General features: G+C 37.5%; 1 protein-coding gene and 1 non-coding gene across 5 annotated transcripts; both read left to right on the top strand.

Annotated features, from left to right (window-relative positions):
• Nucleotides 1-189,667: 189,667 nt before the first annotated feature.
• On the top strand, nucleotides 189,668-870,279 carry DPP10 (dipeptidyl peptidase like 10). 4 transcript variants are annotated; one of them, XM_066345442.1, is made up of 26 exons: nucleotides 189,668-190,250; nucleotides 347,826-347,940; nucleotides 373,087-373,182; nucleotides 534,300-534,394; nucleotides 553,820-553,894; nucleotides 728,379-728,431; nucleotides 728,532-728,613; nucleotides 759,935-760,055; nucleotides 778,129-778,280; nucleotides 785,790-785,887; nucleotides 796,739-796,862; nucleotides 799,771-799,809; nucleotides 805,063-805,170; nucleotides 824,622-824,713; nucleotides 825,135-825,182; nucleotides 828,175-828,296; nucleotides 830,271-830,318; nucleotides 836,691-836,789; nucleotides 836,897-836,966; nucleotides 853,177-853,371; nucleotides 854,069-854,123; nucleotides 860,215-860,314; nucleotides 860,806-860,864; nucleotides 860,970-861,042; nucleotides 865,046-865,119; nucleotides 867,236-870,279. In XM_066345442.1, the coding sequence occupies exons 1-26, from the start codon at nucleotides 190,179-190,181 to the stop codon at nucleotides 867,368-867,370; spliced, it is 2,400 nt and encodes a 799-aa protein (XP_066201539.1). In that variant the 5' UTR covers nucleotides 189,668-190,178; the 3' UTR covers nucleotides 867,371-870,279. The 4 variants fall into 4 exon arrangements, with proteins under 4 accessions (XP_066201539.1, XP_066201538.1, XP_066201541.1 ...); XM_066345441.1 differs by having other exon boundaries at nucleotides 189,669-190,250; nucleotides 778,126-778,280; XM_066345443.1 differs by lacking the exon at nucleotides 189,668-190,250 and adding an exon at nucleotides 190,414-190,485 and having other exon boundaries at nucleotides 778,126-778,280.
• On the top strand, nucleotides 706,806-706,881 carry TRNAI-GAU (transfer RNA isoleucine (anticodon GAU)). Its single transcript has one exon. It is a non-coding gene; the product is annotated as a tRNA-Ile (tRNA).
• Nucleotides 870,280-1,153,433: the final 283,154 nt, after the last annotated feature.

Genomic DNA, 1,153,433 nt, shown 5'->3' with positions numbered 1-1,153,433 from the left:
TCTCTGAAATAAAATAAATTAAAAAAAAAATTTTAATCACAATTAAGATTTGAGGTAATATTTCCCACTGGTACTATACTTTAAAATGAAGCAGAGGTCTGCTTCATTAGTTCTCACATACTAATTCTATAGGCTTTATACTAATTTTTTTTAATGCTTGTGAGTGTTTTTGTTCATTTGTTTGTTTGTTTTTTGTGCTGGGGGAGGTCGTCCCTTTCTTGGACCTCTTAGCTACCTGAGAAGCCCCATAAAATGAGCTGAGTGGACAGCAGTGAATATTCGTAGACTATTCAAATAGATACTGGATGAACTTAGTAGAATCTTGCATTTTACCACTTAGCCACAATGTCCCTGCTGGAAGCTGAATCCAAATCTTGTGGGGCTTTGTTATAAACATTTACCACTACTAGAGTTTTTGATTGCCTTTAGAAATATAACAATGAATTTATCAGATTTTTTATCCCTACTACTAAACTACATTGGATCAAGCTGTAGACTGGAAGATTTCTTAACTTGCCATATGTCTTTTATAACTTGTTTCTCTTCCTCCTCCTCTTCCTTCTCTTCCTTTTTTTTTTTTTTTTTTTTTTTGGTCTGATCAAAATCATTCTTTTTTTACTAGCAGTGTATTTCCTTGGTATTTGTTTTCATGTAAACTGTATTTTTTCTTCCTTTCTCTGAATGAATTTCTATCAAGGTGAATAGCTGAACAAACCTGTGTTAATTATTAACGCTGTTTGTACCAAAGCTAATTAGTTTTCTTTTGTTGCATAATTTAAATAGCCTGAAGTCTTATAAAGAGAAACAGCTTTTTTCTTTGTAAAACTAACACAATGTGTGAACATATTATCATATTTTATGTATATTAACACTGTACTTTTCAATGCCATTACATAGAGAAATGAAACATGGAGATGCTAAATCTTCTGTGATGATATTTTATTAAAATCCAAAATGTAAGAAAAAAATACATGAATACATGTATCTATCTATTTCACTGCCTTTTTTATTTTAAATTCATTTGTAATTCTCTAATTTCTTTTTCATTTTTTATGTTTTATATTTATCAATAGCTGAGATTTGGAGCTTGAATCTGCTCTGCTTTTGTTTTATTATTCTAGATACACTTACTTTTATATGTGTAATAATTACCACATAACTTCCTTCTATAAATAGCCAGTTCCCCATTCAAGTTTTTAAAGCAGTATTTTTTTTCTTTTCCTCCCAGCATTTATCTGTGAAAGAGTCTTGACTACTTTCGATCTGGGAATCTTTCTGGTCGTAGTTCAGACACTCCTTTGAAGTTAACGTTTTGTGTTTCCCTGAAGGTAGTTTCTTCTCTTTCCTCACGTTCTCTGACCCCAGACCAGCCTTCAGTGATCACTGAATTTGCTGTCTCTATCACTGCTGCTGCTGATACTCCATTGTTCTTTTGCTCTGTGGGGACTCAAACTCTTAGTCTCAAAACACTTTGCTGGGATATTATTAACATTTAACATTTATGATAACAAATACCCAATGGCATGTCTATTGTTTGTGCTGTATAATAAATAAACTCTCTCTATATTGAGGAATATATTTATTAAAGGATAAATTTTTATGATGTTTCTGTAAGTGAATAACAGATAAGACCAAAACACAAATATACAAACTAAGATAATTTAGAAACTTTTTAGAAAGTTTCATATTTTCATCAGTAAATGTTGGCTTGCTTATGCTATGGTAAAATATCAGCCCCAAAATATGAGTGTCTTAAAGCAAGGAAATTTTACTTCTACCCCAAAGTCTGCCATACGCCTGGCTAATTTCTCCAGAGCAGCTGTTTTCTCAGCTGTGGCTCAAGTAATCCAGACTCCATAATCATGAAGAGAGAAGTGGCAAGTTCTGGCGTAATCACATCAACAATTTAAGGCATTTCTCTACAAGTGATAAAAGTGATTTCCCCTGCAAAACCATTAGCCAGAATTGTTCATGAGTTTTCACTAAAATAAAAAAAAAGAAGGAAAGATAACTTACTCAAGTAGCCACAGAAACTAAGAATTAGCAGTGGGCGATGATTAGAAATTTCAGGTGTACTATTTTACAATGACCTCTGAATTAGCGCTAACACTGTATTAGCTTTGTTTGCCTACATTGCTACAAATCTCAGAAAATTGATTTATTAGCAATTTTTGAAGAGAGAAAATTTATTAAGGATGAGGTATTCCAGGCTTGATGAATATAAATAAGTTATCTGGTAATCGAATAAGTAATGCAAATGCGAGGAAAATAATAGATCAACTAGAGGACAGGACTTATTTTGCAGCATTTTGGAGATAAGCGTGGAAACAAGAGGAAAAAAGTAAGCAGATGGGAGAGATTGTGTGGAGGCTTGTTGATGACTGTTAATAACCCCAGAAGCCCTGGCCGGTTGGCTCAGCGGTAGAGCGTCGGCCTAGCGTGCGGAGGACCCGGGTTCGATTCCCGGCCAGGGCACACAGGAGAAGCGCCCATTTGCTTCTCCACCCCTCCGCCGCGCTTTCCTCTCTGTCTCTCTCTTCCCCTCCCGCAGCCAAGGCTCCATTGGAGCAAAGATGGCCCGGGCGCTGGGGATGGCTCTGTGGCCTCTGCCTCAGGCGCTAGAGTGGCTCTGGTCGCAACATAGCGACGCCCAGGATGGGCAGAGCATCACCCCCTGGTGGGCAGAGCGTCGCCCCTGGTGGGCGTGCCGGGTGGATCCCGGTCGGGCGCATGCGGGAGTCTGTCTGACTGTCTCTCCCTGTTTCCAGCTTCAGAAAAATGAAAAAAAAAAAAAAAAAAAAAAAAAAAATAACCCCAGAAGACAGTATTTGAATATACTTGTATTTGGGCAAGTCCACAGATTAGCAGGGCCCTAGCTGTAGCCAAAACAAGGAATGGGATGCAGAGGTGCATAAACACCAACTACCAGTACCTATATAGAATGAAAACCAGATATGAATTCAAAATCAATGGCCAGAAAACTGATTCATGCCATATAAGGCTACTGTGGAAGCTGGGGTGGAAATGGAATTATGGTTGAAGAAATGAAGAAACAGCAAAGAGGAGGGAGTTTTGGAGGTCCTAACAGGACACCTGTGAGTATCCAGAGTAAACACACATTCTTCTACAAATCTGGCTTGTTTATAGTCAATAAAATTTTAGACATCTGCCTGGTTCACAAGCTAGCCACTCTTTGCTTCCTATGCAGAGCCCCCCATGGGAAATTGTTGAAACTGAGATACAATTATGTTAGGCTTCTGTTCAAAGCTACTACTGCTGCTATGGCTTCCAGTTCCAACTAGGTTCTGCCCTACATCAGCTTGGTGTACAAGACACTTGTATGTTACTTCCAATACATCCTTTTTGGGAGTCATGTTAGCTAGAAGCAGTCTCTGTTGCTTGCAAACAAAAACATTATTAAGACTGCCTACCCCAGCCCACACACAGCTATTTCTGCACTCATAAAATGAGATTCTGTAACTGAGAAGTGACTGAAAATAACAGGTTTCAGATCCTAGTGCAGATACCAGATCCAAGACATTTTTTTTTAAGTGAGAGGAGGGTCGATAGTGAGACAGACTCCCACATGCACCCTGACTGGGATCTACCCAGCAACCCTCATCTACAGCTAATGCTTGAATCAACTGAGATATCTTCATGGCCCAGGGCTGATGTTCCAACTAGTAAGCCACTGGCTGCGGGAGGAGAAGAAAGACAGAAGAGGGAGAAGAAGGGGAAGAGAAGTAGATGTTGCTTCTCATGTGTGCCCTGACTGGGTATTGAACCCAGGATGTCAATACGCCCAGCAGACGCACTATCCATTGAGCACTGGCCAGGGCAGATCTAAGACATTTAAAGGAGAAAGGTTTTTGAGCAGGGTTTTTGATGACTAGATTATTTTAATGGAAAAAAAACAATAAAAAAAGAAAAAGTAACTAAAAAGAGGATTTAAATTGAGGGCATTAGAAGATGTGATACCATCAATAATTAAAGTATTAGCCTATGAACTATTTCTGGATAGTCAGTGGAATCCATGCACGTATATTCCATTAATGTCAGTATTAAGCTCACAACAATTGCACAAGGAAGTAGGACATGTGGCTCCGATACCTCTCCTATTATTACTTTTCCTCATGAACTCTATTTGAGCTACACCCAGCTATTTGCAGTTCTCTGAGTACGTCACTCCTTTTACCATGTATGTATTTGTGCCCAAGCTATTTCTTCCTTATTAGAGTGTATTTTTCTCCTTCTTTTGTCCTTTACTTCTTCGATCAGCATCACTCAGAAACCCCAGAATCAACAAGAACAACTGCAGACATCATCTGTCACCACCTCCTTTCTTCCTACAGTTCCTGGACCCTGCTTCGAACATTCCAGTTGCCGAATTGCAGTCAACCATTCAGTTGCTGCTAGTCTTTCTTACTCCACAGTGGGTTCCTAGGAGTGGAGCTGTGTCTTATTCTTCATTACATAGCTGGTACTTAGCAGCCAGAATCAGCAATGCTTTCTTTTTTCTTTTCTTTCTTTTTTTTTTAAATATGGATGAATAAATAAATCAGTGATGTACTCTTAATGTCTTTCTGTGTCAAAATCTCATTTTGTGTGCACACAGATTTTAAATCCTTAAAGAATCAAGTTTAAATATTAGCAATAAACTGAAAATAGTACTTTTCAATTTAGACTATAAATTCAATGTAGATTTTGGATGAACTCTTGCTGATTTTATACAAGGTGATTAATGCTTAAATGTAAGTATCCATTTCTTTTTACACAAAGCCAAATTTTATCTTATGCATATAATTTGCATAGTATGCATGTGCTTGCAAATAATGTTATCTTCCCTTTAATCTACTCACTGGTTGCATGACTACCTGACTATATGCATGTGTTTGTGGGTGTGTATATTTATACCTATATGTGTCACATGGGTTTGCACACATGAATAGATTTCAAGAAGCAATTGCAAAGCACAATGAAATCCAAACTGACTCTCTAAATAAGGATTAGACTTATCCATCCCAAACTCCTCAAATACTGCTCCATGCTCCCAATCTGCACCTTTATTCTCTTGTCTTCAAATCACTCTTCAAAGGACTAACTTAAGTTTTTGTTTAGAGAACTGTTTTCATTTCTATTCCCTCAAGCTAGAAAACCCAAGTCTCTAAAGATTTTTATTTTTGTTCTTGTTGTTAATTTATAATTTTTTTGTTTGTTTTTGGCTCTCCATAATCTAGTGATAAGCATATATGTGTGAAATGAAAAAAAAAAGGGGTATTTTTAATGCACTTACAAAACTAGAAGATGTGGGGTAATTACTGAGTAAAAATAACACAGTATTCCGAAATTACATGAAGAAATTACCTAGGGAAAAACACTGTGAAGCAGTAGAATTTGCACTGGAAACTTCCATGGTTGCCTTTTTACATCCATCCTTTCCCCTTCATGCAATTGCTGCCTTCTGGTTATCATGTTCTTCCCGCTTCTTCACCCTATTAAAACCTACTCTGGACTTGGAGATCATTATGCTAAGTGAAGTAAGCCAGGCAGAGAAGGACAAATATCATATGATCTCACTTATATGTGGAATCTAATAAACAAAGTGAACTGAGGAACAGAGCAGAGGCAGAAGCAGGGTCACAGGGAGCAGAGGGACAGCTGTCAGAGAGAAGGGGAATAAAGGGATGGGATCAGAGAAGGGAAAGGGATTAGCAAAATTATATACACATAACACAAAGATACAGATAACAGGACAGCAAATCCCAGAGGGAAGGGGGGGAGTAAAGGGGAGGGAGGCAAAGGGGGTATAAATAGGGGCATGGGGTGGGGGTGAGGGAGTTATATTCACTGAAACACTTGAATCCATGTAAACACAATAAATTAAAATTAATAAAAAAATTTAAATAAAAAAATAATCCTACTCTACTGAGAATTATCCACCACGGGAGGGGAACTCTCTGAGGTGTGGCTCCCAATTTCCTGTGTTTCAGATCCCCAATTGTCCCTCTCCAGCAGCCACATGATCCTTGCCACTCACATCTGCACTTGACATACTATTGCATGTTATCCCTACAGTTTCACTTTCCCATTGGACCTCTGTGTGTGTTCACTTTCCATATATTTACAGTATTTAAAATGTCCTTATCTCCCTTGGAGTCCTCGCAAATGACCACTCATTTCCTTCAAGATTGCCTGCTTTAGAAAAATTCTTTTAAAGGCATACAGCAGTTTTACAAATTGAATGACCTCTATTGTCTACCTTACCAATTCTAATATTGTAAATAACACATTGCATTTATTTCTATATTCAATTTTTATGTTAGTGTGAAACAATCTGAGGTTGAAATTCTTTACCCCTCCGTTTCCTTTTGCAATGTTACTTTGTGGTATAGGCTCACTTTGACTTAGAGCTTGACCATGTGAATCACTTTAGCCAATGGGATGTTAGCAAATATGATGCAAGCAGGATTGAATGTGCTTGCACGTGAAAGCTTATTTGTTCTGGCTCTTTGTCATTGCCCCGCGAACCTGCCCAGACTAACTTTCTGGAGAAGAAAGACATGGAGTAGGAGCGTCTCGTTCAGTTACCTTACTGGTGGGCATTGTAGGCCAACTGACAACCAGCTGGCCAACTGATATGTTTGTTATAAAACATTATTGTGGCAAATGTAACCAAAACGATTACTTTGCTGCCACGCTGTGAAACACAACATGAGGCAGTGAGGACTCTTTGTCTTAATTCTCTCTTTCGTATGTAGAACAGTAATTGTGGTATAAGTTTTAGTTAAATTGACTTCTTAAATGTCATTATTTCCCCTTTCACAAAAGTAGTGAACTGTATATCTTCATTCTAATAAGTGATTGAAAAATTAGGTCTCCTGTTTAAAGAGATTCTAAACAAAAATAAAGATATTGGGAAAAGAATTGGACAATCTTCCTAAAAGTAATCAACATATGCAGATGACTAATTCACCTACCTCTGTGACCAATCTTAAGCTTGTCAAAGAGAGTCAAAATTATATATTTTTTTTCCAATGGGTTTCATGTAGTGTTCTGCCTTCCTCTAAAACTGATTTTGAAAATTGTACCTGTTTGGGGAGAAAGGGGAAACAAAGTTCAGAAACATTATCAGTGCTCTTTTCTCATGTTTCCTCTAATGAATATATTAGGTTTGTCTACTTTCAATGTAAACTGCATATGTAAACTAAGTGTCTCTCTTGTTTTGTGTGTTTGATAAGGCACTATTTTTCATATACATTTTTAGAATAAAAATTGCCTGTAAATTCACAAGTCTGGCAGGTGTGACCAAATTCATAAAACTCTGACTTTTCTATAAATAATGAAAACCATATACCCAGGATAGAAATGTGGAAAAATTAGAAATTCTAAGATTCAGCTATTTAGAAAGATTGCTATGACTCCCCTTACAAAGGGCTTTCCTTTCAAGCTTTGAAAGAATCAATCTATACAGGGATATTTCTCTAAGCTGCTAGTGCAAAATAATAAACATCAAGCTTACAGACAGTGTGGAAGCTAAGTGGGTTTGCTTTTCTTCCAGGGACTTAATTTATTTTTAATATCACAGGTGGCTCGAAGCAAGTGTAATCATCTGTCACTCTTCAGTTAAATCATATCCCCTCACTTCTGAAATATTCTTTGATCTCTCTACCTGTAAATCATATTCTACTTTCTTTGTCATAGACTGTAGTGTATAGATATCATAATGACATTATAAATTGCCCTAGAGAGTGGGGAGGATATCCATTTGAAAGATGATTGAGAAACAAAACACATGCAGACATTTACTTTTTATATTTTCTTCTTTTCTGACTTCATTTACCAGAAAATAAAATTTAAATGAAATAGAGGTTGAAGACAGTTTCTGATTTCCTTAATTTAAAAGATACCGGGCAATGCATTTTTAACTGGCTTTATATTTTAGGTCATATTGGTAGTTTAAATCTATAACTCTATGGTTTTAAATACACAAGTTTAAATATTCAATGTAAATTGACCAGATCCATAGTCCAAATTGAAATTTTCCAAATGTATCCTACCTTAATATTCTAATTGGTAGTCATATTTCTCAGCTTACAACAAATTTCCTAAGGGAGTCCCTGGGTACAGTACCTATTAACAAAACAGTAACAGAATGATAATTTTTGTTACTCCAACATAAAGAGGTTACCTTGCTTATCCTAAGCAACATAATCATTAAATTGTTTATAAGAAATTTAAATATTGCAAAAGATGTCAAGTTAAATGAAGCTCACAAATGGGTCAGATTTTTGAGACACTTCACCTTCTGAAAAAATGTAATATTATAATTATAACAATATCCAATTATATATACATATTTTACAAAGAACCAAGAACTGGTAAAACAACAAACAAAAGAAGTCAGTATGAAAACAGCCTAGGGTAAATAAGTCACACATTCTGGAAAAAGGAACAGTGAGATGAAAGGGAGTGTATTTATAGGAGGGAGGAGGTCTGGAGGGAAGAAGGGAAGTGGCCTACAATCCTTACTTGCTTCTACGATCTTGAGGGCAAGTAAGGCATCACCCTGCTGAATGATTTAAAATGTTGAGGTTTGTCTACGGCCATACCACCCTGAACGTGCCCGATCTCGTCTAAAATGTTGAGGTTTCTCATCAAGCCACAACTTGCTTCTTCTCTCCAACAAGAGCGATAATCATGGACAGAAAATCCTAAGTTTTAATTGAGTTGAAAACAACTAATTTATAAGAGATTATAGAGAAGAACTGTAACCTGATTCAAACTGACAAAATTACATAGGAAGAGTGACGTAAGGCAACTTTATTAATTTTTCATCTTTGGCAAAATCAGGCTGAAACTGTGTCTGTATTTACAATGAGCCAAATGAATTTTACAATTTTGATCAAGTGCTAACTTTGGAAAAAAAGCACATGCATGTGTTTATCAAGCCCTTGCTTAGAGAATTTCTATTTATTATTTGTATGGTTGGCAATACCTTTCTTGAAAACCACAAATGAGACAGTCTGAGATCTTCATGCTTCATTTGCTTTCACAGAATGTACTGAACTGTCTAATAGGCAAATGCTACCCCAACCTGAGCAGGTCTTCTTTATGTACGCATGATATGAAGACACTTTGATTCCAATCTGGGCCTCTAAGGTTTTAGAGATACAGTCCTATTGTACCCATGAAGGGCAATGGGCAAATTCACAATTCAACCCAAAATTTGTTGTCTTCCATAGGTGTTTTACCTTAATAACACTTAGCTTTTAGATAGTATTGTGTTCTTTCTCTTTTGAGTTTTTCTAGAACTTTATGTGGCAGTAGTTAGCGCACATAAAATGACAGCTGTTTTACAGATAAGAAAACTTAGTCTGAGCAGGTCAATTACCTTGACTAAGGTAAGAAGCTGTCCTTCAGTCCATCACCAAGGCTCTGTTGAATAATGTCCTTCTCCCTTCCTGTCAACATCTAATTGAATAGAACGCTAAGATCATTGTTTGCCAATATCTTTAACGTTGATTTGCAAAAGAAACTTGAACTAATAATAAAAGAGAAAGACACAGTTTCCAGTTTTCTTGAAAAGAGTACAACATTTTCCATGGATAATATATTAGTTTCTATGGCATATACTAGAATATAATACTTAATTATGCCCTGTAGAAAAGATCTATGATGTATTCAGTTTATTTTCTAATAAATGCTTCTTTTTTAATATAAATTTTGACCTAATATTTATGTTGTTAGAGTAAAAAGTCAACAAATACATCAAAGGACCTAAAACTTTCAAAATAGCTCATTTTGCATTTTTGATAGTCGACTCCTCCGAATACTACCAACTTCATTTCCTGATTATTCACAGTACTTTTTCATACACTGCTTTAAACTCTTACATCAAAAACATATTACTCTCTGGATTTTATAGAACTTTCACTGCATTTAATTGAATTTCTTGCATGCTTTAGTCACAAGTAAACATAAAAAAACTAACATAGTGTATAAGGCTAGTGCAGCACCCTAACGCTGTTAAGAGCAGGGGCTATTAACACATCTACCACTGAAGAAGCAAGGACAGATCAGGGAAATTCGAGACGAAGGCTGCATGGGAAGGATGCCCAGCAGATAGAGGGACCCAGCTCTGCTGATCTCATTCTCCTTATACCCACCTTCCTATCTCTTGTCCATTCCCTCCATTGATTTCAACCAATCAGAAGCCAGTGGGCCAGAGATTCTAACAATACATCTCTAAGGGTCAGCTTCCTGGTGCATAGAACTAGGGGGAAAAGAATATCGGGTGATTTAGAAGTACAATACAAAGAAATTTTAAAATCTCATAGCTTAAGACATTCTTTGTATACTTTTGTCTGTTGTAGTTATTTATATTTTCCAACTACTCTATATAAAACAGGTATTCATCTTATAGTCAAGCAGACAAAAAACTTTTTAATTATCCCAGATTAAGTGTGAACATAGAAACTTTGCACATACACAGCCAGGCAGAACACCAAACAATGCACATTCTCCACCTCTCAGCAGCACCAGCTCCGCAGCAGGCACATCTCCTATACACCTCTTCTCTTCTCACTACTTCTTAAGGGGGAACTCTGCTTTACAAAAAACTGGAATTTTAGTCCCAACTCTGCCAAATGGTTCAATGACCATAAGCAAGTCACTTGAAATTTAGGCTTCAATTTTCTCTTCTATATGAAAAGAAATCTTTCTGTAAAACTTTTAATGAACCAGTCTCCCTCTAACTCTTTTTTTCTTCAGGCACGGGGTCTCTTTTTTAGTTTCTGCATCTAAGGTCTGGAAATGATCTCTGATTTCAAAACTGTTCTATCTCCATCAAACATCAATTTTATTGTTTCCTAGGACACAATGTCTACAAATAAGTTTCTCAAGTAAAATATGTTTTCTAAAATGTCAACTACTTAATATAAACCTAATGCTCAAACTCCAGTAAAATCTATGTTTAAAAAAAATAGTATGGACTCTGGCCCATTGGCTCAGTGGTGGAGCATCAAACGGGCATGTGGAAGTCCTAGCTTTGATTCCTGGTCAGGACACACAGGAGAGATGACCATCTGCTTCTCCCTCCTCCCCCTCTACCTCCCCTTTCTCTCTCTCTCTGATTTATCCATTCCTGCAGCTATGGTTGGATTAGTTCAAGCACATTGGCCCTGGGCACTAACAATGGCTCTGTGGAGCCTCTGCCTCAGGTGCTAAAAATAGCATGGTTGTGAGCATGGACCCAGATGGGCAGAACATCAGCCTTAGATGGAGTTGCCAGGTGTTTCCTGGTCTGGGAGCATGCAGTAGTCTGTCCCTGTATCTCCCCTACTTTTACTTAAAATAATAATAATAATAATAATAATAATATAGATACAAATGAGAGTACATTAGGTTCAAATCCTAACTCAGTCACTTCACTGCCTCACATGGACACAATAATTTAAATCACTGAGTCTGTTTCCTCATCTATTTAAAAGCAAAGTCATCATAACTCTTGTATAAGATTCCTATTATTGCTGTAGAACAACTTCCACCAATGCAGTGACTTAAGCGGCACAATGTTGTGTTCTGTAGGTCAGGGTCCAGTACAGATTTTAACACATTAAAGTCCATATGCTGGCAAGACTGCAACTTCTTCTTTAAGCTCTAGGACAGAATTCTTTTTCTATCATTCAGGTTCTTAGCAAGTTGAGTTTCATGCAGTTGTCGAACTGAAATCTGTGCTTCCTTGTTAGCTGTTAGCTTGGAAAGCTCCTAGGGACCTCCCTCTGATCTAACACATGACTCCCTACATCTCAAAACCAACAATAGGAATCCTTCCCGAACTGCTGGTTTTCAGACTTTTCTTCTGTTGGTACAGTTGTGCCTCTGACCACAACTGTGAAAAGTTTTGCATTTTTAAGGGTTTGTATGATTATATTGGACCCAGCTGGATAACCTATGGTAATCTCCCCATCTAAATGCAGTATCTGTAACTTAATTGTATCTGTAAAATTACCTTGGTCATGTAATGTGACTGACATATTTGCTGATTCTGGGAATTAGGACACAAAGATCTTTGGAGGAGTCAGTTGTTAGTCTGGCTGTTTCAATCCTGAATTTAGTATGTTGTTATATGGATTAAATGAAATAGTCCATGTGAAATATTCAGGATAGAGCTTTGAGGAATATAGATTGCCAGTAAGTATTGAAACTGTGACAGTACATGTCATGTTGTGATACATACCTGTGTGATATATAATTTCAAGGGAACTATAGGAAAGTGCTTGTTTTTTTGGTTTTTAGTCCAAGATGCCTCATCCTTTGTCTTAACGCATGAAATGTCACCAAAAGTCAGGTTTTCTTTTGGGTGCTGAAAAATGCAAATCATACTAGTATAACAAAGAAGAGAAGCAGACATTTCATAAAGTGTGGGGAGGTTGTACAGTGAGGATGTAACTTCTTTGAGAGCACAAACTTTGCTTTGCTTACTGCTGTAGCCTCACTGTTTATAAATGGAGCAAAATAAATAGCAGTTGAATGAATTAATGAATGTGTGAGTGAATGTGTGAGTGCATGAGTAGGGAGAATAACCTGAAACTAGCTGTGTAGTTTTAGGGAGCAAGAGAGAGTCAAGCTTCAGCTAAACCACTGCCATTTTCTTTAGGATAGCATTTTTTCTCTCCCTGATTGCTTCCAAAAGGCCTCTGAATTTTGAATTGCACACCTTTCTAATCCATTCCTCATTTATAGCTGGAATTAGATTTCTCTAGCCAAATTTCATCACTCACTTCCTTGTCAAATTCCAACTGGGGTCTGACCAGATGGTGGCATAGTGGATAGAGCGTCGGACTGGGATGCAGAGGACCCAGGCTAGAAACCCCGAGGTCACCAGCATGAGTGTGGGCTAATCTGGCTTGAGCTCAGGCTCACCAGCTTGAGTGCCAGGTCACTGGCTTGAGTGTAGGATCATAGACATGACCCCATAGTCACTGGCTTGAGCCCAAAAGTCACTGACTTGAAGCCCAAGGTCACTGGCTTGAGCCCAAGGTCACTGGCTCAAACAAGGGGGTCACTCGGTCTGCTGTAGCCCCCCAGTCAAGGCACATATGAGAAAGCAATCACTGAACAACTAAGGTGCTGCAACAAAGAATTGATGCTTCTCATTTCTCTCCCTTCCTGTCTGTCTGTCCCTATCTGTCACTCTCTCTGACAATCTCTGTCTCTGTCAAAAAAAAATCCGATTGGGGTTTGCTTTTACCTCTTGTAGAAAACCAACTTCCTGAAGCACCCTTGAAGACTTGGCCCTGATCACCATTTTCCTCACACTTTGCTCTGTGGCTTCATGAAAACTTTGCTTTTTCCAGCTTACCTCTTGTCCTTACTTACCTTGAACCCTTTGTCAGGACAATTTCTCTAATTTCCATATCTCTCCTTCCATATCAAGAAGTTATTTTCTGGCATGTTGTTTTGGTTTTAATCCTCAACATAGGTGCCTCAACCTCCAAGAAGGTCCTCTGCCACCCGGACTCCCAGGTTACTCCTACAGCAGCCTCTGCAGAGCTCTCTCCTACCCCAGAGGATACCGTGCCTAGTTGCTTGTCTCTCTTGCCTACCAACTATTTTATTTATTTATTTTTATTTGTTTTTGTATTCTCTTAGTCCCATTCTACTCAGCACATAGTAAGAGTATGAACAGTAAGTGAGCTAAAAACTACCAAACAACAGATATCCCACTTTGACATTTAAAAAAGCCACACATTAAAACATAGAAACTTACAGGACATTTTTCTACTAGCATACACAAGTGGAGGAAGAGTGATACTTAAATTTATCCTCCCCAATTTGCAATTTTGTGAGATGCCCACTAGCTGTACTTAACCTTGAGCTCTTTTCTCTTTAACTATGTAAGGTGTCCCCCAGGCAAAGGAGTGTCTAGCCACAAATGTTTCTTTTCTCCCCTCTCCCATTCAGCACCATTTCCCTTGGTGGGAAGAAGCCTAAAGTATTACAATAAAAGAAAGTTTGACTGTCAAAGTTAGGAGAGTAAGCATGTTCTGGAAAGCATGATATAGTCTGAGACTGAGGGATCCTTACATGCAGATAATGATGATTTTCTTCATCTCTGTTACCGGGGGCAAAACCTATTCCCGGCTCAGAGCTGGAAGTCAGGTTTTAAATAGCAAAGTCACAAGTGAATAAATAAAAATGGCCAATAAATCTATGAAAAGATCCTCAAACATACCTGGCAGTCAGAACAATGTAAATTAAAACAATGTGAGGTATATATATTATTTGGTCCTTCAAATATTTGTGAAAATTGATATCATCTGGTGCCAGTACGAAAATTATACCAAAAACAGATATTTTTTCACTGATAGGAACAGTGTTATGATATTTCTAAAAGAAGCAGGACTTCCAAAATTTTATTTAAAAATTTCCATTACTTCACATTTTAAAAGAGGTACAGGGTTATCATACAATTTCAGAGTTCTGTTGGATTTTCCTACATTTGTATTTTTCCTTTTTGTTTTCATTTAAATTACATATGTGGAAATAAATAAAGGGACAGTACTTAGAGTTCAAAGTTAGTTCTAGTTTTGGACAGAAATATAGATTGCTATAACCTGGCAATATCTGTTATAATTAAAAATGTACAGTGTTTTACCCAGCAATTCCAATTTGGAGAATCTATTTCATGACAATGCAAACATAAATTAATCATATTACAGTATTGTTTGAAGAAAGTATGTGAAATCAAGCATATTTTATTAATAATAAAAAGTTAGTAAGCTAGGTAGGTATGGATAGTTAAAAAAGCAAGAATAGATGAGCATCAATGTGGAGAGATACCTATGGCATGCAATTAAAAGACATGGAAAAAATTGAAGAACAAAGAAAAAAGCAAGTTGCAGAGTAATGTAAATTGTAAAACTACAATTAAAGAAATATGTTTGTTGGGTAAACAAATGTTTTTGGTTTTTTTATTTAGACAATTAATTTTAACGGGGTGACATTGGTCAACTAGAGTACATAGATTTAGAGAAAACATCTCCAAATCATTTGGACTGTCGGTTATGTTGTATACCCATCACCCAAAGTCAAATCATCCTCCCTCACCTTCTATTTGGTTTTCTTTATGCCCCTCCCCTCCCTAACCCCTGCTTCTCCTTCCTTCCCCTCCCCCTGGTAACCATTGTACTCTTATCTATATCCACGAGTCTCAATTTTGTGTCCCATCTATGTATGGAATATTATAGTTCTTAATTTTTCTGATTTGCTTATTTCACTCAGTATAATGTCAAGGTCCATCCGTGTTGTCGTAAATGATCCAATGTCATCATTTCTTATGGCTGAGTAGTATTCCATAGTATATATGTACCACACCTTCTTTATCCAATCCTCTATTGAAGGGCTTTTTGGTTGTTTCCATGTCTTGGGCACCATGAACAATGCTGCAATGAACATGGGGCTGCATGTGTCTTTACATACCAATGTTTTCAAGTTTTGGGGGTATATACTCAGTAGAGGGATTGCTGGGTCATATGGTAGTTCTATTCTTAATTTTTAGAGGAACCACCATACTTTCTTCCATAGTGGTTGTACTACTTTACATTTCCACCAACAGTGGAGGAGGGTTCCTTTTCCTCCACAGCCTCTTCAACAGTTGTTGATAATAGCTAATGTAATAGCTAAACTACCATGGTATCTCATGGTAGTTTTGATTTGCATTTCTCTAGTAGCTAGTAAATATGAGCATCTTTTTACAAATCTATTGGCCATTTGTATTTCTTCTTGGGAGAAGTGTCTGTTCATGTCCTCTTCCCATTTTTATTGGATTGTTTGCTTGTTTGTTGTTGAGTTTTGTGGGTTCTTTATATATTTTGGATATGAGGCCTTTATCTGAGTTGTTTGAAAATATCATCTCCCATTTAGTTGGCTGTCTGTTTTGTTGTCAGTTTCTTTTGCTGTGCAGAAGCTTCTTATTCTGATATAGTCCCATTCATTTATTTTTGCCTTTACTTTCTTTGCCTTTGGAGTCAAATTTATAAAATGTCCTTTATGACCAAAGTCCATGAGTTTAGTACCTATGTTTTCTTCTGTGTAACTTATTGTTTCAGGTCTTATATATAGGTCTTTGATTATTTTGAATTAATTTTTGTGCAAGGAGACAAACTATAGTCGAGTTTCATTCTTTTGTATATAGCCTTCCAGTTTTCCCAGCACCATTTATTGAAGAGGCTTTCTTTTCTCCATTGTGTGGTTTTGGCTACTTTATTAAAGATGATTTGACCATATAAACATGGTTTTATTTCTGGGCTCTTTATTCTGTTCCATTGGTTTCTGCCAAAACCATGCTGTTTTGATTATTGTGGCTCCGTAGCATAATTTAAAGTCAGGTACTGTAATGCTCCCAGCTTCATTTTTTTTCCCCTTAGGATTACTTTGGCTATTTGGGGTTTTTTATGGTTCCATTTATTTTTATTCTGTTTCTTTAAAAAATGACATTGGAATTTTGATGGGAATTGCATTAAAGTTGTATATTGCGCCCTGGCCAGTTGGCTCAGTGGTAGAGCGTCGGCCTGGCGTGCGGGGGACCCGGGTTCGATTCCCGGCCAGGGCACATAGGAGAAGCACCCATTTGCTTCTCCACCCCCCACCCCCCCTCCTTCCTCTCTGTCTCTCTCTTCCCCTCCCGCAGCCAAGGCTCCATTGGAGCAAAGATGGCCCGGGCGCTGGGGATGGCTCCTTGGCCTCTGCCCCAGGCGCTAGAGTGGCTCTGGTCACGGAACAGCGACACCCCAGAGGGGCAAAGCATCGCCCCCTGGTGGGCAGAGCGGCGCCCCTGGTGGGCGTGTCGGGTGGATCCCGGTCGGGCGCATGCGGGAGTCTGTCTGACTGTCTCTCCCCGTTTCCAGCTTCAGAAAAATACAAAAAAATAAAAAAAAGTTGTATATTGCTTTGGGTAATATGGTCATTTTAACTATATTTATTAACCCTATCCAAGAACAAGGAATATTTTTCCATTTCATTGTGTCTTTTTTTATTTCCTTTAATAATGCTTTATAGTTTTCATTATATAGGTCCTTTACATACTTTGTTATGTTTATTCTTGGGTATTTTATTTCTTTTGTTGCAACCATAAAAGGGATTTTTTTTTTTACTTCATTTTCTGAAGTTTCCTTGTTGACATATAAGAAAGCAGTAGACTTCTATATATTAATTTTGTATCCTGCAATCTTACTATATTGGTTTATTGTTTCTAGTAGCCTTGCTGTGGAGTCTTTGGGGTTTTCTATATACAAGATCATATCATCTACAAAAAGTGAAACCTTTACTTCTTCTTTCCCAATATGAATGCCTTTTATTTCTTTCTTTTGTCTTATTGCTCTGGCTAGAACTTCCAACACTATGTTGAATAGGAGTGGAGAGAGTGGGCAACCTTTTCTTATTCCGGATTTTAGAGGAAAAGTTTTCAGTTCTTTGCCGTTTAATATGATGTTAGCTGATGGTTTGTCATAAATGGCCTATATTATGTTGAGATATTTTTCTTCTATACCCATTTTGTTAAGTGTTTTAAACATAAAAGGATGTTGTACTTTATTGAATGCCTTTTCTGCATCTCTTGATAGGATCATATGGTTTTTTTCTTGTTTTGTTGATATGGTGTATTATGTTAATTGTTTTACGTATGTTGAAACATTCTTGTGATTCTGGGATGAATCCCACTTGATCATGGTGAATTATTTTTTTAATGTTTGTTATATTCTATTTGCTAGCATTTTGTTTAGAATTTTTACATCTGTATTTATTAGAGATATTGCTCTGTAGTTTTCTTTTTTTGTGCAGTCCTTGCCAGGTTTTGCCATAAGGGTTATGTTAGCCTCCTAAAATGTGTTTGGAAGTATTGCTTCTTCATCAGTTTTTTGGAAGACTTTGAGAAGGACAGAAACCAAATCTTTGAATGTTTGATAGAATTCACTAGTCTGGCCCCAGACTTTTATTTTTTGAGAGGTTTTTGATAGTTGTTTTTATTTCCTCCCTGCTTATGGGTCTGTTTAATTTTTCTACTTCTTCGTGATTCAGTCTAGAAAGATTTTGTTGTTCTAGGAATTTATCCATTTCTTCTAAATTGTTAAATTTGGTAGCATATAGTTTTCCATAGTATTCTACAATAATACTTTGTATATCTATGATATCTGTCATAACTTCTCCTCTTTCATTTTGGATTTTGTTTATATGAGTGCTTTCTCTTTTTTCCTGAGTCTTACCAAACGTTTGTCAATTTTGTCGATCTTTAAAAGGAACCACCTTCTTGTTTTATTGATTTTTTTCTATAGGTTTTCTGTTCTCTATTTCATTTATTTCTGCTTTAATCTTTATTATTTCCTTTCTTCTGCTGGTATTAGGTTATCTTTGTTCTTCTTTTTCTAGTTGCTTAAGATATGATGTTAACTTGTTTACTTGGGCTCTCTCTTGTTTGTTCATATAAGCTTGTAAGGATGTGAACTTCCCTCTTATTACTGCTTTTGCTGCATTCCAGAGATTCTGATATGTTGTGCTGTCATTTTCATTAGTCTTTATATATCTTTTGATCTCTGCTTTTACTTCTTTGACCCAGTCAATTTTTTTTTAGAAGAATGTTTAAATTTCACATTATTGTCAGTATCTTTACTTCTTTTTTGCAGTTAAATTCTAGTTTCAAAGATTTATGGTCAGAGAATATGCTTGGTACAATTTAAATCTTTATGAATTTGTTGATATTAGCTTTGTGGCCCAACATACGGTCAATTCTTGAGAATGTTTCATGTACACTGGGGGAAAATGTATACTCTGATGTTTTGGGTGAAACGTCCTGTAACTATCTATAATATCCAATTGTTCTAGTGTTTCGTTTAAGGACAATATTTCTTTTCTTTCTTTTTTGTTTTGTTTTATTTTTGTTTGTTTTTATTATTATTATTAAATTTAATGCAGTGACATTGATAAATCAGGATACATATGTTGAGAGAAAACATCTGCAGATTATTTTGACATTTGATTATGCTGCATACCCCTCACCCAAAGTCAAATTGTCTTCCGGCACCTTCTATGTGGTTTTCTTTGTGCCCCACCCCTCACCCTATACCCCCTTACCATCACATTCTTGTCCATGTCTCTGAGTCTCATTTTATGTCCCATCTATGTATGGATTGATATAGTTCTTAGTTTTTTCTGATTCACTTATTAAACTCCGTATAATGTTATCAAGGTCCATCCATGTTATTGTAAATAATCCGATGTCATCTTTTCTTATGGCTGAGTAGTATTCCATAGTATATTGTACCAAAGCTTTTTAATCCATTCATCCTCTGACAGACACTTGGGCTGTTTTCAGATCTTCGCTTTTGTGAACAATGCTGCCATAAACATGGGGGTGCATTTCTCCTTTTGGAACAGTTCTATGGTGTTCTTGGGGTACATTCCTAAAAGTGGGATAGCTGGGTCAAAAGGCAGTTTGATTTTCAATTTTTTGAGGAATCTCCATACTGTTTTCCACAGAGGCTGCACCAGTCTGCATTCCCACCAGCAGTACAGGAGGGTTCCCTTTTCTCCACATCCTCGCCAGCACTTATTCTGTATTGTTTTGTTGATGAGCGCTATTCTGACTGGTGTGAGGTGAATATTTCATTGTGGTTTTAATTTGCATTTCTCTAATGATTAGTGATGTTGAACATTTTGTCATCTGTTTATTGGCCCTCTGTATGTCCTCTTTGGAGAAGTGTCTTCATTTCTTTTTCCCATTTTTTGATTGGATTGTTTGTATTCCTGGTGTTGAGTTTTACAGGTTCTTTATAAATTTTGGTTATTAACCCCTTATCAGATGTATTGTCAAATATGTTATTCCATTGTCTAGTTTGTCTTTTTATTCTGTTCTTATTGTTTTGGGCTGTGTGAAAAGTTTTTAATTTGATACAGTCCCATTTGTTTATCCTGTCTTTTATTTCCAGTGCCCGTGGAGATAAATCAGCAAATATATTGCTCAGAGAGATGTCGGAGAGCTTACTGCCTATGTTTTCTTCTAAGATGCTTATGGTTTCATGGCTTACATTTAAGTCTTTTATCCATTTGGAGTTTATTTTTGTGAATGGTGTAAGTTGGTGGTCTAGTTTCATTTTTTTGCAGGTAGCTGTCCAATTTTCCCAATGCTATTGATTAAAGAGGCTGTCTTTACTCTATTGTATGCCCTTACTTCCTTTGTCAAATATCAATTGTCCATAGAGCAGTGGGTTTATTTCTGGGATCTCTGTTCTGTTCCATTGATCTATATGCCTGTACTTATTTCAGTACCAGGCTGTTTTGAGTACAATGGCCTTGTAGTATAACTTGATATCAGGAAGTGTGATACCATCCACTTTATTCTTCTCTTTTAAGATTGCTGAGGCTATTTGTGTTCTTTTTTGGTTCCATATAAATTTTTGAAATATGTGATCTATATCTTTAAAGTATGTCATTGGTATTTTAATTGCTATTGCATTAAATTTATAGATTGCTTTGGGTAATATAGATATTTTAATCATGTTTATTCTTCCTAATCATGAGCATGGTATATGCTTTCACTTGTTTGTATCTTCCTTGATTTCTTTTATCAATGTTTTATAATTTTCCAAGTACAAGTCTTTAGTATTCTTGGTTAAATTTACTCCTAGGTACTTTATTTTTTTGGTTGTAATAGTGAAGGGGATTGTTTCCTTAATTTCTCTTTCTGACTGTTAATTGTTGGTGTATAAAAATGCCTCTGATTTCTGAGTATTAATTTTATATCCTGCCACTTTGCTGAATTCATTTATCAGGTCCAGTAGTTTTTTTTTACTGAGACTTTAGGGTTTTCTATATACAACATCATATCATCTGCAAATAATGATAGTTTTACTTCTTCTTTTCCAACTTTAATGTGTTTTATTTCTTCTTCTTGTCTGATTGCTGTGGCTAGGACTTCCAGGACTATGTTGAATAATTGTGGTGAAAGGGGGCACTCCTGCCTTGTTCCTGATCTTAAGGGGATTGCTTTTAATTTTTGCCCATTGAGTATGATGTTGGCTGTGGGTTTCTCATAGATGGCTTTTATCATGTTGGGTATGTTCCCTGAGAGTATTCCCACTTTGCTGAGAGTTTTGATCGTGAATTTTATCAAATGCTTTTTCTGCATCTATTGAAATTATCATATGGTTTTTCTCCTTCCTTTTGTTTATGTGATGAATCACATTGATTGATTTGCGAATATTGTACCAGCCTTGCCTCCCCAGAATATATCCCACTTGATCATGGTGTATGATTTTTTTCATATACTGTTGGATCCTGTTTGCTAATATTTTTTTGAGGATTTTAGCATCTATATTCATCAGGAATATTGTCCTATAATTTTCTTTCTTTGTGTTGTCTCTGCCTGGTTTTGGAATCAGAATTATGCTCGCCTCATAAAAGAAGCTTGGAAGTCTTCCTTCCTCTTGAATTTTTTGAAATAGCTTGAGAAGGATAGGAGTTAGTTCTTTGTTTTGTTTGTTTTTTCTTTTTTTTTCTTTTTTTCTTTTTTCTTTTTCTGAAGCTAGAAACGGGGAGAGACTCCCACATGCGCCCGACCGGGATCCACCCGGCACACCCACCAGGAGGCGACGCTCTGCCCACCAGGGGGCGTTGCTCTGTTGCGACCAGAGCCACTCTAGCACCTGGGGCAGAGGCCAAGGAGCCATCCCTAGCGCCTGGGCCATCTTTGCTCCAATGGAGCCTCGCTGTGGGAGGGGAAGAGAGAGACAGAGAGGAAGGAGTGGGGGAGGAGGAGAAGCAAATGGGCACCTCTCCTGTGTGCCGTGGCCGGGAATCGAACCCGGGACCTCTGCATGCCAGGCCGACTCTCCACCACTGAGCCAACTGGCCAGGGCTGGAGTTCTTTGAATATTTGGTAGAATTCACTTGTGAAGCCATCAAGCCCCCAGAATTTTAGGGGGAGTTTTTTTGATAACTGTTTCAATCTCATTTGGTGTAACCAGTCTGTTTAGGTTTTCTGATTCTTCCAGATTGATTTTTGGAAGATTGTATGTTTCAAGGAATTTGTCCATTTCATCTAGGTTGTCTAACTTTTTGGCATACAGTTCTTCATAGTATTTTCTTACAATATTTTATATTTCTGTTGTGTCAGTTGTTATTTCTCCACTCTTATTTCTAATTTTATTTATTTGAGTCCACTCTCTTTTTTTCTTGGTGTGTCTAGTTAAAAGTTCATCAATCTTGCCTGCCCTGTGGTGGCGCAGTGTATAAAGCGTCGTCCTGGAAATGCTGAGGTCGCCGGTTCGAAACCCTGGGCTTGCCTGGTCAAGGCACATATGGGAGTTGATGCTTCCAGCTCCTCCCCCCTGTCTCTCTCTCCTCTCTCTCTCTGTCTCTCTCTCTCTCCTCTCTAAAATGAATAAATAAATAAATAAATTTTAAAAAAAAGAACAAATAAAAAAAGTTAAAAAAAAAAAAAGTTCATCGATCTTGTTTACCTTTTCAAAGAACCAGCTCCTAGTTTTATTGATCCTCTGTATTATTTCTTTAGACTCTATGTTGTTTATTTCTGCTCTGATCTTTATTATTTTCTGTCTTTTATTACATTTGGACTTTACTTGCTGTTCCTTTCCTAGTTCTTTTAGATGCAGGGTTAATTTGTTTATTTGAGCTTTTTCTAGCTTATTAAATTGTGCCTGTACTGCTATGAATAAGGAGGAGAAAGCAGCATGGCAGTCTTTTGTGGCAGTTACAAAGAACTTCCTTGGCAACAAAAAAGCAGAAAACTATGAACTTCTGGTTCAAAGGATGCTATTGGCTTTCTGCTACATTGGATGTAACATGAACTTTAAGATTCACTTCCTGAACAGTCACCTTGATAAGTTTCCCAAAAATCTTGAGCTGTTAGTGATGAACAGACTACTGCTGGAGCATCAAACAAGATTTTCCTCAACAAGTACACAAACACAAGTGCTACAAACGCAAATTTTTGCCTGAATAGAATTTAAATAAGTTTTGCACAAATTTTAAAATTAAAATAAGTGTTTTAATGTTCTATTTTGAAATTGTAGACAAATTCTGATGCAATCATATCTTTTAGTGTATTAGTGTATTTACTGCATTATATAAATTATTATATTTACACAAGCCCAAGAAGACATTCTACTTCATTATGTTAATCTAAATGTTGAATATTTTACAATAAAATGGAAACCTAAAATCTTGAATTGCAAAAAATCCTGTAGCTTACAGAGGAAAAGCTAATGTCAGATTTGAGATCGACACACTCGAATTAGGTAAGAACAAGTGTTTTTGTGGATGCAACAAAAATTTTGTTCCCCAGTGTTATTTGTTTAAATGTGTTCTCCATTCCTTTTTCTCTCTCTCCTCCTTCTGATATATCCATTATTCTTATATTGCTCTTTCTGATGATGACAGTTCTTGTAGGGCTTTCTCAGTTTCTTAAATTTGTGATTCGTCATTTTTTATGGCCAAGTAGTATTCCATTAGTATATATGTACCATATCTTCTTTATCCAATTCTCTATTGAAGGACTTTTTGGTTGTTTCCATGCCTTGGCCACCATGAACAATGCTGCGATGAACATGGGGCTTCTACTTACAAATATTTCTTTTTGGTTTTTTTGGTTTGCTCATTTGTATTTAGAGCAGCATCATTTGTGTATAGTCTATGGAAGGCTGAGTATGCTTGCCCTCAGGGTGGCAGATGCACATTGCTGTTTGGGAGCAGCAATTGTTTGCTATTGTTTGCAGGAGAAGGGTTTTTTCCCCAGTCAATTTTTGGTGGAATTGTGCAGAGAAAGAGTGAGGGGAGCTGAGGGGTTTGGGAGCTCTAAGATTTTAGCCTGGACTATTTGATTGAGCCCTGCTGAGGCTGGTTGGGGCCTGTGAGTTCGGGTAAGTCCAGAATTCTGGGGTGCTTGGGAGCCCTGCCTGTTTGCTCATCTGCCTTACAAGGCTTTAATAAATGGAATGGCCAACCATTTTCTGGCTCCACAGTTCTTTTAACATCTGCCTGAATCCAATGCAAATCTGCATAGTCATGGCAATGGCCACTGCCTTTAAAATGGTTTATTTAAGTGATAAGTGTTTGAATAAATAAAAAGATAGGTTTGAAAAATTATATTTATCAAACTTCTAATTTAGGTTACCTCAGTGGGTAAGCATAAGCATGAACAGATTAGAAGAAATAATACTTTTAAAAATTTAATTGTTGTATTTTTCAATTTCAAAAGCATATATTACTTATTGATAAAAATATAATGAAGTCTTAAAGTTTAAAATGCTAAAACTTGCTATAGGTGAGAGTATTGTTTGTAAGGAGAAATGACAAAATCTTGGGAAATGATAGAAAAGTTCTTTAGATATGGTAAAAGCTACATGGGTACATACATTTAGCAAAACTCATCAAAATATACATTTAAAATGGGTGCATTTTATGGTATGCATAATATATTAAATGAACTAGATTTTAAAAATAAAATAGGGTGGAGTTATAGAAGGACTTATTTTTTTTTTATTAAGTGAGAAGGACTTATAATTTTATTATCCACATCCATACATAGAGGTGCATCAAGAGCTAGTAATAATAATATTCTCTTGGTTTTTTAACTGTTTCAGTGCTGTTAAGAGTAACCAAATGAATGACTGGTATAGTGTATTTATTACTTTTTCTACTAATATGATACAGTTTTCCCTGGCGACATGTTACTTATGTGTGTATAGACCTATGTATGCATGTATAGTTCTTTCTTCTTATTAATGAGATTGGTTTTGTAGTTGATTAGTCTCTTTTTCCTCCTTGATAATTCCTAATCCCAGAGTCATATTACCACTCAATTACATTTCATCTAGTATATTTTATGGTTTTTATATTTGTGTTTTCTTTCCTACTTTTCCATTTATTCAATACAAATACCTAGTGATGAGGCCCAGTTTTAATCAGTTTTTTTCTTGTTTTTACTAATTCATTATGCTTATAGTTTTAAAAGAGTAAGTTGCCTTTGGTTATTTTTTTCTTCTGTTTTCCTTACCGATGTCATAAAAAATATTACTAAGAGAAATGTCTAAGATTTTACTTGCCTATATTTTCTTCAAGGAGTTTTATGGTTTCAGGTCTTACATTTAAGTCTATAATCCATTTTTTAAAATCCATTTTTGAGTGTATTCTTGTGTAAGGTGCAAGATGGTAGTCTAGTTTAATTTTTATTTATTTTTTGCCTGTATCTGTCCAATTTTCCCAACACAATTTATTGAATAGATTGTCTTTATCCCATTGTGTGTTCTTGCTTCCTTTGTCCTAGATTAATTGATTGTGTAGGTATAAGGTTTTTTTCTGGTCTATTTGGTTTCTTTGATCTATGTGTCTGTTTGTATGCCAGTACCATGCACTAATCATCAGAGAAATGCATATCAAAATGTCACACTTTTGCAAATGTAATACCTGTCCAGAGTGTCAGCCAGGCATGTGGATGTTCTATGTTCCATTCCCAGTCAGGGCACACAGAAAAAGTGATCATCTGCTTCTCCACCCGTCCTTCTCTTGCTTCTCTCTTTCTTCTCCTTCTCTCCTGCAACCAAGGCTCAATTAGAGCGAGTTGGCCCCAGGAACTGAAGATCACTCCATGGCCTTCTCAATGGAGCAAGGGTCACAGATGGGTAGAGCATCGTCCCTAAGTGGGCTTGCCAGATGGATCCTGGTTGGGGCACATGAAGGAGTCTGTATTGCCTCCCCTCCTCTCACAAAAATTAAAAAAAAACAACCCAACAATGCTGTAACACCTGTCAAAAATGGTTATCAATAAGTTAACAAAGAACAAATACTGGCCAAGATGTTAAGGAAAGGGAACCCTACCGCACTGGTGGTAGCAATGCAGATTGGTGCAACCACTGTGGTGAACACTGTGGAGGTTCTTAAAAAATTAAAAATGCCATTACTTAATGACTCTGCAATTTTACTTCTGGGGATAAATCTGAAAAAATATGAAACAGTAATTCAAAAGAATGTACACACTCCTATGCTCACTGCAGTGTTATTTGTAATAACCAAGATATAGAAGCAACCAAAGTGTCCATCAATAGATGGCTGAATAAAAATGCTATGGTACATTTACACAATGAAAACTACTTGGCCATGAAAAAAGTAAAATCTTAACCATTTGTGACTGTATGGATGGACTTAGAAGGTATTATGTTAAGTGAAATAAGTGAGACTACAAAGGACAAATACCACATCATTACACTTATACGTCACTCTGAAGAACAAAAAATACAAATAGATTTTTCAGTACAGGGATCAGTTTGACAGTTCATAGAGAAAATGGAGGTTTGGAGACTAAGTGAAAAAGGCGAAGGAATTAAATACAAATTAGTAGTTACAGAACAGTCACAGAGATGTAAATTACATTCTGGGGAATATAGATAATATTGTAGTAGTATTACTTATTACTGTATTACTAGTATTAGTATATTACTATATTATTATCTATTACTATTACTATATATAAAGTAGATAATACTATAGTATGGGGTCAAGTGAGTACTTGAAATATTGGGGGGAACCACTCTCTAAAGTACATGATTGTCTAACCACTGAGGTGTACATCTGAAATTAATAGAGAATAATATTGAATGTAAAAAAAGTTTCCTAGCCTTGGCCGGTTGGCTCAGTGGTAAAGCATCAGCCCAGCATGTGGAAGTCCCGGGTTTGATTCCCTACCAGGGCACACAGGAGAAGCGACCATCTGCTTCTCCCTCCTTCCCCCCTCTTCTTTCGCTCTATCTCTCTCTTCCCCTCCTGCAGCCAAGGCTCCATTGGAGCAAAGTTGGCCCGGGTGCTGAGGATGACTACATGGCTCCATCTCAGGCACTAGAATGGCCCTGGTTTTAATGGAGCAATGCCCCAGATGGGCCAAGCATTGCCCCCTGGTGGGCATGCCAGCTGGATCCTGGTTGGGTTCATGCAGGAGTCTTTCTCTCTGCCTCTCCACTTCTCACTTCAGAAAAATACACACAAAAAAATAGTTGCCTAAAATAAGTTGTTGAAAAATAAAAACACACAATTTAAAAATCTAATTCATCAAGCATTAATTTAGTGATTGTATACTAGGATTGGTGGGACATACAGAGAAAGAAATAAACATACTCACACAAATTAGGAGACTTAAGTCCTAGAAGAATTATTATAAACTCCTCTTTTTGGAGGATTAACAATTCCAGGAGGAAAAAAATTCTTCCAAAAGAACAGTGTTCTATAATGGGGAAAAGAAAAGCAAATCTAGTTAATTCTTTCTGAAGATTTTTCAGTACCTATAGTTATGAATAAATTTGTATCCTTTTCACTATATCCTTTTGTCATCAGAATAAATAGTCTTAGGTAGTTATAACCTATTCTTTGGCTCATAAAACCCATTTGATCTGTGTTTATCACTTGCTCTATAAGTAGCTCTTCATTTCTGTTTGTTGCTACTATGGTTATAAAATATGCTACTATAACAGTTCTTAAACACAATAGTGCTATAAAACAGTATATTTGGTGGGTATTTAAACAATTTTAATGTTGAGCCAAAATAATTTAATTTTTTAGCCATATGTTGAGCATTCCTAAATGCATTAAAATAACTAAAACATTCACACCTGAAATATCCCCAATTTTTCTAAACTAATTCAGGTTTATGAGTAATTCTGAAACCACTCAAATCATTGCTATTATACTAGAAGAAAATAAGGCATGGTTGCTTTCTCTACTATACATTATTTCAGAGCTGAAAAACAACGCATGTTTCAGATCTTGATTTGGTGGCACATATAACTTTTGGGGAGCAAGAAAATGAGTAGAACCCATAAATAAATTTTGAGATCCATTAATTTGTCTTACTCTACCTCTAACATTTGCTATAGAACTAAATTAAGATTCTTTGTATTTTATAGCTATAAAAATGTTGTTTCTATTTATAGTTTTGCCTATAAATTTGCCTTCTCTCATTTTCAGAACTAACATTAATACCTAACTAATGTTAGATTTTGACATTTTGACTTACATTGAAGAATTATTTTAAATGTCATTATGAAGTAAATTCTGTAAAATATTTAATTGCAAGTTGAATATTTAACAGAAACATGGGGATTTTTAGAAAAATTACATTATGTAACATAAATAACAAATTTCAAAGCATACATAATTCTCAAAAAGCCACAAATTATTAAAAAAATAAACATTTTACATTCATGTAGACATTCACCAACATTTTCTAATGTATGTAAGAATTAATATAAACTTAAGGAAAATTTTAATAGCAATTTTAGACCTTTCCAAAGTTATAGACTTGATTTATTACATAATTATAAGAATATTATATTATTAATATATAATATATTATTAGCTAATTCATAAATCCAGCAAATATTTACTTAGCCCATACTGTGCTATATGAGCAGAGGGTATATAACTTAGCATGGCCAGTTTTTTTCCTACAGGAATTTATTTTAAAGAAAGTAAAATAGATATTTGAAATGTAGCATGATGCTGGACGAGTAGGACTTCTAAAATTTCCAGTTTATATATCTTCAGTTCCCATCCACTTCATTTTGTTAAAATAAAATATAGTTGAGTATCTTTGTTTTCCTTGATGATTTTGCTATTCTTGGTTGATTTCTATAAAGTATACAATGTTATTATTGTCATATGTCCTTTTTTTAAACAAAATTCTACAGCCAGTCAAATAAAAGTAATCCAGAAACCTAAGCACAGATTATGTAATAGATGGTGACACACTGTGAAAATGTGTACACATGACTGTAACTATAGAATTGAGTTTTCATTTATTCCTGCTGGTGGCTAATAACAGGGAGTCAGCGGACTGATGAGCAACTGCTGTTTAACCAGTACTTGTTTGTAACTAAGCACAATGCATGAGACCTTTTTTCTGCCTCATCAAATAAGTTAATCATTTAAATCAGAAGCAACATTTTTAGAAAATATAGACATAGTCTAAACAAATGATGCAATTTTATTACTGAGAATAAAAACAAATGTGACAATGTCGAGGTCTCAGTCAGAAAATATTATTCTTTCTTAGTATCCAATGTGAATGAATAGAATATTAAAAGGTCAAATTGATATATACTACTATCTGTAGAATATGATCACACATACAAATTGCTCTATATAATTAAAATAACTCTTAGAACTCAAATGCTGTGATACGAATTGAAAATGAGATGCCCATTATTTCTGTATATTACTTGAAAACTGTTTTTCACAGAAGCTCCAAAAATAAATCATTTAGCAACAAAATCCCATTAATATATGTATGTTTAGCAATTTCAGGCAATGAAGTTAGTATGCCTGAATACTTTCATTTCTCCCAAGCCCTCAGTGTTCAACTTACCTTCTATTACTGTAAGTGGTAGTAGCCAGGCAGGAGAAGCAACACCTGAGAACCTGATGGAGGGAAATACGATTAACAGACAGGAAGATGAAGAAATGGCCATTGCAACGTGCATAATTGAGGCAGTATCTCTGAAGGCAAACATGGGCCTAAATTCACTGCTGTGTTGTACTTTCATTTTCAATCAGTTCAAAATCCTTTCAAATTTCCCTCTTGATTTCTGGTTTGATTAACAGGTTATGTAGACACATTATTTTTTTAGTTTCAAATATTAGAAGATGCATATATTATGTTACACATTTCTAATTTAATCATTTGTGGTCAGAGAACATATATTGCATAATTTTAAACATTAGATTAATTGAGACATTTTGTGGCTCAGAATATGGTCTACATTGGTAAATGTTATGTATAATTTGAAAAGAATGTGCATTTTGCTTTTGTACAGTGAAGTGTTCTACAAATGTCAATTAGTGATAGTGTTATTCACGTCATTTATATCTTTTTTGTTTTTCTCTCTGTTATTGAAAGAGGAGTTTTAAAATTCCAACCATAATTACAGATTTATCTACTTCTCATTATAATTCTATCATTTTTATTTCACGTGTTTTGCTACATTGTTAGGTATGTAAACATTCAAGAACCTTATGTTATCTTAAGAAATTTACTCCCTTCATCTTTACTAATATGCATTGCTCTGAAATATACTTTGTCTAACATTAATATAGTTCTTCCAGATTTCTTTTGTTTAATGTTAGCATAATAGGACTTTTATCTTACTTTTAACCTTCTTGCATATTTATATTTCAAGTAGTTTCTTAAAGACATTATAAAGTTAAGTCTTGGTTTTAATCTGATCTGATAATCACTGATCTTAAATTGAGATTTTGAGGCCATTTACATGTAATATGAATATTAATATACTTGCTATTTGATTTCGATTTATTTTATTTCCCTTTTCTCCTGTTTTCCTTTTTTCTGCTTTCTTTTGGATTAAATAATTTTTAAAATTCTTTCAATTCATATTCTTTTTGGTTTATAATCTATAACTATGTTTTCCTAATTTTCTTTGTGATTGGTTTATGACATAGTATTTACTTATCTTTCACTGAATTTACTTCAAGTAATATACTTATTCCTACATAGTATATATTCCAAAACTATACTTCTATTTATACCACCCCAGCATTTGTACTTTTATTGTCATACATTTTATTTTGACACTATTTTAAAACTTCAATACATTGTTGCTATGTTAGTTTAAACAGTTAACTGTCTTTTACAGAGAATTAAATAATTTAAACAAGTTTACTTGCTCACATAGTTACCATTTTGAGGATATTTTTCATTCCTTTGTGCAGATTCAGGATTTCATCTAGTATCATTTTCCTTTTGCCCAAAGGGCTTCCTCAAATAGTTCTTTTATCTTCTTCTCCTTTTTTTTCTACATGAGTGAAGAGGAGATAGAGAGACTGAATCTCACATGCACTCCCACTGGGATCTACCTGGCAACCCCATCTGGGGCCAATGCTCAAACCAACCAAGCTATCCTCAATGCCAGGGCTGATACTTGAACCAATCAAGCCACTGGCTGTGGGAGGGGAAGTGAGAGCAAGAGAGAAAAGGTGGAAGAGGAATGGTGGATAAGCAGATGGTCGCTTCTCCTGTGTGCCTTGATGGGGAATTTAACCTGAGACAGCCACAGGCTGGGCCGATGCTCTGCTACCGAGCCAACAGGCCAAGGCCAAAATAATCTTTTAGGGGGAATGATTTTTCTTGTCAATTTTATGTATATTTGTAGATAGGGGAAAGAGCCTGAATAATTTGATGAGATACAAAATCTAGACATCTATGGCACTTTTTGCTCTACCCTTTTTTGACAATGAATGAGTCTTACAGCATTTCTAATTGGTTTACCAGAGAAGACAACTAGCTTGCTTGGCTTGCTTGTGCCTAATAGAGATGCAATTGCAATCTAATTAATATTTTTTCATATGCGTTGACCTTAAGGACATTAACATAGGAAACTTCTTAGATCATTGAATTATTGTTTTCTCTAATTTGAAGTCATTCTGCAAACAGATCGCATATTAACTATAAGCAGTTTCTAGATGTGTAGAGTGCTGATGGAAGAAACAAGTAAGAAAGGTTAGAATTTTTCTACAGATTCTTTTCTCCAGTGATTTCACAGAAGTGTAAATCTTCACAAAAACTTTCAGAAATACCTTAAGCATTGCTTTTTATAATGTGCACACTGCAACATTTAGCAGTTTAGCATTTCACACCTTGCTCTCTGACTTAAAAGAAAATATCCTCGCTTTCTTCATTACAGGCTTCTCACCTGAAATCCAGCCATAATGTGTTCTGTTTTTGTATAGATTACTTAAGATGATAGTTGAAAAAATCACTTTGAAACAGAGACTACCTGTTTCATACATAATGTACACTACAGTGTGTGCCTTTGCTGAATTAGTTTTTATAAATGCTTACTATAATGGTAGAATGCAAACCTTGAGTCTATCATATATAATTTTCTTATGAAACCCACTAAAAGAAGAGTCCAAATAGGAACACAAATTACTCTTTGCCTTCAATGTAGTCTGCATGGGAGTGAGAACAAAGTGGTTCAAAAGTAAGACAGAAACAGTGTGTGCTATCAACAGAAGAAAATATCCTAGAATTTATTTTTCTAAGCAATGCGCATAGGCCTTTTCAAGTCATACTCATCCTGGAAATTGCCTATTTGTATGGATACATGCCAAGAGTGTCCATACAACAGGGCAGAGGCCATGCAAAACAAAGAAATCATTCCCAGGGTTTATAACTGCAGCTGGAATTTTGAAGAAAGAAATGAAGAAGTAAAAAACTAAAATTTTAACATGCATTTTATACTTATTAGAAAGAATTGATTATAATTATTTAAGTCCATACCTTGAACCACTACATACACAAAGACTAAAAAATATCTCTGAAATTAAGTATTTGTAACTAATATGATTTGGAATAAGATGTATAATATGTAATTACTTTAGCAACAAATAACTGAGCCTTACTTTTCCTTAAAGACATGGAATGTTTAAAAGTTACTTTATATGAAAAGATAAAAATAATAAATAAGCATTCCATGTATATTTAAAATAAAGTTCATTGTTAGGTAGACTTTATGAAGTCTTCTGGTTTCTTTATGCTTCGTGCTTTATCACAAGATTAGTGTTTCTGCTCCTCTCCACATGGCTCTCTTCCACTTCTCTCTTAACTATAACAATTAGTGGAGTGCACTTAACCAATAGTAGTGTGTTCTTATAAAATTTATCTCATTTGATTTTTCTAGCAACAGTGAGGGTAGGTACAGTTATTTTCACATTTAATAATACGAAACTGAAGCATATAAAAGTTGATAAGTGAGAAAGTCAGGATGAAAACTAGACTGCTTGACGTTGAATGCTGAAGTCACATGCACTGTGAGATATTGCATTTGTTGCATAAACCCATTCTCTCACTGTGTGGCCTCCCAAAGGACTTTGCTCCATCAATAATCCTTCTCTGTATATGGCTGGCCTTCTGCCACTATCTTATGCCTGTGACTTTTTCATCTGCAATGGCTCCTCTCTTCTGATTATTGATACATCAAATTTTTTTCCATTCTTTTCAAAATTTTAATCATACCTTCCTACTTCAAGTCCTTCCCTTGTGACAAGATTCTCAAGGCAGCTGTCCACTTTTCCTGTTTCCTCACTTCCTCACTTCCCCTTGGCGTTATCACACTCACAATGCAACTGAAATTGTAGTCTTGAAATTTACCAACATCTTCTGATTACCAAATCTTTGTTTTCTGTTTAATCCTACTTAGGTTGTATGCACACAAAAAAATGGCATTTTTACCTAATATCCTTCTTTAAACATTTTCCTTTCAGACCTTTTCCCTTCTGATTTTCCTTCTATTAATACCTTGTTTTCATTTTTTTGTTTTCTCTCCCTTTCTTTAAGTATTTATGTTTCAACAGTTCCAAACTTTACTCCCCCTCTTCATGGATTTTGAAGCATCATTTATGCATGGACAAGAAGATCCCCCATTTATATCTGCAACCCTGCAACTTGAGATCTGTGTTTCCAATGGCATGGTCGATGTAACCACCGAAGGCTAAGGAGGCTTCTCGAACATTTTCAAAACTAAGCTCATTATTTCCCCATGGCCTTCAGCATTTTACCCCTCCATCTTTACTCTCTGTGTATAAAATGCAAGTCATCAGTCATCATTCAGTTATTCCAGCTCAACTTTCAAGACCCTCCTAAGTGACACAAACATTTAAAATATTCCAGAGACGCTTCACTGTGTAACCTCTCAATATTTGTTAAGAAATAGTAAGACGTACTACCTTTAACTTCTCACGTTTCTCACTTCCCAGATCCAGTGGATCTTCAGTGATGACGGTTCTATCACTAACAAGTCTCTAGAAATTTTCTTTCTCCCTTGTTTTCATTGCCACAGATTTTGTACTGTCTATTTTTAAGCAACTGAATTGCTCTCTCTTACTTTATTATTTTTGTGATTATTTTGTTTTGCTCTCCTTACTTTAGATTCAAACACTCTCCATCCCATTTTCCCATAGCTTACACAGTTACCTTACTAAATTTAACTGGCATCTGGCACTCCATGTGATAAGTTCATGTAATCATAGTGTGGAAGGCCATTCTCAGTCTAAACACAAGATACCATTCCAAACACACCCATTACCCTTTACCCGTAACACATTTCAGACTGTGCACTAGCCAGAATTGCTAGTATATCTAGTACAGTATGTCTGTGGTAACTTCTCTTTTCTTTCTAATTTTGTTTATGTGAGTCTTTTTTTTCTTTAGTGGGTCTAGCCAATGTCAATTTTATTAATCTTTTCAAAGAACCAGCTCTTTGTTATATAGTTTTATTTGTTCTCTGTTTAGTTTTTTTGTTCTCTGTTTTATTCAGTTCTGTTATAATTTTTATTATTTCCTTTTTTCTGCTAACTTTGGGTTGCTTTTGTTCTTCTTTTTCTGGTTCTTTAAGATATAATGTTAGCACCTGACCAGGCGGTGGCGCAGTGGATAGAGCGTCGAACTGGGATGTGGAGGACTCAGGTTCGAGACCCCAAGGTCGCCAGCTTGAGCGTGGGCTCATCTGCTTTGAGCAAAGCCCACCAGCTTGGACCCAAGATCACTGGCTTGATAGGGGTTACTCAGTCTGCTGTAGCCCCCCCCCCCCCCCCGGTTAAGGCACATATGACAAAGCAATCAATGAATAACTAAAGTGCCACAACAAAAAACTGATGATTGATGCTTCTCATCTCTTTTCGTTCTTGTCTGTCTGTCCTTGTCTATCCCTCTCTCTGACTCTCTCTCTGTCTCTGTTAAAAAAAGACATAATGTTAGCTTGTTTACTGGTACAATTACCATAAGTTTACAAAAAAAATTTTATTATGCTAAATGAAATAAGCCAGTCAGAGAAAGACAAATACCATATGATTTCACTTATATGTGGAATCTAATGAACAAAACAAACCAACAAACGATATTGAGACAGAGGCTTAAATACAGAGGACAGAATGACAGCTGTCAGAAGAGAAGGTGGTTGGGGGCTGGGTGAAAAATGTAAAGGGATTAAGGAAAGGAAAAATCTTGTAAACAACAGTATGGTGATTCAAGAGAAAAAGTGGGGTGAGGGGAGGTAGAAGAGAGTAAAGGGGCGATAAAGGGTGGTGGAAGGAGACTTGACTTGGGGTGGGAAACACCCCATGATGTATTCTAAATTGTAAAGTTAAGGTATTATATATTTTTGTAGCCTATATAAATTTACTAACTAATGTCACCCCAATAAATCTTTTTTGTTTGTGACACAGACAGAGAGAGACAGAAAGAGGGACAAATAGGGACAGATAGGCAGGAAGGGAGAGAAATGAGAAGCATCAATTCTTTGTTATGGCACCTTAGTTATTCATTGATTGCTTTTTCATATGTGCCTTGACTGGGGGGGCTCCAGCCGAGTGAGTGACCCCTTGCTCAAGCCAGCGACCTTGGGTTCAAACTAGTGAGCCTTGCTCAAACCAGATGAGCCCATGTTCAAGCTGGTGACCTCAGGGCCTCAAACCTGGCTCCTTCGCATCCCAGTCCGACGCTCTATCCACTGTGCCACCACCTAGTCAGCCAACCCAAATAAACCTAATTAAAAAAGAAAAAAGACATAAAAATATATTTTAGAGAAAAAAAAGCATCATATATCCACCAGTCCTTTTTCTTTTGAGTGCATCTGATATCTTACTTTGAAAATTCAGATCTTAACCACTGCTCCCAATCCTCTTAAGATTTTGTTATAACAAATTATTCCTGTTTGTGCTGTAACTGTTTTGGTGGTCTTGTAATTTCGTGGTTTATTATACTTTGTTTCAGATAGAATAACTTTCTTGAGTATTTCCTGCAATGGAGGTCTGCTGATAATAAATTCCTTCCACTTCTGTTATCTGGAAAAGTCTTTATTTCTCCTTCATAAAGGATAACTTTTCTGGATATATTGTTCTTGGTTTATAACTTCTCTCTTTAAGTAGTTTAAGTATTTGGTTCCACTCTCTTCTAGCTCATGGAGTTTCTTCTGAGAACTTTAATGATAAACTAACAGGCTTCACTTCAGCAGTTACTTTCTACTTTTCACTGACTGCCTTGAAAATTCTTTCTTTGTCATTAATTGCTGACAGTTTCAATTCAATGTACCTTGGAGACCTTTTTAGATTGAGGTAAATAGGTGTTCTGTTTATCTCCTGGATTCAAGGGTCTAGCTTTTTCCTTAAGTTTAGGAAATTATCATCAACTCTTTGAATATACTTTCCATTCCCTTCTCCCTCTCTTCTTCTAGTATGTCTATTATTTCTATATTTCTCTTTTTCGGGAGTCAGATATTTCTTGTAGAGTTCATTTTTTTATGCTTCAATATCTTTCTTCTTCTTTCTGCATCTTTTTTAAATTTCTCTCTTTGATGTCACTAATTTTTTCCTCCCTCTGGTCTGCTCTATTTCCTATGTTCATTAATCTTATTGAGTTTCTCATCTCCAGAATTTCCATTTGGTTCTTTTCTTAACTTTCTATCTCTTTTGTAAAGTATCCTTTTTGTTTATTGATTTGTCTTCTGAGCTCATTAAATTGTCTGTCTGTATTTTCTTTTCTTTTTTTTTTTTTTTTTTTTTTTCATTTTTCTGAAGCTGGAAACAGGGAGAGACAGTCAGACAGACTCCCGTATGCGCCCGACCAGGATCCACCCGGCACGCCCACCATGGGGCGACGCTCTGCCCACCAGGGGGCGATGCTCTGCCCATCCTGGGCGTCACCATGTTGCGACCAGAGCCATTCTAGCGCCTGGGGCAGAGGCCACAGAGCCATCCCCAGCGCCCAGGCCATCTTTGCTCCAATGGAGCCTTAGACTGCAGGAGGGGAAGAGAGAGACAGAGAGGAAAGCGCGGCAAAGGGGTGGAGAAGCAAATGGGCGCTTCTCCTGTGTGCCCTGGCTGGGAATCGAACCCGGGTCCTCCGCACGCTAGGCCGACGCTCTACCGCTGAGCCAACCGGCCAGGGCCTGTCTGTATTTTCTTGCTTCTTGTTGAGTTTTTTTCAGAACTGCAACCTTTAATTCTCTGTCATTTATATCACATATAAATGGCTAGGTAAATGTGCCTTGTGCAAAGTCATCCAGCTATAATAAATTTTATTGGGACCTTGAATCTATTTCTCTTTAACCAGAGCCCTCACTCTTGAACCTCTATGCTATTGTGCTGACCAAGGTGGTATGGATTAGATCATCAACGTTTCTAATTAGACACACACAGACACACACACACTACATATGAGACATAGAAAAGGTTCAGTGAAAACATAGGAAAAACAATAATTCATGGGTCTACCCAGAAAAGTCTAAGGAGGCCAGAGGTATTCCTTTGTTACATTCATGGAGAAAGAAGAGCATGCGGAGCAGCATGTACAGTACCATAAAATACTCAAGAATACATCATGTTTAGGCTACTATACATTTCTTGGTTTTGCTGGAGTGTGAGTTTGAGAAGGAGGAGAAATAGGAAATGATTAACAGAAAAGAATCTCAGATTTATCCTATAAAAAATACAAATCTACTGAATAGTTTTAAACTATAAATCATTAACATTTTATTGCAGGAAAAAAAATAATTTTTAAAGAAGGCTAATAAAAATGATAATTAATGGCATATATTAATAGATAATAATAAATACAAATGATCTATTATAGCACATTTTAGTATTCAGAGTAATATAAATACCTTATATTTATTTAGCCAACAGCTGTGTTGCTAAGAGAGTTTGCAGGCATTCTGACTCTTAGGAAAATGTAAGCATGACATGATTTCTTATAACAGCAGACAATACCTTCCCAGCAGTTTTCTGACCTGGTAAGTTATGTTTGTACATTTTCCCCCCACAAGTTAGAAAATTGAGTTGTTACTCTTGCAGATCAGGTTGTTAAAAATTATTTTGTATTTACCTTTACAAACATCACTGATTTTTAAGCCATCATTTCTTAATAATGTCTAGGTTATTTGGTACTTCAGAGGCCTAGGGAGTATATATTATTGGACAGAATAACTAATAGTGCCAGACTCCACTGACATACAAATGTACCTGTCCATTAGCAAGTGTCTGTAGGACAAATTTCAAGCAATGCTCTACTGCAACATCACTTCTTATTATTCAACAACATGATACTTACAAACCTTTATCTGATGAAGCCATATAACAACCATTCAAAGACCATATAACTACAAACATAAATGATGCTAGACTCTTTTCCCCCTACCTTCCTCAGATCCGTTCAAGCCACACATTTTCTTTTTTTAGAAAAATAAATTTTTTGTTTTGTTTTTTTTTAAACAAGAGTTAAGTTCTTTTTTTTTTTTTTTTTTTTTTTTTTTTTAGAAAGGAGAGAGAGAGGGAGAGAGAGACAGAGAGAGAGAGGAGAGAAAGACCGAGAGAGAGAGAAGGGTGGAGGAGCAGGAAGCATCAACTCCCATATGTGCCTTGACCAGGCTAGCCCAGGGTTTCGAACCAGTGACCTCAGCATTTCCAGGTCGACGCTTTATCCACTGCGCCACCACAGGTCAGGCCGAAAAATAAATATTTTTAAAGGTTCCATTTTCACCTTGATTTAAAAGTAGACTAACTTAAAACTGACTAATTTTTAAAATATATTATATTTAATCATAATTTTGTACAAACCAAAGGGAAAGGAATAAACTTTAAATAGTCATGTCTAGAACAGATACTCATTCTTTTTTTTTTTTTCAATTCTGTGATTATCTAGCCAATGGAATAAAATCACTGATTGATACAATCATTTTTATTTAGTAAATTTCAAGGAGTAGCAGTGGTGCTCTCACTGATATGAGTTCCAGTATCTTCCACTTATATCCTATGAGAGAAATAATCACTGGTTTCTTGTTTTGAGCTTGGTCTGGAATTCCACCAGGAGAGGCAGACTGTTCATCATTCTTTCTACCCATGAGATATTGCTTTTGTGATAGTATAAAATAGAGAAGATCTCCAGCTAATGATTGTTTTCTAATGACCTAATAAGAATATTAACTTAGGAATCTCTGACTATATATTAACAAGCTATATTCTTTCTGCATGTTTCATAGGAATAGTGATCTTTTGTTGTGTTTTTTGTTTTTCTTGTCCCGTCTTTACTTCTGCCCTTTCTGCATCGCAGCGGAGCTCCTTCACTCTGTTCCATTCATGCAGTGTATCTTTCTAGGTCACACCTTCACTGCTTCAAGAATTTTAATGAGAGTTATAAATCTATAGTGTCCACATACTTGGAAATACCTTCCTAACCTTATTCTTCATCATTTTCACATGAGGATTTGGTATGACTTTGAGAAATGGTGTGTTTTAAGAAAGCATATTATATAAATAGGTGGTGCCCTTCATTATACAACAAGGGTGCCATGAGCTTACTGGTTCTCCACCAATAAGCCATTCTACTGTTTGTTTTTTAAGCAGTAGAATCATCATTATTAAGCTCCTACCTCCTTTTTTAAAACTAAACTGTATTTTTATTTGTTTTGTCATCTCATTATTTTTCTCTTGATTAAAAAACTATATACAATAAGGTGTTAAAATACAAACTATGTAAAGAACTCATACAACTCAACATTAAAAAAAAACAATTTGATTTAAAAATGGACAAAGGACCAGAACAGACTGAAAAAAATTTGACAGAACATTAATTTTTCTAATTTCTAAAGCTATGAACCTTATAAAGTGAAGGTAAACTGCATAAATTTAATACAGTATTATTGCACAATAATAATAAAGTAAGTATTAAAGACATGGTCCTTAAAAATAATATTATCATTCATCTGAATTCTTTGTATAATACTTTCCTAACATCATTTTCATTCAAACTTATTCCATTGGAGTTATAAACTCATGTAACTACAACTTGACCAGTGGTGGCACAATGGATTGAGCATCAGCTCAGGACAATGAGGGTCTTCATTTGAAACCCTGAGGTCACCAGTGTGGGCTTGTTGGCTTAGTGTGAGGTTGCTCGCATAAGCTCAGGATCATCAACATGACCCCATGGTCACTGGCTTGAGAAAGGGGTCACTAACTTAGCTGGAGCCCCTAGGTAAGGCACATATGAGAAGCCATCAGTGAACAACTAAAGTGCTGCAACTATGAGTTGATGCTTCTCATCTCTCTCCCTTCTTGTCTGTATTTCTGTCTCTCTAAAAAAAATTAAAAAGAAGGAAAAAAAGAAACTATGATTTAACAAAAAGACCATTTGAAGTCAAGAAAATGTTGGTTTAAATCCTGGATTGGTCACCAGTCTGCTTAGTGATCCTTAGTTCCCACATCTGTGAAGTGAATTAAATAAACCAACCTCAAAGAAGTACTGTAAATTTTAAATTTTGTAGTACCAGTAAAATGCTAATATACTATCTGTCATAGTCTAAGTTTTCATAAATACTCAGTGTAGTTGCTATTATAATATTTTAAATACATTTTACTTTTGATTTGTGACTCATGGAGTGTAAGAACTGAAACATTTCTTAATTAAATTGCAGATCAGAAAAAGAAGGCATAGAAAGGTAAAGTTGCTGCTCAGAGAACATGGTGCCCAAATAGAACTAGCTCTCCTTAAACCATCTTGACATTTTAATTTCAATACGTGATGTATCTATTTTACAATATCTGCCCCATGCTAATATTTCCCTACAAATAGCATCGTTCCTCCTCACTTCATACGTACACTTGGGAACTATTTTGAATTTGAACCTAATAATCAAGGACTCTGTTTAATTCACTAGATTCTGTCTCATGTTTCATATGAAACACTTGGACCTTATAGTATTCTCCATATTAAGTAATTTCATAATTTTAATAGTTTATTTTAGAAATGACATAAGCAACTTACTTCACTGAGGAGTATTTTCTGAGTGAACAGCACAGAGGTATAGCACAGAAGTTTCCCTGGCTCCATGGAGCTATAATACATTTAAGCCTTGTTAGCAAACTAACTAAAATAATTCATTTAAAACATTCTGGGGCCAAACTATTTTCTTGAGAGTCTCTAACTGATACTTCATGTGCTAGTAGGAAAAATTCTATTGTGTCTATTTTTTTCTCTTTAAAATACAGTTTGATGTTACATGACTGATGTAGCAAATTTTGAATATTAGAAAATGATACATAATCACATGAATCTCAAAAATGTCATATTTATTTGAAAAATCAGTTGATTGGATTTTAATGAATTCCTTTTCCAATAGCACAAAATTAAGAGAACTCATGGTTTTGTTAAGCTGTTATTTGAGTTTTTTATCACAGTATGAAGACATACAAATACTGATAATTTTGGTAGCTATTATTTAAAATGTCTTCTTCTGACCTTGGCCGCTGGCTCAGTGGCAAGAGCATCAACCTGGCATGTAGACATCCAGACATCCAGGGTTAGATCCCCAGTCAGAGCACACAGGAGAAGCGACCATCTGCTTCTCTCCCCTCCTCTCTCCTCCTTCTCTCTCTTACCCTCTGGCAGCCAATTGCTGGTTGGTCTGAGCATCGGCTCCAGACACTGAGGATAGCCCAGTTGATTTGAACATTGGCCTTAGATGGGGCTTGCTGGTGGATCTTGGTCAGGGTGCCTGCAGGAGTCTGTCTCTCTATCTCTCCTCTTCTCATTTAAAAAATCAGTATATAGATAAATAAAAAAAAATAAAATGTCTTCTCCCATAGAAAGCATAAAGTTTCATAACTTTCAGTGGCTAATACCTATCATGTAAGACTATCAAAGATAAGGTAGTGAACTTTCAATTTATTCAGAGATTGACTAGTCAATTGGTGATATTAACTAGGTTTTTGATTTCTCCTTCTCTCTCCATTCTACATGTCTTATTGATCATATTGGAAAAAAACCTTGCTTAGAGTAGAGGTGCACAATACAGTGAGAAGATGGCATTTTATTGAACTGTACACTTGAAACCTGTATGGTTTTGTGAACCAATGGCATCTCAATACATTCAATTAATAATAATAAAACAGAACTCACTAACAATTAAATTAGAATAAGAAAAATAAATTAAAGAAAATCCAAATTAAATTTTTAAGTTTTATTAGCAAATTATATTTTTAACTTAAAAATTGTGGAGAAAAAAATGAAAACATTGGCTATTTGGTTTTAGTTTAGTTTAGTTTTGTTTTTAATTTATTGTGTTTACATACATTCTAGTGTCCCCCAGAATGTATCCTCCCTCCTCCGTGTTCCCCTCAACATCCCCCTTGCCCCCCTCCCTCCAATGCTCTCTTCCCTTCCCTCTAGGATTTGCTTTTCTGCTCTCTATAACGCTTTGTTATGTGTACATAATTTCACCAATCTCTTTCCCTTCTCTAATCCCATCCTATCATCCCCTTTCCCTCTGGTCCCTTTGATCCTGCCTCTGTCTCTATTCCATTCCTCAGTTCACATTGTTCATTGAATTCCTCAAATGAGTAAGATCATATGAGATTTTTCTTTCTCTGCCTGGTTTATTTCAGTCAACATAATAGTTTTCAGGTCCATCTATGTTGTCACAAAAGGTAAGATTTCCTTCTTTTTTATGGCCCCATAGTATTCCATTGTGTATATGTACCACAGCTTTTTAATCCACTCATCCACTGACAGACACTTGGGCTGTTTCCAGACCTTGGTTATTGTAAACAAAACAAAAAGACAAACCACACAATGGGAGAACATATTCAACAATACATCTGATAAGGGGTTAATAACCAAAATTTATAAAGAACTTGTAAAACTCAACACCAGGAAGATAAACAATCCAATCAAAAAATGGGCAAAAAAAATGAATAGACAATTCTCCAAAGAGGACATACAGATGGCCAATAAGCAGATGAAAAAATGTTCAACATCACTAGTCATTAGAGAAATGCAAATTAAAACCACAATGAGATATCACCTGACACCAGTCAGAATGGCGCTCATCAACAAAACAACACAGAATAAGTGCTGGCAAGGATGTGGAGAAAAGGGAACCCTCCTGCACTGCTGTTGGGAATGCAGACTGGTGCAGCCACTGTGGAAAACAGTATGGAGATTCCTCAAAAAATTTAAAATGAAACTGCCCTTTGACCCAGCCATCCCACTCTTAGAAATATATCCCAAGAACACTACATCACTGATTCAAAAGAAGAAATGCATCTTCATGTTAATGGTGGCATTGTTTACAATAACCAAAATCTTATTTGGTTTTAACACATTTTATGTATCAAAGTTTTTCCTCTTTACTATTTCTGTCATCAGAGATATACTTTGACCAGATAAATTATGACACAGATAATAATTTTGATTTATCAGTTTTGTGAGTTCATGGTTCTTGTCTTGCTTTACTCATTCTCAAGTTTGTGTTTGCACAAAATACACATTCAGTGTATGCTGAGATGCAGTTTGTGAGTGTATATGCAAATAAGTATTTTGCTTAATATCAAATAAATTCAAATCTTTGGTGATTTTGAATTGACTGTTTTGATGTAGAAGTAATAATAATAGGCATTTTGGTGAGATAAAAAAAAGGACTGAAGGTCCTAGCAAGTAATCAGACAACAAAAAACTTAAAATTATTTCCATCTGTAAAACCATCATTTTCACAAATGATATTGTTTAAAAGCAAATGATAGAATCTAGCCTTGGTTAAAAAAGATATAAATTCTTATCTAAATGAAATTAAAATCACTACGCAAAACCACACCATTTGAATTCCCAGAAACTTTAAAGTTTAAATAGATTCCCCCTCCCCTCTCCCCATGGCATTTTGAATATACCACAAGGTAGGATTCTCAGCTCAGACGAGGAAATAAAATAGAAAGCTCTCTCTAGAGGACACTTATGTATATTGTACCCAGTTAAGACAGTGCTGGCTCCATGAAGTCACCCTAAATCAGAGTGGGTGATAATACATAGTTTGTCATTTCCAGCCAGAGAATTCACCTTACATTGTAACTTAAGTAGTCAGTGCTTGCCAGTAGCAACTTATTTTGATATAGGAGACATAAGAAAATACCTTGTTAGACCTGAGGACCAAAACATTGAATTGTCCAAAAATATTATGGAGAGAAGAATGTATCTAAGCATAATTAACTTAAACATATGATAACAGGTTTTTTTTTGTTGAATAACATTATCACATTATCATTATTATTTCTCCAATTCTTTTCAATCTTCACTATTTATCAATTTCAATTATTTTAGTTTATATTTTCTGTTTTCATCTGCTGTAATCCTTTTTAAAAAACAGAACTGCCATTTTCTTAACATGATTACAGGATAAAATGTATGGCTATATTTATATTTCAATATTGTTATTCCATAAACTTTATCAGCAAGACAACATGTGGTACATATTAACCACAGATTATCCTCATTCAATCTGGTTGATGTTCAAAAACCAAAGTTGGAGAGATGACCCTCTGCATATATAGTTCAGTTGCATAATTTTCTTAATATCTAATGATACCTCATTTTTTAAAATTTACTTTTATATATAAATGTCTTATTCCTTTAACCAATGCATAAAGCCATTGTGACTTGGGAACATGTCTTATTCTTATAGACTGTCCATGACATCTGTGTCTTGACTAACAACTGATTATATGTCTATACTTGGATGTTCCCAACATATTTAAAATTCTACCCATCATCAGCTTCTTTTCACTTTTTTCATTTTTCTCACTGATTAGCTGCAGCATGCCTGTCAATTGGCCAAACCAGATAAGTCAAGTCATCTTCCTTAGTCCATTAAATCAGTAAGTTATCTGGTATACTTGAAGTTTTTTGTTTCTCCCAGTTGTTTGTAAGTAAATTAAAATCAGAGAGCTGTATATTTTCCACAGTTTTATCTATAACAATAAAAAAATGTTTAATGAGCATTATAATGAGAAAATAGATAATAGGATAGGTAAAAGTTTAGATAAGTTTTAATGCATAATAAATATGTATCAAAAGAATAAGCAATAAAATTTATATCGCATTTATACAATAATAGCATTATTTACTTTTATAATTATATTTTAAATCAACTTAATAGCTCATTAAATTTTGTATAATAAAATGATACAATGCTTAATATTCACTATGTTCACTAATATAAACATTATAAGTGCCACTCTTTTTTTATTTTTAGTGAGAAACAGACAAAGAGAGACAGAGAGAGGGATATATAAGGACAGACAGACAGGAAGGGAGAGAGATGAGAAGCATCAATTCTTCATTGTGGCACCTTAGTTGTTGTTCACTGCTTCTTTTCTCTATGTGCCTTGACCAGGGAGTTACAGCTGAGCCAGTCACCCCTTGCTCAAGCCAGTAACGTTGAGCTTCAAGCCAGTGACCTTTGAACTCAAGCCAGTGACCATGGAGTTATGTCTCTGATCTCACACTCAAGCCGATGACCCTACACTCAAGCTGGTGAGCCTACACTCAAGCCAGTGACCTCGGAATTTCAAACCTGGGTCCTCTGCATCCCAGTCCAATGCTCTATCCACTGTGCCACCTCCCAGTCAGGCTAGGCTGTCACATTTAATTGTTGATTTTTTAACCAAGTCTGAGGAAGTATCATATATAGAAAGCTAGCTCTGGTTTCTATTTCACCACCAAAACTATCTACTTACAATTTTTCATTCTTTGCCCTTATCTATGCAAAGGAAAGAATATTTGCTGACTTTATAGTGCAACAGTTATAAGAAGTAAAGCACGATGTTAGAAATAAATTTAAATCTTAGACTACACATATTTGATATACAGCAATTTTCTTTTTCAGGTATAATTTATATTTCTCCCACATCAGAAAATCATGTTATCCTTATTCATATCAAAAGCATTCCACATTTGACTTTTGTATTCCCGTCAATCTGGTATACTCACTGTATTCCAAATAGTTCTGGATGTCATGTGCACGACACGGGACATTTCTGTGCCCTTCCTCCTAATTTACAATGACAATTTGGCTCTGGTAGTTACCCTTTTGAAACCTCTTTTCTTAAATAAAAATTTTAAATGACATATGAATATGTGTAAGTCACTTCAAACCTTCTCCAGAATAAGCAAGGAAAAAAAAATGTGCCAGAAGTCATGAAGATAAAATACTAGTTAGGAAATACCTGGAAAGAAATGAAGATGATCTCAGGTATCAGATTATATTAATATGTTTAACCACTACATCAGGATTCCAAACAGTTTATAGAGAAACTTAGTTCAAATGACATTTTCAAGAGAACAAAGATGGAAAAGAATGGAACTCCCCAATCCCATCTATCCATATAAAGAATTAAAAGCTGGCAAAAGTTATCTAAATTGACTTTTTCAGGATGCTGTAAACCAGGGGTAGTCAATCTTTTTATACCTACCGCGCACTTTTGTATCTCAGTAGTAAAATTTTCTAACCACCCACTGGTTCCACAGTAACGGTGATTTTATAAAGTTGGGAAGTAACTTTACTTTATAAAATTTATAAAGCAGAGTTATAGCAAGTTAAAGCATATAATAATAATTACTTACCAAGTACTTTATGTTGGATTTTCGCTAAGTTTGGCAGAATAAATCTTTATAAAACAACTTACTATAGTTAAAAGTATCTTTTTATTTATACTTTGGTTGCTCCACTACCGCCCACCATGAAAGCTGGAATGCCTATTAGTGGGCGGTAGGGACCTGGTTGACTACCACTGCTGTAAACTAATCAAAATCCTTTAGAAATCAGATAAATTCTTAATCAGAAAACACGAGAGGACTCTTGGTAAGGACACTGAGTTTTGTGATGCTTTCATTTGCCCTGGACTCATCCCTTACTCCTCAAGTTAATGGTGGCACAAAATAAGACATCCATATTTCCAGAATAGGTATTAGTACTGCTGGGAGTGTAATAGACAATATTCACAAAGCAGTAAGGCTGTTCTTTGACCTAACTAGTAGCTCTCTGGGGACAAGCTTAAAGGAGTTTCCTTAATCTCTCATAACTCAGAACTTTCCTTGTGGCTATTTCAAAGAGGAATTTGTCAAAAATATTCCAGGCAAATATATTATTCACTGTTGCCCAAGGCAATGAGTAACAGTTGGGGCAAATAATAGATTAATCAAATGCTCAGAATAAAAAAACTAGAGAATGAGATATTTGGGGAATAAAGGCTTTGAAAAATCTCCAACATAGCCTGAGCAGGTGGTGGCACAGTGGATAGAGTCAGATTGGAATGTGGAGGACCCAGGTTCGAGACCCCAAGGTCGCCAGCTTGAGTGCAGGCTCATCTAGTTTGAGCAAAGCTCACCAGATTGGACCCAAGGTCGCTGGCTCAAGCAAAGAGTCACTAGGTCTGCTGTGGCCCCACGGTAAAGGCACATATAAGAAAGTAATCAATGAACAACTGAGGTGCCACAACGAAAAACTAATGATTGATGCTTCTCATCTCTCCTTGCTCCTGTCTGTTTCTACCTATCCCTCTCTCTGACTCTCTCTCTGTCTCAGTAAAAATAAATAAATAAATAAATAAATAAATAAATAAATAAATAAATAAATAAATAAATAAATGGAAATAAAGAAAAAAAGAAAATCTCCAACATATTTAGGAACTCTAGAAGGCTACACAGAGCACAGGGCCTTCCTAAAAAGGATTTAATCTCTTGCCTCTTGTTAAACTCAGTCTTTGTGCTTTCAGGAAGTAAATACTAAGGCGTAGATGTAAAACGTCTGGCTAGTGGTGAAGGTGTTGACCAACACATACACAGAATCCATCTCCAAAACTTGGGAAAATTTTTTGATTCTAGACATGCAAGGAAAGCTCTGTCCAATCACTAGCTGATTTCTATCATAACACATGACAAAGATTACAAACTTCCTAACATTATTTTTAAGAAGTCATTAAACAAACAAAAACTACTATAACGGTGGCAACACTAAATCCTAAGAAAGAAGATGTAACTGAATTCCATAATTGCCACATTATAATATTCAAAATGTACAGTTTTCAACAACAAAAAATTAGACATGCAAATAAACAAGAAAGTATGGCCCATGCATAGGAAAAGAATAATTAATATAAACAGTCCCTGAAAAATCTCAGTCATTACTATTAGTAGATAAATTCTTTAAATCAACTATTTCAAATGTTTTCAAAGAGCTAAAGGAAGTCATATCTAAAGCACTAAAGGGAGCAATGTCTTACCAAACAGAGAATATCAATAAAGAGATAGAAATTGTAAAAAGAAATCAAAAAGAAATTCTGGAGCTGAAAAATGCAACTGAAATAAAAAACTCACTCAAGGCACTCAACCGCAGATTTTAGCAGGCAGGAAAAAAATCAGCAAACATGAATATAGGTCAATTGAGCTTAGAAAGTCTGAAAAGAGGGGAAAATGAAGCTAAAAAACAGAGCTGAAGACACTAGTGAGACATCTGCAACCACACTAACACACAAGTAATGCAAGTCCCAGAAGGAAAAAATAAAAATAAAAAAGGAGAAACAAAATTAGAAGAAAAGGTAGTCAAAAACTTTCCACTCATAATGAAAAATATTTATCCACATATACAGTCATGCACTGCAATGTGATAGAGTCTAAGAAATGCATTGTTAAATGATTTTGTTGTGTGAACATGATAGAGAGCGCTAAAGAAACCTTAATGGTATATCCTACGACACATCTAGGCCACATGTTATAGCTTTTTGCTTCTAGAATACAAACCTGTACAGCATGTTACTGTACAAATCAACACAATGTTAAATCATGCATAAGAGACAATGATTCAATGAAGAAATGCAGTAAACACATTGTGTTCATACAATGGAATATTCTTCAGCCATGAAAAGGAACAAAGTATTGATACATTTATGAACTCTAAAAACATTATGGTAAGTGAAAAAAGGCAGACAGAAATAGCCATATATTGTAAGATACTGTTAACATAAAATGTCCAGAATAAAAGGCGATTTCACAGATACATAAAGTATATTAGTGTTTGCAAGGGACTGTGGCGCTGAGGGGAGAATTGTTAGTGACTGCTAATGATTAGGGGTTTGGGGGGAAAGTTGTTTAAAATGTTCCAGAATTATATATTAGTGACGGTTGGACATTACTGTGTTTTTGCTAATGATGACTGAATTGTACACTTTCAAATAATTAAAATCTTAATTTTAAAAAATTAAAAAATTTTGTTATAGAAAATTTCAAAATAAATACAAAGAGAAAACAGTGTATCTCATGGCATAGTGGGCATGCAATGTAAGGTTTATTCAAGTGAAAACACTTGAGGTTTATTCTTTTAAGGTTTATTCTTTTAGAGTTTTGCTCTAAAATTTGTAACATTACATTAGTATTTTCCACTATTCATAGAATATGGTCGAGTTGGCTATCTTTTCTACTAGACTTGAGTAGAAAAAACAGTTTTGTTCAGTTAATGCACTGTTTGCAATTATTTCAGTCACTTGCAACTGATGGGCATATAAAAATTAATTGTTGAATGAATGTATATTCTGGCTTGGGAAAAGGAAGCCAACATATTATCATTGGCAATGCTTTGTCCAATTCTTGCCTTCTGTCAAACACACACACACACACACACACACACACACACACACACACACACACACCTACACACACAGAGCCTGTTTTTTTTTGTCATAGTTACTAGGATGAAATAGCCAACACATGTTAGATTCATGGTGATCATTCAGTTGCCTAACATACTACTTAAATTTGTGTTAACTTAATTTTCTGGTACAATGACTTATGTAAAGAAATGCAATTATCTAAGAACTTCACCTTATATAGTATGATTGGTTATTATCTTTGATTTCTATACTAAATGCATTGTGGCTTCTCAGTGTCCTAGAATAATGTAAAAGAAGATAGAGAAATGGTTCCCTTTCTAATGACTGAGAATTTAAAGTCTTTATGAGGTTGACGTTGATGAATGTCATATTTGACTCTTGCTTCTTAATGCCATTTTTAAAAGCTTAAGTCTGTTGAACTCATCTCTAGATCACCTCCATACACAGTGCTTTATTGCAAGTGACACAGTGGACCATCTTTTTAATAATATTCTTGGGCAGAAGAAATGAACTATTGGGTTAATTTCTGTAGTTTCTCATAGCCATCTAAACTAAACTAAAGTTTTAGCAAACAATTAGAGATAAAATTCACTTCCTTGATTTAGCTTTTGGTCTATGATATTCTAATGCTTGATCTTTATTAGAAATATGTTTCATACTATGTACAAATGTTTTTCAAAATGCAACGTTTAACTTCCACCTCTTACTGTATTTTACTTGATATAAAATATCATTATTTTATGTCAGCATTCCTTTGAATTGACAAGTTTTCATTAACAAAAGGCTACTATATATCTTTGTGGTGCTTGAAATAAAACTATGTTATTGGTCTGTTTTGTCTGTCATTTCTCATTGAGTTTGTTTTCTGTCAGTGAGTCTGACTTTTACTAAAAAAAAATGTTGACACAAACTACTAATGTCTTGATTACTATATAGACCTGTAAACTATTTACTATTGTTCTCTTGAATTTCCATACAACCTGTCCTGGTTTTAGTCTACTTTTTATAAATTGTAGAGCTATGCAGCTCAACACAGGTAGCCACATAAATAAAACTTATTCCCAAACTACTACTGGAAAGTTCTTATTGTTTTGATGCTTTCTGTAATTGACAGATATAGCAGAATTCCAAATAACTTATCAGTGTCATTTTTGGACTAAGTGGCTTTCTTTGTCAATGATGCTAGGACTCACTTTGTCAGAGGACTAAGCAGACTAAGAATTACTTGAACAGGTAACTCTGAAGGAGCTTTTCAAACTTGAAATTCTATTATTCTCTCAAGTTCCTGCTTTTTTATACTAAACCTCAGAAATAAAGTAAGTATTTTATGAGCAAACTATTTGAAAAATGCTTATTTTTAGCCGGTTGCCCAAGAGTGGTTTGAAGGGGACTCTTTGCAATTGCGGGGAAACAGGCATCAGTTGCCTGCCCCCCACTTCTAGAATGGAAGGCTGACTGCATCTTGTTGTGCCCAAGCTGCTGTAAGGGAGAATTTGTTCATAGTTTTATATTTTAATATTTTATTATTTTTACTCATAAATATTTGCTGATGCTTGGCCTCTCCTGCCACATAAACATGTAAGGTTTTGTTGAAATAATATTAAAAATGGGTCATGTTAGACTCAGTCTTTTAAAAATTAATTCACCATGCAGCATTTAAGACATATAGAATTTACAAAGAATAAAATCAATAGCCATATTTATTGCTCATCTAAATAAAAAAAAATATTGCCAAAGTCAAATCTCCTTTGTTTCTTGCTTCGTGAACATTTCTCCCACCAGTAAACATGATTCTGTAGGTAACTCCATTGAATTTTCCTATATATTAACTGTGTAAATAACAACCTGAGGTTGGAGGATGTGTCCTATAAGCTGCAATTTACAGAAAGGATATATGAGTCAAGGAAAGTACTATGCAGATCAGGATAAGCAGAATAACCTCAAGGTGCTTTGTGGTCCTATGTCCAGAATCTGCAAAACATGGGTAATGGAGGAGCACCACGATCTTCTCTTTCCAAATGGCCCAAAATGGAAGAGAAGAATTGGGACACCAAGACATACAGGGTGAATGGGAGGAAGAGTTCTAGCAGTGGTAGCAAAACAGGGATATTGATTCATAGTCATACCTACCTTTACAGCATCTCTGCTCATTGAGGTGGCCTTCCTCTCGTATCCCTCCAACAAACTGGATTAAAACTATTTATAACCAAGAATAGGGATATGTTTCCTTACCCTTGTGGCTTCTAACACAGTATGCTCACAAATAAAAGCAGATTGATCATGGAAATCATGTCACTCACAGGTTTATTTTCTCAATTTAATTTTAAAAGAGGTGAACCAGACCCAGAAAAAAATAACAACAATATGTATGATCTTTCAATTTTTTTTTTTATCAAAGTTGATACCTACAAATAGTTATACAATTGAAGCTGCTATTTCTTGCTCAGCCCTTTCTTGACTCCCTTAGACATGAGCTAAAAGAAAACACTCCAGGCCTGACTTGGCAGTGGCACAGCAGATAGAACATCAGGCTGTGATGCAGAAGACCCATGTTCAAGGTCACTGGCTTGAGTGCAGTCTTATCCGGCTTGAGCTCAGGCTCACCAGCTTAAGCACAGGATTGCTGGCTTGAGTGTGGGAACATTGACATGATCCCATGGTCATTGGCTTAAGCCCAAAGGTCACTGGCTTCAAGCCCAAGGTCTCTGGCTTGAGAAGGGGTCACTCGCTCTGCTATAGCACCCTGGTCAAGGCACATATGAGAAAGCAATCAATGAACAACTAAGGTGCTGCAATGAAGACTTGGTGCTTCTCATCTCTCTCCTTCCTGTCTGTCCCTATCTTCCCCTCTCTCTGTCTCTCTCTCTGTCTCTGTCACACACACAATAAAATAAAATACTTCAGGACACCCTTATCCTAGCAGTATGTCCCAATACCCCTTAGACGCCGCGGGCCATTCAACTTTTTTTGCTGCCTGAATGGTACCAGAGTTTTGATGGCAAATGTGTTTTTGCATTCACCATAGATGACAGAAAAAAATTTTAACATTAAATGATGGGATAGAGTAGGGAGGTTTATAAAAAAAAGCTTTACATTTAACTAAGAATTTGTAAGTTTTTGCTTTTTCACATTTAATATATTAACTATTACAGCAAATTTATAAAAGTAGCTGAATGAGCCCTGGCCAGTTGGCTCAGTGGTAGAGCGTCGGCCTGGCATGCAGGAGTCCCGGGTTCGATTCCCGGCCAGGGCACACAGGAGAAGCGCCCATCTGCTTCTCCACCCTTCCCCCTCTCCTTCCTCTCTGTCTCTCTCTTCCCCTCCCACAGCCAAGGCTCCATTGGAGCAAAGTTGACCCGGGTGCTGAGGATGGCTCCATGGCCTCTGCCTCAGGTGCTAGAATGGCTCTGGTTGCAACAGAGCAATGCCCCAGATGGGCAGAGCATCGTCCCCTGGTGGGCATGCTGGGTGGATCCTGGTCAGGCGCATGCGGGAGTCTGTCTGACTGCCTCCTCATTTCCAACTTCAGAAAAAATAAAAAAAAATTTAAAAATTTTTTTAAAAGAATCATAGAATTTAGGGCCCTGGCCAGTTGGCTCAGTTGTAGAGCATCTGCCCAGCGTGTGGAAGTCCTGGGTTCGATTCCCAGTCAGGGCACACAGGAGAAGTGCCCATCTGCTTCTCCACCCTTCCCTCTCTCCTTCCTCTCTATCTCTCTCTTCCCCTCCTGCAGCCAAGGCTCCATTGGAGCAAAGTTGGCCCAGGCGCTGAGGATAGCTCTATGGCCATCACCTCAAGCTCTAGAATGGCTCTGATTGCAACTAAGCAACACCCCAGAGGGGCCTAGCTTCGCCCCCTGGTGGATCTTGGTCAGGAGCATATGGGATTCTGTCTGTCTGGTCTGTCTGCCCCTACCTGGCTTCTCACTTCAGAAAAATACAAAAAAAAAATCATAGACTATAGAATTTAGAAGTTGAATAAGGGTTTTGACATCATTCAGGGCAATGCTTCTTTTGTTTTTCTTACTCCCTCCTCGCTTCCCTGCCCCTATTAACTTCTTAAATTCTATCTATGTCCATGAGTCTTAGTTTTATATCCCACCTATGTGTGAAATCAAATAATTCTTAGCCTTTTATGATTTACTTATTTCACTCAGTATAATGTTCTCAAGGTCCATCCATGTTGTCATAAATGGAAATATGTCATTATTTCTTATGGCTGAGTAGTATTCCATTGTATATAATTATATGTACCACATCTTCTTTATATCCAGTGCTCTACTGATGGACACTTTGGTTGTTTTCATATCTTGGTCATGGTGAATAATGCTATGATAAACATGGGAGTACATGTGTTTTTGCATACCAATGTTTTCAAGTTTTGGGGGTAGATACCCAGTAGAGGGATTGCTGGGTTATATGATAGTTCTATTCTTAATATTTTGAGGAACCACCATACTTTCTTCCATAATGTCTGCACCCATTTACATTCTCACCAGCAGTGAATAAGGGTTCCTTTTTCTCCACAGCCTCTCCAACATTTGTTATGACATGTTTTGTTGATAATAGCCAATTAAGACTATACTTTCAGGGATCATTTCTATAGTTTGATAATAGCCAATCTAACAGGTGCAAGGTAGTGTCACATTGTAGTTTTGATTTGTATTTCTCTAGTAGCTAGCAGAAATGAGCGTCTTTTCATATATCTGTTGGCCATTTGTATGTCTTCTTGGGAGAAGTGTTGGTTCAGCCCTCTCCCCATTTTTAATTGGATTTTTTTCTTGTTTGTTTCTGAGCTTTGTGAGTTCTTTGTATATTTCAGATATTAACCCCTTATTGGAGCTATTATTTACAAATATTGTCCCCCACTTGGTTGGCAGCCTATTTGTTTTGTCAGTTTCTTTCACTGTGCAGAAGCTTTTTAGTATGATATAGTCTCATTCATTTATTTTTGCCTTAACTTCCCTTGCATAAAATGTTCTCTATGGCCAAGGTCCATAAGTTTAGTAGCAGTGTTTTCTCCTCCTCCTCCTCCTCCTTTTTCTTCTTCTTCTTCTTCTTCTTCTTCTTCTTCTTCTTCTTCTTCTTCCTCCTCTTCTTCTTCTTCTTCGAAAAAGACAGGCAAAGAGACAAAGAGAGAAACAGATAAGGACAGAGACAGGAAGGGAGAGAGATTGGAAATTGCACTGATTATTTCATCTTACATTGATTATAGAGGAAGGAAGGAAGGAAGGAAGGAAGGAAGAGAGAGAAAGAGAGAGAAAGAAAGAAAGGGAGGAAAGGAAGGAGGAACAGAGGGAGGAAGGAAGGAAGGAAGGAAGGAAGGAAGGAAGGAAGGAAGGAAGGAAGGAAGGAAGGAAGGAAGGAAGGAAGGAAAGGAGGAACAGAGGGAGGAAGGAAGGGAGGTAAGATGGGAGGTAAGATGAGAGGGAAGGATATAGAAGAGAAACAGAGAAAGAAAGATGGGTAAAGAAAAAGGGATGAAGAGGAAGGGGAAAAAAAAGAACCAAAAATAAAAAATAAAAAACATTAGTCTATTTTGGTATGGTATGCTTTTAATAAGTCATGCAAGTTTTAAATATTTCAGTTCTTTTCTTTTAAATTCCCAAAAACTCTTTGATGAATACTGCTGTAGATATTTGGTATTTGCCTACCTAATATCCATACTCTCTTTACTAATAACACTGCCCTAATTTTCAGTGGGTCCAGGGTCTTCCTCTCTAGAATGAGTAGTTTGGGAGAGTGCTGTCCAATGTGAACTTCAGAACATATGATCTTTTGTTCTGACTAATGCAGACCCTTTATCCCCACCCATAATGACTGATTCAGAGATGGGCATCTAATCCATTCACAGACAATCATAAATAACCTCAGGATTTTTACCGAAAAGACAAGAAAATCAATTCTACTTCAGCAGGATTTGGAAGAAAGCTTGGGGCTAGTAGAGGCAGCAGCAGAGAAAAAAGCAGATATGGTGGTGTTGGGGGTAGGGGGGGAGTTCAGACAAAAAAGAAGCTGGGAGAAAACAGCTTCCTTATAACCTGGAAACAAGGGCACACACCACGCCAGGAGTCACTTGTGCACGTGAACTTTTCAGTTACTGACACTTTCTGTTTAAGCCATTCTGTTCTCTGTTTCTTTTATTTGCTACAGAGAGGCAAGGTAAGTAACATATATTTTCCCAAAGTAGACATCAAATTTTACTAGAGTTTCCAAAATCAATTTTTCCAATTTAAAACATAAAGAGGATATGTACACATTTTTAGCACTATTTATATTTCAATCCTTACCCTTATGGTAATATATTGATTGTCTAATTATTTGTTTAACTGCTCTCTGTCCTACTATTGAAAGTTATATGAGAGCAAGAAGCATTATTTGTTGTTTCTTTTACATTAAATATCTAGCACAGTGCCAGGTACTCAGCATACCATAAATACAGTACTAAGTTGATAGACGAAAGAAAGAAAGAAAGGAAAGAAAGAAAGAAAGAAAGAAAGAAAGAAAGAAAGAAAGAAAGAAAGAAAGAAAGAAAGAAAGAAAGAAAGAAAGAAAGAAAGGAAGAAAGAAAAGGGAAGGGAAGAAGAAAGGAGAGAGAGAGAGAAGGAAGGAAGGAAGGAAGGAAGGAAGGAAGGAAGGAAGGAAGGAAGGAAGGAAGGAAGGGAGGAAGGAAGGAAGGAAGGAAGAAAGGAAGGAAGGGGAAAGAAAGCAAGAAAGAAAGCAAGAAAGCAAGAAAGCAAGAAAGCAAGAAAGCAAGAAAGAAAGAAAGAAAGAAAGAAAGAAAGAAAGAAAGAAAGAAAGAAAGAAAGAAAGAAAGAAAGAAAGAAAGAAAGAAAGAAAAGGGAAGGGAAGAAGAAAGGAGAGAGAGAGAAGGAAGGAAGGAAGGAAGGAAGGAAGGAAGGAAGGAAGGAAGGAAGGAAGGAAGGAAGGAAGGAAGGAAGGAAGGAAGGAAGATGCTTGAGAACTCATTCACAAGACCTTGTATTATTCTAACTAACCAACATGCTCCTAAAACATTTTTTCTCCCTTCTGACTTCATCCTGAATTGTTACTTGGCCTATCAAAAGCATGTTCACCTTATTCTTAAAAATAAGCTGAGCTCAGAAAAATGTTTCTCAAACTCTTGAAGCTTAGAAAATATTCCTGGTAATGTATAGAGATGGTACTCATCCCATTTGGGAGAATAGACACCGTATATCCACAACCACACATTTCATTGTATCCTTGAACATCTAGGCTTCCTCCTGCATCTCAAGGTGAATTTAAAAATTCTTGATACCTTATTCCCTTTTAAACAATTAACAGGGACCTTGATTACCTTTGAGAATCACTTAAAATTTTTAAAATTTCATCTCTTTTCTCCTCAGCCATTATAATAGTAAGACTATGAATAACCACAATTAACAATACTGTTATATTCCAGAAACCATTATTCAACTTAATAAAAATAATAAAGAAGCAACAGAGATTTCCCTACTATTTAGGTACTTATTTAAGAAGCATCAGACTTTTGCAGGAGCTTCTGGGATAACTTTTATCCGTTTGTTATTAAAAATTTATAAATGCAGACAAAAGTGAATTATTTACTTATTTTTGGTTATGCCAAAATTAGTCAAATGGCTTTCGAATCTGGTAGCTTCTGTTCTTTTCAATGGAAAAGTGTTACCAATTTTTGGAGGGAGAGGTAACATGGATGTTATTTAATAATGCAATTTAAGCAACAATTTACACAAAAATAAGTTAAGTCATTTGTATTTTTTAAATACAGACTTGCACTGAGTTCAAACTTAAGAAATTTTAAAATACATGCTAATTAAATAAAATATGCAGTATCTATAATTAGGAAAAATAATACTAGTAACCATGATGTAGCTACTATAAAATTGCTTTTTAGTTTTACAAGTGTGCCAGGCACTCCCATAAGTACTTATACAAATTAATCCACTTAATCTTCCTAAATACCATTTGAGGCAGGTAGAATGATTATAACAGTTCGGAACCGGAACAATACTACACAGGCTAGACAGGAAACAGCAAGTGCCGAGGCTCTGCAGTGAAAGTGAGCACTGTTTGTTGGACTCCAAGGGAAGTCAGATGATGATAATTACATCTTTCACGGAATTATACTTTGCAGTTTCAGTTTACATTTCTATTCTAATATGAAAATTATTTTAAACTATATTAAAATTTCAAAGCAAAATAATTTCTATTTTATTGGCTATTTTTGACTTTTAAATATTTTGTTTGAGACTGTGGCCTTTAGTTATATCACTCGTTCTTATTCTAATTGTGACCATTACATGGAAATTTTAAATATTTTTGAGTATTTCAAAAATCATACTGTCTTAAGTGTTCATCTCTTCATCTGTACATATATAATATACAGTGTGTCGGTAAAGTCATGGTGCACTTTTGACCAGTCACAGGAAAGCAACAAAAGACGATAGAAATGTGAAATCTGCACCAAATAAAAGGAAAATCCCTCAGTTTCTGGAGGATGATGTGACAGCATGTGCGCATGCGCAGATGATGACGTAACACTGTGAATACAGAGGAGCAGCCCACGGCCATACCAGTTGAGATGTGGATGGTACAGAGGAAAGTTCAGTGTGTTCTGTGGCTCGCTAAATTCGAATCCATGACCAAAGTGCAACGTGAATATCGGTGTGTTTATAACAAAGCGCCACCACATAGGAATAACATTACTCGGTGGGATAAGCAGTTGAAGGAAACCGGCAGTTTGGTGGAGAAACCCCGTTCTGGTAGGCCATCAGTCAGTGATGAGTCTGTAGAGGCTATACGGGATAGCTACCTAAGGAGCCCTAAAAAATCTGTGCATGAGCCCACATCAAACTGCACTGAATAGGTATGAAACTGGAAGAGCTTTCCTTTTATTTGGTGCAGATTTCACATTTCTATCGTCTTTTGTTGCTTTCCTGTGACTGGTCAAAAGTGCACCATGACTTTACCGACACACTGTATATAATATATGAACTACTACACGTATATAGGTATTAAAAAATTGTTACTTGTTTGAATTTTACTATTTCTCTTTATTTTTAACCTAATATCTTTATCAATTCATTTGGAGTAAAGTCTCCTAAAGGCTTTAAAATTTAAAGATTAGTAAATTTCTCTTTAAGGTTCTACCACCTTGGTTTCATATAGTTTGATACAGTACTTGAAATATCTAAGTTTTCAAGATTTTACCTTTACCAACATGAAATATGTTTAGTGTGTCACATTCATCATTTTATTTTCTGCTATTATAATTGGTGTCATAGTGCTGGTGCAATGCTGGTTGGTTGTTATTAAAATTTACCCTATATACTTTTCCATTACTTTATTATCAGTCTTTAAGTCATCACATTTTTAGCTCTTTCACCGTTGAATAGCATATAGCTAAATTGAAGATTGTTGTTAATTTGGTTTCTTTCATCTCTCTCTCTCTTCCCCTCTCTTGGCCGTATATTAGGGCCTTTGTTTTATAATAAGGAAATAAATGTTGGGGCAAAGTAGGTTTACAGTTATGAGATGTGAAACACAGAGTTTATTCTTGTATTATTACTTATTAATTCTTGTATTATTTTTCATACAAAAGGAAAACTACATCTAATTTCCCTCACCACCATCCTTATTTCTGTGTATTGTTCCTACTGACTAGCATTTCTTAGGTCGTGGTTCACAGACAGGAGAGCCACAGGCAAAGGGTTATGTTCTCCCGCTTTGTCAGAGAGAGGAAGCAGTGCAATAGGTCCCCGGACAGAAAAGGGAGCCAGCAGGGAATGTGCCACAAAGGAAACTGAGGTTTGACCTTCAGAGTCACTCTCCCAGAAGCTGTTTGGCTCACGACAGTGTGCACAAGAGGGGAGGGTGAAAATGCATTCACCCACCTTATTTCTCACTGCTCAAAATTCTGGCTGATGGACTACAAATTCCCCTCCCCATCTTCTGGTCAGACATGGTGTGCACTGAACAAGGGTCCTTAGCTTCCTGCATTTACATGTGGAAGACAAAACGCTGGAGAAAGGAGGCATGACAAAGCACAAGGCGAGGACAGTAAGGTGACACGCTGTGCATCACACTTGCAGAAACTGGTCAGTCACTGAGAGCTGGTCATAACAGGAGTGGCTGAGAGAAGAGCAAGTAAAGGAATGGTGCAAAAGAGGTATTTCATGTGGTCTTCTTCCTGACATCTGATTAGTTCTTCACAGTTTTATTTTGCTGCATTAAAATCAGTTTTCCCCTCTTTTCCTAGCTTTAAGCAGTATGCATCAGGTGCTTAACAATTACTCACAAATGTTTACTAGACATATTTAGAGTATAACTTTAAAAGATAATTTTAAATTAGTATTTACTTAAAAATGACTATAACATATTGTCATTCTCATTGTACCCTATGTACTCTACCATTAATGTCACCCATGTGCTGACATTCTTCAGGTTTAATTTAGTATTAATAAATTCTTGTAATACTCCTGGATTGCTACACATAACTGTTGTATACTTATTTCCTGAATGTCTGGGAGGAAAATCCGTATTTTTTTTTTGTATTTTTCTGAAGTTGGAAACGGGGAGGCAGTCATACAGACTCCCGCATGCGCCCTACCGGGATCCACCCGGCACGCCCACCAGGGGGCGATGCTCTGCCCATCTGGGGCATCGCTCTGTTGCAACCAGAGCCATTCTAGCGCCTGAGGCAGAGGCCACAAAGCCATCCTCAGCGCCTGGGCCAACTTTGCTCCAGTGGAGCCTTGGCTGTGGGAGGGGAAGAGAGAGACAGAGAGGAAGGAGAGGGGGAGGGGTGGAGAAGCAGATGGGCGCTTCTCCCGTGTGCCCTGGCCGGGAATCGAACCCGGGACTCCTGCACGCCAGGCCGACACTCTACCACTGAGCCAACCGGCCAGGGCTGAAAAATCTGTATTTTGAGACCACTTTATAACTTTACTCACTTTCAATTCCAATAAATTAAAATTTTCTATTTTATTTCAATTGGAAATTAGTGGGGTGATTGCCAGAGGTTAGTGGAGGTGGAGGGGTATGGGGAATACATGTAATGGACAAAGACTTGACTTGTGGAGGAAATAAATACGACACAATGTGCAGAGATGTGTGTAGAATTGGGCTCCTGAACCTGTATAATTAAGTTAACCAGGATCACCCCAATAAATTCAATTTTTAAAAAAGTATAAAGCAAACATTTTTTATGACAGTTGACTGGTATAAATTGAGAGGGATGAGGAAGAAGTGGCCATCAGCTCCAGCAGTTACCCTGATGAATGACTAGGTGGCATCTCCTGTGCTTTGCTTCCATTAACTCTGATCATGAAGGTCTCTCCTATACTGCTACAAAGTCAGTAGAGGATCTTACGATACAGAAGTTTGGGGCACTGATTTCTTATGTTTGTTCTATTTTCATAGTTCTTTTTAATCTCCTTTCTTATTTTCAGGGATTCCTCAAAATTCTGGTTCACCAATGGCACTTTTCAGTATGCTCACTTTGAAGATATGTGTGATGTGTGTGTGTGTGTGTGATATGTGTGATGTGTGTGTGATGTGTATGTGTGATGTGTGTGTGCGAGTGTGATGTGTGTGTGATGTGTGTGTGATGTGTGTGTGATATGTGTGATGTGTGCATGTGTGATGTGTGTGTGTGTGTGTGTGTAACCTCTTTTTTCAGGGATACACCATCTCCTCTCTCCCTCTCTCTCTTCTTCCCCCTCTGTCTCTCACCTATCCTACTTTGTTATCTGGCTTTTTCTCATTTCATGGAATTTTAAAAAATAGGAGAGTAGAATTGTATACTCAGTCTATACTTTTGGTCTAATCTCCAGTTCACTCTCTAATTAAGTTTACACATCTGCTACTCTTCGATTTCATTAAAAGATATTACCAAAAGGAAAAAAATAAACTGGATTAATTGCGTTAGTATATCCATGTTTATTTAGTAAATAATAATTTAATCTTAAATTATGTTAACTTTAGCATTCGCACAGATTCAGCCTGCCATGCTGCAGGCACTCAGTTTCTAAATAAGAGGAATATTTAAAATGATAGATAATTAAACAACAAACTATTTCACATTCTACATCATGTGACTTGACAAGTTACATGTTATAGCCAAAGATAAACATTAGATATGTAAATATTACATTAGCCTTATCTAATAAAAGCACAAATAAATATATGTTTATATGTGTATGTCATTTTTCATTGATCATGTTACTGATTATATGTTATTAAGGTAGAATAAAAAGTGAAATTTTCTTACACACATAGCTGCATGTGTACCTACTTCATACATGCACATGTACACATTTACATCTTTATATGTATGCATTATTTATTACTGGGGTAATTCAAGAATAGTCAAAATAGAGAAAAATACAAATATAAAAAGAACTAATGTATTTATTTGCATAACCTAAATACAGAATTAGAGCATTCTTCCAGGATCTGATGGGATCTTGGGGTTCAGCATGTGGCACAATTGGTTTAAAAATATAATGTCTCTCAATTTTTATAAATTAAAATATACCTTCAACTTAAAACAAATGGAAATGTCATAACATTAAAATAACATATGGCACTAACCGAATTAATTCTAAATGGCCACCTGTTCCTAATATCTACCATTTCCTCTATGTAACTTTTTTGAAGATCAGAGTGGGAATCCTCCAGGCTGTTCAGTCATTTCTATAGAGAAATCATAGTTTGACTTTCAATATCTTCAATAAGATTGCAAAGACTAACCAAAGGATCAGTACTTCTTTGATTTTGTTGCAAATGTATTAACTCAATCTTACTCAGTTTAGCATAATGATAAGGACTTTGACATTATATAAATTCAAAATCCAATTCTAGTCTTTTAAATTACATGCTGGTGAATTTAGGCAAATTACTTAGTCCTGTTGTGAATCTTCCTTTTTTTCTCATTTGGAAAATGTACATAAATAATCAGAGCAACTAATAGTTACTTTGAGATATATATGTAACCATTATATATATATGGTAACCATTGAGGTATATATGTAACTATATGTATACATACATATATATTATATATGTTTATTTTATGCTGAATTATATATGTATATAAGACTATAGTTCAGCATAAAGTAATCATAATTTTATATTCATAGAATTATATATATAATAATGTGCAAAGTAACCATACTTACCTGTAAATGTTCAATGTGGTATTATTAACAAATCTTCTATGAGATCTTATACAGAGTTTAAATTTAAACAAAATAGATTTGAGCTTAATACCCTGGTAGGTAGATTTATATCATCATAATCTATTAGGTTACTATGTGGATTCTTTAAGCTATACACGCACAATGAAACACCACAGGCTCATGAAAGTATAATGAGAAATACATTATGTAGTGATAAGAGATAATATTTTCTGTAAATGTGGCATTACATATCTCTTTGTGTTTAAAAATATGCTTGTCAGTTATTCAAACACTAGTCATTATGTCTTAACAGCCTCTGGTCCTTAAACAGTGCACAGAAGCAATTTTTATATTTCATTCATTTAGTACGTTATAGTATTATAATATTTTAGATAAGACTGAAAAGAGCTAGCTCACACTACATTTTTGATCAATGTTCAGAACAAATATATGGCAGAGAATTATTAAACATTTCCTCAAGCATTCTTTCCAGAGGGCAATAGATTATTTAGTACCATGTCAAATCACATAAGCTTATTTGGATATGATAAATTAAAATAACAAAACATGGTGATGTTTTGTCCCTGAATTCTAATGAGTGTACAACAGTGTTAAATATAATTGATTAGATACATTTATTAGTAAGCTAACCCACTGATGACCATAATACTGGCTATCAAACAGGTAACATTGTATGATTATAAAAAAGATATAGACATTTTTTATAGTACACAGATTCATTTATTCTAAGAATAATATGTATAAAAATAAGTGTAGAAATAGTCATTTGTTGCCTGACCAGGTAGTGGTGCAGTGGATAGAGCATCAAACTGGGACACGGAGGACCCAGGTTCAAAACCCGAGGTGACTGGCTTGAATGCAGGGTCATCTGACTTGAGTGTAGAATCACTAGCTTGAGCATGGGGTCACTGGCTTGAGCGTGGGATCATAGACATGACCCCATGGCCACTGGCTTGAGCCCAAGGTCCCTGGCTTGAGCAACGGGTCACTGACTCTGCTGTAGCCTCCTGATCAAGGCACAAACGAGAAAGCAATAAATTAACAACTAAGGAGATGCAACAAAGAATTGATGCTTCTCATCTCTTTCTTCCTGTCTGTCCCTATCCCTCCCTATGTCTCTGTCACACACAAAAAAGAAAGAAAAGAAATAGTCATTTGTTAATTAAATGCGTTTTAAATTTACAGTTGTTTACATTGACTGGCTGATTATCTTTGCCTCCATGAGTTTTATATAAAAAGTATATTAAATAACTTACAATTTTCTCAAATTCATTTATCAGTGCATTCAACTTTTACCTAATAAAAATGTGTATTGGCTTCAGGCAGAAAATTTTCCACATACTCAAAAACAAATCTGCCAAATCAAAGCCAATAATTTCTAAGTATTTTGAAAATTAATATTTATAAAGGACAAAATGTTACTTTTCTAACTTTGGAATTAAATGACTATTTTCTCTTCATAAACAGAAATTAATGAATCAATGTTTATGCAATTCTTGGCTTGCCAATTAAACACATCATAGAATTCATAAATATCTTTGCTCTTCAAGGAGTCAGCAATATGGAGTGCTTTCTTTTTTGCCTATTTAAATAAAACTTTCCTCCACTCTCTTTTTCCTTATTCTTCCTCTTCAGCTACTTTTTCTTGTCCTGTCTGCGCCAGAGTGCAGCAGAGAGGCCTCTGCTGCCTTCCGCCCAGCGAGGGACAGTGCTGCTCATTGAAAGTCCTTGTGAGGAGCAGCAGGGGAGGGAGGCGGAGGCGGAGGAGGAAAATGCCTACACAAGGCTTGCTCACCTTCATTTAAGACATTTAGAAGCTGAGAGGGTGAGAGGAAGGAAATTTTTTGATCCATAATCTGGGGACTCAAAAGAAGTTTTCATTAGGTTTTTCTTAGCTGAACATGCTCAAATAGCTCGATGTCATGGGCAGAGACCCAGCAGCAAGGCCAGAGAGCGAGGAGCCGGAGAGAATAAGAACACCAAGGAGGACTGTCCACTCTGCACGTGAGAGAAGACCAGCCCCAAGTTGAGATAATGACAGGGGATCTGGAAAAGACAGAGGGAAAAGAAAGAGCGCCGTAGATTCCAACAAACGTGTGGAGAAAGGACAGAAAGGAGTCACAGATTGGAAATGGAACAAACACAGTTATGCATTCTTTGCCAGCTGGTTTTTTAAAAAGCACATCTATCACCTGATGGTTATCTGAACGAGAGCCCCGCTGAAGAGGGTGACAATCAGACTAAGCCAAGCAGACAAGTAACAGCGCTATAGGGAACAGTCCTGGAAACAGGTTTTACGATTTAGCATAGATATGTCTTTTTTCTTAAAAGAAGCAATCTTGGCTTATATTTTATTCATAGGAGCCATTCTTTACCGCCTTGAGTGATTTTGGCTGCGTGTAGATGTGAGTATAGTAGCTTTAAATTTATCTGTGTCCTTGAAACAGCAGCCCGTAGTGCATTCAACACAGCTACACTGACTGCTGCTGTCCTGCCCTCATTGTGAGCCTGTCTCGGAAAACTGTGTTTGTGTGCTGTTACTGAATTAACACTTTGCTTAAGTGTATACACACACACACACATCTTGCAGAAAATGTGTAACAACTCAAGAACAGCAAAAAGGCACACTCCATTAATACTATTTAGTACTATTTAAAGTGTTAAAGTGTCTAAGATTTCCTATTTCCCCTGGTTGTGAAGAAAGTGTATTCTTTTTCTTTCTTTTTATTTTTTTTGTGACAGAGACAGTGAGAGGGACAGATAGGGATGGACAGACAGACAGGAAGGGAGAGTGATGAGAAGCATCAATTCTTCGTTGTGGCCCCTTAGTTGTTCATTGACTGCTTTTTCATATGTGCCTTGACCGGGGCTCTATAGCAGACTGAGTGACCCCTTGCTCAAGCCAGTGACCTTTTGGGCTCAAGCCAGCGACCAGGGGTGTTGTAGTAATATAATGTTATAGTAATTAAACATATAGAAATATAAAAAACAAAAATATGGAAGATACATAAAAGTAATTAAGATATAATATTAAAAATAATTAAGGAAATTAAATAAAGTTATGCCATCTGGATAGGAATTAATATAGTGTGTACAGATGTGATAAACAGACTCTGCCTTTCAAGCAGGGCCCAGTTAGTGTGTGTGTGAAGTTATACATAGATAAGAAGTGGCTTGATGTCATAACTTTGTAAGTTAAGGTAAATAAAAACATCTTAAAAAGTAGTTTGATGTAACATTTCAGTAGATTAACCTAAAAGGGGTTCCCTGCAAGGAACTCCCAAAAAGGTGGTTTGAGTTGATAAACCTGTAGATTGACACCTGTTAGAAAGCGTTGGCCAGAAAAGGTACTAAAGCTGAGGGGCCCCTGCTGCAGTAGTCGCCCAGACTCCAACGTTGATGGGGACTGTCTCCACGCCACTCTGAACTCTCACGAAAGACAGCCAAGAGGAGCAGAGCATGCTGACGGGGCTCCCTTAAGGTGTACTCAGGCACACCAAAAGAATTTGTGAGTAGTAAATGGCCTGTGTGATTCTTGCAACTAATTTGTGTGTCGGTTGTGTTTTTTCTCTGGTGGCAGTTGGTGCTGGCACTTAACAGTAGAATCCTCATAGCCACCTCAAGAATAGTCTGGAAGAGGCTGCCAGCCCTGCTGCTAAGCAGGAGTGTCCCACTGCATGGTGAAGTCGAATCAGGGACTCCTGATCAACGTGGAGCTTGGGCTCTACTGGGACAATGGGGATCACGTATATGATCCCACACTCAAGCCAGCAATCCTGTGCTCAAGTTGGTGAGCCTGAGCTCAAGCCAGATAAGACCACACATATGCCGGTGACCTCTAACCTGGGTCCTCTCTATCCCAGTCTGACATTCTATCCACTGCACCACCACCTGGTCAGGCATGAGGAAGGTGTATTAATCATGCATGGGCATGATGCATATTAAATAGAAAGTAAAAGTATATGTTTCTTGCTTGTCCAGGCGGTGGCCTGATGGAGCATCAGACTGGGAGTCATAGGACCCAGGTTGAAAACCCTGAGGTCGCCAGCTTGAGCACAGGCTCATCTGGTTTGAGCAAGGCTCACCAGCTTGAGCCCAAAGCCACTGGATTGAGCAAGGGGTTGTTATTCAGTCTGCTGTAGCCCCCCAGTCAAGGCACATTTGAGAAAGCAATTAATGAACAACTAAGGTGCCACACAAAAAATTGATGCTTCTCATTTCTCCCTTCCTGTCTGTCCATCCCTTTCTATCCCTCTCTCTGTCTCTCTCTGTTTCTGTCACAAAAAAGTATGTTTCCTTTCAAATATAAAGAGTAAGCATAACTTTGCTGATCCTGCCTCCCATATTAAATAATCGTTTTCTGTCTAAAATGTAATGATCATTTATACACTACACAGTGCCCTACACAGTGCCCTACACAGTGCCCTACAGCAGCGCCCTACAGCAGTGCCCTACAGCAGTGCCCTACAGCAGTGCCCTACACAGTGTCCTACAGCAGTGCTCTAGAGCAGTGCCCTACAGCAGTGTCCTACACAGTGTCCTACACAGTGCCCTACAGCAGTGCCCTACACAGTGCCCTACAGCAGTGCCCTACACAGTGCCCTACAGCAGTGCCCTACACAGTGTCCTACAGCAGTGCTCTAGAGCAGTGCCCTACAGCAGTGTCCTACACAGTGTCCTACACAGTGCCCTACAGCAGCGTCCTACACAGCGCCCTACAGCAGTGCCCTACACAGTGCCCTACAGCAGTGCCCTACACAGTGCCCTAGAACAGCGCCCCACAGCAGTGCCCTACACAGCGCCCTACAGCAGTGCCCTACACAGTGCCCTAGAACAGCGCCCCACAGCAGTGTCCTACACAGTGCCCTACACAGCGCCCTACAGCAGCGTCCTACAGCAGTGCCCTACACAGTGCCCTACAGCAGTGCCCTACAGCAGTGCCCTACAGCAGTGCCCTACAGCAGTGCCCTACAGCAGTGCCCCACAGCAGCGCCCCACAGCAGCGCCCTACACAGTGCCCTACAGCAGTGCCCTACACAGCGCCCTACAGCAGTGCCCTACACAGCGCCCTACAGCAGCGTCCTACACAGTGCCCTACAGCAGTGCCCTACAGCAGTGCCCTACAGCAGCGTCCTACACAGCGCCCTACAGCAGTGTCCTACAGCAGTGCCCTACAGCAGTGTCCTACACAGTGCCCTACACAGTGCCCTACAGCAGTGCCCTACAGCAGTGTCCTACACAGTGCCCTACACAGTGCCCTACAGCAGTGCCCTACACAGTGCCCTACAGCAGTGCCCTACAGCAGTGTCCTACACAGTGCCCTACACAGTGCCCTACAGCAGTGCCCTACACAGTGCCCTACACAGTGCCCTACAGCAGTGCCCTACACAGTGCCCTACAGCAGTGCCCTACAGCAGTGTCCTACACAGTGCCCTACACAGTGCCCTACACAGTGTCCTACACAGTGCCCTACAGCAGTGCCCTACAGCAGTGCCCTACAGCAGTGCCCTACAGCAGTGTCCTACACAGTGCCCTACAGCAGTGCCCTACACAGTGCCCTACACAGTGCCCTACAGCAGTGCCCTACACAGTGTCCTACACAGTGTCCTACAGCAGCGCCCTACAGCAGTGCCCTACAGCAGTGCCCTACACAGTGCCCTACAGCAGTGTCCTACACAGCGCCCTACAGCAGTGCCCTACACAGTGTCCTACACAGTGCCCTACAGCAGTGCCCTACACAGTGCCCTACACAGTGCCCTACAGCAGTGCCCTACACAGTGTCCTACACAGTGCCCTACAGCAGTGCCCTACACAGTGCCCTACACAGTGCCCTACACAGTGCCCTACAGCAGTGTCCTACAGCAGTGTCCTACAGCAGTGTCCTACACAGTGTCCTACAGCAGTGCCCTACAGCAGTGTCCTACAGCAGTGTCCTACAGCAGTGCCCTACAGCAGTGCCCTACACAGTGCCCTACACAGTGCCCTACAGCAGTGCCCTACACAGTGTCCTACACAGTGCCCTACAGCAGTGCCCTACAGCAGTGCCCTACACAGTGCCCTACACAGTGCCCTACAGCAGTGCCCTACACAGTGCCCTACACAGTGCCCTACAGCAGTGCCCTACAGCAGCGCCCTACAGCACTGCCCTACACAGTGCCCTACAGCAGTGCCCTACAGCAGTGTCCTACAGCAGTGTCCTACACAGCGCCCTACAGCAGTGCCCTACAGCAGTGCCCTACAGCAGTGTCCTACAGCAGTGCCCTACACAGTGCCCTACACAGTGCCCTACAGCAGTGCCCTACACAGTGCCCTACACAGTGCCCTACACAGTGCCCTACAGCAGTGCCCTACACAGTGCCCTACAGCAGTGCCCTACAGCAGTGTCCTACACAGTGCCCTACACAGTGCCCTACACAGTGCCCTACAGCAGTGCCCTACAGCAGTGTCCTACACAGCGCCCTACAGCAGTGCCCTACACAGTGCCCTACACAGTGCCCTACACAGTGCCCTACAGCAGTGTCCTACACAGTGCCCTACACAGTGCCCTACAGCAGTGCCCTACAGCAGTGTCCTACACAGTGTCCTACAGCAGTGCCCTACAGCAGTGTCCTACACAGTGTCCTACAGCAGTGCCCTACACAGTGCCCTATAGCAGCGCCCTACAGCAGCGTCCTACAGCAGTGCCCTACACAGTGCCCTATAGCAGCGCCCTACAGCAGCGTCCTACAGCAGTGCCCTACAGCAGTGCCCTACACAGTGCCCTACACAGTGCGCTACAGCAATGTCCTACACAGTGCCCTACAGCAGTGCCCTACACAGTGCCCTACAGCAGTGCCCTACAGCAGTGCCCTACACAGTGCCCTACAGCAGTGCCCTACACAGTGCCCTACACAGTGCCCTACAGCAGTGTCCTACAGCAGTGCCCTACAGCAGCGGTCCCCAACCACGCAGCCCAGGGGTTGGGGACCACTGTCCTACAACATCAGTTTCATCTACAAAGATGTCGTGATTAAAAAAATAGATTGAACAACCCAGAGGCTGTGCCAATTAATTGAAAGATAATGTGTAGGAATTAGCACACAGGAAAATTTAGTGTGTCATTCCTTTCTTTCCTAGTGAAGTATAACCTTCCATGTCCTGTGGTGCTCTTTTAGTATAAAACAGGCAAAGTTAAGTGACAGTGATCAAAAGCAAGTCAGCACATTTACTACCTTGGCAATATCTCTGTAAAGATGTGGGAGAAGGTTGGTGCTTTTAGGTTTTAAGAGAGGGAATGGTTGTTTTAAACATACAAAGCAGAATGTTTTTGTCTTGAAAAGGGCTATTAAACTTACAATAGTTACTTAAGAGAGCTATGAGGTTGTTACAAAGATGCTGGTGCTAAAAAAAAGAAAGAAAATAGTTACATCCACACATGTGAAATTGTTTACCAGAATTTAGAGCACACAGGCAGGGTCACAGTACAATACAATTGCACGGTAGTGGGGCTCTAAGCCCGAGAAATACAAGCAAATTTCCTGACTCCATAGAATTTTCCTTTAGAGGAAGACAGATTGTTATCAAGTAAAATATAATATCTGAAACAAATGAAAATGGGCCACAGCCCTGGCCAGTTAGCTCAGTGGTGGAGGGTTGGCCTGGCATGTGGAAGTCCCAGGTTCGATTCCTGGCCAAGGCGCATAGGAAGAGCGCCCATCTGCTTCTCCACCCTTTTCTCTCACTTTTATCTCTCTCTCTCTTCCCCTCCCGCAGCCAAGGCTCCATGGAAGCAAAAGTTGGCCTGGGCACAGAGGATGGCTCCATGGCCTCTGCCTCAGGACTAGAATTGCTATGGTTGCAATGGAGCAACAGCCCAGCTGAGCAGAGTATTGCCCCCTAGTGGGCTTGCTGGGTGGATCCCAGTCGGGCACATATGGGAGTCTGTTTCTCTGCCTCTCACTTCAGAAAAATATTTTTTTAAAAGCCACAAATCAGAGTGTAGCAAATAAAAATAACAGTAGACCATTTAGCAGGTAATGAAAGTTGCCCAGCTGAGAGAGATGATGACACCCTGGACTAATACTTTGGATGGGGTGGTAGGAAACAGTGAATCTGTATGAACTATTTAAGAGAGAGAGCCAACAGGATTTGCCTATAGGGAGAAAGTATATATGTATTATTTTAGATGTAGTCAACAGGATTTGGAAGAGAAGCCTGTGTGTGATTCCTCTACATCTGACTTGTGCAGCCAGAAGAATGATGCTACTATTCAATATAACTGTGTGTACCCACTATATTTCTTATTTGGTGTGGAAGGTCACGTTTTAAACAGGTTGATTTAAGATTCCTTTTGACTATCCAAGATGGGATGTCAGGTAAGCAGTTGGAGAGATGGCTCAGTCCCATAGAGGCAAGCTGTTGGAAGAGAGACATCTGTGGCAAATGAAGCCGTTAGTGGAGGAGATCAGATTGACAGAAAACACTCAGTGAGAAGAGTGCAGACGTTTTTATTAAGGAGTTTCCATGATAAAACTGACTGCCAGTCATGCTGGTGCTTTGCGTAAAAAACCATTATCTAGCCCACGGGTCCTTTTTCTGAGAAGTCGTTTAGAAGTGAAAGCAAAGTTGCTCTTCAAGAAATGTCTTTTGCACATACTTGGAAGTCCTAGCGAGAAAAGCCAGATTTTTCAAATGGCCCTTCAAACTGTCATTGTGCAGAGAGATCAAATAGAAATCCCAGATTGAGAATTTTAAAGATTTTTTTGCTACTTCAGATTAGAATCCAGCCCAGAATTCTGAGATTGTTTTTAGTTCTTAAAAAATAGTTACCCATAATGGTTTTGACAAAATAATCTCCTTTAAAAAATAACCTTTATGTTTGCCAGCTGCAGTCTCTAATCTAAAACTTAATTAGGGATTCTAAATCTTTCTGAATCTCTAATAATCTTAGCAGCTTTAAAGACATTTAAGGCTTACTGGGTCCATTCATTTTACTTGAGGGGAAAGAGTGAGAAAGCAGTGAGGAAGGGCTTTTCCTGTTAAACAACTCACTCTACTTCATAATGCAGAAAACATCTGCCCTTTAGTTAAAATTCTATTTCTCCCACTTTACGCAGAGTGGTTAAATCCTCACTGTTTGGGGACAGAGAGTCAATTTAAAACTCTAACGCATAAACTTAGCCTGTTATTTCTTAAATTTAATCTTACCTTTCAAGGCCAAAAACGCTTTGATAATTTGGATTTCAATGGCATGCAGGAAGCAATTAAGGGAAGGTACTGTTGTGGACCATGCACAGTCCTCAGAGCTCACGAACCCAAGCTTCCATTCATCGTGTGCTTATAAACACAACTCTGGGGCAGCAGAAACGTCTTACCTTCTCTAACTCTATGTCTTACTTATAAAGGTTTAGTCTTTTTTTTATTGTTTCTATTATTGTTGAGGTTTATTCTACTGTGAAATACTTCAGACAGTCAGGTAAGAACAAAGTGTTATTAAAAGTATCATGAATATCATCAGGTTTTATCAAATTAAGGAAAAAATTGTTTCAGAGTTTTTTAAAAGATATAAAACATTACAGATACAGTTGAGGATGATATCTCATTTTACTCTTCCTCTGTATCATATTACCCCCTGCCTCCTCCAGTATAGTCACAATTAGAAATTTAGCTCATATAAAAAGAGAGTTCCTTCTCCCTCTCTTTCTCTCTTTTTTTATTTAAATGAGAGGAGAGGAGATAGAAAGACAGACTCCCACATATGATCCGACTAGGATCCACCCAGAAACACCCCCAAACACAAACTCTGGGGACTATGCTTTGCCCATCTGGAGCCATGCTCCTGACCTGGCTATTTTTAGCACCTGCGGCAGAGTCTCCACAGAGCCATCCTCAGCACTGAGGGCCAACATGCTCTAATCAGTTGAGCCATGGCTGCAGGAAGGGGAGAAAGAGAGTAAGAGAGAAGGGGGAGGGGGAGGGGTAGAGAAGCAGATGGTCACTTCTCTACTGTTCCCTGACAGGAAATTGAACCCAGGGCTTTCACACACCAGGTCAGTGCTCTCCCATTGAGTCAAACCGCCAGGGACTCACTCTCTTTTTAATGACTAAAGGTCTCCTATACCCTTACCTGTCACTACAGAAAATAGGAGTCAGTGAGTATGCTAAATCTTTTGGTATTGGCCCTGTATATGTTAAAACTACAACTATTTCTATAGGTATACTATACTTTTACTGCATAATTATGCATCCAAATGTATACAGTGTTCTTTCAGTTTTTATAATCTTTACTTAAATAATATATACTACATGGAACATTGTACACTTTGCTTTTACTCAATATTTATTTTTGAGTTTTATCTATGTTGTTGGAGGTAACTAATTCATTCCGACTTGTGCATAGTTATGGCATTCAGGACATACTACATCAAAATATAGCAACTTGGCATACTGAATATTGTTTTTTCTTAAGTGAGAAGCAGGGAGGAAGAGAGACAGACTCCTGCATGTGTCCTGACTGTGATCCACCTGGCAAGCTCTGTATGGGGCAATGCTCTGTCCATCTGGGGCCATTGCTCCATTGCTCAGCAACCAAGCTATTTTAATACCTGAGGCGAGGCCATGGAGCCATCCTCAGTGCCCAGGGCTAACTTGCTCCAAGCAGGCCATGGCTGTGGGAGGGGAAAGGAGAGAGAAAGAGAGAGAGAGAGAGAGACAAGAGGGGTGGAGAAGCAGATGAGTGCTTCTCCTGTGTGCCCTAAGAATCAAACCTGAGATATCCACATGCTGGGCTGATGCTCTACCACTGAGCCAACCAGCCAGGGCCAGTTTATTGAATATGTTAAGCTGAGGGAATCTGAGGAAACAGCAGAAGCAGGTAGGTCAGTCTGACCTTCACCTTCATTCTGCCCTGAAGCAGGTTATAAAACTCCATGTGAGAGGGGGCTCCTTACACCCATGAAAATGGAGCACCTTTGTTTCTGGAGACAAGGAGTTGCTGAGCAGAGTCTTAATGAGCAGGCTTCACGTTTCCCCCAGTTTACTACACTTTGTTTATGCTCTTTGACTTGTCATATTTCTCCATGACTATTCATTCTTCATCAAATCTAGCACAAAAATACTCAGGTTTAACTGTTTCTTTGAGGTTTTGTTTCCTTATGAAGGCTACTATGTAACTGAAAACATATCAAATACATTTATATGCTTATATTCTGTTAGTCTGTTTTTGTTAGTTTAATTGTCCTATGCAGGTAGGAACCCTACGAGGGTCAGGAAAATAGTATTCTTCTCTACATTAGCATCCATTTACAAATACATCACAGTGCATTCTTTCATGTTACCGTGGATGAGCTTTAGGTTGTTTATAATTTTGTTATAAAGACTGAAGCAGTGAGCATTGAGCATTATGTGAGCATTATTGTTCTGGTACATGCCTTCCTGTGTTTATATGTGAGAATTTTACATATTGGGTATTTATTTTATTATATATATTAGAAAATTGTTCATTTTTACTATCCCATTGCTAAATTGCTCTCTGAAGTGGTTGTAAAAATGTATACTTCCAGTAACAGTGGGAGTGCTCATTTTCTCTCATTTCTTTACCAAAATCTAGTATTTTCTGTTTTGTTTTTTTTTTATGTTGGCACAATTTTATCTCAGAATTTCATAGTTCAGTCTATGAAAATTCTTGGTCCCACCACCATTGTCACTGTCATCCTCTCCACAACCATCTCTGGCTCCCTGATTCTTTTCAGATGAGCAGTTCTTACACACTGTGTGCAGTGGAATGGGCCAGATGCTATTGGCTGCTATAGTCTAATATATAACAGAATGATCAAAACAACATGAGAAAAATCTTTAATCTATTTCTTTTACCATTTATTAGCTAGTAACAATGAGAATGATTATAATTCTAACTCAATAATAATAATAACAATTCTAACTCAATAATAAAAAGACTATGCAATCATAGATGAGAATATAGCAGACTTATTATGAACTTCAAGGAGGAATACCCCAAATTCTGCTCCTGCTTCAGATACATAGCACCTGACTACACTGGTAAACTAGAAAATGGATCAAACACTCAAACCATTACTTAGCTCTCTTTATCTCCTCATCACATCTCTTATTTTCATGTAATTGTAGAATTAAGAGGAATTAACAACCTTTTTACCCATCCTGCTCATTTAAACTTCATACATGATTTTTTCAAATTAGGTCGTTTAGAGAAGTGAAATGTCTTGATGAAGCCAGATACCAATCTTGAATATTAACCTTTTTCACCTGACTTTTTGGCAACCTAGGCTCCTGCAGTGTGGTGTCCTGACAGAACACGCTGACCCTCTTGCCCTGAGGAACAAACAGTTCAAGTGATTAGGATTTACTTGAACATCTCATCTCGTACTTATCTGTTATTTCAGGACTTTTCTCCTTTTTACCAAGCTGGTAAACTAATTCACAGTACTAAATGTGGTTTCATGTCCTATCAACTCTGGAAAATATTTTCCCTAAAGAGAACTTTTCAATCAGTTTCTTTTTAGTCTCTCAAAATATTACTCTATAAGTATCAGTGTAAGTTTCTTACGTGAGGAATGGTTTGGGAAGAGACAGAAATAATCTTAGCATCTTTTTTATTTTAATTCATTTATGTGCTTTAAGTCAATCTGAAAAAACTAAGAACTACATGATTTCACTCATATGTGGGATATAAAACTCATGGACATAGACAAAACTGAAGTGGTTAGCAGGGGGAAGGGGAATAAAAAAGGCAAATATACAGTGATGGAAAGTGGTTTAATTTTGGGTGATGGGCACACATGCCATGGAGAAGTACATCTGAAACTTATTGTTCCTATGGACCAATGTCACCCCATAACATTTAATTTCTAAATTTAAAAAAAATAATTAAAAAAATAAAAAATAGAAAACTCCTCTACCAGCATTATCCCATAAAGACCTGAGACAATCACATACACCATTTACATTCAAAGACATAAACACAGCTTGTTAATGGAACTAAGGCAAACACGTGGGACCAGTCTGTCTTTAATGCCTATTAAATATTGTTAAATTATAATGAAACATTTAAGAAAATATATTTGACATTCAAATAAACACCAAAATGATTTCATTTCACACTAATCAATATTAAATTAATTCCATATTACATGAAAATGCTAAACATTACTGAAATAAGCAATAAAAGAAAATGATTTTGTAATCTTACAAATAGGTCATGGCTGGAAATTTGTTATTAAAGAAAGAATAAGGCAAATATTGTAAAACTTATTTAAAGTCATTTATTTTAAAACTAATTAAAGGGAAATAATATCACACCAGTAGTTCCATCATGTGTTTTCAAACACTGAACAAATAAAACACAATTAAATGTAGGCAGGCATGAACCAATTGCAATTTGTATAATGCAATGCATACTAAAGGTTATTTAAGTAGTATACTGAAAATTTTAGAAAAAGACATAAAGTTTAAAAATGCTAACTCTCAGTATTATGTTTCAAAATTAAAAGTTAAAATAACTAACTGAAGGGATTACTAAACTAGGCAGACCTGAATTTGTAGTATGATTGATAAACTGATATAAACATTTAAATTGTTTCCAATTATGGGCTTGACAAAAATACATTTCTTTTGTTTTTATACCCATTTCCATTATTTCCAAACATTCATTTGAATTAAGGACATACTTAGACATTATAGATAGTTTAAGTTACTCGAGTGATTTGTTAAATTGCTGAAAGAGTAATATCATAATTGTTCTAAAATAATACTCTGACCTCTTTATAATTATACTCAACAGATATTTCAGGGTTACTTAATTAATGGGTGATTTTATTTAAATTAATTTTATGATAAATTTAAGATTATCCAGTTTTGATGAGCTTTTGTGGTGCTGTTATTCTTGTTTTGGCTTCATTCAATAATTCATTAAAGCCCTGGGCAATTGGCTCAATGGTAGAGCGTCACCCCAGTGTGTGGATGTCCTGAGTTTGATTATAGGTCAGGGCACACAAGAAAAGCATCCATCTGCTTCTCCACCCCTTCTCATCTTGCTTCTCTCTCTCTCTCTCTCTCCTCCTACAGCCATGGCACAATTGGAGCGAGTTGGCTCTAGGCCAGGGATCCCCAAACTTTTTACACAGAGGGCCAGTTCACTGTCCCTCAGACCATTGGAGGGCCGCCACATACAGTGCTCCTCTCACTGACCACCAATGAAAGAGGTGGCCCTTCCCGAAGTGCGGTGGAGGGCCGGATAAATGGCCTCAGGGGGCTGCATGCGGCCCACGGGCCGTAGTTTGGGGACGCCTGCAGGCATTGAGAATGGCTCCATGGTCTCTGCCTCAGGTGCTAAGAAGAGCTTGGTTGCTGAGCAATGGAGCTATACCCCATATCAGCAGAGAATCACCCCCTAGTAGGCTTGCTGGGTGGATCCCGGTCAGGGTACATGTGGGAGTCTGTCTTTCTGCCTCCCCTCCTCTCATTGAATAAAAATAAAATAATAAAATAAAATAAAACTCTATTAAAATACACACACACTTGATTAAGTGCCCACACTATAGCATGCTGGGACACAGTAATAAAAGATCCCCAAGAAAATCACAGCTTATTGTGGAAGACAGGCAAACAAGGACATACTTTATGCCCTGCTATGCTTGAGGACAGTAGCGGAGCACAAGAGCCCAGAGGAACTGTGTGCGCTAAATTTGGGGCATCATCAAATTTTTGGAGGAGGCATTGCCTGGTTTGAGACCTAAGAGACTAATACTTGCCAGTTAGACAAAATGGGCATAAAGGGGGTAATAAAAACAACCCATGTGACCACACACAGCGGCCAGCCCACCATACCCAGGCGACCACACCCAGCTTCAGTGGTGAGAAGAGCTTGGATGGAGACGGACACAAGCAGCTGGAGAGGAACATAAACACCAGATCACAAGGACCCTCATGTCAGAGTGAGGAATCACAGCACATGACCAGATGGAGAAGTCCTTTAAAAAAGTGTAAAAAGGAAAACGACATCAGATTTGTGTTTCAAAGAGCTCGTTCTAGTTGCCTCACTGTTGTCAAATATTTCCTACAATTTAGAAGTTACATGACATAAAACAAAGCTTTGTGGTGATCTCGAAGGGCTTCACCTGAGAAGTCAAAGCCTATAGTAAACTTATGGGCACTGGCCCTGGAGTACATTTTAAACTTCAATAATAAAGGAAAATATGCAAACTTGTTTGGCCCTTTGTTTCATCATATCATAGAGGTAACGAAAAGTGCTTAGGAATAGACCAGGAAGATCACTGAAGTTAGGGGTCTGCAAACCTTGTCCTGCAGGCCACACCAGACCCATTACCTATTTCTCTAAGTAGTGTACAATTAAAACCAGCCAAATTCTCAGTGTTTTACATAATGTGTGTAAAGCCAGTATCCACGGCCACCATCACAGCCGCCTGGCCCATGCAGGTTCGCATTAGATTCGGACAGACGGTAATGAAACATTGGAGCCAAGAATTGATGGGCCATTATCTTTAATCCTAGCTTGCACCCAGCGGGCAAGTAAAAACACACACTGGGCTCCAAAACCCACTCATTCAGTGCTCACAAGGCTAGTGACTTATCTGAGTTTCCTAGAATCAAAGGTTTCTAGCTCACCAGCCTTATTCACCTCTGTTCCCCATCTCCTTCTCCCTGCACAAACTCTCCACAAACGGCTTCTCCTTCAGCACTCTGCCATCTTGGCTGCTTCTCCTAGCCTCCTCCACGTGGCTTCTCTCTGCTCTCCTCTGCTCTCTCCTCTAATGCTAGTCTCAGGAGCCGAGAGAGCAAGCTCCCGGTCTGCCCCACTTTATAGTGCAGAAATCAAAACTTTTAATCCAATATACAAAATAGGGAAGTCTCTAATACAAAGTCACTTATCTGAGGCATGATGGGATTGCACCACCCCACATCAAAAAGGGTGGGAAAGGCTTAGTCTTAAAACCAAGCCCCAGGCTACAAGGATCCTGCCTACCCACAGCCCACCCCCAACACACATTAATATCACCTGGGTGATGGGCTTCCACGTGGGCAGTGCCATCTTTAACAAAGTGAGCATAATATATTTTATCTGCCCAACAATGTGTATGGTTGTTTTTGTACAACAGCAAAAGGCTCATAAGAGATACCATATGATGTACCTAAAATATTTACAGTCTGGCCCTGCAGAGAAAAATTTGCCAACCCCTGACTTAAAGATTACTCAGTTTCAAACATGTATTTTTTCTACATAGTTCCACTTTTCTCTGCTCTCTCTTTCTTTTTACATCACAGACATACCTGGGATCATTTTTCTTCTGCCTGAAAGTATAACCTTTATATTTTCTTCAGTAAAAGTCTGCTGTGATGACCCCTCTCACTTTTGTTTGACTAAAAACACCCCCTTTTTTTTTATCAATGCCTTTGAAAAGCTTTCTGGGTTATAATTATTTTCTTTTACGCATGAAGGAGATTATTCTTCTATTATCTGTTGTACTTTGTTGCTGTTAAGATGTCAACTGTCAGTCAAACTCTTGTTCCTTTGAAGGTAATTTTTCCTTTTTTTTTCTTTTTTTGTTTGCCTCTCACATCTGTTAAAATTTCTCTCTTGGCCTTTTTCTTCCTGCAGTTTCAATGTTATGTATTTATTTAGTTGCAGGTTTCTTTCTAATAATCCTGCATGGGACCGGTGGGCTACCTGGATCTTCACATTCCTGTCTTGCAGATCTAGAAAATTCAAAGCCACTATCTCTCCAGATACATCCCCTTTTCCATAGTCTGTCTTGCCTTCATTAGGACTCTGATTACACACCCCAGACCCTGTACCTGCTGTCATTCATGGTTATTAGACTCTCTCATGTATAGTGCTCCTTTGGTCTTTCTGGATGGAACTCCAGATAATTCTTTTCCACCCATATTCATATACACCAATTCTGTCTTTTGCTCTACTTAGTTTGTTGCTAAGCCCACTCACAGAGATTTTAATTTCTATTACATATTTTATCAGAGTTTTATTTGTTTCTTTTCAAACAAATTGCATAAGCTTTTACAGTTCCCAGCCCTCTGCAGATAGGTTTTAGTTGGGTATTCATTTATTTAAAAATTGTCAGCATAGTTATTTTGTAGTTGGTGTCTAATTATTTCAACATATGATATCTTTGCCTTATGTTTATAGTTTTCAGTTATGCCTTTTCTGCTTAGCTTTATAGAGTCTATCCTAGATATGCACCTTGTAAAGCCAGTAGCCAGGGCCACTATCACAGCCGCCTGGCCCATGCAGGTTCGCATTGGATTCAGACAGTTGGTAAAGAAACAACGGAGCCAAAAACTGGTGGGCCATCATCTTTAATTCTAGTTTGCACCTGGCAGGCAAGTAAAAACACACACTGGGCTCCAAAACCCACTCATTCAGTGCTCACAAAGCTATTGACTTATCTGAGTTTCCTAGAATCAAAGGTTTCTAGCTCACCAGACCTACTCACCTCTGTTCCCCATCTCCTTCCTTCTCCCTGCACAAACTCTGCACAAACTAGCCTCTCCCTCAGCACTCCACTGTCTTGGCTGCTTCTCCTGGCGTCCTCCATGTGGCCTTTCTCTGCTCTCCTCTCTAATACTAATCTAATCACAGGAACCGAGATAGAGAGAGAGAGAGAGAGCTCCTGGTCTGCCCCACTTGATAGTGCAGAAATCAAAACTTTTAATCCAATATATAAAATAGGGAAGTCTCTAATACAAAGTCACCTATCTGAGGCATGATGGGATTACACCACCCCACATCAAAAAGGGTGGGAAAGGCTTAGTCTTAAAACCAAGCCCCAGGCTACAAGGATCCTGCCTGCCCACAGCCCACCCCCAACACACATTAATATCACCTGGGCGATGGGCTTCCACGTGGGCAGCGCCATCTTTAACAAAGTGAGCATAATATATTTTATCTGCCTAACACACCCAGTTATTATTTTTAATGTGATAAAAATTTTGTTTGAAAAACTGTTTTAGGACCAATTTGACAGTTTTCAAAGGGAAAGTCCATCATTGCATCAAGCTCAAGGCTTGATACAGATAATTCAAGATATGACTCCAATTATACCCAGGCTTGCCATTCCTGTTCACCCTTAGCCTGAGGGTAAGCTCTTTAGAGTCTCAGCTTACCAGGAAGGAGCCCCATTAGACTTTGCAGTTTCACTGAATTCTGGGCTTTGATTCTGACCCCACTCTCAGAAGGCCCCTGCCAGGAAGTCAAATACCTTCAGGGCAGAATCTGTTTCTGTGCTGGCTGAGAATTCTGGTGTTTGCTATTCCTTCCCTTTTTGTCCTGGTAATTCCTTATTGCTCTGTTATCTATGCAGTGCTCTTATAAAGCTCTTTTGTAATATTTTACGCAGTTTTTTAAAGTTGTTTTCGACAGGAGGGTATATCCTATTAACCTGACCCTCTCATTACTAAAAACCAGACATATTCAAAACATTCATTTTAAAGGTGAGGTTATTGGGCTAAATGAGGACTTGGCTGCCTGCTAAGGAGAATGCTTCCATCCTCTTGGCTGCCGTGGAGGGCAGAGTGAGATTTCTCACTGTTTGGCACTCTGTGGACTCAGAGGACAGTAGCAAGGCTCTGTGCCTTTTATCTCGAACATTATACATAGTTGTGGTAAAATAACTACTTGAAGCATTTCTGTACCTAAAGCGCCATAGCTATGGCAGATAAACAAAATTCCAAGAACTCCACTCTGGTTTTGCAATAGACTGTAACAATGGCACTTAGTTTACAGCTTCTCCCATTGGGATGTGGAGTCTATTTCTTCATCCTCTGAGCCAGGTAGATATCTAGGTAGATGTGATGCAAGGACATTGCATACATTTTGAGCAGGGTCTCAAGAATCTTTAAGCATATCTACTCTTACTTTTGGAACCCTGTAAACTTCACCTGGGCAAGCCGGTGACAGACTAGTAGAGCATTTGAGATGGTGTGAGAAGGTGCCCCACTCACTCTAGCCAGAAGTCCTACCAGCTGACTACTGATTTGAGCAATCTCACCTGAGATCAGTCAAATTGGACCCAGATGGGAAGACCCACTTAGCCATATCCAGCCAAGATTTCTAGTCTCTAGGAGGTTTGATTTGCAGATAAAGCTAACTCATATAGCATAACACTTTAATTTAATTATTCTTATAAGTCACTAATCATGTCTTAATTGTCAAATCAATGAGTATTTTTCAGTCCTTATCTAATGGGACCATTTTGTATTACCTGGCAGTGTCGATTACTATTTAAAAACCTGTACTCTCCTGATTTTTTTGTGACACCATACCTTCTCGCTTCTACCAGCACTTCTGTGCTAGTCTTTCTCTTGTGAATTTTATTTCTTCTGTTCTTTTTTTCTTTCTCATAGTGTTTTTAGCATTTGCCAGGTTACAGCATTCTTTTCACTTGCCCTCTAGCCACAACCTCTTCGGTAGAGTCTCCTCCTTTTTTTCTCTCATCTACCATCTGTGTGATTATAACAACATAATCTATAATTACAAACTAAACTCTTCCTACCTTAGAGACTTGCATATAAAATCTTACAGTTAGCTAATAGTTGGATACATGTCCCTAGGCCCTAAGAGTCAATATGTTCTGGACTGTGGAATCATGTTCTTCTCTGCCATCTGCTGGTTAGCTGGCTACTCCTCTGCTTTCCATGGTGTCATAACTAGTCACCCAGCACTTGCTAGAGAAACCCAAGCATGACGCTGGACTCTGCTAGACTCCATATTCTTCATCATAGAGGTGTCCTCTCTATGTCGGTCACCCTGCCCTAGGCCAGCCTCCTTTTCTCTCTGCTGAAACACCAATAACTTCTCAACTAGTCTCACTAACTCTACTTTGTTTCCCTTTAGTCATCGTAACTGAGCTGCCAAAATGTTATTAAAAATAAAAATGTTCAGAGGCTTAGCATTTACTGTAGCAACATATATGCTGCCACAGTTATTTTTCTGCCTCTGACAGTCACCATTAAGTAATTTTGGCATTATTTCCATGTCAAACCTAGAATCCAACTCTACATAGACATCTACTTGCTTCAAGCCTGTCAAATAGAAACAAAGCCAGATTTTAATCAGTAATATACTACTGCAATAAGAAAGAGGGTCTATCATGAACTGAACTCAATTTTGATTGGTACAGAGGTGACTGGGCATTTTAAAGAGAGAATGAGAAAGTCATAAGAGAGGCAAACACGGGCTCAGCAGAGTCAGGGAAGTGAAAAATTACAGAGGATGGGTCATTGTAAACGTTGATCATGCCAGCAGTAGCCTCTGCCTGGTGAATTCAGAGGTTAGGGTTATGTCCTTCCACAGAGACTGAGACAATATCCTTTCTGATGATAGCTTTTCAAAGGAATGGCTTTCAGGTCCTCTGGGTCCTTTAGAAAGACACTCTGGATTGGAGGAGTTACACACATATCTCCAAGCGACAGAGAAAAAATTCACATTTGAAAGCCTTTGTATTAAAAGCTCTAAGACTGGAAGCTCAGGGTCTAGCCTCAGATGCTGGCTAGAACACATAGTCAATTCTTTCAGGAGGCCTGAGTTTTCTCAGGCAGGCAATTAAAGGGAGGCCAGAGTCGTCCTAGGTGAGGCCTTCAGCTGTCAGAAACTATGTTGGTGTTTAATTCTTTTAATGTAGAAGGAAGCAAGAGAACATGTCAATAGTCTGTAGTTTTGAGGTCCAAGGCTGATACCTCGTCAATAAATGGTCTGAGAGGAACTTGGCTAGAGGCTTATCAAGGAGAGACTCTCAGGAGTAAAGTCTACACTCTATAACATTACATCATAAGAACCAGGTAAGCACTCAGTCAATACATAATGATTGTTCTAATAAATCATATTACTGTATAGCAATTAACCCCTCAAATCAGTGGCTTCTAACCACAATAATAATGTATTACACTCAGACTTATTATAATCTGGGCAGGGCTCAGAGAGGAAAGTCTGCTCCATGCATTATTAGCTGGGCCAGCTCAGCTTGGGCTGGAAGATTTACTTCCAAGATGGGTTATTTGTGTGTCTGGCAAAATGATGCTGACTACATGCAGAGAGCTTAGCCAGGGCAGTTGTTGGAGAATGTCTGTTTCTATGTGAGTCTCTGCATAGAGCTGATTGGGCTTCCTCACAGCATGGTGGCTAGTATTTAAGAGCATGGGTTTTGAGATTTCTGGGCTATAAACGTTCTGAGAATATAATCTCGCAAATTCCAAAAGATCATTTTCATCATATTTTATTGACCAAGCAAGTTTAAAACCAGCCCAGATTCAAGATCAAGGGATTCAAAAAAAAATGGATTTTAGAGAGAGAGAAAGGGGTGGGGAGAAATATCAGTCTGTTCCTGTATGTGCCCTGACTAGGTATCAAACTGGCAACTTTTGTGCTCAGGCCAAAACTATCAAATGAGCTATCTAGCCAGGGTAAAGAAGAGATTCTAACTGTTGATAAGAAGTGTCAAAGAATGTGGGACCATGCTGGGTCCCTGAATCAGTGGTGTCAATCAAACATTCTTTATTACCTGTCCCTTATCTATATCTTGTAAATTACTTTTTCATTTCCCACCTGAACATTTTATACTTTAAAAATAAATCCAACTCCATCTTTTACATTTTATTTTCTTTGCCTCTGTGTCTCTATTGATAGTGTTCTCAACTAGAATGACCATAAATTCTCCTCTCATTCACTCTATACACCACTACACCTCTTTTAAGATTCAACTCAGTTTTCTTTTCAGATATTCTTTCATGAAACATCTAGATGCTCCTCTTTGTGATCCTATCAAATATTACATGGATTCCTATAAGTATACCTGCATACCAGGTGGCGTTTTCTTGATGATGTTCCCATTTTACCTCATTAGAACTCTATTAAATCTTAAATGTATTTTAAATGCCTTTGTATCCTCAAGATTTAGCACAATACCTGAGAATTATAGCCATTCAGTGGTTTTTGGGGTTTTTTTTATTTTTTATTTTTTTTACAGAGACAGAGAGTGAGTCAGAGAGAGGGATAGACAGAAACAAACAGACAGGAACGGAGAGATGAGAAGCATCAATCATTAGTTTTTCATTGCACGTTGCAACACCTTAGTTGTTCATTGATTGCTTTCTCATATGTGCCTTGACCACGGGCCTTCAGCAGACCGAGTAACCCCTTGCTGGAGCCAGCGACCTTGGGTCCAAGCTGGTGTCCTCGGGGTCTCGAACCTGGGTCTTCCGCATACCAGTCCAATGCTCTATCCACTGCGCTACTGCCTGGTCAGGCTAGCCATTCAGTGGTTTTGAAATTAAAAAAAAAAAAAAACCTAAAGGAAAACTCTCCAAACTCTAAAAAAACTTGGGGATTCAACATCATCTGAGATTTGGTCATTCAGCCACGATTATAATTTCAAAATAGCTAAGTCTGTAAGGCAACACTTTCTTTTATCTCAGGGAAATTTCAACAGTCCTACTCTTTGTAGGCAAATGTCATTTGACAAAGGGTTGAGAGATCAGGTTCACTGCTCTCTCAAATTCTGCCCAGAACTATGATTACAGTGCTGGAGCAGGTTGAATTTCCTAGGGAAGAGTACACTATGCTACAATAATTCAGAAACTGTTTTTTGTTCTGAAAACATATGGTGCTAGCTCAGATTTATCTTGGGAAAGCTGGTCAGGAAGAGAATGCTGAAGAGCTGAAATCTTTCCCAATAGCTAAGGAAACGGTGGAGGGGCACTGGCATCCTTCCTCGGAGAGCTCAGGCTCTCTGCCAGTTTGTGGTCTGCATGCTGAACCCAGAGAGCTGCTTCAGTTCTAATAATGATTGCCGCAAGTTGCATGGGGCTGATATGCCCCCAGAGGGCTCACAGCTTCAAACATGCCTAATCCACTCTTAGAAAACATAGCCTGAGAAAAATGATTAGCATTTCTAAGAAAAAGTTTAGTTTTATTCTTGCTGGTTACAGACTTGCAAGTTGGCTTGTTCAGAAAGAGTTGTTTTTCAGTTGTTCAATCAGGTACAACATTTATTCTGGGGAGAGTGCATGGCACAGAATGTGTTAATAGAGAAAATGCTGTCTTTTGTTGGAAAGGAGTTTGCAATGGGATTAAGACCACCTGAAATGAATAACTTTGTGAAAATTCAGTCTGTACTCACCCTAGGATTTATTATTTCACTATAATATTATGTCTGAATTTGAGCCAATGGTTTGCTCAGGGAATAAAAATACCCTGCTTGTTTTATGTGCTCTTAGGAAGTATTTGTTCATCCACTACAGCAATCTCTTTCCCCACTCTCCGGCCCCTCCCTCTCCTCCTTCCCTTTGCTCTCTGCTCCTGACTCTTTCCATTCCATCTCTCCCCCCTCTCTCACACACTCTCTCTTTCTTTCTCAATTAAATATATATTTATATATGTACATATAAAATCTATACATATGCAATATATACCCTTTGTACATATGCATATTCAAACTAAATCAGACTCTCTGGTCAGTAAATACAATAGACTTATGACCTGAATTGTATACACTCAGGCTCCTTCCAGACAGAAGAGTGTCAGTAGTTTTCTAGTGCTTTACAGAGAAAGGCAAGTCCGTAAACTTAGGAATGTTATGTACCCAGGGAAGAAAGTTTTAATAAAATACTGGCAATAGTAAAGGGCATATAAAAAGTTGAAGAAAGCAGCAAATTGAAAAAGGACAAAAAGTTTTTGCTCATTTTCTATTGAGAAGAATGATGTTACATAAAAATTGCATCTTTAGTTATATCAATGACTTAACAATGAAGAATGTTTGGGATAAGAAAATATTCTGATTAAATATTTAGTGATTTCTAAAAGTAGTTTTATTTTAATCTAGATAAATCACAAAGAAAGAGGCTCAGAGAGTAAAAAACTAGTTTTAGTACATTCATAACACTAATTTCTAATTGTCTTATTAAGGGAGGCATGTTCTAGATAGAAAGATACCCTGATTTCTTCTGTATATAATACAATTTTGGATGTATAGATGTGTGTGTGTGTGTGTGTGTGTGTATGCTATGTTAACATGCATTCTAACAACTAAGAGCATCTCATTTCCTGGATCATATTAAATATTTTCCCTTAAATCAGTGGTTCTCAACCTTTCTAATGCCGTGACCCCGCAATACAGTTCCTCATGTTGCGGTAACCCCAAACCAAAAAATAATTTTGGTGGCTACTTCATAACTGTAATTTTGTTACAGTTATGATTCGGAATGTAAATACCTGATATGCATTATGTATTTTCCGATGGCTTTAGGCGACCCCGCTGGGGTCGCGACCCACAGGTTGAGAACCGCTGCCTTAAATACTAATATGTTTAAAAAACAATTTTTCAGAAAAAAATATAAAGTGATAATTTTAAACCATTTTGTCCAAACTGTAATAAATCATTTTAATTGAATAAATGAGTTTGTAGTACTATATTTATAAAATACATAATTAAAAGGAAACATTCTAATTAGATATTTCTTAAAAGCCAAATTTCAAAATAAAAAATATCAGAAATAGCTATAACCTGAATATTTGATTAATGCCATAAAGATATTAGATAGGAAATCTGAAAGTTTCACCCACACCCTCATTTAAAAAAAAAAAAAGCTTAAAAGAACCGTTCTAGTTCTGGCTCATTTTAATGCTGTTTATATTCAAATGATTTTTAAAAATGTTTTATAAACAGCCAAAGCATCATGCCTTACTATAAAAGTGAATGTATTGTGCCCTGGCCAGTGGCTCAGTGGATAGAGCATTTGCCCAGCTTATGGACGTCCAGGCTTCAATTCCCAGTCAGGGCACACAGGAGAAGTGATTGTCTGCTTCCCTCCACCTCCCTCTCCCTCTTTCTCTCTTCCCCTCCCGCAGCCAGTGGCTCAATTGTTTTGAGCATGGTCCTGGGAACTGAGGATAGCTCTGTTGGTGCACATCAGCATCAGGTGCTAAAAATAGCTTGATACTTGAGCATTGGCCCCAGATTGGGTTATTGGGTGGGTCCCAGGTGGGGCACATGCAGGAGTCTGCCTCACTATCTCCCCTCCCTTCACCTAAAAAAAAGTGAATGCATTGTATATGTGTTACACACATATATGCCCTCTGTTTACACATATTATCCTCCACACTGTGTTGTCAGCCATGACAGCCATGCATGGTGAGTGGCATGTTCTAATCCATGAGTGTTAGCAGGTCACAGTAAAAATATTCTCTGCCAATAAGCACATTCTGTGCTCTGAGTTGAGGGCATTATTATATTTATCTTGCTGCACTTTTTTCTGGTGCTGCCATTTATCTTCTGTTAACCGGTTTTGATCTGTAATGGTTAAAAGAGGCTGAGTTTGCCAAGATGAAACACCCAGCTGAATATGCTTGATGCTAAAATAGTAATGTGATGACAGGTAGGTATGTTTAAGGAAATGGTTGAAAGGATAGAAAGATATTAGAAATCGGTAGAAATACTTTAATAGTTTTATGGGTGTTAAAAAACTTCACACAATCACTTAGTAGAAATAACTTTTAGAGCAGTGGTCCTCAAAATCAGGCTTGCATGAGAATCACTTAGACGTCGGGATAAACTGGATGCTGGCCCCACCTCCAGCATTTCTCTGCAGGAAATCTAGAGTGGGGGCTGAGACTGCCCGTTTCCAACGAGTGCCCAGGCGATACCGGTGCTGTCAGTCGGAGGGCACACATTGGAAACCATTTTATCTTCTAGAGCACTCTCTTCAGAGTTCTTCAATATGGATTTCACCAGAGTTACTAAAGTAGTTGACAACTGCTTGAGAAAAAATAAAAATGGTAGTACCTAGCTAATGTCCACACAAGTAATAAAACACTAATTATACATATGTGTGTAAGTGTATACAGGGTGGGAAAAAAGTAGGTGTACAATTATGAGTACACAAAACACAGTTTATTCCTATATTATTATTTATTAATTTTTGTATTATTTTCCATACAAACAACTGTAAACCTACCTTTGCCCCACCCTGTATATATGCTACTGGAACAAAGCTGGGGTCCGAGTTGCCCATCACTGCAGACCCGATCACAGAGATAAGAACATTAGTAGATAACAAGTGTGTCTTTAATCACATTGCTAGCAACCTGAGAAGGAAGAGTCCAAAGAATCACTTTAACAATCTCGGCAGAGACCTGTATATATCAGTATATTTGGGGGAGGTTAGTGATTTATCATAGAGCATGCAGTTAGTCACAAAGTAGTGTGTGGGAGGTGCAAGACAGGTCCACTGGAATGCCTTTCTGCAATGTGCTCCGGACACCAGCTCAAGTCTATCTGGCATCCTTGCTGTTATCTCTGGAACAGCCATGGTCATGATGCCTCTGGGAACTAACTATCTGCAAGAGAACTCCTAGGGAACAAAGTACAGACTAAGGTTTGCAAACTAAGCTGCTAGCTATCTACAATGACTTAACTACTTACAAGGATTATTGTAACTTAACCCCTTACACATATATTAATCTATATTCCTTTTCCACTGATCACTTAGTGAAATGTTGAGTAAACTCTTAGCCAAATTTAACTAAGAAAAAAAAATCTTTATTCTTGAATACAGTGGACCTTCTTACTCATGACTGCTGTTCCTTACGGTCAGTCATCTCCACAGTTATCCACACCTGCTCTACACTTTTATGTTTAAATTCTGATACATCATCCTCTCACAACCTCCTCAAAGCTTCCAGGCTTCAACTTCCTCTTATTCTTTCTTCTTCTCTTTTCTCAATTTCTTATTTTCTTATTTCTTCATTGTTTTCCTAAACATAACCAGACTTTATGGCAGTCACCATACTCATCAGGAAATGACCATTTCTTTCTACTATTAAAAATGTCCTTATTTTCCTGTCCTTCTCACATACAGACCAAATGATTTAATCTAATTATCATTTTTTCTTTGACTTTCATATTATTGGTCATCTTCAGAAAAATATGTTACCGACCATCATGTGAATTTGCAGCTGGAAACGTGAGCTCTGATACTGGTAGAGCAGTGGTTGTACATGTCTCTCATTAGCACTCGCCATTTCCCACATCCTCTTTCAGATCCTCATCACTGAACTCCCTTTCTCACCGCCTTCTCCACTGCACTCTGGAAGAGGTTTTTTTCTCCCAAGCTACCCCCATAAAATCATATTACCCACCAGTCAGCTTTTCCCTCTGACTTCCTTCTTGCTTCCCTATGCTGGTACAATACTTGTATCTTCACTAATCAGTGGAAAACAGGAGCGGCCCCAAAGCCTGCATGCAGGTGGTGTTGGGAAAGAGCCCCATTTCGCTTTAAATGTCATCCCCAGAGGAACACTGGGAAAGAAGGCAACACTTAAATGTTAAAAAGGAAGACCCATCTACAGCAGTCTGCACTTTCATTTACAACTTGAAAATATTAAAATACACCCCAGCCAGTTAGCTCAGTTGGTTAGAGCATCATCCCGAAATGACAAGGTTACGAATTTGATCCCCAGTCAGGACACAGATGGGAAGCAACCACTGAATGCGTGACTGAGTGGAACAACAAATGAATGCTTCCCTTCCCCCACCCCTCTCTCTCCCTCCCTCTCTTTGTCTCTCTAAAAGTCAATCAATAAATTAAAAATTAAGCCTGGGTCAGAGAGCTGGGTTGGTTGGAGTGTCGTCCGGAAGCACAGAGGTGGCCAGTTCGGTTCCCCATCAGGGCACATACAGGAACAGTTTGATATTTCTATCTCCCTGTCTCTCTCCCCCTGCGTCTCTCTAAAATAAATAAATGAACCACTAATTAAAAATTACAATGAAATAAATACTCACTTTTTTGAAATCATTTATTTCCTGGCTGGCTGCTAAAGTAGACTTTTGGTTCCCTGTGACTCTTGCCTCTCAGCTCTGCCTTCAACAGCAAGCCCAGCACCTGGCCCCTGACAGGGACTGCTCGCGGACTCGGTGAGTCCTTCCTCTTTGTTCATTTCCCGATTTCTGCTGATCCTCACTTTGTGCGTCAGAGTTATTTCCCCTTAGTTTTCTCTTCTTAACTTTTACTTTTTATATTATGTTTCATTTGCTTATTCATTTGCCACAAGGACAGACATAAAAATGCAAAAACATTTCTATTCCCCCAAAGGTAACTTTTACTGGCATTTGTAAAATGACATCGAGAACACAGCTTGAAGTATATTTAAAGTTTTCCACCTCTGGGTCTTATACTCTTTTTTTTCATTACTTCTCTTTTTGTGGGAATGGTGGGGGTGTATGAATTCTATTTGGAGTAACTATTTGTGGGTGAACAGACTAGAGTTAAGGGGGGCACTCACCTTGGAGCCACTTAAAACTTTGGTTCCTGTTTATTCTTTCAGAGACCCTCTCAAATTCTTTTCTGATGTCCCACATAAGAGCAACTAGCTCTATGCTTAGTGTTTGGCTTTTAGGGCAAGAGTGTGGCTCAGAGTGAAGTCCTGTGATTTGATCAGATGATCCCTGTTTCCCCTCCCTCCTTATTCCCTGGGGTCCAATCATCTCCTTGAGCTAAGAAGCAGGACTGAAAGCAAAGGGCACATCAGCAAGGTCCACTTCCGGAGCTTCGCTACAGTTCAGTTCCGCACATTTGGGTCTGCTCAGGTTACTTCTCCCTTCCTCCCTCAGACCCTGCACAACGCTCTCCACAAATACCAAATCATCTTTCCGGATCATGTCACTAGCTTTTAGAGAAGTATGTGGTTGTCCATAGTCTTGAGGAGATAAATATCTCTGCCGTTTTTTCATTGAAAGGTCTGCCCTTTTTATCTATCGTCTTTATGAACAATGTACTAAAGAGGCTAAATTAACAAAGAAAAAAAAAACTGTAGCTATACTTTGCTTTGGAAAAGGCCTCATTTTACTTTCGTTTGACCTGCAACTCCGTTCAGTTTTTCTCCTGTTGAAGAGCTGAAGAGCTGCTTAGCCCACCTGCCTCCGTATTGTGTTTTCTGGTATTATACAGCTTGTTCGTCGTTTAGAACTGAGGGCAACATCCTATTAGTAGTGAAAGCTGAAAATAGGTTCAAGGGTGCTTGCTCTGATACGTTCTCTCTACACATTTTAATCAAATCAGCAACCTGGGACTTGTCTGCTATGCCCTGTTTTTTAAAATAAAGAAACTGAACCTCAGAAAGCTGAAATAATTTGTGCTACTTCATCAAGTTAATAAGTGATGGACTCTTCTCTGACTCCAGTCTATATTTTTGAACACTACCCAAATTAAATACTAAATAACTCCTTCGCCAAACAATATGTGTCTGTTATGATGTGATTCACACATTATCACCTCATTAATTTTTTCATTTTATTGTTCATTGCCAGAATAGTCTCGTCATTCCTTTTAATATAAATATCCCTTCCTGTCTTAAACAGCCAGTTTATATCTCATTTTGTAACTTGTCCTCCCCCTGATTATCCCAGCATGAAGATATATTTCTTCTTCTGTACTACTAAGGTGTGTCTGATTGTGATGCTTGTATTTTACTGTATCAGTTCAGGTTAGAAATCCACATACCACCTTTAGGTCTTAGAATTGTGCTTGGCATTTCCCACCCGATCCAGTACAGGACAGTTTTGTTGTTGATTTCAGTACTTGATTTTAATATTGTGAAAAGAGGAGGCATGATAAAATGAAAAAACAAAAAAGTAATGTAGCATTTGATATTAAAAGGCAACAAATTTTAGCATTTACTGGTTGTGCTATATTAGAAGATGTGACAGGTAGCAACCGGAAGTCTGTATTGTCATCCAGAAGAATGGTAATAATAGTAAAACTACTTGTTTTACCTTTCATTGAGTTTTTAAGAGAGAATCAGATGCCATAATGGCTGTGGAAGTATTTTATAACTGAAAGTGCTATGTGACTGTATTTTATCACTGCTAATAAAAAAGTTGATTGATTACATAACTGACTTTTAGGCAGGTATATAGTGAGCAGTAAAACACATTCAAAGCTGTGCCTGCGAACTTCAAATACAGTTGTATAAGTTGCTGATACCTTTTTCCTTCAGCCAAACTTACCTGGTTCTGCTGGCCTCGGGATTTTTTTCACCACCCAATAAGCTAAAAGGCTAGAAGATAAAAAGCAGGAAAAACTGTAGAGGTAAGGTAAAAGTCTAGCTAGAATAAAATACAGCAAACCAAGATATAACCACCTTGGAGGTGAGATAGGGATTTGTGAAAACAAATGACAAGCTAATCGGAGAAATACATATAAAATATGGGTGCTCCTGTTGAATCAGCTATGCTGAAATAAGTCACATACACATAATTATATGCATCACAGAACAGCATCGCAAATATCACGACTTATGTGGATTAAACTAATATAAAGAATATATATAGTCAGTGATTACTCTATAATTTTATACTATGACTTGCCATTATAAAAGATAGTTAAAACTTTAAAAAAAAACTTATTTTATGTTTAATCCAGGTGTTTAAAATGGATAGTTACAAAAGAAAAAGTTTATTTGTTTAGAAGGAAAACCAAATTTGGAAAAATAATAATTTGGTGTCACATAGTGTTTAGGAAATAGTACTTACTTAATATTTGGCAAGTGAATCGGTGAATGGCAGTCATAGGTGTGCAAGCTAATATCTCTGAATTAAAGATATGGCTAAAACAATGAGTCTCTTGACCCACAATGCTGGGACATTACTTATATTTTAAAAATTGAACTCTAAAAAGAATTAAACTTTAAGGAAATGGATAAAATGTCACCAAATACTTTCATTCTTCTGCTAAATGAATTTATTGTCATTTGACAGTGTAATTATTGAATCTTGTCACTTTGTATAGATACATTTGCAAACCACTTCAAATAAATCATGTATTTTGGCCCTGGCCGGTTGGCTCAGTGATAGAGCATCAGCCCAGCATGTGGAAGTCCTGAGTTCTATTCCCAGCCAGGGAACACAGGAGAAGCGCCCATCTGCTTCTCTACCCTTCCCCCTCTCCTTTCTCTCTATCTCTCTCTTCCCCTCTTGCAGCCAAGGCTCCATTGGAGCAAGGTTGGCCCAGGCACTGAGGATGACTCCATGGCCTCTGCCACAGGAGCTAGAATGGCTTCGATTGCAATGGAGCAACGCCCTAGATGGGCAGAGCATCGCCCCCTAGTGGGCTTGCCAGATAGATCCCAGTCTGGCACATGCGCGAGTCTGTCTCTCTGCCTTCCCGCTTCTCACTTCAGAAAAATAAAAATAATAATAATAATTAATAAATAAATAATGTATTTCTTTTAATTTTTTTTTTTTTGTATTTTTCTGAAGCTGGAAACGGGAAGAGACAGTCAGACAGACTCCTGCATGCGCCCGACCAGGATCCACCCGGCATGCCCACCAGGGGAGACGCTCTGCCCACCAGGGGGCGATGCTCTGCCCCTCCGGGGCGTAGCTCTGCCGCGACCAGAGCCACTCTAGCGCCTGGGGTAGAGGCCAAGGAGCCATCCCCAGCACCTGAGCCATCTTTGCTCCAATGGAGCCTTGGCTGCGGGAGGGGAAGAGAGAGACAGAGAGGAAGGAGGGGGGGAGGGAGGGAGAAGCAGATGGGCGCTTCTCCTATGTGCCCTGGCTGGGAATCGAACCCGGGTCCCCCACACGCCAGGCCAACGTTCTACCGCTGAGCCAACTGGCCAGGGCCTAAATTTTTTAACAATAAAGACATTCTGGTTTGTATCCATGAAATATAGTGTCAAAAATATTTTATGAAAATGAGTGTGTAATTTAACATTTAAAAATGTCATATTTATCACAAAGTGGTATCTTTTAAAACTGAGTGAGAGGCATTGGAGTCACCTATATTTTTTTAAGAATATCAAGTAACTTTGAAGTATTAACTAGTGAACTGTGAATGTCAGAGTTTATGTTCTGTTACAAGTTAAATGTAAAGGAAAAAAATCCTATAGTAGGTTTAATAACCATTACTTTACACAACGATGTGCAAATTACAAAACTGAGAACATGTCATTTAAATAGCCTTAGACTATTCAGAGTTAGAAATAAGCCAGCTGCTTACCTTTATTGTTTTGCTTTACTGCAACAAAGGCTCTGTGAATGTTATTCAATTTCTAGTGTGAGTTGACCGAAAGTGATAAAAGAAGTCAAATATCTGACTGGGGTATATATTTTGGGAGATAGAAAATTTGCTTTCTGACCTTTAGCAAACTTTCTCATTGATCAAAAGATTCAAAAGGCGATTCTCAATCCTCTAAATTCTCCAATGTACAACTACCTCATTGTCATACATAAAATTAAATGTAAAGGTGATAGTCTAGAAGTAAAATGAGGCGGTTCCACTGAATTGTGAGCTTGTTGTCTTATTGGTTTTTACATCCCCTAGACCTAGCATAATACCTATTTGGAAATAGAAACTCCATGAGTGTTTATTGAAGTTAACAGAATCCAATTATCTGAACTGAAATGCAGTTGAGTTACCTAAGCAATTAATTTAGCTTAAGTAGTGTTACTTAGCTGATACTGACACACATAACATTAGAAAGGGTACAGAAATAAGTATAACAGAGTCTTTGAAGCATTTTCTGAAAACGGCTAGATAATAAGTATTTGAAGTTTAGATTAGCAAAAAGCAAAATCAAGATTATGAGATACTTATATACTTATTTATAATGTAATCATTTAAATAGATAAAACATTTCTTAGCTCAAAGGCCATATAAAAATAGACATATTTGATCCATGAGCTATAGTTGCTGACCCCTGAAGTATACCCTTGTACAATAAATTTGAAGATTTTGTTCACATAGTTGACTTATTTTTATAGATTTGGTCCTTCATGGTGCAAGTTTATAGACAAAAAAGGCAGTAAAATGATGGATTGAAATAAATGTCTTGTGAATTTGGGGTAAACATTGAAATGAATTGTTTAATTATGCCTTTATATCTCCACATGGATTAGCAAATACTGGGAGCCAGGTGAATGATGTGGATAACAGGGCTCAACCAGCGTGGAGATTCTACTGAGAATGACATCATCAAGAGAAAGAAAAGAAATCAATGGAGTTTAAAGTGCACCATAACAAAAAATGAATTTAGACTGGGAAATGTTTTTTCCTGGCTAGAAGAGAGTTCATAAGCGAATGAGCTTTGGGCCCAGCACAGCGGTTTCACGTGGGACAGCAGCATGTGCTCCGTCCACGGTCACGCTAGGCCACTGTCCTTGAGCTCTCACTTTTGACATACAAGCATCTAGCACTGGGAACATTAGACATGGTGAGATCTATTCAGGAGAGTGTGCTAACCTTTGCCAAAAGTAATTCTGCACTTGGAAGAAAATGCATAATAAAAAACACATGTACAATTAAAAATTAACTTTAATCAATTTATTTCTGTGTTCTAAATGAGATTAGACTGTGGTCCATTAGCATTGTATTGTAAAAGGAGTCACATGCCATTCTTAAAATTGTAAAATATATTGCATAGAGTACCTCCAAGTGGTAATGATTATAAAATTTTTAAAAAAAATTATGAAGTTGAGCAAGGCCCTTCTTTCTGAGCCTTAGTTTCCTCATGGGGAAGAGATTTTACCTAGTGGTTACTAAAGACCAATCTATCTTCAAAATGTCAGGAATCCATGATTTTTCTCTAAGTTAAATATCTAAAGTGAAAAATTACTCAACAAACCACCGAAGATATACAGATCTACAGCTGTGTATTCATTAATACTAAGAGCCATGATTCTCAAACTGTCAAAGAACCCTAGGGTACCACAGTGACCTTGCATGCCATCTGTTAGACTCTATACAAACCTACATGGAGTCCAGTTTCAACTCATTTCTTTTAATCATTTCTTTTAGGACTGATATTTTGGTAGTCGCTGTTTGAAATGGCAGGTACCACATGGAAATCAGTGTGGAACAGGAAATGAAAGTGTGAATGTACAATCTGATTCCAAAGTATGAGGAGCTGCATGATGACCACCAGGTTGTAAGGACATAAACAATTACTGTTTTTCTTTTTTCTTTAACTACTTAATAAAAGGATGTAAGATAGTTCCTTGTTCCTGGTGGCATTGTGAAAATGTTACTAAGACACTAAGCATGCTGTGAAAAAGAAAGTTTGGGAACCTCTGAGAGTATCTATGGGTCATGTCTTTCTAGCACATTTGCTTTCTCTGAAGCTAATTAACTGAAATAGCAAGTATTTCTGTCACAGTAATTGTGACTCAAAAAGTCAATCATATTTGCTTTTAATTTGTGGTATTCCAACCACAAATCCATATAATGGAAAAAGCAACTACTAACCCAGGAGAAGTATGGGTTTCTAAAGAACCACATGCAACCTTAAACCACAATTTCTTCATAATAATATGGTGACAGTTGGGTGAAAAGAGAGGGAAAAGAGGAAAGACATTACATTCACTATAATCTTTTTAATGCTGTACCATATTTATGTACTTCGCTGTACCTGATGAGAATTTAGAAGTGTGAAATGAGCAGTGAATGGAAAAACAAAGGGAATCATTTAGGATTAAAAGTCTGAACAGGCCACCTACATGAAATTGTTAGCGAGAGGTCATGTTAGTGAATATAACTCCTGGACTGGTGGTCGTTAAGATGAGAAAACAAATGTGATCAGGGAGTATAGAGGCCTGTTTCTGAAGGTGTGGGCCATCCTTTGAAGGAAATCTTCAGACTTAATGTACCAGTTATCATACATAATTGTACCTAGTATGCATGGGAAACTGAACCTAGCCTGAATTAAAATATGGACTAAAGTAACAAATACAACAATCAAAAAAAAGTCATGTTTTCCTAAGTAGACAAAGAAAAATCTCTCTTTTCCAGCAGCATGATGTGAAACCATGTACAGGTACAAAGGAACAGATGTTAAACCATAATTACCAACAGAAACAGAAAACACCAGAAGAAATACCTGTGTTTTAAAAATTGCTCTTAACTCTGTTAAGAGAGTCAGAGGAGCTCCCACGGGAGGTCAGTACCTCGGACATTAATAGGAGTAAATCCACCCAGTCCAATAAGGACAAATGCAGACTCAAGGAAAGCTTAATATAAAACTGAGCTCTAAATTCAAATGCCAGGTGGACAGGATGGACAACAGAATGAGAGGATGTGGGTTGTGTGACAGAGCAATGAACTACAAATTGTTGCGTTGTCAAAATGTTTTATCACATTTCAGCTTGTGGGGTGATTGTCAGGTTGAAAAGAAGTACCACCACGGTCAGCTCTCCTAACTCTATATAGGTCGAATATCTATATTTTATGTGAAATCTACTAACCTCAAATATGTGAAGACTAAAGTAAAATTTTGCTTTTACATATCTTTTACTAAAAGATTTCACCAATATTAGTATGCAAAAAGCAGTGATTATTTGAAAAACAGGTTTTGTATTACAATTGTATAATTATGTTTGTGTGTATGTGTAGAGAGAGAGTACAACTACCAGTTCTTCACTTATACTAATTGTCTTTGTCTGTTTGAGCTGCTATAAAAAAATAACACAGACTTGGTAGCTTATAAACAACAGACAATTCTGGAAGCAAGACAGTTCTGGAAGGAAGAAGTCCAAGATCAGCATGCCAGTATGATCTGGCTGCAGACAGCTGGCTTCTTGCTATGTCCTCATATGGTAGAAGGAACCAAAGAGCTCTCTGGGTCCTCTTTTATAAGAGCATTCATTCCATTCATAAGGGATCAATCCCAATGAGCTAATCATCGCTCGGTGGCCCCACCTCCTAATACCATCATACTGGACATTAGGATTTTAACGTATCAATTGAGGAGGGCAGAGGAGACACAGGAATTCAGATCATAGCACTTAACAAACTTTTGAGTTTTTTTCCACATGTTTTTTAAGCTATGCCATTAGAGGGACATCAGTTTCATAGCTGACTGTTATACTTGGACCAGCGGTTACCTGGGAATATTTGGTCTTAATCAAATTAAATTGCATTATTACTGCCTGACCAGGTGGTGGCGCAGTGGATAGAGCATTGGACTGGGTTGCCGAGGACCCAGGTTCGAGACCCTGAGGTCACCAGCTTGAGCGCAGGCTCATCTGGTTAGAGCAAAAAGCCCACCAGCTAGCCCAAGGTCACTGGCTCCAGCAAGGGATTATTGATGCTTCTCATCTCTCTCCGTTCCTGTCTGTCTGTTTCTGTCTATCCCTCTCTCTGACTCACTCTCTGTCTCTGTAAAAAAAAAAGTAAAATAAAATAAACAAATAAATTGCATTATTACTTAAAACTGTTTGGGAAAGATTTTCATAAAGAAAACATATTTTTTTGCCTGACCAGGTAGTGGCACAGTAGATAGAGTATCAGACTGGGACAACAAGGACCCAGGTTTGAAACCCCAAAGTTGCTGGCTTGAGTGCGGGCTCACCAGCTTGAGCACGGGGTCACTGGCTTGAGCGTGAAATCATAGACATGACCTCATGGTCACTGGCTTGAGCCCAAGGTTGCTGGCTTGAGTCCAAGGTCACTGGCTTGAGCAAGGGGTCACTCGCTCTGCTGTTGTCCCCTAGTCAAGGCACATATGAAAAAGCAATCAATAAACTAAGGTGCTGCAAGGAAGAATTGATGCTTCTTATCTCTCCCCCTTCCTGTGTGTCTGTCCCTATCTGTCCCTCTCTCTAACTCTCTCTGTCTCTATCAAAAAAATTTTTTTAAAAGAACATCGATTTTTTGCTTTAGACACAACACTAATTTTATTTTTTAAGTGCTGTTTTTAGCCAATAGCTGGAAGCAGAAAATTAGTAAGAAGAAATAAATTCCAAGGATATTGCTGAACAATTGTAGAATATAAAAAACCAATTGATTGTTTGGTTTAACAACAAATGTTCCATATAATTACACTCATTAATAACTCCTGAGGGCACTGCCAAGGTGGAAGCCAATATAAATAAACTAGAGAATAACAAAGCTATCCATCAGTATAGGTTAAATTATAATAAGCATATTCTAAATAGTAAGATGGGATGAAATGCCAATAGTAGTAAAAATTTTATACTATGAGCATTCCAAAATTTTCATAGATTTATATTTAAAGTCTTAAAAATAATTTTTATATGTAACAGTTTATTTCCTAAAATTGTCAGACAATAGGTCTTAATGTAATCTAAGGTATATATGACAATATATATTGAAAAAAAAGGTCATAAATTCCTCCAATTTATATTATCTATAATACCCTTTTAAATTGAGATTTTGCTAATGGTCCCATCAACAAGTAGTCAATTTCTACAACCCTTTAAAATTGGCTTGGTTTCATGACTTAATTGGACCTTTACTATTTATTTGATGGTTGTGATATTTCAAATTTGGAAATCTAAGCCACCTTCCAGCATCTGCTTTTACTTTCTTAAAACTCTTCCTTGAAAGTGCTTTGAGCAAAAAAAAATGACATTAGCCTTCTTAAGAACTAGAGACCAAGTGGTAGAGGTCCCAGCCAATGGCACTGACAACTAGACCCAGGAGTTCAGCTTTCTTGGACCATTGGCCCCCTGCTAAGCAACCACCTGACTGCCACAAAGAGAGTGAGTGCAGGGAAGATCGGCAGAACTATCTAAATGAACTCAGCCTAAATTACCAGCACTAGTGATTTGTTTTAAGCCACAAAGTTTTAGGGTAGTTAGTTACAGAGCAAAATAATACAAATACAATCTGTATGAAACAGCGGTAAGCAAACATTTTTTTTTTTTGTATTTTTCTGAAGTTGGAAATTGGGAGGCAGTCAGACAGACTTCTGCATGTGCCTAACCGGGATTCCCCCGGCATGCCCACCAGGGGGCGATGCTCTACCCATCTGGGGCGTCGCTCTGCCGCAACCAGAGCCATTCTAGCACCTGAGGCAGAGGCCACAGAGCCATCCTCAGCGCCCTGGCCAACTTTGCTCCAATGGAGCCTTGGCTGCGGGAGGGGAAGAGAAAGACAGAGAGGAAGGAGAGGGGGAGGGGTGGCAAAGCAGATGGGTGCTTCTCCTGTGTGCCCTGGCCGGGAATTGAACCCAGGACTCCCACACACCAGGCCGACTCTCTACCACTGAGCCAACCAGCCAGGGCCAGCAAACATTTTTTTAAATAGCCAAATAGTAATATTTTAGGCTTGTGGGTTATATAATTTCTCATACAACCACTCAACTCTGCTGTTGTTGAACAAAAGCAGCCAAAGACAATATATTATATAAATAAATGTGCAAAGCTGTGTTAGAATAATACATTATTTACAGAAAGAGGTGACCAATCATACCAGTTATAGTTTCCTGACATATAATATATATAAATATATGTATAATATATATATAAATGTGTATTGATATGTGCACATTGAATATATATACTTATATTTCTCAAGAAATGTACAAATATTTGAAGTGTTTCAAATTGGTAAATAATATATAATGAAAAGTAGAGAAAAGGGAGAAGGAAGACAGTATGTTAATGATAGCCTGGGTCAAAAAAATAAAAAAAAAAAGTCCACCAGCCAGAGAAAACAGCCTAAGTTCAGTGTGTGTATATAATATATACATAGATATTCATATCATATTTATAAATACACAGATGTATACATGTATGTATTAATGTGAGTCCCTAAAATATTGTTAGCAAATTATTTGTGGCAGTAGTTCATTTCAGATATGATAGATATCTAGTATATATTACTTTGAAACTTATAAGTATTTAGAATAAATAAATCAATGACTTCATTTTAAACCTATTTCTCAAGTTTAAACTCAGTTCATTGGTGCTATCTCTTAAATAGTAATAAAAGATTTTGCTCAAGCCGAAAGTCCCCTTAATCTAGACACTATACTCTTGTGAAAATAACCACTTTGATATAAGGAGATAGCCACTCTGGTGGAGATTACACTGAGACAGCTAAATAACTGTGTGGCTGACATTCAATTGGCCACATTATCAAGACCCAAGATGTTGTAACAATTTCTTTATAAAATTAAAGGTGGCAATAGTTAGAAGACTGCTGCAATCTAGCTAGCAAAGACCATAAAGTTTTTTTCCACTCAATAAATGTTCTTTTAACTTCATGTTAAAGATTCTGATCTCAGTTAAAGATCAAAGTTTTAAAGTATTGATATGTCAGATCTGTATCTGTATTGAATTCTAATGTGAAGATCTTTGTTAGAATGCTTTGAAAGAGATTAGAAATATTGATTCTCACTTAAGTACTCTTAGATCACCAAAATCTCACTAATGAAGAATTTATTTAGCTAGTGAGCCCTATTGGCTAGTTAACAAATGATATCATGAGCATTTAATCCATTAGTCCCTCAATAAACATGGTCTGAAATCTGTAAATGATAAAAATATCACTTTGGTTTCTGTCTGTAATTGATTAAATTATGACAAGAATGAAATACCCAATTCTTGCTCAAGTTCATATGGGCATAATACTTAAGGCACAATAAAGCTTCAAAACTTCTTAGAAACCTGGCCCTGGCCGGTTGGCTCAGTGGTAGAGCGTCATCCTGGCGTGCAGGAGTCATGGGTTCGATTCCCAGTCAGGGCACACAGGAGAAGCACCCATCTGCTTCTCCACCCCTCCCCCTCTCCTTCCTCTCTGTCTCTCTCTTCCCCTCCCACAGCCAAGGCTCCACTGGAGCAAAGTTTGCCCAGCTCTGAGGATGGCTCTGTGGCCTCTGCCTCAGGAGCTAGAATGGCTCTGGTTGCAGCAGAGTGACGCCCCAGATGGGCAGAGCATCGCCCCCTGGTGGGCATGCCTGGTGAATCCCAGTCAGGCACATGTGGGAGTCTGTCTGACTGCCTCCCCATTTCCAACTTAAGAAAAATACAAAAAAAATAAAATAAAATAAAAAATAAATAAAAAAACTTCTTAGAAACCTTATTTGACCTCAAGTGAGTGAACAGAAAAATCAAGTTTATCTTCATACATGGTACAGATTTATTTTGTTTTGTTTACCGATAGTTCTTATATCTGAATTGTACTTGTCACTCAAGTTTTTTTGTTTGTTTGTTTTGTTTTGTTTTTGTTTTTGTTTTTTTTTCTTTTCATTTTTCTGAAGCTGGAAACAGGGAGAGACAGTCAGACAGACTCCCGCATGCGCCCGACTGGGATCCACCCGGCACGCCCACCAGGGGCGACGCTCTGCCCACCAGGGGGCGATGCTCTGCCCATCCTGAACGTCGCCATGTTGCAACCAGAGCCACTCTAGCGCCTGAGGCAGAGGCCACAGAGCCATCCCCAGCGCCCGGGCCATCTTTGCTCCAATGGAGCCTTGGCTGCAGGAGGGGAAAAGAGAGACAGAGAGGAAAGTGCGGCGGAGGGGTGGAGAAGCAGATGGGCGCTTCTCCTATGTACCCTGGCTGGGAATCGAACCCGGGTCCTCTGCTCGCTAGGCCGACGCTCTACCACTGAGCCAACCGGCCAGGGCCGTCACTCAAGTTTTAATTCAAATACCACATTTGGAAAGAGAGAATTTTTTATTTCTAATTTACGTAGGGCTCTCCAGAAATTAGACTATGGAACAAAGATGTACATATAGAAAGTGCTTTGGGCAATGTCCTTGGAATTAACACCCATAGAGTAATGAAGGAAGCTGGACTGGACAGAGAAATGCAGTCAGTATTAAGACCTCAGCAGAGCCACCTGTCCCACGAGGAGCTCTGGTGTGAAGATGTTTACATAGAAGATCCTTACTTGTTGGGAAGGAGGAGACATTTACACTTCCTATCAGTTAGTCATTGAATGAAGGGAGAGGCCATCACCATGGGTGCATCAGCTCTCCTTGGCTGAGGGTGATTCCTAGTGGGAGGTCCCAGCTGACAGTTGTCAGCCAAAATGATATTCCCCTCCCCTGAGGCATCAGTTTGTATCTATGCATTTGTTTCTGTTTTTGTTTGTTTTATTTTGCTTAGATTCCACATATAAGTGAAATAATGTTTTTGTCTTTCAATGATTTCACTTAGCATAATACTCTCTAGGTCTATCCGAGAGGGTATGTGGTCACAAATAGGAATATTTCATTCTATATACCACGTCTTTATCCATCATTGATGGACACCTAGATTACTTCTTTATCTTGGCTATTGTAATTAATGCTGCAGTGAGCAAAAGGGTTTATATATCTTTTTGAATTAGTGTTTTTGTTTTCTTCATATAATATACAAAAGTGGGAATACTGGGTCACATGGTAGTTCTATTTTCAATTTTTTGAGGAATCTTCATACATTTTTTCACAGTGGCTAATATCAGTTTACAAACTTACCAAGATTGCACAAAGGTTTCCATTTCCCTGCATCCTGGCCAACACTTCCTATTCACTGAGTTTTTGATAATATCTATCCTGAGAGGTGTGAGGTGATATCTTATTGTGGTTTTGATTTGCATTTCTCTGATTATTAGTGATGTTGAGAATTTTTTCACATTTCTGTCGGCCATCTGTATATCTTCTTTGGAGAAACATTTATTCAGGTCATCTGCCCATTTTTTAACATGATTGTTTTTGACATTGAGTTTTGTGATTTCTTTATTCATTAGTCCCAGTGACTCACGTAGGGAATTCTTGCTTGCTGTTCCCATAACTCTCGACTTCATAGTTTTAAAGACTTGGACTGCAGAGAATCACAAAAACCTCATTAAAATGTAATCTGTAGCTGCTACCAAGTCACTTTAGGCTTCTCATACCAGTAGACCAGCAGATAAAAAAGAAGTCACTAACCTGGAAGGCAGTTTAACTGGATCATCAGGAGACTGTAAGATTACTGTCAACAATGAGGGAAGGATGGGTGAAAAAGGTGAAGGGGAATAGAAGTACAAACTTCCAGTTACAGAGTAAATACGTCACTGGGATATAGGATACAACACAGGGAATATTGAAAAAAATAATGTAATAACTTTGAATGGTGATAGATGGTTAATAAATGTTGACTCATTATACTATACACCTGAAACTAACACAATATTATTTGCCAACTATACTGTAATAAAATTAAAAAAACAAACCAAAAAAACCTAGTATAATGGTGTTGACTGAGGCCCTGTGGACAGAAAAGGCATATCTGCTTTGGTATATAGACAATTCCAGTCAAGATGAAAATTTTCTTCTTTTAGGGTGAAAGGGTACGACCTTTTAAGAAGACCAAAAAGCTGGTTGGTCTTCTTAAAAGGTCGTACCATATTGGAGGTACACCAGTGGTCTCTGTTATTGGCAGGTTGGGTCTCTGAAAGTGGCACGAACTAGATCAAATTTAGTGAATGAAAGCCATACTATTGGACCTATGCATATACTCCACCCTGGCCACCATGACTGCTCTATTTACTTGCCTATTGTACTAGCAGTGAAACGCACTGAGAGAGGTTACTGACATAAACTGACGCACTCCAACTAGGATAATTAATATCCCTTCTATGTTGAATGCTCTCTGCTGAGTTTTAACATGTAACACACCGATGTTTACACTTTATGACTAACCTTATAGATCTATCCCCCTACCTATTTCTCATATACCTCCTTTATCTCAGCCATTTAATCATTCTCCTTCCAGGCTGCTGACCGATTAGTCCATTCATCACAGCCCATGGGTCTGAGATGTAGTCTCCTCTTGGCCCACTTCTCTCTCTACACCAAAGTGGGAAACCAGATGCACCACCTGCAGCTCTGTGCACTGGGAAGATACTTACACAGTTTTTTCTCATGGTCATTCTTAATTCATACCCACGTAACGAGCCAGCCACCTATGACTGAGCTCAGTCATTCCTCTCCTCCGTCAGCTTATCATAGTGGTCTCCCTCATGTGCTGTGAGACAGGTGTGAGCTGAGAAAGAAAGATAAGGGTCACAGGGGTCTAGGCTCCCAGGCAGTGCATCTTATACATGTGCTCTGTCCCTGCTCTCGCTCAATGCAAACGTGTAATTCCATCTTAGATGAATTTCTTCTGGGCTCATCCCATCTTATGACTTTACAGGTCTCTTAAAAATCAGTTACTGATTATTTGAATATCTCATAATAAACTGATCCTTACCTTCTCTGAAGATGGTTTTTGAATAAGCACAATTCTTCACTGCAGGTATCATAAGCTTGTACCAGAACCCTTGGGGTCTCTGTTGTGATTCTCCTGTTAGACCGTATGATAAACTCCACGTGGCACCCTCTCCCATCGTTGATACATGTAATAATATACTCTGTTGGGATAAATGGTCCAAGCAGTAGAACCCACTTATGTTCTGAACTGGCTACAGAGCTATTTTATGCTCTAGTTCTCAGAGAATACTGGCAGCCTTTGCTGTTACCCAGTTAATGGATGGAGGAAGTGTTCCCAAGTGTAAAATATGCTGTCTCTTTAATCCAAAATTGTGTAATACTTTGTTTATTAATTTGATTGAATTGTTTCAACATGTCCCAGACCATTGGATTCTTAAAAATATCACTGGTGTGGCTGACCCTTAAATCTCCACAGGGTTTATTTTCCATTTTCTGGAAAGCATATGTCTTTTCAGGGCCCCTGATGCATTTGTAACTTCTTGCTATTCTGGTCCAATTAACATGATGGCATTGATATAGTGGGCTAATCTGCAGTATCCCTGGGCATTTGAACCAATTCTGCAGAATATCTATATGGTCCAGAAGCTGGCATAGCCTTGAGTCAAGACAGTAAATGGTGGGGTGTGTTAGTCAGCTCAGGCTGCTATAACAAAGTACCACAGTCTGGTTGACTTAAACAACAGACATTCATTGCTCACAGTTCTGGAGACTGGGAAATCCAAAATTAAGATGCCAACAGATTTGGTTCCTGGTGAAATTTCCCTTCCTGACTTGCAAATAGCTGCTTTCTCTGTGTCCTCAAACTAATTCCATCATGAGGGCTTCACCCTTATTACCTCATCTAAACCTACTCACTTTTCAAAGATCCCACCTCTAGATATCGTTACTTTGTGGGGGAAGGGCTTCAACATCAATTGGGGTGGGAGACACAAATGTTCAGTCTGCCCCTTCCACCTATAATCATAGTGTCTGAAGCTATGACAACCACTTTGCAGCTATGTAACAATAAACACAAGGACAAAGGGGGCAATGTACTGGAAATATTGGAAACATGAAAATCTCTGGGGATAGAGATGATAACTTTTTTGTGTGTGAGAGAGACAGAGAGAGGGACAGACAGGCAGGAAGGGAGAGAGATGAGAAGCATCACTTCTTTGTTGCACCTCCTTAGTCTCCTTAGTTGTTCATTGATTGCTTTCTCATATATGCCTTGACTGAGGGGAGGGGCGGCTACAGCAAAGCAAGTGACCACTTGCTCAGGCCAGTGACCTTGGGCTCAAGCCAGTGACCCCACTCTCAAGCTGGTGATCCCCCACTCAAGCTGGATGAGCTCAAGCTCAAGCCAGCAACCTCGAGGCTTTGAACCTGGGTCCTCCACATCTCAGCCTGATGCTCTATCCACTGCACCACTGCTTGGTCAGACAGAGAGATGATATCCTTTAGCTACAAAACATTCCTAGAGTTTTTATTATGACAAGATTTTTCTTATTTAAACCTATAACCACTTAAATTACTTCTACAAAAATAAGCTTTAATGTATCAATAGCTTTATACTATAAAAATTATACCTCTCTCACATAACTGTTAAAACACAGTATTTTCCATTGGTAACTCTCTTCCAAATAAGGCTTCTTCTGAAAAGAAGGCTTCTTTCAAATTTTGGCCACGCCAATTTTCAAAACTTTGCTTCCAAAATTGCCCTAGAGATACCTCATTTACAGCCTTGGAAATGAGGGAAAGAACATGCAAATTCATGAATGAGAGGTTTTTGATATATTAGAAATAGAAACAGAATACATCACATCACCTACATTTTCTAGAGCATATTGTTATGTTAACTACAAATGAAAACAAGAAACATTTTTTTCCAAAAAAAAAATAGAAAGGGGTATGATGATTGGCTGAAATGTGTCCATTCTCGTGTGCCTGAAATATTATTCCTTTTCTCCCTTCTTTCATATATTAAACATATTTGTTCCCTCTAAAAAGAGATAACCCAAATTCCCACCCAGCTACTCCCTGAAGCTCAAATTTCAGAATATTCAAGCAAGAAACATTTTCTTTGAGATCCAGATGTGGCTTTCCTTGATGTAGCAAACTATCAGCCAAAGTAAAATTTACCTGTATCCTGACCTAATATATACAAATGGACCTTCAGATAACAACTGAAGGATTACTCGTTCTGGAATGATATATAAAGCAGTCCTTGGTTCATAGCACTTATGAAATCTCATTGTTTGAGTCATAAAGGAGAGAAATTCCTAAATTGGGAGAGAAATTTCTCTCAGATTCTGCTCTTTTTTACACAAATTTCGTTTGTCCATTGTTCTCTGTGGTCCTAATTCCAGTCTCCATGGTGACATATTTTTTGAAAACAGATGTAGAAGGAAAACAACTCTCACTACATGCTTTCTGGGCATAAAAGATTATAAGTTCCAGAGTTATTTTTAGACTTCAAAAGCCAAAAGCTTTTTAAAAGACTAAGTTCATGGAAATGTTGGTTATATATTCCTTAAAAAACTAATAATAATAAGAGGCATATGATCTATTTTATTCCAGTCATGTTGTATATACTTGTAATCACATTCAAAGTTTTTCCCAGACATATTTCTCAAGCCTGATTGATTTCTTTATTTGACTTCACACTTTATATTTCAGCTAATGATGGTGATATGGGCCTTCTGGCATAATTGTTTAGAGTGATAATGGCCACAGCCCTAATCTGATCTTCCCTTCCAGGCTGTACATGAATTGTTCTTTCTCATTCAAAGTATCAGCCCTGGCCGGTTGGCTCAGCGGTAGAGCGTCGGCCTAGCATGCGGAGGACCGGGGTTTGATTCCCGGCCAGGGCACACAGGAGAAGCGCCCATTTGCTTCTCCACCCCTCCGCCGCACTTTCCTCTCTGTCTCTCTCTTCCCCTCCCGCAGCCAAGGCTCCATTGGAGCAAAGATGGCCCGGGCGCTGGGGATGGCTCTGTGGCCTCTGCCTCAGGCGCTAGAGTGGCTCTGGTCGCAACATGGTGACGCCCAGGATGGGCAGAGCATCGCCCCCTGGTGGGCAGAGCGTCGCCCCATGGTGGGTGTGCCGGTGGATCCCGGTCGGGTGCATGCGGGAGTCTGTCTGACTGTCTCTCCCTGTTTCCAGCTTCAGAAAAATGAAAACAAAACAAAACAAAAAAAAAAAACAAAGTATCTTAGCTGCTCTTATCTGTTCCCGTTGTCTGAGCCATAAGCATGGTAACTGTTTGGCACTCTCAAAACTGGACCCTTTAATTCCTTTTTATGTTTTAAGGCATTTGGTAAAATTGTTGTCCACAGTAACTCGGAAAGCAACCAACCAATACAAAATGAGCCATCTGGTCTGCTTCCAATCAATCATTCCCTTGCTGTTGGTGTCTAGCCACTCGGCCACGATAGTATATTTTAGATGTTATAAGAGTACCCCATTTTCTGGTACCAACTTTTGTTTGTCAGTGATTCTTTTCACTCTGATAAATTATTTTTATTTCTTGTCTTTGCTTGTTTATTACACTGGGGAACAAATTTTTTTTTCATTTTCTGTTGCATGAGGTTTTAGAACTGTTTCTATATATTTCTGCATCACTGATTCCAAATATGAAATCCGTTTTTAGATGCATGCTCTAGTTTTTATGCAATTTTAATTTCTTTTTGTCACAGTTAATGGCATGCATTGGTTTTTAAATTTGAGTTGAAGGGCAACAACTCTTGAATTGAACATAACCACAAGGCAATTAATGTTTTATAAACATCACTTTTACAAAATTGTAGTGGTTTTTAAATGTAAAAAATTATTATCTGATAAAAAACACCCTCTTATTTTGTTTTAAGATTGAATCATGGCTTCTTCGAGTAGGTATAAATGTAAGAATAGTCTTGACACCTTCTGTTATATATGTGGCTGTTACACACCTCAACGTCAAAGGCGCAATATTTCATCACTTCTGACACGTGCATATATTGCCTATTTTCAAGTTCCCCTTGGCGATCAAGACAAGAATTGGGCTCCTCATATTGTGTGTCATAATTGTAACAAACTATAGAAATGATCCCTGAAAGTATAGTCTTGTGTGTCATAATTGTGAGGGAATGCTTAGTGAATGGACAAAAGGAAAACGCAAAGGAATGCCTTTTGGTATTCCCATGGTTTGCAATAAACCTAAGGACCACAGCAGTGACTGTTATTTCTGTCTGATCCATTCAAAGGGCATCGGCAAGAAAAAATGGCATATGATCACATATCCTATATTCTTCAGCAATATGACCTATCCCACACTCTGAGACACTTCCGGTTCCAATTCTCAATGGTTTTATTTCTTCTAAGGACAAAGAAAGTGAACATGGTGATCAAGTGTATTTTGATAAGATGCATGAGGAAATGGTTGTAGAATCTGAAGGGTTTTCTTCTGATGTCAAGCAGTCGTTACTCCCTCAGCAGTTTAGCCAACCCAAATTGAATGACTTAGTAAGAGATTTAAGCCTATCAAAGAAAGCAGCTGAGTTATTGGCCTCCAGGCTTCAAGAAATGAATGTACTCACCAGTCAGCTAAAGTACCCCATTCCAGGAAGAATGAACAAATTTTTGTGGACTTTTTTTCCAAAGACAAACACTTTGTTTACTGTCATGATATCAGTAGTCTTCTCAGACAGCTAGGTGTTACCACTTACAGTCCAACAGAATGGCGGCTATTTCTTGACAGCTCTAAACAGAGTCTGAAATGTGTTCTCCTACACAACGGTAATGTTTATGCAGCGGTTCCAACTGGTTATTCAACTCATCTGCGAGAAGATTATAATGACATAAAAATTGTCCTCAACTTTCTGAAGTTGAGTATTACTGGATCATTTGTGTGGATCTTAAAATGGTAAATTTACTGCTAGGACAACAAAGAGGTTTCACGAAGTATCCTTGCTTTCTGTGTTTGTGGGACAGCCAAGCTCGGGAGAAACACTGGACACAGAAGGAGTGGCCAAAACATGAAGCTCTGGAAGTAGGGATGCAAAATATTGTGAATGAACCTGTAGTGAATCAAGAAAGGATCATTTTTTCCCCCACTTTACATCAAACCTGGCTTAATGAAGCAGTTTGTTCAGGATTTGAATAGACAGAGTGAATACTTTCAACATATTATTTCTGTTTTTCCTGCCTTGTCTTTCGAGAAGATAAAAGCAGGTGTATTTGATGGACCTCAAATTCGAACCCTCATACATGAATAATTTGCCAGGAAGATGAATAAGGAGGAGAAAGCAGCATGGCAGTCTTTTGTGGCAGTTACAAAGAACTTCTTTGGCAACAAAAAAGCAGAAAACTATGAACTTCTGGTTCAAAGGATGCTGTTGGCTTTCTGCAACATTGGATCTAACATGAGTGTTAAGATTCACTTCCTGAACAGTCACCTTGATAAGTTTCCCAAAAATCTTAGAGCTGTTAGTGATGAACAGACTACTGCTGGAGCATCAAACAAGATTGTCCTCAACAAGTACACAAATGCAAGAGCTACAAATGCAAATTTTTGCCTGACTAGAATTTAAATAAGTTTTACGCATATTTTATGATTAAGATAAGTGTTTTAATTTGTTCTATTTCATAATTGTAGACAAATTCTGATGCAATCATATCTTTTAGTATATTAGGGTATTTACTGCATTATATAAATTATTATATTTACACAAAGATGATGCCCAAGAAGACATTCCACTTCATTATGTTAAACTAAATGTTGAAAATTTTACAATAAGATGAAAACCTAAAATCTTGAATTGCAAAAAAAACTTTAGCTTACAGAGGAAAAACTAATGTCAGATTTGAGATCAGCACACTCGAATTAGGTAAGAACAAGTGTTTTTGTGGATGCAACAAAAATTTTGTTCCCCAGTGTTATCTGTCTTTTCCTATTAATAAATGAGTTTTACGAGTATATTTTCCTTTATTACTTTATGCCTATATCTAGAACAGAGCCTAACTTATAGCACAAACTCAATACATAACTGTTTATTTCACTGCTCACAAAAATTAGGGGATCAGAGGACGTGCAGATACTCCAGTACTTTCAGCCTTTTGTACAGTGCATTTTCACCAATGAAATGAAAGTTGGTTTTGCATCTCATTTGTATAATTGGACAACTTTCTTTGACTTGTCATTTGCTTTTCTGATGTTCTTGTTTAATTAAAAAAAGGCTTCTTTTTTTATTGCTTCATATTCATTTTTAAATATCCACTAATTTTTGTGAGTAGCATATATTAATAAGTAAGTAGTTTCTACACACAAGGTTGGATTCCTAAAACTAAATGTTTTATATGATCATAGGGCAAGATCTTAGCAATTGTGTGTGTGTGTGTTTGTGTGTGTATATTGTGTGTGTATTTATATATATATATATGGTGTGTGTGTGTGTGTGTGTGTGTGTATATATGTTGTGTGTGTGTGTGTGTGTGTGTGTGTGGTAAGGCCAGTGGCCATCACCATGTCCACGTGGGTTCACATTGGATTCAGGAAGACAGTAAAGAAACTGTGGAGCCAGAAAATGGTGGGCTTTTCTGTTTATTAAAGTATCCTAACAGCAGATGAGCAAGCAGGTAGGAAAGACTTTCCCCTCATTCAGGGCTCCCAATCCCCAACTCAGTCTCTGGTTCCACAACCCAGACTCCTTCTCCCATTCACACTCTACACTCCCAGGCTCCAACCAGCCTCAGCAAGCCCCTCAGCACTTCCCTACAAGACAGACCCGGTGGCAATACCCCATCTCCAGCAAACAATGGTACCTCCCCACAGCAGCAGGCAATCCGCAATTGGCAATCTACTGCCCTGAGGGCATGCACCTGCAGCCCTCCATAGACTACACACGGTGCTGCCCCAGTACAAGCCAGCAAACCTAAAAAGCACTTGTTACAAATTTATTTGCTCAACACATATATATATATACACACACATATATATACATATATACGTACACATATATATGAACAGTAGCAATCTGTAATTTTCTTAGTAGCAATATATGATCTCCCTTTTTCTTTATACTAAGTGAAAAGTCTCATCAGTATTATGAAAATGTAATCTTTTTTTCCCTTTGCCAATAAATCAGTGAGGGAGCATTTCCCTCCAACATTTTTACAATGACACCAAAAATTTTTAATCAACTAAGTAAAAAAAATTACTCAATTTTCTCTTTTATTAGGAAAAAAAAATCTGTTTTATAAAATGACTGTTGGCTTGAATTGATTGAATTTTCCTACAGTTACAAGAAAAGAATCTGACTTTGCCAAAAATGACTTAGGAATGATTTCTGTTTCACTATCTGTCTTTAGCACCTACTCAGGTGTAAATCTGCCTCTCTATTGATGGTGCTTCCTTATCATTTGTCTCTTTTATAGCCACATTGTGATTTAATAAATCTATATTATACAATATATACCAAAAAAAATTGGTTAACACAGTTCCAGATCATTGACTAGGCTCCAAAGTTTATTAAGTTAATATCAATCCAAGGTAAACAAAATATTTATATTTTCTAACACAGTATGTACTGAAGTTAAGCACACATATCTGGTGCATAATTTACTTTTTCTTTCAATTACACAGATTCATCATGATTATACTGATAAATATGCTGGCAAAGATTCCAAATAAATAAGTAAAAATTCTTAGGAGACATATTACATACTGTTGGCACACAAAGTTTATTTTTCTATTTTTATTTTTATATTTATATTTACTTTTTAGTGTAATTTAGATATTTAAAAGTACAGTTAAGAATAACTCCTGACACAAACTGGTTTCTTTTTTTTTAAATTTATTTATTAAATTTAATGCAGTAACACTGATAAATCAGGGTACATATGTTGAGAGAAAACATCTCCAGATTATTTTGACATTTGATTGTGCTGTATACCCCTCCCCCAAAGTCAAATTGTCTTCTGTCAGCTTCTCTTTGGTTTTCTTTGTGCCCTCCCTCCCCAAAACCTCTCTCCTTCTTCGCCCCATCCCCCCTCCTCCCACCCCCCCACCTTTGTTGCCATTACATTCTTGTGCATGTCTCTGAGTCTCATTTTTATGTCCCATCTATGTATGGATTCATATAGTTCTTAGTTTTTTTCTAATTTACTTATTTCACTCCGTATAATGTTATCAAGGTCCATCCATTTATTGTAAATGATCTGATGTCATCATTTCTTATGGCTGAGTAGTATTCCATAGTATATATGTACCAAAGCTTTTTTATCCACTCGTCCTCTGACGCACACTTGGGCTGTTTCCAGATCTTCGCTATTGTGAACAATGCTGCCATAAACATGGGGGTGCATTTCTTCTTTTGAAACAGTGTTATGGTGTTCTTCGGGTATATTCCTAACAGTGGGATAGCTTGGTCAAAAGGCAGTTTGATTTTTAATTTCTTCAGGAATCTCCATACTGTTTTCCACAGTGGCTACACCAGTCTGCATTCCCACCAGCAGTGCAGGAGGGTTCCCTTTTCTCCACGTCCTCGCCAGCACTTATTCTGTGTTGTTTTGTTGATGAGCGCCATTCTGACTGGTGTGAGGTGATATCTCATTGTGGTTTTAATTTGCGTTTCTCTAATGATTAGTGATGTTGAGCATTTTTTCATATGCCTATTGGCCATCTGTATGTCCTCTTTGGAGAAGTGTCTGTTCATTTCTTTTGCCCATTTTTGGATTGGATTGTTTCTCTTCCTGGTATTGAGTTTTACAAGTTCTTTATAAATTTTGCTTATTAACCCCTTATCAGACATATTGTCCAATATGTTCTCCCATTGTTTAGTTTGTCTTTTTATTCTGTTCTTGTTGTCTTTAGCTGTGCAGAAGCTTTTTAGTTTGATATAGTCCCATTTGTTTATCCTGTCTTCTATTTCACTTCCCTGTGGAGATAAATCAGCAAATATATTGCTCTGAGAGATGTCAGAGAGCTTACTGCCTATGTTTTCTTCTAATATGCCTATAGTTTTAAGGCTTACATTTAAGTATTTTATCCATTTTCAGTTTATTTTTCTGAGTGGTGTAAGCTGGTGATCTAGTTTTATTTTTTTGCAGGTAGCTGTACAATTTTCCCAACACCATTTGTTAAAGAGGCTGTCTTTACTCCATTGTATTTCCTTACCTCCTTTGTCAAATATCAGTTGTCCATAGAACTGTGGGTTTATTTCTGGGTTCTCTGTTCTGTTCCATTGATCTATTTGCCTGTTCTTATGCCAGTACCAGGCTGTTTTGAGTACAATGGCCTTGTAGTATAACTTGATATCAGGAAGTGTGATACCTCCCCCTTTATTCTTCTTTTTCAAGATTGCTGAGGCTATTTATGTTCTTTTTTGGTTCCATATAAATTTTTGGAATATGTGTTCTATATCTTTGAAGTATGTCATTGGTATTTTAATTGGTATTGCATTGAATTTATAGATTGCTTTGGGTAATATAGACCTATATAGATTATAGGTTATTCTTCCTAACCATGAGCACGGTTTATGCTTCCACTTGTTTGTATCTTCCTTGATTTCTTTTATCAATACTTTGTAATTTTCTGAGTACAAGTCTTTAGTCTCCTTGGTTAAGTTTACTCCTAGGTACTTTATTTTTTTGGTTGAAATTGTGAAGGGGATTTTTTCCTTAATTTCTCTTTCTGACTGTTCATTGTTGGCGTATAAAAATACCTCTGATTTCTGAGTATTGATTTTATATCCTGCCACTTTGCTGAATTAATTTATCAGGTCCAGTAGTTTTTTGACTAAGACTTTAGGGTTTTCTATATACAATATTATATCACCTGCAAATAATGATAGTTCTACTTTTCTTTTCCAACTTGAATGCCTTTTATTTCTTCTTCTTGTCTGATTGCTGTGGCTAGGACTTGCAGGACTATGTTGAATAAGAGTGGTGAAAGGGGGCACCCCTGACTTGTTCCTGATCTTAAGGGTATTGCTTTTAATTTTTGCCCATTGAGTATGATGTTGGCTGTGGGTTTCTTGTAGATGGCTTTTATCATGTTGAGGTATGTTCCCTGTATTCCCACTTTGCTGAGAGTTTTGATCATGAAAGGGTGCTGGATTTTATCAAATGCTTTTTCTGCATCTATTGAAATTATCATATGGTTTTTCTCCTTCTTTTTGTTTATGTGAGGAATCACATTGATTGATTTACGAATATTGTACCATCCTTGCCTCCCCAGAATAAATCCCACTTGATCATGGTGTATGATTTTTTCCATATATTGTTGGATCCGGTTTGCTAATATTTTGTTGAGGATTTTAGCATCTATATTCATCAGAGATATTGGCCTATAATTTTCTTTCTTTGTGTTGTCTTTTCCTGGTTTTGGAATCAGAATTATGCTTGCCTCATAAAATGAGCTTGGAAGTCTTCCTTCCTCTTGAATTTCTTGAAATAGTTTGAGAAGGATAGGAGTTAGTTCTTCTTTGAATATTTGGTAGAATTCAGTTGTGAAGCCATCAGGCCCCAGACTTTTCTTTTTTGGGAGTTTTTTGATAACTGTTTCGATCTCATTTGGTGTAATCAGTCTATTTAGGGATTCTGATTCTTCCAGATTGATTTTTGGAAGATTGTATGTTTCAAGGAATTTGTCCATTTCATCTAGTTTGTCTAGTTTTTTGGCATACAGTTCTTCATAGTATTTTCTTACAATATTTTGTATTTCTGTTGTGTCAGTTGTTATTTCTCCACTCTCATTTCTAATTTTATTTATTTGAGTCCTCTCTCTCTTTTTCTTTGTGAGTCTAGTTAAAGGTTCATCAATCTTGTTTACATTTTCTAAGAACCAGCTCCTAGTTTCATTGATCCTCTGTATTTTTTCTTTAGCCTCTATGTCATTTATTTCTGCTCTGATCTTTATTATTTCCTTCCTTCTACTACATTTGGGCTTTACTTGCTGTTTTTTTTCTAATTCTTTTAGATGCAGGGTCAAGTTGTTTATTTGAGCTTTTTCTAGCTTCTTAAAGTGTGCTTGTAGTGCTATGAACTTCCCTCTCAGTATTGCTTTTGCTATGTCCCATAAATTTTGAGTTGCTGTATGCTCATTGTCATTCGTTTCTAGGAATTTTTTTATTTCTTCTTTGATCTCATTCTTAATCCATTCGGTATTTAACAACCTGCTATTTAGTTTCCATGTGTTTGAGAATTTTTGAGCTTTTCTGTTGTGGTTCATTTCTAGTTTCATGCCGTTGTGATCAGAGAAAGTGCTTGATATGATTTCAATCTTCTTAAATTTGTGGAGAGCACTTTTGTGCCCTAACATGTGGTCTATCCTAGAGAATGTACCATGAGCACTTGATAAGAATGTATATTCTGCTGCTTTAGGGTGAAAGGTTCTGAAGATATCTATTAAATCGAGTTGATCTAGTGTGTCCTTTAACTCTGCTGTTTCTTTGTTAATTTTCTTTCTTGAGGATCTATCTAGTGATGTTAGTGAAGTATTGAAATCCCCTACTATTATACTATTGCTGTTGATCTCGCCCTTTAAATCCACCAAAGTCTGCTTTATATATTTTGGTGCTCCTATATTAGATGCGTAGATATTTATAATAGTTATATCTTCCTGTTGGATTACTCCCTTTATCATTATGTTGTGGCCTTCTTTATCTCTTACTATATCCTTTGTTTTAAAATCCAATTTGTCTGATATAAGTATTGCTACCCCAGGTTTTTTTCCATTTCCATTTGCATGAAATGTTTTTTTCCATTCTTTTACCTTCAACCTATATGTATCTTTTGTTCTAAGGTGTGTCTCTTGTAGACACCATATGTATGGGTCCTGTTTTCTTATCCATGCAGCTATCCTATGTCTTTTGATTGGATCATTTAATCCATTTACATTTATGGTTATTATTGATATGTAGTTGTTTATTGCCATATTATTCTTTAAAGCTGTATTCCTTTTTTGCTATATTCTTTTCCCACTTTGATCTGTTTACACCATGCCCCTTAACATTTCCTGCAGCATTGGTATGGTTGTAATGAATTCCTTGAGTTGTTTTTTGTCTGGGAAGCTTTTTATTTCTCCTTCAATTTTAAACGATAGCCTTGCTGGATAAAGTAGTCTTGGTTGTAGGTTCTTGTTCTGCATTACTTTGGATATTTCTTGCCATTCCCTTCTGGCCTCAAGTGTTTCTGTTGAGAAGTTGGATGTCATCCTTATGGGGGCTCCTTTGTAGGTGATAGCTTTTTTTTCTCTTTCAGCTTTTAATATTTTCTCTTTATCGCTTAGCTTTGGTATTTTAATTATGATGTGTCTTGGTGTAGGTTTCTTTGGGTTTCTTTTTAGTGGAGTCCTCTGTGTTTCTTGAACTTGTGAGAGTTTCTCCTGCATTAATTTAGGGAAGTTTTCAGCTATGATATGATTGAACAAAGTCTCCATTCCTTGTACTTTTTCTTCTTCTTCAGGAACCCCTATGATGCGGATGTTATTTCTCTTCATGTTGTCACAGAGCTCTCTAAGAGTTTCCTCAGACTCTTTGAGTCTCTTTTCTTTTCTCTTCTCTGCTTTCATGCCTTCATTCCTTTTGTCCTCCAACTCACTGATTCGATCCTCAGCTCTATCTATCCTGTTTTTAATTCCTTCCATTGTGGTCTTTATTTCTGATATTGTATTTGTCATCTTCGTCTGATTCTTTTTTATACTTGCTATTTCTTTATTTAGGTGTTCATAATGACCATCCATTGTTGTTCTAAGATCTCTAAGCATACTTACAATCATTATTTTTAACTCCGCATCTGGAAGTTTGATTATTTCCATATCACTCAGTTGATCTCCTGAAGGTATCTCTTGTGGTTTCATTTGGATTGCACTTTTTTGTCTTCTCATTGTGTTTGGGTGTTTTATTTGTAGAGTTGGTTGAGTCTAGGTTTGGTGTTGTTTTGTCTGCCTCCAGTTTTCAGTTTTGTTATTTCTAGGTCTTCTTGGGTTGATATCAGCTATTATTTGTAATCCACTTTTGGATTTTGGCAGCTTTGAAGTCTTGATTTGTTTGTTTTCTTAACAGGTGATAGTCTTGTTTACTGATCTCAGCAGGGGGCTTTCTTGAAAGTGTATCCAGGAATGTGATGGGTGTAACCTGAGACTCTGAAGGCCTCTTCAGCCAACTAATCTCTCTGGGGGCAGCATGTTTTCTCAGCTTCAGTAGGGGGAGGTGTATCTCAGATCTCCATGGAGACCTGAGTTACTGCCCCTCCTCCCACTTCTTGTTTTCAGCTGTGTCTTGTTACGCTGATTGGAGCTGGAGAGATGTCCGGAGATCTCTGATCTGGAAGCAATTCAGTACTGTTTTGTGGAAGGTTCAGTCCCTCCCCCAGCTATGGCCACCTCCAGCATGAATGAGTCAGCTTTTTTAGTTCATTTCCTGCATTCCTTAGCCCCTCACAGTCTGTCCCTCTCCCTGTCCTTTCCACTTGGGAGATAAGCTTGTCTTTTCAACACACCTTGCTCCCTGGTCGCCAGGCAAGTGGCTGTGAGCAGTATTTTCTGCTCTTTTCCCTTGGGTGAGATCCCCTCTGGGCTCTCAGCCTCCCCCACCCCTCCATTCCTGTAAGCAGAGGAGATTCAAGCGCTCCCTACCAGGTTTGTTGTGGCTTCTTCTTTGCTTCTTGGTTTTTGAGAGCTGTTCTTGTATTCCAGAGTTGGTTTTTCACGCTGATTTTTCCTAAATTGATTTGTATTCCAGTTTGGTGGTGAGAGCTGGGCATCTGTGCGTCTGCCTACTCCGCTGCCATCTTCCCATCCCACAAACTGGTTTCTTAAACTTTGTTTTCTAATTCTAAAAATGTGAACATACGGATAATTTCCATCACCTAAAACTATTTTGGCATCATTGTGATGGCCTACTGTACTTCCGCAAATTACTTTATCTTCTTTGCTGCTTTGTAATTCTCCTGTCATTGCCATGTCTCTGATAATGTCACTTTGAACAGTGATTCTGTGAATGCTTAGAATTACTGATAATTTCCACAGACAGCATCTTGTAATAAGGAAGTAAGAGATTATTTTTCTATTCTGTGCAAGTGTCTTACAGTGACTGATTTTCTACAAGATGGCTTTCTTGACATCCAATGCAAGGACCCTGGTCCCGAGGGAAAACTGTATGCACAAATTAGAAATGGATGAAATAAGTTTCTTAAAATAGAACTGCATTCTATTTTAAGGTGCATTTCTTTTAAAAAATTCTTCTATAAATTCCAATTAACAAAGATTATTATAAATACCAACAAGATTTTTGAGGTGACATGTAAAAGTCTTTTGTCTTGGTAATTTTTATATTATCTGTGCATTATAATTTGAAGGAAATAGTAAACACCTTTTTGACAATCTATTTTTTAGGATAATTAAGTATTTACAAAGTTAAATGTCCTAAAAATATTAAAACTATAGGTTTAGTAATAAAAAAGGGAAACAAGGGAGCTGATGAAATATAATAAAGGAATAATAAAAAGCATTTTGGATTGGTTACAGTTTTATTTTTATTTAATTTCAAGCTTGACTATATGTCAGACCACTAGAAACTTAAAGCTCATATTCTAAAAGCCATAATAGAGACATACACACATCTATGTTATGATATATTCATGTACATATATACATGTTGTGCAACATCTTTTTCAAGTTAAGTAAAAATTCTGTTGTGAATTATGGTTTGATCATAAACTCAAAATTTACTCTAAAATGCTAATTTCTACAAAATATAATGCCTAAGGCAACTTTACAGAACTCATGTTTTGTGCTATTACTGTCTTATTATAGTTTCAAAAGATTTATAGAACAGTTCTAGTCAGTTTTTTTTAAGAAAGCCTGAATATAAAAAATGTAAGACATTTTTTAAAGCATATATTAATATATTCTCATCTTTGGAGTAAAAAAATTAATTTAAAAAAGATCTATTTTATTGCAAATTATTGAATGCCACATATCTCGATCAATATAAGCTTTTGAGGTAACTTCAACAAGATTGATATTTTTCACAATTATTATTGTTAATCTGTCCATCCAAATAATACTGATTCACCCATTATTTTTATGGTCCTGGTTTCTTCTTTCACCAAGCTGTTTATTGGGATGATATATCCTTTTTGGATATTTATTTTGGGGAAAAATAATCTACCCATTCCCTATATATGTGTATAAACTACTATAAATTAAACATGCAGAAGAAGGAGACTGTGAATTTATGAATCTGGAATAGAATGAAAAAATCATAATATTTTTGACAAGATTTTTCAAACTCTGATGCCAGCAGAGTCTTGGCATGTAATAAAAATGGATTGAACAAATAGGTATAATCCATTAGGCTGTGGTGAACATGAAATCCTGTGATACTTCAAAAAGAGAAACACCTTTAAAGGTCAGAGATTATTTCCTTGCTGAAAATGTGGTCTAGATATTACAGCATATTCATAGAATTCAGGACTCCATTTTTCTTTTACATCAAGTCTCAATAAAATGTAAGTATCTATTTCAAATTTATTGAACAGCATATAAACCATACAGAAAACATCTTTCTAGCCTATCAATAGCAAGTGTTAGTCTTATATGTAGCTCTTATATAAGAATTACTAATTTGCTATAGCATAATTTTGCAAAAAAATTTTAAATTAAATTTTAATATTTTTCAGCATTACATAGTCATGGGTTCTACTATTTCTTGTATCTTATATCCATTAGTTTTACTCACTTACTAGCTTTTAGGCTTCTGAATCCTCTTGATATTGTCATTAGTGCTGGTCCAAAAGACTCAATGACATTAGTGTGAGTATTCATCATTGCCAGAGAGCTTGACGTATGGATGTAGGAGAGATGTAGGAGACTGGTTGACAGCTTGTATCAGGGAACAGAGGCAACTTCTCTTCTCTATCATGTGTGGCCCTCTTCATTTATTTGAGTATCACTAGCTTGTGAACAAACATAAATTCATGTCTTTATGAGTCTTTCATGTCCAAATGGCTACAGACAATTCTAATGTAGAATATTAGCCCTTTGGAACAGAAAAAGAATTGGAGTCAAGTTCAAAATTTGGAATGAAAAGCTAAAACTTTTGAAGGCAATTATGAGCAGAATAGGCAAGTGAAAAATGACTAGAAAATTATTACAGACAAAATTCAGCTGCCGATAGGACTATTTTTGCTCCCCCATTTCTCCCTCCCTCACCCCTACTTCTACACAAGCTCTTATCTGTTAAATTATGGAATAAATTAAAATGATTTTAGGATGGAAGTTTTCCTCACGTCTACAAAACGTAACCTCTCCATGACAGATTGAGTTTTGGCTTTATTTCTGTCTTACCTCTGCTCCCTTGAACTAACCTTGTCAATGGTGAGCCATTTCTTAGTCACTGGAACTGTTCTTAGAGACAAGCTGGCTTCTAATAAATCCAGACTTATGGGAGGCAGTTTAAGCACAGGTCTGTGCCTCAGGCAATGAATCTCATCACACCAGTTTCTCACTTAGAGTCACTCACTCCTGCCAGCTATGCCTTGACCATTTTAATACTCAGCTGACATGTCAATTGTGTCCCATGCTGATAAATGCATAGATGTTAGTTCTTGGGTAGCTGCTTTCGCTTCTTTCTGGCCTGAGGGTTCCTAAATAGCCCACTGTGAAAGTTGTGAATATTAGTGCCATCTGAAGTCACTGAATGCAATACCTTCATATTTTCACTCAGTAATATAATTACAATGTATATTCCACATACTTTCTATAAATTAAAATTCTGGGCCCTGGCCAGTTGGCTCAGTGGTAGAGCGTCGGCCTGGCGTGCAGAAGTCCCAGGTTCGATTCCCGGCCAGGGCACACAGGAGAGGCGCCCATCTGCCTCTCCACCCCTCCCCCTCTCCTTCCTCTCTGTCTCTCTCTTCTCCTCCCGCAGCAGAGGCTCCACTGGAGCAAAGAATGCCCGGACACTGGGGATGGCTCCTTGGCCTCTGCCCCAGGCGCTAGAGTGGCTCTAGTCGCAACAGAGCGACACCCCGGAGGAGCAGAACATCACCCCCTGGTGGGCAGAGCGTCGCCCCCCTGGTGGGCGTGCCAGGTGGATCCCCGTCGGGCGCATGTGGGAGTCTGTCTGTCTCTCCCCATTTCCAGCTTTAGAAAAATACAAAAAAAAAAAAATTCTGTTTTAGGTTAAACACAGCCTTTGATTCTGTCCTAAATGGCAAAGATATCAAGAAATTGTCATTCTTTTTGGTTTATCTTTCTAAAATGTCAAAAAAAAAAGTTTGGGTTTAGGTAAAGAAAATTTTTATTCAAAAAAATATTGCAAAAGATTCAGAAGAGAGTGTAGGGAAACTACCACAACAGGAGGGACACTACTGCAATAAGACCATGTAACCATGAGATCAGCCACCTTCCCCCCCAAAATATTTTTTAGCCAAAATAATTTTCTTCTTTATTAGAAGGAACATACAAAGCTGCCATCAATCAGACATGGGGAAATGGATAAGCAGGGGTGAGGTGGTAGGAGAGGAAATCAGAAAATGTTTTATCTCGAGGTCCTTGTGTTCTCACGGCAAGCCCTTAAACAGGGGACTGTATGTGCTGGAGGGTGGGCCAAAGTCCAGAGGCCTAGGAAAGAGAGAAAAACCCAACCGAGGTTTGGTTACAAGCATTTTGCTCTTATTGATCAGTGGGGACATCTGTTCATCTACTGTTTATGTGGAAAATATTGAGAATTTGGAGATTGTGTCTGGCTCTATCAAAGGTAGACAAGAGGAATGTCTGTAGCTCTGAGTCACATGGAGGGATGAGTTCCTTGCAGTAAGCCTTTTCCTTAACACAAAGAGGTGGGCAGGAATTCTTAACCATTGCTACATTCTGGAATCACAGGGCTCAGATAATTCAACATTGTCAATAACAATTTCACAGTGTGATGTATATGTATATGAAAGCTAAGGAGAACCCAAGTTCAAGGAACTAGAATCCCACTGGAGGGATATTCCTTAATACAGCTCGAAAAGATAACCCATACCTGTGGGGCAGTGGTTCTGAGCTGTGCTGGTCCCTTCTCTCCTTCCCTGGGACATTTGGAAATATTTTTAGTTGTCACAATGGAGGTGAAGATGCTACTTATACCTAGTGAGTGGAAACCAAGGGATACTGCTAACCCTCCTACAATACACAGAATAGCCCCATAAGAATTATTCAGTTTAAATTTGCAATACTGTTAAGGTTTAGAAACTCTGCTTAGGGGAAAAAACAAGTTTGAGAACTGGATAATTCTCTGCCATATTCTGGCTAAGTGAATGCTCATAAATAACTTACGTAGTTTGAGTCTGTTTCTTTATATGTTAACTGGGCATGGTATTATTTGTGAGGACCAATGACACAAAATCTGTGTAAGCACCTACCTAGTGCCTGGCAAATATAACTCAGATAGAAAATATTAGGCTATTTATCCATTTCCTAATTCTCCTTGAATATACTTTTGTCTAGTTCTCACATTAGCTCTTCTGGACTAAATTTTTTGGGAATTTCCCATTTTCCAGTGATTGGGAAGAGAGGCACACCAACCACAAGAATCTGGGGTTGGGAGGAATATAGAAAATAGTGCTTTAGAGTCATTAGAATTAGTTATATAACCTTAGGCAAAGCAACTTACTCTCTGCATTTTAGTTTTCTTAACCATCGAAAGGGCGAAAAGACATTTTCCTCTACATGCCTTATGGATGAAAATAAATGTGTTAATAAGGAAAGAAACAGCTTGCCCAGAAGAAGGGATCAATAAATGATTTTTACTTCCATAACATGTGAAAGCACTTTCCGAAGTTATGAGCATTATCTAAATTGAGGGATTTAACTGGCTATTAAAATTTATTTCACTATAGTTTATTTACCCAGTGTTTTGTTGATAAGAGTGCTCTTCAATATTGTTAATTTCTACTTTAAATTAAAGAACTCTCTACACTTTGTTTTCAAAATAGATATAGGTGAGTCTCAAGGGTATAAAATTCTCACATACCCTTATTCATTTCATTCTGGATAATTTCTTTCCCTAGTTTCTGAGTGTCATTTCCTCTGGTAGTTTCCTTTATATATGAAAAATAAGTATTTTTTTATGATTAATTTTAGACAGTATCATTTAATTGTCCCCCTCTTCAAAAGATTAATCATGTAGTGACTTAAACTATGTACCTTTTCTCCTTCCTCTCCTAAAGTTTATTGTTTGTATTATTATTTTAAAATTTCAAGTTTATAAAATTCACATTTAAAAATGTAACTAGTTGTGTTTCAGTTTTCCTATGTGTTGATTCTAAGACAGTAAGCATAATAAAAACAACATTTAGAATTTTTAAATTATGTAACTGTTTTAATTCATGTAATTATGTAACTCAAATACTAAAATTAAACTATGGAGAAGGAAATGCAGTCCCACAGTACTGACATTCTAGTGCTCAAAGGAAAATATCCCAAGCGTTGGCATCTAGTGCCATCATTTTTTTCTCTGTTGAGTTTACATTTTTTTCATACTTCTTTAGTGACCAGTAATTCATAATCATCTTATTATATTCTGTCTGGAATTAAAAAAAAAATTCTCTATGGGTTCGTGGCATAGAGATTTGTGTTCAGGAATTTGACTGATCCTTGCTCCTAAGAATTACCTGGTGTGAAATGATGGGTGAGGGTGGGTTAAAAAATAAATAAAAGAAAGCAGGATTGAGTAAAAGGGAAAGCTGGACTGTGGAGTAGTCACAACAAAGGCCTCAACTGGTCCCATGAGGCACTCGTAAGCTGGGATGCCCTTCAGAATTGTCCCAGATTGGTACAAGGGTGTAGGTATTAGGCTGGGCTTTCACCAAGTATGATGCTGAGCAGCTGACTGTCATCAACAGGACAGTATTGGCATGATGAGTAGGTAGGATATTAGCTGCAAACTGTTAGCCTCCAATGCTCCCAGCACATGGAGGATGCATTCTTCAGACCTAATAGGGGTGACAATGAGGGGAAGAATCTGGGCAGCACACAGTAGCATCAGAAACACTCCCCAAGGAGTCATTTTTTTGAACATTTGAAAAATTGGACTTTTTTTCTTTACTGATAATTTGTTTCGGTAGATATCGTTTTCCACAAGTTGTTATTTTATTGTCTTCATAGTACACAGTGTTCTGATGAGAGTCAATCTGCTGACCAGATTCTTGCTTTATGTAGTACCTATTTTATCCTCTATGGAAGATTGCAGAATTTCCCTTTATCTTGGAAGTTATAAAACTTTGCAAGATATGGCTCTTTTTTCATTCTAATCAACATTTCTATGGGTCTTTAATATAATAAAAATGTGCTTTCTTTAGCTAACTATCTTTTTACTATAATTAATTTGTTTCCATTCATCATCAAAGTTCTTTTCATCTGGCACTCTTACTTAATAAGTTCTAGAACCCTAGATCTTTCCTTCTAAAAAGCATCTTTCCTTTTACTGTCTGTCTCTTTATCTTTTGCTTTTTTCTAATCTTCTGGGGAACTTTCTCAATTTTTATCTTTCAGGTCATCAGCAAAGTCCTTAGCTTTGTTCACTTTACTTATCATTCCATAAGCTGACTTTAAAAAAAATTTTAGATATTTTCTGTTTCTTGTAATATTCTGCTTTTGACAGCAGTCTCTTTTATAAATGCAATAAATGCTTGTTTTCTTCTGAGGCACTAAATCTATTTTGTAGATGTTCATTTCATTCCTGTGTCATTTCTATGTATTTCTGCCTAGTCAGTTCTATGTTTCCACACTCTAACATTTTCTTTAATATTTTGTTCATATGTTTGGTGATTATTACATATGACTCATTATTTTGTAAATAAAAACAAAACTGGTCTTTGTTAGTATAAGTTGTTTTCATAGGTTTACTAATCCGCAGGTACATGTAAATCTGTTTTCTTAATGACAATCTATTCATAGTCTGTGTGCATGTATCACTGTGTATTAAATTATACATATATGTATGTAAATTTATATAATGTTTTGCTAACTAAAAGATAGCTGAAGATTTTTGCTTTTATGAAAAAAAATGAAAGCTAAAATACCATTCAGCGTCTGTTTTCCACTGAGCCCATATAGAGGCACCACACACCCCCGGCAGCCAGAGTGGCCACTTCCCTGGGGCTTCTCAGCATCCACTCCTTAGCTATGGACTGTGTCTGTGAGCATCTGTGTTTCATTGCAATTTATTTTGTGCATTTGTTAGTAAGATGTGTCCTAAGGTAATTGCTTATTTGCTTTATGCCATTTCAGCTTACAAAAGTTTTCATAAAAATGCTCTACATTCAGATAATAGAAAAAAATTGTGTATATACAATTGACCCTTCAACAGCACAAGTTTGAACTGCTCAGGTTTACTTATATGTAAATTTGTAAATTTTTAATTGGCAGTTAGAAATCTGTGTATGTGGAAGAGCTACATAAATTATTCAAGGGTTTTCCACTGTGTACAGGTTGGTGCCCCTAATACCTCACATTGTTTAAGGGTCAACTTATGAAACAAGATGGCGACAAAATAGGCAGATGTTCCAACTGCCACCCTCCTGGGCCAAATTGGATTACAACTTAATTTAAGAACAATCATCTTGAAAAACCAACTTTAGACTAAACTAAGAGGAGTCTATAACAAGGGTCACCAAAGAAGCCACAGTGAGACTGGTAGGAAGGGCAGGGATGCAGAAAGGGCTGCCCCAGTCCCAGGAGCGAGGGGTGGCTGAGGGTCCGGAGGGACTCTCGCTGGGGGAGGGTCATCCCGAGAGGTGTGGGTGCTCAGCCCCAGGCCCTGAGCTCCAGCCTAGAGCCCCAGAACCTAGAAGAGATGTCAGACAGCATTTAGTTGTGAAAAGAGCCAGGTTTCTTTCTGCGAGAAAGAGAGCTCTCGGATATAGACTCCATCTTCAACGGCCCATGCAAAAAACCTCGTTCATAGGCATTCATTTACCTAGGGCTCTGGTGCAGGAGAGCTGAGAGGACTGGAGATGCAGGAGGAGAGTGTAAATTTGGAGGCCTGGGGAGAGACTCTGTGGGGGAAAGCCACTGGAACCCCTGTGTTGAGTCATTCTCCAGTACTTCAGTCGCCATCTTTCTGGGGTGGAGCAATCCCCTCAGAGTGGCATCAGCCTGGGGAAAAGCAGCTGCTCCGCCCTCAGGAGTCTCTCCTACCCCAGTCATGATGACCAGTAGTTCTGTGAGATCAGGAAGCAGGGGGCGTATCAGTGACTCAGTTTTCTGGTGTTGAGACCAGAGCTCCCTAGTCCCGTGATGGCAAACCTTTTTATAAAAACAGCCCACTTTTGCAGTGCTAGTCAACCTGGTCCCTCCAGATAACTAGTGGGCATTCCAGCTTGCATGGTGGGCCAATCACGGCACCATTTGGTTGCTCCGCTACTGCCCACCATGAAAGCTGGAATGCCCACTAGTGGGCGGGAGGGACCAGGTTGACCAGCACTGCAAAAGTGGGCAGTTTTTATAAAAAGGTTCGCCGTCACAGACCTAGTCTATGACTGGTGCTTCCACCTCACGGGAGACTCAGTTGAAACTGTCTGGAGCAGACAGACCACACCTCTGGGTTTCAGAGGCCACCCCCCCCCCCCAGACTCCTGGGGCCACACCCTACTGGGTCTGTGAAAACAGACTGACACCCGAGACCAAGGGTTGGAGCCACATCCACCACCCTTCGTAATCCCTGAATTACCACAGGCTCTAGACCAGGAATAGTCAACCTTTTTGTACCTACCGCCCACTTTTGTATCTCTGTTAGTAGTAAAATTTTCTAACCGCCCACCAGTTCCACAGTAATCGTGCTTTATAAAGTAGGGAAGTAACTTTACTTTATAAAATTTATAAAGCAGAGTTACAGCAAGTTAAAGCATATAATAATAATTACTTACCAAGTGTTTTATGTTGGAATTTTGCTAAGTTTGGCAGAATAAATCTTTATAAAACAACTTACTATAGTTAAATCTATCTTCTTTTTTTAGGTAGCAAATTTTATTTTATTTAATTCTATTATTTTTTTTTACAGAGACAGAGAGAGAGTCAGAGAGAGGGATAGATAGGGACAGGCAGACAGGAACAGAGAGAGATGAGAAGCATCGATCATCAGTTTTTCATTGTGACACGTTAGTTATTCATTGATTGCTTTCTCATATGTGCCTTGACTGGGGGGCTTCAGCAGACCATGTAACCCCTTGCTCAAGCCAGCAACGTTTGGTCCAAGCTGGTGAGTTTTGCTCAAACCAGATGAGCCCACGCTCAAGCTGGCGACCTCAGGGTCTTGAACCTGGGTCCTCCGCATCCCAGTCCAACGCTCTATCCACTGCATCACCACCAGGCAAATCTATCTTCTTATTTATACTTTGGATGCTCTGCTAGCACCCACCATGAAAGATGAAATGCCCACTAGTGGGCGGTAGGGACCAGGTTGGCTACCACTGAGCTAGACTCTAGCAGAGGCTTTTTCAGCAGCTGAGCCCAACATGCAGCCAGCAGACAGGCTGCAGGAGGTGGGACTCGGAAACCTGGCCTTTTGAACAGACTATTCCTCCAGGACCACAGTGCAAAAAAGCCAACCTAGGAGTGCAGCTTGGTATTTCCATATACACCTGGGCTTAGCCGAGGCAGCCATGCCGCGGACCAGCGCAGCTCCTAATAACGGTGCGGAATTGAGGAAACACACTTGTCAGAACAAAACCGATGGGACCGGGAGGACTCTTCAAACTGCCTGGCAGTATCTGAGTGCCTCACAGCCCCAGTTCACTTTATTATATAGACCTATGCAAATCAAGGACCCTGATACAAAGTTGCACATCAAAGGCTAAGACAGGAACTCTCCCAAGGCAAAAATAGGATACATTAGTGAAATGTACATAGGATACATTAGTGAAATTTACAAACATCTGAAACAAACAGAGTCAGAGGAAGGGCATATATATTGCTTCCTGCAACCCAAGGAAGGAAGTGGAGTGGGTGCAAATACTCAGCATCAAAGCCAAATATGGAGATGGAGGGGGGAGAACTTAGCCCCCTGCCAAGCCTCGAATCTATAATGGCTTTTTTGCCATTAATGGTCCACAACACAGCCACAAACTCTGAATTGCTTGTAGCTCCAAGAAGGTTGCTGAGGACCAGTCACAGGCAGTGTCTCCGAATGGTCTGTGCTCAGTTCCTGCTAGAGAGGCCCAGATCTGTCACTTCCAGGAGCCAGCTGTGGAAAGCATCAGTTCAGGACCTAACAACCCTTGCTAGAGTGGTATCCTAAGGAAAAGCTCCTCACAGTGGGCCCAGCTGGGGTGAGTTCCACTCTGTAATCAGCACCAGCACAGCAGCTCAAGTGCATTGGATAGGGTGGAACTTTACAGTCAGCCGGCCTGGGCACTGGATATTCTGTCCAGCTAGGCTAGATTCCACAGAGGGAAGGGAGAGAGGCTTGGAGCACGAACATTTAACATGTGGGTTCCTTTGAGGCTATTGGTGGATCTGGTCGAGGGGCTTAGCCACCTATGGGAGGGGCACAGTCAGCCCCAGAGAGTACTCTTTTAGTCTTCCTTCCTGAGACCGGGGTCTCACCAGCTGAAAGAACTTTTGCAGCGAGGACTGGGGGCCACACTCAGTCTAAATCAGCTGCTCACCTTGTTGGTGAGAAATAAAATTTGAGTATCCAGCAGTGGCTAAAGGATCAAGCTCTGGAGTAGGGGCCACATTCCCCATACTGAGCTCCTGACCAAAAGACCCCTGAAGTAGGGGGTCCCACAAATGCTCTATTCACAACCTCAGCTGCTGTAACCCACCAAGTGTGCAACCTGTAGAGGGGTTGGTTGGGTGAGGCCAGTCTGAGCCCACACTACAGTTTTACTACAGACTCTGTGGGAAGACCAGACAGCTGCTAGAGGAGGAGGAGCAGCTGAAAAGTGGAGACAACACTTATAGAGATTGAGGCTTTTACAAAGCTGCTGTCATCTCTAAGCAGGAGGAAGTTGATCCTTATACAAAGTTTGGCCCCTCCCACAGTACCCAAACACAGAAAATGCAGACACATACAGCAGAAAGTGTAGTAGATGCAGACTGGTTGCCCACAGCTGATTACAAACAACAGCTGACACCAAAACAAGAAGAACTAGAGACAACATTACTGGTAGTGGGTGGCAGACAGCACCATCCCTAGACTCAACTACCTCCACAAGCAACACACCCAGAACTGGAGTCTAGCAGGCACCAGACAATGTGGAAAATAAATATGCCCAACAGGAACAACATTGCACAGTGTGTAATACACCTGATGAAGGTTGACTCTTAGAGCCAGACAACCTAAAGGGATAACTGTACCCATGAAAAGACCAACTGCATCTAATACTCACATACAACAAGAGGGAAAATAGTACCCTCAAGAAGCATTCCTGGAACAAGAAAAACAAGCGGCCTGGAGGACACTATCACCAAGCCCATCTTCTTCACAAAGGCCCCACAAAAATTTCAAAATCAGACAGCACTACCTAATACACAGACAAAATGGGCAGACAGAGAAATGCGACCCAAATAAATCAACAAGAGAAATCCCCAGAAAGAAAACAGAATGAGATGAAAGTAACCAAACTACCAGATGCAGAGTTTAAAACAATGATTTTTAGGATTCTCAAGAATCTTAGAGCAACAATGAATGGACATAATGAGCACCTAAATGAAGAGATAGCAGCATCAAAAAGGAACCAGTCAGAAATGACAAATACAATATCAGAAATGAAGACTGCACTAGAAGAAATTGACAACAGGCTGGATGAAGCATAGGATCAAGTCAGTGATTTACAGGACAAAATAAAATAAAGCACAGAAGCAGAGCAGCAAAAAGAAAAAAGACTCAAAAAGTCTGAGGAAACTCTAAGAGAGCTCTGTGACAACATGAAGAGAAACAACATCTGCATCATAGGGATTCTTGAAGGAGAAGAAAACAAACAAGGAATAGAGTGCCTGTTTGAAGAAATCATAGCTGAAAACTTCCCTAAATTAATGAAGGAAAAAGTGACACAAGTTCAAGAAGCACAAAGAGTTCCATTAAAGAGGAACCCAAGGAGGCCTATACCAAGACACATCATAATTAAAGTGCCAAAGTTAAGAGACAAAGAAAGAATATTAAAAGCTATAAGAGAAAAGCAGTTAATTACCTACAGAGTAGCTCCCATAAGGTTGACATTTAACTTCTCAACAGAAACATTTCAGGTCAGAAGAGATTGGAAAGAAATAATCAAAGGGTTGCAAAGCAAAAAACTACAACCAAGACACTTTATCCAGCAAGGCTATTGTTTAAAATTGAAAGAGAAATAAAAAGCTTCCCAGACAAAAAAAAAAAGAAAAAAACCCTCAAGAAATTTATTTCAACCAAAACAGTACTGCAAGAAATATTATGGGGCCTTCTAAAAAAAAAGCAAAGGAAAAAAAAATATGAGAAAAGGAGGAATGTAGCTTTAAAGAATAAAATGGCAATAAATAAATACATATCAATAATAATCTTAAATTTAAATGAATTAAATGCTCTAATCAAAAGACATAGGGTAGCTGCATGGACAAGAAAAATAATTCTTGCCTGACCTGTGGTGGCACAGTGGATAAAGCGTCGACCTGGAAATGCTGAGGTCGCCGGTTCAAAACCCTGGGCTTGCCTGGTCAAGGCACATATGGGAGTTGATGCTTCCAGCTCCTCCCCCTTCTCTCTCTCTGTCTCTCCTCTCTCTCTCTCTGTCTCTCCCTCTCCTCTCTAAAATGAATAAATAAAAATAAATAAATAAAAGAAAAACAATTCTCATACATATGCTACTACAAGAGACCCACCTCAGAACAAAAGAAACACATATACTGAAAGTGAAGGGATAGAAAAAAATATTTCATGAAAATGAAAAAAATTAAAAGCTGTGGTAACAATACAAAATAGTCTTTAAAATAAAGGCTATAGTAAGGATAAAGAAGGTCACTACATAATGATAAAGGGAGCAATTGAACAGGAAGTTATAACCATTTTAAATATCTATGCTCCTAATATAGAAACACTTTAATATATAAAGCAGATTTTAATGTACATAAAGGGCAAGATCAACAGCAATACTATAATAGTAGGTAATTTTAATACCCCACTAACATCAATGGACAGATCTTCAAGAAATAAAATTAACAAAGAAACAGCAGCCTTAAATGATATACTAGATCAACTGGATTTAACTGACATCTTCAGAACTTTCCACCCCAAAGTAGCAAATATACATCCCTTTCAAGTGCTCATGGTACATTCTCTAGGATAGACCACATGTTAGGACATAAAATAAGTCTCAATAAATTTAAGAAAATTGAAATCATATCAAGCATCTCTTCTGATCACAATGGCATAAAACTCAAAATCAACTACAATAGAAAAACTGAAAAACAGTCAAATACTTGAAGGCTAAATAGCATGTTATTAAATAACAAATGGGTTAACAACAAGATTAAGAAAGAAATCAAAAATTTTCTTGAAACAAATGAAAATGAACATACAACAACTCAAAATTTATGGGACACAGAAAAAGCAGTCCTGAGAGGGAAGTTCATAGCATTACAAACATACCTTAAGAAGCTAGAAAAAGCTCAAATAAACAACCCTGCCTCTAAAAGACCTAGAAAAAGAACAACAAATAAAGCCTAGGGAAAGTAGAAGAAAAGAAATAATAAATATCAGAAGAGAAATAAATGACATAGAGGCTAAAAAAAAATATAAAAGATCAATGAAATCAACAGTTGGTTCTTTGAAAAGCTAAACAAGATTGATGAATCTTTAACCAGACTCATCAAAAAAAATAAAGATTCACGTAAATAAAATAAGAAATGAAAGTGGAAAATAACAACTGACACAGCAGAAATACAAAGGATTTTAAGAAAATACTATGAAGATCTGTATGCCAAAAAATTGGACAATCTAGGTGAAATGGAAAAATTCCTAGAAACATAATCTTTCAAAACTCAATCTAGAAGAATCAGAAAACCTAAACAGACCGATTACAACAAATGAGATTAAAACAGTTATCAAAACACTCCCAACAAACAAAAATCCAGGTAAATTTTGCCAAATATTCAAAGAAGAACTCACTCTTATGTAAGATTTATTCTGGGAAGGCAAGGCTAGTACAATATTTGCAAATCAATAAATGTGATTCATCACATAAACTAAAGGAAGGAGAAAAATCACTTGATAATATCAATAGATGCAGAAAAAGCATTTGATAAAATTTAGCACCCATTTATGATCAAAACTCTCAGCAAAGTGGGAATCAGGGAACATACCTCAACATGATAAAGGCCATCTATGACAAACCCACACCCAACATTATACTCAATGGACAAAAATTAAAAGTAATCTCCTTAAGATCAGGAACAAGCAGGGGTGCCACCTTTCACCACTCTTATTTAACATAGTTCTGGAAGCCCTAGCCACAGCAATCCAACAAGAAGAAGAAATAAAGGGTATACAAACTGTAAAACTATCACTATTTCCTAATGGCTTAATACTGTACATAGAAAACCCTGAAATCTCAGTCAAAAAGCTACTAGACCTGATAAATAATTCGGCAAGGTGGCAGGATATAAAACCAATATTCAGAAATTGGTGGCATTGTTATACACCAACAATAATAGTCAGGGAAAAATCTCCTTCATGATTGCAACAGAAAAAAATAAAGTTCCTAGGAGTAATTTAACCAAAGAGGTAAAAGACTTGTACCCAGAAAATTATAAAACATTGATAAAAGAAATCACGGAAGATACAAACAAGTGGAAGCATATACTATGTTCATAGATAGGAAGAATAAACATCATTAAAATGTCTATATTACCCAAAGCAATCTATAAATTCAATGCAATTCCTGTTAAAATACCAATGACATACTTCAAAGATATAGACCACATATTCCAAAAATTTATGTGGAACAAAAAAAGAACACGAATAGCCTCAGCAATCTTGAAAATGAAGAATAAAGTGGGAGGTATCACACTTCCTAATATCAAGTTATACTACCAGGCCATTGTACTCAAAACAGCTTGATACTGGTATAAGAACAGGCATACAGATCAATGGAACAGAACAGAAAACCCAGAAATAAACCCACACTTTTATGGTCAATTGATATCTGACAAAGGAGGTAAGAGCATACAATGGAGTAAAGACAGTCTCTTTAATAAATGGTGTTGGGTAAATTGGACAGGTACATGCTAAAAAGATGAAACTAGACCACCAAATTACACCATACAAAAAAATAAACTCAAAATGGATAAAAGATTTAAATGTAAGTTGTGAAACCATAAACATCTTGGAAGAAAACATAGGCAGTAAACCCTCTGATATCTCTCATAGCAATATTTTTGCTGATTTATCTCCCCACACAAGTGAAATAAAGGACAGGATGAACAAATGGGACTATATCAAACTAAAAAGCTTTTGGGCAGCAAACGACACCATGAACATATTCACCAATATGTCTGATAAGGTGTTAATAGCCAAAATTTATAAAGAACTTTTAAAACTCAACACCAGGAAGGTAAACAATCCAATTAAAAAATGGGCAAAAGAACTGAATAGAAACATCTCCAAAGAGGACATACAGATGGCCAAAAGGCATATTAAAAAATGTTCAACATCACTAATCATCAGAGAAATGCAAATTAAAACCACAATGAGGTATCACCTCACACCAGTCGGAATGGTGCTCATTAACAAAACAACACATAATAAGTGCTGATGAGGATGTGGAAAAAAGAGAACCCTCCTGTGCTGCTGGTGGGAATGCAGACTTATGCAGCCACTGTGCAGAACTGTATGGGTTTCCTCAAAAAATTAAAAATGGAACTTCTTTTTGACCCAGCTATCCCACTTTTAGGAATATATTCTACAAATAACAAATCACTGATTCAAAAGAAGAAATGCATCCCCATGTTTATTGTAGCATGGTTTACAATAGCGAAGATCTGAAAACAGCCCATGTGTCTGTCAGTGAACGAGTGGATTATAAAGCTGTGGTATATATACACAATGGAATACTATGCAGCTGTTAAAAAGAAGGAAATCTTACCTTTTGTGACAGCATGAATGAACCTAAAGATTATTATGCTAAGTGAAATAAGGCAGACAGAGGAAGAAAAATATATGATCTCACATATATAAATATGTGGAATCTAATGAACAAAGTGAACTGAGGCAAAGGCAGTGTCACAAGGAGCAGAAGAACAGCAGTCAGAGGGAAGGGGTATGAGGGGATGAGACAGAGAAGGTAAAGAGATTATTGAAATTATCAAATATACACATAACACAGAGCTATAGATAACAGGACAGCAAATTCCAGAGGGAAAAGGAGGAGTTAGGGGGAGGGGGCAAAGGAGATATAAAAAGGGACATAGATGAGGGGGTGAGGGAGTTATATTCAGTGGGCCACTTGAATGCATATAAACACAAATTAAAATGAATAAAAAAATTTTTAAAGGTCAACATATATTTTTCTATGTACAATATATGATATATTTAATATACACTTATATATTTATATATTAAATATATAACAGTTTCTGTGTTATATATTTTATATATGCTCTATTTTATCTTATATATTGTTTTATGTTTAAATGTTATGTTATATATGATATATATGTTTTTATGTATACAATAGGTATATGTGTGTATATATATATTTATACATTATGTGTGTATCTTTTTTTATTTTTAGTCTAAATGTTGAATGGTTCTCTTGCCTCCAACTGTCTCCTTTATTACCTGAAAATTCTTGGTATTTTTAGCATTTTTTGCGGTATGGTTTTGGTCATGTTTTTTGCTCTTGGTGTTCCTTAACCATCCTAGCTTTTACTCTTCATTCCCAATACCCCACCCTGCCACAAGGAAGCCATTCCCAATCTGATTAGTCAGTAATCAAACAATTAGGAAACCTTTCTCACCAATGTGTTTATTCAATTATGCACACCCATCTTTATCTCTATTGTTTTCTATCTCTTCTCTATTTCCTTGGTGCTTACATGTAGGTAAAAGAGCTTTCCAAGCCCTAAATTTTCAGAAAAGTTCATCTCAGGCTTCATCTCATCTCTTTTCTCTTTATGTGACTAGTCTGAAGGTGACCAGTTCTTGAGGTAAAGATATTTGGGCAGCATATAAGGTTCCACATAGGCTACTTAAAACTAGCCTTCACAAGGGCTCCATATTAGAATATTAGACTTTTGTACAACCTTTTATATTATGTTGTAGTTCTTGTGTAACTGTTGTTCCTTTTGTGTGCCCTACTGAAAACAAGACAAAAGAACGCATGATGGGTAGGCATTTGGTTGAATGAACATCTCACCCTTATTCCTAATAATATCCATTCATATATTCTATTTCTACATGAATTTATTTAAAATTATAAATATTTGTGAAAAATAAAACCAATGCATCAATTAGCAACCACCAACAATTTTCCTCAAGAATTATACTGACTATACAGAACTTTTTGTGCCATTTGACTGCCCCAACTTCACTTTCCAGACTTCTAAGGATACTAAATTTTAACAGTAATTTATTATTTCATTCCTAGTTGGAGAGTATGAAGGCATATTTGAATATGAGTATTTTTTATCCTGATAACATTGAAGAAGGTCTAATTTAAATAATATTTCCTTCACATAACTTTTGTATTATATCTGACATTAATAACTAATACTAGAATTAGAAACACATTACTTTTGGCATGCTTTTCTCCTGAGTATGACATACCCATGTGTTTCTACTTTGAAATTTAGAAGTTTAGCATTGACACATTTTAGAGATTAATTCCTCGACTTACCTGAAAAAATCAAACAACGAAAGTGGGATATAAATGGTGTGTTAGGAATAAAGAGGATCATTCTAAAGCATTTCATTATCTGCAAAAGACAGTCCTTATTGTGCCTCTTCAAGAAGAGGTGAACAGCCATTGTGTGGTATAGTGGTTCAGCACCTACAAAGGTATGGGCACACTTTCCTATGTGTGGGGATCTGTGTGTCCATTGGGAGCTGGGGTGGGAGAGGGAGATTTATAGAAGATCCTGTATTTTAGATAACTACTCCTTCTTCACTGTTTTGCTAAGAAAAAGCTTTTGTTTTTTTCCCCATCATCGTGTGGAGAGATAGTGTAACTGTGGAGCACTATTTGAGTAAAGGGCAGAGCTCCAGGGAAAGGGTAAATGACCAGAAGGCAAGAATGTGTGAAGAGACTTGCCTGGGTTTCAGAGTCTGTCACTCTGTTGCTGAGGCAACCATTGCAAGCATAAAAATAAGATCTATGGTTACCTTTATGCTTGTCTTGAGTTGTTGGGGGAAAATTAGAAAAGAATTTGGATCATCTGTTCTCTGGACACATATGAAGCATTGAAGCTTAATGCCATTTATCTGTATCTCTTTCAACTATGCATTTCACATACCAATTTGCTTAAATGGTGGATGCACTTGCCAAATCTAATTATCCCTTATCTCACCAAGTCATTAATCATTCTCCCCCATTATTCATTGACTTCCAATAGCTACTCCAATCCTTAGTACATGAAACTTCAATACACATTAGGACCATGTTTATAAGTGGCATTTGTCTCTGAAATGTACTGCATGGCATTTCTTAGATGAAATATTCTTGGCGTGAAAACTGGTAGCATGTTTTATGTTCCTTTCCTCGTAATCTATAGAAATAATGAAATCAAAACAGTGTGCTAGAGACAATGATAAAGTTGCTAATAATTATTCATTGTGATGTTAATTAGCACAGTAGAATGAAAATGTCGTGCAACCTAAACAGTATCCAAGAAACTCCAGGCCCATTGAAAAAATTGTAAGGTGTCCAAAGAATCAGAGAGGAGTGGTGTGAAAGAAAGATTTGCCTTGTTAAAAGAGGAAAGTCGTGTGAAACCAGGGGTAATTATAACATCTGCTAGCTGTTTAGTATTTTCAATTGCGGTGTTCTACACAAAATCCATATCGCCCCAAAATGTGTTTTGACCTTTTGTTTTCCTTTCAAATGTTTCAGTGGTACTGAAGTAGATGTAAACAATCCATTCAAAACCCATTTTATTTTTCAAAGACACTTAGAGAATCTATTGCACAGCAGAGGTTTGAACTCAAATCTCTTGACTGCAATCCAACGTGATTTCACTCATGGATAGTAAGGAATATAACCAAAAATATTTCAGTGCCTTCTACATGACCAGTTAGTACATACAGTGAGATTGCATACTATCTGTACTATTGAAAAGACTAATTATTTATCTACATTTATATTTACATCTATAATAAGTATCATCTATCTATCTATCTATCTATCTATCTATCTATCTATCTATCATCTCTTGATGAGAAAAGCAGGTTAATTAGGGTCCAAATTTTCTAAATAAGAAATGGGTCTGCCAACATTTGAATCCTAGTCTGATTTTAAACTATAATGTGCATATTTCCAAGTACTACTTTTTGTTAGTTTCACATTATGAGGCAAGTAAGATGAATTTACACTTTCTTAAACACTAATGTAATGTTAAATAGTTGTTAAATTTTAAAGATTGTATAGAAAGCTCTTGATGCAATTCTCTTGTAAAAGTGAGAAAATGAAGGTGCAGAGAAAATTACAGCTTTGCACATATATATAATTATTGTTAAAGTTGAGTAAAAACAATTTCCTAATTTTTAATCTTGTTAATATATTTTCTACATCACACTTTTCTCTTGAGCTGCTCATAATCGTAATATCATGCCATTGTTTTCTTTAATGTTGTTCTTCTTCCAGCTAAACTGAGCTCAAAACCTTCATTTTCTATAAATCCTTATCAAATTTAAAATGCACAAAAATTTTTCTTTTCTTGGAACCAATAGAACATACAGGTGGTACAGGTAATCTTTTCTTATTTGTTGTATCTTTTTTCTTTATCCCTCCTGTAACCACTCATTCTTTCTTAAACATGTTCATATCTTGTCCCACCAGCTAGACAGAAAGTTCTGGGAGAGAAACTTGTACACCTCCCTATAGCTCCTCATTTTTCTCGGTGTACTGAATTGGCCATGTAAGCCATTCAAATAGAATTCGGTGATTGCTTGATTGATGTTTGGTCAAAGAGAGTGAATTGTTTAGTTTCCTTCATTGATAAAGCAAAGCAAGTAAAATAATATAAGCTTTTATTATTGAAAAGGGAAAAGAGAATTACACAAGTTGAAAATTCACTGCTTACCATGGAAATAGAAAGTCAAAACTATGTTACTAGCCAGTTTTTCCTTTTGTGTGCTTCTGGGCCAATGATCTCAGTATTTCTATATTAGTTGCCTGAAAAGAACTGCTAGTGCTAATATTTCAAAATGTGCCCATATTTCACATATTTTTCTCACCTTTGGAGCATTAACTTGTACATAAATTCCTGAAAAGTTTTTGTACCCTCAATATATGCGAAAAATAAAGGTGATGGGGACTGGTCTGGCCTTGTTTAAAGAAATGATGAGAGCATAAAAATATATAGGTACAATTAGACAAGGGAGCATATGAGAGAGAAAAAGAACTGAGTGCCTCTTCTCCCTTCTGGTCATCTCTACATATATAGTGATTGCCTCAATAACTTTCAGAGCAACCATGTTTTGGACAGTGGAAGAACATAAAAGAGAGGAACTATAGGAATATTAAGTGACACACTAGATCTCTAAATGCACGGGTCTTCTACGGTGGTTTTTCAGGGATGATTGTACATGACTATAACTTTTGCTTTAGCAAAAGCCTTCTTCACCTAAACCTATTCTTTCTTTGGGAGAGGTTCCCATGTGGATAAATGCCACCATCATCCACCCAGTTTCTCAATCCCCAAACCTACATATTACCCTTCATCCATTTTTCTCTCTTGCCTAGTACATCCAATCAACCATCAATTTCTGTTGATTCTCCTAGCTACCTCTTGATTCTTTCCACTTCTCTCTCATCTTTTACTATCACAATAGTCTGAACCAACACCATCTCCTACCCAGACTATTTAGTCCTTCAAACGTATTTCCATCTCTTTCTACCATCAAATAAGAGTAGAGGTTAAAATTGCTAACTTTCAAGTCATATTGGGCAAATTGCCTAAGCTTTTTGTAAACTGGAGGTAATAATGATAGTTACCTCATTGAGTTGTTATGAATATTAATATGCTGCTACATGTAACACCCCTAAAGAGACCTGGTGTATATAAAGTCTTTACCACATATTGATTGTTGTTATTGCATCCAGCAGACCCAGTGATATATATGTTTATTTCCTTTTCTATTTAAAACCATTTAATGATTTAACCTTATACTTGGATTATTCCAAAAAGTTCAAAGAACCTCCAAATAAGCTTGCTTGATTCACCCCTACACATCTCTAGAGCCACATCTTAGCTATGTATGCATTCATCATCTGATCTCTACCACTACTGGTTTATCATATTTCTTAGATATATAGCACTCATTTTGGTTTAAGCCTCCACACATGCGATTTTATTCCACTTTTTTGGGGTTAGGCCATCTCGTTTTTTCTCTTAACTCCTGATATTCTTTCAGAATCTAACTTAAAGAGCCCTTCATTGGTGACATTTATGATGTGATTATGTGACTAATCAAAATTAGATCAAGTCCTCATTTATACACACTTTCATATTACCTAGAATTATAACTAATGAATTGCTCGTGTAATTATATGCTTTTGTTCCTTTCTATCATGTACATTTTATTACATTGTTTGTAGTGAAACAGGCAATGTCTGTATCTTACCTATGATAGCACTAGTGTCATAAACAGTGCATGACAACTAGCTGTTCTTAATAAATCGTTATTAAATTAATAACTCCATGGATTAAAAAATAACTGTTGAGTTACTCTGATTCTGTTCTTTGATGTTCTAAGGGCTTTGTCCTAGCTCTACTGTCAAGGAGGAAACCTGGGGCAGCTTAGAGCTAGACTATCCTAACCCCTCATTGTGGACAAGTCCTGCCGGGGGGTGAGGACAACGGCGATGCAAAGACCCGACTCCAGGGACCAGGTTCAGTGACACAGATCCACTTTATTCAGGAAGTAAGCTAGCTTATATACATGGGTTCAGCCTATAGGGTGTTACAGCATGTCCTTCATAGCCAATGGCTGAAAAGATCAGGGAGCTGCATGGTTAGCGCTGTCACTTCCTTATAGCAGGCGAGCTTCCTTCCTGGGTGTGCCCAGGAGGCTTCCGGGAGCTGGAGTATTCTCACAGCATTGCATCAGCCGCAGCTGCTAGGAATGTGTTCTGAGCTCCACCCACAACTCCCACTTCTCTTTTAATTAAGGTCAATTAAACTTGATGAATGACAGCTTGCTTTTGTTGTAGCTTCTGAATGCTACGCATTATGCAATGGAACCCTAGTAGTACTAAAACAACTATAATACCTATTATACTATATGCTAATAGATTAGCTAGGTTAAACAATGAGGCAAGCTTCTGTAATGTTTGACTAGTTAGGAAATAGAATGGGGGTCTTAAGTAGGGGGTTCCTCCTAAGAGTCGGGATGTCATTTCCCTCCCATTGTGTTACAGAGAACTTCTAGGTGCCGTTAAACACAGTTCCATTTTGATTGTAAAAAATGAACGTAGGTTCATGCACGCCCCCTTCCCACAAAGGTCCCAGCATCCAAACACAGAATGAATGGCTTGCCGTGGGCTGCGTACTGCATATGGTTGCAAGGCACATTACACAAATTACAACAACATGACAAATCATACAATATCAACAATTACAAAGGTACATTTCACCAGTCTCTGAGCACTTTGCCAAAAGCATAAAATGTCCTCAGCCTTCGATCTAGCTATGGGAAAAGCTTCCCGGGGCAGAAGAAGGGCCTCCAGCAAAGCCGCCCCCATCCCCATCAGGGTATTTCACATTGTCCAAAATCCATAAGTCCATCCAACAAAGGAGCCAGTGCCCACTCCGATCATAGTCCAAGAAGTCAGCCCATGCACATGAGGCCTCAGCCACCCCCTCATCCCTGCTGTCCTGGAAGGTCTTACACTGTCCCAAAGAGGAGCACGTGGCAATGGCAGTCAGCATTTCTTTTGTTTGTTTGTTTTGTTTTTCTTTATAAATAAATTTTTATTTTAATGGGGTGACATCAATAAATCAGGGTACATATATTCAAAAACATGTCCAGGTTATCTTGTCATTCAATTCTGTTGCATACTCATCACCCAAAGTCGGATTGTCCTCCGTCACCTTCTATCTAGTTTTCTTTGTACCCCTCCCCCACCCCCTTCCCCTCTCCCTCCCTCCTTCCCTCCCCCCACCCCCCATAACCACCACACTCTTGTCCATGTCTCTTAGTCTCGTTTTTATGTCACACCAATGTATGGAATCCTGCAGTTCTTTTTTTCTGATTTACTTATTTCACTCCGTATAATGTTATCAAGATTCCACCATTTTGTTGTAAGTGATCCAATGTCATCATTTCTTATGGCTGAATAGTATACCATGGTGTATATGTGCCACACCTTCTTTATCCAGTCTTCTATTTCTTTTTTTTTTTTTTTTACAGTGATTAAAGCCTTTAAGCAAACTCTCGGCCAATACAGCAAGAATTCATAAAAGAGTAGCATCCTTAACATGTTCACCAAGTCCAAGTTGGTCCCAAAACAATGCCAAATCCCTGAAAAATGCAACCCAACCCCAGTTCAGTCTGTTAGGAGCTGTCACAAGGAGCAGGAATCCAGGAAAAGTCCACATCCAAGAAAAGTCCGCATGGCACTGGAATTGTTGTCACAATTCTATACTTTGCAGCTCACGCCCAAGTCCCAGTGACCACTGCTTCTAGCTGGTAATGATTCAGGTAGACTGGAAAAGCCATCTGTAGCATGTGTGGAGATGGAGCTTCTGTTCTCCTCTGCCTGGAGAGATGAGACCAGGTTGCTTTTCCCTGGAGCTCTGCGACTGTGGCATGGTAAAGAGAACCTTGGGATACACTAAGCTGGGTGGCAAAGGTAGATTCATAATAGAAGTTGGCAAAAGGGGGAAAGAGAGCTCTAAATTAGGAGTAGGTCCCAGCCTGAAATATGAGTGGGGCATTGAGATAGGAGGAATAAAGAAAACACTATATTAAACAAATCAGCAGAAAATAGGACTATCAACACCCACAACAGAGATCTTCGAGGGAAGAATAAAAAACCTGACTATTCAGGCAAGACATAGTTAAGTGGCCCTTGTGCAAATGAGATCAGTTTACCTGCTTCTTGGAAGAAATACCCTAGGCTCGTTCACAGTGTCGTAGATGGGGCCGACGGCCCTGGGCACCTTCAGCCTTCAGTGGCAAACCCCAGCATTCTTGGCAAGGTTAGGTCATAGGTGGCTGGAGTAGGGCTGGAAGAGACTGAAACCTCCCTTAGAGGAGCGAGGGAGAAGCCTACCTTCCAGTGTCCCTGTTTCCTCACAGCAGAGGCATGTAAGTCTGGCAGTCTTTAGCTCAATGACCTTCCTTTCCACTATTGAAGCAGGACCCAGATGGCATCCTATGAGACCCCTCTGGGTCGTTGGAGCCTTTAAGAGCGTATCCTAAAAGCTGGTAGTTCCCCTGATCACTATTGGGCTTTTTTTGCCTCTTGGTATCTTAAAGGCCATGCTCAGAAGATCTCACTGAGGGGTTTGAGGATCCCCATCTGCCTATATAAATCTTTTCCATATATCTGGAGCTATTTGGAAAAAGACAAAACAGTGTTATTAGCCGGATCAAATAAAGAAGATAGAAGTTTGCAGGAGAGAAAGATTTGGCTTCTCCTGTTCATCAGCATTCAAAAGAAATTTAAAAATTTTTTAAGTAAAAAGCATGATATGGTAGAACCATAGGAGTTCCAGGATATGACTCCCCCCTTTTAAATTTTTTTAAATTGACCTTAAAATATTTTCTGGGTACACTTTAATAATACCTCGACTTTAAAGATTGTAAGAATGATAAAATACAGTAAATGCTTTTGCTCCATATGCAGGAGCATTGTCAGTTTAACCAGTTTAGGAAATCCAATAATAGAACAGTGTATACAGACAATGAGCTATAACATGCTTAGCAGCCTCTCCTGTTCCGACAGAGGTTACTATAAATCCAGAATATGTATCAACTGTAACGTGGGGCAGTCAGCATTTCAATCTCTGCTCTGGAGAGCATGATGGCATTCACCCCTATGTCCCAAAATGTCAGCGAACCCACCAGCGGCTTAGCAGGCAATCCTGCCATTCCAGCAGCCACTCGGCAGTGCAAGCCTGGCTTCCGTTCATCCTCCCACCGTAGCTGCTGCCATTTACCTTCTGGAGTCTGTGAATTGCAACTCTGGCCCAATTCTCCTCATCCTCCAAAGATGAACTGAAAACACCAGCTTGCACTGCCAGGCTCAAGCCCCAGGCTGCTGCCACCTGCGTCTGGGAGTCAGCAGTCACTATAGCACACATAAGCAAGAACAGAGCACCAGGGCCTGGGAGCCCATCAGGGGCAACTCTCTGGGCCTGCCCCGCCAAAGTCTCCATAGCCCCCCAGGTGATGGGGCAACCACACTGGCCGCGAGGTCTTCTTCTGGAGCGCTGAGGACCTCCTCCCCTCAGGCGTAGTCGGAGTGGAGAAGGCCAGGGCTATGGCTTTGGACGGGTGAAGACTGAACCACTTAGTGGGTGCCCAAGAAACCCTGTCAAGCAGGTTGGGAGGTTCCTGGGATCCAAATTGGCTGAAAAACACAAGCATAACCTCTCCCTTGCGTTAGAAGAGTGACCCGCCACTGTGCCATGGCTGGGTCCTTCCAGCGTCATTTCAGAGATAGGGGCAGGGGAGAGAGAGAGCGAGAGATACAGAAAAATAGACCAGACAGACAGAAAGAAAAAAGACACATGGGGGCATATAGGCTGGCCCATGGGTCAGCAGCAGGAAGACATGTTGGAGTTAAAGCTGGAGTAGAAATTGGCGTCTGAGAGGCTGGGGTGGGGCATTGAACCCTGGCAGGGAATGCAGAAGTAGCGACTTCCACTTTTTCCAGAGGCAGAGCTGATGGTGCAGTTAGCAATTCGGTTGGTTTTGTTTCTGTGCGCTCAGCCGCGATTTTGGCAAACTCGGAGGCTAAACTACTTTCCTTCTCAGTGGAGGGGGGCGAATAGAAAGGTAGGGGTTCCTCTGAAAGAGGAGTAGCCTGTAGGACCTTAGGGACTGGTGGAGGGTCCCCAGCAGGAGCACCGGTCAAGCAGGCACGTATTGCCAATAAGGCAGGAGTGAGGCCAAGAGGGAAGGTTTGCCCCCATGCACCTCGGCCAAACGAACGCGTCGGAGAGCTCCAGCCTAAGTATCCATGTCTCAGAGGGGCACATCTTCAATCCAGGAATTGAGACCAGAGAGAATCTCCCAGTAAGTACAGGGATCCTTTTCACAAACTTCAACTCACCTACTCTGCAATAGGGTGTGCAGGGCTCGAACCTGAAGGACTTGAGAGTGAGGGAGAAGGTTTCCCATTGCAGAGGGTCACTCACCTGTCCCTTGGATGCCCGTTAGGTCCCTGCCCCACACTGAGCGCCAGTTGTGGACAAGTCCTGCCAGGGGTGAGGACCATGGAGACACAAAGACCCGATTCTGGGGACCTGGTTCAGTGAAGCAGATCCACTTTATTCAGGAAGTAAGCTAGCTTACATACATGGGTTCGGCCTATAGGGTGTTACAGCATGTCCTTCATAGCCAATAGCTGAAAAGATCGGGCCTGCGTGGTTGACACTAAGTCACTTCCTAATAGCGGGCGAGCTTCCTTCCTGGGTGAGCCCAGGAGGGTTCTGGGAGCTGGAGTATTCTCACAGCATTGCATCAGCCGCAGCTGCTAGGAATGCACTCTGTGCTCCACCCACACCTCATTTTGCAAATAAACCCACCATGTCTGTGCAGCAGTATAAAAAGGCTCTTTCCACATTCTTCCTAACAAAAGTTTAACTGCTTCCCCATCTCTGTCACTGTGCAAGGAACTGCAAACATTCACTGGGACATTAGTAAAGATCAGTTGGCCAATTTTTAAAGTGCATGTTGCCAAGAGTGATAATCCTAAGGCCCCAATTCAAATAGTAGATATAGATATATTAGTAAAATACTAGAATAAAAAATATCTTCAGACCATAAACAACTATCTCCTCTACTCTATGTGATTAAAATAAAAATAACCCCTGGGCATGAAATATAAATTGTGAGAGATATTATTACAAATTCCTCAAACTAATTCGAAACAAGAAAAGGCATGGTAAAGGATAGAAACTTGACTTTGACAGGTACCTTACAACCTAACCTGTTCTTGTTCCGGCCACTAGGGAAAAAAAGTGACATTTCCTATTCAAAGAAAACCAAACATATAAATAGAAAACTTGTAAATAAAAAAAAATTAAAAGTCAATACAAGATTTTAAAAAGTATTTCACTTCCTTGTTTCTTCAAAGAGTGAGTCACTTAAGGGCATTAGGCCCACAGTTTGATTTTAAAAGCATTTCAATTAGAGCTTTAAAAGCTTTCTTAAGCTTAGTACAGGGTATATGTTTCATGCTATATTTTCATAATGACCAAATGCTAAATTTTGTTGAGAGAGCTTCATTTGTTAAATATTTTTATCTTATATAATTTGTTCTAGTCTACATTATCCTTGCTGTTGATGAAAATTATATGGCGCTTCTTGCATTTCAACTTATTTTACCGTTTCTGCGCTCAGGCATTCTTGACTGAGTATGAACACTCTCTTTTTGTCAACCTGGAGTAGTTGAAGCATTTTCATTTAAAAGAAATACTGCCTAACCTGTGGTGGCACAGTGGATCAAGCATCGACCTGGAATGCTGAGGTCGCTGGTTCAAAACCCTGGGCTTGCCCAGTCAAGGCACATATGGGAGTTGATGCTTCCTGCTCCTCCCCCCTTCTCTCTCTCTCTCTCTCTCTCTCTCTATCTATCTCTGTCTCTCTTCTCTAAAATGAATAAATAAATTAAAATTAAAATTAAAAAATAAAAGAAAAACTAATGATATAAATAGATGAAAGCATAGTATTACCTGAATAGAAATTTTTAGGTGAGGGAAAAGTTTATATTTTAAGTGAGGAATATATACAGTATATATACATAACTATTTAACAATCAGCCATTCTTTCTTGTTCTTGCTGTTCAGATAATGTCTCTCTTGTGGCTTTTTGTGTGTCACAGACACTTACAATATATTTCTCTTCTCCTCACCTAACCTTTGCCTTATTACAGACATCATGCTAATTTCTCACTGTGATTCCTGGGTTGACACAGCTTTGTTCCCATGTCTGCAGAGGCTCACAGCTGCATCAATATTCAGTAGGGAGTTCTTAAAAATAACCTAAGTGGCATTTGGGAACAGAGCTTCCTCCAGTGTGTAAATACCTATTCAACTCAACAAAATATACATTCAGTAAGCATATTTTTGAAATGCTGCACACTTTCTAAATGAGTCTTTTTACAGTAAAATATTTATAATGTGCTAATTATAAATGTAAATATTATACTCAGTCACATGTAAAGATGGAAAAGTTTAGTATGTAAACATGCCCATTGCCTTGGGTCTTTAAGTTTTTCTGTTAGTGAAGACGCATGGTAGTATCATTTCCTAACTGTAAAGAACCAGGAAGTATTGTTGCTGTTGTTTTGTTCTGTGGATATGTACAAACAGAAGACAAAAATAGTAGAGTCCTGAGTGTGTTTTCCCTTACTACTGAGTTCTGGTTCTCTTGTTAAAATTATTTAGTAACTCTCATTTTTGAAAAATCAGAAAACATCACATATGTGTTGGGTTTCTGTCTTCTCTTGGAGACCATGAAGGCCTACCCCCTCTGGGCCCCATTTCTGCTTGACAGCAGTAGCTGCTACCAAGTGGTGACCACACTCTCAGAGGGAGATGGGCTCTCTGCTTCCACACCCCCTGTTTTGCCCTTGCCTCCCATGCATCAAGGACTGAAGTCAGGTACCCTTTATTCATTGTTATCTTAATGTTAGAATTAAAATTTTTTTTTAAATCTTTTGTACCTGAGTTTCCATCAGGTGTGGCAAAATTTAAAAAGGGTCCTAGATGGCAGTATGTGTCAAATGAAAAGGATGTAGTGCAAGGAGATAGTATAGTTATTTGTGAAGGAAAGAAAATTCCATATGTTTAATGCAAAATGGCGTCAGTGGAAAGGACTGCATCTTCAACTACTCACCCACTCTACACACTCTTATATTAACCTACTTGCCTCTTAGAAGTTTCGTTGACAACCACTATGACAGTGTGGCTGACTTTTGTAAAATGAGTGTGTATATATGTGTGCGCTTAGTGAAAATTGGCAAAGGATAGTCCAATGTCAACTGTGTCATAGCTGGTCAATGGGGTTATGAATGATTTTAACTTTTGTTTTTTAACTTTTTTATGTTACGATTTTTTTCACCTTGTTCCTGTTATTTTTTAAAATGAAAACAACAAGAAATCTCTTTTTTTAAATTAAAGATATATGGTTTGGTCGAAATGCTACGGACGTATTTTCTATTTGTTCCCCTCTGGATGCAATTAATGCATACTGCAGTCTTCATGGAACCTAACCCAAAATGCAAGGGTCTTTCTAATCAGCCTTGACAAATCGATTTTCACTCAATCAAAACCCTCCTATCCAGGAGTATTGATTTTCTCATTGTCTTTTAAACACACCCGAACCCTGAAGTGTTTCCCCCTCTACATTTTTATTTATTCTGTTAACCCTCTCGGTTTCCATCCAATCACATCATTCAATCCCAGCTAATCTCTTCATTAATTTCTGATTTCCCAGGTTTCCAAAATGATCACTTGTCTTTTGAATTACAACCTCACTAAACTGACTACGGCCGTTTAATCTTTACATTAATATTCCTTTTTTGTCTTCTGAAGAATAGTAACTCCTTGATACATTAATAATTATTATGATAAAAAAGATTAATGGTTAAAATAACAAAACTCTTTAGAAAATTTTAGTGTAAACAAAGTTAATCAGATGTATTTACTACAGTAATTCTCAGAACCATTAAAATGTACATGTTCCTCTATTCATATTAAAGAAGAGAAGCTTTAACACATAGTATTTTTATCAAGGTTTACCAGCATCAAACTCCTTTTGTCCATATTTTCTAGTAGAACTTTTATGGAATCTCATTCTGCAGAGAACTATTTGGATGATGCTAGTTCATAATGTAGTTATATGTTTATTTCATTCTTCCAAGCCAGCTAGCGAATATCTCAGGACACTGACTTTCTTCTTACCCATCTTCATGTGCTCTAGACTCCCTGAACAGTTATGATTACAAGGCACTTGCACAACAACAGAAGGAAGGAAGAATGGCAATGATAACGCAGTACCGGTTGGCTAAAATAGTGAAACAGTAGTAGCAGAAAGGACTGGGAAAGGGAATCCCAGGTTCTACAAACAAGAAGTACCTAAAAGAGCACAGGTAATCTCTAAAGGTCTAACATTGTTTCTCTCTTCATTTCATCTCTACATTTGCTCCCTGTGTCTTTTCTGTCTGGACAAATGATTTCAAAGTCATGTTTTGTGTAGCTCTCCACCATGAAAGAGACTTAAAGAGATAGCATCACTTTAATTCAAGGTGCAGCCTCATTTTTCCTTCTATTGTTCTTCAATTGATAAGAACTCTGCATCTGTCAAATATTCTTTTAAAGATGAATGTAGGAAAGGTGGATGGCAATGCATTCAATATTGATTCATTGTCAAAATGAATGGCAAGTTGAATACCCCTCATAAGGTCTTGATCCAAAGAAATTAATCCAAAGTAATATTTCGGCTGTCTACGTACCATCTCTAAATAGGTTTGACCACTGTTAATTTTTGAATTTCTTATGTATCCATGCCCATGTTTTAATTAATACCATTTTTGGTTATTTTTTCTTGTTCATACTATGAAATAGTTAAACTCTGAGACTAACCTTAATGTTCTTTGTTTTATGCTCTGCAAAGAAAAGGCTTATGCAGATCAAATAATGACAACATAACCTATCTGTAGAATGCATTCTTGTAGTTTTTCTTTGCCTTGTTTAACCATCACATTTTCTGTCTTTTGTCAAACTATGTCCCTATTTTATACTTATAATTATTATACCCAGACACCTATTTGTTTTAGTCATCTATTTTCTTCTGTACCCTTATTTCTCAAGGGGGATCAGAGAACCAGTAGCATGGGTATAACTTCAGAGCTTGTCCAAACTCCAGACACTTATGTTCAACCCTGGACAGAGTGAATCAGAATAGGCACTTAACCAAAATTCCTTGGTAATCCTTACACTTCTTAAAGGTTGTGAAACTTGTTCTAAGTCTCTTCTGAATTCCCACTGTGGACTCAGGCACACAGTCCATCAACTCCTCTCCCTCTCGACTGTTGCTGTTATCCTGGGAAATTTCTGCAACTCTTCTCTCTTCTCCTTCTAGCAAGTCAACTTGCTTGAAGCTTTCTAAACCCCCTTACAATAAATCTTTCTCCCAATTAAAATACTTTTATCCATATATCTTTCACTGCCACTCCAAATAGAAAAAATGTCTTTGAACATGCCTTCCTGTGACTAGCTAAATCAGATAGAATTCCTTTCTCCTTACAGATTCTCTGAAGGGTCGTCTACCCCACTTTCTAGGCATTCTTTGGCACATTGGCTGGCTTTCTGTTCCATCATTCTCCTGAAACTTTTTACAGTCCCAGATACTTAAAATTGCTGAACTTATTGAACATTTTCCAATTTTAATTAAGGCATTTCTTTTTAAAACTCTCTTTTCCCTCAGCTCCTGTGCCATGAGTCTCTTCTGATTCTACAAATATTCAAAACCTTCACTCTCATTTCCTTACCTCTGCTTTCTTATTAAACGCACTGTCTACTGCAGGGGTCGGGAAACTTTTCAGCTGAGAGAGCCATGGATGCCACATATTTTAAAGTGTAATTCCAAGAGAGCCATACAATGACCCGTGTACATTACTCATTATCCAATAAAAATTTGGTGTTGTCCCGGAGGACAGCTGTGATTGGCTCCAGCCACCCGCAACCATGATCATGAGCAGTAGGAAATAAATGGATTGTAATACATGAGAATGTTTTATATTTTTAATGTTATTATTTTTTTATTAAAGATTTGTCTGCAAGCCAGATGCAGTCATCAAAAGAGCCACATCTGGCTCGCCAGCCATAGGTTCCCGACCCCTGGTCTGCTGTCATCCATCCTTGCTATCTTCCTCTTCCCATGCCTTTTCTCTTCAGCTCCAGACGCATCTCTCTTTACAGGTTGGCTACCTCTCCTTGTCAGTATACCCCAACTAAATTTATTTTCTCCTCCCTTATTCCATTCCATATTTCTTATGTGGACTTATAGAACTAAGACATCCTTCTCAACTCCTCCTTCCCATTATGCTCCATAGCCAATTATCTCTGAGTTCTGCTAATTCCACTGTCTTAACAACCCTCTAATCTATCCTACCTCTCTTATCACATTGCTACTGGCTTAGTTCAGTATTTTTTCACTATCTCATACTTGCATTATAATAATTGTCCCCTACTGGATTTTCTTGCTCTTCACCTGCAGGGTTCTTTCTAATTAATTGTTCTCACTTCCTCCAAAGTGAAAACACTTCCTCTTCAAACTGTACTCACCTCAGTGGGTTTCTCTGTGTGGATCCACAAAAGGCAAGGAAGGTCTCCTAAGGTTACACCAATGTGAAGGGACAGGAAGGTAAATCGCCTAAATGAGATGTGGTTTGTCAGGTAACACTCCCTTCTAAAAACTATGTATAAGCAAAAATAAAGCAAAAGTTTAAATAGATTCTGTGTCAAATAGGTGTTTGCAAATTTCTCTTAATACTTTCTATTTTAACCTTTAGCTAGGAAGTAAACTCCACTAATTGCCAATCTAATATAGTTATAGTTCACTCATGTAGGTGAAACAGCTTCCACATTTTCACATCTTTGACTTATACTTAAAAATTCTGCTCAGAGATAACATTCTCTCATTTCTGAATTTTCCACCCCCAGTTTCTATGTTCTTATCTCATACCTTCCTCTTCTGAAAAGAAGTCTGGGAAACTGTATTATGGTTTGAGTTCATAGGCTAGATGGAAAAGGGAATTATTCAGGACTTTGTGATGAATTCCAAACCTAAACAGAGAGAAAACTAAATAAAAAAATAAAAATAAATACTATTTTATGAACCAAAAAAAGGACTAGGATTATTAAAAAGACTCTTTATAATGTCAGTACCAAGCTAATATCCTGTAAACCAAAAAATGTGCATAGGGAGAAATGTCTGTGGCAATCTCTTGTTATCACTGTGGGACATTGCCTAGAACAGAGGTGGCTCCTTAGGGTTGACATTCACATTCAAGCACTTGGTGGGTGCAGGGTCAGCCTACCATACTTACAGAGATCCTTATAGTCCTTATTCTACTTTAGAAATGTGTCGAGAAAGCTATGTAAATGAGGGCGCAGAGGGCTTCTCTAAGCTAATAATAAGGGTAACAACAAGTCCATAAGGCAAGAAACTGTGTTATTGAAATCTGTGTTCCCAGGGCATGTCCTACAGTAGACCCGCTAAATGGATAAATGTGTGAAAGTATTGTTTGTAATGAGCAATTATAGATTTCTGTAATTAGCAAGTAACAAATGTAGGATAAGTATAGAAACCAATGTGAATGACCATGTAGTTGAAAGAAATAGAACAAACATGAAAGTTTTAAGTATTTAGCTATAGTTATTGTTTTGGTGTTCATTTGATTAGCAGGACTTCCATGAATCAAAAATATTGCTAGTCCTGGCCAGTTTGCTCAGCAGATAGAGCATTGGCCTGATGTGCAGATCTGAGTTTGACCCCTGGTCAGGGCAAACATGAGAATTAACCATCTGCTTCTCTTCCCCTCCCTCTCACCCTTCTCTCTTTCTTCCCCTCTCGCAGCCAGTGGCTTGATTGATTTGAGCACAACTTGGTTGATTTGAGCATCAGCTGCATAGGGTGAGGGGGGGGGGGTGCTGGGTGGATCCCAGTCAAGGCACATGGGAGAATCTGTCTCTCTATCTCCCCTCCTCTCACTTAAAAAAATATTGCTTCACTGGATGCCATTTGGTAAATGAGAAAAATATTAAATGTAACTATGAACTATATGGCCACTAGAAGAATTAGTAAGCAAACTTGACATTTCATTACCTAACTACTTGAACTGTTAGAAACAAGTAATCAAACCAGTGGATAAGCAGATATTTTATGTGCACATTGTAAACCCTCCCAGATGGACAGCTTTGGGGACATGTTAAAAATGGTTTCAAATTCAGAAGAGCCTTATTAACAAACTTCTGAGTCATTTCCATAAAAGTAAATACAGGAACTAACGTACAGTCCATTAATGCTTTCCGTGAAAACTGATATTAATGGATAGTCCTTAAAAACACAGATTCAGCAGGCCAGTTCTCTCTAGAAACTTTCTAGTTCTCTCAAGAACCTGAACTTCTTTTATTACAAGCACTACAATCTTTATGATGGCTGAAGACCGTTTTGGAGAGAAGTGAACTGAACTGTTTATCAATTTGTTTTTTAGTCAGATCTGTCTGCAAAGATGTTTTCCAGTTACATTGCATTTGCCCCACAATACCTAGCACGGTGTTCTATCATTCTTGACAGTTGGTAAATATTTGCCAAATTGATGGAAGATTTTTAGGGTATTATAACGGAACATTCATCAAATTCCAGGGACTGCTTTGTCCCCATAATAAACCTTTAAAAAAAAATTAAATTATCTCCCCTGAAAACGTGTTTACTAAATATGAGAATTTTATTATTATTTTGTTTGTTTCTTAAGTTATTAATATTGAACATAGTCAAATAACTAGAAGGATGAGTATAGGATTAGAAAATTTTTTCCTTTATGAGACCTGATAATGAACAATACTTCTTTTATATATAAATTGAAGTACAAATCCACAGAAATTTTTATAAAGAAGTGACACAATGTCCTATGTTTGGCTATCCAATAAAACATGTCTTAGTAGATAATTTAATATATATGCTACTCATCAGTGAAAGCCAAGTTAGTATAACAGTTTGGGCTCTACCCTCTAGACATGAGGAAAGGAGATGATCGTTATTCTATCTGCTCTGCATGAGGCAGCTGGTGAGGTGGTGCACATAGACTGTTGGTAGTCAAAACAATGACTAAAATCACATCTAGATGAGGAAACTGAGACAGGGAGTGGCTTAGTTGCTCAACTCACATGACTTACGGGATGAGGCCAGAATTTAAACCTGCCTCTCTGATTCCACAGTCTGTATCTACCCTACTTATAATATGCTATCTCCAGTAACTCAAAATATAGGGAAGACACAGTGATGCATAGAGGGCCTTCATCCAAAAGGATCAGAGTGAAAGGATAATGGCTAATAAAATATTTACGATATCTACAGGGTCAAGGATAAGTGCATTTTTGGAGAAAGAAACATGACTGGAAGGAGAAACACACCACAATGCAAACAGTGGTTTTGTTGCATTACGTTACAGAGTGCTATTTGAGTAATGGAAAATTTTAAGCTTGTATAAAAGCACAGTACATGCATTCTAGGACAAAGCTTTACATAAAATTAAAGAAGAATTCTGGGGAAGGGGCCTTACAACAAATGACATGTCTTGCCTAACCCTCTACCCTGGTGGTCTGACTGAACACAAACTAGGGCAGTAAGCACTAATTTGTGAAAGGACACTTGCATTTCAAACCCAGGGCAGGAGCAGGAGGCTGCGTAAGAACACTGAAGAGTGGGACAGCGGTGACAACTTCCAGGGGTCTCCAAACTTTCTACACAGGGGGCCAGTTCACTGTCCCTCAGACCATTGGAGGGCTGCCAAATACAGTGGTCCTCTCACTGACCACCAACAAAAGAGGTGCCCCTTCCAGAAGTGCAGTGGGGGCTGGATAAATGGCCTCAGGGGGCCGCATTGCGGCCCCCGGGCCGTAGTTTGGGGACGCCTGCTCGGGGGCTTTCTGTGAAATGTTGGGGTGTAAAGGTGAACAGTAGTATGAGTTCTGCATGCTGTGGGACAGAGGGTCCTACTCCTATGGATAGGGTCCTACTCTTTATAGTTCCCTACAGCTGTGACAAAGAGGCACAATGCAGAGACTATGAGGAGGAGAGTGGCAATGACAGCAAACAGAATTTAGTAGTTTTTATCCCTCCTTTTGCATAACTTTTACTCCTTCCTATCAAATATGTGCAACCTGCAGGGATTTCCCACTTACCTGCTTAGATATTGATCAAGTTTGGAAAGCATATTGATTATGATTTCCTTTTTTTTAATTGTTTTATTTTTAGTTTATTGTGTTGATAAGGTTTCAAGTGTCCCACTCAATATAACACCCACTGCAAACATCACTGTGCCCCCATTCCCCCTGCAATGTTTATTTCTACCCACATTTCACCCCAATTACCCCCACCCCCAACCTTCACCCACTCTGTCCTTCTGGCTATTGCTACTGAGGAGCCACTGAGCCACTTCACCCGCAGGTGTTGTAAAGTACCAAAAGCTACAGAATTAATATTAATATTTTGGGAGGCTTGAAGAACATTTTATTAATTGGGGTTAAGGTATGCAGAGAAATTGTAAGAATAGTCCCTATACTGTGTGATTGGCATGACCAGGATGGCCCTTGGCATTGTATTGTAAATGCACAGGGAAGGAAAACATGGATCCCCAGACATTCCACCACGCCTGTGGGGAAAGGGGTGAATGGCTAGCCAGGTTCAGGGAGAGAAAAGCCAAAATAAACCTTTTCTTATAGCAATGAGCCATTTGAGGGCATTTGTCCCCACAGAAACTACCTCTCCTATGTAAATGCGTGTGGTTAATACGTGTGACTCTGGACAGAGAGATAGCAGATAAACACTAGATAATAATATAGCAAAGCCTTTTAATATATAAAGAGACATCTTTCTACCAATGTGTTGATTTGTAAATTTTGTTTTCTCCAAAAGGATGTATGGCTTGCAAATTGAACATGGTCCTATCATGTTAAAGGACATATTTCTATAACCAATAGTGGTAAAGGGCTCCTAATTACAATTTTTTGCTTCTGTACTTCCCACTTACAAAACTATAAAAACTAAGTAGAACAAAGGGCCGGCGCGCTCTCCCTCAGAGCTCTGTGGGTGTTACTGCCACTTGGCCAAGCTAGACAATAAAGCTTTGATGTGTAATCGACGGACTTTGTTCATGTCCTCAATGTTTCGGGTCCCTCCGGATTAGGATTAACAGCTACCCTGTTTTCTGTAACTATTTATTATATAAATATAATTTGACTAATCCTTTCACCTTCTTTGGTCTTGTCCCCCCTTCCTCCTTCCCTCTGACAGCTGTCCACCTGTTTCCTGTGACCCTGCCTCTGTTTCTATTGTGTTCCTCAGGTTATTGTGTTCATTAGATTCCACATATAAATCAGATCACATGACATTTGTTTCTGCCTGGCTTATTTCACTTAGCATAATAATCTCCAGGTACAACCATGCCATCTCAAAAGTAAGATTTTTTTCTTTTTAATGACTGTGTAGTATTCCATTGTGCAAATATATCACAGCTTTTTATATGCACTTATCCACTGATAGACTCTTGGGTTGTTTCCATATCTTGACTATTGCAAACAATGCAGCAATGAACATGGGGGTACATATCTTCTTTTGAATTACTGTTTTTGGATTCTTAGGATATATTCCTAGAAGTGGGATAGTTTGGTCAAAAGGCAGTTCTATTTTTAATTTTTTGAGGAAATGCCATACTATTTTCCACAGTGTCTGCACCAGTCTGCATTCCTACCAGCAGTGCAGGAGGGTTCCCTTTTCTCCACATCCTTGTCAGCACTTGTTGTTTGTTGATTTGTTGATGAGCGCCATTCTGGGAGGTGTGAGGTGATATCTTATTGTGGTTTTAATTTGCATTTCTCTAATAATTAGTGACATTGAGCATTTTTTCATATGCCTATTGGCCATCTGTATGTCCTTTTTGGAAAAGTGTTTATTCAGATCCTTTGCCTATTTTTTAATTGGACAGTTTACCTTCCTGGTGTTGAGTTTTATAAGTCCTTTATAAATTTTGGTTATTAACCCCTTATCAGACATATTGGCAAATATGTTCTCTCATTGAGTGGGTTGTCTTTTTATTTTGTCAATGGTGTCTTTTGCTGTGCAAAACCTTTTTAGTTTGATATAGTTCCATTTGTTTATTTTTTTCTTTTTTTTTTCTTTTTTTTTTAACAGAGACAGAGAGAGAGAGTCAGAGAGAGGGATAGAGAGGGACAGACAGACAGGAACGGAGAGATGAGAAGCATCAATCATTTGTTTTTCGTTGTGCATTGTGACACCTTAGTTGTTCATTGATTGCTTTCTCATATGTGCCTTGACCGTGGGCACATATGAGACTCAGCAGACCAATTAACCCCTTGCTTCAGCCAGGGACCTTGGTTCCAAGCTGGTAAGCTTTTTGCTCAAACCAGATGAGACCGTGTTCAAGCTGGCAACCTTGGGGTCTCGAACCTGGGTCCCTCCGCATCCCAGTCCGAAGCTCTATCCACTGTGCCACCACCTGGTTAGGCTATTTTTTTTTCTTTATTTCACTTGTCTGCTGAGGTATATTGGCAGAAATATTTCTATGAGAAATGTCTAAGAATCTACTGCCTATGTTTACTCTTAGGATTGATTATGGCTTTCTTTATCAATAACACTCAATTCACCTGTTTCATTAAAAACAACCGAGGTATTGCAGTCCATTTTTGTGCCCCCAAAGAAAAGAAGGCATCAGCATTGTGAGACTGAAGTTAGATCGAAAGATCCACCTGTTAAAATGCTGCCCATGATAGACAATGGAACATTTTAAAGCTCAGGGCTCAGGAAAATAATCTGTGGTCCGCGTACAATGAACCTCTGTCTCTCTCGCCTAAGGAGGCTGGCCTGAATGTGGCAAACTGGGCTCTCTTAGTTTCCCTGGTGCCTATATGTGATCATACAGTCTCTAGCCCAGGCCAGGGGAGGCTCTGAGACTGGCGAGTCCATGTTTACTGTTCTGCGCATAATCCCAATCCATTCTGCGAAGAATGTTCTTGACTTCTATCTCAGGAGCCAAAGGCCGACTTTCTCACGGGCTGCGATTCTAAATGAATGAGCTCGAAAAGTCACCAAGCTTCCCTCATGTCCCTCTTTAAAGTGAGCAGTCAGGCCCTGGCCGGTTGGCTCAGCGGTAGAGCGTCGGCCTGGCGTGTGGGGGACCCAGGTTCGATTCCCGGCCAGGGCACATAGGAGAAGCGCCCATTTGCTTCTCCACCCCTACCCCCTCCTTCCTCTCTGTCTCTCTCTTCCCCTCCCGCAGCCAAGGCTCCATTGGAGCAAAGATGGCCCGGGCGCTGGGGATGGCTCCTTGGCCTCTGCCCCAGGCGCTGGAGTGGCTCTGGTCCCGACAGAGCGACGCCCCGGAGGGGCAGAGCATCGCCCCCTGGTGGGCAGAGCGTCGCCCCTGGTGGGCGTGCCGGGTGGATCCTGGTCGGGCGCATGCGGGAGTCTGTCTGACCGTCTCTCCCCGTTTCCAGCTTCAGAAAAAAATAAATAAATAAATAAATAAAATAAAATAAAATAAAATAAAATAAAGTGAGCAGTCAGGCTTGCTTATTTGGCCTCCTATTGTCACTAAGAATCTCCCACCAGGAAAGTGCTTTAAGAAGCAAGAGGTAGAGCACTTAGATAAGGAGACTGTTTTCCATATTTATTTATTTACTTTTATTTATTTATTCATTTTAGAGAAGAGAGAGAGACAGAGAGACAGACAGACATGGGGGTGGGGAGGGGGGGAGGAGAAGGAAGCATCAACTCCCAAATGTGCCTTGACCAGGCAAGCCCAGGGTTTTGAACTAGCGATCTCAGCGTTCCAGGTCAGCGCTTGATCCACTGCGCCAGCACAGGTCAGGCCTTCTTATTTATTTTTTAAGGTGCAGAAAGAACGGGAAGAAAAAAATAGATGTCTTGTGTCTTTGAGGAGTCTTTTGTGGATGCAACTTTAAAGTACACAACAGCTGCTACTCTGTAACTCCTGAAAAAAAAAAAAGGAAATTTAAATGCAAATCATGCTACAGCAAAAGCCTCTGAGGGGGGTTCTGTCTGCGCCTTGATCCGCCTAAGCACACGTATGTGTGTTAAATGATCTATTAGAGGAAATGTGTGGGCGTTTATGGCAGGAAGAGCGCCTGTGAGTTCTGTCTCAGTATCTCTGTGACAGTGTGGACGTGCTATAAAGATATTTGGAATGAATGGCAATGTTTTTCTAGTTCTTATGTATTCTCATAGTATTTTCAGGGACCCATCAGCTGGGCAGAGCAGCAGCTATGAGCAAGGGTAAGGTCATCATAGTTCAAAAATTGTTCTCCCTAAAAGCTCATGTATATATTCTTAAGAGCTGTCCTCAGGCACTTGGTCAGAATCGATGCTGTTATGTTGTTACCTATTCAAACACGGCCCTCTTATAGTCCAGGTCCAAACAGATTCAAAGGGGGAAATGCTGCTAGCAGTCAGCAAAGGCAAAAAATGCAAAGGCGTAGATGGAAAAACCATAAAGCGGACACAGAGACCTCGGGAGCTGAGCTGTGTGAGGACGCCTATTTCAGGAGACAACAATTGCACCTTTGCTAGTAATCTTTGGGGGCATAGCACAGAAATTGATGTTCCAAATGTTGGCCAAAGTTATCCTATTTAAAACCCCCAGTGTAAAACAGAAAAGAAAAAATGTAATAATTTTAGAAAACTGTCCATCCAAAATAGATTTAAAAATAATTTCACTTAAGAGAACATTTCCCTTATCAACTGATGTGGGATAAATTAGATGTTATTCCATTTGGAGTTGAGATTCAGTTAGCTCTGTGATTTTATCATTAGGTGCAGGTGGTGGCTACTCTCTCATGCGGTCCAGATGATTTCCCTCTCTTTCAACAAGGAGTGCCTGTCTGGTTAGCATGCAAACCAAACCATGTGCCTGGGGCGGGGGGGATGGGGAGGTCATCTGTGCTAATGGAAAATTAACTCAAAGTGCATATCCGGTATCACCTTCTTACGTGAAGGGCATCTATTTGGGTTTTCATTTTCTGATAGGGAATGATAGAATTACAAGTAATACAATAACTAAACAGAGCTTTCGGGAGTGCAGTGAAAGAATCACAACCCTGGCCAGTGATTCGATTTGTCTCGCACATCTATCTGACTGAGCCATCTGGCAGGGAACCAGGGTGTCAGCACAGAGATGGGTATAGTTCAAGGCAGGCTAGCTCCTTAGCAAACAGGTGGTGAGAAAGAATGCATTCTGGTTTTGCAGGAAGAGGCTGGCCAGGTCCCCAGACTGCAGAGGCTACCAACCCAAGAAAGTAAATGAGCGATCTGCACCTTTTGTGTGGAGGGTTTGGCCATGCCTGGTAAGGAGGGTGCCCAGGATCACTACCAGGAAAGGCCTAACAGCAGGTAGGCCAGGCCATAAGCAAAGTCAGGTGTTGGGCAGATAAAATGTATTATGCTCACTTTGTTAAAGATGGCACCGCTGCTCACGTGGAGGCCGTTGCCCAGGTGATATTAATGTGTGTCTCTGTGGGCAGGCAGGATCGTTGCAGCCTGGGGCTTGGTTTTGGGATTAAGCCTTTCCTACCCTTTTTGATGTGGGGTGGTACAATCCAATCATGCCTCAGAGAAGTGACTTTGTATTAGAGACTTCCCTATTTTGTATATTGGATTAAAGGTTTTGAATCTACACTATAAAATGGGGGCAGAACGGGAGCTTGCTCTCTTGGTTCCTGGGATGATTAGCATGAGAGAGCAGAGGGAGCAGAGCAGAGAGCAGAAAGAGGCCATGTGGCCAGGAGAAGCAGCCAAGATGGCGGAGTGCTGAGTGAGATGCCAGTTTGTGCAGAGTTTGTATCTGGGATAAGGAAGGAGATGGGGAACTGAGGAGAATAAGGCTGGTGAGCTAGAAACCTTTGATTCTAGGAAATTCGGATAAGTTAGTAGCTTTGTGAGCACTGAATGTGAGTGGGTTTTGGAGCCCAGTGTGTGTTTTTACTTGCCCGCCGGGTGCAAGCTAGAATTAAAGAAAATGGCCTATCAGTTTTTGGCTCCATTGTTTCTTTACTAACTGTCCGAATCCAATGCGAACCTGCATGGGCCAGGAGGCTGCTGTGATGGTGGCCCTGGCCGTGCCTACTGGCTTTACATCAGGCTACAGTTAAAAAGACACTGACTGGTACTGTGGCTGGGGAAAAAAGCCTATTCACTAGTTTGACCTGCTTTTTAATGTGTTTATAGATATAAAATTAGCCTGACCTGTGGTGGTGCAGTGGATAGAGTGTTGACTTGGAACACTGAGGTTGCTGGTTCAAAACCCTGGGCTTGCCTAGTTAAGGCACACATGGGAGTTGATGTCAACTCCCCCCCCCCACCCCGTGTCTCTCTCTCTCAGTCTCTTCCCTCTCTAAAATGAATAAATAAAGAAATATCTTTAGATATAAAATTAGGCCTCTAGAAGTGGTAGGGAAAGGGAGGTCACTGCACTAAAGACCTTTTTTTTTAACATCACAGAAGAGGTAACATCTTTCCCATTCTTCCTCCACTTCTGCCCCTCCTCCCTCCTCCCCTCAACCTTTCTGTCCATACCCATCTAGAGGGTGAGTGTGAGGCAGAAACCTTGCCCCAATGGGAGGAATGATTAAAAGGTTGGCAGGGCTCCAATTAAGAAAGCCTATCAAGGGACAGTCTAGCTATATAGTAAACAAGGCAGGGTAGAGCATTCTGTGAGTTAGAACTTGGACACTGTTGGTCAAATGAGTTTGTAAAATGTGGTTTTTATGTTTGCTCACTTAAAATTTGCATTGGGGGCTGGGCAACGCTATGAAACTGCAAATTACCTTCCAGCTTGGGAAGGGCCATTGTTTTGCTAATGTTTGCTGGAGGAGAGGTTATCACCCCAGAAAGTTTTGAAAAGAGAGAGCAGAAGGAGAAGGAAGAAAGAAGCCATGTTTGCAGAGAGAATGCAGAGTGCTGAAGAAGAAGCCAGTCTGTGCAGAGAGAAAGAAGGTGTGCAGATGCAGAACCAGAGCTGAGGGGCTTTGGGAGCCCTACTGAGGCTTTGGGGGCCTTTGATTCTAGGAGGAACCGGAGGAAGTACTCCAGGTTGTGGAGCCAGAAAATGTGTCAGGGCTTTGGGAGCTCTGAATGAGAGGGAAGTGTTTTCCCTGCCTGTTTGCTCGTTGGCTGGTGTGAGACTTTAATAAAGGAATGGCCCACCATTTTTTGGCTGCACTGTTTTCTTTACCATCTGTCCGAATTCCATTTGAACCTGGATGTGAATGGCAACAATGGTGGTGTCCTCTGGCCTTACAGACACCAACTGCATTCCAGACAAATGTTATTAGACTATTATACCAAGAACTAGTTCAAATTTCCATTCTGCTATGAGACCTAGGCTGCCAATACTTCCTATATTTCCCCATGCTGCTAGACCAGACTTCACTGAGAAGTGAGGGTCAGCACTTCCTCAGCAATGTAGACATACAGATATTCAGAGCTTACGGAGAAAACAGTGGCAGATATGACATGTGCCTGACAGAGGTGCTGCTCTGCATGACACAGTGAAGATGAACCTTACAAAACCGGAATACATGTTTTATGCTGATTTGTTTCTCCCAAAGTTATGTACAGAAGTACTCCCCACACCTCATTTCCACTCTGCGTGGGGAGGAGGAGCAGGGGTAGGGTGGATATCTGGAGGAAATAGAAATAAGCTTATCAATTATTTTTTTAGTACCCTATTGAACACCTGACTGCATTTTAATCTGGAACAGAGGGTGGAAAATAGCATCTGGTTAGTCAGAAGTTCATAGATTATTTGGAGATACAACTTAACTGAGTTGACAGTGAAATGAAAAATTGTGTATCTTCCCTTGAGAAGCATTATAAAGCATCCAGCCTAGTAGTTAAAATTGATTGTGCATTATATTGGCTAAAGAGCGGCATTTGGAAATAAAATCAGGGCTGGTTTGCATTTATGTTGAGATGGTTACATATACATTCAACAAGAATAGTATTTTTCTTCTAGAGCACATTTACAGTTTGCATGAATTTATATTAACTCAATGTTTTTAGTCAACATTATTTTAAAAGGTAAAATGACATGAATATAATTTTTCACAAGGCAAATAGCTCTTATAAGTGAGAATGATTGGTTTATATTTCATTTGGGAAAATAAAACATAAATGTACTTTTTATTAATTAGAACACAAGCAATACTACAGTAAAGATACCAAAGTGATTTAATATTTTTTAATTGACAGTTTTATGAAGCAGTGGGAAGCATTATATATTAATAACTTGCACATCTAGGGATGCATTTGAAGATGTTATCGGAATCCTTGATCAATATCTGTTTATTAGGATTTAAACTTCATGACTTTGTTGCATTATGTTTAATTTATGTGCATTTCCTTGATGCACAATCTATAGTAAATTCTTATTGCCTAGACCTGGGTAAAACGTCTTTAAAATTATCAATAACTTTTAAGTAGTAGAAAAAAATAAATTTCAAATTGATAGTAAAAAAAAGCAAACTGTGTGATGCATACAGATTTATTATCTAACCTCCTCCTTCAAATACGATTGGGAGTTATATCCTTTCTAGAAAATTCTATATTCTAAGAGGGAGTTTGCAAAAGCATTATAATAGTATAAAAATAGCAACTATTGCAGTAATTATAACAGAGAACTTGAAATACATACAAAAAGAACAGACCAACAATCTGACTTAGTTTATGGTGTGTTATATTAGAAAAGGGACTCAGGAGACTTGGGATTCAAATATTTTAATCACATAAGTGAAAAATATATTGCTGCTATAGAATTTGTTTTATAAGATAGTATCAGAGATAAAATAATAGGAAATTGTATAGATTTTGTTTTTAACTTATTTAATGTTAATCAGCAAAGGACTATGGGAAGACAGTCTTAATTTCTCCCTCTATACACACACACACACACACACACACACACACACACACACACACACACACCTTGAAAGCTTCATATTTTGCAAGGCCAGGCAAATACTACTAAGACAGTGAGATATACAGTAAGCATGTGGTTGTAGATTTAACAATATAATTGTCTCTAAAGATTGGTTATAAAATAGATATTTGGGGCCAAGTATCAAAGGTTTAATAAATTAAGCTCTGTCAGACAGGAGAGGAAATTGAGTTTCTATGCAGCCTGGAGCTGAAAAGCATGCATGGGAAGGTGCTTCTGGGATACAGCTAGGGATCTAATGAAATGGCCTATAATTACTAGATAAATTAAGAAGCAAATTTTAAATTGATAATACATAAAATTTTTATGCTATTTTGCTATACAATAACTTGATGGTTCTATTAATGATACATGAATCAATCAATCTCCTGCCATCAAGGCAGTGGGCTTGGTCAGAGAACTGGCCCTAATATGAACCTCTTTGCCCTGATTGTAGGCCAGAAAACCAGTTAGGATAATGGATCCCACTGAGGAGGGTCAGGCATTCGTGCATCAGGATACACACTGATTTAGTAAATACCTCTCGGTGGCAGACCCATGCTGGAGGCCTAAGGAGGGCAAGTGAGCAAAATAAATAGAGACCTTGGGTTATAGAGTTTATGTTAAACCAGGAAAAGAGAGGTAATAAACAAACACATTCCAGGTGGTAATAGCTTTTATTAAAATAACGAATCAGAGTAAGGAACATGGAGAGTGATGGGGATACCGTTTTAGAGGAAGTAGTCAGGAAAGATCTTTCTGGTGCAGTGGCATTTGAAAGAGACATGGAGGAAGTGAAAAATGAGCTATCTGGATATTAGAAACAAGTGTGCTCCCAGCAGAAGAAACAGCAAGGAAGCCTGGAAAGTTTCTGTTTAAAGCTCAGCAAGGTGGCCAGGGAGGCTGCAGGGACGAGGGTTGAGAATGGTAGGAGATGATGGTTCAGAGGTAGTGACAGCAAAGGGACCAACTCAGAGTCTTTGAGGCAACTGTAAGAAATATGACTCTGCTTTCACGGAGACAGGAGCCCATTGAACAACACTTTTGGTTAGAAGAATGATGTCATTTGGCTTGTCTTTTAAATAGCTCATTTTGGCTGTTCTGAGGAAATGGAAGGGGAACCAAGGGTATAGGAAGCGTTAACAGCAAGCTTTTGCGACGGATGCTAACAGCTTGGACCAAGTCTCTAGCAGTGGAAGGATTCAGGGATAAGTATAAGGAGGGGCTGAGTCCAGGACCTGTTCTGAAGTAAAGGTCAACAGGATTTGCTGATGATTGGATATGGTGTATGAGAGGAGAGAAATAAAAGGGAGAGTTAGTGATGACTCTAAATTTCCTAATCCAAGCAATTAGAAGGATGGAGCTTTCATTTACTGCAATAGGGATAAATTATGTGAGGGGGATGAATCAGGCATGAGAACTTTGAGGTGCCCATTCAATATTCAAGGACAGAGAAGTGAAGTAGTAATCTCAGAAAGTAAGGAAATGAATAGAATAGAGAAATAGTAAAAGATTGCCAGATGGCCTTAAAAATCTACCAGAAATTGTCAGTTTTTCCAAGGAATTCTAATATTTAGCCATAAAAAACCAAACACACAAAAAAAACCTGTTGCACCTGGCAAGAAGGAGTGGCTATTGGATGACGTGGTTAAGGCTATCAAAATCATTCAGAGATAGTTTGCCATCTACACGTTATAGTGGAGGCAACGGGAGGGGCACAAACTGGTGACCTGGAAAAGTTCTGTAGCTGATTCTCCGAGCTCCTTTCCAAAGTGGACATCAGTAAGATAAATGCAGTCAAGAAAATTGTTTTCTAGCTTCTTTCAAGAACATTCTCAAAATAATGCCAAGAAATTGGAAAATTATAAAGGGAGGCAAAGGACAATTCAAAGAATGTATGTTATATCCCAGACATGTTATTTCCTGTTTTACATATATTAGGTTAATTGATCCTTACAACAGACTTTTGAGATGGAGACTCTTAGCTCTATATTAGGGATGAGGAAAATGAGGAAAATAAGGTTAAATACTTATACCTACATAACATAACTAGCCTGGAATAGAGCAAAGATTTTGTGCTCCCTACAGTCATTTCTATCTGGAGAAGTTGAAAAGATGCTTCCAAGTATTTTACCATAGATAGGGGTTTAATACCTTGCTTAAGTGCATACTGTCTATACAATAATGTATTAGATTCTAGAAAGAAACACTTTAAAGATTGTAAGCTTCATGAGAATAAAGTATACGCTGTCCTTTAGACCTGCCACCTTTGGTGTGTGGGGGGCGGTACCCTAGATCTGACAAGTTATGTGGGTTTGAGGGCTGGATTCTAGAGTTGAATTTGAGCTTTTACTAAGGGGCAGGGCTCTTAGCTCACTTTTCTTTGGTACCTGGTACTCCTGGACAAAACCCACGTTGAAGTCTCTATAATTGGATTTGATATATCTGGTGGTACTGACCCTAGTTTTTCTTACTGGATTCACTTGCCTTAGAAAAGCGCCTGGTCCTGGGGTCGGGGACAGCAGGTCATACCATGACAGCGACACGTTGAGCAAGGTGCTGGAGGCTGGCTGGAGTGGCCCTGGATAAAGCAGTGGAACACAGGTGGAGGGTTGCACCACTTATACCTACTGGGATAGCCTTCTGCTCAGTCATGGCTGGAGGATTAACTATAGCTCCTTTCAGAGGCTGGAGGTTCAGGCATGAGTTATGAAAGTAAATAGAATACATAGCCAGCTGGAAGTGAAAGTCCATTACGATTATTAAAACAACAACAGCAATGATACTTTCCAGCAAAGGAGGTAGTTAAGGTATTATGCAGGGGTCCCCAAACTTTTTACACAGGGGGCCAGTTCACTGTCCCTCAGACCGTTGGAGGGCCACCACATACAGTGCTCCTCTCACTGACCACCAATGAAAGAGGTGCCTCTTCCAGAAGTGCGGCAGGGGGCCGGACAAATGGCCTCAGGGGGCTGTAGTTTGGGGACGCCTGTATAGGATGCCTAGGTAGAACAACTTGCTCAACAGACTTGAAATATTAATAGAATATGAGATTAAATAAATGGCAGAGAATGGATGGATCTTATTCATAAATGTAGCACTTTCCAAACTATAGAATAATTTACACAAGGTAATGAATTCTTTTTTTAAATTAATTTTAAGACTTTATTTATTCATTTCAATGAGGAGAGAGAGAGAGAGAGAAGGGGGAGGAGCAGGAAGCATCAATTGCCATATGTACCTTGACCAGGCAACCTAGGGTTTTGAACTGTCGACCTCAGGGTTCCAGGTCAATGCTTTATCCACTGCACCACCACATGTCAGGTCGAGGCTATGAATTCTAATGTCAAGGAAAGCACAAAAAATGTTTTTTAATTAATTAATTTATTTATTTATAGAGAGGCAGTAAGAGAGAGACAGGAACATCTATCTGTTCCTGTATGTGCCCTGACCAGAAACTGAGCTGGCAGCCTCCATGCTCTGGGAGGATGCTCCAACCAACTGAGCTACTTTATTCATATATGGAGACAGTGAGAGGGAGAGAGAGTGGACGGGGAAGGGAAGCATTCATTTGTTGTTCTACTCAGTCACACTGGTTGTTTCCTGTATGTGCCCTGACCAGGGATAGAACCTGCAACCTTGTTGCTTCAGAACAATGCTCTTAACCCACAGAGCTAAAAATTGGTAATGATTTTAAAAAATTGCTAATATGTTTAAGATGCACTGAGATCAGAGGCAGATTTAACAGCGGGCACCCAGATCCTGACTTCTGAAGGGCCCTGCAGAACCCTAACTTTACACTTTTTTCTAATGCAAGGGCCCTAATAGTTTCTTTTGCGCCTGGGGCCTCAACTGATCTTAATCTGCCTCTAACTGGGATCCTAACTATGCCACATATATTGCTGAGTCCGAGAGCCTTGACCTTTCTAAGGGTGGTCATGCCACAATAGAGTTTAGTCTTTTGAATTTTGGATTATTTATATGATCTGATGGCATTAAAGTGTATGGTATCATAGAAGAAGCATATTTTTGAGCAATATTCCCACTCAAGGGTATCCAAGCACATCTTGTTCTGGGTTTTGGGGGGGCTTTTTAGTTTTAAAAATTATTCTTCTTAATTTATATTTGTTTATTTGGAAATTAAATTTAATGGGGTAACATTGATCAATAAGAGTACATAGGTTTCAGGTGAACATCACCACAGCGCTTGAACTGTTGACTGCGTTATGTGCCCATTGTTATTTACTTAAAGGCGATGGATAGCATAGAGGAAGACAGCAGGGAATAGGGAGAGAGTATAAGATGTGAGGGAAAGGGTGTGTAATTTTAGAGAGGGTGGTCAGGAAAGGCTTTGCTGAAAAGGTAACATCTGGGCAAAGACCTGAAGACCAGAAGGAGCAAGACTTGCAGGTGTCTAGAGGGAGAATGTTCTAAGCAGAAGGACAAACAAGTGCAAAAACTTTGAGGTAGAAACATAGCTATCATACTTAGGAAACAGTAAGGATAGCTGTTTTCTGGTTTTGGTTTTGTGTTCAGAGTTTTCTTTTTTCTTTTCATCTGTATGAGCTGACAACATTTAAAAATGGGGAGATTTCATATCAACATCCAGATTTTCAGCTTTTTGAAGAAAAAAAATTGGTAATGATGGCCCCCAAAGAATTTCATAAGAGAACAAGCTGGGTCTGAGTAGCAACTCTTTCCTATAACGGAACGCACATCTCAGAGCAAAGTAGTCCCCTCCCCAGCCCTAATCCCTTCTCTCAATCTCCCTCTTAGCTACTTTATTCATTTTAATTGCCTGCTCCTCAAACCCCTACAATTATTTAAGCCCTTGATGTCTCCACAGGCTAAGCAAGGCTAGAGTCATAGTAAACTGCAATAGCTCAGTGGCTTAATTTAACAGAAGTTTTACTTCTTGTAAACACAAAATCCATGGGGGGTGGGTGATTCTTCCAGGCATCTGTCCTTCATACAGTGACTCCCGGATCCAGGTTACTTCCACCTTGTGGCTCTGCTCTTTCAACCTGTGGGCTTCATAGTCACCATAGAACGGGGAGGAGAGAGCACAGAGGGTGGCCCGTAAGTGCTAACCATGGAAATGATTTACATCACTCCTCCTCATATTTTTTAAAATATTAAATTTAATGAGTTGACATTGATCAATAAGAGTACATAGGTTCCAGGTAAACATCTCTATAGTATTTGAACTGTTGATTTCATTGTGTGCCCATCTCCCAAAGTCAAATCATTTTCCATCACCGTATATTTGTCCCTCTTTACTCCCCCCCTCCGCCCCCAGGTAACCATTTCACTTTTATCTATGTCCATGTGTCTCAGTTTTATACCCAACTACATAGGATAGATCTGTCCCTCTATACTCACTGTTTCTTTTATCACAGTACCGGGGAGGGCAGTGAGCCCCTCAGATGCAGCTCCTGTCAGTCTGTATATTTCTTCAGCAGATCTTGCCATAGTCTCATCTGTGTTTCTCCATAGCCTAGTTCCAGGTCCATTTTGCATTCACTGTATCAAGCAAAGTGGTGAAAGAAAATGCATGTGCCTTTAGGCTGAGATCCTCTATGTAGCACCATGTCAGAGAATCTTTTTAAAAATTTTTATTAATTTTAATTTATTGTGTTTACATGGATTCAAGTGTACCACTGAATATAACTCCCTCACCCCCATCAGAGAATCATAAGGGTAGAATTCATGTGATACATTTTTCAACATTTAAAACAATGTAATTTTTTAAAACTTGAATCTATTTGATTGTCCCACTCAGTTACTTGCAGGAAGGTGGGAAGCCTGTAAAACACTGTACAAACTCAACCTCCACTTCTGAGATCTGGGAATTCAAATGTTTTCTTAGAAATACCAATATAAAGGAAATAAGCATTATTGATGTTATTGCCCTGGGACCAGTATACCTCTCTCTGACCCATACTTCAGTGTTCATGTGACCACACTCTCTCTTTCTAGGATTTCTATTTATTATAAATTGGATCTAATTATTTGACCATTCACGTGTGGATAGACTCTTCCCTCCCTAAGCACAGGTTAAGATTCAGAACAAGGAGTCACTTAGCTCTTACTATTTGGAAAGATTAGAGTCCAGAACCTTGGTTTTTTATAAACTATAATTTCACCATGGCCCACCATTCCTATGTAGACTTTTTATTAAAAGCATCACCAATTTAAATTTGATTTTTAAAGAGTTAATTTTGACTCTTTAATACAGGGGTGGGGGTTAGAGAGATGCAGTTGCTGAGTGTGTCTTCTATAAATACTAATTAGGTCAAGGTGTTGATACCATTTTTCAGCTCATCAAGGTCTTCACTTTTTTTTTTTTGGTCTGGTTCAGTCATATCCTGAAAGAAGACTGGTATAATGTCCAACGAGAATTGTATATTTCTCACTTAAATTCTTTCATTTTTGCTTCATGTATTTTGAAATATAAAGGCATTGTTATTGGCTGAATTGTGTCCCTTCAAAATTCATATTTTGAAGTCCTAACAGCCAGTACCTGAGAATGTGGCTGTATTTGAAGATAGAACCTTTACACAGGTCTGCAAGGCAAAATTATGTCATGGGGGTGGGCTCTAATCCAACATAACTAACATCTCTTTTCTCTTTTTTTTGTATTTTTCTGAAGTTGGAAACAGGTAGACAGAGAGACAGACTCCCGCATGTGCTCCACCAAGATCCACCTGGCATGCCCACCAGAGGGCGATGCTCTGCCCATCTGGGGCGTTGCTCTGTTGCAACCAGAGCCATTCTAGCGCCTGAGGCAGAGGCCACAGAGCCATCCTCAGCGTCCAGGTAAACTTTGCTCCAATGGAGCCTTGGCTGTGGGAGGGGAAGAGAGAGACAGAGAAGAAGGAGAGGGGAGGGGTGGAGAAGTAGATGGGCGTTTCTCCTGTGTGCCCTGGCCAGGAATCGAACCTGGGACTACTGCATGCCAGGCTGATGCTGTACCACTGAGCCAACCAGCCAGGGCTTAACATCTCTATAAGAAGAGATGAGGACTCAGACTGACACGGAAGGAAGACCTCATGACCTCAGAATAAATCAACCCTTCTTAATCTTGGACTCTTGGCTCTCTGAACTGTGAGAAAAATGAATTTCTGTAGTTTAAACTGCAATGTATATAGTGTTTGTTTTGGCAGCTCTACCACACAAATATAACCATGTATAAATTTTACGATTGTTAATGCCTTTGGAGAATTAACTTTATCAACAGGTAATGCTCCTGCCCTGGCTGGCTGGCTCAGCAGTAGAGCATCAGCCTGGTGTGTGGAAGTCCTAGGTTTGATTCCTGGCCAAGGCACACAGGAGAAGTGCCCATCTGCTTCTCCACCCTTTCCCCTCTCCTTTCTCTCTGTCTCTCTCTTCCCCTTCTGCAGCCAAGGCTTCAATGGAGCAAAGTTGGCCCAGGCACTGAGGATGGCTCCATGGTCTCTGTCTCAGGCGCTAGAAAGGCTCCTGTTGCAACAGAGCAACGGCCCAGATGGGTAGAGCATTGCCCCCTATTGGGCATGCCAGGTGGCTCCTGGTCAAGCGCATGCAGGAGTCTGTCCCTCTACCTCCCTGTTTCTCACTTCAGAAAAATACATAAAAAAAAAGGTAATCTTTATCTTTCATAATACTTTTTGCTTGAAATATATTTTATCTGATATTAATCTCGGCACTCCAACCTCCTTATGCTTACTGTTACTTTCAACTCATGTGTTTTTATATTTAAAGTACATCTTTTTAAAACATAATATAGTTGAACAATTTTTAAATCCATTTTTCCTATCTCTGCTTTTTAATCAAAATGTTTAATCCATTGACATTTACTGTAATTACTGATAAGGTTGGTCAGCATTGATTGTCTTTTATTCTCAGAATGCTACAATTTTTTTCCTGCCTCTTGAATTATATAATGAACATTCTGCCTGTCACATAGTGAATACTTTGGGGTCTACTGTAGTCCTCCAAAGGGTGTTGATATCTATTTGTTTTATGAAGCAACAACTAACTTGATTGGACTGAAATTGAAAATTTATTATTATTATTTTTGGTAGAGGCTCAAAATTCAGTAAATTTTTTATATTTTTAGGTCACCTGTTTGGAAGCTGCTCTAACTGGGTGTATTTCATTTAGCAGAGTTTTTAAATGATGTTTTAAGTGCCTTCAAAGTGCAAGCTGAAGTCTTCCTCAGGCCAGATATTCTGAACTAGGAAACTCACCCAGTGCTGTTCCAAGTGTTTACTTCCTTCCAGAATGTGCGTTGCTTTTGTCATTCTCTATAGCCTGCAGGTAGTTGTTGTGTGGTTTGTCCAGAGTGTATAGTTACTATATTTGGGAAGAGCAATCTGGTAGAAGCTTTTTCAAGAAAGAAAAGAAAGGTAGGAAGAAAAATGAAATGGAAGGGGGAAGAAGATGAAAGAGAAGGAAAAAAAAAAGTTTTCCATTCTAACAGTGGACACATTGGAAGGACCTAACAATAGGTTTCTGAGATTTAATCCATCTAGGAGGTAAAATGACAGCAAGAGACAGAATAGCTGGCTTATATGGGCTTGAGCCAGAGAGAGAAGTGAGGAGATAGTGGCAAAGGAAGAAATCCAGGCACTAAAGAGCTTTGTGACACACATAACCTGTGTTCACACCCTTATATAACCCCCTCCACTTGAGTGCCAGCAGAATCTATTACTTCTTTCCAACTGCTTGAATAGGGCGAAGGTGATGGGATGTCACTCCCATATTTATGTTGCCTTATATTAGACTTCAATTCAGCAAACTAGAGTGAGATATTCTCCTGCTGACCAGGAAGAAGCATGCAGCAATGCTATAAACCACATATGAAGGCGGTCATGTGGCAGGGAGGAACTGTGGATGGCCTCTAGGACCTGAGGGCAACCTCTGTCCAAGAATCAAAAAGAAACAAGTGTCCTCGTATTTCAGCTAGAAGGAAGTGAACTGCCAGAAAATGAGTGAGCTCCAAAGCAGATGTCCCCCTTAATTCGGTCTCCAGGTGAGAACACTGAACAGAAAACATCTTGATGTCAGTATTTTAGATCCAAAACTGAGCGCCCAACCAAAACATGGATGGACACCAAGTCCATGAAAACTGAGATAACTAGTGTTTTAGCCCAGAAATTTTTAGTTATTTATTACACAGGATAGGAAACTAATGAAGGACATAAGGCAAAAATAAAATAAAATAAAATGTCATTGAAAGCTGAGTATCTCAAAGAAAATCAGGGCCGTGTCTATGTGATCCAGATACCTAGGAATAAGGGGACAGTGCTCACATCAGAGATACCCAGCAGCACTGACTCAGGATTATACTGGCAGGTTACCCACAGGGGCTCTGTAGGTGATGTCAGTGTAGACGTGGTGATTGGGAAAGTTCAGTTATTAGAGTGGATGGAAAATTGGGGTGAAGTCCAGAGGATTAAACTGGCCTTAAATTTTATTACAATTCGTCAAGGGAAAAGTGTGATAATAAAAAGGAAATTTTGACTGCACTTAAAAAAAATGACAGAACAGCCTGACCAGGCGGTGGCGCAGTAGATAGAGCATTGGACTGGGATGCAGAGGACCCAGGTTCGAGACCCCGCGGTCGCCAGCTTGAGCGTGGGCTCATCTCGTTTGAGGAAAAGTCCACCAGCTTGAACCCAAGGTCGCTGGCTCCAGCAAGAGGTTACTCAGTCTGCTGAAGGCCCGCGGTCAAGGCACATATGAGAAAGCAATCAGTGAACTAAGGTGTTGCAACGCGCAATGAAAAACTAATGATTGATGCTTCTCATCTCTCTCCGCTCCTGTCTGTCTGTCCCTGTCTATCCCTCTCTCTGACTCACTCTCTGTCTCTGTGAAAAATAAAATAAAATAAATAAAAATTCTAAAAAATGTTAAAAAAAATGACAGAACATTACAAGAAAATCAGGACATTGATGAATGTCAAAGAACATTTGGAAAGACTATGACATGCCAGAAACTTTGCTGTGTGTTTCATAGAACACCACTGTCCAATAGAAATACAATGTGAGTCATATATAATTTAAAAATAATTTTCAGCTAATTTGGGTAAGTACCAAGAAGTGTGATTGTTGGATTGTATGCTAGGTGTATATTTAGTTTTGTAGGAAACTGTTAAACTATCTCCCAGAGTAGCTGTACCGTTTTGTATACCCATCAACAATGAGTGAGAGTTCCTGCTGCCCCCTCTTCTCACTAGTGTTTGGTGTTGTCAGTGTTTTGGATTTTCACCTTTCACATACGTGCATAGTAGTAACTCAGTGCACTTTTAATTTGTAATTCCCCATTCTATATGATGTTTAGAACACTTACATTTTAACAGTTGCTAATACCACCACTACCACAACTTGCTAATACTAATTATTACTTTCTATGCACCAGGTCAAACACTTTTCATGTATTTTTCACAATACAATAGATAATTATTATTATTAGGCATTTTAAAGAAAGGGACACCAAAGTTTAGAAAAGTTAGTGCATTGCAAATAAATGGTGAATCTGTGACTTTCTGATTTTTCTGACTCCAGATTTCATCTCTGAATTACTACAACATTATTTTTTAAGGTGTGATCCATAATCTCTCCTTCAGTACCAACAAGAAGGATGATAAAGTCTCAGACTTCTGGATGCCACCCTAATGCCTCAGAATCTTCACTGTGAGGGGCTGGAGGGGAAGACTGGGTCACAGCCAAGATCCGAACTACTATACTCTCTTTATTGGATTATTTGGATTACTCAAGGCCCAAGAAGAAGTGTCCATACTTTGTTTGTATTATATATTGTTTCATGCAATTTCTCTCTGAGGCATACTTACAAAAGCACAATTATTTATATAAATAAAATATATTGGAAATAATGGGATAATAACTTAAACGTAGGTGAATAGGTAGTTCATTGTGTTCCCTGGTTAGAGAATACTATAAAATTTTTCCTTTCATTTTTTTCTCACTTGTATCTGAAAATTTCTACCAAAGATTCTTATTATTAGTATAGCACTTGGGTACAGTTTAATTTTTTAAAAAGGTCCTCTTACTAACATACAGATTTTTAAATAATATATCCAAATGAGGGAGACTGAATGAAGCTAATATTTATAATAAAAATCATAGGAGCATAGAGATAATTTTAACAACAGGAAAAGAAAATAAAGCCTATTAAATACTACAATGTATCTTTCTGTGCTAGACAAATTGAACAAAAGTCATAGAAAATACAAATGTTATGATAAGTTTTCTATTTGCCTAAGTCCATTTATTACTTTTTATATTATATATATGTTATATATGTGTATGTGTGTGTATGTCACCTACTGTTGAATCAGCTCTGACTCCTGGTGATCCTATGAATAAGTGGCATCCACAATGTCTTGTCCTCAATAACCCTGCTTATCTCCTGTAAACTCATGCCTATGGCTTCTTTTGTGAAGTCAAATCATCTCATATTTGGTTTTCCTGTTCTCCTGCTGCCTTTTATTTTTCCCAGCATCATCTTTTCTAAAGAACCTTGCCCTGTCATGATATTTCAAAGGTAAGACAGCTTCTATTTTGTCATTTTTGCCTCCAACAATGTTTCAGGCTTTATTTGCTATAGGATCCACTTGTGCCTCTTTCTGTTTGGCCAGGGATTTTGTAGGGTTCTCTCCTCCAACACCATATTTCAAACGAATTAATGTTTTCCCTATCAGCCTTCTTCAATCTCCAACTTTCATATCCATACATAGTAACTGGGAATATAAGGGTGGATGACCTTAGCCTTGGTCTCTAATGACACATCTTTGCTCTTGATAATCTTTTCTAAGTCTTCCACTGCTGCCCTTCTGAGTCTTAGACTTCTCTTGATTTCTTAGTTGCAGTCTCCATTTGAATTAAACACACATACACACAAATTATGGTAAATTAAACAGAAATTTCAAGCCAGGTAAAGATCAACATAACAGGTGTGTATGAAACCTTGTGGATTAAATCAAATAGATACCTTTTTTTGTGGTTTTTGATCCAAGACAAAGCATTGTTAACGATATTTGCAATAGGATATTTGCAATATTCAAAGACCTATTATGCCTCTAATAGGTGTGGAAACTTGGTTGTCATCTTTTAAGCCTTGGCTTACATGATTCTAAAAATAGGTAGGGGTAATACCTACTCTAAAGATTATTGCATTAAAAGCATGAGACAGTGCTTGACTGACATTAAGCAGTAAATAAATGGGAATTATTATTTTCATTATTATTATTCATGGTAAAAATTCAAAGATGAGACTCAATAGAGTGGTTGAGTGGAAAGAATTTTAGATTGCTACTGTGATAAATAATGGTACAAGGAAAGAAATAGTATGTGACAAATGTATGATTTAGAAATTAAGTACTCTAGGCAAGAACACAGAATAAATTACTTTTCATTGAAGTTAGCAAGTATGGCTTAAATGAGTAGTCCAGATGAACTTGCAAATATTTTTAGGTGAAAAAAACATGCATTGGAGGGAGTGTCTTTACAGGGATACACAAACTCAGAGATTTTTTATCACTCCTTGGCCAAGCGAAACACCCCAACACAGACACAGCCCACTGTGCCAAAATTTCACAATGTGGGCAAAGATAGTTTCAAGGCAGATGCTACATAAGACAGAAGTTCTACGCAGGTGAGGAGAAGGTATCCTTCTAATACTAATTAAAACTCAGCTTGAATCGCAGCTGCATACCCATTTATAGCTAGAAAATTGCACACTGAGGACCACAGCCTGATAAGAAAGCTTGTCACTAAGTTTAGAAAGGCAAGAAGTAGAGCCAGCTGAAGCTACAAATCCTGCTAGGAGGAGCATTCATTGTTCTCTCCACCACACAGCCTGGAGTTCTTCAGTCAGAGCGAACAGTGGGATCTGACTGGGACACATTGCTTTTCCACAGAAATGTGGAACAGTCACAATCCATCATTTTCTCCATGGTGTCAATGCAGGCTCAGTGTGTGCATATATAACGGGATGCAAATGAGTTCATGGCCTCCCAGCGAAGGCCCTACCTTTCTCCTTACAACCTCTTCCTGTCTTTCTTGGTGTTTGCTAAACCTGAAGAGTACTAGAAGCATAAAGGAGGTTCACATTCCACTTTCAATACTATAACCATATTTTGGAAAAGCAGAAGCAATTTTGTAGCTGTACATACTTAGGAGAGAGAACATGACCCTGAGCTGAAGGTTTACCAACACTTAGAAAACGAAAAAAATGGGAAGAAATTGTTCTAAATGTAGTCCGTATTTTCTACTTTTTACTCAATAGCCATCCTTTATTGACTTTAATAATACACAGGAACTATGTGAGGCATTTTGAAACTTATTTTAAAATAAAACACAAATAACAGGAAATCGCACAAAATTATTATAAAGAAAATACCATTTTAACCACCACCCATGTCAAAAAATAAAACATGGCTAGCCACCCAGAAGCTTCCTTCATGTGTTCTGTATTTCTGCCTCCTGACTCACAGTTTTTATTGATAGTCATTAATAGTCAAATGCATGTGATTTTAAAAATTTTATTTATTTTATTAAACTCCAGTTATTTCTTTCCTCAATGCCCAACCAAACTCCTCTTTGTCTCTTCTATAAAATGTATGTGCTGATGAATTTGGGCCACTTGTTGTGTTGAGTTTGTCCCCGGGCGGGGGGTGCTGATTGTACATGCATGGTGCAGCTTTACCTGTTCTTCTCTTATCTGTGTCTCCTGCAAATGGACAGCCAGACCTTAGGTTACACAGACCTATATGGCCTTTGGCAAGATGATAGGTACTGCTGTGTTCTATCAGGAGGCACACTGAAGCTTAACATGTCAATCCATTATCTTTGTGGGAGACACAAACATGGTAATAATCTAGTTTTATCCATTATTTTTGTACATAAGCTTGAATAATTTTATTTATTAGGAGATGCTTCCTCCCTTCTACAATCTGCTTGCGCAGTGCTATGTTATAAAGTAGGCTGAATAAATGTTTGATTCTTTTTTTTAAGCTGGTTTTCAAGATAATAAATTGTTTCCCAGTTTCCAATCATCCTTAGAAAGGACAAATTAGAATTTAAATATAACTGATGAATTCCCATCTACTGTGATTTCTATTTTCACTGAAGTTCAAATTTTTCTTTGGCCAAGTAGAGCCTTTTCAAGGTTCGTTTTTATTCTTCTTAATATTGTTCTACTAGCCTTTGCTAGTTTATGCTAAAATTTTCTAGGTTTATATGGTATATTTTTACCCCTGATTCAGATACAGCCAGTTCCCTAAGAAGCCTGGTTTCTTTTATGACTACAATCTGCGTGAAAGTAATACTCATTGCTACTAAGTTTGCTAGATTTAGCAAATAAAAATACAGGACAACCAGTTAAATTTCTATTTCAAATAAAGAACAAATAAATTTTAATGAAAGCGTGTCCCAAATGATCCACATAAAACAACTTATATTAAAAGCCATTTTTTTGTTTATCTGAAATTAAAATATAATTGGATACACTATACCTTATCTGACAGCTACTTACAATCCAGGTAGACCATTATTCCTATAGTCTGTTAACCCAGGTCCTCTGAAAGCAGGTGTGATTTGATATGCAAGAAAGTTATTGGAGACTATGCCTACAAGGGATAATGGAGGGATTTGAAGAGGTAGCGAGAGCTGTTATATGGTGATACAGGCTTGACCACTGTGAAAAGCAGAGAGAAGAGGAGACAATCAGATAAGTAGGGTATAAAGTTATAGTTCAATTTAAATATATATAAACACATAAAAATCCTTGGTCCAAATTTTGTTTCCTTGAATATCTTAAATATGTAACTTCATTTTCCCTCCTAAGATAAAGTGTTGCTATGAAAAAATATATTTTAGTGAGAGCTTCTCTGCCATCTATAATATGTGTGCTTACTCTCAAATGTCTTTATTTCTTTCTTCACTTTGTTTTTGTTTTTTAACATTTTTCTACTTCCCACCTTGATTTCCCTTAGAATATCATTGTTGCAATTAATTGCTCTTATATTACTCCTAAATTAGACATTATTTCTAACATGCTTTTTACAAAATTTCTAGTTCTTTGTTGAGTTCTGTCTCTTTATTTCTAAGTTTTTCTAATTTTGATTAATGTTGTTCTTTCATACATTGTATGATTTTCTTAATGTACTTTAGCTCATTTTGAAAGATGTTAAACTTTTAAAAATGTTTTGAGCATAACTTTTGGCAAGCTTTCTTTGTCAAGAGCAGATGTTGGCAAACTTCCTGTAAGATACAAAAGAGTAAATATTTTAAGCTTGGCAGGCAAAATATGTAACAGCCTTTGAAGACAGTCAGAGGCAATATACAAATGATTAAGCATGTCTATGTTGCAATAAAACTTTATTTACAAAAACAGGAATTGGGCTGGATTTGGCCTGTGACCTATAGTTTGCAAATCCCTGGTCTATAGGGGATATCATTCTCTCTCTTTTTTCTTTTTTTCTTATAGCAACTCTGTTTTTAAGGCTAAACCTATGTGGTATTTGATAGTTTTCTGTTGCTCATTTTTATGTGAATTTAGTTTTCTTAAACTTTTTAGGTAGTTAAAAGTTCAGATAGGTTTTTCAACTTCAAAGAGATATTCTCTTTGTTCAAGTAGTATTAAAAATATATATAACGGCCTGTGCTCTTAGATTTCCTGGATCTCCTCCTCTTTTGTCTGGATTTTCTTTTTCCCTCATTTCTATTATCTCTATTCTGCTCACTTTTGATCCCATATCTACTTTTTCCTCATTATGGGGTGCTGCGTTGAAAAGAAGTCCTGGCAATTCCATATCAATAGTTCACAGGATCTAGACTGCTCTAGCCAGTGTTTGAAATTTTATCAGCCTTACAAGCTAACATCTTAACCTACCAGATTTAAGAATATTTTTGTCCCTGGATCGTTGGCTCAGTGGATAGAGCATTGGCCCAGCCTGTGGACGTCCCAGGTTTGATCCCAGTCAGGGCACACAGGAGAAGCAACTGATCATCTGCTTCTCTTCCCTTTCTTCTCCCTGTTCTCTCTCTCTTCTCCTTCAACAACTAGTGGCTGGATTGGTCTGAGCATAGCTCCAGGGTGGATCCCATGCGTGGCACACACAGGAGTTTGTCTCTTTATCCCCTCTCCTCTTACTTAAAAAAAAAAGAATATTTTCAAAAGACATGAAAATCCTGGGTCAGAAATGAAGAGTTTTACTACTCATGGAACAGCAAATAGCATAAAAATCACCCTATTGGTGTGAGCTATCCTTGTTCCTAATTATCACGGGGGTGATTAACTGGACCCAGATAGATGCCTGCTCACACAGTGACTTACTGTATAGAAGAGGATCCTTGTGCTTAAAGAACCCAAAAGTCTTATAATGGGAACTAAGCATGCCTTCCCTCTATTCCAAGGGGAGACATATCCTATTTATTCTGGAGAGTAAGCATGCGTACCCTTTGCCCAGGAAGAGGCACAATATCTATCTTCTGAGAATATAAAAAAACTTTCTTTGTTCCAGAGGGAGAACTGTTCTCTTTTTCCAGAATAACTGCTGGCACAACTATCCTTTAAAAGACATTCTAGAACAAAAGGACCATGTCTTGCTGGTAAGACATGCAGAAATGTGAGAGATCAATGGAAAATAAGCTTCATTTTCCTCACTATAGAAATGTACAAACCTCTCCTAGTCCCACTGAATTCTTATACTGATCCACTGTTTTTTTAGTGAATGTTCACTGACTATTGGGGAGTTCTCTCTTTGCATATTTTGGGGTTGCCAGTTCTGTCGTTTGCACTGTGGTGACCCTCTGCTTTCTCCCACACAGATACCAAGGGCACTCAAGCTGTGTGGGTTTCTGGAGTTACTTTGTTACCTAGATATGTTGTGAATGTTGTGCTTTTGGTTTTTACATCTAGTTCCCTGTCTAGCCTAAACCCATGCTGGCCTTAACATAGTCCATCTTCCCATAATAAACCTGTATTTTAAAGAAAGTCCTTAAGTTTAGTTGTACTTTTTAAAAAGCCCTCATTCTGAACATAAAATTTACTACGATATGGTTGTACTCTAAGATCCTCCTGAGCTGTGCAGGGATGTTTGCCTCTTCCATTGCACCTGTTGAACAGTACTAAGTTCTACTATTTTAAGTGAAAGTCCATTTTTTTTCTTTCTATAAGATTATCTATTTTTTCCTTCTTATTATTATTTGTGTATTCCATCCAGTAGCAATTTCTCTTACCCTATTTTTGAATATGTGGTCCAATGATTAGTAAACCAGACAAATAAGCAGAGGTTTGCTAAGGATACAAAGCAAAAATAACTATGCTCTGAGATTGAGCGTAATTCTAGAAGATTCCACTTATCTTGTGATATTTTTGTCATTATATAAGCAGGTTACAGAAAATTAAGCTCTATTTGTTTATTTTAGTTGGTATAGAATATTATATTAGTTATAATAGTTTCATGTGTACAATATAGTAACTCAGCATTTTTATACCTTAAAATGTGATCACTCTACTAATTCTAGTAATCATATGTCACTGTGTAAACTTACCAGACAAGCTCTACTTAAGACAACAAAACAGCATATTCAATGCCAACATTTCCTCTTCATTTTACCCAGTGTAGCTCCTCCTTCATCAAATTCAGGATGTAATTTATTTATTGGGGGGAAATAGAATGCATTAGTGGTTTTGAAAATATAACTATTATCTCTAAATTTATTTTTCCCTGTGAGTTTTTTTTTTCTTTTTCTTTTTCCTTTTTTTTTTTTTTTTTGTATTTTTCTGAAGCTGGAAACGGGGAGAGATAGACAGACTCCCGCATGCGCCCGACCGGGATCCACCTGGCATGCCCACCAGGGGCGATGCTCGGCCCACCAGGGGGCGATGCTCTGCCCCTCCGCGGCGTTGCTCTGCCGCCTGGGGCAGGGGCCAAGGAGCCATCCCCAGCGCCCGGGCCATCTTTGCTCCAATGGAGCCTTGGCTGCGGGAGGGGAAGAGAGAGACAGAGAGGAAGGAGGGGAGGGGGATGGAGAAGCAAATGGGCGCTTCTCCTATGTGCCCTGGCCGGGAATCGAACCCGGGTCCCCCGCACGCCAGGCCGATGCTCTACCGCTGAGCCAACCAGCCAGGGCCTCCCTGTGAGTTTTTAACACTAGAGGCTTGTATCTTATAATGTAGGCTATTGCTCAGATACAGTGAAAAATTCCAAATTTAGCCTTTATTTGATATTTTGTAACTCAGCAAAATCTGGTGAGCTTTTATATACAGCATTAGTAGATCAGAGGAATATCAAGATTATGTAATTTCTTCATTTCCCCCAAGTGACCCTGTTCAATTAATTAAAAGAAAAAATAATACAGGTCCATAGGAGATTCTGAGAGAAGTTAATATTAAGATAGTAAGAAGAACTATTGTTTTTTCAAAATGCATTTCCCCAAGACCTCTGCTTAAGACAGGAGATTGACATAGGTTCCTACCCACACCTTTGCACACACACAAAGTGCACCTCAGTCTCCAACAGGTTTTCTCTCCTCCAAAAGTTTACAGTTTAATAGGAAAGATAAGATGTCACTTGTGACAATTAGAATGCTGAGAAAACAGGTACAGAACACAGGCATAAATTGTGTAGTGAGGTATACACTATAAGAAGAATTAAGGGCTTCTCCCTACAGGGAGAATGAGGGGACCACTGAAGAAAACTGCTCATCCATCCTCTCAGGCTATACTGATGTCCTATTCTCTAGGATTAAAGACTTGCAAAAACACTGATGACTCAATAAAACAGCAAGTTAAAGAATATTTCCCTAGTCATTGATTTGTGTGCACTGTGATATTTGTTATAGATTCTTTCCACCCCCACCACTGATGTTTGCAATCAATAATTAAGTGCAAAAATAATAAAGTAGTACAGGAAAATGTAAGCTTAATATTGATTAAAAATTTCAAATACATTATAAATCAACCAAAAGAGGAGTAAGAAAATTAAAATCTGAACTATGCTTTAAAAACTCTATGAATACATAGAATATAACCAATGGCAGGAGCTATACCGAGGACCTAATACAAATTAAGATATTCACAATCTTTATTAGAGCATTAATAAACTTATAAAAGACAATACACACTAATAGCCCTTATAGCTGCAAAATGCACTTTTAAGTATTTTTCTCCTTTTATACTTCCATTCCTCCTTAATCTTTTTCCTTTTCCTCCTCCTTCTTTGATTTGAATAAATATATATAACTTTAGTAAATATTTAATTTACTCAATTATTCTCCCAAATAGATATAAATAGATGACAGATAGATGAATATAAGACTAAAGGAAGTAATCTACATCAAATAGCAAGCAACCCATTTAGGCTAATAGGTTAAACAAAGTTAAACAGTGTTCAGTAATGAGAGATGTATTTTAATGGGCCTCATTTCAATAGAGGTCACATCCCAAGATGTCCTGAAACTATATTTGTATCATCTGAACAGATGACTCTGTATGGTGAAAAGACTGGCTGGGAATCCATGGACCTGGCCTCAATTTTCTTTGGAAATGGTAGAAGAATAATTCTCAACGATAGGAAGTCAGTTGGTGGACAAAAATGCCAGTGGCCCTTTAATGTCAGTGGATGGTTGGAAACTGTTTTACTCAAATCTTAGACTAGATTATCTCTTTTTTTCAAGAATAAAATTTGTGGAGGAGTCTAAATCTAATACAAAATTCTTCAAAAAATTAATCGTGAAGTCGTTATGAAAGATAGAAATCCTCCCTTTTCTTCAAAAATTAGTCAAGTTCTCACAGTAGAGTTTTCTCTTTCAATTCATAAAATATTTCCCTGAATGGGTAATGGGCTTTGTGCTGTTTTCAGAATTATGTAAGGAAAAAAGTCAGGTATCCATTATGAAGTCCTAGGGTAAGAACAGTTTTGGTAATAATTTACTTTTCAAGGACAAAAATAAGCAGATTATTTTGAATTATTACAAAATCTAGTATTGCTTATGGAAACAGGATATATCAGGTTAAAAAAAATGTGTTCATCCAAGAAAAGAAAAAAAAGGATTTATTATCTGAAAAGAACAAGTGTTATGCTAATGTTTCTAAAAACTCTTCCATATTTGACAATCTTTCTGACATTTGTGGACAGAATCTGATTCATGAAACTTGATTGTATTTCTAAAGAAATGTGAAGATGAAGGAGAAAATATCCACTCATATCATTTAAGAGGCTAAAAGTCTTTTTTTTACTATGCTAATTACTATAACCAATGCATTAAACAATTACTCTAAGGAAATCAAATAAATAAATACAGATCCTCTGTCAAGCATCTAGTGGGTAAAAATAATAATGATAACCAGTAAATTTTCCACATCCTCAAGTTGTTCTGGCATTGCAATTCAGCTATACACATATAGAGAAAATATGACATGGAAAACATTGTATACATTGTTTTCCTGCGTTAATACCCTTATTTATATATGTCATGAAGGGCTGTGGGGGTGAAAGGAGGGTGTGAGGTGTGTTACTATAACAACCGAGGACTCTGTACAGCAATGGAGCTCAGTGTGAATGAGCACTTTGTCAATATCTTCAGGTCTCCCATGAGCAGCAAGAATGGCTCTCAGGATATTGCAACTCTGTCTGCTTCCACAAGAGATCATAACTGGGCTATGATTTTTTTACAGTAGGAACGCCTTCCTGCCATAGACAGAGACTGACAAAAAGTTTAGTTAAATTAGCACCAAAATTATCTCAGGACAGTATGAGAAGAATACAAGGACATCACTTAAATATGTAGTGCCTGTACTCTTTCACTTTCTTTAACATAATTTTTTAATATAGTTTACTGGTTAGTGCTTCTAAAGGAGGGGACATGGGAGTAGAAAGAGCCTTTGCATGGGGTCTGGGGGGCATGATGTGGTGTGTAGAGGGTGTTATATTGAGTGGGAGACTTGAAATCATGTCAGCACAATGAAAAAAAAATATTGCTTGTTTCCGAGGATTCCTCAGCATGCTGCTTTTTTGCCCAGTGACATGATATAAACTTTGGGGGATTCAAGAAGCCAGTGGAGTTGAATTGAGGATTTATAAACTGAAAGCAAATGATAGCAAAAGATGTGAACTAAAGCTATTTCTTGATCTGCAGAAGGCTAATTGGGCACATTTCAGGCCAGGTCTCTGAAGGCACAGCTCATGAACTCTGCCTTCCTGATGCTGCGCTCATTACAGATAATCTAAATGGAGGACTAGCAATGCTAGGGAAGTCCCCATCAAGGGGCCTTTCCGTGACCCTGCAGATTCACTTCAAGGAAGAAAAGAGAAGCAAAAAACCGTAGGTAGAGAGAGATTCCAGGCAACTAGCCGCTTACAGAGTCCTATTTGCTTTGTCTCATTTATCTGAAGCTGGAGTTTGTCCCTGAAGGCTACCCTGCTTCACAGAATCTCAAAGGACTTTTGTCTTTCTCAAACGTATCAAGTACTATCAAACATATTTGTTATTGGTCATTGTTGAAATAAATTTGGTATTTTGTTTTGGGTTAATGTAGCACACAGGACATGAGTATTCTGGAACAACCCTTATTGGTTACTGATGCTTAAACAATTTAATAATAATTTTGAAAAAAAATTGTTATCTAAATCTCATAAGCTAGCCTCAATTATTCATATTAATAATTCCAGGTAAAATAAAATATATTGCTTTGGCATCTCACTTTTAAAAAGCCAAGTATCGAGGAAAGGAAGACATTGTACATGTTCACAGTGCTGCCTGTGAGAAAGTTTTTGAGTGATTTCAGAAACACAGATCACCATATTGAGGGAGCGACATGGTGATGATGCCGACATGGAAACTTGAATCTAGGATTTGAGGCAATAAAATTCTTCAGAAGAGAGTAGTGGAGTCTAATCTCAGAAATCTTCCTGAGTGATATGGCCATGAATTACCAACAAAATTTAGATATTTATATACAATTTCCCAGGGTGTTTTGCAGTTATGAGAGTCTGATTCCACTGCAGAAAACTTAGGAAAACCTCCTTATCATTTTATGTTATAAATTATATGGTTGTCCATGACTTAACTTATCAAAGACAATACATAAGAAAGGTACTCAAAAATATTTTGTAAATCTCTACAGCATTCTCCTTTAATAGATAAATTTCAGAAATGATACTCTATAAAGAAATTTTTAATTTTCTAAATTTTAAACATATTATCAAGCCAAGAATTGTTAGTACACACTTATGTATAACTAGAAAGCAGGAGAAAGCTTAGTGGATATTAAGGATCCTTTTTGACATAATTAACTCATCTATTGATTTTATTTTGTACTTTTCTAAGCAGTTTATTGAGTCTCCCACTAAATTTTAAATAAATTTTAAATATGAATAATTTACCATTCAGATGATAGTCTTTTAATTCATAAAATAAATATGTAATCATAAATGTTTAGAGAAAGAAGTGATCTTAATAGTCACGTAGTCTAAACTTTTAAATTTTCTCAAGTAAGGAAACAGAAGCCAGATATAAGTGACTTTACCCTGGTTCATGTCTTCATGCCATGATGGAGCTAGGGCGAGAATGCCAATCTACTCACTCAGTCAGCTTCTCTTGTCTACACGGTGCTAGGGTTATATCTACTTGAATAGTTTCAAATCTTTGTGGATGTTTCATTGTAAATTGATATTTTAGTTTTTTTAAATGATAACCTATTATAACAAACTATACAAAACTGAGCTGCAGATATTCTCTCTTAAAATGTACATTATCCCTTTATTTTTTTTCTTGAACATTAGAAATTTTTCTTCAATAGGGAATGAAGTAGAAAATCCTGGATTGTATTTTAATTGCATTATATTAAAAAGTAGAGTATTTAAGTTGGAAACATCAGTTTATGTGTGATTAAGTTTTAACTAATTTCCTTGACTTAGATACCAACAGCTATAAAATAATGTTATTAGTTGAGATAAAAATAACACCCAACAGAAATGCAGACTCAAATTTAAAAAGTTTTCCTTGAAGAACATAATACATACACATATACATTTTACGTATGAAACATAACTTATATCTTGATTTGTAAGTAAAGTGGATTTTAAGTAATTAATTTATTTTAAAGGGATTTTATGCTGAATACTGAAAATAGATGCAAATTGTACAGCTGAATTAATTCAAATAAGCAGTCTAAATCAGATGAAGATAATTCCCTCTTGTCTATACTTGTCCAATGTGAACAAGAATATATGCACATAAATTCCTTCAAGTCAAGTCAAGTCAACTGTCCAAAACAAAAATACATTCAAAAGAACTAAAGTAATGAACAGAAGAGCAAAATATAAAGACAGAAATATTTTTTGAATAATGTAGAACCCTCCCTCCCCAACAAATTACCCTACATGAGAGGGAAAACCTGGATTATTAGATTTGTTAGATAAATTGCCCAATAGTTTACCAGTGTTTCATTTTAAAACTTTGTTTTGTACTTTTCCATTAGCAGTGTTGCTTTATTGAAGTTATTTCTGTTGAAATGGACCAACACACTACTGTAGGTCACTTATATTCATTTGACTACCTGATTTTGAAAAGTAAGCTTTCTCTTTATCCAAATCCCACCTTTCTAAAGAGAAAAATTATTTTTTTCTCTAATTTAATCAAATTTGGTGAACAGATCTATTTCTTTAAAAAATGAATTTTAAAGAAACTGGTTACAATGAATGTTTAGGACTAGTGTGGCAAGCCATATTTTAGGAATTGATGAAGCAGGTGCACAATTGCTTTCGAACAGCGCCTGGGTGCGGGGAGCGGCTAGTTCTTGGACATCGCAACTCTGACAAGGACGGAACTGGTCCTTGGCAAATAAAACAACTCAAGGCTACTTCCTTCCCTTCTCCCATCCATCTTCTTTGCCTCTTCAGCTAAAACCTCTTCGCAACCTGTGTGTTGAATCCAGTAACATCTAGATATTGAACTTCTTCCTGCCTTTTCTCTCCAGAGCCATGTCTAACAATCTGTATCTAAGACTAGTCTGCTTGTTGCCCATCTGCTTTGGGCCGGTCCTTTCTATAATATGCCGGGGCAAGCCATGTCTAATTCATTTAGATGAAACTAGTGGACTGTGTCTACTATACCCACACAAATTCAAGTTCCAGAGCTACATTGACTCATTGATTTGTATCCCTATGTAGACTCCTTGCAGGTAGGGAATTTGGTAAGTTTGGCCCGGTTTTAGTCTTCGCGTCCCTGCAATCACTCCAAGCTTTACAGGGGGCTTGGCACATGGTAAGTGCTCCATAAACAAACTCTAAAGGAGAAAGGATTGTGTTGAGGGGAGAGAAGGCTGGAAAGGGACTTAAATTTTGAAGGTTTTCCTATATTTCCAGGAAAAAAAAAATGAGTTCCAGAATATCATCATTAGCCAGTCATTAATGTTTTAAATCAACCTGTTCTGATTTCCACTGGCATCAGCTAGGCAGGCAGCAAGGAATCCAGGCTGGAGGCTGTCCTGTCCCCCAAATCTGGAGGCGCAGGGCCTCGGGTCCTAATCTGGAACAATCTCTTTTGTCCTGACAGGTGTTGGTGGCTTCCGTGGGGGCTCTGGGCCCCCAATTTCCCGCTGCCCCCTGCCTTCTCGAGGCTCTGGAGCATGCCCAGCGGCAGCGCTGGAGCCACCGAGGGCTCTGCTTGGGCACACTCCGCTTCTCCGGGTTTTAGCAGGAGCCGCAGGGGGCGGGGACCGGCGGAGCCCCACAGCTTGGGCCGCACGTGTGGCAGGTCGCGCGCAGCGCAGAGCTGTCTCCGGCGCGGTGGTTGCTCGGAAGATGCTGGAGCGCGGCGCCCCGCTGCTCAACCTGGCGCGCGGAGCGCGGCGGGCGCCCCGAGCGGGCGCGGGGCGCAGACTGCGGTAGAATGCGAGCCGGGCTCCGGCGCTGTGCGACGTCGCTCCAGCGCGGTCAGGTGCCGCTCGCCGGCCGCTCGCCGTTCCACTAACTTGCTACTTGGGGGTGTTTGGTCTCCGAGGCTCGCCACGCTTCGAGGTGGTGGGGGGCGGGGAAGTGGAGACTCCGAGGGTCTGAGGTAGCCGAAGGAGAGATCTGGCGCGGGGGCGCTCGCCGGGTGCCGCTCATCTCCCCTCTCTGCGCTCCCCTCCCCCCACCCCGTCGCTGCCTTTTCCCTTACGCCAATTCGGAAAGCGCCGGGCGCCTGTGAAATGCGATCGCTGCCAAGTGACGGTCCCCGAGTCTGAAGTGCCCGCGAGGAAGTGAGCGCCACCGCGGGCCGCCGGCGATGACAGCCATGAAGCAAGAGCAGCAGCCCACCGTGGGGACCAGGGCGAGCCAGGCGCAGCCGGCGGACCAGGTGAGTTGGCAGGCGCCGCCAGGCCCTTTGGAGCAGCGGAGCTCCAGTCGGCGCCCCCAGCCCCTCCTCCTCGGCCCGGCTCCCACGCCTCCTCTTCGCACCCTCCGCCCGCTTCAGCTCCGTGCTCCGCCTGGCTCCTCCATGGACTCTGCGGGAAGTTAGAGCCTCCCAGTGCGCTCCGGGGCTGGGCGAGAGGATGCGCAAGGTGGAGAGCCGCGGGGAAGGGGGACAGGAGGTAAAGGCGGCCTGGCCGGAGAGCCTGGGCGGGCTGGCCACGGGGGGCGGGAAGAGTGGCCGGGGCCGAGGGATGGGGGTCTCTTACCGCCTGATAACGCACATTGGGCGAATTGGTGCGCTTCTGGCGGTGTCCATTCGCGGGGTTCGAGCCCGCGTAGCTGAAAGGAGCGCTGGCCAAAGCTATCCGAAGAGGCAATGACCTTTAGGCTGACAAGAGTTTTCCCTTTCGTTTGTTTTTCTTTTGAGGAGACTGGGGTGGGGGCTAAGTAGGGAAGGAGGTAAGCCTGGCATCTGTGGTCTCAGAGCGGTGGAGCTTGGGAGCAGAAAGGCGATGATTATGGGGAGCTGGGAAGATCCTGGCTTTAGTATTTCTTGGGTCCAGATGTCTTGTGTCAACGGAGATGGGGTGCCCTGTGCTGGCTGACGGTTATTTCTGTCCCTTCAACGCCATTCCGCACCTGCCATCACCACCACCACCCCGTTTTTTGTTTCAGTCTTTAGGGCTCTGTAGCATAACCGTTCGGTGGACCTCCATCGCGTCTCTGTCCCTGGGTTGGGGAGACTAGCGAGTTCGGTGTCGCTTTCCCCCAAAGTTGGAGGGTCTGGAGCGCTAAGGGGTCCGTGGTTGGGAGAGGGGAGGCTGTGATGCGTTGGCTCCAGGTGCTGTCACGTTTGCATCAATTAGAGACCGAGCTGAGAGGGCTACACTTAGTTTGGTCGGCGGATAGCCTCGAAGCGGGAGCATGCCGCTGGGGTGCCGGAGATGGGCCCTTTGCCCCGGGTGCACTGTTGAGGGCGACTGACGCGTTTCTGGAAGAGACATTCCCAGCTAATTGTCAGAAGTGGGGTGAAGGGGGTGCAAGCAGCTCGGCTTCTGTAGCTGCTCTGTACTTTGCATATTCTAAGCACCGAGGAGCAAGTGGAGGGGAGCTGTTTAAATCCCCCAGTAGTGGCCATGAGGCAGAGGAGGCGATTCCGGGGCTGCTGTTATTAATATTCTAGACTTGGTCATCTCGCCTGGTTGTGGTCTCCCTCTTCTCTCCTTCCCTTCCCTTCTCATTTGCTTCACGTGCGCTTCACACAGGTGGTATTACTCAATGCCTTAGAAGCCCCCCGCCCCCCTTTTCCTGGAGTGAATGTTACAGTTTTTACAAAGCAGCTGTTTTCTTAAGTCATCGTCTTTGCTCCCTTTCCTGGGATAAGTATGAAGTATTAAAATATTTATATCTTTTCTCCTTACATCTCATTTCCCTGCTCCCTCCAACACACACTACAAAGTAGCAACTGGTTAGAAGATTTTAAAAATAATTTCAGGAGAGGAGCAGAGATTTAACATCCTCTTTCAGGCTGATGGCACCCAAATTTCATTAACACACCAGCCACTGAGCCTCTCTATTGCTTTTAGATTCATGCTACTAATAAAAACGATTAGTCGGGTGAGAGTTCCCATATGCAGTCTTTACTCACTAACCTGTGACACCAGCTGGTTACTTGAGGTGCTGCAAACAGTTTGGTGATGGGGGTGGGGGAGGGGTGAAGGGTGGGGGGCTGGAAAAGCTGAGCAATGAGCAGTGCATGGGGAAGCTGAACATGTGTGTGTGAGTAGTGGACAAGCTGTATATGCATAGCAGAACCTTTTTGTCAGGACTAATCTGGTACTTCATATTTATGAAAAGATACATTGAAACTTGAATCGTTTTTCTTGTTAGCATGCATTTTTGTTCATAGCCATTCCCAATATTCAGGAAGTGGCCATTTGAAGAACTTCTGTTTTAATTGAGTTTTTAAAGTGCCTTTCTGAGTATTTACATAATTTTAAAATGTCAATGGTATGTATACTAGGATTTAAAATGAAAGAGATTAATTTTGCAAGAGGAAGGAAAGTCAGATTGAAATATACATGGCAGTATCCCATTGTGGGTTTCCAACCACTCCCAGGAAATACCTGTATCTAGTGTATCCTTTGTTTAAAGCTTGACATATAAAACGATGGCCAGATAATGTGGACGATTGCTCTGAATGCTTAAACCACTTGCTGTAAGATTACTAAATTTTTATTAACAGTATTAGTCATTGTGGTCTAATTTTGCAGTTGTCACACAACCCCCATGTGGTACTAGATATAATACCTCCACCTTGACATGATTGATTATTCAGGCTTTTATGATATTTCTGGAAAAATATTCACAAATTTAAATAAAAATATAGCTTTATGTATTCCTACTTAATGGTTAAATAGGGGGCGTGTTCCAGCTAATCATTCACTGTATATTGATTTTGAATGATTCAAGCTTTTGAGTGCTGCCAGAAAGGTTTTTCATTTTCCACGGTAGAGATTTTTTATAAAACCTCAAAAAACACCTTGTCCTGAAGCCATTAGACACCTATTTCCACTTACAGCACTTAGTCTTTCCTCTTCGTGAAATGGCTATGAACGTATAATTTGGTTGTTGTTAAGGTCCTTTAGAGAGCTCCACCTCCCTGTTCCATCTTATCCTTACCACCTCTGGTAGAAGGTGCCATGGCCAGAGGCCCCCACTCCCCAGGGAGCAGCGGCAATGTTCATTAATATTCTGATTATTGGAAATATTTTTTATCATCTTAGTAGGATTTCCTTTAAAGCTTCATTGATTAAATAAGTGTTTACTACAATTACCTTTGTTGTTTCCATAACACTCCACATTTACAAAAGTGTTTAAAAATAAATGCTTCTATATGGTTAGATACTTGATCAATATCCCATTTTACATCCAGGGATCCAAAATCTTTAGTTGCTAGTTGTAACTTACTATTTTTTCCTTTAAGTCACTGTTTAAAATGCTTGCCTTTTGCAGGGCACTGCCCTCCAGGCTTCTGAGAAAACATTGATTAAATGCATTTTCATGCTTGATCCTAAAAGCAACTTTTTGAAGTAGTTCCTGTTGCTCTTCCCATTTTAGAAATGAAAACACAGAGGGCTAAAGAAACTAAGCAGCTTTATCAAACTTGTCTTCATAAGTGGTGATGAGACTTAGTCCTAGCCTGTAGCGTGTAAGATAAAATAAATTCAGAAATAAATTTAAGTCAAAGCACTACCTTCTAATTTTGACGCAACCACAGTTCAACGCATTTGTATTAGAAAAATGCATTATAATTGCAAATAGCATTTGTGTGTTTGGATTTACCTTGAATGTAAAATGGATGAAGACTTTTTTTAAAGTTTCAACAAACAGTAACAGCTCTTGGAATTTTAAAGTTAACTTTAACATTTCTTCTTTTGGTAGAGATAACATAAAAATTGCCAGATATATTGTGATAAGTGCACAGGAACATGTTTTTTAGAAAAGTCTTTGTATCATTTGCCCTTGGTAACTGTGAGACTTTTAAGGTTTGTTAAATGAGTAAAATTTATAGTCAGATCTGGTTTAGAATTTGCTCACATTTCCACCAGGTGGCACCCTTCTGCTGAATCCAGTGGGTAAAAATATTGCCTAGAGCATTTGTCTTTTCAGACCCAAGAAAACAACGCCAAACCAAAACAAAACCTGAAATAAAACAAAAAAATAAATTAATAAACAGAGAAATACTACAACCCTCTTTTCTGAAACATGACTAAAAAGTGTATTTTATGAACCAGTATTTATGAAGTGAGGACAGTGCTAGTTATGCAGTTTTCTTTAATTATAGTAGAAAACCAATCTCTTACAATTGAACATGTATCAGCCTATTGATTAAGTAATTCATGGGACAAAATTGCAATTAAATATGTAATGTATAGAATGCCTTTTGTAAATATGTGTCATACTTTTGACCTTTAGATAATTAACCTAAAATGTTTCCATACAGAAATCAGGATTCAGTCTTTTTACTTCAACTTTGGTCTGGCAAATCTGACTAAAATGTTTATAAATAGTTTTTAGAAATCATGTTGAAAAACTTTATTTAATAGAAGTTTTATTAGTTTTCTTCTAAACATTCAACATAAAAGATATATAATATATTATCTAATTAGTGGGAGAGTTCTATCTGATTTGGTTATAAAATATATTTTTTAATTGTTATTACTTTTTTTATTTTTCTGAAGTTAGAAGCAGGGAGGCAGAGAGACTCCCACATGCGCCTGACTGGGATCCACCCAGCATGCCCCCTAGGAGGCGATGCTCTGCCCATCTAAACTGTTGCTCCGTTGCAACCAGAGCCATTCATGCATCTGAGGTGGAGGCCATGGAGCCATCCTCGGTGCCCAGGCCAAATTTGCTCCAATGGAGGCTTAGCTGCAGGAAGGAAAGAGAGAGAGAGAGAGAAGGGAGAGGAGGAAGGGTGGAGAAGCAGATGGGCGCTTCTCCTGTGTGCCATGACTGGGAATCGAACCCGGGACTTCCACATGCCGGTCCTATGCTCTACCGCAGAGCCAACTGGCCAGTGCCCTAAAAGATATTTCAGATTGGATATAGGTGTTAGGTATAAATTCTTATAAGTCATAAGGGGATAATATACACTCTCTTCCTTAATTTTGTTATTACATATATTTTTTATGCATATCTTCATATATTTATATATATGTAAATGACATTTAGTCTACTGAGTTTAGAACATACTTCAGAACATCCCTTGCTTATAAGCTTCTAATCTCTGTTTATTTCAGAGACTGAGCAATTGTGCATTTTAGAAAGATCAAATTATATAAAACAAGTTAAAGAAAATTGTATCATTAAATATTAATGCTGCATTATCTTATGAAGTGCATTACATTGATAACAGAAAACTGAAACTAAGTTTCTCCCAGTCTGAGTAAAGTAAACCTATTTCAAAATTTTGGTTTCTTGAATCATTTATGATTACTTAATGTTTTAAGCGTTAGTACTTAGAGGCATATTGTTAATTGATTTACAGTGTTGCATACACAGCACTAAAATGTTGCAGCTAAGGCGATGCTCTCTTCTGCCACCAACCACAAATTTCTGTTTACTACTGTCCGTGGCTTATGCACTGGAAACCACAGATTCAGGTTCCGATCCCAGATTCACCAGTCATCACTGTGTTTTCTTGGGGAGGAAAACTCGTTTTCTCTATTTCATCTCTGAATGAAGGTGACTAGATCTTTTCTGTGTTTGTAAGGATTAACTGAAATAGTATGTAGAAGCTTTAAACAATGCCTGTCTCATATCAAGTGCTGTCATTAAATGCATAATCTAGGAATAGGAGCCTAGAGAGGAAATAAAAAAGCTTAGAAAAGCATTAAGCCACCTATACATGGTGTATTATTTAACATTTTATAGAGCATTGTATTGTTCAATATGCATACTTGTGTGCACACATATAAGTTTTACATTTATATAATATGTACCATTTGGTTTGGACATTATACCTGATTTTGCTGACATGCGGACTTTAGAATATTCTGTTAGATCCTTAATTCTATTCAATTGAAACTCACTTCTTTACTGCCCTATGTGGCAAAGGGCCAGGTTAAAAATAAACATTGGCTAATTTTCACTAACAGGTGAAGGAGTTGCTAGATATGTGGCATATTGATTTCAGTGTAATGCATTTCATAAGGTAATTAACATGGAGAAGAAGGATGTTTGCAAAGAGAGGTGTGATCTATAGAATTATCTCAGGAGGGGAGCTTTCAGTCAGTGGGGCAGGAGAAGGTACATAGCATAGGAGCCCTTACAACCCCAGGGTGGTTGTACCTACTGTCATTGCAGGTGGGAATTAGTGATCTGGCTCTGGGCTCAGCATCATTCAAAAGACCTTTTCTACACAACATAATCTGCAGCTATTCCCACTCAATATTCAAATGCACATGACATATCTCGATATTCCAACTGTCACACCTTAGAGATATTGAGGGTTCCATTCCTGACCACTGCAATAAAGTGAATATTGCAAGAAAAACAAGTCACACAGATATATTGATTTCCCAGTCAGTGTGAAGGTTATGCCTGTATTATACTATAGTCTGTTAAGTGTGCAATATCATTATGTCTAAAATATGTTTCTTAATTAAAAATACTTTATTGCTAACGAAATGCTAACCATCATCTGAGCCTTCAGTGAATTGTACGTAACCTTTCTGCTCATGGATTGTCTTAATCATTTTGCCTCGATGTTGGTGGCTGCTGACTGACCAGGGTAGTGGTGGCTGAAGGTTGGGTGACTGTGGCAATTTTGTAAAATAAGGCAGCAATGAAGTGTGCTGCATAGATGGACCTTTCCTTTCACAAATAATCACTCTGTGGCATGTGATACTGTCTATAGCATTTCACCCACGGTGGAACTTCCATAATACTTTCACAGTTACTGAGTGACTTTATATTTTCTAAACAAGTTTATGTGATACAGGAATAATATAATGGGGGCATAACTAAGACATACATCAGCTAAGAAAGTCTGGAAATTTCCTCATCTGCAGACCTGTAAAAGTCCCAAAAAGGGCAAATATAGGATGAGGGAATATGAACTTCTTTATTTATAATCACTTGTCCTCGCACGAAGTTGGAAATGTTTCTTCAGTAGCATATTTTGCTCACCTTGAAATTCATACAGCTCAGGATTATTTTCATCACACTGTTGTTTTAGTGTGTGCACTGAGTGTTCCAAAAGCTTTTTGGCAGTAACCAGTCTGTTTACATGTCTTTATCCAGACAGTACCTGCTCTCCAAGGCTTCAGACTATATATCTGCAGTCCCCTCTACCTGGTGGATGTTCTTGTTTATTATGCAGTAACTTCAGGAATGCCTGTCATTTCCAGGATAGTAGAAAAAGCTGTCAAGTAGGTTCTGTGGGGAGAACGGGATAGTCACGAGAATCTGTTGTAGACTCATATTTGTTAAGGTGTTCTGACCCTTAGGATTTCAGAAATACCCTCACTGCCAGGCTAACTACAGAAAACTCATATTTATCCAAAACCGATAAAATAAGTATTATATTTCCAACTGTTCTGTTCAGTAATTGATGTAAATAGTATTCTTCGTAATGTCTTCTACATAATAAAACATGATTTTCACTTTCTTTTCAAGTTTGTTATGCCATAGACCATTTGAGAATTACTAGTATTGTAATAATTTTTTAAATGAACCTTCAGATAATATGCATAGTTAATTAACCAGAATAGTGCATTCTACAATATTTTTGGAATTTCCAGATGATTTTCAGATTAATTATATTTTGGGAGGGGCAATATGATGTATGTTGAGGACAGAGACAAATTTCAAATTGAATCCTAACATTTATTGTGTATCTAGGACAAACTAATCTGACTAAAAGCATTCCTTCATCTATAAAGGAACAGGGTGTTGAAAAGGTTGCAAAGGTTGGAGACAGTCTCTGTGAATGTGTTTGTATAACATCTAGCCCATAACAGAACTTGTTATTTTTATTCTTTTTTTTTTTTTTTTTTTTTTTACAGGGACAGAGAGAGAGTCAGAGAGAGGGATAGATAGGGACAGACAGACAGGAATGGAGAGAGATGAGAAGCATCAATCATCAGTTTTTTGTTGCGACACCTTAGTTGTTCATTGATTGCTTTCTCATATGTACCTTGACTGTGGCCTTTCAGCAGACCGTGTAACCCCTTGCTGAAGCCAGCAACTTTGGGTTTCAAGCTGGTAAGCTTTTTGCTCAAGCCAGATGAGCCCACACTCAAGCTGGCGACCTCGGGATCTCGAACCTGGGTCCTCCGCATCCCAGTCCGACGCTCTATCCACTGTGCCACTGCCTGGTCAGGCTGTTATTTTTATTCTTATTGCCACTATGTCTCTAAATCATTTGAGAAGGTTATTTTATTCTTTTGTGACGGTAACTTTACATTAATGAACATGCTGAAAAAACGTGTGGTGTGTATACATTACCAAATGTACACATATATGTGATCTAAATATACTGAGTGTTTTGTAGTGAAATATTATAGGGCATCGGTAAAAATGAATTTATAAAAACCAGACTGATACCTGCTATTTTTAGATAACCTGTTTTCCTAGAAGACTTAAGGTCTTCTTTGAAGTACTGCTTTAACATTCTATTTCCAGAAATTTTGTTTCCAGCAATGATTGACTTAGCAATTTGTTGTATGTAGGAGCTGATGATATGTTGAGTTGAAATGTAAGGAAAGCTAGTTAAGTGTATAATCAGAACGGCCTTTACCTCTTTGTGAGCAGAGTCAAGCCAAGCTGTGCATTGTCTGACTTTCGTATTATTGTAATTTATCATACCTATTGATTTGCTCAGGTCAATACAAAAACCTATGTATCAGGTTACAAGATAGAAAATGAAGAAAAGTAATGGAAAAGGCCATTTTTATTATCTTTAACCCCACCCCCTTTTTGAGATCTAAATGAAGATCCAATTTCTTGTTTCTCTGGAAGTCTCTGCTCTGAAAACATAAATGTGACTAATCTGAATTATATAATTGAGAACTTGAATGTCAGGCTCTCCTGCGATTTATTTTCAAATAATGGACCAGAGAGACTGCTGGAAGTTGCATTAAGAATCCTTGTACAGGATAAAAATAGATCTCTCCTGTTTTTGTACATGGGTTTACTTTTGGCAGGGGGACTCAGTAAGTGAAAACTGATACTGACACATCCATTAATCACATCCCACCCCTAGGAAAAGTTTTTTTTTTTTTTTGTTTTTTTTTTTTTCATTTTTTCTGAAGCTGGAAACGGAGAGACAGTCAGACAGACTCCCGCATGCGCCCGACCGGGATCCACCCGGCACGCCCACCATGGGGCGACGCTCTGCCCACCAGGGGGCGATGCTCTGCCCATCCTGGGCGTCGCCATGTTGCGACCAGAGCCACTCTAGCGCCTGGGGCAGAGGCCACAGAGCCATCTCCAGCGCCCGGGCCATCTTTGCTCCAATGGAGCCTTGGCTGCGGGAGGGGAAGAGAGAGACAGAGAGGAAAGCGCGGCGGAGGGGTGGAGAAGCAAATGGGCGCTTCTCCTGTGTGCCCTGGCCGGAATCGAACCTGGGTCCTCCGCACGCTAGGCCGACACTCTACCGCTGAGCCAACCGGCCAGGGCTACCCCTAGGAAAAGTTTTAATGAGAAATGAATTTAAGGCATGGCCATACTTTTTTTCCATTCATATGTTTACAAACAAGTGTGAGAAAGTCATTTTTTTTTAAATGAAGCAACCTTTTTAATCAATGTTTCATAAACTTGCATAATGATTCTCCTTTCTTAGACACAGAATCAAAGATCAGAAATAAAGACACCTTTTGAAGAGAGGTCAAACATCTTTTCAACAGGAAATGCCATTCACATCTACGGAGGCTGCTGACAGTTGCTCTAAAAGGACAGTTGCCAAGTATTAGTGCCACAGTGCATTGTGGGAAGGTCTTCATCTGTCACCTCTCAAAATGTCTGTCTGCTCACAGATTCAGCGCCTCTTGTCTTACAGGATGGTACTTTTGGATTTTTTGGTCTCTCTTTTGTCTGTGCCACTTCCAAATCCAAATCTCGTTCCTTCTCCCTTTCTGCATTTCTCTCTCAGGTCTGGTCTCTGTCCAAGATTGAGTCCCTGACATCTAGACCACTGTGAGGTCCACAGTGGCCTTGTCTTTAAAACTTCTTCCTTCAGTCATAGATAACAACAGAGTTTTGAGACATTGTTCTAATCGTGGAATCGAACGCGTTCAACTCTTCACTTACGGCCATTTTCTGTGTGTCATGCTGCCCGAGTTAGCTGTTGGCGCAGAGCGTTTGTCGGTGTCTTGGTGGCTCATCTGCCTTCCTTAACACTTGACATCAGAATAACTTTGATAAACATTTTATATTTTTAAGAGCTTTGAATCTATAGGCAAAGCTCACTTGACATTTCTCGGTTTCTCCTTTGTGATATATTGGTTCCAGGCCAGTGGGCTGTAGAGTTTTGGCACCTGGCCTTAGTACTTCCCTGAAAAGTATGTTCCCTGAACATATGCTTTTTCTCCAACTTAGCATGGCAGGAAAGCCACCCAGAGCCGCAAAGCCGTTCGGAAAGGAGTTGGAGTCCACTGTTCCGAGGAAGTGACAGCACTTCTCTCCATCCACGCGGTTACTAGCGTTCTCAAAGGATACTAGCGTTCTCAAACCCCGTCTTCCCCTGAGCGGGAAGGAGCACTCATTGATCTCTACAGTCAGCGTTTGAAAAAATCACATTTCAATACTTGATAGACGAGTGGATTGGATGAGTTCCTTCTTGAGAGAGGAAGGCTGCACTGTGAAACTCTGGAGCATGAGCATGAGTGTTAGCACTCTCTTGGAGAGTTGAGAGAAACAGCAAGCTTTTATGTATTTATTTTTCCACTGGATTTTTTGGAAAGTAAAGCTGTTTCTAGAGGCTAGGATAATTTGGTTGAGCGTACCAGATCTGTGAAATGTTTACATGCTAAATAAATCAGGAAGAATGATTTTTTGAGTCACATAACATTATTTCTAGTGGAAAAAACCTAGGGATTTCTATTTAATTAACCTCAGTTAAATTCTACGTATTAATCTATGCAAGTCTCAGCTTGAAGAATTGTTGTATTAGTAATGAGATAGGTTTGTTATCCAAGGGCTGCTGAAAATGGTCCTTCCTTCCTTCCTTCCTTCCATTCTCTTTCTCTCTCTCTCCTCCTTCCTCCCTCCCTCCCTCCTCCCTCCCTCATATCCATCCATCCATCCATCCATCCATCCATCCATCCATCCATTCTCTTTCTCTCTCCCCTCCCTCCCTCCCTCCCTCCCTCCCTCCCTCCTACCCTCCCATCTTTCCTTCCTTCGTTATTAATATGATGTGGGCAAAATGATGGGAAAACAAACTATAATAGATGTGGAGGTCCCCAGGCATTGGAAATATCAACTTTCAAGTTTCTTTCTATTACTTTGAAAAAATTTCAGAAGACCGCTAATATTGAGCTTTTATTTTTATTGATACAGAAGTGATAAGAATTCATCCTAGCTCCAAAGCAAACATAGGTTATGGGTTGGTCAAGAAAATATATGGCATTCATTTTTATATTTCTTGTGTAAGTTTATGGAAATCTACAGAGTTTGTATTTTAAAGGTGGATAACTCAATATGCATTTGCTTTTCCTAAATTGGTGTTTTTCTTCCCCGTTCCATGGTTAAATCCCATCTCATGCATGTAATACATTCTACATGTGGACTGCTGCCTCAGTTCCTACTCAGAGCTATAGCCCTTGAGCTGTAATGACAAATCCAAAAAAACTAATACAGAATCACAGATGGTGCAAATATTTGAAAATAAGTAAATACAATCTAGGATTAGCTCTTTGGGCTCTGAAATGTCAACTTTGCATTGCTTATTGGTCACACAAGGCGATTTTAGTTAAGGGAAAACTCAGGACAAATGCATCATGATGGAAAATTGCTGCCTTGGAGTTATGCAACACAACAAGCCCATGATTGTTCCATAAACTCCAAGCAAGTCACTCTGTAGCAAGGGAAAGGTGCTCAGGAGATGTCACAGTACCAAGAGGTTACACAGGAGATAAAAATAAGTAGGTATCATAGCGTGGAACTGTGGTACAGAACCATCTGCTGATGTCTATTTAAAGTCAGTTTTAAGGGGAAAGTATCCATTCTTATGGGTATGCTGTAGGTAGGCACATATTAAATGATCTGAGCATGGGAAGTAGTGCTCAGGTTGCCAGTGTGAAATCCATAGATGGTGATAATTATAACGTGCACTGTGTGTCTTTTTTTCTGATTGAGGCTTAAACAATAGAACAAAATCTTCTTTCAGTTTTTCCCCTTTAAAAGATACAGTTGTTTTAAAATGATCTTAGAAATAACAGTGGTGATTAAGCCAACTGGTTTTTTGATAAGACATCTGGATGATAAATGCTGCCTTGCTCAAGGTCATCAGACTGATGAATTTGGTAGATTAGAAACCAAAGCTCTTCGCTCCAAGGTTGGGTTTGATCAGAGAAGCCTTACTTAGTCACTGGGCTCACAGAAACCTATTTTTGTTACTGTTGTCGGTATTGCTGTCATTAAGAGGGAAAGTAGTTCAGTATTAAAATGGAAGGTCCCAGGTAGTTTAAAAGATTTTGTTGTTGTTATTTTTATGTTTAGTTTAAAATTTTTTTCTAGGCAGTTGGTTCTTTTAAAAATTATTTTTATTTTAGAGAAATGGAGAGAGAGAGAGAGAGAGAGAGAGAGAGGCATTTATTTGTTGTCCCACTTAGTTGTGCATTCATTGATTGCTTCCTGTATGTGCCCTGATTAGGAATCAAACCCGCAACCTTGGTGTTTTGGAATGATGTTCTAACCGACTAAGCTAACCAGCCAAGGACTTTATTTTAATTTTAAATTTTAAAAATTCTTATTGATTGATTGCAGAGAGAAAAAGAGAGGGATTGGGTGGGGTAGAGAGAGAGAGTGGAGGAAGAGAGTGAGTTGGCAGTAAGTTTAATAAGATTAGATTTATTATTCAGAGCCTATTGGGAAGCATCAATGTGGTCACATGTGTAATGGTGAGGGTGAAGCCTAAATTTTCTCAAGTTCCTTATTTGTCTGCTGAAGTGGCAGAGAATAGGAGGACTTGCTGCAGGTCATATATGAAGTTCCGTAAGACAATGCTGATCCCTATCAAAGCATGCATTTTACAAGTACAAAATCCTGGCTCTCATGGACATATAGGGACCATGTGTCAAGGATTTAACTTATTAGTTACGTAACAAACATCAAGGTGGTAGAGCTTGTTTAAAAAGCATTTGAAGAAGAGAGATTTATATAGTCAGGAAAGGAAGGGCCTATAGCGTTTTCAAAATCAGATACAAACTGGTGAGCAGCCAACATTTAACCTTTGGGGTTATTTTTCATAGCAGACAGAAGGTTTTTGCAACGTCTCTATTTTCTACAATTAACATTTTACTTTATAGACTCTAAGGGCCTATGATGATCACAAATGGTAAATCTGAAATTGGTAAAATCTCCAAAAAGAGTTTGATCTTTGTGTGACATTGATCCCTCAGTTTCACATTGAAAAAGATGGACATGCATCATACTTAAGTTTTATTTCCAAGTTCTCAGACATTGTCTTAACCTTCCCCACCTCACATAAATGGTACAGTCTGATGCCATGGCCAACTTCTTAAGCACTTTCCTCAAGCTTTCAAGTGTCTGATCTGATTCAGGAGCAGTGAGGTTCTGGAATACTGCCAGTGCAATGCTGCTTGTCGGGCTCACCCCGGCAAAGTGGTCCACGTCGTTTTGAATGATAGACGAGAACAATTTGGTAATTTCAGGTAGCTCTTTGTGGAGAAGATGAAATGGAATAGTTGCTCAGGAGGTGAAAAACCATTCTCTCCTGAATTTAGCAAAATTAGATTTCAGATCAAGTTTCATGGTAGTTATCCTTGGAGGTGGCTGCTTTCAGAGCTGCCTTTAGGAGGAGAGAGAGCTTGGCCCAAGGCTATATACGCAGTCTCATTCAGACATACAAATTTCCCTTTCCTTGTCCCTCACTTTCTTGACTTCTAATCAAGAAGTAGCTGATCTCAGCCATTGTGTAATATATATCTGGAATTTCACCACTGCCTGACAATCGGATATTTGGAGAAGAATGAGGACACAGTCTAGAAGGTACATTAATAGAAAATCAAGTAGGATTTCCATAATTCTTTTACTTGATCTCTTCAAATGACCTAGACAGAAAATAAATGTATCTCAAATGACACTTGAAAAAATTCCTAATTTTATGTTACAAATACTGAATGAATATGACTTAAAATGAGTTTTAAGTTTTACTTACATATTCACACATAAAGGCACCATTTGATTTTATCAGAACATAATTCATTGTCTCTTAAGTTAGACCTGTTTTCCAAATTAACCTGGAAATCATAAGTCAGATAATATAATTATAGTGAGACAGGACACTTTATCAGGAAGTCAGGACCCACTGGTCCCGGGAATGCCGTGTGCTCTGTGACACATCAGACCCTCAGGAAGCCAGGACCCACTGGTCCTGGGAATGCTGTGTGCTCTGTGACACTCCAGACCCTCAGGAAGCCAGGACCCACTGGTCCCGGGAATGCTGTGTGCTCTGTGACACATCAGACCCTCAGGAAGTCAGGACCCACTGGTCCCGGGAATGCTGTGTGCTCTGGGGCACACCAGACCCTCAGGAAGTCAGGACCCACTGGTCCCGGGAAAGCTGTGTGTTCTGTGACACATCAGACCCTCAGGAAGTCAGGACCCACTGGTCCCGGGAATGCTGTGTGCTCTGTGACACATCAGACCCTCAGGAAGTCAGGACCCACTGGTCCCGGGAATGCCGTGTGCTCTGTGGCACACCAGACCCTCAGGAAGTCAGGACCCACTGGTCCCGGGAATGCCGTGTGCTCTGTGGCACACCAGACCCTCAGGAAGCCAGGACCCACTGGTCCCGGGAATGCCGTGTGCTCTGTGACACACCAGACCCTCAGGAAGCCAGGACCCACTGGTCCCGGGAATGCCGTGTGCTCTGTGACACACCAGACCCTCAGGAAGCCAGGACCCACTGGTCCCGGGAATGCCGTGTGCTCTGTGGCACACCAGACCCTCAGGAAGTCAGGACCCACTGGTCCCGGGAATGCTGTGTGCTCTGGGGCACACCAGACTCTCCGTTTCCCTGGCTGCTGTTTGAGTCCATCTACACACTTAGTGGATGAATTAAACATTTGCTCCAGCAAAATCTATCTTTGTTATCTTGTTAATGAATAGGCATTTATATAGAGACACTGAGGCTCATGCTTCAGAAAAGCTCTTCTAAATGAGTATGGAGGGGGTCTTTCTGCCTCTTATCTTGGTATTTGCAGAGGTAGGTGTTTATACTGGAAGGACTAAGGGTAGATCGAGGTATGCTTGATTACATTTTTCTTCCTTCTTTTCTTTGTTTTCTTTCTTTTCAAATAAGGAGAGAGGAGAGAATCAATAAATAAATAAAAATATTTTTCTTCTTCCTGAAAATGTGTATCACCTAACAAAAACAACTCATCTTTGTTTTGACTGTGAATAAAGAAAATTTAAAAGCCAGTTCCTAACATGACACGGCATTACACTTAGACCTTGCAGGGCACATCTGTTGGTTTTATCATGGACCTTGAAAAGTAATTTTAAGACACAGTTTTGTGCAAAAATACTTAAAATGAATAAGTCTCATTGCTTTTAGGAAGTCACCAGGGAAAGTCTGTTAAATTATTGTGCTAACCTGCAGCTATTCAGAGTGTACCTTAGGCAGATTCTGTTTCAGTTATCTATTACTTCATAACCCACTATTCCATCACTTGATGTCTTAAAACAACAAAAACAACAACGGTTTTATTTCCTCATGATTCTGTTGGTCAGGAGTTCTGGCAGGCTAGGTGTCAGCTCTTCCACTTCACGTGGTGATGAGCTTGGCTGCCTTCAGCTGGCAGCTGAGCTGAGCTGAAAGGCCAGATCTTCACTCACATCTGGTACCTTGTGCTGCTCCTTCCCATGGCCTGCCACTCTCTGAACGCAGACAGTTTGGGCTTCTTCACAGGATGGGCATTAGGACTTCTTATCAAACCCTTGCCTTCCAAATGGAACGTTCCAAGCAGTGAGGCAGAAAACTGCAAATCTCTTGAGAATCAACTTTAGAACTTATAGAATGTCTGCTCTGTCACATTTTATTGGTTAAAGCAGGACACAGATCAACCTAAGTACAAAAGAAGGAAAAATGGACTCCTTATCTCCATAAATGATGTGTGGTAAAGAATTTTTAAGCATGTCACATCTACCACACCATTAGACAAAACAACAAACCTATATCTGGGTCAAATATCCACCATATGAGCACGTGGAGAATGTCAAGGTGTTTCAGAGGAAGGATAAAGGTGGTGCCTTGATGTCAGCGCTCTGACTGGCTACCATCCGTCCACGTATGCCCCTTTGGAATGTGAAGGCAAGTTATCATTGTTAGAAAGCGGCCTTCAAATGTAATGATGCTCAACAGACAAGAATTTATATTTTTATTGTAAAAATAGAGATTGATACAAGACATTCTTTTTTATCTAGACAGAGTCATGAAATTTATTGTACTTGTTTGGGAGTAAATTTAGTGTACTAGGCCCTGGCCGGTTGGCTCAGTGGTAGAGCGTCGGCCTGGCGTGCGGAAGTCCCAGGTTCGATTCCCGACCAGGGCATACAGGAGAGGTGCCCACCTGCTTCTCCACCCCTCCCCCTCTCCTTCCTCTCTGTCTCTCTCTTCCCCTCCCACAGCTGAGGCTCCGTTGGAGCAAAGGATGGCCCGGGCGCTGGGGATGGCTCCATGGCCTCTGCCTCAGGCGCTAGAATGGCTCTGGTCGCGGCAGAGCGACACCCCCTGGTGGGCGTGCCGGGTGGATCCCGGTCGGGCACATGCGGGAGTCTGACTGCCACCCTGTTTCCAGCTTCAGAAAAATACAAAAAAAAAAATTTAGTGTACTGCATGGTTGAAAATATATTCTAAATAAACGTTTAACTGCAGAGAACTTATGACCACTGAGTAAAGCGGTGCCTTAAAGGAAGATGTAGCCCTAGGCTTCTGAGAAGGTGCACAGTCATTATAGAGAAAGGGACGGCATTGTACCTAGAATTTGGTTATTATGGCTATAAGGAGGACTTTTATTTCCTTCACTGTGAAATATTTTAGGTTGTCACATTTCATGTTACAAGAAGCAGCTAAGCTGGGATTGGTGGGATTCCAAATATTACACATAAACTCTGCTTTTTCAGATGGGGAGGAAGTTATCTGGAACGTAATATATTCTCTACCTTTTACAATGGATCTTACCCCGTCTTCGATATTAACAGTACGTGAGAAGTAACCTTTTCTCAGTGGTGTGACTTTTCTAAAGTGGGCTACAATGCAAAAATGGTAGATGCCACTGTTCATTGTGTATGTTCCTACTTATGATAATTTTCTCCTTCATTTATGCCTTAGATTCAAGCAAAAGTTATTTAAGATGGGGAGGCTATCTCAGAATGAAGACCCCTGTATAACCTCAGTGATGGGAAGTTCCTTTCTTGTGTTCCCTAATTCTCCATCCTGCCTGTTCTGCTTAAAATATGGATCCATAGCACTATCTCCTTCACTGTCCTGGTGGATGAGGGTGTAGAAATGAAGATGTACTGAGTGGTACTTTGCTCTGCCACCTCAGAAAACTGGTGTGGCCTGCTCCACTTGGACCATGCCACCAGTCCCTTTTGAAACATAAAAAATGTATACATGTTCATATCAACTATGGAAAAAAATAGTAATTGACTTGAAGATGTCTCTTAGTATAATAACATAAATCCTGAAGAACTCTACTTTCTCATACTCAGAGCAGAAAAGAATGTAGAGGAAAATTATCCACTGCTACAGTATGATTTCATTCTACCCTAAAGACACATAAGAATTACATGTCATTGTTTAGAGATGGATGTTTCCGTTAACATTTTAAATTCTATAAAAAAAAATACCTGATTCCTCCAAATTGATTCTTAATGTGTGCCACTTGGGAATAAAGTTATGTGTAGCATTTTAAGCATGTCTTGGTGGTATGGGCCAACTGCCTTCAACTATAATCCCATAGGACCTTTTTTTCAGCTCCATCATATTTTATAATAGCCTGTTTACTGGTCTTTCTCCAAATTCCTTTATCTCTTGAGGGCAGCTGTATCTCAGACTGTTCTTTGTTAATTTTGAATCATTAATGAGGACCTTTCAAAAAATATTTGGGATTTTGTGTTAGCAGTAGAAATAATTTCAATATAAAGGAGCCCAGCATTAAGATAAAGGGCCATCAAACTCTTTGTTAAACTGATTGGTACTTAAAATGGCTCCCAATCTGTGGATTATTTTAAGGATACTCACCAAGGTGGGCTAATTAGGTCTGGGTGAACAAATTTTGACAGGTGGAATGAATGTTTACCTTTTGGTATATAATCTCACAGAAAAAGTCTAGAATGAGTTGATGTACAACATACGGACAAGAACTGCAAAAGCTAAATCAAGAGTTTTGAGGAAAGTTGGAAGATTGAACAGGAGAAACAGAATCTTGGAGATCTTGGAGGGGACCATGTTGCTTTTTTTTTTTTTTTTTTTGTATTTTTGTATTTTTCTGAAGCTGGAAACGGGGAGAGACAGTCAGACAGACTCCCGCATGCTTCACCCGGCACGCCCCTCCGGGGTGTCGCTCTGCCGCGACCAGAGCCACTCTAGCGCCTGGGGCAGAGGCCAAGGAGCCATCCCCAGCGCCCGGGCCGTCTTTGCTCCAATGGAGCCTTGGCTGCGGGAGGGGAAGAGAGAGTCAGAGAGGAAGGGGGGGGGGGTGGAGAAGCAAATGGGCGCCTCTCCTATGTGCCCTGGCTGGAATCAAACCCGGGTCCCCCGCACGCCAGGCCGACGCTCTAGCCAACCGGCCAGGGCCGAGGGGACCATGTTTCACGTGAGTCTCTAAGGGGCTCTGTGAAGATAATGTCAGTTGGAGACTTCCCGTGGGAAGCGATGAACAAAAGCCAACCTGACAGGGGAATGTATTACAATGTTAGTTTTAACTTCAGATCCGTCCAATGTGTTTGGACTTGAGGCCCAGAGAGGGGAAGGAATAGACTACTCACTTGCTTTTCTGAATAAACAATTGCAAGAATGTCTATAGAACCTAAGAATAGAAATGGCCCCAAGGGTAGTGCCTATCCTCAGGGATATCATAGGTCCAAAAGAACATCATACTTTAAACGCATGTCTGGTCCTCTGGATGATGTAAGCTTTGTTTTTCACCGTAATATAGTTTATTGGCAGCAGTTCTGTACTGCCCAACAAGGATTAAGTGTATACCTGAGCTGATTGCGTGGATAGGGAAGAAGAGGAGGAAATTTCAAAAGGAAGGACAAAGGAGAAAAAGGTTGTTTGAGCATCTGTAGATTTCTTCTGCTTCTTAGTTTTTTACAAGATGATGGCAGCAGGGACTTGACAAAAGTAACATTCCCTTTGGAAGCCGCCCTGGAGGAATGTTCCCATTTATCACAACTGTACAGAGTCTTACATGGGAGAGCTATAACTGGCAAAGCCAAGGCAGCTGTAATTAATGGCCCAGGCCAATATTGGTCTTTGAAGTACTTGGATATTAATAAATGTTAGATAAGAAAGGCAGCTATTTATCTCTTCGCCCGATACACTTTCAAACATTTGTACAAGAGATAGATATCCTAATGTAAACAACTTGCAGCTTTGCATACTATTGGGATTTCTGAATTGTGACTGGTGACAGCAGGTTGCCTTGAGTAATTGCAGCGAAACAGAATAATCTAGTAAAAGCTATTGTTATTTTAAATAATATTATTCTGCTAACCATAGCTAAGAAAAATGAATACCAGTGTTTAGTAATTCATACTATGCAATGTCAAAGAGGATATTGAAAACCTTAAAGCAGGGGTCCCCAAACTACGGCCCACGGGCCACATGTGGCCCCCTGAGGCCATCTATCCGCCCCCCCCCCCCCCCCGCCGCACTTCTGGAAGGGACACCTCTTTCATTGGTGGTCAGTGAGAGGAGCCTAGTTCCTATTGAAATACTGGTCAGTTTGTTGATTTAAATTTACTTGGTCTTTATTTTAAATATTGTATTTGTTCCCGTTTTTTTTTTTTTTTTTTTTTTTTTTTTTTTTTTTTTTTACTTTAAAATAAGATATGTGCAGTGTGCATAGGGATTTATTCATAGTTTTTTGTTTTTTTATAGTTGGGCCCTCCAATGGTCTGAGGGACAGTGAACTGGCCCCCTGTGTAAAAAGTTTGGGGATCCCCTGCCTTAAAGGATACTTTATTACCAAGATTCATTATTGCTTGAAAAAATATTTTTTTATATAGCAGTCTTTTTTTTTTTTTGGTTAATAAAATAATGAAATAAATTATTGTATGAAAATAGCCTTGCTTGATATTTTTATTTGTAGAATTATATCAGGACCATAAAATGAAGTAGAGCACAGTTGGATTGGAACTTTTCAGTTCTCAACTCTGATAAGTGCTGTGACATTGTTTTGAAAGGATCTCATGCTTAGATTTCACACCAGGTTAACTGCCTTGTTCCAAGAATTTGCTTTTATTAACAGGAACGTTTTCTGTTTTTAACTTTGAGACTAAGCACACAATGAATCACAGGAGCCTCCAACCTGCTCACAAACTTTGGAGGCTGAGCTCTGTTTATAATGAGGGAGAAGTTCAAGTCAAGAATTTAAGTTTTCAACACCCATTAACATTTTTGAGCATTTCAATAAAGAAATAAATGTGACAAAAGTTTTGAGGAATTAATGGTAGAGTCTTTTTAAAAAATAACTCAGGGAATAGTAATTAACCATTTTAGCAAATTCATTATGCAGAAAAATTATCACTAGAGTCCTAAAAAATGGTTTTAAGAAATAAAAAGTATATAATATTTAAGTTATTAATGAGGAATATTTTTATTTCATGTCAATTTATGTTAAAGCTGCAAGTTTGTTAATTTCTGAAGAAAATTTCACTCAGGATGTATGGATATTTAGAGTTATAATTAATAAACCAAAAGGAAAGTGACATAAACATAGATATTTAATGTTATCTAATTGGGCATAGATACGTGTGGTGGATATGGCTCTAACTCAATGGAGCTTTAATGTTATCTACTTGGGCATAGATAAGCGTGGTGGATATGGCTCTAACTCAATGGAGCTGGTACTCTAGGAAGCTAATTTTAACAAAAGAATATAATTTGGACAATATTACATATTGAGGGCAATATATTTAGGAGGGTAATTACTATATTATCAACCTGTTCATATTGATGTATTGGAACCGTGAGACACAAATGTTTCTGCCACACAATTAAGTAGCCAAGTCAAGAAGTCTTTATTTTAAAGTCGGCAACTGCACAAAGATCTAAGTCATCCAAATTATGTGGCTCTGAACACAGTTTGGTGCTAGCTTTTTTTTTTTTTTTTTAACAGAGACAGAGAGAGAGTCAGAGAGAGGGATAGATAGGGACAGACAGACAGGAATGGAGAGAGATGAGAAGCATCAATCATCAGTTTTTCATTGTGACACCTTAGATCAGGGGTCCCCAAACTACGGCCCGTGGGCTGCATGCAGCCCCCTGAGGCCATTTATCCGGCCCCCACCGCACTTTCGGAAGGGGCACCTCTTTCATTGGTGGTCAGTGAGAGGAGCACATTGACCATCTCATTAGCCAAAAGCAGGCCTATAGTTCCCATTGAAATACTGGTCAGTTTGTTGATTTAAATTTACTTGTTCTTGCCTGACCGAGCAGTGGCGCAGTGGATAGAGCATTGGACTGGGATGTGGAAGACCCAGGTTTGAGACCCCGAGGTCGCCAGCTTGAGCGAGGGGTTACTGGGTCTGCTGAAGGCCCGCAGTCAAGGCATGTATGAGAAGGCAATCAATGAACAACTAAGGTGTTGTAATGCGCAATGAAAAACTAATGATTGATGCTTCTCATCTCTCCGTTCCTGTCTGTCCCTGTCTATCCCTCTCTCTGACTCTCTCTCTGTCTCTGTAAAAAAAAATAAAATAAAATAAATTTACTTGTTCTTTATTTTAAATACTGTATGTGTTCCCGTTTTGTTTTTTTACTTTAAAATAAGATATGTGCAGTGTGCATAGGGATTTGTTCATAGATTTTTTTATAACCCGGCCCTCCAACAGTCTGAGGGACAGTGAACTGGCCCCTGTGTAAAATATTTGGGGACCCCTGCCTTAGTTGTCTATTGATTGCTTTCTCATATGTGCCTTGAACATGGGGCCACAGCAGACCGAGTGACACGTTGCTTGAGCCAGCAACCTTGGGTCCAAGCTGGTGAGCTTTGCTCAAACCAGATGAGCCCTCACTCAAGCTGACAACCTCGGGGTCTCGAACCTGGGTACTCCGCATCCCAGTTCAATGCTCTGTCCATTGTGCCACTGCCTGGTCAGGCTGGGGCTAGCTTTTTTTTTTTGTATTTTTCTGAAGTTGGAAATGGGCATGCGCCTGACCGGGATCCACCCGGCATGCCCACCAGGGGGCGATGCTCTGCCCATCCAGGGCATTGCTCTGTTGCAACCAGAGCCATTCTAGTGCCTGAGGCAGAGGCCACAGAGCCATCCCCAGTGCCCAGGCCAACTTTACTTCAATGGAGCCCTGGCTGCGGGAGGGGAAGAGAGAGACAGAGAGGAAGGAAAAGGGGTGGGGTGGAGAAGCAGATGGGTGCCTCTCCTATGTGCCCTGGCTAGGAATTGAACCTGGGACTCCTGCACGCCAGGCCAATGCTCTACCACTGAGCCAACTGGCCAGGGCCTGGGGCTAGCTTTTAAGGACAGAATTACACACTGATTGGGGAATGGGGAGGAGGGGAAGCCTAGCAGTAAAACGAAGCAATGAAACAAGCTTTCTTACAATGCTTATCTATAGGATTAATTCTGGGAGAAACATTCTGGGAACACCTGCAACCTTGCAGAACTGGCCTGAGGCCACAGGCTGGGAAACCAGCCTCAAGGCCCAGGGTAGGGAGTCTTTTAGAAAAAGTATGTAAGTTCTGCCAAAAGTCTCTTTGTTTTAGAGAAAATAAGTTCTGCTAAAAGTTAACTTATGCTAAGAGCCTTTCTTTTCTACATTTCAATATAGCTTGTAATGCAGATGTGTTCCACTGGTGTTCTCCAGGAATTATCCTCACTTCTTTCATGAAAAATATTAAAAACACTTTCAAGAATAAAGTTGATTATAGTATAACAGAGTAACTCCCCACCACCTTTATGTGACAATAAATAAACCCTATTGTGTTATGAATTTCAGAAAATTGTGAAATCACGTTATTTATGAACTTTACAAAATCATTAGTTGGCTGACTTTTAAAAAAAGTCTATTCTGTTACCTTAGTTCTTTTTTACTCTTTTGCAATTCAGTAGAAAGTTTCTTTTCTTTCTTTCCCTTTTCTCTATTTCTCAGGACTCAGTCACTCCATTGTTTTTATTATTATTTTCTTTTTATTCCTGGTCTTAGTTCTTTTTGCTTGGTTCTGTTTTTCTTATAAACATCCTTTTACATGGAAGTATTTCTGTATAGAGAGAATAAGAATATATTTTACATGCCTGGGGCAATAAACATTTACAAATTGAAATTTAGGCACCAGGAACTCTGCTGTGTACTGAATTTTGTTGCTGAAGAAGACATGATACAGGTCTCAGAGCCTAAAGTGGAATGTGGGCAGGAACAGCACAGTGTTTAGGTGAATGTTACGATGTTTACACGAGTGCTGGGGGTCCCTGTAAGAGCTTTGCTTTGCTCGTCCTTGGTGGTGAAAGTGGGGGAGAGTCTAGGACTTCTTGCAGGAGGTGACCTTTGACTTGACACTTTGAAGATAAGCAGAAAATGGGATAAGTATGGTGAGGTGGTAGTCATTTCAAGAAGTAGGCAGCATCATGCACAGACTCTACAGATCCCAGTCACTTGGCACTTCAGGGGATATTACAGCAATTTTATGTGACTGTCTTGTAAAGTTCAAGGAAGTGGTGCGTGGTGAGGTTGGAGGAGCAGTGTCATGGAAATTATTGTCTTTGTAGGATATTCACAGCAGTTTGGGCTCTCCCCTAGAAGATGGAAAACCTATTGGAAGGCTTTAAGCAGGTGACTGATACAATGAATTTTAGATGTTTCATGTTGGCTGCAGTATGTAGGATGGACTTCGAGTTCTAACTCACTATGGTAGAGAGTCTAGGCAGAGGTGGCAGTAAAGTTCAGATGAAATAACAAGGCTCCCAGACTAAAATTGTGGTTGTAGGAAAGGCTAGAAGTAGAGATGGAAAATAGAGCTTCAGTTCATCAGGGCTTGCTAATTAAGTTGGATGATACATAATCAGGGCTAAATAGCTGACTATGAATCTATTTTGAAGGAGTAGCATATGAGCTCAGAATGCCTCCCAAGTTTCTAGCTTTGTTGATTTAGGGTGATAGTGTGAAGCTCCTAAAATATATAAAGAGCAAAATAACCCGGCTGAAGAGAAGTTAGTTTTAATATAAAGTTTGAGACACTTATACACATTGCAGATCTGAGACTCAGTCTTGAAGAGAGAGGGAAGAACACAGGAATTTGGGAGCCACCAGCATATATATTTGTGAAACAGTGAAAGTAGATGGATTTTTTTTTTTAAGATTTAGTATGTATAATGGGAAAGTGGGCGTCAAGGAAAGAGACTTAAGTAAAATGACTAGCGGGCATATGGCGAAACAGAAGTCCACTAGGGCCACTGACATCAGATGGCCAGAGCAGTAGAAGGAAAATCAAGATAAAGACATCATGACCCAAGGAATTATGCAATTTCAGTAACAAGGGCGAGTTTCAAAAAATTAGAAATGCCTTGATTTGAAATCGGTAAATTTTTGTAGCATTCCAGGAAGTTGAGAAATGCCTGTAGGCTGCAGGCAGAGTCAACTGAGATTATGATTGGAGATATAGGGGAAAGGGGTCAATTAAGGAAGCAGGGTTTGGGGGGTGATGTCAGGGACTGCGTCTTTTTATTTACAGTTTGCGCTAATAACTACACAATGCATTTTGGCCGTTAAAATTTCATTGAATTTAACCATGACTCTAGTGATTGTAAGCCTACAGAGATGTATTAAGAAAATGGTCAGTACTTTAATGTCTCTTTAGGAAATTCTTAGGCCAAGTTATAAAAGATAGGAAACCCAAGAAAGGTCAATAACAGAAAATTGGCAGAAAAACAAATGCAAATGCTTTCTAACTGTACATAAAGATGCTCATATTTTCTCATAAAAAGAGAAACAGATTTAATACCAATGATCACCCTTTGGCTTGACAAAAAAAAAAATTGGTAACATATACTGTTGATGTGGCTAAGGAAATTGCTGGTGGAAATGCAAAATGGTACAATTTCCTATCAAGAGTAACTTGGAAGTGTCTAATAAAATTATGTATACTTTTACCCTTTGCCCCAGCAAATACACTCTTAGAAATCTGTTTCAAAATATGTTGGCAAAATATGAAAAAAAAAGTATACCTAAGACTGTTCACTGTATGTCTATATGTCTATTTTTAGTAGCAGAGACTGGAAACAATCCAGATTTTCTTTAATGGTATTTTGATACATCCATACAAATATAGTACTTTGCAGCTATAAAAATGATTAAGAGATATATCTACTTAATACTGTATTTCCATATATATATATATATATGTAGTTCGATACACTTGTACCCTTATCTGTTTATGTTTTTTAAAAAGGCCCAAAAGATAAATGTATAAGGTGAGCAACTTTTTTAACAGTGAAAAGGACAAAAATAAATTGCAGAAAACAATATTGTAACATTACAACAATAATACACTATAATATGATAAATGCATAATAAAAACCTTTGTAATATTTTATATTATAATTATGCTTACATGCCTATTAATTTTTAATAATAATTGTAAGAAAAAAGTACTCATTTAGATACAAATACATCACATCATATACAATGAATCGTTTCTGCATTGATCAAATTCGGACATGTACAGATTAGTCTTCCAATATCAAAAAGGAGGACATGTAGGAGGACATTTTTCGAGGGGGGACGGAACTTACAGAAGAAGGACTGTCCTCCCTAAAGGAGGACTATTGTTCACTTTCAAAATGTAACATTTATTTATTTTTAAATAAAACTGATTGTGGGTATAACATTGGTTAATACAGTTATGGAGGTTTCAAGTGTATAATTCTAGAGACATCATCTGTATGTTGCAGTGTGCCCACCACCCAAAGTCAAATCTTTGTCATCTCTTCGACCCCCTTTACCCTTTACTGTTTACCTCTGCCCCGTCCCTCTGGTAACTGTCACACTGTTGTCTGTGTCATGAGTTTTTGTTTGTTTTTCTTGTTAATTTGTTGATTTCAGTTTTATATTTGACATATGAGTGAAGTCATATGCTTAACTTTTTTTCTGACTGACTTCACTTAGCATAATATTCTCAAGATCCATCCATGTTGTTGCAAAGGGCAGTATTGCATCTTTTCTTATGGCTGAGTAGTATTCCATAGTGTATATGTACCACATCTTCTTTATCCAGTCATCTATCAAAGGACACTTTGGTTGTTTCCATATCTTGACCACTGTGAATAATGCTGCAAAGAACGTAGGATTGACTATATCTTTGTGAATAAATGTTTTCAACATTTTGGGGTAGATACTCAGCAAAGGGATTGCTGGTCTATGGTAACTCCATTCTTAATTTTTCTGAGGAACCTCCATGCTGTTTTCCAAAGTGGCTGCACCAGTTTACGTCCCCACCAGCAGTGAATGCAGCTTCCTCTTTCTCCACAACCTCTCCAACACTTGTTACTTATTACTTGCCCGGTTGATCATCACCATTCTAACAGGTGTGAGGTGGATCTCATTGCTGTTTTGATTTGCATTTCTCAAATAGCTAGTGAATGAAGTTGAACTAGTGTTTGCTGAAATATCTTCTCCCATTTGGTTGGTTGCCTTTTTGTTTTGTTGACAATTTTTTCCTGTACAGAAGCTTTTTAGTTTGATATAGTCCCTTTTATTAATTTTTGCCTTTACTTTCCTTGTTTTTGGGGTCAAATTTATAAAGTCCTCTCTAAGGTCAAGGTCTGTAAGTTATGTACCTATGTTTCCTTCTAAGTAATTTATTGTTTTGGGTCTTATATATATGTCTTTGATCCATTTTGAGCTAATTTTTGTATATGGGGACAAACAGTAGTCTAGCTTCATTCTTTAGCATGTGGCTTTCCAGTTTTCTAATTTTATTTATTGAAAAGGCTTTTTTTTTCTCCACTGTATGATTTTGGCTCCTTTGTCAGAAAGTATCTGCCCATACACATGTGGGGTTATTTCTGGGCTCTCAGTCCTTCCTGTGGATTTTTGTGAAGGTATCCAATTAAATGTCGGCAGTGTGAGTTTAATGTGTGTGTAATTGTGAAGTCTCACATCAGGAAAACATATTTCTTGTTTGTATAATTGTCTATCACTCTCTACATACTCTGTAATTCTTGCTGTTCTTCAGACTTGTCTTCACCTTTGCTTTTTTATTAGTCTGGAATTACCATCTCTCGGATGTCTTGATGTAAAACTCCTTTGGTTTCTTAAAGACTTAGATTAGATCAGATTACTTCTCAGTGATCTCTCACTAGAAAAATTTACTTAGAATTGTACCACTTCTTTTCCAAGCACTCTTTATTTTCTCCACAACACTCACCACCTCACATGTGCTCTGTTTTCAGTTACTTACTGTCTTGGTTGTTCCGCTTATCCTCCCACACACTGCAGAGCATCAGTGCGGTGGGAACACGGAGTTTCCCTGCTCTTTTTTCACTGCTAATTCTCCCACCTACCTTACACAGTCTGGCCTGGGATAGGTGTTTAATAAATGCATGTGAAATGGATGAATGGAAGCCTCTCTTATAAACAAGAGTCTACCATGTCACCTCTCAAAAAGTAGTAGGTCTTAGCATGGAAAAGGAAGGAAAAGCTCTCCTTACTTTTTACTTCCAAGTAAGAAGCATTTTTCATGTTTGATACATTAAGTGGAATCTATTTATTACTCTAAGCAACATTTGAATCCATCTTAAAACATGCCAGAAGCTAATTATGATGAAGTAAATAATATTAATAGTAGAAACAATAGTACCTTACACTTAGAGAAGATTTATTAAATCAAGCATGATTTTTTAATTAAATATTTATTAAATTTTATATTAATTTTATTAAAATATTTAATGAAATATTTCATTTTTAACAAATTCAAACCTTTAAGCAATTTAGATGTAAACCTTATTATGCCAATGTTAAATACAATGGGACTCAGCCATAGAGACATTATTTTAGCAAGAGATACAGGGACAGACAAATAGGAAAGGAGAGATAAGAATCAACTCATAGTTGTGGCACTTTAGTTGTTCATTTATTGCTTCTCATATGTGCCCTTGACCAGGGGTCTCTAGCCAAGCCAGAGACCCTTTGCTCAAGCCATGGACCTTGGATTTCAAGCCAGAAACCATGAAGTCATGTCTGTGATTCCATGCTCAAGCCAGCGACCCCACACTCAAGCCTGATGAGCTTGTGCTCAAGCTAGTGACCTTAAAATTTTGAGCCTGGTCCTCAACATCCCAGGTCGACACTCTATCCACTGCACCACCACTGGTCAGGCAGCCATAGAGACTTAAAGTGACTTGCCCAAAGTCAGACAGCTTGTAAAGAATAGATTCCAGATACCAAACAAAGTCCACACCTTAACCAATATACTATAGACCAGCGATATTCAACCGGTATGCTGCAAGAATTCTTAAAACATACAACACCTGATTAGTCAGGGACACCAATGTCTTTTTTCTTAGATTGTCAAATTTAAAAATGACAACAGCCAACACAACAATAGCCATCTGGTGTCAAGGAATCAAAATTATGCTTAAATTTTTTTTGTCAGATTGGTAAAAAATATATATTTTTATGTACTTCAGAATTTTAGGAATTAGTTTTTGTGTAACATGAGATGAAAATGGTGGAAAATCACTGCTACAGACCACTGTTAACCATTACTATGTTTAATGCAGTCTGGTTGTGAGGGTGCACGGGACTCTTTAATCTTTTATTTCTATATGTATTTGTTTATTTATTCATTCACTTATTTATGAGCTTGTAGGTACAGATGTAGTTTTTCTACATAAGATCTATTGTATATTTGTATCTGGCTTTTACTATAGCCTTATGTAGTATAGAGATTATCAGGATCAGGCGAATTCTGTTACTACTTTTGGAATCTATTGGTTTTAAGCACTGGGAATCAAAAGCTATTATAAATAACTATTAAGTTGTTGCTATCTGATTTATATTTCGCTTCTATGAAGGAATCATTTTTCAATCATTTGAACGTCTAGACCTCAGGTTGGAATGCAGCAAATACTCAAGAGGACTTTTTTGTCAGTGCAGGGCAAATGCTGCTCTATTTTTTTTTTTAATTTTTTTTTTTGTATTTTTCTGAAGCTGGAAACGGGGAGAGACAGTCAGACTCCCGCATGTGCCCGACCGGGATCCACCCGGCACGCCCACCAGGGGGCGATGCTCTGCCCCTCCGGGGCATCGCTCTGCCGCGACCAGAGCCACTCTAGCGCCTGGGGCAGAGGCCAAGGAGCCATCCCCAGCACCCGGGCCATCTTTGCTCCAATGGAGCCTTGGCTGCGGGAGGGGAAGAGAGAGACAGAGAGGAAGGAGGGGAGGAGGTGGAGAAGCAAATGGGCGCTTCTCCTATGTGCCCTGGCCGGGAATCGAACCTGGGTCCCCCGCACGCCAGGCCGACGCTCGACCACTGAGCCAACTGGCCAGGGCTGCTGCTCTATTTTTACTTTAATATTATACTTAATGTATTTGAGGGTAAATCTGTGAGTCATTTAGGATTTGATATTTTTTGGTTCTGGTTTTATTTTTATTTTTTTACTTTTGACCTGTCTTCACTTACTACTTTTTCTATAGCACTGTGTTCATTTAAGTTTGTATTTAGACCGAAAGATGATTTAAAGGAGAAAGTTACTGTGTTATAATTTCCTTTTCATTCATTGTCTTCCTGGAATGGTTAAAAGGATCTCAATTTCTTTCATAAGGCATAATTTCCAGGTTGTAGATTTGAGTACATGTGAAATAGTACCTGAAATCTTCTACTTGCCACTTTTGAGACGGACACTGTCATAATACATAATACATAATACATAATACATATAAAACGTACAGTTTTAAAATAAGGCATGAGGCTGGCCTCCTCTATAATTGATCTTTAGTCAATAGGAAATATGTAAAATGTCTCTTGATTGGAACACTTGTGTTCTGAACTTAGATTATACAGAAATGACACTGACTCTGGGCATGTCACTATTTCTGTCTGCCCGTTGGTTGCATGTGAGAAGAGCATTTTCTGTTCCCCCACAGTTTATCTAATTTGAAGCCCGAAAGGGTAAGAGTACAGCAAAACAAATGGCCTTTTCCAGCTGAACTCAATCTTCTCTGACAGATGGTTTGCTTGGGTGTCCTTTCCATCTTGAGCAGTGCTATATTTGAAGAATGAAAGCATTGAGAGAGCATTTGTTGTATAGAAACATTTTCAAGTAACCATTGCTGTTTATTTCCAGTCTCTGCTGTAATCCTTGCATTTTCACAGAGGTGCACAAGAAGCCCTGTAGGGAGATAAAACATTCAGCTAATGTTTTTTGTGTTTTTTTTCCAAATTCATTAAGCACCTAGCATTTAATCTTTTCTATATGCAGATTAAAAATGAAGGTTGATTACATAAGTAACAACAACGGAAGACTCATTCAGCAGAAAATTGTGGCATGTTCATTGGTGTCTTTGGTGAAAATGACATTTACTTTGTAAGACTTTATAAGACTATTACTTTCTTAAGCATTTATAGTACTTACAAAAGTCATGGAGTATCTATCAGTTTACACTGCTTGCCTGATTCTTTGCCTGTTTCTCTTGTCAATGCTTTCTGCCATTTTGGCATAAGACATTCCACCTAGGATAAACCTGCTGAATAGAGGTCAGAATTGGAAGTCTCCACAGTTCTGTTCTCTGTATCACAAATTCATTATTCTTTATATTTGTCTACTTGATTCACTCCATATAATGTGAGCTTACTTTTTATGTTAGTTTAAACTAAGATACTATTGACTGACTTGCCTCATTTCCTGAATACTTAAGAGTTTTGTCCCCAAGAAATAACCCTAATAGAGAGGAAGCAGACATACTTGTCATTCATTTGGAAAAAGAGAACACAGGAAGCACTTAGGAAGTTTTGTTTTAGATGATTCTATTAATCCTATTAAGAAAATAATGGTACCTCAGATGTAATAAAAATCTAAAAATAAAATAGAATCTCTAAAAGATGAAAGAAACGACTTTGAAGCCATATTTTGTTAGTCTTCACCTAAACCTGTCTCACAGTTTTCAGAACGGGGCCGCTGTGGGGCCCCTTCGAAGGCGACTCAAACGTTTTCCTAGGACTACTAATTAATGAAGTCTTAAAGTGGGGTCTACTAACTGAGTCTGTGCAGAAACAGCGTGGGGGGATCTGTCCAAGAAAAGGAAACAAGATCGAGTCCTTGGAAAGAAGACAGTTTTTTTGAAGAGCCTGTTTATTTGAGATGTGTGGAAATTCTTTTTTTTTTAAATTGTTCTACCTTCTGCTCTGCATTCAGTCTCCAGCCTCTCCCATCCCATTCACAGTTGCTGCTCCATCAGGAAATCTTGGGTTTAAAAATCTTTATCCAAGGATGGAAAATATTAGGGAATTATAGAATGAGAATGTCTTTTACTTCCTCTTATATTAGTATCTTTCTTTAAAATGTAGTGCTCTTATGTTTTGGATGTGGCTTCTGTGTAAGGATTCTAAATTTTATGTTAAACTAGTGCTTGTGCTTTCTTTTTTCAAAAATATTTTTCCATTGAGAGAGAGAGAGAGAGAGAGAGAGAGAGAAGCATCAACTCATTGTTCTACATAGTTGCTCCATTTAGTTGTGTGCTCACTGGTTGCTGCTTGTATGTGCCTGAGCAGGGATCCAGCCTATGACCTGAGTGCAGCAGGACAACACTATCCAATGAACCACCCAGCCAAGGCTTGTGCACTCTGAAAATGCTTATTACTAAGACTATTTAACATCTGATCAGAACCAGGCCACAGAGTCATAATCCATTTCCATTATTTCATTAATTAAAATTCAAGAAATAAAGGTTGCTGATTTTAATGTTGATCAATTTTCTATGACCTAGCAACTTAAAGTCTAACTTTCCCTGGTTTGTCACTAAATGAAAAGTACCTGCTAATTAAGAATGGGGAGATCATGTGAAATTGAACTGATCTCAGTTTTCTGATTAAACACCCTTAGAATTGTAAACTTACCTAATTCAGGTTCTTATAGGGATTTTTCAAAGTGCATAGCTTTGGTTTAAATATTTCCAGTGGACCTATTCTTTCCCCTCTGGGAAGTGTGTATCTCCAATAGCTGTATTTATTTAGGAGGGTTTCATTATGTTAAGTCTAAACTAGAATCCTCTTAATTTTACTTACTTTCCTATTTCTCTACTAAGAGAAAGACTTTTTTAAAAAACTAGAACAGTGTATATTAACTTCTCTGATGATGAAATGTTCTCCATTGATGCAATATTGATTTGTGACTGTTGAACACTTGAAGTGTCGCTAGTGTGACTGAATAACTAAAGTTCTAATTCATTATTTAACTAAATTAAATTAAAATGGTCATACATGGTGAGTGGCTGGCATATTTGGATATTGTGGCTTTAGAAATATTGCTTCTATCACATACAGAGAGAAGAAAAAATATTCCCTTGTATTATTATCTCACAGGCAGTTTACCACGCATATAATATTTCTCACAAACTTTTAAGGAAAAGAAATGATGTTAATGATTTTTTCCATAGAAAAAAAGCATATGGAAGATTGCAATATATGCTCATCTCAAGTTGAGAAAATGTCTTTGTATGGTAATTGATCAAGGGAGAGATGGGTAGGGATGGCATGGAAGGAGGAATAGAGAGAACATTAGGACAACCAAACAGGAGCAATAATTGGACTGCAGTGACCAAGTTCATGTTCTGTACAAGAACAGGTCGGTCTTCAGTACAAGAAATAAAGTTGGCTTGTAGTCTAACCTTAACATTTTTTGTTACCCTTATTTTTACCCAGGTTGTTTCGAGTGTATATAAATTCAAAAATCCTTGGCATTTCTCAAATCTCTGCTGAAGAGACATGTGAAAATACTATTAAGATGATGAGATGGAGAGCCATGCACATATATGCTTGTCTTTTATATTTAAGTGATTTTTCTCCATTCCTTTTTCTGGGGTGAAGACATTGGAGAGGGAGCTGCTGGCTCACATCAGCCTGGGCTGAGCTGAACTGATGAGAGCTGAGGTGTTATGCTTTCAAACAGCTAAAGTATTTTATCTTTAGCCTCATGAACCTCATGTGGTAGTTTTCTCATTTTGGAAAAATAAAACACACACACCACCACCACCATGAAGCTGGCACTTTATCACTGGCCTCTCATTTTTCTTTCAACCTCCCTGTCCAAACACAGTATTATTTATACTCTGCAATATATTTTGTTCATTTATGGTTAATATTTTTCTTCCTTGCTATCTAATCAAAACACTTTTTTTTTTTGCCTTAGAAGTTTACCTAATTATCATATCAAAGCAATTTGTACTCAGGTTAAGAATAAATATCATAGAGAAATTCTTTTTCAGTGAATACCGAAATGTTAGGATTCTACAGGGCTGGGTGATTTTGAGCAGAAATGTTTTCCTTGACTGCTATGAATTTCTTCGTTATCGTGCTTTGACCTGATTTTGGTTACTTGTAAAGGAAAATAAAGCTAATAAGTGGAAATCTACAGTTAAAAATCCATTATGCCTATCTATCTACTTTTCTATAAAGCTATACATGAGCTGATGGCCTCTTAAAATGCAAAGTGACTACTTCCAATTTAGGCAGGATATAAAAACCAGAAGCAAAGAAGATAATTTGACACTAAGAAAGTATTTTCTACATACGTACCAAAAACTGGCCACAGATCAGACATTGGCCTTGGCATTCACCCATTGAAAGAGGCAAAGCCTCCAACCTCTTCAGCTCACAGGAGCAGTGGCTTATTCTGGACTGTGTAGATCCAGCTTGCAATTGTGCTGAATTTTATGATTGCAACAGAAAATATCTTGATCTCTTATTAGACAGTGCTAGGACTTTATAAAACTTTTTTTTTTTTTAAAATTAAATTTAATGCAGTGACATTGATAAATCAGGGTACATATGTTGAGAGAAGATATCTCTAGATTATTTTGACATTTGATTGTGCTATATACCCCTCCCCCAAAGTTAAATTGTCTTCTGTCACCTTCTATCTGGTTTTCTTTGTGCCCCTCCCCTCCCCTAACCCCTCTCTCCTTCTTCATCCCATCCCCCCTCCCCCAATCCCCCCACCCCTGTTGCCATCACATTCTTGTTCATGTCTCTGAGTCTCATTTTTATCAAAAAAATAAAGTACCTAGGAGTAAACTTAACCAAGGAGACTAAAGACTTGTACTCGGAAAATTACAAAACATTGATAAAAGAAATCAAGGAAGATACAAACAAGTGGAAGCATATACCGTGCTCATGGTTAGGAAGAATAAACATCATTAAAATGTCTATATTACCCAAAGCAATCTATAAATTCAATGCAATACCAATTAAAATACCAATGACATACTTCAAAGATATAGAACACATATTCCAAAAATTTATATGGAACCAAAAGAGGACACGAATAGCCTCAGCAATCTTAAAAAAGAAGAATAAAGTGGGAGGTATCACACTTCCTGATATCAAGTTATACTACAAGGCCGTTGTACTCAAAACGGCCTGGTACTGGCATAAGAACAGGCATATAGATCAATGGAACAGAACAGAGAACCCAGAAATAAACCCACAGTTCTATGGAAAACCTTTCTTTTTTAAACTCACCTAAATTCTAATCTGCAAACAACCTATAAAGAGGACATTACATGCATTTTACAAATGAGGATAGTAAGGCTCAAGAAGTGGCCCTGACTCTGGTGACAGGAACAGAGAACAATTCCCTCACGGCAAACGTGTAAAAAGAGAGGAAGCAGGTTTCTTCTCCCTACCTCTCTTGTCAAAGAGTGACAGCCCCTCTTGGGGAGCAATGACCAAGCCATTGGGAGGAAGCCCCAAAGGGAAGAGGCATTTTCCCTTGCCTGGGCAGGACCAGCATACAGGTCTTCTTATGGCAATGTAAGGACAAGAATATGTTTTCTCCTCACAGGTGACTGGGCTGTTTACTGCATGTATTAGGTAAATATGTTACTGTGAGGTATTAAAGTAGATACCGTAGGAAACCGACTTTATTTTTTAAAAGACTCTGTGATACCTTAAATCAGCATTTTTCAATATTGTCTTCCACTTGGTGCTAGTAAGTAGTCTCTGAACGAGAATTTTAAAACCAGAGAATTCTATTTACAGGTGCATGAGGGTGAGAGTGCCTATTATAGATCATTCTTGCTCAGTGCTCTAAGAAGTACTACAGCAAAGATTTGATTTTGTTAAAAACAATTCTTTCTATACTTAATCATGCAAACATGTTTTTTTTTTTTTCTTCTTCCAAAGTCAGCTTTTGAACATCTGATCTGCAGAATACATTTGCAAAAAGTTTCATTAAACTGAATGAATGAGGGATTTGGAAAGTTCAAGCAAATACAGGAATCATACTGGGATTAGGGGAACATTTTTGGCAGAGGTTGGGCTATAGGTAACTGTTTTGTTAAACTCGTAGCTAGATTTCCACCTCTGTTTACTGGTGGCCTGGTACTGAGAGGGTACAATTATTTATTTTTCCGTGGTAATAGAACCAGTTATTTTTTTTATTTATTCTATAAATGGTAACCAATGTTAAATAATATCACTAAGGTTAAGAATGTGCATATCATTTGCTCAATCTAAGCACAAGTTAGGTTCTAAGAATTGTGTGACATGAACCAGATTGAGGGTGCTATCTCTCAAGCAGTCTTCAAAGGTATAATCATAATACAGATTTTGAAAGAAGAGATGACTGAACAAGTATGACTATGGGAAATTTTTCCAACTGCTAACAAGTGTTTGGTTGACTGTCCCAGACTTTTAAAAGTGCTGTAATTTTAGCATTCAGACCTCCTTTCTGTGCATATAATAAACATTCTTGCTCTGTTTCATTATAAGTAGACTGAATGATGCTTACACTTTCCAGATACCAGCTGTTGAAGCAGCAACTTTAAAATGATTTTGCAGATCGGCAAACACATTATATCATTGTGTGTTCTGCAGCTGTCTGTTCAGTTAGACTTGCTCTGCTTTTTGAGAGTAACTTGTGTACAGTTACAGAAGAGTATTTGTTTTCCTCCAACAGCCTTGGCAATTAGGGCTCTTCTAGCTCCAGCTTTGCTTTAGTGCAGTAGGTGCCCTGTATTGTGGGCCATTTCCAAACCAGGGTAATGACTTACAGGTTTTTAAAGAGCAATTACTATGCCAAAGGAAAAAAAAGGAAAAGAAAAATTACTTTTCGGGCTTAAGTCATTTTAAAATTATTTACTCAACAAATGTTTGAGGGCCTATCGTGTTTAAGACTACTCTGCTGCATGTTTTATAGCCACTGAACAGGAAGTCGTACAAAATACTATAAGTTAGTTGGATAAAGTTTAGATAGGAAGGTTGTTCTGGGACACTAAATTTCCAGAGATGAGAGAGAATATAGGACTTCAACATGTTTAAAGGAGACCCAGTGAGGCCAGAGCAGTGAGTCTAATTTCAGAATATCTTAAGGGACACTTGGAACATTGTAGGTAGAGTTGTGGAAGGCCATGTTCTTGGAATTGAGCCTGAGGTAATGGAAAACCTTTGAAAGTTTTCAGCCGGGATATACCAAGGTCAGATTTATGTTTTTAAGCAAAGATGACTCAGTTTCATATGGAAAATAAATTAGAGTGTCAGTTTGGATGCAGGGAAACTGTCGTATGTTATTTCCTACAAACGTAACAGTGGATTGGCAGGAAGGGAGCAGTGGAGGTGGAGAGTCCCAGTAGTTTCCTGATGTGCATTGATTCACTGATCTATACAATATGAGCTAGGCAGGGGTAGTCAACCTTTTTATACCTACCACCCACTTTTGTATCTCTGTTAGTAAAATTGTCTAACCGCCCACCGGTTCCACAGTAATGGTGATTTATAAAGTAGGGAAGTAACTTTACTTTATAAAATTTATAAAGCAGAGTTACAGCAAGTTAAACCATATAATAATAATAACTTACCAAGTACTTTATGTCGGATTTTCGCTAAGTTTGGCAGAATAAATCTTTATAAGACAACTTACTATATAGTTAAATCTATCTTTTTATTTATACTTTGGTTGCTCCACTACCGCCCACCATGAAAGCTGGAACGCCCATTAGTGGGCGGTAGGGACCAGGTTGACTACCACTGAGCTAGAGGATGGATGACAGAATTTTAGGGCTGAAAGGTCCACTAATCCAAGCCCTCATTTTATGATGCAGAAACTAAGTTTCATGATAATTAAACCACCTTGCTAAAACTTTAAAAGCCAGTTAGTAGCCAAGCTAGGATTAGAATCCAAGTCTCTAGGGGAACTGCTTTAAATTACCTCCTGATTTTTCTTTGGTTTTGTATTTTATTACCTTCATTTAGCCTTAAAACATAGTATTCAGTAAAAGAGTAACATTTTTTAATATGATTATAAATTGCTTAAATGGGGTCCTGGAGCAGAGGGCAGGTGTCTGATGGCAGCTGCCTCTGCCTCTGGCTGCTTGACTTCGAGCAGTGCCTTCATTGAGCTCCAGACTCTGCTGTCTGTATTTACACTGCTGGTCTCAGTTGTCTGCATTGCCCAGTGAGCAAGTCCTGATCCCTGCCTGTGCTCCTGGGACTGTAACAGGAGTTGGATCTACGTTCTGAGTGAAGCTCTGGCCTTGATGCCCATGCAACATAGGAACAGTAGCAGCAACACTAGGGTTGCCAGGGATGGAAGCACGGGGGCTGTCAGCACCTGCAGTGACAGGACACCCAGCCCTGTGTGGGGAGTTGGGAACAGCGCCGTGGGCTTGAGATTTGACTAAAAGAAAGCGTCGACATTGCAGTCTCAAACTATCTGGAAGTGTAAGTTTAGGTAAAAAATTTACAGAACTATAAAAATAATGTTTTAATTTTGTGTATCCCCGACCCTTCTGATTTGCTCTGACGTGTATTTCTGAAACTGTTTCTGGGTTTGGCCTTCCGCATGGACTCCAGATCTATTCTCAGACCAGAGGATGAAGCTGTTGTCAACTGCTAGGTACCATGTTGAATTACTTGGGCCGGCCCTCACTCTTTAATTGTGATGACAAGAATACTTATCCCTCAGGCAATTCTTTCTGTTCCTAGACCGAGGGTCCCCAAACTTTTTACACAGGGGGCCAGTTCACTGTCCCTCAGACCGTTGGAGGGCTGGACTATAAAAAAAACTATGAACAAATCCCTATGCACACTGCACATATCTTATTTTAAAGTAAAAAAACAAAGCGGGAACAAATACAGTATTTAACAGGGGTCCCCAAACTTTTTACACAGGGGGCCAGTTCACTGTCCCTCAGACCGTTGGAGGGCTGGACTATAAAAAAAACTATGAACAAATCCCTATGCACACTGCACATATCTTATTTTAAAGTAAAAAAACAAAGCGGGAACAAATACAGTATTTAACAGGGGTCCCCAAACTTTTTACACAGGGGGCCAGTTCACTGTCCCTCAGACCGCTGGTCAGTGAGAGGGCCGCCACATACAGTGCTCCTCTCACTGACCACCAATGAAAGAGGTGCCCCTTCCGGAAGTACGGCAGGGGCCGGATAAATGGCCTCAGAGGGCCGCATGCCGCCTACGGGCTGTAGTTTGGGGACCCCTGTCCTAGACTGTGCCATCTTGATCCCAAGGAGATATCATTGTTCTTTAATGCCTTTCTTTATCTTCAGTGATTGAATTATAAAAGTCAAACATTATTTTAAGGAAAATGTTACTTCCTTTATCAAACCCACATCTGTCCAAAGGGCCAGATATGCTTTCCTAGAAAACATGAGCATCTTGGAAGAAAATTAAGGTGTTTATACATCTTATGTTCTGTCCTCAGTCATTCCTTAACTGCTGTCATTTACTTACTAAAATTTAAGATATGCACATCTGTGGGTGTGTGTGTATAAATAAGATGGTATTCTATAGGTAGGCTTGGACATGAAAAGAGTTATGTGAACTGTCAGTAATCTAATTCAGTTGCTTTCTTGCTAAAGTCAGCTTTATTCTTTGGGTTTTGCTTCTTTGCTGTATGTTCTTATTATTCTGGTGTAACTTTTCTCTTTTCTGCATAGCTTTACTCATCTTGCTTTTGCTCTTGCTCATCGCCTGAGCAAGCAAACAAAACTCTGGGCAATGTGGTCTTGCAGCTCAGCATAACAAAGAAAAAATAAATAACCCAGCAACTGTAAGGAAGAAGCTGTGTTTCCTGGAGATGAATTCGTGCCAACGCAGATGCACAGAGCTACGGATGGCTCGGAGTGTATGCTTCTCAGATTCAGGGACACGATAGAAACCCAGATAAAAAGCACACAGTTCTACAATAGAGTCTTCATAGATCTTGACGATATGGAGAGGAAGATTAAATAAGTCAAATCAAGTCAAAAACGAAATACTCAAAACTTTTATATTTTAATGCAGTTTGTTTATTTTGCAACTAGCAATCCACAACCATTTGAGCAGGGGTATACACCTAATAATATTTTGTAGTATACTTTAAGGATTAATATGTACCTTGTCTTGAATAGTACTATTCATTAAATTGAGCATCATTTTGCTACACTTATATGTCCTTTTTTGGAAAGGTGAGTAGCTTGCTCAGTTTCTTTTGTTTATATTAGTTGTGTTTTGTTGCCTTTTTTGTTTTATTTTATTTTAGACCATAAAATTTCCTAAAAGAATGAATTTTTGAAATAATTTTTTAGTGGACCTCAAAAACACTCAATTTGCCAACATATTAAAAATATTTGACTGAGGAAACACTGCTCTTTTCCTATTTATTTGACTCTTCCTAAAGCAGTTTTTTTTTATTATTTCACATTTCTTTTAGAATTCATTATTTTTCTTCACATTTGTTTAACATATCCATAATGGAACAATGTAGCCATAACTGCAGTGGAATAATTAGAGTCAATAAATTGTTTTCTTTAAGTGGTCTTGTTTGTTTTAAACTTTGAATGTGCATGGATATATCAGCTAGAAAGAATCAGTTTGAACAAGAGAACTAAAGATATTTTGTTTTTTGTTTTTTTAATGTGGAAGAGACAGAGATGGACAATAGTGACAGGAAGGGAGAAAGATGAGAAGCATCAATTTGTCATTGCAGCCTCTTAGTTATTCGTTGATTGCTTTCTTATATGTGCCTTGACCAGGGGGCTACAGTAGAGCGAGTGACCCCTTTCTCAAGCCAGTGACCTTGGTCTCAAGCTATAAACCTTGGACTCAAGCCAGCGATCATGGGGTCATATCTATGATCCCACGCTCAAGCCAGCAACCCTGCGTTCAAGCTAGTGAGCCAGTGCTCAAGCTGGCAACCTCAGGGTTTCGACGCTGGGTCCTCAGTATCTTAGTCCAGTGCTCTATCCACTGCGCCACCAGCTGGTCAGGGGAAAACTAAGGATTTTTATGGACATGTTCTGAAATTTTTCTAAACTGCTCTTCATACCACTGGATTTGCTAGAATAGACAACAGTCTGATGTAGTGACTAAGAGGACGGTCTTGGAAATGTGCCAGCCAAGACTTAAGAGTCCTTGTCTATTCCTTCCTAAGTTTGTGGCATTAGATAAATAAGACTAATGATACTGAACAAGTAGGTATTAGGCTCTTTATTTGTAAAAGGGCCCCACACTGGTGCCTACTAGGGAAGACAGTTGTGAGACAACACGTGAAAATCAGTTAGCATTGCTAATCCCTAGGAAGGACTGAATAAATTGCCATTGGTTAATAGTATCATTATCATCTCTGTATGTTCTGCTAGTTCCTGCTTATGAGATTAGCCATACATCATCCATCATCAATACAGACAAATTTTGGATTTAATAATATTCATTTGTTTTGGCTACTGAATTATATTTAATATATTATATATAGTGTTGTATATATTATTATTTTTAAATTAATTTTATTTATTTTTAAAAATTTATCTTTTGATTTTAGAGAGAAAGGAAGGGAGAGAGATAGAAGGAAACATCAATCAGTTCTTGTATGTATCCCTACCACAGACCAAAGCTACATCCTTTGTTTATTGGGATGATGCTCTAACCAACTGAACTATATAGCCAAGGATAGTTTGTATATATTATATAATGTACAACTCAAGAAATCCCTTTGTGTAATTGTTCTTTCCTCATTAGAATATTGACACTTGAAGATATTTATGTTCTTTCATTTAATGTGGTAGTAATATACAAATTGATAGTCCTTCATCAGAAGCAATAAGGTTAATACCACTTTAGTTCATTCATATTTTAAAATATTTTGTCTGTATTTTACTTATTATCTCCTTAAGAAACAAATGATGTCAATATTAAATAGAGTGGGAGATAAAATGTTAGGGTTTTGTTTTGTTGTGTGGGAAGCAGCAGTATTTCATTTCAATGGTTGACATATTTTGTTAGTCAACTTATTATTTTTTCTTGATTAACAAGTACAAGCTAGTGCAAGCTATTTGATTATATGGCTGTTTAGCTCCTTGAGCAAAAGACAGGTCAAAACCATTTGATTTGTTAACTGTGCAATCAGCATTATGCAAAAGTAATAACCCACAATGCATGGCTTAGCTCTGACCTTAACCTGCTATTACTCCCCCATAAAGCTCTGCCAATGCCTTTGTTAACTACTTGTACTTTATCTGTAAATTAGCCACCTTTCAAGTTGTGAGGTTAATCTTTATCTGTTACCTTTAAACTAAATACTTATTGTTCCCTTAAGCACTTTAGTACTTAGAAAACACATTGGAATGTACGTTCTTCCCTGCACTGTTATATCATGACCCTTTATTATAGACTCTTAAAGATTTGAAACAGTTTTATATTAAACAAAGATGGTCAAAAGCAGCCTACTTTATAGAGAGAATCAGCCCAGCATATATCACATGTATCAGTGTTTTTGTTTGCCAAAGGACACGCAATGGTCATTCAGATCAGAGACCACCTTTAGTTACCAGACCAAGTACTCCACTTTGATCTACATCTTGTTAGATTCGACATAAACTTTTGTGCTGCGTGCCTTTGAAAGGTTCGTACTGACTGAGGAGTCACTATAGAGTTGCATGCTCTTTTAACATATGAGATGAAATGATTTCTTTGTGTTTGGTGGAATGGTCTATGTAACAATAGTGTCAAACCAATTTCTTCAATTGTTATCTGCCTGAAGCACACACAAGTATGCTCAGATGCTTTTTATGTTGACATATTCTTATTGCAGTATAACTTATATCAGTGTGTATATACCAATTTAGATATTTTTGTCCATAAATTCTTAAAATGTCATGATCATAGGGGGTCTGACTTAAATGAGTTCAATATTTCATTATGAGAAATCCTTGAGTTGTTCACATTAGGTTTATTGCACATGGAAAGAGCCTACTTCACTTTTTTCCCCCACCAGAATCATATAAACAGTTCATTTATATAACTATAAAATGGAGACTTACCACATGACTAGCCATGACTATTAATTTTCATTGCTCTGTTACCTTTTTTAAAAAAAATTTATTTATTCATTCTTAGAGAGAAAGGAGAGAGAGAGAGAACAAGAGAAAGAGAGAAAGAGGGGAGGAGCAGGAAGCATCAACTCTCATATGCACCTTGACTGGGCAAGCCCAGGGTTTCAGACTGGTGACCTCAGCATTCCAGGTTGACGCTTTATCCACTGCACCACCACAGGTCAGGCAGCTCTGTTACTCTTTAAATGAGTTCTTAAAATAACACTTGTGAAGTCTATAGAATACATGGAAGGGGTGATCAGCAATTACAGTAGAGTAGAATTTCCAAGATGATGATGAGAAAGTCTTCATTTTAGGTAGCTGAATACTCACTTTAGGTAGCTGGGTTAAATCCACCCTGGCCCTGTCAGGATGAAGTGCTTTTTTATTTCACATATTTTATCCCAAAATGAGACATCCTGGAGTGGGAAGCAATATTCTTGACTAGCATTAATTTAGAAAAGATGGAGATTTTACACTCAAATATATTATAGACCCGTTTTACAAATCTCTTGCTCCTAAGAGACTCCACATTGTGTTACAATGCCTGAGGTGCCTATCCTGTGAAGGGCGGTAAGAGTGATCAGTCCTGATCTTTAAGGCTTCATGGTTTGTTTTACGTCAGTTGCTCATTGCTCTGTGTTTACTCTGTCCATCCCTACCCTGACTGATTATACATCCATTACCTTTTCTCTTTTCAGACTAAAATACTTTTTCCATATTCATTCATTCATTCATTCATTCTTGCTTGTTGCTCAAAAGTGGTTCTTGCGTCATTATTGTCCCATGAGTTTTGTTGTTGGATGACTTTTAGCAGGTACAGTCATGTATACATTTGTTTATACTCTCTTTCTGGTTATTCCTTTATATTGAATCTATTGTATTGCTACACTTAGTACTTTTGTTTGCTAGCATACATATGTGTAATTTTAAGCGAATACTAATATGCTTCATTATAGTGTACAGTATGTCAGTATAATTAGCAAATACCTGAATCTTAAGTATTATAATATTAAGTATAGGTAATTACTGCTCAGACTGCTAATATTTTAGCACTTGCTATAATCAATACATTTGCGGGCATATTTATATATTTAATCAGTTGACTCAAGTCCATATGGTACTGTTTATGTATTATACTGAAATGAAGGCAGAATTTACAGATGAAAAAAATTAGAAAACATTTATTTAATAAAAAAAATTAGGGTCAAATAATGTTTTTAAACAGCCTTTAACATTTAGGCATTAGTTTTGCAGAAAAATTCTGTGTTTGAGAAGAAAGCCTTCCAGGGACTGGAGTGGGGAAGCAGAACTGGAAATATAACGTAATATCCTGGCAAATGTGGCCTGTGGGTTGGAGTGTGCCATGCAAATTGAAAACATTTGTGGATGTGTAATGAATGAGCGTTTGGTCTGGGTGCCAAGTCAATGTAAGGAATGAAAGCCACATCCCGTGAAGATGGTTTAGTGACAACCCTGGCTTTCAGCACATTGATGAAAAGCTTTATTATTCCAGTTCTCCAGCAATGGCAGGAATCCTCGTGGGGGTTAAGCTTACCCAAGAGTATTACCTCATTTCCAAGGCTAAGTATCAGGTTCTGATAGATGGTATGAAATTATTAAACCCTGTGGATTTTGAAAGGCCTTTTGGAATCATCTGTATCAACAGAAGTGATTTGAAGATTCACCGAGTTTATTTTTGATTCATTTCTACTTTGTCCTACTTTGAGAGGGAGCAGAGAGAGAAAATACTGGTCAGTATTGTCATGTGGTGTACATTTCCTTAAGAAATAATTATTCATGTCACTGGACACGTATTTGTCTGGAAGTTACGTGGGAGTGTCACAATAGTTCTTCTTCTGACTTCTTTCTTTATTCAGTAAGATTCAGGGGTCTACATTGGTCTTAATGTGAAGTTATCCTCTGGCTCTGGAGAAATATAAGAGATTTGCCTGATTTTCTATGTCAACTCATCACTGGAACTGCCATTGGCCTGCCCCCTTCTTGACTGCAGTCTTGCTTGTTTGACAGAATTGTGATCCCCGCCCCCCACCATACTTCCCTATGATCTCAGGTTTCTGATCCACTTCATCTGACTGCATTGATCTCTGGTCCTCATGTGTTTTCCCAAAACTTATGTTGTCTTACTGAGATCACTGCCTTGTTAATAGCTAAACTGCTATATCCTGGTATAGACATAACACAAATTGCAAGACTGGGGTGAAAATTTTAACCTGCTTCATTACCCAGTAGGTTTGGATTTTAAAATTTGTGTCTTATTCCATATTAGACAGCTTGTGTTGTGATATACCTGTATGGTAAGAATTTTGGGAATGTTTCCAATGTTAATTATCTGGAGCTGTCTTGAATAAAATTGTTGGTGTTACTCTTTAGGCTGCTAAATATACTGTGTCTCTATGTGATGTCAAAGGGTCACTTATAATGTTGGGACCAGATTAAGAAATATCTTTATTCTCATCAAATAGGAACTCACATAATTTCTTTCAATAATGAAAATTTTAACTTATTCAACCAATGTAGTTAACAAAATAAGTTGTGATTTTAACCCTGAAGAAGAAAAGGCTTTTATAAAATGGTCTATATGATTTTACATCTGTGGAATTCATGGAAGAACCTTAAATTTTAAAATAGACTATGTGCTGTTGCAGCTGATGTATATATAGAAAAATTTAAATCCTATAATCTAATAGGGAAACCATGGAACTTTAAAAATTTCAATGACTGATTTTATAAATAAATGTGTCTAATTTAGCATAATCAAAAGCATTATAAGTTTGATTTAATTACAATATCCCTTTCAAATTGCTATGTGTCATCTGGATTTATCCCTATATGTAATACTTTTCTCTGTTCATGTTCAGTACTTAATTCACATATTAATTTTCCATCATCTTCCAAGTGAATTATTTTTACTTTGGGGTTTTATCAGGATACTGCATAATTAGGATCATTGCAACAATAACTTGATTTTGAATTCTACATCTATTAATCATGAGCTGTTTGGCGTTGGGATAATCATGTATTGGTTTTAAAAATTAAGTTGTCTTCTGCCTGACCAGGCAGTGGCGCAGTGATAGAGTGTTGGACTGGGATGCGGAGGACCCAGGTTCGAGACCCCGAGGTTTCCAGCTGGAGTGCGGGCTCATCAGGTTTTAGCAGAGCTCACCAGCTTGGACCCAAGGTCGCTGGCTTGAGCAAGGGGTTAAGGCACATATGAGAAAGCAATCAATAAACAACTAAGGTGTCACAACGAAAAACTCTCTCCATTCTTGTCTGTCTGTCCCTATCTATCCCTCTCTCTGACTCTCTGTCTCTGTAAAAAAAACAACACAGAATAAAAAGCTTGTCTTCTGTAAAATGATACTCTGGTACCTATTTATTAATAGAAACCAGCCCTCCTTTGAGATTGATGAATGACATAATGTGTGATAAACAATGTCAATCAAAAAAAGTTTTGATGAGGAGACAAGATGGCAATGGAGTAGGCAGACGTACCAACTTCCACCTCCCAGAACCAAAGTGGATACAACTTAATTTTAAGAACCATCATCTGGAAAAACCAACTTTGAACTAAACTAAGAGGACTCTTCAACCAAGGAGCACTGAAGAAGCCACACTGAGACTGGAAGGAAAAGCGGAAACACAGGGCTGCCCAGCTCCCCGGAGCACACGGCAGCTGGGAGAGACTCATGTGGCGGGAAGTGAGTTTAGCAGAGAGGGGAGGGTCCCAGGAACAAAGCCCCAGCCTGCAGCCCCAGAGCCTAGAGGAGGCGTAGGACAGTATTTAGCTGGAAACAAGTCAGGATACTGTTTGTGAGAAAGAGACTGATTTCTCAGACCCAGGATTCTTCTTAAAGGGACTGCGCAGAAAACCTCTTTTACAACCACTCACCTGGGGCTCCAGGGGACAGGGAGAGAGGAGAGGACTGGAGTAGTAGGAAGAGGGTGTAATCTAGGAGGCACAGGGAGAAACATTTTGAGAGACAGCCACCCTAAGCTCTGGGACGAGTCACTTCCCAAATCTGAAGTGAATATTTCCCCTGGAAACAGCAATACCTGCAAAGGGAAGCAGTACACCAGCCAAACAAGCTCTCCCGCGGCACTCAGAGCAGAGTCGCTTAGAAGGAGGGAGCTTTCGGGAGTACAGTAGTGAGTCTTAGGGTCTGAGCTGCAGTGCCCCCACCCATACAGCTGAGAGCTCACCCGAGGGCGGGCAGTGGTGGGACACGGAAGCACAGTTCTGTAGGCAAGGGTGGAAGCTGGTTGGCCACCACTGAGGCCCAGGTGTGAGCTCAGTCTTGCCCGGCTGGAGAGGAGGGGATGTGCAAAAGTGGTTAAGCCCAGCTGCAGGCCGTCTGTAATCCAGCCTGAGGGGGAAGGGCAGGAGCCCCAGAAGGGGTGGAGACCTGCCCTTGAGCAAGGGCACAGGAGCACAAATTTGCCCTGCCTGTGGAAATGAGGCTTGTGGCCTGACTTGGGAGCAGGCTCCTCCCGAAGGGGTGGAGCCAAAAGCCCAGAACAGATGGAGACCCGCTACTGAGCATGGGCACGCAGTCCTGCCCAGCCTGTGGAGCCAAGGCTTGCAGTCGACCCACCAGTGGGCTCCTCCTGCAAGGGTGGGGCAAAAACCTGGAATTAGGTGGAGACCTGCAGCTGAGAAAAGGTGCTCACCCATGCCCTCAGGGCCAAGCATAACGCCACCCGTGGGGGTGGGGCGAAGGCCAAGGCCACCGAGGCTTGTACACCCGAGCACGTGATCACAGCCACTCCTGTGAAGGAGAGGTGGACACCACAGCAACAGCCCCCGTGAGCAAGCACCAGCAATGCCCATACGTGAACACCCTAGGCAGAAGCAGCATAGGGAGTGGTGGGCCTGCAGACAGATCCCACTTAGGGATCACAGAGGCCACACCCAGTGGACTCCAGTGGCCAAAACCTTCTTTTACACAGACAGAATGAGAAGGAAGGCAAATGCAACATAAATGAGTCAAGAGAAAACCCAGAAAAGGACCTGAATGAGATATAACCAAAATTCCGGATGCAGAGTTTAAATAACGATTGTTAAGATGCTCAAAGATATTAGAACAACAATAGATGGTCATTACGAACACCTAAATAAAGACATAGCAAATATAAAAAAGGACATTGAAATAATAAGTCAGAAATGACAAATACAATATCAGAAATGAAGAACACAATGGAAGGAATTAAAAGCAGGATGGATGAAGCTGAGAATCGAATCAGCGAGTTAGAGGACAAGATAAATGAAGGCACAGAAGCAGAGCAGAAGAAGGAAAAGAGACTCAAAAAGTCTGAGGAAACTCAAAGAGAGCTCTGTGACAACATGAAGAGAAATAACATCTGCATCATAGGGGTTCCTGAACAAGAAGAGAAAGAACAAGGGATAGAGACTTTGTACAATTATACCATAGCTGAAAACTTCCCTCAATTAAGGCAGAAAAAGATGTCACAAGTTCAAGAAGCACAGAGAACTCCATTAAAGAGAAACCCAAAGAAATCTACACTAAGACACATCATAATTAAAATGACAGAGCTAAGTGATAAAGAGAAAATATTAAAAGCTGCTAGAGGAAAAAAGACTATCTCCCACAGAGGAGCCCCCATAAGGATGACTTCCGACTTCTCAACAGAAACACTTGAGGCCAGAAGGGAATGGTAAGAAATATTCAAAGTAATGTGGAAAAAGAACCTATAACCAGACTACTTTATCCAGCAAGGCTATCATTTAAAATTGAAGAAGAAATAAAAAGCTTTCCAGACAAAAATAAACTCAAGGAATTCACTACAACCAAACCAAGGCTGCAAGAAATGCTAAGGGGCCTGTTGTAAACAGATCAAAGGAGAAAAAGAATATAGCAAAAAGGAATACAGTTTTAAAGAATAAAATGGCAATAAACAATTACAGATCAATAATAACCTTAAATGTAAATGGATGAAATGATCCGATCAAAAGACATAGGGTAACTGCATGGATAAGAAAACAGGACCCATAGATGTGCTGTCTACAAGAGACACACCTTAAAACAAAAGATGCACATAGTCTGAAGATAAAAGGATGGAAAAAAATATTTCATGCAAATGGAAACAAAAAAAAGCTGGCGTAGCAATACTTATATCAGACAGTATGGACTTTAAAACAAAGACTATAGTAAGAGATAAAGAAGGTCACTACATAATGATAAAGGGAGCAATCCAACAGGAAGATATAACCGTTATAAATATCTACACACCTAATATAGGAGCACCTAAATATATAAAGCAGACATTGATGGATTTAAAGGGCGAGGTCAACAGCAATACTATAATAGTAGGAGATTTCAATACCGCACTAACATCACTAGATAGATCCTCAAGAAAGATAATTAACAAAGAAACAACAGACTTAAAGGACATACTAGATCATCTCGATTTAATAGATATCTTCAGAAACTTTCACCCTAAAGCAGCAGAATATACATTCTTTTTAAGTGCTCATGGTACATTCTCTAGGATAGACCACATGTTAGGGCAGAAAAGTGGTCTCAACAATTTTAAGAAGATTGAAATCATATCAAGCACTTTCTCTGATCACAATGGCATGAAACTAGAAATCAACCAAAACAGAAAACCTGAAAAATACTCAAACACTTGGAAACTAAGTAGCATGTTGTTAAATAATGAATGGATTAACAATGAAATCAAAGAAGAAATTAAAAAATTCCTAGAAATGAACGATAACGAGCATTCATCAACTCAAAATTTATGGGACACAGCATAAGCAGTCCTGAGAGGGAAGTTCATAGCATTACAGGCATACCTCAAGAAGCTAGAAAAAGCTCAAATAAATAACTTGACCCTGCATCTAAAAGAACTAGAAAAAGAAAAGCAAGTAAAGCCCAGATCTAGTAGAAGGAAGGAAATAATAAACATCAGAGTAGAAAAAATGACATAGAGGCTAAAGAAACAATACAGAGGATCAATGAAACCAGGAGCTGGTTCTTTGAAAAGGTAAAGAAGATTGATGAACCTTTACCCAGACTCACTAAAAAAAAAGAGAGAGGACTTTTTTCTCTTAGAAATGAGAGTGGAGAAATAACAATTGACACAACAGAACTACAAAATATTGTAAGAAAATACTATGAAGAACTGTACACCAAAAACCTAGACAACCTAGATGAAATGGACAAATTCCTTGAAACATATAATCTTCCCAAAATTAATCTGGAAAATCAGAAAACCTAAACACACCGATTACAACAAATGAGATCGAAACAGTTATCAAAAAACTCCCCAAAAAGAAAAGTCCTGGGCCTGATGGCTTCACAAATGAATTCTACCAAATATTCAAAAAAGAACTAACTCCTATCCTTCTGAATCTATTTTAAAAAATTCAAGAGTCAGGAAGACTTTCAAGGTCCTTTTCTGAGGTGAGTATAATTCTGATTCCAAAACCAGGCAAAGACAGTACAAAGAAAGAAAGTTATAGGCCAATTTCCCTGATGAATTTAGATGTTAAAATCCTCAACAAAATATTAGGAAACCAGATCCAGCACTATATGAAGAAAATCATACACCATGATCAAGTGGGATTTATTCTTGGGAGGCAAGGCTGGTACAATACTCGCTAATCAATCAATGTGATTCATCACATAAACAAAAGGAAGGAGAAAAGAGACATGATAATTTTAATAGATGCAGAAAAAGTGTTTGATAAAAGCCAACACCCATTTATGATCAAAACTTTCAGCAAAGTGGAAATACAGGGAACATACCTCAACATGATAAAGGCCATCTATGACAAACTCACAGCCAACATCATACTCAACGGGCAATAATAAAAGCAATCCCCTTAAGATCAGGAACAAGACAGGGGTGCCCCTTTTCAACATTCTTATTCAACATAGTTCTGGAAGTCCTAGCCACAGCAATCAGACAAGAAAAAGAAATAAAATGCATCCAAATTGGAAAAGAAGAAGTAAAACTATCATTATTTGCAGATGATATGATATTATATATAAAAAACCCTAAAGTCTCAGTCAAAAAACTACTGGACGTGATAAATGAATTCAGCAAGGTGGCAGGATATAAAATTAATACTCAGAAATCAGAGGCATTTTTATACACTAACAATGAACTGTCAGAAAGAGAAATTAAGGAGGCAATCCCCTTTACCATTGCAACCAAAAAAATAAAGTACCTAGGAATAAATTTAACCAGGGAGATTAAAGACTTGTACTTGGAAAATTATAAAACATTGATAAAGGAAATCAGGGAAGATACAAACAAGTGGAAGCATATACTGTGTTTATAAATAGGAAGAACAAACATCATTAAAATGTCTATATTACCCAAAGCTATTTATAAATTCAATGCAATATCGATTAAAATACCAATGACTTACTTCAAAGATATAGAACACATATTCCAAAAATTTATATGGAACCAAAAGAGAACACGAATAGCCTCAACAATCTTGAAAAGGAAGAATAAAGTGAGAGGTATCACACTTCTGGATATCAAGTTATACTACAAGGCCATTGTAATCAAAACAGCCTGGTACTGGCATAAGAAGAGGCATATAGATCCATGGAACAGAACTGAGAAACCAGAAATAAACCCACACTTTTATGGACAACTGATATTTGACAAAGGAAATAAAAGCATACATTGGAGTAAAGACAGCCTCTTCAACAAATGGTGTTGGTAAAATTGGACAGCTACCTGCAAAAAAATGAAACTAGACCACCAACTTACACCATTCACAAAAATAAATCAAAATGGATAAAAGACTTAAATGTAAGTTGTAAAACCATAAGCATGTTAGAAGAAAACATCGGCAGTAAGCTCTGTGACATCTCTCGCAGCAATATATTTGCTGATTTATCTCCACGGGCAAGTGAAACAAAAGACAGGATAAACAAATGGGACTATATCAAATAAAAAGCTTCTGCACGGTTAAAGACAATAAGAACAGCATAAAAAGACAAACTACACAATGGGAGACTATATTTGGCAATACATCTCATAAGGGGTTAATAACCAGAATTTATAAAGAACTTGTAAAACTCAATACTAGGAAGACAAACAATGCAATAAAAAAATGGGCAAAAGAAACGAATAGACACTTCTCCAAAGAAGACATACAGATGGCCAATAGGCATATGAAAAAATGCTCAACATCACTAATCATTAGGGAAATGCAAATTAAAACCACAATGAGATATCACCTCACACCAGTCAGAATGGCACTCATCAACAAAAAAACACAGGATAAGTGCTGGCGAGGATGTGGAGAAAAGGGAACCCTCCTGCACTGCTGGTGGGAATGCAGACTGGTGCAGCCACTGTGGAAAACAGTATGGAGATTCCTTAAGAAATTAAAAATCGAACTGCCTTTTGTCCCAGCTATACCACTTTTAGGAATATACCCCAAGAACACCATAGCACTGTTTGAAAAGAAGAAATGCACCCCCATTTTTATGGCAGCATTGTTCACAATAGCGAAGATCTGGAAACAGCCCAGGTGTTCGTCAGTGGACGAGTGGATTAAAAAGCTTTGGTACATATATACTATGGAATATTACTCAGCCATAAGAAATGATGACATTGGATCTTTTACAATAACATGGATGGACCTTGATAACATCATACTGAGTGAAATAAGTAAATCAGAAAAAACTAAGAACTATATGATTCCATACTTAGGTGGGACATAAAAATGAGACTCAGAGACATTGATAAGAGTGTTGGGGTTACGGGTTGGGGGGAAGGAGAGGGAGGGGGTTCATGGCGGGGAGGGGTACAAAGAAAACCAGTTAGAAGGTGACGGAAGACAATTGGACTTTGGGTGATGGGAATGTAGCATAATCAAATATCAAAATAACCTAGAGATGTTTTCTCTGAACATATGTACCCTGATTTATTAATGTCACCCCATTACAATTAATTAAAAAAAAAGTTTTGATGCCATTGCTGGGTTTCCCAGTGGATTAAGCATCGACCCAGTGCAGCAGAAGTCATGAGTTTGACTCCTGGTCAGGGCACTTACAAGAAGCAATCAATGAGTACACAACTAAATGGAACAACTAAGTGAAATTAGTTGATTTTTTCTCCCCCCCCCCTTCTTCTTCCATTGACTTGCAGTTCAGCTTATTTATGAATTCACTGGTTGCTCCTTCCTTGCATGTTTCCTGACTGAGTAAAGAACCTGCAGCCTTAGCTTGCCAGAACAATGCTACAACAAACTGAGCTACTCAACCAGGGCCTCCAGGGACTCTCTTACAGTCTAGTAATGTAAGCAGACCCTACAGACATCTCGACATTTGGATGAAACTGATGTTCTCAAGATTTAACTTTATATAGTTGCTTAGAGTTATATCCAAAGAAGGCATATGCTTCCTTCTCAAGTTTCATAAACTAAAATATTTTGAATAGTTTGAAGTATGTGACTGTGTAAGATTCTAGGACTTAATGACATAAAGAAATTGCATTTTTCATGTCAGTACAGAATCTTTTTAGGAATAAATTATTTTTCAGAGGTTAGTTTTTAGAGCATAGGATATCATTTATTGTTCAGTACAGGAATATGCTGATTCTTCTAGTTGGAATTCAGACTTTCTTTTTCTCACTTTTTTTTTATTTGTTTTTTTGTTTTGTTTTGTTTTTTCATTTTTCCAAAGCTGGAAACGGGGAGGCAGTCAGACAGACTCTCGCATGTGCCCAACCGGGATCCACCTGGCACGCCCACCAGGGGGCGATGCTCTGCCCCTCCGGGGCGTCGCTCCGTCGCATCCAGAGCCATTCTAGCGCCTGAGGCAGAGGCCACAGAGCCATCCCCAGCGCCCGGGCCATCCCTGCTCCAATGGAGCCTCGGCTGCGGGAGGGGAAGAGAGAGACAGAGAGGAAAGAGGGGGGAGGGGTGGAGAAGCAGATGGGCGCTTCTCCTGTGTGCCCTGGCCGGGAATCGAACCCGGGACTCCCGCACACCAGGCCGACGCTCTACCGCTGAGCCAACCGGCCAGGGCCTCTCACTTTTTTTTTTATTAAATTTTTTGAGATGTAATTCACATGCAACATAATTTATTCTATTTAGTGAATAGTTCTGAGTTTTGGCAAATGCATGCAACCATGAAACTGCTATTACAGTTAAGATGCAGAACAGTTCCCAGAAACTTTGCCTTTCCTCTCTTTATTTACCCCTACTTGACCACCAGCTCTTGACGGGCACTGATATATTTTTGTCTCTATGGTTTTGCTCTTTTCAGAGTGTCATATCAATAAAATCATACAGTATGCAGCCTTTAGGACTAGTTTCTTAAATTAATACATTGTATTTGAGATTCTTTCATGCTGTTGTATCAGTAGTCCATTACCTTTCTTAGGGAGTAGCATCCCATTACACGGGTATGCCACAGTTTTTTCAGTCATTTTATACTTTATTTTATGTTATAGGTTATTCTTGCCATGAACACTAGCATGCTATTATCACTTTGACTAATTATGATTTTTTATATCTTCATTTGTTTTTATAGATCTTCCTAATAAGTTCTCATCATTTTACTATTTGGAGAGAGCTTGTTTTACTTTTTATATTATTTTGTGACATTGACACTTTAGTAGCTTTTGCAAATAATAAAAAATGGGTCATATAAAAAATTATATTAAAATCCCCATGGTCAGATAATAATTTAGGTTATACTTTTTTGGAATGCTTTGTTTGATATCAAAATAATTGTGAAAAATTTGAAACTATAGATACATATAAAAGAATATCAGGAGGAAAATCTGTAGAGCTCTGATTTTGCTTAGAATTTTCTGGAAAAGAAATACAGTAAATTTTAAAATATATATAATGTGTATGAACTCAGCTTTAAAGATTGAGAATCTAGCAATAATTAACTTGTAAGTTTTAAATGTGAAACCAAAATTAGTTTATTTAGTTAACTAAATTAGGGGAAGAAGGCTGAGGCTATGAAATTTGGATAAGAAAAAAATTTTTAATGTTTAAAACAACAAAAATTGAAGAACGACAACCATAGTTTATTATTTGAACTAGCCCGTGTCCTTCCAGGGAGTTCTCTACTTTTAGTCTATATAAACTATGTTTCAAGTACAGTTAAAATTGAGATATTTTAATTTCTCTAGTAGAGATAAAGTATAGATTCAAAGTCTAAAAGATAAATTACACAAAATTACCAATCCAAAGTTATGAAGTATAGAAAAATATTTCTAAACTTAATAGCTTAAAGCAAGAATGGACATACTATTTTACCTTTATTCTATTTTATGTGAAAGTAAAATAACATGCATTCTACTTGTAAATGTGTATACTTATTTTATGGTACATAGGTTTGTAATCTTTTTGTTGTTGTATTTCTCACATTTTTCCATGAGGAACTTCAAATTTCTATATTACAGTGTAATTCATATTAATATTTTAAGTTTATGTACAAATTATATCTACCTTTGGATTTTGAAGCACTTAGAAATCATCATTGTCCTGTCCAATCACCTTGTTTTTTTGAAGACATTCATCTCTTGCATGGTGGGTAAACACTAGAGTTCCAGCAGATACAAGACTCTAAGTCTCAATTAAGAGAAGATCCGTTTTCTTTATTGCATCACTAACATGGAATGAACCCCTCTAGAAATAATTCTTCATACTTTCTGTTTGAGACAAACTCTCCCAAATGTTTTATCCAAAAGTAGAGATGATTGTCTGGCCTGTGGTGGCATAATACACCTGTATAGCATTAATATTTGCAAGTAATAGCATTAATATTTGCAAGTAATCATAGAATGTCGACCTGGAATGCAGAGGTCTTCAGTTCAAGGCTCTGGATTTGCCCAGTCAAGGCACGTTACATGAAGCAATTACTATGAATTGATGCTTCCCATTCCTCCCCCCTTTCTCTCTCTCTCTCTCTCTCTCTCTCTCAATATCAATAAATAAAAATCATTAAAATAAAAGTAGAGATAAATGAATTAATTCAGGCTCCTGGTTGACTCTTCTCAGTGAACTCTCTATATTCCCTCCTCATATAGCAGCAGCCATTATTCTACATGCCCACACTATCCCTTATCAGACTAGTGATTCTCAAGCTGTGGTGGGGATGAGACTCATTTGGAGAGTTAATAGTGCACACAGAGGCCCAGGTTTGTCAGAGTAGGTTAGGGCTTGGGCCAGATTTTTACCAGATTCCCTGGGTGGTTTTGATACCTGGTGAAGTTGAAAATTGCTGGTGTGGAACCTCGCTTGCCCATCACAGGGGCCCCCAGGGACCTCCACCTCCAGCCTATTTCACTCCACTCTAATCAAGGCAGCATACTTAGGTGAGCGCAAGGCATCTTACTGTCTAATCCATTTTGTTGTTATAGTTCTAAACCTATGTTGTTGGCCTCCAGTGGACAGAGTCACATTTTCTACTTAGCATTCAAGGACCCGAGCCTAACTGTCTACCTGTCTGTTTGTTTACTCCACTGTGACTGAACTCCTTCTTAGGAAGCAATGTTAAAAGTGTGGCTTCCCACTGGAATAAATTCAATAAAAAAAATAAAGAGTGGCTTCTGCTCTCATAACTATCAGTTAAACTCATAGTTGCTCCTAGTAACACTTGTCGGAGATTCACCATTTTGGGGGGAGGTGAAACCCAAAACACAAAGCTCTTTAGAAGCTTTAAATGTAACATAAAAATAAGGAAGAAGTCATTGAATAGCACTTGGAGGTGTTTATATAAGAGGTTAGTCCCTCAAAATGCTACCTTGTCACTTACCATTTAATTATTTTGCTTACAATATTTTGGCTGACCCTCTGCTTGACCTTGCAAGCATTTCACTCCTCAGTTCTGTTTTCAGACTCCTGAGCCTCTGATTTCTCCAGTGTGATGTGCTTCCTTATTCCTCCGCACAGGTGTGCAGTTGTCAGGTAGCCACTTTCAGGAAAGACATCCTGCTGTAAAGGAAGGTTGTTGTGCTTTCTGCATTATCCTTACACCAAGCAAGGGAGCTAATTTGATTCCTTTCATAATCACTGCACATGATAAGCTCCCTAAAATGCATATTGAATGAAATGAATATACTCATTTTGTGCTGTTAATCTGTATAGCATTAATATTTGCAAGTAACCATAAAAGCAGCTGCTATTTCTCCAGTAGTTAACATGTACTGGCCTTGCTAAGTAATTTATGTATACTACTATCTTTATAAGTCCTTAAAACAACCATCTGAGAATGTAGGTTTGTTAACTCCATACATGGGGCAGCTTGAGACTCAGGAAAGTTAAATAACTTACTGTGTTATAACAGCTAATAGGAATCGGAGCTGAGTTATAAATATAATAGCAAGTTTATTGATAGTGTCCCTAATCAGCTTAATCTTGATTATACAATGTATTTTAATGTATTTTTTAAGTGTAAAGCAAACAGGTGACAACTTTGTAATATTTTAAAGGCTTACAATGACTGACTTTATTTTGTTATAAAAATTGAAGGTGATCTTTCAAACAATTTAGAGAAGTTTATTTTTAAAAACTTTATTTTAATGAGAGAGAGAGACAAGGGGAGAGGAGCAGGAAGTATCAACTCCCATATGTGCCTTGACTGGGGAGGCCCAGGAGTTCTAAGCGGCGACCTCAGCGCTCCAGGTCGATGCTTTATCCACTGCGCCACCACAGGTCAGGCAAGAAGTTTTGTAATTGTACAGCCACATTTGTGTGTGTATGTGTGTGTCTGTTTTTTTGTGTGTGTTTACGTGCAATTCAACTGAAGTTGAATAGGTGGCATTCTCTTCAATAACTGCTCCCTCTGTGCTTCTTGAATGGAAAGTCTGATTCCATATTTCAAGTACTTTTTGTTATTTAAAGGATCTCAACCTTTTTTTAACACTTGGTTCTAAAATGTAGAGTAATGTTTTAGCACCATGAGTGATTATCAGTTCTCACCCTCCTAGCCTTCTCAGTACAGGCTTGACTTGACTCCATTGGCCATTTTGGAGGCTGAGTCTATTAGGTGCTCACTCCCTTCGTAGGTTCTCCACTTTTCTTCCTGGTGTTCCACTCTGTAGGGAACATTCCAATGTGAGTTCAAGCGGGGGCACCTTTAATAGTTCTTCTGAAGGACTTTAGGTCTCTCCTCTTGGGTTTCTTGGCATGGCAACTCACTCTCTTCCAAGAGCCATCAGTAGCAAGTCTGGGAACACCTCCACAAGTTTTCTCTTCTCTTGGGGTATGCACAGGGTGCGAATCCCCATGTACCTTCTACAACATCCACGGACTCACATGAAACTTACTTATCTGCCTCACCAAATATGCCACGGAGGCTCCGTCTCCTACCCACGTACATACACCCCATCTCTCTCTCGAACCGTCTCCTGCACCAGCAAAATCAGGTGCCTTTATAACAGAAAATTCAGGATGCAAAATATAAACTAGTCTTCAAGTTAGTAGGAATTTGAATGAAGAGAATAGAGGGAATGCTTTCAGGACACTTCAGTCTTAAATAAGGGGGGAAATTCTAATAAGTGATCTCTCTCTCTCTCTCTCTCTCTCACACACACACACACACACACACACACCCATGAAATAATTGTTTTATAAACAATACTTTTCTATAGTATAAACCCTGCAATATCATTTCTATTTTTGTCTATTCAGTCCTATCAGTTTTTAAGACATTTTTTCATAGCCCACTAAACGATTAGCTCACCTTTGGAGGGGTCAGGTCATACAGTTCATCAAACCCTGCTGTAAAAGGTTAAGACTGATAAACATGTTGGCCTTTTCTCCCCAGTATAGTGGATTCTCAAGTCAATAGATAGACTTCCCTGAAGTTGGCTTTAAAAAATTGAGAATATTTATGCTCAACCGGCATTTTCTCTGCTGTAATCCCTGCACTACAGGAGAACATTTGGAGGCAGGAGAAATTGCAATCAATATGTCATGCCAACTGCTCATCAAGTATGCTTTGAGTAGAAGATAGCTTTGTGTGCATATTTCTGTGCAATTGTGTTTATTAGACCAAGGTTGATGCTTTCTCCAAATATGAAAGTAACACTTGCTGTTCTTAAATACATAAATTAAAAAATTACCCACTCTTTCTCATTCATGCAGATTAACCACTATTGCATATTTTTTAGGCCCTATACAGTACCCATATATACTCATGTTTGTTTATATTTTAGTCGTCTTTTTTTTCTGCCAGGGCTTTATTTATTCTAGAAGTTAATTATAACAGCATTATAACTTTGGTAAGAAAGCCAGGCCTTGCTTGAAAATTTAAACTGATAGCCTTCTTCTTGTCTTAAAAGGTAAATTTATGATCTCTCTAGGATAAGAACATGATCTTTAGAAACTTAGCTTTTTACCACTTTTCTCTCATTTAACATGAACATGATTAGATTTTTCTTTTCTTTTCTTTTCTTTTTAGGCTTTACAGTATTCTTGCTAATTTTATTCTCAGTGTGACTTCTCAGATATCCACAGGGAAAGGCAAATTACTCTAAAATCGTCTGCAGGAAAGTTCAAAAAACAGACTTTGCTTTGTAAAATTAAAGTGGGCTGCAGATATTTTATTGGGGCACAAAAAATGTGCACATACCAAGAAATCAGAATAGAAGTAATGATTTGGGTGAGAAAAAAATGATAAAGACTTTGCCTCAATTAAGTATTTGTCCTCTGAGATATTGGGGTGTAGGCTTTTTGCTTGAATCTGCATCACAGGCAGTTTCTTGGTGACATGTTTAAATATCTCTCTAAATCCCAAATCTAGTTCCTATCTCCTGACTACTAATAAAGCTTTACTCTTGGATTCAGAGTGCAGGCAAAAGGCAACCAAAGCAAAAGCGACACGTGCACAGTAAAACCTGTCCTGAGATGCTCCTGATGATGACCGTAACCATCCGTCAGTGCTTCGTGTGGCGGTGCCTGACGTTAGGCTAAACATCGGTGCGAAATTCTCAAAACAACTTTGAGGTACATATTATCAACATTTTATGCATAACATAAAAAAGATTCATGAAATTTCTTACTGATTTAACGTCATGCTTTTAACCCAAGGTCCTATGAATGTGGTCTGGACATGGTTGTCAGGCAGGTGTAATGGTGTTGAGTTTACCTTTGTCGTTAATGAGCGGTTCCCTTTCAGACATCTAACGGGAATGCAGTAGCTGTCTTGTCTGTTAATAATAAATAACAAAGCGGGGAACAGTGTTGTTTTTTTTCCTTTTATTTACAAACAACATTTTGTATTTATAATGAACTCCCTGACCCAATATTGAGAATTCTCATTTGCTTTCTTTTTCTCTGTCAGACTTCCTACCTGACCATGACATTCTTTTCAGTGGAACAAAAGTGATCAGCAGAGTTCTTCTCCCCCAGCAGTCCACTTAGCCTCCACCAATCAATTGTTGATGGCATCAGAATTAGAACTTGTGTCATTCTCACCTTCTTCCATTTATGACTCTCTTCTGATGATTGAAAAGGAGAATTTTTAACTCATTAAGAGATAGGTTGATTTGCAAGAGGCACTTATTATGCACTATGCAGAACAAGCTAGTTAGTTACGTAGTTATGTTTAGTTATCTTGCCTTTTAAACTCTCATACTAGAGTTAAGTAAACATACTACCATATTATAGTATAAATACTCTTTAAATTTTTTTAATTTCAGAATTAAAATATTCTTAATCTATGTGCTTACCTTTACTAGTGTGTTACATACAATATTATTTTTTTTCTTTTTGCTCCTTTAATTAAATGATAACACATGACCAGATTATAGTTCATTAATTTTTTATTTTGCTTGGTCAGATCTGCTGTTGAAGTTCTCTGTTCAATTCTTCAGTTCAGTCATAACATTCTTCAAATTTAGGATTTTTAAAAATGTTTTTAACATCTTTGTTGAACTTCTCATTTTGTTCATGTTCTGTTTCCCAGTTTTTATTTAGTTGTCTAACTGTTTTCTTGTAGTTCACTGAATTTCTTTTTTTTTTTTTCCCCATTTTTCTGAAGCTGGAAACAGGGAGAGACAGTCAGACTCCCGCATGCGCCCGACCGGGATCCACCCGGCACGCCCACCAGGGGCTACGCTCTGCCCACCAGGGGGCGATGCTCTGCCCATCCTGGGCGTCGCCATATTGCGACCAGAGCCACTCTAGCGCCTGAGGCAGAGGCCACAGAGCCATCCCCAGCGCCCGGGCCATCCTTGCTCCAATGGAGCCCTGGCTGCAGGAGGGGAAGAGAGAGACAGAGAGGAAAGCGCGGCGGAGGGGTGGAGAAGCAAATGGGCGTTTCTCCTGTGTGCCCTGGCCGGGAATCGAACCCAGGTCCTCCGCACGCTAGGCCGATGCTCTACCACTGAGCCAACCGGCCAGGGCCTCACTGAATTTCTTTAAGAGAATAATTCTGAGTCAAACAGTTCATAGATCCCATTTTTTAAAGTCAGTCATTGGTATTTCGTTTCCCTTTTTGATGTCATGTTTCCTTAATTATTCATGGTTTTTATGGCCTTTTATTGGTGTCTGTGCATTTGAGGAAGTGTCTCTTCCAGTAATTAAAGACTGGCTTCAGCAGGCAAATCCCTTCACAGTCAATCCATTCAAAGATTGTGTGTGGGAGTCGTTGGGCAGGCAGGTCTGGTGGCTGGATCAGCATATGGGCAGACCTGGTGCTCACCCAAGGCCTTGGATTGGCCTAGTGCTAGGGTGGGCCAGCTCTTGGGTTTGCTGTAAAGATGGGTGCTCTATTCTTTATCCCATAGGAAAGCTATCTCTTTCCATGCTGGGCTACTGGGATGGGGTTGGGGTGATGGGGGTCTATCTTTCCTATCCCTCTCGATGAACAAACGTTCATCGAGATTTCCCTCAGTGCTGTAATCCCTCACCTAGAACCCTTTCTCCTGTAAAAGTATTTTCATGTTTGTTTGTTTGTTTGCTTGGAGGGGATGAACACTAGCAATATCTATGCTGCCATTTTGCAGACATCACTGCTGTACTCTTTTTTTTTCTCCTGTTCTACTTCTGCACTTCAGTTACCCTCCATAACTATTTGGTGAAGAAACTTAAAGCTAAGAATTGGGGATTTAGGGTTGAAGTAAAAGCTTTCTAATAAGATTATATTGTTAACTCTTCCCTAATGACTAAATTTATAAATCAACAGAGATAATGCAAACAGCAAAAAAAGGTGGCCAAAGAGTGTGACATGAGCATATGTGTGAGGAACAGCATTGAGACAAGAGAGGTGTTGTGTTTAGCAGTGACAGCCTCAATCTCAATATACCTCAAAACCATCATTAATAAAATTAGGCCAATCACACCTCATTCTCAAAATTTTCTTAGAGAAAGCTGTGGATCTTTTCATAGTAAAGCTTTTAGATGTGAGGCAAAACTGTTTTGAATAGCTGTGGATTCCAATCAAGATAAACTAGAAGATACTTCAGTTGCGATAGTACTCAACCTTGCATAGCTACCACAGTTACTAGTATTTCTAATTCTATTTCCTACAATAACTGCAGTGGCATTTCCCTCCAAAGCCACTGGGAAAGGAAGCCATGAGACATCTTCCAGACCAGATCCCTGACATGCTCTTGCTTTCGTCCTCTGGTCCACTGCTGCTGGAGAGGAGCCCGAGCTGGCGGAACTTTCTCCTGTAGTGTACACCTGTCACAATTTGGACATATAGTCTATTGGCATTTCATTAGCATTTATTATGGTTTTTTTCATGGAAAACATGTCTGACATAGCAAATACTACTGGTCATTAATATAATTTAAAAAATAAGTTATAAGAGAAGACTTTGTAAGTCCAAGTGGGAACCTCATGACCACATAGTACTTTTTCTGAAGTAAAGATTTTCTGGTGCAGTGGATAGAGTGTCAGCCTGCGATGCTGAGGATCCAGGTTCAAAACCTCGAGCTCACTGGCTTGAGTGCAAGGTTGCTGGCTTGAGCACGGGATCATAGACATGACTCCATGGTCACTGGAGCCGAATGTTGCTGGCTTGAGCGAGGGGTCACTGGCTCGGCTAGATTAAGGCACATTAATGAACAAATAAGGTGCCACAACTATGAATTGATGCTTCTCATCTCCCTTCCTGTTTGCCCCTGTCTTTCTGTGTCTCTTTCTCTCACTAAAAAAAAGAAAAAAAGATTATCTTAGTTGCCAATAACTATTAATACAATTTTGGAACATAAGCTGTCATTAGATTGTCATCCATAACAGCATCTTTGTTTTTTGGGTAAATTTTCCAGGAATCTAAGAAGAGAGCATGATCTAAAGGTTCTAAGAGCTGACGTGGTCATCACCCTACCTATGGCTTCATAGTTTTCTCTTCTCCTCACGCTCTTTGATCCTCCATTCCCTACAGGCCCACCTATACATCACTGTTACATTCTTCTCTCTTTCCTGGAGACCCTTCAGCTCACACATCTTGTACTTGGTTCAGAGTGTCCTTTGGTAAATTTCTCTCCTTGACACAAAGTTTCAATTTTGACCTTTGCCTTGAAAGGCAAGATCTGTGTCTTAGTTCAGATTTATGGTAGACAAGTTGCCTTGTCAGTTGGAGGCAGTGGATGCATTGATCTTGAGTAAAGGGTCAGCCACACCATTCTGTCAGTACATGTCTGTTTTACAAAAGAACTAAACAATGGACATTACTTGTAGAATCAGACTTTGCCAGGGATATGTATAAGTAAAATATCTGGGTTGTGTGATATGGTCTAACATAAGCTACTATCCTATCCAAAGACAGTGACATACAAAAAAAAATCTGGTGCATTTGGGAATACTTAAGTAGTGAATTCAAAAGCTGAAAACATCATACATCTGTCATTTTAGTATTTGATCAGCTTACTGGACAAAATCCTTTTTTGTCTGGTAAGTCACTCATTGCAAAAATTCAATAAATACAGGATAATTATAGTAATACAGAAGAGCTGTAATCACCATCATTGAGGACTGTTTGGTCATTTTTATGAAGCTATTCTTTCACCACGACAGCCTTCCTGACCCTAGAGATTTGCCTTTTCACTCCTGAGTCCAGGCTGACTTTATTTATTCCATTAGGGCCAAAAAAGCAGTTCCTTTTTCATTGATGGCATGTTCATGGACCTAAATTCTTCTTTTTCTGTAAAAAGTGTTTTTAAAAATATATGTACCACAAAAGTCTTGATATCAGCAGTTATTTTTTTTTTTTAATTTGAAGTCCCTGTTTAGCTTATATAACAGCTTGGCTTAGAAATACCCAAATAGATTCTTTAAGATAAAACCCAAAACTCCTTAGTATGGTATGTAATAACTTGGTCTCAAGTGCACTTTCAGCCTTATTTTTCTTAATTTTGTCTCATAAACCACTTGACTTTATAAAAATAAGTCACATTTATGGTCACTGCTCACTGACTTTTGTCACTTTGTCTATGCAGTTTTCTTTACTTGGAATCCACCACATACTTCTCACCACTTTGCTTAGTGCTATCTATTATTGAGGTACAATTAAAATGTCATTTTTCTGGACCTGGCTAGTTGGCTCAATGGTAGTTGGCCTGCTTCTCTACCCCTCCCCACCTTGCTTCTCTCTCTCTCTCTCTCTCTCTTCCTCTTCCCTTCCTGCAGCCATGGCTCGATTACAGTGAGTTGGCCCTGGGGGCTAAGAATGGCTCCTGGGGGCCATTCTCCACTTCAGGCAAGAAGAGCTGGATTGCTGAGCAACAGAGCAACAGCCCAGATGGAGAGAGCATCGCTCCTTAGTGGACTTGCCAGGTGGATCCTGGTCGGAGTGCATGTGGGAGTCTGTCTCTCTGCCTCCCCTCCTCTCACTGAATAATAAAAAATAAAAATAAAAATAACATGTCATTTTTTACAAGGCTTTTTGTAATCACTTTTTATAGACATTATCTGATTAAACCCCCTCAATAACTTCTTATGATATTTGCCTTACAGTGTGTTTTATATGAAGATATTAGTTTGGTAGGAACAGCACATGTTCAATTCATCTTTATATCACTGCATTGCCATTAATTTTACATATCAAATGCTGAAAAGCTATCATCTGGAAAAAATAAGTTTATGAACAACTAGATTTAATCTCTAGCATATTAAATACCAAAAACTACCAATCAATTCCCAATAAAACATACTGCTGAAATTTAGAAGACTTTCAATTTTCAAATTATGTCTTTTTAGTGATGTTCATGTGTAGTAAAACTCTACTGTAAAGTTATTTTGAAGTCCCTCTGCTTCAAATGTCCCCTATACTACTATTGTGATTTTCTGCTGGTTTTCACTGATTTAATCATGTATTTTTTCAGCATGGTTCAGGAGCAGAAGTATGATTTATAAACTTGTGCCGTATAACATCAATATTCATCACATTGTCTACCAAGCTGCTGACAGCCCAGAGAAAATTATGTATGCTCTTATTTCTAGTAGTCATTATAGTTGGACCATTCTTTCTTTTCATTATCATTAGGACTTTGTTCTATTCTTTTTACAGTTCTGATCCTTATTCATCATCAGACAAGAGCAAGGAAATTTGAACTGTAAACACTTCACCATTAGCTCTATAGTAACCAATGTAGCATTTTCTGCATATGGCGGCCTCATCTGTATACACTGTGATTCATGTCTATACTTTTGATGGACAGGTGGGATTTGACCCACAGAGAGACATCTGTAAGTGATGTCAGAGAAGCTCTAAATGAAAAATCTTATGCTAAGAAAAAGAGGATGAGAATATCCAAATGTATTTTGAAATTTGGGTCAAGTCTGAGCAGAAGAATAATGGACCGCAGCTCATCGCCTAGCACTTAATACAGACATTCTCCTGTGGACTCATACCTGAGTCCTAGAGAGAGGGAACTGCATTATAGCATAAAAGAGCATATACAAACTAAAACTGCTTTACAGAAATGCCAATCAGACACTGACAGTAAAAGGCAAATCTGAATAGTGCCTGAAGTAAGAGTGTACATAAATCTCTCCTGTGGAGATGGCATCACCCATTCAGCAGGCATTGAAACTTTAGGGGAAACACAGTTCTGTCTTTGATACCTATGTTCCAGACAATGATATAAAACACCATTACAACCCACTAACCTGGGATTTTAAAAACCTGGCAATTGGAGAGGTAGTATACAAAATGATTTGGCATGTGATGCCCTCCTTGGAGACAACCTAAATTAACTGAGGAGGCCATAAGGAGGCTAAAGAGCCACCCTTAGTTCTCTAGAACAGGACCAAGGGAAAAAACAAAATAGTATTATGAGTTTGTTGTCTGTATGAGAACTACTTGGACTCAATTTCCTTCTCAAACTTTATCTTATCTTTCCTTCATTAGCAAACTTCTCAAAAGAATAAACTACATTTCTGTTTCTTTATTTTTACTTCAATACATTGTCTATCGTCTTGCAATATGATCTCATCTCCTATCCACTCCACTAAAATACTCAAACTAAGACACCGGTGGCTTTTTGGGGGCAAGTCAATCCCTTCCTTTCAACTCTAGTTGTACTCATTTCCCATGCAGTGTTGACACCATGGCACCTTGTGCATTTCTTTCCGTCCATTCTTCTGTGGCTCGCTTTACTTGCTGGCCAACCTCATTTAGTTCATTTCAATGTCTTCTGACTCTCTGAGGTGGATATAGTTCATAAATTTACCTGACACCATGTGTTGGCTTTCTATATTCAGTATTCAAGGTTTTGACATGACATGTCAGCAAAAATTCTTGGACATCACATCGCCTGCCATACTCATAGCTGCATCTTATACATTGATGTTGCTCAAAATTGTATACCTGGTTTCTTTGTCTTGGTTGACTTCACAACAAAATTTTGGCTCTATATGGTGAGTGCATGCACACACTCCACACTCAAACTGTCGTAAACAATATTAGACTCTCTCTGAAATTACTTCCCTCCTTCTCTTTTTAAAATTTTTTTTAAAATTTATTCATTTGAGAGAGGAGGAGGAGAGAAGGGAGACACAAGGGGGGAGGAACAGGAAGCATCAACTCCCATATGTGCCTTGACCCTCTAAACCCAGTGTTTCGAACCTGTGACCTCAGCTTTCCAGGTTGACGCTTTATCTACTGCACCACCACAGGTCAGGCTACTTCCCTTCTTTTCTTCATCTTCCGCCTTCACTCTTTATTTTGTTCATAGCATTACCATCCACCAACAATTTATTTTAAAAACTGGGACAATTTTCAATATCTCCCTCTTTTCCTAATTCTATTCACTCATTCTGACTAATAATCACTAATTTGTATATTTCCTCCCATTTTATCATTTTTGAATTCAAATGCTAGCTTTATTACTGACAAAAAGTTCTTTGGTAAAACTGGCTTAGGTCTTTTACCACAGCAGGCTCTCCCGTGCTCTTTTCTCACCTCTGCCTTCCCCGGGACTGCTGGGAAAAGGCAGCCTTCCTCACTGAGCAGCATCTGCCTGCTTTAGTTAACAGCATGGTGTAAAGAAGCCCCTGGCAGGTCCTGTGGTCTCCTCACCTTTCTCCATTATATGAGAGCATGATAGATAGTGTTACAATCATTTTTATGTGAGATTATATAGCATTATATAATAATAAGTATAAATACAGTTTACATGTTTATGTAGTTTGTATATATAAACAAACTACAGTAAGGCAAGAGTTCATATCCAGTCCAACAGTTTATGCATCAACCAGTAACGTCCATGTTTGCATCCCAAGCATCACATATTCACTCTATTCCTGGTCTGAAGAGCCTCCTTTTTGCCCTCTTTTCCCTCCTATATGCTACTCTTTTAGTTCAGTTTCTATTTATAGTTCAACCAAGACAATTAGAATAGGCCCCTAACTTGTGGCCATCTCTCCTATCTCTCCCAGGCCACTTATGGTCCATGCATTTGTTCACACTGATCATTCAGTTGAAGAGTGCTAGTTTTCAATACATGGGGCTATGGCTTGGCTTATTTATAAATAACTATTTAGAAATTGAAGATTCATGTGTTGAGTACTTTAAATTAGCCCCCAAGATAGTAATAACAGAACACTGTGATTTCAAGGGAATTGCTCATGTGTACCTTAAAAAATTTATGACAATTCTCTGACTTGAATTTGTCTCCATTTTCAAGATAAAATTCTGAGGCACCAAAGGATTGACTGATTTGACCAAAGTCAATAGTGAACAGTTACAGATTTAACTCTGGTCAGTACAGTTTTACTTCAGAGTGTAAGGTGTTTCTGTATTTTATGAAGCCAAAGAAATTTAATGAAAATTCCGATAAAAACTAAGTGGCTTGATTGACACCAGAACACCTTGCATATCTCTGTCCTTACACTGCTCCATGGCTTAGGAATCCCCTGCCCACACACATCACCAAGGTGGGTGGGAAGGAGTGGAAGATCAATGTGCTATTACTGATTCGCTGGAAATTCCAATAAGATTTATTTTATTTGTAAGTTCATTATGGTTTTATATCAGTAATCTGTACAAAACAATACCTACGTTGCTGAAAATAAGATAGTTCATTGTTTTGTTTTTCAGAGAAAGAGTAAGAAAGAAGCTATGGGAAACTTACAGCTACTGAGAACTGGGACAATCAAAATATTAGTCTACCAAAATGTTAAACGGGCTGTTAGTAAAAAGTAACTTTTAGAAATACTAGAAAGACTGCTGATTTTTTATTTTCTTATTTTAGTGAGAGGACTTTAGGCAGAGACAGACTCCCACATGTGCCTCGACCAGGATCTACCTGCCAAACCAACTAGGGGATGATGCTCTGCCCATCTGGGGCCCTTGAGCCATTTTTTAGTGCCTGAGGTGGAGGCCATGGAGCCATCCTCAGAGCCTGGGGCCACTTCTTTTGTGTGCCCTGGCTGAGAATCGAACCCGGGACATCCACACGCCTGGCCAGTGCTCTACCACTGAACAAACTGGCCAGGGCTGAAAGACTGCTAATTTTTATGACTATTTTTAAAAAGTTGTTGAAGCTATCATTGAGTTCTTTGTTGTATCATGAACTTCAGAGGTGGAGAGGCAGACCTGATATTCAGCTTAGGACTTTACAGTTCATAGTTGTGTTGCTGGTAAGCTAGTTAGTGAAGGGTGAATCATAGTTATTTTTGTTTTTATTTATAAAGAAGGACACTATTTAACAATATGTGTGTGTGTATGTGTGTGTGTGTGTGTGTGTGTGTGTGTGTAAATTGCATTTCAGTGTATAAGAAGGACCTGGTGCAAAGCTGTGCTTCAAAGTAGAAAGTCAGAAAAACTTTATTACTATCATGGTGGTTTGCTATACTTTAAAGGGTTGTTAGTGATTTTTTTTAAGATTCTGTCTTGGACATAAGTTGTCCATATCAAATTCCAAAAGCTTGTGTGAAAATGTAATGCCCTTCTCTGAAATTCTTAACTCTGTAACACTGAAATGTTAAAGTTGTTTCCCTTAATAGGGAAAGCCAGCTTGCTTAAGCTTCATGACAGAGAGTATTCCCTGAATTTTTTATCCTGTGATACAGGTCTGTAATCTTCATACATCAAGATGGTTAACTCTTTTGTGGAACAGCACAAAATTCTTGGAGGACTGGCAGTTGAAAACCACTGTGTTAAGTGATGCACAGTATAAAAGAGGGAAATGTTGATATCAAAAGCATAAAATATGGGAAGAACTGTAAAAGGTTTAAAATTTTGTAAGCAATCAAATTTAAAATATTAGTCTAAAGTAGATTGTTATACCTGTTGATATGATGTTCTATATGAGCCTCATGGTAACCATAAAGCAATAATCTATAGTAGATACACAAAAGATAAAGGAATCAAAGTGCACCACTACAGAAAATGATCAGTTCATAAAGAATGAGAACAAAAGAAGAAGAAAGAAACAAGGGAACTATGAAACAAGTCAGAAAAAAATAAATAAGATAGCATTAGCAAGTTTTCTCTTATCAATTATTACTTTAAATATAAATAGAATGAATTATCAACCAGAGGACATACAGTGGCAGAATGGATTAAAAAACACCCTAACTGTATGCTACAAAAAGAGACTCACTTCAGCTTGAAGAATGACATGTAAAGGGAGGAGAAAGATATTTTATGCTAATGAAAATCATAAAAAGAATAAGAATAGCTATACTTACCTCAGACAAAAGAGATTTTAAGTAAAGAATTGTAATAAGGTAAGACAAGATCATTATATAATGATAAAAAGTTATATCAACAGGAAAGTGCAATTTTAAGTAAGTGTATGCACTCAACTTTGGAGCATTTAAAAATATTAAGCAAATACAGTAATACCTTGGTTTTTATTGACTTTAGTTACTGTCAGTTACTGTTTTCATTTTTGTCAATTTTTTCCGAGAAAAATTTGTCTCAAATTTCATTAGTATGCTCACGTGACCCTGCTGCTAATTTTGTGAAAACAAAGGGAAGCCCACACATTTTTCTGCTCAGTGTGGCATTATTTCTTGTGTGAGCATTATCCCGCATGTCTAGGCAAAAAGTTCCATTGCTTTCCAGTGTTTTTGTTCTTTTTTATTGAGTGCGACTGCTAATACTACAATTACATGTAAGTGATTACTGTGTATAGTAATTGGGTTTACATTGATTCATAGGGAAATAATTGCCTTGGTTTTTGTCTGAAATCCAAAACAATTGGATTTCGCCAATTGTTTTCAGAAGGAGTATCTACAAAAACCGAGGTATCACTGTACTATATATCTGAGGGAAGACATAGGCAACATTCCAAAAGTTATAGGAATTTGAGTACACCACTTTCAACAATAAATAGATTATCCTGTCTGAAAATTTACAAGGAAATAATGGGTTTGAACTATACTTTTAATTGATGAACTTAACATATACAGAATATTGTACTGGACAAACACAGAATGCACATTCTGCTCAAGTACACATGGAAAATTCTCTAGGATACATCATATGTTAGGTCACAGAACAAACCTTGGCAAATGTAAGAATGTTGAAAGAAAAGCAAATATCTTTTCTAACCACAGTGGTATAAAACTGGAAATCAATAACAAGAAGAAAACTAGAAAATTCACAAATGTGTAGAAATTAAATAATCCTTAACAACCAAAGGATCAAAGAAGAAAATAAAAGAGAAATAAAAATAGATCTTGAAACAGATGAAAAAGGAAATACAACATACCAAAACTTATAAGATGCAGCAAAATCAGTGCTAAGAGGAAAGTATATAGACATAAATACCAACATTAAGAAAAAAAGTAACAATTCCAAGATGGCAGCAGAGTAGGCAGACATACAAACTGCTATCTCCTAGGAGCAAACTGGTTTACAAATTCTTTAAGAACAATCAAATAGCCTGACCTGTGGTGGCGCAGTGGATAAAGCATTGACCTGGAAATGCTGAGGTCGCCGGTTCGAAACCCAGAGCTTGCCTGGTCAAGGCACATAAGGGAGTTGATGCTTCCAGCTCCTCCACCCTTCTCTTTCTCTGTCTCTCCTCTCTCTCCCTCTCTGCCTCTCTCCCTCCCTCTCTCTCCTCGCCTCTCTAAAAATGAATAAATAAAATAAAAAAAAATAAAAAAAAAATCAAATGAAAAACTGAGGTGTTGCAATGAAAAACTAATGATTGATGCTTTTCATCTCTCTCCGTTCCTGTCTGCCTGTTCCTATTTATTCCTCTTTCTGACACTCTCTCTGTTTCTGAAAAAACAATCATCATGAAAAACCAACTTTAGACTAAAAGAACAGGACTTGAAAACTAAAAAACACAGAAGAAACCACATTGAGACTTGTAGGAAGTGCAGGAATGCGGTAGGGGCTTCCCTGCGCCCAGGATCAAGGGGAGGCTGAGGGTCCAGAGGGATTTTCATTGTGAGGAGAGAGACCCTGAGAAGAGGGGCTCCTCAGTCCCAGGACCGGAGACCCAGCCAAGAGACCCAGAGACTGGAGGAGACAGCCTGACAGCATTGAGTGGGGAGAAGAGTGGGATTTCTGTCTGCAGGAAACAGCTTGTGAAGAAGTTCCAGCCTTAAAAGGCCAGCGCAGAAAATCTCACAGCCACTTACCTGGGGCTCCGGAGACAAGGAAAGCTGAGAGGACTGGTCTTGCATGAGGAGGGTGAGGGAGTGGAGGCACAGGGACACAGATGTTGACAGGGAGAACACCTGTGCTGAGTCGTTCTTCAATACTGAGACAGCCATAGGCAAGAGGAGAGTAACTTACTCCATCCAGCATAAGCCTAGTGTGGAGCAGGTTCAACTGCCTCCAGAACGCTTTCCAGCTGCAATCAGCATGAGAGGCCATTCAGAATGGAGGAAATAAAGGGGAGGGGCAGTGGCTGAGGTTTCCAGGGAGACCTAAGCTACACCTCCCCCTTCTGATACAGAGAATGCCCTGCCACCAGAGAGTAACTAGGCAGACCACACCTTCTGGTTTTAAGAGGTCACACCCACTGCATTCCTGTGGACTTAACATACAGAGAAAAAAAAAAGAAATAAAAAGACCTGGATAGCGTTTTGGCCCCTGGATAGACTGGGGCCAAAGGCAAGATATACCCACTACCCCGCCATCCTAAACAAAGAAGTTCCCTGCTGGGCTCAGCAAACAAACAGCGGGGAAATTAAGACATATATGGGGCTCAACTTGTTAAGGAGAATTAAAATATGAGCAACCAGCAGCAGCTGAGGGATAAAGTACTGGAGGAGGGGCTGCATTCCATATACCAACCTCAGCTGCCCAACCCCAACAAGCTTGCAAACTGCACATAGAAAAAAATGGGAAGACAGAGAAATGTAATCCATATGAATCAACAAGAGAAATCCCCCCAAAAAGAACTGAATGAGATGGAAGTAACCAAATTATCGGATGCAGAGTTTAAAATTATGATTGTTAGGATGCTTAAGGATCTTAGAGATACAATGGATGAACTTAATAAGCACCTAAATTAAAAAAAATGCAAGCATCAAAAATGACACTGAAATCATAAAAAAGAATCAAATGATAATTATAATATCAGAAATGAAGACTACACTAGAGGGAATCAACAGCAGGATAGATGGAACAGAAGATCAAATCAGCAACTTACAGGACAAGATAAATAAAAACACAGAAACAGAGCAGCAAAAAGAAAAGAGGCTCAAAAATTCTGAGGAAACTGTAAGAGAACTCTTGACAACATGAAGAGAAATAACGTCTGCATCATAATGGTTTCTGAAGGAGAAGAGAAAGAACAAGGGATAGAGAACCTATTTGAAGAAATCATAGTGGTAAACTATCCAAATTGATGAAGGCAAAAGTCACACAAGTTTAAGAAGCACAGAGAATCCTAGTAAAGATGAACTAACGAGGCCTACATCAAGACACATCATAATTAAAATACCAAAGTTAAGAGATAAAGAAAAAACACTAAAAGCAGCAAGAGAAAAGTCACTTACCTATAGAGGTGTCCCCACTAAGGATGACATCTGACTTTAAAACAGAAACACTTGAGGCTAGAAGTGAATGGCAAGAAATATTCAAAGTAATGCAAAACAAGAGCCTACAACCAAGAATTCTTTATCCAGCAAGAATATCGTTTAAAATTGAAGGAGAAATAAAAGGCTTCCCAGACCAAATAAAAAAAAAATAAAAAAAAACAACTAAAGGAATTCATTACAACCAAACCAGTACTGTAGGAAATGTTAAGGGGCTTTATGTGAAAAGAGCAAAGGAAAAAAGAAATCAAGAAAAAGAGGATTATAGATTTAAAGAATAAAATTGCAATAAACAACTACATATCAATAATAACCTTAACTGTAATGTAAATGCAGTAAATGCTCCAATCAAAAGACATAGTGTAAGCCCTGGCCGGTTGGCTTAGTGGTAGAGCATCGACCTAGCGTGCGGAGGACCCAGGTTCGATTCCCGGCCAGGGCACACAGGAGAAGCACCCATTTGCTTCTCCACCCCTCCGCCACGCTTTCCTCTCTGTCTCTCTCTTCCCCTCCCACAGCCGAGGCTCCATTGGAGCAAACATGGCCCGGGCGCTGGGGATGGCTCTGTGGCCTCTGCCTCAGGCGCTAGAGTGGCTCTGGTCGCAACATGGCGACGCCCAGGATGGGCAGAGCATCGCCCCCTGGTGGGCAGTGTCGCCCCTGGTGGGCGTGCCGGGTGGATCCCGGTCGGGCGCATGCGGGAGTCTGTCTGACTGTCTCTCCCTGTTTCCAGCTTCAGAAAAATGGAAAAAAAAAAAAAAAAAAAGACATAGTGTAGCTGCATGGATAAGAAAACAGGAAGTGTACATATGCTGTCTACAAGAGACCCACCTCAGAACAAAAGGTACATATAGACTGAGAGTAAAAGGATGGAAAAAAATATTTCACGTAAATGGAAAGGAAAAAAAAGCTGGAGTAGCAATACTAATATCTGAAAAAATAAACTTTAAAACAAAGGCTATAGTAAGAGATAAAGAAGGTCACTACATAATGGTAAAAGAAGCCTTACAACAGGAAGATACTACTATTATAAATATATATGCTCCTAATATAGGAGCATTAAATATATAAAACAGATTTTGATGGATTAAAAGCAAGATCAGCAGCAATAATATAATAGTAGGGAATTTTAACACCCCACAAAGAGCAATGGATAGAACCTCCAAACAGAAAATTAACAAAGAAACAGCAGCCTTAAATGACATACAAGATTAACTGGATTTAATAAATATCTTGAAAACTTTTCACTCCAAAGCAGCAGAATATAATTCTTTTCAAGTGCTCATGAAACATTCTCTAGGATAGACCACAGGTTAGGACAGAAAACAAATTTTAGTAAATTTAAGAAGATTGAAATCATATCAAGCATCTTCTCTGATGTTAATGGCATGAAACTAGAAATCAACTACAATAGAAAAACTGAAAAACATTCAAAAACTTGGAGACTAAACAGCATGCTATTAAAGAATGAATGGGTTATTAATGAGATCAAGGAAGCAATAAAAACATTTTGTGAAACAAATGAAAATGAACATGCAAGAACTCAAAATTTATGGGACACATGGGACACAACAAAAGGAGTCCTGAGAGGGAAGTTCATAGGATTACAGGCGTACCCTATGAAGCAAGAAATAGCTCAAATTAACAACTTAACCCTGCACATAAAAGAACTAGAAAAAGAGTAGCAAGTAAAGACCACAGGAAGTAGAAGGAAGGAAACAATAAAGGTCAGAGTGGAGATAAATGACATAAAAGCAAAAAACAAAAAACAAAAAAACAAACAAAAAAAACAACAACAGAAGATCAATGAAACCAAGAGCTGGTTTTTTGAAAAGGTAAACAAAATTTATGAACCTTTAATCAGACTCACCAAGTAAAAATGAGAGAGGGCTCAAATAAACAAAATTAGAAATGAGAGTGAAGAAGTAACAACTGACAAAGCAGGAATTCAAAGGATTGTAAGAAAATACTATGAAGAACTATATGCTAGGTTGGACAACCTAGATGAAATGCATAAATTCCTTGAAACATATAATCATTCAAAAATCAATCTAGACTAATCAGCAAACCTAAGCAGACCGATTAAAAAAATGAGATTGAAACAGTTATAAAAACAAAACAAAACTGTCAACAAACAAAAGTCTTGGGCCCGATGGCTTCACAATCAAATTTTACCAAATACTCAAAGAAGAACTAACTCCTATCCTTCCTAAGCAATTTTGTAAAATTCAAGAGGAGGGAAAGCTTCCAAACTTCTTTTATGAGGCAAACATAATTATCATTACAAAACTAGGCAAGGGCACTACAAAGGAAAAAAAACTATAGGCCAATATCCCTTATGAACTTAGATGCTAAAATTCTCAACAAAATACCAGCAAACCGGATCCAGTAATACATGAAAAAAATCAATCATAATCAAATGAGATTTATTCTGGGGAGGCAAGGCTGGTATCATATTCGTAAATCAATCAACATGATTCATCACATAAACAAAAGGAAGGATAAAAATGACATGATAATATCAATAGATGCAGAAAATGCATTTGATAAATTTGAGCACCCATTCATGATCAAAACTCTCAGTAAAGTGGGAATACAGGGAACATACCGCATCATGCTAAAGGCCATCTATGAGAAACCCACAGCCAAAATCATACTCAATGGGCAAAAATTAAAAATCCCTTTAAGATCAGGAACAAGGCAGGGGTGCCCCCTTTCACCACTCTTATTCAACATAGTTCTGGAAGTTCTAGCCTTAGCAGTCCAACAACAAGAAGAAATAAAAGGAATCCAAATTGGAAAAGAAGAAGTAAAATTTCCATTATTTGCTGATGACTTGACACTGTACATAGAAAACCCTAAAGTCTCAGTCAAAAAACTACTGGAACATATAATGAATTCAGCAAGGTAGAATGATATAATATCAATATTCAGAAATCAGTGGCATTTGTATACACCAACAATGAACTCTCTGAAAGAGAAATTAAGGAAACAATTTCCTGCACTACTGCAACAAAATGATAAAGTACCTAGGAGGAAATTTAACCAAGGGGGATAAAGACATGTACTCAGAAAATTATAAGACATTGGTAAAAGAAATCAAGGAAGGTACAAACAAGTGGAAGCATATACTGTGTTCATGGTTAGGAAGAATAAACATAATTAAAATGTCTATACTACCCAAAGCAATCTATAAATTCAATGCAATCTCTATTAAAATACCAATGTCATACTTCAAATATACAGAATAAATATTTCAAAAATTTATATGGAACCAAAAAAAATAAACAAACAAAACAAAACAGACACGAATAGCCTCAGAAATCTTGAAATAAAATAATAAAGCGGGTGGTATTACACTTCCAGATATCAAGTTATACTACAAGGCTGTACTCAAAACAGCCTGGTACTGGCATAAGAACAGGCATACAGATCAATGGAACAGAACAAAGAACCCAGATATAAACTCATGCCTTTATGGTCAATTGATATTCGACAAAGGAGGTAAGAGCATACAATGGAGTAAGGACAGTCTCTTTAAGAAATGGTGTTGGAAAAATTGGACAGCTACCTGCAAAAAAATGAAACTAGACAACCAACTTACACCATTCACAAAAATAAACTCAGAATGGATAAAAGACAAATGTAAGTCATGGAACCATGATTGTCTTGGAAGGAAACATAGGCAGTAAGCTCTCTGATCTCTCCCAGCAATATATTTTCTGATTTATCTCCACGGACAAGTGAAATAAAGAACAGGATGAACAAATGGGACTATATCAAACTAAAAAGCTTTTGCACAGCAAAAGACAACATGAACAAAATAAAAAGACAAACCACACATTGGGAGAACATATTCACCAACACATCCAATAAGGGGTTAATAACCAAAATCTATAAGGAACCTGTAATAGTCAACACCAGGAAAGTAAACAACCCAATCAAAAATTGGGCAAAAGAATTAAATAAACACTTCTCTAAAGAGGACATACAGATGGCCAATGGGCATATGAAAAAATGTTCAACATTACTAACCATTAGAGAAATGCAAATTAAAACCACAATGAGATTCCACCTCACACCTGTCAGAATGGTGCTCATCAACAAAACAACACACAATAAGTGCTGGCAAGGATGTGGAGAAAAGGGAACCCTCCTGCACTGCTGGTGGGAATGCAGACTGGTGAAGCCACTGTGGAAAACAGTATGGAGATTTCTCAAAAAACTGAAAATCAAACTGCCTTTTGACCCAGCTATCTCACTTTTAGGAATATATTCTTTAAAAAAAAAAAAATTTAATGGGGTGACATTGATAAATCAGGGTACATATGTTCAGAGAGAAAATTTTCAGGTTATTTTGTCATTTGATTATGCTGCATCCCAAACACTCAAAGTCAAATTGTCTTCCCTCACATTCTGACTGGTTTTCTTTGTGCCCTTCCGCTCCCCCAATCCCCTCCCTCTCCTCCCCCCCAACCCCTTAATCACCACACTCTTGTCCATGTCTCTGAGTCTCATTTTTATGTCCCACCTATGTATGGAATCATATAGTTCTTTTTTTTTTTTTTAAAATAAATTTTTATTTTAATGGGGTGACATCAATAAATCAGGGTACATACATTCAAAGAAAATATTTCCAGGTTATCTTGTCATTTAGTTCTGTTGCATACCCATCACCCGAAGCGAGATCATCCTCCGCCACCCTCCATCCAGTTCTCTCTGTACCCCTCCCCCTCCCCCTCCCCCTCTCCCTCCTTCCCTCCCCCCACCTCCCCATAGCCACCACACTCCTGTCCATGCCTCTTAGTCTCGCTTTTATGTCCCACCAATGTATGGAATCCTGCAGTTCTTGTTTTTTTCTGATTCGCTTATTTCACCCCGCACAATGCTACCAAGACTCCACCATTCCTCTATAAGTGATCCAATGTCACCATTTCTCCTAGCTGAATAGTATACCATGGTGTATATGTGCCCCATCTTCTTCATCCAGTCCTCTATTTTTTTTTACAGTGATTAAAAGCCTTTAAGCAAACTCTTGGCCAATACAGCAAGAATCCCTAAAAGAGTAGTGTCCTTAACATGTTCCCCAAGTCCAAGTTGGCCCCATCACCATGCCAAATCCCTGAAAAATGCAACCCAACCACAGTTCAGTCTGTTAGGAGCTGTCACAGGGAGCAGGAGTCCAGGAAAGTTCCCCACAGGAAAAGTCCGCATGGCACTGGAATTGTTGTCACCATTCTATATTTGGCAGCTCATGTCCAAGTCCCAATGACCGCTGCTTCTAGCTGGTAATGATTCAGGTAGACTGGAAAAAGCCATTTGCAGCATGTGTGGAGATGGAGCTTCTGTTCTCCTCTGCCTGGAGAGTTGAGACCAGGTAGCTTTTTCCTGGAGCTCTGTGACTGTGGCCTGGTAAAGAGAACCTTGGGATACACTAAGCTGGGTGGCAAAGGTAAATTCATAGTACAAGTTGGCTCAAGGAGGAAAGAGAGCTCTAAATTAGGAGTAGGTCCCAGCCTGAAATATGAGTGGGGCATTGAGGTAGGAGGGATAAAGGAAACACTATATATTAAGCAAAGCAGCAGAAAATAGGACTATCAACACCCACAACAGAGATCTTTGAGGGAAGAATAAAAAACCTGACTATTCAGGCAAAACATAGTTAAGTGGCCGTTGTGCGAATGAGATCAGTTTACCTGCTTCTTGGAAGAAATACCCTAGGCTCATCCACAGTGTTGTAGATGGGGCCGACGGCCCTGGGCACCTTCAGCCTTCAGTGGCAAACCCCAGCTTTCTGGGCAAAGTTAGGTCATAGGTGGCTGGAGCAGGACTGGAAGAGACTGAACCCTCCCTTAGAGGAGCGAGGGGGAAGCCCACCTTCCAGTGTCCCTGTTTACTCGCAGCAGAGGCGTGTAAGCCTGGCAGGCTTTAGCTCAATGACCTTCCTTTCCACTATTGAAGCAGGACCCAGATGGCATCCTATGAGACCCCTTTGGGGCGTTGGAGCCTTTAAGGGTGTATCCTAAAAGCTGGTAGTTCCCCTGATCTCTATTGGGCTTTTTCTGCCTCTAGGTATCTTAAAAGCCATTCTCAGAAGATCTCGCTGAGGGGTTTGAGGATCCCCATCCGCCTATATAAATCTTTTCCATATATCTGGAGCTGTTTGGAAAAAAGACAGAACAGTGTTATTAGCTAGATCTAATAAAGAAGGTAGTAGTTTGCAGGCGAAAAAGATTTGGTGTCTCCTGTTCATCAGCATTCAAAAGAAATGTAAATTTTTTTTTTTTTTAAGTAAAAAGCATGATATAGTAGACCCGTCGGAGTCATTGGCCTGGTGTGCAGGATTCCCGGGTTCGATTCCTGGCCAGAGCACACAGGAGAAGTGCCCCTCTACCTCTCCACTCCTCCCTCTCTCCTTCCTCTTCGTTTCTCTCCTTCCGCCCGCAGCCAAGGCTCCACCAGAGCAAATCCACCCTGGGCACTAAGGATGGCCCCACGGCCTCCGCCCCAGTTGCTAGAATGGCTCGGGTTGTAACAGAGCAACAACCCAGATGGGCAGAGCATTCCCCCTGGTAGGCATGCCAGATGGATCCCAGTCAGGCGCATGCAGGAGCCTGTCCGACTGCCTCCTCATCCCCATCCTCAGAAATATACAAAAAATAAATAAATAAAAGAAAAAATACTAAAAAAAAAAAAAAAAAAAAAAAAGGGAGGGGGCATTCCCTTGTGCTAAAGCTCCAGGGAGCATGGAGTGAGCTTGAGTATGTCCTATGAAACATGGAGCTCTATGTTTACATATAAGTCTTTGAAGAAGGAGGAACTGCTGAAGTAGTTTATCAGCATTTGTCCCTAAGACAGCAGTCTTTGTAGTGGGAACACCATACGTAAATATTTGCTGTCTGTCTATAGATTAAGGGGGGAATATGGCAAAGGCTGAAAAGTCATGATCTTTGTGACCCTCCCCTCCCCCAACCCTCTCCCTCTCCTCCCCCCACCCTGTAACCCCAACACTGTTGTTCATGTCTCTGAGTCTCATCTTTATGTCCCACCTATGTATGAAAACATATAGTTCTTAGTTTTTTCTGATTTACTTCTTTCACTCAGTATAATGTTATCAAGGCCCATCCATGTTGTTGTAAAAGATCCTATGTCATCATTTCTTATGGCTGAGTAGTATTCCATAGTATATATATACCAAAGCTTTTTAATCCACTCGTCCTCTGATGGACACTTGGGCTGTTTCCAAATCTTTGCTATTGTGAACAATGCTGCCATAAACATGGGGATGCATTTCTTCTTTTCAAACAGTGCTATGGTGTTCTTGGGGTATATTCCTAACAGTGGTATAGTTGGGTCAAGAGGCAGTTCGATTTTTAATTTCTTGAGGAATCTCCATACTGTTTTCCACAGTGGCTGCACCAGTCTGCATTCCCACCAGCAGTGCAGGAGGGTTCCCTTTTCTCCACATCCTCGCCAGCACTTATTCTATTCTGTGTTGTTTTATTGATGAGCGCCATTCTGACTGGTGTGAGATGATATCTCATTGTGGTTTTAATTTGCATTTCTCTAATCATTAGTGATGTTGAACATTTTTTCATATGCCTATTGGCCATCTGTGTGTCCTCTTTGGAGAAGTGTCTATTCATTTCTTTTGCCCATTTTTGGATTGGATTGTTTGTCTTCCTGGTATTAAGTTTTACAAGTTCTTTATAAATTTTGGTTATTAACCCCTTGTCCGACGCTATGTCAAATATGTTCTCCCATGGTGTAGTTTGTCTTTTTATTCTGTTCTTATTGTCTTTAGCTGTGCAGAAGCTTTTTAGTTTGATAAAGTCCCATTTGTTTATCCTGTCTTTTATTTCACTTGCCTGTGGAGACAAATCAGCAAATATATTGCTGCGAGAGATGTCAGAGAGCTTACTGCCTATGTTTTCTTCTAAGATGCTTATGGTTTCACGGCTTACATTCAAGTCTTTTATCCATTTTGAGTTTATTTTTGTGAGTGGTGTAAGTTGGTGGTCTAGTTTCATTTTTTTGCAGGTAGCTGTCCAGTTTTCCCAACACCATTTGTTGAAGAGGCTGTCTTTACTCCATTGTATTGTCTTACCTCCTTTGTCAAATATCAGTTGTCCATAGAGCTGTGGGTTTATTTCTGAGTTCTCTGTTCTGTTCCATTGATCTATGTGCCTGTTCTTATGCCAGTACCATGCTGTTTTGAGTACAATGGCCTTATAATATAACTTGATATCTGGAAGTGTGATACCTCCCGCTTTTTTCTTCCTTTTCAGGATTGCTGAGGCTATTCGTGTTCTTTTTTGGTTCCATATAAATTTTTGGAATATGTGTTCAATGTCTTTGAAGTAAGTCATTGGTATTTTCATTGGTATTGCATTGAATTTATAAATTGCTTTGGGTAATATAGACATTTTAATGATGTTTATTCTTCCTAACCATGAGCATGGTATATGCCTCCACTTATTCGTATCTTCCCTGATTTCTTTTATCAATGTTTTATAATTTTCCGAGTTCAAGTCTTTAATCTCCTTAGTTAGATTTATTCCTAGGTACTTTATTTTTTTGGTTGCAATGGTAAAGGGGATTGATTCCCTGATTTCTCTTTCTGACAGTTCATTATTAGTGTATAAAAATGCCTCTGATTTCTGAGTGTTGATTTTATATCCTGCCACCTTGCCAAATTCTTTGATCAGGTCTAGTAGTTTTTTGACCGAGACTTTAGGGTTTTCTATATACAATATCATGTCATCTGCAAATAATGATAGTTTTACTTCTTCTTTTCCAATTTGGATGCCTTTTATTTCTTTTTCTTGTCTGATTGCTGTGGCGAGGACTTCCAGAACTATGTTGAATAAGAGTGGTGAAAGGGGGCACCCCTGCCTTGTTCCTGATCTTAAGGGGATTGCTTTTAATTTTTGCCCATTGAGTATGATGTTGGCTGTGGGTTTGTCATAGATGGCCTTTATCATGTTGAGGTATGTTCCCTGTATTCCCACTTTGCTGAGAGTTTTGATCATGAATGGGTGCTGGACTTTATCAAATGCCTTTTCTGCATCTATTGAAATTATCATGTGGTTTTTCTCCTTTCTTTTGTTTATGTGATGAATCACATTGATTGATTTGCGAATATTGTACCAGCCTTGCCTCCCAAGAATAAATCCTACTTGATCATTGTGTATGATTTTTTCCATATATTGCTGGATCCGGTTTGCTAATATTTTGTTGAGGATTTTTGCATCTAAGTTCATCAGGGATATTGGCCTATAATTTTCTTTTTTTGTGTTGTCTTTGCCTGGTTTTGGAATCAGAATTATGCTCGCCTCATAAAAGGAGTTTGGGAGTCTTCCTTTCTCTTGAATTTTTTGAAATAGCTTGAGAAGGATAGGAGTTAGTTCTTTTTTGAATATTTGTTAGAATTCACTTGTGAAGCCATCAGGCCCAGGACTTTTCTTTTTTGGGAGTTTTTTGATAGCTGTTTCAATCTCATTTGTTGTAATTGGTCTGTTTAGGTTTTCTGATTCTTCCAGATTGATTTTTGGAAGATTATATGATTCAAGGAATTTGTCCATTTCATCTAGGTTGTCTAGTTTTTTGGCGTACAGTTCTTCATAGTATTTTCTTACAATATTTTGTATTTCTGTTGTGTTAGTTATTTCTCCACTCTTGTTTCTAATTTTATTTATTTGAGTCCTCTCTCTTTTTTTCTTGGTGAGTCTTGTTAAAGGTTCATCGATCTTGTTTACCTTTTCAAAGAACCAGCTCCTGGTTTCATTGATCCTCTGTATTGTTTCTTTAGCCTCTATGTCATTTATTTCTGCTCTGATCTTTTTTATTTCCTTCCTTCTACTAGCTCTGGGCTTTACTTGCTGTTCTTTTTCTAGTTCTTTTAGATGCAGGGTTAAGTTGTTTATTTGAGCTTTTTCTTAACTTCTTGAGGTATGCCTGTAATGCTATAAACTTCCCTCTCAGGACTGCTTTTGCTGTGTCCCATAAATTTTGAGTTGATGTATGCTCATTATCATTTGTTTCTAGGAATTTTTTAATTTCTTCTTTGATCTCAATGTTAACCCATTCATTGTTTAATATTGTGCTATTTAGTTTCCAAGTGTTTGAATGTTTTTCAATTTTTCTATTGTGGTTGATTTCTAGTTTAATGCCATTGTGATCAGAGAAAGTGCTCGATATGGTTTCAATCTTCTTAAATTTGTTGAGCCCGCTTTTGTGCCCTAACATGTGGTCTATTCTAGAGAATGTACCATGAGCGCTTGAAAAGAATGTATATTCTGCTGCTTTAGGATGAAAGGTTCTGAAGATATCTATTAGATCGAGTTGATCTAATATGTCCTTTAAGTCTGCTGTTTCTTTGTTAATTTTCTTTCTTGAGGATCTATCTAATGATGTTAATGGGGTATTGAAATCTCCTACTATTATAGTATTGCTGTTGATCTCGCCCTTTAAGTGTATCAAAGTCTGCTTTATATATTTAGGTGCTCCTATATTAGGTGCGTAGATATTTATAATGGTTATATCTTCCTTTTGGATTGCTCCCTTTATCATTATGTAGTGACCTTCTTTATCTCTAACTATGGTCTTTGTTCTAAAGTCCATTTTGTCTGATATAAGTATTGCTACCCCAGCTTTTTTTTCATTTCCATTTGCGTGAAATATTTTTTTCCATCCTTTTATCTTCAGTCTGTGTGCATCTTTTGATTTAAGGTGTGTCTCTTGTAGACAGCATATGTATGGGTCCTGTTTTCTTATCCACGCAGCTACCCTATGTCTCTTGATCGGATCGTTTAATCCATTAACATTTAAGGTTATTACTGATATGTAATTGTTTATTGCCATTTTTTTTCTTTAAAACTGTTTTTCTCTTTTGCTATATTCTTTTTTTCCTTTGACCTGTTTACAACAGGTCCCTTAACATTTCTTGCAGCCTTGGTTTGGTTGCAGTGAAATCCTTGAGTTTTTTTTTTGTCTGTAAAGCTTTTTCTTTCTCCTTCAATTTTAAATGATAGCCTTGCTGGATAAAGTAGTCTTGGTTGTAGGTTCTTGTTCTGCATTACTTTGAATATTTCTTGCCATTCCCTTCTGGCCTCAAGTGTTTCTGTTGAGAAGTCAGAAGTCATCCTTATGGGGGCTCCTTTGTAGGTGATAGTCTTTTTTTCTCTCGCAGCTTTTAATATTTTCTCTTTATCATTTAGCTTTGGTAATTTAATTATGATGTGTCTTGGTGTTGGTTTCTTTGGGTTTCTCCTTAATGGAGTTCTCTGTGCTTCTTGAACATGTGAGACATTTTCCTGCCTTAATTGGGGGAAGTTTTCCGCTATAATTTGTTTGAACAAAGTCTCTATCCCTTGTTCTTTCTCTTCTTCTTCAGGAACCCCTATGATGCGGATGTTATTTCTCTTCATGTTGTCACAGAGCTCTCTTAGAGTTTCCTCAGATTTTTTGAGTCTCTTTTCTTTTTTCTGCTCTGCTTCCGTGCCTTTATTTATTGTTTCCTCTAACTCACTGATTCGATTCTCTGCTTCATCCATCCTGCTTTTAATTCCTTCCATTGTATTCTTTATTTCAGATATTGTATTTGTCATTTCTGTCTGATTCTTTTTTATTATTTCAATGTCTTTTTTTATATTTGTTATCTCTTTAGGTTTTCGTAATGGCCATCTATGGTGGTTCTAATATCTTTGAGCATCCTAACAATTGTTATTTTAAACTCTGCATCTGGTAATTTGGTTATATCTGATTCACTTAGGTCCTTTTCTGGGGATTTCTCTTGGTTTATTTGTGTTGTATTTCTCTGCCTCCGCATTTTCTCTTCACGGGAGTGGCTGTGATCACGTGCTCGGGTGCACAAGGGTTGGTTGCCTTGGCCTTTGCCCCGCCCCTGTGTGTGACGTTATGCTCGGTCCTGAGGGCACTGGCGAGCACCTTTGCTCAGCTGCGGGTCTCCGCCTGTTTCCGAGCTTTCGCCCTGCCTTTGCCGGATGATCCCAGTCAAGGAACAGCTGCTAGCCTTGGCTCTACCACCAGGCAGTGCTGTGTGCCCAAGCTCAGCTCCGTAGCAGAACTCCGCCTCTTCTGGGCTTTTGGCTCCACCCCCGCGGGAGGAGCCGGCTACCAAGTCAGACCGCAAGCCTGGGTTGCACGGGCGGGGCAGGGATGTGCTCCTCTGCCCTTGCTCCAGGGCTGGTTTCTACCCTTTCCGGGTTTCCCGCCATTCTCCCGAGGCTGGATTACAGGCTGCCGGCAGCTGAGCTTGGCCGCTTTTGCACGCCCCCTTCTCCCTAGCCGGGCAAGATTGAGCTCACACCTGAGTCCAGTGGTGGCCAGCTGGTTTCCGCCCCTGCCAGCAGAACCGCGCTTTTGTCTCCCACTGCCGCCCGCACTCCGGTGCGCCCTCAGCCGCGTGGGTGGGGGCGCTGCAGCTCGGACCCTAAGATTCACTACTGTAGACCCTAAAGCTCCCTCCTTCTATGCGACTCTGCTCTGAATGCTGCAGGGGAGCTTGTTTGGCTGCTCTCCTGCTTCCCTTTGCTGGTATTGCTGTTTCCGGGGGAAATATTCACTTCAGCTTTGGGGAGTGACTCGTCCCAGGGGTTAGGGTGGCTATCTCCCAAAATGTTTCTCCCTGTGCCTCCTAGATTATACTCTCTTCCTGTTACTGTGGTTCTCTCCCCTCTCCCTCCGTCTCCAGGAGCCCCGGGTGAGTGTTTGTGAGAGAGATGTTCTGTGTGGTCCCTTTAAGGAGGATCCTGGGTCTGAGAAATCAGACTCCCGCACAAACAGTATCCTGATTTGTTTCTGGCTAAATACTGTCCTTACACCTCTTCTGGGGTCTGGGGCTGCAGGCTGGGGCTTTGTTCCTGGGACTCAGGACCCTTTCCCCTCTGCTAAACTCACTTCCCACCACGCGAGTCTCTCCCTGCTGCCGTTCGCTCCGAGGAGCTGGGCAACCCTCTCCGTGTTTCCGCTTTTCCTACCAGTCTCTGTGTGGCTTATTCAGCGTTCCTTGGTTGAAGAGTCCTTTTAGTTTAGTCCAAAGTTTATTTTTCCAGCTGATAGTTCATAAAATTAGTTTGTAATCCACTTTGGTTCTGGGAGGTAGATGCTGGTACGTCCGCCTACTCCAGCGCCATCTTGTCTCTCCTCATATAGTTCTTAGTTTTGTTTTTTTTTTACTTATTTTGCTCAGTATAATGTTATCAAGGTCCATGTATATTGCTGTAAATGATCCGAGGTCATCATTTCTTATGGCTGAGTAGTATTCCACAATGTATACATACCAAAGCTTTTAAATCCACTCGTCCACTGAAGGACACTTGGGCTGTTTCCAGATCTTCGCTATTGTGAACAATGCTGCCAGAAACATGTGGGTGCATTTATTCTTTCAAACGGTGCTATGGTGTTCTTGGGGTATATTCCTAACAGTGGGATAGCTGGGTCAAAAGGCAGTTCGATTTTTAATTTCTTGAGGAATCTCCATACTGTTTTCCACAGTGGCTATACCAGTCTGCATTCCCACCAGCAGTGCAGGAGGGTTCCCTTTTCTCCACATCCTTGCCAGCACTTATTCTGTGTTGTTTTGTTAATGAGCACCATTCTGACTGGTGTGAGGTGATATCTCATTGTGGTTTTAATTTGCATTTCTCTAATGATTAGTGATGTTGAGCATTTTTTCATATGCCTATTGGCCATCTGTATGTCCTCTTTGGAGAAGTGTCTATTGATTTCTTTTTCCCATTTTTTGATTGGATATTTGTCTTCCTGGTATTGAGTTTTACAAGTTCTTTATAAATTTTGGTTATTAACCCCTTATCAGACGTATTGTCCAATATATTCTCCCATTGTGTAGTTTGTCTTTTTATTCGGTTCTTATTGTCTTTAGCTGTGCAGAAGCTTTTTAGTTTGATATAGTCCCATTTGTTTATCCTGTCTTTTAATTCACTTGCCCATGGAGATAAGTCAGCAAATATATTGCTGCGAGAAATGTCAGAGAGATTACTGCCTATGTTTTCTTCTAAGATGCTTATGGTTTTACGACTTACATTTAAGTCTTTTATTCATTTTGAGTTTATTTTTGTGAATGGTGTAAGTTGGTGGTCTAGTTTTATTTTTATGCAGGTAGCTGTCCAATTTTCCCAACACCATTTGTTCAAGAGGCTGTCTTTACTCCATTGTATTTCCTTACCTCCTTTGTCGAATATCAGTTGTCCATAAAAGTGTGGGTTTATTTCTGGTTTCTCAGTTCTTTTTCATTGATCTATATGCCTGTTTATGACAGTACCAGGCTGTTTTGAGTACAGCCTTGTAGTATAACTTGATATCCGGAAGTGTGATACCTCCCACTTTATTCTTTCTTTTCAAGATTGTTGAGGCTATTCGTGTTCTCTTTTGGTTCCATATAAATTTTTGGAATATGTGTTCTATACCTTTCAAGTAAGTCATTGGTATTTTAATCGGTATTGCATTGAATTTATAAATTGCTTTGAGTAATATAAACATTTTAATGATGTTTATTCTTCCTAACCATGAGCATGATCTATGCTTCAACTTGTTTGTATCTTCCCTGATTTCCTTTATCAATGTTTATAATTTTCCGAGTACAAGTTTTTAATCTCCCTGGTTAAATTTATTCCTAGGTACTTTATTTTTTTGGTTGCAATGGTGAAGGGGATTGCTTCCTTAATTTCTCTTCTGATAGTTCATTGTTAGTGTATAAAAATGCCTCTGATTTCTGAGTATTAATTTTATATCCTCCACCTTGCTGAATTCATTTTTCAGGTCCAGTCGTTTTTTGACTGAGATTTTAGGGTTTTCTATATATAATATCATATCATCTACAAGTAATGATAGTTTTACTTCTTCTTTTCCAAATTGAATGCATTTTATTTTTTCTCTTTGTCTGATTGCTGTGGCTAGGACTTCCAGAACTATGTTGAATAAGAGTGGTGAAAGGTGGCACCCCTGTCTTGTTCCTGATTTTAAGAGTATTGCTTTTGCTTTTTGCCCATTGAGTATGATGTTGGCTGTGGGTTTGTCATAGATGGCTTTTATCATGTTGAGGTATGTTCCCTGTATTCCCAGTTTGCTGAGAGTTTTGATCATGAATGGGTGCTGGATTTTATCAAATGCTTTTTCTGCATCTATTGAAATTATCATGTGGTTTTTCTCCTTCCTTTTGTTTATGTGATGAATCACATTGATTGATTTGCGAATATTGTACCAGCCTTGCCTCCCAAGAATAAATCCCACTTGATCATGGTGTATGATTTTCTTCATATATTGCTGGATCCAGTTTTCTAATCTTTTGTTGAGGATTTTAACATCTAAGTTCATCAGGGATATTGGCCTATAATTTTTTTTCCTTGTGTTTTTTTTGCCTGGTTTTGAAATCAGAATTCTGCTTGCCTTATAAAAGGAGCTTGGAAGTCTTTCTTCCTCTTGATTTTTTGAAATAGCTTGAGAAGGATATGAGTTAGTTCTTCTTTGAATATTTGGTAGAATTCACTTTGAAGCCATCAGGCCCAGGACTTTTTTTTTTTGGAGTTTTTTGATAACTGTTTCGATCTCATTTGTTTTATTTGGTGTGTTTAGGTGTTCTGATCCATCCAGATTAATTTTTGGAAAATTATATGTTTGAAGGAATTTGTCCATTTCATCTAGGTCGTCTGGTTTTTTGGCATACATGCCGGGGTCCAGCCCCGGGGGGATCCAGGGGTTCCACAGGAGGAGACGGCGTCGGCGAAATTCGAGTGAGAGAGCCGAATTCTTTTCTTTCTCTTTATTCTCTAGTTAGCATTTACTGACAGGCATGTCTGCCAAATGCTGGTCTAGCTTTCTTTTTATGCACACACACTAAGTTACAATCACATGGTATTTTGTTTCACTATGGTTACATGTTTCCAGATAACAGTTAATTCATATCTATAAACTATAAATCAGGTGGTAAGTTATTCAAAGTACAGTTATACAATAGCAATAACAATATTGGTACAAACTTCTAAAAGATTAGTACTAATTAATAACTCTACTTTACTGTTGTTGTGAGTCTAGGGCGCAGAGAGAGATTAGCAGACGAAATCATTAAGGACTAGCAAAGGACCACCGCTTGCTCAGGCAAATGGCCTTGAGTTCATGCAGTGTCCTAATTTTTCTCACAAGACTTCAAAAGGCTTGCTTATTAAGAAATTGTCATAACATCAAGAGTAACTTTTGCTTAAAGATATATAGAGTGCACCTGCAAGATAGCTTAGTAGCAACATAATATCAGAAGGCATTAATTGCTATTGCTTCTATGGATCCCCCCATATTCCTCTTTATTATCTTAATCGAAAAACCTTGTAAAGTATATAAATCTCATGAGAATGTCTCACTGAGAAAGCCCATCAACTGCCTTTAGTCATAAAACAAGTCTCTTAGCAAAACATTCTTTTCTTGCCGACTGCGCTCCCATCCAAGGCCACGCAACAGGCCACTTCACTACACTTTACCTAAGATTCTAATGTCTAGTTAAACTTAATTCATTTACTATATTCTTACACTAGTTAAGTTATAACTTTATTCTTTCTAACATGATTAATAAGAAGAAATTCTCCTACAAACTTAACCCTTTATGAGGGATATTATGGCCAGCCTCTTATATTTATGAGCCCAGTTCAAGGGGCTTACAGGCTTCTCTGTGGAACTCACACCCTCTGTCTCATTTCCAAAGAAATTCCTACGAATCTACAGGGAAAGCACGGTACTATTATCCCTGTGCTATAAATAATAGCACACACCCAGAAAAGGGGGGATATAACGCCAGATTAATTCAAAAAGTCAAAGGGGGAAGTATCGTTGTGCCTTTCCTTTGCGGTGACTTTGTCAACCCGCAGCCATTGGTCTTCACTGCGGTGACTCTGTCAACCAGCAGCCCTTGGTCTTCTCTGCTGTGACTTTGTCAATCAGCAGTTTTTGATCTTCTTCTGCTGTGACCTTGTCAGCCAGCAGCTGTGGGTCTTCTCCTGCTGTGACCTTGTCAGCCAGCAGTCGTTGATCGGCTCCCGACACATACAGTTCTTCATAGTATTTTCTTACAATCCTTTGTATTTCTGTTGTGTCAGTTGTTATTTCTCCACTCTCATTTCTAATTTTATTTATTTGAGTCCTCTCTCTTTTTTTCTTGGTGAGTCTGGTTAAAGGTTCATCGATCTTGATTACTTTTCAGAGAACCAGCTCCTGGTTTCATTGATCCTCTGTATTGTTTCTTTAGCCTCTATGTCATTCATTTTAATGTCATTTATTTCTGCTCTGGTCTTTATTATTTTCTTACTTCTTCTCCCTCTGGGTTTTACTTGCTGTTTTTTTTCTAGTTCTTTTAGATGCAGGGTCAAGTAGTTTATTTGAGCTTTTCCTAGATTTTATGGTATGCCTGTAATGCTTTGAACTTCCCTCTGGATTGCTTTTGCTGTGTCCCATAAATTTTGTGTAGATGTATGCTCATTATTGTTCGTTTCTAGGAATTTTTTCATTTCTTCTTTGATCTCATTGTTAACCTATTTGTTATTTAATAACATGCTATTTAGTTTCCAAGTGTTTGAGTATTTTTCAATTTTTCTTTTGTGGTTGATTTCTAGTTTCATGCCATTATGATCATAGATAGTGCTCAATATAATTTCAATCTTCTTAAATTTGTTGAGGCCGCTTTTGTGCCCTAACATATGGTCTATCTTCGAGAATATACCATGAGCACTTGAAAAGAATGTATATTCTGCTGCTTTAGGGTGAAAGGTTCTGAAGATATCTATTAAATCGAGTTTATCTAGTGTGTCCTTTAAGTCTGCTGTTTCTTTGTTAATTTTTTTTCTTGAGGGTCTATCTAGTGATGTTAGTGAGGTATTGAAATCCCTCATTATTATAGTATTGCTGTTGATCTCGCCCTTTAAGTCTATCAAAGTCTGCTTTATATATTTAGGTGCTCCTCTATTAGGTGTGTAGATATTTATAATGGTTATATCCTCCTGTTGGATTGCTCCCTTTATCATTATGTAATGACCTTCTTTAGCTCTTATGATAGCCTTTGTTTTAAAGTATATTTTGTCTGATATAAGTGTTGCTTCCCTAGCTTTTTTTTTATTTCCATTTGCTTGAAATATTTTTTTCCATCCTTTTATCTTTTAAAAAAAATTTTTATTTTTTATTTTTTGTATTTCTCTGAAGTTGGAAATGGGGAGGCAGTCAGACAAACTCCCGCATGTGCCCGACCGGGATCCACCCTGCATGCCCACCAGGGGGCGATGCTCTGCCCATCTGGGACCTTTGTCTGTTGCAACCAGAGCCATTCTAGCGCCTGAGGCAGACCTATAGAGCCATCCTCAGTGCCCGGGCCAACTTTGCTCCAATGGAGCCTTGACTGCAGGAGGGGAAGAGAGAGACAGAGAGGAAAGATAGGAGGAGGGGTGGAGAAGCAAATGGGCTCCTCTCCTGTGTACCCTGGCCGGGAATCAAACCCGGGACTCCTGCACGCCAGGCCGATGCTCTACCACTGAGCCAACTGGCCAGGGCCCCATCCTTTTATCTTCAGTCTATGTGCATCTTTTGTTTTAAGGGGTGTCTCTTGTAGAGAGCATATGTATTGGTCCTGTTTTCTTATCCATGCAGCTACCCTATGTCTTTTGATCAGCTCATTTAATCCATTTACATTTAAGGTTATTATTGATATGTAGTTGTTTATTGTCATTTTATTGTTTAAAACTGTATTCCTCTTTTGCTATATTCTTTTTCCCTTTAATCTGTTTATAGAAGACCCCTTAGCATTTTTAGCAGCTTTGGTGTGGTAGTAGTGAATTCCTTGAGGTATTTTTTTGTCTGGAAAGCTTTTTATTTCTCCTTCAATTTTAAATAATAGCCTTGCTGGATAAAGTAGTCTGGGTTATAGGCTCTTATTCTGCATTACTTTGAATATTTCTTGTCATTCCCTTTTGGCCTCAAGTGTTTCTGTTGAGAAGTCGGAAGTCATTCTTATTGGGGCTTCTTTGTAGGTGATAGCCTTTTTTACTCTAGCAGCTTTTAATATTTTCTCTTTATCACTTAGTTTTGGTATTTTATTTATGATGTGTATTTGTGTAGGTTTCTCCGGGTTTTCTTTAATGGAGTTCTTTGTGCTTCTTGAACTTGTGAGACATTTTCTTGCCTTAATATAGGGAAGTTTTCAGCTATGATATTTTTGAACAAAGTCTCTATCCAATGTTCTTTCTCTTCTGCTTCAGGAACCCCTATGATGCGGATGTTATTTCTCTTCATGTTGTCACAGAAGTTTCTGAGAGTTTCCTCAGACTTTTTGAGTCTGTTTTCTTTTTCCGCTCCGCTTCTCTGCCTTCATTTATCTTGTCCTCTAACTTGCTGATTCGATTCTCAGCTTCATTCATCCTGCTTTTAATTCCTTCCATTGTGTTCTTCATTTCTGATATTGTATTTGTCATTTCTAATCCTCTAGCTATAGGGATTTTGCCCTAGGTGAAGTTTTTAACAATTTATTTCTGACTTTCTGAAAGAAAGTTCCAACTTTCTTTTCATTTTAACAGATAGATGAATGCAGTGTGTCTTGTTATGGCATTTTATCTAAAAATGTTTGGAAAACTATAGTAGAATCCTTTTCATTTTAAAATAGATGTTGATGGGTTTTTTTGTTACATAAAATTATATAAAAAATTTTTTCTAAGTTTTATGAATTTATTCATATACACATATATTGGCTTTGATGATATAGTCTATCTTGTATTCAGGCTTAAATTATTTGATAGGATGTTTTCAATGTAATGTCAAGAGAATTGAATTTAAATTTAGAAAGAGTTCTAGAAGAGGTTTCTTGTTCAGGGAAGGATTAAAACTGTGAAAAGAAAGGAAACTCACATAGAATTTCAGTTGGAACTGAACTATTAGAAGCCTGACTTTTCTTCTTTTGTCTATTATTATTCCTAATCCTGAAATGGAAACAGCTGCAACTGAAACTTGAAAATATTTCTGTTTAAAAGGTAAGTATTGTTAACTGATGTCAGAAACATTAATAACATGAAAATTACTTATAAGGTAATTTTTTTATTGTAGTGGTACACTGAAATGGAATTCATTCTATTTTGTGGGTCTGAAATTGGTATGTTATTCAAAAGTACTAGAAATGGAGATTGAAGCAGGTTTACAGTGAACGTGCTGACAGTAGCTGGTCTTAACTGAACACTCACCATGTGCCAACCACATACAGTTTTTCTCTTCGTTGTTATAGCAACCTACCAGAATAGGTACTGTTCCATTTTACAGATGGCAAATCTATTCAGATTTCAAAGAACAGATTGGAAAGCAGGAGAATAAAGAGAAGAATCTAGGAATAAATCAAATTTTGGTAATGCTCAAGATAAACCTCCCAAATCAATTGGTCAAATTAAATATCCATAATATTTAGTTAAATAAATTATAATTAAAGATGAAATTAAATTGTACATAAAAATAACATTTAATGGTAAATAAACATGTGCTTAGGATTTAAGAAAAAACAGATTTCACACTGAATGTACAAGTTTTCTGTTTTTTAAAGTGCATGTATGTGTGTGTGTGTATAAATATATATATATTTTAAAGGGGACTGTGTAAAGATAAAAGCTGAGTTCTTACTAAACATTGTATCTTTAACAAACTTACAAATGTATATTGTTAAGTATAAAAATATAAAGTTATGCATAGTCAATATTTTCTAGCTGAAAATACAAGGAATATTAACAAATTCCCCATTAAACTATGATCTTTCAGTATACTCTCAATTATTGACTTATTAAGAAGGTATATAATAGATGAAAATAATGTAATTAATAAGGTTTATTTAATGAACGTAAATAGAGTTTACCTGCCTAAGTATAATTCTTAGGTGGCCAAATAGCAGCCTCTGTTAATTTTAAAATATGCATACACATATGTATACAAGCTCTAATTGATGTGATATATATATAATACATATATATTATGTATAAAATTATCTATGTGTATATTTCTATATTTAGAAATGTTCAGCTATACCTGCTTTAGAATATTCAAAAATCAATTATCAGTGAAACTTTTTTTAATTGACAATTTAAAAATATTTTTATTTTCTATACTTGTAATACTTTAAAGAACAAGTATACTTTATAAATAAGCCTGAAAATTTATCATGTTAATTTACTGCTTTTCCCTAAATTAACTACTTAAAAACATTTTTTATAAATCATATATATATATATAAATTAGTGTATTATTTTTAGATTTTTAAATATTAGAACATCTTATATGGCAGTTAGGAAATTGAAAATTGGATCAAATCATTATATTGTTGGTAATTTGGACTTGCTCTCTTTTATGCTATTATAATCTTTGTTTTAGTGTTTACTTTTGGTAATTTCTGAACCAAGACACGTGAGGATTATGTGAATTTGTTTGCTTTTCAGTTGATGGTCAGGTGTCTTATCTCAACAAAGGCTAGGCATGAAATAAATCTATGAGCTATGAAATGATCCTATAAATATCAGCTAGACCTCCAGAAAGTAGATTTACAAGTCTCTCAAAATCTCAATGACAAATACCGTTGTTTTATTGAGTCTAAGGTACTCTTGTTCATTAATATACCTATTTTGTAGTTCTAAAATTGAACCTTCACAGGCTATCCTAATTAGTAATAGTGAGGGGTTACTGCAACAAAAGTGATGGATGCAGAATTTTTTAGAGCCCTTCTGTAGTGCTGTTCTTAAAAGTTTTAAATTTCCTTAATTCTTTATAATAATTCTTTGGAAGTGTTCTTTTGAATAGTTAAACTAATATTTGGGGGAAGGAAAATACGTTAAAAGTCAGAGCCTCTCCTTGAGTTCACTAGTTCATTATATTAGAAATTAGGAGAAGAGAAAATTGACGAGGGAATTGGGACATAGTATGGAATTATTTTCAAAGCTAAACACAAAAGTAAAACTGTGTCAAAATCATAATTAGTATTTGCCCTTGAATTGTCCTTGTTAACAGAAATGGAACAGTGGAAATTACTACATAGAACCATTGGCTGAAAATAGTGCATTTCTTAGCCAATAAATTCCAACCACCTTAGTGGAATATAATTCAGAGTCTATTAGTCTTTTTGTTTGCAAAAAAGTAGAGCATATTTCATTCTACATTTCTGATTTGCATCACAGAACCAATTGAACTTACACCATTTAGGATTTCATTGCCACTAATTAAAACTTGTATAGGAATTAAAATTTTAAAATTCTGCTACATGAGTTCATTTTGTTGAGCCTGAAAGTCAGTGGGTCAAACAGTTACTTTGGTGGGTCATATTTATTTTGAATATTTCTAGTGTGAATTGTATAACTATTATAAGAAACCCATGGTGAAAAAGTGGGACTAAGTGGACCTCAACAGGTAGAAATTTACTTTGGCGGCATGGGGAATTCCCATTAGTCCTGATGTTGGCTTTTCTATTGGAGCACTTTCTATAATCCAATTTATCACTTTTTTGTTGTTGTTATTTTGTTAAAAGAAAAAATTTGCTACATATTTCTTGAGTACTCCTGTTGGAGGGACAAGGAGAGAGTTTATTAGTGGGAGCCAACACTTTGTATCTTTGGTAAAATCAGAAGCAAATGTTTACAGATGATGATGGTTGGGAAGTGTGTGGTTCTACTGTATTACATTCAGTGGTTATATAAAGTTTTTCTCATCTCTCTTTTTAACCTTTCCCACATTCCACCAAGTATATGGCAGAAGTATTTTACTAATCTCTTCCATATTGTCCTGGTTTTTCCAATATTTAGTTATATTATTGGAACTCTTCTCAGAAGGAACAGGCTGATTCCCAATCAGGTTTTACTAAATTGATAGTGGCTTTTAACTTGACCTCAGATAAACAAGGTCTTGAAATGTCTTATCAGTTTGGAATTTCAGCTCTAAGCAGTTGACAAGGGATTAGGGAGGACCTGGCAAGCAGCCTGCAGACCTAAATCTCAGGAAATCTTTAGGAGAGCTTCAGTGCTGAAACTGAAATAAAAGTGTCTTATTGAAACATTGATCTGAAAATGCTGAGCAGTAAACTAGAAACCAGGTATGAGGCACAGGAACCAAGACAAGTAGGTTTGGAATATAAATTAATAACCTGGAACGAGGATGCCTTCCTTTTGGTGCTTAAATAACATGCTGTGTTTTAGATGGGGCAGCCTTTACCTCAACAAATGGAGGGGGAAATCTTAGGGTCACAGAATTAGTTGATTTCAGTATCTTATAGAGGGATAACCTTGATTGGGAACTCAGCACTCAGAACAAATCCAGTGAAATATGGAACCACTATAGTGAGGTAATTATCACATTGATGTTCAATATAACTCACAAAACCTTACTGAATTTAGAAAGTGTTCAAAGCCATCAAGATACAAAGAGTTGATATTGTCTTCTTTATATTGGGGGAAATTATGACCTATTTGGTCAGTTTCAGAGAACATTGGTGAAGCTGAAGTTTTTATTTTAAATGAGAATCAGATATGATCTCTTTCAAAACTCTTCATAACCCTTCAGTCTCCACATTGGAAAATGTTGAAATAATGGAATAAGTAAAACTATATTCAGTAGAATCGTATTACCAGTTCTTTAATATTAAAAAATCTTGGACTAAGAGTTTAGGCAAGTGGGAAAGTCATAATCTACCTTATTCTGAAAGTGGATTGAAGATAGTGGTCTCTATAATTATTATTTAATAGCACATTTTGTTTATCAGTTTGTCAAAAATGGTTTCTGATATCTCATTTAACTAATAGTGATGTATTTATAGCAGAGCATCAGTGAAGAGGTACGATTTATTTTATTGGTACAGGCCATGCCTGGGTTCTGAATAGGATAGTAGGTTCTGTAGGTTTGTTAAGTTGAATTTGAATATAAATTGAAACAAGTATATTTACCTATTAAATGAAACTTAGAAAGATGTTTGTCTTACCTTTTTGTGCATATAAATACTAAACATTTTCAAATACAACCTTAAACAATTTTTGATGATGCAAAAGATGATGGGCTTGTTGGAGAGGATGATTGGTATTAGAGTAAGGTTTAGTTCTGCTGCTGGAGTTGAAGTTGACATCAAGAAAGGTCTGTACGGAGCTTTTCTTTTCCTCATAAGTGGCCGCTTACATCTCAGGCCTTCGGTAACTGTAAGATCAACTTTGGTGAACCTCGCTGTATCAGGATCCTGTTCCTCTAACTTTGCCATTCCCGCTTCAATGAGACCGAAAGCGTCAGCTAAAATGAGACAGAAAGCACTTTTTATAGAAAAACTTTTTTGGTTCTGGAGTTTTAGGTCCCTGTTTTTTTCCCTAAATTGATAGCATCTGCTGTTCTAGTTCCATAGGTATTCATTGGTTAGTTCTTTGCTATGGGAGTCAAATAACTCTATGATTTCGTTTTCACTGATGTCCAACTGCAGTTGATTACCCATAGCCCTTATTGGAGCACTGTTTGTAAGCTGGATATTTGTAACTTGGGGACATACTATACTATGATACAAAACAGGCATTCCCTATCTTTGCTTCATTTTTTTTCCTTTAAATTATTGAATTAAATATTTAACTTGCTAATTTTCAATTTTTTCATTTCTAACATACGTATTTAAGGTACTAAATTTATCTCTGAGTACTCCTTTTGCTGTGCTGCTGGTGTTTGATATATGGTATTTATGTTTTCAGTCATTTGTAAATATTTCTGAATTTTTCTTATTATTTCTTCTTTTCCCTACATGTATTTGTAATAACTTTATAGTAATTCCAAATCAGGTTTCTGGTCCTTGTTTTACTGATTTTTATTTGTAAGACTCACAGACAGAATTTTCTTTTGCATTATATTATTTTTGATTAGTGTAGATATAAAATTAAATATATGAATTATTTTTATAAATGTTAATGTCTAGTTGACTAGAATGTAAGTATTTTAATAGATTTGGTGGAGTTGTATATATATCTAATAAATCAAGCTGTTTAAATATACTATTCAGTAATAAATAGTTTTTGTTTTTTTTTTAGTTTTTCAATTTTGTATTTTGAATAAATAATTACCTTGCTGTTCTTTTAGTTTTCTCACATGTGGATATATCACTAAACCTAATTACTTTTTTTTAATTATTATTCAGAGAGAGGAGGGTAGGCAGAGAAAGACTCCTGCATGTACTATGTCTGGGATCCACCTGGCAAGCCCACTAATGGGGTGATGCTCTGCCCATCTAGGGCATTGCTCGTTGCTCAGCAACTGAGTTCTCTTTAGTGCCTGAGGCAGAGGTCATAGAGCCATTCTTAGCGCCTGGGGCCAACTTACTCCAATTGAGCCATAGCTGCAGGAGGGGAAGAGAGAGAGAGTGAGATAGAGAGAGAGAGAGAGAGAGAAAGAGAAAAGCAAGACTGCGATGGATGGAGAAGCAGATGCTTCTACTGTGTGCCCTGATTGGGAATCAAACCTGGGACATCCACATACTGGGCTGATGCTCTACAACTGAGCCAAAAGGCCAGGGCCTAATTATATTTTAACAATATTTATTTTATTGATTTTAGAGAGAAAGAGAGAGAGAGAGACAGGAATATTAATCTGTTCCTATATGTGCCATGACTAGGGGGTCAAACTGGTAAGCTTTGTGCTTTTGGAGAGTGCTTTGACCAGCTGAGCTATCTGGCCAGGGCAACCTAATTATATTTTATATATTTTAGCACACACATATATTCAGTCTTTGTACCTTGCATTTTCAACATACATTTCTGAGATTCATTCATGTTAGTATTTAGCTGTAGTTGTTTACTTTTACTGCAATGGAGTGTGCCATTGTATGAATGAATATACTACAATTTATCCATTAATTTTTTGTTTTTGTTTTACAGAGACAGAGAGAGAGTCAGAGAGAGGGATAGATAGGGACAGACGGACAGGAACAGAGAGAGATGAGAAGCATCAATCATCAGTTTTTCGTTGCAACACCTTAGTTAATTGATTGCTTTCTCATATGTGCCTTGACCGCGGGGCTACAGCAGACCGAGTAACCCCTTGCTCAGTCCAGTGACCTTGGGTCCAAGCTGGTGAGCTTTGCTCAAACCAGATGAGCCCGAGTTCAAGCTGGTGACCTCAGGGTCTCGAACCTGCGTCCTGCGCATCCCAGTCCGATGCTCTATCCACCATGCCACTGCCTGGTCAGGCTATCCATTAATTTTTTGGACATTGTAATTATGTCCAGGTACTACCAAACCATTTCATGAAGGAAATAAGAATTTCAGTTGACCTAACTCTATGTCATTATGTGACAATGTAATACTTTTTCCCCTAATCTGATTGATGTGTGTGATACATCTTGCAAGTTTTTGCTCATATTTTTATTACTAAAGAGGACATACATGTATATATATACACATGTATATACACACATGTATATACAGTCATTGGCCTTCTTTCTTTTTTTTAAATTTAATTGAGGTATAATTGACATGTATTAGTTTCCAGTGTATAGCATAATGATTTCAAGTTTATATACATGGTGAAATAATCACCTCAATAAGTCCATTGAACTTCTGCCACTTTACATAGTTAGAGAACACAATCTTTCTTGTGATGAGGACTTATAAGATCTACTTTCATAGCAACTTTAAAATAAGCAATACAGTATTATTAACGATAATCAAAATGCTGTGCATTACATCCTTATGACCTATTTATTTTATAATTGGAAGTTAGTACATTTGACACCCCCCCCCCCACACCTCTGGCAATCATCAGTCTGTTTTCTTTACTGTGATCATTTTCTTGTTTGTTTGTTTCATTTTTGTTTTATAAGTCCACAAATAAGTGATGTCATATGGTATTTGTCTTTCTTTGCCTGACTTGTTTTACTTACCATAATGCACTCAAGGTCCATACATGTCTTTGCAGATGGCAAGAATTTTCCTCTTTTATGACTGAATAATTCTGTTGTGTAGGTATATCACAATTTCTTTATCCATCAGTGGACATGTAGGTTGTCTCTCTCTCTATATATATATATATTTTTTTTTGAGACAGAGAGAGGGACAGATAGGGACAGACAGACAGCCTGGGAGAAGAGAGAGGAGAAGCACCAATTCTTCATTGTGACTCCTTAGTTGTTCATTGATTGCTTTCTCATATGTGCCTTGAGCAGGGGGATACAGCAAACTGAGTAACCCCTTGCTCAAGCCAGCAACCTTGGGCTCAAGCTGGTGAGCTTTGCTCAAACCAGATGAGCCCATGCTCAGCCAGCATCCTTGGGATTTTGAACCTGGGTCTGCTATGTCCTAGATCAATGCTCTATCCACTGCGCCACTGCCTGGTCAGGCTCTTTCTATATGTTGACTATTATAAATAGTGCTGCAGTGAACATGAGGTTGCATTATCTTTTTGAGTTAGTATTTTAATTTTTTTTATATTCATAAGTAGAATTTCTGGATCATATGGTAGTTCTATTTTTAATTTTTTGAGGAATTTTCATACTGTTTTCCATAGTATTTACACTAAATTTATTTGCGTACCAACAGGCACAACGGTTTCCTTCTCTCTGCATCCTTGTAAACACTTATTATATCTTGTGGGGTTTTTTTTTTTTATAATAGCCAATGTTACAAGTGTGAGGTCATAGTTATTGTGGTTGGTTTATTTATTTATTTATTTGTATTTTTCTGAAGTTGGAAATGGGGAGGCAGTCAGACAGACTCCACCCAGCATGCCCACCAGGGGGCAATGCTCTGCCCATCTGGGGCATCGCTCTGTTGGGACCAGAGCCATTCTAGCACCTGAGGCAGAGGCCATGGAGCCATCCTCAGCGCCCGGGCCAACTTTGCTCCAATGGAGCCTTGGCTGCGGGAGGGGAAGAGAGAGACAGAGAGAAAAGAGAGGGGGAGGGGTGGAGAAGCAGATGGGTGCTTCTTCTCTGTGCCCTGACCGGGAATTGAACTCGGGACTCCTGCACGCCAGGCTGACACTCTACCACTGAGCCAACCGGCCAGGGCTGTCATTGTGGTTTTGATTTGCATATTCCTGATAATTAGAGATGTTGAACAACTTTTTATGTACCTTTGTTAAAATTTCTAGTCAAGTCCTCTGCTTATTATTATTATTATCTTTTTAGATTTTATTTGTTCATTTAGAGAGGAGAGAGGGAGAGAGAGAGAAGGGGGGAGGAGCAGAAAACATCAACTCCCATATGTGCCTTGACTAGGCGAGCCTAGGGTTTCGAACCGGCGACCTCACCATTCCATCCAGGTTAATGCTTTATCCACTGTGCCATCACAGGCTGGGATCTCTCCTTATTTTTAAATTGATTTTTTTTATTTTATCCTAAGTTGTATGAGTTCTTTATATTTTGGATATTAATGTCTTATCTGGTACTTGATCTGTAAATATTTTCTCCCATTGAGTGGGTTGCCTTTATATCTTATTGATTTCCTTTGCTGTGCAAAAGCTAGTTTTATGTAACCAACTGTTTATTTTTACTTTTGTTGCTTTTGCTTTTAATGTTGGATTCAGGACCTGTCTCAAGGAGCTTACTGCCTATGTTTTCTTTCAGAGTTCTATGGTTCTGTGGTTTCAGGTCTTATATTCAAGCCCTTAATTCATTTTGAGTTAATTTTTGTGTATGGTATGAGAGAGTGGTCCAATTTTAATTTTTTTACTTATAGCTGTCCAGTTTCTACTTTCTTCTTGATCAGAGCATTCATTCAGAATATTTTTCATTGAATTTTATTTATAGGAATATTATATATAGTCAAGATTCAAATTATTTTTCAGTAATAGGTCTTAAAAATGCCTCTTTTCAGTCCGTAGCTTGCCTTTTCATGTTCTTTGTAGTGTTATTTGACCAACAGAAGATTATATTCTTAATTTAATCAGATTTATTGATATTTCACTTACTTATATTGTTTATATTTTGTTTGTAAGATTGTTGCCTATGTTGAGGTCCACAAGATGTCACCAGATTTACTTTTAAAACCTGTATAATTTTATCTTTATATTTGTCTTTTAATTCACATGGATTTAATTGTTGTTTAGATGGTGAGGTAGGGTTAACTTTCTCCATATAGATATATAAAATAATTAATTGAATAGCCAACCTTAAATGATTTATCTGTGATACTAGCACCATAATAAATCACATTAAATCACATTTCCATATATGAGTAAGTCTGGTGCTGGGACCTGTGTTCTGTTCAATTCCTGTGTTTTTCTATCCTTTTACCAACACCCATGTGGTATTAATTGCTATAGCTATATAAAGGTTATTTATTTATTTATTTATTTATTTATTTTTCTGAAGCTGGAAACCGGGAGAGACAGTCAGACAGACTCCCACATGTGCCCGACGAGGATCCACCCGGCATGCCCACCAGGGGCGACGCTCTGCCCACCAGGGGGCGATGCTCTGTCCCTACGGGGGGGTGGGGGGTCGCTCTGCCGCGACCAGAGCCACTCTAGCGCCTGGGGCAGAGGCCAAGGAGCCATCCCCAGCACCCTGGCCATCTTTGCTCCAATGGAGCCTTGGCTGCGGGAGGGCAAGAGAGAGACAGAGAGGAAGGAGGGGGGGGTGGAGAAGCAAATGGGCGCTTCTCCTATGTGCCCTGGCCGGGAATCGAACCTGGGTCCCCCGCACGCCAGGCCGACGCTCTACCGCTGAGCCAACCGGCCAGGGCTATATAAAGTTTTTTATAAGTTGTAATACAGTTGCCATTTTGTCATTTTCTTATTTTGACTCATGTAATTTGGTAATTCATCATTATTTGTTCTCCTATGTGAATATCATAGTGACATTTTCCAAATTAAACTGCTGGGACTTTCATAGCAACTATTGATCAAACTGGTGAGAATAATAAGATACAACTTTCAGTTTATTTAGGTTATGCCTAAATGACAAGATAAAGAATTATAATTTTCTAAAAACCCATGTATTTATTTTAAAAGTTATTTCTAGATATATATGTATACATAATATATTATTATTTTAATTATATTATTTGCCTGTTGCTGATTTATAGAAATTGATTTATTTTTGTCAAAACCCAAGAGATGATTAAGAGACGCTTATAGATTTAATAATTTCTGCTTTGTGCTTTTCTATATATGAAGAAAAAATTTTATTTATTTACACTGACTGTTCTTTTCTTTCTAATTCTTTACCTTTTGTTTTTGTTTTATTAATATGTTATACAATATAGAAGTATCAGTAAATCTAATTCTTATTTATTATTGGTCTTAAAGGGAATTATGTAAGCATTTCATAATTAATTGTGATGTTTACTATCGGTGTGTAAGAAAAGCCCTGTTTTCATTTAAAAAAATTAATTTTCTCAAGTGCTTTTATTTACTTTTTTGGAATAATTTTGTTTTAGAAAAATGTTAACCTATCACAAATGAATTAATTTAATTTTAATGAACTTGCTTTTCTAAATTGAACACTAAGTTGATTTTACTAATCTTTTGTTTTGGTTTTTGAATCTGTTTATGTGTTAAGTTGGCCTTAATTATTTTTTCTTTACTGTTGTTAGTGTTTGGTATCAAGGTTATACTATTTTTATTAAAAAATTTAGAGTTTCTGTCCTCATTAAAAAATTTTTTTTGCATTCTTTTAAAGATTTTGTGTATGATTTGAAATTACCTATCATATTCCTTAAAAGTTTGATGGAACTTACCTGTAAAACTATCAGGAATAAGTGTTTGATCGTCGGGCTATTTTAAATCTTTAAATAAGCTCATTTAATTAGTGCAGGATTATTCAAACCTCATGTTACTTACCAAGTGATACTTCATCTGTATATTTAGAGTTGCTTATTTCCTGAAAGTCTTTTCGGCTTCCTAATATTATGTCTATACCAACTTTCTTTTGTTTTGTTATCTCACTAACCAGTATTTTAATTTTAATTGTTATATTTTTTTGTTCCTATGTTTTAAGTATGTCTTTAGTAAATAATAATAACAACAATAATAATAACAAAGTAATATTAAAACCCCAGTTTCTAGCCTCTTCACATAGTTTCCACATTCCACCTCTACCAGCTCCAAAAAGAGTCTTTAATATCCATGCTTATCATTCTCATTTTTGAGACTGCATTTATATTTTTAGCACATGGAAATTTTAAAGTATTTTAAAAAAATATATAATATGATACAGCCTGACCAGGCGGTGGCTCAGTGGATAGAGCATTGGACTGGGATGCTGAAGACCCAGGTTCGAGACCCCGAGGTCACCAGCTTCAGCGCGGGCTCATCTGGATCGAGCAAAGCCCACCAGCTAGGACCCAAGGTTGCTGGCTCAAGCAAGGGGTTACTCGGTCTGCTGTAGCCCCCCGGCCAAGGCACATATGAGAAAGCAATCAATGAACAACTAAGGTGTCACAACACACAACTAATGATTGATGCTTCTCACCTCTCCGTTCCTGTCTGACTGTCTCTGTCTATCCCTCTCTCTGATTCTCTCTCTGTCTCTGTAAAAACAAACAAACAAAATAAATAAAATATATGATACATAATTTATCTTTTTTTTTTTTTTTTTTTTTAGGAGGAAAAAGGTATGTTTTAGTTCACTGTCAATTTACCACAAGTCAAAGCCCTGGGCTATTATTTCTTTAACTGATTTATCAGGTTGTTATCAATCTATCACATTTAGTTTAGCACTACATCTTTTGTCACCAGTTTCTTTCATTTTCTTCTTATCCTCTCTAGATTTCATTCATGTCACAAGTTATTTTATATTATCATTTTCATATATTTGCTACTGATTTCTTTTATTTTTAAAAATGTATTCTCAGAAATGCAAAATATCAAAGGATATAGCTCAATAGTTATTGATTTTGACTACATGTATGGGTAGTCACTGTTGGTTGTGGTATGTACAGTTGACATTTGAACAACGTGGGTTTGAACTACAGGTCCACTCAAACACAGATTTATTTTCAGTAAATATTCACATTAATGTAAATGTATTTTTTATTTCCTATGATTTTCTTAATGACATTTTCTCTAGCTTTCTTTATTGTAAGAATTTAATATATTATTTAACATACAAAGATGTGTTAATCAACCGTTATTAATAAGACTTCCGTTCAACAATAGACTATTACTGGTTAAGTTTTTGGGGAGTCAAAAGTTATACACAGCTTTTCCTCTGCACTGGAGTTGATACAGCTAACCCCCATATTGTCCAAGGGTCAACTGTATATCTATCTATACTCAAACTTTAACATATTAAAAAACAGCATTTTTTTTCTGTTCCAAATGTGTGTTGATCAGTATTTATATAAAAAAAATCCAATTTTTAACAACAGTTACACTTATCAAAAATCAGATAAGTTAATACTGAAAGCAGTAATGTTTCTTGGATAAACTGTGTGCTTAAAAATTTTACTTTACTCTAATAGAGCTTTTCTCCCAATCTGTAATTTATCATCCTTTTACTGGGCTCACATCCTCATCTGCTCTGCTCTCGTGAATTACACTTTCCCAAGGTCCCTATAAAGAAGACAAACTTACCACAATACATTGTCCGTTAATCTCCAAATACCCTGTATTCCACCTGGGGAGAACATAAACCAAAGTCCTGGTACTTGTGCGGAAGCAGCGGAACCATCCTACATTTATTCCTCATTCCCCATGAAGTCTCCGTTTGTAGATTGTACCTTCCACAGTAATGATTAAAAGAACCAAAAAAAGTTAGCATTTTCTGGACTCTGGAAATAATAACTGTGTCCTAGAGCAATCATTTTAGTTCCCTGGGCATAGCTTTATATTCTACAAAATATTAGATAGAGCTTATGTACAACAGAAGTCATACAACTCTTGCTCATTTTAGTTAAGAAGCCCAGCCTTTAGTCCCTGACCTAGGATGATCCTTAAGGGTATATTGAGCCATCGTATCTCTTAATTTATTATCCCAGGAATGTTTTAAATCTGCCTTTGCCTTGACTCTTTCACCAGAGTTTACCAGGTCAAGCCTTGTCCTTTTAGGTAGTAAGTACATGACATTATGTGAAATTTTATCTTTTGAAGATATTCCCAGGGACAACCTTGACATCTTTAAAAATAATAACTAGAGGGGCTACTTTAAAGATTTCTTTTTCGCCCTGGCCGGTTGGCTCAGTGGTAGAGCGTCGGCCTGGCGTGCAGAAGTCCCGGGTTCAATTCCCGGCCAGGGCACACAGGAGAAGCGCCCATCTGCTTCTCCACCCCTCCCCCTCTCCTTCCTCTCTGTCTCTCTCTGCCCCAGGCGCTAGAGCGGCTCTGGTTGAGACAGAGCACCCGGGAGGGGCAGAGCATCGCCCCCTGGTGGGCGTGCCGGGTGGATCCCGGTTGGGTGCATGCAGGAGTCTGTCTGACTGTCTCTCCCCATTTCCAGCTTCAGAGAAATACAAAAAAAAAAAAAAAGATTTCATTTTCTTAATAACTGCAAATCAATAAAAGTCCTACTCTTATATAAGAGTCATTTCAAAAATATTCTATTTTAGTAGTTATTAATTAATCGAGTTTAGGACAAGATTACATATACAAACAAATCATACATCTAAGCATGGTTTGATATGGTTCTTCATATCAAATTATATTCGATGGTCAAAGCAAGTCACAAGATCAATCCCATAGTCATTGACAGAGAGGTATACACACATTATTTACACACTGCAATAAGCCATCTCAAGATGGGGAAGGGAGGAAGAATTGTGAACAGACAGTACTATCTGCCAGGTAACATATGCTTGGTGATATTTTGTATCATTTTTGAATACTTTACATAAAAAATTCAAAATGTAATTGATGAAAATGCCATGTATTTTAGAATATTGTTCAGACAGATGGTGCTATTTCAGTTCTGTAAGCTACTTAATGTTTATTCATATGTCATCTTTGTTTTAAAATGTAAAGCTCTATTTACATAATATATGTAAAAAGTGGATACCCAATTCCGGTCTGTGTAATAGAACAAAGAAGGAAATGGACATTAGAAAAATTACTAATTTAGAAAAAGGCCATTTATGAATTTTATGAAAGGGGCCAAATGTTTCATTACATATAGAAGAAAAACAAGCCTGTCTTTCATATGCATATTACAATTGCTTATTATAATTTACCTGTTGTAAATTACACTTGAGTTTTATGACAGGCCACAAAGGTATACTCATTGAGCACTGTAGACAATGTGCCACAAAGTCTTGTGCCAAATCAGAGCCAATTCCAGGCAGCACTGAAAATGAAATTCGACCTGGGAAATTTCACTCTCCCCATTTTTCTCATTCAGTACACATTCAATGATGCTCCCAATTCCTTCATTCTGTTCTTTAGTTTTGACTTCCCCTTTTGTGTACCTGATTCTTCCTTAACTACATGCAGTCTCCTGTCCTAAACATTCATTTAATACAGAATTTTTTATAAGATACTCTACTTAAATAAGCTGGAGATATGATCTTCTAGAATGGTAGTTTTTAATTGTTTTTAATCTTGTAGCACTAGAAGAAATGGATATTTATTGAAACCTGTTAAACACCTACATCTACTTATACACGTAAAACAAAATTTTCACAAATAATAGTTACTCTTAGTATGCATAGTACATTCTGATCTCTCTTGTTTTATTGCGGATAAGTGCTGGTAGCAGCTCACTAAATGGACATAAATCCCATTAATATGCCTCAACTCACTCTAAAATGCTTCTTTAATGTTTTTAGGTGCAGCTGGTGGCCAGAGTTAAAAGACAGAGGAAGAGACAGCCATACCTATCATATACATGCTGGTATCATTAAATGCTAAACAAATGACTCAGATTATATGTACTAAACATATTTAGAAAAGGAAGAAGCTAACTTTGGTTAAAATAGTGATACCAGACTTCACTGAGCATAAAGATGTGAGACTTGGATTTTCTATTGATGTTTGAAGATAATTAGAAAGAGAAAGCATTTTAACTGTTAGATTGGCATGGCTTTCAGCAAGATATATTAGGAGATAACTATGAATTTTATATGAGATGGATTAGATATTGTGGTTTCTTTTGAGAATGTGAGTGTGATATGTTTGAACATGGATTTCAGGTCAAGGATCTTAAACTTTATTCCTTCAGTAATGGGAGTTTCTTCAAGTTTCTGATTTGGAGGCTGGAATGATATAAAAAATCTTTATGAAGGTGAATTTTGGTAGGTGACTTATAGAACAGTCACCTACCTGCTCTTGTATTTGTGCATGTTTTTCTTAGATTTTCCAATAGTATGCCCTTTGGTGTTGAGGTTGAACCAAACACCAAACCTTGTTAATTGCTGAACAAGGTTAATGTACTACACCTGTCTGGGATTAAATTGAATCGTACTTTCACTCTGGTGAAGAGAGAGTAGATACAGTATGAGAAGGTATCCATTGGGATATGATGCATTCATCTCTCAGATCTTAAGTTTATCCTAAAAATTTTAAATGTTCTTAAAAGCGTTTTCCCAAGAATCCAATATACGTTGGCTCTGAATGTCCAGAGTCCAGAATCCAATATATACAATAGTTGTCCAGAATGGCTTTATCTTTGTCTATGGGCTTAATTGTTTTAAGGACTGTGGAAATCAGCTTCTGATTTGAGACTGGTAATAATTTGGTCAACCTTTATGTTTTAAGAAATTAATTAATAAGAGTACTTAGAAAGACTAAGTTGCATGAAATAATAATAATGATCAGACAGTGAAAGAGACTTGTGTATTCTCATAAGATGTTAAGTAGATTATGTTCTGTTTTAAGGTACTGGTGTTTGTTTTTCTATAGGTAAAAATGAATTCACTCCTCAGAGGCCTGGTCACTGTCAGTGCCAGAGAGAGGCTGGGATTGCCTGTCTGCATATCCATCCCTAGTGCTTCACTAGCTGGAAACAACAAAGGGAGCCAGATGACTTTGAAAACTTTGCTAGAGCTTGAAAAAGATACTAATGCTAGAGGGAATCAAAGGATGTTTGGATGAACTGTTCCTGCATTTTTTAGATTATTATTTTTGAAGCAAAACATGTTTCCATGAGCTATCCCTCAGTGCCTGTATCAGAAACATTTTAAGACTGTGTTCTCATGGGACTAACTTAGCTTAACTCATTTTTAACATATAAAACTATATGCAATATATATTACATAATAACTGTAGAAGGTGTGTATCTGTGCCTTGAGAGATAGTTATTGAAGAATTTTCTAATTTTACAAACAGGAACATGTAGCTGAGAATTGTGTTTAGAAAGATAATCTATATATTAGCAAGCACTATTATATATAAAAGTGGTATCTTCAGGCACATTGAAGGGTTAAATTCTTGAAAATGTGGGCACCTTCATTATCATAAAACTGTATTTCAGCAGTGCTTTTTAGTAATCTGTGATGCATGCCCAGGAAACTAATTCTCTCTCTCTCTCTCTCTCTCTCTCTCTCTCACCTTCCCTCCTCCTCTCCCCTCTCTCTTCCCTCTCCTCTGCCCTCCCCCTACTCTGTCTGTGTTCTATTCTTGTTAAAATTGCTTTCATCTACTTCTCATCCTCAGGGGTTTGGTCATATTGTTTCTTCTGCCACGCATGCTTCTTTTCTTGCTATAGGCCAATATAATTCTTAACCGTTTTTTAAAAATCCATTTGAAATCATGGAGTCTTCAAGAATTTTCCCAAAGTTTTCATCAGACTTAATATTATATCCCCATTTTCAATGTAGCCTGTGGTTTTCAGATTGTAGTTAGCCTTCTCTGCCTTATTTGACAGTAATTTATGCATATCCACCTATTATTTTCTTAATGCTCTACTGTAGGTCAAGGGCTATGTCTCTTTCACACATATTAGTTGTCGACACATAGATTTGCACAAAATTTGCACCCAAGAAATACTTAAGTTAAATTTTGACTATGAACAGTTTCCAGTTGTATATGTGGCTTCGACAGTACTTTATTGATGCCATTTGTTCAGAAGTCTCGCAAACCCTGTGTGTACCTTGGTGTTGGTCGTCTCCCTCGTCTTTGTGTCCCCACGTGTCAGTGAACATTGACTGGGCTCTAATTGTATTACAGACTCACCGTTAGGTTCTTTTCTCTTTATTTGACTCATTTTGTGTCCAGAAGAACCCCCTGAAATAGGTGGGCATTAATATCTTGAATTTATTTATAGGGGAAACAAATTACTGCTCTGTGGTTAATTTACTCCCCAAAGTCTTAATTAAGAGCTAGTAAGTGGTAGAAGTAGGATTAAAACACAAAGAATTCTGATTTGAAAGCTTCAACACCTTCTTGAAATCCTGAGCAATTTAATGACTGAAGAAACATGACTTTATAGTTATGATGTATATCCAGTAAGATAGAGAAATCACCATGTGACTTCCTAAAATATGTTTTAATTCTGTTCAACAAGTATTGGGATCAATGTGAGACAAAGATGTCAGTATAAAACGGAGTAGGAGAGAGGCAGTAGGTCTGTTTATTATAGATTTAAATGATTTATAATTATATCCTATGAATACTTAAATTTTTACTTTTATTTTAATATTTCAATTTCCATGTTATTGCAACTTCATTAGATATAATCATAAGGGTAACTCCCTTTACTTATTTATCTTCATACCTGCTAGACTTGTACACAGTGTTCTGAATGAAATAGATGCTCACTAAATTTTATTTTGGAGGAAGCATTAGCTGGTTTAAAGATCAGGGATTTGAACAACTCAAGATTGTGCTTTTAAAATATAATGAAGGCTACCATTTAGTGAGTTCCTACTGTTCCTTTTGGGGTGTGTAGGATACCAGGAATAAGACTATAGGACACCTGTATTAGTTATCTATGGCTTCATAAAAATTATACCAAAATCTATGGCTTTAAACAGCCCACATTTAATATAATTTCTTCAGTTAGGAAACTAGGGCTTCAGATTTAAGGTCTCGAATGAAGTTTTAGCAAAGCTGTTGAAAGCCACTGCAGTCTCATCAGAGGACTGGGGGAAAATTACATCCAGATTCACTCATGTGGTTTGCAGTTTCTTGCTGGCTGTGACTCAAAGCTTCTGTCAGTTGCTTGCTATGGATGTTTGCTTCCCAGGGCTTTCTTTTTTTTAATTTTAATTTTATTATTATTAATTTTAATGGGGTGATATAGATCAATCAGGGTACATAGGTTCAGAGAAAACATCTCCAGGTTATTTTGACATTTGATTAGGTTGCATACCCATCACCCAAAGTCAAATTGTTTTCCATCACCTTCTATCTGGTTCCCCAGGGCTTTCTCATGATGTGAAACCTGGTTGGTTTCCCTGTGTGAGCAATCAGAGGGGGCAGGGAGACAGATAGGGACAGAGAGGTACAGAGAGGGAGAGACCAGGATGGAAGCTATAGTCTTTTTAAAAACTAAATTGGGCCTGACCTGTGGTGGCACAGTGGATAAAGTGTCGACCTGGAAATGCTGAGGTCGCCGGTTCGAAACCCTGGGCTTGCCTGGTCAAGGCACATATGGGAGTTGATGCTTCCAGCTCCTCCCCCCTTCTCTCTCTCTGTCTCTCTCTGCTCTCTCCTCTCTAAAAATGAATAATAAAAAAAAACTAAATTGGAAGTAACTTTTTATAACTTCTACCACATTCTGTTGATTTAAAGTAAGTCACAAAGTGTAGCCCACATTCAATGAGAAAGGATTATTACCTGCAAGGGGGACTTTGGGGTGGTCATCTTAGAGGCTGTCTACCACAGTACTTACCTTGCCATTCTCTCTTCTCAAACTGAGTTGAACATACTGAAAAATGGTTCCACCACATTGTAGTGTTTCCATTATGACTTTATTGCAGCTTATAGAGAGTTGCAATTTGGTATGTGTAGAATATCAACAAATTGGTGTTACAAGTGCTTCTGACATTTTACTTAGAGGAAATTGATTTGATTGTGCTTATTTGGAGAGAATTAAAAGACATATTAATCATCTTCTATATTTATGAATGATCACTGACATTTTTTTTGTTTGTTTGTTTGTTTTTGTTTTGCATTTTTCTGAAGCTGGAAACAGGGAGAAAAATTGACCTCTGGAGACTTTGCTCTAAAGTTGTTTCATTTTTTCTTTACTACTGAACACTTTCTTGTTCATGTTTCCCCCCTTACTGCTTTTGGTAACGTGAGCAAGCTCTGATGTCTCACAGGAAGAATGAGCAGTAGAGACACTAGCTTTGACTGAACAGCTGTGATGTCCCTTGACAATATTTATTCTGCTGAACTAGAAACTTGAAAATCTACCTGAAAGGTAAAATATAAGTTGGAAAAATTAAAAAAAGATTTTAAATAAACCATAGGTAAGAAGGATTTGAGTAGGAAAATATGAAAAACAATGGCAAAAGCTTTGGAAGATAATTTGATGGCTCCAGTAGAAGAATGTAGGTAAAATTTGAAATGTGTCAACAGAAAGTTTGTGTACCTGAAACCTGTATAATTTTAACCAGTGCCATCCCAAATTCAATAAAAAGTAAAAAAACATGAAAATTTGGAATAGTTATTTTATATTTTTTATTTCATAGCTGAGAAAGATAAAGATGGCCATATTTAAAAAACTTTTCATGAAGTCTGTTTGTGCGGAGAACAATATTTTGATATAATAAAATATGTATGCAAAACCTTAACTTGATAATGCTTATGGAGTTTAATGATAGATGCAATTGATATAAGCATATATATTCAACCAACCATTTATATTCATATGCCCTGGAAGAAATCTGTAAATGAAGAAATGTGTTTTATAAATACTTACATAAATACATTGAACAAACAAGGTTCTTAAGTAAAACAACATTAAGGTTGTACAGACAGTATTTATTTTCTCTTATTTAAATTTCTTTTTTAAAAGTTACTTTATTTAGTTTTATTTATTGACTTGAGAGAGAGAGAGAGACAGGAGCATCACTCTGTTTCTGTGTGTGCTCTGATGGGGTTCTACCGCAGCCTCTCCACTTCAGGACAGTGCTCTAACCAGCCGAGCTGTCCAGCCAAGGCTTCCTTTTAAAATTTTTAAAATTTTGTTTATTGATTTTTAGAAAGAGAGGAAGGGTGGGGGAAAGACACATCAATTTGTTGTTTGCTTATTTACACATTCAGTGATTTCTTCATGTATGTGCCCTGACCAGGGATCAAACCCGCAACCTTAGCATATTAGGACAACGGTCTAAGCAATTGAGCCACCCAGCCAGGGGGCTGTCAGACAGTATTTTTTAAAATCATTTTTCATATAATATTATCTTATTATAATTGTTTTCTGTTAAATAATTCAACGTCAGTGCCTAGAATAGATAGTAGGAACTTGATTTTGGGCTGTTAGATGAAGAAATGAATATCTGGTATGGCATAGAAGGGATATTGTTAGACTGATAGAAATATTGACCTAAAATGGGGCATTCCACATTTTTCTTAAAAAAAAGTTTTATTTTTATGGCTTATAGACATATTTCACGTGAATACAAAAACTCCAATTTTGACTTACAGGAATTTATTAAAGAATAAATATGTCAAATTTATGCTGATTTGAACTAGTTTTTACTTTGAGCCGCTGAAAGGAAAAGAGTAGAATCAAGATTCATATAGATGTGAAATGCTTCATTACCAAAAATCGTTCTTAACTCCTTAGGTACGTACCTAGTGATGGCAGGAAACGAGAATGCTGGTTAATATGAGCTGTGGTGTTGAAGTATCTGGAAAAGCAGGCTTACTTTCTGCTAACTTACTGTTAATGATTAGGTAAGATTATTTATTTGGATAAAAGGAACTAGCAAACCCTGTATTAAAAAAATGTTTTTCTTTCTTTAAAGGTAACATTTTAAGGATAATAGAGCAATAGATAGATGATAGGTATGGAGAAACAGATGTGATAGAGAAGGAAGCTGGGTGAGTGTGAGCTTTTCCTTGGGTCTGTAGAAACGGGTACTTTTCCCTTCAGTGGAAGTTGTTGAGCTGTTCCAAAAGTGGAGCACATTAGTTTTCTAAAAGACAGGATTTTTTTCCTGGTTTTATTTTTTGATTTATTAGTGAATTATCCATTGAATTTACTCTTCCTGCTTTCCTGTTTGGTCAAGACTATCTAAACTTTTATTCCCGTAGTTATTTTAGACTATTTGCTTTCAAAGAGCTCTCACAAACAACTAGCATTTGTGATTGATTTCCTTTTGAACTAAAATGTGATATTTTAGAACATATTACTAGAAATGTGAAATAATATTCTTTTAAAAAATCATTAAACTTATTGATATATTTCTGAAGCCCAATAGTGAACATTTATTCTGAAGACTGGATTTGGAACATGAGGCCAATTTAGGTATTTTCTCTAAGCTCCTTTGAGTAGGACTCTACTGCTGTGTTCTTTCATTAGGATTCCAGGGCCAAATAATTTGGGGACTGCAGAGTCAAACCATTAGAGCTGTCATGTGGGAGATTTTCAGTGTCTTCTCTATGCTAAAGCATCGTGCACCTGCTTCTTACAAAGGGAGTGCAATGTGGTCTTGTCAGTTGATGGCAGTGAGCACAGAACTCCTGCCCCCTGAAGAGCATGCAGACCAACCCCTCTTCTTCTGTATACATTTGGGATCTGCCCTTAATAGTCTATCTAAATCAGTCTTACATTTGAATCATATTTTGATTATACATAATTGCATAATTATACTTCAAATACTGCTTGTTTTATCTCTCCTTCTTTTTAAAGGTGATTTAAAATTTTCGTGACTAGTCACCCTGCTGCTTCATGTTAAAGTTCTTTAATACTAGAGCCTGCAGAATTAATTCCAACTCTGCCCTTGAAACTATTATACTTCCATCACCACTTTTTCTCTTTCCCTAATTGTTAGGTGAAATTTGAGATCTGGTTTGTTACTGCTCTGGATGTATGGCCAGAATAATTTTCTTTTTCTTTTCCAATCTTTTCATTTTTGTTTAATTTACAGAGGAGTTCTGAGACTGTGATGGGAAGAATTGTAGAGTGTATCTACTGCCAAAATTTCTAATTCACAATTGACACAGTGGAGGCCTTGGTTAAATGAATTATTCATTGACAGCTATCCATCGGGGAATTAGAAGTTTATATGGAAAAATAGAAAGAAAAATTACCAATCACCACCAGCTTTTAAATGAGAAAGTCAGAAATTCAAATAAAATTTTAACCCATGCACATAGACACAGTGCAGAATATTGAGAGAGACTGAAAACTGTTTAGGCACCTCATTAGTTGACAAACATATAATCGGATGCTGATTTGTTGTAGCATATTTTTTGTCTTCCCTTTATCATGAAGCATAATATAACGTGTGTAAAATAAGTGTGTGCTGGTTTCCAACTTGACTGTTATGCTGTTTGATCTCTGTTCCTCAGCCTTGAAGGCAGGCTGAGCTGTATTCCCAGAATAGAATCCCATTTTGTTTCCTTTTGTATTAGAAACGGTCTGTTGCATGTTGACAAGCTATTATGAACCAAAGAAGAAAGGTCAGTGATTTAAACAAGCTTTAGTAAAAGCATATACACATATATGTTGTTTCTTGGCTTTCTGAAATGAATTTTAACAGACACCTGTAATTGAAAGCACTTCATGCAGCGTACTTCACAAAAGGACGTTCAAAAACTGCAGTTTGACCTCTCCAAGCCGCAGAAGTAGTTGCTTTGTGCCTTGAGAGGTGCTCCAGAATAAATCACACATCTTCAATATCGAATTCCTGATTAAATAATAATCTCTATCTAACCATCTTTCTGTATGTATGTATTTGTAAATATTTTACATGATTTATTGATGCATAGTTACAAGTATCTACTATGTAACCAGCATTTGATTAGGCCATGATACTTTATATCACTTTGTAAAAATCTATGAAAAAATAGTGTTGTGAACATTTTAAAAAATTTTTGCTTATTTATTTAAAAAAATTTATTTATTGGTATTAGAGAGAGAGAGAGGAAAAGAGAGAGAGAGAGAGAGGAACATTGATCTGCTCCTGTATGTACCACCAACCTCTGTACTTGGAGGTGATGCTCTAACCCACTGAGTTATCCAGCCAGGGTGGGAACCTGTTTTTATGTTTCAAATCAAGGTTCAGTGAGTTTAAGGGATTTTTCTATATTCACATAGTAAAGAAAAAAGTGTTACTATGTCTGTCCTTTAAATAGCAAACACCAGGCTTTCTTCTTTGCCTGGGTATTATATAAAAATTATGCAGACAGATTTCTTTATTATCTCAGGTCATGTCATTAGAACAATTCCTTAGTTTACTTCACATTTCTGGGGACAGAACCATGTTTCTTAAATCTTACCAGGAAATAAGTTGTGTGTTCATCTCTTTTTTTCTTGATAGATATTTGGAAAGGCCACTTATATCTCTGCTTTTCACTTGGCTTTTAGCATAGTTATTGATAATGAGAAAACACTCAGCTGGCATGTTGCTAGGTGGAGAAGAGGGAATAAAGGCACATACGATGTGGCCAATCCAAATTTGAGACAGTCATCTTTAGCGAAATGGAAGGTTCACTGAGGTTGCTAATGAATCCTGTCACTTGTATTACTCAAGAGGATAATTTGTAAATGGCTGGTGTTGAATCACAGGCCAGCATATTTCCTTTTCTCTGAAAAGCAGAACACGTGTTATAGTGAGTTAATTTTCTCTGCATTTTTGTCTTTAAAACATGCTTTCATAATTCCACAGGCAAATGTATGTTTTTTTCTAAATATGAGTTATATCTAAGAATCTAAAGCCACTCCTACTATGGAGAGAACAGTGCTAAATTGAGCGTCTGAGGGGAGACTGTCACAGGAGTTGATATATTAGTGAGAAAGGAGACATTACTTTAGAGCAACTTAATGATGCCATTTATTTCCTGGTGCTCTGAGGCAGCCCCATTTAGATGGATTACTCCAAGAATTCTGTACGATATTCAGTGTGATACAATCACCTTTATTGGTAGCATTCGAAAGGCAAGCATGAAAGATTTTGGCAAGATTACTTTTTTTTTTTTTTTAGAGACACATTTACCATTTTCTTTTTCTTCTCCTTTATTAAGTAGGTGCTAATAAGGTTTCTGATTCACTGGTGTTGCACTCCCGGAGTTGTACAAATAGGATGATTTTAGTGAAGCTCTTGGCTATGATGCCCTGCTTTTGACCTGTGCCCCTCCATTTTTAGGTTGATTCAAAAGCTGTTTCATCACAGAAATACTTGCCAACAAAAGTTTAAAGGTTAAATTTTTAAAAAGTCATTTCATTTTTGTTTTCCTAAAAGATATTCTAATTGAAAATTGTTGAACAGTTTCAGTAAGATTAAAATACAAATGTTATTTTTTATACAAGAAAAGTTTACAAGGTATAATTTTTATGGTATTTGTAGCTTAGCTACTAAGAAAAATAGGAATTCAATTCCTAAAACCTTAATATTTTCCATTTTATATTTTGTCTCAGAATTGGGATACACAGACACTCTAAACTTAAGTAGCTAGCTAATGCATCCTCAGCTCTCTACCAGTAAAGGATCCTGCCATGGAGAATCTAAATCCTCATCCTCCATGTTTTTGAGAACAGTGGAACCTGAACTAGGTAGACAGTACAGTGCAATGGTACTGAATAACCTTAAAGATTCTGGCCTTTAAGGACATCAAATTGGAATACTATGCTATGCCTTAGTACAATGTACTTTTTAATGTTACTCTAAAGATCTAAGAGAATAATAATGATACTTAAATCCTGCTTTTTTTTTGCACTCAATAGCACTTTCTTTGTACTCTATACATGACATTATGTTATAGGATAAAATGTTTTATAATAAAGTCATTTGGGCACTTCAGTCACTGTGTCCCCATGGATACTTATAAAGACTAACTACTTTTGTAATAAAGACCATTTTAGTGATAAATGCATACTTTGTTAGATTCTTCATATTTTTTTTCTTTCAGTAGGTTAAACTTAATTAAAATAGAGCATAACTTGAGAACCATATATGATAGTATTTCTTTATAAATATATTTAAAATGTTATTAAATATATGCATAGCAAAGTATATGCATAATGAAATATTCTTCAAATCTCACTGTCATGATAATGATATGATATGCTTTCTTAGGATAATATCTCTCAATTCTCGGTATACTCACTGCCTTTGATGTTAAGCCGCCGTTCCCGTGTGTCTGTCTGGAGGCTGAGCTCTTCCTTCATTTCTGGAACAATTATTAAGTATACCATTTATCTACCTATTAAGTTCATTGTAACAGATGCCTTTTTGAGTCTGACTACTCAGAAGCCATTTTTATAAATAGCTTTAGAGATCATTTACATACCATATAGTTAACCAGTTTAAAGGGTACAATTTAATATAGTTTAGTATATTTACAGTGTGATTCTTTTACTGTAATGAAACTATAAAACCCTTAGAAGAAATAGAAGAGTAGATAGATCTCTGTTATCTTGAGTTATGCAATAATTTCTAAGATTTAACATCGCAATTACCAGCAATAAAAGTAAGCATGGTTGATCTAATCAAAATTAAACATTTTCATGCTTTAAGGAACACCATCAGAAGCTATTTATTCTGCCATGTGAATTTCCCATGACCATGGCCATAGTTGATTAGATTGGAAATAGCATTTAGGCCATGGTAGGCTGATACAGGTTTTCTCATTAGGAGTTTGAGACAAGCAAAGGAAATGCCATGAAGAGAATCTCTGTAGAGCTGTAATTTTGCAAACTTTAGAAATCTACATTCACCATATTTTATCATTCTATGAAATGAGGAGCCAAAAACCAATGAAGTAAGGAGAATGATGAAGAGGGAGGAGACAGAGAGAAGACTGGTCTGGAAGAATGCTGCTGACAGTGTTGGGTATGAATCAGTATCATGAGCTGCTTGTTACTGATCTTTTCATGGTTAATGAGTTTGTGATGGAATAACAATTCAGTAGATGTTTCCTTTCAGTAGCATGATTTGTCCAATTTACAAGTCTCTTGTTGATTGACATTTTGTATGATTTTGTTATTATGGACTAGTTTTATGGGTAGTGTTCTTCTAAACTATTGAGACATTAGTCTTTTTGAAGTTACTCCTACAATATTATGCCCGGTGATAGCAAGTGGCTTGTCCTAATAATGCTCACTGAGTATTGGTTGAATAAATTGTGGAAGAGTGAATATGATGAAAGATCTTGAATTTTGTATTATATGATTATTGAGGCAAAAAGTGACATGGTGAAAGATATGTCTTTAAGATCAGTGGATCAGTGTGGAAACTGCCATTTATAATTGTCTTAGAAATAGGGGCTAGTCATGCAAATGTTATTACCATTTTATATGGAAAATTTTAAAATCTATGTCTTTTACTTTCAAGCATGTAGGTGGAAATATTGGTAAAAATATGGAAAGACATTTTATCTATTAAAAAAAAACTTATACCCTGGAAATCTTGAGTGTAAGGCTTAGGAATTGCCTTCTTAAATGAACTGTGACTTCTTGAAACATATTCTATGGACAGTACATAAATTTCAGTCTTGTAATTCAGTGGCTACTCTTTATAATTTCTCCCATGTGAGCAACATCATGCTAACTCTATGGACACTCTTGAAATAGTTCGCTTTGGGAAAACTAGTCGACTAAAAAGCAAAATGTCACATTTGTTATGCATTCCATATGTGAGAAGAAATGATATCTCTTGAAGATTTCATTAGTTAACTGTGTGTTGCAAGATTTGAAAAATACCTTTATTTTCTCTATTCAGTGAGTTCTATTACAGACACTCTGCCTCCTGGATTTGGAGAGTCTTACCAGCTATTTTACCCTTGGTTATCTAGGAAGGGTCATATAAGAGAATGCCTTTGAAAATCCTAAATCAGTTTCTATAGCTGACTTTATGTCTTTGTTCTCATCTGATTTGTTACACAGGAGAATTCTATCCTATCCCCGACAAATGCTATGATGGGAATAATTGTGCTCATAAAAATGTGGAAGTGTTAATCACGCAGAGATGAACCTGATACTCAGTGCTCATAAACACTATTACGCATACCTTTTGTGTTTGCGGTTTTTGTCAGCTAGACCGTGAAGTGAACAAGAGGTTTTTCACTTTTTATCTGGTTGCTTCTAAACGTATTTCCATCATGTCCCCTAAGCTTCAGTTCAGTTTTTTCTTACTGTTCACTCTTCGAATAAAGTGGAATTCTTACATATATTCAATAAAAACTTGAAATAGGTGCCTTAGTGAGGCACCTCCTGATTCCATTTCAGAACTGAGTAAAACCTTGGTTTTTTTAGTTCAGAAGCAAAGATAAGCCCTTGTGGTTGCTGCTGTGTGTTTTCCTTTTGCTTTCTTTCTTTCTTCTTCTTTTTTTTCCTGTTTCTGCTAGTTAGAAGCGAGATAATTCCCATAGAGCACTGTATCCCCAACACCACAAACACAGAACCTTCACAGCCAACTGTGCTGCTTCCTCAGTGGAGCTCATTTGCCAACAGAGGTCATGCTGCATGGTCTGTCCCAGTTTGAAGTGGAATACCCAGGGTAGCTGTGCCCCTTGGTAAAACCACGCATGCCCACCAGAAGGGTGGTAAGGAGTGCCTGTAAGGAGTAAATATCACTGATTTTGAAAAGGCATATGTGATCTGACAACCTTTGTTGTTTGTTATGAGATTGTTATGATATTTGATATTTTGTCTCTGTTACTGCCTAGCAAGGGTTTGTACAAAGAAGCAATAACCTGAATAACCACAGTACTTATTAAAAAAGAGATATGAGATCTATCACGTTGTAACATATACTTTAGTGAGTTTAAGAAGAAAAGCACAAATCAAATAGAATTGTACAATATAGTTAACTTATTGATGTGTAATTACATATAATAAAATTCAGCAATTTTAAATACACAATTTGATTAGTTTTGACAAATGTGTGTCATCATATAGCCATAGACATGTCATTTATAAATCATTTTTATCATTTAAAGATTTTCATGTTTCCTTCTAAAAGTTGTATGGTTTGATTCTTATATTTAATACTAAAGCCTTTCCAAGTTATTTTGTACATTGTATATGGTTATGATTATGGATCATTATTTTGAACATGTATAGCCAATTACTCCAACATTATTTGTTGAAAATACTATTCTTTAGCTATTGAATTACTTTTTCACTTCTGTTTAAAATAAACTGGGATTTGTATGTGGGTGTATTTTTTTCACTGCACTCTGCTCCATTCATCTGTGCATGTGGCTTGACCCTAGTCCCACCATACTGTCTCCATTACTTCAGTTTCACAGAGTGCAAGTTCTCCAGGGTTCTTTTTTTTTTTAAAAGTTGGTTTGACTATTTAGGTTTGTTGCATTAAATAAATCAGGTTTAGACCCAGCTTGTCAATTTCTACAACATATCCTGCTAGTGATTTGAGGAAGATTCCATTGAATCTATATATCAATGTTGGAAGAAATTTTATCTCAGTAATATTGAATATTCCCACTTGATAAGCATGGATATGCCTTACTTCTTTTGGTTTGCATTCATGAACAGTTTTCAGTAAACAAGTGTTGTGCATATTTCATGAAATGTATCTCTAAGCACTTTATATTTTTGAAGCTATTATAAATGGCAATATTTTTAACACTTAAATACAATGTGTGTATGAGTGAAATTATATGGTAACTGTCTTTCTCTGACTGGCTTATTTCACTTCCGCATGATGCTCTCCGGATTTCATCCTTGCTGTTGCAAAAAGATATATTCTTTTTTTTTTTTTTTTTGTACAGCTGGATAGTATTCCATTGTGTAAATGTACAACAGCTTTTCTATCCACTCATCTATTGATGGATACTTAGTCTGCTCTCAAATCGTGGCTATTGTAAATGACACTGCAGTGAACCTAGGGGTGCATATACTCTTTCAAATGAGTGTTTTGGGTTTCTTTGAATGAATTCCCAAAAGTGCAATCACTGGGTCATAAGGCAGTTCCATTTTTAGTATTTTGAGATAATGCCATACTGCTTTCCACAGTGGCTGTACCAGTCTGCATTCCCAGCAACAGTGCATGAGGATTCCATTTTCTCCACATCCTCGCCAACACTTGTTATTTGTTGATTTATTAATGAGCACCATTCTGAAAGGTGTGAGGTGATATCTCATTGTTTCTTTAATTTGCATTTCTCTAATCTTCTGTGATGTTGAGCATCTTTTCATGTGTATTGGCCATTTGTATGTTCTCTTTGAAGAAGTGTGTATTCAAGTTTTTTACCCATTTTTTAATTGGATTTTTTGGATGTTGAGTTTTAGAAGTTCTTTATAAATACTGAATATTAACCCTTTATCATACATATCAATAAATATGTTCTCCAACTCAGTAGGTTGTCCTTTCGTTTTGTTGATGGTTTCTTTTCTGTGTAAAAACTGTTAAGCTTGATATAGTCCCATTTGTTTTATTTGATATTTTTGTCTTTATTGCCCAAGGGAGTATATCAGAAAAAAATATTACTACGAGAAATATAAAAGATTTTACTGCCTATGATTTCTTCTTGGATTTTAATGGTTTTGAGTCTAACATTTAAGTGCTTAATTGATTTTGAATTTATTTTTGTGTGTGGTGTAAGAAGATGGTCATTTCATATTCTTGCATGTATTTGTTCAATATTACCAACACAATTTTTTGAATAGACTACCTTTATTCTATTGTATGTTTTTGTCTTCTTTGTCAAATAGTAATTGTAGAAAAGCATGAGTTCATTTCTGGGCTCTTTATTCTACTCATTAATCATATGTCAGTTTTTATGGCAGTACCATTCTGATTTGATTACTATGGCCTTGTAGTATAGTTTGACATTAGGTAGCATGATAACCTTCAACTGTGTTTTTCTCAAAATTGCTTTTACTACTCAGGGTCCTCTGTGGTCCCATATACGTTTTTGGAGTATTTAAAAGACAAATACTGGCCCTGGCCGGTTGGCTCAGTGGTGGAGCGTTGGTCTGGCGTGCGGGAGTCCCGGGTTCGATTCCCGGCCAGGGCACATAGGAGAGGCACCCATCTGCTTCTCCGTCCCTCCCCCTCTCCTTCCTCTCTGTCTCTCTCTTCCCCTACTGCAGCCAAGGCTCCATTGGAGCAAAAGATGGCCCGGGCGCTGGGGATGGCTCCTTGGCCTCTGCCCCGGGCGCTAGAGTGGCTCTGGTCGCGACAGAGCGACGCCCTGGATGGGCAGAGCATCGCCCCCTGGTCGGCGTGCCGGGTGGATCCCGGTCGGGCGCATGCGGGAGTCTGTCTGACTGCCTCCCCGTTTCCAGCTTCAGAAGAGTACAGAAAAAAAAAAAAAAAAAGACAAATACCATATGATTTCACTCATGTGAAATCTAATAAACAAATGAACTAATAAGTGAAATAGAGGCAGAATCATAGATAGAGAGCAGACTGACAGCTGTGTGGGGGGGTAGCTGGGTGGTGGGTGGAGGGATAGAGCAAAAAAGGAGAAACGCATGGATACGGACACCAGTGTGGTGATTGTGGAGAGGAGTGGGCACTGGGAGAGGTAGAGGAGGGTGAGGGACAGAGATCTGTGGTGGTGAACACACAATACAGTATACAGATATGTTGTAGAATTGTGCACCTGAAACCTATATAATTTTGTTAACCATTGTCACACCAATAAATTCAATTAAATAAATAAATAAATATAATGTGTATGTACGCAATTTCTTTTTATACTGAGTATCCTGTAACCTTGCTAAACGGACCTGCTAATTCTAAGATTTATTCCTATATTCAATGGGATTGTTTTTCCACATAGTTAATTGTGTTCTGTCAACAGAGACAGCTTTTTATTTTTCTTTCTGATCTCTGAATGGATTTTATTAACATTTCTTTTCCTGTACATGATATTTGCTCTTGATTTTGAAAGTAGAATTAAAAACTATGATTAATTTTTAATTAAAAATTAAAAACACCTTTTATATTTTTCTTCTGAATCAAACTCCAACTAATATTATAGCATTATATTTATTAGATTTTATATTTATTGTGTCTAACTTACAAAAGCTTTTAGAATCAGGTCTTTCAAAAGACCAATTCTTTCCCTTGGTGTTTGGATCAAGAGAATTTGCTTCTCAGAAACTCAAACCCAGAAATTCATCCACAACTCTGGTAGTTCACCTGCTAACTCTCCTTAAAATTCGCCAGAGCCTTGTTAAATACCAAACAAGAGGCTACATACCCTTTCTTTTGGGGGATAGAAGATAATATCCACTATTAAGCTGCTCTTTTAAAGTAACAGCCTTTGTAGATTTTGAGATTTTTAAATATTGTTTTGGCCCAAGTCTCTAGCAAAATGTTATTCTTGTGTCTTCTCTCTCTCTTTGAGCAGCAGAGTTTGAGTCAATATTTAATTATAGATGTCTCTTTTATATTGCCCCGCTTCTTCTAAAATGTTTAGATAAGTAGCATACATATATGTGCATTTACAGTCTAATTTGGACATTTGACTGTTTCTTACCTTCTTAACATTCATGTACCTCTCTTGGATTGGATCCTGTAAACTGGCCGTGTTTTTTCTCTCAGCCCTGTTGCTAGCTTACTCTTTCCTATCCTAATTTCATTTCTGGGTCTGGCCTCTTTTCACCTGCAAAGATAGTATAGCTTTCTATATCTTAGGGCTTCCCAGAGCTGATGCAGATCACTCAAATACAGTATTACAGACTTTTTGAAGCATAGAATAATAATGACACCATGTTACTAACTTAAACTGTAATACACAATTATATTGTATGATGTCAATGAAGAAGAGTGGCAAAGAACATTGTATTTTTATATTGACAATTTTATTAAAATTTTATCAGGTAGCGAGTAGGGAGTGATATCTGAGGAAAGAATATGTTGACTTACCTTCCTCATACTTATTATAACTGTGCTTATTTCTTGTTTTACATTGACTGTGTTTTTCTTTCCTAAGTTCAAATAAGAAGTAGTCACTTTTTTTTTTTTTTGTATTTTTCCGAAGCTGGAAACGGGGAGAGACAGTCAGACAGACTCCCACATGCGCCCGACCGGGATCCACCTGGCACGCCCACCAGGGGGCGATGCTCTGCCCCTCCAGGGCGTTGCTCTGTTGCGACCAGAGCCACTCTAGCGCCTGGGGCAGAGGCCAAGGAGCCATCCCCAGCGCCCAGGCCATCTTTGCTCCAATGGAGCCTCGCTGTGGGAGGGGAAGAGAGAGACAGAGAGGAAGGAGAGGGGGAGGGGTGGAGAAGCAGATGGGCGCTTCTCCTGTGTGCCCTGGCTGGGAATGGAACCCAGGACCCCTTGCATGCCAGGCCGACGCTCTACCACTGAGCCAACCGGCCAGGGCAGAAGTAGTCACTTTTGATAACAATTGCTTGTTTATCTTTGGTGTGACGTATATGATACAATTTTATCATATACAAGGTTTTGATTATAGATTTTTATGCTAAGCTCAGTGTTCACACTCAGTCTGAAAGGTGCTTTTATCAGGTAGGGGAGGGGCCAAATAACTAGCATTGATTTCTAATTTAGCTAACTATTGCTAAAAATGTCCTTCCTTGAGCGTGTACGATAATGGGTTTTGATTATTTCATAATTATAAGCAAAATTACCATCAGTTTTCTCCACAATATTGAACTTAAGCTGTTCTATGTATAGAGTTCACAGAAGGAGAATCCACATCAAAATGCTGAAAAATTGTGTGTGGTTTTTATGAAACTGTGGATGTTAATGACACACTCTGTTATTCTTTGGAGACAAATGAAAATTGCTTTTGCAATATGCCTGCTCTTTGTAACACTCTGATTTCTTTAACCTGGTTATGTTTCTATTAAGCCAATTGAAAACAGACAGCCCATCAGTTTATAAATAATGCATTATCTTTCAAAGCCCTATTAATTTTTTTGTTTATAATCTCTGAGTGGTCTCAGTAAGTCAAAAACATGACCTCATATTCTAACTTGTCAGACCTTTGGGCATCAAGTAATTTTCTGTGCACTTTTAATTAATAGCACAAAAATGTTATCTGCGAAGCAGTTATGGCGAAATAGGATAAAACTAGCTTTTGGCTCAGTGGGGAAAGAAGAAGTAAATATGATTTTCTGTTCTTTGAAAATGACCTGTGTTACAATTTTGCTTTAGAAAAATGAGATACTTCTGAAAGCGATGCAGGGAAGAGAAAACATGAGTTAAAATGTATGGTATGTAAATGTGTACATCTCTGCAGGGGTTGGGCACCTATGGCTCACAAGCCAGATATGGCTCTTTTGATGGCTGCATCTGGCTCGCAGACAAATCTTTAATAATAATAATAATAAAATAATGGGAGACCTGAAGATGGCAGGGGAGTAGGCAGATGCACAGACTCCCAGCTCATACCACCGAACTGGATTATAAACTAATTTATGAACAATCAGCGTGAAAAACCAAATCTGGACTACAAGAACAGCTTTCAAAAATCAAGGAGCAAAGAAGAAGCCACAACAAACCTGGTAGGGAGTGCCTGAATCTCCCCTGCTTACAGGAATGGGGGTGGGGGGGTGGGTGAGGCTAGGCTCTCACTCCAAGGAAAAGAGCAGTAAATACTGCTCACAGCCACTTGCCTGGCGACCAGGGAACTAGGTGTGTTGAAAGGGCCCGCTTGTCTTCCAAAAAGAAAGGAGAAAGAGAGAGACGGATGGTGAGGGGGAGAGGAATATAGGTGATGACATAAAAAGCTGACTCATTCAGTGCTGGAGGCGGCCATAACTGGGGGAGGGGCTGATTCTTCCACAAAGCAAAATATAAAAGTACTTCCAGGTCACAGAGATACAGACATCTCTCCAGCTCCAATCAGCGCAGCAAGACACAGCTGAAAACAAGAAGTGAGGAGGAGGGGCAGTAACTCAGGTCTCCATGGAGATCTGAGATACACCTCCCGCTACTGAAGCTGAGAAAGCAACCCGCCCCCAGAGAGATTAACTGGAAGAAGAGGACTTCAGAGCCTCAGGTCACACCCACTGCATTTCTGGATACAGTTTCAAATAAGCCCCCTGCTGAGATCAGTAAACAAGACAATCACCTGTTAAGAAAATAAACAAATCAAAACTTCAAAGCGGCCCAAATCCAAAAGTAGATTACAAATAATAGATGATGCCAACCCAAGAAGACTTAGAAGCAACATACGCAAAAACTAGAGGCAGACAACACCAGCCTAGACTCAACTAGCTCTACAAAGGAAACACCCAGAAACCCAGGCACAATGAAAAGACAAAGAAGTGCAATCCAAATGAAACCACAAGAGAGACCTTCAGGAGATGAACTGAGTGATATGGAAATAATCAAACTTCCGGATGTGGAGTTTAAAATAATGATTGTAAGGATGCTTAGGGATCTTAGAACAACAATGGATGGTCATCATGAACACCTAAATAAAGAAATAGCAAGTATAAAAAAGGATATTGAAATATTAAAAAATGATCAGTCGGAGATGACAAATACAATATCAGAAATGAAGACCACAATAGAAGGACTTAAAAACAGGATGGATGGAGCTGAGGATCGAATCAGCGAGTTGTAGGACAACTGGAATGAAGGCATGAAAGCAGAGAAGAAAAGAGAAAAGAGACTCAAAAAGTCTGAGGAAACTCTTAGAGAGCTCTGTGATAACATAAAGAGAAATAACATCCGCATCATAGAGGTTCCTGAAGAAGAAGAGAAAGAACAAGGGATAGAGACTTTATTCAATCATATCATAGCTGAAAACTTCCCTAAATTAATGCAGGAGAAACTCTCACAAATTCAAGAAGCACAGAGAACTCCACTAAAAAGAAACCCAAAGAAACCTACACCAAGACACATCATAATTAAAATACCAAAGCTAAGTGATAAAGAGAAAATATTAAAAGCTGTGAGAGAAAAAAAGGCTATCACCTACAAAGGAGCCCCCATAAGGATGACATCCGACTTATCAACAGAAACACTTGAAGCCAGAAGGGAATGGCAAGAAATATTCAAAGTAATGCAGAACAAGAGCCTACAACCAAGACTACTTTATCCAGCAAGGCTATCATTTAAAATTGAAAGAGAAATAAAAAGTTTCCCAGACAAAAAAAAACTCAAGGAATTCATTACAACCACACCAATGCTGCAGGAAATATTAAGGGGCATGGTGTAAACAGATCAAAGTGGGAAAATAATATAGCAAAAGAGGAATACAGCTTTAAAGAATAAAATGGCAATAAACAACTACATGTCAATAATAACCTTAAATGTAAATGGATTAAATGATCCAAACAAAAGACATAGGGTAGCTGCATGGATAAGAAAACAGGACCCGTACATATGCTGTCTACAAGAGACACACCTTAAAACAAAAGATGCACATAGGTTGAAGGTAAAAGGATGGAAAAAAACATTTCATGCAAATGGAAATGAAAAAAAAGCTGGGGTAGCAATACTTATATCAGACAAAATGGACTTTAAAACAAAGAATATAGTAAGAGATCAAGAAGGACACTACATAATGATAAAGGGAGCAATCCAACAGGAAAATATAACTATTATAAATATCTACGCACCTAATATAGGAACACCTAAATATATAAAGCAGACTTTGATGGATATAAAGAGTGAGATCAACAGCAACACTATAATAGTAGGGGATTTTAATACCCCACTAACATCACTAGATAGATCCTCAAGAAAGAAAATTAACAAAGAAACAGCAGACTTAAAGGACACACTAGATCAACTCGATTTAATAGATATCTACAGAACGTTTCACCCTAAAACAGCAGAATATACATTCAAGTTCTCATGGTATATTATCTAGGATAGACCACATGTTAGGGCACAAAAGTGGTCTCAACAAATTTAAGAAGATTGAAATCATATCAAACACTTTCTCTGATCACAATGGCATGAAACTAGAAATCAACCACAACAAAAAAGCTCAAAAATTCTCAAACACATGGAAACTAAATAGCAGGTTGTTAAATAACGAATGGGTCAAGAATGAGATCAAAGAAGATATAAAAAAATTCCTAGAAACGAATGATAACGAGCATACAACAACTCAAAATTTATGGGATACAGTAAAAGCAGTACTGAGAGGAAAGTTTCATAGCACTACAGGCACACTTTAAGAAGCTAGAAAAAGCTCAAATAAACAACTTAACCGTGCATCTAAAAAAACTAGAAAAAGAACAGCAAGTAAAGCCTAAATGTAGTAGAAGGAAGGAAATAATAAAGATCAGAGCAGAAATAAATGACATAGAGACTAAAGAAACAATACAGAGGATCAATGAAACTAGGAGCTGGGTTTTTGAAAAGGTAAACAAGATTGATGAACCTTTAACTAGACTCACCAAGAAAAAGAGAGAGAGGACTCAAATAAATAAAATTAGAAATGAGAGTGGAGAAATAACAACTGACACAACAGAAATACAAAGACTTGTAAGAAAATACTATGAAGAACTGTATGCCAAAAAACTAGACAACCTAGATGAAATGGTCAAATTCCTTGAAACATACAATCTTCCAAAAATCAGTCTGGAAGAATCAGAAAACCTAAACAGACCGATTACACCAAATGAGATCAAAACATGTATCAAAAAACTCCCAACAAGGAAAAGTCCTGGGCCAGATGGCTTCATAAGTGAATTCTACCAACTATTCTAAGAAGAAGTAATTCCTATCCTTCTCAAGCTATTTCAAAAAATTCAAAAGGAAGGAAGACTTCCAAGCTCCTTTTATGAGGCAAGCATAATTCTGATTCCAAAACCAGGCAAAGACAACACAAAGAAAGTTATAGGCCAATATTCCTGGTGAATATAGATGCTAAAATCCTCAACAAAATATTAGCAAACCGGATCCAACAATATATGAAAAAAATCATACACCATGATCAAGTGGGATTTATTCTGGCGAGGCAAGGCTGGTACAATATTCGCAAATCTATCAATGTGATTCATCACATAAATGAAAGGAAGGAGAAAAACCACACAATAAATTCAATAGATGCAGAAAAAGCATTTGATAAAATCCAGCACCCATTCATGATCAAAAATCTCTGCAAAGTGGGAATACAGGGAACATACCTCAACATGATAAAAGCCATCTATGAGAAACCCACAGCCAACATCATACTCAATGGGCAAAAATTAAAAGCAATCCACTTAAGATCAGGAACAAGGTGCCCCCTTTCACCACTCTTATTCAACATAGTCCTGGAAGTCCTAGCCACAGCAGTCAGACAAGAAGAAGAAATAAAAGTCATTCAAGTTGGAAAAGAAGAAGTAAAGCTATCATTATTTGCAGATGATATGATATTGTATATAGACAATCCTAAAGTCTCAGTCAAAAAACTACTGGACGTGATAAATGAATTCAGCAAGGTGGCAGGATATAAAATTAATACTCAGAAATCAGAGGCATTTTTATACACCAACATTGAATAGTCAGAAAGAGAAATTAAGGAAACAATCCCCTTCACACAGGTTAGAATGGCGCTCATCAACAAAACAACACAGAATAAGTGCTGGCGAGGATGTGGAGAAAAGGGAACACTCCTGCATTGCTGGTGGGAATGCAGACTAGTGCAGCCTCTTTGGAAAACAGTTTGGAGATTCCTCAAAGAGTTGAAAATCGCACTGCCTGTTGACCTAGCCATCCCACTTTTAGGAATATACCCCGAGGACACCATAGAACGGTTCCAGAAGGAGAAATGTACCCCCATGTTTATAGCAGCATTGTTCACAATAGCGAATATCTGGAAACAGCCCAATTGTCCATCAGAGGACGAGTGGATTAAAAAGCTTTGGTACATATATACTATGGAATACTACTCAGCCATAAGTAATGATGACATCGGATCATTTACAATAACATGGATGGACCTTGATAACATTGTACGAAGTGAAATAAGTAAATCAATAAAAAACTAAGAACTATATGAACCCATGCATGGATGAGACATTAAAATGAGACTTAGAAACATGAACAAGAATGTGATGGTAACAAGGAGTGGGATAGAGGGGTGGGGGAGGGGGCGAGGAAGGAGAGGGAGGGAGTTGGGGGAGGGGTGGGGGCACAAATAAAACCGGATAGAAGGTGAAGGAGGACAATTTAACTTTGAGTGAGGCATAATCAAAGGTCAAAATAATCTGGCAATGTTTTCTCTGAACATATGTACCCTGATTTATCAATGTCACTGCATTAAATTTAATAAAAATAAGATTAAAAAAATAATGTGAAAAATATAAAACATTCTCATGTATTACAATCTATTCATTTCCTACTACTCATGTTCATGGTTGCGGGTGGCTGGAGCCAATCACAGCTGTCCTCTGGGACAACACCAAATTTTTATTGGATAATGTGTAATGTACATGGACGGTGTATGGCTCTCATGGAATTACATTTTAAAATATGTGGCATTCATGGCTCTCTCAGTCATAAAGGTTCCCGACCCCTGATCTAAGGTATCATTCATTGGAAGAGGATACAATTAGAACCAATGAGATAAAGAGATTTATGTCATCATCAGTTTAAATTCAACTTTACCCTAGATCATTTTCTTTTTATTTCCCTTAAAATTTAACATTATTTAAAACTGCAGCATTGCCCATGATTACCGTATATGAAATTCTCAGTTTCTCAGTGGTGTTTATGCATTGTGTTATACATCCAAAGTGTGGATTTGTGACTGATTATCATAGTAGCTAATTAACTGCATGCTCATAACATGCCTAACTCTCCAAAGGGCTTGAAACTCATTATCTCATATAAACATAACAGCATCACTGAGCTCGGTTTTCTTATGAACTCTTTTAATGAATGAAGAAACTAAGGCTTCAGGAATTTAGTCATAAATGTAGACAAGTGGCAGGGCAGGTCCAGGGCTCATGTCTTTAACAGTGATATCTACATCCTTATCCTCTATTCTCTTATACATCAACTGTGAAGTCCTCGTAGAGCTATTTGTCTTTAAAAAGAGTTAATACCTGCTATTTTTTATTTATTTATTTATTTGTTTATTTATTTATTTTTTACAGAGACAGAGTGAGTCAGAGAGAGGGATAGACGGGGACAGACAGACAGGAACGGAGAGAGATGAGAAGCATCAATCATTAGGTTTTCATTGCTCGTTGCAACACCTTAGTTGTTCATTGATTGCTTTCTCATATGTGCCTTGACCGCGGGCCTTCAGCAGACCGAGTAACCCCTTGCTGGAGCCAGCGACCTTGGGTTCAAGCTGGTGGGCTTTTCCTCAAACCAGATGAGCCTGCACTCAAGCTGGCGACCTCGGGGTCTTGAACCTGGGTCCTCTGCATCCCGGTCCGACGCTCTGTCCACTGCGCCACCGCCTGGTCAGGCAATAGCTGCTATTTTATAAGCTGAAGGATGTTGGAATTGTGATGTAACTTATCACATCACATTGCAGATAAGTATAAACATGTAATGAGTAAAATGAGGGTATGTCAGGAGGGATAATTATATATGTGTTGATTTATATTTTAAAGGTTTCTTCACTATATATTAATACTTTGGAATGTGTGCAGGTTACACACCAGTGACCTTTCTACCTAGAACTCCAATGAGAAAAGGCATTCCATTTTTAGATGAAACACTTTTCATTTCAAGCATGTAAGAAGCACTGCACTTGGTGGATTAAAGATCGATTGATCTCAGCAAGCAAAAAACATTGTTAAATTGGCCAGTCCTCCTTTCTGGCTCTTACTTTTTTCTAGGAATGGAAAAAAACAAAGCCTTACTCTCTATTGTCTCAGAGCCTTGTACGCTGAGATACATTTGCTGCAGTAAAACCTAAGAACAATTTGGATTGTGGTTTCTACATGTTATTATTACATTATAGCTATTTCTCTCTGCCCTAGAGTTTATATTTGCATTTTGTGATTAAAGTATTAGTGGAAATAAAGTTACGGCATATTGTAGTTAATGAAGCATTTCTCTCTCTGTTCTTTCTTTTATTGCTTTTCGTTTTTTTCCTACAGTTTAACATATTTATGTTAATTTTTATGCATGCTGTAGTTATGCTTCTATATATTATTAGGGAAAGTTTTATATTAGCTCTGATTAATAAACTTCAGTTTTAAATCATAATTTTTACTCTACTTAATTTATTTATATTTATTCTATTTTATTACTGCAGGAGAAAAAGCCACAGTGTTTTATTTTTATAATCAAATTCTCTAAGAAAAAGGTATTATGGGTACTAATACTGGTATGTAAATATTGTTAAAGTTTACACAGCAATAGCTTTTAATAACATTTGGAAAGATTTTAGCTGCTATAGTTTTTGTGCTATTATTGCTTTGAGATAAGAGAAACTGGATTTTATCCTTTGGGAATCTTGGGAAATATTGGTGTTATCCATAAGTGTGTATTTAGACTCACTTAACAAAATTTCTTTTTAAGGTATATGTATATAGTAACATCTTTTTTCACTTTGCAATTTTAAAATATGATTTATTTTCCTGTGTCAGATAGCCTGTGAATTTAAAGTGAAAGAAACATGTGCAGAGAGCTTACAGATTGAGTCTGGACTGACTCATGCTTGACAATGTCAACTGGAAAAGATTTTAGGAAGGGGAACAGAGGATGTGTTTGGAGAATGTGTATTAGGTATGGGGGCAGATTAAGGGAATTGAAACTTATTATTAAACCCTTCTCCATAAAATGCTCATTATTTTTTTTAAAGATTTTATTTATTCATTATAGAGAGGGGATGGGGGGAGAAGCAGGAAGCATCAACTCCCATATGTGCCTTGACCAGGCAAGCCCAAGATTTTGAACCGTCAACCTCAGCGTTTCCAGGTTGACGCTTTATCCACTGCGCCACCATAGGTCAGGCCAAAATGCTCATTATTTTGAATGGTCATTTTGCTGTTGTGTTTACTGCTATGGGTCTTGAGAGTATCATGCTAAGTATAGTAAGTCAGATGGAAGAGGATAATAACCCTCTGATTTCACTCATGGGATATAAAACAAACAACAATGACAATCAAATAAGACAAGCAACAATACCTCTTAGACACAGACAACAGTATAGTGGTTACTAGAGGGGTCGGGGTTTGGGGAGAGTTTGAAACAGAGAAATGGGGTCAAATATGTGATTACAGAAGAAAACTAAACTTTGGATGGTGAATACATACTGCAATATACAGATGATATAGAATTATACACTTGAAACTTATAATCTCTTAACCAATAAATTTAATAAAAACATGAATAAGATCACTGAAAAGTAGTCAATTTTGGTGTGCTTGTGATAGCAAAAGATTTAGTGTAGAAATCCTTGTCAGGAAAACATTTTTTTTATTTAAGTGAGAGAAGGGGAGATAGAGTAATAGACTCCTGCATGTGCCCCGCCTGGGCCCCCTCTAGCAACACCTGCCTGGAGCCAATGCTCTGTCCATCTGGGACCATGTGCTCACAACTGAGCTATTTTCAGCACTTGAGGTGGAGGCTCCAAGGAGCCATCCTCAGGGCCTGGGGTCAGTGCACTGGAATCAATCTAGCCATGAATATGGGAGGGGAAGAGACAGTGGGAGAGAAGGGGAGGGGGAGGGGAGGAGAAGCACATGGTCACTTCTCCTGTGTGTCCTGACTGGAAATCGAACCTGGTACTTCCACAGGCTGAGTTGACACCCTACCGCTGAGCAGACCGGCCAGGGCCAGGAAATTTTCATAAATCACAGTCCATCGATGCTGCAAGCCTGATAAGCAGTAACCATGCATCATGTTTAAGTGTCCTCCTTCTGTGTACACAGACCTGTATGTAGGGGAGAGTTGGCTAAAACCTTACTGAAACATTCAAGAGGACAAAGTACAGAATTTGTGATCTAGAAGAATCAATGAGAGTGTAATAAATGGGTTTCTTTTCTCTGGAATGGCAGCAGATGCAGGGCGGCGTGGTCAGCATGCAGGCAGCTGTTAGCATGTGGCTGCACTGAGCGATGCAGCGGCAAGTCCCAGGGTGTTAGAGAGGGGAGTGCGGATGGAAGCCAGTGGACACTTCACTAGAATCTGAAAGGCACTAATATCAAAGTTAACAATACCTGATTCATTTGGGGATCTGTGCATTTTAATAAATTAAATTTTTACCTAAAATTAGTTAATGCTATATTAATAAAATAATAATTTGGTTGTCTAGCTGCTGGGTACACAGCTGTTTTTGCAGCATTTTCCTCACTTTTTCTGTGTGTTTGAAAATTTTCATAATAAAACATTGAGGAAATGTAAAGCTACCCCAAGACATGGTGAAAACATCCATAATGCCTATTTTAGGTAATAATAGTTGCAAGTGAAATTATTCAGACAAAGAATTTTGATAGTCATGGTTATATAAACAGTGCTCACCTTATGAAGACCGCAATGTTTTTATGACTTTGTCACAAGAATTCCTGGATGCATTTGATTAAACTATACAGTTTTGCTATACTCTTGGTATGAAGGAAATCATTCTATGAAAACATTTGACAAAACATTTCCCTAAGTCACATGATCTTACTGCAAATCAGAACTGGAGAGGGTTGTCTTAACCCTAAAAATATCACTGACAGTGATTTATTCAGCAACTCTCTGAGGTGTTACAGTAAATGTTTTGGGGAAAAGGACTTCCTTTTGTTATTTAAGTGATACATCAATAATCATGTACATGTGAAAAGATTGTCTCTGATTTCTCCAACACTACCCTGTTACTTGTTGGAGAATGTTGTTTCTGGCCCAGGAAGAGAGCGCTTTTCTCCTTTAAAGGAGATGAAGGTAAAGCACATAATTAACTTGACAGGCTCAGAGGCAGGCTAATGACTGCCAGTCTGCCTCTACCTTTCCATCCTCATCCACATGGGCGAGGCTAATGTTCCTTGTAAGATCGCAAATCAGGCTCTGCTCCTTGGTGACTTAACACTTCCTTCATATTTCCCAGAACAATATTCAAGGTCATTAATAACAGGTTATTAAATTTGGACACATTAAAATTTGGACTTTAAACTTTGCTAACCAACATAACATATTGAATTTTACCCACCACAAATTTCCAGTAGTTGGTAAATTAATGGTGTGTTTTGTTTTTCCTCTTTAAATATTAGATGAAGAACAGTCTTGCTATATATGATGGCATGGTAATACTTGTCTTCCTGAACATTATATGGCCACTGTATCAATATATTTTATTTTTTCCCATATTTTTCTTACTGCTTTTATATGAATGATAGATGTGTTGATTCTCAAGCCCATTTATCAGAAATGATATTACTTCCACTTGGAAATGTTTGAGCATTATGTAGGCATGACAATTTTAGAACTAATATTTTATGATGATGAAATGGTCACTCTCCTGATCTTCATTATTAACTCATTACTTTTCAGCACATTCATCAATGCCAAGACTTTGATAGTGACTAGACTTACAAATCTATAGCAGTGTGCCAATGTGAAGTTCCCAAAAATCCACTGCACGTTAGAGACTACGTATTTCCAAATTTAAGACTAGGAGAATTGATTGCATTTCCTGAAAGTGTACGTACGTAATCAAATAACCTGGAACTGTTCAGTGTTTTAAAGTGGTCGTTCAAGTCAAACATTTGCCTCCTTATAGAACCCTGTCCTTTACTATTCAAAACAGGCAACATCAGGTCCTGTACCAAAACATTTTTGGAGAAAATCTTTATTCCATTTAAACAATGCTATGTATGCATGCAATCCTTTTTTATGTCAGTACTAGTCTAATATTATTTAGTGCTGTTTAATCCTTTATTAATCCAAACTTTACCTCCATAGGGATGAATCCCTCCTAGTAATATCCTTCATATAGTAGACTTTATATGTTATATAAAACTAAACAACTGCATATAAACCTATCTTTATACATGCATGTATAAAATCTGTAATGTCCAACTTAAACTCTTTGATCTTATTTTAGAGCAACATTCTTCAGACTTTCCTGATATATGGTAAAAAGGAAGCCTGAGAACTCAATAAAAACTACTTCTTGAAATACTTGTGGGATCACACGAGTTGTCTTTAACTTTTGCATATGATGCCATAATGAATTCTATACTTATTTTAAAACACCATGTCTTAATGTATTAATTAGAGCACATCCGCACATCAGATGTTCAGGGAGAATGACTTCTCTGTGAATGGACTTTGAATTTATTCAGCAGCTCATCATATTCTTGTAATGCTTCTGTGTCCTCCAGAGTAATGTGTGTCCAAACTTGGGGAGCATAGCCTTAGTCATTTACAGGTATATTTAGTGTTGTTGCTCTACCCAAAATTGTAAGCCTTTAAACATGTAGGTATCATGTGGAAGCTAATACCTTTACTGGGAGTCTAGGCATTGTCACATGGCATATTAGGACATGCTGCTGCTAAGTACCCTACTGGTAATGGTTGACTGACTCCGGGGAATGTGTTTAAGGTGGAAGTTTGAGAGACAGGACTATGTCAAGTTCAGGCCATCACACAGCACAGTCAGCTGGCTAGTTGTCCACATGTCTTGTAACATTTCATTCACTTTGATTGAGTCGCCTGCGTATAAGATCTGTCACTCAGGTTTGGGACACATGTACTCTGAGGTTTATAATCACATTAAATGGATCTATCCCTTAGGTGGAGAGTCACATTGACTGAGGGCACAGAGCCTGGCACGTAAACCATAGTGCTAAAGTCTATGTTGATAAAGAAAAGAAAAGTGTCTTTGCAGCCTTTAGGACTCAGGTCAGTCCGGCCAGTTCTATCTGTCTCATTGGCAGGCGTTTCAGGGAAGCTAAATGAACAACTACAAGTTGCTTGGTGAACAGAAGCAGAGTAAGGAAAATCAGTTTTACAATTATGATATTTAATAATCTGTGCCTACTATTTCCTTATCCATTCATTTCTTCAATAGGAATTTATGTGCCTTGAGAATCAGTGTGACCAGGAACTGGGAGGACACTGTTGGCATTTACGTTCTGCTTGCTGCTCGGCCTCTTGAGATATAATAATGGAATCAGGATAGAGGCCACATCTTTCTGTGTAGACTGGGATCAGTTCTCTATGTATTACAATTCGACTCTGAAAAAGCAGTGCTTCCTTTCCCCCTCCCCCAGTTCATTGTGGTGACACCATGGAGTGCAGACATGCTTCTAGTAAGGATATAAAAGGGAAATGTTCATCTATTCAGAACCTCTGGAACTTAGTAACACAGAGAGCATTAATGTATGCATTCAGTATGTTGAGAGAGGTGGGATGGGGATTCAGAAATGATTTTTCAAAAGGGAGAGGAAACGGGGAAGTTATGCTAGGTTCTTATATCCTAGTGATCCCATGAAGTTCGTTTTTCACCATTGAAATCTAAATCGGTACAGGTGTTTGTACATCTCTGCCCCTGCTGCTAAAGGAGCAAACTAAGGCTTACTGAAGCCCTTTGTCCTGATTGTCTTTCCCTAGTAGCCAAGTCAACAGATAAAGTTCACTTAGCAAACAATTTTCTAATATGAAAAATAACACCAAAAGAAATATATCTTTCCTAAGTAGAAAACCTCCCACCCGTTACAATGACTATTATATAAGAAAAAAGAGTAACAAGTGTTGGCAAGGATGTGGAGAAAGGGAACCCTTGTGCACTATTGGTGGGAATGTCCATTGGTGCAATCATTATGGAAAACAGTATGCAGATTCCTAAAAAATTAAAAATAAAACTACTGTATGATGCAGCAATCATTTTCTTATCTATATCCAAAAGAAATGGGAGCAGGATCTTTAAGAGGTCCCTGCACTCCCATGCTCATTTCAGTTATTCACAATAGCCAAGATGTGGAAACAGCCTAAGTGTCAGTGTACAGAAGAATTGATAAAGATGATCTAGTACATACATATATATGTATACACACACACACACACACACACACACACACACAATGAAATATTATTCAGTCTTGAGAATGAAGGAGATTCTTCCATTTTGCAACAACATGGATAGAACTTGAGGGCATTACGCTTAGAGAAGTAAGTAAGAGAAAGAAAGATAAAAATTGTATAATATCACTTATATGTAGAATCTAAAAAAGCCAGACTTGAAGAAACAGGGAGTAGAATGGTGAGGCTGGGCTCACAGGGTATAAACTTCCAGTTATAAGATGAATAAACTACAGCTAGCAGTACTGTATTATGTACTTAAAAGTTGCTAGGAAAGTAGAAATTAAATGTTCTCATCACACATAAAAAATAATGGAATTTATAGTTGAAGGTGTGAACTAACCGTATTGTGGTAACTTTCACATATGAAAGTGTATCCTATCATCACTTTGTATACTTTAATTTTACACAGTGTTTTATGTTAATTATAGCTCAATAAAGCTAGGGAAAGAAAAAAGAAATATATCTGTCCTGAAAAGTAAGACACTCAATGTCACTGTTAGTGTGTCTTTTATGCCAGTCATTCCCATCCTATTCAGAAAGTAATTTATTGATTAAAGATATATGCTAGGGGAAGAGACATACAAAAACTGGACAATCAGATGTAGTTTGATAAGTGCAAACATGGGGGTAATAAGTCAAGGTGCCATGAGTCTACTGCGGAGGGGGATTGTGCAGCCTTGGGCTGCACAATCAGATAATTTTGGAGAGGTCCAAGAGGCCATATGATATAGATTGGCTCATGATGACTAGGAGGTTGATCTATGAGGAAAATGTGTCTGGATTTAGCAGTTCATTGAGTTATTTACCATGTAGACATTGAGATACTATTATGCGTCAGGTTCTTTTAGCACTGGGGGTGCAATGACAAAAAGAAGCAAGATTTAGTTCACACAGACTTCATATGCTAGGAGGTAGATTTTAGTTTTTGAATTAAGTTTTATAAATTTGTATCTGAAAGAACTATTGCTGTTTTTTTTTTCCTAAATTTTATTTATTCATTTTTAGAGAGGAGACACAGAGAGAGAGAAGGGGGGAGGAGCTGGAAGCATTAACTCCCATATGTGCCTTGACCAGGCAAGCCCAGGGTTTCGAACCGGCGACCTCAGCATTTCCAGGTCGATGCTTTATCCACTGCGCCACCACAGGTCAGGCAGAACTATTGCTGTTTTGTTCTCTTCTTGTCCCCCCACCCCAACTTTGTTCTTTGTTTTTTTGAGGAAGGGAGCTTCCCAAATATTATTTCCAGCTTTTCTTCTTTGAATAACTATTCTTAAATTTATCTTCACAAATCTCTTCTGAAAACCTTAACAAAATGAAAAATGACTAGGTCTGTGTTGGTAAGTTTATTACTGTGATTATTGTGGAATCTTATATCAATGTGTTTTATGAGGGGAGATATTACTGTTGGCTAGTGACAACTATTAAACATTCCGAATTCTCAGAATGCCTTTATAATGCTAATAGGTATCACCAGAAAGTAAGATGATGCTTATCATGTGGCCAAAGCAGTGATGATTTTACAAGAGGGACAGACATGAAATTGGTCATTTCTTCCTGACAAGTAGATTGTCACTCCCCATCTCCTCTCCCATTCACCCACTCAGACATAAGGTTGATAGAATTTTATTCTTTCTTTCTTTTTCTTTCTGCATAATAAAAATGTATGACATGCAAAATAGAAGAAAATTCTAATTTAGATTTAAACTATGCATATTCTTATAATTCAGGCAAAAAGAGGTGCTAGAGTAAACCTCTTTTGAACGTGATGGGGGATGGTCTGTTTTTAACTAGCAGTTCTGAGGGGGCATTCTGAGGACTACTGCAGATACTGGCTACTATATTCAAAAAGACGAGGAGAAAAAGATTCTCTTCAGCAGATGAATAGAAACATTGATTGGCTTTGAGGCAAGTAATTGCCTTACCCATCCATACAAAAAAAAAGAAACACACACACACACACATTTCAGCCAGAAAAGTCCTCCTTTAATCATAGTACAAATGATGCATGATGTGTACTTCGGCACAAAAAGTGTAGCTTAGCTAGGATTTATTTAATTATCCCTGGTCCCATTGGTTTCTGAAAGATAACCCAGGATACTGCCTCACTGCAGATTTTTTAAAATGTTCAAATCTCTTAATTTTTTTCTTCATTGTATAGTGTGCATGTCTACTATATATGTGTTTATATATATTAAAATTATTTACAAACATTACAAAGTAGTAGCTAAGTTAAAACATCCAAATAGCCTAGCATTTACAATTAAAAGGAGCATAATAATATTCATTATCAAAGTGGAAATATAATTGGTTACTTCTTTCCTTTTTAAATACTTATATGACACTTATTAACATTTTTTTCTTTTCCAAGTGAAAGTAGTGGAAATAGAGAGACAGACTTCTACCTATGCTTTGATCGAGTTCCACCCAGCAACTCCTGTCTGGGGCCGATGTTCTGCTCATCTGGGGCCAGGCTCGCAACTGAGCTATTTTTAGTGCCTGAGGTGGAGGCTCCACAGAGCCATCCTCAGTGTGTGGGTCTGATGTACTTGAACTAATTGAGCCATGGCTGTGAGAAGGGAAGACAGAGAGAGAGAGAGTAGGGGGAGGGGAGCAGTGAAGAAGCAGATGGTCGCTTCTCCTGTGTGCCCTAACTGGGAATCAATCCCTGGACATCCACTTGCCTGATCAATGCTCTACAACTGACCCAACTGGCCAGGGCCACTTATTAACATTTTAATTGCACAAGCAATAAAAATAATTAAAAGCACATCTACTTCCTTTTCTGCCTCATTTCTGCTTTTTTTCTTTTGAAGTAAAAATAAAATTGGTGTTTTAACTATAGCTTCCTTTTTATATTAAATTTCTGTATATGAAGAAAAGAATTAGAACCATGTTTTCTCTTTCATACATGCTATCTGTAAACTTGAAATAAGTCCCTATGCCTCCATACCTAATATTTAAAAGGCAGAGTTGAAAATTTTTACAAAGAAGTAAGTAATTTTTAAAGTTTATTACATTTTATTTTTTAGTGTTAAGATGCAGTAGATGTTCAACATATAGTGTATACAAAGTATTGTTTGAGCTATATCAAATGAGTCTGGTTTTTTTTGTTTGTTTGTTTTTTACAGAGACAGAGTCAGAAAGAAGGACAGATAGGAACAGACAGCAGACAGTAAGGGAGAGAGATGAGAAGTATCAATTCTTTGTTGCATGCCTGGCCGGTAGCCACGGCCACCATCACAGCCACCTGGCCCATGCAGGTTCGCATTTGATTCAGGTAGACGGTAATGAAACAATGGAGCCAATAACTAGTGGGCCATTACATTTAATCTTAGCTTGTACCCGATGGGCAAGAAATACACACAGTGGGAAAACACTTCCCTTTCCATTCAGGACTCCCAAAGCCACTGACTTATCTGAGTTTCCTAGAATCAAAGGTTTCTACCTCACCAGCCTTATTCACCTCTGTTCCCCATCTCCTTCTCTCTGCACAAACTGGCTTCTCCTTTAGTACTCTACCATCTTGGCTGCTTCTCTTCTGCAATACTAATTTCAGGAACTGCACGAGCAAGCCCCTGGTCTGCCGCATTTTATAGTGTAGAAATCAAAACTTTTAAGCCCATATACAAATAAGGAAGTCTCTGATACAAAGCCACTTATCTGAGACATAAATGGGATTCCTCATAAGAGTGCACCACCCCACATCATGCAACAGTCAAGGGTGTGGGGAAAAGCTTAGTGTTGAGAAGATCTTAGTATTAAAAGTGTGGGAAAGGCTTAGTCTTAAAACTAAGCCTTAGGCTATAAGAATCCTGCCTGCTTACAGCCTGTCTCCCACACCCAATGCAAACTATAAGCGAGCAAACATACATCATATTTGCAAACTTATTTGACCCACATTACAGCATCTTAATTGTTCATTGATTGCTTTCTCATATATGCCTTGATTGGGGGGGGGGGAGCTATGGCAGAGTGAGTGATTCCTTGCTCAAGCCAGTGACCCTGGGCTCAAGCCAGCATCCTTAGGCTTCAAGCCAGCGACTTTTGGGCTCAAGCTAGCAACCATGGGGTCATGTCTATGATCTCACGCTCAAGCCAGCTACCCTGCATTCAAACTGGTGACCCCAGGGACCCCTGGGTCCTCTGCATCCCAGTCTGGTACTCTATCCACTGTGCCACTACCTGGTCAGCCAAATGTGTCTGTTTCTACTCCTCTGACACCTATAAACATCATTCTACCAAAAGAGGTGAATTCTCCCTAGCCTCAGATGTGCCCTCTGGTTAGCCATTCTGAGAAACAGCACTTGCTTTGGTGGAGGAATGCGATTTCCAGATTTGACTCAATACTGACTTACTGGGAAGGTTGTTGGCTTGGGATTCAGTGGTGATGATGTAGAAGACATGCAGTTAGTTAAAATAAGGAGGTCTGATGAGTAGCCAAATTTTCCCCCAGATGCTTGTCAGTACCTACAGATCAGCTATGTTATGAAGAGCCAATTACTAATGCTGGCTTTGAACTTGGCTTGAAGCTTTAGCACAACGTTTTTTTGCAAGCAGTGCTTCTTTGCCAATGGTTTTACTATTTTCTTACCTGACTCCTGGGCTTTTGCAACCTTTAACCACTAGAAAAGGAAGCACATTAAACACACATTGTTCTACTTCAAGGAGATAGCCTGGAGTGACCTTCTACTGTCTTTCATATTTAAGGTCTTCCTGATTGCAAAAAAAAAAAAAAAAAAAATTTTTAACCTGGGAAAGGGTCAAAATAGATATGGTCTCTAGCATTATTAACATTTAACACCATCAAGATATTATCTCTATTTTGGATTTCTGTTACATTTAGCATCTTTCATTACAATGTTGAATTTAAAATCTTTTCTTTAATGAACTATTGATCTCGATTTTCATTTCTGTGAGGAAAATCAACTCAACTCATCTGGAGCCCTTTCCAATGCATCCACTCCTCCCTCCCTCCCTCCCTTTCTTCCTCCCTCTCTCCCTTCCTTCCTTTATTTCTTCCTTTCTTCTTTTCTTCCTTTCTTTCTTCCTTTCTTCTTTCCTGCTATTGTCTAATATACAGAGTGGGACAAAAATAGGTTTACACTTGTTAATATGGAATGTAATACAATAATACAGTCTTCTATGTACTTACAATTGTAACTTACTTTTGCCATACTCTGTTATCGAAGTCTATCTTAGCAACAGGCTAAGGTCGTATTTAGGCTTTAAAAATGTATTTATCATTACAAGTCTGCAGAAGTCTTATAAAACTGTTTCAAAGGAGCTAGTTTTCCAGACTCAATGACAGCTCTTATGAACAATTATGTATATTCTGTTATTCTTTAAATTTGAGATGCATGTTGCAGAAGTTAAAGTTATGAAGAATAAACAGTTTATGACAGTTTTTGGCTGTATTGTTCTCAAAAGACTCACAAATATCATATGCAGTTTGGTAATATTACCTCTGTTTGTGTGTGAACCAAGCAAGGCTGTATTTTATCTAGTAGGGAGAAAAGAGGGGGGGGGGGGGTTGTAACCTTACTGCTACATCAGAGGATGCCTAATGGCATTGTTTGTGCATGCACTTCTATTTCTGTTTGATGCCTAAGAAAATGAAAGCCTTACTTTACATCACACAAGGAATTATTAATGTGGGCAGAGCAGATTGCTGTGTCCTAAGTTTATTTTCTATCTCTCTGTAATGAATAGTCCACATTATACATAGCTAATTTGTTTTCAAGTTAGTTTTCTATCACACCTCAATATAAAGTGAGTTTTATATCTACTGATATGAGAGTATAGAGCAGAGGTCCCCAAACTTTTTACACAGGGGCCAGTTCACTGTCCCTCAGACCATTGGAGGGCCGGAGTATAAAAAAAAACTATGAATAAATCCCTATGCACACTGCACATATCTTATTTTATAGTAAAAAAACAAAATGGGGACAAATACAATATTTAAAATAAAGAACAAGTAAATTTAAATAAACAAACTGACCAGTATTTTAATGGGAACTATGGGCCTGCTTTTGGCTAATGAGATGGTCAATGTGCTCCTCTCACTGACCACCAATGAAAGAGGTGCCCCTTCCGGAAGTGTGGTGGGGCCGGATAAATGGCCTCAGGGGGTCCCATGCGGCCCGTGGGCCATAGTTTGGGGACCCCTGGTATAGAGTAACAGCAAGGCAAAGATAAATATTCAACATTATAATAAGCCAAAAAAATAGCTCCTTAGTTTGTTATATTCACATATTTAATACATATAGGTGAATGTGTTGTGTACCACGACCTGTGCTGGGCGTCGCAGACACTGAGAAACGACTAGGTTCCTTGTCCTCCCCATAGGCAGGAGTTAGGTTTGTTAAATAAAATAGTAGCAAACATTATGTTTGCTGTTTGTCTTAAATCAGGCTCGAAGATGATTGTTTGGCTCATAAGTGCTGGAATCCATGGGAGTCTGAAAGACCAGAGTAACAGGCTTTATTGAAAGGAAGAAAGGAACCCTGCTGAGAAGAGCACCAGTTACAGACTAGGGGCAAATTATGTAGTGTTTGAGAGAGCCTGAGGGGGTACTGAGGCAAAAGTCCTGGTAAGTTCTCTTTTACAGTTTGAGGATTTCAGCTTTCTGGAATGCTCCTTGGGGCAGGTTGACCAGCTTCTTGGAATTCCTCTGTCTCAGGGGCGATAGTCCAGTAAGGGTGAGGTCTGACAGATAAGCGGAACATCAAGAGGGCAGTTCGGAATTCCTGTATCTATCAGTTACCAACTCATGTTAGTGAATCAACCCCACAAATTTAGGGCTATTGATTCAGTTTGTATATACTGAGATACTTTATAAAAAATAAGTGTATTGGGGTAGCCTTGGTTAATAAAAATGTATGTTTCAGGTATAAAATGTTTTGATTGGTTTTAGAGAGGTGAGAGGAAGGAAGAGAGAGGGAAATGGTGATTTGTTGATTTGTTCCACTTATTTATGTATTCTTTGGTTGATTCTTTTTTTTTTTTTGTACTTTTTCTGAAGCTGGAAACGGGGTGAGATAGTCAGACAGACTCCCGCATGCGCCCGACCAGGATCCACCCGGCACGCCCACCAGGGGCGACGCTCTGCCCACCAGGGGGCGATGCTCTGCCCCTCCGGGGCATCGCTCTGCCGTGACCAGAGCCACTCTAGCACCTGGGGCAGAGGCCAAGGAGCCATCCCCAGCGCCCAGGCCATCTTTGCTCCAATGGAGCCTTGGCTGCGGGAGGGGAAGAGAGAGACAGAGAGGAAGGAGGGGGCGGGGGTGGAGAAGCAAATGGGCGCTTCTCCTATGTGCCCTGGCCAGGAATCGAACCTGGGTCCCCTGCACGCCAGGCCGACGCTCTACCGCTGAGCCAACCGGCCAGGGCCCTTTGGTTGATTCTTGAATGAACTGACCTAGGATCGAACCTTGGTGTACGAAGATGACACTTTAACCAACGGAGCCAGCTGGCCAGGGCCCAGGTGTGCAATATTAATGTCCTGTATGTTGCTTTGAGTGCTTACCCACCAAAGTCTAGTCTGCAGTTACTGTATATTTGCCCTGCTTTACCTTTTTCATCCTGCTCCCCACCTCCTTCACTTCTCCTAACCACCATGCAGCTTTTCTGTGTTTATGAGTTTGTTTTTCTCATTTGTTCATTTGTTGCTTTTTCTTTTATATCCCACATCTGAGTAAAATTGTATGGTTCTTTTCCATATGACTTGTTTTACTTTAAACAGCAAGCATACAGCTCCTGAAATGAATTGATAACTACACTTCTGGAATGTGTTTTCTCTTTAGAGTTCAGAGGCAGATGGCTAGTTCATCTCTTAGTTCTCACATGACCGAGATGCATCCATCAAGGTTAAATATTCTTAGGCGACATCAAGCTGAGCATTGTACTTCAGTCCGCAGAGTTTGTGAACACTCTCTGTGCGCTATACTAGGTGTTGGTGATAGAGAGATATGTGTGAAATAGTCTCTGATCAGGTGGAACACCATTGAGACTAAAACTCAGTTTGGTAAATAACAAACATAGAGGATGACAACCAAAGTTACCATTATGCCTCAGACGTTAGTTGTTGGGTTTATAATGATAAAATATTTGGCCAATTTCACATGTGATAGAGCTAGTAAGTAGGTAATTGGAAATTAAAATCTAGATGTACTGGCTCCAAAGCCACTAAGCCAGTGGTTCGCGACCCACAGGTTGAGAACCGCTGCACTAAGCCATATGTCTACCAAATATCACGAAGCCAAGATGGGTCATTTTAGTAATTCCAGAACTGTATCACTATGACAAGCACTATGGTTAAGCGCCTCAAACTTGAATGCACACAGAAATCGTCTGGAAGCCTGTTAAAACAAAGCTTGCTCAGCCTCTCCCCAGAAACTCAGTAGTTCTATGGGGTGAATAACTTGCATTCATATGACCTCAGAGGTGACATTACCATTCTTTGAGTGTCACTGATTTAGGCAAATGTCTGTCAAATATTAGCATACAGCCGAATCACCTGGAAAGCTTGTGAACAGATGCTGTTGGACCTTCCCTTGTCCTGGAGATTCAGAAGGTCTGGGATGGAGCTAAATAATTTTTATTTCAAACAAGCTTTCTGATGATGTTTCCCAGCATCGAAAGGTTCATTTTAGGCCCTGCTGGTTTACGGACTGCACTGAGCTAAGGAACCATCTAAGTAGGTCGAAAGAGGTAACCTTATGAGAAACCCAATTTTGAAAAATGTAAAATCTTTGATCAAAGTATGTACTCTACTTAACATGGAATCTTCTCATGAAAGAAGCAGAAAAAAATGTGGGAAATTGTGACTGGCATGCTAATGTTTGATTTTAAAAAGCAGTGGGAACTGGAAGTAACTTGATGATATGTCAGGTGGACAGGCATAGAGAGGGAGAAAATAGGCTGCTTAGCAGACTACTTAGAGATCATTTTTTTCTTTTAAAAATAGTTTGTCCATGCCTTTTTCTTTTTAGCATTAATAGATAAAACTGATTAAAAGTTTGAATGATAAATGTTGGGCAAAGAAGTTTGTAACAAATGTTTTTAGGTTTGCTTGCTTGTATTGGGGCAGCGCATGTGTGTATAGTCTCTGGAGGGCTGATCTTGCCCTCAGGGCGGTGGATTGCAAATTGCGATTGCCTTTCTGCTTAGGAGGGGCCATTGTTTGCTGCTGTTTGCAGAAGGGTTCCCCCCCCCCCCCAGCCTCTTTGGGTTGTAGAGTCTAGAGAGAAAAAGGGAGTGCATGGGAGCCCTGAGATTTTCCCACCAGGCCTGGTTGGCTGGGAGCTGCTGAGGCTGTTGGGGGCCTGGGAGTCTGGAGGGTGAGTCCAGGTTGTGGAACCAGAGAGTGAGTCGGGGCTTGGGAGCCCTGAGTTAGACGGAAGAAATTTTCCCTGCCTGCTTACTCGTCCACTGTTACAAGACTTTAATAAACGGAATGGCCCACCGTATTCTGACTTCACAGTTCCTTTACTATCTACCCAAATCCAATGGGATTTGCATGGCCACGACAATGGCCCCTGGCATTACAATAAAAAGTGGTATTGGATGGTATCACTAGAAATAGTATTCATGTAGAGAAGAAATGTGGGCCAGGGCCGAGGTCTGGGGGGACTCCATCACTTAGAGGTGAGCCTAAAAAGACACAGTTAAGGAAAATGGGGAAATGGCTAGTACTGGAGGATGAAGACGGAGTGTGGGGTTCCAGGCACCAGGCAGTACTGTTCTGGAAGGATTGAATGGTTAATGCCTTACAATGCTGCTGAGAAGTCATTGTAAGGTCACATAAAAATGGACTCTCTGCTTTGGCAACATAGAGACTACAAAGATGTCTCATTGGACTCTTGTGTAAAACCCCAATAGCCCTTCCTTATAGAAAGAAGGTATAATGATATATTGGAGATCAAAGTATAATTAAATAACTTGTCTATACAGGGGTGTCCTAGGGTTATGATGTAGTTTCACTCCTACAATAGTGATGTAACCTGAATTTTGGTTTAAGTGAAACAGACCCTAGCCTAATGCACTTACCTATCCTAACATAGTTATAAATCATAATCTAGAACATAAACACAAAACTAAGCCACAGAAAAAACCTGCGTATTCTTGCACTATGTGCAACCAAACTAGTTCGCACACGTAGTCTGTGAGTATAACACTAATGGCATAGGCCGAAAAACCTTTCAATTTTTTAAAGTTTTTATGGGAATGAGTAACGTAAACCCGAAATATCATATGTCAAGACTATTGTAACCTGAGGAGCTCATATGTGTTTCTGAGCGTGGAACTGTTTTCTTTGATTTATAGTTTTGTTTCTAATTTTTTCTTATTAATGTCATACTCTATTAGCACAGATTTATATTACATTTCAATATCTGACATTAATCATTTTTTTATTTTCAAAATCATTCTATTGTCATATAATTATGTTTAAGGTGAATGCCAAGGTTATTTTACCAGTTAAAAAATGAGTTCAGTTAAGATTTTCATTAGAATTACTCTAAATTTTTAGATTAATATTGGATAATGGACATTTTTACAATATTGAATTTTGCTGGAGAAAACTCAGTGCTTTTCTGTGTCTTTCAGGTGGTCTTATAAACCCTTCTGTAAAGTTTTGTGGCTTTCTTTCTTTGGACACTAAAACTTTCTGAAGTTATTTAATCTGATGCTATTGTGAATATTGCCATTATATACATTTTTTAAATTGTGGCAAAATATACATAACATAAAATATACCATTTGAGCAAATATTTTTTAAATATTTTTTTATTTATTCATTTTTTAGAAAGGAGAGAGAGAGGGGGAGAGAGAGAAAAGAGAGAGAGAAGGGGGGGAGGAGCAGGAAGCATCAACTCCCATATGTGCCTTGACCAAGCAAGCCCAGGGTTTCAAACCAGCGACCTCAGCATTTCCAGGTCGACACTTTATCCACTGCGCCACCACAGGTCAGGCAATTTTGAGCAATTTTTAAGTGTAACATCACATTCACATTATTGTGCAACCATCACCACATTATTACCACTGTCTCCAGAAATTTTTCATCTCAAACTGAAACTCTATACCCATCAAACAGTAACTCCCCATTTCCCCCTATCCCTTGTCCCTGACAGCTGTATAGAGACACTTTCTTTCTTCATGAATTTGACAGTTGTAGGTAACTTGTGGAAGTGGAATCATACAATATTTACCACTTTGGGAAGGGCTTATTGCAATTAGTAATGTCTTCAGGATTCATAGATGTCATATCATGTCAGAATTTTCTTCCTCTTTAATTATGAATAATATTCCATGATAGGTGTATGTTGTTTTGTTTTTCTTTCTTTCATCCATCAATAAACAACTGGGTTGCTTCTGTCTTTTAGCTATTGTGAACAGTGCTGCTACCAACATGGGTATACAACTATCTGTTCAAATCCCTGCTTTTGTTTTTTGGGGCAGTATGCCCAGCATTGCAATGCTGGGTCATGTGGCGATTCTATTTTTAATTTTTGAGAAACCAGCATACTGTTTTTCCACAATAGCTGTACCATTAGCGTCTCCACCAGCAGTGGACAGGATTTTAGTGTTCCTTTATCCTTGCCAACACTTACTATTTTCTGTTTTCTTGATAATGGCTATACTAATCGGTTAAAAGTGGTATCTTATATAAGGTTTTGACTTGCATTTCCATAATGGTTTATTATGGTGAGTGTTTTTTCATGTGCTTCTGGGCCACTTGTATATCTTTGGAGGAAAATCTTTTACTTACTGCTTTTTTATTAAATTGATATATCTTTTATTGTCACTTGCAACAGTTTTTGACTCAGACTTAAATTATTTCACAATATTACAGACCCCTGCAAGCCTTTGTTTTTTATTTTCATGTGATTCCTTTCCATCTTTTCACTTTTAACTAATGATGAGGGTCCTTAGATTGAAAGTGAGTCATTTTTGTGGACAGCTAATAGTTGAATTCTGTTTTTTTCTTTTTAATAAATTTTGCTACTCTGTTTTTCGATTGAGGAGTTTATTCCATTTACTCTTACCATACTTAGTCTTAGGGAAGGACTGTGGTGTAGACTTGAGGTTTGTTGTCTGCATGTCTTAAAGCTTTCGGGTCTCTCCTTTCCTCTACCTTCCTTTGTGTTTAGTTGATTTTTTGGGCATGACTTGTTTTGTTTCCCTTCTCATTTCCTTTTGTATATATTTTATAGGTTTTGTGGTTACCATGGGGATCAGGGTTTTTTTGCAGCATTTTTCTTCCCTGGGCTTGTGTGTGCCCTTCCACCACCCACAAATTCCCCTGTGTACAGGGCTGATTTTAAATACCTTAATTTCCTAAAAGGTTTTGTTACAGGAGGAGCCATGAGACCTTGATACTTACCTTCTTGAGAGAAAGAACTCAATCAAGAGGCAAAATGCATCCAGTAAAGAAAAGAAGGATTGGCTGTGCAGGAAGAAAGTCAGAGGAAAGGGGCCTTGGAGACAGGTTCAGAGGGTCAGCCCGAGATGAGATGCCACTGCTCACTGTTCCCTGATTGCAAGTCTTGTGGGCTCCCTTAGGGGAAAGAGAGGGGTAAGGAGCAAGGAGCATGTGCCTGGGGGGAAGAGGAGGAGGAGGCAGCACGGAAAGATGCGGGTCATCTTCAGGAAGGGAGAGCCTGCTGAGACCTCAGTCCCAAAGGATTTTGAAGGTGGGGATTTTAGGGGATGTCCTAGGAGAGGATCTGAATGGAGGCAGTGCTCCAGGTGTGTCTTTTAGGGTCATGGTCTTTAGTCATTAGTCAGGGGGTCATTAGTCAATGCAGCTGGTCCTGAGGTCAGCCTGACTTCCCTTTGTCTGGTTTTGCTGCTTTTCTGGGCCTGGAGCTGAAACACAGCTGAGGCCTGGATGTTATCTCTAGGGGTTAATGCTTAAGGGCTATTCTCCGGCTTTCTTGTTTGTTTCCTCCTCTAAGGGGTCTAAAACCACATGGCTTGACGTGCCAGTGAAGAAAAGGTCAGAGGAGGGTTCAAATCCCATGACCAGCTAGATGAAATCAGGAGGTCTAAACTGCATGACCAAATAAGGGAGGAGGAAAGATCACCTGGGGGTGAGGTCCTCGTGTTCCCAGGTGTCCCCATGGCCAGGCACCTGGGCTTTCCGCCCTGCTGACTGGCTGTGCCTGGCCTGTGCTCATGTCTAATTGTTTCCCACAGTTTTAACCCTGCTTTTTCTTAAGGACTTGGGTGTTTGCTGTGTTCCTCCGCCTGTACCTGTTTGCCCTCAGAGTCTGCGTGCCTGCAGGTGTACAGTTTTCCTGCGTTGTGGAAACTGCCACTGCCTTCCCTGGCTTCCAGCCGTAGACATGAGCGTGCTGCCGTTCCTGTGTGATCTCAGCCAGGCCGCACAGAAACTCCAGGGAGCCGACAGATTGGCCAGGACATGCAAAGACATTCCACTCATATACTTTTATCTGAGAGAGGAACTGGGGATTAGGCCACTTTTTCCTGATCTTACTGTAGAATGCCAGGGAGAGGTTGGGCACCCTGAAAAATACTATACATTTTACCAATCCACCTTCTCCAGCGTGGCTTTTTCCTTATTGGACGTTTGCTTGGTTGCTGCAGATCCTTAACTGGTTCAGAGGTCTCCCTGCCCTTAAGCTGTTTTAATCAGTCTGCTGTTATTCACTTGAGGTTTCCTAGGGAAATGAGGACCAACAATTTTCTAGTTTGCCAGCTTGCTGATAATCAAATCTGTTTGTTTTTTATTTTAAATGCTTTTTTGTTATAGTTTTACTTGTGGTTTTGAACCCTAAATGGATTCAGAGTTGCAGGTGTTCAGCTAGATCCCTAAATCATGATAAAACTATTACTGCATAATATATTGATGATAGCTGTCATCTTTGTTTCATTTCTAATTTAATGGTAATCCATTTAGGGGCATGACACAAGCAATCAGCATGGAATTTGATAAATGTCAAATTACAATTGAGATAATTGTTAAGTTCTTTTATAAAAAAAATTAATGTGAACAAATAAAACCAAATTGGAATAAAAAAAAATAATGCAAAGAGCAGTAGAATACTGTTGCTGCGTATTTTCTTTACAGACTTGCAAAGGATTTTGTGTTCATGGCTCGTACTATGAGCAGCTCCGATTCAGCCCTGTCTTGTACATTTACAGCAGAGACTATAACAAACATAATTTTGAAAAATGTGTGATTTGCAATTATTTACCAAAAAATATCTGTTTTACGTGGCATAGAGTCTTCAAATTAGGGGCCATAATAAATGAAGATGTGAAAATCTGTGACTAGAATGAGCACTATTAAGAAGCAGTAGGCATTATAAACATTAAGCTACAAATTAAATATGAGAAACAATCTCTATGATGATATTTTTCTTTATGATACTCTTAATTGATATGGGTAGGGAGCTGTAACTATCTCATAATAGTGGATATTAATTTCATAGTATTTAATTAGTTAAATTGAGCTCCTGCACTGAATTCACTAAAATTTTATTAGTATATTTTTATTTATTTAAACAGAGTTTAAACCTTTTTATGGACTGTCTTTTTCAGATATATAATATTATCAAGACAATGTTGAACTTAAAATTTGGGAATTCTTTCAACAATCTCAGATGTTTCAGATGGTACAGGAATTATTTGTTTTTGAAGGCAAAATTTGTGGCTTTGTATTTTTGGGGACCTCCTTAAATCTCACCTCAATTTCTTTTATGTTAATTGGTCTATTTTGGGTCATAAATTTTGTTAATATTATTTTTTTTAGAAAGAAGAAACATGCACTTTGCTGAACTTTCCAAAAACCTTAGTGTATATTTTTATACATGCTTTTAATATATTTTAAAAAATTAAAAAATGCTTTATTCTTTTTTCATTCTAAATTTTGTATACGTAGTTTTATAATCCCACTTATTGGGCAGATAAAATGTATTATGCTCACTTTGTTAAAGTGGCACTGCCCACGTGGAAGCCGTTGCCCAGGTGATATTAATGTGTGTCTCTGTGGGCAGGCAGAATCCTTGTAGCCTGGGGCTTGGTTTTGGGATTAAGCCTTTCCCACTTTTTTTGATGTGGGACGGTACAATCCAATCATGCCTCAGAGAAGTGACTGTATTAGAGACTTCCCTATTTTGTATATTGGATTAAAGGTTTTGAATCTACACTATAAAATGGGGGCAGACCGGGAGCTTGCTCTCTTGGTTCCTGGGATGATTAGCATGAGAGAGCAGAGGGAGCAGAGCAGAGAGCAGAAAGAGGCCATGTGGCCAGGAGAAGCAGCCAAGATGGCGGAGTGCTGAGTGAGATGCCAGTTTGTGTAGTGTTTGTATCTGGGATAAGGAAGGAGATGGGGAATTGAGGAGAATAAGGCTGGTGAGCTAGAAACCTTTGATTCTAGGAAACTAGGATAAGTCAGTAGCTTTGTGAGCACTGAATGTGAGTGGGTTTTGGAACCCAGTGTGTATTTTTACTTGCCCGCCGGGTGTAAGCTAGAATTAAAGACTATGGCCCATCAGTTTTTGGCTCCGCTGTTTCTTTACCGACTGTCCGAATCCAATGCGAACTTGCATGGGCCAGGCGGCTGCTTTGATAGTGACAGCCATGGCTCCTGGCTTTACACCACTACATTCAACACCTCATTTTTTAGGTTTTGATATTATAAGAAATTTATGTGACAGAGACAGAAAGAGGACAGACAGACAGGAAGGGAGAGAGATGAGAAGCATCAGTTCTTCATTGAGGCACCTTAATTGATCATTGATTGCTTTCTCACATGTGCCTTGACCAGGGGCTATAGCAGACCAAGTGACCCCTTGCTCAAGCCAGCAACCTTGGGCTCAAGCCGGTGAGCCCATGCTCAAACTGGCAACCTCGGAGGGTTTTTTTTGTCTTTTTTTTTTATTAATTTTTAGAGAGGAGACAGAGAGAGAAAGAGAGAGAGAGAGAGAGAGAAGGGGGAGGGTGGAGCAGGAAGTATCAGCTCCCATATGTGCCTTGACCAGGCAAGCCCAGGGTTTTGACCCGGCGACCTCAGCGTTTCCAGGTCGACACTTTATCCACTGCGCCACCACAGGTCAGGCAGACCTCGGAGTTTTGAACCTGGGTCTTCCACATCTCAGTCTGATGCTCTGTCGTCTGCGCCACTGCCTGGTCAGGCAAAATAAATTTTTGTATCAGTGTAAGGAAAAATAATTTCTTCAATAATTTCCCATATAGAATTTTTTTATTTTACTCCTTTTTCTCTTGTGGTTTGTAGAAAATAAATATGCAGTTGGTTAAAAGAAACCTATTTTTAATAAAAAACACCCACATTCAATCTACAGACATAATTTTAGCATCACAGTGTTTTTGTCCCTTATATCTTCCTCTAAATGTTACCACTTTTTAGATTATTTTAATATGGAGGACTCATATTTCTTCTCATGGTGCATATAGCAGATGAATATTGGAGTTTTCAAGGGGAAGTAAAAATGGAATACTAACAAATTTGGTAAGCTTCACTTTACCTTTTTAAGAAAAGTGAATCAGTTGGCTAGGCTTTTTTACTTATGTTGACAAATGATATATAAACCTTGTCTGTTTTCTGCTTATGATGTTCAACATTTTATCCTATGCATGTGAACAAATTAAAAATGCATTTGGATTTAGGTAAACTGTGTGTGATCAAAGAGCATTCTATTCTATGAAGGGTGATGAACACTTTCTTTTTTTTTAAGATTTTATTTATTGATTTTAGAGAGAGGAGGGAGAGAGAGAAAGGAAGAGGGAGAGAGATATCTGTTTGTTTTTCCACTTATTTAAGTGCATTCATTGGTTGACTCTTGCATGTCCCCTAATTGGGGATTCTTGGCATATCAGGATGACACTCTAATAAGCTGAGCTACCTGGCCTATGCTCAGTTATACTTTCTTAATCTTATTTCTTTATTCTTTTTCTTATAATGTGAAGTTAAGTACTTTACTCATCTCCTTTTGAGTCAACAAACACAAAAGTGTTCCTGATTTGTGGCTGAGGCGCCCAATTCCTATTTGCTCCTCCTTCTTTCATTATGTCTTGGTTCTTGAGATGAATGTGTCAGAACTTTCTGATCATCATGGGCTTTGATTTATACCATTGATCTCTCTCTCTCTCTGACTTCTAAGTAGTCTTGAAGTAGAGCTTTTATATAGAGAATAACTTATCATTACACTGTGCAGATTCTGAAAAAAGCAAAACAAACAAACAAACAAAAAACTCACCTAGAAACCTGCAGTAACTTTGTATTCCAGAAAATGGTTTACGGTCTTCATACAACTATTGCTTGATTTATGTTGTTATTCTAAATGGGAAGATTAAAATGCAAGGGGAATATGGGTGTTGAATAACAACCATTTATAAGCATGAAAGAGAGGTGTGGAGCAAGTCATTTATAAAAGTAGAATTGCCTTCTGCTGGATTTGGTTCATTGGCCTGAAAGACATACTTAACGTGGCTGATATCAGATGGGGTAAAACAAACAAGAATGAAGTACTCCCAGTGCATGGTTTCTTCTAGAGTTTTTTAGAGCCTAGTTCAAATCCAGTTGAATGCCAGATTCACAATATGAAAATTAGCTTCAATGCTTTTTAATCTGTGACTCACAGGAACCCATTTATAGTTTATTAGTTTTCTATGCTGTTTATCTTTGTTTAAATTGGTACTGCTCTGTGGCTTGTTGGGTGATTTATGTATACATAGTGAACTTTATGTTTTGTCCCCAGATCATTTATATATTTCTAAATAAAGACAGTTCTACTGTGAAAGGAGGTAAAGTGGTTGAGGGATGGGGTAGGAAGAAACGAGGCTCAGTGTTTTCTAAACTTTATTGTAAAGAAAATCTGGCATTCATTTCACACCATTGTGGTTTGTGCTGTGCTTTGGTAAATTATGCTCACACATTTGTAGTCAAGAAAGCCGTTCACAGATCATCTGCAAATGAACAGCTTTCCTTTGTGCATTGTGGGAGATGTTCAAGTTTATCCTTCCTTCCCCATCAATCTCACCTCCTTGACAATATCATGCATACTACCCAGGGAGAGGATGCTATTAACCATTGATAAGAAGCACTCATTTAATTTAGTTACTATACCCTGTTGATTTTTATTAGTGGTGGGGGAACTGTTGAAAAAGGATCTGTTGTGTTGACAACTGTTCACTAGTCTGCAGTGAGCAGCATTTTGTATGATTTTCCCATCTCTCGTCTTCTTTCCCCCATCTAATTAGAAAAGTAGTCTTTTGTGCTTTGGGAATATTTGTATTTAAATCTTTATTGTGAGTTCCATTGATGCAAGGAAAGAAATATGAATGGGCTTACTTTATTGCCATAATTATTTTGCAGAGTATTTGACTATCATGCTGGTGCTTATAGTCCACTTAAAATCATCTACCTTTGGGACAATAGGCATAAAGGTCTCCTGGTTTATTTCTTAAAGAAATAAGATTGCCCTCCCTCCAAAGATAGCCATTTACAATATATGCACCTTTGAATAATGAAATGAGCTACCAAAAGGGAAAAGAGTTCTAATCAGCATTCAAACTGTGATTGTGCCACGCACCGAATCATTTCTTTATGAAAACATTTCTCTTGGAGCATGTATAATTATGAACATTTTTTTTCTATCTTGGTAGGAACTGGGAAGTAACAGCCCTCCACAGAGAAACTGGAAGGGAATTGCTATTGCCCTGCTGGTGATTTTAGTTGTATGCTCACTCATCACTATGTCAGTCATCCTCTTAACCCCAGGTAACCTGTCTTTATTCCTCTCTTATGGTGGTATTGTGGGTGATAATTTCATTTCAAATGCCTTAAGAGGGTAGCCATATGTGGTGTCTTAGGGTACATTAATGTTAGGTGGAATAAAGAACAGTGAAGCCAGATAGTTTGCAAATGACAGTAAGTTTGTTTAAATATCATGCAAGATATTTTGGGGAAACTAAAATGTAAAATATATGCATTGAGAATGCCAAGATCTTTGGTCTCCATTGCAGCTTAGAGACTTTATTTGCTGGTTTCATAAATGCAGGGGACATTTGACTTTTGTTGTGGGTTGCAGACGAGAGAGTGGAGTCTGAGAGTTCCTGTATGTAGTTGATAGCCCAACTGTAGTGACAATGGTTGGGGCTGTTTTGAGGGACAAAGAGGATTAAATGATAGGAGAATGGGCTAAGCCTCTAACGGCTTTTTCTTTTCCTTTCTTTCCCTGTACTTTCCACATTCGAAGTTTTTCCTTATCTAAAGAACCACTCCAGATTGCACTGGCAATGGTATTTAGACTATGTTTAGCGTAAATATAAATTTCTAGTAGGCTTAATTCTTCTTTGAGAATTATTTCAGTACATAGAAGTTTTACTACTCTTCAGTAGAATCTGATTTGGAAGGCAAACACAGGCTGTTTACTTTTTAAAACTCCCCACACTGTCTTCCAGGTACAAATAAATTTGGCATGCTGCTACAACCCACCCACTAGCTTCCTGGAAGATTGGACATCTAAGTATCACTCAGAATTATAAAACATAGTCATTTCTGAGATTGGGTTGAGCCAGTTTAAAAGTCAGCTGGTATTAAGAAGTTGTATCCTGTTTTTGAATGTTGTGTTTCTGTTCTGTTTGTATTATGTAGTTCCTGCCCCAGCTTGGTTAATTGAGAGTTCTTATGTACAAAATGTGTTTAACAATACGTGTATTTTAGAGTCATTTAGTCAACTAATTATGATGACAAATTATACAAATGGCAGTATCAATGTGGTACTTTGTGAAGTATACCATCTTTTAAAAAATATAGATTGAAATGTAGAACTCTTCAAAAATATAGTTTGTGATTGTTATTTAACATAAGAAGAGATTGAGAATTAAGAGAGTCAGGAGGGAGGAAAAGGGAAGAAAAATAATTTAAAAAGAAAAAGGAAAAATTTCTCAGTAAATGTTGCCTTATCCAGCATTCTCTAAGAACTCGCTCTTAATTGCCTCATTTGTACATCTGCAGTACGGTATAATTGAGTAGTGTGACAGCTCTAAGTTGCTTCCGAATGACAAGAATTTTTATTAATGGAAGATGAGCTTATGTTCAAAACAGTGTTTCACTTAAACATAAGAATTTTAGCATAATTACTTAAAAATAAATGGCTCGGTGCTACTACCTTCTATTGTTGATTATTTCCTCGATGGAGGAAATTGATGCCATGATGCCCACGTGTTTCTCTTAAGCTTTCTTCCATCCTGATTCTAGTGTCTTTTCTTGGTGAGTCACTTCCTCAGATTTTCCTGGTATTCTCTGTGGCTGTATTGATACTGCACGGTCCCTGAATGTTGGTATGAAAAAGACCTTATAAAATTGGCCATTCACTAAATTAAACTTCCTTTATTTAATCCTGGTCAATATAAAAACACAGTGTAGTTGCCCCAATATAAAAACACAGTGTAGTTGTGCTCATTTTGTCATGTACTTATTCATTTATGAAAGCACTGGCTTTGGGCAAGACACACACCTTGGTTTGAGTTCTGGCTCTATAATTTACTAGTTTTAGGACCTTGAGCAATTGTTTGCCCTTGTCTCTTACTTCACTCATCTGTATTATAGGTATAATATATGAGGCCAACATACAGTATTATGAGGAATAAGTGTGATAATATTCTTCAAGTGTCATATATAGTGTCTAACAATGCTGCTGCTATTCCTCTTATGACTGCTATTACTCAGTACATATTGACCACTAGACACAATGCCAAGCAGTCAGTTAATGAGGGAGATTTCCAAATAAAAGTATGAAGTCTCTCAGGAATACAGATCTTCTGTGACTTCTGTATTAAATTATGACAGGTAGAAATGTGGAATCAGTCCTTCAGTGGCCTGGTTGTTCATTTCATTTATTCTTTAATCAGTAGATACTTATGGAGCCTTCACACCATTCCAGGTGCCGTGGAGGTTAGCTGATTTCCCTTGTATTATGTCTGTCTCCACCAACCCTCTTTCTTCTTAACTGCACGAACACACAACAGCCCACACACTCTTAACCTAAGGTTTTAGTTTCATGTGAGATAAGCATATCAGTGGAAGTAGTGATTTTTATTTAAATTTACAGTTTACTAAGTGCATTTTACAAATCAACTGTCCAAATGTCTTTAAGTTTCTCTATTAACTTTGGTAGGGATATTATGAAATGAAAAATAGAAGTCATTATGCTGGAGTGGAAAAGGCATTGGTATAAGAAGCAGTCAACTTGTGTTCTATATTCTGTTTGCAAATTCAGTGCCACTGGGGGCCTGGAAGATTACAAAATTGAAGTGATTGCTGTAATGACAGTGGTTAGGAATGTGTTTGAGTTTGAACAAGCATGTATCAGCTGAGATGCATGGCCTTCATGAAAGGCTCAAACCAAACATATTAGTAAAATATAAGGCCAGAAACCTAATAGTTTGTGACCCAAGACTTGAGTCAAAACCCTGGAATCACTCTTAGAAGTTATCAAATTTCACAGGAAAAACCCTGAGTTTGTTTAACCTCCAGCTCTGAGGTCTAGAATGTGCATCAAAACCATTGCTGTAGACTTTTGACTTAGCACATGTGCCTGTGCTTGTCTGTGGTTGAGCTTTAGTGCTCCATTTGCACCAAGCCTTCTTCTTCTTACCCTCAGGCTTAAAACCCCTCAGCTTTGCTAGAATACATCCGTAGAGAAAACCTCCAGCTGGGAAGATAAGGTACAACACTTCCCCTTCTCCTTCACATCTCCCCTTTGCCCACCAATATGTTTCGAAGGCCCACCTTGGATAATGCCATTCAGGCAGACAGAAACTTTCAACCTGGAAAGGTACTTACATCCTTTGAGGATAAGAAAATTCTGATCTTGGAATCATTCAGCATGGTAAAAAGATAACTAGACCTTAGGACAAAGGGCTGACTCTAGAACAATCTTTCCAACAAGAATGGAGGAGGTCAGAAATTTGTATGTATTTCATAGGCATATGACCTTGGGCAAATCAAGTACATCCTCTACCCTCAAGATTGTTTGTTGAAGAAAGGGGCATCTTTGGTTTGCTACAATATCTAACATTGATGACAATGTAATAATAACAACAACAGCAATAATATTGGCTTGTTTGATAACAAATACAGCAACAGATTAAATATAGTGAGCTCTTTCACTAAGCTTTTTCTACCTTGGAAATATAGTTAGTGTTGTTTTTGTTTGTTTGGAGTAAAAGAAGTATACAAGAAGTTATCTAGTCTAAGGCATGATTTAGAAACTGTTTTGCTCAAAATAGCATCACATCGTACAGGTAAGTGCTAATGAATGCAAGCCTGTAATCAGAGAAACACATGTTCATTGTAATTTTGGTTTGATTGCAAATTTTATTACAGAAGTAATTTGTCACAGGTGTCTTAAGTTCCAAATTGTCAGCAACTTCCCTTCCTTGTACATAGAAACACTAATTATTTTTGAAGAGTGGGTTAACCATTCAAGTATTTCTTTAATACATAATAACTATTTCTAAAAAGGACCAATCATTCACTTTATTTATTTCTGATTAAAACACAGACTTTTTTTAGATGCATTGATCAAGCCCACGTTTTTTGTTTGTACTGAATTTGTTTAAAGAAAATAGAGTACCTGCATTTATTTTCATAATACATACTAAAATACTTATTCTCTACTAATATATGAGTGTATATTCAAGATTGATGCTGTGAAAATCAGACTTATGTAGCTATGCATTTACATTGAAGTCTCATATTTACATTAATATGTAGAATGAGAATGAACATGGTCAGGAAACAGATCATGCATGATATAGTTACCTATTTAGACCTGTTTGAGATGAGAGATGCTACTTTTATAACTTACAAAGTATTTGGTAGAGGATATTGATCAAGCTCTTTAATCCCATTGCCATACTAAAATAGCCACCTGTGGACTGTGTATACTGTGCCAATATTTCAGCAATACTGGCCTGTTGCCTTTGATAAGTGTAATCAGTGCTGAAGCAGGGTCGTCAGGTTAATTTACTATTGTGGGTAATTAAAGACAGAGTTGTAAAGCGGTGAGAAGGTGTCTTCAATTTCTCATTTCTTTTTTAAAATTTTCCTTAATGAGAAACGGGGAGGCAGAGAGGCATACTCCCACCTGAGGCCACACTGGGATCCACCCAGCAAGCCCCCTGTGGTGTGATGCTCTGCCCATCATGTGCATAACTGAGATAATTTTAGTGCCTGAGGCGAGGCCTTGGAGCCATCCTTAGCGCCAGGGATAAACTTGCTTCAACCAAGCCTTAGCTGTGGAAAAGGAAGAGAAAGAGACAGAGAGAGAGAAGGGAGAGGGGTAGGGATGGAGAAGCAGATGGTCACTTCTCCTGTGTGCCCTGACTGGGAATCAAACCCAAGACGTCTACATGTTGGGCTGATGCTCTACCACTGAGCCAAGCGGCCAAGGTCCTATTTCTCTTTCTTTACTATACTTTCTAGGTGAGCATCATGGGTTGGTCTTTACTAGTCTATCAGTTACATTTCAATAATTACTCAGAATAAGGCAACCAGAACTCTGCTCAATCTCAGCTAGACAAGAATTTAATAAGGATATTTCAGTTCTACTATACAAATGCCTTTATTTTCACTCTTAGCAGTATCTATAATAATGCTAATTTTACACTAGGTTCAGATGCCATTTTGGGGAAGAATTTACACAGGTTGAGATTGCTACTGTGATGTTGATTAAATAAATCAATATGTCAGGTAAGGGTTTGATTAATGAAGTTATACTGAAACAGTTTCGCCTGACCAGGTGGTGGCACAGTGGATAGAGCGTCAGACTGGGATGCAGAGGACCCAGGGTCGAGACCCCGAGGTCGCCAGCTTGAGCGTGGGCTCATCTGGTTTGAGCAAAAAGCCCACCAGCTTGAACCCAAGGTCGCTGGCTCCAGCAAGGGGTTACTCAGTCTGCTGAAGGCCTGCGGTCAAGGCACATATGAGAAAGCAATCAATGAACAACTAAGGTGTTGCAACGCACAGTGAAAAACTAATGATTGATGCTTCTCATCTCTCTCTGTTCCTGTCTGTCTGTCCCTGTCTATCCCTCTCTCTGACTCAACTCTCTGTCTCTATAAAAAAATAAAAAAATAAAATTAACAACAACAACAACAACAAACAGTTTCTTTGAGCTAAGATTTAGAACTAAGAAAGTGGAGGGAGCTACTGAAATGTAGATAACCTTGTCCAGAAAAATAAACAAAACAAAACTAGAAGTTAACATTTAAGGATGTATTCCTTTTTTTGAAGAAATAACCATTTATTTATATTTTCCAAAGAATGTGCAGAATTATCTCATCTATTCTTTATAACACTCCCAACTAAATAAATAGTAGTTTTCTAAATAATAGAGTTAAGGCCCCGAGAATTTGAACGACTTAGGTGCCTAGTTGTGGAGAAGGGATGGCAGAGTATCAGACTGACCCGAGTTTGCCCTCTCCTAAATGTGTGTGCCTGCAAATTTGACTTTGAAGTCAAGAATTCTCTTCATGTGTCTTAGACATCAGATCTTTACACAAGGCTTAAAAATGATCATCTGTTCGCATTTATGAAAAAGAGATAATTTTCCAGAAAGCATTTGGTAAAATTAAGTACTTTATTGGGCTGATGATAGCTAATTTGTAATTTTTATTCAAAAGCTCAAAATGAAAGTATTCTGGTTACTGTTACGTTCTACCAAAATAATAGCTTCTGGTTATAGTTAGTTAAAATGTCATGTTATATTATGTTACAAGCAATCTCTTGGCAGTTGTAATTTAAAAGGTGTTATTTAAGCATCTGACCTGTGTTTTAAAATGTCAAAGCAACAATTAAACTATCCCATTATCCTTTTATGACGGCGAAATGTGTTTTACAGATGGTGAGGTTTGCATTACTCACTTGTAAACATCAACATCAACCAAGATGTAAACTGTTTATTTTCTTTTCTTGAATTAAGAAAGGACGTAAGTTGTATTGATGAGGATAAGCTAAACAGCCTCTGCTTGTTCTTCCAAGAACAGCACAGACAACTGTGTTTGAATATGGTATTACCAGACATAACCAGGCTGCCAAAGAGAAACAACGACAGATTCTAGCAGTTTACCCTGGATCATGTATTGTTACCTTTCTAATAGCTTTATGTCAGAGGTGGACTGAAAAATCATTTTCTTTGGCATTATTAAAGTAGAGTTGGGTTTTTTGTCTTTGTTTGAGTTCCTTACTTATTCTCATCTTTTCATATTTTTCAGTTAGATAAATGATAAATTCAGTTTACATTATAAAGTTTGGTTTTACAAGATTCGAAAGAGAATTTGTTTTAATGGGTAACACTTATTTATTCACTGCTTATCACATGTCAGCATTGTACTAAGGGCTTTAAATTGCTATTTTATTCCTACACCAGGAACATGCAGTAGCTATTATTAATTTATTCATAATCTATGTTATTCACTTGAATTTTGCAGTTATAGTAAATTGCCTGTCAGACAACTGGAGCATGTTTAAGCTGGGTCACTATTCTAAGTCCTTTTGGCTTTAGCACGTGTTTTAACTTTTGAGATACTGGTTAAGATACATGATTGCGCATATATATATATGTGTGTGTGTGTATATATATATATATATATATGCAAGAATCACTTCAGGAAAACAAAAAGAGCGCTCGCTGCTTTATTCTGCCTCTTGATTTTTTAAATAAGTGTATTAATTCTGTATATTTTTAAAAGGGAATGCACAGCAGAGAAGGAATTAAACTGAGGAGGACAAGAGATTAACAGAGAGGAAATGACAGAAGTGGGCAATTGAAAACTATGTCTGCAAATTCTATATTAATTTTTATTCCAGCTATCTCATTTATTTATTTATTTGGATACAACAAATGCCCATGATAAAGTATAAGTACATGTTTTTTACCCTAACCACATTGTATAAAATTTATTTATGTGCCCTGGCCAGGTTGCTCAGTTGGTTAGAGCATCATTCCGACATGCTGAGGTTGTAGGTTCAATCCCCGGTCAGGGCACATTCGAGAATCAACCAATGAATGTATAAATGAGTAGAACAAGTTGGTGTTTCTCTCTCTCTCTCTCTCTCTCTCTCTCTCTCTCAAAACCAATTTAAAAATTAAAAATAATTTATGTCACTATACAACTTTATTTTGTCATATCTTAAATTTGCCCCACTTATAAATATTTACTTTAGAAATATGATACCTTGACCTCTAACAGTGGGGGAACAAGAGAGCCTTAGAGAAGCAAAGTTTCCTTAAAAGGAGAAGTTACATTTTTCTGAAGAAAAGAAGTTGTTTTGTTTTGTTTGTTTGTTTTTTAAACATATTTGCCATTGTGTTCATGGAAGGAGATATTTTAATAAGTAACTATTTGCCAGAGATTTTAATATTCAGTTCTTTGGTTTTGAACTATACATTAAGTTACTCCATTCCAAAGTTTGTTTATAAGGTATAAGAAGAGACAAAATCTGTAAAACAAAAAATTACCCTTTATTAAACAACACTTTAAACTAAATAACGTGGCTTTCGGCCTTTGTTCTGGAAAATAAAAATTTTGTTGGAAAAAATTCAGTGGTTTGTTCTGTTTTTCCACAGTACTTATCTTGGTCTAAAATTACTAAAGTGAGTATAAAATTCAATTGAATAAATTCTAGAAAAACTGGAATCAGTGAAACTAGACTTGGGAAACAACCCTAACCACACAGAAAACTGGGCCGTAAATCTGCGCATCGCCATCTAGGTTTTCTTTGGGAGATAGAATATCTCTGCTCCTAGACTCAAGGTTTACCTTGCTTTTCCTGAGCCATCACCGATGATTAAAAAATATTAGGGGAATAAGGCTAATGAATTTACTTTTTATGGATTACAATTCAGCATTCAGAAGTTCTAGGCAATCAAATGACCTCACTTCTCTCCATCACATTCATTATCTTTCTTCTTTGACTCAAAGCATGGTACTGATAATAATTGTATTTAATTTTATTGAAATGAAAGTCACATATCATGAAATTATTCATTTTAAAGTGAACAATTCAGTAGCATTTAATAGATTTATTTTGTGTACAACTACCACCTCTGTCCATTCCAAAGCATTTTCATCACCCCAAGAGGAACCCCATTAAGCAATTACTCCCAGTCTTCCCCTTCCCCTACTTCCTGACAATCACCAATTTCCTCTCAGTCTCTACAGATTTACCAATTCTGAATTTCATATGGATGGGATTAAACTAATGTGACATTTGGGTCTGCCTTTTATTTCTTTTTCTTCTCTAATGATTTTGTCAAGAATTTCCAGTAAAATGTTGAATAGAAATGGTGAAAGTAGGCATCATTGTCTTGTTTGTGATCATAGGAGGACAGCTTTCAGCCTTTCATAATTTACTATCATCTTAACTGTATTTTTTTTTAATAAATGCTCTAAAGCAGTGGTCCCCAACCCCTGGGCCACGGACCAGTACCCGTCCGTGGGCCATTTGGTACCGGTCCGCAGAGAAAGAATAAATAACTTACATTATTTCTGTTTTATTTATATTTAAGTTTGAACGATGGTTTATTTTTTAAAAATGACCAGATTCCCTCTGTTACATCCGTCTAAGACTCACTCTTGATGCTTGTCTTGGTCATGTGATACATTTATCCCTCCCACCCTAAAGGCCGGTCCGTGAAAATATTTTCTGACATTAAACTGGTCTGTGGCCCCAAAAAGGTTGGGGACCACTTCTCTAAATCATATTGAGGAAGTCTTTTGTTAATCCTAGTTTTTTGAATGTTTTTATAAAAAAGAAAGAGTGATGGGTTTTCTGACATATATTTTATCATCAGTTGTGATGCTCATGTGTTTCTCCTCTTTTTATTAATGTGTTGGTACATTTGGTTGCTTTTCTTTTGTTGAGCTACGCTTAACATTCTAGGGTAAAGTGCTTTAGCTAATGAAAGATAATCCATCTGATATACTGACAAATTCGGTGTGCTAATTTGAAAAAAAAAAAGAAAAACTATTCTGAGATTCTCTGCTAGTATTTTATTGGGGATTTTTGAATCTGCTCCTGAATTTTTGTTGTTTTATAAGTTTTTTTAATGACTTTTTTTACTTTTCTAAGCCTGTTCATATTTTCTTTTTCTTGTAGAGTCAGTTTGGTAATTTGTGTGTTTCTAGAAATATGCCCATTTTATTTAGATTATCTAATATATTGACATACTGTTATTCATAGTATTCTCAGAGACAGGGACAAAAAGACCAGAAGGGAGAGAGATGAGAAGCATCAATTCTTCATTGCTGTACCTTAGTTCTTAACTGACTACTTTTTCATATGTGCCTTGACCAGAGAGCAGGTGACCCCTTGCTTAAGCCAGCTACCTTGGACTCAAGCCAGTGACCATAGAGTCATGTCTATAATCCCATGCTCAAGCCAGTGACCCCACATGTAAGCTGGCAACCTCGGGGTTTCGAATCTGGGCCCTAAGCATCTCAGGCCCATGCTCTGTCCACTGCGCCACCACCTGGTCAAGCTACATATAGTTAAATTTTTATAATGTGTTTATAATTAAAATGTCTTTCATTTTGAAAGTCACATACTCGAAATATACACAAGAAATAAAGAATGTCAGTTGTAAAATAATCTGATTTAGGAAATCAATACAATTAGAAGTGTATATATTATAGGCTTTATAAGATACAGAGTTTATCTGAATCAAAATTGGTTCTAGTTAATAGAGTTGATGAGAAATTGACTGGCCTCTTTGTTCAAGAAACTTAGCATTTGCCACAATAAGATAATTAGATAGAAAAAGAAAAGGACAAAGAAAGCAATACATAAAGGAAACACCCAGCATGCCAAGAGGAACAAACATAATTTTTTGGGTGTATAGAATAGATGTTATGTGATGCACTAATTCTCTTTGTGCTTTTGATTGAATGGATTAATTGTTCACAGCAATACTAAGTGTCAAGCTGCCTGAAGTTTTGTTCATTGACAAGACTGATTTATAATTTATTATTTGTGAGATTCATATTTTTAACATTATAAATTCAATATGGTCAAATGCCCTTTCTTCAAAAACAGATTTATGAGTGAGTTTTTTCATTCACTATAAGGAGCAGCTCAGTACTCTGCTTCTCATAGAGTAAAACTGAGAACATAATGGAAATGCTTTGGCTGAACAACTGTGAAAGAGATGAATATTGCAAAAGAACAAAAAAAGTTTTTTCGTGGTTCTGGAATTGTAATATTCAAAGGCGCTTCAAATTGATCTTTATAGTTTAATACATTTACAATTTTAGTAATAATAAAAATTTAAAATTTAGTAATTTTAATGAGCTGAGTATTGTGCCTAATGATATCTATCACTTTCTCATGTGTACAACACCCTTTTCCGAAAAGTGAGGGGTCTAGAAACTGGGTGTGTCTTACACAGTGGCTGTGAGAAAAGTGTGGGGTCTAGAAACTGGGTGTGTCTTACACAGTGGCTGTGACATTTTTACTTGCATTTCCCACTTTTTTGGGCTTCTTTTTGCACTCATTGATTTTTTTACTCGCATTTCCCACTTTTTTGTGCTTGTTGTCTTTGTGCTCATTGTTTTGCACTTGTTACAGGTACAGTATGGTAGGTTACATTTTGCCACGTTCTATCCAGAAATAGCTCAGAAAAGATTTTTGTACCGTGCTGAATTCAAGTTAAAAGTGATTCAGTTTGCAAAAGTGAATAGAAATCATGCTGCTGAACATAAGTTAGGTCCTCCTCCAATTGAGAAATTAATCCAAGACTGGCTATGAGAAGAAGAAACCATATTGAAAATGCCACGACAGAAGAAGGCCATGAGAAGCAAGTTAGCAAAGTGGCCTGATTTAGAGAGGGAATGGAAGATGTGGATTGAAGAGCAAAGGACAATTGGAATTCCTGTGTCCACAAAGATGGTTCATCATGAGGCAAGAAGAATTGCTGATGAAAAAGAAGTTACTGATTTCAAAGGAGGACACAATTGGTGCTTCAGGTTCATTAAACAGAAGGGACTAAGCATGTGTACATGCACCAGACTTGCCCAAAAGATGCCTGAAAGCTATGAGCAGAAGGTCCTTGAATTTCATCATTTTGTTATTCAATGTCGAAAAGCACATCAGTTTGAGTTGGGACAGATTGCAGATATGGAAAAAAGTTCCCCTTCAATTTGATGCCCCAAGTAACAGAACTGTTGATAAGAAGGGGGTGAAAACTGTAACTGTGAAGACAAGTGGACATGAGAAGAGCCATTATACAGTTGTTCTAGCTTGTTGTGCCGACAGAACCAAGCTGCCTCCTATGCTGATTTTCAAACTCATAACAATGCCAAAAGAAGACATTTCTTCAAGAGTAATTTTCCACATTCATGACAAAGGTTGGATGGATCAGGATGAGATGAAGATCTGGTGTGAGAAAGTTTGGAGAGGGAGAGCAGGTGGGCTCTCTTAATATAAACCTGCCCTATTGGTGCTTCATCAGTTTAGGGCACACATAACAAAAAACACAATGAAGATTGCTGCAGAGAAAAACAATGCTGTCATACCCGGAGGCTTACATCGCAGCTCCAACCACTTGATGTCAGCATTAACAAACCCTTCAAAGCTGCCATGAATGGAACCAATGGATGAAGTCTTCTGGGGACAATTTAACACCAGCAGGAAGAGTGAAGGAACCAACTATAGGAGAAGTTTATACCTGAGTGAGAAGATCTTGGGATAATATCAAGATTGAGATCGTTGTCAAGTCATTTAAGAGGTGTGACATTTCAAATGCCTTAGATGGAACTGAGGACGAGGCAATATATGAAGACAGCGATTTGTCATCAGGCACAGATGAGGACAAGCTAATGGATGGGAATTTTGACAGTTATGAGAAGTTGTATGAATTTTATGATGAATCAAACTTTAGTTCAATAACTAACTTTGTGTAATACATTTATTTTAAAATTTGGGGCCCCAAAATTAAGGTGCGTCTTATACATGGGAGCATTGTATACATGGGGAAATAGGGTATATATGTCTTCATTTATTTAAAATAAAATAGATGTAGCTTGTACCAGGAGATATCTTGTGCCTTTTTTGCTTTTTCATTTCAATAATATGTACTTTTATTTTTCAAATTTACATTACAAACTATGTAATTTCTTAGCTAGTAAATAGTAAACCTTTGTTTATTGTCTAGGTGATAAATTAGGAAACACTAAGAAGAACTTGGGATCTTTCAAATGACATAACTTTTGACAATATTTAGGCTGCTGTGTAGTGTTTCAACACCCTAGTGAATGAAAAGAATGGATAGAAATGATAGAGAAAATAGGGGTATTAATGGTTTAGCTGATAAGTAATAAAGTAAAACTTCAAGGTTTGTCTGTTGACTTGTTAGGGGATATACAGACAACAAATATTTTTTTAAAAATCTGGAATTTAGCCGTGGCAGCTATGATTTGCATTCTGTATTTTCAGCTAGCTACATAAAGACAATGGAAGGAGTGTTACCCTTTCAGTGAACTTTAAACATTTAATAATGGTTAATGTAAAAATGTGCTAGAAGACTTAGTCTGTACTGACAGTAAACATGGAAAGTGAAAGTAACTTTTAAGAATGGAGTTTTAAACACAACTCGGGGAAAGGGAGATGATGGTATATTGGGTGTCCAGACTGAAGGGGGAAATTATATGAGCAGAAAAGACAAATAAATGGCTTTGTTCTTCTTGTGGGAAATTTTGAACCTGTACCTGAATAGTTTTTACTTTTTATTACCGTTCGAAAGAGAATTATTTTAAATACAGTGTGTCTGTAAAGTCATGGTGCACATTTGACCAGTCACAGGAAAGCAACAAAAGATGATAGAAATGTGAAATCTGCACCAAATAAAAGGAAAACTTTCCCGGTTTCATACCTATTCAGTGCACTTCGATGTGGGCTCACGCACAGATTTTTTAGGGCTCCTTAGGTAGTTATCCCGTATAGCCTCTACAGACTCGTCACTGACAGATGGCCTACCAGAACGGGGTTTCTCCACCAAACTTCTGGTTTCCTTCAACTGCTTATCCCATGAAGTAATGTTATTCCTATGTGGTGGCACTTCATTATAAATGCACCAATATTCACGTTGCACTTTGGTCATGGATTCGAATTTAGTGAGCCACAGAATACACTGAACTTTCCTTTGTACTGTCCACATCTCAACTGGCATGGCCGTGGGCTGCTCCGCTGTATACACGGTGTTACGTCATCATCTGCGCATGTGCACATGCTGCTACATCATCCTACAGAAACTGGCAGGGTTTTCCTTTTATTTGGTGCAGATTTCACATTTCTATCATCTTCTGTTGCTTTCCTGTGACCGGTCAAAAGTGCACCATGACTTTATGGACACACTGTAGAATTTAAATAAATACTTTTGAAGCTCTGATGTCAAGGATAAACTAGATAAAAAGAAACACAATTAGTTTTAGTAAGAGAAACCAAGAATTTAAAGTCTTAAATTAGTTTTTCTTTGATTCAACACTGTTGGGCAGATAAAGTTATTTTTTCTCACTTTGTTAAAGATGGCACTGCCCACATGAATGCCCATTGTCCAGGTGACAATATTAATGCTCTTCTTGCTTGGGATGGGCGTGATTATACTAATGTGTGTTGGGGATGGCTTTCACACCAATAGGTTTTAAAAGGAGGACCTAGGAGGTCATTTGGGGAGAGATCACATTGTTCTGGGGGGAATGATATTCTAGGAAGAGCCCATGGAGGCAGGGCAGGAAGCCACGTGGAGGAGGCAGCCATAATGGCAGATTAGGGGAAGGAGAAGCCAGTTTGTGGAGGAAAAGGAGATAGGGAACAGAGATGAATAAGACTGGTGATGTGTTCACCTTTGATTCTAAGAAAACTCAGAAGAGTCAGTGGCTTTGGGAGCCCTGAATGGAAAGAAAAATATTTCCCGCTGTGTGTGTATTTCTCGCCCGCTGGGGGCAAGCAAAAAAAAGGAAGACGGACCGCCAGTTTTCAGCTCCATTGTTTATCTACAATCTGTCTGGATCAAATGCGAATCTGTGTTGGCCAGGTAGCTTTGATGCCGGCCTCAGATACTGTCTATACAAACATTCAAAAACATTCTTTTTCTTTTAATATTATGCAACTAACTTATTTCAAAAAGCCACTTCAAAGGAAGATGGGGTTTTGGACGAAAGAACAGAAATACCAATATCCGTCTGTGATATTAAATGATAGCCTGGAACAGAGAAAGAACATGGAGTGAATTATTTAATTTCTTTTTTCTTTACTATATTTGTATCTCAAAAACTAGATGTTTTAGGTACGATTCTGTACCTTGTAACTGTTGCACAAATAATTACTCTGCTTCAATTTCTTGAAATACTTGTGATTATTGCTATACTGTGGGTCTCATTGGATTATTGTGCTACTATTCATAATTAAAACCATAATTAATTTCATCAGGTCCTGTTTGGTTAACAAATATTTTCCCTTTTAGTAGCAACTATTAATATATATTAAGTTTTCAGGCTTTCACACACACTTCAGACAGGTACTTAGTTACAAAATGACTAGAGATGTTACTCAGTAGCTTACTAGTAAAGAATAAGGTCTTAGGTAAATAGTTAAGATATATTTTGTTGATATTAAGGAACAGATATTCATTTTAAAATTTCTTTCTCTGAAGATTTATCAGGAAGGACCTTTAAATAAAGGATAATCTCTTAAACTTTTTACAACCTAACACCAATTCTTCTGAGCTACCTTCTCAGTGTTCAATGTGAGTAATTGGGATGAATGAGTGATAATCCAGGATTCTTCATTTGATAAATATAGCCTTGGAGTTAAAATATAGAAAAAATTATTAAAATGTATCAAATAGTTAGACTCTAACAGGAATGAAATTTCAGACTATTTATGGTTGAGTTGTAAATGTTTTTAATAAAATGTGATAGGGGTTGATACGAAAATACTAATACTAAATAGTATGCAAAAATGATGGGAGGATAAATTTAGCATTTTAGATTGATGAGGTCTAGGTGATTTTCGTGAAGAAAATAAACTAAAACCCCCACTTTTTGGTGAATGCTGTGACACTGCTCAAGGACTATAGCAGTGTCCTTTCATGGGCAATTTGGGGTAAAATAGGCAGCTAATAAGTCTGAGGTACACTGAGAAACATAATTTTAATTGTATGAAAAGTTTTCTGACTAATCACATTAAGACTGTTCTTAAAATATCAATTATAAAATTCTATATTATCTTTTCTTAATACTTTCAAATAAGAATTCTAAGTGACAAGACTCAAATTACATAAACATGATAAAGTTATCTTTCCAAAAATTGTGAATAAAACTTAATAAATAATGAAGTAGCAAAAATGATTGCTGTAATGGAAGAAAAAGACTATCAGTATTATTATTCAACATTTTTTTTTACATTTAAGCTAATGAAATAATTCACTAACACGAAATAAATGCTTTTCAACACGCTGTAGCAATTGGGTATCAACTAGGCAATAAAAGAAATATGAACCCATAATTAACACACTATATATAAAAAATAAAAAAATTGATCAGGCACTTACATGTAAAATATAAAAGTTGACACTTTTAGAAAAAAATAATAGGATAAAATCTTCAGGACATAAATTAGAAGCTTTTATTTTTTTGCCATCAAAAGCATGATTTATAAAATTAAAATTGATAAACTAGACCTCATCAATATTAAAATCTTTTTCTCTGCAGAAGTCTTCTTTAAGAGGATGGAAAGATGAAGTCGAGTTTTTGAGGAAATTTTAAATTGCCATATATGATAAATTATTTCTATCTTGGATAAAGAACAGTCCAATCTTGGTAAACAAACAGATACACAAACAAACAATCCATTTATAAAACTGGCAAATGACATGAATAGACATTATACTGAAGATGATATACAGACCACAAATAAACAGAGTAAATGATGATTATTGGCCCTGGCTGGTGACTTGGTGGATAGAGCATCAGTCAGGTGTGCAGATGTCCCAGGTTTCAGCCCCTGTCAGAGCACGTGAGAGATGCAACCATTTGCTTCTCTCCCTCCACTACTCCTTCCTCTCCCACTCTTCCTCTCTTTCTCCCTCTCCCTCTTCTCTCCCTCTTCTTCTTCCACAGCCAGTAGCTCAGTTATTTCATGTGGCCCCATGCACTGAGGATAGCTCAGTTAGTTCAAGCGTGTCAGCATCAGGCACTATAAATAGCTCAGTACAGGAGCATAAGCCCCAAATGGGGTTGTAGGGTGAAAGGGTGAATTCCAGTCAGGGCATAAGGCAGGAGTCTGCCTCACTATCTCCCCAGATCTCCCTAACAAAAAAAAACAAACAAAAAATTAACTATTAGGGTAATGGATATTGTTGGTCAAATAAGTTTGTAAATATGATATATAGGTTTGCTCGCTTATAATTTGCATTGGGTGTGGGGGTCAGGCTGTAAGCAGGCAGGGTCATTATTCCCACCCTTTTGAGGAATCCCATTATGCCTCAGATAAGTGACTTTGTATCAGAGACTTCCTTGTTTGTATATTGGATTAAAGGTTTTGATTTCTACACTATAAAATGGGGCAGAGGAGCCCATGCAGGAGGAGAGCAGAGAAAGGCCACGTGGAGGAGAGGAGGAGCAGCCAAGATGGCGGAGTGCTGAAGGAGAAGCCAGTTTGTGCAGAGTCTTTGCGAAGAGAAGGAGATGGGGAACAGAGGTGAATAAGGCTGGTGAGGTAGAAACTTTGATTCTAAGAAACATGGATAAGTCAGTGGCTTTGGGAGCCCTGAATGGAAAGGGAAGTGTTTTCCCACTGTGTGTATTTCTTGCACGCTGGGTGCAAGCTAGGATTAAAGCTAATAGCCCACCAGTTATTGGCACCGTTGTTTCACTACCAACTGTCTGAATCTAATGCAAACCTGCATGGGCCAGGCGGCTGTGATGGTGGCTGCGGCTACTGGTTTTACATTTGGCATAGTCTGTGGCAGGATTCGGAGATTGGTATGTAGCCACCACCACCTTTGAGCGGTGGAGTAGAGGACTGGCTGCTGTTATGGTTCCCCATGGCTGTCCTTTTGGGGCCGTAGACTGGCTGACTTTAACAGCCATGTGTGAGGAAACTGAGAGCTCTGTGGAAGAGGCTGCCCGGACCTGCAAACCAAGTAGTGGAAGGAGCTAGAGCAAATGTGGGAGAAAGAGATGCTGACCCTGAAGATGGAGCAAGCACTGGAGGAGGCCGACCAGGTCGTGAGAATTGCTTGAAAATGAACAGCTGCTGAAGAAGTAATCACAGGTTCATGAGTTGCAGATCACCCTGGATGTTGTGGAGAGCCAGCAGCGGCAGGAGGCTGGAGATGAGGCCGGAGCTGGGGCCGCAAGGCCTGCTGAGCAGAAGGCGGCGATGGCCTGGGGCTTGAGCCCGGCAGCAGGAGCTGATGTTTTCAGTTTCTCTTTGGAGAATGAGGAGAATCGATCTGGAGTTGTGATCCGCAGTCTCCAGAAGGTGAGAGCCCAGCAGCAAGGAGCACCTACTTACACCCCTGGTAGGTCTGCGATTTTGGGACATAAGGTGGAGACCATCATGCTCTGTGGAGCTGAGATGGAAATGCTGACTGCCATTGCCATGTGCTCCTCTTTGGGACAGTGTAAGACCTGCCAGGATGGCAGGGATGGGGGGGAGGGAGTGGCTGACGCCCCATGTGCATGGACTGATTCCTGGACTATGACCAGAATGGGCACTGGCTCTTTTGTTGGATGTTCTTATGGATTTTGGACAATGTGAAATACCCTGATGGGGGTGGGGGGCTGCTTTGCTGGAAGCACTCCCCTGCCCCTGGAAGCTTTTCAAATGGCTAGAAAGAAGGCCTAGGACATTTTGCGCTTTTGGCAAAGTGCTCAGAGACTGGTAAAATGTACCTTTGTAATTGTTGAAATTGTATGATTTGTCATGTTGTAATTTGTGTAATGTGCCTCATTTCCTTGTCCAGGAATAACTGCTTTAGATTGTAAGCGAGCAAAAGGGGTGGAATGTTGGTCAAATAAGTTTGTAAATATGATGTATAGGTTTGCTCGCTTATACTTTGCATTGGGTGTGGGAGACAGGCTGTAAGCAGGCAGGGTCGTTGTAAAGCCAGTAGCCACAGCCACATCACAGCCGCCTGGCCCATGCAGGTTCACATTTCATTTGGACAAATGGTAATGAAACAACGGAGCCAAGACTGGTGGGCCATTAGCTTTAATCCTAGCTTGCACCTGGTGGGCAAGTAAAAACACAAACTGGGCTCCAAAACCCACTCATAAAGCTACTGACCCACTCATAAAGCTTCTCCTGGCCTCCTTCACGTGGCCTCCTTCTGCTCTCTGCTCTGCTCTCTCCTCTAATGATAATTTCAGGAACCAAGAGCTCAAGCTCCCGCTCCGTCCCCATTTTATAGTGTAGAAATCCAAACCCTTAATCCAATATACAAAATAGGGAAGTCTCTAATACAAAGTCACTTCTCTGAGGCATGATTGGATTGTACCGCCCCACATCAAAATGGGTGGGAAAGGCTTAATCCCAAAACCAAGCCCCAGGCTACAAGGATTCTCAACACACATTAATATCACCTGAGCGACGGCCTCACGTGAGCAGCACCATCTTTAACAAAGTGAGCATAATATATTTTATCTGCCCAACAAAGGGCAAGTAATATTATCACCGGGGCAATGTGCTTCCAGGTGGGCAGTGCCATCTTTAACAAAGTGAGCATAATTTATTTTATTGCCTAAGGCTTAGTTTTAAGACTAAGCCTTTCCCACCCTTTTGTGGAATCCCATTATGACTCAGATAAGTGACTTTGTATCAGAGACTTCTTTGTTTGTATACTGTATGTAAGGCCAGGAGCTGCCATTATGGCTATTCACATGCAGGTTCCCATTGGATTCGGGCAGACTGTAAAGAAATGGCGGAGTCAGAGGATGGTGGGCCATCCTGTTTATTGATGTCTCACCACGACAGGCAAACCACAAAAGAATACAGGGGAAAAGCAGAAAACCAGCTTTTCCCATGAAGGGCAAGGGATCAGGGAAGCCCCTGAAATTGTGATAGCAGGAACTGTATGTGCAAGCTCCTGGTCTGTCCCACTTTATAGTGTAGAAAACCAAAAACCCTTAATCCAATATACAAATAAGGAAGTCTCTGATAAAAAGTCACTTATCTGAGGCATAATGGGATTCCTCATGACAGTGCACCACCCAGATCATGCGATCAGTCAAGGGTATGGGGAAAAGCTTAGTCTTAAAACTAAACCTTAGGCTACAAATACCTGGCCTGCTTATAGCTTGTCCCTCACACCCAATATAAATCACAAGCAAGCAAACATATATATCATATTTACAAACTTATTTGACCAACACTCGAGTAAAGGTTTTGATTTCTATAGTATAAAGTGGGACAGAGTAGCCCATGCTGGAGGAGAGCAGAGAAAGGCCACGTGGAGGAGAGGAGAAGCAGCCAAGATGGCGGAGTGCTAAAGGAGAAGCCAGTTTGTGCAGAGAGAAGGAGATGGGGAACAGAATGTGAATAAGGCTGGTGAGGTAGAAACTTTGATTCTAGAAAACACGGATAAGTCAGTGGCTTTGGGAGCCCTGAATGGAAAGGGAAGTGTTTTCCCACTGTATGTATTTCTTGCCCCCTGGGTACAAGCTAGGATTAAAGGTAATGGCCCACCAGTTCTTGGCTCCATTGTTTCATTACAGTCTGTCTGAATCTAACGCGAATCTGCATTGGCCAGTTGACTGTGATGATGACCGCGGCTACTGGCTTTATAGAAATTTTTAAAAAATCCACCAAATTATGGCAAGAATGAAGTGAAACTGGATTACTTATGTATTGCTGGTGAGAATGGAAAATGGTTCAACTATTCTAGAAAAGCATATTACATTTTCTTACAAAACTAGCCATGTGCTTACCATATGTCTTTTGGAGACTACAAACTGACAGGGTCCTTGTGGTTTAGATTTTGGGGGACAGAGGTGTGAGGGACTGGCAGTAAGCTGACAGGATCCTTGCTGCCCACCCCCTATTTTGCTTGATTAGGTTGCTAAAGACTAAGTTCTTCCCCACAACCTCTGACTGTTCCTTGAAGTTGGTAAAGGCAATTTACATGCCCTTCTCCTCACTTCTGTGTTAGCTGTGTTTCCACTTGTCCCATCCCCCATGTCCCTTGAAAAGACTGGAGGCAGTTTTCTTTTACCCTTTGTAAAGTTAAGATGTTATGCAGGGTTTTCTGTACTTGAGAGAATTCTTGGTTTGCCTCAAAAATGTGACTTTGTATCTAAACTTTCTTTGTTTTGCTAATGACTTTGCTCTGCCCTATAGATAAAGCAGTTCTGGGTGAAGACTTGCTCTTTCAAGCTATTAGCTGTGCAATGGGTCCTCTGCTTTCCATCCTTTTTATTTCTGTGTTTATTTTCCAGTCCTCCACCATTTGGTACTGAGACCTTGTTGGGCAGATAAAATGTATTATGCTCACTTTGTTAAAAATGGTGCTGCCCACGTGAGGCCGTCGCCCAGGTGATATTACTGTGTGTTGAGAATCCTTGTAGCCTGGGGCTTGGTTTTGGGATTAAGCCTTTCCCACCCTTTTTGATGTGGGGTGGTACAATCCAATCATGCCTCAGAGAAGTGACTTTGTATTAGAGACTTCCCTATTTTGTATATTGGATTAGAGATTGTGAAGCTACAATATAAAATGGGGGCAGAATGAGAGTTTGCTCTCTTGGTTCTTGGGATGATTAGCATGAGAGAGCAGAGGGAGCAGAGCAGAGAGAAGAAAGACGTCATGAGGCCAGGAGAAGCAGCCAAGATGGCGGAGTGTTGAGTGAGAAGCCAGTTTATACAGAGTTTGTGCAGGGATAAGGAAGGAGTTGGGGAACAGAGGTGAATAAGTCTGGTGAGCTAGAAACCTTTGATTCTAGGCAACTCGGATAAGTCAGTAGCTTTGTGAGCACTGAATGTGAGTGGGTTTTGGAGCCCAGTGTGTATTTTTACTTGCCCGTCGTGTGCAAGCTAGAATTAAAGATGACAGCCCATCAGTTTTTGGCTCCGTTGTTTCTTTACCGACTGTCCGAATCCAATGCGAACCTGCATGGGCTGGTGTAAGGCCAGAAGCTGCCATCGTGGCCATTCACATGCAGGTTCCCATTGGATTCGGGCAGACGATAAAGAAATGGCAGAGTCAGAGGATGGGGGGCCATCCTATTTATTGGTGTCTCACCAAGACAGGCAAACCACAAAAGAAGACAAGGGAAAAGCAGAAAACCAGCTTTTCCCATGAAGGGCAAGGGATCAGGGAAGCCCCTGCAATTGTGATAGCAGGAACTGTGTGTCCAAGCTCCTGGTCTGTCCCACTTTATAGTGTAGAAAACCAAAATCCCTTAATCCAATACACAAACAAGGAAGTCTCCGATACAAAGTCACTTATCCGAGGCATAATTGGATTCCTCATGAGAGTGCACCACCCAGATCATACAATCAGTCAAGGGTGTGGGGAAAAGCCCAGTTCCAAAACCAAACCCCAGGCCACAAGACCTGGCCTGCTCACAGCCTGTCCCCCACACCCAATATAAGTCACAAGCGAGCAAACATATATATCATATTTACAAACTTATTTGACCAACAGCTGGGCTGCTCTGATGGTGGCCCTAGCCTTGGCTTCTGGCTTTACAGACCTGCTAAATTATTTGCCACTCAGGTTTGCGACATGGACCCAGCATTTGAGTACTGTAGTTTTTATCTCAAAGAAAGGAAAATTTATGTGTATACAAAAATCTATAAAAAATGTTCATAGCAGTTTTATTCATAATAACCTCAAAACTACAAAAGTTAACCCTGGTGTCCTTCAACAGTGAATGATTGACAACGGGTCCTTTCCTCTCTCTGGACTCCTCCAGCCCTCTATGTCCTTATTCTGATGTCTGTCATGTTTTTTATGCTTTGCAAGTGTGAACCCCTAAGAGCAGGGCGGAGATGGATCTCCAGCACTTTACCATACTTAATACCTTGAAAATTAAGGGTTCCAGTGTTCAATGAATATAGGAAGTTCAGATGTTCATGTGTCAGATTGTGAAATGGAGCATTTTGTTTTGCAAATCTATGTATAATCACAAGGTCTCTTGCTAGGCTTGGACTCCAACAATTTGCACTGTTTCCACAACTAATATATTTTATTTGATCCTTAGCCGTTTTTTTTGTTTGTTTGTTTGTGTGTGTGTGTGTGGGGCAAGTACATGGTTGATTTTTGTTAAAGTAAGTTGCATTTGGAGTTATTGATTCTTTGACCCAGCTTTTCAGCTGGAAGAAACAAAAGGCTTGCTGTGAGAAGTGCTGGACCTTTAAAAACCAGTATCTAATGAGGTTAATATATACTTTTGACATTTTATTTTCAACCAGAGTGAAGGTCAGAAATGAAAGGTCACAAAGATGATTTTATATAGTAAATAAACAATGCGATTACTTTTTAAAGAAAATGAAATATTGCTAATTTGTCCATAGCCTCTTGCTATCTAGTAGTGTGTTGGCTAAGCCTTATTTTGGTACTTAAATTGTACTGTCCTTCCATCTCCTAGATTTGAAATTTAAAATATACACCTAGTTTATATGTAAGGGACTAATACAAATGTCAGTCAAATAAGTTTGTAAATATGATATATATTATATGTTTGCTCACTTATAGTTTGTATTGGGTGTGCGAGACAGGCTGTAAGCAAGGAGGTTTGTTATAACCTAAGGCTTAGTATTAAGACTAAGCCTTTCCCACTCTTTCAATACTAAGATCTTTTCAAAACTAAGCTTTTCCCCATACCCTTGACTGTTGCATGATGTGGGATGGTGCACTCTTATGAGGAATCCCATTTATGCCTCAGATAAGTGACTTTGTATCAGAGACTTCCTTATTTGTATATTGGCTTAAAGGTTTTGATTTCTAGACTATAAAATGGGACAGACCAGGGGCTCTGGCTCTCTCAGTTCCTGCTGTTAGCATTGCAGAGGAGTAGCAGTCAAGATGGTGGAGTGCTAAAGGAGAAGCCAGTTTGTGCAGAGTTTGTGCAGAGAGAAGGAGATGGGGAACAGAATGTGAATAAGGCTGGTGAGGTAGAAACCTTTGATTCTAGGAATCTCGGATGAGTCAGTGGCTTTGGGAGCCCTGAATGGAAAGCAAAGTGTTTTCCCACTGTGTGTATTTCTTGCCCGACGTGTGCAAGCTAGGATTAGTTGGCCCACCAGTTCTTGGCTCCTTTGTTTCATTACCATCTGTCTGAATCAAATGCGAATCGCACAGGCCAGGCCACTGTGATGTTGGCTGCGACTACTGGCCTTACAATGAATATGTGCTTTTCATTAATATTTTGGCATTGCATTATTTGAATTTTTATATTTCACTCTTTTTTTGTTTTATTGACTTTAGGATGACACTGTTTAACAGAATTATACAGGTATCGGGTGTGCAATTCTACAACATATCATCCGTACACTCTATTTTTGTTTTTTGAGTTTTTATGAGTTTATTTGAGCCAAACTGATGACAGTTGTTGGGAAGCAAAATCTCAAAGAATTGAGAAAATGCTCTGAAAAATGGTAGTTTTATCATCCATTTATACATCAGAATCAAAGGGGAAGGCATTAAGGAGGTTACATGAAATCCATTGGTGATAGATTTGGGAGGCAGGAGAAAGCAAAGCAGGGAATTTCTGGAATTGGATAAAAAGTGAAACGTATAGCCACCTACTTTTTAACGTGGTGGGTACAGGAGAGTTGATTAACATTTACAGCCCGCAGAGATGGTATGTGGGGAATAAGGTAACCATGAGGGGCTCTGTGTTCTCATGTTCTGGTGGGAGATTGTACCCTGAGAAGTCTGGGAAAAGGGTTTACTCTGACATTTCAAAGATATCATATCTAAGATAGTGTACACTGTATTGTGTGTCCACCAACCCCATCAAGTATTCGTTCATCACCATTTATCCCCCATAACCTCCTTTACCTGCCCCCACCCCACTACCCTCGCAAATACCACACTGTTAAACTTGTCCATTAGTTTTTCTCCTTTATTTCTTTTTTGCTCAATCCCTCCACCACCCAAACCTCTCCCCTCTAAAGGTCTTAAATAGACTTATTTGTTGGCTGCTATTTGTTTGGTGAATCTTGGAATCTATTCTGTTCATTTGGTGAGTTTCTTTCTGAGATTGGAAGTTTTCTTAATCATATATATTCTGTGTCCTCAACACTCCCATATTTGGTATTTACAATAGTGTAAATTTACCATTAAAGAGATTATGTCAAAGTGATTCTGGACAGTCATTGGCAAAGATTAGGATTAAACAGCGAAAAATATGCCCTTGGGAGCTCAACGCACAATGGGAATTTTTAAGTGTTTTCATATTTTATGTCACTGTATTACAAGGGATTGATCTACTAAATTTGTACTAGATCAAGACAATTTAAATGTTAAAAATAATTTAATATAGTGAAAAAGATTATGAAATAGTCTGACTTCAAATGCCAAAACTCATGTTTAAATGATCCCTTTAGAATGTCATCTAGTTAACATATTTTTGAAGCAAATTTTTCAACTTTTATGGTTCATTTGTTTTAAAAGTGAACATGGCCTGACCTTTGGTGGCACAGTGGATAAAGTGTCAACCTGGAAACACTGAGGTTGCCGGTTCAAAACCCTGGGCTTGCCTGGTCAAGGCACATATGGGAGTTGATGCTTTCTGCTCCTCCCCTCTTCTCTCTCTCTCTGCCCTCTCTATAACGAATAAATAAAAATAAAATCTTAAAAAAAAAAAAAAAGTGAACATGAAGCAATCTAACCTAAGATTCACTTTATTTTAGATGAACTTTCAAATTCCTCGGAAACCAGACTGTCTTTGGAAGACCTCTTCAGGAAGGACTTTGTGCTCCATGACCCAGAAGCTCAGTGGATCAATGGTATGTGTGCACCATTTGACATGTCATATTTATTTTGAATTCTATATAATTAAAAATAAAGAAAATAATGGTATTGGTAGTTAATATTTTATTGACATTATTCTTTAAAGATTACATATACCATATATCAAATTAATACCTTGGCTCATGTGAGTGGAAACCAGTTCCTAAGACAGGTCATCAATAGAAGTATCCTCCAAACATTAGATGGATTGTTCAGTATCTCTCTCATAATCATTAATAGTCATGTGACTTTAAACTTGTTACATCTTTGTCGTTTTTCTGGAGTATTCTTTTTGGTGTGAAGTACAGATTTTGAGAGACTTAATATGCATGTGCTTCAAATTCGGGTAAACAAATTAGTTTCTTTTTCTTCTTGGTGGGTTTTCTTTTGAATCTTAAGTGCTACAAACTTGGAAGACTCTTAGTGAAGTTAAAATGACTTAGAAACAACATGGAAATACATGACAACATGTCTTTTTCTGCCCTGGCAAAGAAAGCGCCTCGGCTTTCTTTAGCTTGTTTCTGATCTTACTGTTTTCAAAGAGTTTAAACAAACATTTTGATTATGAAAGAAACAACCAAAAATAAAGTCACTTAGCAGTTCCATGAACTTCGGTTTGTCTTTACGGAGGGTAACTGAGGAAGTGACTGGGTCATCTAGTCAGAAGACGTGTTGTGAACAGAAAGGCAGGTTTGCATCCGTGAATATTCTGATTTGCCCGACCATGCTAATCATAGTGGTCAAATAAGCTGTTAATCTTTGACCTTCAGTTTATTTAGACATAATATCTTTGCTTGTTTTCAAGGCCTACAGTAGATTATTTTATGATAGATAAAAGGCTCTTTTGCCTTTTATCTAATACTGATTATCTCTCTTCTAGTCCATTCTTCTCTAATATTCTAATCAAGTGCATTTATGCCTGCAAATGAAATGGTAATTTATGGAAACTATAAAAAGAAAGCAAGTTAACTCAGGAGGGCAGGGACCAAATCATACTGTTTACTTAGCATTGATACACTTCCTGGGATCAGCAGCACTCAGGTTTGTTTTTGAATAAATGAATGAATGCACTTCACTGAAATTCTGTGTAGTTTTGTCATAATCCAAGTTTCAGTTGAAATCAGTGGGAAGTTGAGTGTGTATCATGGTGATCGTATTAAGCAGAGATTTTCAACCGATGTGCCATGGCAGGCAGTCTGGTGTGCCTCAAATTTTTTTTTAAAACATGCAATACCTGACTATTTAGGAAACTGACCTCTTTCCCCTTAGATTTCCAGATGAAAAAAAAAAAAAAAATGACAATAGCCAACACAACAATAGCCATCTGGTGTGAATGAAATAAAAATCATTTCTAATTATTTTGTCAGATTGGGAAAAATATAATATAATTTTTAGTGTGCCACAGAATTTTAGTAGTGTGTGCCATGAGATGAGACAGGTTGCATAATGTTGGTATTATAGAGTGTTGGGCAGATAAAATGTATTATGCTCACTTTGTTAAAGATTACACTGCCCAGCTGCCCACGGGGAGGCCGTTGCCCAGGTGATGTTAATGTGTGTTGGGGTGGGCTAAAGGCAGGCAGAATCCTTGTAGCCTGGGGCTTGGTTTTGGGATTAAGCCTTTCCTACCCTTTTTTGATGTGGGGTGGTACAATCCAATCATGCCTCAGAGAAGTGACTTTGTATTAGAGATTTCCCTATTTTGTATATTGGATTAAGAGTTTGGATTTCTACACTATAAAATGGGGACAGAGCGGGAGCTTGCTCTCTTGGTTCCTGGGATGATTAGCATGAGAGAGCAGAGAGAGCAGAGCAGAGAGCAGAAAGAGGCCATGTGGCCAGGAGAAGCAGCCAAGATGGCGGAGTGCTGAGTGAGATGCCAGTTTGTGCAGAGTTTGTATCTGGGATAAGGAAGGAGATGGGGAACTGAGGAGAATAAGGCTGGTGAACTAGAAACCTTTGATTCTAGGAAACTCGGATAAGTCAGTGGCTTTGTGAACACTGAATGTGAGTGGGTTTTGGAGCCCAGTGTGTGTTTTTACTTGCCCGCCGGGTGCAAGCTAGGATTAAAAGACTATGGCCCACCAGTTTGTGGCTCCGTTGTTTCTTTACCGACTGTCCGAATCCAATGCGAACCTGCATGGACCGGGCTGCTGTGATAGTGGCCCTGGCCTTGGCTGCTGGCTTTACATAGAGAAAAGAAGATTGCAACTTATTAATTCATTTGTATATTTTCATTTGAACTGTTTATAAATTGAGGACTTGCCATGTTGTTGCCTCCCACTTTGATTATTTCAGATAAATAGGAAAGAAGGCTTATAAAAAGGATATATTGTTATGCAATATTGTTCTAACAAATGGAGGTTGTTGGTCAAATAAGTTTGTATATATGATATATATGTTTGCTCCCTTATACTTTGCATTGGGTGTGGGGGACATGTTGTAAGCTACTAAGGTCCTTATAGCCTAAGGCTTAGTTTTTTGTTTTGTTTTTTAAGATTTTATTTATTATTATAGGGAGGAGAGCAACTCCCATTTGTGCCTTGACCAGGTAAGCCCAGGGTTTTGAACCTGCAACCTCAGCGTTTCCAGTTGAGGCTTTATCCATTGTGCCACCACAGGTCAGGCCCTAAGGCTTAGTTTTAAGACTAAGTCTTTCCCACCCTTTTAATACTAAGATCTATTCAACATTCTTCTAATACTAAGATCTTCTCAAAACTAAGCTTTTCCCCACACCCTTGACTGTTGCATGATGTGGGTTGGTGCACTCTTATGAGGAATCTCATTTATGCATGAGATAAGTGACTCTGTATCAGGCACTTTCTTATTTGTATATTGGCTTAAAGGCTATAATTTCTGCACTGTAAGATAAGGCAGAGAGGGGTGTGGGGGGGTTCTCTCGCTCAGATCCATCAGCATTGCAGAGGAGAGGCAGCCAAGATGGTGGAGTGCTGAAGGAGAAGCCAGTTTGTGCAGAGTTTGTGCAGAGAGAAGGAGATGGGGAACAGAGGTGAATAAGGCTGGTGAGGTGGAAACCTTTGATTCTAGGAATACTTGGATGAGTCAGTGGCTTTGGGAGCCCTGAATGGAAAATGAAGTGTTTTTCCACTGTGTGTATTTATTGCCCGCTGGGTGTGAACTAGGATTAAAGGTAATGGCCCGCCAGTTCTTAGCTCTGTTGTTTCATTACTGTCTGTCCGAATCAAATGCGAACTTGCGTTGGCCAGGCGACTGTGATGGTGGCTGTGGCTGCTGGCCATACAGAGGTCTAAACAATTTTGCATCCTCCTAATGTGCTATAGTAATTTTGTAAGTCATTTTTTTATTTGCTGACAATTATTTTTTTGTTGGAGAAAAGTACAACGATTCTGGAAAAATATATGAGTCATTAGATTTGAAATGCTGAATGACATCCTGTTTTATTCATGATTTTGGCCAAGCTATAGAAACATGTGGTCTTTGACTTTGGAAAGCAAGCAGAAGTCATGGGCCTCATCTTCCTTCTCAGGTTAGCCTGGGTTATTTAAAAAAACATTTACTTCTGTGTATAACTAACACTCTGATATTGAAATGCCAAAGGACTGGATGGGTATTTAAGCAGTGAACTGCATGCTAAATTAAGCCATTTCATTATCCAGGAAACACATTCCATTCTAACACTTCACAGGATACCAAAATTATATGTTTGGAGTTAATTGTCTTAATCTTTTTTTTTTTTTCTGAAGCTAGAAAGGGGAGAGACAGTCAGACAGACTCCCGCATGCGCCCGACCGGGATCCACCTGGCACGCCCACCAGGGGGCGACGCTCTGCCCACCAGGGGGCGACGCTCTGCCCCTCCAGGGCGTCGCTCTGCTGCGACCAGAGCCACTCTAGCACCTGGGGCAGAGGCCAAGGAGCCATCCCCCGTGCCCGGGCCATCTTTGCTCCAATGGAGCCTCGGCTGCGGGAGGGGAAGAGATAGACAGAGAGGAAGGAGAGGGGGAGGGGTGGAGAAGCAGATGGGCACCTCCCCTGTGTGCCCTGGCCGGGAATCGAACCCGGGACTTCTGCACGCCAGGCCGACGCTCTACCACTGAGCCAACCGGCCAGGGCCTTAATCTTTTTTTTTTTAAAGCAGTTACTTTATTAACTATTGATAAACCTGATCTTGAGAAAACATTCTGGAACAAAGCTTAATTATTATTGCTATATTCTAGGTAAAACGTAGGATCTATAATATGTATTTAAAATTTTACATAAAAACAACCGTTTAAACAGGATTAAAGAGAATCTAAGTGCTCAGAGGCTTGCAGTCTTTATATATACCATACTACCAAAGAAACTGACTTGCCCCATCAGCAGATGGCGTACAGTGGCCTGCTTTTCCAGTAGGGTATACGTTTGGCTTATTCATGTCTCTTATCCAACCCAGAACATTTCCCCAGTGATCACTAGATATGTGGCCTATTTACAAGTCCCTCACATAGCCAGGAATACAGTGGGAACTATATGAATAGAATGTGTACCCTTGGCCTCATTATCACAGATTGTATCTAAATGTCACATGTGAGCTTTTTCTTTATTCTCATGAGATGTCTCACCAGGTTTCCTTAGTATGTAATTCTCTTGAAGATGTCTAAGTTAAGCTCATTTGGAAGCTTCATTTAGTTGTTGGAAGTCACCATAGATAGATGGTAGTTCAGCAATGTCTCTATTCTGATTCTCAAATAAAACATGGCAACTTTTATGCACGTCCAACACTCTTCACAGAGTTAAACAGCCTGGACAGAATATATATATTTAAGTCCCCTTCTTTCATCCAGCCCCCAACTCTCTCCCCTCTGACAGCTGTATGTGTTTATCATGCACCCATGCCTCTGTTTCTGTCAGTTTATTTTGTTCATTTAATTCTACATACAAGTAAAATCTTATAGTATTTATCTTTCTCTGACTGGTTTATTTCCCTTAGCAAATACTCTCCAGGACTATTCATGCTGTTGTGAAAGGGAAGATTTCCTTCTTTATTCTGGCTGCGTAATATTCCACTGTGTATATGTACTACTGGTTTTTTATCTACTTGTCCACTGATGGACTCTTGGGCTATTTCTCTATCTTGGCTAATGTAAATAATGCTGCAATGAACATAAGGGTGCATATATTCTTTAGAATTAGTGTTTTGGAATTCTTACAATATATTTCAGAAGTGGGATTGCCAGAACAAAAAAGGAAGTTTTATTTTTAATTTTTTTTTTAAATTTTATTTATTTATTTTTTACAGAGACAGAGAGTGAGTTAGAGAGAAGGATAGACAGAGACAGACAGACAGGAACGGAGAGAGATGAGAAGCATCAATCATTAGTTTTTCATTGCGTGTTTCAACACCTTAGTTGTTCATTGATTGCTTTCTCATACATGCCTTGACTGTAGGCCTTCAGCAGACTGAGTAACCCCTTGCTGGAGCCAGCGACCTTGGGTTCAAGCTGGTGGGCTCTTGCTCAAACCAGATGAGCCCGTGCTCAAGCTGGTGACCTCAGGGTCTCGAACCTGGGTCCTCTGCATCCCAGTCCAATGCTCTATCCACTGCGCCACCACCTGGTCAGGCTATTTTTAATTTTTTGAGGAAACTCCACACTGAATGCATGAGTCATCATTTCCACCAACAGTTTATAAGGCTTCCCTTTTATCCACATCCTCACCAGGACTTGTTTGTTGATCACCAGGTGTGAGGTGATAACTCATTGTGGTTTTAATTTGCACCTGTCTAATGATTAGTAATGAGCATTTTTTCATATATCTATTTGCAGTCTGTATTTCCTCTTTGAAAAAGTGCCTATTCAGGTCTTTTCCCCACTTATTAATTGGTTTGTATTCTTGGTGTTGAGTTTTATAAGTTCTTTATAAATTAATGTTGGGTAAACAAAAAGTTTGCTCACTTGTATTGGGGCAGTGCCATGTGTGTATAGTCTATAGACGGCTGAAGGGGCTGGCCCTCAGGGCGGCAGATTGTAAATTGTGAATTGCCTTCCTTTTTGGGAGGGGCCATTGTTTGTTGTTTGCTGGAGAAGGGATTTTCCCCCCAGCTGGTTTTGGCTGCAGAGTGCAGAGTCCATAGTGCAGAAAATGCAGAGGGAAAGTGCAGAGGGACTTGGGAGCCCTGCTGAGGTTTGTGGGGCCTGTATGTCTGGCACAGCAAGAGGGGGTTGGAGCTTTGGGCGCCCTGAGTGAAAGGGAAGCGGTCATCTGCTTTTAGAAGACTCGAACGAATGGAATGGCCCACCATCTTCTGGTTCCACAGTTCCTTTACCATCTGCCTGAATCCAATTAGAACCTGCCTGGCCACTTTGGCAGCCCATACTCCTACACATAAGTTCTTTATAAATTTTGATATTAACCCTTTATTAGATGTATTGTCAAATAAGTACTCCTATTTAGTGGGTTGTCTTGTGATTTTGTTGATGGTTTCTTTTGCTGTGCAAAAGCATTTTAGTTTGATGTAGTCTCATTTGTATATTTTTTCCTTTCTTTCCCTTGCCCAAGGAAATATATATTTTTGGGGCTTTTTTTTTTTTTTTTTACAGAGACAGAGAGAGAGTCAGAGGGATAGACAGGGACAGACAGAGAGGAATGGAGAGATGAGAAGCATCAATCAGTAGTTTTTTCGCTGTGCGTTGCAACATCTTAGTTGTTCATTGATTGCTTTCTCATATGTGCCTTGATCGCAGGCCTTCAGCAGACTGAGCAACCCCTTGCTTGAGCCAGCAACCTTGGGCTCAATCTGGTGAGCTTTTTTTTTTTTTTTTGCTCAAACCAGATGAGCCTGCGCTTAAGCTGGTGACCTTGGGGTCTCGAACCTGGGTCTTCCGCATCCCAGTCCGGCGCTCTATCCACTGTGCCACTGCCTGGTCAGGCAGGAAATATATTTTTTTAAAAATATTGCTATAGCCCTGGCTGTTTGGCTCAGCAGTAGAACGTCGGCCTGGCGTGCGGGGGACCCGGGTTCGATTCCCGGCCAGGGCACATAGGAGAAGTGCCCATTTGCTTCTCCACCCCTCCTCCTTCCTCTCTGTCTCTCTCTTCCCCTCCCGCAGCCAAGGCTCCATTGTAGCAAAGATGGCCCGGGCGCTGGGGATGGCTCCTTGGCCTCTGCCCCAGGCGCTAGAGTGGCTCTGGTCTGCAGAGTGATGCCCCGGAGGGGCAGAGCATCGCCCCCTGGTGGGCGTGCTGGGTGGATCCCAGTCGGGCGCATGCGGGAGTCTGTCTGACTGTCTCTCCTCGTTTCCAGCTTCAGAAAAAAATACAAAAAAAAAAAATATTTCTATAGAAAACGTCTGACATTTTACTACCTGTGTTTTCTTTTAGGATTTTTATGGTTCATGACTTCCATTTAAGTCTTTTATCCATTTTCAATTTATTCTTGTGTATGGTGCAAGAAAGTAGTCTACTTTCACTTTTTATATTTACCTGCCCAATTTTCCTAACATCGGTTATTGAGTAGACTGTCTTTATCCCATTGTATGTTTTGGCCACCTTTGTTAAATATTAATTGACCATAAAGTTGTGGGTATATTTCTTTGCTTTTTATTTTGTACCTTGATCTATGTACTTGTTCCTGTGCCAGTACTATACTATTTTGTTCATGATAGCCTTGGGCTTGTAGTATAATTTAATACAGTGGTACCTTGATATACGAGCAGACCAACATACAATTTTTTTAAAAGATATGAGCTGCAACTTGGTCCGTATTTTTGTTCGAGTTCCGAGCGAAATTCCGAGATACAAATCGTGATTTGGGAAACTGCTGCTAGTTGCCACATTGGCACACGGGTCCAGTATCGGCAGCACAACACCAGCATCTCATTCTATCTCATGTGTTACCCACAGAATCAAGTTGAATCTTGTGCTCTGTACTCGTTCTTGCATCATTTTTGCATTTTTTACTAACTTTTTTTGTGTGCTATCATGGGGCCGAAGAAAGTGAGTGTAAAGGACAGTGGTGAGAAGAAGAAGAAAATGATGTCGATAAAAGTAAAGCAAGAAATAATAAAAAAGCATGAGAGTGGTGTACGAGTGATTGAACTGGCAAGGCTGTAGACTGCAATACATCTACAATTTGTACCATCCTTAAACAAAAGGATGCCATCAAAAGTGCAAATCCAGCAAAAGGAACTACAGTTCTGTCCTAATTAAGGACAAATGTCCATGAAGAAATGGAGAAGCTTCTGCTGGTGAGGGTGAAAGAGAAAGAGCTGGCAGGAGATAGTGATGGAGACTGTAATGTAATATGCAAAAAGGCATGAATTATTTATGGCAACTTGAAGACGAAAGAACCATCAACCTCAAAAGAGGCAGCAGAAGATACGTTTAAGGCAAGTTACGGCTGGTTTGAAAATTTTAAGAAGAGATCTGTTATCCATTCGGTGGTGAGGCATGGTGAAGCTGTGAGTGCTGACGTTAAGGCAGCTGAGGAGTACATCGCATGTTTTGCTGTGCTTATTGCAAAGGAACGCTACATTCTCCAACAAGTGTTCAACTGTGACGAAACAGGATTGTTTTGGGAAAAAAATGCCCCAGAGGACTTTCATCACCGCTGAAGAGAAGCTGCCAGGTCATAAACCCATGAAGGACTGTCTGACCCTTGCATTGTGTGCAAATGCTTTCGGTGACTGTAAAGTAAAGCCACTGCTAGTGTATCATTCCAAAAATTCTCGAGCCTTTAAGACCTACAAGATTTTTAAAGCAAAACTGCAGGTTATGTGGCGTGCCAATGCTAGGGCATGGGTTATCTGGCAGTTTTTTATTGAATGGGTAAATCTTGTCTTTGGTCCTTCAGTGAAGAAATATCTTCAAGAAAATAGACTCCCGATGAGAGCATTACTAATCCTTGATAATGCTCCAGCCCGCCCACCTGGTCTTGAAGATGATCTTCTCGATGAGTGATGAGTTCAAATTCATGAAAGTCCTCTACCTCCCACCCAACACGACTTCAGTCTTGCAACCTATAGATCAGCAGGTCATTTCCAACTTTAAAATGCCTTACACAAAGCACTTGTTCTGCCGCTGCTGTGAGGTGACTGAGAATACAATTCTAACCCTTCGAGAGTTTTGGAAAGATCACTACAACATTGTGATATGTTTATGCATTATTGACTTGGCATGGCAAGAGGTTACAAGAAGAACCTTGAACTTGGCATGGAAAAAGTTATGGCCTGATGTTGTTGCAGACAGGGACTTCAAAGGATTTGAACCGGAGACTGAGACCGAGGTAGAAGCTTTGGAGGACATTGTGTCCCTCGGAAAGTCTATGGGTCTGGAGGTGGATGAGGGCGACGTAAACGAGCTCATTGAGGAATATGAGGAGGGATTCTCAACTGAGGAGTTGAAGGAGCTACAGATGATGCAACATATGGAGCTTCTGCAGAGATTAGTAGTGAGGAGGAGGTAGAGTCTGAGGAAGTGATTTCTACAAGTGAAATTAAAGACATGCTGGCAATGTGGCAGAAGCTTTCAAGTTTCATTGAAAAGAAACACCCAGAAAAAGTTTCAACTGGTCATGCTTCAGCACTTTTTAATGACACTTGTTTGTCATATTTCTGTAACATTTTAAAAGGCAGGCAAAAGCAAACCTCTTTGCATAGATTTTTATTCAAAAGTCCTGCAAGTGAAAGTGCCGAAAGTGCAGCCAAAAAGGCAAAAACAGGTGATGATTAAATGAAAAATACATAATGTTAAGCTTAGGTTAAGTTTAAAGTTAAGAAAGTACATTTTTTTACAATTAAGTTTTTGTGGTTTTATTTTAAGTAAATAAAGTGCAGTTTTAGTTTTGTTTAAAGTAAAGAAAATGCAGTTTTAGTTTACATTTAGTGTCAAGAAAGTGCAGTTTTAGTTTACGTGTCTACAGTGCCTGGATCCCTTCCTCCCTCCCTCCTCCTCCGCCATTCACCTCCGTTAGCCATACTCGTCTGTCTCCAAGGTAAGAATACAGTACTGAATAACACTTTTTTCTTTTATTTCATATATTTTGTTATGCATTGGTAAAGTATACATGTGTGTTTCTTAATTAAAAACATATCTTTTTTCATAATTTAGGATGGTTTGGGATTGTTTCACAGGGCTGGAATGGATTAAATCTATTTCAATTATTTTAAATGTGAGAAATTTGTTTGATATACAAGTTGACTGACTTACGAGCTTGGTTACAGAATGAATTAAACTTGTATCTCAAGGTACCACTATATCAGGTAGTATAATTCCTGATACTAGTTTTGTGAACTTTGTTCTTTTATCTCAAGCTTGCTGAGGCTATTCAGGGTCTTTTGTGGTTCTGTATAATCTTTTGGAATATTTATTTTACATCTGTGTGTAAAACAGAATTATGTGCTAGAAATTCCTGAGAAATGGTTGAAGGATGTCAGAGCTAGAGAAGCAAGGAATTAGAGTTGTTATCAGAAACATGATTGGATATGCAAGGCTGTCCTGTGAGTAAGGGGTTAGATTTATCACATAGAACTAACTAAATGGAAGTCATTGGTGATATATGTCTGCCCATCTGCATTAAGTTATATCTGGCAAGTGCAGTTTTACAACTTTTGGTTAGACTAGCGTAGAAATCTGTGTGTTCTCCATTGCTGCTTATATTACAGGGAGGTCGGGTGATAACATGATAAGGACACTAATAGGATTTGCGTAATTGATATACGATTGTAAACAATGACCTCTTAGTTTTACTTTTGTTATTTTATTGTTTAATTTCCAAGTCACCATAAGGGTATTGCTTAAATTTCTGCTTTAATAGTTCTTTTGTGTAGAGACCTGTTGCTACATTGATCTAAAACAGTTCTTAGTGTTATCAGCTTTCACAGAAATTTCTCTACCTCTTATTTCCACAAAAAAAGAAACCCCTCCATTATCTGACATGAAGCTCTTGTCTCTTTATTTTGACTGGCTATATAGAGTTGCTGAAAAATAATGTACAAGCTGATCTGTTTTGCACTTTCAGTTGCTACCGCTGTGGTTTCCTCCTCTGTGCTCTCGGTTCCTATGCCAGTTTGAATGAGCTCGGACACCCCTTTCCGGGGCAGGGACCCCTGCTATTGACCCATCACTCCCATGCACCCACAGCAACTTCTGAAAGCAGGTACCTTACACCTACCTGGTCTCTAATAATATTAAATTTTTAAGTGGAAAAATTGCACACAGTGAATTGTGTGTGCATATTTCCCACCTCTTTCCTAGGAGTGTGAGTGCTTTTTTGGTTTTCTGACATTATCAGTCTTACTAATTGTGTAGTTTTTCTCCCGCCACATCCCACCCATGACAAAATACATTTTTATATTGCACTCCTTGGAGTGTAATGCCATCAAGACTCCGCTGTAATCAAAATATTAAAAAGATTATAAAATCTCTTCACTAGAAAAGTGACTGCAGCCCGTGTAGCAGAAATACTGCATAATCCTCTGGGCTGATGAGGACGTGACATGCTGCTCGGAACACTGAGGTGGGTTGCCCTGATGGTCTTCCCAGTATCCAGGCGGAAAAGCAGGCTCTGTGTGTCAGACGGAGTATCTGACAAGGGAAGAGTTAGGCCTCCAGAAATTAGATCTTTAGTTCTGTCACTGGTTGGCACGGTGGGCATGTCACCTGACTTCTCCAAGTGTCTGTCTTCATCCATTAGACTGAGGAGATAATTTTTCTCCTTCCTTCTAACATCATTGTGAGTATCACAAGGGATACACGTTCTCTAAAATTTTGAAAGCAATTATGAATTTTTGTCTCTGTACTTCTTTCTTGATTGAGAATTGATTTTTATTTCCCTGTACCGTTTGACTTTGGGCGAGTCATCAGATGATCCTCGGTACGAGTTTTGCTCAAGCACCAGCCTGAGCATCACCACAGCACTGATCACTAGTTATTCGGTCTGGAGTGTGTGCCAGGCCCTGGGCTCACTGCTTGTAAGATACAATGCTATTTAACCTTCATTACAATCCTATGAGTTGTTTTTATGATCTCTACTTTAAAGCTGAAGAAACTCGACCTGCAAAGGTTAGTAATTTTCCTAGAGAGTAAAAAGCAGAGCTGGAGTAAGATTTCTTGGTTACTTAATGAAGAGGGATGAAGGTTACAAAGTTTAAGTTATGCAAGTTAAATAAATCCTTGAGAGCTGTATGTTGGGGGCTATAGCCAGTGTATTACCGTAAATAAGGAACGTGCAGATGATGAGCTGCTGACTGAGAAGGCACAGGCCACCCACGCTAATCAACAGCATCAGTGCTCCCACCATGGGGAAGTGAGAACTCGAGGTCACTTTGATTGAGGACTCAGTTTTAGGATACTCACACTAAGGAAGTAAAGTCTCAAGACTTATTACACACAGATCCTGCATCTTACAGGGAGGGGCCTAGCCAGAGATCCTTGTTAATCCTCTGTTTTAGGTCACTAGTGAGCAGGATTACAAGCACCTGTAACTTAAAAGGTGGTTCGGTGGAGGTCATTAACTTCATAGGCTCAATTCTAAGTGCTTATTTTAAAAGAGGACCTGGGAGAAGCAAAGCTGAAATTTGTGGCAGGCATCCTAAGCTCACGTCCTTACCTGAATGTCCAGACCCTGGGTATGAGCAGGGTTGTCACACTGTGAAATGCCTGTGCAGGAACTCAGAGTAGCTGTTTCCTCATCACAGGGTCTATTGGACAACAACATGACTATAGTTAATAATATTGTATCATTATACTTGAAATTTGATAGAGGGCAGACATACAAAAAGCAAAGAAAATAGTATCTATACGAGGTAATGAAGATGTTAGTTTGTGGTGATTACTTCACAATGTATATGTATATCAAAATATCAAGTCATAGACTTTAAAGATGTAGTACGTTTTATTTGTTCATTATATATCAAAACTGGGGGAAAAAAGAACATTTTTCAAAAATGATTTTAAAATTACTCCAGAAAAGTTTGCCTAGTTGAAGCATGTATTGGAAGACAGTAAAAATCAGGGAATGAAACATTTGCTATTTAGTTTTTGTTCTTCTTTTTGTTGTGTCCCCAAACCTACTTTCCTTTCTGTACCAGAAACAGATTCCTTATTTTTGGAAGAAATGCCAGTTCTGCTCTAATTCAACCATGACTCTTGTAGCTTTTTTGTAATGCCGGTGGCTGAGGCCGGGCAGGTTCACACTGGGTTCAGACAGATGGTCGAGGAACTGCGGAGCCGGAAAGGGGTGGGCCACTGTTTTTAATAAAGTCTCACAACTGCGGACAAGCACACAGGCAGGGAAAACCACCTCTCAGGCACACAGTCAGCACAATGCCCCTCAGAGTGGTGGGCAGGCAGTCCGCGCATCTGTAATTCCCTGTCTCCCTCCAGCGCAAGCACTCATAGCCTCATATAGGCCATACTCATGTGGCGCTGCCATGTGCTCACGCACTAATCTGGCAAAGGGCTTGCAGCTGGTAAACCAGCTAGCAAGCCTAACACAGCTGCCCCTGATTTTTTTTTTAAAGCTCTCTGGAGTAACTAACTTATGCTCAGCCATATTGGACCCCACACTGTTAACCTAGGTTTTCTTGGAGCTGGGGTGTTACATTTTGTCTTTATACATCCCACATCAACGCAATGCACAAACTTGTACCTAGAGAGTAGGGTGACAGCTGTCAGGTGGCAGGGTTGGGTGAGGGAGGTGGAGGGATAGAGCAAAAAAAGGAAAAAAGAAAAAATTACTGATGGACATGGACAACACTGTGGAGATTTGGGTGGGGAGAGGTGGAGGAAGGTATAGGGGTGATAAATGGTGATGGATCAAGACTTGACTTGGGGTGTGAACACACAATATACAGTGTACAGAAGATGTGTTGTAAAATTGTGCACCTAAAACCTGTATAATTTTGTTAACTAGTGTCACCCCAGTAAATTGAATAAAAAGTAACTTCAACCAATTGATTAATACTTTGGTGCCATAAACCCTAATTTTATTTTTTTAAGCGAGAGGAAGGGAGGTAAAGAGACAGAATCCTGCATGCACCCAACCAGGACTCACCTGGCAACCCCGGTTTGGGGTTGATGGTTGTGACCAACCGAGCCATCCTCAGCACCTGAGGCCAACATTCAGACCAACCAAGCCACTGGCTGCGAGAAGGGAAGAGAGAGAGAAGGGGAAGAGAGAGGAGAAGGAAAGCAGATGGTCGCTTCTCATATGTGCCCTGACCAGGGATCAAACCCAGGACCTCTGTATGTTGGGCTGATGCTGTATCCACTGAGCCAACTAGCAAAGGCCAACACTTATTTTAATTTGAAAATAGACACAGTTTGGACAAAAGAAACTTTAAAGTGTTTCCTTGTAGCCTTAGAGGAAATATGCTGCTTATAAAAATTAGGGGGTATTTCAAAATGAATACAAAGCTATAAAATATCCCCTAATTTTTGTGAGCAGTTTATATATAGTAGAAGGCATTATTTCAAGGATATCCTTCAATTTGTTTAAAGTTTAAAAAAAACTAAATTATTATGATCAACACTGTAATAGAGTTGGTGTGATTTCTGATGGGCAAACTCCTGTATCAAGAAACTTCTAAGAAGGCTAAGAATTGTTTTTTTTACAATTGTTGGAACAAGTTAGGTGTAAAAATATGTGTTCTGTTGGGATCCCTGAAATAATCATTTGTGTCATGGCACTCTGTGTACTTGAGCAAACCAAATCTTTGGAACTGGACAAATTGTGCTAGAATCTAATGCACTGTTGGAGGTGTTTTGCATGCCATCAGGGCAATGGATGGTGCTCAAGTCCATATTTACCTGCCTCTTGATGTGACATAAAAGACAAATGCTAACATGGAGACTCTTACAATAGGAATAATTTGTAACTTGGAATGCTGGTGGCCGAGGCCAGGCAGGTCCACGTTGCATTCGGGCAGACGGTAGAGGAACTGCAGAGCTGGAAATGGTCGGGCCATTCCTGTTTATTTTTTCCTTTTTTTTTTTAAAGGCCATACCTGTTTAATTGAAGGTTCACAAAGACAGGTGAGCAAATAAACAACAAAAGGGAAAGAGCTAATAAACAAGGGGAAATCTGCTATTCACAGTGAGGGCAATGGAGCAAGGAAAACCACACCTCATGGTGGTGGGAAAAAATTTGGGAGAATTGCAGCCCAGGGGAAGCACCCATAGCCTTACATATTTTAGGCCATGCCCATATGCCTCTGCCATGTGCTCACGCACTAATCAAGCAAAGTGTTTGCAGCCGGTAAACCTGGGAGCAAGCCTAACACAGCTGTCCCAGAGGAAACCATGTTGCTTTTCTTAAAATTTTAATCCTGTAATTCCCAGTTCAGTACTTGCCACCTTTTAGGTACCTTTTCTTTCTTCTTAATTGAGCTAAACTGGATTCACATCCATTAACTGCCACCATCCACAGTCATCATCACAAGCCCTGTTTTAGAATGAAAGGAAATGAATTCTAAGGTGACTGTTGTATTTCTCAAGATCACAAAAGCACAGAGCCATATTTAAAATTAACAAGTGATTCTTATATTTCATATAAATTACCATACTTTCCCATGTATATAAAGATGCACCTTTTTTTGAAAAATTTGAGGTCTAAAAACTAGGTGCGTCTTATGCAGCCGTTATAGTTTTTTTTACTTGCATTTCCCATTTTTTTGTGTTTTGTTTTTGCGCTCATTGTTGAAGACAGTGATTCGTCATCAGACACAGATGAGGACAAGCTAATGGATGGGAGTTTTGACAGTGATGAGGAGTTGTATGAATTTTATGGTGAATAAAACTTGAGTTCAATAACTTTATATAATATACTTTTTTTTTTCAAATTTAGGGCCCCAAAATTAAGGTATATTTTATACATGGGGAAATATGGTAATATTAACATATTAGTGGCTTTATGACCTTCTATAATTAAAATTTCTGATTATAGATTTATTGATTCCATGCCATCTAAAAGGGCGGTTTTAAAGAAAAAGGACAAAGGTATTCAGTGCCTGGAATTTGGCTGGAAGTGACACTTTGATAATAAAATTATCTGACTTTTCCCCCAAAATATCTATAGTTCTTAAGATGACTACTTTTTGCCATTTTAGTCTGTCATCTTGTTTCTTATTAATTTGATTTCTTGACTCACCTGCATATTCTGAGAGCATCTAAATTTACATTTTTTCTCATTATTTTTTCTTTTTAAAAACATTCTAATCATTAATACTACTAGTGCTATTATTTAGATCATGATTCCTTGAAGGTCTTAATTATATTTCTTCTTCTTTATATCATCCTATAACCTTTTTATCTCCATTTTATTCTTTACAGTTTTATGCTATGATTATATACACACACATTTTTATAAACCCTTTAACTCTCTAAACAGATCTCTCAACTTTTTATTTTTTGGAAAAATATCTTGTCTTCTATAAATAGGTGAAAATAAGTCATTACTTCTCCCTCTGAGTCTTCAGGATGATGTTCTATACATTTTTACTCATAATCCTGCTTATCTTTGGAGGAAGGGTCCTCTGTCTAGACTCAGTATTTACTACTCTTGACTTTGCTGAGTCTTTTAAGATCTGCATGTACATCCTAAGATTTGATTGCATACCAGAGAGAAAGTTTTTCTAAAACAGCTGGAAGTTCATGTTTTGATATATCTGTTGTAACAGCAAATGATCAGACTACTGTCTAAACAGTGTGATTTATTTGTAGGCTTGTTAGACCAAAAGTGTAATCAAATAAGTCAATACAATTATTAATGGGAAAGAAATTATTCTCAAACATATTTTATTTTATTTTTTTTTTGTTTTGTTTTTTTGTATTTTTCTGAAGCTGGAAACGGGGAGAGACAGACAGACTCCCGTATGCGCCTGACCGGGATCCACCCGGCACGCCCACCAGGGGCTACGCTCTGCCCACCTGCCCACCAGGGGGCGATGCTCTGCCCCTCCGGGGTGTCGCTCTGCCGCGACCAGAGCCACTCTAGCGCCTGGGGCAGAGACCAAGGAGCCATCCCCAGCACCCAGGCCATCTTTGCTCCAATGGAGCCTTGGCTGCGGGAGGGGAAGAGAGAGACAGAGAGGAAGGAGGGGAGGGGTGGAGAAGCAAATGGGTGCTTCTCCTATGTGCCCTGGCCGGGAATTGAACCCGGGTTCCCCGCATGCCAGGCCGATGCTCTATCGCTGAGCCAACCGGCCAGGGCTCAAACGTATTTTAAAATCAAGGTTTATAAGTAATCTCTATGCTCAAAATAAAGTGGAAAATTGAAGTTTGGATTATTGTAAACAAAATAGTGTTTGCCTTAAGTCTAATCAAATAGGGTTGGTTTTTTGTTTTTTTTTTTTGAGACTTTAAACCATTTTATTTAAATAATTGCTTCAATTTTCCTGTATAGTTTTGATTAATTAAATACACACTTACTGCCTATCACATGCTACACCTACCTATGTTTGGTGTTGGAAATAGGAAAATGAATGAGGAATTATACCTTAATTCAAGACATTGAGATGTAGGCAAGTAATTTTAGTAAAATGTTTAAGTATCATTTAACGTGAGAAATCTGTTAAAGATAAAATTATAGTAGTTGAAAGTTTAGTTTCTATGAAAGAGGCTTCAAAAAAGAACCAGAACTATGGTGGGGTTCTCAATAAGGAATATCAGATGCTGAATGCACAAGACAGAGTCAGTGAGCCTTCCAGGCTGAAGAAATAATGGTGATTTCTTATGTAGAATGCAGCTTTCTAATCAACATCTGAGAATTTAAAAAAAAATTTGAGCTGTTTAGTTTATTGGCTGATTATTTTGCCTAAGCAAAAACAAACAAACCAACAAATAAGGAAAACCCACATCTTTTGTTGGTTTGTAGTAATCCTTGTAACAAATCTATCTTTAATACATACAAAATGCTCTGTAAAGAAAATGGTATTTTTGACAAATGGCAGTGTGAGAGATTCTCCTGATCTCTGCCCTTGAAATTTCAACAAATTCTACAACTATACACAGAGAAAAACCCCCAGATGAACTTCAAATATACACACACAGATAGACAAAGATTGCACAAGAAAGTGGGCCAAACAAAGAATCTGCAAACAGAAGGAAAAAAATGCCAGAGGACTGAGTCTTTCTCTTTCCTCACAAATCTGAGAAAAGAAGGCACTGTTGGCACAGGCTTTGTCTTGGAGTTGGAGCTGGGAGAAGACCAGAGTCTGGAGGGAAGGAGTTGTGACAGGGGTGATGACCAAGAATGGGGAGCAGGGCATTTCCCGTCGTCAGCCACCTGTGATTGGAGATGCTGGGCTATTACTGGTGCTGTGCATACACAAAGTTCATGGTGCACTCCCAAGAGTTGTGTGCGAATAGCTTGTTGAGATCGGCCCATGAGGCACTGGGGTACACGTGATCTGCAGGCAGAGTTTAGCCTTGTGATGCCAGACAATCTTGATCTGGGATCTGTGCTCCACCTGCTCCGAAGCTCAGATACTGGATTGCCGGATGGAGTTTAGTGTGTGGGCAGGATGCCCCTGATCTGCGATGTCTGCCATAACTGCTCCTGAAGCTTGGACACTGATTTGTGACGTGCAGCCCCTGCCCTGTCCAGGGCTGTGCTTTGAGTGCTTAAAATGATATCAGAGGAGGGACAGGACTGTGTCACTCCAGCCTCCCAGTCCTGCACTGCTCCACTTGCTGTGCAGACAGTGGTAGTGGCGTACCCCCCCCCCCAACTGGGTCTCCAGGCTGCTGTCTCCTGTAAGAGGCAGGAGTGTCCAGGCACTTGTTCCCTTGCTGTGTTGGGACATTGGGGAGGGCCCCGAAGGATCCCTGGTGAGCCATTTCTAGAGTCATAAAATTGCAAAGCCCTAACAATAGCTCCTCCTACTAATGTGATGGCCCTGCCTGCATCAATACTACAGTGAAAGCTATGCCTCAGCAGATCTCTACCCAAGAATCTCGCAGATGCATATCTTGTAGTACAGTGCCACCTACCAGAAAAAGGAATAATTATCTCTTGTTGGGGTTATTAACAATACCACCCGCAAATGCCACCAAAAAAAAAGAAATCAAATGTGGATATACAAGACAGAGATGTAGCTCAGGTAGATGATGAAAAATCTCCAGAAAAAAATCTTAAGTTACATGAAAACCTTGGAGCTTAATGACAGATAATTCAAAATTGAAGCTCTAAAAATACTCAGTAAGATACAAGAAAACACTGAAAGGCAATTTAGTGAGCTCAGAAAACAATGAAAAGAAAAGAGTACTTCACCAAGTAAATTGAAACTGTTAAAAAGAACCAAAGAGAGATGAAAAACTCAATTCACAAACTGAAAAATGAGGCAACAAGATTAGCCAATAGAACAGGCCAGATACAGGAGAGAATCAGTGACATTGAAGAAAGGTAACTAGGGATACTACAGAGAGAAGAAGAGAGAGTCATGAATTTTAAAAAAAATGAGAAAAACCCTACAAGAATTGTCTGACTTTATCAGAAAGAGCAATATAAGAATAATGAGTATATTGGAAGAAGAAGAGAAGGAAAAGTGAATGGAGAACATATACAAACAAATAATCAATGAGAAATCCCCAAGCCTGTGGAAACAGACCCTCAAATCCCATAAGCAAACAGAATGCCGAGTTACCTCAACCCAAACAGACATCCAAGGCACATCATAATGAAATTATCACAAATTAATGACAAAGAAAGAATCCTCAAGGTAGTGAGGGAGAAGAATATAACATATTAAGGAAGGCCCCTTAGGTTATCATCATATTTCTCAGAATATTCTCTACAAGCCAGAAGAGAGTGGACCCCAACATTTAAAATACTGAAAGAGAGGAACTACCAGCCAAGAATACTATATTCATCAAAGTTATCCTTCAAATATGAAGGGAAAATGAAAACATTTACAGAGGTACAGAAGCTGAGGGAATTTATCACCAGAAAGTCCTCACTACAGGAAATACTAAAGGGTGTTATCTGACCAAATACAAAGAACAAAACAAAACAAAATTACAAGTAAAAAATTTAAACAAAAGTACAATAAAAACAGGATAATTTGTGACAACAATAACATAAACGGGGAGAGGATAAAGATCAACGGCAGCAAAGGAGGATGGAGTGCAGAAACACTCATGAGATAATGGACTCTAGCAAATATGATAATTTCTCTTTTAATAACCTAATGGTAACCTCTCATGAAAATGCCACTATTGAAACACAGCTTAAATAAGAAGAAACAGAAGATAGATATATGGAATACCACCAAACAAAAACAAATGACAGAAAAACAAAAAAGAAGAACCAAATAAGACACAAAGCTATTAGAAAGCATTATATAAAATGGCAACAGGAAATCTTCAAGTGTCAATTACACTAAATGTAAATGCATTAAACTCACCAATAAAGAGGCACAGAGTAGCAGATTGGATCAAGAAGCAAAACCAACCGTATGCTGCCTTCAAGAGACACACTAAGCTACAAGGATAAAAATAGATTCAAAGTGAAAGGTTGGAAAATGATTCTCTAAGCAAATAATATCCAAAGAAAACCAGGTGTAGCCATACTCATATCTGACAATACTGACTATAAGACAACAAAGGTAACTATAGATAAAGATGGACCTTTCATAATTATAAAGAGAACATTGTATCAAGAAGACATAATACTTCTTAATATATATGCAACAAACTAGGGAGCACCAAAACATATAAGACACCTACTAACTGATATAAAAGAACAAACTGAAAAAAGTATAGTCATACTTGGAGACCTCAATACAACATTGATGGCTTTAGACCCATCATTTAAACAGAAAATTAATAAAAAAAAATCAGCCTTAAATGAAGCACTAGAACAAATTGACATAATAGACATCTACAGGACATTTCATCACAAAACATCAAAGTATGCATTTTTCTCGAGTATACATAGAACATTTTCAAGAATAAATCATATGCTGAGCCACAAAACTAACATCAACAAATTTAGAAAGATTGAAATTATACCAAGAATATTCTCTGACCATAAGGATTTGAAACTAGAATTCAACTCCAAAAAAGAAGTAAACACACCCACAAAAATGTGGAAATTAAACAACATACTTCTAAAAAATGAATGAGTCAAAGAAGAAATAAAAGCAGAGATCAAAAGATATATACAAACAAATGACAATGATGACACAACATATCAGAATCTCTGGGATGCAGCAAAAGCAGTAATAAGAGGGAAGTTCACATCATTACAGGCTTATTTGAAAAAACAAGAGCCCAAGTAAACAACCTAACATCACATCTTAAGAAACTAGAAGAAGAAGAACAAAGGCAATCCAAAACCAGCAGAGAAAAGAAAATAATAAAAATTAGAGCCAAAAAAATAAAATAGAGAACAGAAAAACTATAGAAAAATTAATACAACAAAGAGTTGGTTCTTTGAAAAGATCAATAAAATCGACAAACCCCTGGCATGACTCACTATGGGAAAAAGAGAAAGGAATCATATAAACAAAATCCAAATGAAAAGAGGAGATATTACCACAGTTATTATAGTTATACAAAGGACTATTGCAGAATACTATGAAAAATTATGTGCCACCAATTTCAACAATCTAGAAGAAATGGATAAACTCCTAGAACCATACAATCTTCATAGACTGAGTCACAAAGAATTAGAAAGCCTAAATAGACTGATAAGCAGGGGAGAAATAGAAACAACTACCTAAAACCTCTCTCCAAATAGAAGTCCGGGGCAAGATAGCTATACTACTGAATTCTACCAAACATTCAAAGAAGATTTGGTTCTTATCTTCTCAAAGTCTTCTAAAAAATTGAAGGAGAAGCAATACTTCTAAACACATTTTATGAGGCCAACAAAACCCTTTTACCAAAACCTGCTAAGGACAAGAACAAAAAAGAAAACTACACAGCAATATCTCTAATGAATACAGATGCAAAAATCCTGAACAAAATACTAGCAATCAAATACAACAGCATATCAAAAAATAATTCATCATGATCAAGTAGAATTCATCCCAGAAACACAAAAATGGTTTAACATACATAAAACAATTAACATAGTACACCATATCAACAAAAAAAATAACAAAAACCATATGATTCTATCAATAGATGCAGAAAATGCATTTGATAAAATCTAGTATCCTTTTATGTTTAAAACATTCAACAAAATGGGTATAGAAGGAAAATATCTCATCATAATAAAGGTCATTTATGATAAACCATTAGCCAATATCATACTAAGTGTTAAAAAACTAAAAACTTTTCCTTTAAAATCAGAAACACGATAAGGCTGCCCACTCTCTCTCCTCCTATTCAACATAGTGCTGGAAGTTCTACCAGAGCAATCAGACAAGAGAAAGAAATAAAAGGCATTCATATTAGGAAAAAAGTAAAGGTTTCACTTTTTGCAGATGATATAATCCTCTATATAGAAAACCCCAAAGACTCCACAGAAAAGCTATTAGAAACAATAAACCAATACAAGTAAGGTCGCAGGATACAAAATTAATATACAGAAGTCTATTGCTTTCTTACATGCCAACCATTAAACCTTGGAAAAAGAACTAAAAAAAAAATAATAATAATCCCTTTTACAGTTGCAACAAAAAAAGAATAAAATACCTAGGAATAAACATAACAAAGAATGTAAAGGACCTGTATAATGAAAACTACAAAGTGTTATTAAAGGAAATTGAAAAGGATACAAAGAAATGGAAAAATATTCCTTGTTTGTGGATAGGAAGAATAAATATAGTTAAAATTCCCATATTATCCAAAGCAATATAAAGATTTAATGCAATTCCCATCAAAATTTCAATGTCATTTTTTAAAGAAATGGAACAAAATATCATCAGGTTGATATGGAACCATAAAAACCCTCAAATAACCAAAGTAATCCTAAGGAAAAAAACGAAACTGGCAGCATTACAATACTTGACTTCAAACTATCCTACTGAGCCATGATAATCAAAACAACATGGTACTAGCAGAACAATAGACAGATCAATAGAACAGAATAGAAAGCCCAGAAATATAACCATATATATATGGTCAAATCATCTTTGATAAAGGAGCCAAAAACACACGGTGGAGAAAAGAAAGCCTCTTTAATAAATGGTGCTGGGAAAATTGGAAAGCCACATGCAAAAGAATGAAACTTGACTATAGTTTATCTCCTTGCACAAAAATTAATTCAAAATGGATCAATGACCTAAATATAAGATCTGAAACAATAAATTACATAGAAGGAAACATAGCTACTAAACTCATGGACCTTGGCATTAGAGAACATTTTATGAATTTGACCCCAAATGCAAGGGAAGTGAAGGCAAAGATTAATGAATGGGGCTACTCTAACTAAGAAACTTCTGCACAGCAAAATAAACTGTCAAGAGAACAAATAGTCAACTAAATGGAAGATTATATTTTCAATCAACAGCTCAGATAAGGGGCTAATATAAAAAATGTACAAAGAACTCACAAAACTCAGAAAAAAGCAAGCAAACAATCCAATAAAAAAGGGGAAGAGGACATGAACAGACACTTTTCTCAAGAAAAAATACAAATGGCCAACAGATATATAAAGAAATGCTCATCCTCACTAGCTCTTAGAGAATTTCAAATCAAAATTACAATGATACCTCCTTACATCTGTTAGATTGGCTATTATCAACAAGACAGGTAATAACAAGTGTTGGAGAGGCTGTGGAGAAAAAGGAACCCTCATTCACTTTTGGTGGGAATGTAAATTAGTAAAACCATTATGGAAGAAGTATGGTGGTTCCTCAAAAAATTAAGAATAGAACTACCATATGACCCAGCAATCCTTCTACTGGGAGTATACCCCCCAAATTTGAAAACATGGGTACGTAAAGACACATGCACCCCCATGTTCATTGCAGCATTTTTCATGGTGGCCAAGACATGGAAACAGCTGAAATGCCTTTCAATGGAGAATTGGATAAAGAAGATGTGGTACATAAATATAATGGAATGTTACTCAGCCATTAGAAAAGATGACATAGTATCAGTTCCCACAACATGGATGGACACTGAGAACATACTGAGTGAAATAAATCAATCAGAAAAAATCTAAGAATTGTATGATTCCATACATAGGTGGGACACAAAATTTAGACTCATAGACATAGATAAGAGTGCAGTGGTTACCAGGGGAAGGGGAAGGAAGGAGCGGGAGGGGGTGGGGGAAAGGGAGGAGCTTAAAGAGAAACAAAATATAGGATGACAGAAGATGATTTGACTTTGGGTGATGGGGTATACAGCATAATTGTCCAAATGATGTGATGTTTTCTCTAAATCTATGTATTATGGTTGACCTATATCACCAGAATGTTAAATTAAATGTTAAATTTAATTTTCTAAGTAAATAAAAAATAAAATAAGAAAAAATGTTTTTGATCAAAGTTTTCAGACTTGGTTATGCAAAAACTTGGGTTCCTCCAAAGTCATATTTCTGAAACTGAGCAAGGAACAGCTACATGAAGAGCTTTTTTGATTTCCTGCTTCAACCAGAAAAGTCTTACTTTAAACTGGTTTAATGTTGACCTCTTTCTCTTAAAAAATAAATGTTCATTGGAAAAAGTAAATGCACAAGCAAAATTCTTTCTACTGGAATCCCCTATCAACAACTTAGTTCCGTGGTCGTTTTTTTTTTTTGTTTAGTGTGTTCTAGATGACAGGATAATTGAAAGCATGTGTATAAGCTTGAAAACACTCGTTGAGATTTGTATTTATTTAATGTCATTCATTTTGCCCCATGATGATTTTAGAAAAGGTCAGGGAAGAAGACATAGTAATTGATCATATTAGGATGGAGTTAATTCATGAAGAAGTAAAAGCTTATCTTGAAAACTATTAAATGACAATTTGCAGAATATTGGGCAGTTAAAGTTATTTTTTCTCACGCTTATTGTTAAAAGATGGCTGCTGCCCTCACATGATACAGCTAGTTGCCCTTCTTGTGTGGAAGGGGCTTGGTTATGCTAATGTTGTTGGGGTTGGGCTTTCGTGCCAAAAGGTTTTAAAAGAAGGAGCTAGGAGGCCATTTTGGGGAAGAGGGGCTACATTCTTGAAGAGAGGAGGCGACCCAAGGCAGCAGGGCAGGGAGGCCACGTGGAGGAGGCAGCCTTAATGGCAAAATAGAGACGGAGATAGGGAACACAGGTGAGTAAGACTGGTGAGGTAGAAGCCTTTCATTCTAGGAAAACTCAGATGAGTTAGTAGCTTTGTGAGCACTGAATGAGTGGGTTTTAGAGCCCAATGTGTTTGTTTTTACTCGCTTGCCGAGTGCGAGTCTAGAATAAAGAAAAAGGGACTACCGGTTTTTGGCTCAATTGTTTCTTTACAATCGATCGGAATCAAGCCTGAACCTGTGTTGGCCAGGTGGCTGGATGGCAGCCGCGAGTACTGGCTTTACACAGAGATGGCAATGAAAGGTGGAGAGAGAAGAATAAACATGGAGGAGAAGCTTTACAGTGTCAAAGACTGGTTCCAGTTATGCCCTCTTTTAAACACAGTGAACAAGGAAAGTTAAGGTTTTATTCCTGCATTACATGTTTTGTAAAACAAGGACATTTACACGAAAAGATAAATTTAAAACTACCAATGTGTGTCCTGGAGCCCTTCATCTGTCTAAGTCCTGTACTACAAACATATAAGCTCAGAAGGTATATGTTTTAATACAGCATACGTTAGTCTACATCAGAATCACTTGGAGGCCTTGTGAAAACATCAATTTCTGCATTGCATCCCCAGTTTCTGATTCAATAAGTGTGAGAATTTGCATCTCTAAGAAGTGCCAGGTGATGCTGCTAGTCCTAGGACTATACTTGGAGAATCCATAAACAAAGCACATGCATTTGAATTCCTGAAATTTTGTTCACTTCAAATAGTGACCATTTTGCCTAAAGTGTTATGGAAGCCTTTGAACAAGTTAAAGTAATTTTGTTTTGGAAATTAGAAGTTTAAAAAGGTTGTCCAAATGAGAATGGCAATATATACTATGATTTTAGCTCAATGTTTTGTTTTATACAGACCCTTTCTATTAATATTTTCCACAAAATTTGAGCTATGTTTCAACAGCTTGTAATTTTAACATTACATATATCTTTTGCTCTCAGAGTATGCCTATCATGTACATTTTATTTAAATTTTTCAAGATGAATTCTCAAGTTGAACTCTTTGTCCCTCAAATACTTTTCTTGTAATTTGAGTATAGTGCCATGAGATGGTAGAAGTGATGTCTTAAATAAACATGAAAATATATATTTGTAAACTCATATCTTTAAAGACAGCAAAACAAGATTTGTCATTAAAACACATGAACGTAAAGCTCTTTTATAAAACACTATTTAAAGATTCGTTTGCATGCCTGACTAGGTGGTTGCACAGTGGATAGAGCATCGGATCAGGATACAGGGAACCCAAGCTCAAATCCCCGAGGTTGCCGACTTGAGTGTGGGCTCACCAGCTTGAGCACAGGGTCGCTGGCTTGAGTGTGGGATCATAGACGTGACTCCATGATCACTGGCTTGAAGCCCAAGGTCACTGGCTTGAGCCCAAGGTCACTGGCTTGAACAAGGCGTTACTCACTCTGCTGTAGCACCCCCCCCCCCCCCCGTCAAGGTACATATGAGAAAGCAGTCATGAACAACTAAGAAGCAGCATCTCATCTCTCTCCCCTTCTGTCTGTCTGTCCCTATCTGTCCCTCTCTCTGTCTCTCCTGTCTGTTAAAAAAAAAAAAAGATTTGTTTGCAAACTAATTTTACCTTATCACATTCATCTTTCCTTAAAGATTTTCAATGCTATAGGTTGTTTTGCTTTTTTCAGTGACTTTTTGCTTTTCTAGTTACACCAATATACTCAGTTATTTAATTAATGTTCTTCATTCTGAATGTTATTTTGCTGAGTATTATTGGGCACAGATCTAAACTTATTAAGAATGTTATGTTTCTCACAGTGGAAGAGAAAAGTACTAAAGGGACAATTATCTTGATATTGAAATATTTTTTGAAATACCATTTGAAAAAGGGAATATTTTGATTTAGCCTAGCGTCAGTAGAGTATAGGTATAGGGAACTATATTTCACACTAATAAAAGTAAAAAATTTTAAATGGAGTGGTAGAAAAATTAAATAATGTTGCTACTTTTCATAAATGTCTTCAAATTATGAATGGATGCTTATACGAAATAAGGTACAAGAGTTTCCTGAATAACATGAGTGTTGGGTCTTGAGTTTCTAATGGCTCTAACTGCTGCCCTTGGAAATTGGGTTCTTATGCAGAGTGGCATGGAAAGCATTTGGGACACATGTGGGAGGATGATGTGTATGAAAAGATTTATTGGAGGAGAAGTGAAAGACTGTCTGCAGGTGCCCATTTCCCATTCATGACTAGGTGGCTCAGCTCTGTCTGATGTGGAAGAAATCCATCCCTGTCTTTACCAAGCCTAGAAGAAGGACCAGTGTCCTGAAATTTTGTGCCATTGGCCCAGATGATCAGGGCATCTGAAGCTGTCAAGTTCAGTTTAGTCCATGCCAAAGCTTAGTCCAGCTCAGGCTCTGTCCTCATCTGGCTATCAGGCGTCCCCAAACTATGGCCCGCAGGCCACATGCAGCCCCCTGAGGCCATTTATCTGGCCCCCGCCGCACTTCCGGAAGGGGCACCTCTTTCATTGGTGGTCAGTGAGAGGAGCATTGTATGTGGCGGCCCTCCAACAGTCTGAGGGACAGTGAACGGGCCCCCTGTGTAAAAAGTTTGGTGACCCCTGGTTAACTTTTGTTCCGAGTTATTCTCCTGCCCACACTGTGCTGTGTACCCAGGCCTGCATTTTGGTCCCACCCAAGCTTGGTCCTAAGTGCTATAAGGGATCCACATGTGGAGCCACACAGCTGCTACAAAGAGAGAACAAGCATGAACAGGTGAAGGAAGGGGCAGGTGCTATTGAGAAAGGCCTTTGTTAATTTTTTATGTAATACCTGGGGCTTGAGAGAGAGAGATTTTTCTTTTAAACTAACCAATTCCTTTCCTACTTCTTTCTGGGCTTGTGTTGTGTCCTATCCCATCCAATTCCTTTCCCAGGCCAGACTCCTCCCTTTTATGGTCACCACTTGGTTCCTACTAGGAATCCTACCCAACAGAGGAGTTTCCCCTTTATTGTTTCATCTCTTCCTCAGTAATCCCAGATAATGGCCTAGTGTCCCAAGGGAGACCGAGAAGCTGGCCCCGGATGGGTGTTAACCCCCTTGGCAGAGCAGTGCTGCAGATCCCCTAGACCAGGCTGGCCAACAGTTTTGCCCCTGGGCCAGATTAGAAAGAAAAATTTTTTCATGGGCCAGATGAAATATTAAAATTAAAAAATGTTAAATACAAAAATGATTCATTTAAGTAAACAAAATTTTATTATGTAATTTGTTTATGAATAAATGTAATTTAGTACAATACAATAAATTAACAAAAAAACTAATGTGTTCAGGCGCTTTGCATCGCCTATTATTTTTTTAATATCTGGCTCTATATTTGTAGTAGCTATTCTTAACACAGCCTCCAAATGTAAATCATTCAATCTTGATCTTATTGTACTTTTATTTAGATTCATTAAAGAAAAAGTTTGTTCACAAATATAAGTTGAGGTGAAGATTACTGAAGATATCGTAGTTTATGTATAACGATTTATACACAGTGCGTCCTGTGGAGAATAGTAAAAATTTAATCATGGGCCGCATAAACTCATTATGGTTCCACGGGGTGTATGGTGGCCATGCCTGCCCTAGACTCTAGAGCAGGGGTCTCAAACTCGCGGCCCGCCGAACAATTTTGTGCGGCCCGCAGACTAATCCACGAAGTTCAAAATATTTTGGATAAAATTAAGTAAGCCTAGGGGCCTACTTGTATTTTTCATTTCTCTAGCATCCTAGCTAGATATTAGCTTAGTTAACAGCAGTTGTGATGCGAACTACAGTTTCTGGTCGTTTTGTGACACTGAGTAAACTGCATGTACGATTGTGCTTGTTGTACTGATTTTTTTTTTGTTTTCAACTGCAGTGAGAAAAGTGTTGCGTAACAGTTGCCTTTTGTAGACCTAGTGCGGCCCGCCAAACGGCTGTGATCTTGCTCTGCGGCCCACATGCTGAGTTGAGTTTGAGACCCTTGCTCTAGAGTGTGTGAAAATGTAGCTTCTGCCCTAGTTAAACTCAGCCAGTTTTGTTTCCTTCTCTTTTGTTAATATCTAGCTACCATGGCTAACATAACAGTGACCATGTTATAATTTATGCTACTTTTTCCAGTGCTTGTTTCCTTGTAGTATAGCTAGCTTTTAAAAGTATTTTTAAAATTCACGTATTGAGTATAAAATTGGTGTCTTGCATTCTGAAAATATTTTTTCATTAATATTTATAATTTCATTGATCATACTGTGTAAATCATGGAGCTATAAGTGAAAGAAACGCTATTCTCAACATTAATTATGAAAGAAAAACAACTGAATTAAAGACTTCAGAAATAAGAAAAACAGTACATTTCAGGTCTTGGTTTAGAAATACAAACAACCAATTTCTGGAGGTAGTTTTTGAAAATTACAATTCTTATTTTGCTCTTTCTTTAGCTTCTGGGTATCACTTAAGACAGTGAATGAAATGGCAATCATACCCTTCAGAAGTAAGAAAATCTCTGCAGGTTTTATGGTACCTACTTGATTTCAATAAGTATAAAAGATTTTATAATTTTGCAGTCTCGCCTATTTAATGTAAAGCCAAGATTAAGTCTGCTCTGGGCTCAGCAGGTTGAAACCCTTAGCAAGTATGAAACTCTCTAAGCTGACTCACGTGCTTTTAGTGCTACTAACTGTCACACAGCCGGAGGCCATTACTTGTGATTACTCATTACTCACTCAGGTCTGAACCAGAGAAAAAGTTTTTGATGAACCCTGATCAGAGACTAGTTTAGTTGACCACTCCCTGGAGTTTATGCTCTGTCATATGGTGTAAACATATAACTATTATTGAAGTCAAAATAATTTAAGCCCTGCACTTGAGTTTATACAGGGTGTGAGGGTTGCTGCATTGGTATCAGGTTTGTGTTGGAGTTCTAAAATAGACCTCTACTTTGATCTTATTCAATTATCTATCTATCTATCTATCTATCTATCTATCTATCTATCTATCTATCTATCATCTATCTATCATCTATCTCTCTATTTATTATCTATCTATCTATCTATCTATCTATCTATCTATCTATCTATCTATCTATCTATCTATCTATCATCTATCTATCTATCCTTTTTCCAAGTGAAAAGAGGAGAGATAGACAGACTCCCACATGTGCCCTCACCAAGAACCACTCAGTGACCTCCCTATGGGGCTGAGGCTCTGCCTATCTCAGGCCATGCTTGCAACCAAGCTATTTTTAGCTCCTAAGCTGGAGGCTCCACAAAGCTATCCTCAGTGCCTGGGGCCAATGTGCTCAAACCAGTAGAGCCATGGCTGCAAGAGAAAAAGAGAAAGGAAGGGCGAGGGATAGAGAAACAGATGATCACTTCTTCTGTGTGCCCTTACCAGAAAATATGATAGAACCCGAGACATCCACATGCTAAGCTGACGCTTTACCACTGAGTGCTAGTCAGGGCCAAATTCTCTCACATAAACAATATACTGTTGAAAAATATTGTGTAAAAAACTTCAGGGTCCTTGACAATAACCAAAATAGACAACAGGTTAATAAGAATTTACTCTTGTAATAAATGCAAGAGCTACAGGTTAGAAGACTGAATATCTGTGGTCTTCTTGCCTGGGTGACTTTCATGTCCCTTCCACACTCCAACAGGATCAGCAAAAGCAGTTATTTTAACAGTTGGTATTGAAAACCAACAGCTTTAAGGCTATAGGAATTGACTCAATTTGTAGTTGTAAGTGAAAATCTATGGCTTTAGGAGCTAAAAGTGAAAAGTTTGATGTTATAAAAGAATAAATACCCTGACAGCTTTGTTAGCCCAATTCTGTTAAAGAGGGAGAGTAAAAAAAAGTCTTCATATTTCATCAACTAGTTTTAGTTGGGTGTCATTTTCAATTGGGATAATATGATAATAATAGCTGATTTTTTCAAAAAGCCTAACAGACTTGTTTCACATTACAATAAAACTGAAAAACAGTAATTATGATAACTTTAAATAGAACAATCTTTTCCCCTAACATTATATTATAAAATTTTCAAACATACTGAAAATTGAAAGTACAAGAAAGACTACACCTTCTGTCAAGTGTAAAAGTTGATCATATCTTGCCATGTTTTCTTGAATGTACAATATTTTTCTATATTATGGTATTTCAAATTTGTAGCATCATAGCATATCATCTTAAATACATTTGCCTGGCCTGCACCTGTATTCAAAATACACACATTATATTTACTGTACCTTTTGCTCATAAAACACACCTGACTATAAGACATACTTAGGGTTTTAAGGAGGAAAATAAGAAAAAAAATATTCTGACCAAATGGTGTGTTAAAATATTTAATAAACAAACTGTATTTTTTGCTCCATAAGATGCACGAGCACTTTCCCCTCCACTTTTGAGGGGGAAAAAAGCATGTCTTATGAAGCGAAAAATAGAGTAGTTGTCTTGCTTTTCTCTTTTACTCAAGAACTGTCTTGCCTGCCTATATATTTGTATATTTACTTATGTATGTACTTTTTTTTGCTTTTTTTTAGTAACCAAGGTGATTGTTCTTGAGAATGTCCCTTTTGTATGCATTTGATTTATTCCCATTTCTTTTGTTTGCCTTGTTCATTATCCCCTAAAAAAGTGTATATTTAAAGTTGGGTTTAAAGACTTATTTACTCTTGAGTTATTCTTGGTTTAGGTTAAGAAAAACTCAGAGCTTGCTGACTTTATATTGTATCACATCAAATACACATTTTATCAGCCGGTTCATATATTAGAGATGCTGAATTTGATTATTTGATTAAAAGAGTGATCACCAGATATCTCCATTGCAAAGAATGTTCTTTTGCGAATTAGCAACCATCTCTAAGGTGGTAGTTACTTCAGCACCACACTGGTCCCCCACAGCCTGATATCTTAGGGCTTTCGCATATAATTGCATATATTTCCAAATTCGATTTTTAATTTGAGAGTTACAAATAGTGACTGATTTATAATTTTACTGTTCATTTTCTATTTCTTACCTGTCATTTTGTAAAATGAACTTTTCCTTATCAGATGACAATAAATAAATTTCCCTTTAAAAATGACAGGTAAAAACTTCATCTTTTTAATTTCCTTTTAATTGTCATTCTATTAAGAGGTTAGAGCAGGAGTCCCCAAACTATGACCCGTGGGCCACATGTGGCCCCTTGAAGCCATTTATCTGGCCCCCACCACACTTCCGGAAGGGGCGCCTGTTTCATTGGTGGTCAGTGAGAGGAGCATAGTTCCCATTGAAATACTGGTCAGTTTGTTGATTTAAATTTACTTGTTCTTTATTTTAAATATTGGATTTGTTCCCATTTTGTTTTTTTACTTTAAAGTAAGATATGTGCAGTGTGCATAGGGATTTGTTCATAGTTTTTTTTTTATAGTCCGGCCCTCCAACGGTCTGAGGGACAGTGAACTGGCCCCTGTGTAAAAAGTTTGGGGGCCCCTGGGTTAGAGTCTCTATCTCACACTGTTTTTCTCCCATTCCCCCTCTCTCCCTCTCTGGACATATGATGTTTTTGTGTCATTCATAGGGGCACAAGGAGTTAACCCATTCTTGAAAATCCCTGGTTTATTTTAGCAGGGAGTGGGGAGCAGCATTTAAAAACAATATGTAGGAAGACAGGTAGACTTCAAAATGCATAAGTTAAGGCCCTGGCCAGTTGGCTCAGTGGTAGAGCATTGGACTGACATGTGGAAGTCCTGGGTTCAATTCCTGGCTAAGGTACAAAGGAGAAGTGCTCATCTGCTTCTCTACCCTTCTTCTTTGCCTTTCTATCCCTCTCTTCTCCTCCTGCAGCCAAGGCTCCATTGGAGCAAAGTTGGCTCAGACCCTCAGGACGGCTCCATGGCCTCTGCCTCAGGTGCTATAATGGCTCTGGTTGCAATGGAGCAATGCCCCAGATGGGCAGAGGATAGCCCCCTAGTGGGTGTGCTGGGTGGATCCTGGTCCGACGCATGTGGGAGTCTCTCTGCCTCCACGCTTCACACGTCAGAAAAAAAAATGTGTAAGTTAAGTACAGTATTTTTCAAATTAATGTTCTCACATTATAGTTAGTTATATCTTACTATTCCCTATTAATCAAGAACAGTCTTCCCTGCCCACTTATTTAATTATTTCTTTTTTGTGTGTGGTAACAAAAATAAGCAAATAATATGTATTTTCAATGTATAGCTTTTTTTTTTACATTGAATATTTTGGTTCCTAAAGAATTACCATATTTACTCATTTCTTTAATTCTATGGTAGTCATAGTAGCTTCAAAATTACATTATAGTAATAAAAGTTAATCTATTAGTGAAATATAGGACTTTTTATACTTCTTTTTGGCCTTAGGATATTAGAATATAAGTAATTTCAGTAAATACTCTTGAACAAAGTTAACAAAATAAATTATTATTTAATCAGTTGTCACATTAACATTTAATATAGAAATTTGGCTAATTTTTCTTTTGTGAGTTTCCTTCTTTATTTAATTACATTTGTTTTAATTTGTAAAACTTACATATTTTAAATTTTAAAGACTATACAAAAAGTAATACATGAAGAAAAGACTCATTTCATTATATTTCGTGTCAAATGTTGGCTCCTCAGAACTCTCACAACAAAAGGTGGTTGATTGGAAAAAGTTGGGAGCCTTCTCACTGTGATAAAGGAACATATTACCTTGACAGAATCGAATAGTGTCTTGGAGAAGGAGGATAGTATTGGGACACTTGCAGTGATATAGTCAAATCATGAGAATGTAGACAGAAAGCTGTGTGGGGTAGGTGGATTTGGTTCCCATCATACACCCTATTTTATTCTGATTCCCATAAGTTATAATTTTTACTAGTGTCTGAACTATCGATCAAACATTTATTTATTTATTTTAATGCAGAAATAGCATTACTGTTCAGATATTTACTAAGGCTCACCACACATTTTCCTGTGCACCTACTATGAACCATGCATGATATAGGCTTTAGAGATAAAAGTAATTTAGGAAAAAATACCTGACTTTTTATTCCAAATAAAAATTCATTCTAAGGTCCAAGTTAGATTGCTAAAAGCACGTAAACTGAATGAAATAATTTGTTGGGATTGTAAAGTGTTTGGGAGGAGAGGGAAACTTCTGCCTATTGTGTTTACATTTAATTGACTATTTATAGATAGCTGCTGCTTGGTTGATTAAATAACTACCTGTAAACATTTTATCATTACATTAGAAAAGCTTAAAAAGAATTGTGTAATATTTACATAACTTTAAACCACCTATTAGGTACAATATAAATTCTAGATTTATGGAGAATTGTTCATCTTTGGTAAATAATTTGACTAAAAAGAGCAGATTCTGAGAAAGAAGAAGAAGAACAACAACAAAACACTGTGTCTAGACCTGGAGAGCATCACGCTAAGTGCAATAAGCCAGTCAGAGAAAGACAAGTACTATATGATTTTACTCATATGTGGAATCTAATAAAAAAAATAAGAAACAAAATAGAAACGGAAGCATTAGATACATGAAATAGACTAACACCTGCCAAAGAGGAAGGGATTTGGGGGGACTGGGTGAAAAAAATGAAGAGATTAAGCAAAAAAAAAAAAACATACACACACACATGAAACATAGAAATGAACAACAACAGTATGGTGATAACTGGAGGGAAAGGGAGGTGCGGAGGTGGAAACGGACAAAGGGGGGATAAATGGGGATGGAAAGAGACTTGACTTTGGCTCCTGCATGATGCAGTGTGCAGACGATGTTTTTATTGAGCTGTACACTTGAAACCTGTATGGTTTTATTAACCACTGTCACCTCGATTATGACAGGTGTATAGTTGTAGAGTGTTTGAAGTATGAATTTGTTCTGATTTCCTCGCAATAAATTTGATAAAACATTTTCATCTCAATACTTGCAGCATAGTAGTCCAGGCTTGGTATATGGTTGCATATGATGATCTGGTTTCCTTTATAGTGACTCTGGGTGACTAAATTAAGGGTTATTCTGCCACAGGACTAAGCTATTCTGATCCATTCAGTGGAGTATAAGTACCTGGGATTTATTCATTCTTGTTTTCTTAATGTATTGAATAGCTTTTCCCTCTCACACATTTTTAACATGTTATTTTGGAAAAACAAAAACCTTAACTTTTATTGGGAGTGCAGCTGAATTTCCTAATCCTAGCATACAATCACTTGATGTAAATAAAACAGATGGGTCCTTCCACTGTATCATTTAGGGTCCCTGTTGGACCAGGGCTCAATGGAGTATTCATGATTATTGATTTGTTTCTTTATATTAGTACTGTAAGAAATTGCCCTTAAAATTCTTATGCCATTTGTCATACTTAATTTCTCTATTCTGAGATGTCTCTCTGTGTATGCCATGGCCTCATTCCATTTCCTAAGGGGCCACCACATATGGGTCACCCAGCATTGTGCCCACAAAGCCATCCCATTTGGAAGAGCTAATTGGACCAGAGAAAGGCATCAGAGGAAGCCGGCCAGGAGATCACAGAGTGACCTAGGCCACAAGCTCTGCCCCATGAGGTTTCTCTGATGACTAGTGATTGACAGCTACTGAGCTACTCTTTCTTATGGTCTCTGAATGTAAAATGTATAGAAAATAGCTGCTAAAGGAAACACAGAAAAATGTCAGTAAGTAGATACCATAAATCAGTAAAATTTATGAAATAGAGTTAAGTGACTGTCAAAAAGCAGAAAATAGTGGCAGAGCTCCCACAACAATAGAACACAGTGGGTTGTCTGTGTGTACTGAGATTTGTATTAATTAGATTTCATTTTTAAGAATATTTTCTCTATTTTTTAGATGTTCTACAATAAGCAAATATTACTTTCATGATCAGAACAATATACTTAAATAACATAAATGCATCAAAATTTTGAAATAAAATGACCAGCTTCATTGAACTAGATTTTCCTTTGTTTATCGTTATGACTCTGCAAAAGCTACCGTGCATTTGTTGCTTTCTGAATGAGATACTGATTGGTCAAACCAAAACACAGTTCTTCAGACCTCATATTTAGGGCATTGTATAAAGCCTAGTTTCTGAATAAAAACCAGACATAGATTTTTTTCCTTATGTTTTAGTTCAGGGCAGTTGTGGATGGTGGGGAGTTTCAGCATTCATCAAGTTTGATTTTCCAGCTGACTGTTTTACCCATTTGATTTTGTCTAAGAAAGGAATTTTACATCTTTCAGTCAGTTTTGTCCACTTAGATTTCTATGTCATGGCAGATGTCTGACATTCTGACTGGAGCTGAAAGGATTTGGTATGTGCTTTTGATTCAGAAGTCCACAGGGTTAGAGGAATGTGTTTATTCTGGAAAAGGGCTTTGAGCTTCCTCCTTCAATTAGTGAAAACTAAGCTCCGGCAGGTTGATCCAGGTGCCACCTGGATGACTAATAAAGACATATAATTACTATGCCCAAATTTTGCAAGGTGGGATGACATTTCAGAACCTTATTTCAAACTTAGACTTTAAAAATAATTTAGTCTAACTCTATAATTAAAAAGACTAGTAAATATAGTCTAAGACAAGCGACTCACTTGCCAAGATTATACACAGATTTCTTGACTAGATCACATGCATATCTTCCTATTTCTAGCCAGATGAAGTTCTGTCCTGCTCCAGGAGAGGCACATTCCCATTATCGTTTATTCCAATACTTCATATAGTTCCTGACACATAATTGGAGACCAGTTAATGTCATTTAAATGTCTCATTGACTACTGAGTACATTCTGTAATTCATAGCAGATTCATATGTAGGGTGGGGCAAAAGTAGGCTTACAGTTGTGATTATGCAAAACACAGGGTTTATTCTTGCATTATTATTTATTACTTATTACATTATTTTCTGTACAAACAACTGTAAACCTACTTTTGCCCCACCCTGTAGTAATTGTTTTGGGAGAACTTTGTAGTTCCACAGTATATGTTGGTATGATAATTTTGAAATCAGTGTATATTTAACATCCAATAGTATTAATTAATATATATGAAATTGTATGTGGTACTCTGCCAGCATCTGTCCAAAGAACACATTATAAAATTACCCCAGCCTTTCTAAATATTTAATGCCTCACACAAAGTCAAAAAAGAGAAAGAGAGAGAGAGAGAGAGAGAGAGAAAGAGATTGGAGAGACAGAAACTTCACAAAAAGCACTGAGATCTTTGGCCCTGGCCGGTTGGCTCAGTGATAGAGCGTCGGCCTAGCTTGCAGGAGTCCCTGATTTGATTCCCGGCCAGGGCACACAGGAGAAGCACTCATCTGCTTCTCCACCCCTCCCCCTCTCCCTCCTCTCTGTCTCTTTCTTCTCCTCCCGCAGCCAGGGCTCCTTTGGAGCAAAGTTTGCCCGGGCGCTGAGGATGGCTCTGTGGCCTCTGCCCCAGGCGCTAGAGTGGCTCTGGTCGCAATATGGCGACGCCCAGGATGGGCAGAGCATCGCCCCCTGGTGGGCAGAGCGTCGCCCCATGGTGGGCGTGCCGGGTGGATCCCGGTCGGGCGCATGCGGGAGTCTGTCTGACTGTCTCTCCCCGTTTCCAGCTTCAGAAAAATGAAAAAAAAAAAAAAAAAAAAAAAAAAGCACTGAGATCTTTAATAACTCAGACAAAGCATGTATCAAAAGCCAAAAGCAATCCTGGCTGGTAGGTCAGTGGATAGAGCATTGGCCAGAGTATGGACATCCTGGGTGGAATTCCTGATCAGGATACACAGAAGAAGCTACCATCTGCTTTTCTCTTCCTCCCTCTCCCCTTTACCTCTTCCCATCCTATAGCCAGTAGCTCAATTGGTTTGAGTGTGACCCTGGGTGCTAAAGATAGCTCTGTTGGAGCACTTCAGCCTCATGCAGTAAAAATAGTAAGTACTAGTGCATGGACCCCAGATGGAGTTGTTGGGTGGATATTGGTCAGGTTTGCATGCAGGAGGCTGTCTCACTGTCTCCCCTCTCTAACTTAAACAAAGAAACAAACAAAATACCAAATGTAGAGCCACTGTTTCCCAGGCTAACAGGAAGACGTGGCTGTCTTTGGGAGGGCCTCGGAAGGAAAGCACTGCCATGGGCCCGCCGTCTCTGGATTCCCACTGATTAGCCATGTTTGTTAAGACGGGGACAGACTTTTCTGAGTGCGGTCATTGTCAAGTTCATCTTTGAGCCTTTTATGTCATTTAAGGATCCATCATTATTTCAGATGTTAGCATTTCTGACGCCCTTTGCTATTCTTGAATTCTTACCCATGTCTGTGAGATGTGGTCCTATTGTTAATCTAGCCTTCCTACTCTGTTTGCCTAGTGAAAAAGCTGTTAATTTTGCTCAGATTTCCTTTCTTGACTCTCCAACTGACCTTATTCTTTCTTTCTATTTATTCTGTCTTAGCAATTGTCTGGCTGTACTTTGGCCAGTTTTATTGTTTTAAGATTATTTGGTTTTGATGCTTGCCTATATCCTCAGTTCAAGTCTGAACTCTGCTGGAAAACTCCATGGCCTACCATAGACCAGACATTTATACTAACAGCTGCATCTGTAGCTATCATTGGTACCTCTGCCCATGTATATTAATATTCTGTCAATAGTTGTTTCTAAAGATTTAACCTCTAAAAGCTACCTTTGGGTATATGATCTCTAATAAAAGTGAATATAGGAAGTAACAAGGTCTGTATTAATTAAAATGTGCATTAAGGACTCAATGCCAAAAGCTGGGTAGAGGAAAGCTTGCCAAATGCACAAGCTTGAATCTTAACAGCAAGAGTTCTGTTGACTATAATTCTCAAACATATGACCCTCCCTTAATTTTGTGCTAATACATAAAATGAAGGTCCTGCTTATATTTGCATTTGCCATTTATGTAATATTTATGCATATGCCATAAGTGGAGTTTGCAAATGTACATTAAAAAGTTGGGTTTCTGACCTGATACCAGACAGAAACAGTTCTGATTGTGTAGCTGGGTCTGTCCATATACCCAATATGTTTATGTAAAGATGTGTGCATTCACATTTATTTTAATGACAAAAATATTTGAGAATATGTATGGTGTTTTTAATATAGTAGTATTCAATTCTAATATTGTTGCCATTTCTTTGTATAGCTTCAAAATGAATCATTACAGAATTTGAAAGCAAACTCGAAGTCTTTTGTGTTTATTCTATCTTCTGAGAATATCAAGCTAATTAGACAGCAATGTATCAATTCAAAATTAAAATTATATATTGCTGTTTACAGCTGGGTTGCACTGCAAATTATGTTGCCATAGATTGGCCACCCAGATGGCCGTCCAGACAATTTTCTTAGCCAAGTCACAGAGGGGAGTAACAAAGTGCATACAGTGTTGATAGAATGCAAAAACCAATCTGTACTTCCTGGTTCCCTGGTGTGTAGTTCAGTGCACTTTTGGATTTTGGAGGAAGGTTAATCAGGGTATTTCTCTCTATGATCTCACAATTTGATCATGCTTGTCCCATGCACACTTCAAGTAAAAAAAAATAATCAGCTTTAAACTGGTAGCATTGTCACTGGGTAGCTAATGCAGGTGGATAAGCAACATTGAAATCAGAGCTGAGTCTAGACAAAGCAGCATGAAAGGCTGATACACATTCTGGCAGTTCCTGAGCCTTCCTGTTGGGTAACATGACTATGTTCTTACCATTCCTTCAATCAAACACCTAACTACTCATTTAAGCTTGTAATAAAGAAAAGGAATTTGTAAAATCTTTCCTTACCATCTGATAGTAAAAACCCCATTAGTTAACTAATCAATTGATAGAGGTTTGTCCTTGAGGAGGAGAAAAGATTAGGATGTAGGTCTCAAATGAAGGTATTTATAGAGTATAGATCAAGAAAGTTGATCGGCCTTGGCCAGTTGGCACAGCAGTAGAGTGTTGGCCCGATGTGTAGAAGACCCAGGTTCAATTCCCGGTCAGGGCACGCAGAAGAAGTGACATCTGCTACTCTACCCCAATGCTCCCTCTTTCTTTCTCTCTCTTCTCCTCCTGCAGGAGGCTCAAATGTTTTGAGCAAGTTGGGCCTGGGTGCTGAGGATGGCTCCGTGGCCTCACTCCAGGTGCTAAAATAGCTTGGTTGCCCTAGCAAGAGTGCAGTGGCTCCAGACGGGCAGAACATCGCCCCCTAGTGAACTTGCTGGGTGGATCCTGGTTAGATGCATGTGGACATCTGTCTGCCTGCCTTTCTATCTCTCACTTAATAAAAAAAAATAAATGTTATGAAAATATTAAAAAAACAGAAGGAAAGATAGTTGATCCATGTGCCAAGATAGGCAGAACACAGTGAAACAGGTGCGCAGATCCCGGGTGCTGGGAGAATGAGCTGGTAGCTGCTCTGATGGCTGCTTTTCTCTCTGGGAAGCAGTGACATCTGGGGAAAGTCAAAGAGAGGAAGGCATATTGCACATTTGAGGAGAGAGGAGAATGTCTGAATTGATTGTTTCAGATAAGGGTTTTTATGTGCAATTTGGAAATAAGTATTCTTCAAATAGATATATTTTTAAATACACAAATCTACAATGACTATGAATGTAAAGTATGCCTTCTATAGTTAAGTGGTGCCCTACAAATACCTGCTGATACCAGTGCTCCAAAAACATAGTACAAGAGCCTTGCATTCATTTACTGAGTAAATTAATATAACGAGGATAATTCACCTGAAAGGAAACTAATGAGATTAATTTAATTTGAAATGAGTGACAAAGGTTATACTTACAGTTTATTCTTTGAGGTATACCAGTATTAGGAGTGGGACTGAGAGATAAAGCCAACACTCTCTTTATGATTTAATCTTTTGTCTAACATATTACAGTGTCCAAATTATTAACATAAGCTTTCAAACATTTATTTAAAAATAGGCCATTTTTTCTGTTTTATTTTTTATGACTTAATGAGTCAATTTTCCCTCAAAAATGTATGTGCTGCTTGAATTCTATAGAAAAGATAGTGCTGAAATACATTTTAAAAATATTTGAAGCCATTAAAATGTTCCCTGGTGATATTTAACATGAGAAATGGGATGCTATGTATTTAAGTAGTATATAAATAATGAGGATATTGGTTGAATCTTCTCTACTTGGGATTCTGGAACGTTCCTGTTGAAATTGTATATAGCCACAGATTGCATATATTGTTGTTAACTAAGAAATAAAGTATGTCTTACAAAGTACTTTTTTTTTTTTTAAGTGAGAGGAGGGTAGGCAGAGAGACAGATTCCCTCATGCACCCCAACCAGGATCCACCTGGTATGCCCACTAGAGAGCGATGCTCTGCTCATCTGGGGCATTGCTCCATTTCTTAGCAACCAAGCTTTAAGACCTGAGGCAGAGGCCATTGAGCCATCCTTAGCACCCAGGGCCAACTCGCTCAAACAAATATAGCCATTGCTGTGAGAGGGGAAGAGAGACAAAAGAGAGAGAAGAGGAAGAGGTGAAGAAGCAGAGGGTCGCATCTTCTGTGTGCCCTGACTGGGAATTGAACCCAGGACATCCACACACTAGGCCAACACTCTACCACTAAACCAACTGGCAAGGGCCCGAAGTATTTGTATTTATTTATTTATTTTTTCATGAGAGAGATTAATGATTGATTGATTGATTAATTTCTTTACATTTTTAAAAATTTTAATTGATTTTAATTTATTGTGTTTACATATATTCAAGTGGCCCATTGAATATATCACCCCCATCCCTGTGTTCTCCTCAACATCCCCCTTGCCCCTTCCCACAATGTCCTCCCTTGTCCCTCCAAGATTTGCTCTCCTGCTCTCTAAAACACTGTGTTATGTATATATAATTTCACCAATCTCTTTCCCTTCTCTGATCCCATCCACTCATCCCGTCCCTCTGTCAGCTTTCCCTCTGGTCCCTTTGACCCTACCTCTGCTTCTATGCTGTTTCTCAGTTCACATTGTTCATTGGATTCCTCAAATGAGTGAGGTCATATGATATTTTTCTTTCTCTGCCTGGCTTATTTCAGTTAGCATAATAGTTTCCAGGACCATCCATGTTGTCACAAAAGGTAAGATGTCCTTCTTTTTCATGGCCACATAGTATTCCATCGTGTATATGTACCACTGCTTTTTAATCCATTCGTCCACTGATGGACATTTGGGCTGTTTCCAGAACTTGGTTGTTGTAAACAATGCTGCAATTAAACATTGGCATACATTTCTTCTTTTGAATCAGTGATTTGGTATTCTTAGGATATATTCATAAAAGTGGATGGCTGGGTAAAAAGGGAGTTCCATTTTTAATTTTTTAAGGAATCTCCATAATGTTTTCCACAGTGGCTGCACCAATCTGCATTCCCACCAGCAGTGCAGGAGGGTTCCCTTTTCTCCACATCCCTGCCAGCACTTAACTATGAATTGTTTTGTTAATGAGCACCATTCTGACAAGTGTGAGGTGATATCTCATTGTGGTTTTAATTTGCATTTCTCTAATGATTAATGATGTTGAACATTTTTTCATCTGCCTATTGGCCATCTGTATGTCCTCTTTGGAGAAGTGTCTATTCATTTCTTCTGCCCATTTTTTCATTCGATTGTGTATCTTCCTAGTGTTGTTTTACAAGTTCTTTATAAATTTTGGTTATTAACCCCTTATCAGACGTATTGTTGAATATGTTCCTCCATTGTGTGAAGTCTTTATTTTGTTCATATTGTCTTTGGCTTTGCAAAAGCTTTTTAGTTTCATATAGTCTTATTTGTTCATCCTGTCCTTTATTTCACTTGCCCGTGGAGAAAAATCAGCAAATATACTTCTGTGAGAGATGTCGGTCAGCTACTGCCAATTTTTTCTTCTAAGATGATTATGGTTTCATGGCTTACATTTAAATCTTTTTTATTTTGAATTTATTTTTGTGAATGGTGTAAGTTGGTGGTCTAGTTTAACTTTTTTGCAAGTAGCTGTCCAATTTTCCCAACACCATTTGTTTAAGAGGCTGTCTTTACTCCATTGTATGCTCTTACCTCCTTTGTCAAATATGAATTGTCCATAAAGGTATGGATTTATTTCTGGGTTCTCAGTTCTGTTCCATTGATCTATATGCCTGTTCTTATGCCAGTACCAGGCTGTTTTGAGTACAATGGTCTTGTAGTATAACTTGATATCAGGAAGTGAGATACCACCCAATTTATTCTTCTTTTTCAAGATTGCTGAGGCTATTCATGTTCTTTTTTGGTTTCATATTAAGTTTTGGAATATTTGTTCTATAACTTTGAAGTATGTTGTTGGTATTTAAATAGGAATATCATTTAAATTATATGTATAAATTACTTTGGGTAATATAGACATTTTAATGATGTTTATTCTTTCTATTCATGAACATGGTATATGCTTCCACTTGTTTGTATCTTCCTTGATTTCTTTTATCAGTGTTTTATAATTTTCTGAGTACAAGTCTTTAACCTCTTTGGTTAAATTTACTCCTAGGTACTTTATTTTTTGTTGTTGCAATAGTGAAGGGGATTATTTTCTTAATTTCTCTTTCAGACAGTTCCTTGTTGGTGTATCAAAATGCCTCTGATTTCTGAATATTAATTTTATATTCTGCCACGTTGCTGAATTCATTTTATTAGGTCCAGTAGTTTTCTGACTGAGACTTTAGTGTTTTCTATGTAGAGTATCATATCATCAGCAAATATTGATAGTTTTACTTCTTCTTTTTCAATTTGGGTTCCTTTTATTTCTTCTTCCTGTGTGATTGCTGTGGCTAGGACTTCCAGAACTGTGTTGTATAAGAGTGGTGAAAGGGGGCACCCTTGTCTTGTTCCTGATCTTAAAGAGATTGCTTTTAAGTTTTGCCCATTGATTCTGTTGTTGGCTGTGGGTTTGTCATATATTGCTTTTATCATGTTGAGGTATGTTCCCTGTATTTCCACTTTGCTTAGAGTTTTGATCATAAATAGGTGCTGGATTTTATCAAATACTTTTTCTACATCTATTGATATAATCATGTGATTTTTCTTCTTTCTTTTGTTTATATGTTGAATCACATTGATTGATTTGTGAATATTGTACTAGCCTTGCCTCCACAGAAGAAATCCCACTTGATCATGGTGTATGATCTTTTTCATGTATTGCTGGATCTGCTGTGCTCATATTTTGTTGAGAATTTTAGCATCTAAATTTATCAGGGATATTGGCGTATAATTTTCTTTCTTTGTAGTGTCCTTACCTCGTTTTGGAATAAGGATTATGCTTATCTAATAAAAATGGCTTGGAATTCTTCCCTCCTCTTGAATTTTTTGATATAACTTGAGAAGAATAGGAGGTAGTTCTTCTTTCACTATTTGGTAGAATTCGCCTGTGAAGCCATTTGGCCCAGGGCTTTTGTTTGTTGTGAGTTTTTTGATAACTGTTTTAATCTCATTTGTTATAATAGGTCTGCTAAGGTTTTCTGATTCTTCCAGATTGATTTTTGAAAGATTATATGTTTCAAGTAATTTGTTCATTTCACTTAGGTTGTTTAATTTTTTGGCATACCATTCTTTATAGTATTTTCTTACAGTCCTTTGTATTACTGCTGTGTCAGCTGTTATTTCTCCTCTCTCATTTCTAATTTATTTATTTGAGTCTTTTCTCTTTCTTTTTGTGATTTTGGTTAAAGGTTCATTAATCTTGTTTACCTTTTCAAAGAAACAGCTCTTGGTTTCATTGATTTTCTGTATTGTTTATTTTTTTAGCCCCTATGTCATTTATTTCCTCTCTGATCTTTATTATTTCCTTCCTTTTGCTTCCTGTGGGCTTGACTTGCTGTTCTTTTTCTTCTTCTTTTAGATGCAGGATTAAATTGTTTATTTGAGCTTTTTTATTGTCTTAAGGTATGCCTGTAATGCTATGAACTTCTCTCTCTGGCCTCCTTTTGCTATGTCCCATAATTTTTGAGTTGTTTTATGTTCATTTTCATTTTTTCAAGGAAATTTTTTATTTCTTCCTTGATCTCATTTTTAAACCATTCTTTATTTAATAACATGCTATTTAGTCTCCAAGTGTCTGAATGTTTTCAGTTTTTCTATTGTAGTTGATTTCTAGTTTCATGCCATTGTGATCAGAGTAGATGCTTGATATGGTTTCAGTCTTCTTAAATTTATTGAGACTGGTTTTGTGTCCTAAAATGTGGTCTAACATAAGGAATGTACCAATACCACTTGAAAAGAATGTATATTCTACTGCAGCGGTCCCCATACTTTTTACACAGGGGACCAGTTCACCGTTCGTCAGATCTTTGGAGGGCCGGACTATAAAAAAGAAACTATGAACAAATTCCTATGCACACTGCACATATCTTATTTTAAAGTAAAAAAACAAAACGGGAACAAATACAATATTTAAAATAAAGAACAAGTAAATTTAAATCAACAAACTGACCAATATTTCAATGGTAACTATGCTCCTCTCACTGACCACCAAGGAAAGAGGTGCCCTTCCAGAAGTGCGGCGGGGGCGGGATAAATGGCCTCAGGGGGCCGCATGTGACCCGCGGGCCGTAGTTTGGGGACCCCTGCTGTAAATGATCCGATGTCATCATTTCTTATGGCTGAGTAGTATTCCATAGTGTATATGTGCCACATCTTCTTTATCCAGTCATCTATTGACGGACTTTTGGCTGTTTCCATGTTCTGGCCACTGTGAACAATGCTGCAATGAACATGGGGCTGCATGTGTCTTTACGTATCAATGTTTCTGAGTTTTGGGGGTATATACCCAGTAGAGGGATTGCTGGGTCATAAGGTAATTCTATTTTCAGTTTTTTGAGGAACCACCATACTTTCTTCCATAATGGTTGTACTACTTTATATTCCCACCAACAGTGGATGAGGGTTCCTTTTTCTCCACAGCCTCTCCAACATTTGTTATTACCTGTCTTGTTAATAATAGCTAATCTAACAGGTGTGAGGTGGTATCTCATTGCAGTTTTGATTTGCATTTCTTTAATAACTAACGAAGATGAGCATCTTTTCATATATCTGTTGGCCATTTGTATTTCTTCCTGGGAGAAGTGTCTGTTCATGTCCTCTTCCCATTGTTTTATTGGATTGTTTGTTTGTTTGTTGTTGAGTTTTATGAGTTCTTTGTATATTTTGGATATTAGGCCCTTATCTGAGCTGTTGTTTGAAAATATCATTTCCCATTTAGTTGGCTGTCTGTTTATTTTGTTGTCAGTTTCTCTTGCTGAGCAAAAACTTCTTAGTCTGATGTAGTTCCATTCATTAATTTTTGCCTTCACTTCTCTTGCCTGTGGAGTCAAATTCATAAAATGCTCTTTAAAACCCAGGTCCATGAGTTTAGTACCTATGTCTTCTTCTATGCACTTAATTGTTTCAGGTCTTATGTTTAGATCTTTGATCCATTTTGAGTTAATTTTAATACAGGGGGACAGACTGTAGTCCAGTTTCATTCATTTGCATATGGCTTTCCAGTTTTCCAGCACCATTTATTGAAGAGGCTTTCTTTTCTCCATTGTGTGTTGTTGACCCCTTTATCAAAAATTATTTGACCATATATATGTGGCTTTATTTCTGGACTTCCTATTCTTTTCCATTGGTTTGGGTGTCTATTTTTCTGCCAATACCATGCTGTTTTGATTGTCGTGGCCCTATAATATAGTTTGAAGTCAGGTATTGTAATGCCCCCAGCTTCATTCTTTTTCTTTAGGATTGCTTTGACTTTTCAGGTTTTTTTATAGTTCCATATAAATCTGATGATTTTTTTGCTCCATTTCTTTAAAAAATGTCATTGGAATTTTGATGGGAATTGCATTAAATTTGTATATTGCTTTGGGTAATATGGCCATCTTGATTATATTTATTCTTCCTAACCAAGAACAAGGTATATTCTTCCATCTCATTATTTCTTTTTCGATTTCCCTTAACAATGGTTTATAGTTTTCATTATATAAGTCCTTTACATTCTTTGTTATGTTTATTCCTAAGTATTTTATTTTTTTTGTTGCAATCGTGAAGGGGATTGTTCTTTTGAGTTCGTTCTCAAATGTTTCAATGTTGGCATATAGAAAGGCTATTGACTTCTATATGTTAATTTTGTATCCTGCAACCTTACTGTATTGGCTTATTGTTTCTAGTAGTCTTTTTGTGGATTCTTTGGGATTTTCGATGTATAGCATCATATCATCTGCAAAAAGTGATACCTTTACTTCTTCTTTTCCAATATGGATGCCTTTTATTTCTTTGTCTTGTCTGATTGCTCTGGCTAGAACCTCTAGTACCACATTAAATAAGAGTGGAGAGAGTGGACAACCCTGTCTTGTTCCTGATTTAAGAGGGATAGCCTTCAGTTTAGTGCCATTTAATATGATGTTAGCTGATGGTTTATCATATATGGCCTTTATCATGTTGAGATATTTTCCTTCTATACCCATTTTGTTGAGAGTCTTAAACATAAAATTGTGTTGTATTTTATCGAAAGCCTTTTCTGCGTCTATTGATAAGATCCTGTGGTTTTTGTTCTTTGTTTTGTTGATATGGTGTATTACGTTAAATGTTTTATGTATGTTGAACCATCCTTGAGATTCTGGGATGAATCCCACTTGATCATGATGTATTATTTTTTTAATATGTTGTATTCGATTTGCTAGTATTTTGTTTAGTATTTTAGCATCTGTATTCATTACAGATATTGGTCTGTAGTTTTCTTTTTTTGTGCCATCCTTGCCTGGTTTTGGTATGAGGGTTATGTTGGCCTCATAAAATGTGTTTGGAAGTATTGCTTCTTCTTCAATTTTTTGGAAGACTTTGAGTAGAATAGGAACCAAGTCTTCTTTGAAAGTTTGATAAAATTCGCTGGTATAGCCATCAGGGCCTGGACTTTTATTTTTGGGGAGGTTTTTAATGTTTTTTTCTATTTCTTCTCTACTAATAGGCCTGTTAAGGTTTTCTGCTTCTTCTCGACTCAGTCTAGGAAGGTTGTATTGTTCTAGGAATTTATCCATTTCTTCTAGATTGTTGAATTTAGTGGCATAAAGTTTTTCATAGTATTCTACAATAATTTTTTGTATATCTACAGTGTCTGTGGTGATTTCTCCTCTTTCATTTTGTATTTTGTTTATATGAGTTCTTTCTCTTTTTTCCTTGGTAAGTCTTGCCAAGGGTTTGTCAATTTTGTTGATCTTTTCAAAGAACCAGCTCCTTGTTCTATTACTTTTTTCTATAGTTTTTCTGTTCTCTAATTCATTTATTTCTGCTCTGATTTTTATTATCTCTTTTCTTCGGCTGGTTTTGGGTTGTCTTTGTTCTTCTTTTTCTAGTTCCTTAAGGTGTGAAGTTAAGTGGTTCACTTGGGCTCTCTCTTGTTTGTTCATATATGCCTGAAGAGATATGAACTTCCCTCTTATCACTGCTTTTGCTGCATCCCATAGATTCTGATATGTCGTATTGTCATTTTCATTAGTCTGTATATATCTTTTGATTTCGGTACTTATTTCTTCTTTGACCCATTCATTTTTTAAAAGTATGTTGTTTAGTTTCCATATTTTTGTGGGATTTTTTTCCTCTTTTTTGCAGTTGATTTCTAGTTTCAAGGCTTTATGATCAGAAAATATGCTTGGTACAACTTCGATTTTTCTGAATTTGCTGATGTTGTTTTTGTGGCCCAACATATGGTCAATTCTTGAGAATGATTTATGTACACTGGAGAAAAATGTATACTTAGTCACTTTGGGATGAAATGTCCTATAGATGTCTATCATATCCAGGTGCTCTAGTTTTTTGTTTAAGGCCACTATATCTTTGTTGATTCTCTGTTTGAATGACCGATCTAGAGCCATCAGCGGTGTATTGAGGTCTCCAAGTATGATTATATTTTTGTCAGTTTTTGTTTTAAGGTCAATAAGTAGCTGTCTTATATATTTTGATTCTCCTTGGTTTGGTGCATATATATTAAGAATTGTTATGTCTTCTTGATTCAGTGTCCCCTTAGCCATTATTAAATGGCCATTTTTGTTTCTGAGTACTTTTGATGTCTTGTAGTCAGTATTATCAGATATGAGTATTGCTACGCCTGCTTTTTTTTGGATGTTATTTGCTTGGAGTATTGTTTTCCAGCCTTTCACTTTCAATTTGTTTTTATCCTTGTTACTTAGATGAGTTTCCTGTAGGCAGCATACAGTTGGATTTTCTTTTTTAATCCGTTCTGCTACTCTGTGCCTTTTTATTGGTGAGTTTAATCCGTTTACATTTATTGTAATTATTGACTCTTGTGAGTTCCCTATTGCCATTTTATAAATTGCTTTCTGTTAGTTTTGTGTCTTGTTTGATCCTTCTCTTTCGTTTTTCTATCTTTTGTTTTTATTTGGTTGTATTTCATACATCTTTCCTCTGTTGCTATCTTTTTTATCTCATGTGCTTCTGTGGTGGTTTTTTCAATGGTGGTTACCTTTGAGTAATGAAAAGGGTCCCTACCCTGTTCATTGTAGCGAACTATTTTGTGAGTACTTTTGCACTCCATCGTCCTTTGCTACTGTTAATCTCCATCCCCCCCCCCTTTCTTTTTGTTGTTGTCACAGTTTAATTTTGGTTTTATTGTGTTCTTTTTGGAGCTTTTACTTGTGGCTTTTTTTTTTTTTTTGTTCTTTGTATCTGATTAGAGAACCCCCTTTAGTAATTCCTGGAGTGTGGGTTTTTTGATGATAAATTCCCTCATCTTTTCTGTATCTGTGAATGTTTTTATTTCTCCTTCATATTTAAAGGATAGATTTGATGGCTATAGTATTCGTGGCTGGAAGTTCCTCTCTTTCAGGACTTTAAATATTGGGGTCCACTCTCTTCTAGCTTGTAGAGTTTCTTCTGCGAAATCTGATGATAATCTAATGGGTCTTCCTTTATATGTTGTATTCTTCTTTTCCCTGGCTGCCTTGAGAATTTTATCTTTGCCGTTGGTTTGTGCCAATTTCATTATGATATGCCTTGGAGTAGGTTTGTTGGGGTTAAGAAAACTTGGAGTTCTGTTTTCTTCTTGAACTTGAGGCTTCAGTTCTTTCCACAGGCTTGGGAAGTTCTCATCTATTATTTGTTTGAGTATGTTCTTTATTCCATTTTCTCTCTCTTCTCCCTCTGTTATACCTATTATTCTTATGTTATTCTTTTTGATGGAGTCAGATAATTCTTGTAGGGCTATCTCATTTTTTTTAATTTTTGAGTCTGTTTTTTCTTCTTTCTGTTGTGCCTCAAGTTTCTTGTCTTTTATTTCACTAATCCTCTCTTCTATCTGGCCTGTTCTATTAGCTAAGCTTGTTACCTCGTTTTTCAGCTCGTGAATTGAGTTTTTCATTTCTGTTTGATTTGTTTTTATAGTTTCAATTTCCTTCGAAATATATTCTTTGTGTTCGTTGAGTTGTTTTCTGAGCTCCCTAAATTGCCTTTCTGTGTTTTCTTGTATATCTCGGAGGATTTTTTGGATTTTTATCTTAAATTCTCTGTCATTTAGCTCCAAGGTTTCCAATATATTAAATTTTTTCTCCATAGATTTTTCCTCATCTATCTGTGTTACCTCTCTTTCTTTTGTATTTATGATATTCGATTTTCTCTTTCTTAATGGCATCTGAGGGTGGTTTTGTTGATAGTATTAATGATATTTAATAAAGAATAAAAAGTTGAAAAAAATAAAAAATTGAAAAGAGTTGTTGGGTTTTTTTTTCAAAAAAAATTAATAATGAAATAAAGAAAAATAAAATAAAAATTTAGAAAAAAAAAAGGAAATTATTCCCCCCCCTTTTTTCCTTTCTTCTCCTTTCCCCTCTTTCTTGAGAAAATCTTGTGGTGAACTGTGAATTATATTGTGCTAAATAGAACAAACAATGCTTGTAATGGTGGGCCTGGATTGGGGAAAAGTAATAAAGGGGCAAAAAAAAAAAGGGCGTATGGACCCACAAAAAGCAAATAAGAAAAAAATTGGGTCAAGAATAAAATGATTTTCTTTTAGGTGTTGGTTGACTAAGAGTTATGATGAGAGGAATAAGAAGGAAAAAGGTAAATGGGGGGACAAATTAAAAAATTACTATTGTATTTAGTGGAACAAGAACTAGAAAAAATGGAGAGCCATGGATGGGAGCACTGCTAGTGTGTTAAAAAGGTGAAGTAAAAAAACCCCAAAATGCCACAAACATAAGTTTGAATCCCAGATAAGATATTGTTCGTTATTGAGGTTTGAATGAGAGGAGACGTAGAGGAGAAAGGAAGAAACTAATATAGATGGAAAAAAGAAAGAGAGAGGGAGAGAGAAAAGAGGGAACCACTAAAAGAAGAAAAAAGAAAAAAGAGGAGAGAGAGAGAGAGAGAGTTAAGGGTTTTGGAGTGCAACCCTCATAGAGAGAAAGGAAGAGGAAAGAAAAGATAATGGGATTTGTAACACTTATGGGTAGTGTAGTTCAAGGAGAGGAAAGAGTAAGACGGGCAGAGAGTTAAATGACCAAATTGGAGGAGGAATAAAAAATATGAAGAATGAAGATAAGAGAAACAAACGAACAAATATAATAGCATGGGATAGGCTATAAAGTCTGTGTATTATCCTTGATTTTGAGAGGTTAACTTCTTGCTTTTTGTTTTCTCTCCTTCTTCCTGGTCGGTGACTCTGTACCTCGGGTTCTGCCCCTTTGGCACGCTCAGGTAGAGGTTTGCAGTTGATAAGTCTCTATGGTGATGTAGTGTATTGTGCTTCAGTCTCGTTGGCAGTCAAGGCTCATTAGCCTTTATAAGCTCTGCCAGTGAGAAAGTCCGTGTTCCTGGAGCCTTTCTCCTAGTCTTTCCTTCCTCAATTAGTAGCCTGATAATCCAGCTATGGGGTTGCTGCTGCCTCTGCCTGGATAGTAAGAGGCTCAAAGAGCTGGCAACTCCCCACTCTATTCCCACTCAGCACAGGGCTCTGGGTAAGGCTCAATCAATCATAGCTGCTAGCATAATCAGGCGGGCTTTCCGCCCACTCAAAGATCTCTGGCTCTGCCACTCTGTGGGATAACACAGGTGCGCACTGCCGAGGCACTTGGAGGAATCTCTCGCCCACTATCTGCGCGCGCAGAGCAGGATATCAGGCTGGCCGCCTTACCCGCTAAGTGAAAACCCCGCCTGCACAGAAATGTTCCAGCATTGGAATTGGCTCTCGCTCCGTCCCTGGGTGCGGCTTTTTCAAGGCGCTGGGGCGGCCCGAGATTCCGCTTTTTGACCCACACAAAGGCCCCTGACTCTGCCCCTCTGTGTGATAACACAGGCGGGCACTGCCGAGGCACTCGGAGGAATCTCTCGCTCACTTATCTGCATGTGCAGACCAGGATATCAGGCTGGCCGCCTTACCCTCTGAGTGAAAACCCCGCCCGCACGAAAAAGTTTTGTGTTGGAATTGGATCTCGCTCCGTCCCCATGCGCGGCTTTCTCACGGCGCTGGGGCGGCCCGGAGATTCCGCTTTCGGGCCACACAGAGGCCTCTGACTCTGCCCCTCTGTGGGGTAACACGGGCACCCACTCCTGAGGTGCTGGGAGAAATCTCTCGCTCACTCTGCATGCGTTTCGACGAGGATATCAGGCCAGCCGCCTCACCCTCTGAGTGAATACCCCTCCTGCACGGAGAAGTTCCAGTGTTGGAATTAGTTCTCGCTCCCTCTTCGTGCGCGGCTTTCCCCGGGCGCTGGGGCAGCCCGGAGATTCCGCTTTTGGCCCACACAAAGGCCTCTGACTCTCCCTCTCTGTGGGACAACAAGGGCGCACACTCTCGGGGCTTTGGAAGGAATCTCTCACCCACTATCTGCGCGCGCCGACCAGGAGATTGGGGAAAATGGCTGCCCCGCTTGTCTTTCTTTGGGTTTGGCGCAAGTGTTAGCTTGTATTGCCTGGGTTGCCACAGGAACAGTTTTTCGTCGGCTTGGATCTTCGTGCCACAGCCTGGTTTGGCCGTTTGTGCCGCGGCCTGGATCTATTCACCCCCTTTGCCCGCCTCAGTTTCTATATTCTCAGTTCCCAGTGAAAGCCGCCCTGTTTAGGTTAGTGAGGAAGGCGGAGCATTTCTTACTCCCTATTTCCTTTGAGGTTTGGTTATATATTTAGCCAATTTTTTGCTCGACCATACCTTCGGGTGTATTGCGAAACATCTTGAGGCTCCAAGGATAGGTTTTTCTGTTTCTGGTTGAAGATCTTGTTGAGTGTTGGGGGAGATTTATCGGTATCGCTTCCTACTGCGCCATTACTCTGACGTCCTTTCCTATGATATTTCTTTATGTAGACTTTATTGTTTTTCTCTTTACCTGAACTCTCTGTGCTTCTTGAAGTTGTGTGACCTTTTCCTTCATCAATTTAGGAAATTTTTCTGTTATGATTTCTTTAATCAGGTTTTTTATCCCTTATTCTTTCTCTTCCCCTTCAGGAACCCCTATTATGTGGATTTTTTTTCTTCATGTTTTCACTGAGCTCTCTTAGAGTTTCCTCAGACTTTTTGACTGTTCTATTTTTGCTCTTCTGGTTCTGTGCTTTTACTTATCTTGTTGTCTAAATCACTGATTTGATCCTCTGCTTTATCCAGCCTGCTTTTAATTTCTTCTATTATAGTCTTCATTTTTGATATTGTGTTTGTCATTTCTGTCTGATTTTTTTTATGATTTCAGTGTCCTTTTTGATGCTTGCTATCTCTTTGTTTAGGTGCTCACTATGTTCATCCATTGTTTCTCTAATATCCTTGAGCATCCTAACAATTGTTATTCTAAACTCTGCATCTGGTATCCCGATTATTTTCATCTCATTCAATTATTTTTTCTGGGGATTTCTCTTGTTGATTTATTTGAATTGCATTTTTCTGTCTTCCCATTTTGTCTCTATATAGAGTGCTCCTTTGGATATGCTGTTTCTGTAGCTAGCTGAGTACAGTGTTGGTGTTGTCTCCCTCCAGCTTTCAGTTGTGTTGTTTCTACATCTTCTTGGGTTGGCATCAGCTCTTGTTTATAATCCACTGTTGGCTACTTGTCTGCTGCTAATTCTCTTTTTGCTATTTGTGTCACTGTTTTCTATGCCTTAGCTGAGTCAGGTGTGAGAAGCCCTTCCTTAAGATACTACTCCAACTTGGGTTGGTAGGTCCTGAGCTGATGTTCTTCGTATCTGGCCGCTGGATGTACCAACCCTAGACCTCCCTGGCCGGAAACTGGTATAGATCAGTGGGGGTCAATGCTTATGACTGGCCCTTAATAACCTTGGAGCTACAGGTGATCCAGAATTTGTGGCTGCCTCTGCTGGGCCCTGATGCTGTTGTAAATATCAGCTGCACTCCTAGGCTGGCTTTTATCCACTCTTTTTTTTTTTTTTTTTGTATTTTTCTGATGGTGGAAACGGGGAGAGACAGTCAGACAGACTCCCGCATGCGCCCCGACCGGGATCCACCTGGCACTCCCACCAGGGGCGACGCTCTGCCCACCAGGGGGCGATGCTCTGCCTCTCCAGGGCATCGCTTTGCCGCGACCAGAGCCACTCTAGCACCTGGGGCAGAGGCCAAGGAGCCATCCCCAGTGCCCGGGCCATCTTTGCTCCAATGGAGCTTTGGCTGTGGGAGGGGAAGAGAGAGACAGAGAGAAAGGAGGGGGGGTGGAGAAGCAAATGGGCGCTTCTCCTATGTGCCCTGGCCGGGAATCGAACCCAGGTCCCCCACATGCCAGGCCGACGCTATACCGCTGAGCCAACCGGGTAGGGCCTTTTATCCACTCTTGACCAGTATGTGTGGCCTCTCTATTCCTGAGGTGTGTGTGGTCTTTCCGCCGTCCTGCCTCCACCACTGTCACCCTTGTGGGCAATCAGATACTGGCACTGCCAGGTGCACAGTTTTGCGGGCTGTAGCTCGAGCTGCCCCACAGGTGCATAGGCTGCCTTTCCAGGCTTCACCCCCCATGGGTGCACAGGATACCTCTCTGGGCTCCGCTCCTCATTGCTGCCATGCAGGCCACCAGGCTTTGCCCCTCCTTCCCACTGCTCAGGATGCCAGGCCCTATCTCCCACTGCCACCACATGGGCTTTTTTGTCATGCTGTGCCCCCCACTGCTACTCAGGCTGAGTGCCATGGCCACCACCACAACCTTGCCTTCCCGCCCTTCGGAGGGTATTCAGCAGTCTGGGGAGGTGGTGTAGTTCAGACCTGGGCACTCAAAACCTGTGTCCCTTATGTTTTACTTGCTTCCAAGTGTCTGTTTTCACTGACTGGAGCAGGAAAGCCTGTGGTAGGTTGGGTAATTGTTTCCCTTTGCTGGTATTGGTGCTCTCAGGAAAAATGACTACTTTAGGTTTGGGGAGTGACTCTGTACAGGGGTCAGGGTGGCTGTCCTCCACAGTCTTTACCTGTGTCCCCAAGACTACACTGTCCTCTCACTACTCCAGTCCTCTTGGCGCCCCCTACTCTCTGAGCCCCAGGCAAGTGGCTGTGAACCGTATTTTCAGCACGGTCCCTTTAAGACAGAGCCTGGGTCTGAGAGTTTGGTCTCCCTCTCGCAAACAGTAACCCGACTCTTCTTTTAGCTAAATACTGTTTGTATGCCTCCTTTAATCTCTGGGGTGCCAGGCTGGGTTTCTTGCCCTGGGGCTGAGGACTCACAACTCTCTGGGCAACTCACCCACCATGAGAGACCCTCCAGGCTGCCTCTTGCTCCTGGGAGCAGGGCAGCCCTTTCTGCATCTCTGCCTTTCCTACCAGCTCAGTGTGGTTTCTTTGGTGCTGCTTGGTTATAGATTCCTCTTTGTTTAGTCCAAAGTTGGTTTTTCGAGATGATTTTTCCTAAGTTACGTTGTAATCCACTCTGGTTCTGGGAGGTGGCAGTTGGAACATCCGCATACTCTGTCGCCATTTTCTCTCTCTCCCAAAGTACTCTTGATTTAGGTTAACATACTTTAGGTGAACTGCCAAATGCAAATTATCAGAAGTAAAGGGGAGGGTTTGGTGTTTTTCTAGTTTATCTTGGTCCCATATTTAAAAACTCACTCAAATCTTGTCATGCTATTCTCCTCATGGATTTTCTGTATATCTGGTGAAGCTGTACATTTGAGTATTAAGAATCACCTTAAAAATAACCATGTAAATCCCCTATACTGCAAGTCAGATATGACAAAAAATGAGTTGGTATAACAGACCTAGACTTAAGGCCTGAGGAGAACTTTGTTTTCCCCTTACTATATGTCTTGTTACTGGTATACACAACATGTTTTCAGGAAAAAGAAAGCTACAAATGAACTAGAAAATATTCATTTATATAGAAGAGTTGAAATGGAAATGCAAGGACAAGGAACAGGGACCATGGGTGATTAACGGTTAAGGCTGTTGTATCCCAATAGACACCTGTAGTCTGACCAGTAACATTTGCAACTTATCCCTCACAGAAAAGTTCATAAAAGGACTGTGTAGAGCCAAGACTAGTTAGAGAAGTATGCTAGAAGCCAAAATAATGTTTGAAAGATGTTGGACTTTTTTGTCTTTTTTTACTTCAATTAATAATTTGGGAGATGGCAATTGCTTCGTAAGACATCTACTTTAACTCACAGATAATATCAATGTGGGAATGAAAATCCAGAGGGTTTCAATGACTTGTTCAGAGTTTCAGAGAAACTTCTTAGCTCCATAGCCTGAATTTGAGTCTTCCCTTGTCAATGTTTCTGGTTCATGCAATTCCTATATAAAATCAATGACTGCTTTTATAGATGTTAGAAATGTCTGGGAATATACCACCAGGAGTCTGTTTTACATGAAGGACTGAGCTGAGTCCTGGAAGAGAACTGTACCTCAGGCGAGTTTTTTTATGGCTTTGTCCAGTAACTAAATCTGAAATGGATAGACCCTTTCATAAAAGGTGGTAAGGTGAGGTCAGGAAGTAAACTGTTCAAGCATACATGGTTCCCATTTATTTCTGTCACTTCCCACATATTCTAAAGATCAAGGGATTGTAAACTATATGTAACAGAAATTATATGTAGCAGTGACAAAGAACAGTTAGCACTACAAACAGTATAAGACAGGCTCAAAAGCTATACCACTGCGTCTCTGTCAAAAAGTTTAATAACAATACAGTAGGATTCTCTTGAGCACAAGGTGTCCTGTGTCATGGACATGCCCAAGGTTTCTAAAAATATAATGCAGGTCTATAACTTAGATTTATGTATGAGAATGTGAAGTTACCAAATACAAAGACTGGTGAATGATGCCTCTGAGAGAGAAACCTCACCTCTGACCCAGAAGAAGCTTCTAGGTATCAGAGGTGGCGGTGGTCATCAGGAGGCATATGCAAGCAACTCTGTGACAACAGGAACTTTATGGGAATATGTCAGTGGGTGGATCGGGGCTAAAACTGGGAGAAAATTATATCTGATACTTAAGAAAACACCAGGGAGACAAGATGGCGCTGGAGTAGTCGGACGCACCAAACTCTACCTCCCAGAACCAAAGTGGATTACAAACTAATTTTAAGAACCATCATCTGGAAAAACCAACTTTGGAATAAACTAAGAGGACTCTTCAACGAAGAAACACTGAAGAAGCCACACTGAGACTGGTAGGAAAAGCAGAAATGTGGAGAAGGCTGCCCAGCTCCCAGGAGCGAATGGCAGCCGGGAGAGACTCGCATGGTGGGAAATGAGTTTCTCAGAGAATGGAGGGTCCTGAGAACGAGGAACAAAGCCCCAGCCCGCAGCCCCAGAGCCTAGAAGAGGCATATGGACAGTATTTAGCTGGAAACAAGACAGGATACTGTTTGTGAGAAAGAGACTGATTTCTCAGACCCAGGATTCTTCTTAAAGGGACTGCACAGAAAACCTCTATCACAACCACTCACCCAGGGATCTGGGGGACGGGGAGAGAGGAGAGGACCAGAGTAGTAGGAAGAGAGTGTAATCTAGGAGGCACAGGGCGAAACATTGTACAGACAGCCACCATAACCTCTAAGACAAGTCATTCCCCAAATCTGAAGTGAATATTTCCCCTGGAAATAGCAATACCAGCATAGGGAAGCAGGTCACCAGTGAAACAAGCTCTCCCTGGGCACTCAGAGCAGAGTCACTTAGAAAGAGGGAGCTTTCGGCACTACAGTAGTGAGTGTTAGAATCTGAGCTGCAGTGCCCCCACCCACATGGCGAAGGGCTCGCCCGAAGCCAGGCGGCAGTGAGACGTGGAAGTGTGGTTCTGTCGGCTGGCCACCACTGAGGCCCAGGTGTGAGCTCAGTCTTGCCTGGCTGGGGAGGAGGGGACATACAAAAGTGGTCAAGCCCAGCTGCAGGACGCCTGCAATACAGCTTGCAGGGGAAGGGTGGAAACCCCGGAAGGGGTGGAGACCTGCCTTTGAGCAAGGGTGCAGGAGCACAGTTTTGCCCCGCCCTCAGAACCAAGGATTGAGGCCTGACTTGTGAGCTGGCTCCTCCCACGGGGGTGGAACCGAAAGGCCAGAACAGTCGGAGTCCCGCTACTGAATGTGGGCACGCAGACCCACCGAGCCTCTGGAGCCAAGGTTTGCAGCCCTCCCATGCGCGGTCTCCTCCTAAAAGGACGGAGCGAAAGCCAGGAATCAGGTGGAGACATGCAGCGGAGCAAAGGTGCTCTGCCCTGCCCTCAGTGCTGAGCATAATGCCACCCGCAGGGGTGGAGCGAAGGCCAAGGCCACCAAGGCTTGTACACCCGAGCACGTGATCACAGCCACTCCCGTGAAGAAGAGGTGGAAACCACAGCAACAGCCCCAGGAGGCAGGCACTGGCAATTCCCATACTCGAATGCCCTAGGCACCAACAGCAGAGGGGGTGGCAGGCCTGCAGACAGACCACACCTAGGGAACACAGAGGCCACACCCAGTGGACTCCAGTGGCCAAAACCTTTTTTTACTCAGACAAAATGAGAAAGCAGAGAAATGCAACACAAATGAATCAAGAGAAATCCCCAGAAAAGGACCTGAATGAGTCAGATATAACCAAATTACAGATGAGGAGTTTAAAATAACGATTGTTAGGATGCTCAAAGATATTAGAACAATAATAGATGGTCATTATGAACACCTAAATAGATAGCAAATATAAAAAAGGACATTGAAATAATAAAAATAATGCATCAGAAATGACAAATACAATATCAGAAATGAAGAACACAATGGAAGGAATTAAAAGTGGGATGGATGAAGCTGAGAATCAAATCAGCGAGTTAGAGGACAAGATAAATGAAGGCACAGAGGCAGAGCAGAAAAAAGAAAAGAGACTCAAAAAATCTGAGGAAACTCTAAGAGAGCTCTGTGACAACATAAAGAGAAATAACATCCACATCATAGGGACTCCTGAAGAAGAAGATAAAGAACAAAGGATAGAGACTTTGTTCAAACATATCATAGCTGAAAACTTTTCTCAATTAAGGCAGGAAAACATCTCACAAGTTCAAGAAGCACAGAGAACTCTATTAAAGAGAAATCCTAAGAAACCTACACCAAGACACATCATTATTAAAATATCAAAGCTAAGTGATAAAGAGAAAATATTAAAAGCTGCTAGAGAAAAAAAGACTGTCACCTACAAAGGAGCCCCCATAAGGTTGACTTCCGACTTCTCAACAGAAACACTTGAGGCCAGAAGCGAATGGCAAGAAATATTCACAGTAATGCAGAACAAGAGCCTACAACCGAAACTACTTTATCCAGCAAGGCTATTGTTTAAAATTGAAGGAGAAATAAAAAGCTTTCCAGACCAAAAAAAAACAAAAAAACAAAACACTCAAGGAATTTACTACAACCAATCCAAGGCTGCAAGAAATGCTAAGGGGCCTGTTGTAAACAGATCAAAGGAGTAAAAGAATATAGCAAAAGAGGAATACAGTTTTAAAGAATAAAATGGGAATAAACAACTACATATCAGTAACAAATTTAAATGTAAATGGATTATATGATCCCATCAAGAGACATAGGGTAGCTGCATGGATAAGAAAACAAGACCCATACATATGCTTTCTACAAGAGACACACCTTAAAACAAAAGATGCACATAGACTGAAGATAAAAGGATGGAAAAAAATATTTCATGCAAATGGAAATGAAAAAAAAGCTGGGGTAGCAATACTTATATCAGACAATATGGACTTTAAAGCAAAGACTATAGTAAGAGATAAAGAAGGTCACTACATAATGATAAAGGGAGCAATCCAACAGGAAGATATAATAATTATAAATATCTACACACCTAATATAGGAGCACCTAAATATATAAAGCAGACTTTGATGAATTTAAAGGGTGAGATCAATAGCAATACTATAATAGTAGGAGATTTCAATACCCCACTAACATTACTAGATAGATCCTCAAGAAAGAAAATTAACAAAGAAACAGCAGACTTAAAGGACACAGTAGATCAGGGGTCTCAAACTCGTGGCCCGAACAATTTTGTGTGGCCCGCAGACTAATCCACGAAGTTCAAAATATTTTGGATAAAATTAAGTAAGCCTAGGGCCCTACTTGTATTTTTCATTTCTCTAGCATCCTAGCTAGATATTAGCTTAGTTAACAGCAGTTGTGATGCGAACTACAGTTTCTGGTCGTTTTATGACACTGAGTAAACTGCATGTACGATTGTGCTTGTTGTACTGATTTTTTTTGTTTTCAACTGCAGTGAGAAAAGTGTTGTATAACAGTTGCCTTTTGTAGACCTAGTGCGGCCCGCCGAATGGCTGTGATCTTGCTCTGTGGCCCACATGCTGAATTGAGTTTGAGACCCCTGCAGATCAACTCAATTTAATAGATATCTTCAGAACCTTTCACCCTAAAGCAGCAGAATACACATTCTTTTCAAGTGCTCATGGTACATTCTCTAGGATTGACCACATGTTAGGGAACAAAAACGGTCTCAACAAATTTAAGAAGATTGAAATCATATCAAGGACTTTCTTTGATCACAATGGCGTAAAACTAGAAATCAACCACAATAGAAAAACGGAAAAATACTCAATCTCTTGGAAACTAAATAAATAGCATCTTACTAAATTATGAATGGGTTAACAATGAGATCAAAGAAGAAATTAAAAAATTCCTAGAAACGAATGATAACGAGTATACATCAACTCAAAATTTATTGGACACAGCAAAAGCACTTCTGAGAGGGAAGTTCATAGCATTACAGGCATACTTCAAGAAGCCTGAAAAAGCTCAAACAACTTGACCCTGCATCTAAAAGAACTAGAAAAAGAACAGCAAGTAAAGCCCAGAGGTAGTAGAAGGAAGGAAATAATTAAGATCAGAGCAGAAATAAATGACATAGAGGCTAAAGAAACAATACAGAGGATCAATGAATCCAGTAGTTGGTTCTTTGCAAAGGTAAACAAGATTGATGAACCTTTAACCAGACTCACCAAGAAAAAAAGAGAGACGACTCAAACAAATAAAATTAGAAATGAGAGTGGAGAAGTAACAACTGACACAACAGAAATACAAAATATTGTAAGAAGATACTATGAAGAATTGTATACCAAAAAACTCGACAACCTAGAAAAAATGGACAAATTCCTTGAAACATATAATCCTCCAAAAATTAATCTAGAAGAATCAGGAAACCTAAACAGTCCGATTACAACAAATGAAATTGAAACAGTTATCAAAAAACTCCAGGGCCTGGCCTGTTGACTCAGTGGTAGATCGTTGGCCTGGCTTGCGGGCGTCCCGGGTTCGATTCCCGACCAGGGAAGACAGGAGAAGCGCCCATCTGTTTCTCCACCCCTCTCCCTCTCCTTCCTTTCTGTCTCTCTGTTCTCCTCCCGCAGCCAAGGGTCCATTGGAGCAAAGTTTGCCCGGGTGCTGAGGATGGCTCTGTGGCCTCTCCCTCAGGTGCTAGAATGGCGCTGATTGCGGCAGAACAACGCCCCAAGATGGGCAGAGCATCGCCTGCTGGTGGGCATGCTGTGTGGATCCCGGTTGGGCGCATGCGGGAGTCTGTCTTTCTGCCTCCCCGTTTCCAACTTCAGAAAAAACCAAACCAAAACAACAACAACAAAAAACTCCCAAAAAAGAAAAGTCCTGGGCCTGATAGCTTCACAAGTGAATTCTACCAAATATTCAAAGAAGAACTAAGTCCTATCCTTCTCAAGCTATTTCAAAAAAATTTAAGAGGAAGGCAGACTTTCAAGCTCCTTTTATGAGGCAAGTATAATTCTGATTCCAAAACCAGGCAAAGACAACCAAAGAAAGAAAATTATAGGCCAATATTTCTGATGAATTTATATGCTAAAATCCTCAACAAAATATTAGCAAACTAAATCCAGCACTTTATGAAAAAAATCATACACCATGATCAAGTGGGATTTATTCTTTGGAGGCATGGCTGGTACAATATTTACAAATTAATCAATGTGATTCATCACATAAACAAAAGGAAGGAGAAAAACCACATGATAATTTTAATAGATGCAGAAAAAGCATTTGATAAAATCCAGCACCTATTCATGATTAAAACTCTCAGCAAAGTGGGAATACAGGGAACATACCTCAACATGATAAAGGCCATCTATGACAAACCTACAGCCAACATCATACTCAATGGGAAAAAATTAAAAGCAATCCCCTTAAGATTAGCAACAAGACAGGGGTGCCCCCTTTCATCACTCTTATTCAAAATAGTTCTGGAAGTCCTAGCCACAGCAATCCGACAAGAAAAAGAAATAAAAGGCATACAAATTGGAAAAGAAGAAGTAAAACTATCATTATTTGCAGGTGATATGATAGTGAATATAGAAAACTCTAAAGTCTCAGTCAAAAAACTACTAGACCTGATAAATCAATTCAGATAGGTGGCAGGATATAAAATTAATACTCAGAAATCAGAGGCATTTTTATACACTAACAATGAACTGTCAGAAGGAGAAATTAAGGAAGCAATCCCCTTTACCATTGCAACCAAAAAAATAAAGTACCTAGGAATAAATTTACCTAGGGAGATTAAAGACTTGTACTTGGAAAATTATAAAACTTTGATAAAAGAAATCAGGGAAGATACAAACAAGTGGGAGCATATACCATGCCCATGGTTAGGAAGAAGAAACATCAGTAAAATATCTATATTACCCAAAGCAATTTATAAATTCAGTGCAATACCGATTAAAATAACAATGACTTACTTCAAAGGTATAGTACACATATTCCAAAACTTTTTATCGAACCAACGGAGACCATGAATAGCCCCAGCAATCTTGAAAAGAAAGAATTATGTGAGAGGAATCACACTTCCGGATACCAAGTTATACTACAAGGCCATAGTACACAAAACAGCCTAGTACTGGCATAAGAACAGGCATATAGATCAATGGAACAGAACAGAGAACCCAGAAATAAACCCACAGTTCTATGGCCAAGTGATATTTGACAAAGGAGGTGTAAGAGCTTACAATGGAGTAAAGACAGCCTCTTTAATAAATGGTGTTGGGAAAATTGGATAGCTACCTGCAAAAAAATGAAATTAGACCACCAACTTACACCATTCACAAAAATAAACTCAAAATGCATAAAAGACTTAAATATAAGTCATGAATCCATAAGCATCTTAGAAGAAAACATAGGCAGTAAGCTCTCTGACATCTCTCACAGCTATATATTTGCCGATTTATCTCCACAGGCAAGTGAAATAAAAGACAGGATAAAAAAATGGAACTATATCAAATTAAAAAGCTTCTGCACAGATAAGGACAATAAGAACAGAATAAAAAGACAAACTACACAATGGGAGAATATGTTTGACAATACATTTGATAAGGGGTCAATAACCAAAATTTATAAAGAACTTGTAAAACTCAATACCAGGAAGACAAACAATCCAATGAAAAAATTGACGAGAGATGAATAGACACTTCTCCAAAGAGGACATACAGATGGCCAATAGGCATATGAAAAAATGCTCAACAACACTAATCATTAGAGAAATGCAAATTAAAACCACCATGAGATATCACCTTACACCAGTCAGAATGGCGCTCATCAACAAAGAACAGAGAATAAGTGTTGGCGAGGATGTGGAGAAAAGGGAACCCTCCTTCACTGCTGGTGGGAATGCAGACTGGTGCAGCCACTGTGGAAACAGTATGGAGATTCCTCAAGAAATTAAAAATCGAACTGCCTTTTGACCCAGCTATCCCACTTTTAGGAATATACCCCAAGAACACCATAGCACTGTTTGAAATGAAGAAATGCACCCCCCATGTTTATGGCAGCATTGTTCACAATAGCGAAGATCTGGAAACAGCCCAAGTGTCTGTCAGAGGACGAGTGGATTAAAAAGCGCTAGTACGTATATACTATGGAATACTACTCAGCCATAAGAAATGATGACATCAGATTATTTACAACAACATGGATGAACCTTGATAACATTATACTGAGCAAAATAAGTAAATCAGAAAAAACTAAGAACTATTTGATTCCATACGTAGGTGGGACATAAAAATAAGACTCAGAGACATGGACAAGAGTATAGGGGTTACAGAGTCGGGGGAGAAGAGAGAGGGGTTTTGGGGAGGGGAGGTGCTCAAGGAAAAGCAGTTAGATTGTGACGGAAGACAGTTGGACTTTGGGTGATGGGAATGCAGCATAATCAAATGTCAAAATAACCTAGATATGTTTTCTCTGAACATATGTACCCTGATTTATCAATGTCACCCCATTAAAATTAATTTTAAAAAAAGGTAAAGAAAAAAAATACCGGATGAATAAGACATGAATCTGAGAGTACTGAGATGTCATGGTGGTATGTGGAAATAAATGGCAGAACTACATTATTAATTTTCCTCTTAGTACAACCCAGTTTGTAACCTTTTTCCAAGGCTCGTCTAAAATTAGAACCCGTGGCAAACGCACAGGTCTGCTGCTGCCCCAGCACCAGCGACAACCGTCACATTTTTAGTCTGTAGTGCTATGGTTCAGCTTTAATTTGTTACTTTTATTTGTCACTCTTCCTCAGCTGCATTTAATTCACCAATTATTTATGAAATCCTTATTACGTCCTTAACATTAAAAACTTTCTTCTGGGACCTGGATGGTTGCTTCAGTGGTAGAGTATCCACCCAGCATGTGAATGTCCCGGGTTCTATTCCTAGTGAGGGCACATAGGAGAAACGCCCATCTGCTTCTCCCCCCCTTTCCCATTTCTCTCTTTCTCTCTCTTTCTTCCCCTCTTGCAGGCATGGCTCAGGCAGAGCAAGTTGGCCTTGGGCACTGAGGATGGCTCCATGGCCTCTGTTTTAGGCGCTAAGAAGAGCTTATTTGCTGAGCAATGGAACAATGTCCCAGGTGGGCAGAGCCTCACACCCTAGTGGGCTTGCTGGGTGTATCCCAGTTGGGGTGCATGCGGGAATCTGTCTCTGCCTCCCCTCCTCTCACTGAATTAAAAATAACAACAACAAGAAGAAGCTTTTCCTTGTATATTTTTCTAGAATGTCAAACCTGGAAATGATCTTCAGCAACATCGAATTGTCTATATCAATCAGAACCAATTAGACTTTTAAGTAAATAGTGAAACATATAAGAGGGAATTTCATGAGAGGACTAAGTTAAATATATATACATAATTTTCTTACATCTCTTACAATGTAAGGATGTCAAACTCAGTGACTGCTTTCTATTTCAAAATGTCCTTCCATCTGTCAGCAAATTTCAAGTTCTGCCTCCACCCCCAGGCCCTTTATCGATCAGGAGATAGGAGCAGTGTCTTCAACTCACTAGGTTTTCTTCCTGAAGCAGATGAGAAGTGGCTGCCCTGTGGTGAGCTTCTGTGGAAATACCTTAGCAAACTCAAATGAATGTTAAGAAGGAAATTGTTGATTCAAAGTTGTTAAATGAGTTCTGTTACTTTGAGGTGAGCTCAGTCTGCCCCAGGGTTGTTCACTATGGGAGGCCAAATGGAAACTTTCTTAATATTATATTGGTATTTATAGATCAGGTAACATAAAGTTCTTTATTTTATTTTATTTCCCCAGTATTTTTTATTTTAATCAAGGACATTGAGAAAGCAATTCCGTTTGGGGGTCAATCTTAGCTTGACAGTTGAGGTAAGAGATGTGTATGATGACGCCAGTAGCATATTTCTTTGTGGTAAGAATGTGCATCATTCTGTGAAGCAGAGGACAAAATAATTTACTCCAGATAAGCACAATTGTTGGAAGATTGATATTGCAAAGAATGGGAACTGTACTACCTGTGGACCTTAATTTTTCCTGACTTTCATTCTGCCCTTACACATTAAGAGTATGGCTCGATATGTTTTCAGTAAATAACTACCACTTTCTCTACTTTTTTATATCCTCAATAAACTTTGATAATGAAAAGAATAAATAATTTCCAGTGATGATAATTCAGCTATTGTGCTAATTCAGTTAGGGAGGATAGATTAAAGCTTAATAAGTTTGTTCATGTCTCCATGACCTTCTCAGTGTTGGGACCATTTGCTTAGATTCATTTACATATTTAGCAAACTTTTTAATCACTTAGTTTTGAAACAATGAAATTCCTTCCAATGCTATTCCCTTATATTGTGTAGCTACCTACTGTCCTGAAAATATCCGAGCTGAGTTTTCTGTAGAATTCTGCTCTGCAATTGGTATATAATGAAAGATACAAATACAAGCATATGCTGTTGAAATTATCAGTAATCACTGTAGAAAGAGGAAAATAGGTAAAATTAAACTAATAAATTTAAATTCATAAATGTTAGCATTTCATCCTGTAATAAGAATAATTACTATTACAAATATATCTTGCATTATTTAAAACTTGGTTTGTATTTTGTACTTAAAGTACATTTTAGCTCAGACAAGCCACATCTGAAGTGTTCAATAGTCTAAAGGGCTAGGGTCGCTACTCAATTTGGGAAGAGACATTCAGGATAGATATTTTTATTGATATAGAAAACTACTATTTTGCAGAAGCATGTTAAGAAATAAGATTTTTAAATATTTAAAATGGCACATGCCATGTTTTCTGCAATATAAGTAAGCAAAAGAAAGTCCTGTCTTTTAAATGATATTTTATTTGTATAGATAGCATCCCTATCTGTGGAAAGCTTTTGCAGAGGAAAGAACTGAGATAAGGAAGGGAATGGCTTGATCTGGGATAGTGGCAAAGAAAGCTGTTTTAGGAAACGCACGTCTCTAAGCAATTTAACTAAATTTTAGCTTACATGTTACACAGCATAAATTACATAAGGAGCATTTAATGAAAGAAGTATTAAAGTGTTACCTTGTACAATAAAGTGGCAGTGCTTTATGGAATTGCTGTCTGACACTAACTAAAAAATAACATTTGAGAAGGATGAGTATTTTTTTTTATTATAATAATATTTATCTGCAAGGAATGTTTATATAGAATTGCAGAATATTTGGTTCTGTCCAAAATGACCATGGAGACATTTGGTCCACACCAAAAAGATCTTTGAAATTTGGTTCTGTCTTAATCATCTGTGAACATATTGGTCCAAGCCAAATGGTCCTTGATATTCGGTCCTGATAGGAACATCCATACTTAGAAAATGCCCCTGAGTTCAAGTAGCTCATAATACTAATTTTTATTTTTGGTTTTTAGGATTAATATATAAAAAATTCTATCCTGTGTTATCGGTTCAATAATTTTCTTGTGGCTATATTGCCCATAATAACCCTTCTTGCTTCTGTAGCCTAGCTTGGTCAGGGTTCGGATCTTGCATAAAAGTGAGGTTTATATTAATTATACTATTAAACAGATATCTCTGTAGTCATTTTACACAGGTCCAAATGTACACTAGTCTCATATAGTGCCCATTATATTTGCTTAGTTTTGTTTTATACTTAACTTATATGAGTTTGTCTTTGGCAGAAGCTGATTAAAAACACATTTGTAATTTGCATTCTGGGTCTGCCATACTCACCAGGCACAGCTATCAGATACCATCACCCTCTGGCACCACGTGCCAAATTATGGACTTGATGAGCCATAATCTAACCAGGGTTTGTTCTGAAATCCATATCATCGTATTCAATTCTATCCAGAGCCATAACTAGTCAAGTGTTGGAATATTACAATAGGAAATATTTCTTACAAAGACAGCCAAAATAACCAATGACCAGTATGGTTAAACAAAACTCTAAATGTAATTAAATGTTCACTTGTCAATGTGGTAAAAGCAGTACTATTATTGTAGCTAAGATTTGAGTTTTCTGTGTCCGTAGTTTTTAAATTTAGCCAGTAGGGTGTGTGTATGTGTGTGTGTGTGTGTGAAAATATTAATTTACCATGAAATACTTAGTTAAAATTAGAATATCCAACTTAATGGCTTTCAAACATTTCATGTTATTGTATTCTAAAATCTTACTATTTTACCACACATTTTTCTCCCTTAGTGTAGGATCAAGATGGATTCAACATAAATTCTTAGTAGATAAGAATGTGGGGGTGGGAACTAGAGGATATAGCAAGAGGTGGTGTCAGCAAAGGGGAAGGTCTGGAGGTCTTTGTGCTTGTCTCCCCTACAAACACAATACATAAACAGCTTCACACTCAGGAAAATAGCTCAAGGAAAGAAACATGAAAGAAAAAGGCTATGGAGCTAGTGGTCCCAGGCTGGAGCAGAAGGTCCCCAGGCTAGAGCCGATTGCTGCCAGGAGGAATTCCCTCAGAGGAATGTCACGTCACAAGGAACAGGGAACAGAGAACCCCAGCAAGCCTCATTGATGTGAACTATTGCAACCTTTGTTACCAAGGATTCCCATAGTCTTTCAGAATGCTGATCCCAGCTCATGGAGCTGCACAGAGTCCCCTCTGATTCATCAGCTCCCCAGACTAGAACTGTTGCTACAAATATAGTGAGACGTGCCCTCAGGTCCCTACTATCAAACTTTCTAGGGTTAGGATGCATGGATCCTCGCCATCTACAGGATTAGGGTGCATCTTCTGTGTTTCTCACCCTAGGTCTTAGGTCACAGGTGAGAAACACAGAAGATGCACATAAAAAGTGTTTTTGGGCATTATTAGGGCAGCCATTGCTACTTTGTGCCCTGCTCCCAGGTCCTAGATCCTAGTGCTGACTACCATTACAGGCTGTGCTTCCACTGTTCTGCAGCTGGATTCCTGTGTCCCAATGTGTGTCTTTAACAGCCACTACTAAGGACATGATGTTGCTATCTGCAACTGCTCCCCAGGGCCACATTTGGGTCTTTGACCCACACCTTCTGCCTGTACTGCTGTTATACCCGATTCCTTTGGCCCTAACTACCACTGTAGTCTGTCATCTCAGGGTTCACGGCATGGCTGTGCCTCCTTTTCACCCCCTAGCCTAAGTCACTGTGTGGACTTCAGACCCCCAGACCCTGTTTCCTGGGAGATCTGTATATTCTGTGCTTTAGAAACCAGTACTACTGCCCTAGCAAGTGCACCTGTACCCCAGGACACAAACAGTATGGTAGTTTTGTGGGTGCCTGATCCCAGAGCCCCTGCTCTGCTACCGTTCTGAGTGCCAGGATGCCCATGAGACACCAAGTGGATCCCCTTTACTAGAACTTTCTTTCTTGGGCACACAAGGAGAATAGGAGGATCCTAATAGCCATCACATCTGAGGAGAACCATAGCTCTAGCCACCACTGCCATTCAAAGGACCTCCCGTTTTGACTACAGAAGACCCCCACAGTCTGCTCTGATATTGACCTTGGCTGATGAACTTTCTTGGAGACTATGCTGCTGTGTGGTCCCAAGAACAAAAACACTACTCTACATCTAGCCAGTATTCTTTCTTCTACATTTACTTTAGTCTTTACACACTGAAGCCAGCTGAAAAAGCTGGAAGAAGTAAATGCTTTTGCAAATGTACAGACATCAGTGCTAAATTAGGGAAATGAAGAAACAAGGAAACATGACACTAAAAAAGGAACACGGCCCTGGCCGGTTGGCTCAGTGGTAGAGCGTCGGCCTAGCGTGTGGAAGTCCGGGTTCGATTCCTGGCCAGGGCACACAGGAGAAGCGCCCATCTGCTTCTCCACCCCTCCCCCTCTCCTTCCTCTCTGTCTCTCTCTTCCCCTCCCGCAGCCAAGGCTCCATTGGAGCAAAGATGGCCTGGGCACTGGGGATGGCTCCATGGCCTCTGCCTCAGGCACTAGAGTGGCTCTGGTCATAACAGAGCGATGCCCCAGATGGGCAGAGCATCGCCCACTGATGGGCATGCCAGGTGGATCCCGGTTGGGCACATGCGGGAGTCTGTCTGACTGCCTCCCCGTTTCCATCTTCAGAAAAATACATACAAAAAAAAAGAAAAGGAACACAATATTATTTTAGTACCAAATCCCTAAGAAATGGTGATCTGCAAGTAACATGAAAAGATTTCAAATTGCTATTTTAAGCAAGCTCAGTAAGATTCAAGAGAGTGCACAAGAAGAACAGTGCGTGAACAAAACAAGAAGTTCAAAAAAGAGATAGAAATCATAAAAAGAAGCAAACAAATTTTAGTAATGAATACTATGACTAAAATGAAAAATGCAATCGTTTCAGAAACAGTTTCAAAAGCAAAAGACAGAATCTACAAAGTTGAAGACAAATATATTGATATTAGCTAGTCAGATGAGAACAAAATAAATTAGAATAAAAAAAGTGTTAAAAGCCTATCTGAAGTATGCAACACAATAAAAAAAAAATAACATGCTTATTATGGGAGTCCCAAAAGGAGAAGAGAGAGAAAGAGACAAAAACTTTAAAAACAATAATAATGACTATAAATTTCCTAACTGTGAGGCCACCAGGTGTATGAAGCTCAAAGATCCTAACAGATTCAACCGAAATACAACTTCAGTTCTCAACAATGAAATTCAAAGAAGGACTTTTGTAAGCAGAAAAAATACTTATCACATGCAAGGGATTCCTGATAATTATCAGATTTCTCAGCAGAAGAATGCAGACTAGGACAAAGAGTATTCAAAACTCAGAGGAAAAAGAAACTGTCAACAAGAATATTTGACCTGGGCCCTGGCCGGTTGGCTCAGCGGTAGAGCATTGGCCTGGCGTGCGGGGGACCTGGGTTCGATTCCCGGCCAGGGCACATAGGAGAAGCGCCCATTTGCTTCTCCACCCACACCCCCTCCTTCCTCTCTGTCTCTCTCTTCCCCTCCTGCAGCCAAGGCTCCATTGGAGCAAATATGGCCCGGGCGCTGGGGATGGCTCCTTGGCCTCTGCCCCAGGGGCTAGAGTGGCTCTGGTCGTGGCAGAGCAACACCCCGGAGGGCAGAGCATCGCCCCCTGGTGGGCAGAGCGTCGCCCCTGGTGGGTGTGCCGGGTGGATCCCGGTCGGGGCGCATGCGGGAGTCTGTCTGACTGTCTCTCCCCGTTTCCAGCTTCAGAAAAATACAAATAAAAAAAAAAAAAAAAAAAAGAATATTTGACCTGTAAAGTTATCTTTCAGACCAACAAAACCCAGGACCAGATGGCTTCACAGGTAAATTCTAGCAAACTTTTGAAGAATAATTAATGTCAATACTTCTAAAAATCTTTCAAAACATAGAACAGGAAAATGCACTTCCAAATTAATTTTATGAGGCCAGTATGAACGGATACTGAACCAGATAAGGACACTATAAGAACAGAAAATTACAGGCCCATATCCTTAATAAATCTGGATGGAAGTATTCTAAAAAGATATTAGCAATGCATTCTAGAAAACATTAAATGGATCATAGAGAATGATCAAGTGAGATTCATCCTGAGGATGCAAAGCTCATTCAACATACAAAACTCAATAAATGTGATACATCACATTAATAAAACAAAGGATTAAAATCATGTGATCATTTAATAGATGTAGAAAAGACATTTGACAAATCTAGCATCCTTTTTTTTTTTTGACAGAGGCAGAGAGTCAGACAGAGGGACAGATAGGGACAGACAGACAGGAAAGGAGAGAGATGAGAAGCATCAATTCTTCGTTTCAGCACCTTAGTTATATATTGCTTTCTCCTATGTGTCTTGATGGAGGCTAGGGGTAATGGCTATAGCAGAGCGAGTGACCCCTTGCTCAAGCCAGCAACCTTTGGGCTCAAGCCAGTGACCGTGGGGTCATATCTGATCCTACACTCAAGCCAACAACCCTACACTCAAGTTGATGAGCCAGTGCTCAAGCCAGCGACCTTAGGGTTTCAAACCTGGGTCCTCTGTGTCCCAGTCTGACGCTCTATCCTATGTGTCACCGCCTGGTCGGGCTGACAAATCTAATATACTTTAATGTTAAAAATTCTCAACAAATTGAATATAGAAGGAATGTGCCTTAGTATTTTAACTTTTAATTTACGTTTATTATCTCTTTCTATATAAGTTGTAGATTAAAGAAATGCATTAATGACAAAAAGGAGGTAGCTGACTCATATAATAATTAAGACCTCAGTCTTGGTTTCATTGACATCAATCATTAAGACAAAAGCTATATTATTTATTACTAAAGCCAAATTAAGTGATTTGGGGTTCTGATTAATAGTTTCCATAATCGTCTGTAGAAGGGGACTGTGTTGTGTCTGCACTAATGGGCTAATTTGTAGGGGCACTTGAGATTACCTAACATGACTAGGAAGCAGAATATGCACATATTCAACTGACTGGAAAGGACAAGTGTTACAGTTGGGGAATGGAGGATGAAGATTTTGTCCTTTGAAATACAGCCATGCTTTGCGAGAAAACAGTTCCAACACTAATTTCCAAGGAGAGCAAAGGACACAATGGAAGAAGGGCTTTGGGTGAAACTGAAATTTGCCAGAAACTGCTGGCTTCTAAGAGTTTTATCCCATTATGTAATTGATGGCTTTCAGGAGAGGAGAAATGAGTTTTCCATATTGAATGAGATGGCATGTGACATATATAAAGGGTGGTTAGAGGAATATGTGTGTAACTAGAAACTGCTCTAGGTGTTTAAAATGAATTTAAAATTAAACTCAAATTCTTATGATAATAAACACCTAATGTGACTGTCATGAACATCTTTCCTCTCCTGCTAAAACCTCTAGAAATTATTTACTCTGTTCCTTAAAAATTTGTTACCAAGAACAAAACAAAATAAAGATTCTCTGTCTTTCATCAGTACTAGTTTTATTCTGTCTTCATTGTTAGAAGGGGAGGGATTGTGCTGAAGGAAGGGGAAATTATTTTAGCACCAACGGCTTCCTGCAGGCCACATCTTTTTCTGAGACTTTGACTAGAGTCATCAATAAATATGGGAGAGACCTTAATCTTCCATCCATGTAGTGAATTGTAGAGGATCCTGAGATAACAAAATATTGTCAGAAAACAGGAGCACTTTAAGACTGATTAAGAATGTAGAGATATTATTTCCATAGGTACAGAATGTGTATGATGAAAACACTATTGTATACTCTTTGGAAAAGTATAATTTTTACCTAGTTTTTTGTTTGTTTGTTTTTTGTTTCTTTTTTAGGGGAGTGGATAATCTAATATTGCAGTTCATTTGAATATGCAAGCTTAGAAGTATCAATATCACTTCCAGGAACCTTCAAAATCATATTTCTTACATTATTTATGCCAATGAAATAAAACTAACATTCTGAAAATAATAAAGTGCCTAAAATAGTATGTAGCTTCTTATAATATAATATTATTCTGCTTAAAAAAGGAAGTACATGTATGTAACAAGATGAAAGAGCTAGATGATTGGTTGGTAAGTAGGTAAGAAAAACAAAGGGAGAACTAGGAAGGGTTGGTGAATGTATAGAAGGAAGAAAGCAAATATGTATAAAAGAGAAACTGAAATGATATATGTTAAACTTGGTGATTATTTGTGTGAATTAAATTCTTGTAAATAAGGGAGAAGATTTTAAGTTTTCTTTATACATTTTAGGTTTCCTTCACAAATCCTAATATAACTTTTGAAATAAATAAATATTTTATACATGCATTTGCTTTCTTATTTGGGGCTACTCTGATATTTAAACTGAATTGAATTTATTAATATATTTCCTTACTTTATTTGAAAAAAAATATTAAGGTTTACAAGGATACATAAGATTCAACAAGCCAGCATAAATATAATGTTTGGAAAAAATAAACAATAGGCAGAAAGTTGTGATCATAAAATTGACTAGTAATGAAGCTTAAAGTGTATAATATAATGTCCAAAAATTTAGTTCCGTGCTGTCTAGCATATAAAAAGAGCTCAACAAAAAACACTGATATTTATATTATGTGCATATTAATAGAAGTCAAATGATATATCTGTAGTGTCTCTGGGACTTTTAAAAACTAATGCATATTTTATAATTTGAATTAGTATTTACTAAGCCACTCTCTTATATGCCCACTTCCCCAGCCTCAGTATTGTCTAAAACCTTCACTGGGTCCACTTGGTCATTACCTTCCCTTCACTTTAGGGCTGTGTTCAGTTCTTTTCATGTTTTAAATATATACTTAAACAACTTGGACCATGTTCATAGGAGTGTGTCTGGAATAATGATGACACTGTATGTGACAAAGGGTTGAAGAAAGCATTTAGTTGGAGAGGTCTAGAAATAAAAGGCATAGGCACAAGAGCTGCATAGATCTTTTTTCAGTACTTAAAGATATACTGCCTTGTAGAAAACAAATGAAATAAATGAATAAACTCAGCCTTGCAGTTGGAGGTTAAGAGGATGGTAGATTTGGTTTTGAATTAAGGAAAGATACTCTAGTAATTACCAGATCTGTCTACTGGTGAAATTAATTGTCTCACAAAGTGATGCTTGCTATTTAGTTTTAACTGAATTACTACAGATCAGGATTCACATACTGGATAAGTTCCTGGACTAGACAGCTCTAAGGTCTTTAAAATATCATATCTATGGTCAGGGTTTCTTTTAGCAAGCTTAGTAATTGACAGATAGAAAATTAGTGTAAAACATTATGAAACACACACAAACACAAGCATAGTATTTTTTTAAGGTGAGAAGAAGGGAGACAGTGAGGCAGACTTCCATAAGCACTCTAACTGGGATCCATCCAGCAACACAATCTGGGGCCAGTGCTCAAGTACTGAGCTATTTTTAGTGTGTGAGGCTGAGGAGAGCTATCCTCAGTGTTCAGGGCCACGCCCAAACCATGCGAGCCATTGGCTGTGGGAGAGCAAGAGGGAGAGAAGAGGGAGAGGGAGGAGGAAAGAAGCAGATGGTCGCTTCTCATATGTGCCTTGACCAGGAATTAAACCAAGGATGTCCATATGCTAAGCCAGTGCTCTATCCACTGAGTCACTGTCCAGGACCAAGCATAATATTTTTCTTTATTAATGTAGGATAGGGAAAATGAGATGATTTAACAATAAAAAAATGTGGATAACAGTAACTTTGTGACTCCTCTTCCTCTAGGCAGATTTTAAAGGTATTTGTCAACCAAAATTTTCCAAGTATTTGTAGAATTCAACTATTTACCAAAAATAAAACAATAGTAAACAACAAAACAATTTAACATGTTGTAATAGAAATAAATTAGAAAACATCTTTCCTTTACAACATGTATGAATCAACAGCTAAATTGATTATCCCATGTTTTCATTTTCTAGAGGATTTTCTAACTGGAAAGCCTCAGGCAGTGTTTTTTAAAGAATGGCATTCTTTTGAGATCCGACTTAATAAAGATAGCACATGGCCAAGATCCCTGAAATGGGAGATGAACAGATTGCTCTCTGCTTTACTGCTCACTTGACTCTTGCATTCTTACTATTTTACAAGAAAGACTTAAATGGGAACACTTTTTTTCTTCTTTTTACAGGGGGCAGTTACTCTGAAAACTTAAATGAAACATACAGGAGTAAAGTGGCATAAATTCTTTCTGTCCATTAATTAAGTTCCAGTCTGCATGCGAACTTTGCCGGGAACATTATGTTAGGTTGATTAAACAAATACATACTAGCTTTTTAAGGGAATGAAAATCAGATGACATCAAATAGTAAAGATTTAGGGCTATTCTTCATGCCAGTTCACTGCGATTCTTCATGAACTAATATCCTGCATAAGAAAAGGATCCAGGGATGCTGTGATAGTATTAGACAGCATGTGCATAGAGATCTAAGGGACCCATCAAAGGAGGGGAAGCTTTCAGGAGTCAAGGGACAAGTCCATGAATATCACTCATCCTGGAGAAACACAAATACTAGCACCTGGGCATGGGTTTGCGTGACCAGGGGTAGGCATAAAGGGACCTAAGGATAAAAGGCCAGTAAGTACAGTGGAGTCAGTGACCCTACCACAGGATTACTACGTATGGAATCAGGAGCCCCAACAAAATATTCTGTTTACTAGTAGGTCAGGATGTAGATTATGTACAAAGTACACCTGGCTTGGAAGAATGAAGTTTGATACTGAAGTGATGTAGTGAAGGTTCTACCTAAACCGTTCTGCCTGAGTCCAGTGCTCTCTAGGTGGGGAATAGACAAACAATGGCTCCTTACAGCTTTAGGACTGGGACTCTAAATGATACAGAAAAATCACAGCAAATGTTTTACTCTTCCAAAGGCCTTGAGCTCTCCATGATGCTAATCATATTTACTGATGGTCTCCAACACTTTGGTGGCCAAACCAGATCAAGTTGGGTCTGTGACCTAACTTGCTGCAAATATACATACTCTGGGTACTGACCCTCCATTCTAGGGCCCAGATTTTCTCTTCCCTTCTTGGAATACAAATTTAAAAATAAGACAAGAACTAGAAGAAAGCAAATCTTGTTCAATGTCATCATGACCTTGCACCTCCAGCTGCATTAGTGCCTTTGGGAAAATAAATTTAATTATGGTGGTGACAAAAAATAAATAAATAAAAATAGAATAAGCAGGCACTTGTAACTGCCTAAATATTCATGTAAACTACATTTTGAACATTAGTATTCTGAGTCTTCATTACTGCAGGATGTCTATGAAGCTGGATTTAGAATTTGATTAGAGTACTGTCAGAATTATTACTAATAAGGCAAGTAAGCTGTTTTCAAAGCTGAGCAGGAAACCCATATAGTTTATTATAAAAAAAATGAGGCTTGTAAGAGTAATAATCAAAGCCGTATAAATCCCTCATACTCCAAAAGAAAAGCAGACAAAACACCCCTAAGTGAAAATGGGATTTTAGACAGTGTATTCACCATTTGCACTCAGTTTTCTATCCTGGAGTTGACTATTGTCTGTCAGTTGCTTTTCCTCAGCAAATATCAAGTCTATGGACAAGTATACTTAATTATGTGAGCTGGAATATTCAGCATATGAGAGGCCTCATCAGTTCACTTGTCTTTTATTTACACTGTTACAGATTTTGCTAAAATTTGAGTCAATAGAGGGGCTCTATTTTTCTAGGAAATAATACTTGTAATTAAAGACTTGATTTTGAATGAGGAAGATATATGTAAATATTATAGAAAGGTTTAGCTGGCTGGTTTTGCTACGTTCTAGCTTTATGAGGGACTGTAGGAAAGCCATTGAACAAAAACAGGTCTTAACTTCCTCATCTGTGACATTAGGGTATTAGACTTGATAATGTAGAGGGACCATTCCTTCTAGTGAGCCATAGATAATTGATGAATAGACATGTTTGCAGTTTAATTTTGTGTACTTGATGTCATTTGAATTACTTTTGAGGGGGCCTTATTTAAAAGGCATATGCAAGTGCATGTGTTTGTATGTGTATATATCTTTTAAGTTAGTGCTTACAATGGGGAACAGTTTTGCATTTAAGGTGACATTGAACAATGTTGGGAGGCATTTTTGATTGTCAGAGAGGAAGGTGGTTCTCTTTTTTAATAAGCCGGTCAGTTTGCCTTAGAAATAAGGTGCAATAATAAATATTGAGGGACTTTGAAAAATATTAATATCTAATATGTATTTGGGTGATGGTGATAGTATAATGTATCTATTGACTACACTGTAGGTATTAGACAGCAATAGCAAGAACAACAAAAACACAGACTTGACCAGAGCAAATAAAAACCTATGTTATAAAACTTAGGTATTAAACTTATGGACCTTAGTCTTAAAGAAGATTTTATGAATTTGATCTCAAAGGTAAAGGAAGTAAAAAACAAAAAGAGATCAATGGGCCTGCCCAGGCATTTGCGCAGTGGATAGATTGTTGGACTGGAATGTGGAGGACCCAGATTCAAAACCCTGAAGTTGCCGACTTGAGCACGGGCTCATCCGTCTTGAACAAGGGCTCACCAGCTTGAGCGTGGGGTCTCTGGCTTGAAGCCCAAGGTTACTAGCTTGATCAAGGGTTTACTCGCTGAGCTATAGCCCCTGGTTAAAGCACATATGAGAAAGCAGTTAATGAACAACTAAGGTGCTGCAATGAAGAATTGATGGTTCTCATCTCTCTCTCTTCTTGTCTGTCTGTCCCTGTCACCCACCCCTGTCTCAGTCACCAAAAAAAAAAGAAAAGAAAATCAATGGGACTGTATCAAACTAAAGAGGTTCTGCACAATAAAAAAAACTACCAGCAAAACAAAAGGGTAACCAACCAAAGGGAAAAAGATATTTGCAAACAACAGTTTCAATAAACGGTTAATAACCAAAATATATAAGGAACTTATACAACTCAACACAAAACAAACAATCCAGTTAAAAAATGGGCAGAGGACTTTAACACTTTTCCCAAGAAGAAATACAAATGGCCAACAGTTGTATGAAAAAATGCTCACCATCACTAGCTATTAGGGACATGCAAATCAAAACTACAGTGGGTTACCACCTCATGCCTGGCAGAAACTGTTATCAACTAGTGTTTAAGAGATTGTAGAGAAAAAGGAATCCTCATTTAACTTTATTCCCCCTCCCCCCCAATAAGGCACATAAAGTGATATTTTTAGCAGAGAAGCTCTATGGAGATCATTTAAAATGAGAACACATGCTCTACAAGTGTAATCTGAAATATTTGGGATCATGTTCTATTCTGAGCCAAGACATTGATTGGATTTCAAATTTTAGTGAATTTCTATGGCAGTGTGGCCAAGTGTTTAAGAGCTCAGACTCTAAAAGTATATAAACGTAGGTTTGAATCTCTGCCATGTCTGTAATTAACTATGTATAAGCATATTGGTTGGCTTCCAAATCTTCAGGAAGTTACTCAGTGTTGTCAGACTAAAAATGATGCTGTCAAAAGAGTTGCTCAGAAAATCCAACACGATTATGTGTGTATGTGTGTGTGTTTAGTGGTGTGTTTAGCTGCTTGATTAGTGTTAGCTATTATTATCTTACTATTATTTCATTATTGTGAATACTGCATTATATATTTGGGCACAAGTAATTCCTTATTAAGCTTTTTCATTTTCTTTTCTAGATGTATACAAATGTGAGTTGTTTGAAATGAACATCCAAGATAATTTTGAAGGGAAGGGTGTGCAAACATAATGATGACATAATGCCCGAGGGGTGTGCAGGAAGGAAGAAGAGTAGTTAGTTGCCTTTGTTTGAAAAAGCAGGCTAACCTTTTTCAAATGGCTTTCTCTCCCTGAAACAGCCCACTTTCTTTTAGCTACTTGATAAGCACTAATTCATTTTTCATAACTTTGCTCAGGGCCATTTTCTTGATCAGACCTCTTTTTAACCTTTTGTCCTTTTGCACCTATCTTTTAAACCCAGCCTGTAGAACTGACCACTCTTCCCTTGAACCCAGGCTCCAGCTGGTTTTGGTCATCACTTAGGTGGATGGTCAGAAATATATATGTATATAATATTATTATATTAATAAAACATATAATGTATAATACTTTTATGTTAATATATTATATATTTTCTAGCTAAGTACTTGCCTCTAATATAGTTTAATTGTTTATTATTAATTTCATTTTTTGGTCATGTTTTCTAAGAGATATTGGAAACTCGAGTTTTGAGGCTATGTATTACATTCTTATTTCAAAAACATATAATAAATAACTAAAGTATTTTGAATTGAGTTGATTTTAAAGAAATAAATTTTTTTTAGTTCATCTTTTTAATTTGCTGAAAAGAAAAAGTACAATTTTAATTCTTAGGGAGAAGCATCTATTTAAAGACAAGTGTTATTGGATGTATTCAATTAGAGGAAAGCAGCTTTGCTGATAGTGTTTGGATCAGCTAAATAAGTATGAGGCAAGAGACCAAGAGTTCCCAAAGTTCTATTTCCAACAGTAGACTGGCTTAAGTAACTATTCTGGCACAAAACACACACACACAAATGTTGGAATGCATACACACACACAGAGTTAGTCCTCTTTTATAAAATTCTGATATGCATGAATTTAGTTTCCATGGATTAGCTAAACAGCATGGCTCAAATTTTAGTTACTATGGAGCTGGGTATAATTTGCATAACATACAAATTTTACTGCTAGCTCTTCAGTCCTCAGATCTTTATTTAAATAAAACATGTGCATCGTGATCAGTGACCAGTCACATTACTACGTCACAGTCTGTGAATAAGAGATATGTCACTTATTCAGTTCACAGAAAGTCAAAGCATATAGTGGTGTTGTTGCCTCCTTGTGTCGAATTGATGAACCCATATGGCATTTTACAAAAATAAATAATCAAAAGAAGAAAATGCCGGTAATGATAAAAAGTGCATTGAACAAATGAAAAGTGATAAAGCTTGAAGTGAACATTGAATGGAATATAAATGGTATTGTACCAGAAACAGTGGATGTAGAAATGTTGACATCAATGCCAATTAAGTGTTTCCAGATGTGAAGACAGAGGAACTCAGTGAAGGAAACTGATTTGCATAAATAAGGAAAGTGGCTTTGGAAAAAACAAACGAAGGTGTCCCAGTGGAAGTGACACAGCCTAAAAAAACACACTGAAGAAACTGTCGGAGATTTTTCATAATATTTAAAGCACAAAAGATAAATTGTTGGAAGCAGGTTCAAACAGAAAGGAGTATGGTAATTCACCAGGGCATAGAAAAGATATATTGTATCATTAAATTATACAATGAGAAAAAATGGCAAGCATTGTTCAAAATATTCTTAATGAGTTCATGGCAAAACAGTACAAAACAAAACAAAACAAAAAACCTTTAAACCTCAATGTTACGTATGTTTTAAATACATCACCCTAAATAAATACTAGTTTTACTACTTCTTTTATTTTCTCCTATATTTGTAACCAATAAGAAGAGAGTTCTTAGTGTTTTGAATTTTTTTTCAAAGACCACACAAAAATCATAATTTTCCTATTGATTATTAAGATATGTATGTAAGTTCAAAGATTATGAACATTTCTACAGTCCCATGTACTATGTATAAAGTGGGCACTGCCTGTATATTCTTTTGATGTAACTGAGTTTACAAGAAAGTAAAGGGAATTTTTTGGAATAGTAAAAAACATAAATGTGGGACTATATATGTTAGCAGTGATACCAAGCTGAGTTTTCAAGGGACATGGACATTCTAGATAAATGGATAAAAATGAGAAAGGCATAACATCATTGTGTCTTAAGCAAAGGGAAAGCTGATGGACAAAAGCTGTAGGAAATAAGAGGTAAAATATTAAAATTGATGAGATTCTAGGCTTCCTCTTATTTAGCAGATGCATTTTATGTTTTTTAAGTAAAAGCAGCTGGACACATGTTATTGGAAGTGACAGTACTTTTTGTTTGTTTTTATGGAACAGCTCAGGTAATGAAGACATTAGGGCAATACAAATTTTTTTAGAGGTATCAATAAAAAATCTTTTGTAATACAAAATAAAATGAATACATTCAGTTTAGAAATATAATAAAAATCTGTAATCTCATTTGAGAAGTGATCATTCTACAGTGACATGTTGAATGTATTCCATGAGTTTACCTTTGTTTTCAGCATTACATATAAACTACTTGCAGTGAATAAAATGAATGGTATTTGGTTTGAATTCCTATCTAAAAATTTAGCTGTAAATGCTTATGATTTTGATGTGATTAACTGTTTTTGATCTTGAGACAAATTGTAAATAGATTATTTCAATATATTTTTATAAATGTTATTGAGCATAACTTAAATAAACAATATGTCAGAATGCTTGTGTGATACAATTATTAAAGCATTGAGTTAAGTGATAGGTTGTAAGTCTCAATTAGAAACACCTGATTTTAGATCATTGACAGTTCAGATAATAGATAGATTATACCAACCACTTTATTTATTTATTTATTTATTTATTTATTTATTTATTTATTTATTTATTTATTTTACAGAGACAGAGAGAGGGACAGACAGACAGGAATGGAGTGAGATGAGAAGCATCAATCATCAGTTTTTTGTTGCAAGATCTTAGTTGTTCATTGATTGCTTTCTCATATGTGCCTTTACCGTGGACCTTCAGCAAACCCAGTAACCCCTTGCTCAAGCCAGCGACCTTGGGTCCAAGCTGGTGAGCTTTGCTCAAACCAGATGAGCCTGCGCTCAAGCTGGCGACCTCAGGGTCTCCAACCTGTGTCCTCTGCATCCCAGTCCGACACTCTTATCCACTGCGTCACCGCCTGGTCAGGCTATATCAACCACTTTAAACAGCATTTATTAAAGCCCACTGAGAGCCTTGGAATGTTTTTTACATTTGGATACACCTGGAGATAGGAAGGGGAGAGTACTGAAAAAAATAAGAAAAATGGAAAAGAGAAAAATCAAGACTTGGAGAGTTTTAAAAACATGGAAAGCCATTTGTCCAAATTAATGTTTTTTAGTTCTGAACTTTCATTCAGTTGGTGTGCACAAGGATTGGGATCTAGTGAAAGACTTTCTAAATGAACTGTATTCAGTTCAATTAATAATGTTTTCTCCCAAAATAACAGTAATTTATTCTGCTAACCGACAATCACTACAAATTTTAGGTTTGATAATCAGTTAGGTATGACGATTTCACAAAATATATAATACTTTCTTTGTCTAAGGGAAGCAAAGGGTTATACTGGTTATTAAACACATGACTTCATGAATTAAGTCAGAATATATTTATTTATAATTATGTACCAAAAGTGTGTACTTTTTAGAATCATAAATGTCATCTAATCCAGTCCCCTACATGATTCCATCTGATGAAAATTTTCATGGAAAAGATGATGTTCGAATTGACTCCAAATTAGATAAGCCGTTGCCTGTTTCCGTGGAGCCTGTTAGTGAGTTACGCCCTTCTGGTGTGTAGAAGGCAGGAGACCTGGCTGTTTCTGCTGTGTAGCCCCTTTCCAAAGGCAAACTGCCCTTGGATTGAGCCACTTACGTTGTGTAGCCCCTTTCCAAAGGCAAACCGCCCTTGGATTGAGCCACTTACGTAGGTGTCCAGCTGTTAGGAAAATAACATCTTTTGCCAATTTTTGCATGTTTAGAGCAGATTATGCTGTGGCCTAGAGCTCTACCCAACTTTATCTTGTGCCCAGACACTTTCTTCTGTCTCCTACTTATTTGGAGTACAGTATTTATTGCCCAAGAAATTGGAATTCCCTGGAGATTTCAAATCATGACATAGATTCAAAAAAGGGAGTCTATGGATGCCAAGCATAGTGGAAGTGATTAGAAAACAACCTTCTTCAATTACATTAATTGTGTAAGTGAAGTGAAGTGTGTTTATAGATCTAGCTTGAGTCTAAGAGAGCAGAGCAGTTTCTGTACCTGAGTGTTCAGATTGGTAAACAAAGCTTTACTATTAAGTTATTTATGATTACTACTATCTCAAACGTCTCTGTGGTGTTTTTTATAACAAGAAATGATGCCGGATGAGTCAGCAGATGGCAACGTAAATATTCATAACCCAGTGTCCTCCACCTTAATCATGTAGTAAACAACAGCTTGCTCTACAGTGTGTGGCACACACTAACAATATCTCTAGTATGTTTAAGTTCGTTTAATAGAAAAAAGGTGTGAAGTTTGACGGAAATAAATGACTTTTGGTAGTATTATAAAACTGTCACTAAAAAAATGGACAAAAATGATACATGGAATATCAGCCTTAAAAAGCAGTGGAATTCTGATACATGTTTACAAGATGGATGAATTTTGAAGAAAAAAAAAAAGATGAAAGTATTATGCCAGGCAAAGTACCTAAAACAGTCAAATTCATAGGACAGTAGTATAGTAGTTTCCAGGTCCTGGGGACAGGGAGTAATGGGAACTATGTTTAATGGGTACAGAGTTTTACTTTGAGTCGATGAACAACTTCTGGAAATAGACAGTGGTTATGGTTGCCAATGATGTGAAGGAAGTTAATACTAAACATTGTTCACAAGGGAAAGTTTATGTTATTTATATTTTATCACAATCAAAATGCTGAAAATATTTTTATCTTGAGGAAAATACTCTACAAAGCCTAGCTAACAAAACAATTTCAAAAACTTTTTCTGCATTTGAATAACTTCAGTTTTATTTAGTGCTTTAAGGAATGCAATTCAATTTACCTGAACTAGATTCCTTTGTCTTTTTCTGAGGTGGCAGTTATTAGACAGAAATGAAATTCTTATTAAAATATTATCTGGTTTTTCAAACAGTTGGGCAGAATGATTTTATTTATTAACCTTAAATAAAATATAAACTACAATGTATATATTTATCCAGATCGCTGTTCTGAGTTTAGTGCAAAATGGTTCTGTTTTTGAAGATCTGGAATAAATTCCATTTAAGCACATAAAATCTGTAGACCAAATTTTATAAGGAGAAATGAGATGAAGCTTGATAAACATTTTAGACCATATTAGAAACTTATGCTGTCCTTCTAAATCCTAGCTCTATGCTGAGTTTCCACTCTTAAATTGCAGACTTACTGGTTTGGATTTTTACAGTAGTAGTTGCACATTTTCCAAAAGAATACTTTAGGTGCTTCTTATTCTAACTTTTGATTTTGTGAATCAAGTATTTCCTTTGAACATCACTTTTTCCCCTTATTATTATACCCAAGAAGTAAATTACCTCTCTTGGAGGAATTTGTTACTTAGAGATAGGTAGCCCTGGCCAGGTAGCTCAGTTGGTGGGAGTGTTGTCCTGATGAACCCAAAGTTGCGGGTTTAATCCCCAGTCAGACACGTACAAGAGACAGCCAATGAATGCATGGATGAGTGGAACAACAAATTGATGTTTCTCTCTCTCAAATCAATTAATAAAGAAAAGTGAAAAAAAAAAGAGATAGGTAATTGTGTGTGTATGATATTTCCATTTTACATTAAAAATTATTTTAGTGACAAAACATTTTCTTTCCAAAAGAAAAAAATATATATTTATTTCATTAAGATAATAAAGATTTTTGGACGGACATTTTTTTTCTCTTACACTGGTTTTCAGTAAGTTCAATGACATATTCAACTCTATGAGCCACAGTAGAGCTTTATTTTTCTATTTTATTCCTTTCTTTCCCTTTTAAAGAGATGTTCTACTTTTGTCTATATTTTTTACTTTATAAGTTAGTGTTTGTATATTTTATTATTTCATAAGTCAGTTTCTTATTTATTTATTTATTTGTGACACAGACAGAGAGACAGAGTGTGGAAAAGATAAAAACAGACAGACAGGAAGGGAGAGAGATGAGAAGCATCAGTTCTTTGTTGTGGCACCTTAGTTGTTCATTGATTGCTTTCTCATATGTTCCTTGACCGGGAGGCCATAGCAGACCAAGTGACTCCTCGCTCAAGCCAGAGACTTTAGGCTCAAGCTGGTAAGCCTTGCTCAAACCAAATGAGTCCACACTCAAGCTGGCGACCTTGGGGTTTCGAACCTGGGTCTTCCATGTCCCAGTCCGATGCTCTATCCACTGTGCCACTGTCTGATCAGGCATAAGTCAGTTTCTTATTTTAACTCCAAAAATAATTTGAGATAACTAGTAAAGCCAATGCCAATAAAATAAAATTATAAAGTTAGTTACCAGAAAAAAAAAATAGAGTAGAAAATAAAGGCAATGCTAAGATCCAAAGGTTTGTTGTACTACTTATGCTATGTGAATGCAGAGATAGGAACGTACACTTCCAGCCAGGCACTTTCATATGCTCTGATTCATGTGGCTTCATATTAGTACCAGATGTGGGATCTGATAGTATATACTACTTTGTTGTATGAAATTGGGAAGGATAAAGTTGAGAATCTTCTATGTGACCAATATATTTTTATTTGCAATTTGATGTCAGTTGAACGATCATCTCTTCTAATAAACTACTTCCACCTATTTGGAGTAAATGAGTACTATGATTAAGTTTGTCTTGACCTGAATCCTTCTGAGATCTGGATTAAGACAAGCTTCTTTATAGATTCTTGCATTGTTTTTTTGGGGGTATTTTTTTTGTATTTTTCTGAAGTTGAAAACAGTGAGGCAGTCAGACAGACTCCTGCATGCACCCGACTGGGATCCACCCGGCATACCCCACCAGGGGGTGATGCTCTGCCCATCTGAGGTGTTGCTCTGTTGCGACCACAGCCATTCTAGCACCTGAGGCAGAGGCCATGGAGCCAACCTCAGTGCCCGGGCCAACTTTGCTCCAATGGAGCCTTGGCTGCGGGAGGGGAAGAGAGAGACAGAGAGGAAGGAGAGGGGGAGGGGTGGAGAAGCAGATGGGCGCTTCTCCTGTGTGCCCTGGCCGGGAATCAAACCCGGGACTCCTGCATGCCAGGCCAACGCTCTACCACTGAGCCAACCGGCCAGGGCCTGTTGCATTGTTTTTTATTTTAATTTTATTTAGAAAATTAAATCTAACGGGTTGACACTGGTCAATAAGTGTACATAGGTTTCAGGTAAATATTTCTTTAGCATCTTAATTGTTGATTGTGTTGGGTGCCCATCACTCAAAGTCAAATCATTTTCCATCAGCATATTGTCCCTGTCTACTCCCCTCCCCCAACCCTATCTCCCTGGGAACCACTTCACTTTTATCTACGTCCATGAGTCTCAGTTTTATATCCCACCTATGTGTGAAATCATATAGTTCTTAGCTTTTTCTGATTTACTTATTTCACTCAGTATAATGTTCTCAAGGTCTATCCATATTTTGCAAATGACGATATGTCATCGTTTCTTATGGCTGAGTAGTATTCCATTGTGTATATGTACCACTTCTTCTTTACCCAATCCTCTATCAAGGGACATTTTGGTTGTTTCCATGACTTGGCCACTATTATATGAAGATTTCTTCTTCATGAGGCTTACACTGCTGTAAAGTCTTAGATTTAATGCAATAATCTTTTATAGTAATGTCTGTACAAGTTCTGCCTTGTACAAACATCAAAATCCAAGTCCTTTATTGTAACTAAATTTAGTGCTTCTGTCTCTTAACAGCAAGGCTTTGACCAGGCCGCTTGACTGGCTACTACTCTAGATTTTCATTTTTATTTCAATCTTATGAGCACAACTGGACCATAGCTGTGTGTATGCGTGCGTGTGTGTGCATGTGTTTCTAGGTGTTATTGTGAATGTGTTTCTGTTTTTGCCTAAATCTTGATTTTCTGGAGTCAGATTTTTTTCTGTAATGTTCAGTGGAGTATTGTTTAATATTTGTAAGAGAGCAAGGAGAGCAATTTGGAGGACTTTTTGGATTACTTGAATGTGTGCGATTACAGAATAGAAGACAGACTATAAAGATGCTATTTATTTAATGCCTTTGGTGATTACTGAGAGATACTAAGTTTTAAATTGAACACAAATCTAAAAAATTACTAAATGCAGTCTGTCTTGTTTGAATGTATCTCTTTCAACTATATTATAAGCTATTATCCAAGACTTCTTTCTTTCCTCAAAATGCTTTTATAATTGAGACAAAGGTAAGGGGGAAAAATTAACACTTGCCAGAATTATCAACATTTGGTTAATTATTTATGAAAGATGAGTTCTCTTGCACACTCTGTACACATGTGGCTTTAGTTTTACCTGAGAATACAGGGTTAGAAAACTAGGGATAATACTGTCTGGATAAAGGGAGGGTTTAACAAGGGTTGAGCACATTGGTTTGTATTATAAACTATTTTACTATTTTTTTAGCTTACCTTTTTTATTTTATATTCTTGCTAACAAAATTTTTAAAAACTAACAATATGTCATAATAAGTACTTTCTTTGATTTAGTGAATCTGAGTTAGATATTCACATGATTTTTGATACCATCAATGACTTGTATACATATTCTAAAGTGAATCTTGTGAACTTAGTTGTCAATAGAGTATTGTCTGGGTACACCAAGGTTGTGGGTTTAATCTTCAGTCAGGGCACATACAGAACCAAACAGTAGATGCATGAATAATTGGAACAATAAATTCATGTTTTTCTCACTCTTTCTCTCTTCCTCTCTTCCTCTCTCTCTAATATAAATTTTAAAAAAATTTAAAGTGAAATCTTCAAGGCTTAAAACAATTTGAGCATTTGGTTGATATTTCCAACCTTCATGTCACAAGATTTACAAGCAGTAGTAAATGTGACACTTCCATACTTTTATCTGTTGATACAAAAATTTATGACTAACAAGCATTTTGCTGTTAGTTCTGTAAAGGTAATGCTCTTCAAACTTTCAAACTCCTAGACTTTGGAGTGTTTGAGTTGTATTCTAAACACTTACATTCAATATTTTCTTTTATTCACTGACAATTTGAATGCTGTTATGTAAATAAGCAGTGATGAACTGAACAGACTTTGCCCTTGCTTTAATTGGGTGTTGAATCTAGCAAGGAGGGTAGACATTACATTTGTGATTGTAAATACGCTATATCTTATATAAAGAGAATAGGATTTTATAAGTGGTTATATTGAAGTGATAAGTCAAGGTAATTGTTCTCAAAATGTGGTTCTCTGACAAGTAGCATTAGCTACATCAAGGGTGTTCTCAGAAAAGCAAATTCTAGAGCCCCACCTCCCATTTAATAAGTTAGAAATATTAGGGCAATTTGTGTTTTTACCATGTACACCACGTGGTTCTGATGGCTAAAGTTCGAGAACAACTACTCTAGGTCATGGTTTCTCAACTTGGGCACTGTTGATATTGGAGCAGGTAATTTTTAGTTTTGGAGACCTGTGGTGTTCACTTTAGTCTGGCCTCTTACCTGTAGATAAACCAGGTAGGTGTCCTAGTTGTATCAACCATGAATATCACCAGATAGGGCCAGGTATCCCCTAGGGACAAATTCTTATTGTCGTATTGTCCCGCCCCACCAATTGCCCCCTATACCATACACATCACATAAGGTTCAATTACATACTCTGCCCTTTCTTTATTATCTTATAGTGCATGGTAAAGTTGTCTGAAACAATGAAAAGGGACCCCACCATATTTATTCAATAGAGAACTCCGAAAGAAATTTGATCTCAAGTTTAAACAAATAAGATCTAAATTCTGGCCACTTTAGTTTCTCATTTTACTTTTATCTTTTTTTTCCTTCCCACCCCCTGCCCCACTCTCTAACTGTATTGTTTCCCCTTTTCAAGGTAAGGAGTAAATGAGTACTCATAGATTAGTACTGTTTGGACCTTAAATAATAATTCATTCTGTTTCTGTTCTAAACTTAGCAATTTGAGGATCTCATATAATTAAGACGGGATTTATTTTTATATAAATCAGACTGAGTCACCTTCTCTTTTCTGCTCTTTGAACATAATTAAGCAAGTGAAGGGTGTAATTTTTATTTTGTCTTGTAATAATAATACATCATATATTCTCATTGATGAATTATGTTATATAGAATCCTCTGTCAGTCATAGAGTACCTGGGCAATTTACTTCTTTCCAAGTCATTTATGCAGTTACTCATCCATTATATTTCAAAACGTTTTCCTAGCCCTGGTTGTGGTGTAGGAAGATGTCTCCGAAGCTAACTCTAAAGTGGTTCAGTTTTCTGGTTTTTACATCAGAGGAGGTCTTATTTGAGGATAGACAGATTGCTAGGAGCCAATTATATAAAACTAGTTGCAATTAAAAAGCCAAGATTACTCCAAGTGTAACAGTAATGCACTGTGATAGATGCATAAAGCTGTGTACACCTGCTAAAATAGTTACACAGATCTAGATGTTTCCTCAGGTTAGTTATGCTGGCAGGCCTTTAATAGCATTCAAGTCTCATTATCATGTGGCTGATACTTATTGATAAGGGTCAGTGAGGGTCAAGAATATTTTTCTCTATTCATAAATTCTGTTACAGGATGGTAGTAATGCCACTATATCCTAAAAGATCATAGCTATTATGATGTTGATGATGATAATGGTGATGATAAATGATATGTATTTGGAACAAGATATAGACAGTTGTTTTTCAAAGAAAACAGAGGATTGTAAGATATAGCTGGTATAGACATAACCATAACATCATCTAGGTTTGGGACAGAAGATTTTAAATATAACATCATCTAGATTTTTTTCCCTGAGAGCTTTTTATTGGTGACAGTGCAGAACCATGGAGGCAGAGTAGAAGACCGTGTCAGCTAGCTCCAACCCTTGAGGCAAGAGTACAAAAATACAAGAGGGTCACAAATGCAGCCTGGGGCAGGGGGTTGGGGACTTAATACACTGTGGTCAGCAGAGTGAGCTCTGCTCACAGTTTCACATTAAGTCCCAGAGTTCTCAAAGTGGAAGATTACAAAACTCTTATGATTCCTCAGTCTTGCTCACAAATATAAAATCTCATGTCCTATTGGACCTAGAGTCTGAAGACAGCTAGAGGATCAAGGACAGTCAGAAAGAAGACCAAAGGAAGTAGTCAGATTAGAAGGAGAATGAGGATGGAGAAGGGACACTTCAGAAAGAGCCATCCATGCCTGATCAGGCCGTGGTGCAGTGGATAGAGTGTTTGGGATGCAAAGGACTCAAGTTTGAAATGCTGAGGTTGCCGGCTTGAGCACAGGCTCATCCAGCTTGAGCATGGGCTCACCAGCTTGAGCGCAGGGACATTGGCTTGAGCGTGGGATCATAGACATGACCCCATGGTCACTGACTTGAAGCACAAGATCACTGGCTTGAACCAAGGTTGCTGGCTTGAGCAAGGGGTCACTCATTCTGCTGTAGTGCCCCAGTCAAGGCACATATGAGAAAGCAATCAGTGAACAACTAAGGTGCTGCAACAAAGAATTGATGCTTCTTATCTCTCTCCCTTCCTGCCTGTCTGGCCCTATCTGTCTCTCTCACTAAAAAATAAAAATAAAAGAAAGAGCCATCCAGAGACTGATGGGAACAACCAGAGAGAGGGGCTGAGACAATCAGAAATGGACCAGAGACATCCAGTGCTGGAAAAAGACAGCCTGAGACAGACTAACTCAGTTCGCAGAAGCAGTGTTTCCAATTCAGGAGCATCCTTTGATGGCCATGTGACCTAGGCCAAGGTTGCAGAAGCAATCACACACTCACATGAACACACGGCCATACATAATACATTTATCTGTGTATAATAGATGTAGGTGCCTTTGGAAACCAGCAGAGGGGTAGATAGCTAAAAGGAGGGACTGGGTTCAGGGCAAGACCCTCAGACAACCACATGTGAAGTATTTTTCCTGCAGCATAGAGGGTGGCAGGGCCCACCCCCACCCCCATGTTAAAAATATCAATTAGCCTCATAATAAAATTATCATGAGGTGAAACACAAGGTAAGGCAACACGGGTGGAGCAAAACCCAAGATTCGGAGCTGAGTGAGACGGGGGAGGAGAAACTGCGAGCCTGGAGCCAAGCCCCTTCCGGCCTGGAGCCAAGCCCCTTCCGGTCTGGAGCCAAGCCCCTTCCGGCCTGGAGCCAAGCCCCTTCCGGTCTGGCAGTCGGGAATGCTGGGGGCTGGTGGTCAGAGCCTCAGCCCCGAGTCTTCCCTGGAAAATCTAAAGGTCATGACAACCTTTCCTTGCTCTCTTTCTAGAAAGGATGTGGCAGTGACAAGGGCAGAAAAAAGGTGGCATTAGGGTGGGGAATGGTGACAGGCCTTAAAGAAGAAGGCCAGAGTTAGAAGCTGGGTATCCTGAGGAGAAAGGACACAGCATATATAATTTCACCCCTGTCTTGATAGATTCTCCTACCCCCTTGAGTCTAACACACTTTTGAAGAGAGGAAGAGGGCAGATGAGGGAAGGGAGACCAAGGAAAGACTGGGGAGTGGGAGGGCACAGTCCCTCTGGAGGAGTTGTGTCCCGGTGCCGCCACCCCATTCTTTTGCCAATTCATTTTGCTGTATTTATAGAAAACTCCAGCAGGACAGGCCTCACAGCGACCCTTCCTGTCTGAACCAGAGTGGCCCGAAAAGGAAAACCAGGAGAGGAGGCTGAAGTGAGGAGGCTGTCGGGCCAAATCCAAAGAATGTGCTGGGGCCTGGATTTGTAAGGATCCTTAGGGGGTGGGAGATTGAAATTAAAGCCACTTTTGAACTGTTTGGGAGCATCTGGACAGTCAAGGAGGGCAGTTCACATGTCAATAAATCTGGGTGGGAGGAAGGAGATTTTTATATGGGGCTCATGTCAAATGAGCATCTAACCCTATAGAAATCTTAGGTAAGTAAACGGAGGCTGGGGAGCAGCCCTCTCTGGAGAAGATTCCTGCTTACTCTTCAACCCACTGCCAGCTTCCCTTCCCACCAGCCCCAAGGTGGACATCACTCCCACCCACCCTCTCCAGGTTGAGTTGAGGTGACAATGCCAGCAAGAAGTCCATCCCACACTCCCACCTTGCCCCTAGAGCCACCAGCTCTGTGGCCTCACGGGGCCACAGAAACAAGAGTAGACATGAAAAAACAAAAGGAGGCCCTCCTGTCGGATGGCAGTGGCGGCAGAGAGTCTGACAGGAGAGCTGGGGAAGCCACATACCTCCACCTTCGGGGGTTTGAGAATGAAGTAGGAAGGATTAACAGCAGGTAAGAGATCGTGGAGGAGAACTGGAAATTGATTGTGTGCATGGCTAGAAGCCGTCAGGTTAGGGTGCCTCTTGGCTGGACTGGACGGCAGGGGTGGTGGCAGCAGGGGCTGCACGGCCAGCTGAGCCGTATTCCTTAGAGATGCGGTCCCACACACCTCTCTCACCTCTGCCAGAGCTCTGGCGCTGACCTCTCTCATAGGGGATCTTGTCGCAGGGTTTGTGGGCCAGTAGCAGAAACTCCAGACGTTCCCTCTCCTTTTAGAGCTTGACAGACCCTCCAGATCTGTCTCCACCTGGAGAGTCAGCTCCTTCGGATGGTCCCTACACTTAGCTGCTGCCAATTGGTTTCTTTCTGAGGAAAGCCGCTTCTCCTCTCCCTCCTGAGTCTCCTCTCAGGGTCCCCTCTATCTTCTTAACTCAGCCATATATCTCTGCACATTGTTAGAAGATTTTATTTGTTGTATGTAATATTCAAAATAGGAGATAATAAAAGTATAATCATAGCCTTCTCTACTTTATAAAATGTTCTTTCTCATTTAATATTAAATCCTGTGCAATAAGGACCAGTGTTCTTATGTTTGTTTTTCTCATGAAGAAGATAGATTTTGAATTGATACAAATGACAGACCTACTAAATGACAAAGGACAAAGCAGGTATTTCTGACTCGGAAGCTAGTAGTTTTCCAACTGGATTGCAGCATGTTCGCAACATTATTGTGATTATTTAAGAAAATCTGTCCTCTGTTTAAATGGAATTATCACTTCAAATACATTCATTACAAATTGACAATATAATGAAACTATTCAGTTATCGAGGATGAATAATTAGATGGAAAAGGCTGAAATAGAGTTTAAATATGCATAGTTTAGTCTTTAAGAAACTTCTAATGAAGTTTTATTTCAGTATGACTGTAAATTTTAAAATTTCAATAAATGTTATTAAATAAGCATCCTCAAAGATTATATCGGTGTGCCAAACTCTTTGAAAGCATCTGGCCACTTGTTCTCTAGCTCCTTTAGATGGTAAATGTCTAGAGATATATTGACAAAATCATAATTTCCACTTTACTATTTTTATTATAGTCTATGTGAGAGAAATTAATTAAAATATTATCAACGGAAGACAGATGAAAATTAAAAAAGCACAGCTGATCTCATGGATTTAGTTACCGTGACAATTATGCCTCTTAAGGACATCATTTATATTCAATAAACAGTATTTGTTTTGTATACTGGTTAAGCTTAAATACTATTTAAGAAGGAACATTGTATATTAAATAATAAATAATAATAAAACTCTACATATTAAACAATGCTATACTTATATTTTTTTATAGATAACTTCTTAATAAATGTATCATTTTTGAAGTCATAACCTGTCACCCACAGAGGAGTGTGTGTGTGTGTGTGTGTGCACGCACACGCGTGTGTCTGAGTGTATCTGATGGATATTTGTTAAATCTCAGAAAGATTAAACCAGAAGTGACATCAGAATCTATCCAGTCTATTAAGTTTGCACAGTTCGCTAGTAGTAGAGCCTAGATGAGAACAAAGATCTCAATTAAATCACTTTCCCATTACTCTGACTGCTTTAATTTTATTTATATTAATTTGTACCCATTTTAAACTAAGATGTGTGTGAGACTTCTGTGGTCCTGCTGTGCCTGATCTTGAAGGGGAAACCTGACTTTAAGAAAGGCAGGATGTTTCATTTAGGGTGTAATGCCAATTTATGGTGACTGTCAGTGACCACCTAAAATGCTGTAGCATGCTTTAATGGTGGACCTTCACTTTAACAGGTTGGCTAAATAGAGTCTATATCCTCCCACACCTTCTTCTATTTTGTAGAACTGATAAGGGTTTTTTCTTCCATCCTAATGGAAGTCAAAGTTGGCTGAACTTGGTTCACTCTGAGTAGTATTGTCCCTGTAATTGTCTCTTATTATAAGTGCTCAGAGTACTGGTGACACACAGTGGCTGCACTCGTCCAATTCCCAGGCATGGCAATGGGCTGTGGTTCCCCAGCAGAGTTTCGGTGCCTGCCTCCATGGTTCCCAGCTCGTCCCAGGCTTTCTAATTCTTTTTTGGAGATTTTCATTACTCCCATACACACTTTCCTTTTTAAACTCCTTTTTAAACTTCTCAAAATGTTTGCACTTTTGTAAAATTGTGAATCAAAAATCTTTTAAGTGTTTGGGTGTTTTAACATAAAAAATGATAAATAATAAAATATTGATTTATATATTGATCATATATAAAATATAAAGAAGGTAATCCTGATATTTGCAACAACATGGATGGACCTTGAAAGCATTACACTGGTTGAAATATGTCAGACAAAGAAGACAAATACCATGTGATCTCATATGTGGAATCTAAATAAAACCCCCCAAAACAAAAGGACTGATAGAGAAAACAGGTGGTTTCCAGAGGTAGGATGTGGCAAGAGGACAAAATGGTTTAAGGTGGTCAAAGGTATAAACTTTCAGTTAAAATATAACTTGGGATAACTAGTTAACATGGTATTATTATGTTCAAAGTTGCTAAGAGAATTATCTTAAAAATTCTAGTAACAAAAAATTTCGAACTATGTGTGGTGATGGATGTTAACTGGACTTATTGTGGTTATCATTTCATAATATATTCATATATCAAATTATTGTTTTATAACTGAAATTGATATAATGCTATATGTCAATGATATCTCAATAAAATATTAAATATGAGTCAATGCTATTAAAAAATTTTAAATATAGTTCTCATAAAAAGTAAGGAATACTTAAAAATAAATATGAAGCAATAAAATATCCCCTAATTTTTGTGAGCAGTGTATACTGCTGTTTGCATATAATGATGAAAAAGAAGGCACAATATCATGGAATTTTTAAGATAACTTTCTATGTGCACAAATCAGGGAGGAAAAAGAATTATGAAAACCTAGAAATGTAATTTGCATATGAAGTTCAAAATTTATGCCTGAAAGCTAAACTAGAAACTATTCTATTGGTAAGCTTTGATATAATTTCTATCAGAATTCCAATAGGCTTTTTTTTTTTTTTTTTGTGGAAGCACACATTAATAAGCTGCCTTTAAAATATATGTAAAATTTTAAAATAGCCAAGATGATTTTAAAAATGAAAAAAAAAAATTGAAGGACTTGTCCTGTCTGATTTCAAAACTTCATAAAGCTACAGTAATTAAGAGAGTAATGTTCTATCATAACAATAGGCATATAAATCAATGGAATAAAATTGCAAGTCAAGAAATAAGGCCTTAGATTTATGGTCAATTGATTTACAAAACCAAGGTGACAAGGCTAATTCAATGGGAGAAATGATAGTATTTTTAAGAAATAGTGATAGAACAGACTGTATATTCACTTGTAAAAAGATGAATGTGGACCTTTATGTCACAGGATGAAAAAATAAATGAGACTGGATCAGATATAAGGCCTAAGTATTAGAAATAACACTTGAAAACTTTTCATATCAGGGTGTACAAGGGAACCTTTGTCCTGGTTTAGACAAAGGTTCTTAATATGACAACAAAAGCATGATATATAAAAGTAAAAATTAATTAACTTGACTGAACACTACTAAGAAAGTGAAAGGACATGGGAGAAGATGTTGCAAAGCTCATAGTTTATAAAGACTGTAACTATCTAGAATACATTTAAAAACTCAAAACTCAGTATTAAGAAAACAACCAATACAATTTAAGAAAGGGACAAAAAATTATAACAGTTATTTTTCTCAAAGAAGACATAAAAGGGATAATAAGCAAATGAGAAACTCAACATCATTAATCTCTCAAGAAATGCAAATTAAAACCATGATTAACTATTACTACATACCTATAAGAATGGCTGTAAGCCAAAAGTTATTACCAAGTGTTCATAAAAAATGTTGAGAGACTGGGGCCCTTATTCATTGCTGGAGGGAAAATAAAATAGTACAATACTTGGGGAAATAACTTGACAGTTACTTTAAAAGTTAAATATATGCTAATCAGATAACCTAGTAATTTCACAGCTTAGGTATATATATTCAAGGAGACATGTCATGCAAAAACTTGTATAGAAGTGTCCCTAGAGCATTCTTTTTATAGCCAAACACTGGAAACAATCCAAAAATTTAACAACTGGTGAACAGATAAACAAAATACTTATATCATGTAGTGGAATACTAATCAATAATGAAAGAACAAATCCCTGATGCATGCTAAAAAATAGATGGACCCTGAAAATATTATTGTATGACTATATTTAATTCATATAAAAGGTTGAGGAAAGACAAGTTTATAGATAAAAGTGAAGATTGTCATATGCTGGAGCTGGGCTGGAGATTGCAGCTCACTGGCTATAGAGAATAGGGTGGGGGTGATGGAGGTGATATAAAACTGGATTGTGGTGATGATTGTATGACTCTGTAAATTAAGGTGACCAACTTTTTTACAATGAAAAGGAGGACAAAATTAAATTAAACAATAACAAATAAAAGAAACATTTTATTCATTGCAATAATAATATACTATAATATGATAAATGCATAATAAAAATATTTGTAATATTTTATATTGTAATTATGCTTACATGCCTATTGATTTTTAATAATAATAAGAAAAAGTACTCATTTAGTAAAACTAAATATCAAATAAAACCACTAATTTGGAGTAATATTCCGGTATATTTATTATTTTCTAATTAAAAAACATCTATTTTATGCAACTATTTAATCAAAATGCATTATTAATGGATATGGTTTGAGGTTAGATTTCCACTTTAAAACTCAAATTTTGGGAAAATACTTATAAATAAAATTATACATATTTGGAAATTATTAAATAGATAATGAATTAATAAAACGTGAATTGTGCTTACCTGTCTATGATATAATACTCACTGAGAAAGAAATAATTGTGAGTCTACAATGTCATATGTGCAGTTCGTGTTTCAGTAAAAAGTACCCAAAGCCATTTGCTTGCTTGGTATATCGTGCGCTTTCTCAAGGTCTCCCATGCGGAGCGCATGTGTCCTATAATCATGTCTCACCGCACTGTACAGATCCTTGATGATTCGTCATGTCAAATACAAATATGTCACATCACACACAATGGATCGACTGCATCAATCGAATATGGACATTTACAGATTAGTCTTCTAATATCATAAAGGAGGACATGTAGGAGGACACTTTTCGAGGGAGGATGGAACTTACAGAAGAAGGACTGTCCTCCCTAAAGGAGGATGGTTGGTCACCTTATGCATCTTTGAATTTTATACTTACAGTGGATAAATTTTAAAGATATACATTATACCAAAAATGACAGAGAGAGAAAGAGAGAAAGAGAGAGAGAGAATTATTTAAGGAGCATTAGAAGCCATGTCCAGATGTGATCTCTGCCTCTTAACTTTAAGGAGGATGATGATGTTGATGGGAGGAAAGTTTTAGGGACATGATTATTTTACATGTGACAGAAACAAGGGAATTTTATCTATCTATCTATCTATCAATCAATCAATCATCTATCATCATCTATTTATCAATCTATCATCTATCATCATCATCATCATCATCATCATCATCATCATCATCTATTTTCTTCTTTTCCAAGTGAGAGAAGGAGAGATAGAGAGACAGAATCCTACATGTGCCCCAACTGTGATTCACCCAGCAACCCCCCACCCCCTAGTCTGGGGCCGATGCTCTGCTCCTCTGAGGCCATGCTTGCAGCTGAGCTATTGTTAGCACCCGAGGCAGAGTCTCCGCAAATCCAACCTCAGCACCTGGGGCTGATGCACTTGAACCAGTTGAGCTGTGGCTGTGGGAGCGGATGAGAGAGAGAGTGAGTGAGGGAGGGGGGGAAGGAGAGAAAAGGAGAAGGGGAGGGGAGAGAAGCAGATAGTTGCTTCTTCTGTGTGCCCTGACTTTGAATCAAACCCAGGGCATCCACACACCAGGCTGACATTCTACCACTGAGCCAACCGGTCATGGCCAAGGGAATTTTAAAGAGTAGAGGAAACATTTTAAGGATAAGCCCTGGGTTCATTTATGTATTAGATTCATAGACAGTTGTTTAGAAGAAAATATTTTGCTCAGAACAATGTATCTTTTCTGTCTCTTTAGACTGAATGAATAAAAGGAGAAAGAGAGATAAATATAAAGAAAGCTTCATGAAATTTAATAAAACCTACAACCATTTCCTACACTTTTATTTTAACTAGTAAAAGGAAATGAAGAGAAAAATATGATTAGAGAAGAGCTTTCATTCAACTAATTATAGGCATACTTCAAAAATATTGCTGGCTTGGTTCTAGACCATTGCAATAAAGCAAATATTGCAATAAAACAAGTCACATAATGTTTTTTGTTTCCTAGCATATAAAAGTTATGTTTACACTAGACTGTAGTCCGTTAGGTATACAGTAGCATTATGTCTAAAATACTAATGTACATTCATTAATTAAAATATATACTTTTCTTACTGGAAAGCCACATGCAAAAGAATGAAACTGGACTACAGTCTGTCCCCCTGTACTAAAATTAACTCAAAATGGATCAAAGATCTAAACATAAGACCTGAAACAATTAAGTGCATAGAAGAAGACATAGGTACTGAACTCATGGACCTGGGTTTTAAAGAGCATTTTATGAATTTGACTCCAATGGCAAGAGGAGTGAAGGCAAAAATTAATGAATGGGACTACATCAGACTAAGAAGTTTTTGCTCAGCAAGAGAAACTGATAACAAAATAAACAGACAGCCAACTAAATGGGAAATGATATTTTCAAACAACAGCTCAGATAAGGGCCTAATATCCAAAATATACAAAGAACTCATAAAACTCAACAACAAACAAACAAACAATCCAATAAAAAAATGGGAAGAGGATATGAACAGACACTTCTCCCAGGAAGAAATACAAATGGCCAACAGATATATGAAAAGATGCTCATCTTCGTTAGTTATTAGAGAAATGCAAATCAAAACTGCAATGAGATACCACCTCACACCTGTTAGATTAGCTATTATTAACAAGACAGGTAATAGCAAATGTTGGAGAGGCTGTGGAGAAAAAGGAACCCTCATCCACTGTTGGTGGGAATGTAAAGTAGTACAACCATTATGGAAGAAAGTATGGTGGTTCCTCAAAAAACTGAAAATAGAATTACCTTATGACCCAGCAATCCCTCTACTGGGTATATACCCCCAAAACTCAGAAACATTGATACGTAAAGACACATGCAGCCCCATGTTCACTGCAGCATTGTTCACAGTGGCCAGGATATGGAAACAACCAAAAAGCCCGTCAATAGATGACTGGATAAAGAAGATGTGGCACATATACACTATGGAATACTACTCAGCCATAAGAAATGATGACATCGGATCATTTACAGCAAAATGGTGGGATCTTGATAACATGATACGAAGTGAAATAAGTAAATCAGAAAAAACCAGGAACTGCATTATTCCATATGTAGGTGGGACATAAAAGTGAAACTAAGAGACATTGATAAGAGTGCAGTGGTTACGGGGGGAGGGGGGAGAGGGAGAGGGAAAGGGGGAGGGGGAGGGGCACAAAGAAAACTAGATAGAAGGTGACAGAAGACAATCTGACTTTGGGTGATAGGTATGCAACATAAGTGAACGACAAGATAACCTAGAGTTGTTATCTTTGAATATATGTATCCTGATTTATTGATGTTGCCCCATTAAAAATAAAATTATTTAAAAAAATATATATATATATATATATACTTTTCTTAAAACAATCTAACCATCATGTGAAACTTTAGGGAGTTATAACAATTTTAGTGATGGAGGGTGTTGCTTATCTATTGATGGTTGCTGACTGATCAGTGTGGTTGTGGCTGTTACTTCCTCGTCTAAGTCTTGAACCTGTCATAGTCATCCATGAGGGTTGGAAGCAACCTCTTCCAAACTCCTGTTAATGTTCATATTTTGACCTCTTTCCATATATCACAGATGTTCTTTAATGGCATTTAGAATGTTGAATCCTTCCAGGAGGTTTTTAATTTACAGTATTTTGCTTTAGACCTATCGGAAAAATCACTATCTTTGGCCACTGTAGCCTAACTGAAATGTAAATTATATAACTTAATGTCAAAATTACTTTTATATCCATTGGCTGCAAAATGGATGTCATGTTGACAGGCATGAAAACAATAATACCATGAAGTAGTTCCATCTGAGGTGTATCCTTGTCTCTAGTTATATTGGAAATTTTGGTAAGATTAGTGATTATTCGAAAAAAAATAATGCATTTCCGCCTAATGATTACTTGAGACCTGCTGACTAATTGAGGAATCCATGTTTTCCCTGAAGTTTAGCCTTGCCATGGATTTTCTCAGAGCACTGTGTTTACTGTAGCCCTATAACTATGTTCTTGTCTCGGTAATGTTGCTAAAAACTTGTCTCCCATTAATCTCGACATTTAAAATTTAAAACTGCCTAGGTCAATGCCATTTTAAGGTCTCAGCACCATGATTTACTTAGGCTCATTTTCCTCCATTACGGAGAGTGCAATCTGAGATGTCTTCGAAGACAAACCATATTCAAACTATTGTCTGAGCATCTGTGACTTTGGAATGTGTGCGTGCTTAATCAAGCTCTCTAATTTTTAACTTACATAACGTTTTAAGCATTGCTACAAAATTGTAAATATTGGTATTATCAGGTATATTAAGATAAAAGACAAATTAAGAGAAAAATAACTTTCTCAAGTGAAAAGGGGATAAGACAAAATGTGTTTATACTTTGTATATGTGTAGCCTGTCTACATATATTGATACTAGAAAGCCTGGCGGTCATACGAAATGACCGCTGTTCTAGATATTATAAATTGTAATTAAAATGATTTGTGCAAAGGTGTCTGCTAATTCAAATTTAATTACCCAGGGCAGGCAGTGAGGACGCCCCTTTGCTTACTGCCCCACGGGGTTTCCCCCTTCTACTTGCTTAATTGCTTAAAGTAGAGTGCAATGAAGGAAACCACTGATGGTACATTTCTTAAGAGCCACTGCTAGCTCAATAAATAAAGGTGATTTAAATAATAAAATGTTAATTCACATGTCAAAGATCTCTTTGGTACACAACATTTCTTGTGTAGATCTTTCCATCATTTTTAAGCTCGCCTTCCAGAGGACCATCAATTATTTTTAATTTTACGTCCGTTCTTTCATGAACTCTTGAACAGGCAACATAAAGTTGATCGTGTCCAAATGCAAGCTCAGGTAAAAAATTGCCAACACGCTTAAGTATTTGGCCCTGAGACTTATTGATGGTCATAGCAAAGGCAAGTTTTACAGGAAATTGTCTACAGCTCAATTGAAACGGCAACCCTGTTTGAGATGGAGCCAAATCAATTCTTGGAATGACATGTATTTCACCTTTAGAGGAGCCAGTCAAAGACTTAGCTATTATAACATTATTTTTCAATTGGAGAACCTCTAGTCTTGTACCATTGCAAAGACCCCTTCTGGTGTTAAGATATCTTAACAGCATAATAATTGCTCCAATCTTTAACCTCAATTTGTGAGGTGGCATGCCAGAAGGCGGGACTATTTGAATGCCGTGGCAACTTCACTCCATTGGCTAGTACAGTTACGCAAGCAACCAGTAAGCTATCTGCGCAAACAGACACTTAAGCTGCATATAATAAAGATTACTTGTGTTCCTATTTCTATTGATTATACAATATGAACACCCTAATAATATTAAATGCAAAATATACCTGCAAATAACATATGCTTTGTTTATATATTGTTAAGGTCTCCTCTAATCCCATGAAATATTTCATAGGATTAGAGGAGAACTTAATCAATATATAGCCCTTTCCTTGGTGCCTGCATTCTAACAGCCGAGACAAAGAGACAATCTGTGTGACGTGGTCGGTGCTCTGGTGGAACCAAACTGTTAGCATTGACAAACTCCTTGGAGGCCACCTTTGTAACTTGGGTGGACATATGGCAGTCAGCTGTCAAAATTTGGAATAAGTCAGGTTTTATCTAAAGTTTTTAACCACGTGAAATGCCTTTCCATGGTTGTATTATCATGGTCATAATTGGTCTTTTTAGTCTTCCTTGAAGGTAGTGCTACCATGACAAAACATAAAATATATGTACTACATTTATTTTTTTTTAAATTTTTATTTATTTATTCATTTTTAGAGAGGAGAGAAAGAGGGAGAGAGAGAGACAGAGAGAGAGAAGGGGGGAGGAGCTGGAAGCATCAACTCCCATATGTTTCAAGCCCAGGGTTTCGAACCGGCGACCTCAGCATTTCCAGGTCGATGTTTTATCCACTGCGCCACCACAGGTCAGGCAGTACTACATTTAATCTTCCCAGAATGCCTACCAGCCCTTTGCTTAACCGAATGCTATGTTGGGATGAAAGGCAACTTAAAGGGTGGTGGGCCTGAAGGAACCTGTAAAGAGATAAACAAAAGAAAAATGTTGAGGAACATAAACAATATAAAACAAATTCAAATGACTAAGGATATTGCAAATAAAATTTTATCAACTTCCAATGATGAGTAATTGGGGTTATTTTCAACTTCTGAGATTGAAATTCAGTCTTAAGACTCGGCTTTAAGGAAATACATGTGAATGGATGGCTACGCCATCAGGCAGCCCTTCGGTTGCCGGGCTCACATGAGGACACATGTATATTGAGTGTCTTTGTTCACATTCAGTATGTTAGATGATATGGAAATAAAGCCAAATAGGGTCTGGAATTTGTCCTCAAGGGTGGGAAATGACTTTTAATTATTTTTTCTTCTCAGCATATAGCAATGAATGTAGTAATTTTCCCTTTTAGAATTAGTAACCATAGTATTCATCTGAATATTTAGTGGTGATGGAGGTTTCAAATTGAAGCTTTATAGGTACTTTCTGGAGACTGGTATAATAGATTTCAGAGGCCCATTAACTCTACCTGGTGTCCACATAAGTAATCACACATTCTGTTGTGTGAGTGGGTTGCATTTTTCATAATGACCTGAAAATGTAAAACTTTTCTTTCTCCTCCTATTAGTTATTCTCCCTTGGCACATAAGTAGAAGAGACATAATGAAGTACCAGGAGTTTTACCTATTTGAACTCAAGTTATATTTCCCAAGGCGACCTACTATAGCTAAATAGGCAGTCTTCCTGGTTCTGTGTTTTAAAACATACTTACTTATATCTAGCTTTTCTTACAGGAATTTGAAAATACTTAATATAAAGTTAATCCTTTCTCTTTATAAATACATTCAGACGTCAGTTTTTTAATTAGCCGTTTTACTTGGCCAGCTGTCTATACATGTCTCTAGAAAGTTTCTGCCCCGCTGGTTGGCTTAGTGGTAAAGTGTTGACCTGGCATGTGGATATCCCGGGTTTGATTCCTGGTCAGGGTCTACAGGAGAAGTGACCATCTGCTTCTGCTCCCCTCCTTTCCCACCTTCTTTCTTTCTCTTTCTCTCCCACAGCCATGGCTCAGTTGATTCAGCACATTGGCCCCAGGCATTGAGGATGACTTTGTTGAACCTCGGCCTTAGGCACTAAAAATAGCTCAGTTGCAAGCATTGGCCTTAGATGGCGTTGCTGGGTGGATCCCAGCTGGGGACATGCAGAAGTCTGTCTCACTACCTCCCCTCCTCTCACTTAAAAAGAAAAGAAAGAAAAAGAAAATTTTCATTATTTTGGCAAAGTAGTAGTTATATAATGGTGACCACACTGTTTGATTCTGGATCTCTCCTACTACTCTGTCAGAATCCTGAAAAATGGCACAGAATGGTCATATCAGGGTTGCAATGAATGCAAGTTTGTCTTAGCCACAGCTAGGTGTTGTGAATGGAAAAATGAAGAGTTGATGTGCATGATGAGTAAATGAATTGTAAACTGAGTCTAATCAGGAGATGCTGTCTGGCCTGATTGAAGCCTGCTTATACCTAAGGTGATGCCATTTGAGAGCAGGGACCTTTCACATAATGAGTTAGGGAACACACCATTTCAGATTAAATTTCAGAGTTATGGGGGCTTAACTTTTGAGTGCATTTGGAGTGCATATCCTAAAATAAAGATGAAGAGTTAAATGCAGTAGAGATATATTCATAATGAAAAAAATTCATTATTAACCATTTTTTATTGATTAGCTCATGAATGCTTTCTATGTCGAGACGACAAAAGGTGAATGAAACAAGTATATTCTTATAATTTGTCATCTAAAAGCCCCCAAAACTCTTAATCATGGTTATATTCTATATATGTATATATTTTTCTTTTTCGTAAGACTTAAAACCTAGGTCCTAAATGGAAAAGGCCTACAGGAGTTGATATATTCTATATCCTCATTGTGATGGTAATGACATGCCTATTTATATTATTCAAAACTTAATCATCTAAAATGTTAAATTGGGTGAATTTTAATATATATACGGCTCACAAAAATTAGGGGATATTTTATAGCTTCATACTCATTTTGAAATATCCCCTAATTTTTGTGAGCAGCATATATAAATTACACCCAAAGAAAGCTTATTTCAAATATAGTATTTTATCTTTCATAGACAATTATATGTAATATTTACTTCAAGTAAAATATTATAAAGAATATTGTCAATATTGATTTTTGTGCTGAGAGATTACATTTCTTTTGCTCTGAGGCTCTGATTGTAGAATAATTATTGATTATAGAGTCAATTCCAATCCCTTTCTCTTCTTATCTTCTTTCCTCCCTCCCTCCCTCCCTTCCTGCCTCCCTCCCTCCCTCTTTCAGTTTTAACCACATAAACAGTTGGCACTAATGCACTTTCTTGGAGGTCTCTATGGCCCTATGATACTTTGAAATTTCTTTTATTCAATTATATCTTTCAGAAATTATTTCAGAATAGTATTTGAGAATTTAACACATTGCTTTACTGATTTTCCTCTTGATTGGATTTATTGGGGTGACACTACTTAACAAAATTATACAAGGTTCAGGAGCACAGATCTACAACAACACTTCAGGTGTACACCATATTGTGTGTTCACCACCCCATGTCAAATCTCTATCCATTGTCATTTATCCTCACTATACCCTCATCCACCCTCTCCCTCTGCCTGACAATGTCCACTGTTTTCCATGTCCATGAGTTTTTTCTCTTTTTCCTTTTTGTTCAATTCCTTCACCACCTTCCCGACTGCTGACAATGCTCAGCCTGCTCTCTGTATTAATTTTCCACTAAAAATTTTAGATTTTTAACTATTCACAGGTACAAACTCAGCATGTTGAAAGTTGAAGTCACTATTGTTCTTTACTAACTGCTGTTTTCTAAACTATAGTAAATGGTAAATGATATCCCCACCTGTCAACCATGCAGAATTCCTCCCTGACTCCCTTTTTCTGTTCCCTTCCATCTAAGTGACAATGAAATCCAATTTCAGTTCTCCACCTGAATTCAGAATCACTCAGCTTTTGTGTAGCCTACTACTTGTTCTGCATGTTCTTCTGGGAGTCTTGCCTTCCTCTAATGTACCTTTAGGAAGCAACATGAACATTATAACATCAAGTTGGTTATATCAGTTCCTGGCTTAATCTTCTTAATTGACTTTTCATTGCCTTCTAGATTAGAATCCAAATCCCTTAGTTTAGCACAGAAAGCACTTCATGATATGGAATCTGTCCACCTTTTCCATAATTAAAGAACCCAGTGTATTTCCTGTTATTGACTAAATGCTTGTGACCCTCAAAAGTTATGTTGGAATCGTAATCCACAATATAGTGGTATCAGGAGGTGGGCGTTGGGTAGGTAATTAGGTCATGAGAATACAACCCTAATTAGTGGGATTAGTACCCTTATAAAAAGAACCTATAAATTTTTTATCTTTCTCTGCTTTTCGCCATGTACAGATAAAATGAAAAGATAGCCATCTGCAAGCAAGGCATTGAGTTCTTATCAGACCTGTTCTTTATGGTTGTTTGTTTGATTTGCAAATAGATTCCTTTATTAATGGGCTATATTTCTTTTTTTTTTATTGATTTAAATTTATTGTGTTTACATAGATTCCAGTGTCCCACTGAATGCATCCCCCCCCACATGTTCCCCTCAACATTCCCTTTGCCCCTCTCCCCTCAATGTCCTCCCCCGTTCCCTCCATGATTTGCTATTCTGCTCTCTATAATGCTGTGTTATGTATATATATAATTTCACCAATCTCTTTCCCAACTCTGATACCATCCTTTTTCCCTCTGTCCGCTTTCCTTCTGGTCCCTTTGAACCCACCTCTGCCTCTATTCTGTTCCTCAGTTCACATTGTTCATGGGATTCCTCAAATGAGTTAGGTCATATGATATTTTTATTTCTTTTCTTTTTTTTTTTTTTTTGTATTTTTCTGAAGTTGTAAACAGGGAGGCAGTCAGACAGACTCCCGCATGCGCCCAACCGGGATCCACCCAGCAAGCCCACCAGGGGCCGATGCTCTCCCCATCTGGGGCGTCGCTCTGTTGCAAACAGAGCCATTCTAGCACCTCAGGCAGAGGCCACGAGCCATCCTCAGTGCCCGGGCCAACTTTGCTCCAATGGAACCTTGGCTGCAGGAGGGGAAGAGAGAGACAGAGAGGAAGGAGAGGGGGAGGTGTGGAGAAGCAAATGAGCGCTTCTCCTGTGTGCCCTGGCCGGGAATCGAACCCAGGACTCCAGCATGCCAGGCCGATGCTCTACCACTGAGCCAACCAGCCAGGGCGGATATTTTTATTTCTCTGCCTGGATTATTTCACTTGACATAATAGTTTCTAGGTCCATCGATGTTGTCGTAAAAGGTATGATTTCCTTCTTTTTCATAGCCCCATAGTATTCCATTGTATATATGTACCACTGCTTTTTAATCCACTCGTCCACTGATGGACAATTGGGCTGTTTCCAGATCTTCGCTATTGTAAATAATGCTGTCATAAACATGGGGTCCATTTCTTCTTTTGAATCAATGTTTTGATGTTCTTGGGGTATACTCCTAAAACATCTTGGGGGATAGCTGGGTCAAAAGGCAGTTTCATTTTTAATTTTTGGAGGAATCTCCATACTTTTTTTCACAGGGGCTGCATCACTTTGCATTCCCACCAGCAGTGCAGGAGGGTTCCCTTTTCTCCACATCCTTGCCAGCACTTGTTATGTGTTGTTTTGTAAATGAACACAATTCTGACAGGTGTGAAGTGATATCTCATTGGTTTTAATTTGCATTTCTCTAATGATTAGTGATGTTGAACATTTTTTCATCTGTACATTGGCCATCTGCATGTCCTCTTTGGAGAAGTGTCTATTCATTTCTTTTGCCCGTTTTTTGATTGGATTGTTTATCTTCATGGTGTTGAGTTTTAAAAAGCTTTTTATAAATTTTAGTTATTAACCCCTTATCAAATGTATTGTAGAATATGTCCTCCCATTTTATGGTTTGTGTTGTTATTTTGTTCTTATTATCTTTAGCTGTGCAAAAGCTTTTTAGTTTGATATAGTCCCATTTGTTTATCCTGTCCTTTATTTCACTTGCCCGTGGAGATAAATCAGCAAATATTTTGCTGTGAGAGATGTCGGAGAGCTTACTGCCTATATTTTCGTCTAAGATACTTATGGTTTCACGACTTACATTTAAGTCTTTTATCCATTTTAAGTTTACTTTTGTGAATGGTATAAGTTGGTGGTCTAATTTTATTTTATTTTTTTATGTAGATGTCCAATTTTCCCAACACCATTTGTTAAAGAGACTATCTTTACTCCATTCTATGCTCTTACCTCCTTTGTCAAATATCAATTTTCCATAAAGTTGTGGGTTTATTTCTGGGTTCTCTGTTCTGTTCCATTGATCTATATGCCTGTTCTTATGCCAGTACCAAGCTGTTTTGAGTACAATGGCCTTGTAGTGTAACTTGATATCGGGAAGTGTGATATCACCCACTTTATTCTTCTTTTTCAAGATTGCTGAGGCTATTTGTTTTCTCTTTTGGTTCCATATAAATTTTTGGAATATTTGTTCTATATCTTTGAGGTATGTCATTGGTATTTTAATCGGAATTGAATTGAATTTATAAATTCCTTTGGGTAATATAGACATTTTAATGATGTTTATTCTTCCTAACCATGAGCATGGTATATGCTTCCACTTGTTTGTATCTTCCTTGATTTATTTATCAGTGTTCTCTAATTTTCTGAGTACAAGTCTTTAACCTCCTTGGTTAAATTTACACCTAGGTACTTTATTTTTTTTGTTGCAAAAGTGAAGGGGATTGTTTTCTTAATTTCTCTTTCAGACAGTTCTTTGTTGGTGTATAAAAATGCCTCTGATTTCTGAATATTAATTTTATATCCTGCCACCTTGCTAAATTCATTTATCAGGTCCAGTAGTTTTCTGACTGAGATTTTAGGGTTTTCTATGTACAGTATCGTACCATCAGCAAATAATAATAGTTTCACTTCTTCTTTTCCAAATTGGCATTCAAATTGGATGGATTTTATTTTTTCTACTTGTCTGATTGTTGTGGCTAGGACTTTCAGAACTATGTTAAATAAGAGTGATGAAAGCAGGCACCCTGTTTTGTTCCTGATATTAAGGGGATTGCTTTTAAGCTTTGCCCATTGATTATGTTGTTGGCTGTGTGTTTGTCATAGATGGCCTTTATCATGTTGAGGTACGTTCCCTCTATTCCCACTTTGCTGAGAGTTTTGACCATAAATAGATGATGGATTTTATCGAATACTTTTTCTACATCTATTGATATAATCATGTGATTTTTCACCTTCTTTCATTTATGTGATGAATCACATTGATTGTTTTGTGAATATTGTACCAGCCTTGCCTCCCCAGAAGAAATCCCACTTGTTCATGATGTATGATTTTTTTCATGTATTGCTGGATCCACTGTGCTCATATTTTATTGAGAATTTTAGCATCTAAGTTCATCAGGGATATTGGCCTATAGGTTCTTTCTTTGTGTTGTCTTTGCCTGGTTTTGGAATCAGAATTATGCTCACCTCATAAAAGGAGTTTGGAAGTCTTCATTCCTCTTAAATTTTTTGAAATTGCTTGATAAGGATAGGAGTTAGTTCTTTCAATATTTGGTAGAATTAGCCTTTGAAGCCATTTGGCCCAGGCATTTGTTTGTTGGGAGGTTTTTGATAACTGTTTCTATCTTATTTGTTGTAATTGGTCTGTTCTAGTTTTCAGATTCTTCCAGATTGATTTTTGAAAGAGTATATGTTTCAAGGAATTTGTCCATTTCATCTAGGTTGTCTAATTTTGGGGCATACAATTCTTTATAATATTTTCTTACAACCCTTTGTATTTGTGCTGAGTCAGTTGGTACTTCTCTGCTCTCATTTCTAATTTCATCTATTTGAGTCCTCGTGTTTTTTTTTAGCCTCTGTGTCATTTATTTCCACATTGATCTTTATTATATCCTTCCTTCTACTTCCTCTGGCCTTTACTAGCTGTTGTTTTTCTAGTTCTTTTAGATGCAGGGTTAAATTGTTTATTTGAGCTTGGTTAGCTTCTTATGTACTGCTATGAACTTCCCTCTCAGGACTGTTTTTGCTGTGTTCCATTTTTTTTTTTTCAGAGACAGAGAGAGAGTCAGAGAGAGGGATAGATAAGGACAGACAGGAACAGAGAGAGATAAGAAGCATCAGTCATCAGTTTTTCATTGTGACACCTTAGTTGTTCATTGATTGCTTTCTCATATGTGCCTTGACCGTGGACCTTCAGCAGACCGAGTAACCCCTTGCTCAAGCCAGCGACCTTGGGTCCAAGCTGGTGAGCCTTGCTCAAATGAGATGAGCTCACCTTCAAGCTGGTGACCTCGGGGTCTTGAACCTGGGTCCTCTTCGTCCCAGTCCAACGCTCTATCCACTGCGCCACTGCCTGTTCTCATAAATTTTGAGTTGTTGTGTGTTCATTTTCATTTATTTCATGGAAATTTTTTTATTTCTTCCTTGATCTCATTGTTAACCTATTTGTTATTTAATAACATGTTATTTAGTTTCCAAGTATTTGAGTGTTTTTCAGTTTTTTTATTGTAGTTGATTTCTAGTTTCATGCCATTGTGATCGAGAAGATGCTTGATATGATTTCAGTCTTTTTAAATTTGTTGAGACCACTTTTGTGTCCTAACGTGGTCTATCCTAGAGAATGTACCATGAGCACTTGAAAAGAATGTATATTCTGCTGCTTTAAGGTGAAAGGTTCTGAAGATATCTATAAAATCCAGTTAGTGTGTCCTTTAAGTCTACTGTTTCTTTGTTAATTTTCTTTCTTGAGGATCTGTCTAGTGATGTTAGTGGGGTATTGAAATTCCTTACTAGTATAGTGTTGCTGTTGTTCTCACCCTTTATGTCCATCAAAGTCTGCTTTGTAAATTTATGTGTTCATATATTAGGTGCATAGATATTTATAATGTAATATCTTTTTGTTGGATTGCTCCCTTTATCATTATGTAGTGACCTTCTTTATCCTTTACTATAGCCTTTGTTTTAAAGTCTGTTTTATCAGATATAAGTATTGCTACTTCAGCTTTTTATTCATTCCCATTTGCATGAAATATTTTTCTTCCATCCTTTCACTTTCAGTCTGTGTGTCTCTTTTGTTTTGGGATGGGTCTCTTGTAGACAGCATATGTATGGGTACTGTTTTCTTATTCATTCAGCTACCCTATATCTTTTGATTGGAGCATTTAATCTATTTACATTTACGGTTATTATTGATATGTAGTTGTTTATTTCCATTTTATTCTTTAAATCTATTTTTCTCTTTTTCAGGATTTTTTTTCCTTCTTTTTTTGTTTACAACAGGCCCCTTATTATTTCTTCTAGCATTAGTTTGGTTGTAATGAATTCCTTGAGTTCTTTTTGTCTGGGAAACTTTTTGTTGCTACTTCAATTTTAAATGATAGCCTTGCTGGATAAAGAATTCTTGGTTGTAGGCTCTTGTTTTGCATTACTTTCAATATTTCTTGCCATTTCCTTTTGGTCTCTAATGTTTCTGTTGGAAAGTTAGATGTCATCCCTTTGGGGGCTCCTCTGTAGGTAATTGACTGCTTTTGCAAAGTTTTCAGTCGGGTTCTCTATCCCTTGGTCTGTCTCTTCTCCTTCAGGAACCCCTATGGTGCATATATTGTTTCTCTTTATGTTGTCACAGAGCTCTCTTAGAGTTTTCTCAGACTTTTTGATCCTCTTTGCCTTTTTTTTTTGTGTGTGTGGCAAAGACAGAGAGAGTCAGAGAGAGGGACAGATAGGGACAGACAGATAGGAAGGAAGAGAGATGAGAAACATTAATTCTTCATTGTGGCTCCTTAGTTGTTCACTGATTGATTTCTCATATGTGACTTGACGGGGGGGGGGGGTGCTGCAGCAGACTGAGTCACCCCTTGTTCGAGCCAGTGACCTTGGGCTCAAGCTGGTGTGCCTTGCTGAAACCAGATGAGCCTGCGCTCAGGCTTGCGACCTTGGGTCTCGAACCTTGGTCCTTCACATTCCAGTCTGACACTGTGCCACCCCCTGGTCAGGCTATCCTCTTTTCTTTTTGCTGCTCGGCTTCCATGCCTTCATTTATCTTGTCCTCTATCTCACTGATTCGATCCTCAGTGTCATCCATTCTGCTTTTAATTCCTTCTTGTGTGGTCTTCATTTCTGATATTGTATTTGTCATTTCTGACTGGTTCTTCTTTATTATTTCAATGTCCATTTTGATGCTTGCCATCTCTTTATTTTGGTGCTCATTATGTCCATCCATTGTTGCTCTAAAATTTTTGAGCATCCTAATAATCATTTTTAACTCTGCATTTGGTAATTTGTTTATTTTCATCTCATTTAGATCTTTTTTCTAGGGATTTCTCTTGTTCATTCATTTGGGTTGCATTTTTCTGCCTTCCCTTTTTGTCTGTGTATAGACTCCTCCTTTGGGTGTGTTGTTTGTGTAGCTAGCTGAGTCTAGGGTTTGTATTGTCTGCCTTCAGTTTCCAATTGTGTTTTTTCTAGAACTTATTGGGTTGGCATCAGCTGCTGTTTGTAAACTGCTGTGGGCTATTTGTCTGGTCATGGTCATTATTCTTTTTGCTATTTGTATCAGCGATTTCTATATCTTAACTGGGTCAGGTGTGAGGAGCCCTTCCTTAAGATGTCATTCTAACAAGGGTTGTTAGGTCCGGAACTGATGCTCTCTGTATCTGGCCTCTGGATGTGCCCTCCCTGGACCTTCTTGGCTGGAGCCTGGCACAGACCAGTGGGGTTGCTGCCTGTGACTGGCCCTTATCTACCTTTTTGGAGCAACAGGCAATCATGGTCCTGTGGTTGCCACTGCTGAGGTTAGGTACCATTGTTAATATCAACTTAGGCTGGGTTTTATCTACTTTTGGCCTGGAGGATATTTGTTTAAATGTTCAGGTTCTCCTGAGATCTGCTTTCCGCCATCTCTTATTGGTAGCTACTTGTTGGGCTCAGTACTATAAATCAGGGGTTAGGTAAGGTATTAGATGTTGCTTGCCCCTTAGCCCCAGGTGTCGTTCTATCCAGACTTCTTTTTCCTTTTATTTTATATTTTTCTTCTTTTTCAGCTCTGAGAAGGGTGTGGCCACAGGAGTCCAATGGGTGTGGCTTCTGTGTTCCCGAGGTGTGGTCTGTCCATAGGCGCGTCACCACTGCTGCCACTGCCTGGGGCATTTGGGCACGGCGTTGCTGGTGCCAGTCCACCACTGCGGCTTCTGTAACTTCCACCTCTCCTCCATGTGTGGGACTATGTGCCCGTTCCCCGGCCTCTGTCATGGCTGGCCCCTGGTCTCCGCTCCACCCCCATGGGAAGGACCATGTTCACATGCTTGTGCTGCAAGCCTCGGCCAGTTCCCCAGCTTCCTCCCTGCCCCCATGGACAGGACCATGCTCTCGCTTCCCGCCGCCTGCCCTCCGGCAAGGACTCAGCAATGTGGGCATACCTCAGCACTTACCACTGTTTTCCTAATGGGCTCCCTGCTTCTAAGCTACTCCTTGCTCTGAGTGCAGCAGGAAAGCTTTTGTTTGGCTGGTGACCTGCTTCCCTTTGCTTGTATTGCTGGTTCCAAGAAAAATATTCACTTTAGATTTGGGGAGTGACTCAGCGCAGGAGTTTGGGTGGCTGTCCCTTAAAGTGTTTCTCCCTGTGTCTCCTAGATTATACTCTCTTCCTGCTGCTCCGGTCCTCTCAGCTCTCCTCGTCCCCCAGAGCCCCGGGTGAGTGGTTGTGAAAGAGGTTTTCTGCGTGGTCCCTTTAAGAAGAATCCTGGGTCAGAAATCATTCTCCTTCTCACAAACAGTATCCTAGCTCATTTCACAGCTAAGTACTGTCTGTACGCTTTTTCTAGGCTCCAAGTATGCAGGCTGGGCCTCCAGTCCTGGGGCTCAGGACCTTTGCCTCTCTGGGAAACCCCACGCCCACCACACGAGTCCCTTTGTGCTGCTGCTCGCTCCCAGGAGCTGTGCAGCCCTCTCCACGTTTCTGCTTTTTCTACCAGTCTCAGTGTGGCTTCTTTGGTAATTTTTGGTTATAGATTCCACTTGGTTTAGCCCAAAGTTGGTTTTTCCAGATGTTCGTTCTTAAAATTAAGTTGTAATTCACATTGATCTGGGAGGTGGAAGTTGGAACATCCGCCTAATCCATCATCATCTTGCCACCCCCTCCAGACACTGTTTTTGATCTCTAACTTCCCAGCCTCCAGAACTGAAATACATATTTGATATTTTATTTTTTCAATGTATTTTTAATTTATTGAGAGGACATGGTTTTCCAAACCATACAGATTTCAAGTGTATAACTCAATATAACACCATCTACACCACACATCATGCACCACCCTGCTGCAAAAAAAATCTTTTTCTGTCCCCATTCCCCTTCTTTGCCCTGCTCCCACCTCCACATCCCCCTTCCCTCTAGCTATTGCTACTCTGTATTTTATATGTATATGTTATGTATATATGTTTTTTGTCTAATCCCTTCACTTACTCTCTGATAGTTGTCCATCTCTTCCCTGTGTCCATGCCTTGTTTCTATTTTATTCAACAGTTTATTGTGTTTATTAGATTCCAAATATAAGTGAGATTATGTGGTATTTGTTTTTCTCTGTATGGCTTATTTCACTGAGCATAATAATCTCCAGGTCCATCTGTGCCATTGCAAAAGGTGAGATTTCCTTATTTATTCATGGCTGTATAGTATTCTATTGTGTAAATTTACCACAGTATTTTTATCCACTCATCCACTAATGGATACTTGGGTTGTTTCCAGATCTTGGCTATTGCAAATAATGAACATAGGAGTGCATTTCTTCTTTTGAATTAGTGTTTCAGGATTCTTAGAATATATTCCTAGAAGTGGTGTAGCTGAGATAAATTTAACCAAGGAAGTAAAAGACTTATACTCAGAGAAAATTATAGGACGTTGAAAAAAGAAACTGAGAAAAGTTTAGATAAGTAGAAGCATATATTGCATTTATGGATTAAAAGAATTAACATCATTAAATGTCCACAGTACCCAAAGAAATCTATAGATTCAGCACAATTCCTATTAAAATTACCAATGACACACTTCACTATTTAGAACAAATATAACAAAATTTTATGGAGTCAATAAAGAACCCAAATAGCCTTAGCAATCTTTAGAATGAAGAACAAAAAGGAGGTATCACACTTTCTGATATCAGGTTATACTACAAGGCCATTTTAATCAAAACAGCCTGGAACTGGCATAAGAACAGGCATATAGATCAGTGGAACAGAACAGAGAACCTAGAAATAAATGCATGGCTATATTTTAAATTAATATTTGACAAAGGAGGCAAGAACATACGATGGAGAAAAGACAGTTTCTTCAGTAAATAGTGTTGGAACAATTGGACAAGTACATATAAACAAATAAATAAATAAAACTAGGCCTCCAACATACACCATTTACAAGAATAAACTAAAAATGGACAAAAGACTTAAGTACAAGTTGTGAGGCCATAAAAATCTTAGCAGAAAACATAGGTAGCAAGATCTCAGACATCTATTGTATCAATAGCAGTAGTTTTGCCAATATATCTCCGTAGGTAAGTAAAACAAACAAACAAACAAAAAACTAGTGGAACTACATCAAACTAAAAAGCTTTTGCACAACAAAATAAACTATCAACTAAATGAAAACACAACCCACTCTATGGAAGAACTTATTCGCCTATAAATCTGACAAGGGATTAATAACCAATATTTATAAAGACCTTATAAAATTCAACACCAGGAAGACAATCCAATTGAAAAAATGGCTAAAGACCTAAATAGGCACTTCTCCAGAGAGGACATACACATGGCCAATAGGCATATGAAATAATGCTCACTGTCACTAATCATCAGAGAGATGCAAATTAAAACCACAATGTGGTATCATCTCACACCTTTCTGAATGGGTATCATCAATAATACATCAACAAACAACAAGTGCTGGTGAGGATGTGGGAAAAAGGGAACGCTTGTATACTCGTGGTGGGAATGCAGACTTGTGCAGCCACTGTGGAAAACATCATGAAATTTCCTCAAAAAATTAAAAATGGATCTGCCTTTTGACATGTTTGATATCTGAGCCATCCAGTTCATTATAATTTGTTATAGTAGTTTGAACTAATACTTTTCTAAACCATGATAAGTCGTCTAACTCCTTTGCATTTTTAACTTTTTTCTACTTTGAATGGCTTCAGCCAGACAGGTCGGATAGCTTCCCAGCTCAAGTGTTGACCGCGTTTGAAATTATTTATATTCATGTGAGCTAGAACTGAACTCCCCTTTCTTATGCCACCTCAGCATTCTGTTTCTGTACCAGCCTTTCCTTATACTATTGTTTGAGACCGACACCCAGAACGGACTCATCTCAGAGCTTCCTGACCTAGCCTGACATCTGACACACAATAACACCAAACCTTGGCAAGGCACTGATAGCTATGCATATTTTATATGATTCATTTAGGCTAAAAGAATTATAATTCTTAAATATTTGAACATCAGGCTTTTAAAATCAATAAAACTCAAAAGAGAAATTTGAAGAATTGGTTTTGAGGTTTTTAGAATGGAAGGAACTTGGGTAAATGACCATAATACTGTCATCACCCATCTGTTTAAATATTAAGAGTGATATATAAATAAATATTTATCTATGAGTGCTGATGTCACAAAATTTGCTAATACTGTACTTTATCTTAACTCTACACATAAATTGAAATTTATCTTTTCTTTAACTGATTTGGTCTTCCTCATGAGCCAGCCACTACCTTCTGAGTAGTGAAAAACTGACTTTAGTTTGGTCCATTTGTATCATCGCACTAACCTGTCATGCACTGGATTCAGCCATTCTTTAAGGCAATGCTGGATCCCTTGGTTAAAAATGTTCAATATCTAAGCTAATTTCTTTCTCATAACTCTCAACATAAAGTGCCATCTGGGGAATGCTTGGTTTTCTAATTCATAGTGCTGAGATAAGATCCATGCATTGTAATACTCTCTAGCATCTCTGCACCCCCATTTTTATCTCATACCCTCTGTGGTTGCTTCTCTCTGTTGATCTTAATAGCTGAATTCCTAAAGTGGTGGAGTGCAGACTGGCATCTCTCATCTGCATTGAGTAGAAACTGGAGGTACTCTTTTGTTTATTTAGCCTTCCCTTGGTGCTTGATTGTTCAATATATATTCTGAATTATGGCTTCAGCCTTTATCAGATCTTCACTGTTCAACCTCCAGGCTACTTTTTCTATCCAATTCTACTCATCATTCATTCCAAATGATTCAAATGATGCAGTGTGCCCCATTAGCAAGAGTAATGTGATGAGAACAGGACCAGTCATAATGTCTTTGAGACCAGTGCAAGAATATAAATAGACATACTTTTTTTGCATTAAATATTTAATTCATCAATCAAGTTCATGTGCTGTAAAATAAAATATACTTCATCTTTTTACCATGAAAAAGATACATCCCTAATGATCTGGAAAGTCAAATTTGAACTGAGAATTATCTGACTCCTTAGAGTTCTGTACCAAAACTCAGTGGCACAAGCAAACCAGTACCTGATATCTGACCTGTGTCCAACCCCCATTTCTTAGTACCTTGAGGAGCTTCAAACAGACTGTGAGGATACCCCAGCCTGCATGTTGAAGATATTGACACCCTCCCACAAACATTTATCCCCTACTACTCATTAGACACAGAGATATTGGTACAGGTGGCTCAGTCCATTCTAAGGAGGAAAAACCCAAGGAATGAACTCTTGCAGGTTCTGAAAGAGGATGAAGGGTAAGAATTTCTAGAGTCCTGAGCAGGTGTGGATTCTGGATGGGTGTATTACCAGTAGATGACTAGGGCATCTGCCATGCCACATGGAATCCTTGCCCCATAGGTAGGAGTGCAACTAGAGGAGGAATAGAGAATCCTGCAAAATGCAGGACAAGTGTTCTTCATCTAACAGCAATACTTGATTAGCATGTGGGTGTTTATTCTGTAGTCTCAAATGGAAAAGCCATGTGCTCTGAACCACCACTGCCCTTATTTAACACTCTGAGGTCTTCTCTTTAACTATCCCCAGCTCTAGTTCCCCTTTTATATCCCAAGTAAGGACAAATCACCAGTACAATCTTCCTGGGAACAATAAATTTTTGGTGCCATTTTAGAGGAGAATAGATTTAACAAAACAAAAATATAAAGATAAAACTAATAGGTATTGTTTAATATGTGCAGTAAATTTTCCCTGTTCTCTATAAATGTTGCCCTTAACTCTTTCTAAATTATAATAACACACACTTCAATTTATCTGTTAACTCTTCTAGCTCTGCAAGTAATGCTGTTGATTGTTTCTTTGAAGAATATTGTTATTCTATTGTGTAATGTGAACTATGGAAAAAAATTATATTAAAACATGACTAAAAAGGAGAACAGATCTTAAAGGCAGTAGAAGTAATACATTTTAAAAGATCTAGTACCCTGGTCAGCAAACTGGCTCGTGAGCCATATGCGGCTCTTTGGTCCCTTGAATGTGGCTCTTCCACAAATACCATATATGGGCACTACCTCGAGAAGGAATGTACCTACCTACATAGTTTAGGTTTAAAAAAATTGGTTCTCAAAAGAAATTTCAATCATTGTACTGTTGATATTTGAGTCTATTGACTAATGAGTTTGCTGACCACTGATCTAGTATATTTTCTATACTGAGGGATAAAAAACTATTGAAATAAATGTACTTTGTCAAAATATTTAGTACAAAATAAAAGAATTAATGACAATAGTCAAATATCTTTGCTCAACTATAGTAAATTATGTTTTAAGATTTGAGGAAATGTTAATGTACCAAAATAGAAAGTGTAAAGTAACAAACAGAACATTTTGGTCATTTAGTTGATATATCCATAGGTTTTGAATTTGCCATGAATTAAACTCTATGGGTTGCCAAATTCATTCACTTTTTTAATAATTTGCCTTTTTAAAAATGTGTAAAATTTCATTATAAATAGCTATGGTTAATGATATTTTTCAATAATTTTTAATAGCCATTTAAGTACATACTAATTTGAAAGTGTGAAAAACATTGTTTTAGAACTGTCACCAAGATGTTTGTCTGATTATTTTCTCCCTTTAAAAAATGATGATAGACTTGTGCTTTTCCAACCGAGGTGGGGTTATTAATCCCTGTAAACCTTTGTCCTCTTGCCTCTAATCAGGGACCTTTCAGCTCATTAAAATGCATTTTGAAATGTTGAAGATAAGAATTATATATGATACAGTGTTTCTAAACTGTTAAAATGCTGGAACCCATAGTTGAGAGCTCCAAGTGACTGTGCAGAGCATCATTTATAGAAAATAGATTGAGGCATGCTTAATGGAAACATATTCCACAAATGTAATATTTCTACAAATATTAATATTTCCAGTGGCAGTACTCAAATAATTTAACAACCAGTTCTCTGCCCCAATGACCATTTTAAATATAAAAAAAGATATACCAAAAGATAGTTTATTTTTTCATGCATTTAATACTTAAATAAGAACAAGAGAAGAAGTATACAAAACTAGATTGTGTTATAAGAAAGTTTTAAAATATTAGTGAAAAAATATGAAATAATACCTAACAAAAAACAAACCTGTTATTTAACATTACTACAGGAGCTTACAATATGCTGTTGCTCGGATGAATATTAAAAAAATGTAAAGAATGTAAATTTGTGATTTTCATATTGGGCAGCTGCCCAGGCCCCCACCTTAGAGAGAACCCTGATTACAAGGGACATTTTAACAACCAGTTTGCTGAACCCAACAAAAATTAGGTATCGGTTCGGCCGAATCCCACACTGCCTATTTCCCAATGCTACTAAACACCTATACTTATTTTTGTATCAGTAATAAAGTAATTTAAGTTACTTTAGTTTTTAAGATTATTGCCAAAATTTATTTCTCTTTAAAATATCCTGTAATAAACTTAGTGTAGTCTATCTATAATACTAATAATTTTATAATGAAGTTAATATTTGAGGTGACAAAATCATATAAATTGCATTACATTTGTGAAAACTTCAAAAGACTGTAGAATTAAAACTTAGTTTTCTAAAAGTTTGCTTTCTAACTATTGATATATAACTACTAATCTATATAGAATCTTAAAATACTATGATGTAGGACTAACACATGGATATTCTTGTCAGAAATGTAGTTCAGAGTTGAGCTCTGTACTAATTATCAGTATGACTACGGGCAGGTTACTAGATGTCCCTGGGTGTGTGTGCTCGCAGATAAAATGGTGGTAATATTATTTTCCTTAAAAGGTTGTATTATTAAGAGATGGCCTATATGTGGAAAGTACCTGCCCAAGGTAGGGACATTGATTAGTCTTTCTCTTCTCCATCCATTTTCTGAAATTTTAAATATTATTCTGAGGAAGTACAAGTACCTAGCTTTGTTATAAAAAGTTAAAGCTTCCTCAGAGACTTGGGAAACCTAGGGGAAATTTAGGGTAGTGCTGAAAAAGAAAAGCTGATGTATAATCAGTACTGGTGGCAATCAAGAAAACGAACAAGGCCCTGGCCAGTTGGCTCAGTGGTAGAGCGTCATCCTGGCGTGCAGAAGTCCCGGGTTCGATTCCCAGCCAGGGCACACAGGAGAAGCGCCCATCTGCTTCTCCACCCCTCTCCCTCTCCTTCCTCTCTGTCTCTCTCTTCCCCTCCCGCAGCGGAGGCTCCACTGGAGCAAAGATGGCCTGGGCGCTGGGGATGGCTCCTCGGCCTCTGACCCAGGCGCTAGAGTGGCTCTGGTAGCAACAGAGCAACGCCCCAGAGGGGCAGAGCATCACCCCCTGGTGGGCAGAGCGTCGCCCCCTGGTGGGTGTGCCGGGTGGATCCCGGTTGGGCGCATGCGGGAGTCTGTCTGACTGTCTCTCCCGTTTCCAGCTTCAGAAAAATACAGAAAAAAAAATAGAAAACGCACAAAACACGCACATGTTACTGCTCATGTGCGCGTGTGCCTGCGGAGCATGTGTACTGGCAAAGGAAATGTCATTTAAAACAGGAGAAAATAGACTAAGATACTCACTATTCTTGTGGAATCGATTCAGCTGCACTTTGTTTATTATGGGAAACTTAAAAACACAAGACATTTTTAATGGCATTTTAAAAATTATTATTAGAGTAATACCAATTCGATGTGTTTACTTCTGACTTTTGTGGCAAGCCTTGCTGTGTAGAACAGTAACAAGGTTGCAAATACATTTTAATCTTTGATTGAATATTAGATGACAATGTATAAGGGGGCATCTGGCTGAGGTGATGAAACCCCGCAATGGATTTGCTGGTGGTCATTTTTACTTTGTGATTTTTAGCTTATAGTCAGACTGTTTTAAAGGTCTGATGTTTAGAAAATGTTGCCTCTCTCCTATCTCAACTAAAACAAATTTAATTTAATTTGATCAGTATTCAAAGAATTAATGGTTATAATTACAACAAACAAAATCTTTATCTTTATAAGTCCCCTGTTCTAAAGCAAAAGCTTTGACTTGGGGGATCTAACAGTAAGAAGATTTGCCTGTTTGTCCTTTGACATATCGTGGCCAATAGCTATTTGACTTTAAAACTTTATAGAAGAGTGTGATTCTGGGCAGACATGCTGGTAAATTCGCTTCTGTTGCCAGCAATGTAAGAGGACAGCCTTCCTCTACTGTGGTGAACGTCATTTATCATCCTGTCACCTCACCATCTTTTCCTGGTTTCATCTTGGACCAGGATTTCATGGCGCAGAAAGAAACCTGGGTATCAAACCATAGTATATGAACATGAAGATGACCCAAATGTTACAAAGCGCAAACAGGCCTCTCTCCCTGGGTACTGGGTGAGAGGTTTGAAGCCTGTTAGTTGCAACTTCAGTTCAGCCTAAGAGAAGAAACTGTCTAGATGGGAAACACTTTGAGTGTTACTGTGGATTTGAATTTGGATTTTAATACCTTCTCTCACATTCCATCACTGTTTGCTTGAGCATTTCCCAATCTGCTCTCCCAATACAACACTATTTTTTCTTCATTCTTTTTTCTGACTTGCTTATTGTTTGCAAAACTCTCTTTGACAAAACAATCTCAGGGTTGCAGTTATATAATGGTGAGTATAAATACAGACCCTGTAGGAACTTAAGTTCTGAAATAATATGAGGTGATTTAATGTAGAATTTATTTTTACATTTATCTTTTTATTTCTTACTCATATGAAGATGCATCTTTTTTCTTTTTTTCTTTCTCTCTCTCTCTCACTCCCTCTCTCTCTTTCCTCCCTCCCTCCCTCCTTCCCTCCCTTCTTTCCTTTTTTTTTTTTTTTTTTTTTTTTGAGAGAACAAGAGAGATAGAGAAAGAGAGAGGGAGAGAAACATTGATTTGTTCTTCCACTTATTCATGCATCAAGGTGATTCTTGTATGTGGCCCGGCCAGGGATTGAACCCTCAACCTTGGCATATTCGGACAATGCTCTAACCAACTGAACTAACCGATCAGGGTGGTGCATTTCTGTCTTACCTAGACTTTCATTCTTTTCAAAATTAGTGTTGACTGTGTCATTAATTTTTAAATCTGAAGGACAATAAATAAATAAAAAATCTAACATAAAATCCACAAAGGAAGGCAGTTTGCAGTGTTGAGCCATGTATGAGGGATAAATATGGTCTGTGATGAGCCTGGACAGGATGGAGTGCTGCATGAGAGGAGGAGCACGAGGTGGAGGGCGCACAGAAGGGGTGCAGACAGTCTTCCACAAGCGCCCTGGTAAGATGCTGCCAAGGAATATTAGGGATGGGTATGTCGTGATATCATCAACTGAGAAGGTGCACTTTAATACTGTCCCAGAATGTTGGCGTAGACGTGCTGTTCTTAGCTAGCTGTCTAAGACGTGGAGAATAGAGTGGTGAATCTTTCTAGGGGAGAAAACAATATGACTCCACTCAAAGTTAATGTTGATTTCAGATATTTTTGGTTGTTACTTAATGTTATAGGTTCTCCTAGCACAAATTTAGTCTATAGTATAAACACATATGCATACATATATTTATCTTCTTCACTTCTTTAATCTTGTATTAACATATTTAAAATTAAACCACCATATTCCTTCCAGAAGAGCCACCTTTCTTATTTTATTGCCTTCATGACAGACTTTTGTAACTACTGTTAAATTAATTAAACAAGGAGGCCATTAGAGATAGGTCTAATGGATTGGCAGCCTACTAAGACTGAGGCAATGCACTAGAATTTGAAAAAGTCAGAATTTAATAAACACTAATCACAAACAGCCAACTAGGCTTCTGCAAATAAGGCAAATACTTAAGCCATGGTTACTATTAAATGTAATGAAATATATATATAAATATATATATTTTTTGTCTTTTCTATAAACACACTTCCCCTAATTTTTCTTAGCAGGGCACTTCTAACCATTTTTGGTTTGGCGCTGTCCAATTTGAATTTGTTTGCTCAAATAAACTCTTAAAAATTTTATTGTGCCTTAGTTTATTTATTTATTTTTAAATATTAACTGTATCTCCAAGATAAAAGGAGCTCTTTTTGTCCAGGGAGCTTCCAACTTTTTCTCCTTTACCTGGGAGGTAGTCTCTCTTGTTCTATTTTGTCCTTATACATTAGAAACCATGTATGAGTGTTGGTATCTATTAATTATCATAATAGAATCTGAGAATGGATATTTATAAAATCCAAAATTTATTTTCATAGCCTAGCTTACAGTGGGTATATTAAATGAGTAAAAGTTTTAGAGGCTTGTTGACTTGAGAGTCTCTATTAGTAGAAAACGATAGCTCACTACCATCTAGCTTTGAGTTGTTAGCAAAATGGAGAAGAAATATGCCTTACCTTTTAGAAATTCTTTAGTTAATATTTTAGTAATCTCCTATATGACATCACTTATTCCCACTTTAGTTTTTCTCATTGTATGTTTCCCTTGACATTCCTAAGACAGTATGCTTAATTTTACAGAGCAAATTTCTAATTCCATGAATTCCTTCCAATGGTACATCTAGTGCAGTACAGTAACCTGGCTTTTTGCCCTCTCTAGTCTCTTCAATCTGCCTGAAAAGGGTTTGTAGTCTCAGACCTGAAAACCATGTTCAGTGTGTGGAATGGGTTATATTTCCTTGGTTCTTTCAAGTTTTGATGACTTTATTCATATTATGCTGTATTCTTGGAATACTCTTCCCCCCTTATCACATTTGGATCGTTTCCTTACATTCTCTTAACATTTACTGAAACCATTATTTTTTTTTTCTTCTTTGAATTCTTTCTCGAATTTCCTTCTTCTGGCCTGATACGGGTACTCTTTCTATGTGCCTACTTAATGTTCAGTGTTTACTTATTTAATAGTATGTAGTAGCATTTTACATGTTTTAAATCATTTACTCATCTTAACAACCCTGTTCAGTAAACTTCTGTAATTATTATCATCCTCTTTATATATAGAAGAAAACTGAAGCAATGAAAATTGAGTAACTTGCCTAAAGTCTCCCTGCTAGTAAGGGATAGACAGAGTTTTGAAGGCAAGAGATCTAACATCAGAGTCTATACCAGTGCTGTCCAACTGAAATCTAATGTGAATTACAGATGCAATGTTATTTCTAAATTTTCTAAAGGACACTTTTAAAAAGTAAAAAGAAACATTGAAATTAATTGTATGAATATACTTTTTTTGGAGCAGTATATCCAAAATGGCATAATCAGTATTTAAACATGAGAGATTTTATTTTTTTATACTAAATGTTCAAAATTTGGTATATATTGTACACTTATAGTATATTAATATGTATGTGTGTGCGTATATACACACTTTTTTTTTTTTTTTTTTTTTTTCCTTTTTCCTTTTTCCTTTTTCTGAAGCTGGAAACAGGGAGAGACAGTCAGACAGACTCCCGCATGCGCCCGACCGGGATCCACCCGGCACGCCCACCAGGGGCGACGCTCTGCCCACCAGGGGGCGATGCTCTGCCCATCCTGGGCGTCGCCATGTTGTGACCAGAGCCACTCTAGCGCCTAAGGCAGAGGCCACAGAGCCATGCCCAGCGCCCGGGCCATCTTTGCTCCAATGGAGCCTTGGCTGCGGGAGGGGAAGAGAGAGACAGAGAGGAAAGTGCGGCGGAGGGGTGGAGAAGCAAATGGGCGCTTTTCCTGTGTGCCCTGGCCGGGAATCGAACCCATATACACACTTTAACGTGCATTTTGCTAATCACTACCTTTAGTGGATAAAACAGTTATTCTTAATCACAGTACTTCTGTTTGTATTCAAATAGTTTTATTTGAGAAGATGGTTGTAACTCTTCTTTTCAACAGGATATATTTTAAAGTTTCACTTTAATAGTGTATGTAAATGCTGTTTTTCTAATACCATTATTAATATAATAAATAAAAATTTAGTATAAATGTGTTCTAAAAGTTTATTATTGTAGAATACTGTGCTCTGTTAGCTACATTTGTTTAGTTAAAAAAGGGGTCAAAATTAGCACTGCAATATCATGTTTGGTAAAATCATGAGTAGACTCATGCCTCAAACATAGTAGATTCATAATAAATACTTTTTAAAAATTTTGTTTTAATTTTATTGATTTTAGAGAAAAAGGAAGGGAGACAGAGGGAGACAAACAGTGAAAAAGAGAGATAGAGAAACAGACAGACAGACAGGAACATCTGTTTCTGTATGTGCTTTGACTGAGGATTGAACTAGCAACCTCTGTGCTTTGGGATGGTGTTCTACCAGGGTAATAAATACTTTCTAATTTTATTTATTTGAGCCAGGAGTAGTGAACTCAACTTCCACATGTGTTTCTTATTTATTTGAAATCCTATCCAACTTGTCATCAGTTTGGACAAGCTGGGACAGTTCCTCAAACTGAACTCCATTATAGTCAAAATGTTCCATCTGTTTTCCCTGAATGAAAGACGCTTCCCTTGATGTTAGTCAAAGAGTGAGGGCTCCTTGACTCAGAATCAGATGCCAGCTTAATACCAACCTTCCATTCAACCCAGTTATATTCCTGGCAGCCCATGAGGCTCATGGGGTAAACTTTTTATAACAATTATCAATATTAACCAATATTTTAGAATGGGCAAGAAGAAACGACAGTGGTTCCAGGATGAGTTTTCTGTCTTCCAACGGTTCTCTCTGGCTGACTGCCATGGAGAATATGTAGGAACATAAAGAGTGCTATTTTATGTAACACTCTAGAAGTCAGTTAACTTTATGACTACATAGATTGTCAAGATATTTTCAGTTTAAATGAAATGTTTACTGTTGTTTTAGGGTACTGTTTTTTGTAAGATATGAAAAATGTTTTTTCTGACAGAGACAAAGAGAGATACAGAGAGAGGGACAGGCAAACAGGAAGGGAGAGAGATGAGAAGCATCAATTCTTCCTTGTGGCACCTTAGTTGTTCACTGACTGCTTTCTCATATGTGCCTATGTGCCTTGACTGGGGGGCTACAGCAGAGCAAATGACCCCCTGCTCAAGCCAGCAACCTTGGGTTCAAGCCAGCAACCTTGGGCTCAAGCCAGTGACTCCACACTCAAGCTGGTGAGACTGTTCTCAAGCCGGATGAGCCCGAGCACAAGCAGGAGACCTCAGGGTTTCTTCGAACCTGGGTCCTCCACATCCCAGTCCAATGCTCTATTTGCTGCACCACTGCCTGGTCAGGCTGGAAAATAGTTTCTCTTAAAAGCATAAATCTGAGCACCAGCCTGCTATAAAAACTAAAGCAAAAACTTCAGATGAGAAGAGAGGAAGTTGAGAAGTCCTAAAGGACTTCTTGCTTCTCAGCCAGGCTCTGCTGGTTTAAACTTCTGCAGGAAAGAGTTTAAAAAAACCAGAGGACACATGAAATTGTGCTTCTAGGAATTCAGACACACAGATTCTGGAAGCATAAGAAATAGCCATGCTTCACCCATTGCCATTGAACACAATGAGCCCTTACATTAGGTATTATTCACTTTGGTTTATACAAATATAGTTATTAAATATGGAGTGCCTCAAGAAGCTAACACAACTCTTTCCATGAAACCAAATTATATTTGGCAGTATATCCAAAGAATATTGTATTATCATTGTACGAGATATTAATAAATCTCCCCTTACTGGAATAAAGAAAAAGTGTAGAAGTAATGAGAATAGATTTTATGTAAACTATTTCATCATAGTTAGAAATTTGAATACCACTGTACTAAGCATTAACAGACAAATATGTTTAGCTTTTTTTAAACAATGTCCTAACCCCTTTTTTTTTTTTTGTATTTTTTTGTATTTTTCTGAAGCTCAAAACGGGGAGAGACAGTCAGACAGACTCCCGCATGCGCCCGACCGGGATCCACCCGGCATGCCCACCAGGGGCAACGCTCTGCCCACCAAGGGGCGATGCTCTGCCCCTCTGGGGCGTCGCTCTGCCGCGACCAGAGCCACTCTAGCACCTGGGGCAGAGGCCAAGGAGCCATCCCCAGCGCCCGGGCCATCTTTGCTCCAATGGAGCCTTGGCTGCCGGAGGGGAAGAGAGAGACAGAGAGGAAGGAGGGGGGGTAGAGAAGCAAATGGGCGCTTCTCCTATGTGCCCTGGCCGGGAATCAAACCTGGGTCCCCCGCACGCCAGGCCGACGCTCTACCGCTGAGCCAACCGGCCAGGGCCCCTAACCCTTTTAAGTATGGACTATTTTTAGTGAAATTTGTGTTACAGTCCTTGAAGGAGAGTTTAGCTAAGTATAGACTTTGACTTGATAGCTTCCCCTACCCCCCCTTTAAATGTATAAGCCTCCCGTCCACCATAGTTTCGGAGCAGAAATCTGCTGATAATCTTGATGAGGTACATTGTATGTGATGAGTAGCTTCTTTCTTGCAGTTTTTAAAATTCTCTCTTGCCTTTGGCTTTTGACAAATTGATTATAATCTGTTTCAGTAGGTCCTTTGAGCTCACCTACCTGATTTTGAGATCCCCATCCTTGCTGAATTTCAGAGGTGGGTCTATGTACACCATTAAGCAGGGACTAATTCCACTATTAGCCAGATGCTTCTGTGCCACTATTCTCAGTTTCTGACAATATTCTGATGCCTAATACTGACAAGGCTAAAAGCAGCAATAACATGAACCATGCAGGAAAGAAATGGAGGCGTACACTCCTGAATTTGCAAAGTTCAGACCTCAGTTATATCCCATATTAAGACATTGCAAGGACTTTCAGGAACTGTCCCTTTGGCTCCTGACTCTGTGAGCTGCAGTCAGGACAGCAGTCAGCACTGGGCAGTGAGTGTGCTGAAAGAGGTTAGAGGTCAGGTATGAGCATCCCCTAGAATCGCCATTTCAGCTCTCATTGCCAAATGGTGTTTAGAGTCTGTCTCCAATCAGAATTTTGGCTCTACCCTTCTTTTAATTATGTAATGTTAGGCCAGTTAATTAAGTTCCCTGAGGCTGAATCTCTCTCTTATGTAAAAGGACCTTTATTGTGAGAATTAAATAAATATAAATGTCTAACAAAATGTCTTTCTTATTGTAGATGTTAATAAATGGATTGTTTTTGTTTTGGTTTATGTGCCAAATTATTTTATTTTACTGACTAGATTTAAGGTGCCTTTGCCTCTCCCTTTATATTTCCAAGGAACATAGTAAACATCTAAAAATAGTTGACTATTCCAACCATAGATTGAAAAATACTGTATGTTTTCTTGTTGTATCAGAACGCTTTGATAAGGACAAAAAGTGAGTGCTTATTTTTATATCATATCTGTATCCATAACACAGTTATCTTCTAGTTTATTGTATTTGTGCTTCTGGCTGTGCCCTAGAGCAATTGTGATGAAGGGGAATGCAGGTGAAGTGAGGCAGGGACTACAGAATGTGGCTCTTATCTGCTTAATGATGTGTACAGTGTCATATTAGGAAGAGGGACAGGAAGGTTCTTCTTTCTGTAGCAAAAAGCATAGTGTTCAGTGCAAAGAATCTCATATCATGTTTTCTAAAAGGTCACGGGAGACAGAAAAGGTGAAGTGAACTGCCTAAGGAGAGACATCTGTTCCCTCTGATTCAACTCACATTAAAGTTATAGAAGAAAGCAAAGCAACAGTGTAGCCCTCATGTTTTGTTGGGCCTAGATCTTTAGCTCTGCATAAAAGTGAACAAGCTGCCATCTGTGCAAACAGGTGGCTTGAATTAAATATGATGTTGGCTATTTAAAAAATCATGTTTGGAGAATTTAAGAAAACTCAGAGTTCTTTTAGTAAAATGAGAATTGTGAACCATCTACTGAGTTGGAGGATAAAGTATGGAAATATTTGTCCAAAAGGGCTGTATGCAAATATTTCCTTCACATTTTCCTGGAGTAACCCTATCATCAGTATGTTCACCCAAAGAGCAGACAGAGCACTAGTGCTCTTGTGCCTCCCTCAACAGACTGATGTAGGTCAACCAAGGCCGAATTGGAAATAGCAGTAGAAAAGACGCCTTATGTCATGACAGAATTAGAGTATTGCTTATCCATGAGTTAATTATGACTTAGTCGCGACTCTTTTAGCTTCATAAAAGAGATTCTCGAAACTTGGGAGCTGAGTGAAAAGGGAAAAGAACACACAGATCTTAAAGAACCAGAATAAATACCAATCCTGCCTGAGCTGTGGTGCTTAGTGGATAAAGTATTCACCTTGAATGCTGAGGTTGCTGGTTCAAAACCCTGGACTAGCCCGGTCAAAGCACAGATGAGAAGCGACTATGAGTTTAATGCTTCCTACTCACCCCTCTTCTCACTCTCTTTCAAATCAATAAATAAAATCTAAAAAGAAAAGAATAAGTACCAATTATTATGAGATAGCCAGGGTTGCAGAAGTTGGAATGTGTTTGAAATCCTAGTCCAGGAGTTGTAGTTACTCTTTCCTCACTGCGTTCACCTAACTTTCTGTGGCCTTATTTTTCCATTGATAAAATAAAGGGATTGCACAAGATGATCTCTCTGGTTCCTCCCAGCTCTTCAAAACAGTTTGGAACCAATTATGTTGTCAACTTTCTTCTAAGGATTCTTTTATAGAAAAAAATATATACAAGTTACTAATAAAGCAATTAGAAAATCAGTATATCTGTATGACTAATCTTTATAGTTTATTCACAATATCCTCTGTGTAGAACCCTGCTTCACTAGAAGTAAGGATACGAAGGTTTAAAGTAGAGGAAAAGATTTGGTTGCTATTACAGATAACAAACCAAATACACACACACAAAAACAAGTGTTAGCCTTACTTTGAATAGTTGTAATACATACCACATTAAAAGCAGATGTGTTTCTTCCTAGTCTATCAACAGTTTCGGTTTCATGGCTAAAAGAAATCTCTCTTTTTAAAGTTTTGTATTTTAAAATTACGGCCTCTCAGCCTTCTTCTCTTTGATCATCCACAACATTTTTATGAATTATTTAATTTTTAATAATAATTTTACTAAGATAAAATTTATATACTATAAAATTCACCCTTTTTAGGACAACTTATTGGTTTTTTATATTTGCAGAGTTAGCCAATCATCACCACTATGTTCAAAATGTTTTCATTGCCTCTCAAAATAAATTCCATTCTTATTAGCCCTCACGTCTCATTCCCTTCTTTCCCCAGATCCTACAGTCTCCAAACTTAATTCTATTTATATGGGTTTTCTGTTTGAATATTTTCTATACATTAAATTTTACAATATATGGCTTTCAGTTGGAGCATTTTCAAGGGTAATCCTTCTTGTAGCACATGCCCTTCATTTATTTTTATTGACAAATATTTTATTGTAAGGATATACAACATTTTTTTTACCAGTTTAATCAGTTCATGACTTTGAGTTGGTTTTCACTCATCAATGGCTTTGAACTTTAATCTCTCTTTTTTTCCTTTTACTTATTATTTAGTGGTTAATTAACCCTCGGGAATTTACTCTTTTTTCCTTTCTAGTTACCATCAAATATAAATGGTGATTACATGATGCTCAAAATAGGAAGATGTAAATACCAACTATGTATCAGTTCTAGTTTAAGTAATGTGATAAAGAAGAAAATTTGACTATTTCCTTCTAGAAAGAGTACATGCACTTTATAGAAGCTAATGACAATGTCTGATAACAGTAAGGGTGAAATAGAGGTCAAGTGGAGAACTAAAAAATGCTAAATAAATCAATATAATCAGCATTTCTCCTTCCATCATCAACAAACCCAGGATCGCTTACTGGGCATGTGCTCTGTATAGATATTGCATTTTTTAGATGAGGTAGGATATTTTATATTCAAACAACTTATTTGGGGCATTTATTTATTTATTTATTTATTTATATTTGTATTTCAGATGGTAAAAATAAATTACAGATAGCAAATGTAACCATATAAAAATTAAATGCTTAGGAAGTATGAGTTAGATTTCATTTTAAATCTCTAAAACATACATCTAAAGCATTATTATGCATTTTACAAGATACATGCTTATATATCCATGTAAACCATATCTCTCTCTGTATATATCATGGTAGATATATAAAAAAAATCATGGTGGATGGGAAGGATGGACCTTGAACTTACTGATGATATATTTAGTATTAAGTATTCAAGATTTGCCTCCTGGCAAGCATCCCTAGAGGACTACAAAGTCTTATTATTTCAGGCAAAATCATTTTTCTCTAAGGGAAGCATAACTTGTAATCTGATAGGACTCCAGACAAACTGGAAAATTTTCTCAGAATTTTTTTTAAGTTATAGGGAGACAAAGAGACAGACTCCCAGATGCACCATGACTGGGATCCACCCAGCAACCGTCATCTGGGACCCATGATTGAATTAAATAAACCATCCTCAGCATCTGGGCTGACCCTCAAACCAACTGAGCCACTGGCTGTGAGAAGGCAAAAGGGAGAGAGGGGGGAGAGGGAGGGGAAGAAAAGCTGATGATCACTTCTCCTGTGTGCTCTGACTGGGGATTGAACTGGGATGTCTGTACAACTGCCAGCGCTCTGCCCACGGAGCCAACCAGCCATGATTCAGAATTTTAATATTACTAAAATATATTTCCTTGTATGGACCCATTCTTCTGCTAGCCAGGTACCCATTTATACACACACATACACATGCACATGTATATACACAGACACACACTTATGATTAAATGTTTTGCCCTAAGTTCCTGGTGAAATGCTGATGTATGGTGTTTGATGTAAATACCATTATAAGTAAAATCAATTGTCATCAGTGCACACACACTATGTAATAAATATATTTTCTATTTCACTAGGCAATCTTGATTCTTTTCTGGGTCACAAATAATTTTTCTTAAAAATCAACACATATCCAGTCCTCAGCAGAACTGGGCATGAGATTTAGTTCTGTGCCTGTTAGTATATTGCATATCCCCAACACCCAGGATTTAAGAGTGCTTCCTGGCCCAATGAGAACCAGTGAGAGCAATGAATCTCTGATGGAGAGTCCTGGAAAGAGTACATTATTTTTTCTGTTGGCTTGAAAGTCAGAGGCATCTGAAAGAATACTGTAAGACAGTGAGTACTTATGCCCATGATGACTTCATTTGAGCCCCTGCATCAAGTTGTACCAGAAACCAGATATACAGCACTATCTTTTCTGGGTATCAACTCCATTTCAGTTAGGGTTTCTGATACTTGAAACAGAAATAATACTTTGCTTTTTCCCAACTCCTACTCTGTAATAGAAAATGGTCAGTAACAATGACTTATCCATGCACCATTATCTAATCAATCTACTAAGATCATCAATTTGTATAATAGCTATTTATAGTTAAATAAGTTACATCCTGGGCTTATGACAAATATGATTAAATCCATTATACAAGTTGGGCTCATCGGCATTTTTCTTTAAATGACCTTTATCAGTGTTTTTTAAAATTTATTGGGATGGCATTGCTTAATAAAACTGTGTAGGTTTCAGGTACACAATTGTATAACACATCCTCTGTATATTGTGTTGTGTGTTCACCACCCCAAGTCAAGTATCCATCCATCACCATTTAAAACTATTTTCTCCTGAATTTTAACACATTTTTTTAAAGAGCCTGTATATGCTTGAGAAGCAACTTCATCCAAATTCAAACACAAAAACCTGTTGCTTAAGTTATTGCCTAATTTCCATTAAACTTACTCATAGAACTAAATACAGTTTTCTGATACTGGTAATCATCCTATAAGTATTTTCATCTGTTTTATATTTCTGTTATTCATCTCGGGGTTTCATTGTCTCTTAATGTGTGAATTTTTAATCATTTCTTTTTTACTTATTTCAGTGTTGTTTCTGTTTAAATCAAAGCAATACTTCTATTTTATTCAACCAAATCAATTTTCTATTCAATTGAGTCTTACCTTCTGGTTCAATTATACACTACTTAGAGTGCAGTGATCAATTTAGTCTCTAGAGATTTAATTGAAAAAGGTAGAAATTGATAAAGGTATGCCATTATGCATTTGAATAGTCACAGCATCTGTTGTTTAGATGTATGAATTAGTTTTTCAGACAACAGAATTCCTCAGTGCTACCTTCTGAAACTGTGGAGAGCTACAACATCTGTGTTTCCTTTTTTCTGCATTTTAAATGTTGCTACTTTTTCTCTTCTGTATTTCCAATTGTCATGTTTAAATTTATTATTTTTTTTCTATAACATTAGTTTGGGCTGAAAGTGTTAGGCATTTGAAATAGCCAGTTAAGAATTTTTAATGATGGGGTAAAATGTCTATAGTTTTACAAGAAAAAAAAGGTATGCAAATCATGATATACATTGAGATCTGAACCATGTGCTTCATAAGACATGTTAAAATGTTCAGTTATTTTTATTGATATATTAGCATTATACAAGCTTTTCACAATGACATAGATTTATTTATAATCAGGAAAAAAGCAGATAGATACTGTCTTTGATCCGATGTCCATTGCTCTTGTTGTTTCGGGTATGCTGATTTAAGTGTGACTAGAAAACATTTTCATAGGATAAGGAAATATGCCTAAGATGAGTTAACGTTGGGTAGACAAAGGTAATGTCTCTCCATTAAACCAAAAGACAATGGCAAGAAATTGCATTTATTTTTATTCTTTTTATTTTTTATTAAATTTATTGAAGTGACATTGGTTAATAAAATTATATAGGTTTCAAGTATACAATTCTATGATTTATTATCTGTACACTGCATTGTGTATTTATAAATCAAAGTCAGATCTTCTTCTGTCACCACACCTTTGACTGCCTTCACCCTTCACCCTCCTCCCCGCTTTCCCTCTTGTTACCGCTGTGCTGTTGGTTTTGAAGAGTTCTTGATTGTCTTGTTAGTTCATTTGTTGTCTGCAGTTTTATATCCAATATATAAGTGAAATCATATGGTGGTTCACTTTTCTGTCTGACTTATTTTGTTTAGCATGATGTTCTTAAGGTCAATTCATGTTGTTGCAAATGGCAGTATTTTGTCTTTTGTTATGAATGAGCAGTATCCCATTGTGTATATGTACCATATCTTCTTTATCCAACCAACTAAAAAAGGACTCTTCAGTGTTTTCACATCATGACATCATGAATAATGTTGCAATAAACTAGTTATTAGGAAATTGCAGTCAAAACTACAGTAAGATGCTACATCACATCTGTTAGAATGGCTATTATCAGCAAGACAAATAATAACAAGTGTTCTAGAAGTTGTGCAGGGAAAAACAACCCTTATTCATTGCTGGTAGGAATGTAAACTGTTACAGCCACTATGGTAAACAGTATGGAGGTTCCTCAGAATATTAAGAATAGAGTTACCATATGTCCCAGCAACTCATCTGCATATCAACCTGAAAAATTTAAAAACATATATTCACAAAGATATATACTCCCCTATGTTCACCGCAGCAAAAAATTGCATTGAAAGACATGGCCTTATCAAGGTATTAGAGAGTCATTTGGTGTTAGTGGGTCATTATTAATAGTTAATGGAAAGTCACTAAATAAAGTACATGGAGTGACTAGGAAGAATCCAAGAAGGGTAAAAATACAACTAAGTGATTAATGGTTAAGTTTGTATATATAGGTGTTTAAGTAGTGAAGCTCTAAATGGAAGTCCTCTGATAGAGTAAACAACCTGCAAGGTTCTGCTGCTTGCTGCAACATGAAAAGCCAATATTTGTGACACAGGTGCAGGTGGAAAGGAAAGAGGTTTATTCAAGTGCTGGTCACCTGAGAAGATGAGGGACTCTTCTCAAAAACCCATCTTAATAGCTCAGATGCCTTGGCCAGATTAGATAGGGGATCAGGGGAGTTTGAGAAGGGGAGAATTCCTAGCAGGAGGACAGATATGTGGTTTCTCTCCAGAAAGGGGGCTTCTTCATATTTACATGGCTGGCTGGATTTCCATGGTCCTCTTGCCCTTGTAACTGGAACTGAAGTTAGCAAGTATCTTATAAACTGAAGTCATTGTTCTTCTGAAAAATCCTAATTACTTTCAGGTAAACTAGTGTCTCCATGTTTCTGTGGTCAGGCTGTGAGTTTATTTTTCTCATTCTGATATTAAATCTTGATGCATATCAGCTGAAGATCATGTTTCTCAGCCGGCTTTGATGTTCCTCATTCCAGGAGGGGAACAGGCCATTGAGCTGTAATAAGAACTCAGCCAGAGGTGAAACGCAAGACTAATTATATACCTTTGATTTGTTACAGAATACAAGACTTTGATTACTATATTGATAATATTAAATTATAGTTACAGGTAGAGTGACAACCTGGGTTTAATATCTACTAGGATTAACATGGGTAGGTTTATAAAAATTCTTTCGTAAACTTACTTTATTAGAATATTCTTATTTTAATTCTATTCTGTAGCTTGTCAAACTGATCTCAGTGGCATCTGTATCCATTCCCTGTTACAACCATGTTACAGTCAGGGAGGCAGGATGAAAGCGCAACATGGATGTGATGAGTTGATGTTTATTGTGTGTTTCTAACTTAAAGTTTGATGAAAGATTATTTGATTTATAATTAAGTTAATGAAATGTCACTATGCACTTGGAGGCCATTTTATTAGTGATGTAGAAATGAATATTAAAATTAAAACCTTAAGAGAAAAGGAGGAAGATACTGAGAAATAAGGAAGGATAGCTTTCACCTGCTGCAAACCTACATATAAACATGACCTTTGAATCAGAGACAAAGAGAGTTTACTACTCATAGTATGAGATAAGTCAACATTGGTCAATGTGGTGAGGGCCAGATAGCACCTTCATGTCCAGAGAGGTACCTTAAAAGAATAGAAAGCCAAAATAAAATCTTGTATAGGGTTTCTGGTGACCTTGCCATCTTCTAAAAGTTCATTTGGAAGCTGAGATCAGCCCAGTTGGATCTTTCAGAATGAGAAAATAAAAATGGTGACAAATTAATGTCTGACCAAAACAAAAAGAAAATTAAAAGAGGAGTGATTTAGGTATTTGCTTAACCTTTTCTTCTCTGTATATTGCAGTTTACATGTTACTTTAAAATAAACTGTTTTCTGCATGTATCTCTGCAGTTTAGGCTTCTAAACCTTTAGGATCTTGGAAACCCAGGAAAAGTTTTATGTTCATTTCTGAGAGATACTCAGTGAAAAGAAGACATGGATCTATTTATGTCTTGCCATTATTGCCTGTTAACTTCAGGAGACTAGATTGCTCAAGTAGAGATGGTTGTGTACAAGCGTCTGACGTTAAGACAGCTTTTGGTAAAACCCTGGTAATTTCTGAAGATTTTAACTGAAAAAAGTAAAAAGCTAGTTATAAGTGGCACTGCCGTGCAAATAAACCTTCTGGTGAGAAGAGATATTTGAAATTCTAGAGAAAGATATCTTATTTTCCTCTTATGTAAATATTTTTTGCAAATAGTATGAAGAATGATATGACCAAATGAAAATTTCTGCTATTCCAATTTTAGTCTCCAATCAAAAAAACATCACTTAGTTGAGTGGCCATCAACTGAGTCATTATTGAGCCTAAAAAGAGCTCTTTATCACAGGAAGTGCCATTCACAGGATTGACACTTTCATTTGAATTAATGATGATTACTTACAATTATGATGACTTTTAAATGAAGATGACCTTTATTTCAGTTTCTTTTATACATAAGAAAAAGAATAATTTATTTGTGTACCTACTTTTATAATATTTATCAGGAATTCAAATCATATTAAGGCAAATATGCCAGATAGGAAAATAAACTCTTTTGAGTATATGGATATTTGGGGGAGAAAAGAACATTCTTCTACTGACATTACAATGATCAATGTTTAACATAAGTATAGTGAGTAAAGTATGTATTAGAATGAGGTAAATTGCCCTGGCCAGTTGGCTCTGTAGTAGAGCATCAGCCTGGCATGTGGATATCCTGGGTTCGATTCCTGGTCAGGGCACACAGAAGTAACCATCTGCTTCTCCACCTCTCCCTCTTCTCTCTTCCCCTCTCTCTCTCTTCTGCTTCTGCAGCCATGGCTCAACTGGCTCGAGTGAGTTGGCCTTGGATGCTGAGGACGGCTTCAGGCCCTCTACCACAGGCACTAAAAAAAATGGCTCTGGTTGCAATGGAGCAATGGCCCCAGATAGGCAGAGCATCATCCCCCAGTATGCTTGCTGGGTAGATCCCCATTGGGATGCATGTGGGAGTCTGTCTCTTTGCCTCCTCTCCTCTCATTAAAATAATAAAAACAAGAATGAAATAAATAATATCGCACACAAATGTCAGCGGACCTTTAAAGGACAAGACAGTAATATTCTAGGCTTTGTGAACCATAAGGTCCTTGTTGCAACTACTCTAATCTGCATTGTCATGTGAGAGCAGCCATAGCCATATGTAAATGAATAAGCATGGCTGTGGGCCAAATTTGGTGGGCCGGAATTTGGACCACTGCCATAAGCAAGAGTTTGTCGAATCTTGGTCTAGCATGCAAAACTATCTCTTTCTCTCTCTGTATTTAATTTAAAACATTATATTTAGTTCATATAAATTATAAAATATACAACAAATATATTTAGCTGTAGTGTAAAAGTGTATTATTTTATTTTAAATTTAACTTAATATTAATTTATATTGGCTTAAAATATACAATTTAAATTTAATTTTAGAACATAATGAAAATAGGTTACTCAGTTTTAGATTTACAGGATTGTTTTAGAGAAAAATTACTTTGACACTTCTTGAAACAGTAAGGGAGACTTTAAGACCAGTACAATAGAGGAGAGACTATTGCAATAAGGAGAGCAAGAATGAACTCAACTCTGAAAACAACAATGACTCCTGGGGATTTAGAGCCATGGAGCAGAGTAAGGGGAGCAGTGGCTGGAAAATTACTAAGAGGACATCACATAAATAAAATGAAGGATAAAAATTACATGATCTTATCAATTGATATAGGAAGAACTTTTGAAAAAATCCAGCCCCCATTTATGACAAAATCTCTCAGCAATGTAGGAGTAGAAGTATCATCTACAAGATAATAAAGTCTATATATGACAAACCCACAATCAATAACATAGTCAATGGGAAAAAATTCAAAGTATTTTTTTTAAGATCAGGAACAAGAAAGGGATGTCTGCTTCCATCAGTCTTGTTCCAAATATTACTGGAAGTCCTAGCCACAATAATAAGACAAGAATAAAAGATATCTGAATTTGAAAGGAGAAAGTAAAAATGTCATTATTTACACATGACATGATATTGTACATAGAAAACCTTAAGGGCATAACCCAAATAAACTACTAGATATAATACAGTGGTACCTTGAGATACGAGGAGACCAACCTACGAATTTTTTAAGATACAACCTGCAACTTGGTCCATATTTTTGTTCGAGATCCAAGCGAAATTCCGAGATACGAGTCATGATTTGGGAAGCTGCCGCTAGTTTTTGTGGTTTCATTTTAAGTAAAGAAAGTGCAGTTATTCCATACGTAGGTGGGACATAAAAGTGAAACTAAGAGACATTGATAAGAGTGTGGTGATTACGGGGGGAGGGGGGAGAGGGAGAGGGAAAGGGGGAGGGGGAGGGGCACAAAAAAAACTAGATAGAAGGTGACAGAGGACAATCTGACTTTGGGTGATGGGTATGCAACATAATTTAACTACAAGATAACCTGGGCTTGTTATCTTTGAATGTATGTATCCTGATTTATTGATGTCGCCCCATTAAAAAACTAAATTTATTTAAAAAAAGTAAAGAAAGTGCAGTTATAGTTTTGTTTAAAGAAAATGCAGTTTTAGTTTACATTTAGTGTTAAGAAAGTGCAGTTTTAGTTTACGTGTCTACAGTGCCTGCATCCCTTCCTCCCTCCCTCCTCCTCCTCTGCCATTCACCTCCGTTAGCTGCACTTGACTGTCTCCAAGGTAAGAATACAGTACTAAATAACACTTTTTTCTTTTATTGCATATATTTTGTTATGCATTGGTAAAGTATACATGTGTGTTTCTTAATTAAAAATATGTCTTTTTTTCATAATTTAGAATGGTTTGGGAATGTTTCACAGGGCTAGAATGGATTAAATCTATTTCAGTTATTTTAAATGGGAGAAATTTGTTTGATATATGAGTTGACTGACTTACAAGCTCGGTTACAGAACGAATTAAAGTTGTATCTCAAAGTACCACTGTAAATGAATTTGGCAAAGTAGCATGACACAAAAGTAAAATTCAGAAATTGGTGGAATTTTTATACACCAATAATACACTATGAAAAAGGGAAATTAAGGCAACAATTCCATTTACTATTATAATAATAACAACAAAAAATAAGGTACCTAGGAATAAATTTAACCAAGGAGGTAAAAGATGTGTTCTCAGGAAATTTAGGACATTGAAGAAAGCAATTAAAAAAGACACACATAAGTGAGAGCATATACTGTGTTCATGGATTGGAAAAATTAACATCTTTAAAATGCCCACATTGCCCAAAGCAAACTACAGATTGAACACAATTGCTATTAAAATACCAATGATATATTTCTCAGAACTATAGCAAATATTCCAAAAATTTATATGGAACCATGAAAGAACCCAGATAACCTCAGCAATCTTGCAAAAGAAGAACAAAGTTGGAGACATCACAATACCTGATGTCAAGCAATACTACAAGGCCATTGTAATTAGAGCATCCTGGTACTGGCATAAAGACAGGCATACAGATCAATGGAACAAAACAGAGAGCCCAGAAATAAACCCATGCATTTATGGACAATTAATATTTGACAAAGGCAAGACCATACAATGAGATAAAAAACAATCTAGTCTAGCCTGACCAGGCAGTGGCTCAGTGGATAGAACATCAGACTGGAACATGGAGGACACACGTTCCAAACCCTGGAAAGCCGTGTGAGTGCGGATTCATCCGGCTTGAGCCCAGGCTTATCAGCTTGAGCACAGGGTTACTGGCTTGAGTGTGGGATCATAGACATGACCCCATGGTCACTGGCTTGAGTCCAAAGGTTGCTGGCTTGAGCAAGGGGTCCTCTCTCTGTTGTAGCCCTCCCCCCAGTCAAGGCTCATATGAGAAAGCAATCAGTAAACAACTAAGGTGCTGCAACAAAGAATTGATGCGTCTCATTTGTCTCCCTTCCTGTCTGTCTGTTCCTATCTGTCCCCCCCCCCTCACTCTGACTCTGTCACAAAAGAAAAAAAATTATTTCATAAATGTTTTTTGGAAAAATGAACAGGTACATGCAAAAAAATGAAACTAGACCACCTTCTTACACCATATACAAGTATAAACTCAAAATGGATAAAATACTTAAATGTAAGTCCAGAAACCATGAAAATCTTAGAAGAAACCAAAGGCAATAAAATCTATTATATCACTCATAGCAATATATTTTTCTGATATAGTTCCTTGGGCAAGGGAGACAAAAGAAAAAATAAACAAATGGAACTACATCAAATTTAAAAGTTTTGCACAGTAAAAGAATCCATCAACAAAATGAAAATGGGAACCCACTCAATCCAAGAACACATTTGCCAATGACATATCTAAGAAGGGTATAATTTCCAAAATATGTGTAAGAAGATATCCAGCACAACACCAAGAAGACAAACAATCTGATTAAATATTAGACAGAGGACCTGATTAGACACTTCTCCAAAGAGGCCATAAAGATGGACAGTAGATAATATGAAATAATGATCAATATCACTAATGTTCAGAGAAATGTAAATTAAAACCACAATGAAATATCACCTTGCCTCTGTTAGAATGGCTATCATCAGTAAATCATCAAACAAGTGCTGGCGAGGATGTGGAGAAAAGGGAACCCTCCTGCACTGCTGGTGGGAATGCAGACTGGTGCAGCCGCTGTGGAAAGCAGTATCAGGTTTCCTCAGAAAACTAAATATGGAATTACCTTTTGACCCAGCACTTTCACTTCTACAAATATATTTGAAGACACCTGAAACCCTAATTTGAAAGAATATAAGTGCCCCTTTGTTCATTGCAGTGTTATTTACAACAGCCAAGATCTAGAAACAGCCTCAGTGCCTATCAGTAGATGAGTGAATGAAAAGCTGTGGTACAAGCCTGACCAGGTGGTGGCGCAGTGGATAGAGCATTAGACTGGGATGTGGAAGAACCCAGGTTCGAGACCCCGAGGTCACCAGTTTGAGCGTGGGCTCATCTGGTTTGAGCAAAGCTCACCAGTGTGGACCCAAGGTCGCTGGCTTGAGCAAGGGATTACTCAGTCTGCACATATGAGAAAGCAATCAATGAACAGCTAAGGTGTTGCAGCAAAAAACTGATGATTGATGCTTCTCATCTCTCTCCGTTCCTGTCTGTCTGTCCCTATCTATTCCTCTCTCTGACTCTCTCTGTCTCTGTAAAAAAAAAAAAGCTTTGGTACATTACACAATGGAATATTATTCAGCCTTAAAAAAAGAAATCTTACCTTTTGTGAGAGCCTCTGTGGTCCTGGAGATGATTATGCTACATGAAATAAGCCAATCAAAGAAAAGTCCAATACTGTATGATTTTTGTTCTATGTATAATTTAATGAACAAAATAAACTGATGAGCAAAATAGAAGCAGAGGCATGAATACATAGAACAGACTGACAGCTGTCAGAGGGGAGGTCAGTAAGGGGACTGGATGAAAGATGATGAAGGGATTAGAAAGAAAAACATACATAACACATACACACAGGCAGTAATGGGATGATAGCCAGAGGAAAGGATAGTGGCGGCTAGGTAGAGGTGGGCAAAGGGGTAGAAAGGGGGCTGGAAAAAGACTGCTCAGAGCAGTCAGTATATGATGCAGTGTGCAGATGGTGTTCTATTGAATTGTACACTTGAAAACTGGATGGTGGTGTTTACCAATGTCATCCCAGTAAGTAAATTAATAAAAACAAATTTTAAATAAAAAATAGAAAAAACAGAAAATTACTAAGAGGACAAACAATGGGTAGGGAGAGTCTCACTAAACTGATTTAGGATTCTTGCTCCAGATAAAGGTTTTGCCTTAGTCTAGAAGAGGGATCAAAGGAACCTGATTAAATTTTAATTAAGGAGGGAGTCTTTGTCAGTAATGCTAAGTGTATTTCTAAATAAAATTATAACAAGGAACAAAATGAAATATGAATGATAAATATAGTGAACAAACGCAATCTATAGCAAAGAAAGGTAATTGTTGTGATCCTTCCTTAATGGGATAGGACAGGTGAAACATATGCTATAGAAGTTACAAACTGCTTAATGCTGGTTTTCCAAAAATACCAATAAATAACCTGTTAAACATGCTAAAGCACATCTGAGTTTATTGCCAACTGTGGGGCCAAGATGAGCAGCATATGGAGAGAGGAGGTGAAAGAGGGATGCTTGTAAGTTAGGGATATTTTAAAATCAACTTTCACAGGTATTTCAGTAAGCGGTGTTGGACAGGATAGGGTGACATTTGTGTTATTGGAGGTTAGGTTTAGTATATATCTAGGGAGGTGAGGCTTTGGGACAGTGTTGGGCAGATAAAATATATTATGCTCACTTTGTTAAAGATGGTGCTGCCCACGTGAGGCCGTCGCCCAGGTGATGTTAATATGTGTTGAGAATCCTTGTAGCCTGGGGCTTGGTTTTGGGATTAAACCTTTCCCACCCTTTTTGATGTGGAGCGGTACAATCCAATCATTCCTCAGAGAAGCGACTTTGTATTAGAGACTTCCCTATTTTGTATATTTGATTAAAGGTTTGGATTTCTACACTATAAAATAGAGGTAGAATGGGAGCTTGCACTCTTGGTTCCTGGGATGATTAGCATGAGAGAGCAGAGGGAGCAGAGCCGAGAACAGCGGAAAGAGGCCATGTGGCCAGGAGAAGCAGCCAAGATGGCGGAGTGCTGAGTGAGATGCCAGTTTGTGCAGAGTTTGTATCTGGGATAAGGAAGGAGATGGGGAACAAAGGTGAATAAGTCTGGTGAGCTAGAAACCTTTGATTCTAGGAAACTCGGTTAAGTCAGTAGCTTTGTGAGCACTGAATGTGACTGGGTTTTGGAGCCCAGTGTGTATGTTTTACTTGCCTGCCGGGTGCAAGCTAGAATTAAAGACTATGGCCCACCAGTTTGTGGCTCCGTTGTTTCTTTACCGACTGTCCGAATCCAATGCGAACCTGCAAGGGCTTGGCTACTCTGATGGTGGGTCTGGCCCTGGCTGCTGGCTTTACAGACAGGCTCTTGAATAGTGATGTTATTCGGTTGAGTTATATATTGTTCTTAGAGAAAACAGTATTTTCCTTATTGAGCATTAGTTAAGTAGTCCATTTTCCAAGTAAATTATATTTGGAAAGTTCTCGAAAAAAAATGAAGTTATTTGCAACCTTATTTTCCTGGCAAGAATTTTCTGAAATATTAAAGTCATATTGTTGCAGACAGTTGAGTAGAAAACTCATATTCATGTAGACAGTAAGATGTGTGGATGTGAATAAATTCAGTGCTGAAATAAACAAGAAATGGTGCCTTTATTGAGTATATAAATTAATTGCAAACCCAGAACAAACACATCAAAACTAAATAAAAATTGTAAAAATGTTTAAAAAAATTATATGACTAAATATTTAATGACTGATATAGGAGTTCAGAAAAGGGAATGATTGTGTGAGGACTTCAGAATTTTTTCAGATTTAACAATGCTCTAAAAATGGTGAAACCTGGACAGGACCTGTGTGTTTATTAGTGGGTGTCATGAGCAAAACTCAGTGAGAGTGAAGTATGAGCTATGTGGGTGTAAAGCCAGTAGCAAGGCCACCATCACAGCCGCCTGGCCCATGCAGGTTCACATTGGATTCGGACAGTCAGTAAAGAAACAACAGAGCCATGAACTGGTGGGCCATCATCTTTAATCCCAGCTTGCACCCAGCAGGCAAATAAAAACACACATTGGGCTCCAAAACCCACTCATTCAGTGCTCACAAAGCTACTGACTTATCCGAGTTTCCTAGAATCAAAGGTCTCTAGCTCACCAGCCTCATTCTCCTTTGTTGCTCATCTCCTTCTCTCTGCACAAACTGGCTTCTCCTTTAGCACTCCGCCATCTTGGCTGCCTCTCTCCTGTCCTCCATGTGGCCTTTCTCTGCTCTCTGCTCTAATGATAATCTCAGGAACCAAGAGAGCAAGCTCCCGGTCTGCCCCACTTTGTAGTGCAGAAATGTTGGGCAGATAAAATGTATTATGCTCACTTTGTTAAAGTGGCGCTGCCCACGTGGAGGCCGTTGCCCAGGTGATATTAATGTGTGTCTCTGTGGGCAGGCAGACTCCTTGTAGCCTGGGGTTTGGTTTTGGGATTAAGCCTTTCCCACCCTTTTTTGATGTGGGGTGGTACAATCCAATCATGCCTCAGAGAAGTGACTTTGTATTAGAGACTTCCCTATTATGTATATTGGATTAAAGGTTTGGATTTCTACACTATAAAATAGGGGCAGAACGGGAGCTTGCGCTCTTGGTTCCTGGGATGATTAGCATGAAAGATCAGAGGGAGCAGAGCACAGAGCAGAAAGAGGTCATGTGGCCAGAAGAAGCAGCCAAGATGGCGGAGTGCTGAGTGAGATGCCAGTTTGTGCAGAGTTTGTATCTGGGATAAGGAAGGAGATGGGATACTGTAAAGCCAGAAGCCAAGGCCAGGGCCACTATCACAGCAGCCCGGCCCTTGCAGGTTCGCATTGGATTCGGACAGTCGGTAAAGAAACCATGGAGCCAAAAACTGGTGGGCCATAGCCTTTAATCCTAGCTTGCACCCGGCGGGCAAGTAAAAATACACACTGGGCTCCAAAACCCAGTCACACTCAGTGCTCACAAAGCCACTGACTTATCCGAGTTTCCTAGAATCAAAGGTTTCTAGCTCACCAGCCTTATTTTCCTCAGTTCCCCATCTCCTTCCTTATCCCAGATACAAACTCTGTACAAACTGGCATCTCACTCAGCACTCCACCATCTTGGCTGCTTTTCCTGGCCTCCTCCACGTGGCCGCCTTCCGCTGCTGGCTCTACTTTCTCTGCTCTCTCATGCTAATCTCAGGAACCAAGAGTCAAGTCCCGTTCTGCCCCCATTTTATAGTGTAGCTTCACAACCTTTAATCCAATATACAAAATAAGGTAGTCTCTAATACAAAGTCACTTCTCTGAGGCATGATTGGATTGTACCGCCCTACAGCAAAAAGGGTGGGAAAGGCTTAATCCCAAAACCAAGCCCCAGGTTACAACGATCTCCAGCACACATTAATATCACCTGGGCGATGGCCTCTTTAACAAAGTGAGCATAATACATTTTATCTGCCCAACAGATACTGAGGAGAATACGGCTGGTAAGCTAGAAATCTTTGATTCTAGGAAACTCGGATAAGTCAGTGGCTTTGTGAGCACTGAATGTGAGTGGGCTTTGGAGCCCAGTGTGTGTTTTTACTTGCCCGCCGGGTGCAAGCTAGAATTAAAGAAAATGGCCTATCAGTTTTTGGCTCCATTGTTTCTTTACCGACTGTCCGAATCCAATGCAAACCTGCATGGGCCAGAAAGCTGCTATGATAGTGGCCCTGGCCTTGGCTTCTGGCTTTACAAGAAATCAAAACCTTTAATCCAATATACAAAATAGGGAAGTTCTCTAATACAAAGTCACTTATCTGAGGCATAATGGGATTGCACCACCCCACATCAAAAAGGGTGGGAAAGAGTCCTAAAAGGAGGCTCCAGGCTACAAGGATCCTGCCTGCCCACAGCCTGCCCCCAACACACACTAATATCACCTGGGCGACAGGCTTCCACGTGGGCAGCGCCATCTTTAACACAGCGAGCATAATATATTTTATCTGCCCAACAGTGGGCAACTGTAAACAACAGTTGATCTAGACTATTTTATCAGGTGATGATACTGATTGAAATATATATTGAGGTCATGCAGTGAGTATCTGTTGGGCAGATAAAATGTATTATGCTCACTTTGTTAAAGAGGCCGTTGCCCAGGTGATATTAATGTGTGTTGGGGTGGGCTAAAGGCAGGCAGAATCCTTGTAGCCTGGGGCTTGGTTTTGGGATTAAGCCTTTCCTACTTTTTTTGGTGTAAGGTGGTACAATCCTATCATGCCTCAGAGAAGTGACTTTGTATTAAGAGACTTCCCTATTATGTATATTGCATTAAGGGTTTGGATTTCTACACTATAAAATGGGAACGGAGTGGGAGTTTGCCTCTTGGTTCCTGGGATGATTAGAGGAGAGAGTAGAGCCAGCAGCAGAAGGAGGCCACGTGGAGTAGGCCAGGAGAAGCAGCCAAGATGGCGGAGTGCTGAGTGAGATGCCAGTTTGTGTAGAGTTTGTATCTGGGATAAGGAAGTAGATGGGGAACTGAGGAGAAGAAGGCTGGTGAGCTAGAAACCTTTGATTCTAGGAAACTCGGATAAGTCAGTGGCTTTGTGAGCACTGAGTGTGACTGGGTTTTGGAGCCCAGTGTGTATTTTTACTTGCCCGCCGGGCACAAGCTAGGATTAAAGGCTATGGCCCACCAGTTTTTGGCTCCATGGTTTCTTTACAGAATCTGCATAGGCCAGAAGGCTGCTGTGATAGTGGCTCTGGCCCTGGCTGCTGGCTTTACATTTGGCGTAGTCTGTGGCAGGATTCGATACAGATCGGCAAGGAGCCTTTGAGTGGTGGAGTAGAGGACTGGCTAGTGTTAGGGTTCCCCATGGCTGTCCTTTTGGGGATTGTAGGCTGGCTGACTTTTACAGCCATGTGTGAGGAAACTGAGAGCTCTGTGGAAGAGGCTGCCCAGGACCTGCAAACCGAGCAGTGGAAGGAGATGGAGCAAACGCAGGAGAAACCGATGCTGTCCCTGGAGCTGGAGGAAATGCTGGAGGAGGAGGCCAACCAGGTGATCGAGATTCGCCTGGAAATGGAGCAAACGCTGGAGGAGGAATCACAGGTTCCTGAGTTGCAGCTTGCCCTAGATGTTGTAGAGAGCCAGCAGCGGCAGGAGGCCGGGGCTGAGGCTGAGGCTGAGGCTGAGACCGGGCCTGGAGCTGCAAGGTCTGCAGAGCAGAAGGCTGTGGCAGCCCGGGGCTCGAGACCGGCAGCGGGAGCTGGTGTTTTCAGTTCCTCTTTGGAGGATGAGGAGAATCGGACTGGAGTTGCAATCCGCAGTCTCCGGAAGATGAGAGCGCAGCTGGAAGGAGCACCTACTGCGGCCCCGGTAGGTCTGCGATTTTGGGACACAGGGCTGGACATGCTATCCGGAGCAGAGATGGAAATGCTGACTACCATTGCCACGTGCCCCTCTTTGGGACAGTGTAAGACCTGCCAGGACGGCAGGAATGAGGGGGGTGGCTGACGCCCCATGTGCGTGGACTGGTTTCCTGGACTACGACCGGAGTGGGCACTGGCTCCTTTGTTGGATGGATTTACGGATTACGGATTTTGGACAATGTGAAATACCCTGATGGGGGTGGGGGTGGCTTTGCTGGAAGCACTCCCCTGCCCCGGGAAGCTTTTCCCATAGGCCGAGGACATTTTGCGCTTTGGGCAAAGTGCTCAGAGACTGGTGAAGTGTACCTTTGTAATTGTTGAAACTGTATGATTTTTGCTGTTGTAATTTGTGTAATGTTCTAATTTCCTTGCACAGGGATGCCGGTGGTATAGATTGTAGGTAGTAAAGTGAGCATAGGGGTGGATTGTTGGGCAGATAAAATGTATTATGCTCACTTTGTTAAAGAGGCCATCGCCCAGGTGATATTAATGTGTGTTGGGGTGGGCTAAAGGCAGCCAGAATCCTTGTAGCCTGGGGCTTGGTTTTGGGATTAAGCCTTTCCTACCCTTTTTGGTGTAAGGTGGTACAATCCTATCATGCCTCAGAGAAGTGACTTTGTATTAAGAGACTTCCCTATTATGTATATTGCATTAAGGGTTTGGATTTCTACACTATAAAATGGGAACGGAGTGGGAGTTTGCTCTCTTGGTTCCTGAGGTTAGCATGAGAGAGCGGAGAGAGTAGAGCCAGCAGCTAAAGGAGGCCACGTGGAGAAGGCCAGGAGAAGCAGCCAAGATGGCGGAGTGCTGAGTGAGATGCCAGTTTATGTAGAGTTTGTATCTGGGATAAGGAAGGAGATGGGGAACTGAGGAGAAGAAGGCTGGTGAGCTAGAAACCTTTGATTCTAGGAAACTCGGATAAGTCAGTGGCTTTGTGAGCACTGAGTGTGACTGGGTTTTGGAGCCCAGTGTGTATTTTTACTTGCCCGCCGGGCGCAAGCTAGGATTAAAGGCTATGGCCCACCAGTTTTTGGCTCCATGGTTTCTTTACCGACTGTCCGAATCCAATGCGAATCTGCATAGGCCAGAAGGCTGCTGTGATAGTGGCTCTGGCCCTGGCTGCTGGCTTTACAGTATCCTAATTGAGTCTTTAATTTTTATAGTTTATTGTAGTACTCCAGCCAGCTAGGAACTACCTGTGTCGCGTGGAAAAAACCTATTCAAGACACAAACTTATGTCAAAAGGAAGAGAGAGGGAGACCTGCCAAGGGAGGCAAAGAGAGACCTCCTGACTCTCCTTCTCCCTTAGCTTTCATTGATCAGAAGCAAAACAGAGGTAACAGGCTTACAAGGGAGGGAGGAGATCAGGTGACAAGGGGAAGAATGATTAATGGCTGTTTTGCTGATAAGGAGAAAGGGCTAAATTGATCAGAACATTCTTTTCTTTTGCTAATTACAAGCACAAAAGAAGGGGCAATCCAGAACCTCTAGGCTAATTTTCTAAAACTGGTTCACATGCATTCCTTTGTGTCTGCACAAAGGTCACCCACTCATACTTTCTTGGTGTTTGCATCTAAGAGACATTCACTCAGGGTTTTTACAGTAACTAAAGTTCCTCAATCCATGTCATAGAAGGTTCAAGGTTAAATGGGTGATTTCGTACAGTTTATTTTTAGGACTCCCTGAGTCTCTTTGGAGTGTATGAGAGAATACAAATTTTTATATAGAATGTTAAACTGTGTGATGACAATTAACTTGAGGCATAGTGAACATTAAAAAATAAACTTCCAAGTAAGTGTTTAAGGAACCTTGTTAATATAGAAGATGAAGAAATAAAGAAGGTATAATGAACGTGTGTGTGTGTGTGTGTGTGTGTGTGTGTGTGTGTGTGCGTGTGTAGAAAAAGAGAATGTCAGGGTTGCTGGGAATATGTATAGGACTATTAAAGACAGATCTTTTAATGAGGGCCTGGTTGGAATTGGACACATTTTAGGACATAATATTGATAGTTTAGTGTTGGTCAAATAAGTTTATAAATATGATATAAGGGTTTGCTTGCTTATAGTTTGCACTGGGTGGGGGAACAGGCTGTAAGCAGGCAGGGTTGTTAGAGCCTAAGGCTTTCCCACCCTAAGTGACTTCGTATCAGACTTCCTTGTTTGTATATTGGATTAAAGGTTTTCATTTATACACTATAAAATGGGGCAGACCTGGAGCTTGCTCTCTCTTGGTTCCTGAGATTAGCATTAGAGAGGAGAGCAGAGAAAGGCCACATGGAGGACAGGAGAAGCAGCCAAGATGGTGGAGTGTTGAAAGAGAAGCCAGTTTGTGCAGAGAGAAGGAGATGGGGAACAGAGGTGAATAAGCCTGTTGAGGTGCATACCTTTGATCCTAGGAAAACTTGGATAAGTCAGTGGCTTTGGGAGCCCTGAATGGAAAGGGAAGTCTTCTCCCACTGTGTGTATTTCTTGCCCACTGGCTGCAAGCTAGGATTAAACGTAATGGCCCACCAGTTCTTGGCTCTGTTGTTTCATTACCGGCTGTCCGAATCAAACCTGAAGCTGCACTGGCCAGGTGGCTGTGATGGTGGCCGTGGCTACTGGGTTTACATTTAGGATTGGTGGACACAGAGAGGTAAGCATATTGAAGTGAGTATTAAACTTTTTTTTGATAATTAAAAAAGTTTGCTGTTTTATGACCGTATGTATAAGGCCAGGATCCACCATTGTGGCCATTCACATATAGGTTCACATTGGATTCGAACAGACAGTAATGAAACAACAGAGCCAAGAACTGGTGGGCCATTAGCTTTCATCCTAGCTTGCACCCAGTAGGAACTGAGAGAGCAAGCTCCTGGTCTGCCCCACTTTATAGCGCAGAAATCAAAACCTTTAATCCAATATACAAAATAGGGAAGTCTCTAATACAAAGTCACTCATCTGAGGCATTATGGGATTGTACCACCCCACAACAAAAAGGGTGGGAAAGGCTTAGACCTAAAACCAAACCCCAGGCTACAAGGATCCTGCCTGCCCACAGCCCACCCCCAACACACATTAATATCATCAGGGCGATGGGCATCCTCCACATGGGCAGAGTCATTTTTAACAACATGAGCATAATATATTTTATCTGCCCAACAGTATGGTTCAGATAAATTAATTTTCAAAGAAAAAAATTGAGTTTTTGTCCTGATTTACAACTTTATTTTCATGGTTGTGGGTCAAATAAGTTTGCAAATATGATGTATATGTTTGCTCGCTTATAGTTTACATTGGGTGTGGGGGTCAGGCTGTAAGCAGGCAAGGTCCTTATAACCTAAGTCTTCGTTTTAAGACTAACCCTTTCCCACCATTTTAATACTAAGACTTCTCAACACTAAGCTTTTCCCCATACCCTTGATTGTTGCATGACATGGGGTGGTGCACTCTTATGAGGAATCCCATTTATGCTTCAGATAAGTGGCTTTGTATCAGAGACTTTCTTATTTGTATATTGGATTAAAGGCTTTAATTTCTATACTGTAAAATAAGGGAGACCAGGGGCTCTCTCTCTCCGTGTTCCTGAAATTAGCATTGCTCAGGAGAGGCAGGCAAGATGGCAGAGTGCTAAAGGAGAAGCCAATTTGTGCAGAGTTTTTGTAGAGAGAAGGAGATGGGGAACAGAAGTGAATAAGGCTAGTGAACTAGAAACCTTTGATTCTAGGAAACTCAGATAAGTCAGTGGCTTTGGGAGCCTTACATGGAAAAGGAAGTTTTTTCCCACTGTGTGTATTTTCTTGCCCGCCAGGTGTGAGCTAGGATTAAAGGTAATGGCCCACCAGTTCTTGGCTCCATTGTTTCATTACCGTCTGTCTGAATCAAATGCAAACTTGCACAGGCCAGGCGGCTATGATGATGACCGTGGCTACTGGCCATACAATGGGTAAGAGTTTTCAGGAACTAAATGTAAGATCTTATGAATATAGAGTGCTTTGGTTCTTGGCCTTGACAGTTGAGGTGGATGCAGAGGGGAGTGGTAACGTGAAATGTTTTACTAGCTGTTTTGTATGGAAGAAGGTACATATTAAAAGTTGCATTTACTTGAAAGACCTTAATCTAGGATATACTACTGTTTTCCCTTTTGCTAGACAAATATGGGAAAGGGTTTGGTCAGAAACAACACTAATATACAGAAACAGAAACCAAAAATACATTCTTGGAGCTGCAAATGAGAGGCTTGATAGTGATTGCATATTTCAAATGTTTTTATATATATAAAAAAAGACTGAATTGAATATGTATTCAGGATACTTGACTCAACATTCATTGAGCTGAAAAGGAAGGTAGTTTAAACAACTGAATAAACATGCATAATACTTTGTTTTAAGAATATTTCAAGTATACTTACCTTAATCTTCCTGTGTTAATGTACTTCACTCCTTGATCTGATTCACTCTTATGTCATTACCTAAAATTAAACAAAATATGAGGTGACAGTTTTGAAATAGAATTCCAGAAAGTAATTTATGAAATGCAATAATGGTAAGGTGACCAATCGTCCTCTGTTAGCGAGGACAGTCCTTCTTTTGTATGTTCTGTCCTCTTTTGTAAAGTGTCCTCCTACATGTCCTCCTTTTTGATATTGAAAAACTAATCTGTAAATGTCCATATTTGATCGATGCGGAGTTGATCCATTGCTTGTGATGTGATGTATTTGTGTCTAAATGAGCACTTTTTTTCTTACAATTATTATTAAAAATTAATAGGCATGTAAGCATAATTACAATATAAAATATTATAAATGTTTTTATTATGCATTTATCATGTTATACTGTACTATTGTTGCAACAAATAAAATGTTTCTTTTATTTATGATACTTTTTTCTTCAATTTATTTTTCTCCTTCTTTTCATTGTAAAAAAGTTGATCACCTTAATAATGAAAATGTCAAAACTGGAGATTCCTCTAGAGATTATAAATCAAACAGTTATGTAGGATAAATATAAGATTCAGAAAACCATATCTTAAAGACCAGAAAAATTAAGAAGAATTAATAATGACAGATTTTAGTCTTTTTTTTTTCTGTAGTTGGAAATGGGGATGTAGTCAGACAGACTCCCGCATGCGCCCGGCCGAGATCCACCTGGCATGCCCACCAGGGGGTGATGCTCTGCCCATCTGGGGCGTCGCTCTGTTGCAACAAGATCCATTCTAGCGCCTGAGGCAGAGGCCATAGAATCATCCCCAGCGCCCGGGCCAACTTTGCTCCAATGGAGCCTTGCCTGTGGAAAGGGAAGAGAGAGACAAAGAGGAAGGAGAGGAGGAGTGGTGCAGAAGCAGATGGGTGCTTCTCCTGGGTGCCCTGGCCAGGAATTGAACTTGGGACTCCTGCACGCCAGGCCGATGCTCTACCACTGAGCCAAATGGCCAAGGCCTATTTTTTTTTTAATAAATTTTTATTAATGTTAATGAGGTGACATTAATAAATCAGGGTACATATATTCAAAGAAAACATGTCCAGGTTCTCTTGTCATTCAATTATTTTGCAAAACCATCGCCCAGAGTCAGATTGTCCTCCATCACCCTCTATCTAGTTTTCTTTGTGCCCCTACCCCTTCCCCTTCCCCTCTCCCTCCGTCCCTTCCGCGTCCTCCCTCCCCCCACCCCTGGTAACCACCATGCTCTTGTCCATGTCTCTTAGTCTTGTTTTTAGGTCCCACCAATGTATAGAATCATGTAGTTCTTGGTTTTTTCTGTTTTACTTATTTCATTACCTATAATGTTATCAAGATCCCACCATTTTGTTGTAAATGATCCAATGTCATCATTTCTTATGGCTGAGTAGTATTCCATAGTGTATATGTGCCACTTCTTCTTTATCCAGTCTTCTATTGAAGGGCTTTTTGGTTGTATAGGATCATATCATCTGCAAAAAGTGATACCTTTACTTCTTCTTTTCCAATATGGATGCCTTTTATTTCTTTCTCTTGTCTGATTGCACTGGCCAGAACTTCTAGCACCACATTAATAAAGAGTGGAGAGAGTGGACAACCCTGTCTTGTTCCTGATTTAAGGGGAAAAGTCCTTAGTTTTATGCCATTTAATATGATGTTGGCTGATGGTTTATCATATATGGCCTTTATCATGTTGAGATATTTTCCTTCTATACCCATTTCGTTGAGTGTCTTAAACATAAAGATGTGTTGTATTTTATCAAATGCCTTTTCTGCATCTATTGATAAGATCATGTGGTTTTTCTTTGTTTTGTTGATATGGTGTATTACGTTAACCGTTTTACGTATGTTGAACCATCCTTGAGATTCTGGGATGAATCCCACTTGATCATGATGTATTATTTTTTTAATATGTTGTTGTAAATTCGATTTGCCAGTATTTTGTTTAGTATTTTAGCATCTGTATTCATTAGAGATATTGGTCTGTAGTTTTCTTTTTTTTGTGCCGTCCTTGCCAGGTTTCAGTATGAGGGTTATGTTGGCCTCATAAAATGTGTTTGGAAGTATTGCTTCTTCAATTTTTTGGAAGACTTTGAGTAAAATAGGAACCAAGTCTTCTTTGAATGTTTGATAGAATTAACTAGTATAGCCGTCTGGGCCTGGACTTTTATTTTTGGGGAGGTTTTTAATAGTTTTTTTCTATTTCCTTCCTGCTAATTGGTCTGTTTAGGCTTTCTGTTTCTTCATGACTCAGTCTAGGAAGGTTGTATTGTTCTAGGAATTTATCCATTTCTTCTAGGTTGTTGAATTTGGTGGCATATAGTTTTTCATAGTATTCTACAATAATTCTTTGTATATCTATGATGTCTGTGGTGATTTCTCCCCTTTCATTTTGGATTTTATTTATATGAATCTTTTATTTTTTCCTTGGTGAGTCTCGCCAAGGGTTTGTCAATTTTGTTGATCTTTTCAAAGAACCAGCTGCTTGTTTTATTAATTTTTTTCTATAGTTTTTCTTTCTGTTGTCTATTTCATTTATTTCTGCTCTGATTTTTATTATCTCCTTTCTTTGGCTGGTTTTGGGTTGTCTTTGTTCTTCTTTTTCTAGTTCCTTAAGGTGTGAAGTTAAGTGGATCACTTGGGATCTTTCTTGTTTGTTCATATATGCCTGAAGTGATATGAACTTTCCTCTTATTACTGCTTTTGCTGCATTCCAGAGGTTCTGATATGTCATATTGTCATTTTCATTTGTCTATATATATCTTTTGATCTCTGCGCTTATTTCTTCTTTGACTCATTCATTTTGTAAAAGTATGTTGTTTAGTTTCCACATTTTTGTGAGATTTTTTTCCTCTTTTTTGCAGTTGAATTCTAGTTTCAAGGCTTTATGATCAGAAAATATGCTTGGTACAACTTCGATTTTTCTGAATTTGCTGATGTTGTTTTTGTGGCCTAACATATGGTCAATTCTTGAGAATGTTCCATGTACACTAGAGAAAAATGTATACTCTGTCACTTTGGGATGAAGTGTCCTGTAGATGTCTATCATATCCAGGTGCTCTAGTGTTTCGTTTAAGGCCAGTATATCTTTATTGATTCTCTTTTTGGATGACCGATCTAGAGCCATCAGCGGTTTATTGAGATCTCCAAGTATGATTGTATTTTTGTTAATAAGTAGCTGTCTTATATATTTTGGTGCTCCTTGGTTTGGTGAATATATATTAAGGATTGTTATGCCTTCTTGATTCAGTGTCCCCTCAATCATTATGAAATGACCATTTTTGTCTCTGAGTAGTCATTTTGTCTTGTAGTCAGCATTATTAGATATGAGTATTGCTACACCTGCTTTTTTTTGGATGTTATTTGCTTGGAGTATTGTTTTCCAGCCTTTCATTTTGAATTTGTTTTTATCCTTGTTCCTTAGATGTGTTTCTTGTAGGCAGCATATAGTTGGATTTTCTTTTTTAATCCATTCTGCTATTCTGTGTCTTTTTATTGGTAAGTTTAATCCATTTACATTTAGTGTAATTATTGACTCTTGTCTGTTCCTTATTGCCATTTTATAAATTGCTCTCTGTTAGTTTTGTATTTTATTCGATTCTTCTCTTTTGTTTTTCTATCATTTGTTTTTGTTTGTTTGTATTCCATACTTCTTTCTTCTTTTGCTACCTTTTTAAAGTCATGCGCTTCTGTGGTGGTTTTTTCAAGTGTGGTTACCATTAAATATTGAAAAGGATACCTACCATATTCATTGTAGTACCCTGTCTTATGAGTGTTTCTGCGCTTCATCGTCCTTTGCTACTGTTAATCTCCATCATCTCCCCACCCCCTTTTTTTTTTGTTTTCACAGTTTAAATTTGGTTTTATTGTGTTCTTGGTGGAGCTGTTACTTGTGGTTTTGTTTTGTTTTGTTCTTTGGATCTGGTTGGAAAACCCCCTTTAGTATTTTCTGGAGTGGGGGCTTTCTGATGATAAATTTCCTCATCTTTTCTGTATTTGTGAATGTTTTTATTTCTCCTTTGTACTTGAGGGATAGCTTTGATTGGTATAGTATTCTTGGCTGAAAGTTCCTCTCTTTCAGGGCTTTAAATATTGGGGTCCACTCTCATCTAGCTTGTAGAGTTTCTGCTGAGAAATCTGATGATAATCTAATAGGCCTTCCTTTATATGTTGTATTCTTCTTTTCCCTGGCTGCCTTGAGAATTTTTTCTTTGTTTTTGGTTTGTTTCAACTTCATTATGATGTGCCTTGGAGTAGATTTGTTGTGGTTAAGAAAACTCAGTGTTCTGTTTGCTTCTTGAATTTGAGGCTTTAGTTCTTTCCACAGGCTGGGGAAGTTCTTGTCTATTATTTGTTTGAGTATATTCTCCATTCCATTTTCTCTCTCTTCTCCCTCTGATATACCTATTATTCTTATGTTATTCTTTTTGATGGAGTCAGACAATTCCTGTAGGTCTTTCTAGTTTTTTTTGATTTTTGAGTCTCTTTCTTCTTCTCTCTGTTGTGCCTCAAGTTGCTTGTCTTCTATTTCACTATCCTACCTTCTATCTGGCCTGTTCTGTTGGCTAAGGTTGTTACCTCGTTTTTTAGCTCATGAATTCAGTTTTTCATTTCCGTTTGATTTGTTTTTATAGTTTCAATTTTTTTGGCGATATATTCTTTGTGTTCGTTGAGTTGTTTTCTTTTCTTTTTTTTTTTTTTTGTATTTTTCCGAAGCTAGAAACAGGGAGAGACAGTCAGACAGACTCTCGCATGCGCCTGACCGGGATCCACCCGGCATGCCCACCAGGGGGCGACGCTCTGGCCACCAGGGGGCAATGCTCTGCCCCTCCGGGGTGTCGCTCTGCCGCAACCAGATCCACTCTAGCACCTGGGGCAGAGGCCAAGGAGCCATCCCCAGCGCCCGGGCCATCTTTGCTCCAATGAAGCCTCGACTGCAGGAGGGGAAGAGAGAGACAGAGAAGAAGGAGAGGGGTAGGAGTGGAGAAACAGATTGGCACTTCTCCTGTGTGCCCTGGCCGGGAATCGAACCCGGGACTTCTGCACGCCAGGCTGACGCTCTACCACTGAGCCAACCGGCCAGGGCCCGTTGAGTTGTTTTCTGAGCTCCCTAAATTGCCTTTCTGTGTTTTCTTGTATATCTCTGAGTATTTTTAGGATTTCCATTTTAAATTCTCTGTCATTTAGGTCCAAGGTTTCCAACATATTAAATTTTTTCTCCATAGATTTTTCCACATGTATCTTTGTTACTTCTCTATCTTTTGTATCCATGATATTCAATTTCCTTTTTCTTAATGGCATCTGAGGGTGATCTTGTTGATAGCACATAGGCACACTCCCTCCTCGGCTTGAATGAACATCTGTGCTGCAGTTAGCTTCCTCCACACCCTCAGCTCCCTCCCGACTCTCAGTTCCAAGTGAAAGCAGCCCTTTCACCTTCAGTGTGTGTGGAACTCCCAGATGCTCCAAGGATAGATTTTTCTGTCTCTAGTTGATGAATATGTTGAAATTTTGGGGAGATCTGCCGTACGCGCTGCTCATGGCCCCATTTCCGTGACGTCACTCGCCAAGGCCTATTTTAGTCTTTCATGCATTTTGAGTTTATGCTTGTATGTAGTGTAAAAAGGTGGTGTTGGTTCATTTTTTTTACATGTATCTGTCCAATTTTCCCAATACCATTTATTGAATAAATGATATTTACCCTATTGTATGGTTTTGACTCGTTTGTCAAATATTAATTGACTATAAAGGTGTAGGTTTATTTCTGAACTCTCTATTCCATTCCATTGATCTTTGTGTCTGCTTTTATGCCAGTACCATGCTGTTCCGATTACTATGGTCTTGTAGTGTAGTTTTTATCTGGCAGTGTGATTTTTATTCTTTCTCAAGATTGCTGTTGCTATTCAGGGGCTTTTGTGCTTACATATAAATTTTTAGAATATCTGTTCTGTTTTCTTGAAATACATGATTGATATCTTAAAAGGATGGCATTCAATTTGTAGATTACTTTGGATAGTATGGGCATTTAATGATGTAATTTTTCCTATCTATGAACACAGTTATATACTCCCACTTATTTGCAACTTCTTTACTTTCTTTTTTCACTGTCTTACAATTTTCCAAGTATAAGTCTTTTACTTTCTTGGTTAAGTTTATTGTTTGATATTTTATTCTTTTTGAAGCAATTGGGAATGGGATTCTTTTCTTAGTTCCTCTTTATGATAGATCATTTTTCGTGTATAAAAGTGCAACTTATTTCTGAATATTTATTTTGTATTCTGCTAATTTACTGAATTTATCAGTTTTACTCATTTTTAGTGGAATCTTTAGTGTTCTCTTTATACAGTATCATATAATCTACAAATAATGACTGTTTTAAGTCTTCCTTTTCAATTTGGATGTCTTCTATTTTCTTGTCTAATTGCTATAGCTAGGACTTCTAGTACTCTGTTAAATAAAAGTGGTAAAAATGGACATCCCTGTCTTGATCCTGAACTTAAGAGAAATGCTTGTAGTTTTTGCCCATTGAGTTTGTATAATGTTGGCTGTGGATTTGTCAAACATGGTCTTTATTACATTGAAGAATATTCTATTTCCACTTTGCTGAGAATTTTTTATCATAAATGGAAAATAGGTTTATCAAATGTGTTTTCTGCATTTATAGAAATGATAATGTGGTTTTAATCTTTCATTTCATTTATGTGCTGTATCATGTTTATTGATTTGTAGATATTGTACCAACCTTGCATCCCCAGAATAAATATCACTTGATCATGATGTGTGATCTTTTTAATGTATTGCTGGATCAGGTTTCCTAATATTTTGTTAAGGATTTCAGCATATATGTTCATCAGAGATATTGGCTTATAACTTTCAGACACCAAACCATAAACATTCTGGAAGAAAATTGGCAGTCAAATCTTTATCCCTCATAGCAATATTTTTTATGATGCATCTCTTGAGGCAAGGGAAGCAAAAGAAAAAAAAAACAATGGGAATACAACAAACAAAAACTTTTTCACATTAAAGGAAACCATCAACGAAATGAATAAATAACACAATAAATGAGAATACATTTTTTGATGCATATGATAAAGGCTCAATATCCAAAAGTTATTAAGAATTTATAAAACTCAATACCATGAAAACAAACAATACCATTAAAAAGTGAACAAAGGACCTTAATAAATACTCCTTCAAAGAGTACATACAGCTGACCTATAGACACACGAAAAGATGCTCAATATCATTAATCATCAGAAAAATGCAGATTAAAACCACAATGAAATATTACCTCACACTTGTCAGAAAAGCTGTCAACAATCAATCATAAACAAGTATTGGCTAGAATGTGGAGAAAAGGGAACCTTTATGCACTGTTACTGAGAATGCAGATTGATGCAGCAGCATTGAAAGCAGCACGTGGAGTTACCTCAAAAAATTTAAATTGTCACTGCCTTATGACTCAGTGATTCCACTTCTGGGAATATATCCAAGCAAATTCAAAATAATATATGCACTCCTATACTTATTGCAGCATTATTTACAATAGCCAAAATTTGGAAGCAACCCAAGTATCCATCAATAGCTATGTGGATAAAAACGCTGTGGCACAGTTACACAATGGAATACTCTGCAGCCATAATAAAGAAGGAAATCTTAGATTTTGCTACTCTGTGACTGGACCTGGAGAGCATTATGCTAAGTGAAATAAGCCAGTAATAGGGAAAAAAAGTACTTATATGTGGAATCTAATGAACAAAATGAACTAACAAGCAAAATAGAGACAGACTGAAAGATAAGAGAGCAGGCTGGCAACTCTCAGCAGTGGAGGGTTTTGTAAGGGGATTGAACAAAAAAGGACAAAAAAGACAAAGAGAAAAAACTCATAGACACAGCCAATAATGTCGTGATTTCCAGGGGTGGGGAGGAGGTGGAAGAAGTTATGGGGAATAAATTTGATGAACAGAGACTAGAGTTGGTTGGGAGAGGTGTGAACATTCAACACAGTGTTTAGATTTCTTGTAGAATTGTGCACCTGGAACCTATGTAATTTTGTTAACCAGTGTCATCCCAGTAAATTCACTTAAGGACCTAAAATAAAGTATAAGTTTCCTTAGAATGAGTAGTTATGGTTTACTGGCAGCCCTTTCTACAAGTTTAACTATTTCATTAATCAGTAACAGCTTACCTAGGGAACAGGAGCCACTTCTTATTGTTCCTTCTTTCTCATCTCAGAATGGACAGCTGATTGCCCAGAATTTAATTAATTTTTTGTTGTTCTTGTTGTTAAAACACAAAGCTGAGTGGCCTCTCACTAACCCTGTTTTCATTGCACAATAGACCACATGCTAGGCAGGCTTCCGTTTCATTGAAGAGGATGAATGTGAGCCAAGGATGGAAATCTGCTCAGGTTATTTAAGGCTAACAATGATCATTCTAATGTGTCTGTTTTTTATACAGTTTTTATACAGTTATTATATTATGTAGTCAATGTGTTTGTCTATTGTTAATATCTTTGTTGTTGCAGATACAGATGTGGTGTATAAAAGCGAGAATGGACATGTCATTAAACTGAATATAGAAACAAATACTACCACATTATTATTGGAAAACACAACTTTTGTAAGTAATGACTAATTACTTTATTGATTTCAGTGTTGTTTATACTGTTTTCTTGATATATATATATATATTTCTTTTCTTCAGCTCTATCACTTGCAAAACATTTTAGGTGAAGACGTAGGGCTGAAATATGATTAGAATCAGTATTATTTTTTTTTTAAGTTTTTTAAAATTTTATTTATTCATATTTTTTTTTTAGAGAGGAGAGAGACAGAGAGGGAGAGAGAGACAGAGAGAGAGAAGGGGGGAGGAGCTGGAAGCATCAACTCCCATATGTGCCTTGACCAGGCAAACCCAGGGTTTTGAACCGGCGACCTCAGCATTTCCAGGTCGACACTTTATCCACTGCGCCACCACAGGTCAGGCGGAATCAGTATTATTTATTGACAGAATATACCCATGTGATCATCTGCTTTATTCTCTTCCCATTTTTAGCAAATAAGTAAATATTTCCAGGAATAATAATTCCTTACATAAATATTTCTTCCAATATTTGTATGTAAGATTACTCACACAAATGCCAATTTTTTTATTGTTCAGTCCAACAAGTTCTCATTAGCTTTCTCTCTCCCTCTACTTTACTTTCTAAATTCTAATTCTGTTGTGGTTTTCTGGATCAAGCAAAAGGCAGCCTTTCTAAAACAAAACTTCTGTAGTTGATGTGTTTTACTTTTATAATTTAGTATTCTATCAATATACTTTTTCTACTGGAGAGTCATTGTTTAGCCTAACAGAGTTCAAATAAATGAACTTGTATATTTTACACTTAGAAAGAAATATAAACTTTGCTTTCTATTAAATTCTGTCATCTTAAGGTTAGATTTAGCTATGATTACCTATAGAATAAGTGATAATATATTAACTGTTTCAAATGTTTGAAATTTGTAGTGCTAAATCAAATAGCACTATAAAGTTATTTGCTCACTCTTTTATATAACTAAAGGTGTAAAATATTGCCTATTAGATAAGTTCATGAGTTAGACAAAATATCATACAGGAACTCAGAAGACATCTAAACAAATTGAAACAATAAGCAAATCATCAGCTACTTTTTAAAAATACTTTTCTGACTTATACATTTGAAACCAACATGTAGCCCTCATGAGTATTATAGGATGGCCAGGTTGTCAAGATGGACTGGACCATTCTGTTGTTTAGTTTTTACATATTAAGAGAAATTGAATGGTCATTGCAAATCATGGAGTGATTATATGTGTGCGTATCTATTAGGCTAAGTTAAACCAACCAGCCTATATACTTTAGCAATTAAGTTATTGCTTATTGTTAATTAGGTTATTAAGAATAATGATGTTTTTTCTTAGACTAATAAGGTAATTCATAGATATTAGGGTAACACCTATTGTGGATGCAACTCTTATAGTGCTTGTGGAATGCTGAGTATTTATGTAAGGCATTTGCTTATTTTTTAAGAATATAATTTTCCTCATAGGAGATCATACTAACTTTCCTGAAAAAGTTTAATAAATGGCACAGCGTAGTAGCTACTATTCTTAAGTGGGTAGTCCTCAGGGCACTATAGAAGCAGCAGAGGAATCATTGAGATTGCTGAAATCAGTGGAAAAGAAGCCCTCAGTAGGAGATAGGGAGGAGGCAGGAAGCGGGAATTGGTAATGATGAGAGAGTATAGTAATTACTTGCTGATTAAAGTCAATGTGAATTGATTTCTGATAAAATTAGTTTGGAGAAAATAGATTAAATGGATTTTCATTTTGTACCCTTTATTATAAAGTATCACTTTTGAGGGTAGTAAAAGGCTGCCCATGGCCAAATATTTAAATTAGGTTATATTCATTCAGTACTTCACTGAATATTTGGTTATGTGTCTGTTTAATGATCATTTCCTTTTACACAGGTTAATGAAGTCCTCCCTCTGGTCACAAATTATGTATTGCTTTTATTATTTATTCCTTGCTTTCTTAACCTCTACAATACACCAAAAATTAAACAGAAACAACATTTTGGTTATTATTTTATTATCCCAGTTTTATTATTGGTACTTCACAGCATCTCCACCTTAGTGTACTTTCCTTCACATGCTGAAGAATGTCATTTTATATTTGTGCCTGTGTGTTTACTCTTCCTAAATCCTTTTAAGATCTTTTTCTGTTTTCCTCTATGCAGGCAATGACTTTTAATTACCACAAAGTCATATTTAACAAAGTCATATTTAGCAAATAGTCTTACTCACTGATCTTCTAAGATTAATAAGTTGCTTAAAGACTTATCTCATAACTCCGATAATTAAGCAATTTATAAGTTGTAATAATGTCAGAATTCAGTGGAAGGGTAGGCAGATAAGTGAGGAATATATTTGCAACCAGTTAACCCAAAATGGCAAACAAATATACAAATGACCATGGTTCCTGATGATTTCACAGGAACTCATTTAATTATTTTCCCCCAACTGCAAGATATTAAATACAGTTGTGTTTTTTAATTTTTATTTTTTATACTTAATTTTTTAAAAAAAAATTATTTATTTATTTTAGAGAGAGGAGAGAGAGAGATAAGCAAGAGGGGGAGGGATGGAGAAGCAAATGGATGCTTTTTCTGTGTGCCCTGACTGGGAATCGAACCTAGGATATCCACACACCGGGCTGACGCTCTACCACTGAGCCAAAAGCACACGTAGAAGCCCCCATTGCCGGGTCCATAGTTCTTGCCGCCGTACTGTTGAAATTAGGGGGTTACGGGATACTCCGAATTACAACCTTCCTCAACCCACTTACAAGCAACATAGCATACCCATTCATAATACTCTCACTCTGGGGCATAATTATAACAAGCTCGATCTGCTTACGCCAAACAGACTTAAAGTCTCTAATCGCTTACTCATCAGTAAGTCACATAGCCCTGGTTATTGTGGCAATTCTTATTCAATCCCCATGAAGCTACATAGGAGCTACTGCTCTAATAATTGCCCACGGGCTAACTTCCTCTATACTATTTTGCCTGGCCAACTCTAATTATGAACGAATCCACAGTCGAACCATAATCCTAGCCCGCGGTCTACAAACCATTCTACCCCTTATAGCCTCTTGATGACTTCTAGCAAGCCTCACCAATCTAGCCCTTCCCCCCACTATTAATTTAATTGGAGAACTGTTTGTGGTTATAGCAACATTCTCCTGATCAAACTTATCCATTATCCTTATAGGACTAAATATTATTATCACCGCTCTTTATTCCTTGTATATACTAATTATAACTCAACGAGGTAAACATACTCACCATATTAACAATATCAAGCCCAACTACACACGAGAAAATACACTAATAGCAATACACCTAGTACTGACCAGGGCTAAATACAGTTGAGTTTTTAAAGCTTATGTTAGGCCCACATCTGGATTTATGTTCTGTTTGAGGCCTTTCTTTTGAAAAAAATCACTTATCCATTTTTAAGAATGTTATGCATGCTGTTTTTTCATTAAGCAATTAACCATCTTTTAATTATAATCATAATTAATTGGATCAGATTAGTTTAAAAAGCTTAATAATAAAAGTGTGCTAAGTCAACTGAAAAAATAAACACATTATCAATAGAAATGTGATAACAGAATAGCCTGTTATTAATAAAAAGTATTTTGGTGGCTCTCTCTGTAGAGCACAGTGGTGCCTTTCTCCACCCCCTGTCCCAGGCCTGATTTTCCTGTCTCTCACCAAAGCTCCAAGGCCCTTCCCCTGTCTCTGCCTCTATAACTTGTTTCCTGAGCCAGGTTCTTCTACTTCTGTGAATTTCTAGATAAGCTTTGTCTTTAAAATATACTAACAATAATGACATATTTAACTGTCAGTTTATTTTAAAAATTAAGATAATACCACATTGTCATTTCTCTGCTTATTAAACACATTTTAAAAATGAATAGTGAGTACTTTTAGCTATGTAATCATGGTTAGCAGACTGTAATAATCATAGCCGTGGTTGTCAAAAATAAAACAAAAGTAAATCATTTTCCTGAAACAATTGTTTTAAGGCATTCTTTGGGATTGACCATAGGTGGATTTCTAATGAAAGAGGAAATTAATGGTATATAAAGATTTTAATGAGAATTATATAAAAGAAGTGATTTCTAAGTCTTTGGAACTGTTATCTCTTACCTCCAGAAGTATTTCAAACAAAAGCTCACTCACAATGACATAATGAAGAAAATGTTTCACAAGTATTAGCTGTGTGCTGTCAATAAATTGAGTATCATCATTTGTCTTGGCAGAAAACACCAGCAGCCATAAATAGTTCTATCAAATCACTTTTTGAAATTAAAACAGTATTAGAAACATGAGTTCAAGGAATGTGCTTAAAATATCGTTAAGCTTACAAAAATAACAGTGTATGCACTAATATGGATAGATAACTCACAAATGAATATTTTACATCTCTTTGATTCTGAAAATATGTAAGCTTTTAAAAACTTGTTATTTAAATGGCCTAAAGCAGAGAGAAGAAATTTATGTATCCCAGCAAAAAGATTCCAAGGAAAATGTTAACTACACAGTTTTTTGTCTTTCTGTTTGTTTATAGGTCATTACACAGTAGTAAGTTTGACTAGAACCAGGAAATATTTATTGAGTTGCCATTCTTGGAGATAGCATTCATTGGCATGCATACCATCATTGTATTCTTATTTATTTGTTTGTCATTTGTTCTGCCATTGGGTATATGGGGATTGGGACATAGATCCAGCCCTGTATACAATTACGAAATTAAAGAACTTACTTTCTCATTCATGTTTAAGAAAAATAGGTGCCCTATGAAAAATTATAAGAGCACAAGTAAGGAATTGCTGGATAAAGGCACTTGAAATCTCACCTTTTAACATCTGAAATAAAGAATGACCATCACAAACTTCTGACTAGCTAAGTGGCCTCACGTACTGGCTGTCGTCAGGAAAATTTGTTATTTTTTCAAAGATCTGGCTTCAACAGTATGTATCAGTAACCCAGTAGTGAAACATAAAATTAGAAATTCCATCTTTAAAAAAAAAAGAAATTCCATCTTTTGTCACACCAGTCACATTTCAAATATTCAGTACCTGAATGCAACCGTTTCTATCACATTGGAAATGTACACACACATCATTTTTATTATCACAGAAAATTCTATTGAACAGACCTTGTACACATGCATATATATTAAAAACAAAAGTTTTCCTACTTATCACTTAGTTCTTCTTTTGAAGGTAGTCATTTGCATCTTTGAACCAGTAAAATATTCTCCAAAAATATGTCTATATGTTTTCTTTTTTTTTGTATTTTTCTGAAGTTGGAAACAGGGAGGTAGTCAGACAGACTCCTGCATGCGCCTGACTGGGATCCACCTGACACGCCCACCAGGGGACGATGCTCTGCCCATCTGGGGCGTCGCTTTGTTGCAACCAGAGCCATTCTAGCGCCTGAGGCAGAGGCCACAGAGCCATCCTCAGCGCTTAGGCCAACTTTGCTCCAGTGGAGCCTGGACTGCGGGAGGGAAAGAGAGAGGCAGAGAGGAAGGAGAGGGGAAGGGGTGGAGAAGCAGATGGGTGCTTATCCTGTGTGCCCTGGCCGGGAATTGAACCTGAGACTTCTGCATGCCAGGCCGACGCTCAACCACTGAGCCAACAGGCCAGGGCCTCTCTATGTCTTCTTACGTTGTGTATAAGCAATATATTTAAAAATATAGATGCGTGTGTGTGTGTATTTAATTTCAACAGTATGGAGGTCTATACTTTTTACCTACTAGATAATGTAAAGTTAAGATAATTTCATATGAACCCTTTTGTTTTCCTCTAATATCATTCAATGATTACAGAAAATTTTCTTGCACTACCGTTTATTTACTTTTTATTATATACTTACAAATATTCTAGGCAGCCATTTTTTAAATATATTTTTGGGCTAAATTTATAGCAGTAGTATTGCTCGGTCAAAGACAAGTTCAATTTAAAATTTAATAGACAATATCAAATTGCACTAATCAGGTCCACCAATAGCATTTGATATTGGCTGTTAGTCTACTCTTGTTGTCACTGAATATTGTCAACGTTTTAATTATCAAATTGGCTGATGAAAAATGTCACTTAATTGTTATATTGATTTGCAATTATCTAATTTTGAGTGAGGCTGAGCATAAACTTGTCATATGTGCATTGGTAGTTGGTTCATTTATTTCCTTGAATTTTTTTTTTTTTTGCATAAGCTTTTAAAATTGGGACTTAGCAAATAATATTCGTGCAGCAAACATTTTCCTTTAGATATTTCTACTTAGCTTGAACCTTACTGGAATTATTCATTCATCATCATTTGTTAAAGTCCAATGAAACAATTTTGTTTGTATTTCAAATCTCTTACTGGACCTGTATCTGTTATTAACTGGTGGAATATGAAATGAGTGATGAGTGTTAGGAAAGGTGTAACAATGAGAGGAGAGGTAAGTAAATGTGTATAATGCACTCATTCAGATTTAAATACCTACTTAATAAAAGTTAGAGGTATCATTTACCCCAAAAGGTGTTGGAAATGTACCCCTTATAATTTTCCTCAATTTTTTAAGTAAAATAAATTAATGCAAGAAAAAAAGAAACATGCAAACTTAACACTTTCTTTGTATTCCAGGCTTAATGCAATCTTTATATAGACATATAAAAATGGGAAGAAAATGGATTGATCTTAGCATTTTCCAAAAATACTGAAACTGTGAACATTTCTTATAAAGGGAACACTAAAAGAAATGGCTTTTGGCTTTAGAATATTAAAATGCAAGGTTAAGAAATAACAGCTCAACTCTTAAATTGATACACTCTGGAAATTATTGTTTTTGGTCACATTTCACTGGATGGGACTTGATTTTATAGACCCCTCTTCTTTCCCAACTAAAGAGAAAGTGCTGTGCCAGCAGGGAGTAAATGTGAGATTACTCTTTGTTTTATTATTGCTGTTTGCTTTGGCGGAGAAGAGATGTTGATGATATCTTCTTATTAAATCAAATGGATAGTGACAGATGAGAAAGAAATGGAGAGTCAATTTTTTCCTTCTAATTATGCCTCTTGAGCATAGGTGTAATAGTCCACCTGTTAATATATTAAAAAACTATTGAATTCAAAGCTAAAAACTCAAGTCTTGTTATTCTGTGCTTTTCAAATGAGTTGCTTATTCAGAATCTTCTTAATTTTTATATCTTGTTGTTTGCATCCTATGTCTATTATAATCCTATTAAAATTAGAGTGTACTGATATTTTGGCAAACTAAAGAATGCCAAGCAGTAAATCATAAATGCATGGTGAAAAGCATTAGTTTACTGAGAAAGGCTAATGTAATTAATGTAAAAAAGGAAAAGGAAAAAGAAAAAAAGGTCTTCCAATTCAATTGAAAAATGAGCAAAAGATGTAAATAAACTTTTTAAAAATGAACTATCATTTATTAATAAATGAATAAGTAGATGCTTAACATAATTAATAAATAGAAAAATTGTGGTCCAAAAAGGGAGATACTATTTTTACCTCTCTCATTGGTAAAACTTAACTCTGATATTACCAAGTATTGAAAAGAGTGTGTAGAACAGGGTCTCCTATACATTGCTAGCTGGATTGTAATTTGTTTTTGTTTGTTTTTTTACTTTTGGTAAAAGTTTGTCATTTTTGTGTGAAGTAGAACATTCACATGCCCTGTGACCAACATATTTCTCTTTAGATATGTACCATAAGAAGATGGTTGCATATGCAAATCAGAAAACTATATACATATATACACACGCATACACATATATATCAAACTGAGTTTTATATATATTTGCACATATATATAAACATATGTTTGCTTATATAACATATTATTTCATCTTAGTTGCCCTTGAACTTGTAATAGAGGCATGAGGCAGTCCATAATCTTGTTTCTTCTTTTGGCACACAGTACTCTGTTACTGACTTATGCATATTTTCATTCAGCTGTGGTTCACTTATGTTCATGACGTCTACAGGATATTTCATTCTTTTCATGTTGTTTTCAAGGTTATATGGTTTGTCATTACTTTCATTTACTATAACGTATTTGTTGTTTATCTGATATTGAAAATTTACTAGCCGTTCTGTGTTTTTATTTAATAGTATTTAATTGAATTTATTGGGGTGACACTGGATAACACAACAATACAGGTTTCAGGTGCGTGCTTCTTGAACACCTCATGTGTACACGGCACTGTGTGCTCACCACCCCAAGTCCAGTCTCCCTCCATCCCCGTTTATCCCTCCTGTACCCTCCTCCATCCCATCCAAACCCCTCTCAGCCCTCCTCTGCCTCTCCAACAACCCTGTTTCTGGCAACCACCACACTGTGTGTATGTCCATTAGTTTTTTCCTCTTTTTTTTTGCTGAATCCCTGTACCCCTCCCAGTACCACCCCAGCCCAACAGCTGTTAGCCTGTTCTGTCTGTAAGTCTGTCTCTATTTTGCTTATTAGTTCATTTTGTTCATTATATTCCTCATATGAGTGAAATCATATGATACTTATCTTTTTTTGACTGACTAATTTTACTATTTGCTGATTTTTTTCATGAATGACACTATGTCAAATGACAAGATATGATTAATTTAACTGTATACACCCAAGGTCCATTAAGATAAAAGAAATCACAAATAAGTAAAAATATGTTATAATAATTTTATTAGAGATACAAAATAAAGAGAACACATAAATAGCAAATATGGTATTAGAGAGTAATATACCAGAATATATCATATCTGTAACAGATAATATTCTTTTAAGTTACTAATCTTTGTTTTCTCTTATTTTGAGGAAATTATTAGTGATACTGCTAAACTAATTAATTACATCATATGAACTTTAAATGGGCCTTTGATTCATTAGAAAATAATTTTAATTTTCTTTTCTTAAAGCAGTATTAGTTATTATATTTTTTCTTTTTTTTTTTTAAAAAATACAGGAATTACAAGGTTCTCAGTAGCCATCTTCTTGCCTATGCCAAAAATAAAATCATATTACTGACACAAATGCTTGAACTGTGCATATATTTTAAATATGACTTTTATTACTTAGCTCTATGAAATCATATTCTCTAATATTAACTGGATGGAACATCATAACAAAAATGACCTTAAAAAATTTGCTCCTGGAGAACTCTATTCCATTCATCACAACTTTTAAGCATTATATTGAATGCATTATGTTAGGCCATGATGAGAAAACTCATCCAGAAACTCTAATGTGATGTTTTTTAGGTTTTCCATAATTTTTAATGCCTTTATACATGTGTATTCTTTATTGCAGCTGTACCTGAATGTAACAGCAGCATTTAAGAGAACATGTTTGAAATATGATTATAAATCATTAAAACAATGTGCAGAATCAGTAGACTAGCAAAAACCAAACTTTAAAGAAATGATTTACATAAATATGCAACTTACACTATTTCTTTCCTTCTTTCTTCAATCAAATTTTTCTTATTGACTTTTGGAATGGAAGTATATTGGAATTCTTCTCCTCACAGTCTCCTGTCTTTTCTCTTTTTTAAAAAGAAGTTAAAATAATTTAGAGATCCTTAGTTTTCACCTTCTATTAAAAATAAAAATTTTTTTTTAAAAGTTTTAGTGTATGGCCTATATTCAAATCAGTGACCTCTTCATGTGGCTGTTCCCTTTTATTGAGTAATAGAGATATGAGCCACTCTACATAGGTTAGTAGATACTGATTGAATAGTCTTAAACATTACTTGTACTATGATATTTTCTGCAAAGATATTTTACAAAATACTGTGTATCAATAAGTCGCCAGGTGCCAAGTAAAAAGCCATGTATTTTGAATATACAATGTGAATGTTGTAGGTGTTACAAAGAAATATCATTCAAGCACTATGGGTAACTAGGCATCTAAGAACATGGGGAAAATACTAAAATAATAATAATAATAATAATAATAATAATAATAATAAAGTTCCTTATATATAAACATAGCTCTGGCTTTGTTCAGAGTTACACAATTAAAAAAAAAATCTGTTTGCCCCTTCCTCTTTCCTTTTATTTGAAGTCAGGCAGAGAAAAAGAGCTCATCTTGTCCTATACCATGAACTATAATTCAGTTGCCTTCAGGCTTCTCTTGGTCTGTTCCTCTTTATCCACTGAGTGTAACCATCTCCCTCCACCTATCCACTTAAGGTCAACTTTCTAAAAACATTTCTCATGCATATTTCATGATCACTTAATAGACTGCACTATAAAAGAAACATATTAATAATATATGCTGAATCATATATTTGAAAAATTAATATTTTACTTTTATAAAATAAGAGATACTTTTTTAAAAACATTTTTGTCAAGTATTAATAAATTAAAAATGAAATTTTTAATGATGGAAAGTTACAGTCCAAATAAATTAAACATAAGGAGTGTGTGTATATGTGTGTATGTGTGTGAAAGAGAGAGAGAGAGAGAGAGGGGGGGGGATATTGTGGGGAGTTTGGTGGGGTGGAGGTGGAGAGAATAGGAAGTAAACACCAGCGGGTCCACTAAGATCAGCCTTCTTGTTTTCATCATTCTCTAAGTGTTGATAATATGCACCCTTATACTTTAAAGCTTTGAGGATTTTCCAGCTCAACTTTCTATCTATCTATCTATTTATTTATTTATTTGTTTGTTTGTTTGTTTGTAATAGAGATGTCTATAGATATTTTTAGTCACCAGCTTGTGCATGGTCACAAGCAAACTGCACAGTTCCTATGCTTCTGTCATTTCTCAGTCTTAGGCAACCAAGTCCTTCTTACCAAACTGTTCATTTTATCCCATCTGTTATTATTCTCCCTTACGCAGTCCTTCCTTAGCCTCAAGTCCTACAAATGCTTATTTTACGTCTTCTGGCACTTCCGCCATTTAAGTATACGTTTAATGATTTTTTGCCATGATCTACAATGTCTGACATCTTGGAGCACCGTCATTATCTCCTTTTTCTAGTTATAATGCTACTGACAAGAGTGAATCATTGCAATGGAGCCTCATAATGAGGACATTAGTGTAACAATAAAAAATGTAAATTGCAGTTCCAAACAACCTAGAAGAACAATCTTGAAACAGTGATCAATGAGCAGATGAACTGCACATAGAATTATATGTATATGAGGTCAGATGAATCACTTGAGCTGAAAAGGACAAGGGAGGGTAATGGGAGAATTTGAATGATATTTTAAAGAAATACAGTTTGAATAAGGAGCAGGAAGAAGAAAAGGTATTACAACAGGTGAGTACTTTGAACAAAAGTACAATAGAAAAAAACATACATGTATAAAGAATAAAAGTGATAATAAATGAAAACCATAATAACTCCATTGTTACTGAACCACCCCTAGCAGAGCATGTTTTTTGAGAGGTTTCGCCCTTTTATATATTGAGGTCAGATTTGCATTGAACATAAACTTTCACCTAATACTCCACATAACATTAGTGATGACACTCTTAGATATCTTTCTTAAACTCCAGAAATCCTGTGCATCCCTATTGGATGTCTTTAAGGGAATATAACCATAACACCTCTAAAATTTTCCTAAAACATTTTTTTGTTGTTGTTTTTGCTTTTTCCCAGCTTAGCTTCTCATGGCAATAGTCAGTGACTGATAAAACACTGAAAAGCCCAAAATTGGTTTTGTACAGATTCTTTCTAGTCTTCAAAGCTCATTATTAAGTTCCTTTGTCTCCTGCATGAAAGTCCTGCTTGTGCCCTTGCTTCTTCCTCACATCTTAACTCGGCTTACCTGCATTGTCACGAGAGCCTCTTCCCAGATCTATGACATCGAGATGTCAACAAATCCAGCTCCTTTTCTACTCACCTACCAGAGTAATTGTTCTAAGTTCAAATTTGATTTTGTTGCCTTCGTGGCTTTAATTTTCACCAATCATGAAAACAGTGAATATTCTGCCATATTTATGTTGGGAATAATGCATACATTATTAATGTTAGGGGTAATCCATGGGGCTGGCCCCTACATCTCAAAGAATCTTTTAAAGCTACTTGTGCATTTCAGGAAGGTTATTATTATAAGGTTATCTATAATTTTATTTAACTGGAAAACAGTGGTTCATGAAGTTTTTATGTATATTACCACTGAATATATGGAAAGGATACCAGTCTGGTCTTGAAATCCCATGTTGTCTTTCTTCCCCTCCCTCATGCTTAGGGCAGTTGTTGCTTAACCAGAAAATACAAACTGGCAACCCTGAGGCAGAATCTGCCCCCCCAAACTTAAAAATATTGGGCTATAATTTAAGCCATGAGATTTTAAATTAAAACTTGATTACAAGATTATCTTGAAAAACTTGAACAACTAAAAGTCTATATACACTTGGGCCCTGGCTGGTTGGCTCAGCAGTAGAGCGTCGGCCTGGCGTGTTGAAGTCCCGGGTTCAATTCCCAGCCAGGGCACACAGGAGAGGTGCCCATCTGCTGCTCCACTCCTCTCCCTCTCCGTTCTCTCTCTCTCTTCCTCTCCCGCAGCCAGGGCTCCATTGAAGCAATGTTGGCCCGGGTGCTGAGGATGGCTCCATGGCCTCCACCTCAGGTGCTAGAATGGCTCTGGTTGCAGTGGAGCAGTGGCCCAGATGGGCAGAGCATTGCCCCTAGTGGGCTTGCCAGGTGTATCCTGTTTGAACACTTGAGAGTCTCTCTACCTTCCCGCTTCTCACTTCAGAAGAATAAAAAAAAATAAAAATAAATAAGTCTATATATACTTTACCTATAAGGGGATGATTATTGAGAGCTAAGGAACTCTTGCCTCTTTTAGGCAGCCTTACTACTATTCCATTTGTCATCAATTTACCCAAAAAGCTAATTCCTCCACTACATAGCCAGTCCATTAGGCATTTGAGTTTTGGGTTCCTGCTCTACTGTGGACTACAGAAAAATAGTACTTGCCTTATCTTGCTCAATATGGGATGGAGAAGAGTCTAGTGGACTTTATTTTTCAACTTTTAGCACTTTTAGTGCCTACCATAGTGCTTGTAGTAGTTTGAATATTCAATAAATGAATTTTGGTACAACAGAATAATACATACAAAAGCAGTACTACAAGTAATCTTTTTAAACTTCTTGAAAGCGTGCATTTGTTTCTCAACTTGATCAAATGTCATCTTCCTTGTTTAATTGGTCCAGTTAACTACCTGTGTGTATATTTTTCTGTTTATTCTTACCTTGCTTGGCTTTAACCAAACATTCCTAGATTGCAGAGTTTAGGCATTTTTATTTTTTTTTATTTTTTTATTTTTTACAGAGACAGAGAGTGAGTCAGAGAGAGGGATAGACAGGGACAGACAGACAGGAATGGAGAGAGATGAGAAACATCAATCATTAGTTTTTCATTGCGCGTTGCAACACCTTAGTTGTTCATCGATTGCCCTCTCATATGTGCCTTGACCATGGGCCTTCAGCAGACCAAGTAACCCATTGTTGGAGCCAGCGAACTTGGGTTCAAGCTGGTGGGCTTTTTTGCTCAAACCAGATGAGCCCACGCACAAGCTGGCGACCTTGGGGTCTCGAACCTGGGTTTTCCGCATCCCAGTCCGACGTTCTATCCACTGCACTACCGCCTGGTCAGAGTTTAGGCATTTTGATATTCTTTGTTCCATGTTCAGGGTCAGAAAGTACACTGGTAGGCATCATGACTAAATAATACCAATAAACACATGTAGAAAATATATCTGCATTCATTTATTTCAATAGCAATGAGGTGATTAATAGCATGACTTGCAACAATGAATTTCTCAAAATCCTAATTTGAAGCCATATAAAATTGACACTTAACCAAATTATATTTATGTCTATAATTGGGGTCAGTGTAGACCCAGGGATCTCCTGTGGCTGCTAGAAGGAATTAATTTCCCAGACACAACATATAATAACATTCATGTTAGGAGGGATTTGCCTGATACTTTCCATGTTTCCTGAGTAAGCTGCTAGGATGTGTTCTTATGCATGTTATTGTCAGCAAGCCTATGCAGCACCAGTGGCCTGAGTACAACTCTCTAAATTCAGAGATGGTTCAGCAGCTTGGCCCCTGCAAAAGTATTTGGAAAGTTTCCCAGTGTATGAGCCCTGCACAAGCTGGAGGTAGTATAGTGATAATTAATAAAGTGCCAGACTGGATAATTGTAGGAACTATAAACAATACTAAAACGTTACTGGAGGTAAAGATGGCACCTGTGAACGCGTGAAGTAAATTTATATGAGGAACATCACATGAGAGTCGATGGGGACTAGGGAGGTGAGGTTTTCTTTAAATAATTCAGACTTCAGACAAGGAAGTTCTTTGGGGAAGGGAAAGAGAAAGAAACTTCTCCTGGTTTACCAAAAAAGCTAATTCAGGATAATGTAGGATTTATGAAAGGTATTGCTCCTATATTCTTGTGTTACATGTGTTCCTCTGCGATCCTGAGAAAAGTTTAAGAATGACAGCATTAGCGTTTGTTTTCTAATCTCCATAGGACAGAATGATGGCATTACTCTCTTTTTATTTATTTATTTATTTTCAGAAATAGATAGAGAGATAGGGACAGACAGGAACTGAGAGAGATGAGAAGCATCAATCATCAGTTTTTTTTGTTGTGACATCTTAGTTGTTCATTGATTGCTTTCTCATATGTGCCTTGACCGTAGGCTTTCAGCAGACTGAGTAACCCCTTGCTTGAGCCAGCGACCTTGGGTCCAAGCTGATGAGCTTTGCTCAAACCAGATGAGCCTGTGCTCAAGCTGGCAACCTTGGGTCTCGAACCTGGGTTCTCCGCATCCCAGTTCGACGCCCTATCCACTGCGCCACTGCCTGGTCAGGCGGCATTACCCTCTTAACTAACTTTTAAATAAGAATAAACTACTCCTTAGTGTGCAACAGTACACCTCCTGATGTGGTAATGTGGAGAGAGAAGGACTTTAGTTCTCATGTCACCCTAAATTCCCCACCAACTAATGGCAATCACATTTCAATACATGGAAAGTTATTGAGAGAAAGAAAATAAGAATGGGGCTACCCACCTCACAGTGTTGTCCATGAGGAGGATTGAGGATTATTGAGAACTACAGAAATGTAAGCAATTTCTAGAGCTTAGTGTAGATCAGTGGTAGCTCCATTGTTATTGGTTTTATGAAAACTATGAATGACATTGTTATTGGTTTTATGAATGACAGTGATTATTCTGACATTCTAAAGTGTCTTATACATGGGCTGTACACAATGGATGCACAGGGTGTGGCAACAGTAGGTTTGCAGTTGTCCATATGGAAAATAATACAATAATTAATAATAATACAAGGATAAACTGTTTCACATACTCACAACTGTAAACCTACTTTTGCCCCACCTTGTATATGGACAAAATCTTTACTTTTTGGCATCGAAATATAATAGTATTTTCTCACAGACCCCTCTATTGTCTTGCAAATCTGGCTCAGATATTAAACTATCTTATAACCATCATAATTCACTGACCCCAACTGGGTGACCTACAATTCAATTCAAGTCTAGACCACACAGATTAAGGACTCAATGACTTCCCCCACTTCAGATCACAGCTTCAAGTCTCTGGTTCCCTGGTTACCTACATTTCCACAGAACATGACTACAAATTTAGGAGTTCCCACAATCCCCCTTCAGGTTTGATAATTTGCTAGAATAACTCCCAGAAGGTGCTATATAGTTGATCTTGAACAACATGGGGGTTAAGGGTACCAACACCTACACAATGGAAAACTCTTGTATAACTTTGACTCTGTAGTACAGGGGTCCCCAAACTACAGCCCTAGGGCCACATGCGGCCCCTTGAGGCTATTTATCCGCCCCCCTGCACTTCCGGAAGGGGCACCTCTTTCATTGGTGGTCAGCAAAGCGCAGCGTTGCTCACATACAGTACTACTTCTGGTGACGCTGGATGCACACGTCAGGGCTCCAGAAGCACGTCATATCACTTGTTACGGCTAGCAGTGACAAATATGGAACTGGACATTAACCATAGCCAAAAGCAGGCCCATAGTTCCCATTGAAATACTGGTCAGTTTGTTGATTTAAATTTACTTGTTCTTTATTTTAAATATTGTATTTGTTCCCGTTTTGTTTTTTTACTTTAAAATAAGATATGTGCAGTGTACATAGGGATTTGTTCATAGTTTTTTTTTTATAGTCAGGCCCTCCAACGGTCTGAGGGACAGTGAACTGGCTCCCTGTGTAAAAAGTTTGGGGACCCCTGATGCAGTAGGTAATTCACATTAGTGGAATCAACAAACTGGGAATTGAAAACAGTACTTTATCCTCTTTGGGAATCCACAGGTTGGAGACCATAGTGGTGAATGCAGAAATACTGTTTTTCATCCTGATTGGTCAAATCTGCAGATATTGAGCCACAGTTATAAAGAGTAGGCTGTAATTCCTGAAAGAAAAATCCCCATATAAATGGACCAATATACTTCAAACTGGTATTGTTCAAAGGTCAATTGTATTTATGATACTGGTTTATAAAGGTTATGTATAGACAGTATTCACGGCCACCATCACAGCCCCTGGCCAACGCAGGTTCGCATTTGATTCAGACAGACAGTACGGAATCAACAGAGCTGAAAACTGGCTGTCCATTTTCCTTTATTCTAGCTCATACCCAGCAAGTGAGTAAAAACACACACTGGGCTCTAAAACTCACTCATTTAGCGCTCACAAAGCTACTGACTCTTCCGAGTTTTTTAAGAATCAAAGGCTTCCACCTTACCAGTCTTATTCACCTCTGTTCCCCATTTCCTTCTCCTCCACCAACTGGATTCTCCTTCACCATTCCGCCATTTTTACTGCCTCCTCCACATGGCTTCCCTGCCCTGCTACACCATGGGCTCTTTCTTTTACAAGAACGTGATCACTCTCCTCAAATGGCTTCCTAGCTCCACCTTTTAAAACCTTTTGGTGTGAAAGCCCTCCGCCAACACACATTAGCACAACCACGCCCCTTCCCAAGCAAGAAGGGCATTAATATTATCACCTAGGCCCATGATGGCGAACCTTTTTATAAAAACCACCCACTTTTGCAGTGTGGTCAACCTGGTCCCTCCCACCCACTAGTGGGCATTCCAGCTTTCATGGTGGGCGGTAGCGGAGAAACCAAATGGCGCCACAATTGGCCCACCATGAAAGCTGGAATGCCCACTAATGGACAGGAGGGACCAGGTTGACCAGCACTGCAAAAGTGGGCAGTTTTTAGGAAAAGGTTTGCCATCACAGACCTAGGCGATGGCCATCCACGTGGGCAGCACCATCTTTAACAAGTGAGCGAGCATAATATATCTTATCTGCCAAACAGGGTACAAATGAAGAGCCAGATGAAGAGGTAAATAGGGTGAATTCAAGAGTCCAAATCTCTGTCTCTATGGAGCTGGAGGTGTTCCAACTTCCTAGTACATTGATATGTTTAGTGACAAGGGAGTGTCTTCAAATCTTACCCTTCAGAATTTTGTTTTGTTTGTTTGTTTTAAATCTGGGTTTCATTACTTATTAATGATGGATTAAATCATTGGCCAAGTTATTGAATTTTATCAGCAGACCTTCCACCCACCCTACCTCCAGGCAGGGTTGGAAGTTCTAATCCTCTAATCAGGGGTTTGGATCCTCAGCCCCCACCCAGAAGCTGTTTAGCCACTCTCCCCACACTCTGCACTTGAAGTCACTTATTAGCATACATCTGGAATGTTCAAAAGGAAATTAGATATTAATAACAAAAGGCAGTCCTATTTCTCAGGAAATTCCAAGGGTTTTAAGAGCTGTGTTCTTAGAATCCAGAACAAAAAACAACACAAACTTTACCAAATACTTATTAGTCAGAATTTCTTGTTTTGTCTGTTGTGTTTTGGGGATTTAATTCTAAGTAGGAAAGCCTTGACTTCACTCTTTTCTGTTCTTCATGGAGAATAGTCTTGTGAAAACTACCTTGACATAAGGTGTACAAAATTATTATAGGTGTATATCTTTGTAAAACTATATGAAAAGGTTGTCTAAAATTAATATATTGTATTTTATTTTGTAGGCTTTTGATGCATCAATTCAATTTGCTTGCCTTCTCTTTAGATAGGAAATTAAATAAAATCTATACTTCAAATAAAATTATTTCTCACTTTCAATGTATTCTCCTTCATTTTATTTTTAAATTATTTTCTGATATTAAGACTTTTTAATGATAAAATTATAAAATCAGGTACTGTGTCATTTTATATATAGTTTTATATATAGTTAATTATGTATTTGTGTTTTTTTGTGTTGATCTATTTTACTCTGGGAGTTTAATATAAAGAGTTTCTGTCGTGGCCCTGGCCAGTTGGCTAGGCAGTGGAGTGTGGGCCCAGTGTGTGGAGGTCCTGGGTTCGATTCCCAGCCAGGGCACACAGGAGAAGCACCAATCTGCTTCTCCACCCTTGTCCCTCTCCTTTCTTTCTATCTCTCTCTTCCCCTCCTGCAGCCAAGGCTCCATTGGAGCAAAGTTGGCTCAGTAGTGAGGATGAATCCTTGCTTCCGCCTGAGGTGCTAGAATGGCTCTTGTTGCAGCGCGGTAATGCCCTGGAAGGGCCAAGCATCGCCCCCTTGTGAGCATGCCCGGTGGATCCCAGTCAGGCGCATGCAGGAGTCTGTCTGTTTGCCTCCCTTCACTTCTCACTTTGTAAAAAAAAAAAAGAATACAAAAAAAGCCTGACCAGTCAGTGGCGCAGTGGATAGAGCGTTGAACTGGGATGTGGAGGACCCAGGTTCAAGACCCCGAGGTCACCAGCTTGAGCGTTGGCTGATCTGGTTTGAGCAAGGCTCACCAGCTTGAGCCCAAGGTTACTGGCTTGAGCAAGGGGTCACTTGGTCTGCTGTAGCCCTGGTCAAGGCACATATGAGAAATCAATCAATGAACAACTAGTGAGCCAGGGTGAGGAGTTGATGTTTCTCATCTCTCTCCCTTCCTGTCTTTCTGTCCCTCTCTCTGACTCTCTGTCAAAAAAAAAAAAATACAAAAAGAAAGAGTTTCTGTCTTTAATATGAGTCTTCTTTCAATATAAATACGTATGTAAACTTCACAAAAATACAGTCAAAATCATGAAGCTATAGAATGTCCTGTTTCCTTTTATTGTTATGAACATGCAAATATAAAAGCATTTTGGTTACTTAGAAAGTTCAATCAGTTTTTAATTTTTATTTCTTATAATGAAAATATGAACACTTTTACAGTAATAACAAATAAATAAAGATGGCAAAAATTTCTAATATAGCCTTTAAGTTTTTATACCCATCTGTATGTGCATATTTAATGCAGGAATGAGAATGACTATTTAACAATGTTATGAAAATTTAGATTTTGAAAATATTTATAGATTTAAATATACATTAATCTCTTTGTCATTAAGCTTTTAAAGATTATTGTTTTGTTTTGTTTTTAGGTAACCTTCAAAGCATCAAGACACTCAGTTTCACCAGACTTGAAATATGTTCTTCTGGCATATGATGTCAAACAGGTAAAACAGTGACCTTCTTGGTAAAACTTTTCATTGTGGTGAATTCAGGTGATAGTTCATAGTTTACTTGGGTATCTTCTCACTTAGAGAAAACTTGGCATGTCTAACAACTTCAGGGGTCACTAATGACCAGTATTGTACAAGAGAAGTTTCTAGGCAATGTCCTTTCTTCCATAGCTGACTAGCAGATACCTGGGACAGTGAGCCAAGTGCCAATGCTGGTCCAAGACTATCTCTTTTAGAGAGGAGTGTTTTGGGTTAGCAAATCCGACAAATAGGGCAGTTTGACATTTTCAGACTAGCCTTACTCTATATTTGGATGTTTCGTGTATGTATACAGATCAGGGAATTTTCTTAATGCCTTTTCCCTGAATGGCAGTGTGGACAGTGGGAAGGGACTGGTGAAAATATTTAAGTTATGGTGAATAGTCCTTTGGTGGTGTTGGGAAGATAAAATATATTATGTTCACTTTGTTAAAGATGGCGCTGCCCATGTGGAAGCCCATCGCCCAGGTGATTGCTTGGCATGGGCGTGATTATGTTAATATGTGTTGGGGGAGGACTTTCATGCCAAAAGGTTTTAAAAGGAAGAGAGATCATGTTGTTCCGGGAGAGGAGTGATTATGTTCTAGGAGAAGCCCATGCTGTAGGAAAGCAGAGAAAGGCCACGTGGAGAGAACAGGAGAAGCAGCCAGGATGGCGGAGTGCTGAGGGAGAAGCCATGTTGTGCAGAGTTTGTGCAGAGAGAAGGAGATGGGGAACAGAGGTGAATAAGGCTGGTTAGGTAGAACCTTTGATTCTAGGAAACTTGGATAAGTCAGTAGCTTTGTGAGCACTGAATGAGTGGGTTTTGGAGCCCAGTGTGTGTTTTTATTTGCCCACTGGGTACAAGCTGGGACTAAAGGTAATGGCCCACCAGTTATTGGCTCTGTTGTTTCATTACCGTCTGTCAGAATCAGATGCAAACCTGCACAGGCCAGGCGGCTGTGATGGTGACCGCAGCTACTGGCTTTACAGGTGGTATTTAAGCATAAGCCTCACTATTGTAAAAAATTCTGAAAGTGGGACAAGCCAAAAATTCTGAACGAACAAAACACTAATTCGAATTAGGGTTTCATAATTTTGTTAGAGCTCTATAGTACTATTAAAGCAGTGTATATGGTTGTTAAGTATTTTGTACTTAGATATAATTCACACCATTAAAAAGCAAAGTAAATATTGAAAAGCCAGTTCAGCAGATTAGCTTCTGTGGAAAATAAGTGATTGGAAATCATTCAAGAAAGTTTTATGTACTTTAGGACAGACAATAAAAATTTATATACATTAAGGCTGAAAGCCTCATATAACACATTGAACACTTTTGAGCACATGAAATTTCACAGTTCGAAGGACCTTCTGTTTGATGGTTTTAGTTGTTTGGAATGCATATGTGGTATATTTTTAGATGAAATTATATATATTTTTTAAAATAATTAATTTACACCAGAAAAGTAAGAGAGATTGAAATCAAATGCTTTTTTTTTATAACGTATCTTGGCCTTTTACCTCAAGTTTTGCTGTGTTACCATATTTAATGATATTTTGAAAACCACATGTAATACTAACAAAAATAGTTGACTTTTATAAACAAAAACATTATAATATTTCCCAATTTTTAAAAATAATACTGTTTATTTAAGCAATTTTAACTTAAAATGAGTTCTATATTAAACTGATAATAAACTTTAAAAAAATCAAGTCTTAGTAGCCACAGAAATTAAGGCTAAGTGGAACTGTCAGAGAGATAGACACATCCATAAAAAGGACAGAATAATGCACCCAGAAATAGTCCCATACAAATACACTGAATAGATTTTTGACAAATGTGCAAAAGCAGTTTATGGAAGGGAAGATATAGCCTTGTCAACCAGTGGTTCTGGGGAAATTGGACTTCCATAGTTAAAACAATCCAAAATACATTGACCCAAGTCTTATACTATATAAAAACTCAAAATGAGTTATGGATTTAAATTTAGAAATGTAAATCTTTAAAACTTTTAGGGGGAAAAAAGCAGAAAATTATTGAGATCTATGGCTATGAAAATAGTTTTTACACTATATCAAATTTATAGTGTACACAGGATAAAGTATTGTTCTGTGAAAGACCCTATTATTAAAATATACATTGGGAGAGAATATTTGCAATTTAGATATTCAACAAAAGACTAATATCTAGACTATATCAAGACTCTTTAACTCAGGAGTTACCAAAACACTGTGCAATCAGAAAATGGGAAAAAATATGAGACATTTCATTGAAGAGGATATTCAGATTACAAATAAGAACACAAAAATATAGTTAATATCATTAACCATTAAGTATATGCAAATTAAAAAAAGGGATGTCACTACACTCATATCAAATAACTAACAAAAAATTATGTCAAATATGTAGAAAACTGTATCATTTACACATTGCTTTTGGGAATGCATAATGGTAGGGCTCCTCTGAACTAGAATGTGTAAAATTAGGTTGACTTTGGATATGTGGGCAAAATATATCAAATTTATATGAGAATACAATTAATATCAAAAGTATAAGGTACTAGAATGCTGAGGTTGCCAGTTCAAAACCCTAGGCTTGCCTGGTCAAGGCACATATGGGAGTTGATGCTTCCTGCTCCTCCCCCACTTCTCTCTCTCTCCTCTCTAAAATGAATAAATAAATAAAAAGTATAAGTTAACACCATTAACATATTAAGCAAATCTTACTTTGTGTCTTTTGTTTGATTTATTTTCAGGAAAAATAATTTGTGGTATATCAGTCCTGGATTATTTTAATAAGAAAAGAAAAGATCAAACTAAATTTCACAATCATATCCCACTTTATTTATAACTCATTTTATTTTTTCATGATCTTTCAAGTGTAAACTGATGGAATAGACATTATGCAAGATTGTGTGTGTGTGGGAGGTATGTACAGACAGAGTCATCTTTTAGAAACATACAATCCCATACAAGTAATATGATCAAACATATCTACCACATACATCAAGATAATCATGTTGGAGAAAGAACCATATGCTGGACTTTGAAGATCTAATAAGTATGGATGAAGGAGAAGTGTTCTAGATGGGCAGACAACTTGGGACTTCATGGAAGTAACATGAAGTCTTGAGGGATAGCAGTCAAATCAGACTTACCCACAGGTTGACAATTTGGAGAGAGCAAAACAAAGCTGTAAATCATGTTAAACCCAAATTATGGAATACCTTGAATCTCATTCTATTCTATACAGTTTATAATGAGATAGCAATTTGGGGTTATTGATGGTTTTAGAGTAATTAAATTTTATGCTTAGTGTGTGTGTGTGTGTGTGTGTGTGTGTCAGCATGCAGATGTGCATAATGCCCATTAACAAACATAGAAGAAAAAACACTCACACAAAATCCAAACAGATCCTCTAAAAGTATTTTGGTGTGTTTTATTCCTTTTATTCCCATTTATACATAAAAATAGGGAATCATGAGTCATCATATACTAAGTATTAGGTAGATGCTCTTCTGATTTTAGCAAGGAGATAAGTCAATCTCCTTGAACAGCTGGGAACTGCAGGATGAGACAGATTTAGAAATTTACCCAAGGTCTTTCAAGTAGGAAGTAATAGCTACACCCTAGCAAATTGACTTTGTACAATGATTTGTCTTTATCTTCATTACAAGCAAATGGGCTGAACTAGAAAAACTTAAAGGCTGGATTCCAACTGCTGGTGGTCATAGTGCTTAAATCTGGCGCCTCTGCTGAAGTGCCTCAGTATTTGTGGGATTATCTCTGATAGATCAATGTTTTTATACCTAGGCTCCTTCTCACAATTGCAGTGCTTGTCTGACCTTTGTAAGCATCTCAGTTGGTGACTCTATTTACACAGAAACAGACTGTAAAGCAAAGCAAACAGAAACCTTTAGGTAGATGTCCCTGAAATACTCAAGAAAAGAGCAGGAAATCAGATTATTCTTAACATTTTCTTCCTTTTTCAGATATTAAATTCTCATAATCAAATGTCAAATATATAGAAAAAAGAAGTCCCACCTTATATATCCAGATTGTTAAGTTTATCCAACTATTTTTTAGGATGTAACAAATATTTGAGATAAATATTTCTAGAATAAACAGTATATTATTTGACCAAGGAAAGAGAACCCACAAAATGCTTTTCTCTCTGGCCTGTGACCATCAGTATGAACACTGATTAATGTACACTGTCTCAGCTGGAGTTTTCCTGCCTGCATTCTCGCACCTGCATCCTTGTCTGAAGGGTGGAGAAACGATGAATGATGGGTCCTAGAGAGAAAGACAGTAATGTAGGGTATCACTAATATGTGGATTTCAAAAAGCCAAACTTTGTAAAAACAGAGACAAAATGGTGGTTGCCAGGGGATAGCGGATGAGGGATGGACTTTTTATAGGGTTCAAACTTACAACAAGTAGTAAATAAGCCCTAGTGATATAATGCACAGCACAGTGAATTTAGAAAACAATATTGCATTATAATTACCAAACTCGCTAAGAGACTGAAGTCAATTGTTTGAACTACTTAAAAGAAAGGATAATTATGTAACATGGTAGAGTTGCTAATTATCCTTACAATGGCAATTGCATTACAATATAAATCTATCAAAAGAGGTTATACACCTTAAATTTACACAATGTTATATGTCAAATATATTTCAATTAAAAGAAAAGAGTTCTGGGGCATGGAGGTACAATGTGCTTACATTATCTTTATTTATTTATTTATTTATTTTTTTTTTTATCGAGACAGAGAGAGTCAGAGAGAGGGATAGACAGACAGGAATGGAGAGATGAGAAGCATCAATCATTAGTTTTTTGTTGCGCATTGCAACACCTTAGTTGTTCATTGATTGCTTTCTCATATGTGCCTTGACCGGGAGCCTTCAGCAGACCGAGTAACCCCTTGCTCGAGCCAGGCACCTTGAGCTCAAGCTGGTGAGCCCTTGCTCAATCCAGAAAAGCTAGCGACCTTGGGGTCTCGAACCTGGGTCTTCCACATCCCAGTCCGACGCTCTATCCACTGCGCCACCGCCTGGTCAGGCACATTATCTTTAGTTGGAGAGAATGTCGTGGCCCTAGCAGGTTTTATTCAATCACTCTTGGGTCTTTTAAACACTTTTCCACACTCAAGTTAAACTGATCTTTATAAAAATAAATCTGATTGTCATTCTCTGTTTAAATCTTTCCAGAGTGTTTTGGGATAAAGACCAAAGATCATAACACAATTTACAAGGCCTTGCCTGTCTTTCTAGCTTTACCTTTCACAACTTCCCAGTTTTTTGTTTTTCTTTCTGCACTGCTGGGATTTCCCACAGTTCCTTGAAACACCAGGTCCCTCCCATTATGGGGCTATCACTACTCTTCTGCCGATTGAATGTAAGTGGCCCTTCTTGATGCTTTCTTGGCCCCTGGTTCATATTTACATATTACTGTTTCTATCATTATATTGAGCTTCCATTTATGAGTACATCCCCTTAACTAAACTGTTAAAAGGCCCTTAAAGTCAAGAACTTGCTTTATTCATTTTAAGGCTTATGGAGTTTTCTACAGCAAATGGGACATAGTAAACAGTAAGAATTTGTGGAACTGATGTGTGGATTCTCAATCTTGACTGCACATGAGAATCACCTGGAGAAATTTACAAAGGATTCATGCTTCAGTCCCACCTTTAAGACATTCTGATTTAATTGGCCAGGGATATAGCCCAGATATGGGAATTTTAAAAACTCCAGAGGAGATTGTAATGTGCAGTGAGGATGGACGATCACTGAACTTAAGTGAACTGGCCAATTCCACCTATTAAAGAATTCTGAGACTCTTAACAAGGGAAAGCCAAGAAACAAAAATAAAAATACCAGCCTTTTAATATTGCATCTACTTTGTACCAAAATCTTTCCTTGTAACTCTGTTATAAATTACAATATATCTCTTTATAATAGTTGATACTCTTTATTTTTATTTAGAAATTAAATTTAATGGGATACTGTTGGTCAGTAAGAAAAATAGGTTTCGCCTGATCAGGCAATGGCACAGTGCATAGAGAATCAGACTGGGACACAGACGACCCAGCTTCAAAACCCTGAGGTTGCTGGCTTGAGTGCAGGCTCACCAGCTTGAATGCAGGATCACTGGCTTGTGTATAGGATCCTAGACATGACTCCATGGTCACTGGTTTGAGCCCAAAGGTCACTGGCTTGAAGCCCAAGATCGCTGGTTTGAGCCCAAAGTTGCTGGCTTGAGTAAGGGATCACTCACTCTGCTGTAGCCCCCGGTCAAGGCACATATGAGAAAGCAATCAATGAACAACTAAGGTACCACAACAAAGAATTGATGTTTCTCATCTCTCTCCCTTCCTGTCTGTCTGTCTTTATCTGTCCCTCTCTCTGACTCTCTCTCTCTGTGTCAAAAAAAAAAAAAAAAAAAAAAAAAAAAAAAAAAGGATACACAGGTTTCAGGTAAACATCTCTATAGCATTTAACTGTTGATTCTGTTGTGTGCCCATCACCCAAAGTCAAATCATTTTCCGTCACCATATATTTGTCCCTCTTTACTCCCCTTCCTCTTCCATTCTCTCTGGTAACCCCTTCACTTTTATCTGTCCGTTCTTATTTTTGGTGGAAATACAAAGGATATTCCCAAACTTGCTTAATATGACTCAGGACTGAAACTTAGAGTTTTTCCTGGATACCAGATCTCAGTGCCCGACCCCAGAACAGCAGCACCAGGGTCACCTGGCAGTTGTTGGCAATGCAAATTCTAGGGCCCTGCCCAGAGCCACTGAAGCGGAAACTCTAGGGTGGGCCCTAGAGTCGATCAGGTGATTCTGATGAATGTTGAAGATTGAGAATCACGTGTTTAGTGGGCCCAATTTTTTTAAATCCAAGTGTTCTATCAGAGAAAAGACCTAAGTAGCCAGAAATTACCAGTATACATGACAGTGATTTAGAGAAAATATTATTTAAGACAAAGGATATACTAATTTTTCTCCTTAGTATTTCAAAATAATTTGAACTTGAATTTAATGCCCTACTGTTCCTTTCTGGACCTGGACACTGGTCTGTCCTCATTTGCCCTTTAAGATTGATATTTAATCTGTTATAATTACATGTGGCTTAGTAGGGAGTGCATAGAATTTGGAGCAAAATATTTGAGTACATATTTAAACTATTCATACTTAAATTGCTAGTTGAAGTGTTAACATGCATACACGTGCACATATTATGAGGATAGCCTGCTGCGTATTTGCAAACAACACATCCCTATAACCATCAGCCAGATAAAGAAGTACAACATCACTGTTTCTTTCTACTACCCACCACAAGGGATGCCACTGTTTAAGCTTTTGACAGTTTAGTTTTGTCTATGTACTTTAGGTAGGTGAAAGATAGATAGATAAATATCAATAGATGATAGATAGATAGATTCATAAAATATGTATTATAGATACATAAAATATGTATTATTTTATTTTATGATGTGTCTTCTTTTATACAACACAAGTTTGTGAAATATACCCACATTGTTCAATAGTTGGATATCGCTTCTCAGCCTTGTGTCTGTTCTTATTAGTTAAATAAGTACATGGTTACTTATTCATTTCCCTGATATTTAGTATTCTGCTACCTATACTATAGTTTATTCTACTGCTGATGGGACTGTAAGAAAATGTATATATTTATATGAATAATAGGTTATTTCTCTAATTCTCCCTTTCCTATCCATTGCCCTGTTTCTCCTTCGGCAACCATTTTAAAAAAGGACTTTAGAAGATTGAAGAAACCTTTGTTGAGTACTCATGCCATGCCTCTTATTTGGGAAGTGGGTTGTCAGTTGAAACCTCCCCAAGCCCGTGTTCCTTAGCCCGTGCTATTTCTTGTAGAGGTGGAGACTTAGAGAAGCTAACTCATGTAAGCACCTACTTCACAGTTGCAGAGCTGGGACATAGTCCTATATTTCTAGTGCCAGAGACCCTAGTTTTTTGATCATACTGTCATTTTGAAAAAGTTTTACATATCTTCACAGATTTATGCTGTACTCCAGCATAATTATTTTTCTTTCATTTCAAGTAGCATCAACTGTATTCTAAACAACTAACTGCAAGACAAATGGATTTTTATTACATATTTTGATTTGCAACACTCAGGTAGCATTTATTATACTTCTGCAGACTGAGTTATAATTTTATTTTTATATCTACTTCTTAGCAGTTGTTTCTCAAAAATTGCCAACTAACTTATTGTAGAATGCACTGTGACACCATAAATTTGAAAATATCTTTAAAGAGAAAATATATTTCAAATATGAGGAAATCTAGATATTATGAATCTTGATGATCAGAATATTTGTGGTTAAGATTTGTAACCTAGTATTTGACATTTTCCATATCAGAAAAAGTTATTGTTTTATTATTCTGAGTCATGTTAAGCCATAAATAGAATTTACTATTTAAATCTAGTTTATATTATATATTACCCCATTATATTTGAAATTATTAGTCCATTTGAATTATTGAACAGTTGAGCCTGGCTGGGTGGCTCAATGGATAAAGCATCATCACCAGTTCAGTCCCCAGTCAGGGCATGTACGTACGAGAAGCAATCAGTGAGTGCACAGCTAAATGGAAAAACTAATTGGAGTGGCAGTTGATGCTTCTCTCTATCTCCCTTCCTCTCTCTCTCTTTCAATCAGTGGGAAAATATTTTAAAAAGGTTTTTAAAACTATGTATTTTTAAGCCATCCTTGAAAAGTCAGTTGTGTTTTATATACACATATTTTAAAAGACAAATAGAAACAAGTATTTTTAAAAAAATATTTAAAATAATCCCATTTATTGCTTTTTATTTTATTATTTGGATTAACAATACATATTAAATAGACTACTTGAATAGTAAAACTATTTAACATTGTCAGGTTCCTTATTGTGTTTTGTTTGGGTCAGACACTTTAATTAAATTACTTGTTGTTTTAGCATAATTAAAACTGTCCTTTATGCATAATGGGACATAAATCTTCACAAGAATAAGCTCTTCTGAATAGAACAGTAAAAACTGAGTGAATTTTTAGGATTGTGTCTAGCAGAAGGAGCACATCAGTTACCGAGATACATGAGCTAGAGTTACAGTCCTGTAACTCCATGTCTGAGGCTCTGCAGACAGCGTCAATACTCTCTAAAGTTAGATGTGTTCCTCACGTTATGTTCCTACTGGTCCAGAGCGCAATAGACAAGAACCCCTTTCTGATACATATCTATTTTAACTAAGAAGTAGTCACAGTAAAATGAATCCTGTGTGCACTACTGCCTGAAAAGTAATGCTTCTCTAGTAAATTATCTAATTAATTTCTGCCCCTCAATGCTTCAGTGCTTTACAATTACAGACACATATTTAAGAAGTCTGTGAGTATAGAGGTTCTGCTATTAAGGCTCATATAATTGGGCACACTAATGTTTCAAATAATTCTATTAATAAAAACTCAGGGAAATTGTAGCATTTTAGGAAAGAGACTATATTCAAATATATGGGACTTGATGCTGACTTTGAGAGCCTCCTATCTTCCAATGCCTATAAAATGCTCTTTCTATGTTGTGTTGTAGCTGCTGCTAAACTGACTTCCTCATTAACCTCCTTATTACTAAAAAAAAATGGAAAAAAAAAGGAAGACTGAATTCATCTCTTTTTGGAGTCGCTGTTAATGTATTTATCAGTTTATCACTATTTCACCTACATGGTATTTATTTTCTTTTAATTTTGGAAATATGTTTATTATTGAAAAACTGAGAATACTGAAAAAATATGAAGATAATTACAGTGCTTGTATTTTATTTATCTTGTAGAGGAAAACCACTGTTAATATATTGATTTATCCCATTTAAGTCTTGCTTATGTCATAGGTATGTATATTTTTCCCATTTACCAATAAAATCATTAGAATACTTAGAGAAACAGTATATTAGCAAAATACTGTCATACCAAGTGTTAAGGTCTTGTTTTGGTAACCTAATACTGTGTAATTTCTTCCAACTTTAGTGGCATAAAGCAGTATATGATTATAGTCATGGGTTCTGTGCATTGGGAGTTCTTCAAGGGCTCAGCTGTGCAGTTCCTGCCTGTGGGCTCTTACATGATTGCTCTCAGAAGTCTGTTATGGCTGCGGTCATCTGTAGGCCTCACTGAAGCAGGAGAGTCTGCTTCCAACGTGGCTACCATATAGTTGGCAAGTTCATACTGGCTGTTAATGGACAGCCTCCGTGTTTCTCCAGGTGAACCTCTCTATGAGGCCACTTGATGTCCTCATGGCACAGCAGCTGGATTCTCTCAGAGCGGGTGAGGCAAGAGAGCAGGTGGAGTCTGCAATGCCTTTTTTGATCAGCTTGGGACTCACAAACCTTCAGCACCACTATATTCTTCTCATCACACAGGGGCAGCTGTGGGAAGAGAGTGCACTAGGCCCTGCAACCAGGAGATGAGGGCCCTTGGCTTTCACAGATCCTGAGATGAGGAAATTGAATTCTGTGATTTGGACAATACATCATGAAAACACGGTAGTATTAGGTGGAGATGGCATGCTGAATGCTGGTGTAGCTGATGGCTTTAAAGCTGGCTAACTACGTGGTGATCAATTAATTAAAATTATACATGAGAGCCTCTAGTCTATTATTTTCATGTACCTTTCCTGTTTAGTATGATTAAATCTGTCTTAATAAAATAAACGAATACATGCAAAAGTTTTGAATGAGCAAGCTAGAACCAAAAGTTGACTTAGTAGAGTACATAATCAAAACTACAGATAATCTAGAAAAAGAATGTTGGCCCAAGTCAACACACGTGCTTTATGAAAATTGTGGTTCTTAAAATATAAGATTGTGGTAGAAACTGATATGCTAACTTGGATGTTTTATTGGCCATAAACTCCCTATAAACTTAGACTGTTGCATGAGCTTTAAAAACTCTATATGTATATAGGCCAACTTAATAAAATTAAACTATGTAGAACTGTACTGTCCAGTACTGTAGCCACTGGCCACATGTTGCTACCAGAACTTGAAATATGGTTAGTTTAAATTTAGTTGTGATATAAGTATAAAAATATACACTTCAGATTTTGAAGACTTAGTAAAAGAAAGTAAAACATTATTACTGAATCACAGTTATAACATGTTAAAATAAAGTTTGTATACATTCAATTAAGTGATATATTTGTAATTTATTTCACTGGTTTTTATTTTTTATTAATATGGCTACATAAAGTTAAGCCTATATATATATATATGGCTAACAGTATATTTCTATTGCTCATACTGCTCTAGATAGAACACAGATGGTTAACATTCTGGTATTCTGAGTACCAATTGGAAACACCTGGGACCCTGGACCCAACTGCAGACATGTATAGAAGATAATCGTAATTCTCAAAAATTTAGAAATGATAATGATGCAGTTAGATATGTAGTTGTGTGAAGAGACAACTTGGAAAAATATGAGGAGAATAGAAGATATGTTGAGTATGTTGAAGGGCTATCAGAGAGAATAAAAATAAGATGTATTTCTCAAAGTAAACTTAAGACCATTGATATTAAATGGCATCAAGAAGACAGATTTTGGTTCAGTATAAAAAGGCCTCTGTAACAATTGCTTGTTCAATAATTCAGAGAACAGTGTGGGAGGCAGCAGCTACTTTCTTTAGAAATTTCCGGAAGTGAATGGGTAACCGTCCATTAAAGGCATTGCGCAAAAAATTTTTGCATGGGTGAACTGTGTTGGGATAGTTAAATTTCACAGTCTTTCATTAATCTAAGAAAGATAACACTTTTCCCTCTGAAAGACATCATTCCATAAACACAGGAAGAAAGAGATGTGTGACCCTCCAACTAATGTGTCAGGTTTGAAATCTTGCAGAATATACAGTCCCTGACCCTTCTTGCTAAGATTTCAAACAAAAGCAGTAGAGTATGCTTTATTTAGTTATATACATTTTAAATAGGATTAAATACAGGATAACTTTTCAGAAAAACAATAACAATAATAATTCTCACTGAAACAGAAAACTTCAAGTTAGATATAGACAAACAGAATATGCACACATAAAAGAAGTCCAAAAGTAGTGTTTTCTGAATATACCAAGAAATAATGTATCCTTGCTAGTTGGAGCTTAAACTAAATTTAATTGTTTTTATGTTGTCTCTTTTAAAAAGAAAAACAGTTAAACCATGTGTGTTGGTAATTAACCGGCTCAAAGATAATATATGGTGTAGGGAGCCTCTTAATTAGCCAAATGAAGGAAATCTTAGCATTTCTGAAGAATAATGTAGGAGATACTGTAATTACAGTAATGAAGCTATGAATCTTTAAAAGATCTGAGCCAGAAAATGACCAAGACTAATGGTCAAAGAGTTGAGACTTTGCCCTGGCCAGTTAGCTCAATCAGCTAAGAGTGTCATCCTGAAACAACAAGGTGTAGGTTCATCCCCAGTCAAGGCACACATGGGGAAAACAAGCAGTGAGTACATGGCTGAGTGGAACAAGTGATGCTTCACTACCCCTCCCCCTTCCTCTCTCTGTCTCTAAAAAATAAAAATAAAATAAAAAATAAAAACTAAGCCCGGGATGGATAGCTGTTTGGAGTGTCATCTCAGAGTACAGAGGTTGCTGGTTTGATTCCTAGTCAGGCCACATACAGGAGCAGCTCAATGTTATCTGACACTTTCCTTCCCTCTCTCAAAAAAATTAATTAATTAAAAACATATATAGATATATACATATATACATATATACATATAGATATAGATATATATTGAGACTTCACTTTTAAGGGCTACATTTTTGTTTACATAGAAGATATAATCCAGTGTACCTTAAGCATAATGGAGTACCCACAACTATACTTATGTTTACTTATTTATACTTAATTGTGTTTAAATTTTTATACAATTTTTCACTCTTGTGCCTTTGATGTCATTTAAGATGGAGCTTAATCTGTGTGGTATCCCAACAGCAGGAACTGTGCAGGTGCACACTCTTGTCACTTGTTTGTTTTTGAATAGGGGGAGGTGGGAGACAAACCTTCACCACATGGTGAGAAAGAACAAATTAATTCCCCACTTTATTAAATTTAAATTTTATGTTTTAATTACAGTTGACATTCAATATTATTTTATATTAATTTCAGGCATACAGTATAGTGGTTAAACAATCATATAATTTACAAAGAGTTCCCATTGATAAATCTAGCGCCCAGCTGGCACCATACACAGTTATTACCATATTAACGACTATATTCCCTGTGCTGTACTATATATCCCTGTGACTATTTGCACCTACCAATTGGTACTTCTTAATCCCTTTACTTTTTTTACTCAGCTCTTAACCCCTCCTCCGATCTGGCAGTCTGCAGTTTGTTCTCTGTATCTGTTTCTGTTGTTTGTATATTTTGTTCATTAGATCCCACATATAAGTGAAATCTTTCTCTGTTTGACTTATTTCACTTAGCATAATAGCTTCTAGGTCCATCCATGTTGTCACAAATGATAAGATTTCATTCTTTTTTTAATGGCTGAGTCATAATTCATTGTATATATGTGCCATTGTTTATCCAGTAGTTAACTGATGAGCACTTCTGTTGTTTCCATATCTTGGCTATTGTAAATAATGCTGCAATGAATATAGAGGTGCATATATCTCAAAAAAGATTAAAGCTTAAATATAAGACTTGAAATTACACAATTTTGAGAATAAAACATAGATAATAAAATCTCTGACATTTCTATTAGCAATATATCTTTTTTATATATTTCCTCAAGCAAGGGAAACAAAAGAAAAAAATAAACAAATGGAACTACATCAAACTAAAAAAGCTTTCGCACAGCAAAGTTAACTATCAACAATAGGAAAAGACAATCCATTGAATGGGAGAACATGTTCACCTATGCTATATCTGATAAAGGGTTAATATCAAAAGCTTATAAAGAACTTACACAACTCAACACCAAAACCCCCTCAAACAATCCGATTTGAAAATACAGATTTCCAATAAACATATGAAAAGATGCTCAGTGTCACTAATCATCAGAAAAATGCAAATTAGAACCACAATGAGATATTCCTCACACTTGTCAGAATGGCTGTCATCTATAAATCAATAAATGCATTGGTGAGGATGCGGAGAGGGGACTCTTAGCACTTGGTGGGAGTGCAGACTGGTGCAGCCACTGTGGAGAACGGTATGGAGGTTCCTCAAAAAATTAAAAATAGAACTACCTTCTGACTGAGCAATCACACTTCTGGGTAAATAGCTGGAAAAAATCAAAACAATATTTCAAAAAGATCTATGCATCATCCTTGCTTATTACCAATCTTTCAATACCCCATCTGAAACTAAGAGAACGTCATCATACTTTGCAGAGATGACGAAAAGCCAGAGTATTTATATGAAAGTTGACCCTCATGAAAGAGATAAATTAAATAAGTGAGGTTCTTCACATATAATTTTTCACCTAAATTAGTTTTGAACCTATAATTTTCCCCTTAAATTTCTGAAGTGTCTGATTGACAATATTAATCAATTTTTTTTCTGAACAGAAAAAAATTTCTGCCTATAATATTTCAAATGCAAAAACATTAATCATTTCCAATATAATGGTATCACTTTGTCATCATTACTTATCTTTATGTATGAAGTTGAGAAATAGTTTTTAATTTTTTCTATGTAATTTCATTTTACCCACTGTGTATGCCTATCATATATACTCACACATTCTGGGAGTTGAGCATTTTATTAATAATCATTTTTATTTGCAGATTTAATAATACCTTCAAAACAATGGATGCATTCTCACTCTCGTAATTGACAAAATTAATTTTGCACTTATAGGTGCAAATGCAAAATACAGACATCGCTAAAGAGAGTGTGAAAGGATTTTTATAAATAATGAATGTTCATAGTCAAGATGTTATTAAAGAATAGACATTTAAAATCTGACTAATTGACCTGTGGATTAAATCTGTAGTTATTAGTTATTCATTTATAAAATAATGAGGTCTTCATTTTCAGAAAAATGTCTCATATTACTATAGAATATGTCAACACATATAGTCCTTTTTTCTGTTATTGCACATTTGAGTTATTTCAGATTTCCCCACTACCCAATAATGTGTGATGATCATCCTTGCATTTAAAACTGTGTCTGCATTTCTGATAAATCACTATGTCAAATGGTAGTAATTTTGTAAGGGTTACTAAAGCCTATTACTGTATTTGTTTCTAAGAAGTTTTTCTCAAGTAAGACTTCCTCCATGTCTGTATTACTGTGTGTGTGGTTTTTTCTTTTTTTTAATTTAACCTTTTAAGCATTATTAATTTTTGGATGAGAAAATTTGAATAAAAGTTCAAGAGATTTGATGAAGACCTTCTAGATAATAGCAGAACTGGGATCAAACTCAAAGGTCATGATATTAATCACAAAGATTTTAAAAGTAAAATATATTCATTAATCATAAATTCACGGCTATTCATAGGAAGCTTACTGCATGCCAGCACAGTCCACGTGCTGTGGTTCTGGACTGAACAGCAGCGAGTGAGAATTGTCCACTGAAGCTGGCATACCCAGAGGAAGAAAATAAAGAAAATAGATAAGTAAATTATATAACATGTTAGTGCTAGGTAGATTTTTTTTAAACTTTTTATTTACTTTTACTTTTAAATAAAGATTTACAAAGTTGCAATATCCATCTGCAAACTTCTCCCACTGGTGACAACTTGCATAACAACAATGCATTATCCAAACCAAAAATCATTTAGCAAAAATCATCCGCACAATAAAATTAAGAAAACTACAGATCTTAACAGATTTTACCAGTGTTTGGGATGCCTTTGCATAAAATTCTGTTTCATTTTATCAGGTGTAGCCGGGCCGCAGCACCGCAGCTGAGATAGAGATCTGTTCTGCGGCACAAAGGAAATGGCCCTGCTGCTCCTTTCAGAGTCATCCCTCCCTTTCCTCTCCGTTTCTGGCGACCGCTGTGCTCCATCCCTGTAATTAGCTACCTCCAGAATTGTATATACATGGGAATCAGGCAGCTTAGAAAAACATTTTTTTCCCATTCAGTAGAATACCCTTAAGATCCATCCAACTTGCCACATGTTCTCAATAGTTTGTTCCTTTTTGTTGCTGAGCAGTGTACAGAGATCTATAAAGCAACAAAAGAAATGCCATTTGAAAGGGTGTCCTTTTCAGTGAGGTGGTTTCTGAAGTCGTTCCTGAAGAAGTGACCCAAGCACCTAGTTATAGATGTGAGACAAGGTTTATGTGCAAATCTGGGGAAGAGAGTCTTAGGTGGAGGGGATATGAAGACCTTCATCCTGAGTAAATTTTGGTGCAGAAATAAAGCTCAGCATGGCCAGAGCAGTGGAAAGACAGCAAGCACACAAGGTGACTTCAGAATTAACAGGGGGACAGAACTTATAAGGCTCTGTTAACCTCCACAGTTACTATAATAACTGCAGACTATTTAAGTGTAATGACTCAGCATTTTCCCATGAAGTTTCTTCAGAAAGGTGGAAGAGTGAAAGGATTCTTTGATCTCTGGCTGTCTAGTAAAAATGAATACTTTATACTACCAAAATAATCTTTATTGGAATTTCATCTTTAAAAAGGACTAAATCAACTTTATATTCCACTTCTGAAATGTTTATGTTGATTTTTCGCAAGTCTTCAATTGTATTTGGCATGAGGTGAGAAGCACACAGATTTAATTTTTTTCATCATCCATGACAAAATGGTGGGTACAGATCTCTCTCAGAGGACACAAAAGTCTTAAGAATTTACTGGAAGAACAGAGATGGCAACTAAGGGTCAGAGGGCATTGCCTAAGGGTGGGGGTCTTCAGCACAGGAAAATCTAGCGGCAGATGGAGCAAATGGAGGTAAGTGTTGCCAGACATTCTCTGTGGTTCTTTGGGGTCATGACAGATGGCAAGCATGAAGTAGGCCTGCGAGAAAGTCCAGTTCATTTGGGAAATTGTATGACCTGAGCTAAGTCTTGCCCTTTCATTTTGTCTAAGGATAAGGGGTGTAAGTCTCTTTGATAGACCCTAAAGCCAGCTCGGTAAATGAACAAAGTTCAGGCAGTTAAAGTTTGTGGCTATTAATGAAAACTGACTGAATTGGTGCTGGGGAGAGCTGACAATCCTAATTTTCGTGACAAACATGCTCATATATATAAACTCTAAGGTGAAAACAAAGCCAAATACATAGATGTTCACTTATTTCAACTAACAACTAGCTTCCCCATGCAAACTTTGTCTAATCTGGCCTGTAAATGTAATTGGAAACCTGCTGGTCTCATTATTATAAGCTCTATTTCCATCATCAAATATAAACTCCCAGAGGGCAGATGCTGTTTTTTTTTTTCTTTCATTTACTTTCCCTGTCATGCCTAGAATGTAATAGAAAGCTGTAAGTATTCAGTCACTGTTTGTGAAAAGGACACGTTTCTTTTACATCAAACATCACAAGTTATGTAATGAAAACTGACTGAATTGGTGCTGGGGAGAGCTGACAATCCTAATTTTCGTGACAAACATGCTCATATATATAAACTCTAAGGTGAAAACAAAGCCAAATACATAGATGTTCACTTATTTCAACTAACAACTAGCTTCCCCATGCAAACTTTGTCTAATCTGGCCTGTAAATGTAATTGGAAACCTGCTGGTCTCATTATTATAAGCTCTATTTCCATCATCAAATATAAACTCCCAGAGGGCAGATGCTGTTTTTTTTTTTCTTTCATTTACTTTCCCTGTCATGCCTAGAATGTAATAGAAAGCTGTAAGTATTCAGTCACTGTTTGTGAAAAGGACACGTTTCTTTTACATCAAACATCACAAGTTATGACTTGCAGGTGCATGTAGAAATGTGACTACTGCTGTCAAGAGTTCTAGACAATACTTTTAATGAACACCGACATCTGATTATTATTTCCCCTACTTCTAACAAAGAATTAAGAGAAGAAACCTGTCAATAATCAATAGGCAAAAGCAACCATTGTGTTTATTTGAATGCCTGCTGTGTAAGTGGCATTAGTATTAAATGGCTTTTTATTTAACAACTGTATCTTCAAGCAGGGAACATTACTTATCTGAAAGAATTCCAAGTAGTCCCCCCCCCCCACACACACACACACTGTATAGTTAAGGGGAAAAAAATTAGAAAAAGACTGTCACATGCTTACTTTTTTCCTCAAAGTCTGAGACAGTGAAACTGACAAATTAAAATGTGATTTAAACTATTTATAATGTTGTGTTACAAAACCAATATAAAAATAAAAACTCATTTATGATGTCAATTATAGGATATTAAATAACCCTTATTGAAATGTTAATATAGTCAGTTTTCTGGAATTACAGGTGTTTGGTGCACCTGTTTCAATTTCATGTTTTTATAGTAAATCCTCCCCCTTCTGCAGAGGTGTCATGGATGGTATGGTGAAAGACAAACCATTGTTATTGCTTCAGATCCTTTAATGCTGAGATCAGGTTTCCTATTTATGCTCATTTCTACAAACTCACATCTTTAAAAATTAGGTGTGAAAGTGTAATCTTGATAGAGGCCATAGGAAATACAAGACAGCTTGGTCAAGGTTGTTAACCTCAGAGAATTATTTTGTATTTGTCCCATTATTCATTACAGCAGAAATTTAACCATATATCCTAAAAGTGCATATTCAGCCTTTGTTTTGATCAAGAGTAAAAGTTTGATTAAAGGATTTCAGTCTGGCTCAGGGTCAAAGCCAAATTAGGCCAATTATGTTTAGACCAGTTCTCACCTGCACTTGCTATCCTTAAGGGCAGCATAATGCAAGCCGTTCATGCACATGCTGCTTAAAAGTTGGAGTTCCACATAGAAACAGGTGCTGCATGTTCCTCACCTGCCAGCAGAGGTAAAGCGAATTTTGCAAATGAGGTTAGTTATAGTTTGGGCATATTTCGTCTTGTATTTTCTGTTTGAAAAAGAAAGAATGACCACTGAAATGTTGTCGTGACTGTTTATTGCCTCTCTTTCTGATAAAGGAGGTGCTCTGGTAGGGCTACCAAGAAATTTCAGAATGTTTATGTTTAAAGGGGACTTGAGAACACCCTGATTTATTGCCGAGGAAATGGGCGCCCAGAAAAAATCAAATGACTTAAAGTTAGGCAGGGGTACAGTTTGGCCTAGATGTTAAGTCTTCAGATTCTCATGTCAAGGACTTTTTCACATTATTCTTTAAAACATTCCATGTTGAGGGGAGAGGAAAATTGCGTTCCCTCCAAAAAAGTTCAGAAAAGCCACATGTATCTTAATCCCTTTCAAAAACTAACTGCACGTTTCCACACATCTACTCCTTCATTCCTAAACGGACGTCAGGGCAGTGCTAGGAAGGAAGAGTGAGAATAGTCAGATGTCACGCCTGGCTTTCTTTGGAGTTTATACTCTAGTAGGGAAATTTGTTTACACAGAAGAGGTATAATAATACATGGGAGCAAGGACTAGTTTCCAAAAGTCAGAGAACACTGAAAATTCCCAGAAGAAAACATCAAAACTCTACATGGACGATTAAGTAGGAATTTTCTAGGGTTAAAAAAATAAAGTAGGAGGATGCTCAAGTATTTTACAGAACCAGAGTCCCAACAGGCCCTAGCATGTGTGCAGAGCAGTGAGAACCTTAGAGTGGCAGGAATGTTGTAAATGAAGTGTGCATATGGTTCAGAAAAAATTTAATTTGTCTACTTCCTAATTATTTTCATCTTTGAAGTTAGTTGTGTGTCAGGAATTCCCAATCTTCAATCACTTAAAGGTTCACAAAGAGTAGATGAGGGTTTTTAAAAGTATTTTTAATTACAGTCCACATTCAGTATTATGTTAGTTTCAGTTGTACAGCAGTTAGACATTTATCGTATTTTTCGCTACATAAGGCACAACTGACCATAAGACACACCTAGGGTTTTAAAGGAGGAAAATAAGAAAAAAAAATGTTCTGAACCAAATTGTGTGTTAAAATATTTAATAAAATACTGTATTTTTCGCTCCATAAGACACATAGGCATTTTACCCTCCCCTTTTGGGGAAAAAAAGTGTGTCTTACAGAGTGAAAAATATATAATTTTTTTTTTTTTTGTAATTTTCTGAAGTTGGAAACGGGGAGGCAGTCAGACAGACTCCTGCATGCGCCCGACCGGGATCCACCCGGCATGCCCACCAGGGGGCAATGCTCTGCCCATCTGGGGCGTCGCTCTGTTGCAACCAGAGCCATTCTAGCGCCTGAGGCAGAGGCCATAGAGCCATTCTAAGCGCACAGGCCAACTCTGCTCCAATGGAGCCTTGGCTGCGGGAGGGGAAGAGACAGACAGAGAGGAAGGAGAGGGGGAGGGGTGGAGAAGCAGATGGGCACTTCTCCTGTGTGCCCTGGCCGGGAATCGAACCCGGGACTCCTGCACTCCAGGCCTACGCTCTACCATTGAGCCAACTGGCCAGGGCCGGTATGTAATTTATAAAGTGATTCCTTCCTGATAAATCAAGTACCCCCCTGACATTAAATATACCAGTAGTTATTACAGTGTTATTGACTATATTTCCTATGCTAGTACATGAGTTTTTGATACCAGGCAAAGCCACATTTGTTTTTTATCACTTCAGATTCACAAAGAGTGCATGGATTTTTTTTTTTTTTTGTATTTTTTTCTGAAGCTGGAAACGGGGAGAGACAGTCAGACAGACTCCCGCATGCGCCCGACCGGATCCACCCGGCACGCCCACCAAGGGGTGATGCTCTGCCCATCCGGGGCATCGCTCTGTCGCAACTAGAGCCACTCTAGTGCCTGGGGCAGAGGCCAAGGAGCCATCCCCAGCGCCCGGGCCATCTTTTGCTCCAATGGAGCCTTGGCTGCGGGAGGGGAAGAGAGAGAGAGGAAGGAGAGGGGGAGGGGTGGAGAAGCAGATGGGCGCTTCTCCTGTGTGCCCTGGCCGGGAATCGAACCCGGGAGACTTCCTTACACCAGGCCGACGCTCTACCACTGAGCCAACCAGCCAGTGCCTGAGTGCATGGATTTTTGATAGCAGGCAAAACTACATATTTTTTACATGAGAGAGTTTGCCTTGGTATGGCATCTCTAGTTCTAATGAGCTTTGCAAGATCACAGGAGACTGCAGGGTCTCCTTTCTGCCCTTGGACCCAGGACCTGCAGTAAAAGTTAATGTCTGGTCCCATACCTTCTATGTTCTCATGCTTGCTACTCAAGGCCTTTTCAAACCTTTCTTGAACTTACTTACACCTGTCCTACCAGGGAGTGGGAAAAGGGGAAAAGAAGAGCTCTGACCAATCCCTAAAGTTAGGAATTACCCTCTTAGACCAAAGGTGATCTACAATGCGGCTTGGCCACAGTTTCTCTAGGCTTCCCATTTTGGGAGGCCGTGACCCGGTTGGGTTCCACTCGCTCCCACCTCAATTGTTCACTGACACTTCCATCAAAGGTAAAACAGGCCAGTACCACCTGAGTGGCTCTTTCCAGTCAGATGAGCATTTATTTTGTTAAAATTAAAATAAGTAAGTTGGTTATGAAGCTCTGTTCTAACCTACTATTAAGTATGTACATTTTATATACATATGTATGTTGATATTTTTTTTTCTCATGTATGTAGATCATCCTGCAGTTGTATTTTTCAGGTGTCCTCAGTCTGGATAAACCAAAACCTGTAACAAATTTTTAGTTCCCTTATGATGGGATAGGAGACCCTTTTCTTCCCTTCCTGTTTTCTAAATTATGTATACCTGTTTTTCCTTCAACATTCCAGATCCTTATCTATTTTGCTTCCTGGCATAGTAGTGTTGGGCAAATAAGTTTGTAAAATTTGTGTTATTTGACTTTGCTCACTTTTAGTGTTAAAAATGGCACTGCCACATGAATGGTGCTGCCAGGTGATACTGCTAATTACCTTCCTGCTTGGGAAGGGGCTCTGTTATGCTAATGTGCTGGAGGGGGGGTTTCCACACCAAAAAGTTTTAAGAAGAAGGAGAAAGGAGAGGAAGGAGGCCATATTTTTGCAGAGAAGGCAGCCAAGATGGCAGGCTGCTGAAGGAGAAGCCAGTTTGTGCAGAGTGAGAGCAGGGAGGAAGAGTGCTGGAGAGAAAGAAGCCAGGTTGGCAGATAGGGAACCAGAGGAGTGAGGGAATTTGTGAGTTCTGCTGAGACTGGTGGGGCCTTTGATTCTAGGAAAAAACTTAAAAGATTCTCCTGCTTGTAGAACCAGAGAATGTGGGAGTGGGTTTTGGAGCCCTCTGTGTGTTTGTTTTTACTCGCCGGCCGGTTGCGAGGCTAGAATAAAGGAATGGCCCACCAGTTTTCGACTCCGCTGTTTCTTTACCATCTGTCTGAATCTAATGTGAACCTGCACATGCCTGGCCGTGATGGCCGCAACTACTGGCCATACAAGTAGCAAAGATTATCTAGCACCACTAAAATGAATTAGATAATCATGGGCCTGATAAAATATGGGTGTGAGATAAGATATAAAGGGAGAAACTGATCATTGAACCTCTCAAAGACTAGCTCTGTGACCTCCACTCAGCTTCTTTCTTTGCAGACAGTAAAGGACTCGGAAGTGTTGCTTGAGTAACTAGAGGTCTGAGTCTTTGGAAGACCTTTCAAAGCTGGATGGCATACAGGACAACATGAAAATGTCAGGGAAGACAGGCATCTTGCCTGCCTCACTGTTGCTGGACTACAGGTTTTTCCAGCTCCTCTTGTTCCATTTACAACATTGCAGCAAGGTGCCTCGTTAGCGCAGTAGGTAGCGCGTCAGTCTCATACAACATTGCAGCAGCTTTATCACATATACAAACGTGTTTTAGTTTGAACATTAATCATTGGGCTCTTACTAATAAAAGTAATATCTGCTAAGCCTGATGAAGAATCAACATGGAATCTTTAGAAGCTATGACCCTAATATTTGAGAAGCTTGTAATTTGATATTTATTCCCTGACTCATTTTTAGTTCTGCATACTACCCTTTATCCTTGACACCAGATGTCACCTCATATTCATTCTCATCCCAGTATTGTCGTACAAAAAAACTCTGAGCAAGACATGAATGATAAGTTTACTATAATTTCCCAGTGAGGTCATTCTTTATCTTTCATTTTGTTAAATAATTGGAGAACTATTTTAAAAGCTGTCTGACTTCAATATATAAAGCTGATTTGGAAGGCTGCTTTTGATGAATTATAGCACTAAAATCTTTTTTTTTTCTTTTATTAGAACTTCAAGATATTCCATGATATAGTAGTAGTTAATATTTTAAAAAACACAATGTATTATAAATTTTTTCTATAGAAATTTGTTTCATGTCTATAGCAGATGTACTTTTTCTTTTTTTTTTCAATTATAATTTTCTTAAAATGACTTATAAATGGTTTTGTTATGGCAAAATGTTAGAAGATTGAACATATTTTATATTTCTTTACATGTAGGAAAAGCACCCTCCTAATAGTCTTGAGTAGAATTGTAATCTCTGCTTGTTAGAATGAAATCTATTTCTATGTTTTATTGTTCAAATGCATTTTACTTAATAACCCAATTAGACTTGAAAATAGTACTCAAATAAATGTCATTGTAACTTTTACACAATAAAGTCTTTATTTGTTTGAACAAAACTAACAAGAAATATCAATTAAGCAGAGAGGATTAAATTACAAAGCAACTCTAAGTACCTGGAATTTAGAAACCTATAACTGAAAATTTACACGAGATGTGCTGAAGGTTATAATCATCTATTCTAAGTCTGTTGCTTTTTATGTTTTGGGTTTTTTTGTTTGTTTTTTTTTTTGGATTTTTCCAAAGTTAGAAGCGAGGAGGCAGTCAGACAGATTCCTGCATGAGCCAGACTGGGATCCACTCAACATGCCCACTAGGGGGCGATGCTCTGCCCATCTGGGGCATTGCTCCATTGCAACTGGAGCCATTCTAGCGCCTGAGTCGGAGGCCATGGAGCCATCCTCAGTGCCCAGGCCAACTTTGCTCCAATGGAGCCTTGACTGCCGGAGGGTAAGAGAGAGACAGAAAGAAAGGAGAGGGGGAAGGGTGGAGTAGCAGATGTAGGCTTCTCTGCAGCTAAGGCACCTGACTTCCTCTAGTTCATTCTCCACACCAGAATGATTTTTTAAAAACACATATATGACTATTCTAGTCACTTGTTTAAAATTAATCAGTGATATATTTAGATAGAGTTTCCATCTTTTTCATGGTCTGTAATAATTTGCAAGTTCTAGATTGTGCCCATATCTCTAGTTCTGTTTTCCTTCAATGTTTTTCACTGTATATATTGCAGTTACAGTAGATGGAATGCATTTTTCTCTACATTAGATTCCTTTCTACCCCAATCTTCACGTATTCTACTCCCCCAGCTGTCATACACTTTTCTACCTTAAGACATCCCTGAGCCAGTTACTGTGAGATGGGATTCTCTGAACTGCTTAGTATATAGAAATCAAGTCCGTTTTTGCAGCTGAGGTGGAATTAATCCCTCCTAAATCATTTTAGTTATACAAAAAGAAGTAGAGAAAAAATTCTTAAGGAAAGTCCAAATGCTGTTATGAAAATTTTAAAAGAGAATAGATGATAGTTAGGCAACAGTGAAACTCCACTAGCCACTAATATCTTTTACAATACATAGTTACAAAGGTGAGTGAAAATGGAGGAAACCCATCATTATATCTTGTGCATATCATTCCTGTGACCCATGTAGCCCACCTGCTTCTTCAGCCCAGTTAGAAGTTGCAGTCTCATCCCATGCTGGTAGCTCTGTTGGTTAGACCCTGATCCCGATAAGCCAAGGTTGTGGGTGAGATTCGCAGTCACTGCACATACAAGAATTATCCAATGAATGCATAAACAAGTGGAACAAAAAAATCAATCTTTCTCCCTCTCCCCCTCCCCCCCTCTAAAATTAATAAATAAAATTAAAAAAAATATCGTAACACCAATATCTTTAACATCAATATTGTCATTGCATCTTTAAAATATTTTTTAGGTCTGACAACCGCAGTGAAATACAGGCTACTTACAAAATGTGCTCAAAACCATGCTCACAAGCATATGCAGAGAACATTACTGAGACATAATGAGAGTTCCCAGTGCACTTCACAAAACAAATGCCTGCTTAATTTTCTATTTTTCATGCATAAACTGACCCCCATTTTTGGTTTCTGAAGTTCTCAGTAACCATCTGCTTAGGATGTGACCTATTTTCTTTCTCAACTTTTCAGTTGAAATGAGAGTCAACTTTAAAGCTTATTTAAAGGGATGTGCAAAAGCTAAATATGGGGTCGCATCTGGTTCAGACTTTATTGAACTGCTCTTGGTCTGAGATAATTTAAGATCCATTTATGTAATTGTAAAGTAGAAAAAACAATCAAAGAAAGCTGCATGTTACATCATTTTGCCAACATGAGAGATATCAAAAAGACAATGGCAGCCTGGCCTGTGGTGGCACAGGGATAACGTGTCAACTTGGAACGCTGAGGTTGCTGGTTCAAAACCCTAGGCTTGTCTGTTTCAGGCACATATGGGAATTGATGCTTCCTGCTCCTCCTCTACTCCTCTTTCTTTCTCTCTTTCTCCCCTTTCTAAAATGAATAAATAACATCTTCTAAAAAATTTTAAAAGAAGACATGGGCTCACACTTCTTGTTTAAATAATCTGACTCCAAAATAGTATCTGGCCCACCCACTGATGTGTTTAGAATGACCCTTGTGGTATTGGTTTAAATATTGACAAAAAAAATTTTTTTAAAAGAGTGAGTTTTCATCATTTAAAGTTTGCTAAATTTTATGTATAACCCATATTTCTCTTTTTTTTATCTTGAACACTTGGAAGATCTGGCAATGTTGGCATATTGAGGTGATATTTTTTCAGGCAAACAATGGCCCTCATAGATAAGCCATTCCCTCTCTAGTTAACTGTGGTACTCATCATATTTAATATATCTTACACTTGTACTCTTTATTTATTTATACTACTTGTCAAACTTCTGTAGGCCTTCCAGATTTTTTTTTTTTTGTATTTTTCTGAAACTGAAAATGGGGAGAGACAGTCAGACAGACTCCCACATGCACCCGACCAGGATCCACCCGGCACGCCCACCAGGGGCGACGCTCTGCCCACCAGAGGGCGATGCTCTGCCCTTCTGGGGCGTCGCTCTGCCATGACCAGAGCCACTCTAGCGCCTGGGGCAGAGTCCAAGGAGCCATCCCCAGCGCCTGGGCCATCTTTGCTCCAATGGAGCCTTGGCTGCGAGAGGGGAAGAGAGAGACAGAGAGGAAGGAGGGGGGGGGTGGAGAAGCAAATGGGCGCTTCTCCTATGTGCCCTGGCCGGGAATCGAACCCGGGTCCCCTGCACGCCAGGCCGACGCTCTACCGCTGAGCCAACCGGCCAGGGTTGCCTTCCAGATTTTAACAATTACTTATTGCCATGTGAACCTCTTAACCAAAGGATTTGACCAACATGAACAGTATCAGAACTTCAACACACAATATTAATTTCAATCTTAAGAACAAATCACTCAACTAAAACATTCCAAACTGAATAAACTAGAAATGCTTTCTTCTAAAAGTAAAAGAAAATTCAAATACAGTTGTTAAATAAAAATTGTGAGTTGTTAGTTTCATATAAGTAGAGGTCTGTGAGTAGGCAGCTTAATGTTCTTTGTCCTGTGAGTCCACAGATGCAGACCTGGCATCTCTAGATGCTCGTAATGCTTCCCTGATGTTTGACATCTTGTTGTTACAGGAGGACTACCATCATACCAAGTGTCTCATATCCTAAACAGAGAGGTAAAGGGGATAAAAAATAAAATATCAAGTTCTTTTTTTTTAAAGGTGAAGGGCTATATGAGTTCAATTTTCATCTTTATATCAGTAAAGCAATACATTACACAAATCCTACCTACCTAATTAAAGCAAAATGTGTGGTCAAGAGGAATGAGATGATAGTGATTCATTTAGAACAATGAATCACTGTGGGATAACATAGTTGTTGTTTTTTTTTTTTTCTTTCTGAAATTAAGGTGTCTTCTAGAATTCTGTTAGTGTATAATATAGAAGGAGGAGAAGATAGCATGTAGGCAACAGGGAAAATCTTCTATACAGCCTCCTCTGCCCCAAATATAAAAAACTTTATTAGAAAACTATCCTTAATTTAGGAAGGCTTTCTTCAGGATAATTGTGGTCTTGCACTTACAGAATTATTATCAAACCAATCAATATTTCTGATAAATGAGGCTGCTGAGTTGTTCACACTGTAGATTTCTTACGTTTCATTTTTCATCTTGCATTGCAGTTGACCATGACAAGTGATACCTATGTTGAGGGTGGTGGCAGATGTTTGTCAGGCACTATTTCCGTCAAGATATGATAAAGTCAGTGGTCAAATAATGATTTTACAAAGCACCTTTGTTGATTTAAATATCACCATGTAATATGTATATGGAATAGTCATTGATGAAACTATTATTCAGAAAATTTAAGATTATGATTTCTAGACAGAAAATTTGTTAAAGAATGAATTAAACAGAGAAAAGGCAGACAAGACCAAAATTTCTCTATGACTTCTCTCTTTTTAGAACGTTCTTTCTCTTTTGATATTTAGGCAAGATAAGATTGTACAATTTGTGCAAAAATTTACTTTTGCTTTAAATTTCTATATTTGAAGGCCTAAAATATGAAACTAGGTTGATTCAGCTGTAATGAATTCAAAGAAGAAAAAAAGAGTTGAAGATACAAACTAAACCTCCATATAGACTTTGTGGCCTGACCTAAGAAATGAGTGAATTTAAAGGGAATTCATCATATCAAAAGCAATTCAGATAAAATTAATGTGTACATTTCAGTGTAAATTCTTGAATTATTTATGTGCTGTGCAGATATTATCATTTTATCCATGGTTTGTAGTCATTTTATTTTCAAAGCGTGTCCTGTAGATATCATAGGCCTTATATAGTTGGTATAAATTATGAAATTCCACAATAACATTACCATGAATTTCCATATTCAAATACAGATTGTGTATTTCCTTAAAGCTATACTTCTTGCTCTTCTAAATAATATGAAGCCAATTAAATTATATTTTAATAGGAATTATTAATATTTAAGATTAATATGTATATTAATATATATTAATAAACTATTTTAAAATCTTTCATTGCACACACTTCTAGTTCTTCCTTAAGAACTATATCACTTTTTTATTTAACCTTGAAAGAATAAATATATTGTATATATTAGCATAAAATATTCTGATTATTGACTATAATACATTTGCATGGACTTTTTAAAAGAAAAAAGAAAGGGTCCTAAATCGGTTAAGACATAGATTAAACGCATTATTGAGTAAATTGAAGTTCGTATTTTCAAAAACAAAAGAAAGCATATTTACATCGAGTGGATCTTCTGTGATGGGGAGGTGCTGGTCAGGCTTAGGAGAAGAACGAGGGGAGTGGCCCCTGTCACAGAGCCACAATACTTGACTCTGTCTCGGATTCTGCCCAGATTTCCTGGATAGCTCCTGCTTGGAAGGCTGAGGCCACAGAACTTCGGAGGATAGAACTGGCAGATGTCTCATGAAGATAAGCACCAGTCATGTTTACAGGAAGGTGTGGAGAGTGGCCTCTGCCTCAAAGCCACACAACTCAGTCACTAACATTCCCTGAGTCTGTTTTGACCTCTACATCCCAACCCAGAAAGCTGACTCTTCAGCAGGGCACAAGCTCCACATGATGGAGTGACAGAAAGTGCAGAGCATGGGTGATTGCATTTCTCCAGCCTTTAGCATTAGGGAGGGGAGTGCTCCACAAAAAGAAAGATGTTGTCTTGAGTGTGGGAAAGGAACTCTTCAGAGGGATACTGGCAGATCTCTCTTTAGCTTTCTCCCCAGAGCCAGCAACTCCAGTCTCCTTACATGACTCTTGTCTGCTTTGCCTTCCTTTCTCCATTCCTCTGCCAGAGCCCAGAGTGAGTGGATATAAACGAGATTTTGTGTGTTAGCCCATTAAGAGGGTACCTATATCCCTAGCAGACTAATGTTTTCCCCTAGTGGATAGAAAAAAAATTTCTATCCCACATTTTATAGCCACATTTTAAATAGGCATCTCTTCCTGGCTCTGTTCCTCTGAGCCGGGGAGTCTGGCCTAACGCTGAAAACCCATTCTCCTAAGGGGGAGACATTGCAGCTGAGAATCCCTCTGGAATCTCAGACACTACCTATGAGAGCAGGGCCAGCCCTTTCTGCATTTCTGCCCTTCCTACCAGTCTTGATGTGACTTCTTTTGTATAAAGCCTTGGTTATAAGACTTGTATTCACCTAGTCTTTAGTTGGTTATTTAGGATAATTGTTTTGTAATTTAGGTTTTTTTAAATTGATTTAAATTTATTGTGTTTACATAGATTCAAGTATCCCACCAACTATATCCCCCCCAATCCTGTGTTCCCCTCAACATCCCCCTTGCCCCCTTCCCCACAACATCCTCCTTCCTTCCCTCCAGGATTTGTTTTTCTACTCTATAACACTGTTATGTATATATAATTTCACCAATCTCTTTTCTTTCTCTGATCCCATCCTCTCATCCCCTGTCCCTCTGTCTGCTTTCCTTCTGGTCCCGTTGATCCCACCTCTGCCACTATTCTGTTCCTCAGTTCACATTATTAATTCTATTCCTCAAATGAGTGAGGTCATATGATATTTTTCTTTATCTGCCTGGCGAATTTCACTTAACATAATAGTTTCCAGGTCCATCCATGTTGTTGCAAAAGGTAAGATTTCCTTCTTTTTCATGGCCCCATAGCATTCCATTGTGTATATGTACCACAGCTTTTTAATCCACTCATCTACTGACAGACACTTGGGCTGTTTCTAGAACTTGGCTATTGTGAACAATGCTGCCATAAACATGAGAGTGCATTTCTTCTTTTGAATCAGTGATTTGGTGTTCTTAGGATAAATTCCTTAAAGTGGGATGGCTGGGTCAAAAGGCAGTTCCATTTTAATTTTCTGAGGAATCTCCATACTGTTTTTCATAGTGGCTACACCAATCTGCATTCCTACCAGCAGTGCAGGAGGGTTCCCTTTTCTCCACATTCTCACCAGCACTATTATGAGTTGTTTTGTTAATGAGCGCCATTCTGACTGGTGTGAGGTGATATCTCATTGTGGTTTTACTTTGCATTCCTCTAATAATTAGTGATGTTGAGTATTTTTTCATCTGTCTATTGGCCGTCTGTATGTCCTCTTTGGAAAAGTGTCTATACATTTCTTTTACCCATTTTTTTTTTTTTCCTGAAGCTGGAAACAGGGAGAGACAGTCAGACAGACTCCCGCATGCGCCCGACCGGGATCCACCCGGCACACCCACCAGGGGCGACGCTCTGCCCACCAGGGGGCGATGCTCTGCCCATCCTGGGCGTCGCCATGTTGCGACCAGAGCCACTCTAGCGCCTGGGGCAGAGGCCAGAGAGCCATCCCCAGCGCCCGGGCCATCTTTGCTCCAATGGAGCCTTGGCTGCGGGAGGGGAAGAGAGAGACAGAGAGGGAAAGCGCGGCGGAGGGGTGGAGAAGCAAATGGGCGCTTCTCCTGTGTGCCCTGGCCGGGAATCGAACCCGGGTCCTCCGCACGCTAGGCCGACGCTCTACCGCTGAGCCAACCGGCCAGGGCCTCTTTTACCCATTTTTTGATTGGATTTTTTATCTTCCTGGTGTTGAGTTTTACAAGTTCTTTATAAATTTTGGTTAGTAACCCCTTATCAGACTTATTGTCGAATATGTTCTCCCATTGTGTCATTTGTCTTTTTATTTTGTTCATATTGTCTTTAGCTGTGCAGAAGCTTTTTAGCATGATACAGTCCCATTTTTTCATCCTGTCCTTTATTTCACTTGCTCGTGGAGATAAATCAGCAAATATACTGCTGCAAGAGATGTCAGAGAGCTTACTGCCTATGTTTTCTTCTAAGATGCTATGGTTTCATGACTTATGTTTAAGTCTTTTATCCATTTTGAGTTTATTTTTGTGAGTGGTGTAACTTGGTGGTCTAGTTTACTTTTTTGCAGGTAGCTGTCCAATTTTCCCAACACCACTTGTTAAAGAGACTGTCTTTACTCCATTGTATGCTCTTACCTCCTTTGTAAAATATCAACTGTCCATAAAGGTGTGGGTTTATTTCTGGGTTCTCTGTTATGTTCCATTGATCTGTATGCCTGTTCTTATGCCAGTACCAAGCTGTTTAGAGTACAATGGCCTTGTAGTATAACTTGATATTAGGAAGTGTGATACTACCCACTTTATCCTTCTTTTTCAAGATTGCTGAGTCTATTTGTGTTCTTTTCTGGTTCTGTATAAATTTTTGAAATATTTGTTCTATATGTTTGAGGTATGTCATTAGTATTTTTTTTTCTTTTTCTTTTTGTATTTTTCTGAAGCTGGAAACGGGGAGACAGTCAGACAGACGCCCGCATGCGCCCGACCAGGATCCACCTGGCATGCCCACCAGGGGGCGATGCCCTGCCCATCTGGGGCATCGCTCTACCGCAATCAGAGCCATTCTAGGGCCTGAGGCAGAGGCCACAGAGCCATCCTCAGCACCCAGGCAAACTTTGCTCCAATGGAGCCTTGGCTGTGGGAGGGGAAGAGAGAGACAGAGAGGAAGGAGAGGGGGAGGGGTGGAGAAGAAGATGGGCGCTTCTCCTGTGTGCCCCGGCTAGAAATTGAACCCGGGACCCTGCACGCAAGGCCAACGCTCTACCACTGAGCCAAACGGCCAGGGTTGTCATCGGTATTTTAATTGGAATTGTATTGAATTTATAAATTGCTTTCTGTACTATAGACATTTTATTGATGTTTATTCTTCCTATCTATGAACACGGTATATGCTTCCACTTGTTTGTATCTTCCTTGATTTTTTTTTATCAATGTTTTATAATTTTAGAGTACAAGTCTTTAACCTCCTTGGTTAAATTTACTCCTAGGTACTTTATTTATTTTTTTGTTCCAATAGTGAAGGGGATTGTTTTCTTAATTTCTCTTTCAGACAGTTCATTGTTCGTGTATAAAAATGCCTCTGATTTCTGAATATTAATTATATATCCTGGCACCTTGCTGAATTCATTTATCAGGTCCAATAGTTTTTTTGATTGAGACTTTAGGATTTTCTACATATAGTATCATATCATCAGCAAATAATGACAGTTTTTCTTCTTTTCCAATTTGGATGCCTTTTACTTCTCTTCTTGTCTGATTGCTGTGGCTAGTACTTCCAGAACTATGTTGAATAAGAGCAGTGAAAACGAGCAACCATTTCTTGTTACTGATCTTAAGGGAATTGCTTTCATTTTTGCCCATTGAGTATGATGTTGGCTGTGGGTTTGTCATAGGCGGCCTATATCATGTTGAGGTATGTTCCCTCTATTCCCACTTTGCAGAGTTTTGATCATAAATGGGTGCTGGATTTTATCAAATGCTTTTTCTGCATCTATTGATATTATCATGTGGTTTTTATCCTTTCTTTTGTTTATGTGATGAATCATGTTTATTGATTTGCAAATATTACACCAGCCTTGCCTCTCCAGAATAAATCCCACTTGATCATGATGTATGATTTTTTTCATGTATGGCTAGATTTAGTTTGCTAATATTTTGTTGAGAATTTTAGCATCTAAATTCATCAGGGATATTGGCCTATAGTTTTCTTTCTTTGTATTGTCTTTGCCTGGTTTTGGAATCAGAATTATGCTCGCCTTGTAAAAGGAGTTTGGAAGTCTTCCCTCCTCTTGAATTCTTGAAATAACTTGAGAAGGATAGGAGTTAGTTCTTCTTTGAATATTTGGTAGGATTTGCCTGTGAAGCCATCTGGCCCAGGGTTTTTGTTTGTTGGGAGTCTTTTGATAACTGTTTCAATATCATTTGTTGTAATCGTCTGTTTAGGTTTTCTGAATCTTCCAGATTGATTTTTGAAAGATTATATGTTTCAAGAAATTTGTCCATTTCACCTAGGTTGTCTAATTTTTTGGTGTACAGTTCTGCGTAGTATTTTCTTACAATCCTTTTTATTTCTTCTGTGGCATTTGTTACTTCTCCACTCTCATTTCTAATTTTATTGATTTGAGTTCTCTCTCTTTTTTTCTTGGTGAGTCTGATTAAAGGTTCATCAATCTTGTTTACCTTTTCAAAGAACCAGCTCTTGATTTCATTGTTCTTCTGTATTTTATTTTTAGCCTCTATGGCATTTATTTCTGCTCTGATCTTTATTATTTCCTTCCTTCTACTTCCTCTGGGCTTTACTTGTTGTTTGTTTGTTTTTTCTAGTTCTTCTAGCTGCAGGGTTAAATTGTTTATCTGAGCTTTTTCTAGCTTTTTAAAGTATGCCTGTAATGCTATGAACTTTCCTCTCAGGACTGCTTTTGCTGTGTCTTATACATTTTGAGTTGTTCTATGTTCATTTTCATTTGTTTCAAGGAAATTTTTTATTTCTTCCTTGATTTTATTGTTAAGCCATTCATTATTTAATAACGTGCGATTTAGTTTCCAAGTATTTGAGTGTTTTTTTAGTTTTTCTATTGTAGTTGATTTCTAGTTTCATGCCATTGTGATCTGAGAAGATGCTCAATATGATTTCAGTTTTCTTAAATTTATTGAGATTCATTTTGTGTCCTAACATATGGTCTATACTAGAGAATGTACCATGAGTGCTAAAAAAGAATGTATATTCTGCTGCTTTAGGGTGAAAGGTTCTGAAGATATTAAATTCAGTTGATTTAGTTTGCCCTTTAAGTTGGCTGTTTCTTTGTTAATTTTTTTTTTTTTTTTTTTGAGGATCTATCCAGTGATGTTAGTAGGGTATTGAAATCCCTTACTATTATAGTATTGCTGTTGATATAGTCCTTTATGTACATTAAAATCTGCTTTATATATATATGTGCTCCTATATTAGGTGCATAGATATTTATAATGGTTATATCTTCCTGTTGGATTGCTCCTTTTATCACTATGTAGTGACCTTCTTTATCCCTTACTATAGCCTTTATTTTAAAGTCTGTTTTGTCTGATATAAGTATTGCTGCCCCAGCTTTTTTTTAAATTTCCATTTGCATGAAATGTTTTTTTTTCTATTTCTTTACTTTCATTCTGTGTGCCTCTTTTGTTTTGAGGTAGGTCTCTTGTAGACAGCATATGTATGGGTCCTGTTTTCATATCCAAACAGCTATCCTATGTCTTTTCATTGGAGCATTTAATTCACTTACATTTAAGGTTATTATTGATATGTAGTTGTTTATTGCCATTTTATTCTTTAAATCTACATTCCTCTTTTACTAGATTTTCCCCCCTTTGTTCTGTTTACAACAGGCCCCTTAACATTTTTTGCTGCATTGGTGTGTTTATAATAAATTTCTTGAATTTTTTTTTTTGGTTTGGCAATCTTTTTATTTCTCCTTCTATTTTAAATGATAGCCTTGCTGGATAAAGAAGTCTTGGTTGTAGGCTCTTCTTCTTCATTTCTTGGAATATTTCTTGTTATTCCCTTCTGGCCTTAAGTGTTTCATTTGAGAAGGCAGATGTCATCCTTATGGGGGCTCCTTTGTAGATGATTGTCTGCTTTTTTTCTTGCAGCTTTTAGAATTCTTTCTTTATCTCTTAGCTTTAGTATTTCATTATGATGTGTCTTGGTGTGGACCTCTTTGGATTTCTTTTTAATGGGATTCTCTGTGCTTTGTCAACTTGTGTGACTTTTTCGTTCATCAATTTAAGGAAATTTTTAGCTATGATTTTTTTTTTCTTGTATTTTTCCGAAGCTGGAAACGGGGAGAGACAGTCAGACAGACTCCCGCATGTGCCCGACCTGGATCCACCCAGCACGCCCACCAGGGGGTGACGCTCTGCCCACCAGGGGGCGACGCTCTGCCCACCAGGGGGCAATGCTCTGCCCCTCTGGGGTGTCGCTCTACTGCCACCAGAGCCACTCTAGTGCCTGGGGCAGAGGCCAAGGAGCCATCCCCAGTGCCCGGGCCATCCTCGCTCCAATGGAGCCTCAGCTGCAGGAGGGGAAGAGAGAGACAAAGAGGAAGAAGAGGGGGAGGGGTGGAGAAGCAGATAGGCGCTTCTCCTGTGTGCCCTGGCTGGGAATCGAACCCGGGACCCCTTGCACGCCAGGCCGACGCTCTACCACTGAGCCAACCGGCCAGGGCCTTAGCTATGATTTTTTTAGTCGGGTTTTCTATTCCTTGTTCTTTCTCTTCTCCTTCAGGAACCCCTATTATGTGGATGGTGTTTCTCTTCATGTAGTCACAGAGCTCTCTTAGAGTTGTCTCAGACTGTTTGATCCTGGTTTTTTGTTTGTTTGTTTGTTTGTTTTTGCGGTCTGTTTCTGTGCTTTGCTTATCTTGTCTTCTAAATCACTGATTTGATCCTCTGATTCATCCATCCTGGTTTTAATTCTTTTTAGTGTAGTCTTCATTTCTAATATTGTGTTTGTCATTTCTGTCTAATTCTTTTTTTTATTTCAATGTCCTTTTTGATGCCAGCTATCTCTTTGTTTAGGCTCTTATTTTGTCCATCTTTTGTTGCTTTAATATCCTTGAGTATCCTAACAATCATTACTCTAAACTCTGCATCTAGTATCTTGCTTATTGCCATCTCTTTCAGTTCTTTTTCAGGGTATTTCTCTTATTGATTCATTTCAATTGCACTTCTCTGTCTTCACATTTTGTCTCTGTATAGACTGCTCCTTTGGATATGCTGTTTGTGTAACTAGGTGAGTATAGGGTTGGTGTTGTCTACCTCCAGCTTTCAGTTGTGTTATTTCTAAATCTTCTTTGGATGGCTGCAGCTGTTTGTAATCTACTGTGGGCTACTTGTCTGCTGCTACTGTTCTTTTTGTTATTTGTGACAACATTTTCTATGTCTTAGCTGGGTCAGGTGTGAGAAGCCTTTCCACTCTAACTATGGTTGTTAGGTCCTGAGCTGATGCTCTCCATATCTGGCTGCTGAATGTACCAGCCCTGGACCTCCTTGGCCAGAATCTGGTGAAAACCTGTGGGCGTCACTGCTTTTGAGTGGCCCTTAGCAACCTTCTTGGAGCTACAAGTGATCCAGAATTTGTGTCTCCCTCTGCTGGGTCCCAATGCTGTTGTAACTCTCAACTGCACTCCTAGGCTGGCTTTTATTCACTCTTGACCAGTGCATGTGGCCTTTTTTCCTGAAGTGAGGTTTTTCACCAGCCCCCCTCTGCCTCCACCTCCTTAGGCACCCAGGCCCCAGTGCTGGCTTGTGGGCCACAGTTTGTGCTGTTCCGTGGGTGTGGGGGACTCCTCGCCTTGCTGGGATCTGCCCCCTGTGAGTGCCTGGGCTGCCTCTCCGGGCTCTGCCCCCCGGGTGTGAGGTTACATGTCTCTGGGCTCTATGCCTCTCCTTTGCAAGGTGGTCCTCCAGGCTTCCCCCTTTGCTGGTGCCCGGGCGACCTCTCCGGGCTCTGCCCCCCTGGGTGTGAGGTTACATGTCTCAGGGCTCTATGCCTCTCCTTTGCAAGGCGGTCCTCCAGGCTTCCCCCTTTGCTGGTGCCCAGGCAGCCTCTCCGGGCTCTGCCCCCCTGGGTGTGAGGTTACATGTCTCAGGGCTCTATGCCTCTCCTTTGCAAGGCGGTCCTCCAGGCTTCCCCCTTAGCTGGTGCCCGGGTGGCCTCTCCGGGCTCTGCCCCCCTGGGTGTGAGGTTACATGTCTCAGGGCTCTATGCCTCTCCTTTGCAAGGCGGTCCTCCAGGCTTCCCCCTTCGCTGGTGCCCAGGCGGCCTCTCCAGGCTCTGCCCCCCTGGGTGTGAGGTTACATGTCTCAGGGCTCTATGCCTCTCCTTTGCAAGGCGGTCCTCCAGGCTTCCCCCTTCGCTGGTGCCCGGGCGGCCTCTCTGGGCTCTGCCCTTCAAGGGTGCAGCACTGTCGCCAGGCTCCGCTGCCTGCAGGTGCACAGGATGCCTCACCCTGCTGGGTTCTGCCCTGCACCAGCGCAGGGGACACCTCGCCCCACTGGGTTCTGCCCCCACGGGTGTGCGGGAGTCCTCTCCACACTCCACTTGTGGCCGTTGCTGCGCAAGCTTCCTCACTGGGCTTTGCCACCCTCCCCTGCATGGGCCAAGTGCTGTGGGCGCCACCACCACTGCTGGGCCCTCCCACCATTTGGAGGGTACTCAGCAGGTTGGGGGGGGCTGTGTAGCCCAGACATCAGCACTCAAATCCTGTGTCCCTGATGCGCCCCCTGCTTCTAAGTGTCGCTCTGCACTGACTGGAGCAGAAGAGCCTCTCGTAGATGAAGCAATTGCTTCCCTTTGTTGGCTTGGTTTTCCCAAGAAGAATGGGCACTTTAGGTTTGGGGAGTGACCCAGTACAGGGGTCAGGGTGGCTGTCCCCAACAGTCTCTCCCTGTGTCCCCATGACTGCACTCTCCTCTTGTCACTCCAGTACTCTCAGCACTTACCGCTCCCAAAGCATTGGATAAGTGGCTGTCAACAAGGTTTTCTGCACGGTCTCTTTAAGATGGAGCCTAGGTCTGAGAGTTCTGTCTCCCTCTCGCAAACAGTAACCTGGCTCTTCTTTCAGCTAAGGACTGTCTGTATGCCTCCTCTAGTCTCTGGGGCTACAGTCTGGGGTTCTGGTCCTGTGGCTGAGGGCCCACAATTCTCTGGGCAACCCACCCTGCCATGAGAAATGCTCTGAGCTGCCTCTCACTCCTGGGAGCGGGGCAGACCTTTCCGTATCTCCGCCTTTCCTACCAGCTCAGTGTGGTTCCTTTGGTGATGCTTGGTTATAGATTCCTCTTAGTTAGTCAAAGTTGGTTTTTCAAGGTGATTGTTCCTAAATTAAGTTATAATCCACTTTGGTTCTGGGAGGCGGGAGTTGTAACTTCTGCCTACTCCTTTGCCATTTTCCTTCCTCCTGTAATTTAGTTTTAATTTCAGTTTGTCTCTGGGGAAAGGTGAGTGTACCTTCCGCCTACTCCACCACTACCTTGGTTTGAAAACTGAACCACCTTTTAAAACAGACTACTAGATCAGCTGCTGAATTTTGTTTGTTTTCTTATTTGTTTGTTTTTATTATTATTAAGTGAGAGGCGAGGAAGCAGAGAGACAGACTCCCACAAATGCCCTGACCGGGATCCATCCTGCAAGCCACCCTATGTGGTGATGCTTTGCCCATCTGGGGCTGCTGCTCCATTGATTGGCAACCAAGCTATTTTAGTGCCTGAAGTGAGGCCAAGGTGCCATCCTCAGCTCCCAGGGCCATCTCGCTCTAATAGAGCCATGGCTGCAAGCGGGGAAAGAGAGAGAGAGAGAGAGAGAGAGAAGGGGGAATGGTGGAGAAGCAGATGGTCACTTCTTCTGTGTGCCCTAACCAGGAATCAAGCTCAGGACTTCCACACTCTGGGCTGATGCTCTACTGCTGAGCCAACCAGCCAGGACCACCAGCTGCTGTTTTGATTCTGCATAGGAAAATCATTGAATTATCCATCATTAAGACTTTTTTTTCTAGTAAGAATATTGCCCTCTACCTCTATAGAGTTGTCACATTGAAGCACTACCTTGCTAAGTATCTTCTCCATTGACTTAACCCTGACTTTTGTAATTGCCTTTCTAAATTCCATAGGGACCTCTACTTCAGGGCATAATTTTCTATAATTTATTGAACTGGGTTAAAGATTTTAGGGCATATTGTAGGAAGCTCAGAGATACCCAAAATATTATTTCAGATATTCCAGAGATCCCAGATTCATAATGCATTGTAATGCCTTCAGGGAAAAAAGAGAGGTTAGAGAGAAAATAGAGGATAGCCTGCTCACATTTCTCACTGATTCTGAAATGCATGGGCTCATTCTTAGAAAGAGATTTTCAGATGCTGAGGAAACTCGGGAATTTATTTATTGTCAAGTTTTCAACTGTCAACCTAAATGCAAGATTAATGCTCAAAAAAGAATAAGCAACATTTTCTAGTGAAAAATGTAGGTACTTGGAGATGTAGAAGTCAGATATACTGGGTTTGTACTTTATTCCATTATTAATTAGTACTTACAGGACCTTGGACAAGTTACTTGAATGAAGATTATAATGTAGATGCTTTGTAAGACATTATGTTGTAAATATTATATATACATTATAGCATGTGTGTTTTTACAAACACTAGACCCAAGATGGGATTATCCATGCAATAGGTTTATTAAGGAAAAGATTGAGAAGGATAAAAGTGAAAGAGAAGAAGTAGCCATAGAGGGTCCTTAGACCTCAGTGAGTTTTGACAGTTGCAGAAGGAAAGGGCAATGAAGTTATGGTTAGGAAATGCCTCAGACTGTAGGGAAGGTCTGAGATGTTTTCAGACATGCTTAACCTGAGAAATACTGAGCCAAAGTTGTCCTTCAGGGAATTCTACCTCCTGCATAAATGGGCTTGCCCTTGTACCCTCCTGAAAGCAGCCCTTGAGGGACACCGTGTGAACTTGGCAATGGATCCAGTGGGACAGTGGATTCAATAGTGATTGAATGATGGCAAAGATCATTATTTATGAGAGCCATCAGTCAGAGGTTTTCAAATACATCTCAAGTGCTGGTGAAAATGCTGGTTACAGTCTCCAAAATTATAATTTGATGGACAGTTAATGAGAAAGAATAGTGCTCTGGTTTAGCAAGCGACCAAGTGGGTTCTGATTCTGTATTGCTCAGTGAAAAACAGTGGCCTCCCACAGTTTTCTAGGATACATAAAACTCTCACTTAAATATACTCCATTGAAGAAAATTAGATATGTTAGGTTTTCATAGTTTAAAATCTACTCTGAGGAATTAAGAGTTATTTTTATTTATTTAGATAACTGTATTTGGTGCATGATTTTGTGCAACTGAGACAGCAACTGGTGAGCAGTTTTGATGGAAGTTCACACTGGGAATAGAGACTGAAGCCATTTGGAGGACTTCATTTTTCCTTCTCAGGGGTATCTCTCTGTCACGCTAAGTGCCATTATCTATTCTAATCATAACGAATCACTATATTTGTGAAAGACAGGTACTTATAGAGATGAATTGCCAGCACTGAGCACAAGCTTTCCAGGTCAAAGAGGGCATTTTCCTAGGTAAGACTAAGAAACAAGATAAATCTCTTGAGAGATAAAGAGAAAATCATTAAAGCATATCATTCTATGTGGAATTTTAAGTAGTATTTTTGTCCTTAATTTGTTCCTCAACTATTGATCGGATTCACAATGGATAGTATATCTTGGAACATTCACTACCTTATTGGACTTCACATTTTCCTGTTGTTCAAACTCACAAAAATGTACTCAAGTGAGATGCCAGTTCCAATAGAAATATGAAAGCTGTCTCAAAGGTAGCTTCAGTATAATGGAAATTGCTTTCTAAAAATATTGCAAAATACTCAAAAAGTGACTATTGATGTGAACAAAACATTTTTAAAAGTGACTTTTAAGGTTAATGTCATTATTTTTCAGTAGTCTGAAAATTATAGAATTATAATTTTATGAAATATTCTGTATAGTTTGAGATCATTGAGTGACATAATAAAGGTCATTACTTATTTTACACATTTATTTCTTTTTTATAGACTTGAAAAAGACCTCTTGGTGCTTAGATTAATCTGGAGTAATATAAATAATTCTAAAATAATAGAATAGTACATTAGACTTTATTTCAGTTACCATTAATAATCAAATTATTATTTTGTGGTTTGCATTTTTGTTTTTATAACTGCATGGAAAGAATTGCTGCTATTTTCCAAATTGTGTGCCACCTGGTAGAGGATTCCTGTCAATATGATGACTGCATGCTCAACAGTATTCTTCAATCTATTTTACATATAAGAAGTTCAAATGTGGAGAATGGGCAGGCCATCTAACAGATACTACAGTTTCTCAAAACATTTTAAGTTCTTGTGAAAAACATATTAAATTATTTCTAATATTCTTACATAAGTGTGTGGTGGTTCTCTGTTAGTGTCTACAAAGGGTACATTGTTTTACGGTTTTAGAATTATGTCTTTGATCTATCTATGGGCAAATACACATGACTAATGTAAAGAGTCACTTCTTCTGTATGAACTGATAAGGGATGCATGTGTTGAATTATTCCTCTTAGGCTTGAGGTCCCTGTTGAAAGAACTCACTGCTGCAAGAGAGCCCACAGTGTCTTGAATCTGTTTAAGATAATAAGACAAGCTGTAAATTGTCTTTTTGGAGATGTATTTGCAGTCCTCAAATATTATTTTGTTGTTGCCAAGTACCTAAAAAGAACAGCTCACAGAGATCTATTCCTCTAAATAGTTTTGTTTAGAATAGTGTGTTACCTAACCTCACTGCAGATCCACAGGTGGTGCTGATCAGCTGAGTCCCAGGATTATATAAGGGGGGAAAAACCCACTTTGGGCATTAAAATTAAAGAGAAAATAAGAAATGGATGTTTTAATGTTCATTAATTGTTAAATTCATCTAACCATGGTCATTATGACTGTTTACTCTTCCATTTTAAAATGGCCGGAATGTTTTTAAATATACCACCAGTCCTCTTAGTCCTCTTTGAGTTATAATTTAGAGTCTTGTGATATGGATAGCTTTGTTCATTTAGACTTTCTCTTATTCACACCTCCCAGTGAAAGCAAACAGAAGAAAGAGCAGGTTGTCAGTGGAGACAGTTCCTTGTATGACAAAGAATATTGGAGTTTCAGTATTTTGCTACTCTTAAAATGGGCTGGACTGAAACTAGCCCATCACCTACACTGAGCTACAGCATTTGCCAACTGAAATCTCAAGAACTGAAGGTCTCACACAGCACCAACTTATAATATCCAAACATAGTGGACATATTCATACTTTGTTTTGAGGGAATTTACTTAATTTTATGAGAAATTTATTATTGTATGTGTAAGTATTTTAATGTAGAAGTAAGTTAGAGAAATAATTCTTTTATATAAAATAAAAATTTTAAAAATAAAAATCATTAAATCATTTGAGATAATAAAGAATACTTCTTTGTAGTTAGATGTGGATTAAATTTTTTTATGGAAAGTATACAAATATATACATATTGATTTCTGTCTCAATCTTTTAAAGATTTTTGGGAATAATTAAAAAAATAAATGTTTATATGTAGGCTTTCTTACATTTTGGGATTTATATATACGCTCTGAATTTGTTTGCCAGTTCTCAACCTTTTCCTAAGCAAAACAAAACTAAGCAAAACAAACAAACAAAAACATTGTGTGGGGTCTTTTAAAATTACTCTTCTTTGATATCCAAAATTGCCCTATGTCTTTGAGCTCTTCTTTGAATATATCCTTCATCTCCTTCCTTTCTGTAAACTCTGACAGTTTGTTAAAAACACAATCTCTAAGACCTTCTTCCAAAATGACATTTTTTTCTTATATTCCCCTGTGTTATAGGGCTAGAATATACAGTAAATATTTCCTTGCCTCTCATTGCCACTTTAAAACCAGGTCTCTCCTTTTCTCTTTCAAGAATCCAGATTTGTTAAAGCTCAAGTCATCTAGTTCTGCAAACCCCCCCCCCATAGTAATTATCTACTAACACATTGGCCATTCGCTTCCATGTATAGTTATGGCTTTAGATTCTGACCCACTATTTACCTTCATCCTTATTCCTGTATCTCTTCTACTTGACTTCAACATTAAAAGGCTTTTAAAAACTTAGGCTTTCAATCCCTTGATTTACTGTCTCCAAAATCTTTTCCTCTACCTTAAATCAGTTGATCATTCCAAAGCTCAAAACCTACATGTTTTCATCAACATTAATAGCACTACTTTGTGATTAATGATTCCAAAAATTTCACACTTTTATCAATTTTTATCTATCCACCTCACCCTGTTTAGTATTTCTATCTCTTTTCACAGTCCATCATTTTCTTCTGTTTTTACTTCTCTTCCATCAGCATAGATTCCCAAGTCTAAAACAATAACCACTTCCTTGCAAACATCTTCAATTAATTGTGTCTCTCTTGCTGAGTCATAGTTATCTGTCAGATCTGGGATTTACTTAATCATTTGCTTAAATAACATCTCCCCAATGTATAATTATATTACTGAACAGACTAGTTCATTTTTCTACTTTCTAGGATTACTTTATACCTTCTAATGTCTATATAACTAAGTTGTCTTTCTGCAAATCTTTTGATTTGAATAGTCAAATAAATCTCATAGCTGTCAGTTTCTACTCATTAGTACTATATGACCATCAAGAAACTGAGTGATCAGTGATCAACTAATAAAATCTTCTAAGTCATAGATATATGAGGTCAGCCTGACCAGGCGGTTGCGCAGTGGATAGAGCGTCGGACTGGGATGCGGAGGACCCAGGTTCGAGACCCCGAGGTCACCAGCTTGAGTGCGGGCTCATCTGGTTTGAGCAAAGCTCAACAGCTTGAACCCAAGGTCGCTGGCTTGAGCAAGGGGTTACTCGGTCTGCTGAAGGCCCGCGGTCAAGGCACATATAAGAAAGCAATCAATGAACAACTAAGGTGTCGCAACAAAAAACTGATGATTGATGCTTCTCATCTCTTTTGGTTCCATCTGTCTGTCCTTATCTATCCCTCTCTCTGACTCTCTCTCTGTTTCTGTAAAAATAAATAAATAAATAAATAAATAAGGTCAGTTGACTATCTCTCTTTCTATACAATAGTTATACATAAAGTCATGAAATATTCAACTATCTTTTCCAAGATATAATATGTGTGCATGTGCCAGGACTAATTTATTTCTCCTTTAATGAATATTGCATGCAAAACATGAAGACATAGGACAATTGTTTTTTAATCATGCTAATCAGTTATCATACACATGTGTGCTATGGCATTATGACTGTTTCTAGAGCAGAAGTTGTTTGTTATTCATCCTTGTTCCTTCAGCATCTTCCCTGTTTCCGACTCTCCTTTCCCCTTCTGCTTTCTCCCTCCCCTTTCCCCTTCCCCCTTCTCCTTTTCCCCTTCCCTTTCCTCCTCTCCCCTCTCTTTCCCACCCCTCCCCTCCTGTCCTCCTCCATATTCTTCTTTCCTCCTCCTCCTCCTCTTTCTCCTCCTCCTTCTCCGTCTCATCGATGATATTTGGCTTTTGGGTTTTTTACTGTCTTTTAATCATGCTCAGGCTGGGTGTTTCCATAGTTTTATTTTCATTTTCTTGTTATATATGTATATATATATTGTTTTTAGAGAACATGCAGGATATGTTATTATTCTCTGCTATCTGAAAATCTTAAACACACACACATTTGCTGTTGTTTATTTTTTCTGTAACTCATGAAACCATGAGTCTGTAAAATTGCTTGGAATAATATTTTAAACTGATACTGTTGTCTGGGTCTACCTTCTCTCTGTTCAACCCTAATAAAGACAGCTGAGGAGTGTCATTTTGGTAATGTCACTTTACCACCTACTCAGTGATACTGCTCCTCTTCCAATATACTTCAAATTCTACATGTGAGTTTTGGGAGATCTTAGGTTGACTTCTTTTTTTTCTCTGTTTCTGCTTATTCCCAGGAAGCTAACCTGGGTGTGTTCTCTACCTAAACATCACCTAGCTGTTAGTGGTCAGTTCATTCCATTCTGCTGTCTTTCTGCTGGCACCATGTCCCTGTCACCTAGCAAACCTTTTTCCAGAGTAAAGTCGAATGAGCATTGCCAGAATAAATTGACTCTGAACTAGCCATGTAGCCATGTAGTTACTGAGAAGTCCCATTGATCCTTTTATTGGCGTTTTAATCATTTCTTATGGTGTACTTTTCTTTTATTTAGTAACAGTATTTTATTATGGCTGTTTAGCAGTCTTCTTTCATTCGTTTCTACTACCTCTGACATAAAGGTGCTCCCTTTGCTGGATGCACTTAAATAGTATATCAAGTACTCTTTGGACTATCACTTATACTTTACAACAACTATACAAGTATGTATTTTCACTAATACTTAGTTTACAGTTATAGATAAAAAAGAGCAGTCCATTTACAGAAAGATGAAGCAACTGAGTTTCTATAGCTAGTAATTTACACAGCCAAGTTTGGGAAACAGGTAGCTTTCAGAGCTTGGACTTAAAACCTGTAATTGACATGATGCATAGGGCAAATGTATTTCATTGGTTTTGAAAATTAGAAGAAATATAATACTGTATCCTAAGCTCTGAAATGTCAAATTTTTGTCTGATAATATATTACCTAAATGATATATCTGATTTTAATTAGAAGGCCAATAGTATACTGTAGTTTGGATATTATATAATTACTATTCTATAATGTCAGTGGTTTTGAAAATTAATTTATACTTGATGAAATATATCCAAATTTTAATTATACTTTGTAGAGGGAGTGGGATTAGTACAGAAGTCATTAATAGGAAGTTGCATTGATTGATTTTAAAATATGCTTAGAACATGTCTACAAGATTGAATAATACTGGTTTATTTGTTGCAAGACTTATATGAACTCACAGGAAATGATCAGTGGGTAATTACAGCTTTACCTGATGAATTTACTTACAGAAGTAATTATATCTAGCATGGGCCACTATGAATATGTATTCGTAGCTACACTCATGGTCAGACTGCATAAACAGCCGCTAGGCTAGGGGCACTGTGAAGTCAGAAATTAGAGAGAACCTGGGAGACTCGGTTGATATTGGCTCATGATCACAATTCTCTTTATTAGCAGTAGTATTATAAATCAATTTTATAACAAGTACAAACTAAAATTATTTTGAAATAAAAGGATAATGTATAATATACAACTGTTAATTACTCAAAATTAAGTAACTTAAAAGATAATAAGAAAGCAAATTTTAGTATTACCAAGTTTTGTTTAAATCAGTCTCATTGCATTTGTAGCAAAACAGACTGAGGTCATGGTCAGAAAAAACATGTTATGTAATCTATTTCTTTTAGCATTCAAGTGTTGTTATCTGAGGAGTCTTCATTCCTGCAGAGAAATCAAGAAAACTGGAAAATCTCACCTTCCATGCCCGTTCTTTTCTTATTTTGTGTAGATGATATTTAGCATAGGCGTTAGCTGACGGAAACTGAGTAATAAATAAGGATCTGAGCCTACCTGTGCAGAACCAAAATGAGCAGAAGTCTTTAAAATAATCTCTTGAATTTAGTAAAGTCAAAATAATGTGAAGGAGGAAAATCTTTTCCTGTGTGTGTGTGTGTGTGTGTGTGTGTGTGTGTGTGTGTGTGTAAGAGAGAGAGAGAGAGAGAGAGACAGAGACTGAGAGAGGGACAGACAGACAGGAAGAGAGAGAGATGAGAAACATCAATTCTTCGTTGCGGCTCCTTAGTTGTTCATTGATTGCTTTCTCATATGTGCCTTGACCAGGGGGCTACAGCAAACTGAGTGACCCCTTGCTCAAGCCAGTGACCTTGGGTTCAAGTTGGTGAGCTGTGTTCAAACCACATGAGCCTGCGCTCAAGCTGGCTACCTTGAGGTTTTGAACCTGGGCCCTCCGCATCCCAGTCTGATGCTCTATCCACTGCACCACCACCTACTCATGTAGGAAAATCTTAAAAACATATTTACCTAAATTGATCTAACAGTTTTAATGATACATGTAAAAAGTTATTCTTTACGCTGCTGAATTTTTTCATATATTTTATCAAGAACAAATAATTGATTAAAACTTCTAGTATTAAAAGTTTCGGTATTTCAAATGAGTCTCTACTTCAAATTAGACATAGAATCTGTACCTACAATTCTTCTTTGGCCAGAGTTTGATGAAAACCTCAGAACCTTTTGTAAAAATTTTCTCTTAAAGAAATCACACCTTCTACATCTGCCATCTTGCTTTGTCAACTTCAAAGGCATGCCAAATATTTGTTCCAAGTTAATGCTGAAGTGTAATTATTCTAATCAGCAAACAGGAAAATAAATGCCAATTAAAGGAAAAAGGGGTTGAAAATAAAGTTCTTTTGTTAAAAGCATTGATTTAGAAATTATTTTCTCTTGATTATATAATACTTATTGGCATAACTACTAAATGGTTACAGTAATTGTGCACAACAAAATACTAAATAATTTGAGAAAACAGATAATATAAATACAGTGTGTCCGTAAAGTCATGGTGCACTTTTGACTGGTCACAGGAAAGCAACAAAAGACGATAGAAATGTGAAATCTGCACCAAATAAAAGAAAACTCTCCCAGTTTCATACCTATTCAGTGCAGTTCGATGTGGGCTCCATTTGTTGCCCTACACACATCCAAACGATAGTGAAGTTCTTGCCACACACGGGAAAGGACGTCTGGTGTAACAGAGTGAATAACGTCTGTGATTCTCTGTTTTAAGTGATTAATGTAGCACTTCGTTATAAATGCACTGATATTCATGTTGCACTTTGGTCATGGATTCAAATTTAGCAAGCCACAGAACACACTAAACTTTCCTCTGTACCATCCACATCTCGACCAGCATGGCTGTGGGCTGCTCCGCTGTATACATGGTGTTACGTCATCATCTGTGCATGCGCACATGCTGCCACATCATCCTACAGAAACTGGGAGGGTTTTCCTTTTATTTGGTGCAGATTTCACATTTCTATCATCTTTTGTTGCTTTCCTGTGACTGGTCAAAAGGACATCACGACCCCTGGCCGGTTGTTCAGTGTTAGAGCGTCGGCTGGTATGCGAGAGTCCCGGGTTCGATTCCCGGCCAGGGCACACAGGAGAAGCGCCCATCTGCTTCTCCACCCCTACCCCTCTCCTTCCTCTCTGTCTCTCTCTTCCCCTCTGGCAGCCAAGGCTCCATCGGAACAAAGATGGCCCGGGCGCTGAGGATGGCTCTGTGGCCTCTGTCTCAGGTGCTAGAATGGCTCTGGTCGCAGCAGAGTGACGCCCCAGCTGGGCAGAGCATCGCCCCCTGGTGGGCATGCCGGGTAGATCCTGGTCAGGCGCATGCGGGAGTCTGTCTGACTGCCTCCCCGTTTCCAACTTCATAAAAATACAAAAGAAAAAAAAAAAAGTGCACCATGACTTTACAGACACACTGTATAATAATTTGTAATGAGACAGAATTGTCATTTAAGATATTTATGTCTCACAGACTGCCGTGGGTCATTCTTTCCTTTAATTGGAGCATTTGATACGGCCTATGTTGATTCACTGACCACCTCCCCAAGCTGACAGGGGAGTTGGGGAGTCTTTGGGTGTCAGCCATGGTGTAAATTGGGAAGTGGAGATTCAAAGTAAGTTATTTGCCTGAGGCACTCACACACATAATTACTGTTGGGGGAAGCCAGGACTAGTTCCCCTGTCACTGCACTTTTAGCCTAGCTATTTTATTCAGCTCACTAAAAAGGCAAAATAATTAGATCCATTAAGACATCAACTATGAGTCAGTGAAATGAAAAACCTATCCAAGCATTCAGCCATTACATCGCCTTGCATGTTGCCAATATCTTTAATCAAATATTCAGTGTGTAGAAATATGCTAGCAATGGCAGCATTCTGGCAATGGGCACTGATACATGCCATTTTCCTGTCCCTTACTCACCAGGACCCTACATCAGAGGGCCTAGCCCTCCTTTGTTTTAAAACAATGTATATAGTTGTTAGGTGTTGTTTTTTTATTTCAGAAGAAAACTGTACTCCTTAAAAAACACATGAAAAATTGAGAAAAATTTAAAACAAAAATAATTACTCCTAATCTCAGAACTCAAAAAGAACATCCTGAACAATTTTCATGTATGTTTTTTACAAAATCTTTGAGTGTACATGCACACATGCATGTATATATATTGTTATATATGTTTTATAAAAAAATTATGAACTCCCAAAGACAATATAAAATAAATCATTTTTCCTTTCCTACCTAAATTGTGAAGGCCTGTTCTTGTATTGGACCATCATATCACTCAATTTAAATAAAAAGTATACTGCTCACAAAAATTAGGGGATATTTCAAAATGAATATGAAGCTATAAAATATCCTCTAATTCTTGTGAGCAGTATATTTTACCAAGCTATTGCCTGAACAAAGCAAAGCTAATTACAGTATTATATATTTTACTCTTTTAAAAGCTTGATATATTTACAGATCAAAACATGTAACAAAACGCTGGGTTGCTGCAGAGATGTCTAAATTATATCAAGATTTTAAAAAATTTAACAAAATACATTTGTTTTATAAGTATGCTAAAGGCTTACTTATCGCCTAAACACCCTCAAACATGTCTTTCATCTTTTGTGGGACAAATACAGCTATAAGGTATTGTGTATGCCCTTTAATTAGCTACATTTTCCAATCTCATGTCTTTTACTTTCTGATGCATTCTCTCTACAGATATACTTCCTGTTTAGAATTATCAGTGAAAACGTTATATTCTTCAAACTTTTTAAACTTGGCTTGACAAACTGATAATGTGTGTGAGTGTGCATATGTATATATATCCACATTTATAAACACATAGAGACATGATGAGTGCGTGCAAATGTATTTGTTCATTCATAACTGTTTCTTCTTTATGTATTTGTGAACATGAGCTAGCATGAAAATTCTAGTTTTCCTGTGAGTGGCTTATGGTCATCTGACCTATATAAGAGCCAACATACAGATTTATTTTTTTAATTGCCTGAGAATTTTAAAACAATATTTCTCTAGAGACCTAGGAGCTTAGTATTGATTGGGGTCTTGGTATATCAAAGTATTAAAGAAATCATTCAATTATTAATGAGACTAAAGTTTGTCATTGCTTTTCTGTTTCTAGATTTTTTTATTGATTTAGTTTTGGAGAGAGGGGAGAGAGAGACAGAGGGAGAGCGAGAAAGAGGGGGGAGAATTGGGAAGAATCTACTCATAGTAATTGCTTCCTATATGTGCCTTGACTGGACAAACCCAGGGATTCGAACCCATGACTTCAGTGTTCCAGGTCAACTCTACCCACTGTACCACCACAGGTCAGGCTACAATTGTTATTCTGTTTTTTAAAACTACCTTTTTTTTTTTTTTTAAATAAATTTTTATTAATGGTAATGGGATGACATTAATAAATCAGGGTACATATATTCAAAGAAAACATGTCTAGGTTACCTTGTCATTAAATTATGTTGCATACCCCTCGCCCAAAGTCAGATTGTCCTTCGCCACCCTCTATCTAGTTCTCTGTGCCCCTCCCCCTCCCTTTTAAAACTACCTTTGAAAAGCTTTGGGGGTACCTTTGGGTCTTATGAGAAATAACTAACTTGTGTGAGCCATGACTATTTTATGTTTTATTGGCTAGAAAGAGTGAAGAATTGAGTGGATCTAGAATTTCATCTGTATTAACAACATACTGAAAGTGTACTGATTGTTGCCTAAGCTATGTCTAAATGCTGTGTTAAAGTTCTAAAAAACTTGGTCCTGTACTCATGGTCCTCCAGTGGAACATTAAGCAGAATGTGTTAACCAAATTCCTAAGAAAGAAGAAATGTTAGGATGCTGAAATCATATACAAGGAAGAGAGTGAAAAAACCTATTAATAGGAACTGGAAACTAGACCAGTTGTCAGATCCAGTGGAGTCACTGAGAAGCAGAGCTATAACATGAAGACCTCTAGATTCATACTGCTGGAGTGTGAGCCACTGACAGACCCAGCCTCCTGGGAATTTTAAGCTTCTGGTTTTCCAGTGTGACACTCATCTTTTTATTGCTCTGTGTATATCTTATAATAACCCCTCTTTTTACTGTCACTAGCCTTGTCTCTACATCTTGAACCATTAAAGCTTAATTAAAACTATGTACTTCCTCAGTGCAATTCATGTCAGATACCATGATTTTCTGGAGTCATTGTATACTAACTTAGTTACCAATGAATCACATAAACCAAGGACCTGGAAATCATACCTTCCCTTCACTGACTCCCTACCTTCCCTAATCTCCATTTCACCCACCTGCCACCTCGTTCTCAAGATTAATGTACCCTCTCCCTCCTTAATATTACTCTTACTTCTCTCCCCAGAGGAGTATCTCTTTCCTAAGCTATAGTGAGAACCTGGAACTCTTTCCCTCACACTGACCTTGTTTACTCATCACGCTTCACATTTTACGTAGGGCATTGACATGAAACACGAATATGACTACTTCTTCTCACTTGGTTCTCTCTACCTCTTTCCTCCTCCAACACTTCCTGCCCCACTGCCTCTGATTCCAATGCTCGCCCCACCTTTATCTGCTTGAGCATCTTCTGCTTGTTCTTCAACACTTAATGAAATGGTCATTCTCTCCAGGAGGACATTCTTAAATATATCATTTGGACCCTCTTCTGAGCTTCCTTATGCATGTTACCTCCAATGTTGCACATGATATTGTTCACCGAGTAAATATCTTATTTGTTTTTTCACCAAGCTGTAAGCTTGTTGATCATGAGGATGGCTTCTGTTACACCTGCAGCAGTGCTTGAAGAATGCCAGTGACCAGTACATCTTTTTTCCCACAGTTATCATTGCCATTGCAGTTCCTTAGATATAATGATGTCCAGGGCCATCTCAGTGCCCACATGACCTGTCGTCTCTGCAGCAGGGTTGGCAGTGCAGCTTTCTACCTGCTGTGCCAGACCCTGTGTGGCTGGCACTATGCCCCAGAGAGGCTTAGGAAGAAGCTCCTGTAGAAGAATTAGAACCCTTAATTGTGTTTCTGGGATCTGGATTTGCTAAGGTCATCCTTTCTCCACCTCAGTTTTATTTTAAAGAGCCTCAGTGTTACCTTCCTTGATTGACCATGCATCTAGACAAACTCTTTAGTTGTTGCTTGTTATCTTTTCCCTGCTGTAAGAAAATCAGCTCGTTTAAAAAGATGTGTTTTGATACTGATAGATGTGGCTGAACAGCCAGGTCAGACTACAGAGAAAGGAGAAGCTCATTGGGGATCAGACTCCATAGATACCTCTGGGTTTAAAAATATGAGGTCTGACCTGTGGTGGCGCAATGGATAAAGCGTCGACCTGGAATGCTGAGGTTGCTGGTTCAAAACCCTGGGCTTACCCGGTCAGGGCACATATGGGAGTTGATGCTTCCCTCTCCTCCTCCCTTGTGTCTTCCTTCTCTCTCTCTCTCTCTCTCTTTCTCTCTCTCTCTGTCTCTCTCTCTCTCAAATGAATAAATAAAATCTTACTATATATATGCATGAATAAATACAATAAACAAAATACTCTTTGCTCTTGACTATATTTTGTTTTGATTTTTTGGACAAAATATATCCTTAAACATCATTATAAGGTAATGGGAGTTTGGTACGGTTTTAGAGTTTCACCTTTTTAAAATTTAATTTTTCTTGAATTTACTGGTATGACAGTGGTTAATAAAAATGTATAGGTTTCAGGTGTACAATTCTATAGTACATCATCTGTATATTGTACTATGTGTTAGCCACACCAGGTCAAGTCTGTCTCCATCACCATTTTTCACTCCTTTACCCACTTCTACCTTCACCCACCCCCTTTCTCTCTCGCAGTCACCATACTGTTGTCTGTGTCTGAATTTCTTTTATTTTCTGCTTAATCTCTTCACCTTTTTCACCTTGCCCTACAACTCCTCCTGCCTGACACCTGTCAATCTGTTCTCTGTTTCTATGAGTCTGTTTCTATTTTGTTTGTTAATTTATTTTGTGCACTAGAATCCACATATGAGTGAAACTGTATAGTATTTGATTTTCTTTGACTGGCTTATTTCACTTAGTATCCATCCATGCTGCCACAAAAGGTAAGACTGCCTTCCTTATTATGGCCAAGTAGTATTCCATTGAGTACATGTAATACAACTTTTTATCTACTTACCTACTGATGGGCACTTGGGCTGCCCATCAAATCTTGGCTATTGTAAATAACACTGCAAATTTCTATGGAACCACAAAAGACCCCAATTAGCCACAGCAATCTTAAGAAAGAAGAACAAAGCTAGAAGAATCATGCTATCTGAAATCAAGGCCATAGTAATCAAAAACGTAGGGTGCTGGCAAAAAGCAAATGTATGGAACAAAATAGAGAGCCCCCCCAAAAACACACACCTTATGATCAAATAATGTTCAACAAAGAGATAATAATATACAGTTGGGTAAAGACAGTCAATTCTGTAAACTGTGTTGGGAAAATTGAACAGATATGTACACACACAAAAAACTAAACCACTTTCTTACACCATACACAAGAATAAACTCAAAATTGATTAAAATTGTAAATGTAACAGGTTGAGAGAAGATGGCATCATGTGATTTCTAAGGGAAGAAAGTAAACTAGAAGTTGGGGAAAAACAGTGGTTGTGCAAGTGTGAATAAAAAAAGAGTAATCTGGCCCTGGCCGGTTGGCTCAGTGGTAGAGCGTCGGCCTGGCGTGTAGAAGTCCCAGGTTCGATTCCCGGCCAGGGCGCACAGGAGAGGTGCCCATCTGCCTCTCAACCCCTCCCCCTCTCCTTCCTCTCTGTCTCTCTCTTCCCCTCCAGCAGCGAGGCTCCATTGGAGCAAAGATGGCCCGGGCGCTGGGGATGGCTCCTTGGCCGCTGCCCCAGGCGCTGGAGTGGCTCTGGTCGCGGCAGAGCGACGCCCTGGAGGGGCAGAGCATCGCCCCCTGGTGGGCGTGCCGGGTGGATCCCGGTCGGGCGCATGCGGGAGTCTCTCTGTCTCTCCCCGTTTCCAGCTTCAGAAAAATACAAAAAAAAAAAAGAGTAATCTGGACTTGAAACCATAAAAATTTTAGAAGAAAAGATAGGCAGTAAAATCTTAGACATTTTTGTAGCAATATTTTTTCCTGATAGATCTCCTTGGGTAAGGGGAACAAACAAAGAAAAGGGACTACATCAAACTAAAAAGTTTTTGCAAAACAAAGGAAGCCATCAACAGAATGAGAAAACAAAGTACTACATGGTAGAACATATTCACCAATGATACATAATAAGGGTTTAATATAAAAAATTTGTAAAGAACTTCTACAACTAAACACCAAAAGTACAAACAATCCTATTTAAAGATAGGCAAAGGGCCGGAATAGAGTTTCATCTTGAGAAATATCTGGAGTGTGAAGCGTCGGCCCCCAGAGGCGTTTCACAGGCACCATCGTTAGTGTCAAGCGAGGCAGCCAGTAGGCTCCTTTACTTTCTATAGTCCTTGTTTTAAAGGATCAAAAGTACGTTGTCCTTGCATATACGCAAATGCCAGAAGCTTACCACTTCCTCAGAAAGTATCAAGTCTGTGGCTGATTTCAATGTGTTTTCAGAACTGCCTAAAGTATAATTTTAGAACTCATTTGTACAGGATCTTATCTTTGCAATTACTAGTGGTTGATGACTATTGTAGGGCAAATACTGATTCCCAAAATGGCCACATCTTCAACTCCAGAACCTGTGAATATGTGGCATTACATAGCAAAAAGAACTGAAGTTGCAAATCAATTGATTTTAAAACAGGGTAATGATACTGTATTGTCCAGGTGAATCAAATATAATCATATCAGCATTTAAAAGCAGAAGAGGAAGGCAGAAAAGTCATGCAAAGTGATGCTACAAAAATGGAGGAAGGACATGAGCCAGAGAATGTAGGCAGCCTAGAAGCTTCCAGAAGCTTGTAAATGCCCTCACCTGACAAACAGCAAGCAAACATGAACTGTAGCTCTACCACCTGCAAAGAGCTGGATTATCTAGCCATGTGAGTGAGCAAGGGAATTGATGCTTTCCTAGAGCCTTCAGGAAACCTCCCTGATCATACCTTGACTTTAGTCCAGTGAAACTCATGTCAGATATCTTACCCTACGAACTGTAAGATAATAAAGTTGTGTTCTTTTAAGCCAATGTTTGTGACAATTTGATACTGCAAAATAGAAGAGTGGTAAAATGATCTATCAAAGACACTGATCAGCTTATCCTTGGTAGGGACCAAGATGCCTTCAATAAAATTGCAACTTAATTGCCAAGAAAGATATAAATACATGGAAATTTCAATGGTGATGAAAGAATAAGACACATTTTGAGATGGCAATTGATTTAGTGGCATATAGGAGAGCATGATAAATTGCCAAGTGAATTTTGCTCAGTTTTTAGCAGTGTCTAAATGAAGAGGTCAAAAGAAATGAGTTTCAAGTTCATGGTCTTAAATACATACTAGAGGCTAAGCACAGAGATAGTAGATAACCTAATAAACATTGCTTTATTTAAGGTAAATTGGCATTATATAATTAGCTTGAACATTTTATGACACTGAGTGTGTAGAATTCAGAGTATTCATTTGAAGTTTTTAAGAAAATATTAAGGAAGCAACAGGAACCATGCATTAATGTCCAAGTAGGACTGATTTGGAAAGAGAAGGGAGTGAGAGGCATCCCAGAAGAGTAAAAAAATTATTACTATTTCAAAGAGGACAGTGTCTGCATTACCTCATGACACATCGAGGATGGTACACATTTGGTGAAAACCACCCACAAAAATGAGTGGCTCCTCTCATTCCAAGTGCTCACACAGTCTCACACACGTCCTCCTCACCCGAGCAGTCAGCAGTACATAGTTTCTGAAAATGAGACAGAATGCATAGGTTGCTCTTATGCAACCTCCATAATTCAACAATGGTACAGCCTGAATTTTAATCAATGTAGGAAAAGGATCCACTAGTGTGTTGGTTTCTCATCCATTTCAAGTTGGAACCCTAAATATTCAGGAGAGATCCTCAGATGATGCCACCCTTCCAGCCAAATGTAAGAGTACTGAAGAAATAAGGAGGCGGGGTCGTCAAACTTTTTATAAAAACCACCCACTTTTGCAGTGCTGGTCGACCTGGGCCCTACCACCCACTAGTGGGCGGTCCAGCTTTCATGATGGGCCAATCGCGGCGCTGTTTGGTTGCACGGTAGGGACCAGGTTGACCAGCACTGCAAAAGTGGGCGGTTTTTATAAAAAGTTTGACGACCCCTGCGCGTGTTCTTGGAATGGCCCCAAATCTTCCTGTGCCCCAACAGGGATGATGACTGAGGTAGTGAAACAACCCCATTAGTCCGGAATTGTCCATGATGATCCGCCAACTGCTCTCTCTTCCTGACCTAAAGGAGTCTAGAGGCAGACACTGCGCCTCCTGCCTTTTCCTACTTGGGAACCCAGAGAGCCAAGATTCTGGGGAGCAGATGGCCCAAGAAAGCCATGCAGGGCAATGAAAAGAGCATAATCCTTTTAATAAGAAACATGGATGGGACTTCTGTCTTCAGAGCTTATTAACAATGGGACTTCATTTTCCTTTGTAACATGGTTAATATGGAATTAATATGCCTCCCTCAGAGTAAACAGTTATATATTTCTTGCAAATTTTAATGAGATCATGTAAAACTGAAAGTGCTGTAAGATATTAGTACTGTTGTAATTGTTACTGTATCAGTTTGCCAGGGCTGCCATAGCAAAGCACCACAGACGGGGGTGGGGAGGAGGAGAGGGGAGGGTGTGCTTAGACTACAGACCTGTGCTCCTTACCGTTCTACAGGTAGGAATCCCAGATCAAGATACTGGCAGGGTTGATTTCTTCTGACGTCTCTCTTTTTCGATTGTTCATGGGCATCCGCTCCTTTTGTCTTTGTCTTCATGTGGTCTTTCCTCTGTGCCTCTATGGATCCACATTTCCTCTCCATTGTAAGGATTAGGGTCTGCCGTAAAGACTTCATTTTGACTTATTTCCTTCTTTAAAGACCCTATCACCAAATATAGTCACAGTATGAAGTACTGGGAGTTAAGACTTTAACATCTGGAATTTGGGGCAGGGGACACCATTCAGCCCATAACAGTTATTTTTTGTAACTATGATGATGATGATGATTATGTTTAATGCCAGTTCAGTGGTTAAATTGGTAATTTTTTGTATTATGTGAACTTCTATAATAATAGTGAGTGCCTATTTCAGGTCCCTTTGAGGCCTTAGCGTCACGAAGTCACCTCTTCTCAGGGACAACGAAAATTGGGAGCATGACTCCAGTGCCTCTCTTTGCTCAAATAGTCATTGACTCCACTGTCTTGGTCTCTGTGAGTTTTATCACATTTAATGGGAAAAACTCAAGATATGGTCCCATTCATATGGTATAACGGCATCCAGTTTAATTATATAAATTGACTTCAATCACAAAAGAATTGTGGAAAGTAGCGACTATTCCACATCAACTCTAAATTTTCTTCCTGGAAAAATAATATGCTGTTAAAGTTGTCATGGTTGGTAGTCATTTCTATTCGAGCTTCTCTCCGTTTAGGCACAGAGACTACAATGAGTAATTTAGGGTGATGGGCTGCATCTGAGACTCCCAGGAGCACCACTTACCCTCAGTCCTCAGACAAGCAAAGCAATGAACAGTGGACAACATTCATTTTTCCTGGGAAAACTAAGCAGGAAAGAGAAGCCACCTGGAAAAAAACAATTCAAGAAAACCTGAATACTGAAAACTGTAATTTGAGATGCTAATCATTACAGACCTGTTTTGTAGGTTCATTTACTTTTATTTGGAAAGAAATCTCGCACAAGAATTTGGGTATTTTTCAGACCTAAGGTTCTGACATAAAAAGTAAAGATGGATTTTACTATATTAGCTGTCCCTGTGGAAACAGTTCATCAAGACTCCTAATAACCAAAGCAGTGACTTTCAAACTTTTAATGCCATAGGCTCGAGGGACTCTGATATATGTAGTCATGAGTAGGACCCATAAATCTACATTTTTATCAAGCCTTCCTTTCCTGAGATAATTTTTATTTTTCTAAGAAACATTTATATAGTTTTTATTGTATTTTATAAATGTTGACCTCCTTAAAATCACAAAACATGTTATCTCTGTTTTAGAAGAGAGAAATGAAGGTAGTGTTATTTTTAAGGACACAACACTAGTAAATGGCAGGGCTGGGATTTGAACCCAGGCAGTTTTTTTTCAGGGTCCACCCACTTAGACACCATGCTTTGCTGCTACCTCATTTTCATGAAAGGTTTCTAGCTGTCACGCTCTGAGAAACACCCTGTGAAGACTATTCGCACAGACAGAACAACTGATCCCATAAAGCAAAGACAAACACAAACATTTATTGAATACCTACTTCATGTCAGGACCTCTGACAGCTAGTCAAGTTTTAAAAAACATTATAAGGGAAATGTTTAAAAGAAAATTCCTAAATTAGTCTCAGCTGATATTGCTCAACCCCACTGAATCTCTCTGTGGTCCTAATGAGTAACTCAAATCATGTAGCAAATGGAAAGACAAAGTTTCTCTTCCCATGTGCTCAAACGACTGCTGGATAAAATCTTGGGTTCCATGCAATTTGCCCTATTTTTTCCTTTAAAAATGTTTTTATTATTTAGAAAGAATTTTAGATATTGTAAGAATAAGAATACTGCCAATGGCCCTCCATCCTTCACCCAAGATCAACACTATTTTTTTTTTTACTTCATTAGTTTTTACCTTTGTATAGTTATTTCTCCCCCTTTTTCTCCCCTTTTCTTTCTTGGTTCACTTGTGTCTTCCACCCCAATAAGTGTGCCTGACATAGGAAGTTCTCAGTAAATATATGTTGAACAAATGTTCATTGTGCAGATAAGGAAAATGAGGCCCATCGAGGTTAAATTATTTGACCAACGTTAAATTTCTGGAAAGTGGAAAAGCAAAGATGTATATTCAGGAAATTGGTTGTAGAGCCTACGTTCTTATACAGCAGGTCCATCATTTCATTCAATATCTGTTGGTTATAACGCTGATGAGGAAAAAAGTGATTCCTATCTGGGGTCACTGCCTATGTGAAGTTTTCCATTTCCGTGTCTGTATGGGACTCAGGTTTTCTCTCATATTCCTAAGGAGGACATGTAAGGTGAAATGGCATGTCCACATTGTCCAGTCTGAGTGATTCTGAGTGGCCTTGGGGCAGAAGGGCGTCCTGTTCAGCATGATTCCCACCTTGTGCTCTGAGCTTCCTGGGGAGGCTCTGGATACGTGTGACCCTGACCTGGAATACTCAGGTGGGAAAAGAATGATATTACCCGTTTTTGTGAATCTTTCTTAAATGTATGTATTGTATAAAGCCAATAGCCATGGCCACCATCACAGCTGCCTGGCCCGTACAGGTTCACATTAGATTTGGACAGTTGGTAATGAAACAATAGAGCCAAGAACTGGTGGGCCATCATCTTTAGTCCTAGCTTGCACCCAGTGGGCAAGTAAAAACATACATTGGACTCCAAAATCCACTCATTCAATGCTCACAAAGCTACTGACCTATCCGAGTTTCCTAGAATCAAAGGTTTCTAACCTCACTAGTCTCATTCACCTCTGTTCCCCATCTCCTCTCTATACAAACTCTGCACAAACTGGCTTCTCACTCAGCACTCCACCATCTTGGCTGCTTCTCTTGGTCTCTTCCATGTGGCCTCTTTCTCTTCTCTCTCTAATGCTAGTCTCAAGAACCACGCAAGCAAGCTCCCGGTCTGCCCCACTTTATAGTGCAGAAATCTAAATCTTTAATCCAATATACAAAATAGGGAAGTCTCTCATACAGAGTCACTTATCTGAGGCATGATGGGATTGCACCACCATTAATATCACCTGGGTGACAGGCTTCCATGTAGACAGTGCCATCTTTAACAAAGTGAGCATAATATATTTTATCTGCCCAACAATCCACTCCTTGCTTGGAATAGGTGTGATTATATTAATGTGTGTTGGGGGCGGGCTGTGGGCAGGCAGGATCCTTGTAGCCTGGGGCTTGGTTTTAGGACTAAGCCTTTCCCACCCTTTTTGATGTGGGGTAGTGCAATCCCATCATGCCTCAGATTAGTGACTTTGTATTAGAGACTTCCCTATTTTGTATATTGGATAAAAGGTTTTGATTTCTGCACTATAAAGTGGGGGGGCAGATGGGGAGCTTGCTCTCTCAGTTCCTGAGATTAGCATTAGAGCAGAGAGCAGGTTGGAGAGCAGAGAGAGGCCACGTGGAGGAGGCCAGAAGAAGCAGCCAAGATGGCAGAATGCTAAAGGAGAAGCCAGTTTGTGCAGAGTTTGTGCAGAGAGAAGGAGATGGGGAACAGAGATGAATAAGGCTGGCGAGATTAGAAACCTTTGATTCTAGGAAATTCTGATAAATCAGTGGCTTTGGGAGCCCTGAATGGAAAGGGAAGTATTTTCCCACTGTGTGTATTTCTTGCCTGCCAGGTGCAAGCTAGAATAAAAGGTAATGGCCCACCAGTTCTTGGCTCCATTGTTTCATTACTGTTGGGCAGATGAAATATATTATGCTCACTTTGTTAAAGATGGCGCTGCCCACATGGAAGCCATCGCCCAGGTGATATTAATATGTGTTGGGGGCAGGCTGTGGGCAGACAGGATCCTTGTAGCCAGGAGATTGGTTTTAGGATTAAGCCTTTCCCACCCTTTTTGATGCAGGGTGGTACAATCCCATCATGCCTCAGATAAGTGACTTTGTATTAGAGCAGCGGTTCTCAACCTGTGGGTCACGGGGGTTGAACAACCAAAACACAGGGGTTGCCTAAAGCCATCGGAAATACATATTTTATTTAAAAATGTATTGTATAATAAATTTGTATTTTGCGATGGCTTTAGGCGACCCCTATGTTTTGGTTATTCGACCCCCGTAGGGGTCACGATCCACAGGTTGAGAACTGCTGCCCTAACAGAAGACAAGCAGAAATGATAGGTCTTCATTTGGGGTTCAGGGTAGTTAGGTACTGGTTACATGATCCTTGTTGGTCAAATAAGTTTGTAAATATGATATATATGTTTGCTCGCTTGTGACTTATATTGGGTGTGGGGGACAGGCTATAAGCAGGCCAGGTCGTTGTAGCCTGAGGTTTGGTTTTGGGACTAAGCTTTTCCCCACACCCTTGACTGATTGTATGATCTGGGTGGTGCACTCTCATGAGGAATCCAATTATGCCTTGGATAAGTGACTTTGTATCGGGGACTTCCTTGTTTGTATATTGGATTAAGGGATTTTGGTTTTCTACACTATAAAGTGGGACAGACCAGGAGCTTGGACACACAGTTCCTGCTATCACAATTGCAGAGGCTTCCCTGATCCCTGGCCCTTCATGGGAAGAGCTGGTTTTCTGCTTTTCCCTTGTCTTCTTTTGTGGTTTGCCTGTCTTGGTGAGACACCAATAAATAGGATGGCCCCCCATCCTCTGACTCCGCCATTTCTTTATCGTCTGCCCGAATCCAATGGGAACCTGCATGTGAATGGCCACTATGGCGGCTCCTGGCCTTACAACTGGCGTAGTTTTCGGCAGGATTCAGAGATTGGTATGGAGCCACCACCCTTGATGGGTGGGATAGAGTACTGGTTGCTGCTCTGGCTCCCCATGGCTGTCCTTTTAGGGGCCATGGGCTACATGTTTTTTACTCAAGAGGAAACTGCCCGAGGTCAAAAGCTTCAGCATGAATTGCAAATAGAACGGCAGAAAAGGCTGAAACTGGAGCGAGCACTGGAGAAGGAATTACGGGTTTGTGAGTTGCAGTTTACCCTGGAAGCTGAACGTCTTCACCGGCAGTTGTTGGAGAAACAACTGCGGATTCAAGAGCTTGAGTCTCAGCTTCCGGCCAAAAGCCAGCAGCCACAGGAGCCTAAACGGTCACCAAAGGAGCAGCAGCATCCGTGCCGGTGGATTGGCTTTGAGTCAGTGGGAGCAGGCGCTTGCGACTCCTCTTCTGAGGATGAGAAGGCTCAGGCTGAAGCTGCCATACGCACACTGAGAGCCCGACCAGTTGTCGCCAAGAAGGTAAAAACCCAGCAACAAAGAGTCCCTCAGGGGCAGCCACAGCCTCCTGCCCAGGTAATGAAACACACTGTGGTCCGGCCCTATACCCAGGCAGAGCTGATGGAGTTGGGGGCACAATTTAGGCAGAAACCTACTGAATCCCTGGTAGCCTGGTTACTACGATTATGGGATATAGGGGTGGATGGCATCATGCTCTCCGGAACAGAGATGGAGAAATTGGCCGCCATTACCACGCACTCTTCCTTGAGGCAGCGTCTTCAGAACTGCCATGGCAACCCAGGAGACCATACCCTATTAGAATGGGTGATGGCTGCCATTCGTATGGTCTGGCAGAATGCTGGAGAACTGCCGGGGGCAATGAGTCGGTGGCAGTGCTACAGTGAGTTAGTAAAGGTCCTTCGAGAACTAGGTATGAAGAATGCTGTTTTCAACCCTGGGTCTCGTGGGCCAGACGAGGAAGTGTTTACGGCCAAAATGAGGGAATTTGTCCTTGCTAGCGCCCCATCAGCCCTTTTTGGGTCACTTGTGGCTATCTTGGGCCCGTATGTGGGGCAGCCCATCAATGCAGTTACACAGATGGTAGCAGATTTGGGAGAGCTGGAGGCCGCTCGGGATCATAAAGCAGTGAGGGCTGCTGCCTATATTTCCCCCCCAACTAACAAGGGAAATGGGCCTGTAAAGGTTACCTGAACGCAGATGTGGGTAGACTTGGTTGCGGCTGGAGCAGATAAGGGGAAATTGGATGGCCAGTCTAATAAAATTCTTTTGGAGCTTTGGCGGCAGCTTAAACCAGAACAGAAGTTCCAGCCACTGAGACGAAAGGCCCCAGCAGCTACCAATAAAACGTTTGGTGCTTGCACAGCTCGGTTACAAGATTATATGATAGAGACGGCCGAGGGAGAGGGGAACTCCCAAGACCCATTGTACCAGTTTGAATAGGAAAAAGGCCGAGGGACCCCTCTAACGGGGATGGGCGGGGACCGGAGGCCACATGTGGAACTGGCTATCCACTGGTCCCCTTCCAATGTACAACAGGTGTTGGCCTTGGTGGATACAGGTGCAGAATGTTCCCTTCTCTATGGAAACCCAGAGCGGTTTGCTGGGACCCCAGTGGCCATTGACGGTTATGGGGGCCAAACTGTTCAAGTGAAGCCAATAACTATTCCATTGGGGATAGGGAGACTGCCTCCTAAGCCATATAAGGTGTATGTATCTCCTATTCCTGAATATATTTTGGGGGTAGATGTCTTGCAAGGACTGTGGTTGGAAACTACAGCTGGGGAGTTCCGGCTGAGGATCAGGGTTGTGAAGGCAGTATTGCGGGGACATGCATCACATTCCCCTTTGCAATTACCCGTCCCTCGGCGTGTGACTAACACCAAGCAGTACCGCCTGCCAGGTGGTTATGAAGAAGTCACAGGGACAATCCTTGAACTAGAAAAGGTGGGGATCATCCGGCCAGCACACAGTCCTTACAACTCCCCAGTATGGCCTGTGCGCAAAGCAGATGGAACCTGGAGAATGACAGTAGATTACAGGGAACTTAATAAAGTTGTTCCCTCTTTGCACGCTGCTGTTCTCTCGATAGCTAACATGATGGATCGGCTAAGCCATGAGTTGGGGACATACCACTTTGTGGCAGACTTGGCCAATGCTTTTTTCTCTATTGATATAGCCGCAGAGAGTCAAGACCAATTTGCCTTCAGTTGGGAAGGGAGACAATGGACCTTTACAGTGTTACCCCAGGGCTATTTGCATAGCCCCACCTTGTGCCATGGGCTGGTGGCTGCTGACCTGGCTAAATGGAAACAGCCAGAGGTAGTCCGCATGTACCATTATATTGATGATATTATGCTAACTAGTGATTCTCTTTCAGAATTGGAGCAAGCAGTCCCTACCCTGCTATCCCATTTGAAAGCATGTGGCTGGGCAGTTAAAGAGAACAAATTACAAGGACCTGGGTTATCTGTTAAATTCTTGGGAGTTGTCTGGTCGGGTAAGACAAAAGTTATCCCTGACGCAGTTATAGATAAGATTCAAGCATACCCCGTGCCCACTACGGTAAAACAGTTACAGGAATTCTTAGGTTTGTTGGGGTATTGGCGAGCATTTATACCGCATTTGGCTCAGTTACTACGCCCCTTGTACAACCTTATTCGAAAGGGGGTTCGCTGGGATTGGACTGAGCAGGCACAAGGTTCATTTGCAGCTGCTAAGAGAGCTGTCAAGGTGGCACAGGCCTTGAATGTGTTTGATCCTGCCAGGCCCTGTGAGCTGGATGTTCATGTAACCTCGGAGGGGTTTGGATGGGGCTTGTGGCAGCGGACAGAGCGCCTATGGCAACCTATTGGATTTTGGTCCCAATTGTGGAAAGGTGCTGAAGTTCGTTACTCATTAGTAGAGAAGCAGCTGGCAGCTGTGTATGCTGCCCTCCTGGCAACTGAGAGTATTACAACCACAACACCAGTTACAGTCAAAACAACATACCCTATAGCTGGATGGGTGAGAGATTGGGCAACTAAACCACGTAGTGGTATGGCCCAAATGTCTACCCTGGCCAAGTGGGGTGCCTATCTGCAACAACGCTGTGCTCTTAGCACCAGCCCATTGAGGGCAGAACTGCAGGAAGTCTTGGGTCCAGTCACCTATGGGACCTTAGAGTCAGGTGCAACTGGGGCTCAGGAGGCAGAACCTGAGGTCAGTCCCTACCAGGATGGGCGGGTGCCCATCCCCGAAGATGCCTGGTATACTGATGGTTCTAGCAGGGGCCAACCTGCCAAATGGACGGCTATCACCTTCCATCCGGCCACTGAGACTATTTGGATGGACACGGGTACAGGCCAAAGCAGCCAATGGGCAGAATTAAGAGCTGTTTGGCTAGTTGCCCATAATGAACCTTCACCTCTGGTGATCTGTACTGACAGTTGGGCTGTCTATCGTGGACTGACCCTTCGGATTGCTACTTGGCACATTAACCAGTGGATGGTAATGCACCGTCCATTATGGGGTCAGGCGATGTGGCAGGACTTATGGGAAATAGGACACCAGAAGCAGGTGACAGTATATCATGTCACAGGGCATGCCCCTCTAGCCCATCCTGGGAATGATGAGGCAGATACGTTGGCAAGGGTGCGATGGTTGGAGACTGCACCTGCAGGTGATGTGGCACAGTGGCTCCACCGGCGCCTGCTCCATGCAGGACAGAAAACTATGTGGGCTACGGTTAAGGCATGGAACTTGCCTGTGTCCTATGCAGAGGTACTTGCAGCCTGTGAGCAATGTGCAGTATGTTCCAAGGAACACCCTCGGAGACCACTGGTGTCACCTGGACAGATCCAGAGGGGTCATGTCCCACTGACACGATGGCAGATAGACATCATTGGACCCTTACCAAAGTCAGAAGGGTACCAGTATGCAGTCACTTGTGTAGATACTGCCACCGGGCTGCTTGCTGCTTACCCCGCTCGTAACCCTGACCAGAGGGCAGTCATACAGGCTCTGGACCGCCTGAGTGCTGCATACGGGCGACCGCTGGTCCTTGAAAGTGACAATGGTACCCACTTCACTGGTTCAACGGTGAGGCAATGGGCTCAAAAGCTGGGGGTGGACTGGAAGTACCATGTTCCCTACCACCCCCAGGCTGCTGGTATCATTGAGCGTTATAATGGACTCTTAAAGCAGGGACTGCAACAGGAGGGGGGCACCGGCTCTCTTACTGGATGGACACGCCGCTTATGGACAGTACTTCGGATTTTGAATGAGCGACCTCGACGGGGAAGCCCAGCTCCAGTAGAGGCCCTCCTGCATCGGACAGCTGCCCCTATTCAGGTGCAGATACGCACCAAGGACATTTTACTTAAGCCAGGTTTCGGACATCAGGGCAATGTGCTCTTGCCTGCTCCAACAGCCCTTCTTAAAGGACAACGGCTTCAATGGACTTGGCCCTGGACTGTACAGGCCCCCCATCTGAGATGGGTGGCCTTGTTGGCACCATGGAGAAAGGGGTTAGAGGTGGACCTCCAGTTAACCCCTTGGGCAACCAGCACCTGGCCACCTAAGGTAGAAGTGTATTATCCCTTGAGTGCTCAAGGGGACAGCATTTTGAAGGGCACCTTTGTAATTTCTTTATGGCCAATAATGAGTTCCCCTATTTTACTACACATAGAACCAGCAGATGCTGGTGTATTGGCCAATAAGGTTTGGTATGCCCGCTCAGGGCGGCCTCTGGTGCCAGCTACGGTGCTGTCTGCAGACAAAACTCTGGCCTGTATTCTGCCAGAGGGAAAAGATTTGCCTCTCTTGGTTCCACTGACAGCTCTCTCATTTCGCCCATAGTTTTTGATCTATTAATCCTATTGCTGTAGTTGGTACTATTTCTGTTTATGCAATGTATCCTACTCCTTGCACAGTGACCATCATGGAAGATGCCTGTGGTTTAGATTGTAAAGCGAGCAAAAGGGGTGGAATGTTGGTCAAATAAGTTTGTAAATATGATATATATGTTTGCTCGCTTGTGACTTATATTGGGTGTGGGGGACAGGCTATAAGCAGGCCAGGTCATTGTAGCCTGAGGTTTGGTTTTGGGACTAAGCTTTTCCCCACACCCTTGACTGATTGTATGATCTGGGTGGTGCACTCTCATGAGGAATCCAGTTATGCCTTGGATAAGTGACTTTGTATCGGGGACTTCCTTGTTTGTATATTGGATTAAGGGATTTTGGTTTTCTACACTATAAAGTGGGACAGACCAGGAGCTTGGACACACAGTTCCTGCTATCACAATTGCAGGGGCTTCCCTGATCCCTGGCCCTTCATGGGAAGAGCTGGTTTTCTGCTTTTCCCTTGTCTTCTTTTGTGGTTTGCCTGTCTTGGTGAGACACCAATAAATAGGATGGCCCCCCATCCTCTGACTCCGCCATTTCTTTATCGTCTGCCCGAATCCAATGGGAACCTGCATGTGAATGGCCACGATGGCGGCTCCTGGCCTTACAATCCTCCACAATCTTTTTCATTTCTTGACTTTGTCTACTAGTTGGATGATGCAATGTTTAAGAAAGTAAGAGATATATCAGCCTATATAGTGAGCTCTGATCAACAGTTGTTAGCGTTATAAACACATAGCCATTAATTTTTATTGTGTCCCATTGACCTTGTTAGCTACACTGACAGAGATTATAGTAGCAATATACTTAATGTAGAGTAACTATTATATAGACCTGCTTTCCATAGAAATTATTAGTTAAGAAAAAATACTTATGTTGTGGCTATAAAGACAACATACCAGTTATCAAATTCATTTAAGCCATACTTTCTGAGACCAGAAAGCTGGTATGAGCTGAAAAATTAATCAGTTAAAATTACTATTAACAGGGCCTGGCTAGTTGGCTCAGTGGTAGAGCATCGGCCCAGTGTATGGACATCCCAGGTTTAATTCCCAGATGGGGCACACAGGAGAAGCAACAATCTGCTTTTCCATCCCTCCCCTCTCCCTTCTGGCTCTATCTCTTTCTATTCCTTATCTGCAGCCATGGCTTAGTTGGAGCAACTTGGCCCCTGGCACTGAGGATGGATGGCTTCATTAACCTCACCTCAGACGCTAAAATAACTCGCTTGCAGAGCAATGGAGCAACAGAGCAATGGCCCCAGATAGGCAGAGTATTGCCTGGTAGGGAGCTTACCCTGTGGATCCTGGTCAGGGTGAATGTGAAAGTTTGTCACTCCATCTCCCCTCTTCTCATTTAAGAAAAAAAAAAAGAAAAAAGAGGTCAGACTGCCATATTGCGTCCTGCTATAGCAGTTTGGATTTCATAAATCAGATAACTATTAACCAAAATTCCAATGATTTTCATTTTAATAAATTCCAATGAATAACCCAGATATCAATTTTAGTTGTTGTCATAGGTAATACAGATAAATGACATCTTGCAGAGTATAATAAAAATAACTCAAGCTGTACTAAAAAAAAACAACCAAGAATATGTTTTATTTTTTAGCCAATTCATCAACATTCTTATTTATTATTGGTAATTGCAGTGCCTTCCAACCATTGCAGTTTCTCATGTGTGTTATCACTTGAAGCTCACAACAAGCACAGTAAATACAATTTTATCCAATTCCCTGGGCCCCTCCTCTCTCTTTCTTATTTTCTTCCTTTCTCATTTTCTTCCTTTCTCTTTCTTTCTTTTTCTTTCTTTCTTTCTTTCTTTCTTTCTTTCTTTCTTTCTTTCTTTCTTTCTTTTTTCTTCTTTCTTTCTTTCACTCTCCCTTTCTTACTTTTGTTCTCTCTCTCTCTTTCTCTTTTTCTTTCTTTCTCTCTTTCTTTCTCTTCCTTTCTTTAATTTTCCAAAACAACAAGATGTAGTGCTATGAAATAGCTTGGCCACAGTCAACTGAGAAACTGTAGCTTTCTTTTGCTGTCTTCCTCCACCTTTTCCTTCTCTCCCTTAACTGGTTAACCTTTTAATTGATTTTTGGTTTATATTTCTAGTGTAGTGTTTCCATAAGCAAATAGAGGTATATAAATTTAGCTATCTCTTCATGTCCCTTACACAAAAGATAGCACTCTAAACGCTTTTCTGAATCTATTGTTTATTCTAGCAAACCATATATGTTAGAGATCATTGCAAGGCAATACATCAAGATAACTCCATGCTTTTTTGAAATCACAAACTAATTTGTTGTGATGCTTTAATAGTTTAAATTACCAATTGCCTCTTGATTAACATTTAGGTTGGTTCTGATTTTTTGCTCTTAAAAATAATGTCAAAATATAGTCAATAACATACATTATCTTATATTTTGATGCATATTTTTAAAGATTCTGAGATAAAGGATTTCTAGTTCAAAACATAAATAAATATTCAATTTGGTTAAAAAATGTCTAATTCCATTCCATATTACATTCCCAACAGTTATGGAAGATAGTAGTCCCACAGGCTATCAAGTTGCCTAACATAGAAGTTTGGAATTTTGGTTGTTTTCTTAGGGGAATATATGATTTGCAGTGTAATTTTAATCACTCTGTTCTTATAATAAGAAATTGAACATAGTTTTATATTTTGAACATATAAAAATTTGGTTTTTTCCCTATAAACTGTCTGCTCATATCTTGTGCATAATTTCTTTGTTTGTCTATTTTAGTGTTCTCAATTCTTTGAAGTTTTTCATTTATTAAGCAAATTAAAATTTTGTTCATCATGTAATTTTAAAGCATTTTTGAAATATGTTACAATACAAATATTTGTCTCAGTTTGTCATATGTAGCTTAGGTATTTTTTGACATATATAAGAGTTTTAAAAATTGTATAATCAGAGAGAAATGGCGCCATGAGGAGTGCTCCCGATACCTCTCCCTGAAACTTCAACAAATTCAACAACTAGAGACAGAAAAACAATCTCAGAAGCATCTGAAATACACATACATCAAACAAAGGTACAATTGGGCAAAAAGGTGGCTGAATATATAATCCACTTTGAAGGAAATAAGACAGAGAATGGAGTATTCTGCTTTCCTCACTGACTTGAGCAAGGGCTGCTTTCACTTGGAACTGAGAGAAAGCAAAGGCTCGGAACACGGAAAAAGCTGGGCGAGGGCAGAGACATTCAAGCTGAGGAGAGAGTGTGCCCACGGCTCAGCGCACGTGGAGCTAACACCAGTGGCAGAACCCTGGTAGAGGTGGGCAAGCAGTTGCTGTGTTTACTCCCGGTATCCCAGTCGGCAAGTGCGGGCAGTGTGCAAGTGGACTCATCTGGCACTTTGGGCGAGGATGCCTATATTCCCGGACAGAGGGGCTGGGTCAGAAACTGTCAGTAGTGACCCTCTGTGTGGGCTGTGAGCAGAGTTTCTGAATAATCCTGGCTTCCCAAACAACAGTGCGTGGGAAGTGCATGAAAGCCGGCTTCCCTACACCCGGAACTGTCTGGGCGTGGCTTCTCTGCCAGCCATACAGGCTAACAAAGCACACTCCTGGGGAAGAGAACTGCGGAAGTGGGGGGGGGAAGGGTGTGCAGGCAGCTTGCAGACAGCCTCTGGAGCGCAGACCTGCAGAGTGCTGAGGCATAATAGATATGCGTGGAGGCTCATTGAAAGACACCTGAAAGACAATCAACTCCCAGCCCTGCCTGATTATGCTGGTGGCTCTGGCTGGCAAAGCCTTACCCAGAACTCTGTGTTGACTGGAGATAGAGGGGGGATTTGGCAGCTCTTAGAGGCTCTTGCCCTCCAGGCAGTGGCAAGGGCAACTTCACAGCTGGGTCCCAGGCTGCTGGTTCAGGAAGGAGAAATTTGAAGAGAGGCTCCTGGAAAACAGACTTCTCAGTGTCGGACCTGCAAACACTAACACGCCCCGCCTACAAACAGGACTTAAGCCTAGTTTATGTCATCACCATAGTGACACAACAGCAAATCTTTGCCTAAGAGTGCCACAGGGGCAGAACCTGGGGTACCGCACCACTGGCCAAAAAGAGAGAGAAGAAAGAAAAAGGAATAAGATAACTTTTCAAAACCAGGAAAAATCCTCAGTCTTTTATAACCTTTTTCATTTTTTTTTCTTGTATTTTTTATTTTATTTTATGTTTTCTTTCTTCCACCTTAGTCATTTTATCCTCTTTCCATTTTATTTTTTTCTTTTCATTTTGGAAATTACTACCCATAGCTGTTACATTTTCCATTCTTTTTTTTTTCTATGAGTGTTACATTCTAAAAAACCTAACTTAATTTTTTCTCTCTCTCTTTTTGTTTCTTCTTTTTTCTTTCACTTTTTCTCTCATTCAAATCTCACCCACAAACAAATTATTTTTATTCTGGATTCAAAATTTTCTTTGTGGCATTTTGTGTGCTTTTTACTTCACTTTTTATCTCTTTAGCATTTCCCCCAACTCTGGCTCTCCATTCTATAGTATTTCTGCCACTTAATATAATAGATTTTTTATTTCTTACTGTATTTCTTTCTTTTTTCTCTTTTTCTTTTCTCTTACACTATTTCTCTCATTCAACCATCATTGACAAAAAAATTATTTTATTTTTGATACAAATTTTTTCCTTGTGGCATTTTGTGGGGTTTTGCCTCATTTTCTGCCTCTTTGCACTCCCCCCAACCCAGGCCCTCTGTTTTACGTATTTTTGTACCACATACCACAATAGCATTTTCAGTTTTTCACTGCATTTTCTTTTTTTTTTTTTAATTTTTTTTTATTTATCCATTTTTTTTAGAGAGGAGAGGGAGAGAGAGAGAGAGAGAGAGAGAGAGGAGAGACAGAGAGAGAGAAGGAGGGAGGAGCTGGAAGTATCAACTCCCATATGTGCCTTGACCAGGCAAGCCCAGGGTTTCGAACCGGCGACCTCAGCATTTCCAGGTCGACGTTTTATCCCACTGCGCCACCACAGGTCAGGCTCACTGCATTTTCTTGATAAAATTTTTTTAATTAACTCATATTAGTGTTATTAACAATACCACTCTCAAATGCCATTAATGAAAAAGAAATCAAATATCATGGATACAAAAGACAGTGATGTAGCTCAGATAGATGAGGAAAAAATCTATATTAAAAAAATTTATTAGCTTAGAAACCTTGGAGTTAAATCACAGAGATTTTAAAATTGAAGTCCTAAAAACACTCAGGGATATACAAGAGAGCACAGAAAGGCAATTTATGGAGCTCAAAAAACAATTCAATGAACAGAAAGAATACTTCACCAAGGAAATTGAAATGATGAAAACAAATTATTCAATAGATGAAAAACTTAATTCAATAACTGAAAAACGAGAAGACAAGCTTAGCCAATAGAATGGGCCAGATAGAGGAGAGAATCAGTGACATAGAAGACAGGCAACTAGAGATACTACAGAGAGAAGAGGAGAAAGACTCACAAATTTTAAAAAATGAGATAGACCTACAGGAATTGTCTGACTCCATCAGAAAGAGCAACATAAGAATAATGAGTATATCCAAGGAGAAGAGAGAGAAAACGGAATGGAGAACATATTCAAACAAATAATAGATGAGAACTTCACAATCCTGTGGAAAGAACTAAAGCCTCGATTCAAGAAGCAAACAGAACACCGAGTTATCTTAACCCTAACAAACCTACTCCAAGGTACATCATAATGAGATTGGCACAAACCAATGACAAAGCAAAAATTCACAAGGCAGCCAGGGAATAAAAGAATACAACATATAAAGGAAGGCCCATTAGATTATCAACAGATTTCTCATCAGAAACTCTACAAGCTAGAAGAGAGTGGACCCGAATATTTAAAGTTCTGAAAGAGAGGAACTCCCAGTCAAGAATACTATACCCGTCAAAGCTATCCTTCAAATACGAAGGAGAAATAAAAACATTCACAGATACAGAAAAGATGAGGAAATTTATCACCAGAAAACTCCCGCTTCAGGAAATACTAAAGTGGGTTTTCCGACCAGACACATAGAACAGAACAAAACAAACTACATGTAAAATCTCCATCAAGATTGCAATAAAAAGAAGATTAATCTGTTGAAAAAAAATAAAAAATGGGAGAGGACAAAGATTAACAGTAGCAAAAGAGGATGGAGTGCAGAAGCACTCATGAGATAATGTACTACAATGAACATGATACCATTACTTAGGTAACCACCCTGAAAACACCAACACAGAATAACATGGCTTGAAAAAAGAAGTAACAGAGAAAATAAGTATGGATTACAACCAAACAAAAACAACTGATAGAAAAATAAAATAGGAGAACCAAAAAAGATACAAAACTATCAGAAAGCAATATATAAAATGGCAATAGGAAACCCTCAAATGTCAATAATTACACTAAACATAAATGAATTGAACTCAGCAATAAAAATACACAGAGTAGCAGAATGGATATAAAAGGAAAATCCAACTGTATGCTGCCTACTACAAGAAACACATCTAAGCTACAAGAATAAAAACAAAGTGAAAGGTTGGAAAACAATACTCCAAACAAATAACATCCAAAATAAAGCAGGTGTAGCAATACTCATATCTAACAATGCTGATTACAAGACAGCAAAGGTAATCAGAGACAAAAACAGTCATTTCATAATTATAAAAGGCACATTGAATCAAGAAGACATAACACTTCTTAATACATATATATGCACCAAACCAAGGAGCACCAAAAAATATAAGCTAGCTACTGACTGACCTAAAAACAAAAACCAACAAAAATACAATCATACTTGGAGACCTCAATACACCGCTGACAGCTCTAGATCATTCATTCAAACAGAAAATCAATATAGAAATATTGGCCTTAAATGAAACACTAGAACAATTAGATATGATAGACATCTACAGGACATGTCATTCCAAAGTGCCAGAGTATACCTTTTTCTCTAGTGTACAAGGAACATTCTCAAGAATTGACCATATGTTGGGCCACAAAAATAACATCAAGAATTTCAGAAAGGGCCCTGGCCGGTTGGCTCAGTGGTAGAGCGTTGGCCTGGCGTGCGGGGGACCCAGGTTCGATTCCCAGCCAGGGCACACAGGAGAAGCATCCATCTGCTTCTCCACACCCCCTTTCCTCTCCGTCTCTCTCTTCCCATCCCGCAGCCAAGGCTCTATTGGAGCAAAGATGGCCCGGGCGCTGGGGATGGCTCCTTGGTCTCTGCCCCAGGCGCTAGAGTAGCTCTGGTCGCGGCAGAGCGATACCCCGGAGGGGCTGAGCATCGCCCCCTGGTGGGCAGAATGTCGCCCCTGGTGGGCGTGCCGGGTGGATCCCGGTCAGGCGCGTGCGGGAGTCTGTCTGACTGTCTCTCCAGTTTCCAGCTTCAGAAAAATACAAAAAAAAAAAAAAAAAAAAAAGAATTTCAGAAAGATTGAAGTTATTCCAAGCATACTTTCTGATCATAAAGCCTTGAAACTAGAATTCAACTGCAAAAAAGAAGTAAACGAACCCACAAAAAGGTGGAAACTAAACAACATACTTTTAAAAAATGAGTGGGTCAAAGAAGAAATAAGCTCAGAGATCAAAAGATGCATACAGGCAAAAGAAAATAACAATAGAACATATCAGAATCTCTGGGATGCAGCAAAAGCAGTAATAAGAGGGAAGTTCATATCACTACAGACCTATATGAACAAACAAGAGAGAGCCCAAGTAAACTATTTAACTTCACATTTTAAGGAACTAGATAAAGAAGAATGAAGACAACCCAAAACCAGCAGAAGAAAGGAAATAATGAAAATCAGAGCAGAAATAAATGAAATAGAGAACAGAAAAACTATAGAAAAAATTAATAAAACAAGGAGCTGGTTCTTTGAAAAGATCAACAAAATTGACAAACCCTTGGCAAGACTTACCAAGGAAAAAAGAGAAAGGACAAAAATAAACAAAATCCAAAATGAAAGAGAAGAAATCACCACAGATATCATAGATATACAAAGAATTATTGTAGAATACTATGAAAAACTATATGCCACCAAATTTAACAATCTAGAAGAAATGGATAAATTCCTAGAACAATACAACCTTCCTAGACTGAGTCATGAAGAAGCAGAAAGCCTAACCAGATCCATAAGCAGGGAGGTAATAGAAACAACTATTAAAAACTGTCCCAAAAATAAAAGTCCAGGGCCAGACGACTATACTAGTGAATTCTATCAAACATTCAAAGAAGATCTGTTTCCTGTTCTACTCAAAGTCTTCCAAAGAATTGAAGAAGAAGCAATACTGCCAAACACATTTTATGAGGCCAGCATAAGTCTAATACCAAAACCTGGCAAGGACAACACAAAAAAGAAAACTACAGACCAATATCTCTAATGAATACAGATGCTAAAATACTAAACAAAATACTAGCAAATCGAATACAACAACACATTAAAAAAATAATTCATCATGACCAAGTGGGATTCATCCCAGAATCACAAGGATGGTTCAACATTTGTAAAACAGTTAACAAAATACACCATATCAACAAAACAAAGAACAAAAACCATATGATCTTTTTGTTGTTGTTGTTGTTGTTTTTGTGTGTGTGTGTGGAATAAGTAAACGGCTTTATTGGGTACAGAGTGCACATCCCGCTCTGCAAGGTTCCCTGGCCCCGAGGAAAGAGAGATGGAGGTCAGGGAAGTTGCAAAGATTAAACTGCGTGGGAGATATTTAAAGGGTCCCTCTAGGGAAGAGCCATATGATCTTAACATGCAGAAAAGGCATTCGATAAAATACAACATCATTTTGTTTAAAACACTTAACAAAATGGGAATAGAAGGAAAATATCTCAACATAATAAAGGCCATCTATGATAAACCATCAGCTAACATCATATTAAAATGGCATAAAACTTAGGACTTTCCCCCTAAAACCAGGAACAAGACAAGGTTGTCCACTCTCCCCACTCTTATTCAATGTAGTGCTGGAATTTCTAGCCAGAGCAATCAGAAAAGAGAAAGAAATAAAAAGCATTAATATTGGGAAAGAAGAAGAAAAGGTTTCACTTTTTGCAGATGATATGATTCTGTATATAAAAGACCCCAAAGACTCTACAAAAAGACTATTAGAAACAATAAACCAATACAGAAAGGTCACAGGATACAAAATTAATATACAAAAGTCCATTGCCTTCCCATATGCAAAATGAAACATCAGAAAACGAGCTAAAAAAAACAATCCTCTTCATGGTTGCACCAAAAAAATAAAATTCCTACGAATAAACATAACAAAGAATGTAAAGGACCTATATAATGAAAACTACAAAGCATTGTTAAGGAAAATCGAAAAAGATATAATGAAATGGAAAAATATTCCTTGTTCTTGGATAGGAAGAATAAATATAGTCCAAATGACTGTATTACCCAAAGCAATATACAAATTTAATGCAATTCCCATCAAAATTGCAATGTCATTTTTTAAAAAAATGGAGCAAAAAATCATCAGGTTTATATGGAACAATAAAAAACCCTGAATAGCCAGAGCAATCCTAAGGAAAAAGAACAAAGTTGGGGGTATTACAATACCTGACTTCCAATTATATTATAGAGCCAAGACAATCAAAACAGCATGGTATTTGCAGAAAAATAGACACTCCAACCAATGAAACAGAATAGAAAGCCCAGAAATAAAACCACATGTATATGGTCAAATAATTTTTGATAAAGGGGCCAAGAACACACAATGGAGAAAAGAAAGCTTCTTCAACAAATGGTGCTGGGAATACTGGAAAATCACATGCAAAAGAATGAAACTTGACTACATTTTGCCTCTTGTACTAAAATTAATTCAAAATGGATCAAAGACCTAAATATAAGACCTGAAACAATAAGTTACGTAGAAGAAAACATAGGTACTAAACTCATGGACCCCATTGGTTACAAATTTGACTCCAAAAGCAAGGGAAATAAAGGCAAAAATAAATGAATGGGACCATATCGGACTAAGAAGCTTTTGCACAGCAAGAGAAACTGACAACAAAATAGACAGCCAACTAAAGGGGAGATGATATTTTCAAACATGGGCACCGATAAGGGCCTAATATCCAAAATATACAAATAACTCATAAAACTCAACAACAAAGAAGCAAACAATCCAATAAAAAAATGAGAAGAGGACTTGAACAGACACTTCTCCTAGGAAGAAATACAAATGGCCAACAGATATATTAAAAGATGCTCATCTTCATTAGCTATTAGAGAAATGCAAATCAAAACTACAATGAGATACCACCTCACACCTGTTAGATTAGCTGTCATCAACAAGACAAGTAATAACAAGTGTTGGAGAGGCTGTGGAGAAAAAGGAACCCTCACCCACTGTTGGTAGGAATGTAAAGTAGTACAACCACTATGGAAGAAACTATAGTGGTTCCTCAAAAAATTAAAAATAGAACTACCATATGACCCAGCAATCTCTCTACTGGGTATATATCCCCAAAACTTAAAACACTGGTATGTAAAGAAACATGCAGCCCCATGTTCATTGCAGCATTGTTCACAGTGGCCAAGACTTGGAAACAACAAAAAAGTCCTTCAATAGATGACTGGATAAAGAAGATGTGGTACATATATACTATGGAATACTACTCAGCCATAAGAAATGATGACATCGGATCATTTACAACAACATGGATGGACCTTGCTAACATTATACTGAGTGAAATAAGTAAATCAGAAAAAACTAAGAACTATATGATTCCATACATAGGTGGGACATAAAAGTGAGACTCAGGGACATGGATAAGAGTGTGGAGGTACTGGGGTTAGGGAGGAGAAAAGATGGTGTAGGGGGAGAGGAGGGGCACAAAGAAAACCATATAGAAGGTGACAGAAGACTATATGACTTTGGGTGATGGTATGCAACATAATCAAATGTCAAAATAAAATTGAGATGTGTTCTCTGAACCTATGTAACCTGATTGATTAATGTCACCCCATTAAAATAAAAAACAATGATATCAAATTTATTGAATTTTTTTGTTAATGCTTTTGGATAAGACATAGGAAATTTCTCATCTCTAAGGATATAAAGAAAATAAACCACTGTTTCTTTAATACTTGAATAATTTCAGTTTTACTTTAGATCTCTAAATCATTGAGTATTTATTTTAGTATGCAATGTAAGGAATAGTTTATGATATTTCACTTTTAATTTGGTATTCCAGTTGTTCCTATACCATGTTTAAAAAGTTGATCTTCTTTACTAATTAGAAGAATTACATTTATCATTCTTGTTACCATGTAACTTCTAGTATTTCTTTCACTCTCTCGGCAATGTCAAGGTCACAAAATGAGTTGATAACGGTTCTCTATTTTATGAAGGCTTTGTGTATAACTAATTTTATTTCTTTTATGTTTAGCAGAACCTATCCATGAAGCCATTTTAGCCTGTAGTTTTACTTGTTAGAAGGTGTTTTACTCTTAGTTTAATTTTTATAGTTCTAGAGCTATCCAGGTTATTTGCTTCCTTCTGAGTGAGCTTTCACAGTTCTTATCTTTCTTTTTTAAGGGTAAAATGCTATGCTGTCTTTGTTTTTCAAAATGCTGTTGATGCCTACCAACTGTTTCACTAGATTAGGAAAATAGAGTTATTGGTATCACTTCCTTTTAAAATTAAATTTATTGGAGGTGGCATTGGTTAATAGAATTATATAGGTTTAAAGTGTATAATTCTATGGTATATCATCTGTATATTGCATTGTGTTTCCATTACCCAAAGTCAAAACTTCTTTCATTCTTATCTTTCTAGGAATTTTTTATCATACCTAATTATTTTGCATAAAGTTGTTTGTAATACTATTTATTATCTTAATATCTGAAAGACCATTTGTATTTTTTTTTGAAAAACTTAATCTTTATATTTTAATAAACAAAATTTGGCATTATAAATTTTTTCTACATTTGCATCCTTTCTATTTTGTTATTTTTGCTTTTATCATTCCTGTTTTGTTTTATTTGCTTTGGATTTTACACTGACCTTTTTGGTTGCATTTAAAAATACAAAATGTCTTGACCTGGCAGTGGATCAAGCTGACCTGAGGTCGCCGTTTCAAAACTCTGGGCTTGCCCAGTAAAAGCACATATGGGAGTTGATGCCTCCTGCTCCTTCCCCCCTTCTCTCTCTCTCTCTCTCTCTCTCTCTCTCTCTCTCTCTCTCTCTCTGTCTCTCTCATCTCTTTCTCTATCTCTTTCTCTATCTCTTCTCTAAAATGAATAAACAAAAAAATAATTAAAGAAATACAAAATGTCCCATTATTTTTTTAAGCTCAGTTAAATTTTTGTAAATCTTTTTTTCCCTCTCCTCTTTTGATTTAATGATATCTACTGACGGACTTTTTAGAGAGAGTGGAGAGAAAGAAAGAAAAAGGGGTGGGAAAATGGGAAGCATCAAGTCATAGTAGTTGCCTCTTGTATGTGCCTTGATGAGGTAAGCCCAAGGTTTCGAACCGGCAACTTCGGCATTCCAGGTGGACACTATCTACTGCGCCACCACAAGTCAGGCTTGATAGATTTTCAAATGTACTATTTCTTTTCTGTGATCTCTCCATTCTATTATTAAGCTCATTTAGAGATTTCATTTTATGTGTTTATTTTAGTTCTAATATTTTCTGTTATTTCCTTTTTTAAGTTATCTGAATCTTTGATGAAATTTCCTGTGTCATTTATTATGAATACGTTTTCATTTGCCTCACACACATAATTGTAACAGCTGCTTTACCATTCTAATCTGGCCCTTCTAGCCTCTGAGCCATGCTGATTGGCATCTTTTGCATATCTTTTACCTTGGAATTGGGCCACATTCTTGGTCTTCCTGTATCTGGTAATTATGGACCACCTCCTGAACATTGTGGGTATTATTCTGTATAGAGTCTATATAGTTTTTTTCCCGAATATTGTTTATAATTCTGATTTTAGCAGGCAGCTTTCTTCTTTAGACTCAATTTTCAGACCGCCATTCCTGTGATGCATATGACACACATTTCCTCATCTTGTGAGTTTAGTTGTAAATTGCTTTAATTTCTTCTCACCCAGTGTCCCTACCTCCCACTTTCATGAGTCAATGTTCATCCAGGCACTTAGGCTGAGTATGGGCAATGAATTAATCATTTTCTTTCCTGGGTCTCGCCTTTCTACTCCTTCATCTTTGGCAGCCCTATTACTCCAGTGGTTCTCCTCCTTGTTTTTTTAGCCTGTCTCTTCTGAATTTGCAGAAGGTTTAGGTGTTGTTAAAGCATCAACAAAATATGGATCTACTATATGCTGGGAATGTTCTTCTAGTTTTGACTCCCTTCTAGAAATATTAGCAGTAATGCAGGCTCTCAGTTCTTAACTTTGTACAGGAAAGATTTCACAACAGGAGTTTGGGCCATATTGAGAGCGTGTATTAAAGGTGGAGACTGTGAAATAAAGGAAGGGCTTAAGATAGAAGAGGCAAGATCATGGCAGCAGGAATGAGCCTAGATGAGGCTGCCTTGGCCTTTTAGAAAGGAAGTCACTGAGCTACAAGTGAGCCAGCTGGGCTGCATGGACTCAGGAAACAAGATACTGGGGCAAAACAAGGGCCCTTGGAGAAAGAAAGCAAAGCTATGCATCATAAGAAAGAATGAGGAAAGGCAAGGGAGTACTCTAGAGAGAAAGTGCGCACTGGGTTCTTTGCCACAAGGGTTTTTACATGTTTTCTAAGGGCAAAAGTTTTAGGAAAAGTCTGGGGAGGATCTCAATACAATATTCATCAGCTCTCCATATGTGTGTCCCCTTAGGGTCATGGTCCTCACTGATTGGTTGGCCTTAGAGTAGCGGTTCATTAGTCATCTCAAAAAAGCTGGTCCTGATACCAGCCATGCTGTCACTCTGCCTGGCCTTTCTGCTTTTCCGGACCTGGAGCTGAAACAGAACTGAGGCCTAAATGTTACCTGCAGTTTGGCCAAAGCTTTGTTCCTGTTGTCAACAGACCGGAGGCTTTGTTCTTAAGGTTACGTGATGCTCATCAGAACCTCACTGTCCTGAGGGTGTAATACCTAAGAGAGTGGATGTACAAGGGAGAAGGAGGCTGGTGGGTTAGGGTGCTGGATGGGGCCAGTTTGAGTCAGCCTTCTGTCCCTGTTTCCCATTCAATTTGACAAGGAATCTTCCTGGCTTCTGACTACCCTGCCTCAGAAATACCCTGCTTTGTTCTGTCTCCAAAGCCCTTAGCTAGTTGCTTTTCATATTTTATCCAGCATGTATGGCCATTGTTTGTGTGAAGATAAGTTTGTTAGGAGCTATCTTTTTCATCAGGAAGTGCAGACTTCATCTTCAATAACATTTAGTAACTAAAAGAATAATGAAATTAACTTTCCCTCATGTGAATAATACATATTTTTAATAAATTTTATCAGATTCATTAACACATATCTTGGGGGAAAAAAACAGTAAAAATGGTGGTGCTTGCTTTCTTGAAATTTTTATTTACATATCAGTCCTATGAGATGTGCTAATTGATTTCAATATATGTATTAAAATGCACCAGACTTAGTTGCTCAGGTAATCTGTTCTTGGGCACCTTTGGGGAAACAATTTCTGCTTGATTGCTTCTAAAGCACGTTGCATCACATTTAATTATCATAGGAGCAGGCCACATGTAGCATTAACCCACAAAGCTGAATTCATCATTTGTAAGAGATGGCAACTTTGAAGTTGACATTTCTTTTATATCTGTGAGACTACAACTGCAGCTGAAGTGCAAGTGGCAGGTGATGCAAAATGAAACTTTAATTATGGGGGGAAACTGTAGTTGAATATTTTCGTTTGATTAATAATCTATAAGCAGATACCATCAAATTTAAATTTACACAAAAATATAACTGCTGTTAAAAATAGCTACAATTTAAGTGACACTAATCTGAGTCTCTTTCTCCCATTCTCTGTGCATCAGCAAAGCTTTCAGTCACTTGGATTGAACAGGCCTTTTAACGTTAATGTTTGGTGGGTAGAAATGCAATGAAACTTTAAGCCATTATTTTTTTTTTAAGGAAACTTAAGTCTTTTTATTTTATTTTTTTAATTAATTTTAATGGGGTGACATTGATAAATCAGGGTACATATGTTCAGAGAAAATATCTCTAGGTTATTTTGACATTTGATTATGCTGCATTCCCATCACCGAAAGTCCTATTGTCTTCCGTCACCTTCTAACTGGATTTCTTTGTGACCCTCCCCTCCCCCAATCTACTACCTCTCCTACCCCCAACCACGTAACCCCTACACTCTTGTCCATGTCTCTGAGTCTCATTTTTATGTCTCACCTCTGTGTGGAATCATATAGTTCTTAGTTTTTTCTCATTTACTTATTTTGCTCAATATAATGTTATCAAGGTCCATCCATGTTGTTGTAAATGATCCGATGTCATCATTTCTTATGGCTGAGTAGTATTCTGTAGTAAATATGTACCAAAGCTTTTTCATTCACTCGTTCACTGATGGACACTTGGACTGTTTACAGATCTTTGCTATTGTGAACAATGCTGCCATAAACATGGGGGTGCATTTCTTCTTTTCAAACAGTGCTATGGTGTTCTTGGGGTATATTCCTAACAGTGGTATAGCTGGGTCAAAAGGCAGATCAATTTTTAATTTCTTAAGAAATCTCCATACTGTTTTTCACAGTGGCTGCACCAGTCTGCATTCCCACCAGCATTGCAGGAGGGTTCCCTTTTCTCCACATCCTCACTAGCACTTATTCTGTGTTGTTTTGTTGATGAGCGCCATTCTGACTGGTGTGAGGTGATATCTCATTGTGGTTTTAATTTGCATTTCTCTAATGATTAGTGATGTTGAGCATTTTTTCATATGCCTATTGGTCATCTGTATGTCCTCTTTGGAAAAGTGTCTATTCATTTCTTTGGCCCATTTTTTGATTGGATTGTTTGTCTTCCTGGTATTGAGTTTTACAAGTTCTTTATAAATTTTGGTTATTAAACCCTTATCAGACGTATTGTCAAATATATTCTCCCATTGTGTAGTTTGTCTTTTTATTCTGTTCTAATTGTCTTTAGCTGTGCAGAAGCTTTTAAGTTTGATATAGTCCCATTTGTTTATCCTGTCTTTTATTCACTTGCCCCTGGAGATAAATCAGCAAATATATTGCTGCGAGAGATGTCGGAGAGCTTACTGCCTGTGTTTTCTTCTAAAATACTTATGGTTTCACAGCTTACATTTAAGTCTTTTATCCATTTTGAGTTTATTTTTGTGAATGGTATAAGTTGGTGGTCTAGTTTCATTTTTTTGCAGGGTACTGTCCAGTTTTCCCAACACCATTTATTAAAGAGACTGTCTTTACTCCATTGTATGCTCTTACCTCCTTTGTCAAATATCAGTTGTCCATAGAGCTGTGGATTTATTTCTGGGTTCTCTGTTCTGTTCCATTGATCTATATGCCTGCTTTTATGCCAGTACCAGGCTTTTTTAAGTACAATGGCCTTGTAGTATAACTTGATATCTAGAAGTGTGATACCTCCCACTTTATTCCTCCTTTTCAAGATTGCTAAGGCTATTCATGTTCTCTTTTGGTTCCACATAAAATTTTGCAATATGTGTTCTATATCTTTGAAGTAAGTCATTAGTATTTTAATTGGTAATGCATTGAATTCATAAATTGCTTTGGGTAATATAGACATTTTAATGATGTTTGTTCTTCTTAACCATGAGCATGGTATATGCTTCCACTTGTTTAGTATCTTCCCTGATTTCTTTTATCAATGTTTTATAATTTTCTGAGTACAAGTCTTTAATCTCCCTGGTTAAATTTATTCCTAGGTACTTTATTTTTTTGGTAGCAGTAGTAAACAGGATTGTTTCCTTAATTTCTCTTTCTGACAGTTCATTGTTAGTGTATAAAAATGCCTCTGATTTCTGAGTATTAATTTTATATCCTGCCACCTTGCTGAATTCATTTATCAGGTTAGTAGTTTTTTGACTGAGACTTTAGGGTTTTCTATATATAATAATATCATATCATCTGCAAATAATGATAGTTTTACTTCTTCTTTTCCAATCTGGATGCATTTTATTTCTTTTTCTTGTCTGATTGCTGTGGCTAGGACTTCCAGAAGTATGTTGAATAAGAGTGGTGGAAGGGGGCACCCCTGCCTTGTTCCTGATCTTAAGGGGATTGCTTTTAATTTTTGCCCATTGAGTATGATGTTGGCTGTGGGTTTGTCATAGATGGCCTTTATCATGTTGAGGTATGTTCCTTGTATTCCCACTTTGCTGAGAGTTTTGATCATGAATGGGTGCTGGATTTTATGAAATGCTTTTTCTGCATCTATTGAAATTATCATGTGGTTTTTCTCTTTCTTTTTGTTTATGTGATGAATCACATTGATTGATTTGTGAATATTGTACCAGCCTTGCCTCCCAAGAATATATCCCATTAATCATAGTGTATGATTTTTTCATATATTGCTGGATCTGGTTTGCTAATATTTTGCTGAGGATCTTAGCATCTAAATTTATCAGGGATAGTGGCCTATAATTTTCTTTCTTTTGTTGTCTTTGCCTGGTTTTAGAATCAGAATTATACTTGCCTCATAAAAGGAGCTTGAAAGTCTTCCTTCCTCTTAAATTTTTTTGAAATAGCTTGAGAAGGATAGGAGTTAGTTCTTCCTTGAATATTTGTTAGAATTCACTTGTGAAGCCATCAGTCCTAGGACTTGTCTTTTTTGGAAGTTTTTTTTGTTTGTTTTTTTGTTTTTTGTATTTTTCCAAAGCTAGAAACGGGGAGAGACAGTCAGACAGCTCTCGCATGCACCTGACCGGGATCCACCCGGCACGCCCACCAGGGGGCGACGCTCTGCCCACCAGGGGGCGATGCTCTGCCCCTCCGGGGCGTTGCTCTGCCACAACCAGAGCCACTCTAGTGCCTGGGGCAGAGGCCAAGGAGCCATCCCCAGCGCCCGGGCCATCTTTGCTCCAATGGAGCCTTGGCTGCGGGAGGGGAAGAGAGAGACAGAGAGGAAGAGAGGGGGAGGGGTGGAGAAGCAGATGGGCACTTCTCCTGTGTGCCCTGGCCGGGAATCGAACCCGGGACTTCCGCTCGCCAGGCCGACTCTCTACCACTGAGCCAACCGGCCAGGGTGGAAGTTTTTTGAAAACTATTTCAATCTCATTTGTTGTAATTGCTCTGTTTAGGTTTTCTGATTCTTCCAGATTAATTTTTGAAAGACTATATGTTTCAAGGAATTTTTCCATTTCATCTAGGTTGTTTAGTTTTTTGGCATACAGTTCTTCATATTATTTTTTACAATATTTTGTATTTCTGTTGTGTCAATTTTTATTTCTCCACTCTCATTTCTAATTTTATTAATTTGAGTCCTCTCTCTTTTTTTCTTGGTGAGTCTAGTTAAAGGTTCATCGATCTTATTTACCTTTTTAAAGAACCAGCTCCTGGTTTCATTGATCCTCTGTATTGTTTTTTTAGGCTCTATGTCATTTATTTCTGCTCTGATCTTTATTATTTCCTTCCTTCTACTAGCTCTGGGCTTTACTTGCTATTCTTTTTCTAGTTCTTTTAGATGCAGGGTTAAGTTGTTTATTTGAGCTTTTTCTAGCTTCTTGAGGTATGCCTGTAATGCTATGAACTTCACTCACAGGACTGCTTTGGATGTGTCCCATAAATTTTTTTTAAAATTATTTTTATTTATTTATTCATTTTAGAGGAGAGAGAGAGAGAGACAGAGAGAGAGAGAGAAGGGGGAGGAGCAGGAAGCTTCAACTCCCATATGTGCCTTGACCGGGCAAGCCCAGGGTTTTGAACCGGCGACCTCAGCATTCCAGGTCGACGCTTTATCCACTGCGCCACCACAGGTCAGGCTCCATAAATTTTGAGTTGATGTATACTCGTTATCATTTGTTTCTAGGAATTTTTAAAATTTCTTCTTTGATCTCATTGTTAACCCATTCATTATTTAATAAAATGCTATTTAGTTTCTAAGTGTTTGAGTATTTTTAAGTTTTTCTGTTGTGGTTAATTTCTAGTTTCATGCCATTGTGATCAGAGAAACTGCTCGATAAGATTTCAATTTTCTTAAATTTATTAGGCCGCTTTTGTACCCTAACATGTGGTCTATTCTAGAGAATGTATCATGAGCACTTGAAAAGAATGTATATTCTGCTGCTTTAGGGTGAAAGGTTCTGAAGATATCTATTAAATCGAGTAGATCTAGTATGTCCTTTAAGTCTGCTGTTTCTTTGTCAATTTTCTTTCTTGAGAATCTATCTAGTGATGTTAGTAGGGTATTGAAATCCCCTACTATTATAGTATTGCTGTTGATCTCGCCCTTTAAATCCATCAAAGTCTGTTTTATATATTTAGGTGCCCCTGTATTAGGTGCGTAGATATTTATAACGGTTATAACTTCCTGTTGGATTTTTCCCTTTATCATTATGTAGCAACCTTCTTTATCTCTTACTATAGTCTTTGTTTTAAAGTCCATTTTGTCTGATATCAGTATTGCTACCCCAGCTTTTTTTTCATTTCCATTTGCGTGAAATAGTTTTTTCTATCCTTTTATCTTCAGTCTATGTACATATTTTGTTTTAAGGTGTGTCTCTTGTAGACAGCATATGTATGGTTCCTGTACTCTTATCCACGCAGCTACCCTATGTCTTTTGATCAGATCATTTAATCCATTTACATTTAAGGTTGTTATTGATATGTAATTGTTTATTGCCATTTTATTCTTTAAAACTGTATTCCTCTTTTGCTATATTCTTTTTCTCCTTTTATCTGTTTACAACAGGCACCTTAGTATTTCTTGCAGCCTTGGTTTGGTTGCAGTGAATTCCTTGAGTTTTTTTTGTCTGGAAAGCTTTTTATTTCTTCTTCAATTTTAAAGGATTGCCTTACTGGATAAAGTAGTCTTAGTTGTAGGCTCTTGTTTTGCATTACTTTGAATATTTCTTACCATTCCCTTCTGGCCTCAAGTGTTTCTGTTGAGAAGTTGAAAGTCATCCTTATGGGGCTCCTTTGTAGGTAATAGTCTTTTTATCTCTAGCAGCTTTTAATATTTTCTCTTTATCACTTAGCTCTGTTATTTTTATTATGATGTGTCTTGGTGTAGATTTCTTTGGGTTTTTCTTTAATGGAGTTCTCTGTGCTTCTTAAACTTGTGAGATGTTTTCCTGTCTTAATTGAGGGAAGTGTTCAGCTATGATATGTTTGAACAAAGTCTGTATCCCTTGTTCTTTCTCTTCTTCAGGAACCCCTATGATACGGATGTTATTTCTCTTCGTGTCGTCACACAGCTGTCTTAGAGTTTCTTCAGACTTTTTGAGTCTCTCTTCTTTTTTCTGCTCTGCTTCTTTGCCTTTATTTATCTTGTCCTCTAACTCACTGATTCGATTCTCAGCTTCATCCATCCTGCTTTTAATTTCTTCCATTGTGTTCTTCATTTCTGATATTGTATTGGTCATTTCTGATTGATTATTTTTTATTATTTTAATGTCCTTTTTTATATTTGCTATCTCTATTTTGGTGTTCGTAATGACTATTTTTCTAATATCTTTGAGCATTCTAATAATTGTTATTTTAAACTCTGCATCTGGTAATTTGGTTATATCTGACTCATTCAGGTCCTTTTCTGGGGATTTCTCTTGATTCATTTGTGTTGCATTTCTCTGCTTTCTCATTTTGTCTGTGTAAAAAAAGGTTTTGGCCACTGGAGTCCACTGGGTGTGTCCTCTGTGTTCCCTAGGTGTGGTCTGGCTGCAGGGCCACCTCCCCCTCTGCTATTGCTGCCTAGGGCATTTGAGTATGGGCGTTGCTGGTGCCTGCCTACTGGGGCTGTTGCTGTAGTTTCTGCCTCTCCTTCACAGGAGTGGCTGTGATCACGTGCTCGGGTATACAAGCCTTGGTGTACTTGGCCTTCGCCCTGCCCCCGCATGTGGCATTATGCTCAGCCCTGAGGGCAGGAGTGAGCACCTTTGTTCAGCTGTGGGTCTTCACCTGATTCCAGGCTTTCGCCCTGCCCTTGCAGGAGGAGCTCACTCATGGGACGACTGCAAGCCTTGGCTCCACACACCGGGCTGGACTGTGTGCCCATGCTCAGTAGCGGGATTCCGCCTGTTCTAGGCTTTTGGCTCCACCCCCGCAGGAGGAGCAGGCTCCCAAGTCAGGCCACAAGCCTATGTTCCATGGGCGGGGCAAGGCTGTGCTCCTGCACCCTTGCTCATGGGCGGGTTTCCACCCCTTCCAGGGTTCCTGCCCTTCCCCTGCAGGCTGGATTGCAGGTGGCCAAGAGCTGGGCTTGACCTCTTTTTTTAAAATTTATTTATTTTTTCATTTTAGAGAGGAGAGAGAGTTAGAGTGAGAGAGAGGGAGAGAGAGAGAGAGAGAGAGAGAGAGTGAGAGAGAGAGAGAAAGGGGGGAGGAGCAGGAAGAATCAACTCCCATATATGCCTTGACCAGGCAAGCCCAGGGTTTTGAACTGGTGACCTCAGCATTCCAGGTCAATGCTTTATCCACTGCGCCACCACAGGCCAGGCCTGGGCTTGACCTCTTTTGCACGTCCCTTCCTCCCCAGCCGAGCAAGAGTGAGCTCATACCTGGGCCTCAGTGGTGGCTAGCCGGCTTCCGCCCTTGCCGACAGAATCATGCTTTTGTGTCCTACTGCCACCCACCCTCAGGCGAGCCCTGAAAAGTGTGGGTGGGGGTGCTGCAGCTCAGACCCTAACACTCACTACTGTATTTCCAAAAGCTCCCTCCTTCTAAGCGACTCTGCTCTGAGTGCCAGGGGAGAGCTTGTTTGGCTGATTTCCTGCTTCTCTTTGCTGGTACTGCTTTTTCCAGGGGAAATATTCACTTCAGATTTGGGGAGTGACTCATCCCAGAGCTTAGGGTGTCTATCTTTCAAAATGTTTCTCCCTGTCCCTCCTAGATTAAACTGTCTTCCTGCTACTCTGGTCCTCTCCTCTCTCCCCATCCCCCGGAGCCCCGGGTGAGTGGTTGTGAGAGAGATTTTCTGTGCGGTCCCTTTAAGAAGAATAGGAAATCAGTCTCTTTCTCACAAACAGTATCCTGACTTTTTTCCAGCTAAATACTGTCTATACACCTCTTCTAGGCTGTGGTGCTGCAGGCTGGGGCTTTGTTCCTGTAACTAAGGAAAATGGATTATGCACTTGGTAGAAAAATACAGAAATTACAATTAAACACACCTGTAGGCCTGATTTCAGAGCCCTGGATTGGCTACAAACAATTTTTCTAGGCTAATTCCAAAGGTTATTGACGGATTGCCTTCTACAGTCTTGGGTGTCTGTGAGGTTAATTGTCAGGCAAAATGGTCAAGCCAGTGAAATTCAGCCTTGGTGCCCCAAGGCCCCCTATGCTTTCTATAACCCTTTCCCACCTCCAGGTGGATGTTCTTTACCCCCCACATAGAGTCAGTCCCATCACTTCACCTTTGCTGTGTCTCTTTCATCACCTTCACCCAAATGCCTACAGCTAGGAAAAGACAATATTGTCAGATTTCATAAATGTGCAAAGACATGATGTCACAAGGTGTGGTTAGAATATTTCTCAATTTGGTCCAGTTACCTACATCTTAAAGGAGAAAAATATTTATTATTCAAACTCTGAACTATGGCTAATTTTCATGACAAGCTTTCTAACTTGCCAGATCTCATCTTAAAATGTTGACTAGAACTGAACACAGAACTTATTCAGGTAAAATTGGTTCCTTTTAAAATGTGGTGTATTTTACTTTATCAATTTACTGGTTTTCACAATTGTATTAACCTATCCTAAGATTTAATAATAATAATTAGTATAATTATTTTTTAATAGTTCTATTATTCCTATAATGTTGTAAGGTCCCCAAAAAGCTGAAAATTGATATTGATATGCCTTCTCAGAATCTGGGGTGTGGTACTTTATAACAATAACAGCAGCAATATTACACCAACTACAACATATAAATAAATGATTAAAGGCTACATCATTTTCACATTAAATATTGCCACGTCTGGGATTTACCACCTGAAATATGTAATGGAAGTAAATTATACAAGTGTGTTTATATTAAAGTTGATTATAACGATAAAATTTGACCATTTGACACACGTTCTAGCTCATTAAATAGGATTCATGGAGATAAAAATAAGAATTATTACTGGGGTTAATGAGCATGAGGTAGGGAGATAGAGAGGCCTGACCTGTGGTGGCACAGTGGATAAAGCATCGAACTGGAACACTGAGGTAGGGAGATAGAAAGACTAATCCTTAACTAGTTGGACAACACTAACTAATTATAAAGATTTAGGCAAATATTTGACCTCTAAAGGCTTCTGATTTTTTAATGGTGGAATTAGAGTTATTTTCTATTCATTCATGTCTTAGCTTTCTTTGTTCTCAAAAATTACCATTTCCAACTGGAAAGCCACATGCAAAAGAATGAAACTCGACTACAGCCTGTCCCCGTGTACTAAAATTAATTCAAAATGGATCAAAGACCTAAATATAAGATCTGAAACAATAAAGTACATAGAAGAAGACATAGGTACTAAACTCATGGATCTGGGTTTTAAAGAACATTTTATGAACTTGACTCCAATGGCAAGAGAAGTGAAGGCAAAGATAAATGAATGGGACTACATCAGAATTAAAAGTTTTTGCTCAGCAAGAGAAACTGATATCAAAATAAACAGACAGCCAACTAAATGGGAACTGATATTTTCAAACGACAGCTCAGATAAGGGCCTAATATCCAAAATTTACAAAGAACTCATAAAACTCAACAACAAACAAACAATCCAATAAAAAAATGGGAAGAGGACATGAACAGACACTTCTCCCAGGAAGAAATACAAATGGCCAACAGATATATGAAAAGATGCTCAGCTTCATTAGTTATTAGAGAAATGCAAATCAAAACTACAATGAGATACCACCTCACCCCTGTTAGATTAGCTATTATCAACAAGTCGGGTAATAACAAATGTTGGAGAGGCTGTGGAGAAAAAGGAACCCTCATACACTGTTGGTGGGAATGTAAAGTAGTACAACCACTATGGAGGAAAGTATGGTGGTTCCTCAAAAAACTGCAAATAGAACTACCTTATGACCCAGCAATCCCTCTACTGGGTATATACCCCAAAACCTCAGAATCATTGATACGTAAAGACACATGTAGCCCCATGTTCATAGCAGCATTGTTCACAGTGGCCAAGACATGGAAACAACCAAAAAGCCCTTCAATAGAGGATTGGATAAAGAAGATGTGGCACATATACACTATGGAATACTACTCAGCCATAAGAAATGATGACATTAGATCATTTATAGCAAAATGGTGGGATCTTGATAACATTATACGGAGTGAAATAAGTAAATCAGAAAAAAACAAGAACTACATGATTCCATACATTGGTGAAACATAAAAACGAGACTAAGAGACATGGACAAGAGTGTGATGGTTACCAGGGGTGGGGGGAGGGAGGACGCAGGAGGGAGGGAGGGAGAGATTTAGGGGGAGGGGGAGGGGCACAGAGAAAACTAGATAGAGGGTGACGGAGGACAATCTGACTCTGGGCGAGGGGTATGCAACATAATTTAATGACAAGATAACCTAGACATGTTTTTCTTTGAATATATGTACCCTGAATTATTAATGTCATCCCATTAACATTAATAAAAATTTATAAAAAAAAAAAAAAAAAATTACCATTTCCATGAATACGACCCCTGAATGTGTAGCAGGAATTTAACAGCATTTAGGTAAAAGTCTGTTTTAGAACAGGATAGAAAACCCTAAGCAATGACACTTCTCTTATTCTTACTCACCTGTATGTATTTTGAGTCCTCAAAGAACTATTAGACATGATCTTCATCTGAGAGCCATTTCTATGGCATGGCAGGGTTATACATATGAAAGAATCATGAATGGTTCAAAAAGTGCCACAGGAATGTATGTGTTTCCAAAGGCAAAGTTTATTTTAAACACATTATCCTGTAAAAACCTTATAATCAAAGTTACGTCACATTAAATAGTTCAGCTCCTTATGTTCTGTTTATCTTTAGTTTAGTGTCTAGTGGAAGAGATGACCTAATTCTACATTTCTGTTGGATAAACAAATATTTTTTTAAGTTTCCTCACTTGTGTATAGTCTATGGAAGGCTCTGCTTGCTTGCCCTCAAGGCAGCAGATTGTAAACTGAGGATTGCTTTCTTGCTTGGGAGGGGCCATTGTTTGCTGGAGAAGGGTTTTTTTCCCCCAGCTAGTTTTGGCTGGGAGTACAGAGGGAGAGTGCTGAGGGGAGTCCAGAAAATAAGTCTGGGTTATGGAACCAAAGACCAAGTCAGGACTTGGGTACCCTGATTTCCACCCAGCTTGTTTGGCTGGGGAGCGCTGAGTCTGGTGGGATACTGAGATGGGAGGAAGGGAATGGTCTTCTCTGCCTGTTAGCTGGTCCGCTGTTATAAGACTATAGGAAACGGAATGGCCCACCATTTTCTGGCTCCACAGTTCCTTTACTGTCTGCCCAAATCCAATGGGAAACTGCATGACCATGGGGGCAGCCCCTGGCCTTACAATCTCAAAGCATATTTTCAAAATGCTCTCTTTAGTGTTTTTACTTGCCCTTTTAGGCCATATATATAATGTCTTTATTTTTTCTTTCCACTATTTCATGTGAAGTTGCTGCTCTTATGAAAGTGGAATTTTTATAAAAGGAAAAGATGGTATTCCTCACAAATAAACGTTCTGTGTGAGAAAAGAAACAACCCATTTTTTGCAAGGTGTCTGTTCGTCCTGGGGTCATTGTAAAGCTAGTAGCCACGGCCACCATCTCAGCCGCCTGGCCCATGCAGGTTCGCATTAGATTTGGACAGACGGTAATGAAATAACGGAGTCAAGAACTGGTGGGCCATCATCTTTAATCCTAGCTTGCACCTGGCGGGCAAGTAAAAACACACACTGGGCTCCAAAACCCACTCAATCAGTGCTCACAAAGCTACTGACTTATCCGAGTTTCCTAAAATCAAAGGTTTCTAACCTCACCAGACTTATTCACCTCTGTTCCCCATCTCCTTCCTTCTCTCTGCACAAACTCTGCACAAACTGGCTTCTCCCTCATCACTCCGCCATCTTGGATGCTTCTGCTCTCCTCTACATGGCCTTTCTCTGCTCTCCTGCATGGGCTACTCTGCCCCACTTTATAGTATAGAAATCAAAACCTTTAATCCAATATACAAACAAGGAAGTCTCTGATACAAAGTCACTTATCTGAAACATAATGGTATTCCTCATGAGAGTGCACCACCCCATTGACCATGCAACACTCAAGGGTGTGGGGAAAAGCTTAGTCTTAAAACTAAGCCTTAGGCTATAAGGACCCTGCCGGCTTACAGCCTGTTCCCCACACCCAATGCAAACTATAAATGAGCAAACATATATATCATATTTACAAACTTATTTGACCAACAGTCACCCATTTCACAGCTTGGGTATACACAGATCATATAAGATTTCTAGAGTGGTGGGAGGACAGAGCTTTGCACATTTCTGAAAGGCAGAAACCTTCTGAAGAACTGAAAACAAGAGGCTAGTGTGTTCCAAAAGGAAAGTTGATTTTAAAAGCACCTGAGTGCAGGCAGACTGAGATGAAAAAGGTTATCAGCCCCGAACTACAGAAGGGAGTGTTAGCTGTAGGGGTTGCTGCTGGCATTTGCTGGCATGGGGTTGCCTGCACCTGGACATGCTCAGATTAGCGTACTATAAGGCCAGTGGCCATCATCATGGCAGTGCAGGTTCACATTGCATTTGGGGAGATGGTAATGAAACAATGGAGTCAAGAACTGGTGGGCCATCATCTTTAATCCTAGCTTGCACCCGGCGGGCAAGAAATACACACAGTGGGAAAACACTTTCCTTTCCATTCAGGGCTCCCAAAGCCACTGACTTATCCAAGTTTCCTAGAATCAAAGGTTCCTAGCTCACCAGACTTATTCACCTCTGTTCCCTATCTCCTTCCTTCTCCCTGCACAAACTCTGCACAAACTGGATTTTCACTCAGCACTCCACCATCTTGGCTGCTTCTCCTGGCCTCCTCCATGTGGCCTTTCTCTGCTCTCCTCTCTAATGCTAATCTCAGGAACCGAGAGAGCAAGCACGCAGTCTGCCCCACTTTATAGTGCAGATCAAAACCTTTAATCCAATATACAAAATAGGGAAGTCTCTGATATAAAGCCCACCCCACATCAAAAAGGGTGGGAAAGGCTTAGTCCTAAAACCAAGCCCCAGGCTACAAGGATCCTGCCTGCCCACAGCCCGCCCCCAACACACATTAATATAATTATGCCCATTCCAAGCATAAGGGCAACTAATATCATCACCTGGGAGACGGGCTTCCACATGGGCAGCGCCATCTTTAACAAAGTGATCATAATATACTTTATCTGCCCAACAATCCACCCCTATGCTCACTTTACTACCCACAATCTACACCACCAGCATCCCTGTGCAAGGAAATTAGGCACATTACACAAATTACAACATGACAAATCATACAATTTCAACAATTACAAAGGTACATTTCACCAGTCTCTGAGCACTTTGCCAAAAGTGCAAAATGTCCCTCGCCTTTTTTCTTGCCAGGGGAAAGCTTCTTGGGGCAGGAGAAGGGCCTCCAGCAAAGCTGCCCCCCACTCTCATCAGGGTATCTCACATTGTTCAAAATCTGTAAGTCCATCCAACAAAGGAGCCAGTACCCACTCTGATCATAGTCCAGGAAATCAGTCCATGTACATGGGGCATCAGACACCCCCCTCATCCCTGCCATCCTGGCAGGTCTTAGACTCTCCCAAGGAGGAGCACGTGGAAATGGCAGTCAGCACTTCCATCTCTGCTCTGGAGAGCATGATGGCAACCACCCCTATGTCCCAAAATCGTAGACCTACCAGGAGCGCAGTAAATACACCTTGCTGCTGGGCTCTTATCATTTGGAGACTGCGGATTGCAACTCCAGCCCAATTCTCCTCATCCTCCGGGTAGGAGCTGGAAACGCCAGCTCCTGCTGCCGGGCTTGAACCCCAGGCCGCTGGCACGGGCCTTGCCATCCCGGCCCCAGCCTCAGCCCCAGCCCCGGCCTCCTGCCACAGCTGGCTCTCAGAAATCTCCACAACGTCCAGGGCAATCAGCAACTCACGAACCTGTGATTCCTCCTCCAGCAGCTGCTCCATTTCCAAGCAAATCTCACGAACCAAGTCGTCCTCCTTTTCTGGAGCTTCCTCCAGCTCCAGGGTCAGCATCTGTTTCTCCCACATTTGTTCCAGCTCCTTCTACTGCTCGGTTTGCAGGTCCCGGGCAGCCTCTTCCACAGAGCTCTTGGTGTCCTCACGAAGGGCTGTAAAATCAGCCAGCCTATGACCCCCAAAAGGGACAGCCATGGGAACCATAACAGCAGCTAGTCTTCTGCTCCACCATTCAAAGGTGGTGGTTGCTCCATACTCATCTGTATCGAATCCTGCCACAGACTACGCCAAATGTAAAGCCAGTTGCCAGGGCTACCTTCGGTTTCTTGACAGCTAGTAACACATCAGGCTAACATGAAAAAGGTGAGAAAGTATCAGTCCTGCCATGGGCAATGCTGACATATTTTTAAAGCTGCACTTGTGCAACAAATCTTAACCATCTCAGAGCAGTCATATTTCTTCATCAGAATTTAATTTATATCAATGAACAAATTTGGTTTGCTGTCGAAAAGGTGAGATAAACAGAAGGTTCATTTGTTCAGTCATGTAAAATATTTAGCAGGGGTTTTTTGTTAGGAGGCACTTACCAAGCAATAGTTCTTGCAGGCTCTAGGCTTGGTGCAGAGCAGTCTATGCAAATTTAAGGTAAACACCTAGGCCTGACCAGGCGGTTGTGCAGTGGATAGCGCGTTGGACTGGGACGTGGAGGACCCATGTTCGAAACCCTGAGGTTGCCCCCTTGAGCGCGGGCTCATCTGGTTTGAGCAAGGCTTACCAGCTTGAGCCCAAGGTTGCTGGCTTAAGCAAGGGGTCACTTAGTCTGCTGTAGCCTCATCTCCCCCCAACACCACCATCAAGGCACCTATGAGAAAGCAGTCAGTGAACAACTAAGGTACTGCAATGAAGAATTGATGCTTCTCATCTCTCTCCCTTCCTGTCTGTCTATCCCTATCTGTCCCTCTCTCTGTCTCTTTCTGTCTCTGTCACTATAAAACAAAATAAGATAAATACCTGGGAGCTTAATTCTTAAGAAAGACAAAAAATGCATCAGCAGCTGAATGCTAAATAAGAGCATGCCTTCAGAAAGACTTGCTTTGTAAAAGCTGAGAGGTCCATGTAAAATATTATGGGTTGATGGAGAAAATATTAAGATAAGGACAAGCCACAATTTGAATACACCTCCCTTCAAGCTATTTTATTTGACTATATAGCTTTGAAACAGTATGCTGTTTCAGGATGTATAGATGCTCTTTCAAACAAATTGATACTGTATCACCTGACTACTTTTTAATAAAGTGAGTGATAAAAGCTGATTCTCCAGGGGGCCTTCCCGATAGGGTAGGCTGGGACTGTATGTTCAGAATTTGTCAACTCTGGCCCTCACTTTATTCCTCAGAAACTTAGGTTTCCTAGACTCAGATTTAACATAATATATTTTATATAACTATCCAACTTCTGATCTAAAATGAAACTGCAACTGCTTAAATGCAATTTGGATACCTGTTCGGTGGGCTGGAGATTTGGGTTAGTAAACAAATTTACAAAGAGTGGAAAGACTGAAACAGTCAAGTTTATTTACTTTCCAGGAGAGGAAAGGGCCAGGTACCTGGAGAAGAAAACGGGCCCAGAGTGAGGAGGGGAGTTGGCTTTTATTGAGTGTTTTCAAGGGCAATGTGGTTTTGTTACTGGACAGCTAGGCACAGGAAAATGGTGTGTTTCTTTAGTTGTCCAGCTGCTGCGGGTCGTAAAAATGATCTCCAATGATGGCAACGGTCTCACAAGGTAGAGGTGGCTTTGCTGGTGGCTTCTCGCTTCCTCATTTCTGTAAAGCAGGCTCAAAACTATGTTAAGAGATTAGGTTAGGAATGAGAAGGGAGTTTTGGCTTTCAGTCCTTTCAATTTCTGTCATTTCTTGTTTGACCCAAGAGGAACTCCCTTCTAGGCCACTTGCCCACTTAATGCAACGTAACAGTCTCTGAGCCTGAACTTGTCAGCCACCATTGTTCTGTTCTGTCAAAGTAATTGTTATCACAATTCACATGTGCTGTCTCTTTTCTTCAAGGAAATATCACTTAGATTTATTCTACCTCCTTTACCTGGAATAGCACCACTTAAATCCAAGCTCTTTTAATTTTTCTACATCTGACAGAGGCATTTAAATATTATCCCACCATCTTCCGATGTGCTAATAGCAATATTATTGACCACTGTACTTTTGTAACAGGTCATTTTGTTTCTGCAAACATTTAGTAGGCCCGAATACATTGTCAAAACTTTATGAGTCTTTTCAGTTTATTCACGGACATATCTGATCAGGGATTAATACACCAAATTTATAAAGAACATATAAAACTCAACATCAAAAACCCCCCAAACAATCCAGTTAAAAAATGAGCAAAGAACCTGAATAGAAACTTTTATAAAGAGTACAAACAGACATTTGAAAAGATGTTTAATGTCACTAATTATCAGAGAAATGCAAATTCAAACCACAATGAGATAACACCTCACACCTGTCAGAATGGCTGTCATCAATAAATCAACAAACAAGTGTGATGAAGCTGTGGAGAAAAGGAAACCCTTATGCCAGGGGTCCCCAAACTACGGCTCGCGGGCCGCATGCGGCCCCCTGAGGCCATTTATCTGGCCCCCGCCACACTTCCGGAAGGGGCATCTCTTTCATTGGTGGTCAGTGAGAGGGGCATAGTTCCCATTGAAATACTGGTCAGTTTGTTGATTTAAACTTACTTGTTCTTTATTTTAAATATTGTATTTGTTCCCGTTTTGTTTTTTTACTTTAAAATAAGATATGTGCAGTGTGCATAGGGATTTGTTCATAGTTGTTTTTTTTTTATAGTCTAGCCCTCCAACAGTCTGAGGGACAGTGAACTGGCCCCCTGTGTAAAAAGTTTGGGGACCCCTGCCTTATGCAATGCTGGGAGGAATGTAAATTGGTACTCTGGAAACAGTATGGAGTCACCTCAAAAAATTTAAAAATTGACCCAGTGATTCCACCTCTGGGAATATATTCAAAGAAATCTGAAACACTAATTCAAAAAAATATATGTACTCCTATGTTCATTGCAGCATTATTTATGATAGCCAAGATTTGGAAGCAGCCCAAGTGCCCATTAGTAGATTAGTGCATGAAACAACTGTGGTACATTTACATAGAGGAATACTATATAGCCATAAAAAAGAATGAAATCTTACTTTTGCAACAGCATGGATGGACATGCAGAGCATTATGCTAAGTGAAATAGCATAATGGCAAGGAAAGACAAGTACCATATGGTTTCACTCATTTTGTCCTAATGAACAAAATAAACTAAAAAGCAAAATAAAGACAAACCTATACACAGAGAGCAGGCTGACAGCTTTGGCAGGAATTAGGGGAGGTGGTTGGGTGAAGGTGTTTAAAGGATTGAGCAAAAAAAGGACAAGAAAGACCTCATACATGGAGAACACTGTGGCGATTGCTGGGGGGGGGGCAATGGAGGAAGGTATGAGGATATAAATGATGATGGACAACTATTCATCATCTAATAGTGTGACTGTCACTGAAATTCTACAAAGTTCAGTGACTTAATCACACCACATTGTAACTGAATAACCTTCACAATTGTGGGTTAATTTTTTTTTTTTAATTTTGGGTTAATCAAGAGCCTTTATTCCAGTACTCTTAAGCTTTTCTTTTTCTTTTTAATTTTTATTTAAAAAAATTTTTTTGGTAATTTTTTTTCTCAGTTTTGCAAGAACTAGCTTTTCTTGTTCTGATAATGTCCATGTTGAGCTAAAGAAAAGTATATTTTCTCTCAAACTTGACTGAAGGACTTGGCATTTCACTTTAGTTTAGTTTCCTTTATCCTTAGTATAGATTAAACTTTGAATGAGAAAAATGGAAGAAAAGAAGAGGGAGAGAAAGCAAACAAATGAGCAAAATTTCTACCTACTGTCAAATGATGACATATTCCAGCCAAGAATATTGCCATCTTGTGATCAAAGAAGGTAAAATTTACGAAAGTATATTATTTTAAGAACAACAATTTTTTACTTGATTTGAAAACTGAAGTCAATCTATTTTAATGGAGTACCTACTATGCAATAATAGTATAATTTTTTCTTTCATTTTACCAATAACACTGGGAATGAAAATTGTTATGCATATTATGCAGAATCAGCAACTAAATTCTAACAGGTTAAATAGTTTATTAAAAGTCACACAGAAAAAATCTAGAGATTCAAACCTAGATCTCATGATTTCAAAGTTGAATGCCTTTGCTATTTTACATATCATTAGGTGATATTGTGTCTCAAATTTGTGGTGTAGGGTTATTCATAATATGAAGATCTGTAGCTAAAATTAAAAATGACAATGTAATAAAAAAATGGACTGATTCCTAATTCAAAATTTTATTAAGCATTTTAAATTAACATATACCTGTTGATGTTCACTCACAAAACTAAAATTTTATTGTCTAAAAAATAAATGTTCAGTAAAGTTCATTTTTAAGCATCAATAACAATTTAAGATGCAATCTTAATTTCTGCAAGAAGAAAATGCTTTCTCAGAATGTTACAGGGGAAGAGTAAGCATTAGACATTCTTTTCTCAATGTATGCTTTCACACATTTTAATTTATGAAAACCATAAAGAATAGGGTATAATTTAAGTTTTTACTAACACCTCAAGCATTGTTTTCATCTAAAAATTAGATTCAGATTAAAACTGTAAGTCTAGAAGACAAAAGCAAGCTAAACTAAAGCACAATTTAAAAATATCAATAAGCCAATAATTGTACTTATCTTTCATTTGTCTACTTCATCCTGTGGTACTTGTCACTGTGTACTGACTAATTCCACTGAACTGTTTCTCACTTTCCTCTGAGAGTTGAAATGTTGGATCTGGCAGCATATCACAGATACTCATAAATACTTGGCTGCAGGACTCTCAACCTCTCTAACAGCAGAGGACTTTGAGTTCAGATGAGCCCAGGATTTCTGAAAGGGGACCCCTTGAGCAATGAGGAGAGGCGATTCATCTGTTTGTTCAACTCATTCCTGCTCTAAGGATATCATTAAAAAGTTAAAAGCACAGGATGTGAATGCCAGTGCTGATTTCCTCGGCTGGTTCTCAAGGAGCTTTCCACTTGCCTGGTGAGAGGCTTATATAAGTGTTTCCACAGTGAAAAGAAGATCTCTGTTCTTGTTTTCTAAGCTCATAAATATCCTTGTCCTTTACTACTTTGAGAGATAAGAAGGGGTGAAAGCATATCAGACAAAAAGAAGAGAAAGAATGAGAGCTTTCAGTGTACCTCTTCCTCTGTTGGAAGTGGTCCAATGTAATTCAGTGCCCTTGACCATCTCAGGCTGGGAGACTCTTAAGTGGTCTGTGACTTCAAGCTGTCTAAAGTGAGGAAGAAAATAGTTATAAGAAGGAAAACCAAAACTTCAGAAAAAAATATATAAAAATCTTAGTGCCTAAAGTTGATTAATGAAATGATATATTCTAATGGCTTTACCAGCTTGTCAATGACTTGGATACTAATATCAAACAAGGTATACTTATCATGTTTGGGGATGACATAACTCTGGAACACTTGACCAATATATTTTATAAAATAATTCAAATATATCTCAATAGTATAAGAAACCTTTTATCACAAGAGGAAATTTAATGTAGGTAAATATAAAAGCTCACATTTAATAAAAGTATATACATGAAAACAAACATTTACACATCTAGTGAGAGATGCTATCTCACAGATGTTTATAGGAAAAAAGTAGATTAGTGTAAAGCCAGTAGCCTGGGCCACCATCACAGCAGCCTGGCCCGTGCAGGTTTGCATTGGATTCAGACAGTCGGTAAAGAAACAATGGAGCCAAAAACTGATGGACCATCATCTTTAATTCTAGCTTGCACCCAGCAGGCAAGTAAAAACACACACTAGGCTCCAAAACCCACTCACGTTCAGTGCTCACAAAGCTACAGACTTATCCGAGTTTCCTAGAATCAAAGTTTTCTAGCTCACCAGACTTACTCACCTCTGTTCCCCATCTCCTTCCTTCTCCCTGCACAAACTCTGAACAAACTGGCCTCTCACTCAACACTCTGCCATCTTGGCTGCTTCTGGCTTCTTCCACAGGGCCTCTCTCTGCTCTCCTCTCTGCTCTCTCTACTCTCTCATGCTAATCTCAGGAACCAAGAGAGCAAGCTTCCGTTCTGCCCCCACTTTATAGTGTAGATTCATAACCTTAAATCCAATATACAAAATAGGGGAAGTCTCTAATACAAAGCACTTATCTGAGACATTATGGGATTGTACCACCCCACATCAAAAAGGGTGGGAAAGGCTTAGTCCTAAAACCAAGCCCCAGGCTACAAGGATCCTGCCTGCCCACAGTCTGCCCCCAACACACATTAATATCACCTAGGCGACAATTTCCATGTGGGCAGCGCCATCTTTAACAAAGTGAGCATAATATATTTTATCTGCCCAACAATTAGCATTTTAGCACAACAGGAGCCAGATAGCATGACACTAGTGTTGAAAACATTCTCAAGCCATTGTAAGTAGCATTTTACAAGCAATATATAAAAATAAAAGCAGATAGTGATCCCATTGCTTTCTACTCTCTTTATGTCCTTCAGTGTTTATTATAACCTAACATTATCAATTAATTTCTTGTTTAAGTCCTCTATCTTTTTTACTACCTTGTGAGTTCCACGTCACACTCATTTTACTCGCTAATGCAGGGGTCCCCAAACTTTTTACACAGGGGGCCAGTTCACTGTCCCTCAGACCGTTGGAGGGCCGGACTATAAAAAAAGCTATGAACAAATCCCTATGCACATTGCACATATCTTATTTTATAGTAAAAAAACAAAATGGGAACAAATAAAATATTTAAAATAAAGAACAACTAAATTTAAATCAACAAACTGACCAGTATTTCAATGGGAACTATGGGCCTGTTTTTGGCTAATGAGATGATCAATGTGCTCCTCTCACTGACTACCAATGAAAGAGGTGCCCCTTCCGGAAGTGCGGCAGGGCTGGATAAATGGCCTCAGGGGGCCGCATGTGGCCCGCGGGACCATAGTTTGGGGACCCCTGCTAATGCATCTTCATCTTATGCCTAGTATAGTACATGGCCGAAGGTATAAAGGTATATCTTCAAAGTGTCTGATATATGGTATCTGAAGACAATTTGACAGGTGTAATATTAAAAGTTGGGGCACAGGTTGGAATATCATATATTGCAGCTTAAGACACAAGCCCAGAGTCAATATGTACAGATAATGTGTGGATTAATTAAATTAGCATATTTTATTGTAACTATTTCAAAGTTTAGAGATATTCCAAAATGGAGTAGCCTGGACTTCTGATTAAACATGATGGACTAAAACCACATTTGTATATCTGGCCTTAGATAAAATCAGCTGAGTATAGTACTGCAACCCTCTGGGAACTACCCCTGTCAGGTGGTAGAAACCTACTCAAGACATAAACTTTTGTCAAGAGGAAGAGGAGGCAAAGAAGATCCCCTGAATTTCCTTCTTCCTTAGCTTTTATTGATCAGAAACAGAACAGAGGTAACAGGATTACAAGGGAGGAGGCCAGATGATAAGGGGAAAGAATGACTAATGGCCTTATGCTGACATGGAAAAAGGGCTAATTTGGGTCAGTACATTCTTTTCCTTTTGCTAATTAACAAGCACAAAGGAAGGGACAATCTAGAACCTCTAGGCTAATTTTCTAAAGCCCTGTTCACATGCATTCCTTTGTATTTGCACAAAAGTCACTGGCTCACACAGCTTCTTGGTGTTTGCATCCAAGAGACATTCACTCCAGTTTTTAAAATAAACTTCCCCAATCCAAGTCATAGAGAGGGTTCTAGTTTAGATGGGTGATTCCCTACAGCCGAGGGCACAATGCTTATTAAACAGGGAGAAAATAATAGCTAAAGTCTTTACTCTACATGATGAGACATCTCCAATTTGTTTCCTCAGCTGAGATCCAAAAATCCTAACTGTACTATATCAAGAAGGAACTTGGAAAGCCCTTATCTGAAAATGGAGCAATCAAAGACAAAAGATGCACAAATATCTATACATAGTCATTCTAAATAAAAGGACTCTATTTACAGGGAGAATCATAATTCCTCAAATTACATCAATGGTAAGAATTTTCTATCAGACTTCAGTTTCCCTTCCCTAGTGTGAGTGATTCAGAGATGAGGAGATGAAAATACATACATACATACATACATACATACATACATACATACATAAACAAACAAACACTGATAGAATATCAAAGCCTACTGTGACATTAAAAATCCATTTGGAGAGTTTGGAGAGAAATTTGTTTTCATTACATAGACTAGTAAGAAAAAAAATTAAAAAGTGAATTATTTGATTTAGAGAAGCCAGAATTGTTTGAAGTAAGAAAGTCTACTTAATGACCCAGCTGTGGACAGGATTCATGTAGTCATTAATAGTGAGACTACTGAATGTTGACTTCTGTTGGATGAATAGATTGGGAGTAATGTGGGATGAAGTTCTGAAATTCATTCTCATCCTCATTTCTGGGACATGTGTGGAGAATATATAAAAATTTCAAATCAAGAAAATGCTGTGTAATAGTTATCAGTTACTTTATAACCAATTATTTACAAACTTAGTAGGTTCAAACAGCATTAAAGATTTATTTCACATCATTTCTGTGGATCAGGAATACAGGAGTGGCTTAACTGTGTGGATGGGATCTCTGGTGAGATTAGAATTACAATGTCAGCCATGTGTACTGGCAGTAAGGCTTGATTGGTGCCTAAGGTTTCACTTCCGAGATGATTCTTTTCCTGTGGACGGCACATGGTCTGTTGGAGGGAGGCTTCAGTCTTCCCCACACAGGTCTCTCCTCAGGGCTGTTTAAGACTTACAATGTGGCCACCTCCATTTATCCAGAGTGAGTGATCCCTACAGTAGAGAAAGTGTTTCTATGACTCCTCCCAAACATCACACACTATTTTTATAGAAGCTGTTAGTTACCGAGCTCAACTCTAAATTCTGAGTCAGAAAAGACTTGATATGGGTAAGGATACAGTAAAGCCAGTATCCATGGCCACCATCACAGCCGCCTGGGCCGTGCAGGTTCGTATTGGATTCAGACAGATGGTAATGAAACAACAGAGCCAAGAACTGGTGGGCCATTACCTTTAATCCTAGCTTGCACCTGGCGGGCAAGTAAAAACACACACTAGGCTCCAAAACCCACTCATTCAGTGTTCACAAAGCTATTGATTTATCTGAGTTTCCTAGTATCAAAGGTTTCTAGCTCACTAGCTTTATTCACCTCTGTTCCCCATCTCCTTCCTTCTCCCTGCACAAACTCGACACAAACTGGCTTCTCCTTTAGGACTTTGCCATCTTTGCTGCTTCTCCTGGCCTCCTCCACATGGCCTCTCTCTGCTCTCCTCTCTGCTCTTCTCTCTAATGCTAATCTCAGGAACTGAGAGAGAGCAAGCTCCTGGTCTGCCCCACTTTATAGTGTAGAAGCCAAAATCTTTAATCAACATACAAACAAGGAAGTCTCTGATACAAAGTCACTTATCTGAGGCATGATGGGATTGTACCACCCTACATCAAAAAAGGTGGGAAAGGCTTAGTCCTAAAACCAAGCCCCAGGCTTCAAAGATCCTGCCTGACCACAGCCCGCCCCCAACATACATTAATATCACCTAGGTGACAACTTCCATGTGGGCAGCGCCATCTTTAACAAAGTGAGCATAATATATTTTATCTGCCCAGCAGATACTAAGGAGAAGTTATGGCTCCATCTTGGAGGCTAGCTTCCATAAGCAATGTGTATGTGTGTGGTGTGTTGTGTGCATGTGCGCATGCGTGCACGCGCATGCACATGTCTGTGTGTGTGTGAGTGTGTGTGATATGAACTAAATTCTAGAACCAATCTCAATACAGCAAACAAGGGGCTCTAGTAGCAGAGGTCCCAGTATTTGAAAAATATCAACTTCAGCAATTATTCATGTAAATGAAACAAGTCTTAGACTTTTTCTTCCTAAAATACTTATAAATAGCAGCTTAATTATTGAAAGGGATCTTGAGTTACCTGAGAATAAGATATATACCTCCTACAAATTCTGTATATCTGCTTCCTAGCACCACTAACATGGTGCAAGCCAGATACAAATACTTGGAACTAGTTATATCTTTTAAAGAACTGCAAAATTACAAGTACTGAGTAGGATGGTAGAGAAACTAATAAGAAACAAAACATAAATAGGAAGAGAAAAAAAGAAAGAATAATGACCCAAATGTCTTTAGAAAGCGTATCTCTTAGTAGAACATTGATATTCCTAGGCATGTCAGGAAATGAATCTACCCACTTGAAAATAGCTGGAAATTGGCATCTTAAGACATAGATCTTTTCTTCTACATATCTACATTATATCAAAGTAGCTTACATCCTCACAGTAAAAAGGAAATCGAATTTTAATAAAAGCTGGGTTGTGTGACTAATATTCTTGAATTGTAGTGCATAAAAAAACCTTTATGCAGGAAATGAAAGAGAAAAATAAATAACCAACATCCTTACTTTTCAGTAGGGGAATGAAATGTAAAATGATTATAGAAAATAAATCATTTTCAAATTAGCATTCTGCACTTTGGGGGAAGAGCATATTTTTCTCCTGCCTAAATTATGTGGGATAACATTTCAAAAACTCAATCTTAATCTAAGCAATTTTCAAAAAGTTAATTAATATATTTAAGGGAATTAAATATATTAGGGAGTTGACTCTAGTACCACAGTAATATGGCTTTTCTAATATGTCTGTGCAAAGCCTCAGTTGGTACCTTTATTTTTCCTACCGTCATAGCTTGTTGATGACAATTTAGTGTCTACTCCAGGCTTCGACTACATAGCTGATATATTTTTCCTTCTTCAATTGAAACTCCTTTATAACAATACAACTTTCTAATATCTTGATGGAAATTAATGTCTGGTCCAAGACCTTTTTTATGCTTTATTTTTTTAGCTTGCAGACATGAAATATCATAGAATAATTTAATATTAGAATTGAACTTTGGAATCAAGTTGCAGAAGCCATATCATGATGTTTAAAAAGTACTAATCCTGGGGTCAGAAGCCCTGTGTTAAATTAGCCACTTATACGTTGGATTGCCTCAAGTCAGTAACTTCACATTCAGGAGTCTCTATTTTTTTTCTTTTTTAGTCTGAAAAATAAGATCAGTGTTATTCAAGGTTGAATATAGAGTTAAGGCTTGAACCAAATCTAAAATACATATCTCTTGATTCTCATTTGGGTATCTTTATAGTTACTAGAATTATGTTCTCTTTTGGTTTATTGCCTTTTCTCTTTCTCATTTATTTTTTTATTGTGTTAGTTTTATATTAGCATAGTAAGAATAGTTAAAATAAGGTCTATCCTCCTAAATGTTTAAGTTTACAATACGTTATTATTGACAATAGGTACAATGTTTTACAGTAGATTTCTAAGACATATTTTCATGCTTCACTGAGAAGTATGCCCATTTATTAGTAACTTCCCATTTCCTCCTCCTCCCCCAACCCCTGGAAACCACCATTCCATTCTTTGACTCTGTGAACTTGACTATTTTAGATACTACACAAAAACATGCAGACTATTTCTGTGACTGTCTTATTTCACTGAGCATAATGTCTTCAGGGATCATCCATGTTGTTGCATATTGCAGAATTTCTTTTTTTTTAAGGCTGGAAAATATTCCGTTGTTTATATACAATGTTCTTGTTATCCATTTATCCATCAGTGGACTTTCAGTGTTTTTGACATCTTGGCTAATATGAATGGTGCTGCTATGAAGATGGGGGTGCTAATATCTCTTTAAGATCTCGATTTTATTTTATTTTTATAAATACTCAGAAATAAGATTGGATCATATGATAGAGAAAATGTTATTATTCAGAATATATGTCTAGACATATAATATAGATTAAAATATGGAAGGTAAATGATGTCTACTTGTGACGCTTTCCTGTTGCTTTCCTCAGGGAACTATACAGAAATAGTGAAACATGTATCTAAACCAAAATTTATATATTTTTATTCCCATAAGCTTCTAATTATATGCTTGACTTTACTTTTATTTTTAAGTGAGAAGAGGGGAGATAGTGAGACAGACTACCACATGCACCCCAACTGGGATCCACCCAGCAACCCCATCTGAGGCTGATGCTCAAGTACTGAGCTATTTTTAGCACCTGAGGCTGATGTGTTCAGACCAACTGAGCTATCCTCAGCTCCTAGAGCCCACAGTCAAACCAACTGAGCCACTGGCTACAGAAGGAGAAGAAGGAGAGCAGAGGGAGGTAGAGGGGGAGAGAAGCAGATGGTTGCTTCTCCTCTGTGCCCTACCCAGGAATCAATCCTAGGATATCCATATGCTGGGCTGATAATCAATCCACTGAGCCACAGGCCAGGGCCAACTTGACTTCTTTTTAATATCAAATTAACAACCTGATGAGTCATAAAATATTCCAACAGAATCTCATTTACAAAAATAAGATCTAATAACTAAAAGGATTTGATGACTATTTGACATGATTTTTTTTCCCCTGGACCAAAGGTAGAAAATCATTCTGTAAGCACAAATGTTTAATTAGAATATAACAATACTTTAATTTAGTGTGATGGTTATCCTTATGAGTTTCTAGTCAACTGTTTGCAGGGTTATTTTACAAATGTGTTTTGGCTAAATGACCTCAAGTCTAAAGTTATATATTTTTGTGAAATCCACTAGAAAATGTGTCATTGTAACCATATTCTTCTTACTGTCTTTTACACATATAGCAAAGTAGACTATATCTCTCTAGTTTTCACAAACAGACTTTTAATCTATTGGTATACTCTGTCAAAATATAGCAAATGAAGGCCCTAACTGGGTAACTCTGTTGTTTTGAGTGTCCTCCCAATATGCCAAGTTTGTGGGTTTGATCCCCCATCAGGGCACATACAAGAATCAACCACTGAATGTGTAAATCAGTGGAATAATGAATTGATGTTTCTCTCTCTCTAAAAATCAATAAATTAAAAAAAATAGAAAGACCTGGGTTGGAATCTTATGTTGGTACTTCAAAGATATAGTGATCTTAGGAATGTTACTAATTTCTCTGAGTCTCAGTGTCCTGTTCTGTAAAATAGGACTGATTGGGTTTTTTCATAAAGTATGTATTGATATATATTCTAACTATATTTGTGAATTTATATGAAATTATGAAATAGAGATATTTGTATGCCTAACAAAGGTAGATGCATTAAAAATTCTGAATACATGTATCTTGATTTTTGTTTGTTTTACCACTTTTATCACTTTTCATTTAAACACAATAACAGTATCACAGCTGGTGATTTAAGAATAATCTTACCATGGTGCAGAATAGAGTTAATAAATCAATTGTATAAAATTGAGACATAAAGCAAAAAATGTGTTCATTTTTTTAATGACTATAACCATGACTGCTTCTTGACTTTCGTATTTAGCAAAGACATCAAAGAATTCATGCGCATAGTATTAGGTGGTTTGTTTCTGTGACTTGCTGCTGAAGAGATTTCCAGGAAAACCAGATGTCTGGATGCTATTTTTATATAGACAGAAAAGGAATCTCTAATTTTTTTGGAAGTTCTTGGCATGGTGGCTTCTCTTTCGATGATAGTCCAGGTGGGAATTTCATATTTGTGAATGAAGTTCAGGAAATTTTAATGCACAGCCCAGTGTTTAATAGCACCCATGAAATATTTGAAGGCTCACATTGACCTAATGTATCCATGGTTTCTGATTTATATATGCTGATGTAATATCTTTTGATCTGTCCTTGGTGAATAAACATTCTTATGTTAATATATCATCAGATTATGAGCCTCAGTGCTGTGAATTCTTTACTGCTGAGTGCCTCCAACTTTTCTTTTATGTAACATAACTACTACCTTTCTAGCATGTAACTCTGTACTGTGTTTCAAGTTGATTGACCAGGGATAGAGCAGGGTCAATATTCCCATCTTCTGCTTCTCTTTTCTACTTCATTTTCCTATGAGATACCTCATCTTCAACAAATCCTTTCCCAACAACTTGAACAGATACTACAAACATACCTTCCTTCTCTGAGCCTCTTTAACTCTGAGAGCAGATGCAGTTTGTCTCTTTTTACACTCCCTCAAAAGCAGATTCTGAGTCATGGATCTAACTAGAAGTAGATTAAGTGAGATGGTCTTAGAGACCCCAGTGAGAAAATGGGAGAGGAAAGAAAAGGCACATTAAACGGTACTAGTCAAGTATGTTAGCACTATGGGCAGCTGGAGTTTAATCCCACTGAGGAGCTCTGGGAAATGGTATAGAATACATGCTTCAGAGATACTGCCATACTTTCCCACAGGAGGGAGAGAGGTGGACTCAGTCCTTGACTTAAAGATAAACCCAGGGGCATTAATTACCAACCGTTCTATAGACTGCTGATGGAAAGGTCCAAGAAGTCAATAGGGCAGACCAACAGAGGTAACAAATGTTAAGAGCCAAAGAGATATGACAAGAGAAATGAGGTGTCTACCATTATCTTCTTTAAAAGATATCCCTGTGGCAATTTTTAAATTGCAGGATTAACTTTCCCAGAATCACTATAACTTCAAAGTACAAACATGAGATTCCAAGCCAGATCATACTGCTTGAAAAACACATGCTTCTCATTTGCTACATTTTGGTAGAGTTTGCCCACAAATTAAATGTCTGTTGGTGGGAATTAGAAAGATATAGTCTACCTCACTATACATATGGAAGAAATAGAGATAATTATGGTTATAGTGATGGCTTTTCTAATGGATTTCACAAAAATATATAACTTTAAGCTTGACATAATTTAGCCAAAATTAATTTGTAAATTTGAGAATTTTAGGTCAATTCCCAGCTATGTCTCTTAAAAAGAACTTGTGAGAGCATTTTACGTGGGACACTTCTCCATTGGGTGGACTTGTGGGTGCACATGGCATGACTTACCCCTTTGAGTCTGTTAGGCATCTAGTAATTCCGACTGCACAGATCACCACAGCACATATTTAATTACCTCCTGCCGGTAGCATGACTGTTGGTTAAACATTTCTCTGATCTCCACAATTTTATAGGGGAAAGAATTCTCTTTTGAAGAGGGGAAGTGAGTTGCTTCAGGCACTCGGCAGCCAGAGTGCAGGATTCCTGAATGTCCATGCAGTGAGGACAGAGATCATCTCTTTGAGGATGATCTTGTACTAGGTGGCCATAAATAGTGGATACATTTAAGTATAAAATACCATTTGAGTGAATAATAAATAATACTGTAAATTACTGTGTGGACTAATCAATAGCTCTACAATTCCCTTGCTGATTGTTTTTTACCTCCTTTCTTAACTAGAAATAATTATGCACAAAGGCATAATCCTCTCACTTAAAAAAAAGAAATAAACCACATTAAACAATTTTAGCAAATACTGAAATTAATAATAATTAAAAAACTACCAAGAAAGCAATACTAAAGTAAAAAATGTCTAATGGTATGATTATAGTTATAAAACTAGATATATTTTTATTATATTTGAAAATTTGCTGGCAAAGCACTATAATAAATCAATTTTAAATTCATGCACACAATTGCACACACACAGAGATACTTAGTTTTAGTCTTATTTCAGACTTTGTTTTTCTCTAAAATAGAATCATGTGTGTTTTTTAAAGGGCATTATTTATCTCATTTTATTAACTGCTTATATATTCTGGAATGGTGTGGAATTATGAACTGTATCACCTCTGACTTCACAGGCTAGGCAATTACAAACCCATTCATAACATTTCAGCATTACAGAATAAACATATTCTCAAGTTGCTGCACTTATCTATAAAAATATAAACTCAATCAAAAGAATAATTCCTAAAGAAAATTATGAAGTCATATCTATTTAAGATCTTTGTAATTAGTAACAGGATTAGGAAAATGAATGCCAAGCCTAATATTTTGTAAAAATAGAAGTCAGTTTAACACAAAATTAGAAGTTTCTTCTTGAATTCTTTTTCCTTTTTCTTTCCAAAGGCATCAAAATGAAGTTCATATTAGAAAATTGAGTTTGACAGTACATTTAAAAAAAATGTAACATCATAAGTGTCAGTTAAATAGATGTGAAAGATATCTGGAATTTGACTTGTTAAACTAACCATTTTAAAAATTAGAGATCTTTCCTTTCTAATACAGGACTTGTAAAATTTTTAGAAATTCTAAATTATTCAAATGAGCTTAAATGCAATGAATTCTGATTTAGATGAAATAGAAAAGTAGCTCAGTTTTTAAAAACTGTGTGAATTAGCTTAGGATTTCAACATAAGGTATCCAACTTCACTTTGCAAATCTATGTCAAGATATCTCTGATGCTCACATTCTATGCAACAGGGTGTGTAATGCTATAGAATAGGATTTGACATTAATGATAAAAATATTATTGTGTACATAAAACAAAGATTCATTTGTGATTGTTGTGTACTAATTGCTTTGTGTATTATCTCATTTCATTTTCATAAAATATATGTGGTAAGTACTGTTATTTTTTACCTTTTTCAAAATGAGATAAGTAAGTCACAGAGAAGTAGGTGTCACAACTGGTTATTTAGCTGATAGGTATGAAACTTTCTTTACCCTCCTGTGTTTCTGCTCTAACCTAAGTCATAATATATACATTCTGTCTTCCAAGACACCTGCACTCTTCTGGTTGACCTCTTACCTCTTTGATGCTTGCTTCACTAACTCCTTGAAAGATTTCTGTTCTGCTTTTCTGAAAAACGTCAGTGTTGTCTAGTGTTTTATTTTTTAGTACACGTTTTTCTTGGGCACTTACACATGTTCTACCACCATCTTGTACTATTAACTCCAGTTCCAGACTGCAACTAGATACCACCTAGTGGAAAGCTTGATGTGTGCAAACTTGATCCAAGAAGTTTATTTACATTTGGTAAATTATATTTTCATGACCCTGCTTTTATACACAATCAAACACACTAAAACATAGAAACTCCTGTGTGACTCCTCTCTCTTTTTCACATGACCCTGATATTAAACTTAATTATTTAATATTAATGCATTTATTCATTCCTTTTTGTAAAGTCCCCACATTTATTTACATTTGAAATATGCTTAATACAGTCATGATGAATATAATACATAACGCTTGACAGAACCAAATGTTGAGTACAGTATGTCACTCAAGTATCCACATCAACACAACAAATACTGGTATTTTTTAATAATTTTTAGATACTTTTATATGAAGAAATTTTCAATCAATGGAGATATAATTATGGGCACAAGTAAGTGCTGTCTTCATGAGACATATTATTTTTGAAGGATTGGGATTGAGATAACAGTGAATCTGTAAAGAGATAAATAATGTGCTTTCTATTAAAGATGAGTATTTCACAAAAGCTTAAATAGATAGGGGATCAAGAGTAAAGAGGTAGCATTTTATCTAAAATATACGTTGAGTAGAATGTGTCAGTTCCCTGAGCTGTCTTGACTGTATACTGCCCTTGAGTCTGTCAGGAATAATGGAAGTCTTCTCTGAGAACAGATATTTGGTCAGACTTATGAATGATAAAATTTATGAAAAGCTGGAGAACGAGCATAACAGGCAATGGGAAAAGCAAGTTCAAAGATCCTGACGTGTCCAAAGAGCAAGTTTGAGGGTCCCAAGTTGTCACATCTCATTGTTCCACTTTTCTCAGTTTTACTTACTGTAAGATTTGATCTCTGAGATAGTTTTCTCTTCACTGTCACTGGTGTTATCCAGAACTGTAGGCTCTGATCTTTCTTCCTTTAAATCTAAATACTAGTCACAATGTAGCCAAAGTTTGTGATTTATCTAACATCCAAATATAATTATGTTATAGAAGATTATCCAAGACCACAGGTCAGGCAAGAGGAGTCTTATAACCAAGTATTCACAGAAGAAGCCACATAGAAACTGGTAGGAAGAGCAGACAGGAAAAGGGCTGGCCCAACCCCCATGGGCAGTGGCAGAAGTTCCAGAGAGATATCTTAGCTAGGGGAGTGTTCACCCTAAGAAGTGAGAAGTGTGAGGTTTAAACCCAAAGCCAGGCCCCCTAGCCCAGAGCACTATACCTGGGAGGAAGTGCCCACATAGCTTTTGGCTGTGAAAAGCAGCAAGGTTGTCTACCAGAAAAAGACAGCAATTCGCAGAGACTCAGACAACCTTTTAAAGTGCCAATGCACAAAATTTCATTCACAGTCACTTACCCTGATCTCCTGTGGAAAGACGGTAGAGCAGACTTGTGGGAAGAGAATCTTGGATTTTTGGTCCTGGGGAGAGCCATGGAGGACAGCCACCAGGATCCCTGTGCTGAGTCATTCTCCAGTACCATAAGCCACAGTATTTCCTGGGTGGAGCAGTCCCCTCCATGGCGCATCAGCCTGGGGGAAAGCAGTTGCCCCATTCTCTGGAACCCTCTAGACTCCCTTTAACACCACCTTGTAGAGATTAAGCCCTGCTGAGGAGCCAGCTTTCTTGGCCAGGGAGTAAAGGTATACAGATTTGTGGTGACAGAGACTCAGTTGTCAGGCTTTGAGTTAGGGGTTATTCTCCCTACTTTCTTGTGAATCTTACTGGTGCTTCCCTCTCATGGGAGATTCAGTAGAACACTCTCATGGCTGCCAGCAGAACCACCCTGCAAGCTTCAAAGCCCCACCCTTCCAATGCCTAGTGGCCCTGTCCTGTTGAGGTCAGGGCAAAATCTGGGTAGGGGCCATACCCACCACCTTCCCCAAAGTCTGACCAGTACTTCCCCATCAGGGGAAATTCACTAGACCCATTCTCCTGATTCTACCAGACGCTCCTTTAGTGACAGAGCCAAACAGGCAGCCAGCAAGCAGGGGCAACTGGAGGAGGAGTTCAGGGTGTCTTGGGACTTTTGATGACATGCCCCCAGGTCTGGTGCTAGGAAAAATTGAACTCATTGTTTAGCTTGGTAATTTCTGCGTGTATTTAAGCCCAACAGAGGCAGCCACAAACTGTTGATTGTTTGTAGCTCCAAACAGGTTGCTGAGGGCCACACACAGGCTGCATGTTACATTGGCCTACACCAGGTTCCCTTCTAAGACGACAAAAACCAACACAACTAGTGGTGCCAGCTTCAGACAACATAAGAACAGGATCCAATTTGTGTCACAAGCAGCATATCCAAAGAACAATCTCTTTAGGCATAAAACCAAACTGGCCAGTTACACTTCCTGCAGTCAGCACCTGCATAGCAGCTCACGTGCTTTGGCTGAGGTTTAGAGCCTCCCAGTCAACCAGACTGAGGGTTGATCCCTTGCACAACGGGCCAATTTTAATCAAGACTCAATTACAACAGGAAGGCCCATATAGCCCACACAAGGGGCATTCATGAAACACCAAGCTCAGGCAATCAGGGAGTCTACACCACCACCAAATATTTATGGGTCACAACAAAAGCAGTTTTAAATGAGAAATTCATAGCATTATAGTTCTACCTCAAGAAAAAAGAAAAATCTTAACTGAACAATCTAACTTTACACTTAAAGGAACTTGAAAAAGAAAAACAAAGCCCAAAGTGTGACTAGAAGGGAGAAAATAATAAATATCAGAGCAGAAATAAATCAAATAGAATCTAAAAAATCAATACAAAAGATCAATGAAACCAAGAGCTAGTTCTTTGAAAAGATAAACAGAATAAAAATCTTTAAACAGAAATTAAAAAAGATAAGACCCAAATACTGCTCACAAAAATTAGTGTATATTTCAAAATGAATATGAAGCTATAAAAGAAGTATTTGATTTTTTTTTATTAAACAAGAACATCAGAAAAGTAACAAGTCAAAGAAAGTTTGATTATGCAAATTAGATGCAAAACCAACTTTTATTTCATTGATGAAAATGCACTATACAAAAGTCAAAGTGCTACACTCTCTTCCAGTTTGACATGCTTCTGTTCACCCCCAGCAATGTTACTTGCTACTCAATCACGATAATTGAGTTTGCATCTCATTTGCATAATCAAACAACTTTCTTTCACTTGCTGTTTGCTTTTCTGATGTTTTTGTTTAATAAAAAAAATCAGATGCTTTTTTTATCACTTTATATTCATTTTGAAATATCCTCTAATTTTTGTGAGCAGTAAATATATGTAAAAATAATCAGAGATGAAAGAAGAGAAGTAACAACTGACACCAAGGATATACAACATATTGTAAGAAGATATTGCAAACAATTATATGCCAAGAAATTGAACAATCTGGATAAGATGAATAAATTATTAGAAACATACAGTCTTCCAAAACTGAATCAAGATGAATCAAAGAATCTGAAACAGAGTACAACTAATGAAATTGAAGCAGTAATTAAAATCCCACCAAATAAATGTTCTCAACCAAATAGATTCACTGGTGAATTTTACCAAACATTTAAAGAAGAATTAACACCTATTTTTCTCAAAACAATTCCAAAAAAATCAAGGGGAGTAATGACTTCCAAGATCATTTTATGAGTCCACCTTTATCCTAATTCCAAAACCAGATAAAGACACTGCAAAGAAAGAAAATTGTAGGCTAATATTTCTGATGAACACAGATGCTAAAATTCTCAACCAAATATAAGTAAACTGGACTCAGCATTACAATACAAATGTCATACTTCATGAGCAAGTGGTATTTATTCTGGGAATGAAAGGTTGGTATAACATCTGCAAATCAATAAACATGATACACATGTAAATAAAATAAAGGATAAAAATGACAATATATCAATAGATGCAGAAAAAACATTTGATAAAATGTAGCATGAATTTATGTTCAAAATTCTCAGCAAAGTGAGAATAGAGCAAATAGATCTCAACATAATAATGGCCGTATATGACAAACTCATAGCCAACATCATACTCAATGGCAAAGCTACAAGCATTTCCATTAAGATCAGAAACAAGAAGGGATGTCTGCTATCACCACACTTATTCAATATAGTACTTGACACAGCAAACAATAAGAAGAAATGAAAGGCATCCAAATTGGAAAGGAAGAAATAATACTGTCATTATTTGCAGGTGACATGATAATCTATATAGAGAATCCTAAAAATTCCACCAGAAAACTACTAGAACTGATAAATAAAATCAATAAAGTAGCAGGATACAAAATAAATATCCAGAAGTCAGTTGCATTTTTTACACCAACAATGATGTATGAGAAAGGAAAACTAAGAAAACAATCCTATTCACACTTTCTTCAAAAAGAAAAAAATACCTAGGAATATATTTAACCAAGAATGTAAAAGACCTGTATTCATAATATTATAAGATACTGAAGAAAGAAATTAAAGAAGAGCCTGACCTGGTGCTGGTGCAGTGGATAGAGCATCAAACTGGGATGCAGAGGACCCAGGTTCGAAACCTAGAGGCTGTGGGTTTGAGCGCCAGTTCATCCAGCTTGAGCACAGGCTCACCAGCTTAAGTGCAGGGTCAGTGGCTTTAGTGTGGGATCATAAACATGACCCCATGGTCACTGGCTTGAGCAGGGGGTCACTCACTCTGCTGTAGCTCTCTGGTCAAGGCACATATGAGAAAGCAATCAATGAGCACTAAGGTTCCACAATAAAGAATTGATGCTTCTCTTCTCTCTTTCTTCCTGTCTGTTCATATCTGTCCCTCTCTCTGTCTCTCTTTCTCTGTCTCTATCACACACAGGAAAAAAGTAAGAAGTTGTAGAAGATACAAACTAGTGGAAGCATATACCGAGTTCATGGATAGAAACAAATCATTAAAATGTTCATATTTCCAAAAGCAATCAATAAATTCAATGCAATTCATATCAAGATATCAGTGATATATTTTACAGAACTCGAACAAATATTCCAAAAATTTATATGGAACCATAAAATACCTAGAAAAACCACAGCAATCTTGAGAATAAAGAAAAGAGCTGGAGAAATTACACTATGTGATACCAAAGTATAGGACAAGGCCATAATAATTAAAACAGCATGGTACTGTTTTAGCATAAAAAAACAGACAAATATGTTAGAGGAACAGAATAGAGAGCCCAGAAATTAACCAACACATTTATAGTCAATTAATATTTGAAGAAGGAGGCAAGAACATACAGTGAGGTAAAGATAGTCTATTCAATAAGTGGTGTTGGTAAAACTGAACAGATATGTGCAAAAAAATGAACCTAGACCAGCTTCTTACACCATACACAAGATTAAACTCAGAATGGATGAAATACATGAATATTAGTCTCAAAATCATAAAAAATTCTAGAAGAAAAGATAGACAATAAAATCTTAGATATTTCTCATGACAATTTTTAAAATGTATTTTCTCAAACTAGGTAAACAAAAGAAAAGATAAACAAATAAGACTACATCAAAGTAGAAAAGTTTTTGCACAGCAAAGGAAACCATCAACAAAATGAAAAGATAGCCCACTAAAGGGGTGAACATATTCCCTGATATGTCTGATAAGGGATTGATATTCAAAAATTTTAAAGAATTTATGAAAATCAACTCTAATAATGCAAAGAGTTCAATTAAAAAATTGTTCATTTTTTTCAAAATATAATACAAAATAACTTTAGCCTGATTGGTGGTGGCACAGTGTAGAGCATCGACCTGGAATGCTGAAGTCGCAGGTTCAAAACCTTGAAGTTGCTGACTTCGTTGCGGTCTGGTTGGGTTGAGCACAGGTTTGTCACTTTGAGAGCAGGCTTACTGACTTGAGTGCAGTATTATTGACATGATCTCAAGGCCACTTGGCTTGGGCTCAAAGATCATTGGCTTGAGCTCAAGTTCACTGGCTTGAGCCCAAGGTTATTGGCTTGAGCAAGAGGTTACTGGTTTAGCTTGAACCCCACCAGTCAGGGCACATATGAGAAGAAATCAATTGAACAACTTAAGTGAAGCAACTATAAGTCAAATGGGGACAGTTTCATTTAGTAAATTTTAAATGTGTTTTTCATATTACCCATTAGTTGTGTCTGGAAGACATGTAAAACAGAAAACTTTTTTGAAAAGGTTAAAGGGATTGGGAGCATTTTCCAAAAATACATCATAAAGGAAACCCCAATAAATAAGCTTATAATTTACTCTCACTGTTAACTTAGTTCACAGAGCTTTATATAAACTGGTTATAGCCAAATGTCATTAAGTCTTGGGATAATAGATTTAGTCCTCTTCTGAATCCTTCACCTAAGTCATTCTAGAATAGCTAAGGTATATATTTCCCATTGATCATCAACTCAACTGAAGGAAAATCCATTTTGTGTGTGTGTGTATTTTTTTTTTTTTCTGAAGCTGGAAACGGGGAGGCAGTCAGACTCCTGCATGCGCCCGAACGGGATCCACCCGGCACGCCCACCAGGGGGGTGCTCTGCCCATCCAGGGCATCACTCTGTTGCGACCAGAGCCACTCTAGTGCCTGAGGCAGAGGCCGTGGAGCCATCCCCAGCACCCGGACCATCTTTGCTCCAATGGAGCCTTGGCTGCGGGAGGGGAAGAGAGAGACAGAGAGGAAGGAGAGGGGGCGGGGTGGAGAAGCAGATGGGCGCTTCTCCTGTATGCCCTGGCCGGGAATCGAACCTGGGACTTCTGCACGCCAGGCTGACGCTCTACCACTGAGCCAACCGGCCAGGGCAATCCATTTTTACTATAGGAAAAAAAGTGCCAGTGGGTATGGAGTATAAGAGAATGCAACATGTTCTGTTATCATACAGTCAGTGTTTAGTAATTACTTTCTTTGGTTTTCTTTATATTGTAATTGATATCAGAAAAGGATTAGAAGAGTCCCTTGAATCCCAACCATTTTTTATGTTAATGAGGTTATACCAGTTTGGAGAAATTATTCCTAACATTGTGGATAGTCAAAAGCCCCTTTGCAAATCTGATCAAACTATGACCCAGAAAAGTGCAAATAAGCACATGAACACCTATTTGCAAATGATTTCAGAGCTAACAACCCCAGAAGCTTACCGTGAGTCCCTGGTATTCAGATTAAGACCCTGTTACTTAGGCTTGAGTATCTTTTCTTCAAGAATTCTTACTATCATATGACTATAAATCATTTCATCAACTTGGAATATCATAAAAAATGACTTTTCCTTATTTGATAAGATCTTTTATTATCAAGTTAGTTAATTCTGATTGAGTATGCCTTCATGAACCAGTGACATATTCTAATTTTTGGTGTTTTAAAATAAATAACCAATGAATTTATGTAATTTTTTTTGAAATGCATTTATTTTAAGAGTGAAAACTGCTCAGTCCAAAGCACCATCTGAATTTAAACATTGTTCTAGGAATGTAGCTACAAAGATTTTTGTGCTAGAACATCTGGCCTTTAGCAATTCACAATAATATATAATTTAAATATAACTGAATTTTTCCATATATTAGATTCCCAGCCACATACAGGTGCTTCTATAATTACTCTTAAATGCATTAATTTTACTTATATGTGTGTATAACCACATGCCTCTCTGTTTCATGAAAATAAAGCAAAATATACAAAGACAAATGAACAAAGGCACACCTGCCTAAAATAATCATAATAATCATCATTTTGAGTATTTATATAGCAATCTTTAAAGGTTTATACAAATTTATCACATGGGTTTTGTGGTTTCGGTAGGAGGATTTTTATCATTACATTCCATTTCTTCTGACAGGCTCAGACGGAATCAGACACATACCAAAATTCAGGATCTTAGAAGTTTTAAAGTTGGCTTTCCTAATTCTAAATTCTATGCACTTTTTCTCTCCCTGGTTTCAAAATAAAGAGTGAAATGTTTGAAGAGTCCTGGGTCATTTTCTGGAGACTATATCAATGAATCAATGAGGTGGAGTCCTTAATTCCCAGAATCTGGAGGGCAATACAGAAAATCTCAGGAAGCACTAAAAAATGCACAGTGGGTATCAGAGGCAGTGGCTAATTCAGCCTAATGGAGTCACATCCATTTTTCCATCATCAAAGGGCAGGAAGATGTGTCTGTTTGCATCCAAATACTTTCCTGAATCCATGCCTGTAATTTATCTTAATGTGGTGCGAGACCAGCTCAGCAATGGGTGTGCATGATAGGAAGGTGTTGCAGGACTTTAAGAAAAAACACACAAGACACAACATAAAGAAAAGATGGGTACAGGGGACTCCTAGCCTCTAACTCTGAGAACCCAGATCTTCAACCCCATCATATTTATTTGTTTCTTAATCATCAAGCAAATTAGCAGAGCATAGACTCAGGAACAGAGAAGGATGTTAACTAAAACCTTGCAAGTATGCAGGAAATGACAATAAGGTTCAGAAGCTTCCAGTAAACAATCTTACCAATGTATGCCAGGTAGCGTTCTACCCCCACAGGTCTTGGCTTTCCAAAGTCTGCACATAAGACTCATTTCAGGGCAGCATTCCAGTCTCTGGCCATTTTCCTACAATGTGGACCAAAAGCTTTTCATCTACTTCTGTGTCTGTGCAAGTATGCATTTTCATGCAATATATGTGTTCTGGAAGATTATACATAACTCAAATTTTGACAAATTAAATTATTTGTTTAGTAAAAGGAAGCTTTGTGAATTAGTATAGGAATTGGGAATGCTTTGCTACTTAAAAAATATCTGTGGGTTGTTTTTTTTTTTAAATATTTTTCTGAAGTTGGAAACGGGAAGGCAGTCAGACAGACTCCCGCATGCGCCTGACCAGGATCCACCCGGCATGCCCACCATAGAGCCTTCCTCAACGCCCAGGCCAACTTTGCTCCAATGGAGCCTTGGCTGTGGGAGGGAAAAGAGAGACAGAGAGGAAGGAGAGGGGGAGGGGTGGAGAAGCAGATGGGCACTTCTCCTGTGTGCCCTGGCTGGGAATCAAATCTGGGATTCCTGCATGCCAGGCCAATGCTCTACCACTGAGCCAACCTGCCAGGGCCAATATCTGTGTTTTTTAAGAGCTTCATGTAGATATAATTTATATGCCATTAATTTTACTCATTTAAAGTATACAATTCAATAGTTTTTTATCAGATTTCTCAGCAGGAACTCTACAAACCAGAAGAGAGTGGTCCCCAATATTCAAAGTACTGAAAGAGTGGAACTTCTAGCCATGAATACTATATCCATCAAAGCTATCCTTCAAATATGAAGGGAAAATAAAAACATTCACAGATATGAAGAAGATGAGGGAATTTATCACCAGAAAACCTCCACTTCAGGGAACACTAAAGGGGGTTATCCAACCAGATACAAAGAACAAAACAAAACAAAACTACAAGTAAAAGCTCCAACAAGATCACAATAAAAAGGATAATCTGTGACAACAACAACAACAAAAAAAGGAGAGGATAAAAAATCAGCAGTAGCAAAGGAGGATGGAGTGCAGAATTACTCATGAGATAATGTACTACAATGAATATGATACATATTTTTTATTTTTTATTTTTAAAGGCACAATCTTCAGTACTTATGACTAGCCTCGTATTTGCTGAGGCATTCAGAATTTTGTAATTGCTCATGAGCTCTCTGGAATGTCTCTGAAGATTGGCTAACTCTAACTTTTTTTTAAAGGACTTTATTAATTTTTCAGAGAGGGGAGAGAGAGGGAAAGAGGAATAGAGAGCAAGAGAGAGAAGGGGGAGGAGCAGGAAGCATCAACTCCCATATGTGCCTTGACCAGGCAAACCCAGGGTTTTAAACCGGCAACCTCAGTGTTCCAGGCCAACGCTTTATCCACTGCGCCACCACAGGTTAGGCAATACATATTTTTTAAAATTACCTAATGATAATGACAATCACCCCTAAAAATACCACGACTGAATCTCATAGCTTAAAAAAAAAGAAGAAGCAGAGGGAAGAAGTATGAAATACAAACAAAAGCAAATGACAGAAAAACAAAAGAGAAGAACCAAATAAGAAACAGAGATTTCAGAAAGCAGTATATAAAATGGCAATAGGAAACCTTAAAGTGTCAATAATTATGGTAAATGTAAATGGATTGAACTCACCAATAGATAGGTACAGAGTAGCAGAGTAGGTCAAAAAAAAATTAACTGTATGCTGTCATCAAGAAACACATCTAATCTACAAGGATAAAAAGAAATTCAAAGTGAAAGGTTTGAAAATGATTCTTCAAACAAATAATATCCAAAGAAAAGCAGGTGTAGCCATATCATATCTAACAATGCTCACTACAAGACAACAAAGGTAATCAGAGACAAAAGAGGGTCATTTAATAATGATAAAGGGGACATTGAATCAAGAAGACATAACACTTTTTAATATATATGCAACAAACCAAGGAGCACCAAAGTATATAAGACATCTACTCACTGATCTAAAAATAAAAACTGACAAAAATACATTTATACTTGGAGACCTCAATACACCACTGATTGCTCTAAATCATTTATCCAAAGAGTAAATCAATAAAGAAATATTGGCCTTAAATGAAACACTATGGATATGATAGATATCTACAGGACATTTCATCCCAAAACATCAGACTGTACATTTTTCTCCAGTGTACATGGTACATTCTCAAGAATGGGCCATATATAATGACCACAAAACTAACACCAACAAATTCAGAAAGATTGAAACTATACCGTATTCTCTGACCATAAAGCTTTGAAACTAGAATTCAACTTCTAAAAAGAAGTAAACAAATCCACAAAAATGTGGAAATTAAAAACACACTTTTAAAAAGTGACTGGGTCAAAGAAGAAATAAAAGCAGAGATCAAAACATATATACAGACAAATGAAAATTACAACATGACATATCAGAATCTCTGGAATGCAGCAAAAGCAGTAATAAAAGGAAAGCTCATATCAGTACAGGTTTATATGAACAAACAAAAGAGAACCCAAGTAAACAACTTAACATCACATTTAAGGAACTAGAAAAAGAAGAACAAAGACAACCCAAATCCAGCAGAAGAAAGGAAATAATAAAAATTAGAGCAGAAATAAATAAAATAGCCCTGGCCAGTTGGCTTAGTGGTAGAGCATCAGCCCAGTGTGTGGAAGTCCCGGGTTCGAATCACAGTCAGGACACACAGGAAAAGCACCCATCTGCTTCTACACCCTTCCCCCCTCTCTTTCTATTTGTCTCTTCTTCCCCTCCCACAGCCAAAGTTTCATTAAAGAAAAAGATGGCTCTGTGCTGAGGATGGCTCTGAGACCTCTGCCTCAGGTGCTAAAATGGCTCTGGCCACAACGGAACGATGCTCCAGATTGGCAGAGCATTGCCCCTTGATGGGCATGCCAGGTCGATCTCAGTAGGGCACATGCAGGAGTCTGTCTGACTGCCTCCCCAGTTATAACTTTGGAAAAGCATATAAATAAAAAATAAATAAATTATAGAACAGAAAAACTATAGAAAAGATCAATAAAACAAGGTGCTAGTTCTTTGAAAAGATCAACAAAATTAGCAATCCCTTGGCAAGACTCACTAAGGAAAAAGGAGAAAGGACTCATATAAACAAAATCCAAAATAAAAGAGGAGTTATTAACACAGATATGGATATACAAAGGATTATTGTATAATAGAATATTATGAACAACTATATGCCGCCAAACTTAACAATTTAGAAGAAATGGATAAATTCCTAGAACAATACAATCTTCCTAGACTGAATCAAGAAGAAGTAGATAAGATAAACAGACCCATAAGCAGGGAGGAAATAGAAACAACTATTAAAAACCTCCCCAAAAATAAAAGTCTGGGGCCAGATGGCTATACTAGTGAATTCTATTAAACATTCAAAGAAGATATGGTTCCTAACCTTCTCAAAGTCTTCCAAAAAATTTAAGAAGAAGCAATACTTCCAAACACGTTTTATGAGGCCAACATAACCCTCATACCAAAACCTGGCAAGGATAACACAAAAACAGAAAACTACAGACCAATCTCTCTAATGGATACACATGCAAAAATCCTAAACAAAATACTAGCAAATCGAATACAACAACTCATGAAAAAAATAATTCATCATGATCAAGTGGGATTCATTCCAGAATCACAAGGATGTTTCAATGCGCATAAAAAAACTAACGTAATACACCATGTCAACAAAACAAAAACCAAAAACTATATGATCCTAACAATAGGTGCAGAAAAGGCATTCGATAAAATACAACATCATCTTATGTTTAAAATACTTAAAAAATGGGTGTAGAAGGAAAATACTCAACATAATAAAACCTTTTTATGGCAAACCATCAGCTAATATCATTTTAAATGGCAAAAAACTGAAAATTTTTCTTTTAAAATCAGGAACAAGGCAAGGCTGACCACTCTCTTCACTCCCATTCAACATAGTGCTCAAAGTTCTAGCCAGAGCAATCAAGCAAGTGAAAGAAATAAAAAGCATTCATAGTGGGAAAGAAGAAATAAAAGTTTCATTTTTTGCAGATTATATGATCCTGTATTTAGAAAACCTCAGAGACACCACAGAAAGGCTATCAGAAACAATAAACCAGTGGTTCTCAAACTTTTTGAAGTTGGGACACATTTAAAATCCTATAAATAATTTTAGGCACACTATATACAAATTTCTGAGAAATATGTTATAATAATTAGTCAAATATTAAAGAAAAAAATAAAGTCCAAGCATGCTTTTAGGTAAACAAAATAAATATGACAAAATTAAATTTATTCTGACATTAAAAAACATTTTTATGTTACATTTTTTGTTATGCTTTTTAGAATTTGTAAAAAAGAGGGGTTAAAAATAAAAAAACCAAAAAAGTTATATTTTTATATATATAGATACATTCTCAGTAAGATTTAGTATATTCAGCACATCCTGGCGCGAATATGTTTCTTCATTCTTGTGTATATGAGAAACATGAGCCTGATGTGTCCTAGCGATTTCTTCAGTCTTTGGGCATATATTTGAAAGGCAAACTCTCATTTTCTCGTCAATACATTGAAGAATTCCTCTCTTTTTACTCTTAATTGTGTTGAGGGTAGACAATTCTAATTCACATAAATAGGATGTTAAAAATTGTAGTAAAATATTCAAAGCTTTTAAAGATATTACCACATATTCTTCTTTTATAGAAATCCAAAAGGCTTCAAGAAACAATTCCTTATGTTTAATCATCAATCTAAAACCCCCACCATACACATCATCTTAACTTTACACCAAAGGATAGAAGAAATTTACCTCCAGTCTTTCCAGGGAACGTGGGGGTTAGTATAAACAATCCAGCACCACAGCTTAAACAGCTTTTTGCAACTTAATCAGGCAAGTGAGGTGGGGGGTTGGGCAGACTGTCAGCTTACAGCCAATTCCCCACACCTCTGTCCCCCAAAAATCTAAACTCCAAAAACCCTGTTGGTTTTTTGGTCCCCAACAGGCACATATTTCTCTGGAATACCATAGGGCACACCGGGAAATCTTCGAGGGTGCACACTTTGAGAACCACTGCAATAAACCAATGAAGGAAAGTTCAGAAAATGAACTAAAAAAAAACCCTTTTACATTTGCTACCAAAAAAATAAAATACCTAGGAATAAACAGAACAAAGAATGTAAAGGACATGTATACTGAATACTACAAAGCATTATTAAAGGAAGTTGAAAAAGACACTATGAAATGAAAAATATTCCTTGTTCCTGGGTAAGAAGAATAAATATAGTTAAAATGGGTATATTACCCAAAGCAATATACAAATTTAATGCAATTCCCATCAAAATTGCAATGTCATTTTTTAAAGAAATAGAACAAAAAATCATCAGGTTTATATAGAACCCTAAAAACCCTGAATAGCCAAAGTAATCCTGAGGGGGTGGGGAACGAAGCTAGGGGAATTACAATACCTGACTTCAAATTATACTATAGAGCTGTGATAATCAAAGCAACATGGTACTGGCAGAAAAGTAGACTCACAGACCAATGGAACAGAAGACAGTGCCCCAAAATAAAACCACATATGTATGCTCAAATCATCTTTGATAAAGGATCCAAAAACACACAATGGAGAAGAGAAAGCCTCTTCTATAAATGGTGCTTGGAAAACTGGAAAGCCACATGCAAAAGAATGAAACTTGACTACAGTTTGTCTCCTTGCACAAAAATTAATTCAAAATGGATCAAAGGCCTAAATATAAGATCTAAAACAATAAATTACATAGAAGAAAACTTAGGTACTAAATTCATGGACATTGGCTGTAAAGAACATTTTATGAATTTGACTCCAAAGGCAAGGGAAGTAAAGGCAAAAAGATAAATGAATAGAAGAACTACATCAAACTATGAAGCTTCTGCACAGCAAAAGAAACTGACAACGAAACAGACAGACAACTAAATGGGAGATGATTTTTTCAAATAACAGCTCAGCTAAGGACCTAATATCCAAAATATCCAAAGAACTCACAAAACTCCAAAACAAACAAGCAAACAATCCAATAAAAAAATGGGAAGAGGACATGAACAGACACTTCTCCTAGGAAGAAATACAAATGGTCAATAGATATATGAAAAGATGCTCATCTTCACTAGCTATTAGAGAATTGCAAATCAAAACTACAATGAGATACCACCTCGCACCTGTTAGATTAGCTATTATCAACAAGACAGGTATTAACAAGTGTTGGAGAGGCTGTGGAGAAAAAGGAACCCTCATTTGCTGTTGGTGGGAATGTAAAGGAGTACAACCACTATGGAAGAAAGTATCACGGTTCCTCAAAAAATTAAGAATAGAACTACCATATGACCCAGCAATCCCTCTACTAGCTATATACCCCCAAAACTTGAAAACATGGGTATTTAAAGACACATGTAGCCCCATGTTCATCGTAGAATTGTCCACAGTGGCCAAAATATGAAAACAACCAAAAAGCCCTTCAATAGATGATTGGATAAAGAAGATGTGGTACATATATACAATGGAATACTACTCAGCCATAAGAATTGATGACATAAGATCATTTACAACAACATGGATGGACCTTGATAACATTGAACTGAGTGAAATAAGTAAATCAGAAAAAACTAAGAACTACTATATGATTCCATACATAGGTGGGACACATTATTGAGTCTCCACATAGATAAGAGTGCAGTGGTTACGGTGGGGGGGGGGGGGAGGAAAGGGTGGGGTAGGGGAGGGGCATAATGCAAACCAAATGAAGGGTGACAGAGGACGATTTGACTTTGGGTGATGGGTATACGACATAATCAAATGTCAATATGATCTGGAGATGTTTTCCCTGAATATATGTACTCTAGTTGACCAATGTCACCCCATTAAAATTAATTGTCTCAGTAAAATTTAGAAAACAAAAACATGTGCAAGCCACTGTACTATGTTCTATAGGGGAAGCAAAGATAACTAAGTTAAAATTCTGTCCTTATAAAAATTATAGCTCAGTAATACAGAAAACAAAATAGATTCTGGATTGTATGATAGTTGTTTCTTAACACAAAATAAAATATTTACATATTAAAAAATAATTTTAGAACATTTTTATCATTCTTTCCCCAAACATACCTTGAACACATTAGCAGTCATTCCTCATTACTTTCACTCATCCAGGCCTTCCCCTAACCCCACTGTAGACAGCACTCATCTTCTTCATGTGTCTCACTATGTATTTGCCTGTTCTGCATATTTTATCTAGATGGCATTATGCAATAAATGGTCTTTTGTGTCTTCTTTCACTTATTGTACTGGTTTTAAATTTCATCTCTGTAGTATCTTGTATTAATACTTCATTCCTTTTTATTGTCTAATAGTGTTTCATTGCATAGGTAGTACCACATTTTATTTATCCATTTCTCAGTTCATAAAAATTTTAGTGTTCACTATTGACCATTAATGCAGTTGTTCATCCAAATGTTTTTTTATTTTACTGGAAAATGTTTTCATTTCTCTGTTTTTGAACTCTAAGAGTAGAACTTCTAGATTCTATAATAACCCTTTGACTAACCTTTTGAAAAACTTTGATACTGTTTTCTAAAGTGTTCTAATTTCTCTATATTCTCTTCTCTCTCTTTGTCTCTCCCTCTCCGCACACACTCACACACACACACCATTTAATTTAGAGAGTGATTAATAATATTGAGCACCTGTCCGTGTTTGAATAAATACAATTTTTCTTGGAACATGACCACACACATTCATTTATTCTTATCACCTATAACTGCCTCTGCAGTATAATAGCGAAGTTGAGTGGTAATAACAGAAAGTGTATGGGCTGCAAAGCCCAAAATATATGCTGTTTTGCCCTTTCAAAAGAAGTTTGCCAGTCCTTTAGCAAATCAAAAATTCACAATTCACATCAAATATGTTTTATTCACATATGAATTTTTATATATCAGGGTGCTTAATAAGAAATACAAGGTTATCTAATTATATATGGAGGGGATGATTGAATGACTGTTTGGATACACTTCTGGTTAATGTGAAGTTTCTATTCACTCACTCATATTTATTCAACATGTTTATCAAATAGCCATTGATTCCATATACTTATTTACTTATTTATTTTAGAGAGAGAGAGGGGGGAACAGGGACAGACAGACAGGAAGGGAGAGAGATGAAAAGCACCAACACATAGTTGCAGCACCTTAGTTGTTCATTGGTTGCTTTCTCATATGTGCCTTGACTGGGGGTGGGAGGCTCCAGATGAGCTGGTGGCCCCTTACTTAAGCAAGTGACCTTGGGCTTCAAGCCAGCAAGCATGGGGTCATGTCTATGATACCACTCTCAACCTGGTGAGGCTGAACTCAAGTTGGTGAGCTCGTGCTCAAGCTGGATGAGCCTGCACTCAAGCTGGCTACCTCAGGGTTTTGAATGTGGGTCCTCCACGTCCCAAGCAAATGATGTATTCACTGCGCCACTGCCTCATCAGGCAACTCCATTTACTTATTAAAGTCTTAGTATGTACCTATAGATGTGTTAGACCCTGGGGGTATTTCAGCGGGAATGGACAAATCCTCTGTCTTAATACAACTCACATTTTATGAGAAAACTGTCACTTACTAGGTGGCAATGATGAGATGCAGGGTGCACAGTGGACTTGAGGGCCGGAGAGAAAACAAGGAATGAGAGTGGATAAGGATTAGTGGAAGGAACTGTTAAAACAGTATTTCCCAAAGGGTGAGAATACTTCTCAGCCCTGTGAGTGAGAGAGAAAAAAATCCTTGTAAAATATCTTTGGGCTTTGAGTCTGAGGAACAAATTTCTCTTTCTATATCACTTTCCAGAGTCTTTAATATGTGAAATATACACCACAGAACTTTAGTTGGATTTCCTAACATTACTTATCACCTTTTAGTTTGACAAAAGAACATTTTACAGGGGAAAGGTTTTATGAAACATTTTTTTGAAAAAAAAAAAATTTAGATTTTTACTGTTCAGAAATTGAGTTGAAGATGGAAAATAATTCCGAATAGTTCCTGGAGGCAAAAATGAGATCACATACTCAACACCTTTTGTTTCTAGTGCAGTGTGACCTTTTAGATCTTCAAACATTCCCTTGTGTGGATATTAGGCCTGTAAATTAGTTATGGTAATGCCTCCTTCAAAGGATCTTTGAAGTTAAGTTTTTCCTTTATTTAATACCTATCTTTCATATGAGTTGCTCTAAAGCACTTTAAGATCATGGAGAAGAAAGTGCAAGGAAAGATAATATAATTCATTATTCTTCCTTGGGCTTTAACACTTTTAAATGGATTACTTCTTACCTTTTCTTTATTTTTTTAGCTTACTGAGAGATACATTTTTCAAAGTGAAGTGTTTGGTTCATGAAACCCAATAGTATCTTTTCATCCTTTTTTTTTATCTTCCTTTCTAATAGTTTTCTTCCTTTATTAATGAATGGCTGGGTAATATTTAAAAAAATACTATCACAATCACCTTGTCATTCTTTTTTTATTGAACCCCTCAGAAACCCTTTGAAATAAAAAGTAAGCCCTATCAGGACTTTCAACTGAATTAGAAGTGAAGGTAGCCAAGCAATCAAGGAAATCGTCTAAAATATTTGGGGCAGCCAGTGACAGCTCTGGGCTGTGAGGAACTAGCTCGGTTCTCCACAGTGCCCTTCAGGGCCTCTACTTTGCATGAGTAACTGCCTTCCTCCCCAGCTCACTTGACTCATGTAATCAAAAGAAGTGATAATACTTATTTCAGCCTATTGTGAGATACAAAATAGATAATTGTCATGTAATAAATATGATTACTGATCCATAACGTTGGTCTAACAAATGAAGAAACTCTGTTAGAAAGACAACTTATTTTGTGTGAAAATACTACTAGTATCCTGAAGAATGATTCATTTGCCTTACTTTTTTAGTTACCATCTGGACAGATCACTGAAATACAAAGGACTAAATGAATACAAGTGTCATGATAATGTTATTGCAAAGGAATAACAGATTAGATTGTAGGAAATTTAGAGATATTCAAATTTGGGTATATCTACACTTGAAAAAGATGTTTCATGTTTAGAAGGAAATTGGCCCTGGCTGGTTGGCTCAGCGGTAGAGCGTCGGCCTAGCGTGTAGAAGTCCCGGGTTCAATTCCCGGCCAGGACACATAGGAGAAGCGCCCATTTGCTTCTCCACCCCCCCCCTTCCTCTCTGTCTCTCTCTTCCCCTCCCGCAGCCAAGGCTCCATTGGAGCAAAGATGGCCCGGGCGCTGGGGATGGCTCCTTGGCCTCTGCCCCAGGCGCTAGAGTGGCTCTGGTTGCGGCAGAGCGACGCCCTGGAGGGGCAGAGCATCGCCCCCTGATGGGCAGAACGTCACCCCCTGGCGCTGGGGGTGGATCCTGGTCAGGCGCATGTGGGAGTCTGTCTGACTGTCTCTCCCCATTTCCAGCTTCAGAAAAATACAAAAATAATAATAATAAATAAATAAATAAATAAATAAGCTTAAAAAAAAGAAGGAAATTTACCTGTAGCCATTGAGGGTTTGTGTCCTCAGTCTAGCCCAGTGAGTATCTTGGTTAAAGATATGAAAGAAACTTAACTAAATTTGAAACTGACTTAAAGCTAGAAGGGTTTGATAATATATTGGATAACAGAAGGATGAAAATACTATATTGAAAGATGTCATGATACATCTAAATTAAAAGATAATTTGTGAAATAAACAAAAGATCCTTGTTGGGATAAATAAACCAACATATAAGTTTATGAAAGTAAGATGTAAGTGCAGAAAATGCTTAATGGTGTTTGATGAGTGGAAGAGCAAAGTAAGAGTAATGGTGTGATAAGAAGATGCAGGTGCCAAAAGAGTCCAATATAATAATGATTTTGGTAGCTAGCTCAAATAGATACAAAGTATACAACAATGCAGATTATTGTCCTCGTCAGTTTGGACTTGTTTTTAAAATATTTAATTGTGTTCATTCCACTCTGAGATATAAATATGTTTATGTATTAAAGAAAAGTTAAGTAGTTGATGAAAACTTTTGATAAAAAGGTTAAGCTAATAAGGACAATCATGTAGATTTAAAAATCAACTACAAAAATTATGTAACTGGAAATATCTAACTACATCTCTTCAATAACCTTATGTCTAGGAACTGACAATGAAGATAGTTCTCCACACCTAAAAACAACATATATACAAGGTTCTAAATTTTACCATTAATTGTAACTTATATGCTAGAAACAGCCTCAGTTGCTGATGAGATAATTCATGTACAACTACCCAATGGAATACTATTTTTTATAACATAAGTATGAAGATGTTTTCTATGAACCAGTATAAAGTGATTTACAGTATATATGATGTAAAGAATGATTATAATATGCTAGCTTTTGTGTAATAAATAATGGGAAATAAAAATATGTCATTCTTACTCTCCTCTCTCTCTCAATATCTTTATACCGGTATGTCCAGCTATTGTCTTTCTATAACTTGTTGGTGAAAAGAAAAAAAGAAATACTAAACAAACTAGTAAAAAATACTTACTTCTGAGAAGTAGATGAAAATGCAGTAGAAGGTATAGGAATGGGATTGTGACCTGTCTGAAAAACTTTTTTATATTTTGATGTTTGAATTATGAAAATATTTTATATATTAAGAAAACTAAATTTAAAAAGGGTGAAATAAGCAATTGACTCAAATATAAATAAGTTATTTAACTGAATATCAAAATAATAAGTGCCACACTAAGAAAATAAGTAACTTTTACTTTAATAATTATTTTACTAATAACATACTGATCTACCATAATATTTAATTGATATAATGTTATTCATAAAACATATACTTAGAAATATATATTGTAATGTCCAAAACAACTGCACCAATATGAACTGTTTTTGGTAGGTTTATTGTTGGTAGTTGTATTAGTGTAGTCATTCTGAAACCATTTGTGTCTTTATTGTAGAAAAGAACAAATGAGTAAATGCATAACGATATTGTTGGGAGAAGAAAGATACAAATATGGAATAGGACGGGGTAGAATAAAACTGTAGTATTGGGTTTTATTTAGAGGTATCGGCATATGCCAGTTACACACACACATAGACTTAATACACCTTTCAAGCACAAGCACGTATTCACCCAACTTGAATCTATCTAATATTCTATGTTTTAATAATATATTTTTCCTTTTGGCTACAGTATATTATGCTGTTTGTGCACGTAATGCCAAGATCATGACTTCTAAATACTGTTCACACACATATTAAAAACTGGGAAACTTAAAGTAATGGCTGATTTGATTTGAAATACAAAAGAACAAGGTGAGTCTGGAACATCTTGTTATGGTAGGAAGGAAAGGAGTACTCAAAGATTAATAAGGTGAGTTCAAAAGGGGTACAGATACTTTTCATAGGGTATTTGTTGACCTAATTTGAGATATATAGCTTCAATAAGAAAAAAGCATAACATGTTGAATTAAAAAAAAAATCCTTGCATGTGCCCATAGTGACACAAAAGATAAGGATGGGAAAAAAAAATAGGGAAGGAAGCCTAGTTTTTATACAATTACACTTTTTGCAGAACAGCTGGTCTGGATTTTTACAGGAAAAATCTGGGAAATCAAATCAGCTATTCTAAAATAGAAAAGAATAGAGTGACAACAGTTACTGCACTGTATAAATTTTTTTTTGCATTATGGATTAAATAAATAAATATATGATTACTGGTGAGATCTTGAAGATTGACAACGTGTTAGATAATGTTATTAAGCTTGATTTTTCCTAGGGATGGTAGTGATGTGATCATCTATTCTTTAAAGGTTTTTTAATTTTATTTATTTATTTATTTTTTTTTTTTTTACAGAGACAGAAAGTCAGAGAGAGGGATAGATAGGGATAGACAGACAGGAATGGAGAGATGAGAAGCATCAATCATTAGTTTTCTGTTGCACATTGCGACACCTTAGTTGTTCATTGATTGCTTTCTCATATGTGCCTTGACCGCGGGCCTTCAGCAGACTGAGTAACCCCTTGCTCAAGCCAGCGACGTTGGGTCCAAGCTGGTGAGCTTTTGCTCAAACCAGATGAGCCTGTGCTCAAGCTGGCGACCTCGGGGTCTTGAACCTGGGTCCTCGGCATCCCAGCCCGACGCTCTAACCACTGCACCACTGCCTGGTCAGGTGTGACCATCTATTCTTGAAAAAGAGACATGTTGAAATATTGTGATGTATGTAATCTACTTTAAATTGTTAGAAGAAAGAGCTTGGCATGTTTGTTTGAACAAAGAAAACTAGAGATGAAGCAGATACTATGGCAAGATAATGAGAGTTGGTGAGTCAAAGTGAGGATTATTCAGTCTTCATAATACTGTTTGATCAATTTTTCTCCAAAATTGAAGTTTGGCAAGAAATGTAACCACTATGCTGTACAGCTAAAACTGATACAAAATAATATTGAATGCAAAATATAATTGAAAAATAAAATTTTAAGAAATTATAATTAGTTCACAACATACCTCAATTTGGAAAATGATCAACTATTGTAGAGAAATAATATAAAGAGAGAGAAAGAGTTCTATTACTACATTATATATATAATAATAACATTTTAGAATTTAAAAGATAATGTATCTTAAAATTTTGGAAGTATGACAGACTACAGAAGATGGACAGTTAAACAGTCCCCTCCCCAACAGCTAGGAGAAAGACAAACATACTGGAATAATATCTTCAGTGAACTGAGAGAGCTTAAAATTATATACCCAGTAATATATCTTTCATGAGCAAAGATTTAAAAAGAGATAGTTTTAAACATACAAGCTGAGAGAAACCAAAAAAAAGGATATCAATAAAATAAATAGTAAAGGTATTATTTAGGGAGAAAGAAAATGGTATCAGAGATACATGAAGAAATTATGAGGAATTATATTAGTAAATATGTAGTTAAAGCTAAACAAATCCCTGTATAAAACAATAATTTGAAATTTTACGAAGATGAAAAAAATCTTCACAGAACTTAAAAAAATGAAACAAAAACAGGAATTTTAGGAAGATGAGTCAAGTAGTAGCATATCATAATTTTCACATGGTATGTCAGTGGGTAAGTTAGTTAAATTAGAATAACTACTAAAAAGATAGAAATAAAGCACAAACATCAAAAACTAGAGGAGAAAATAAGTATTGAATAATAATAAGACAAGAGGAGAATAGTAAGCCTTGAGAAAACATGCAAGATCCAGTGCACGTGATAGATGGAGAGTGGAAAAGGATGGCCAGAAAAGATGCAGAGTGTGGAAGAGTCAGTGCAGTGTGTTACTGGGAAAGGATTTCTAGTTTCTTTTGTTTTTTAATTTATTAGGTTGACATGGTTCCCCAACCGTACAGGTTTCAAGTGTACAACTCAGCATAACACTGTTTACATACTGCAGTGTGTCCTCCCACCCCACCCAAACAAAATCTCCTCCCACTCACATTTCCCTCTTTTTGTCCTTTTCTCCCCTCCCCTCTGGCCATTGCTACTCTGTTGTTTGTATCTATGTGTTTTGTTTACATATTTTGGGGCTAATCCTTTTGCCTTCTTTGATCCAGTCCCCTGTTCCACTTCCCTCGGACAGCTGTCCATCTGTTCCCTGTGTTCCTGCCTCTGTTTCCATTTTGTTTCTTAGTTTATTTTGTTCATTAGATTCCACATATAAGTGAGGTAATATGGTATGTATCCTTCTCTGCCTGGTTTATTTCACTTAGTGTAATAATCTCCAGGTCCACTCATGCTGTCACAAAAGGTGAGATTTAGGAGAAGATTTCTAAGCCCTAAAAAAAATTAGCAGCTCCATATTATAAATATAGTCCATATTATATTTAAGAATTAAAACAAACAATCATTCAAATTACTAGTGAGCACAGGAACAGAACATGTTTTATAGTCACAAGGCTTTGATTAATTGTCCATTCTATTAAGGTAGGGAGGCATATAATACCTACTTAAGGCAGGTTTGCCCACATCTTTTCATATACTGACCTGAATGGTGATGATGCCAGTCAAACCAAATTTGTGTGAAATCCAATTAAGCATGAATATTACAAGTCTGTAACCTTTAACATAATTTTTGTGACCATTGCATAGATTAATTCAGTTGGCGTAATTCAAATGTAAGTTAAGAGTAAAAGCATTGAATTGTGTAAAATAAGAGGGTGGCATGTAGAATAATAGCCCAAAATTTGCTTCCATGTTAGGATTAACTTTGGGCAAAGAAGGGAAATCTGAGGGTTAATAAAACCCTTCAATGCAGAGCTCACTCTTCCTCTGAATTGGCCTTGTAAAAATTTCTGATATATACAGTTTCATATGCCTCTGTGATTCTGCCTGATTTTAATGGGTACTGCTTTGTGATTCTTCGGAAAGAAAAGTATTATGAGATTTGAAGTCTATCAGTTGATTGCACATTTCTTGTTCAGTCAAAACTTCCTCAGAATTTTAAGTGTACATTTACTAAGATTGTGCTTGAAGGGTTGGTAATGGGTGATTTAATTATCTGATATTATATGTGATTGCAGTCTGGAAGGCTGAACTCTTTTGGCGATGGCCAACCATGCAGGAAGTAGGTTAGTCCAATTTACAATGGTAATCTCTCCTTCATCAATGCATTTCAATCAACCTTGGCATTTATCTATCTCTAAGGGTAGATTCATGTGTCTGTAAACCATAGTCTTCAGGAGAGAATTTGTGGCTTTTTTTTTCTTTATTCTTGAACTCTAGGTGAAAATGTCAGGTAAAAGTGTCATGCCTAAAATACCAATACTGATTTCTAGTAATACAATAGGAATGTCTGAAGGATTCTGCGATATTTCTCCTTCAGCCACTCGAAATAATCTGCTGTGGTTTTCTGTTCTGTTTTTTTAATTAGGTCTCAATTTTCCTACTGAGTTTTCCTTTGATGTCTCTGTCTGGAGTATGAAGTAAGAAAGGAGTGGACTGAGAGTTGAGTTGGTTTAGTAAGTGTATTTGTCTGACTTTAGTAAACAAAACAGAGCTGCTTAGATCATGGTGGGTATAGGTACTTATTTTAGGAATGAAACCTTACACCAGGGGTCGGGAACCTATGGCTCGCGAGCCAGATGTGGTTCTTTTGATGGCTGCATCTGATTCGCAGACAAATCTTTAATTAAAAAAAATAATAGGCCCTGGCCGGTTGGCTCAGCGGTAGAGCGTCAGCCTGGCGTGCGGGGGACCCGGGTTCGATTCCCGGCCAGGGCACATAGGAGAAGTGCCCATTTGCTTCTCCACCCCCGCCCCCTCCTTCCTCTCTGTCTCTCTCTTCTCCTCCCGCAGCCAAGGCTCCATTGGAGCAAAGATGGCCCGGGCACTGGGGATGGCTCCTTGGCCTCTGCCCCAGGTGCTAGAGTGGCTCTGGTCGCGGCAGAGCGACACCCCGGAGGGGCAGAGCATCGCCCCTGGTAGGCAGAGCGTCGCCCCTGGTGGGCGTGCCGGGTGGATCCCGGTCGGGCGCATGCGGGAGTCTGTCTGACTGTCTCTCCCTGTTTCCAGCTTCAGAAAAAAAAAAAAATCAAAAATATAAAACATTCTCACGTATTACAAATCATTCATTTCCTACCACTCATGTTCATGGTTGTGGGTGGCTGGAGCCAATCACAGCTGTCCTCTGGGACAACACCAAATTTTATTGGATAATGCTTAACATACATGGGTAGTTGTATGGCTCTCATGGAATTACATTATAAAATATGTGGTGTTCATGGCTCTCTCAGCCAAAAAGTTTCCCAACCCCTGCCTTACACCAATATGGGAACAGCAGATGAAGGGAAGTTCTTTAACTGAGAGTTGGGAGATTGGAAAAAGAATCACTAACATGTTTGTCTGAAGCACTGGCCCAGGTAGATAGGTAAGAATGTGCAGAGAAATGAAAGGAACCAAACATGTCTACCACCAAAGGGAACTCTCCAGGGGGAACTTGAGGCAAGATCTGTAAGAAAATATTGCTTTGAAGAGCTGCCACCTCTGTAAGTCCATAGACAGTGTGGTAAGTGTGTGGCCACCATAGGTCAGCAGAGCCAACAGTTGGAAAGATGTACTATATTCAAAGAAGAGAAGAATGAGAATAAGCCGGGACGTGGTGTGCACCTCTCTGTCTATCCATCAGGGTGCCTTTATTCCCATCACCTTCTGGAAGTGATGGCTTCTGTTTCTCTATCTTCCATCTAAAAAATGTTTCTCTTCTGGCCAACTCTACCCTGGAACTAGAAAGCAGATGGTATTTGGGAAATGTAATACTAGCATTAGCCTGACATACAACCCACCTCCACTACTGAGAAGCTAGAGATTGCCATGTCACTTAGGACAATTAGTAGTCTAATGCAGCTGGTAAAGTAGGAGTAAAGAGGCAAGTAATAGTAACAAGGAAATAAGTCAGTTGCTGTACATAAAAAAATGCACCACCCAGATAAGGGCAGACAAGAACGAAAAGGGTCCAGACAGATGGCCTCTGTACTGATGGAATATGTTATGCTAGGAAGTAGGAGGTCTGTGGTCAGAAGGATTGTAATAGAATCCAGATTGAAACAAGACTTACCTCTGAAATAACAAGGGGTGGAAAATGAATGAAGCTCAAATTTGCTGCAGTTTTTTTTCCCTCCAAATATAATTAGCAGAAAATAAATCATAGCAACATTTGAAGTACTTGTTCAAAAGGTAGACTTCTGGAACCTCCTTGCTGACCTAGAAATCAGAATCTTGTGGGTTTGGTCTGAGAAATCGCATTTTTTTTTTTTTTTTTTTTGAGAAATCGCATTTTAACAAGATGATCAGATTGTTCTGTGCAGTGTAGTTTGAAAATTTTAAGAGTGGCTGATTCACGTCACGCTCCAGTCGGGGCTTTTAGAGGCACTGCTGTGTTTCAGCCAGAGATCTGGGACTGGATTAGGGGGATGGAGGAATACATGAAAATGTAAAACACTAAATAAAATGAACTCACAGAATAGATGTTTCGATTTCTTTTCTTTTTTTTGAAAAGAGAAAATTGAGGCTAGAAATGGCAAATAAATGATTCATGTCACACATATAGTAAGTGACCAGGTTCATATTCTAATTCAGATTTCTTTGACTTCAAAGTGTATCCCCAGCTGATGAATGTAGCAAAGTGACCAGGTTTGCTGAGTCATTCACACACTTGCTTAACAAATATCTGGGAGACCCCGCAGGGGAGTAAAATTAGTGCTGGTCCCCCATTAGCTCAGTATGTGTGGATTTCTAAGAAAGTCCTGGAGGCTAAAATAACCACCAACCACCTGAGCCTCTGCAATAAATAAATACAAAAATAAGGTGACCAGTTGTCCTCCTTTACTTATTTTTTTCTAATTTTTTTGTTTAGTTTATTCATTTTAGAGAGAGGAGACAGAGAGAAAGAGAGAAAGAGAGAGAGAAGAGGGGGTGGAACAGGAAGCATCAACTCCCATATGTGCCTTGACCAGGCAAGCCCAGGGTTTCGAACCGGTGACCTCAGTGTTCCAGGTCAACTATTTACCCACAGCCCCATCACAGGTCAGGCAGTTGTCCTCCTTTAGGGAGGACAGTCCTTCTTTTGTAAGTTCCATCCTCCCTCAAAAAGTGTCCTCCTACATGTCCTCCTTTTTGATATTGGAAGACTAATTTGTAAATGTCCGTATTCGATCAATGCATAGTCAATCCATTGCATGTGATATGACGTATTTGTATCTAAATGAGCACTTTTTTTCTTACAATTATTATTAAAAATTAATAGGCAGGTAAGTATAATTACAATATAAAATATTACAAGTGTTTTTATTATTCATTTATATTATAATGTATTATTGTTGCAATGAATAAAATGTTTCTTTTATTTACAATATTGTTTTCTTCAATTTATTTTTGTCCTACTTTTCATTGTAAAAAAAGTTGGTCACCTTAACATAAATAAACAAGTGGTGTACAAGGTAAGGGTCTGAGAAAATTCCTTCCAAGAACATGAGAAGTTGTCACTGCCTGTTTTCTGAGATCCTTCCTCTTTCCTCTCTGAGGACCCGCCTCATCAGTGTGTATCCTTCGCATACCGAGTGTTCACACTTACTCTCAGAAAAGAATTTCTGGCTTCTATGTATAATATTAATTTTATACATAGTTAAATAACAAAGTTATAATAAACAAAGTTAGACTTTCTTTGCCTATGATTTTGAAAGCCATACTACAGACTCCCTTCGAACAAGTTTACTGAGTCATGCTCTCGACGGAGCAGGGGAGTATAAGAAAGCTGTGAGGTTCGATAGCAGCTGTGAAGTTATGCCCCTTGCTGTGGCAGCTGAGCTGACCCAGAATCCTTGCATTCTCACTTAGGCAGGCGCTCCTGGAAGAGTTCCAAGGACTGCTAGATTGCTGGGTTCCTTTCTGACAATCAGAGCCCGCCCAGCTGGTTGGAGTGGCCTTGAGAATTAGATAATTCTTCCATAGCAGGGGTCGGGAACCTATGGCTCGTGAGCCAGATGTGGCTCTTTTGATAGCTGCATCTGGCTCGCAGACAAATTTTTAATAAAAAAATAATGTTAAAAATGTAAAACATTTTCATGTATTACAATCCATTCATTTCCTACCGCTCATGTTCATGGTTGTGGGTGGCTGGAGCCAATCACAGCTGTCCTCCAGGACAACACCAAATTTTTATTGTACAATGTGTAACGCATACATGGGTCGTTGTATGGCTCTCATGGAATTACATTTTTAAATATGTGGCGTTCATGGCTCTCTCAGCCAAAAAGGTTCCTTATCCCAGTTCTATAGGAAAGATGTTTTTTCAGGACCTGGTTTTTATATAGGGGTTTTATGAACTATTAATTTATAAAATACAAAGTTTCAGTCCATCAATTTTAATGTAATTCTGTTAGTTATGCACCAAATAAGAGTAAAGCTATCTTTCTTCCTATATTTTGATGATTTTTATTTTTAAGTGAGAGGAGGGGAAATAGAGAGACAGATTCCTGCATGTGCCCTGGCCGGGATCCACCCAGCAGCCCCCCTCTGGGGCCAATGCTCAAATCAGCCACGCTATCCTCAGCAACTGAGGCTGATGCTCAGAACAACTGAGCTATCCTCAGTGCCGGGCCCATCTCTCGAACCAGTCGAGCCACTGGCTGCAAGAGGAAGAGAGAGAAGGGTAAGAGAAGCAGATGGGTGCTTCTCTTGTGTGCCCTGACCAGGGATTGAACCCTGGATGTCCATTTGCTGATCCTATGCTCTATCCACTAAGCCAACCTGCAAGGGCCTTTTAAAGTTTTTATTTATTGATTGATTTTAGTGAGAGAAGAAGGGAGAGGAAGAGAGACAAGAGCATCGATTTGTTCTTGTGCGTCCCTGACTGGGGATTAAACCAGCAACCTCTGTGCTTCAGGACAACACTACTTACCAAGCTATCTGGCTAGGGCTTGATGAATTCTTATGACTGACAAAATAAAAACTGTAAAATAGCTTTGAAAAAATATATATGTAAAGCAATAAGTATTATATGATATACATACTGCATGGAGAAAAACCCCATATCAGCAACAATTCTGCTGGTTCTAATATCCCCAATCAAATGCTTTTTACTCTGTCTACTAGCCTATGCCATCATCTCTCCCTAGCTACAAGTCTCCTGAATTATCCCCCCTCTCTGTCTTGTGTGCTTCCTTAAATCATTTTGATCCTGTCATTCCCGTGCAGTAAGTACAAGTTTTGCCATGGTGTTATAGCCCCATGTGATCTGTCGTCCCGGACTTGTCTGGGCCACATGTGCTACTAGTGTTCCTTTAGTTGTCTACATTCCAGTGTCACAGACTTGCTTTCTAATAATCAGAAATGCCCAACTCATCTCTACTTTGCCTTTGCTCTTCCCATTTTCTTCAAATATTACTTCTTTAGGGAAACCTTTTAAAATCAGCCGAAATAAAATAATTTTCTCCCTGTATAATTATCCTATTCTATTTTCTTCATAACTCTTATCACTATCTGATTTTGTTTACTTACTGATGTATATAGTTATCAATAATTCTCTGCTACTAAAATGCAAAGTTAATAAGAATAACATCCTTACCATATATTCCTGTTCCTAGAAAAGGATCTGTCCCTCCCATACTGGCTCATTGCACATCCTGCATAAAGGAATGAATAAATGGGAGGGATTCTCTATAGATGTGGTAGCTCAGTAACTGGCCAGATCCAGGCAAATTATGGAATACAGAGGGCTCCAAAGAAAACCTCTTTTATGTTATTCCATATATCATAGTTTTACAAAGTGTAACACTTTTCAGCCACAGGGTCTGAAATAATGAAACAGTGTACTAGTTGGCCTTGATGTGAACTATGTCCTAAGGCAGATGGAGTAATGAGTGGAAGGCTCATGCAGAATTTAAGTTGGTCACTTAAAAAAAATCTTCAGTGCACACAGGAAAAGGAAGGGTGTCGGTTTCCAAGGTATGGGATCTGCAGTGGTAAATAAGACAACTATAAATGTTATTTTTATCTACTGTGATAGCTCTAGCCAAAATACAGCTTCTGTTTTCAAAATGGGTACACATTTAAATACAAATGAGGCAATGCCTCATAAATACAATTTGATGAGCTATAACAGATAAAACACTGTAATGTTTAATTTTATGAGTCAACTTGTTGGGACCACACTGGCCCAGATAGTTGGTCAAACAATTTTACAGCTATTTCTATGACGGGTTTCTTTTTTAAAAATGAGACTAATATTTAAATGAGTAGACTTTGAGAAAGCAATTTTTCTCAATAATATGGATGGGCCTCATCCAATTACACTGCTCACAAAAATTAGGAGATATATTATCACTTCATATGAAGCTATAAGATATTCCCTAATTTTTGTGAGCAGTAAGGTTGAAGGCCTTGACTAGAACAAAGACTGACCTCCCCTGAGCAGGAAGGGATTCTGCTACCAGATGGCCTTTGGATTCAAATTGTGTCTCTTCCCTGCGTCCCCACACTGCTGGCCTTGTCCATCAGATTTGGGATTTCCCAAGATTCTACAGAGCCATAAAATGAATCTCTCTCTCTCTCTCTCTCCTCCATGTATATTTCTAATTATAGATATAACATATACTAATGAGAAAAGTTTATATAACTAGTTCAAATATATACATTTAGCATCAAATATATTGACTCCACTGTCAATTCTGAGTCTGTCAGTAGATGACTGCTAAGAATCAAAAGATAAGTAATGCCCATGAACAATAAAGTCATGTAAATTATTTAGCTTACATTAAAAAAGAAAATGAAGAAATAAATTTAACTTAGTGTATTTCCTCTGGTGTAGCAATTAAATGCAGTCTCGGACCTAGCAATAAAAATCTCTGGTGAAAAGAAGGTAGAGCAGGTGTGACAGTATTAGTCTTCACTGCAATTGTGGGTCTTAGTGGGTTAGTTTTCTATAAGCTGTTAACACACACACAAGTCATCACTCTAGTTCAAAGTTCTGTTCAGCATATTTTCCTTCTTAATGGCTCAAGACACTCCACTGTGAAATTGGCTACTTTGAATAGTTTAGAGAATCAAGTCATTGTATTTTATAGTTAACATGATTGCTAAGAAAGAACAGTAATACCATGAAAAATTGCAGAGAGACAGTAAAATGAAAGGCTCAAAAGTTCTGCCTGTATAAATTTTGCAATACATATTCTTTACAAAGATTTAAGTATGAACCCATGATATGGTCATTTAGTAGGAAAGGTAAGATATCTCACTCAGAATAGGTGATGAGATTGGCAGAGCAGGCACATAAGAAGTTACATCAACAGAAGTAGTCACCGAGGCTGTTTTCGGTTACAAGAACTACTTGTACTCTGAGTAGCATTACTTTGGCTTGGAAATATCACTGCATTCACCAGACTTTTAGAAAGCTGCTGGCAAGGATTTATGTGTGTGTTTGTTTCTCCATGAAATACCATTAGTCTTGTCCTCAGGTTTTTGCTTTTCCTAAACACTTAATTTAACAAATTCTTAAGAGATTCTACTACGTACCAGGGGCTGATGGACTTAATTATTTTGTATGTGGTCAGAGTTAACACAGGACAGGTCAAGTCATCTTCTAAACACTCCATTTTGGAATATTTAGTTCCAAAACATGTATTAAAAGTCCAGTTGGAGACACTTCAGATCTTGTGTTAACCGTTTTGGGTTCTCCTGTCCTTGTTGTAACCATGGGTGTCCTCAGCCCCTGATTGGCTGACCACGTTTGTTGAATTTGATTCTCTGTGATCCACTTAGCATTTATAAATCTACTTGCTGCTGCATACCAACTGTGGATAACCATGATGTAAAAACTTAACCATGTTTAACCCACAGGAAAACAAATTTATTTTCTTAGTATAGTTACTCCTTGAATAAGAGTGTTTGTATGGGGTGGAATTTATCAGCTAGTATAAATCATCCCCATAATTTAATGCAGTCAGGGTAAATTATACCCACCGAAGATGTTACTATTTATGTTGCAACATAAAGATGTCCAACAATATGATTTTTTTTTCCAATGGTGAACAAGTCAAAGGATAGTCTATAGATAGCAAAGCCAGATACCAAGGGCGACAGTTTGAAAGGCAAGTTGCATAGGAACCTGCCTTTTGGCTCACAGAAGAGCCTCCTGTTATTGCAAGTGTTCTTTCGGTGATGCTGCGAAAAATAACCTGTCATGGAATTGGACAGAAAGTTCAGACACAGGCTGTTCAGCTAAAGGGGCCCTGAGCATTGATATTGCCTTGAAGTCCTAAACTCTTTCCTGATAGGTCAACCCAGAATTTCACATGTTTGGCTTTATTGCATTGTGTTTTTTAAAAAATGTTATTATAGTTACCAACATTGAAAATTACTAATTTTGACAAAAATAGAAAAATTTAGGTATAGTGCAAATTCTCATGTGTCCATGATCAGTTGGAGCCAAGAAGTTTTCGCTTTTTTCATATAAGTGATTCCCACAGCTCCCCAATCCCCACGAAACACTTTTTTTATATCACCTGCCTGCACTTGTATGGGTTTGCCATCCTTTATTTAGTCAAAAACTTCATTTTTTTTCTATATAAATATTTGGGTTGCAGAGGGTAAATAGTTTGCCTGAATTCACAGAAAATGAAACTCGCCTATACTAAGTAATCATGTCATATGCCTTTTTTATTATAAAAAAAAACTTTATCACAAATTCCTTTATTAAAAAAACTGTTTCAAACATAAGCTTGTACTGTTAAATTCTCTTGCCTGCCTTTCTCCTTAGAGAAAAGGGCAAGTCCTAAAAAACTTGATTTTTATTTTTGTTTTTATTATGCAGCAGAAACATATGTGCTGAAGAAGTGTTAACTCCTGTAGTAAAGGAAGACCTCATTGAAATCAGTCGGCTGGCACTGCAATAAACTGCTTTGTATCAGAAAAGTTTGCACTATTAACCTTTTTTTTCTGCTCACAAGCTGATCAATATGTACATAATCTAGATTTTTATTATCATAGTTTTGCACTTTTATAGCCTGTTTTCAAAGATTAACACATTTACAAGATGATTGACTTCATCTTTGTCTAATCCAATGAGTGTTACAAAAATCTTGCTCAGACTATAAATGTAAATGTTAAAAAGGGATCCATGATAATAAAGTGCTGAAATTTAAACTTGTATTTATTTTATTTTTTAAGTTAAATTTATTAGGGTGACATTGGTTAATAGATCATATACGTTTCAAGTGTACATTCTATGATACATAATCTATATATTGCATTGTGTGCCCACTACCCAAAGTCAAAGTATCTTCTGTCACCATAATTGGCCTCCTTTGCCCCCCAAACTTCCCACCTGTTTCCTCTGATAACTACAATACTGTTGCCTCTGTATATGAGTTTTACTTTCATATTACAATTATGAGTGAAATCATATAATTTGTAGCTTTTTCTGACTGACTTATTTTACTTAATATATTACCTTATTCTCAAGGTTCATCCGTGTTTTCAAAAATGATGGTATTTCATCTTTTCTTATGGCTGAATAGTATTCCATTGTAGCACATATTCTTTTTTTCTTTTTTTTGTATTTTTCTGAAGTTAGAAGTGGGAGGTAGTCAGACAGACTCTCGCATGCACCCGACTGGGATCCACCCGGCACGCCCACCAGGGGGTGATGCTCTGCCCATCTGAGGCACTGCTCCTTGAGGCTGGAGCCGTTATAGCACCTGAAACGGAGGCCATGGAGCCGTCCTCAGTGCCCGAGCCAACTTTGCTCCAATGGAGCCTTGGCTGCAGGAGAGGAAGAGAGAGACAGAGAGGAAGGAGAGGGGGAAGGGTGGAGAAGCAGATGGGCACTTCTCCTGTATGCCTTAACCAGGATTCAAACCTGGGACTTTCACATACCGGGCTGACGCTGTACCGCTGAACCAACCAGCCAAGGCCACACATATTCTTTATCCAATCATCTATCAAAGGACACTTTGGTCAACTCCAAGTTTTGGCCACTGTGAATAATGCTGCAATAAACATAGAAGTGCATTTATTTTTTTAATTTTGTAATTGAATTTATTGGGGTGACACTGGTTAATAAAATTGTATAGGTTTCAAGTGTACAATTCTATAATTTCTATATGGCATTATATGTTCACCACTTCAAGTCTCCCTCCAATACCATCTGTCCCCCTTTACTCCCCTCCACTGTCCCTCACTCCCCTTTCCTTTCTGCAATTGCCACACTTTTATCTGTTAATAAGTTTTTTTTCACTTTGATTAATCCCTTTACTTTTTCACCTAGCTCCCCAACCCCTATCTGCTCTGACACCTATCAGTCAGTTCTTCCCTTCTATGAGTCTGTTACTATTTTGTTTGTTAGTTTATTTTGTTTATTAGATTCCACATATGAGTGAAATCATATGGTATTTGTTTTACTCTGACTGGCTTATTTCACTTAGCAAAGTACTCTCTAAGTCCATCCATGCTCTCACAGAAGGTAGGAATTTCTTCTTTTTTCATGGCTGAGCACTATTCCATTATATAAATGTAACATAGCTTTTTTCCCCACAAGTCTACTGATGGACACTTGAGCTGCTTCCAAATCTTGGTTGTTGTAAACAGCACTGTTATGAAGATATGGGGTGCAAATCTTTTCCACAGTGTCTGCACCATCTGCATTCCCACCAGCAGTGCATGAGTGTTTCCTTTTCTCCACATCCTCATCAAAACTTGTTAATTGATTTAGTGACCATAGCCATTCTGACAGGGCTGAGGTGGTATCTCACTGTAGTTTTAATTTGCATTTCTCTGATGATTAGTGACTTTGAGCATCTTTTCATATGTCTACTGGCTAACTGTATGCCTTCTTTGGAGAACTATCTATTCAAGTCTTTTTCCTATTTTTTTAATTGTAATTTTTTTTTGGTGTTGAATTTTATAAGTTTCTTGTAAATTTTGAATATTAAGCCTTTATCACATAAATACTGCTTACAAAAATTAGGGAATAATTTTATCTATTATTGATTATGTTCTCCCTTTCAATGGATTGTCTTTTCATTTTGTTGATGGTTTCCTTTGCTTTGCAAAATCTTTTCTGTGTTTGACAGAGACAGAGAGAGGGACAGATAGGGACAGACAGACAGGAAAGGAGAGAGATGAGAAGCATAAATTCTTTGTTGTGGCATCTTAGTTGTTCATTGAACTAAGGTACAGCAGACCGAGTGACCCCTTGCTCGAGCCAGTGACCTTGGACTCAAGCTGGTGAGCCTTCCTCAAACCAGATGAGCCCGCGCTCAAACTGGCAACCTCAGGGTTATGAACCTGGGTCTTCCGCATCCCAGTCTGACACTATCCACTACGCCACTGCCTCGTCAAGCTGCTTGCAAACTATTTTAAGTTTGATGTGTTTCATTGGTTTATTTTTTCTTTTAGTTTCCTTGCCCAAGAAGATATATCATAAAAAATATTGCTGGGAAACATGTCTGAGATTTGACTGCCTATGTTTTCTCTTCTAGAATTTTTATGGTTTTGAGTATAACATTTAAATCTTTAATCCATTTTGAGTTTATTCTTGTGTATGGTATAAGAAGGTGATCCAGCTTCTTCCTTCCTTCCTTCCTTCCTTCCTTCCTTCCTTCCTTCCTTCCTTCCTTCCTTCCTTCCTTCCTTCCTTCCTTCCTTCCTTCCTTCCTCCCTCCCTCCCTCCCTCCCTCCCTCCCTCCCTCCCTCTTTCTTTCTTTCTTTCTTTCTTTCTTTCTTTCTTTCTTTCTTTCTTTCTTTCTCTCTCTCTCTCTCTCTCTCTCTCTCTCTCTCTCTCTCTTTCTCTCTCTCTCTCTTTCTTTCTTTCTTTCTTTCTTTCTTTCTTTCTTTCTTTCTCTCTTTCTTTCTTTCTTTCTTTCTTTCTTTCTTTCTTTCTTTCTTTCTTTCTTTCTTTCTTTCTTTTTTTCTTTCTTTTTCCATATATCTGTACTATTTCCCCAACACCATTTATTGAATAAACTACCTTTACCTCATTGTGTGTTCTTGCCTTCTATTTGTATCTTCTTCAGTTTCTTTCTTTAATGTTTTATAATTTTCTGAGGAAAGGCCTATTACATCCTTGGTTAAATTTATTTCTAGATATTTTTTTTCTTTTTGAAGCAATTGTAAATGGGATTGTTTCCTTAGTTTCCTTTTCTGATAGATCACTATTGTATATAAAAATGTAACTAATTTCTGGATATTATATTGTATCCTGTTACTTTACTGAATTCATTTATCAGTTATATTAGTGTTTTTGGTGAAGTCTGTAGGACTCTCTATATACAGTATCATATCATCTGCAAATAATGACAGCTTTACTTGTTTCTTTCTAATTAGTATGCCTTTTATTCTTGTCTGAATGCTGTGGCTAGGACTTCCAGTACTATGTTGAGTACTTTTTTTGCAAATAAATGTTTTTGAGTTTTTCAGGTTGATACTCAGTAGAGGGATTGCTGGGTCATATGATAAATCTATTCTTAATTTCTTGAGGTATTGCTAGACTGTTTCTTAGAGTGACTGTAGCAGTCTAATTTCCACAAGCAGTAAATGAGGATTCCCTTTTCTCCACAGCCTCCCCAACACTTGTTATTACCTGTCTTGTTGATAATAACTAATCTAACAGGTGTGAGGTGGTATCTCATTGTAGTTTTGGTGTTTTTTTCCCCCTAATAATAGCTAGTGAACTTGAAGGTCTTTTCATGTGTCTGTTGGCTGTTTGCATGCCTTCTTGAGAGAGATGTCTGTTCAGGTCCCCTGCCTATTTTTAATTGGATTATTTGTTTGTTCATTGTTGAGTTTTGTGAGTTCTTTATATATTTTGAATATTAACCTCTTATTGGAGTTGTCATTTGTAAATATCATTTTCTATTTTGTTGGCTGCCTTTTTATTTTGTTATCAGTTTATTTTGCTCTACAGAGCCTTTTTTATTTGATACAGTCCCATTCATCTATTTTTACCTTTACTTCTTGCTTTTGTGGTCAAATTCATAAAATTTTCTCTATGACCAAGATCCTTAAATTTAGTATCTATGTTTTCTTCTATATAATTTATTTTTTCAGATCTTATATTTCAGTCTTTGATCCATTTTGAATAAATTTTTATACATGGGACAAACTGTAATCTAGATTCATTCTTTTGCATATGGCTTTCCAATTTTCCCAGCATCATTAAATGAAAAGGCTTTAAATAAACTTGTATTTTTTTTAAATTACAAAATATATGTGAAAACAAGTCAGGTTATGCTAAAATTAATGGTTTTCAAACTTCTCCTGTCTGATCACATTTCTGAATGCATAAAAATGCCATATTTTCCCTATAGCCCTTGAATTTCAAATTTTTTTATTGTTGTTCATCAGTATTAACTATTTGGAGCACTACTGGTTTTTTATTTCCTTTTTCTTTAAGAGAAAAGTACTTATAATAGAGGTATAATCTATTGGATCTTTGTTTATATATTTATTTCATTCCAGTTTGATTTACTTTGTTTTTTTATCATCACGTTTTCTTGTTTGTTTTTTGTTTTTGTTTTTTTAATGAGAGAGAGCGAGTGGCAGACAGGGACAGATAGACAGGAAGAGAGAACAATGAGAAGCATCAATTCATAGTTGCGGCACTTTAATTGTTTATTTATTGCTTTCTCATATGTGCCTTGACTGGGGGGAGGGCTCCAGCTGAGCCAGTGACCCCTTCCTCAAGTCAGCAACCTTGAGCTCAAGCTAGCAACCATAGGGTCATGTGTATGATCCTGTGCTGAAGCTGGTGAGCCTGTGCTCAAGCTGGCAACCTCAGGATTTTGAACATGGGTCCTCGGCATCCCTCATTGATTCTCTGTCCACTGTGCCACCACGTGGTCAGCATAGTTTCAATTACAGTTGGTGTAATTGGTTTATTTTAATTGTTGATACTTAAATTGTCAAAGAGTAGACGTTACTTTATTTATGATATATTTTAGCTTAAAGTTATGTTACCAGTGAATATAAGTGAAGATTAAGCATTTTGCAAAAAAAAAAAGAACCTTATTATTTAGGATAGTTATATGTCTAATTAAAAAAAAAACTTAAGTGTCTTCCTTGTAAACATAGTTGATTATATGTCATACTATATTTCAATGTTATATAAACTAAACTCAATTGAGAATTTCTGGGAAAATTGTCAGCTCTTTCTACCTCTTTTTTCTTTTTTCTACATAAAACTTTAAGGTAAATTTGGAGCAATCATATCACAATCATGAGGCACAGTTATTGGGGCAAAAGGCACAATATAAGTATCAGAGTCAGAAAAATAGAAAAGCCTGAATATGTTAAGCCACTATGGTGGGTTTTTGTTAAATGGACCAAATATAACCCTAACTGATATTTGATTAATACATATATTTCTTTTTTAGCATGTGCATGAATGCATGCACATACACACTTTGTTCTCTTTTTTTCTATTTATTATTTTATTCAACAATGTTATTGAATGCTATTGTAATTCAACCCTTTTAGTTGTCCTGCTCCTCTCTGGTGTAATGGAAATTAGACTGTAGCAGCATATTGCTCTTGAGTCTAATATGCTTATGAAGACCTGCCGCGGACCAGCGCAGCTCCAAATAATGGTGCGGAATTAAGGAAACACACTTTGTCAGAACAAAACCGATGGGACCAGGAGGACTCCTCAAACTGCCTGGCAGTATCTGAGTGCCCCACAGCCCCAGTTCACTTTATTATATAGACCTATGCAAATCAAGGACCCTGATACAAAGTTGCACATCAAAGGCTAAGACAGGAACTCTCCCAAGGCAAAAACAGGATACATTAGTGAAATTTACAAACATCTGAAACAAACGAAGAGTCAGAGGAAGGGCATGTATATTGCTTCCTGCAATCCAAGGAAGGAAGTGGAGTGGGTGCAAATACTCAGCATCAAAGCCAAATATGGAGATGGAGGGGGGAGAACTTAGCCCCCTGCCAAGCCTCGAATCTATAATGGCTTTTTGCCGTTAACGATCCACAACAAAGACCAAGAAAGATAAAATATCACATCCTACTTAGAAATTTAAGGATTATTACAATGGAGCTAGTAGCATTGTAAATGGAAACACAGCCTGCCTCTTGGAAAGAATTGAGGACTTAACATATGGGGGATTCTATAATCACATCAAGAAATATAAGAGATAAGGAAACGCAGGTCTACAAACAGAAAATAAAATTGATTCTCAGAAGTGCTATAGTAATTTAATCAGTGCCATCTGTTCTGTTATTTGTGCTGAAACACCTGTGTCCTGTACGTTGTATGTAAGATACAATGTCATTAAGACATAGGATGAGAGTGGGTTTGTGTATATATTTTTTTAGTTTGTGTGTGTGTTCAGTAAACATTTTGATATTTCATTTGTATACCTTGACTAATAGGTAAGATAATATGTGTGAATGTCTATACTGATAGTTATTGTTTGATACCAGATTACAGTAATCTTAGATCTTCTGAAATAAGCTTGTTTTCAAAGTATTTCATTTTGACAGATTAAAAAATTGTTTTCATACAAGTATGAGAAAGTTGACAACCTTGAATTTTAATTTCCTCCTTTCTAAATTGAATAGGTTGAACTGTATCATTACAACTCCCTCCCCCTTTTTTGCCACTGTGTAAATACTGCTTGCTCCTAGATCAATCTCTACAAATGAGAATGCTTATTAAATATAAATTAATCAGAATTGATAGGTCATGAATAGGAAGTAAGATAGATTCATTTTACAGCAACCATAAGAAGTATGCCCACCAAACTGAGATGGATGAAAATAATCCCCCTCACTCTGGAGATGAGAAAAGTATCTCCGCATTTGCCATCTCTATGGGCTCCACAATGTGAATAGAAAGAAGGGAGAAGGTAGCAAGTTTGAAGGTCCATCGGAACCGCTGCTTTTCTAATGAGGAGCAATCAGAGAATGAAGATTGCTTCTCTCACCAGTGTAACCCATTTAATGGGTATGTCTGGAAGCATCCCTCACAGAAATGCATTCCTAATGCTAGTATTTGAAGCTCTGAAGTGGGGAGTAAACGGTAAAATACTAACACAACTGGGAAACTTTCTAAACCTGTCCAAGTAGCCATACAATGATTATACTCATTTATAAAGTTTATTTTCTACAGACAATAATTTAGTTGCTAGTATTTGCCAGGCACTGTGATAGGAATTTCAGATATAGTACATTCATGTGCCATATAACATCATTTCAGTCAACCAGGGACCACCTATATGATGGTGGTGCCATAAGATTATAATGGAGCTGAAAAATTCTTATCACCTAGTGACACTGTAGCCATAATACCGTCATAGTGCAACTTATTGCTCAGATGTTTCTGGTGAAGCTGGTGGAAACAGATCTACTGCCCTGCCAGTCGTATAAAAGTATATAGCACATGCAAGCATGCATAGTACATAATGCTCAATAATAGTGACAAATGACTGTTACTGGTTTATATATTTACCATACTCTACATTTTATTATTATGTTAGTGTGTATTCTTCCTATTATATAGAAGAATGTTTACTGTAAAGCAGTGTGTCATGTGATGCCAGTAGCCGCCTCATGCATCTCCTGTATGCCATGTCTCTTGATTGCACCATTGTCTCCTGTGCTTGATTTACTCTCATGTTGTTCTGTTCATTATAGCCCCTGACTGTACAAAAGGTACTGCACAAGTAAGAGGCCATGTCAAGTGATTGACGTGGAAATAAAATTAAAAGTGATTAGATCTATGAAGGTGGACAGTCAGTTGGCCAATCAGGCATATCCCATCCCACGACAGCTACGATCTTGGGAAACAAGAACAAAGGGAAGGAGTTATTAAAGGATCTGCTTCATTGAAGGAAACAAGACTGATAAAAATTTGGAGACACAGAGAGCTTCTAATGATCTGGATGAAAGACCAGATACTGAACACAGTACTCTCGGTACCATGATCATTACATCTAAAGCAAAACAGGTTGTTTGTGGGGTAGAGAGAGAAGGTTGGACCCAACTATCATGTTACATTTATTGCTACCTATGGTGGTTTAAGTGATTCAAGAATCATTGTTTATTAAATAATGTGAGAGTAAGTGGTAAATCTGAGAGTGCTGATGTAAAGGCGCCTAAAGAAGTTTTGGAAATTCTAGGTAAGATGATTGTGAAGGAAAATTAGTTGCCAGAGCAAATATTCAATATGGATGAAACCTCCCTATTCTGGAATTGTATGCCTGAAAGGAGTTTCATCCAGGAGTGACCAAGTCAATGTCAGGTTTCTAGGCTTTTTAAGAACAAGGTAAGACTTGCTTAGAGGCAAAATTGAAATCCTTTGTTATCTGGCACATTGAAAAACCACAGGACATTTAAGCATATCAATGAACACACACTGCTGATACACTAGAAGAGCAATAAGAAGTCATAGGTGCCCTGGCCGGTTGGCTCAGCGGTAGAGCGTCAGCCTGATATTCAGGAGTCCTGGGTTCGATTCCCAGCCAGGGCACACAGGAGAAGCACCCATCTGCTTCTCCACCCCTCCCCCTCTCCTTCCTCTCTGTCTCTCTCTTCCCCTCCCGCAGCCAAAGCTCCATTGGAGCAAAGTTGGCCCGGGCGCTGAGGATGACTCTATGGCCTCTGCCCCAGGCACTAGAATGGCTCTGGTTGCAACAGAGCAACGCCCCAGATGGGCAGAGCATCACCCCCTGGTGGGCATGCCGGGTGGATCCCGGTCGGGTGCATGTGGGAGTCTGTCTGACTGCCTCCCCGTTTCCAACTTCAGAAAAAAACAAACAAAAAAAAGAAGTCATGGGTGACCCATCTCCTCTTCTAGTATGCCCTCCTGAATTGCTGTGCCTGCTAAATGAAGAACTCTTTGAAGAATAACACACATTTCACAATTTTTTAATGTTAATAATGCTCCTAGAATTGATTCTTTTATTGGTGATCTTCATTCCAATATTAAAGTAGTGTTTTTCCTTCCAAACATTACTACTGGATCATGGAGTTATAGCAGCTTTTAAAGCCAACTACCTGAAGAGGACCTTTGCCCAGCTGTTGCTGAGAAAAACAGTGATGAAATTATGGAAGTATTATAATATCATGACTGCATCAAGAACTTTAGTTCAGCTTGGGGTGATGACACCAAGGAGTGTATGAATGGCATCTGGAAGAATACATTCAAGAATTTTGTCTGTAACTTCAAATGATTTGTCAAAGATAGTTGCAAAATTCAAGGCTATGGCTGAGATGGTAAATGATATTAACTTGCATGTGTATAAGGATACCACTGAGGAGCTCAGAGAGGTGATTCCTGAGGAATTGATTAATGAAGGGTTTTGGGCTCTGGCATAGGAATGTGTAGGTTGAAGAAGAGGCAACAGAAAAGGAAAAGAATAAAAAGAAGAACCCCAAGAAAATTTACAGTGAAAATTTAGCAAAAATTTTTGCAGGTATCAACAAAGTTATTAAAAAGTTTGAAAACATGTATCCACACACCGAAAGGTTTTTACTAATGGAGAGTAATGTTTATGGTATATGATCTTCTTCTAAGCAAATCTGGATGAAAAAAAAGCAAACCAAGCATACCATCATGGACATATTTCTGAAAAGAGTGACACTTGTACAAGGGGAGCCTCAGGAAGGTGCTTCTGCAGTTGTTTCCAAAGGCATTGTTATCACAGGAGATGACAGTCCCATGCCTGTTATTGTCCCTGAAGACCTTCCAGTGGGACAGGATGTGGAGGAGGAAGTCAGTGACATCGATCCTGACCCTCTGTGGGCCTAGGCTAATGTGTGTGTGTATGTCTTAATTTTTAACAAAATGTTTAAAAATTAAAAGAAATGATATTTTTTAAATAAAAAACATAGAAGATATTAAAAATGAAAAATTTTTTTACAGCTGCATAATGTTTCTGTGCTTTAAGCTAAGTTTATAAAAAAGTTGATAGTTAAAAAATTAAAAAGTTTATAAAGTAAAATATTTACAGTATGCTAAAGTTAACTTATTATTGAAGAATCAAAAAATATATAAGTTTAGTGTAGCTTAAGTGCACAGCATTTATAAAGTCTTCGATATTGTACAGTAGTCCTCGGCCTTCACAGTCACCCACCACTCTCTCACTGACTCACCCAGAGCAACTTCCAGTCCTGCAACATCCATTCATGGTAAGTGCCCTATACAAGTGTGTCATTTTTATTTTTTATGTCATATTATTTTTAATGTACCTTTTGCTTAGATACACAGATAAGTAACATTGTGTTCCAGTCAGGTAAGTACTCAGTACAGAAACATGCTGTACAGATCTGTAGCCTAGGAGCAATAGGCTATATCATGTACCCAAAGTGTGCTGGAGGCTAGACCATCTCTATATGTAAGTGTACTCTATAACGTTGGCACAATGACAAAATCACCTAATGAAACACCAGAATATATCCATGTAGTTAGGTGAAGCATGACTGTATTATACAAAGCAATATATTTGCTGTAAGAAGTAAAAGAAAATATAACAGTATGAGTGCTATGTTGGAAGTGATACATGATAAAGGTTAAATAAAGAAAACACTGTGATAACTTGGGCATGGATGTGACTAAATACACCCAGTGAAGGCTATCAAATCACTTTTATTCTTAGTAAGAGGGAAGAACTTACTTTATGCTGTTACTTTGTATGTCCAGAGGGGTAACAAGTGACCTCCCTCCCACGATCTAGCTTACCAGTACAAATAAAGCAATTACTCACTTAAAGTACCATGAGAAGAATCCACCAGAGCCAGATGGTGAAACTTTATGGTTTCTTTAATTAAAAGTAATCCAGCCCTGGCCGGTTGGCTCAGCGGTAGAGCGTCGGCCTAGCGTGCGGAGGACCCGGGTTCGATTCCCGGCCAGGGCACACAGGAGAAGCACCCATTTGCTTCTCCACCCCTCCGCCGCACTTTCCCTCTCTGTCTCTCTCTTCCCCTCCCGCAGCCAAGGCTCCATTGGAGCAAAGATGGCCCGGGCGCTGGGGATGGCTCTGTGGCCTCTGCCCCAGGCGCTAGAGTGGCTCTGGTCGCAACATGGCGACACCCAGGATGGGCAGAGCATCGCCCCCTGGTGGGCAGAGCGTCGCCCCTGGTGGGCGTGCCGGGTGGATCCCGGTCGGGCGCATGCGGGAGTCTGTCTGACTGTCTCTCCCTGTTTCTAGCTTCAGAAAAATGAAAAAAAAAAAAAAAAAAAAAAAAAAAAGTAATCCAGGCCCTGGACGGTTGGCTCAGTGGTAGAGCATTGGCCCGGCGTGTGGAAGTCCTGGGTTCGATTCCTGGTCAGGGCACACAGGAGAAACACCCATCTGCTTCTCCACCCTTCCCCCTTTTCCTTCCTCTCTCTCTCTCTCTCTTCCCCTCCTGCAGCCAAGACTCCATTGGAGCAAAGTAGGCCTGGGTGCTGAGGAAAGCTGCATGGCCTCTGCCTCAGGCACTAGAATGGCTCCAGCCTCAAGGAACAGCACCCCAGATGGGCAGAGCATTGCCCCCTGGTTGGCATGCTGGGTAGATCCTGGTTGGGCTCATGCGGGCATCTGTCTGACTACCTCCCTGCTTCTAACTTTGCAAAAATAGAAAAAAGAAAAAAAAAGAAAACAAGTAATCCAAAGGACCTATGTGAAGCCTTGGATGTTCTAACCAATTTATATTAAATATACCAGGTCAGGAGTGATAATGACAACCTCTAAAATCAAAGGTAAACTGAAGTGAGACTTTACAGATTAATGGAGATTCCAACACACTTGCAAAGCAAAGCAGCCTGACCAGGTGGAGGCACAGTGGATAGAGCATCAGACTGGGATGTGGAGGACCCAGGTTCTGACCCCGAGGTCGCCAGCTTGAGTGCAGGCTCTTCTGGCTTGAGCATGGGGTCACTGGCTTGAGTGTGGGATCATAAACATAATTCCATGGTTGCTAGCTTGAGCCCAAAGGCCACTGGCTTAAAGACCAAGGTCACTGTCTTGAGCCCAAGGTCACTGGCTTGAGCAAGGAGTCACTTGCTCTGATGTAGCTCCCCTCACCCCCGTCAAGGCACATATGAGAAGGCATCAATGAACAACTAAGGTGCAGCAACAAAGAATTGATGCTTCTCATCTCTCTCCCTTCCTGTCTGTCCCTCTCTATTCCTCTGTCAGTCTCTCTCTCTTGTCTCTGTCACATACACACAAAAGAATATCAGATGGAGGACCCTTAGCCTTCACCTTTGTTTCCTTGTTATTTAGCAATGGTAGAATGAGCCAAGACTTAGAGATGAATGGGATAGAAAGCAAAGCAGGTAATGAGACCAGGTAATGGCACAAGTGAGTCTTGAGTGAGTCCATGTTATTATGAGTTCCCTGTAAATATGATTCTGTCCAGCACTGGTGCAAAGAAAAGAGAGGAGTCTGGAGATCATTCAATGCATGGGGAAAGAAGAGAGGAAACAGAAAGTGCATCAGCATGGTTGAGAGTGTCAATGACAGGACACAACGTGTCTTTCCTTGGAGAAATTAATCAGTAAATGCTGATATGTGACCCAAATGCCTGGGTCAAATATTCAGTGTAAATGAGAGGAGCTATTCTTATTTTTACTTTACTATTTTTTGAGCTCTTTAGCAAGCAAAGGGGTTATCATGGATTTTGACAGGATTAAGTGACAATCAAAATAAGATGGGAATTTATTATGAAGAGTAGTACAAACTATGGTTAATATTAATTTCATAAAGTACAACTAGAGATTAAATTTTGCTATATTTATATTTTATATTTCAATGTTTATTCTTCTTTCAAAATGCTCTGTAGCATGACTTTTTTAGAATGCTATTGATCAATGTCATTAATATTTTCATTCTTTAAGATTACCTTTTAAAATGAGATTAAGTTAATTTTAGAAGATTTAAAAGTAATCTTCAGGATTAATAATGTTTTGTTTTCAATGGTAAGAAAAAAGAAAAAGAGAGAGAAAATTCAATTAAAGTTTACATTTCCTCACTGTATGGATTTCAGTGTACCTGGTGCTGAGTTTTATACCTACACTATTTAACTGGACTAGAAATGTGCATACACTGCTTTAGTTTTTCATATTAATCCCAATAGTGAAAAAATATACGTCCATTCCTTCTACATTTTTCCTTAAATTTGGCTTCTAATCAGCCATAAGATTTTGTTTCACCTGGAATCTCTACAAAGAAGGCTGGCTACTAACAAGGTCATCGGGCAAATTTCACATTTCCTCCAACATGAAAAAACTGAGATAGTTTTTGCTTTCAGTGTCAGATGTGTCGATTCATTAAACTTTTGGATTTGTTGTCAAATAACCTGAAACTAAAACACAGTGCATGGTATTTTTTCATGTTGTTGGTACTAATTTATGGGCACAAAGAATTCCTATATTATAAAATAATACACAAATTCCTCTTTGCTGACCTCAATTTAAGAGTAGATTTTGAATTAAAAAATCTTATTCACACAGAATTATAGCCATTGTGATGTTTTCTCTGAAGTTATTAGGTACAAAGAAATGTCTTTTTTGCCTGACCGGTGGTGGCGCAGTAAATAAAGCGTCGACCTGGAAATGCTGAGGTCACTGGTTCGAAACCCTGGGCTTGCCTGGTCAAGGCACATATGGGAGTTGATGCTTCCAGCTCCTCCTCCCTTCTCTCTCTCTGTCTCTCTCTCCTCTCTCTCTCTCTCTCTCTCTGTCTGTCTCTCTCTCTCTCCCTCTCTCTCTCCTCTCTAAAAATGAATAAATAAAATAAAAATGAAAAAAATAGCTTAAAAAAAAAGAAATGTCTTTTATTCATTTCATCTTGAATCCATGTAAATTCAAGGGGTGGAGGGAGGTGGGATAAATGGAAACTAACTCATTTATATTTAAAAAAGAATGAAACAAGGCAACTAAAAGAACCAGTTTACTCAGCTTTATTAGCATAATAGAAATAGGCATGAAAATTAGTTTTTTAGTTGGTAAATTGAAAGAATACTAGTGATCCCCAAAATGTAGGTAGATGTCATGCTATGAACTTTCTGAGAGCATGACTGGGGCCTTCCATTTTTGCTGTCGTCCTCCTTTCCCTCTCCACCTTTACTTATCGTCTAAAACGGTGCACCCAAGTCGAGGTTAATTAATTTATACTAAGAAGTTTGAAAATGAAAAGTAATTTTCGTGTTTCAGTCATGGAATTGGAAATAGAGGCAGGAACTGATTGATTTCTAGGAATGGCTATCTTGGAAGCCAAAAGGTTTCTCATATATAACAAAATCCAAGGGTGAATATGACCACGCTAATTCATGGGGTAATACAATATATCACTCAGAGAAAAGAGATATGTACCTGCTGCCCCAACTTAGATCATACTGTGTAGAGTGTGGGAAAAGTAAGAAATGACATATTCTTTTATCTCTATTTCTTAGCCTTTAATTATACTGAAAATTTTACTGTAATATAAATGAGAAGACAACTTCCACAGTTGAGTCATTTTTTTTAAGTTTTGCAAGTTTTCTATTTTTCTAACAACAAATAGTGGTTTATTCAATTCTTGGAGCTATCAGAGTCAAACTGAATTAAATTTTAGGATTTTTCTAGCTATAAAAACTAATGATCCTTTCTCAAAGCCTCTCTGAAGCCGATCAGGTTAATGGTAGCTCTAGGTTAAGAGAATGCCCTATGTCTCATACATATGTGAACTCAAATCTGGACCCCACAAAATTGACTTTGTCTGTAATGTTAGACACATTATTTTTTATCTTTAGGACCTGATTTTTTTCAGCTATAATATATTAATGAAGTTTTGTGGGGATAAAATAAATAATCAAAAAGCTAATATTAATGAAATACAGAGTACATGCTGGAAACTCTTCCAAGTATTTTATATAATTTAATGCATTTAATTATCCCAATAAATACATTTTTTTCTGTATGATTAATGTATCTATTTTATAGATGAGGAAACTGGGAATCAATAAAATTCTGAATTACTTGATAAATAAAGTGTAGAGCATGGGACATGACATATAGTAAGCAGCCAGTTGCTGGCAACAGATATTTTCTTATTTCTATTATTCATATATTATTTATGTATTCATGCATCCATATGGAGAAAAAGAGATATTCATTCTAAAAAAATTATGCCACTCAAATATGGACACTGAGAAGTCCAACATATGCAGCAGGAAAACTGAAGACCCAGTTTTCAAAAGATTCTCAAAATATTCTCAAAAGAATATTTTCAGTTTGAGTTCAAATGCTTAAGGAACAGGAGAGTCAGGAGTTTAAATTACAGTCCAGCTTGAGCCCAAAGGTTAGAAAAGACCAGTGTCCCATCTTGAAGGTAGTCAGACAGAGATATCAAAATCTTTCTTATTCTGCCTTTTGTTCTATTCATTTCGTCAGTGGATTGGATAAGGTCTACCCACAAAGAGCAGGACAATCTGCTTTACTCAGTCTATTGATTCAAATGGTTATCTCTTCCAGAAAAAACATCATCATAAAAATTAAAAGATGGAAATTTGGTGGAATTACTTAAAAGTTAGTATTTAAATGAAGATTATGACCTTGGCTGGATAAAACATCAGCCAGCATATGGATGTCCTGGGTTTGATTCCTTGTCAGAGGACACAAAAGAAGCGACCATCTGCTTCTTTCCACCTCCCTTCTCTCCCTCTTCCCCTCCAAAAGCCAGTGGCTTGATTGGTTCGAGCATAGCCCCAGGCTCTGAGGATAGCTACATTGGAGCACATCAGCTTCTGGTGCTAAAAATAGCTTGGTACTAGAGCATCACCTCTGATGGGGTTGCCGGGTGGATCCCAGTTGGGGTGCATGCAGGAGTCTGCCTCACTATCTCCCCTCCTCTCACCTAAAAAAATAATGAAGATTACAATTATATTTTACAAGGGATACAGGAAGGGGAAAGCACAAATGAGAATCAAGTCTGGTCCATACTTCACACAAAGTAAATGTTTATTCAATGAATAAATGAGATCATCATTTAGTTAGAGGAAGATATGTCCAATTTAGACTGCTGCATCAAGTAAATGAAAGGACTAAGTCCCCCCAAAAAAGTCAAAAGAGAATACAGTACAGGAAAAGAAGAGCAAGAGAAATGATGGAAAAGGCTTATCTATTTAGCTGAAATATTTCGAGTAACTGCAGGATAGGTATGGGCTTTAGGAAAAGACAGTTGGGAAAAACAAAGTAGAATTTGCCTAATACACTTTGAAAAAATAACTTAAAAGTATTCTTAAAGTAACAAATGATGACTATACAAAAGAGGTATAAAACTCTATATCCTCCTGTGGTACCCTATTTCAGTCCATTCTCATTAGTATCAGTAGTTTGCTTTTAAAACTATAAATCCAATTGTCATCCCCATGCTTGAAAATGTCTCGGGGAATCCCCACTGTATAAATGAAATTCAAATTCCTTTGTCTCCCATAAATGCTTCTAACAATATGGCCTGCCTTTCCTTCTCAGCCTCGTTTTCTGCCCCTGTATGCCCTACATACACTAAATTCTACCCACAAATGACTACTTACACTCTAGCTCTTGGCTAGATGACTCAATTTACGCTTTTTACAACTCAAGAATCCTATTCCTTGGAAAGAGAAGTACTCTCCAGAATATAAATATAGACAATTCACGCTTGTACTAATTTAGCAATTATTTACTGAGCAAACAAAACAGTCAATAAATCATCATTTGGGGGTGTGGTTTATGTTTGCATTAGTCACAGAAAGTGTGAAAATTAAATAATTTGCTTTCAATGAGCTTATCATAAGGTAAAAGAGCATGGTTCTTTCTACTTTCTTTTTAATGAATCCCTTGTATTGTTATCCATTGAGAGTCAGGATAATGGTCTTAATTGTTTATAGACCAATCAATATTTTACAGTCTCAGTGTGTAACCTCTTTGTCACCATTAAAATGACAGAAAGCAAGGAAGTAAAATAAATGTTAGCATGGACAAGAAGTAGCTGATAGACTTATTAGTTATTAGGGTAGAAGAAACTGTCTCCTGATGTTAACTCCACAGCTTTGACTTTTTTTGTGTATTTTTCCGAAGTTCGAAACGGGGAGGCAGTCAGACAGACTCCTGCAGGTGCCCGACCAGGATTCACCCAGCATGCCCACCAGGGGGCGATGCTCTGCCCATCTGGGATGCTGCTCCTTGAGGCTGGAGCCATTCTAGCGCCTGAGGCAGAGGCCACAGAGCCATCCTCAGCACCCGGGCCAACCCTGCTCCATAGAGCCTTGGCTGCGGGAGGGGAAGAGAGAGACAGAGAGGAAGGAGAGGGGGAGGGGTGGAGAAGCAGATGGGCGCTTCTCCTGTGTGCCCTGGCTGGGAATCAAACCTGGGACTTCCACACGCCGAGCCGACGCTCTACTGCTGAGCCAAATGGCTAGGGCTTCCACAGCTTTGACTTTTAAATTGAATTTCTTCATGGAAGTCAGCCTGACTTTTCCAATTTTTAAAAATTCTTAACTTATTCTCCAGTTTCTCATTTATTTTTCAGGATTTCTTTGTAAATTTTATTTCCAAGTAGGTTTTTGGAGAGTCATTGATGTGTGTGTGTGTGTGTGTGTGTGTGTGTGTGTGTGTGTGTGTGTGTGTGTACGTGCGCACCAGAGAGAGAGAGACAGAGAGAAAGAAAGATAGGGACAGACAGACAGGAAGGGAGAGAGATGAGAAGCATCAAATTCCTTGTTGTAGCACCTTAGTTGTTCATTGATTGCTTTCACACATGTGCCTTGACAGGAGAAGGAGGGAGCTACAGCAGACCGAGTGCCCCTTGCTCAAGCCAGTAACCTTGGGCTCAAGCTGGTGAGCCTTGTTCAAACCAGATGAGTCCCTGCTTAAGCTGGTGACCTTGGGGCTTCAAACCTGGGTCTTCTGAGTCCCAGTCCGATACTTTATCCACTGCGCCACCACCTGGTCAAGCTGATTTTTTTCTTTTATTTTGTAATTTTAGCCTTTGGTTATTTTGCAAATGCATCAATTGGAGATAGAAATGGGATAAAATTTAAATTTCAATATTACTTTATATGAAAGTATATATTGCCTTTTTGTAGTGCTTATAGTATCCCAAATTTATAACTTTTAAATGCCTTTAATTATAAGTATTTGGCAAATAAGCATTCTTGATAGTTGTAATTGAGATTTGGGGGCTCAAGTTTGAAGAAAAAAAGCAACGACAACACCTCCTATAAAGGTTTTCTTTGTGAGCTATATGCTCAAAAGCACTTATTCCCTGGCCAGGTATCCCAGTTGGTTGCAGAATTGACCCAATACATCAAGGTTGCAAGTTTGATCCAAGGTCAGGGCACATATAGGAAACAACCAGTGACTGCATGAATGAGTGAAACAACAAACTGATGTTTCTTTCTCTCTCTCTGTCTTTCTCTCCTTGCTTCTCTCTTGAATTGCTCCTTCTTAAACTTAAATTTAAAATTTGGAGTTTATACTTTTTAAAAAAATTCTGGGGTAATAAAAAAAATCTGGAGGCTTAGCACCTTGGGAATACTACTAATATTTTATGCTCTGAAGATGTAAAAGACTTTGCTTCACCCTTATCTTTCATCTTTGCTTAAAAGGGGAGAAAGGTAAATCTGTGGATATGAGAGAGGGAAATATGAATTCTGGCTAGGATTTTATTTTTATTAGGTTTTCATTTCAATATTGCCAAAAACCACTTTTTCAACATTACATATGTTTCTACTAAAAATTGAGAAAGTAGCCTGATCTGTGGTCACACAGTGGGTAGGCATCGACCTGGAACGCTGGAGTTGCCAGTTCGAAACCCTGGGCTTGCCTGGTCAAGGCACATGGGAGAAGCAGTGAACAACTAAAGTAAAGCAACTATGTTCTTACTCCCTCTCTTTCTTTCTAAAATTAATAAATGAAAAATATTTTAAAAATAAAAATAAAAATTGAAATAGCATGGAATATAAAGAAGAAATTTAAAATTAACAAAGATACCACGAGTTGAGACCATTATGTGATATCTAAATTGTTGTTTTATCTCAAGGTAGTAAAATTAATGACATTTATATGACAGTGATATATTATTCTTCAAAGAGAAATTGCCTAAACTATTGTTTTAGGAAAGAATTCACTTATTCTGGGTTGCTGTGCTGTGTTAAAAGTACATTTCCTGAAAGCTTAGTATATTTAGTAGCAATCTGAAAGAGGCAGGGCTTCTGCTTACAGTGAACATAGCTGATTAGTAATTGAGGTACACTCTGCACAGGTTTCTTCTTACCATCCCCTCACATCTTTTTGTAAATGTAGTAGAATGTTTTAGGTCTGACCCACTCACTTGTTCCTTCTCTGCTCCAATCTCTTCCTGACAAGCTTAGGTCTCCTTTAGAGCCTTAAGGATGAATTAGATGTCTTCACATCTCTCTCTTTTTACTTTTCTTTTAGTTTGGCAGTAAACATTAGTTATGACTTGCTATATCTCACTCCTTGAAGTGTTAATGTCATCTATAAATTATGCCCATGGTAGGCAATGGTGGTTATTGATCACCAAGCAGTAATTCATGCTGATTGAATCAAATCAAGTGATGTTTGCAGAACAGTGATCGTGGTTAACTTGGATGCCACAATTCTGTTAAAGCTATAGGAACTAAATCTTAAAGATATCTGAAGAAGGAAAATCACTATTAATTTAGAAAAATATTTTCTTTTGGTCTTTGAATATTCCTTTTTTTATAACATGTCTAAAGGCACTGCAAAAAGTCATTACTAATCTCCCTATGTGAAATCGCAGTCTAAATGAAAGTACCTGGGGATATTAAATGTGCAAAAAAGCTTATCCAGCCTTCCAATTTATAAATACATTACCTAAATGCAAGGAGCAGACAAGGACAGTTGTCTCAGGTCATACAACAAGCTTTTTTGCAAACATGGAATCAGAATCTCTTTTCCTGACCAACTTTCCATTCCACCTGCCATGAAGTACATTCTTTTTTTCTCTGCACTGAAACTGATTTGAAAAGCACAGTTTAGGATTAAATCTACTTTCAATTAGCTACAAAATGCAAATAGAATTCTCTTTAATATATGTCTGTGGAAAGCTGCAATGTTAATAGGGTCCTAAACTGTATTATAATATGAAAAGAAATAAAATTTGCCTCACTTGTGTTGATTTAGCCACAAGTCAGTGTTTTGAAGTTTTCGATCACATTTCCTCAAAATGACTATGAAGTCGATGTTTAGAGAGTATTTCCATAGCATGCATGAAAGTATAAGATAATAATCTAAATAATAATGTAGTAATTATAATAATAAGGTGTATATGAAATGATGACATGGTACCATTTATGACAACATGGATGGACCTTGAGAACATAATACTAAGTGAAATAAGTAAATCAGAAAAAGTTAAGAACTGTATGATTTCACACATAGGTGGGATCTAAAACTGAGACTCATGGACACAGATAAAGTGAAGTGGTTACAACGGGAGGAGGGGATGTGGGAATGTGGGGAAGAGGGTGTGGGGAAGGTTGTAAAGAGGGACAGATATAAAGTGACTGAAAATGATTTGACTTTGGGTGAGGGGTATGCAACATAATTAACAGTTCAAATGCTATAGAAATGTTGACCTGAAACCTATGTACTCTTATTGACCACTGTCACCCTGTTAAATTTAATTTTCTAAATAAAATTAAAATATATATGATACGCATTTAATTTGAAGTTGACTTTTACATAAAACTTCAGGAAAAAGTTTCGTGAAACCTCAGAATTGTCTTGAAGACTGTGTTGGAAGAGCTTTGTTCTTTCTACCCTGTTTTTTCTCTACAGCCACAGCTGAGCATTATGCATCTTTGCATTTAGAGTAAGTTTTGGTTTTCAAGTGAAGTTTCTGATATTATATATTTATGTTTGATTTTTAATGTATGCTATGCTGTAGAACACTTGTTTTAATCGTTTGTATTTTATTTTGAAAATATTATCAGATCTCAAAATAATGTTAGTTATTCTCAGATATTTTCAGTTCAGAACCTTCCCCTTATCATGAATTCTTTATTAACTTCTCTACCAATCTCCCATCCTTTAAAAGGGGGTCACAAAATTTCCTCAGTGATAACCGAAGCAAACAAGTTATGTCACTTAAAGTTTGCACATATTAAGCCAATCAATCTACACCCAACCCCTAATCTTCACTAGTACACCACCCTGATTATGAAAGCTACTAAATAGAAACATGAACAAGTAAATTATGTTTATAATCAATAAGAAATATGTTTTTCAACAAATGACTCAAGTGTTTTTTGAAGGAAATGAAATACAATTTTCATTTCATGATATTTCATCGTCTGCTAAGTTTAACTAGAATTTAATAAGGATATTAAGACCTATTTTTAAATAGTTAAGATTTAAAGAGTATATAAGTCACACAAAAAAGCTGAAAAGAAACTAGTCTCAGATGTTAAATATATATATATTTTAAAGTTGTTTTGTGGTAATCTTAGAAAGAGGCAAATAAATAAGACCACAGTCCAGAAAATGATCAAAGTTCTATGTGGAATTTAGAAGTAACATTAAAATTAAGAAAAAACATAATTTACTCAAACAATTGTAGTGGAAAACTGCCTGATTATTTGGGCAATAGAGATCCATATTGAATATGTGCTTCACACCTGAAACATAAAGCAATTTTAGGTGAATTGAAGAGATCATGGATTTTAAAAGTCATAGAAAAAAATAATTATTTAACGTTTCTAATGTTGTTACTGAAGCTTCCCTTGGCATGCAACTAGGTTCTGAAAGAGGAAATAACTTTGAGAATTAATTATATACAGATTTAAAACTTTTTTATAGAACACACACACAAAGCAAAAGGCAAGCATCTATTAGGTAGAATACTTCTTTCATTCATGAAAACAAAGTTAAAATTCATACTATAAAAACAGCTTTTAAAGATCAGCAAGAAAAAAACTAACTCCATGGAAAACACATTGATAGACAAGTCACAGATGAAGATATACAATGCATTAAAGTTTATGACCAAATAGTCAAGCTTAATCATCAACTGCAAGTATAAATAATGAGGTGTTTTTGTTTTTACCATTCAAACAATTCAAATCAGCATAATAGGTAATATTAGTTTTTTATGGCACTGAAAAGAGAAAGCTACTTCTACAGCATACAACATTGCAAATTGTTTATGACCTTTCTGAAAAACTACTTGTAAATGTGAATCAAAATTTAAAATGTATATATATTCTGACCTATAAATGTTACTTCTGAGAATATATTTAAAGAGGCATAAATAGGCACTAAATAATTTCAGGATTTTGCATAGTGTATGAACAATATAATCAACCTAAAGAGCTATTAATATGTAAATACTCATAAATTATACATTCTTGAAAATAACACTTATTACAATTTTTCCTATATTTAAAAAACTCATTCAACACAAGTGAGTCTTAATTTTCAATGGGAAAATAATGTTGTAAAAAGTGACTAATACAAATCCATACTCTTATTTTAAATTTTATGGGATTTTTTGCATGCTTGACAGTAAGACTTTTATTAAAGAATTAACAAGTTACAATTGAAATAAAGTTAAGTTTTTCTTCTTTCTCTTGGCCTAGATTTATATAATAATTAAATAATTTTAATATGATTTGTCCTCTAATTTTTATAACAAAAGTTGGAAATATTTTACTTTTTTCATTTTTCTGATGAGTAAATTAAAAATTTTAAATAACTTATTCCATAAAACACAAGTAAAACTTGGTCCCATTAAAATGAAGAAAGAACCGGTTCCTCAAAGTTACTGTAGAACGAAACAACCACTTTCCTAAGGAACATGCTTGGCTCCATTAACGGGGACCTGTGAATAAATATATGTGGAAGCAGTCATTTCCATCCTTGCCTTTCTAGTTGTGACACTAAAGTTAAAGGTTTAAAATTAAGGTTGAGAGTTTATATCTCACTCTGTTCTATTGCTATATATTTATTTCTGCACTGACATGCTAGAAAGAAAACTAGTTTATAGGTAGTTAGATGCTGTTTAAGTTTATTTTAGTGCAAATTGATATCCTACCGGTACTTGCACCACTGGTAGCAATAGACCTTTCAGTGCTTCTCAGGTGCTCAAACCAGATATTTTCAATGATGATGCATAGTACATAGTTTAATGCCACTTGGTGTGAAAGTACTGTAGCTCAGTTTCCATAATTAATGCAAAAAGTCTAGTACATGATTTTTTTTCTTTTTTACAAAAAGTGGCATTATCCACAAGTTTTGTTCTTCAGTCAACAGTAAAGATGTATTATGTATGAATTATTAAAAACTGATGCTCTGGAATATCTCTGAAGTGATATTTTGCATTCTAGACAGCATTGAATTCTAAAAGCAACTCGAAGGGGGTTTGACTATGCTGATTGTTAATTTATTTAACAAGAGCTATATCAGAAAATGACTTATTCTGCTCAATGATCTCCTGTTATGAAATAAAGTACATCCTTTTGGGGAATGAAATGATAATATTAATTCCCTCTCATATTTATTTTTCCTTTTAATCAATAATGTCCACAGTGTTCATAAACATTTTATTTATACATTTAAAAAATTTTTGCAGAGCCGAAGCTTGTAATTTTGTGAACTGCATTTACTATATAACCTGATAATCTAGCTTTCCACTATATAATAAGGATAACTTTTTAAACAATAGAAGCACTGCTAACTCATTATCTTAGAACAGTCTTGACATCACTGTGACCCTTCGACAAGGTACAAATGCCCCTTTGCTTCTGCTGTTCTTTTCTCACTGGCATTTTTCACAATTGCTATTTTATCAGGGACTTGCCAGGTTAATTTTCCTAACTGTCTGAGTCAATGGCAAAACTTAATTCTACTTTAAATATTCTCCAGACCCTGAAAATACATACAATTTATACCATTTTGGCAATTTAACTGCAATGCAGAAAAAAAGTTGGGCTCCCAAAGATAGAAACATCTGGTTCAAGCATAAATTTCTAAAGTACCCTGTCTTTTTTTCTTATATTAATACCCATAGATGTCTTAGGTAATAATTGATATACCAAGGAAAAATTGTGAAAAACAGCTAAAAGAGAAGGACATTTACATTTTAAATATGATATATTAGATCTTCTTTCCAAAGTAAAATCTCTTGTCACTGTGGTAATCACAATTAATTAATGCCTACTACTGTCAATAAATCTTTGAATGATGGCTTAATAGGTCTTTCAGAAATGAATCTTTGGTGAGGATGGACTCCTGCTTCCTGTCTGAGACACAAAAAGCAAGTGCACGCAGAGAGAGTCATACGAGTTAGAATCAGACAGACGTGGGCTCAGATTGCCGCTCAGTTTCCTACTTCAACTTTCAGAGCTTATCATATGTATTGTGGATGATACGATCTACTTTTTGAGGTTGCTTTTAATATTAAATGACATATCTAAAGCACTTGGAAGAGCTTTGTATATGGTAGTAATTACTTTTTCCAAGAATTTATAGTTACATAAAGGATTAAGGTAAATTTGGGCCACTAGCTGCATTTTCCCTTTAATGCCTAAGTCAACTGTTCTATTCTTTATGATGCTATCTTGAGGCCAAAAAGACTAATTGCTTCTTGAAAAGCCTATAGGTTTATAATCTGCATTTTCTAATTTAACCATGGCCTGTAACAGAGTGTGCTATTGCTAATGGAAGGTTTCTTAACCTGTAACCCCAACTGTATCAAGAGCTCTTTTGGGAGAGGGATCAAATTTATTATGGGCTTTTCATTTGATAAAGCACTTAACTTAGGAGTTAGTACATAATTATATTTCATAAGTGTTTATAAACTGACAGGCAAGATATCAAAGTAAATAGAAATTATTAACTGATACTCCTTTGTATGTTATTATATTTTGAAGATAATTTCGATTATCACAATGTTTTTTACAAAAGTACTAGTGCAGTGCTTGTCTCAAAGAAGCTGCTTAATAAATAGCTGATAAAGAAATGTGGCTAGCTTTTACTTAGCGTGAATTCCAACATTCTGAATAACATGTCTACTTTTCTTATTCAAGTTTTGGCAGGCCTTAAATATGCCTGTTTAATCTTTCTTCCAATTATATCTCAGGCTATGTCTCTGTTATCAGTAAAGCCAAACTTCGTTATTTGTGGATTCTTGGTTTACACATTCACCCAATTTTTAATATTTATTTGTAACCCCAAATTTCATACTGACTGTACTTTTCCTGTCATCTACATGCTCAGAAGAGCAGAGCGTTGGAGGTAGGTGGCGCACACTATCCCAGCTGAGACATACAAGGCAACACCTGCCTTCCTACTTCGTCTGTCGTAGAGTAAAACTGGGTTCTTTTAATGGTCTTTTTTTTTTAACTGAGAGGAGGAGAAATAGAGAGACAGACTCCTGCATGCCCCCCAACAGGATCCATCTGGCAACCCGTCTTGGGCCAATGCTTGAACCAACCAACTCATCCTCACTGCCCGGGGCTGTGCTCAAACCCATCGAGCCACTGGCTGTGGGAAGGGAACAGGGAGAGAAGGGGGAGACAGAAGGGTGGAGAAGCAGATGATCACTTCTGAATCGAACCTGGGATGTCCACTGGCCTGGCCGATGCTCTGTCTGCTGAAGCAAATGGTCAGGGCCTCAGGGTCCCCAAACTTTTTACATAGGGGGCCAGTTCACTGTCCCTCAGACCATTGGAGGGCGCCACATACAGTGCTCCTCTCACTGACCACCAATGAAAGAGGTGCCCCTTCCGGAAGTGTGATGGGGGGCAGGATAAATGGCCTCAGGGGGCCGCATGCGGCCTGCAGGCCATAGTTTGGGGACGCCTGAAACTATGTTTTCTACATGTTGATGCTTTTTAGTGATAGTTTTTTATTTAAAGTACTCCCCAAACATAGTGCAAAAGTGTTGTTTAATGTTTCTGAGTGCAAGAAGGCTGTGATATGTTTTATAGTGAAAGTACATGTGTTAGATAAGCTTCACTCAGTCATGAGTTATAATGCTGTTGGCCATGAATTTAATGTTAATGAATCAACACTATCAAATATTAAATACAATGCCTATAAGAGAAACATACATGAAACAAGATTAAGTATTGATTGGTGGCGGAAACTGTTATAACTAGCAACCTAACCCTGTATTTCTTCCAGGAGCAATGGTTCAGTATTTGCTAATTCAATGTTTACAATGAGAAAGAACATAACTACAGAAAATACTGAGAACTGATTGTACTACTCTTAGTAATTAACATTTAGTAATCAACCCCTTCTTGGGGATCCCAAAGTAACGCAGAGATATGAGAATCCAATTGCATTGCAAGATCTTACACTTTCTGTACCTTCCAATGAATACCTTTTGACATCATAGGATTGAATGATTTGACATGTCAAGGCCAGTTTGCACAAGTGTGTTTTGATCAATATTTTACATATTATATCTCACTCTTGCCCCATTCCCACTACCTTTGCCATACCTATTCACACTGTAATAAGCAGCAGAATATCATTTTCAAAGAGGGGATGAATATGTGATGTTTTTACTATAAAATGTCTGTGTCCTAAGAATTTTATCAGATGCTCAGTTTGCCTCTCAATATGCAGCAGCCAAACTTTAGAGGAAGAGACTGTCTCTCACTTTAGTGACTCCAATTTTATTCTCTCATTATGAAACAAGATCTACATAGCCAAAGTTATAGAACCTGGGATAAGAAGAAGTGAGGAATGTTAAGAAAATAATAGAAATGCTATCCAAAGAAGGAGAGAGAGAGATGCAAAGAAACAAGAAGAAAACTGTGCCTCTAATCCTGTTCAAGATTCATTTTACCCCATACTCATTATATTCAGTTATGGGCATAGAACCCTATTTTAATTGTGGAAAGTTACAAAGCAAGAAGTATTTGAGATCTTTTGGGAGTGCACACACACAAATACACACACACCAAGGACAGGTGACTTAGAGGACAGAGCTCTAAGCTAGGAGTAAAGGTCTAGGTTCTAACTATCTGCAGATGGCAAACCACTGGCTTGTAGGAAACCTAGAGATGAAGCGAAACCCTGCAACTGGTTACTTGAACATGCTTTGAGTTTGCAGGCAAGTCAAGTTGAGTGTTTTTTCTTTTTCCCTAATGTCTATTTTTTTTTTCTTTCTGAAGTTGGAAACGGGGAGGCAGTCAGACAGACTCCCGCATGCGCCCGACCGGGATCCACCCAGCATGCCCACCAGGGGGCGATGCTCTGCCCATCTGGGGCGTTGCTCTGTTGCAACCAGAGCCATTTTAGTGCCTGAGGCAGAGGCCATAGAGCCATCCTCAGCGCCTGGGGCCAACTTTGCTCCAATGGAGCCTTGGCTGCAGGAGGGGAAGAGAGAGACAGAGAGGAAGGAGAGGGGGAGGGGTGGAGAAGCAGATGGGCGCTTCTCCTGTGTGCCCTGGCTGGGAATCGAACCCGGGACTCCTGCACGCCAGGCCAACGCTCTACCACTGAGCCAACTGGCCAGGGCCCTCATGTCTAATTTTTATTCTGGAATGTAAAACTTTAATTATAGTTGGCATACAGTACTATGTTAGTTTCATGTGATTAACATAGTGAGATTTCACTTTTAAATACCTTAGAAAATGATCACCACAAAAAAGCCACTATCCATCATTGTACAAAGTTATTGTGATGTTATGGACTGTATCCCCTGTACTGTACTTTACATCTCTGTGACATATTTATGTTATAATTATAAATTTGTTTTTCTTAATTCTCTTCCCCTTTTGCCCATATCCCCACTGCCCAACCCTCTGGCAACCATCAGTTTTTCTGTATCTATGAGTCTGTTTGTTTATTTGCTTAAGATTTCACATGAGTGAAATGATACAGTATTTGTCTTTCTTTGACTTATTTCACTTAGCATAATATTTCCCTCTAGGTCTCTCTACATGGACAGCCATATAGTCAGAAATATCAAGATTTTATTTCTTTTCTTGAGAAACATTTCAGTGCGTGTGTGTGTGTGTGTGCGTGTGCGTGCACACACACACAAACATAGCCACTTGTTTTTTATTCATTAATTTATTGATAAACACCCAGATTGCTTCCTTATCTTTATTGTGGTCTTTTACCTCAACACACCAGCTGAGAGAAACAAATGCTGTATCAGGCTAAGACTTACAAAATAAGAAATGGATTTATATAACCCCCTCTCCAAATCGCATCATTTGGAGGACATCTATGTCCTTTGGAATCATACACTGAGACAAGCTTGCTATCTCTACAACAAATGTTATAGGAAGAGATCAAATTCAGTGCTTTTACCCAGTTTTGTCTCAGTGGCTGTGTGGCTTGCTCTGACTAAAAGGGTAAAATGCACAGCAATCTTTTCCCTCTAGATATGGTATGGTGTTAGGCGATTAACAGTGGGATGAGTAGTCTCCTTTTACCAATACTTTCATTCACACATTTGTTTGCTTTGAATATCAAGTGCTCACTTGGCAGTTTGCTTTGACAACAGAACTTTCTGAGTATAAAAAATAATGCTTATAGAGGTGGATACATTTCTCACCTCTATCAGCTATGATAACAAATTCAAGGTTTAGTATTTGTATTCAATTTAGAATTGTATAGAATGCAATGTGAATGTCAAAACAGAAACCAGGAAATGTTATTTTTACTTTTACAACTCTATAGTGAAGGTAATCTCAAATTTAATAGTTTCAAAAGGAGTAAAGCTTCTCTATAAAACACAGTATTACAACAAATAAGGGAAAGATTGTCATTACACTGCAGAGAGAACACTAGTATTGCTTTACCAAATATGTGGCCAATCATGTTTAATTGAAGCTATTATTGCACCGAGAAGAAATAACAATTTGACTTCAAGGGCTTTTTAATTGGCAGTATTATAATATTTGGGCAATGTACATCTACTATAGGAATTAAATAAGTTTTTTTTTTATAATTGCATGCTAGAAATAGAAGTATAAGTTCTGTAAATCCTGAAAATAATAATATAAGTTAAAATAGCTAGAGAGAGAAAAATTTTCTTCACAAGATTCACACAGCTTAAAGAAAAATAATTTTCCCTGAATTACAACACATTCATCATCTTTTTCCCTTCATTTATTCTGTATTCCACTATTTCATCATCTCTAATTATTAAGGACCAACATGTAGAGTTATCTTTGCATTATTCACCATGGTCTTATCTTTGAGATTTAAGGTCATGCCATCACAGGTTCTGTTATCCTTGGAAACATAGCCCTTAAAAAATAAATGCTTTTTTATAAGATGGTACTAAAATCTCTTCAAGGTTATATACTTGCAACCAACTATTTAATACATAATTTCAACTATTATTATGAAGGGATTAAGAGGTTTTCCTATTTTGTTTCCACCAATAAACACCTCTAGCTCTATTAGATTTCCCCATCACAATACTGCATGCAAACATGACATAGTATCAGGTACTGTGGAGGATGCAAAGGTAATGGATCTGGATCTGACAACATTCTAGTGAGAAAAAGAGACATGTACTTAAAATAGTTATGTAGTTTAGACTATAGGGTGAGATTATCCTGAGAGTCAGAGTAAACTGTGAGAGAGAAGGTATAGAAGGAGGGAAAATTTCCACCCGAATTAGGAGTAGTGGATGATAAGGGTGGGTAAACAGGTAGGTTTCAAATACCAAACTCTTTGAACACCAGTGTGGCAATGTGAACCTTATTTTATAGGTGATGAGGAATCACTAAATATTTTGAACAAAGTAGAATTAAATCACAACTATACTAAGTGTAAAGTGGATTGAATAAGGGCTGTAACTGATGGTTGACAAAAGGTTAGAAGGCTATTGCAGTAGGGCTCAAAGAAAGTAATAACTCCAGAACTGGGATATTTTACATTTTGATTTCTCTTTAAATCAGTTCTTGAACTTCTTCGAATTTAGTAAAAATACATGTGCACATTATGATAGAGCCTTTATTTCAAATTATGGTCAATAATCTTTTTTTTAATTTCAGGTTTTTCATTATTCATATACTGCTTCATATGTGATTTACAACATACATACTAGGTAAGTTCTTTGATTTTCTGATTTACGTGAGAAATTGTTCATCTGAACTGTTGGTGTAGATATCAATTTGTTCATATAAAAATATTTACCTGTTTTCAAGGGAAGTTTGGGAGTTAAATCCTCCAGAAGTAGAAGACTCCGTCTTGCAGTATGCAGCCTGGGGTGTCCAAGGGCAGCAGCTGGTAAGTACAGGCATTGGGATTTGCCCAGTACTCTCAGCCAGGACGTTAGGGAAAATGTTTACAGAAACCACTTTCTTGTAAAAATCGTCATTATACTGGATGTTCTTTATTTATCTTTACACCTTGTATGTAGTGTTCTAATTTAATAATATATCAAATAATACTAGTATTATTTTATCACCTAATTTAAAAAGAGTTTCTAAAGTAATGCATGAATACAAGTTAATCATGCTAATAGTTTATAATGCACTTAATAATAATACAACCTAGAAGAGAGTCAAGACTACCAGGATCTAGTTCTGTAAAATTCTCATGACACTAATGTTGTCAATTTCACTTATCTTAAAGGATTGTTCAGGGTAAAAATTTAAGACAAAAGTCCACGCTTGACAATATTCACATAAAAGAGGATTTTTAAATCATATTTGGAATTATCACAAGCTCAGATTGCGAATTATTGATGTATAAAGCAGTTTGAGCAACACTATATTTGTATACATGTCTCAGAGTGCCTATATAAAGACTTCAAGGGAATACTGCTCAGGAGGTAAAATTGCTTGCTTACCTTGCTTGTGAATGCTGAAAAGTACTCCTCATTGCCAAATTTATTTCTAAGTTATGTGAGGGTTTATACTTCTACCAGTCACAATGTGAAAGTTTCCTTTCTTCCATATCCTCACCAACACCTGATTGTTTCAGTCTGTCTCATTATGTGTTAATGACATTATTGTTTCTTCCATTCCAAGTTTTATACTTTTTATTTTATTAAAATCTTGTACTAGCTACACTTTGAATGTGCATAGGTACAGAGTAGTTTGTGTGCGTGTGCATGTGTGTATGCAGATTTTTAAAAAACCTTTTATGATGGTTTTAAGCTTAAGTTTTAATTTAAGTTTTAATTTAATCTTTGAATACATTTGGTAATTTATATACTGCTAAAAATACATCTCACCTAAAATTTTAACATAATATTTTATATTTTGGTATTTTTTTAATATTTACATTTGTATTATTTTTCTTCTGCCCTAATATTATTTGTAAATACTTTTTCTGTTACCATGATCAAGTTTCATCAATATTTGTAAATTTTAAATATCCTTCTCAAGAAACCAAATTTTAAATTTATTTGATCTTTTTCTATTATAGTTTGTTTGCTTTCTTTTCTCTAATACAAACACTGAACACTATAGAATTTTCTCTAAATTTTGCTTAATCTTCATCCAACATGTTTGATAGTGATATTATAATAGTATTTAATTTGAACATCTAAAATATTTTTATTGCATGTTCTAATTTCAGGTGGACTATTTGGTGTTTTTTTTTCATTTAATGTTATTTTGTATTAGTTTCAGGAGTACAGAATAGTGGCTAGACAATCACATAATGTATTTTATAAAGTGTCCCCCTGATGTTTCCAGCACTCACCTGGCACCATACATACTATATTTCTTATGCTATACTTTACATTCTCATGACTATTCTGTAACTCCCCAATATGCTAATATTCTTCACATTTTTTACACAGTTCCCTATTGCCATCCCCTCTGACAACCATCAGTCTGTTTTCTGTATCTATGAAATTGGTTTTCTTTTATTTGTTCTTTATTTTGTTCTTTAGATTCCACATATAAGTGAAATTATATGGTATTTGTTTTTCACTGACTGACTGATTTAACTTAGCATAATACGCTGTGGCAAATGGTAAGATTTCACTTTTTTTCTTATGGACGAGTAATATTACACTGTAAATATGTACCACCACATTTTTATCCACTTCTTGAGTTGCTTCCATATCTTGGGCATTGTAGTAACAATGACCATGAGTGCACATATTCTTTTAAATTAGTGTTTTGGGTTTCTTTGGCTACATACCAAAAAGTGGAATTGCTAGGTCATAAGACAGTTTAATTTTTAATTGTTTGAGGAAACTATATACTGCTTTCCACAGTGATTGTACCAGTAGGCATTACCTTTTCTTGTTCACAATCTTGCCAACATTATTGTTTGTTGATTTATTGATGAGATCCATTCTGAGAGGTCTGAGGTGATATTTCACTGTGGTTTTAATTTACATTTCTCAGATGATTAATGACCTTGAACATCTTTATGACCATGTGTATATCATGAAGACATACATATGAACATCTATTGACCATACATATGTCCTCTTTGGAAAAGTGTCTGTTCAGATACTCTGCCTGTTTTTTAAGTTGTATTGTTTTCTTGGTGTTAAGTTGTATGAGTACTCTTTAAATTTTGGATATAAACCCTTAATCAGTTGTCTCATTAACAAATATCTCTTTCCATTCAATAGATTGTTTTTTTATTTTATTGATAGTTGTCTTTGCTGTGCAAAATATTTTTAATTTGATGTAGTCAGTTTCATTTTTTATTTCCTTTGCCCAAGGAGATATATCAGAAAAAATATTGATAGCAGAAATATATGGATTTTACTGTCTATGTTTTCTTCTAGGAGTTCTATGGTTTTGAGTGTTTAAGTTAAATCTTTAATTCACTTTGAATTTATTCTTATATATGGTATAAGAAGATGATTAAGTTTCATTGTTTGACCTGCAGCTGCCCAATTTTCTCAACACCATTTATTGAATAGACTATCTGTACCCCATTATGTGTTCTTGCCTCCTTTGTCAAATATTCATTGAGACTATAGACATAGATTTACTTTTTGGCTCTTTATTCTGTTTTTCTTTTCTTCTTTTCCAAGTGAGAAAAGGAGAGGTAGAGAGACAGACTCCCACGTGCACCTTGGCCAGGATCCACCCAGCAACCCATCTAGGGCTGACATTCTGCCTATCTAGGGCCATGCTCACAGCCAAGATACTTTTAGTGCCAGAGGTGGAGGCTCCTTGGAGCCATCTCAGTGCCTGGGACCAATATGCTTGAACCAATCGAGCCATGGCTGCAGGAGGGGAAGAGAAAGGAGAGGGGGAGGGGTGGAGAAGCAGATGGTCACTTCTCCTGTGTGCCCTGACCGGAAATCGACCCTGGTGTCTTGACATCCACACACTGGGTCAATGCCCTGCCACTGAGCCAACCAGCTAGGGCTAAGGTTATCTTTTTTGTTCATGTAAACATAAAATTTAATGTAAATTAAATATATTTACAAATGGCTAATGGTTCATTTCATATAGATATGATAAATTTTGTCAATATCTGCAGCCATCAGCAAACTCAGCAATATAGTTTTATTAGAGATGAGTCATTTCAATATATTAATTAGTTTTGCATTAAATATAATTAAAGAGTCCTGTAGTGTTTATAAACTAAGGGCCCATAATGTGTCATCCTTAATTTTAGTTTCTAATTTTTTAATTTTTTTTTTTTTTTTGCTGCACAGAGAAGAAATTGACATAATTTACAGAACAGAGGGTGTGAGGCAGAACTCAAAGGATGGAAAATTTTTCCTTAGCACTTGATATGGAGGAAGGCAGTTTAAATTTGGCACTTTGTGGAAGAAAACCTGACACAAGACAGCATGTGTTATTTAGAAAAGGCAGTGAAGAGATGGCTTTAGCTGTAGTAAATGTTTTATAAAACCAAATGGTGGATCCTAATACAGAAAAAGTACATTGGTCATTCAGTAGAAAGTGCTTCTAGTTTAAAAGCATGTGTTCTTTACTTTTCAAAACTAACTTTGTCTTATAAAAGCTAAAATGACTCATAACAATTTGAAAAGCTCATATAGTCATATGAATTCAGATAAATTCATGTATATAAATTAAACCATATTTATTCATAATTCTACGATAAGATTTGAAAGTTAAGCTTTAGAAAGGAAAAACATTTCAGTGATAAGATCTTGACATCTGGAATCATTAAAACCTCAACTCAAGTCCGGATTTGTTTGTTTGTTTGTTTTGTGACTTAGGGAAGGTTTATTCACATTAAACATGAAAAGAAATCATAACTTTTTTTTTTGAGGTTTAAATGAGGTAGGCATGTGCACAAGTTGAGACGCTCCAGAAAACAGAATCAATTGTGTATGTGTATTTCTACAGAAGAGAGGAGGAGGAAGGAAATGCGGGTGGAGGGAAGAAGAGGGAGAAAAACACTTGAGGAATTGTCTCAGTCTGTCATGGGGCACACTGGCAAGCTGGAAACTCAGATAAGAATTAATGTTGTAGTCTTGAGCCACAGTTCTTTAGGCAGAAGTTCTCCTTTGAAAACCTGTTTTGGCTGCTAAAGCCTTGAATTGATTATACAAGGAGAACCTCAATATTCTTTACTTAAAATCAACTTATTGTAAATATTAATCACATCTATAAACAACAGTACTGTTTGACCAAATAAGTCATGCCATCAGCTAGCCACATTTTTACATAAAATTAACCATCATCAGTGTTCAATAAAGTGTAGCTATAACTTAATTCCGAAAATTCTTTCCTACAATAACACATTTAATTCAGTCTCATCACCTTTCACTGAAACATTGCAGCAGCTTATTTTCTACTATCCCTTCTCCAATTGCTAGCCACTCCATTCCATCCACTACCTGAAAAGATTAGTGTTAAAAATGCAGATTCTTAACAGCTCCCACAAGGTTATGAAATGTCAGTGAAGGGATACACAAAGTCTTTGGTGTGACATACATACAAAATGTGACTGAGATGACACTCATCTGGCTCATGCATCACAGAGCAGAAGCACAGATTTTCTCTATTGTACCAAACCTTGTGATGTCTAGAGGGCAAAACACTGCTCCTTTGTCTCTCAGTCGTTCCCTTTGCATACTCAGTCATTGTTTTAATCAAAACTGTCAAATAACTTTTCCTCCTCTTCTGATAGTTTTCCCCCCAAATTTCTACATGATAAATGAATTGCTTATTTCTGAGGATTCTAACATTATTCTATTTCATCTCAAATTATTTAATATTTTGTATTATTACTCACATTGCTGTCTTTCCCTGCTGACCTGTTGTCATTCCAGAGCAGACATCGTACAGAATATGCTAAATGTTTCTGCACCCTTGTCTTTCCCTCCTTCTTCTCTTCTCCATCTTTTTTATTCATAAAACTTATTTTAGAATGAGAAAAAATGTAGTTTTATTAAGTATCTGGTTACACTGAGAAAACAGTCAAAGGCTAACTATTACTTCTGTGGATAATGGAATACCAAGAAGTTTTTGAGAATGGTGTAGTATGAAAAGAAGTCAAGCGTGAAAAGACAGGTCTGGTAGAAGAGTTCATGTTGGACTGAAACCAACTGAGTTTAGAGGCAGAGAGTTAGGTTCAGGAGCTATTTGATGTATAACTGAATTGTTAAATAACAATATATTTAAGAGATAAATAAATCAAGTTTTAAATTCAGATCTAAAATTTTATTGCTGCCTACAAATAAAAATTGTCTTACAAATAATCAAGTAAATGAAATTTTGCAAATATTAAATAAGTGTACTTCTACACTATTTTGCAAAAATATTAATTTAGACTACTAATTTTTAAAACCACTTTATTGAGTAAAAATAAAGATTGATACTTACAAAAGACTATACTTTGCATTGAGTACATACAAGAGAAAGGACATATTCAGTGTATAAAACTTGGCAAGGCAGAAGTAAATATATACTTGTGACACCATCACAACTTTTACAATGGCATAAACATATCCATCAACTCCAAAATTTTCTACTACCCTCTTTATTTTTTTGTGTGATAATACAACATAAAATATACTTCACTGATATTACTAATTTTTTTCACTCTATTCAGAATAAAATAAAATCACCATATCTATCCTTCCAATGGCATAAAACGTTAAAATATCCAGTGTTTTACTTATTCACAATCTAGATGTTTGGAAAAGTCATTTATATATTTTATTACCTGTATATTAATGATATATAATTATATAATTCTCAAAATAGAAATAAAATAATCAAACCTTCCTATTTAATTCTTGAAATAGACATAATATTATTAAACTTTAATATTTTTACTATTTCTAAAATTTTCCTTAAAAGTTTATTAAAACCTTAAGTGATTGGATGTGGTTCAGTGTCTCTAAGATATTTTATGTGCTCCTGACATAAGTGCTTATGTATTCATTAATAGAGATTTTGAACAATTTTATTGAGTTTTTCAGTAGGAATTTAGTCTTTGTTGTTTTAAAGTAGCATTTTTCAAACATGTCATTGAAATTCCATGTTTCCTACCAAAAATCAACATGATCTTCTTTATATTCCATTATGTATACATGTTTTTGTCAATGTAAAAGTAATTATATAAATTATCATAAAGATACATTTTAAAATTATATAATAAACATATGCAAATATATGGTATACATATGCATATGCTCATACACATATCACGCATACTCACTCATACACACACAGTCACACACACATCCTGCTGCTGGTACCATGTACAATTTGGGATGAGAGTCTTGGACTTTGAATCCTAGCATAATGGAGTTGTCTAGCAATAGATAAAAGGAGGCAAGTAAGAGTCAATTTCAATTTCAAATCAGTTCTTCACTACAGTGTGCATGGGGTTTGTTCCCAGCTAGCACACTTGTACAGGAAAACTGCTAGGGAGTGAAGCTGGAGAAATTACACCATGAGATTCCTCAAGTGTTTGTCATAATGACTGTTTCCCATATAAATGAATATGGATTTTTTTTTTACTTGATTCATCTTCATTGGTGGAGATATTTGAAAACAGGTTACCTTTTTATGTTATCTGTAGCAAAGTCTAATGCTCATGTTAAAGTCCCAGGAAATAAAAGCAATCCCTCTTACCACATCCTAGTACCAGGACTACCTAAAGTCTAATAGGTCTCAATTAAAATTTGACATTAGGTAAAACCAATATCAAAACACTCCTGATCCTAGCCAGTTGGCTCAGTGAATAGAGCATCAATTCGGCATGCAGAAATCCCAGGTTCGATCCCAGTCAGGGCACACATGAGAAGAAACCATCTACTTCTCTTACCTTTCCTCTCTGCCCCTTCTCTCTCTCTTCCCCTCCTGCAGTCAGTGACTCCATTGGTTTTAGTAACAGCCCCAGGAACTGAGGCTAGCTTAGTTGATTCAAGCATCAGCGTACATCCTTTCCAGGTGGATCCTTGTCAGGCTCATGTGAGAATCTGCCTCAATATCTCCCCTCCTCTCACCTAAAAAAATAAATAAATGAATAAATAAATAAGTAATCAAACAAACAACAAATAAATTTGTGGTATATTTGGGTATATATTTACACTAGTACCTTCAGATACGAGCAGATCAACATACGGATTTTTTAAGATATGAGCTGCGACTCGGTTCGTATTTTTGTTCAAGATTTGAGTGAAATTCCAAGATATGAGTCATGATTTGGGAAGCTGCCGTTAGTTGGCGTGTTGGCACATGGGTCCAGTATCGGCAGCACAACACCAGCATCTCGTTCTTTCTCACATGTTACCCACAGAATCAAGTAGAATCTCATGTGCTGTACTCATTCTTGCATCATTTTTGCATTTTTTACTAACTTTTTCTGTGTGCTATCATGAGGTTGAAGAAAGTGAGTGTAAAGAACAGTGGTGAGAAGAAGAGAATGATGTCAATAGAAGTAAAGCAAGAAATAATAGAAAAACATGAGCGTGGTGTACGAGTGATTGAACTGGCCAGGCTGTATGACCGTAATACATCTACAATTTGTACCATCCTTAAACAAAAGGATGCCATCAAAAGTGCAAATCCAGCAAAAGGAACTACAATTTTGTCCCAATTAAGGACAAATATCCATGAAGAAATGGAGAAGCTTCTGCTCATGTGTTAGTGAAAGAGAAAGAGCTGGCAGGAGATACAGTGATGGAGACTGTAATATGCAAAAAGTCACGTATTATTTATGGCAACTTGAAGAAGAAAGAAACATCAACCTCAAAAGAGGCAGCAGAAGATATGTTTAAGGCAAGTCATGGCTGGTTTGAAAATTTTAAGAAGAGATCTGGCATCCACTCAGTTGTGAGGCATGGTGAAGCTGTGAGTGCTGATGTTAAGGCAGCTGAGGAGTACATCACACGTTTTGCTGTGCTTATCGCAAAGGAAGGATACATCCCCCAACAAGTGTTCAACTGTGACGAAACAGGATCATTTTGGAAAAAAGTGCCCCGGAAGACTTTCATCACCGCAGAGGAGAAGAAGCTGCCAGGCCATAAACCCATGAAGGACCATCTGACCCTTGCATTGTGTACAAATGCTAGCAGTGAATGTAAAGTAAAGCCATTGCTAGTGTATCATTCTGAAAATTCTCGAGCCTTTAAGACTCACAAGATTCTTAAAGAGCCTGAGCAGGTGGTGATGCAGTGGATAGAGCATCAGACTGGGATGCTGAGGACCCAGGATCGAGACCCCGAGGTCACCAGCTTGAGTGCAGGCTCATTGGTTTGATGAGCAAAAGCTAACCAGCTTAGACCCAAGGTCGCTGGCTTGAGCAAGGGATTACTCAGTCTGCTGAAGACCCACGGTCAAGGCACATAGGAGAAAGCAATCAATGAACAACTAAGGTGTTGCAATGCACAATGAAAAACTGATGATTGATGCTTCTCATCTCCATTCCTGTCTGTCTGTCCCTGTCTATCCCTCTCTCTGACTCTCTCTCTATCTCTGTAAAAAAATAAAAATAAAGAAAATAAACTCCCAATGAAAGCATTACTAATCCTTGAAAATGCTCCAGCCTACCCACCTGGTCTTGAAGATGACATTCTCGATGAGTTCAAATTCATGAAAGTCCTCTACCTCCCACCCAACACGACTTCAATCTTGTAACCTATGGACCAGCAGGTCATTTTCAACTTTAAAAAGCTTTACACAAAGCACTTGTTTTGCTGCTGCTTTGAGGTGACTGAGAATACAAATCTAACCCTTCGAGAGTTTTGGAAAGATCACTACAAAATCATGATATGTTTATGCATTATTGACTTGGCATGGCAAGAGGTTGCAAGAAGAATGTTGAGCTCAGCATGGAAAAAGTTATGGCCTGACATGACTGCAGATGGGGACTTTGAAGAATTCGAACCAGAGACTGAGACCAAGGTAGAAATGTTGGAGGAGATTGTGTCCCTCAGAAAGTCAATGGGTCTGGAGGTAGATGAAGGTGATGTAAATAAGCTCATCGAGGAACATGAGGAGGAAGGAGTTGAAGGAGCTATAGATGATGCAACATACGGAGCTTCTGCAAGAGATTAGTAGTGAGGAGGAATAAAGTTAAAGGAAGTGATTTCTACAAGTGAAATTAAAGACATGCTGGCAATTTGGGAGAAGCTTGCAAGTTTCATTGAAAAGAAACACCCAGAAAATGTTCCAACTGGTCGCGCTTCAGCACTTTTTAATGACACTTGTTTGTCACATTTCCATAACATTTTAAAAGGCAGGCAAAAGCAAACCTCTTTGGATAGATTTTTATTCAAAAGTCCTGCAAGTGAAAGTGCCGAAAGTGCAGCTCAAAGGCAAAAACACGTGATGATTAAATGAAAAGTACGTAATGTTAAGCTTAGGTTAAGCTTAAAGTTAAGGAAGTGCATTTTTTACAAGTTTTTGTGGTTTTATTTTAAGTAAAGAAAGTGCAGTTTTAGTTTTGTTTAAAGTAAAGAAAATGCAGTTTTAGTTTACATTTATTGTTAAGAAAGTGCAGTTTTAGTTTACGTGTCTACAGTGCCTGCATCCCTTCCTCCCTCCCTCCTCCTCCGCCATTCACCTCTGTTCGCCGCACTCGTCTGTCTCCAAGGTGAAGAGTACAGTACTAAATAACACTTCTTTCTTTTATTTCATATATTTTGTTATGCATTGGTAAAGTATACATGTGTGTTTCTTAATTAAAAACATGTCTTTTTTCATAATTCTGGATGGTTTGAGGATGTTACACAGGGCTGGAACAGATTCAGTCTATTTCAGTTATTTTAAGTGGGAGAAATTTGTTTGATACACAAGTTGACTGACTTACTAACTCGGTTACAGAATGAATTAAACTCTATCTCAAGGTACCACCACTGTATATTAATCTATTATGTATGTAAATGTGAAAGAAAATACATCTTCATATAAGTAAAATGTCATAACAATCTATATGTACATGTAAAATAGAAAAAACATGCAATTACTACCTACAATTTAAAGCAAATAAATTTGCATTTTTGTGTGAAAATCTTACACAAGATGAGCACTCCCATCAACCTCAGTGTCTCATAATTATGTAAATAGCATATTTATAAAATTTCTACTTAAATTCAGAGCTTTTCAAAAGAAATATAAAAAGAATTTCTGTCTATTCATAAACACACATGAAATTATTTTCCTCCAGCTAAGTGTTGCTTACTTAAGTGTAAGGAGAAAACTGAGCAACTTGCATGCTGTTAGCTACACTCTTAGTACTTTTAAAGCCTGCGCTTTGGCATTTTCATGAGTCACTTGATAAGTCCATGTTGACAACATCGCTGACTGCCTTGGACTGTGAACTCTCTGATGGCAGGAGCTCAAATTCTGTAATCCTGATAGTGTATGTAATGTGTACTGAACTATGGAGGTAACAAGCGTGAGTTTTCCATAGAAAAATATAAAAGAAGCTGCACAGGCAAGATACTGTAGCTTGTGCCAGCTGTGGAAATGGGAGATATGTAGATGCTGTCAGTTTCTAGGTCAGGCCAGCCCTAGAGATTTAGAGAGTGAGTAGAAATATTGCCAGGCTTATGGCTGAAGGAAAAACAATAAAAAAACGAAAGAAAGAAAACCGTCAATCTACTGTATACTGTTTGAAAATACCTTTTTTTCTATGCTATGTCTTTATCATTTTCTTCAATGTTTACAAAAATAAAATAAAAACCAATACTTTATCATAAGTAGTGTCAATATTAATGAAGGGACACCTGAAATTTACTTACCTCTTTTGGAGGGAGGTTCCAGTCTTTGCCTCATTGCAAGTGTTTTAATTCAGCATAAATTATAAAATTTTATACAGGTTCTAACTACTTTATGAACATGTTATTCACTAGGGATGTAAAAGGCACAATCTCTGTATTCCTAGAACGTACAGAAAAGAATGTTAAAGGGGAAGATGCCCACCTCTTGGAACGTCTACAGCAGGAGCACCCTAACATGGACCTCACCTTGCAGGGGTATGCTTTCTGAGAGGATAGAGATTTTCCCGAAGGAAGTGATCTGCAAGTTGAGTTTTGATGTTACATGTCAGGGCAAAGTGTGGACTTTTATTTTAAGGTGTCCTTCTGGATTATAGTGAAGTTCTCTATATAGAAAGAAATAGAATAGATTTACATGGAGTCACATGCTTTAATTCTTTAGTTTGTATGTTAATAGCTATAGCTTAGATATTGCATTAAATGTGAAAAGATAAAAAGAATAAAATAAACCAGAAATATAAAATGTCAGCAGATTTGTACATTATGTCCTAGTTCTAATGAGAATTTATATATTTCCCTTAACTTATATTTAAACAATTTGAGTTACTAGTAATAATAAAGTAAATGCATCAACCCATATCTTTGTTCCCCTGTTTACTTTCCAGCATAAAGAGCAATTTCTGTGTGCCTCTTGTCTCATGCTGCTGCTATTACTAAAATAAATAATAAATTGTGCAGAAAGAACCATGGAACCTTCAGGATTGCATGCAGATTTTAAACTATCAATCCAAGCTATGCATAATAAAATATACTGAGCACTTTGGACAGCGCCTGCTAAATAAACCTCTGGGATGAAATAAGATTGTAGATGATAACCAGTAAAATTCCTAAATATTAGATTCGTTATGTTTCCTTACAACTAAACTTTTGCATATCTATTATTCTTACTTTGGACCATAAAGGCTATTCTACAGTGATGTCAAGTCATATTCCATCAGCACTCTAAATGAAAAAAAAAATTATAATATTGTTTATTGTTAGATGTGAACCATCCTGCACAGCCCCTGAGTAAAAGATTCCAAGGGTAAAAAATTAGCATTCTAGTGATTGACTGTGTTTTATCAAATGGCATGATGAGGACTCCCCAAGGGGAACTGTAGTCACATTAATGTCAAGATTCTCCACATCAGAAATAACTTGACATTCTTTAGATGGTGCATTGGAGGAGCTCCCTGCTCACTCTCCTCTTAAGAACAACAAAGAAAGTGAAAATGTGAAAGGAAACTCTGTCTTTCGTGATACTATTAATCAACACTGCAGAAGATGTAATAATCTCTAAGGAACATGAAATAATGGTTCCCCAGAGCCAAGTCAAGACTGAAAGCAAATACATATATATACATTAGCAGATTTTGGGAAACAGAGATTAGACAAATTGACCATCTTAGCTGGTAATTTCAACACTTTTCTTAAGTAAAAGATAGAACAAGTAGATAGAAAATCAGTAAGGCTATAAAAGATTTGATCAACACGATCAGCCAACATGACATAAGTGACATTTACAGGACACTATACCCGACAGTTACAGATACATGGCGGTTTTAAGTGCACACGCTTGGCCATAACACAAGTCTCAATAAATATAAAAGAATGGGAATCACACAGAGTGTGTGTTCTTGAAGTGCCAAGGAATTAAATTAAAAATCAAAAACAAGCATAAATTACACATATACATTTTTATTGGACTAAGAATATAAATAACCATTTAGAAATATAGTAGTATATAACTCACAATGTAGAATTTCAAATGTAAAATTGAAAATTTAATCTGTAGATATATTGCACATATGCCTAAAAACATTTAAAAAGTAAATTCATTGGAATATTATCTATAGGTTAAAAAAATAAATAAGACTAGTAACTTAAATAAATCATCACTAGGAGATCAGTAAAAAAAAATTAGAGTGTATAAAGCCATAAGATATTAAGAAGCCATTAAAATTAAGATGATTCTTCTTTATGTACAGATTTGCAATGCCATCTGGTAGTTAAATTCCCTGTGATTATAATGATGTCATTATAATAAACAAAACAAAACAATGTATTACATATATATATGTACATAAAATTTGAATGAATTCTAGAATTCACAAGACACTGTTCAGAGTAGTTGTTTTCTGGCAGAGAACTGAGCACTAGCAGATATATTTCACAGTATTTAACTTAATACTTTTTTATGAATATGCTATTTTAAAAGATATATTTTAAAAATTATTAAAGATAAGACAAAGTTTAAAACAGTAAATTAATTATTTTTGATGGAGCCTGTGGAAACTAAAGCACATCAGGAACTTTTAAAACACTGAAAAAGCTGACAAATATATATATTTCTCTAAACTATATGTCAGCAATGGTCATAGAAAATGGCAAAAGATTGTATCTATGTTACAGATATGAAATATAATTAAGGAAAAGGTGGCAAGGGAATACAGGATGGGGCAAAAGTAGATTTGCAATTTTGAGTATGCGAAACAGAGTTTATTCTTATATTATTATTTATTTATTAGTGTATTATTTTTCATACAAACAACTCTAAATCTAGTCTTGCCCCACCCTTTATTTTAAACTACAAATACTTTCTGTAGGATAAAAGGTAATTTAGTCTTTAAAAATATTTGATGCTGTTGTATTGTTTAATTGTTAGAAGAGGAATTATACTTTGAGGAGAAACATGAACATAAAGAATTCATATTTGCCTGACCGGGTGGTGGCATGGTGGATAGAGTGTCGACCTGGGATTCTGAGGACCTAGTTTCTAAACTCTAAGGTGGCCAGCTTGAGCACGGGCTCATCAGCTTGAGAGTCAAATCATGGACATAACTCCATGGTCGCTGGTTTGAGCATGGTCTCACCAGCTTAAGAGTCGAATCATAGACATAATAACCTCATGGTTGCTGGCTTGAGCCCAGAGGTTGCTGGCTTGAGCAAGGGATCACTGGCTTGGCTGGAGGCATCCTTCAGCCCCCTTCAAGGCACATATGAGAAAGCAATCAATGGACAACTAAGGTGCCGCAAGTGTGAGTTGATGAATCTCATCTCTCTCCCTTCTTGTCTGTCTTTCCCTGTTTGTCTCTCTCTCTCAAAAAAAAATCATATTTAAAGCTAAATAAGAATCAACTGTGACTTGGAATTTCAATTGTACTTGTTAGAAAAAGGTGGCTGATAACTTAAATGTTAAAAGATCTATTGTTCTGTTTTTTTCTAATGTGCACTGATATGAAAAGTAAAATGAGAATAACTATGTTACAAATTGGTACACAAGTCTTTATCTATTAAAATTACTCTAATGATTACACTTTTGTTCCAGAACTAAACTAGAACATGGCAGTAAACATAGCCAACTCTAGCTGTTCACTAATTTCTTTGAATTCTCTTTGTGGTATCTAAGTCCACTGTTTACCAGAATAACTTTACCTTGGAAAAAATTATACCACATTCTAATCTTTTTTATTCTAACTGGTTTTATGTCTGTAAAAAAAAAAAAAGCACTATTTAAAAGCATAGTGACATATATTTATTGATATATCTGATCTTTAAATAAATTCTTAGAAGTAGAGGATTTTGCATTTTGTTTGTATTTTTTCATTTTATTATATTTTTACAAGGATAGAGAGAGAGAGTCAGAGAGAGGGATAGATAGGGACAGACAGACAGGAATGGAGAGAGATGAGAAGCATCAATCATCAGTTTTTCATTGCGACACCTTAGTTCATTGATTGCTTTCTCATATGTGCCTTGACCGTGAGCCTTTAGCAGACCGAGTAACCCTTTGCTCGAGCCAGCGACCTTGGGTCCAAGCTGGTGAGCTTTGCTCAAACCAGAGGAGCCCGCACTCAAGGTGGCGACCCCGGGGTCTGGAACCTGGGTCCTCCGCATCCCAGGCCGACACTCTATTCACTGCACCATCGCCTGGTCAGGCGAGGTTTTTGCATTTTAAACCACTATCACTTTTTGAAGTTGTCATTACTTGATATCAAGAAATTAAATTTGAAAAGGAAAAAAGAAAAATATTACAGCAAGAATATGATAAATTTTATACTAGAAAATAGCCTTGTACTTCCAGGAGCCATCTACAATTAAAAGAGCTTTGAGTAAAGTTGAAAAGAGTGGTTTCTCAACTCGAATATATAGGAATGAGCTGTTCAAAAAGGAGCCTTCATGAGAATTTAGCCATAACCTCTGGACAAAATGTAAAAACATACACATAAAAAGAAAAAACTACTCAAGGATGCTGAAGCTTGAAGAAAACCAGGCAGATTTTGGGAGGCAGTCAAAATTAATAATAAAGTGAACTACAAGGTGAGAGTCCTCCATTTTGTTTTTTAGGGTTTTATCCTACAGCCAGCTGGAGTTGAAGCAGAGGTGCGTGCTAAGGACGCTGACTCTCTGAAGGAAAATTCTGCTGTTTTTCAGACAGGAGAAGGGGAAAGCCCCCTGAATGATCATGACTACCAGAGACCCAGGGGGAACCTGAGACAAGAGAAGAGGTTTAACCAGTTCTGTGAATAAACACAGCCAAGTCTATGACTGAACCTCAAATATTTGCCCTGAAAAATGTTCTGATATTAAAATTGCATGGTAAAATGCAATATAATATCATGAATCTCAATGATTCACAAGGAAATTAATAAAAGTTTTGAAGAGTCCTGAATTAAAAAAAAAAAAAAAAGAAAAGAAAAGAAAAAAGAAACTCAAATTTTGTTTAACTCCATGTTTCTTAGTTGTTTTGACCAAGGGTCAGCAACTCTTTCTGTAAAGGTCCAGATAGTAAATATTTTTGGGTTTGCAGGTCAATAAGCAAAATCGAGAGTATTATGTAAGTACTTAAATAGAATGACAGAAAACAAATTGCTACAAAGTTTTATTGAGATAATTCCAAACAAAATAATGATGAACTGTTTTGTAATTCATGTGTACTAATGTGAAGTATGAAATTATGATTGTAGGAAAACTTTTTACTTAAACGGGGTTCCAAATAAGTGCTAAATGATTACAAATGTTGGTCTGCCAAAACCATTCTTAACTCATGGGCCATACAAACACAAGGACAGGCTAGGTATTGCTCATGCACCATAATTTGTTGATCCCTTCCATTGACAGAGGAACTCTATATAATGCCACCAATTAGGACTGATATCAGTTTATGTTCTAGTTCTGATGTGGTTTGTCTATGGTATTGTATAAAAAGCATTTTACTGAACCCCCATTTGGAGAAGTTTGGACTTTTGCTGTAATATTTTTTCAGGGCTGAAATAAAAAGTTGTTCATAGGAGTGAAATATCTCATTTCCCTCTATTTTTGCAAGGAAAAAGTCCAGTCTTCTCTTCATTAAAGCCAGTATAAGAACCAAAGTCCAGCCCTGGCCGGTTGGCTCAGTGGTAGAGCGTCGGCCTGGCGTGCGGGGGACCCAGGTTCGATTCCCGGCCAGGGCACACAGGAGAAGCACCTCATTGTCTGGGTAAAATTGGTTTTATTCTGGGGGGCTGTAAAAACTGCTTTTCTCTCCCTATGTAGGGGAGGGACGGAATGTTAATCTCTTTAGCTGGGCAATCCTCTGAGGTATCCAGAATTGTAAATAGAACTTTGAAGCTTCTTACTGAAGCAGATTTTCCAAGTTTTATAAAATATAATGTCCAACTGCCTTTGCTCTCTTTCCCCATCAATATCTAGCAACCCGCCTGCATTAAGAGACCTGGTGTTTTATAGTATAACTTCTCTACACTGAAGAGCAGAAAATGTTAAAGCTGATTGGCATGAACCTTGATAAGAAGAATTATTAACAAGGGGTTAGAAAACTTGTGTTCTAAAGGAACAATAGGGAGCAATGAGTACGTCAAGATATGAGTGTAAGCAGGCATCACTAGAAATGGCAGTTGGGTAGTGATGTCCTCAAGGAGGTCAGGGTTCAGTCACAGCAAAGAAGAAGGAACCTCCAGAGAAGGTACAGAGCAGAGAGAAGTTGGTTGGTTTTGGAATATCAATTTTTAATTATATAGTGAGTTTGAAGGTTGAGTTAATAAAGGGCCAAGGAGCACTGAGCACTATCCCTGAAATGATGACATAGTAGACTAATGACTGTTAGTGGCACTAGTTACAATATGGAGTGACTGATGTGAACAGAAATAAATGACATGAGAGATTGAGTTGATAAAGTCTGCCTGAGGAAGACAGTCACTCAGTCTGAGCCGAGAAGATCTCATTGCTATGATGATGAGATCCATAGGAAGTTTGATAGTCCTTGCCGGTAGGATAAATGCTATTAAAAGATGTCCTATTGCTTGAACTGGATGATGAAGGAGTCTGGACAGCAGACTTTGTGGCCTAAATGATTTTGAGGAAATAAATACTGAGTGTATATCCTCAATTCTCATTCTCCTATTCCCCTTTGCCTTTCTCTTCCCTTCCATCCTCCTCCTTCTTACAACTTTTAAAATCCCACAAAATTATTTTCAGGGAGACTGTTCTGAAAGTTAATTTAAATCTAACCATTATCTTTTTTAATCTTGTCTTATCTCATTATTCACTTTTAAGCCCAGAAATGTATATGCACTATGACATCCACCCAGAATTCCACTACTCTTTTGCTTCTTAACCATTTTATGTCTCTTCAAGAGTTCTGATGCCAAGTCATTGGTGGAAACTGAATTTGGACTTTCCTCAAAAGCATCTTGCTATCTGTCACATCTGGTTTTCTATTTATATTAGTCTCTATAGTGTCTGATTTAACATTAATGTGCTATATGCCTCAAACTTGGGTACATACCCAAGCTAATGTGAAAGGCAGTTAATTGTAACACAGGGTATATTACATGTTTGCTGTATCGACACCTGTAGAATCAGAAAACCCACATAGGAAAGGTATTTGGAGATTCAGTTTGAGAAAGCCTTTGCCTTAGCTTTTAATACTACGGTGTCATAGAAATCACTGAAATCCCATTTCACTTTCTGCTTCTTAGCTAGAACAGAGGATATGGAAAATAATTGTCCAGCTCAATTAAAAAAATAATGAAAGAATCTAGGATCTTGATTACATTTTTTCAAGGTACTTTATATGTCCACAAATAAATTAATATTATTCTAGTCAATTTTATATGGAGCTGGTTATCAGAATGATCATTCAAACAAATAAATGTGTGTGTATATATATATATATATATATATATATATATATATATATATTTAGAAAGCATCTTCTTATCTTTATATGTTTCCCCCATTTTTCTCCAGTTTCCATAATTCTTTGATATCACAGTCTGGCCGCTGCCACTCTTTCACACACATCTCTTTGCCTTGTCATTTATCTTCCCATTCTGCCTGTTGTTTTATACATATATTTTCATCATATGATCATCTACATCTGCCTTTTCTCACTTATATAACTGCCTCTGCTTGGAATATTGTTGTAGTTTTCTATGCCTAGCAAAATCTACTAGAACTTAATTAGGCTCAGCTAGAATGTCATGTCTTATCTGAAGCCTTTTCTGGCCCTTTTATTTCTCAATCAGATTCAGACTAGCTCATATTTTTTACTTACATTCTAATAATTTTGTGCTCACTGTATTGTAAGAATATCATATATTGTAAATTAATTAGTTTTCTCCTTGTTTTTCTTATTTTAAACTGAATTTATTAACAAGGGCTAAGCCTTAGATAACATTGCCTCATAAACATGGTACATATCAAGAGTGTAAAAGAATTGTAAATGAGGAAGTTAATTTATAACTATCATGTATTTGTATATATCCCCGTAACTTATCTTTTATATTTTTAAACTTTCTTTATTAAAATTCTTAAAAATATTTCCCAATAGTAAACATATACTTACAGATGTCTTTAATATTATGAAATGTCCAGTATCATATGACATTAGCATTTGGAAATAGTGTTATTTCATCAGGAAGTCTATGTCACTTCTCTGTCAAAGTAGATGTTTCTGGTTTTGTGTCAGCGCATCTCCAAGGTACAATGAAATAAAACAAGTACAGACCAAAAAAATACTATGCAATTGCAAGGGGATAAAATTTACTAAGGCCTTAAAGAGTAATTAATATGTAAGTTCTAAAACTGTACACTTTGCTGAGAACTTTAGCCTAAAGAATTTATCCTTTATCCTTTATGGAATGATGAGTAATAGAGTAATTGTTTAATTGGGCAATGTCACAGTGAAAGCACTGACAAGAAAATTTTCTTTTATCATTTTATTGGACATATGTGAGTGAGGAGAATGAAGGGAGGGACACCTGTGGCCAACACCAAACATAAATTTCTAAGAATCAGCAATCACTCTTTTTAAACATCTTCTTACATGCTTTTATCCACAAAACAAAAGCTTATTAAAGCAGACTGTCTTGTAGCTACACATCCTCACAGTAGGGTTAGCGACACCCCACTGTAGCGGTGTCTTCAGCGATTACTGAAGCAGAGGGATAGCCATTTCTGTGGGAGTTGGTGGTGGGGGATAACAGGGACATATTTTAAATGTGTTTTTTTTATTCTGTATTCCAAGTTATGCTTGAATTTAAATCATCCTTATCCTCAGCTCACCATTGGTTCAATTAAATTTGACATAAGAACATTAACTAGAATAAACAAATGAATTCTGGACATAGACATTTCATTTCTAAGTCCAAGTTTCTATGGTCATTTTACTGATATCCAGTATTTTTTGGAAGACAGTAAAACATGTTTGGATGTTTCTGCATTGCAAACAAAAAACAAACAAATAAACACATATGTTTTCATTTGTGGCCAAAGATGCCTAGCAATGGCATGAAGTAGAATAAAGAGTTTGGAGCTGTAGGAAATGTGTATCGGAGATAGCCAAGGCTGGTTCCACCTCCTGCATTTTTCAATTTATTTTCTTATCAGCATGCCTATAACCTAGAAAGCATTAGGCACAAACCCATTGATAAGCATATGATAATTTCTTCTAGTCTCCGTCAACCCCCCTTTATAGAATCTCTTTAAAAATTTTCCCCACTTGAAAAAAAGGAGTTACAATACAAATAAAAAACAAATTGTTTTAACATCAAAGGGTAAAGGCATATGCACCATGCTTTTTGCTAATCTTTGTATAAATGAGAGAGATGACACCTAGCTGGAAAAAAGAGGGGTTAACTCAGCTTGCACCTACAATAAATAAGGGGTTGAAGGTTAAACTGTTGCGTGCCACCTAGCAAGTAAGATTTCTGGAAGTATACAGGAGAATCGGTTAGGTTCATTTCAGGAGAAAATGAATTTATGAAAAAGATTGGAAACTCTAGGACTGGAAAACCAGCAGGAGCCATGAAAATCCAGGCACCACCGGACACAGGAATGTGTTCAATAAAATTTGATGAGGATGCTGCATCTGGCAACTGCTTCAGCGGGCATTGCTCCTCCACCCTTGCTGGACCCTTGAGGGTTCGCTGTTGCTCTTATGAATAGTTTCTCAACTGCAACTTGGTTCCTTCAAGAATCAGTCAAAGGTGGAGTCATGACCTACAGATGTTTAATCTGGATTTTTGTATTTATGGTTGGAGATTAGTCTCTACATTCCTGCAATACTTACATAATGCAAAAATCCTCCAAAATAAGGGGAATCAGATCTAAATGGTCAAATAAGGGAAAATATATACACAATCTTGCTAATATGGAGAAACAGGATGTACAGTCCTTAACCTACCACCTTCAAATGCTTAAACTTTTTATGATAACTTGATAACAAGGGTTCATTCTTCTCAAATTATGATAATATCTTTAATGACCAATTACTAGCTTCAATTTTTTTTTCAATATTGAGCATCTATGTATAGGTACATAGACCAACATCGATGAACAGATTTTGGCTTTGTTAATCCTGTAGATCACCATGAGAGTGTTAATACCACTACTTTATAAATGAGGATATTAAGTATTAGAGAGGTTAAGTAAGTTAACTGCCCAATTTACAGAGAGCAGTGTAAGGCTTAGGTCTCATGTCTCTCTGATGGAAATCCCATTTTTCTACATATTTTGCTTTTAGTTTTCCATTTTAAGTTCTACTGCCATGACACATGTAAGAAAGTAACATTTTTCCCTAAATTAATGTTCTCACACATTGGTTTTATTTTCCCTTAACTGCCACATTGACATTGATTTGTATATACTTGTATTAGAAATCTCATTATAGTGTAAGGTCTTGTTTTTATATACCTCGGGCTTAGGACAGTGCCTAATACAGTGTGTCCGTAAAGTCATGGTGCACTTTTGACTGGTCACAGGAAAGCAACAAAAGACAAAAGAAATGTGAAATCTGCACCAAATAAAAGGATAACTCTCCCAGTTTCATACCTATTCAGTGCAGTTCGATGTGGGCTCATGCACAGATTTTTTAGGGCTCCTTTAGTAGCTATCCCGTATAGCCTCTACAGACTCGTCACTGACTGATGGCCTACCAGAACGGGGTTTCTCCACCAAACTGCCAGTTTCCTTCAACTGCTTATCCCACCGACTAATGTTATTCCTATGTGGTGGCGCTTCGTTATAAACGCACCGATATTCACGTTGCACTTTGGTCACGGATTCGAATTTAGCAAGCCACAGAACACACTGAACTTTCCTCTGTACCGTCCATATCTTGACTGGCATGGCCGTGGACTGCTCTGCTATATACACGGTGTTACATCATCATCTGCACAGCATCATCATCTGCGCATGCACACTTGCTATCACATCATCCTACAGAAACTAGAAGGGTTTTCCTTTTTATTTGGTGCAGATTTCACATTTCTATTGTCTTTTGTTGCTTTCTTGTGACTGGTCAAAAGTGCACCATGACTTTACGGACACACTGTATATAAGCAATGACAGATACATATTCAGTTTATGGTGGGGGACTATAAGAAGGGACCTAAGGCAAGAAAATGGTTATGAAGGAAAAATGACAGAAATGAAAGTAGAAAGAGGAGGAAAGGAATATAAAAGGACTAGATAATACACTATTCTCTGCATTTTGACACATATACATCAGTACATACGAATATTAAGACTATATGACTTTTGGTGAGGGGTATGCAACACAATCAAATGTCAAAATAACCTGGAGATGTTTTCTCTGAACCTCTGTACCCTGATTGATTAATGTCACCCCATTAAAATTAATAAAAAAAAGAATATTAAGAATATTTTTAATGGTATAATAATGTTGATGCCTGTCTTCTATAGGTCCCAGTTTATTACCTGGGGCCTATAAATATTTTTTTATTAAATTTTTCAATTATCACAATGATTGATTTATCATAAGATTTCTTATTCTAAAGGAGAATAGTGGACTCTGATTGAACCAAGGAATTCTAATGTTACACTTCATTTATTGGAGTAGGTCTTCAGTTATTTCTTTGTTAACTTTTATCTGCTATCCATTTTTCTTCAAAATTAAAGTATGGATCAAAGGGCTTTAGAACTGGGAAGCAACTTACATAATTATGAATTTAAGACAAAGGGTTATATTTCACTTCTTTGAAAATGTGTAATGTTCTATAAAGACTTTAAGAAATAAGGACTCTTTGAAAGGACTTCCTGATATGAATAATTGCAAACGTCTAGGAATGAAACATCTCTGATAGTGATTCTATCTCCAGAATGTCAGGGGCTGGTGCAAAGGTGACATGAATGATTTGAGAGATTTTTTTCTATATCCCAGTGATGACCCCACAGAGCAATGGAAGCAGTACTCAATCACCCACAGAGAGATTTATTCAAAGTCAAAATGTTAGAGGTAATCAAACTACTTAACTTGTGTTCAGAGATTTACTTTGCATTATATAAGGGGACACTTAGAATTTATTGCATACTGGGAAATTAAAGAAACAGAATTTTTATAAAATTGAATGATGTACTGTCACTATCTGTAATTTATTTATAGTCTTTATGGTGGTATTTTAAATGAATTATTACTAATAGAAATTCTTCAAAATATTTAGCTTCTTTAAGTTTAACATACATGCCCCAAATATTCAGAGCTAATCCTTGTGAATGCTCCCATCTATCCAGTATCCAAAGTAGAAACAGAACATTGTTCTTATCCCGGAAGCCCTTGTTCATGCTTTGCCAGTCACTACTTTCTCCTGACTTGTAACATCATAACTGACTATTATATAATAAATAGCACTACTCTGAGCATTCTGATTGTGTCTCTTGAGATATATATTTGTCCATATATATCTGTGTTAGGTATATACAGACATGGATATCTTTATGGATATCTTTATGGGTATTTAGACATATTTATATACATTTGTGTTAAGTAACAGGCAATCTCCAGATATAGAATGGCTTGGTTTACATATTTTCAATTTTACAATAGTGCAAAATTGATCCTCATTCAGTAAAAACTATTTTGAATGTGTATCATTTCCTGGTTGCGACACTTCCTCATGACGCTGGAAGCCGCAGCAAGCCACTGCTCCCAGCCAGGCCCGCCATCGTGAGGGCGAGCAGCCAGCACTCTACAATGTACTGTGCTACTACTGCTCATTTTGGATGTTGGTTCTGAGCTAAGCTAAGCCATGCTGTTTGGTAGGTTAAGTGAATTAAATGCATTTTGACAATGTTATTTTCAATTTATGATTTTTTTTCTGGATGTAGCCCCATTGTAAGGTGAGGAGTGTCTGTACCTTAGAAGGATTTGCTTAGTCACATAGTTATACATATGTTCTGCTTTGGTAAAAACTGCAAGAGAGATGTACAAAGTGACTGTACTAACTTACTCTTCCACCAGAAGTACAGGAGTGTTCCAGTTGATTTAGATTCTTGTCAATGGCTCTTATTTTCATTTTAGCCTTTCTAATTGTAAAACCAAAATACTCTGATGTTATTGTCTACTTATATTCTTTTATGTTACCAAAAATATATGAGTAGTATTAATCAAAATAAGGAATTTTTATTTATAAGTTTATACTTCAAGGCCCTAAATAATTGTTCAAAATATTTTCTAGACTGAAATGTTGCATATTACTGAGAAATGAAAATTTTACTTTAACTTCAATGGAACTAGATACATAAAGAAATATGGCTATTAAATATTTTAATCTTTTTTATTTATTAAAAATTTTAAATATATCACAACATCTTTAGTGTTTGATGGAATTCAAGGTGGCCTATTCTTACACTCTCTTGATAAGAAGTGATATGTATAATTATATTTTAATACTGTTCATTTAATAAAATAAGACTTATTTATTAAAGCATGATACCTTCTGTCCCTCAGAATGACTCTAAGTAACTGAAAATCTCCCTTTTATCATTTATTTCCAAATAATATTACATTGAATTTATTTTAATAACAAATAGTTTAATTTAAAACTTTTAATAAATTGATAGCTGTCATGATTAGAAATTAAAAATCGCCTGACCTGTGGTGGCGCAGTGGATAAAGCGTTGACCTGGAATGCTGAGGTCGCCGGTTCGAAACCCTGGGCTTGCCTGGTCAAGGCACATATGGGAGTTGATGCTTCCAGCTCCTCCCCCCTTCTCTCTCTGTCTCTCTCTCTCCTCTCTCTCCCTTAATGTCTCTCTCTCTCTCTCCTCTCTAAAAATGAATAAATAAAATAAAAATAAAATTAAAAAAAAAGAAAAGAATGCTTACTTTCTAAAAAAAAAAAAAAAAAGAAATTAAAAATCTGTCTCTGATAAAGTAAAAGGCAAAGGTTCCACACAAATTTTGAGGCCAGTGTTGGATCAGAGGGAATGATGATGCTGGAATATGGTTGATGAGCCAGAAGGAGTGGAAAGGAGCCCAGGATTTGGCTATCTGAGTGCTCAGAGTCTCTAAGCACATGGAAATATAGAAGAACTGTAAATGATCTGAAGGGCCTGAAACTGGTATGAAAAACTGAAATGTTTGATTCTGGAGAGTGAAACTTAAAAGGATCCAAGTAAGATATACTAAAACATTGGTATTAGTATTTATAAACATTTTAGACATAAGCAGAAAGTCATACATTAGGAATAATAACTTCATTCTGATAATTATTATTCCTAGGAATCAGAATATTTGAATTATTCTTCTGCCTACAGTCCCCAATCCACTTTCTGTTCTCTTATTGCCATCGATTATTTGCCTAAATATTTTGCTAATTATCTATTCATAAACAACTTAGAGTGTCAATTACTGAAAAAGTGGGGTTCAAACTGTTTGGCCAGAACAAGATGTATCTGCATCTTAACAAGTTCTCCTGATGTCTCCGTAGTTGTTCAAATTTGGCTTTGGTTCATTCTGGTCCCTCAGCCTGGCACTCTTTCCCTCTGCCTTCTTCATCCTGTGAAATCACTCCTTGTCCTTTATGGCACCATTTAGATTCAATATCTTTAAAAGTTACCTTGAACCAAATCCCCTACCAGCCCCTACCATTTATGACTAAACCCTGTAATATGTGTTCCTGTCCCCATCACTGGGTTTTAGAAGTCTCTCACATGAAATTATAACCTAACTGAAGCCTGGGACTACACATTAAAAATCTTTGTAACCCCAGACACATTTTGCAGAGTACTCTAATAACATATTGCAAGTTGGCTTTTAAAGGTTTGGAGAATTAATCAAAAATATTTCATTTATGGGACATACTTATGCAAAAAAAATGGGAGAGAGTGAGAAATGGATGACTAAAGTGAAAGGGAATATAGTCACTACTATTGTGATGTTTGCGCAGTGACTGATTATTGCTAGAATTAGTGAGGTGATCACATTGTAAGGTATTAAAGTGTCAAATCCATACACTGTATATACCTCAAAGTAATTTATATAATATATTGTATACCAACTCTACTTAAATATTTTAAAAAGTAAAAACAACAACAATGACTAATTCTCTACTAGAGTTTATTTGCTCTTCCCCCCTCTATAGGATGTAAGTAATGTCTGGAGACATTTTTGGTGGTCACATTGAGCAGAGGGGCTACTACCAACATCAAATATCTAGAAGTGAGAGATAGTGTTGATTGTTCCACAAATTCAGGGCAAGTCTTCCCCAACAATGAAATATCTAGTCTGAATGGAAAAAGTATCCAGGTTGAAAAATCCTGCTCTGAGTTATGAAAACACTCTTATTATCATGTTTCAAATTGAAAAAAATTAAACACCTACTGTTTATGTAACCCACGTATCAGACTAGTTTCTGTATAATTATCATCATTTTTATTAGTACTGAAATAAATATCTGTACTTCATTTATAAATACACTAATTGTGGAATTTGCATACAAGAATACATGTGATCAAGTCTTTTTAATATATTTTATACTTTGTCTATTTTCTAGGCTTTTCTATCTGACTATGTGTTTTCCACTTGTCTCTCTCATTGGGCATCTACCTTCTAACACGTATACCTATATTAAAGGCAAGCATGTATTTCTCCATAGTTATAATCTCTACATATATATTATGTATATTACTGTAGTTCCCTGATGTAATTGTATCTATTTATAAACTGTCAGTGAGCCACTGTTGCTGAAGCTGCTGTGCCGGAGTCACTGATAGAGGCGAATGTCTTTCATTCCTAGCTAGCAGCTCTCTCCTTTTTGCACACTAGTAGGAGATAAGAAGACAAGTCTGCCAAAGAGTCTTGGAAATGTAGATCTCAGCCTTCTCTGCCCCACAGTATTAAAGACTATGGAGGACAGGCACGGGGATGAGGACTGGTAGACAATATCTAATGTAATCTGTTGGTGAGACTCCTGCTAGTATATATTTACTAGTATTCTCATTGGTGTACAAAAATGGGTTCATGTTAAGTCATTATTTTCATCTGGTGTTTTTTGTCACTTCACAATATCTTAATGAAATTTCTCCATTTAGCTCATGTGGCATTAATTTATTCTCCTCAAAGCCTGACTATAATCACACAAGTAGATGAGTCATAATCCATCCAGGCATTCACTTTCATGGGTTTTCACCTTGACTCTTCTGTTTGGCCATCATAAACACTGCTGAAATAAATGTCATGCTCTTCATCATTTTCTACAGATTGCTACTTTTTTTTCCTAGAAGACAGGGTCCCAAGTTTGGGATTGCTAATGAGGTAGAATATGTTTTGTTCTCAATTTTATATTGCTTTCTTGTATACCCACATGTCCATAACATGGTATACTTTCACTATCGATGTAGGAAAATACCCTTTTCAGCACATTTCTGCCAACAACATGTTATCTATAATAGTTTATCATTATCTTTTTTTCCCAAAATACAAATCATAGTGGAAGGCAAACCAAATACAATCTCAACTTGATTGTAAATTTATAGATTCTCTTACATCATTACAATGTATAGGGATTTTTGAATAATTCACTGTTTTCTAATGTAAAATTATCAGGAAAATCACTTAAATGAAGGTGAAATAACTTAGTAATATTTCAGCTAAAATAGATCTAATGTTCAATTACATTTTTGTTTTATTTTATTTATTTATTTTTTATTTTAAGTTGGCTAAAAGTTTGGGAAAGTCTGCTCTGTTTGCCTCAGATGTTGTCTCTGATCAAATCAATCACAAAAGGCTCATTTACATTGTGATTATGCTCAACATCTTAATGACTTTTAACATCATGTCCTCATTTCTTGCTCTATGCATATTACAGCTTGACTGGGGTGGGAAGAGTTCCATCCATGCCTATTTACCACCATCTGAAGCATTGCTGGTTGTTTTGACAGGGAGAGAGAAGGCAGAAAATTGAAAATTAGCTCTCAAAATATTCTGCCCAGCAATGACATATATTGTGTCTAATCACTTGGTAATTAGCAATATTAACTAACACTTATTAAAATGAATTCTTGGAGCATTTATTTACATACTTCTCAATTTGTCATGACTCAGCTTGTAGAATTTTAGTTGTTTTACTTTGCTCTTAGTGGTGACTTTACTAATTTTGAATTATTCTGTAAGTATATTAACATCCTTAATTTTGAAAACTGGGTAGGTAGTTAGCTTGTTCTATAGGTTGAAGAGTTAAATGGTCGAATAACTACCCATTTTATATTTGATATACTGGTCAGGTGGCTTATTGAAAGAAGTGATTAATGGCATCAAAAATATTATGACAGTTTAATCAGTAACAGGATAAATGGCACTAGTGGTTGTCATATTTTCAGTGTGATTGAAAACTAGCTGCAGCCCTTGGTTATTGCCATTTGGATCCAGTTGAATGTCATCACAGCACCCATATTGTACCTGAGAATCCTTGCAGTCCTCATATTGCTAAAGTAATGCTGAGAGTTTGTGATTGTTCTCTGAAACTATACAATTCAAGGAAAAACCTTGGTAATTGAAAGGGGTTAGGAGATTATAAATGTACATTTTTATGAGGCAGCAAGTAATTTTGTCCACAGAAAAATGATCTTTTGGACAATGTATGGTATTGCAGCTTTGAACGAATCACATTAAAATTCTGATTACATAGTGCTTGTTCGTTTACATTGAAGCAGATGTCAGTTTCATATGGATTCTGAATATCATCCAATCTGTTCTTCAAACATAAATGTAATTACTAGTCAATGATTTTGGATAATTTATACATCTGCTGAAACCATGAAGGTTTTAGTAATTATTTTGACTTAGAGTTTGTTCCCTTCAGAAAGCAGATTTGGGACAATATTACCTTGTATTAAGTCACTCTTACTGCTAATAATAATAGCCAAGTGTGCTTCAGTAGCTTGGGTGTGGATGGTCTGAACTGTCATTAGTCACAAGTCCTAATCAGGAGGTTCAGATCCAAAAAAAGGGGATTTTGTCCAAAAAAGGAATATTTTGTCTCCTTATTTTATATATTGTTTGTGAAATGCAAAGAGGGGTAGTATGCAAAAGATGTAAAACTTAAGCTTTAGATGGCTAGCATACATTTAATTTTTTGTTTTGTTATGAGGGATTAAAATTAATTTCCATCCAGTTTTGTTTTTTTTACAGGGCCAGAGAGAGAGTCAGAGAGAGGGATAGATAGGGACAGACAGACAGGAACGGAGAGAGAGATGAGAAGCATCAATCATCAGTTTCTCGTTGCGACACCTTAGTTGTTTATTGATTGCCTTCTCATATGTGCCTTGACCACGGGCCTTCAGCAGACTGAGTAACCCCTTGCTGGAGCCAGCGACCTCAGGTCCAAGCTGGTGAGCTTTTTGCTCAAACCAGATGAGCCCGCACTCAAGCTGGTGACCTTGGGGTCTCGAACCTGTGTCCTCTGCATCCCAGTCTGATGCTCTATCCACTGCGCCACCGCCTGGTCAGGCAACTTCCATCCATTTTTATGACACTGGAGATATACTTTTTAAACTTTTGACGAAATGTAACCCATATATTTTAAATAATAAGCTTATTATTTATTTTCTATTATCAACTGAAAACTTTCTAAATGACATGAAAGCAGTAAATATTATTTGTTAATACCTCTTCTCCTCCGTCTCAATGTAGCACTATCACTACTGCTGGTACAATTCTACGACTACTCCTAATAAATTACATATTAATATAATTTGTAGCCTGACTAAGTAGTGAGACAGTGGATAGAACATTGGCCTGGGACATAGAGGACCCAGGTTCAAAATCCTCCCAAGGTCACTGGCTTGAACGTGGGCTCATCTGGCTTGAACATGGGCTCACCAGCTTGAGCATGGGGTCATTCTGTCATAGACATGACCCATGGTCATCGCTGATTTGAGCCCAAGGTCACTGGCTTGAGCAAGGGGTCACTTGCTCTGCTGTAGTCCCTAGATCAAGTCACATATAAGAAAACAATCAATGAACGACTAAGGGCTGCAAGGAAGAATTGATGCTTCTCATCTGCCTTCCTGCCTGTCTGTCCTTGTCTGTCCCTCTCTCTTGTCTGTCTCTCCGTCTCTTACTAAAAAAAGAAAATGTAATTTGTAGTACTGGTCAATAGTTTGGGATAATTTACACATCAGCTGAAGCCTTGGAGGTTTGTTTTGACTGAGTCTGTAACTGCTAAAAAGTTTGGGATATCGAGGTCAGCTTTGTTCTAGTGATAGTCTTATGTGCTGTATGTTCTATATCCATCATCCTATTCATTCTTTTCAAAAGATATCTAAGGTAGGAGTGAGACATATGCATTTAATAAGGGAGAGGACTAAGATTAAGAAAGCTTATGAAAATTATCCAAATCACTGAGATTTTAAATTTAGAATACCTGATTATAAAATACACACTTTTAAACACCCTGTTATAGATTTCTTTCTTCCCTCTTGCCAAATTCTTTTTATTCTTTTAACAGTCTCACTTGTAATATAAATGTCAGGTAGTGGTGGAATGATTAATTAAATGCTCTGTTAAATGTTTGCAAAATCAACAGAATATCAATAATATTTTCTGGATATTAACATTGCTTTCTTTACTGTGCACACCAAGATTATAAATGTAGTCCTTCATAATTCATCAGCAGTTATGTCAGTTCTTAAGTTTGCTCTATTTGCTCTTATAATGATCTTATAGCATGCTGGAACACAGGGGCACTATGCCAGCTTTCACATTCTTAGTAGAATGTTCCATCTAAATAACAATTTGGCTTGCAGTGGACAATAATCTATTTCCCCCAATATGTGGATCAAACAAGAGTCTGTGAAGGTTATATTATCACATAGGCTGGAAGTTTTAAATGATTATTATTAACAATATTTTCAAGTTGGTTATAAATAATTTTATTCTGAATTATCTCTACAAATGACAACATTGTGTGTACAGACAGTGTCTAATTTCCACTGTTGTTCCTGTTGCTGGAACTGGTTTTGTGGATATTATTTTGGAAGACTGTGATGTGTTCAAATTAAAGCTCTTTCTTGAACCCTCATGCACGAGGTGCATATCACTGCTCTTCTATTTGGGAAAGACATGCCAGAAAAGTTTGGGCCACAATGAGGTATGTTCACTTCTCAGTTAAAGAAGATTTGCCTTTCATTTTACCAGTGGATCTGTGTGTCAAGCTAGATAGAATCAGAGAGATTCTGTAAAAATTACTTCATTGATCACAAAATGCATTTTTATAAAAGTAAAGACCCAAAATTGAAGCCTTTCAATCAGTCGCTCTTACTAAAATGGTATGTAGTATAGTTATTCATCTCTTAAGCATACAAAATGTTATCTCAAACCCAAACCAATTTTGAGGTAAGAGAAATTGTTAAATAGATGAAAAAATGTAGAAAATATGGTTTTAAAAGTTTCAATACCAAGTATTATGTAATTTCTAAATGATGATTTGATATTGATATAAGGAAAGAAACAGCCATTAATAATTAAAAGCAATACAAATATATGCATTACATAAAGGCAAAGTGAAAGCAGGCAAATAAAACACTTAGCTTTTTCAGCTGTTGTTCTATAATAAAAAAATGTTTTAAAAAAGGTTTTCTAATATATTGGGTTTTGGGTTTGTTTCTTTTACATGTTTCCTGATCCAGATTTATATTTTTGAAAATAATATCTACTATCAACCTGATATAAAGAGCAGTTCATTGCGACTAACATCTTCTGGAAAAGAAGGAATTATTTTTAATGGGATTGCTGACTGGTTATATGAAGGTGAGTTGAATAGATTTAGTTTTAAAAGAACATAAATGACATATTCAGATACAATATTGCTAAGAAATATCTGTTTGTTCCAGAACAATGCTTTCAGCAGCATTTCTTCTTCTCATTTCCTCTCAAAGTTGCCTTCATACTTTGTTATCTTTGCATGTGCTCATATTTTGACTGGTTGTGACTTACATCTACTTACATGATTCTGCATTTGGAGATTTTATATATATTTATATATAATATATATAATCTCCAAACCTGTATATACATTTTGTTCAGGCTATAACCATAGATTTAATTTTTTGTAATGCTTAACTAATGAAAGTGAATAATCACCTCACAGCATTAGGGAATTAGATGTTGAATTTTTCTGACTCTGGAAAAGAAGAAACAAAATCTTTACTGCTCAGAAAGTACATGGAAACCATATGATTTGAGTTATTTCTATTAAGAACATTCTATCACTTTTTATTAACCATTATATAAGGAGGGAAATAAAACCTACCTAAAGAATTATTTGCAGTAACTATTGAACTAAGTTTAAATAATAACTGATGATATAAAAAGTACTCAGATGATGCAAACCTCTATCCAGATTGATTATGAACCAGTTGTCAGCTGAGTTATAGGAACAGATTTCCTGGGGAAGGCTCAAAGCTCAAGTTTACACCTAGGTTTCAGACTCCACAGCTGATTTTGGCAAAATATGTCAAGATTTAAACTAACTTCAACTATTTTAGTAGAAATTATAAACCTAAGTATTACTCACAAAATACTATTTCTGGAACAACATTGGCAAATGCAATCTCTCTACTTGAGTCAATAATTATAATTCTGTAAAAAAATGTAAATTATTTATATCATGTATTTCTTCATCCATTTTTTCATTCAACAGATAGATATCATTGAAGACCTGCTATGTTCTAAGCATTTGTCTGGGTCTGAGGTACATCAGATAGCAAAACAAAGTATTGCTCTCAGGACCTTACATTACAAAACAAATTTTTTCTTGGTAGAGCTATTTCATCAAGAAAGAAATGTTGTAGTCCTTGATTTTTAGAAGTGTATGTTTACACGTGTCTCTATACCTGTAATACATTTTGTGTATATGCTGACATCATATAATCAAAGATTTAAGAGGTCACAGTTTATCCCAAGTAGTAGTGGTAGTGGTTGTGAAAATAATGATAATTATGCTATCAGATCTAAAAAATAAAAATGAAATACCAAAATAGATAAGTGGGATTCTTTGGTTGAAAGTATCAGAAGCCAACTCAGGCTTTCTTATTTCAAAAAGAAAAATTATTCGAAGGGCCTGGGATGGCCCAGTGAATTGTAAAAACAGATGGAGAACAAATATAAAACCTGAGTAGTTCTGGTAAACTAGGTAGCTGGAGGTAACCATCTCTTACCTAATGAGCTAAGTATTATATGTCCTTTTTTATCTTTAAAATATTGTTGGACAGTGTGAGCCCTGACAGATGAAGAAACCAAATCAATGCAGTATGTAGGTATTCAAATCACAGTAAACACAAAATTTTATGAAAGAACAAAGTAGAAAGACTTAAACCATTCTAGGGATTTGAAAATATTTCCTGAAAGAAAAACCTTTTGAATTGAGCCTGGAAGATTATGTGGAACACATAAGATGAAACTGGGAAGGAAAATCCAAGCAAGAGTAAAAGCTTGCAGCCTGACCAGGTGGTGGCACAGTGGATAGAGCGTTGGAGTAAGATGCATAGGACTCAGGTTGAAACCCCGAGTTCACTGGCTTGAGTATAGGCTCATCCAGCTTGAGCATGGGATCACTGGCTTGAGTGTGAGATCACAGACATGACCCCATGGTTGCTGGCGGCTTGAGCCCAAAGGTCACTGGCTTGATGCACAAGGTCACTGGCCTGAAGTCCAAGGTCAATGGCTTGAGCCCAAGGTCAATGGCTTGAGCAAGGGGTCACTCACTCTGCTGTATTCCCCACCCTCCTCCAGTCAAGGCACATATGAGAAAGCAGTCAATAAACAACTAAGGTGCCACAACAAAGAATTGATGCTTCTCATCTCTCTCCTTTCCTACCTGTCCCTCTCTCTGTCTCTGTCACAGAAGAAAAAAGAAAAAAAAAAATGAAAGCTTGCAAAAGCACAGTAGAGTTAATAAATAGTATAGTGAGAACTTAGGGAATTAAAATCTGCTTGTTAATATTCAGGCTTAAAATTTGAGAAAAGGAAGGCAGCAAGGACCAAGAGATAGTGACCCTAAAAATAGTCTGGGATTTCAATTATTTTTCTGCTAGAAAATGGGGACACTAATAAACCTTTTCAAGTAACAGAGTATCAAGAGGAGGTCTTTCATATAAATAGAGCGTTTGGCTCCAGTGTGAAGCTGGGATTGAATGGCAGAAAGAACTAGTGAACAGCAACAAGGTGTTTTCTATGTGCTATCAAGAGATAGTGAGCAATGGGTCTATGGTTAAAGGAGGAAGAAGGAGGGAACACTTTAAAATTGCTGAAGCAGTAAAGTAGGTAGATCTTTGTGGTTAAGTGGATGGAGCAGTGGGAAGGCAAGGACGATTGTTTGGCTTCTGGTCTGTGTCACTAGTAAATAGCGGTGACACAGTGAGCAGGCATTCATAAGCAGTAGCGGACTTCAGAGAAGAAAGGAATAGTTTAGTGGGAACATGGGCGCTTCATATTACACTGGTGTGCTGTGTTGTGATAAATTGTGAACCTTAACATCAAAAACATTTTAAGTCCTCTGGGGGTATAGTCAGTGTAAACTGTACTAACTTGACCAATGATCCAGATGACTTTGGTCTCTGTCATTTAGGGAAGGCTTTATAGAGAGTATGGTATAACAGTTTTAAGAAAATTGTAAGGAGAGAAGTTAAAGACCATTAACTCACAAATTAGGTTCTTTTTTTAATTAGAAAATAAAAATATATATAATTTGGGTTTAGAATGAATAGTGTGTTGGGGAATAGATAAGACAAACAGGTAACAAAAACTTTTGTGATCACCTTGCAGGTCTGACACATTCCAAAGAGGAAATGGAAAAATTATAGCTTTTGCCATTCAAATTAAATGCAGTCACTTGGGCTCTTATGTTTTAAGTATACTAGGAAACTCCAGATGTGATTTAATCTTTGCAATGCTAGTACATCTAATCACTTATTGAAGAAACCAAGATTCAGGGAGGATGGCCGACTGGAGCATAGCCTCAGCTCATGAGAGGCATAGCTGGCATTTGAATGTATATCTTCAAAGCCAGTGCATAGTCCTACTCAGCTCTACCTGTCACATTGCAATGCCTTTGAGTATTCCCTATGGGATAACATACATTATGCACCTAAGCTGTGAGATTTCATTGGTCTCTTCCCTCAGCCAATGACTCTGAATGCTACTGTTCATGGACTTGGGTCAATTCTGTGTTCATTCCGAGAGAAGGGACCTTTTTAGGCCCTGTCAATCTGCAAGTGTGGCTCTTGTTTCCAACCACAATCACTAATGTCAAGTCTTTAAAAGTCTTTAAAAGCATCATTTAAAAATGTCTTGTCTTTATTTTTAATATTATTCAATTTCTAAGGGTAGTAAAACAAATTAAATGTAATGTATCTTGAAAAGTTATTGAAGTACAAAGGAAAAATAAAGGGTTATGCTCAAAATAAAATATCATTTTAAATATAATTCACACAAAGTACCTCTAAAGTTATTCATTTAAATTAGTGTAAATAACGTGGTAACTTAACTAAATAAAGTATCAGATTAATGTTTCATTAAAAAAGTGTAAAATTTACTGTTGCCAAGTTTACAGCTTTGGAATCTTCCAGTGTTGAATCAATTAAATAGAATCAAAAAATTACTTTAAATTTTAGTTGTTTAATAAAATAATGAAACTAATATCTTTAAATAAATTACATTTAAGCATATTAAAATATCACTCATATTTTAAGAAAGTCTTCTCTGAAATTTATTCTCACAGTTATTGAGCACAAATATTTGTCAAGCATCTGAGAGCAATACAATGAGGAGTCAGGGTTTCTATGTTTTGCATACTTTCCAATTATTATAGTAAAAAACCAAACTATTATGTTGGAGCATGGTAAATAGAATTACATGTCAGTATACTAAATAGAAGTTTTATAAACTAAGTCTGATGGATGAGGGAATATTGGTAGCTTCATAGTGGACATGATCTCTGCATTGAGCTTTAAGAATGGCAAGAATAAACAATTGAGAGAAAGGAATTATTAGTATAAACAATATATCACCAAAATGTGATTTACTTTTTTTTTTCTTTTTTAAAGAGACAGAAAGAAAGAGAGGGAGAGATAGGGACAGACAGACAGGAATGGAGAGAGATGAGAAGTATCAATCATTAGTTTTTTCATTGAGACACCTTAGTTGTTTATTGATTGCTTTCTCATATGTGCCTTAACTGGGGGGCTACAGCAGACCGAGTAACACCTTTCTCAAGCCAGTGACCTTGGGTCCAAGCTGGTGAGCTGTTTTTGGTTTTGCTCAAACCAGATGAACCCGTGCTCAAACTGGCAACCTCAGGGTCTGAAACCTGGGTCCTCCGCATCCCAGTCTGACGCTCTATCCACTGCACCACCACCTGGTCAGGCTGATTACTTTTTTATTGTTTAATGAGAACAATGCAAAGTGCCTATTTTCACTGTATATTTTGCTTTTTCTTAGACACAGGAAGTCACAGTTATTTATTCACTGATTTCAACAAATATTTATTGAACACTTACTGACATTTCAGTAAAGCTGAACTGTGACAGATAAACAAAGTTAGAGAAGCAGGTAGGGAAGCCAGAGGAAGATAAGATAATGGGCATTGCTGAGTCTCTGGGTAGCAAATGAGCTTAGGACTCCAAAGTGACTGTTGGATTTGCTACCAGAACTTGACAAGAACAAATCAGTCAATTGGTGGCAACAGAAGCAAGTTTGCAGTAGATGGAAGTGTAAGTGTGAAGTGAGAAAGCTATGAATAGAGACTATTCTTTCAACAAAGTTCACAGTGAGACTGGAAATTAGAGGGAAAAAATCAACCACAGACCCACAGGGCTAGCTAGCTTTAGGGTCCTCAGGAAGTCCTATCTGTATAAGTTGATAAACAACAAATGGATAAAATCAGCTTACTTTTCAGAACACGGTGGTTGTATATCAGTTTTCTGTAAGTGCTTTGGTCAAGGCTCTGTTTTTTAAGTGTCTGTGATATAAAACAACATGTGTTGAAAATTGTATCTGCTCTGCAGTGAGATTTTCTAACTCAGTGTAATAAAGACAACAAAGAGCCCAACCTCCATTGAAATGGAATGAAATGCCACTTTTAAAAACACTTTGATTATAGACAAGATGGCAGCAGAGTAAGCAGACATATAAACTGCCATGTCCTAGGATCAAACTGGATTAAAAATTAATTTAAGAACAATCATTGTGAAAAACCAACTTTAGACTAAAAGAACAGGACTTAAAAACCAAGAAGCACAGAAGAAACCACTCAAAGACTGATAGGAAGTATGGGAACACAGTAGGGGCTCCCCCCCTTCCAGGAGCGAGGAGTGGCTGAGGGTCCAGAGGGATTCTCACTTCAGGGAGAAAGACCCTGAGAGGCAGGAGTTCTAAGCCCCAGGACCGGAGCCCCAGCCTAGAGACCCAGAAACTAGAAGAGACAACCTGACAGCATTGAGTGGGGAAAAGAGCAGGATTTTTGTGTATGGGAAACAGCTTGCAAAGAAGTTAATGCAGCCTTAAAGGGCCAGCACAGAAAATCTCACTCACAGCCACTTACATGGTCTCCAGGGATGAGGAGAGCTGAGAGGACTGGTATTGTGTGAGGAGAGTGAGGGGATCAAGGCACAGGGACACAAAGGGTGACAGAGAGAAAAATAACTGTGCTGATACATTCTCCAGTACTGAGGTGGCCATATGCAGGAGGGGCACCCCCTCCATCCAGCACAAGCCTAGCGTAAGGCCAATTGACTCACCTTCAGAAAACTCTCTGGCTCCAAACAGCACAAAAGGCCATTCCAAAAGAAGGAAGTAAAGGAGAGGGGCAGTGACACAGTTTCCGGGGAGACCTGAGCTACATCTCCCCCTTCTGATACAGAGAATGCACCTCGCCCCTGGAGAGTGGTTGGGCAGACCACACCTTCTGGTCCTCAGAGGTCACACCCACTACATTCCTGTGTACTTACCATACAGAAAAAGGAAAAAAAAGGCCTGGATTAAGTTTCAACAGGAGCCAAATAGCAAGATACACCCACTACCGCCATCCTAATCACAAAAGTTCCCTGCTGGGCTCAGCAAACATACAGCAGGGAAATTAAGACTTTTATGCGGCTCACCTTTATAGGAAGAATCAAAATCTGCAATCAGCAGAGACTGAGAAATTAAGCCTTGAAGGAGGGGCCACATTTCCTGTACCAATCTCAGCTGCCCTAACCCAACAAGCTTGCAATCAGCACACAGGAACAATGGGAAAACAGAGAGATGCAATCCAAATGAATCAACAACAAAAATCCCCCCCAAAAGAACAGAATGAGATAGAACTAACCAAATTCCTGGATGCAGAGTTTAAAATAATGATTGTTAGGATGCTTAAGGATCTTAGAGCTACCATGGATGGACATAATGAGCATCAAAATAAAGAAAATAGAAAGCTTTTGCCTGACCAGTGGTGGCGCAATGGATACAGCATAGACCTGGTATGCTGAGGTTGCTGGTTCAAAACCTTTCACTGCTCTGGTCAAGGTACATATAGGAGTTGATGCTTCCTGCTCCTCCCCCTTTCATGCTCTTTCTCACTCTCTATAAAATGAATAAATAAATAAAGTTTAAAACAAAATAGCGTCAAAATGGATATTGAAACCATAAAAAAGAATCAATCAAAAATGACAATTATAATATCAGGAATGAAGATTACAGTAGAAGGAATCAAAAGCAGGCTGGATGAAGCAGAGGATCAAATCAGTTACTTAGAGGACAAGATAAATGAAAACACAGAAACAGGGCAACAAAAAGAAGAGGCTCAAAAAGTCTGAGGAAAGTATAAGAGAACTCTGACAATAAGAAGAGAAATGACATTCACATCATAGGGGTTCCTGAAAAAGAAGAGAAAGAACAAGGGATAGAGAACCTGTTTGAAGAAATCATAGTTGAAAACTTTCCTAAATTGATGAAGAAAAAGTTGCACAACTTCAAGAAGCACAGAGTCCCAATAAGGAGAAACCCAATGAGGCATACATCAAGACACATCATAATTAAAATACCAAAGTTAAGAATAAAGAAAAAATACTGAAAGCTGCAAAAGAAAAGAAATCAATTACTTATAGAGGAGCCCCCGTAAGGATGAATTTGACTTTTCAACAGAAACAGCTGAGGCCAGAAGGGAATGGCAAGAAATATTCAAAGTAATACAAAACAAGAGCCTACAGCCAAGACTTATTTATCCAGCAAGATTATCATTTAAAATTGAAGGAGAAATAAAAAGCTTCCCAGACAAAAAAGGAACTCAACGAATTCATTACAACCAAACCAGTACTGCAGGAAATGTTAAGGGGCTCGCTGTAAAAGGAGCAAAGGAAAAAATAAAATCAAGAAAAAGAGGATTATAGATTTAAAGAATAAAATGGCAATAAACAGCTACATATCAATAACAAACTTAAATGTAAGTGGATTAAATACTCCAATCAAAAGACATAGGGTAGCTGCATGGATAAGAAAACAGGACCCATACATATGCAGTCTACCAGAGACCCACCTCAAAACAAAAGATACACAAAAACTGAGAGTAGAGGGATAGAAAAAAATATGTCACGCAAACGCAAAGGAAGAAAAAGCTGGGGTAGCAATACTCATATCTGACAAAATAAACTTTAAAACAAAGCCTATAGTAAGAGAAAGAAGGTCACTACAAAATAATTAAAGGAACTTTACAACAGGATGATATAACTATTTTAAATATATATGCACCTAATATAGGAGCACCTAAATATATAAAGCAGATTTTGATTGTACAATACATAAAGAGCAAGATCAATAGCAATACTATAATAGTAGCTGATTTTAATACTGCACTAACATCAATGGATAGAACCTCCAGACAGAAAATTAACAAAGAAACATTGGCCTTAAATGACCCACTAGATCAACTGGATTTAATAGGTGTCTTTAGAACCTTTCAACCTAAAGCAGCAGAATATACATTTTTTTCCAAGTGCTCATGATACATTCTCTAGGATAGACCACATGTTAGGACACAAAACGAGTCTCAATAAATTTAAGAATATTGAAATCATATCAAGCATCTTCTCTGATGACAACAGCATGAAACTAGAAATCAACTAAAATAGAAAAACTGAAAAACATTCAAACAGAGACTAAATAACATGTTATTAAATAATGAATGGGTTAACAATGAGGTCAAGGAAGAAATCAAAAACTTCCTTGACACAAATGAAAATGAACATACAACAACTCAAAATTTATGAGACACAGCAAAAGCAGTCCTGGAGGGAAGTTCATTAGCATTACAGGCATCCCTTAAGAAGCTAGAAAAAGCTCAAATTAACAACTTAACCCTGCACCTAAAAGAACTAGAAAAAGAACAGCAAGTAAAGCCCAGAGCTAGTAGAAGGAAGGAAATAATAAAGATCAGAACAGAGATAAATGACATAGAGGCAAAAAAAAAATACAGAAGATTAACGAAACCAAGAGCAAGTTCTTTGAAAAGGTAAACGAGATTGATGAACCTTTAACCAGACTCATCAAGAAAAAGAGAAGACTCAAATAAATAAAATTAGAAATGAGAGAGGAGAAGTAACAACAGACACAACAGAAATTTAAAGAATTGTAAGAAAATACTATGATAACTGTATGCCAAAATATTGGACAACCTAGATGAAATGGATAAAAAAAATCTGGAAGAATCAGAACACCTAAACAGACTGATTACAGCAAATGAGATTAAAACAGTTATCAAAAAACTTCCAACAAACAAAAGTCCTGAGCCTGATGGCTTCACAGGCACATTTTACCTATTCAAAGAAGGACTAACTCCTATCCTTCTCAACTTATTTCAAAAAATTTAAGAGGAGGGAAAACTTCGAAACTCCTTTTATGAGGCAAACATAATCCTCATTCTAAAACCAAGCAAAGACACTACAAAGAATGAAAACTATAGGCCAATATCCCTGATGAACTTAGATGTTAAACGTCTCAACAAAATATTAGCAAATCGGATCCAGCAATACATGAAAAAAATCATACATCATGATCAAGTGGGATTTACTGTGGGAAGGCAAGGCTGGTACCATATTCAGAAATCAATCAACATGATTCATCACATAAACAAAAGGAAGGATAAAAACCGATGATAATATCAGTAGATGCAAAAAAAAAAAAAAGCATTTGATAAAATCCAGCACCAATTTATGATCAAAACTCTCAGCAAAGTGGGAATACAGGGAACATACCTCAACATGATAAAGGCCATCTATGACAAACCCACAGCCAACATCATACTCGATGGGCAAAAATTAAAAGACATTCACTTAAGACCAGGAACAAGGCAGGGTTGCCCCCTTTCACCACTCTTATTCAACGTAGTCCGGGAAGCCCTAGCCACACAGCAATCAGACAAGAAGAAGAAATAAAAGGCATCCAAATTGGAAAAGAAGAAGTAAAACTATCATTATTTGCTGATGACTTGATACTGTACATAGAAAACCCTAAAGTCTCAGTCGAAATACTACTGGACGTGATAAATGAATTCAGCAAGGTGGCAGGATATAAAATCAATATTCAGAAATCAATGGCATTTATATACACCAACAGTGAACTGTCTGAAAGAGGAACTAAGGAAACAATCCCCTTCACTATTGCAACAACAACAAAAAATAAAGTAGGAGTAAATTTAATGAAGGAGGTTGAAAACTTGTATTCGGAAAATTATAAAACATTGATAAAAGAAATCAAGGAAAGAAAGAAAAAAAAAAAATCAAGGAAGATCCAAACAAGTGAAAGCATATACTGTGTTCATGGATAGGAAGAATAAATATTAAAATGTCTATACAATCCAAAGCAATCTATAAATTCAATGCAATTCTTATTAAAATACCAAGGACATACTTCAAAGACATAAAACAAATATTCCAAAAATTTATATGGAACCAAAAAAGAACATAAAAAGCTCTCAGCAATCTTGAAAAAGAAAAATAAAGTGGGTGGTATCACACTTCCTGATATCCAGTTATACTAAAAGGCCATTGTACTCAAAACAGCTTGGTCCTGGCATAAGAACAGGCATATAGATCAATGTAACAGAACCGCAAACCCAGAAATAAACTCACACCTTTATGGTCAATTGATATTTGACAACGGAGGTGACAGCATACAATGGAGTAAAGACAGTCTCTTTAACAAATGGTGCTGCGAAAATTGGACAAATACATGCAAAAAAAGAAAAAGAAACTAGACCACCAACTTACACCATTCACAAAAATAAACTCAAAATGGATAATGTAAGTCGTGAAACCATAATCATCTTAGAAGAAAACATAGGCATTAAGCTCTCCGACATCTTTCGCAGCAATATATTTGCTGATTTAACTCCACAGGCAAGTGAAATAAAGGACAGGATGAACAAATGGGACTATATCAAACTAAAAAGCTTTTTCCCAGCAGAAGACAATATGAACAAAATAAAAAGACAAACCACACAATGGGAGAACATATTCGCCAACATGTCCGATAAGGGGTTAATAACCAAAATTTATAGGAACTTGTAAAACTCAACACCAGGAAAGTAAACAATCCAATCAAAAATTGAGCAAAAGGCCCTGGCCGGTTGGCTCAGCGGTAGAGCATCGGTCTGGCGTGCGGGGGACCCGGGTTCGATTCCCGGCCAGGGCACATAGGAGAAGCGCCCATTTGCTTCTCTCCGCCCCCCTTCCTCTCTGTCTCTCTCTTCCCCTCCCGCAGCCAAGGCTCCATTGGAGCAAAGATGGCCCGGGCGCTGGGGTTGGCTCCTTGGCCTCTGCCCCAGGCGCTAGAGTGGCTCTGGTCGCGGCAGAGCAACGCCCCAGAGGGGCAGAGCATCGCCCCCTGGTGGGCAGAGTGTCGCCCCCTGGTGGGCGTGCCGGGTGGATCCTGGTCGGGCGCATGTGGGAGTCTGTCTGACTGTCTCTCCCTGTTTCCAGCTTCAGAAAAATACAAAAAAAAAAAAAAATTGAGCAAAAGAACTGAATAGACACTTCTCCGAAAAGGACATTCGGATTGCCAATGGGCAGATAAAAAAATGTTCAACATCACTAATCATTAGAGGAATGCAAATTAAAACCACAATGAGATATCACTTCACACCAGTCAGAATTGCACTCATTAACAAAACAACACATAATAGTGCTGGTGAGGATGTGGAGAAAAGGGAACCCTCCTGCCCTACTGATGGGAATGCAGATTGATGCAGCCACTGTGGAAAACAATATGAAGATTCCTCAAAAAATAAAAAATCAAACTGTCTTTTGATCCAGTTGTCTCACTTCTAAGATATATCCTAAGAATAACAAATCACTGATTCAAAAGAAGAAATGGACCCTCATGTTTATTGCAGTATTGTTTACAATAGCCATGATCTGGAAACAACCCAAGTGTCCATCCATAGATGAGTGGATTAAAAAGTAGTGGTACATATACACAATGGAATATTGCGCAGCCATGAAAAAGAAGGAAATCTTAACCTTTGCGACAGCATTGATGGACGTGGAGTCTATTATGCCTAGCAAAATACACTAGGCAGAGAAAGAAAAATATCATATGAGCTCACTCATATGAGGAATCCAATGAATAATGTGCAATGAGGAATGGAAGAGAGGCAGAGAAGGGGTCAAAGAGTCCAGTGGGAAAGCTTTCAGAAGATAAGGGGATGAGAGGAGGGGATCAAAGGAAAGAAAGACATTACTGAAAGTATATACACATAACACAGAGAGATAGAAGGCAGGATAGTAAGTCATGGAGGGAAGAGGAAAAGACAATGGTGGAGAGTGCAAAGGGGTATCAAGGAGAACACAGGAGGTGGAGGCAGGGAGATATATTTGGGGGAACACTTGTAACTATGTAAACACAACAAATTAAAATCAAAAAAAGCAATATGGAAATATCAGAAATAACCGTTTTGTTGTTTTTTGTCAGGTATTATTTAATATTTTCTCATTAATATTTTAAAACTCATAACATAATCTCGTCTTGTGTACCTCTTTCATTGTTCTTATTTAAGTATTAAATGCATGAAATAAAAAAATACTTTGTTTATAAATAATATACTGTAATCAACACAGGATGTTTTAATGCATGGATAAATTCCCAATTAGTTTCAATTAAAGAAGTATGTAACTTATACAAGAGGACTCTTAAGAAAATTCATACTAAATAGTATTTGATTTATCGCCTTCTCATTTCAGTTAGCTTTGTTTTGTACCTGACGAAGGTCACATAGCTGTTTTCTTGTACTATCTTGTTATTTTAACATTGTTATGAGGAACAACTTTTGTCACAGATCACTTCAAATAAATGAGAATAAATAATATAAAGTTTCAAATGAGTTATGCCCTCAAATCTGGACCATTCTAATTACAGCGCCTAGGATGGACCTCACTTTGCTCCTTAGAAACCCTGAGTATTGATTTTGGATAACAATATCTTTGTGTACCTTCAAGTTTCATAAGACTTAAGAGTTTACACTCAATTGGCATTTAGCATTTTTTTCATGTGGATGACTCATGTGCCCTCATCAGAGTTGTAACTTAATTGTATGAATGAGAGTGAAGATCAGATTTGTAAAAAAGGAAAAGATAGCACATTCAAAACAGTATTTAAAGTTTTATCTGTGAAAAGGCATGCATTAAACATGAGGGCTATATGGCATCCTGTGGTTAACAATGGTTTAGCCATTAACACCTGAAATGGGAAGGAGAGGCCTGAGTGGGAAGGGGAGGCCTCCATCTATTATAGAACCTAGAAGGGAGATCCCTGTAGTTTTCTCAGTAATAAAAGTAGTGAGGTTTAGTGAGAGACACAGCCAGGCCCATGTAATGTCAATGGGTAGGAACCAAATAATAAATACCATGCACTAACTTTCTTCTTCTGTTTAATTTGTTTCGTTTAATTTTGGCCATACTCAACAAAAAGTCAGAAACCAAGGGAGTATTCTTATCATTCAAATAAAAAGTTTATGTCCCCTAAAGAAGAGCACACAAGGTCCCTTCTGCTGTTTCACTGTAGAGTGGTGTGAGCCCAGGTTTGTATACCTCTCTGAAATTTACAACTACAGCCAACACTTACCTTTTTGTTTTTTTAACAATTTTATTTATTGATTTTACAGAGAAAGGAGACAGGAGGGTAGAACAATAAGTATCAGCTCATAGTTGCTTCACTTTAGTTGTTGACTGCTTGCTTGTTGCTTGTCCATGTGCCTTGACTGGGTAAGCCCAGGGTTTAGGTCAATGCTCTACCCACTGGACTACCACTGGCCAGGCAACACTTAGCTTCTTATATAAAATTTTGGGACAAATGCTTCAATTAAGAAAAGGAATAAGCTAATCATATGGCCTTATTTGGTAATCATGTGTCCTTTCATCAAGTTATTTATTTTTTGCCTTTACCTCTGCCAGCATTTTGACTAGACAGGTTGTTTACCTGGTAGATAAAACCAAAACTTTATTCCTGCTAAATTGCCTTCCTTTGCTTCTTTTTCTTAATGAGGAGGCTACAATATCAGTTTTTCACTGAAATGGAAATTGGGATTTAAAAATGTGAAATTGGAAAATGAGATGGAATTGAACAAAAGAGTATTTTCGTGAATCTGCTCAGTTACAATTATAGTCTTCCTCTCTCCCTTTTAAAGGAATAACACATTTTCTTCCTGGCAGACAATATTGATCATCAGACCCAGCTGAATGATTTTGTTTTCTGTCAGTTTATTTTCTCCCAGTTATATTGAGCCCAAGATGGTCAGGAGGACAGTTCAGCTTCTAATTCAGAGGAACAGAATTATAACTATATATTTTCTGTAGGAAATAATTGTACTTTGGGCATTAGGACCCCTAAACCTATCGAGCTCATTATCACAAGGAAAAAAACCAAAATGTACCCAGTGGGTTATTGATATCATAGTGAAATCACACTAAACTTCCACCCCTTAGCTCCTAGATCTGTGCTTTTCTAGCTATTCAGGAAGAACCCTTGCGTACTATAGGATGACATTTCAACTACAAGGTCATTGCCAAACAAATGGTGCTGAGACCCAGATAGAGCTTGCCTACGTCTGTCTTCTAATAAGCCAGGCACACATAGCTAAAGGGGAACATGAGAACAGTGAATTCCATGGGTCTGATCCCATTGCCATTCTTTTTGCTATAATTTTTTTTTGTTTGGAAGTAATATATTGTAGTGATGGATAAGTTATTCTGTAAGTCCATAAATAGTGCTGATAGAACTACAGGCAGCAAAGCTATAACCATACCTAGAATATGTGACTGCGTCTGACAAAACCCTGCCCTTCTTGATGGAAGGGTTCCCATGTAAGCCACCAGCCACCAGGCAGTCAGCTGAAACTGCTGTGAAATAATGCCACTTAAACAGTTCAGTGACAACCATTGTTATTGGCAGGTCATGGTGGGAGCCAGGGGCAAACTAATGTGCGTTCTGTAGTCACATTATCCATAGAATTATTGAGAGCACCCTTTGCTGTCAATGTGGGCTGCTGGACATTAAGCAGAACACTATGTCTTCACATTTTTACAGTTTTTTCCCTTTTGATAAGCCTTTGCACTTATATTTTCCCCTAAACATTTCTTTATACTGTTTTTCTAATGTTACCATTCTCTTCCCCCCCCCGCCCCCCGCCATGAATGAGAGAAAAAGAGAGAGGGAGAAGAAGGGAGAGAGAGAAAGAAGCATCAACTTGTCATATCACCCAGTGGCTCCATCCAGTTGTGTACTCATTGGGCACCTCACACATGCGCCCTGACCGGAGGTCAAACCTGTGACCTCTGGTATATTGGGCAGCACCTCATCCACTAAGTCACCTGGCCAGGGCTAATGTTATTCTTTTCATATGCCTGATCATATTGCCACGTATTCGTTATTGTGCATGAGTCAGGGATCCATTCTTCAAGCCAACTATTCTTCCATACACAGTGGAAACTAAGTATCTTGTTCGAAAGTCTGCCAACTCAGAGGATTTATGTTTATTACAGCCTTGTAATACCATTCCTGAATCAGATTGTAGTACAGAGCCTATCCAATTCCAGCATGTTCAAGTAACATCGTGCAAACCTGCCCATGAACCAGACCCGTTTTATTCCTCTTCTGCCAGCTTGTGTTAGAAAACACATCTTGAGGCACAGATGTGAGATAAAGGAGAGAGGATAAAGCAGTGAGTGCACTATCATGAGCAATTGACTCTTGTGTTCTGGACCAATCCCATATACGGCCACTTCTATTTTGTAGTGGAATGTTGCTGTTTGTGTTTAGTTTTATGGTCAGTGAATCAGAAGACAGTCAGTTCATAATGGGTAGTTTGGGTTGCATGGTCACTTGCTATCCCATGGTCAGGCTAATTGCTTCTGCCTGCACCCAGTAGAGAGCTGCTTTAGAAACACAGAAAAAAACTGGCCTTTCTGTGAAGCTTGTAATGCCTGTGATTATCATATGGTGAGTGTCAGAAGCTCCACAGACTCTGTTTGCCATAAATGCTTGCATTGCCTTTGTGTCTCCTGGGTCACAAGGTAAAGATGGTTGGAGACATTGTGCCATGGCCTTCATCTGCTGCATTGCCTCTCTTGCTCAAGTTCTACTCAGAACTAGCAGGTGTCTACAGTTTACTGGGAAAATAGAACAAGGCAGCACATGTGAATGTAATTATAATATATTGTCTTCAAAATTCAGTTCCTCTTTACTTTTGCATAAGTCCAGTTACATCCAATATCTCTCACTTTAGAAGATATGGCCCAGTCTATCTTAGGCTACTAGATCTGTAACTCTTCCCTAAGGATGCACTCTTGATATTTACATGGGTTCTTTGTCTACTCCACCTTTATGCCTTTATGGATAGAGATTGCCTTGGTCAACAAGAAGACGTGGGAATACTGAGGTTCAAAATTTTTAGCCATAAATTTAGACACATAGAGCAGCATTCCACTATAAAATGTGTTATTTATGAGACTGATCCAGAAAGCACAAGTATACTGCACATGTTTACACAAGCATCTTCATCCTATGTGTCAGGCTCCCAAAAGCTGCCATTGAACCCTTGATTTGTGTTACATTTTTCAACCCTTACCATGATCTCCTGGACCTTAGCCATATCTGCCCTATAACCACAGAACATAGGGACTACTTCAAAGATGCCATAGTGACCTTTTTTGTATTCCTAGTTTTGCATAGTTTGTTTTTTTCTGTATAATCTCTCTGAAGTATCATAAGAATCATGTAAACTTTACAATTTTTATAGTTGCCCCTGTTATAGTAACTGTCACAACCACTTGTCCTTACAATGCTTTTCCTCTCTATTTGCATTTCATTCTATGTCATTACCAGTGATACTTGTTATGCATGATACCATACCTGTTCCAATTACCTATGCTCCAATTCCCCCTGGAAAGATTATTATTAAATTAAATATATAGATACAGTTATAGAAATGGATATATCCAACCGAATCTCAAAACCTACTTTTCAAGTACTCTTTCCTCAGGCTACTTGATGGTATTAACCACTGTATCAGTCAGGGTATCAAAAGGAAAGAGGTAGCACTTTCAGTAATTTGAAGAGGATTTATGTACAGAGACCATTTACAAAGTTGAAAGTGTAGAAAGAATATAAAGAACAGAGCTACAATCTAGACTAGTAACAGCCCATGACCCAATATTGGGATGAACCATGACCAGTTACAAAAGGAGAACATTATGATAGTGTGGCTGCATTGACAAGAGTAGTGACATCATTAAAAGCATGCAACATAATTTCACTCATTTGTGGAATGTAATGAACAAAATAAACTAACAAGCAAAACAAAAACACTCAGATACAGAGAACAGACTGACAGCTGTCAGGGGGGATGAGGGTTGAGGGGCTGGGTAAGAAAGGTGAAGGCATTAAGTAAAGAAAAAATAGTTATGGGTACTGACATCAGTGTGGGGAATGCAGGAGGAAAAGCAGAGGGGAGGTGGGATAGGGTATGGAGGGATAGAGTGTGATGGAGGGAGACTTGACCTGAGGTGGTGAACATACATTGTGATATGCAGATGATGTATTATAGAACTGTGCACCTAAAACCTGTATAATGTTTTTAACAACAGTCATTCCAATAACTTCAATAAAAAATTACATAAGTAAGTAAATAAATAAATAAAACACAGCAAGCGTAAGGTGACATTTCAGGATAGAGCTACAGGAGTAAATATTCTGACTTTATGCTTTCTGATCTCCTGCTTAAAGAACTCTAATGGCCGTGCTCTAGCAGGCATGAGAGCCCTACTGATTGAGCTCATACAGGTGAATTTTCTGGGCCAGAGATCAGGTACAGAAAATAAAGAGTGGATCTGGGGTTACACAAAAGATATCTGGTACATTTCTTATTCTATTTCCTTAGAGCTTAAAGAAGTTTAAGGTATCTAGTAGGTACTCAACTTGTTTAATGATGAGAGGGTAGAAATATGACTAAATGAAATATGAATGAATGGTGGCATGAGTATGGTCTTATACCATATTTCAGTCTTCCATTACTGTTCTCATTTTGTTCACTCTGATAGTGCTTTTCTTATATGTTCACACTGCACACACCCATGAAAACCTGACTTCATTGCTTCATTCCTTCATTTTTTGCATCTGCTTTACCTGGGGGATTAAAAGGGTAACGGAGAAATCGAGAATTCTTCATGAAGTTGATAAAATCCAACACACTGTATAGAAAATATGTATGTACAATGGAAATTTTAAGGACAGATGTTTGTGGATCACTGAGCCCACGTTTCTACAGTTGGTTTCAAATAACACTCATTTATTCTAGAAGAACTTCTGCATTCTCACATTGCCCACTGGTGGTCACCAGATGGAGAAAGACTTGCCTTCCTCATGATAAATGATTCACTGGTGCCTAACATGGTTATTCCTCGCTTTACTGGAGCACTGTATCCCAAAGGAAAGCAGTATCCATACCCTAAGGTAAGTAAAGTATAGTGCTAGTTTGTTGCCCCTCTCTCTGCATCATTGGCTTGACTGATAGTATTCTTGGTTCAAAACAAGTTGTCTTTGGAGGAAAAAAAAGATGCTCCCCTTGTCGACAGACTCATCATTTTAGAGCTTGCAGTAGTCTGTACACAGTGCTTGGGAAGCAAAGGAGAGATGACTCAGATGACTCGGGTGTGTGGACTTGTACTTTGCTGCGTTCTTCCCCAGTGAGGCTCTCTTCCTGTGCCCCTCTCCACCCCCTTGGACAGATGGTGAGAAGAGAGAGGGGCAGCGCTGGAGCCAGGGCACAGGGTTCTTCTCCAGGGACATTCTGTGAGTTGTCAATAGGTTTTACAAAGAAGGAAAAAAGTGCCATAGTCAGATACATTGGAAATTTTTAGTTGAAAAAAAAATTGAACTCCTTTGAGATGATTTCTTAGAGCACTTAATGTACTATATGTTAATGTGTGTTATAAATCTCCTATAAAAAGTAGACTAAGCATAAAGAAACTCCAGAAGCATAAAGAATCACCAATAAAGAATAGACTAAGCGTAAAGGATTTATTATTATTAACCTCAGTACTGTTTTGGCAGAGCAAACTCTGGAACATACTTTATAAAATGCTGGGGTAGAGCCATGGCCAAGCATAGCTAGGATAGATGGAGATGTTTTATTGGGGAAGGCAAATATGAAAATTCTGCCCACGTTGCAAAACTATTTTCAAGTGTTGGGTGAAGCTTCTGGAGCAGGTTGCAAAAACACCTGGAGTGTGTCATTTTATTTTCTAGTGTATACCATGTTTAATTACTAAGGTCTCTTTTTAAAAGTTTATTTTTCTCATGTTTATATAAGAAAGAAAAAGGCTCATGATTGATGGGCACTGTGCATTAGTGATGGGAACATCTTACCGAACTTTTTAAATTCCACGTGGCACATTTTACCTCTTTACTAGTTTAGACACAGCTGCTGATATCATTTAGAAATCATTTCTAACCCATTCCTTTAGTGAGTTACATCTCCTATATCCTAGCATGATATACTTTTCAATTTGAGCATTACATCAACTGGACAAATTACCTACCACGCATATTAATATTAGTCTATACCTACGTGAAGGTGTGTGGTCAGGGTTGGAATGACTTTCCTTAATTTCCTGTCATCTACCAGACTCAAATTTTCCAAGGTGGAAAAAAAAAAGACTTAAATATACAGAATTTAGAATACGAACAGTGTTTCCTCAGTGAGATTCTGTACTGCTTTTTTGCCCACCCTTTCTACTTCCATAGTGTGGAGCATTAAATAACTGGGTGGCACCTAGGTGGACAGCAGGAGTCAGAGAAATCAGGTCCCAGGATTTTGAAATATTATTTTTAGGGTCTTCTCTGGACATGTATTGGAAGTCCCTTCTGCTCAGCGCTCTTCAGGTGAAAATAGCAATTTAACCTAATAACAAAGTCAACACATTCACTAAGAGGTTTCTAATGGTACTCCAAAATAAGTAATTATGACTTCTCTTATTATAGGTTGAGCCATGTTTTGTGGTTGACAGTTTGTACCTGTACAACATACTTGCACCTGCTTTTTTCCAGAGAAAAACTGAAAAGACTTACGAGTACATCATTAATTCTCACATTGTTTAATTTACCTATTATAATGAAAGGACATCTGAGAATTTTGACACAAAATGAAGAACTAGTAGCATGTGTGATAAGCTTATGTCAGCACATGAAATATTCACACAGAACTCTCCAGTTTGGGCACTGCACAAAGAGAAAAAATCAACCCCTGAGAAGGGACAACATTTTGTAATTCATTTCCCCCCTGAATTGGGGATTTTAGGATTCACACCTAAAGACCATATATAATAGCTTCATCTTCAAGTTTCCGTCTTGGTTATTTGCCTTTGGTGCTTGATCTTGGACATTCCAAGGCCTCAATTTTAACAAGACAGGTGCAAATAAATGAACTAATAGATGCATCTGAGGAAATATAAATATATCAGCAGTAGTTCAGAACCTACAGGGTTCACAAAACTTGAAAATTATTTTTTAGTAAGTTACTATTCAGTTAATTAATATTGCTTAATAGTAAAGCTTAGCATACAATAATAGTAATGTTTGTTTATTATAAGTCAGGTGTACTAATAACATGCTTTGCATTTTCAGAGAGAATTTTTATGTTTTTTTCTCTTTTGGTCTTCTTCACAATTGCCTCTATTTTACAAGTGAACAAACTGAGCTTCTAAAAGGTTAAGTCCTTTTATGAAAGTCACAGTTATTTTAAGAAGGGAAATAACTCAAATTTATTGATTCTGTCCCACTCTATAAAACTACCAAAGGTTAACATATCACAGGAGACGTACCTGGAATCAAAATATCTCCTTGTCAAGTTAACAAATATATGTGGAGCTCTGTTTGCTCCATTTACTATTAATGGCTTAGCTATACACAGGGTGTGACAAAAGCAGGTTTACAGTTGTGAGTATACAATATACAGAGTGTATTCTTTTATTATTACTTATTAATTATTATAGTACTTTCCACACAAACAACTGTAAACCTTTTGGCACACCCTGAATGAGTAGCACTCTTAGAAAGCCTCACACCTGCCATGTGTGTTATATACGTGTTGTATATAATACACAGTGAATGTAATAAAGATATGTGTAATACATGAAGAAGGCCTGCGTGTGTGTTAATGACTACCACTTAGGGGTACTAAAAGTAAACGGTAGCCGATGCTGAGAGAAAGAACCCCAGGTCCTCTGGTGGTTGTCGTCGGAATTCTTGCCTCGGTAATTAAGACGCCAGGACTCCCAGAAGCTAGGTTTGCGTTTTGGTCCTTGTTCTCACGCTGTTTCAGTATCATTTTGGGTATATTACTTGAATTTTCAAAGTCTCCTTAATTTTGCTCTGATTTTTTCAAAAGTGTGTTGGGTTTTTACTAACAAATGTATTATTTTGATTTGTGCTTATGATTCAGAACACTTTCAAAAAGTGGTACTTTCGATGCTGAAGTAAGGCATAGAGTTCACACTAAATTGTGCTTCAAATGAAATGAGATTAAAATGAGTGCAGAAAATACCCAGTGTAGTCAGATTTACTAATGAAATGCACTAAATAAATATATTTGTATTTTACTTCATTCAGCATGATTTAGAACTCATAAAATACACTTCATTAGCAATTCCACACAAAGGATATACACAGTTCTATCTCAGTAACCTCAGGTTAATTTCTTAATTAAAACATTATCTTGTTTAATGACAATTTAGTTGCCAGTAAAATAAGGTTAATTATTATTGAGGCTCAGCTTCAGAATCATAGAGGAAGGATTCTGTGAATTTGCAGTCTTGGTGGCCAATGGGACTCTAAAAACGCATGTAGATAAACTCCTCTAATTTCCAAACTATTGAAACAATTCAAATATTAAAAGTACAGGATGAACTTGCAGTGTACACGTAATTTCAAAACCCCGTGGAAAGATAAAAATCTAGTTAAGATTATAAAATGCTAAAGAGCTGAATTTTGCAAACAGCCTGATGCTTGGTTTTTGTCTAAAATTAGCCACATATGTATACAACATTTGTTTTGTTTCCATATAGAAGCTAACTGGGGTATCAGTAATTTTGTGTAAGTAAAAGCTTACAGTGCTACAGACATGAAAAACCGCCTTAGGATGTGGGAATAATCATGTATGTCATAATATGAGGTTACATTGAAAAAAACTCACAAAAAGATCAACTTTAAATTTTTTCTTTTTTTTAATAAATTTTTATTAATTTTAATGGGGTAACATTAATAAATCAGGGTACATATGTTCAAAGAAAGCATCTCCAGGTTATCTTGTCATTCTATTATGTTGCATACCTGTCACCCAAAGTCAAATTGTCCTCTGTCACCTTCTATCTTTTTTTTTTGTGCCCCTCCCTTCCCCCTCTCCCTCCCTATCCTCCTCCCCCCATAACCACCACACTCTTGTCCATGTCTCTTAGTCTCACTTTTATGTCCCACCTATGTATGGAATCATGCAGTTCTTAGCTTTTTCTGATTTACTTATTTCACTCTGTATAATGTTATCCAGATCCATCCATTTTCTTGTAAATGATCCGATGTCATCATTTCTTATGGCTGAGTAGTATTCCACAGTACATATGTACCACATCTTCTTTATTCTTTCATCTATTGAAGGGGTTTTTAGTTGTTTCCATGTCTTGGCCACTGTGAACAATGCTATAATGAACATGGGGCTGCATGTGTCTTTACGTACCAGTGTTTTCGAATTTTGGCAATATATTCCCAGTAGAGGGATTGCTCGGTCATATGGTAGTTCTATTTTTAGTTTTTTTTTTGACACGTCTCCCAGGAAGAAATACAAATGGCCAACAGATATATGAAAAGATGCTCATCTTCATTAGCTATTAGAGAACTGCAAATCAAAACTACAATAAAATACCACCTCACACCTCTTAGAATAGCTATTATCAACAAGACAGGTAATAACAAGTGTTGGAGAGGCTGTGGAGAAAAAGGAACCCTCATCCACTGTTGGTGGGAATGTAAAGTAATACAGACATTATGGAAGAAAGTATGGTGGTTCCTCAAAAAACTAAAATTTTTTTCTTCTTTAATCAGTTTACTGAAAGAAAAAATACAGCTTTTCACTAAGTAGAAAAATCAGTGTCTTAATAATAACTATTGTTTTTTTATTCACTACTATATACTATTTTAGGTACTTTTATAAATCATCTTTTGTGTTAGTCTATAGACAAAACTATGAGATATTTTTCTCTACAGGAAGCAACCTACTTTGGCTCAAAATTTCTGACTTGTGACATATTCCCAGAGAGTTGTCTTATTTTTTATAATCAATTAAAATAACATTGATACTTGAGGATTGTTAACATCCTGTCCATGGTCCATATGCAGAACATAATAGAAAAAATTTGAATTCAAAGTCCTCTGTTTCACAGATAAATCTAATCCAGTTCTCAAAATGTGGTTCTTCTACCAGGGTGATCAGCCTCATTTGGGTATCTTTTAGAAATTCAGATTTCTCATGTCCCATCTGGGGACTGGATATGCTGAAGGTGAGGTGGGCCTTAGCAATCAATGTGTGCACAAGCCTCAGACCCACGGGACGATTCAGAAATGGGTGTTCCTTTGATAACCACTGAACTGGTTTCATATATATATATATAATCAAATACACATTTACTTTATTGTAATTACTTTTATTTATTTTGTGGGTGTGTATATATTTATATATACATATATATGTATGTATATGTATGTGTGAGTTTTAATAAAATTCCAAGGTAACTATAAACAGTATGCAAATTTTGATGAAAAATCTGGTATTTATATATTGATATTTATATATAAGAGTTTTACTACAATTTGTATACTGATTATAGTTATATGAATCTTATTAAAACATAGATTCTTAGGCCCACACTTGAGATTCTGATTCTGGGTCTTGGTGTGGCCCATGAATTTGTATTTCTAAGGATGCAGCAAATACGGACTAGTGCTTTTGCTTAGAGAACAACACGTAGAATGGCACTACTAAATACTATGGCCCAGCTCTAAATTTTAACATACCTGGTCAAGCTAGAGAAGTGGTTAGACTAACATTATATGGATAAAGCCAATTTTGTCAAGGAGGAGAATGGCAATTTAATTAAAGCAAGGTGATGTGGTAGAGAGCTCCTAAGGGTGATAGAACACTAAATTTCCAGAGACAAACATTCCTAGGTCCGGGAGGGTTAGAGCACTGCTTTTCAAAACCTGACACCAGAGCTTTCTCTGTGAGGCAGGCTCATAGCTGATCTTCCTGGAAGCCCTTTAGCATGGGCACTATTTCCATGATCTCTTCTAAGAGGCGCTGCATTTCTGTAGTGACAGCCTTTCCTGACATCTTTCTTTGACTCAAAATTCTGGTTTATGTTTGAAAAACTTCCACGGATGTGCTAGTCATTTTTCTTTACAGACTTTATTAATTTTTTTACAGCAGTTTAAGGTTCGCGACAAAACTGAAGCGATGGAGGCCATTTACCATGTACCTCCTGCACCCACATATTTCTACCCTCTTTTGTTAGCAACATCCCCCCCCCCAGAATTGTGCATTTGGTACAGTTGATGAAGCATAATTCACACATGATAACAACCCGACATCATAGTTTACATTATAGTTCAATTTTGATGTTGCACATTCTGTGGCTTTAGACAAATGTATGACATATGTAGTTTTTTCACCTGCTTAAAAATACTCTTATTCTATTTATTCACCCTTCTTCAGTTCTCTTCTTGCTAATTATTATTAACAACAGTTATTGAGCTATAACTGACTACTGGTGGAATGTATTATTAGATTGCTCTGGTCCTGATTTAAGTCTGGGTTTTGTTGATTGCCAATTCCTTAAACATGGATTTCTCTCTTTGTAAACTTTAAATCAGTTTTATTGTTCTTTTTAGATTTTTGTCAGATTTTATAATTAAACTCACTTTTAATTTTCTTGTCCTCCTCTGCGTATCTCATATGATCATCTCTTAAAGCACCAGCCACACCACGATGGTATCAACCCAATGAGCCACACACAGTCAACTGATTCTGATAATCATTTATTCACATAAACACTATTTCATTCATCCATTCAACATGCTTGAAATAGGTTAGTGAAGGTTCCCATTTCTGTTCCCTTAGAATTCATACTGTATAAAGAAAACTTTGGTGGCCATTGCCTAAGAATGAATTAAAGCAAAACTACTGTAGTTAAGGGGATCCTGGGTTTAAGTACTGAGCATTTCACCTTGCATAGTTTGTTTAGCATCTCCATTTTCATCTGGACATGGGTATAATTATATCTTAGCACTGCAGTAGGAGCATTTAATGAGATAATTCATGTTATACGTTCTTTCCACTGTCTTTCTCCTCTCCATGCCAGGTACTGAGTGAGGGCAGTCATCTCATGCCCACCTCCTAAGGGTCTCTTACACCTTATCCAATGTTCATAAATTTAAAAGAAAACCTAGGATGATAATGCAATAGTAGATTAGGTATTGTGGAAATTTAAACATGTGACACCTGGATTGGTATTGGTTTTTTTCCTTTCTTTTCTTAAAAATTAGTCAAGCTTTTTTCCCATTACATTTTATACTTTATAACGTGAGAAGCTGCTTAATCTACTCCATTTTCTGTAAAGCCAGTCCTCCAGTGTCATTCTAGGAAAAGAATACAATAGCACTGCCTAATGAATAAAGTCGTCATGATTTTCTATCACCTTTAATTGTCTGACTAAAATCCTTTTAGAAGTAGCAATCTTCAAAAACAATTGAAAGCAATCAAGTTGTTAAATTTAAAATCATTTCTACTTCAGAGAAATTAAACTTTTACCCCCATTCTAGCACAAAATTATAAAAGAATCAAAATACATTTTCTTTCCTCCCTCAATATATTCTGATGCTTAATGTATTTGCATTACAACTTTCATTTTCTCAAAGGCAGGTCAAGTGAACCCAACAATCAAATTATATGTTGTAAACCTATATGGACCAACTCATACTTTGGAACTCATGCCACCTGACAGCTTTAAATCAAGGTATGCAATTTCAATTTCACTTTTACCAGGGAATAGATAGTTTAACACCAATTATCATTTTGTTCCAATTTAGAGAATGATGTGATCAGCTCTACAAATCCACTTTAAAATAAGGCTGAGGTTGGCTCCATTAGTGTGGGAATGAAGTCATTCTGAGTGTCTTGTTCCCAGGAAGCATTTAAAATTTCAAGGTGATTAGCAGTATCACAAATGGCTAAATATACTGAAACTGAGAATTAGACCTTTTGCAGAAGATGTGACAGAGGTGCAATGAGAACAAAGGATAATTTTCTACTGATTTTTCTTGTTGAATATAATCACTCCATCTTTTTTCAAATTATCCTCTTTAAAAGAGTATAATCTCCCTAAAGTTTGCACAGTTTTTTTCCAACTTTCTCCCCACAGCTTCCCAATGATTCTCTAGCACTTTTTGCCAGGCAGAGAAATTTAATGAAATTTTGTTTTGAAATACCCTACATAAAAATACTTCTTTTAAAAAATTTGTATTTACTGATTTGATAGAGAGAGGAGAATGATATCAATTTTTTAAAAAGATTTTATTTATTCATTATAGAGAGGGGGGAGAGAGAGAGAGAGAGAGAGAGAGAGAGAGAGAGAGAGAGAGAGAAGGAGGGAGGAGCAGGAAGCATCAACTCCCATATGTGCCTTGATCAGGCAAGCCCAGGGTTTTGAACCGGCAACCTCAGTGTTTCCAGGTTGACGTTTTATCCACTGTGCCACCACAGGTCAGGCTGATATCAATTTTTGTTCCACTTATTTATGCATTAATTGGTTGATTTTTGTATGTGCCCTGACCAGGGATCAAATCCATGACCTTGGCATATCAAGACGATTCAACTGAGCTATCCAGCCAGGGCTGCAAAAGCTTATTATTTAAGAAGTTTAAGTGGGAAAAAATAAATACTTTTTATGTGTCAAAAATATGATTTTAATATTAGCAAAATATCCAGTAGTGAAAACTAATGAAATAGCCACATAGATTTTGAAATCCAGAATGGTCTCAAACTTCAAGTGTGATTCTTTAAAATAGTATTGAAGCTCTTTGAAAAGTTAAAGCAGTCCTAAAGATGGGATGAGATTAGCAGCTATTTTAGAAAGATTGTTTCACACTATATTGAATGATATAGGGCTAAGCTCAAAGATTATTTTGATGACATCAACAATCAATCAATGCAGAGTGACTGTTTCAAGAAGAGATTTTCTCAGAAAGACCAACCTGCTGTGTGTGGAAAATTCTTCTACTTAAAATATTATAAAATTTTATGAAATGTTTATACTGAAAGGGTTCTCATGAACTACCTAATATAATCTGCTCCTTATATTAGTGGAAAAGATGAGACCCAGAGATTTTTTTTTTTTAATGGTTGAGATGGGCCCTCGGGATTAGTTGTTAGGAGAGTTAGAAAATGAGGTAAAGCCTGTTTCATCAAGTTACAGAACATTGCCTCCAGGATGTGCTGGAAGACCTTGAAGGACTATCTGCATTGATACATAGAATGCAGAAGGATTCACCAAATTAGAAACTTATGCTTCTGTGCTTGGTCTCCCAGCCATGAAAGATTTAGTCACAAACAAAACAGTTATAGAAAGCTAATGATATTTTATGTGACCCTTAACTCTGATTTGTTTGCTACTCAGAATTAATAGGAAAGGCTATTAGACTGGAGTGTTTGAGTAACAGATACACCATTTCATTATGTCACCTCGGGCAATATACACACTTTTTCTCTCTGGATTTGAATACCTTAATCCTGAAATAATAATTTATAAATTTCATCAGTTTATTATTTTTAAGTCTTGGAAATGGAGATAAATTTTTAAAATATCCAGGTTTCTTCAATAGAAAATAGTGATTCCTGACCTTAATTTTGTTACCTGAAAGCGTATCTAATGAGTTCATCAGATAGGCTACTGGAAAGTATCATCAAACACAAAAGTTCCTAAAGACAGAAACAATTGTCATTTATTAGAGCATTAGTTAAGTGTACATCTCTTTACTATTTGACATCTAATATGATAAAACTAGCCTCCCATTGCAAAGAGATTTCACATATCCTTAGCCGTTAGAAATTTGGTACACAGAATAATATACTGTATCCCATAAAGTGAGGAAAATACCTGTGAAGAAAAAGCACTTAAAGGTAATTCAGTTATGTTGGTGTAGCAATGATGCTGCTTTACAATTTGGAGACAGTCGCGTAATACCTCATCTGTACAATATACATAACAATTTTGCTTTTTATGCCTCTTAGTTTTATATACCAATTGTGGCATGTGAAATGCACCAAAGGTGTGATTTACTCTTTTTGTTGGAAAACTTAATATCAAAATTAACTTCAAAACTGGTATTCCCAAATATTTCCCATGCTTCCGTTTTACAGAAATATATTTCCTTACTCATTTGTTCCTGATGAAAACTGTCAGGTTCACAGAAAAAAGGGGGTGCATTTAGCCTTTGAGGGTCCCCATATAGTACTTGAATGGAACCAAAAATACACAAACATGTAAAAAAAGTTAGAGATATCCATGGTGCGAGTAAAAAAAAAGTTGCATTCATCCATGTGTACATCAAATGGAAACTAAATATTTGTCTTGGTTTTGTTTTAGGATTTTTAATATCTCTGGTATTTAACACTTAGTACTCTAGCCATAGGAAAATTACCTGAAAACTATTGTGCCCTCCCTAGTTAGATAAATGAGATCTAAAAAAGCATATCATTTTTCATCATTTATTGATCAGCATCCTGGAAATTAAAATGGTAACACATTCAAGATGGGTAACGAAATGTAGTTAATTAAGGAACTGTTAACAAAGATATGGGCAGAATTCGGGGGAAACTCACAAAGGAGGGGGAAGCAACATCAAGTCTGCAACAGAAAGTTAGTGTTACCCCAGGACTACAGGAGTAAGGTGCAGGCTCACCTACAAAACCGGAAGAGGCGTGATGCTGAAGAACAAATGGACCAGCCAGCAGGACCTGTGCGCACGGAGAGCAGTTCAGTCGTCGCAGACGATGCCCTAACAGCATCATCCTGGAAATACGCTGAGCTTTCTTCCCCAGCTTTGAGTTCCTGCAGAGGACCTCTGTTGTTAAGGCAACTTCATTGCGAGTTCAGCTTCTGGAAGTTGTGGGGGAAGAGTTGGAGAATGGATCTGGCAAATGGAGAATATTCAACACAAATAATTTAAGGATAATATTTGCCTTGAGAAATGTATCATTGTTAATACTTTAGGGCTATGCTCGAAATATCCGTGAGAACACATAATGATTTTTCTGATGCTATGTGAGAAGTCTTCTTTCTCCATTTCTTCTTGTTTGTTTCTGGTTTTCGCACTGTCTTTATTTGCCTCAGTTCCTCTGTTTTTGTGTGTGTCTTCAATTTCTCTATCTCCATCTATACAAATATACCTCTGTGATTTATCTAGGTGGGACTTGTGCTTCACCTGAAAACCTGCCATTCTTTTCTTCTGTGCAGTGTGAGTCATGCAACTGATCTTAATTTACTTGTTTGCCTTAGCATTTTAGACATGGAGTTTTCCTGTGGTGAAATATGCTTCCTTCAGTAACTCCCTTTTTATGTCTTCCTAATTTTCTTTACCATGTTATTCTTTAATTTTTCTAAGCTAACTAAACTTTTTTATATTTTTGAAAAATTCAAATATATTATTTTTGATGCGAGTACTAGTAACAGTATTACCATACATATTAATGACATTATTTCTATGAATCCCAAGTAATACAAAATCATTGTTATTTTTATAGTATAAAAAGATAAACATACATAAATTAATTTCTGAGTAATATACATTCTCTAATGCCCTATTAAGGCCATCAAATGCCCATTCTTTTTATTGAAGTCTGTATTGTGTTCATAGCATACCTATTCATATCGTTTGAGATGCTGCTTAAACTTACTATAACAACACCTAAAATATTAATTCTCATTACAATAATTTAAATATTTACTCTTTTTGGTATGTCACCTAAGCATCTAATATACCTTTTTTCTTTTTTTATTGATTTTAATTTGTTGTGTTTACATAGTTACAAGTGTACCCCTGAATATATATATCTCCCTCCCTCCCACCCCTTTTCTCATTGATATCCCCATTACCCCCTCCCCCATACTTTCCCCCTTTTCCTCCATGTTTACTATCCTGCCCTCTATCTCTATGTGTTATGTGTATATACTTTCACTAATGTCTTTCTTTTCTTTGATCCCCTCCTCTCATCTCCTTTCCCTCTGAACGCTTTCTTTCTGGACTCTTTGACCCCTTCTCTGCCTCTCTTCCATTCCTCATTGCACATTATTCATTGGATTCCTCATATGAGTGAGGTTATATGAAATTTTTCAGCTTCTCAGGTCATCCCATGCATTCCTCTGCCCGTCACATTCCTCTGATACATTTCTCAAGGCAAATATTATCCTTAAATTATTTGTGTTGAATATTCTCCATTTGCCAGATCCATTCTCCAACTCTTCCCCCACAACTTCCAGAAGCTGAACTCGCAATGAAGTTGCCTTAACAACAGAGGTCCTCTGCAGGAACTCAAAGCTGGGGAAGAAAGCTCAGCGTATTTCCAGGATGATGCTGTTAGGGCATCGTCTGCGACGACTGAACTGCTCTCCGTGCGCACAGGTCCTGCTGGCTGGTCCATTTGTTCTTCAGCATCACGCCTCTGCCCATGCATTACTCTCTCTCTCCTGTTTCCTTTTGGAAGACAAACCAGCCCTTTCAACACACCTCATTCCTAGGTCCCCAGGCAGGTGGCTGTGAGTGATATTGTCTGCTTTTTTCCTTGGAATGAGTGCCCTGCTCAGCTCTCAGCCTCATCCCCACCCCCTTTGTTTTTGTAAGCAGGCGAGACCAACCAGTTTTCGGTGCTCTCTACCAGGCTTGGTGTGGCTTCTTTTTTGTGTCTTGGTTTTTGAAGCTGTTCTTGTAGTCCAAAGTTAATTTTTCAATGCTGATTGTTCCTAAATTAATTTCTAATTCAGTTTGATGGTGCGAGCTGGCAGTCTGTGCATCTGCCTACTCCGCCACCATCTTCAGGTCCCTGGTTGCTCAGATTTTTATTCTCTATAACTAATAGAGCTGCTTCAGAGTCTTAATTTTCCTGCTATTTGTTTGCTGATCTCAGCAGGCAGTTCTGTGCTTAGGAGGAGTAAAGAGGGCATATCTTGGTTTTGTTTTATTTTTAGCCCCAGTTGAAACTCTATCTAGGAATGCAGTGGGTGTGACATCTGAGAACCTTAGATTGTGGTCTGCCCAGTGCTTATCCAGGGGCAGGGCGCATTCTCTGTATAAAAGGGGAGGTATAGCTCAGGTCTCCCTGGAAACCTGAATCACTGTCCCTCCCCTTTACTTTCTCCTTTTCAAACAACCTTTTGCACTGATTGGAGCTGGAGAGCTTTTTGGTGTTGGGTCAACTGGTTCCACACTAGGCTTGTGCAAGTTGGAGGGAGTGACCCCTCCCCCAGCTATGGCCACCTTGGCACTGAAGAATGAATCAGCTCAGGTTTTTTTCTCCCTGTTACCGTTTGTGTCCCCGTGTCTCAGTCTCCCCACTCTTCTCATGTAAGACCTGTCCTCTCAGCCCTCCTCTCCCCGGAGCCCCTGACAAGCGGCTCTGAGAGATATTTTCTGCACTGGCCCTTATGACTGCATTTCCTTGTGCCAGCTGCTTCCCACAGACAGAACTCTTGCGCTACTCCCCACTCAATGCTGTCAGGCTGTCTCCTCCAGTCCCTGGGTTTCTTGGTTGGGGCTCTGGTCCTGGAACTGAGGACCCCTGCCTCTCAGGGTTTCTCTCCTTGCAATGAGAGACCTTATAGACCAAAAGCCTCAGCTGCCCCTCACTTCTGGGAGCAGGGGAGCTCCATTGTTTCCCCACACTCCCTACCAGGCTCTATGTGGATTCTTCTGTGCTCCTTGGTTTTTGAGTCCTGTTCTTTAACTCCAAAGTTGGTTTTTCACGATGATTGTTCTTAAATTAATTTGTAATCCATTTTGGTTGCAGGAGGTGTCAGTCTGTGCATCTGCCTACTCCACTACCATCTTGGAATCTCTGCATCTAGTATACTTTCATTTTATCTTCAAATACTCTGTACAATGTTGATCAATATGTGAACTTTATTCTATTATACAGTGTGGTTAAAAAGTTTTGATTTTTTGATTTTCCTTTTATTTTCACTAAACTTGAACTTCATATATGACTATCTTTATAACCTTTTCTTTTGGGGGGGGACAGAGACAGAGAAACAGAGAGAGGGACAGATAGGGGCAGACAGGAAAGGAGAGGGGTGAGAAGCATCAATTCCTTGTTGCGTCACCTTAGTTGTTCATTGATTGCTTTCTCATATGTGCCTTGACCAGGGGGCTACAGCAGACTGAGTGACCCCTTGCTCAAGCCAGCAACTTTGGGCTCCAACTGCTGATGTTTGCTCAAACCAGGTGAGCCTGTGCTCAAGCTGGCAACTTTTGAGTTTTTAACCTGGTTCTTCAGCATCCCAGTCTGACAGTCAATCCACTGTGCTACCGCCTGGTCAGGCTATAGCCGTTTTATTTCTAATATAATTGCCACGATAAAAATAATTATAATTGAATATATATACCTATATAAGGAGCAAGATTAATAAATGAATGTTGAATGATGTTCTCTTATGACTTGAGCTACATGTTAAAGTGTATCCCGACCCCCACCCCAAAGAACAAGATTTATTTCTAACTTTAAGTATTAGGTCATTTGTTTTGGTCTACTGATTGTTAGTTGGTTGGTTTAATTAGTTATAACAGTTCATGGTTATAATTTTAGTAGAATAAATTTCCCAATCTAATCTTATATTGGATAGAACTTCACTTTGACCAGATATGTATACTGTAGTAAAAGAATGTAAAATAAATTTTAATTCATTAATGTGATTCTAAAAAGAAATTAAATAATAACTTATTGGAGAAAAAGTATAATTTATTTTTTAATTTCTTACCCCACATTTCCATCATTAAAAAAAGTTATTAGTAATTCAGCTGAAGACCTTTCATTAAACAAAGTCAGATCACAAATGCAAATTTTCTTCAATACTATGAGTAATTCAGTCCAGACTCATCTTTATGTGAATTACAGTGTCTGTTGATTTTTCAGAATGCAGGATGATAGGAACTAAGATAATGACCCTTCTTGAATATCTTCAGGCCCAGTAGAAGTTAGACAGTTTATCTCATCTGAAAAAGAAAAAAATTTTTTTGACTATTACATTATGAGTTTAACATATTGCAAACATTTGGTATTGTTATTGGAATTTAAAGATGTGAATTTAAAATTATTAAATACTTGGAGAAATATTTTTTATGTAATAAAAAATATTTATTACAGATTTTTCCACTGGCCTGGTCTTTGTCACATTTGGGGAGGAAAGTGATTAAACTTTATGTTCAAAAAACTGTAGGTTGAAAAGTAAAAGTAGTGTTTTGGTTTTTATTTCTCCTTACTCTGTGTCTTTTACATTATTTTACTTATTTTAAATCTTTTCTGTCATCCAACCTTTGTGACCCATTGTTCTCAGCCTTTACCATTGATACAGAAGTGTCATGTTGCCCTGTCACTCTGGGCTTAATAGTACCTTGCTTGCTCTTTCTATTTTATTTGTATATGTCTAGTCTACATCTCTTATTGTGCCAAGGATATCTGATTAATAACTTTATCTATGTTTATGGAAGTGTCCTAAATGTCCCCTATTAAAAGTAATGTATAGTTATTAACAGAGGTCGTTGGAGGACAGTAGTTATGGATTGGTCATGAAGGCTATTACGATACACTTATGGACAAAGATCCTGGATTATCTGAAAGAGAATGATCTTAGTATAACTATATGTGTACAAAGATTATGTTGTGAACACATAGTAGTGATTGGACAGGAAGCCAGTGATAACACAGGTACAATTTGACATGCCTGTCTACTGGTGATACAGGGGCCTCCATCCCACATGCCCTGTGAGTAATTAAATCTCCTGTGCCAGACTACCCAGCAGATAGAAAGTCTTTCTTGACTCGAGTGCAATCCTCTAAGCTGCTTATGTAGGTCTCTATGGCTCAAGAGGACAAAAACCTTGAGGACTTCCTAAGTATCCAGAGCCATAGAGACTAGGAACAAGCATGAACAGTAGTTATAAGGAAGGGACACTTTCACAGTCCAATGGTCATGGGACCCCTGATCTAATGTGTTCATAAGATGGAGTTTCAGAAGACAGCCACTTATGCAGCAGGTAGTATACCCAAGGAGTGTGCCCTTTGCAGGTAAGGGTGCATCCCTACTCTCTCACTCAGAGGAAGCCTGAATACCTATGAACAAAGTGAATAAGTAGATATGAATCATACAGAGATATGCACCTAGGATCCTGGTACAAAGCCTATATAGAGTGTGATTTTGTTATTAAATGTATCTTTTCTCATTTATGTGTCAAGCTCTACTTTAACTTTCATTTTGCACATTTCCAACAATTTATCTTGGAATTTCAATGGTTTAAAATTACCCTGGCAATTCTCACTATTCAATTTACAAGAGAACTCTCATTCTTTAAATTATAAATAAAATATACACTAAGATTTCACATAAGACCAAATTTTGCATATGAACATAGATGCATTATGCATGAAAACAAACAATATATATATATATATGTGTGTGTGTGTGTGTGTGTGTGTGTGTGTGTGTGTGTGGTATGACTATAAATTGATGATTTTAACTTAAATTTACACCTAAGTTAGTGTCCTCTGTAAAAAATTATTTATTTACCAGATTTGCACTGGTTACATTTTGTTTTTCAAATATGAAATCCATTTTAAAAGTCAAGATTTCCATTCTAGGTAACAAATGTATTGTGTCAATGTCTGTGAAGACATTACAAAAAAAATGTTCCTGCAACATTTTACTTGAGGGTTACTTTTCTAGATAAATTTATTTAAGTTTAACACCTATATTTTCCCTTTTTTACTATTCAAACTGCCAAATGTAATAATTCATCCAAAATAAATCAGTTTAAACAAAACACAGTGAAAATGAACAGTACATCATTCTTAAAAGAATTACAAGGCCCATTGATTTGGCCAAAGATTAATTTTAAATCTTGCATATAATATAACAGTGTACATTAATAGTACTATATACCTCCTTTGGCTCTAAATGTAAATTTTTTTATGTTTCTATCTAAAGAATTAGTATATCACAATTATTAAGTGGGTAAGCAATACCAAGGCAGTGGTTAGTTAGTTATACCAACCTCGATTGCATATTTGATTCAAATTTGCCTGGCCTTGTTAACTCTGTTTGGGGAACTTGACACTATGATTTCATAGTTTCTAGGCAATTTTCAAGTGGGACTGAGCTGGGTTGTGAAAGCTGCCAAATATCTTAAAGGGGGATTGTTGAAGAAAATATGGCAGGCTTCACTGTATGATAAGTTATCCCTGCCCTACTACTGACATCTCCACTTTGATGGGCTAACGCATTTGCTAGAGAAAGTAGATACTTACTAATGTTAGAAACGTCAGATTCATGTAGCTGACTGGCTAACCCAGACATGTATAAAATCAGGTGATTTGTCTAACAAGGTTTTCCTTCCACAGGTGATTTTTTTTCCTAAGTCATATAAAAACCAGGGAGATAATTTTAAGATAATACTCACAAGTGGCACTTCTCAAGCTATTGGTAGCAACTCATCCATTCTGAAACTGGACAAATTTGTTGGAAAGGTTTTTTCTTTATTATTATTCATTGAATCAGTGTTGATGATTACATTTTCTTCTGTTTGAGGTCAGGATTTTGTGATATATTATGAAAATTTCTAAGCATAGAATCTACTAAAAGAGAAAAATATAAATTATGAAGGAAAAAATATAACCTTCCAATCTACAGCCAGCCTGAGGACATTACAGACCCCTCAAATTAGTATACTCACTGTACCAACGATTTAGTAACACCCTCATCTCCTTCAGTTCGATTCCTTCGTTGCTTTAAATTCTTTTAAATAAGTAAGAGTTTAAAAAATATAATAAAACATACTATGAATAAGACGACTCTCTTGGCCCACAGCTGACAAACACCCACATAAACCATTCATAGTTTGTAGTCCAATTACCAGAGGCAGATTTAACGGTGGGCACACTGGGCATGCACCCTGGGCCCCAACTTCTGAAAGGCCCCGCAAAACCCCAACTTGACACTTTTTTCTAACAACAAGAGACCCAATATTTTCTTCTGTGCCCGGGGCCTCAACTGACCTTAATCCGCCTCTGCCAATCCCCATGCAAGAAGTGCAATGACATGAAAGCCATGCATAAAAAAATAATTAAGTCAAGAATAAGCTTTGCCTTTTAATTGATTATTGATTGTATTTAAAAAAATAAAATAGAATATAGCTCAGGAAGTTATACTTAATTTGCACATATGTTAGTACTCATAAGTAGAGGATAAAAGTTATTCATAAGTGTCTAGCATCTTGATTACTTTTATCTTTCTAAGGATTTCCTTTCTAGGAAATTATTCACTTTTTATTCTCAATTTTTTGGATATTTTTAAAAACATTAATATATTACTATATGTATATATATGTGCATGTATTTACATACACACATATATACACATATATTTGTCTATATATATATAAATATTTGTAAAAGCTATGTATAAATATAAATAAATAGAAATTCCTATAATGTGACCTTATACCCTTATAGTGTTTCATTCATTCTTGCATTTAGCAGTGTACATTATTGGAATTATACAAGTCATCTGTCTCTAAATGTAAATTTTAATTTTGTTTCCAACTAGAGAATACTATATCACAATGGTTAAATGGGTAAGCAATACCAAGACAGTAGTCAGATGGTTGAACCGACCTCAGAACATCTCCATCCTTACTGTCTGTGAGACCACAACGGGTGCTTGTAGTAGAGTGAGTATAATTTACTTTTCTTATATACTTAAAATGAAGTCGTTTATGCTACTATGCAGAGAGATACCAGAAAATCTTTTGTGCAAAAGTTTCAATTCTTCGAAAGATAGTAGGAAAATTCATTTAATTAATATATACTTTAATCCATAAAGCTTCCAGACTTTGACGCAAGAAATATAGATGATAAGAAAAAGAGAATAAACTAACCTCTACAAATAAACTCTCATATAGTATAAAGCATCGCCCAACCATGCTATTGTCATTCTCAAATATGGGATGTCTCTTTATATTTTGACTTTGATTAATTTGAGAATATAGAATGTTTAATGTTCCCTTTTTTTTCTTTAAACACAGTCCAAAAATTCAATTTTTTTGTAGTTTAGTCTTCTTAAATAAAAGACAATGTTTCTGTTCTTAAATTAAGTAAAAATAGTAAAAAAAAAAGTTTTGGAACCACTGTGTTTTGAAAGAAGGTTATATTTAGATTTCTATAATCAGTTTTTATAAACTCTGTAATAAATGCTATCTCTGTCATACTGTAATCAGTTTAAATTGTTATATTATGTATTTGGTACTAAGTAAAAGATTCCAAATTTTTTAACTACAGAATTTTCAATTTATGTTTTTGGGCAAATAGAGTAACTATTATCAGACTAGCATCTCTGTTGTAATCAACTGTAAAACTGTAGAAAAGATTAAAAACTTGCATTCATATGTTGAACATGAGGATTATTGGGGGAAAATGGTAAAATAAAGTAAATATACAAAATGGACCTAGATATGACTTTCTATTGGTGACGTCTTTTCAGACCACAGTGCAGGAAAATGGTGCACAAGAAAGACACAGTGACATCACTGCTTCAAGTAGGCAGGAAGAATCAGAGTTTAAGGCTATTGGTGGTTGAAATTTGCAAGACAAGTAACAGAATTTAGAGTTATAAGGAGAAAAACTTCAGCTATCCACATAGAGGACCTCTTAAGCCTTTAGCTCCTTGCCTACCTGTGCAAGTACAAGACATGCCTTAGAGAGAAAAAAATTAAAGAAAGAAAATGCAGGTTGCACAATGCTTGAGAACTTTGAAGTTCTGAATAGCAAAAGTAGAAAACACACATACACATAATGTAATACTATTCAGCCATAAAATAAGGAAATCCTACTATTTGTGGCAAAACTCAACACTCATTCATAACTTTCAACATAAGTGAATAGAACATAGTATCCCCAATCTGATTAAGGATACCCACAAAATAAATCAATAAATATCATATTCAATGGTAAAATACCTTTCTTGTTCACATTAAGATTCTCAATAAGGTAAAGATATAAACTCTAAATATTATACAGTACAAACATTAATAGAGATTTTAATCACAGAAACTTGACGAGGTTTACACATGATGATTGTTAAAGAAAAAGTAAAAGTATCTTTATTTGTGGATGGCATTATTGTGTAAATAAAATGTAAGAAATCTGCAAATAACTAGAATATGTCACAATTCATAAGTTAATATACTAACCTCAATTGTTTGTTCCATTTACTGATTTTGATTATTTTACTGTTAAGAATATGTAAATATTTATAATACTGTAGTTTTCTTAAATGCTTACTGAATTAATTGGGAGCAAATGTATCTAGTGCCTCAAAGTTTATGTCAAATTATTAAAGGAAAACTGATATTTTCAACTTTTGATTCTTTTGAAGAATTATACTTTTATCTTCAAGTTGTTCAGAAACAGTATATATAGAGATACAATAATAAAGCAAATAAAGCAAAATATAAATAAATGAGAATCATATCTAAAACATATACAGATGTTTCTTTAACTGGTCTTTAACTTCTCTGTAACTTTGCACATGTTTCAAAATAAAAAGTTACAAAACAAGCAAAAACAAATAAAAAGAGCTAAAAAATTGGAATGTGCATATTCTAATTAGAACTGGGTAAATGCAAAGATATATTAAAATGATTCAATAATGGAAATACATTGGAAATGTATCACATTATTGATTTGATAATTTTTTGGTATTCTATTTTATTTAATCCCATTTATGGAGTTTAAAATATTTTACTTTAGACTACAAATGAAAGTGAAATTTTGGAATCTCATGGACTCTAAGAAAAGTTAGTGATACTAATGAGCAGTGGAAATTGATATGTTTTATGTCTGGGTTTTATAAATGTAAAGAGTGAGTATAGCTGAGGTGCAAATAGAAATAAAAAGAGAGAACTGTTTTAAATTGATATTTTATAAATGCAATTATTTTTCATTTATATTTTCTTATAGAATATTTTTTTAGAAACTATAAAATATTTCCTAATTTACTACACATAGGATTACTAAACTTTTTTCATCTATACATATTTAACTTGCAATTAAATTATTTAATTTTGCTTTATGGAATATGATTTTGGTTTTAATCTTTGGCAAGATTATTTTAAAAGAACATGTCATTTCAAATGTTTATGACTATGATAAAATTGAATGTTCAAAGAATGTCTATCTTTTCATTTTATTCCTGGCTGTTTGCCCAGTTCTTTTGAAGAACTTAAATATTTTTTTCCTGACAGCGCCTGGATGTGAAAAGAGGCAGTGTCAAGTGGTTCAAAACAGTTTGAGTGAGGTAATAAAACAGAGCTAGACAATGATCTTTTATTCTGCAGATATAATACTGGGAATTCTGGAGGAGTTCACCAAAGAAAAAACTATAATTAAGTTATTATTTTATCCTGATTTTATAATTATTTATTCAGTTTAAATCAATAATTATAAAAGGATCTCTTGTGGTATTTCACCAGTTGAAGAGAAGGGGGGAAATGCCTAAAAAATCACACTGTAAAAATTGTTAAATTGATGTGTGTTCATTTGGTCTTTAGATGCTTCATAAAGTAAATTGTTTTGTTTCAGAAATACGAAATGACGTCAGATACATGGCTCTCTAAACAGGTATAGTATAGGTGGTTTCTTTACGTCACATTATGGCCATTGTGCCTATTTTGTTCACCTACTTGTTATGCGCTAACTTTCAAAAGTTATTTTATTAATATGACTTTAAGACTTTGCATGTTTGCATGACCTTTGGTGGTGCAGTGGATAAAGCGTCGACCTGGAAATGCTGAGGTCGCCGGTTCGAAACCCTGGGCTTGCCTGGTCAAGGCACATATGGGAGTTGATGCTTCCAGCTCCTCCCTCCCTGTGTGTCTCTCTCTCTCTCTCTCTCTCTCTCCTCTCTAAAATGAATAAATAAAATTAAAAAAATTTAAAAAAAGACTGTGTGTTTGAGTTTTTTCCATAAAAATATTTCTGACTTTGTCTTTCTAAGACATTATTTATGAAAAGATTGCTTCTATTCTTTATTTGCTGTAAGTTGCAGAATAACAATGATCCACTTTTGGAACCATTCTTATAGTAAACTTTTGTGATACAAAAGAGAAAAAGTTGCAATCCATTAAAACTAGAAACCATCAACACACTCAGATAGCCCAATATATTGGTTTTGTGGAGATTATTCAGATGAACACTTCTTCTATTAAATATACCCTACCTTACAGTGCTAATTTGTGACACAAATGAGCCTGGAGTCCAAATGATCACAATAGAAACACTACCAAATGTCTTCACAACATAATCTCAAACTGGACATTTGAGAAGGAAACATACATAGATTATCCACATATGCCCAACCTGTTTTACTAATAACTCTATCACTACTTTTTGCAAAGAAGAGTTTTTGTTTTATTTTGTTTTTTGGTTTGTTTTGGTTTTGATTTGTTTTGTTCTTTACAGTCATCTTTTATTTTCTATTCCCTCCTGAGTTGTCACACAGATGTATGGTTTCAGTTACTGCCCATATACTGAAACCTCCAAATGAGTTGCTCTAAGCAACTCAGTTCTCTGATTTCTGAAACATCCACTTTCATGACTGTCATCTCCTCTTCAGTCTATAAAAGTCACTGCACACTCCACAGATCCAAACTGAACACATCTCTTTACTAGTCAGTCATATGCCTTCTGATCATACGAGTCAAGGACAGAGTTATCCATCCAGCTATTAAGATCATAATTCTAGTATTTATTTTGAACTCTTCCTCATTCTTATCGGCATATATTCATCACCACATGATTTTACTTTCAAAGCTCTCATGTCAATTTACTTTTTCTACAGTTCACAAACACCGTATGGGATCCAGCCACAGTCCTCCAGCTCCTCCTGAGCTGGCACGCACTCAACACCTGAGGCACCTGCCAATCTGTTCTCCATCCTGCAGGCTGGCTGAGTGACCTTTTCTTTTTTAGATTTTTTTATTTATTCATTTTAGAGAGAAGAAAGAGAAAGAGAGAGAGAGAGAGAAGGGAGAGAGAAGGGGGGAGGGGCAGGAAACCTCAACTCTCATATGTGCCTTGACCAGGAAGCCAGGGTTTCAAACTGGCAACCTCAGCATTCCAGGTCAACACTCCATCCACTGAGCCACCACAGGTCAGGCCGGAGTGACCTTTTTGAAATACATATTTGATCACTACCCACATCATCCTCACACTTCACTCTCACAACTAAAACAATTATCGTCTCTCCTTTTGTCCACAGATAAACAGCAACCTTTTTAAATGATCTGTAAGAGATTAAATTGAAAGCATTTTCAGTTTTGTGCCATACCATTCTTTTAATTGTTTTTCTTCATTCTAAGAACATTAGCTGTCATATTCACAAGGCCTTTGTATGACTGCTTTCTTCTAAATGGAAGTCCCTCAACTACTTTCTTATGTGAACCTGCTCATTTTGCAAACTTTACCTTTAATCACCTGCTTAAGAATTTACCTCCTCCAATCACCCTAACCGAATTGCATCCCTCAATACAAATTACTTTAAAGTCAAATGTAATTTCTGTTAATACTTATACAGTTATTTCTGGGATTTTTTTACTGAGTTCATAAGAACAAAAAAGATATTCATTTGTTGTTCTCCATTGTAAACCTGGTGCCTAATATAGTCTGGTTATAAGAAAAGCTCCATCAATGTTTGCTGAATAAATAAATTGTCTAAGAAGGACTATAAATAGTCTACACTTTGCTCAGTTAAATTATAGGCATATAGGCATATGTATCTATTATCTATCAATCATCTAGCTATATTAATATAAATTATTTATTATTAGTCTGTGTGCAAAATGAATTTGGGAAAAAAAGAAGTTTTTGTGGCCAATAAAGAACGCTCATAAAATTAATTTAAGTACTGGCCTTGCTGGATAACTCGGTTGGTTAGAGCATCATCCTGCAGCAGAGAGGTTTGATCCCTGGTTAGAGCACATACAGAAACAGGTTAGTGTTTCTGTCTCTCTCCCTTCCTCTCTCTCTAAAATTAATAAATAAAAATTTTTAATTAAATACTGAAAATTAAAACAATAATATATGGATATTGATGTATTCTGAATTGTCCTCCATTATTAAACCTTTTTTTTCCTATACTTTTTATTGCCAGTGACATTCATAATAGTCTAACATACATCAACATAATACATATTCCTTTGGTATTATGTTACCTACATTTTATTTATTTTTTAATCATTTAAAAATGTTTTCAATTATAGCTGATATATAATATATTAGTTTCAGGTGTACTACATTTTAAATTCCAATATTATGAATATTTAAGAAACCAGTCATTAACCATTCAGTAAAAAAAGGCAAATAGTGTTTTGTCACAGTTGAATTTTTCTCCAGAAGCTCTAAGGAAATTTTATGAAATACTTAGAATTTGATGAAATTTAAAGATGAGAAAGGTAGTAGTCATGTACAGTCAGCATATATTTCTTCCCAGTCAATAGGAAGAGCAGAGAAAAGTGGGTGTATTTGCCCTAGCTTCAAGAGACTTACTAGTTGGGATAACCAGTACAAAGCCCATTTTGTTAGGGATAAAATTTTGGTATCCCCAATTCATTGCCCTGTGTCATAAACACCGGTTTGCCTAAGGTCATGAGAATGGACAGTGAAATTGGCTCCATTTCCTTAATTTCATTGTAGAAGAGGGTTCTGCCTAGAGTAATACTTTATAGCCAGACATTGTTCTAGTGCTGAAGGTTTTTTAACCCAACTATACCCTTAAGTCCTCATCTGTTCCTTTACTGAATCATTTCTAAGACACCAGATTTGGGGGACTAATGTAAAAAAGAAGAATGCTCAGATTCTCATAATATAAAAAAACAGTTTGTTTTTGAAGCAAAACACAAATAGAGAATGTTCAGTAACGAAGCAGCTAATAGATTGGACTAAATGTGATAGATTGAGTGATATATATATTTTTTCCTGTTGTACACATGAATTTAGCTACTCAATTATAAGTTGGGCACCTACTGTGTCCTAGGCAATAGGCTAAGAAGACAAAATTGCAAAATTTAATTATTACTTGCCTAGTGAAAGAAGTCAACCATATAACGAGTGCACTGCAGGCCATGAAGAGATGAATACAGGGTACTTTCTAGAATCTCTAAAAAGAAATTTCTAAACTAAAAGAGAATCTTGAACTGAGGAAATCTGGAAATGGTTTTTGTTTTGTGCATTTAAGCAAACAATGAGTAAGATCTAGGGGAAAAAATGACAAAAAGGTCAAACCCCAAGTGCGAAGGCAAAAAGAATATCCAAGAGGAGAAAGAGATGGAACATAAAGAATTATTGATTCTCTCATAGTTGAAAGATGTGATTTACACAGTCAAGTGTCTTCAGTATTTGTAATGTACCCAGCAATGCAGTTTTTCCATCATTAAATTGTATATTACTTCAGAGTTTTAAATTATTTAAATATAAATATATTATCTTATATTTTCATGAAGGTTCATGAAGTAGACAAGTAAAATATTATTCTATATTTTTTATCAATGGATGTTTTACTAATAAAGTTAGAATCAGATTCTTGAGATTATAAAAAGAGTTATTAAGTAAATAGTTATTAAGCACAATTTATGTTCGTCACTGTCTCAGGATTCTGAATATAGGAATGAAGAATAGAAGGTTCATGCATCATGGAGCTCATATTCTATAGGAATACTAAGTACATATACACACATACATTCTTATACAAAAAATATATACATACATAATATACAATATGTTGAATTTTTAGGCACTATGGAAAAAAATAAAAAGTAAGTGAAAGAGGATGAGAGATAAATATAGAGTTGGATGATCTGGCTTCCTTAATCACTCTTTAGACAGGGTAATCAGGAAGCACCTCTCTGATAAGTCCAAGTAGAGCACTGATATGAAAGAAAAGAGAAAGAACCAGACAAGGGGAAATAGTAGTTCAAAGGCGCTGAAGCAGAAACAGCCACAATGAGGAATCAGGAGAATGGAAGAAGTTGAGATGAGATAAAGTGTAGAATCAGATCATCTAGAAGGGATTGAAAGTTATTTAAAGACCTAGAAAGGTAATTGTATGAAAACCTTTCTGTATACCATATGTATAACCACTCTCAATAACCCAACATAAAAGAATGCAATGTTTTGTCAGGTAAATCCATATTCTTAATGTTTCCCCTGGAGCAAGAGAAACCAATCTGTATGTTTAGTTTCTCTTGTTTAAATATTGAAAATAATTCTATTGATTTAATGTGCCACTAGAGTTTAATTTAAAAGTCATCAACTAGACATTTGTGTTTGTGATTTGTGGAAGGGTGAGCAGTGAGGATAGGACATATGAATTAAATGTTTTTCAACAGATTCCTCCCAATTTCTGATTGTTGTATTTTTAATAAATTTATGTTTACATCAAGTAAGTAGAGTAGCTGAGTGACTTTAGAAAAATAAATATTTAGTTATAAATTTTTAAAAAATTAAAAACATTTTGATAAACTGATGATGTTTCTATTTTCTTTATTTTTAAGGATAAATTGCTAAATGTGATCATATTTTATTGAAAGATATAAAAGTCCTTTTCTGAGCTTTTTAACTGACTTTAATTTAATTTTAAATGATTCCTATCTAGTATTTAAGAAAGTTCCCCATCTTTTCCATCATTCAAAAACACGCATACACACAATGCATTGAATCCACTTAATAAATATTATTTTACACTTTTTAAAATAATTTTATCATTTTCAAACTAATTCTAAATAAATAGTTGGTTTAATCCCTGCATGAATTAGCAATAGTTTGCAGCACAAATTTCATATGCCATTCTGAGATTGTTATATCTCTTCTGTATTATAGAATGAAGAGCCTGTGTTTTCTAGAGATGGCAGCAAATTCTTTATGACAGTTCCTGTTAAGCAAGGGGGCCGTGGAGAATTTCACCACATCGCTATGTTCCTCGTCCAGGTAAGTGCTCCTTCTGTGGTTTGGTTTCATTCATGTTCATGAATCCTGATTCTATAGCATTCTGAATCAACAGTTAATGCCTGAAAGTCCAGCTATATATCATCTCGGGCACACTTTAGGAAAAGAAATCTTCATTCTTAGCCATAATTCAAGCTGTGATTTCCCGCAAAAGAGTCTCAACATTCAAAAAAATTTAGTGAGCTACTACATATGTGTGCTATGAGTTGAGGGCCTTGGAATATAGAATTTAATAAATGAAAAGTTCTTTCAAGGACTGTAAATAATCTAGAGATTTTTGTTATTGTTGTTCATTCAAAAATTTTATATTACCTATTTTGTGCAAGAAAGATTTGCAAGGTATTATAAAAGTTTTAATTACTTGAAGGAACATAAATGTTTATGAAAATTGAATAATTGAATAAAACATGGTATGTCTACACAAGGAAATGTAGTGCAGAGTTATATTCTTATGGACTTTCTGATAAAAAGAGGGCAAAATCTTATTTTTTTCTAAACTTCAAATTAATATTAATATTTTATACAGTTTATCTACTTATAGAAAAAAATCAGTGAATTAACAAGTGGTAGTTTAAATATGACAAGGTTAATAAGTTAATCTCATTGCGACTTACAAATATTCATGAAAAATCAATTTCTTTTAAATTCATATAAATTAATAGTATAGTCTCATAGTTAAAAGACAGTTTATAAAGATAAAGCATTGTGGATGAATTGGAATCTTCTATAAGAGTACAAACCAGCCAAGAATTAATTTCATACCTACAAATATAAATATCAATATGGCAAAAGGTCCTCAAGCAAACTGAATACTTTTATGTTCTTACATCTTCAAGTCTTGTGCATATTCTCAACCTTTTATCATAATATATATATATATATATATATAGTGCAGTTCAGTGTCTTGAATTCTCAAAATCTTGTGTTAATAGCTTAAAATTAAATGCTTTTCCAAGGTCTAGACTAACAAAATAATTATCATTTTAAAGTTTAATTTTAAGAAAAGCTGAAATAAACAATTTGGAACATACACAACTTCCAGAGTAGATATGTAGATTATTTTTCATAGTATATTATTAAGTTTGAAAAATAGGTTGTAGATTAATATATAATGTGATATTATTTATGTTCTAAATAAATTTATGTTATAAATATATTTATATAAGAATAAAAATTATGGTGACTCAATATCCAACCATTAAAAGATTATGTCAGATGGGAGGGAATAAGGAAACATTTTATTTGAACTGGAGTAAGCTTCACTAGCAATATGCTTTACCTGGTTAACTTTTACCAATTACTGGTAATAATAATAATTTTATTATAAATACCAGGGTGATATTTGGCCTAAAAAAATAAATCACACTTTCCAAATCTTACAACTGACTATGACATCTTGAATTTTTTTTTAGCAAGGGATAGAGAGAAATGGGAAGACATTGCAACGAGAAGCATCAACTCGTAGTTGCATCACTTTTTAGTTGTTCACTGATTGATTCTCACATGTGCCTTGACTGGGGGGCTAAAGTCAAGCCAGTGACCTGTAGGCTTAAGCCAATGACCATCCCATGCTCAAGCTGCAACCCTGTGCTCAAACCTGATTAGCCTGTGCTCAAGCTGGCGTCTTCTTTAATTTTTAAATCCCAATATTTTATATGTAAGAAGCTTTCTAAAAGCCCAGGTTGTCAAAATTACATAGAAATTGTGAAAATATTGAGATGTAGTGAAGGATAAGGAAAGATGCATCTTTATACTATATGCAACTCCAAGATACACAACCTAGTTAACAACATATGAAGAGAAATAATGTCTTTTCAAGAGTGTGAAACTGGGGAAGCTGATGATATTGGCATGTAGGAATTGAAATATTTATGCCCCTAACAGAAGTTTCTTTGGAAGTCTTAGGAAGAAATACCTCTGTAGTCCAATCAAACCATGCCGACACTCTGTCTAACTCATTATGTCGGAAATGTTCAGACTACTTCATAGAACAGATGGGTTATTTTTTCTTCTCTATGAAAATTAAAACAAAGATTTCATTGAAGTCAAAACATTTTGATCTATTTTGGTTGCAGTTCAGAGAATTTGTGCTTTGCATCATTGAGAAATAAACATGACTGAGTCATTATTTAGGGATATTTTGGCAATATTGTTAAAATTAATATACTCTGTTAATGAGTCAGAAGTTAATGCTTAGGTGAATACATGTTATTCCTAATTTTACACACACACACGCATGTATGCACAATTTCTGAAAATTGTTTGAATACCCTTCCCTCAATTATTTTAATAGCTAAAAAAAGCTCTTTTTTGAATTGAATTCGATTACCACATTGAATATATTGCATACAATTTGTAAAAGTCTAAACAATATAATCTGAACAAAGTAAAATCAAGCAGTCTTACCACCATGCACTTGCATACTGTCATTCAATTGGTTTACATATTTTAAGTCTTTTTCAAAATAAAAATATATCATTTTCTCTTAAAGATTATAATCAAAGCACATGTCTATATTTGTAACATTTAAAAAATAATTTATGAACATTTCATTGCATTATTTACTTATAATCTTTATATTCAATATTATTCTTAAATGTGATTTTAATGGTTGTTTAAACATTCTATCAAGTAAATATACTATACTATATCTAAATGAATTTATTTAATCATTATTAAATTTTTCTAACATTTTAATATCTTATTTAGATAGAAACATTCTTATACATAAATACTTATTTCTATTTATAATAATTTCCACAAAATATATTTATAGATGCCAAAATATACTTAGACAAAGCATAGTTGTAGATATGCATTTGCTTAGCTTTTGAAATGATGCAGTTTGGCTTTCTAAGTATGTTATAATAATGTACAATCTAAAGAATAATGCATACCAACATTGATGAATTTTGTCCTCTCTTCTTTCTCTTGACATATTAGAAAATTCCACTTAAAATTAATGTGTCCAGAATGTGAGAAATGGCAGGAAGAGAACTTGGCAGTTGGCAGTCAGGAAGACTACCTTGTTGCTTAGCTATAAGTACTTCACATTTAGCTATATTGAGAGCTTTCCAGAATATATTCATAAGTTAGAAGTATCTTACTAAATAAAACTAGTAAAATTTTGCCAACATTTTGCTTTCTTACACAATCAGTAAGTAGATTAAAACCATTAATTAGAGACCAAGGTACAAAATTTCTTTCAGGCTATTTTCACTATACTAAGTGGTGGTTTTCATTACTTTCAATTAAATATGTGTGAGCAGAATTTGTGAGCATTTTATCTACTTTTATATATTTCATAAAGATAATAATAATTAAATTGACTTCAAAAAATCTATATAGCTAAATTAATTGTTCTTCTAAGTATACAATAATAATATCAGTTTATGTAGTTCCTGAATCAAACAATAAATAATCCAAAACTTCTTTAACCTCAAACATTAAACTATTTATTATTTAGGATATTTTCCCACTTTGTTCCCATCCATTGCATTCTTATGTAGATCTCTAATTTCTGAATTTCCTTATCTGAAATGATTGCATGCTACATGCTGCAATGTAGGCCACAGTTAGGAGAAAGGTTTTTTTTTTCTAAGACATGGCCACCTTTATTCTCAAATATGGGATAAGAAAAAATGCTCCAATCTTGCTAAGTGGTTCCTATTCATAAGCATAAGCATTGCCCTGTCATCTTCCCAAATTGTGTTAAGTGAAAAATTATGCATGTTGATAAATCCATAATCCATTCACTTTGTCCATGCAGTACCAAGTTTTGGTCATGATTGCAGACGATTTCACATGAAACAATTTTGAATGACATTATTCATTACAAATACTGTAGAAAATAGCATGCCCCCAGTCCATAATTCTATGCCTAATCAACCCAATACAATTTTTTATTAAATTTCACTGCTGTATCTGATTAGGACATTGTCTGAAAACAATTAGCTCACCTGATTGTGATGACTAGACAATAGATTAAGCATGCTATTTTGAAGCACTACAATATTTTCCTTATCTAGAAGCACTAAAATTTAAACGGAAAATAAGGAATTTGAATGAACTATGTGATGAGATAAATCATATTGTTGTTAAACTTTTATTGATATCAATAAAAATTTGTTTGTAAATATAAATATAAAATTAATATTTAACTTTAGTAAGATAAAATCTGTGCCGATTGAAAGAGGTGAGTCTGATGTCTAACATCACAAATAAAAATACTCTCTGTGTATCCTAGATTTTCAGCCTTTCTTTGGAATGAATGAAATCATTAGTTTCATTGCTGTTTATTGTAAAACTAAAAGTGAAATGTGAGTTCAATTTAAAGTATATTGCCCATTGTCCATATTTAAAATCCACTATGGTTTTATATTCATAATTAGTGTTTCTTTGCAAATACATTAATATAATAAATATTATGGTAGCAAAGAAAGAATTATTTGAAAAAAAATTACTGTGTTTTCCTATTTTGTTAAATTATCTTGCCTGTGGTTGTATATCTGCTGAACGTGGATGGAAAACAAATTGAGGTACATATATCTCTTTATAAAGATTGGTCCATTAATATTTATTTTGAATTTAATGATTATCTACCATATTTGAATTGATATTGAGATTATATACCAGAGTCCAGACCAAACTTAAATGCTTAATTCTATGAAATAATCCCTGTATAATAATGGAAAGTATATTGAGTCTAAGTATAACTATATGACTATAAATAATAGTCAACACCAGGTGAGCAAGGCAGTTACTAATGTTTGAAGTAATTTCTGAAAGCCGTATGGTTGTTAAAATGAATTTCAGCAAGAGTTCTTTTAGTTCTAGACCTGGAAGCATGCAATTTTTATCTTAGATGCCTCACTGAAGTGAGTGCTACACAAATTTTATTCTTGCAAACATTGTTTTCAGACATTTTTAAAGCATTAGATTTTTCTCATGATCACTTTTAATGTAGCCATTCCTCTGTTTAAAACACACACACACACACACACACACACAAATTTCTTGAAAAACAGAAAATGTAATTAATCACAAAATCTGTGAACCAAAAGCATCTCCTGATATGTGCAAATATTGAGTAAGTTTTACTTTTTAACATTTTGAGATACTTTTTATCTTGAAATTGGGCACAAAAGATGCATTGAAACCTTGAGATACTAGAATTAAAAGTAGGATACATAAATGAGTAAACAGAAAAATCCAGCAGGATGTTGTCTTGTGGGAGTTTGATAATGATACAGGTGACTTCCAAACTCCATGCTCCTTTGGGAAGTTCCTGTCTCAGAGAAGTCTCAAAAATTCTGTTTCATCTTTGCATTTATACTTTTATTAAGTAAATATGTGTAAAATGCTATAATACATCAGAAAGTATTTAAAAGTTAAAATAATCATACATTTTTTGTTGACCTTAAACAGCAAGATGTTTAAAGTAAAAAATAGATAATTTAAGGAGATGGCAAAATACAGATTTGTACCATGACATTGAGAACGTTTTGAAGAAAATTTCTAATACTACATTTAGATAGTAGAAAATAAAGTGTCATTTTAATTTCTGCTTCCAGCAGCATAGGAAAATAAATAATATAATAAAACTTTCCAACATCAAAAACACTAGATTTTAGATATGTTTATATCAAAATTTCATTTGAAATATTACTCACTATTGGATTTCATTCTCTGAGGCAATGCAATTGAAGGAAAGATGTGAGACGTGCAATCATAGAATTGAATGATCTAGAAAGCATAGATAAAATAAAGATGTTTGGCAAAGTAAATAATTGGTTCTTAGTAAAAACTAAAAATAAACCTAGTGTCTGTCAAGGTTAATTTAAAAAATGAGCAAGAGCCTGACCTGTGGTGGCGCAGTGGATAAAGCATCGACCTGGAAATGCTGAAGTCGCCGGTTCAAAACCCCGGGCTTACCTGGTCAAGGCACATATGGGAGTTGATGCTTCCAGCTCCTCCCCCTTTCTCTCTCTCCCTCTCTCTCTCCTCTCTAAAAATTAATAAATAAAATTTAAAAAAAAATGAGCAAGATTCCAAAATGTAAGTAATGGGAAGGAGGAAGTATTTATTTTACATTTTAAAGTATTTTTAAAAACACTATGAATAACTAATGTCAACAAACTTGAAAATTTGAATGAAATAGATAAATTCTAGAAAAAAATGACAAATCTGATTTAAGAAACAGATAATCTGAATTGTCTCATAATATAAAGGAAATAGAATCAGTGTTTAAGCATTTCTTCATATCAGATACAGGTAGGTTTTTAAGGCATGTTCTGCCAAATATTCAAGACGCACATACAATTCTCTAGAGATCTATTCAGAAAAGAGGAAAAGATAAAATATTTTTCAATACATTTTATAACTCAGTTATTATCTTGTAACAAAACCAAATAAAGACAGTATGAGACATGACAATTACATATAAACTAAAAACTCATAAACCAAACATTGGCAAATCTAATTTTTCGGTGGATTGAAAAATTTATTGCTATTTTTCACATAGAAGTGCTAAATTGAATAACATTTAAGTATCGATAATATAATTCACAACATTTGCATTTACATGAAAAAATTAGTCATTCTAATAGATACAGAAACAGGATCTAATGAATTCAGTAAAATCCATATTCAAAGTCTTTAGAAATTTAAGAATAAAAGCATTGCCTTTTAGGTGAGGAAGGCAGTCACCAAAAACTTATCTAACATAGAATAAGTTATAGGAAAAAATAACATTCATTTTAAAATATCAACATTGGGACAAGGAATCAAAATAAAATAGGTTGTGCACAAAAACCATAAAATATATGACAGTTTATTTTTAAAATTACTACCTAAGAACAAGAGAAGAAAAACTTGATAGAGCTTTCTCTTAGAATATCATTGCAAAGAGAAATGTGAAAACTAGCAATAGAAATTGAAGACATTCCTAGGGAAAAAAATATTAACTATCAAAATACATAAATGCACTCCTATGGTATCATCTTATGGTGCACTTTGGAGTACTGTTTCTTAGAGTATTATAATAATACTCCTTAGAGATACTGCTCCTTAGAGCGCTAGGAATAGAACTCTTGTGAGCCACCTAATTATTCACCATCCTTACACATCTATATGTTGGAAAACCCAAGATATTGATAAATATCAAAATATGGCAGACAATAGAATACAAACTTAATATATGAGGAAAACAGAAAATAAGAATAAAAAATATTCAATAGATAAATATACTTCCCTCCCCCCACCCCCGACAAACCCCCAAAAAGCTGTGAAATAGAAGAATAAGGTAACATTGTACTCCAAAAAGAATTATGGCTGTGCTGGGTTCAATCCCTAGTCAGGGCACTCAGAAGAAATGACCATCTACTCCTCTTCCCCTCCCTCTCCTCCTTCTCTCTCTCTTCCTCTCTTGCAGCAGTGGCATGATTGTTCTGAGTATCGGCTCTGGGCCCTGAGGATAGCTTGGCTGATTTGAGCATTGGCCCCAGATGGGGGTTGCAGGATGGATCCTGGTCAGGGCACATGTGGGAGTCTATCTCTCTATCTCCCCTCCTCTCACTTAAAAAAATAAAAAATAAATAAAGTAAATTAAAATAAAATGGCAATAAATACAGATCTATCAACAATTATTTTAAATGCAAGTAGATTAATTGATTCATTTAAAAAACATACTGTGGCTGAAAGGATAACAAAACAAGACCCCTATGTATGCTGTCTATAACAGACTCGCTTCAAATCCAAAGACACACACAGACTGAAAGTGAAGGGATGAAAAATGATATTTTGTAAAAATGGAAACTAAAAAAGGAGGATTGGATAGCAGTACTTGTACCAGACAAAATAGATTTTAAAATAAAGGCTATAACCAGAGACAATGAAGAATGCAACAATTCCACTTTTTGGTATCTATCTGAGGAATCCCAAAGCACTAAATGGAAAAGACTTATATATCCCTATGTTCTCTACAGCCTTCTTCACAATAATCAAAATATGGAAGCAACCTAAGTGTCCATCAATAGATGAAAGGATATATATGTATGTATATATATAAATAATTAAATATGACAAAGCCATAAAAACATATGAAATCTTACCATCTACAACAACATAGATAGAACTAAAAGCTACATAGCTAAGTAAAATATTATAATTCAGGCAAGAAAGACAAATACCATCTGATTTCCCTTTTGTGAAATATAAAATCAAAATAAATACAGACTCAGAAATACAGAGAACAGGATGGATGTTGGGGGATGGGTGAAAAAGGTGAAGGGGTTAAGAAGTACAAATTGGTGGTTACAGAATAGTCATGGGGATGTACAGTACGCCATAGAGAAAATAGTCCATAATATTTTAATAACTATGTGTGGTGTCAGATGGGTACTAGATTTATTATAGGTTCATTTCATTACATATATATATGTGTGTGTGTGTGTGTGTCTAAATCACTGGGTTGTATACCTGAAACTAATATAATATTGTATGTCAACTGTAATTGAAAAATGAGAAATTACTTAAAACTACCCATAACCCAATAACAGCAAACCAGAACACAAAAATGTTCGAGAAACAAAAGATAACTTTAGAGGTGGGTAAGAGCATTATTAAAGTTATTAATATAAAGATAACATGTAGAACTAAAATGAAAACCTAACCCCAGATTTTAAAATACTTTAAAAATTATTAAAAGCCTGCCTAGGGAAACAACTCATTAAACATAAAGTATACATGATAAATAGAAATATGTTAGTTTTAAAATAGGTATTTGTCAAACCAATAAGTGTAAGTTGGGCTATATTAAATTTTTAACTATATTTTTAGATTAGCTCATGAAACAATACAATTTAGTCTTACGTGCAAAGTACACATATAAAACAAACTGATCCCGAGAGGCTAAAATCTTGTACCAGACAAGAGCGCTTTCATTCACCAAAGTCAGCAGGAGACCCAAAGAAGATACTTCATAATGCTCAAGATAATAAGCTACAAAGAAGATAACACTGGGAAAAATATCCATACCTAGTACCCCAGGTAGTGCAGTAAGCACCTTCACAAAGCATAAATGCACTGAAATTGCTTTAAATCAAATTTTTAAAAGTTAATTTTAGAGGGAGAGGGAGAGAAAAAACATAGATTCATTGTTCTATTTACTAATGTATTCATTGGTTGATTCTTGTATGTGCCTTGACTGGGGATCTAACTGCAATCTTGGTGTATCAAAACAATGCTCTAACCAACTAGGCTACTTGGCCAGGCCTCAAAAACTACTTAAACACATGAAACCTTATTTTGCCATTCTTAGTCCAAATAAGTCAACTGGACAAAAAATTAAATGAAGCTATAAATGTAGCATAATTTATATAAAAACACACTCATGTATATCTGTATATATCCAAATAAGAGGTAATATATAACCTTTTTAAGTGTGTGTAGAATATTGACAAAAGTTGAGTATGCATTAGGTCATCGAATAGGCTCTTTTTATACAAATTACAAATTATATGAAAGCATGCTTTAATCACAATGTAACTAGCTTAGAAATCAGTAATATATTTTTAAATGAGTTTCCAACTAGAAACTTTTAAAAAGTAAATCCAATTAAACAAATTCTTGAAGAATACAACCATTACAAAATGTCCAAAATAACTCTACAAACTTGCAAATGGAAGAATGAAATTAAATGCATTGAATTCCCTATTCAAATAGCCATAAAATTATTAGCAAAAGACCAGCGTAAATAAAAAAGAAACAAATTTGAATCAGAAATGAAGAAGGTTATAAACAGAAAAATGTGGAACTAATAAATAATAAAATGTTTATTTTTTGAAAACACAAATGAATTGGGGCAGGGGAGAAAAACATATGCTAACCCAATGAAGGAAAAAAAGAAGATAAACAAACATACAAAATTAGAAAATAAGGGGGTGGGGGGAGGGGAGGGGCACAAAGAAAACCAGATAGAAGGTGACAGAAGACAATTTGACTTTGGTTGAGGGGTATGCAACATAATCAAATGTCAAAATAATCTGGAGATGTTTTCTCTGAACATATGTACCTTGATTTATCAATGTCACCCCATTAAAATTAATTAAAAAAAATTAGAAAATGGCTAGTGGGAAATAAAACAAAGGACATTTTAATAGATCACAAGAGAATATTTTGCAGAGGTCTCTGCCATTTAATTTGAAATTTTAAATAGTTTCATGAGAAAATACACTTAGCCAAAACTGTCTCCAGGGGAGATAGAGAACTTAAACTGACTAATGGCATAGAAGAAATAGAATGTTACAAAAAACGTCACCACAAAGGAGCACTAAATCCACCTGATTTCATAGGGAAAAGTAACCAGACTTTCAAAGGTAATGCCAACACAATTTAAATTGTCCTACAGCATGGATTTTTTAATATTTGCCTTTTTAAAAATTCAAAGCTAATTATAATAATTGATGAATAGTTTCTTAATATGATCAAACATTTACACCTCAACCAAAAACCAAATTAGTGACATTCCCTTTAAAGTCAGGAACAAAAAGGGTGCATGCTACTTTCTCTACTATGTAATATTATTTTGGAGGTATTAGTCAATTTAAATTCAATAAGCATTAACAGCCAGCCATAAGATTTGGAAAAATACTCAGTGAGATGGCAAGATAAATATTCAGCATACAGAAGTCAGTAGTTTTCATATGTGCAAACAATAACCAAATAGAAGTTATAGTGAAAGGTATAATAATATGGATGTTAAGAAAATCTGTAACGAAAGTTGTGTGCGTTGAGACATGAATAGACAGAGACGAGTGGAGGAGACACATAGTACAGAAGTGGACTGAGGTACACCTGGAAATTTAATATGGAATAAAAATGGCATTTCAAAACCACTGGGGGAAAATGAAAATTTTATAAAATAGTGTTGCTGAAACTGAATATCTGTTAGAAAAAGAAAAGAGTAGTTCCATATTACCACTGTAACTCTAAAATGATCAAAGCTCTAATTTTAAAAAAGTAAAACATTTCATGTCCTCAGAGAAAAACATCAGTAAATTCTTTTTATCTTAGCCTAAACAAAGCCTTTTAAACTATACATCAACACCTAGTAAAAGAATATTTATTAAATCTGATTATGTAAGGGTTAGAAAAAAAATTGGGGGGGAAATAGGACTATAATCAATGTAAACATAAAATGATAACCAAGACAACATGTGTTCACCTTATATCTCACATAAATGGCTAGAAAGCCATAAAGGGCTGTTTACAAATCAATAAGACCAAAACACACACAAAAAGCTGATAGCATAGACAAACATTGACAGAGTTAGTTAAAACAACTATACAAATGGAATGTTACATATATGTTATATTGAATATATATATTATATTTCTATATAATATGTCTACATTTTATATATATATGTGTATATATATATATATATATATATATGATGCTCAACATTTTTTAAAACAAGTGCAAAATAAAATTACACCAACACACTTGTCACAAGTTTCACTGGAAGCCAACTGTGAAATGAAGACTGCAGTACAATTAATACAGAGAAGATCAATGACTTTGGAAAGGAGGGGAAAGAAGCAAGATTGGGGAGAAGTAACCTACAGTGTCATCTGATGAAGGGCTCAGGTGATCTCACAAAATGTTCTGGACTGGGATGACCCTTCAGAAAAGTCCCAAGCTATGGTAAGAAGGCCAGGTTTCTATGCTCCAATATTGAAGAGGCTGTCTTGGGAGTGGGGCTGCCTTTCCAAACAGGTATGAATCTGGGTGAGGCCATTTTACTCAATTTAAGCAATTCCCAAGACTAACAACTGAGGGCCTTCTTCCACTGCTGGCCACTAACAAAGTAGGCCCTTCCTTTCAGAAGGCTGTTCTGGTTGGCACCATTTCTTACCTATCAGATTGGCAAAAATTTAAACACTGAACAAATTCTGTAACATATTTATGGAACAACACATACCTTATATATTGCTGGTAGATGTGCAAAATGATAACTTCCATTATGGAGGACTATATTCTGAAAATATTCTCCTATGCACTAAAGAATAAACACACACATACACAGGGTTAATCACTACAGCATTATTTGACATGTACATTACTGAAGGCTAGTTGAATTAATTATGGTATATCTACACAATGAAAAACCTATGTAATAAAAAGATGGCAGATCTATAATGAATATTGAGCATGTCCCACACTCTCTAGTTTCTATGTATATGTGTAATTAGGCTTATACTTATATTAATAATAATCAAATATTAATTTATAGTTATAAAAATTCCCCCTCAAGAAGAAATATAAATATTTTTATATATTATGATTGAAAATTAGATAAGACCAAGACTTCTGTCAGTACCTAAATGTAAATCAAACTGATCTGAATTTTAGTTGAAGATTTACTACAAACCCAAATACAAGCAATGTATACATACAGAAAGAGAAAGCATGGAAATCTTTTATCTGTCTACCTGTCTACCTACCTACCTACCTATTTACCTATCACCATCTATCTATCTGTATCCTCTGAAAAGTCTCAGAACTAATAACATTAGAGTAACAGTGAACACACCTAACTCCAAATTTTAATATCTAAATACCATAATCCCCATAGACAAAAACTCCTTGGATTAATGATTGATTATAGTTATGAGACAAAGGAAGTAAAAATCTTTTTCGAACATCTTATTGTGCAGAAAACAAAGACATGCTCAAAGCCTAACATAATTATGTTCAAAGAATAGAGGTATTGAATTGAAGGAGTTCCCACTAACCAGATTTTGACAATTCAATTAACTTAAACAATAACAGTAATGGAAAATAATATTTAAAATGTTTTAAGTCTATAGTAATATATGAAGGGAGAGAGAGTTAACATAAGTGAGGAGAAAAAGTAGGGTAAACTATTTTATGGAAGAAAGCTACTTAATATAAAATGGATATTAGAATTAGAAAATCACTTTGAAATAATAATTATTTAGGGAAAGGTCATAAGTGAATGTCAAAACTACTGAGTGAAAAGTTCATGGAGAGAAAGCTGTTTATATACCATACAAGTATTTTTCTTGTTTTAATTATAAGACATGGCAAAAATATACTTTTTTAACAAATGTATCTCACAGTTTTAAAAGTAGCATTGTCATGAGTGGGAAGACCTACTTACTTGCATGCTTCCTCATATGAAACAGAAGAGGTATTCAATCATCTATCATATTCTTGACTAAAATGTTCAGCTAATTTAAATGACAAGAAAGTAAATCCAAAATGCTAGATACTCTCTAACACTGGTTTTTAACTTTTGCCACCTCATGGTATATATAAACTAATTATTAAAATTCTGTGGCACACCCAAAAATATATTTTCTTGCCTATCTGACAGAGAATTGGTATAATTTTGATTCATTAACACTAGACAGTTATTGCTGTGTTGGCTGTTGACGTTATTTTTAATTTGACAGTCTAAGAGGAAAAGAGTTAGTGCCCTTGACTACATAGTCAGGTATTACATGTTTTAAAAATTCTTGTGGCACACTGGTTGAAAATCGTTGTTTTATAAGATCACTGGACCAAGAGGCTAAAACATGGTCAGTGTTGTAGAAATAAAAAAGCTGGGGTTAACTGTCTTACTCTAAAAGAAATGACAAATTAAATTAAATATATAAACCTTGATTGAGTTCCATATTTTAAATATATACATAAATTGCATATATATTTTTATGTGTAACTTTAAATACTATATATGTATATATATGAAGTTATTTGGGTTACTTGGAGAAGTTGTGGAAATAATGTATAGACTGTATATTTAGTGGTAATAATATGAGTATTCGTAGGTGTGATATGCAATTTACCTATAGGAGGAAGTATTTTTTAATTGGTTTTAATTTATTGTGTTTACATAGATTCTAGTGTTGCCCCGAATGAATTCCCCTCCCCCGTATTTCCCTCAACATCTCCTTTGCCCCCCTCCCCATAACGCCCTCCCCCCTTCCCTTTAGGTTTATCCCATTCTGTCATCCCCTTTCCCTCTGTCCTCTTTTCCTCTGGTCCCTTTGATCTCTCCTCTGTCTCAATACCTCTCCTCAGTTCACATTGTTCATTTGATGTCTAAAATGAGTGAGGTCATATGATATTTTTCTTTATCTGCCTGGCTTACTTCACTTAACATAATAGTTTCCATGTCCATCCATGTTGTTGCAAAAGGCAAGATTTCCTTCTTTTTCATGGCCCCATAGTATTTCATTGTATATGTGTACCACTGCCTTTTTTTTTTTCAGAGACAGAGAGAGTCAGAGAGAGGGATAAACAGGCAGAAACGGAGAGATGAGAAGCATCAATCATTAGTTTTTCGTTGCACATTGCGACTCCTTAGTTGTTCATTGATTGCTTTCTCATATGTGCCTTGACCATGGGCCTTCAGCAGACTGAGTAACCCCTTGCTGAAGCCAGCGACCCTGGGTCAAAGCTGGTGAGCTTTTTGATGATGAGCCCATGCTTAAGCTGGCGACCTTGGGGTCTCGAACCTGGGTCCTTCCACATTCCAGTCCAATGCTCTAACCTCTGCACCACTGCCTGGTCAAGCTGTACCACAGCTTTTTAATCCACTCGTCCACCAATGGACACATGGGCTATTTCCAGATCTTTGTTATTGTGAACAATGCTGCCATAAACATGGGGGTGCATTTCTCCTTTTGAAACAGTGCTAGGGTGTTCTTGGGGTATATTCCTAAAAGTGGGATAGCTGGGTCACAAGGCAGTTCAATTTTTAATTTTTTGAGGAATCTCTATACTGTTTTTCCACAGTAGCTGCACCAGTCTGCATTCCCACCTGCAGTGCAGGAGGGTTCCCTTTACTCCACATCATTGCCAGCACTTATTCTGTGTTATTTTGTTAATGAGCGTCATTCTGATTGGTGTAAAGTGATATCTCATTGTGGTTTTAATTTACATTTCTCTAATGATTAGTGATGTTGAACATTTTTTCATATGCCTATTGGCCATCTGAATGTCCTTTTTGGAGAAGTAACTAATTCATTTCTTTTGCCCATTTTTTGATTGGATTGTTTATCTTCCTGATGTTGAGTTTTACAAGTTTGTTATAAATTTTGGATATTAACCCCTTATCAGAAGTATTGTCGAATATGTTCTCGCATTGTATGGTTTGTCTTTTTGTTCTGTTCTTATTGTCTTTAGCTGTGCAAAAACTTTTCATTTTGATATAGTCCCATTTGTTTATCCTGTCTTTTATTTCACTAGCCCATGGAGATAAATCAGCAAATATATTGCTGCGAGAGATGTTGAAGAGCTTACTGCCTATGTTTTCTTCTAAGATGTTTATGGTTTCATGGATTACATTTTATCCATTTTGAGTTCATTTTTGTGAATGGTGTAAGTTGATGGTCTAGTTTCATTTTTTTTGCAGGTAGCTGTCCAATTTTCCCAACACCATTTATTAAAGAGGCTGTCTTTACTCCATTGTATACTCTTACCTCCTTTGTCAAATATCAGTTGTCCAAAAAAGCTGTGGGTTTATTTCTGGGTTCTCTGTTCTGTTACATTGATCTATATGCCTGTTCTTATGCCAGTACAAAGCTGTTTTGAGTACAATGGCCTTGTAGTATAACTTGATATCAGAAAGTGTGATGCCTCCTACTTTATTCTTCGTCTTCAAGATAGCTGAGGCTATTCATGTTCTTTTATGGTTCCATATAAATTTTTGGAATATGTGTTCTATATCTTTGAAGTATGTCATTGGTATTTCAATTGGTATTGCATTGAATTTATAAATTGCTTTGGGTAATATAGACATTTTAATGATGTTTATTCTTCCTAACGATGAGCATGGTTTATGCTTCCACTTGTTTGTATCTTCATTTTTTTTTTCATCAATGTTTTATAATTTTCTGAGTATAAGTCTTTAATTTCCTTGGTTAAATTTACTCCTAGGTACTTTATTTTTTTGGTTGAAATAGTGAAGGGGACTGATTCCTCAATTTCTCTTTTTGACAGTTCATTGCTGGTGTATAAAAATGCCTCTGATTTCTGAGTATCAATTTTGTATCCTGCCACATTGCTGAATTCATTTATCAGGTCCAGTAGTTTTTGGATTGAGATTTGAGGGTTTTCTATATACAATATCATATCATCTGCAAATAATGATAGTTTTACTTCTTCTTTTCCAATTCAGAGACTTTTATTTCTTCTTCTTGTCTGATTGCTATGGCTAGGAATTCCAGAACTATGTTTAATAAGAGTGGTGAAAGGAAGGGGCCACCCCTGCCTTGTTCCTGATATTAAAGAGATTGTTTTTAATTTTGCCCATTGAGTAAGATGTTGGCTGTGGGTTTGTCATAGATGGCCTTTATCATGTTGAGGTATGTTCCCTGTATTCCCACTTTGCTGAGAGTTTTGATCATGAATGGGTGCTGGATTTTATCAAATGCTTTTTCTGCATCTATTGAAATTAGCATGTGGTTTTTCTCCTTCCTTTTGTATATATGATTAATCACATTGATGGATTTGTGAATATTGTATCAGCCTTGCCTCCCCAGAATAAATCCCACTTGATCATGATGTACAATTTTTTTCATATATTGCTGGATCTGGTTTGCTAAAATTTTGTTGAGGATTTTAGCATCTAAATTAATCAGGGTTATTGGCCTATAATTTTCTTTCTTTGTCTTGTCTTTGCCTGGTTTTGCAATCAGAATAATGCTTGCCTCATAAAAGGAACTTGGAAGGCTTCCTTCCTATTGAATTATTTGAAATAGCTTGAGAAGGATAGGAGTTAGTTCTTCTTTGAATATTTGGTAGAATTCACATGTGAAGCCATCTGGCCCTGGGCTTTTGTTTGTTGGGAGTTTTTTGATAACTGTTTCTATCTCATTTGTTGTAATCAGTCTGTTAGGTTTCTGATACTTCCATATTGATTTTAAAAAGATTATATGTTTCAAGAAATTTGTCCAGCTTGACCTGTATTGGTGCAGTGGATAAAGCATTGACCTGGAATGCTGAGGTTGCCAGTTTGAAACCCTGGGCTTGACTGGTCAATGTACATATGGGAGTTGATGCTTCCCACTCCTCCCCCCTTCTCTCTCCCTTTCTCTCTCTCTCTCTCTCTCTAAAAATGAATAAATAAAATCTAAAAAACAAAAAGAAAAAAAGAAATATGTCCATTTCATTTAGGTTGTTTAATTTTATGGGATACAGTTCTTCATAGTATTTTCTTACATTCCTTTTTATTTCTGTTGTGTCAGTTGTTATTTCTCCACTCTCATTTCTAATTATATTTATTTGAGTCCTCTTTCTTTTTTTCTTGGTGAGTCAGGCCCTCTTTGCTGGTATTGCTGGTTCCAGGGGTAATATTCACTTTAGATTTGGGGGTGACTCACTCCAGGGGTTAGGGTGGCTGTCCCTCAAAGTATTTCTCCCTGTGCCTCCTAGATTACACTCTCTTCTTGCTACTCCAGTCCTCTCAACTCTCCCAAAGTCCCAGGTTAGTGGTTGTGAAAGAGGTTTTCTGTGTGGTCCCTTTAAGAAGCATCCTGGGTCTGAGAAATCTGTCTCTTTCTCACAAACAGTATCCTGACTTGGTTCACAGCTAAACACTGTCCATACACTTCTTCTAGGCTCTGGGGCTGCAGGCTGGGGCTTTTTTCCTGGGTCCCAGGACCCTCCTCTTTTCACTAAACTCACTTCCCACCACGTGAGTCCCTCTGGGCCGCCATTCACTCCGGGGAACTGGGCAGCCCTCTCCACGTTTCCGCTTTTCCTACCAGTCTCAGTGTGGCTTCTTCAGTGTTCCTTGGTTGAAGAGTCCTCTTAGTTTTGTCCAAAGTTGGTTTTTCCAGATGATGATTCTTAAAATTAAGTTGTAATTCATTTTGGTTCTGGGAAGTGGTAGTTGGTATGTCTGCCTACTGTATTGCCATCTTGCTGCTCTCTGAGGAAGTATTTTTAATCTTGAGAGATGTATATTAAAAGTATTTAGTGCTGGAATAGCCTGATATTTACTGCTAACCTCCAAATGATTCAGCAAACAAAAAAATAAGGGAGAGCAGATAATGAAAATGTTGAACGATCTAAGTAATCATTGTGTTAATATTTAAGTACTATTCATTCAGCCTTTTTTGTAGCTTTGAATATTTTCTCAATAATAAGAAAACACATGAGATACAGTTTCATACTCATTAGTTTGACAAAAAAATAAATAACATGATGAAATTAACTGTTGATGAGGAATTGAGAAAGACATGGATCAGCAGACACCTGCATTGCTAGTAGATTATAACTTTGGAAAATACTTTGTCACTATGTAGCTAAATAGAAGACATGTATATTCTCTAAGCAATCCCACTTCTTGTTGTTTGTCTCAAGAAAACCCTGCCATGACCAGCAAGAGACATTAATAAAAGTGTTCATAAGCAGCTAACTTTCAAAAGCAACAATTTGGAGCCACTTAAATGTGAAAAAAAACAGGTTAATCCTGCTATGTTTATACAATAGAATACCATATACCAGTGAAAGTAAACTATGGCTACAAGCATCAACCTGGATGAATCTCAGAAACAAAAGCATTGATTGAAAATAGAAAATCTTGTGCCTGACCTGTGGTGGCTCAGTGGATAAAGAGTCAACCTGGAATGCTAAAGTCACTGATTGGAAACGCTGAGCTTGCCTGGTCAAGGCACCTAGGGGATCTGATGCTTCCTGCTCCTTTCCCTTCTCTCTCTCTTTCTTTCTAAAATGAAAAAAAAAAAACACAAAACATAGCAAATCTTTTAGTGATGTAGATGGTATAAAGACTGAAAGTATACAACCTTTAGTATTTATTTGGAATGAAGTTTGTTCTGAAATGTTTAATTTAAGGCTGTACAAACTATTGGCTGTACACAGCTGCCAATAGTTTAGATGAGATTTATCAAAGTCCTGCCTGACCTGTGGTGGCGCAGTGGATAAAGCATCAACCTGGAAACGCTGAGGTTGCCAGTTCAAAACCCTGGACTTGCCTGGTCAAGGCACATATGGGAGTTGATGCTTTCTGCTCCTCCCCCCCACCTCTCTCTCTCTCTCCCCTCTCTATAATGAATAAAAAAAAAAAAATTAAAAAAAAAAAAAAAGATAACCACTATATCAAAGTCCTGTCTGGACCTGTTGCCCAGATGACATCCTATGACCATATGATGCACAGGGGATCTTCACTTAGAGGTCTTCTCAGTGGTTTACCTATAGCATAAGAATAAAGGCACTGTGTTCCCTTGGTCTGTGTTTGTATAAATGTGTGTGCATTATTGAGATGGCAAATACAAAACTGAATGTTAATTGAGAGTTAAAGTGACACAGGCAGTTACTACTTTTGTGTTGACCAGAGAGATTTTTAAAATCAATATATTTTTTTATTTCTATGCAGAGTAAAAGTGAGCAAATTACTGTGCGGCATCTAACCTCAGGAAACTGGGAGGTGATCAAGATCCTGGCATATGATGAAACATCTCAAAAAATGTGAGCATTTTTGGTTCTATAGTCAGATTGGAAGTCAGAGTGGTCAACTGCTATATTTTCTGCCAGATTTATGATTCACCAACTATGATCCTAGTCTGAACAACTTGCCCATGTATCAACCTTTTCCTTAAAGACTCTATCTTTCACCCAGAAACTTACTCAGAGACACACACACACACACACACACACACACAAACACACACACAAACACACATGCACGCACACACGCAGACCAGTTGAGAGAAATCATGAAAAATGGTGGTAATATCTTAAGAAAAAAATATATTTCCCAAGTGAATCAAAATCCTGTCGTCAAATAATAGAAAACCTCTTCTATCTTCTTGACAGTATAAAAGATTGAGTGATAACAGGATGAGGAAACTGATTTGTGCCTGACGCTTGTGTTTTCTTTCCTGGGCAGTTACTTTCTGAGCACCGAGTCTTCTCCCAGAGCGAGGCAGCTGTACAGGTGAGCAGTGCAAGTGTCTCTACACTGGTTTGCTTCTCAGTGGCCAGCTGCACAGCTTAATGATGGGATGGGAAAATAGGGAGGTTTTTTTGACATGACGAGGGAAGAGCTAACTCTGTGAGACAAGACCGAATGCGGTTGATCCAGTCCCTCAGCTCTGACCTTTGTGACCCTCAGGGGTTAGAAGTGGTGTGGAGGTCATCGGGCATTTCCTTTATCTTTTTTTCCTTACTTGCTTTTACAGTTTCAGAATATTTTTTTATTGTTGTTTTTGAGGCTTGCTCTCCTGACTACCCATACCACATGCATGCACATATTTTCTCCCGTGGCCTTTGCTTCTCCTAAGCCTCAGTTTGAATAAGTGCATGAATATTATGCACATATAGTTCTTTTCTGAACAAAAGAGAAGCACTGTAAATGTTTAGTAGATTAAACCAAGTTGGAGTTTCTCCTCCCCCATAGTGTGTACAATTCATTATGTCTTTTATTAAAGCCAGTAATACTTGTTTATTAAAATTAACAATTAATGGGGACTAATTAATTGCCAATTTTTCCAGATTGAAAGTTATATTCATAAAAGGGGCTTCAGGTCATACCTATTTAGTATTAAAATGTCTCCTCACTCAGAAAGCTTTCAGCAAGACCTCACAAGAATGACTTGTTTTTGTCTGGCAAACAACTTACTAGTTCTGGACTTTATATATACTTCCTAATTTCCATTTCATAGTTTTCAAGTGTCAAATGGCCATGGCATATTCTCACGGGAAATTCATCATATTTGAAGAAGTGTCACCACTGATTCTTACCATGTAGCCTAGGCTTTTCTTTGTACGTGTTTAAAGTGCCCTAACTCCAAGTCACCCATATACTCTTATTTATGGATAAGTTGCTTTTATCTGAAGCAAGCCTCTCTTTTTTTTTAACTACTCTTCCAATTTGTCATTTCATATTCCTTGTCTTTTCTTTGAGAGTTTGGAACCCATATTCTCGACCCTAATGACTTCCAAAGGAAGAACAGCTGTTTATTTAAAGACACTGCTTTGTACTTTGGTTTAGAAGTCTTGATTAATGTACTGGTCTCTTTTTTATTTTTTATTTTTGGATACATGAAGCATATCTTTCTTGAAACTTATACAATCATTGATATTAGCAGTTAAGAACAACCCTTTAAGATGTGGAAATACTTGGCCAATGTTTTATTTTGCTCACTTTATATAAGTCTTAAAGGAAAATTAGTGTCAGAAGATTAGACCTGGCCAGGTTAAGCCAATGGAGCTCGTTCAATTGCTCTTCCTTATATTAGCCTAAAATGTGATTTGAATCACAATGACTGCTTAGATTTGTGTGTTTGACTTATCTCTTTAGTAACTAAGGCAGAAAAGTCCATGTGTCTGCGACTAGTGCTAACATAGCAGGCTTTGCTATAAAGATTATGTAGTGCCAATAAATCCCCCTTAAATAGCTCGTCAAATGCCAGTTGGCTTGGCTGTGATATAATGTTAGTGTTTCATCCAGAAAACTCAATCAATGTCTTGTCCAGGCCATAAAAATAATCATTGGCTGACAATTTATGGGATTAGGTACCCCTGTAGAATCAGAACTGCTACCGTATTCAGTGTTACAATATTTTTCTCAAAATTTGCATTTCTTATTTCAATGATTTCATCATAAAAAGAGTGAGAAAATACTGACATAAACCTCTAGAAGACTTGGATCTGAAAAGTTACATGAAGTAGAGGGAGTAAAGGTTTTAAATTTTAGTTATGTCCCTAAATACCTGAGTGTAAATAATCCACATTCTTAATCTGTCTGTGGTGATGGTTGCATGGCATTGTGAATATAATCAATGACTGAACTATATACTTAAAAATGTTTAGAATTTAGAATGGCAAATGTTATGATACACACACACACACACACACACACACACACACACACACTGTAGTGAGGCAACTGGCTAATGTGTTTAAGTGCCTAGTGTGTCTTAATTGCCCTTAGTAGTAAAGGAAAATTTTGGATTGTAATGAGCTCAAGGTGTTTCCAATATGAAACTGTGGCTTTGTGAACTGTCCTTAATTGCTTCTGATGCTTCAGATGCCCCATGGACAGCCCTGGCCCTAGCCCCATGCCTGCAGTACATTGCACATCAAAGTCAGCATGCCTGTGATTTCATTTCCAAATGTGTAGCCTAAATCATGTTTTGTTTCAAAATGAAATTGAGAATATTTTCTCAAATCAACTTTTATTTAAAATATCAACAGTGCTTTGTCAGCACTGATAATTTATGATTCATCTCTATTTTGCAAAATGAATGATTCCAGATATGAAAGTTTAACCTCGGTGATATATCTTAGCCCCTCTGTTTGTAAAATAAAGAGATGGTTGTCTTTCTTTTTACTTATCTCCCTGATGTTTCCAAGTATGTATGACTGTTACCATTACATATATTCCCATATCAAAATAACTTTATAAAATATTTAGTGCAAGTATTTAGTGGGAAAAATTTGGCACTAATATCAAATTCTAATGTTTAGAAAGTTGCATTGAATAAATAATAAGCTTGGTTTTTTTGTGTGACTTGTGAAAATAGTTATTAGATTTTTAAATTAACGTTTCATGATGATGACTATGCTAGTCTCTGTAGGCAATTTCTTTTAAGACTTTACAACAAAATATCTATACGGAAAATGCAATTAACAATACATTTTATTGAATTCTTTGGAAATCATTGTTTTATTTGTAAACATATTTATATATACATACATATTACATGTATAGAGGTATAGAAAATTATAATTTTATTATTGAGAAGAAAAATATATATGTCTTTAGAGAAGGAATGGAAACTGACTTTGCATTTGTATGATTAGTCATAATTTACAGGAACCTCAATATGAGTAATGCTGTAGCTCCTCTATTAATGTTAACATGTTAGTTTAGATGTAAAGGACCTGGAATGGTAGTATTTGTAACTTTATTTTTCTTTCCCCAGTGCTTCTACTGAAGGATTATTGAATCGTCAATGCATTTCATGTGATTTTATGAAAGAACAATGTTCATACTTTGGAGCCAGTTTTAGTCCCATGAACCAACATTTCTTATTACTCTGTAAAGGTAATAGATAATTTATGATAAAGTTTATTTTATTGTTTTTTATCTGATCAGCAACTATGACTATCATTAGTAACTATTACTCTCTAGCTATATGATTTAAGAGTCTTAATTTATACTTTTTTATTGATTTGAGAGAGAGAGAAAGGTTAATTTATTGTTCCACTTAGTTGTGCATTCATTGGTTGCTTCTTGTATATGCCCTGATGGAAGACCAAGCCTGAAACCGTGGTGTATCAGGGCAGCACTCTAACCAACTGAACTACCACCTGGGGCTACCTATTTTTTTTTTAAGTTATGAATTTACTGACATACAAATTATATTTATATACTTTATTTAGAGTTAGTACACATGATCAATAAGAGCTGTTTGAACTTGGACCTTTTAGAAAAGTGAATTAATATATTTAAATGAGCAAAGTCATACTACAATAATAAACTAATTTAGCTATCTTTAGGAAAATAGTAGTCATTAAAATAATAGCTTGATTGTTAAAAGATTTAGGATATACAGAAATTTAAGTTCCTGGGTCTAGTCCTCTTCAATTCTAACAAATTACACTCCAAATCCTCTTACCTCTAAATGGTATAGTCTTCTATTGGAATATGGTATCTCTAGGTTATATTGATAGAAATTATTGTCCCCTTAATAGGATATTGCATTTCCCAGAAATTAAATAGGAGACATGTCCTCTTATAATGTGACAAAGTGAGTGCTACTGCTTCAGCTGGTAACCTAAGCTGTCCTGTTTTAAGACAACATGAAGTGCCCTGGCTGGATAGCTCAGTTGGTTGGGGCGTCCTCTGGAAGCACAGAGGTGGCAGTTCATCCGAGTCAGGACATGTGCAAGGGCTGATCACTGTTCCTGTCTCTCTCTCCCTCTCTCCCTTTCTTTCTCCCTCTCTCTCTCAAATCAATGCAATAAGCATTTTAAAAAAAAAGACATCATGAGACTGAAAGAACACTTACTCATTTAAATTATTTTCACACTTGACATATGAAATGAAGTAATCAAAAGAGAAAAGTACTTGTTTGATGAAACCAGGTGAATTTTCTATGGATACAGTTGAATTAACTAGTATATTTGAAATAGTGATTCCAGTTAACTTTTTTTTTTTTTGTATTTTTCTGAAATGAGAAGCAGGGAGGAAGAGAGACAGACTCTCACATGTGCCTGACTGGGATCCACCTGGCATGCCAACTAGGGGGCGTTGCTCTGCCCAGCTAGAGCCATTCTAGCACCTGAGGCGGAGGACATGGAGCCATCCTCAGTGCCCGGGTCAACTTTGCTCCAGTGGATCCTTGGGTGTGGAAGAAGAAGAGAAAGATAGAGAAGAAGGAGAGGGGGAAGGGTGGAGAAGCAGATGGGCACTTTTCCTGTGTGCCCTGGCTGGGAATCGAACCCAGGACTTCCATACGCCAGTCCAGTGCTCTAGCACTGAGCCAACCAGGCAGGGCCCAGTTAACGTATTTTTTAAGTTAATATATAATTAGCTTAATTTTTTATTTATCTTGTGGAAGAAATAATTCTAATATGTCTGTATTTTTTTTTCTTGACTGAGTGGTGAATAAAATTTAATCTTGCATGAGCAGATGAGGGAAGGGTGACAGAGTCATGAATCAGCTTTTTTAATATCTGTGATTATTCTACAAAAGACTAGAGAAAGAGAGAGTAAGGTACATAATATTAACTAAAACCACAGGTATATAGAACTCTAGGGCATTTTGGAGTACGGGGATCTTAACATTAATATATACAAATAGGTTCTTTCCCCTTATGTTCTTACTTTGCTGAATAAAATAGTAATAGAAAGGAATGAAATCCCGTGATCTGGTTTCTGTGTCGTTATGTTCTAACTATGAAATACCAGTACTTCATTTTGTAAAAAATAAAAAAGAATGCTGTCATGTAGCCTTTTTAGTAATTATTACTTAGATGCCTTTAAAATATTTATACATATATTTTTAAAATCCAGGTCCAGGGGTCCCAATGGTCAGCCTACATAGCACAGACAACCCAGCAAGTAAGTACGTGAGCACAGCAATGCAGAATAGTCATGGATGGTTTTGGTCTTAGGTATTATATAACTTACTCTGAGTGTCATACTCTTTACAGTCTTCTTCAAACGAGTCCCAACACAGGGAAAGCTGTGTAGGCACCATCAATTTGACCTTGTGATGTAAGAGAAACAATAAAGCAAGTGGTTTGAGCCATGATACAGCTAGAGTCGGATCTTAGATACCTGAAACAGGATACCTACTATGCCTGTATTCAATGAACAGTGATTGATTAAGCTCCTTTTTATCTACTAGCCCCTTGGTGCTCTGGGCTCTCATTCTTTCCTGGGCCTCATATAAATTATTCCTCTAGAGCAACATATTTTGTGCACTTCTGGGAAAATTATAAAAACATTATTTTATATATTTTTAACCTGTTTGTTCCAGATATTCAGGGCTTTCTAGTTTTATATATTCATGTATTATTTTATACATTTATTCAACTGTCCATCATCTACTGAGTGAGCACTTACTTTCTCAGGCACTAGGACAGAGGCTGGATGCACATTGCTGGTAAGATATGGTTGCCTGACCAGGCAGTGGCACAGAGGATAGAACATCAGACTGGGATGAGGAGGGCCCAGGTTCGAAACTCTAAGTCACTGGCTTGAACGCAGGCTCATCCAGCTTGATCTCAGGCTCACCAGCGTGAGCATGGGGTTGCTGACTTGAGCATGGGATCACAGACATGACCCATGGTTCCTAGCTTGAGCCAAGGCTGCTGGCTTGAACAAGGAGTCACTAGCTCTGCTGTATCCCCCACCTCACCCCCAGACAAGGCACATATAAGAAAGCAATCAGTGAACAAGTAAGGTGCCAGAACAAAAAATTGATGCTTTTCATCTATCTTCTTTTCTGTTTGTCTGTCCCTCTCTGTCACTGTTCTTTCTCTCTGTGTCACACACACACACACACAAAGATATGGTTAATATGTGTAAGAACTTAGAGTGCTTAAGTAATAAATGGTTGAGCTAATCTTAAAAATGAAGACCATCATTGCTTCCTGCCACACTTTCTCTTACTTTGGTTTCTATTTCTTTTCCTTCTTGCAATTTTAAAAATTAGGCTTATACTTATTAACATATTTAATCTTCAGGACACCTCCTGAGATAGCAAATTTTATTACCCTATTTTAAAGATGAGGAAACTGAGTCAGAGAGGTTAAATAACTTGGCTAGAGTCATGCAATAGTTGACAGAGCCAGGAATCTAGTGAGAGAGTCTGACTCCAGACTAGGGTTTGTAATCACCTCTGCATTATGGCACCTGTATAAATCTTTCAGAGGTTATTGTAAGCAAATTAAATCTATTCAATATTAACACTAACAGAAAAAAAATTATAACAAAGAGAATATTTGACAAAATAAAACATAGGTTGAATTTTATATATAGAAAAAGCAGTGTATAAAATGAGTTCATGCCATACCTTATGTGGTATCAGAGATGAGATATACTTGCAATATAGGATGCACTCAATAAAAGACAACTACTTGTGTACATCTCATATTTTGCAAAAATGATTATTTTAAAATGTGTTTAAAAGGTTTTAATTAATTTTATTCTACTGTTATAAGGCAATGTAATTTTCTAATCTTGCTGCAAATCATGAAACATTTTTGTCTAAGAAATTTTTCTGATTTTCCCTTGCATAAGCCAATTCTAATCATCATAGTGTCAATAAAAAATGAAAAGAAGGTGTGAACAGTGGTCAGGTGCCTACATTTCCTTTCAAAAGACAATTATTACGATGAACTGTACATTCAGTTGCAACTAAATCTTTGGGCTAATATATCTTCTGGTTAATCTTTGTTACACTACTGAGGTAGCAATAATTCATGAAGTAGAATAGGGCATGAAAAGAAAATTGAAGAAAGAAAAATGAAATTATTTAATAAATATGGAAAATCTTAAACTTACTAGTTACCAAATGAATGCAAAGTAAAATACCACTGTGTAATTTATTCTAACAAATGAATAACATTGAAAATCTGCATTGCTAATGAGTATATAATGAGAATCTGTTAACTTCCTAGTAGAAATATAAATTATAGCAAATATTTTGAAAAAGTCATAAGCTGTAAAGCTTTTATATCTATTTATTCAGTATTTTTCCTTTTAATGGTTTATGCTGAGGAAATATTTTTAGAGGAAATTATAAAAGGGCTTTTGATGACAGTGAAAAAGCATACTATAAATAACAAAAGAAGGGAATTTGTAAATAATCTTTAAAGGAATAAAAATTAGTGTGCTGTATATCTTCCATTTGTCTTTCCAGAACCACTCTTAACTCTATTTTTCTTTCCCTGATCTCTGCCCCAGAAGTATCATGTATGGATGATTAGATTCTGTTGTCACTTGGCTGCCTATTGGATTCAGCTTAAGTGAATCCTGTAGGTGACTAAAGAAAGAACAAAGTGATTTTGGAGTAGCTATTCCTCCAGCCTTGTCCCTGTGGAGTCACCAGGTCGCTACAAATATTGACCAGAGGTCCCTTTGGAACTTTCACACAAACATCTCCAAATAACTGCTCTCTCCCTTGACCTGCAGGCTTGCCTACTGTCTGTCATACAGGCCCTGGGTTATTGCACTGTTTTTTGTGATAGCCTGCCTATTGTCCATATATTTGTAAATAGTCCTTTATTAACATTTGTTAAATTATTCTAATAAAATTGCCATTAGTTTCCCACTAAGATAAAAAATAAAAATATGCTGGAGGGGGCATTGGGAAGCTGGGTGCGAAAGATGAAGGGCTGAAGATGTCCCAGCTGGTAGTCATGGAATAGTCACAGGGATGTACAGCATAGACAATATAGTCAATGATATTGTAATTGTTATGTTCTAGAATTACTGGGGGAATCCCTTCATAAATTATGTAAAAGTCTAACCACTATGCTATACATCTGAAATAATATAAAATAATATTGAATGTCACCTGTAATTGAAAAATTAAAACTAAAAAGTACACAGAATTTAAGAATTTGCATTTTAAATTTTATAATTGAATGCTGGCATAGCTTTCTTTAAAATGTGCTGTTATTTAAATAATCTGAAATTTCTATAAGTTAATGTATATTTTTAATTGGAGTTAGAAATAGAAGGCATGGAAAATATTTAATGAAATAGTGGCCAAATCCAAATTTAATGAAAAACATAAAATTGTTCAGAAAACCTCAAGCAGCTAAGCCCCAAAGGAAAAATAGTGATAAAAAACACCCTTAATTTATTAAAAATAGAAACACATTACATCCACACATTGCATGCATAGCAACAAAGCCACAGCTGACTGTGGACTTCTCATCAGAAGAAAGCAAACTGAAAATAGAGCAAAATGTTTAAAATGTAGATGAAAAACAAACAAAAATCTTCAAACTAGAATAATAAAAGTGAAGCTGATATAAAGGATCAAGAAGCTGGGAATGTTTTGCTTCAGACTTGTACTTCTAAATAACTGATAAAAAATTAAGCTAAGGCTTATATGCAATAACTTGTATAACTTAGGGACATATGCCATGGGAAATGAAGGAGTCACAGAAGGATACAAACAGCATGTTTAAACAAGAATTGAGAAAAATGTTAAAATATTTTGAGCCAAATGAGAATGAAAACATAACTAATCCAAATTTGAAGATACCTAACATTGTGATTAAAAAGAAATTTATGGCTCTAAATTGTCACTTGATAAGCAAGGAAACCTTTAAAATCACTCATCCCAGCTTCCTTCCACCTTAAGAAAGCAAAAAAAGGAAGAGCAAATTAACACAAAGTAAGTGGAGGGAAGGAAATAATACAAATAAGAATGGAAATAAATTAAATAGAAAAAATAAACATTAGAGAAAAATATATAAAAAAACAAAAGACTTTTCTTTGGAAATATCAATAAATTTTTAGATAGATTCATAACATAAAATGTACGAGTGTCATTACCATTTTTTATCAATAAGATAGATGATTCTACAGACATTAGAATGATAGTAACAGAACATTATAAGCAATTTTAAGGCAGTAAATTTGACATCTTATATGAAACAGACAAATTTCTTAAAACACATATGTTGTTAAACATTCAAACAGGAAGAAATACAATAATTAATATCCTGTTACCTACTAAAAACTTTAATTCACAGTTAACATTCTTCCCACAAAGAAAACTCCCATTTTAATTAGCTTCATTGTTACAATCTGTGCAATATCTAATACATTAATACTAAGCTTACATAAACTCTTACAAGATATAATGACCAACATTAACCAGATTCCAAATCCACCATAGATAATACAAGGACAAATAAATCCATCTTTTCATGAATATAGATACAAAATTTCTTAACAACAAGTAAAATCCAGCAATTTATTAAAGGATAACATATTGCCATTATATGGGTTTTGCCTGAGGAATTCACAATAGCTATGACATTCAACAATCAATCAATGTCATTCACTTCAATGTGCTGTAAACCCAAAGAATTTAGAAGAAATCATTTGACTAATTTGAAAAATAATTATAAGAAGAATTAATAAGCCTGACCTGTGGTGGCGCAGTGGATAAAGCATCGACCTGGAAATGCTGAGGTTGCCGGTTCGAAACCCTGGGCTTGCCCGGTCAAGGCACATATGGGAGTTGATGCTTCCAGCTCCTTCTCTCCTCTCTCTCTCTCTGTCTCTCCCTCTCCTCTCTAAAATGAATAAATAAATAAATAAATTTTTAAAAAAAGAAGAATTAATAATTTAGAAAAGAAAAGAACAGATATTCCTTAACATGATAATGGTATCTACAAAAACACTACAAATGACATTACACTTAATGTCGAAAGGCTCAGTGTTTTTCACCTAAGATTGGGAAAAAGTGAAGAATATCTGCTCTCACTACCTGTATGCAACATTGTATTAGAGGACTTAGCCAGTGAAGCGAAGAAGGAAAAAATATGCAAGTAAAATAACTGTCTTTATTTAAAGAAAATATACTTGTAAATTAAAAGAAAACAAATATACAAAAAAATATGAAATTCACACCCACTTACAAAACTATTAGTTATAATGAGTGCATTGATTATAGCTATAAGTATAGGTCAATATACAAAATCAACTATTTTATAAACCATGATGCAATGCAAAGTTAAAAAGTAGTTCAAAATACTGTTTAAAATAACAAATTATATGATAATCAATAATAAATTTAACAACAAAAAAATGTAAGCCTTCTAAAATGAAAGCATGCATTGAGAGAAGTTAAAGACTTAAATGGGTATTTATACAAACACATTCATATTAATTGTCCACTGGTCAATTGACTCAGTGGACTAGAAGCCTCACTGTTTTTAATTTATTCTATTTTTAAACAGAACTCTTCTTTATTGATTTTAGTGAATAGAGAAAGTGAAGGGGAAAGAGAATGAAGCATCAATATGTTGCTCCACTCATCCATGCATTCATTGCTTCATTCTTTTATGTGCCCTGACAGGGGTCTAATCCTCAGCTTTGGTGTATTGGGGCAACTCTCTAAAATACTAAGCTACCCAGTCCGCTGGAAGGCTCACTATTTTTAATATGTAAAATTTTCCCAATAAATCTATGGACTTAATATATCAATCAAAAATGCAGCAAGTTCCTCTTTTTTGTTTTATTTTTCATATTCTCTGTTGCTGTATTGTCAGATTCATTAATTTTTTTCTGCAATATCTAATATGCTATTAATCCCAACCAGTACTTTTTCATCTTCAATCTCATGGTCTTCAGATTTATCAGATTTAGCACCTTTTTGTTTTTCTTTGTTTTCTAAATGTTTTTAGAAATTTAGCTTGTGTCTTTTTAAATTTTGTTCATATTTCTCCTTCACATCCTCATGCTTTTTTTTCTATCTTATTGAACACATGAAATATGATTATAATCTCTGTTTTAATGTAACTGTCTACTGATTATATCATTTGTGTCATTTCTGGGTTTATTAAGTTTTGAACTCATCATGTGTGATATTTGTTTGATTTTTTTGCATGCTTGGTAATTTTGTATAGTAATCCTAGCTTTGTAAATTTTATCTCATTGGGTGCTTGATAATTCTGTAGTCTTTTAAATATTCACAAGCAGAGTAATGACATGATTAGATTTGCATTTTGAAAATGTAAATGCTAATCCCAAGTATAGGAGCAAATAGAGAAAATGTCACTGGAATTCAACTAGAATACTGCTGTAGTAAGCCGGGGTAGAAAGGACGAGCATTTAATCACTGCTCAGCACAGCGCCTGCCAAATATGACAGCTGGACCATTATTTGTTGTGTTACACTGATTCTTGATCAGCACATAGCAAGCATTTAGTAATTTACACTACCATTTTTGATTTGTAGAATATTTTATACTGGAGAGCAATTCTATGCTGAAGGAAGCTATCCTGAAGAAGAAGATAATAAAGTCAGAAATTAAAATGCTTCATATTGATGACTATGGTAAAGTTTTGTGCATGCTGTGTTAGTTAAGAACAACTTTCTTTGCCTCTTATAGTTTTACATGTAAATGACTCTACATCTTTAATATTTTGCTCTTTCTTTAAAAGAACTTCCTTTACAGTTGTCCTTTCCCAAAGACTTTACGGACCGAAACAAGTATGCTCTTCTGTTAATAATGTAAGTATTTTATTTGTTTTTGGAAAAAAAAGGAATCAAAAGATTTTATAATTTTCCTTATGCCTCACATGACAGCATTCTGATAAAACAAGAACAACAGAAGTGTAGTTAACTGGGGCAGCTCTTGGTTGTATGAGTTCCTCAAGGACATGGCCATTAATAACATGGAGAATGTAATTTTTTTTATTTCTTATAACCCAAATTGAACTTAATTTACTAATGGGTATCGTGAAATAAATAATTTGGTTTATGTCTGCTTAGCAATTACTCAAGCCCTATACTCTTTTTTCTTTTTTCATGGTATTGATTGGTCTGTAATTTTCTTTCTTGGGGTTATATTTGTCATATCAATATTATGCTAGTTTCGGCCCTGGTCAATTGGCTCAGTGGATAGTGTCGGCCTGGCATATGGATGTCTCGAGTTTGATTCCTGGTCAGGGCACACAAGTGACCATCTGCTTCTCTAACCCTCCCTCTTTCCCTTCTCTCCTTCTTCTCCTCCCGCAGCCAGTGGCTCAGACAACATCCAGGTGCTGAGGATAGTACAGTTAGTAGGAGTGTCAGCCTCAGGCACTAAAAATAGCTTGGTTGTTTGGAGCATTGGCCCTATCAGGTGGGGGTTACAAGGTGAATCTTAGTCAGGGTGCATGCAGGAGTCTGTCTCACTATCTCCCCTCCTCTCACTTAAAATAAAATTAAAAAACAGTTATGCTCATTTCATGAAAGCAATTTTTTTTGTGGTAAGAATACTTTATTTTCCCAGTTTTTTTTAAATAATTTTATTTTTTTAATAGGGCGACATCAATAAATCAGGATACATATATTCAAAGATAACATGTCCAGGTTATCTTGTTGTTCAATTATGTTGCATACCCATCACCCAAAGCCAGATTGTCCTCTGTCACCTTCTATCTAGTTTTCTTTGTGCCCCTCCCCCTCCCCCTCTCCCCCCTCCCCCCATAACCACCACATTCTTATCAATGTCTCTTAGTCTCACTTTTATGTCCCACCTACATATAGAATAATGCAGTTCCTGGTTTTTTCTGATTTACTTATTTCACTTTGTATAATGTTATCAAGATCCCACCATTTTGCTGTAAATGATCCGATGTCATCATTTCTTATGGCTGAGTAGTATTCCATAGTGTATATGTGCCACATCATCTTTATCCAGTCATCTATTGATGGGATTTTTGGTTGTTTCCTTGTCCTGGCCACTGTGAACAATGCTGCAATGAACATGGGGCTACATGTGTCTTTATGTATCAATGTTTCTGAGTTTTGGGGGAATATACCCAGTAGAGGGATTGCTGGGGCATAAGGTAGTTCTAGTTTCAGTTTTTTGAGGAACCACCATATTTTCTTCCATAATGGTTGTACTACTTTACATTCCCACCAACAGTGTATGAGGGTTCCTTTTTCTCCACAGCCTCTCCAACATTTGCTATTACCTGTCTTGTTAATAATAGCTAATCTAATAGGTGTGAGGTAGTATCTCATTGCAGTTTTGATTTGCATTTCTCTAATAACTAAAGAAGATGAGCATCTTTTCATATATCTGTTGGCCATTTGTATTTCTTCCTGGGAGAAGTGTCTGTTCATGTCCTCTTCCCATTTTTTTATTGGATTGTTTGTTTGTTGTTGAGTTTTATGAGTTCTTTGTATATTTTGGTAAGAATACTTAATATGAGATCTACCTGTTAAATTTTTGTATTCACAGCATAGTATCAATAAATATAGCACAGTATTTCACAGCAGATCTCTAGAACATGCAGGGTTTACATCACTGACACTTTCTGCCAACACTTTCTAGTGATGAATAGCAACTCCCATTTTCCCTCCCTCAGCCCCTGGCAACCACCCCGTCTACTCCGATTCTATGAGTTTGACTACTCTAGGTACCACCTAGGGTACATGAGGGCTATTGTTGCCCTTCTGTGACTGGTTCATTTCACTTAGCACAACTGCTTTAATGTATACCCATATTGCAGCATACAAGCCCTTTGCTCTTCAGCAGTTATCAATGTAATATTGGGAACCATTTATTTTCATTACTGAAACACGTTACACTTATGTCACTCCTGCCAGTTTCCTTTCCTGGGTTCATGGCCAGCAGAAGCAGCTCCCAAGCTTAGCAAACTTGACTCTAGGTATTTTTAACATGGAATTAACTTTAGAATTAAATTAACCCATACTTTCTCTGACACTGTGTTGTGATTATATAGTATTGGGCACAGAGGCCCCTAACAAAGAATGGTTAACTAACTTGATATTGATATAGCATTGCATTCCTGAGAGTTAGTACGCTATTTTCCTTATTAAGAACCCAGCCAGCATATTGCTCTGATGGTCTAGCATTATGTCTATCAGAAGTTCAGTAGGAATGGTGAAAATGAAAAATAACATCACTGTTATGACTAAAAGATAGCACTCAGTCTGTGGAGTCAGACCACCTTGCCTCCAGTTCAGTTTTGTCATTTGCTAGCTGTATTTCCTGGAGCAAGTTACTTAACCTCCTGGAAGGCTGGGTTTCTCCAAATGTAAACAAACATTGCAATACAACCTGTGTCCTAAAGGCAGCTTTTAGATTAAATGAAATACATCAGATGAAATGCCTAGTACACATGATTATTGTAATTAATGTGATTATAATATATTCTTTTATATAGATAGTATTGATTATATTTAATAGAAATAGAGGCAATTTGATACTTCATTTTAATAAACCAAATAATACAGAAAATGCAATACTTAATATTTTTTCTTAGCCCAGTGTTTATTCCTACCTATATTGCTTTGACCTCACATTGTTTCTCATGCTCATATCAATCTCCATTATCCCTAACAGCAAGAAGGTCCCTAAAGTTCTTGCAGTCTCTTTGGGGAAGTTCTAGTGTCCTCTTTTTTAATCATAACTTCTTTTATCTGTCACCTGTCTTCAATTCCTATTTGAACTACATGTGTGATATATTGAGTAAAATATTTAAGGCATAAAAATGAGACAAAAAAGGGAAAAAGTAATTTCAATCACCTCTTCTGCTTCAGTCATATCTGCCCCTGGAAAAAGAGGTCATTCTTTTTATTCACTAGAAAATATGGTTTCTCCGGGAAAGGACCCTTCCCTAGGCGTGCCTGCGTGAAGGTTGACTCACTTATGCAGGCGGGCGTAGAGCACGTGTTCCCAGTTTCACTTCCACTGGCTCCAGGGCAGCGCCAGGGCCTGGGAGGTGAAGGAGACAAGAGTGACAGAGCCTCTGCAGCCTGGACTCAGAGGAGCCAGCTGCTTGTCCTGGCATTATTTGTGCTTTTGTGTGAGTGATTTTCAGTTCATAAGAGACTCAATTTCTCGTATACAGGGATAACCAGGGTTTTTATAGGCACAATGGCAGAGCACAGGTACTAGCCTAGGAGTCAGGTAGGCCAGTGTCCACATCGTAGCTCAAAGATTTACCAATGTATTGCATAATTCTTCTAAGATTCTCTTCTTTTCTAAATGAATGGGAGATAATAGCATGGCATGATTTATATAAACATGTCAACCTAGAGTTTGGTAGAGCATAAAGACATCTACTTAGTATTTAAAAAATTGTAGTCATAATCATAGTTATGTTAGTAGTGGTATTTTTAGTATTTAAAATTATCAGTGTATGTGTGTAATAAAAAATTTAGTATTCATTAAGTTATTTAATAGGCATTTATTACTAAACCAGATAAAATAATTTTATCAGGTCTATAAAGTTACTTTTTTGGTTCATGAAGGGAAGAATGAAAGTGAGTATTATTCATTAGTTTCCATAAGCTTATTATACTAAATATTAATTTACATTATTGAAACACCTTGGTTTTCAAATGTAAATTTTCAAGTTAGCAGAATATGACTTACAAATCTAAACAGAAGACATTTTAAAATTTTAGTTTAAAAAATGACCTATTGTCTTAAGCTGTGTGATAATTCCTAAAATCTTTATGCTTGGAAAACTATTTGTCTGAAAAGCTTACGTGGAATGGGTTTTGTAACTGTTTTTTAGATTGCTTATAATTTAAAGGCCTTTTTTTTTTTAAGGTCAAGCTCTATTTTCAGTGTCTAGTGGATTTTCTACTCTACAAAGGAAGATAATGATAATTGATTTTTTCCCCCAAAATGGACAATTAGTGAGGAATAATAAATAAAGTTACTGTTATTTAAATGAGGCTGAGAAATGATTCCTGTATCATTGCTTTATTGTTTCTTCTGTGCAGTGTATCTAGTCCCCAAAAGAATGAGCCACAGATGTCATATACACAGGTGGGCTTACAGCCAGGAAATTCTATAAATACATGAGTTTGGAGACAGGCTGCAGCAAATTCTTGAGAAGCTGGAAGGAGGACTAACCTTGAAAGTGACCACTGGCAATTAGTGAACTCCTTTCTGCTAAATATTGAGTATTGAACCTCAGAAACAATTTTCCTCTGAATATCTCTTTGTTTCCATATTATCTGAAACCCAAACCTAATTTCATGATATTGAATGAGCTAGTGAATCAATGGCAACAGGATATTTTACTGTAATGGAAAATCTAAGAAGTGTTGCTTCTAAAATTGTATCTCAGTAGCCTTGATTTGCAGTGGTTTCTATGAAATCATAACCCCCTTTTCCTTTTCTACTTCTATTTTCTTTCTAGATGCCTAATTATCTTTCTTCGCTCTCCCTATTTAACATGATAGGGAGTCCTCAAGGAGCTGTATTCATCCTTATACATATATGTAAAATGGGTAGTCATCTGTATTAATTTCAGCATTTATCACTTTGAATTGGTATCATTTATATTAGTCTTATTTTCTACTTGTATATGTAATTTAATGTGACACACCTTTACCATGTTGCTTTTATGTGTAAGAAGCTGTACTAATGGCTGTAAAGAGAGAAAAAGATGACAAGAATCTTGAAATCTGTAGTGTTTTGATTTGTTAAGTATATTGCCCCAAGGCTTAAGCACACATAAAAAAACCCTGTGAAAACCTACCGACTAACCTGTAATTTCCTTAATAGTGCAAGACTGAAGATTATGTGGAATAACCTACAGTTACAGATATTTATTTGATAAGTACATAAGTGAATAAAAATGAATATATATATATGAATCTAAATGCTTAACCCCTCGTAGGAAGCAGTTTACACAAATGAACTGTTATTAAAGATGAAAGTTTGTTTGTTTCTTCAGTCTGCTGTATCCACAAAAAGAAGCACTGTTGAGCTTGGAAGTTTCTTTCAGAGCCAAGAAATAATGATCTTTTTCCATTTATACTCCTTTATATTCAACTTATCTATGCCACACTTGATAAAGGTGCAACATAGGGAGGTAGTGACTGTTCAACAAGTTAACTTATAGAATGTAGCGTACTCTATTTTGCCCTATGACTTTGAACCCTATTCTTAAATTCATCTCTTTGAAATTCAAATGAATTCATAGTTATCAATCAAGCCTTACCTTACCAAAGCTTTCCTTCATTCTCCTCATCAGTCCATCTATATCCTATTACTATCTTATATCCATGCCTTATACAACTATAGAGCCTTCTGTCCCAAGGCTCTTCATATATCTTAAACCATGTCCGTCATATGGTCACTTTTCCACTTTACCTGAATATTTGTGAATATATTTTTGTATGTTATTTAAAGAATTTTTTACTCCCACTAGATTTTGGACCAATGTTTCTGAAGGAAAATCTATAGCCTAGATATAAATGTTTAGAAAACTAATTTATAGAATAGCTTATGAAATATTTCATATCTTAAAAATATAGATATGTTAAAATCTTTATTTTTTGTATTCCATATATTAAACAAACCCAAGTTCTTGGTATATTTTTGTAACAGCTAACTTTTCTGATTAGCCACAAATATGTGTTGAGTGAATAAACTTTTTTTTAACTTGATTCATTTTAAAGAGGAGAGGCAAGGGAAGAGAGAGAAAGAGAGAAGAAGGGAGGAGCAGGAAGCCTCAACTTTCATATATGCCTTGACCAGGCAAGCCTAGAGTTTTGAACTGGTGATCTCAGCATTCCAGGTTAATGCAATGCTTTTTCCACTGTGCCACCACAGGTCAGGTAGTGTGTTGAATGAATAAATGGATGATGTCCAAAAGTCAGATTAACATGGTTGCTATTACTTTCTTAACTAGAAATCATTATCTATTTTTCTCTAGATATTTTCATCATTCAATCAGTGGTATGCCATCAGAGTCCTACAACTCGGCCATCTTGATGGAAGTCAGCTTTTTGCTCTTTGTTATCTTTTTTCTGTATAATTATTTTTTTCACACTTGTGCTGAGGGAAATTATATAGCTACTCATCTCCAACAGTCAAGAGAAACCAGTACATTTTACATATTCACACTGTACTTTTAATAAACAGTAGGAGTATTATTGAATGCTGTAAATAGCATTACGCTCATGAGATCATAGTGTCTTGCTTTGATCTTTGAACCAATGGGGTTGTCCAAGAGTTCACACTCTTTTTCTTCAAGCCCCAACCAAGCAGACATCATATATGAATAATTCAATTCTAGTCTGCCACCCTGCTCTCTATCTACCTACCCTAGCCCTCCTCCCCCTTTTAGGTTATTGCTCTATTCTCTATTTTTTAATTTCTTTTCCATTCTTTTGCTAGGGTAAACTTTGTGAAATTCATGTCTGAGAATGTGGCTCTCCTAGCTAAAACCCTCTGATTTTATTTCCTCCAATGTTTAGAAATACACATTCCTTAGCACAGCATACAGAAGTCTTTGTCTGTTTCCTATTTCTCTCTTCCTCTTCATCTTTCTTCACCCAGTCCCTAAAGAGAAAGTCAGTGTTCCAAATATTTTTTTTAAAAACTTCTTCATTCTGGGAAATACTAGTTTCTCAATCATTTCTCTGGGTTTGTTATACAGTCTTTCAGTACCTTTAGTTTTTTTTTTCAATTGGAAAATTTTTATTAATGCTTTAAGATGTGTATATATGTAATCCTAGGCACACCTCTATTATTTTTTAGGGGGAGGATTAAAGAGTTCTGCTCTATTACCTGATACTGTTTGCTTACATAGCCATTTTCAGCAGCTGGAAGAAAAGATCATCAACCCCCCTCCCCCTTTCTCTTTCTCTCTCCTCACTGACTCTGTTAGAAATGATTCTAAATGAAAATTGGCCAATGGCTGGGAATTGATGTAGTAGGACTTTGACAGCAGAGATGATTAGGAGATTAGTGCTTCCTCCCATTTTATAGCACAATTTCTGTCTGGGCAATATTTCTGTGGTCCCTTTTTATTGGTTCTTTTCTTCTATTTTCATGTGCTAAAATGTGTATCCAAGGTTAATTTTGTGTGGCTAATGCTAACAGTCCATTTCTGAGTTTTATAGCTGGCTCATTAATATCCATACTGTTCAATATTTCAATCCATGTTCTGGTAAGCTTTTCATTTTGGTCTCCTATGACATTATAAATAAGTTGTTTTAAAAAACTGGATTCTGCTTTTTCTTCATTGATCTAATGGTAGTTGTTATATAGCTTTTGTATCATTCTCAGGAGACAATTTCTGGCTTCTATTCAAGAGACACCAAAACAAACAAACAAAAAAAGACAAGGAAGAGTGCCTTTATGGAAGGAACTGACCCTGATATGATGAAGGATAGTTCATTTAAAGCAGAAAGAGGAAAGGGGGAGAAGTAAAAATAGGAGTAGGGGAAAGATGAAAATAAAAGACTCAGTTATATTAATGCAAAATACATTCCCAAATTCACAGATCCAAACTCTGAGTAAGAAAAAAAAACGTTAAATTTATTGTTTGAGCAACTTTTTAAATATAAAGAAAACTTATTGAAAAGAAAAATAATACCTCTAGAGGAAGGCCTAACTTCTGTCACAAATTCTATAAACTAGAGAAGTACTTTAGGATCGAATTATCTTGTTTTTATGGTGCTAGGATAAGTATATGGCTGTGGAAACAGCAAAAGAAAGAACTCACAAATACAGAGTCACATAAATTATGTTCAAGTGCACAAACACACATGACTATGTGTATAAAGAAATCAAGTACACAAACCAAAAACCAGAAATACATACACACATCTTTTCAGTCCAAATTAACTTAACCCCCCCTCCACTGTGAAAAATAGAAAACATTTCATGCAATTGAGTGTCCTTCATTTAGACTAAGCCAAATAAGAAAAACTAGACTATTGTGATATAAAGGCTCAGGAATCATTAATGCAAAGTTGCTTGGGGATGGCCAAATTTGGGAGTTCAGCTTCTTTGAGAAGAATAGAAGATGGGAAGGTCAAGTTTCATAATGTTAACCAGAACTATATTTAACACTGACCAAGGATTAAATGCTTTGCTAAGCAATATATATATAATTTCATTTAATCCTTGCTATAAAGTAGACAGTATTGTTATCCTAAACAGCAAATATAAGCAAATTTAGACATAGGGAAGAGCAGTGACTTGTTTAAAGCCATTGGTCCTTGGCTTAACTTAGTTAGGTTTTATCAACCTATCACCTGGGCTCTGTTCACAATGACACTTCCATATATCTATAAAATTAAGGTCACTAACACTGGTAATGTTTTTGAAAGGTTTGACATGGACAAGATATACGAATGCATTTATATGAATACAAGTGATGGTGAGTAATACTATTTGAAGATTTAGTTGATAAACATAATTTTTGATGGATGGGTCACATAGGCCTCATGATAGTCACCAGTAGAAACACAGGCTTGGGAACTGAAAGATAAGGTCTGGGTAGAGGCATAAATAACCTTGACCATAACAAACACTTCCCTAGTTAGGACTCAGAAGAAAAGTAAATCAGCCAAAAACTATACTGTAAATAAACCATGGATCGGAAATTTACAGATGATATTTTAGTATTCCTAGTGGAAGAAGATGGGGTTATGAACAAGAATCAGTTCTCTGGTGGGAAGAATAGTGTTATTTCTCATGTGACAAGTAAATATATGAGAAAACTCATTCTGCCATTGTGTGTATATGACAATTCACTCATGAGAAGAAATGTTAGGGTAATAAAATGAGAAATAGAGAAGGAATTGGCCCAAGGGATCCTTAGTTAATGTGTATATCTGTATGTATATATTGTTTGGAAGAGGACAGACTTAAGCTTTAGATGTACATGTGTTACAACTAAATCTCTATCTATGTATAAATTTCAAATTAAAGCAAGACAAATATTGTTTAAGGCTACTACCATCCTATGTCAGACCCATATTTTGTTTTGTAATGAAGTATGTCCTAAAGAACAAAATCAGAAGTGTTGACAATTGATTTTCCTTAAGAGTAGAATATGATGTGGCTCTTGGCAGCACGTCCTTTCCCTCTCCTGCCTCCCATTATGTTCTTCTCCCTTCCTTTCACACTGTCTTTGAGTTTATTGTAGCTAAAGTAAAATTGCAACACTTCATCAGGGGAAGTTGATCTATTCTAAGCCTAGAAGGGGCAAAGAACTGAGATGACCATAAGCAATTCTATGTTCCTTTCACTCTTCAATGGACATAGATATGCAGCTCTCAGTATTGCAATTTTCTCTTTTATTCTTATTTTTTTATATGTTAAGCTTTTCCTGTTTTGGCAAAATATGCATATCATAAAATATACCATGTAAACCACGTTTTATGTATCTAGTTCAGTGGCATTAAATACATTCCCGTTGTTGTGCAATCACCACTACCATCTCCAGAATTTCATCTTCCCAAACAGAAAATATGTCTTCCTTAAGCAATAACTCCACATCCCCTCCCCTATCCGCTGGCACCCATCATTCAGCTTTCTGTCTCTATGATTTGAACACTCTAGTTCCGTGATGGCGAACCTTTTTATAAAAACTGCCCACTTTTGCAGTGCTGGTCAACCTGGTCCCTACCGCCCACTAGTCGGCTGTTCCAGCTTTCATGGTGGGCGGGTAGCAGAGCAACCAAATGCTGCTGCTATTGGCCCATCATGAAAGTTGGAACGCCCACTAATGGGCAGTAGGGACCAGGTTGACCAGTACTGCAAAAGTGGGCAGTTTTTATAAAAAGGTTCGCATCACGGCTCTAGTTACTTCATGTAAATGGAATAATGTGGTATTTATTCGTCTGTGACAGACTTATTTCACTTAGCATAAGATCCTCAAGGTTCACCCATGACACAGTATAGCAGTTTTAAAAGTCTGCCATATATGAAAATAAAAGTGCCATGCAATGGATCAGTCTTGGAAAGTGCTCTCATTGAAAATTTTTTCCATTTATTTTCACCAAAATTTTATTGGTTAGAAAAAGGGTTTTCTAAAATGCACTGTTCATAACCTTAACTATTTACAAAATAGTATTTACTTAGTAATAAGAACAATAAAAGAAGATAGCAATGCATCTAATTGCTCAAGGTAATTCAGCATATTGGTAACAAAGGACTAATGCCTATTCTTCTGAAACTAAATTCAACCCTCTTCTCATGAAATTAAATAGCACCTGACCAAATATGTAGTCTGAACAAATCTCTCTTAGTGTAGATGTCATAAAATATGGCTTGTTCTTTCATTTTAAAGATCTAATAGATAGTGTGTATTTTACTCATCTATCTTTCTGTTTTTTATTAAATTCTCACATCCTGAACTCTTCATCCATACAGACAGATTCAGTATTGAAGGTACCAAAATAGATAAGGACTGTGTCCTTGAAGATTTTAACTTCTAAGAAAATTTAGTCTTAATTCGATTTTACTGCCTGTATTAAGAAATAGACAAATTTCATATCATTGTGACCTTTCCATGCTTAAAAAAGACGGAATTGTTTTTTTCCCTACAACTTTCAATAAAAATGCATGTCCCCATTCTCAACCTTGAAACAGTCTCCATTCTATGGGTCCCCAGACAGATATTTCTGAAACAGAGAGAGTAAAGCAAAATAACGTAGGAAAAAGATTAGGGAAATCTCAGAGGAAAAACAGAAAGTAACCAGATGAATTGAAGCTTAGAAATTCTATAATACATGGCCAATACGCACACAAGCTGCTCTACCCATTTATTACATGGTGGATGATCTGGGATATAATACATGCCTGGTAGTCATGCCTACCGTCAGATTTCTGGTTATCCTTAACCACACCTAGTAAGTACCGTTTCCCCATGTATAACACGCAACTTTTTCCAAAAATTTGGGGTCTAAAAACTGGGTGTGTCTTATACAGTGGTTGTAGAATTTTCTACTTGCATTTCCCGCTTTTTTGTGCTTTTTTTGTGCTCATTGTTGAAGACAGTAATTCATCATCAGACACAGATGAGGACAAGCTAATGGATGGGAGTTTGGACAGTGATGAGGAGTTGTATGAATTTTATAAAGAATAAAACTTGAGTTCAATAACTTTATGTAATACTTTTTTTTTCAAATTTCGGGCCCCAAAATTAAGGTGCATCTTATAAATGGCAGCATCTTATACATGGAGCAATATGGTATTTTCTTCTCTTTATTTGTAGGGGGAAATGTATAATATCTTCTGTTCCATACTTTATGAAGAATCTCTACCTTGTTCTTGCAAGTGTCTGGGTTTTCCTTATAATTACAATATTAACATTATAATTCATATTCTTTTAAAACTTATCTTGAAATAGAAATGCCTGTGTTATGCACCAAAAATAGAAATGACGGCAAACCCAGTTAGACAGAGAAATGTGTTAAATCATTGGCTGTTAAAATAATATATTAAGATTATTTTGCGCCATAACACTAAAACACCATGAAGACAAGAGTGTAGTTAAAAATGACAATTTAGAGGGAAAAAAAGAGTAGAATTGTACTGTTTTTCCTGGGTAATGCAAGTATGATTAAAGGATTTCAGGCTTTCATTTTTAAAAATCGGCAACTATTCCTCGATTATAAAAGTTAGAGAATATGCCTTATTTTAAACTATATTTTGAAATGATTTATTTGCTTGCCATAAAATGTCTGTGATTACTTACATTTTGTCTAAACTTATCTTAGTTGTGAATTTTAAAATAGCTGTGAACAAAGTAATAGATCATGCATAAATTAGAAAATTGTATCTTCCAGATTAACAAAATATTTACGTTACATTAGAGATGTTGCCAGTTTTTTGAGTTGAAAATTTCTACTTTAATAATTAAAAGCACCATGGTGATTGCTTCAAAAGATCTGCTGATTAACTTTTTAATTTTATTTAGTTAGATATCATTGGTCCATCTAGAAAATGGAAGTCCCTCTGACATAATAGATTGTACCATATGGCACAATGTCTTTATTCATTCATACTGCCCAGTTTAATGTCTGCACAACTGGCCAAAATTCTTTATGTATTTCTTTGCTTTGACCTGTAAGGAAATATGCTTAATATAAGCAAAAATGGCTTCTAACAAAAGAGTACTACTAACCGTTGTTTGACGAATCTAACAATACTTTTATGTTGTCTACTATATTTCATAAAGTATTTTCAAATACATTATGCTATTTAATGTTTGCAAAATTCTTTGAGGGAGACAAGTCAGAATTTTACTATCATTAAAGATAAGAAAACTGAGTCTTAGAGTTTTAGTATCTTGCCAATATTCAGAGTGAAGTTGGGACTCAAATTGTCATATTTTTACCCAACTTAAATGCTGCAGTTAACTTGTATCTTGTCCTTTGTGAATTATGTTTTGCTTTCTAGTATTTTCAATAAATATCTAAGCTTCAAAATGCAGTGCCTCTATTTAAACTCAAGGCTTTTTAAGGTCTTTCCATTTTAAACTTCACTTGAGCCTGCTTTCCCTGAAATAGTTTCATTCAACAGACATTTGCTGTGTTCTCTATGTACCAGAAAGTGTTAGGCCTGGTGTTCATGCTCTCTCTCAAATGGTGAACAAATCATGCCACTATCACCTAGAAACTGGAGGTGAGGGCAACACCAGTTTAAGACTTCCTTCTGAACTAGGCATGTGGGGATGTGGGGGAAGAATTCTGAATAATTTCATCAGGAACTAAGGCTACCAAAACTAAAATAAATTAAAAAATTAAATTAAGAAAATGAGAGAAGATTGCAAATGTTATGGAAAGACAAAGATGATCTAGGTTAGGGTCTAGGGTCACCAGTGTGATTTAAGAGAGAATGAGGGGTTATGATTAAATAATTTCCATGGCCCAGTGTAAAGCCAGTAGCCACGGCCACCATCACAGCCGCCTGGCCCATGTAGGTTCACATTTGATTCGGACAGACAGTAACGAAACAACGGAGTCAAGAACTTTTGGGCCATTACCTTTAATCCTAGCTCACACCCAGCGGGCAAGTAAATACACACAGTGGGCAAACACTTCCCTTTCCATTCAGGGCTCCCAAAGCCACTGACTCATCCAAGTTTTCCTAGAATCAAAGGTTTCTACCTCACCAGCCTTATTCACCTTCTTTCCCAATCTCCTTCTCTCTGCCCAAACTCTGCACAAACTGGCTTCTCCTTCAGCACTCCTCCATTTTGGCTGCCTCTCCTCTGCAATGCTGATAGCAGGATCTGAGCGAGTGAGAGCACCATCCGCTTCATTTTAGAGTATAGAAAATTAAAGCCTTTAAGCCAATATACAAATAAGGAAGTCTCTGATACAAAACCGCTTATGCTGAGGCATAAATGGGATTCCTCATAAGAGTGCACCACCCTATATCATGCAACAGTCAAGGGTGTGGGGAAAAGCTTAGTTTTGAGAAGATCTTAGTATTAGAAGGATGTTGGAAAGATCTTAGTATTAAAATGGTGGCAAAGGCTTAGTCTTAAAACTAAGCCTTAGCCTGACCAGGCGGTGGCGCAGTGGATAGAGTGTCGGACTGACACTCTATCAGAAGACCCAGGTTCGAGACCCTGAGGTCGCCAGCTTGAGCACGAGCTCATCTGGTTTGAGCAAAAAGCTCACCAGCTTGAGCCCAAGGTTGCTGGCTCCAGCAAGGGGTTACTGAGTCTGCTGAAGGCCCACGGTCAAGGTACGTATGAGAAAGCAATCAATGAACAATTAAGGTGTTGCAATGCGCAACAAAAAACTAATGATTGATGCTTCTCATCTCTCCGTTCCTGTCTGTCTGTCCCTGTCTATCCCTCTCTCTGACTCTCTCTGTCTCTGTAAAAAAAAAGACACACACAAAAAACTAAGCCTTAGACTATAAGGACCTTGCAAGCTTACAGCCTGTCCCCCATACCCAATGCGAGCAAACATGTATATCATATTCACAAACTTATTTGACTAACACCCAGTTTCTTTATGATGTCAGAACCATAATACCTGTAATAAACTATGAAACAGCTAACTTCTTCCTCAGAAAGATTAAATAAATGTTGATAGTGTATAAGTAAGTAAGGTAATGATCTTAAGTGCCTGAACCACAGAAAGTATTTATATTAAAGTGCTTATTAGAGCTAACAAGGAAATATCACAGACAGAGTATCTCAAACAACATAAATTTATTTTCTGGAGGTTAGAAATTCAAGATCAAGATGTCAGCTAGTTTGATTTCTTCTGAGGATCCTCTTGGTAGTTTGCTGATTTGCCCTCTTGCTGCCTCTTCACGGAGACTTTCTTCTGCACATGCATGCCCTCAGGGTCTCTCTCTGTGTCCCCGTTTCCTCTTCTGATAAAGACACAAATCAGATTGGATTAGGGACCACCCAAATGACCTTATTTCAATTGAATATCCATGGTAACAGCCCTGTCTCAAAATACAATCACATACAAAGGTACAGGACATTAGAGATTCAACACATGAATTTTAGAAGACAGAATTCAGCTTACACCAGCATTCCGTAGATTTTAGTTGTCTGATGTTTTCTCTACTTCCTCCTTCACTTAACTCACTGGTCCCAGACAACCCTTGTATCTACTCAGTTCCATTTAGTGCCCAGAAGTTATTTTCTTTTCTTTTTTTTTTTTTTTATTTATTTATTCATTTTTAGAGAGGAGAGGGAGAGACAGAGAGAGACAGAGAGAGAGAGGAGAGATAGAGAGAGAGAAGGGGGGGGGAGGAGCAGGAAGCATCAACTCCCATATGTGCCTTGACCAGGCAAGCCCAGAGTTTCGAACCGGCGACCTCAGCATTTCCAGGTCGACGCTTTATCCACTGCGCCACCACAGGTCAGGCTCCAGAAGTTATTTTCTTTAGCTAATTTCATAACCTAAGAACATGTTAATGAGGATTAGTTTGTGTATGGGTGCTTCTAGGTAACATATTTGCATAAACAAGAAGGCAAGGGAGTTGGGAGTCTTTATAGAGGTGTGAGTGGGGGTGAAGATTTCTGGTATGCAGTCCAACTAAAAATAGAGATTCTTTCAGAGAGTTAGATGTTTTGATGATTCTCAAAACTCTCCTGGGGACCACTCACTGTGTGCTCATACTATACTTGGATTTGGACCTGCTCATACTGTACTTGGATTTGGACCTATATAACCTGTGTGGCTTATGAAAAAGTCTGCTTTTTGTTTACCTTTTTGTATTTTGGAATATAAAATAATAAATAGCATTGGAATCTGACAGTTTAACATTTTATCACCTTTTTCCTCTAGAGAGAATGTCATGTTTCATAATTTGAGTGTCCATCATTTAGCTTTCAAATTTTTCAAACTGATGTGTCTCTGCTTTACTTTCCTGCTGTCAGTTTCACTGATAAAAAGTATATCCTCACTGTTTGCTTAAATTCTCCTCACTGAGAATTCCACCGCCACCACACCACACACAAAAATACAGAAATATTAATATAGATTTTCTTTTTAAGTCTGGCATTGTTTAGGGTTGTACATTTCATGTTAAATTATCATTATAATTCCACTACTGATTCTCTCCATTAGACCTTGCATGTCATTTGCAAGACATTTCTGAAACAATGTCTGGAAAAAATCTAATAAAGATGAGCTTGTATGTAAACCCAACAATCATTCTGCAGAAATGCTGCTGGAAATGTGTGTATTATCCTCGTTGTTTTTTTTTTTCCTTTTGAAAAATGAGGTAAATTAATCTCTCATACACAGCTTTAAATCTTGTTTTGTATTTTCATTTTGTTCCAAGAAATTTTCATTTAAATTTCACAAAGGAAGATATAATTTAAAATTTCAAGTTTCTTCTCAAGAATTAATAGTCTCTTAATAGCCATCATACATCTTTTCCATAATTTTTGTTAACCAATAAGGGTGAAAGCTACAACTTCTACCAGATTTGTCCAATGTGTTGGTGTTGCAGGGATGAAGAACCAGGAAGCCAGCTGGTTACAGATAAGTTCTATATTGACTGGGATTCAGTGCTTGTCGACACAGATAGCATCATCATTGCACGATTTGATGGCAGAGGAAGTGGGTTCCAGGGCCTGAAAATTTTGCAGGAGATTCATCGAAGGTTAGGTTCAGTGGAAGTAAAGGACCAAATAGCAGCTGTGAAGTAAGTGGTTGCACGATTCTTACTGTTTTTCCTACAGGGACAGAACCTAGATATATGATACATAAAATGACTGATGCTGACTCAGAGGTTTGTATTTTAGTGATTGGACAATTGTATAAATTATATAGACTATTACATTTATTTTCAGGTACTTTTCTCTCTTAGCATCATAATAAAAGAGTTATTGTACTTCCTCTGTGGGATTAGAATTCACTTTTGATTTATGAAAATGAAAGAGACCTTAATTGTACCATTACTTTACTTATTTAACATAATCCATAATGTATATTAGTTCTGTAGTTAATTAACAATTCCTGAGCTTTCAGTCACCTTTACTGTGCTGGCATGAAAGAGTGACATGAGAAATCTAGTAGGATCCTTAAAATAGTACAGAGACATTGATGAGAATATTGTTAAAATGTAGATGTTGATTCAGTGGATATGAAATGCGGCCCAGGAGTCTGCATTGGTTAACAAGCTACAGGGTGGTCTCCAAACTACTGGACCATCACTTTGACTAGCAGCGTTCTGAAATACAGGGCTCTTGTACATGAATGGCGCTGCAACTGCAAAAGTATTTTTAATTTGATTTGTGTTGTGTGTATGTGTATATGTGTGTGTTTGTGCTAAGATTAAATCCCCAGGTGCATTTAACTCAAGAAGATATAACTATATTTTTTTTCCTTTTTCACTGCAGATTTTTACTGAAACTACCATACATTGACTCCAAAAGATTAAGCATTTTTGGAAAGGTAAATAGTAGAAATATTGTGTGTGTGTGTGTGTAATTTCCTTAATTTACTATGAATTATATATAATTACTACTATATGCATTCAATAACTTATTAATTCAGCAACTATTAAATGAGTATCTAATTAGTGCCAGGTGTTAAAATAACAACAGGACAGAAAAAGGGCTCTATTTTCATGAAGCTTACCATCTGGAGGATGAACAGATAGTAAACAAATAATGAAAAATAGTTTCCGATGGTAATAAGTCTTATAAAATATTTTTAAAAGATCAATGGATAAAAATTAACTGCAGGGAAGGCCAATGTTATTAGATTGAGTGGTCAAGGAAGGGCCTTCTGATTAAGTGACATTTAAGCTGAGATATAAATAATTAAAGGGAGCAGTCATAGAAATCATTTAAAGCATCACAGGATGGCAAGCCTTCAGGAAGACTGACATGGCTTAAACTGAAAGATGACCACATGTTTTCTGTACAATGTTAACTTCTTATTGCAATCATTTTATTTCCAGATCAACATTATTATCAGAGGAACAAAATCAAACTTATGTAGATATTTATTAAGTACCGAGATTATACATATCACTAGGCTAGACATTATAAAGATACAGAAATGAAAGGAAGATATAGCACTATTTTAGACAAAACAAATTCTTCGTGTTTATCAGTTTGAATATGAAATAATTTCTACTATTTATAAGTGAACCCAGAGAACATGACATGAAAACTGATTAAGAAATAGAATGATAGTGGTTCTAAGAATGCTTTTTGTATTAAATAATATAGATTTTTAGACAATACTCTTACCCCTTTTCTACTTGTAATGTTAAGCCTGTAAACACCAAGAAAGCAAGATTAAGAAATACTTTGTATTCTAAAATTATCACATGGGTGTTAGAGGGAAAGAGAAGAGATAAACTTCAGCCAGCCTAGAAAACTTTTGGCTTTTTATATCCAATTTTATTTCACTAGTATTCTATAGGTAAGCATGATTTTAGAAAAATAAATCTGTTAGAATTTTATAAGTAATGCAAAAAGGCTTTACAAGTGAAATTGATATAATAATTGTAATAAATGGAAAAATCTGAAACTGGGTAACCAGTAAAAAGACAGCAGAATTGAAACAGAGCAGCCAACACTGACTATTGAATATTTTTAATCTAAATCTAATCATAAACATCCTGTAACTGACTATAGAGTCAACATAATGACCACCAGTTTGGGCTTCTTTCTGATGTGATCTGTTTTGAAAATTAAAATCACCATCTTCATATCTGGCCTACCCTTTTCTAGAATATATTTTCCAGGAACTTGTGTGTTGTGTGTGTATGATTTACTTTTGCATTTAGTAAATAAATAAAAAATGAGGGGAAGGCGATAAAAAATTTAATTTATTCTAATTTCTACCAGTGTTGTCTTTCTGTTAAAATTAGAAGTTATTTCTTTAAGACAAATGAAAGCAGCATTTTGGACTAGGTTCTTAAATGGTGCAGAGAGAAGTGTATTCCAGTTTCTCTGTCAAGAAGTCTTAAAGAGTGTGCAGCTTCATGAATCTCAAATTTTCATATTTAAAAATATAGTAAAGCAATGACTTACTACCACCTAGTTTCCCTTTAGAACCACATTTAAGAGTTCCACAGCTCATTCTTCAGAGATTGAATTGTTTTCGAGGACACTGATACAGTTTTTAAAGGTCTGGTTTGTTCTTTAGTATATAACTATACTATAACAACCTTCGGTTCAAAATGTGGGCCAGAAGCACAAGTATGCCTTGAGAATTTCTTAAAAATTTTAAATCTGGGCCCACACCCAGCCTACTGAATTAAAATATGCATTTTAAGAAGATTCCCAAGTACTTTGAATAAATATTCAAAAGGAGAAGTGTTCTTCTAGGATCTGCTTCTCCTTTAGAAGACACCGTTCTTCTCAGTACCTGGAGATAATCAACTCTAAGAATCATGATATACTGAGGTAAAAAAAGTAGCAACAATCTATTAATTTATATTATTTATATATGTGATATACAGTTGTTCTGTGGGTTGGAATACTCAGCTATTTTCTCAAAGTGTTCAGTTTTATATATGTAAACAACCAAATCGTAATCAGTTGAAGTTTGCTCAGGCATTTGTGGAGTTAGAACAAGAAAAGTTACCACTTAAGATGCATCTAAAGTACATTATCTTGCTTGACTTGTGGTGGCACAGTAGATAAATCATGCTGAGGTCACTGGTTCCAAACCCTGGGCTTGTTCAGTCAAGGCATATGCGAGAAGCAACTACCACAAATTGATACTTCCAGCTTCTCCCTTCTGCCCTTTTCCTTCTCTCTCTCAACTTAATAAAATAAATGAATAAATAAACAAAGTGCATTTCTCTCATTGCTCTGTGGGAAGCACTTGAAACCTTTGGATCTGACATTCTTCTCTCATCTCTATGAAAAAACTAGAAACAATACAGTAAAAAGAAATAAAAATGCTCTCTTTAGGGACAGAACTTTTAAGGGCCCAGCACACTCTCACTCTATAATAACTCTTTATTTACTTGCTTTGCATGGCTTATTACACCCCTTTCAAACTTCTGAAGGGGAACAGAATATATCATACCAGAATATGTGGTTATTTTAAGAAATAGCTGACCCTTCTAGTCTGAAAACAGAGAAGTTACTTTTATTTATGAGAGGAAATCTCTATTTGTGTCTTCCTCTCTATATCTAGAAGAGAAGGATGACTCTAAATCAGTGATTTTCAACCTGTTTTGAGCCGCGGCACATTTTTTTTTTAATTTTATTTATTTATTTATTTATTTTATTTATTAATTTTAGAGAGGAGAGGGAGAGAGGGAGAGAGAGGAGAGACAGAGAGAAGGGGGGGAGGAGCTGGAAGCATCAACTCCCATATGTGCCTTGACCAGGCAAGCCCAGGGTTTCGAACTGGCAACCTCAGCATTTCCAGGCCGACGCTTTATCCACTGCGCCACCACAGGTCAGGCCGCGGCACATTTTTTACATTTACAAAATCCTGGGGCACACCACCTACCAAAATGACACTATAACAGTACATATTATACATATAGTTAATAATATAGTTTCTAAATGTATTTATACTCACTTAGTGTGAAATCTGGGCCTGTTTCGATGAACACAAAATGGATATCCTGGCGGGAATGGTAGAAAGACACACACGAAGCTCTTCCTCAACAGTTCTCAGTCTCTCTCTGTTTTTAGTTTTTATCGCAGTCAAGCTTGAGAAGCTCAGCTCACATAGATATGTGGTTGAAAATGGGAGCAATGTCAAAATAGCTTTGTTGGCCAGAATGGGGAACTACTTGGCAACAGATAACCAAAAACTGTCCAAAGGAAGATCAGAAAACTTTAGCTTTAAAGTTAGATTGCATTGTGATGCATTGTATATCACCCTCTGCGGGGGCCTCTTTTAAAAAGAAAAAGGTCAAATATCTATATACACCATCAGGATAGACATAACCAGGTGAGGCTGAGGCTTCATCTAGTGGTGGCAACATTTACCTCCAGTCCTGACCAGAATTAGAAATCGGGACCATGGGGAGGAGTAGCAGCTTCAACTACTTGCCGCTGCCACACAATGACAAGTGTGTGGCAGCCCGAGTGGGGACCTTCCTGGGTGTGGATGAGAGGCGGCCTACTATTGGTTCATCACTAGTGGTCGGGATGAATCCTAGAAGGTGATTGGTCAGTGAGCATTCCCTGTGCCTCCACTCTTCCTGTGGCTGATAGCTGGAGGGATTGTGAGGGGAATGTTTATGTTCGGATGGAGGCAGCAGGCTGGATAAATAGCCACCACGGGCCGTATCAGGCATGCAGGCTGTAGTTTGGGGACCCATGTTTAATTTCCCCACGGCACACCTGACCATGTCTCACGGCACACTGGTTGAAAAACACTGCTCTAAATCATAAGAAAGTCTTAGCAATGGAAAAGGGACTGATTTAAATCTGCATAATAAGCAATGTTTCTGGAAACTCTTATAAAGGACCTCCCCCAACATCTTTCTTTAGTTAAAGATGGTACTTAAGATACCTAGGCTATCTCACAGAATTACTCAGTTTCTCTAGTTATTTCTCATATATACATGAAGTATACATGTTAACAAACTTTTGTTTGTTTATTTTCTTATTAATCTATTACAAAGAATCTCAGCCAAGAACTCAGAAGGGTAGGAAGAAATTATTTTTCTTTTCTCCATTGTTTTCTATAAATATGTTCACACAATTCAGCTTACTACTTTTAAATTTTGCTAACCAAAAGCTACTTTTGTTTCTCTCTCAAAGAGACTGAGCAAAAATACTCTTGGTGGTTTATAAAAGATAATTTTATTTTACTTAGCTCCTACTTATTGGGAAAGCTTTGCTCAAGCTTCTGGGTACTAACTGAATGTTTCATTACGAAGTTGATATTTATAGTGAATGAAATATAATTTTTCCTTAATCTTATTGAGCTCTTGGCTGAGATCCCCTGTGATAAAAGACAGACTAGCAAGAGAAAAATGAAAAGATGTTTATTGACACGTGTACCTCATGTCTACCTGGGAGATACCCAGGGAAAAATGAGTAACTCTCTGAGGTGGCTTGGAATTCAGGCTTAAATTACCATTTTAACAAGGAAACAAGAGAGAGATGTAGGCTTTGTAGAAGAGATAAATGACTGCTAAAAAAAAAAAAGGTGAGTGAGATCTTAACAGAATAGATGGAAGATGCAGTTTGTGACAAATTTTCTAGGTATGGTGTTGACTTCTATTCTTCTTGCCTATGACAAGAGTCTATCTTCCATGATTAATAGGATTCCTGGGGAAGGAATCTATAACAATTGAATTTCTTTTGAAGGATCTATCTTTAGGGGAGTTCAGAGAAAACCTCTCCTTGCATTTGCTTTTTTAAGTACCTCTAGCTTAAAATAATCAATATACCATAGTGTAATATTTTGGAATGAAATATTCTGCTACCCTTTACATACATTCTCTTTGCTACTTTGGTAATGTCTGACTGCATTTTGGACTTTTATGTAACAATACTTAAATATTTAAATGATGCTACAAATAAGCATAAATAAAATTCTCTGTTTATTATCTCAAGTGTTTATAGAGTCCTATACCTGTGAACCACACTAGAATCATCTGGAAGTTTTTCAAAAGTTGGCCTCATCACAAACCAACTGCATCAGAATTTCTGGTGCTAAGGCCTGGGTGTTAATATTTTTAATACTTCCTGAATACTTTAATGTCCAGCATGATAGGTGTTAACATTTTTAATACCTCCTAGGATACTCTAAAATTCAGTAAGATGAAGAATATTTAAGCAGAACTTAAAATTGATATCTAAAATGATTTGATAGCTCAGAAGGTCATTCCCTTAGTCTATTATTACTATCATTGTTAAAATCTCTTCTAGATCTTTCCTGGTCAGTTCATGAACTACAAAGGAAACAGAACACCTTGATTTATTTTTTAAGAATTTATAATTAAATTAGCTCAAAATATTGCAAGAGAATATTTTAAAATTAAATTTAAACAATTATCCAATGCACCTTAGTAGCAACATTATTTACTGTATCTCATTTTCTTTAAATATTTAGTTGTACGAAATTGAAAGCAGAACAAATACATATGAGAGATTTTAAATATTTAATTTTCCTTTCTTAATCCTATATAACAGTCATTATTATTAATAATATATTCACTAAATATATATCCAATTTTCCCAAAATGATATATGATTTAATAAGTACTTATCTATCTTTAAATTATTTGGGGTAGTATACAGGTATTTGACATAAAATCAAAGAGCAAATCTTTGACACTTGATAATATATGATTGATTTTATATTTTACCTAAAGTTATTAAAATAACTTGTTACATAAAAATTTAAGCAACTCTTTTTAAAAATTTTACCTGTACAAAGTGATCATAGTATATTCTTTGCTCATGTTTTAAACATGATGAGACCTTCTGATATATATATAATATATATATATATATATATTACCAAATATAGTGATTGAAGTTAAAAATAATTGATATGTGTTATATATACATACATATATGTACACATTTTCTCTTGCCAGGGTTATGGTGGCTACATTGCATCAATGATCTTAAAATCAGATGAAAAGCTTTTTAAATGTGGATCAGTGATTGCACCCATCATAGACTTGAAGTTGTATGGTGAGTACTTCCTATAGAATGACCTAATACAACATATTAATTTGTAGATAAGAAAATCCCATGCCTGACCTGTGGTGGCACAGTGGGTAAAGCGTCGACCTGGAAATGCTGAGGTCACCGGTTTGAAACCCTGGGCTTGCCTGGTCAAGACACATATGGGAGTTGATGCTTCCAGCTCCTCCCTCACTCCTCTCTCTCTCTCTCTCTCTCTCTCTCTCTCTCTCTCTCTCTCTCTGTCTCTCCCTCTCCTTTCTAAATGAATAAATAAAAAAATAATAATAATAAAAAAAGAAAATCCTAATGCAAAGGAACTCAATTGAGCTCATTTATTCAGCGTTATCAGAGATATTTCAGCTATTTACTGCCGCTCTGATTCAATTAATATTACTGGTGCATGACGATTAAGTGTGAAATATAGACAATAAATAAGGAACTATGCTATTTCAATGGTTTTTAGTTTATTCTTAAATTTTTGTTTTCTTGGGTCACAGCCTCAGCTTTCTCTGAAAGATACCTTGGTGTGCCTTCTAAAGAAGAAAGCACATACCAGGTAACTAATTCAAAAATAATAAAAAAAGTATTTTTGTTCTAAAATTCAGTCAAAATATAAATATAGGTAGATCTATATATACAGATGTTTTGTTTTCCTTTATAGGCATCAAGTGTGCTACATAATATCAATGGCTTAAAGGAAGAAAATATACTAATAATTCATGGGACTGCTGACAGTAAGTATTATATTTGCTGCTAGTTATTGATGGGGTCTGAACTTCAGCAAAGTGGAATTGCTTACAAAGGACCTTATAGACCTACTGAAGAGAGCAGTGTCAAAAAATCTGATGCATGATAGGAAGTGGGAAGAAGGAAGAATAGAAGAAGTAGGAGCTTCAGTGGCAACACTGTCAGGTAAAATGTTCTGGATGATAGAAATGTTCAATCTTGCCCTGGCCAGTTTTCTCAGTGGATAGAGCATCAGCCCAGTATATGAGCATCCTAGGTTTGATTCCTGATCAGTGCCCACATGAAAAGTGACCATCTGCTTCCCTCCCCCTCCCTCTCCCCCTTCTCTCCCCCTCCCTCTCCCCCTTCTCTCCCCCTCCCTCTCCCCCTTCTCTCCCTTCTCCCCTCCCACAGTCAGGGCAGTGGCTGAATTGGTTTGAGCATCACCTGGGTGCTAATGATAGCTCAGTGGGTCTGAGCATGTCAGCCTCAGGCACTAAAGATAGTTTGTTTGCCAGGTGGATCCCAGCTGGTGTGCATGCGGTAGTCTGTTTCACTATCTTCCCATCTCTAAATTTAAAAAAAATGAAGAGATGTATAATCTTTACTGTTGAACACAGTAACCACGGGCCACATATGCTGCGTAAGCATTTGAAATGTGTTTTGAGTTATTAAGAAACAGAATTTTTTATTTTACTTAATTTTACTTAATTTAAATTTAAATAACCACATTTGGCTGGTGACTAGTACTATGGTGTTATTCAGCATACCTCACAAGGAAACTAACCTAGAAAACAACAGAATAGCAAAAAGTGCCAGCACTGAGGTGAAATTTGAGGAGGCTACCCTCTGAAGTTAGAACAGAAACCTTCCCATCACTGCTTATTTTTTTATCATGTTAAACATTGGAGATGTATGTGACTGATATTACTAGTAAAGAATAATATTTTATATTCACATGAAGGGTCAGGGCTCAAAATATTTATGTATTTTTTATTATTCTGTATAAAACTTTACAACAGAGGGCTATTTATAGCCCCATTCGCATATGAGAAAAATCTATTTCAAGGAGGAAACTAATTTATTCAGGATTACCTGGCAAGTGAGCAAAGACAGTCAGATCTTGAATCAGTATTACCTAAATCTTGAACTTGTTTTTTGTTTAGTTTACCCTGCCTTGCCTCAGAATTTTATTCCATTTCACAAAGTATAGAACTAAAAAAGTGTTATAGCTTCTGACCAGGTGGTGGCCTAGTGGATAGACCATCAGCCTGGGACACTGAGGACCCAGGTTCAAAACCCTGAGGTTGCTAACTTGAGCCCAAAGGTTGCTGACTTGAAGCCCAAGGTTGCTGGCTTGAGCAAGGTGTCACTGGCAGCTGGAGCCCCCCCAAACCCCCCCAAACCCCCCCAACCCCATGAAAGCACATAGGAGAAAGCATTCGGTGAACAACTGAACTGCCACTACTATAAGTTGATATTTCTCATCTCTCTCCCTTCCTGCCTACCTGTACCCCTCTCCTGCCTACCTGTACCCCTCTCACACACTCTCTAAAAAAAAAAAAAAAAAAGAGTGTTATAGCAAAAATTATAGCAGGTTTTAAGTTTAATTTTCAAACATATCGGCCATGGTTAAATTAGTGTTCAGTTCCATATATAATACATATTTAGGTAAATGGGAGATAAGAGACAAATCTCTCAGGTAGAATTCTGAAAAAAATTATGTAGCTATTTCTCCTCAAAGCTTCACTTTCCTTCCGACCCACATTAGAGGGGCTTGAAATTAGTGACTTGCTTCAAGAGCACTGGATGGAAAGTAAAGAGTAACTTTACAGCAGAGAAACGACAAATATCATTCAGCTACATGGTCAAAGTTAACATCAACAGTGAGAAGTCACATTGATATTGTACACCCTTGATGTCATTTCATGAGAATGGCATTCTATGTCCACTGTCTAGTCTAAAAAAGAAAAAACAACCATAACTCCCTCTAACCACCAAAAAAAAAAATGGATAAGCCAAAATAAAGTTTGTCTACCAAAATATCTTAGTATTCTTCAGAACTGTCAAAGTCACCAAAAACAGAGAAAGTCTGAAAAATTCTGAAAAAACAAAAGAGGTTAAAGAGGCATAATGTCTAAATGCTTCTAAGTTGTGACAAATGTACCATAAAAATGTAAAATTTTAACAATAGAGGAAACTAGGTCAGAGATATACAAGAACTCCCAGTACTATCTTTGTGACATTTTTTTGAAAATCTATAACTAATATAAAATCTTAAAAAAAAATCTTAGATGATAGCTAAGATTTTGGGTGAAACATGATGAAAGAGAACATAAATATTTTTAAAGAACATTAGAACTTGTTCTGAGGTATTAAGATATTACATGTATATTAATAGTAGTAAAAACAAGTAGTTATTATTAAGTACTGGTTAAATGTCACAAACCATTTCCGAAACTTTTAACATTAACTTACCTGTTTTTCACAAAAATGCTGTAGGTATTATTACTCTTCTTTAACAAATTGGAAAAATTAATATTACGGAATTAATCTAACTTGCCAAAAATCATATAACTATTGATTAGTAAAAGAAGGATTTGAATCTGACAGTGAGACTCTTACTACTTGTGCTCTGAAGCTTCAATTGTAGGAATAAATTATATTCAAGATTAAATTATTCAAATCACTGTAGACTATAGACACCATACACACACACCTCCCATATGGGCTTGGTGGCTCAGTCAATGACACTATAATAAACCATTATTGAAGTTTTCTTCAAAACTTACCAACAAATCAGTTCACTCAGTTAATTAAACTTTAATATTTCTGTTTAGTTTTAGGAAGGGTATAAATGACAGATATCAAGGGCCTTGGCACTAGAAACCAGCATGGAAAGAATCCATTTGGAAAATTCATTTATACGTTTATCTTTTCAGCTGTAAAATGGAGTCCTTAACAAAATGTTTTCCTACAGTAAATGAAGGAGCTATAAGAGAGATCATTTATCCCAGTTATTACTCTTATTCATTAGCATTTCTAGTAGCTCAAATTTTCAGAGCAAGATATAAACTTCTTTAGAGATAACATGGGCATTTTCCATGAAGTATAGTAAAATATTTAAAAAGATCTTGGGTAGATTTTAAAAAGATTCAAACGATCATTTGGAAACTTTCCTTGTCTGCTATGTAGCAATATTAATCAGTATCATAGAATAAGAGCAATGAAGCAGCTTAAACTATATTGATAAGTCTTCCCTAGTTTTACAGACAACTTAAAAATGCTAGCTTAAAAATTATTTACAGAATTTGGAAGATGTACATAGTGTAGGAATGAATAGCTCAGGCAACTTGGGAGCACAGTGTTGTGAGGAGTTCTGAGTGATTCATCCAAGTCGTCAATGCTGGTTTGGGCCAGTACTGCTACTCAGCCCGTCTGCTGTGCTGCTTATTTTGAAGTTTTGGACCTTAAGTTCAAGCAGAAGGAGGCTAGAAGGAAACAGAAGAAACCAGCATGATCTGCATTAAATATTTAACCTTTGAATAATAATATGTGTACTCTCTTTTCTCAACATGGGGTATTTTTTAATTTAAAATAACACAGAATGTCTGTGTCTAACTGAGATTGGGCTCTGGTAATCCTCAGAAAAGAATAGAAACTGGTTTGCTACATTATCAGGACAAGCATTCACTATGTTAAAATTGTTTTAATGGTATAAAATGTGAAAAAATAAACATAATAAACGATAACCAATGAAGTAAATCTAAATAACATCTGTACAATAAGTAGTTACTCAGTCATGGCTCCCATTTCAGTATTTTTTTATAACATAAAGCTAAAAGTTTTATCATCACTGTTTCTACTGGCTTCCCAGTTAAAGCCAAGTATTAGTCTTTTAAATGCACAATGTATGCAAAGTAAAACAATCTCTTTGAATAAAAATGACATAACATGTTCTGATCCTTATAAACATATTTCTTTCAAATATTATAATTTAATTTCTTGCAGCAAAAGTTCATTTTCAGCATTCGGCAGAATTAATCAAACACCTAATAAAAGCAGGAGTGAATTATACTATGCAGGTAAGCCACTTTTCCAGAAGAATGTGTTTATGTGTTTTCCTAGTTAGGTTTTTTGGTTGCAAAATCAGAAAACAGCTTCTGTGCTGTTCATTCCCCCATGCTATTTATTTACTATGTATTTTAGCTACCAAATATTGTATTCTCTCTTCTTACTTATACTGAGAATGTAGATGAGTTCGTGCTTTACAACTGCCTAGCATTCTTATGCAATGTCTTTTTCTCTTTGGACTTTTATTAATATCACCAATAACAAGTTCTTTTTTTTTTTTTTATAGAGACAGAGAGAGGGATAGACAGGTACAGACAGACAGGAACGGAGAAATGAGAAGCATCAATTATTAGTTTTTCGTTGCGTGTTGCAACACCTTAATTGTTCATTGATTGCTTCCTCATACGTGCATTGACCACGGGCCTTCAGCAGACCGAGTAACCCCTTGCTCTAGCCAGCGACCATGGGCTCAAGCTAGTGAGCTTTTGCTCAAACCAGATGAGCCCTCGCTCAAGCTGGTGACCTTGGGGTCTCGAACCTGGGTCCTCCACATCCCAGTCTGATGCTCTATCCACTGTGCCACTGCCCGGTCGGTCAGGCAACAAGTTCTTTTAGAACAATTTTTTATTTCTCCCCTAGTCCCTCTGTCTTTTCCTCATTTTCCATCACTGTTATACTAAAAGGTGAGAAGAATAGTGATTTGAGTAAATGTTATGAGAAAAAAGGAGAGGCTAAAACACCATTTATATCTGTGCTTTCAAAATATTTAAGAAATATTTATCAAGAAATTACTTTACAGCCTGACCAGGCAGTGGCACAGTGGATAGAGTGTTGGACTGGGATGTGGAGGACCCAGGTTCAAGACCCCAAGGTCGCCAGCTTGAGCGCGGGCTCATCTGGTTTGAGCAGGGCTCACCAGCTTGAGCTCAAAGTCGCTGGCTCCAGCAAAGGGTCACTCAATCTGCTGTAGCGCCCCGCCCCCCAGTCAAGGCACATTTGAGAAAGCAATCAACGAACAACTAAGGTGCCACAACGAAGAATTGATGCTTCTCGTTTCTCTCCCTTTCTGTCTGTCTGTCCCTATTTATCCCTCTGTCTGACTCCCTGTCTCTGTCAAAAAATATATATATTACTTTACAAAGGTCACAATACTAAGTGGGTCAATAAGACATACTTTTGGACATACCATCAAGGAACTTTTAGTCTGAAGGAGGAGTTAAGAAGGAAAAAAAAGTAATTATAATTTCCCAACATTTGGAAAAACTAAAAGTAGTTCAAATATCTAGAACACCGGAACCAGGCTTAGGAGGATGACAGATTAAGATGAATAGATAAGCAAATAGTGGGTCATACCATTAACAATCTGAAAGAGTGTGTCTTTACTCAGAAGGCACCAAGGCACCATTTAAAAACTCTACACTCAGGAATTAATGTGACAATTGAATTTGTATTTGCATTTATATTCTAAAAAAGTCACTCATGTCTTTTATACTGTCAAAGTGAAAATTGCACTGCACAAGATTAAGCAGACAAGAACGGCTTTATTCAAGATTATTGCAAATAAAGGAGAAAGACTAAATTCAACTTTCTTGAAACAAAGGGCTGCAAACATTTTGAAACTGAGCAGGAATGAAACACAGTCCACTTGCATAAATGCTTCACCAAAACAGAACATAAACTTTCTTGTACCTTTATGACAAGAGGTAGTTTTACAATTTGGAGCAAGACTTCTTCTCTCCCACAGAGACTGGGAGATTGTGGTGCTGTCTCCCTCAATGTTTATATTTCAAAGAGATGGTTTCCAGTCTTTGAAAAAGATATCACCTTTGTTGTAAAACTGGCAATGAGCTAAAAAAATACTTACATACATTTCACAGGGACAGTGAATGAGTTTACAATCAAGTTTTCTAAATTACAAAAATTGTATTTTGTCTCTAATGTTGATTATGATATGGTTATAATAAAAATGAAAAAGTTTAATATGCAAAACTCAGAGTTGAATTGGGTGAGATTTTAGTTAGATATCATTTCCTGAAGTTCATTTGCCCTTTTGTGTAAAAGAATGAATTCTGAGAAACAATAGTTGCTTTGGTAACTTTTAAATCACTTTTCCCCTCAAAATCTTAGGTTTATCCAGATGAAGGTCATAAGGTATCTGAGAAAAGCAAGTATCATCTCTACAGCACAATCCTCAGATTCTTCAGTGATTGTTTAAAGGAAGAGATAGCTGTGATACCACAGGAACCAGAAGAAGATGAATAATGACTCTATTTATGTAGAACTGAAGGGGATATTGACGCTCAATGAAATTTAACCAAGAGACTGTCATATGTAGATGCTCCAGAGTTTCAAGGGCAGCTTAAGGAGATGACACTGGAACAGCACACTCAGAGACAATAAACTAGAATTTGAATATAGAAGTCCAAGTCTACTGTTTGCCAAGGGTGCAGAATCTGTTTGTTTGTGTAATGAAGGTCAAAGTTTGGTTTCCTGGGAAGAATTAGTTTTGCATTAAAGTTGGAATAGTGCATGTTTTCTTCTGTTATCCCCTATTTGTTCTGTAACTAGTTGTTCTCATTTTAATTTCAATGGTCACCTTCTTTGCATATAATGCACAACTTCTCAGTACCACAATTCCTGAAGAGATCTTCAATGGCTGAGCTGCAGTCTAACATTTTACTGTATCTTTACAATAAGTGCAATTCTCATTGTCTATTATTATGCTTAAGAAAATATTCAGTTAATAAAAAACAGAATATTTTATGTAATTTCTGTTTACAAAAAGGCATTATTAAATGGATCAAAGGTCATGTAGAAATATGGAGTTTAGCACCTTCCAAAGTTCAGCAATTTATCAGTAGATATATCTTTAAATCTATACACGAGTGTGTGTCTCACAATATATATACACACTTGTGCATATGCAGTCAATAAATCTATCTTTACATGTTATTCATGCTACAAAGGATAAACATTTGATGAATTAGAAGAAATGCTCTTTTACAGGCTGTAATGGACGCTTTGTTTAATGAGCCAAATATGATGAAACATTTTTTCCAATTCAAATTCTAGCTATTGCTTTCCTATAAATGTTTGGGTTGTGTTTGGTATCGTTTTTAGTGGTTAATAGTTTTCTAGTTGCAATTTAATTTTTTGGATATGATACCTTGTCACATGTAAATTAGATACTTAAATATTAAATTATAGTTTCTGATAAAGAACTTTTGTTAACAATGCAATGCCACTGAGTGCTATTTTGCTCTTTTGGTGGAGAAGGCTTTTTTAAAAACACTTAGTCCTTTTACTTCTCTCTCTCTCTCAATGCAAAATCAATTCTCATCTTCATTGTAAAAGCAAAGAGCTGGATTGATGCTTTTGCAGCTTCTACTTGGTATTCTGCGCCTGCCCGATTCATCTGTTACTCTTTAATTTAAATACTTCTGGTGAGAATTAGAAATGCAATATCTTTTTTGCATTGGCCAAAAAGTTCGCAAACAGCTGTGTTTGCTGTTTAACTGAGATGAAGGCACAAAGTGCATTAATTCTTTTGCTGTGTTGACTTGCCGTAGTAACTGAGAGCATAAAATAAACTTGACCGCATGAAGGCAGTTTAAGTCATGAGAATATTAAATTTGGTAACTAATGTCAGAGTATCTTCACACTTCACTTACAGGACAGGCTGGATAACCAGGACATTAGAATGCCAGGAAGACACTTCAAAATGTCTTAGAATTGCTCAGTAGCCCTCCTATTTTGTCAAAGGATCAACCCCCAGATCTGGTTACTTGGAAAATGTACGTCATTTGGGGGATATTCTGTTGTTCTTTTGATTGCATTGGAATTGTGTCTTCACTGCTCCATTGAATTTAATTTAAAATGGGAAGGCTCTCTTTTCTGAAAGATACATTTCAGGTCTTTTTCAAGAATAGTAAACACATTTTTAAAAAAATAAGGTGTAATGTTTCAAAGGAAAGTTTTGCCTATTTTATTAAAATGGAAATTTCTTTTTAAGCTGATTTAAAGTCCAGCTGAAGCTTTTTAATCAATATTTTGAATTTCAACCACTAGAATTTTTATGATGCAAATAATTAAGTTGTCTGAAAGTTGTGGTTTTATTGAATGTCTGTTTGAGTAACACTTAAAGTGTATTTGCCTTTTACTGTTCATTATTTCTCTTGTTTCATTATTATTATCAATGTTTATCTATTTTTCAATTAATTTAATACAGTTTATAATGTGAAAGATATTTGTCTGGAACCCACTTTCACTTTAAAGGCTAAATAGATCTCAGATAAAGACATACTTTTTAGTAGGAAGGTGAAAATTTTTTCATTTGTAGGACATTTTGAGTTTTAATAACTGGTCCATTTTAGATAAAAGAATGCTCACTGGAGATGTTTTCTCTGAACATATGTATCCTGATTTATCAATGTCATCCCATTAAAATTAATAATAATAATAAAAAAGGGATGCTCACGAACACATAGACACCAGATAACAGAGGGGTTGTGCGAGTCGACCTTCCCTGTTACACATTGCCTGTGGCCAGAACCCTACTAGTCTATATGTATTTGTGCATTCCAAGAGTTTCCTAGAACTCCAGCAGCAAGCTTTCCAAATGATAATTCACCCTTAGAATTAAAAAAAGCAAGCTCAACTATAAAATAAAACAGGTAAGCTATATTAAATCAGCCACAGAAATAAACACATAAACTTTTGAAGCATTTTGAAAGGAAAAGTGTTTTCATTAATTTCCTCCAGCGAGGTCTCTGACTCAACAACGTAGAGACCAAGAAGACACTGCTGATCTACTTGTATTTCCTGATATAACCAAGGAAAAAAGCGTGTCTTCAAAACCTGAATCTTAGCTCACCCTTAGAATGTCTTTTTTTTTTATTGGATTTTCAGCATAAACATCACCATTGAGGGTTTTGCAGATGCCAGTTATAGATCTACTAGAATGAGGTGACTTAAATGTTGGTTTTTACTATAAGGACTTAAGCCATTGTCCACAAATGGTGGGCACCTGGGATTGATTTGCTCTCCAATTTCATTAAGGGCACAAGGCTTCTATAATCATGTATGAAATACTTCTTTTATCCTTCCCCACATACTCTCCATCTTCATATCCTGCAGCAATGAGCTTTGCAGAAATAAAACCTAATTCCTCAGCTGTGCTCTCACTTTCTGTTCTGGGGATTCTCTGATACTAAAGTTGTCTGTTGGGCCAACAGACTCATCACTTACACACTGCAGACCTATATAAGAATGTTAACACCCCCATCAAATCTAATTAATGGAAAACGGGAGCAGAAGACTATACATGCCTCTCTTTCTTCTTCCAGACATTCTGCATTATCCTTGGTAGGCCTTGGAAACTTCAGCTGCCCACACCAGTATACCTTTCTATTTCTCTCTTTCACATCTCACTTTTCTCAGTCTCCCACACATATTTCCTAAAATCACATCCTTCGATAAAATACACGTGTACAAGCTGTTGACTCAGCTCTACTTTCTTCCCACAAGAACTTACTACTGTGAATATTGTAGAATGAAGATAAAAAATGAGAATAGAGAAGTGTTTTCACTCAGGTTTGAATAAGCTGTTTCTATCTAAAATTTCTAGATTCTCCCTAAGTACCAAGCATGTGCTAAGTGCTCTATATTCATTATCAGACTGAATCTTCTCAACATGCCCTAGAAAATGTACTATGATTCTCATTTTACCGATCAGAAATTTGAGTCTTGAAATGTATGTAACTAGCCCACATTCACATAACTAATGAGTAAAGAGCTTAAAACCTAGCTCCAGCTAATTTAGAAGCCTCTGTTCTCAGCCATTCTTCACCACTGTACTCTTTCAATAAGGAGAATTTTAATCCATATTTACCCCATGTGAGGATGGATTTTGAATACTTAAACACATATTTCCAGATATTCTTGAGAATGATTTGAGAGCAAAAATACTACAAAGTAAATGATAGCCCACTGTAACTACATGGATGTTACCTGAATTCAATGTCAAGAGAACATGTCTGTCAAGAGAATATACCTGTTTTATATGTTGGATATGTAAGAGTTACTCCTATTCATGGAAAGTCTTACCAGCAGACCACAACTAGATCTCAACAGTCATTAATAGAATCCCTTGCTCTGGCACTATGCCAAGGACGTTCCTAAATCATTCCTAGATGTATTCAAAACACTGTGTTCGAGCACTCAGGCTTGTGAATATGAAAAGATTACTTAGTCTTCAATCACTGCAAATCCAAAAATCATGTAAGGATATTTAAAAGCATCGCTGACATCCACAATCTCATTTACAATCTGACTTAGAAAATTGCATTACCTCCCAATTTTTTTATCACTATAGGCAATAGATTTTATTTACCATTGACCAAATATAATAACAACACTCATTTCATTTAGCAATATTTCAGCAACATTGGAAGAGAAAGTCAGCAAATTCAAAAATCTTTTTTCTCATCAAAGGCAAGTTAGGTGGATTTTTAAAAAGAAATAAGTAATGCCTAACCAGGTGGTGGCACAATGGATAGAGCATTTACCTCATACCCTGAGGACCCAGGTTCAAAACTTCAAGGTTTTGAGATCAAGGTTGCTGGCTTGAGCAAGGGGTCACTGGGCTGATCTGGAGCCCCCCAGTCCAGGCACATATGAGAAGGCAATTGATAAGCAACTAAAGTACCACAACTACAAGTTGATGCTTCTCATCTCTCTACTTTCCTGTCTGTCTCTCTCTCTCTCTACTTTGCTAAAAAAAAAAAAAAAGAAGAAAGAAAAAAGAAAAAAAAAAGTCATATCAAAGTACAATTTTGACTATTTTTCTATTAAACTTTAAATTTAAGATAGTTTGATACTAGCATCACAGGCTTTTGATACAGCACCTTGGTTACAAAGAAAGTCTGTGCTGATCACCACAATCTGTCCTGTTCCATCAGGCCCAGCACCGTTTGAACATGAATGCAGCTTGACATCTCAGAATGCTATACTACCCAGTATTCTATACTACCAAGAGAGTCATAGAAAAGGAATTCACATTTGTTCAATGTCCAGGCTTTTAATCCCATTATCTCAATTAACCTTCAAAGCAACCATGTGAGATGGATAGTGGTATTCTCTGGAAAAGAACTTCAGATCCACAGAGGTCAAATAATGTTTCACTAGAGTCACACAGGGCATAAATAACAGAATCAAGACTTGAACACAGACCACAATGACCCCAAAGTCCTCACACACAATAATTACATCTATGAGTTATTTTAGCTGGTGAGTTCCTAAGGTGCATCCTGCATATCTTCAGGTTGGATTCAACAGTAAGTCCTTCACTGTCTTACCATATGGTATGCATCTGGCTTCAAAAAACTGAATGTAAACTTTAGAGCTTAGACATCACCTGAGAGTTTATTAGAAACACAGACTCTCAGGTACAACCCTAGACTTACTAAATCAGAAAGGTAATGGGAACAAGATTCTCCAGTGGTGTGTATGCACAGTGAAATTTGAGAATCTCTGACTTAATTGATAAGAGCCTTCATTTACTCATATCAAACAAGAGCTAAATTTGGGAGCTTGGGGTAGGGAGTGTGTAACAAATTATTGAGGGAATTAAATCCCAGGCTCTTCCAACCTTTCCACTTCTCTAGCTTCAGTCTTTAATTTGTCCCCTTCAATTGGCTTCAAGATAACTGCAGGGGCCCCAGGCAATCTGTCTTTTCACAGAAATATTCAAGGATAGAGGGGCAATGAATAACAATTGTTTTTTTATCAAGAAGGATAATTTTCCCCAGAAGTCTTAAGTAGAATTCCCTTCAAGTGCCTTTGTACAAGTTTCAGCTGCAACTGAATTAGCAATCTCAGTAGTGAGGATGAAACAAGAAAGAATGGTAGGAAAACGGATATATGGCCCAGTAGAGACAGAGATACCCAAATAAAAGTAATAGGGTCCTTACTGCAGGCATCTCCACTAGATGAACAGCTCAAGGCATTGAATGGTGAGGGCTGGGGGTTTTACACGGACCCGTCATTTGATAGTGTGTAAAGTTTTCCTCCCAGAGACCCAAATATCTGACACACTGTTGGGCAGATAAAATATATCATGCTCACTTTGTTAAAGATGGCGCTGCCCACATGGAAGCCTGTCACCCAGGTGATTGCTTGGGATGAGCGTGATTATGTTAATATGTGTTGGGGGAGGGCTTTCATGCCAAAAGGTTTTAAAAGGAAGAGAGATCACGTTCTGGGAAAAGAGGGATTATGTTCCAGGAGGAGCCCATGCTGAGAGGAGAGCAGAGTATGGCCACTTGGAGGAGAGGAGGGAAGCAGCCAAGATGGCGGAGTGCTGAGGGAGAAGCCAGTTAGTGCAGAGTTTGTGCAGAGAGAAGAAGATGGGGAACAAAGGTGAATAAGGCTGGTGAGCTAGAAACCTTTGATTCTAGGAAACTTGGATAAGTTAGTAGCTTTGTGAGCACTGAATGAGTGGGTTTTGGAGCCCAGTGTGTGGTATTACTTGCCCGCTGGGTGCAAGCTAGGATTAAAGATGATGGCCCACCAGTTCGTGGCTCTGTTGTTTCATTGCTGTCTCTCTGAATCAAATGCGAACCTGCATGGGCCAGGCGGCTGTGATGGTGGCTGTGGCTACTGGCCTTACACAAACCCTTCATTCCTAAGAGTTAGTACACCATACCTGTACCTCACTGATATTTTCTCTTCTCACTTCCCCTCTTCTCTTCATCACTGACACACTTTCCACTGCAGGCAGGCAATTTTGAAATTTGATTGCTCTGTTAACTGTCCCATTTTACAGGCTTTACTTGCTCTCACACAATTTATGAGTGCCTGACCCTACAGGACTTGATTGTCTTTGTATGGCCTGAATTGCTAATTCACATCATTAATTATCCTGATTGATGGGTTGCATAGATCTGTTCCAATGGGACAGAAAAGGCCTGCTAAGGAAACATAGCGAACAAAGCTCTTCCTTCATAAGCATGTTTAATGGCTGTAGATCTCGTTACAACTCTCTAGCCCTTCAGGACAAAATGTGTTATTTTCAGTATATGGTGAAATTTGGATTTTGGGGATAACAAATTGTCCATTTTCTTTCCAAAACAAATAGAAAATTTCGACGTCATACTTGGCTTCAAATTGTGAAACAACTCAAATATATTTTGTGACCACTATACTCCAGGTACTATGCTGTCTGATAAAGCATCAGTATCCTTCTCTTTTCAACACTTAATCTAACACACCTACTGTATAAATGGATATTTTAATTTAAATGTTATAGCTGAGTCATCATTTACTAAAATGGACTGGCACAGTCAATCATGTTCTGATTTCCATGGAGTAGTTTCGAATGCTCCCCATACTGCTTATGCTATTTCCTTGACCCCATCCTCTTTGAAGAAATAGTGCATGATGAATGGACCTATTTTATCCAAATCAACAGGCCTCTATGGCCTACTGTCACACTGAACAGTGGTTGGTCTGGATGCAGCTTCCTGTCCCATTCTCAATTTTAGAAAAATTTGTAGTAAAGTCCTGTTATTTTTCTGGCAATTATTTCTCAATTCAAATCATCCCTGGCAGAGGGACATTGATTTAAAAAATTAGCTTGTTTTCTAATTTTGTGGTGTGTTAACTTGTTCAAAGTGAAGGAAAGAATTCACATCCTATTGAAAGATAACTATTTCTGTACAATAAAACATAAATAAAATAACGTACTGTACCTAGCTCACCACTTGGTTTCAGAACTCAGTTTAGTCTCCACTCAACTCAGACCCCAACCAGTCTTTTTCTTTGTTCTTTCCTAAACTTCCTTTCGATCTTCTCACTGTGCAGGTCCAGGAAGCCACAGAGCCTGCCTTCTTTTCTTTTGTCCCCAAGTTGATAGGTAGTAGTGAAGGGAGGTGTGGAGAAAACAGCCGTGTTAGGCTTGTTCAGAGGTTTACCAGCTGCAAGCCCTTTGTGCAATTAGTGAGTGGGCATGTGACAGCGCTATTTATTGTAAGGATATAAGTGTTTCCCCTGAGGGGCAGAGATCAGATTGTGCCCCACCACTGAGAGGAATGGTTGGTTTTCTGATCTCTTGTCCTCCACTGTGAAAAGAAGGTTTTCCTTTCCCTTTGTGTTTTTTTTTTTTTCTTTTGGCTTCCCTATCTTTGAGAGCCTCCAGTAAATGGAATGGCCCACCATCCTCCAGCCCCTCAGCTCCTTCCTTTACCGTCTGTCCAGACTCGACGTGAATCTGCATCTCCATGGTGCCTGACCCTACAGGAGGTAAGAGTTTCCATGTATAAAATAATATTTTTAACTGCATCTGAACTCTGTACAATGTGTAGAAATTTTCTTTATTTTACCCTTATTGATTTTTTATCAAGTTCTAATATAGTTCTTAGTTATTTTTAATTCCTGTTCAAATTTCATTGAAAATGAGGTATACTTTTTAATATGTGTAATTTATATTATACCCTAACTTGTTTGTAATTTGCTAGGAAAATAAAAAGTTAATAATAATAATGGCTAAAACTAACTGTTGATTAATTTGTACCTGGACATAGAATAGGCTCATTAATAGGCTTATTTATTTCACTTTTAATTCATTTACTGTAATGCCAGTAGCCAAGGCCAGGCAGGTCCACACTGGATTCAGGCAGACAGTAGAGGAACTGTGGAGCCAGAAAACACTGGGCCATTCTCATTTAATAAAGTCTCGCAACGGTGGACAAGCACACAGGCAGAGGAAACCCACTTCTCAGGCAAACAAACAGCAAAATGGCCCCTCACAGTGGCTGGCAGACAATCCACAATTTGCCATCCACAATCCCCCATCTCTCTGAGTGCAAGCACCCACAGCCTCACATAGGTCACACACACGTGGTGCAGCCACGCACTCACGCACCAATCAGGCAAAGTGCTTACAGCCGGTAACCCCACAAGCAAGCCTAACACAGCTGCCCCACAGGCCACCTGTTTAGGGTTGCTTGCTTCACAATCTACATCATAGGAAACAAACAGAGACTATAGCAACAGCAAAAGCTACACAATAATTACAAAAGTTCCCTTCATAATGTCTCCCTGAGCACTCTGCCCAGGGTGTCACCTGGAGGCCCACCTCTAACTCCCTACCCCATGGTAGGTGGCAGGGCCTGTATAGTCCAGAGCTGTGTCCATGGAAACTGTAAAGTGTCCTTGGTGCACCTCTGCAACTGGATGAGAACCAGCGCAGGAGGGCCTCCACAGGTGCCATGCTCCCACATCAAAGTCTCTCATAGTACTGTCCACAATTGACATGCCCATCCGTTAAGGGAGCTGGTGCCCTCTTCTGGTTGCAGTCCAAGAATCAGTCCACTATAGCCAGCCCAGCTGTCTGTGCTAACCACCAAGGTGAAGGTCATTACAGGCAACTGGCCACACAGCCCTTTATTAACAGACCTCACACCTTTCCACAGTGTGCTGTCCACTGCCACAAGCCCATCCAAACCCCTCAGCAAGCTCACAGGGCCTGGTGGGGTCAAACACATTCAAGGCCTGTGCTGCCTTAACAGTTCTCTTAGCTGCTGCTGCTGCTGTAAAAAAAAAAACCAACAAAAAACACCTATTACCTTCTAAGGCCAACACCAGCTGCACATTAGAGAGGACCAGTGGATTGCCAATTTCACATGCCATCCCTATCAGATGGGTCTTGGGGATCCCGTAACCTGAACACCAGCCATTTTCCTGGCAGATGTCGGGACCACCTGCTTCCCCTGCATTTTTTTTTCTGAAATGAGAAGCAGAAAGGCAGAGAGACAGCCTCCTGCATGCACCTGACTGGAATCCACCGAGCATGCCCACTAGGGAGCGATGCTCTGCCATCTGCGGCATTGCTCCATGGCAACCAGAGCCATTCTAGAGTCCAAGGTGGAGGCCATGGAACCATCCTCAGTGCCTGAGCCAACTTTGCTTCAATGGAGCCTTGGCTCTGGGAGGGCAGAGAGAGGTAGAGAGAAAGGAGAGGGGGAACAGTAGAGAAGCAGATGGGTGCTGCCTGTGTGCCCTGGCCAGGAATTGAACCTGGGACTTATACAAGCCAGGCCGACGCTCAACCACTGAGCAAAGTGGCCAAGGCCAGTATGTTTCTTATGTATTTACTTTTGAACAGGTCTATAGCCAGTAACTAAAATTAAATTATTTTTACAACATAGTTTAAGAATGTACCTAATCTTTAGAAGGATAAGCTATGAAAGCTTCTTTGTCTAGCACTCAAAATATAGGTAGCTAATTCGAGACCATCCACCAATGGCATTTTATGGAGTTGTACACTTAAAACCTGTACAGTTTTGCAAACCAATGTGTTCCCAATACATTCAATAAAAAAGAGACCATCCCACTGAAGGCTGAAGGTGCCCAGGGCCATCAGCCCCATCTACGACACTGAGGACGAGCCTAGGGTATTTCTTCCAAGAAGCAGGTAAACTGATCTCATTTGCATAAGGGCCACTTAACCATGTCTTGCCTGAATAGTCAGGTTTTTTATTCTTCCCTCAAAGATCTCTGTTGTGGGTGTTGATAGTCCTATTTTCTGCTGCTTTGTTTAATATATAATGTTTCCTCCTACCTCAATGCCCCAATCATATTTCAGGCTGGGACCTACTCCTAATTTAGAGCTCTCTTTCCCCCTTTTGCCAACTTCTATTATGATTTTACCTTTGCCATCCAGCTTAGTGTATCCCAAGGTTCTCTTTACCACGCCACAGTCGCAGAGCTCCAGGGAAAAGCAACCTGGTCTCATCTCTCCAGGCAGAGGAGAACAGAAGCTCCATCTCCACACATGCTGCAAATGGCTTTTTCCAGTCTACCTGAATCATTACCAGCTAGAAGCAGCAGTCATTGGGACTTGGACGTGAGCTGCAAAGTATAGTATTGTGACAACAATTCCAGTGCCATGCGGACATTTCCTGAACTCCTGCTCCTTGTAACAGCTCCTAACGGACTGAACTGGGGTTGGGCTGCATTTGCAGGGATTTGGAATGGTGTTGGTGCCAACTTGGACTTGGTGAACATGTTAAGGTCACTACTCTTTTATGGATTCTTGCTGTATTGGCCAAGAGTTTGCTTAAAGCAGGGGTCTCAAACTCAACTCAGCATGTGGGCCGCAGAGCAAGATCACAGCTGTTCGGCGGGCCGCACTAGGTCTACAAAAGGCAACTGTTACGCAACACTTTTCTCACTGCAGTTGAAAACAAAAAAAAAAAATCAGTACAACAAGCACAATTGTACATGCAGTTTACTCAGTGTCACAAAACGACCAGAAACTGTAGTTCGCATCACAACTGCTGTTAACTAAGCTAATATCTAGCTAGGATGCTAGAGAAATGAAAAATACAAGTAGGCCCCTAGGCTTACTTAATTTTATCCAAAATATTTTGAACTTCGTGGATTAGTCTGCGGGCCGCACAAAATTGTTCGGCGGGCCACATGCGGTCCGCGGGCTGCGAGTTTGAGACTCCTGGCTTAAAGGCTTTAATCACTGTAAAAAAAAAAAAAAAATAGAAGACTGGATAAAGAAGATGTGGCACATATACAGTATGGTATACTACTCAGCCATAAGAAATGATGCCATCAGATCATTTACAACAAAATGGTGGGATCTGGATAACATTATACGGAGTGAAATAAGTAAATCAGAAAAAAAACAAGAACTGCATGATTCCATACATTGGTGGGACATAAAAACGAGACTAAAAGACATGGACAAGAGTGTGGTGGTTGGGGGGGGGGGGGAGGGAAGAAAGGAGAGGGGGAGGGGGAGAGGGGCACAAAGAAAACTAGATAGAAGGTGACAGAGGACAATCTGACTTTGGGTGATGGATATGCAACATAATTGAATGACAAAATAACCTGGGCATGTTTTCTTTGAATATATGTACTCTGATTTATTGATGTCACCCCATTAAAATTAATAAAAATGTATTTATAAAAAAAAAGAGAGAGACCATCTGTAGTAATAGATGACCCCATCCTTTATTTGATTTTCATCTCAATCTTCTATTCAAAAGAGATTTCACCAGTCCTTGTGCTTCTGAACCTTATTTTATCAAGTTTAGTATCTGGATGCTTTCTATAATTTTCTTCTTAAATTTATTTTTTTAATGAAGTATGATTTACATAATCATACAACACACTCTTTTAAAGTGTATAATTCAGTGGTTTTTATTATATTCACCACGTTATGCAAAAATTGCCGCTATGTATTTTCAGAATATTTCTACCATTTCAGAAAGAAAACTTATGTCTACAGCCATCCTCCCTGCCTCCTTTTTCCCAGCTCCTGAAAACCACTGATCTAGTTTTTCCCCCTCTATGGATTTGCCTATTCTGAAATTTTAATGTAAATGGAATCATATGATATATATTATATAATTGAATTCTTTCACTTGGTGTAATGTTTTCAATATTGATCCATATTTTAGCTTGTATCAATACTTCATTCTTTTTTTGTGACTAAATTATATCCTAGTATGTGATATACCATGTTTATTTTTCTATTCCTCAGGTGGTAAACATTTGGTGTGTTTTCATTTTGAGGCTACATCTTTATGAATATGATGCTACAGACACTTATGTAAAAGCTTTTGTGAGTGCATGTGTTTTAAATCTCCTGGTTATGTACCTAAGAGGAAAGTTTCTTAGTTGTATGGGAACTCTATTTAACTTTTAAGGACTGCCAAACTGTCTTTCAAAGTGACTGCACTATTTTATTTTATTTTTTTTAGATTTTATTTATTCATTTTTGAGAGAGGAGAGGAACAGAGATAGAGAGAAGGAGGGGAAGAGCAGGAAGCATCCACTCCCATGTGTGCCTTGACCAGGCAGGCCCAGGGTTTCAAACCAGCGACCTCAGTGTTCCAAGTCAATGTTTTATCCATTGCGCCACCACAGGTCAAGATGTGGCTGCACTATTTTACATTCCTATTGGCAATGTAGAATGATTCTCATTTTTCCAGTCTTACAACACTTGATATTTTCTATGTTTCTTTTGTTATAACCATTCTTTTGGGTGTAAAGTATCTCATGGTTTTAATTTGCATTTCCCTAATCAATAATAATATAGAGTATCTTTTCATTTACTTATTGCTTATTTGTATATCTTTTTTAGAGAAATGTCAAATGAAAACCTTTACCTCTTTTTAGTTGGGTTGTCTTTTTAAAAGTCTTTTAATATTCAGGATATTAATCTCTTATTAGCTATTTAGTTTGCAAATAATCATTTTCTTTATGTGGGTCTTTTCATATAGTAGAAGGCATATAAGATACTGTTTCTTTGTGCTTTTACAGACTTGGTATAACATATAACATTAAATGTTCCAAAGTTTTAAATCATATATCTCATCCTCAATTTATTTAAAAATTTCTATAAAAAATTATTACCATTAAACATTTTCCTACTGTACATGTAAGAAAGGTGGAAAAAGTGACTCACTTTTCTCTTCAAAAATTTTCAAAATAATTGATTCCTTATTATTCTCCAAATTTACTGAGAAATATTTTAGTATAAAAGTTGTTATGAGCTGGCCTTGACCAGGTATCTCAGTGGATAAAGCATCATCCTGTCTCACCAAGGTTATGGGTTTGATCTCTAATCAGAGCAAGTACAAGAAGCAAATCAGTAAGTACACAACTAAATGGATCAACTGAGTAGAAAAACAAGTTGATTCTTTCTTTCTCTCTCTTTCAAATCAATGAAAAAATTTAAAAAATAATAATAAAATAAATATTGTTATGAACTTACAAATTTAAACATACTTTGTGGGTTTTAATCCATTGTAGTTACTATTTAACTGATGTTCTAACTGATGCTCAAAGCATGCCTTTCTTATACAGTTGGATCCTCTTTAACTTGGTCCCTGAATTATTTTTTTCTGAAGTAAGAAGCAGGGAAGCAGAGAGACAGATTCCTGCATGTGCCCAACCAGGATCCACCCAGCATTCCCACTAAGGGACAATGCTCTGCCCATCTGGGGCATTGCTCCATGGCAACCAGTGCTGTTCTAGCACCTGAGGCAGAGGCCATGGAGCCATCCTTAGCACCAGGGCCAACTTTGCTCCAATGGAACCTGCAGGAGGGTAAGAGCAAGATAGAGAGAAAGGAGAGGGGGAAGAGTGGAGAAGCAGATGGGCGCTTCTCCTGGCTGCCCAGGCTGGGAATCAAACCTGGGCACTGCCACACACCAAGCCATGCTCTACCACTGAGACAACTGGCCAGGGCTTGTCCCTGAGCTCTTTAGACACAATCCATGTAGCCTGTGCTGAAATTTTTTCTTGTGGTATGACAAAACATTCTGTGCTTTCTTTATATTTCTTTCCCCAAAGTTGAAAATTACAGTACAAAATTATAATTATACATCATAATTTGATCAACAGAACTCTCTTGGTTGGTCATTGTTTCTAAGTTCTTTCAAAAACAGAGCTAGAAATTATAATTTAAAATTAAATTTAAATATGTCATGAGTTCAGTACTCATTTTAGTTCTTAATGAATCTAAATAATCATTTATTTATTTTAACCCATAAGTCAACATTATGCTTTCAGGTAAAACATGCCCACTTTACTAGTAATAATAGGATTAGCAGATCCTATTATTTAATTAAAGGTTGTTTTTTTAAATCCTTGGAGTATAATGATAAATTACTGCTTTTAAAAATCACCAGATGCCTTATTAGAAGGTGGCACAATAAATATATCGGCCTAAGCCACTGAGGACCCAGGTTCAAAGCCTCAAGGCTGCTGCTTTGAGCACAAGCTCACCAGCTTGAGTGCAAGGCCATTGGCTTGAGCACAGGGTTTTCAGTTTGAGCATGGGATCATACACATGACCCCATGGATGGTAGTTTGAGCCCAAAGGTCACTGGCTTGAAGTCTAAGGTCACTGGCTCTGCAGTATCAACTCCCCTGCCCCATCAAGACACATATGAGAGGGGATGACGTCAGAGTAATGGTGCTGTAGGGAGCAATACCGATAAATCTCCCCAAAAACTCAACAAGATCTTCAACCAGAAACAGAAAAATCTATCCTTGGAGCCTCCAGATGTTCTGCAATACACCCAAAGGTATGGTCGAGCGAAAAATTGGCTAAATATATAATCAAACCCTGAAGGAAATAGGGAGTAAGAAATACTCTGCCTTCCTCACTAACCAAAATAGGGCTGCTTTCACTGGGAAGTGAGAGTATAGAAATTAAGGCGGGCAAAGGGGGTGAATAGATCCAGGCCATGGCACAAACAACTGAACCAGGCTGTGGCACGGAGATCCAAGCCGAGGAAAAACTGTGCCTGTGGCAACCCAGTCAATACAAGCTAATGCTCGTGCCAAACCCAGACAAAGAAAGACAAGTGAATGGGGCAGCGTCACCCAGATCTCCTGGTCGGTGCGCACAGATAGTGGGCGAGAGATTCCTCCTAGAGCCCTGGGAGTGGGCACCCGTGTTACCCCACAGAGAGGCAGAGTCAGGGGCCTTTGTGTGGGCCGAAAGCAGAATCTCTGGGCTGCCCCAGTGCCCTGAAAAAGCTGTGCATGGGGAGGGAGCGAGAGTTAATTCCAAAGCTGGAACTTTTCCGTGTGGACAGGGGTCTCGTAGCTTGAGATGGCTGGCCTGATATCCTGGTTGGAGCGCAGGGAGAGTGGGCAAGAGATTCCTCTGAGCAGCCTGGGAGTGGGCGCCTGTGTTCCCAGACAGAGAAGAAGAGTCAGGGGCCTTTGTGTGGGCCGAAAGCAGAATCTCAGGCCACCCCAGCACCCTGAAAAAGCCATGCATGGGGAGGAAGTGAGAGCTAATTCCAATGTTGGAACTTTTGCATGCGGGCAGGGGTCTCATTCAAAGTAAGAGATGGCCTGCTCCATATCCCGGTCTGTGTACTCAGATAGTGAGTGAGAGATTCCTCCGAGCACCCGGGGAGTGGGCGCCTGCCCGTGTTACTGGACAGAGTGGCAGAGTAAGAGGTCTTTGTGTGGGCGGAAGCCCCACCTGATTATGCTAGCAGCTCTGACTGAATGAGCCTTACCCATAGCCCTGTGCTGAGTGGGAATAGAGTGAGGATTTTCCAGCTCTTTGAGCCTCTACTATCCAGGTAGAGGTAGCAGCAACCCCATAACTGGATTATCAGGCTAATAATTAAGGAAGGAAAGACTAGGAGAGAGGCTCCAGGAACATGGACTCTCTCACTGTCAGAGCCTACAAATGCTAATGAGCCTTGACTGCCAACAAGACTGAAGCCCAATATATGACATTGCCATAAAGACTTATCAACTGCAAACCTCTACCTGAGCGTGCCACAGGGGCAGAACTCAGGAAGGGTCACCAACCAGGAAGAGGGAGAGAAAAGAAAAAGCAAGAAGATAACTTCTCAAAATCAAGAATAATCCACAGACTTTACAACCTATCCCATTTTATTATATTTGTTTGTTTGTTTCTTTTATCTTCATGTCTTGATTATTTTTTTCCTTTTCCAATTTGGTCATTTAATTCTCTGCCAGTCTTACTCTCTCCTCTCCTTGAACTACATTACCCATCAGTGTTACATTTCCCATTATCTTTTCTTTCTTCTTCCTTTCTCTCTATGAGGGTTGCACTCCAAACCCTTAAATCTCTCTCTCTCTCTCTCCTTTTTTTCTTTTTTCTTCTTTTAGCGGTTCCCTCTTTTTTTCTCTCTCTTTCTTTTCTCCCTCTATATTAGCTTCTTCCTTTCTCCTTTATGTCTCCTCTCATTCAATCCTCAATAATGAACAAATGCTCTTATCTGGGACTCAAACTTATGTTTGTGGCATTTGGGGGGGGATTTTACTTCACTTTTTTAACTCACTAGCAGTGCTCCCAACCCTGGCTCTCCATTTTATCTAGTTCTTGTTCCACTAAATAGAATAGTAATTTTTTAATCCCCCCCATTTTCCTGTTTCCCTCATATTCCTCTCATCATATCTCTTAGTCAACCAACACCTAAAAGCAAATCATTATATTCTTGACCCAAATTTTTTCTTATTTGCATTTTGTGGGTCCATACCCCCTTCTTTTGCCCCTTTATTACTTCTCTCCAACTCAGGCCCTTCATTACAGGCATTGTTTGTTCTATTTAGCACAATATAATTCATAGTTCACCACAAGATTTCCTCAAGAAAGAGGGGAGAGGAGAGGAGAGGAAAAAAGGAGGGGGAGGGGAATAATTATCTTTTTTTAAAAAGTTTTTAATGTTTTTAAATTCTTTTCTACTTTTTATTTTTTAACTTTTTATTTTTTATTAAATCTCATTAATACTATCAACAAAAGCACCCTCAGATGCCACTAAGGAAGAGAAAATCAAATATCATGGATACAAAAGAAAGAGAGGTAACACAGATAGATAAGGAAAAATCTATGGAGAAAAAATTTAATATATTGGAAACCTTGGAGCTAAATGACAGAGAATTTAAAATAGAAATCCTAAAAATACTCAGAGATATACAAGAAAACACAGAAAGGCAATTTAGGGAGCTCAGAAAACAACTCAGTGAACACAAAGAATATATGTCCAAGTAAATAGAAACTATAAAAACAAATCAAACAGAGATGAAAAACTCAATTCATGAGCTGAAAAACGAGATAACAAGCTTAGCTAATAGAACAGGCCAGATAGAAGGAAGGATTAGTGAAACAGAAGACAAGCAACTTGAGGCACATCAGAGAGAAGAAAAAAGAAACTCAAAAATTAAAAAAAATGAGATAGTCCTACAGGAATTATCTGACTCCATCAAAAAGAATAACGTAAGAATAATAGGTGTATCAGAGGGAGAAGAGAGAGAAAATGGAACGGAGAACATATTCAAACAAATAATAGATGAGAACTTCCCAAGCCTGTGGAAAGAATTAAAGCCTCAAATTCAAGAAGCAAACAGAACTCCGAGTTTTCTTAACCCCAACAAACCTACTCCAAGGCATATCATAATGAAGTTGACACAAACCAATGACAAAGAAAAAATTCTCAAGGCAGCCAGGGAAAAGAAGAATACAACATATAAAGGAAGGCCCATTAGATTATCATCAGATTTCTCAACAGAAACTCTACAAGCTAGAAGAGCATGGACTCCAATATTTAAAGTCCTGAAAGAGAGGAACTTTCAGCCATGAATACTATACCCATCAAAGCTATCCTTCAAATATGAAGGAGAAATAACATTCACAGATACAGAAAAGATGAGGGAATTTATCATCAGAAAACCCCCACTCCAGGAATTACTAAAGGGGGTTCTCCAATCAGATACAAAAAAAACAAAAACAAAGCCACAAGTAAAAGCTTCAAGAAGAACACAATAAAACCAAATTTAAACTGTGACAACAACAAAAAAAGGGAGGGTAGAGGATGGTGATTAACAGTAGCAAAGAATGATGGAGTGCAAAAGTGTTCACAAGATAGTGCACTACAATGAACAGGGTAGGAACCCTTTTCATTACTTAATGGTAACCACCACTGAAAAACCACCACAGAAGCACATGATTTAAAAAACATAGCAACAGAGGAAAGATGTATGGAATACAACCAAAAAAAACCAAAAGATAGAAAAACGAAAGAGAAGGATCAAACAAGACACAAAACTAACAGAAAGCAGTCTATAAAATGGCAATAGGGAACTCAAAAGTGTCAATAATTACACTAAATGTAAATGGATTAAACACCAATAAAAAGTCACAGAGTAGCAGAATGGATTAAAAAAGAAAATCCAACTGTATGCTGCCTACAAGAAACTCATCTGAGGAAGAAGGATAAAAACAAATTCAAGGTGAAGGGTTAGAAAACAATACTCCAAGCATATAACATCCAAAAAAAAAAAGCAGGTGTTGCAATACTCATATCTGATAAAGCTGACTACAAGACAGCAAAAGTACTCAGAGACAAAAATGGACATTTCATAATGGCTAAGGGGACACTGAATCAAGAAGACATAACAATTCTTAATATATATGCACCAAACCAAGGAGAACCAAAATATATAAGACAGCTACTTATTGACCTTAAAACAAAAACTGACAAAAATACAATCATACTTGGAGACCTCAATACACTGCTGACAGCTCTATTTCAGTCATCCAAACAGAGGATCAATAAAGATATATTGGCCCTAAACAAAACACTAGAGCACCTGGATATGATAGACATCTACAGGACATTTCATCCCAAAGTGAGAGAGTATACATTTTTCTCCAGTGTACATGGATCATTCTCAAGAATTGACCATATGTTGGGCCACAAAAACAACATCAGCAAATTCAGAAAAATTGAAGTTGTACCAAGCATATTTTCTGATCATAAAGCCTTGAAACTAGGATTCAACTGTAAAAAAGAGGAAAAAAATCCCACAAAAATGTGGAAACTAAACAACATACTTTTAAAAAATGAATGGGTCAAAGAAGAAATAAATGCAGAGATCAAAAGATATATACAGAAAAATGAAAATGACAATACAACATATCAGAATCTATGGGATGCAGCAAAAGCAGTGATAAGAGGGAAGTTCATATCACTTCAGGCATATATGAACAAACAAGAGAGAGCCCAAGTGAACCACTTAACTTCACACCTTAAGGAACTGGAAAAAGAAGAACAAAGACAACCCAAAACCAGCTGAAGAAAGGAGATAATAAAAATCAGAGCAGAAATAAATGAAATAGAGAACAGAAAAACTATAGAAAAAATTAACAGAACAAGGAGCTGGTTCTTTGAAAAGATCAACAAAATTGACAAACCCCTGGCAAGACTTACCAAGGAAAAAAGAGAAAGAACTCATATAAACAAAATCCAAAATGAAAGAGGAGAAATCACCACGGACATCATAGATAAACAAAGAATTATTATAGAATACTATGAAAAACTTTATGCTACTAAATTCAACAACCTAGAAGAAATAGATAAATTTCTAGAACAATGCAACCTTCCTAGACTGAGTCAAGAAGAAGCAGAAAGCCTAAACAGACCTATTAGTAGAGAAGAAATAGAAAAACCATTAAAAACCTCCCCAAAAATAAAAGTCCAGGCCCAGATGGCTATACCAGCAAATTTTATCAAACATTCAAAGAAGACTTGGTTCCTATTCTACTGAAAGTCTTCCAAAAATTGAAGAAGAAGCAATACTTCCAAACACATTTTATGAGGCCAACATAACCCTCATACCAAAACCAGGCAAGGATGGCACAAAAAAGAAAACTACAGACCAATATCTCTAATGAATACAGATGCTAAAATACTAAACAAAATACTAGCAAATCAAATACAGCAACATATTAAGAAAATAATACATCATGATCAAGTGGGATTCATCCCAGAATCTCAAGGATGGTTCAACATATGTAAAACGGTTAACGTAATACACCATATCAACAAAACAAAGAACAAAAACCACATGATCTTATCAATAGATGCAGAAAAAGCATTTGATAAAATATAACACAATTTTATGTTTAAGAATCTCAACAAAATGGGTATAGAAGGAAAATATCTCAACATGATAAAGGCCATATATGATAAATCATCAGCTAACATCATATTAAATGGCACAAAGCTGAAGGCTTTCCCTCTTAAATCAGGAACAAGACAGGGTTGTCCACTTTCTCCACTCTTATTTAATGTGGTACTAGAGGTTCTAGCCAGAGCAATCAGACAAGACAAAGAAATAAAAGGCATCCATATCGGAAAAGAAGAAGTAAAGGTATCACTTTTTGCAGATGATATGATCCTATACATCGAAAACCCCAAAGAATCCACGAAAAGACTACTAGAAACAATAAGCCGATACAGTAAGGTTGCAGGATACAAAATTAACATACAAAAGTCCATAGCCTTTCTATATGCCAACAATGAAACATTTGAGAATGAACTAAAAAAATAATCCCCTTCACGATTGCAACAAACAAATAAAATACCTAGCAATAAACATAACAAAGAATGTAAAGGACTTATATAATGAAAACTATAAACCATTGTTAAGGGAAATCGAAAAAGATATAATGAGGTGGAAGAATATTCCTTGTTCTTGGGTAGGAAGAATAAATATAATGGAGAACACCATATAGTGAAAAATGATGACATAAGAAGCTATAGACAGATTTCAAGATGGCCACAGAGTAGGCAGACATTGCAGCAACCACTTCCCAGGACCAAATGGGAATATAACTTAATTTAAGAACAACCATTATGAAAAACTGACTTTAGATGAAATGAAGAGGACTCTACTATAACCAAGAACCACACTGAGTCTAGTAGAAAATGTGGAGATGTGGTGGCATCTTCCCCACTCCCAGGGGTGAGAAGTGGAGGAGTGACCAGAAGGACTCTTACTGCAATGAGAGGGACTCTGAGAGGTGGAGGGCCTCAGCCCCAGGCCTGGAAACTCCAGCTTGGAGCCCCAGTGACTGGAGGAGGCAACCAGACAGCATTGAGTGATGCAAACAGCAAGGTTTCTGTCTGCTGGGGTGGGGGCGGCTTTTGGAGTGACAAACTTAGCCTTAAAGGACCTGCATAGAAAAATCTCACTCAAGGTCAATCTCCTGGGGCTCCAGGGATGGGAGAGCTGAGAGGACTGGAGTTGCATGAGGAAAGTGTGGAGTTGTAGGCACAGGGGGAGACACAGTGATGGTGACCAGAACACCCGTGCTCAGTGATTCCCCAGGGCTAAAGTGGATATATACAGGGGCAAAATGATCCTTTGTCCCACACCAGTCTGGGGAAAAGCAGCTGCTCCACCCCTGGAAATCTCTCCATATCCAGCCAGGAGAAAGGCTCTTTTGGAAAAGGCTAAAAAGCAGGGGGTGGGTCAGTGACTTGGGTTTCTAGTGAGAGGTGAGACCAGAGCTACACCTCCCCTCTCCACTGCTGAAAATGTGCCCTGCCACAGAGAGCCTGCTGGCAGGCCATACAGCTGGAACTCAGATGCCACACCCAGTGTACTCCTATGGCAAAACCCCCTGAGATATGTAAAAAAAGAAAATCTGGATACAGTAACAACTGGGACAAAAGAGCAAGCCATGCCCACTGCCCCACACTAATCCCTGGAGTTCCCTGCTGGGCCCAGCGAGTAGCTGGCAATTAGGGACAGCAGAAAGAGAAAATCAGAGAAACTCAGACTTTTCTGCAGCTTACCTTGTAGGGAAGAAATAAACTTTGGGTATTCAGCAGAGGCTGAAGGATTAGGCCCTGGGGTAGCGGCCACATTCCCTGTACTGAGTTATAGCCCAAGAGACCCCTGAAGTAGGGGGTCCCACTAACTTCATAGTCCCAACCTCAGCTGGCCTAACCCAACAAGTTTTCAATCTGTGCAAGGGTACGTTAGGTGAGGCCAGTTGAGTCTACACTGCAATCACTCAACAGAGGACTCTGGAAACATGAGGCAGCTGCAAGAGGAGCTGGAACAGCTGAAAAGCACAGGCAAATTTTTCAGAGCTTGCATCTTGTACAGAGCTACTGACAGTTCTAAGCAGGAGGAAGCTGATCCTTATAGACAGGCTGGCCTCTCTCACACAACCCAGGCACAGAAACCACCCACAAAAAAACATTAAAAAGAACAGAAACTGATGAGAAATAACCCACAGCAGATAACAACAGATGATGCCAAGCCTAGAAGATCTGGAACCAACATAGCAGATAGCCAGAAGCAGAAAACTAAAACGCTAGACTCAGTTAGCTATTCAAATAGCACCCAAAGGAGCAGGCTATACACACAAAAAAATGGGAAGACGGAGAAATGTAACACAAATAAATCAACAAGAGAAATCCCCAGAAAAAGAACGAAATGAGATAAATGTAACCAAACTACCAGATGCAGAGTTAAAAATAATGATTGTTAGGATGCTCAAAGATCTTAGAGCAACAATAAATGGACATAATGAGCACCTAAATAAAGAGACAGCAAGCATCAAAAAAGACATTGAAATCATAAAAAAGAATCAGAAATGCAAATACAATATCAGAAATGAAGACTACACTAGAAGAAATTAAAAGCAGGCTGGATGAAGCAGAGGATAGAATCAGCAATTTAGAGGACAAAATAAACCAAAGCATGGAAGCAGAGTAGCAAAAAGAAAAGAGACTCAAAAAGTCTGAGGAAACTCTAAGAGAGACCTGTGACAACATAAAGAGAAACAATATCCACATCATAGGGGTTCCTGAAGAAGAAAAAGAACAGGGATAGAGAACCCAATTGAAGAAATAATAGCTGAAAATTTTTCTAAACTGATGAAAGAAAAAGTCACACAAGTTCAAGAAGCACAGAGAGTCCTATTAAAGAGGAACCCAAAAAGGCCTACACCAGGACATATCATAATTAAAGTGCCAAAGTTAAGAGACAAACAAAGAATACTAAAAGATGCAAGAGAAAAGCAGTTAATTACCCCCTTTAAGATGACATCATACCTCTCAACAGAAACACTTCAGGCCACAAGGTTTAGGCAAGAAATATTCAAAGTGGTGCAAAACAAGAACCTACAACCAAGACTTCTTTATTCAGCAAGAATATCGTTTAAAATTGAAGGAGAAATAAAAAGCTTCCCAGACAAAAAAATTATCAAGGAATTTATTACTACCAAACCAGTATTGCTAGAAATGTTAATGGGTCTGCTGTAAAAAAAAGCAAAGGAAAAAATCTAGAAAAAGAAGATTGTACGTTTAAAGAATGAAATGACAATAAATAAGTACATGTCAACAATAACCTTAAATGTAAATGGATTAAATGCTTTAATCAAAAGACATAGGGTAGCTGTATATATAAGAAACAGGATCTGTTCATATGCTGCCTACAAGAGACTCACCTCAGAACAAAATATAGACATAGACTGAGAGTGAAGAGATGGAAAAAACGTATTTCACCAAAACAAAAAGGAAAAAAAGCTGGAGTAGCAATACTTATATCTGACAAAATAGACTTTAAAACAGGGGTCTCAAACTCAACTCAGCATGTGGGCCGCAGAGCAAGATCACAGCCGTTCGGCGGGCCGCACGAGGTCTACAAAAGGCAACTGTTACGCAACACTTTTCTCACTGCAGTTGAAAACAAAAAAAAAATCAGTACAAAATTGTTCAACGGGCCGCATGCGGCCCGCGGGCCGCGAGTTTGAGACCCCTGCTTTAAAACAACAGCTATAGTAAGGGATAAAGAAGGTCACGACAAAATAATAAAGGGAGCAATTCAACAGGAAGATATAATCATTATAAATATATATGTGCCTAATATAGGAACACCTAAATATACAAAGCAGATACTGACAACATAAAGGGCAAGATCAACAGCAATATAATAACAGGGAATTTGAACACACTACTAACATCAATGAATAGATCCTCAAGACAAAAAATTAATGAAGAAACAGCAGCCTTAAACGTCACATTAGATCAACTAGATTTAATATATATCTTCAGTACCTTTCATCCTAAAGCAGCAGAATATACATTCCTTTCAAGTTCTCATGGTACATTCTGTAAAATAGACACATGTTAGGACACAAAATAAATTTAAGAAGATTGAAATCATACCAAGCATCCTCTCTGATCACAATGACATGAAATTAGAAATTAACTGCAATAGAAAAACTGAAAAACAGGCAAACACTTGAGACTAAATACCATGTTATTAAATAATAAATGGGTTAACAATAAGATCAAGGAAGAAATAAAAGTCTTCCTTGAAACAAATGAAGATGAACAAACAACAACTACAAATTTATGGGACATGGTAAAAGCAGTCCTGAAAGGGAAGTTCATAGCATTGCAGATATATCTTAAGAAGCAAGAAAAAGCTCAATTATAAAACTTAACCCTGCATCTAAAAGAAATAGAAAAAGAACAGCAAGTAACGCCCAGAGGAAGTACAAGGAAGGAAATAATAAACATCAGAGCAGATAAATGAAAGAGGTCAAAACAACAACAACAATACAGAAGTACAATGAAACGAAGAGCTGGTTCTTTGAAAAGGTAAACAAGATTGATGAACCTTTAACAAGACTCATCAAGCAAAAAGAAGAGAAGACTCAAATAAGTAAAATTAAAAATGAGAGTGGAGCTGACCTGTGGTGGTGCAGTGGATAAAGCATCGACTTGGAAATGCTGAGGTCTCCGGTTTGAAACCCTGGGCCTGCCTGGTCAAGGCACATATGGGAGTTGATGCTTCCAGCTCCTCTCCACTTCTTTCTCTCTCTCTGTCTTTCCTCTCTCTCTCTCTCTCTCTCTCTCTCTCTCTGTCTCTTCCTCTCCTCTCTAAAATGAATAAATAAATAAAAGAAATAAAAAAAATGAGAGTGGAGTAGTAACAACTGACACCACAGATACAAAAGGATTTTAAGTAAATACTATAAACAACTCTATGCCAAAAAATTAGACAACCTAGATGAAATGGACAAATTCCTTTTAAAATATAATCTTTCAAAAATCAATTTGGCCTGACCTGTGGTGGCTCGGTGGATAAAACATTGACCTGGAATGCTGAGGTCGCCGGTTCAAAGCCCTGGGCTTGCCTGGTCAAGGCACATATGGGAGTTGATGCTTCCTGCTCCTCCCTTCTCTCTTTCTCTCTCCTCTCTAAGGTGAATAAATAAATAAACTCTTAAAAAATCAATTTGGACAAATCAGAAAACCTAAACAGACTGATATCAACAAATGAGGTCAAAACAGTTATCTAAAAACTTCCAACAAAGTCCTTAGCCAGATGGCTTCACAGGCGAATTGTACCAAATATTCAAAGAAGAACTAACTCCTATCCTTCTCAAGCTATTTCAAAAAATTCAAGAGTGGTGAAGACTTCCAAGCTCCTTTTATGAGGTGAGCATAATCCTCATTCCAAAATCAGGCAAAGATACTACAAAGAAAGAAAACAATAGGTCATTATCCCTGATGAACTTAGATGCTAAAATTGTCAACAAAATATTAGCAAATCAGATCCAGCAATACATGAAAAAAATAATACATCATGATCAAGTGGGATTTATTCCGGGAAAAAAGACTGGTACAATATTTGCAAATTAATCAATGTATATAATTCATCACATAAACAAAAGGAAGGAGAAAAATCACATGATAATATCAATAGATGCAAAAAAAAGCATTTGATAAAATCCAGCACCCATTTATGATCAAAACTCTCAGCAAAATGGGAATACAGGGATCATGCCTCAACATGATAAAAGCCACCTTTGACAAACCCACAGCCAACATCATACTCAATGGCCAAAAATTAAAAGCAATTCCCTTAAGATCAGGAATAAGGCAGGGGTGCCCCCTTTCACTACTCTTATTCAACATAGTTCTGGAAGTCCTAGCCACAGCAATCAGACAAGAAGAAGAAATAAAAGGCATCCAATTTGGATGCCAATATGGATAAGAAGAAGTAAAACTATTATTATTTGCTGATGACATGTTACTGTACATAGAAAATCCTAAAGTCTCAGTCAGAAAACTACAGGCGGTGGTGCAGTGGATAGAGTGTCAGACTGGGATGCAGAGGACCCAGGTTCAAGACCCTGAGGTCTCCAGCTTGAGTGCAGGCTCATCTGGCTTGAGCAAAAAGCTCACCAGCTTAGTCCCAAGGTAAATGGCTGGAGCAAGGGGTTATTCAGTCTGCTGAAGGCCGGTGGTCAAGGCACATATGAGAAAGCAATCAATGAACAACTAAGGTGTCGGAACGAAAAACTGATGATTGATGCTTCTCATCTCTCTCTGTTCCTGTCTGTCTGTCCCTATCTATACCTGTCTCTATCTCTCTCTCTGAATCTCTCTCTGTCCCTTTAATAAAAGAAATAAAAGAAAAAAAATCTTAAAAAAAAAGAAAACTACTGGACATGATAAATGAATTCAGCAAGGTGGCAGAATATAAAATCAATATTCAGAAATTAAAGACATTTTTATACACCAACAACATACTGTCTGAAAGAGAAATTAAATAATTCCTGCCTGACCTGTGGTGGCGCAGTGGGTAAAAGCATCGACCTGGAATGCTGAGGTCACTGGTTCAAAACCCCAGGCTTGCCTGGTCAAGGCACATATGGGAGTTGATGCTTCCTGCTCCTCCCTCTGTTCTTTCTATCTCTTTCCTCTCTCTGTCTCTTTCTCTCTCTGTGTCTCCTCTCTCTAAAAAAATGAATAAATAAAAAAATGTAAAAATAAATAAAATTAAAAAAAAAAAGAATTCCCTTCACTATTTCAACAAAAAAATAAAGTACCTCAGAATAAATTTAACCAAGGAGGATAAAGACTTGTACTTGGAAAATTATAAAACAATGATAAAAGAAATCAAGAAAGATACAAACAAGTGCAAGCATATACAGTGATATCTTGAGATACGAACAGACCAACATACAAATTTTTTTTTTTATTTTTATTTTTTTTTTATTTTTCTGAAGCTGGAAATGGGGAGAGACAGTCAGACAGACTCCCGCATGCGCCCGACCGGGATCCACCCGGCACGCCCACCAGGGGGCGACGCTCTGCCCACCAGGGGGCGATGCTCTGCCCATCCTGGGCATCGCCATATTGCGACCAGAGCCACTCTAGCGCCTGGGGCAGAGGCCACAGAGCCATCCCCAGCGCCCGGGCCATCTTTGCTCCAATGGAGCCTTGGCTGCGGGAGGGGAAGAGAGAGACAGAGAGGAAAGTGCGGCGGAGGGGTGGAGAAGCAAATGGGCGCTTCTCCTGTGTGCCCTGGCCGGGAATCGAACCCGGGTCCTCCGCACGCTAGGCCGACGCTCTACCGCTGAGCCAACCGGCCAGGGCACAAATTTTGTTTTTAGATATGAGCTGGGACTCAGTCCATATTTTTGTTCGAGATTCGAGTAAAATTCTGAGATACGAGTCGTGATTCAGGAAGCTGCCACTAGTTGGAGCATTGGCGCACAGTCCAGTATCAGCAGTTTGATATACAAGTTGACTGACTTACAAGCTAGGTTACAGAACAAATTAAATCTGTATCTCTCCTGACCAGGCAGTGATGCAGTGGATAGAGTGTCAACTGGGATGCAGAGGACTCAGGTTTGAGACCCTGAGGTCGCCAGTTTGAGCGTGGGCTCATCTGGTTTGAGCAAAGCTCACCAGCTTGGACCCAAGGTCATTGGCTTGAGCAAGGTTTTACTCAGTCTGCTGTAGCCCCACTGTCAAGGGACATATGAGAAAGCAATCAGTGAACAACTAAGATGTCGCAACAAAAACTAATGATTGATACTTCTCATCTCTCTTTGTTTCTGTCTGTCTGACCCTATCTATCCCTCTTTCTGACTGTCTGTCTCTGTAAAAAAATAAATTAATTAAAAATAAATAAATAAATAAATTCATATCTCAAGGTACCACTTTATCGTGTTCATGGATAGGAAGAATAAACATCATTAAAATATCTATATTAACCAAAGCAATCTATAAATTCAATGCAATTCCTATTCAAATACCAATTTAAAGATATAGAACAAATAATCCAAAAATTTATATGGAACCAAAAAAGAACATGAATAGCCTCAGCAATCTTGAAAAAGAAGAATAAAGTGGGGGTTTCACACTCCCTGACATCAAGGTATACTATAAGGCCATTGTACTCAAAACAGCTTGGTGCTGGCAGAAGAACAGGCATACAGATCAACGGAACAAAACAGAGAACCCAGAAATAAACCCACACCTCTGTGGTCAATTGATATTTGACAAAGGAGGTAAAGACAGTCTCTTTAACAAATGATGTTGGGAAAATTGGACAGGTACATGCAAAAAATGAAACTGGGGGGTGGGGGGGTGGGGGGGTGGGAGGGGATGGGGTGGGAAGGAGAGAGAGGGGATGGGGGAAGGGGAGGGGCACAAAGAAAACCAGATAGAAGGTGACGGAAGACAAGTTAGCTTTGGGTGAGGGGTATACAGCATAATCAAATGTCAAAATAATCTGGAGATGTTTTCTCTCAACATATGTACCCTGATTTATCAATGTCACTGCATTAAATTTAATTAAAAAAATGAAACTAGACCACCAACTTACACCATTTACAAAAATAAACTCAAAATGGTTAAAAAACTTAAATGTAAGTCATTAAAGCAAAAAAATTGGGAAGAATACATAGGCAGTAGGCTCTCCAACATCTCTTGCAGCGATATATTTGCTGATTTATCCCCAAGGGCAAATGAAATAAAAGACAGGATAAACAAATGGACTATATCAAACTAAAAAGCTTTTGCACAGCTAAAGACAATATGAACAAAATAAAAAGGCAAACCACACAATGGGAGAACATATTTGACAATACCTCTGATAAGAGGTTAATAACCAAAATATATAAAGAACTTGTAAAACTCAACACCAGGAAGATAAACAATTCAATCAAAAAATGGGCAAAGGAACTGAATAGACACTTCTCCAAAGAGGACATAGAGATCGCCAATAGGCATATGAAAACATATTCAACATCACTAATCATCAGAGAAATACAAATTAAAACCACAATGAGATACCACCTCACACCTGTCATAATGGCGCTCATTGACAAATCAACACACAATAAGTGATGGCAAGGGTGTTCAGAGACAAGAGAACCCTCTTGCACTGCTGGTGAGAATACAGACTTGTACAGCCACTGTGGAAAACAGTATGGAGATTCCTCAAAAATTTAAAAATGGATCTGATCTTTGACCCAGCTATCCCACTTTTAGAAATATAACCTAAGAGAACCAAATCACTAATTCAAAAGAAGAAATACACCCCCATGTTTATTGCAGCATTGTTTACAATAGCCAATATCTGGAAACAGCCCTAGTACCCATCAGTCGACGAGTAGATTAAAAAGTGGTGGTACATATACACAATGGAATACTATGCAGCAGTGAAAAAAATGGAAATCTTACCTTTTGTGACAACATGGATGGACCTGGAGATTATTATGCTAAATGAAATAAGCCAGGCAGAGAAAGAAAAATATCATATGACCTCACTCATATGAGGAATCTAATGAACAGTGTGAACTGAGGAACAGAATAGAGGCAGAGGCAGGGTTTATGGGACCAGATGGACAGGGGAAGAGAGGATGGGATCAGAGAGGGGAAAGGGATTAATAAAGTTATGTATACATAACACAGAGACAGAGCAGGACAGCAAATATGGAGGGAAGGGGGGAGGATATTGGGGGGGAGACAAAGGGGGTATCAATAGAAACACAGGTGTAGAGGGAGGGAGATATATTAGATGAAATACTTGAATATATGTAAATACAATAAATTAAAATAAAAAATAAAAAGGAAGCTATGGAGAAGGAGAAGTACATGTGTGTGGGTGTGTAAAGTATATAATACATACAACAAGTGACAAAGAGAACATAAGTTTAGACTTTACTTCCCTGGGATAGAGCACTGCTAGTGACAGTGTGACCTAAATATGTTTCCAGTTCAAGAGACTTGCTTAAAACAACTTTTTAAACAGTTTGCCATTTCTATTCTTTTTTTCTTTATATAAAATACTATCAACTGAAGCAAGCAAAGCCAGTCTACGTTGCTCATAGTTCAAAACAAGTAAAAGAATATCATATAAAATAGTTATTGGACTTAATTTTCAAGTAACAGATCCTTGGAAAACCTTGAAGATTATGGAACTGGCAATGGCCCCACCATGGAGGTGGTAGCAGGTGGAGTTCACAGTAAGGTCGGTGAGTTGATGATGAAACTATTACCTTCTTGTATTCACATACATAAAAGATGTCTCGATGGAAAGCAGAGCAAAGTGTTCAGTGATGGAAGCACAGTAGAAGTAAAGGCTTACTTCTTATACCTCTTAGTGATGACATTAGAAAAAGCACAAGACGGGGGGGGGGGGACTTAGTACTATCATATAAATTTATTCTTGGTAGTTTTCTCCTTGTAACTGGTGCTCTGAGATAACTTACAATTACACTATGAACTATGTACAGTGCATTTAAAAAAAACTGAAGTCTGAAGGAAATAGAATTTTATGGTCAAGATCAGGACCCTGATAGTCAAAAGTTAGGTGGCCAGAAATTTGAATGTGATTATTTGAGAAGAATTGAAAGTGCCTGAGAAGTTGGAGGATCCCAAAACTAAACAATAAACAAAAACAAAAAAACCATTCAAATCAACTCTTACTTTATCTCTACAAGTAGAGCAAATGCTATCAAGAATGCCGTGTGGACCTGGGAACAAGGCCAAAAAGTCATATTAACAAAGAAAGAAATGTATAAGAAAATTTATAGCCTCTTCTAAAAGAAACCAGGAAATAATTATTTATTTTAAGAGCTTCTCATGAAATAACTCAGCAAATAAGTAAATATTACACTGAGCATTGGTTGCTTGCTTGTTGGTGAAAGTGCATTGTGTAGATGACCAATATTCAAAGCATTGATATGAACAATACTCAGTGGTTTTAATGCCTTGTTGGGTTAACTGATACAAACTGAAACCTGGTGGTGGCTGGAGCCACTCAACATTAAAGTATCATAATAAGGCCATAGCCATCAGGGGGGAAAAAAAGTAGATTGCATTGATTTTATGTATCTGGCTCATTCTTGCTTTAAAATTCTAGTCAAGAAGAAAGGGACTTTTCTGCATTGCCAGTAATTTGAGACATACTCACAAGTTTAAAATATCTTTTTGCTGATATATCTTTTTCAATAGCACTTATTTCAGTTTATTTTATTTGCTGATATATCTTTTTCTTTCCTTTTTATTGAATTTATCAGAATGACACCTTTCTTCATAGTTCCACCAGAATCAAAATTTCCTGAAAAATAAAATAAAATAAAGTGAAATAAGTGCTACTGACTGTTTCAAAAGTGGGAGCCTATGAAGCACATATTTTGTTCGGTTTGAATATTTTTTTGCAACCAAAACAAATTAATCATGACATCTCAAAGGTTTAACACAACAAAGGTTTATTTCTCATTCAGGCAGGATCAGGAAAATTAGGCTGGAAAATTGTGAAAAGACTTTTACTAATTCAATGATTAGGATGCCTAGGCCACTTTTTTTTCCTTTCTCTCATTATCACTTTATTTCTCTTTTTCTTTTGTTCTTCTTTCCTTTTTTCTTTTTTAATTTTATTTTTAATTAGACTTGCTATTCAATATCTTTTTATATTGGTTTCAGTGTACAGAAAATAGTTAAACAATTATATAATTTACAAAGTGACACGCTCCCTAAAATTTAAGTATCCACCTGGCATCATATTTATTGGAAGAGTCCAAGATGATGACGGAGTAGGTAGATGTTCCAACTGCCACCTCCCAGGACCAAACTGGGTTACAACTTAACTTAAGAACAATCATCTTGAAAAACCAACTTTGGACTAGATGAAAAAGAGTCTATAACCAAGGATCACAGAAGAAGCCACTGGTAGGAAGGGTAAAGATGTGGGAAGGGCTGCCCCGCTCCCAGTATCAAGGGACAGCTGAGGGTCCAGAAGGACTCTCACTGTAGGGAGGCTTTCCCTAAGAGGTGTGGGTGCTCAGCCCCAGGCCCAGAGTACCATCCGAGAGCCCCAGAGCCTAGAAGAGGCATCCACACGTTATTTAGCTGTGAGAAGAGCCAGGTTTCTGTCCACAAGAGACACACCTCTTGGATGCAGACACTGTGTTAAAGGGCCTGTGCAGAAAACCTCCTTCACAGCCACTTAACAAGGGCTCTAGCAGGGAAGAGCTGAGATGACTGGAGCTGCATGAGGAAAGTGTAACATTGGAGGCCCAGGGAGAGACACCGTGGGGGACAGCCACCAGACTACCTGTGCTGAGTCATTCTCCAGTACTGCAGTCACCATCCTTCTTGAGAGGAGCATCCTCTTTGTGTGGCATCAGCCTGGGGAAAACCAACAGCTCTGCCCTTGGGAGTCTCTCCACCCCAGAATGGTGACTGGTCATTCTGAGAGGCCAAGAAGCAGGGGGCATGTCAGTGACTCAGTTTTCTGGTGTTGAGACCAGAGTGTTCTCCCACATGTTCCTGACTCTAGGGCTGGTGCTTCCACCTCACAGTAGACTCTGTAGAATCTCTCCCGGAAGAGGCAGACCACACCTCTGGGTCTCAGAGGCCACACCGACTGGATGCCTGAGACCGAGGGGCAGAGCCACACCCACCACCTTTCCTAATCCCTGAATTGCTGGAGGCACTAGACTGTAGCAGAGGTTTTTTTGCAGCTGAACCCAACAAGCAGCCAGCAGACAGAGGCTGCAGGAGGCAGGACTCAGAGAAACTTGGCCTTTTAAGCAGACATTGCTCATGCCCAGTGTGGGTAAAAGCCATCCTAGGAGTGCAACTTGGTATTTCCATGTACACCTGGGCCCAGTAGAGGCAACCACAAACTCAGGATTGCTTGTAGCTCCAAGAAGGTTGCTGAGGACAAGTCACAGACAGTGTCTCCCAATGGTCTGCACTGGGTTCCTGCCAGGGAAGCCCAGGGCTGGCACATCCAGGGGCCAGCTGTGGAAAGCATCAGTTCAGGACCTAACAACCCTTCCCAGAGTGGTATCTTAAGGAAAGGCTCTTCACACTTGGCCCAGCTGAGGCGAGTTCCACTCTCTGTGATCAGCACCAACACAGCAGCTTAAGTGCATTGTATAGGGTGGAGCTTCTCAGACAGCTGACCTGAGTGCTGGATATCATGTCCTACAGGGCTATATTGCACAGGGGAAAGGGAAAGGCTTGGAGCATGGACATTTAACATGTTGGTCCCTGTGAGTCTATTGTTGGATCTGGTTGAGGGGCTTAGTCACTTTGAGGGGGGCACAGTCAGACCCAGGAGAGGACTCTCTCTGTCTTCCTTCCTGAGACCAAGGAAGCCAAAAAGACTTCTGTAGAGGGGACAGTCAGCCACACTCAGTCTAAACCTGCTGCTCATGTTGTTGGGGAGAAATAAAATTTGTATATCCAGCAGTGGCCGAGGGATTAAATTCTGGAGTAGGGGCCACATTCCCTGTACTAAGCTACAGACCAAGAGACCCCTGAAGTAGGGGGTCCCACTAATATTGTATTCACAATCTCAGCTGCCCTAAACCACCAAGTGTGCAACCTGTAGAGGGGTTGGTTGGGTGAGGCCAATCTGAGCCCACAATACAATCTTTCTGTAGAAGACTCTGTGGGAAGACCAGGCAGCTGCAAGAGGAGGAACAGCTGAAAAGTGGAGACAACTCTCACAGAGCTTGGGGCTTCTACAGAGCTGTTTTCATCTCTAAGCAGGAGGAAGCTGATCCTTATACACAGGTTGGCCCCTCCCATACTACCCAGGCATAGAAAATGCAGACACAAACAGTGAAAACTATAGTAGCTTCAGGCTGGTAGTGCACAGCAGGTTACAACAACAGCTGATGACAACCCAAGAAGAACTAGAACCAACACAGCTGGTAGTGCATGGCAGATAGCACCAACCCTAGACTCAGCTACCTACACAAGCAGCATGCCCAAAGGTGGAGGCTAGCCGGCACTAGACACCGTGGAGAATAAATATGCCCAACAGGACAGACATTGTACAGTGTGTAATACACATAATCAAGGTTGACCCTTAAAGCCAGCCAGCCTGAAGGGATAAATGTACCCACAAAAGAACCAAGAACATGTAATACATACAATAAGAGGGAAAATATTACCTTCAGGAAGCATTCCTAGAACAAGGAAAACAGGTGACCGGAAGGTCAGTACCACTGAGCCCATTTTCTTCATAAAGACACAACAAAAATTTTAAAGTTGGACAGCACTACCTAAAGCATAGACAGAACAGGCAGATAAAGAAATATGATGACCCAAATGAATCAACAAGAGAAATCCCCAGAAAAAGAACTGAATGAGATCCATCTAATAACCAAACTATGGGTTGCAGAGTTTAAAATAATGATTTTTAGGATGCTCAAGGAATTTAGAGCAATAATGGATGGACATTATGAGCACTTAAATAAAGAGATAGCAAGCATCAAAAAGGACATTGAAATTATAAAAAAGAACCAGTCAGAAATGACCAATACAATATCAGAAATGAACTACACTAGAAGAAATCAATGGCAGGCTGGATGAAGCAGAGGATTGAAACACAATATAGAGGACAAGATAAATGAAAGCATGAAGTAGAGCAGCAAAAAGAAAAGAGGCTCAAAAGTCTGAGGAAACTTTAAGAGAACTCTGTGACAATATAAAGAGAAACAACATCCGTACATAGGGGTTCCTGAAGAAGAGAACAAACAAGAGATACAGAAGCTCTTTGAAGAGCTAGAAACTTTTCCAAACTGACTAACAAAAAAGTCACACAAGTTCAAGAAGCACAGAGAGTCCCATTAAAGAGGAACCCAAAGAGGCCTACACCAAGACACATCAAAATTAAAGTGCCAAAGTTGAGACAAAGAATACTAAAAGCTGCAAGAGAAAAACAGTTAATTACTGACAGAGGAGCCTCCATTAGGATGATATTAGACCTCTCAACAGAAACACTTCAGGTCACAAGGGATTGGCAAGAAATGTTCAAAGTGGTGCAAAACAAGAACATATAACCAAGACTTCTTTATTCATCAAGACTATTGTTTAAAATTAAAGGAGAAAGAAAAAGCTTCCCAGACAAAAAAACACTCAAGAAATTTATTACAACTAAAACAGTACTGCAAGAAATATTAACGGGCCTGCTGTAAAAAGAACAAAGAAAAAATCTAGAAAAAAAAGATTGTAGATTTAAACAATAAAATGGCAATAAATAAGTACATGTTAATAATAAGCTTAAATGTAAATGAATGAAATGCTTCAATCAAAAGACACACAATAGTTACATGAATAAGAAAACAAAACCTGTACTTATGTTGTCTACAAGAGATCAACCCAAAACAAAAGATACATGAAACTGAAAGTGAATGGATGAAAAACGTATTTTATGCAAATGGAATGAAGAAAGAGCTGGGATAGCAATACTTATATCTGAAAAAAAAAGGACTTTTGAACAAAGGCTATATATAGTAAGGGATAAAGAAGTCACTACCTAAAATAGCAATCCAACAGGAGGATATAACCATTGTAAGTATTTATATACCTAATATAGAAGCATCTAAATATATAAAGAAGATTTTGATAGAAATAAAGGGTGAGATCAACAACAATGCTATAATAGTAGGGGATTTTAATACCCCACTAACATCAATGGATTGATCCTCCAGACAGAAAATTAACAAAGAAACAGCGGCCCTTAATGAGACATTAGATCAACTAAATTTAATTGACATCTTCAGAATCTTTCACCCCAAAGCAGCAGAATATATATATTTTAGGTGTTCACAGTACATTCTCTAGGATAGACCACATGTTAGGACACAAAAGTGGTCTCAACAAATTTAAGAAGATTGAAATCATATCAAGCATCTTCTCTGATGACAATGGCATGAAAATAGATATCAACTACAATAGAAAAACTGAAAAACATTAAAACACTTGGAGGCTAAATAGCATGTTATTAAATAACAAATGGGTTAACAACGATATCAAGGAAGAAGTAAAAAACTTCCTTCAAACAAATAGAAATGAACATGAAACAACTCAAAATTTACGAGACATAGCAAAAGCAGTCCTGACAGGGAAGTTCATAGCATTGCAGGTATATCTTAAGAATCAAGAAAAAGCTCAAATATAAAACTTAACCCTGCATCTAAAAGAACTAGGAGAACAACAACTAAAGCCCAGAGGAAGTAGAAGGAAAGAAATAATAAAGATCAGAGCAGAAACAAATGACATAGAGGCTAAAAAGACAATACAGTAGATCAATGAAACCAAGAGCTGGTTCTTTGAAAAGGTAAACAAGATTGATGAACCTTTAACCAGACTCATCAAGAAAAAAAGAGAGAGGACTCAAATAAATAAAATTAGAAATGAGAGTGAAGAAGTAACAACTGATGCAGCAGAAATACAAAGGATTGTAAGAAAATACTATGAAGATATGTATACCAAAAAATTGGACAACCTAGGTGAAACGGATAAATTCCTAGAAACATATAATTTTCCAAAACTCAATCTGGAAGAATCAGAAAACCTAAACAGAATGATTACAACAAATAAAATTGAAACAGTTATCAAAAACTTCCAGCAAACAAAAGTCCTGGACCAGATGGCTTCACAGGCCAAATATACCAAATATCTCAAGAAGAACTAACACTTACCCTTCTATTTCAAAAGATTCAAGAGGAGGGAAGACTTCCAAGCTCCTCTTATGAAGCAAGCATAATCCTCATTCTAAAACCAGGTAGAAACACTACAAAGAAAGAAAACAATAGGCCAATACCTCGATGAATTTAGATGCTAAAATTCCCAACACAATATTAGCAAACTGGATCCAGCAATACATTAAAAAAGTCATACATTATGATCAAGTGGTATTTATTCCTGGAAGGCAAGGCTGGTATGATATTTGCAAATCAATCACTGTGATTCATCACTTAAACAAAAGGAAGGATAAAATCATAATTATATCAATAGATAATGGAAAAGCATTTGATAAAATCCAGCACCAATTTATGATCAAAATTCTCAGGAATGTGGGAATACAGGAAACGTATTTCAACATAGTAAAGGTGATCTATGACAAACCCAGAGCCAAAATCATACTCAATGGACAAAAATTCAAAGCAATCCCCTTAAGATCAGGAACAAGGCAGGGGTGCCACCTTTCACCACTCTTATTCAACATAGTTCTGGAAGTCCTAGGCACAGCAATCAGAAAGAATATATAAAAGGCATTAAATTGGAAAAAAAGGAGTAAAACTATCATTAATTGTTGATGATATGATACTGTACATAGAAAACCCTATAGTCTAAGTTAAAAAACTACTAAACTTTATAAATGAATTTGACATGTGGCAGGATATAAAATCAATATTCAGAAATAAGTGACATTTTTATATACCAACAATAAACTCTATGAAAGAGAAATTAAGAAAACAATTCCCTTCAATATTGCAACAAAACAAATAATGTACCTGGGAGTATATTTAACCAAGAAGATAAAGGCTTGTACTCAGAAAATTATAAAACATTGAAAAAAGAAATCAAGGAAAATACAGACAAATAGAAGCATATACTCTGTTCATGGATAGGAAAAATAAACATCATTAAAACGTCTATACTACCCAAAGTAATCTGTAAATTTAATGCAATCTCTATTCAAATACAAATTTAAAGATATAGAACAAATAATCCAAAAATTTATATGGAACCCCCCCCCCAAAAAAAAAAACAACATGAATAGCCTCAGCAATCTTGAAAATGAAGAATAAAGTGTGAGGTATCACACTTTCTGATATCAAGTTATACTAAAAGGCCATTGTACTCAAAACAGCTTAGTGCTGGCAGAATAACAGGCATATAGGTCAATGGAACAGAACAGAGAACCCAGAAATAAACCCATGCCTTTATGATCAATTGATATTTGACAAAGGAGGTAAGAGCACACAATGGAGTAAAGATAGTCTCGTTAATTAATGGTGTTGAGAAAACTGGACAGGTACATACAAAAGAAAAAAAAATGAAACTAGACCACCAACTTATACCATTCACAAAAATAAACTCTAAATGGATAAAAGACTTAAATGTAAGTTGTGAAACCATAAACAACTTGGAAGAAAACATAGGAAGTAAACTCTTCAATATCTCTCATAGCAATATTTTTGCTGATTTATCTCCACAGGCAAGTGAAATAAAGAACAAAATAAACAAATGGAACTGTATTAAACTAAAAAACTTTTGCACAACAAAAGACACCATGAACAAAAGTAAAAGACAACCCATACAATGAGAGAATAATATATTTGCCAATACATCTGATAAGGGGTTAATAAACAAAATTTATAAAGAACTTGTAAAACTCAACACCAGAAAGGTAAGCAATCCAATTTAAAAATGGGCACAAGAATTGAATAGACACTTCCCAAAGGGGAAATACATATCAAAAATGTTCAAAGGGCATATCAAAAATGCTCAATGTCATTAATCATTAGAGAAATGCAAATTAAAACCACAATGAAATAACACCTCACACCAGTCAGAATGGTGCTCATTAACAAATCAACATACAATAAGTGATGGCAAGGGTGTGGAGAAAAGGAACCCTCCTGCACTGCTGGTGAGAATGCAGATTTGTGCAGCCTCTATGGAAAACAGTATGGCATTTACTCAAGAAATTAAAAATGGAACTGCCTTTTGATCCATTTATCCCACTTTTAGGAATATATCCTAAGAAAACCAAATCACTGATTCAAAAAGATATGCACCCCCATGTTTATTGCAGCATTGGTTACAATAGGCAAGATCTGGTTACAGCCCAAGTGTCCATCAGTGGATGATTGGATTAAAAAGCAGTGGTACATATACACAATGGAATACTACACTGCCATGAAAAAGAGATGCCTTTTGTGATGGCATGGATGCATGTGGAGATTATTATGCTAAGTGAAATAAGCCATACAGAGAAAGACAAATATAATATGATCTCACTTATATGTGGAATCTAATGAACAAAGTAAACTGAGGAACAGAATAGAGGCAGAGGCAGGGTCACAGGGAGCAAAGGAACAGCCATCAGAGGTAAAGGGAATGAGGGGATGGGATCAGAGAAGGTGAAGGGATTAGTGAAATTATATGTACATAACACATAGATATGGATAACAGGACAGCAAATCCCAAAAATATGGGGGAGGGGGAGCAATAAGGGACAAGGGGGTGGCAGTGAGGGAGTTATATTGAGTGAGACACTTGAATTCATGTTAACACAATAAATTAAAATTAATAAAAAATTAAAGAAAAAACCAAAAACTATATTATTGATTATATTCCCTGTGCTGTACTTTATATCCTTATGACTATTTTTTGACTACCAATTTGTACTTCTTAATCCCTTCACATTTTCCAACCAGTTCCCCAACCTGCCTTCCTCTGGTAACCATCAGCTTGTTCTCTGCGTTTCTGAGTCTGTTTCTATTTTGTTTGTTCATTTATTTTGTTTTTTGGATTCCACATAGAATAAAATCATATAGTATTTATCTTTTCTGTTTGACATATTTTACTTAACATAATAACCTCTAGGTTCATCACATTGTGAAAGTTAAAAACAGATTGAGATGTCACCTTACACCTGTTAGAATAGCTATCATCAATAAATCAACAAACAAGAGTTGGTGAGGATGTGGAGGAAAGGGAACCCTTCTGCACTGTCAGTGGAAATGCAAATTGTTGTAGCTACTATGGAAAACAATATGGAGTTTCATCAAAATATTAAAGATAGAACTGCTTTATGACCAGAGATTCCACTTCTAATGATACGGCTGAAGAAACAGTATTTTGAAAAAAAGTATATGCATTCCTATTTTCATTGCAGTGATGTTTACAATAATTAAGATATGAAAGTGACCTACTCATCAATAAATGGATGGATAAAAAAGTGGAGGCACATATATGTAATGCAATATTCCTCAGCCATAGAAAACAATGAAATCTTACAATTCGCAATAACTGGGTCACTTTTCTTCACAGAATACTGAGTACAATTATCACAGGGATTTTCTAAACTACAGAAGTCTAACAATTGTCAAATGAAACACATGGTGAACTTATTGTCTCTGTCATAGTTACCAATTCTGGCACAAACTCTCCCCTTACTCTCTTTTTCATAGAACATTCAGTCTTGCTTCAAAGACTATAATCCATAAATTTTTAAGTATCCAGCTCAAAGCTTAGAATACCTAGGTGATGTATGTGGTCTCTTCATTGACCTTATAATTATTTCCTTATGGTATTGAAACCAATTAACTTAAAAAAGACAAGTTATCCTACCACAGCCAATATGTAATGGAATGAAATTAAGATAGCTACAATAAAATATTTCAAAGTTAAAAGGAGAAGTACGCAAATACTCTGAAACCCACTGCAGAAACATTGTGTCCTCACCCTAGAGAGGAAAACTATTGATTAGGCTTCAATTTCTTACCCCGAGAGTTGTCCAACAGTCCACTCTTGCTTCAAGGTCTTCCTTCTCTGATATAGGTGGCTTTATTCATATCAGACAAAATAGATTATAAGTCAAAAACTGTTATAAAACAGGAAAAAAAGACATAAACTAATAAAAATGTCAATTTATCAAGAAAATAAAATAATTATAAAGGTATAAGCAACAGATAAATGGAATGTGAAAATACATGAGGCAAAGGTTGACAGAATTGAAAGAAGCAATGTTTCTAAAATAGTTGGATACTTCAATACATCACTTTAAATAGTAGATAAAACATCTACAAAGCAGATCAATAAGGAAAAAGAGGTCATAAACCACACTAGAAATCAACTAGGTCTAACAGACATGTAAGGAAAAGTTTATCCAACAACAGAAAAATACACATTGTCTCAAGTACACAGAAATATGCTTTAGTATAAACCATATATTAGGCCACAAAACAATTCTTATAATTTTTTTAAATTAATTAATTTATATATTATGTTTACATAGATTATAGTGTCTCCCTAAAAGCATCCCCCCTCCTCTGTATTCCCCTCAACATCTCCCTTATCCCCCTCCCAACAGCTCCCTCTCCCCTTCCCTTTAGGTGTAATTCCATTCCTCAGTTCACATTGTTCCTTGGATTTCTCAAATGAGTGAGGTCATATAATATTTTTCTTTCTCTGCCTGGCTTATTTCACTCATCATAATAGTTTCCAGGTCCATCCATATTGTTGCAAAATGTAATATTTCCTTCTTTTTCCTGGTCCCACAGTATTCCATTGTATATATGTACCACTGCTTTTTAATCCACTTGTCCACTGACGGACGCTTGGGCTGTTTCCAGATCTTCTCTATTGTGAACAAAGCTGCCATAAACATGGGGGTGCATTTCTTTTTTTCAGTCAGTGATAGGGTGTCCTTGGGATATATTCCTATAAGTGGGAAGGCTGGGAAAAAGGGCAGTTCCATTTCTAATTTTTTGAGGAATCTCTATACTGTTTTCCACAGTGGCTGCACCAATCTGCATTCCCACCAGCAGTGCAGGAGGGCTCCCTTTTCTCCACATCCTTGCCAGCACCTATTGTGTGTTGTTTTGTTAATGAGGGCCATTCTGACTGGTGTGAGGAGATATATTGTAGTTTTAATTTGCATTTCTCTAATGATTAGTGATGTTGAACATTTTTTTCATCTGTCTATTGGCCATCTATATGTCCTCTTGGGAGAAGTGTCTATTCATTTTTTGTGCCCATTTTTGATTGGATTGTCTTCCTGGTGTTGAGTTTTACAAGTTCTTTATAAAATTTTATAATTAACCCCTTATCAGATGTATTCTCGAATATGTTCTCCCATTGTGTGGTTTGTTTTTTTATTCTATCCATATTATCTTTGGCTGTGCAAAAGCTTTTTAGTTTGATATAGTCCCATTTGTTTATCCTGTCTTTTATTTCACTTGCCTGTGGAGATAAATCAGCAAATATATTGCTGCGATAGATGTTGGTGAGCTTACTGCCTATGTTTTCTTCTAAGATGTTTGTTTCACAACTTACATTTAAGTCTTTTATCCATTTTGAGTTTATTTTTGTGCATGGTGTAAGTTGGTGATCAGGTTTCATTTTTTTGCAGGTAGCTGTCCAGTTTTCCTAACACCATTTGTTAAAGAGACTATCTTTACTCCATACTATGCTCTTACTTCATTTGTCAAATATCAGTTGTCCATAAAGGTGTGGGTTTATTTCTGGGTTCTCTGTTCTGTTCCATTGATCCATACGCCTGTTCTTATGCCAGTACCAAGCTGTTTTGAGTACAATGGCCTTGTAGTATAACTTGATATCAGAAAGTGTGATACCTCCCACTTTATTCTTCATTTTCAAGATTGCTGAGGCTATTTGTGTTCTTTTTTAGTTCCATATAAATTTTGGAATATGTGTTCTATATCTTTGAAGTATGTCATTGGTATTTTAATTGGTATTGCATTGAATTTATAAATTGCTTTGGGTAATATAGACATTTTAATGATGTTTATTCTTCCTAACCATGAACATGGTATATGCTTCCAATTGTTTGTCTCTTCCTTGATTTTTTTTTTTATCAATGTTTTATAATTTTCTGAGTATAAGTCTTTAACCTCATTGGTTAAATTTACTCCTAGGTACTTTATTTTTTTTTGTTGCAATAGTTAAGGGGATTGTTTTCTTAATTTCTCTTACTGACATTTCATTGTTCATGTATAAAAATGGCTCTGATTTCTGTGTATTAATAGTAAATCCTGCCACATTGCTGAATTCATTTATCAGATCCAGTAATTTTTTGACTGAGACTTTAGGGTTTTCTATATATAGTATGATATCATCTGCAAATAATGATAGTTTTACTTCTTCTTTTCCAATTTGAATGCCTTTTATTTCTTCTTTTTGTCTGATTGCTGTAGCTAGGATTTCCAGGACTATGTTGAATAAGAGTGGTGAAAGGGGGCACCCTGCCTTGTTCCTGATTTTAGAAGGATTGCTTTTACTTTTTGTCCATTAAATATGATGTTGGCTGTGGGTTTGTCTTAGATGGCCTTTATCATGTTGAGGTATGTTCCCTGTATTCACATTTTGTTAAGAGTTTTGATCATAAATGGATGCTGGATTTTATCAAATGCTTTTTTTGCATCTATTGAAATTATCATGTGGTTTTTCTCCTTCCTTTTGTTTATATGGTGGATCACATTGATTGATTTACAAATATTGTACCATCCTTGCCTCCCCAGAATAAATTCCACTTGATCATGGTGTATGGTTTTTTTCATGTATTGCTGGATTTGGTTTGCTAATATTTTGTTGAGGATTTTAGCATCTAAATTCATCAGTGATATTGGCCTATAATTTTCTTTCTTTTTGTTGTCTTTGCCTGGTTTTGGAATCAGAATTATGCATGCCTCATAAAAGTAACTTGGAAGTATTTCTTCCTCTTGAATTTTTGAAATAGCTTGAGAATGATAGGAGTTAGTTCTTCTTTGAATATTAATACAATTCACCAGTGAAGCCATTAGGCCCCGGGCTTTGTTTTTTGGGAGATTTTTTAAAAATTATTTTTATTTATTTATTCATTTTAGAGAAGAGAGAGAGAGAGAGAGAGAGAGAAGGGGGAGGAGCAGAAAGCATCAACTCCCATATGTGCCTTGACCAGGCAAGCCCAGGGTTTTGAACCGGTGACCTCAGTGTTCCAGGTCAACGCTTTATCCACTGTGCCACCACAGGTCAGGCTTTGGGAGATTTTTGATAAATGTTTTGATCTCATTTGTTGTAATTGGTTTGTTTAGGTTTTCTGATTCTTCCAGATTAGTTTTTGGAAGATTGTATGTTTCAAGAAATTTGTCCATTTCACCTAGGTTGTTTAATTTTTTGGCATACAGTTCTTCATAATGTTTTGTTATAATATTTTGTATTTCTGTTTTGTCAGTTGTTATTTCTACACTCTCATTTCTAATTTTATTTATTTGAGTCCTCTCTCTTTTTTTTTTTTTTTTTTTGGTGAGTCTGGTTAAAGATTCATCTATTTTGTTTAACCTGTCAAAGAACCAGCTCTTGGTTTCATTGATGCTCTGTATTGTTTCTTTGGCCTCTATATCATTTATTTCTGCTCTGATCTTTATTATTTTCTTTCTTCTACTACCTCTGGGCTTTTCTTGCTATTTCTTTTCTAGTTCTTTTAGATGAAGGTTAGGTTGTTTATTTGATCTTTTCAAACTTATTAAGGAATGCTTATAGTGCTATGAACTTCCCTCTCAGGACTGCTTTTGCTGTGTCCCATAGATTTTGAGTTGTTGTATGTTAATTATCATTCGTTTCTATGAACTTTTTAATTTCTTCTTTGATCTCATTGTTAACCCATTCATAATTTAGTAAGATGCTATTTAGTTTCCAAGTGTTTGAGTATTTTTCAGTTTTTCTATTTTGGTTGATTTCTAGTTTCATGCTATTGTGATCAGAGAAAATGCTTGATATGATTTCAATATTCTTAAATTTGTTGAGACCACTTTTGTGCCCTAACATGTGGTCTATCCTAGAGAATGTACCATGAGCACTTGAAAAGAATGTATATTCTGTTGCTTTAGGGTGAAAGGTTCTGAAGATATCTATTAAATCGAGTTGATCTAGTGTGTCCTTTAAGTCTGCTGTTTCTTTGTTAATTTTCTTTCTTGAGGATCTATCTAGTGATGTTAGTGGGGTATTGAAATCCCCAATTATTATAGTATTGCTGTTGATCTCATCCTTTATATCCATCAAAGTCTACTTTATATATTTAAGTGCTCCTATATTAGGTGCGTAGATATTTATGATGGTTATATCTTCCTGTTGGATTGCTCCCTTTATCATTATGTAGTGACCTTTTTTATCTCTTACTATAGTCTTTGTTTTAAAATCTATTTTGTCTGATATAAGTATTGCTACCCCAGCTTTTCTTTCGTTTCCATTTGCACAAAATATTTTTTTCCATCCTTTTACCTTTCGTCTATGTGTATCTTTTGTTTTGAGGTGTGTCTCTTGTAGATAGCATATGTACGGGTCCTGTTTTTTTATCCATGCAGCTACTCTATGTCTTTTAATTGGATTATTTAATTCATTTACATTTAAAGTTATTATTGATATGTAGTTTTTTATTGCCATTTTGTTCTTTAAAGCTATATTCCTCTTTTGCTGTATTCTTTTTTTTTTTGTTGTTCTGTTTATAACAAGCCCCTTAACATTTCTTGTAGATTTGGTTTGGTTGTAATGAATTCCTTGAGGATTTTTTTTTGTCTGGGAAGCTTTTTATTTCTCCTTCGATTTTAAACAATAACCTTGCTGGATAAAGTAGTCTTGGTTGTAGGTTCTTGTTCTGCATTACTTTGAATATTTTATTCCATTCCCTTCTAGTCTCAAGTGTTTCTGTTGAGAAGTCGGATATATCCTTATGGGAACTCCTTTGTAGGTGATAGCCTTTTTTTTCTCTAGCAGCTTTTAATATATTCTCCTTTTATCTCTTAGCATTGCTATTTTAATTATGATGTGTCTTGGTGTGGATTTCTTTGTGTTTCTCTTTAATCGAGTTCTCTGTTCTTCTTGAACTTGTGTGACTGTCCTGTGTCAATTTAGGGAAGTTTTTGGCTATGATTTGATTGAACAAGGTTTCTAACCCTTGTTCTTTCCATTCTTCTTTAGGAACTCCTATAATGTGGATGTTCTTTCTCTTTAGATTGTCACAGAGCTCTCTTAGAGTTTCCTCAGTTTTTTTAATTCTCTTTTCTTTTTGCTGCTTAACTTCTGTTTTTTCATTTATCTTGTCTTCTAATTTGCTGATTTGATCCTCTGCTTCATCCAGCCTGCTATTAGTTGCTTCTAGTGTAGTCTTTATTTCAGATATTATATTTATCATTTCTGACTGATTTTTTATTATTTCAATGTCCTTTTGAATACTTGTTATTTCTTTATTTATGTGCTCACTGTGACCATCCATTGTTGTTCTAAGATCTTTCAACATTCTAATAACCATTATTGTAAACTCTGCCTCTGGTAGTTTGCTTATATCCATCTCATTCAGCTCTTTTTCTGAGGGTTTCTCTTTTTGAGTTGTTTGGATTGCACTTCTCTGTCTTCTCATTTTATGTGTGTTGCCCTGGGTTTCCCGGGATGGGGCCTGGGGCAGGTCAGTGGGAGTCATTGCCTGTGATTGGTTCTTATCCAGTTTTTGGGAGCTACAGGTTATCCAGATCTTGTGGCTGCCTCTGTTGGGTTCAGGTGCCATTGTAAATATCAGCTGCACTCCTAGGTTTGCTTTTATCTACTCTTGGCCTGGCAGAAGTTACTTTAAAAGTTCAAGCTCCCCTAAAATCTACTTTCTGTTGTCTTTTATTACTGGCTACTTGTTGGGCTCAGTACTGTAATTCAGTGATTAGGTATGGTATCAGATGTGGCCTACTTCTTTGCTTTAGGTGTTTTTCTATCTAGACATTTTAGCTCCCGTTTTGTGGTCCCTCTACCAGGCCACCACCACTGTTGCTGCCCCGGGGTTTGGGCTCAGGCACTGCTGGCTCTAGCCCACCTCCATGACCGCTGCTTCCCTGGTTGTGCTCACATGCCCTCGCACCCGTTTGGACGGCTTATAGGACTGCCTGGGTGGCTCAGATCTCAGCTGTGCCTCAAGGGTTGCGCAGGCCCTCTTGGAACTCTGCCAAGGTCGCCTGGGCTGACATTACTGCTGAAGGCGTGTCCACACCTTGAGCAGCTTTGCGCACTGCCGGGGTTCCTGCAGTAGCCGGTCTGACTTCCGCTGTCGCTGGTGGACCCCCGCACCTGTGCTTCCCAACTGGGACTCCGCCTCCGCTCAGATCACTGCCAGGGCCGCGCCCAGCCCCGGGCCAGTTTGCGCACCTGCCCAGCTCCCCGCAGCTGCCAGGTGACTTCCTCTGTCGCCGGTGAACTCATGCGCGCGTCTGCGTTTCCCCACACACTTGCCACTGGGGCTCCACTCGGATCATTGCCAAGGACACACCCAGCCTCAGGCAGGTTTGTGTGCCTGCCCGGCTCCCCACAGCTTCCAGGCGACTTCCGCCTTTGCTGGCAGGCTTGCGCATGCCCGTGTGTTACCTCTCTGTTGACTCTTGGGCCCTCGCGTTCACCTAGGGCAGGCAACTCCCGGAGCAAGGGTGTATGTGAGCCCAGGCTTCCCCAGCTGCAAGGGCAGTCCCGAGCTCCTCTGGCCAGCCTGCGAGTGCTTGCTCGAACCTCTGCAGCTGCACCCTGCTGCCTCCAGCCTGTCTGCCGCGGCAAGCACTCAGCAGTGCGGTGGGTGGTGTAGCTTAGACCTCTGCACACCCTATTGGTGTTCCTAACATGGCACCTGGCACTAAGCGCCTTTGTTCTAGCTAGGGTAGGGGAGCCTCCAGTGGACGGGGCACTTTTTCTCCTTTGCTGATGATGCTCATTCACTTTAAATCTGGAGAGTGACTCAGCCCAGGGGTTAGGGTGTCCTCCTGGAGCCCCGGAAAGTGGCTGTGAGCGAGGTTCTCCATGCAGTTCCTTTTATACAGAGCCTGGGTCTGAGAGTTCTGCCTCCTCTCAAACTGTGTCCAGGCTTTTTTTCTCAGCCAAATATAGTCCGTCAGCCCCTTCCTGGCTCCAGGGCTCTAGGCTGGGATTTTGTTTTTTGGGGATAAGGTCCAGCTACTCACTGGACAACCCTCCCCTTCATAAAAATTCCTCCCAGGCGCCACTCTCCATTCCCAGCTCCCCAGTACTGGGAGCAGGGTAGCCTCTGCATCTCTGCTCCTCCTACCAGACTTTGTGCAGGTTCTTTGGTGGTCCTTGGATGTTGAATCCTCCTAGTTCAGTCCAAAATTTGTCTTTCATGATGAATGTTTTCAGATTTAAGCTGTAATCCACCTTGGTTCTGGGAAGTGGGAGTTGGTGCGTCTGCCTACTCTGTGGCCATCTTTGAACCCCTCCAATTCTTATAATCTTAAAAAGGATGAATTTATTCAAAGTATCTTTTATGACCACAGTGAACTAAGGCTAGATATGAATAAAAGTGGGAAAACTAAAAAATTTACAGTATGTAAAAATTAAAAAACATACTCTGACAACAGCAGTTGGATCAAAGGAGACATCCCATAGAAAATGATAATGTACTCTTATATGAATGAAAATGATAACACAATGCATCACAATTTATGGGATGCAGAGAAGTAGGCACAGTGTAGAGGAGCAGATGTGTATATTAGAATAAGAATATATAAGAATAATAATGTGTATATTAGAAAAGAAGAAAAATCTCAGATCAATAGCCAAACTTTATTGAAGAACTAGAAAAAATGCAAACTAAACCCAAAGTTAGCAAAAGAAAGTAAAAATAAATGTTATAGGAAACATATATTGGCAATTAAAATTTAAGGATGACAATTAACAAAACCAAAATTTGATTTTTTAAAAAGGTTAACAAAACTGACAGATGCTTAGCTAGATTGACAAAAGAAAAAAAAAAAAGAGAAGACACAAATAACTAAAATCAGAAGTTAATGTAGAAATATTATTACTGACCTTACAATAATAAAACTAATTATTATACTATTCTGAACAAGGACACAAAAATTATATGGAAATGTTGCTAGACACACAAATTGCCTAAACTATCTCAAAAAGAAATCTTAAAATCTCAGCAAATTCATGACAAATAAAGATACTGAATCAGTAATTAAAACCATCTCAAAAAAGACAAGTCCAAGCCCAAGTAGCAGCAGTGATAAATTTTACCAATCATTGTAAATATTAAAAAAAAACCTAACACTAATCTTCAAAATCTTTAAAAAAAATGAGGTAGTAATTTTTCTAACATTCTATTAGCCTAGCATTACCTTGATATAAAAGCCAAATAAAGACATTACAAGGAAAGAAAGTTACAAAGTAATGTCCTTTATGAATACAGATGCAAGAACCCTGAACAAAATACCAGCCCATGTCATTAAAATTTAGTGCCGAATCTCAGTGTCTCCTCCAAATTGTAAGTCTCTCTTCTTGAATAAAGTATTCTGCTATGCTGCAATAACACAGAGGCTAATTGACTCCCCATAGAATGATAAACAACACACAGACAATTCTGAAATAGTGTAATGTTAGAGTAAGTGAGTGTATATATTTTTTTGCTAATGGAATGGAATCAGAATTTCTGCAAATAAAATAAATGATATAGAGTCTTTAGGGATTGATTTATTTCTTAAAGTGAGGGTGTTGACTAGTGAGGGGAGTTTTAAGCAAGTCAAAGACATTCTGTAGTTGAGATTGCATAATTTATGATTGCATTCCTTCACTTATATTACTGATAAGGGCATTTAATAGTCAAAATAAACACACCAAAGAAGTGATATGAAGAGATAGCCAAGTGAAAAACATTTATAAAAGTTAACGGGGAAAAGGGAGGGAATGAAAGAAGAAAAGAAGGAAGGAAAGGAAAATGAGAATAGGGAAATTAAAAGTGTATAAGCGACAGGGTTGTCCACTCTCTCCACTCTTATTTAACGTGGTGCTAGAAGTTCTGGCCAGAGCAATCAGACAAGACAAAGAAATAAAAGGCATCCATATTGGAAAAGAAGAAGTAAAGGTATCACTTTTTGCTGATGATATGATCCTATACATCGAAAACCCAAAGGACTCCACAAAAAGATTACTAGAAACAATAAACAATACAGTAAGGTCGCAGGATACAAAATTAACATACAAAAGTCCATAGCCTTTCTATATGCCAACAATGAAATATTAGAAAACGAACTCAAAAAAATAATCCCCTTCACGATTGCAACAAAAAAAATAAAATACCTAGGAATAAACATAACAAAGAATGTAAAGGACCTATATAACGAAAACTACAAGGCATTGCTAAGAGAAATAGAAAAAGACACAATGAGATGGAAAAATATTCCTTGATCTTGGATAGGAAGAATAAATATAATTAAAATGGCCATATTACCCAAAGTAATATATAAATTTAATGCAATTCCCATCAAAATTTCTATGACATTTTTTAAAGAAATGGAACAAAAAATCATAAGATTTATATGGAACTATAAAAAACCCCGAATAGCCAAAGCAATCCTAAGGAAAAAGAATGAAGCTGGGGGCATTACAATACCTGACTTCAAACTCTATTATAGGGCCACAATAATCAAAACTGTATGGTATTGGCAGAAAAATAGACACTCAGACCAATGGAACAGAATAGAAAGCCCAGAAATAAAACCACATATATATGGTCAAATAATCTTTGATAAAGGGGCCAACAACACAAAATGGAGAAAAGAAAGCCTCTTCAACAAATGGTGTTGGGAAAACTGAAAAGCCACATGCAAAAGAATGAAACTCGACTACAGCCTGTCCCCGTGTACTAAAATTAATTCAAAATGGATCAAAGACCTAAATATAAGATCTGAAACAATAAAGTACATAGAAGAAGACATAGGTACTAAACTCATGGACCTGGGTTTTAAAGAACATTTTATGAACTTGACTCCAATGGCAAGAGAAGTGAAGGCAAAGATAAATGAATGGGACTACATCAGAATTAAAAGGTTTTGCTCAGCAAGAGAAACTGATATAAAAATAAACAGACAGCCAACTAAATGGGAACTGATATTTTCAAACAACAGCTCAGATAAGGGCCTAATATCCAAAATTTACAAAGAACTCATAAAACTCAACAACAAACAAACAAACAATCCAATAAAAAAATGCGAAGAGGACATGAACAGACACTTCTCCCAGGAAGAAATACAAATGCCCAACAGACATATGAAAAGATGCTCAGCTTCATTAGTGATTAGAGAAATGCAAATCAAAACTACAATGAGATACCACCTCACCCCTGTTAGATTAGCTATTATCAACAAGACGGGTAATAGCAAATGTTGGAGAGGCTGTGGAGAAAAAGGAACCCTCATATACTGTTGGTGGGAATGTAAAGTAGTACAACCATTATGGAGGAAAGTATGGTGGTTCCTCATAAAACTGCAAATAGAACTACCTTATGACCCAGCAATCCCTCTACTGGGTATATACCCCAAAAACTCAGAATCATTGATACGTAAAGACACATGTAGCCCCATGTTCATTGCAGCACTGTTCACAGTGGCCAAGACATGGAAACAACCAAAAAACCCTTCAATAGAAGACTGGATAAAGAAGATGTGGCACATATACACTATGGAATACTATGCAGCCATAAGAAATGATGACATCAGATCATTTACAGCAAAATGGTGGGATCTTGATAACATTATATGGAGTGAAATAAGTAAATCAGAAAAAAACAAGAACTACATGATTCCATACATTGGTGGAACATAAAAATGAGACTAAGAGACATGGACAAGAGAGTGGTGGTTACCAGGGGTGGGGGGAGGGAGGACGCAGGAGGGAGGGAGGGAGAGAGTTAGGGGGAGGGGGAGGGGCACAGAGAAAACTAGACAGAGGGTGACGGAGGACAATCTGACTCTGGGTGAGGGGTATGCAACATAATTTAATGACAAGATAACCTAGATATGTTTTCTTTGAATATATGTACCCTGAATTATTAATGTCATCCCATTAACATTAATAAAAATTTATAAAAAAAAAAGTGTATAAGATAATTTGTCATAGATGACTTACAGGAAAATATAAAATACCAATACTTATTTCAAAAGGAGTGAGAAAAATAACTATACAAACATTTTATCAAATAAAGCTGAAAATTTACAGAATGGGCAATCCAGATTCTGTTTTGTAGATGTTTTTCATATTGTGTGAGTAAATAATCCCTATATGGATGAATGATCAGAAGTGATAAAAAAAGATCCCTGTTTTTCAAAAGCCACCGTACCTCTGATTTCAAAGGCTGAAAAATAAAACATTATAATGTATCATATAAAAAGACATTTTCCTGTTAAAACATGAAACTATATACTGGAAAACTAGTGTTTTTCTTTGGGGTGTCACATAATCATCTGTGCTCTTGAGGTTGTCTCATCTCTGTGTTTGGCAATCCTGACCTAAACTGAGTCTGACTCTCAATCCCATTAGATTTCTCAAAGCATGAGTTTTATTTTGTCCCAGAAAAATTAGACTCTTCTTCCTGGAGTACTTGTTATTCTTATCAGAAGTTTCTATTTAATAATTCTCAGTGACACTATGTTCTCAATTAACTTCATATTTGCCTAATCCTGCTTTCTCAAAAGGTTGTTTGCCTAAGAAAAGACTTAGAACAACCAGCAGAGAGAGTGTCCTCATGCATCTGTGACTAGAATAATCCTTGAGTACTGACAAGTTCCAAGTTAGTCAGGCCAGCATCCTTTTGGTGAATAAACTGCTTCAAGTCACTATCCAAAAACCTTTTATGAGTTCTATTGATTTTAGCTTGGCTTTGAGTCCCTGACAGTTCAGTTTGGAAGCAAAATTTTTCTCCAGCCCCAGAAAAATGTCTGTCTCTGGGATCATGGATAGTTGGAACTCAGGGATGAAAGATAATAAAGTGCAGAAGCAACAATTCAAATGGAGTCATAAAATTCCAGGGGCTCCTTTTGGTCCAAGTCTTGTCTCTGTCAGGTTAAACACCTGCTTCATACATATATCCCATTTTTAAAATTTTATTTATTAATAGATTTTACAAAGAGAGAAAATGGTGAGGGGAGAGGAACATTGATTTGTTATTCTACTTTTTTATGCACTCATTGGTTGATTCTTATATGTGCCTTGACTGGGGATCTAAGCTACAACCTTGGCATATCAGGATAATGCTATCTGACCGGGACACATATTTTTTGAATTTTTTTTATTGATTTAAATTTATTGTGTTTACATAGATTCAAGTGTCCCACCGAATACATCCTCCCAGCCCCATGTTCCCCTCAACATCCCCTTTGCCCCCCACCCCTAACACCCTCCCTGCTTCCCTCCAGGATTTGCTTTTCTGCTCTCTATAACTCTATGTTATGGATTTTTGATAGAATGGAAGGGAAGAAAAGAGAGAGAGAGAGAGACAGAAACATCAATCTGTTCCTGTCTGTGCCCTGACTGGTGATCAAATCCACAACCTTGGTATCAGGACGATGCTCTAATCATATATTTTTAATGTTACAAATTTATTTCATATATCATACACTGTGTCACAATTAGATAAAAAATAATTTGGAATTATAGTAGTCACTTTAAAACTTTTCAATATAAGTACAAATATTCATCTTAGAAGTAACTTAGAGAAAAGAACCTTCATATTTGATAGTACTTGTTTACTTTATGATAAAAGTAAATTCTAAATACAAATGTAACTCCAAAAGAACTCTTTGGTTATGGCTATTTTAAAAATATGAAACTTTAAAAAATATGACATATAATTTACCAGTTTTTTTCTCCCTCTCTTAACAGTCTCTGTATCCCACAACACCACGCTGCTACCAATTCCAACATCTTATTTTATTCCAGATTTTTCCCCCTAATTCTGAACCACTTTTCTCCTCTAGTTATATACTCAAATCACATTTTTTAAAAAATTATACTGCCAAAAAATAAAAAAATAAAGAGTGAGAGATACCCTCCCTGGCAGGCAAATTTTCAGACATGGTCTTGCTGTGTTACAGGCAATTATAAAGACTTATCTGAATTTCTACAGGAGAGACATAAATTTATTGATAGGTTTGGACATCTTTGGGAACCTGAAATCCCAATTTACCTGACCAATAATAATTACTATAATGTAAATAAGTCCTTCTAATTCTAACAGCTAAATTAGAAAAAATATAAAGCAAAATAAGAATAAAAGATCTCAAAAATAGTGTCGCTCTCCTACAATACAGTGAATAGAACAGGAGCTAAAGGAAACACAGACACGGAACAATATTTACTGATGGCTACACAAGTTAAATTTCCAATTACAATGATTGGACTTGTAAACAAAGAAATGATGTATTTATTAGATATTTTAGCTGCAGGTTTTCAAAACTTATAGACAACATTATGAGGTATATACATAAGCATATGGAAATTTAGGAAACTATCAGGCTGGTTCTTACATAATACATCTCAATTCACCCTTAGGATACCTTCTCTGGAGGAGGCTAACAGGGCCCAGATGGCAGAATTGATTGCCCTCATTAGAACTGGCCAAAAATAAGAGAACTTCTGTGTATACAGAAAACAGCTAAACTTTTGTCCATAACTTTGGAATTCATTAGAAAGAACGAAGCTGAAAATTCTATCTTAAATGGAATCAGTCCTCCAGGCTTAAGTCCTTGAGTCTCTTCCTTCCTGCAGGTTAAACTCTGAAAGCCTGAAGCTGAGAAGACAGCCAGAGATAGATGAAGTTTCCTTTTTAGGAGTAAAAGGTTGTGACTGGTAGGTGAAGATAATAGAGGTTGAAAAGCATATGTACTTTTAATAGTGAAAGGATAAAGAGAAAAGCCTTAGAGTTAAGAATAAGGATCAAGTTTCATTATTGGAAAATCAGACTTCAGTTTTACATTAGGAAAAAGGTTGAAACTTTCAGGGGTATAATGTGGCAGGCATAAAGCATGGAGTTTAAAATTAAAGATGCTGAGTCATAGGAGGAGGGTTCAGATGACCAAAAACTGGGGGCTTTGGAACTTGGGGAGAAAGAAGCTCAGAGTTGAGGAACAAGGCTTCAGAGATAGGAAGGGTAGACACCATATATACAGTCTGAGAAAAAAGAAGGCTAACTTCAAAATCATGAAACTATGCTAAGTTAGCACCATGCTTTTTAGAACTTTCATAGTGGTCAATAGAGCAGATTCACCAATGGTTAGGAAAACTCAGAAGAAACAAGGAGCAACCCAGACCCAAACACGAGAAACTAGTAAACTTTCTCTTACTTCCCATTTGGTCTTTCCTTCATAGTCTCTGCATAACATCTGTGATAAACATAAAGATCATCTAAGTACAAATTTGAGTTTGTACTCATACCGAAGTTTTAAGAAAAGAAAAATGAGAGACACAGAATCAGCAAATTAAAACACTAACATCTAAAGAATCAGAGTATTACAAGAAACTAAAACCTTGATTATCATATTATCTTCATAAAGATGTACAAGTAGATTGCAACAACAAAAGATAACCAACCCATGCTCTTAAGGTTTAAAAACTAAAAATTTTCTCTGATAGCAGAGTGGGCATATTTGAAGAGAGAACCAACACAATAGAAGATCAAATTGAAGAATTATCTTATAATATAATACAAATGACTAAACCAATCTAAATAAAAAATTAAAAATATAAAAGATAGTTTCAGAAGTTTCAACATCCATTTAACTAGAATTTATAAATATGGAGAGAGAGAAAAACACTTCTAGACATATGTCTGTAAAATTTTGGACTTCAAAAAATAAAAGAAAATAGAGAGAGACAGAGAAAGGGAAGAGAGGAGAGGAGGAGAGAGAAGAGGAGAGGAGAGGAGAGAAAAGAAGAGGAGAGATAACCTGCAAAGGAATAAAAATCATGTTGGTAATAAAGTTTTCATTAGATATACTAGAGGTTATAAGTAAATGAGTTAATATCAAGAAGTTCTATAGGAGGCCTGGCCTGTGGTGGCGCAGTGGATAAAGTGATGACCTGGAATGCTGAGGTTGCCAGTTTGAAACCCTGTCTTCCGAGATCAAGGCACATATGGGATTTGATGCTTCCTACTCCTTCCCCTTCTCTCTCTCTCTCTCTCTCTCTCTCTCTCTCTCGCCCTCTCTCCTCTCTAAAATGAATAAATAAAATCTTTTAAAAAATGGTTCTATAGGAAAAAAGCTATAAACCTAGAATCCTATACTCAGTCCAATTAGCATTTAATTTTAAGGTCAAGAAATGAAAGGACATATTATATAGACATTACAAAGATGTTGGTATTATTTGAATAAATTTAGCCATAATATAAATAGAAGCAAATTTTTTATACAGAATCAAAAATGTTTATACAAAAAGAGAAAAAAACAAACAAACCCCATACCTATCAATATAACTAAAGATAAGAAAGTAGGAAGAGGCAAGCAATAGGAAAGTACATAAAGCACTTTAGAGAAACCAAAATTAGCCTCAAAAATTCATTTATAATTATTTTTTGAGAGAGAGAGAGAGACAGACAAAGAGACAGAGAGACAAAGACAGGAAAGGAGGGAGATGAGAAACATCAACTCATAGTTGCGACACTTTAGTTGTTCACTGATTGCTTTTCATATGTGCCTTAACCAGGGGGCTCAAGATGAAGCAGTGACCCTTTGCTCAATCCAGTGCCCTTGGGCTCAATCAAGCCAGTTACCTTGAGTTTCAAGCCAGTGACTTTAGATTCAAACCAGACCATGGGATCATGTTGTGTTTGTTATTGGGAACCCCAAACTATCTTTCCAGTAATAAATATATTAATTTTAATGAGACTATCATTAAATGGTTACACAATGAATTGATGCTTACTCAAAAATTCAACTGCCCATAACATAACCAATATTCAGGCAAAGAAGAAATAACAAACAAAATCCTCAACATTGCCCAAGTTTTCAGAAACACTTGAACTTTTCTGACCAAAGTTCCTCCTTGACATTAAGAGCAGTAATATAAATTTCTTTGGAGCTCATTGATTTTTTTCCTGCTGAGTTAGTAATGAGCCAACCCTTGACACTAGGAGTATCACCCCTGAATTTTCACACTGCCATGTTGCAAGAGTGCCCAAATAGTGCAAAGGACTCTGCACTTTTATTTCAACATCTTCCTAAACAAACTTTATAGAATATGAGTCCTGGAAACTTGGTTTTCTAGAAAAAAATATCAGAAAAGTACAGCCTTTGATCCCTACTGAGAGGACTTTAAAAGGTACTCTTAACAAATATATAGCAGTAAAACTGCACAGAATTGATGCTTGGATTCATGTCTCTCAACTAAAGAGACACAAACAAATCATACTCAGACAATAGCTATGAGAGCTCGAACAGAGATCCCAAACAGAATTTGTCACAATATAAATATGCTTCTAGCCCAAGAATTTCTATATCCTTTTCTTTTTAATCAAGTGCACAATGACATAAAGATGACAGATTATATCTCAGATACTCAAAATAAGACCAAACAAATGTCTGGAGACCCATGTTAGCATACTATCCTTAACCTACACTCTAATTTTAATTTTGCATACATCTTCCCACTATGCCCAGTTAACATTCATTTGAAAGATTACTAATTTATAGGTTACTAATAGAATAGCACCTGAAGTTTGACCCTATTAAAGACACTTTTCTTAAACCATTATTATATCTTTATTAACAAAAACATCATAAATTATCATTCAACTGTATCATTAAAGTCTCTCAGAATGTGGCCACAGAGCTATACCTTATAGACACTGAATTTTTTACCCATTACCTGAAACTTTAGATGAAAACCAAATTGACATTAGCTCTCCTTGGACTTTTCTGGTAGCTGAAATAAGCTGACATCATTAACTCTAATGTCTAGTTATGTAAAAACTATACTCTAATCACAGAAAGATAAAATGTTTATGCCAAAATAAATATAGCACTATCCATGGCAGTTAGGGACACACAGGGTTAAATAAAATATTAGGGCCATTGTATTGTTACTAGTCCACTTGTTCTGTCCAGAGAATCCTTGATTTACTTTATATGAGTTATTCAATTCCATCTGAGTAATTTACCTTCCCTGGTAAAGAGAAAAATGCCATACTTTTGTCATTTTTAATGATATGTATACTTGAATTGAATTTATACCACTATTAGCATTCTATTTTATAAGGAAACTCTAAGTCTTCATTTATTTTTCTCTCAAAAATCTTATCAGCAGAGGGAGAGGGGATGATAGGGTGATAGGATGGGATGAGAGCAAAAAAGCAAATCCTGGAGGAAAGTGGGGAGGGCGTTATGGGAAGAAGGACAGGGGGGATATACTGGGGAACATGGGGGAGGGGAGGATGTATTCAGGTGGCACTAGAATCTATGTAAACACAATAAATTAATTTTAAAAAGTTATAAAAAAACCTTATTGGTGACTCTGGAGTAATTGTTAAAGACTTTCAGGAATATAGAACCCCACACTTCCTGTGAACCATATCCCATATCCCATTGGTGTGTACTCAGAAATTTAAAAATGAAACCAGCATAAACTAATCAGAGAATTATCCAAAGATGTCATTAACTTGATCTTATGCATGCCACCTAAGCAGTAACTTTTATAATAAAAACTGTAAAACTAGAAAATATGGTAAGAACTTTTTCATTAACCTTAGTCAAAATAATAAATGATAATTCTACTATTCTCAAGAATTGACAGACAAGTTTAAACTCTTTGGATGAAGTGATAATGAATATTTTAATAACTCAAGGGTTTCTGTTAGCCAGCCCCTGCAGTATTGTACTATTGGCAGAACTTTGTCTATACTTGCTGTGTTAGTCTGCTTGGGTTGCCATAATAAAATACCACCAACCGGGTGACTTAAATCCAATAAAATTAATTTTTCCAGGGCTGGATACTAGAAATCTAAGGTCACGATGACAGCAGGTTTGTTTTCTGGTGAAGCCTCTCTTCTGGGCTTGCAGAGGGCTGCCTTCTCGCTGGGTCCTATATGGCATTTCCTCTGTGGGACATGAACAGACGAATGCAGAGTATTTTGTACCAAGAAGTGGGGTGCTGTACCAAACACCTAAAAATGTGGAAGTGGCTTTGGGTCTAGGTAAAGGTAGAGACTGGAAATGTTTTCAAGAACTTGCTAGAAAAAGCCTAGATTGACTTAAAAGGACTGTTGGTAGACATAAGAACATAAAAGGTGATTCTGGTGAAAACTCAGAAAGAAAATGAAGAGCTGTAGGTGAGGAATTTTTCATCTTGAAAAATACATTATCATGAACAAATGTTGGCAAGAATATGAACATCAAAGTTTCTTCTGTTGAAGTCTCACATAAAATAAGAAACATGATATTGGAAAGTGGAGGAAAGGCCACCCTTTTATAAATTGTGTTATAGTGATTTGAGGAAAGTAGAATTTGTGAAGAACTTGGATATTTAGCTGAAGAGACTTCTAAAAAAAGTGTTTTAGGTGATTTCTCCTTATTGCTAATAGTAAAATGCAAGAAGCAAGAAATAAATAGAATTGTTAACTAAAAGATCAGAATTTGCAGATTTAAAAAATGCTCAGCCTATGAATATTTCAGAAAATAAGATATTTTGTTCTGGAGAGAACACCAAGGGCATTGCTGGACAAGCTCTCGGTAAGGAGATTACCCACGGATTTAATCACTGATCTTGTCTAAAGCCAGGAAAAGATGGAATTATACCAGTGGAAGTACTGCCAACCAGAACGAAAGGGGGCAGATAAAATAGAGCAGAATGAAAGAAGGTTGTTGGACTTATGAAATTCCACAGAATGGGGGCATGGTTCTGTGTGACTATGAATATGCATTATTCTTCAAGAAAAATGAAAAATGAATCCAAAGACTGTTCAGAGACTATCAAGGCTGCCACTTGGAACAGCAGGGGGCATGGCTGAGGCCACTCCAAATGGCTGTGAGTGTGGGTCCATCAGATGACACTTCTGTCCCAGTGGGCTTGGAAGGCAGATTCTCAAGGCAAAGAAGATTATTCTTGATATTTTAAGATAGAACAGAACAGGACAAAGAATAAAATACTAAACTAGGAGTTTCCAATACTCATCTCGCCTTCCAAAAAATCAACATAATGACCGATAAGAAACTACAAATCAATAAAACTCCAGATATAGTCAAGAAGCAACAGAAACATCTTCAGGGAGCACAAAGCACAGGCTGGCCATGCAGTAAAGCATAGCACACATTTTACCTGCATCACGCCATTCCCCAGTCCAGAAGAAGGATCTATCTCCTCAGAAGGATTTTACCACTCAGGGAAAAGGAAATCGGTGGGATCCAGATATCCTCATCACTCCACAGATATTGACAGTTTTGTTGTTGAGGACTTTCAGCATCTTCACTGACAATGAATGCAGCTGTCAGAGCTGCCTGAAGCCCCCTTATCCTCCCTTCACAACCGCTGTATCCTCTCCCCAGGACTGGTGTAGTTTCTATGCTGAGACTGGCTTAGGGGACCCAAGTGCTGCTGCACTCTGATCTTCTAGATCAACATATCACAGCACCTCACTATCTGTGAGACCAAAGATGCCCCCCACCCTCGGCCTGAGCCCAGGCCTTGACCTGCCATCCTCAGGGCCCCTGCACCACTGCATCTTGTTCTCCCCGGGCTGTGCTGCTTTGGACCACTCTTCCTGGGCCTGGAATTATTACAATGAGGCAAAGAGTCTGGACTACCTCCCTCAGCCTTTGCATACACCCCTGCCGGGGTACTGGGGCCAACAGTGCACCTGTGCCCCACACCGCATGCACTGGCTAGTTCTACATGCCCCTGAACAATTCTTCCCATTGAGGAGGAAGACTTAAGTACCTACCACGTGCCTGTCAGTAGTGGAATGACAGCTGCAGAATGTTTTGTGACTTTCTTCATGCTTCCTTCTTTACCGAGAACATCTCTTGTACTGCTTCCTGCCTTAAGAATGAAGCAATGACTAAGACTTGACTTGGGGGAATCAATAAAGTGTACAGATGAGGTGTAGAATTGGTACTTGAAACCTGTATAATTATATTAACCAGTGTCACCCCAATACAATTCCATTAAAATAAAAGAAATTAAGCAATCTAAAGTCACCCTAGCTCTGTAATTCTGCCTTATAAACTTTTGAACCCAAACCATTAGAAAAAGAAACAAATAAAAACATATTCCTTTCCTCTCAATAGAAACCTGTTTGGGTTTGTCTCTGTAACATTCCAAGTTGCTATGTTAATTAATATAACACAGCTTGCTTACAACACATTTTTGAACTTGAAATAAGGGAAATCCATTTTCAAACAACTAACCTTAGGTGCAGCCATTAGTTCTATTGTAGCCCTCACCCTCGCCCCAGTGCATTTAAATACGATTTTAACACTATTAATTTATTCTGTTTTATTTACTTTTTGTTATTTATTAGTTTTATTTTAATTCATATGATGTTTATAAATTGTATTTAGATAACACAGTTTATATTATCTTTTTTTTGCAATTTATATACATTATGTCATACTATATATTTTGTAAATATTTGATGGAAGGTTTAAAATAAAGATATCTGTCTAATCTATTTTTTAAAAAGTGTAAAATCTGAAAAACATTGCATTTTAATAATTTTTTCTAAATATTCAGAATTTTCATAAAGATTCATAAATTATGAACACTGGATGGCAAGGATCTCTTTGACTAGGTTAAATTTTTATTGAATTTTATTGTGCTGTATATATACTATTTTCTTTTACTGTATTTAGCTAAAGTATCTTTGCATAAACCTTATTTTCAACATTATTAATGACATATTAATCTTATTGTTAGCTTTAATTTATCCAATTAAAAAATGTTTATGTATGAAGATCATGATAGATATGTTGATTGCTAAACCAACAAATATTTCATCCTCCTTCCTTGCTAAAAAATAATCTACATGTTGTAAGGAATTGGGCAGTAAAGTGTTCATTCCCAGAGAGGCATTGCAATTAACCTAAATCAATTGTGGTAATTCCATTTTCCTTTGCCAGTGAGCTTTAAAGACTGTCATGTTACCCAGTATTTCAAATGAAATGAAAAGAGGAGTTTGTTAAATTCTAAGGAAAAATTATTTTCCTTTATTTAAATAAATAGACCTTTGATGGGAACCTGCAATGCCGGCGGCCAAGTCCACACTGGATTTGGGCAGACAGTAGAGGAACTGCAGAGCCGGAAAGCGTCGGACCATTCCCGTATAATAGATTCTCACAGTGGAGAATGAGCAAACTGGCAGGAGAGAACAGCTTCTCACGGCAGCAGGCAAACAAACAGCAAAAATGGCTCCTCCAATTGGCGGGCAAGTAATCTGCCCTGAGTCAAACTCATAGCCTTACATAGATTATACATATGTGGCACTGCCATGTGCTCATGTACTAATCATGTACAAGAGACCAAGTCTAACACAGATGTTTTCCCAACAGAGCCCCATCCCACAAACAGGCTCAACTAAGTTCATTGCCATTTTTTGCTATTGAGCAATGGCCTAATTCTGTAGAAGCCTTTGTGTTACCATATGAAGCAATCCAAGAAATTTTCAGAGAACCTGATTAACTGCCTTGATATTACTTAATTGTTTTATTAAACAAACCTTGATTATCTACCTTTGATTTTCTTCTTTGTGTAAAGATTTTTATCTCTACATGAACTTTTAATGTAGACTTCTTTCTGGCCTCACTTGCCTCATCTGTAAAAATGGGATAATAAAAGTATCTATGTTAGGGAGGTACTGTGAGGATGAGTAAAATAAAATGTGAAAATGCTTACAAAGGCTTATTATGTACAAAGTGCTCAGTAAATGCCAACTGTTGTTATATATTTGTTTTCATAGTTTAATTTTTATCTGTTGTTCTGTTATTTGCAGCCAGAAGACACTAGCTATTATGAACATAGCATCCTTCACACAAGCAGCAGGATTTCCTGCTGGCACCTGTGAGTAGTTAGCGGTTTCATACTGTAACAGCATATACTGTAATGATAGGTTGGGTTTAGATACATTTTCCTTCAATAACAATCAAGGTGATTATTCATGTAAGATATTTGCTTTACTCAACTTATTCAAAAACATTAAGAAACTGGCCCTGGCCGGTTGGCTCAGCGGTAGAGCGTCGGCCTGGCGTGTGGGGGACCCGGGTTCGATTCCCCGCCAGGGAACATAGGAGAAGCGCCCATTTGCTTCTCCACCCCCCCTTCCTCTCTGTCTCTCTCTTCCCCTCCCGCTGCCAAGGCTCCATTGGAGCAAAGATGGCCCGGGCGCTGGGGATGGCTCCTTGGCCTCTGCTCCAGGCGCTAGAGTGGCTCTGGTTGCGGCAAAGCGATGATGCCCTGGAGGGGCAGAGCATCGCCCCCTGGTGGGCGTGCCGGGTGGATCCCAGTCGGGCGCATGCAGGAGTCTATCTGACTGTCTCTCCCTGTTTCCAGCATCAGAAAAATACAAAAAAAAAAAAAAAATTAAGAAAATAATCACCCCTTCCCTCCAAAAAATAATAAAGCAAAGTAGAGCTAAGAAGAGACTTGATCTCTCCCAATCATTCTATTCTAATACTATTCTGAAATTCCTGTTACTTTTTTCGAGGTGTTAGTTCTAGTTCAAGAACTATGTTCACCTAGTTTGTTTGTTGTTGTTTTTTGTTTCTTTGTTTTGTATTTTTTTCTGAAGCCAGAAGCAGGGAAGCAGGTAGACAGACTCTCACATGCATCCAACCAGGATACACCCGGCAAGCCCACTAGGGGCAATGCTCCGCCCATCTGGAGAATTGCTCCATTGCAACCGAGCCATTCTAGCACCTGAGGTGGAGGTCATGGAACCATCCTCAGCACCCAGGCCAACTTTGCTCCAATGGAGTCTTGGCTGCAGGAGGGAAAGAGAGAGAGAGAGAGAGAGAGAGAGAGAGAGAGAGAGAGAGAAAGGAGAGGGGGAAGGATGGAGAAGTAGATGGGCACTTCCTCTGTGTGCCCTGTCCAGGAATTGAACCCAGGACTTCCACCCACTGGGCCAATGCTCTACTACTGAGCCAACTGGCCAGGGCCTGTTCACCTACTTTTTTATCATCCAAATTAATTGTTTAATTATCAAAAACATTTTTGAAATAAAATAGCATCTAAGCACAAGGAGATTCAAGATGCTGTCTGTATATACCCATTTTTGCCTGTGATATTTCACATTTATGAATCAAAGAGCATTACTGTCTTTCTTCCTATTGATTGTCTGATTCTTGCTGAGGCAATATAATCAGAAGTAGTGGACACAGGCCTGGCTATTACTTGCTTGTCAGCAAACACTCATTTTCCTTTTCAAACTTCTTTAGGAAACACAAACCACTTTAAGTGCACTGCATGCCTTCTTGAATTTTTCAGGCAGTAAAACTGTACCACACTAAGCATAGATACAGAAATATCATGTTGAAAATGAGTTACAACCTGCACAGTATCAAAACTTCTCATTTTTATTTTTTAATTAATATAAAAATAACTATGCTAGTTGAAATAGATTTTTTTCTCTTTTTTTTCTGAAGTTAGTCTACACTTGATGTCACCATAAATCTGTTTACTACAAATAAAAATTTGGCATGTTATAAGCAATGGGGTGGGTAAGAAAAATGAAAAAAAGATTAAGTAAAATTATTACATTTCTTGCATAATACAGCTTTTTAAAGAAATGTGAATTGTGTTGAATAGTTTGTACATGTTCCTGCCAGAAATGTCAAATTCATAAACCCACTAAATTTTTAGAGTATTATTTTCATACTTGGTTTGATGGAAAGTATGGATCTTTCTTTCTATCACCTTAAGTCGCACAAAGAAAAAGCAAAATAGTATATTACATTTTAACAAAAATTGTTACTTTTCAATATATATTAATTGCATTACTTAGTGGTTTGACAATCATATCCTTTACACAGTGTTCCCCTCGCTATCTCCAGCCCCCACTGGCACAATGTTATTCACTATATTTTCTAGGCTGTACTTCCCCATGACTATTCTGTAGCTACTAATTTGTGCTTCTTCATCCCTTCACCTCTTTCACCCAGTGTCCCCAACCCCCTCCCTCTGGCAATCACCAGTTTTCTCTCTGTATCTATGAGCTTGGTTCTATTTTGTTTGCTCATTTATTTTAAACTTTAGACTCCATGTATAAATGAAATCATAGAGTTGCCTTTCTCTGACTGACATATTTCACTGAGCATGATACCCTCTAGGTCCATCCATGCTGTCACAAATGGTAAGATCTCATTCTTTGTTATGGCTGAGTTATATTCAATTTTATATATATCACCATTTTTTTATCCACTTCTTTAATAGTAAGCAGTTCACTTGCTTCGATAGCTTGGCTATTGTAATAATGCAGCAATGAACATAGGGGTGCATATATTCTTTTGAATTAGTGTTTTGGGTTTCTTCAGAAAAATACCCAGAAGTGGAATCACTGGGTCATAAAGCAGGCCATTTTTAATCTTTTGAGGAGATTTCATACTTTTTTCATAGTGGCTGAACCAATCTGTATTCCTACCAGGAGTAAACTACGGTTCCCTTTCCTCCACCTCATTGTCATTTGTGGCTTTATTGATGATGGCCATTCTTACAGGTGTGAGGTGATTTTCATTTCTCTGACAATCAGTGATCCTGAGTACCTTTTCATATGTCTATTGGCTTTCTGTATTCTTCTTTGGAGAAGTATGTATTCAGAAACGTTGCCCATTTTTCAATTAGATTTATTTTTTTTGTTGTCGTTGTTGAATTGTATAGGTTATTTATAAATTTTGGATATGAACCCCTCATCATATATATCACTGGTGAATGTGTTCCTCAGTTCATTTGGTTATCTTTTTGTTTTGTTAATGATTTCCTTTGCTTTGCAAAACTTTTTAGTTTGCTATAATCTTGTTTATTTTTCTTTTGTTTCCCTTGCACAAGGAGATATGTCAGAAAAAAATATTGCTACTAGAAATGTCTGAGATATTACTGCTTATGTGTTCTTCTACAATTTTTATGGTTCAACTTTTACATTTAAGTTGTTAATCGTTTTTCAGTTTATTCTTGTATTTGGTGTAAGAAGATGGTTGATTTTTATTTTTTCTAGTATCTGTCCAATTCTCCCAGCATCATTTATTGAAGAAACTGTCTTTACCCCAATTGTATGTTCTTGCCTCTTTTTTCAAGTATTAATTGACCATATAGACGTGAGTATATATCTAGACTTTCTAGTCTGTTCCATTGATTTATTTGTCTGTTTTCATGCCAGTACCATGACGTTTTGATTATTATGGTCTTGCAGTATAGTTTTATTTCAGGTAGTGTAATACCCCTCAACTTTACTCCTGTTTCTCCACATTGCTGAGGTGATTCATGTTTTGTGTGTGTGTGTTGTTATAAATGGTTAGATTATGTGTTCTAGTTCTGTGAAATATGCCATTAGTATTTTGACAAGGATTTCATTGAATCTATAGAATGCTGACAACAGCTTTCTTGACACTTTCAGACCTCATGATGGCTGGTCTGAGTTGGCATTATCTGCCACAGTCACTCAATCAACTCAGGAATTGTTGGTCAGAACTTGAGTTGCTTCCCACCCTGGGCTTGGTGGCCTCACAACCAAGGTCCTGCAGGAGAGCCCAGCCAGCTCTGTGGCCTCATTTCTTGCTATCAAAGAAAAACATTTTGATGTCCTCTGCATGCCATGAAAATGAATAATGTCTCACTCAGCTTATTAAGGATGATAATAAACTTCTTCTTCTTGCTGTTGTCATAATCAAGAATTTGGGGGATTTATGTGAGAAGAGTAAAGAGACTTTAAGTCTGACAAGGTGGTAGTGCAGTGGATGGAGCATCAAACTGAAAAGCAGAGGACCCAGGTTTGAGACCCCAAGGTCATCAGCTTGAGCGCGGGCTCATCTGATTTGAGCAAAGCTTACCAGCTTGGACCCAAGGTCTCTGGCAAGGGGTCACTTGGTCTGCTGTAGTCCCCCCCCCCCCCAGTCAGGGCACATATGAGAAAGCAATCAATGAACAACTAGGGTGCCGCAACAAAAAAATTGATGCTTCTACCTCTCTCCCTTCCTATCTGTCTGTCTCTGTCTATCCTTCTCTCTGACTCACTTTGTCTCTGTTGCAAAAAAATAAAATAAAAGGAAAGACTTTAAAATAATGTCTTGATTTTTTTTTACCCTATGTTCTTTTAAATTTGTCAGCCTATAAATTGAGCCCTCATGTTATATCAATGAGGACTAGTAAAAATTTAGTATGTCCAAGTAAATTTATTCCAACTGTTAATGGTGAGCATGTATGTGACCCACTAACTCTTTAATATTTTGACACTACTATGTATTCTACTATCTTGCATAATTTTACTATTTTTATCACTAACCTGTGTAAAAGAAAATTAGGTTGAATTAATAAACTCACTGCTATATGCATACTTTCTTTTACATTGGTTGTTTAATGTTTCACTTTTTTACTACATCAAGAATTGCATTTGTACTCACATATGAAAGACAAGCAATAGGTCTTTGAAAATGCATGCATACCCTGACTGGTGAACAGGAAAAACTATAGAATTCTCAATACTTTTGCTGCAGCTTTTTCTAGGTATATATTTCTCCAAGATAAAACCACTAAATATTTATTAGAAGGATTTTAATGTATGGGTTTTGTCTAGAAGAAAAGAATTTTTTCAATAACTTCTGCTTTGTTTACCACAGTGAAGGACATCTAGTACATTCTTGCTAAGTGGTATTTCTCACTTGATTTAGCACTGTAGCAGTATCTTGATCATATGTCAAAATCCAAATACTCTGAATTTTTACTTATTATCTGTTACAAATTACTCCCTTCTTAGATTCTAATCCTTGTTTTCTCATTTTACTCCCCTTTATATTTTTTATTATTTATTTATTTACTTACTTATTAGAGAGAGAGAGAGACAGACAGACAGGAAGGGAGAGAGATGAGAAGCATTAATTCTCTGTTGTGGCATCTTCGTTGTTTATTGATTGCTTTCTCATATGTGCCTTGACAGGAGGGCAGGAGCTCCAGCAGAGTGAATAACCCTTTACTCAAGCCAATGACTTTGTAATCAAGCCAGCGACCTTAGATTTCAAGCCTGTGACCTTTGAGCTCAAGCCAGCAACCATGGGGTCATGTCTATGATCCCATGCTCAAACCAGAAACCCATGCTCAAGGTGGGGGGCCTGTATTCTAGCTGGCTGAGCATGCACTCAAGCCAGTGACCTTGAATTTTGAACCTGGGGCCTCAACATCCCATATCAACACTCTATTCACTGAGCCACTGCCTTGTTAAGCTCATTTTACTCTACTTTAAGTAACATATTAATTGTCTTTTGAATTAATGTCTTGTTACTGCTCTCACTCCACAGTGTTTAATGGCTTTAAAATTTTTAGGAAAACAATAGTATATAATATAAGAAAAGCAGTTTTCCATTTTGTGTTGTGATATAGGTTTATATTCTGATTATCTCTTTATTAATATACCATCTTCATGAGGTTATTTGAAGTCTCTGAGTCTTTCTTTAGATAATGCTAACAATATGATCCATGATATTTAATTATATAATTATATTAGTCAAAGTTTTACCAAAATGATGCTGTGTAACAAATAGCCCCATAGTAACAATAAGCATTTATTTATTGGTCAATGCTCTAAGAGTCTACTGGGACAGTTCTAATTAAGATATGCTTTATTCAAATTAGTGTCATGTCTTCCACTCTGGGATTGATAGCTAACCAGGCATAATTTTATTGTAATAAATGCTAAAATCCAAGAGGCCATGCTAAATCAAATTTAAATTTTACATATTTAAAGGCTTTGTTTACATAATCTCCAAAACAAACTGTAAAACTCTGCTAAAGTCATGCAAACAATGATGTACTCTTTGTGTATTATTCAAACAAGCACTGCAAAGACATACAGCAAAGTATGTAGATATATTATTAATCAGTTAAGGAAGGAAGTGAAGATTTAGAAACTACAATTCAGTCTCTTATAGTGTCCTTCCTTGTCCACAAGCATTAACTTCCCTCCCATATGCCAATTTCTCATCATAACCAAGACACATTAGTAATGTCAGTGTCGTTCAATAACTGCAAGAATCTCAATTCAGATGCTCATGCTCTATATCATGACTATATACAGTTTTTTTCTCTTGGAACTCCATGAAGGAAAAAGATAATTGGTCTGTCTTCCACACTCCAACTAAAACTGGGTCAGGACAAACACATATAATTCCACTTGGAAAGTAAACAGGGAGGTACAAAGAAAACTGGTTCTTAAGAATTTTAAAATCCTTTCGGAAAAATGTTGAAAGTTTTCCTACTCAGAATTGTAGAAATTTCTCTTGATTAAGCCTCTACTTAATTATGCTTCTTGTGAAGAGGTCCCAACAACCATTTGCTCTGCCCAATGAGACCATGCATGTTTTAGGATGTAGTCTTCAACTGCATCTACATTATCTCAAGTTGCTCACTTCTACATTGCAAAGAGCTTTCCTTGATAACAGATAGTTCTTTTTTAGAACACTAACAGCAAAATAGATTGTGTGTATGTATACATTACAATAAGTCTGCTAAAATATTTACTTTCTCATAAATTATCAGGAAAATGTTAACAAACCAAAAACATAAAAATTGTGGTAGGGAGAAGACAAGATGGCGATAGAGTAAGAGGACATACGAACCTCCACCTCTCAGAACCAAAGTGGATTACAAACTAATTTTAAGAATTATCATCTGGATAAACCAACTTTGTACTAAACTAAGAGGACTCTTCAACCAAGGAACATTGACGAAGCCAAACCGAGACTGGTAGGAAAAGCAGAAACACAGAGAGGGCTGCCCAGCTCCCTGGAGCAAACGGCAGCTGGGAGAAGCTCACATGGCAGGAAGTGAGTTTAGCAGAGAGGGGAGGGTCCTGAGTCCCAGGAACAAAGCCCCAGCCTGCAGCCCCAGAGCCTAGAAGAGGTGTATGGACAGTATTTAACTGGAAACAAGACAGGATACTGTTTGTGAGAAAGAGACTGATTTCTCAGACCCAGGATTCTTCTCAAAGGGACCATGCAGAACACCTGTCTCACAACCACTCACCTGGGACTCTGGGGTACAGGAGAAAGGAGAGGACCAGAGTAGCAGGAAGAGAGTGTAATCTAGGAGGCACAGGGAGAAACTTTTTGGGAGACAGCTACCCTAACCCCTGGGACGAGTCACTCCCGAAATCAGAAGTGAATAATTCCCCTGGAAACAGCAATACCAGCAAAGGGAGGCAGGACACCAGCCAAACAAGCTCTCCTGTGGCACTCAGAGCAGAGTCGCTTAGAAGGAGGGAGCTTTTGGGACTACAGTAGTGAGTGTTAGGGTCTGAGCTGCAGCACCTCCACCCACATGGCTGAGGGCTCACCGGGGGGTGGGTGGCAACGGGACGTGGAAGTGTGGTTCGATTGGCAAGAGTGGAAGCTGGTTGGCCACACCTGGGCTCAGGTGTGAGCTCAGTCTTGCCCAGCTGAGGAGGAGGGGGCGTACAAAAGTGGTCAATCCCAGCTGTGGGCTGCCTGCAATTCAGCCTCAGGGGAAAAGGCAGGAACCCCAGAAGGGGTGGAGACCTGCCTTTGAGCAAGGGCACAGGAGGACAGCCTTGCCCCGCCTGTGGAACCGAGGCTTGTGGCCTGACTAGGGAGCTGGCTCCTCCCACAGAGGTGGAGCCAAAATCCCAGAACAGGCAGAGCCCCGCTACTGAGCATGGGCACGCATTCCTGCGTGGTCTGTGGAGCCAAGGCTTGCAGCCATCCCATGAGCGGGCTCCTCCTGCAAGGGTGGGGCAAAAGCCCGGAAACAGGTGGAGACCTGCAGCTGAACAAATGTGCTTGCCACTGCCCTCAGGGCCAAGCATAATGCCACCTACAGGGGCAGAGCGAAGGCCAAGACCACCAAGGTTTGTACACCAGAGCACATGATCAGAGCTGCTCCTGTGAAGGAGAGGAGGAAACCACAGCAACAGCCCCAGTGGGCAGACACCAGAAATGCTCATACCCAAACACCCTAGGCAGCAACAGCAGAGGGGTGGCAGGCCTGCAGACAGACCATACCTAGGGAACAGAGGCCACACTCAGTGGACTCCAGTGGCCAAAACCTTCTTTTACACAGAAAAAATGAGAAGGCAGAGAAATGTAACACAAATGAATCAAGAAAAATCCCCAGAAAAGGACCTGAATGAGTCAGATTATAACCAAATTACCAGATGCAGAGTTTAAAATAACTATTGTTAGGATGCTCAAAGATATTAGAACAACCATAGATGGCCATTACTAAAACCTAAATAAAGAGATAACAAATATAAAAAAGGACATTGAATTAATAAAAAAGAATCAGTCAGAAATGACAAATACAATATCTGAAATAAAGAATACAATGGAAGGAATTAAAAGCAGGATGGATGAAGCAGAGAATTAATCAGCGAGTTAGAGGACACGATAAATAAAGGCATGGAAGCAGAGCAGAAAAAAGAAAAGAGACTCAAAAAGTCTGAGGAAACTCTAAGAGAGCTCTGTCACAACATGAAGAGAAATAACATCCGCATCATAGGGGTTCCTGAAGAAGAAGAGAAAGAACAAAGGATAGATACTTTGTTCAAACATATTATAGTGGAAAACTTCCCCCAATTAAGGCAGGAAAACATTTCACATGTTCAGGAAGCACAGAGAACTCCATTAAGGAGAAAAACAAAGAAACCAAAACCAAGACACATCATAATTAAAATACCAAAGCTAAATGATAAAGAGAAAATATTAAAAGCTGCTAGAGAAAAAAAGACTATCACCTACAAAGGAGCCCCCATAAAGATGACGTCTGACTTCTCAACAGAAACACTTGAGGCCAGAAGGGAATGGCAAGAACTATTCAAAGTAATGCAGAACAAGACCCTACAACCAAGACTAATTTATCCAGCAAGGCTATCATTTAAAATTGAAGGAGAGGCCCTGGCCTGTTGGCTCAGTGGTAGAGCGTCGGCCTGGCATGCAGAAGTCCCGGGTTTGATTCCCGGCCAGGGCACACAGGAGAAGCGCCCATCTGCTTCTCCACCCCTCCCCCTCTCCTTCCTCTCTGTCTCTCTCTTCCCCTCCCGCAGCGAGGCTCCATTGGAGCAAAGATGGCCCGGGTGCTGGGGAATGGCTCCTTGGCCTCTGCCCCAGGCGCTAGAGTGGCTCTGGTCGCAACAGAGCGACACCCCGGAGGGGCAGAGCATCGCCCCCTGGTGGGCAGAGTGTCGCCCCCTGGTGGACGTGCCGGGTTGATCCCAGTCGGGTGCATGCGGGAGTCTGTCTGACTGTCTCTCCCCATTTCCAGCATCAGAAAAATACCAAAAAAAAATAAAATATATATATATATATACAAAAAAATAAAAATAAAATTGAAGGAGAAATAAAAAGCTTTACAGACAAAAAAAAACTCAAGGAATTCACTGCAACAAAACCAAGGCTGCAAGAAATGCTAAGGGACCTGTTGTAAATAGATCAAAGGAAAAAAGAATATAGCAAAAGAGGAATACAGTTTTAAAGAAAAAAAATGGCAATAAAAAATTACATATCAGTAATAACCTTAAATGTTAATGGATTAAATGATCCGATCAAGAGACAAAGGGTAGCTGTGTGGATAAGAAAACAGAACCCATACATATGCTGTCTACAAGAGACACACCTTAAATCAAAAGATGCCACCAGACTGAAGATAAAAGGATGGAAAAAAATATTTCATGCAAATGGAAATGAAAAAAAAGCTGGGGTAGCAATACTTATATCAGACAAAATGGACTTTAAAACAAAGACCATAGATAAAGAAGGTGACTACATAATGATAAAGGGAGCAATCCAAAAGGAAGATATAACCATTATAAATATCTACGCACCTAATATAGGAGCACCTAAATATATAAAGCAGACTTTGATGGACTTAAAGGGCGAGATCAACAGCAATACTATAATAGTAGGAGATTTCAATACCCCATTAACATTATTAGATAAATCCTCAAGAAAGAAAATTAACAAAGAAACAGCAGACTTAAAGGACATATTAGATCAACTTGATTTAATCAATATCTTCAGAACCTTTCACCCTAAAACAGCAGACTATACATTCTTTTCAAGCGCTCATGGTACATTCTCTAGAATAGACCACATGTTAGGGCACAAAAGCGGTCTCAACAAATTTAAGAAGATTGAAATCATATCGAGCACTTTCTCTGATCACAATGACATTAAACTAGAAATCAACCACAATAGAAAAATTGAAAAACATTTAAACACTTGGAAACTAAATAGCATATTATTAAATAATGAATGGGTTAACATTAAGATCAAAGAAGAAATTTAAAAATTCCTAGAAACAAACTATAATGAGCATATATCAACTCAAAATTTATGGGACACAGCAAAAGCAGTCCTGAGAGGGAAGTTTATAGCATTACAGGCATACCTCAAGAAGCTAGAAAAAGCTCAAATAAACAACTTAACCTTGCATCTAAAAGAACTAGAAAAAGAACAGCAAGTAAAGCCCAGAGCTAGTAGAAGGAAGGAAATAATAAAGATCAGAGCAGAAATAAATGACATAGAGGCTAAAGAAACAATACAGAGGATCAATGAAACCAGGAGCTGGTTCTTTGAAAAGGTAAACAAGATCGAGGAACCTTTAACTAGACTCACCAAGAAAAAAAGAGAGAGGACTCAAATAAATAAAATTAGAAACAAGAGTGGAGAAATAACAACTGACACAACAGAAATACAAAATATTGTAAGAAAATACTATGAAGAACTGTACGCCAAAAAACTAGACAACCTAGATGAAATGGACAAATTCCTTGAATCATATAATCTTCCAAAAATCTATCTCGAAGAATCAGAAAACCTAAACAGACCAATTATAACAAATGAGATTGAAACAGCTATCAAAAAACTCCCAAAAAAGAAAAGTCCTGGGCCTGATGGCTTCACAAGTGAATTCTACCAAATATTCAAAGAAGAACTAACTCCTATCCTTCTCAAGCTATTTCAAAAAATTCAAGAGAAAGAAAGACTTCCAAACTCCTTTTATGAGGCGAGCATAATTCTGATTCCAAAACCAGGCAAAGACAACACAAAGAAAGAAAATTATAGGCCAATATCCCTGATGAACTTACATGCAAAAATCCTCAACAAAATATTAGCAAACCGGATCCAGCAATATATGAAAAAAATCATACACCATGATCAAGTGGGATTTATTTATTCTTGGGAGGCAAGGCTGGTACAATATTTGCAAATCAATCAATGTGATTCATCACATAAACAAAAGAAAGGAGAAAAACCACATGATAATTTCAATAGATGCAGAAAAAGCATTTGATAAAATCCAGCACCCATTCATAATCAAAACTCTCAGCAAAGTGGGAATACAGGGAACATACATCAACATGATAAAGGCCATCTATAACAAACCCACAGCCAACATCATACTCAATGGGCAAAAATTAAAAGCAATCCCTTAAGATCAGGAACAAGGCAGGGGTGCCCCCTTTCACCACTCTTATTCAACATAGTTCTGGAAGTCCTAGCCACAGCAATCAGACAAGAAAAAGAAATAAAATGCATCCAAATTGGAAAAGAAGAAGTAAAACTATCATTATTTGCAGGTGATATGACATTGTATATAGAAAACCCTAAAGTCTCAGTCAAAAAACTACTAGAACTGATAAATGAATTCAGCAAGGTGGCAGGATATAAAATCAATAGTCAGAAATCAGAGGCATTTTTATACACTAATAATGAACTGTCAGAAAGAGAAATCAAGGAATCAATCCCCTTTACCATTGCAACCAAAAAAATAAAGTACCTAGGAATAAATCTAACCAAGGAGGTTAAAGACTTGTACTCGGAAAATGATAAAACATTGATAAAAGAAATCAGGGAAGATACGAATAAGTGGAGGCATATACCGTGCTCATGGTTAGGAAGAATAAACATCATTAAAATGTCTATATTACCCAAAGCAATTTATAAATTCAATGCAATACCGATTAAAATACCAATGGCTTACTTCGAAGATATAGAACACATATTCCAAAAATTTATGTGGAACCAAAAGAGAACACGAATAGCCTCAGCAATCTTGAAAAGGAAGGATAAAGCAGGTGGGATCACACTTCCAGATATCAAGTTATATTATAAGGCCACTGTACTCAAAACAGCATGGTACTGGCATAAGAACAGGCACATAGATCAACGGAACAGAACAGAGAACCCAGAAATAAACCCACAGCTCTATGGACAACTGATATTTGACAAAGGAGTAAGGAAATACAATGGAGTAAAGATAGCCTCTTCAACAAATGGTGTTGGGAAAATTGGACAGCTACCTGCAAAAAAATGAAACTAGACCACCAACTTACACCACTCAGAAAAATAAACTCAAAATGGATAAAAGACCTAAATGTAAGCCATGAAACCATAAGCATCTTAGAAGAAAACATAGGCAGTAAGCTCTCTGACATCTCTCACAGCAATATATTTGCTGATTTGTCTCCACAGGCAAGTGAAATAAAAGACAGGATAAACAAATGGGACTTTATCAAACTAAAAAGCTTCTGCACAGCTAAAGACAATAAGAACAGAATAAAAAGACAAACTACAGAATGGGAGAATATATTTCACACTGTGTCTGATAAGGGGTTAATAACCAAAATTTATAAATAACTTGTAAAACTTAATACCAGGAAGACAAACAATCCAATCCAAAAATGGCCAAAAGAAATGAATAGACACTTCTCCAAAGAGGACACACAGAGGGCCAATAGGCATATGAAAAAATGTTCAACAGCACTAATGATTAGAGAAATACAAATTAAAACTATAATGAGATATCACCTTACACCAGTCAGAAAGGCGCTCATCAATAAAACAACACAGAATAAGTGCTGGCGAGGATGTGGAGAAAAGGGAACCCTTCTGCACTGCTGGTGGGAATGCAGACTGGTGCAGCCACTGTGGAAAACAGTAAGGAGATTCCTCAAGAAATTAAAAATCGAACTGCCTTTTGACCCAGCTATACCACTGTTAGGAATATACCCCAAGAACACCATAGCACTGTTTGAAAAGAAGAAATGCACCCCCATGTTTATGGCAGCATTGTTCACAATAGCAAAGATCTGGAAACAGCCCAAGTGTCCATAAGAGGACGAGTGGATTAAAAAGTTTTGGTATATATATACTATGGAATACTACTCAGCCATAAGAAATGATGACATAGGATCTTTTACAACAACATAGATGGGCCTTGATAACATTATACTGAGAAAAAGAAGTAAATCAGAAAAAACTAAAAACTATGAGATTCCATACATAGGTGGGACGTAAAGATGAGACTCAGAGACATGGACAACAGTGTTGGGGTTACAGGGTGGGGGGAGGAAAAGGAGGGGGTTGGGGGAGGGGAGGGGCTCAAAGATCATGGCTTTTCAGCATTTGCCATATTCCTCCTTTAATCTATAGACAGACAGCAAATATTTATTGTACTTATGGTGTTTCCACTATAAAGACTGCTGTCTTAGGGGCAAATGCTGATGAACTATTTCAGCAGTTCCTCCTTCTTCAAAGACTTATATGTCAACATAGAGTTCCATGTTTCATAGGACATACTCAAGCTCACTCCATGCTCCCTGGAGCTTTAACACAAGTGAATGCCCTTTTTTTTTTTTTAAACTCTTTTCTTTTCTTTTTTTTGTTGTAGTTTTTCTTTTTTTATTTATTTTTTGTATTTTTTGAAGATGGAAATGGGGAGGCAGTCGGACAGACTCCTGCGTGCACCTGACCGGGATCTGCCTGGCATGCCTACCAGGGGGGAAAGCTCTGCCCATCTGTGGTGTTGCTCTGTTGCGACCAGAGCCATTCTGGCAACTGAGGTGGAGGCCATGGGGCCATCCTTAGTGCCCGGGGTGGCTTTGCTCCGGTGGAGCCTTGGCTGCGGGAGGAGAGGAGAGAGGCGGAGAGGACAGAGAGGGGGAGGGGTGGAGGGGTAGATGGGCGCTTCTCCTGTGTGCTCTGGCCTGGGAATCCTGCAAGCCAGGCCAATGCTCTACCACTGAGCCAAACAGCCAGGGCCTAGGAATGCCCTTGGTGATCAAGCTACCCCCCAAAAAATTATATGGAGCAACCATGACAGACTGAGCAAGTCAGTCTCATACTATTCATCACCAGAACGCTGCAGCCCAGTGTAAACAGTTTCAACTTTCTCGGGAAGCAGCACAACAGATTGGGAAATCCTGTCCAAGGGGTCCTATACTGCCCCCTCATTTGGAGTTAACCCTCAAAGACCCCTACCAGGACAACTTTGGCAGATGGATGTTACTCATATACCTTCATTTGGCAAACAGTTGTATGTCCACATTACAGTGGATACATATTCCAGATCTATAGTAACCTCTGTCAGAACAGGAGAGGCTGCTAAGCATGTTATGGTCTGTATGCATTGTTCTATTATTGGATTTCCTAAACTGGCTTAACTGAAAATGCTCCTGCATATAGAGCAAAAGCATTTTGTCATGCTTACAATCTTTAAAGTTAAGGTATTATTAACGTGTACTCAGCAAACATTTTAAGGTCAATTAAAAAAATTAAAAGGGGGTAATCATATCCTGGAACTCCTACAGGTCTACCATATCATGCTTTTTACTTAAAAAAAAATTTTACATTTCTTTTGAATGCTGATGAACAGGAGACACCAAATCTTCCTCGCCTGCAAACTACTACCTTCTTTATTAGATCCAGTTAATAACACTCTTTTGTCTTTTTCCAAATAGTTCCAGATATATGGAAAAGATTTATATAGGCGGATGGGGATCCTCAAACACCTCAGCGTGATCTTCTGAGCATGGCTTTTAAGATACCTAGAGGCAGAAAAAGCCCAATAGAGATCAGGGGAACTAACAGCTTTTAGGATACGCCCTTAAAGGCTCCAACGCCCCAAAGGGGTCTCATAGGATGCCATCTGGGTCCTGCTTCAATAGTGGAAAGGAAGGTCATTGAGCTAAAGCCTGCCAGGCTTACATGCCTCTGCTGTGAGGAAACAGGAACACTGGAAGGGAGGCTTCCCCCTCGCTCCTCTAAGGGAAGGTTCAGTCTCTTCCAGCCCTGCTCCAGCCACCTATGACCTAACCTTGCCCAGAAAGCTGGGGTTTGCCACTGAAGGCTGAAGGTGCCCAGGGCCATCGGCCCCATCTACAACACTATGAATGAGCCTAGGGTATTTCTTCCAAGAAGCAGGTAAACTGATCTCATTTGCACAAGGGCCACTTAACTATGTTTTGCCTGAATAGTCAGGTTTTTTATTCTTCCCTCAAAGATCTCTGTTGTGGGTGTTGATAGTCCTATTTTCTGCGCTTTGCTTAATATATAGTGTTTCCTTTATCCCTCCTGCCTCAATGCCCCACTCATATTTCAGGCTGGGACCTACTCCTAATGTAGAGCTCTCCTTCCCCCTTTTGCCAACCTGTATTATGAATTTACCTTTGCCACCCAGCTTAGTGTATCCCAAGGTTCTCTTTACCATGCCACAGTCGCAGAGTTCCAGGGAAAGGCAGCCTGGTCTCAACTCTCCAGGCGGAGGAGAACAGAAGCTCCATATCCACGCATGCTGCAAATGGCTTTTCCAGTCTACCTGAATCATTACCAGCTAGAAGCAGCTGTTATTGGGACTTGGGCATGAGCTGCAAAGTATAGAATGGTGACAACAATTCCAGCGCCATGCGGACTTTTCCTGTGTGGACTTTTCCTGGACTCCTGCTCCCTGTGACAGCTCCTAACAGACTGAACTGTGGTTGGGTTGCATTTTTCAGGGATTTGGCATGGTGATGGGGCCAACTTGGACTTGGTGAACATGTTAAGGACACCACTCTTTTATGGATTCTTGCTGTATTGGCCACGAGTTTGCTTAAAGGCTTTTAATCACTGTAAAAAAAAAAATAGAAGGCTGGATAGAGAAGATGGGGCACATATACACCATGGTATACTAGTCAGCTAGAGGAGGTGATAACATCAGATTACTTACAGCAGAATGGTGGAATCTTAATAACATTATGCGGAGTGAGATAAGCGAATCAGAAAAAAACAAGAACTGCAGGATTTCATATATTGGTGGGACATAAAGGTGAGACTAAGAGACATGGACAGGAGTGTGGTGGTTATGGGGGGTATGGGGAGGGAAGGAGAGAGAGGGGGAGGGGGAGGTGGAGGGGTACAAAGAAAACTGGATAGAGGGTGACGGAGGCGATCTCTCTTTGGGTGATGGGTATGCAGCAGAACGGGATGACAGGATAACCTGGAAATGTTTTCTTTGAATATATGTACCCTGATTTATTGATGTCATACCATTAAAATAAAATTTTATTTATAAAAAAAAGGACATTGAAGTAATAAAAATGAATCAGAAATGACAAATACAATATCAGATGTGAAGAACAAAATGGAATTAAAAGCAAGATGGATGAAGCTGAAAATCAAATCAGTGAGTTAGAGGACAAGATAAATAAAAGCACAGAAGCAGAGCAGAAAAAAGAAAAGAGACTCAAAAAGTCTGAGGAAATTCTAAGAGAGCTTTGTGACAACATGAAGAGAAATAACATCTACATGATAGGGGTTCCTGAAGAAGAAGAGAAAGAATAAGCGATAGAGATTTTGTTCAAGCATATCAGCTGAAAACTTCCCTCAATTAAGGCAGGAAAACATCTCACATGTTCAAGAAGCACAGAGAACTCCATAAAGGAGAAATCCAAAGAAATCAACACCAAGACACATCATAATTAAAATACCAAAGCTAAGTGGTAAAGAGAAAATATTAAAAGCTGCTAGAGAAAAAAAGACTATCACCTACAAAGGAGCCCCCATAAGGATGACTTCCAACTTCTCAACAGAAACACTTGAGGCCAGAAGGGAATGGCAAGAAATATTCAAAGTAATGCAGAACAAGAGCCTACAACCAAGACTACTTTATCCAGCAAGGCTGTCATTTAAAATTGAAGGAGTAATAAAAAGCTTTCCAGACAAAAAAAACCTCAAGGAATTCACTACAACCAAACGAAGGCTGCAAGAAATACTAAGGTGCCTGTTGTAAAGAGATCAAAGGAGAAAAAGAATATAGCAAAAGAGTAATACATTTTTAAAGAATAAAATGGCAATAAAGAATTACATATCAGTAATAACCTTAAATGTAAATGGATTAAATGATCTGATCAAAAGACATAGGGTAGCTGCGTGGATAAGAATACAGGACCCAAACATGTGCTGTCTACAAGAGACACACTTTAAAACAAAGATGCACATAAACTGAAGATAAAAGGATGGAAAAAACTATTTCACACAATGGAAATGAAAAAAAAGCTGGGGTAGCAATACTTATATCAGACAAAATGGACTTTAAAACAAAGACTATAGTAAGAGATAAAGAAGGTCCCTACATAATGATAAAGGGAGCATTCCAACAGGAAGTTATAACTGTTATAAATATCTACGCACCTAATATATGAGCACCTAAATATATAAAGCAGACTTGGATGGGTTTAAAGGGAGAGATCAACAGCAATACTGTAATAGTAGGGGATTTCAATATCCCACTAACATCACTAGATAGATCCTCAAGAAAGAAAATTAACAAAGAAACAGCAGACTTAAAGGACATACTAGTTCAACTCAATTTAACAGATATCTTCAGAACTTTTCACCCTAAAGTAGTGGTTCTCAACCTATGGGTTGTGACCCCGGCGGGGTCGCCTAAACCATCAGAAAATACATAATGCATATCAGGTATTTACATTCTGAATCATAACTGTATCAAAATTACAGTTATGAAGTAGCCACCAAAATTATTTTTTGGTTTGGGGTCACCGCAACATGAGGAACTTTATTGCAGGGTCACGGTATTAGAAAGGTTGAGAACCACTGCCCTTAAGCAACAGAACATACATTCTTTTCAAGTGCTCATGGTACTTTCTCTAGAAGAGACCACAGGTTAGGGCACAAAAGCGGTCTCAACAAATTTAAGAAGATTGAAATCATATCGAGCACTTTCTCTGATCACAATGGCATAAAAATAGAAATCAACCACAACAGAAAAACTGAAAAATACTCAAACACTTGGAAACTAAATAGCATGTTATTACATAATGAATGGGTACAATTAGATCAAAGAAGAAATTTAAAAATTCCTAGAAATAAATGATAATAAGCATACATCAACTCAAAATTTATGGGACACAGCAAAAGCAGTCCTGAGAGGGAAGTTCATAGCATTACAGGAATACCTCAAGAAGCTAGAAAAAGCTCAAATAAACAATGTGACCCTACATCTAAAAGATCTAGAAAAAGCACAGCAAGTAAAGCCCAGAGGTAGTAAAAGGAAGGAAATAATAAAGATCAGAGCAGAAATAAATGACATAGAGGCTAAAGAAACAATACAGAGGATCAATGAAACCAGGAGCTGGTTCTTTGAAAAGGTAAACAAGATCGATGAACCTTTAACTAGACTCACCAAGAAAAAAAGAGAGAGGACTCAAATAAAAAAAAATTAGAAACGAGAGTGAAGAAATAACAACTGACACAACAGAAATACAAAATATTGTATGAAAATACTAGAAAGAACTGTACGCCAAAAAACAAGACAACCTAGATGAAATGGACAAATTCCTTGAAACATATAATCTTCCAAAAATTAATCTGGAAGAATCAGAAAACCTAAACAGACCAATTATAACAAATGAGATGGAAACAGTTATCAAAAAACTCCCAAAAAAGAAAAGTCCTGGGCCTGATGGCTTCATAAGTGAATTCTACCAAATATTCAAAGAAGAACTAACTCCTATCCTTCTCAAGCTATTTCAAAAATTCAAAAGGAAGGACGACTTCCAAACTCCTTTTATGAGGCGAGCATAATTCTGATTCCAAAACCAGGCAAAGACAACACAAAGAAAGAAAAATATAGGCCAATATCCCTGATGAACTTACATGCAAAAATCCTCAACAAAATATTAGAAAACTGAATCCAGCAATATATGAAAAAAATCATACACCATGATCAAATGGGATTATCCTTGGGAGGCAAGGCTGGTACAATATTTGCAAATCAGTCAATGTGATTCATCATATAAACAAAAGAAAGGAGAAAAACCACATGATAATTTCAATAGATGCAGAAAAAGCATTTGATAAAATCCAGCACCCATTCATAATCAAAACTTTCAGCAAAGTGGGAATACAGAGAACATACCTCAACATGATAAAGGCCATCTATGACAAATCCACAACCAACATCATTCTCAATGGGAAAAAATTAAAAGCAATCCCCTTAAGATCAGGAACAAGGCAGGGGTGCCCCCTTTCACCACTCTTATTCAACATAGCTCTGGAAGTCCTAGCCACAGCAACTGGACAAGAAAAAGAAATAAAATGCATCCAAATTGGAAAAGAAGATGTAAAAGTATCATTATTTGCAGATGATATGATATTGTATATAGAAAACCCTAAAGTCTCAGTCAAAAAACTACTAGAACTGATAAATGAATTCAGCAAGGTAGCAGGATATAAAATTAATACTCAGAAATCAGAGTCATTTTTATACACTAACAATGAACTGTCAGAAAGAGAAATTAAGGAATCAATCCCCTTTACCATTGCAACCAAAAAAATAATGTACTTAGGACTAAATTTAATCAGGGAGATTAAACACTGGTACTTGGAAAATTATAAAACATTGATAAAAGAAATCAGGGAAGATACAAACAAGTGGAAGCATATACCGTGCTCATAGTTAGGAAGAATAAACATCATTAAAATGTCTATATTACCCAAAGCAATTGATAAATTCAATGCAATACCGATCAAAATACCAATGACTTACTTTAAAGATATAGAACACATATTCCAAAAATTTATATGGAATCAAAAGAGAGCACAAATAGCCTTAGCAATCTTGAAAAGGAAGAGTAAAGTGGGAGGTATCACACTTCCAGATATCAAGTTATACTTTAAGGTCATTGTACTCAAAACAGCATGGTACTGGCATAAGAACAGGCATATAGATCAATGGAAGAGAACTGAGAACCCAGAAATAAACCCACACTTTTATGGACAACTGATATTTGACAAAGGAGGTAAGAGCATACATTGGAGTAAAGATAGCCTCTTCAACAAATGGTGTTGGGAAAATTGGACAGCTACCTGCAAAAAAATTAAACTAGAAGAACAACTTACACCATTCACAAAAATAAAGTCAAAATGGATAAAAGACTTAGATGTAAGCTGTAAAACCATAAGCATCTTAGAAGAAAACATAGGCAGTAAGCTCTCTGACATCTCTCACAGCAATATATTTGCTGATTTGTCTCCACAGGCAAGTGAAATAAAAGACAGGATAAACAAATGGGAGTATATCAAAATAAATGTTGTGCACAGCTAAACACAATAAGAACAGAATAAAATGACAAACTACACAATGGGAGAATATATTTGACAATGTGTCTGATAAGGTGTTAATAACCAAAATTTATAAAAAACTGGTAAAATAATACCAGGAAGACAATCCAATCCAAAAATGGGCAAAAGAAATGAATAGACACTTCTTCAAAGAGGACACACAGATGGCCAATAGGCATATGAAAAAATGCTCAACATCACTAATCCTTAGAGAAATGCAAATTAAAACCACAATGAGATACCACCTCACAGCAGTCAGAATGGCTTTCATCAACAAAACAACATGGAATAAGTGCTGGCAAGAATGTGGAGAAAAGGGAACTCTCCTGCACTGCTAGTGGGAATGCAGACTGGTGCAGCCACTGTGGAAAACAGTATGGAGATTTCTCAAGAAATTAGAAATCAAACTGCCTTTTGACCCAGCTATACCACTGTTATGAATATATCCCAAGAACACCATAGCACTGTTTGAAAAGAAGAAATGCACCCCCCATGTTTATGGCAGCACTGTTCACAATAGCGAAGATCTAAAAAGAGCCCAAGTGTCCATCAGAGGACGAGTGGATTAAAAAGCTTTGGTATATATATATACTATGGAATACTACTCAGCCATAAGAAATGATGACATCGGATCATTTACAACAACATGGATGGACCTTGTTAACATTATACTGAACGAAATAAGTAAATCAGAAAAAACTAAGAAGTATATGATTCCATACATAGGTGGGACACACAAATGAGACTCAGAGACATGGACAAGAGTGTGGGGGTTACAGGGTGGGGGGGAGGAGAGGGAGGTGGTTGTCGGAGGGTTGGGGCACAACGAAAACCAGTTAGAAGGTGACAGAAGACAATTGGACTTTCGGTGATGGGAATGCAGCATAATCAAATGTCAAAATAACCTAGAGATGTTTTGTCTGAACATATGTACCCTAATTTATTAATGTCACCCCATCAAAATTAATTAAGTAAAAAAGAATTTGTCTCACGGCTAATTCAGGCAGTTAGAAGAATAGTATAAGGATGCTAATTCTGCTTCTCAGGCCACATCCTGCAAAAGGGGCCCCAAGAAAATTGGTGATTTGGCTCCATGATTTTGCCAATTGGATTTAAAAAAATAGGTCAGGAATGCCCTGAAATAGAACGAACAATACAAGGGCATAAATTTAAAGGACTTTTAGATACTGGAGCGAATGTATCTGTTATTGCTAAGCTACATTGGCCTCCTTCCTGGCCCACTCATGCAGCAGCCACGGAATTACAAGGTATAATAGGGCAGAGTAAATCCCCTCAACAACGTTCTAGTATTTTACATTGGGAAGATTAAGAAGATCATTCTGGATTTTTTAAAGCCTTATGTGCTCCCAGGATGGCCAGTTAAATTGTGGGGTAGAGATGTTTTGAAAAATATGGGAGTGTTGCTTGTCAGTCCTAAGGATTTAGTCAGTACTCAGATGCTTGATCGGGGATTTTTGCCCATTAAGGGACTAGGGAAAGAACAGCGAGGAATTCTCACCCCATAGAAGTGGCTCCCAATACCAGAAGGTGTGGATTAGAATATCAAAATTTAGCATAGGGGCCTTGGTAGCTCCTGCTACCCCATTAATGCATTGTGCAAACCCAACTACTTGGAAATCAGATAATCCTGTATGGGTTGACCAATAGCCCCTTTCTCAGGAGAAACTTAGGGCAGCTGCTCAATTGGTACAAGAGCAGCTACAGCTTGGGCACATTGAACCATCTAATAGCCCATGGAATACACTTCCATATTTTGATCTTGTCGCCTCCTTGATTATCAAGGGGCATAGGCGACCTTTACAGCTTATAGGTTTTGAGCCTCAAAATTATTGTTGTTTCTTTTTTCAAAGGATCAACAACAATGGCTCTGGGAAACTTCCACTAAATGGCAAATCACTTTTGCAAATCAATGGACAACATTATACTGAAACAGTCAACTTAAAACCAGCTCAAAGACTAGAATTATATGCCATTATCATGGCTTTTCAGCATTTGCTATATTCCTCCTTTAATCTATAGACAGATAGCAAATATTTACTATGGTTGTTTCTACTATAAAGACTGCGGTCTTAGGGACAACTGCTGATGAACTATTTCAGCAATTCCTCCTTCTTCAAAGACTTCTATGTCAACATAGAGCTCCATGTTTTATAGGACATACTCGAGCTCACTCCATGCTCCCTGGAGCTTTAGCACAAGGGAATGCCCTTGTTGATCAAGCTACCCAAAAGAAAATTATTTGGAGCAACCATGACAGACTGAGCAATTCAGTCTCATACTATTCATCACCAGAACACAGCAGCCCTGTGTAAACAGTTTCAACTTTCTCGGGAAGCAGCACAGCAGATTGGTAAATTGTGCCCAAGGTGTCCTATTCCACAATCTGTCCCTTCATTTGGAGTTAACCCTCAAGGACTCACCAGGACAACTTTGGCAAATGGATGTTACTCATAAACCTTCATTTGGCAAACAGTCCTATGTCCACGTTACAATGGATACTTATTCTGGATTTATAGTAACCTCTGCCAGAACAGGAGAGGCTGCTAAGCATGTTATAGCTCATTGTCTGTATGCATTTTTCTATTACTGGATTTCCTAAACTGGTTAAAATGGACAATGCTCCTGCATATGTAGCAAAAGCATTTACTGTATTTTGTCAAACCTTTTGAATTATGGGTATTTCTTATATTTCTTACAATCTTTAAAGTCAAGGTATTATTAAGGTGTACCCAGCAAATATTTTAAGGTCAATTTAAAAAAAAATTTAAAAAGGGGGAGTCATATCCTCGAACTCCTATGGGTCTACCATATCATGCTTTTTACTTAAAAAATTTTAAATTTTCATTTGAATGCTGATGAACAGGAGTTGCCAAATTTTTTCCTACAAACTTCTACCTTCTTTTATTTGATCCAGTTAATAACACTCTTTTGTCTTTTTCCAAATAGCTCCAGGTATACGGAAAAGGTTTTTATAGGTGGATGGGGATCCTCAAACCCCTCAGCGAGATCTTCTGAGCATGGCTTTTAAGGCACCAAGAGGTAGAAAAAGCCCATAGAGATCAGGTGAACTACCTGCTTTTAGGATACATCTTTAAAGGCTCCAACGCCCGAAAGGGGTCTCATAGGATTCCATTTGGGCCCTGCTTCAATAGTGGAAAGGAAGGTCGTTGAGCTAAAGCCTGCCAGACTTACATGCCTCTGCTGTGAGGAAACAGGGACACTGGAAGGTAGGCTTCTCCTTTGCTCCTCTAAGGGAGGGTTCAGTCTCTTTCAGCCCTGCTCCAGCCACCTATGACCTAACCTTGCCCAGAAAGCTGGGGTTTGCCACTGAAGGCTGAAGTTGCCCAGGGCCGTCAGCCCTATCTACAACACTTTGGACGAGCCTAGGGTATTTCTTCCAAGAAGCAGATAAACTGATCTCATTTGCACAAGGGCCACTTAACTATGTCTTGCCTGCATAGTCAGCTTTTTTATTCTTTCCTCGAAGATCTCTGTTGTAGTGTTGATAGTCCTATTTTCTGCTGCTTTGTTTAATATATAGTGTTTTCTTTATTCCTCCTACCTCAATGCCCCACTCATATTTCAGGCTGGGACCTACTCCTAATTTAGAGCTCTCTTTTTCCCTTTCGTCACCTTCTATTATGAATTTACCTTTGCCACCCAACTTAGTGTATCTCAGGGTTCTCTTTACCACACCACTGTTGCAGAGCTCCAGGTAAAAGCACCCTGGTCTCATCTCTCCAGGCAGAGGAGAACAGAAGCTCCATCTCCACACATGCTGCAGATGGCTTTTCCAGTCTACCTGAATCATTACCAGCTAGAAGCAGCAGCCATTGGGACTGGGGCATGAGCTGCAAAGTATAGAATTGTGACAACAATTGCAGTGCCATGTGGACTTTTCCTGAATGTGGACTTTTTCTGAACCCCTGCTCCTTGTGACAGCTCTTAGCGGACTCAACTGGGGTTGGGTTGCATTTTCAGGGATCTGGAATTGTGTTGGTGCCAACTTGGACTTGGTGAACATGTTAAGGACACTACTCTTTTATGGATTGTTGTTGTATTGGCCAAGAGTTTGCTTCAAGGCTTTAATCACTGTAAAAATAAATAGAAGACTGGATAAAGAAGATGTGGCACATATACACTATGGTATGCTACTCAGCCATAAGAAATGATGATATCGGATCATTTACAAGAAAATGGTGGGATCTTGATAATATTTTACCGAGTGAACTAAGTAAATCAGAAAAAAAGAAGAACTGCATGATTCCATACATTGTGGGACATAAAAACGAGACTAAGAGACATGGACAAGAGTGTGGTGGTTATGGGGGGGAGGGAAGGAGAGATAGGGGAAGGGGGAGGAGGAGGGGCACAAAGAAAACTAGATAGAAGGTGATGGAGGACAGTCTGACTTTGGGTGATGGGTATGCAACATAATTGAATGACAAGATAACCTGGACATGTTTTCTTTGAATATATGTACCCTGATTTACTGATGTCACCCCATTAAAATTAATAAAAATTAAAAAAAATTGTGGTAACATTCTTACCTGCCTATTTATCAAAAGTAGTTTATATTTAGTATTGCAGAATTTGCAGGAAACTGTCACTCACATAGTTGATGAGAGTATAAATTGCTAAACCCTCTTAGAGGGTAAATTGTCAGTGTCTAAAGTAAAAAGTATGCATCCTTTGAATATTTGTTGGGAATTTAGCCACTATATATACATCATAAGAAATGTCAAGTTATATATGTGAAAATTGCATTGTATTTTGTATTTTTCCCTATACTTCTAATGAAAATTTAATAAAAGTATGTTGGTCTGTAGATTCAATACATTTGCAGGAAAAAAAAAATTAAGAATTTGGTTGACTAACTACATCAAAAGAAAGGTTTTCTGCCTAAATCTGGAATTTTATCTCTAGATGAATTTATTCTTAAGAATTAGTATGTGAAAGAACTCCTCATCTCTGATCTTAATACTAATTTTTGGGGAAATACTTTAAATGGTTATATATGCTGATTGTGTATCATCCTGCTCTTCATTACCTAAAACTAAGCAAAGACAGGTGCCATAAAATTCAATCTTACATTGCCTTTGTGACCCCTGTTTTTAACTTGTTCTGACAAGGATATGCTTTAGCAGAATGGTAAGCCACACTCTGCTTTTACAGCCATTGATGACTTGGGTTAGTCACTTGGCACTGCCCTGCCACATGCCATATATCTTTCATCTTCACAAAGATAAAATTTTAAATATAAGTACTATACACATGTAGATCAGCAACTTTCTCATGAATCTTCCATCAGGTAAAAAAACAAATCCAGACTTTGAAGAGAGAGACTTTATGTGAAAGGGTTCCTGCAAAGGAGGAGGGATGAATGCAGCAGGGAAAGGGCACTGCTGGGAGAGCGTTCTGACTGTAAGACATGTAAATGTCTCAAAGGTTCAGCAAAAACAGTTTTTCTCTTCTGGAGAAGAGTGAACAAAGCTAGGAAACATTGGGTGTAAGGGATGGGGATGAAAGGGGATGTTGTGATTTAGATAGTAGATCAGATACCGTTGTAAGGAGGGCAGTCTACTCTCAGGAGTGTGGGTCTGCTGGCTCAGGCGAGGGGCGGTGGCCAAGTTCAGAGACCTGGGTAGGAGGAAAGAAGCTTAACTGACGTTAGGTTAACAAGCTGTGGAAATAAACAAAGACCAGCTAAATGAGATACACAAAGGTTACATTCAGAGCTTGCTATAGTGGGAGAGTCATTTACCGTCATTTGGTATTGTCAGAGACTCAAAAGCAAGGATTTTGAAAGCTTTAAACTAGAAAAAAGGGGAAAGCTTCTGTTGTGACCTGACTGGAGGCTATGGCATGGAGAATCTGAGGCAGGCTAGCTAGAAACAAGGTATCCTATGTGATTGAGTAGGGGCACATATTTAGCTTTCTTTGCTTAGACCTAAATTGAAAACAGGAAGAATCTTAGGAATAATATCAGTTGTTAATCAAGTTCTGGCCATTTGGAGGCTGATTGTTACAGAAGTTATTGTTGAGTTTTCTGGACTGTCGCTGCAGAAGGCAATCTGGTTTCCTGCAAGTCTGGCTTTGAGCGGGCTGGCTTCCTGGGTCCTTTGTGGTAGACAAAAGGTTAATTTCCTCAGCAAGTTGTTGCAAGTGTGGGTCAAAGTGGTGGAATTCAAATAATTTAAAAATGGATTTCTGCCCTAATGACTGTCTTAAGTATAAAAAAAGATACACTGAAAGGTAGTTTATTATTTCATGCATTAAATACTTAAATAAGAGCAATAAAAGAGGTACACAAAACTAGATTATGTTATAAGAAGAGTTCTAAAATATTCATAAAAAAAGATAAAATAATACTTGACAAAAAACCAACAGAACTGTTATTTATGATATTTTTATATTGCTTCTTGATTGCAATTTTTTTCACCAATGGACAGAATGAACATTACTAAGGGCGCTTAGAATATGCTGTTGTGCAGATAAGTGTTAAGAAAGAGTAAAGAATGTAAATTTGTGATTTCCACATTGGGCAGCTGCCCAGGTGCCCACCTTAAAGAGAACCCTGATTACAAGTGCCATTTTAACAACCGGTTTGCCAAACGCAACAAAAAATTAGGTATCGGTTCTGCTGAACTGGTGCAAACCGGCTGAATACCATCACTGGTCAAAGTTCTATTTTTATGTGTGGACCAGCCATTGTTCATTTGTAAATCCTCTTTCAAGGCATTTTGTTTTGCTAAATCAGTAAGGACAAAAGAATTTAGTCAATTATTTATTAGAATGAAAATGGGGATTTGGAGTTCTATCTTTGGCCTTAGAATAGGTAAACAAGGGAAACATCCAGAGATCTTATAAAAGTTATAAGGGAGAAATGTATTGTTTTGCAGTGAGCCATTTTCAGGAACATGAAAGGCTGAAGGGACTTTGTAAACCTTCCTTGTGTTCAGCATCACAGACTCCTGTAAAGTTCAGCTTTCCTACTCTGACCATCACTTACAGACATATCCATACACATGGGGGTAGATATGTCGGTCTTAATTATGGACACAAACATCTCACAAAAATCAATCTGAACAACTCTATTATATATTTATTATTATTATTTTTGTCTCACAAGACAAAATATTTCATTTTGAGTCTTGTTTGAGTCTTGTGTTTGGTTTTTGAAAAAGAGAGTAAATATTTGATAGCTGGTCTAGGACTTTTTGTTGTCCCTCTGAATAATATATTTGTAAGGTATTTGAGGAAGTTTAGAAAATGTTTTTCATCTAACGAGGTTTGCTGCATTTTAAGTTTGTTGAATATAAAGACCTCAGATCATTGTGAATATAAAGACTTCTCATGTTACTGGGATAAATAGGAATATTATCCCATGTAGCCACAGATGTGATTCCTCAGGCTTTGATCTTCTTACCCTTAGTGTTAAGAGCTCAGTCATCTTTTTATTCAGTCTTTAGTTTCAATGATTGCCTTGGCACAGTCTTATAAAACTTCAGGGAACAGTGCTTGAAACAGATAAAACAGACTCTATACTTTAAAATCTACCACAAGTGTATTATAATTCAGAGCTAAAATGAAATGCAGAAGAGGTTTATTCATAAAATAGTTCATTATCACTCCCATTGATTCTTTAAATTTAACTCCATGTGGCCATAATGACTCACTGAAAGAACATCAAGAAATTTGAAAGGGCTGTTTCAAACAGTGGGATTGCCTTGTTAGTGTGAACATCTCTTTGATTACCCAGAACTGAAATAAATTAGATGGTGGCATTTCCATTGTTGCATTCTCACTACTTAATCTGTATCAGAGCAATATACACATATCAACCCATTTCAATCTTAACTCAATGTGATGCTTTCAAAATTGAACCATAAATCATTTTGAAAAAGGAATTCAGGAAAGGGAAACAAAGGTTTTCATATTGTAAGAGTCTGATTTAGAAATATAAGCGACAAAATGCACGGTATAAAACAGCTAGTGGACAGCACAAGCTCATGTGAAGGCAAATATGAGAGGAAGAAATCAAAGATGTATATTCTGGTATCCCTAATGTGAAAGAGAATATTTAAATATTATAGTTTGTAAAATGCTAGAGAAGCTTCCCATCTTCCCAAGATATGTAGCTATATTGGTTTAAATATTAAAGTATACCATGTATATATGTATATACCCAAATCCTCTAATACATATGGGAGAAATAACCATGTAAGCACCTGTAAGTCATTAATCTTTGCATATGAAGAATTTCTGTATGTTTGTTTTTATATCGCCAGTAGTGTTCCATGAGATGGAGAATTTTCATGGGGTTGAAAAGTACAGCACAGTGAGTATAGTAAAACATATTGTACTAAGTGTGTATGAGGCCAGACATATTGGGTGTATCACTTCCTAAGTTTTAGAAATGTCCAACCAGTATGCTGCAAACCTGAAACTAATATAATATTGAATGTAAACTGTAACTGAAAACAACAAAAAAAATTAATTACCAGTAATTTAAAAAAGAAACCTAAAATAAGTTTTAAAAAAAGAAAAAAAATTTCTTAGAAGTATTTAGTGAATAGTTAAAGCAAAAATATGAGCATCTTTAGGATGAGTTCAAGGAAGGATAAAAAAAAAAAGGTAGCAGAATGCATAAATGAGATACCAGAAAAATTTTATAAAACATAGTTCTAGCTGTAAGTATTAAAAGAATTTTTCTTTTAGTTCTAAATCAGATTTTAAAAGGAACAAAGGGTTAACAAAGGGTTAATCAAGTAGATGATAGAATAGTTAAGAACTTTGGTAGCACAGTCCAGAATAAAAAATCAAACTTAAGCCACATGTTTCCTGTGCAGCCAAGAAAGGGGAAGCAGAGCTGAAATGGTGGGACAGTTGGTAATTCTGTTTCAAATTCCACATTTATTCACTTTGGCTCTACAAATCCATAGCAACAAGAATGGTAGTGAACTCTTTAATCTAAAGAGATTACCCCCCAAAGAGGTTTCACTGAATAACAAAACTGTTGGAGATGTTATATACGCCCCACCTATATTCCCTTACCTTTACCAATTTTCTGCAAGTTCACCTGACTTCCAACTGCTTGAACCTGTGTTCCTTTACTGAGATTTTTGGCTGGAGAGCACGTTTCATCAACCTAAGCGTGGGGCTAGTTGTTCTGAGGACTCAGGACCACCAGGCAGCAGCGCTTAAATGACTAAAGAGAGGTAATAAAAACACTGCACCAATCTCCTTGTCCCTTGTGCAGTATTGCTTGGAGGTTTTAGCTTCACACTGGCTCCCAGGGTTTTTCCAGCAGAATTAAGCTTCAGTAATCCACAGTGATAGTTGTCTTGATAACGTGCCTTCTCTACCTCACTTTATTTTCCATCCCCTTCACCTTTCAAATCAACAACATTCAAAAAACCCCCTTGCCTCAGGACTACCATCGAGTAACACAAAATAATACAGAAATCAACTGAGCAAGTTATTTTATATAATGTAAATATACCTCAGTTAAATCCTCTTATTATAAGGATGCTACCACAAAATTACCTGCTTGCCTGGTGAATGAAATGGATCTCTGAAATATTGGCCTGGGGAGAGAAAAAGAGGAAGAGAGAGAGAGAGAGAGAGAGAGAGAGAGAGAGAAATTAGGTGTTTCAGTGGCTATAAGAAAATAAGACATTCTGGTGCAGCCATTTTCGGAAAGCACAGGAAGCTATGAGCAGCAGCTCATAGTTGAAGTTAGTGATGTGGGCACGTGAACTGAGCAATAGTCCTGGCCTCCACCCATACTCAATGTACAGCTCGCCAGCCTGCTGAAAGAGACTCCATAGGAGGACAGCCTGTTAGGCTCGAGATAAAACACACCTGCTCCTCACTGCTTCCTTCGGGGACATTCTATGCTAAACAAGACCATCCCATTTTCAATAAATACTGGGCTTAGTTATGGGAATAGAGCAGGCAGTGGATGCCAAGACTGAAATAAAAAATAAAAAAGCCAAAATCTGCAGAGAAAAGTAGATAGGGCATTATTTCTGGCAAAAAGAGAGCAGTATCCACCAATTTATATTGGTTTTATATCCCCTAGCAGTACTGAGACATTCACAATCCTAAAAAGACTTTAGGGAAAAAATAAGCTCATTTCTCAAAGGACCACAGATTTGCATTTGGTTTCAATGGTTCACTGCCAGTAACATAGTTTGATATTGAGATTCTTCAAACAAAAATTTTAGGAAGACCTACTAAAATTTTAATTGCTTTTTAAGAAGATCACCAGTCTTCTTAAAATTAAGAGTATCCTTAAGCAGAATTTCCACCTATAAAACATTAAAATAATATAGTCGACAACATTCTTAGTGATTCAAATTTTTTCAGATTCTCTTTTTCTTGTGCATTTTCAATTTGTAGATTTAAGAATCAGAAATTACCACTTAAGAAAGCAAAATGTGCCTGACCAGGCAGTGGCGCAGTGGATAGAGCATCAGACTGGGATGCAGAGGACCCAGGTTTGAGACCCCGAGGTTGCCAGCTTGGCACGGGCTCATCTGGTTTGAGCAAAGCTCACCAGCTTGGACCCAAGGTCGCTGGCCTGAGCAAGGGGTTACTCGGTCTGCTGAAAGCCCACCACGGTTAAGGCACATATGAGAAAGCAGTCAATGAACAACTAAGGTATCGCAACAAAAAACTGATGATTGATGCTTCTCATCTCTCTCCATTCCTGTCTGTCTGTCCCTATCTATCCCTCTCTCTGACTCTCTCTCTGTCTCTGTAAAAAAATAAAAATAAAATAAATAAAAAAGAAAGCAAAATGATTCTTCAATAAATATATAAATTTTGCCTGATTCATTTTTATAAACACATTGTTTCATGGCTTTTAGAAGCTGTTATTGGGAATCACTGTCTCTTATAAGCAGGAACGAAGAACGAAGACCACATCCCTAAGATAGTCTTGGTTGGTGAGCCCTGCACACATTATCTCTTTCTATTTGTACCTTTCTCTGCTGGGTCATGTTTCCAAAGCCTCCTGCCCCTACCCAGAAGTGGCAGTTTTCTTATCCTTTTACATAATTCACTCTGATATGTACACTGCAGGATATGGGATTTACAGGAATATTAAACTTGAGGTTCTTTTTCCTATCTCCTGTTGTTATTTCCTCTTAACTCCTTAGTATTCTGATTTTCTTTTGATCCACAAACCTGTTTTACAATGAGGAAAGTGTAGACCACATTTAGATAGAGCATGGCTATAGTTCACACAAGTTAGAAAACCAAACATAGGGAAGAGTGAGGTTTTCACAGTTCTCTCTGGGGTTCTGGTGTCTTCCCTTCTCTTCAAATTGAAGAAATTAAGAACAATTTGTTGAATTTAGACCAAGGAGGAAGTAATCAATCCTGTGACAGTGAATAATAATATTAATGAACTTTTCACCATTATAGATTTTTTATAAATAATGTCAACTTTCATTTTGCCAATACCTCACCATAGCTCTTTTGACATTGAGCCAATCAGTAGTTGTTTTTAAATGTCTGTGTACATCAATTTGAGAGAGAATCTGATAGAAGCATACCTCAATTTCTGTCAGCTATAGTCTGTCATAATATAAGGAAAATATGTGATTTCAAATGTTCTAGTTGCCACATTAAAACATTGAAAAAAACAGGTAATATTAACCTTAGTAATATATATACCCCAACACATCCAACATTTTTATTTTAATATCCAATCAATAGAAACATAACTAATAAAATATTTTACATTATTTGTCTTACTAATTATTTGAAATCTGGTGTATAATTTACAGTACAGCACATTCCAGTTTTGATGAGCAACACTGCAAGGGCTCAATAGCCACCTTAATTAGTGGCTATCATGTGGGATTAAAGGTTGACATAGTAGCTAGGTACAAAATCCAAGGATGACAAGTGCTGCTACTTTCAACGTCAATGAAACATTTCATTGCTCTGATGGCATTTTGGAGAAAGAAGGCAATTTATGTAATATAATGATGAAGCCTCACCATAGGTAATGCCTTTTTCTGCAAGAAATTGCTTACATTTAAAATTAGGTCTATGCTCAGCACTGCATATCTTGGAATCATCTTGACTTATTCTTTAGCATCTGCAGAAAGGTGTGCTTCTCTAGAAAATAACTTATTTGGCATTTGATTGGTAACATCAAGGGATGTTTCCATTTTACATTTGGAAGTTTTTAGAATAAGCCCAGAGTAAGATTTTTGTTTTTGTTTTTCTCCCTTTATATTAGAATCAGTTTGTTGAGATAACAACATAGTTACAAAGACTTATACAAAATTTTTTGTTAGGGCATCCTCTCTTCTACAATGTTTCCTTTATAATAGTTGAAAAACAAAACAGGTAACCTTTTAGTAGCACTAATTTTGTTGTTTTTATGCTCACTGCATCCTGTAAAGAATGCAGGAAAAGGAAATTGACTTCCTTTTGGATGCTCTGGGCATGAGCACTGCATCCTGGGAAGAGACCTTTCAGTTAATCTTATATAGCCATGAAGTATCAACAAAACATTTAAAACAAGATCATCAGTTTCTGTAATGCTTATAAAAATGTAAAAACTTTGTCAGACCATTAATAGCATTTATGTGTTTCTGACCATTGGCAACAAAGATATGAAGCTAATATAACTTATTAAGATTTCTTTCCTGTTTCTTATTGAAGTACTGTAATCTAGTATTTCTCTCTGATATCTTATATCCCTTCATCTTATATCCCACCAACTTTTTAAAGGATGTTTCTCAACAAAACAAAGTATATTATCCTGTTCAAGAATGTTTCCACTACCACCCCCTTCAACAGAGTATAATTGGGGCCTTCTATTTGTCAATATTTACTTCTTAACTCAACAGGACCTGTAAAAATTAATTGATAAAATCTCAATTACAGAAAACAGTTTTATGGTGACCAATATTTTATATTAAGGTATCTCAGTTTTTCTCAAATTGTGTATAATATCCTATGCTGAGCCCTAAGTCAAATATCAAGGAAGCCTGTAATAAATCATGAAAAATATAAACACACACACATACACACACACACAGCATTTCTTTATAAGAACTCTGAAAAAACAGAGGTTTCTAATTATAGTTGAATCATGATTCATTTGAAATAGATTTAGCAATAGAATTTTGCCTAATTTTACCTAAAGACCTGACATTTTATGTGAGATATAAAGCAGTTTCAGAAATTTTCTCCAACCATGGGATCCTCCTTTCACAAACTTCTGAAATATGTAGCTCTATTATAAGAATTCAGAATTCAGGATATATGAAGTCACATTACTTAGAAATTGTTAGAAATTTAGAAAGGTGATGTGGTAAAAAGGGAAATGCAAAGGAATGTTAAAGTTGATGAGGAGATATTATAGAAAAATCATTTTTAAAAGCTGGAGAATAGTATATCTAAACCTAATATTGAGCTATTGTTAGTAAGATGAGTTTGGAAAAATTTGTACTTTTGAGAATGTTCTAAAACCCCATAGCTATTAAAAGTATTTCATTATATAAAAAACAATTTTATATATGGAGGACAAACCAGTCCCAGAAACCTAGCCACTAAAAATGCATATTATTATATATAAAGAAAAAAAAATCTATTTTAGAACAGAAGAGATGAGAAGAATGTATGAGCAAAATCCAGAAATGAGCTAGAGTATTATACATTTTTAAACAATTTAAAGTGTATTATATTTACTTTTATTTATTCTTCTTGATGTAAATGTTTATACGTGTGTGTGTAGTTTTCTAATAATTTCATATCAAGTCTGTTTTCTAAACTGTAGTTTTCTATAATATTTGAAGTTTTTCAAAATTATTTTTTCTATCCCAGAGTGTGTTCTTTGCCTTAACCACTGGTTCTATGGTGATTACATAAAGCACAGTTTATACCATATTTTCTAGTTGTTGTTTACTATCATAAAGGCAACACATTTTGGTAGAAATAAACCTGGCTCCCAGTTATATTTACATGACTGAAAGTTCATGCAAAGGCATATCTTGCTTTTCTTAATGTAGAGCATTTAAAACTCACTATTAATCCTACCTAGAAATCAACATTCTGTCTCCATTACTTTTGCACAAATATTTCAAGTGCATCATCTTTAAATGTATCTAATAGCTAATTCATGTTGCCTAGAGGTTCTATTTGACTGAGGGAATTGAATGTTAAACAGTTTTAGTCTTTCTTTTATGCTATTTCTACCCAATACTTTTCTGCTAAAAGGCTAGCTTGTGATTCAGTGTCAAACAGTTGTATATTTAAGAAATATAGAAAGAGATGTAAATACCTTATAAAGTAAAAGTACTCAATATTAAATTATTGAAATTTAATAAATAATTATCCATGAGCTACTAGAGAAAAGGTCAATAAGCTAATGATAATGGGGCAGGGATTGGATATAAAAATGAATACATTTTGTGATATCAAGGAAAGCTATGTCCATTAATGAAGACAGTCCATACATAAATAGTTATATAACAATGAAAAACTAATAAGCACCATGAGAATGAAGGGAAGTATTTTGTGTTCAGAGAAGAGAGAATGCTCTCAGCTGTGATGACTGGAAAGTTTATGCAGTAGATGATGTATCAGAAAAAATTCAAAACAGTAATAATATTACAACAGAGTGTCACAAGCAACAAGAACAACAGTTCAAATTTAGAAAAGCCAAAGGTGTATTCAGGAAATAATGTCCACTGTTAGGAGAACAGAAGTAGGGTAGTAAATAAGTTTGTCAAGGGCCTTGAAGGGCCCAGGAATTTGTCCTTGGTTGAGGTGGATTATTCACAGTCTTTGAGCAGAGGACCCAGCAGAGGACTCACATTACATGGTAGTAGTCTTTTCTTCTTTCTTTCTTTCTTTCTTTCTTTCTTTCTTTCTTTCTTTCTTTCTTTCTTTCTTTCCTTCTTTCTTTTGTATTTTTCTGAAGTGAGAAACAGGGAGGCAGAGAGACAGGCTTCTGCATGTACTCCACCAGGATCCACCCGGCAAGCCCACTAAGGGATGATTCTCTGCCCATCTGGGGCATTGCTCCATTTTAATCATAGCCATTCGAGGGTGTTGGGCAAATAAACTTGTAAAATTTGTGTTATTTGGTTTTGCTCACTTTTATTGTTAAAAATGGTGCTGCCACATGAATGACCACTGTCCAGGTGATATTACATTACTTCTTGAGAAAGGGCTTGGTTATGCTAATGTGTGCTGGAGGAGGGATTGTTGCACCAAAAATTTTTAAAAGGAGGAGCTAGGAGGTCATTTTGGGATAGGCCACATGGTTGCAGAACGAGGCAGGCAGCCATGGAAGCATGAAGAGGAGATTGAGTGAGTCTAGTGGGGCCTTTGATTCTAGGAGAACTTGGAAAAGATTCTCCTGGTTATGGTACTGGAGAATGTGTGAATGGGTTTTGGTGATTGTGTGTTTGTTTTTACTAGCTTGCCAAGTGCAAAGCTAGAAATAAAGAAAATGGCCCACCATTTCTTGGCTCCATTATTTCATTACAATCTATCTGAATTCAATGGGAACCTGCACAAGTCAGGTGGCTGTGATGGTGGCCATGACTACTGGACTTACAGAGCACCTGAGAAAGAGGCCATGGAGCCATCCTCACACCCAAGCCAACTTTGATCCAATGAAGCCTTGACTGTGGGAGGGGAAGAGAGAGACAGAGAAGAAAGAGAGAGGAAAGGGTGAGGAAGCAGATGGGCACTTCTCTTGTGTGTCTTGGATGGGAATCCAACCTGGGACTTTCACACACTGGGCCGGCGCTCTACCACTGAGCCAACTGACCAGGGCCAATGGTAGTAGTCTTGGTGGGGCATTGTACTGTATGACTTTTGGGAGAAGGCTGATGGAAGAGCCTTGTTAGAGTGATGGAAAGCTTGTGAAGAATGCTAAAGACATTGTGGAAAGCTGTCAACAAAGTGTCACAAGAAGCAGGAAAAATCAAACGCTCACTCTGAGAGACTGGTGAAATCATTAGCAAGAAAATGAGAGGCTGAGAGAGGCACTACTGTGTGAGAGAGAAGACATTCTAACAAAAATAGAGCGACTTAAGTGTGAATGTGCAAATGTTCAATGGGCCAGAACGCATCAGGACTAGAACACAGGAGTTGTCTGGGTCATGCAAGATGCAAGTCCATATTTACTTAAGCATTAAATTTTGAAGGCAAAAAAACCACACTGATATTGAAGCATTCCTTAAAGATTGGGAGAACTAGCCATAGGAACTATGAATATGAAACATCTAGAGCTACAAATCCCATCAGAGCTCTGGGTGGTTATGTGCATGAAAGCAACACAGGAAAAAGGAATAAAATGTGCTAAGAATAAAAATGAGTTCTTATTATTTTAAAATTTACAATAATTATTTTACACTACTTGCATCTTGTCTTGGGACACTATAGATTTTTGGTAAATATTTGTCAAAATGTCATGATGTTATGTCATACATAACATTAAGATCAAGATTAAGACTTCAGAGAAAGAACTGAAATGGTAAAGACAAAATCTTGGAGGATAAGTATCAGAGGTAAAAGCCAGTCATGGGAAGGATAAAGGAGGCAAGCCATAGTCAGACAGATGACAGTGTGCAAGCTGTGGAAAAGCACTGAGTCATAATCCCCTTAAGAGGTTCACTGTACAGTACTCAGAGGTTCACAAATTCTGGGGTGCTGAGTAAGGGCGAGAGCTTCAAAGACCCAGAAAGCAGATAGGCATCAAATAGCAGAACAAGCCAACAAGAGACACCTGGAGTGAAGTAGCAATCTAATGCCCAGGCAATGTCTAGCTGCTATAAATTTAAACATGTATAAACTAATAATAACTGAAATGTCACTGTAGGGTTTAATTTATTTGCTCCTACAGTAAGTCCTTCAAATTTGGAACTTGCGGATTCAACTATCATGGATTAAAAATATATTTTAAAAAGTTACATTGTTTCTGATGTGTATTATATACTTATGGCTACAATGATTGCTTCTGTATCAAATATTCACCAACTTTTTTATATTTTTATTGTTAACGTTCTCTAAACAATATAGCATAAGAACTATTTACATAGCATTTACATTATATTAGGTATTATATCATATTTAACCTAAAGATGATTTAAAGTATACAAAAAGATGTCAGTAGATTATACACAAATACTATGCCATTTTGTATAAGGGACTTGAGCCTCGGTTTTGGTCTCTGCTTGGAGCCAATGCCTCACAGATACTGAGGGATGACTTTTATATTTTGTTGTTGCTTTGTAGCAGCAAGTGAAAATTCTTAGAGAATCTCTGCATGTCATTGACTCCCAACTTTGGCTACACATTCAAATAACCCAAAAAGTTTTTACATGTATTGATGATTGGGACCCTTTCTGAGATTCTAATTGAACTCTCCTAATTGCAGTCTGGGCACCCGGAGTTTTGGAAGGTCCCTGATGGGATGATTGAGCTTGCCTGAGAACTCCTGTGTATGTAGAGCTGGCCCCAGTGGAGTTGCTCAGGGAGGGGAGTAGGAGAACGGGTGGGGCACTACTGTGCCAATTCAATCTAATTTGTGAAGCAGAATTCCTGGGGAATACTTATAAAAATACAAAGCCTCAGCTCCAACCCAAATCTGTTGAATAGGAATCTGAGTGTAGAAAGTAAAACAGGGCACAACTGATTCTGATACACACCCATGTTTAAAATCTATTGCCATAGGTTTCCCTCACATGACCTTTATTATAAAGATTTTGACTTCTGCTGAGTTTCCAAGCTTCTTATGAGAGATTTTGACCCAATTTGCAATTTCAGTGCAATTAGTTTTCATCTATAAATTGAAAAATATTACCTCTAGGTCAGAGCTATAAAACAATATTCTGATAGTCCCTGAAAATTCAGAGTCTAGCAATGGTCCTCATCCTTAAGGAGCTGTCTACTAAGTGGAAGAAAACAGTGAATAATTATGACATGGTGGCATGTGGCTAAGTGTTCTAGTAAAGCTGGCAGGGGCATGTAGGGCTGTTGTAAGCAGGAGATCAACAACTCTGCCCAAAGAAACCAGGTGGAAAAGCTACCTTTATGGGAGAGAACAGGAGACTTTGGTGATGAAAGCTAGAAAGGAGCTGTGTTAAAAGGACTATAGGCAAACAAACTACAAAGCAGGCAACACTCTAAATCATGCAAATTTCAGGATTTAACCAACACATAAGCTCCTTTTTTTCTGAGGGTTTGGTGGTACCTCTTACCCTCCATCCCTTGGAGCTCTGACTAATGAGGTATACTCATAAATGTTTATTAGTTTGGCACAGGACACATGAGAGGATTCAAGAAGGAAGTCTGCATCTTTTAGCACCAGCAACTCTGCCTTCTAATAAAACAGGGCGTAATTAGTTTTAAGCTCTCATCAATCAGGTTTGCCAGTCCTCCCACCATGGAAGATGGATTTAAGATGGCTGGTGAAGCCGAGAAGAGGGAGCAGAGTGGAGATTTCTACCCGTCCTCCTAGAACAAGCACCACTAGCTGCTTATGAATATGTTTTCTCTGTTTCTGCCTTAGCAACATAACCCAGATTTTGTGGAGACTGTAAATGCACCCAGTTTGGAAGCAACATTTACCAATCCCAGCTGTGGTATTAATGTCCATGGGATGGACTTCTGACCCATGTGATGGTACTTGGAGTTGTTGGGTAGATCTGGCAGGAGCTTTCTCTGTAAAAGTTCCAGAGAAACCTGGTCTTTATGGATGTGCCAGCTTTTTACTTGTCCTTGCTAGCTCCTCTATCCTGGAATTTTGGTGCTATGGTTACAGGCGACAACAATTTCACTAGAATGGATATGGGAGTTAGGAGCCTGAGTTATATAGACCAACATGAAGTGTTGTTTCTTGACTGGATAGCTTCTCTTGAAACTCACCAATCCTAGAAGGAAACAGAAATTCCCTAATTTATTTAAATAATTTTTTAAGGAAGTAGTGGTGTCTCTGTTATTTGTAAAAAAATTATAATTCTTGACACGCTCTTCCTCAAGGGAAGAAATCACAAAAGTAAATCCTTTTTTGCATAAGATGAGACTAAAAAATTTGACACAGAAGCATAAATTCTTTTATTTTAATCTTAACGATAGCCAGTAAAATCTACTGATTTATACACATGTAAACTGCATCAAATTACGAACTAATAGCTGGAAAAAAGCTCTCTTTATAATCTCAAGCAAGAACAGATACTACAAAAATCCGCAACATTTGAACTCCTTCTCTAAATAAAAGAAAAATCTCATTCTTAAATAATGGTTAATGGTAATCACAGTAGTTTACCATTTCATGCTGAGTCAACGCCTTAAAATTATTTTGGAGAACAGTCCTTCCAGGTTCTCCCAATTATTAAGTGCGAAATTTGCAAAGGCTGCCCAGGAAGTGTCCCGGAGAGGATGTGTGGGTCTCTCAAATGGAGGTGACGATGCCAGATGATGCTGGAACTTTGGTTTATGCCTTCTCCCCACTCACTGTGACAAAGTTGTGATGATTTACCTTATGCTATGAGCACAGACACATCCCTTATGAAAAAGAATGAGAAAAATACCAGCAATATTTCTCTTACAAAATTGACTGAGCAATTATAAGAAATTTGCACAATTATCCTCACATCTTTTTATGGAGCTGATCATCATTGTGGACATTTCCTGTTTTTATTGCTTTGATTTAAAATTAATGAGGATCCTCAAGCTCTAATGATCAACTTTACAATAATGTTTTCCACAAGCATTTAAGGATGCAACATTAGGCACTGATCTGACATTACTCAACAGTAACAATATCCCACTATAAAGATTGAATGCTCAAGAAAAAATCAACAAAACAGAATTTTTATTAACAACAACAGAAAAAGAAATTAACTGTAGAAAAAAAAGTTTATTTTTTTCATTGTGTCATCCAATAAGAATGGCCTCTGGCATTCTGGCATGAACTCTCAAGCCAAGGGGTACCTGAGGCTTGAGAATACGAGAGGTTCAGGTTCTTAAATCGAGATACTGAGTGTACATCGTGGGACTGTAGTGCAGTCCTGAGATCCCAATGTCAGATATGACAACTTTCAAAAATGCTTTTCCAGAAGCAAATACGTAAACTTAGGGGTGCAGCAAACACAGAATATTTATTTTTAAAAAGTTAGTGAAAATCCAGATTGGCTGCCTTTGTATATATTTTGGGGATGACATTTTCCAGATTATTATTATTCATTCTTTAAAAACCATTGCACTTAAAATACACTGCTGAGCCCATACCCCATCTGAGTCATCCAACTGAGAAGTAAATTAAAGAATTCCATGATAATCTCCATGACATTTTGGATCAGGAAAGAAGGAGAAAACATTATTGGCATTTTAACTAGGAAAACTATTGGATAACTTTTATTACTGATAAACTCAGCAAAGTTGCAGACAGGGGGAAGTCTGAGAGGACAAAGACTGTCCATATTCTACTCATTCAATAGAATTGTGTATCCCTAGTTCCACATATAATAACTACATAAATAGCAGCAAAGTAGAAAAGTCTAATTTAGTTCTGGCAGTCCTCTTTACTCAAATATAAGTTTTTATTATACCAACAGGCAATTTTTAATTTTAATTTTTTTAGCACAGTTGAACAACAGTCAAAGCACTTCATATTTTATCACTCACTTTACACAATGTCTTTCTGTCTTATTAAGACCAACATTATTATACTGGAACTGTGAAACAGAAAGCCAGGATAGGCCTCAGGAAAATGCTAATAGTGTAGAAGTCAGTTCACTTTCACTAAGCTCATTACCCAGACTTCTTTGTAGTTAAATGTGTCTAAAACATCTTTCCCTTCCCATCAACTTGATGTAGATAATCTTGTTGACTTAGGAAGTCAAAGGTTCAAAGATGATGAAACCATAAGATAGAAGAAAACTCAGTCCCTAAATTATCAATTGTCTTGCCATTTAAGAGCAACTATTTTGGCTTTAATGTGTTCAAGAAATAAACTAAAATACAAAAATTTGGTGGATTAATTTGTTACAGCAGCTAAAATTACATTAAGAAAGAAGAAAAAAGCATAATTAATATTCTTTTATTTCAGTGGTATCCTGCTCATTTTGAAACTCCCTCTAGGAAATCAGTCACTTAATTTTTTTTTCTTTTTTTCTTTTTTTTGTAACAGAGACAGAGAGAGAGAGAGAAAGGGACAAATAGGGACAGATAGGCAGGAAGGGAGAGAAATGAGAAGCATCAATTCATCATTGTGGCTCCTTAGTTGTTTCATTGATTGCTTTCTCATATGTGCCTTGACCAAGGGCTACAGCAGATTGAGTGACCCCTTGCTCAAGCCAGCGACCTTGGGTTCAAGGCAGTGAGCCTTGCTCAAACCATATGAGCCTGTGTTCAAGCAGGTGACCTCAGGGTTTCGAAACCGGGTCCTCCACATCCCAGTGGCTCTATCCACTGCGCCACCACCTTGTCAGGCAATCACTTCATTTCTTAATTATCTGTATTAAATCTGCCCTGCCAATGTGTGCCTAATATAACATTTACATACCTCTTCCAATAAAAACCTACTCCCGCTTTTTAAACTTGTGAGATTGGTTGGCAATGGGGAAAGGTCACATGAGGAACCAGGTCTGGGGACTTTTGGCCACCCACAACCGTGACCGCCAAAAAAAACGGCCCAGGAGCATTTTGAAAAATCTGTCAGTCAATTAAATTTCGCCACGACATATTAACCCGCCACTACTCTACCAACTCTATAAATTACCCCCGGGTGAGGAAATCTGTGTGACTTCTCTGGCCGCTATCTTGAGGACCAATGAACCTCACCCAGGAGCGCTCTAAATAAAGCTTTTGCTCATTCACATTCGGTGGCTACGTCCTTCTTTCTTCCTCAGCAGAAAATACCTTACATTTGGTGCCCAAACCCAGGAAGAGCTTGAGTCCGCAAGGGCTGCTCCTTTCCCTTTCCCTTCTGAGGAAGACCGGGACCTCTGACCTCCCACCCACTTAGGCACATGGTGTGGTAAGTCCCCTGCCTCCAGCCTCCCCTCAGTTCTTTCTGACTCCGAGACTTCCTGTCCATAATCACAGCTGTGTCAGAGACCTCCTACTCATTCCGAGTGTGTGTGTGTGCCCATGGAGATGTCCCAGACACTTCAACTCTGCCTGACTGTCCGGTGGTCAGAGATTAAGTTGTGAGATGCCAATTCTCATCTCTGGTCATCCAAGGCTGAGGGCGGCCATGGGGTCACAGGTATCCAAACCTGACTCAAAAACACCCCTGGGTGCCTTATCCGGAATCTCTCAAACATTGATCCCTCCCTAAAGAAGAAGAAACTGATCTTCCTCTCCACTATGGCTGGGCCACAGTACCCAGACAATCAAACCAGGTGGCCTCCTGAAGAGACTTTCGACTTTAACACCCTCACCAATTTACAGAACTATTGCCAGAAAACTGGAAATGGTCGGAGATCCCTTACATTCAGGCTTCTGGTATATGTGCTCCCGTCCTAATCTCTGTGCTGCCTGCTCTATGGCACAGGTCCTTTTAGCCACAGAAACCTCAGCTAAATCCTCCATTCCTGATCTTTCTTCCTTCGCCGACCCCTCTGAGGAACTCTCTTCTTTTCCTTCCCCTTGTGTGGTGCCATTACTGCACACCCCGTCCAAATTTCTTTCTCAAACTTCTTCTGTATCCTGCCTTGGTGTCCCTATGTATACCCATGAGACACTACTTTACAACATCTGGAGACTCGTCCGGAATGCCGGTGTTCCACGTCACTGGATAGAGACACCCAAATGGCTGGTGTCTCCGGGGGTTGCCTGACCCCGCTGGGATCTTGAGGAGAGGCGCCACCTTCGATGTTCCTGGGCTCTCATTTTTCTGTGGGGTTCAGACAATTCCTCGGAAGACACCTCCACCCACTCTGGTCCCCAAATTCAATAATTTGGCAGAGAAATCGAGGAGGGTGGATAGAAGCCTTTCCCACTTCTCGAGAAATGGCAGACACTGTTGTCTCCATTCCATTGACCATATATCCCACAATTTGGACTGCCTACTACCATCCAGTCAGACAATGGCCCAGCCTTCATTGCCCAAATAGTCCAGCAGGTTACCATCTCTCTCAATGTTACCTGGAAACTCCACACACCCTATCACCCTCAATCATTGGGTAAGGTGGAAGGGGCCCATGGCATCCTGAAGGGTCAGCTAACCAAACTTTCCATTGAGACCAGACTCTTCTGACCAAACCTCCTCCCCCTGGCACTCACTAGAATCAGAGCAACCCCGTGAAACCCCACTGGACTCAGCCCCTTTGAGCTGGTTTACGGTAGACCATTATCAATCAATCATCACTTACCTATTAACCCCTCTTCTCTTGCCATATACCTTCCCTTTCTATCCTTACTCCACCATCTTCTCAGGGAACACGCGGACCAGACCCTTCCTCCCATAGGGGGTCCAAATGAAGCACACCCAGCAGTCCCCCTCCAGCTAGGAGACAGGGTTCTTCTGAGGGAACTCCAACCTAGCTCCTTACAGACCAGGTGGACGGGACCCCATACACTTGCCCCAATGCAGGACTGCTGGCAGTCGGAACCACTGAGCCCCACCCATCTTCAGCTCACCAAAAGGTTGGGCTCTGAAGATCCTCCTGTTGCTACTGTCCCTCCCACCAGGAACCTGCTGCCAGAGTGAATTAAAGCAGGGAGCAATGCTGTTACTATATCAATGAGACTGGCCTAATAGAAGAAAACATCAATGTCCTCAACCATTTGCAAGAGAAATGGCGCAAGGATCTCTCTTTCTATAACCCGCTTAACTCGTGGTGGCAGTCATCCATCCTCACCTGAATTGCCCCTATCCTTGGTCCTCTTCTAATTATCAGCATATTACTCATGTTTGCTCCTCTTTTTCTTAGACACTTTCAGGGCCGCATCTGTGAGGTTTCTTGAGTCATGGTCAACCAGATGCTTCTACACCCATATATACCACTTCTCTCAGAGCCACAACATTCTGACCTCCCTTTCCCCCGACGCCCCTAACCAACAGGAAGTAGCCAGACAAACAGCAGTGCCCCTATCTTACATAAAAGGTCGGAATGTGAGGTTGGTTGGCAATGGAGGAAGGTCACATGAGGAACCAGGTCCGGGGACTTTGGCCAAAACCACCCATACCCATGACCTCCAAAAGAAACAGCCACACCCATGCCCACCAAAAGAAATGGCCCAGGAGCATTTTGAAAAATCTGTCAGCCAATGAAATTTTGCCATGACATATCAACTTACCACCACCCTACCGATGCTATAAATTACCCCCCGGGTGAGGGAATCTGCACAACTTCCCTGGCCTCTGACTTGCAGACCAGTGAACCTTTCCCAGGATGCACTGTAAATAAAGCTTTTGCTTGTCCACACTTGGTGGCTATGTCCTTCTTTCTTCCTTGGCAAAAAATATCTTACAAAACTTACCTATCCCTGCCTCATGTCATCATGGACTTATTTCTTTGAAAAATAACTAACTAATTCACTCAAATGTGTAAATACCTAAATGTGATTTAAAACATTGCCTTTCAAGTGTTAACCCTTTATGTTTTAAGAGCTTTAATACACCAGATTAAATGAATTAATAATTTGAAAAATATAACCAAGTGAGCAACTTTTGGAAGGCACATTAATTTAGGAAGATTTGTCGTTCTATTTTAGGGATTTTATCCCACTATATCAGTCATATCCTCATCACCACCATCCCCATCTACTTACCCCAACACTTGTACCATCATGATATTAAATTCTCTGGAGACTTTGAAACTGGTGTTATTCCAAGGCAGCCATTAACTCTCAGTCTGCTTCCTCCTTCCTCGCTGATACCCTGCTGACCTCTGAAGCTGGAAGTCATGGTGATTTCACTGGGGAATATGGCTTTATCATCTGTAAATTTCCTGATTTATAAATCAGTTAGAATCTACTCAAACCTATGTTAGGATTAACAAAAATCTGTTACTTCCTGGAGATTTACCAAATAATACCCTGTTTTACTAAAATGTACTTGATTTATTAGAGAGATATTTAGTTGAGAAAGTCAGGTACATTAACACAGTAGGTCAAAGCGCTAATGCACTCTTCAGAAAGTTTGCCCACATAGTCCCTTACAAAGTGGCTCTAGTGTAGGTTATTTGCACCACCTAGGTTGCTGTTCTGGATGTCACAGCCTGAACAAAAAAGTTTGTAAAACTGGAAATGCCCAGTGACCTACATTATTCTGTCTGAATGTCTACATGGGTCTACACCTGGCAGCATGTTGGGTGTGTTAAGGGAACACCAGCTCGGGCTTCATTCTATCTTTCTTCAAAAGTACTGGTTCTGTTCCCAGTGAGCTTATTAACATGCAGGGGCTGAGAAAGCTTGCCAAATGGCCTCATCTTATGAGGCCTCCTAATAACCAATTCATTTGTATATGGCTTCCGTGCATTAGAGAAAATTGCTAAAAAAAGCCATGAAAAAATTATTGTAGGGTTATTGAAGCTCTGATAGATGACTGATGCCTTAATTAGGCCTGTTAATAGTCTTCATAGGGGTATGTTGTAATAACTGAACAGTTAGGTTGGAATTTAGGGTCACTATATTAGTTTGTTGAGTGCCATTAAATGCGGTTCTTTTCAGAACCAAATTATAATTTCATAGGTAAGTCATAAACTTAACTCAGCTCAAATACTATTTAAATGGCATAAAAAGGTGCTTATTTACCAAGCTTTGAGACACTAAACTCTAAGCTGTAAAACTCAAATTCCAGCTATTAAAATTTTTAGTCTTTACTTGATAGTAACTCCCTTTTAAATAATGTTCTATATTTAATAAAAAGAAAAAGGTAAATTATACTTTATTGAAGAGAAAGTTGTAAGTATACCACATACTAGTATAAAATTATATTCATTAATTTTTATCAAATTAAAAAAGAAAGTTGTAAGTGCTTAGAGTTCTTAATATTCTTATTAAGCCTAATTTCAATCAGTAGTGAGAAGTACCAAAAATATATTTTGTTTCAAACGCTTTATTAAAAAAATTTTTTTTATAGTTTAAACTTAATATGGAAGAATCTTCTTTACTCTTCTTTTTAACCTGTACCTATTTTATTTATTTATTTATTTATTTATTTATTTATTTTTATTTCAGAGACAGAGACAGTCAGAGAGAGGGATAGATAGGGATAGACAGACAGGAACAAAGAGAGATGAGAAGCATCAATTGTTAGTTTTTTGTTGCAACACCTTAGTTATTCATTGATTGCTTTCTCATATGTGCCTTGACTGTGGGCCTTCAGCAGACTGAGTAACCCTTTGCTCAAGCCAGCGACCTTGGGTCTAAGCTGGTGAGCTTTGCTCAAACCAGATGAGCCCACACTGAAGCTGGCGACCTCGGGGTCTCGAACCTGGGTCCTCTGCATCCCAGTCTGATGCTCTATCCACTGTGCCACCACCTGGTCAGGCTGTACCTATTTTATTATTTTATTTAATTCCATATTTTACCTACAAAGACTTTGACAATTCTCATATTATTAACAAAAAAAATTTTCTGTATTTAAAAGAAGATAAGTATGCATAAATTATAATTTATTAATAGAACATTTAAACATTTTTATTGTTTTATTGTTTGTTTGTCTGTTTTCAATCTTACTCCTAAAAACGCTTTCAATGTGACCATACACACCAGTACCTGTGGACAGGTAAGACAGGCACCACTTGCTTTATTTATCTGAGTCAGCATGCAAATCAGCTACAGAGTTCTTTCTAAATGCACATATTCTGATTTTGTGCACTAAACCTTTCTGAAACTCTTATAGCATATATAGCATACTGATTTTTAAAAAGTGAGCTAAATAGAAAGATATAATTAAAAACAAAGTTTTGCAAATATATAAATACTTCCTCTACTATGACAATAGAGATAAGACGAAACCAGGCTCAAAGCATGGGCCCCTGAGCAAGGTCAGCTTGGTTGTGGAGTCCCTCATATTGTGGAGAAAATGAATGTGCTGGAAGGCAAGCAGTAAATGGTGTGAGACAGAGGCTGTGCTGGTGTAATATGTAGGTGATGAGTTCAAACCAAAGAGGTCAGAGGTCTAGCAAAAAAGTGGGCAGACAGAGGTGGACAAAGGTAAGTTAACAAATAAAGCAAAACAAAACAGGAAAGAATAAGAGAAAGAAGTTTCAGAGCATGTGAGTGATGAATGGGAAGACTCACAAGGTGACACCCCTAAATCTTCAGCGGAGTTGTACATGCTCCCAGGATACGTCTACAACCAGATGCTGCAAGAAGACTAGTCAATGACAGCAGAGCAGGTTGGTGGGTTCAGTACTGATGACAAGAACACGTAATTACCAGAACGTGCGTGAGATAAACCAATATTGGTAATCAGATTATTCATTTGGTCTACTTATTTGATAAAATATAGGCCCAGACTCCATGCACAATATTGTTTAAATTAAGCTCATTTTTTACTAGTATTTAATTTAAATGATTTGTGTGTTTAGATAGTACAAAAACCCTTGTGAACAACTTTGTTTTAGAGAATTACTGAAGAGCTATTCATTTTCAAAATATGATGTATTCATTAATTAATTTGTCCATTCATCAACAAATATTTGCTGAGTTCTTACTTACCACATGCCAAGCATGGAAAAATAAACATGATAGCAGAGTAGAGATTTACCCAGCCTGCAATTAAATCCTGAATCTAGCATTTACCTTACACAATTCTGACCTCTTTGTATCTTAGTTTCCTTATCTTTAGGTTGGCAACAATACCTACTTCACAGGGTTGAATTAAGAATTATTTTTTCTTTACTGAACTTCCTAGAACACTGCCTCATACAGTGTAAATAATATTTGGATGCTTTTTATTATAAAAAAAAGCTATATTTCTTGCCCTCAAAATATATATTTCAGTGCAAAACAAACAAGTTATATAATAGCAACATGGAAACACTTTATGTGTGTGATGTGCATAAATAGTGATACATGATATTAGCAGGGCATTCTCCCTCTGAAACAGTTATTTGTGATAATAGGCAATGACCTTGAGGTCTACCTGAGCTCTAAGACCTGTGCCAGTGCAAGTATCAACAAAAACACAATAAAAAGGTAAAAAGTTTAACTATTAGACTTGTATTCTGATTCAGGAATCTCATGATATGTTGGAAAGGGCATGGACTGAGATATAGATTTTAGTTCTGGTTCCAAAAAGTCTTGCCTGGTTAACAGAAAAATTTGACACATCTTTCCATATCTCCTTGTCCTTTTATTTCTGGATTTTAGTTATTCTGCACAGGATCTATTAACCAGTAACAGATGTGCAATAAATGGTAGTTGTTATTTTCACTTTTATTTAACATGAAAAAATGTGTAACATATAAAATTGGAATGTCATTTCTCTGTTTACATCCTACAATATGTATTCAATGTTTTTAAGACAAAAATTTCAATTTAAAAAAAATTCTTTTCTAAGTGAGAGAAGGGGAGACAGACAGACTCCTGCATGTACCCCAACCAAGATCCACCTGGCAACCCCCGCCTGGAGCCAATGCTCTGCCTATCTGAAACCATGCTCTTAACCGAGCTATTTTTAGAGCCTGAGGCAGAGGTTACATGGAGCTATCCTCAGTGCCTGGGTCCGATGTACTCTAACCAATTGAGTCATAGCTACAGGAGATGAGAAAAAGAAAGAGAGAAGGGGAGGGGAGGGGCATAGGGGGAGAAGCGGATGGTCGCCTCTTTGTGTGCCCTGAAAGAATCAAACCTGGAACTTCCACATGATGCTCTACCACTGAGCCAACTGGCCAGGGTAAAAATTGCAATTTCTAAGCATAGTATATAAACCTCTTCTAGATCTTACCTTTGCCTCTTTTTATCACTTGCTCCCTACCCCCATCACCCATGCTATATACATCAGGGGTAGTCAACCTTTTTATACCTACTGCCCACTTTTGTATCTCTGTTAGTAGTAAAATTTTCTAACCACTCACCAGTTCCACAGTAATGGTGATTTATAAAGTAGGGAAGTAACTTTACTTTATAAAATTTATAAAGCAGAGTTACAGCAAGTTAAAGCATATAATAATAATTACTTACCAAGTACTTTATGTCAGATTTTCGCTGTTTGGCAGAATAAACCTTTATAAAACAACTTACTATAGTTAAGTCTATATTTTTATTTATACTTTGGTTGCTCCACTACCACCCACCATGAAAGCTGGAATGCCCCCTAGTGGGCGGTAGGGACCAGGTTGACTACCACTGCTCTACATTATCATCTCTCCATAGCTTTGTTCACATGCTATTTCCTCTAATTGGGAGGTCATGTTGTTCTAAACATAAAGACTCATTCATGATTTATTTCTTCCAGGAAACTTTCACTCTCCCACCTCTACACAAAGTTAGGGAGGTGCCCTTTTTTGTTTCAAAGCACTAGGTGCACATATATCTTGGCATTTTATTTCAGTTGTCTCTCTGCTTTTTTTTCTTGACTCACATTCCTTGAGAGAAAAACTGCCTTTCACACCTGCCTCTTAGAAACCTAACTTTAAACTGGTTACTTAGAGGTTGCTTAATATGTGTTTGTGGAATAAATGAATCAGTGAGTCCTTGCAAAATGTTAATGAAAGAGTGAGCAGAAAACAGATAGGGAAATCAAAAGACCCCTAAGGCTCATGAGGGATTTGACTAGAGAACTCTCTACCCCTGAGAAGTCTCTTACAGGTTTGGATAATTTTGCATTCAAGAAGATCTGGCTAAAAATCCTGGTATAACGTGAGTGCCTCTTTGACTATGGGAGACAGAGAGGGCTCTGAGGTAGAAGGTGCATGCCTATCACCACCAATTAGTCTTTAGTGTTACAAAAACAAAATTTAACTGTATAAATTTGAATATATAATTGGCTTTATTAAACAATGCATGAATTAGGCAGCATCCCATCTAGCAGCTAGAAGGGCGCTCTGAAGGCTTTTATGAAATGAAAAGGTTTCATAGGAATAAGGGTAAGACAAGGAGGCTATTAACAGAAGAAAAAAAACTTTTTAGACAAAAAAATCTTCTTTTGTGGGAATGGCAAAAATTTTTATCATTCAGATTGCTTCTTCCTTCTGTGGGGGATGAAAAGGAACCCCTGGTCAGATTACCCTACTGTGGTGACAAGAAGCTCCCAGACTGGGTGATTAAGATTATATTTCTAAGCAAGTCTGAAACAGCAATTATTCAGTCAGTTAGTAAATTTACGTTGGGTATTATGGGCTTTAGCACAAGTGACAGCAATTTGAAGCCCATGTTTTTTTCTTTAAATATTAGGGACTCTTGGACTTTATAAATTTTTACTCATTTTAAACCCTAATTTGTGGGGAGATTTTAGCTTAATCACAGATGAGATCTTTTCTAAATATAGAATCTACTTCGAGACACATCTAATGCCAGATGTTATTATGAACTAGAATCCTCTGGGAAAATTAAATCTAATATGTAGGTAATTGCCTGATTAATTAAATTGATTAAAAGTAGTTTCTCTTTTGGCTAAAATAATTCAACTGCTTTTTATTAGAATTTTCCACAAAATAGCTTCTCCTCCATTTTTTTTTTTTTTTTTTTTTTTTTGCTAGAAGAGGCCTGAACACTGGGAGTTATTACCTTTCCCATTTCCTCCAAGTGAAACAACAACTCAATGACTCTTCTTGGTTGAGAACAAGAATTCACTCAAATTAGTGCTAACAAACAAATAGACAACCAAAGAGAAAATTGATTGTAAGTAGCAAAGAAAGGGCAATAAATGCCCTCAGCTCTCAGAACACTTGTAGGACCAAAGAAGCACTCCCAAATCAGTGTGAATAAAGAAAGGGCCACATTTTAAATCCAGAAAGATCAAGGGAGACTTGCATGGTTGGTCTTATATAAGGTGGTCTGAAATTAAAACTTCTTAACTGAAAGAAAATCATGGCAGATAGACATGTTCTAATCTTAGGTTAAGCTTTATCTCAACTAAGCCCATTTACTATCTTTTTGCATCTATAATAAAACACCTTTGGAGGTCAGAGTAACCCCTTTTTTTTCTATACCCCTCAGACTTGATCTTAGCCTAAAGGCCAAGAAGCAATTTTTCCCATATGCCTCAGAGCACAAGCTCTCACTAGAGCACAGGATCACTGAATGCCTCATTGTTATCTTGTTGCCCAAATACCTTCTCTGTGTGTTGTGAATGGTAATTGTTAACTACATAATACCTATAAACATAAGATAACTATTGCTTCTTCATTTTATTCTTTATCAAATTTCAGAGATTTCCCTACATTGCTTTTTCCTGCCTCTTAATCTACCACCAATGGATTTTATGTAATCCTCCTTATGTAGTAAGCAGTTAGATAGGTATGAGCAGAGAAGAATGGGACAGGTACTAAAAGTCACCAGGATGGAAAGCCTAGGGTACCTAACAACAGGAAAAATTGGGGTGGTACATAACTCCCTAGTGTGACCTTTCCTCTCCTAGCATATTGCTGATCATGCATTTAAGACCCCTGACCTTTCATATTGCTGGTCATACAGTTGAGACCTTCTCTGACCTTTCACCCCCTGGCATGTCACTAGTCATGTGGTAGACTGCTTTAGAGGATGAAAAATGAGGGACTGGAGAATAGCCTCATATGACTTCAATACAAGTCCTTGTACAGCCACTCCCTTAAACATCAATTTCTTAGAATGAGATTCAGATAGACATCAAATAATCATTGGAACAAAGCATCAGATCTGTTGACCACAGAGACAGAGTTTTGGTCCAACTAGAGATAACATCTAGGCCTTCATGGTGCTTCAGCTCCAGGCCCAGATAAGCAGCAAGGCCAGGTGGATGATACCCTGGCTGACATCAGGACCAGCTGCAACGACCCCTCCCCTGAAAAGGGCATACCTAGAAAACTGATGAATATCTTACTAAGATCCTCCCCTGGGATCTCATCTAGGACCCTTATCTTTGGAAATTGCATACATGCCCTCAAGACGAAGGAACCGGTGTCTTCTCTCCCTCTCTCTCCCTCTCTCTCTCTTGCCCAAGCCTTTTTCACCCACTTCTTCCCTCAGGCTCTTTCTCTTTCTCACTCTCTCTTGCTGTGCTTTTCTCCCTCTCCTTCCTCCAGGAATGTTTTCTTTGCCTTTCTTTCTTCTAAGTTCCATGGGCCCATTTTTGACCTAACTTGTTTCTTCTACCATTGTGACTCTCTAAGTAAACTTTTGCTTGTATTTGAGTTTCCTGGCTCTGAATTCATTCCCAGCTGAATTCAAGAACTGAGGTTGCTGAACCGAGGTCTGACATACGGTGCCATTTACCACGAGCGATTATGTCTTCTCTTTTGATTGGAATGGATAAAATAAGCTGCAACACTGCCATTGTCCAGAGCATTTGCTCAAGCCATTGGGATTTTGCTTCCCCGCAGTTTTTGTCAGTTTGGCTTAAATAAACTCATAAAAATTTTCTACGGAGTTCTGGCAGGTGGTGGATCCAAGCACCCAACAGCTTTCCACCTTTCCTGAGTGGTGCCCTCCCTGCTCCTTCCTGGTCAAGGATGGCTGTGGTGGTGGTGCAGTTCCTCTAAGAGGCATGGTGTAGGCTCCGGCATGGAGATGGTCTGCGGACAGGTGTTCAACTTAGGGTTGAACTACACCAACCTCTCCTACATCTGTGAGGGCACCTATGACAAGGATTAGACCCATTATTGAGGCAGCAGCACCCTGAGCAGCGTGAGTGGCCCCACCAAGCTCCTTTCTTGAGACCCACACTCAGCATCTTGCATCAAAACTTCCCTAGATTTGAACTGTGTCTGTGAGCATCTCTGCTTTCTCTCCATTAATGCTGTGTATGTGTAAGTATGCTGTGTCTTAAGATAATAGCTTCTTTAGATCATCTTGACTTACGGAAAGTTGACTAGAAATGATCTTCCTTTAGACCATGAGGACACCTGTATGTATAGATGAAAAAAACATATCATTCATAAAAACATTTTTTGAAATATAGTTTCTTAAAACTATAATTTGGTTAATTTTAATTTTTTTTAATTCATTCATTCAACAACACATTATCTTTGATTGTCCATGAACATTTGGTGACAATAAAATGGCAAGACTATGCGATGATAGCCTGACCAGGCGGTGGCACAGTGGATAGAGTGTTGGACTGGGATGCGGAGGACCCAGGTTCGAGACCCCAAGGTCGCCAGCTTGAGCGCGGGTTCATCTGGTTTGAGCAAAGCCCACCAGCTTGTACCCAAGGTCGCTGGCTCGAGCAAGGGGTCACTTGGTCTGCTGTAGCCCCCACGGTCAAGGCACATATGAGAAAGCAATCAATGAACAACTAAGGTGTCGCAATGAAAAACTAACAATTGATGCTTCTCATCTCTCTCCATTCCTGTCTGTCTGTCCTTATCTATCCCTCTCTCTGACTCTCTGTAAAAAAAAAAAAGGGCTGTGATGATGGTACTTTATCAATAATAAAACCTTAAATTTTCTCAGTATGTCTGCTTTGTTCCTTTCAACTTGAAATTTCTACAATTGATAATATTTGGGGGCAGGTCATTTCCTTCATGTATCTTGAATTCAAAGACAGAACATAATAATGTGTGGGTATAAGATTCAGTTTTGAGACAAAATGTTTGCTCTGAAAAGCAGGAGCTGTGCCCCACAGCGTGGACTGTGTGGTCACCCTGGAAGTTCCATGGTATGTTGTCACAGTGGTTCTGTGGGGACATGTATTTTGTTTCTAATCCTAACTGCCAGTCTCTGTGCTGGGTTTTTCAAAGGATAGAGCGGCTGAAACTTTTTTTTTTTTTTTTTGTATTTTTCTGAAGCTGGAAACGGGGAGAGACAGTCAGACTCCTGCATGCACCCGACCGGGATCCACCCGGCACACCCACCAGGGGCGACGCTCTGCCCACCAGGGGGCGATGCTCTGCCCCTCTGGGGCGTTGCTCTGCAGTGACCAGAGCCACTCTAGCGCCTGGGGCAGAGGCCAAGGAGCCATCCCCAGCGCCCGGGCCATCTTTGTTCCAATGGAGCCTTGGCTACGGAAGGGGAAGAGAGAGACAGAGAGGAAGGAGGCGGGGGTGGAGAAGCAAATGGCGCTTCTTCTATGTGCCCTGGCCGGGAATCGAATCGGGGTCCCCCGCACGCCAGGCCGACGCTCTACCGCTGAGCCAACTGGCCAGGGCCTGAAACTTTTTTTTTAATGTATTTTATTTTTTCTTTATTGGGAAATATTGTCATTGGGGAACTTTGGCTTCAGAGGTATGTTAGTGTTGGTCTATTAAATGCTGTCCCTACAAACAGGCTTGCTATTATTTTTCAAAATAACTTTTCACATTTTAATTTTCTTTGCATTTTTCATGTTTCCTACTTTTCTATGTAAGTGGCAGAATGTGATTGCTTCAGAACTCATCAATTTACATATATCTCAGTTTGAATATTAACAGAAACTAAGTATATATCTCCCTGAATGACATAATTTGGTAATCAACAAACAGTTAAAAATATAGGGTATGGCATGAGGAACTTCAGTTCTCATACATTCAAGAACTGTCCTCAAGACTCAGTCTTTTTTTTTTTTTACTAACATTTATTGATCTCTGACAAAATACCAAACACTATTCTATAAGATTTACTTGTAATCAACACATTAAATTCTCATAAAAGTCTGGGTTATGTATATATAATTTTACACTATTTTATAGATGACAAAACAGAGACACAAAAAGGTTAAGTAATTTATGAAAATCATACAACTAGTAAAGGGGGAGTAAGAGACTGGCTTTGGAGCCCAAATGAGCATTATTGCTCATCTCTGCATCTACCTGTATTAGCCATCTTCACTCCCAGACCTAGGACAATACTAGTGTTAATCCAATAAGTGAAATGTGTATGGTAGACATCTCTGTAACTGATCTCCTTTAACCAATCTACTAAGTTAAATATGCTTTCCATGTCTTACCAAGACAGAATAACTAATGTGTCTGATTTTTTTCTCCCAGTATTTGCTATATTTCTCTTTATGGCTGTTTGAACTCCCAATTTATGGATATAATTTCATTAAATAGGGTCTAGACTGATTTAAAAGAATCATGAAAAGTTATTTCTATGAAAAGCAAGTTAAGTTTTTTGTAAGAACTTAAAATAGATTAGCTACCATATTAATAGTCTCTTTAAAAAGGGCTTAGAGCCAAACCAGGTGGTGGTGCAGTGGATAGAGCATCGGACTGGGATTCAGAGGACCCAGGTTTGAAACCCCGAGGTCACCAGCTTGAGTGTGGGTTCATCTGGCTTGAGCAAGGCTCACCAGCTTGAGCCCAAGGTCACTGGCTAGAGCACAGGGTCATTCTGTCTGCTGTATATCCCCGGTCAAGGCACATATGAGAAAGCAATCAATGAACAACTAAGGTCCACAACAAAGAATTGATGCTTTTTATCTCTCTTCCTTCCTGTCTCTCTCTTCTCTGTCATACACACAAAAAAAGGCTTAGAAAAAATAATATAAAAAAAGAGAGGAAACAGTATATTAACTTCATAGAATAATGGGCAAAAATTAACCAAAACCTCATAGAATAATGGGCAAAAATTAACCAAAACCTTTAAATTCTTGTTCAACTTTAAAAATTTTATAACTAAGAAGTATGTATGGTATATTATTCATATGATTATGCAAAGCTATTTTAATTTCAATCAGTAAAGAAATGTTTAGAACCCACATAAAGTTGTCATATAAATGTATGGGATAAAACAAGACTTTTGAAACAGATATATGTATATTTTAATAATACATTATTAAATAATAATAATTTATTAATCAATAACTTATTAATTAGTAATAATTAATAACTTAATTTATAATTTTTAATGGAAAGCCATTTATTCAACATTAATTGCTTTATATACATTAAAGTGCATAATTTTCAATAGTGTCAAGTGCCATAATCACCACTACCTAAATCCAAAACCCTTAAAAGGAATCTTGTACTCTTCAGCAGTCTCCCTTTTCTTACCTCAGCTACTCCCTGGCAACTACTAATCTCCTCTTTTGTCTCTTTAGATCAGTCTATCTTGGACATATTACATAAATTAAATCACATAATATGCTGCCTTTTGTTTTTGACTTCATCAAATTATCATAATATTTTTTATTATTTTTATTTATTTATTCATTTGAGAGAAGAGAGACAGAGAAAGAGATAGAGAAAGAATAAGAGGATCAGGAAGTGTCAACTCCCATATGTGCCTGGACCGGGCAAGCCCAGGGTTTCAAACTGGCGACCTCAGGGTTCCAGGTTGACACCTGATCCACAGAGCCACCACAGGTCAGGAAAATTATCATAATATTTTTAAGGTGCATCTGTGTTGTTACATGGTATCAGTACTTCATTGTTTTATAAAGTCATTGTACAGGTATGCCACAATGATTTATCCATTCATCCTTTGATGGGCACAATAAGTTTCCACTTATTTTGCTATTATGAGGCTGCTGGAACATTTTTGTACAAGTTTGTGTGTGAATATACATTTTACTTCTGTTGAATGTATACAGGAGAGAGGAATTGCTGGATCTTATGATATGACGTTTAATTTGATGTGCCAACTTGGCTAGATAATACCACTAATTCAACACTAGTACAAGTGTTGCTTTAGAGCTATTATTTAATTCATGTTGTTAAATATCTTTAATCAGCTGACTTGATTATCCTTAATAATGTGAGTAGGCCTCATTTAATCAGGCCTTAGGAGAAAAAGAGGTTTCTATGAGATAGAGAAAGTTTGTCTCAAGACAAAAGTATCAACCCTGCCTGAGAGTTGACAGCCTGCCAGTTTGGACTACTAGTTTTGGATTTAAAAATTCCCACAATCATGAAGACAATTTCCTGCAGTAAATGCACTCATATATCCAAAATGTCCTGTTTTTCTGGAGCACACCGATCTTGTTTAGAGGATGGTACAGAGAGCTGTTTTGAAAAACAAAATCCTAAGGTGGAGTTTTCTGCATTGCTTCTGGGTTTGTTTTCTTTCTTAATTGTATCTCTTATTGGATCAGATTTCAAGTCACTAATGACTATTTCCAGTGGTAGAGAGGACATTACTTGTTCGCACAGCAGTAGAGATGTACAAAATATCACTATTTGATACACTTAATCAAATACTTATAAAAGGTATGTTTTGGGTGACCATGTATTTGAATTCTTAGAGCATTTTTTTTTATCTTTTTTTTTTTTTTAGTATTTTTCTGAGGTTGGAAATGGGGAGGCAGTTAGACAGACTCCCACATGTGTCCGACTGGGATCCACCCGGCATGCCCACCAGGGGGCGATGCTCTGCCCATCTGGGGCGTCGCTCTGCCACAATCAGAGCCATTCTAGCACCTGGGGCAGAGGCCACAGAGCCATCCTCAGCACCCGGGCAAACTTTGCTCCAATGGAGCCTTGGTTGCGGGAGGGGAAGAGAGAGACAGAGAGGAAGGAGAGGGGGAGGGGTGGAAAAGCAGATGGGTACCTCTCCTGTGTGCCCTCGCCAGGAATCGAACCCAGGACTCCCGCACGCCAGGCCGACGCTCTACCACTGAACCAACCGGCCAGGGCCTCTTAGAGCATTTTTGTCAAACTAATGCAAATTCCTCAGTTTTCATCAATAATCCGTCTGAAAACAATCAGCAAAACCTGAAACTGAAGAAAACCGAGGCAATTATTTCCATATGAATCAATGTAAATTCAATTAATTCGTTCTAGATACTCCAAAATACATACCCAAAACACATTATGCCAAATACTGTACATGCAGTATCACATGTAATTGTAGTATTAGCACTCGCAATCAATAAAAAAAGCACAAAAACACTGGAAAGCAATGGAACTGTTTGGCTAGAAGTCCGGGGTGATGCTCACACAATGAGAAACAACGCCACATTGAGCAGGAGAAGGCGTGGGTCACCCTTTGTTTTTGCAAAATTACCAGCAAGGTTATGTGGGCACACTGACGAAAACTGAGACAAATTTTTCTCGGAAAAAATAGACAAAAACCAAAACCGATGATAACCGAAGTCAACGAAAACTGAGGCATTACTGTAATGAGATTGCCTGGTTGCCCCAACTACTGGAGAAAGCAGAAGGAATTAATGATAACCAGGACTTCAGATTTCCAGTGTAAGCTTTGAATAACTGTCTTGAAAGCTTCAATGTTTGTCTTTTGGATAATGTGTTGTTTGTCTCTGACTGCTTTTAAGAATTTTCCTTTTCTTTAATTTCAAAAGTTTAATTCATGTATCCGGCAAAAGATTTATTTTCCCAGTTTATCTTGCTTAGTGTTTATTTAATTTCTTGGATTTATGGATTGTGTTATACACCAAATATGAAGATTTTACTTTTATTTCTCCAAATACTCTCTCAGTCAACTCTACAACCTTTTACCAACCATGATAACATGAACATTGACCCTTTTGTTTTTATAGCACAAATCCTTGAGGTTTTGTTTATTTTTTTCCAGTCTATTTACTCTTTGATATTTAGATTGGGTAAATTTTGTTGTTATATCCTCAAGATACTTGAATATATCTTTTGTCATTTCTCCTATATTATTGGGCACGTCCAATAACTTTTATTCTTTTTTTTGTGTGTGTGACAGAGACAGAGAGAGGGACAGATAGGAACAGACGGACAGGAAGGGAGAGAGATGAGAAGCATTGATTCTTCATTGTGGCACCTTAGTTGTTCAATGATTGCTTTTTCATATGTGACTTAACCAGGGGGCTATAGCAGACTGAGTGACCCCTTGCGCAAGCCAGCGACATTGGGCTCAAGCCGGTGAGCTTTGCTCAAACCAGATGAGCCTGCACTCAAGCCAGTGACCTTGGAATTCAAACCTGGGCCCTTCACATCCCAGTCCAAAGCTCTGTCCACTGTGCCACCATCTGGTCAGGCTATTCTTATATTGTACTTTTTAGTTCTAAAATTTCTATATAGTTTCTTTTTAAATTTTTTTACTTCTTTGTTGAGGTTTTCTATTTTTCATTTGTTTAAGGAGAATTTGTAATGGATTGCTCATTTTTATAGCTATTTAAAATTTCAATATTTGGTAATTCTAATACTTGAACACCTTGATGTCCATATTTCTTTTCTTGCTCAAGTTATTTTCTTGGTTTTTGGTATAATAAGTAATTTTTAATTTATTGTGGACTTTTTGTCTGTTATGAGACTCAGGATCTTATATGAATATTTAAGTTTAACCATGGTCACATCTTTAGCTATTTAACATATGGTTGTTGATCTATTCCATGGGCTCTGTTTTCAATGGCAGTTTAACTCTCAAACCCTTTGTTGTTTTATCTTGTTCTACTTGGTTAATATGATACCCCTGGGGCTCCCATTAGTCCCTGTTAGTGTTGCCTGAATGGGCAGAAGGGGTTTTCCCTAGACCTGGAAGAGGGATTTGTAAAGCCAGTAGGCACGGCCACTATCACAGCTGCCTGGCCCATGCAGGTTTGCATTGGATTTGGACAGCCGATAATAAACAACAGAGCCAAGAACTGGTGGGCCATCAGCTTTAATTTTAGCTTGCACCCAGTGGGCAAGTAAAAACACACACTGGGCTCCAAAACCCACTCATTCAGTGCTCACAAAGCTACTGACTTATCCGAGTTTCCTAGAATCAAAGGTTTCTAGCTCACTAGCCTTATTCATCTCTGTTCCCCATCTCCTTCTCTCTACACAAACTCTGCACAAACTGGCTTCTCACTCAGCACTCTACCATCTTGTTGCTTCTCCTGACCTCCTCCACATGGCCTTTCTCTGCTCTCCTTTCTCTGCTCTCTCCTCTAATGCTAATCTCAGGAACCAAGAGAGCAAGCTCCAGGTCTGCCCCACTTTATAGTATAGAAATCAAAACCTTTAATCCAATATACAAACAAGGAAGTCTCTGATAAAAAGTCACTTATCTGAGGCATAATGGGATTCCTCATGAGAGTGCATCACCCCACATCATGCAATCAGTCAAGGTGTGGGGAAAAGCTTAGTCTTAAAACTAAGCCTTAGGCTATAATGACCTGGCCTGCTTACAGCCTGTCCCACACAGCCAATACAAACTATAAGTGAGTAAACATATATATTATATTTACAAACTTATTTGACCAACAGATTTTTTTTTAGTGAAGCAGCAAATGTGGTAGGTCTGCACCTCCCCATTGCTACCCTCCTACTGCTTTGATGTTTCTGGGAAGTGGAGGAGAATTATCCATAAAGACAAGTTTCCTTGACTAGGATGCTGGCTCTAGCTGATTCTTTTTTGTTGGCTCCATCTGACCACGTTAAGTTTCAGTATTTCTTACAGAAATAGAAGAAGTCTCAGGCCTAACAAGGGAGAGTGCATCCACTGTCTTGAAAGATGCCTTTTGTTGGTGATGTTGTCCAGTTCACCTGAAGTTGTCAGAGGACTTCTTTCTATTTGGGGTATAAGTGAGCTGCTTTTGTTGCTAGATCAGGTCATCAGGATATGCTGGGTCTGCATGTCCTTTCTCTATTGAGTGGTGAGGAGAATGCAAGATGTGCTGTGATTGTATTGTTCTTCTCATCCCAAATTAGATCAACTCTTTTTCCTGTCCCTTAGTGCTCTACATTAATTGCCTCTTGGGCTATTTTATGATTTCTAACTATATTTAGCAGAAAGAGACAGGAAAATCATGTCTATAACATCTTGTCTTTATCATAAGTCCATGGATATTACTTTAATAAATTGAAGAAAAAAGGACAAATATCACATTCAGTGTGTAATGTGAAGTTTATAACAAGATTTTTTGTGCTAAAAAACATTTTTATATATTGTATATGATAGAACATTATTTCTAAGATACATTTTCTAAATTTTCTACTTATTGAAAGCCCTCCTTGGTTTAAAAACAACTTTGATTAAAGATTTCCAGATATGATGGTGAAGTAGGATCTGGTGTCAAACACAGAAAGAAGAGAGATCTATGAGGTTATTCTGCCCAAAGAATGTTGTCACCATTATACTAGAATGTAATTAATTTTAGTGATATAGAAGAGTGATGAAATTGGAATAAAAAAAAAGGATGGATAATTTCTATCAAGAACTGCAAATATAGGAAGGCTGGAGAGAAGGAAGACAAAGCCACACCAACATCCACCCCTTAGTTGGAGTGTGAGAACAAGCCAAGGGACAGGCAGACAGAACAAAGAATTGTGGTAACGGAAATGCTAGTTGCAGAGCCTCTGGTCACAAGTCTTTGGGTCAGAGTAATAACCTCCAGTTCTTTATGTGCTATATTTTCACCAGGGCAAAGAGTGCAAAGTATCCCCCACAACCACGAGTATGGTAGAGGATGCACCTGATGGCCACAATAAGGGAGCCTGATTTTGAAATGAGCTGACTTGGGAAGAAAGCCAATGATGAAACCACATTCATTCCAAAAAAAATCTTACTCAGAAAACTCAGAAAATCCCTTTATCTAAAATAGTTATTTTGTAGAATCAAGAAAATAATTAGGCAATTTTTTATTTGCATACATTAACATCCAATAAAAATATACAAAACTAGATTATATAGTAATGAAGAAGCAATAATATGAAATATCCATTCTGTTTATGACATTACTATTTTATTCACATCAGTTAATCCAAAAGTTAGAAATTAGTGCAAGGAGAGAATAAGAAAGGGGTTGGAGGTAGTTATAAGAAAGTGAGTAATTTTTTTCAATATAGTAAAAATTGTGCATAGATTCAGCAAATTAAATAAAATGACAAATTTCCAATGATGGGTAAGTAAGGAAATTATATATACTTTTGTTAGAAAAGTTATTTCAGTAATCTGTTTATACACCTTTTGTTTTCATTTAGCTGATTTTAAATGCTAGCATCAGCCAAATTGTGTCGAAATCAAAGTATTTATTTTGCATGACCTAGAAGTTCTACATGTCCAGCTTTGGCAAGTGCATCTCCAAATACCACAACAAGAACATCATGTTAATCTCCCAAAACATTTCTAGACAGTCTTACAATAGCAGCTTTAAAAACTAAGAAATAAGATTCTGTAGTCACAATGAAGGCAATGTGCTGTCACAGAGGATAAAAGCAAATGATGTGCAGGTGGCTTTAGCATAGACAACTATGTGCTTACAATTGGGAAGTATTCCAAAGGACAGATCCTGAAGAAACATATAACATTGGCAGTGGACCAGGTAGATAATCAGGCAAGCTCTGTGATTCTATACCACTTATAATTTAGAGCAACTCAAGGGAGAAAAGTCCAACAAAGAAATTATGGACAATAATTGAGCTATAATTATTAGCATTTTAAAGAGAACATTAAAATTAAACTCAATGTACTGTATCTATTTTCTTTAAAAATGAAACACCCTGTGGGAAGAAAGAACTCTGAGTAAAAAGTCATTCCAATTATAATGAAAACAAAGTGATAATAAAAATCTGGAGTTCAGGTGAGGTAGAGTAAGGTCATCTCACTTCAGTATTTCAATATAAATAAAAAGGTATGGCTGTTTCTTGCCTGGACAGTCACAGCATTCAGAAAGAGTGAGTTATATCAGATATCTTGGAATGCACTTTATATTCATCTGCTCAGGCTGTCATAGCAAAATACCATAATCGGGGTGGCTTAAAAACAGATATCATTTATTTCTCACAGTTTCCGAGGCTGAAAGTCCAAGATCAAGGTATCAGAGGAATCAATTTCTGGTCATGTTGTAAGGTACCAAAGGCTACATAATTAATATTAATATTTTAGGAAGCTTAAAGGACATTTTATTAATTTGGGCTAGGCTTGCAGAATGATTTTGTAAGTGTGATTTCTATGCTTGTGTGATTAGCATCAAAAGTAAGATGGCCGATAGCATTGTATTGTAAATGAAGAGGGGAAGAAAATTTGGATTCTCTGACCTACCCCCATACTTATAAGGAAGCGAGTGAATAGCTAGCCAGGTGCAGGGAGAGAAAGAGTAAATTAAACCTTTTCTTATATTAATGGGCCATTTACAGGCATTTGTCCCCATGGAAACTACCTCTCCCCTCCTGAAAGCATGTAGTTAATTGTGTATCTCTGGACAAGGGAATGGCAAATGAACACTCAAACATGTAGGAATGTCTTATGGTATATGAAGTGACATTTTTACCGTTGTGTTGCCTTGTAAGTTTTGATGTGTAGAAACGTCTTTTTGTGAACCCTGTAGACAGATGTTATAAACTTGCTAATGAATTGTGTCCCATCCCCCCTCCCTTCATTCTTTTCCCATATCTGTATAGGAGAAAATAAAAGGTATAAGCTTATGCCATGATGTCAGGCTTTTCCCCCACCCATGTATAATTAAAGGTATATAACCAGCCCCTAGAATATTAGAGGAACATATGATTTGGGACTGCCCCGTGTAAGCTATATGTGGCCAGCATATTTAATAAATTTATTCCTTTAATAAAACTCTTCAAAAACTTATTTGGACTTGGTGCCTCTACAAAAATCTGCAGAATTGTGGACTGGTTACTTTATAACAGTCAAAGCTTTCTTCCTGGCTTGCTGATGGTGATCTTCTCACTGTGTCCTCACATATTAGAGAGGGAGAAAGAGAGAGAGACAGAAAGATATTCTAATAAGGTCACAAACTGTATCAAATTAGAAGCTCAGGTTTATGATTTTATTATACCTTAATTACCTGACATTGGGTATTAGAGCTTCAATATACAAATTTTAGGGGAACAGTTCAACCCATGGCACATTAGAATGGTTTGTTTGAGTCAAAGTCTTTAGGAGGGTCTACAGAATCCAGCATCTATGAGCTGTATCTTTAGGCCCTGGGCTATAACTTTAATATTTCTGTATACTCTATTTAAGTATGTTGACCTTCTTAAAATGCTAAATACTTTCTCTTTTGGGCCTTTATATATAGCACTTTTCTCTGCCTGCTTACTTTCTGTGCTTTTCTGATACTGTTCAATGAAGTCTTTGCAAAGATGTAGTCTCATTATTTCTTGTATGTATTGTTTATTTTTATTAATAGACTGTAAGTTCAATGAGTAGACACATTTTTTGGCCACTGTTTATTGTATGGTGAGTACTAAATATATGTTTAATGAAAGAATAAATAAATCTTGAATTAAGGCAAGAATAACACATTTTGAAAAACAAATATGTTTTACTTACATGTCAAGGAGGACCTAAAAGTCTTGCCTTTTTCTCATTTGTATTTAAGAAAGAGTCTTAAACTTGAGAGCAAGAAGCTCATGTAAAAGGATTGTCCTATCTCTCTGGCTCTTCCAGTCTAGTACACATTCATAAATACACACACCTAATTATTTCTTTAGATTTCCAGTGTACTTAATAACTCATGGAAACACAGATTTGTTTGTTTAATTATTTATTTTCATGAGAATTGAAAAGAGAGATAGAGAGAGAAACATCAAGCTGTTCCTGTATGTATTCGGGCTAGGGATCGAACCAGCAACCTTTGCACTTTGAGATGATACTCTAACCAACTGAGCTATCAGCCCAGGCACGTGCATTTATTTACATCTCCAATTGGGGCATGCTTTCCCCAAAACTTTATAAGATGCCATTATAAAGGAATCTCTCCAAGGGGATTTGAGCAATTACAGTCTTATCTCAGGAAATGCAAAATTTATTTTATCAAACAGGAAAGAACACTCAATGATCTTCTTTGTAAGAAATTTAATTTGAGGATGGCAGATTAAGGAAGAAACGATTTATTAGGAATAAGATAGGGAAATTGAATCCACTAGTAATCTCTTCCAACCACTTTGGATAGTATCAACAATCTTGGTGACAGCAAGGAGAAGTAATGGCAAGCAAGATAAAGAGCTGGTTGACATTTATAGAATCCTTTGGCAACAGGTACTAGCTACTTACTGCATTAGAAGAATGGCTGCATCTTCTCCCATTTTTAGCATTCCTTTCTGCACTGCAGTGTCCACCAGGGAGAACCTGAGACCATATAAATAGTTGACACTATTCTATTTAAGATATCAGAATATATTAAATGTTCTTAATTATCAGTCTCAGCATTCTCTTTTTTTATTATCCAAAGCTTATTTTCTTGTCATTTCTTGCTTATCCATATCCTCAAAAAACATCTTTCATAATTCCCTAGGTTTCCCTTTGTGGGGCAGATAAAATATATTATGGTCACTTTGTTAAAGATGGCACTGCCCATGTGGAAGCCCGTCACTCAGGAGATATTATTTGCCCTTCTTGCTTGGGATGGGTGTGATTATATTAATGTGTGTTGGAGGAGGGCTTTTGTGCCAAAAGGTTTTTTAAAAAAGAGAGATCACGTTGTTCCGGGAGAAGAGTGATTATGTGTGTAAGGCCAGAAGTCACGGCCAGGGCTATCAGGGCTGCCATCACAGCCGCCCAGCCCGTGCAGGTTCGCATTGGATTCGGACAGTCGGTAAAGAAACAGCGGAGCCAAAAACTGGTGGGCCATAACCTTTAATCTTACCTTGCACCCGGCGGGCAAGTAAAAATACACACTGGGCTCCAAAACCCAGTCACACTCAGTGCTCACAAAGCCACTGACTTATCCGAGTTTCCTAGAATCAAAGGTTTCTAGCTCACCAACCTTATTCTCCTCAGTTCCCCATTTCCTTCCTTATCCCAGATACAAACTCTATACAAACTGGCATCTCACTCAGCACTCCGCCATCTTGGCTGCTTCTCCTGGCCTCCTCCATGTGGCCTCCTTTAGCTGCTGGCTCTACTCTCTCCGCTCTCTCATGCTAACCTCAGGAACCAAGCGCCAAACTCCCGCTCCGTTCCCATTTTATAGTATAGAAATCCAAACCCTTAATCCAATATACATAATAGGGAAGTCTCTTAATACAAAGTCACTTCTCTGAGGCATGATAGGATTGTACCACCTTACACCAAAAGAGGTAGGAAAGGCTTAATCCCAAAACCAAGCCCCAGGCTACAAGGATTCTGCCTGCCTTTAGCCCACCCCAAAACACATTAATATCACCTGGGCAATGGCCTCTTTAACAAAGTGAGCATAATACATTTTATCTGCCCAACAATGTGCTAAGAGGAGCCCATGCTAGGGGAGAGCACATGGAAGAGAGAAGAAGTAGCCAAGATGAAGGAATGCTGAAGGAGAAGCCAGTTTGTGCAGAGTTTGTGCAGAGAGAAGGAGATCAGAAACAGAGATGAATAAGGCTAGTGAGCTAGAAACCTTTGATTCTAGGAAACTCGGATAAGTCAGTAGCTTTGTGAGCACTGAATGAGTGGGTTTTGAAGCCCAGTGTGTGTCTTTACTTGCCTGCTGGGTGCAAGCTAGATTAAAGATGATGGCACACCAGTTTTTGGCTCCGTTGTTTCTTTACCGACTGTTCGAATCAAATGCGAACCTGCACAGGCCAGGCGACTGTGATGGTGGCCGTGGCTACTGGCTTTATACCCTTAAAGGTGAAATATGAACTACCCAATCAAAACATGTTGTTTGATTCAGTTACATGTGGCATTTTTTATTACAATATATTGGCATAGGAGGGCTGTTATAAAAATGCACACAAGGAGTATCAGTTTGCAATTTGACTAAATTTGAACTCCATGCGAGCATAACTGAGCCATCCCATTTATCTCACATCTGTCAGTCAGCTATATCAACTCATTTTTTCCTAGCCAAGATAATTCTGACACAGCATTTAAAATCACCCAAGTACTGATGTTCATGTAATCATCTCATACAATGTTCCTAACTTTTTAATACATAATATTAACTTTTTTTTAACTTATAGGATGGCATGTTTTACTAAAAATTACCATCAAATTTTTTATAATACATATTGTCATTCATTTTATAAGGACCTTGCAGAAAGTATGAGATGGCATGAGAACAAACTTGGGAATGACAGGAACCTAAAATGCCCCAGAAGGCTATAAAATGAAGAAACATTCACCACCTTGGTGACTGAGGTGTTAACTCCCAGCATATCAATAGAACTTCTTTTTATTCTCAAACTATCCCAGTTTGAATGTTAAATTCTATTATCATGCTTATTATGAGACATCAAACTATTGAACAATGTATTGACTGGTCCAATTCCACAAGATAAGAGGCCTTTATGTCAGTAAAGAATGTAGGTAAAGAGTTGTGAAATAAGTGATTATATTTAACTGACTGGTTCAAGTAAGTGTGAGTATAACATAAGAATCTGTTCCCATTCTTTCTTCTGCTTTTTCCTTTGGGGAAACAAACAGTTTAGGAACCTTTGAGAATTGAAGTTAAAATTTTACCCGAGGCTCACTGGGGAGATAGAGTGTGAGTGATATAATGTGTGAATAGATAAATGTTTAAAATTAAACTAAGTAGAAAATTTAATGCAGGGAATTACATGAAGTCTGAAAATACCCCAGAAAATTGAATAAATAAAAAGAGATTTATAAGTAGCCTCTCTAGTGATCGAAAGCCTGATCTAAAGAGATTGCTTTTTCATATATATGCACATAAAATTCTTTCTCTTGATAAAGTTTCCAAGGAACGGTTTTCATGATGCTCCAACACAAACACCAGGAGAGGTAAGGGGGCTGGGGGCTGCTGCTCCCCCTCTCAGTTTCGCTTCAGAGTGAGAAATGCTTCTTCAGATCTCAGCCGGAAGACTTCCGTTATGAATTTTAGTTTTACTATTGTTGTCATTCTTCCGTTTTAGTTCTGCAGCTCTTTGAGAAACAGATGCCTATGTGTGCTCACCGGAATTCACTGTTAACAGCTCTTTAGCCAGGAGTGAGATCTACTGAATCAAATTAGTTTGACAATAGGCAAAGGTGTACTATGGAAAGTATTTTCTAATATCTAATTATTTGGAATTATTACCTTTTGTGTTAAACCTGAGAGGTTCCACCAAGGAAAGAGATTGTTCTGCAGATAAAATACAACATGATAGTTATAATTAGAGCTTTTTTCTAATGGTTTAAATATGCCGGTTTCACTTTAACAAATTACACATGAGCCATTTCTCTAACAATTTATTTAAAATGCTGTGTGAAATGGAAAGTTCCCTGATTCTAAAAAACAATATATATTCTTACTGAATATATATTCTTACTGAAGTATAATACAGATATGTATTTCATATAATACAGATATATAAATTATGGCAACTTATTGTGAAAAAGATGTCTTTTTAAGGATGTTATTTCATAATCAGCAATCTATAAGGGGGGTGGGTCATAAAACTTAAAAACCATAAATGCAGCAAAAATTTGTGAGCAATCAGACCAAAAAATAATAATAATTAGGGGAAGGAAGAAACAGAGAAACAGAGAGAGAAAGAGAGCCAGACAGATAGAAAGAGAAGGAGAAAGAGACAGACAGAGACAAAGGAAGACACAGAGACAAAGACAGAGAGAGGACAAAGGCAAACCAATTAAGCGTTGTAGTCAAGGATTTCAAAAAGTAAAAAGTAAGAAGTAGAAGAGGAAGGATACAAATAATAAAGAAAAAATATATATTTGAAACAAATGTAGTAATAATATATAAGTCCAAATGCAATTTATTTCAAAAACAGTAAAATCTAGTGACTAGATTCTAGTCCAATCAGTAAAAGATAGGGAATAAAACAGACTCAAAAGATGAGAGCGGGTATGGGAAAGAACCAAGATACAGGGGAAATTAGTCCAACGCATCTCTTTTTTCAAATCAAGAGAAAGCTGAAAATAATCAGTTTCTGGGAAAATGCAAACTGCTAATATCAACACATAAAGTCACAGGAAATATAAACAGACTGATGTGTGAGAGAAACTGAGCATGTTCAAAATTAACTTGTCTTCTCCTTACCATTTCATCTCTAATATCCTGCCAAGGCCAAGAACCAGAGGTTATTACAGGTGAATTTCATCAATATTTCAAGGAATTGATTATGTTGGTGCTATTTAAACTTGTTTGGAGCAATGCAAACAGAGGAAAAGTTCACAACTATTTTTAAAAAATCAAACATATCTTTGATATCAAACCCAGACATATCAGTGCAAAGAAAGAAAACGCATTTAAAATATTGATTTAAGTCTCAAAACAAACTCCAGAAAAAAACTAAATTAGGACATACCATAGAAACCTGGAGGTTTGTTTCTTTTTTTTCAGAATAAACACCAACTTAATATTAAAAAGTATATGTATATAATATAGTACAAGATATGTGCTGGTATAAAAACATGCAACATGATAAAAGAACTGGTATAAAAATATATATAACATTCTATACAATTGGTATGAAAGCACACACACACATATAATTAGTATGAAAGCATATACAAAAGCTAGATTGATAACCATAAGACATATGATAAAATTTAAAACTTAGTTTTAATTAAAATCAATTACTTGTAATAAAGTAGTAATTGATACTTTCAGTGTAATGTTTAATAGTATTAGAACATTTTATCATTATATTTGTAAGACATAAAAGCATATCATTAACATCTCTATTATTTAACATCATTCTAAAAGTATTAGTAAGTGTAAATACACAAGAAAAGTATACACACATGTAAAAATCTTTGTTAACAAAAGAACCAAAATTATTCCTCTATAAAGATGATATCAAATGATTGGTTAGTTCAAGATTTAAAATCAATTAGAAATTCTAAGTAAATTCATTAGTACAGGTACAAAACTAATATACACAGCTTTCATATTTCCAAACAACAACCTCTTGGACATAGAGATTTCATTTACAATAGTAAAAGCGTATAAATAAATTACAGAATAAAATTAACAAGAAAGGTCCAGGAACTAGAGGAAGAAATTTTAAAGATCCATTAGTTCTTCATTACTATGTAATTAAGTACCTCTAAACATAATGGCTTAAAATAACAATAACATTCACTCATGTTTCTTTTGCTTGGCAGTTTGGGCTGTGCTCAGGTGAAACAACTCATGTCTGCTCTATGCAGTGATACTGGCCTTTCACTACATGTGGTATCTTATTCTCTAGGAAGCCAGTTCAGGCTTATTCACATGGTCACAGCAGAGTTTTAATCAGGTGAGAATATAAGCCACCTGTTATTTTAGTTCTAACCTGAAAATTTGTAGAGACCCACTCAGAATCTGAGAGTTAGTTTAAAGTTTAAGTTAAGATGAAGACATTAGAGATTCAACAGATGCAGAAAGAAGTCTTCTCAGAGCTTCCTTTAGCTAACTAAAAGCAGAAACTTCTGTGGAATGAGTATTGTCATAAAACCCCTCTTTTGGGAGGTTTCTATTCCCAAGAAAGAGCTCTAAAGTAAATCTACTAAAATTTTCTTCTGGGGAGTTTTATGACTCTAAAAATGACCACTCATACCTGTATAAACAAACATTATAAGCTTTGTTATCTTCCAATTCTTCTGCTAAGGAAACGTGTCTTTCGTAAAGATACCAGTTTGTTCTTTCCATACACACATTTTCCCCATGTCCCCTTCCCTAACTGAGTTGGTTGCTAAAGCCTTTCATTTTAACCACTGAACAAGCTAGGTACTTCTTTAGTTCTCCCTGATAGGCTAGTCTTGATTTAAGGGTTTGGAAAAACAGACTTTTTCTCTTGATGAAAGGAACTACAAAGAATTTGTGACCACTTTTGATTTATTATGTTTAAAAACATAGATAAAGCCCTGGCTGGATAGCTCGGTTTGTTAGAGCATCATCTCAAAATGCAGAGGTTGCTGGTTCGATCCCGGTCAGGGTGCATATAGAAACAGATAGCTATTCCTCTCTCTCTCTCTCTCTCTCTCTCTCTCTCTCTCTCTCTGTGTCTCTGTCTCTCACTAAAAAACAACCAAAGAAATGTATAAAGAGCAATTAAGAATTAATAATAAAAATGCCAAGAATTCTATAAGAAATAAAATAGGCAAAGAATATGAATAGAGAGTATGATGGATAATTTTATGTGTAAACCTGACTAGCCTAAGAGGTAAGATAGCTGGTAAACATTTCTGGGTATGTCTGTGAGGGTGCTTCTGGAATAGGATAGAATTTGATTTAGTAGTTGGGATAAAGAGATTTTCCCTCATTAAAGTGGGTGAGCATGTCCAATCCCCCAATCTACTGCGAGCACAATGAAGCAAAAAGGGGAAAGGAAAGGCTTGTCTATTCTTCTTGAGCTGGGGCGTTTATTTCCTCCTGCTCTCAGCCATCAGAGCTCCTGGGTCTCCAGCTTTTGAGCTCCTGGAATAAGTTAGCAGCCCTCGGTTCTCAGGCCATTGGAATAGGGTTGAATCATACCCTTGGCTTTTCTGGTTTTCTAGCCTGCAGGTGGCCAGCCAAGGGAATTCTCAGCCTTCATGACTATGTGAACCAATTCTAATAATAAATGTTGTCTCTCTCTTCTCCATACATACATACATCCATGAAATATACACATATATAGACAGGATATATGTATGTATGTGTTATATATGTATGTATTTTCTTCATTCTATATCTCTGGAGAACTAAGTCTAATACAGGGAGTTAGAAAAACTTAAGGTCAAATGTTGTATAGAGAGATGAAATAATTCACTCATAATTAAAATATGTTGACTCATAAATAAAACAAAACAAATTATAAGCTTAAATCACAGTGTATCAACAAAAATTGCCAAAAACTATAATTTATAATATTGCTGAGTTTTATGAAGAAATAAGGGGGTGGTGGCAAGATGGCGATGGAATAGGCAGACGTACTAACTTCCAACTCCCAGAACCAAAGTGGATTATAACTTAATTTTAAGAACCATCATCTGGAAAAACCAACTTTGGACTAAACTAAGAGAATTTTTTAACCAAGGAACACCAAAAAAGCCACAGTGAGACTGGTAGGAAAAGCAGAAATGCAGAGAGGGCTGCCCAGCTCCCGGGAGCGAACAACAGACTGGAGAGACTCGCGTGGCGGGAAATGAGTTGAGCGGGGGGGGGGGGGGGGGGGGGGTCCTGAGCCCCAGGAACAAAGCCCCAGCCAGCAGCCCCAGAGCCTAGAAGAGGTATATGAACAGTATTTAGCTGCGAAACAAGTCAGGACACTGTTTTTGAGAAAGAGACTGATTTCTCAGACCCAGGACTCTTCTTAAAGGAACCGCGCAGAAAACCTTTCTCACAACCACCCGCCCAGGGCTCCGGGGGATGGGGAGAGAGGAAAGGAACAGAGCAGCAAGAAGAAAGTGTAATCTAGGAGACACAGAGAGAAACACTTTGAGGGACAGCCACTCTAAACCCTGGGCTGAGTCACTCCCCAAAGCTGAAGCTAATATTTCCCCTGTAAACAGCAATATCAGCAAAGGGAAGCAGGACACCAGCCAAACAAGCTCCCCCATGGCACTCAGAGCAGAGTCGTTTAGAAGGAGGGAGCTTTTGGAACTACAGTATGGAGTGTTAGGGTCTGAGCTGCAGCACCCCCACCCACACAGCTGAGGGCTTGCAAGAGGGCAGGTAGTGGTGGGACATGGAAGTGAGGTTCCCTCAGCAAGGGCAGAAGCTGGCTGGCCACGACTGAGGCCCAGGTGTGAGCTCAGTCATGCCTGGCGGGGGCAGAGGGGAACCATGAAAGTGGTTAGGCCCAGCTGCGGCCTGCCTGCAATCCTGCCTGTGGGGAAAGGGCAGGAGCCTAGGATGTGGTGGAGACCCATCATTGAGCAAGGGTGCGCAGGCACGCAGCCTTGCCCGGCCTGCGGAACTGAGGCTTGCGGCATGAAATGCGAGCTGATTCCTCCTGTGGGGGATGGGGCAAAAGCCTAGAACAGGTGGAGACCCACAACTGAGCATGGGTGCACAACCCTGCCTAGCCCTCAGAGCTGAGGCTTGCAGCCAACCTGAGTGAGCTCCTCCCACAGGGACAGGGTGAAGGCCCAGAAACAGGCGGAGACCTGCAGATGAGCAAAGCTGCTCACCCTTGTCTGCATTGCCGAGGCTTGCAGCTGGGCACGGTGCATAACCCCACCTGCGGGGGTGGGGCAAAGGCTGAGGCTGCCAAGGCTTGTGGTTCAGGCACGTGATCACAGCCCCTACTGTGGAGGAGAGGTGGAAACCACAGCGACAGCCCCAGCGGGATGGCACTGGCAACGCCCATACCCCAGTAGCCTAGCGAGGGGGGCTAGGGGATCTATCATGCCCCAGCTGCCACTTGCAGAGGGGTGCCAAATGGTTTCCAAGAAAAACAAGAAAAGCATAGTAGAAGGGGAGAGGGGCACCAATAAAGTGTCGTGCCCTGGCCACCAGTTATGTTTGCTGTGCCACTGCCATACCCGAATGCCCTAGGCAGCAGTAGCAGAGGGGGGGGGGTGGTCCTGCAGACAGAACACACCTAGGGAACACAGAGACCGCACCCATTGAACTTCAGTGGCAAAAAAATTCCTATACACAGACAAAATGGGAAGGCAGAAAAATGCAACACAAATGAATCAAGAGAAATCCCCAGAAAAGAACCTGAATAAGTCAGATATAAACAAATTTCCAGATACAGAGTTTAAAATAACAATTGTTAGGATGCTTAAAGACCTTAGAACAACAATAGATGGTCATTATGAACACCTAAATAAAGACAGCAAATATAAAAAAGGACATTAAAATAATAAAAAAGAATCAGTCAGAAATGACAATACAATATCAGAAATGAAGACCACAATGGAAGGAATTAAAAGCAGGATAAATGAAGCTGAGGATAGAATCAGTGAGTTAGAGGAAAGATAAATGAATGCACGGAAGCAGAGCAAAAAAAGAAAAGAGACTCAAAAAGTCTGAAGAAACTCTAAGAGAGCTCTGTGACAACATGAAAAGAATATCATCGCATGATAGGGGTTCCTGAAGAAGAAGAGAAAGAACAAGGTTAGAGACTTTGTTCAACCATATCATAGCTAAAAACTTTCTTAAATTAATGCAGAAAAATTCTTACAAGTCCAAGAAGCACAGAAAACTTCATTAAAGAGAAAACAAAAAACCCTACACCAAACCACATCATAATTAAAATACCAAGCTAAGTGATAAAGAGAAAATATTAAAAGCTGCTAGAAAAAAAAAGACTATCACCTACAAAGGAGCCCCCATATGAATGACATCTGACTTCTCAACAGAAACACATGAGGCCAGAAAGGAATGGCAAGAAATATTCAAAGTAATGCAGAACAAGAGCTTATAACCAGGCTATCATTTAAAATTGAAGGAGAAATAAAAAGCTTCCCAGACAAAAAAAAAAAAAAAACACTCAAGGAATTCATTACAACCAATGCAATGCTGCAAGAAATGCTTAGGGGCCTGTTGTAAACAAATCAAACAGAAAAAGGAATATTGAAAAAGAGGAATACAGCTTTAAAAAATAAAATGCCAATAAACAACTACATATCAATAATAACCTTAAATGTAAATGGATTAAATGATTTGATCAAAAGACATAGGGTAGCTGTGTGGATAAGAAAACAGGACCCATACATATGCTGTCTATAAGAGACACACCTTAAAACAAAAGACACACATAGACTGAAGGTAAAAGAATAGAAAAAAAAATTTCATGCAAATGGAAATGAAATAAAACCTGGGGTAGCAATACTTTATCAGACAAAAAGGACTTTAAAATAAAGGCTACAGTAAGAGATACTGAAGGTCACAACATAATGATAAAAGGAGCAATTCAACAGGAAGATATATCCATTATAAATATCTATGCACCTAATATAGGAGCACCTACATTGATAAAGCAGATTTTGATGGACATAAAGGGCGAGATCAACAGCAATACTATAATAGTACGAGATTTCAATATCCCACTAACACCACTAAATAGATCTTCAAGAAAGAAAATTAACAAAGAAATAGCAGACTTAAAGGACACACTATCAACTGGATTTAATAGATATCTTCAGAACCTTTCACCCTAAAGCAACAGAATATACATTCTTTTCAAGTGCTCATGGTACATTCTCTAGAATAAACCACATGTTAGGGCACAAAGCTGTCTCAACAAATTAAAGAAGATTGAAATCATATCAAGCATTTTTTCTGATCACAATGGCATGAAACTAGAAATCAACCACAACAGCAAAACAGAAAAATACTCAAACACTTGGAAACTAAATAGCATGTTATTAAATAATGAATGGGTTAACAATGAGATCAAAGAAGAAATAAAAAAATTCCTAGAAATGATTGATAATGAGTATACATTAATTCAAAATCTATGGGGCACAGCAAAAGCAGTCCTGAGAGGAAAGCTCATAGCATTACAGGCATACCTTAAGAAGATAAAAAAAGCTCATATAAACAACTTGGCCTTGAATCTAAAAGAACTAGAAAAAGAACAGCAAGTAAAGCCCAGAGCTAGTAGAAGGAAGGATATAATAAAGATCAGAGCAGAAATAAATGACATAGAGGCTAAAGAAACAATACAGAGGATCAGTGAAACCAGGAGCTGGTTCTTTGAAAAGGTAAACAAGATCGATGAACCTTTAACCAGACTCACTAAGAAAAAAAGAGAGAGGACTCAAATAAATAAAATTAGAAATGAGAGTGGAGAAATAACAACTGACACAACAGAAATACAAAATATTGTAAGAAAATACTATGAAGAACTGTATGCCAAAAAATTAGACAACCTAGATGAAATGGATGAATTCCTTGAAACATATAATCTTCCAAAAACTAATCTGGAAGAATCAGAAAACCTAAACAGACTGGTTATAACAAATGTGATCAAAACAGTTATCAAAAATCTCCCAAAAAGAAAAGTCCTGGGCCTGATGCCTTCACAAGTGAATTCTACCAAATATTCAAAGAAGAACTAACTCCTATCCTTCTCAAGCTATTTCAAAAAATTCAAGAGGAAGGAAGACTTCCAAGCTCCTTTTATGAGGCGAGTATAATTCTGATTCCAAAACCAAGCAAAGACAACACAAAGAAAGAAAATTATAGGTCTTTATCCCTGAGGAATTTAGATGCTAAAATCCTCAACAAAATATTAGCAAACCGGATTCAGCAATATATGAAAAAAATCATACATCATGATCAAGTGGAATTTATTCTTCGGAGGCAAGGCTGGTACAATATTCACAAATCAATCAATGTGATTCATCACATAAACAAAAGGAAGGAGAAAAACCACATGATAATTTCAATAGATGCAGAAAAAGCATTTGATAAAATCCAGCACCCATTCATGATCAAAACTCTCAGCAAAGTGGGAATACAGGGAACATACCTCAACATGATAAAGGCCATCTATAACAAACCCACAGCCAACATCATTCTCAATGGGCAAAATTAAAGGCTATCTCCTTATGATCAGGAACAAGGCAGGGGTGCCCTCTTTCACCACTCTTATTAAACATAGTTCTGGAAGTCCTAGCCACAGCAATCAAACAAGAAGAAGTAAAAGGCATTTAAATTGGAAAAGAAGAAGTAAAACTTTCATTATTTGCAGATGATATGTTACCGTATATAGAAAACCTCAGTCAAAAAACTACTGGACCTGAAATCAGCAAGGTGGCAGGATATAAAATTAATACTCAGAAATCAGAGGCATTTTTACACACCAACAATGAACTGTCAGAAAGAAAAATTAAGGAAACAATCCCCTTCACTATTGCAACCAAAAATATAAAGTACCTAGGAGTAAATTTAATCGAGGAGATTAAAGACTGGTACTGGGAAAATTATAAAACATTGATAAAAGAAATCAAGGAAAATACAAACAAGTGGAAGCATATACCATGCTCATGATTAGGAAGAATAAACACTTAAAATGTCTATATTACCCAAAGCAATTTATAAATTCAATGCAATACCAATTTAAATACCAATGACATACTTCAAAGATATAGAACACATATTCCAAAAATTCATATGGAAGCAAAAAAGAACATGAATAGCCTCAGCAATCTTGAAAATAAAGAATAAAGCGGGAGGTATCACACTTCCCAATATCATGTTATACTATAAGGCCATTGTACTCAAAACAGCCTGGTACTGGCATAAGAAAATGCATATAGATCAATGGAACAGAACTGAAAACCCAGAAATAAACCCACAGCTTTATGGACAACTGACATTTGACAAAGGAGGTAAGGAAATACAATGGAGTAAAGACAGCCTCTTTAATAAATGGTGTTGAGAAAATTGGACATCTACCTGTAAAAAAATAAAACTAGACCACCAACTTACACCATTCACAAAAATAAACTAAAAATTGATAAAAGACTTAAATGTAAGCCGTGAAACCATAAGCATCTTAGAAGAAAACATAGGCATTAAGCTCTGTGACATCTTTTGCAGCAATATATTTGCCGATTTATCTCCATGGGCAAGTGAAATAAAAGACAGGATAAACAAATGGGACTATATCAAACTAAAAAGCTTTTTTTGCACAGCTAAAGACAATTAGAGCAGAATAAAAAGACAAACTACACAATGGGAGAACATATTTGACAATACATCTGATAAGGGGTTAATAACCAAAATTTATAAAGAACTTGTAAAATTCAACACCAGGAAGACAAAAAATTCAATCTAAAAATAGGCAATAAAAATGAATAGACACTTCTCCAAAAAGGACACACAGATGGCCAATAGACATATGAAAAAATGCTCAGCATCACTAATCATTAGAGAAATGCAAATTAAAACCACAATGAGATATCACCTCACTCCAGTCAGAATGGCACTCATCAACTAAACAACACAGAATAAGTGCTGGCAAGGATGTGGAGAAAGGGGAACCCTTCGCACTGCTGGTGGGAATGCAGACTGGTGTAGTCACTGTGGAAAACAGTATGGAGATTCCTCAGGAAATTAAAAATTGAACTGCCTTTTGATCCAGCTATCCCGCTTTTAGGAATATACCCTAAGAACACCATAGCACTGTTCCAAAAGGAGAAATGCACCCCCCATGTTTATGGCAGCATTGTTCACAATAGCGAAGATCTGGAAACAGCCCAAGTGTCCGTCAGTGGACGAGTGGATTAAAAAGCTTTGGTACATATATACTATGGAATACTACTCAGCCATAAGAAATGATGACATCGGATCATTTACAACAACATGGATCCATCCATCAAGGTCCAACATGGACCTTGATAACATTATACTGAGCGAAATAAGTAAATAAGAAAAAACTAAGAACTATATGATTCCATACATAGATGGGACATAAAAATGAGACTCAGAGACATGGACAAGGATGTGATGGTAATCGGGTTTGGGGGGGGAGAGGGTGGGGTTGGGGGAGGGGAGGAAAAAATAAAGTTTTAAAGTGAAATACAATGAACTCGGTTAAGAAAGAAAAAATTTAGAGATAAATTTAGTGTGGCTTAACTCTAACTATACAGTGTATATTAAGTCTACAGTAGTGTTTCCTAGGTCTTCGCGTTCACTCAACATTCACACTCTGACTCTAGATCAACTTCTGGTCCTGCAAGCTCCTCTTGTGCTGAGTGTCCTAAACAGAAATACCATTTGTCATTTTTTCTACTGTATTTCTATTGTACCTTTTCTGTGTTTAGACACACAAATATTTGTCATTGTGTTAAAATTGTCTATAGGATTCAGCACAGTAACACGATGTACAGGTGGTAGCCTCGCAGCAACAGGCTGGACCACACAGTTTAGGTGTGTAGTAGATTATACCATCTAGGTCTGTGTAAGTGCACTCTGTATGCACAAAAAGATGAAATTGCCTGAGGAAACATTCTCAGAAGGTATTCCTTAAGAGATCCATGACTGTATGAAGGACTCACTGTTTTTGTGGAATGAGAGCCTTTGTTTAATGTACAGTATTTAGCTTTTCTTCTTCCCTTCTAGATATCTAGTTCCTGCTCTTTACTGCCCCTGCTATTCAAAACTTTTTCTCAGCTTGAGTGCTTGCTGACATGCTCAGTTTCCATTTTCTAACCCAGCAGTTGCCTTTATTGAAGTACTTCTGGATTCTTATCTCTGAGAACAGAAGTTTGTGCCATACCAGGTAGCTTCACATTGGGTGACCTCTTTACTCTGTATAAAGAATCATGAACAAAGACTCATGGAGGTCAGACCCCTAGATGTCCAAGGGAGGGAGCTCCTGCAGAGATTAGCAGTGGTGTTAGATCAGAACTCTCACCCATGGTGAATGTGTAGACAGTTCTCTAGGAACTTACTGATGTATTTTGTAAATAACATGTGATAACCACCATCTTGAAAGCTTTAGGGAATGAACCTCCTGGTCCTGTTAGTAAGTAGATACAAAAGACTCCTAATTCAGGATTATCTAGCTAGAGAAGTCCAGAGTCAGAAAACACAGAGACTGGCCACACTCAATTGGGAAAGATGCCAGCATTCACCACAATATCCTTTAGAATACTCAAATGATCATTTCAACAAAACAAACTCTGTAACTGTATTTCCATTAACTACCGAGAACTTAAACCAACATACATTTTATTTGTTCTTGTTCTAAACCACTCTAGGAAAAGAAAATATTATCCTACTTTTGTGCTGCATAATACTGGCCACTGAAAAAAAAATTAGCTGCTTCTTCCAGGAATATATGGTTCTGTAAACCAACAAAAGAGCTGACTTTTTAAAATTAATGGTTTCTCATCTAAATTTACTTTGAAAACGTTCCCTTTGAAACGTGCCACTGTGGTGGTGCAGTGGATAAAGCATTGACCTGGAAATGCTGAGGTTGCTGGTTCGAAACCCTGGGCTTGCCTGGTCAAGGCACATATGAAAGTGGATACTTCCAGCTCCTCCCCCCTTCTCTCTCTCTGTCTCTCCTCTCTCTCTCTTTCTCTGTCTCTCCCTCTCCTCTCTAAAATGAATAAATAAAAAAAATAATAAAAAAAAAAAGAAAAAGAAAAAAAAAAGAAAACGCTCCCTTCACATTACTGTGGCTATCAATCCAAAAACTTTAGGTCATAAATTCTCCCTGCCTCATCTTAACCAGTTCCCTATTTTGTAAAACTTACTTACTTACTTTAAAATCATCAAACCCAGGCTACAAACTCGAAAATGACTGGATCCTAATTTGATCCTAATTTCCCCATTTCCAGACACTGTTATGAATTGGTCAAGATGGTGTTCTCCCCAATTGTTCAGTTTCACTTAAAACGGATGTTACTGGAGGACTTTGGGGGAGGAGCAAGTGTGAGGATTGACTACTTCAATAAAGACATTTTGGAATATGGGTCAGTAGGCACTAGATGTTAAAATCAAATGTTGTTAGGTTAGCAGTCAACTTTCTGATCACTGTTACACATCTCATCACTGTTGCATCCACCGAATATGAGAACAAATGTCAGAGACTTTCTGGGGTTGAGATCTTACTTTATTGGCCAAGTTTAACCTGCACAGGGGCGAGCTCTCAAGGCGTCCGGAAACACCATTCCCACAAGGGGCTGCAAATGAGAGTCGCGCCTGGTGCTTACAACTAGGTCCTTATATATCCTAAGTGAGCAAGCATTATACAGAAGCAGATGTGGCAGTTAGCTATTCGCTAGGGAGGTCGCGCACAGCATAGCAACAGGGGAAAGGTATAGCTCATTGGAGAATTTCAAACATAAACTTCTGATAAGCGTCTCTGACTCATAGAATGCAGGATGTTCACCCAACTTCGTGCTGAACTCTTTGTTCTTGGCCTCATAGGGACCTTGTCAGCACTTCCCTGTTCCTGTTTTTCTAAGAGTTAGACTCCGGCAGCCACAGCACACACACTTCCTTGAACCTAACAATCACCATTACCTAAATGATGACATTTTTCAGCACCATAGTCATTCAACGTACCCTTTTCTATGTATGAATAAGGATGGTAAATAAACAGTCAACACTGACATGTGGAATTAAGGACACAGCCAAGGATGGAGTCTCAATTATCTAACTTTCAAACTTAATTGCTTCATTTCATTAAAATAATGTCAATCTTTGAGAAACTCAAAGATTATATATCAGGGGTCCCCAAACATTTTACACAGGGGGCCAGTTCACTGGCCCTCAGACCGTTGGAGGGCTGGACTAAAAAAACTATGAAAATCTCTATGCACACCGCACACATCTTATTTTAAAGTAAAAAAACAAAGCAGGAACAAATACAATATTTAAAATAAAGAACAAGTAAATTTTAATTAACAAATTTACCAACATTTCAATGGGAACTATGGGCTTGCTTTTGGCTAATCAGATAGTCAATGTCTGGTTCCATATTTGTCACTGCTAGCCGCAACAAATGATGCAAGTGTTCATCGGTTAGTCTAGATTGGGTTGGACATTTAAAATTTTTCATCTTAGAAAATGTCTGTTCGCAGACATAAGTGCTGCCAAAAATTGTTGACATTTTAAGAGCATGGTTCCTGATATTAGGATATGTCTCTGATGAGAGAGAGGCATAGAAATTAGGCAAGTTGTTTGACTTGAATGCGTCTTTCTAAGTCACAATTCTGCAGTTCAGCCAGTTCCATTTGGTAAATTGAATCCACATTTTCAATGTCAATAGAAAATGGGTTACGGAAAAGCTGAATGTCCTGTTCATGGAGATGAGCTCTTTAAATCTAAATTGGAACTCCTTTTGCAACTTTTCCAGTGAATCCACACATACTTTTTTTGGGAATGCAATCAAGGGTTTTTCCACTAACAGATTTTGAATTAAGGGGAGATGGCAGAAATTTTCCTCCTTCACTTGTTTAATAAGGAGGCCTAATTTTACTTCAAATGCTTTTACATGTGATTGCATATCACAGATGAGCTTCCCTTTTCCTTGAAGTTGCACATTGAAACTGTTGAGTAGCTATTACATCTGTCAGAAAGGCGAGGTGCCACTTCCATTCTGCATCATTGAGCTCTGGTACTTCTTTGTTTTTTGAAAGCATAAAAGCTGTAATCTGTGGAAGTAAGTCATAGAAATGTCTCAAAACTCTCCCTCGACTCAGCCAACGGACTTCGGTGTAGTACAGAACATCTTCATAGGCCACATTTAGCTCAGACAGAAATTCCTGAAATTGCCTGTGGTTTAGTGCATTAGTTCTAATGAAGTTAACACAACGTACCACAATTTTCATAACAGAGTCCCACTTCAGTGATTTACTACATAACACTTGTTGGTGGATGAGGCAGTGTATGGCTATTGTATGAGAATGGTTAAGTTTGTCCATCTCTAGGTTATTGCGAGCAATTACTCCTTTCTTAGGCCCCACCATACTAGGCGCACCATCAGTTGTCACACTGGATAGTTTAGCCCAGTCCAGCTCCAAATCCTTCACAGTTTGGGAAACCTATTCATAGATATTCTCTCCCATAGTTGTTCCTTTGATGCTTTGCAGTGCAGCAAGCTCTTCTGTGACTTCGAAATTGTCATTCATCCCACGAATAAAAATTAGAAGTTGTGCAGAATCACGAACATCATTGCTCTCGTCGAGTGCCAAGGAAAAATAAGAAAGTTTTCTCACAGAGTTTTGCAAATGCTGATGCAAATTGTCCCCCATTTCTTCAATCCTTCGTGTTATTGTAGATCCTGAAAGACTAACTGTACTAAATAAGTCTGCCTTTTCTGGACACATCTCTTTGGCAACAGAAAGAAGGCACTCTTTAACAAATTCTCCCTCCACGAATGGTCTGCCAGCGCACGCTATTAGCTTGGCAACTTGAAAACTTGCTTGCAGTGATGAAATATTTAGCTCCTTCTGCTTCACAAAAGTATTTTGCTAAGTTGACAATGAATTTTTTAGTTTTAATATTTTATCTTTTCTCACATCTCCAACCAAACAATCATATTTATCTTTATGTTGAGTTTGATAGTGTCGACGCAAATTATACTTTTTGAACACAGACACTATATTCTGACATATCAAACACACAGCTCTTTCCTTGTACTGCATGAAAAAGTAATCATAAGTCCACTGTTCTTTGAATATCCTACACTCTGAGTCAATTTTTCTCTTTCTTGACGTCATTGTTTCCTAGGGATTCCAAATTGATAATAGTTAAATACCAATATATATATGCTCTCTGCCCCTCCATATAGGTCCCATTCTCTCTGCCCTTCATGTAGGTCCAGGCCTCTGCCTCCCATGTAGGTCCAGGTTTCTGCCTACAATGTAGGTCCATGCCCTCTGCCCCCCCCCATGTAAGTCCATGCCCTCTGCCCCCCATGTAGGTCCAGGTCTCTGCCCTCATGTAGATCCAGGTATCTGCCTCCCATGTAGGTCCATACCCTCTGCCCCCTATGTAGGTCCATGCCCTCTGTCCCCATATAGGTCCAGGTCTCTGCTCCCCCATGTAGATCTAGGTCTCTGCCCTTCATGTAGGTCCAGTTCTCTGCCTCCCATGTAGGTCCAGGTCTCTGCCCCTCATGTAGGTCCAGTTCTCTGCCTCTCATGTAGGTTCAGGTCTCTGCCCACAATGTAGGTCCATTTTTAAAATCCAATTAAAAAATAAATAAAAAATATACTTACCTAGTGCGGCAGCCGCTACCGCGCTTTGGACCCGGCGCCTCGGTCTTCAGTCTGTCAGGCCTAGATACGCACGTCACGCGCTACAACGTCGCAATGTGATCATCTAGGTAGGACAGTGAGCACCGAGCGCAATACAGGAAAGAGAGTTCCTGTATAGCGGTGGGCGTATTATTTCAATTGTAAGTGCCAGAGCGCTTACAATTGAAATGAATCAGGGAACCAGCTGAATCCCCGTAAGTGCGACGGGGGCCGGGTAAAAGGATGCGGCCCGCAGGCCGTAGTTTGGGGACCCTTGTTATATATATATATATATAATTTATAAATTTTGAAATTATTTGGTTGTGGTACTGTAAACATGCTGCTATAGGTAAAAATATTGCCAAAATGTAGTTCATTTATTTTAGGGATATATGTAAAATTCTGGAATAGAGATTCTTCAATTTATCTGGCAAAAAGGTTGTTTACAATTCTTATTAAAATTATATATGACTGGCTCCTCCTTATTCTACTGAACAGTTTTATAAGAGATGCCTGAAAACTTGCTTTTTAATCAGGTTGTCAAATGTTTCTTGACCTAAGGCAAGTGTGGGAAATGATACATTCTAGGCCAGTGACTCACAACCGTGTCTGCATCCTTGAGTCACCTGAGAAGTATTTTTTAAATCACTTATGCTTGCCTATCCCCTAGATAAAGTTAATTAAGATATTTTAGGGAGAGACCCAAGCATGTATGTTTTGATATATCACCAGGTTATTCTAATAAGCACCTAGGACTGAGCCCTAGGGTATCAAACCAAAGCTTCTCATACAAATCTTAGTAAAATGCAAATTGTGATTCAACAAATCTGGGAGTAATTTGAAATTCTTCATTTCTAACAACTTCCCAGGGGAGGCTGATGTTGCTGTTCAGCAGACCACACATGAGTAGCAAGAAATTAGAATGGTACCTTTCTAAATCTGACTTCCAGACTAGCAGTATCAGTCTCACTAAGAACCTGTAGCAATACGAAAGCTTGGGCCCCCACCCTATTCAGTCAGAAACCTTGGAGTCTTGGGGACTGTTGGTCAAATAAGTTTGTAAATATGATATATATGTTTGTTTGCTTATAGTTTGCATTGGGTATGGGGGACAGGCTGTAAACAGGCAGGGTCGTTATAGCCTCAAGTTTAGTTTTAAGACTAAGCCTTTCCCACCCCTAAGTGACTTTGTATCAGAGACTTCCTTGTTTGTATATTGGATTAAAGGTTTTAATTTCTACACTATAAAGTGGGGTAGACCGGGTGCTTGCTCTCTCTTGGTTCCTGAGATTAGCATTAAAGAGGAGAGCAGAGAAAGGCCATGTGGAGGAGAGGAGAAGCTGCCAAGATGGCGGAGTGCTGAGGGAGAAGCCAGTTTGTGCAGAGGGAAGGAAATGGGGAACAGAGGTGATTAAGGCTGGTATGGTACAAACCTTTGATTCTAGAAAACTCAGATAAGTCAGTGGCTTTGGGAGCCCTGAATGGAAAGGGAAGTGTTTTCCCACTGTGCATATTTCTTGCCCACTGGGTGCAAGCTAAGATTAAAGCTAATTACCCCCAGTTCTTGGCTCTGTTGTGTCATTACCGTCTGTCTGAATTAAATGCGAACCTGCATGGGCCAGGCAGCTGTGATAGTGGCCATGGCTAATGGCTTTGCAGGGGCCTGGCCTTCACTGTGCACTACCAAATACTCACAGCAATAGGAAGTTTACTGTCATTTATTTTGCACATTGAAGTTTTATCAATGATTTTGCTTACAAAATTCTGACAGCAACAATTAAGAAATCAAAATCAGTATATAGGTAGATAATTTAAAATCAGAAAACCCAATTTTAAATTGCAGCTCAATTTCCTTAGTTATGTGAATTTAGGTGAACCATGTAATCAGATTTCTCAATGAAAAAAAATTAAAATTAATACTAATACCTCCCTTGTCCACTTTGCAGGTTAGTTGTGAGGAACCAAGTTATCATTGTAGTTTGTGGAAATACTTGAATGACAGGTAGAGTGGGTAAAAAAAAATGTAAAATGTAAACTTGGTTTCACTAATCATTCAGAAGATTCTAAATATAATTATGTGGAAGCTTTTTGTCTGATTTCTATGTCGTTTTTACTTTGTCTGGATGGAATTTATCTGCAAGTGTCTATTTTACAGGTAACTCCTATAGTTCTATTGTGCTTCATATATTTAGAGTTTTGTTCAGTGGGTATTCAGGGGAAGGTTGCACTCTATCATCTCCAGTGGTTTTGCAATCGCTTCCAACACAGCTTTCCGGGATTCCCGCTGAGAACTGGGCCTCCTGTGTGTGGCTCTCTTCCTACTCCATGGTGACTTCAGATACTGCTGATCCAATGAATGAGCTGGCAGGGGTGTCTCTGTCCTGCTGCTTCCGAAGAAAGCACATGTGTGGGAGCTACGGTTCCAGGCAGTGGCTGGCAGAAACCTTTTCCAGCTTTTTCTCTTTTATACGGAAAGGTCTTTTATCATGCCCTGCTTTTTAACACAGTGATCCTGACTCCATTTCCTCACCCCCCTTGTGGGGACTGTTTATTCTTTCTGTCTCTGCATGAGTCAAATGCTTAGCTGCTTCTGGCCCTGGAGTCTGACGTGTTCACGGTGTTAGCTCTGCCTTGTGCTCTGTTTTCTGGTTTCCAGAGACATTTTTTCTTTAATTTTATAGCATGGCTATATCTGTTTAAATTTGTCTTTTATCTTTGGAGATAAGGAAGGGCCTCAGAGTATAAATTCCAATTCTAGCTTAGCCAGAATGATCTGAATGTTAGAGATACTAGAATTAGGAGAGTGACGAAGGCATCATGAAAAAGGGTCTGACAGCACCCACCTATGTGAAATCGGATTACTTCTGCTAATTCCTGTGCATGGCTCTGCGGGCACTGGAGCGATGCCTGCCAGCTTCTGTGGAGCTGGGGCTGAGCCGCTTTGTTTCTTTTACTGTTTGTCACTTCACTGCTTTTTCTCATCTGTTGGCCCCCAGGGAAGTGAGCTGGTTTGATCTTTACTACATCTTTAAATTGGCCATTTTCAGTTGAATTTCCCCCCTGCTGGCTGTGACTAAATCAGAAGAACCTTCTGAAACTTGATAGATGGTTCTATACTCTATCAGTAAAGAAGGCTGGAAAGAGTGACAAGAGAGTTGACAATTTGTAGGCTTTTCCTAAGGATGTAATTACTGGCCCAGTGCTCTGCTCGTAAAACCCATTTGTTTAGCGCTAAATTATAAAATATTTGAAAAATTATCAACTGAGTGTTTTGGTCTTTTTAGTTGAATGGGTTATGTTAACTCTTGGACCTTAATTGGGTAAAATTATGTTGTCATGTTACCTGCTGGCTTAGTCTCAATGGAGACATAAACCTCGTTGTCATTGGAAACTTAGCCTGAATAATATCCCAAGGTGACTATGACATGAAAAATCATAATTAAAACATTTAAGTGGTTTATGCTCAGTATCATTATTGAAATTCTTCATTTACCAGTATGAGAGTGGGAAAGTTGGGTAGATTTAGAGATGTCTACTGTATTAAAGTGATCTGGAAGCATGTAGAAGGAATTGCAATATACTTTAGTTAAACATAAACAGAATATTTAGAGAAAATAAATATAATAAATATAATATTTTTTCATTAAGGTATACTTTTTCTTTTTAACTGGAAACCTGGACAAATAATTACCTATCCGTTATATAAGTTGTGGATTAATCAGTTTGTGGTGCTTTAAACAGTGATTAAAAAAAAGTAATAGATGTTGAAAAATATTAAATTCACTTTTTTTTTCCAGTTAAGAGTATTAGCAGAGGCCAGACCATCAAAGAAGCGGAGGTCAAGAGATTGTTAAGCAAGTTTTGGAGCCCTTAGTTCAGGGGTCGGGAATCTATGGCTCCCGAGCCAGATGTGGGAAGGGGCGTGGTTGTGCTAATGTGTGTTGGGGGAGGGCTTTCGAGCCAAAAAATTTTAAAAGGTGGAGCTAGGAAGCCATTTGGGGAGAGTAATCACATTCTTGTAAAAGGAAGAGCCCATGGTGTAGCAGGGCAGGGAAGCCATGTGGAGGAGGCAGTAAAAATGGCGGAATGGGGAAGGAGAAGCCAGTTCGTGGAGGAGAAGGAGATGGGTAACAGAGGTGAATAAGACTGGTGAGGTGGAAGCCTTTGATTTTAAGAAAACTCAGATGAGTCAGTAGCTTTGTGAATGCTGAATGAGTGGGTTTTGGAGCCCAGTGTGTGTTTTTACTCACTTGCATGGTGCGAGCTTGAATAAAGGACAATGAACCACCAGCTTTTTGCTCAATTGCTTCTCTACAATCTGTCTGAATCAAACCTGAACCTGCATTGTTCAGGCGGCTTTGATGGCAGCTGCGAATACTGGCCATACACATGCGTCTGATGTTTTCTCATTATAAGTGTCACAGTAATATAATGTTATAGTAATTAAATATATAGTAATATAGAACAATATGGAAGATATATAAAAATAATAAGCATATTAAAAACAATTAAGGAAATTAAATAAAGATATACTATCTGGATAAGAATTAATATAGTGTGTGCAGATGTGATAAACAGACTCTGCCTTTCAAGCAGGGCCCAGTTAGTGTGTGTGAAGTTGTATATAGATAAGAAGTGGCTTGATGTCATAACTCTGTAAGGTAACATAAACAAGAAGCTTTCCTAGGAACACCTTAAAAGTGGCTTGATGTAATATTTTAGTAGATTAACATAAAAAGGGTTCCGTGGGAGGAACTCCCAAAAAGGTGGTTTGAGGTGATAATCCTGTAGATTGACACCTGTTAGAAGGCGTTGGCCAGAGAATGTACTAAAGCTGAGGGGCCCCTGCTGCAGTAGTCGCTCAGACTCCAACATGAATGTGGACTGTCTCCACACCACTCTGACCAAGGACAGCTGAGAGAAGCATGCCAACAGGGTCCCCGTAAGCTGTACCCAGGCACGCCAAAAATATTTGTGAATTAATAAACTGCCTGTGTGATTCTTGCAAATAACTTGTGTGTCGGTCGTGTCTTTCTTTTGGTGGAAGTTGGTCTCAGCACTGATAAGTAGAATCTTCATAGTGACCTCAAGAGTAGTCCCGACGAGGCTGCCAGCCCTGCTAATAAGCAGGAGTGTCCCACTGTGCGGGGAAGTAGAATTGGGGATGCCTGATCAATGTAGAGCTTGGGTTTACTGGGACAATAAGACTAAGGTTATTTATTTTTGTTTATGTGCCATTTCTAGTATGATTTATCAAATGATGCATGATGTCAAGTTCTTATCACTGTTTATTACTCTTTATGATATCAATCATAGTTGCTTTAAATCACCTATCAGTTTCTGCATCTGTGTCATATATGAATCTAGTTCTGACAATTGCTTTGTCTCTGGAGTATTGTTTTTTATTGCTGTTTTGTATTCTTATTTCTTTTTCTTTTTCTTTGTAAAACAGTTATCTTGCATGGCAGAGTTAAGACTCAGGTAAACAGATTTTACAACCTAGAAATGGGAATACTTTCCTTTCACTAGGTCTTTGGGGCAGGAATTTGAGCTAATGTAATTAGAACTTGGGCTGGGTCTGAGGTTTCGTTTTGCTTTGCTTGTTATTTGTTGTAATGGTCACTGTGGGTGCCACAAATGTTAAATTATCTAGGAGATACTTTGGGTTTACTATGGGGGATGGTTTGCCAAAGAGTTTTTTTCCCAGTGTCCCTTAATTCTTAGATTTAGGGCATTCCATTTTGTTGTACTTTTGCAAGTGTCGGTTTTTTGTAAGTGCATGTTACCAGATATTTGTTATCATGGGGGGTATCACTGCAGGGGCATTTTCTGTTGTTTTTTAGTCTCAGACACACCCTATGTCCCTGAACCTTGACAATGTAATATTTTTTCTTCCCTTAATCTGACTCCAGATGCAATTCTTTATCGTCCCTCAGGTTAAGAAGGATTTTTCCTCGACTTTCTCAGCTGTAATGGACTTTCACTTCCAGCTCTGCAGTGTTTCTTGACCTCCCTCCACAGAATAAGGCTTTTGTTCCATGGAAGGGATGCAAATTGTGGGTCCTATCTTAGTTTTCCACCTCCTGTGAAGCAGCTGCTGTTCCTTCCCCACTACTACTGTGAAATATGAGACAGACTGTCTAATGACTTTTAATATTTTCTGGAAACATATTATAGGATTCAGAAGGCCCAGACTGCCCCCCTATTCACAGTCTGCGGGAACTGCACCCTCTCTCATCACGGCTTATAAGTTGGCCTTCCCGCAATCACCAATGCCCTAGGTAAACTTTCTTTACCTGTGTCAGGATGCATCTTACCAGGTAAGCCAGTGCTGCTATCTCCTCTTCCTCTAAAGTCACCTTTCTTTTTATTTTGGATATGGTGGTTTCCCTGCAACCTCAAGAAAAGTTGTGAACTTGCTGTATGCCTGAGTGCGTTTCTAAGTTTGAAAGCAGTACTTGCTCCAGCTCTCTGTATTGCCCAATGGAAAGCCAGAATTTATGCCCTCACCCCCAACCCTACCTCTTCAGATAGGTTTTGGAGGATGATTTACAACCTAAGAACTGGCTAGGAATTAAGACCAAGGTGTAAAACTAAACCTTAAATTGTGTGGTGTGGTGTAGTGATAAGAACAGAAAACCTGAAGTGTGAACTTCAAGATTCTTTTCCACCACTTTCTGTTTTGGACAACTTAGCCTCCATTGTCATTATCTTTAAAAGTGGTTTTAGTTATAGCCTGACCAGTGGTGGCACAGTGGATAAGGTGTCTACCTGGTATGCTGAGGTGCCAGTTCAAAACCCCTGGCTTGCCCGGTCAAGGCACATTTGAGAAGCAACTGTGAATTGGTGCTTCCCATTTCTCCTTCTTCCTGCCTTTCTCCTTCTCTTTGTCTCTTCCCTCTAAATCAATAAAATAAAATCTAAAATGGTTTCAGTTATATAAACCTCACACTTTAGCTAGTAATTATCAAATTAAGGAACTCTGCAGGGAGTAAGCAAATAATAATGAGCGTGGGGGATGAGGAAGGGAAGCAGCCCTTCCCACTGACTGAAGGGCCCTGGATTTATGGGCTTTGTAGATAAGATGTACCAGCAAGCTTAAACTTGGTAAGAAGATGACAAAGACAATGAAAACCAGCCTTTATGAATGTAAAATGCAAATAATCTTTCTTGTTTTGTATTTTCAATTCAAGGAAATTTAGGATCATGAGACCACAACAGAGAAAAACAAGCCTAGGAATTCGAGATTGTTGTAATGGAGATCTAAATAAAACTATCAGTTTCTCAAAAGGATGGAAAAAAATAAGAAAGCAAAAGAAGCAAGACAGGGTGGTGCTAAATATAGATGTATAGAGGTAGTGTGGTATTTTGAAAGAGGGTAGAAGTTGGAGTCAGGCAGGTTTTGAGAACTGGCTCAGTCACTTGTATACTGAGAAGATTTGGGCAAGTCATTCATCCCTTTGGGTTCAAGGTTCTCAGTTGAGAACAGCCCATATAATCAGGCCCTTGTCTTGCATCTGCTCCCTCAGAGTCTGTGCTGTGCCTATGCTTTACTCTTTGTGGTTTTCTTGAACACAGAAGGCTCACCTATGCCTCCAGCCTTTGTGTTCACCACTTTGTCTTCCCAAGTGCTCTTAAGGGGTTTAGAGTTCCAGGAGAGCAGAGACTAGATCTTTCTTCTTTGTATCTCCAGATTCTAGCACACTCATACATAAAATAGCACAAACTCTCAAGGGTGGTTTTTAATACATAAAATAAGGAAAGAAAGCAAGAGGGAATAAATGAAAAAATGGTTTAGTATTAATTCATTTATACCCAGTGACCTGTTCAGCTCTATAGTTAGGGGCACAATGTACAAGACAATTTCCAAAGGTAAAGTTAAGTCAATAAATAAGGAAAAGAATAATAAGTCGAGGGTGTGGCAAGGCAAAAATAAAATAAAGTGGGGTTATGCCTCATTAGCAGACTTTCAATTCAGTGAGCTAATAAGCTTGCAGCTAAAAGAGGTGAGGAGAAAGAGAAAAAAATAAGAAATATTGGAGACTGTGGTTTTGAGGCTGTGAACACTAGCTATACCCTACAAAATAAGCAATGTACACTGCCAGTCATTCTATAGTGACTTTCTAAATCATTTCCATGGTGATAAAGGAGGAAAAGATGAGCAGCGTAAATAGCAGCGCAACTGAGGAACAAGGTAAGTCAATGGTTTTTATTTTTGTTGAAATAGGATTCTTCTGGGCCAAAGGTCGGGAACCCATGGCTTGTGAGCCAGATGTGGCTCTTTTGATGGCTGCATCTGGCTCGCAGACAAATCTTTAATAAAAAAAAAATAATAACGGTAAAAATATAAAACATTCTCATGTATTAAAATCCATTCATTTCCTACCGCTCATGTTCATGGTTGCGAGTGGCTGGAGCCAATCACAGCTGTCCTTTGAGACAACACCAAATTTTTATTAGATAATGCAAAATGTACACGGGTCATTGTATGGCTCTCACGAAATTACATTTTAAAATATGTGGCATCCATGGCTCTCTCAGACAAAAAGTTTCCCGACTCCTGATCTAGGCAGTTTACCATTAATATCCTTTGGCCTGCCATATAGGTAACAGACTCCTTCCAGTCACTTGCTTAAAGCCCAGCCAAAGTGTAGGAATTACTTCAAGAAATAATTTTTTCACTATCATTTATCAAAGCTAAGATCCTGCCCTTACACAAAAATGTTCACATGATTGGACCTTGTATTAAAGACTTCCCACATGGAGCCTCAACAATTTTCCCCACCTAAAATTTCACCACTCCTCTACCTTCTATTCTTTCAAGCTGTTCCTAATTCTCATGAGCTCTATACAAACTGTCTTTTTTGATTCTTACCTAAATCAGTGGCTTTTAGAATTTCTGTTGGTGAAAGAATTACTTGTTGGAGTTGTAGTTCTTAATGTAAAATTTAATGTAGAAACTCCAGTAAGATAGACTAGCTCTGGAAAAAAGAGCTGAGAGGAAATGGACTTGAGTTCTATTTGGATGCTGTTTTTATGTTAATTGCACAGTAACCCATTGGTAAAATAAAGAAAGTAGTGCTTAAAAATCAAGTTCTAGTTCTGGTCAAGATGGCACCATAGCTAAATGTGGTACAACCACATCTAAATTACAATTAAATTATCGAATAACCATCACAAAGAACTGCCTGAATTCTAGCTAAGTAAAAGTTCTATAACTAAAAATATAAAAAAGAAGCCACATCCAACTAGTTGGAGGGGCAGAGACACAGAATGGGCTGGTCTCACACCCATGAGTGGTGAATAAAAATTGGGAGGTATATCTCAGATGCAGAGGTGCCCCTGAGTTGCAAGGGGTCCCAGCTCTATACCAGGTTCCACAACCCAGGGCTTTATCCAGGAAGGGAAGTTCCCATAACTTCTGGCTGTGAAAACCAATGGACATTGTCACTGAGTAAAATGGAAGGCTGCCGCTGTCTCAAGCATTCTTCTTAAAGAGGGAGCTCACTTGAGCTCCAGCTCTGGGGCAAAAGGGACAGATGGGGAGGGACTGAGTTGCCTGGCATCAGAATGAGACATGGGGTTAGCAGCATTCACTCCGGCAGAAGTGCTGACAGAGGCCGTTTTTCCTTTTCTGACCCTCCCCACACAGAGACAGCAGGTGGGCACCATATCTGAGTCTGCATCAACCTAGCTGTAAGTGTTGGGCTTTTAATAGTAATTCCCAGAGATTCTGCCCCACTCAAATTGGGGACCCAACCAAGCCATTTCCAGTGGCTTTTTTTATGCAAACAATATGTCTTTAATCTTGCTTTTGACTTTGCTAAAATTGCTCTAACAAGAAGCACCTAACCTCTATGTGCCCCATACCAATCACTAAGTGACCTCAAGATGGGCACTAGTAACAGCCAGCCTTGGTTCAAAGTTTGGCCTCTCCTGGTCTCCTCTAAACCCAGAAAAAGTGGCATCTGCACATTGGTTTATAGCTCATGCTAGGTGGCTCTGGGCAGGGCACAAGTGTTAGCTAAAGTAGGCCTCCCTCTTGGGAGACCTCAGAACCAGTGAACCTGGTGGGTACCTTCAGACCACATGAAAGGGCCACTTAACCTTCTCTACAAGGGACATCCTCAAAAAGCTGATTCAGCAGGCACCAGAGCCCTACTGAAATAACTCTTGCTCCATGAGGTTGACCCTTGAACAGCTGATCCTTCAGGCTGGTCACAGACAGTCCTTGCAACAATTAGTCTGAGAGTAAATTTTTTACACTAAGATGCCAACAACAATCAAGGCTCAACTACAACAGAAGGATATACAGAACCCACACAGGAAGCACAATGTTACTGCCAGTTCAGGTAATTGGGAAGGCTGTGTTCCTGGACGCTACAGGACACCTATTACATAAGGCTATTCTACCAAGCTTGGGAGACACAGCAGCTGTACCTAATACATAGAAACAAACATAGGGAGACAGTCAAAGTGAGGAGATAAAAACACATTACCCAAATAAAAGAACAGAAAAACACTCCAGAAAAAGAACTAAACAAAATGGAGGCAAACAGTCTACCAGATGCAAAGTTCAAAACACTGGTTATAAGGATACTCAATGAAGTTAGGGGAAAGATAGAGGAACTTACAACTTCAACAAGGAGATAGAAAACATAAAAATGGGGATGAATAACATAAAAAATTATTTCAGTCAGAATGAAGTATATACTAACTGAAATGAAGAATAGAGTATATGTGAAGCAGAGGATCAAATCAATGGTTTAGAAAATAAGAAAGCAGCAAGAGAAAATTAGTCAGTTATCTACAAGGGAGAGCTCCCATAAGACTGTCAGTTGATTTTTCAAAAAAAACTTTGCAGACCAAAAGGGATTGGCAAGAAATATTCAAAGTGTTGAAAAACGGTCCTACAACCAAGATTACTACCCAGGAAGGTTATTATTTAGAATTGAAAGACAGATAAAAAGCTTTACAGACAAGAAAAAGCTAAAGGATTCATCACCACCAAAGCAGTATTACATGAAATGTTGAAGCGTCTTCTTGGAGAAAAAGAAGAAGACAAAGATGAAGAAGAGGAGGAGGAGGAGGAGGAGGAGGAAGAAGAAGAAGAAGAGGAAAAAGAAGAAAAAGAAGAAGACAGATCAAAACTATGAACAACAAAATGGCAGAAAATACATATATATCAACAATTACTTTAAATGCAATTGGATTAAATGCTTCAATCAAAAGACATATGGAGGCCAAATGTATAACAAAACAAGACCTTTATACACGCTGTATACAAGATTTGCTTCAGATCGATAGACACACACAGACTTAAAGTAAAATGATGGGAAAAGATATTTCATAAAATTGCAAATAAAGAAAAACTGGGGTAGCAATACTTACACCAGACAAAATAAATCTTAAAAAACAAAATAAATTAAAAAACAGAGCAGAAACAGACTTATAGATACAGAGGACATTTTGAAGGTCACCAATGGGAAGAGGGTTTGTGGGATCGATGAAAAAGGTGAAGAAATTAAGGAATACAAATTGGTAGTTACAGAACAGTCATGGGAATGTAAAGTAGAGCACGGGGACTATAGTCGCTAATATTGTAATAACTATGTATGATGTCAGATGGCTACTAGATTTATCAGTGTAATCACTTAATCAGTTATATGATATCTAACCACTGGATTGTGTACCTAAATTAACATAATAGTATATATCAATGCTAATTGAACATTTTTACTTAAAGTAAAAAAAATATCAGGTTCTAATTTTAGCATGAAAATGTTATGTGGCCTTCATCAACTCAGCTCTCTTATTTCACAATTTTTTTCTAATATACAAAACAAGGGTATAGAACCAGAATATTTCTAAGGCCCTTTTCAGTCATAAAATTATTTTGAGTGAAATAATTTATTATATCAGTATTTTAAATCTTGATACAATAAAAATAGTTTTCTGTATCAAAGATTTTGGGGAAATGCCAACAGAAATATTTGGTGGGGAGCATCGGTACATGTGACTTCATACTGTACAAAGAAGCTGTACTATTTACTTAGGGTATTGATTACTCATTGAGTTGATGTAAGAGAAAATATACCTGCAAAAAATAAGAAATGTGTGTCTGTGAAAACCATATCCTTAAATAAAAACTTCAGTCAGATTCCCATATGTGTATTTTATTTCTCATCTTTATTTAACACTATTTGAAGCAGATACCACATTGTTATACCCCAGACTACTCGGCTGACTGAAATAAATATTAGATTCCCCAGATATAAAACAATTTTTACCTTTCAAAGGGATTTTGCAAGGTTCTAGTGACCTGTTTCTTAGGTAAACAAAATGTCTTTTTTCTTCACGTGATTTTGAGTTGAGAGAAGGTAAATTGAAATGACATTTTAAAATTTAAAATTAGTTTTGGTAAATTCAATATTGACAGTGTATCACTGGGAAGGGCACCTGGCACTTGAGAGATCAGAGATCAGTATTTCCTCAGAGAAATCCTGCTTTTCTGTGTCAAGAAGAATATTTATTTATTTTTTTGGAAACTTCAAATGTGCAATTGAGCATCAGAAATGGCAAGTTCATTCCTTTCTTCCTTCTTTTATTTTTCTTTCTTTTTACCTTTGTGGCTAGTCCTGAATTCTAACTTCTTAGTAGCAAGGCTGCGAAAATATTTTTTTTCTCAGAATTTTAGCTGCTCAGATACAGCTCTTTACTTGCTTTTGAGGAGTCTCAACATGCATGCACACAGGAAGAACAATATCTAAAGTGGGAGAATTGCTACAAATTCCTGGTTTATTTCTTTTTGCTTCCCTGACTCTAGTAATTTTTTTCCCCCTTATGTTTTTGTCACCCTAGTGCAGTAACTTTGAACTCCAGACCATCTCCCTTGCCCAGTTGGACTGCCTAGGTCTTCTGGCTACCAGTTAGAATGACTGGGAAATTTTCTGAGGCAAAATAAGAAATTAGTGGGCGCTTACCAGGTGGATTTTCATCGCTTGCTCACCTCCATTGCTTCCTATGTCTTTAAACAATGGTTTATGTATTTTATTCATCCTCTATAGCAGGAGTCCCCAAACATTTTACACAGGGGGCCAGTTCACTGTCCCTCAGACCACTGGAGGGCCGGACTATAAAAAAAAACAATGAACAAACCCCTATGCACACTGCACATATCTTATTTTAAAGTAAAAATACAAAAACGGAAACAAATACAATATTTAAAATAAAGAACAAGTAAATTTAAATCAACAAACTGACCAGTATTTCAATGAGAATTATGGGCCTGCTTTTGGCTAATGAGATGGTCAATGTGCTCCTCTCACTGACCACCAATGAAAGAGGTGCCCCTTCTGGAAGTGCAGTGGGGCGGATAAATGGCCTCAGGGGGCTGCATGCGGCCTGTGGGCCGTAGTTTGAGGACCCCTGCTCTATAGTTTTTTCAGTGATAGGATTAATCTCTTAAAAGTTCTACTCTCATGGTTGGTAAAGAGAGTGAATATTTTTTTTAAGTAGGCGTGAAACACATTATAGTGTTGATTTGAAAGTTGGAAGAAATAAAAAGTTAAGAGGAAATAAACATTTCTTATGGTCACACAGCAAGGCATTTGTGGGCAGGAATTAGTATTTTAGTCTCAAAAACTTTGATGTAAGCTTTTTACTTTGCACCTTTCAGATCTGAGATAAGCTAGACTTCCATGGCTCAATTTTGATTTGATTATATTAAAGAGGAAACTTAACAAGCCAACAATCCCAATATATATTAGAATATAATCTTGAGTGCATTCTTAGGACTGCTGGTATAATTAAATATTACATTAAAAGACTGGGAAGAATTTTCTGTAAATTAGCAGTTTTTGAAGAAGCTCACAATTCAATGATAATATATGAAATACTATGGTAACAAAATGACTCGTAACTTTGAATATCATTACCTTGTCCAGAGGTCATATAACAAAGATATTGACAAAAATCATGTATTTAGAATGCCAAAACCAGTGGCTAAGTAAACTTTTAAATGAAAAAAAATTACACTCATTTTATAACACTTATAATGCTTATAATGATTTTCAATTGCCAAGAAGTATTTTATAGTGACACTATATTGTAATTCCACATGTTATACAGAAAAAAGAAAATGAGTGCATAGGGCAGTGAAGAATTTGTGACCAAGTTAGAAGTGAAATTAAGCCATTGTGTCTCAAGCTCAGCTCCAGTCCCTCTTTACTGTGTTGGAAAAACTGAATGTATTATGGATACAGTCTAAGTAAGAGCTTTGCTTCACCTTACATCTCTAGCTCTACCTTCAAGCATTAGAAAATACAAAATGAACTCCATAGGGAAAGGTTTCTTAAACTTATGATCAAAATGTTTTCGGTAGCACCTGCTATTTAAAGTGTAACTGGAGTCTTTCTCTCTTTTGATTTGCATATGTTCTCATAGAAACTCCACCCCCTCTGCATAGAACTTCTCTTGTTTCAGGAATTTAAGGAGTTCCCAATGGAAATCTCACATGAGAATCAGGGAAAAAATTTACACAGACCATATGTTGTAAGGTGCCAAAAGCTACAGAATTAATTTTAATATTTTAGGAAGTTTAGAGAACATTTTATTGGTTTGGGCTAGGTGTGCAAAGAGAGATTTTGAAAATGATCTTTGTACTTGTGTGATTAGCATAAAACCAAGATGGCCGATGGCATTGTGTTGTAAATGCAGAAGAAGAAGGAGAATTGGATTAGCTAGCCAGGTACAGGAAGAAAAACATTAAATTAAAATCTTTTCTTATACTGATGAACCATTTACAGGCATTTGTCCCTATGGAAACTACCCCTCCCTTCCTGAAAGCACATAGTTAATGTATGTATCTCTAAACAAAAGGTATAAACTTATACTGTGATGTCAGGTTTTTTCCCGTCCAATGTACAATTAAGAGTATATAAACAGCTCCTGAACTATTTTTTTGGGCTGCACAATTTGGGTTTGTTGCCCTGTGTCAGCCATATGCAGCTGGCATATTTAATAAATTTCCTCCTTTAATAAAACTTTTCAGAAATTTATTTGGACTACATGCCTCTATGAAAACCCGTGGAGTGGATTGAGTACTTTACAACAGTGGTCCCCAACCTTTTTTGGGCCACGGACCAGTTTAATCTCAGAAAACATTTTCACAGACTGGCCTTTAGGGTGGGACAGATAAATGTATCATGTGACGGAGACAAGCATCAAGAATGAGTCTTAGACGAATGTAACAGAGGGAATCTGGTCACTTTTTAAAAATAAAACATTGTTCAGATTTAAATATAAATAAAATGGAAATAATGTAAGTTATTTATTCTTTCTCTGCGGACTGGTACCAAATGGCCCACGAATTGGTACCGGTCCATGGCCCGGGGTTTGGGTTCCACTTTTTACAACAATAACATGAATGATACTCCTTGAGTTAGTGTTACATTGATCTTGGGATCAAGTGTCCTTTTGTTCTCTTCCATGTCCTACCAATAAAGATTCTAGCATTGTCCTGGTTTATAGTTGCCACTGTTTTTTTTAGACATGATAAATACTGAATATTTTCTACAATTGTTCATGAGATTTTCTTTTATGCAAAGTATTTATGAGCTGTTTGATGATTCCAAACAGTTAGAATTTCAAATTTTTACGAAATAAAAAATGAGAGAGATTGAGTCTCTTCCTTGGATGTCACACTGTCAGAGAAATCCCAAAGCAGTGACACTTGGTCCTGAATATGAGACTACATTTAATGAAAAGATTCTGCCCACTCAGTGGATATAAATTTTATGACACCTAGGTTAGGAAATGTAAACTATTGATGAAAACAATTATGTACTCACTAATTTATTTCCTATTTAATAGATAAGTCATGTAATTTTTATTACCTACAAATGCTGAATTTGAGTTGAGTAAATATAGTTATCTTGTGAACAACAGATCCATAAATGACTTTGTGCTTCAATGCCAATTGCCTTAAATTAAATTGTTATATAAATTGTGATCTACATCTTTATATTTTTCTTTTATTTTCAGGCAAAATACCCTGCTGCCTGAAATCCCTGCAGGATGGCCTTAAAAACAGTAATTAAATCACCCCACTGACATGATCCATGATGGGAACTCATCACAAAGAGATTATTTCATCTGCATAACAAAAAATAATTCAGTGTTTAGTGAGATAAACAGTAAGTATCAGATCCTTTATAAAAACTGCTAATTTTTAAAACAGACTTATGGAAATCTTTGTTCTCAACATCACCAGAAAATTACAATAACTTGGATCAATAAATCTGCAAAAAAGTGGAATTCCTAATTAAATGCAATGGTAGCAATGACCACAACGCAGCCACATTAGTTATAAGATTGATGGATATCATTGATGGATATAATTGATGACTGAGGGTTGGGACAGAGACAGCCTAGGAGAAAGTGCATTTGCATAGCGGAGGAGTGGAATAAGCTTCCTTTGACAAGGGAAAGTATAATAATCACAAGATTGCCCTGGTTGAAACAGTTAAAAGTTTAGATTTCTTAAATCATAACCAGTTAAAATTATTAAATTTTATCATAGGTTAAATTGGGAATTAATATTTACATTTTTAAAACATCTGTTGATATTGAGACATTTAAAGGTTAAGTAATTTTATAGGTCATACAGCTAATAAGTGTTGCTGGTAGAATTCAAACCTAATATTTTCTTTACTTATAGCCCATGATATTAATCACTATACCAGAACTTGACTTCTGAGAAATTGAGGAAGAAAACCCCCCCTTGAGATAAGAGGTTTCAAGGATATTTTATAATTGAGGCCAAGCGTTCAGAGAGAGTTTGTAAATATGATTTTGTAGTTGTGTAATTTACAACAGCTCAAGATGGCCAATCATATTCCTGCTTATAAATGAAGAGCTTTTCATACTTAGAAGGTTTTGAATAGAAGGGGGGAGGGAGATCTGAGTAGCCCTTTCCTCTCCCCTTTCTTTCTCCTTAATGGATTATTTATAAATGATTATCCTCTGGCACCCTGTAAGCCCTCTCCCATTCTGGAATTGTGTGATTGATGACAAAGGAATCACAAGACCCATAAATGTAAACTTATGTTCTATAAAGGGTATATAAGATGTAAGAAATCTAATTTTTGAGAGCACGTGTCTTTGAAGCTATAGCCTTGCATGCTTTCCTGGCTTTTATTAATAAATTCTCATTTTCTTCTTAATAGTTATCTGAGTGTCAATCCTCCAAGGTTTTGCTTTCCTGCAACAAAATAAAATGGGGGTATTCGTTGAGATCATACTGGAAAACTTATATAATTTAAACATACCTTTTGATAGAGACTTGAGCTTGATGAAACAATGAGAGAAAACATAGAGTTTATGGGAAGGTCATAGAAACATAAACAGAGGTTCCAAAAGATTCTGAAAGGAAGAAATAAATTTCAAATTAGGATATTAGCTCTTGAGTTAATTTCTACTCATTTCCTCTCAAATATATTATATATTACTTTGGGTTGTTCCTAAAATAAAATTGGGAAATAGTTTTATGTTTTACCAAATTTACATGACTATGCAATGAATGACTTCATAAAATAGATGTTTAAAGATAAATTTGTTAAACTAGATCAGTGGTCTCCAAATTTCAGAGTGTTTCAGAATCACCTTGAAGCTTATAAAAAATAGATCCACCCCAGGCCCTGGCCGGTTGGCTCAGCGGTAGAGCGTCGACCTGGCGTGCGGCGGACCCGGGTTCGGTTCCCGGCCAGGCACATAGGAGAAGCGCCCATTTGCTTCTCCACCCCCCCTTCCTCTCTGTCTCTCTCTTCCCCTCCCGCAGCCAAGGCTCCATTGGAGCAAAGATGGCCCGGGTGCTGGGGATGGCTCCTTGGCCGCTGCCCCAGGCGCTAGAGTGGCTCTGGTCGTGGCAGAGTGACGCCCCGGAGGGGCAGAGCATCGCCCCTGGTGGGCGTGCCGGGTGGATCCCGGTTGGGCACATGCGGGAGTCTGTCTGTCTCTCCCCATTTCCAGCTTCAGAAAAATACAAAAAAAAAAAAAAAATAGACCCCCCCTGGACCTCATTCAGTAGTTCTGCTGTGGGGCCAGAACTGTGCATCTAACCAGGTTCCTGAGGATGCTCATGCCACCTGTCATGAGATCAACCTTGACAGCCACTAGTGCAATACTTTAGATCATTTCAATTTCAATCTTTTCTCAAGAGCTAGGAGTCAGGACACCTTATTTCAAGTCACAGTTGTCTAACTACCTGTTACATGCTATGGGAGAGTTGTTTAATTAGCCTAAGTCTCATTGTCTTCAAATCTAAAATGTGGGTATGAATGAAATGACTTTTAATAATTCCTCCAGCTGTATAGTTTATTTTTTTATTTTGTATATTTTATAATTTTTTGTTTTATGTCATTTTTAAAATAACAATTTAAAAAATTTATTTCCAAAGTCTAATTCTTTTCTGTGGCTCTTTGCCACTGCCTGATTCAAGAACAATTCATTTACTCATTAATTTATAAAATACTTACTGAATTCTACCTATATCATGCTGAGCATTAGGTTGTTAGATGAAGAGATTATTTCTGTTTTCCAGAAACTATATGTTCTAGCTCTCCAACTTTACTATACATCAAAATCCCTATGATAGAATTAAAGACAACTAGGCCTTTCCTTGGAAAATGCTTTTTTATTAAGCCTAGGCCAAGTGCTGGTAGCTAAGCAGCCAATATTAGTTTAGTGGTGGAGATAGGTAAAAGAAAGAGGTGACCACAGTGAAGCTGTAAGGCAGTGGTTCTCAAAGTATATGCCAGGGCACACTGGTGCAACCTAGATTTCCAGGTAAGCCCTATGGTATTCCAGAGAAATATGTGCCTGTTGGGGACCAAAAAACCAACTGGATTTTTGGAGTTTAGATTTCTGGGGGACAGAGGTGTGGGGAATTGGCTGTAAGCTGACAGTCTGCCCAACCCCCCACCTCACTTGCCTGATTAGGTTGCAAAAGGCTGTTAAGCTGTGGCGCTGGATTGTTTACACTACCCCCCCCCCCATGTTACCCAGAAAGACTGGAGGCAAATTTCTTCTATCCTTTGTTTTGTGTAAAGTTAAGATGGTATGTATGGCAGGGGTTTTCTGCACTTGGTAAAATTTTTGAGTTGCCTTGGAAATGTGATCAGAGACCATTGATTTGCTAATGGCCTCACTTTACCTTATAAATAAAGCGAGATGCCGTGTTTTGGGGTGCGCTTTGTTGTTGTCAGCAGCAATTACAGGGCCCTCCCAACCCTGTATTTTCTTAATTTCGCATATTTTCTTAATTCTGCACTGTTCCCACTCGAGACTTGGAATTACTAGCTGCACTGGCTCACGGCATGTTCCCAGATTAAAAAATAAATATAGTTACTCTATTACACCATTTTATTATGAAAATACCGCTCTTTTTGTTAACACATCATTATTATATTTATTATTAATACATCATTATATTATTTTTAGATAAATACACCCAAATAAAATGGATAGATTTCTCAAAAAAGAAGCATGATATTGAAGAATTTGATTCTGGACGTGAGCAAAAGTTAAGTGTAAATAAAATAGAACTTGAAGGCTGATGGGCAGAATTGAATTTATAGCATTTTCTATCACTTAACACTAAATAATACGATTGGATTAGAAACCCATTCATGGAAGCTTCAAGTGATTTTGGTTTAACATTAACAGAAGAAGAACTGACTGATCATGGACTGATGATTAAACATAAGGAATTGTCCATTGAAGCCTTTTGGACTTCTATAAAAGAAGAATATGTGGCAGTATCTAAAAAAGCTTTGAAAATTTTACTACAATTTTTCAACATCCTATTTATGTGAATGAAGATTTTCTACCCTCAACACAATTAAGAGTAAAAAGGGAGAAATTCTTCAATGTATTGATGAGAAAATGAGAGTTTGCCTTTCAAATACATGCCCAAACATTGAAAAAATCACTAGGACACATAGGCTCATGTTTCTCATGAACACAAAAATGAAAAAACTTAACACATTCGAGCCAGGACCTGCCAAATTTATTAAATCTTACTAAAAATAATCTATATATATAAAAAGATAACTTTTTTGTTGTTTTTTTATTTTTAACCCCTTTTATGAATTCTAAAAAACATAACTCAAAAAATTTAACATAAAAATGTTTTTTAATGTCAGAATAATTTAATTTTGTCATATTTATTTCATTTAATTACCATAAAAGCATGCTTGGACTTTATATTTTTTTCTTTAATATTTAAGTATTATAACATATTTTTCAGAAATTTTTATATAGTGCACCTACAATTATTTGTAGGATTTTAAATGCATCCCAACTTCAAAAATTTGAGAACTGCTGCTGTAAGGTAAGGAAGTCAAGTAAAACAGAATGATTAGATTTTCTTCTTTCTTTCTTCTTAACAGGTCAGTTACTCTTTGCTGACTGTGGAATCTTGAAGACACTAGTTATCAGTCAAATATCAGAGATCACAAGAATCATACTGAAAGCAATGTAAACTGAAAATTAGAGACCTCATTTGGGGCCACTACTCTACCCTTATTCTCCCTATATCTTGGATAAATCGTTTTACCTCTTGATGTTCAGTTTCTCCATCAGTGGAATGAGGCCTTTGGAATTGGTAGCATCTGAGGTACCTTAATATGTCTATATGCTCAGTCTTAACTCCTAAAACACAGCTGAAAATATTAGGAGATAGAACTGAGCATATAGACATGCCAGAAGTTTTTAAAGGACAGCTTTTGAGACAAGTTTTCAAAGTGGTTTTGTTTCTAATGATTTTCTTTCATCTCCTGTAAGTGGTTTTATATTATGGTTCCTTTGAATCCACCCATCAGTGCTTTTATTATTGGAGGTGATTGTGTATATCTCTTCTTCATGGTTCAATACTGAGTGCTTTCATTGTGTAGACTTTTCTTTATAGCAATCTAAATAATCAAATAATCACTTTCAATGTTATGCTTCCAGAGTATCTTCTTGACTGATAAGTAAATTGAAAAACAAAAGAATCCACTTAAAGAGCCACTTTTCTTGTGAGAAAACTCAAACTCAAAAGGATAATGTCAATTGAAATGCAAATGCTTCAGCTTAAGTAGGCACAAAACTGCTCTCTCATTTACTTTAAAAAGTGAAATTTAGTCTACTTTAACAGAACTCTTTGAAATAAGTATTCCTCAGAGTGATTAATGTTTCTGACAAACCATTCTGTGGTCAATATGCAAGGAGAGTAATGTAGTTCTGTTCAGCATGATATTTCTCATAAAAAAGAAGTGAATGTTGTGCCATCCTGTTAAGTCTCCACAAGTTTTAAAGCAAAGTGGTTAATTTTACTTTTACTTTTGTTTTCCCCAAAAGGCCCATATGTCTAGCTTATAAAACATGAAAGAAAATTATTTCTAATGTGGTGGGGGCTGACATTGGTTAAGAGAGGAAAGAAAACACAATTGACTGTATGGTTGGAATTTCCAATGGAATTTTAGTTTGATATATGAAGAAGAACATGAGTGAACTATTATATGATTAAAAGCAATATTTATGACTATTAATATTATTATAATGATCATTACAAATAATGCCATACAAGTCCATATTATTTTACAGACCACTATAATCTGTTTATGTTCTTTAATTTAATCATCTTAACAACCAAAAGAAATAGAAAATTATTGCCCTTATTTTAAGAATAAAGAGAATGAAGCTCAGATAATTTAAATTCTTTATTGAAGACCATAAACATCGTAAGTGAGATTTAATTTTAATTCTCCTTTTCAGTCACTTCAGTTGTATTCTCCTCTGCTCTTTTCCTGGCAAGTCTTCATCTTAGCAACAAAGTTTAATGTGAGTAGACTAGAGATGTCTCTCTGGATAGAAAACCAGATAGTAAACTAACTTACAATTACTAGTTGCAAATAGAAACATGAATGCTTCTCTTTATACAGAAGCCAATGTTCATCATGACTGCAAGATAACCTGCCATTAGCAGGAACATTAACCAGGTCACAGCTGACATGCAGGAAAAGTTTGCTGGTGGCTTTCCTGAGCCTCCTGTAAGAGTTAAGGGATTGAGAGTTATATGAAAAACAAAACCACACTCAGAACCCCATAAAGACAAATTGTCTACAGTTGTAAATATCAAATGTGTTCAAATGTCTTGTCAAAGTTGAATATCACACTACTAGTGAAATGTCTTCAGATGTGATCTTTTTTTTTTATTAATCTTTATGGGGTGACATTGATAAATCAGGGTACATATGTTCAGAGAAAACATCTTCAGGTTATTTTAATATTTAATTATGCTGCATTCCCATCACCCAAAGTCCAGTTGTCTTCTGTCACCTTCTAACTGGTTTTCTTTGTGCCCCTACCCTCCCTCAACCCCTTCCCTCTCCTCACCCTGCCCCCTCCCTCCTGTAACCACCACATTCTTGCCCATGTCTCTGAGTCTCATTTTTATTTCCCACCTATGTATAGGATCATATAGTTCTTAGTTTTTTCTGATTTATTATTTCGCTCAGTATAATGTTATCAAGGTCCAACCATGTTGTTGTAAATGATCCGATGTTATCATTTCTTATGGCTGAGTAGTATTCCATAGTATATATGTACCAAAGCTTTTTAATCCACTCGTCCACTGACGGACACTTGGTGATCTTTTTGTTGATACAAACAGAAAGGCTATAACGGCTGGAAACAGCCCTGGCCCCATGGCTTAGTTGGTTAGAACATCATCCTAAACTCAGAGCTTGCAGGTTTGATCCCAGGTCAGGGCACATACCAGAACAGATTGATGTTCCTGTCTCTCTCTCCCTTCCTCTCCAAAAAAAAAAAAAAAAAAAAAAAAATGCTGGAAACAACTCAGAGAGGTCCTCTGGATTTTTCAGATGCTCTCTTGCATAAGGAATATGTGCAGGCTTCCCTGTCTGGGGCAGAGGTTCTTTGGATCCTGACAGCCCTTTTTCTCTGGCTTGCTTTGCTTTTCCATACATGTCCTCAAAGCTAAGCCACCTTACATGCTACACTAATATGTGTGAGAGCCTCCTAATTTCAATGAGCATGGATATTATAAGCAACACATCCCTTGTGGCACTCCTGTTCTACTTTTGTGCCAGCGTAACATAAAATTCTCTCTAGTATCATCATAATTACTTCATTATAAGGCCTCCTTGCTTGCTCACTGCTGGGCTCCATGGTGATTGTAGTCAGATAAATTCATCTTCCTTTCACCAATATGAGCTTCTATTCTAGTCTAGTAGGTTTCCTGATGAGCCTAAAAAGATGGCATTAGCACAACACTATAACATGCATAAAGAGGTTGTATTCCACAGGTAACTGGTTGCCTTTTAGAGCTATTCAAATGATAACATAGGTAACAACCTTCCCTTGCAAGGCATCCAGTGCATCCCCATCTGGAGGTAAAGCCATTGTCTTACCATTAGTCTATAAGCCCTACATGAATATGCAAGCTTCATGACCTTCTACACCAGGGATCCCAAACTTTTTACATAGGGTGCCAGTTCATTGTCCCTCAGACCATTGGAGGGCCGGACTATAAAAAAAAAAACTATGAACAAATCCCTATGCACACTGCACATATCTTATTTTAAAATAAAAAAAACAAAATGGGTACAAATACAATATTTAAAATAAAGAACAAGTAAATTTAAATCAACAAACTGACCAGTATTTCAATGGGAAATATGCTCCTCTCACTGATCACCAATGAAAGAGGTGCCCCTTCCAGAAGTGCAGCGGGGGCGGGAAAAATGGCCAGGGGGCCGCATGCGGCCCACAGGCCGTAGTTTGGGGACTCCTTTTCTATACCTTCCACTCTCCCTGTCACTCACACACTTTCAGCCACACTGTCCTCCATGCTGCTCTTCAAAAGCCTTTTAGGGTTTTTGCACTTGCTCTTCCCTATGTCTTTATATATTTACATGGGCTGATTCCTTCCCCTCTTTTAAGTCTTTGTTGATATGACATTTGCACAGTGAGAAATTGTGTAAAAACTCTTTAAATTGCAAGACACAAATAGAAACCTTACATTTCTATACCCCTTATCTAATGTATTTTTGATATTCCATTTAATTCATGTTTCTTTTTCTTTTTAAGTGTCTCCTCTCATTTGGATATGGCTGGGGTTTGCTGCTGTGCTCATGTTCTTGTTTATTGTTGAGTTCCCAGAGTCTGGATCAAGTGCCCGGCACATCATCTCTCAGCAAATATTGGTTTTATAAATGAACACATCTCGGCAGTTCCCTGCATAGATTTGAACCAATCATTTGTTTCTTTGTCATAAATGAAGAACAACAAGGTAAAAAAAAGGAGTCTCCAAATGTCTGGATGAAGAAACCAATTTTCAGTGTAAGGTTCCTTTGAATCTCTCATGATAGAAAGTAGATTCTATTAATTGAGAATGCTCATATAAAAATAGAGCTGTTTTTAATTGAGCAATTAATATTAGTCTTTATTTTATTAATCACAAAAATGTGGCATATAATTTATTCTTAGCTTACAGGAACTCCGGGTTGTAAAAAATATTCTTCAGAGCCTTTCTGAATCAGATGTACAGCTATAAGGCCCTAAATCATCCTTGCTTTGGAAATAGATGGTTTCTTAGACAAAGATCTGAGTTTTAGTTCCAACCTCATCTATACTTTTAACTAATAAACTTAGCAGTCTCAAATATCTTTTGTAAAGAAGATAAAAGTCAAGAGAATGGTGATGTCTGGGATATGAGTTTGCATACTATGTTTGTTAGGCATAGTCTTCTTTTTATAAATAAATTTTTATTAATTTTAATAGGGTGACATCAATAAATCAGGGTACATATATTCAAAGAAAACATGTCAAGGTTATCTTGTCATTCAATTCTGTTGCATACCCATCACCCAAAGTCAATTGTCCTCCATCACCTTCTATCTAGTCTTCTTTGTGCCTCTCCCCCTCCCCTTTCCCCTCTCCCTCCTTCTCTCCCCCTGCTCCCCATAACCACCACACTCTTGTCCATGTCTTTTAGTCTCATTTTTATGTCCCACCAATGTGTGGAATCCTGCAATTCTTGTTTTTTTTTCTGATTTACTTATTTCACTTCGTATAATGTTATCAAGATCCCATCATTTTGTTGTAAGTGATCCGATGTCATCATTTCTTATGGCTGAATAGTATACCATGGTGTATATGTGCCATATCTTCTTTATACAGTCTTCTATTTTTTTTTTACAGTGATTAAAGTCTTTAAGCAAACTCTTGGCCAAACAGCAAGAATCCATAAAAGAGTAGTGTCTTTAACAAGTTCACCAAGTCCAAGTTGGCCCCAACACCATGCCAAGTCCCTGATAAATGCAACCCAACCCCAGTTCAGTCTGTTAGGAGCTGTCCCAAGGAGCAGGAGTCCAGGAAAAGTCCACATCTAGGAAAAGTCTGCATGGCACTGGAATTGTCACAATTCTATACTTTGCTGCTAACGTCCAATTTTCAATGACTGCTGCTTCTAGCTGGTAATGATTCAGGTAGACTGGAAAAGCCATCTGCAGCATGTGTGGAGATGGAGCTTCTGTTCTCCTCTGCCTGGAGAGATGAGACCAGGTTGCTTTTCCCTGGAGCTCTGCGACTGTGGCTTGGTAAAGAGAATTTTGAAATACACTAAGTTGGGTGGCAAAGGTAGATTCATAAGAGAAGTTGGCAAAAGGGGGAAAGAGAGCTCTAAATTAGGAGTAAGTCCCAGCCTGAAATATGAGTGGGGCATTGAGGTAGGAGGAATAAAGAAAACACTATATATTAAACAAAGCAGCAGAAAATAGGACTATCAACACCCAAAACAGAGATCTTTGAGGGAAGAATAAAAAAACCTGACTATTCAAGCAAGACATAGTTAAGTGGCCCTTGTGCAAATGAGATCAGTTTACCTGCTTCTTGGAAGAAATACCCTAGGCTTGTCCACAGTGTCATAGATGGGGCCGACAGCCCTGGGCACCTTCAGCCTTCAGTGGCAAACCCCAGCATTCTGGGCAAGGTTAGGTCATAGATGGCTGGAGCAGGGCTAGAAGAGACTGAACCCTCCCTTAGAGGAGCGAGGGAGCGAGGGGGAAGCCTACCTTCCAGTGTCCCTGTTTCCTCACAGCAGAGGCATGTAAGCCTGGCAGGCTTTAGCTCAATGACCTTCCTTTCCACTATTGAAGCAGGACCCAGATGGCATCCTATGAGACCCCTTTGGAGTATTGGAGTCTTTAAGGGCATATCCTAAAAGCTGGTAGTTCCCCTGATCTCTATGGGCTTTTTCTGCCTCTTGGTATCTTAAAAGCCATGCTCAGAAGATCTTGCTGAGGGGTTTGAGGATCCTCATCTGCCTATATAAATCTTTTTCATATATCTAGGGCTATTTGGAAAAAGACAAAAAGAAGTTATTAGCTGGATCAAATAAAGAAGGTAGTAGTTTGCAGGCAAAGAAGATTTGGTGTCTCCTGTTCAGCAGCATTCAAAAGAAATTTAAAAATTTTTAAGTAAAAAGCATTGTATGATAGACCCATAGGAGTTCCAGGATATGACTCCCCACTTTTAAATTTTAAAATTGACCTTAAAATATTTTCTGGGTACACTTTAATAATACCTTGACTTTAAAGATTGTAAGAAATACACGTAATTCGAAAGGTTTGACAATATACAGTAAATGCTTTCGCTCCATATGCAGGAGCATTGTCCGTTTAACCTTTTTAGGAAATCCATTAATAGGCCAATGCATACAGACAATGAGCTATAACATGGATAGCAGCCTCTCCTGTTCTGACAGAGGTTACTATAAATCCAGAATATGTATCCACTGTAATGTGGACATAGGATTGTTTGCCAAATGAAGATATATGAGTAACATCCATTTGCCAAAGTTGTCTTGGTAGGGGTCCTTGAAGGTTACTTCCAAATTAAGGGACAGATTATAGTATAGGACCCCTTGGTCAGAATTTCCCAATCTGCCGTGCTGCTTCCCGAGAAAGTTGAAACTGTTTAAACAGGGCTGCAGCGTTCTGGTGATGAATAGTATGAGACTGAATTGCTCGATCTGTCATGGTTGCTCCAAATAATTTTCTTTTGGGTAGCTTGATCCACAAGGACATTCCCTTGTGCTAAAGCTCCAGGGAGCATGGAGTGAGCTCAAAAATGTCCTATAAAACATGGAGCTCTTTGTTGACATGCAAGTCTTTGAAGAAGGAGGAAGTGCTGAAATAGTTCCTCAGCATTTGTCCCTTAGACTGCAGTCTTTTTAGTGGAAACACCATAAGTAAATATTTGCTGTCTGTATATAGATTAAAGGGGGAATATGGCAAATGCGGAAAAGTCGTGATCATGGCATATAATTCTAGACTTTGAGCTGATTTTAAGTTGACAGTTTCAGTATAAAGTTGTCCATTGATTTGCAAGAGCAATTTGCCATTTAGTGGAAGTTTCCCAGAGCCATTGTTGTTGATCCTTTGAAAAAAGGAACAACAATAATTTTGAGGCTCAAAACCTATAAGCTGTAAGGGTCACCTATGCCCCTTGATAATCCAGGAGGCATCAAGAGCAAAATATGGAAGTGTATTTCATGGGCTATTAAATGGTTCAATGTGCTCAAGCTGTACTCAAAACAGCCTGGTACTGGCATAAGAACAGGCATATAGATCAATGGAACAGAACTGAGAACCCAGAAATAAACCCACACTTTTATGGACAACTGATATTTGACAAAGGAGGTAAGAGCATAAGAGCATACATTGGAGTAAAGACAGCCTCTTCAAAAAATGGTGTTGGGAAAACTGAACAACTACCTGCAAAAAAATGAAACTAGACCACCAACTTACACCATTCACAAAAATAAACTCAAAATGGATAAAAGACTTAAATGTAAGCCATAAAACCATAAGCATCTTAGAAGAAAATATAGGCAATAAACTCTCTGACATCTCTCACAGCAATATATTTGCCAATTTGTCTCCACAGGCAAATGAAACAAAAGACAGGATACACAAATGGAACTTTATCAAACTAAAAAGCTTCTGCACAGCTAAAGACAATAAGAACAGAATAAAAAGACAAACTAAACAATGGGAGAATATATTTGACAATGCGTCTGATAAGGGGTTAATAACCAAAATTTATAAAGAACTTGTAAAACTTAATACCAGGAAGACAAACAATCCAATCAAAAAATAGGCAAAAGAAATGAATAGACAATTCTCCAAAGAGGACATACAGATGGCCCATAGGCATATGAAAAAATGCTCAACATCACTAATCATTAGAGAAATGCAAATTAAAGCCACAATGAGATATCATCTCACACCAGTCAGAATGGCGCTCATCAATAAAACAACACAAAATAAGTAAGTGCTGGCAAGGATGTGGAGAAAAGGGAACCCTCCTGCACTGCTGGTGGGAATGCAGACTGGTGAAATCTCTGTGGAAAACAGTATGGAGATTCCTCAAGAAATTAAAAATCGAACTACCTTTTGACCCAGCTATGCCACTCTTAGGAATATACACCAAGAACACCATAGCACTGTTTCAAAAGAAGAAATGCACCCCCATGTTTATGGCAGCATTGTTCACAATAACAAAGATCTGGAAACAGCCCAAGTGTCTGTCAGAGGATGAGTGGATTAAAAAGCTTTGGTATATATATACTATGGAATACTACTCAGCCATAAGAAATGATGACACCGGATCTTTTACAACAACATGGATGGATCTTGATAACATTATACTGAGTGAAATAAGTAGATCAGAAAAAACTGAGAACTATATGATTCCATACATAGGTGGGACATAAAAATGAGACTCAGAGACATGGACAACAGTGTTGGGGTTACTTGGTGGGGGGAGGAGAGAAAGGGGGTTGGGGAAGGGGAGGGGCACAAAGAAAACCAGTTAGAAGGTGACGGAAGACAATTTTATCAATGTCACCCCATTAAAATTAATCAAAAAAAAAAAAAAAGAATTTGTCTCACGGATAATTCAGGCAGTTAGAAGAATAGTATAAGGATGCTAATTCTGCTTCTCAGGCCACATCCTTCCTAAGGGGCCCCAAGAAAATTGGTCATTTGGCTCCTCTGATTTTGCCAATTGGATTAAAAAAAAAATAGGTCAGGAACGCCCTGAAATGGAATGAACAATACATGAGCATAAATTTAAAGGACTTTTAGATACTGCAGCTGATGTATCTGTTATTGCTAAACTGCATTGGCCTCCTTTCTGGCCCACTCATGCAGCAGCCACAGAATTACAAGGTAAAGGGCAGAGTAAATCCCCTCAACAAAGTTCTAGTTTTCTAAATTGGGAAGATTAAGAAGGTCATTCTGGATTTTTTAAAGCCTTATGTGCTCCCTGGATGGCCAGTTAATTTGTGAGGTAGAGATGTTTTGAAAAATATGGGAGTGTTGCTTGTCAGTCCTAATGGTTTAGTCAGTACTCAGATGCTTGATCGGGGATATTTGCCCACTAATGGACTAGGGAAAGAACAGCGAGGAATTCTCACCCCCATAGAAGTGGCTCCCAATACCAGAAGGTGTGGATTAGGATATCAAATTTTAGCTCCTGCTACCTCAATAATGCATTGTGCAGACCCAATTACTTTGAAATCAGATAATCCTGTATGGGTAGACCAATGGCCCCTTTCTCAGGAGAAACTTAGGGCAGCTGCTCAGTTGGTACAAGGGCAGCTACAGTTTGGGCATAGTCTTTTTTATTTTTTATTTATTTTTTTGTATTTTTCTGAATTTAGAAATGGGGAGGCAGTCAGACAGACTCCCACATGCGCCCGACCGGTATCCACCTGGCATGCCCACCAGGGGGCGATGCTCTGCCCATCTGGAATGTTGCGCTGTTGCAACCAGAGGCATTCTAGCACCTGAGGCAGAGGCCATAGAGCCATCCTCAGCGCCTGGGCCAACTTTGCTCCAATGGAGCCTTGGATGCGAGAGGGGAAGAGAGAAACAGAGAGGAAGGAGAAGGGGAGTGGTGAAGAAGCAGATGGGTGCTTCTCCTGTGTGCCCTGGCCGGGAATCGAACCCAGGACTCCTGCACGCCAGGCCGATGCTCTACCACTGAGCCATCCGGCCAGGGCCTGTTAACCATAGTCTTTAGTTCATCTGAGATAATGAGTAGCAATGTGTATTTATCACAGGAAAAGCAAATACTCCTGCTTAGTTCTTAAGGGTATTTCTTAAGGGTATTAATAAGTCTTAACAAATCATCCTAGAGCTTTTTCTATCCCAGATCATGGTTTTCATATCTAGAAACATACAGTTTAAGGAGAGTTTATATCAAACAAACAAATTGATAAAACTGTAAAACTTAGAGACAAAAATTCAAATAAAACTATCAAATTTCTGTCTTGCCTAATGAGCCTGGAATTAATATATATTATATACTGCTCTATATATTTTATGAACTTTAAAAATAAATACATGTAGTCAATAAAAATCTATGATATAGATTGATAATGATTTTCTATTGAAGGATATAATATACTGGCTGCCTAAAACAAGGTCTGAATTAACAAAGATCCTTTGGCTTACAATATATATCCACTGTCCTGGAAAGAAAGAATTTCTTATACTTAGTTTCTCAATATTTCTCTAATTTTATCTTTTTTCTATATTGATGGTACTCAGCACTCATCATAATAATCTTTTATTATAAAACTCAGATTGTGCCAAAGGTTATATAATCTGGGGATAAAGGAAACATTTCTGGATATACATAAAACTGTTCAACATCTGCTAATGTAATATTTTATTTAGTAAGTGAAAATTGCTACTGCAAAGAAACCTTTTTTAAATAAAGGATGACCATACACTTCTACATAACATTTTCATCTAAATAAAGGTGTATATCTCCTGTAATTGCATCATAGGTCAGATGAACCTGAAATTTATATTTCCAATTCCCATGCAATTTATTATTTTATGATGAATGGTTGGAACAGGTTGGTTTTCATATGAACTGACATTATGTATTTTGACAAACTATTCAATTTGTTTATAGTTGTGGTTGTAGCAAATCCAGGCACACATTATATTAGGCAGAATCTACCTGAGAATACAATGAATTGTAATGAGCCTTATGTCAGGGGTTTTGCGTCCCAAGAGCCTGGGCTAGTAAATACTTAATCTCAGAGTGCCAGCTGAGAGGAAGGTGCCAATTAGTTCTGAAATCTTTCTAGTATTTCTGTTTCTGAGTATACCAAAAAAAGGGAGCAAATTTTATGAAATTATTAAGACCCAGTGAATCTTCTTTGTGATGTATTTTAAAAGAATCTAAACATATTAAGGGAGGATAATATGTTAAGTTTAAAGATAACCTTTCTCATTGCTCTTTACATGGTAGATGGTAAAAAATACAACTGACCGACAATGATTATACATCTTCCTCATTGTCCCTATTTATCTAATATTTCTTCTGGACCTAGGAACTCCAATTTGGATTAGTATTCCTGCTATTTTTCAAGAGCTTCCATTTAACACTATTCAGTTTTCTTGGAGCAACACCAAAACAGAATGGACATTTCTTTTTTTCAGAGAACGGATGAATGAGAACATGGAGAGAGAACTCCTTAGGACAGGTTGTAGCTGGCTGAAAGAGGATATAGATTTCTGTCATCAAAGACAATTCTTGGCAGGTGCACCCTTGTCTAGTGAAAGGTTTTTGTTCATCTTTTATCTTCCTACTCCTCAATCAGAAAGCATCTTTCTAAACCCTTTTGTCAAGATACTATGCTTGATATAAGGATACTGTGCTATTTATTTTGATTTCTTCAAGCTTTTTAATTTTAATTCTATTTGCGCTTTTTAATTTTTTTCTGGCTAAATAGTATTTTTAGCAAAATAGGCAATTAATATCTAATCCAACAAGTCCTGTTTAATTTTTTAAGAGTCAGTGCTTTTAGGTTTTTATGCAAGGATAATTCTCTTCAGTAGCTATTAGTAAGAAGAAATTAGCCAAAAGGTAGCACATTCAGTATGAATATGCTGATTCTCCTAAAACATGAATGTATAAGCAGTCTAGAATGCATGATTTGGAACATGAAGCCATGGATCCACCAGTAACAGAAAATAATCGAGAGAAGAGAATGACAGAGAACCACACAATGAACACCTGACTCTGAGCATTACACAGAAGTTTCAGATTAAAAAGAGAAAAGGTGCCTGATCTCTGGTGGCGCAGTGGATAAAGCATTGACCTGGGAACACTGAGGTCACCGGTTTAAAACCCTGCACTTTTCTGGTCAAGGCATATATGGGAGTTGATGCTTCCTGCTCCTCCCCCCTTTCTCTCTCTCTCCTCTCTAAAATGAATAAATAAAAAAATAAAAAGAGAAAAGGTGAATGGCAGCTATGGTTTGGGTAAGGATCATGGCAAGATGCAAAATAACAATGGAGTCTTAAAAATATATATATGTATATATTTTGCAAATAACAAGACACCGTGAAAGAATACATTTGATTGACACTTCTATAACAGAAGTTCTTGAACTGAGATTAACAGATAACATGAAATTACTGAAAGCTCTGTAAGTTATTTCTACCTCTTCAAAAACCCTAACAAATCATACACTTAGTTATAAGTTTGTATACATTAACTAAAATCTTAACTGTTTGTGCTTTCTTTGGAATTACATTAGTATGGTATGGTAATGCATCTTATATGTTATTTACCAGAATATTAGTTTAGCACATTGGTGATGGGGGAATAATACAAGCAGTAGCATATAGATAAAGTTTTTGAAAAACATTTCTTCTTGTCATATTCATGGAAACATTTACTTGCCATTTATTTGACTTGTCTTACAACTTCCTTAGGACAAAGATGTCAGAAGATGGATTTGTACAATTTAATATTCCTTTTTTATCTCTGCCCTTATCATGAGGATAAGCAATCTCAATAGCCTGCTGATGCTAAAAAAAACCCTTTTGAAGTAGAACTAGTCATAAATAGCTGCTGAAAGCCACTTAATTATGCCTACCATAGATCCAATAATAGCAGTTAATTCACAAACATTTGAAGGAAAAACAATCCTATACATTAAATGGAAAATACAGCCAATAAATGCTAAGGAATCTGTCTAGATAATAGATAAAAAAGTATATTTGCTGGACAAGTAAGTTTGGAGTTTATTTATTAAAATGAGCATTTGAGCATTTTTTGAAGAGGTTTAGAAATAAGAATGACTTAAAATTCCTGCTTAGGCAGGTCATTTAGTTGGATCTGTAAGTAAAAGTTTAAATTTGAATGTTTATAAAAAATGACAATGCTAAATCAAAACTGCAATGAGATACCACCTCACACCTGTTAGATTAGCTATTATTAACAAGACAGGTAATAGCAAATGTTGGAGAGGCTGTGGAGAAAAAGGAACCCTCATCCACTGTTGGTGGGAATGTAAAGTAGTACAACCATTATGGAAGAAAGTATGGTGGTTCCTCAAAAAACTGAAAATAGAACTACCTTATGACCCAGCAATCCCTCTACTGGGTATATACCCCCAAAACTCAGAAACATTGATACGTAAAGACACATGCAGCCCCATGTTCATTGCAGCATTGTTCACAGTGGCCAGGACATGGAAACAACCAAAAAGCTCATCAATAGATGACTGGATAAAGAAGATGTGGCACATATACACTATGGAATACTACTCAGCCATAAGAAATGATGACATCTGATCATTTACAGCAAAATGGTGGGATCTTGATAACATTATACGAAGTGAAATAAGTAAATCAGAAAAAAACAGGAACTGCATTATTCCATATGTAGGTGGGACATAAAAGTGAAACTAAGAGACATTGATAAGAGTGTGGTGGTTATAGGGGGAGGGGGAAAGGGAGCAGGAAAGGGGGAGGGGGAGGGGCACAAAGAAAACTAGCTAGAAGATGACAGGGGACAATGTGACTTTGGGTGATGGGTATGCAACATATTTGAAAGCAAGATAACTTGGACTTGTTATCTTTGAATATATGTATCCTGATTTATTGATGTCGCCCCATTAAAAAAATAAAATTATTAAAAAAAAATGACAATGCTAGAGGAAAGAGTACTAATATTCAAATTCAAAATATGCTTAAAATAATATTTATTTGCAGTAATGAACATTGCTGTTTAATAATAAAGTTGGACCCTGTAAAGAATTCACCTTTTCCTGGTTTGCCTGTGTTTCTGTTGGCTGTTTCTTTCTCCTGCCACACAGCCGCGCACCCAGAGCATGCAGTCCATAGATAAGTTTGCAGCCTCAGCTCTGGCCTGGTTACCACCTAATCATACTCTTTCCAGTGAGGACACTCACTCTAGCCATTCAGTGTGCAAGCTCCCAAGTCAACCCTCTCAGCACCCATCTGCATGCCTTGGACACCTAAAACAGATTCCACACGCTCCAGGCCTCACATGGCACAGCCAGTGAGCAGAGCTCCTAGTGCCCTGACATAATTTTCACCTGCCTACCTGGGACAGCAGTTCTCTGCTTGTGTGGAAAGTATAGACCAATTTTTGTTTAGTCAAAACCAGAGAATTTCTTCACAACTTGTGAGCTGCCGCCATACTTGTTCCAACAAGGTCTCAAACCCAATCATTGGAGTAAAACCGCTTCTGAGTTTGTTTTTCCATGGATACTCTCCTACAGCCTTAGGGCACTTTTTTAGATCTATCCTGTAGTCCATGATATAGTTAATTCTTGACATTGTTTTTTCCATTTCAAATTCCTATGTGGTTTATCTTTTGATTGGATTTAAATTGCTAAAGAACACTGTCAATTTAATTGTGAAAGTGAAAAAGAGAGGGGTCAAAGGTAATTCCAAGATGTGGACTGATTAACACTGGCACTCTTGACTGACATATATGAAGTAGGAACAAGTAGGAGAAGAAAGTCAATTTCATTTGAATCTGGACAATGTGAAGTATTTTAGGGCATTCAGAGAAAATTGGCCGTCGCGTAGTGAGATTGCATAGCTACTTGGAGGAAAGAGGGCAGATAAGAGATATGGATTAATGAATAATCAGAATTCAAGAGCAAGTGGAAATTATGAGTGTGGAAGTGATCATCCAAACTTCTAAAGTATGATGAATGGTAAAAACAGATACTCAAGGACAGAAATCCATGGGAGACAACTATGTAATAATTCCCAAGAAAACTTGGAAGTAGTTACGAAAGAAGACATTTTCTCAAGTATGGAGTGCTTAGTACTGCGAAATATAACAGAAAATTCTATAACAGAGTCAGAAAAATATCTATTAAATTTGTCAGTTAAATTATATTAAGAGGAATTTTAGCCTTTTTTTGAAAACAGAAACTAAGTGATCATGTTGAAAGTAAATATCAGGGAAATGACATGTGTGTATGCATGTGTGTGGGAAGTTTAAGTGAAAAGAGAAGAAGATAAAAGTGTCATCAGGACACATGCCTAGGAGACTCAGGCGCATTTCCTTCGCAGGGCGAGAGAGTATTATGCACGATTAACAAAAGAATGTAAACAGAGGAATTACAAGTAAAAAGGATGAAGAAATAATCAATAGAACTCAATCTCTGGGAGAGAGAAGGTTTTAAGATTAAAAACACATGTGGATAAAAGGCTTTGAAATCAAGGTAGTACTTAACCCTTTGTAACTGGAATTATGTTTTTGGATTTAGAAAGTTATGTAAGATGGGGCAGTGGAAATCAAATAATTTTATGCTTGATGACAAATCTCAGTGAAGTGATCACTGAGATTGATGAAGTCAGGAGCAAATGTAATACTCTTCAGAGGAATTAGATGTGGAATATGTTGTGAAGCTTAGGTTATGAATTTGTGACCCATATGTCTAATAGCAACAATCAGCAGTAGAGTATGTAGGTATGTGTTTGTGCTTCTATCTGTATGTGTACATATTTTAAAAGTTCTTATCTGCACAGATACATTCATAATATTAACATATATACTTTCCCCAGCTGGTTTTCAACTGCAGTGTGTCAAAAACATTATCACATCACATAAATAACCTTTAAGTAGATTTCCACACAGCACCGAAAGTCAGTTGCAAACCCCTATTCTGGATGGCTATAAACCAAACATGGAATAGTGAAAAGAGCATAATCTTGGTATGAGAAAGACTTTGTTTACTTTAACAATAAAACAAGCAATCGTTTTTACCAGCAAAAATTGGTTTATTTTAGAATAACAGAGAATTGCTATTCTGGACAAGCATGCTATAGCAAAAACTATAGGCAAATATAGCAAACAAAGGAGAGGAATGATACTTAACAGAGAAAAAGAAGGTAAAAGGGGGGTGCTTAATATGAAACTGCCTTGGAGGAAAGCAAGAGTTCATAATGGTAATGGCTTTTCATTGACTGAGCTGCATTGTTCCCAATGGCTGGGCTTGTTGCTGGGAAAGGAGGAAATCCATCTTCCTCCTGCTGGGACGTTGAAGCAGAGATACTTCTTTTTGGCAATACAAGGTATGTCTCTTCCTGTTGGCATCTGTAATTGATGTTTCTTCCTGTTGGGGTGGTAACTGACATCAAGTAGTAGTGCATAAGAGCTCCTCCTTCCGGCCTGAGCCCATTTTAAATGACTTGTCCTTTATTCAGTTCCACAACCTGAATTACCCTGCTGACTCTTCATCTTTCAAACTGTACGAAATTGTTTCCTTCTGATCTTGGCACAACCAGGTCCATAATAAATATTAGTGTTATCTGAAATATATAAGTTCCTTTTCACATTTTTAAGGAAACTCTAAAATTTTTTAATTTTTATTTTACTTTTATTACCTTTTTGAATCTCAGTTTCCTCATGTCTCAGATCAAGATGATCTTTATTCTATAAAGTTTTTGTGAAAATCAACTGAACTAATTAATGTATATAAAGTCGATGGTTCCTTGAATCTACAAAGATTTAAGTTAGTGATTGAAAACTAACAGATAATGTAGATTTTCCTAATTTTCTGACTGACTTCTCTTTTTTTAGTTCAAACACTTAAAGCAATCATGTATACAGTAATTGTATAAACCACTTGTTCTCTCTAATATTGAGTTTTACTCCTCAAAACCACTGTTAACTATTATTTAGGACATAAAAACAATTAATTGGTTTTAGTTGCAAGAATCGCTTAAAAGTACACAGAAATCATTAAGAAGATATCTATTGAGAAATGCATAAAGAATCTTTAAATTTGTAAATATAGATAATTACTTCTATGTCTCTGATTATAGCAGATTAAACATTCTGAATAAATAAAAAAAACTCTTGCTACATAAATAACTAGAAATCCTGGATGAAATGCAACAAATGTCTTCATAAGTGCATATCAGAAATAACAAGATAGTATAGAGACTAAAAAAAAAAAAATATTGACAGAGGTGCTGAAACCAGAAAAGTAAATTAGAAACGAGATAAAGGTTTTCTTATAAGTATTTGCTTATACCATAAATTTAATGCTTTGGGTTTTAAGTTCTCTTCAAGGGACAGAAACAAGTCATTGAGTTTACACCGAGAGGAAAGTTAAATGAGACTTTTACACAAAGTTAGGGACCTTATCTACAATAAAGTTTATGCTAAAATTTTTTTTCGGTTCACATGGTGTTTGAGGTTTGAACTTCAAAGACCTGAATTGTCTTGGCAAACTCTAGCAGAAAGTTTTATTTAATGTGTTTTCAGGCCAATACTGCCCTAGATTTCTGATACTCAACATATAGTTCACAGAGGTACAGCAATGTTGGTATCACCAGGGAACTTGTTAGAAATATAGAGACTCTTACTCCTTCCTAGGCATACTATCAGATTCTATTTTAAAATAAGATACCAAGGTGATTATTGTTTTGCTGTTATAATAAATCTAGTGGAATGAACTGTTGCAATCAGAAATTTAGTGTAAAATAATACACATTTATTACCTTACTGATGATCAGAAGTCCTAATATCAAGAGGTTGAAGACTTTCTCTGGAATCCCCGGGGAGAACCTGTCACTTTGCTCTCTCTGGTTCCTGGAGGTTGCTTGCACACCTAGGTTCTTCATTCCCCTTTCATTTCCCCATCAGTGTAACATTTCAAACCCCTCCCTATCTTTCTACTCTGTTTTCATCATCATATCTTTCCCTTACTATAATTCTGCTTTCTCCCTCTTATAAGAATCTTATAATTACATTGAGACCATTGGCATAATCCATTATCATGAACTTAACCCTATCTGCAAAACCTTTTGGTATACAAGATAACATATATGCAGATTCTGGAAATAAAAATATGAACATCTTTGGGGGCTTTTTATTTTGTCTAATTCACACATTCAAGACTGAGAAGCACTGCCTCAGAAAACCTTAAAGAAACATATATAAATATTCTCTAAAGAAACTCAGGCTTCACCTAGATACTTTGGGATTTCCACTGGGAGAATTATAAAAATTACAAATTGTTGAGCAAATGAGTTTGTAAAATTTGTAATTTTTGAGTTTGCTCACTTTTATTGTTACAAAATTGCACTGGGCAGCACCAGGTATGTGTGGTCTGTGAAATTGCAAATAACCTTCCTGCTTGGGAAGGACTATTGTTTTGCTAATATTTGCTAGAGGAGAGGTTTTCGCACCAGAAAATCTTAAAAGAGCAGAGAAGAAGAAGAAGAGGCAGAGAGAGAAGCCATGTTTTGCAGGGAGAACAGAGAGAATTCAGAGTGCTAAAGAAGAAGTCGGTTTGTGCAGAAAGGAGAAACTGTGCAGATGGGGAACAGAGGTGAGGGGCTTTGTGAGCTCTACTAAGACTGGTAGGGCTTTTGATTCTAGGAGAAACTGGAGAAGAGTCTCCTAGTTGTGGAATCAAAGAAGGAATCAGTGGCTTTGGGAGTCCTATGTGTTTGCTTGTCGGCTGTTGCGAGACTTTAATAAAAGAATAGCCCATCATTTTTTGGCTCCACTGTTTCTATACCGTTTGCCCAGTTTCAGTGTGAGCCTGCATGTGCATGGCCACGACGATAGCTGTACCTGGCCTCACAATTGGTGTAGTCAGCAGGATTTGAATCAGATTGGTATGGAGCCACCACCACCCTTGAGGGGTGGGTAGAGTACTGTTTGTAGTTATGGTTCCCCATGGCTGTCCTTTTGGGGACTGTGGGTGGGCTGTTTTTTACAGCCCTGTGAGAGGAAATTGAGAGCACCATGCAAGAGGCTGCCCAAGGACTGCAAATCGAGCAACAGAAGGAGTTGGAATGCCATGGGAGAAAGAGATGCAGATCTTGGAACTGAAGCTAGCACTGAGGAAGGAGGCCACATGGGTTTGTGAGTTGCAGTTTGCCCTGGAAGTTGAACGTTGGCAGAAGCAGTTGTTGGAGGAATAACTGTGGGTTCAGCTTCATGAAAGCCAGCAGCCACAGGAGCCTAAGATGGAGCTGTGAGGACAGAGGGCTTGGAGGCGGCAGGAGCAGGTGTTTCTAGCTCCTTTTCTGAGATTGAGAAGGCTGAAGCTGCCGTCCGCAAACTCCAGAAAGTAAAAGCCCAGCAGTAAGGAGTACCTACTAAGTCCCTGGTAGGTCTGTTGCGATTTTGGGGAAAAAGTGTGGATGGCAGCATGCTTTCTAGAGCAAAGGTGGAGATGTTGGCCAACATTGCCATGTGTTCTTCCTTGGGGCAGCGTCTTTAGAGCTGCCAAGATGACAGGGATGAGGGGGGAGGTCTGAGGCCCCATGTGCATGGACTGACTCTTGGGCTGCAACCAGAGGGGGCACCAGCTTCTTTGTTGGATGGACATGCTGCTTTTGGATAATATGAGAGACCTTGAGGGTGGAGGCAGTTCTGGGAAGCTTTTCATCCAGTTGGAGAGAAGTTCCAAAAACATTTTGTGCTTTGGGCAAAGTGCTCAGTGAGACATTGTGAAGAGCACCTTTGTAATTGTTGAAATTATATGACTTGTACTGTTACTGTAATTTGTTTGTATAATGTGCCTCATTCTTTGCACAAGAATGCCTGTGGTATAGATTGCAAAGTGAGCAAAAGGGGTGGAATGTTGGGCAAATGAGTTTGTAAAATTTGTATTTTTTGAGTCTGCTCAGTTTTATTGTTACAAAATGTTACTGGACAGCACCAGGTATATGTGATCTGTGAAATTGCAAATTACCTTCTTGCTTGGGTAAGGCCATTGTTTTGCTAATGTTTGCTAGAGGAGAGGTTTTAGTGCCAGAAAGTTTTGAAAAGGGCAGAGAAAAAGGAGAGAAGAGGCAGAGAGAGAAACCATGTTTTGTAGGGAGAGCAGAGAGAAGGCAGAGTGCTGAAGAAGAAGCCAGTTTGTGCAGAGAGGAGAATGTGTGCAGATGTGGAACCAGAGGTGAGGGGCTTTGCAAGCTCCACTAAGACTGGTGGGGCCTTTGATTCTAGGAGAAACCAGAGAATATTTTTCTGGTTGTGGAACTGGAGAATGTGACAGTGGCTTTGGGAGCCCTGTGTGTTTGCTCATTGGTTGTTGTGAGACTTTTTTTTTTTTTTTACAGAAACAGAGAGAGAGTCAGAGAGAGGGATAGATAGGGACAGACAGACAGGAATGGAGAGAGATAAGAAGCATCAATCATCAGTTTTTAGTTGTGGCACTTTAGTTGTTCATTAATTGCTTTTTCATATGTGTCTTGACTGTGGGGCTACAGCTGACCGAGTAACCCCTTGCTTGAGCCAACGACCTTGGGCTCAAGCTGGTGAGCTTTTTTGCTCAAACCAGAAGAGCCTGTGCTCAAGCTGGCGACCTCGGAGTCTCGAACCTGGGTCTTCCACATCTCAGTCCTATGCTCTATCCACTGTGCCACCTCCTGATCAGGCTGTTGCGAGACTTTAATAAAGGAATGGCCCACCATTTTTTGGCTTCACTGTTTCTTTACCATCTGCCCAAATTCAGTGTGAATCTGCATGTGCATGGCTGTAATGGCAGCGCTCCTAGCCACACACAAATCAATTGAAAAAAACAAACAAAAAAAACCCAGCAACTAAAATGAGTCAGCAGAAAGAGCAAACAACCAAAGGAACAAAATGAAGAATTAGGACTTCAGATGCTATGAACAGCAGTTAAAGAAGTGATGTTCTGAATAAATAACATGAACATGGCTTTCAAAAACAATGTGGCATGTGTAAAAAAGAACCAATATATTACAAAACAAATTAAAAGGACAATAAATAACAGAATTATAGAGGACAACTAATTTGTTTTTTTGTTGTTATTTTTTTGTTTTTTTGTTTTGAGAAATTGTTGGGCAAAAGTTGCTTGGAGTTAATGATAAAGACATGTTGAATTAAATTTCTAGGCTCAAGATGGAGCCATTCCTGCAGGGGTGGAGGAGGACATTTCAGCAAACTGAACATTCATGTTCCAGTAAATGCTCCACTTGACCAGAAATATAGGATATTCATTCAGCTAGTTCCTAACACCAAGACAATTCCTGACTATACTTATTTTCTTGTCTCTTGATCTTCCTAATAAGGTCAGATACACAACCCTAGTCAATCCTTCCTTGTCTCTTCATTACTGCTTCTAACACTCTATGAAATCTTACCCAAACACTCCTCAGGAAGAGGACTCTACTGCTGCCAAGACTGTGCACTCCCCCAACCCTTTCATTGCATTCTGTTGAATAAAGGCTATCAATCTCATGGATAAATTGTTCAACTTTTGTCATTTGATAGACCAATGCTTTGTTTAATTAAAGTTTATCAAATTTATTAAAAAGTAAATAAATGACCACATCTTTAGTAGAGTAATCCAACCAACTGAGCTAATCAGTCATATGACAAATAAATTTTTTAAGGAGTAGAAAAATGTCAGTTTTCCACATCCCTTCATTCTAATGTATACATTTTAATTAATCTAAATCTAAAAGTATATATTTTAAGTGTGAGTTATGTATACTGCTCTACACCATATCTCACTTGCGTTTCTCTATCTTTCATACAGAGAAGTCAAATTCAAAAGAACCTTGAAAAATCATATAGACATCAAGTGTTGCAGGTCGATTGGCACTAACGAACTATTTTTTAAGGTCATGGTAAGATGATACAGAAACTGAAAATGTTTTAAAAACTTTTATGGTAATTTAACATTGCTTCAACACTCAAAGCACATGATCAAGGACTTGTCTCATTGAACAAGAAATAGATTCATTTGAATGTTGACAATCCTGCATGATAAATTGTATCAGATATGAACTAATATCTACTCATGTAATATTTTAATGCTAATCTATTAAATGAAACTTAAAAATATGAAAAATATAAGAAAACCTAAGCATTTAGTTATCCACATAATTTGTTTTATAAACAACTTTTTAATAAAACATTTTAAAAATAATTTTATAATATTAGATAAATTTGGAATGTATAATTTATATTATTTTCACCTTAAATTTATATGGTAAAACAATTTTATATTAATTTCATCAGGAATTAGTATGAATTATTTTGTTTGTAGTTATAGTAGTAAGCCTAATGACAATTATGCAAGTGATTCTAAACAAATGAAAACCAAAATAATTGATATTAATTTTACTCAAAAGTGTAATCTTTCAAATACTGAGTTTATTTTTATAGGCAGGATTTATAATGAGGTGTTAGAATAACAGTGTGTTGTGAAGCATGTACTGGCTAATGAAGAAATAAATCTATTCTAATTTATGTAACATTTATATGCAAAATAAAAAGAAACACATTCAACCATAAAGAAATATGGAAAAAAGTACTGAATTAAAAACCCAAAGGAAGATGATGTTCAATAATTAAAAATATATATATTGGTTCTTCAGGGGCTTCTTGTAAAGTAGTACATCAAGTTGAAGACTAAAAATACCACTGACAATTGCTGAGACACTAGTTAAAGACTGTATCAAAGATGTGTGCCTATAAATGTTGGGTATATCTGTGGCAGAGAAGGTAGGTCAAGTGCCAGTTAACTGTTATAACATAGTCTGCCATATTTGGGAAATGGTTAATGATATGGGATATCAAATCTTAGAACACATAAAGCCATCAAAGTATTTTTTATTTAATTTTGCAATGCCCAGATTTTATTAAAATACAGTTTCTTTACAGTGTGTTGATAACCAGAAGCAAGAATTACTTCTTTAGCTTCATTGCTAACAAACACAACTAGCTATTAGGGGCATAACATTGTAATAGTATGTTGTTTTAGACTTCAGTTCTGTTGACCCAGCTACAAAGATAGGAAATCATTATGATTTACTCAATGTATCAGTTATCTTGCTATGTAACAAATCACCTAAAACTTAACAGCTTATACAAATCATTTATTTTCTCACCCTTTGCATGGGTCAGGAATATGATACATCTCAGTGGCTAGTTCCAGCTCAAGATACTTCATGAGGTTCTGGTTAAACTGGAATTGCAACCATTGGAAGATTCAAATGAGATTTGAAGATTAGCTTCCAATGACTCACACAGTTGTTGGTAGGCCTCAGTTCTTATTAGTTATTGGCAATTCCTTTGCCTGGTGGCCTCTTCATAGTGATGCTCATAGAATTGCTTCTCTAAGTGTGAATGATCCAAAAGAGAATGAAACAAAGCTTATATAGACATATGATTGCTCTGTGATTGAATGATTAAGAGATTATTTCCCAAACCAATAATAAAATAATATATTTTCCATATTTCTCCTATTTATTTGATTGATTTTTCCAATACATATAGTAAGGTAGTTGCTTGTGAACTATTTAATATATCTTTTCTTGTCTTAAGAATCATGTAATATTTTACAACTGATATTTCCTTTCTTTTGCCATAATATTTACTAAAATTCAACAAGGAAGAAGATATGTAAATTTTCCTTCCCATTTACTTGAGTCCACCAATAAGTCATCAAGATCAGCCAATTTCATCTAGTACCGTGATGGTGAACCTATGACATGCGTGTCAGCACTGACATGCGCAGCCATTTTTGATGACATGCAGCTGCATGCAGCCTCATACCAGAGAAGTATGGGGCCGCATGCCGAGAAGGACATTTCATCCTCGGCTCCTGCATGGCCGGGTGCAGTAGCTGAGGATAAAACATTTGCTGTAGTATAGGCACTCTGTGCCAGAGTTCTGTAGGCCAAAACAACAGAACTCCAGCACAGAGCGTCTAGTTCTTGGACTTCCGGTTAGGCTGTTAGGGGATCTTTGACCTCACTTCCGGCCGGCGGAGCAGGGAGCAGCGGAATGCCGTGGGGGCGTATCTCTGGGGGCCCTGTGATCGCCATTACCAGCAACCACATAACCACAGCAACCATCATCCAATATACTGTTCTGGGAGTTGTGGATTTCTAATTGACCATCATTACTGAGATAAGTGAGGAGCAGCTGGGAGAGGCGAGGGCCTATGCTATGGGTGCCTTTCCCGCCATTAGAAATAGCGGCAGCCATCTTAATTTACATAAGATGCAACTTGCAGAATTTCAAGACAGCATCTGGGCTCAGGTGTTTGTCAACTTGAGGTCAAAGCTTGAGAACCTAGAAAGGTGCTGCTTGGAGAATCAAGAGAAGTGCCACTATGGACAGAAAATCTGGAGTGCCTGGAACCAATTACCAGACACTTTTAGCACCCTGAAAAATATAGCAATGGCTTTACTCACAATTTTCCCCTCTACGTACTTTTGTGAGACTTTATTCTCAGAATTAAATAATATCAAAACCAACAAAAGAAACAGATTGACAGATGAAGGTAATAGCGCTTGCTTGGGCTTGAAGTGTACAAAATACCAACCTTCAATTGAAGATCTAGCCAATGAAATTCAGCAACAAAAAAGTCACTAATAGGCAGGTTAGTTAAATAATTCCCCCTCCCCTCACTTATCTTAGTTCACAGCACCCCACAGAAGTTAAATAGTATCAAGACCAACAAAAGAAACTGACTCACAGATGAACAAAGAAGTCACTAAGCAGGTAAGTTAAATAATTAGTTTTTGGTTTATTAAATACAGTTATATATTACAATTATACATTTTTGTTATTTAAACTATAAATATTGCAAAATTATAGTTTTTTTCTTGAAGTGACACACCACCCGAGTTATGCTTGGTTTTTTGGCGAATTTTGACACACCAAGCTCAAAAGATTTCCCATCACTGCTCTAGTACATCACTTTTTCTTCACTTGGCTGCAGCTTAGCTGCTGGGGCTGTAATCCTCTTTCTCTTGGGATATTAAAGCCAGTTTTTAGTTCTGAATTCCCAGTATAACCAACCACTATTCACAGGTGACTACTGAGTACTTCAAATCTGTCTGGTGCCTGCAGCGACCAGCTGAAAGCACAAACTACACACTGGAGTTGAAGACAGCATTTAAAAAAGAATGTAAACTATTTTATTAATAACTTTATAATAATTTTATGTTGAAATGACAATATTTTGAATATATTGTGTTTAATAAAATGTATTCTTAAAATTGATTTCACTTCTTTCATTTTGCTTTTCTAATGTGGTTGCTAGAAAAATACAAAAGGACCTCTGTAGTTCTGTTATATATTTATTTGATTAGTGTTACCCTCATTGGTCTTTCTGGCTTATGACTTGACATTCTTAAATTTATTTTAATATTCTGTTGGCAAAGTGGGCTATCTAAAGCATAATTCTAACCACTTAACATACACTTTCAGATGATGTACAGAGCAATTTGATAGAGAAATTGTAGCCAGATTAAAATAGCAAGTCTTGAAGTTAGAGACAGTTAAGTGAATGACATGGTAGCCCTTAAAAGGTGTCTCATATAGATGATTACCTGTGTGTACATCACACAGTAGCTGGTGCCCTGAAATCTACCCTGTGTAACAGGCTGAGAAAATGGAATGCCGTTACAAAGAATCATCATCGCTCTTCAACCCAAGAACATACACTCATACATATGCTCCACAAGCTATCCAGTATTGAAATATAAGACATTTTAGTTGTAATTAAGAAGAAAATCAATTAAAACTAAAATAAAATATTTAACTATTTCTGTCTATATTAATAAAGTTTCCCATCCATTCTTTATTTCTTTATATATAGAAGCAAGATAACCTTGTAATAGTTTCTTTTTCCAATGCAACTTCAGAAGAAATGAAATTGTCATTTGACTCATGTTTATGTAAGTGGAATATGCACATGAAAGTAGATACAGGTTTAACAACTTTTCCCTTATGTAAAGCAAATCACTACAATGTCTTTTTTTTCGTTTAGTTTTTATTTTACCTCAATGAGAAAAAATATAAACTGACATTTCTTTGGAAAGCAGTTGGAGATAGTGATGTGGACTGATGCTGTATTGAACCACATTTAGCAGGTCTATATAAGGATTGAATGGGTAATCAGATTTCCTTATAGGCCACTTATTCAAGTGACTAGGCAAATTGGCCACAAACAAAATAAAAATAGAGAGTGACTTTTAAAGGTAGTGAAAGTAAGTAAACATTCTGAGTATTTTCATTATTATATGAATATTTGAACTTTTCTAATGAGATCAAGTTTAGTCACTTATTTTTATTTTTAAAATATGTCACAAGGTTCTATAAACAGTTCACATGGGATGGATCTTAACGTCTGCAATATAAAGAAAGACTCAAAAGACTAGAAATAAAATTAACTAATTCTAATCTGTAATGTATCCCAAAAGCTAAAATTTTACAGATTGTCAATGTAGTTATTTTGTATGTTTGTAGTAGAGTGAATTGAAAACAAAACAACAACAAAAACATTATGAGGCTCTGGTGGATTAGCCTAGCCACTTAGAGCATCGTCTGGAAACACCAAGGTTTTGGGTTTGACCCGGTCATGGCAGAAATGGGAGGCAACCAATTAATGAACAACTAAAAAGAACAACAGATGAATGCTTTTTTTCTCCTCTTACTTTCTCTCTCTCTCTTGATCTCTCCAAAACACTTTCTGACTACATTGATTTTTTTTTATTAAACCATATATGAGTTAACATTTATAAGAATTGATTTATCTATGTATTATATAGATGTGTAATTTTTATTGCTAGTGAATTCTTGATGTGCAATTGAATTTACCTAAATAGATTTATTTTATTCTTTTTTTAATATTCACTTTTATTGATTTTAGAGAGAGAGGAAGGGAGTGAGTGAGAGACAGGAACATTAAGCTGTTCCAGTATGTGCCTCCCTGGGGATGAAACTGGTGAACTCAGGGCTTCGGGATGATACTCTAAACAACTGAATTATCCAGCCAGGGCAAATTTACCTAAATAAATTTAAAAATATGCTTTCAAACACTTTAGGTGGAATTTTATTGTTTAGTTCCACTGGTTATATATCTATTATCTATAATTTATATAAGAATATAGTTGTGGGGGTATGATAAAGTTAGAGGAGGGGAGATAAAGAGACAGACTCTCTCATGCGCTTCAATTCGAATCCACCCAGCAACCCCCGTCTGGGGCCAATGCTTGAATCAACCAAACTATTTTCAGCACCTGGGGCTTACACTCAGACAAACCGAGCCACTGGCTGCATGAGAGGAAAAAAGAGAGAAGAGTGAGAGAGAGTGGAAGAAAAGCAAATGGTTGCTTTTCCTGTGTGCCCTGATCAGGGATCAAACCCAGGATTTATGCACAGACCAGAGCCAAGAAGCATATTTTCATAAAAGCAAAATGTGTATAAATAGGAAAAAAAATGCATTGTGTAAAAGTTTGCTGAACTAAGCAAAATCTTTGTGTGAAGTCTCAGTCATAACATATTTTGCTCTTCAGTGGCATTGCCATTGTTAAGGAATCTAACTGGTCTGTAAAAAATCTCAAACATAAAAAAAATTGGATCAATATGCTCTGTTAATCTGAAGATTTGTAGTTTTGTCTGATATGCATGGTGGCAGTTAATGAAGCTTTTTATGGGGACATACTTCAGGAAGTTGCAACTTAAATGAATAAAATATGATCTCTGAATAGAGGTTATAGGAAGATGCAGTTCTGTATCACATATTCATTTCCCAACCTCCTAGTAAAGTGATTTTGCTTTCCTACATGAATTGTATATGGGGATGAGTTATTTATTCAGTTTTATAAATAAGTTTATAACTGAATTTAAAATATACTGTACTTAAAATTTTTAATTTATTTGTTTGTAGAATGTATAGTGTATTTTTGTTTTATTAGCCATCGAATATTTCTCTAATCCTCTATTTCTTTTTTCATAAGATTTATCCTCATATTCCAATGTTAACCTTTCAAGGTGATCTATTTCAACACAAGTTGACTTACAGTACTCTTTAATATTATTCTCCAGTGGTCACTCCATCACCAAATGATAAAAGTCCTTAATGTATCTCACTATACCGTTTATAATATGATGCTTGCTTAATTTTCTGACCTGATTTCTAATCATCCCCAACAGCATCTTAGGATGTTTCTGGCTTTTGGCTATTTGCTTAGGTTACTTATTTTTGTTCATTCATTAAACACATTTATTAGTTACTCTGAGCAAGATACTGCACTTTTTTGGTGATGAAAAGTTAATATATTTGTATATTAGTTTCTTTCTAAGAAAGCCCATTATTTAGCAAAGAAAGTCCTTTCAAAGAGCCAAAGAAACTTAATGTAACACAATATATTAGGTTCTTAGAACCTAAGACATCATATTACACTTCTTTAAGATCTCAACTCTTTCTCCTCTACTTGCATTTTCTCATTTTCAATTCAAGAAAACAGGTTGCCATTTATTTTTAAGCAACTGTTATGCCATGAGTTCCATTCAGGGCAATAGGAACACATAATATATAGAAAATGTGATAGTTTCTCTCATAAGTATACATTATATTTGAAAAGAATTGAATAAACCAACTAGAGATTGATTGATTTAAGGGTATTTTGGGCTTTTGTGCAATATCATCTTTGATGTACCAGATCAGCTATATCATTATTGGAAAAAAGCAGCCAGATAGATACATAAATGGGCATGTTTTTTGCTCCAGTAAATGTTTACTGACAAAAATAGGTGGCAGGCCACATTTGATTCAGGAATTATAATTTACTCAGTCTTGACTTAATGGCTGTTAATTCACAGATATGCTGTAAAATGTTTAGTCATAAACATGCAGAGAAAGAAAATGCATTCCAAGTTATGTCTAATTAGGAAAGAATATCTGATTGCAAAAATTACTAAACAAGTACTTCCAGATAATGACCAAAAGAAGTATTCTGGGCAGAGTAGAATAACAAAAATAACAAAATAAGACTTTTTAAAAAAAAAATTATTTATTTGATTATGTTGCATACCCCTCACCCAAAGTCAAATTGTCTTCTGTCACCTTCTATCTGGTTGGCTTTGTGCCCCTCCCTTCCCCCAACCCTCTTCCTCCCCCCTTCCTTTATCCACCACACTCTTGTCCATGTCCCTGAGTTTCATTTTTATGTCCCATCTATGTATGGAATCCTACAGTTTTTAGTTTTTTCTGATTTTCTTATTTCACTCAGTATAATGTTATCAAGGTCCATCCATGTTGTTGTAAATGATCCTATGTCATCATTTCTTATGGCTAAGTAGTATTCCATAGTATATATGTACCAAAGCTTTTTAATCCACTCATCCACTGACAGACACTTGGGCTGTTTCCAGATCTTTGCTATTGTGAACAATGATGCCATAAACATGGGGGTGCATTTCTCCTTTTGGAACAGTGCCATGGTGTTCTTGGTGTATATTCCTAAAAGTGGTATAGCAGAGTCAAAAGGCAGTTCAATTTTTAACTTTTTGAGGAATCTCCAAACTGTTTCCATAGTGGCTGCACCAGTCTGCATTCCCACCAGCAGTGCAGGAGGGTTCCCTTTTCTCCACATCCTTGCCAGCACTTATTCTGTGTTGTTTTGTTGATGAGCGCCATTCTGACAGGTGTGAGGTGATATCTCATTGTGGTTTTAATTTGCATTTCTCTAATGATTAGTGGAAAATAAGACTCTTCTAGTAAATTATGCAACCAGAAATTAAATGAGAAAAAGGACCTGAATTAGATTGCATAATGTGTTTATTTATGGTTCTCCAGAAAAACAGATCCGATATGATGGATAGACAAAGAATTAGAGAGATAGAGATAGAGAGAAAAATAGATATATAATCTTCTACATGTATCCATATACAGAAAATATATATTGGTGAGATATATATGTGAGATATAGCTATATATAACTATATAAAAATTATTATAAAGAGTTGGCTCATGCAGTTATGGAGGCTAACATGTTCCAAGCAAGATCTGTAGTTGGCAAACTGGAGACTCAGGAGTGCCTATGATGTCATTCTAATTTGATTTTGAAGGGCTGAGAACCAAAACTAAAGTGTGGTCTCAGTCCAGAAGCCAGCAGGCTCAAAACCTAGAAAGAGCTTATGTTGTTTGAAGACTGGAAAAAAATCAAAACAATCAAAATAAAACAAAACAGAGTTGAACTTCAAAGTTAATCTGGAAGGAGGAATTCTCTCTTATTCTGGAAGAGAACCTTTTTTTTTATTCAGACTTGTAACTGTTTGAAAAGAGGCTTATTCGCAACAGGGATGGTGTTCTTCTTTACTCAGTCTATCAATTTAAATGTTAAACTAGTCCCAAAACATCCTAACAGAAACATTTAGGATAATGTTTGACCAAATATCTGGGCATCACACAGCCATGTCAAGTTAACACATAAAATTAACCATCCCACAGAGCAGGCTGGTATTTCAAAACCAATTTATGCAACAAGAACTATAAATGTCCGTGTGTTTCACTAAGTACCACCTCCACTTGCCCCATCACTCATGCCTACATCCCTTTTCCCCAGTCTACCTAATGATTACAAAAAAAGAACATATTTGACATTAAAATTAAAAGTAATTTGATACCACTTTTTAAAATGCTACATGAAAGTTATAGAAATTCATATATTTATTTTATATTTGTTCTACCTCATACACACACATACATATCATATGTACAATCTACTATAAAATTCATAAATCCATGTAATGTGATGACATATCACAGTCTTTCCTAGAGTAAAGAGTATATATTGTTTCATATGTAGCTTTTTATAAAGCAGTATATTGAGAGATGACATATATCATTTTAATTTGTATATTTTAGTATTTTATTAATAAAATGTGTTACTAAAAACTTCTACCACAGAAGGAAGAAGGTATATGCTTGGTAATTTTTTTTCTTATTTAAAATTAAATAACATACTGTTATCATGATCTATTTTCTTTTAATCCTCTTTACCATTGGGGAATTTAAAAATTGTCATTTTATTTATATATCTATACAGATAACAAGGGACAACATTCCACTGTTTAAGTAAAGATTCACGCTGGTTAGGAATTACCACCTGGCATTGGCACACACTGCTCTTTCACATCTCTTCATTTCTGCCAGACTCGCCTAACCACCACCACGCAGCTGCAGTGAGGAAGCAAACACCTTGCATGTTCAAGAAACTAGTATAGAGTTATCACTTTGGTTTGGGATTCTTTTAGATTGCTGAAGATCTCTGAAGCAGAATTTCTCTCATGTACCTTAAAATTTAGTTGACTGGAAATTTCTTTCAGTCTTGGACTTGTAGATTCCTGTTTATAAAAGTAACTAGCATCTATCTTCTGCAACTATTTTTTTTCTGACAAACAGGATATATTTGGGGGTTTGACAAAACAATGTTTCTTTATATGTAAGATTTTAGACAAAGAGGTACTTTATAGATTGAAGCACATATAAAGTCATCAATTTTCAATTCAGTTATATAAATCTTTCAAATAGCATTCTTCTCAGTAAATAGTGAATATTATTTTTTTGTTTCCTTTTCTCTCTTTCAAAAACCTATGAAGCTGTCCTTACAGCAAAATAAATTTACAAGAAAAAATATGATTTGTAATTGAGATTTTCTGTTAATATTCTGTCTGTATTGGTTGTGTTCAATGCTTTTATTTTTCTTCTGAAATGGCAGTAAATTTATGTATTGTAGATATTTCAGAAATCCTATTTTAGACTATGGCTTATACTCCATATTGCATTATAAATGCTGGCTTGCTTTCAAATCTCACATGTATCTCTCATACAGAAACCAACTAGACAATAAAACTGTTATTCAATTTGATTTGCAATATTCATTACCTTTGCTAGATACACATATGTTAGTTATATTCACAACAAATGGCTTCTGGATTGTTTTATTTTGATTTATATTTAATGCATTTTATATTTTCACCCTTTCTCTCTGTGCTTAATGTATGTTTTACAGAAATGTGTATAAGTAATTGGGAATTAAGATACCACATTTGAATTTAGAATATGTCCAGACTGAATAGCAACTTTGTACAGTGTTTATTCTGGGTTTATCTTCACCATAAATTTTCATGAAGGAAAGAAATTTTTTCTTTAAATTTATTATTAATCATATGATTAGAATAATCACAATCATTTCATCTCTTTGGTTCAAACTTTTTAATGTGTTTCTTTTGTTATTTTTCTCTGACTCTTTTGTTGTTTTTGTCAATGTTTATTCATATCAGTATCAGAAATAGCACAGCTGTTGTCTTTTCCAATAAAAAACTTAATGTTCTGTTAAGCATGTAAGCTGACTGTTTAGTGTGAAATCAAGAGACAAATATAAAATTTCACCTTTTCCAAAGCATATGCTAAACAGCAACTATTTTTGTGAACACTGACAAGACATAGAAGGTATAATTGGGGGGTTGAACTCTGATTGAACATTTGTTTTGGGTCATTTTGCTGAGAAGATAAATATAGAACAATGTTTTGGTCTTTGTAGTGTAATAATGCACTATTAATGAATCTATCCAGTTCTTTTTGTCACCAACTGTTAGTTTCTTTGAGCTGAAGTAACCAATTTCCACAAAGTGAGTGGCTAAATATATTCCCCCATGATCTGGAAGCCACGAGTCTGAAACCAAGGTGTGGGCAGGAGTGACTCCATGTGGAGCTCTGAAGGAGAATTTCTTTCATGCATCTGCCCTAGTTTCTTGTGCTTTCTGACAACCCTTGCCAGTCCTGAGAATGTAGTTTCATAACATTACTATCTCCCTCATCTTTACATGGCCTTCTTCTCTTTATATTTTTTGCTGTTCATTAAGGACTTTTAAAAAAAATTTATTTCCCAACCTAAATCTGGGATGACCTTTAAATTCCTACTTGAATTACCTCTACAAAGACCCTTTTTCCAAATAAAGTCACATTCATAGCTTCCAGGTAGATTTTAGGGGGGGGGGCAAAAATTCAAAACATTATAATCTGTTCTCTGGCCTCAAAAATTTACATCTGTTCCATATGCAAAATTTACATTCTGCCCATTACAATATGTTTGAAAGCCCTAACCAATTATAACATAAACTGTAAGTTCAAAATTGCATCTAAATATAAAAGTCAAATGTCATCATCTCAATCATTTAAACTAGGCATAAGTGACCCTTTGAGTATGGTTCATATTGGGGCAAAATTCTTCTGTACAAATATTGATCGACCTACAACCTATGCAACTTACAACCATTCGACTTTATGACCACAATTGCTAGCCACGACTGCTTCACGCCTGGCAGTACAAGCGTTGCCCAGCTGGGTGCACGACAGTGCGGACCAGCTCTGACAGCACTACCATCTCTGCGTGCACCATTTCAACTGCTTTCCCAGACTCGGTTCAGCAATTTGTGTTTTGTGTCTTGGATATTTTTCATCAAACCCCTCCCAAGATGTCTACCAAGAGGAAATTGTCTTTGCAAATATTAAACCAGTTGTACTGGAAATGCAGTGTTTTACTTAAACCTGACGAATGTAAAAATAAGAAACAAAATGGTGTAGAGATGATACAAATGGCATAAAATAAACAAAGAAAATTATGATATATAACAATAATGAAAGAAATTATGATAAAATATGACTTAAAGATTTTTATAACATCAATTCACAGTATTGTACATATAGCCTACTCAACTTACGACCAAATCGTGTTAAGACCAGTCTGTCGGAACCAATTGTGGTTGTAAGTTGAGCACTGGCTGTATTTGTGGACCTGTGCGATTAGAAAACAAGTTTTTAAAAATCTAATATAGGGACAGTTATAAAATATACATACCCTTTCCAAAAAGGGGAAAAATGTAAAGAACTAAAGTGTCATTGGTGACAAGAAAATTCAGAACCTGGGAGAGAAATTTTATTAGGTTTCAAGGCTGAGGAAAAATCCTCTTTGGCTTAAAGCTTTGTGCTCTGAGCAATTGTTGGCTCCACCAATGTCTTTGTTTCCCTTAGAGTCTTCTTCCTTTTCTTGTATGGTAGTGTATATTTGCAGCCAACTAGCTCCATGATCCCATTCCTGCCTGTAGAATCACAGAAGTCTAAGAAATTTGTCATTGCATCCTGTTTCCAATCCTTTTAGTGAAATATAGTAGTGTTTTTCTGGTAAAATATTCTCAAAAATTTGTTGGTCTCTTATGTATTATCTCAGGATCTATGGAATTAGACAAAAGTTCTTCACAAATATGTACTGTATAACCTCATTTCTATTTTTGGCTTCTTCTAAATTACTTAATTATAGCCATAAATCACACCCCTGATCTCTTCGGCAAAAGGTTGTCCAACCAAACCTTTGGTCTTCTCTCCAGAGCACACCTTCTAAACGGTGACTATCTCAATGTGTTCTAACACTAATTCTCTGACACTGTGTCCTACAATTCAATTTAATTCTGACATTAATTACTCAGAATTAATATAACTCTACTAGTTAAAGGCAAAGTCCTTCAATTTTAACACTAACAACGTGGCATCAGTGTCTGATTCCATAAATAAAAAGGCAATTGCTTATGAAGATTACCTTTCCATCAGATGTCAGTCCCAGGAGGCATCCTCAGTCTCCCTGCATTCCAGTCTCAGTGGGTTAAAATTTGAGGATCCCCACAACCCCCTTTTTTGTCAGGTTCCTAGGCTTGTAGCTGCATATGTTCAAGCTCTACTTCTATCTTTGCTTGGCCTTCTCCTTTATGGCTTTGTGTTTCTTTGGTCCTATAAGGACACCTGTAATTTTATTTAGCACCTAACCTAAATCCAAGAAAATCTCACCTCAGGATCTTTAATGTAATTACATTCACAAAGACCCTTCTCCAAATAAGATCACTCTTACAGGCATCAGGTCAATATACCTTTTGGATGGTTACATTTTAATTTATTATACCTTTATTCCTTCTTCTCTCTCAGTCTCATTTTTTATCTTTTATAAAACTTTTTCATATAAAAATAATGTTTCTTGAAGCCAGATTATTCATGCAAATTTTGCTTATAACTATTAGATCTGAGCTAATTTTTGCAAGGTTCATTTACCATCTCTCTTATAGTTGACACATTAATAATTTGAATTTTGAATCTTAGGTCACCTCTTTAAAACATTAAAATATGTGCTGCTCCAGTTGTTGCATTTATTAATATTTAATTTAAGATGATCATTTTATTATAACTTTTTCTTCTGTACTTTAAATTAACCTTGTTTATAATGCTTTAACTTACCTGTGTGTTCATATAGATAAAAATAGCTTCCATTATATAAATATAACACTATTAATTTTTTTTTTTTACAGAGAGAGAGTCAGAGAGAGGGATAGATAGGGATACACAGACAGGAATGAAGAGAGATGAGAAGCATCAATCATCATTGTTGTGGCACTTTAGTTGTTCATTGATTGCTTTCTCATATTTGCCTTGACTGGGGGGCTACAGCAGATGGAGTAACCCCTTGCTCAAGCCAGCGACCTTGGGTCCAAGCTGGTGAGCATTTTTTTTTCTCAATCCAGATGAGCCCGCGCTGAACCTGGCGACCTCGAGGTCTCGAACCTGGGTCCCCTGCATCCCAGTCCGACGCTCTATCCACTGTACCACTGCCTGGTCAGGCAACACTATTAAATTTCAATGGCAGTCAAACTTAAAAATTACTTATAGAAATCCTAACATGTGCAAAGCCAAAATGCACAGCCTGTCAAAATGCCTGATTTTTTAAAATGACTGATGCTATAATTTTCTAAATAACGCTGTGGAAAAGTTTGATGGGGTTAATATGACTATTTTACAGATGAAGAAACTGAAATTTAGAGGGTTGTGTTTTTTCCTAAGCTACTGACTGTACTCTCTTCTTAACTAAACTTTAGTCTGTTCCTCTAAGCCCTGTAGGCCTCGACATGTTGTGTTTGTCCCTGTTGAAGCTGCATCTCCCTGTGTGGGCAGAATCATGTTACATCAGTTTAGAAAGAACCTCTCACCCACAATATCTGATGCCCTACCATGCTGTAGGTGGGCATCTGATCAACAGCCTACCTTCAGCAAGAATGCTGTTGTCAATTTAGCCAGAAATACCCCCTTACCTTTGATGTTTCCTTTTCCCACCACTGACCCTAGCCTCTCCTTTATCCATGCTGTACTTGGAACTGAGTGCAGTCTATACGGTGGTCTTATACCCTATTGCAGCAACTGTTCAGCCCTGGTTTCCTTCGACACTACTAAACAACCAGGGCTACAATAAAATGTCCAGGACTTTTCTACTCTGACATCAAAATGAGTAATCTTTCTGTCACATGTAAGAACAGTACAGTATAAGGAAGACTAATGTATTTTCCCTTTAAGCTGCAGCCAGTTTTATTGTGTTTTTTTTCCCAAAATTAAATACATACATTTAATCCATTAAGTACTTTTCTCCTCAGTTTGTAATAGAATTTATAATGAAGTTGTGAGAGAGGTATACAGGTTAATTTTTGTTAAGTAGTCAAAGAATAAATATGCCTTAAGTATCACCCTAGAATATTTTTATTCATTCTTTTAAAAAAACATTTTTTGAGTATCTTTATTTACCTCAGGCAGTTTTGTATGCAAGGAGACATATGTTGGATTTCAAGAAGCTTGAAACATACTGGAGAAAATATAATATTAATCAAGTAATCATATAGTTAAGTAAAAAATGCATACTTATAAAACATAATAAAGACTAAGAAGAAGAGGCAAATTATACTATTAGAGCAAATACTGAAGGGTTTAGTCTTGTCAATAAGGTCAGGAAAGCCTTCTTTTAGAAAGGGAAGCAAAGTCAAGAATCTTCTTCTGGACAGAAACCACAGCATGAGAACTAAGACCTTTCAGGAGCCACAGGGGAGCACTGGAGACTTAGTAGCGGGTTGGTGTGGCTGGAGTACAGCCTGTGAGGGAACCATGGTGCAAAAGGGGGAGGAGAGCGGCAGGAAACGGCTAGCCTGTGTCTAGCTTTCTGTTCTATGTCCTAGACAGTTATGTTAAGTAGCTTTGTCTTCTCTGTAAAGTAACGAGGAAACAATGGATAGTGTTAGGCTGAGAGCCATGGCGGATTTGAGTGGTAGATAGATCACTGTTCCTGTCCTAGAAAAGTCAGATTAGAAGAAGCAAATATTGACCTTGAAATACAGATCAGAGGAAAAGCAATGTAGCTTGAACTAGTGAAGGGGAAGCAGTGAGAGCCATCTGGATGATAAATCTGTAGGAAACTATGACAGATTATGTAAGGGGAATGAAACAAAGGGAGAGATTAAGAGTGAAGTTACAGTTTCTGCCTACTAAAGTAAATATTGGTGTTGACATTCACTGTTCTCATGGGAATAGGAGCTGATTTCAGATCAGATATTTAATTTATCTATATTGAGTAAAAGTATTGTTTACCTTATGAATAAATAGACAACCAGATATTTTTTAAATGGGCTTATTTGATAACAATAAAGAGCTGCAGTTCAAGACATGTGATCTAATGGTGAACCAGAGAAACAGGAGAGGAACGCTTTTTAATGGATTTTGGAGGAGCTGTTGTAAGAGAAGAGTTCATTGGAGCAAATTGAAAATACAATGTATAGTGACTTTTCATTGGCTGAGTTATATCGTCTCCCATAGCTGAGATGTTACTAGGCAAGAAAGAATCTTTCCTTCTTCCTGCAGAGATAGTAAAGTAGTACCACTTCTTGTCAGAGTTGCAAGGTATACCTCTTCCTGTTGGGGCCAGTGGTGTGCATTGAGTGACAAGGGCATGACAGTTCTTTCTTCAAGCCTCCTGATTCCAACTTTAATAAGGTTTCTGTTTATTAATTTTCTGTTTTAAATTTTAAATTCAATTTAGGATTTTAGTTACAAATTAGACACTTGGGTCTAACTCTGAGCTTAATTTTATTTTCCTCCCATCTCTTCTTGGAATCAATAGATGAGGATTGCAGCTATATAACACTTGATGTTTTTTCAATGTATTAGAAGAGAGATCAATGCTGACTTATTCTTATGAGAAACAATGTGTTATCACTTTGTGTTTGTTATTAATCCACTATGCACTGGATGTTATTATTGCAAATAATTAAAAATCAACTATAACTTTTAACTTGGTTTAGGGTTCCTGTAAATGAAAACAGTTGAGAGGTAGGGCAGGCTTTAAGTGTAGTTTGCTCAGTGCTCCAGCTCCATTTTCCAGAGATTTTCTTACTTTTGTTCTTGTCCTTCATACTGAGGCTGGTGTTTTCATGGCAAAAAAAAGGGCTGCAGCAGTTTCAAACTTACAAACCCTGTCATCCAAAGGAAGAAGGGTCTTGAGATGAACTGTCTCAACAGTCTACTCCCTAACGAGAATTCTTATCTCATTACCACACAATTTACAATTATTCTGGGGTAAATTGACCAATGCAAACCTGGGAAACAGGGGAAAGATAGACTGTCCTGTTATCCCAGGCTGCACCCAGCCTGTTGCTACACTGAAGTGACTGTCTTCTTTGACAAACAGAGATTGTTCTTCTGAAGTTGTTTAGGGATCAATCTTTTTCTGTGTCTCAGTTTTAAAACCTGTCAAGGTATTAACTTTCCTTTCTCTGCCAGAACTAACGTTAGGATTTGGAGTAGAGTCTCTAACTCTTCAAATTCTGAAATACTCAAAATAATAAAATTTCATCAACATGGATTCAAGTTCATGGGCGGGAAAGGCCTGCCACAGTAAAGATGTTGATTTCCTCCTCTTTTTAGATATCCAGTTTCAAAGCAGCTCATCCCTGTGATGAATAAACTTATTAGAAATAGCAATAAATAACACCATTCTGATTTCTTGAAACATGTTCCCAAATCGACAGCTTTGCTAAACAAAAGGTCCATGTCACATTAAACAACAACTTAACAACTATTTCATCAATGTAGAGCATTGATCATCAATTTTGCACATAGAGGAAAATTAAATGCCTCTCTCCTCTATATCTTTTTTATTATTAATTTTATGGGGTGACATTAATAAATCAGGGTACATATGTACAGAGAAAACATCTCCAGGTTACTTCGACATATAATTATGTTGCATACCCTTCACCCAAAGTAAAATTGTCTTCCATCACCTTCTATCTGGTTTTCTTTGTGCCCCTCCCCCTCCCATAACCAACACACTCTTGTCTATGTCTCTTAGTCTCGTTTTTATGTCCCACCTATGAATGGAATCATATAGTTCTTAGTTTTTTCTGATTTACTTATTTCACTCCGTATAATTTATCAAGATCCATTCATGTTGTTGTTAATGATCCGATGTCATCATTTCTTATGGCTGAGTAGTATTCCATAGTATATATGTACCACATCTTCTTTATCCAGTCATCTATTGAAGGGTTTTTTATGTCTTGGCCACTGTGAACAATGCTGCAATGAACATGGGGCTGCATGTGTCTTTACGTACCAGTGTTTTCAAGTTTTGGGGGTATATAGCCAGTAGAGGGATTGCTGGGTTATATGGTAGTTCTATTTTTAGTTTTTTGAGGAACAACCATACTTTCTTCCATAATGGTTGTATTACTTTGCATTCCCACCAACAGTAAATGAGGGTTCTTTTTTCTCCACAGCCTCTCCAACACTTGCTATTACCTGTCTTGTTGATAATAGCTATTCTAACAGGTGTGAGGTAGTATCTCATTTTTTGAATTGCATTTCTTTAATAGCTAATGAAGATGAGCATCTTTTAATATATCTGTTGGCCATTTGTATTTCTTCCTGGGAGAAGTGTCTGTTCATGTGCTCTTTCTTTGTCACAGATTAATCCTGTTTTTATTGCGATCTTGATGGAGCTTTTACTTGTAGTTTTGTTCTTTATGTCTGGTCAGAAAACCTCCTTTAGTATTTCCTGAAGTGGGGGTTTTCCGGTGATAAATCCCCTCATCTTTTCTGTATCTGTGAACGTTTTTATTTCTCCTTCATATTTGAAGGATAGCTTTGATGGGTATAGTATTCTTGGCTAGAAGTTCCTCTCTTTCAGAACTTTAAATATTGGGGTCCACTCTCTTCTAGCTTGTAGAGTTTCTGCTTAGAAATCTGATGATAATCTAATAGGCCTTTCTTTATATGTTGTATTCTTCTTTTCCCTGGCTGCCTTGAGAATTTTTTCTTTGTCGCTGGTTTGTGCCAATTTCATTATGATGTGCCTTGGGATAGGTTTGTCGGGGTTAAGATAACTTGGTGTTCTGTTTGCTTCTTGAATTCGAGGCTTTAGTTCTTTCCATAGGCTTGGGAAGTTCTTGTCTATTATTTGTTTGAATATATTCTCCATTCCATTTTCTCTCTCTTCTCCTTCTGATATACCTATTATTCTTATGTTACTCTTTTTGATGGAGTCAGACAATTTCTGTAGGGCCATCTCATTTTTTTAAAATTTGTGAGTCTCTCTCCTCTTCTCTCTGTTGTACCTCAAGTTGCCTGTCTTCTATGTCATTAATTCTCTCTTTTATCAGGCCTGTTCTATTAGCTAAGCTTGTTACCTCATTTTTCAGTTCATGAATTGAGTTTTTCATCTATGTTTGATTTGTTTTCATAATTTCAACTTCCTTGGTAATATATTCTTTGTGTTCATTGAGTTGTTTTTTGAGCTCCCTAAATTGCCTTTCTGTGTTTTCTTGTATATCTCTGAGTATTTTTAGGATTTCTATTTTAAATTCTCTGTCATTTAACTCCAAGGTTTACAATCTATTAAAATTTTTTTCTATAGATTTTTCTTCATCTATCTGTGCTACATCTTTGTCTTTTGTATCCATGATATTTGATTTCCTTTTCCTTAATGGCATCTGAGGATGGTTTTGTTAATAACACTAATGAGAATTAATAAAGAATAAAAAGTAAACAATATATATATAAAATAAATAATTAAAAAATATTATTATTTCTTTTTTTTTTTGAGAAAATATCGTGAAAAACTGAGAATGATATTGTGCTAAATGGAACAAAAACTACCTAGAATGGAGGGCCTGAGTTGGGGAGAAGTGACAAAGTGGCAAAAAATGAGGTAAGGACCCACAAAATGCAAAAAAGAAAAAAGTTTGGATCAAGAATAAAATAATTTGCTTGTAAATGATGGTTGAATAAGAGATATAGTGAAAGAGATAAGAGGACAACAAGAAAAGCTGCCAAGTCCCTCTTTTTAGCTCAAAGTCCTGAGTATGAAAACTCTGCGGATCAGAGCCATCAGCTTAAGCAGGTATGGTGGCGTGTTGTCTTCTGCTCAGGCTCCTTTCTAAGGTTCCCCAGGTATGTCTGGTTAAATTTGCCTTAGTGTTCTGTGGGATTGCTCTCTGCAGGCTTCTCCCTTGTTAAAAAGCCTACAGCCTAGCCTGCCCAACTTCTGCAGTGTTCTCTGAGGTCTGTTCCATAGGAATGTGTTTTTCACCCTGTATCGGCTGGCATGTAGTTGCCCCAGCTACAGTGAGCAGAGCAAGAGGCCCTAAAAGTATCATGTCTCTTCTCTTAGATCATTGACCTGAGAAAGTAGACCTTGTCAGCCAGAGCTGCTGCCAGTGTAAGCCAGCTAGGCAGTGAGCAGACTGTGGGTTAAACGAATTTTAGCAATTAGATCCGCAGATCTGCTCCAGATACTGTCTGCAAGCTGCCTGCGCACCCCTCCCCCTAGCACTTCCATATTTTTTCTTCCCCCGGAATGTGCTTTGTTAGCCTGGTGAGGTTTCCCACCCGTCCGTTGAGGTCTGGGCGTAGGGAAGTCAGCTTTCATGCACTTCCCACATGCATGTTCGGGGAGCAGAGATTACACTGAGACTCTGGTCACAGCTCACTCAGAAGGCTACAGCTGACAGTCTCTGACCCTGCCCCTCTGTTCGGGAATGTGGGCGCCCACAGTTGGGGTGCTAGAAGGAACCACTCGCACACTGTCCACACTTGCCAACCAGGGTATCGGGAGTAATGAAGGCAACCGCTCACCTGTCTCTGCTGGGGTCCACCCGGCGTTAGCTCGAGAGGGCTGACCCTTGGGCACACTCTCCTCGGCTTGAAAGTCTGTGCCTGAGCCCAGCTCTTTCCACGATCCCAGCCCTCACTTTCTCTCAGTTCCAAGTGAAATCAACCCTTGCTCAGGTCAGTGAGGAAGGCGGAGTGTTCCGTTCTCCATCTTATTTCCTTCAGGGTCGATTATATATTTAGTCCACCTTTTCACCCAGTCATACGTTTGTTCAGTGTATGGGTCTTATAGACGCTCCTGGGATCATTTTTCTGTCTCTAGTTGTCGAACTTGTTGAAATTTTGGGGAGAGGTATCGGGAGCCCTCCTCATGGCACCATTTTTCTGACATCATTCTCCTCTATATCTTAATTGAGGATAATCTTCTTGCAAAATGCTCCATTTCCAGTATTAACTTCTTATAATTCGGGATGTTTTTCACTTTCAGTAAAAAAACGGAATAAAATTGAATTCAAACTGAATTAAAGTATAAAGATAATTTTATCTTGCCTGACCTGTGTTGGCACAGTGGATAAGGCATTGACCTGGAATGCTGAGGTAGCTGGTTTGAAACCCTGGGCTTGCCTGGTCAAGGCACATATGGGAGTTGATGCTTCCTACTCTTCTATTTCTCCACTCTAAAATGAATAAATAAAATCTAAAAAGAAGAGATAATTTTATTTCTTTTTATTTTTTTTAAGTGAGAGGAAGAGACATAGTAGGACAGACTCCTGCATACACCTGACTGAGATCCACCGAGCAACCCCCATCTGGGGCCAATGCTCTGACCAACTGAGCTATCTTCAGTGCCTGGACTGATGCACAAACCAATCAAGCCACTGGTTGTAAGAGGGGCAGAGTGAAGGAAGGGGGAGAGGGAGGAGAAGAGAAGCAAATGATTGCTTCTCCTGTGTGGACTGACCAGGGATTGAACCAGGACATTCATACATGGCGCAGATACTCTATCCACTTAACCAATTAGCAAGGGTAATTTTATTTCTTAAGTAATTCAATGGAATAAATAGGTAAAGCAGACTTCTTGTATGTCAGAATTTGGCTCTATTTCTCTGCTATTCTCTTGACTTTCATCTTCTTAGGGTTGCTGTCTATTCATGCCCATATATGGCTGAAGAAGTACCAGGTCTTTTACTGCCCAAAATAAGAGAGAGTGTTGTTTTTATGTGTTCTTCAATCTCTCCATGAGATATTTTCACATTAATTAAATTTGAACAGTTTAGGTCAATGGCTCTTCCTGAGTTGATAATTGTGGCCAGCATTATGAGGGTTGTTGGGATTGGTTTAGTCACATGCTCTATTTTCAAAAACTGAGGTAAATTTTACTACCTGGAAACCATATGAATCTTCAATAGAAATTGTGGAGTTGACTTATAGCTATCTACTATAGTAGGTACTCAATTTAAAAAAAAATGTCCAGTAAGAAAATAGTACATTTCCAGATTTTAAGCATTTGATTGGCATATGAAGTGGCATGGGACACTAAGTGTCTCCTACTTTGTTTCCAGTATTTACACAGGATCACCCTCTGCCAGGATGGTCATACCACAGTGATAGTCTTGCCCTGAAGTGGATTCCAGAAGGAACATAGCATTTTCCTTTATTCTTGGTAAAAACATTCCATATGCCTGAAGACACAAAGACTTGTGCTAAGAAATTGAGAGGATGGACTGAAGGTCCTTCCAGCACATTCAGGGTCATGTATATTTTCAACAGTATCACTTATTAATATATGAAAATTTTCATCTGTGTTTTCCCATGACAACATTTCATATCCAGTCATAACATTTTTTTTTTTTTTGTATTTTTCTGAAGCTGGAAACGGGGAGGGACAGTCAGACAGACTCCCACATGCGCCCGATGGGGATCCACTCGGCACGCCCACCAGGGGCGACACTCTGCCCACCAGGGGGCGATGCTCTGCCCCTCTGGGGGGGTCACTCGGCCATGACCAGAGCCACTCTAGCGCCTGGGGCAGAGGCCAAGGAGCCATCCCCAGCGCCCGGGCCATCTTTGCTCCAATGGAGCCTTGGCTGCGGGAGGGGAAGAGAGAGACAGAGAGGAAGGAGGGGGGGGGTGGAGAAGCAAATGGGCGCTTCTCCTATGTGCCCTGGCCGGGAATTGAACCCGGGTCCCCCGCATGCCAGGCCGACGCTCTACCACTGAGCCAACCGGCCAGGGCCCAGTCATAACATTTTAATTCCGTCTTCTTCTTTTCTTCTATCAAATAGATTGTCTAAGGAATTGAGAAAAGCTTTCAGTTCTATAAGGTTGTACATTTAAGAAAGCTCTTTAAATAAATATATTAATGAACTTCTTTTGAAAGTCTACTTTAAAGTTGTGTCCTTCTAAAATGGAGTCTTTCTTCTCTTTAATGGCTCTCTCAGGAGTACAATCAAAATAATTACTTTGATTAACTTTAGTACTTCTAAATTAGAGCCAACTGAATAAAATATATGTCTCTTTTCAAAAGCAAAGCTTATTTATATGTAGCTTTTTACCTGCTCTACTTTGAAATAATCTCTTTTCTACTATTTTCAAGAATATTAGTAACTTCATTTTTGCTACTCTATTTTCTCAGCTCAAAGTCACTATCAGTTGTATCCCATTAAAAAAAACAATTTGTGCTATGTTATTTTCCATCTGTCCCTGCTTCTGAAAGAAATCAGCTGAGAATTGACAAAAGCAAAGGTGATGAAAGTTGTACAAGGGAGATACTAAGAGGCCACTGAGGGGTTTCTCTCTTCCATTAGTACAAAGGGGCCATCTGCTCATGCTGTGCATCCATCTAGAATGAAACACCTTTTTTAGTTTGTATAAATATACTCTTCCCTAGAATTTTAGGTCTAGTTGTATAATTTATTAGAGTGTCCTATCATTTAGGAATTTTATAGCAAACAGTAGATATTTACTTTGGTTAATTTATGCAACAGAAAAGGAATATGTTGTAAAAATATTGGGACAGTTTCTAGAACACTATGACTTGCAGAAAGACAGTCAACATTGCACCACTGCAATATCAATAGGAAAACAAACAAGCAAACAAATAAAAAGAACAGAATTAGCTGAGAGCTAATGTTTTTCTTCTTTTGTCATACCTTTAGTTTTAAATTCTTTGAAGAGTGTATTACTGACCTAGTCTGACCACATGTTCCTGTAGTCAAGGAGTAGAGGAGCCGGTCCACTTGACTGAAAGTTTTATTAGAAAAGGGTTTGAAACAATTCTTCATAAAAAAAAAGAGACACCTTGTTACTAAAAAAATGCTAGGTAAATTAAAATAGTAAATGTCTACTTATAACAGACATGAAGATGTGCAGTTCAGCTCATCCTTCAAGAAAGGCCTCATTGTTTCTCTTTCTAAAAGAAGAACTTTGGGTATAAACCTGAGCATCTTCCTTATGTAAAAGAAAGAGGGATTTGAATTTTATAGGAATAGAATATATACAGATTTGTGAAGAATTGCAGATAACCTTGTGGGCTAATTAAAAACCTAGAATAGGCCCTGGTCAGTTGGTTCAGTAGTAGAGTGGTGGCCAGGTGTGTGGATGTCCCAGGTTTGATTCTCAATCAGGGCACATAGGAGAAGTGACCATTTGCTTCTACACCCTCCCTCTCTCACTTCTCTCTCTCACTTCCCCTCCTGCAGCCATGGTTTGATTGGAGCAAGTTGGCCCTGGGTGATGAGGATGGCTCCATGGCCTCCACCTCAGAAACTAAAATATCTCAGTTGCTGAGCTATGGAGCAACGACCCTCATGGGCAGATCAGTGTCCTATAAGGAGCTTGCTGGATGGGTCCTTGTTGGAGTGTTAGCAGGCGTCTGTCTCTGCCTCCCCTCTTCTTACTTAAAAAAAAGCCTAAAATAGAAATAATAGAAGATCAAACACAAAGAGACTTAGGCTAGAAACATTCAGATAGATCTATGACAGTAGGTGCAAAGTATTAAGATCTTTATTTCATATATTAGTACAGAGCAGAGAACATCTACCAGAAAGACATTACCAACTAAGCACACAATATGACATTATTGTGATGTGCCATCAGGTAGCTGCTTCTAACTGGTACCACTTCGTAGCAAAGAATGGATGGGGATAGGCCCCTGAGTTTGGGATCCCATAGCTGCCTCCAAGAATATTATATATCAATCAGAAACAGTTAACTATTGGAGCATCATAATGGCCTTTTAAAAGTGCAACTGACATACCAACTGGAAAACAATCCTCTATGAGCTTGGGTTACTATCTTTTGGGAATTAAAGGCCTCTTTATGGCATTATATGGACAACAGAAAGAATACATAGGTCTGGGAAGCAGGAGTAGTGCTAATTACTATCATACCCAATTCTAGTGCTACACTGGGATACTCTGTACTCCTTATTCCCACAAGCCTTGGTTCTGTAACATTAGAGATCCTGATCCTCAAGGATTACGCTCTTATTAGTAGACACAATAAACATCCTATTGAACAAAAAATTATGACTGCCAACTGCACTTAGGACTCCTGTGTGCAGGTAGCAGGGATTAGGTTCAATAGTTAGTTTAGCAAGCAGATCACTGATTAACAGAAGAACATAGAACAGCTATTATACAACAAGGGCAATAGGGAACATGTGTGGAATAAAGGTAATCAAGTTGGGTGCCACTCAGTACTCTCTTGCCCAATAGTTATTGTAAATAAACAAGTGCAGGACATTAACCTGAGAAGATGGTTGACAGGAACTCAGATTCATAAAGTTTGAGGGTAAGACACATCATAAAGGAAGCCAGTCACTGAGACCAGCAGAAGCATTAGATAAGGGGAATGGGGATTCGAAAGGATAGGTAAAAAAAGAAATGGATGAGTACCAGTTGTGGCTCTGGAGTGGGAAAGGGAGTGCGATTCAAGTCTCCAAATTTTTTTAAGATTCTATTTTTATTTATTTTAGAAAGGGGGGGGGGAGAGAGAGAGAAAGAAAGAAATGGAGAATAGGAGAGGAGCAGGAAGCATCAACTCCCATATGTGCCTTGACCAGGCAAGCCTGGAGTTTTGAACAGGTGACCTCAGCTTTCCAGGTTGATGCTTTATCCACTGTGCCACCACAAGTCAGACAACCTTTCTTTTCTAAATTTTCTTTCTGTGAATAGCTGTCATATAAATGCATACAGAGAAATGAATTCACAGGATACAAGGGGTGGACTGTGCCAAACACTGAGGGATATAACTGTGTAATCCCCCTTCAAGAAAAGACTCATTGTCCAACTGTGAGAAGTGGTAGCAGGCAGCATCCTGCTGTTAATGTCTTTAAGCCTGCCTAAGCTTTAAATTGAGATCATGATTTTCTTGGGGCAGCCTCAGCCAAAGACAGAGAAAGACCAAAATACAAGAAATAGCTGTTTTTGTTTATTGTAAGATTACTCTAATATTTGCTCACTAGGATCCACTGGGCTGGAGGAGAATTTGTTATATTTGCATCACACTTTGAACACTCCCTGCCCAATTCTATGTTTCCTTTTGCCTTCACGGATGTTGCTCCTCTACAAGCTTATAGCCCTCCTAGTGGCATCTCAGTGTCAGTTTTCATAGGACCTTCCATAGTTGGGTCATATGAAAAAAATCCTTTCTCCTTTTTTAATTCTCACAGACAGCATATGAGTCAGAATTAGATAATCCTGACTCACAGGAAATTGCAATTCCTTTTACAGTGCCACACATTTTCATCTTGTGTCTTGGTTTAGTTTGAAAACAACTTAACATGACTGTAAAATGCTCTCTACCACTTTTACAACTTAAGGAGACTCATCCTGTGTCAGCATAGAAACCTCATGTTCATTTCTATTATCCTGTGTACAATATTTATATACCTATCCAACTACTAAACTTAAAAAGGGTCACATCTGCCAGCTCATATGGGTGGCATTGTCAATGCTTAAATAAGTTCTAGTGTTTTCTTTTTCTCTGCTCCTTTGAAAGGACTTCTTGAGAACATTTTAAATAAATGTTCACATCAAAGCATTACTTATGATTGGTTTTTCAGTTACCTCAGATATTGAAATAACCTTTGTTGTCATGGAAAAAACTCAAGATTTTAGTCAGCATCCCTTAGGTTAGACCTCAGGTTTTGTCTCCTACCTGGAATGTGATAGCAAGAGATCTACTTAAACTCTTTGTCCCTTAATTTTCTCATATAAAGTGGAATAATTATAATATCTATCCTAAGTTTTTGCTCTGAGAATGAGTAATGAATATAACACAAATAGGGTCTCTGGAACATAAAAGTCAATTATGAAATAGTCTTTTTCTGAACTTACAGTAGGTAAGTAGGGTCCCGAGTCTGGAAAAGGATATAAACTGTAATCTGTTTAGCACTGAACATAAGTCATGTCCTTGGTTTATTTATTGTATATATCATTGGTCCCCAGCCCCTGGGCCACAGACCGGTAGTGGTCCGTGGGCCATTTGATACCGGTCCTCAGAGAAAAAAATAAATATCTTACATTATTTCCGTTTTATTTATATTTAAGTCTGAACGATGTTTTATTTTTAAAAAGTGACCAGATTCCCTCTGTTACATCCGTCTAAGACTCACTCTTGACGCTTGTCTTGGTCACGTGATACATTTATCCGTCCCACCCTAAAGGCCGGTCCGTGGAAATATTTTCTGACATTAAACCGGTCCATGGCCCAAAAAAGGTTGGGGACCACTGGTGTATATGGTCTCATTTTTTCAATCCACAGAATAACTTTGTGAGTGTAACACACACACACACACACACACACACACTTATTTTATAACTAGGGAAACATTCGTCTCTGAAATGCAAGACAACTTGCCCAATGCAATGAGGTTCATAAATAGCAAGGATAGAGAAATGAGAGTAAGCAACAGTCTTTAGAAGAAGTACTTGCCAAAGGTGAATGACAATGCCAGGCTGAAGTGTGCTTTCTTGTTTCTGATGCACCTGGCTGTATTTGGCAAACCAATGCTTTCACAGTGTATTTCAGATGAAAAGTAGACTGGCCAACTTGCTTGTGGGTTTAAAGGTAATCAGTTGAATGGTTCTTTGCAAAATGTTATTGGTTTTAAATACATACAAAAAATCAAAACAACATGAATATATTAATACATTGGAGATCATCTGCGTCTACTTTCATGATCAAATCTTTTTGTCATAAAGAAAAAAAGTGGTTGCTCAAAGTGGTTGATGAGTGAATGTTTACTTTTACTCTGAAGAACTTTCAGTTACCCAAATGTGCCAAGCTCAGTCAGATTTTCCCCTTTGCAGCTGGCTCATATCTGTGACTTCTACTTGGAAAAACCTTTTTCTCGCTTAATTGCTTAGACAAAACTCACTCATACTTCAATACTAGCATCAACTCCTCTCTTGAAGCACTGTCCCACCCAGCTTTCCTGAGCCACAACCTAATCACATTAACTGAACCAATGCTTTACTCACAGCCTATTTTTATGATAACATTTAATAAATTATGTATAATTTAATAGCTTGTGATGTTTAAGAACAGGAAAGGTAGGAGTTCAATAGATATTTATTTAAGTGTGTCTGAGGAGGATGGGAAAATGACCCATAGGCTAAGACTCTTAGTTTTAAACTAAAAAGCCTGGCTAGACTATCAAATCCAACAAGCTTGAACTACATTCTGCAGTGGACATCATTAGTGTTCCTCCAACATCTCTTCAGATCTGTTTTTTATTTCTGTGCCACCTTACAGCAGTTAGGTCTTCTTGTGTTTATAGAGGCACACACTTAACCCTCTTGAGATGACTGTGCAAGGGTTACTACATTCACTTTGCACCACCAGGAGACAGAAATACATGAAGACTGTGTCCCCCGCCCCTTCCAGCATAACTCCTTGGCAGAGAAAGCCTAGAACCTGGAGTGGAGTATAAAAGGTTCCTGTGTACAGTCAAGATAAAACCTTAAAGGATTAGCCTGAGGCAAGACTTTCATCTGAAATCACCTTGTTGGGCTCTTTTCCTTCCTAGTCCAGCTCAGAAGACTGTGTAAATGGTTCCTCCCAGAAACACTTCAGTAATAAAGTATTTGCACAGGAAAACATGTCAGGGGTTGCTTTTGGGATACTTATCCTAGAGACATTAAATGGCCATTTAAATGTATTATTTATTTTATCAAAGCAGTTCCTACATAAAGACCATAATAATAGAATAGACTCATATTAAAAAACAACAGTGATGGCCACTTCTTCCCTTCTTCTGGACACAATGGCTATTGTTTAATTTTAGGCTTGATTTTATGGTGTTTTGTTTCATCTCACTAAATGAAATCCTGTTCTTACTTTATATATGAAATTTAGTTACCATTTATTTTCTGGAAATTAAAAAAGCTATCTCCCCATGCTGAGCCTTCATCTCCATCCATGCAGAAGGGTTTTTGTTTGTTTTGTTTTGGTTTGTTTTTAATTCAAGGGTTTATTTTGGTCATGTCTGCAACTTCAAGTAAAATACTTACTTAGACTGATATCTCTTCATCTTTTGAAAAATTTGCAAGATCTCCATTGAAATAATCTCCTTTTCTTCAAGAAAAATCTCTCCCAGACTCTCTTTGTGCTTTAATTTAGACTTCCAGCCCGCTACACAGTCGTCATAAGACTTAAGTTTCTGCTCTTGAATCTGTGTCTTCCTTTAATTAGATCAGTCTCTTATCTTACTACACTATGTCCTTGAGTAATTTCTTAAGTGTGCATAAAGGTATTTCTTTGAGTCTTTTCATGATGAAAATGTCTTTATCCTGTCTTCTTACTTTATTGTACCTTTTCAAAGTCTTCTATTCTAGTTTGAAATTTTTTCTCATAATTCTGAAGAATTTTTTCTTTATTGTTTCTATATTCATTGTTGCTAAGAAAAAAGCTTAACCCACTCTATATTTCATACCTTTGTAACTGACCTATTTTTTTCTACTTTGATGGTTTTAAGGCCTTCTCTTTATCCTTAAAATTCTGCAGTTTAAAATGGATACATCTTAATTTCCAACTTTATTTTTAGACATCTTGCTTGGCATTTATTATGTACTTTTCATTTGAATGTTCATACATCTTTCTGATGTGAAAAATTTTCTTAAATGTTTTTTTTAATAATATTCTCCTCTATTTTGTTTTCTATTCTGTCTTTTTGAAACACCTATATGTCTTCAAAGGGTCTTCTTTGTTTTTAACCTCTTTCTTCATTTCCTGAATCTTTTTTGTATCTTCCAGTACATTTCTTTACCTTTGTCTTCTGTCTCATCAACTATTTGTTTAATTTTGGCAATAATAATTATAATATCTATTTTTATGATTTTTCTGTCATAGATCATGATTTTGTCTATAGTTAAAAATTTTACATTTCTTTAAATTTATCTTTTTATTTTTTAATTTTGTTTAATTATTGATTCTCTTCACCTTACAGATCTTCAGATGTTTATGAATCCTTCATTTTAGATGTGCATATATGTGTGGCGTAATAGAAAGGCCAGGATGCTCACTATTCACAGACAGCCTGTTGAGGGGTAAGCTCAGGGGTGCTGAAGCTGGCAGCTGTGCTGACAGACCCTTAACATAAGGTCCAGGGGAACCTTGGTCCCCCAGACATTAAATGCATGTTTTTGTTTAGATGTAGATACTTAACTGTGGGTGTTTTCTGTGTGTTGACATGGAATGAACTCCTCCCAGCTACTTGTGTTTTATTAGACCCATGATTTATTTATTTTTTATTTTATTTATTTATTTATTTTTAATGGGGTGACATCAATAAATCAGGATACATATATTCAAAGATAACAAGTCCAGGTTATCTTGTCGTTCAATTATGTGGCATACCCACCACCCAAAGTCAGATTGTCCTCTGTCACCTTCTATCTTGTTTTCTTTGTGCCCCTCCCCACCCCCTTTCCCTCTCCCATTCCCCCCTCCCCCCGTAACCACCACACTCTTATCAATGTCTCTTAGTTTCACTATTATGTCCCACCTACGTATGGAATAATACAGTTCCTGTTTTTTTCTGATTTACTTATTTCGCTTCATATCATGTTATCAAGATCCCACCATTTTGCTGTAAATGTTCCGATGTCATCATTTCTTATGGCTGAGTAGTATTCCATAGTGTATATGTGCCACATCTTCTTTATCCAGTCATCTATTGATGGGCTTTTTGGTTGTTTCCATGTCCTGGCCACTGTGAACAATGCTGCAATAAACATGGGGCTGCATGTGTCTTTACGTATCAATGTTTCTGAGTTTTTGGGATATATACCTAGTAGAGGGATTGCTGGGTCATAAGGTAGTTCTATTTTCAGTTTTTTGAGGAACCACCATACTTTCTTCCATAATGGTTGTACTACTTTACATTCCCACCAACAGTGTATGAGGGTTCCTTTTTCTCCACAGCCTCTCCAACATTTGCTATTACCTGACTTGCTAATAACAGCTAATCGAACAGGTGTGAGGTGATATCTCATTGCCGTTTTGATTTGCATTTCTCTAATAGCTAAAGAAGATGAGCATCTTTTCATATATCTGTTGGCCATTTGTATTTCTTCCTGGGAGAAGTTAGACCCATGATTTAAGCCTAAACACTCATTCCTTATTGTAGCCTGATTTTTATTTATTTATTTTTTAATAATTTTATTTTTAATGGCGACGTCAATAAATCAGGATACATATATTCAAAGATAACAACTCCAGGTTATCTTGTCGTTCACTTATGTTGCATACCCATCACCCAAAGTCACATTGTCCTCTGTCACCTTCTATCTAGTTTTCTTTGTGCCCCTCCCCCTCCCCCTTTCCCTCTCCCTCTCCCTCCTCCTCCCCCCCCCCCGTAACCACCACACTCTTATCAATGTCTCTTAGTTTCACCTTTATGTCCCACCTACATATGGAATAATGCAGTTTCTGTTTTTTTCTGATTTACTTATTTCACTTCGTATCATGTTATCAAGATCCCACCATTTTGCTGTAAATGCTCCGATGTCATCATTTCATATACCATAGTGTATATGTGCCACATCTTCTTTATCCAGTCATCTATTGACGGGTTTTTTGGTTGTTTCCATGTCCTGGCTACTGTGAACAATGCTGCAATAAACATGGGGCTGCATGTGTCTTTATGTATCAATGTTTCTGAGTTTTTGGGGTATATACCCAGTAGAGGGATTGCTGGGTCATAAGGTAGTTCTATTTTCAGTTTTTTGAGGAACCACCATACTTTCTTCCATAATGGTTGTACTACTTTACATTCCCACCAACAGTGTATGAGGGTTCCTTTTTCTCCACAGCCTCTCCAACATTTGTTATTACCTGTCTTGTTAATAATAGCTAATCTAACAGGTGTGAGGTGGTATCTCATTGCAGTTTTGATTTGCATTTCTCTAATAACTAACGAAGATGAGCATCTTTTCATATATCTTTTGGTAGCCTGATTTTTAAAGGTAAAGTGTCTCTGAAGCTCTGCCAACAGGCAAGTCTCCTCTGACTGTAGCCCCTGTGCACATGGTCAAGGTTAAGGCCACATCTTTTGATGCTTCATTACTCTCTTTCCATTTTCCAATAATTGTCAAAATTTTTATTTACAGACCACTATTTCCCCATTCAATTTGTTTTGGTTTATTTCATTTTATAAATATTTTTATTATCTTTTTTATGGACTACTGAGAGAGAAAAGAGATTGTGTGGTGGTATTTTTATCTGCCACCTCTATTTGTAGAAATTTATAACTTTATCCATTACTATTATTACTATTATTGATTCTAGCTCAGGTCTTACTATTAGCATGCACTTGGATCTAATATTTGTTTACAGTGCCTTGTCACAAGAATATTGTTATTAGATTTGTGTGTTTTATCATTTTAATTATTGTTTCATTTTTCAGGTGTTGCTACCTCCATAAAATGTAGGAGATAATAAAGGTTTAGAAAGATATGTTTAAGAGTTTAGCTTTACAATTCTGCCTGTCTGACTACAAAAGGTCATAGTCATTCTCTTATGTCAGGCTGGAGTTACTCTGTGCCTCTCAGGGGGTGATGTTTATAGGTTGATTTGTTTGTTTATAAGTGGATGGTGTACTAAGTGCCATTGTTTGTGAAGTAGCAAAGGGCATCTTCTGTTTCATTTTTTTTTCTTGATGTTATTATAGTTTTCTACATATGATGACATTGTCTTTTTATATTTTACTCAGACTACATTTATATCAAATACCAACAAACTGGAGACACAATTTTGGTAAGAATCTTATGTATTTGAAACGTAAAATAAAATACAAGGTGAAATCACATTTAACCAAGCTGAATTTTCCAATCATTGATTAGCAGAACTGTGTAAGTTTTCAGACTCCAAATACTAAGGCAACTGTTTTTCCTCTCATGCTATAAATCTTATCAGAACACTCACTAATAAGTATTTTTGGAAATATTTATTTAAAAAACATTTATAAATTTGTTTTCTAAAAACATTGGCATATATATATATATATATATATATATATATATATATATATATATGGCAATTTAATTATTTTAATTGGGTTTTGCATACTGACCCATCTTTGAAGTCTTGTCTTTGTAGTTGTACTTACTGGTATTGAGCTGCAAAGCAAGAAAACTATTTTCATCTTTATTTTGATGACCTGGATTCATGAGAAAAAAAGAAAATAAAAGCTAACAGGGGCTGGTACTATGTAAAATAACTTTTCTGCCTTAGTAGGGTACTCAGTTAGTTGGAGTGTCACCATGCTACACTAATGTTGCAGGTTCAATCCCTGGGCAGGGCATATATAAGAATTAACTAATGAAGGTATAAGTAAGTAGAACAGTGAATCAATATTTCTGTCTCTCTCTCTCCCTTCTTTTCCAAAATCAATAAATATAAAATTTATAAAATAAAGTAAAATAATTTTATACTGTGAAAATTAAATTTAAAGTCTTCTTAATTTTCTTTTAAAATCCTTAGCTGTGACCTTGTGAAACTCCTTAATCTTTATAAATTTTTATATTTTTTATCTTTAAATTTAAAGAATTAGAATAGATCAATAGTTAAGCTTATTTTTCAAAGCTTTATTTGTTGGAAACCACATTATACAGAAGTCTAACATTTAAAAAAAGCATCAGATAAAAGCCCAGCTCTTCTGGGGAAGACATGCCAGCCGCGCCAGAGCAGGTGGCAGAGCCCCCAGCTTCACGGCTCCTTCCTGGCCTTCGGGCTAAAGAAAACTGCTCACAGAAATAATGTTTGCATAAGCTTCAATGTCGAAAGTTATGACACAGACTGATGAGTTTTTGTTTTTGTTTTTGTTTTGTTTTAAAGAAGAATAGAAAGCCACCACTGGAAGAAGAAAGTGATTGCTTATACTTCATTGACATTGATTTTTTTTTCCCCTTTGGAGTTTCCTGTACAAAATCTACCTATGTATCTCACTATTGTTTAAGGCTATTCTTGCAAGATTAATTAGGACCAACTGATTCAAGGGTTTCCCTTGCTATCCAAGAGTAGAACATTACTATGAAACCTTTCCTAAGCTGAAATGGTGTAAAGTGAAGAAGCAATTATCTTAGGACACATCTTGCTAACAGATGCACAAAATAAATCCAGATAAAACCCAGATGCTCACAGACACAATTAAAAGCCAAAGTGTCTTCCTGTTAAGAATGCTGAGAGTAGTCTTCAGGGAAGGAGTTGGGGGGGGGGGGGGGCGTTCTCCCTGAGGGAGGTTTCGCTGATCTGTAATGGCTTTTGAAAACAAAAGAAAACAAGACAAAAACAAACACATAAAAAACATTAAATGCCATTTTTGCTTTCCATTTTTTTTTTTTTTTTAAAGCAAAACCCTCTTTGGGTATCTTTGGTTAGCAAAACCTAGTATTAAGGTAGGTCTTTCATAAAAGCAAGTTGATATAAAACAAAGTTTCAAAAAGTGGGGGACATCTTTTTTTACCCTTTTTTCATGATATTAATAAATATTTTTATACCTTTATTAGCCATTTCAGAAAAATAAGCTCAAAATCAGAAGTTCAAAGGTCAAAATGCTTGGTCTTCTCAAAATTCTATATTTTTGGTTTGAAATCACAGACAAGATAGCTCAACCCCACTCTTATTTACAGTAAATTTTTCAGTCCATAGAAACTCTCTTGCTTCTATTTTCCTTTTACAACTAATAATTAAGCTACTCAGGGGAAGCTTAAACACAAATTGCCTTTTATGTCAAAGCATTTCTTTAAACTGCTTGATGTCAGAATTTCAAATCCTTAATATTTTGTTGTCTCTTTCTTACTTGACTTCTATATAGTACTTAGGGTAATGCCACACATGTAAAATGAACTCGATCAATATCAATCTTTCCTGGAGGAAAAGGTAAGAAGATTTCATGATTGACAGAATTGCCTCTATATGGGATTTCTAGTATTTTGGTCTATACCTAGATCTATTTTGAACTCAACAATATAATCTGAATCATAAAATAAACTGGATTAATGAATCCCAGAAGTTTGATAAAGACACATTTATTGATAAAGTGAAATGATTAAGAATGAATTATAATAATTAAAAGTTGAACCCATTTAAAGCAAGAATTACAAGTTAAGATAGGAATGGTAGAATTATTATCACTGTAAAAAATATGAAGTAATAAAGTTGTTTAAAATGTAAATATGATTTTAAATTCTCTTGAATAAAAATCTTTTAACTTCACATGAGACATTCTGTAAAAGAGTGTTCAGTATTTAAAAGTTGCATTTCATTGAGCATAATACACGTTTCAGTCTGATATGGTAGTATGCTGGGTTGAGTCTTTTGGGATCAAAGATCAATGGAGGCACAACTCTGTTGGATGAAAAATGCAATACATCCTCAATATAAATCTGAATATATCTTGATACACTTCATAAGTTCTGAGTCGTTTGGGGATGTAAGAATTTTTCCAGTCTCTCAACAGTTCATGTTGCAGAAGGCAATTTTATCCATATCATAAATCCCTACATCAATGTTTTAGAGTTCTCAATTATCCAAATATTCATTCCTCCAGAGATAATAATGTGCAGTTGGTAAATGTCCTAAAGAATTCAATTTTAAAAGTTCCATCTTAGGGATGACAAAACAGTAGATATAATGTCTAATATGAATCATATCTTGATGCCAAAACAATGGTAATTCAGAGAGAGCATTATGCACGCTTATAGATGAGCATCTCAAATCATATACCGTAAAATGTGTCATTAGGTTCATATTTTTCATGAGAATGTCAGTCATTCTCTAGGTCTATATTGTCATAATAAGTTTGCCAGAAAACTGCAAAGTAAGACAGAAAATCCAGAGAAAGAAATAAGATTTTTTATGATTGTATTTTGTTATAAATTGAACAGTAAAAATAAGAGACTTTTTTTCTTAGTCCCTAAGGATTTTCTGGAGAATACAAGTAAAACATCAAGCTTTCAGCTCTTGAAAACTGGAAAAATGACCCACAGATCTGGCTGCCTGTCACCATGAAAACCAATTACATGACTTGTTGTTGTTGCAAAGGGAAGAGGTTTTTTCAAGTGTCAGCCACCTGAGGAGATGGGAGTACTCCTGTCCTCAGAAGCCCATCTATTCAGTTCACATGCCTTGGCCAGATTATACAAGGCCAGGAGAATTTGGGAAGGGGAGAAGTCCTAGGGGGAGGCAGAAGTGCAGTTTCTCTTGAGGGAGGGAAGTTCTTATTCTTATGACTGGCTGGACTTCTGTGGTCCTCTTGCCTTGGTGCGGGTAGAGAAAGAGAGAGAGAGAGAGAGAGAGAGAGAGAGAGAGAGAGAGAGAGAGAGAGAGAAGGGTAGAGAAGTGGGAAGCATCAACTCATAGTAGTTGCTTCCTATCTGTGCCTTGACCAGGCAAACCCAGCGTTTTGAACCAGCGACCTCAGCATTCCAGGTTGGTGCTTTATTCATAGAGCCACCACAAGCCAGGCTTATGTTTTTCAAATGAAAGAAAAGACTGGTTATTATTAAAGCTCTTATGAGTTTACCTTCTTGCTGTGTAAGCCTTTTTTTTTTAGAACAGCCTTCTCTTGTTCTAGAATTAAAAAATGAATAGTGAACTCTATCTAAGTGAGCAGGACGTCATTAGCAAGATTTATTCTGGTTTTGGTTAGTGGAAAACATCTAGTCATGAAAGTCTAACTTCTTTTTTCTTTTTTCTTTTTGTGTGACTGAGATGGAGAGAGAGACAGAGAGAGGGACAGATAGGGACAGACAGACAAGAAGGGAGAGAGATGAGAAGCATCAACTCTTTGTTGCGGCTCTTTAGTTGTTCACTGATTGCTTTCTCATATGTGACTTGACCAGGGGCTACAGTGGACTGAGTGGCCCCTTGCTCAAGCCAATGACCGTGGGCTCAAGCTGGTGAAACTTTCTCAAACCAGATGAGCCCATGCTCAAGCTGGTGGCCTCGGGGTTTCGAACCTAGGTCCTTTGCGTCCAAGTCTGAAACTCTATCCACTGTGCCACTGCCTGGTCAGGCTTTAGCCTCTTTTTTTAATAATTAAAGAAAAATTTTCATTGATGAGAGAGAGAAAGAGATATGGAAGGGAGATGTGGGAAGGGAGAGAGTGAAAGAGAGAGAGATAGAGAGAGATAAAGAAGGATCAACATGCTGTTACACCTGGTTGTTCCATTTAGTTGTTCAATCATTGATGCTTCTAATTGGTGTCTTGACTGGGGATGGAACCCAAGACCCATGACTAGGAAGAGGCTTTATCCACTGAGACACTTAACTTCAGAAACCCCTTAATATTTAAATAAAAATTTGATGCTCTGAGCTTCCCAAACCTATTCTGTGGCCTTTGACATCTCTAATCAAATAAGTCAACTTCCGTAAAGAGTACTTCTTCAGAATTGTCCTATGGCTGAATGGCACTTATTCTTGTCATTATATTTTTCAAGTATGGTGGAGCAGAGAAAGTATAGAGAGATTAACTGTCATGGGATTCTTTAAGTAACATATTACTCTCATTACCATATGTCAGATAGCTCATATTTGCCATCTTTGAACTAAAAAACTCTGAGGTTTTGTTGGGTAAGGAGGGTGAGGTTGTCTCACCACATCTGCAATTCTTTTCAGTGTGTTGTTTTTTTTGTTTGTTTGTATTTTTCTGAAGCTGGAAACAGGGAGAGACAGTCAGACAGACTCCCGCATGTGCCCGACTGGGATCCACCCAGGTCGCCTGCCAGGGGGCGATGCTCTGCCCACCAAGGGGCAACGCTCTGCCCCTCCGGGTCATCGCTCTCTTTCCACCAGAGCCACTCTAGCACCTGGGGCAGAGGCCAAGGAGCCATCCCCAGTGCCCGGGCCATCTTTGCTCCAATGGAGCCTCGCTGCGGGAGGGGAAGAGAGAGACAGAGAGGAAGGAGAGGGGGAGGGGTGGAGAAGAAGATGGGCGCTTCTCCTGTGTGCCCTGGCCGGGAATTGAACCCGGGACTTCTGCATGCCAGGCTGAAGCTCTACCACTGAGCCAACCGGCCAGGGCCCAGTATGTGTTTTTAGTTGTAGTTTTCTCTCTTCTGGGGTGTCTATTAATATGATCTCATACGATTTCTATTTTTAGGAGTTTGTGAATATTATTAGTCGACTGCCTCTTAATGTTGCCAAAATTTACATTTTAAGTTCTGTTATTATTATTATTGCTTTTTTTCTTAGAAATGGGAAGAAGAGATATAGACTCCCATATGTGCCCCCACTGGGATCCACCTGGCAAGCCCTCTACAGGGAGATGCTCTGCCCAACTGAGGTAACTGTTCAACCAAGCTATCTCAGTGCCAGAGATAAAGCCATGGATCCATCTTTAGCACCTGAAGCCAACTTGCTTGAATTGAGCCATGACTTTGGAAGGTTAAGAAAGAGAGAGAGAGAGGGAGAAAGAGGGAGAGAGAGAGAGAGAGAAGAGGGGTGGAGAAGCAGATGGTCGCTTCTCCTGTGTGCCTTGACCAGGAATCAAACCTGGGGACTTCCACACACTGGGTGATGTTCTACCACTAAGCCAACTGACCAGGGCCAGTTATTGTTATTTTTATTGTCATTTTAATAGGCTTTTGGGAGGAAAATAAGGTATTGTGTCACCTAGAGCCAGACCCTATCTATGTATATTTATGAATGTTTCAACTTGTCACCAGTTTGAAAAATATTTAAAATTATATTTTGTTGCACTTGTGACAAAAATTTAATAATGTCAAGTAGTCTTACTTTGAGGTTTTAAAACATGTACAATGCCATATGATTTCTATATGCTGAAAATTGCAGGTGTCATTTTTCAAATAGCTATCAATAATATTTTCCCATTAACTAACATTAATGGGTATTGAAAATGTAAAGGACTAAGCGGCCTAGTGAACAGTAAGGAGATCAGGACTAAAATATAGCAGCTAAATGTTACAATTGTTCTCTCATTTACTATGTGGCATTAGGTATTTCATATCTCCCTGACCTTAAGTTTTCTTATCTATAAATATAATTTTACTAGATGACCTCAGACTTTTTTTTTCCAGTTCTGATGTCTTATGGTTTCATGATTTTAAGATACTAATAAATTCTAGTCAGTGTTATTCCCCTAAGAAAAAAGGATTCCAAAACAATAGACACTCAAAATGGTTCACATTTTCAGATGAGATCGGGTGTGTTCATGTTGGTATGGCCGTAGATGCCTGTGGTTCACATTTTCAAGTGATTTTAAATGTTGAAACAAAATCTACAGCACTCACAGAAAGAGGATGTTAGCACCTTCTGTGTTAAAACTAGTTTTTCTCTGTTATAACTCTTTAAAATAGGTGTGCTTTGCATTCTGTTAAATAAGTTTCAAATCCATGTTGATATAGAATAAAATATGCAGAAGTCACTGAACTGGATCACACAAGTTAAATCAAGTCTTAATGTTATGTCTTGTTTCATTATTAATAATAACTTGCACATGTCTTAACAGTAGATACAGAATTATTTCCAATCACTTGCAACTGTTTTTGTCCCTATTGATTTCCTTCTTGATCATCTCACCCTGTCCAAGTTGAACCACACTGAAATTATTGAAATTTTCTAAGTATGCTGCCCTCTCAAATGTGCCTTTGCATGTGGTGCTCTCTGAGGGGAATACACTTTCCCACCTTTCCATCAGACCATCCCCTTCTAAGTTTTCAGGACATCATTAGGAAAAAATTCCTGTCCCAACTCAACTGTACCATTACCTGGGCAGATACCTTCCCTTTGTCTTCTTTATTCTACTGCATGACATCGGAGAAGGAGCTCTACAAGAGCATGAACTGTATCTGCACATCTTGTGTCCCAGTATCTAGTACAAAGCCTGACCCACTATTGGATTATTACTGTAACTTTGTTGCATGGATGAAAGTTAAGATTTTTAGCCACCCTCGACTCCTTTTTCATCTCCCTCAAAGCATATATAACAACGTCCAAAATAAGCAGGTACTCAATGAGATGTAAATATCATTTTTCTTTCTCTTTTCTCTCTCATTTTTAGGTACCTGTATTATTACTACTACTAATAATCACATTGTCATAGCAACATATGAATTGAATCATTTTACTTATCAGAATTTGTCTTTGTGCTGCAGCAGCATCTTCTGACTCCAAACAATGATTTTCTTAACTTATTCTTGTCAATCTGATTGAGACTCTCTGTATTACTCCCTCAAAGTTCAGTCTCTCATTCTTCATATAAGAATATATACTTTATTTTTAATAGTATGATTAAAGTATTATTTAAATAGAATAAATTGCACATGTTTAAGGTTTACAGTTTGATAAGCTTTGGCACAAGTGTGTAAAACCACTAGCACAATCAAAGTAATGAACATATTCATCACCCACAAAGTTAGAAACTTATACATGTGGAATATGCTAATGATGGATATTATATCCATAATAAAATATTATTAAAGAGAATCTGAATAGGCCCTTTATTCAGACATTACCTGTGACAGTCCTTATGATAGATTGCCTGGCGACAGTCACTAGCAATGTGACATAAGCAAATGACTTTCCGGGAATCTGTTTGCTCAAGTATAAAATCCATATAATAATAGTACTTACCTCAAGTTTATAATGAGGATTAGATGTTGTATGTAAAGATCTTAATACCATAGAGAGCATTTAGCATCATGCAAGGCCCTTAATGATTACCTCCAAAGATGGTGAATAATGGAAAGAGGGAAAGAATGTGAGTAATTTGATAGAAAAAAAGATCACCCTGTAAATACTATCTGATTTCATCTAGGTGTTGTGTTTATGTGTCTCCTTTAAAACAAGAGTTTCTCTATTAATCAAAGGAAAAAATGCTAACAAGGACCTTATTGTACTTTCTTATATTTTATTTATTCTAATCATTGCTAGGACATATTGGACCTACCTAGCCTAAAATTAAAATCTGTACTGCTTTCAACACTGTTTCTAATTTCCTAATTGAGAGAATTATAAGCAATATAAAATTTTAAAATCTGTTTGCTTCAGAATTAAGTCATTGAGTAAAATTTGTGCATTTACTGATGTAATACAATAGAGTGCATTATTTTGTACTGAATTCTGCATCAGAAACTCTCTTTCCTTTGATGTTTGTTATCTTTAGAAGGATGTCTGCAGCTTTGATGTCTATGTACCTAACAGTTAAGTGGTTTCTCTGAGTGTGTGTACCACTTTATTCCTTGAACATATATGTGGACCACTTTAAATGAATGGCTTTTAGTGGTACCTAAAGTTTTGGGGAAGGAGAAAGGGATTTGATAAATAAAAAGCAGTTGATGCTTTCCTTTGTCAACTCTACTATTTACTCTAGATGAGGTGAACAGAATTGTAAAATGTCCTAAGAATGCTGATTTGTGATGGCTGGTGAAAGCAGATGTGATGAGAAGGAAAAGAGACAATGATATTTAAAGATACTTTGGAGGGTGAGTTGAATCTGGGGAAGGATATGAATTGAATGTTGTTCATAGTGATTTTATATATTAAATATGAGATAGATGAATAGATGCCAAAATATTAAAAAGAAACATATTTGGGTAAGGTTATGGGTGATGTTTTTGCTTTCTTGTAATTTTTTATTTTTTTCTAAAATAAATATGCATTATTTGTGATATCAAGAAAAATAAAAATTACTGATAACCTTTTTGTTTAAAAAAAGAACCAATTTCACACCCAATTTAATGTTAAAGTAAGATTAACCTTAAAACAGAAAAAATAATTTAAATAATACAGAGTTCAGAAAGAGGTCATTTCTAATTTTGTTAACTACAAAGAGTTATTAGAATACATTATCATATAATTGCTAGTCTAAAAAGAACATTGAGAGGTCATCTACTGCATGTCCTTATAAGCACACAAGATGCCTCTTAAATTAGTAAAGAAGGGTTAGAATCTCTTATTTCAGACCTTTTGAGAAGTTGCCATGTCTTCCTTTGTTGGTATATTTCAGCACTTAATAATTTTCACTGACAAAATATTTAAAATTTTATTTTTAATAGTTGCTTACTAAAAAGTTATGAAAGAATGACTACTATGTAAAACTACAGTATTCTTAATACTGATTTAATACTGATATGTGATCTCCCAATTGTTTTTATCCTTTCACAGAATGAAGTGAAATTATTGACAACACTAAATAATTTATGTCCTTTTTGACTAAAGTTTCCTTTCCTCTAAGGACCCTTGGTCCATGAAATTAACATTATTGGTAGGCAGCTAGGAACCCATGTTGTGTGAACATTTATGCATCAAGCACAGGCTAGGCTCAGCAATTGGCTCTTTTGGTATGATCTTATTTCATTCTTAAATGATATATATCTATATATGTATATGGATAGATAGGTTTTATCCCACTCCACAAACTAAAAACTCATAAAGGTATTAATACGTTCTTAAGCTTTCTTTGTATAAAATGTTTGCACAGTTTCTTAAGATTAAAAGAAATAAGATGTTAATTCATCAGTCCGACATGGAAGGTCCTTTCTTAGATTTATCTCAGGGACCAGAGTACTTTTCATATTCTAGGATGTTTTCAGGGGCTACTTCTGCTCACAATGTTCTTTTATCTGAAACTGGCAAAAGCTATGCATCTTTTTGACAGTTGGTTAAATACCTCCCTTTCTGTAGAACTTTCACTGAATACTCCCACCATGCTGAAACTTCCTTTATTTGGGCCAACTACTCAATATATACTTCTAATTTCTAGTCTATCACATTAAACTTTAATTTTTTTGAGAGCTGAGGCTATTCAAATATATGTTTATAACTTTAGAGCCATATACTTATTAGAAAGTTATTAAACATTTGTTGAATAAATGACATGAAAAAGAAAAAGATAGCTCCTGAGAGCCTGGGTATCTTGACACTCACAGCCAGGTCTTTTATTTCTCTATTGGATGTAATTCTACATAAAATCAACATTAGACAAGGTCACTCAGTGACTGCTCGGTCAAGACAAAATCATGACATTGCCTAAGCACAAAAACTGACCTAATATCTTTCTTTTCTTTTTTTTGTATTTTTCTGAAGTGAGAAGCAAGGAGGCAGAGACAGACTCCTGCATGTGCCCAATCAGGGTCTACCCAGCATGCCCACTAGGGGGCACTGCTCTGCCCATCTGGGGCATTGCTCCATTGTAACCCAAGCCATTCTAGTGTCTGAGATGGAAGCCCTGGAACCATCCTCAGCACCCAGGCCAACTTTGCTCCAATGGAGCCTTGGCTGTGGGAGGGGAAGAGAGAGAGAGAGAAATAAAGGAGAGGGGGAGGTGTAGAGAAGCTGATAGTGCTTCTCCTGTGTGCCCTCACTGGGAATTGAACCTAGGACTTCCACATGCTGGGTTGATGCTCTACCACTGAGCCAACTGGACAGGGCCTCTCTTTTCTTGTTAAATGTTAGTTATTAATATTTTTTTGGTTTTTGTTTTTTTTATAAGCGCAGCTTCAGCATCTCTTTTTTCTTCTTGTTTTTAGGTAAGAATTAAGATGCCCACATAGAATTACTCCATTTCTTGGCAGCATTTCATGTAGAGACAAGGATTACCTTGAATCCTTCTCAAAATCACCTAACACAAGCCCAATTACTATTATAAATCCTCTTGAACATCCTTTCATTAGCTACCCCATAATTCCTTAAATTACCTGTCTGTTCCCTTGATCTTTGATAAAAGAGCCTTAAGAGAATTAGTGAATGGCAACTCTTATTTGTATTGGACTACATTTTCTGTGTATTCAAGCATGGGATCATTCCCCTCCATTTCAAATGTCTAGATTTAAATAGTCATTAAATAAATGTGGAATTAATGAAAGTGTTGACTCTCTTGCTGCTGTTGATACTGCTTAGTCTTCTCTCTGCTATGAGTGCTTTGTGAAATACACGCCCTCTGTTATTGCCATTGTGGACTCCCCCACACCCAGCACTGAGAATCCAGACCAGCAAATTCTATTTTCATTTATTTCAGAACCTTCTCAAATTGAAATTGCAAACCTTAAAGGCTTTTTATTTTGTTTTTACTGGGCCTATATCTAAGAAAGTGATTTGGCCTCAGAGAGTTTGTTGGTCAAGGTACACCTGTCTAAGTGCAATTGCAAGAACCTCAGTTCTTATCTTTAATGGTTACTGGGGTAACCCAGCAGATTTATTCTTACAACAGCTGTTTCACTCAGCTACTAAACATTATTCACAATATTGAAAGATCCTAAAAATATGGATATAAACTAACCAACTGACTTGCTCCTTACTTAGGAGAGCTAGTGTCTAAGTCCTTTAGGTAGGGATTCTTCTTGGTGCAAATTAGTTGGGAAAGTGTTTATTTTAAACATACATAAAATTCTCAGTAGCTTTCTGTTCTCATATATTCTCAGGACATAAAAAGCCCTTTGAGAATTAGTACCTTCTATTAGAAATATGATTATAAGGAATATAATTAACAAAATAAAGCTCAATGGTTAAGTTTAGATACTGTTTTTCAAAAGAGAAAGATAAATGCAAGTATGATGTAACATATCCACAGTAAAAAATTATTGAACCCTGTTAACAAAAATAATTTTTATTTATTTATTCATTTTAAAGAAGAGAGACAGAGAGAAAGAGAGAGAGAGAAGAGAGAGAGAGAAGGGGAGGAGCAGGAAGCATCAACTCCCATATGTGCCTTGACCAGGCAAGCCCAGGGTTTTGAACCAGTGACCTCAGCATTCCAGGTCAACACTTTATCCACTGCGCCACCACAGGTCAGGCAACAAAAATAATTTTTTAAAAATTTCTGATCATTTAGATTTTAGCAGGTCTGCACATAATCGGGGGGGGGGGAGGGACTAAGATGTCAAGCTACTTCTCATATAATGATGGAAAGGTAATACCACGAAGTAGATATAAAGGCTTAGGAACATGAATTGTGAGTATTCAACACTTTCTACAAAACTTCCTACAAATTCAAAATGCATCATCCCAATATGAACCTAATTTGACATGAGGATAGACAGGAATGTAAGCTTCCAGGGAGGCCGTGGGCAGAAACCAGAGTGTGTTAAAAGGTGACAAAAGAAAAGAGGCACTTTCTTTTATGTTTTATAGTATGTGAGTTCCAGCATTTCTATTTGATGATGAAACAAGTTGTAAAGTAAAGTAGATCCCTGTTTCTCCTGCTGATAGATGGTCAGCCAGAGTGAATAAATCACTAACAGTGTTACCTCACATCTTTTACCTATTAGTGAGAACAAATAATTTATCATCCAACCTGGGGAAATTTAGAAAGTCAAGGGAGTGCTGTTTAAAATACCTCAGGAAAATACTCCCAATCCTGGATTGTCTATGTCAAATTCTCTAGTCATTCACTTCTCACAGGTATCACTGCAATGACCGTTGATGAGACTTGCATTGGAGGGCTTAAGATAGACCACCTTGTCAGTCTTAGTGAGATTAATTGGCATACCACTGTAACTTCCTAATTTCCCTTTATTAGATACAAATTTTTCCTTATAATAAATATTTTAATGTATCTTTATGATCTTGATATTTGTAAAAACTATAACAATCCCATTCAAATTATTTTAAAAATTGAACATAATGCTCCCACTGAACTATTAAAAGAATAAAAGCAATTTATATAACAAATAAGATATATAGCTTCTTATAAATTTTATATATTAAGACCTTACCAGATATATCAGCAAACATGTTCTCCCATTCAGTGGGTTTTCTTTTCATTTTGTTGATTGTTTCAACATCAACACTGACTATATAAAGAACTTATAAAACTCAACACCAAAAAAAATTTTTTAATTAAGAAATGGGCAAAGGACCTCAATAGACACTTCTCTGAAGAGGACGTACAGATAAACAAGAGACATATGAAAAGATGCTCAATGTCACTAATCAGAGAAATGCAAATTAAAACCACAATGAACTATTATTTCACAGCAGTCAGAGAATGTCCATCATCAATAAATCAACAAACAATAAAAGTTGGCAAGGGTGTGTAGAAAAGGAAACCCTTGTGATTTGTTGGTGGGAATGCAGTTGGTGCTGCCACTGTGGAAAGCAGAATGGAGTTACATTAAAAAATTAAAAATAGAACTGGCTTATGACCCAGCAATTACATTTCTGGGAAACCAAACACTGATTTAAAAGTATATATATGCCCCTATGTTCACTGCAGTGATATTTACAATAGCTAATATTTGCAAGCAGTCCATGTGTCCATCAGTAGATGAATGAATAAAAAGCTGTGGTACATTTACACAATGGAATACTACTCAGCCATACAAAAGTAGAAAATTTTATCTTCTGTGACAGCATGGATGGACCTAGAGAATATTACACTAAGTGAAATAAGCCAAACACAGAGAAAGACAAATACCATATCATTTCACTTGTATGTGGAATCTAATGAACAAAACAAACTACCAAAATAAAAACATACGTGGCCCTGGCCAGTTAGGTCAGTCAGTTAAGAGTGCTGTCCCAAAACAACAGGATTGCAGGTTTGATCCCTAGTCAGAGCACGTACAGAAAACAACCAAAAAATGCACGACTGAGTGTAACAAGAAATATTTTTTTCCTCTCCCCTTTCTCTTTCTTCTTCGAGTTCTCTAAAAATCAATAAAAGTTAAGTTCTGGCTGAAAAACTCTGAAGAGGAGGTTGCCAGTTGGATTCCCCAGTCAGGGCATATACAGGAGTAACTCAATGTTCCTGTTTTTGTTTGTTTGTTTGTTTGTTTGTTTTTTAAAGAACAAAAAAGAAAAGAAAAAAACATACTTATAAATATGAAGAACAGACTGGCAGCTATCAAAGGAGATGGAGGTTAGAGATCTGAATGAATATTGTTGGGATTAAGCAAAGATATAAAACTCACAGACACAAATAAAAGTACAAAGATTCCAAGAGGGAAAAGGAGTAGTGGGAAGGAAAAGAGAGTGAAGGGGGATAATGATGATGGATGGTACTCGACCTGAAGTAATGAACACACATCTCAATATTCTTGATGTGTTATAGAGTTATACACCTGAAACATATATAATTTTATTAACCAGTATCACCTCAATAAATTCAATGAAAATTTAAAAATAGGCCCTGGCCGGTTGGCTCAGTGGTAGAGTGTCGGCTTGGCATGCGGGATTCCCGGGTTCGATTCCTGGCCAGGACACACAGGAGAAGCACCCATCTGCTTCTCCACCCCTCCTCCTCTCCTTCCTCTCTGTCTCTCTCTTCCCCTCCCGCAGCGAAGGCTCCGTTGGAGCAAAGTTGGCCTGGGCACTGAGGATGGCTCTGTGGCCCCTGCCTCAGGCTCTAGAATGGCTCTGGTTGATGGGCAGAGCATCGCCCCCTGGTGGGCATGCCAGGTGGATCCCGGTCGGGCGCATGTGGGAGTCTGTCTGACTGCCTCCCCGTTTCCAGCTTCGGAAAAATACAAAAAAATAAATAAATTTTTAAAAAATAAATAAATAAGATATAATTTAATGAATAAATTCTTGGAACATCTACACTACAAGGTAAACTGAGGGAGACAGATGTTTCTTCCAGGTTAAAGGCAACTTTTAGCGGTGAAATTGTAGAGTAAAAAAGTTGTGTCTGCATTTTTTAAAAACTTTGTGTTAGATATTAAACTGCTTAACAAAAGTGTTGCACCAATTTATACTCTCAATTTTATTAAAAAGTAATGATATTAACTTAGATCTAAATGTTTATAAAATATCAAACCAATTTTGTTTGTTTATACATATTTTACTTATTATTTAACACATTTATATTATATACAAGATGGGGCAAAAGGAGGTTTATAGTTGCGAGTACATGAAACAGAGTTTATTCTTGTATTGTTAATCATTAATTATTGTATTATTTTCTATACAAAACAACTGTAAACCTACTTTTCTCTAACACAGTTCAATCCAAATTTACTAATTCCAATCTATGTTTAATTCAGTATAGCAATTATTCTTTTAATCTACTTAAAGTGACACCTTGGGTATGTTATGTTCAGATCAAAGAAAAAAATGTTCAAATATTTTTTCTTTTTCTTAAAGTATGAACTTTATTGCCTGTGTATTCTTTTTTGCAAAACTTTCATTCCTTTCTGTTGAACATTATCCTGCTATAATGACCTGAAACAGTAATCTCTGCTGGTAATCATCTCTAATTTCAGATCATAGAGTTTGGTCTTTGTGAGATGTATCAATAATGATACATGATTTTTCTCTCTTGGGATTCATTAGCCAAACAATATCATCTTTTCGCTTCAAATTTTTAGACGGACCTTTGGTTCCCTAGGTATCATTATCTCTGGCTATTTCATTTTGTTTCATGTAAAATTAAGAGCAGTGGTAACCATAAAACTCAGTTTTATCAGTGAGCATTTGAAAAATGCCAAAATCAAGAAGCATATCACACTGGGCAAACAGAGGCACTTGACTGACAAGAACAATATTAAATAGTTATTTCCATGGTGGTGTGGTGATATCATGAAAAAATATGCCCCAGGGAACTTATGTGGGAAACTTAAGTTTTTTTTCATTTGCATGCATATTGATGAAATATTAATAACTTACAGAGTCTTTCATATTAGTTTTTAAAATCTCATTTTCCTAACCCTAAGAGATGCCAATTGTTTTGTAGTTATACTATAGAAGAATTTATTTTATGTATTTATCTTGGAAAGTAGCAAAAGATTTATGGAAATGTTGCAATGAGACCGTTAAAGGAACCCCTTAAAAACTCTGTGGACTGCTACTTTCCTAAAATAACAAAACACCATCTGTCAGACAGAATTTGTGTGGAGAGAGAATAACTTTTCATTTACTACTTACAGCAGGAGAACTGATAAATCCTCTTGAGGTCATGAATATTTTTTGGAATACTTTCAATTTAAATTTTATTTGTGAAAAGAGCTGTTAGAAGTCAATGCTAGAGGCAGTCAGTGTTAGACCATCATGTCGTCGGCTGTTCACATCTCACCCGTAGTAAGAAAGCACTGAGCGGGGAGACAGGAAATCTGGACCAGAATTCAGGGGACCGATGGGCTAGGGTATTGAACCATTTTCCCTAGGAGCCAAATGTTAGGGGAATTTTATGAAGAAACATAGGGGAAAAAAAATTAGCAGTGGTAGATAGATTTAGTTATATTTATCTCACTGTTTGTCTCCTGAACTCCTGATATTACAAATGTTAAAGAAGAAATCCTTGATTATTTGTCTACAGGAAGCTTATTTCTACAGCAAAGCTATTGAATACATATGATAAGCAAGGCAATAGGCTAGGAGCTAGGTGATGGTGATTTTCACATGAGTATGATAACATCTCTATCTTTGAAGTATTCACAGTGTAGTGGGGAAGCCAGACAACCCACACAATTTCCAGGGAACTTACAATGTGTACGATAGTTTCATATGTACTGTGTAAGTCTTTTACTTCACTCATCAAGGGACTTTGGAGAATGGTTTTTAGAGCAGAAGATTCCTGAACTGAATATAAAGGACAAATATGGCGAGGTAGGCGTATTAGGATTCTCCAGAGATTTAGAACTACTAGGATACATAGAGACTTTTAGAAGAAGATTTGTTATGGGAATTGATTCACAGAGTTATGAAAACCAAGAAGTGTCATAATCTGCCATCTCTAGGCTGGAGAAAGAAGAGGATATGGGTTGAAACCCAGAGAGCAAGGGGCAGCTGTCTGATGGCAGGAGAAGATGGGTGCCTAGCTCAAGCAGAGAAAGTAAATTTATCTTCTTCCATTATTTTGTGTGTGTGCAAATGTGTGTGTGAATCATTCTTTGGCACTCAATATTTTCTCGTTTATCCATTGCAAGATTTAGACTGTTAATTCAGGTTACCTTAATAAAATTTGTTTGGGCCCTGGCCGGTTGGCTCAGCGGTAGAGCAACCGCCTGGTGTGCGGGGGACCCGGGTTCGATTCCCGACCAGGGCACATAGGAGAAGCGCCCATTTGCTTCTCCACCCCCCCCTTCTTCCTCTCTGTCTCTCTCTTCCCCTCCCGCAGCCAAGGCTCCATTGGAACAAAGATGGCCCGGGCGCTGGGGATGGCTCCTTGGCCTCTGCCCCAGGTGCTAGAGTGGCTCTGGTCGCCACAGAGCGATGCCCCGGAGGGGCAGAGCATTGCCCCCTGGTGGGCAGAGCATCGCCCCTGGTGGGCGTGCCAGGTAGATCCCGGTCGGGCGCATGCGGGAGTCTGTCTGACTGTCTCTCCCCGTTTCCAGCTTCAGAAAAATACAAAAAAAAAAAAAATTTGTTTGAATAATTTGTTTTTGGTTTTATATTGTAATTTTATTTTTTATATTTTAATATTTTCTATTTAAGCTTTAATTTCAATTTTCTAAATATATTTAAACTTAGAAATATTTCATAAAATTCCATTATACAAATAAAATATTTAGTTTAAGTCATCATGTAGGCAAGGATGTTAAGAATTAATAGTGGGTAGTAAAATCAGTTTAGCACATTGTTACTAGTAGTTTCAAAAAGCAAAATATAGAATAAAATCATAGAATACAAACTATATACACAACTAATGGTGAATCCTGTTTCAGGAAACATTTGTGTGTGTGTGTGTGTGTGTGTGTGTGTGTGCACATACTGAATAGCATATATTTCTTTCTATGGATCATTATATCTGTTTGTGTTAAGTCAGAAAACAAAACACCAGTTTCTTAAAATACAGACTTTGATAAATGAATTATTTATTAGAAATTCAGGAGGTGGAAAAAAGGCAAAAACCAGAAGAACCTTCTGCTCGTCTGAAGCTTGTATCAAAGGATAGGCCCGGTGGCCTAGGACCCAGCTCTGCAGAGGTCACCAGCAGACAGCGCTGATATCTCTAATGAGGCACAGTGACCTGGGGTCTGTTATGTTGGAAAGACTGCTTCCTGGAATCAGCTGTGGTTACTTGATCAAACTACTTGGGTGCTTGGTTAACACTTGACAGGAATAAGAGGCAAAAACAAGGAAGAGGAAGAAAATGGGAAAGACCTTTCCAGTCACCTTCTTATACTCTGCAGACTAACAGGAAAAAAGATGGCAGTGAATAAACATGACCTGCTAAGTTTCAGTCCTAGCATCACAAAGCAGACGATGGAATAGAATAATCGAAGTTAAGAAACAATAGTTTTTTCCCCCTTTTCTTGTAGTATATGAGATAATAATTTTAATTTCTGTATTAGGAGAAAGATGATCAAATACAGAGTTTTGAAGTAGCCAGTATTTTCTTTTCTACATTCATTTTATAAATGAATTTTTTTTTTCTAGTTACAATATCACCTTTATAGACAGTAGTAAATGGACCTGATGCTGACACTATGTGGTTTCTTAAAGAACACATTTTTGACAGAAACAAGGGAGAGAATCAGAGAGATGGATAGACAGACAGAAAGGGGAAGAGTGAGAAGAATCAATTCTTCATTGCAGCACCTTAGTTGTTCATTGATTGCTTTCTCATATGTGCCTTGACCGGGGAAGGGGGACGGCTCCAGCCCAATGAGTGGCCCCTTGCTCAAGCCAGTGACCTTGGGCTTTAAGCCAGAACCATGGGGTCATGTCTATGATCCCACACTCAAGCCAGTGGCCCTGTACTCAAGCCGGATGAGCCTGCTCTCAAGCTGGTGAACTCGGGGTTTTGAACCTGGGTCCTCCTGTCCCAGTCCAACACTCTATCCACTGTGCCACCACCTAGTCAGGCCTGAATATCATTAATTAGAGATACTTTGAGCTTGTCCAGTTGATGAGTGATCTGAATTCATCCTGGTGTAAAACTTGTAAAGGCAGTAATAAATTGTAAGGATAATGCTTGGATTAACACGGACAGGTAAAAACATTTGTCACAGAAAAAGGCATGTTTTGGGTAAATGTGCATTTGGAGTTGTTTAAGACAATTTAAAAGGCAGGTGGATGGATATTCCCATTTTTCTACCAAGTCACACATTGGGCAATAGAAATTGGAGGCTCATTCTCTCAAATTGACTGTGTTAGTTATTCAGAAAATATGGATTATTTGTGAAAATATACCCATGTTACTTTGAGTTCTAGTAGACCAGAGCATATTGGTAAATCTAGTAAATTAAGCAGTAGTTTTTAATAGTGCAATCCCTCCTGCTAAATAAAAATTTTGGATTTTAAAGGGGACTTTGCTGCCACTAAAACAATATAGGATCTTAGGTCTAGAGAACTCCACTTTAAAAATTAGAAAATAAGAAAGTAGCTCAGAAGTAAATATTAAAATTGTCAGTGTTTCCTGTAAGCCTTTTGATACTTCTTTCTTCCTTCCTTCCTTCCTTCCTTCCTTCCTTCCTTCCTTCCTTCCTTCCTTCCTTCCTTCCTTCCTTCCTTCCTTCCTTCCTTCTTTTCTTTCTTTCTTTTTCTTCTTTCTCTTTCTTTCTTTTTTCTTTCTCTCTTTTTCTCTTTTCCTTCCTTCCTTTCTCCTTTCCTTCCTTCCTTCCTTTTTCCCTCCCTTCCTTCTTTCTTTCTTTTCTTTCTTTCTTTCTTTCTTTCTTTCTTTCTTTCTTTCTTTCTTTCTTTCTTTCTTTCTTTCTTTCTGTCTCTCTCTCTCTTTCCTTCTTTCTTTCTTTTTCTTTCTTTCTTCTTTCTTCTTCTTTCTTTCTTTCTTTCTTTTTCTCATTTTCTTCCTTCTTTCTTTCTTTCTTTCCTTCTTCTTTCTTTCTTTCTTTTTTCTTTCTTTCTTTCTTCTTTCTTTCTTTTTTCTTTCTTTCTTCTTCTTTCTTTCTTTCTTTTTCTCTTTTCCTTCCTTCCTTCCTTTCTTCTTTCTTTCTTTTTTCTTTCTTTCTTCTTCTTTCTTTCTTTCTTTTTCTCTTTTCCTTCCTTCCTTCCTTTCTTCTTTCTTTTCTTTCTTTCTTTCTTTCTTTCTTTCTTCTTTCTTTCTTTTTTCTTTCTTTCTTCTTCTTTCTTTCTTTCTTTTTCTCTTTTCCTTCCTTCCTTCCTTCTTCTTTCTTTTCTTTCTTTCTTTCTTTTCTTTCTTCTTCTTCTCTTTCTTTCTTTCTTCTTTCTTTCTTCTTCTTTCTTTCTTTCTTTCTTTCTTTCTTTCTTTCTTCTTTCTTTCTTTTTATCTTTCTCTTTCTCTTTCCTTCCTTCTCTTCTTTCTTTCTTTTCTTTCTTTCTTTCTCTTTCTTCCTTTCTTTCTTTCTTTTTCTTCTTTCTTTCTCTTTCTTTCTTTTTTCTTTCTTCTTCTTTCTTTCTTTCTTTCTTTCTTTCTTTCTTTCTTTCTTTCTTCTTTCTTTCTTTTTTCTTTCTTTCTTTCTTTCTTTCTTTTTATCTTTTCCTTCCTTCCTTCCTTCTTTCTTTTCTTTCTTTCTTTCTTTCTTCCTTTCTTTCTTTCTTTTTCTTCTTTCTTTCTCTTTCTTTCTTTTTTCTTTCTTCTTTCTTCTCCTTTCTTTCTTTCTTTTTCTCATTTTCTTCTTTCTTTCTTTCCTTCTTCTTTCTCTTTCTTTTTTCTTTCTTTCCTTCTTCTTTCTTTCTTTTTTCTTTCTTTCTTCTTCTTTCTTTCTTTCTTTTTCTCTTTTCCTTCCTTCCTTCCTTTCTTCTTTCTTTTCTTTCTTTCTTTCTTTCTTTCTTTCTTCTTTCTTTTTTCTTTCTTTCTTTCTTTCTTTCTTTTTATCTTTTCCTTCCTTCCTTCCTTCCTTCTTTCTTTTCTTTCTTTCTTTCTTTCTTCCTTTCTTTCTTTTTCTTCTTTCTTTCTCTTTCTTTCTTCTTCTTTCTTTTTTCTTTCTTTCTTCTTTCTTTCTTTTTTCTTTCTTCTTCTTTCTTTCTTTCTTTCTTTCTTTTTATCTTTTCCTTCCTTCCTTCCTTCCTTCCTTCTTTTCTTTCTTTCTTTCTTTCTTCCTTCCTTCCTCTTTCTTTCTTTTTCTTCTTTCTTTCTCTTTCTTTCTTCTTTCTTTTTTTCTTTCTTTCTTTCTCTCTTTCTCTCTTTTCTTTCCTTCCTTCCTTCCTTCCTTCCTTCCTTCCTTCCTTCCTTCTTTTCTTCCTTCCTTCCTTCTTTTCTTTCTTTCTTTTTCTTCTTTCTCTTTCTTTCTTTTTTCTTTCTTCTTTCTTTCTTTCTTTTTTCTTTCCTTCCTTCCTTCCTTCTTTCTTTTCTTTCTTTCTTTCTTTCTTTCTTTCTTTCTTTCTTTCTTTCTTTCTTCCTTTCTTTCTTTTTCTTCTTTCTTTCTCTTTCTTTCTTTTTTCTTTCTTCTTCTTTCTTTCTCTTTCTTTCTTTTTCTCTTTTCTTTCCTTCCTTCCTTCCTTCTTTCTTTTTTTCTTTCTTTTTTTCCTTTTTCTTCTTTCTTTCTTTTTCTTTTTTTCTTTCTTCTTCTTTCTTTCTCTTTCTTTCTTTCTTTTTTTCTCTTTTCTTTCCTTCCTTCCTTCCTTCCTTCCTTCCTTCCTTCCTTCCTTCTTTCTTTCCTTTTTTGCTTCCTTTCTTTCTAAAGTATAGACATTCTATCTGTTTTACCCACACTCTGCTGAGGTAGCAAAGGTAAACTTTCCTGTTTACACTGGATTTTTCTTAGGGAACTTGTAAATCCAGCAATCACATAAGGCATTCTTTCTTTAGTGTGCCTCTTATTTCCTTAAACTTGCTAAACTGAAGGCAACTAAAAGGCACCTATCTCTAGCACCAAGAATAGTATCTGGTATAAATAGCTGCTTAATTAATCCAGTCATATTTAATTAGCAATTTTCTGATGTGCCACAAGAAGCACACTAAAGACTTTGAAACATGCAGTATCTGTCTATTAAGTCAGAGGCACTGACCTCTTTCTCCTTAGATTATCAAATAAAAAAATGACAACTTCCAACTCAACAATAGCCATTTATTGCAAATGAATCAAAATTATACCTATTTTTTGTCATATGAGCAAAAATACATTTTTTGGTGTGCTGCAGAATTGTACTAATCAGCTTATGTGTGCTATGAGATGAAAAAGGTTGAAAATTTCTAGTTTAAGTGATTAAGTGAATAGAAGTATGTTGGAACCACATTGGGCCAGATTATATACATCTATATGTTTACTTATACATATATTCAATATTTTAGATAGGTATTATTTATCTATATCATTACTCTATCCACCTAATTTAATTTCTAAACTTTCTTGGCTCTAAAATGCTTTCATTTGATAGAACATTTGGGAGTCTATTTTATTTGGAGCTTATTTTCACATATGTTGAGAACTCTTTCAGGATAGTGAGCACATTTGTTATCATTTCACTTATTGCATTTAGGCACTCAATTAAGTTCCAAATGGTTAGGGAACTAAAAGAACTGAGATAACATTTATTGAGTCCTAAATATGTACAGTGTTCCGTGCTAAAGATTTTATGTATATGTTGGCCCAGTTAATCTGTGGAGCACTTCTATATTATCTTTGGTATTTACCCCATTATATGGTTGAGGAAATTAAACATCAAGAGTAATCTGCCCAAGGTTGCATAACTGAGACTTCTGAGATTGGATATAGTTACAGTTTATGAAATGTTCATTAAAACTGCTAAGTACTTTATCTCTATTGTTTTTATAGCCCTTAAACAGTCATGCAGACTTCAGGTGGTTGTTGATTTTTCATGTTTTGTATACATTTATGAGTAGCACGAGAAAGGTTAGATAATAAACCTACTTAAGTAAGTTAACATGGCAAAAATTTATATGAATTTGGTAATTGCTGTTAATTTTGCAATAAAAAGACCTCATATCACTGCATTATTTCTAATTTCAATATTTATAAGCAATAAAAGCACAAAACATTTCCCAGGAATTAATGAGCATCTGAAGTTAACTGTCCTCAACCCTATCTTAGGCCGTTAACTGTTCTCTATTTGTCATTCACTCTTTGAATTGCTATTTCTTAAACAATAACACTTGGCTGAATGTGGTAAAAAGGATCATTACTGGATCTTTTCATTTTTTGACTCCATATTTGTATTTGAATTAATAGATGCCAAAACATAACCTCACTTCATCCTAATAACTAGATATTTGAAAAACATATTGTTGTTCAGAACATTAATCTTTAAGCTTTTTCCATAAACTCTGTACTACAAAAAAAATATATATATATATATATATATATATATATATATATATATATATATATATTTTGTGACTTACAAGGATGGTCAGGTGACATTGGTTTCCTCCTTATAAACAACAGAACTCTTCTCCAGTGTAGATGGTAAAGAAGCTTATATTTATAGTCCAAATAATACTGTGTCTTGGAATATTTGTTTTATAAGCTTTACTATAGATTTATGTTTACAAATATAAAATCTTTTCCAGCAAAAGACAGATGCCCTCCATGACCTGGTTGACTTTCTATAGCAAGCCGTATCTTATTTGTGGATCTTTGTCTTTCTGCAAATTATTTGACTGTGTCAGGGAGAGCTCATAGTGTTCTATACTCAGGTAGATAAGGGGACAAGAAATATATCAAGTCAGTTCATTCCTGGAAGCTGTTCACTGAGAGTGTAATTTACTAACCCTGTAAAAGTCACAGTTTGATGAAAGCTTTCTTACTCATCTTTGAGAAAATCACTATCTAAAGAGATGTGTGAAGGAGATGCCTTATTTGACCCAGTTTATCTTTCTCATTAGTTTATCTAGATTATTTTTTTCATTCTAAATGGTTGACTTACCTTTTTTAAATCATAATCACTACAAATATCACAAAGCATAAAAATGCTATAATGACTCGTTATGAGATGTGTTTTTATAAAAAAAAAAATTAATGTTAAAGTGACCCAATTCCTTGATATTTGTTGGGGGGCATCTAAGTGATGATCTCTTGCTTTTGTTTTTCATTTTCTTGTTTAAATAACCTTTAATATTTAATATGAAAAAACTGGTGTCTCGTGGAAAGAAAGAAGGAACAAAAAGACATTTATTCTGTAATGTCTTTAATTTCATTTTGAAATATTCCTTTTCCTATTTATTTCTTTTGATATTTTTGTTTTTATTTAAAATTTAATTTATTATTTTCTCAATAATAGGGCTTTCACTTTTAATGTGATTTGCCTTCCTGTTTGCTTTGCATTTTGCATTAGACAAGTGAAATGATTTTGTGGTATTTAATTATTTTGAATGGTGACTACAACATAAAAATAAAAAAAATTTAAAAATTCTGACAAAGCTAATGAAAAAGAAATACTTGCTCAAAAGGTGCTGTTTGATTACTATATACCTATATACTGCTCATAAAAATTAGGGGATATTTCAAAATGAATATAAAGTGATAAAAAAAAGAAGCATTTTATTGTTTTTTATTAAGCAAGAACATCAGAAAAGCAAACAACAAGTCAAAGAAAGTTGTTCAATTATGCAGATGAGATGCAAAACCAACTTTTTATTTTATTGGTGAAAATGCACTATAAAAAAGGCTGAAAGTACTGGAGTATCTGCATGTTCCCTGATCCCCTAATTTTTTGTGAGCAGTGTATTTAAAACAAATATAGTATTAAGATTTTTATTTTTTATTTACAATGCCTTATATAATAGGAGGGGTAAGATAAAGAACCTGCTCTGTAGAGTGTCTTATATCAAAGATTTCCAATCCTTTGGTTATATCAAAGAAGTAGAAATTTCTATTATGGTTCCTAGAAACCAATCTGCCCAAGTCATAACCACATTCAGAATTTTAGCTAGATTTAGAGTAATAGATTATGGATAGACAGCTGGCATGAACTAGAAAGAAAAAAAGTTTACTGCCATTAGGTTTTAAGATTATCTTGGTAAAAATAGAGAAGTAATATACTAAGAAACTCAGTCCAAATCTTAACGACTGTAATTTCAGGGCAAAAAAAAAAAAAAAGGAATAGTTTTGTATGATTAACCACAGATAACAAATTTTACTAGTTAGTAGAGCAGCAGTCTGATAAAGATTCTCCTCTTATTAGGCTGATTATGATCCACTGATGATTTTAAAGTTTGTATGCTTATTTAAATAAAAGATCTACTACTTTTAATTGTGTAATTGTTTACAAGTTAACTTATCTGGACTCTCTTTTTTACCTGCAAATTGGGAATAATGGTAGTATCTGCTTTATAAGGCAATTGTGAAGTCAAATTGGAGATATATATATATATATATATATATATATATATATATATCTCCCTTAGAATGCTGCCTGAGGTATAGTAAATTCTTTGTATTTGCTATTATTATTACATTATTAGTCTATGTGGAACTTACTTTTGCTAAGAGTAGATAAAGATGGCAAGGCAAAAACTTTTCATTGAATAATTCTCACCATACAAAGTGAAATAAAGAAATAAATGAATTATTTTTCTTTGTGTGAAACAAGCTTTCTTTTTTTTCTATTTTTCTTGAACTCAAATGTGAGTAGATTCATCAGCGAATTGAGTCATTATCTTCATGATTCTCTCTCACATTCATGCTTCTCCCTACCTGCTTCCTTACTTTACAAACCAATTCAGAGCATCTGACTGGTAATCCTCTTCTTTTTTTTTTTTTATTTTAGTGAGAGGAGGGGAGGCAGAGAGACAGACTCCTGCATTTGCAGGACCCGGGATCCACTCAGCCAGCCCACTAGGGGGTGATACTCTGCTCATATGAGGCTGTGCCCCATTGCTCAGCAACCAAGCCATTTTTTTGTTTTTAGCGCCTGAGGTGGAGACCACTGAGCCATCCTCAGTGCGGAGGTCAGCTCACTCCAACCAATTGAGCCATGGCTGCAGGAAGAGGAGGAGAGAGAGAGAAAGAAGGGGAGGTAGAGGTGGAGAAGCAGATGGTTGCTTCTCCTGCGTGCACTGACCAGAAATCGAACCCAGATGTCCACATACCGGGTAGATGTTCTATCACTGAGCTAGCCAGCCAAGGACTCAGTAAGCCTTTTCTTGATTCTAAGGTCTTCTGCAGTCTGGAGTGATTTAAAATCTTGGAGCATGACTTATTTTACTATTCAGACCTTAGTAGAGCCAATGAACTGCATCACAACTCTAACATCCACTCCTGTCACCACATATTTGCTCTTGTCACTATGGACCCCTTTAAAACTGAAATCCAAAATGAAAATATCTGAGTATATGACTGCAAATCCTTTTTAAAAATTTTTTATTGATTGATTATTTAGAGGGAGAGGAAGGGAGAGAGAGACAGAGACAGAGAGAGTGAGAAAAACATCAACTTATTCATGCCATCACTGATTGATTTTTTCATGTGCCCTGACCAGGGATCAAACTCAGCCTTGGCATGTTGGGTTGATGCTCTAGTCTAGCCAACTGAGCTACCTAGCCAGGACCCTTATTACCTTTTTAAATCTTCAGATTTTTTGGTGAAAATAAAAGAGCAAAGTTTACAAAATACAAAATTAAATTGTCAAAAAACCAACATCACATCAAAGTTAAAATATTTTGAACTAAATGAACCTACAATTGTATATATTTTGTAAAGCTAAAACTAAATTACCTAATTTACTAAACACATATCATACCCTTGTGCTAATAGAGATGATGCTGCATTCTAGGTGGTAAAACTGATAATAAATTTATAATGTGAAAAATATTTTAGTTATTTAATTATCAATTTTCTTTTATCTTTAATTTTATAGATATATAAAGATATATATTGATCTATAAAGCTAATACTGTACATTAAATTTTGACAAATTGATAATAGTTTTTCTAAGTTAACTGAAAAAATGATGACGATCTCATTATACTTAGTTTAGATTCTTAAAAAATAAGACATCTCTTATTGGAGCAGTATTTTTATTGTTTAGTTAAAATTATAGTTAACCAATATATTCTATTTAATAAATGATGGCTGAGTGAATGTCTGGTTCCATAAGCTTTTATCTAAGCTATACTAAAAAAAAGTTCTCTTTAGGATGGCTGCTTAAATCTTCCTGAATTGTTTCTTGCTTATGACTATCACACTTCTATTTATGATCATTTCTTATCATTAATCCTTGCACGTAATTTAATATTTATTTGTTGATATTGCACTAAAAAGTTTTTTTTGAGAAAGACTGCAACATTTCAACATTATGTTCTAATAAATGCCCTTACACAAATGTGTTTATGGAGCATTAATAAAAAAAACAATGTTTTGTTGAGCACTTTTTAGTTTATTTGCTATTGCTCTTTCTGGTGATAAAATATGTTGCATAGCAATATGATTTCAGGACTATTAACCATTTCTGAGTGACTCGGTGTCATTTTTAAGTGAATTCAGTTTTTTTTTTTAGTATAAGTATAAAAGCTAATTTACACAAGCTAACTAATGTGAATAAAATCTTGAGAGAGCTGTATTTTTATAGCCCAATATTGATAACCTAGTATGTTATAAGCAGCTCAAATTTATCTAATATTAATTAATAATTTTTGTTCAAATAAATGCTTGAAATTTATAGCCAGTGGAAGGACTACATTATGACTACTATGAAAAGTAAATATATTTGTCTGATGGGCCTTTTCCTTAAAAATTTTGAAATTATATTTTATAATGATATTTGTATAAAGATAAATATAATGCAGGCTCAAAATAATATTACATGTTCCCTGGTAGTATATTATTCTTTTTTTTTCTGAAAAGGTGAAGGAGTTACATCTTCAAAATAGTCTATCCATTTTTTTATAATCAAAGGCTATAATAAAAACTTTAAAGTGTTACTGATCAATTTGGTGCTGCATTCTCACCAACAGTGCACAAGAGTTTCTTGTCTCCACATCTTTGCCAATACCTTTTGGTTATTGATTTATTGATGCATTTTGACAGGTGTGAGGTGATATCTCATTACAGTTTTAACTTGGATTTATCTGATAATTAGTGACATTGGGACTTTTTTTATGTCTGATTTTTACTTTTGATTCATTCACACTAGATTTATTGATTTTAGTGAGAGAGAAAGGAAGGGGATAGAGAGAGAAAAAGAGAGAGATGGAGAGAGAGATAGAGAAAAAGAAAAAGTCAGGAACAATGAGCTGTTCCTGTGTATTCTCTGACCAGAAATAGAAACAGCAACTTTTAGGCATGTCTGACACTCTTCACAGAGTTAACCAGCCAGAGTAGGTCATGTCTACTAATCATCTGTGTGTCTTCTTTGGAGAAGTGATTATTTAGGATCTTTGCCCATTTCCTAACTGGATTGTTATTTGTGTGTTGAGTTTTATAAGTTCTTTGAAATGTTGGCATATTAAGCCTTTATTAGATGTATCAGCAAATATGTTCTTCCATTCAAATGATTTTTTAACAAAGCAAAACCAAAACCCAAACTGAAACCCAAAATCCTATGTTATTTTGGCCTTTCTGTCTCTGACTTCTGCATTTATCCACATTCACAACATTAGGCAGTTTTGCTTTAATTGACCAAATTATTTGTAACCTTGATAATTTTCCTGCGTAAATTAAGGTTTGCTCAGTTCTAAAACATCATTAATTGCTGTGTTTTGTCTACAAGATTACTCTTTTTTCAACCCCTGCAAACACTACCAAAGTGAACAATGATAAAAAAAAAGACTTTCTTTTAAGAACAAGCCTTGCATACCTTTGTTTTCCTTTCTGAGTTTTGAATTTCTATAGCTCAGTTTCTGCAACCTCATGGCTAACCATACTTCATATTCAATAAATTTCAGTTATTTCTAATTAAGACAGAAATATAAAGACAAACATTCTCTTTTTACTAATCAATAAGCTAAGAAGAGAAATAACTAAGTATTTTTTTTTTTTGAATCTACATCTGGGAGTTTTCTAAAGGCATTTACTTTTAAGTTTTTATATTTTTCAAGGAATAATTCAAGATATTAAAAGATTTTAAGAATTACAATATGATCAAGTCTAATCTATCAGAAAAAAGTAAGTTGTTATTATATACTCCTTATCTTATACTTCTCTTTTGTAAGTTTATTTTTGAGTATAGAAAAGAAATGATTATCTGCATTAATAAGAAACATGGATTTCTTTAAAAAAATTTTGCCCTGGCCGGTTGGCTTAGTGGTAGAGCGTCGGCCTGGTGTGCAAGAGTCCTGGGTTCGATTCCCAGCCAGGGCACACAAGAGAAGCGCCCATCTGCTTCTCCACCCCTCCCCCTTTACTTCCTCTCTGCCTCTCTCTTCCCCTCCTGCAGCCAAGGCTCCATTGGAGCAAAGTTGCCCGGGTGCTGAAGATGGCTCTATGGCCTCTGCCTCAGGCGCTAGAATGGCTCTGGATGCAACAGAACAATACCCCAGATGGGCAGAGCATCGCTCCCTGGTGAGCATGCCGGGTGGATCCCAGTTGGGCGCATGCGGGAGTCTGTCTGACTGCCTCCCTGTTTCCAACTTCAGAAAAATACAAAATAAATAAATAAATAAATAAAATAAAAGAAGCTCTAAGATTTAAAAAAAAAAAAAATTCAGATCATCCAAATATTGGTTTTCTGCGGTACTATAAATTTTAACTCTTATAAAACACTTTAAATTTTTGAAGTTTGCTTTTATCTTTGTGGAGACATAGAAATAAAAATTTTCAAAAACCTGATAACCACAAAAACTGAAAGAGCAAAAAGATGACCAAAGTCATCCAAAGATAAAATAAATCCTAATGTATCTTTGGTTAACTGTACTTCATTTAGGAATGAGTCATATCTTTGGAGAAGAGAATTGGAAAAACAGATAAGTGGGTAGTGTTCATATGACAATAAAAATGCTGAGTAATAGAGTAAAGAAATTTGAACAGAGAGCAAATTTTCATTTCTAATCCTATATTAGACAGTGTAGTTAGAACAGAAAGAATTCGATAGAAGGCCTCTATACCTTTAGGTTAAACAAATGTCCTTAGAGAATTTTGCTTGAATTACTTAAATTATAAAGTTCTATTTGGTCTCTGTTTATCCTGTTCTCCTAGTCCAAAGTGTCATATGATTCTCTTGCTATTCTAAAGAGTGTATTTCCTTTGCATACATAATAACATGTGATCAGCTGGGAATAAGAATGAGGATGAATAATTCACACCTATAAGAGTAAGAAATTAATTTTAATTTTACCTAAAATTCTTTTATTTTTCAAGGGCCTTCATTTTTATCCAAACTTATTTTTTAATAATTCACATTGGGGGTCTGAATATACACATAGACAATGACCAGATCATATATGCCACTTAAACTCAGAATCACATAAGAAGCCCAGGTACCAGCCCACAACGTCCATAGAATTATCAGAGTTTGGTCAGTGGCTACCAACTCTTCTATTTTTACCCCCACTGACAATTCAGGACTAACCAAAGAAAGTAGAATATGTCTCTAAAGCACTCATATATGATATTCCAGTTATGCATGGCTCACCACCAACTTCTACATATCAATAACATGCAATCAGAACGTAACTGAAGCCTCTCCCCATTTATACTATAAAGTTTTCCATTTTCCTGTTAGCCATAGAATTTCTGCCAAACATGAGTGGTAGAGCCTGACTGCCTTGCCAAAGCCACCTCTAAATAATGAGCCTCTGTTTGTTCTCATTTTGATAAACTTTATTTCTACACACCACATACTCTAACTAGATTGACCTCTTCACCCCACAAATGTTCCATGCTTGTATAACTCAGTTTTTACTCATTCTATTCTTACGATCTCTAGTGTTCTCCAGTCTTTTTAGTTGAGTTAAATTTTACCCACCAGGCCCTGGCCGGTTAGCTCAGTGGTTGAGCGTCGGCCTGGCGTGCAGGAGTCCTGGGTTCGATTCCTAGCCAGGGCACACAGGAGAAGCGCCCATCTGCTTCTCTACCCCTCCCCCTCTCCTTCCTCTCTATCTCTCTCTTCCCCTACCACAGCCAAGGCTCCATTGGAGAAACGTTGGCCCGGGCGCTGGGGATGGCTCTATGGCCTCTGCCTCAGGTGCTGGAATGGCTCTGGTTGCAACAGAGCAATGCCCCAGATGGGCAGAGCATCTCTTCCTGGTGGGCATGCTGGGTGGATTCCGGTTGGGTGCAGGCGGGAGTCTGTCTGACTGCCTCCCCGTTTCCAACTTCAGAAAAATACAAAAAATAAAATAAAATAAAAGAAAAAAAGAAAAAAAAATTGCCCACCAATCATGGTCTCCCTCAAGTTCTAACTCTGCCTCAGAAAGTTTTCATAATTCAGGTACTCCACAATCTATTATTATCCCTTCCTTACATGACCTTTTTTCATCTGGCTTGTCCGAACCACACAAACAAAACATTTTGTGCTTACATTCTTCTTATCAAGCAGTCACACTTGATGTGCTCCTTAATAATGTAAATCATCAGAGAAGTGCCTGATAAGACCACACTGGGAGGTAAGGGGCCTAGTTCCAATGCCATTTAGGAAAACCATGCAGGTAACAGTTACTTCAGGACTTGTGACAGTTATTTTCTTATTCTTACACCAGTGCACTGCTGATTTTCCTCTTTTAATCTAAAGAATAATAAACTTGATGAATCCTAAGAAATACAACTTAAAGATATTTAGACCTCAAGGCATTTATCATTGCAATTTTAAGATTATATAGTTTTTAATATATATTTATATGAATATGAACTCATAGATATTCAGGTTTCATATATGTTAATTAACTATAGCCATTATTGTATTCATGTTCAATTTATATCAACTTTTAATCAGTTAAAACTCCCTTTAGACTGGCTTTTGTTTCTTCTTTATGGCTCAATTGGGTATATCAAGCTTTCTTTTGTGTTCTCCTGCTTCAGATACGGAATGAAAAAAGAATGAACATTTCTCTAGAGAACCCTTTGTGTGTGTGTGTGTGTGTGTGTGTGTGTGTGTGTGTATGAAGAATTTAGAGAAAAATAGATAGTAGAATTTCAGCACTAGGAGTACTGTGGAATAACAGTGCTTCTGAGCCATTTCAGTAAAAAAAGCTACAGGGGAGATGACATCAGAGTAATGGCGGGGTAGGAAGCGATACCGATAAATCTCCCCCAAAATTCAACAAGATCTTCAACCAGAAACAGAAAAACCTATACTTGGAGCCTCCAGATGCTTCGCAATACACCCGAAGGTATGGTCGAGTAAAAAAATTGGCTAAATATATAACCAAACCCTGAAGGAAATAGGGAATAAGAAATGCTCCGCCTTCCTCACTAACCTGAACAGGGCGGCTTTCTCTGGTAACTGTGAATATAGAAACTGAGGCGGGCAAAGGGGGTGAATGGATCCAGGCCGCGGCACAAACGGCCGAACCAGGCTGTGGCACGGAGATCCAAGCTGAGGAAAAACTGATCCTGTGGCAACCCGGGCAATACAAGCTAACACTCGCGCCAAACCCAAACAAAGAAAGACAAGCGGGGCAGCCATTTTACCCAATCTCCTGGTCGGCGCGCGCACAGTTAGTGGGCAAGAGATTTCTTCCTAAGGCCCGGGAGTGGGTGCCTGTGTTACCCCACAGAGAGGCAGAGTCAGAGGCCTTTCTGTGGGCCGAAAGCAGAATCTCTGGGCAGCCTCAGCACCCTGGGAAAGCCGCGCACGGGATGGAGCGAGAACTAATTCCAATGGTGGAAATTTTCCGTGCTGGTGGGGGTTGCACTCAGAGGGAAACGCGGCCGGCCTCATATCCTGGTCTGCGTGCGCAGATAGTGAGTGAGAGATTCCTCCGAGTGCCTCGGCAGTGCGCGCCCGTGTTATCGCACAGAGGGGCAGAGTCAGGGGCCTTTGTGTGGGCCAAAGCAGAATCTTGGGCCGCCCCAGCGCCTTGCAAAAGTCGCGCATGGGGACGGAGCGAGAGCCAATTCCAACGCTGAAACTTTTCCATGCGGTTGGGGGTTTCACTCAGAGCGTGAGACTGCTAGCCGGATATCCTGGTCTGCGCGCGCAGATAGCGAGAGTTTCCTCCAAGCACCCCGGGAGTGGGCGCCCACCTGTGTTACCGGACAGAGTGGCAGAGCCAGAGGTCATTGAGTGGGCGGAAACCCCGTCTGATTATGCTAGCAGCTCTGACTGACTGAGCCTTACCCAGAGCCCTGTGCTGAGTGGAAATAGAGTGGGGAGTTGCCAGCTCTTTGAGCCTCTTGCTATCCAGGCAGAGGCAGCAGCAACCCCATAGCTGGATTATCAGGCTACTAATTGAGGAAGGAAAGACTAGGAGAAAGGCTCCAGGAACATGGACTCTCTCACTGTCGGAGCCTATAAATGCTAATGAGCCTCGACTGCCAATGAGACTAAAGCACAATACATGACATTGCCATAGAGACTTATCAACTGCAAACCTCTACCTGAGCGTGCCAAAGGGGCAGAACCTGGGTTACAGAGTCACCGACCAGGAAGAGGGAGAGAAAAGAAAAAGCAAGAAGATAACCTCTCAAAATCAAGAATAATCTGCAGACTTTATAACCTATCCCATTTTATTTTATTTGTTCCTTTGTTTCTCTTATCTTCATTCTTGATATTTTTTTTCCTCCTCCAATTTGGCCGATTAACTCTCTGCCGGTCTTACTCTCTCCTCTCCTTGGACTACACTACCCATAAGTGTTACATCTCCCATTATCTTTTCTCTCCTCTTCCTTTCTCTCTATGAGGGTTGCACTCCAAAACCCTTAACTCTCTCTCTCTCTCCTCTTTTTTCTTTTTTCTTCTTTTAGTGGTTCCCTCTTTTTTTCTCTCTCTCTCTTTCTTTTCTCCCTCTATATTAGTTTCTTCCTTTCTCCTTTACATCTCCTCTCATTCAAACCTCAATAACAAACAAATTATCTTATCTGGGACACAAACTTATGTTTGTGGCATTTTGGGGGGTTCTTACTTCACCTTTTTAACTCACTAGCAGTGCTCTCATCCCTGGCTCTCCATTTTATCTAGTTCTTGTTCCACTAAATACAATAGTAATTTTTTAATTTGTCCCCCCATTTTTCTGTTTTCCTCTTATTCCTCTCATCATAACTCTTAGACAACCAACACCTAAAAGCAAATCATTTTATTCTTGACCCAAGTTTTTTCCTTATTTGCTTTTTGTGGGTCCATACCCCCTTCTTTTTTCTTTCTTTTTTCTTTTTTCTTTTTTTTTTTGCCCCTTTATTACTTTTCCCCAATTCAGGCCCTCCATTAAAGGCATTGTTTGTTATAATTCACAGTTCACCATAAGATTTTCTCAAGAAAGAGGGGAGAGGAGAGGAGAGGAAAAAAGGAGGGGGAGAATAATTTCCTTTTTTTAAAATTTTTATTTTATTTTATTTTTCTTTATTTCATTATTAATTTTTTTTAAAAAAACAACTCTTCGATTTTTTATTTTTTTAACTTTTTATTCTTTATTAAATCTCATTAATACTATCAACAAAACCACCCTCAGATGCCATTAAGGAAGAGAAAATCGAATATCATGGATACAAAAGAAAGAGAGGTAACACAGCTAGATGAGGAAAAATCTATGGAGAAAAAATTTAATATATTGGAAACCTTGGAGCTAAATGACAGAGAATTCAAGATAAAAAAAGCTACAAAACACAGTTTTTTACTGTTATATTTGTAAAGTTATATTTGTGTTTCTAATTTAGTATTGATAATATATATATTTCTATTTACATACTTCACTGTGTAATTGTACCTTTTTATTCTTGTTTTCTTAAACATTATATGCTAATGAGGTATATAATTAAAATGAAAATATATAATGGCATGTACCTTTTAACTAAAATATTAGACAATAGTTTCAAAACAATATAGCTCTACCTAAATAAAACTGTTGTGTAGAGTTCAACACTTTCTGTGTATTTTCTTATTGTTTAATGATGCATGACTTATTAGTTGTTTATTCAAAGAGTTTTGTTCTAGATAATTATCTGATGGAGGCTAAGGTTGCTTGATTTGGATTGCTTTCATTTCCACAGCACTGATATTCCCACTGCAGGTAACTCTTTAGTCTTAGAAAGTAAATTGTCTCAGTCTCTAGTCTTTTGTTGGTAGAGATATCTTCTGAATAAAAGGGGAGAGTTTGATTTACTTGTTGACTTTGAAGTTTAGGCAATGCTTTCATTTCTGAACCACTATCAGTCCATCTCCAATAAGCTCTCTCCTCTGTCCCTCTCCCTCTCTCTCTCTTTGTAGGAGTGTGTGTGCGCCCAAATGGTATCTAAACAATTAAGCAATTTTACTTCATTTATTCAATTTTAAGTAACATTAAAATCCAAATATTTTCATCATCAATTCAATAAATCTTAATATTAGAACTTTATTATATATATTGTCTTCTGTTATAAGCTAAAATTGTTCGTTTTATATATACAACATTCCCTTCCAATTTAATATATTCTGTTATCTATTGTTATAACAAAGGCTATAATGTATGAGTCCAAATAATTTTTACAGTTAGCATTAACTTGACCCAGTATCAGTCAAATCTTTACATTAATTCAGGGAATCAAGCTAATAACCAGTATCTTTAAATTCCTTTGAATAATGAAGAGCATATTATTTCAAACAATTTAAATTTTGTGTAAACTTTTTTTTTTAATCATGGGTCAAAATTCAATCTTTTCATTTATATTAGTAGTATTCCCATGTAGATTATGAGCAAGTATGTTGTAAAAATTGAGTTTCTCTTAAGACCATTGACTGAATATAAATGTCTGTTACCATATAATACATGGATTTAAAAATCATTCAAGCCAACTAAGAATGTTATAAAACACAACCCAAATATATCAAATGAGCTCAATTCACTTTAAAATACAATAACTGAGGAATGTTAAACCAAATGCAGAAAAGGTACAAGTAGAAACTCTTTAGTAGATTTATATGATTTCTGGAGTGTCTTAGTCCTATGTAACCATTTCCTAGAGTAAACCAGTGTTACAGTTATAACATATTGCAATTGCAATTAACATTCTATGTTTTCCATCATATTTAATAAATTTTAACAATTTATTATTAAAATAAAAATAAAATTTGTTTATGAAATCTAATCTTATTTATTTATTTTTTTATTATTTATTTTTACAGAGACAGGGAGAGTCAGAGAGAGGGATAGACAGGGACAGACAGACAGGAATGGAGAGATGAGAAGCATCAATCATTAGTTTTTCGTTGTGTACTGCTACACCTTAGTTGTTCATTGATTGATTTCTCATATGTGTCTTGACCACGGGCCTTCAGCAGACCAAATAACCCATTGCTGGAGCCAGCAACCTTGGGTCCAAGCTGATGAGCATTTGCTCAAACCAGATGAGCCCGCGCTCAAGCTGGTGACCTTGGGGTCTCAAACCTGGGTACTTCCGTATCCCAGTCTGACGCTCTATCCACTGCGCCACCGCCTGGTCAGGCTAATCTTAATTTTAGTAAAAATCTTATTGCTAATGTAGATCAAACACACAGGTATTAACACACAGGCATAAATTAACAAATTTTTGTCATCATCCAATTAATTAATTAAAGCACTATTTAAATCTAAAAGATATTTATAGAGATACTTTAGCCCTGACTGCGTAGCCCAGTTGGTTAGAGCTTCCTAATATGCCAAGGTTGCAAGTTTGATCTCCAGTCATTGGCTGTGGGAGGGGATAAGGGAGAGAAGGGGGGGAGATGGGAAGAGAAGCAGATGGTGGTTTCTGTTGCATGCCTTCACCAGGAATTGAACCTGGAATGTCATACCCTGGGTCAACACTGTATCTCCTGAGCCACAGGCCAGGGCCAAGATAAACCCCATTTAGTCATGATGTATTACAGTGGGGAAAAAAATTTTTGCTGCATCCACAAAAACACTTGTTCTTACCTAATTTGAGGGTTCTGATCTTAAATCTGACATTAGACCTGTGGTGGTGCAGTGGATAAAGCGTCGACCTGGAAATGCTGAGGTCACCGGTTTGAAACCCTGGGCTTGCCTGGTCAAGGCACATATGGGAGTTGATGCTTCCAGCTCCTTCCCACCTTCTCTCTCTGTCTCTCTCTTCTGTCTCTCTCTCTCCCTTTCTCTCTTCTCCCTAAAATAAATTTAAAAAAAATAAAAAAAAATCTGACATTAGTTTTTCTCTGTAAACTACAGTTATTTTGCAATTCAAGATTTTAGGTTTTCTTCTTATTATAAAATTTTCAACATTTAGTTTAACATAATGAAATAGACTGTCTTCTTGGGCATCATCTTTGTGAAAATATAATAACTTATATAATGCAGTAAATACACTAATACACTAAAAGATATGATTGTATCAGAATTTGTCTACAATTTCAAAATAGAACATATTAAAACACTTATTTTCATCATAAAATTTGTGTAAAACTTATTTAAATTCTATTCAGGCAAAAATTTGCGTTTGTAGCTCTTGCGTTTGTGTACTTGTTGAAGACAATCTCATTTGATGTTCCAGCAATAACCTGCTCATCACTAACAGTTCCAAGATTTTCAGGAAACTTATCAAGGTGACTGTTCAGGAAATGAATCTTAAAGCTCATGTTACATCCAATGCAGCAGAAAGCCAACAGCATCCTTTGAACCAGAATTTCATAGTTTTCGGCTTTTTTGTTGCCAAGGAAGTTCTTTGTAACTGCCACAAAAGACTGTCATGCCACTTTCTCCTCCTTATTCATCTTCCTAGCAAATTCTTTGTCATGTATGAGGGTTTGGATTTGAGGTCCATCGAATACACCTGCTTTTATCTTCTCGAAAGACAAGGCAGGAAAAGCAGAAATAATATGTTGAAAGCATTCACTTTCTTTATTCAAAGCCTGAACAAACTGCTTCATTAAGCCAAGTTTGATGTGAAGTGGGGGAAAAATGATCCTGTCTCCATTAACTGCAGGTTCATTCACAATATTTTGCATCCCTACTTCCAGAGCTTCACGTTTCAGCCACTCCTCTGTGTCCAGTGTTTCCCCCGAACTCGGCTGTCCCACAAACACAGAAAGCATGGATACTTCATAAAACCTCTCTGTTTTCCTAGCAGGAAATTTACCATTTTAAGATCTGCACAAATGATCCAGTTATGCTCCTCATACTTCAGAAAGTCGAGGACAATTTTTATGTCATTTTTACTAAGTCATTCAATTTAGGTTGGCTAAAATGGTGAGGGGTTAATGATTGCTAGGCATCAGAAGAAGACCCTTCAGATTCTACAACCATTTTCTCATGCAAAATACACTTTATCACCATGTTCACTTTCTTTGTCATTAGAAGAAATAAAACCATTGAAAACTGGAACAGGGCCTGACCAGGTGGTGGTGCAGTGCATAGAGTGTTGGACTGGGATGCGGAGGATCCAGGTTCGAGATCCCGAGGTTGCCAGCTTGAGTGCAGGCTCCTCTGGTTTGAGCAAAAAGCTCACCAGCTTGGACCCAAGGTCACTGGCTCGAGCAAGGGTTACTCGGTCTGATGAAGGCCCATGGTCAAGCAATCACATATGAGAAAGCAATCACTGAACAACTAAAGTGTCGCAAGGAAAAACTGATAATTGATGCTTCTCATCTCTCTCCATTTCTGTCTGTCTGGCCCATCTCTCTCTCTCTCTGACTCTCTTTCTGTCCCTGTAAAAAATAAAACCATTGAAAACTGGAACCAGGAGTGTCTCTGAGTGTGGGATAGGTCGTATTGCTGAAGAAATATTAGGATATGCGATTGTATGTCGTTTTTTTCTTGCCAATGCCTTTTGTATGGATCAGACAAAAATAACAGTCACTGCTGTGGTCCTTAGATTCACGCCAAACCATGGGAATACCAAAAAGCATTTCTTTGCATTTTCCTTTTTTCCAGTCACAAAGCATTTCCTCACAGTTGTGACACACAATATGAGGAGCCCAATTCCTATCTTGATCGCTAAGGGGAACTTGAGAATAGGCAATATATGCATGTGTCACAAATGATGAAATATTGCGCCTTTGACATTGAGGTGTGTAACAGCCACATATGTAACAGAAGGTGTCGGGATTATTTTTACATTTACGCCTACTCAAACAAGCCATGATTCAATCTTAAAACAAAATAAGAAGGTGTTTTTATCAGATAATATTTTTTTATATTTAAAAACAACTACAATTAGGCCCTGGCCATTGGCTCAGTGGTAGAGCGTCGGCCTGGTGTGCAGGAGTCCCAGGTTCGATTTCCGGCCATCGCACACAGGAGAAGCGCCCATCTGCTTCTCCACCCCTCCCCCTCTCCTTCCTCTCTGTGTCTCTCTTCCCCTCCCATAGCCAAGGCTCCATTGGAGCAAAGTTTGCCTGGGCACTGAGGATGGCTCTGTGGCCTCTGACTCACGCATTAGAATAGCTCTGGTTGCAACAGAGTGACGCCCCAGGTGGGCAGAGCATCGCCCCCTGGTGGGCATGCCGGGTGGATTCAGGTTGGGTGCTTGCGGGAGTCTGTCTGACTGCCTCCCCGTTTCCAACTTCAGAAAAATACAAAAAAATCAAAATAAATAATAAAAAAAAACAACTACAATTATGTAAAAGTGATGTCTGTAAAACATTAATTGCCTTGTGGTTATGTTCAATCCAAGAGTTGCTGCCCTTTAACTCCAATTTAAAAACCAATGCATGCCATTAACTAACAAAAAGAAATTAAAATTTCATAAAAACTAGAGCATGCACCAAAAAACGGATTACAGATTTGGAATCAGCAATGCAGAAATATATAGAAACAGTTCTAAAACCTCATGCAACAGAAAATTAAAACAAAAATTGTTCCCCAGTGTTATCTTTTTATAGTTCATTAAATTTAATTTACTAAAACATTTGTTACTGACTTTTATTCCTATGTTCATGAGTGATGCTGTTCTGTGATTTTCTCTTGTTATGTCTGGTTTATGTATCAGGGTAATATTGGTCTTAGATGATGAGCTGGAAGGAGTTTCCTGCTACTACTCTATTTTCTGAAAACGATGTAGAATTGGAATTGTTCCTTCCTTTAGTTTTAGGTAGAATTCCCTAATGATGTCATATCAAACTAGAGTTTTATGTGAAGAAGGTTTTATATACAATATCAGTTTCTTTCATGAATAAACAACTATTTAGATTATAGATTACTTCTTGAATGAGGTTTTTAGTTTGTTGTCATTTAAAGTACTTGTCCATTTTATATAAGATTGTGAATGCATTGACATAGAGATCTCCATAACATTCTTTTATTAACTTGTTTTAACTTAAGGAGATTTGCAGTAATGTCATCTTCCTTTTCCTGATATTGCTAATTTACTTTTTTCTCATATTTTATGATCAGCTTGGCTGAAGGTTTATCAATTTTATTGATCTTTTTTAAGAAAAATTGTTTTGTTGTGTTAATATTCTCTGGTATATTTCTGCTTTTTTCATTGTTTTCTGCTTTTATATTTATTATTTTTTTCTTCTGTTTAATTTTTAATTTTTTCTCTGTTCTCTTAATTTTAAGGTAGATACTTAGTTATAAATATTAATTTTTTCAGGATGGCGGCATCCACCTGCTTGTCCATAGAGACAGAGGGGAGAGAGCCACAACAAACCTGGTCACAGAGATATAGACATCTCTCCAGCTCCAATCAGCGCAACAAGACACAGCTGAAAACAAGAAGTGGTGAAGAAGGGCAGTAACTCAGGTCTCCTTGGAGATCTGAGATACACCTCCCCCTACTGAAGCTGAGAAAGCAACCCACCCCCAGAGAGATTAACTGGCAGAAGAAGACTTCAGAGCTTCAGGTCACACCCACCGCATTCCTGGATACAGCTTCAAATAAGCCCCCTGCTGAGATCATCAAACAAGACAATCACCTGTTCAGAAAACAAACAAATCAAGACTTCAAAGCGGTCCAAATTCTAAAATGGATTACAAATAATAGCTGATGCCAACCCAAGAAGACTTAGAAACAACACAAGTAAAAACTAGAGGCAAACAACACCAAGCCTAGACTCAACCAGCTCTACAAAGAAAACACCCTGGGTAGGCACAATAAGAAGACAAAGAAGTGCAATCCATATGAAACCACAAGACAAACCTTCAGGAGATGAACTGAGTGATATGGAAATAATCAAACTTCTGGATGCGGAGTTTAAAATAATGATTGTAAGGATGCTTAGGAATCTTAGAACAACAATGGATGGTCATCATGAACACCTAAATAAAGAAATAGCAAGTATAAAAAAGGATATTGAAATATTAAAAAAGAATCAGTCAGAGATGACAAATACAATATCAGAAATGAAGACCACAATGGAAGGAATTAAAAACAGGATGGATACAGCTGAGGATCGAATCAGCGAGTTGGAGGACAACTGGAATAAAGGCATGAAAGCAGAGAAGAAAAAAGAAAAGAGACTCAAAAAGTCTGAGGAAACTCTTAGAGAGCTGTGTGACAACATAAAGAGAAATAACATCCGCATCATAGGGGTTCCTAAGAAGAAGAGAAAGAACAAGGATAGAGGCTTTGTTCAATCAATCATAGCTGAAAACTTCCCTAAATTAATGCAGGAGAAACTCTCACAAATTCAAGAAGCACAGAGAACTCCACTAAAAAGAAACCCAAAGAAACCTACACCAAGACACATCATAATTAAAATACCAAAGCTAAGTGATAAAGAGAAAATATTAAAAGCTGTGAGAGAAAAAAAGGCTATCACCTACAAAAGAGCCCCCATAAGGATGACATCCGACTTCTCAACAGAAACACTTGAAGCCAGAAGGGAATGGCAAGAAATATTCAAAGTAATGCAGAACAAGAACCTACAACCAAGACTACTTTATCCAACAAGGCTATCATTTAAAATTGAAGGAGAAATAAAAAGTTTCCCAGACAAAAAAAAAAACTCAAGAAATTCATTACAACCAAACCAGTGCTGCAGGAAATGTTAAGGGGCATGGTGTAAACAGATCAAAGTGGGAAAAGAATATAGCAAAAGAGGAATACAGCTTTAAAGAATAAAATGGCAATAAACAACTACATGTCAATAATAACCCTAAATGTAAATGGATTAAATGATCCAATCAAAAGACATAGGGTAGCTGCATGGATAAGAAAACAGGACATGTACATATGCTGTCTACAAGAGACACACCTTAAAACAAAAGATGCTCATAGGTTGAAGGTAAAAGGGTGGAAAAAAACATTTCATGCAAATGGAAATGGAAAAAAAAGCTGGGGTAGCAATACTTATATCAGACAAAATGGACTTTAAAACAAAGAATATAGTAAGAGATAAAGAAGGCCACTACATAATGATAAAGGGAACAATCCAACAGGAAGATATAACTATTATAAATAACTATGCACTTAATATAGGAGCACCTAAATATATAAAGCAGACTTTGATGGATATAAAGAGTGAGATCAACAGCAACACTATAATAGTAGGGGATTTTAATACCCCACTAACATCACTAGATAGATCCTCAAGAAAGAAAATTAACAAAGAAACAGCAGACTTAAAGGACACACTAGATCAACTCAATTTAATAGATATCTACAGAACCTTTCACTATAAAGCAGCAGAATATACATTCTTTTCAAGTGCTCATGGTACATTCTCCAGGATAGACCACATGTTAGGGCACAAAAGTGGTCTCAACAAATTTAAGAAGATTGAAATCATATCAAACACTTTCTCTGATCACAATGGCATGAAACTAGAAATCAACCACAACAGAAAAGCTCAAAAATTCTCAAACACATGGAAACTAAATAGCAGGTTGTTAAATAACAAATGGATGAAGAATGAGATCAAAGAAGAAATAAAAAAAATTCTAGAAACAAATGATAACGAGCATACAACAACTCAAAATTTATAGGACACAGCAAAAGCAGTACTGAGAGGGAAGTTCATAGCACTACAGGCACACTTTAAGAAGCTAGAAAAAGTTCAAATAAACAACTTAACCCTGCATCTAAAAGAACTAGAAAAAGAACAGCAAGTAAAGCCCAGAGGTAGTAAAAGGAAGAAAATAAAAAAGATCAGATCAGAAATAAATGACATAGAGACTAAAGAAACAATACAGAGGATCAATGAAACTAGGAGCTGGTTTTTTGAAAAGGTAAGCAAGATTGATGAACCTTTAACTAGACTCACCAAGAAAGAGAGAGAGAGGACTCAAATAAATAAAATTAGAAATGAGAGTGGAGAAATAACAACTGACACAACAGAAATACAAAGGATTGTAAGAAAATACTATGAAGAACTGTATGGCAAAATACTAGACAACCTAGATGAAATAGACAAATTCCTTGATACATATAATCTTCCAAAAATCAGTCTGGAAGAATCAGAAAACCTAAAAAGACCGATTACACCAAATGAGATCAAAACAGTTATCAAAAAACTCCTAGCAAAAAAAAGTCCTGGGCCAGATGGCTTCACAAGTGAATTCTACCAACTATTCAAAGAAGAACTAACTCCTATCCTTCTCAAGCTATTTCAAAAAATTCAAGAGGAAGGAAGACTTCCAAGCTCCTTTTATGAGGCAAGCATAATTCTGACTCCAAAACCAGGCAAAGACAACACAAAGAAAGAAAATTATAGGCCAATATCCCTGATGAATATAGATGCTAAAATCCTCAACAAAATATTAGCAAACCGGATCCAACAATATATGGAAAAAATCATACACCATGATCAAGTGGGATTTATTCTGGGGAGGCAAGGCTGGTACAGTATTCGCAAATCTATTAATGTTACTCATCACATAAATGAAAGGAAGGAGAAAAACCACATGATAATTTCAATAGATGCAGAAAAAGCATTTGATAAAATCCAGCACCCATTCATGATCAAAACTCTCAGCAAAGTGGGAATACAGGGAACATACCTCAACATGATAAAAGCCATCTATGACAAACCCACAGCCAACATCATACTCAATGGGCAAAAATTAAAAGCAATCCCCTTAAGATCAGGAACAAGGCAGGGGTGCCCCCTTTCACCACTCTTATTCAACATAGTCCTGGAATTCCTAGCCACAGCAATCAGACAAGAAGAAGAAATAAAAGGCATTCAAGTTTGAAAAGAAGAAGTAAAGCTATCATTATTTGCAGATGATATGATATTGTATATAGAAAACCCTAAAGTCTCAGTCAAAAAACTACTGGACCTGATAAATGAATTCAGCAAGGTGGCAGGATATAACATTAATACTCAAAAATCAGAGGCATTTTTCTACACCAACAATGAACAATCAGAAAGAGAAATTAAGGAAACAATCCCCTTCACTATTACAACGAAAAAAAATAAAGTACCTAGGAGTACATTTAACCAAGGAGACTAAAGACTTGTACTCAGAAAATTATAAAACATTGATAAAAGAAATCAAGGAAGATACAAACAAGTGGAAGCATATACCATGCTCATGGTTAGGAAGAATAAACATCATTAAAATGTCTATATTACCCAAAGTAATTTATAAATTCAATGCAATACCAATTAAAATACCAGTAACATACTTTAAAGATATAGACTACATATTCCAAAAATTTATATGGAACCAAAAGAGAACACGAATAGCCTCAGCAATCTTAAAAAAGAAGAATAAAGTGGGAGGTATCACACTTCCTGATATCAAGCTATACTACAAGGCCATTGTACTCAAAACAGCCTGGTACTGGCATAAGAACAGGCACATAGATCAATGGAACAGAACAGATAACCCAGAAATAAACCCACAGCTCTATGGACAACTGATATTTGACAAAGGAGGTAAGGAAATACAATGGAGTAAAGACAGCCTCTTCAACAAATGGTGTTGGGAAAATTGGACAGCAACGTGCAAAAAAATGAAACTAGACCACCAACTTACGCCATTCACAAAAATAAACTCAAAACGGATAAAAGACTTAAATGTAAGGCGTGAAACCATAAGCATCTTAGAAGAAAACATAGGCAGTAAGCTCTCCAACATCTCTCGCAGTGATATATTTGCTGATTTATCTCCACGGGCAAGGGAAATAAAAGACAGGATAAACAAATGGGACTATATCAAACCAAAAAGCTTTTGCACGGCCAAAGACAATAAGAACAGAATAAAAAGACAAACTATACAATGGGAGAACATATTTGACAGTATGTCTGATAAGGGATTAATAACCAAAATTTATAAAGAATTTGTAAATCTCAACACCAGAAAGACACACAATCCAATCAAAAAATGGGCAAAAGAAATGAATAGACACTTCTCCAAAGAGGATATACAGATGGCCAATAGGCATATGAAAAAATACTCAACATCATTAATCATTAGAGAAAAGCAAATTAAAACCACAATGGGATATCACCTTACACCGGTTAGAATGGCATACATCAACAAAACAACACAGAATAAGTGCTGGTGAGGATGTGGAGAATAAGTGCTGGTGGGAATGCAGACTGGTGCAGCCTCTGTGGAAAACAGTATGGAGATTCCTCAAAAAATTGAAAATTTAACTGCCTTTTGACCCAGCCATCCCACTTTTAGGAATATACCCCAAGGACACCATAGAACAGTTTCAGAAGGAGAAATGCACCCTCATGTTTATAGCAGCATTGTTCACAATAGCGAAGATCTGGAAACAGCCCAAGTGTCCGTCAGAGGACGAATGGATTTAAAAGCTTTGGTACATATATACTATGGAATACTACTCAGCCATAAGAAATGATGACATCGGATCATTTACAATAACATGGATGGACCTTGATAACATTATACAGAGTGAAATAAGTAAATCAGAAAAAAACTAAGAACTATATGAACCAATGCATAGATGGGACATAAAAATGAGACTCAGAGACATGGACAAGAATGTGATGGTAACAGGGCGTGGGGTGGAGGAGTGGGGAAGGGGCAAGGAAGGAGAGGGAGGGAGTGGGGGGAGGGTAGGGGCACAAAGAAAACCAGATAGAAGGTGACGGAGGACGATTTGACTTTGAGTGAGGGGTATGCAGCATAATCAAAGGTCAAAATAATCTAGAGATGTTTTCTTGGAACATATGTACCCTGATTTATCAATGTCACTGCATTAAAATTAATAAAAATAAGATTAAAAAATATTAGTTTTTTCTATTTTTATTGTAATGAGCCTGTTCAATTCTAAACTTATTTTTCCTAAGCACTGTTTCAGCTGAGTTTTAGAAAGTAACATGATGATCTTCTCATTGATGTATAGGTCATTTAGAAATATTTTGTTTCTTTTGCTTATATCAAGAGATTTTTAGATAACTCTTGTTATTAATTTCTAACTGTAATGCAGACAGATAATACACATTGAATGATTAAAATATACATTGAGACTTGCTTTATGCTCCCAAATATGGTTTATCTTATAAATACGTTCACTGTATGCTTAAAGAGTGTTTCTTCTGGTTGAGGAGCGTGTGTCTTATAAATATTGATATAATTATAGTTGGTTAATAGTTGTTATTTTTCATTCTATTTTTTTTATAGATGCAGCCTAGTGAGATTTGACTATACTTTATTAAAGCCTAAAATTTACTTGTAAATTGAAATTCACAAAAAATAAAATGCTTATTGTATTTCTACTTTTTTGTTTAGTGTGTTTTTAAAAAATGTTGAAACCAACAATGTGATATCTTTATTTCTAAAGTTGGGATTTCTTTAAATAATATAACTGTGTGTGAGGAAAAAAGAATTTAATGAGGGGAAATACTTATCAAATTTTAGCCCCTTATTTTTGTTGTAAATCAACTCCAAAGATAAAAAGAAAGTGTTAAGCCTAAGGTGATAAATAAGAATTAATAAGATAAATTTTAAAAAATGGTTATCATAAACTATTGTGACAGATAAGTGTTGGTGAAATTTGGGTCATTTCAAAACTTTGATATTTTATTTATTTTTATTTATTTTATTACATTTAAAAGCACTAATAAATGATTGTTTAAAAATTTTAAATGAGATAGACAAAATATTTAATAATTTTTCCAAATTTTTCATTTATTACCTAAAGTAGTTAAAATAATAATTTGTTCTATATCAGTCAACTGTGATCTGTTTAATATGTCTTCTTAGTTTCTTTATCTTGACATCTGGCAAGAATAGAGTGATCTTAATTTATTACTCACAACTTGACATTGCATTGCACTAACTACTACATAATTTCCTGAACTCATTCAGACTATATTAGTATTAGTCAGGGTTCTCTAGGAAAACAGGACTAATTGAATGTAAATATAGAGAGACAAGGAGATTTAGTACACAGAATTAGCTCAAGTGATCACAGAGGCTTGTAGTTCCCAAAACCTGCAGGGTCAGTTGACAAGCTGGAGGCTGAGCAGAGAGTTAATGGTATAGCTCCAGAGTAGAAAATGAAAGCAGAAATGTTTGAGACCCAGGAAGAGCTGAGTTGATGTTTAGTTTGAGTTCAAAGGCAGGAAAAAGCCCATGTTCCAAGTCAAAAACTATCAGACAGGAAGAATCTTCTTTTTTGTGTGTGAAAGGGTCAGATCTTTTGTTCCATTTAGACCTTAAACTGATTGGATGGAGCTCACCCACAAATGGAATCAATCTTCTTTGCTCAGTCTACTAATTTAAGTGTTAATTTTGTCTAAAAACACTCTCATAGAAATTCCCAAGATAATATTTGATTAAGTGACTGGATACTCCATCCCCAGTAAAGTTGGCACACAGAATTAAGCATCGCACACCTGAAAGAGGTGACTGATCAAAGAATTACATGTTCATTTATAGTATGTTTGCATTTAAAGAACACTATTTCAATGCCCTCTTACAAATAAAAAAACAACTTTAATGGAGAAAGCATATTTATCATATCAAGTTGTTCTCTTTGAGTCTCTAACTCCAGATAGTTATCTGAAGAAGTCTTAAAAGTAGTTATACTGCCCTAATATTTAAATTATAATTACAAGACAATACACATGATAGTATTACAGTACTTAGAGATAGAAGAAAAGATAGTTATAAAAACTGGAACTTAGCTGTGTTGTATGCATTTGTATTAGACTGAATCCTAAAATCACAGGATACTGAAGTCCAGGCCAAGAGGGAGTCATGAATTTTATTAAAAATGTTTATCTGAGATCCTTTTGTAGAAAAAAATAAATGCCTTAGATTCTGATCACTGGCAAGACAGTCCAAATTTTACACATCAGCTTCACAATAGAAATAGTAAATATCATTCTTGCTGCACAAAAACCTGCCTCTTGTGGGATACTTTCCTCACATTTCATCTCTTTGTTCTTGACAAGTTGAAATTAGCATCCTCAGTTTCAAAGTGAGTGGTATGAAATGTTGTTATGGTAAGATCTCCTGTGATACTAAGGAAACCAAAATAAAAAACAAAACATTAAGTAGATAGGTTGTAACAAACCATACAGAAATGTTTTCAAACACATCTACACATTCAGGAAAACATTTATTGTCATTTGCACTGCATAATAAAATAGTAATTTTTATTTTAATAACTTCTGAATATTCTCCTAAACTTATGTTTTCTTTTCATTTTTATTAGCAAGTTAAAATTTTCATCCTCAGTATGTGCAAACTTATGAAATGGACTGGGAAGCTCAATCTTCTTTCTACACAGTAGGCTATACATGATGGAACCCTATAACTCAGGGGTCCCCAAACTTTTTACACAGGGGGCCAGTTCACTGTCCCTCAGACCGTTGGAGGGCCGGACTATAAAAAAACTATGAACAAATTCCTATGCACACTGCACACATCTTATTTTAAAGTAAAAAAACAAAACGGGAACAAATACAATATTTAAAATAAAGAACAAGTAAATTTAAATCAACAAACTGACCAATATTTCAATGGGAACTATGCTCCTCTCACTGACCACCAGTGAAAGAGGTGCCCTTCCAGAAGTGCGGCGGGGGCCGGATAAATGGCCTCAGGGGGCCGCATGTGGCCCGCGGGCCGTAGTTTGGGGATCCCTGCTATAACTGAAGCCAGTGCCTCACTTAGAATAGGAGTCAAGCTTGTCTTGCATTTTTCTGACACCACTAGATGGATGCCTTCATTTTCTCACCTTTCACCAAAATTCCATCTCTCCATGACTCCATCTCACTCCAACACAAATAGAATCCAGAGTGCATGAGTTTAGAGAAGCTCCAGGTTGGGAAGGAAACTTAATGGAATCGATCATATCACTCAAGAGAAAGTGATGAGAAGGATGTGCTTTTGAAAATCAATACCAGTAAGTGGCTTCTGGCCAGAAATGTAAAATCCAGATTTCACATTCAATACTTAAAAAAGCCAAATGTGCTGTTCTGCAAGGGTTTCTACTGTTAAATGCTATAAATGAGTAGTTTCTGAAAGTCATTGAAAGATAGGGTAGTTAATTTTTCCTTAAGAGTTATGACAATTACTTCTGTCTCTCTATCATTTTTGTTGTAAGACATTTTGTGAGACATAACTTTATGAGTCCAAATATAAAACTAATGATGTAAGAATTAACATGCAAGAAAAATGAATTATATATATATATATATAAACTATATATACATATATATAATATATGTTAAATCTAATTTCAAGATTTGTTAGGTTGTGCTTTCTTGTGACCTGTAAATGGAAAACATTAATATTTAATAAGTTACATCTTTATTTCATGAAATTTAATCTGTAATCCAGATGATAGTACATCTATGTACCCCTTATCTTAAATATGTTTTTTAAAGAAATACCTCAAAGGCAGAATTTATAATAAAATAATGAATTTTCATATACTAACCAATCAGTTGGAGCACATTCTGACATGGGTGTGACATTTTTAGATCAGATGTGTCATTTTGGCATCTGCTCTGAGGAAATCAATGCAAGAAATTTGCATTTTATGCCATATGCATAGTTCCTCTTTTCATTATATGTGCATTCCATAGACATTTTATAATATTTTATTTTTCATTAATGAGTTAATATGATATTTATGTTTTTTTCTGCTGATTTTGTTTTTACATTATGTTTTGAAATCCAGGTTAGTATATGTAGTGTGGTTTATTCACTTTAAATACTTTATATCACTGAATGTGTATTCTATTAATTATATATCCATTTTATTTTTGAAGGTCATTTACATAGTTTCAAATATCTTAAACTTTGCAACAATAAACATTTCCATAATCATGAACTTCTTCATATAGGCTGGCTTTTAAAATATACCTAAGAATTGAATTTCTGATATATTGCAACTTTTTTACATTAGATTTACTGATTTATATCTTCACCAACAGTTTGTGAATATACTTTTTCCCTCCTTTCTTTCTTTCTTTCTTTCTTTCTTTCTTTCTTTCTTTCTTTCTTTCTTTCTTTCTTTCTTTCTTTCTTTCTTTCTTTCTCTTTCTTTCTTTCTTTTTCTTTCTCTTTCTCTCTCTCTCCCTTCCTTTCTCCCTCCCTCCCTTCCTTCCTTTCTTCCTTCCTTCCTTCCTTCCTTCCTTCCTTCCTTCCTTCCTTCCTTCCTTCCTTCCTTCCTTCCTTCCTTCCTTTCTTCCTTCCTTCTTTTTCAACATTGACAACATTTTATATTCACTGATTTTTTAAAATTTTAGTCTAAATACCCTGAATAATCCACCTTTAGCTGGACCAAGTCTTGGACATACTGGAAAAGGCAGGTGAGCATTTCAAATTCATTGAGAAACACACTCCATGTATTTTCCAGTGGCTTTTACTGTTAACCCTGGTCAAATCAAATAAGAAACCCCTCTACTTGGTGATATGTATTTTTTATTTATTTCATTTATCTAATACGTTTTTAGTATTTTTCTTTTGATTTATTGTTTTGTTCAGGTCTCTTGAATACTAATTCTCCTCAGTTATGTACATTCACAAATATTTTAAATATTTGTTTTTTCTTTTTATTTTATTCATGTGAATATATTAATTACAATGTAGACAATATCTTAATATTTGATTATATATTTTAAACTTTATGAGAACTGTTCAAGAAATAACTCCTTACAAACAAATATAAAAGGCTTTAAATTATTGTTTTCAGTTTGTATATATTAATTTAATTTAAAATTGGTTTACAAATTTGGTGTATTATGGAACATGTATTTATCTACAATTTTTTGCATGCTTAATAAGTTATCCTAATGTTATAATTTATCCAATAACTTTATAAGGAACCATGATATCTGTTAAATATCTTCCACCTTGCTCTTAGAAGTGTTAGTTCATAGACTGCATGACTTGAACAACAGATATTGTGTTTTTCTCACATTCTGGAGGCTGGAATTACCAAATCAAGGTGCTGTCTTGGTTAGTTTCTGGACACTTGGCTTGGCTTGTAGATACCCAAATTCTTGCTGTGTCCTTACATGGCATTTCCTCTGTGCACATACAGAGAGAGTAAGAGAAAGAGATATTTGATTTCTTTTCCTCTTTAACACAATAGTCATATACATTTAACTTCTACATTTATAACTTTATTTATTTTCTTTTATTTTTTGGTGAAAGAGACAGAAGAGAGACAGAGAGTGACAGAGAGGTACACATAGGGACAGACAGACAAGAAGACGGAGAGATGAGAAGCATCAATTTGTAGTTGCGGTACCTTAGTTGTTCGTTGATTGCTTTCTCTTATGTGTCTTGGGGGCGGGGCTCCAGCTGAGCTCTTACTCAAGCCAGTAACCCTGTGCTCAAACCAGCATCCTGGGGCTAAAGCCAGCGACCTTGGGTTCAAGGTTCAAGCCAGTGACCATGGGGTTTTGTCTATGTTCCCATGCTTAAGCTGGTGACCCGGCATTCAAGCTGGCGGGCCTGTACTCAAGCTGGCAACCCTGGGGTTTTGAATCTAGGTTCTCAGAGTCTCATGTCAATGCTCTATTCACTGAGCCACTGCCTGATCAGGGCCGGTATTCTTTCCACTCATAGGCTCATTTCTTCCTCAGGTTGTTGCTGTTCTGGGCGGGGCTAGGTATTCCTTCTAACTTGTCTGTAACCTAAGGGAATGACAGAGAGGGGAGAGAGTACATTGGGTGTACAGTTTTCTTTTTTTAAAAAAAAACATAAGCTCCTCCTCCACTTCTGAGATGTTGTGGATGCCAGATGTTAGGGTTCACCACACACAGTTGAAGAAATCTGCTCCAAGATTTCCATCAGTTTCCAAAACAACATATAGCCTTGGAAATTTTATTGCATTCAGTGAGACTGAGACCATTATTTTTTAAATTTCATGTGAATTGCAGTTAGTGTAGTCTTACTTCCATGACAAATAGTGTGAAAATTATAAAAACTGCAAATTTCTCATATCCAGTAACAGTTTATTTGTTAAGACCCCCTTCACTTTATAGTACTGAATAAATGCATTATCTCTGGCCCCTGATTCATGCAAAATTTCTGGACCATGGGAAGGCAGAGGTTTTCCTGACTTCAACCTGTAATTTCTCAGGGTCTTCCTTGGGGCTGTCTCCTTTCCATCTAAACTGAAGGGAGAACAAGTGAAGCTTCTAAGGGTTATAAACTAGAGTTCAAATAGGTTCTCTTCACCTTCTCATGGGTAGCACTTAATTACATCACGATGCTGAACTATAGGAATGGTAACGATAGAAGTAAAGCTATTAATAGAAAGAAGAGAAAAACACAACTTTTTTTCCCCCTGGAAAACACCTGTTTTAACTCTTTTCTGCCCTTTTTGGCCACTTCACCTCTCTCCTATGATAAGAAAGAATGAATATTTTTTACTCAAACGGTTGAGGATATCTGAAAATTCTCAGGATTTGAAATGTTAGGATTCCACTTTGGCTATTGAGGAGAAGAAATAGGAGCAAGAATCTTGTTACGTTGTCATTTACTACTCTAAAAAATTCTTTTTTGTTAATTGATTATAGCTTTAATGCTTTTTAATATGTATGTTATTAAACTTTGTATTTTCTTCACTTATAGTTTAGAGGTAACCTTTTCTTTAAGGGGTTATAGAAAGAATAAGATTTTTCTACAGTGGTTTTATTTTTTCCCAGGTACTAAGATATAAACTTTGTATCCTTATTTTCACAGCTGTTTGAAATATATACTGTTACTATCATGCCCAGTTTACACAGGAGGAAACTGGATAACAGAGAGATTAAATAATGTTGTTAAAGTCAAACAGCAGCTAAACGGCAGAGTCAGAGTTTGAGTGAGGGACGTTTGGTTATATAATCTACACACGTAACCACTAGACTAGATCATTTCCTTGCCAAGATGGAAACAAAATCAGGTAAACAGAAGAAAAGAATTCCTCATAATTTAAAAAATATACAGATATACTAATAATTACAAATTAATAAAAATATTTACAAGGGTAAAATGATTTTTAAAATAAAAAATAATATAAACAAAGCAACAAATTGAGAAATATCTGTAAGAACAAAGCAATAAAACCAAAAAGAATTAAAGAGTAAGATTAAATTAAAATAATTGATGTGCCTGAAAAATCAATTTACTGACAGAAAATCTGTAATTACAATAAATATAGCAGAAAAACTCAATCCGAAAGGTTAAATTGCATCAAACAAAAAGATGACTTATTTTCTAATATAGAAAATAAATAAATGAAACAGAAAAACACATTAAATTATAATGAAATAAAATTTTACTGAAAAAAAGATAATAGGAGCTCTAGATTAGAAAATTGAAGTTCTAGCAAACTTGAATAATCAGCACCAAAACATAACTTAATTAAATTAATGATTATTTAAATGAAACAATAATAAGTCAGGTAAAAAGATAAGGCTTACACAGGAATAGGAAAAAAATCAAGTTTTCCTCTAATTTTTCTAAAACAACATTCAAAGCCAGAAAATCATATTAAAGAAGTATGCATGTCAAATGCAGAATAAACAAAATGCCTAACTCAAATTAGCATTGTCCCAATATGTTCCTTTTTTTATTTTTTAATTTTTTTGTGACTGAAACAAGAGAGGAACAGATAGAGGGACAGATAGGGACAAGCAGGACAGACAGGAAAGGAGAGAAATGAGAAGCATCAGTTCTTCATTGCAGCTTCTTTGTTGTTCATTGATTGCTTTCTCATATGTACCTTGACCTGGGGGTTACAGCAGAATGAGTGACCCCTTGCTCAAGCCAGTGACCATGAGGTCATGTCTATGATCCCATGCTCAAGCCAGTGACCCTGTGCTCAAGCTGGTGAGCCTGCGCTCAAGCCAGCAGCCTTGGGGTTTTGAACCTGGGTCCTCTGCATCCCAGTCCTATGTTCTATACACTGTGCCACTGCCTGGTCAAGCCAAGCATACATTCTTAACATAAACAATGGAGGAGCTAAAAAGCAAATATCAAGAACTGGTGAAATTATGCTGTTACAGTAAAGAAAATTGTGTTGTAAACATTATCAATTTAAAAATAATGATGCAATTAATGTCAAAGTAGCTAAAATGGAGCAGCTTATGGAGTGAAGGTGGGGGAAAAGATCAAGCTGCTACGTCTTCATCTTTCGTAGCAGAGAGTCACAGTACCTGTATAAAATTAAAGTTATTAATTAAAAATGTTCAAAATCTCAATGTTTGTCACAATATATTTTTTTAAAGTTTTTTATTTATTTATTCATTTTAGAGAGGAGAAGAAGAGACAGAAAGAGAGAAGGGGGGAGGAGCTGGAAGCATCAACTCCCATATGTGCCTTGACCAGGCAAGCCCAGGGTTTCGAACCGGCGACCTCAGCATTTTGTCACAATATATTTACATTAGAGAAAGATATAGGTAACTAGCATCTTTTAGAATATGTTTAACAATTCCGCAATTTACATAGATTCTTTTTATTTTACTTTTTTAAAAAAATTTGGGTGGATTTCAAGGAAATTTTACTTGAATATTCTACTTGGATATGTGCATAGAAAAATGATGTCAGGAATTCATAGCTGTTTCTAGTTAGTTCTGAGATGTAGCACAATGTACTTCTCTCTGCTTGTTGCTCTTTCATACTTGTAAGTGCTTTGTAATAAACATGCACTGTTTTTACAGCAAAAACAAAAGAATTTTTGATTTTCTTAACAAAAGAAGAAAATTCTAAGTGATTATCTGTGCATATTCATGTGTAGAATAAGTGTATGAAACTCGGTGTCTGAAAGTTTAGATTGTGTCTAAGATTTCAGAGACTTCTCCTGAGGCTATCCCTATTTCACTGTTCAGTGAGTAATAAAAGCCAACGGTCTGAAGAGCCTCACTTTAAGCCTGTCTAAATCCTTCTTGATTCTTTCCTCGTAACCTAGCTCCAAGTGACCATCCTTTTTAATTACCCAAACAGCCCAGACCTAAATGTTGCCAGACTGGAGTGGAAGCAAAAGAGAAAGGTTCATTTTACTCTATAGTCATCATATGAAAAGGCAAATGGAGTTTATCCAGTAACACTTCAGAGCTCCTATATGCCCCAAGCACTGTATCAGGTGCATGAGATTCAAAAATGAATTGTATATTTTTTTCCTCTGGTATAATATATGAAGTGTTATAGGAGGCAAGTCTACATGATAATACAACAGCTATTTTATTACTTATACACTTAGCAAATATCTATTTAATGTTTATTATACAACAAATAAACTACATTTACACAGACTGCAGAGTATCAGATTGGACTGAGATCACTAACAGACCTGGGTGAAGAGTTAAAAAAAAGTCTTATGAATAGGATCATGGTGTAAAAGGTGATTTCTGACCTGTCTCAAAGCTGTTATGTGTATATTCAAGAGAGTCAGAGAGAAGAGCGTAAGCAACGGTTTAAGGGTGAGGGAGGAATTGGTACTGGTTAGTTAGTTCATTGACAGAACAGGTGAAAGAAAGGAAATCACCGACCCATTTTCTTCTATTAGTAGAAAATTCTGAAACAAAGAAAATAAATGTAGTATTATCAGATTTTACAATTCCAGAGCAAATCTCATGATCCTTCTGTCACTGGGCAATCAAGAATATATAGGGTCCATTGGTTTATGTGTATATTTTTCTGCCAATACCGTGGTGTTTTGATTATTGTGGATCTGTAGTATAATTTGAGGTCAGGTAGTGTAAAACCTCCAGCTTTGTTTTGTTTTGTTTTTTTCCTCAAGAATGCTTTGGCTATTTGAGGATTTTTATGGTTCTATACAAACCTGGTTATTTTTTGTTCCATTTCTTTAAAAAAATGATATTGGAATTTTGATGGGAATTGCATCAAATTTGTATATTGCTTTGGATAATATGACCATATTAGCTATGTTGATTCTTCCAATCCATGAACATGAAATATTTTTCCATTTTATTCTGCCTTTTTCAATTTCCTTTAAAATGCTTTGTAGTTTTCAGTATATAGATCTTTGACATTCTTTGTTAAGTTGATCCCCAGGTAGTCTTTGTTGTTGTTGCAATTGTAAAAGGAGTTATTTTTTAGTTCATTTTCAGAAGTTTCATTGTTTGCATATATGAAAGCAATATACTTCTGTATCTTGATTTTGTATCATGTGACCTTACTGTATTAGTTTATTGTTTCTATTAGTTTTTCTGTGGAGTCTTTCAGGTTTTCTATCTACAGAATCATGTCATCTACAAAAAGTGAAACCTTTACTTCTTCTTTTCTGATATAAATGCCTTTTGTATCTTTCTCTTGTCTGATCACTCTGGCTGCAACTTCCAGCACTATTTAAACAATAGTGGAGAGAGTGGGCAACCTTGTCTTGTTTCAACCAAAAAAGCAAGAGATCCAATTAAGAACTTAGGAGAGGAACTGAACAGACACTTCTTCCAACAAGCCATACAAATGGCCAACAGTGGTGTGCAGGAGTCCCAGGTTCGATTCCCGGCCAGGGCACACAGGAGAAGTGCCCATCTGCTTCTCCACCTCTTCCCCTCTCCTTCCTCTCTGTCTCTCTTTTTCCCTCCCACAGCCAAGGCTCCATTGGAGCAAAGTTGGCCTGGGTGCTGAGGATGGCTCTATGGCCCCTGCCTCAGGTGCTAGAATGGCTGTGGTTGCAACAGAGCAATGCCCCAGATGGGCAGAGCATCACCCCCTGGTGGGCATGCTGGGTGGATCTTGGTTCGGCGCATGTGGGAGTCTGTCTGACTGCCTCCCTGTTTCCAACTTCAGAAAAAAAAATGGCCAACAGAAATATGAAAAGATGCTCATTTTCACTAGCTATTCAAGAAATGCAAATTAAAACTACAATGAGATGTCACCTCATACCTGGTAGATTGCCTATTATCAATAAGACAGGTAATAACAAGTGTTGTAGAAGCTATAGAGGAAAAGGAACTCTCATTCACTGTTGGTATGAATGTAAATTAGTACAAACATTATGGAAAAAAGTATGGTGGTTCCTCAAAAAATTAAGAATAAAACTACCTTATGAGCCAGCAATCTCTCTACTTAGTATCTACCCCCAGACCTCGAAAACATTGGCAGGTAAAGACACATGCAGCTCCATGTTCATCGCAGCATTGTTCACAGTGGCCAAGACATGGAAACAACCAAAGTGCCCTTCATTGGAGGATTGGATAAAGAAGATGTGGTACATATATACAATGGATACTACTCAGCCATAAGAAATTATGACATATTGCAATTTACGACAACATGGATGGAACTTGATAACATTGTACTGAGTGAAATAAGTAAATCAAAGAAAGCTAAGAACTATATGATTTTACACATACATAGGATATAAAACTGAGACTTATGGATATAGAGAAAAGTGAAGTGGCTACCAGAGGGAGGGAGATGTATGGGAAGGGAAGGGTGAGATGAGGGAAGGCTGCAAAGAGGGACAGATATAAGGTGACAAAAAATAATTTGGCTTTAAGTGATGTATATACAACATAATTGACTATTCAAATAATGGAGTGATGTTTGCCTGAAATATTTGAACACTCATTGATCAATATCACCCTGTTAAAATTAATTTTCTAAATTATAATAATAATAAAAAATATATAGGGTCAAAGTTTCAAAGTACAGAGCTGAACATAAAATGAGGAATACACTTAGAGGAAAACTCTAATATTAACACAGGATTATTTAGCAAGCAGATGGTGTTCTAAGAAGTAACAAATATTTTAATATAGTGGCAAGTGGGACCTTCACTAATGCCACACATGAAGTATTTTGTAACAAGAAAGAAAAGACTTAAATTCTATGTAATTTCAAGAAGCATAGACTTTAATCTAATATTGCCTGAATTACAACAATCAGATGGGACCCTCCTTTAGAAATTTATGATAATATTAATATATCCTTCTCTATCCCCTATGATGCAGTAGATAAAAATAATGTAAATATTAAGATCTTTAAAGATGTACTAGGGAACAAAATTTTTGTTGCATCCACAAAAACACTTGTTCTTACCTAATTCGAGTGTGCTGATCTCAAATCTGACATTAGTTTTTTTTTGTAAGCTACAGTTATTTTGCAATTTAAGATTTTAGATTTTCATCTTATTGTAAAGTTTTCAACATTTAGTTTAACATAATGAAGTAGAATGTCTTCTTGAGCATAATCTTTGTAAAAATATATCATTCAGTAAATACACTAATACACTAAAAGATATGATTGCATCAGAATTTGTCTACAATATTAAAATAGAACATATTAAAACAATTATTTTAATCATAAAATTTGCGCAAAACTTAGTTCAATTCTATTTAGGCAAAAATTTGTGTTTGTAGCTCATGTATTTGTGTACTTGTTGAGGACAATCTCGTTTGATGCTCCAGCAGTAGTCTGCTCATCACTAACAGCTCCAAGATTATTGGGAAACTTATCAAGGTGACTGTTCAGGAAGTGAATCTTTTTTTTTTTAATTAATTTTAATGGGGTGACATTAGTAAATCAGGGTACATATGTTCAGAGAAAACATCTCCAGGTTATTTTGACATTTGATTATGTTGCATATCCATCACCCAAAGTCAAATTGTCTTCCTTCACCTTCTACCTGGTTTTCTTTGTGCCCCTCCCCTCTCCCCACCCCCTCCTCCCCCATAACCACCACCACACTCTTGTCTATGTATCTTAGTCTCATTTTTATGTCCCACCCATGTATGGAATCATACAGTTCTTAGTTTTTTCTGATTTACTTATGTCACTAAGTATAATGTTATCAAGGTCCATTCATGTTGTTGTAAACAATCCGATGTCATCATTTCTTATGACTGAATAAGTAGTGTTTCATAGTATATATGTACCACATCTTTTTATCCAATCATCTATTGAAGGGCTTTTTGGTTGTTTCCATGTCTTGACCACTGTGAACAGTACTGTAGTGAACATGAGCTGCATGTGTCTTTACGTACCAGTGCTTTTGAGTTTTGGAGGTATATACACAGTAGAGAGATTTCTGGGTCATATGGTAGTTCTATTTTTAGTTTTTTAAGGTACCACCATACTTTCTTCCATAATGGTTATACTACCCAAAGCAATATACAAATTCAATGCAATTCCCGTCAGGAAGTGAATCTTAATGCTCATGTTCCATCCAATATTGTGGAAAGAAAACAACATCCTTTGAACCAGAAGTTTATAGATTTCTGCTTTTTTGTTGCCAAGGAAGTTCTTTGTAACTGCCATGAAAGACTGCCATGCTGCTTTCTCCTCCTTATTCATCTTCCTGGAAAATTCTTTGTCACGTATGAGGTTTCAAATTTGAGGTCCATCTAATACACCTTCTTCTATCTTCTCGAAAGACAAGGCAGGAAAAGCAGAAATAATATGTTGAAAGCATTCACTTTCTTTATTCAAAGCCTGAACAAACTGCTTCATTAAGCCAAGTTTGATGTGAAGTGGGGGAAAATGATCCTGTCTCGATTAACTACAGGTTTATTCACAATATTTTGCATCCCTACTTCCAGAGCTTCACATTTTGGCCACTCCTTCTGTGTCCAGTGTTTCTCTGGAGCTCAGCTGTCCCACAAACACAGAAAGCAAGGATACTTCTTGAAACCTCTCTGTTTTCCTAGCAGTAAATTTACCATTTTAAGATCCACACAAATGGTCCAGTTATGCTCCTCATACTTCAGAATGTCGAGGACAATTTTTATGTCATTATAATCTTCTCGCAGATGAGATGAATAACCAATTGGAACTGCTGCATATACATTACCGTTGTGTAGGAGAACACATTTCAAACTCCATATAGAGCTGTCAAGAAATAGCCGCCATTCTCTTGGACTGTAAGTGGTAACACCTAGCTGTCTGAGAAGACTACTGATATCATGAGAGTAAATAAAGTGTTTGTCTTTGGAAAAAAGTCCACAAAACTTTGTTCAAGCTTCCTGAAATGGGATACTTTAGCTGATCGATGAAGTACATTATTTTCTTGAAGCCTGGAGGCTAATAACTCAGCTGCTTTTTTTGATAGGCCCAAAGCTCTTACCAAGTCATTCAATTCAGGTTGGCTAAAGTGCTGAGGGAGTAACGACTGCTTGACATCAGAAGAAGACCCTTCAGATTCTACAACAATTTCCTCATGCATCTTATCAAAATACACTTGATCACCATGTTCACTTTCTTTGTCCTTAGAAGAAATAAAACCATTGAAACCTAGAACAAGGAGTGTCTCAGAGTGTGGGATAGGTCGTATTGCTGAAGAAATATTAGGATATGCGATCATATGCCATTTTTTCTTGCCGATGCCCTTTGTATGGATCAGATAGAAATAATAGGCACTGCTGTGGTCCTTAGGTTCATGCCAAACCATGGGAATACCAAAAGGCATTCCTTTGCATTCTCCTTTTGTCCACTCACAAAGCATTTTCTTACAGTTATGACACACAATATGAGGAGCCCAATTCTTGTCTTGATCGCCAAGGGGAACTTGAAATAGGCAATATATGCACGTGTCACAAATGATGAAATATTGTGCCTTTGATGTTGAAGTGTGTAACAGCCACATATATAACAGAAGGTGTCAGGACTATTCTTACATTTACGCTTACTCAAAGAAGCCATGATTCAATCTTAAAACAAAATAAGAGGGTGTTTTTTTTTTTTTATCAGATAATGATTTGTTACATTAAAAACAACTATAATTATGTAAAAGTGATGTTTGTAAAACATTAATTGCCTTGTGGTTATGTTCAATCCAAGAGTCGTTGCCCTTTCACTCCAATTTAAAAACAAATGCATGCCATTAACTGTAACAAAAAAATTAAAATTGCATAAAACGAGAGCATGCACCAAAAGACTGATTTCAGATTTTGAATCGGCGATGCCTCACGCAACAGAAAATGTAAAAAAATTTGTTCCCCAGTGGAGGCAAAAACAATTCTATAGTTCAGCTATGTTAAGATAAAAAATATGAAAAAAATTACACAAAATTAATAAAACATGATACCCTATCAGATATTATTGCTGGCAACAAAATTATATCCAATTAAATTTAAAAATATTAGGGAATTCAGATGTCACAAAATGATTAATGTCCATTTTCTATCAGTGAAGGGAATGGTAGTACAAATAACTAAAATAAAAAATTTTATAATAGTTTTAATAGCATTTATTTTGAAATTAGCCATCTACATTCATTGTGAATGTATATAAGAGGAAAAATGATCAGTATAGTTTGTAAAGTTATACAATGTCATCCACTCAGCCTTTTTTTGAATAAGTTAATAAGAAAAAATTATACTGATATATTAAAAACTAGGTTTTTATTTGAAATTTACTGATTATTACAAAGTATTGGCAGTAACATTGGAAAAATATTATTTCAAGTGTATTCAGTTGGACACTTGAATCTATGTAAACACAAATTAGAATCATAAATAAAAAAATAAATAAGAGATAAAAAAACAAAAAACATTTAAATCTATTTATTTATCTTATGATTTATTTCATTCCACATTGGATTTAAAGCATGAAACAAAAAAAAATTAAAGTGTAATTTAAAAAAATGAAAGAAGAATAATTAAATTGCTCTGGTAGACAGTAAGTAGAGTAAAAATTAATAACAGTAATGATGCTAATAATTACTATTATTTATAGACTTCCTTGTACTAATCAAGATTTTAATAGTATGAGTATACATTATATCATTTATTTTTACAACAACCAGGTCTGCTGTGTGTCTTATTTTATTTTACAAATGAAGAAAATTAGGCTGAGTTAGGATAAGAATCATGCTCCAAATTAAACAATTTAGGAAAAGCTAATGCTGAAATTGAAGTGAAATTTTTTTCATTAATTAATATTCAGTGTCAGAAGAATAAATAAGTTTATCCATTCAGGTGAATATAATTGTGATAGCTAATTATAAATTTAACCTCAATTTCTAGCCTCATAAAAGTGTAAATATATATATAAATATATATATCACAATATTAATTGCAAATTAATAATTTTAGAAAAAGGAAAGCATTACAAAGAAATATAGATAATTTTGAAAAATACATTACGAGCATAGAAAATTTTATTCTATACTAGGCAGTTTCTAGATCCTGGTAAAAAATCAAAACTCTCTGAAATTTTGCACCAATATTAAGTACATTTTTATTTTTAAGGTATAAGATAAGAATAATTTTTAAGGGTCTAAAGGTTAGCTAATTTAGTGGATTAGTTTAGAATTAATGCTTATAATGTGTTTGCAAACTTAGTGGGTGAGAAAGTTAAATAAAATATTTATAATAAAATAGTCTCAAATGATAATATTCTAATTAAAATAATAACTATTTCCTTTAAGCATATTATCTACTTAGTGGATTCAATGAAAAAAGTATTCTGCACAAATTTTATATTCATACAAGTAAAAGTAATTTCACTCATAATTAAGACCATCTTTATAGTTTCCAAGGAACCTCTATAGTTACTTACTAAATTCTAAGTTTAAAAGATGAATTTTATATTGTAATAATTCATAATGATCAGATAAATAAACTATTTTTTTCTATGCTGTGTTTGTTTTTGCTATTGGTTGTTTACTTTGCCTCATAAAATAGTGTGGTTATTCTTTTTTTTTTTTTTTTTTTTTTTTTGTTTTTTTTTTGGTTTTTTTTTTTTTTTTTTTGTATTTTTCTGAAGCTGGAAACGGGGAGAGACAGTCAGACAGACTCCCGCATGCGCCCGACCGGGATCCACTCGGCACGCCCACCAGGGGCGACGCTCTGCGTCTGCCGAGACCAGAGCCACTCTAGCACCTGGGGCAGAGGCCAAGGAGCCATCCCCAGCGCCCGGGCCATCTTTGCTCCAATGGAGCCTTGGCTGCGGGAGGGGAAGAGAGAGACAGAGAGGAAGGAGGGGGTGGGGGTGGAGAAGCAAATGGGCGCTTCTCCTATGTGCCCTGGCTGGGAATCGAACCCGGGTCCCCCGCACGCCAGGCCGACGCTCTACCGCTGAGCCAACCGGCCAGGGCCAGTGTGGTTATTCTTAACATACACGAAATGTTGAGCTAGACCAATAACTTATAAGCCTACGAACAAATAGATGTTCCTATATTGGGTCTAAATTGTAAATTTCTATCCACATACACACACATATAAATAAATATACAAATATGCATATGTAATATATATATATTAATTTTAATTTTTTTGTCCACATCGTTAAAATATGTGTCAGTTTAGTGTTTAACATAAAACCTTAGTTTGTCTTTCAAATTCACTTCTACATTTAATTTGACTTACTCTCTGGAATCTGGTAATTTGAGGCCTACACAAAGTTAAGAAGTGTAATGTGTTTTTGGCTCATTGATTAACTGATGAGGTTTACTATTGGGTTGGTCTGTAAATGTGGCAAATTGAGAATAGTATTGAAATCAGAATAAATGGATGAGAATCTTTGTTTCATCATTTATATAAATGTCTTTAAGCCAGTAATTTAAATTTTGTGACAGTTTTCTCCCCTTCTACATCAAGATATAAAATCTGTATTTCAGGGTTCATATTTAGACTAAATGAACTGTAATACATAAAGCATACAAAGTGCTTGATATAAAATGATATTTTCATGAAATTTAATAAATGTAGTAATTATAGATGGTTTAAATAATAGTTGGTAATAGGATCAGATTAAGATAAATTCAAAACCCAGACCAACAAGGCAGGTTCCGAGCTAAGGATTACATCAGTCTCTATTTCATTTGCTTTAAAAGGAAAAGGACTGAAATTAGCCAAGTTAGCTTAGAGCAGGAAGGAGTAGGCAGGTATTAGCAGTGCAGAGAGGTAGGAATTTAGAGAACAGGAGGAGGACACTAATGAGCCGGAAATACTGAGGTTACCCAAAGTCTTGGAAAGAGAACATTTTACTCTGATTCCTGTTTTATGCACTCCTCTTGTACGAGCTCTCTTTGACACACAGGAATGTACCAGCACCTGAAGGATGTCAGAAAGCTGAAAGTCAAGTGCCACAACTGTAGGCAGACAAATGAGTAACTTGCAGATTTTTCTAACTTTACTGAGAAGATAAAATATTCAAGCAATGAAATATGAAAATATGAAAAAAGAGAGTTAAATATTTTGATGTCTGCTGAAATTCAACAAAAATGCACAATCAAACCATTTGTAAAGCAAGAAAGAAAACTAAAGTCTGGCTCATTTGAAAATACTTAGTAGAAGGCTAAAAGCAAAACAAAAAGAGGTTGTAAATGCATATCAAAATTCAGGATTGTTTGAAGTCTAATTAATGAGTAATTAAATTCTTCTTAAGGATTGTCTTTTTCAAAATCAGATCAAGTTCTGTTTACTATTCAAAGTCATGAGTGCTTAAAGGAAACCATTTAATAAGGGTTTAGTAGCAAAGATTTCCAAATAATGTTTTTTTACCGTGACTTTTGCATACCTACTTCATTGAGGAATTGATT

The sequence above is a fragment of the Saccopteryx leptura genome, chromosome 7 (assembly GCF_036850995.1).
Source record: "Saccopteryx leptura isolate mSacLep1 chromosome 7, mSacLep1_pri_phased_curated, whole genome shotgun sequence".
Classification (NCBI taxonomy): domain Eukaryota; kingdom Metazoa; phylum Chordata; class Mammalia; order Chiroptera; family Emballonuridae; genus Saccopteryx; species Saccopteryx leptura.
This window is presented reverse-complemented; position numbering and strand designations above follow the sequence as displayed.

Coding starts and splice junctions, on each gene's coding strand:
- DPP10 (XM_066345441.1), top strand. CDS start 190,179: ATGACAGCCATGAAGCAAGAGCAGCAGCCCACCGTGGGGACCAGGGCG. Junction 347,941..373,086: donor AGTCATCCTCTTAACCCCAG/GTAACCTGTCTT, acceptor ACTTTATTTTAG/ATGAACTTTCAAATTCCTCG. Junction 854,124..860,214: donor GATTAAGCATTTTTGGAAAG/GTAAATAGTAGA, acceptor TTCTCTTGCCAG/GGTTATGGTGGCTACATTGC.